General features: G+C 48.9%; 23 protein-coding genes and 1 long non-coding RNA gene across 68 annotated transcripts; 13 read left to right on the top strand and 11 right to left on the bottom strand.

The window, feature by feature from the left end:
• Positions 1-18,906: 18,906 nt before the first annotated feature.
• On the bottom strand, positions 18,907-20,551 carry CIMIP2C (ciliary microtubule inner protein 2C; the record flags this gene model as incomplete). The annotated part of the gene is made up of 3 exons (XM_082756216.1): positions 18,907-19,051; positions 19,994-20,106; positions 20,429-20,551. The coding sequence occupies 3 exons, from the start codon at positions 20,549-20,551 to the stop codon at positions 18,907-18,909; spliced, it is 381 nt and encodes a 126-aa protein (XP_082612342.1).
• A 35,571-nt stretch (positions 20,552-56,122) lies between these two features.
• On the top strand, positions 56,123-88,931 carry OTOF (otoferlin). 3 transcript variants are annotated; one of them, XM_082756517.1, is made up of 42 exons: positions 56,123-56,297; positions 58,853-58,926; positions 59,792-59,918; positions 60,158-60,212; positions 61,387-61,518; positions 61,878-61,940; positions 62,558-62,642; positions 63,700-63,859; positions 64,808-64,994; positions 65,563-65,749; positions 65,987-66,210; positions 67,258-67,366; positions 67,726-67,909; positions 69,605-69,725; positions 70,061-70,161; positions 70,604-70,694; positions 71,175-71,291; positions 72,732-72,884; positions 73,351-73,540; positions 73,914-74,038; positions 74,345-74,479; positions 74,975-75,136; positions 75,981-76,100; positions 76,439-76,600; positions 76,850-77,012; positions 77,876-77,946; positions 78,891-78,920; positions 79,452-79,607; positions 79,981-80,047; positions 81,367-81,521; positions 81,625-81,759; positions 82,357-82,494; positions 82,663-82,790; positions 83,229-83,399; positions 83,904-84,064; positions 84,891-85,033; positions 85,229-85,317; positions 85,542-85,640; positions 86,229-86,470; positions 87,350-87,528; positions 87,696-87,796; positions 88,051-88,931. In XM_082756517.1, exons 2-42 carry the CDS (start codon positions 58,878-58,880, stop codon positions 88,229-88,231), a joined length of 5,448 nt encoding a protein of 1,815 aa, XP_082612643.1. In that variant the 5' UTR covers positions 56,123-56,297; positions 58,853-58,877; the 3' UTR covers positions 88,232-88,931. The 3 variants fall into 3 exon arrangements, with proteins under 3 accessions (XP_082612643.1, XP_082612642.1, XP_082612641.1); XM_082756516.1 differs by having other exon boundaries at positions 77,816-77,946; positions 81,397-81,521; XM_082756515.1 differs by having other exon boundaries at positions 77,816-77,946.
• Positions 88,932-93,807: 4,876 nt separating this feature from the next.
• On the top strand, positions 93,808-105,648 carry DRC1 (dynein regulatory complex subunit 1; the record flags this gene model as incomplete). Its single annotated transcript, XM_082756215.1, has 17 exons — positions 93,808-93,983; positions 94,642-94,735; positions 94,966-95,078; positions 95,770-95,953; positions 96,149-96,286; positions 96,981-97,067; positions 97,308-97,430; positions 100,712-100,851; positions 101,826-101,960; positions 102,067-102,296; positions 102,720-102,892; positions 103,009-103,098; positions 103,918-104,004; positions 104,542-104,726; positions 104,958-105,101; positions 105,306-105,408; positions 105,574-105,648. The coding sequence occupies 17 exons, from the start codon at positions 93,808-93,810 to the stop codon at positions 105,646-105,648; spliced, it is 2,277 nt and encodes a 758-aa protein (XP_082612341.1).
• Positions 105,649-106,557: 909 nt separating this feature from the next.
• On the top strand, positions 106,558-111,145 carry TRIM35 (tripartite motif containing 35). Of its 2 annotated transcripts, none has more exons than XM_082755502.1 (7): positions 106,558-106,681; positions 107,340-107,787; positions 108,679-108,774; positions 109,066-109,296; positions 109,448-109,470; positions 109,977-110,098; positions 110,427-111,145. In XM_082755502.1, the coding sequence occupies exons 1-7, from the start codon at positions 106,599-106,601 to the stop codon at positions 110,987-110,989; spliced, it is 1,566 nt and encodes a 521-aa protein (XP_082611628.1). In that variant the 5' UTR covers positions 106,558-106,598; the 3' UTR covers positions 110,990-111,145. The 2 variants fall into 2 exon arrangements, with proteins under 2 accessions (XP_082611628.1, XP_082611627.1); XM_082755501.1 differs by having other exon boundaries at positions 108,643-108,774.
• A 7,164-nt stretch (positions 111,146-118,309) lies between these two features.
• Positions 118,310-120,148, top strand: STMN4 (stathmin 4; the record flags this gene model as incomplete). 5 transcript variants are annotated; one of them, XM_082758104.1, is made up of 4 exons in its annotated part: positions 118,310-118,400; positions 118,752-118,957; positions 119,193-119,384; positions 120,089-120,148. In XM_082758104.1, the coding sequence occupies exons 1-4, from the start codon at positions 118,319-118,321 to the stop codon at positions 120,146-120,148; spliced, it is 540 nt and encodes a 179-aa protein (XP_082614230.1). In that variant the 5' UTR covers positions 118,310-118,318. The 5 variants fall into 5 exon arrangements, with proteins under 5 accessions (XP_082614230.1, XP_082614231.1, XP_082614227.1 ...); XM_082758105.1 differs by having other exon boundaries at positions 118,749-118,957; XM_082758101.1 differs by lacking the exon at positions 120,089-120,148 and adding an exon at positions 119,610-119,756.
• Positions 120,149-123,760: 3,612 nt separating this feature from the next.
• Positions 123,761-134,307, bottom strand: LOC309876210 (techylectin-5B-like; the record flags this gene model as incomplete). Its single annotated transcript, XM_082756214.1, has 7 exons — positions 123,761-123,907; positions 124,270-124,465; positions 125,234-125,450; positions 126,765-126,902; positions 130,719-130,941; positions 133,567-134,061; positions 134,302-134,307. The coding sequence occupies 7 exons, from the start codon at positions 134,305-134,307 to the stop codon at positions 123,761-123,763; spliced, it is 1,422 nt and encodes a 473-aa protein (XP_082612340.1).
• Positions 134,308-144,876: 10,569 nt separating this feature from the next.
• On the top strand, positions 144,877-146,487 carry POMC (proopiomelanocortin; the record flags this gene model as incomplete). Its single annotated transcript, XM_082755825.1, has 2 exons — positions 144,877-145,005; positions 145,828-146,487. 2 exons carry the CDS (start codon positions 144,877-144,879, stop codon positions 146,485-146,487), a joined length of 789 nt encoding a protein of 262 aa, XP_082611951.1.
• Positions 146,488-147,624: 1,137 nt separating this feature from the next.
• EFR3B (EFR3 homolog B) lies at positions 147,625-181,470 on the bottom strand. 5 transcript variants are annotated; one of them, XM_082757018.1, is made up of 24 exons: positions 181,444-181,470; positions 180,894-180,938; positions 170,003-170,079; positions 169,302-169,429; positions 167,325-167,475; positions 163,780-163,901; positions 161,718-161,867; positions 160,417-160,551; positions 160,040-160,118; positions 158,840-158,975; positions 158,174-158,335; positions 157,488-157,599; positions 155,580-155,631; positions 155,177-155,349; positions 154,421-154,496; positions 153,562-153,723; positions 153,031-153,162; positions 152,878-152,945; positions 152,559-152,686; positions 152,111-152,202; positions 151,090-151,138; positions 150,723-150,829; positions 150,492-150,541; positions 147,625-150,221 (listed from the first exon to the last, which is right to left on the bottom strand). In XM_082757018.1, the coding sequence occupies exons 2-24, from the start codon at positions 180,907-180,909 to the stop codon at positions 150,116-150,118; spliced, it is 2,463 nt and encodes an 820-aa protein (XP_082613144.1). In that variant the 5' UTR covers positions 180,910-180,938; positions 181,444-181,470; the 3' UTR covers positions 147,625-150,115. The 5 variants fall into 5 exon arrangements, with proteins under 5 accessions (XP_082613144.1, XP_082613145.1, XP_082613147.1 ...); XM_082757019.1 differs by lacking the exon at positions 181,444-181,470 and having other exon boundaries at positions 150,723-150,826; positions 180,894-181,348; XM_082757021.1 differs by lacking the exons at positions 180,894-180,938; positions 181,444-181,470 and adding an exon at positions 178,955-179,069.
• A 58-nt stretch (positions 181,471-181,528) lies between these two features.
• On the top strand, positions 181,529-187,825 carry DNAJC27 (DnaJ heat shock protein family (Hsp40) member C27). Its single transcript, XM_082757025.1, has 7 exons — positions 181,529-181,862; positions 183,130-183,212; positions 183,684-183,753; positions 184,451-184,615; positions 185,044-185,166; positions 185,379-185,539; positions 186,740-187,825. The coding sequence occupies exons 1-7, from the start codon at positions 181,776-181,778 to the stop codon at positions 186,870-186,872; spliced, it is 822 nt and encodes a 273-aa protein (XP_082613151.1). The 5' UTR covers positions 181,529-181,775; the 3' UTR covers positions 186,873-187,825.
• Positions 187,826-188,150: 325 nt separating this feature from the next.
• ADCY3 (adenylate cyclase 3) lies at positions 188,151-202,768 on the top strand. Of its 5 annotated transcripts, none has more exons than XM_082757017.1 (20): positions 188,151-188,478; positions 193,613-193,762; positions 195,537-195,667; positions 196,008-196,119; positions 196,379-196,506; positions 196,788-196,946; positions 197,038-197,200; positions 197,275-197,433; positions 197,580-197,722; positions 197,798-197,959; positions 198,059-198,146; positions 198,355-198,471; positions 198,742-199,007; positions 199,099-199,183; positions 199,539-199,697; positions 200,019-200,165; positions 200,254-200,367; positions 200,453-200,579; positions 200,697-200,821; positions 201,033-202,761. In XM_082757017.1, the coding sequence occupies exons 2-20, from the start codon at positions 193,661-193,663 to the stop codon at positions 201,213-201,215; spliced, it is 2,670 nt and encodes an 889-aa protein (XP_082613143.1). In that variant the 5' UTR covers positions 188,151-188,478; positions 193,613-193,660; the 3' UTR covers positions 201,216-202,761. The 5 variants fall into 5 exon arrangements, with proteins under 5 accessions (XP_082613143.1, XP_082613141.1, XP_082613142.1 ...); XM_082757015.1 differs by lacking the exon at positions 188,151-188,478 and adding an exon at positions 189,753-190,724 and having other exon boundaries at positions 197,278-197,433; positions 201,033-202,768; XM_082757016.1 differs by lacking the exon at positions 188,151-188,478 and adding an exon at positions 189,756-190,724 and having other exon boundaries at positions 200,697-200,826; positions 201,033-201,184.
• Positions 202,769-202,834: 66 nt separating this feature from the next.
• Positions 202,835-207,821, bottom strand: CENPO (centromere protein O). The gene is made up of 7 exons (XM_082757024.1): positions 207,807-207,821; positions 206,539-206,724; positions 205,867-206,036; positions 205,385-205,496; positions 204,504-204,763; positions 203,810-203,981; positions 202,835-202,986 (listed from the first exon to the last, which is right to left on the bottom strand). Exons 2-7 carry the CDS (start codon positions 206,609-206,611, stop codon positions 202,838-202,840), a joined length of 936 nt encoding a protein of 311 aa, XP_082613150.1. The 5' UTR covers positions 206,612-206,724; positions 207,807-207,821; the 3' UTR covers positions 202,835-202,837.
• A 144-nt stretch (positions 207,822-207,965) lies between these two features.
• On the top strand, positions 207,966-209,423 carry PTRHD1 (peptidyl-tRNA hydrolase domain containing 1). Its single transcript, XM_082756853.1, has 2 exons — positions 207,966-208,176; positions 209,058-209,423. The coding sequence occupies exons 1-2, from the start codon at positions 207,973-207,975 to the stop codon at positions 209,226-209,228; spliced, it is 375 nt and encodes a 124-aa protein (XP_082612979.1). The 5' UTR covers positions 207,966-207,972; the 3' UTR covers positions 209,229-209,423.
• A 2,309-nt stretch (positions 209,424-211,732) lies between these two features.
• Positions 211,733-362,135, bottom strand: NCOA1 (nuclear receptor coactivator 1). Of its 5 annotated transcripts, none has more exons than XM_082756851.1 (23): positions 361,824-362,135; positions 317,413-317,581; positions 267,566-267,668; positions 263,041-263,207; positions 244,771-244,865; positions 240,747-240,924; positions 237,960-238,139; positions 236,804-236,899; positions 235,591-235,731; positions 234,596-234,743; positions 232,635-233,994; positions 228,153-228,327; positions 227,107-227,292; positions 224,627-224,753; positions 220,596-220,764; positions 217,926-218,243; positions 217,691-217,792; positions 216,382-216,781; positions 215,233-215,407; positions 214,143-214,326; positions 213,358-213,447; positions 212,238-212,294; positions 212,003-212,144 (listed from the first exon to the last, which is right to left on the bottom strand). In XM_082756851.1, exons 3-22 carry the CDS (start codon positions 267,649-267,651, stop codon positions 212,250-212,252), a joined length of 4,422 nt encoding a protein of 1,473 aa, XP_082612977.1. In that variant the 5' UTR covers positions 267,652-267,668; positions 317,413-317,581; positions 361,824-362,135; the 3' UTR covers positions 212,003-212,144; positions 212,238-212,249. The 5 variants fall into 5 exon arrangements, with proteins under 5 accessions (XP_082612974.1, XP_082612976.1, XP_082612975.1 ...); XM_082756852.1 differs by having other exon boundaries at positions 212,006-212,141; XM_082756848.1 differs by lacking the exon at positions 212,238-212,294 and having other exon boundaries at positions 211,733-212,144.
• A 33,475-nt stretch (positions 362,136-395,610) lies between these two features.
• Positions 395,611-409,710, top strand: ZNF395 (zinc finger protein 395). Of its 3 annotated transcripts, XR_014317249.1 has the most exons (11): positions 396,525-396,920; positions 400,722-400,968; positions 402,715-402,902; positions 403,198-403,310; positions 403,876-404,111; positions 404,203-404,303; positions 405,009-405,279; positions 405,959-406,051; positions 406,143-406,246; positions 406,476-406,695; positions 406,812-409,710. XR_014317249.1 is itself a non-coding variant. In XM_082757432.1 (10 exons), exons 2-10 carry the CDS (start codon positions 400,732-400,734, stop codon positions 406,585-406,587), a joined length of 1,455 nt encoding a protein of 484 aa, XP_082613558.1. In that variant the 5' UTR covers positions 395,611-395,676; positions 400,722-400,731; the 3' UTR covers positions 406,588-409,710. The 3 variants fall into 3 exon arrangements, 2 of the variants coding, with proteins under 2 accessions (XP_082613558.1, XP_082613557.1); XM_082757432.1 differs by lacking the exon at positions 396,525-396,920 and adding an exon at positions 395,611-395,676 and having other exon boundaries at positions 406,476-409,710; XM_082757431.1 differs by having other exon boundaries at positions 406,476-409,710.
• A 1,525-nt stretch (positions 409,711-411,235) lies between these two features.
• PNOC (prepronociceptin) lies at positions 411,236-416,865 on the bottom strand (the record flags this gene model as incomplete). Its single annotated transcript, XM_082755500.1, has 3 exons — positions 411,236-412,299; positions 413,412-413,826; positions 416,746-416,865. The coding sequence occupies 3 exons, from the start codon at positions 416,863-416,865 to the stop codon at positions 412,247-412,249; spliced, it is 588 nt and encodes a 195-aa protein (XP_082611626.1). The 3' UTR covers positions 411,236-412,246.
• A 9,562-nt stretch (positions 416,866-426,427) lies between these two features.
• LOC309876970 (serine/threonine-protein kinase PDIK1L-like) lies at positions 426,428-433,687 on the top strand. Of its 2 annotated transcripts, XM_082757895.1 has the most exons (5): positions 426,428-426,458; positions 427,808-428,418; positions 429,344-429,560; positions 431,172-431,422; positions 433,117-433,687. In XM_082757895.1, exons 2-4 carry the CDS (start codon positions 427,873-427,875, stop codon positions 431,405-431,407), a joined length of 999 nt encoding a protein of 332 aa, XP_082614021.1. In that variant the 5' UTR covers positions 426,428-426,458; positions 427,808-427,872; the 3' UTR covers positions 431,408-431,422; positions 433,117-433,687. The 2 variants fall into 2 exon arrangements, with proteins under 2 accessions (XP_082614021.1, XP_082614022.1); XM_082757896.1 differs by lacking the exon at positions 426,428-426,458 and having other exon boundaries at positions 427,741-428,418.
• Positions 433,688-441,398: 7,711 nt separating this feature from the next.
• On the bottom strand, positions 441,399-523,368 carry ELP3 (elongator acetyltransferase complex subunit 3). Its single transcript, XM_082756712.1, has 15 exons — positions 523,335-523,368; positions 522,433-522,532; positions 521,214-521,352; positions 519,894-519,964; positions 517,649-517,712; positions 515,957-516,025; positions 514,746-514,900; positions 496,012-496,173; positions 492,562-492,688; positions 476,027-476,220; positions 470,817-470,907; positions 467,194-467,259; positions 461,742-461,969; positions 459,431-459,512; positions 441,399-441,945 (listed from the first exon to the last, which is right to left on the bottom strand). The coding sequence occupies exons 1-15, from the start codon at positions 523,351-523,353 to the stop codon at positions 441,869-441,871; spliced, it is 1,644 nt and encodes a 547-aa protein (XP_082612838.1). The 5' UTR covers positions 523,354-523,368; the 3' UTR covers positions 441,399-441,868.
• A 5,695-nt stretch (positions 523,369-529,063) lies between these two features.
• Positions 529,064-557,105, bottom strand: FBXO16 (F-box protein 16; the record flags this gene model as incomplete). The annotated part of the gene is made up of 8 exons (XM_082758379.1): positions 529,064-529,190; positions 531,267-531,486; positions 535,604-535,709; positions 541,952-542,157; positions 542,994-543,158; positions 544,314-544,520; positions 551,954-551,989; positions 557,010-557,105. 8 exons carry the CDS (start codon positions 557,103-557,105, stop codon positions 529,123-529,125), a joined length of 1,104 nt encoding a protein of 367 aa, XP_082614505.1. The 3' UTR covers positions 529,064-529,122.
• A 6,467-nt stretch (positions 557,106-563,572) lies between these two features.
• FZD3 (frizzled class receptor 3) lies at positions 563,573-614,904 on the top strand. 2 transcript variants are annotated; one of them, XM_082757784.1, is made up of 7 exons: positions 563,573-563,589; positions 567,894-568,405; positions 589,913-590,109; positions 591,783-592,800; positions 610,678-610,826; positions 613,255-613,488; positions 614,114-614,904. In XM_082757784.1, exons 2-7 carry the CDS (start codon positions 568,217-568,219, stop codon positions 614,325-614,327), a joined length of 2,001 nt encoding a protein of 666 aa, XP_082613910.1. In that variant the 5' UTR covers positions 563,573-563,589; positions 567,894-568,216; the 3' UTR covers positions 614,328-614,904. The 2 variants fall into 2 exon arrangements, with proteins under 2 accessions (XP_082613910.1, XP_082613911.1); XM_082757785.1 differs by lacking the exons at positions 563,573-563,589; positions 567,894-568,405 and adding an exon at positions 580,811-580,922.
• A 6,805-nt stretch (positions 614,905-621,709) lies between these two features.
• Positions 621,710-731,580, top strand: EXTL3 (exostosin like glycosyltransferase 3). 4 transcript variants are annotated; one of them, XM_082757715.1, is made up of 9 exons: positions 621,710-621,929; positions 654,217-654,283; positions 688,056-688,156; positions 704,161-704,285; positions 707,878-710,482; positions 725,380-725,507; positions 727,589-727,733; positions 728,131-728,259; positions 728,750-731,580. In XM_082757715.1, exons 5-9 carry the CDS (start codon positions 708,335-708,337, stop codon positions 728,957-728,959), a joined length of 2,760 nt encoding a protein of 919 aa, XP_082613841.1. In that variant the 5' UTR covers positions 621,710-621,929; positions 654,217-654,283; positions 688,056-688,156; positions 704,161-704,285; positions 707,878-708,334; the 3' UTR covers positions 728,960-731,580. The 4 variants fall into 4 exon arrangements, with proteins under 4 accessions (XP_082613841.1, XP_082613840.1, XP_082613839.1 ...); XM_082757714.1 differs by lacking the exon at positions 621,710-621,929 and adding an exon at positions 640,117-640,232; XM_082757713.1 differs by lacking the exon at positions 621,710-621,929 and adding an exon at positions 640,288-640,595.
• A 4,506-nt stretch (positions 731,581-736,086) lies between these two features.
• INTS9 (integrator complex subunit 9) lies at positions 736,087-809,755 on the bottom strand. Its single transcript, XM_082755735.1, has 17 exons — positions 809,710-809,755; positions 805,777-805,904; positions 801,130-801,190; positions 798,604-798,666; positions 787,996-788,135; positions 786,184-786,270; positions 781,846-781,966; positions 779,936-780,070; positions 774,888-774,999; positions 769,075-769,255; positions 766,618-766,678; positions 758,464-758,635; positions 753,201-753,325; positions 751,254-751,421; positions 740,194-740,292; positions 738,112-738,249; positions 736,087-737,501 (listed from the first exon to the last, which is right to left on the bottom strand). The coding sequence occupies exons 1-17, from the start codon at positions 809,716-809,718 to the stop codon at positions 737,325-737,327; spliced, it is 1,977 nt and encodes a 658-aa protein (XP_082611861.1). The 5' UTR covers positions 809,719-809,755; the 3' UTR covers positions 736,087-737,324.
• A 270-nt stretch (positions 809,756-810,025) lies between these two features.
• Positions 810,026-927,493, top strand: HMBOX1 (homeobox containing 1). 15 transcript variants are annotated; one of them, XR_014317329.1, is made up of 12 exons: positions 810,170-810,402; positions 851,701-851,784; positions 864,137-864,616; positions 866,624-866,709; positions 876,140-876,250; positions 882,944-883,097; positions 902,992-903,074; positions 905,210-905,305; positions 906,999-907,093; positions 907,305-907,436; positions 910,738-921,480; positions 925,983-927,493. XR_014317329.1 is itself a non-coding variant. In XM_082758416.1 (12 exons), the coding sequence occupies exons 2-11, from the start codon at positions 851,762-851,764 to the stop codon at positions 908,139-908,141; spliced, it is 1,275 nt and encodes a 424-aa protein (XP_082614542.1). In that variant the 5' UTR covers positions 810,170-810,402; positions 851,701-851,761; the 3' UTR covers positions 908,142-908,177; positions 910,738-910,869. The 15 variants fall into 15 exon arrangements, 13 of the variants coding, with proteins under 13 accessions (XP_082614552.1, XP_082614549.1, XP_082614551.1 ...); XR_014317330.1 differs by lacking the exon at positions 925,983-927,493 and having other exon boundaries at positions 910,738-912,428; positions 921,321-921,334; XM_082758416.1 differs by lacking the exon at positions 925,983-927,493 and adding an exon at positions 908,097-908,177 and having other exon boundaries at positions 907,305-907,406; positions 910,738-910,869.
• Positions 927,494-930,287: 2,794 nt separating this feature from the next.
• On the bottom strand, positions 930,288-1,050,583 carry KIF13B (kinesin family member 13B). Of its 5 annotated transcripts, none has more exons than XM_082756469.1 (41): positions 1,050,492-1,050,583; positions 1,041,424-1,041,517; positions 1,006,253-1,006,268; positions 1,004,174-1,004,234; positions 1,002,568-1,002,660; positions 1,001,666-1,001,846; positions 1,001,169-1,001,256; positions 999,623-999,757; positions 997,494-997,606; positions 996,955-997,066; positions 992,741-992,953; positions 989,732-989,842; positions 986,903-987,037; positions 984,821-984,951; positions 983,661-983,747; positions 982,247-982,437; positions 981,195-981,405; positions 979,936-980,098; positions 978,759-978,905; positions 978,130-978,279; positions 977,349-977,477; positions 975,606-975,776; positions 974,521-974,678; positions 973,027-973,159; positions 971,916-972,062; positions 969,343-969,372; positions 967,363-967,462; positions 966,914-967,040; positions 965,328-965,383; positions 963,901-964,025; positions 962,957-963,133; positions 961,228-961,320; positions 960,130-960,282; positions 959,101-959,178; positions 958,380-958,433; positions 957,395-957,415; positions 950,581-950,698; positions 949,520-949,653; positions 939,882-939,944; positions 937,315-938,335; positions 930,288-934,910 (listed from the first exon to the last, which is right to left on the bottom strand). In XM_082756469.1, the coding sequence occupies exons 1-41, from the start codon at positions 1,050,544-1,050,546 to the stop codon at positions 934,618-934,620; spliced, it is 5,868 nt and encodes a 1,955-aa protein (XP_082612595.1). In that variant the 5' UTR covers positions 1,050,547-1,050,583; the 3' UTR covers positions 930,288-934,617. The 5 variants fall into 5 exon arrangements, with proteins under 5 accessions (XP_082612595.1, XP_082612596.1, XP_082612599.1 ...); XM_082756470.1 differs by having other exon boundaries at positions 1,006,253-1,006,265; XM_082756473.1 differs by lacking the exon at positions 1,050,492-1,050,583 and adding an exon at positions 1,049,861-1,050,014.
• LOC309876047 lies at positions 1,018,265-1,018,904 on the bottom strand. Its single transcript, XR_014317112.1, has 3 exons — positions 1,018,874-1,018,904; positions 1,018,642-1,018,745; positions 1,018,265-1,018,279 (listed from the first exon to the last, which is right to left on the bottom strand). It is a non-coding gene; the product is annotated as an uncharacterized lncRNA (long non-coding RNA).
• Positions 1,050,584-1,136,539: the final 85,956 nt, after the last annotated feature.

Genomic DNA, 1,136,539 nt, shown 5'->3' with positions numbered 1-1,136,539 from the left:
CTCTCCTTGCCCGTTTCTGGCTGCATCACGCTCAGGAAATTGGCTGCGGGCGCGGTGCAGAGGCACAGCTGCTTTTCGGGGGCCTGGGCGAGGCTGATTGCATTACACCGCGGCCAGCCTGTGCCCGGAGGAGCAGGGGGAGCAGGGGGAGCAGGAGGGGAGCGGGCAGCAGGGATCTACAGCCCCACGGACCCACAAATCCAGGTCCCAGCCTGGGAACAGCAGGGGCAGAGCACCGGGAGCAGTGCGCATCTCGGCCAGGCAGGGGGAACGAGGGGGAGCTGCTCCTGGTGCCTTCCCCGAGCGTTTCATCATCTCCTCCTTTAATTTGTGTCTTCTCAGCGTGCCCACAACGCCCGGGCTGCAGTTTGGTGTTTTCCCACCTAATGACAGGCAGAAATGAACCAAAAAGCAGCCCCCAGCAGGTAGCGGGCGCCGTGCCGGCGAGGGAGCCGCCGGGAGCGCAGCCTCTGCTCCTGCCCCCGCTTCCCCAGGAGCCTTTTTGCAATTTGGGGACCAGGAAATCCGAATTGTTAAGCACGAGGCGCTGAGGTGCTCCTCCTCGGGGCCAGCAGCTTTCGCCTCCCAGCTGAGGTTTTTGCAGGTAAAGCCCCCGCTCCTGCAGGCGGTGCGTCCCACGGACCCAACCTCAGCTGCTCTGAGTCCTGGGGGGGGCTCCACCCCAAAACAGACCTGCCTCCAGCCCCACACGGGCGTCCTATATGGCCAGAAGACCCCCATACAATTCGGATGCCTCACCCCTCCCCCAAAACGGCTCCATGGCACCAGCAGGCTGCGTGGCGCAGCCCCAGGACGCTCTGACAGAGGCTGCCCATGCACGGGGGGGGGCCCCCACCCCAATAGGATTGCCCTGGGGAGGGGCAGGGACCCCCCCTCTGCCCTGATTAGGGTTTTTTTGGAGTGTAATAGGGTTTTTTTTTCCGCACAAAAGGGCCGGCACCAGGAGAGGAAAAGGGAACCCCGCAGGGCGAGCGCCCACCCGAGCGCACCCACGCTGGGCACCCTCCCGTCCCCGTCCCCATTGTCCCCCCCCAAAAAAAAACCCTCTTTGTCTTGACGGGAAGGGATCGGAAGAAGCCGGCGCAAAGTGCTATTTTAAGGGGCACAACCTAATGCGCAAAAAAGCCCGCTTTTCTGCCAAAATGGCCCCGCAGCCCTCGGCCTCCCCGCCGCGGGGCCCCATGCCCAAGTTAGGCGAAAGTATTCGGCGCCGCCGGCCGCCGCGGGGCTTTTCGCCACCCCAAAAAGCCTGTCACCCTGTGGCAGCGGTGGTGGCCCCGCGGGGACGTGGTGGTGGCCCCCCTTCCCGTGCCACCCCCAAGGGTCCCGCGGGGGATGGATGGTGGCGGCGCGGGGAGTGAGGCTGGGGCTGGCCCCGTGGCCTTGGCCCCGTGGCCTTGTCACCGTCCCCGTGCCCTTGTTCCCATCCCTGTATCCTTGTCCTTGTCCCCAAACCCTTGTCCCTGTCCCTGTGCCCTTGTGCCCGTCCCCATAACCTTGTCCCCATGACCTTGTCCCTATCCCTGTGCCCTTGTCCCCATCTCCAAGCCCATGTCCCCGTCCCCATGCCCTTGTCCCTGTCCCTGTGCCATTGTTCCCATCCCCATGACCTTGTCCTCATCCCCATGACCTTGTCCTCATCCCTGTGACCTTGTCCCTGTCCCCTTGTCCCCATCCCCGTGCCCTTGTCCCCATCTCCAAGCCCTTGTCCCCGTGCCCATGCCCTTGTCCCTGTCCCCTTGTCCCTGTGCCCTTGTCCCTGTTTTTGTCTCCATCCCTGTGCCATTGTCCCCATCCCCATGTCCTTGTCCCCATTCCCGTGTCCTTGTCCCTGTCCTCTTGTCCCTATCCCTGTGCCCTTGTCCTCATGCCCTTGTCCCCTTGTCCCTGTCCCCTTGTCCCCATCCCCTTTTCTCCATCCCCCTGTCCTTGTCCCCATCTCCATGCCCATGTCCCCATCCCCGTATCCTTGTCCCCATCCCCAAGCCCTTGTCCCTGTCCCTGTGCCCTTGTGCCCGTCCCCATAACCTTGTCCCTGTGTCCTTGTTCCCATCCACATGCCCTTGTCCCCATCCCTGTGTCCCCATCCCTGTCTCCTTGTCCCCATCCCCATGCCCTTGTCCTCATCCCTGTGACCATGTCCCTGTCCCCTTGTCCCCTTCCCCTTGTCCCCATCCTCTTGTCCCCATCCCAATCCCCTTGTCCCCGTCCCTGTGTCCTTGTCTCCGTCTCCGTGCCCTTGTCCCCGTGCCCATGCCCTTGTTCCTGTGCCCTTGTCCCCATCCCCTTGTCCCCATTCCCATGCCTTTGTCCCCATCCCTGTGCCATTCTCCCCATCCCCATGTCCTTGTCCCTGTCCTCTTGTCCCCATCTCTGTGCCCTTGTCCCCATCCCCGTGCCCTTGTCCCCATCCCAATGCCCTTGTCCCTGTCCCCTTGTCCCCATCCCCATCCCCTTGTCCCCATCCCAACCACCTTGTCCCCATGCCCTTGACCCCAACCCCATGACCTTGTCTCTGTGCCCTTGTCTCCATCCCTGTGACCTTGTCCCGGCGTCCATCCCCTTGTCCCCATCCCCGTGTCCTTGTCCCCATCCCTGTGCCCTTGTCCCCATGCCCTTGTCTCCATCCCTGTGCCCTTGTCCCCATCCCCTTGTCCCTGTCCCCTTGTCCCCATCCCCGTGTCCTTGTCCCCATCCCTCTACCCTTGTCCCCATGCCCTTGTCCCCATCCCCGTGCCCTTGTCCCCATCCCCTTGTCCCCATCCCCGTGCCCTTGTCCCCATCCCCTTGTCCCCATCCCCGTGCCCTTGTCCCCATCCCTCTACCCTTGTCCCCATCCCCTTGTCCCCATCCCCTTGTCCCTGTCCCCTTGTCCCCATGCCCTTGTCCCCATCCTACCACCAGAAGCACACCTCCCCCACACTTCACCATCACCCCGGTGCCGGGGTGGTCTCGTGGCTTTAGGCTCAGCTCCCAGCCCCATGGGGCTCCGGGGACCCCACACCAACCTCCCCATGCCCAGCCCCATCTGGGGCTCTCCATATAGGACGGGGAGCAGAAACCCTTCAGGATCCTGCCTCCTTCCCCAAATTTACCGCGTCTCGCTGCGCCCCAGGGCACTGGCGCTGAGCCCTGAGATCACCCAGTCCTTAATGACCCAAATGAGGTTAATTAGCGCCCGCAGGATCCCCGGGGAGCACAGGCAGCGGGTCGTGGGGCAGCATCACCCCAACTTTACGAGAAATTTGGGTTTTTCCTCCGTTTTTCAGCACGGTGAGGGGGTCACCGGCGCGCTCTGCTTGCGACTTTCCTTGAAAAAAATCCCATCGTGTTTCTTCCTGGGGTGTTTTTTTTTTTTTTTTAATTTATTTTAATTAATTTATTTTTTTAAGCTTGCCATCTGCCAGCGTCTGCTCTCCCCAGCTCCTGCTGCCGAGCGTTTGGACGGGGAAAATAAAAACGCCAAAAACACGGGGCAGGGGGATAAATAATTCATGGGGCGGGGACTGAACCAAAATAACACTTTTTTTGGCCAAATCGTGCCACCTCCTCCTCCTCTTTTGGGTGGCCCCAAAGGTGTCCGAGCCCCCCAGCTCCCACCCCGGAGAGCAAGCAGCTCGTTAGTGCTCCCTAATTGCCTTTCAGCCAATTTTTGGTTTTTTTATCCCTTAATCCAGGGGTGGATTTTTTTACCAAGCCTGACCCTGGGGGCTTCAGCTGGGGGTTTCCCTTCATCGTTTTGGTTTTATTTTCGGCGTTTTTTGGGGTAATGTGAACGGAGAGAGGAACAGGTCCCCGTAGGCACCCAGGGGGTGAACCCCCTGCTTCCAGCCTTCCTCCTGGGCCCTCACCATCCTCCTCCTCCTCCCCCAGGACCCGGTTTTTTATTTCGGTGGGGGCTGGAGGAGGGAAATGGAGCGGGACACGTGCTGGCCGTGCCTGCTGACCGCAGTCACAGGCTCGTTTTAGCTCGGACGAGGTGCCAGGGCATTGTCAGCAAGGAGAAAGGGACAGCGAGGGGACAACGGGCTGGCTGCTGAGGGGTGGCCGAGAGATTTTGGGGCCCCCAGACGGGGGCTGTCCCCTCCGTGCCCCCTCCGTCCCTGCTGCCTGGAGCAGGGCAGGGATGGATGGATGGATGGAGGGATGGATGGATGGATGGATGGGTGGATGGATGGATGGATGGATGGATGGATGGATGGATGGATGGATGGATGGATGGATGGATGGATGGACGGACGGACGGATGGATGGATGGATGGATGGATAGATGGATGCAGGAGCATGGGTGGGATGCTCAGCATCCCGGTACCCAGCACAAATCCTGTCCTGATCTCCTAAGACCTTGCCCCAAAACGACGCTGCAGCCCTCGGGCATCCACACACCGAAAAAGAGCCTTTTTTTTTTGCTGCATCCTTGGGAAATCTGCCCCAAAATTACGTCTGGAGTGCTGAAGGCTTCTATTTATTTATCTTTTTTTTTTTTTTTTTATCCTAAGCAACACAATCCGCCAGGTCCTGCACGCGGGGGCTTACCCAGCTGCTGCTGCCCGTCTCGCTGGCACCAAGGGACAAGGAAAGGGTCACGGCCGTGAAACAGGACACCGGCAGGACACCCGGTGTCTGGAGGGGAAATAAACCCTCTGGAGGGGAGAATAAACCCCCTGGAAAGAGAATAAATCCCCTGGAGTGGGAATAAATCCCCTAGAGGGGGAATAAACCCCCCTGGGTCATGGCACGCCGCCCGCTGCTCCCAGTGTCCTGGCCCTTCCTTGGGCTTGGCACCTCCGAGGCAAGGAGCGATGTTTTAGGAAGGGAAATGAAAAATCTGGCTTTTCCCAGCAAGGCACTGGGTTTTTTTTCCTTGTCAGGTGTCGGGCTGGGTCTGTCACTGGGCTCGGGATCCTTCTACCTGGGGGAAAAGAGAGAGGAGAGTTTGTCGGGTGGCGGAGCTCGGGCGCACGGGGCTGTGGTTTGGCCCCTTGGATAACAAATTTCCATCTTTATTCATGAAGGGAAGAGTCGTAAGCAGCAATTTGCACTTGACCCACGTCCAGACAGCTCCTTGCAGGGCTCCCTGGGTGTCGATGAGCCCCAGGGCCACCAGCACCCCACACCATGCCTCCCAGCCCTGCTGCTCCGCTCAGCCTGGTGCAGGGAGCCACCAGCGCTGCCAACAGAGGATTGCCCAGCCACGGCACCCCAGCTCCTTCCAAATTAATTCCTCCAGCCCCCAGGAGGTGCAGGCAGAGGCAGGGAGAGCACGCCCCGCTGTCAGCCCTGCCAGGTGGCTGATGGAAAGCTGCGATTGCCACAGCAGGTCCCCAAAATGCAATTAGTGCCCTTAAAACAGCAGCTCCACGAGGCCCCAGCTTCCAGGGGGCAGCGTTGGAGGGCAAGGCTTGGCTGGGTGGATGGGGGGGAGCCTGCAGATAACGCCCCGGCGGTGACTTTGGAGAGGTTTGCAGGGGGGAGGAAGATTTTGGGGAGCTCAGAGCAGGGATGTCACAGCCCACGTCTGCTTTGGAGCTGCTGGAGAGTGGCAGGAGAGGGGCTGAGGCCACCCAGCCACGCAGAGAGCACCTCGGTGCGCCCCCATCCTGCCCCCTCTGCGCCCCTTTCCCCCCACGGACGGGCACAGAGCTCGGATGTGGGGCACGCAGGAGAGCTTGGGGCCCACATCTCCCTTTGGATCGAACAAAATCAGGGCACAAATTGCTCATCACCTGCTTTTCCCTTCCCCATTCTGTATTAAAACCCCTCCATCCTTTCCCCTTCCCACGGCAGAGCGCACCGGGCCAGCTCCGCGTGGCTCTAATTGCAGCTCTGCTCCCTGTCAGCCTCTTGGCTGCTCTCAAAGATCACGAGGAATTGATTTTTATTATTTTTTTTTTATTTTATTTTTTGCCCGCGAAGCACTCAAAAGGGCTTATTTTTAAATTCCGCTTTCCTCTAAAGCATCCCATTTTTCTTCCTGCCCAATTTAGATCCTCGGATAAACAGGATTACCCTGCGCGGGTAATAAATATCCCTGACCCCATCCGAGCCCTTCGAGGTGGGTTCGTGGTGCTCTGGCTCCTGTCTGGCTGCGCGGGGAGAATAATTAACACCACGGCCAGCAGTGCAGGAAGGTAAAAGGAACTGTGAGATCCAGGCATTAAAAAGGAGGTTTAAATACCCAAAGTCTGGCTGCGGGACCTGGTGCCATTTGGGCACGTCTGGGTCCCGAAGGTCCCAGGACCAGGCTGGCAGCGGGCAGGAGATTTTTTTTCCACCAGCTGCAGCTACACCTCATCGTGGATTGGTTTTAGGGTCTCCTTCTCTTTCTCTGTCCCTTTTTGGAGCAAAGACACACAAAGGAGGCATCATGTGGGCTGGTTTCATGCCAGCCCTATCTCCTCTCCGGGGCCAGGGGAAGAGCATCCTATAAAAAGGCTGTGGCGTTGGGTTTGTGCCCAGGGCTGGGACACTTCTCTTGATCCCACACTCCTTGGGATCCCTGTCCCCTCCACGGGACCTCTTGGAGCCTGGTTTGCTCCTTCCACCCACCTCGTTTTGGGTTTTTTGGGTGTCGGTGGTGGGCAGCAGCGCTGTTGGCACCGCGAGGGGCTCTGCTCCCTTCCCACGTTTCCAACCCCATGCATCTGGAGAGGGTTTTGGGGAAGCTCCAGGACTTGTGGTATGGATGCAGGACTCTTGGTGTCACGTTGGAGCCACATCCAGCCCCTGCCTGCCCGAAAACCTCGAGTGGAGACAGGATGCAGAGCCTGGACCCCATCCAACCCTAACATGGACTTTTCGTGGAGAGCAGAAGGTGCTGGCCTGGAGAAGACACCCCACACTGTGTCCTACAAGCTCTGGCCGTGTCCCAGCCCCTTTAACCTTGAGGTTTCACCTCTGTGCATGCTTGCACACCGGGGCAGCGCTGCCCACCCCCTTTTGATCCGCTCTCCCAAGCGCCACGGCGAAGTTTTCCTCGCAAAGCGATCGATAAGGAGCTGCCTGAGCCGTGCTGTGTTGGGGTAATAGCATTAGGGAGTCCGGGGGGAATGAAGGAAATAACAACTGGCTTTATTAAAGGGCTTAATTACATTACAGGGGCAGGATGGTTTTAAGCTCCAGTCCCGAGCTCTCGGGGAGGGATGCGCAGCGGCAGCAGCGAGCGCACAGCCCAAAACCTCGCAGGGCTCCTTGGAAAACCTCAGCACGGGGTGCTGACTTGGATCGAGGCTCCCATGACCAAGTGAACCTTCAAAATGTGTGCCCCCACCTGGGTGAAAAAGTGCAGAATCGGGGCATTTCAGGGATGAAGAAAGAGCTGCGCCCGGTGCAGCTCTGGGCACGCAGCGGCCACGAGGATATTGCTGGCAAAACAAGGGGAAACGTCTGGCAGGTCCCAGCACCCACGCAAAGCCCTGGGATTGCTCTCCCTCGGAGGCCAAACAGCAACGGGGAGGCTGCTTCGTCTCCAGGACACCACGGGGGGAGAGCTGGGATGCTGGCCCCGAACGGCGGCGGTGCCATAAACGCGCTGGCAGGAGCGGCGAGGGACATCTGCCGAAGACACGTAATTGAATTTTATGGCAGCGAGTGGATTAAGGGATCTGCAACGGGGCTGGGGGGGTGGAAATCACAACAGAGCAAGGCTGTGGAGATGGAGAGATGAATCCCGGGAGGGCAGGAGCTGAAAGGAACTGAAATATCTGGGAGGCAGCAAGTTGGGGACCCTGCGTGCGCAGCTTGGACGGCGCTGCCTGCCTTCCTGCCTCTGTAGGGGTTGTGGAAAAAAATATGGGGCCATCCGAGCCTTTTTCGGCCTCTTTTGGTGAGGTTTGCCAGCACCTTTTGAGAGCCAGAGGCTTGAGACTTCAGACGTTTCAGGGATGGAGACGCTTCATGTCTCATCACAATTACAAGATCAGTTTTAGGGGCTCACACCAAAGGTCGCCCCTGCCCTGGATGCTGCCCCGGGGCGCACGGGGCTGATATTTCTGGCTTCCAGACACTCCTGGCAGCCAGAGGAAGGTCTCAGATGTTGCATAAAGGACCCGGGGGCTCTTGCAGACCACCGTGCTGAGCAGAAATCGGGGACCCACGGAACAGCCCGGCTCTGTCCTGACCCCACGTACGGGTCTCACATCTCGCAGCGCCATCCCTGGCGCCACGCGGTGACGGGCACCACGTGTGGCATTTCCCTGTTTGCTTTCCAAGCCTCTTATCTTCCCCCCCGGGTTGAAAGTCCAGCCTCTTCGGATGGCACCGGGGCGTGCATCTGCCAGGTAATTCACCTGGCTGCAGGACGGGGGAAGGCAACCAGGAGAGATAAGGGGGCTGAGAGAGGAGCCCGCCCCATCAATGAGCAGAAATGAGCACCACGGGGGGGCCAGGGGGCCAGGTTGTCTTGTTATCAGCTTAAGAGTGAGCGGAGATAAGCTGCAATCAATTAAATGAGGGCTGTGAGTTGCATGGTGCTCATAATGTGAGCCTGGATATGCTCAGCTCGGGCTCCTCTCCCCCAGATTTGCCCCCGCTGATGCCAGCAGGGGTGGCTCAGGGCAAGCCCCTAGGAGCAGGGGGGTCGCCACGTGGTCTCCTCCACTTCTCCCTCCCTGAAACACAGTAAAAACACCAAAAAAACATCGCCGTGCCCCCGCTCCCAGACATCTGTTGCTGGGGGCAAAGAGCATCCTACGTGCACCTTCCTCCAACCCCATCCATACTTGTCTTCCTCGGTACAAAAGGGGCTTTCTGAGGTGGTCTTGGATCTTCCCGCATCACAAAAAAAGGAAATCACGCTGATTTCCTTTATTAAGGGTCTCTGAAAGGGGTTCCTCATGCTTTAAATGTATTTATTTTGGGGAAAGGAGGGCTTGCATCGATCTGCGGTGCCTCTGGGCTCACAGCTCCCCGGTGGTCATGGCACAGGGGGGCTGCCTTCCTCTTCTGGCAGGCTGGATCTGGAAAAAGGGCCTCAGAAATAGGGGCCGAATTCGTTCTGGTTCTGGAGACGGGGTGGGGTGAGATGAAATGGGGTGAGACAAGACGGGGAGAGGTGGGGTGGCGAGGTGAGAGGGTGAGAGGAGACGGTGCTGGGGATCACAGGGACCTTGAGCAGAGGACCCCATGGGCCCATGCCATCCTATAACACACACTCAAACCCCAAAAAGACAGAATCTGCAGCAGCTGTAAAGCAAAACCCCAAAACTGGCTGGGCGCTGGAGCAGGAGGAGGACCCCTTGTCCTGAGGGATATCGCAGCTCCCCCAGGCACCTGCAGGACACCCGACCAAACACCCCAAACCAGGAATCCCTTCCCAGCAGGACCAAGCAGTGAGAGAAATGAATTCTGGAGGAAAATTTTGTCCTGGTCCCATTTTCCCCTGGTTTCCCCTCGGTGAGCAGCGGCTCCTGCGCTCAGCGCCCAGCAGGCAGGAGCGCCGTGTGGGAGCAGGCTGGAGCCTTGCTCCGATAAAGAGGGGAATTTAATTGCTTCGTTACCAAATACTGGATGACAAAATAATAGCCCTGCACAGTTTCATTCCCCTGAATGAAAACATCTCAGGGAAGCTGTGATCTATTTCATTTTTATTTTTATTTTTTTTTGCCTTCTCTCTCGCGCTCCTCGGCGGCTCATGCGTCTGCCCAACAACAATTTAATTAGGAGAGACCTCGCTCCCTTCCACACACGGAGGAGCAGCAAAACAGAAGGAGAACAGCAGTTGCATGAAATTATCTCAGCCCAGCCTCTTCGGAGAGGGAGAGGACCAAGGGGGTGCTCTCCTCCCTGCGCTTTGTGCTGGGTTTGGGGACGCAAAGGGGCTCTGGTTGTGCGCGGGGTGCGCATGGGGTGCAAGCTGCCTGATGCTCCCTTGTTCTCCTTGCCCCCAAATATTCTTTTTCCATTATTAAATGTAAATAATGGCCTGGGTTGCGTGGTTGAAAGGACCTTGCTCACCTTTTTGAGCCTTGAAGGATAATTTGGCTTTAAGCTTGCTGCCACCCCTACATCTGTGCTTGGAGAGCATCGCCCAGGTCCCCTCTGCTGCCTCCCCGGAGCACACACAGCAGCAGGTCGTTCTGCACTGCTTGGATGGACACATCAGGACCCCAAAATCTCATGGGGTCCCCCAAAAATCCTTTCCCACCTCCAAGCCCTGCCTGGTGCCATCCCCAAGCGAGGAGAGCCCTGAGTCACGGTCTGGGCACAGGCAGTGCGTGCAAGCGCCCCGGTTCCTTGTGTGGCCCAGCTCCTCCCAGCTTTCATCTCCAGCACAGTGTGGGAAGGAGCCCCCGAGGACCTTTTTATTGCATTTCCTTGGAAATTTCACTGCCCAAATGTGGTCGATGACTGAGCGAATGCAGGCAGGCTACGCCGGGGCCAGAGAGGCCAAGGAGCGCCGGCGAGTCCAAGCGACACACTAAAAGGGCAGCGCTTACCCATCCGCTTCCCCGCAGGGATTAATTCCTCCACGTCCAACTTTCAGAGCATTACTCAGCCCGCCGGTGCTTGCCACACGCAGACGTTCAGGATTAATCCCGGGACAGAGCTGGGAGAGTTTTTTTTTTGGCACCGTTTCGGAGCTGTTTCCCCACGCTCCATCGCTGGGGTGCTGCTGGGACTGGGGAGCGGGGTGGGAGCGGGCACTGGGGTGAATCCTCCAATCCCAGCTGGGAATGGAGATTTTTTTGGGCAGGTGGTGCTAGCATTCCTCCTCCGTTTCCAAGCACTTTCTGGGAATGACTCAACGCCCACGAGCCCATCCATCAGCCTGTCCTCCAGCCGCCCCGGGGAGGAAATGGATGCAGCGGGTGAGGGCTGCTCGGCTTTGCTAAAAGCACATCCATCTTCCAGCCTCGCTCGGTGCCTGGGGGACGGGGACGGGGCAGAGAAAGGCTGGAACAGGAGCCGGAGGCACCGAGGAGAGGATCCAGACCAGGATTTCTCTCAGGGGAAGGAGTGCTTTCCGTGCGCAGGAGCCCAGGGCGAGCCGAGGTCTGCATTTTGCGCCATCCTCAGCCCCTTGTGTCGTGGGGCTCCAGCTCTCTAAGCCAGTAAATGCTTTGTTTTCTCCATCTCCCACGAGAAAAGCTTCTCACCTCAAGGCAAAGCCACCTGCCTGCCCCTTCATCTCCCCCAAACCCAGCAGGACCCCAGCGGTCGGTGTAAACGAGGTGGGTTTATCCGCACTGCTGGCCCATTTGGGATGGATCTTCCCATTTATCGCTGCTGGGAGCAAGTTTGCACCCTGATTTGTGTTTGGGATAAGTGTGATCCATGCCCCTTGCTCATCAGTTCATCACGGGGGAAACAAATGTTTTATTTTACTCCCACCCAACCCATTGCCCCTGGCAGCTGAGCTCGGAGGATGCCGTAATGGAGAGGAGGATGCTAACAGGAGCGATGCTGAGCAGAGCAGGGTGAGTGGGGGATAATTGGGTTTAGTAACCAAACTGACGAGTCAAAAATTAAAGTTATTCCCTGAATAAGGAAATTCATTAAGCCCCAGCACCGCCACCACCCGCAGCCCCCGGGGCACCGCAGCGGGCGAGCTCAGCTTGGCCACGACACCTCCAGAGGGGCACGCAGGAGCCTTGTATCTCAGCACAAAACTCATTTTACGCTTCCCATCATGAGTCTGGGCTTTAACAAGTCCCCCACAGCCCACACAGAGCAGCAGCAGCCATGCAGGCAGCCCAACGAGTGCAACAGAGCCGGGGCCGGACGCTGACCCATCCCCTGTGTTACCTCGGAGGGATTACATATGCAGAACATGCAGCCATGTCTCCTATTTTTTATTTATTATTATTATTATTTTTTTAAATTTCCCTTTGTCATTTCCCTTTTCAATCATTCTGCATGCTTTAGGGATTAAGCGCCCGGTTAGCAAAACCCCACATTACACACATCTCACGTCCCCGGGAGAGAGGACGCGCCGCCGCCTGGACGTCCCCGAGAATAATGCGCCTGTTTTGTTTTATTTATTATATTTTATTTTATTTTATTATCGGGGAAAACTACACATGTAGAGATTACGGAAACGCTGCTGCCTGGTGTGCCCGGCGGGGAGGGAAGCGCTGGCTCCTGCTCCTGCAGCAGGGCTGATGGATGGATTGCTCCCCGCCCGGCGCCTCTCGGTACTGTCAGCGCTCGGAGAAAGCCCTAAATCCTCCCGTGGGGGCATGATGGGGGTCCCAGCTGGCTTATTATGGGCTGGCGGGGACATTGAGCCACCCAGGGTTTGAGGTGGCTGCATACGAGGTGGCATTTTTGGGGGGGACACCACCAGTGCCACCACCCCTAAGGGAAGGGGACGCAGCTCCGGAGGGCTCCGGCTCTTGTGGGGGTCTCCAAACCTGCAGAGGGGGCTCCGGATGGAGCTGGGGGGGGTTGCTGGAGGAGAGGAAGCTCTACAGATTTATTTTATTTTTTTTTCTAGCTGGGATCTTCTGATCCTGTTGGCATTCCCGGCCTGTCCCTGCTGCAGTGGCTCAGCTGAGCCGGCCGCCTGCTGCTGGCTGCCGATCGCCCTGCTGATAATTTCATTCCGTCCCCTTCACGCTGGTGATCTGAGAAAGCAAAATGTTTTTTCCTGCTGCAAACCCTTCGCCGTGCTCCTGGTTCCTTGTTCCTGGCTCCCAGTTTCCAGCTCCCAGCTCCCAGTTCCCAGCTCCCAGCTCCCAGTTCCCAGTTCCCAGTCCCCAGTTCCCAGCTCCCCGTCCCCAGCCCCGGCTCTGCTGCTCGCCCTGCCTTTCTGCAGGCCCCCTAAATATTTTGGGAGCTTTTGCCCCAAAGCTAAAAGATTCCAGACAGGAAGGGAAGGAACCAGGGACGTACCCTGATCCCATGCCAGGGGTTATCCTCTGCCACAGCAGCCCCACGGGGGACTTGGCCACCAGCTCACGTCACCCCCAAACCCCTGAACATCTGCTTAAACCAGGAAGGATTTACCAGGATTTCCTCTCCCCTCTGGGCTTGAAATACAAATGAATCGTGCTGAGGATTCAGGCCTTTTCACATCTTTCCTCTTGCTTTTTTTTTTTCCCCCTTTTTTCCCCTCCTCCTTTGTAGTTTCTCCAGCTGCGGAAAAGCCGCAGAGGGGCTGTGAGAGCTGCTGGGAGGAGAGCAGAGAAGCCCTGCTGCTTGTTTGGGGACTATTCCTGGGTTTTGCTGCTTTCCCCTGCCAGCTCTGGATAAATCTGGCCCTTGTGTTTGGCTGCTTTTCACGCTCCCCATCCCAGGGCGGATCTACAATCCTGGGGTTCGGGTCCCCAAACCGCTCCCCGCTGCGCATCCTCGTGCACCTTGTGCCCCCTGCCAGCCTGGCAAAGCGTGGGGCCGTGCAAACAGCCACCCACACGAGCAGCCCCAAATGGCACGGGGCAGAGGAAGGGAAAAAATGGGGCAAAGGATGGTGAGGGGAGAGACGAGGGCTCCGGAATTTCCTTGGGGTGCCTGTGCCCCCCGTGCCAGCCGTGCACCCCGGGCCGTGCCACGCTCCGTGCCCCTGCTGGGAGAGAGGCTGCTCCTTTCCCCTGGATGCTGCAGCAGAAGCCAAGGACACTTTAATGATCGGTCTCGTGTAATTACTTCCCCTCGGCGGCGCAGATGGCAGGGGGTGGGGGACAGATGCTCGCCACGAGCCACGGCCCCCGGCCCCAGCTGCGTCACCGCGGGATTATGCTGCCGAGGGAAAAGCGGGGCACGTGCAAGGGGAAGGAGACGCGTGTCACTTAACGCTGCTGTTTCCCAAAACGCCATGAATTTGCCTTCAAGGGGGAGAGGAGAACCCTCGGGGATGGATCTCTTTGGGGTTTTCCCTCCTGCAGCCCCGCACCAAAGCAAACGGCACCGAGACGCTCCCCCCCCCCGCCTTGGGGTGCTCAGTGCTGGTGCCACGCTGCTGGGGTCTTTCTGATCCATAAAAAAAAAATAAAAAAGGTTTCTCAGAAGATGAAAAAATGAGCAACTTGACCATTTCTATCATCAGGGAGATTTACTCGTGGCAACCTGTCCAGGTTTCCTGATGCCAGCAGCATCCATCACCTGTCCGGAGCTTAAAATTTGGGAAACCAGGAGCGAAAACAGCAAATTCCTGTGCAGGAACCGCTCCTCTGTCCCAAGGAAGAGCAAAAGAGTGACGAGGGAGAAGACTGAGCTGTGCTTAAGGAATCAAACTATGGCTCTGGAGGGCTTAATTAAAACCCAAGAGCTGAGAGTATTTAGATAAGCTGTCAGCCCGCATTACGCCGGGCGCATTTGACTTTCCTGCGTTTAATTAAAGCTATCTGCGTGAAGGGCTGCACAAATCTCACAGCTCAACTTTACCAGCTCCTGGAAAACACGCCGTAAGAGCTGCCAGGGGCGTTGAAAGGTAAAGACAAAACAAAACTGAAAGAGGAGGAGCGCCACGTCCCCACATGTGGCGGAGAGGCAGGTGATAGGGCGCATTTTGGGGGGCTTTGTGCTCGGTGGGTGTCGATGGAACTCCCCCCAGGAGGCTCTGGAAGGTCCCAAGGGTGTGGAGACCACCAAGGAGGCAGCAGAAAGGCCCCCGAACCTCTCCAATTTCTCCTCATTTTGGAAATTGCACACCAACCATGTGCAGAAAGTCTGGCTCTCCAACCCAACCCAACCCAACCCAAATCAACCCAACCCAACCCAACCCAACCCAACCCAACCCAACCCAAACCAACCCAAACCAACCCAACCCAACCCAACCCAAACCAACCCAACCCAACCCAACCCAGACCAACCCAAACCAGCCCAAACCAACCCAAACCAACCCAAACCAACCCAAACCAGCCCAAACCAACCCAAACCAACCCAAACCAGCAGAAGATACATTAAAATCATGCTCAAATTGCTCAAACTTGTTCTCCTTTACCTGATCTTTGAGCAAAGCCCAAACCATGAAGTTTTTTGTATAAAAAACGGACCAAGTGAGGCTGAAAATGCCCGAGCTCGCCGGGACCCTTCCCAAAGTTAGGGGTTAAGTCCCACAGCCCCAGCTCAGGAGCTCAGGGATGTTTGTCCCCCAGGCAAAGCAGCCAGGACATTTCCCTGGGACTCTGCCTGCAAGGTCTCAGAGCCCGGGGATGACGCAGGAGCTCCCAGGCACGCGCCTCCAGCAGCGTCAGATTTACCCTGCCAGAGAAAAAGCAACTCCCAGGACAACAGGGAACGCTGCCTGGACCGCAGAGGCTTTTTTTTTGTTTTGTTTTGTTTTGTCTTCCCCAAAAAATGAGGTTTCAAAGGAAAGGGTTTTAAGGCCAGGCTCCAAGCTGGGGTGGTCCACGGGGGTGGCAGCAGCACCTCCACGGCCCCTGCTGGAAACCTTCAGCCCCCTGCCCTGCTGCCTGCTTACCAGCAACCCTCCTGCTTCCTCCTGCATTAATCTTTGCACTCAGGGTTGTGCCAGAAGCTTAAAAAATGAGGGAAATAGGGCTGGAAGGGTGCTTGGGGGGGTGGCAGGATTTCTCCTGCTGGCACCCGCCTGCCCCGTGCCCAGGCTGCGCCTTCCCTGCCTCTCATCCCCATGAAAAAAAAAAAAAAACAAAAACAAAAAACACAAAAACCAAAAAAACAAAAACACATTTTTTTTCATGTTGAAAGTGGGAAAACAAGCATTTTTATTTTTTTTTTTTAATTCTGGATCGCCTGCTTTCCACCCAACGCCAGGTTTGGTGCTGCTGGCGGGGCGGCCGCCCGATAACACGCATCCCCAGGCCAAAGGAGCTCGCAGACTAAACAGGGAGAGGTGGGAGGGAGCCAACAGCGCCGGCAAACGGGGTGATTCACCAAGCTGTCCTGGCAGGGACGAGGGCTGGACCGGTCCCAGAAACTGGGCTGCTCCAGCTGCAGGCTGCTGGGACGAGGGGTGCCCACCTTGGAGGGGTTAGGGGGAAGCAGCCAGCTCGGTGGGAAGGGGGAGAGTGGCTGGAGTTTTTCCAAATTCCTTTGGATAACACCAATACCTGGATCACAGCATGGTTTTTTTTTTCATCTTTTTTGCTCTCTCGGGTTCAGCAGACCCCGGGGGCTCTGCGTGGTCCTTGCTGAGCATCCAGAGTTTGGGGACACCTTCCCAGCACCTCTCCTTCCAAGCTGCCCAGCTCAATTTCCCCATCAGGGCACCCCAACCCAGCAGCTCCTCCTCACCCCACAGCCCCCAGCAGGCTCCTCGTGGCTCCTGAAGGGCTCCTAAAGATCTGAACACATTTTCACCCAAGAGCCCCAAACTTCTCAGGGTGTTTCAGTGCCATCTTCATCCCCTGCCCTCGTCTTTTGCTCTAGAGGGATGCACCAGCCCTTTATTCCTTTATTTCTGTATATTGCCCTTCCCTTCAGGGCAAAATCCCTTCGCCCCGTGCCAGGAGATGTGCAGCAGCCTTGCTCTGATGGGTTTTAATCCCGGACAGATAAACCATCTCCGTCCCCAGATGGTGCAAGGACCCCGTTCCTCCCAGCCCCATGCAGGTCCCATACAAAGTGCAGTTCCCATACAAAGTGCAATTCCCATACAAAATGCAGTTCCCATACAATTACAGGACCCCCAGCACCGAAACCTGGCACCAGCGAGCCCAGGACCCCCGGGGTCCCGCAGGATCCGGATCCGACCCCGGTCCCGGTGCGCGCATCCTGCGGGGCTGCGCTGCCCTCTAACGGGGGAAGGGTTTGAAAACCTGGGGAGCTGCAGAGCCAAGGGACCTGAGCATTTTTTTTTCTTGGCACAAACCCTTTTCTACCCTTTTTTTTGGGGGGAAGAAACCTGAGGTTTCTTGAATTTGCGCCTTGTTTTAGGGGGAGTTGCGAGCGCTGCGCCCTTGGCAAGCAGCGCGTTTTCTGTGCCAGGATGGGCCACGGACCCGGAGAACGCCCTCAAAATAAGGCTGTGAGGGCTGTGAGCATCCTTGGAGGGGTTTGGGTGCTCGTGTGCTGCAAACACCCCAATTTCTCTTGGTTTTTAGGGGCTCACCAGGACCGGCTACACCTCTCTGGGGAGGAAGAGGTGATCCCGGCGCTGCACGGAGCCCTGGGGAGCAGAGGGTAAAGGGCTCAAAATCTTCAGAAGCAGCTCCATCAGCTGCACCCAACAGTTTAAAGGGTGAGGTTTAAGGCTCATAAGCCCACCCTGATGCTTCCAGGAGCATCCCATGACCCTATTTCCTACACCAGAGAGGAGAGGGTGAGATATCCCTCGTGGAAGCCCCTGGCAGGGCACCGAGCTCCATGGGGTCCCCATGTGCCAGGAGGATGCTCGTGGGGCTGAACCTGCCTTGGAAATGCTGGCCAGGGCAAAAAATGGTAAGATTTCCTTCCTCAGAGGCATGGGGAGCTGCAAAATCCCCATGGGTGATGCTGGGGGGCTCAGGCTGGGGCGAGGAACTGCAGAGGGGCCTCGCAGGGCCAATAAATTTTGGTGAAAACGATGCCACGAACGATTTTTCTCTTATAGTTCAAAGAAATAGATGTCCCTCGGTGTCTGGTCTTTGTACCACCTCATCGTGTCTGCTGGCAGGTGCTAAAATCATGCACCATGCGAAGAGGAGTTTAAGGTGATTTTGGAAATGCGCTAAAATGCACAAGAACTTCCCTCGGTGTGTTAAAATCAGCTTTTGAAGTGCTGGAGCAGCCGGTCCCCATCAGCCCTTCTAATGGGGTGACACGAGCTCACAGAGGGAGTGCTGAGCTTTAAAAGGGTTATTTCGCTTCGGATGTCAGCGAGTGGGGAAAAAAATCAATAAAAAACTGCTAAAAAAAAACCACATTTCTGGGCTTTCAAATGAGCACGCACCCAGGGGGGTGCAGGTCCTCTCCAAGCTGGCTCTGCAGTGGGCAGTGGGAACGGTGCTCGGCCTGGGATATCGGGGTGGATGTGCTGAGCATCGTCCTGAGCCCGTGCCAAATTCGACCCCAGGAGGATGTGGGAGCAGAGCAGGGCTCGTGGGAGCTCAGGGGACACCCTTGGGACACGAACACAGCTTGCAGGGCTGCTCCCTGGGGACAGCTGGGTGGCACTGCTCTGAAATGTGGCACCCGCGTCCAAGTCAGCAGAAAATGTGTCTTTTTTGGCAGAAATGGAGCAGGGATAAGGCTGTGCCCAGCCCCACGCAGCACCACGCACCATCCAGCAGCAGCAGGAGCCTCCCAGCTGCCTCCCCCCGCAGAGCACCCCCGGGCTCTCTGGCCCTAAATTCTGCAGTTCTGAGCATGAAGATTTAAGGAAATGGCCTCAAATTGCCCCAAAGGAGGCTCACGTTGGATATTGGGCAGAGCTTCTTCGTGGAGAGGGTGGCGAGGGACTGGCACGGGCTGCCCAGGGCACTGGTGGCGTCCCCATCCCTGGAGGATGTTTAGGAGACGTGTGGCCACGGGGACATGGTTTAATGATGGGAATGAGAAGATTTTTAAGGTCCCTTCCAACCCACCCCACCCTATGGGTCTCGGAGGGTCAGGCTGATGGCTGGACAGGATGACCTTGAAGGTCTTCTCCACCCTACATGATTCCATGGGTCCATGTTTCCATTATTTTGTGATTTCTGCTTCCCAAACCCGCTTGTTTTCCCCCATCCACTCCAGCTGGGTGCCCCCCACCTCCACCAGCAGATCCCCGGGCAGCAGGGCAGCACAGGGGCTCCTTCCCTGCCAGACGGTGACCCCATCCCACCGACCTAATCCCCTGCCCGTCCCCAATCCCAGCCAGCCTCTGACACCCTGGAGCAGCAGGAGGAGCCCCCCGATGGGTGGCTGCCCCCTCTCCTTGGGGTCCCGCTCGGTCCCCGTGCGCACAGACCCCATCCAGCACCACCTCCCTCTGCTTTACTTTTATTTTAGGGCTCTGCCTCCCCCATCCAGGGGACCAGCTCACCACCTGGGTGCTGTCCCTCACGCTCGGTACTCGAAGAAGCTGTCCCGGACCTCCCTCTCCTCGGAGGTGACCCTTTTGCCCGAGGGGAAGGTCTGGTAGGTCCGCAGGTTCTCCGGGGACACGCGCTGCAAGTGCCACCGGGTCTTCCCGCTGAGAGGGGGGCTGCGGGGGGGGGGCAAGGCAGCAGGTTACCAGCTGGGCACCGAATTTCTGGGCTCTTGGGGGCTGGTGGTAAGGCTGGCAGCAGGTCCTGAAGGCAGGGAGGCAGCGGGCGTTGCGCCCAGCTTTGATCTCCAGCACCCTTAGCAGCGCAGGAGCTGGCCGTGCGCTCTGCTCCGGGAGGAAAATGAGTGCCTGGCCCTTGTAGGAGCTGCTCCCCTCTTTATCCTCCTTTTCCCACTCTTTTCTCCTCAAAAGGGGACCGGGGAGGTGAAGGAAACCCTCCCCACTGCCGTGCACCGTCCTCATTTCAGGTGGCACAGGGCACAGCCAGCGGTGGCCAGCCCAAAGGGGCACCGTGGGGGCAAAGTTCTCCATGCCCACCCATTAACCGCAGGGTTAAGCAGCTTTTTGGAGCTCCACACCCAAAATTTAAGGGATTTGTGGGTTTCCAGGCTTGGTCAATCCATGCCAATGCTCCCAGGGGCTCTAGGGACCAGGAGGGTGCTGTGCCTTCGGGTTGTCCGAAATCTTTTTATCTTTACGCACCAACAGGGGCGAGCTTCACCCCGAGGGGCTCAACGAGGGCCCCCCAAGGAGAGGCAGTGAGCGGGGTGGGTTTGTCTGCAAGGGATAAAGGGGATGCCACGATCATCCTCCCAGCAAAGAGGGGCGAGGAGAGGTGGGATGGGATGGGCAGAGGGGCTGGGGGACCCGTGGTGCCCAGGAGCCCCCCTGACTGGTGCCAGTGGCACAAATTGCTGCTTGAGTAACACAGGGCGAGTTTTGCCTTTCAGCTTTTCTGCCCTCCTCTCATCTCCAGGACCTATTTTTTGGAGGTAGCTGCTTGGCAAGGGGCTGGAGCAGCTGAGGAGAGGACCCCCAGCTCTCCCCGCACCCCTCAGGCTGGGTCCCAGTGCCCTGGGGCGTCCCCTGGGTACTCACAGGTCCAGTGGGTGCGGGTATCTCTCCATCTCCTTCACGGGCAGCACAAAGTAGGGGACGGGGTAAAGCGTCCCGGTCTTGTCCTGGTAAAACTCACGGTGCTGCTGGGCCAGCTGGGGGCAAAACCAAAATTGTGCAGGGCTCCGGGCAAGCAGTGCAGCCCCCCAACAACCCTTATTTGCAGCAGGATTTCAAGGTGTCAATAAGCAAGCCCACCACTGTCACCTCCACCCCCTAACAGCACAGGAGGAGCTCCTGCTGCCTCTTGGGCACCGATTTATCCCTGGTGCTGCGCACACAGGTCCCTGCCTGCGGGATGATGCACCTCAAACAGTCCCTGCTGCGTTCAAAACCCCCCCAAAAAAACAAAAAAAAACAAAAATGGGAGCAGTGCAAGCTCCAGCTGCACGCTTGCAGTAGCCACGCAGTCCCCACCTGGTAAAATTTGCCCAGCTCCAGGGCCCGGCCCCCATCCAGGTCGAAGCGGGTGCGCAGCGGGGTGCGGGGCACCTCCTCCTGGGAGGGCGCAGGGGGCTGGGGGCTCCGCGGCTGTGCCATGGTGGTGGTTCCTGGGCTGTGCAGGGTGATGGGTTTTCCACGCCTGCGTGGGAAATGCCTGCTTGGATTTCCCCTGCTGAGCTTCCTTCCTCGCCCCCCGGGTCACCAGGACACGGTGAGGGGGTGTGGAGGCGGGGAAGGGCTGCACGCACCCATCTCTACCACTTTTTTCCGCCCACAAAGCCATTTTTGGGAAGGTCCCCGAGCCCTTTGCGTGCTCACAATCCAGTTATCATTGATAATTAATGTTCCAAAAGTGTGTTTTATCCAAAGGGCCCATAGGATTCCCCGTGTATTCACCCAGAAGATGGAAATGCACCCTCTACATCCTCGCCCCCCCCTGCAGCTCGCTGCTACATCCGTGTGCCACCAGCGCTCCCAAAAACCCCATTTGGCAGGGCCAGGAGAAGCCACTTCTTTCCCCAGGCTCTGCACAGGACCTGAAATCAGGCTTTCAGGTGGCGCACAGCACCTCTTGCTGCACACAGAGCAGCTTTTCCAGGAAAACCCTTCCTGACCTGCACACCAAAACCAATTCCTTTGCTTTTTGAGCAAAACACAGCACCACAAATCTGCTCATTAAGGACCCAGCTGAGTTTTCACACTGTTTTTTCTCCCTGTTGCGTGGATGCTGCTTGCCCCGGAGGGGGCTTTTCCTCGTGTTTTTTCTTTTTTCTTTTTTTTTTTTTTTTTGCCAGAGCAGCCAGGAGAAAAGGACCGGGAGAGATGCGGCAGCAAATCTGCTCCAGGATTAAAGCGCCGAGAGTCCTTCAGCCACAAGGGGCTGCCCACAGGGTGCTGGGGCACAGAATGATGCTCTCAAACGAGCAGGGGAAGATTATTTATATATATTTGTACGTATCCTACAGCCACAGCTGTGTCTAGAAGGGAGACGTGCTCGGGGAGCAGCAGCACGTCGATGCCAGCCGGGCACGGAGCCCTGCTAGCCAGAGATTTTGGGCAGGGGGCACATAGGGGAGGATATCAGGGGGTTTTGGGGCATCCTGCAGTGATTTGGACAAGCCCTGGCTGCAGCTGCAGGATTTACTCCTAAAAAACAAAGGGAGAGGTGGAAGAGAGCAAGAGAAGACGGGGAGAAGCTACCTGGGGATGGGAAGGGGACAGGGGGCAGGGGGAGGACAAGCAGGAGCTCGGTGCTGCTGGCAGGGGTGAGGGATGTTTAGGATCTGTTAGGAAAAGCCCCCAGTCTCCCCCCAGGACCCGGCAGTGTTTCAGCAGGGAGCACAGCCCCTGCCAAAGGATCCACGCGGGGTGCAGGATCCACGCGGGGTGCAGTCCTTACCCACCGCAGGTGCCCCCAGCCCGGCCTGGATCCCTCCTGTTCTGCCCTGAAAGGTCACAAACACCATCACCAGGCAACGGGGGGAGCCCAGCACCGTCCCCCAAACCTTCCTGCACCCCCCTGGCACCACTGCCTGCACCCCCCCACCAACCCCTGCACCCCCTCAACCCACCCTCTGCAGGAAAAGCCCCCATATTTCCATTTTTTATGTTTTTGTTTTATTTTATTTTATTTTATTTTATTTTATTTTATTTTATTTTATTTTATTTTATTTTATTTTATTTTATTTTATTTTATTTTATTTATTTTGCAGGGGGGGGTTGTTTTGCTTTAGGCAGCTCCTTTGTGAAAGGGGGAACCGTGGGCTCTTTTCCTGCCCCAGGAGAATAACTGGGGACCTGTCCCCAAAAACTTTGGGAAAGGTGAATCGCCTACATGGAATCAGTGCAGACAATGATTACACGCACAGACAGAGGCAGATTTGGTTAAAATAATTTAAAAATCCCATTAGGCTTGCAAGGATGAGTGCTCGAGCTCGGGGACATGCGGGAATTGGAGGGGCCGGTCTTTATTTGCATCTTGATCGGATAGGTCTGAGATATTGCAAATAAAAAATAAATAAATTTAACTTAATTTATTAAAAAATAGGAGAGAAAGAAAAGGAAAAGAAAAGGAAAGAAAACAGAAATCCAGAGGCCTTCCAGCACCTGCATTGTGCTAGGATTTGCAGCTCTGGCTCCGGAGATGTCCTGGCCACCTCTCCTGGCCAGAGCACGACCCAAATGCTTGAGGTCTTGTGGCCATCTTCTCTGGTTCCCAGTGAACTGTGGATTCATCCAGCATGGGACTGGTGGGAAGAGGGGACGGCTCGATCCATCCCATAGGAGTTTTCTACAGAAAACCTCGTGGAAAAGCACCGCGCGTCCCCACGGCCGGCCGCTCTGCAGGGCGCACGGGTTAGGAAAGCTGGGGTTGTTAGTTGTGCTGAATCTCAGAAAATGGGAAAACCTCCATATCCGAATCTGTAAAAAAATAAAAGACAAAAGGAAAAAATAAAAGACAAAGGGAAAATCTCCCCACGGAGGGAGCTGCTGCAGTGCTGCCAAGTACCAGAACAGGGGCGAGCAGCCGCGGGTGCAGCCAGCGGTGCCGGAGAGGACACCAGAGCTGTGACACGGCTGAAGAAGTGGCTGACGTTAACCACGAGCAGGCTGAGGCTACAAAGGGGCTGACACCACGAGCGCTGCGCTCACCAGCAGCTTTCCAGCAGCAGTCACCAGGGCAGAAACCTCACGGCATGGAGATGGAGCTGGGCTTTGGGAGGAGCGCTGCTGCGCCGGGGAGCTGCGGTCCCGGGGCTGCCAAACCCCGGCTGAGGGCACGAGGACTGAAGCCCCAGTGGGACAAACGGGGGCTGGGGGTCCCTGCGCGCACCCAGGGCAGCTCAGATCTGCAAGGAGAAGCCAGGCAGAAGCTCCAGCTCCTCTGGAGACCAGCAGGATCTTGTCATCACCACACTGGATGGGGAGGTGCAGGGCTCCTCTCCAGGCAGGATGCTCAGTCTGGAGGATCTGACTTACACAGGGAAGTTTCCTCCTTCCTTAGCAAGCCCTTGCGTTTGCTCACGCTCCTGATTTATGTACAGAAACTGCCTCCACAGCATTTTTTCCCTTTTCTTTTGAGCCCAGCACGCACATGCAGAGCCGCCCACCGCAGCACTCCGAGCTGCAGATGATGCCGCGGGGCGGCGTTACCCCACAAAGCCTCGCTGCATCCCAAAAAAACCCCGCAAAATGAAAGAGACTCGGTACAGGGGGGGGGCGACAGCTGGTGCAGAGAGACCTGAAGCAAACGAGTCGGGTTTGGGAAGAGCTGGAATAGGGAAAAACAGAGTCTGTGAGCATTGTGGAGATGGCCCGAGGGAGGTCTGGGCTCCACAAGGGTCGCTGCTGCTCCTTGGTGGCCTGTCCCCAGCAGCAGCAGGTGATGGAGAAGTGGTTGGGGTTGCTGCTCCCATTCTTTGGGGTTTGGGATGTCGGGCTGTGGCTGGTGGAGACGAGCAGGGTGCCCCAGGTTTTGAAGCTGAGGATGCTGCTGAGTTCTGCAGACGGGGGAACCTGCAGCGCGAATAAAGAGCCCCCTGGAATAAAATCACCCCCTGGAAAATGAAATCCTCACCATCCTCGCACACAGCTGCTGCTTGACCCCCCTGATAAGGATCCTGGGTGTGTTAAATGCCGAATTCCTGCTCCCAGAGGTTCAGGGAGCAGCTCTCCCAAGCTGCTCGCAGGGCAGAGGCAACAAAAAGGATTCGCTCAGGCATCCTTCAGGGCTTTCTAGCAATCAGAAGGAGATTTGGAGGGGATTATTTGGCAGAGATTGCTCCTGCCTGTCCCAGAGGTTCCTGGTTCCCAGCTCAGCCCCCAGCCCCTCTCCGGCTCTCCGAGGAGCTGGCGCTGCCCACAAAAAGCAGGGGAAAGAAAAAGATGGAAACTTTCTGCAATTAATATAAAGGATCTCGGCGGTTTGACAAATGGGGAGGCTGATGTGATTGCTCCAAGCGTAGGAGGAGAAGAGCTGGGAAAAAAAAATAATAATAGAGAAAAAGAGTTAAGAAGAGAAAATTTCATTAATTTTGGACGCGAAGTCCTGTAGCATCATCATAAGGCCATTGTTTTTGGGGATGGATGATTGGATTGGGCTAATTTTGATGGGATGCTGGTGCTGTGGGGGGGTGCAGGCAGAGGGTCCAGCTAAGGCCGGATCCTTTCCATGGCAAGCCGTGCTTTCCCCCTTGCCTTTGGTGCAAACCCCTAGTAAATAGGAACAACCAGCAGTGATTCAGAGGTGGGTGTGGGGTTTTGTTCACATGCAGCGATGTGAAAATTGCAGAGAAAACCGAGGTTTGTGTTTATGAAGGGCATTTTCTCACCTCGCTCTGCTGATGGCAGCCAGCTGGGGGAACGCTTCGGGCGCGCCGTGCGTCGTCGGGGACCCGTGTGCTGGCTCGGCTTGAAATTGGGATCCTGTGTTGTTCCTGCTCACCTTCATTACCCCGTTTAATTGTGTAATGGGTAGGTAAATCACCAGCGGGGCAGGGGGAGACCTTCTCCATCTAAAAAGAAAAGCACCGAGCTTCTTTAGCTACAAGCAAACACCAGCAGAGTTTGTGCAGGGATGTGAGCAGGGGCGCAGCTTCATCCAGAAACCCCATGCGGGGTATTTGCACACCCTTGGGGATCCTACAGACCCCAATCCCTGGGATGGCTGGGGCTGGGGGCACCCCTGGGTGCCCCTGTCCCCCCCCTGCCCCGGCAGGGTGCCCAACCCCACGGCCCTGGGCTTGGGGAGCTCTCCAAGGAGCAGCCCCCGGCCCCTCTCCACGGAGAGCAGCAGGGGAGAGCCAAGCACCTGTGGGGTAAACTCGTGCCAAAACCCACGAGAGCTCCTCTGGACGATCAGGATAAACCTCAGCAAAACCCTCGCTGCCCACAGCCTACAGCATTTTAGCAGGAGCGAAGGCAGAGGGGGGGGAAAGGGGCTGCAAAAGCAGCAGCTCTGCCCAGAAGGACCAAAAAGGATCCAAAAAAATGCTGTTGGATGGAACCAGGCGCCCTATTTCCAGGGCTTTATTACCCATTTATGAAGGCTGCACCCTCGCTTGCCTCTTTTTGATGCCACCAAAGCCCTCCTGGGCTCGCTCTCCACCCCAGGAGTGTTTTTCTGGGAAGTGTCCAAGCAGGAAAGCAAAACCCATGAGGCTCGCAGCTCCAAAGGGCACATTTCAGGCTCCGAGCAGAGCGTTTGTGAGCAACCCTGCAAGACGTGACCCTCCCCAGGCCGAGCCCACATTTTTAAAGCTGTCGTTTTTATCCTGACCCCCCCACTTGGAGGCTGCGGAGCGCTGCAGGACCTCGCAGCATCTCCAACTGTTGACCCCAACCCGGAGCAGCTGAAGGGTTGAGGTCCAGCACCCCTGCTGCTGCCCCTGGGGGGGGGCTCTGAGCCTGGCCCCCCACCCAAATAAGGGGCTGGCACAGGCTGGGGATGGATCTGAGCCCCCCCATCGCTTGCTCCCCACCCCAGGAGATGCGGAGAGCAGCGGGGTCCCCACGCACCCCATGTCCCCGTGGTGCTCCTGGGTGGTGGGACATGAGCTCAGGTCCCCCCAGGCACCAAGTCCCCCCCCATGACATGCCTGGGGGGGGGGGACACACACCTTTATCCCCCCCCCCAGCCAGCAGCACACCCGGGGAGGCGCCTCGCAGCGGGGGGAGCCCTGCCTCAGTTTCCCCACTGATATGGGGAGGGTCTGGGGGGTGGTTCCTTCATCCCCCCCCCCATCTTTTTTTTAACCACCTCCAGCCCCGGGGAGGGGCGGGCGGGCAGGCGGGGCCGCTGCCGAAGAAGGGATTAATTCGGCGCTGGGGAGGGAGAGGGGGACACCGCGCACCGGGCACCGCGCACAGCCCCGGGCGCATCTTTTAGGGGCGCATCTCCGCGCACAGCCCCGCGCATCTCGGGGCGCATCTCCCGGTGGAGAGCCCCGGGCGCATCTCGGGGCGTATTTCCTGGTGGAGAGCCCCGGGCGCATCTCGGGGCGCATCTCCCCGCAAATCCTCGCGCATCTCCGGGCGCATCTCCCCGCGCAGAGCCTTGCGCCCCGCTCCGCACCCCGCGCATCTCCGGGCGCATCTCCCGCTGGAGAGCCCCGCGCATCTCATCTCCGGGCGCATCTCCCCGCGCATCTCCCCGCATCTCTCCGGGCGCATCCCCCCTGCTCCTCACCCCATGGCTCTGCAGCTCCAGCTCCGCACCGTCTCCGGCCTCCGCGGCAGAGCCGACCGCATCGCCAAGGCGGCTTTCCGAGGTAATGGGGAGGGGGCTGCGGGAGGCGGAGTTGGAGAATTTGGGGAGGGGAAGGGTGGGGTGGGGGTGTCCCCGCGGTGGGCTGTGCCCGGCTGCCCCCTCCCTGCCTCAGTTTCCCCGTCGTGGGTGCATCAAGGGGGTCGCCCAGCCCTCCCCGAGTTGCCCCCTCGCCATCCCTGCTGCTTTGGGGAGGGGGATTTGTGCAGGGGGGAAGTCCTAGGGAGGTGAACCCCACTTCCCAGGGGATGGCTGGGGGGGAATTGGGCCCCTTTTAGGGTCAGGGCTGCACTTTGGGTGGCAAAACGGTGCCACCAGGGCAGTGTCACCAGAAGGGCTGGGAGAGGAACTCGCCTGGCTCCAGGACCCGCTGTGAGCTGGGATTTTTTTTGAGGCTGCAGTTTTGGTTCTGCTCCGGTCCCTTCCAGCCCCAAAACCTTCCCGGGGGGGGGCTGCAAAAGGATCCAAACCTCCCCAGGGCTCCGTGCCCTCAGCACAGCCTCTCCTGCCCCCTCAGGGGTAACCCTTGGGAACAGGTTGCACCCAGCCCCAAATCCTACCCCAAAATACTCGTGGTCCCCAAAGGGGGGACAAGAGGAGACCGCTCGGTGCCTGCCCTGCACCCAGGGGTGCCCAGGGGGAGATGCTAGGGGTGTTTGAGCTCCCCTCGTGGTCATTTCTCGGTGGGCTTTGTGGATGCTCGCCCCCTGAGAATTTGGGATCGATGTGGAGCTGGGTGGTGACATGGGGATGGTGATTGGTGTCCTGCGCTGGGATGGGGCCAGCAATGTTGGTGCTGCCCCAAAAGAGGGGCCGGGGGCTGCTCCTTGGAGAGCTCCCCAAGCCCAGGGACATGGGGTGGGCACCCTGCTGGGGAAGGGGGGGGACGGGAGCACCCAAGGGTGCCCCCAGCCTCAACCATTCTGCGGTTCTGTGCCCCTAAAGTCAGCCCTGGGGTGGGCAGCAGGGTTTGGTGCCCAAGACTTGAGGGAAGAGTCTCGTGCCACTCTCCGTTGACTCGACGGGCAGCGTTAGACCCCAATTTTTGTAGGGAAGGAGTTAAGGAAGGAGCTGGACCCGGTTTGAGAGCTCTGAAATGCTGCTCGGCTCCAGCTCGAGGGGGAGATTAATGAGATTAATAAATCACTGCTCTGATAAACGGGCTCCGATCAGGGTCCTGGGGGACCGGGGTGTGTGAGCCCCTTTTGGGGTCCAGCTCCTGGTGGCCCCATCCCTGGTCCTGCGGGTGGAGCTGGCTGGTGTGAGCTCCCCGAGAAAATCCCACATTTGTGGGTGGAAAAGTTCGTGGCAGGGGACTTTGGAGGGTGGTTTGGGATGTGCGCTGCACCTTCTGGCTCTGCTTCCAGCACCCGCCAAAGGGATTTTCTGCCTCTCCTTGGGGAATGATTAAATCCAAAAGGACTCAGCTATGGGATGGGGCATTCCCTGCAAAGAGCCGTGCCCCCAGGATGTCTTAATTTTGGTAAAATGAAGTTGGAGACGCGGTGGGAGGGGGTGTCCTGGCCTCCAGGGGCTGTCTGCGCCCAAAGCGCCCGCCCTGAGCCGGTTTTAATTACCTGGGAAGTTAAAAAAAAAAATCAATTTGATTCAGTGAGATACTCCTAGCATTTTCCTAACACCACAGGAGGCAACGTTATGAAGAAGATATTAATTAGAAATATTGCTGTGGGGGTGAGGTTATCCCACGAGGGCAGCCAAAAGCTCCAGGCTGGGGCTCCTGGGATGTGGTTTCGTGGGTGAGGGGCAGGACCTGGTGGTCTCAGAGGGCTTTTGAACCTAAAATATCTACGATCTACGAGGCGATCTACGTCGCCCTGCTCACAACCGACCCGTGTCTCCTCTGCAGGGCTCTCCTTCTACACCCGAGTGCTGGAAAGCTGCGAGGACGAGGCCAGGTTTGAGGAGGTAAGAGGAGACGTGCCTGCCTCCTGCTCTGTCTCCCCTGCCTGCTTTGCCTCGCCGTGACTGATTTTCCACAAAAATACCCCTTCTCCTAGGGGATCACAGGGATTCCCACGGCACCAATACCTCGTTGCAAGGAAAAAGGGGGAAAAAAAGCAATTATGGGTGAAAAACTCAAATTTAAGTGTCTTGGCACCATCTTTACGAGCTCCAGCATTTCTCTGGTGGGTGCTGAAGGATCTCACGGACCTCAGGACCCCGTTTTTCTAGGGCTGGGGGTGTCGGGGGTGTGGGACCTGAAACTCTTCCCATGGCGTGGATGCTCCTGGGAGCATGGCACGAAACAACCCCTGTTGTTGGCACTGAGATTTCGGGAAAAATACTGCAGCAAAATATGCTATAGGTGCAGTTTTATTTCCTCCCACCCCATTAAATCCTTAATTACTCGTGCTGATGAAGCAATGGCCAGGGCAGGAATGTGGATATTGAAGCCAGCGAGGGGGTCCTGGGCTGTCCCCAGCAATTAGCTGATGGGATAGTCCAGGAGAGGAATATTTCCATACACAAATGACAAGTAATTAACAAGCCCAGGTGATATATATATATATTTTTAATTTAATTTTTATTATTGCCTCACTGCAGCACCCCAAATTCCCCCACCAGGAGCCTTCGTGGGGAAACAAATCTCACAGCAGCTTCCCTGCCCCTGCTCGGCATTCGCGAGATCCCACCACCAGGCTGGGTTTGGGCTGCCCCAGTGGTTTCCATTTGTTTGTTTTCCTCCAGTTTCCTTTTTTTTTCAATTATTTTTATTCACGGCTTAATGAATTATGCAGAACCTGTGCCTTCCCAGAGCCTGGGGAAGCAAAGCTGCTGACTATTGCAGGGGGTGGCCGCGGCGCCGTGGCTGTTGCACATAACCAGGAACAGCAGCATCAAATCCCATGTGCACCCGGAGTGGTTTCTCCTCCAAAGGGAGAAGAAAAAAACACCTTTTTATTTATTTTTTATTATTTCCTTTTATTTTTTCCCCTTTTGTTAATAAAACAGATTAAACTGACCCATCACTCGCTCAGCTTTGCGCAGGGCTTTTAATAAGACTTTTAATAAGACTTTTTTTTTTTTTTTTAATAAGACTTTTTTTTTAATAAAACCCGCAAGATTGACAACCTGCCAGCCAAAAGGGGAAGGAAGGGGTGCAAGGAAAGCAGGGGGGGCTCGGGGGGCAGCCCCAGCTCTGGGAGGTGCCACGGTGATGGATGGTGGGGATGGTGTGCTCTGGGTCCGTGTTAATGGGGTCTGCTCATGGGGCTGGGAGCAGGGGGCAGCCCGTCCCCATATCCCACCTGCAGGTTCAAGACAGAAATAAATTATTTACTACTGAAGGTAACCAGCTGCAGAAGCCACTTATCTGGAAGGGTAATTAATTGCTGATTGAATTCTGGTGCGCCTCTTTTTTTTTCCCCATTAGGAATTTATTATGACCGAGGCACAGGGCGTCTCCAATTTAGGAGCCTCTGAGTAAAATCCACGAAAATCCACGGCCTGGGTTGTATTAGAGGTCAGTGAGTGACCCTAATAATCCTTTCCAGGCTTAAAAAATAATAATAAAAAGATTTTCCTTAGGTTTAGAGCGCAGCATCCTCGGGGGAGTGATGGCCATGATTTGCTGCGGGATGCCCCAGGGCATGGGATGGTGCATCTGTAGGACAGGAGGGAGCAGGGCTGGGTACCCCAAATCAGTTGTATGGGTTTTCCATGCTCTGGGGTAGAACCAGGAAGAGAAGGAGTGCGGATGGGCAGGGTTTGGGATGTCCACGTGCTTGAAAACACGGCACAGCTATTTGCAGCCTGGGATCTGGTGATGTTCCTTGTCCTGCTGGTGTTTTTTTTGGGGGGTTGTGGGCAACATCCAGAGCAAGGTGCTTGCCTTTACTGAATTGCATTCCCCAGGGTTTCAGGCAGTGGATGGGGGTCCCTGTGGGAACAGCCTGCAGAGCTGGACACACGTCTGCTTCTCCTCCCGGGGCTGGAGACCTCTTCCAGCACACAGCACAGCACCGTGGTGTGCACCAGGGCACGAATAATGCTGGGAAGAGGAGTGGAGCCACGGAGAGCAGCGGATTGGGGCTGTTCCCTGTGTTTTGCTGCTCTCCCAGGTGCAGGGCTTTGGGTTTTGCTCGCTGGCTGTGGTGTTAACGGCCCCAAACAGGCTTTGAGGCACGGAGAGCTCTCAGTGGGGATACTCGGAGGGGTCACCCGTGCTGGGGGGCTGCACAAACCCAGAGGGCAAGGGACAGCCAGGTCCCCAACCCCATAGCAGGGAGTCACCCACGTGCAATCAGGACAGAGGGATGCTTGTTCCAATTCCTCCCCAAAAATTGATCAGTGACATTCCCAAGGAAGACTTTCTGGGGCACTTTATCCAAAATCCTGACTGCCCCACTCCAGTGGGTGCCAGAGCCCTGGCACAGGTCCTGGGCACGGGGCCTTGCTCCCCATCCCTGTGGGAAGCAAAGCGATGTCGTGAGGCCATTTCTATTTATTTTTTTTTCCCCTATTTCCAGATGTTTTTATATTCGCTTCCTTGACTCACTGCAGGAAGCGTAAAAGGGAAGAAATTAGCTTCAGAAATAAGCGTTGGAGTATTTCTGAAGAGTCACAAACGCCTTCCTGTGAAGCTGCTTGGCCAGCACTTTCCCTCCCGGGCTCTGAATGCAGCCCTGCAGCGGTGCAGGGCTCGGTCCCACTGCTACGTCCCCGTGTCCCCAAGAGCATCTCGGTTGGGGCTTTGCTCAGACACGGGAGGCTGGAAGGGATCTGAGATGTGGAAAATGAGGGAAGCTCGGGTGGTTTGGCTTGGCAGGGTGATTCCTTGGCTTGGGGAGGAAAAGAAGGAAAAAAAAAAAAAAAAAAACAAACCCAAATTTATCTTTATCTTTATCTTTATCTTTATCTTTATCTATCTTTATCTTTATCTTTATCTTTATCTTTATCTTTATCTTTATCTTTATCTTTATCTTTATCTTTATCTATCTTTATTTTTATCATCTTATCTTACCTTTACCTTTAACTTTACCTTTACCTTTATCTATCTTATCTTTATAGATATAAATACAGATATCTATATATCTATATATTTATATACCTCTATCTAATCTATATAGATAGATATAGATATATAGATATCTGTATATCTGTTTATCTATATCTATCTATCTATATCACATAGATATATAGATATCTATGATATCTATGATATCTATATATCTGTGATATCTATATATCACATAGATATATAGATATTATTTATATAGATATTATTTATACATCTGTATATCTCTATATCTATCTTTGTATAGATAGATAGATATAGATAGATATTTATAGATACCTATACCTATAGATAGATATCTATAGATACCTATATCTATATCTGTATGGATAGGGATAGGGATAGGGATAGGGATAGGGATAGGGATATAGATATAGATATAGATATAGATATAGATATAGATATAGATATAGATATAGATATAGATATAGATATAGATATAGATATAGATATAAATTTGGCACCAGGACACATGGTTGGCAAGACTCTGGTGAGACAGCCCTGCCTTTTTCTGGGCAGAAGGGGTGCTCAGCACCCCCCCGTGGCCCTCCCAGCCCCATCCTCATCACCCCTGCCACCTCTCCCCGTCCCCAGCCTGACGTCTCCCCGTCCTTCCTCCCCAGACCTTCCGCTGGCCGGTTGCGAGCAACATCGATGGGAACGAGATCCTGGAGGTCCAGGTCTTCAACTACAGCAAGGTGTTCACCAACAGGTGAGAGCGGGGCTGCCCTTCCCTCCCTCCATCCTGCTCGAGCTTCCCTCTTGGGTTTGGGGACCGGAGGGTGAGGTTGGTGATGCCTCCTGGGTTGGGCAAGGAAGCCCAGACCCAACGTTTTGTGAAATAACACAGTTTGTGAGTGCACCCAACAGTTTATTTGTGGTCACTGCCACGTCTACAGCATGGTTTTGTGAAGGTGCTGACACCTATTTCAATGCCCTTTGCATGTGTTTAAGAGAAAATTAAATCTTTTATTAAATTAACAAGGTGGATGTCGATATCTCAAAGCAGTTCTCCAGCTCTGCAAGTTCTGCAATTGTTTGTTTATCTTATTCTTTCATTTTTTCTTACTATTTATTGCAATTTGTTCTCACCTGGGTATGGTTGTTGCCAGGACTTATGCATTATGTGCAATGTTATGACAGTTTTTTGAAGGTTTATTCCAGCTAAAATTTTGCCCACACGTTGATAATGAACGCAAGAGAGGAGAAGTTTGTCCCTTCTGTCAAATTAGTGTTTTTCATACCATTTTCCATGCTGTCACTGCAAAAATATGGGAGCATTTCACAAAAGCGTGAATGATGGGAATTGTCCTGCAGAACATTTACACTGACATTATAGGGGGGAAGAAAACAACAAAAAAAGATGATTTTTTTTTCAAGGTTTGCAGACTGCATTAACAGGCAGCCAAGGAGAGGTTCTGCAGGGTTTGTCCTGCTGCTGTGCCCATCCCATAGCCAGGCCCTTTCTTCTCCCACGAGCTTTGGCTTTGGAAACAGGAGCCAGGACTTCACAGGGAGCCTGGGAATGGGATGAAGAAGAAGGTTTGAGAACTGGAGGGTGGAAGAAAGGGAGCTGGTTGACGTGCAGGTGCTGTGCCGGTGCCCACGGGCAGGGCAGTCACCGTGAATCCATTGGGGTGCATTGGGGCAGTGGGGCCAGGCGCTGAGCCCCCCTTTACTGGGAGGTGTCACCCAGCCATGGTGTGTCCTGGGGTTTGCTGTCGCTCCTAAAACTTTCTCCCTGGTTCCTTGTCTTTAAAAACCCTTCTGCAGCCAAGGAAGGGCTTGGGCTCATGGCTGGATGTTGGATGTTGCGGTTGGTTTGCCTGTGGTTGGATGTTGGTTGGGTCTGGCTCTCCGGAGGAACACACGCTGCTGTAGGGATTTGTTGCAGCAAAAAAACTGTGGCAAACATTTCTGCTCTGAAAACAAAGTGTTTTTCCCCAGCTGGGGCTCAGTGGGGTCGCCAGAACGTCTCCCAGATGCACACAAATGTTCACGCAAAAGCTTGTTTCACAGCCCAAAAACGAGGGGACAGATGGTGTGCAGGGCAGGCGTGTTAAATAGGCACAATTAAAAAAAAAGAAAAGAGAAAAAAAAAAAATAGCTACTTTCATCTTGCTTTTAAGTCGGAGCTTGAGCAGCAGGAGAGTTGAAAAACTTGTGTCATTCAAGGAGCCCCCAGGGGGTGGTGGCTGGGCTTTGGGGGGGAAGCTTGGCTGATGGAGGGGGACAGGGCTTGTGGGGAGATCCCAGCTCAGCGTGGTGTGAGCCACTTTGAGCCACGTTCAGACCACTTACTGAAGGCACCTAGGCTGAGATGGTGGAGCTGGAGAGGTCTCCGAGCTCCTGAGAGATGCTCACAGGACATGTGTGAACGCTTTGTCCCCTGGGTACTGCCACTGCCAGCTTGCTCCAGCCTGGAGACAGAGGATGGGAAGGGACAGGGTATCCCTCCAGCCTGAAAAAAATCCCAGTTGAAAGATGCACTAAGGAGTAAAAAGTGCAATATATGTGTCTGCAAATGAAGGACTGTTGCTGTTCCTCTGTGGGTCCTGGGCAGTGGAAAAGCCAGGGCATGGCAGTGGGCTGCACTGATTAAAGGCAGAGCCAGCAATCACTTGGGTAATTCCTTCCTCTCCCTAGGTGACCAAATTCTCTTGGAAATCTCCAAATACCCAACACAAAATAAATATACCCCAGCAGTGCAGCCAAATTACTTGAAATTACTTTTTTTTCCCTTTGCCACACTGCTTATACAGGAGGTTGGCTGCCTCAGCCAGCCAAGAGCCACTTCCACTGCTAGGATGACATTCAATTTTATCATTCCCATCACTTTGGTTATTTTCCTCGGTTTGCCTTTGGTTTCTGCACACACCTATCAGCCTTACTTTCAGCACCACCTTCACCTTCACCCCTTGCTGCTCTGCAGTGAGCAGGGATCTGACCCCAGTTTCCACCAGCTCAGCCCCCTTGGCACAGAGAAAGCCCCACGCTGTGCTCCATGCCCCAGGGACTCAGGAATCGGGACTCAGGAGTTCCCATCGTGGTGCTACAGCCCACAAAACCAGGAGCATCTCTGCCTGCTTCTTGGCAGGCATTTTCATCCCTTGAAAGCTCTCGTGCCTTTGTAGTCAGAGCATCCCTCCGCCTTGCTTTTGAGAAGGCTGCTCCTGTTTTTTTTTGCTTTTTTACCATCCCCAATCGTCTTTGCAGCTCATTATCCCACCAGTGTTCAGTTTTCCTCCTCCGAAGCACAGGCTGGGCACACCTTACCCACCTCCCTCCTCCCTTCGTGCAGCCAGGCAGTAATTGCTTCGTTATGCTCCACAGTGCAAATTCCTGCAGGGCTGTGGATGCACCAGCTTTTTGGAGCTGTTCCCAGGAGTGCAGACCAGCCTGAGGTGTGGGTACTGCTTCTTGAAGGTGTTTTTGGCCCGTGAGTGCCCGTTTGGGCTGGTTTGGGCACGTTGTGAGGTCCTTACCACCCTGCAGGGCTGCCTCTGCTCCCCGGTGATTGAATGCTCGTTATCTGGAAATTGTTTTCTAAGTTATTTTTACATGCCAGTCACTGATGTAGTAGTCATCGGGGTTTAATAGCAAAATTGCACTATATTGCTGCCATTCAGCGATGACTATCAACTGATACCCTATTTTTAGAGTTTCTCCATTAATCTGCTCTTGTTAGTGTGTAGCATCGATAGCAGGCACAGTAAAACCAAACATTTTGTTGGAACCTATTCCTTTCACGCAGTTACCAAAAAAAAATGACTCTGAAGAAGCACACCGAGCTTGTTTTGACACGCTCCATCTCCTCATAAACCTGCCTCGAATGTCACTGATTACACTCCAGTTTTTAATTGCGTTTTTGTTGAACCCTATACAGGATTTTCTACGATTTTCCTAGGATGGCTGCCAGGTGAGCCAGGCTTTCTCCATTCACCCCGAGCAAACACTTTGCTGTGCCGGGCTTTCTCTGTTATTCCAAGTTCATTACAAATGCTATCAGCAGATCAGGGGCTTGTGTGTGATGATTACCCGCAAACTACCCCTGGAACAATGCACAGAAATATTTATCCAGCATCTTTGCCTGCTTTATATCACAATGGGCTGGAACAGCAGCTACTGCCCCTGTTTTTGGGCTGCATTTGCCTTCAAAAGTGGAGCTTATTGTCCCCAGTACTGCTGGGGCCAGAGGCCAGGTGGAGGATGCTTTTGTCCTGCTGTGGTCCTGGGGTGGGTGCTGGGAGCATCCTGACACCGTCAGGGGCAGGTAATTGGGAAGATGCTCTGTGGTGGAGCATCCCCAGCTCCCTGCAGCAGCTTTCCAGACTTTAATTACCTGCTCCCTGCTAAATTAAAAAGCACTTCAGGTTGGAAACAGTTTCCTCGTGCTGGCATTTACAGGCAGTGGTAAAATGATCCCCAAAGCATCCCTGTAGCAGTGTGTGACCCCAAGGCAGAAGGTCACCAGGAGCCCAAGGGGGCAATGACAGCAGAGCCTCGGTCCAACCCTATGGGCTGCCTAATGGGGGAGGAAGGGACTGGCTTCAGATCTCAGCATCAGTGGCAGGAATCAACCAGCAGAAGACGGCTCCAAGTCCGAAATATAAAGGGATTAGCCACGGGTTTAAGTCCTGCCTGCTGAGAAATGCCCACACCAGCACACCCAGGCCGTGTCCTGAGGCAGGGCCACAACCACAGCCCGGCCTTCTGTCCCGGGAGGAGGACAGACAGACAGACACAAATCTTGGCCAGGAGGGAGAGGGGAAGGGAGAAGCAGAGCCCTGGCACAGGCTTTGGAAAGGCGAGCCGTGGTGAATAATTCACGTGCAGCTGATTAGGACGACTTATCAAAGCCCCAGATAAAGGCGCGACACCCGATGCAGGCCCGCTGTGAATAATGGAGGGGCCCGGTGCCAAGCCACAGCTGCGTGGCTATTGCCTTGCCTTTGTCTGCTGCCCCGTGGCCAGCACCATGCAGCTAATTAGCTGGTAAAATAATCCTTCCCTGGCCCTGGTCCCCTGGTCCCAGCTGATTGCTGCTGGCTCCACCGAGGGGCTGTTGGTTTGGGCCTGGTGGCTGTCCTCGGGAGCTGTTCCCCATGGATTTGGGTGCCCAAAAAAGGGGGCAGTGCATTGAGAGAGTTCATGAGGACACCTTAAATGAGGAAAACCTTCCTCTGGTGGCAGTTCCTTCAGTAAAAATGTGTAAAGAACCTCCTGATTCCCATGTTGGCCCAAGGACATTTCCCCCGTGATGCTTATTCTCCGTCTCCAAACCACTCTCCTTGGTCAACATCACCCAATGTCACCTTCTTGGGGACCAAGAAGGTTGAGTGGAAGCAGGATACCCCATACCAAGGCACAAAGAGGTATCAGCACCTCCAAAGCCAGCAGGGCAGTGCAGACGCCCCTGCCCCTGCCCCTTGTGGGGGTGCAGATTTAAAATCCTGCACCCGAGAGAAGGACAAATAGGCACAGTTTTATGCATCTATCTCAAAGACATGGGATGCTCCGTGTGATGCCACGCATCATGGAGGGCAGGTGTTGAAGCCAAGCAGCTGTTGCATTGTGAGAATATTTGTAGGAACTCGGTGAGGAACTCCTACAGGAATATGATTAATTTTTGCCCTTTCCCTTCTGGTCCACTGGGGAAACTTAAAAAATATCTGCAGGGTGAGTGAAAATTCATGGCATACGATGCCACAGTGCCCTGGGAGGGGGCATGTGCAGGAGGAAGGTGTGTGATGTGGGGTCCCAGATGTGGACTTGAGTGTGTCTGGGCAGGAGAAGACACCGTGAGCCATGTACCAGCAACCTGGGCTTGGGGACACGTGTGGGAGAGGCAGAGAGAAGCAAGGAGCAGGTGGAGGCATCAGCCAGGGCAGCACAACGTGATGGGGAGACACCAGAGGACACCAAGGACACCAACAGCCACAGAGCAGCATCCCCAAGACAGCAGCTCCTGCCCTGACCCACGGGGACCACCTGGACCAGCTCCTTCTGTGCCCCATGTTCCCCCCATGCCTAGAGCCAGGACATCCCGTAAGGATGGAGAAAGCTGCACAAAACCCCACACCTTTTCCTCCGAGGAGGTTTGTTTTCCTCCCTGCTGGCTGCATGTCACCATTTTCCTCTCCGGGGTGAGAAGAAGCAGTAACCAGATCTGTCTGAGGGCGATGCCGGGGTGGGCACGCTGATAACACCCCCAGCAGAAAGCTGATCCTCGGAGAGCAGGCAGCAGCTGGCTCCCCTTACCTGGCCAAGAAACAGAAGGACTAATACCGAGGGCTTTTGATACAGCTCGCCAGGATAAAACAGAGCTTCATTTCATCCTTTGTGCTCCAATTCGGATCTCTGCAGGGTTCGTGCCTTTAGTGAGCAGCTGCCCCCAGCAGGACTTGGGGACACCGAGGTGCTCATCGCTTCTGCTCGCCTGCAGACGATGATGTGCTGCAGGATTCGCTGCAGGAGCCTGCAGTGCTGGGACCTTTCTGCTGCCAGAAATGCTGAAATATCACAGCCAGAACCTGCAGCAGCATCGGCGTGGCAGCAGGCTTCCCCCTTGGTGGGCCAGGTCCCAGGGACACCACGAGGTTGCACCCAGGGGGTCTGTGTCCGACCCAGCGGAGCCCCGAGTGCACCCATAAAAATGTGCAGAGAACTGCTCAAAGGCAAAAACAACCCTGCAAATGAAACCGTGTGCCTTTAACCCAGATAAAGTGTTTGCAAAACATTTCATCTGATAGATCAAGAAGGATCTGGTAGACCAGAAAAAGGGCCCAAAGCTCTGGAACTGCTTTATTTATTTTTATTTTTATTTTTATTTTTATTTTTATTTTTATTTTTATTTTTATTTTTATTTTTATTTTTATTTTTATTTTTATTTTTATTTTTATTTTTATCTTTATCTTTATCTTTATCTTTATCTTTATCTTTATCTTTATCTTTATCTTTTTATTTATTTTTATTTTTATTTTTATTTTTTTCATTTTCTTTTATTTTTACTTTTATTTTTATTTTTATTTTTCTTAACAGTAAACTAAGTTAGGCCTCTTCAGTTCAGAAGGGGAGATAACTTTCTGTATCTTTTGGTTAGCCCTGAAGTGGTCAGGGAGCTGGACCTGATCTTTGAACGTCCCTTCCAAGTGAACCATTTTATGTTATGCTATGCTATAACAGATATCCATCAGGCTAAACCAGGGAGTTATTCATCACCTGTTCCAGCAGAAAAAATGTGAAGGTTTAAAGGAAGAAATCAAGAAGCAGGCTCAGGATGAAGTGAGTCTTCAGACAAAGCCAGCTGGGCTGTGGAGGGCCCCACAAGGTCTTGCGGATAGCAAAAGTTTACAGGCTCAAAACTGAATTTGGCATCTTCGTGGAATAAAAAACTATGTGAGTTTACTGAACACAAGGATTTTTTCTCTGGGCCAGGAGCCTTAAGGTGGGCATTTTTCATGGGGCAGAAGATTGTGCACTGACCAGCAGGGTTTGATGAGCTTCCTGATGTGTCTGGGGTATCAGTATACACTGATTTTCCCTCCTGAGAGCCCAGACTCCCTACCCTTTCCAATCCATGGGCTGTAGTTTTTATTTTATTTTATTTTTTTCCTTAAATCAGCACTTCCTCTCCATTTTCCATTGCACTTCTTAGGCTGTGGGGTTATTCTCCTCCAAGGAAGCTCCTTACCCAACCTCTTCTCCAGGAGCTACCAAATGGGTTTGTTGGGATCAGTCCCATGAACAGCATCTCCTCGAACATTCCCCTGCACTTGGATGCTGCAGAGCTTGCAGTGACAGCCACTGCCATGCCTTTAGCTACAAAACAGTGCTCATGCCATGCTGAGAGATGCAAAACCTTCCCTCCTGTGGCTTACACGATGCGTGCCCGGAGCTTGAAGCATCCTGAAGAGCCTTTTTCACTGCACAGCCAAAATGCAGCTTCCTCTGTCATCACCCTGCTGCAGCCACGGCTTCCCAAATCGCTCACCTCCTCATCTCCCCTCCGCACCCTGCCTGCGTGGCTGGAAAATTAGCTTACCCCGGGGGTGTGTGCAATCATTCCTGTTTTGTTAATGGCTGGATAACCCAGAGAAATGTAGGACACCCCAGCTGCTCCACCTCAGCAGCCTCCAGACATGAAAAGTTGCTTCGGTGAATTAACTTTATTTTTTATTTTATTTTTTTTTCCCAAGCGAACTCTTGCAAAAATCCTCATTAAATATGAATGGCTTTTCATTCACCCTGGAAGACAAGTGAAATAGCATAACGAGTGCCAGCCCTGTCTCGTAGAAACAGATCCTGTCAGGAAAGTCACTGGGGATGCGCTTACAGACCTGGTTGCCAAAGGTGCTGACGCGGATGCGCTCAGACTTGGCACGGTGTCTGACTCGGCGGCACAAAATATTTTGATTAAGAAATGAAAACCCGGCAAATCTTGTCACGGCGGGTGCTGGGGGTGCCGTGCATGTGCTAAAATCCCAGAAGAGATTGGGGATGGGGACGTGTCCCCAGGGGGGATGGCAGCCTGCAGAGCTGGGCTCCTCGTGCGGCTGTGCGCAACTCCCTGTGGCAAACTGAGGAAGGAGAAGGATGGATGGATGGATGGATGGATGGATGGATGGATGGATGGATGGATGGATGGATGAATACAGAGAGGCTACCTGCATTCCCAAGGCTTTCCCGGGTTCAGAAGCAGAAGGTTCCCAGGATCCAGGAGCAGAATTTGCCCACGGAAGAAAAATGGTGTCCAAGGGCTGAGCCAGCAGGGAAGGAGGGACAAGCCTTCGTGGGCTGAAGGATGCTTTTGGCAGAACTAGACCAAGCTGCACAGTCTTCAAATTTGTGCCTAATAACATCTTGGGCTTCAGTGCTGGAGCCTTTGCTTTGAAGGAGCGAGGATTTCAGTGCTGGCAATGCCTGGCAGGGTTCTACCCAGTCACTGAAGTGCTCTGGGCACGTCTTGCAGAGGGATTCATGGAAAGCTGGCACGTGCCACGAGGGCAAAGAGCAAAGAGCAGCACGTGGTGGGATGTGCAGCACTCCCAGACCGCCCCGATCCAGGGCTCCAAGCCCAGAATTGGGCTGGGTTGGTAACAGAAGAGGCTCCAACAGTCTGATAAAATTACGAGTGACCCAGAAAAACTCCCTCTCTCTTTCCATCCGCAGAAATGCCAGGGGAGGGAGCAGGGCACCCGATGAATTATGAAAGGCTCGGAAGTGAAAGGCGGCGCAGATGGGTGCTGAATATTTCATCCCCTCTGGCCGGGCTCTTGCTGGAGACGTGGGCTGGGAGGGGGGTCAAGGAAGGGGACCACCACCCCAAGGCATCTTTCTGGCCCTTCCCAGACATGAGCTGGGCTGAGCTCTGCTACCAGAGCCGGGGGGTGCAGAGTCACAGCACACAAGGAGATGCAAAGACACGCAAAGAAAGTGGTGCAGGGACTCCTGTTTTTCTCCAGCCGCAATTAGGAGCACTCACGGGCAGCTTTCGTGTGCTTTTTGGCTGCAGCTCAGACTGAGGGAGCAGAAAAATGCAGGAGGTGGGTGTGATGCTCTCCTCCTCTGGGTTTTTCTTGGTCCCAGACAGGAGCAGCACAGCAGCAGGGCACAGAAGAGGGAGATGGCTGCTTCAGATGGGTCTGGGGGCTCAGGAGCCCCTCCGCTCTCTGCTGCAGCCAGGGCAGGAGCTCTCCGAATGGGTTCTGCTGCCCGGGATGTCCCCACTGCCTGCTTTGGGGCAGAGATGTCCCCACTGTCACTCTGGGGTCTCCCCATCCACCACCACGCTCCGGATGGCTTCTGGCTGCATATCACGAGTCCTTGTGATGCTGGGAGGGGGGCTGAGCCCACATCCTTACCCCCTGCTTGAGAAACCCAACACTCGGACGTGTCAGATGAGATCTGCGGGGCTGCTTCGCTCTTCTCAAGCTGTTCTCCCTGGGGAACGCAGGAGATCTGCGTGTGAAACGCCTCCTGGAGATGTTTGCTCCTTGTTGGCCTCCTGGGCTCTTTCCCCACTCGTCCTGCGATGTGATCTGACAGCGCCAGACCCAAACACGCTCGCAGGCAGAGCTGCAGCCCAAGCACGAGGTTGCTCCGTGCCCTAAAGCCTTGAGCCCTCCTGGGACGGCCACAGCAGCACCGGGGACACCCCCAGGCTGTGCCCGGACCCGAAATGCTGTCGGTTTTAAGACGTGAGACGGGCAGAGCTGGGGTCTCTCGTGGCTGCCCCACACAGCAGCAGGGAAGCACACGTGCTTTGCCACTGCTATTTAGCAGAACCAGGCTTTTTTTTTAGCAGAACCAGGAAATAGAAGCAGCATCCATGGAAGGATGGATCGGGGGAGCTGCATCCATGCAAGGTTTCGAGGCTTGGCTGGACAAAGCTCAAAGCCAGCCTCATCCAGAGCTGGTGGTGCTCAGGGAAGGGACCTTCTGCACAGACCCTTGAAGGAAAAGCTCCATCCTGGTGTGAGATTCCTTAAATTAAGGAAAAAAAAACACACCACAAGTGCTTTGTTGCCGGAGAAGCAGCAGCTGTGAGCCCCGGGCTGCAGGGGATCAGATGGGAAGCAGAGGTGCAGGTGGTGAGAGCTGGGCACGGGCACATTCCCCCCCCTTTTTGTAATTCACAACAAGCCAAGGCAGCTTGAAACCACTTCAGAGTGCTCTCCCCAGCTCCGTGGGAAGCAGAAATGCCCACGGCTGAGGAGCTGCAGTCACATTTTGTTTTTATTGCCTTCACCAAGCCGAGGATGCTGGAGGGGATGGTGGAGGCAGCCGGAGCCCAGGGCAGGCTCTCTGGCTGCCCCCAGCTCATTTTGCATTTCCAGCCCTGTTAGTAAGGACTTTTTGAGAGCTCCCCATCCCTCTGGGGGTGTTCCTGCTTACAGACACCTCTGCCACGTGCTCCAGCCCTGCACTTTAGGGCTGTGCAGCATCGCCAAGGGGCTGCATTTTGTGCCAGCGAGTTAAATACTGACAGCTACAAACACGTTCAGGAACATGAACAGCACAGTGAGCAGCCAGCCGAGCCTGGAAACCCTCACAAACAAACCTCCTTGGTAAGAAACCGTACCAAAATAACCTGATTTTAGAGCTCGGGCCACAAAAGGAGCCCTCCAAACTGACTTTGAGCTGACCTCCATCCAGCCAGGAGCAGGGGACAGCCCTCCAGCCCTCCAGCCCCCCAGTACAGCCTTGTTCAACTCTTGTTGAAACCTTTCCGAGGCAACAGAGAGCTGCTTCTCCTGCAAAGAGCGAATCTCACTAATTAGCAAACCCTGAAGCCCAGGCTGATACGGCGTTTTTCCCCTGATAAGCTCGTCCCTGGGAAGATGCGGCTCTCGGTGGGAAGCGGTGCTGCATTATTCATGCGTGCAACCACTGGAAACGCTCGGAGAAAAGGTTTTTGTGCTCAACCTGGTGTCTTGGGGGTGCACGGGGAGCTGGGCTGGGGAGGTGCAGGTCCTGCAGGGTGCTCACGGGTGGGTGGGAGCACGGCACACGGGATCCCACTCCTGGAGCATCACGGCACGCTGCAGCGGGGTCCCCTTGCTGCTGCCGCGAGCTGGGTAAGTGGTCGAGCCCCAGAAAGGTCATTTTTCTGTTTTTCTCGGGTAGTTTATTCACATCCCTCCCAGCAGGTCACTTGGTGAGTGGTGTGTAATGGGGTAACTACACGGCACAGCCCATTTTGTGGTCAGACACCCCTGGGGCAGCTCCATCCCAGTTCATCTTGAACACAGCATCAGTGCTTGGGCTGTACAGGGGCAGAAATGCCCTTTGAGGTCCACACACAGCACAGGCAGTTCCTCCCTGGTATCACATCTCGATAAATCAGCATCACAGGGATGCCTCAGGGTTCACAAGAAAGCATTTTTAGCAGCAGCTGCTTCCTTGCTGGAGCAGAGCACTGCAGGGACCTTCCTGGTGCACCTTCACTGTCACCCGGGATCGTGGCGCTGGAGGTGCCACACGAGGCCAGAGGTGCAAGGCAGCTCCACTTTCACCTTTTCAGGGCTTTTTCCATGTCGGGAGCCACGTGTTGATTCACAGCTGGCTCTTTCCTTGGGCTGACTCAACCCAGGCTGCGCAGGTCCCTCTGGTGCCGCACTGGCACGCGGAGAACATCAAGCCACAGCTCCTTGACAAGCCATGAGCCGGCGAATAAATAATGGCTTTTATTAGTGAGCGCCAGGCTCCTCTGCTCCCCGTGGCATCCTCTCGGGCTTTTAATTTAATGAGCAGGGCTGCTTTTGGTGCACGGTGCTGCGCTCCTGGCTGCGTGGTGCAAAGAGCTTGGGCAGGAGCCGCAAGGAGCGACGAGGTGCTGGTGTGGTGCTCGGGGAGAAGGATCCACGGTGGCCAGAAGGTGTTTTACGCCCTATATCAGCCTCGGTGTTTGTTGTATCCCTACATCAGCCTCGGTGATCGCAGCAGTATCATAGGATAAAGGATAATATCAAAGGGTCCCAGGGTGGTTCATGTTGGAGTATGACCTTTCCACGAGTTCTCCGTGCTCAAAGCAGGCTCAGCACCACCTCCAGCAATCAAAATCGTCCCGTTTTTCCCTTTCCCATTAAAAATGTTGTCCTGGCGGGTGCTCGCCTGACCTTTCTCTGCTCCGTAGGCTCATCGGCACGTTCCGCATGGTCCTGCAGAAGGTGGTGGAGGAAGGGCACGTGGAGGTGACCGATACGCTCATAGACGACAACAACTCAGCCATCCAGGTGGGTCGCAGCTCCCCTTCCCTTACCCGACCCTGATAGTGCACGGGAAACGTGAAATCCCACTCTTTGTGCCTCTCAGGGGAAATTTGGGATAAGAAATGCCCGGTCTGGGTCTGCGCCCTTCATCCAGAGCCCCCCAGGTCTGGCTGATGCAGCTCATGGGAGCTGTTTGCCATGGAGACTGAGTTTTATGACACACGTGGAAATCCAGCTACTTTTGATCTCCCTGTGTATCAAAATGCTGGTGTTTTGATTTAAAAGAATAAAAATTCAGCCTTTCTGCCTGCTAGACACAACATTTTCCTGCCTCTATAAGCAGGTTCCCAGGCTCAGCACAAGGGAGCTCCATCAGCAGCGACAGGAGGTGACTTCTGGGGGGCAGAGGGAATGAAACTGGTAAAATAAATGGGAAAAAGTCCTGAGGAGGGGCAGGGGAGCAGAGGCAGCACAGCCCCAGGATGCTTTCTGGGGCTTGCTTTGGGCAGAAATGCCACGTCCCTTTATTCCCCCTTTGTTTTGGGGATGGTTTAACCCCAGGTCTAAGCTGGAGCCGGGAGGTGAGGGTGCAAGCTCACTTTTGGGGCTTTCATCAGGATTTCGGTCCCTTCTCCCGTGCAGTCTCCATGGCAACTCCAGGAGAGTCAAAACTCACAAATTTGTCTCCAAACCGCTGCTGCCGGGCTCCGCTCCACCAGGAGGAGGAATTTGGGCTGCAGGAGCCCTGCAAAGAGAATCCAGAGGGCAACGCCCGGGGCATTTTGGTGACAAAACGCTGTTGGAAACCCAAATGTGGCACAGATCCCACTGAGCAGCAGAGTCGGTGGGGGCTGTAGTGTTGGCAGAAAACCCATTTGGTGCTCCCAGGGGTGGGCATCACCTTTGAGATGCAAAGAAAAATGGGTTTGTTGGAAATGATGCTCTCCTCTTTAGGTGTCTTCTCTCTCACAGGGACCCCCTGTGCTTTGGGACCCCCCTGTGCTGTGGGATCCTGAGTTTTGGGACCCCTGTGCTTTGGGACCCTGAGTTTTGGGACCCCTGTGTTGCAGGGCTCCAGGTGGGTCCGGTTCAAAAGACCCAAGAGCTGCAAAGCCAGGAGAGGTTTCGTGGTCGTGTAATTTGGCCATCAACAAGGGGCTCTGGGACAGCTCAAAAATTATTGGCAGCTGGCCAGGGAGCAAATAAAATAAAAGATAAAGATAAAAATTAAATTAAAATAAAATAAAAATAAAAAATAATAAAAAATAATAAAATAAAATAAAATAAAATAAAATAAAATAAAATAAAATAAAATAAAATAAAATAAAATAAAATAAAATAAAATAAAATAAAATAAAATAAAAATAAACCATACAAATAAAAGCCAATACAAATACAAATCTTTTTAAATGTCCAGTGACAGAGGAGCCAGCAGTCCTTCGATGAACTATTCCACGGGGTAATTTTCTTTGCCATTATAAGTCAGAGTTTCGTTTGCAGTGTGAATTTGGTTTCAGTTTATAGCTACTATTTTCCCTTCAAACAAGCGACAATTTTATTCGGCCCCAAACCAAAATTGTTCATTTTATTGCACCCATCATTTCTAGTTTCTTTTTAAGGATTTTTTTTAACTTTAAAAAATAGTTTTAAAATAAGTTTTCAAGAGCGAATGTCTCATAGCAGCACTGAAGTGGCTTGAAAATATGAAAAATTACTATTTCAGCATGGATCTCTCCCTCTCCTCTGTATTTGCTTTTTCAGTCCATTTGAAGCAGCTGGGTGGGGGCAGCACAGTGGGGCAAAACATTTTGATTGACTCAAATTTGCCTTTTTCCATGGAAAGAATAAAATCAGTCAAAACCGTCCTCAAAGCTGTGTCCAGCTGGGCTCACTGAATGCCCTGAACTCCCCCTGGCCACATCCTGCATTTTCTGGCCCTTCTCCCTCCCTTGGACACCAGCAGCGGGATATAAAATCCAGGTAGTTTTATATAAATATAAATGTAAATGTAAATGTAAATGTAAATGTAAATGTAAATGTAAATGTAAATGTAAATGTAAATATAAATATAAATATAAATATAAATATAAATATAAATATAGGTGTATGTATAGGTATAGGTATAGATAATACAAATACAAGTATAAATATAAATATAAGTATAAATATAAATATAAATATAAATATAAATATAAATATAAATATAAATATAAATATAAATATAAATATAAATATAAATATAAATATAAATATAGATACAGGTGGTTCTCCTAAAAATACAGGAAAAGGAAGGTTTTCCATCACATTTTTCCTGCACAGGGTTTGCCTCTCCAGCAGTCGCTGGCAGCTGACTCCTGATGGATACTAACTGTGGGAAATTGTGTATGCCCAAAAAACACCCAAACCATCCTAGAATCATAAAAATCAGAGAATATCCCCAGTTTTAAGGGACCCATAAGGATCGTACTGGGAGGCAGCAGCTCGGCCACCCGATGCGGGGCAGCGCCGATCCTTTTGGGGTCCCTCTGCTGGGGACGTGTCCTCCCTCTTCAGGGCTCCTGCCACCACCTCTCCCATCCCTGGGGTGACAAATTCTGGTGACATGGTGACAAATTCTCCTTTCTGCTAGAAAAAATCCCGTCCTCACGTCTAACACCAGTTGTCTTTGCATTGAATGCTACCCAGTAACTTCCTAGTGGAAGGTGAAGAAAGATTTGGGGTTCAGGTTTGGTTTAACCTCTGTGGCTGATGGTTCCATATTTGCCTTTCCCAAATTCTCTGTTTTTAGTGGAGACACTTTGCTGGCTGCTCCGACCAAAGCAGAGTTTTTGGGACTTTGGCCATCAAGACAAGGCGTTGGTGGCTCTTTGCAGCACCATGAGCTCTCACACCCTCATCCAGGCCTTAAAACCCTGCAGGCCCGCTCCCCAAAATGCCTCAAGCTCCGGACGAGAAGAGGTTTGGGGGACGTAAGGCAGCAGCTCCTCCTGCCTTTGGGATTTTGTGGGCTCCTTGGTGCTGAGCCCATCTCCTCGTGCGTTGCAGACCAGCATCTCCATAGAGATCCGCTACCAGGCCCAGGACGGGACGGTGGGCACGTGGAGCGACAAGGAGTTCCTGGAGACCCCTGGACCCCGCTCGGAGGGGGACAGCAGATCCCCTCTGGAGACCGACAGCCTCCTCCCCGGCCTTCGGCAGAGCTCGGACGTGTCCCCGGGGAAATCCAGCCAGCAGCCTGCCGACAGGAGCTTCAGGAGGTAACGGGGACAGTATGGTGGTGGTTGGGATGCCACCAAAGCACAGCAGCATCCCCAGCACCCATATGGGGGAATTCCCACCCCATAGCGCTCCTCTTCCTCCTCCCCAGCATCTGTGGGACCCACACCACAGCTGGAGGTGAGGATGGGTGATATGGGGCCTCGTGCTGGTGCCAAAAGGGCCTGGTGCTCCTACAGAGCCCTCCAGCACAGAGCCAAGGCCTCCCACGAGCATCGGGGTTCAGAGTATGTGGCAGATGTTTGGGTTATAAATGTGGTTAAATACAGATCTGAGGAGGGTGAGGGGTCTGGCTGCTGGCAAACCCCTCGTATCGGGTGGGATTGGGGCTGGTTGATGAAGTCTGGGGTCCTGCACCTCGACCCCAGGGCAGGAGGCAGGTCCTGACCCCATACTGGTGAGGATGCTTATGGGGTCTCGGTGCCTTTGACATTTGCCCATGTGCCGGGAGCATTAAGAGTGTGAACGTCCCATGGTGAGGCTGGAGGAGACACCAGGGATGCTGATAAGCCCTGTTTGCTGCTTTGTCTCTCTAAATGTCACCAAACTTAAATGAAATCTCCATCCCAAGCCAGGAAAGGCGAGCCCTCTTTGGGTTCACTGGGAACCCCTGGATGACAAGGGGACACCTCCAGTCCTCTAAGGGATGTTGTTACCACCTTTCTGTTAGCTTCCAGCTCTTTGGCATCACTTTTGGGCTGGGCTGGGTGCTCTGAACCCCCTCATCCAGCTTTTAGGCAACAGGAGGGCTTTGCAAGTGTCAAACCACTCGCGTATAACAGCACCGGGTTCTCGGGCTGCCAAGCAAATTTTTTCAGGCAAATTTATGTCATTTGTGTAGTTGTGCTGTCCGTGACGGTCACTCCGCCTGCCTGGTTCCCACTCCAGTAGCTCCTGAACCCTGCTGGAAAAGCAAAGCCCTCGAAGCCCTGAACTTGCTTAAAATCTCGTGGAAATTGGTAACCAGTAGAGGAGGGGGGAGCTGTGCATGGGGGACGCAGAGCTGGGTGCTCCGGTCGCTCTGTACCCCCCAGCACCACGCAGCCCCTGGCTGAGGGTCGCAGCCCAACCGCTTGCAAGGTGAATCTCGGAATAACCCTAGGAATTGGCCAATTAAAAAAAAATATATATATTTGCATCAAAAATACTTGCAGCTGTGCTGGTTCATGCACCCCCCACCCTGCATTTCCGCAGTCATGTGCGCTGGCAGTGTTTGCTTTCTGCCTGCATTTAGTGCTTTATTACGGCCATATAAGGGCAAAATTTCTTTTTCCCCACGGTGGGATTGAAGAAATATATTCCCAGTCGCCCGCATCGCTCCTAGGCACTTAATTAACTGTGTGAACCGGGCCAAAACCTGTGGATTTTCAGGCAAATGGGAAGCGCAGGGCTTTGGGGAGGGGTCTTGGGGCACAGCCCTGCTTGCAGAGCCCCCTCGCAGGGTCCCATCCTGCCCCTACAGCTGGAGGTGGCTGAGCTGCCCCCGTGCTGGTGCAGAAGGACTTTTTGAGGCTGGTTAGCACCCAGTGGGTGACCCATCCTTCCTACCAGGGAGCTGAAATGAACACAGAGGTTTAGGAACAAGCAGCAGGGACGTGTGCGGGTTGAACACGACCACGGCAAATCCTACTCAGCCCTGATCCTCTCGCTGCATTTCCCCCACAGCTCAGCAGGAGGGAGAGCAGCTCTCAGGGGTCACAGTCTGGCAAAATCCTCTGAAACTTGGCAGCATTTTTTCCTTGATATCCACAACGTTTTCCAAAAAAAAATCTCATCCACAGGGCTCACCCGGAGCCAGGCTGCTGCAGCTCCTTCCCTGGGCATCCCAGGAGCAGGCAGTCACCCCAAAATTGCAGGGCGTGCTCTAAGCACTGCCCCAAGCAAGATATCATGAGGATAAGTGCACGAGGGTGGCCCCGGGCTTCTCCTGCTGCCTTTGTCCCAAGGAGAAAAGGGGATGGAGAAGATTTGTCCCGCAGCAGGAGCACAGAGGGCTTCGGTCCCATCAATATCAGCCCCAATACGAACACCAGGGAGGAAAGGGCCTCATTTTTCCCATCTCACCACCCCCCGCAGGATGGAAGAGGACGAGATGTATTACCACAGCGAAGACGAGCTCCTGGGCGAGGGGGACACCCTTAGCCAGGGCTCCCTCAGCACGAGGTAGGGAGGCAGCCAGCACCCACCCGTGCTGGTGGCCGTGGGGTGTGCAAGTGCTGCGTTGCTCCTGCCGTGTCCCCGGGGATGTCCCACAAGCGTTGCTGCTGAATTCCCACTTCTCAGTTGCAGGAGAGCTGCAGCAGCATCTTTGGAAAGGATGCTCGGGGGCTGGGATGCAGGAGGAAAGGCTGTGGGGTGCTGCCTCGCCCGGGAAGCCTCTCCTCCTCCACAGACGTCCCCAAAACCTGAGACCAGCCCTGTCCAGAGCAGGGACAAGCTCCCTGTGATGTGTGTTTCTGTTTGCAGTGGTTTTTCTTGCCGTGCAGTGCTGTGGTTTGTCCCCCACCGTGCCCAGAAAGGGTTCGGGGAGGAGATGCAGCGAAGAGAAGCTCAGGTAAAACCCAGGCACCAAGCTGACACCAGGGCCCAGCCCCACAGGGCACATTTGGGATTATTTCCCATCCAAAACCTTTATTTGGATGGGGAAAATGAGGATGGGTGCGATGTGTGCCAGGCAGTTTGTCTTCAAAGGCAGGCAGCGTGCCCTTGCACCTTTAATCTGGCAGTGCAGGGGTACGTGGCTGTGGCTCTTTGGGGACATTATTTTGTTTTTCAGCCAATTCCCTTTCCTGGGAAGGTGCAGGAGGGGAGAACAAACGGGCCTGAAAGGGGAAGAGCAGCAGCAGCAACCAGGAGCACATAAATAGTGCCGTGCTTGCTAGGAATTTGCCAGCTGGGACCAAGGGAGCTGCCTGCAGCTCAGCCCCGCAGGCAAACTCCTCCATCAGGTGCTCCAGGTCCCTCTTCCATCACCAGAAAAACAACTGCAGTTCCCAAAAGATGCTCATGAAAGAGGAACGAGCTTATATTCTGGACAAAAACAGCTTTGTCCCCAAACCCACCGGCCCCTGAGGCTGAATTCCTGCAGCTGGGCACAGGAGCTCGGAGGTGGGTGCGGGTGGATGGGAAGGGGTGGCCAACATCGGGGTTGGCCCCAGGTGCAAAGGAACAACCATTTGCTCCCCAAAAAAGTCCCAGCAGGATTCCTGGCGAGAAAGTGCAGACGCAAAGCCATTTTGCTATTTTTTTATTATTATTATTTTTTTGTTATTTCAGAGGCAGGCTGAACAACAGCAGGAGGCTGCTCTTTGGGAAAAAAATCCTAAAATACAGCCCCCAGACGTGGCTTCCTTATGGCTTGGCCCCTGCCTGATGGATCCCCTGGGAGCCTGGGCTCATCCTCTGCTTGCACACACGGCTGGAGGCATGTTACCCCTGGAAATGGGGGTCCCAGCCCACTTATTGTTGTTTATTTTTATTATCCTGGAAAAAAAATAGGGAGATTGCAGTGATTTATCCCAAAGAGGCATTTTTTTTCAGGAATAACAGGGCTGGAAGCTTGCAATGGGAAGGGAAAGATGCAGAAAATGTCGGTGCAGCCTGTCCCACCTCTGGGACAAAGCCCTGGGACGGGGGGCTTCACCCCTGTCCCTGCAGTCCTGCCAACACCCGGCAGCTCCCCAGCTCTCTGAGCAAATTCACCCCAAGCAGAAGGGCAGAGGCGAGGAAGGAGGTCGGCACGGAGGGGACCAGTTCAGCTCCACCAGTTCGACCAGTCTCAGCCCCAGAAACCAGTCTGCGGGGGCACAGAGCGTGCCGAGGCTGCAGGGACCGGTGTGAGGCTCAGCTCAAACTGGTTGTGGGTCTCCAGGCATGCGTGGAGTGCTCTGCTGTGGTGCTGTGCTCTGAGGTTATCCTGTCCTGGAACAAATCATCCCTTTTTTAAAAACTCTGGCACAACGGAGGAGCCCTCTGACTTCTTATCACAATTTTTCCACCCTCTCTCTGTAAATGCCCCAGCCTTGGAGACGACGCAGAAGAAGATCAGCACTTTAGGTAAATACCCCCACGTTCAAAGTCTTGCTCTCCAGAGGCCAATTCCTTAAATCCAGGCCAAAATGTCAAAACCTGGGGGGCCCAGATCTGCCACATCCAGCTCTGTGCCTTTCACCAGGGCTCTCCAGTCGGAGCCTGCTCACCCATCAGTGCCCAACACGAGCTGCGTGGAGCCCTGATCCATCCATTTGCCATCTATTTGCCCCTGGGTTCCCTCTGATGGGCACTTCCAGAGCGCTGCTGCCCAAATTTCGGTGGGATGGGGCTGTGTGCGCATCGCCTCTGCCCACCGCCTTGAACCCGAGCCCCCGCCACACATCACCTGATAGCTGCTGGCCTTGAAATATTGATGGGCAGCACAGAGCCCTCAGCCGAAAGCAATCTGGGCACGGTGAATTATTGATCGTGCCTTTTTTTTTTTGTCCGTGCCCAGCAGACCCAAACCGTGCCCGACCGGGTTCAGCCCTCTGCCCTTCACTAATTACCCTCACAGCTCGTTTGATCCAAAGCTGGCGTCGCTGCCAAGCTCTGGCGTTGGATTTGGTGATGGAAACCATTTGGGCACACACGTCTGTGGTGTTGCACGTTGCCTCCACCAGCACAATTGGCCAACCTGGGTCCTTTTTGTCCTGAGAAAAGGCAATGAAACCATCTCCCAAAAACCATCCAGCAGCACATCCTGGGCACATCCAGCAGCAGCAACCAGCAGCTGGGCTGGAGAAGCCTGGAAGGCACTGACCAGGTTATCGTGTGCCCTGCTGCTGGTGGGATGCTTCAAGAAGCCTGATGGTTTGGTTGTTTTTCTCTCTTTTTGGTGCCTCGCCAAGGATTAAGTTCAACGACGGATACAAGTCAGTAGCAAGGTACCAAAACGTCGTGGCTGGTGGGGGGTCGCCCTCATCCTGGCCCATCCTGGTCATAAAATTAGGGAATCCTGTGATGGTTTGGGCTGGAAGGGAACTTAAAAAACCATTTAGTGCCAAGCCCTGTGCTGACGCAGGGTCGGTCACCGGAGGAGATGCAGGAGGAGGTCTGTGCTTTGCTGCTGGGGGAGGTGGAGAGGATGCAGAATTTGGGATAGGATCTCTGTCCTGCTGCCAGGACGGTGCCTCCTTGCTGCCTGGCCATGAAGTGCTGGTCAAGACCAGAGCAAGACCTTGCCCTTCGCTGTGCATTGCAGCGAATGAACCTCAGCATCATCTCCAGGAGATCCTCCAGGGGTGGGGATGGCACCTGGTGCTCCTTTCCCCTATTTTGGTGGGCTCCCGTGGGCCGTGGGAGGGTTCATCTGCTTGGGGGGTTGGTTCTTCCTCACGTTCATCCTCCTGGCTGTGTCTCTTCCAAACAGCGAAGACCCCGAAGACCTCAGGTACCGGGGATGGTTTCCCTTCTTGTCTCAGGCCCTTTGGGCATGCTGTGTGCATGCAGGTGGCGTGTGTTGGCATATCCCTGCACGGTGTTTGGCCCCAAAGAAGGATCCTAACTTCTTCCTGCCCTCTTCTTACTGGGGGCAGAGCTTTCTTGTGCTCACCCCGCTCCCTTCTCCCCAAAGGGCAGGGCTTTGGGTTTGGTCTGTTCTCCCCTATGACCAACAAGGACATCCTTTTACTTGGTAGCCTTCTGAAGGAGCTTGGAGGATTAGATTTATCTGTCTGCCTAGCTATCAGTCCATCCACCCACTCATCCATCCATCCATCCATCCATCCATCCATCCATCCATCCACCCACCCACCCACCCACCCCAATACAGTTCTTACTAGCCACCACCTCATCCTAATGTTATTTTCTCCATCTGCCCATTGATCCATCTCAATAAAACCCATCCATCTCATTGAATTCCTTTCCATTCATCTGTCAATGCAATTCTTTCCATTCATCCCTCCATCTGTCCACTTCCATATAGGTCTGTGTCTCTGTCCATCTATCGCAGTGCCATTCCATCCTTCCTCTTTTTTTTTCTTCTTTTCTTTTCTTTTCTTTTCTTTTCTTTTCTTTTCTTTTCTTTTCTTTTCTTTTCTTTTCTTTTCTTTTCTTTTCTTTTCTTTTCTTTTCTTTTCTTTTCTTTTCTTTTCTTTTCTTTTCTTTTCTCTTTTCTTTTCTTTTCTTTTTTCTTTTCTTTTCTTTTCTTTTCTTTTCTTTTCTTTTCTTTTCTTTTCTTTTCTTTTCTTTTCTTTTCTTTTCTTTTCTTTTTTCTCTTCTCTTCTCTTCTCTTCTCTTCTCTTCTCTTCTCTTCTCTTCTCTTCTCTTCTCTTCTCTTCTCTTCTCTTCTCTTCTCTTCTCTTCTCTTCTCTTCTCTTCTCTTCTCTTCTCTTCTCTTCTCTTCTCTTCTCTTCTCTTCTCTTCTCTTCTCTTCTCTTCCTTCATACACCCATCCATCCATCCACCCATCCATCATCCACCCATCCATCCATCCACCCACCCATCCATCCACCCATCCATCCACCCACCCATCCATCCATCCATCCATCCATCCATCCATCCATCCATCCATCCATCATCCATCCATCCATCATCCATCCATCCATCCATCATCCATCCATCCATCCATCCACCCATCCATCCATCCATCCATCCATCCATCCATCCATCCATCCATCCCTTCATCCACCCATCCATCCATCCATCCACCCATCCATCCATCCATCCCATTCCCACCTCCTCCTCTGGCACGCGTGTGAGCTGGGCTTTTTCGGTGCTTTCTGCATGCTGCTGAGCAAGACTTTGAGCGCAGAAGGCTGGTGCAAGTTTTGTCACCGCATCAGGACGAATCTCACCTGAACTTTGTGGTTGCAGAGCTAAGGCTAAGGGCAGAGAGAAGAGACACCTCGTGTTGCCATTCAGGTACCTGACTCGTGATTTAAATCCTCTCCACCCCGGGCAGATTTACAATGCAGATGGCCCAGCCGAGCTGTTGCCATCAGCGTTTGCTTTTCTGGGTGGATTTCCTCAGCTGTCCCCCAGCCCCAGGCTGATCCCTGCCCGTGCTGGGCTGAGCAGGAGAGCCCCGCTCCTCCTGCACCTAATTTTTGGGTGAGAAAAGATGTCCGTGGCCACAGCTGGGGATGGGGAGCACCCCTGAGGAGCAGGGGAGATGCAGGACGAAAAACTGCTTTATTGGGCTGGCTGGAGCTCCTGAAACACACTGAAATTCATTTGCTTTTTGTTCCCCTGATGCCCGGCCACCGGCTCCAGCAAAGGCAGAGAGAAGACGAAGGAGCACAAGTAGGTTTGCTTTCTCCACTCCTTCTCCTCCTCCTTGTTTCCAGCTGTTTTAGCTCACCTTGGGGCTGGCCTGGTACCTGCTGTGCTCTCCCCTTCCCTAAATCTTAAAATCTGAGCTTCTCGGGTCCGGAGGAGCTCGGGTCTCTTGGATATTTGGGGCAGGAAAGGGGTTTGGCACGGGTTATCAGCCAACAAGACCTGGCACCAGCTTTGCAGCTCCGTGCCCACGGCTCAGGCTGCCACATTATCCACGTGGACGCGTTTCTTCACCTCTTGCCTTGTTTTTATCCCAGTTGCTTGTGTCGGTCCCAGAGAGGTGGGGAGAAAAATCACTGCCCTGGATAGCCTGGTCCTTGCTGGTCGCCCTCACAGGCTGGGTGGAAGGGGGAGAAGAGGGCTGGGGATGGGGTTGGGGTTTGGGATGGGGTCTCCAGCACAGCCTGGGCTGGAGGGTGGTGTGGCTCTGGGGTCTGTCCTTGGCACACATTGGGGACAGAACCTACTTTATGGATAAAATTCCTGCAGAGAAATGAGCCGTGGCAGCCCCGCTCTCTTTCCCTGCTCTCAGCTCCCCAGTAGAAAGCAATGATTCGAGTGTCCTACCCCTGAATAATTAACCAGGAACCCACAACCAGATCGTTAACCAGGAGCTGCCCAGGAGAGGGGCTGCTCACAGCTCCCTGCACGTGCTGCAGGTCTGCTGCGAGCTGTGCTCTCCTTGGAGCTGCAAAATTGTGGACGTGCCTTCCTCCATCAGATCAAGACAATTTATCATCTCAAACCCTTGTTAGGCACCAGAAAATCCGCGGGAAGCACACCGTGGGAGGCTGCGTGGATGCTCTGGTGTCTAATACAGGGCAAAGCTCGCTTGGAGACACCAAACCAGGCTGCAGCGGGCCAGCAGCTGGCACGATTTTGGAGGGTGCTGCAGGAGGCTAAAGCCAGGCAGTGGCAGAGGGGGTTGTGGCACAGCCTGTGCTGGCATCTCAGGTTCACAGCTCATGTAATATTCATGTGGGGACAGTATCAGCTCTCCGCCGGCTCCTGCCGCCTCCCCTGCGTGTTTTAGCCCGGCAGGAGCAACAGAGGGGCTGGCACGGCCTTTCCTTAACGCTGCCAAAACCCCTGCTGTGCCCAAAAAGGTGGATTTTGGCCAGGGTTGCCCATCCCTGCTCATGGGGCACGAGGGGATGGCCGTCCTGCCGTAGATGTTGGTGGATCTCCCGTCTCGGCGGAGCTCTTCCCGTGTCTCCTGGTGGCCAGCGGGTGAAGGTAGTGCCCCCGCGGGATGGGGAGGGGATGGGGGCAGCGATTGGGAGCTGTCGGTGCTCATCTGGCTTGGAGAAGGTGACCGAGGGGGTTTGGGATGGGGTCGGAGCTGCTGGGGGGGTTACCTGGGTGCCTGCCCCCAAAGCACTTGGGATGGCTTCCTCCTGGTCCTTTGCTTCTTCCCTTCTCCTTGATATTTGCCATGTACGCTGCCAAAACCCACCCGAATCCACTCCTTTGTGTGTTTTTTGGTTTTCCTCGGTGGCTGTTTCCTAAATACTCATCCCCCTGGGGCTGCAGTGCCTGGGGGAACACCAGGAGGGGCAGGGCGAGGGAAGAAGGGGGGGCTGAGCCGAGCATGGGGACATGGCCGGGTGCCCTCTGAACCCTGCTCTGGGGCTGAGGCTCATCTCACGGGTGGGCTAGAGGCTCTCAGGATATCTATTTCCCATTTCTGGGGCCTTTTCATGGGATCCTGGAATGGTTTGGGTTGGAAGGAACCCTAAAGACCACCCAGTTCCACCCCCTTGCCATGGGTAGGGACACCTCCCACCACACCAGGCTGCCCAAAATCCCTTCCCACCTGGCCTTGAGCACCTCCAGGGCCACCAACCTGACCCAGTCCCATCCCTAAATCATGTCCCCTAGTGCCACAGCCACGTGTCTTGTCCCACATGGCCCCAAGCCAGCCCAGGACCTTTAAGCTCCCTGCCTGCCCAAACCATTCCACGATTCTGGAATTAAATTCCCCGGACAGATACAGCGATTTTATCACCAGCCATCCGCAAGCAAATTGCCTGCACGACAGCTCAGGGACTGGTGGGATTTTTTTTCCCCATTTTTTTAAGAAATTCCTGGAGAAGAAGGGAACAGAACCAGCACTGGAGGTGTGCAGCTTGCCGAGGGGCTGGAAGGAAACCTGGCAGGGGGGAGCAGCCTCAAAGCAGAGATTTACAGCCTGAGCTGCTGTTTTTTTCTCATAATAAGGGTGTTTTCAGAGGGTTTAACAGTGCTGCTGCCCCCAAAACAGCTCTGGGAACACAGATCCCACTCCTCACCCATCCTCCAGGCTGCCCCTGTCTGGGGGTCCTGCGGGCAAGTCACAGCCACCAGAGAGTGCCCGGAGACCTCGAGCACTGCTTCATCCCAGCTAAAGCCCAAGCACCCCTCCGGCAATTTGCTCTTTAATTTAGAAAGGAGTTATCGCGCCGTCTGATCCTGCTTCTGCTGGTTTCACTCCTGCAGCTGCTGTGGCTGCTTTTGGGGATTTTCAGCTGATTCTTGAGGCTAAAAATCCTCATTACCTCCAGCCGGGTGCAGCTCTGCAGCTCCCAACTCTTTGCAACCAGCAGCACGGACTTGCGCCCAAATAAGAGTGAAAAATCCTCATGGAAATGCCTGCAAATCCGTTGTTGCCTTCAGCAATCTCTGACCTTTGGTTCAATCTGTATTTCAGAGCAGTCCGGTGTTGTGATAATCCTGTCGTGTGCTGAGCGCTGCATTTTGAGGGCATTTTTGGTCACCCTGCAGTGCCGTGCTGTACGCAGCTCAGAGCATTTGCTGCTGTAGCAGAGCAAGCCAGGGACTAGAAATTAAATTCATTTAAATGGTCATTTAAATGGTTTAAATTCATTTAAATGGTGAATTTAATGAATTAAATTCATTAAAATGGGGTGAGCTGAGAAAACACCCTGGGATGCAACCATTTAAAAAAAAAAAAAACCACTTGAATTTTGTCTCGTTTCCTTCTGAACTGGATGAGGTGTAAATGGAGGCTAACAACAAGGTGAATTTTCAGCTCCAGCAGCCAAATATTTTCTCTCAGACTCCCGAGATGCCTCTGTTGAAATGGGGAAGTAAAACAGGGTCTGGGTGCCCGAAGCGCTTATGGTTGCATCCCACTGCAGCATTTGGAGCCAGGGGGAGTTTTCCTTCTGACACTTGGCTTAAAGGGATTAATATTTTTGGAAAGCAACCAGCAGGCAATTTGCAAACCTTTTCCCACCCAGCCCAAACCCTCCTGAGCGAATCTGACCCCAGCCCAGACGGCAATTGGGGTCCCCTACCCTGGTCCCCTGCAAGCGAGGGGCACCTGCACAGCTTTGCAGCACACCTAGCCAAAGACATTACTGATTTTTCACACCAAGGTGGCTAGAATTGGTAATTTTTAGTGAATTATTTATTTTTTTTTTAGGTAATTGCCCTAGGGAGCAATCGCACGGGGGTCAGGAGAGGAAGGGAGCAGCAGGGGCAAGCAGAGAGTGGGGCCATGGGGCAGGAGGAAGGGTTTGCTGGTGCTGCTGTTGTGCTCCAGCCTTGAGTTTTATCCCAACGTGGGGCATTCCTGAGAAAATATGAGGCCCAAAACTCGTATTTATGGGGACTTTGGTGTCCTGGCCCTTGTTTGCAGCTGTCCGTGTCTGCTCTTTCGGCTGACATTCCTCTCTTGCTTTGACCCGTGGAAAGCTCCTACATTTCTCACACCCAAATCCCAGACAACTGCACTGAAAACACAGGATTCAATTTTATTTTTTATTTTTTTATTTTTTCCCTTTCAGAGCTGGGAAAGGAGTTTTTTCAGCCATGAAGCTTGGCAAGGTGCGTCCCACAAAGGATGACCATCGGAAGCAAGGTAGGTGCCGGGAGGAGGAGTGTTCCCCGCTGCTGTGCTGCTTTTCCAGCATCTCCCACACCCCAGAAAAGCTCCTGAGAGACCCCACGAGGGGCTCACATTGGCCACAGCCCATCCATAACTCAGGGACAGGGAGTGCTTGGTGCAGAAAGAAGAGATCTCCATGGGGAATTGGATGGGCTCAGCCGCCGCGGGGCTGCCTGAAACCAGACGCCTTCCCGGAGACACACGGGGGGCAGCAGTCAGAAATTTGTTGCTGTTTCCATCCAGATCGAAGATTGGGTTTCAACGGCAAAGCATCAGGGCAGTGTGTTCTTGTGGGGAAGGAGGAAGGGACCCTAAAGCCCCCCACCCCACTGCCATCCCCTGCCATGGCCCTTGGGCACTGCCAGGGATGGAGCACCCACAGGGCAAGCCTCTAACTGATGAATTTCCTCCAAATACCTCATCTAATTCTCCCCTCCTTTATTTTAAAACCATTTTCCTTGCTCCTGCAGCAAGCTGGGGGCCTGCCTAGGCTGGTAAAGAGGCTGGAAACCTGCACCCTAGGAGCAGTGTTGCTCCAGTGTTGTTTTACCCCTTTCAGTCCAAGCCGTTTCTCATTTCTCATTTTTTCCAAAGCTTGCTGCCCTCACAAAGCCATACACAGCACGTTCCCCGGGTGGAATAAAATGCCACGTGAGGCAAACCTCCTTTTTTAATCCTTTTCGGACCGGGCTGCCTGTGAGCCGAGCCGGCGCCCGTTGTTCTCTGTGTTATCGGGGGGAGGTCGATAGGACGTATTGGTTACCTTTTTCTGCACCTTTAATTATTCATTGGGTGGAAACAACGAGAGGCATTCCTTTGTCTCCCTGTACCTATGCAGATGAACCCGCTGTTCTGGAGGCAGAAGACCTGGACCGAAAAGCCATGAGGCTCGGAGGGGGGCTGGACCCGGACACCATCTCCTTGGCCTCCGTCACAGCCGTAACCACCAATGTCTCGAATAAAAGGTGAGGGCCAACGTGAGCTTGTGCAAGCAGTGGGGGCACGCTGGCACAGGGGGGTAAAGGAAAAATCACGTCATCCCGTGCATTGTTGGAAATGTCCCACAAAATGTGCCGCGGTGGCTTGCAGTTTGTGTTCCTCACATTGAAGGGTTTTCCCTGAAGATTTTAGGGTTGCCCATGCTCTGTCCCATCCGGCAGCAAGTCCACTGACTGATGGTTCCCTCTGCTCCCCCCCCAAAAAGGTCCAAGCCCGACATCAAAATGGAGCCGAGTGCTGGGAGGCCGATGGATTACCAGGTAGGCGACAGCTCTCGGAGGGGAGGATGCTCAACAGGAGGCTTTTAGGAGAGGAAGAGGCAGACCGAGAGCTTTTATTTGAAACTCCTCAGACCACAAATGTCAGCAGAGTCACTGCCTGAGGAGCAGAACCTCCTCATCCCAGCAGGTCCCCCTCGGCTCGTGGGACAGCTCGGGGACCAGGAGGACGCGCTCTGCATTAAGCCACTTGCTGGTGTGGCTCCCCATCCTGAATCCAATCATCCTATCAGCCCAGAAAGCCCAGATTAACCCATAATAGCAGCAGCCCACCTCCAAGGCACTAGAAGAACCACACATTTGGCTTCCCAAGGCTCATATGAGCCATATTGCTCCCATTTTTTTCACCAGTTGGAGCCGGCGTGACTCATAAGTTGGTTTCTCTCCTCATTTTCACCGAGGCGTGCCGAGTCGGCAGCAATTTCGCTTTATGTCCTGGCCTCTTGGCACAGCAACACCTTCCTGGGGACACCTCGGAAGGATGCAAAGAACGATTTTTGTGAGAGATTTATTGCGGAGCATTGCCAGATCCGCTTGTGCATCCCAGATGAGACCAAACAGGAGCAGTATGTATGTGGAGGAGGTTTAATTAGACTCATAATGAACCTAGACCGAACAGTGAGGCTTTCGGGCAGTGAGTGTGCTTGGTTCAGGAGAGGTACAACCAGAACATAAAGAGGGGGAAGGAAATGCAGCCAACAGACAGAAGGGACACAAGTTCTGGTTATTTCAGCACTGCCAGGAGAGGATTTCAGAACGGTGCCATGCCCTCCTCCTCAGGGGTCTCTGTTACCCTTTCTCAGCTGCCTTGCAGGAGCACTGCACCCTCTGTATTTTCTAGGAGAAGCACCTTAGGCCAGCTGGGGTGTCACCAACCAAGCCTCTCCTCCCCAAATCCCCCGTAATTTATGTTTTGTGGGAAGCAAACCCATGCTCCATGCTCTGGGGTTGAAGGATCAGGGATGCCCTGGGTCTCCTGCTCTCACCGCCTCGCAGCTCTCGGGCTTGTTTGAGCAGCTTGGTGTCTTTGGTGTGAGAAGGAAACCCCAAAACTGCCAACACTGTGATGAAAACGCTTCAAAACCAAAATGGGAGTCCAGGAGCAGCATCTGATGCTGCCCTCGAGGGGGAAAAGCCCACGAATCCCTCTCCGCAGGTCAGCATCACCATCATCGAGGCCCGGCAGCTGGTGGGGCTCAACATGGACCCCGTGGTCTGCGTGGAGGTCGGAGAAGAAAAGAAATACACGTCCATGAAGGAATCGACCAACTGCCCTTACTACAACGAGGTGGGTCTGTCCCCCAGCGATGCTCACGGCCCCCCCTGTTTCTACACAGTCAATTAAATGGGATTTCTTGCCACCCGGGGTCTCTTTCTTCTGTCAGTTTTTGTCGTGATAAGACAAAATCTCAAACCACAGAGAAAAAGAAAGGGAGCCTTTGCCCTCTGGCATTTTACAAATGGTACAAAGTGATCTGTGCCGACCTCTTCTCGGTTTTTCCAAGCAGTCAGTGCTTCCTCCTGCTTGCTCGGACCGCAGATGCTGCCAGGAGCTGGGGTTTTCCTGGCAGACTGAGCGCCGTAATGCTGTCTTTCTTCCCGAAAAGATCTGCTCTCCTGCCCTCACGCTTGCCCCTTCCCTTTCAGTATTTCGTCTTCGATTTCCACGTGCCCCCAGACGTCATGTTCGACAAGATCATCAAGCTGTCCGTGAGTGAGACATTGCATTGTCCTTTTTACCAGGTTTTAAGGAAAACGACCCCATTTTTCTCATGCACTGGGAATGGATGTAAGGTCCCTGACAGGGGCCGAGGTGTTGGGTCCTATGAACCTCACCCTGGTCCCTCTCTGCCACTGGCATTCAATTGCTGGGGCCACACAGCTCCACTGCCGTGTCTGCTGTGCCCTCTGTGGCTGATTGTTGTTTTTTTAGCTCACTAATTAGGAGCCCCCACATCCATCCCATGCACAGACCGTCTGTACAATTTCTCCCACAACAGGAATTAATTAGGGCACCGATTTTGATCATCCTAAAGACCTTTCATGTAAATGCCCTGGTGTCCTGTTGCCATAGTGGCTGGAAAACTGCACCTTGGTGCAAAAAAAATTAATTTCTTTGCATTGTTTCTATTCAATCTAAATAACACAGGCTTGCAAGACTGCTAAGCAAGAGCTGCCAGCTCTGCCTCTTAGGGTCCTAGTACAGACTAAGGTCCTGCACCGAGCAAGGAAAATGCATCATCAGCTCCCTTCCTGCCTGACATTAAACATCTGGAAAAAGCCAGGGTATGGGCAAATCGCTGATTTCTTTTCCTCTTGATTTCCAGGTGATCCACTCAAAAAACCTCCTGCGCAGCGGGACTTTGGTAGGCTCCTTCAAGATGGATGTTGGAACCGTTTACACCCAGCCGGGTACGTGGCCACGTTGTGGGACCACCGTGCGTGCCTGCACCCCTGAATAAACGCCTTTGCAAGGCAGGCACTGCTCCCCTGGGTGATGCCAATCTCACTTATTTAGTGTCCCAGACATAAGCCAGTCACCTGTACTCCCTCTGTGGCCAAGAAAGAGCACTTGGCACCTTCAAAGGAGGTGGCATGTCCCACCTGGAGTAAGGTGGCACCTCTGCACGTGCCAGCTCTCCGCTGACCCTCTGCAGAAGCCCAGGGTTGCTTTGCAAGCAAGGCATTGACCATTCAAACAGCCCAAGGTCCTGGGATCCTAGGAGGATCTTAAAGGCTCGCATTTAAACCAAGAAAGGGAGAATGTGCAATGAAAAAGAGAAAGAGGTTGATGAGCGCTGCTGCCGTGTTGCTGGCTGCTGATGAAGCCCGCAGTGACTCAGTGCAGACGGGCCTAATGAGCACTCCTGAAATCTGCTGTGTGATTATGGGCCTCGTTTATAGCACATCTGCTTCAGGGAAACTTTTTTTATAGAACTGTAAACCAGAAGTGAACGCTTTTGGCATTCTGTCCTTAAGCACGGGCAATGAGAGCAGGCACGGATGGGATTAGGGAGTTGTGTAAAGGAGGTGCAGAGGGGTCCCTGGAAAGCTCATCCAGTCCACTTCTGCCTAAAAAGCCCAGTCCCTGAATCAGGGAATCGCGTTGAGCCCTGCCTGGGGGGCTGACAAAGCAAACACACACCCAGGGGACCTGTGAAATGCCTGCTCTGATCATTGCCCCTCTGAGGGCTCCACGCTTGCAGCATGCCAGAGCTGAACACATCAGCATCCCTTTGGAAAAGATAGCTCCAAAATCACTGCATGAGGATGAAATCTGTCTCACAGCAGCCAGAAGGCACGTTAGGCCTTAATGACTTCGAGGCTACATCCCTCTTCAGACAGTTTATCCCATCGTTTCTCTGTCTTTAACACGAGACAGATCTTTTAATGAATTTTTCGGGAGTTTCTGCCCAAAATCCTGCTGTGCTCCGTTCTGACAGTGACTGTCTTGTCCCCTGGCTTCCAGAGCACCAGTTCTACCACAAGTGGGCCATCCTGTCCGACCCCGAGGACCTCACGGCCGGGCTGAAGGGGTACCTGAAGTGCGACATCGCCGTCGTAGGGAAGGGTGACAACATCAAGACTCCTCACAAAGCCAACGAGACAGAGGAGGACGATATCGAAGGGTAAGGATTTGCAGAGCCAGCTTCACACAGCCTTTCTTGGGAAAAAGGCACTTTTCGTGCCTCTTTACCTTGGGTTGTATGAGGACAGAAGCATTTCCAGATCAAAAATCAAAACCCCAAAAAAACAAAAACCAAACCAAGCCAACCAACAACAAAAAAAGCAAACAAAAACCAGGAGTGTTTAAAACATAGTTCTAGCCCCAAATGTTTCAGGCTGATTAAATATCTCCATGTGCATCCACAGGCTTTAAAATCCACTTCCCAGCCTCTCACCACACGGTCAGAAACCCAGACTAGGAGCAAAATGCTGGAGGCACCACCTGAGCTGCTTCAGGTCATTGTTCTGTGCTATATTCATGTCACTTTGTCTTGGGCAGCTCCAGCAATTCCTCTAGAAATTATTTTGTCCACATCATCCCCCAAGGCTCTCATTTCTTCTCCCAGAAGAGGAAAAAAACCTGCCAATAAAAGGCATTTGGTGGAGTTCAGGTCTCACCCAAAAATGATCACCCCTTCTACTATGATAAAGGAAAGGCTCTTCTAACATCCCTTTAATATGATCTGCTTTAGATATCTAAATTACATGAGTTAATTAAATGAATTAACTTTAATGAATTAATGAATGAATTAAATGAATGAAAAAATGAATTAAATTAAAATTGTCCCCTAGACACCACTGACAATAATGCTTATACCCTTTGGTGGGATGCAGATGGTCCCAGTGGCACCTCAAGCAGCTCCTCTAAGATTTTGCTTACAAAACCATCCCTCCCCATCCCAAAACAGGAGGATGGGTGGAGGTAGGACAGCAATAAAATGCAGGGCTGCAGAAATGGTCCTCTTTCCACCTCCTGGGGCTGGTGCTCAGAAAGTGGGGCAGCTTCTCACCCCTATTAGCCTCTCCTGGCCACCCAAGGGCTCTGCCCAGCCCAATTTGTGCCGTTGCAGGAACCTCCTCCTCCCAGACGGGGTCCCGGCGGAGAGGCAGTGGGCTCGTTTCTACATCAAGATCTATCGGGCAGAGGGGCTGCCCCGTATGAACACCAGCATCATGGCCAACGTGAAGAAGGCTCTCATTGGGGAGAACAAGGACCTGGTGGACCCCTACGTGCAGGTGGTCTTCGCGGGGCAGAAGGTGAGGGAGCTGCGTGCGGTACCGGGGGGTGACGTGAGCAGGAGCAGTCCTGGCACAAAGAAAACCAGGGGAGGTTTAGGTTGGATGTTAGGAAGAACTTCTTTACCAAAAGGGTTGGTGAAGAAATTTTTTGGTAAAGAATTTCTTTACCAAAAGGCATTGGGATGGGCTGCCCAGGGAAGTGGTGGAGTCACCATCCCTGGAGGTCTTGAAAGGACGTTTAGATGTAGAGCTTGGCGATGTGGTTTAGGGGAGGACTTGTTGGTGTTAGGTCAGAGGTTGAACTGGGTGATCTTGGAGGGCTCTTCCAACCTAGAAATTCTGTGATTCTGTGACACAGAGGCATGACAAAACCACCGTGTTTGCTGCATGCCACGTTCCCCTCTCTTGTGCAGACTAGGATGGGGTGGCAGCAGCCCCAGGAGAGGAGAAGAGCCTGTTATGGGGGGAGCCTCATGGCAAAATGCAGGTTTTGGTGGTCACTAGCAAGGAGGAATTCGGGTCGTGATGGGTTTTGAGCTCAGGCCACCCAAGAGATGTCAAACACCCTTCTTGTCCCACTCGGCAGGGGAAGACATCAGTGCAAAAAAGCAGCTACGAGCCTCTCTGGAACGAGCAGATCATCTTCACAGAAATGTTCCCCCCCTTGTGCAAGCGAATAAAGGTCCAGATTCGAGACTCGGACAAAGTCAATGACGTGGCCATTGGTACCCATTTCATCGACTTGCGGAAGATCTCTAATGAAGGAGACAAAGGTAAAGCTAAAGCAGGGTGCAGATGGAGAAATATTGCTTTGGCAGAGGTGTAGCACGATAGCCCAAGCTCTCTCCCCACGCACATCACTAGACGATCTTGTAGGTCCTTTCCAACCTCATGTTTCTATGATCCTATGATTCTATGTGCATATTTAAGTCTGTATCACTGCACACACACCAGCAAAGTGCCCTCCTTGCACACCCCCCTTCCCTACGTGCACGTCTGGTCTGCTGCAGGCTACCTGCCCACCTTCGGCCCCGCGTGGGTGAACATGTACGGCTCCACTCGCAACTATACCCTGATGGACGAGCACCAGGAGCTGAACGAGGGCCTGGGCGAGGGCGTCTCCTTCCGAGCCAGGCTTCTGATGAGCCTTGCTGTGGAGATCTTGGACACCAGCAACCCGGAGATCAACAGCTCCACCGAGGTGCAGGTCGAGCAGGCCACATCAGTTGCTGATGTACGTAAGCCTCCCCTAACCCTACAGTCTCCAGTGGAAAGTTTTGAGTCTTGGTTATCTCATTTATTTATCTCTGGTGTCAAAATCGGAGGATTTCATTTACTGTTGCCCTAAATATTATGGATCCCCCAGCACAATGAAAGCACGTCCTGCAAGGGTTTCAGGTTTTGTGATCATTCAGATGCTGGGAGTTAGAGACAATGAGGGTCATCTCCAGTGTTCTCACTCCCATCCGTGAAGACGGGGTTAAAACAGAAGCCAAAACAACTTTTTACTTGGGCAGATAATGATAGGACAAGGGGGAATGGTTTTAAACTACAAGAGGGGAGATTTAGATGAGAGGTTAGGAGGAAATTCTTCACTCGGGGGTGGTGAGGCCCCATCCCTGGAGATGTTTAAGGCCAGGGTGGACAAGGCCCTGAGCAACTTGATCTGGTGGGAGGTGTCTCTGCCCATGGCAGGGGGTTGGAACTGGGTGGTCTTTAAGGTCCCTTCCAACCCAAACCATTCTGTGATATGATGCTATGGAGTCTATTTCCCAACCAATTCTGGAAGTAAAAACAGAGCAGTCGAATGGCAGTGCACATCTGGTGCATTTTGGAAATGAAGTGGTCTCAGCTCACCTCCAGGGGAAATGAAACCACCTGGAAATAAAGCTGTTCCAGTTCTGAGAGAGCATCCAGGTGAAGGGTTTGATAATTTCAATTGGAGAACAAACAGGTTCACATTCCTGAGTCTCCTTTAGACAGTCCCTCACAAACGAGGGATGGCTGGTCTGTTTTTCCACTACATTTATCTCAGTTTCTCCACCACATTTAAACGTTAGGCTCAAATCTTCAACTAAACTCTCTCTGCAGTGAGCCTGGAGACCCCTCGGGTGGGTCAGGCTGAGGGGGACACCCCAGGGTGTCCTTGAGAACCCATAGGTGGTGGCACCTCACCTCCAGAGAGTCCTTGGGGTGCTGAGAGGGGCCAGGCACCCCTCTGCCCAGCACTGGGCATCCCCCGGGCTGGTCTGAACCCCGATCCATGGGATTTTCCCTGCAGAACTGCACTGGGAAGATGGAGGAGTTCTTCCTCTTCGGAGCCTTCCTGGAAGCGACCATGATCGACAGGAAGATTGGTGACAAACCCATCAACTTCGAGGTCACGATAGGTTGGTTGGGTTTTGGTGAGGGTGGTTTTGGGGAGCATTCAGAGGGGGGAATGAAGGATCCAGAGCCAAGAGTCTGTCCCCTTTTCCATGTTACCACGTGCCAGAGCACACGGACCAGGGATGATTGAGGGCCCTGGTAAAGCAGCCAGGGGGCAGGGATGGAGAGCAGGGGATGGAGATCTGCCATCAATTTGTGCCTTCTGGGCAAGATTTCGGAGAGCTGGACTCTGCCGTCCCCCCCATGGTTCCTGCAGATAAAACCTAAAACCTCCCCAGCCTGAACGAGAGGCAGGTCACCAAGCCCATTTAACCCCAATAAATTACAGTCCTGTGACTTCGTTTCACGTTTTATTCTCGAGGTAATTACGGGAACCAAATCGATGGCACGGCCAAGCCTGTCCTGCGGAGGAAGAAGGAAGGAGGGGACGGGGATGAGGAGGAGTCTGAGCTGCTGCAGAACTCGAGCGAGGATGAAGGTGGCGAGGACGGGGAGATGGTCTCTGTCTCCTCATCCCAGCCCATGAAGCCGCTGGTCACAGACAGGTGACGTGCCCAACCAGCCACACAAAGGGACTGAGATGGGCTCTGTGTGTCCCCACATGTGCTGGGTGTCCATGGGGCCATCACGGGGCGTAGCAGGCCTAGGGGACATGGTTCCCTATGGAGAAAACCCCATTCCCTGCTCCAGCAGTTGGGGTGGCCTAGATGATCTTTCAAGGTCCCTTGAAATCCCTGATATTCTGTGATTCTGTGATTTTTTAATGTCTAACAAGGGTTGAATTCACCTCTCCCCCACCTGGCCAGCTGTACACCCAACGCTCATGGCTGTCCAGTGCTCTAAAACTGTGGTAAACTGGGATGAGGCTAGGCAGTGGATTCAAAAATCATTCAGAAAACAGGTCCATTCCTGTACACGTAAATTCCATGCGTTCAGGAAACTAATCTAAAGCCAGGTCATTCCTGAGGGGCACTGCCAGTACTGCACGTCAGGGAGGAGAGGTCTGGGCTTCACCTCTTTGCTCTATTTAGCTGCACGACAGAAAAATGTCACAGGCACCACGTGGAGGCAGGCAATATCCATCTAGAGATAAGGCATGGATTTCAGCAGGGAAGGTAATTTGTGCTGGGACAAGCTGTGTTTTTCTTGTCACTTGGGATCTTAAAAGCTAGACAAGGTCACGGCCACCCAGAGAGGGGAGGGTGCAAAAATAATAATAATAAAATAAAATACTGGAAAAAAAGTCTGTGGGTGCACATCTGGTTGTCAGCAGACAAAGTGCTTCTGCTCTACCTGCCTCAGTTTCCCCAGCTGTAAAATTAAAACATTTTGTGCCTCCTTTACAAATTGCCATGTAGTGTGCAGGTAGCAATGACCTTAACGTACAGACGAGATCCAGACAGCTGCAACCAAATTCTGGTTGGTGTTTTCTGCCCCAAGCAGTGGGATCAGCAAACCTCAAATTGAGTGGGATCAGCACATGTCTTAGTGTGTCTGGGCTGATCTTCAGCCCCAGCCCAGGGTTTGCAAGTAAAGGACTTGTACTCAGGAAAGTTAATTGGATGTAACCATGTGAGAAGTACTTACAGCGGATTATTTTAGCCGTGTTTTACCAGTAAATAGATGTTATTTATCAGAACTAGCTGGCTGGCTGAACTCAGTTGGGAAACAAAACAAGCCACGTTGAACTGGGGCTGCTTGCACTCCAGTTTAGGTGTCTGCCTGGGGGTCCCTTGCTCCAGCTCCTTGTGCAGGTGAACACCAAATGGTGAGGGGATGAGGGGACACCCTTGGAGAGCCTGGGCTCAGCTGCTCACGATCCCTTCCTCAGAGCCTCCAGCCTCTGGGTGCCAGAGCACGGGGCTCTGCTGACATCTTCTGGATGGAAATACCCTCGATGGCTTCACTGATGAGCAGAGGCTGGTTTGGGGCTAAGGGTGACCCCTGCAAGATCTGCAGCAGCTTTATGCAGTAGATTTATGTTTGGGTGGGCTCTGGCTGGGGACAGAGTGGGATTCCCTCCTGGTAATGGCCAACCTGGATGGGATTTGGGGCAGGGAAGGGTGCTGGGAGAGCTGGAGCCTCTCTCCTCGAGGGTGCAGCTCACGTCAGCCCCCTTTCTCCCAGCCTGACCTCCTGCAAGCCCCTTCCCCATCACAGATCTGCCTTCATAGGAGAGGCAAGAGACAGAATTTGGTGCTGGCTGGGGCACTGAGCGCTTCTTTTGCCTCCTCCTGCAGGAACTACTTCCACCTGCCCTACTTGGAGAAGAAGCCCTGCATCTACATCAAGAGCTGGTGGCAGGACCAGCGCCGCAGGCTGTATAACGCCAACATCATGGACAAGATTGCGGACAAGCTGGTCAGTGAGGACCGGGGAGGGAGGCAGCCAGGGCTTGAGTTGGCCATGAGGCACTTCCAGGCACCCTGAGCACCTCTGCAGCTTGCCACAGAGCTGGGTGCTAGGTCCCAGAGATGAATGCAGTGCAGGTGGAGGCTCACAAGAGCAGACAGTGGATTAGAGGGGTCCAAAAAGGACCCACAAAAATAAAACCTATCACATACAGCCAAGAAACCATGGCCCTAGCCCAGCTACTCTCACTGGGGGTGATGGAGCTAATCCCACCACCCAGATCCATCTCCCCCATACGAAATTGCCCCACTGCCTCCCTCATGGCTTCCCCCGTTGTGCTGCAGGAGGAAGGGCTCAACGACGTGCAGGAGATGATCAAGACGGAGAAGCCGCACCCGGAGCGTCGGCTGCGAGGGGTCCTGGAGGAGCTGAGCAGTGGGTGCCTGTGAGTAAAAGATGGGCAAAGGTGGTGTGCTGCACACCCCTGCTCTCTGCAGGGCTACGGGCAAGGCTGTGGCACTGGGAGGGGGCCTCACCTTGACTGGTCATCCTCTGGAGGATGGGAGAGCATTTGAGCCATAGGATTGTAGAATTCCATAAATCCAGAGGGATTATAATCCCCTAATTCCATCCAGCCTGGCCTTGGGCACTGCCAGGGATGGGGCACCCACAGCTCCTTGGGGCAGCCTGCTCAGTGCCTCACCGCCCTCACAATAAAGGATTTCTTCCTTTCCTTTTTCTTCCACTTCTTTGGCTGCCTTGTGGCTTGGGCAAAAAAATTGAGGGCATTTCTCCCCAGTGAGGTGACCTCCTGGTGGCAGAGAGGCAGCCCCGCTGCTTGAGCCATCAGGATCCCATAAAATTCATGCTGCTGACCCTTTTCATAGGCGTTTTGTGACGCTGGCTGACAAGGACCAGCACCACTCCTCCCGCACGAGGCTGGACCGGGAGAGGCTCAAGTCCTGCATGCGGGAGCTGGTGAGTGTGATGCAGCCAGGCAGGGAAATGAGGAATTTTTGGGAACGGGGCAGGAACTTGGCACTGCAATGGGGAGTTTGGGTCCTGGGTGTGCTGGTTTCTCTGTGCACGGAGGGCTGGGGGTTGTTTCTGAAAAGAGGAACCCAAGAGCACTTGGGTCTTGCAAAGGTCCCAGGTGTCCCGCAGGTTCACAAACAGCTGAGGACACTGGAAAGGAGGATTTTGGGGAACCCTGCAAAGTGCAGCTGCTCCAGCAGTAGAGAAATCCTAAATATTTGGGGCTGGTAGCCCAGCTCCTTGCAAGGGAGTTAAGCAAGCAAAAAGACATCCAAAAGAGAAAAAGAAAGAGCAGGGGCTTATCCAGCTGGCTCAGCACAGGCCACCAGCTTCTGTATCCAGCTGCATCCCACCAAGCCAGGAATTTACCCCATGAAAACCTACACGCCCCTTGTTCTGTCCTGGGCTTTCCTTTAACCGCAGGAGAACATGGGCCAGCAAGCCACGACCCTGCGGTCGCAGGTGAAGAAGAACACCATGAAGGACAAGCTGAAGCTGGTGCAGAACTTCCTGCAGAAACTTCGCTTCCTGGCAGACGAGGTGAGAGCCCTGCCACAGGGACAGGGACAGCACCATGGGGACAGGGATGGCACCATGGGGACAAGGACGGCACCACGAGGCAGCAGCCAGGCCTCATGGAGGCCTGAGGGGGGAGAGGGCCTCGGCGCACAGCCCAAGGAGCCTCGCCACGTCTCTACACTGCCCCAAGCCTCCCAGGCTTGTCTGGTTGGAGCTAGAAGGAATTTAAGAGCCCTTCTTAGCTGGCCACAGAGCTGGGCCCTCTTGTGGATGAGCTGAAGGTGATGCCCCCAGCCTCCAGCCGTAGCGAGGCCCCCATGCATCAGGAGGGGGCACGTGTCCACACAGCACCAAAATCATCACCAGGGGGACTTTTCTGGCTAGGAAGGGAACTGGTAAAGTACATGGCTCTTCAGAGAGCTGTGGGATACAGCCCTGTCCTCCTGCAGGACTCAAACCATCTCATTTTTATCACAGCAGCATGCTCTTGCCTCACTCCGGCTCATGGGTAAGAGGTAACACCACTATGTTACAGTTCCTCACAGTGCTTCCAAAGAGATGCTTCATCAGCAGGATCTTTTTATCCTTCCTTCAGAAAATTACCGTTCCTCTGATATTTTCAGGTTCAGATGGGATCCGTGGGGTGTAGCCAGTGGGGGTTCCTGGCCCTTGTGGAAGCTGTAGTCGTTGCACCTCCTTGTTCTCACTTCCCATGTCAAGCTCCCAGGCTCAACTACATATTCCTTGCTGCAGTAAGGGCTGCCTCTGCTCGGACTCTCCACTACAGAACATAAAACAGACTGTAGGGCATGGTGGGAAACATCCAGAGCAGGGAACGGAGGCATGGCCCCTGCCCTACAGCCCCCATAGCCACTGAGTGAAGAGGGAGGAAAAAACTTTAGTCTTCTATCCCAACATCATTCTTTCTTGTTCTTGTTCTTGTTCTTGTTCTTGTTCTTGTTCTTGTTCTTGTTCTTGTTCTTCTTCTTCTTCTTCTTCTTCTTCTTCTTCTCCTTCTTCTTCTCCTTCTTCTCCTCCTTCTCCTTCTTCTTCTTCTTCTTCTTCTTCTTCTTCTTCTTCTTCTTCTTCTTCTTCTTCTTCTTCTTCTCCTTCTTCTCCTCCTTCTCCTTCTTCTTCTCCTTCTTCTTCTTCTTTTTCTTCATATTAATATAAAATAATTTTAACTATAATAATAATAATTTCAATTAGAACAAATGTAAATCCCAGTTTCTTTCCTGCTAGGCTTCACCCTGCTGAGACTGGCTCTCAGCTGCTTTGCTTAAGTGGAAAAGATTCTGCAGTGGGAGGCTCAAAACCATTTCAATGACCCCAAAGTGGCACAAGGCACATCCATCTCCTGCAGGATCTGCCGAAGTTGCCCTCCAAAGGTCTACAGCCCTGCCAGTGCCTCAGTGGTCAAAGAGCTGAGACACCGACAGGGCTCTTTGCTGGTGTTCGCAGCCCCAGCACACCATTCCCGACATCTTCATCTGGATGATGAGCAACAACAAACGCATTGCCTACGCCCGCGTCCCTTCCAAGGACATCCTCTACTCCATCGTGGACGAGGAGATGGGCAAGGACTGCGCCAAAGTGAAGACCGTCTTCCTCAAGGTGCCTGCCCATCTTCCCTGGGGAACTGCAGCCAGGAGGAGGGAGATGGAGAAGGGGCAAACTGGGAGGATGGGAGATGGAGATGAGGGAGTTGGGTATCCAGTTTTGCTGGTGATTGAATACTAGGCACAACAGATCCGTTAATGATGGTGGAAATGTGCTGCTAAGAGGTGTAAAGCCCTGGTCTTAGCAGTCTGGTGGGTGAGAAATGTCTGTAAGGAGAGAGATGTTCGATCCGGCTGGCCAGGAAAGGGAAATTTGTCTTGGAAAGAGGAAGCCAACGTGGTAGGAAGAAGATAAAACATGAGACAGAGTAGTGGGCATGATCCAAATTGATGAGGGCTGCGTCCCTGGGTGTAAGTGGGGTACAAGCAATACACTAGAAGGGGAGTGCAGCAAGAGGTGGTCTGTCCAACTTTATGGCCTCCCTTATTTCCACCTAAACTCATCTGTCCTTTATGCCCAGCTACCTGGGAAGAGGGGTTTTGGACCTGCCGGTTGGACAGTTCAGGCCAAGATGGAGATTTACTTGTGGCTGGGCCTCAACAAGCAGCGCAAGGACTTCCTGAGCGGCCTGCCCTGTGGCTTCGAGGAGAAGAAGATCGCCAGAGGCCAAAACCTGCCGTCCTTCCCACCCATCAGCCTCCTTTACACCAGTAAGAGCTTGCTGCCCTTGGTGGCTCTGGGGACAGGACACGGAGGGCAGGGGGAGCCTGGTAGGACACCACTTGCCTTCCAGGAGCTAAGGGGAAATGCTTCCAGTTGTCCCACGGGGAATCCTAGAGGGAGGTGGGGTGTGGGATTTGTGCCTCCTCCTCCTGCCCCGTTCATAGCTGCCTTTATGTGCACTGAGAGCAGGATGCTGAGGAAGTCCTTACCCATTTGGGAACCGTGTTTTCAACCAATTTCCTTCATTAATGCCAGTCCTGAGCAATAGCATGCCTCAGAGACCTTGCTCTCTGGGCTGAGCACCACGGTTGGGCTCCAGACTTTCATACCAAGCTGTCCCACTGCCCCTCTCTGTTGCAGAGAAGCAGGTTTTCCAGCTGCGAGCCCACATGTACCAGGCCAGGAGTTTGTTTGCTGCCGACAGCAGCGGCCTTTCGGACCCCTTTGCCCGAGTCTTCTTCACCTCCCAGAGCCAATGCACTGAGGTGAGCACCGTCTCCTGACCTGGAGGGCTGGAAGTGGGAATAACTTGTGGCTGCTTTCCCGTTGTTGTGGCTTTTTGTTTCTGGGAAGAGTCCCTGGGAGATGTCCCATGGCTTGCTGACCCCAAAAAACATTCATGCAGCCAGGTGCTGGATCTGCAGCCTGAGATGTGGCTGAGACAAGCCGGGGCTGTGCTCATTCTCCTGAATCCATCCCCATGGCTTCCCCTGCTGCAGGAGAGCTGAGACCAACAGCCTGCGTGCTGCCCCTGCCCAGGGTCCCAGAAAGTCCCTCTCCCTTTCTTCCAGGTCCTCAATGAGACCCTCTGCCCAACCTGGGACCAGCTGCTGGTCTTCGACAATGTGGAGCTGTACGGAGAAGCCCACGAGATGCGGGACGACCCCCCGATAATTGTCATTGAGATCTATGACCAGGACACGGTGGTAAGATGAAACTCAGCAGAGGAAAATGTCTCTGATATAGATCCTGTAATCACTCCTGGCTCATGGGCAAGGTGAATAGGGCAGAGGGTGCAAGAAGCAGCCTTTCTCTGGACCCTTGGGAGAAAGTCTCCTCACATCTCCCAGGGCATGGACTAGGAGCCTCTGCTTCTCATTAAACCTCTTAGACTCAACCGAATGATAGCTTATTTTTGGAGAGTGAAGAGAGAGTTTTTGTGAGGTGGGGATCAAGGAGATATTAAATCAGCCTTTCCCTTCAGAGTAGCTGCTCAAGCCAGCCCTAGGCCAACTCCTTCACCTTACTTGAAGATGCTGATGCCTTAGGAAGCGCCTTTGGATGGGAAGCCAGCAGTGAAAGCTGGTGCTGAGCTTTGGTGTCCCAGCCCCAGGGGGCTGATCCTGATCTGACCACACTGGGGAGAGCTGGGAGGCTTCATACTGGGCCAGCAAACCCGAGTGCTCTCTTCCTCTCCCCAGGGCAAGGCTGACTTCATGGGCCGCACCTTTGCCAAGCCGGTGGTGAAGATGTCAGACGAGCAGTACTGCCCGCCACGGTTTCCCCCGCAGCTGGAGTACTACCAGATCTACAGGGGCAACTCCACCGCAGGTGACCTGCTGGCGGCCTTCGAGCTGCTCCAGGTACCAAAAATGCCCAGCCTGAGAGAAGGGAAGGACGGGCTGGAGGGTGGAAGGCAGCGGGGTCAGTCCGTTCTTACACAAACAGCAGGTAGTTTGTACATCTGAGAGGAGCTAGAAGGGTTTAACACAGCTACGGAGCCAGCAGCAGGGCAGCTCCTGCCCAGTTTTACTGGTCAAGGTGATGTGCAGAGAGTCCCAGTTTCCTTCTGGACAAGGCATCCCACTAAAATATTGCATTAGCCCAATCTCCCTACAGCATCACTGGGAGATGCCAACGGGAGTCTTGGTGCTCTCTGAGATGGCCAATTTGAAGGTCTAAGGAAAAAGGGATGAGAATTCACATCCGCATCCCAAGAATATGGCAAAATTTTACCCCCATAGTACACAGAGGTACCAGGGTTAAACCTTCCCTTTCCTGCCTTCTTCTCCATGCACTGGGACTGTCACGTTTGTAGGGCCGTGTCTCAGCAGCCTCCTGGTGTGCAGGGGGGATGAGAGCTTCAAGCCAAGAGGAGAGAGGCCCTAGGAAACTCATCACAGGGCTGGGTTTGGATGTGCTGAGTGGCTGCAGGCTCCTCTAACGCAGCTGGGGCAGCTCCTTTGTGCCCCAGGAGCTGGCAGTGCCTGCGAGGTGGCCCCTGGGGGTCCCTTTGCATGGGTTGAGCCATCCAAGGAGCCACCCCAGCAGCCACCCCATCCTCCCCAGAACCAGTGATGTGCTCCAAAGGCACCCCGGAGCTGGGGCTTTGGTCTCTGCCGTGCCACGAGGTGGGCTTTAAGGGTCCCCTCCCACCCAACCCATTCTGTGGTTCTGTGATCCTAATCCGAGCTGCATCTCTTCCAGATTGGTCCTGGGGGCAAGTCGGACCTGCCCCCAATCGACGGCCCCACAGACATGGACCGGGGCCCCATCCTGCCGGTGCCACTGGGGATTCGGCCGGTGCTGAGCAAATATAGAGTGGAGGTAATTGCATTGGAGCACCAGATTTTAATCTTCAGCAACTGGATCACCCCTGGCTTAAATATGGGCACCACAACGAGCCTAAAGAGCATTTCGGTTTGGCCATCAGCTTCCCTCTCCCTTGGCTGCCTGGGTAGAGAGTGGAGATGGAGGCAACACAGCCCGAGATGCTCTGTGCACAGTGCACCCATGGGTGCGGGTGTCCCTGCTGGCTGGAGATGCTGCAGGACTCGTTTCCCAGTCCCAGACACTCCCAAGGGATGCTGAGAACCAACTCCTGTGGCCTCCAAGCTGAGGGCAGCCCTCTCATGCCCCTGCTTTGCCTCCTCCTCCTCTCCTAGATTTTGTTCTGGGGGCTCAGGGACCTGAAGAGAGTGAACCTGGCGCAGGTGGACCGGCCCCGGGTGGACATCGAGTGCGCTGGGAAGGGGGTGCAGTCCGCCCTCATCCAAAACTACAAGAAAAACCCCAACTTCAGCACTTTGGTCAAGTGGTTCGAGGTGGTGAGTGTTCTCCCCTGGCTCCTCAGCCGAAACCCAACCTTTCTGAAACCCAAACCGGGGCTCCCAGCCCCTTTTTTTCAAGCAACAGGGGACTTGAGCTCCATCCCAGCTGGTGGGAGCCTTTCCCTGCCCTGCTGAGCTGCTCTAAACCACCCCTGCTTTAGTCCCTGCTGCTTTTTCCACCCACCAAAGTGAACATCCCACAGCCAACATCCATCCCTTGCTAACCAGCCCCTCTTTGCTCCCCAGGACCTCCCGGAGAACGAGCTGCTCCACCCGCCCCTGAACATCAGGGTGGTGGACTGCCGGGCCTTCGGGCGCTACACCCTGGTGGGCTCCCACGCCGTCAGCTCCCTCCGAAAATTCATCTACCGCCCCCCAGACAAGAAGGCCCAGCACTGGAACATGACAGGTAACCAGGAGCATGGCTGTGGGCAACAGCAGGGCACGGGCAAAGAAGGAGATTCGATGTTTCCTGCTCTCGGTGAAGGGGATGGGGACAACGGGGTGGGAAGCTGCTGGCCCCGAGTCCCCGTGGAGTTTTTCCTTTGTGCTCCCCCTGATGCCTGTGAGACAAGGAAAGTTTGTTCGTTTCTAACCTCTCTGCATCTTTGTGAGCCCACACGCTCCCCCAGGTGGATTTGCCATGCTCTGTGCCTGCTGCTGCTATTTGGGTAAAACTGGAAAGCTGCAGACTGGGGCTGGGGGTGGACACCTTCCAAATCCCAGCCTCCGTTCCCTATCAGCCCCAGGGAATTCCCCACAGCAAAACCCATCACGAGCCACTGTCCCTGCACCCAGCCCGGCTCCTCAGGGCTTGGAGAGGCACAGGAATCGCTCCCCTCCTCAAAAACTCTTGCTGGAGGTGGAGGCCCTCTTGGCTGGGCAGAGATGGGAGCTTGGGGAGTTTTCTAGGGTCCGTCCCTGGCTCCGGGCACAGATCTGGAGCTGTGGTTGCAAGTTGTGCTGCTACTCTCAGGGCAATCATCCTCCTTGTCCCTTCTCGCCTTTCTCACCACCTGCTTTCCTTTGCTATGGGAATGATGATTTTTTTTTTCAAGCTGTAAGGGTTTGTGCTCATTTTCCCTGCTCTTCTTCTCTCAGCAAGGTGGCCACACGTCACCCCAGCATGTCCCTTGCAGGATCTCACCCGAGCTCTCAGTTTCTTCTCTACACTGTCCTTCTTTTTTCTCCCTTTCTCTGTCCCCTGTCCAGCTAAACATCTCAAAGGCTACCTGGCCATGGCCAACGGGGCCCCTCGCTCTCGCCCCACAGGGGAGATCGTGGTCAACATGGAGCCTGAGGTTCCCATCAAGAAGATGGAGACCATGGTGAAGCTGGAAGCTGTGAGTATCGGCGTGTCAGCGCCACGCTGGCATCTCTCTCCAGATGCCAACCCTACCCAACAGAGAGCCACCTTGTCCTGCTGAACACGGGGCCGGGCTGAATCCTGGAAGGAAGGGTCTTGGTGTTATAAATCGCTCAGTCCCAAAATAGGATTATAATCAAAGTTTACAATTTATTAAGGGAATAGAGGTAAGCAAACAGCGCTGGGTGCGCCGGGAGTCTCTGCTCCACCAAGATGCACACCAGTTACATCAAGCAGCTGGTTTTTATGCCCCTAGGCTAATACATATTCATTACTACTTCTAAAAAAATCAGGGTTATTACAATTAGTTTCCAGAATCCAAACCCTCCTACTGGAGCATGCGTATCAGTCTCTGGTGGTCCCTCTGGGGTCTCTGGGGGTCTCTCATGCTGAAGGCTCATAGTCTTCCTCCCTCTTGTCCTTCTCCTTTGTCCAACTTGGCTGGATGTCAGAGACTTGTGCAGCGTCCCCTGCAAGCTTTGTCTTTTAGTCGTCCTTCAGCTCTCCCCTTCTCCTTAATCTCCTGGCCACATATCAGAGACTTGCATAGCATCCCATGCAATAGCCATAATAGTTAGCAGTTATTCTGAAACCCCCCAGATATCAGAGGCTTCAAGGAAAAGCCTAAAAACACATTTCCCTTCAAGCTCTCTATTGACACAAATTGCTGGACCATTCCTTTGCAAGATACAACAACTATACACATCAACCACTCTGTTTTTCTTAGACTTGTGGTTATACAAGGGTATGTAAGACAGAAGGTCACACCCATCACACCTAGCATTGTTCCCTACTGACACGAATCAGATAAAAAACATCTCACTCCAGCATTCACCTCCCCGTGTGCCCGTGTGTGCTTGCACTCGGCTGCGCTGCTAACCTGCTCTCCCTCTCCCTGTTCCCTTCCACGCCGGGCGGCAGAACTCCGAGGCGGTGGTGAAGGTGGACGTGGTAAGTGATGGAGCTGCTCCTCCTCCCTCCTCCCACCCCTCCGTGCCCCTTTTCTTGCCCTTCTGGGTCGCTGTCAGAGGGTGCCAAGGCAGGGACCTGCAGACTGGGAAGAATTTCTGGGCTTGTCTCAGCCCTGCTGTTCCCTGGGATTGGGATGCTGGTTATGGCCAGCACAGCCAGACACCAGCCCCTAAAGGATTTGTGGTACCTCTAGGTGGATGCAGGGCACTTTCCTGGGCTGAGAGAGGGTTGCTGCCATGTACAATGCGGGTGTTGTAGCCTAGAAAATGCATCGATGATAGGGATAGACAGGAGGGGATGTCTTGGGACTCGGACACTGTCTCCTGGAGCTCTGGGCACCTTGCTGCTCCATCCCTGTGGCTGTAAAAGGGGAAAAGAGCTAAGGAACCCACCCAGCCAGGAGGGCTCTGCTTTCTCAAGTGCTTTACCCACCTCCTCTGCACATCAGGAGATGTTTTCTTTTCACCTGATCCCTCTCCTTCTCTGTCTTTGCTTCCCTCGTCCCTGCAGTCCGAGGAAGAGAAGGAGAAAAAGAAAAAGAAGAAGAAAGGAGGAGGAGGAGGAGGAGGAGGAGGAGGAGGAGAGGAAGTAGAAGAGGAGGAGCCGGACGAGAGCATGCTGGACTGGTGGTCCAAGTATTTTGCTTCAATCGAGACTATGAAGGAGGTGGGTGCAGAGCAGGGGGGTGAGACACGTAAGGTAGAATAGGGGAACGTCGTTGTCTCCTGCAGGCAAGGTCTCAGCTCTCTCTCAGCAATTTCCAAAGGGAAATTCCAAAGGGGGCCGTGCTGCTTTCCTTGCTTGCCTGCTGGCAGAGCTGAGCAGGCTTCCCCTTCCGTGGGTGCACCGGGGGTGTGTGAAACAGAGCTTGTTTCACAGCTCCAGCCTGCACCCAGCAGCTTTCATCCCTCCAGCACTGCCAGACCCCAGCTCGCTGCTGGGACAGCCGGAGAGCTGCGACCCCCAGGCAGTCACTTCTAGCGAGCACAGGGAACTCGACGCGGTCACCCACCCCTTGCTCACTTCTTTTTCCCCCCAGCAACTCCGGCAGCAGGAAGCAGCCGCAGCAGAAGCAGAGGAAAAGGAAGAAATGGAGATTGCAGAAGGTGAGCAGAGGGCGAGCAGGGCCACCAGGGGAAGGACCGGGGTTCCTCTCGGTGCTCGGGCACCCCTTTTGGAGCACGCAGGTGTTCCTCTGCTGCATCAGACGCTCCCAGCACGTACAAACCAAGGCAGGATCGATTTTTGTGGAGCAATTCAGGGTGCTGGCGGGGAGCCGTGCTGCTGTCCCAGGGCATTTTTGTGCAATCACCAGTTCCTAGGTCACTGGAAGTGTTGCTTTGGCCATGCAGATGTGTTGAGCGTGCCAAGGAGTCGGTGCTTCTAGATCTCCTTCGTGGCGTTTTCCATCCTCCTTCTGCAGGAAGCTTTAAAGAAAGAAAACTTCTTGTTTTGTCCCAGCTTTTGAAGTGAAGTTTTACCTGTTTTTTTTTTTTTTTTTTAAAAAACATTTTTTTAAAAAAAACTTTTTTAAAAAAAGCATTTTACCTGCTTTTACCTGTGCGTAAAGGCGTCCTGCTCTGCTCTCCCTGCCTAGCACAGGCCGAAGAAAAACACGAGCTTCTAGTGCCAGATCTCTGACCCATTTTCAGTTCCATGTTGCAATAGGATAAATTGTGCCCTAAAAGCATCTGTCTCTGAAGGAAATCGGGGGGTTGAAGCTCCTACAGGGGCACTGCAGGTGTCTGAAGTTGACTGAAACAAAACTTGTAATATAAATGATAATGGGCCAGGAATTCCGATGAGTTGGGCCGTGCTGCCCAGGGGTGACCTTATCCATTTGCAGCCCCTTGCCAGGCCCTCCAGCAGGGCTGGGAAGGGTTTCCCTGAGGACTTTCTCTCATCCTCTCTATACATCCCACATCCACATGATGCAAGGTCGTTGTTTTGCCTGGGTAATGCAAAATTTCTTGGCTGAGATGACTCCGAGCAGCTTCTTCCTGGGCTTGCTGTCGTGGCAGGGCTGCCGGGGGTGTCTTGTATCCCGCACCACTCTTGTCCTGCCTTCTGAGCAGGATCCATCTCCCCTTGGCACTCCCATTCCTTCCTCCTTTCCTTTCCACACCACGTCCTCGTGGCCGTCCGTCTGTCCCCGTCTGAGCTGCCCAGCAGTCACAAAAGCTGGTGGATCGAGGCCATCGAGGCATTGCCTGGGCTCCTGGAGATGCTGTGCAGCGATGGCCAGGCTCAGGGAAAGACAGGAGAAGGCTCAAAAGGTTGCTCCAGGGCTGGGCTGGGAGCTGCAGGCTGTCAGCTTTCACGTTCCTCCTGTTTTAAGGACTTTGATCGAGTCCCCCCCTTTCCCTGTCTTCCCCCCATCCTCATTTCCATCTCCTCCATCCCCGCTGCTTCCCCTCGGCCTCAGAAATCAAACTTGATGACTCTCCCATGAAAGGCTTCAAGGGCCAGGCAAAGAGCAAGGAGAAGTCCAAGGCACCCAAAGACGACAAGAAGAAGAAGCAGCAGGCAGCCCCTGAGCTCCCCGAGAAGAAGAACAAGCAGAAGATCGACGAGCTGAAGGTGAGTGTGCCAGCAGGCCAGGAGCAGGAGCAGGATTGGAGGCAGTCCCAGCTACCTGCAGCCCTTTTTTTTTCACCCGATTCCCCTCTTTTCCGTCACCTAGGTCTTCAACAAAGAGCTGGAAGCAGAGTTTGATAACTTCGAGGACTGGCTGCACACCTTCAACCTGCTCCGTGGGAAGATTGGGGACAACGACGACAACGCAACCGAGGAGGAGAGGATAGTGGGGAGGTTCAAAGTGAGTCCGGGTGCTGGGCTGGACCAGGACCGGGGCAGCCCTTGCCTGCAGGCTTCTCTCCTGAAGGTTTTTAGCAGGAATAGAAATAGAAAACGATTTGCCTTGCCCCAGCCACAGCACCGTGCAGGGAGGGAGAGCCTCCAAGGGCAGCCCCGGGAATCAGATGGCTCCAGGTAGAGCATCCACAGGGATGATCTGCAGGCAAATGGATGTCTCACAGCCCTTGAAGAAATCCGAGGGAAAATCAGCTCCTCTTTGCCTGCTGGAGAAATAAGTCTTGCCCTGGGGTTTCTCTGAGGACCCTTTCTCACTGCCAGCCCCCAGGCGATGCAGGAGCACCTCTGCCAGCTGTAGGATTCTTGCATGAAAGGAGCTGCTCTTGGAGGTTGAGAGCTTGGCAGATTAAGCCAATTAATGCCAATTTAGCTCTTTGCTTGTGTTTAAGTGATGCTCTGGCCCAGGACCGCCCCTGCCCAGCACAGGATCCCAGCTCGTTGTCCCAATGTCACTTTTCCTCCTGGAAATCCCTGCCCGTGCACCCTCCTTCCCGGGGCAGCAGGGCTCTGCTCAGGCTGTGCACTCCTTCTCTTGCTCCAGGGCTCCCTGTGCGTCTACAAAGTGCCTCTCCCCGACGATATCACCAAGGAGGCAGGGTACGACCCCACCTTCGGCATGTTCCAGGGGATCCCCAGCAACGACCCCATCAACGTGCTGGTCCGGGTCTACATCGTGCGGGTGAGCACAAGAGCAGGGGCTGATCCCGAGCTCCCTCGGGTTTTAAGGACCAAGATCCTCCCTTGGAGGACCTCCCTTGGTTTTAAGGACCAAGATCGGGGCCGTCCCTGATTTGATCACCAGCACGGATGGAGCTGATGCCTCTCTTTTCTCTCTCCCCCTCCCCAGGCCACGGATCTGCATCCTGCTGACATCAACGGGAAAGCTGACCCCTACATCGCCATCAAGCTGGGGAAGACAGACATCAAGGACAAGGAGAACTACATCTCCAAGCAGCTGAACCCTGTCTTCGGAAAGTGAGTTGCCCAATTCCTTGTTCGCACCCAGAAGGGGTGAGCTAAGCCCGAGACAAGCTTGAAAACCCTTGGACCTGCACCCTGTTCATCCCACAGCTGTTTGGGGTTCAAAAGATGGGGCTCATCACACTGCAAGCAGTGTAGACATCCTCAATTAAGCCATTTATCCTTTAGTAGGAGCATAGTCAAAGAGTAAAGGATGTTTAGGTGTCCATATCTGATCACATTTAAGCATCTGCTGTAGGAAACGTGAGGCCTGAACTCCAGTGAGGGGATTGCCCAGCTCCACAGTGACACAAACTCAATTTTGGGGTTTTTGAGGCACCCAGGCCGAGCAATGACCTCGGGACAGAGCCACCTCGCCCACGGGTGGCTTTGAGCAGCAGCCCAGTACCTCAGCGTGTCCTCTTGCTCCCCATCCGCCTTCCCCTGCCCCAGATCCTTCGACATCGAGGCCACCTTCCCCATGGAGTCCATGCTGACGGTGGCAGTGTACGACTGGGACCTGGTGGGGACGGACGACCTGATCGGGGAGACCAAGATCGACCTGGAGAACCGCTACTACAGCAAGCACCGAGCCACCTGCGGGGTGTCACAGACCTACTCCATGTACGAACACAGCTTTCCCTGCCCGCTCTCCTGCCTGGACCCATCTCTGTCTCGTCTTCCACACCAAGCCTAGGTTTCCTGCAGGAATCTCCCTCTTCCGTGGGCTGCTGATGGGGAAGTCTGTGCTGTACCTTTCCTCTTCCTGGGGTTGAGGATGGAAAGAGAGGGGCGATGGCACCAGAAGGGGCTGAGGGGCACTGGTGGGGTGAGCAAAGTAGGTGGGTGAGCAAAGGAGCAAAGCGGAGCTTCAAAGTCAAGCAGGGTGCACGGAGGTCGGAGGTAGCGCAAAGGAAAGGGGTTGGGGTGGAAAGGTGCTAGCAAAGGGTAGAGATCGGGGTGCAGAGGGACCTCGTCCGCTCTCAGGCTTCAGATTTGGAGCCTCAGATGCTTCCCCCGTGAATGCTGGATGCTTCATGGCAGGAGTATTTACCTCGCTGGGGAGCGAAATGGCTTTTTCCTCCAGGTCTTGCCACTACCTCACTGCCCCTGCGCTCCTGTTTGCAGACACGGGTATAACGTCTGGCGTGACCCCATGAAGCCCTCGCAAATCCTCTCCAAGCTGTGCAAAGAGGGCAAGGTGGACGGGCCGCACTTCGGGCCAGGAGGAAGAGTGAAAGTGGCCAACAGGGTCTTCACCGGCCCCACGGAGATCGAGGATGAAAACGGTACCAGCCCCGGGGGGTGAGGGCTGGGGGGAGCTGGGCTTTGGGCATTTTTTCATCATCCAGGGCTGGAGACAGCTCTGGTGGCCCCATAAATGGCTCAGACTTCAGAATAGGACTAGAATCAAAGTTTACAATTTATTAAAGGAATAGAGGTAAGCAAACAGCGCTGGGTGCGCCGGGGGTCTCTGCTCCACCAAGACACACACCAGTTACATCAAGCAGCTGGTTTTTATGCTCCTAGGCTGATACATATTCATTAATACTTCTACAAAAAAACAGGGTTATTATAATTCATTTCCAGAATCCAAACCCAAAACTGGAGCACGCGTATCAGTCTCCAGTGGTCCCTCTGGGGGTCTCTGGGGGTCTCTCATGCTGAAGGCTCATAGTCTTCCTCCCTCGTCCTTCTCCTTTGTCCAGCTTGGCTGGATGTCAGAGACTTGTGCAGCATCCCCTGAAAGCTTTGTCTTTTAGTCATCCTTCAGCTCTCCCAGTCTCCTTAATCTCCTGGCCAGATATCAGAGACTTGCATAGTGTCCTGTGCAATAGCCATATTTCAGTTATTCTGAAACCCCCCAGATATCAGAGACTTCAAGAAAAAGCCTAAAAACACATTTCCCTTCAAGCTCTCTATTGACACAAATTGCTGGACCATTCCTTTGCAAGATACAAGAATTATACACATCAACCACTCTGTTTTTCTTAGATTTGTGGTTATACAAGGGTATGTAAGACAGAAGGTCACATCCATCACCCCATGCGGCCCTAGCATTGTTCCATACTGACAGGAATCAGATGAACACATCTCACACTCCTGCCCTCGCAGGCCAGAAGAAGCAGACGGACGAACACTTGGCCCTGACCGTGCTGCGCCACTGGGAGGACATCCCACGGGCAGGCTGCAAGCTGGTCCCCGAGCACGTGGAGACGCGCCCGCTGCTCAACCCCGACAAGCCGGGCATCGAGCAGGTCCTCAGAGCATAACCCCAAGCCTCTGGGTCCCCTGGGTGCCCCGTGTCCACCACAGCACGCCAGGAGGGTGGGCAAGGACTCCTGGCACGGGGGAGCCCCATCCTGCCCCACAGAGAAGCTGGTGGGGGATGTTATGGGGTCTGGGAGCAAGGAGGGATCCGGGGAGCTGATTGCACCTCTCCGACCCTGCAGGGTCGGCTGGAGATGTGGGTGGACATGTTCCCCATGGATATGCCAGCGCCTGGCCCCGCCACCGATATTTCCCCCAGGAAACCAAAGAAGTAAGGAAAATCTCCCAAATCTGTGGGGAAAACCCAAAGCTTGGGGGCAGCCCCACTTCTCCTTGCTCTGCTGCTGCTCCACAACCCAGCCCTCTGCCTGGGCACCCCGACCAGACATCCCAAAACTGGAGGCACCAGGCGGTGTCCTTCCCTTCCAGAGGGTTCCCATTTCTCCTGCCCCTTTCCCCACCGCTTCCCCTCCTCGTCTCCTTCCCTCCTGCCAGATACGAGCTCCGGGTGATAGTGTGGAACACAGACGAGGTCATCCTGGAGGACGACGACTACTTCACGGGCGAGAAATCCAGCGACATTTTTGTCCGGGGGTAGGTAGAGCGCGGCCAGCCCCTGCCACCCCCTTTACTTCAACCTGGGGGACCCCAGGGTGGGTTTTGGGGGAGCTGTGGGTGCGGGGTCAGCGAGCACCAACCCTGCTGATATCTTCTGTGCTGTCTCTGCCTCTCCACCTCCATCTCTGGCTGCTTGGAGCCGTGGGTTATTATCGGGCCAAACTGGGCTCCTCAGGTCCCTTTGCTGGAGGCTGGGTCAGCAGAGACAACCCCACCCCAAAGCTGACTGCAGCCGACCCTAAATCCTTCTGAGGGGCTCAGATAGATGTGAAATAGGGATTCTGTGGACACCTGCAGTCGGTGGGGGTCAGACTATAGGGTTTCTTGCCCTCATACCCCACTGGTCACTTTAGGGCCTTGTGCCCCATGCCCGTGCTGCCCCTTGGAGAGGTTGCTGCAGTCCTTCAAGCAACCCCACCCCAATGCTTATAGCTCCAGGTTTTTCCAGTTTATCCATGCCTTGCTGGCCTGGAGACATCCCAGCTGCACGTGCAGGATGTCCCCATGCCCTCTGCTCCCCGCCCTGAGGGCACGTCACCCCTGTCACCCCTCCGGGCCCTGCAGGTGGCTGAAGGGCCAGCAGGAGGACAAGCAGGACACGGACGTCCACTACCACTCGCTGACCGGCGAGGGCAACTTCAACTGGCGCTACATCTTCCCCTTCGACTACCTGACGGCGGAGGAGAAGATCGTCATCTCCAAGAAGGAGTCCATGTTCTCCTGGGACGAGACCGAGTACAAGATCCCGGCCCGGCTCACCCTACAGGTGTGGGATGCCGACCACTTCTCGGCCGATGATTTCCTTGGTAAGAAGGGATGATTTCCGATGATTTTTGCCGATGATTCCGCTGATTCTGATGATTCTGATGATTTCCTCGGTAAGCTGGGGCAATGGGGTGGTCGGCAGGGGTCCCTCAGCAGAGGGATGTGGGGTGAGATGACACCAAGATGGGAACAGAGCCTGGGAGGGCAGCCCTGCTCCTCAAGCCCCAAGATCCTGCAAACCCCTATATATAAAACAATCTGCAGCCAACAACGCCAGATCTCAGGGAAGGAGAATTTTTATTCACGATTGCCACGGCGGGCATCCTGCAAACAGGAGTACACAGCAAAAGTGTATCCTAACCTCATATTCCCTATCACCCCATGCTTGATTCCTCCCGTTTCCTTGTGGGCTGAGTACTACAGGTTCAGAACCTACTCAACACCTTCCCATACCACATATATACAATTTTGTTTGACCAACTTCTAATTTCTCCTTTTCCTCCTTTTTTTTCCCTTCTTCTCTCATGCCTATGATTTTTGTTTTTCCTGATTTCACGCTGCTCGTCTTGTTTTTCTTAGCTATCTCCCTTATTTTGGGGCGGCAGGACCTTCTGCTGTCCCCTTTTTTGCTTAACATACCCCCCACTGCTATGCCACTGCTATGCCTGCACGATCACGTTCAAATATGCAGCGTTTGTGGGATTTTACACTGCAAAAGCACAACTTGAATTCTCCCACCCCTTTAGGTATAAGAGCAGATAGAATGAGAGCCTTTATTTCCACTGCTGCTGTTCAAAGGCTGTCCCCATAGCAAAGATGTCAGCTTTTGAGTTCCCAGAAAAGTTTTCCAAGATCATCTCTAACCAAGGTCTCTCATTTCGGGGGTGCCAACATCTTTGCTTCCCGTCGTCTCCTGCCAGGGGCCATCGAGCTGGACCTGAACCGCTTCCCCCGGGGAGCCAAGACGTCAAAGCTGTGCAGCCTGGAGATGGTGACAAACGAGGCGGAGCTGCCCATGGTCTCGATCTTCAAGCAGAAGCGGGTGAAAGGCTGGTGGCCCTTTGTGGCCAGGGATGAGAACGATGAGCTGGAGGTCACCGTAAGGATGGGGAGGGAGAAGGGGGTGGTTTTCTGTCGTGGGGATGGTGCTTTTTGCAGAACACCCCCTAGAGATACTTCTGCTCCCTCAGGCCCCCTCTGTTCCTATGTCTCGAGGGGGCAGGTGGGGAGCATTGCCTCGAGCTCAGCAGATCTCTCTCCGTGCAGGGGAAAGTCGAGGCTGAACTACACCTCCTGACTGCAGAGGAGGCAGAGAAATCCCCTGCCGGGCTGGCTCGCAATGAGCCTGACCCCCTGGAAAAACCCAAGTAAGTAGGAAAGCCCTCTCCCTCCCAGCAGATACCTGGGCTTGTAGGGTATCTTTTTGTGGGGTGGTCCTCAGGGAGGGAGGCATAGTGGGGAGGTGAAGAAGGGTTACACCTCAGGGGATGTAGAAATGATGCAAAATAGCCCAGGGAAGGGGGTCCCAGGGCTTCCCTTTGCCCACCATATCCCTAGCCATGCTGCCTGCCCTCCCCATGGCCATGGCATCCATGAAAACACGCGTTTCCTTCCCCGGCAGCCGCCCCGACACGTCTTTCATCTGGTTCCTCAACCCGCTCAAGTCCATCAAATACCTCATCTGTACCCGCTACAAGTGGCTCATCATCAAAATCGTGCTGGCCCTCTTGCTCCTCATCATGGTGGCCCTCTTCCTCTACAGCATGCCAGGCTACATGGTCAAGAAGCTCCTGGGGGCATGAAGCACGGGGGCAGCCAGCCCCCAGCCCAGCGCCACCTCCTGCCCCAGCCCCGTGCCCTTCTCCTGCCCGTGGCCTCGGGGGACATCTCACTGCTGCTGGCCCTCCTCTGCTGCATTTCTCCACGGATCCCATTTCTGGCTTTATTACTAAAGAAATGGGTCCGGAGGAAGGCTCTGACCCTGAGGCTGGGCATCCTGGGCTAGTAGCAGTGACCAGCCGGCCACTGTGGGGCACTCAGGCTGGGGGTCCTGGACCCCTTTGCCCACTGCTCTGCTGCAGCAGGAAGCGATGCAAGAGCTGGGGCTGCATTGCGGGAGGCTCCCCAAATGCTCCTTGGAGGACATTCAGAAATGGAGCCCTGGGGCTGTGCAAGGGGCCAGCCCTGCCCTGCTCTGCCCTTTCTGGGGTGCTGACAGAGGCAGGGAAGCGTCCAGCAGCACAAGCCTCTTCCCAGGGCCACCAACCCAGCACGGGTGCTGGCTGGACACCCCTGGGGCTCACAGGGAGCCACAGCCTCTGTCACCGCGTGAGCTCCCCTTGGCCATCTTTTATGGCTTTGGTTTGTGCTCACCCAGATGCATCGGGGCTGGGGCATTTCTGGCTGTGTATATTGGGGACGAGGGAGGGAAGGGCTCTCTTCTCAGCTCTCTGCCATACTCAGCTGCTGCAGACCCACCATGCTCAGCTTCAAGTGTGCAAGACCCTCATCCACTACTGGAATGACTCTCGGGGGTGTTTTTAGGACGCTGCTCTTGTACTCTGTCAATAAAGTCTCGGTTTCACTGCTGAGCTCTCGGCTGAGCTCTCGTGTTGCTGGTGACGGGATATGGTTTAGTGGGGACTGTTAGTGTTAGGTCAGAGGTTGGACTCGATGATCTTGAGGTCTCTTCCAACCTAGAAATTCTGTGATTCTGTGATTCTGTGACTTTCAGTGCTGGTACTCCCTGAGGGCAGCAGGCCCAGTGTGGAAAACAAGGCGGCCATTTTGTGAGGTGCCATGGCCACCTCGGCGGACATCTTGTCCTGGCTGAGGGGAGGACAGGCAGCATGGCTGGGGCTGGAGGGGGCTCTGGTGCCTGTGGGTGCTGCTGGAGCTGCTCTTGTTCTGGGGCTGGCTCCTATCAGCCCTTCTCTGCTGCCTGACCAGCCAACGCCACTGTCTTCTGTGTTGTCTCTGCCTCTCCACCTCCATCTCTGGCTGCGTGACCTCCATGTGTGCCTAGCTCGGCCACCCAGTTTTGAGCTGTGCATTATTATCCAGCACACCGATGAGGTGGTTTTGGAATATAATGCTTTGATGGCAGGAGAGAAGATGTCTAACATATGCATCAGGGGGTAAAGGCTGAGACCTCATTGCTTGGTCCCGCCTGCCCCTGTCCCCTCTTGTCTTTGTGCCCCCACATGGCATTTTACCCCACAACCTGCAGTGCCAGCACCGGGAGCCGAGCTGTGGTTTATTCCCAGCACCACATCACTGACCCAGAAGGTGGGGAGAGCCCCATCCAAAACTCACCCGTACAGAGGCACAAGCATCTTCCCAGGGCACCAACCCAGCACGGGTGCTGGCTGGACACCCCTGGGGCTCACAGGGAGCCACTGCCTCTGTCCCTGCATGAGCTCCCCCTGCCCGTCTCACTCATGGCTTTGGTTTGTGCTCATCCAGATGCACTGGGGTTGGAATATTTCTGGCTGTGTTTACTGGGAAAGGAGGGAAGGAAGGGCTCTCTTCTAAGCTCTCTGCCATACTCAGCTGCTGCAGACCCACCATGCTCAGCTTCAAGTGTGCAAGACCCTCATCCACTACTGGAATGACTCTCGGGGGTGTTTTTAGGACGCTGCTCTTGTACTCTGTCAATAAAGTCTCGGTTTCACTGCTGAGCTCTCAGCCGAGCTCTCACATTGCTCCCACAGCAGCTGGATTTGGTGGTTTGTGTCCCCAGCAGTCCCTTGGGGGGCAATCTTCAGAGACCTGCTGTGGTTTGGGCAGCTGCTGGCAAAGTGGCACTGCAGGAGGGGTGTTCCCTCCTCAAGGCTATTGCAATTGCCAAGGGACATTTGTCAGGGCAGTGGGCACTTCCCAAGCCACTCCTTCCCTAAAATCTGGACATTCACACACAAAAGAGCACTGCAGAAGGCAGTGAAGCCCTTGAGGAAGCTGCCCCAACACCTCCCCATTGAGGGTTTGTGGGTGCAGCACACCCCAGGAGGCAGGAAGCCCCCCATGGCTGATGGCTTGTCACCACTCCAAGGCACCTCAGGGGTCCCTTGTCCTCTGCACTGTACCAGGGATCCCAGCCAGGCCCCTGCACACCCCACTGGGATGTTTGTGTGGCTATGGGGAGGAGAATGAGGGAGCATGAAACAGCAGGGAAAGGAGAGGGAGAGCAAGTCAGGACAACTCGCATCAAGGCTTTCGCAAATAAACCTCCCGGCCACGTTCCAGAACCACCCCTGTTTATTTGCATTCCTACGATTTACCGAAGCGGATTCGTTTCACCCTGTGAGGTGCGGGCGATGATGGAGGGGAGCTGATCAGCACCTCTCCCGGCATTCCTGCAGGCATGGAGACGGCCACCGTGGGCACCAAGGGGGAATGTCGCTGGTCGCAGAAGATGCAGCCCCTTCTCCTCGCCGACCGCAGCCAGTACCGCCGGGGCTGCCCAGCACGCAGCCACCTCTGTCTCAAGCTGGCAGGGAGAAAGGAGGTGGTTTTGAGGGGCTGCAGGGCTCCCCTTGGACCCCCTTGAGATGGAAACGCCATCAGGGAGGCCCTGAAGAGGTCCAGGGTGGGCACGGAGCGGGGACCTGGGTTTGGGGCATCCAAAAAAGAGGCTTGGAGCAAAGGGGTTGTGCTGTGTGTGAGCTTCAATCAACCCTGGCCCTCCGTCAGCCGTTCTGCTTTCCATGACACCCACCTCCCTCTGCATCTCCCGCTGCGTACGTGCCTCTTCACGAGCCTCCTCAGGGCTCTTCGCCGCACCCTCCTGCTCCTCCACGTGCTCCTCCTCTTAGCAGTCCCCTGCGAGTGCACAAAACTTATCCAGCAACATTTCCCTTCCACCATGATCCATCCCCTGGCCCTGGGGGCATGGCAGATGCCCTGAGGAGCCCAGGAGCAGCTCTTGGGCTTGGGCACCGGGTGCTTCGTTACCTCTGGCGATATCATCCTCACGGATTTGGCAACCACGATGGCTGCTGACACCGTTTGGCCCCAGAGCGAGTGGAAGCCAAGCACCTTCATCAGAGTCTGCAGCTGGACGATGAAGAACCACAAGGCCAGCTGTCCCAGCACCCACATCGGGCCACGGGGACTGCACCTCGTAGATAGTCAATGGCGTGTGCCCAGTCCCCGTCCTGTGTAACAGAGCCACCAAAACACAACCAGAGGTTAGCATCGGGCTCCTCATGCTCTCATCCCAACGCTCCCACAGCAGCATCAAGCAGGGCTGGAAGGAGCCCTGGGGAGGCTAAAAAACCCAGTGAGACTCCAAGGGAAGGGGAGGCTGGGGCCATAGCAATGCTGCCTGCTCCTACCCGCCTCCTTGCTCCTTCTCCCAGCTCCACACTCCTAAGCCACTAATTTAATTTCTCGCTCAGCCTCTGGCTCACCACCACGAAGGCAAAGTGACACTGAGCCCCCCGAAGCCCCCCGAAGCTGGCCGTGGTGTGATGCGATAGTTCCACCCCACTGCCACACAATGGGTGGAATGGCCCCAGGGCTGCACCCAGCGTCCCCACGCAGGGACAGCAGGGACAAACCCGAGCGTCCTGGCTTCGCGTGTCAAGGATCTGGTGGCCGAGGGTCGGCAGGAGAAAGCCCTTGTGAGAAGGGAAGGGAGCTGCCCCAGGGTGGGCACAGCCAAATCCAGGCAGATGAGAGTGGGGGAGCGTGAAACAGGAGGGGAAGGAGCAGCTCAGGAAAGCTCAAGTCACGGGATTCTCAAATAAAACTCCTGTCCACACTCGCTTGCTGTTGGGGGTGTGAGAAAAATCTCATGAATTTTCTTCAGACACATCTTCTGTGCAGCTATTTTATTTGAGATTAACGGCGGGCATCCTGCAAGCAGTAAAAGTTGATCCTAACCTTATATCCCCTATTACCCGACACCTGATGTCTCCCATTTCTCACTGCCTGAGTACTGCAGGTTTACAATCTACTCGATGCCCTTCTATACCATACATGTACAATTTTATTTGACCAATCACTAATTTCTCCTTTTCCTTCTTTTTTTCTTTCTTCTCTCATGACCAGAGGGCCTGTGATTTTTGTTTTTTCCTGATTTTGTACTGCTCATCCTGTTTTTATTAAGTTATCCCCCTTATTTTGGGACAGGGGGACCTTCCCCTCATCCGCTTCACACTTCAGTGCCACACAATCCCTTTTGAATATGCAAGGTTAGTGGAATTTCCCACTACAAAAACATCTTTTATTGCAAAAACACAACTTTGTTTCTCACAGGGTGATTTCTATTGTCAGTTCTCTCTCCACCTTGGTCAGGGACTGACGAGATTAAACCACGGACCTGCAGTGCTTTGAGCTCTCGTGGTGGACGTGGGATGGACGGACATCACCTGGGGGGCTTGGGGACGTGGTTTATTGGTGACATCGGTGGTAGGGGATGGTTGGAGCAGATTGATTCGTGGAAGAACTCTACAACCCAAAGCAAATGAGTTATAAAGTAGTTATGTGGCTTATTAGCCCCCAAAGGCACGCGTGCCCCAACGTGGCAACTTGCCGTGGTTATACGCAGTGTAGATTTAGAAATGCATGAAGTTTCCCAATATGCCAATAAATATTCATAACCTATCCCCTGCTTTGTATTAAAATTAGCTCCAAGGAGTCATTTCCATAAACTCCTCCCATCTGTGCAGTGCCTTTTGGTGGTGGTCACTGGGGGGCCGTGGGGATGAAGGTTGATGCCTCCTCTTCATCACCCCCTGCCTTTGTACAGACTCAGCTGCTCCTCGGCTCCTGCCCAACCCACAGAGTCGGTCTCGGCTGGTTTTTGAGGCAGATTCCTCATTTTTGTCAGGAAACGTCCTCTGTGAGTGACCCCGAGACCCCTCATTTCGGTTAATTTGCACAGCAGCAAGCCAAGACACCCAGCAACACCTAATGCCATTAAGCGACCCCCATTCTCCCATTCCTGTCTTTAATAACGACTGCTTTATTTAGACACCACTAATGAGTTTAAGCAATCCCCCATTCTTCTACCCCCGGCTTCAACTGGTGCTGGGGGTGGCTTACTGGGGACACTGGTGGCAGGGGGACATTGGACAAGACCTTGGAGGGCTCTTCCAGCTGTGGTGGCTCCGTGACCCCATGACAGAGCCCCCAGGACCCCACCAAGACCCCACAACCACCCCCTTACAGCCCCCCCACCCCTCCATCCCCAAGGCATGGAAGCTTCGAGAAAAAGCGCGCGCCCCGCCGCCCCGTTGCCTAGCAACGCGGAGCGGGGGGGTGCTGCCGTGCGCATGCGCCGTCTCCGCGTTGCTAGGCAACCGCGTCCGTGGATGCGCCGCCGCGCTTCTGCGCATGCGCGGCGGCGCCGTTGCCTAGCGACGGGAGCGGCATGAGGCGAGGGGCGGGCGCGGAGGAGGCTCCGCGGGGCCAGGCCCCGACCCCGATCCCGACCCCGATCTCGGCCCCTCAAGACCCCGACACCGACCCCGATCCCGGCCCCGGCCCCGAGGAGCGCATCGCCGCTCGCCGCCGCCGCATCGCCGCCCGCCTCGATGCCAAGCGCCGGTGAGGAACGGGGCGCCCCCCCCGGGGCCTTCTCGCGGAGGCCTGACAGGGCCAGGCCCCGCTCCCAACCAGTGCCCCAAAACAGCGCCGATTGCAGCGCCTGCGCCCCAAAATCTGGCGTCTGGTTGTGGGTGGCTTCCTTTTCCCTGAGGTGGCACCCCCGCAGCAGGACCAGCTCGCCCTGAGTTAATGGGCTGTCCTGAAGGGTTGTTAGGCACTGGAAGGGGTTGCCCAGTGGTGGAGTCGCCATCCCTGGAGGTCTTTAAAAGACGTTTAGATGTAGAGCTTGGTGATATGGTTTAGGGGAGGACTTGGTGTTAGGTCAGAGGTTGAACTGGGTGATCTTGGAGGTCTCTTCCCACCTAGATGATTCTGTGACCAGTGACTTTCTGGACCAGTGGCTTTCCAGCTGCGGGGGTCAGAGCCTGGATTTGGGGACCTCCCTGGGCTGGAACTGCACCAGGGCATTGTCCCTTCCTCCCTGCCAAGTGGTTTTGGACCGGGCTTCAGCAATGCCACCCCCCTGAGCCAGAGTTCTGGGCAGCATCCCAACATCTCCTCCCCAAACAGAGGGAACCACAAGGTGCTTGGGAACCCCATCGCCAAACCTTAACAGTAATGTCCGCTTCCACCCCAACTTTTCCTCTCCTCTGCCCAGGCAAGCCCTCGGAGAAGATGAGGAGCCAAAGGAAGAGGTTGAGGAGGAGGAAGAGGAGAGGAGGAGCCACAAGGAGGTGGAGGAGAGCCAGCAGGTGCGGCAGTGGGACAGGAAGGTCCTCTCGTGTCCCTGACCTGTAGGCATTTGCTTTTACCCTTCTAGTTTTGTGCAGTTCCCAGTGTCACAGCAATCTTGACGTGAAAAAATGCAGCGACAGAAACTCCTCGGGAGCGGGTGGGAGGTGATTCCTGGGGTGAATCCTGAGCGTCCCTCCTCCCAGAGCTCAGCTCTCAGGGCGTGATGCGTGCACCACCTCCTTCACAGAGGCTGGCCAAGCTGCTCTTCGAAGGCACGCAGATGGTGACCAACATCCAGGTGGCTGCGGACTCGAGGGAAACGCAGAGGAGGGCAGAAGAGGCAGAGCTGAAGCAGCAGAGGTAAGAAATTGTGCTCTGGGTCTGCACCGCTGGGAAGGACAGCCCCCCTGGGCTCTGGTGTGTGAGGGGTGGGAGAAACGTGAGGCTGTGCTAGTCTGAGGAATGGGATATTGATGTTTTCACAGCGAGAGTGGTCAGATATGGGGTCAGGAGCCCCTGGTGTTGTAGGGATCTTCCTCCTTGGAGATCCTCAGCCCTTGTCTGGACGAGGCCCTGCACAACCTGACATCCAAATTGATCCCATCGTGCCCAGGACCTGATGATTTCCTGAGGTTTTTCCAACCTCATTATTCTCTGATCCCCCTCTGTGCAGTCTCCGAGGCGCTGGCTCTTTCAGCCCTGCCTGCAGGACCCCGAGATCAGCGGGGAAACACCAAGTCCTTGCTCCTAGCTGCCTTTGGAGGGCACTGTAGGAACAGTTTGTGGCAAACTGGCTGTAGCAAGAGCTCTGACCCTTGCTCAGCTGGGGAAATCTTGAAGGAACCAGGAGCTGTGCCCATAGAGGAGGTTTGGGGGGGGAAAGCTGATGCTCTGCTGACATCTGGAGGACACTTTTCAGATTAAATCATGCAGGGGAGTGCTCCTGTGGCTTCGTACGTGGGGCAGGCCACTGAATCATGTCTGGAGCAGCTGAAGAACTTGCTGCCCTGCCCCAGCTCCCAATTTACCTTGTCCTCCCCACTGCCTGCAGGCTGAAAAAGCTGGAGAACGAAGCCAAGTCCAGCGCCTACGAGTTTGAGAAGATCGCCTCCAAGTGGGCCTTGGCTGAGGACGTGACAGTCCCGCAGGAGCTGTGGCAGCTGCTGAACCAGCAGCAGCAGCAGTGCGCACTGCTTCTGGAGGAGAAGAACAAACTCATCGGTGAACTGCAGCAGGTAGCACGGGGACTGTGTCAGTGGTGATCTTTCCTCCCACTTTTCCTCCTACCCATCCCTGGGCTCTCTATCCCTTCGCCCTCATCCCCTCTTCCTTTTTGGTAAAGGTAACATCTGGGTTTACACTTTGTTAGCCCCTGAGGCTTCCTAGAAAAATGAATCTCTCCGATTTCAGCATCTCCTCTCCTCCTCCAGGAGCTGAAAAACAAAGACGAGCAGTACGTGCAGGCCGTGAAGAAGCAGTCGGATGACATCCACCTGCTTTTGGAGAGGATGGAGGAACAGATCCGGATCATGCTGAAAACTTACCGCCACAAACTGCATCACATTGAGGTACAGGCCCCTTTGGTGGAGGGACAATCCAGTTAGAAGGCCTGCAGTCGTTCCTTTCTCCACATCTATGGCAAAAAAAGCCTTAGGCTGACTGCTGCCCAGAGCAGTAGAGCTGATATTTTGGGGAATGAGGCTGAAATATGGCTAAACAAGAGTGCTGGACGGTGCTGAGTGCTGAGGGGCTGGTTTATGCAATGCTGTGAGTGGCTGTGGTTCAGCACAGAGCAAGCAGGGAGCACGTAGAAGCTGCTGCTGCCTGCTGGCTGGTCATCCATCTCCCTAAAAGCCCAAAAGCTGCCTTGGGGTCATTTAGCCTTACGTTTCGCAGAGCACGGGAACTCCAACTTCACAGATCGGGTTTGTATTTGCTAATGAGTAAGGACATCTCCTCTCATTTAACGTCGTTAGGCGAAATCAAGTGGCTGCCAGGCCAAGCTCCACTCCTAAACTGCAGACAGCGATTTGGTACTGGGTCTGGCTGGGATGAAGTCAAATTTCCACAGATTTCCAGGGAATTCTCGGGGCTACCCAGCACCGGGGCACCTCTGGGCTCTGCATGGGACTGCAATGTCAGGTTTCTGCCTGTGAGAGGAGACATCAGGCCAGCGTGTGCAGCACCAGATCCTCTCCTGATGAGGACTAGCATGAAATTGTCACTGAGAGGTGCCAGTGCAGGGCTCTGTCTCTTTTACAGAAAGCTTTTGAGTTCGAGCGGCGAGAGCTGCTGGACAGCAACAGGAAGAAGTGGGAGGAGGCCATCCAGGCCCACAACACAAAAGAGGTAACGTCCCCACCAGGTACATAAAAGTTTCCAGGCCCAGAGCTGCTGTCTGGCAGTGAGCTGCCGTGAAAGACGAGTGTGTGTGGAGGCATCTGGCTCCCTCAGACAGAGGGGCAGTTTTCAGACTGCTCTGTTAGGGAATTATCTGTGCATGACCTTGCTTTGTGCTGGCTGAGGGAGCTGTGATCGTGAGAGGAAGCTGTCCCCATTAATGTTTGGTGTTCTCCCTTTTGCCCTCAGCTGGAATACCTGCACGCCCGCATGAGGAAGGTGGAAGAGTTTGAGAAACAGCTGAACCAGCTGCGGGTGCAGGATGAAGAGGAGTACAACAGCATGAAGATCCAGCTGGAGAATGACGTGCAGGTAGAGGAAGGGCAGACGTGTGCCATGGGGGCAGCTCCCCCTGGGTTTTTCGTTGTACTGCTGGCTCTGGGGGGCAGCTTAGACTCCTGTAGCACGTGAGCTAGGAGGTGTGAAGCAACTGGGAAGGCTGACAGCTTTGCTACGTCTGGGACAGTGATTACGAGGAGAATCAAATAGATTCAATAATCTAGGCAGTGCACCTCTGCCTTTCCACAATTTTTCCCTAGGCTGTGAGGTTTGGCACCCCACTGTTTGCCCCAGGCTGTGGGGTTTGGTTTTCCCCAGCATTTTTTCAGCCTGAAAGGGCAAGTGCAGGGGGACAGTCCTGACCCTGTGCCTTCTTCATCTGATAACCCAGAGGGTGTAAAGTCCCAAACCAGCCCTGAACCACTTAGGGAGGGAGGCAGCAGCACGCTGGAGATCAAGGTTCACAAATTATACTGCTGCTGGTGTAAAAATCGAGCTGCAGTTTCAAGAAGGTTTTATATTCGGCAGGGAAGTAACCGTTCCTCTCCACTTTGTACCTACAGGTCCTTGTCCAGGTTTGGCAACACACTAGGGAGTAGGGGGGGAGAGTCTTGAGCAAGCAAACAAATGGCCTGTAATAAAAGGATGAAGGACTGGCTCTGTTTAGACAAGGGGAGAGGTTTGTGTTGGGAGATTTGTCTATAAATACGCACGGTCTTGTGTGGTGGAGGAGGAGAATGACTTCCCCGTGCTAGATACAAGTAAAAGTTAGGGATTTGGGTTTGGTAGGGAAGATTTAAATTAACATTCAGATCACGGTTTGAGATTTCAAACCTAGAAATGACAAGGATTTGTTTGGTGGTTACCACCAGTGTCTGTGCCTGTTTGCTGTTCTTTGATGCAGGGTTTTAGGAGTAGCATGAATAAACTCCTGCTGGGCCTGGCTTGGTAAAGGTGCTTGCTCAGTGGGGCAGAGGGACGAGCAAGATTTCTGTGACAATTTGTTGTGGTTTAACCCTAGCCGGCAGCTAAACACCACACAGCCGTTCGCTCACCCTCCTCCCTCCCTCTCTGGGATGGGGGAGAGAAACAGGAAAGTGAAGCCCGGGAGTTGAGGTAAAGACAGTTTATTAAGGCAGGAAAATCATAATAACAATAATAATAAGAAGAAGAATGATAATAGCACTCCTGCTAATAATGTGTACAAACAAGTGATGCACAATGCAATTGCTCACCACCCACTGACGATGCCCAGCCTAACCCCGAGCAGTCCAGCCCTCCTCCCCCTGCCCATCCGCCCCTATATATTGTTTAACGTGACCCCATTTGGGATGGAATACCCCTTTTGGTCAGTTTGGGGTCGGCTGTCCTGGGTCTGTCCCCTCCCAGCTCCTGCTGCCAGGACAGAGAGAGAAGCTGAGACGTCCTTGGCTTGGTGTAAGCACTGCAACAATTAAAACATCAGGGTGTTATCAACATTCTTCTTATCCTAAGCCAAAACACAGCACCCTACCAGCTCCTGGAAAGAAAATTAACTCTGTCCTAACTCTTTATAGCCCAGACTTCACCTTTCCAGTTCAAGAATAAGACAAGAGACGTTGGAAGCACCGACTTCCCTCGTTAACAAGTGACATCATTGTCCCGAGGTGTCTCTGAAACAAGAGCTTAGTCAAGAGCTAAAGCTGAAGACCCATGTTTTTGAGGCTAATGAGTATTCCCCGGTTTTATTAGATGGTAATCAGCATTTTAATGATGGGGTTTGGGCTGTGGCTTTTCTCCACCTGCTGCAAGGGGAACATCCCTCGGCCCTGCAGGGATTTGCCTTCATCATCGCTTCAGTCAGGCTTTGATCCCAGGCAGGTGGGGCTGCTGCTGGGTGCCGTGCAGGTTGTTTGTACGCTCCCTGTTGCACACAGGGCTACTCAGGAGAGCCCTGAAGCAGGTAAAGCAGGTACCAACGTGCTCCTTGCCTCTCACCTGCAGCTTGGACCCCTTCTCCTGCCCTCACAGCCCCCCTGGGCAGAGAGCCAGGCTCTCTCTGAGCATCTGGTGCAGAGTTGGGTCTCTCTGCTCTGCAGTTTGCTGTGACCTTGAGGGAAATTCTTCCCTCAGAGGGCGGTGAGGCACTGGCACAGGCTGCCCCGAGAAGCTGTGGCTGCCCCATCCCCGGAATTGTTCAAGGCCAGGCTGGACGAGGCCCTGAGCAACCTGATCTGGGGGCTGGCATCCTGCCCATGGCAGGGGGTTGGAATTGGGGGGCTTTGAGGTCCCTTCCAACCCAAACCATTCCGTGGTTCTTTCTCGGCACAGCTGAGCCTGTAATTGATGCTTTAATACTGTAATTGATGCTTTAATACGGGGCTACGTAGCAGCTTAATTCACTTTTACTCAATTCAACTCGCTTTCTGTTGTGGAAGAAATCTTTCTGGGCCTCCCCAGTAAAAGCACTGTGCTATAAATTTTTTCAGGATCAGTTTTTTGCCTCCTCTTCCACATGGAACGTGCTCAAACAAACAAATAAATTAAGCAAGGCCCAAGCACTGCCTCTCATCCATCCACACAGCCACGCTGCCCACACCCCGCTAAGCCTGGGCTTCCCCTGATCGCATCCTCTCACGTCTCCTTGAGCTTATTTATGGCATTTAGGGCTGACAGTAGAGCAACAATCGTACATGGGGCACGATGCCTTCCTGCTGAAAGCAGCAGCCCCACGAGACAGCAGCAATCAGCCCCGGGAGCAGCTCTTCCTTTCCATCAGCTGTTGAGGTGCTGAGAAGCCAAGAAAGATGTCTCCATTTCGGCTGTGGGGGAAAAGGGGAGAGCTCGCTGTCTGCTTCACGTCCTCCAGGCTGCACAGCGAGACCCCGTGCTCACAAATGCATCAGTGCAGGAAGAGAAGTGTCGGTTGTTTTGTTCTGGAGCTCCTGCAGTCACTCCTCTGCGTCCCTTCCTCCAAGTTTTGAGCCTTTTGGTTAATTAAATGAAACTGGCAGGAGGGCAGAGGTCCCAAAGGCACTCAGTTCTGAAAACTGAGATGAAAATCATGAAAATCAGCAGCCAGGTTGAGGAGCGAGGCCCGTGTTAGTGCCTCAGTGAGCATAAGCTGGGTACAACTTCAATCCCTTCTCCTTTCCCCAAAAATGGTCCCGCAGCGTGGACAACCAACATCTCCATCGCTCACCATGCATGCCACGTGGCCGGCTGGGAGAAATTGTGGGAAGATGGGGCTTGGAGGTGCAGACTTAGTAAGACCTGGGCTTCGGTGTGACTTTTGCTCGTGGCCCAGCTCGTTTTTGTGTTTTCTGAAATGCCAGAACCTGGAGAGGCAGCTCCAGCAGACCAAAGCCGCCTATCTGCTGAACCAGGAGAAGCTGGAGTACAACCTGCTGGTGCTTAAGAAGCAGGATGAGGAGAACACCATCATCAGATCCCAGCAGAAGAGGAAGATCAACAGGTAACAAAAACATCCCTGGAAGATGGGCTCTGCCTTACGCACTGTCACCTCCCAGTATTTTTTTTCCTTTTTTCTCTTCTTTTTTCTCTTTTCTCTTTTCTCTTTTCTCTTTTCTCTTCTCTTCTCTTCTCTCCTCTCCTCTCCTCTCCTCTCCTCTCCTCTCCTCTCCTCTCCTCTCCTCTCCTCTCCTCTCCTCTCCTCTCCTCTCCTCTCCTCTCCTCTCCTCTCCTCTCCTCTCCTCTCCTCTCCTCTCCTCTCCTCTCCTCTCCTCTCCTCTCCTCTCCTCTCCTCTCCTCTCCTCTCCTCTCCTCTCCTCTCCTCTCCTCTCCTCTCCTCTCCTCTCCTCTCCTCTCCTCTCCTCTCCTCTCCTCTCCTCTCCTCTCCTCTCCTCTCCTCTCCTCTCCTCTCCTCTCCTCTCCTCTCCTCTCCTCTCCTCTCCTCTCCTCTCCTCTCCTCTCCTCTCCTCTCCTCTCCTCTCCTCTCCTCTCCTCTCCTCTCCTCTCCTCTCCTCTCCTCTCCTCTCCTCTCCTCTCCTCTCCTCTCCTCTCCTCTCCTCTCCTCTCCTCTCCTCTCCTCTCCTCTCCTCTCCTCTCCTCTCCTCTCCTCTCCTCTCCTCTCCTCTCCTCTCCTCTCCTCTCCTCTCCTCTCCTCTCCTCTCCTCTCCTCTCCTCTCCTCTCCTCTCCTCTCCTCTCCTCTCCTCTCCTCTCCTCTCCTCTCCTCTCCTCTCCTCTTCTCTTCTCTTTTCACAGGCCAGTGACCTCTGTCCCAGCCCATCCCAGGGCAGGGCCGTCCCCAAAGCACTTTTTAAAGCTACCAGAGGGGAAACTGTGCCAGCTGGGTCAGGCTCAGTCACACCTTGTCACTGAGTAGTCCCTAGCAGACAGACAGCCCCAAGTCCCAAAGCCTTCATCCACACTGGATTTACCCAAAGGCGCCTCTTTGGGAATCCCCAGCTTTGCTGTCCCCTCTTCAGGCTGCACAGCTCACTGAATAACCTGAGGACAAAACTGGACAAACAAGAGAAGCAGTTCAGAGAGGAGAACCAGAGCCTGGCAGCCGACTGCGAGCGCATCACCGGGCAGTGCAAGGAGGTGCAGAAGAGGATGAGGTGGGCTGCGTGCTGGCCACCCACCCCGATGAGGCCTCAGAGTGAGGTACGAAGGGAAGCTGACTCGTTTTGGGGCTGCCGTGGTTTTTTTCTCTCTTCTGCACAGGCATTTTGCTGCCAGCGACGCTGAGAAGTTCACGGAGCTCTGGCTGATGAACGAGGAGGAAGCCAAGAGGCTGATGCGGAAAGCCCTGGATGCGGATCGCATCATTCACACCCAGCAGCTGGGGCTGCCCTGGGAGCAGCCTCGCCACTGGTTCCTCAACAACATCGGCCCCCTCAGGCGTTGCAAGGCGAAGAGGATGGCCACCAAGCTGGCTGCTGAGGTCCTGGCAGGTGGGACAGAGCCCCTGGCACCCCTGTGGCACCTCACCTTCCTCCGTGAGAGCCTCTTCTGTCTCTCCCTTCTGTCTCTCCTGGCTCTGCCATCACAAGTTGGGATCTTCCTGACTCTGTGAGCCCAGGCAGGGTCTGGAATGTGCCCAGCTCTGAGTTGGCTCCTGCCGAGCCAGCCTGGGGAGCCAGCATCTCCCAGTTCCAAGTGAGCCAGCTCGCATCCTGGGCTCTTTGGGGTCCTTTCCAGGTCTCAGGGAGCAACTGGGATTTCTCTGGTGACTCCCACAGTGGCCAGTGCTGGTTTGGGGAGTGTAGTCAAAGCATCTAAAGACTTTTGCTCGCCTTTTTTCTGCGTTTCAGAGAGCAGCTGTGGAGGAGAGGAGGAGAAAGCGAAAGAGGAGGAGAAAGAGAAGAAGGAAAAAGTGGGCAGTGGAGAAGGAGGAAAAGAAAACATAGCAAAGGCTGAGAAGGAAGACGTGAGTGATAGAGAAGGAAGAAAAGAAAGCACAGCAAAGGCTGGGGACAGAGTCACACCTCTGCCAAACATCTCCAAGAAGACTGCCAAGAGGATCCTGGAGCTCCTGAGCGACGAGTCGGTGAGTGGCGATGCAGCACCTGCCCTGCTCAGGAAGGGCAGGCTGCAGGGGGCTGAGTTCTGGACATGAATGCAGACACTGCTGTTTCTATGCTTCCTCTGTGTGTGTCTCCCAAGGGTTTCCTCATTGAGAGAAAGCTGCTGAGGCCTCTGCGTGCGCTGGGAAAGCACGAACGCACCCTCCTGAGGCTCGACTCCATCTTTTCGGTGAGTTCTCAGTCCGCAGAATCATCCAGGTTGGGAGAGAGCTCCAAAATCACCCAGTCCAACCTCTGACCTAACGCTAACCTGAACCAGATCACCCCATCTAAACCCGTCAGGGGCTGCAGGGATGCGTTTCCTTAGGGAAGGCTGGCAGCCACGTGTGAAAGCTCTGTGTGGAAGACACAATGGCCCAAGAAATGGCTTTAAAAAAGCATCTGGGTGCATTTCAGGAGGGACAAATAGATACAGGCTGGAAAAATCATGTCCCAAAGGGTGGGAGGCAGCCAGGGAGGCAGCTCTTCTTCCAGGCTGCACATTAAGCACTGGGAGAAAGGAAGCCACGTGTCACACACAGAGCCATGAGGGTGTCATAGTGGTCATGGTGTTTTTCTCTGCACTGCTCAGGCCGCTTCAGAGAGGGGGTACAAAATCCCAGAGTGGCCTTCAGAGCCTTGTGGGGTTGTTGCACAGGGCAGGAATCGCTTCTGCCACGTGTGGAGTGGGACTGAGCTGCCCGAGGGGGGTCCAGCTGGGCTTGCTGGGGGCTCTTTGTGGCAAAGAAGGGAGAGAAGCACCCCGGGAGGGCATGAAGCACCGTGGCCAAGATTTCTTCTTGGCTCAAGGCCATCCTGCTGCTAGTGAACACCTCCAGGCTCCCTCTGTCTATTCTCAGACACTCCCAACCCCAGAAACCTCTGGCTGTCTCACACAAACCCCTTCTCACCTCTCAGCCCCTCTCAGATCCTGCACAAGACCCTAAAAAATGCAGTTCTTTTAGCTCCCCCTCCCGTGTTGTCTCAGAGATGTTCCTCTGCTCCCCAGGCCCTCGAGATCGACAGCGAGGACGAGCTGCAGCGGCTGGTGGATTTCTTCCTGAAGTGCAAAGCCCAGGAGGAGCCTCTCAGCCAGGTGGGACTGCAGAGGCAGCAGTGGGGAGAGCCCACGCTGAGAAAAGGGGAAGCAGAACATCACCTGAAACCCCAGCGCAGGCAGAAATGGGGCACGGGGCATCGTGGTGACCCCAAAACGTCTCCCCAGGCCTGGTGTGGGGAAACCAGGCCAGCAGCACAGCCCCAACCCATCCAGGAGCCTGTGACGGGGCAGCAGTGGAGGTGGAGCTGGGTTGATCCCAACAAGACGTTTAAACCATGTCCCTCATTTAGCAGTTGTGTCCCCAGGGATGTCACCACTCGACCTCCGAGCTGGAGAACACCCTTTCTGTGTGGAGAACACACCATTTTCCGTGGTGCGAGCAGAGCCTGCGGCAAAAAAATGAGGCTGAGGGGTTGTGAGGATCTTCTGCAAAGCTCCCCAGGGCCTCTCCCACACGAGTTGTTGCCCGAGCTCCCTAAATAATGCTAAAGCTGCGGGTGGTTGGAAGCCCAAGGTGGCTTTTTGGGGAGGAGGAGGTGGTGCCCAGCCCGCTGACCTTCCCTCCACCACCAGGGAAGCTCGGGTGGAGAAGATGTCACGGATTTGGGGGAGGACAGAGCGGGCAGCGAGGCCGGTGCCCGGAGTGCTGAGCTCAAACCTCCTCAGGGACCACTGGGCTCCCTTCCATCTGCCTGCATCCATGCTGACGATGTCCTCAGGATCCTGAAAGCATTTGTTCGGGGTTTTGACAAGCCGAGGTAGGACGAAGGGCACAGCAGAGCGGGGAGAGAGCCAAACAATCACTGGGACAAAGGGTTTTGGGGTTGTGCGGGCAGGGTTAGGGGATGCTGCATCGCCCTAGAGGCAGCTGCGGGGTCGTGCTCGTCGGTGTGATGATGATGAAGGTGCTCGGTGCAGCTGAAGGCTACGGGGCTGTTTGTCACCCCCGAAGGACAGCACCCCTGGGGGCTTTGTTCTGGGTCCCTCAGGGAGAAAACCAGGGCAGCAAAGGAGGCGCTGCAGGTTCGGGACAGCTCCGAGGATGGGGAGTACTGGGAAGCCCTGGCACACGTCATCCCAGAGACAACCCTGAAGCTGTGGGACGCGCTGCTGGTGGCTCTGGAGGAATATTAGTGAGTGGCCCCACCTGCGTGGGGGTGCTGGCTCTCCGTGGTGCTGGAAACCACCCGAAAACCCCCCAGCAGGGAGGTGGAGGTGGCTCAGCTCCCCGTATCCCTACAGATGGGGTTTGACGTGGATCTCTCAGCCCCCAGAGACCCCGCTGACACCTCCCCGCGTGTCTTTGGGGTCGCTTTAACTCTGCCTTCCCCTCACAGCAACGTCCTGACGCGGAGAGCCGGCCTGCTGGCCGAGCTGGCTGAGCTGCAGCAGCAGAATTTGGAGCTGTGCCTGATGCTGGAGCGCTGCAGCACCTCCGGGGTGAGCCTGGGGTCCCTACAAACAGGGGACACGGAGCTGTGATCCCACACGAGAGGGGTTTTCCAGCACGGGGACGTGTCCCCAAGCTGCTCCTCACCGTCCCCACGCACGGGACGTGGCGGCAGGGACCTGGGTGCCATCACCATCATCTTCCTCTCCCCGCAGGTGACCAGCAAGTTGCTGTCCCCTCCCGTGCAGCGCCTGGACCCGGAGCTGCTCTGCCCCTGGGGGGCACGGTGAGTGCTGGGGGCTCTTTTCTGCCCCAAAACTGATGCTGCAACGAGCCAAAGCTTCCCAACTGGGGCTAATAAACCTCTCCTACACCTGGGCCAGGCGTGTGCGTGTACTTTCCATGCGCTCCTCTCCCTCTGAAGGTGCTGGGGGGTAGGATTTCCTGCGATGGGAGCCAGAGCAGCACATTTGTAGGACCCCTCCAGTCTGCCTGAGCCAGGATCCCGCTCCCCAGCCCCTTCCAATCCTTCCCTCAGCGTTAGCCTTGGCCACAATCCCGCTGCCTGTCCCTGCAGCTCCCCGGGGAGCACTTTGTGCTGCTGGAAAATCCCTTCCAGCACTTCTGGGAAAGGCTGCGGGGTCTTTTTCCTCGCAGCCTCCTCCCAAACATCCCACCTTCGATGATTTTTCCCTCCTCGGTCCCCGCTCTGTACCCAAATTCCCCATTTCTGAGGCGATAGCAGCCCAAAGCAGTGCCATGGGTGGAATTATCTCAAAGAAGGCTGCGTCGCATCCCTCCCCCTCCATCCTTCACCCCAGCCACGTCTCACTCCCAGCTCAGGTCTCCCGACAGCTTTATCTTTTAACCTTGACTCCCCAGCACAGCACCAGCCCTTTCTCACCGCACGTGCGTTCCCGAGCAGCACAACACCCTTTTTTTTATTTTTTGCTTTTTCTTTTTACCATCTGCGCCCTTGAAAATAGTTCTCCCCCTCCTCCTGCTCCCCTACTGGGACACCTGATGCTCCTTATGGGGCTGTTACCCTATGGGGCTGGGAACACCAACCCCAAGACAATCCCCTCTCCCCATGAGGATGCTCCGAGGGCAGCAGCGAGCCCGGAGAGGGGGCCGGGCCGGCTGCCGTGAGCCCTCCCCGTAGCCCTGCCTCTTCCCACCCCGTTCCGCCTCCCGGGACACCCTCGCTGCCTTCAGCCCAGCTCCGAGCCCCGCTCTCGGGATGCTGCCGGCCCCCGCACGGCCCCCGCATCGCCCCCCACGCCGGAGGGGACGCTGCAAGCGCTGCCGCTCGCCCTTTATAAGGTACGGGGCAACCGGGGAGGGGACGGGAACCGGGGGGTCTGGGGACCGGGGTGAGGGTCTGGGGACCGGGGTGAGGGTCTGGGGACCGTGGTGGGGGTCCTGGCATCGTGGTGTGGGGGTCCTGGTACTGGGATGGGGGTCCTGGCACTGGGAAGAGGGGGTCCTGGTACCGGGGTGGGGGTCCTGGTGCTGGGATGGGGGTCCTGGTACTGGGATGGGGGTCCTGGCACCGTGGTGGGGGTCTGGGCACCGAGGGGGGGCACCTGGGGTAAGGGAACAGCCCCCGGGGTGGCACCGGGGGCGAGGAACCGAGCACCGGGGGCGAGCATCCGGACCAGGAGAAAAGCACCAGGATCCGAGCACATCACCACGGGACTTGGGGGGGCTCTCCAAGGGATAAAGGGGGGGCTTGGGGTGCTTTTACCGGGCTTGGGGTCGCGAGCCCCTACCCCATAGCATCCCGGAGCCCGCCCTGGCCAGCGGTGTCACTTAGGGCCGGTGCCCAGCTTGGGAGGGAGCCGGAGGGGGTGAGTCAGAGGCAGGAAGCCGATTGCATCAGGAACGGGGCTGGTTTTCCACTCGGGGTTCTGGGAAACCCGCTTTTGGCCTCCCTCCAAGCCTCCTTATCCCCCCCACCCTTCTTATTTCTTATCCCCAGCGCCATGGAGAAGGGAAGCAGCCCCCCGCCCGGCAGCTCGGTGACTTTATCTTCGTCCTCCACGTCCACCTTGAAGGAGGAGCTGCTGTGCCCCATCTGCTACGAGCCCTTCCGCGAAGCCGTGACGCTCTGCTGCGGCCACAACTTCTGCAAGGGCTGCGTGAGCCGCTCCTGGGAGCACCAGTACCACCTCTGCCCCGTCTGCAAGGAACCCGCCTCGCCCGACGACCTCCACGTCAACCACACGCTCAGCAACCTGGTGGAGATGATCCTGAAGGAGGAAGGGCAGCGGCGGGGCCGCCCGGCCGCCCTCTGCGCCGTGCACCACGAGGAAGCCAAGCTCTTCTGCCTGGACGACAAGGAGCTGGCGTGCTTCTCCTGCCAGAGCTCCAAGCAGCACGAGGGCCACAAGATGAGGCCGGTGCAGGAGACGGCTGCGGATTTCAGGGTGAGATGATCTGGGGAAAAATAAAAAATTTAAAAAAAAAGGGGATCGGTTGCATGGGGAGCGCCCCGAGAGCTGCACCCAAGTTGGGTGGGTCCCCAACGCCGCTCCTGCCCCCGCTGCCGACGCTCTGCCTGTCCCTGAGGGCTCAACGCTTCGCCCCAAAAAAGCCTGCGGGGAAGGGGAGCTGCTCCAAGGGCTTGGGAGGGGTTTGGAGAGCTGCCCGCTCCCCGCGTGTTTTGTTTTGTTGGTTTTTTTTGATTTTTTTGGTTTTTTTTTTGGCTGAGCTGGATCCGGCCGTGCCGGTTATTGCAGCAGCAGCGGCGCCTCGGGGCTGGGAGCGCTGATTTTTATTTTTTTTTTTTGGGGAGGGGTTCGCGCACAACCCAGCCCCAGAGCCAAGGGGGATGTGGGAGAGGCAGCCCCAGCCCCGTGGAGCCACACGGGGAGGAAGAGGAGGAGGAGGAGGAGACAGGGCTGGGGCCAGGGCCCCGTGCCAGGACCCGCGGCTGCCGTGACTCAGCCCCGCGGGGAGCACGCCAGATTTATTTCAAATGTCGCGGGGACGGAGCCGGCTTGGCGTGGCGCCCACGGTGCTACAGGCACGGGGGAAAACCAGGATTTGACAGCGTGTTGAATAAAAATAAAAAGGGTTTAATAAAAAAAAACAGGGTGGAGGACTTGCCGTGGAGCAAACGTCCTCCGGCGCACGGCCCCCAGGTGCGGGTGGGCAGCGCTGGGTGGCTTCGGCTGCAGGAGGGGAAGGAAGGGCTGGGCTGAGCGAGGATCCTGCTGCTTAACCGCGTCCTGCCGGGGTTGGGGCTCTTGTCTTTCCGCATCTGAAACCCGGGGGCGTAGGCTCGCGAGGGTCCTGAAGGCGTCTCCCCCCCGCAGGCCAAGCTGAAGAACATGGAGACCTCCCTGCGGGATAAAGTGAAGGATTTCGGGACCGTGCACCGCTGCTACGAGTCCATCTCCAAACACAACCAGGTGCGAGGCTGGAGCTGGGGTGGGGGCGGCCACACGGTGTCCCCTACCCCCCCCCGGGGCAGGGTGACAACGAGCCCAGCCCCCTCAGCGAGGAGGGTGATGCCGGGAGGAAGGCCTCAAATGTGGCTTGGGGTGGTGCCCGCCTTGGCAGCGGGGCCGTTTATTTGGGGAGGGCAGCTCCCAGCCGGAGGAGAGCTCTGGTTCCATTTTGGGGCGGATTTAGGGGATCTTAGGTGTGCCGAGCACACATGAGATCCCGAAGGGAAGCTGTGAAATCCCCACCCCGGGCAGGTGGAGGCCGTGCGGCTGGAGGAGCAGATCAAGAAGGAGTTTGAGAAGCTGCACGAGTTCCTGCAGGGCGAGCAGAAGGCGCTGCTGTCCCAGCTGCAGGAGGAGACGCGCCACAAGCGCGGCCTCGTCGAGGGCAAGATCAAGCAGCTGTCGGACGAGAGCCGGGCTCTGCTCAACGAGGCCTGCCAGCTCCAGGACGACCTCAAGGAGGACGATTACACCTTCCTCATGGTAAAACCCCACCCCGGGTGCTGCCCTGGGGTCCTCGTGGCTCCCCCAAGCGAGGCCACAGCGGCGCTGGGTGATCCTCAGGGTGTTTATAACCCCCCCGGGACCCCGTAGGAGCAGAGGTTTGATGGTTTGGTGTCTTCTTCTCTTTCAGACCCACAAGAACCGCAAGCGCAGGTGAGTCCTGGCCCCGGTTGTGTCCCCTGTACCCCTGCCCGAGGCACAAAACGAGGTCTCTGCCCTACACAACGTCCTGTACCCTCACGTCCCCTCCTGCTGTGGCCTCTCAGGGCAACGTGCTCCAGCAGGACAAGGTGCTGGGGGCCCCCACGGGTGCCTCAGGCAGGGTAAAAACGCCCAAAAATGAAGCAGCATCGCAGGTCTTGGGGTTGAAGCGTTAAAACCCCGATAGCTGCAGAGGGACACGGGTGGGATTTTTGGTGTGGGGACTTCCCTAGCGTGATTTGCAGCCCCATCCCTGGGATGAGAGCAAAGTGGGGACCCCGGAGCTGGGGCAGGACCTTCTCTTGCTCTGCTCATGCACCGAGCCCTGCTGGAGAAGCCAGCCCAGGAGGAGAAAATGCAGGGTGCTGGTAGGAAAACCCCCTGTAGAAACCCAGGGTGCCAAAAGGACCCCCCCCTGCCCCCTGCCTCCACCCCGACCCGGCTCCATCCTGCCCTAGGATCGCCTGCACGGTCGAGGAGCCCGAGGCCGTGGCCTCAGGGATGCTGATCGACACCGCCAAGTACCTGGGCTCGCTGCAGTACAACGTCTGGAAGAAGATGCTGGACAACATCACCGTGGGTGAGGCACCAGGGGACGCGGGGGGGGGGCCCCAAAAGGGCGAGAGCAGCCTTTGAACGGGGCTGTGGGTGCTGGGGCAGTTGTGCCTGCCTCTGATGGGGCTGGGGAGACGGGGATTGGGTGCAAAAAGGTGCTCGGGGGCACTTAAACCCCTAAAAAGAAGCCCCAAAAAGTGCATTTCTCCACGCGGGCGCGGGCTTGTGCCTTTGGTTGTCCCCAGAAAGGAAAGGATGGGTGGGTGGGTGCTTATAGGGCCACGCTCCCCCCGTAAAGCTCATCCCCGTGGCAATCCAGGCTCAGCCCTCCTAATACAGGTGTCCCACTGCAGTCCCTTTCAGCTTCGACCCCAACTCCGCCGCGGGCTGGCTCTCGGTGTCCGAGGACCTGACCAGCGTCACCAACGGGGGCTACAAGCTGCTGACGGAGAACCCCGAGCGTTTCACCTCTGCCCCTTGCATCCTGGGCTCCCGCGGCTTCTCCGCCGGCTTCCACAGCTGGGAGGTGGACCTGGGGGGCATCACAAACTGGCGGGTGGGGGTGGCTCGACCCCGGGGGCGAACCCCTTGGAATTTCCACCACGACGCCCGCTCTGGTTTCTGGTACCTCTACCGCCTGCCCACGGACGGCGAGACGTGCCGGGCTTCCAACGCGGCTCGCTCGGAGGCGACGCTGGGTGAGCTGGGGAGGCTGCGGGTGGAGCTGGACTGCGACGAAGGGGAGCTCTCCTTCTACGACGCCGAGCGCAGGACCCACATCTACACCTTCCACGAGAAATTCGGGGGCACCGTCTTCCCCTATTTCTACGTGGGGGCCACCCCGGTGGGCGCGCTGCCCAGGGCCCTGCGCATTTGCCCCCTCCGGGTGCGCGTCCAAGAGGACGCCCCCGTGTAGCTGCCACACCTCTGCCTGTGTCCCTGTGTCCCGTTTTAAGACAAGCTTTCCCTGGGAAAGAAAAAAAAAAAGAAAGGGGAAAAAAAAAAAAGAAGAATTTATGTATGTACCGCCTCTGTTTTTTTTTAAATCTTTAATAAACGTCGGGTTCTGGTATTGCTGTGTCAGCGTTTCTCAGCAGCTGTCCCCGGACCGCTCTGCCTCCTTTCCTGCTCTTCCAGCAAAAGTGAGCTCAGCCCTCGCAGCCTGGGGGTTGTAAATAGAAAATGAAAGCAGCCGGGGGGCTTTCCAAGCTCGGGGGCTCCACGTGTTCCAGTAAAACAACCCAACGGGGACGGCTGGGAGAGCAGAAAAATAAATAACCAGCAGCGGGGACATTGGTGACAGCAACGTCCCTTCTTTTCCTTTAAGGGACCTTTCCAGAAATCCCCCAGATGTGCACTTTGTGTTCGGAGGCTCAGGGGTTGGAAAAAAGGGGACAAAAAGCTCCTCCGGAGCCGGGCTGCCGACCTCGGGAAAGCCTGGAGGAGCGGCGGGGACTCGGCAGCGGCCACCCCGTGTCCCCAAATCCCCTCCGAGCACCCTGAACACCCGTGGGTGTGAGGGCGGTGATTGATCAATTTTTACTTTGCGTCGAAAAAACCTTTTCCCCTATAAACCCCAGCCTGGTGCCGAGGCCACCCGGGTGCCCCCAGCATCACCCAAATCCCCCAAAAAACGGGACAGCTTCCTCGGGCGGGTCCCTGTCCCCTGCAGGATGGCCTTGGTGCCCGTGCTGTCCGGGAGCTGCGGGCAGGATGATGATATTAACGCCGGTTTCCATGGTTTCTCCCCATTTGCATCGGATGCTCCTTAGGAACCGGAGCTGCTGGCAGGAAAACAAAAGGGAGACGTCGCTGCGGGGAGGGAAAAAGGGGGGGGGGCTGCGGCGTGGGGGGCAACCCGGGGGTCCTCCGCCTCGCTTACGTCAAGCTGACGTGATCCCATTCCCCAGGAAAATCGCTGTCAGCATCCCCTTTCCTTCCCATCCCCATAGGGACGCTGCCCATCGCCCCCCAGCACACCCCCGAGCTGGCGATGCTTGGAAATTCGGGCACCCCCCGTCCCGTTTGGGCACAAAAAGCAGGTTTTGGGGGAGCAAAGTCGCCTGGGCTCGAGCAGGAGGAGGCGTTTTGCTTTGTCAGGCCCGCGGGGAACGCTTCCCCGCAGCATCTGGGGTAAAAAAAAAGGCACCGAGGGGCGAAACGAGGCATCGCTGGGGATCACAAAAGCGAGACGCTTTGCCTTTTTCTGACCAATTTGGTGAAAAATAAAAAATTCTTTGGGGGAAACTATGAATTAACGAGCTACTTAGCTCCCTCAAACTGATTTTTAGTGGAATCAGGGTACCTGCTCCTTCCCCAGAACTTAATTTCCCTCCCGCAGAGGCAGCTGAAGGCTCCCAATTTATTTTCCGTCCCCGTTTCTGACTTATTTTTGGCTGCGGGAGCTCCAGGGGTTCCCCAGCCAAACGCACGCAGGACAGGATCGATGCCCCCCCCCCTCATCCTCCAGCTTGGGGGGCATCCCCGACCCTACAGACCCCATATGTTCCCCCATCCCCAACCCCACACCTCCCTGCATCCCCCCCAGCTGGGCACAGAGCTCCCCAATGCCATTTTGGGGGGGTTTCAGGGCTACAACCCCCCCGGGGGGGTCTGAACCAGCTGCCATTCGCCCCTCCCCTCCATTTAGCATCCAGAATTTATAGGGACAGCCGAGATTTCGGAGAAGCAGGCGGCTCCCCCATTGGCTCGCGGCCGGGCGATGATGTCATTTCTGCCCAATCTGGGGCAGGGCGGTGCTTTTTTATATATATATATATTTTTTTTTTCCTTTTTTTTTTTTTTTTTTTAATTTTTATTCTCCCTCCCTGCTTTTTGTCCCCTCCCCAAACCCCGGAGCCCTCAGCATCCTTTTTGGAGGCTCGGAGCCTCCGCTCCCAGGGGGCTCCCCCAAACCCCTCCGAGGGGGACCCCGGTTTGGGAGGAGCTGGGAAAGGGAAAGGGAAAAGGGAGGAGGGGGGGGGGGGGCTGGAAAAAGGGGCTGAACAGCCAAAATCAGGCAGTGGCCCAAATGCCACGCGTGGGGAGGACGAGGAGGGGTCCAGGGGTGTGGATCTGGAAGATTTGGGGCTGAGCTGGGGCCGCACCGAGGCTGCAGGATGTGCCCAGGGGGGGAAAACCTTTTTCTGTCCCCCCCCCCCTTTTGACCCCATAGCCGGGAAGGTTTGGGTATCAGCACCGGGGTGCTGCCACACCGTGGGGCTTCTCCCACGGCCTCGACTCCTTTCCAGGGTTTTTTCCTCCCCGCCACCAATTTCGTGGCCACCTTCTCCCCCAGCCCCATCCCACCTGGAGCTGGGGACAGCCCCGTGCCACGCTGACCCCCCCCTGTTCCCCTCATCCCCCTTGGGGACAGCCCCATGTGGATGGGAAAGGGTTGGCACGTGGCAGGTCCCCAGAGCCTTGGGCAGACCCCAATCTCCTTCCTTGGCCTCCTTTTATTTTTTTTTGGGCCTCGTTTAGCCAAAATTAGGATGGGGAGAGGCTGCTGCTGCTGCAGGGAGGCCGCCGAGGTGCTGTGGGGTCACCGAGCGTCACAACCCCACCTGGGGGCTCCAGCACCGAGCCCTGTCGCCCCCCAAAAAATTCTTTTCCTTTGGGATTGGGGTGTCAGGGATGTGTTTGGCACCTCAGGGATGGGTTTGTGCCCTGAGCCTGGAGCTCAAAGGAGGGATTGTGCAGGGTCCCCCCCCCCGTGGGGTGCCACGCGCCCCGGTGCCAGCCACGTCCAGGCCCGTCCCGCTCCCCGCGTGGTCCCCACAATGGTTGTTTGTCCCTCTGCCACATGCTGCAGCTCGATTTTTCCCCCCCCCTCGCCCCCTCTGCGTGTTTCTTTCCCTCCTCGGGTCCCCACAGGTCCCACGGGGGTCCCACAGCCCCCACACCCGCGTGGGTGCCAAGGTGTGCGCCCACTCGCCTCCCCCCAGTGCACGGGATCGCCCTGTCCGATTCCCCATCCAGCTTCGGGGGGGGGGGTCAGAAATGCCCCAAAATTAAACAAATCGGGCCCCAGGCCCCTTTTCCCAGCACTAACACAAGGGTGCTGTGCACCCATGGGTGCAGGTGCGTGCCAAAGCGCGTGCAAGCACACGAGGGGGTGCCGGGGGCACGTTCCCGTTTGTGCCGCCCCTTGGACCCCGTCACCATCTCCACCAGTGTCCCACAGAGCCACGGACTGGTTTGGGTTGGAAGGGACATTTAGGACCAGCTAATTCCAGCCCCAAACCTGCCAGCACCCCACATCTCCCCCCTCTGCCTGCTCTGCGCCCCGCTGCTCCCCCAGTTCGCTCCCTTTGCTCTCCCAGTTCGCTCCCTTTGCTCCCCCAGTTTGCTCCCTTTGCTCCCCCAGTTTGCTCCCTCTGCTCTCCCAGTTCGCTCCCCCTTCTCTCCCAGTTTGCTCCCAGCTTAACCAGCCCTACCCAGCTCAATTTTGGGGGGTCCGACCATCACACCAAACCCCACCTCCCCGCTACGGGGAAGGCAGCTCGTGCCAAATATTTGGTGTTTCACCAAGCTGTGGTCACCCACGCTGTCACACCACTTTCCATCCTGGGGTTGTAGGGTCTGCAAAGCCACCCGCCGGGCATTTTATTATGGGGGGGGGGGGAAAACACCTCCCCACAACCCGAAACCCGCGGTGTGGTGGAGGAGATGGTGCCTAAATATACCCGCACGGTCCCCCCTGGGTGCCGGGCTCGTGATTTTTTGCTTTCGACATAAATAGGCCAGGGTGAACCGAATTGGGGTTGGTGGGGAGGGCACGGAGCTGGCGGGTGTCCTCACCCCGCTCGCCCAGGGGGATGTCACGCACCGAAATAGGTTCGGGATGTGGGATTTGGCCTCGCCGAGCTCCCATCGCCTAATTTTGGGGGCAAGAATCGGGCCTCACGCGCTTTTGGAAAGGGGTCACACACACCCGGTGGCGTCCCAGCCCCGGGAGGATGGAGGGGACATCCTATAAAAGATGTCCCCAAAGGCTTTGTCGTGGTGGGGGGCGCTTTGTCCCCACCTGGGGACATCAGAGCTGCGGGGTGTCCCCGAGCCCCCCGCGCGGGGAGGTGCCCGCAGCCACCACCTCCCGACCATTGTCACTTTGTCACCTCCCAGCTCCGTCCTGCTGGGCCATGCACGACCCCCCCCATCCAAAGCTGGGACCCCGCTGGGTGCCGGCCCAATTCTGGGCTCAAACCCCGCAAAAATAAGAACTAAAACCATATTTAAAAAATAATAAAAAATCCCATTTCCAAGCGTTTTCCTGCCTTCCGCGCTCCCGTTAATTTCATTTTTTTTTTTAATATTTTTTCGCAATTAATTTTTTTAATTTTATTTTACAATTTTTTTTAATTTTTTTTTTAATTTTTTTTTTTTTTTTTTACCTTTTCACCCGAAAACAGCAGCCGGCCGTGACGTCACCGGGCTGCTCCCCGGTTCGCACGGCTCCGGGCCAATGAACGCGGCCGCGGGGCTGCTCCAATCGGCGGCCGGGGAGGTGATGTCATTAAGGGGGGGGGCACCCAAACCCCCCCCTTTTTTTATCTCCCACCCCCCCAAACCCCCCCCGGGGTGGGGGCAGCTCCTCCGAGCCCCCCGCGCCCGCGTTAAATGAGCCCGGAGAGCGCCGAGCGGCAGCGCTGGTGCCGGCGGTGGGGTGAGCGCAGAGGGCTGGGGGGGGGGGAAAAAACCCCAAAAAAAGGGGTACGGGGGGGTAAATAGGGGATGGAGGGATGTAAGGGGTGGGGGGGGAAAGGATTCATTGGGAAATTTGGGGAGGGAGGGCGTGGGAAGGGGGGGGTCGCCCTTTGGATGTGGCTTGGCTTTTGTCCCCCCTCCAGCATCCTCAGCGGTGGGGGGATTCCTGCACGCCCCCACCCCATTTCTTGATGGTTTTTTGGGGTAGAGACCCCCTCTCGGTCTGGCATCCCCCCCCCCATAACCTCCCCTCCAGCCCCCTTTGCAGCCCCCTCTCCCTTTTTTTATTTTCCCCTCCCCGCTCCCCCGAGCGCAGGGCTCGCAGGATGGGGTCCGCAGCCCCCACCCAGCCTTCTGGGGGGGGGGGGCATCCCCAAGCCCCCAGCACCCCAAATTATTGCAGGCTGCAGGAAGCCCCCCCAAAATATTTATTCCAAGCGGGGGGGGGACACCAGGAAAAACCACGGCGCTGAAAGCTTCGAGGAGGGGAGCGGGGAGCCCCCCCCCAGACCCCTCCATCCCCGTCCCCATCGCTCTGCGAGGGAAAGGGGCAGGAAAGGGGGGTGTCCCCGCTGTCCCCGTCCCCCCCCCAGCAGAGATTTGGGTGGGATGTGGGGTCACCCCGCTGGGTTTGTCTCGGGCTCCCTCCTGGCCACGTGCGCCTCGCCGGCATCGCCTCCGCGCCCTGGATTTGGGCAAGGTTTCATCCTTGTTGGGGGGGGGCACAGCGGTGATGGAGCCCCCCCACCACACCCAGCTCCACCATCGGGGCTCAGCGGGGTGGAAACCTCCAAACCCCAAAAAGGGAGCTTCGTCCTGCAAGGGGGGAGCAGGGCTGGTGGCCCCCCAACTCTTCCCGGTGGCCCCCGACCTCGATAGGGGGGGGAAAAATGTTGGGTTTTATCCTCCAGCCAGCACGGGAGGGGTGCCAGGAGGGCTTCTGGAGCCCCAAATTCCTCCGAGCTCCCCCACGCAAGCCCAGGGAAAAGGAGGATTTGGGGTGGGAACGCGAGGAGGGGGGAGAAAGCTTCCAGGCGCCGCCAGATCCCCGTGCACAGCCTCGTGCGGGCACACGAGCCACCAGAGAATCCCCACCCTGCCTCGCCTCCACGCCTCACAGGAGCCAAAAAAAAAAGGGTTTTAAAGGCAAAACCCTTTGGGAAAGCCCTCAGAGGGGTCTCACCCCCCCCGGGGGGGTCGCTAAAAAAGAAGGGGGTGTCTCCAGGGAGGTGTCCCTGCAGGCTGCCACCTCGTTTTGTCCCTTTTTTTCCTCCCCCACGCGGCGGCAGGTTGCTTGGAAAACGCAGAGGCGATGCAAGAAGGGGGGGGGGTGCCGGGATTTTGGGGGATCCCACAGGATGGATCGGGGCGTGCTGCGGCTGGGGGGGCCCCCATAGACCCCCCCAGAGCCTCTTTGCCCCGGGATGCCCGCGGGGAGGTTGCTGGAAGGCGCGGATTTGGGTCCCCGTTTTATGGGGTGGCGGCACGGGCGGTCTTGCAGCTCGCGCCCCAGCAGAGGCCGTGCAAAAGGGGGTGCACTTTTTTTTTTTTTTTTTTGTGGGGTGGGGTCTGCGGGGGTGGGTGTGCAAGTGCACGCTGCTCCCGGCACGGCCACGCACGTGCACGCGCGTGGGACGTGCGGGTGTGGGATGGGGAAGGGCTGCGTGTCCCCGAAGCACGGTGCCGGCTGCTGCCATCGCACCCCACCCGTGTGTCCCCATCACCTCGCACCAGTATGTGCCCATCGCACCAGTATGCGCCCATCACCTCGCACCAGTATGTCCCCATCACCTCACACCAGTATGCGCCCGTCGCACCAGTATGTCCCCATCACCTCCCACCAGTATGCGCCCATCGGTGTCCCCTCGCACCGCCCTGTCCCCGTGCCCCCTCCGCATCACACCCCCATCCTCCCACCCAAAATCCCTGCCCACGAGGCCGTGTGTGTGCACCTACCCCCCCCCTCAGTGGGATATTAGGGCCGGGTGAAGCCCCCAGCCCCCCCAGCACTCATCCTGCCTTTTTTTTTTGCCCCCCCCCAGCCCCCAGGATTGCTCTCTCTGCAGACGCCCGAGGATCGCCGCGCCATGACTCTGGCTGGTACGCAACCACTGTGGGGTCCCACGGGGACAGGGCTGCGTGCCCCCACCTCTGACACCCCCCCACACACACTGGGGCACCCCCCCAAACCCCTCACCCACCCAAAAAGCCCCGGGGATGGCTGACATCCCAAGCTGACCCCTGCTTTGGGGTGCACACAGCCCCCCGGGGGTGCCATCCAACGGGGTGTGCGTGTGGTTCGTGCACCAGGACAGGCGAAACCCCTCTTTTAAAGGCACCCCCATCATTGCGTGCCTCAGTTTCCCCACTGCACGGTGTCTTTGCTCACCTTGCATCACCCTGCTGTAACCTAGCAGACCTTGCCAGCCCTATCCCAGCCCGTCCCCAGCACACGGCAGCCCCTGCCCAACGCCGGGCAGGACCCCAACCCGCTGACCCCACTCCCACACTTCTCTCCCCAGCTTACAAAGAGAAGATGAAGGAGCTGCCTCTCGTCTCCTTGTTCTGCTCCTGCTTCCTCTCGGACCCCCTGAACAAACCGGCGTACACCTATGAAGGTAGGAGCCCCCGTGTCAGGGCACCCACAGCTTCTCTGGGATGCCCCCAGTGAATTTTCTTCCTTAAAGCCAATCCAAATCGACCCTATTTCAAGTTTCAACTATCGTGCCTCCTCCTGGCACTACAAGCTCAAAAATCTTTCCATATTTCTCGAAAGCCCCCTTGTCAGGGCGCTTGGGGGGGGTCTCCCCAAAACCTTCTCCTCTCCAGACCCCCTCAGCTTAAGGGCTGAGCTCCCTTCACCCCCCGGGACCCCCAGCTAGCTGCCCCCCATCCCTTCATCCCCCATGACGTGGGAGGATTTGGGAGGCACCCGTGCCAGCAGTCAGCCCTTGCCCCTCTCCCAGCAGACACCGTCGACCTCACCTGGTGCGTCATCTCCGACATGGAAGTCATCGAGCTCAACAAGCGCACCTCGGGGCAGTCCTTCGAGGTGATCCTGAAGCCCCCCTCCTTCGACGGCATCCCCGAATTCAACGCCTCCCTGCCCCGGCGGCGCGACCCCTCCTTGGAGGAGATCCAGAAGAAGCTGGAGGCGGCGGAGGAGAGGAGGAAGGTGGGTGCGGAGGTGGCGCCCGCGGGAGCGCACCCCGGGGGAGGTGACACGGGGACGCAGCCTCGTGCCCATGGCACGGCCACCGCGGGGGGACATCGCTGAGTTTGGAGGGGGTGGTGGCATCGGGGGGGGAAGGAACCCGTGGTCCCTGTGGTCCCTGTGGTCCTTGTGGTCCCTGTGGTGCTCGTGGTGGCCACGGTGCCCACGGCCACGGTGCCCCCTTTGCCCCCCGCAGTACCAGGAGGCCGAGCTGCTGAAGCACCTGGCGGAGAAGCGGGAGCACGAGCGGGAGGTCATCCAGAAGGCCATCGAGGAGAACAACAACTTCATCAAAATGGCCAAAGAGAAGCTGGCGCAGAAGATGGAGTCCAACAAGGAGAACCGCGAGGCGCACCTCGCGGCCATGCTGGAGCGCTTGCAGGAGAAGGTGAGACCCCGGCGGGGTTGGAAGGGGAAGGGGAAGCACTGGGACACCCATCCGGGCACCCCGCATGGCTTGTGGGGTGGCACGACCCCCTGGGGACACCGCCGAAGGGGGGTTGTTAGCCAAAATCCAGGTCCCACCGGGGCGGGGGTGACCCCAGCGGGCCTGGCGTGTCCGTGCTGCCGTGCCGCCGCTGTGTGCAGACCTCTTCTCTCTCCCCCGAAGCAGGTCTGCTCCCAGCCTCAGCACGGAAGGTCCCACCACCCTCACCACCTCCAGCTCCCTCCAAAACATCCCTTCTGCAAGGAGCTCGCCCAGTGCCCTTCTCCAAACGCCTCGGCCAGCCCTGGGGCAGAGGCAGAGAGCACGAGATAATGACGGACAATCCGAGCTCGCCCCATCTCCTTTTGGGGTTCCCGCTCCGCCTTGTCTGGCTGACGTCTACCTCCTAGATAGAGGGCGAGGACAATCTTTCAGCCTGTCCCCGAGTGCCTCCACGGTCCTTAAAACCCTCTTAAAACCCGGGGAGGAGAGGACGCAGTTGACCCACCGCTGTCCCTCCGGGGACGAACCTGGCCTCGCGAACGCCCTCGGTGCCTTCGAACCCCTCCGAAGCCGCTGGCCCGCCCGTGGGGCCCGAAGCCCGGCGAGCTAACGCGTCTCCCCCCTTCCCTCCCACCCCCCCCCCCCAAACCCTCCCCCCACAGGACAAACACGCAGAAGAAGTGAGGAAAAACAAGGAGCTCAAGGAAGAGGCCTCCAGGTAAAGAGGCGATGCTTGGACTGACAGCTCCGGGGAGGTGGCGGAGGCTGCCGCAGCGCGAGGCCGGCCGGTGGAAAGGGGACGTTCCTCTGCTTTCTTTGTTTGTGAATGTACAGAGTTGACCAGTGAAGCCATCCTAGTCGTTTCGGGGAGGGTGGGGAGGGAGGCGAGCGGATGGGTGGGCGGGCGGGCGCGCGCCTCCCCGGATTTGGGGTGCGCGCCCCGGATTTGGGGTCCAGCGTGCCGCCCACCACAGAGGTTGGAAGGAGCCAGCCTTGGAGCTGGCGAAGAGGAGGAGGTGGCCCCGGGGATGGAGAGGGTGGGGAGGGAATGGGGGAAATGTGCGTCGTGTGTGACTTTCGTTTGGTGCTGGGCAGGCGGGCGGGTGCGCGCCCCCCTCCAGCTGCGGTTCTCCGGCTCCGTCCTGCCCCGGCGGGCTCCTGGCCATCGATGGGCAGCGGCATCTCTTGGTGACCCCCCGCTCCTTTCATCCCATCTCGGCTCCGGGGTCTTAGCCAGGGTGGGTGTTACTGGACCCTAAACCTTACGGCACCGCTTTGGGGAAGGGGGAGAGGAGACCCCTCGCTGGAGGTGGTCAGAGCGAGACTCGCTTGCTCCAAAGGCTTCACCCGGCTGTAGGAGATGCTGAGGATCCTGTTCAGGGTGACACCGAAAGACCCCAAAGAGCTGCTTGGGGTTTTTTTTTGTAAGAAATCTCCCAATCTTCTCAGTAGCTCTTGGACAAAAATCCCTTTTTCTGCTCCAGAGTGACTCCAGGGCGAGAGGCAGCGTGGCACCCCGCTGCTGCCTTGTCCCAAGCCGTGCCCCCCAGGAGGTGTTTTGGGGAGGGAGATCTGTGCCTCCAGGGAGGGTGAGCAGGGCAGGGAGTCCTTCCTTCCCAGCAGGAGACATCGGAGACTCTGCTTTCTGCCCCGGGGGGTTCATCCCCTCCTCTCCCAGTTGCCAGCAGGCAATGGTCCCAGTACCACCAGGCCCTGGCATCTCTAACCCTGATGCAAACCAAGGTCTCGGTCTCCTCTACAGCCAGAGAAGGTTTTTACAAGCACTGATTCAGGTCCAGAGGGAGCCGTGTCTCTCATTGTGCCATGAGATGCTCGCCCCGACCCCGGGGGCTTGGAGGGGGGGACCAGCCCCTGGAGGGGCTGCCAAAATCTGGAGCGTGGGAGAAGGCGGCGGGTGAAGGAGATGGAGGGGGCTGTTCTAGCTGTGGCACGAGCTGTCCTTTTTTTTGTATACTATGGTTGTAAATAAACTGCCTTGGCATTTCTTTTGTTTTCTCATGGGCGGTGCAGTGTCTCCTGTGTGTGGTTTTTGGGCGGGGGGAGGATGGAAACGTGCTAAGGTCTATATTGAGGCCAGATCACCCCCTTTGGTCCATCCGTGGAGCAAAACTTCACATCTCCAGTGTCAGGAGAGCGGGGGGGAGTTCTGCTTCCCCAGCCCTACGGAGGAAGCAGCACCAATTCCTCCCCTGCCTCTGCTCACCCTGAAAGATGGTGGCACCAAAATTTAGGACCAGCTTCCCAAAGTATCCAAATTTCCACTCCTCCTGGGCCAAGCGAGTCCTTGGTGGGGTCCCTGGGGGGGTCCAGACCTTCATGGGAAAGCAGAGATTGTGCCCAGGGGGTCCCATCACACCCAAATGCGACAGCAACGTGGGGTGCCACGTAGAAAAGGAGATGGAGTCAGCGGTGTGGAGCTCACTGTGGCCACACAAAATGGTGGGCTGCGCGTTACCAAACCCCCAAACGCCACGTGGGAGAGGAGCTGGGGGCTGCAGAAGGTTTTGTTAAAACGCAAGAAGTGAGGAAAGGCCACAGGCTCGGAGAGTGGGCAGAAGGCATAAATCTTGAGCGGATGACACCAGCAGGAATCTCGAGGCCGACCATCGGCAGAGTTGGAGGAGCTGGGTAAACCCACAGGAAACAAAATGCTGCTCCTCTCAGTCCGTTTTATTTTAATAAACAAAGGGTAACGCAATATATTGTTCTCCCCCAGGGCCCTGGGCCGCAGCCTACAACAGCGTGTGCACCGTGGGGCCCGAAGGGCTGGAGGAACCATGGCACAATGGAAAGAGGCACCCATGCTGGGCTGGGGAGGAAGGAAACAGGGAGAAACCGAGGGAGCTTCCTCTGAGGAGTCTTGGAAAGCGCCCAAAAGCTTTGAGGAGGGTGGCAGAGAAACAGAGAGCAGAGCCAGGAGAGCAGAGCTCGCCCTGGGGAGAAGCCAGTGGGTGGCAAGGGAGGAGAAAAAAGGGGGCACCGAGGGGAAGAAGGTGGCAGCGAGGGCACAGCCAGGAGGAGGCTGCTTGGAGGAGCAGCCAAAAACCCCCAAACCACCCCAAAAACCTGACCGTGTCCAGGCTCCTGGTGCAGCATCCCAGGTTATCCCACCCGTAACCACCTGCAGCTTAGATCTTCACCAGGTCTCAGCTCCCGATGAGCATGGACAACGACCCAGTGAGGCTCGGGGAGCTCATTTTTCTCCCCTTGCTGTTAACCTGTAGCACAGCTGCCATTCCCCTTCCCTGAACCCTCTTTGAACTCTTCCGCCCAAATGAAGCAGGAAAAAAAAGGTAATCTGATTAAAAATTCATCACCAGCCGCAGCATGGCCGTGGGCTCCATCTCTTGATCCTGCAAGGAGGCGAGGTCGGGAGAAAAAAGAGGGGCTCTAGCTACAACTACAGATGGAAAAACCCTACAGAAATTAAAGGAAAGCAACAACAAGTCCTCTTTATCTAGAACAAGGCAGTAAAACAAGACTTAAAATCATGTCTAATCATTCCTGCAGACCACGCCTAAGGTGGATAGAAAATTCATCAGTTCTTTGCCAGAGAAAGGCCTGAGAGATGAAAACGCGATGGAAAAACGGAAAATCTTCAGCATTTTGATTTTTAAATCCTTTTATTTGGGGCATAATTATTGCAGCTACACAATCCCTGCCAGAGAAGCAAGGACCACTGCGGATCTTCCTCCTCTTTTGCCCACGATGAGGTTTGGGCAGCGACGTTGGCTCTCCCTGCTCTCCCCAGGGCCATCTCAGCACCTTGCAGCCACCCCAGGACATCCCTGGGTTGAAGCGCTGGACCTCCAGTGCTAAATACACACACAGTAATGTGAACACCAAGCCAAGAGCTGTAGAAAATACATGCAGGATTGCTGGTCTGAATTTACTCTTGGCTTCACATCCAGAGCGCTCGACATCTCCCCTCAACACAAGCTGCGGCCTCAGACCACCCCAAGCCAGCACCCGGGTTGGGGCTCAGGCCTTGGGGAAGCCCAATCCTGCCAAGAAGTGCTGCCAAAAAAAAATACTGCCAAGAACTGCTGTGAAAAACTGCCCCATGCTCGTCTTCGCAAGGCCATCCTCATGGCCCACCTCCATGGCGTGAGGAGAGCTTTCACCACCCCAGCACCGCTGAAGGCCTCCATGCTCCCGCGGGTGGTTCAGCTCTCTCCGAGGCCCACAGGCAGCAAGAAGGATGGTGGCTCAGTCCATCAGGGACCCCCAGGCTCAGTTTTTGCTCCCGAGGAGTTATTTCCACACACTTCTGTTCCCAGAAGTGGGCGAATGGAAGAAGGCCCGGGGCTGCTTCACGGGGAGAGGTGGGGACGGAAGGTGCGTGGCCGGATCATCATGACCACCTTCCTCAGGGAGTAGTAGTCCGTGTCCTTCCACGAGTACCACACGATGCCATCAGGGCCCAGGATCTTTCGGTTTTTAATGGAGTATCGGCCGCCCTGTGGTGCAGAAAGAAGGATGGGAAACGCACGGAGGTGTCAGAAAATTGATCACTCAAACACCGCAGCGACACAGTGGGAAGGGCACGTAAAGCTCAACATATTTCAGATGGTCCCAGTGGAGGTGGCATCTCAGGCTGCATGAGTCACCACCAAACGGCCCCAAAACACAGCGTGAAGAGGTGGCTTGATGCTTGTGTCTGATCCCCGGCACCGAAAGGGCTGGGCTGCCCTGGTGCCAGCACTCCCTTGAGCCCTGCTCCAAGAGCAGAGGTTGGCCAAGCCAGGAAGGATTGCAGGGATGTGAGGACACTGTCCCCAGTCCTTGAGTGCCACCCCTGTGTCCCTTTCCCCCCCTTTACCTTGTAGTACACCCCGTTGAGGTTGGAGAAGAAGCACTGGTGGTACCACCAGCCCCCGTGGGAGATCTCGGCACAGATGTTTCCCGAATCGGGCGTGCTGAAGCTCCTCTTGTTGTGGTACCAGGCGAAGGAGTCCTCCACCGTCCCGCTGAACCCGTCCACGTGCAGGCGGTAGTAGTTGGCCTCGTCCTCGATGCTGCCAGCAAAGGGGAAACTATTTAAAAGGGGAGCGTCCGAGCCTACTCTCCAGTTTGGGGACTGCATTCCTGGTGTGGGCACCTAGCAATCATCGGGCTGCTCTGCCCAGGCTCCCTGTTGTGATTCATCACCTCGAAGAGCCAAAGCCGATGGATTTCCCCCTTCTATGGGATGTTTTTGTCATGACTCAGGGCACTTGCTTTAGGTCTGAGCCAGGCAGACCGTGACTCTACAACCACAACAAAGAGCTGAGGCAGCTTTGGCAAGACAAACCCTCTGATTACACAGTTCTGCCTCTCCTCCAGAGAGCAAGCATCCTGCCCTTCACCTTGACCAAGCTAATTAGTAATTTGCCCCCTGGGCTAGCAAAGGTTGAAGGTGACTGCTGTTGCACATGGCATCTGATGAGAAAAAAAAAAAATCGGGGTGACCATTCAGAGCACGTTTGCTGGCAGAAGATGCTCCAAGGTACTTTCAAGCTACATATTTTTTTGTGTTTTTGTTTGTTTTGTTCTGTTTTAAGGTAGTTTCAGCAGTTTGGGGGTCTACCTTAAGCCCCAAAGCTTCAAACATGCAGTGCTACCCTGCACATCCTCCCAGGCAGGTTACTCCACGGTCACCCACAAACATTTCCAGCAGAGAAAAGGAAAGAGTTCATCTGGGACTGTCTAGACAGACCTGGCCATCCCTGCTTAATAAAGGACGTGGCTGATGTGTTATGGATAATAAAACGCCAAGAATCAGTGGAGACCACTCCAGCTCCTACCTGAAGACCTGGTAGAAGGCGTGCTTGTGCTTGTTGTTCCAGTCCTCCAGGTCGATACGCAGCGAGTAGTCCCCTTGGCTGGTTATCTTGTGGATGTTCTCATTGCCCAGCCAGAACTCGCCGCTGAGGTCCCCAAAGCCTTCCTTGTACTCGTTCCAGGTCCGATTGAAGTCAACCGAGCCGTCCTGACGCCTCTGGATGACCGTCCAGCCCCCACCTGCAGGACAGAATGGAAAAGGGGAGTCTGGAGGGAACGTCCGTGAGTCCCAACGCCTTCACACGGTGTGGTGTCACCTCTGAGGGTCCATCTCCAGCTCAGGAAGGTGTCTCCTTGTCCTGCCCCCTTCTGACCAAGTGGCAAAGCACAGCGTGAGCTGGTTTACAGGGATCAAACCTGGTGCCCAGCGCAGCTCAGGGAAAGGGGGTGCCACCTCTCCCATGTCTGCTGGTGATGATGTTCTCCTGCCGGCTGCCAGGGGTTCATTGCAGACCTTCAGGTGGCTTTAAATGAGTACGGTGGTGCTCCGGGGGAGGCAAACGTTTTGGGACTGGAACGAACTGGAGATCCTGGAGTTTGGAGATTGTTATGTACTGTTCCCGCAGCACCACAGAGGCACACGAGCTCTCTTCCAGCATTGTCTCACAGTCTCCATCTGCTCTCCCATCTGTCTGAATCCCTCTTTCTCATTTTATTCCGAAACTGTAAGACTGAGGAGGGGACTGGGGACATGTTTTTATTTGCTGTTTGTACAGGCTGTCACTCGGCAGTGTCCAAGACTGTGACAATGGTCATGCAAATAATAGTAATGCCATAACCACACTGCCTGAACAGCCCGTTTCTTAATGAGTGCTCGTGTCCACAAGCTGCCATCACCTGTAGATCTTTTGGGCCAACCTTCAATGTAGGGAAGAAGCCTGCCTGTGGGCAGCCAACCCCTTCCTCCATCTCAGGATGTGTTAATGTGACACGTCCATCCCGGCAGGAGCAGACCCATGGGGCAAGGAGCTGACAGCCCACCGCGGTTCCCTGACAATTGGCGTCGTTCTTCCCAAATCTGGGCCTCACAAACTGATTTTGTTAGTAAGTCTGTGCCTAGGGATGATGCGTTGTGTATGGATATTTAGACAGCAAAGGTCCGGGTGGTCATCTGCTCCCACTTTTACACCCCAAAATATCTCTGGGCAGGCTCTCCCCTCTCACTTCAGCACAGCTACTGTTAGGGATTGCTCTCTGCTGCCCAGAGATGCTCCAGGAACCCCCTCCTCCAGAAGGGCTTCTTTTTCCCAAAGCCCTGTGTGGTATCCACTAGATCTTTGCAAATACCTTGGGTATGTGAGGAGATCCCAAAGAGCCCTAAATGCCTGCATTTAGACAACTGAGTCCCAGCCATAATGCCTGGTTTGAACTCTTTATCCAAATTTCCCTTTCTTTAGCCAGCAGAGAGGCTGTAACCCTCAGCTAGGAGACAGCTCGCAGGGACACATCTCCCACCCAGAGCTCTCCTGGCAGATGGTGTAGGTCCCTCAGTACCTTCGGTGTCCATCTCGCACAGCACCTCGATAGGCATCCCTCCGATGGAGGGCATGATGCTGTAGACCCCCGACCGCCGGAGCCCGTTGTAGTAAACAGAAGCACAGTCGATGGGGCAGTTCCTGGCGTGCTTCATCTCTGCAAGAAAGCAGAGAAATGCGACATTTGGTACACAAAAAAAAGAAAAAAGTGTTAGGGTTACATCATTTTCATGCTATCGTAACACAGAGCCTGACAAAAATCCCAAATTCAGAGCGTCTACGTTGCATGACGCTGCCTTCCTGCCCGAGTGCAGTGCCTATTAGCGATCAGGTTCATTAGCACGGGTCCGTATTTTGGGTGCTGTGGCTGGGGAAGGTCAGTTGGGTTACACCTCACCCCAAAAAGCTGCGATGCACTGATAAAGGATCGATGGTGCAGATGGCAGAGGAAGGTTTTTCTTCTCCCACACGGCTGCTGCGGGCATTGTCGCACAAGGAAAGGGGATCAAAACCGTTCTGAAGACTCTAAAGATGCTTCTAACCGGGATGTGCCAGGCGGGATTTATTTTGTCTGGCACGAGCTATCTATACTTCAGAGGCGGTCTCGGCTGGTGTCCCTAGAGACAGGCTCATGCAGAGGGTAGCTCATCCTGGCTTTACGTGGGAGAGGAGAGAAATGCACTCTCCTCCCGTCACCTACCAAAGGAGCTGGGCTGAGTTCTCTGCACAGACGTGCCCGGAGACATCTGAGGTGCCCAGGAGCATCCTGGCTGGCTCTCAGGTGTCCCAGGTAGGTCTTGTCCCACATCTTCCAGGCTTAGGGGGATGCTTTGGATGTTCTCGAGGAGTGCCCAGTGGAAAGACCATGCTGACTTGGCTCAGTCCATGCACTGCTTGACTCGATATCCTAAAAATCCAGCTCATGTGCGCGTAGACACCCAAAATGAAGAATTTGTGAGAAGAGTCTCCCTGGAGATGGCTGCAGCCTGGTGTGATGATTGTCATCTTTAGGAAGAGAGGCACAAAGACAGCTCCCATGGGCAGCTCCCCTTCCTTCCACTCACCCCGCCAGGCCAGCCTGAAGCACATGTGGCCTGGACACCAAACTGGTGTCACTGGGAGATGCAGGGGCCCAGGAGGGGACGAGCAGAAAGCCCAGGAGTCTGCCTGTCCACGAGGCAAACCGAGGCTGCAGGACTGGCAGCTGATGAAAGCTTCTGGATGGGAAAATAAGGCTGGGGAGGGCAATGACAGCTGAATGGTGGCCGCATCCTGGCTCACCAACTGGGGCGTGTGGTGGCTGCAGGCTGGGGACAGGCTGGGGACACTGGGGACGTCCCCTGGGGCTGGCACCAAGCGGCTGCTGCAGAGCGTGCAGGGGGGGAAGCAGCTGGGTGCAGAGCAAATTATCAGCATCCAATTATAAAAAGGTGACATCAAATCATGGAGGGGCTGCCACGGGTGTAGAGGTGAGCTCCAGCACCCCTGAACATCCCAGCTCGTGCTCAGGGAGGAGCACACAAAGGCAGCAGGTGGGGTTGGAGCTCTTGGTGTTGCCTCCACCACGACACGGGCAGCCAAATGAGCTTTCTTTCTTTCTCTCTTTCTTTCTTTCTTTCTTTCTTTCTTTCTTTCTTTCTTTCTTTCTTTCTTTCTTTCTTTCTTTCTTTCTTTCTCTCTTTCTCTCTTTCTCTCTTTCTCTCTTTCTCTCTTTCTCTCTTTCTCTCTTTCTCTCTTTCTCTCTTTCTCTCTTTCTCTCTTTCTCTCTTTCTCTTTCTCTCTTTCTCTCTTTCTCTCTTTCTCTCTTTCTCTTTCTCTCTTTCTCTCTTTCTCTCTTTCTTTCTTTCTCTCTTTCTTTCTTTCTTTCTTTCTTTCTTTCTTTCTTTCTTTCTTTCTTTCTTTCTTTTTCTTTCTCTCTTTCTCTCTTTCTTTCTCTCCTTCTCTCTCTCTCTTTCTCTTTCTCTCTTTCTCTCTTTCTCTCTTTTTCTCTTTTTTCTCTTTCTTTCTCTCTTTCTCTCTTTCTCTCTTTCTCTCTTTCTCTCTTTCTTTCTCTCTTTCTCTCTTTCTTTCTCTCTTTCTTTCTTTCTTTCTTTCTTTCTTTCTTTCTTTCTTTCTTTCTCTCTTTCTTTCTTTCTTTCTTTCTTTCTCTCTTTCTTTCTCTCTTTCTTTCTCTCTTTCTTTCTCTCTTTCTTTCTTTCTCTCTTTCTTTCTCTCTTTCTTTCTTTCTTTCTTTCTCTCTCTCTCTCTTTCTCTCTCTCTTTCTCTCTCTCTTTCTCTCTCTCTTTCTCTCTTTCTCTTTCTCTCTCTCTCTCTCTCTCTCTCTCTCTCTTTCTTTCCCTCTTATGCAATTTTTGGGAAAATTCTTACATTAGTTGGCCTGAGGAGAAGTAACTGCCTTTCCCCCTGACATCACCAGCTCAAATCAGATCAAGGCTGGGAGGTGAAAGCCATCAGCAGCTCCTGTGCTTGATTGAACCTGCTCCTTTCTGGAGAAGGAAGACCCTGGCTTTGTAAGACCAGATGCACGGCAGGTTGGAGGAACATCTCTTCATCCTTTCCTAACATCCTCCTGCCCCTCTGCTCAGCACCGGAGTGCTGGGACCAGTCCTGGGATCCCCAGGGTGCTGCTGTGAGCTCCGGGGGTGCCCCCAGGGATCCCGGAGGCTTTGGGGTTTTGAAATAGGGCTGGGCACGGGGGTCAGCACCCCCTTACCAAGGCCCTGGAGACCCAACAGGTTGCAAAACCTTCCAGCAGCTCCAGGTGGAGCTTTGCAGATCCCAGCTATGACGAGCCCTGGTCCGAACGTTGTCATAAATGGGGATTCTTTGGCAGAAAATTGGGGCAGAACAGCAGGGGAAAAAAAAAATAAATGCGTTTTTTGATTGGAAGTTCCCATGTTTGCTAAAAAATAATAAAATGAATAAAACATTTCAGTGACTAACAAGGAAAACAAGCAAACAAAAACTGGCAAAAACTTCAATGCATTCATTAAATCTAGAGTATGAGAAATAATGGAAAATTGTTGGTTTGGGGGAGTTGAAGAGTATTACCAAAGCCCTGATTTCATATTATGAATTTTTGAGACAAAATGATTTCTTGCTCTTTTTCTTTTCTTTTTCTTTCTTTTTCTTTTTCTTTTTCTTTTTCTTTTTCTTTTTCTTTTTCTTTTTCTTTTTCTTTTTCTTTTTCTTTTTCTTTTTCTTTTTCTTTTTCTTCTCTTCTTTCTTTCTTTCTTTCTTTCTTTCTTTCTTTCTTTCTTTCTTTCTTTCTTTCTTTCTTTCTTTCTTTCTTTCTCTCTTTCTTTCTTTCTCTCTTTCCTTCTTTCTTTCTCTCTTTCCTTCTTTCTTTCTTTCTTTCTTTCTTTCTTTCTTTCTTTCTCTCTTCCTTTCTCTCTTTCTTTCTTTCTCTCTTTCCTTCTTTCTTTTTCTTTCTTTCTTTCTTTCTTTCTTTCTTTCTTTCTTTCTTTCTTTCTTTCTTTCTTTCTTTCTTTCTTTCTTTCTTTCTTTCTTTCTTTCTTCTTTCCTTTTCTTCTTTTTCTTTTTTCTTTTTTTTTCTTTTTTTCTTTCTTTTTCTTTTTTTTCTTTTTTCTTTTCTTTTTTCTTTTTTTTTCTTTTTTCTTTTTTATTTTTTTCCTTTTTCTTTTTTCTTTTTCTTTTTTTTCTTTATTTCTATTTTTTTTCTGATGAGGAAACAATCCCCGGAGCTAGACGGAAGGCACCTGCAGCTGACTGCAGGTGCAATAACAGTGGGAGCGATGCCAACGGGGCTGTCAGAGCCAAATCTGAGCCCTGCGAGCATCTCACCCCACCCAGGGAGAGAAAAAAAAACCACCAAGGTACCCGACCCTCCCCTAGGTTGCACAGAAAATATTCCACTTCTCCGAGGAGCCTCTGGAAGGCAGTCTGGCTGAAACCAGGCTGCAAGCAAAGAGGATCGAAACCCTTTTTTCCCACCCCAGCATCTCCCCATCACCTGGCCGGTGCGTCTCCTCCTGCAGCCTGATGTCGGCGGGGCCGAGGCAGGTGGGGTTGCGCCAGACCCAGTCGGTCAGCACCGAGACGTTGTTGATCTGCGCCTGCATGTCGTAGAGCAGCGTGGCCTGGATGTGCTGCAGGGTGCTGGCCTCGCTGTACCGCTGCTCCAGGTCCTGCACCCGCTGCTCCAGGCTGCGGTTGGGGCCGGCCGCCTCCTCGTGCTGCAAGCAGGGCAAAATTTGGGATAGAAGGGGGGATATGGGGAAACCCCGCAGCCCTCCCCAGCCCCTGGCAGGACCCACAACCTCTTTGGGGTTCCCCGGCACGGGTGGGACGTGCAGAGGTGAGCTGGGTGCTGCAGGAGCAGGGTGAGCAGATGGGATTTGTCCCCAAAACCCCTCCAGCTCGTTGCATCTCAGGGTGAATCCACCAACCCCACCACCACCCCCATGCCACCTCCAGCTCTTCAGGTACCAACCCTGGGGATGCAGGGCCCCAGCCCCTTTTACCACCTGTATTTAGGATGCACGGTCTGTGATCCCATGTAGGATACGTGCCCGGGCTGGGCAGGGGGCTCACACTGAGATGGGCACCCCCAGCCCCAACAGCACACACCAAACCTGCTCCAGGTGCCCAAATACCTGCAAAACCGCAGCGATTCTGCTTTCAGGTTGGGATTTCCTCCCGTGGGAAGGGATTTGTGCATCCAGAGGATGTTTTCTGCACCGATAACTACCGGCAGCCCTACAGCATCCTTCCCAAAGCCACTTCAGCATGGCCTGGCGCTGCCGACAAGCCCAGATCACCTCGGGACGAGCCTGCCCATATCCCCAAATCCCAAGCAGATAGACAAGCAGGGGGAACGAGGCTGGGAACTAGGGTGTGTGACGACGTGGTGCTCTCCTTATCAGCCCCGCAACGTCTCTGGCTCGCCCGTAAATCAGCTCTGCCCCGCAAGCCGTGACCGACACCAGCAGCCTGCACCCACACGCCAGCCCTGCGCGTAAACCCGTGATGCTCTCTCCCAGACAATCCCCTCCTCCTCCACAGCCGACACCTTTTTTTTTTTTTTTTTCCTTTTTTTTTTATCCCCTGCTGCTGATTAAAACCAGCATGGCCAGGCTGGTTTCAATCAGCAGACCCTGCTGCATCCCTTTGCTCCACTGGGGATGGTTTATCGGGGACTTCTCCATTGGGGCGCAGCGGGGTCCTGCCCACCCAAACCATGGTGGAATAAGGGAGGTGGGGAGGGAAACAAGGCAGAGAAGGGGTCACCTCGCCTGACCCCATTTTGGGGTCCCCGTTAGCCCAAAAGGAGCTGGGACCTGGCAGAACCTGCTCAGAAAGGCTCCTGGGGTGCTCGGAGAGATGTCCGTGCTGGGCGGAGGAGCTGACATCGAGCTGCAGGAGAAGCACTGGTGGCAAAGCAGCAGGAGGCTGATTTATGGGGACGGATTAAAGGAGCAACAGTGCCTCGGAGGGAGGAAGGGAGGTGGAGAGCCCTAGCCGGGCCGGATGGTGGGCACGGCGGGGAGGCAGCAAGGGGAGGTGGGGAAAAAGCAGCCTGCCAGGCTGGGCACGGGCATTGGGAAGGGGCCAGAGCAACAGAGTGGGAAAACTTCTGGTGGAATTGTCCCTGTGACTGTAGGGTCTGGAGGGGACCGGCTCAGCAGCCATTTCTGCTTCTGTTTTCCTTGGTTCAGCTGCAAGGCCTTGTTTCCCACCCTGCATCCAGCTGCGCTTCTTGCCATTCCCCCCTCCCGTGCTTGGACAGAGGGCTGCGCGCATTGCGGAGCTCTCCAGGCTTTGTTCTCTTTCCTTTTCTTCCACCCCTTTACATTCCAGCGTGTGTTTTTTCAACAACAACAAAAAAAAGGAATTGCTGTGGGTCTCTGCTGCAGCTTCCCGCTGAAAACAAGGCTGGGTTCAAAGCAATCGCTCAGGGCCCTTTCCGACAGAGGGCTGGAACCCCCTGCAAATGGCCCAAGGGGGTCCCAGATATCCCCAGGGACATCCCCTCTGCGAGTGCAGATGTAGCCTGGTGGCACGGGCACTGCTGGCCCTGTCCCCAAGGTGTGAACTGCTCGGGGTAGGGTTGGGGACCTGGATGTCCCCCCAGGACCCTTGGGTGCATCCTTGTAGGGTGCAGAGCCCAGCAGCAACCCCAGCTCCTTCCCCGCTGCTCACCTGGGATCCCCTAGAGGAGAAACGAGTTCTCCCAACTCCTATTAACAGAGAAAGGGATAAAAAACTGAGCACGAAGACACAGAAATTATCAAGAGGGTGAGAGGGGAGGCAAAAAGGGAGAGCAGAGAGGATGGGAAGGGACCTGTATAAGCAGGAGGAGGGTCAGTGCCATGGTCCAACCAAGCACCATTGCCTCCCAGGGACCCTACAGAAGAGGCAGGGTGTTACGTGGGTTGTTTCAGAGCTTGGAAAGGAAGACAGGATTAAGGGCATGAACACTGCATGGAAAATATCTAGTGCACTGCTGTCCCTCTGCCTCCTTGGCCCGGAGCTGCAGGGCTCTGGGAAGGAGTCAACCTGAGATGTGGTTCAGCTCTGGCTGCCTAAAACTTCATCTCTAACCCCAATATGGGTAAGGGGTGAGCGACCCCAACCCATCCCAGGCAGGCTCAGAGGTGTTGGGGATGGTCTTCCTCCTCCTACAGGGATAAAACCAGAGGGGTTTGCAGCTCACGCTAAGAAAGATCAGCCCTGGAAGGCTCCCGAGCCAGCAGAGTAAGAGGGGTTTAATGGATAAACCCCCGTGGTCTGAGCAATGCTGAGCATTTCACCATCACCCTCTGCATCATCCCTGCAGGCACCGAGAGCAGCCCCTTTACCTGCAGCTCCAGGACTTTGATGCGGTGCCGGTGGTTCCTCAGCTCCTCCTGCAGCTCCGAGATCAGCTCCCGCAGCTCCAGGATCTGCTGCTTGCGCTCCTCGTTCTCGTGGAGCCAGTAGGACACCTCGTCGGTGCAGCGGAACAGATCCGGGCACCGCTGCTCGTCCCCCTGCGGCAGGGTGGCCACGATCCGGCAGCGCCCGTTGGGCAGCACCTGGTTGCTGTACTCCCCGCACTGGATCAAGCCCGTGCCCTCCTGGGGCTCCTCGGTGTCCCCGTAGGACGCGGGAAGGGATTTCGGCAGCGAGGGGACGCTCAGCACCGCCAGCAAGAGGAGGGACAGCCAAGGTGCCCCGGTGGGGACGGTGCTGGAGCAGAGCTCCATGGGGCGCACGGGGACGGTCCCCAAGGGTGGCTCCGTCACCTCGGGCAGGGTGTTGAGCCCATGTGGGGCCACGCTGGTTTTGCCCACATCCCAACGCGCTGGAATTGCCTGGAACAGGAGCCGGAGCAGGGATGCAGGTGGTGGGGACAAAGGGGAGCAAGGAGCCCTCCCACCGCGCTGCCCACCGCCTCCCCAGCGGCTCATGGATTTGGGGCTCTCCCCATGCCCCTCTGTATGGGTTTGGGGCAGATGTAGCCATAAATAGGGTTATGGAGGGCATGGTGCCCACCTTATGAGGAGCCCAGACCACCGAGATGCCCCTGGCAGGGTCAGATCTCCATCCCACACCTCCATCCTGGCCCAATTTCCCCATGGCTGTGGGGTCGGTTGCCCCAGGTGGGCTCAGGTCCAAGCAGGATGGAGGGACGGTGACCTGGCTGATAGCAGGACAAGACAAATACATAAATTTGTCCCTTTTATCTAGAGAAATCAGCCCAACACTGGCGCTCCCCACCGTGCCAAAAGCCACCCCAATCCCACCCCGATGGGGATGGGGACGTGGGAGGGCACCGAGGCTCCCCAAGCACCCGTGGTGCCAGCACCTACCTTGGCAAGGACCAGCCGGGTGCTCCAGCAGCAGGCAGCGAGCAGGGACTGGCTGTGGGAAGCAGGGCAAGCATCGGGGTTTGCTGGGCACTGATTCCCCCTGATCCTCTCACCGCACTATAAATAGGGCCCCCAGAGCCGCCGGCCCCAGACGGCGCACGGCAGGCAGGAGCACAGGTCCCAGCATGACCTTATCAGCACAGCGGGGATTAAACCAGAGTCTTGGCTTGAGGGCACGGCTCCCTGCTCCCAGACACCCCCATCCCATCCCCATCCCCATCCCATCCCATCCCATCCCATTTTGTCCCATCCCATCCCATCCCATCCCATCCCATCCCATCCCATCCCATCCCATCCCATCCCCATCCCATCCCCATCCCATATCCCCATCCCACCCGATCCCATGAGCCTTCCTCCGGGCAGTTTTCATCCTTCTCCCCATCACGCTGGCTGCTCCTTGCAAGAAGGAAGAGTAATCATCCACCCAGCTAGAAATGTCAACAGGCTTGCTTAATTAAATATGCTAATCATTCTGACATAAGAATGCGAGCTGAAACCAGAGATTTCCAGGCTGGACAAAAGCATTGGCTTTGGGGTTTTCTTTACTCCATGAAGAGTTTCCAGATGATGTTCCCAGATTGATTCCCACAAAGGAGATGCTCGAACCGGCTCAGACGGCCCCCAAAAGCAGAGGAAAGCCTGAAAAGGGGGAAATTCGTTAGTGGGCATCTGCAAGGGGAGGGGTGTTAAGTGTAGGTGGATGTTAGGTGTAGGGTTTTCACTGGTCTCCTTTGTTTCTGTGGGGTTTGGGGGCAGAGCAGGGAGGTGTCCTGCTGGCTCAGGACACGGCGTTGCTCCACGGGGCTGATTTCCCCATCTCCGGCGCCTCTGGGTGTCCGTGTGTCTGTCCACATCCACCACCCAGGGCAGCTCAGAAAAGAAAACATCCCTGGGCAAGCAGAGCCCTCCCCCTCCGAGCCCTTTTTGCATTGTTAATGAACGGGGAGAAGGCGGGCAGAAAGCACCAGCCCACCCCCCCACCTCCCCTGCAGGGACAGGGACCCCCATGTGCTCCGAAAATCACTTTTTGTTCACACGCTGCCTCCCCGAGCTGCACTCTGCTGTTTTTCAACCCAGGTTTGTGTGTTTATCTCCTTGGTGTGGGGCCAAAATGGGTTTGCTCTGCCAATATTACCCCCATTATGGCTGTTATTGGGGCCCCAGCCCTTCCCAGGCAGGGGTGCAAACCTCCCTCCTCGGGGCAAGGAATGGTCCTGGCTTGGGGTAGGAGAAATGGGGCTATTTTGTCCCCCCTTAAAATTATAGATATCAGAGCTGAGAACCAGCTGTTCAGTGGGAAAATACAGGAAAAATTACCTCTTGGGCCACGAATACCCCCAGCCCCTGGCGAGTCCCACCTGGGAACGGGGTGCTCTGACCCCCACCGGCTCTTGGGGAGATGAAATATTGGAAGCTCAGCACCTGGAGCCTCAGTTTCCATCCCCATTTCTCCCTCCAGATTACCCTCACCACCTCTAACCCAGGCACCGAGCTCACCGCCACGCTCTAGGGGTTGCGCCAGGAGCACCCCTTGGTCCTGCGATGGCCTCGGAGAGCTTTGGGTGCTCCTTTTGGGCTCCTCCACATCACCAGCAAACCCCACTCCAGCACCACAGGAGCCTCTCCTCTGCCCAGACGTGGTCGTTCGCCCTCCAGGGTCACCCCAGGAGACACCCAAGCTGTGGGGACGGGCAGGACATCTCACCCCCATCGGGATGGGACAAATCGCACCCCACAGCCCCTTACGGGGCGGTCTCGGGGCCAGGACCAAGGAGAACATCTCGCTCTCGAGCCTCATCCAAGAGCTCCTCCAGGGCGATTAGCTAAAGACCAGCTTCCCTTTATTGCACACGAGTGGAGAGACATTTATCGTGCCTGCCTATAATGCAACCCATTATCCTCCTCTCCGACGGGGGCTGCTGGTCCTGCTGGGGGGCGGCGGGGGAGGCGAGCCGGAGGAGGGATGGAGCCGGGCACAGCAGGGCCTTTGTGCGGCCACTCAGGAGCCACTTTCCCGGTAAATGTTTGGGCTCCTAAATGGATGTGACCTCCCCTCCCCCAGCCCCCTTTTCCCTTTCATTTCTTCTCCCCATTATGCTCGGAAAAAAAAAAAAAAAAAAAAGAAAGAAAAAAAAAAAAAAAGAAAAAAAAAAGAGAAAGAAAGAAAGAAAAAAAATAAAACCACCATCCTCGTCCGGATCATTAGCGTCAGAGGCGGAGAGGGGCGCTGAGTGCCACGTGGAAGAGGCGACCGAACATTTCGTTCAATGCCCCTCGAGTGGCGTCTCGCTCAAGGCTGCTCCTTCAACAAAGGGAGATGTGAAAACGGGGCGGCCGGGCAGGAGCTGCCTCTCTCCAGGGAGACAAAGCTCAGCCATTTCGGCTCCCTTCCGCTGATGTCTGCCTCGTTCGGGGGAGATTTTAGGCAGGAGGGGGCGGCGGGGACTCAACGGGAGCCTGGGCGATGAGACAGCCACCGGAGAGACGTGAGCTCTGAGGTGCCCAAGGTTGAGCACTCGCCTGACCCATCCTTGGCATGCTTTGGGGGTACACCCACCCCACGGTGGCCCAGGATTGTCTAAAACCAGCACCTGGAACCCCTTGGGCAATTCCTTACGAAGCATTTCTGCTCAGAAAGAGCAGCCAGGCACCGGGACGGGTTGCCCAGGGAGGTGGTGGAGTCACCGTCCCTGGGGGTGGTCGAGCAGAGGTTGGACGTGGTGCTTGGGGACAGGGTTTGGTGGTGACATCAGTGGTAGGGTGGTTGGACCAGATTTTGAAGGGCTTTTCCAACCCTAAAGATTTTAGGGTTGTATGGTTCTATGCAGACCGAACCGCCCAGGCTCAGCCCTACCCGGTGCGTGCACCCTGCAGGTCCCAAATTCTGGTAACATCCGCACAGAGCACAGCTGATGGAGGTCCCCATCCTCTTTGGGAGGCACAGATGTGGAAGGAATCGCATCCAGATGAGCACCACTTCTGCCCCTTTCCCTCTCCCCACGCTCGTTTCTGCAGAGACGAGGTCCCCACCACCACCGCAGCCTCCATCAGCCCTTTCCTTGCATTTATTTGAAGGAGAAATATTAAAAAACTCAATACTTTCCCATTTCTTGTTCCTGCCCAGTGGTCACCCAAGTGTCCCCAATATTCAGCATCCCCTGACCGTGCCACGGCCTCCTGGAAAGGAAAAAACAGCACAGAACAAGGAAGGCAACACAGGTTTGGGACCACTTTGGTGCAAAGTGCCCCAGGGCTCTCCCGGCTCCCCAAAAACCCATCCCGGTGCAGCCCCAAACCCACTGCCAGGACCGAGGACGTGACTGAGCGTCACCGTCCCTGCAGATCTGCCACCAAGAAGCCTCGAGGTGCTGAAAAAGTGACCGGGATGTGCTGGGGTGGCTCAGCCCTGCTGATTTCAGCTGAGCCCTGCCTGCACCTCCTGCTGCGAAAAGCCCCGCCGTGGCCACTGGCTTTGTCACCAGCTTTGCCACCAGCTTTGTCACCAGATTTGTCACCAGCTTTGTCACCAGATTTGTCACCAGATTTGTCACCAGCTTTGTCACCAGTTTTGCCTTCTGCCCTCCAGCACAGAGCCACGCAGCTGGCACGTTTTTGGCAGCCTCCCTGTGCTCCATCCCTGCTGGGACCAGGCATGGGGATGGGGCTGGGTGTTATTCCACCCCCCTAGGACCCAGGAACACGGTGCGAGCACAGGGCTGCGGGAAGGAATCCCCTGCCTGCATCCAGCTGCCCCCTAAGAAGCCGTAATCCCTCTTAGGGGCATGGGCAGTAATCGGGGATTTGGCTCCGGGTGTGCAAATGCGCGTGCAGGGCAGCGTCTGCAGGCACGTGCGTGTGTCACAGCTCTTCCAGCCCGCTTGTGCCCTGTGAGTGTGTGTCCGTGGGGATGCCACTGGCTCAAAAAAATGGAAAAGAAAGGCAGAAGGAGTGAAGAATAAAGCATAGAACTGGACAATTTGGGGTTCCTGGCTCCATTTCGCCCAGTTTCCCCAGGATGGCCCTGCCTGGGCTAACCCAGCACTGCAAAGTGCAGGACAGTCCCAAACTCATTTCATTCTGAATGAATTCAGCCTAAAATCAAGGTGTGATGCTTAATTACCGCTTTCTGTCCTTACCAGCAGCTGGGCTGGAGTGAGAGGCACCCAGGGGAGGGCTTCCCATGCAAGGTGCTGCCTCGCTCCCCATCCTTTTCGTGCATGGACGCCCCTTTCCTGAGCTTCCCAGTGCTCTGAGCAGGTTCAAAACAGCCCCCAGCTGAAAGGGCTGAGCCTTCACAGAGAAAACAGCCTGATCCCTCTGCAAGAATAATTCCCTGCAGGAGGTTTCAGCCCCAGAGCCCTGTGGCCCCATCCCCTGCAGCGCACTGGTGCCAGGCCATCCATATCCATCCCGTACTGGAGATGCTCTGGGGTATTTTTCACCCCTTGCACTCCCAAGAAAATAAAACAGCTATCTTTGCCTCAAAAGCTCTTTCAGAGGGGGTATAAAGTGCAGTGGCTGGGGGACAGGACTGTGAGTTTCTCCTTTGCAGCTCTGTGCTCGCTGGGAGGGCAGGGGCCAGGAGGGGGTCGTGAGCCCTGGGGATGCGCTGGGGATGCCCCAATCCCTCGAGGGACTTCTGGGGAAAGAAGGCAGAATAAGACAGGAGGGATAAAACTTCAGCCCTTCAGACAGCTCGAGTTGGCTCAAGAAAGAGCAAACTCCTTGGCTCTAGGTGTGTATCTTGAACAACAAGCTGCTTTTTGAAGGAGACCTCGAGAGACAAAATGCGCTCGTGCCTTGCCTTGCTGCAGCATCCCGTGGGTCATGCGGTGCTGTCTGCAGTGTCAGCCTTCCTCCCGCCCTCTGCCTTTGGCCCTGCTCGCTGGCTGCTTCTGCAACAAGACCAGAAGCTGCTGGGGATTGCCACAAGGCCACCAAGGTCCCCAAGGCTCCGGGTCCCCATCGCGCCGTGCTTGGTGCACGTGCAGTGCCACGACCCCTGCCCCGGTGCGAGCTGTGAAGGTGGTACCCCAAAAACCATCCCTGCTAAGAGGCCAGGAGGTCCCCAAGGGCCACCAGGAGGTCCCCAAGGGCCACCAGGAGCTGCTCAGCATCCTCTCGAACACATCCAGTGCTGGAAATATCACCCCAAAAGCCAGAAGTGAGGCGCTGCCCTACAGAGCCCTGAGATGGGGAAGCACAAGGAGGGCTGTAGGGGATAAAAGTCAACGGGGATCCAGCCCCACGCGGCTCCTGCTGGTTCCTGACCCTCTGGTCGAGCACTGTCCAGTGGGCTTACATGACTCAAGCTCTTTGTAAAATCGGGAAGAAAAGAGAAAGCCAAAAAACACACAAAAAAAAATACCAGAAGCCGTCCCAGGGCTGACTTGCCGAAGGGCACGGTGGCTCAGAGCCTCAGACGCCTTCAGTCGCTTGTTCCCAGCACGGTGCCCAATTTCTGCTGAAACCAGAGGCGAAGAGGCAACTTTATAGATTTTGGCATGTAAACAGAGCTGAGGAAAAGGCACTGGCACCAGAAATCGCGAGCAGCAATGCGCTCCCCAGGTCGCCGTGCCACAGCCGCTTCTTTCAGCCGTGTGAGGTCTGATCCTGCTTTTGTTAAAGCCAGTGGGGGGAATTAATGGATTCGAGCAGAAAGCAAGCAGCCCATGGAAAAAGGAGACCCCTCACGTGTCCCGTGTCCCAGCCAAATAAATGATTTTTTTTTTTTTCTCCAGGAGGCTGGCCCGTGCTGATGATGATGAGGAGCTCGGGTGGCTTTGTGCCCACCTCGACCTGGTCCCCCCCTGGGTTAGGGGATGCCTGGTCCTTTTCAGAGCTGCCCTCCAACATTTTGCTCCAAAAGCAAGGTGCACGGCTTGCCTTTCACCAACCTGTGTGCCCAGAGCTGATCACCTCCACTTACACACCCAGAAATGTCCCTAACCCTACGGGTGGCCTGCCCACCGCTCAGATTTACCATCAGGAAGTCTCCCTTGGCTCTAAATTCTCCAAGAAATGCCACCACGGAGGCGGTTTCGTGGTGATGAACCCATTTGGGTGTCCCCTGGGTCCCTGCAAATAGAGGACGGGGCAGAGGAGCTGCTGTTGTTTCAGCATCCTTTTCCTGGCCACGACTGCACATGGGGTTGGTTGCTTTTAGCTCGACCAGAGGCAGGTTTTTGTATGTTTGGAAGGATTTGTTGACTCCTTTCCAGCACGAAATAGCCACCAGGTCAACTCTGAAAAGCAGGGCAGGAAATTTCCAGCCTGAGATAAGAGAGGTGGGGATGTCCCAGCCGCCAGCAGCACTTGGATGCGGGGCAGAACCACGGAGCCCAAGGGACGTGTGGCTGCCAGGAGGTCCTCAGAGCCCACGGGATTTGAGTGTGGCTGCGATATTCACACCACGGCCCAAGGCTCATTCACACCGAGGTGAGATTTGTTCTCCAAATTAAGACGGAAAGGCCAAAACTCACGTGGCAGATGGGGGTGTGCACCCCTTCACCTCCAGCTCTCAGCCCTGGGGATGAGGTCGGGATAAAGCCACCAGGGATCCCCAAAAGATTTGTGCCCCAAGCCCCAACCAGCCCAGGATTTGGGGTTGCTGGAGATGAAGTGGGACACAAGGAACCCCAATCCCAGCACGAAGGAGGGGATGATGCTGCACGAGGTGGGGAGCCGGGCGTCCCAGGGGGGTCTTCGAAGCTGGGGATCGCTCTCAAGAGCCCGGTGAGCACAAAACCATCCCTGGCAAAGGAATCCTTCATCCCAGTGCCTCTCCTCAACAAGGTTTGGGCGATTTCCTAAACAGATTTCTCCCTTATAAAAATGAAGGGCTCAGATCGGCCTAACGAAGACGAACGAGCGTTTAAAGCCGGAGCCGTGGTTCCATTTTGGCCATAAAGCATCTCAGAATAGCTCCCCGTCACGGAAAAAAAAAAAAATAATAATATTGCAGAGCAGGGGCTCGGCCCAGGGAGGACGGAGGCAGGTAATGCAGTTAGGGGCACGGCAGCGGGATACGGATTGCTTGTGCCGCGGAGGTCCCCTGGATTTTGGGGAGGTCTGGGGGGGCTGCAGAAGGCACAAACCCAACTGAAATGATGGAGGGAGACAAAAAAAAAGGGAGCAGGGGATGGCAGAGGAGCCTCCTGCCTGCTTCGTCCCTGCACCAAGCTCAAAGCCTGGGTATTCCTTGTACCTGGTGTGCTTTGCCCGTTTAGTGACCCATTTTTGGGGGATTTTTGTCTCAACCCGGGGAGCTCGGGTAAATCTGCTGCACCCCAGCATCCTTCGGCAAGGCGGTGCCGATGTCTGCAGCCCGCTGGAGGACACCCACCTGCTTTTACCCCCCCGAGAGACAACCCCAAACCCCAGCACCTTGCCGAGTGCCGACCGATGCTCCCGCCCGCCACCTGTAACAAACAGCCCCCATTTCCCCCCCCCCACCCCAAATTCAAGCCCCAAGGCTGCTAACGCAATTAGCAGCATCTCCCGGAAAAAACTTGACGAGCTTTTAGCTCTCAGGGAGATGCTAATCCCCCCACCACGGTCACCGTGGGGACCCAGCCCTCGCCGCCCTCGCTCCTCTTTTGTTCGCTACCTGGAAGGGTCCCTCTGTGCGCGCGTGTGCGTCCCCCCCCCCAAAAAAAAATAAAATACAAAAAGAAAACAAAAAAAAAACGCCTCCCCGGATCCAAAAGGGGCCATCAACCATCCAGAAGACGGCGGCGATGCGACGCCCCGTGGGGTATAAAAAGCGCCGGGGCTGCGGCCAAGTGGCAGACGCTCTCCGGGAGCGCGCGGGAGACGGGGACGGCGGCGGAGGCGGCCGTGCTCCCAGCCCACGCCGCAGGTAAGCAAGGCCCTGGGGGCTCCCTTGGGCTCCAAACCAGCCCTGAGGATGCACTGAGAGATCCTCCTGGGGTGCACGGAGGGGAAAAACTTTGCAAAACGCTGGGCGGGATGGAGTGGGGACGCGGGCGCCTCGCGTGGGTAGGTGGGTGCACCCCGGGTAGTAAAGGAGAGGGGATAAAACACCCCCCACGCACACCCCGAAAGGGTTAATTCAGCTCTGCCTCCTCTCTCCTCCTTTTATAGCCCTTTTTTTATTTTTTTTTAATGTGTTATTGTGTGCTAATCTGTTACAGCCCTGCTCCCCGTGGTCCTGGTGGTCGCAGCCTGAGCCCCCTGGTGCTGCCATGCCCGGGGAGCTTTTGGGTGGCCGCCGCCAGGCAGAAAATGGAAAATCCCCCCCCAAATACCTGGGGTCGGTCTGTCCCGCTCTCCTCTCCCCCCTGGGAGCTTCTGCTCGCTCTCAGAACTCCCAAACACTTTTTTTTTTTCCCTTCTCCTTTTTTTTTTCCCCCCTCTCCCTTCGCCCAGGCGCGACCCAGCAGCTCTTCCCACGCTCTTTGGGCCAGGAGGAGATTTTCTGGAGCTGGCTTTTTGGGGCTCGTGGGATGGGATTTGCCCCCCCCTGGAGCTCTCATGGCATGGGGAAAGGTGAAACACACGAGTCCCCAGAAAGTTCAAACAAAAAAAGACCTGGAAAGAGTTGGTTTTAGCAGAGAAATGCATGAAACTCACCCATTGCATCACTGATGGTACCAAAAATTCACATTTTCTTTTATTGGAGGGGGGGAGTCCAGGCTCACGGCTTTTCCTTTTTTTTTTTCCTAATTTCTCAAGCTGGGGGGGGGGAAGCACATTTTTTAGGCAATTCAGCAGCTCCTGAGACGAGGGAAGGGGAACATCCCAGGAGGGGACATCCCAGGAGGGGACATGCCAGGAGGGGACAGCGGGGCCCAGGTGCCCTCGGGGTGCCTTAAACGTGTCCCGTGGGCATCCCTGACCCCCCTAGACTGATCCCTGCTGGCAGCACAGCAACGATTCAGGTTTTGGCTGGACCCTGGGCTACTTCTCACAGCTGCCATCCTTCCGCAGGCAGTGGAGCCACTCCTGAGCACACCACTTCTCCAACCACCAGCAGCTTTTGCAACAGCCCTGCCCGAAATCCCGGCGATTCCCTTGCCTATTGTTCCACGCGAAACGCCCCCACCTCGCTTCCTCACCCCCCCCCTGCTCTTTCAACCCGAATTTTACCCCAACTTGCAGCCTCCCACCCCGCAGGAGTTTCGGGTCAGGAGGGAAGGAGGGAGGATGGGTTTGACACCCAAAAAGGCAGCGAGGGGTTCGCAGGGGATGGAGGCTGAAGGCAGCTCCATCTCGCCTTCCCCGTGCCCCATAACTCATGGTTATGTCCCTCTCCGGAGAGGGCAGCGAGCCCCGCTGACAGCAGCTGTCAGCAGCACGTCGGGTTTTCTAGCGGTGACAAAAACCTGGGATTTTGGAGGAGAAAGCAAAAAACAGAAGCAAGGGGGTGGTGATAGCCGGGCTGCGGCTCCGTGGGAAGGAGCAGGGATGCAGGGAGAGGTGGAGGTAGGTGAAAACTGAGTGTGCGCAGCCCCAGCGGGGGCAGCCACCCAAAATTTGGGTTTTTCTGAGCCAAAGGGACTCCTCTGGGGTTTGCGTCCACACCACCTTCGTGTATTTGTCCCAAAGAGCCCCAACTCCTGAAGGTAGGGGCAGCGGAGGGATCTCCTGAACCACCTGCAGGAAAAAAAAAAATAAAAAGAAAAAAAGGAAAAGGGAAAGGGAAAGGAAAAGGAAAAGGAAAAAAAGGAAAAGGAAAAGAGAAAAAGAAAAAGGAAAAGGAAAAGGAAAAGAGAAAAAGGAAAAAGGAAAAAGGAAAAGGAAAAGGAAAAGGAAAAGGAAAAGGAAAAGGAAAAGGAAAAAAAGGAAAAGGAAAAGAGAAAAAGGAAAAAGGAAAAGGAAAAGGAAAAGGAAAAGGAAAAAAAGGAAAAGGAAAAGAGAAAAGGAAAAGGGAAAAGGAAAAGGAAAAGGAAAAGGAAAAGGAAAAAAAGGAAAAGGAAAAGAGAAAAGGAAAAGGGAAAAGGAAAAGGAAAAGGAAAAGGAAAAGGAAAAGGAAAAGGAAAAGGAAAAGGAAAAAAGGAAAAGGAAAAGAGAAAAAGAAAAGGAAAAAGGAAAAGGAAAAGGGAAAAGGAAAAGGAAAAGGAAAAGGAAAAGGAAAAGGAAAAGGAAAAGGAAAAGGAAAAGGAAAAAAGAAAAAGAAAAAAAGAAAACGAGAAAGAAAAAGAGAAAAAGAAAAAAAAAGTTGTTTTTTTTTTTTTTTTTTTGTCTTTCTCCCGTTTTTCCTTAGTTTCGTGCCCGCATCCCCCACCGGCCAGGATGTGGGGCGCGCTCTGGAGCATCCTGCCCGTGGTGCTGGGGCTGCTGCTCGGCCACCCCGCTGCCGCCAGCGGCCCGTGCTGGGAGAGCAGCAAATGCCAGGACCTGGCCACCGAGAACGGAGTTTTGGTAAGGTTTTGGGGGGGGTCCCTGTGCTTGTTTGGGTTTTCTACCCCAAGAAATGGTGGTGAGGTGGGGAGGGGGAGGTGGGGATGCCGTCCTGTGGGGTCACCACCTCGAGGTGATGCTTTGCGCCCCGTGACCCAAGGGGGTTCCGTGCCCCAAGGGGGTTCCGTGCCCCAAAGGGGTTTTGGGGGGCTCCTGCCTCTTGGCTGCGCTGGGTACTGGAGTGATTTGGGTTGGAAGAGCCCTCAGAGCCCCCCCGGTGCCACCCCCTGCCATGGGCATGACCCCAGCCCCCAGCCCAGGGTGTCCCCAGCCCCATCCAGCCCGGCCTTGGGCACCCCAAGGGATCGGGGCCCCCAAAGCTCCTGGGGCAGCCTGATTTAGGACCTCACCACCCTCATCGGGACAAATTTCCCCGCGCTGGGTGACAACGGTAAAATAAATATTTGAGCTGGCGGCGCCCCTCCCGCACGGAAAAAGGGCAGAATTTGGGAACTGACCTTCCCCCCGTAAACCCCAGGGCGCTTGGCTCACCCCGGCTGGCAAAGGGCCTTGTCACAGCCCCGTCCCCATAAAGGAGGGGGGGCTCATTCCCTCCAGGGACCCCCGGCGCAGCCTCCTGGGGGGGTGGATTTGTGCCCCCCATCCCCACGGAGCGGGCTGGGTGCCTGGGTAGGGGCGCACGGGTGGCACGGGGCATGGGGAAATCTTGGAAACGAGCTCCAAAATCCACATCCCGGAGAGGACGGGGGGGGACCCAACGACGTCCCCGATGTCCCCAAACGTCCCGGCTCAGCTCTCCCACCCCCTTTTGGCACCCCGTAGGCGTGCGCCAAGGCGTGCCGAGCGGAGCTGTCGGCCGAGGCGCCCATGTACCCGGGCAACGGGCACCTGCAGCCCCTCTCCGAGAGCGTCCGCAAGTACGTGATGAGCCACTTTCGCTGGAACAAATTCGGCCGCCGCAACAGCAGCAGCGGCGGCGGCGGTGGCCACAAGCGGGACGAGGCGCCCGGCGTCCCCCCGCCGCCCCGGCGGGCGGCCGAGGAAGAGGAGGAGGAGGAAGGAGGCGAGGAGGAAGGAGCCGGGTTGGGGAGGGAGGAAGGCAAGCGCTCGTACTCCATGGAGCATTTTCGCTGGGGGAAGCCGGTGGGCCGCAAGAGGAGGCCCATCAAGGTGTACCCCAACGGGGTGGACGAGGAGTCGGCCGAGAGTTACCCGCTGGAGTTTCGCCGCCAGCTGGGGGGCGAGGGGCTCCCGGGCTCGCCCGGCTTCTCCGAGGAGGATGAGGATGAGGATGAGAAGGAGGAGGAAGGCGAGGAGGAGAAGAAGGACAGCGGCTCCTACCGCATGCGCCATTTCCGCTGGCACGCGCCGCTGAAGGACAAGCGCTACGGCGGCTTCATGACCTCGGAGCACGGCCAGACCCCGCTGGTGACTCTGTTCAAAAACGCCATCATCAAAAACGCCTACAAAAAGGGGCAGTGAGCGGGGCAGGGCCGCCCCCCACCCCACCCCACCCCACCCCACCCGGGGACCCCCTCCCCACCTCGCCGCGGCCCCCGCGTAGCTTTTTTAGTGCCGTCGCTCCTCGTCTCGCCGAGAACCTCGTCGATTTTTCGCCCCCGCACCCCGACACCGAGGGATTTGTCCTCGTCCTCCCACCCCAGGTGAAGGATTCGTCCTCGTCCTCGTCCTCCCACCCCAAAACCCAGCGGGGCCGGGGCGAAGGTGTCAACGCAGCCGCCAGGCGCCCCCGGGGAGCGGCAGTGCCGGCGCTGGGTCCTTTCCATCCCTTCACCGAGCTGTACAATACTGTAAATGATGGATTAAAAGGATTCTAAAATAAAGAATGATGATTATTTTTTTTTTTTTTGGCAAGCTAGCCAGGTGTCTGTGACGTCTCTGGGGCTGGTTGGTGTTTTGTTTATTTATTTTTTATTTTTTTGTTTAATGTTTTTTGTTTAACGACTGTCATAAAGTCATCAATTGCCCTCTAAATGACAAAAACGAAGACTCCGAGGTAGGAAGGAAAGCTGCACCGTTTATAAAGCCACGTCCAAAGCCTTTTCTGATGCGTGGAGGTGCAATGAAAGCAGAGGGGATGGGGATAAAGGGTTTTGTGTGGGGCACAGCCCGCTCTGTGCTGATCTTGGAGGTTTTTTTCCAACCTGAAGGATTTCCATCATCTTTGCAGCTCGCAAGGGAGTCAAACCAGGGGCAGAGCTGAGCCCAGGCCCCACATTTTGCTAAACCTTTTTCCCCCAGACTGAGTCAGGAGAAAACGGAGGAAATATTAAGTGAAGGGATGCTACAGGATGAGAGAGGCGATGTAGCAGGGCATTTAACTGCAGGGATGCGAGGCAGGAGCAAAATTTACCTGGAAGAGGAATAATAAATCCTCACCCTTTCCTCCAGCCCCTAAGGAGAGGGCACGCAGGTGCCGTGGACGTGCCGAGACAGCAGACCCCAAAACAGCAGACCCCAAAAACAGACCCCAAAAATAGCAGACCCCAAAAACAGAAGACCCCAAAAACCAGCAGACCCAAAACCAGGAGACCCCAAAAACCAGCAGACCCCCCAAAAAAGATGGCAACATCAACATTTATTCGAGGGCGCGTTTGGAAATCCCGACAGCCTCGTGGCCCTCTCGGCAGCCCGCTCCCCTCCTGCCCTCGGCTACACACACATATGATGGGGGGGGGAAAAAAAACCCCACAGTGCCCCCAAAATACAGAGATGGGAACGCAGACATGCAGCTAAGGGCCAGGTTGATAGAAATACACTTTTGTCATCTATCCACGCACCAGAATCTAAACTAAAGGTGACGTACAAACGGGTCACTGACACGGGGGGTGGGGGCATTTACAAGTGGAGCTGGGGGGCCCGAAAGGCGTCGATTTTGGGGAGGGAGGGAGGGAGGAGTGGGTGCAGCAAGGGAGCAGGGGGAGCTCGTGGAAATCCCCCCCCCCTCACCAGGGGTTTGTCCATGGGGTAACATGCAGGCTGGGAGCCCCAAATGGCACCGGGTCCCCCAGGATGTGCCCCGTAGCAGCCCCACGGCTCCTCTTTTATGGCCAGGTTGGCTCTAAAGAGCACGCCCTGGGCACTTTCCCCCCTTCTTTGTGTTTTTGGAGGGGTTTTCCCCCCCCAAGCACACAATCCGGGGGTTCCTTGCTTTTTTTTCCTACCGCATTTCCATCAGGACAGCAATGGGAACAACCCCTCCTCTGCCAAGCGGCTTCTTTGCGTTCCCCCTGACAGCCCCAAAACCTCACCCAGCCAAAATTCAGGCTCCAAGGGGGACCGGGCGTAATCCGGGGAGCAAAAAGGGACAGGAGCAGGGGACAGAAACATTAGGGGGGACCCTGAAGAGGGGCAGCAGCAAGGGACAGAGCTTCGGGTGCTGGGCAGGGCGGCAGAGCCAGCCCCGGGACCGAAATCCACCCTTGTTTTGTTTTTTGTTTTTTTTTTTTCCTGTCCTCTTAAGCTGGGTCATTTCCTAAACCCGGATTTACAGGACGACCACACAAACAAGCGCTGACCTCGGGGCAGTCACAAACCGTATCCGCCACCAAGAAAAGACAAAAAAAAAAAAAAAAAACACAAAAAAAAAAAATAGAAAGATGTCAATGTGTAATTACAGCTTAAAATAACCGCGGGGAGACGTGGCAGGGAAACGTGGCGTGGCCGGAACGAGGAGCAGGATGCAGGCAGAGGTGCTGAGGCCACCAGGCACCAAGGGGCTGAGCTTCCCCGCTGGCCCTGTGCCACGTGCAGCTCCCACGTCCCCAATTTCAGACCCTCCTGAAATTGGAAGGCGTTTGGGAGCCAGATTTACCCTGTAAATTACTGAATACCTCCCAGGCATCCTTTTCTTCCCCATCCCTACCATCTCCAGCTCGCAATTCCGGCTCAGTAGGAGCCAAAAGGATCCTAAATTCTCCCCCGAGGGTCTTTTCTCTCACGTGTCTACAGAAAAAAACTCAACAGCCACATTTCTGCCCGGTCCAAATCCAGATCCACAGCCTGCCAGGTGCAGGGTCTGAAGGTGGGACCCCATAAAACCCCTCTCGTTGCAGCCACCTTCCCGCAGCACTCGTGTTTTCTGAGTTAAGCCAGGATTTAACCGAAGGGATTCTGTTAAAAAAAAAAAATAAAATCTCTTTTTCAGGCCGTAACGCCAAAACTGTGAGATCCTGAACCAAAAATGTGAAAATAGCTGGTTTATGGTTGCTAAGTCCCAGCGTGGCTGCTCCTCACGCCTCGTGCCACGGCTCCAGGTGCCCCACCGCACGCGCGCTGCCTGCGGGCTGCCCGACTCAGCAACCTGCTGATGGCATGGACAAGAAGCACAGCTCCCCTCCTCGAAAAAAAAAAAGAAAAAAAGAAAAAAAGAGGAAAAAAAAAAGCGTTTTCCCAAGTAAAACATGTTTTCAGGTGACCTGGAACCAGCCAGGCTGCTGCGTGCAGCATCTACATCCGTGATGGGACAACTGCCACCCTCGTGTCGCACCAGGCACCCTCTTGTCCAGGACATCAAGGGCAGCTTCGAGGAAAATTCGGGGGAATTGCCCCCGCACCAGGGCAGCTGCCAGGAAGACGCAGGCCAGGAGCTGGCTGTGGGGACTGCACAACCCCAGAGACCTGCCTGGAGCACGGGGCACGCCGTGCCCTGCGTCCCCTCCTGCTTTTTCCACTCCCACACCCTGCAGCTTCCTCCTGCACCCTCTGGCTGTGGCTGATGGATGATTTGGGGAGGAATTCCCCAATGGACCAGGTTTTGCTTTGTGCTGGGAGGATTTAGGCACCCGATGCTGTCCGCCAGGAGCCAGACCCTCTCTCCTCTCTCCTCCCCAAAAACAGAACTGCAGAGGGAGGTCAGAACCACGACACCCTGCACCTCCTGCCAAAAAACGTGGCTGCAGAGGGTCACAAAAGAGAGTCCGGGAGTCAGGTCCGTGGTGCCAAGGAAGCTCGGGGTAGCCTCGGTGTCCGTGTCCCTTTCTGTCACATGCACGAGGACGCGGTCCCCGCGGGGCCGCCACTGTCTCCCCAAGAGGTCCTTCGGCACGAGCTGCGCGGGGGCAGCTCCGTCCTAGCAGCGCAGCCGCCCTCAGTACACGCACAGGTCCGGGAATTTCATCTCGTACACCGGGATGGAGTGGTTCTGGGGCTGGCCGTAGGCAGCTGTGATGGTCCCCGACGGGCTCGGCGGTGGCCTGAAAGAGGAGAGAGGGTGGGAGGCGTTTTACGGGGTTGTTTTATAAAGAAGCGAGGCCTGCTGCAAAAAAAAAAACATGAATTTTTACACCACTTCAAACCTCCCCCGTGTCCCAAATGTGGGGAATTGCAGTAAACAAACCAAAAGCTACTCCCAGCGACCCTGTGCCATCACGGACACCCCAACCCCGGGCCAGCACCCGTTCCCAGCACCCCAAAAGCACCACGAGGGGGATTCTCAGCCGTGCTCGGCCACCTCCCCAACTCACCGTATGGTGATCTCGAAGATCTGGTTGAGTTTGCTCTGCAGCAGCGTCGCCTGCAACACACGCGGCGGCTGCGTTAGTGCAGCTGCACCCCCGGCAGGACAAACACCCCGCCAGCCTTCCCCGGGGAAGGAGGAAGGTGGCTTGGCAAAATTCAGAGCCTCATCGCCACCTTCCACCTCTCCCAGGGCCGCAATCTCCCCAGATTGTGGGGATTTAGGTGTGGGGACTCACCCGGGCGCCGCAGTGAGCGGCGATCTCCTCGAAGGGGGCTTTCTGGAATTTCTCCACCACTTGGCGCCTCCGCTCCCGCTCCTGCTCCTCCACGGCGACGCTGTCTACTGAAGCAGAGGGGAGGAGATGGCTCTCAGGTGCTCCCCAAAACCTTTTTAGGGATCTGGGCATCCTTAAAAAGCTGAGGATGGGTCTTCAGGGACACCCCGGGGGCAGGGAGATGGAGCTGCCTGGCCACCCTACAACCTGGGGGCAACGCTGCTGTGACAAAACACTGTGGATCTGTGGTGCACGCACACAGAGGAGTGACTGTACCCACACCAACCCCAAAAACACTCCCAAAAGCCTCCTCCTCTTCCTCACTTACCTATGGCCTTCTTCAGCGTCTCATACGTGATCTCTTCTGCTGGTGCTCTCTAAAGGGAAGGGAAAAGCAGAGGGGGCTCAATACGCAGCACGGGACGCTTTTGGGATCAGAGCATCCCAAAAGCAGCGCCAGGGGCTGCATTCTTGCACCAAAACACAGCCCAGCCTTAAAGGACAGGGAGTTCCTGGCAACCTGTACTTTTCAAGTGCTTTTTCAGGCTGGACTACCCTGGCCTTACATCTCCCATGGCTAAGAAACACATATTCTAGGAAAATAAAGATTTGCCACCAAAAAAAGCAGCGTGAGACCCTTCCTGCTGTGCACGCTGGGATCCATCAGCACCCAGAGGGGAGCATCAGTGGGAAATGGGGATTTTCTGCCCCCCACTTGCTGCCAGACCAAAAAGGGCTGAGTTATACACCCCTGTGCTCACGGCCAGCCAAACATGCAGCCAAAATGAAGAATTTTAACTCAGCTGCACGCTGCCAGGCTGCTAAAACGGCACCGAAGGAACAATGCAGCCTCTGCAACCCTGGTTGTGAGAAACTAAGTTGTGTTTTTGCAGTAGAGAATTAATTTTCTGTATTCCAAGGTAGTTGTGTAGTCATAATAAGAAGAAATGCTGAGTAGATAAGCGGCCAGTAGAAGGCCTCGCTGTTCCAAAATAAGGTGGAAGCTTGAGACAAACAGGATGAGCAGTGGGAGAACAGTAAAACAAAGATCAGGGGTTCTCAAAACATAAGAAAGGAGAAATTAAAGGGTTAAAAAAAAAAGAAAAAATTGTACATATATGGTGTAGAGGAGCGTCGAGTAGCTTGTGAACCTGTAGTACTCAGCCAGTGAGGAAACAGGAGGTGATCAGGTGTTGAGGAATAAGGAATAAAAGGTTAGGATTTGTTTTCTAAAATGTGCTCCTGATTGACAGGATGCCCGCCCTTGTAATCGTGAATAAAACAGCTTCACAGAAGGTCCTGTCTGAGGGAAATTATTGAGATTTTTCTCACGTGGTGTCTCACGGTACCTGCTCTCGCTCAGGACTGTTCCTAGACTCCACCTCGACCTGCAGGGAAATGGTCTCACCGATGCTCTTCCTCTTGGACAGGCGATCTTCATCTGGGGAGGAAGAAAATGGGCAGAAGAGCTGATGGCAGCCACCCCGGCACCCCCAGATGTGCCTCGTGTCCCCTCCCCAGGGTAGCAGCCAGTCTGCTCAGGTTTTCATCCTAATTCAACCAAGCCCAGCAGGCTTTGTGGCTCCATCAGTCCCGCCAGCCATGCACGTGGCGACCCCAGAAAGCTCCCACCTGATAGTTTTGTGCCTCAATTTCCCCAAAATTGAGCCTCTAAGGGAAGGCAGACCAAACACCGGGCCCACGTGTGGCACAAGGACTTCACATCCCCGTGACTGTGCAGAATGAGGGGCTGGTTTCCTGCCCCATGGCCCTCCTGCACCCCAGGGCAGCACGTACCTGTCAGCTGGGGGACGTAGGGAGTGCTGAGGCGGTCCGAGTTGTAGCCGCTGCCCCCCAGCACCTCGCTGATCTTGCTCTGCCAAAAGAAGACCTCCGGGCCCAGGCGGTCGAGGCTCTTGCTCAACCTACAGGGATGGAAAAAAAGAAAAAAAAAGAAAAAAAAAGAAAAAAAAACAAAAATGAAGCCCAGGGGAAATGGCAGCACCTCTTGTGTGAAGAGGCACACAAAGAGCTGATCAACTCCACCACTCCTATAGGTGCTGAGTCCTCAGGATCCGCTGGCAGGGAAGAGGATTTTTCCAGCAGAGGCTCTCACCTGGGTCTCTCCACGAACACATCCTCAGGGAGCAGATAGGGAGCCTCCTTCTGCCGCATCTGGATGACCTGCGGAAGGCAAGGAACCAAGCTCAAACCTCGCAGGTGCCGGGGGGGCTGCAGCACTCGAGGATTCAGCCCGAGCCCCTCGCACCTCGTGGATGTGCTGGCAGAAGGTGGGCACGGTGATGAGCTGGCTGATGAGGTTCAGGTAAGCTGCTCCGAGGGCAAAGAGCGCGCAGCGGTTGTAGGCCGTCAGGTTGTCTTCGTTGATCTGGGCGATCTCCTGCAGCAGAGAGAGACAGAAAACCATGAGACGGGGACAGGCAAGGTCCCAGGGGGGTGCCCACCCACCTCCCAGCACCAGCACCCTGCAAACGTTTCAGCTTTTGGGGCACTGCAGGAGCTGGCACGCTGATTAGGATCAATCCCTGCAAGTGCAGAGCTGATCCCACTCATGCAGCAGAAGAAACGGGTGAGGAATTTGCATCCCCCTTGCTCGGAGACCCCAGCTCCAAAATAAATCCCCCTCCCAGAGGCTCCTTCCGTTCCTCCTGCCTCTTCCCAAGCGCAGCCACACCTGCAGAGATTACATCTGGAGGGGATGAAGCCAGGTAAGACGCTGGGGAAGGAGCATCCCGGCCCACCCAGCACCAGCAGCACGCCCAGCTTCCCATCTGCCCACCTGCACCGCCAGCACCAGGCGGATGAGGTCCACCACAACCTCCTCGTTAGCCAGCTCGATGCTGATGAGCATCAGCATGCTGTAGAGAGCCTCGTAGTGAGCCTGCACGTTGCTCTCCTCCTTGCAGATCAGGTAGATGTGCCGGTAGAGCTGCTGGCCGTGCTGTTGGGACACGGAGGGACACGGTCACCTACTGAGTATCCCCTGCAAGCAACGCTTCCATCGACACAAAAAAAGAAAAGCAGCAGGGCCCAGCAAAGGGGCCACCATTCATGATGATCCAGAGCTCCTCAGATCACTAAGCAAATGAAAAAAGCCCCGGGAGAGGCAGCTGTGACCACCAGGTGGTGGTTTCACCGCCTGCTGCTCGATCCTGACAAGGAGGAGGCAGCAGCAGGGCTGAGAGCAGAGGCTGGGGCAGGCAAACGGTGCTCGTAGCACCGAGCAGAAGGGAAACGCAGCTCTCCTGAGCCCAGGGGGCTGCACTGCTGCTCCCTGGCGTGCGAGCTAATAAACTGACCCTCTCTCGGCCTGCAGGTAGTTCCAGAGGGGTTTAAAACGGTTTCAGGCGTGGTGCAAAGCTGGGAGAAATAAAAATGATTTAAAAAGAACAATATGCAGCTTGGAAAAGCTGCATTTGGGACACCAGTACATCCTGGGATAGCCATTTCTCGGGGCAAATAGCAGATTTAGAGGTGTACAAAGGCCCACGGACAAATCCCACTGGCTTTTCCCGAGGATATACCCCGGGTTTCGTGGTCTCATGGGACCCCAGGTCCCTATTGTAGCTTGGTGAAACCAATAAACTGTTCCTACACAGGTCTGTGTAAGGACAGCTCGACCCAAACCCCAACTCTACCTTCTTCATGAAGACAGTATCCTGGCGGGAGCACTTCTCCACCTTCAGCTTCAGGACTGAGATGTCGCTGATGGTGCTGCAAGGAAGGGGAAAGGGAAAACTCAGAGAGGAGGAGGTTTGCACGATTCCCACACGCCTGCAGAGCTCTGGTCAGGAACAAACCCTCCGGGAGGAACCAAGGGTGGGGAAGCTGAAGGTTGGCTTCAAAACCCGTGTGAGCAATTCGGATATTCAAGAAGAGCCAAATCACTACAGGATTTCAAGGCAGTGGCACTCAGGAGCACAAAGGCAAGTTGACGAAGCAGCATGCACGCAGGCTACTTTAGCAGGAGCACCGCAAACCCCATGGAGGTTATTTCCATGTGAGATTAGTCACCTGCTTCTGATTTAGCTTCATTCCTCTCCAGAGTAAGGCTAGCTAACTGCAGCGCAGCGCCACCCAGCAGGGCTATCTGTGGGGATGCAATGCAGTCCATGAACCCCCTCGAGGATATCACTGCTCCTGCAAATCCTCCTGGGAGCAGTTCTGCCTGACCACGCTCGTGCCACATCCCCCTGGGCACGGAGAGGCCCCCACAACCCCTCTGGCTCCCGGCAGCATTAAACCACCCCAAAAACTGGCACGTGATTTAAGAAGAACTCTTCCAGCAGCTCCCAAGCCTGCCGGCACCCTTAAACCTGGCAGATCTCCCTCCCCAAATCCTGCTCTGTGGGGTCTGCGGGTCCCAGCCCCGCCGGGGAACCCCGGGCACGGACCTGATGGTGGCAAATTTCTGCCGGTTGCCGTGGCGATCGATGAAGCTGATGAGGATTTCGAGGACGAAGAGGCGGATCTCGGCATCCTCCATGAGGGCAGAGGAGAGCAGCCTGTCCAGGAAGGCACTGGGAAGCGCCGTCAGCATGTTGCTGCACTGGAAGCCCACCGAGACCTGCAGGAAAAAAAAAAAGGAAAAAAAAAGGCAGGGAACGGGAAAGTGCCACGCAGGGGGTTAAAATGCAGCAGTAAAAAGGGGATGCAGGCAGAAAAAAACTAAGTAGAGATGGAGCTCTTCCTGAACTACGTCAGGGGAGAGGTTCTGAGCTCAGGAACCCCGCAGCAGCATGGTCACAGGCCTTGAAGGGGCTGGGCACGCCTGCAGGGACAGGGACAGCTTCATACCTGCAGCAGGGACTTCAGGAGCATGATCTGCGTCAGCCGGTTTCGGTTCTCCCTGTCAGGGAGAGAAGAAAAATGGTAGAAGCCACGTGAAAAACAAAACAACCTTCCTCCCACACCCCCAAAGAACAGAGAAGCCTCAAAGGGCAGGAGCAGCGTCCTGGAAGTCACCACTGCACACAGCTGTGCTGTCAAAGTCCCCCAAAAATGAGGGTTTAACAGCCAGTAAAAAGGCTGGCAAAGAAGGATGAAGAAAAAAAGAATTCATCCCAGCTTCGGTACCAGGAACAAGCAGGCACAAAGTGAGCTCAGGAGGAGGAACCACTCCACACGTGCCCGTCCTACCAGCAGCTCCTGAGGGATCCAGGCACCAGATCCAAACAGGTCCCTCGTTTTTAAGCTGCTGAAGAGTGGCAAGATGAATTTGAGCCCTTCCTGTCCGTGGAAGCAGGTACCTTTGCTTCTTACTCTCCTCTCTCTTCTTGCAAAGCCACCGAGCACCACGTTTACACTTCAGGGATGTAAAACTTTCTTTTTAATGCAAAGAGAAGAAATCTTGAAGTCTTTACTGTCTGAACTCAATCTTTCCTAACCTTCTACTGGAAGAAAGGGACACAGGGAGCTCTGGAGGGATTTCCAGACTGTCCCATCACCAAAACCTGCTGCCTACCACCACCCGGGGACTAGGCTACACCCCAAGAGGCAGCACTCCCCGAGGTGGAACCGCAGGCTGCAGCTCGTCTGCAAGCTGCTGGTTGGGTTCACTCAGACATCCATAGCAAGCCCCATCCCTCACATCTCCTGGGATTTAAAAACTCTGCCTGGAGGAAGCTCAGGAGCTGGTAAAGGAGCGGTGACAAACAGCCCGGCACGGCCACAGAAACGCTGAGAAGCGGCTGGTGAATGGCATCAGGGGGCTACAGGCACGATCCTGCTGCTGAACAGCTCGGGGAGCCCAGCACGTCTCTCACGACAGGAATCAGGATCAAACCAGGAGCTACCCCCACGTGAGAGAGGAGCAGAGCACGTCTCCCATCAGCCCGAGCCTCTCTGCCACACAGAAACAAGTGGGAACAGCCTGACCACACTCTGGGGATAAATATAGCCAGGAAATCTGTTCGCTCTTTACCTCCACGTTTCAGCGCTGATACCCTCGCTCCAAATAGCTCTCAGATTCGGCTCCAGCACTCCTCAAGGGGTTGTGTTGTTTGGGTGTTTTCCTTCCCCTCTCTTCCCCCGCAGCCTGGTGTACCCGCTGCCTACCACGCCGCAGCAATAAAAGCCTGGAGGCAGCTCGGAGGGGCCAAAAACGGGGTGGGGAGGCAGCAGGGAGCAGCTGGCCCCACGAAGCCATAAGCTTCTCAAAAAAAATAAGCTCCTCAAAAGCCACGGCTGCCTCGCTGCTCTAAGCACCCCGTCTGAAGTCACTCCCCTGAGTTTTATTCTTTCTCCCCTGCTAATTTTGGACGGCACCCCAGGGCAAACAAAGCTCCTTACCCAAATCTTTCAGGTGCCCAAAGAAAAGCAGAATTTCACTTTCCCCCTTAATGTGTTTCTAAGGACCTCAAAACCTGGTAATCATGGCTGCAGCAGACAGCAAAGCGTTTTGAACAAGGATCTCGTGTTCCTCAACTCCCCTTGGTGGAAGATCTTGATGCCCAGGCTTTCCAATAACGGAAATAAAATGTTGAGATAAAATAAAATATCGATAAAATTGAGATCATATAAAATATTGAGATAAATGGAGATCAAATAACCCACCTCCCACCTCGTCCCCAAAAGTGGGAAGTTTCAGGAGCTCCCCAGCACTTCCAGCCCCACGTTCGAAGCCTTTTGCCTCCAGGCACGGGACAGAGGAAGGAGAGCAGGGCAGGGGGGAGGAAGAGGAGGGAGGAAGGCACCCGTTCTCACCCAGCTTTGCCAGCCTCGATGGACTGCTGCGAGGACGGCAGCGGCACCTTGTTCATGATGAAAACCATCACCTCGGACTGCTGGTACGTGGGCAGCGTGCTGGCAAAGGACCCTGAGGGGACAAGGACACGCTGAAAACTCGTGAGGCACAGCCCACCACCCACAGGACCCGCTGCCCTAAAAGTAAGAGGGCTGTGGGGTCGGGCAGCCCACCCTGCTCCGATCCAGCCCTCAGCCAGGCTGGGATAAGGAGAAAGCCTCCCCAGATCTGGTACCTGCAGGCAGATTTTCCTCCAGGTGATGCAAAACCCATCCAAGCAGGAGGAAAAGCCCCAAGCTCAGGTTGAGAGAAGCCAAGCCCTGCCTCCAACCCCTTTTTTTTTTTTTTTTGGGTACATCCCCACCTTCACCAGCTCCAGCAGGCTCCACCTGCCCTCTCCTCCTCCTTTCCTTCCTCCCTCAGGGTCTCCCACCCGGGGAGAAGCACGGGCTCTGCCCTCACACCGCAGCTCCTCCGGGGATTGCTGGGGCTGCGATGCCACCTGGCGATAACCCGCAGCCACGCAAGGGATAAATCCCACCTCCCGGGGCTGCTTTTAGGACGGGGGCGATCCCGTTTCGCCCTGAGATGCAGAGGCAGAAAGCTCCCACCCCAGCACAGCGCCAGGAGCTGCAGGAAGCCCCACCTATGGTTTTAATGACGGCCTCCTGGAACATCCTCTCCTCGTGCTCCTTGATGATCTTGGTGCTGACGCCCGCGGTGCAGTCGTAGCTCCCCGTCAGCGCGTAGTCGATGCTGAGCCGCAGCTGCCTCAGCAGGGTGTTAAACACCTCCAGCACCGTGGGACCTGCGAAGAAAAGATGGGTGAGCTGGGCCAGAAGAGAGCCGTGCTTCTTCCCAGGGAGCTGGAGCCTCTAATTTCCCTAAGGATGGTGTGGTTTACGTCTCCTATTACCCCATAAACAGATTGAAAACCCTTCTGGAAAAAGGCACGGTAAGTTTTAAACCAACTGGTCAAGATAGGAGAGAAACAGACTTCTAGGGGCAACAGCAGCTCGGTGTATTCAGGGCAAGCCCCAGAAAAAGAGCCCTGAAAATCCCTTTGCCCCCGTGCATGGAAGTGAGGGCTGGCATCACATCCAGCTGCCTAAAGCCAGCCCTATGTGGGTGTCGTGCTCCGGTACGCCGAAATAGCACCCAAAAAATCCCCAGCTCTCCTGGATGCTCCGGACCAGATCCCTCAACACCAGCTCACCCCAGAGCCCACCCCAAACCTCCAGCAGCTCTACAGATCTCCCACCGAAACACAGGGGCAGCAGAACGGGCGGAGAGGACGGATCCGTGCACCCACCTACAGATCCCGAGGCTGCAATCACGGCTGCCTCCGACAGGACCTCGACGATGCCCGCGCGCACGGTGGCCGCGCTCTTGCTGTTGGCATCCAGGTGCCCCAGCAGCTGCTGGATCACGAGGTGAGAGTGCTGGGGCTGGAAGGGAAACGTGAACATCAGCGCAGGGGCCACGTGCAGGAGGCAACGACCCGCTCCTGTAACCCCACGGAGCCACCGAGGACAAATCCCGCCCGTGTGCCCAGCTGTGCCGAGTCCCTCGCCCTTTCCAACGCAGCTCCGGATGCAAAACGAGAGGGCACCCCCAGAGGAAGTCGTTTTTACAAGAGCTCGGAGCAATTTGCACAGGAAAAATGATCTGAAGAGCGGTTGAGATCGAAGGAAATCGTGACGATTAATCCTGGGGATTTCAGGGAGAAGGGTCCCGCTGAGTTATTGTGACCCTACACCTCCAGCAGGCATTAATGGGATTTTATAAAATCTAGCAGGGCTGTAAAGGATTTTAGGCAATTTGCAGGATTAGAAACATGAAATGAAAGTGGGGGGATGGCGATGTGCTTGTCAGAGCACTGCTTCTCCAAGCAGGGCTGTGGTTTGGCCGAGTCCAACAGCAAAGCAAACTGCCAAGGGGGTGAAATGGGGCAGCCCCGGCACTGTGAGGAGTCAGCACTGTGCCCATCATCACACAGGGACCCGTGCATGGAAAAAAAAAAGGACATTTTCCTTCACTTTGGGGGTTACCTAAATGGAAATTCCACAGCCAGGGCTCCCAGTGAAAAGGGGAAGAGTCTGGCAGGCTCTGTCCCTGTCTAAGGGCTTTCCACCCTTCCTTTTATGCAGGGACAGGGAGCTGGGGTTCCTTTCCACGGCAGTGATCTGGGAAGAGGCAGCTCCCCCCCCAAAGCCCGCCTGCTTCCTTCGGAGCGTTTCACAGCCTGCTGCCAACCCGTCTGATTCAGCAGGGCTTTGCTTTCTGCCGAGAGGGAGGCAGGCAGCACCCTAAAACGCACCCGGGTGGCACCCAGCATTTATCTGGGGGGTCCCCAGCCCACCCTGCCAGTCTGCAGCCTGTTTCGGGGCACGTTTGGGGGCTGGATCCATCGCAAGAGCTCGGTGTCGGCGCCGTGGGGATGCAGCAATGCGGCAGCTGCTGCGACTCAGCCCAGCCCCAGCCTCTGGCTGGAATCCCCTCAGTTCCCCACCTGGATGGAGTACATGATGATCCTGAAGCAGCGGGTGGCAAAGATCTTCGGCTCCCAGAGCGAGTGGTTATCCAGGTGGCTGGGGAGAGATGGAAATGAAAGGGGACGGTAACTGCAGGCCCCCCAAGGCACGCAGCGTCCGGGGACAGCCAGGAGCAGCAGGGAGCAAGCGACGTGGGTGAGAGCAGGGACACCAACTGCTCTCTGAAGCCACTTTCCTCAGCAACAGGTTATCTATCCGGTGCCATTTTCCCTCAACGCATCCGAAAAGGAGAGCCTGAAGCCCGCTCACCACCTCCAGCACGCCTTCACCCCAGCTCCAGCCCTCGTCAGCTGCTTCTCCGTGCCCTCGTGGCGAAAAAGGAGGCCCAACTTACATGAGGACGGGTTTGATGGCGTTCTTGATGTTGCCGTACGCCGCCCGGCCCAGCAGCTCCCTCAGGCACCTCTCCGCCAGCTCCGTGGGGCTCTCCTTCTCCTTCTCCGTGGCTTGCAGCGGCGAGGGGGAGCGGCTGTGAAAGCAGAGGAGGGCGACGAGAGTGGAGCCGAGCGTGCAGAAGCAGCGGGGGGAGAAGAGGCAGGGAGCCCAGACGGGGAGGGGATGGAGCAGAACGCTCGTGGGATCCGCCCCGAGCCCCTGCTGCCACGGGGCTGCCCCTCGCGCGGCAGCAGCCACGCGTCACCCTGCCAGGAAGGCATCGGGGCACAGCCCAGGCATAAATTGGTGCTGGGTTTGAGCCAGATCGGAGGGCGCTGCAATTACAGGGATCCCAGGGCCCCCTGGATGTGTTGGGATGGCCCCGTTCCCAGCCCCACGCCGTGTCAGGCTGCAGGAACAGCCCCCACGTCCCCAGGACTGGAAGGAGACTCAGTTATCAGGATGTTATCAGTCTCCCAGGGAGGGACGCAGCCTCCCAGAGGAGGAAGAACAAAGCAGGCGGCGTGGCGCAGCACAAATCTCGCTGAACACGCACGCCCCAGAGGGGATCCCTCCCTTTTTCCACGCTGGGGCCGTGTGGCATGGCAGGAACACAGCAAACGCCTTTTTTCCACTCCAATGCTTCAGTTCACAAGAAAAAAGGGGATTGCATCCGGCCAAAAGCCGCCTTCCCAGGCCTGATCTCTCTCTCCTAAGCTTCAAAAGGAAAATCCCAGGAGAAATCCGTGCCTGCTTCCCCACTCTGTGCTTCTCAGCTGAGCGAGTCCCCTTCAGACACGCAGCTGGTGGCAAGCAGGGAGCCAGCAGGGGGTTATGCCACAAGAACGGAGGGGCAGAGCTCTATTTCAGCTCCTCACATTCCTCTTGCCTGGCCGTAACCTAATTGCTCAGGTAGCATTTCAGCACAAATCCTCGCAGGGGTCAGCCCACGGAGCAGGCAGCTCGGATCCTTCGCAAACAGAGCGTGTCCTCACTGCAGGGATGGTGCTGAGGGCTCTCCTCCACAAGAACCACGCTGCCCTGCAGTGGCTGAGCCAGCAATCACCTTCCCAGCGCCAGGTACCGGGCAAAGCTCCTGCCATCTGCATCATCCTCCAGCAAGGACACTCGCAGGGCTTCCCCTTTGACCACCCGCAGCTTTTTTTTACACCAGGTGCAGGCACAAAGCAGCCCACGGTGTCCCCCCAAAAAAAAAAACCTGGCTGAAAGCAGCCCCGAAGCTGCTGGCAGAGCCCTCACCTCTCAGCCTCCTCCACGTGCTGCAAGTTGAAGAGCAGCGAGGGCACGATTTTGTCCATGTGCTGCGGGTCCCAGATGTTGGCCTGGAGCTCGTCGTTCACCGTCTTCCTCACCACCCCTTGCAGGCCTTTGATGCCAGACATCCGGATCCTGGGGGACAAAGCGACCTCAAAAGGTTACCCGTCTATATCCGTAGATAAAACCTGACATTTATAGACACACACATACACACAGGGGTGAAATTGTACAAGAAGTTGGAGAAAAGGTGCTGATTTCTGCCCCGCAGGAGGGGTTTACACCGATAATGCCCCAATTCTCAGCTCTGGGCCCGGTACACCCCAGGGATGTCACTCTGCCCTGCATCCCACAGCTTCAGCTTCCTATAAACCAACAGATCCAGGCAGGAAAGGCTCTGAATCAACCCAAATTGTTGTGGCAGCAGCAGGCGGCTCCCATCCACAGCCTTTCCTTCTCCAGGCAAGCTGCAGCCACGCTCTAACCCAGATGGAGAGGTGGCACCGGCCTCTCCCAAGGGATGGATTTGGTTCTGTTTTTTACGAAGGGTTTTGGTGCTTTCTCTGGTCCCAGTAGCCACACCACACCCCCAGGGATGCTGGATAGCAGGAAACCAAGATGTGCTGTGACACCTGTGTCTTTTCTGGGTCCAGAGCTCTTGACCTAATCAACAAAGTCAGCAGGAAAAATCTCCCTGCGCAGCTAAGTCTGAAACCAGCCCCTCAAAACCTTTTGCTAGTGCCTAAGAAAGACAGAGAGCAGAAATAAATGCGTTGAGTAACCTGCTCTGAGGGTTCCCTAATACATCTGCAGACCCAATCGAGGCAACGATCTGCCCACGACACTGTTTTTGAAGGGCCACCGAGCAGCAGCAAGGTTGCGGGAACGCCGAGCCCTCCTTTTTAATTACAGGAGAGGCCGAATTTCCTCCTGCATCAGCAGGGCCCTAAAAGTCAATCGGAAATAATGAGCCTTCGCCATTGCTTCCTGATTAAAGAAGCGACCTGCAAGTCTGTGGTGGTGACAGGAGGCTGGAAGTCCCCAGAGAGGAGCTGAAAACCTCAAAGGTTCAGGGTTTCAAACCTCAGGGGCTCACCCCTCTGGAAAAGGGCCGGTCCCTGGTACTGCAGCTCCAGGAACAGCACCAGCACAGCACCAGGCCGTGCAGAAACGCTGCCTGTCACCCTGTTTTCACTTAAAAATCGCCCCTAGCAGCAGCCACGGGTGCCACAGTGCTGTGCCATCAGCGCCTCGCGGGGAGGCACGCAGCCATTTCAAGTGCTGGGCCTTTTTCAACACGCCAGCGCGAGCTCTGGCAGCAGTAAACAACATTAATCTGTCTGCTTTCGTCCTAATTAATCCCCTCAGGGTACGTTTCCCAGCGCAGCAGAGCCGGGCGGTGCTCAGCGCCGTCTAGAGACACGGCCACCTTTCAAGGTGGAAAATAACAGCCCGCAGCTGCAGGAGGCACTTTGTGGAAGTGCTTTCAATTCTGCTAAAACCGGGCTTCTTCCCGGCACCAGCACCTTTTGGAACTGGGAAACGGGGTCGTTTCCTTGCCTTCTTCTCTGAGCTGTGGCACAGTCCTAGAGCAGAGGTGAGAAATGCTTAGGGAGGCGCTGAGGCAGCTCAGGTGGGCAGCCTGCAGGTGCTGCCTGCCCACGTTTTGCCCCAAAATGAGAAGTTTTCAAGCGTGCTGTGCCCAAGGGCGCGTTTGTCCCTTGTCGTGTGCTCACAGCAAGGCAACGCCTGGGCGGAGCTGGCCCTGCTGCCAGGGCAGAAAATGCAAGCTGGCTTTTCTCACGTGTTGCACTGCATTTTCTACGCTTGTTTCATCCTCCCAGAGAGCCAGCAGGGCTTAATGTTGGGAAAATAAATGAGGGGAGAGAAGAGCGGCCGATTTTAAGCCTGAAAGCGCCCAGCTCTGGGGAATCGCAGCACCAAGCAATCGGTCCGTGCAGCCTGCTCCCAAAATGAGGTGTTTTTCCAGGAAAAAAGCAAAGGCTGAGGGCACAGGGAAGGCCCCCAGCACACTCGTGGCACTCACTTCGTCCGGATCTCCAGGTCGTCGTGGCTGGAGTGGCACATCTCGCTGAAACGGGAGACGAAGAAGTCGTAGCTGCGGTGGTAGGAGGGGGTGTCCTCCTCGATGTTGGCAAACTTCACGAACTGGGAGGGAAGAAACAGAGGGTCAGCAAGGAGAAGACGACAAAAAGAGTCTCCAAACGCCTCTCCAGACCAGCAAACAGCCCCCAGCTTCTTTCCAGCCTCCCAGCTGGCACAAAAACCTTCTGAGCTTTCCCAAATGGGTGAAAACAGCCTGGGGAATGACAAGGGAACAGCCCAGGTCTGCCCGCAGCACCCAGCAAACCAAAGTCCTGGCTGTGGTTTCTTTCTGTTTTTGGGTTTTTGTCTTTTGGTTTTTTGTTTTTGTTTTTTTTCCAGCCATCTGACCTCACAGATCTGGGGCTGCAGCTTTCAAGGAGAAAATTTAGGGGGGGGGAGAGAAGGGATAACCACGTTTTCGAGCTTTCTTCTGACTTCATGAAGTCATTCAAAGGGTCAGGCAGGAAGGGGAGAGCTCGGCTCCTGCACTCACGCCGACAGGAGTAAATAAAAAAGGGCAAAAACGGTAAAACGTTTGTAGCACGAGAGTGGCCACAAAATCCAAGGCTCAGGAGCCGGTCGGTAAAAGCGCTCTCTGCCAGGCGAGGAAAGCAGCCAAGAGACACAGAGAAACCCCTGGGCAAGATCCAAGCCCTCCGGAAGAGGTTTCAGGATGGCTGTGATCATCCTGGGAGGCTCCAACTTACCTCCGGGGGGTTATAGGTCCACCAAGCACCTCCCAGGTGCTGCGTGGTGCCTCCTTCCTCACCCTACGGGCAGGCTCTCCTCTCTCCTTGCTCCCTGCGTTTGCCAGCAGCCAGCCCTGCCACGAGAGCAGCAGGGAAACGGCCCCTGGGGTCCCTCTGTCCCTCTGCCCGTCCCAGCTCTTGTCACCCAGGGCCGGGCAGCGATCAGCACGCTGCACCAGGCTGTGAATAATGTCAGCAGCCAAGGCTGGCTCCGTACCACCGAAGGAGCTGGCTCAGCCCTGCCAGGAAGCGTTCCCAGAGCGCAGGGACCGGCTCCGGCTGATAAACTCCCTCTTACCAGCAAAATGCAGGGCTGTTACATAAGGAACCTCTGTACCAGGCAGAGAGCACAACGTGGTGGTTTTTTTTTGTTGGTTTTTGTTGTTTTTTTTTTTTTTTAAGCTCGTGGCAACTCCACGTGCAGCCGGAGGCGAGGGCAGGATGCGCAGCGAGGAGCAGGCACCGGGGGAGCCGTCCCGAGCACCCCACGGCCAGGAAAAGTTGTGAAAAAGGGAAAAAAAGGGCACGTCCTCAGCAAAAGTGGCTGAGGTTGGCAGTGAGCTGAGGACTGTGCGCCCCCCAGCTGCTGCTGAGCACCTCAGGGCACTCAGCTCACGCACAAGGTGCCCACCCCGGTCCCACTGCCAACCTGTGCCCCGGGGCAAAAAACAGCCCTGGGACAGGGATGGAAAAGTCCCAGCGAGAGTTGTGCTGGCAGGGAGGGCACCAAACCTTCAGGGAAAGAACTTGGTGTGAGATCTGTCGCTGAAAACGAAGCTGAAAAGCTGCTCTGGGGCTCCGTGAGCCATCTCCACCGCCAAAATTTAAGACCCTGCACCAAAACGCTGCTCCTGCTGTGGTTTGGAGGGCTGTGGGGCTGGGCAGGGGTAACGCTGCCACCCAGAAATGCAGCAAAGACATCAGAAGAGGCACATGAGGAAGGGGGAAGAGCTGTTTAAACGCCAGATCCAGCACGGTTCGAGGAAAAACAAAGCAGGGAGGAGGCCGAGCTGGAAATTAGACGGTTCCTACCCAAAGCAGGGACGCTGCCCGGCAGCCTCCTAACGAGGATGAGGAACCAAAGTGGATTTGAGCTGCCGCTCCATATGTTCACCCCGGGGATTATAGGAGGGGGTTGTGGGATCCCAGGCTGCTGGATTGCTGCTGCTGCTGCTGTGCCGGGTCCTGGCGGCCTCTCTGCGGCTCGTGGCGAGGAGGGAGATGTGTGGAAGGAGAGATTTCAGGGAGAATGACTCACCGGGAGCAGGTTTCTATAAACAACCTCCTCCCGCCTTCGCCATCAGCTCCCTTATTGTGAAGGGCTGCTTGAGACAGCAGCCACTAATTAAGCCCGAGCCCGAGGCACATTCCTTGTTAGCAGATCCAGGGAGAAGTGGCTCCTTATCCTTACTCACTTCTCCACCGGAGCCCGCGAGGTTTCTCTGCTGGTTGCCCTCCAAACGCCGCCACCCTCCAGAAAACCAAAAGGGAAAAGCCACTAAATGGTCCTTCCTCACCTGCGCCCCTCGTTACAGCATCCCCCACCGAGGGCTGCCCAGGGTTAAAGCACGGAAAAAACGCTGCCTCCTGCTCCGGGGTCGGGGCCAGGACCCCAAAATCTCTGCTGGGCATCGTGAGCCCTTGCAGTGAGCACTCAGGGGCTGGGCAAGGGGATGTTGCACGTGTTTGGAGGCAATGCTGCAGCACAGCACAGGGGGTTTTGTTAGCAAGAGAACAGCTGCTCGCCTCTGGGCTGGATCCAAGCGCCCCAGGCACATCTCGAGAGGTTTGGAGAGCTCAGAGGGATGAGGGTAGTGCCTGGAGATCCTGCTCCCATCCCCAGGAGCTTCCCCAGGCAGCTCCTGCAGCACACTTTGGGGCTTGTAGTGCCATTGTCACAATAAAACCACCAGGTTAAGGTGCTGTTGGCAGCAGGCAGCCCTGCCCTGCTGAGTTTTTGATGCTCCTGCTCCTCCCCGAGCTGAGGATGAAGAAATGGGTTTGCAGCTCCCATCTCAGCTGGGAGCAATCAGCAGCCAGGGAGAAGGGGGGGGGTGAGAGGTCTCTGCTCCCATCACACAGCAGAGAAAAATAAAAAAAAAGAGGGCTGAGCTGTCCCTGAATTGCTCAGGCACTAAAGAAAGCATCTGCCTAGCCCACCAAAGCAGGCTGGGCTTCACCTAACCCCTCTTTTTTTTTTAGCTACACCCAGTACTCCCAGTAAAACCAGCAAGGAGCAAGCTGTCTCCCAGCAGGGTGGCAGCTCACAAGCATCCCCACTGGCTGGGATCAGCAGTTTGGATGTTGTGAGGACATCACCTCGCTCATTTTATTTTAGGCTGTGACTGCTGCATCCCCGGCCTGGCCAAGCCATTTATTTGCTCTGATTAAGCCAGGCCTTTTTCCGAGCACAACGAGCTCCCCAAATCCTCCAGGGATCATCCTAAATCGGGCTATTGTCTGAAACTGCTGACAGCCCCCGTCGTGTCCTCAGGCTCCTCTTGGAAAAGAGGGATTTGAGAGCTGGGGGGCACAGCGGCAGAAATTGAGGGATGCGAGCACTGCTGGGGGCTCAGAAAGCTCACCCATCGCAGGACGCACGCGGGGGGACACCCCAAACCCTCACCCACATCCCCTCGCCCCCGTCCCAGGGCCGCAGGGACACCAGGCAGGGCTGAAAGCCGAGGAGAGGGGCAGCAAAGCGCCGCCGCCGCCTCCCCCCCGCGCTGCTACCCACCGAGTTGGTCCCCAGGATCTGCAGGTTGGGCTTCTCCGACTCCAGCAGCTTCGCCACCATCTTCAGGAAGCTCTCCACGAAGAGGTTGATGCTCTGGCAGTGACAGGCCATCAGGAGCTGGTCCAGGGCCTCCATGGCGATGCAGACATAGCTGGGAGAGGGCAGAGGGCAGGGTGAGCACGGGCGCAGCCCCACAGCCCTCCCTCTTCCTCCCTTCTCCCCAGTAAAGCCAACCCAACGCCAACCTTCTGCCCCAGACGACCCAACGGGGAAAAGTTTACATCCTAAATAGCTTCCAGAGGTTGTGAGGTGGCTCCCAGCATCCCTCCTCCTAAGGAAAATTTGGATGTTCCAGGATCAGGGCTGCCAGCAACACCGTGCACCCCTCCCTGGGTCCTCTCTGGGCTCCCTGTGCCTTCACCCGGTCTTTATATCCCGTGAGGAAGTGCTGGCATAAAAGCGAGTTCAGCATCGAGGGCAGCAGCCCTCGCAGATCCAGCCCTGGCCAGGGAGAAAGGAGAGGATGAGGCCGCAGTGCTGGAGGAATTACTGACGTGCTCCAAAAAATATTCATATTTCAGCACAGCAAAGTCTACTCGCAGGACCACCGAGGTTCCTGGGCTGAAAAACATTTCCTCCAGCAGGAGCTGGATCCGGGCTATTTCTTCATCCGTTCCTGCCACGCTCCTGCCTCCAGAGGAAGCTGGAAAGCCTCGTGCCCAGCGCTGAATCTCACTCAGGTGCCCATCAGGTGGCGAATGATGACGCAGAGGTTGCAGGATTTATTGGGTGTCGCTGCACATCTTCGAAAATTGCCCTCTCACGGGAAGGAATAAGTCCTAAATTTCCAGTTTTCGGCTGGTAAAACGCAGCAGGACTGATCTTTTCTCCCGAGGCCCCAGGAACTGGTGAAACCTGGCTGCGTGCTCGAGCGGAGCCTGTCCTTTGGACGCCTCGACGAGTTACAGCTTGTCCAGGTACTGTGAAAATCAGCAGCCGAGCGTTCCTCAGTCTGCCAGGCTCTGACCCATCTGTCAAACTGGGTTAAAAACAGCCCCGAGGGAAAAAAAAGGCATGGAGGGGTGACCAAGAAGCAGCAGGAAGCACCACGCTCCTTTCTGGTAGGAAAGGAGGCTGGAAACCATGCCACGGGGCCGATATTATCGCGACAGGGTGACTCCTCTCGTGGGGACGTTTCAAATTAGGCTTCAAAACTTAGCTTGTACACGTGCAGGACGGGGAGGGAACGCATCCCCCCTCCCGAGGCTTGTGATTTGATGTCAACCCCCTCCGACAGCCTTTTTTCTTCCCGACGTCAGGAGCAGAGCCCCGTCAGCAGCCGCCGAACACCAGGCAGGGTTTTGGACGTCCCGTCACTCCCGGGGACGAGGCTTTGAAGGTTTGCCAACCTCCACGCTTCTGAGGCAGGCCGCCGGCTCCTCTTCCCCCGGGGATGAAAGGCAAGCTGGGGCTCAGCACCACGCAGCCGAGCCGTGGCTTTGTTCAGCAGACAGCGAGGATCAAGCCGGGAGCTATTTCAAAGGGAAGGAGCCCTCCCCAGCTCCCCCCTCCTGCCCCGTGTGCTTCAAATCAGGGCACTCGCGCTGGTTCACAGCCAGACATCCACCCACGGGGGGGTTTTTAGAGGCCAGGAGGGTGCCGCAGGCTCCTCCTGATGTCCCAGAGGGGTGCTGGCAGGGACAAAGGCTGTGCACACACAAAACCCTCGAGGAGAGGCACCACAACCCCAGGGAAATGCTGCGTGGCCCCTCGCGACTTTGCCAAGAGTTTGCACATCCCTGCGGGCTGCCACCTCTCCCTTCGGGAGGCAGGAGTCCCTCTGCAGCGTCCTAAAAGCTTCGGGACACCCCGGAGCATGGACCAGACACGTTCCCCTAGCCCAAAACCCCGCTCTTATCTTCTGGCCTGACTTTATGCTGATAAGAGAGGGGGTAGAAACAGCCCTAAAGCCCTCACCCGTATCGGTGCCGGCTCACGTCGCGGATGAGGCGCTCGGAGAGGTAGGCACCGATGCGATCCAGCTTCTCCGGGGCCGACAGGGCGTAAAAAGTCAGCTTCTCCATGTTGGTCTTCACCAGCCCATCCTAAAAGAGAGCGAGGCAGGGCAGCCAGAGCCAGAAAGCATCAGGAGCATCCGCAGCAAACCTTGGTGGTGATGGAAGAGGCCCAGAGCACCCCGGTCACCTCCTGGTGCTTCCCCACACGTTGAAAACTGGGGAACACAAACGAGGGCTGCATTTCGTCCTAATTTAGCACCTTTTGACGTGCCACAGCTGAGGGTGACCCTGGTGGAAACCCCCACGCCGTGAGCGCAGCACGAACCGTTTCGGCAGCATCTCGGTTGTGAAATGGAGACAAAAAGCTGAAATTTGGGGTGCTTCAGGAGCAGCTGGAAGGCCCTGGGCATCCCCAGCTCCCATTTAGTGGGGAAGCAATCAGGGAACTGAACTTTCCTGCACCCAGGCAGCTTCTGAGCTGAAGCTTTAAGAGGATCCCACTCTTAGAAGCTGCTTTTCCTCTCCTGCAAGGAGGGACAAACGCCTCCCCACGCGGTTTTACGAAGCCAGAGCACCCCCCAGCCTCCCAGGAGCTGTTTTGGGCAGGTCCCGTCGCATCCCCGCAGCCCCACAGCTGCACAAAAGCAGCGCCTCGCTTACCTCTGGGTCCTCGGGGAAGATGTTGTCCACCAGCCTCTTGTAGCGGGGCCGCAGGGCGCCGCAGCAGCCGCACACACCTGGGAGAGAGGAGGCAGAGCCGGTGAGCAGGGATAAAAACCCTCAGCCCCTGCGTGGAGATGCCCTTGGTAGGAAAACGTCCCCGGATTCAGCGGCACCGGCTTGATGCCAACCCAGTGTTTAGCGGCCAAAAAAAAACACAAAACCAGGAAAAAAAAAAAAAAAATGCAGCTGAGAGGCAGGGATTTGGCTGTTGACCAGCACCGTTTGACGTCGGAGCGCAACCGATTTGCTCCTCTCGCCCAGGGAAGCAGCTCCCCGATGGGGACAGTCCCCTCGGATTTGGGTTTCTGGAACTCAGGAGATCTTCTGCGGGTCCTCAGACCAAGAGGGAGAAGGAAGAGAGAACATCTCGTTGCAAAATACGGAAGGAAAATGGAAATTATGGAAGGAAAATCCTCTTCGCAGCCCCCAAGCTGAGCACCACCAAGCCCCCCCGACTCTCCCCCTACCTCCGGGCTGTGGGACAGCAGCCCCTGTACCCCACAAGGACCCCAAGCATCCCGTGTGCCTCACGGTGCCACCCCACAACCCACGGCACCGTGCTCAGGGTAAAACCACCCAGAACTGGGGGCAGGAGCTGGGGGTTACCGCACGCAGCCCCTCTTTTTGGGGTGCCTCAGCCATCGCAGCAGCTCCTCTCCCCAGGCACGAGCCACGGCCTCTCCAAAGGCCAAAATGCATTTTGTGGGGCATTAATTAACCTCTCCTTGATTAGGAGCAAAGCCCCAGCCACCAAACATCCCGAATGTGGCTGCTCTGTTTTTGGGGAGCTGCTAAGGGGGAAGGGATTCACTGTAACCTGGGTGCTTCTCCCTCTGCCACATCACATTTCTGCAGAGCACCCCACCCCGCCGGGTCCCAGCGACCCCATAAACCCGGGACCACCAGCTCACCCTATAAAATACCCCGAGGGCTTCCCCGTAAGCGACCCCATTAAATCCCACAGCCCCGCCAGCAGTTATCCCACCCCCAGCAGCGAGATTTCGGAGCGTGGCTCAGGGTTAACCCTGGGAGAGCAGCCAAGCTGCCACCCTGGCCCTGGTGAGCGAAGCCAGGAGCAGACCCAGCGCGGATCCGTCGATAATAATTACTTAATTAAACCCCGGTGCCTTCCCTCTCACCCGACGTGACCCCTTCTTCTCCGAGCACAAGGATTTTGAGGCCTCACCTGCAGGCAGAGCAGCAGCAGGACGGAGATGAAGCCCCTTGGAGGGGGACCAGGCACTGAACCCCCCCCCAGGGGGCATTTTGAGCTCTTTTGGGATGGGAAAAGCCAGGACCCTGCTGCCCAAACCCTAAAACCATGCCAGGGCAGGATCCCTCACGGCCCAGCTCCAGCCAGAGGGAGGACAAAGCCTCGTTCAGGGCACGATTCTCTGATGCCTCGCACGAGGGCTGAGCTCACTGCAGCTGGGTGCTCATCCCCCTGCCTGTTTGCAGCAAACCAGGAGGAACTTTCCCGTCCCAAATCCCTGCCTTCCGTCTGCTTGAACCCAGACTGGGTGGAGAAACGCGTGCACAGACAGGGGGGGAGTGTAAAAAAAATCTGTAAGAAACCGGAATAAAAATAGCACGGAGCTTGAAGAAAACAGAAGGTTTTGCCTCGCTTTACTTCCCCTCCCCTAAGGGCTCTCCAGAAGAGGAAAAAAAAAAAACAAAAAACAAAAAAACAAAGAGTCTGGTCCCAATATCTGCAGAAAACGTCCCCAAACGCTCCAAATCTTCGCGCCAGGGCTGGCGACAACCCCCCGTGGCCAAGAAGAGCGGCTCCCCTCTCCCAACCCCAAGCCAGCACCCCAAAAAGAAGCGAAACGGGGCAAAGAGGGGAGGAGAAGAAGCGTACCTGCTCCGGCCACGTGCAGCATCTCCCAGGAGCAGGCAGGGCCGGCGGCGCAGAGCTGCAGCGCGGGGCTCAGCACCCAGCTGCTCAAAGCCATCGCGGCCGGGGCGAAGGCGAGGGGCTGGGGGGGTCGCTCTCGGCCCCGCAGCGCCGCGAGAGGAGGCAGAGAAGCGGCGGGGGCATCGCTGCGGGGCGATGCTCAGCCGGGGAGCGGGCGTTTCAATAAATAAGGGAGCTTTCAGCGCGGCTGCTGAGTCACCGAGGCGGCTCCGATGGCAGCTGGGAACACGGCGCTGGCTCGGCTCCGCCGGCGGGGGTGGGTGGGTGGGGAGCCGGGGGGTTTGGGGAGCAGCTTTCGGGGGTACGAGGTGCAGGGGGTGGGTTTGAAGAGGTCCCCAGGGCCTGAAGCTTGCCCCTCGTTAGCGCTGCTGGCTAACGAGCAGCACGGGCAGAGATAATGAGGGGGAGGCTCGGCGGGTCGCGGCTGAGCCCAAAAGATGAGCCCAAAAGATGACCCCAAAAGATGACGACCCCAAAAGATGATGGGATGGGGAAGGAGCAAGGATGGACCCGCGCGGTGCCGTGTGCTCTCCTCCTGCCGGCAGCCACAGACATCAATTTTCTTCAAAAACGGGCAAACTGACGCACAAAGAAACACAATTTGACCCCCTCCTTGTGGGGGAACCCACAAACTTGGGGCTCCTGCCGGCACCCCGAAAATGTGTGTGATGTCGCGGGTGTCACCTCTGCCTCGCTGCCCCCCCAGGGTCACTTTTTGGGCTCCTCCTCGCCGCTCTCAGGTCACGTCCGTGCTCTCACTGGGGGGTGAAGTGAGCCAAAAGGGCCTTTTGCTTTGATAGATCCGAGAAAATCGATCTAATTGGGGATAATTATAGGGTCCCAGCTGCACCGGGGGCTTTTGGGATGGCAGAGCAGCCAGAGGAGACCGGGACACAGCCACACACCCTCCCACCACGCGCTGACCTCGACCCTTTCCCCACAAACCCCCTCCCCTCTTCCTATTTCAGCGGCACGCCGGCGACAAACCCCAACAGAAAGCCTCCCAGACGCCTTACGCAGAATTTACTTAATAAGGGCACTCCGGCTGATTGCAAATAAATCTTAATTAAATCAAGCAAAATCCCTCGTTAAATCTAATACGCCGCGAAGGTCGCTCGCTCAGCTCCGGGTAGGAAAAGGGGCCCGGAGGCAGGGAGCACGGCGCTGTCCCCACACCCCGAACCAGCCACCTTCCCCTAATCCCCTTAGCCAAATCCCATTTACGTGCCTGACGTGAGAGCCTCCTCTGTGCCCGGCTTCCAGCTCCCTCTTTGCTTTGGGTAAACCTTCCTGGGGCACAGGATGAGATCTCCGAGGCATGGTGATGGGAGAAATGTCACCGAGTGATATTGGGGCTGGCCCGGAGACTTTTTGGTCCCGGTCCCTGTAGGGTTGGATGGAGCTGGGAGCCCCAGGTCACGTCAAGAGGGGAGAAATTATCGGGGAAGGTAAGAAATCAGCAATTTGCATCCCCATGCAAAGGAAGAGCAGCCATAAAAAGGTGAGCGACCCTCCCCGACACATCTAATGGGGCAGGCAGAGCTGGGGAAGGGGATAAATGCGGCTCAGCCCCCCAGTTCTGCTCGTTAGGGGATGCCCTGATGGTAATTAACAGCTCCCGAGCTCCCCAAAAGGCTCGGGCTGTGTGGCTGCAGCTTGCTCCCTGCTCCTCAGTCGCCGCTCATCCTTCAGAGGGCATCATCAAAGCGTCCTGTGAGGAGAGCCAGCCTCGGGCTCTGAAGGCTGGATGGAAAAGCCGTGAGCAAAAACACTTCGGGAGACAGCAAAAACGCTTTGGGGGACAGCAAAAACGCTTTGGGGGGCGTTGCAGAAGACCCAAAACCTCTGACCACAGCGAGAAGCAGCGCTGCCTGCAGGGAGCCACATCTCCAAGGGCCTGAGAAACATTTCCAGGCACTGGCAGCAAATAAGAAATGAGCCGAGGCACCAAATGCAGCTTTAAGGACCCCACAATATGCAGGGGGACACAAACCAGCCCCGCTGGCAGCCCGCACCCCTTTGGCCACCCATTTTTTACGCTTCACCAGCTCAGCCCGCCGGCCCGACACCCCAGCAGGCGTGCCAAGCTCCAGCAGCAGGCAGATTAATTAATATTTCCCTGCGGTGATTAAGGCCGGGCATTAAAACCACACTGCACGCGGGGGAAGCCGCGCGTTGAGGGCAGGGAGCTCGGTGCCACGGACCCGGCACGCGGGGAGGAGAGGAGAAGGGGAGTTAAGCGCCTTAAGGGGCGGCCGGTTTCATTACACAACGCAGGGCAGAGGGAGATTTGGGGGAGGAAAGAGCTTAAATAGCAGGAAATTTCACTCAAAACGCCGGCCCCGGCTAGCAGCAGGGCTCCTCGAAGCGAGACGCTCACTGGGCACGGCGTGGATGAGGTGGTTTTGGTCCAGGTCCTGCACGCAGAAGGCAGCCTCCAAAAATCTGCTTGGTTAAGAGCTGGGTTAAGGTCCACAGCCTCCAAAAATCTGCTTAATGAAGAGCTGGGTTTATTCTGCGAGCCCACACGGCACAGAGGACACGGGAAGGTTTGCAAGTTGGGAAGGGTTTTAAAAAAAAAAGAAAATAAGAATGATTTTTGAGTGTTTAACAGCAACGCAGCGAGGTTTGATGGGAGCTGCTGACCAGCCACGTTCCCGTGGTTCCCCATTTCCTCAGGATTTGCTAAATCAAAGCCCGCAGCTTGGGCAGAAATCGTAACCAAACAGCCTCACAGAGAGAGAAGTGAGATGAAAGCACCGCGGCCACGCTTTCCTCCACCCTTTTCCTGGGCTGGTGGCAGCCCCCGCGGAGGGGGAACAACTCCGGGCACCCCGAGAGCTCGGCGGCGTCTGCTCCTGCAATTAGCGCTTGTGCAACAGCACCAGAGCCCTGAAGCTGTCGGGCTTGATGAGCTTCGAGGCGAGCCATGCCAGCTACTGGCCTGGCACCGGCCCCGTCCCTCAGTGCAGATGTCAAACTCCGCCAGATGTCGTTTGGTTTGAGCCCAAAATAAAGCCCTGGCCACGACCGCAGCCCTCGAGGTTTTAGTACGAAGCAGCTCGGGAAAGCCTCCGGCACCACCAACAGCCCCTTCTCCTCCGCGGGCGCTGAATTAATTTGCGGATCGTTTAGTTAAAAAGCACAGAAGAAGGGGGAAAAAAAGAGAAAAGAGAGAGCTTAATTGCACTTCACGTTCCCCTGCTGAGCCATCCGGGTCCCACCGAGGGCGATTTATTCAGCGCAGAACCCATCGGCTGCTGGCTGGGGCTCAGTGGCACGCCGGCAGCCCCAGACGGCTCGCAGGGACCTCGCTGGCGCCCACCCGTCGGCGCCGCCTCCTCCCCGGGCAGCCAAAAAGCCTGGTTCCCCCTGCTGCCGAAAAAAAAAAAAAACAAAAAAAAATAAAAAAGGGAACCTCTATTTCCAGCTCCTCTGGGGTGGGAGGAGGCAGCTCGTGCCGGCACAAAGCGCAGGGAGGGAGCGTGGTGGAAACAAACCCGGTGGCTGCCCGGGTTGGGTAGGGCTCCCGAGGCCGGCCGCAGCTCCAACGGGGCTCCAGGGCTGCCAAAAAGGAGCAGGGGATGGTGAAATCCCGCTGGGAAGCCCCCACGGGACCATAAAATCCATCCCATGCCCGGCGTTCCCGGCTCTCAGCCTACTCTCTGCTTGTGAAGCCGTTCCCGGAGCCCCTCAGCGGCACGGATTGCAGATTGAAGCCTCGGCGCACAAAGCAGGGCGCAAAAGCGTGGGTTTTCCCCAAAATTGGGATCAGAGAGCCCCCCAAAAACAGGGCAACCCTGTTCGGCAGCACCCCAGCTCCTGTGGCATGAAATATCCCGAGGAGAAGCTAATCCCTGAGCTCGCATGGGAGGTGGAAGAGCAGCCTGAAGGCCGGGCTCACAAATCCACGCGACGCCGGCTGCCCAGGCTGGGCTCGGAGCTCTCAGTTCCCATATTTTCACCGAAGGCTGGGAAAGGAAACCAAAAGCGGGGAGAAATCAGGCAGAACTCCCCCAAAACCTCGCCTCGGCCACGCGAATGCCAGTGCTGTGGGATTAGAGGGATGGAGGCACGGGGCGGGAGGGCATCACGCCCCCCAAACACCTCCCCGGGAGGCAGGCAGATCCCAAAAATGCTCTGCGGGCAGGACGCCTGCCCCAAAATTCCCCCCCCAAACCCTAATCTAATCCCTCCCGCAAACCAAGAGCTGGTTAAAAGAGAGATTAAAGAGATACGGATAATCCCCTGCATCCCCACTGCACCTTGCAGCCCGAGCATCCCACGGAGCCCTCTGCCAGCTGCTGGAAGCTTTCCAAGCCCGCGAGCTGCAGCAGCGCCCGGCTCCGGGCGAAGGGACCGAGCGTTTGTCCTCAAATTCACATTCAGGTCCCCTGGGGACGCTCTGCCCTTCCTCACGCTACATCCCGGGAGGAAACCCGGCGGATTTCGGAGCAGGGACATCCCCTAAAGTGTGGGTTTTGGAGTGGAGGCACCCCCCGAGATGCTAGAGGAGGAGCTGGGGGTAGATTTGGCACGGGGGCACCTCCCTGCGGGCATCCGGGGGCCGAGCACGCCGCAACCCCAATACTTTGGGGGCTTTTGGGGTCTCGCCGCTCCCTTTTGGGGCGCTGCTGCCATCCGTGGCCGGGCTCTGCTACCGGGGGCAGCAGCCAGGGCTCGTGGCAACCTCACCACCAGCTGCCCCAGGGCGAGGAGGGGAAGGAAACGAACCCCCCCGGGGGTTCTGCGGGTGGAAAAATACCAGCTGGGAGACCTGAATGACTCAACGGAGGCAGCACCGTGACGAGGAGAAGGGAGGAAAGGAAACCGAGCGTCCCGCCTCGGCTTCCCTCCCCGCAGGGTTGGAAAATCCGCTCCCAAACCCGCAGGCTCCGCTCCTATTCCTGCTGTGCAGCAACCCCAAAACGTCCCAGCTCCGTGTGAGCCCTAAAATCGAGCACCCCATCACGCAGGAGGGGAGGGGAAGCCCCGTGCCCACGCCGCACTCACCCCCGGCACCGCAGCTCCTCGCTGAGAAGGGGCTCAGCCGGCAGCCACCCCACAAACGGGGGGCTCCGGGGTTGGGGTTCCCATCTCTGCAGCGCCGACGGCCCCGGGAAGGATGCTCGGGGAGCGGGGAGGGAGGATTTAAGAGCCCGCTGCCACCCCCCGAGCCCTTCCCAAAAATCTCCCGGCAGCTTAGCGCAGCCCCCGGCGGAGGGGGGGCGGCCAGCTGCTCGGCCAGCTGCTCCCCATTATGCCCAGCATCACCCCGCTGGCTTTGGGGTCATGGGGGTGTATATAGGGCCGAGCTCTGCGTCGGGATCAGCAAGTCCCCAGTATGGCAGCTGGGGGTGATTTATAGGGACAAATCTCTCCTGGTATGGGGTATGGGGTTGGGGGGTGTGGGACACCTCTCCCCAGGTAACCAGGTGGAGCTGGAGAGCCCCACACAAAGGACTGGGAGATTTCCCCTATAATCTGGGGTCAGCGGTCCCACAAAGGAGCTTTCCCTCTCTGTCCCAGGGAGGAGGCGACCCCAAGAACCTGGGCTGCTGATGTGGTTAATGGGGAGGGGGGAGGTTAAAAGATCCCCCCCTCAATGCCCCACTGATAAAGGGGGCGTACGGCCCTTTATGGGACCACCCTGTGTGTCCCAACCCCAAAGAGAGGTCACCCGCAGTAACCAAGGGGATGTGTGGCCCTATATGAGACCAAAGTCCCCCCCCAGGCCCTAAAAAGCGGTCACCCCCCAAAAACTGGGGGCGTGCCCAGGACGGAGGTGCCCCCATCCCAAACAGGAGGCACCCCCCAGCCACTCTGGGATCACAAAGCCCTATATAGGACCGAGGCTCCCCCAAACGCCCCCGAGGGGGGCACCCCGCAGAAAACAGCGTGGTGCACGGCCCTATACAAAACCAGGATCCCTCCACCCCAAAAAGGGGACACCCCCAGCAAGGGAGGGGTGGGGATCCAGGCCCGGTACAGGACGAGCCCCCCCCAAAAAAACACCGGAGCGGGAGCGCACGGGGTAGGGGGGCTCAGAGCCTGGCCGAGGTGCCCTAAACCCAAATCGGGGGTCTCGCACGACCCCCGCCCGGTTCCGCAGGCACTCACCGTACATCGCTGCTGCTGGCCCGGCTCGGCTCGGCTCGATTTGCCGGCCGGGGGCGGCACCAGGAGGGGAGTGGGGGGGGGCGGCACCGCAGCGGCTCCTCCCGCAGGCACGGCTGCAGCGCCCGCCCCTGGCACGGCTGGGCTCGGTTCAGCCCGGCCAAAACCCCACTAAAAGGCTGGTGCCCCCCGCGTTGGGGTTGGGAGGGACCCCCAGAGACCGTAGGGTCCGTCCCCTCTGCCTGCTCGCAGGGCAATTAGGTGTTAATTAAAATATTTTGGGGAGTTGAAGCCGCGCTGGGGGCTCCCCGGGTGGTGGAGACACGTTCCCTGGGGATTTGGGGGGGGGGACACGCGGTGGCTGGCACATCGAGGGGCTCCTGCTCAGCCCAGGGTAAGTCAAAAACCTAAAATGTGGGGTAAAATGTGGTGAGGAGGGCAGAGCAGGAGCCAGACATGGCAAATCCTCCTGCCCCACACACCCTCACCCCTTAGTTTGGAAGGATTTGGGACCAGCAGCTCGCTGCAAAGGGCCACGGGGGTCACTGGGACAGTGGCCCTTTGGGGACACGGTGGTAGCCACAGCCCCAACCCCAGTCGCCACCAGGAGCCCCGAGGTCCCCTCAGCTTTGCCCCAAAACACCCAGGGCAGCTGCGAACCCCTAAATCTGTCACCACTGGAGAAACCCCACAGAGCCTCAACGAGCCAAGCCGGACGCGAGCACCCTGCCCTGATTCAGGGTGCGGGTCCAGGCTGCCTCCGGGACCTTCCTCCTCCTGATTTATGGCACCAGACGAGGATGGAGAAGGCTCAAACCCTCCCCACCGCCAGCACCGCCCCCGTTGGGCCCTACCTGTCATCGCCACGCTGGGTCGTGCCACCACGGGGACCCCGACGCACTCCAGCCTCGCCCTGAAGGGTCCCTCACGGTCACCAGCTGGGATCCAGCCGACCTCCAGCCTCTCCCCCTGCCAGCAGGGGGGAAGAAACGCCAAATTATTCGGGGATAGGGTCAGGACGAGTGGCCCCGTCCCCACTTCGGGCTCAAAACCGTGGTGTTGAGCTCAGCACGGCACGTGGGGCACCGAGGGCTGCTCAGCTCCGGGCCCTTGGGGACTTGTGGTGACAACGGGGAGCCTCTCACCCCGGCCACCTCCTTTGTCAGGCACGTCCGTGTGTCCCCGGCCCCGTCTGCTCCCTCCTTCCTTCCTCCCGCAGCTGTTTCCATGGACACGGAGCTGCTGCAGCAGCAGCAGCCGCAGCGGGGTCGCCGGCACCGAGCCCTGCAGCCCTTCGCCAGCCACGTGCCAGGGGTAGAACCGAGCCCCAGACCCACAGGAGGACTCCCCGGAGCTGTTCCTGCAGCCCCCTCGGGGTGTTCGTGGTGGATCTCCCACACCCGGATCTGTTCTGGTGCCCACAGCGGCCCCGTCGGGCTGTTCTCGTGCCCTGATGCTCCTCGTGGTGCTTCTTGCACAAGGATCCCCCTCTCGGGCACGAGGATCCCCGAGGAAGTCGCTGCGTGCCCAGCTGCGAAGCCCAGCCCAGAATTAGTGAATTATTGCGTTTGTTGTCATTAAGACCCGGGTAATTGCACTACTGCTCTGTATTTATTACTGCTCCGTTATTGAGAGATAAATCATTTATCCCTAGAGCTGTTGGTATGGTGTCTGGTACCGTATCCCAGTCCCTTATGCTGCCTGGACTCACAGAAGACGTTGGTGTGGTGTTAAAACGACCTCCCTCCACCTCCTGCCCCTATACAGAGGGGCTCCAACTCTCCCAGCCCAAAGAAAACCCCACAGAGGATTTATATCTGGTCGTAAAACAAGGGAATAAAACAACCTTTCTTCGTCCTCTGTGCCAAACAAAGGACACGGTTGAGCCAGGCTGGAAGGAAATCCCAATTTCCCCCTTTCTCACACCACTCTGCTCCCAGAGAGGTTTCCAAGAACCATGAACATCCCTATGAGCAGAATTAACTCGACGTGGATGCGTAGGACCCACGGAGAAAGGGTTAAAGGGACGGGCTCGCAGCACCACAGAGCGTTGTGCCTGCTTCCATCCAGCGGCCGGACAGCAGGAAGATGAAGCACGAACGCAAGATAAAGAACAAACCTCAAGATAAGGTGACGTGAAGACGAAGAGCAGAGCCAGAGCCATAAAACACCCCGAGCCGTGTAACAGTGGGGCGCTTTCGGCAAAGATTTATGAGAACAGATAACGAGGCAGCAGGTTCCCAAACTGCCCATAACAGATCTGTCAGTGCAGCTCCTCGCTGCCACTCAGGAGGAAGCCAAAAGGGGCGGCGAGGACTCAACACCCAACGCCCCTCGTCCATGGCACGCACCAGGGATCCCCACCGCAGCCCCGGTGCCTGTGAGGAGGTGGTGGCAGTGCGTGCAGCCAGTGTGTTCCCTAATTTTGTACAATAAAATCCCTTTCCTCACCTTTCCAGGTGCCCTGACACCCCCTGTTCCAGACAGGAACTCTCAAAACCCGACACGTGCTCCCAGCAGGAGTTTGGGAGAGGAAAACCCTCTCAGGTCCATCTCTGCTGTGACAACAAAGTCCCAAAGAGCTGAGAGGTGTTCAAACCATGTGGACCCTGCCTTGGGATCTCCTGACCACGAGGTGGTTGTGGAAAGGGGGCTCAAAACCCCCAGCAGCTCCTTATGAGCCACCTCTAAGGGGGATGCAGCCCTGCTGGTGTCCATAAATCCCCATCTCACTGGTGCCACCCAGACTGGGGAAGGTGCAGTCGCAGAGCCGTCGTGTCCCCCTCCTGTTACCTTGTCTTCGAGGCATGATGCAGGGCTGCTCCTTCCCATCAGGCCCTAGAACGAGCAATTAAAGCTGTTAATTACAACACAGCGCCCTGGGGACGGCTGCCCAATGGCCCCTAACCAAGACCAAACCCTGCTAACAACATCACCACCAAACCCTGTCCCCAAGCACCACGTCCAACCTCTCCTTGAACACCCCCAGGGACGGGGACTCCACCACCTCCCTGGGCAACCCGTCCCAAGGCCTGACTGCTCTTGCTGAGCAGAAATGTCTCCTCATTTCCCACCTGAACCTCCCCTGGCACAACTTGAGGCCATTCCCTCTGCTCCTATCACTGGTTACCTGTGAGAAGAGGCCGACCCCAGCTCCCCACCACTTCCTTTTCAGATGAGGCTCAAGATTTCATCCAACCTGGCCTCAAAAACACCTCAGGGACGAGAAATCCCTGGGCAGCCCCTCAGCACCCCCTGAGGGAAGGATCCCTCACCCCCATAACCCAAACCACCCCCTCGGCTTTAAAACCATTCCCCCTCCTCCTACCAACACCCGACTGACCAAAAACCCTCCCCAATTCTTTTATAAGCCCCAAGGAGCACTAAAAAGCTCCAGAAACGGCTCCAGGCGAGCCCCAAAGCCCTGAGGGGGGCCCTGAGGGGGCTCTGAGGGGGCCCCTCCCCGTCAGAGAGGCGCGAACCGCAACTCCCGCCAAATCTCGCGAGATCTCCGCCTGCCGCCGTTGCTATGGAGACGCGGCGGGGGGAGAGGGGAAGAACCCGGAAGTGTCGCGCGAGCGGCGGCGCAGGGCGCTGAGGAGGCCCCGGCCCCGCTCCCCGCCGCGGCCTAAAGTCGCCGTTGTCGCCGCCGCCGCTGTCGCCGCCGCCGCCGCCATGGAGGCGAACGCGCCGAAGCGGAAGGAGCCGCGCAAACCGCTCCGGATTAAAGTCATCTCCATGGGCAACGCGGAGGTGGGCAAGGTGAGGCGGCGGGATTGGCTGGAGGGAGATGAAGGACGGGCGCGCTGGCCAATCGGGGAGCGGGCTGCCCCGCTATGGAGGTCGCGGATTGGCCGCCGCGCTGGCAAGGGGGGGAGCCAATCAGAGCGGCTCGCTGCGTACGGAAGGTTGGTGAGAGGCTTCGTGATTGACAGCGGAGGGGGCGGGGCCACGCGTGGATGCGCGGCTCTTATTGGCTGCGGTTTGGGGGAGGGCGGGTTTGTACGGCTGCGGGCGGGTGTCATGGCGGCGCCCAGCGGGTGTCATGGCGGCGCCCATGGCCAAGGCCCGATGGCCGTCACCCGGCCCCGTCTGAGGGAACCCCGCGGCCCTGAGGGTCCGGCCCTGGTGGGGGGCTCCCAGCCGGGTTTTTCTCTCAAGTGCTGCCCTCCCCCTGTGCTAAATAAATAAAATAAAAGTTCTTTAAACATCTAACACCTCAAAGTCCTCTCGGGGCAGGCGAGTGCCTGTCAGAGAGCGAAAAACCTCGAATGTTTCCCCAAAACAGCGTGAGCGCAAATCCCTGAGGCATTTCTCTCTCCGAGGCCCACAGCAGCGAAATTCCTCTCACAAACAGGGGCTCACCCCCCAGTCAGGGCAGAACCAGGGCTGGTGGGGATCCTTTGGGTCCCTAAATGTGTTTTTTTAGCAGCCTGAGCAGGCAGCCTGAGGTGTTCCCCGAAATTTTGGGGGCTTTGGCTTCCCCACGTCAACAAACGGGTTTTAAATAGGGGAATAAATCCCCTCAAGAGTTTTGTGGCACTCGTACCTGCAAATACAGGCTTCGCATTCTGCCTGCACAGCCATTAAAGCAGCAGATGTGGCCTTGCCTGGCTCTGCAGAACCTTTTGCCGGGTAAGAGGTGCCTGGACAGTGTGGTTTTCCCTTAAATCTCCTTAAATTTCCCTTAGATCTCCCCTTCTGACATGCCCACAGCTCCCTCAGTCTCGCTCAGCAGCCACCTCTTTACTGAGATGCGCCCTGAGGCTAAGCCCGGGGCTCTTTCTCTTCCAAATGCTTAAGGGATAACAAACACCCAGGGGTGGAATCCCAAATTTCCCTTCCTTTTGCAGAAAGAAAGCTGCTCCTCGTAATTACTGATACTTTGGTTGTGAGTTAAGTACTTGGTTTAGGGACTTAGGGCAGAGAACATCTCTGCAGCCACCCAGCAGGCTGAAGGCTGTCGGCTAATTCAGCATTAACGTGACCGTGTCCTCCTGGTGAGATTTTCCCTCTTCCTTCCTCCCAGAGCTGCATTATAAAGCGCTACTGTGAGAAAAGATTCGTTCCCAAATACCTGGCGACCATCGGTATCGACTACGGCGTCACCAAGTGAGTATCTTTGTGGTGAGGAGCTGGGGTGAGCCACGTCGTGTGGGAGTTTCTGGGGGGTCAGCGAGGTGTCTGCTGCAGGGGACAAAGGGAAAATGTGTGGTGGGTCCGTCCTGTGTCCTGCTGCTCCTGGATATCCTCGTGGCACTGAGCTGGGCATGCTGTGGAGTGCAGGGCAGCCAGGCTCTGCTGCGTTAGTTTCCCACATCAGATAATCTGCATTTCACCTTCCTCTGGTAGCACAGAGCCCCACTGCCATGTTACATCCAGAGCTGGGCCTGTCCTCCTTGTCCGAGCAGCTCTTGGGACAATTTTCTGCCCGTTAAACCATGCAGTCAGAATTTCTTATTGATTTCTCTGGCCCTGATCACCCAGCTCTTTCTCTGCAGAGGAAAAGCATTCATCTGGAGGCACAGCCTGTGCGAAGGTTGAGGCAGAGCATTCTCAAGCATTTCCTTCCTGTTCTTTCAGAGTGCAGATCAGAGACCGAGAGATCAAAGTGAACATCTTTGACATGGCGGGGCACCCGTTCTTCTATGAGGTAAGGCAGCCTCAGCCCTGAGCAGCACATCACAGAGCTGCCCTCAGCCTGCCCATCTCTGAGGTATTTGGCACCTGCCAGCTTTCCTCAGCATCCTCAGCATCTCCAAAGGGGCTTGGTCCAGTGTCTGGCACTGGATCCTCGCTCTGCCCTGCTGCCTTGTCCACAGGGACACACAAATACACACAAATGGGTCTCTCAGTCATTTCCCAGACCTTACAATCTCCCCATTTATCAGTCTGGTGCTTTGTCTGCCACTGTGCCTCACTCTTTTGTGCGTGCAGATTCATAGAATCACATCACAGAATGACTTAGGTTGGCAAGGACCTTAAAACTCATCGAGTTTCAACACCTCTGCCCTGGGCACAACCCCTTCCCCCAGCCCCATCCAGCCCGGCCTTGGGCACCCCCAGGGCTGGGGCACCCACAGCTCCTCGGGGCAGCTTGTTCCAGTGTTTCACCACCCTCATAGTAAAGAATTTCCTCCTAACATCCAATCTAAATCTCCTGCCTTTTAGTTTCAAACCATTCCCCATTGTCCTATCACTAGCTGCCCATATAAAAAGTAAAAGAAAATAAAAATAAGTGAAAAATCGGTCTTTTATGGGCTGTCTGCTCCCCTGTGAGTAGCCCAGCGAGGTATTACTCTCCTAGCTTTTGCTGGTACAAACAAAAAAAGCTGTTTTTGGCCCCGCAGGTGAGGAATGAGTTTTACAAGGACACGCAGGGAGTCATCCTGGTCTACGACGTCGGCCAGAAGGAGTCGTTCGACGCGCTGGACGCGTGGCTGGCCGAGATGAAGCAGGAGCTGGGCCCTCACGGCAACATGGACAACGTCGTCTTCGTTGTCTGTGCAAACAAGGTAGGGCCCGGCAGGGAGACAGGTCTGTGGTGCAAGGCTCCTCGTGTTCCTGGTGTGAGCCAAGCTGTTGAGGTCCCTCCAAAAGGGAAACGCTGTTAGGTTGTAGAGAAGACATTTGAAGAGCTGGATCTGTGTTTGAGGAGCACTAGAGACCTTCTATCATCAGGGCTTTGAGAATGTGGTGGCCACACATCAGTCAGAAAGGGATCAAGCAGCGGCTACGTTATCTCTGTGCTATGTGAACTCTCACAGGCCTTTTCGTTTTTACTTTCTCTGCTTTCTTTCTCTGCTGCCTCCATCTCCTCAGGATAAAAAATCAGCTTCTCCAACCAGAACATCATTAGGTGGTTGTCTTCAGAGCTGTGCTCCTCCAGCTGTCACTGCAGACCGTGCTCAGGTTCTGACCTTTGCCTTTTCTCTCCTTCCAGATCGACTGCACCAAGCACCGCAGCGTGGATGAAAGCGAGGGGCGGCTGTGGGCAGAGAGCCGGGGCTTCCTTTACTTCGAGACATCGGCACAAACAGGAGAGGGAATCAACGAGATGTTCCAGGTAACGTGGGATGAAGGCCGTGAGGGCACAGACCCTGTATGGACCCAGGGGGGTCTGAAATCCTCTGAAATTCCCGAATCCCACAACACCTATTAGCCCCCTGCCCTAGAGGTAACTTCGCAGTGAAGTGCCACCCGGAGAAAGCCGTGACTTTCCCCTTTTCCCCCCCAATTTTAGCGTTCCCTCCTGCTAACTCCTTCCTGTGCCTGCAGACTTTCTACTCTGCCATCATCGACCTGTGCGACAACGGCGGGAAGCGGCCCCCCTCCAGCGTGGGGGTCAGCTTCACCAAAGAGCAGGCGGATGCCATTCGTAGGATCCGCAACAGCAAGGACAGCTGGGACATGCTGGGAGTCAAGCCCGGAGCCACCAGGTGAGGAGATTTCGTGCCTAACAGCCTGTCATCTTCCAGTAATCTACCAGAAATCTTTCTGGTAGCTTCTGTGGTCTCTTGGTGAGCTGCCTGCGGCTCACCGTGGTTCGTACAGCAGGCAGGTACAAGTAGTGTGTGTTTAACCACAAAATTAGGGCACTGTAAAAGAAACCCTCTGTCCTGAGCATGAAATTTCCCCTTTTAACAGCCAAGCCAGGCTGGAGGTAAGTGGGGAGTGATGAACGTGAGAACTTGCAGCCCTTCCAGCTGCCCAGCCCCACGCCCTGCCTCCGGGTTGAGCTGTCTCAGCTTCACCTTCCTTGCTCTCTCCAGGTCTGGAGAAGCTTTTAGGCTGCCACGAGGCTGCTGCCCACGTTGTCAAAGAGAGATTGCAGCTTTTCCACTTAGTAACGGTTCTCTCACGAGATGAGCTTTCTTTTGTCTTCCTCAGAGAACTTTTAGTTAGGAATTGGTCACTGCTCGTGTAAGGGGTTGGATATTGAATCTGCCACTTCTGCTGTGTGGCTCGGGCAGCTAAAACAAGCCCCCAGGGCTGTGTCTCACTTGCTTTTCTTTGAAACACGAGAATTATGCTTGCGTACACTTTATAAAGGACCAGGCGAGCAGATTTTTGCCTAACATCACTCAGGACTCCCCCATCCTCCGAGCCTCACCTCTCTGAAAGGCAGGGGCTGAGCCAGAACCTTTTTCCAGCCCCCTCGCACCCACGGGGAGAGCTCAGCAGCCCGGATGGACTCCCCTCCCTCACGAGGTGCCCCCTTGTGCGCAGCCCTTGGCTTTTAGGGCTGCGGGGACGTGCAGTGCCTTCGCCCTACGTGTAGGTGGTTTGATGAGTCAGGGTTCCTTGTGCCCCCACGCTGCCTCCCAGCTTTCTGTTGCCTGTGCTGCCACCCAGGCACGTGGCACGCGGATTTTTCCACGGTGGAGAGGAAAAATACCTGCCCCAGGAGAGGGATTCTCCTCCTCTCCCTCTGCTTGCACCCCACTGAGAAGTGCCCTGTGAGCTTCCCTTCAGCTTCTCGTCCACACCATCACTTTCAAAGCCTGGAAAACCGTGGTGCCAGCGAGGGAAGGCTTCAGAAGTGTCTCCTACTGTGCTTTTCCAGCCAAAGCAAGGCTGCTCCGGGCTGTCTGTGGCTTTGTAGCCCTCACTGTTGTCGCTGTTTTGCTATCTCCTAGGGATGAGGTGAACAAAGCCTACAGGAAGCTGGCCGTGCTGCTCCACCCCGACAAGTGCGTGGCTCCCGGCAGCGAAGACGCCTTCAAAGCCGTGGTGAACGCCCGGACTGCCCTCCTCAAAAACATCAAGTAGGGATTGAAGCCCCTCAGAGCTGGAAATCTTCCCCTCCTCTTCCTCCCAGCTAGCTCCCGGTCAGCCCCACGGCTTGTGGGGCGCTCCCCTTCCTCCTCAGATTTACCCGCTGGCACGGACACCGAGCAGGGGAGCGAGAGCCCAGCGTGCTCAGGATGTGTTATAAAAGGAGCAGGTGGCAACGTGAGGAAGAGGAGGGGTTGCTCAAGGAAACCTCTGCTGCTGTGGGAAGGAACTGGCTCCGGGGAGCGTCCAGTTCCTCCCCAAATCGTTGTGGTGCCAAGGACGGTCCCGTTGGAAGGATGAAGGCTCTTCCCCCAAGCACCCGCCTCATCACAGCACCTCCCTGAGCTAAACCTGGCAGGGGGAGCCCCAAAACCTGCAGCCCCTCACGCCCCACGCTCCCTCTGGAGTTACACCCCCCGTGGCAACACATTAGGCATGGCCGGGTAAGACAGCACCCCAAAAAACGCAGCGCCCCTACCCCTTTTGGGCATTCATTGCTGGTCACCCCAAAAAGTGCCTGGAGGGGCTTTTTGGGATCCAGCTGTTGGGATTCCGAGGGAGGCGATGGCCACGAGGGCTGCCAGACTCCAACGGGAGATCCCTTGGGGCCCCGTGGTTGTGTCAGCACCCACTTTTATTTCCCTGCTGCTGCGTGAGGTTGGCAGGGAAGGAGAGAACATGAAGTTAGGGAAAAAAAAACACCACTGAGGGGCAGGGGTGGGGGGTTGTGTCCTTAAATTATCCTTTTCATTTTTTTTTTCTTCCTGTGGTCAGTGCAAATGTTATTTATTTATTTATTTCCTCACTCGAGGCAGCTTTTCTGTGTTCCCCCCCCTTTCAAAACGTGCCGTAGATCAGCAGCAGATCCCCCCCTCCTCGGCAGGAGGCTTTCAGGAACTTTAATTCCGGCAGCATTTCACATTGTTCGGGTTTCTGCTTCCTCCTGGGGAGACGGCTGTCCTGCTGGGGGGCCACTTTCTGCTCCCCTGGTGCAGCTGTAACAGAGGGGAGGTGTTGCCACGAAGGATTAATGCTTAAAACAGCTCCACGTCTCCCCACCAAACCTATTTCTCCGCGTTTTCTTTCCGCCGAGGAGCGCTGTTTGGCGACGCTTACCCACCTAGCCACGCCGCTGACCTTCCAGGTTGTGTTCTTTTTATAAATTAAACCCCTCCAACCACCCCCGTTTTGGAACAAAGGCAGCCTGAGCTGTGAGCTGTCCTCCCCGCCGTGGCTGCTGGCTGTTAATGTTTAATTGCCCTTTTGACTCATTTCTCTCCTCCCCAGCCTGCTCCGGCCCAGGCTGGTGGCGAAGAGCTGCCCTCCGGGGTGCTGGAGGTTGTGAATCAACCCTGCAGAGCTGCACCGAGGGAATGAGGCAGCTCTGCCAGCCCCACGGGGACGGGGTGGGGGCCTGCAGCCCTCCCTGGCTGTTTTTGGGGGACCTGGAGCACCCAGAGGTGAGGGGGGGGCTCCGTCCTCGCCCCCCGTGCACACATCTCCGTGCTGGCTGTGTCCTTCCTCACGCATTCCCAAATTTCCCTTTGGCATCCAGAAATCCAGCCGGGAGGACAGGAAACCTCCGTCGGGGTGCCTGCAGGTACTGCCCACCTTCTTCCCAGCGCTCGGTGGGGCCAAAATGAGGGGAAAACACGAGGATTTGGGGGCTGACCCCACACCCTGTCCCCCACAGCCGCTGCCAGGCCAGGTTTTTGCTGCTCAAACCTCGTTCCCTGCACACACCTGGGCCCAGGGGCTGAAATTTCCCCTGGGCTGAGCCCACAGCGCTAACCCCGAGCACTCCAGGAGCCTCCGGAGAGCTGCGGCTTCGCTGCCCTCGTTTGGGGTTTTAATTACAGCCCAGGAGCAATTACTTCTGGCAGAGCAGCCGGGACAGCCTCTCGTTAGAGGTCCGGAGCTGATGGAGGGCATCTCCATCAGCTTTAAATCACCTCCAGGAGTGCCCGAGGGGAGCAGGCAGCGGCTGAAAGAGGAGAGGGAACGTCCCCAAAAGGTTTTTTGTGGGGTCTCAGCCTCTTTGGGGTGATTCGGGCAGGATTTGGGCAGCCTGGGTGAAGGGGGACACGCAGGGGGGGAAGCCTTGCTTCTCTCTGCACCCCGTGGGGACGTTGTAGGGTGCCTTGGCTGCTCTGGGACGGGGAGGAGATTTTGGGAAGCTACACAGGGACCCCCCCCGGTGCAGGGAGGGGACATTTCCAGCTCCCCCACACCCCAAACCTGTCCCCGGGCTCTCCGAGCATCCCCAAAACCCCGCAACGCCCACGCCTGTGCCAACCCCACGGGATCCGCGTGCCTCCCGGGTTCTCCCCCCTCATTCCCAAAACCTTACCACCCCATTTCCACCCCCCCAACCCCCTTTCCTTAGGGCCTCCCCCGAAAACTTTGGCAGCGAGAGGGTTACGGAAGGCGGGGACGCACCGGGAACGGGGTAGGGGCGGGGGGGGCGAGCACCGGGACCGCCACAGCCGGCGGTGGGCTCCCTCCCCCGGCCGGGGGAAAGCCCCCCTGCCCCTCCCCATCCCTCCACCTAGCTCGGGGCCCGAACCTGGCCGGCCCCACGGGGATGCAGGAGGAGGAGGAGGAAGAGGAGGAGGAGGAGGAGGAGGGCACCGGAGGATGCTCCCGGTGGCGGCGGGGCCGCACCTGCGCTCCCCGCGCTGCCGCAGCCGGGAGGGAGGGAAAGAGAGGGGCGGAGGGGACCTTGGTGGGGGGGCTCCCAGGACCGGGAAGGGGCTGAAGGGGTCGCCCCCAAAACCCGGCTGCCCTGGAAGGAGGGGCAGGGGAGGCAGGCATCGCGACATTTTTCCGCTGGCAGTGCGCAGGGGCTGGGGAGGCCGGCTCGGCACCGCTCCCGGCAGCCGCTATTTATAAACCCCCCCCACCACCACCCCGATCCTCTCAGCACCACCACCAGCAGCTCCAGCACAACCTCTCGCCTTCCTCCGGCCCCTTTTTTTCCAGCCGGGGGAGAGAAAAAAAAAGAAGCGCCCCCACCACCACCACCACCACCACCGCCGAGAGGGGATGCTGCGGGCGATGCCCCGCTGAGCGCTCGCTCGGGGCCGGTGCGCGCAGGGAAAGGAGGCGAAAGGGGGGGGGGGAGAGGAAAAAAGAAACGGAGCCGGGCGATGCGCAGCGATGCTGATGATGCTGCCCCGGCACAGGGCTTTCTCCGAGCCCGAATGCTCGGCCGAATATTCGGCCGACTACTCGGTCAGCCTCCCCTCCGACCCCGAGCACGGCGTGGGGCGCACCCACGAAGTGACGGTGCGGAGCTCGGGGCCCTGCCTCTGCCTGCCCCGCTCGGCGCGCCTCACCTTCGCCCCCGAGTCCTTGGAGAACCTCTACCAGACCTATTTCCGAAGGCAGCGCCACGAGACCCTGCCGGTGCTGGTGGTCTTCGCCGCCCTCTTCGACGCCTACGTCCTGGCCACCTGCGCCCTGGTCTACGCCGATGACAAATTGGCCCCGCTTTTGGTGGCGGCGGCCGGTTTGCTCGCCCAAGCTCTGCTCTTCGCCCTCTGCAAGTACCGGCTGCTGCCCGAGCGGGCGGCTCGCCGTTTCCTCCCTTCCGTCCTCTGGGTGCTGGTTTTGGCCCAAATTTTCTGCTATTTGGGGCTCGGCTTCTCCCGCTCGCCCGAGGCCAGCGACACGGTGGGCTGGCAGGCGTTCTTCGTCTTCGCCTTCTTCCTCACGCTGCCGCTGCGCCTGGCGCCCATCGTGCTCATCGCCGCCGTCTCCTGCGGCGTCCACACGCTGGTGCTCGGCGTCACCGTGGCCCAGCAGCGCCAGGACGCCCTGGATGAGGGCGCCTTGCTCCGACAGGTACGGGGAGAGGGGACACACCCGGGGACATCGTTGGGGTGGCACGGGGAAGGCGGCCTCGCTGGGTGAATCGCCGCCGTTCGGTTTTTCCGTGCCCATCCTAAAGTTTGGGCTGGATGCCGAGAGCCGATCGGGGTGGTTGGTGGAAGCACGGTGTGCCCTCAGCACGGGGAGGGGATGTAGGCATGGACCCAGCCCCCAAAAACCACAGATTTGTCCCCAAAAGCCACTCCGGGGTGTGTGGATGCGTGGGCTAAAATTTGGCTGCTGGGGAAACTGAGGCACGGGGGGCTTGGGGTGGCCCTGTCCGCCCTTCCTGGCGGCCCCGCTTGTGCTGCTTTCCCCTCGGATTGCAAAACTGGCTAAAAATGGCTATTTTTTTTGGCCGAAACGTGGCACGAGGCCAGCGTGGGCCTTCCTCCAGGCTCCCAAACAGCCGCCGGGAGCGTTCCCAGGAGAGCTGGGCAGCCCCACGCGGGCACCAGCCCCAAAAACGCCCCCTCTGTGGGGCCAGGTCTCCATGTGGGGTCGCCCAGTGTGGGGCAGAGCCCGGGGACACTTGTGGATGATTCCCTGCAAAAACAAAGCTGGAAAAAGGGCATCCCCGATCCCAAAAGCAGCCCTAAGGATGGGCCACCATTTCAGGCAGGGCGGCGAAGGATGGGAACGCAGGGACAGAATGGGCCCTGGCTCCTTGGGCTCGATATTTCCTGGGAAAATTTGGAGCAGCCTCGGTATTTCCTGGGGAATTCCTGCCTGGAGCAGCTCGGGACTGTTCTCACCGCCCCAAATCAGTGGGGTTTGTAGCCAGAGGGGCGATGCCCCTTCCCCTGCTTCCCCAGCGCCGAGAACTCGTGCGCCGGTGGCTTTTTAGGGGGGAAAATCCTGCTGGAAACTCCCAGCTCTGCCCGTTCTCCACGAGCACGCCGTGGGAGGACCCTATGGAAAGCTGGGACGCTCTGGGGCAGGTCCTGGGAGACCTCCTGCTGACAGAGGAAGGAGGGGCATGGGTTTTTTTGCCTGCTTTTGGGGAGGTTTGGAGTCGGGTGCTGCGTCCCCGATCACCCCAGGAGCTTGGAAACGGAGCCTGCTCTCCAAAACCCCCCAGAAACGCTGACTTTCCCCTTCCCCTTGGGTGCTTGGTTTGGCACCAGAGCCCGCACCCCTTCCGTGGGACACCTCCTGGTGTCACACGGTGCAAGGAGAAGCGCTTTGGGGACAATTCCTGCAGCACACGGGACGGTGCAGTGACACCCAGCCGGGGGGACACCACTCCAGGAGCCGAAATCCTCGCGCAGCAGCGGCGTTCCCAGCTCCCTCTCCCAAACCACGCCGGGTCCAACCCGAAGCAAACCCTTTGCAGCCCCAAGGAGGCTTCCAGGAGCAGGCAGACGGATGCAACGGGGGCTCCAACTCCTTTTTTTTTCGCCCCCAACACCACGACAACCCCCGGTGCCAACGTGCCAGGAGCCGAGGGGGCTGCTCGGGCATCCCCCCCGGGCGGGCATGCGCCGCGGCCGCGTTAATCATTGCTGGGGCCAGCAAAACCTTGGCAACGCCGCATGCCTCAGCCTCTGCCTGCTGCAAAAAAAGAGGAACATTATGTCCAGAAATAAACATCATACGCTTGATTATTATAGACGTTCGTACGGCTCCCCGAGGGCAGCTGCTATTAATAGGGTGGACCGGCGGGTGCCGCTCGGACCAGAGCGGCTCAGGGGGGTTAAGGAGAGATGCTGGAGGCTTCTGCCCCCGTCCTGGCTGTCGAGGAGGAACCCCGAGGCTGAATGGCACCGTGGGGGTCCGGGTTTGGTGGTTTTTGATGCCAAATCAGCCCCACAAAGCAGCTGCAAAAAATTCCCCAGGTTTGGGCATGGAGCGGGGTGTCCATCTCCTGGTTTTGGCTTCATCGCCGCTCGCTGGGCTCAGCCGATGGCCTGTCCTCAATTCGGGTGGCCCCACACACCAGAAAGGGACCGCAGGACACCGGTGGGGATGGACGGAGATGGCCTTGGATGGGGTGGCATCGCTCCTCCTGCGGTGCACAGCCTCACCCAGCCGGGGGCCACGTCCTCCGCACGGGGACATTTGGGGTGCCGGGACGCGTTTGGCATCTCGCAGCACACCTCGATGGCTTTAGGGTGGTGCGTTTGGAGCACGTCTCGATGATTTTTAGGGTCGAGCAGCCTCGAGCAGGACGTGCTGGGCTCGGCGGGGCTGCTGTGTGGGGTCTTTAGGGGAGCGGGTCCCCGGCCAGGCGGGGTTCCCGGCGGCCCTACACGTGCCGAGCCCTGCAGAGCGGTGCATTGCCATGACAACCCTGCTTAAAAATAGCCACCGGCGGCTTGTTTGGGGGTTTCTTCTCCGTGCCCACCTCCAGACGCTTCTCCCTTGCCAGCTGCTGCTCTGGGGCTTCCCGGGAATCCCGAGCTGTGGCAATGGGGCCGGGCTGGGAACGGGGCAGAGTCCATCCCACTGAATGATCTGCGGGTCCCTGATGCTCCCCCCTGGCTCCTCGTGCTTATTTCTCCCCCCTGGAAAATATCTCCCTCATGCAAACCACCTCAGCATCCCCACATTTCCCACGTGAGCCTCCGCGCAGCCTTCCCTGGGGCTGCCCCCAGCCCCTGCGGACCCGCTGCTGCTTTCCAAAACACCTCTGCAAGCTTTAATGAGCCAGAACCATCCCGCAGGGGCTGCGAGCTCTCCCGTGGCCCCCACACGGACACCTCCAGCAAAGCAACCCCTTCGTGATGGTCCCCAGCGAGTCGCCCCAGCAGATAACCATGTCCTTGCTCCGCCACCTCACCCCCAGCTTTGAATTCGTGTCCTCCTCCAGAATATAAATGTTTTTTTTTTGGTGTTTTTTTTGTTTTTTTTTCCTGCAGCTCCTGTCCAACGTGGCCATCTACCTGTGCGCCATCACGGTGGGCACCATGTCCTACTACATGGCCGACCGCAAGCACCGCAAAGCCTTCCTCGAAGCGCGGCAATCCCTCGAGGTCAAGCTCAACCTGGAGGAGCAGAGCCAGCAGCAGGTTGGGGGCCACATCTGGGGGACAGCGGGGTGGGACGTGGGATGGTGGAAATGGGGAGAGGAGGACCCAGGTGGGAATTATATTTATGGTTTTGCACCCTGAACTCGTCTGGGGACTCGCCGTGTGGCTGCGATCCTGCAGGACCTTGTGGATTTTGGTATAGGGGTCCCCACGCTGTCCCCATCCTTGTGTTGGGGACGTGCAGCAGGTCCCCAAGCGCGGCCCCAGCCCCAGAGAGAGCCCCATGGCAGGTCCCCATCCTTGGGGACGGCCACAAGGCACGTCCCCATCCTCAGGCCCATCCCCGTGGCACCTCCCTGACCCCACACGTGGCCCTGCAGCATGTCCCCATCCCCATCAGGATCTCAGAAATTTCATTTCCCATGGGTCCGATCCCACCACGGGGCTGGGGTAGTGACACTGCCCCCGAGAGGCCCCATTGAGGGGAGCCGGGGCGCTGTTGGCACCTCAAATCCTCGTTTTCCCCAGCCACCATCCAGTTTCGAGCCCGGCTAATTTTAGAGCCTTATCTAGGGGCCTCTCTCCCCGTCTCCCATCTCTTATCAGCTTGAGCTGCTGCCAGCAATTTGCTCCCAATGGCAACAGAGACGCGTGGCGGGGCCGGCCCCGTGCTTTTCGCCCCCCATCCCAGGCTCTGAGCCCAGGGGGAGCGTTTTGTGGCCCCTTCCCCAGCAGGGACACCCCCTACGGCGAGGCCATCAGCAGCTTTGAAGCTCATTCAACAAAAATTTGGGGATATTCAGCATCAAACCCTCACGGGTAGCTCAGGAAATCCCCTGACCCCCAGCCCCTTTTTTTTTTTGTTTTTGGCAACCCCCGGCCCCTTTCCTGTCGCACGCCGGCTGCGTGGTTGCAGTGCTGAAAGGCTTGGGGTGGAGAAACGGAGCTGTTCCTCCAGCAACAGCCCTGCTGTGTGCCAAAACCCCAGGACCCCGGGGGAAAACCCTTTAATTAGCAGCATTACTTACACCAAGCGCACAGCCCCGTGCGCAGCCAGCTCTGGGTGTTTGTCCCTTCTCCAGCTCCGGGGGCTGTGGGGACGGCGAAGGGCACGAAATCCCCATGGGATTGCTCCTCCTGTGGGGACCCAGAGTGATTTTAAATCAAGAAATCCCCCCTGGTGTGGTTTGCCCACCCCCTGGGCAGCTTGCAGGGACTTTGTCTGGGACATCGCTGCAGGACCCCGGAGGCTGTCCCCATGTCGGGGCTCAGGGAGGGTTTTTGGGCTGCTAAAATCTTGGAAAACCCAGTGAATTTTAATTCTTGAGCTCCAAGTGTTGCAAGCGAGGTGTCAGGCTGCATATCCAGGTGCTGCAGAAGGGTTCCTGGTAAAAAAAAAGTGAATTTGCAGCACTTCTGCCTGTGCCAAAATAAAGCGTACGGCACCGAGCATGGAACCTGTCCCCTCCTGGTCACCCACACGGCCCCTTGCAAACCTCTCGGTGACAATTTGGGGAACGGGATGGCACGGGTGGCAGCAGCATTGCCTCTTCCCTTGGCTGCGGGGCTGCTCGTGCTGCCAGGATTTTGGGCACCAGGCTGGGAGCACCCAAATATCAGCCTGATTTGGAAACAAGCTCATTAATGGGAGCAAAATGTGGATCTGGAGGGCGAGAAGACGCTTTGCCCTGTGGATTTAGGCGGTGTGTTTGCACCTTGCATGCAAGCCGTGTATTTTCAGCCTGTATTTGCACCGTGCGTGGCACAGGCTTGGCTTAAACTCGATCTCTCTTTGCTGCCCTGTGCCCCCCAGGAGCGGCTGATGCTCTCCATCCTGCCCAAGCACGTGGCGGACGAGATGCTGAAGGACATGAAGAAGGACCCGAGCCAGAAGGAGATGCAGCAGTTCAACACCATGTACATGTACCGCCACGAGAACGTCAGGTAGCGCCGCCTCCCCGCCGCGCTATTTCTGCTGGGGAGGGGAAAAAAAATTAAAAAAAATTAAAAAAATCCCAATTTGTTGTATTTGGCGGTGACCAGCAGAGCCCTAGAAGGAGATCGGGGTGGTTTGCTGTGCCTAAAGCAAAAGGGTGATGGGGGCTGGCTGCCGGCCAGGCAGTGCCTCGGGGCCGCGTTTTGCTCCAGCCGTGATTTGCCGAGCATCGCTCTCAGCCGTGTCCCAAAAATAGCCTTTTTGGGACATAGCTGGAACGACCGGCTCCGCTAAAAACGAGGTTTTGCTGCGAATCACCCCCCTATTTGTCACCTCGCTCCCCCGCAGCATCCTCTTCGCGGACATCGTGGGCTTCACGCAGCTCTCCTCGTCCTGCAGCGCCCAGGAGCTGGTCAAGCTCCTCAACGAGCTCTTCGCCCGCTTCGACAAGCTGGCAGCTGTGAGTTCCCCCACCCGGCACCCAGGGGACAGGGGACACGCTGGACGGGCCCTGCCTGGTGTCACACGTGGCCAAAAATAGAGCTGGGAAGGGGTGGGGGCCCGCCAAGCCTCCGGGGAGGCGGGGAGGGAATGGAAAAATCGGATTTTTTGCGTCCCTCGTGGGCACGGGTCAAGGATGGAGCAAGCCCGGCCCAGGAGAGGGATGGGGGTGGTGAGGTGGGCTGAGGGGGCTCACTTTGTGTCCCCCCCCTCCCCAGAAATACCACCAGCTGCGCATCAAGATCCTGGGCGACTGCTACTACTGCATCTGCGGGCTGCCCGACTACCGGGAGGACCACGCCGTCTGCTCCATCATGATGGGGCTGGCCATGGTGGAGGCCATTTCGTAAGGGCTCCTCGTCGCTGCCGTCCCCAGGGTGTCCTCGTCGTCGTCCCTGGGGTGTCTGGTGGAAATTTGGGGGGTCCCTGTGGTGGGTGCTGGTGTGGGCAAGGGGCTCCTGGTGCTCCGCCAGGGGGTGACCCCGCTGGGTTTCTCCAAAAACCCTGGATCTTGGGGTCTGCCCTCCTGTGCCGAGCGCGTTAAATTAACGAAGGGCTAATCATTAATGAAGCGTGGGAGCAGGACGGGCTGTGGCTGACTCCTGTATCACCCCTCTGCCCCCCCAGCTACGTGCGGGAGAAGACCAAGACGGCGGTGGACATGCGCGTGGGGGTGCACAGCGGGACGGTGCTGGGCGGCGTGCTGGGCCAGAAGCGCTGGCAATACGACGTCTGGTCCACCGACGTCACCGTGGCCAACAAGATGGAAGCAGGAGGCATCCCGGGGTGAGCATCCCGTGCCGGGGCCGCGATTTGGTGGCCCCGTGGCCGCCGTGGGGGCAACCCCCCGCTTCACGGCACCCTGCGCGCCCCGCAGGCGCGTGCACATCTCGCAGAGCACCATGGACTGCTTGAAGGGCGAGTTCGAGGTGGAGCCGGGCGAGGGGGGCTCTCGCTGCGAGTACCTGAAGGAGAAGGGCATCGTCACCTACCTCATCGTGGTGCCCAAGCAGCCCCTGCGCAACGGCATCAACGGGGTGGTGAGTGGCGGCGCGGGCACCGGCGCCGCGGGTGAACCTCGGCGCGCCTCGAGCCACCGCCTTTCTCCCGGCAGAAGCTGTCCCTCACCTCGTCCCACGGCGGCTCCCCGCTGCTCGTCAACACCAAGGAGCGCAACGGCAGCCTCAGCGTGGCCTGCGCCAGCCCCGACGAGGCCGAAGAGCCCGACGCCAGGGCGAGGGGCGCCTTGGAGAGCGGGGAGGAGGATGGAGAGGTAGGGCGCAGGGGAAGCACCCCCTCCGGCGACTTATTTGTGTTTTTTTGGGGGGGCTGACGCCTTGACCACGGCGTCAACGGGGGGGCTGATGCCTTGACCTTGATGCTGGCACGTTTTTGTTGATGCTTGGCTTCGTGGTGCAGGCGGTGAACCCCTCCTTCCCCAACCCGCGGCGCCGGCTGCGGCTGCGGGACCTGGCCGAGCGGGTGATCGACGCCTCGCAGAACGAGCAGGAGCTCAACAAGCTGCTCAACGAGGCCCTGCTGGAGCGCGAATCTCTCCAGGCGTGAGTTACCCGGCTGGCAACACGTCCTGGCACGGTCCCGGTGCCGTGGGGTGCTGATGGCCGTGTCGCTGGCAGGTTGAAGGGGAAGAGCACCTTCCGGCTCTCCATGCGCTTCATCGACCCCGAGATGGAGACGCGCTACTCGGTGGAGAAGGAGAAGCAAAGCGGGGCCGCCTTCAGCTGCTCCTGCGTCGTCCTCTTCTTCACCGCCTTGGTGGAGGTCTTCATCGACCCCTGGTACGTCTGGGGGGACGCTGGGGGTGGGTGGTCCCAGCCCATCTTTGGCCCTACAAGGCTTCGAACCTGTCCCCTCTTGGGTCTTTTTTTTGGGGGCAGGTTGGTGGCCAACTACGTGACCTTCGTGGTGGGGGAGATCCTGCTGCTCATCCTCACCCTCTGCTCGCTGGCAGCCATCTTCCCCCGGGTGAGAAGGTTAAAGGGGGAGGGGGGGATGAACCGTAACCACCCCCATGACCCCAAAATAGCGGGGACGCACCAGGGATGGGGCTGGATGAGGTTTGGGGTTCTTCCCCAGCTGGGTTTTGTGCCAGCCCATCACCCAGTTAGGACACTGAGATGTCCCCCCTGCTGTGTCCCACCCGGGTGAAGCCCCCCCGTTCTTCTCCCTGCAGGTTTTCCCCAAAAAACTCGTCGCCTTCTCCACCTGGATTGACAGGACCCGCTGGGCGCGCAACACCTGGGCCATGGCTGCCATCATCATCGTCACCACGGCCGACATCGTGGACATGGTGAGCCACGAGGAGCAGCGCAGGACCCTGCTCTGCCCTCCCCCTATTTCCCCAGACCCCATAATTGTGCACGGCCCCGTTAAGCCGATCGTTAAACCGATTCAGGCCGCGCTGCAGCGGGGAGGTGGATTTTCGCAGCGGGGCTACCCGCTGGTTGGGACGTCCCCCTCCCTCCCCCAAAACCCCGCATCCCTTTGGTGGCTTCGCAGCCCTTTTGGGGACATCACCACCCCTCGTCCCCCATCCTCACCCTGTTCCTCGTGCCCCCAGCTCAGCTGCTGGCAGGACTACGGAGGGCTGGGCAACGGCACGGCCACGGTGCCGCCGCCGCGGCCGGGGGGCTGCGGGGAGCACCCCAAATACTACAGCTACATCGCCCTGCTGGCCCTGGTGGCCACCATCATGCTGGTGCAGGTCAGCCACATGGTCAAGCTGACCCTCATGGTGCTGATCACCGGGGCGGCCGGCACCGTCAACGTCTACGCCTGGGGGCACATCTTCGACCACTACGACCGCCGCCGGGGCCAGCAAAGCGCGTAAGGGGCAGCAGGAGGGGGGTGGGCACGGCGCGAGGGGCACGGCCGAGCCCCCCTCCCACCCTACTTCCACCCTTGGGGTGTCTCCCAGCAGGTCGTCGCTGGTGCCCTCCAAATACTCGATGACGGCCATGATCTTCATCGTGATGCTCAGCTTCTACTACTTCTCTCGCCACGTGAGTCGAAGCCACCCCCTTGCTTCGCTCCCCTCGGTGTTGTCCCCCCTCCCCAAAGCCCCTGCCCTGATTTTTGCACGCTTCAGGGAACCATCTCCAGCTCTTGCCCAAGGAAACCCACCAGGGCCGCATCAGCACCTCCCTCTTGCCCCTAGGATTTAGGGCAAGCAGCATTACGATGGCCCTAAAGCCAACATCTGCCCTGTGGGGGTCCCAGAGCAAATCCCACACCTCCCCTTAGGGCTTCACCTCGCCCCAAAGCCACCACCCGAGCCCGGACCGGCCCCAAAAGCAGCCAGGATGCTCCTGGGGCTGGAGGGATCCCACTGCACCCCTTTCCTCCCCATTCCTGCAGGTGGAGAAGCTGGCCAGGACCCTCTTCCTCTGGAAGATCGACGTCCACGACCAGAAGGAGCGGGTCTACGAGATGCGGCGCTGGAACGAGGCCCTGGTCACCAACATGCTGCCCGAGCACGTGGCCCGCCACTTCCTGGGCTCCAAAAAACGCGACGAGGTGAGGGGGCACCCAGGGTGGCACCACAGCCCCGCTGTCCCCTGAGCCCATCCTACAGAGCAGGACTCGTGTTTTGCCCCAAATTTTTGCGCGTGGCCCCCCCCCGGATCCAGAGAAATTTGCCAAAAAGGCTCCAGCTGAGCAACTTTGGCTGGATAAAGATCGTTTTTTTGGCCGACCGCAGAGCACCCTCTTTTTTTTTTTTCCACCCACACCCAAGGGAAACCGAGGCAGGCTGCGCTTTGGGGGAGGCTTTGGGGTTTGCTGGCGGTGCAGGCACGTCCCCAGCTCCCCCACACCATCCTTCCCCCTCACCCCCAGGAGCTGTACAGCCAGTCCTACGACGAGATCGGCGTCATGTTCGCCTCCCTGCCCAACTTCGCCGACTTCTACACCGAGGAGAGCATCAACAACGGGGGCATCGAGTGCCTGCGCTTCCTCAACGAGATCATCTCCGACTTCGACGCGGTGAGTCGGCCCCGGGGGCACCACGGGGGACTTTGGGGACATTTTTGTTTCCCCCCAGTGGTTCTGAAGCTCTTTTTCCACGGCTCAGCTCCTGGACGAGCCCCAGTTCCGCTGCATCACCAAAATCAAAACCATCGGCAGCACCTACATGGCCGCTTCTGGAGTGACCCCCGACGCCAACGCCAACGGCTACGGCGCCAAGGTGAGGGGTCCCTGCGCCTCAAGGGGGGGCGGTGGATGAGATTTTGGGGTGGGGGGGGACACCCCTAACCCTCCTCCCCTCGCAGAAGGAGACCCTGTCGGATAAGGAGCGCTGGCAGCACTTGGCCGATCTGGCCGACTTCGCCTTGGCCATGAAGGTGACGCTGATGAACATCAACTACCAGTCCTTCAACAACTTCATGCTCCGCATAGGCGAGTCCGGGAGCGTGGGGAATTAGGGTTGGGGGTGTGTGGGGTTCCCCAAAGCCCACCCTGATGTCCCCAGTGTGCCACGGGGTGGGTGACGGCCGCCCTGCTCTCCTCACACAGGCATGAACAAGGGCGCCGTGCTGGCGGGCGTCATCGGCGCCCGCAAGCCGCACTACGACATCTGGGGCAACACGGTGAACGTGGCCAGCAGGATGGAGTCCACCGGCGTGATGGGGAACATCCAGGTGAGGTGGTGAAGGGGAGAAATCGGGAAGCCGAGGGACGGGGACAGCTCTTGGAAGGCCCTGTGTGGAGCGTGGCAGGGCTGGGGGTGGTTGAGGGGCTCCTCCAGGCTGGGAATGGAGCGTGGGGGTGCTAAAATTGGGGCGCTGGGGTCCCTGCTCGCCACCTCGTCCCCCCTCCAGCCTCCTGCTGTGGTCCCTTTGTCCCCCGCAGGTGGTGGAGGAGACCCACCTCATCCTGAAGGAGTACGGCTTCCGCTTCGTGCGCCGCGGGGCCATCTACGTCAAGGGCAAAGGGGAGCTGCTCACCTTCTTCCTCAAGGGCCGGGAGAAGCAAGGCTCCTTCGTCAACGGCTCGTCCGTCACCCTGCCCCATCAGGTGGTGGACAGCTCCTGAGGGGCCTGGAGCCCGGCAGCCAGCACAGCCACCAAAAAAAAAAAAAAAGCCCCGCGCCAAACTGGGGAGCCTTGGGGATGCCCAGCACCCACCACCGAGGACACCGGGGGCGTCTCTCCCAAAAAAGTGCAGATCTGAAAGCAAATCCGAGCAAGCGACCCCTTCCAACCACCCTTCCTGAGCCTCTGCTGGAGGTTTCCAGCGGGGTTTTGCTCCCGTGGCCGAGCAGGAGGGAGGCAGGGGGCTGCTCTGGCCACGACTCCCAGCCCCCGGCGGGCACGGGGCTGGGGTCGCCTTTCCCCGGGGCGTCCCGAGGGATATTCGAGTAGCACTGCAGGCCCCGGGTGCCACCGGGCGCTGGGCATGAGGAGAATCACACTCAGGGCTGGAGGGGAAGGCACCACATCTCTCCTGCGTGCTGCAGCGCCTGGGGGTCGCCGTTAGCCCGCCCCACGTCCATCCTCGTCACAAACCAACCCTAATTAGGAGACGGGGGAGAGAGGGGGAGCTCAGTCCTGCCTTTGGCTCCGAGAAGGAAAAAAAACAAACAAACACAAACTGATATTGTGTATTTAAGATATATAAATATATTATATATATAATATATATATATATATATATATATAAAAAGAGTACAGATCAACATTTATATTTTTAACTGTGCCCATTCGCTCCCCGGGGCAGAGCTCGCTGGGCTCGGCTGCTGGTGGAAGAGGGGACCAGGGGGAGAGGAGGCACGCCCGGGGTGTAATTACGCCGCCAGTTTCTTGAATAGAAAGCAGATGAATTTCAAAGCCTGGTTTCAAAGTCTGCTGTGTTCTGGGGTCGGAGGTGCAGCGAGAAGGGCTCCACAGCCTCTCCAGGGGAATATTTGAAGGGGTCCCCAAAGGGAAGGACGATGCCTTTGGTGGGTTTTGCTCCTTTCCCTTGTTGGGGCTCAGTTGGCTCAGGATATAAGCCCTGAGGGGTGACAGGTCTTCTGCAGGCACCCTGACGACCCGTCAGCTCCTCTAAAGCAGCCTCAGCCTGGTGAGCCTTCCCCCGTGAGGAGCTCTGGCCATCGTGCACAGGAATTGCTACCTGGAACCACGACCCTCGTAAACTGGAGGTGACATTTGAACAGGTTCAGTTTGGGCAAAGAGCCCGAATAGCTACAGAAACGATTAAAAAAAACAAATTACAAAGTTATTTCTGCCTTATTGCGCGTGGGGCTGGCACAAAAATGGGGCAGAAGAAAATCCCATTGCTCAACCCACATGATATGAGGCTAAAAGAATCAAAAGGAGAGATTTTTTACATACCACAGAAGTTCTATGTCACTGAAATTATTAAGCCTTAAAAATACCCCTGTAAGAACACCAAGTTTTTAAGATCTGACCCAAACTTGGAAGCGCACAGACAGGACGCCACGAAAGCTGTCCCGTGCCCAAAGAGAAGGAACAAAGAATGTCCAAAGCCACTGCTGGCGTGAAATCTCCTACACCAGACCCCCAAAAAAGCCTCCAGGAAACGTTGCTCTCGATTCCAAGCGTGCCAAGTGCTCCTCAGGGGGATCCCAGCAACGGCGCCGTGCCCGTGGGAAGCGTTTTCTTGTTGAGAGCATGCCCGGCAGGGGAGGAGAGCTACTGGGGAGAACCTGGGGGACTTATCAGTGCTTGGTCCTGGGTTTCTTCAGCTTTGCTGAACGAGTCGAAGGCTTTGTGCAGGGCCAGGCGGCGAAACGTCTCCGAGTGAGCTGCTGCCATCTCTGCCAGCTCCGCGGGAGCGTTGGCTGGAGGGCAGAAGGAGGTGGGGAGAAGAGATTTACCAGCACGGAACTATTTGTTTCTCCTTCTCCCCCTGTCCCGAGGGAGTTTTTACTCTCCCGTGCCGGTTTTCCTTCTTGTAACCTTTCTCTCTCCTTCCTCACCCTTCGTGTCCTGCATTTCCAAGGGATTCGGGAGCACCACAACCACCCTGCGGCTTTCCCAGCTCAGAAAACACCAAAATTTGTGGGCAAGGGCAGAGCTTCACCTGTAAGGGGACGGCTTCTGTGGGCAAAGCAGAGGAGGAACTGCTGATATCCTCCTCCAGCCCAGCTGCAGCTGGGTTCAGCTCACACAGGGAGGCCTCAGACCACGGCTGGTGGCAGAAGGAGATTTTAAAATCGAGCTGCAACGCTTGGAGCTCCATCTAGCTGCACGCTGGTCCACGCATCTTGCAGCTGAGCCAGCCAGAAGGGGCAGATGAGTGGAAAACTGCAGGTCGGGGGCAGGACAAGCTGCATTTTGCAGCACTGCTGACACCTTAAAAGGGGTCATAAACCTCACTCCTGCCTCTCTCCGTGCCGAGGGTGCAATGGGGGCAGTTACAGCCCAGCTGAACAACTCGACAGCAGGCCTCAGCACCTACATAACCCCCATTAACCATTTCTCTAATTACACCGAGAGGAATTCCTGATGCTGAAGAGATCCCGTCCTATTCCCCCATCCCACAGCAAGCTCTTTCCTTGTGCAGAAAAATGAAAACTTGCTCCTTTTTGTCCCCCAGACTGAGCTAGGAGGAATCCCCAGCCATTTCAGAGCTGCCCCAGACCCCCTGCCCGGCCCACTTACGCGTGCACGAAACGATGGCTTCGGTGGGGAGGCTGCAGCAGGGATCTGAGTAAAGCAGCTTGGCGCTGAACAGAAAGCTCCCGCTGTGGCCTGAGACGTTGTAGTGGAAGACCAGCAAGTTACACAGGGAGTTCCTCTGCAAGGTCCCTTCCAGGCGGTCTGAAAAACGCTCCTGAAAGGACAAAGACAACTTCTGGACACGGAGCTAGGACAGGAGCCCGTCGGCGTAGGGCTGGGAGCTCCCCAGGCACAGATCCCCCACCCTCTGCGCCGTGCCCACCCGCCCCGGGGTGGCTGCAAAGGCAGCAAAACCCCACGAGGGCAAGATTTCAACAAACACTGCTCATCCACACCTCGCAGCCACGTTCCCCTGAGGCCTTTTCCAAGAGCTTAGGGACCTCGGAGGGGGGAGGCAGCTCGCCTTGCGCTCGGCAGCAAGTTTTAAATGAGCCACAAGACCCGAATATAAATAAAAATAAATATAAAGAGCAGCGAAAAATAAATAAGTATGAATACCAGCGAAGCAGGCAGCAGTTTGTAGCCACACGGCTGCTCGTTAAGCTCTGAAAACCCGAGCTGTGAGCGCTGTGTGTAAAAAAAACCTGCCTAGATCCCCCCCAGCACTTCAGAGGGGCACGGACTCGTAATATTTGGTACAAAAAAGGCAAAAGGACAAGTTACAGCCCCCTGGTACCTGCAACTGGTCCGCCTGGTACCTCCGGCCGGCGTAAGCATTGAGGTGGTCGGAGAGGACAGCCAGAAAGCGCCTGATGTCCGTCTGCAGGTGCTTCCTGGCAAGCTGCTCCAGGGGGATGAAGGTGGGCACGGAGTGGCGTTGGATCTGCACCTCGGGCTTGGTGAGGACGTCCAGGTAGTAGGAGTGCAGGTAGGTGCCCTCGTAAGCAGTGCTGATGCAGAAGCACACGCCCCGCTTGGTCAGCTTCCCGCTGATCCCTTTTGGGGGGTCCAGAGAGAGGGATTTGAACTCGGTGCTACCAAAACTCGGCACCAGGAGGAACTTTTGTGGGGGCAGCACAGAGTGCAGGAGGGGGCCGTACCCCCAGGGAGGTCCCTGGGATGACCGAGGGCTTGCAAGAGGTCAGGGATGTAAAAAACAGCAATTTTTTATAAAGGACCTTCAATAAATTCAAGCTCAAGGTAGTTTAAATTCCCAAAAACTGGGTTATGCTGCTACTTCCAAACAGTCTTGGCTTCCAGGGAGAAGAGGCTGCTCCCAGGGCAGGAAAGCAGCATCTCACTGCCCCAAAAAGAGTGGCAGGAGTGCTCAGGGGCTAAACCCACTTGTACAATGCAAGGAACCATCCCCACACCGTCCCTCTAAGGACCAGAACACAGAGCAAAGGTAAATTGCATTGGAAACAACAAGAAAATTAATCAAAAGTTCAGGAACTGATGAAAATAAGGTGCTGGGTTAGCACCACGCACCAACTGGCTGGGTAACTACCTCCTTCCCAAAGGTTTTGCTAGGACTCAGGCGGTCACACGTTTTCCAAAAGCTGAACTCACACCCCAAAAGCACAGCCAGCAGGACACACACAAACCTGGAGACCTTACCTGTGAGGTAGAAGAGCTGCAGCAGGTCCTTCATGCTTCGAATCTTCCACTCCAAGACAGCCCGAGCGCTGGGCTGCTCTTTATCCGTCTCGACACCTTCTTTCTCCAGAAGCTGCAAAAAAAAACAGAAAAAAAAACACAGAAGATGAGAGGGGGCAGAAGGCAGCGGCACCGAACTTGTCGCCTGCAGGGAATGCAGCCAGGCTGCGGAGAAATAACCCAGTTCTGGGAAAAGCGAGGCAGCCTTTCGAGGGGAAAAGGGGGAAAAAAGAGTTCAGAAATAGCCCCACAGCCTCCAAGCAAGTAGACCCAGCAGTCCTGGATGACACCGCGCTGAAAACAAGGGGCAGCAGGACTGAACGTGGCTTGAAAAGGGAAAATAAAAAGCAGCAGTTGACTCTAAATTAATAATTTTAGTAAATCCATGCTACAGGAGCAGGACGGAGCCCTCTGCCAGGTCTCTGCAGCAAGCCCTTTCTCACCCCCTTTTGCTGCAGCTCCAGTTTCGCCCGCAGCTCGTCCCTCTGGGCTCTCAGCTCCTGCACCCTGGCCTTCAGCCCAGCCAGCTTCTGCTCTTGCTGCTCCTTTTCTTCTTGCTTCAGGGCCGACTCGCGAGCCTGCGCCTCCAGCCTCTCCAGGTGAGCCAACACCCCTGCAAGAAGAGCACAACAGGCTCAAAAACCCAGCTATGGCTATCAACTGCCTGCAAACGTTACCCAAACCGAAGTGGTTCCAGTACAGATGCTCAAAAAAATCATTCACAGCAACTTTTCAAAGGGGAATGGGGCAGGCAAACATCTCCTGAAGGGGCTTTGGGGAATTTAAATAGAAAGACTGAATGCCAGCAGGCAACAAGCACCTGGGGGTCCCCAAACGAGTTAGCTGATGTCCTGAGAAGCAGAGTAAAATATCAAATGGATCAAACAAACAGCCCTGACCCTAAAAGATCTGCAACCTCCCGTTTTATTCCTAACCCAGAGCAGCAGAGGGGCTTTGTCTGATGTCCCCGTACCCTAAATTTGCCCTGAAACACAGCGTGGTGGGGCGAGGCAGGGCATAAAGTCCTCATCTCAAGCACTTTATGGCGTGCTCCTGGGCGAGGGCACACTTTGAGGGACAGCATACTCACTCCACCCCCCACAGCAGCAGCTCACCATCCTCTGAGTTTGATTTCCCTTTCTCCATCTCCATCCAAGACTTGGGTAAGAGTGGGAACGCAGACGTCATCCCTCCTTCTTCCCAGGAGGCGGCTTCCTCACGGGGCCTCTTCTTCCTCACGCTGCCGAGAAGTCCTGGGGCTGGTCGGGCTCCGAAACTGGGGCACGAGGATGTCCTGGGGGCTGAAAGGGCCCGTTAGAAGCCATCCTGCTTCCCAACCCCATAAGGAACCCTCCTGTGAGTGCAGGCAGGGACAAGATTCGACACCCCAAGCCCAGGGGGGTGACAGGGACCCCTCGGGTCGTCCCCAGATGGTGGGGACACTTGGGGACCCCATGAAGGGGGACCGAGGGAGAGCAGGGCACCACACGTGCCTGGGGAACCCTGTTAAGGGGTTAATGGGATGAGGGGGAGCTGGGCAGCTTGGGGCCACCAAATTTGGGGGGAGGGTACACATCCAAGGGTTGGGAGGGGAATGGGGGGGATGTGGGGGTCAGGGGGACGCAGGACAGCCTGGAGACCCCCAGTGATGGGGATGTGGGGGTCAAGGGCATATAGGGTATCCCAGGGACACCCCCCAAAAGGGGGCTAGGGGTGTCAGGGGGACACGAGGTGGCCCAGGGACCCCCATCAAGGGGTTTGGGAGTGTCAGGGGGACAAAGGGTGGCCTGGGGACCCCAACTGATGGGGATATGGGGGTCAGGGGGACATGGGGCAACCTGGGAACACCCCCAAGGGATTTGGGGGGTGGTCAGGAGGACACAGGGCAGCACAGGGACCCCCATTGAGGGGATTTGGGGGGGTCAGGGGGACACAGGGTGGCCAGGGGACACCCCCTGAAAGGTTTCTGGGGGGTCTGAGGGACATGGGACAATCCAGGGACACCCATTAAGGGGTTTGGGGGGGCTCAGGAGGACAAAGGGGAGCCCAAGGGGTTTGGGGGGCAGCTCAGGGACCCCCATTGAGGGGATTTGGGGGGGGGCAGGGGGTCACGGGGCAGCTCCCTGAGGGGATTTGGGGGGGGGCAGGGGGCGGCCTGGGGGTGCCCCCAAGACGTTTGGGGGGCTCAGGGGGACACGGGGCGGCCCGAGGACCCCCAGCGATGGGGAAATAGGGGTCAGGGGCAACCAAGTGACACCCCCTCGAGGCGTTTTGGGGGATTTTAGGGGGATTTTAGTGGGATTTTTGGGGGTTTTAGGAGGTTAAAGGGACCCCCCCGCGCCCCCTCCCCCCCGCGCCCCCTCCCCCCCCCTTTCCCTCTCACCCCGCTCAAACTCCGCGCTCCGACCCCACCGGAACTACGTCACCCCCCTTCCCCTTTTTGCCGTACAACAAAATGGCGGCGCCCTCTCCTCTCCACCCCCAGCACGCGCCGCCATGCTCCCCCCCCCCCCTTCCTTCTATGAGCCTGCGCGCTGCCGTACAACAACATGGCGGCGCCCGGAGCGGCGGGGGCGGCGGCGCTGGTGCAGTACGTGGTGCTGCGGGGCGACCTGGCCCGTTCGTGGCCGCTGGGCGCGGTGGTGGCCCAGGCCTGCCACGCCGTCCTGGCGGCCGCCCACGCTCACGGCGGCCACCCGGACACCGGCGCCTACCTGGAGCAGGGCGGCGCCATGAGGACGGTGGTGCTGGAGGTGCGCGGGGCATGCCGGGAAAGGGGCGCCCGCCGCGCTGAGGGGGAGCCGCGGCCGCCATTTTGAGGCGGTGCCTGGGGGACCCCCGCACCCCTCGGCACCGCTCCCTGGGGACCCCCCCCGACCCCAAAACTCGGTCCTCGGGGACCCTCAGGGACCCCCCAACCCCAGGCTCAATCCTGGGGGACCCCCAGGGACCCCCCGACCCCCAGGCTCGGTCCTCGTCCCCCCCCAGGCTCCCCTCAGCAGTGCTGGGTCGGTGGGCGTGGGGGGGGCAGAGGGGTTTGTGGTAGCCCGATGAGGAGTTTTGGGGAAAAAAAAGGGGTGTTTTGGGGGTTTAGTGGTTGTGTGGGTTCCAAACTTGCTGTTGGTGGTGGTCACTGTGGTAACATAAGGGAAAAAATGGGGGTGTGGGGCACAAATCCTGTGAGGAGAGGCTGAGGGGGGTGGGGGTGCTTGGTTTGGAGCAGAGGAGGCTGAGGGGAGGCCTCGTTGCTCCCTACAAACACCTGAAAGGAAGGGGCAGGGAGCTGGGGTCGGCCTCTGCTCCCAGGTAACCAGTGATAGGAGCAGAGGGAATGGCCTCAAGTTGTGCCAGGGGAGGTTCAGGTGGGAAATGAGGAGACATTTCTGCTCAGAAAGAGCAGTCAGGCGTTGGGACGGGTTGCCCAGGGAGGTGGGGGAGTCACCGTCCCTGGGGGCGCTCAAGGAGAGGTTGGACGTGGTGCTTGGGGACAGGGTTTGGTGGTGACAGTGGTGGTAGGGGGTGGTTGGACCAGGTGATTTGGATGATTTCCAACCTTAACGATTCAATATTTCTCTGTGGCTCTTACAGGCATCTTTCACCCCAAATTTCACTGCAATTTTTTTCTTTTCCCCAGGCTCCGGATGAGGCCGCCCTGACGGTGCTGGCAGAGACCCTGAAGCAGCACAGCATCGACCACGAAGTGTGGACTGAACAGCCCGAGAACGTTCCCACCTGCCTGGCGCTCAGGCCCTACCCAAAGGACCAAGTCCACCAGCACCTGAAGAAGTTCAAATTGCTGAAGTGATCCCTGCTCCAGCTCTGGATGGCTGTGGGCAGCTCTCCTCCTGAATCAGAGCTTAGTTTGCCCCCCGACAGGCTCCAGGAGGAAAGCTGCTGTCTCGGGAGCGCTGCAAACGCTCATCAGCCTTGTGGGATAACGGTTAAAAAGTGTAAAACTCATTAGTGGAGAGGATTAAATATTTGTTTGTGCAGAATGTGACTCTGTTACATGGGTCTGCTCTGTCTGTGTGCTTGTAGATCTTTACCATGCCAGAGCAGGCAGCATTTTAGTGTCTGCCACACCTGGAAATGTCTCTGGTGTGTGTTAGGAGTGACTATTTTCACGATTAGATCATGTTTTTTTCTGATTTTCAGCTTGAATTTTGCCTCATCCCTCCTGTTCTGCCCTTTATGCAGCAGGTACGGTGCTGCTGTCCCTGCTGTTCAGTTCTGTGGTTGTTTTAATTCTCCCTGTTCTCACTCAGGGGACCCAAACCTGCCTGAAAATCCACAAACTCCCGCTCCCAGCCACCCTTCAGGGTCAGATTAACCCGGGGCAGCGTTAGGTAGGGCTGTGATGGGTTCTCTGCCTTCCTCACAGTGCCCTAAGCTTTGTGCAGCCCCCCGAATTTATTTCTGTCTGGTTTTTCACAGCGCCTGAGCTCCTGAAGCCGTGACAAAACCCTGCTGGGAGCCGTGCGAACAGCAGACGGCAGCATCGGCCCGCGAGCCGGGATCTCTGCAGCTCTCAGCCCGCTGATTTCTGCCTCGTTTATGCCCGTTTTTGAAAGCAGCTCACCGTCCTGTGAGTTTGATTTCCCCCTCTTGTTAAAAAAATAATAAAAAAAAACAACAAATAAATAAAGCGCTGCCGGCTGGAAGTGCCCCTGACCCGCAGCTCCCTGGCTGGGTCACGCTGCTCGCACCGCATCAATTCCTGCCCGCGCAGCCCCCAAAATCTCCCCGCTGGCCCAGCGCTGAGGAACCAACCCCTGGTGGGTGTGAGGAGGGCGCCCCGAGCCGTTTCTTTTGGGGTTTTCAGAAAAAAATGAGCAGTTTTCGCCCGCCCCACCCAGCTTCAGTAGCACTAACCCATAAAAAGCACAGGACAAAGACCCCCAGCACCTTCCTCTTCCTCACCCACCGCCTCCAGCCCCCAGCAGGAGCACGGCAGCCACCCACCAGCCCCAGCTAAGCACCCCAAAACGCTCGGGCACCCCAAAACCCCAAAATTCCCCATCCCCCCCAAGCCACCGGGGCTGCGGCACCGCTCCGGGTCGCCCCTCCACACAGAAACAACGAAACGTTAAGCTGGCAACTCGGGTTCTTTTTCTTTTTTTTTTTTTTTTTTTTCATTATTTGTCATCTTTTAACTCTTGCAAATGTCAATCAACAAAGCTACACATTTTTTTGTTTGTTTGTTTTCCACACACCAGCGCGATTTTAGAGAGAGAGAGGGAAAAAACAAAACAAAACAAAACAAAAAAAAACCCACGGCCCCCCCCGCTCCCGTAAAAGTCAGCAGTGAATATTAAAAGCGACCCCCGGCTAAAAGAGAAGGAAACAAATTTATACAGAGCTCAGAGCTATTTACAGTGACAGGCTTGAGGGGGGAAAAAAAATAATAAAAATAAAAATAAGCTGTATCTCCCAACAGAGACTTCAATTATTATTATTATTTTATTATTATTATTTTAAATAGTTTAAGCTACCTCAGCTGTTAAACACAATCAAAGCAGAAAGAACCGACTGCTTAATTTTATTTAATATTTAATCAGAAAATTTTATCTACAATAATTGACAGACCCCTCCCCCCCCCCCAAGTCCTTCCCCCTAAAAATTATTGCAGTTTTTTCCCCAAACTGTTCTTTTTTTGTCTTTTTTTTTGTCTTTTTTTTTTTTTTTTACTTTTTCCTGTTGTAATATACACGTCCTGGCCTCTGTTCGCTAGGAGGCCTTTAAACCGGCATAAAACATGGAAAAAATGGTGGGTCAAAATACTCTGTTTTTTTTTTTTTTTTTTCTTTAAAACCGACAAACTCACGATTGCTAGAAAAAGCTGATTGTACGCACAAGCGGGCTGGGGCAGAGGGGAGAGGTTTTTTTTTTTTGTTTAAGCATGAATAAAAACGGCCTTTCTCGCAGAAGTCCAGCGTCGACCCCTTCCGTGCCCCACACTGAGACGTGATCAGTGACAGATCCAGCTGAAACTGAGCTTGCTCTTCCTCCTCCTCCTCCTCTTCCTCCTCCTTTTTTTTTTTTTTCTCCTTTTTCGCCTCCTCCTCCTCCTCCCGACGCAGTCCTCCAGCTGCCTTCTCCCTCTCCCCTCCCCGCCTCCCCGAGAAACCTTCGGCCAGATTAAGAAGCCAGCAACTGATTACAAAAATAAGAATCATCTGTAATTTTGGCTCAAGAAACCGACTGTCCCGCCTCGTCGCTTCGCCAACATCCAACGCTTTTTTTTTTTCTTTTTTTTTTAAAAAAAAAAAGGAAAGAAAAAAAAAAAAAAGGGAAAAAAAATACCCCCCCCTCCCCCCAAAAAAAAAAAAAACAAACCAAACCAAACCCCCTTTTGGCTCCAAACACTACGAGCTGCAGAATGGCTGCGGTTTGAGATATCAAAAATCTCAGAAAAATAGATAATATATATATATTTATATCTCTCTGTACGTCTCAATTATTATTTTTTTTTGTGTGTTTTTTTTGTGTTTTTTTTTTTTTTTTTTCGATTTCACATTCCTCGAAAAGCGGGTTATTCAGTCAGTAGCTGCTGAAGAAGGCTCTTCTGCTGGCCCTGCGGGGGCGGCGGCACCGCGGCGGCGGCGGCGGCGGCGGCAGCGGTTTTCGGGGCGCCCAGGGGAGCCGGCGGGTTGAGGTAGGGGTCTCCTACCAGATTCACTGTACACTGCACGTCGGCAAACACCTGAACCTGCTGTACCTGCTGGGACACAAAAGACAAGAGGGGGGGTTTTAGCGGGGACGGGGCAGGGGCCCGGAGGCGACGGACTGGGTACTACGTGAAGTGGAAACTCACTAGAGACTTCCTCTAGTCTGGAGCCACCACAGAGAAGAACTCTTCTGTCTTCTTGTCCTACAAAAAGAAAACCGCTGCACTCATTCGGCTCAAGGGCTCTGGCGAGGTTCACGGCGCTCGTTTATTTTTTTTAAAAAAAAAAAAAAGGGATAAAAATAACCAAAAAATGTTTTTTTTTAAAAAAATAATAATTAAAAAAAAAAAAAAAGCCAGGCTGGCATCCCCTGGGCACTGGGGAGCTGGCGGTGCGGGAAGGCAGCGGCGTGGTCCGGAGCGGCTGCTTGATGAAATTAAGAGAGGCGACGGCGGCGGCGGCGGCGGTGGCGTGGGTCCCTGGGGGCTCTGCAAACCAACGCCGCGCGGACGGGGAGGGGGGAGAGCGAGGAGGGGGGAAGTTTTGGGGAAGAAGGCGCTGAATCGGCTGGTCCCGGCGTGAAAGGCAAAAAGCCCGCGAGGCAACGGCGGCGGCGCTCGCTTTGGGCGCGCCTCGCGGCCTCCCCGCTGGACGGACGGACGGATGGATGGAGGGACGGACAGACACCGTCCCGCAGCCTCCCTCTCTCCCTCTGTCCCTTTTCCCCTTCCAAATCCCCTCGTTCTGCCCCAGATCAGCGCCGGCGGCACCGCGGCGACAGCTGAGAGCGGTGGGCACCTCCCCGGGCACCCTGCGGCGGCGCCGGGCAGCGGGGCCGGCTCCTTCCAACCCAAAATCGGCTCCTTCCAACCCAAAACTGGAGCTGAGGATTGAAATCCTCCCTCGCCCTGGGGCTGCTCTCGGAGCCGGGCTGAATTCCTGCTCCTCCTGCCCCCTGCAGTTGTTTTCCCAGCTCGGGTGCAGCGTTTCTGCTCCTCTGCACTAGCAGGAAAATTTTAAAAGCGCTCTGAGCGGCGCGGCGAGCTGGGGTTTGATGAGGCTGGCGAGCAGAGCAGGATTTCTGAGGTCCCCAAGCGCCAGCAGCGGCAGGGACGGAGCCAACCCCGTGAGCCAGAGCTGGCCACGGCCAAAATTTTGCCCGGTGCCGAGCGCGGCACCACGGCACGGCCGGGATGGTTGAGTTTTGGGGAGCACGGCCAACTCCTCTCTCTGTACCTGAGATGTGCTTAGCAGTTTCTTACTGACCTGCGCCCCGTCTGCTTCTGTTTTCAAAAGGTCAGTGGAGGAAAGCTGGTTGCAGTAAAGGCCCGCGGGTCTCAGCGCCGGGTCATTTACCTGCGGGAAGCAAAAAAAAAAAAAAAGGCTCAGCGAGGGCTCCTGGAGGTCCCCTGAGCCACTCGTCACCCTCTCGAGCCGAGCCTGGGTGGATTTGGGGAGGGGGAGCCCACGCGTGGGGTGGTGCCGGCGTCCTCCTGGCACCCGGAGCGGGTTTGGGAGCTTTTTGCCTCTCTCCCCACCTCCTGCACCTTTGCCTGGAGCTGCTGCCAGCTCTGGGAACGTCTCCAGGGAGCGTGAAATGTCACAAGAGGGGGAAAAGCCAGCGGCTCGGACCCCGGGGAGGCTGCAAGGCCTGGCAGCGGCGCTCCCACCCAAACCCAGAGCAGCAAAAAGGAGCTTCGGTGGCACCGAGACGAAGCCCAGCACCTAAAACACCCGGAGACATCTCAGGGTGGCTGGGAAGGGCACAGCCACGCTGCTGGTGGCAGCATCCTGGCCTTAAACAGCCAAGGAGCAGCAGGTTTTCCACGCCAGCCTCTCAAGTTTGGGTGCAGACACTGGGAAATTTGCTAAAAAGCACCCAAACACCTCCCCAAATTGCTCTAAACAGGCTGGGGGTGCTCTGCCCTGGCTTAGGGCACTTAAGCCAGGCTTTGGCACGGGGGCAGGAACCACGGGAACCTAACACGGCTTTGGGGGAAAAGAAATCACCCGGGGAAGGCGTTTGGGGGCAGGGGAGAGGCGGCACTGACCTGCTCCGAGCACATGGAGTTCATCCCGGGCATCTGCAGCGAGTTCATCTGCATCTGGCCCGCCATGGGGTTGATGTTCTGGACGTTGGTGTTCCCTCCCGCCATGGAGACGGTGATGCTCATGTTGTTGTACATCCCCTGCTGCGCCGGGGCCGGCTGCGTCTGCCCGGTTTGGCTGAAGACGCTGGGAGGGAGAGGAGGGAAAAGGGTTAGTAGGGTGGTGGTGGTGGCGGTGGGAGGATGTTCTCTGCCTGTTCGGGGTGGGATGAAGACCCCGGAGGCAGCACTGGGTGTGCGTGAAGCTGGGGGTGGTGTGGGATTTGGGGAGAGGGGGAAAACTTTGCTCCTGCAGCCTCCTCGCTTTCTTCCCTGCACAAAAAACCATCCTTTGGTCCATCCAGGTCCTTGGGATGGAGGGAGGGAGGGACACGGTGGCATTAGAGGGGCTGCAAACACCCAAGGGATGCCCTGGAAGGTTGGGGAGCACGGTGGAAACATCAGCCCCCTGCTCCTGCTGCAGCACGGGGCTGCTCAGCGTGACCTGGTGGGGCAGGAGAGACACCGGGGGATAGGGGGGACCACGAGGGGCAGCCTGGAGGAAATACAAAGCCCTACAAAGTCCTTCTGACCCCAAGCTCTCACTGCTGCCTGAGCAGGAGAGGTTAGCTGAGCTGTGCCCAGATCCAAAGCAACACCTTTTGGTTTGTTTCTTTTTCCCGTTTCTGGCGATTTGAAGCTCAAACCTGACTCGCACACAAAACCAGGCAGCAGATGTGATGATTTCACCCCCCCAAGTCAGAGCTGGATGCGTTGGTTTAAGAGGCACCAGCACGGGCCACAGTGGCACTGCCACACACGGCTCCTTTTATTGCCACATTTCCTAAATCCCCCTGCTTTCGTGGCACGTAATGAAGCCACAATTCAAAACCCCAAATTTGCTCCGTGCCTCGCCCGACGCCTGCTCGCTCCGCGGGCTTCTGGCCACCCCGAGCCTGGGCGCGCAGCCCCCGGCTCACGGGGGTAGGAACCCAAAAAAAAAAACAAAAAAACACCTTAAAAATCCCTCCCCACCCCATCCCCGCCACCTTACTTGCTGTTGCCCATGGCTCCTTGCTGCCAGCTCTTCATGTCGGGGGACTGATAGCCCGGGGTCGGCGGCGCCGGCTGCAGCATGGGGCTCTGCGACGGGGGGAGCTGCGGCGACATCAGGGGGCTGCTGGGGCTGAGCGAGGGGGCGAAGGCGGGCTCGTTTTGCTGCCCCATGCCTGGGGAAGGACAGAAGGCATCAGGCAGGGGGGTGGTGGGATGCTGGCGGTGCCCCCCTGCCCGCCCCCGTTTCCTCCTCCTCCTCCCCGTGCAGCTGCAGGAGGATCAGCTGCGAGTTTCGGGTCCGGGCTCTCTGGGTTTCGTTTCCAGCAGCTGCCACGTAAATATTTCAGGGCTGAGCGGGCGGGGAACCCCCTTCCCCAAGTGGTTTCCATCGGCTGCTGGCCCTATTTCGTACCACACCTGGATGGGAAACGGCCGGGGCAGCGATAAGGTCGTGGCTAAGGGGGTCCTGCACGGCTGCTGCGCCCTGGGGTGGCCGTTTCCTCCTCGCTGAGACCCCAAAAAGGACGTGGAGACCTTCAAGCACTCAACCTAGCGTGCCCTCCTACTCGATCTCAAGGATTTCATGAGAGCTCTGTGCCCACGAGAGATGCAGGAGCTGTTTGCAGCTCCTTTAGGGTGTCTTGGCAAGGATTTGGTCTGATCCCGAGCCTAAGTGTTTAGGGGAGTGCTTTTCAGGGGAGTGCTTTGTGGTTTGAGTTTGGTGGGAAGAGTAAAAACAACAAAAAAAAAAAAAAATTGATTTTTTTGGCCAAATGATGCGTTTTTTTTTGGAGATTCAACCAGAAAAGGTTTAGTAGAGGTGTGCAGAAAGGGCAGCGAGACGTGGCGTGAGATGGCAGCAGCGGAGCCCACGGTGCCGCAGCATCCCCCGAGGTCACCGCTGTGCCCTCCGCCTCTCTCCCCGCGCCACTTTCCGAGGAGAGCAGACAAAACCCAGGGCACAACCGCACGCAGAACCCAATCCTTGCGATATTTGGCTAAACCTGGCTTTTCTGGGAGCATTTCCGTGTTCCTCCTGCCCCTAGGGGCACACCTCCGGCGCGCCGCGCCTCCCCGCACCCTCGCCACCCCTTCCACCTACACCGAGAGGGGCTCGGGGCGGGGGGCCCCCTCCGGCCTCACCTACCTGAACCCGAATACTGAAAGATGTTCTGCTGCATCTGCGGGGTCATCCCGGCGCCGAACTGCCCGCCGACGCCGCCCATCATCCCCCTGTTGACCATGGCGCCGCGGTTCGCCAGCGCGGCCTCGGGGCTGGACGCCAGCTGCGAGAAGGGGCTGGTGGAGGTGGGGGGGTTCCCGGGGCTCGTACCGTAGTTGGGGGGATAAGGGAACTGCTGCGGGGGGGCTTGGGGAAGCCGGGCGGCCCCCATCTGCACCGGGAGGCCGGCCGAAGGGGGGAGGTTGTTGCCGAAGCTCTGCTGTCTCATCAGGAGGGCTCGCTGCTGCATCAGCTGCCGCTGCCGGTGCTGCTGGCTGTAGAGCTCGCGTTGGCGCTGGGCCAGCATCTGGGCGTTGAGGGGGGGCTGTAGGAGGGGAAGGAGATGCCCAAATTAGCCCCCAAATGGCTGGCAACAACCCCCCGGCCATCCCCTTCCCCCTTAGGTTTGGGGTGTCCGTCCTCATTTAGCGAGGGGAAGCTGGAGAAGAAGAGGGGAGCAGCCCCAGGGGGCTGTAAATCCGCTGGGTTGTGCGGATCAGAGGCAGGGCAGAGTCATCCCACTATCATTTAGTTCCTTTTATCCGAGGGATGCAGCAAAAAGCCCTTTTTGTGCCTAAAACCCTCTTCTCGGGCTCCCAGCGAGGGCAGCTTGCGTGCCCACGCTCGGGATCTCCGCCCTCCAGCTCTCGGCTGCGTGCTGCTCCCAAAATCCTCCCCCGAGACTTCCCTCCGTGCTGGGCTTTTTCCCCACAGGGCTGATCCAGATGTGCTCGCATCCCTCACCCTCAAAAACCTCAGCACAACCAGCGAGAGCTCGACAAAGCCATCGGCTGCGACGGAAACTGCCGGGTGCCCTCGTCTGATATTCCCCAGGGAAATCCAGAGGCTTCTCGGAGACGTGGAGTGAAGTTACCCGAACTCAGCCATGCTTCCCAACCCCTCCAGGCGTTTCACCCGCTTCATTCGGAGCGAAACAAGAACTTTAGGGCCTGGGGATTTGTAGGATCATTATGAAGATCCACCGGAGATGCTGGTATTTAAAGGACGCCGTCTATTTCCCGGAGACCCTTCTCAATTAACCGCGTTGGCACTAGGTGGTGACGAGGTATTTATACCTCACCCAGGTGGAGGGGATGGAATAAAGGGAAATAAACCACAGCAGCTCCTCGGCAGCCAGGTTTTGGCACGCTGGGTGGTTTTTCTGCCCGTAGCAGAGGGGATGGGGGCACCCTGAGCTCCCGGGGACCGTGTCCTTGTGCCGTGTCCCCCTTACCTGGGGTGTCATCTGCTGCTGCATGCCCGCCCGCATGTTGATGCCCACCGGCGAGCTGGCCGCAAACTGGTTGAGGATCGCCTGCCGGTTCTGGTGGATCAGCTGGAGGGGGAGAAACGGAATAAGAAAAGTCAGGAGAGCAGCCAAAAATACAGATGTCACACCAACGTCGGGAGCCGCCCACCCTCCGGGCTCCCTAAATCCCCTCGTGGCCACCGGGGGAGGTTTTTTTTACCTGCTGCTGGCCCTGCAGCCGCTGCTGCAGCTGAAGCCGCAGCTGGTTGGGGGCGGTGGGGGGCCGGCTGAGCGTCTGCCGGGGCTGCATGGCCCCCATGGTGGTGGGAAAAGCCCCGCGGGGCGGGGGCACCTGCACGGGCATGGGGCCGAAGGACGGTTTCTGGCGGACCATGGCGGGGAAGGCGGCGGGGAGGTTGGCGGTGGGCGAGGCGGAGGAGTAAGGCTGGGGGTAGAGGCCGGGTTTCTGCTCCATCAGGAGCTGCGGGGTGGCTTGCTGGGGTTGGAACCGCTCCGTCAGGGCTTCCAGCCCGCCGCCCTGGGGGAGGAAAAAGAGAGAGGAGAAAATGAAATAAAATAATGTCAAATAAAATAAAATAAAATAAAAGCCGTACGGTGGAGACCGGATGAGCTCGAGCCCGGCGCGCTGGAGGAGAGGGTGGAAAGGTGCTCGCCGTGCCACCCGACCCCTCACGCTGTCCAAATTGACCCTCAAAGCTCTGCACTCGTGGTTTTCTCTCTGTAAATTATTTAATTTGAAAGAAATTGCTGCGGTGCTGCGCGTTGCAGCCCCATCCCTCGGCTGGGTGTAGGGGATGGCCCCAGCCAAGCGCCCTAAAAGATGCTGCTCTGCCCGGGCAGGCTGCCGCAGGGCTAGTGCTACCCCAAGGGCTGCCCCAAATGCCCGCTCCCCAGGGCTCTGCAAACCTCAGAGGGATGGGAGGGATTTAATTCGTCTTGCTTTGGAGCAGAGACCCCATAAAAGGCTTTTCGGGTGGGCTCAGGGCCCAAACAGCATCGCACCCCGCTCGGAGATTGACCTGAGCACGGGAAATTTTTTGGTTTTCTCTCCCTCCCAGAAATTCAGATGGAATTTGCATGGTTCGAGGACGGGGTTTCAGGTCCTAAAACAGCAGCCCCAAAGCCAGGCTTGCCGAAACGAGCCTTTTTCACTCTTTCCTCCCCAAAATCCCCAGCTTGCGGCCGCCTCCTGATTAAATGGGGCGCAGACACCTCCGGCACCTCCTCTCACCACGTCTCCAATAACAAGGAGATGTTGGGGGGACCGGGCACAGGAGGGGGCTCAGGAAAGGTGAGAGAAGCCACCCGTGTCCCGGGACGTGGCAAATTGTCCCCGGGGCCACCGTGTGCCTGCCCGTGGGTGCCAGCACCGCTCTGCCGGAGCCCAGCCCGCGGCTCGAGGCAGCTGCGCTTGGCCCTCAGAGCCAGCCTGAAATATTTGGGCCTAAAAAACAAAAAAATTGAAGTCGGAGTAGATCCCCGAGCTGTCCCCGGGTGGATGTGAACTCCCACCTGCCACCAGCATCTCCTGGAGGGGAGCTATCAGCGCGTTTTCTTCCTGCACAATGATGCCACCGCTTCTCTGAACGGGTACCGAAAGGAAATATTGCATGCAGCTACTTCAAATATTTCTGAGGTTCACCCAAAGCCGTGGAAAAAGCCCAAGGTTCGCATTAATGAAATGATCCCTGGACGGGAGCAAAACCGGGGCCGGTTCCAAACATGAGACAATCCTCCCAGCCAGGTGCTCCTCGGCCGGGGGATGTTTGGGGACATCTCAAATCCAGCCCCGTGCAAACACCCAGCTTTGGCAAGAACATCTCTGGTAGGACCAGAGGGGCCGAACTCCCTACCCCTGAGTGCATTTGTAGGGAAAAAAAAAAGGCACTTGTTGATTTCGGATGCGTGGTGTGAGAAAAGAGACCTGGTTTTGGAAGGCAAATAAATGCTTGGCTCGGGAATCATTGGTGGGTCCCCCAGGTCCCTCAGGAAAAGGGGACGTGCCACCTCCTGGGATGTCCTTGAGCTTCAGCAGTGGAGGAGGAGGCCCAGAGCACCAGGAGGGATCTGCTCGCAGAGGGTTTCTTTTTTAGGGCACAGGTTGGGGCGGTTGTTTTGGAGAAAGCGCGCGTGCGAGCACGACGCGGCGTGGAAAAAGAGCCCGCTCTACGAAAAACCCCGAGCCATCCGTCCCATCTTCCACCTCCCTTGCTGTTCTTCCTACAGGCGGGCTTCCCCCTGCGCCGTGCCCTATTTTTGAGGAAAATCTTGCTCCTTCAGACGCCAACGCCTGCGACAGGGGCCACGGCACCGTCCCAAAACGCCGCCGGCGACAGCGCGGCAAAACCGGCGTCGGTTCCTGCGGTTAAATCCGAGGCAGAGGGGCAGCTGCAGTGTAAGCCAATCTCGGCCGCAGGGTTTCATACCAGCCAGGCCATTAGATATATTATTAGGCAGCGCAATTAAGGCCGAAGGAATCTCTTGCCTGTCGGGGGGGCGGACTCCAGCTGGAAGGCTCCTCCGAATCATCCCCCGAGCGCGGCGGGGAAGGGGGACGGCCCCGCCAGCTCTCCCCACACACCCCGACACATGAGCCGTGCGGGGATGGCAGCCTTCAGGCTGGCTTTTCTCACGGGGGGGGACTCTGTTTTTAAAAAAAATAAAGCCCAGAACAGGCTATTGGGTTTCACGGGGCTGCTTTCCAACGTTTCCAGCGGAATGGCAGCGGATCGGGTGTCCTCTCCCGATCTGATGTTCCCGCTCACATCTGGCCTCCCGTTGGCAGATGCTGGAAATCCTCCTTCGCCCTCATGTTGGCCCCTCTCCGCCCTGCCCCAGCGGCCCCAACCCCTTTTTCTCCCCCTTCTACCTGCACCAGTTTGTCGATGCCAAGGGCTCGGTCCAGCTCGGCCAGCTCCGTCTCGTCTTTGCCGCTCAGGAAGGAGACGAGCTGCTCGAGCAGGGCTTTCTCGTCGTTGCGGCCCTCCGGCGTGGTGGGAGGACACAGGAGCTCGTCCAGCTGCGAGGTGATGCAGGGGCTGCGGGGACAAGAAGCCAAAGGGGACACGTCAACGTTGGCCAAGAGGTGACGGGGCTGAGCCCTGCCAAACCCGAGCGGCGCTGAGCCCCCCCGGGGCACGGGGTTCGCTCCGCCGGGTGCTGCTGGCTTCCCACCCCGCACAGCACCAAATCCTCCGAGGAACGAAGCCAGGACGGGGTTTTTGGGGGGGTTCTGGAGTGCAACTTTGCGCTTTTTGCTCCGCGGGAGCTTTGGGCAGGGCAAAAAAAAACCTTGTGCAGGCACGAAAACGGGGAGGCTGGGGAGGCGCTGGGACAGCTGGGAGCGAAGCAGCTGAAGGCGAAGGGAACCTTTCAGCTGCAAAAAAAAATAATAATAAAATAAAAATAAAAATAAATAACATCTCTGACAGGCTCGCTGGATATTCTTTGGGAATAAGATTAATATGTAATGAGAGACATTCCAATGACGTGACTAATTGGAGCCGATCGGATTCGCCGGGGCTGACACAATGAAGGGAGCCGTGGCACATCACGCTCGCGGAGAGGCACAAAAGGAGAGGGCTCGAACATGCCAGCGGTTCCCAAGCAGCAGACATGTTGATCCTTTTAGCTCCAGATGAGGACCAGATGTACAGTAAGGAACTGGAGCCAACCTGACCGAGAGCGCTGCCGCCAACACACGCAGCTTAAGCCGGGGGGAAAGAAAATACTCGGAGCTGGGATTTCTGAAATCGCAGAGAGGGAGGCAGGGAGGTGAAAAGTGGGGCTCGTGCCCTGCAGCCGAGGTCCCTGCCGGGTGCTGCTCCGTGTCAAACCGAGCCCCGAAGCCCCAAGGCCCAAGAACGCAGCTCGGTGCCCGAACGCATCGCTCCTGCAGAGAAAAGGGGAGGACAAACTTGTTTTCTCCACGTTAACAGGCTAAATTCGGGTTGGCGACATCTCTTCGGCCCATGCTAGAGCTCTGCACAGATGGCAGATGGTTTGTAAAGAAATCACGGGATGCCACAACTTGTAGGGAGCAAATAAACCTCCGAGAGGTCCTGCTCTGCAGCCCAACCCCACGGCAGCGCCCTCTCCTCCAGCACCAGGCTCGGTGGGCTTCAGGTGCCCCCCAGGCAGGTGACCAAAGTCCTTTTTGTTTCGTGCTTCGAGGTTTTTTATCCACCTGGCTTCTTTTTTTCAGGGTGAAAATCTGATTCTGCACCCACCGTGGGGCGCCCGACTCGTCCGCGCAGCTCAGCCCCGTGCTGAGGAATTGGGCTGCTCGGCAAACGCTGCCTGAGGTCCCCGAAAACACCTCCCGTGGCACGAACGCTGCTCTAAAAGGTCTCCTGCCTCCTGCACGTGCCCTGGCCACCTCGGGAGGATGAGAGGAGTGCGTGAGAGCAGCCTGGAGAGACCTGGACGTGGTTCAAGGAGCCTTGGAGCCGCTCCACGGCGCAACTGCCCCGCTTCCACCGGCGACACGGGCGCAGCAGAGGGGATGTGGTTGTCCTGCCTGCTCGAGAAGCGAAGATCCGGAGGATTTGGGGAACGGGAGAGCTTGGAGAGGAGGCTCCCCGTGGCCAGGCAGGAGATTTGGGCACCAGCAGCTTGCTGAACAAGGCTCCAGCTGAGACGGAGCTCGCCGCTGGAAAAACTCCACACCCCAAGGCGAAATCTCTGCTGGTAGCACCATGAAGGGAGGCAATTTTCGCCCCTTGAGCCCTGACGGGGCCACTTGAAGAGAAAACGAGGAGGCCAGCAGAGAGCTGGCAGCCTGGGGGACACACACACACACATGTGGCAGCTTTGTCACAACTTAAATTCATTTCCCAACCCTGTAAAATCTGCTTGCTCTGGCTGGGGTCTCCTCCCGGGACCCAGCAGCTGCTTGGACCGTGGGCACCTCTCAGCTGGAGCCCAAGTGAAGTTCGTTAGCGAATATTTATTAGTGTAACACCTCTGGTGCATGTCGTTAGTGCAAAACTCAGCCAGGAGGCTTTTCCTTGGGGGCGCCTCTGCCCCCAGCTCGAGCCCAGGCTGGGTTTTTGCAGCTCACGCCGCGAGATGGGAGCGTGCAGATCGCAGCCAGGTCCCCCTGGAGACGTAATTCGGGGAGGGACGGGGGCTCAGCACCACAACCAGCCCTCTCCACCTCCCGTCCTGCTGTCAGATCGTGGTCCCAGTTTGTGTCCTGGCTTTACTGGTGGCTCCCACCACGCTGGGAGCTCGGTTTTGCTGCTGGGGGCTTTTCAGCACAGACCTGACGGAGCCATAAAAAGCCCCACCGGGCATCAACCAGCCCTACAAGCATCTCTTTGCTTGCTTTCTACCCTCTCAGGGTTGAGAAAAGCAAACAGGAACTTGCAAAACACCAGCAAAGCACCTTTTGGTGCCATCCAAACCACTCTGCACACCCAGGGACCGTGCAAGATCTGCTGCCCCTGCACCTTGCCAGAGGTGTGACCTTACCGTGCCCGTCCCGAGCCCTTGACAGCAGCCTGGGCCCTGCTCTTTGACTCAATTCGTAATCCTGCTGCTGCTGCTCGAGCCAGGAGAAAATCCAGCTCCCTTCCTCGCAGCTGTGCTGGCTTGGGGAGAAACAAATGACTCCAGCACGGCTGCCTGACTCAGTGCTTGGAGCGCGAGGCTGCTGAGTAAGGGAAGGTCATTTGTGCCCGATCGGGCAAGTAGAGCAGCGTTTTCGGGAGCTTTTAGGGAGCTTAAAACCAAGGTTGATCCTCGTAACCGCTCTGCCCTTCGTCAGATCTGCCCCGTGGATCTCGAGCTGGTGACGAAGTGATGGCAGCACCAGGGTTTAAAAGGGGAGCTGCTTCCTCGCAGCAAGGGCTGGGGCTGATGGAAACGCTGCTCCTCAATTAAACGGGGATTTATTTGCTCTCCCATCTCATTCCAGCAAGGAGAAGCCGAGCTGTTCGAGCAGAACTTCAGCAGAGCTCACTCAGGCGACCCTCTCCTTGGGCTGAATGATGAGGTTTTCGAAATTCATCCGGATTTAGCCCCTAGAAGAAGATTTTTGGCTCCTGCCTTGCTTAAAGGCAGCTCTGACACGCGTCCTCTTCGTGGCTGGAACTTCGTGGCTCATCTGCTTAATTAGCAGAGCAAGTTTTGCCTCTCCACAAACCACGGATGGGTTTGGGCAAGAGGATCCTCGCCTTCTAAAGTGCTGCTGCCAGTGCTGAGGGCTTGGAGAGCACCTCGAGGTGCCCCCTGAGAGGCAGGGCAGCAAGCACGGAGCTCCATCAGCAGGGCTCCCCACCCTACTGGCCTCTTGTCCCCAAAATAACCGACCTACAGCACCCTCCTGACCTCCTGGCCCCAAAATAACCGACCTACAGCACCCTCCTGGCCTCCCGTCCCCAAATAACTGACCTGCAGTGTCCTGCAACCATTCCTACCAAGGAGTGAGGCTGCACATTGGGCAGATGATGACCCCAAAAGGTGGTCAGAGGTCTGCAGGGGGTTGTTCGACCCCTGTAATTATTTCAGCTGAAGCCAAGCACGTGGGAACGCAAAGCCAGGTGAAACCACAAAACCATCCCGTGGCTCTCCAGGTGCCACCGCTGACCCCAGCAAGGAAGGATGCTGGAGAATGTTAACCCAGAGTGGCCGGTGGGGACTTGCAGCGTGGATATTTGGGATTATCTGGGTCCAGACAGCGTGGATGTCTCACCGTCTGTGCCTGCTGACACGGGTATCCCATGAGAAAAAAGAGATCCTGCACCTCCCCAGCCCCAGCACCTCCCAGCCTGTGCTTGCTGGGTTTCCAGACCCTCATCAAAGCCAGGGCACGTCCCAATTATTGATCCCAGCTATCCCCAGAGCATCCCAGTGTCCTGCCAGAGCTCAGGAAGCCCCCCGAGGCGCGGTACTTACTCATCGGGTTTACTCAGAGCGCCTCGATTCATGGGTGCCATGCTGCTCTCCGTCCACGGGAGCTGCTCCCCCATGCCCGGCTGTCCAAACTGGTGATCTGGCACCCCCATCTCCAGCTCAGACATTCCTGGGGGGAGAAGAAGGGGTTGGGGAGGGTTAGGGTTAGGGGTAGGGTGCCGGGGAGGGCTCGGGCACGGCTGGAGGGGGGCGCAGAGAGATGCTGTCCGTGCTCGGACCTGCTGGGGTGAAAATGCTGGCGAGGTGAGGTCCTGCAGGGACTGAGCACCACACTGCTGAGCACCCCGTCCCACCCCAGCACCCCAAACTCAGCTTTGGGACTACGAAAATTGATGCAGCTCACGTCTGCTGATTGCACTGTGACGGGTCAGGGACGACACGGGGGCTTTATCGTTTCGCCGGCACGGAAAAAATGATAAAAGAGGGGAAAAGAGGGCTTAGGGCTTTAAAAGGAGTGACAGGAGCTGTCAGGAAGCAGAGACACGAAGTCACACGGCTTGGGTAATGCATGACAAGACCCCAAAGCATCGTGCTTTGGGGCAGGAGTCCCCTGTCAGAGCTCCTACAGCTGCCAGCCGGGGATTTGTGATGGTCTCTGCTGAGAGGGTGAGCACCCACGCAGCTGCTGGGCACGCACCAGACCCCTAAGACCCTGCCCAGCTCTGGAAATGTTCACCCCATCCAAGTTTCTCTTTTCAGAACATTTCCAGCAAGGTTTTCATAATCTAGTCCAAGCCAGAGGGCTCATTCCTGAAGGCCGGTGGTTGCTATCGGGGATTTGGGGTGAAGCAGCCCACACCCACCGGCATCTTCTGACTCTATTTTGGAGAAAAGTGAATTTGTGCAGGGCAAGGAGCCAACGCAATTAGATTAAATTCAGCAGAACTTGGAGCCCGAGCCCGGGACAGGGAGATTTATGCAGCTGGAGACCTGACATCATCCCCTTCGAAATAGGAATTGGGACTGAGGATCAAACGGCGTCCTGGCTCAGCTGGCCACGGAGCTCCACGCAGATGGAAACGGGGGAAAAATCCAGTTCTGGAATATGCCACAGGTGGCCAAGCCTATGCCAAAAGCCCCGAATTTGGCAAGGTGGCACCGGCAGAGCTTCCCCAAAGGAATGGGAGAGAAACCCCGAGCCCAGCCTGGTCCGGGCAGGGGCCGAGCCTGGGCTGGGGGCTTTATTTCCAAAACCAAGAGCCCCGAGCCCGCTCTCTGGGCTGGAAACGTGGAGAGCTCCATCCGGCACGGCGGCGCTCCTTTACTTCTCCAAATGTCTTAAAAAAAAGCCTTAAGGTTGCTTGGCAACAGGCAGCTAAAAGCAGTGGCAGCAGCAGCTCCAGCGGGGCCGGCTCGGCGCAGCCGCGGTGCTGTTGCTCCAACCCTTCCCTGCTCGCCTGACAACAGTTCCCCGTTTGGGATTTTTTGCTGAAAACTGCAGTTTTTTCCCCAGCAGAACATCAGGCCCCGGCTGCTCGCACGCAGTCCCGAAATTTGGGTGTCATCCCGCAGCCGTGCGTTGGCCTCGAGCAGGGGGAAGGCAAAGCTGGGATGGGAGCCGTGCGGGGCTGGTGCTGGGCACCATGCTGAACGGGGAGGGAAATTGTAGGGCTGAGCAGCTCAGCGGGCTGGGAGCATCGAGGAAAGAAAGGGGCAGCATCAAAAAAATGGGAAGGAACACAGTTTGAGAGGAGGAAAAAGCTGCAGCCTCTGCAGACCCTGAGCGCAGCTCTGGCTGCTGCCTCTCCTGGAGGGGATTTGTTGGAGGAGGAAAACTTGGATGTAAAAAAAAAAGGGGGCATGGGAATAGAGTAAAACAAAGATTTGGGGCTGGTGTGCTCCTGCACACGCTGTGGCTTGCACAATTGTGGGAAAAGAAGAGCTGGGCCATCGGGTTTCTGCGAGGTCCCTCCTGCAGGTCCCATTTAGCACCGCTCGATGCAGCGAGGAGAGCAGGGAAGCAGCACCCAAAACCCCACAGGGCTGCAGGAAGGGGGCAGAGGGAGGTGGGTGGCATTTTGCCATTTCAGCTGCTCCTGCAGCCCTCCTACCTGCTCAGCTGGGCAGGAGCAGGACCCGCTCACCGCACCCTGTCACCTTCCTCCGTGTCCCCAAAAGCAGTTCAGGAGCTCCAGGGTTCGAGGAAATCAACCCCAACCCTGGCCAAGAGGCTCTGGCAAGAAAAGCCGTTCCCTCTGCCTGCCTCTGCGGGTCCGGTATGGGAAGAAAAATCATTCCTCTGTCTGAGATAACGATGGAAAAAGGGAGAAAAGAACAAGCAGCACCCACCCGCTGAGCAGCACCACTGCTCTGTGGCTTTCCTGTTTGTAATGGGGTGGCCTTGCCCCAAAAAGCTCCCCAATTTGAGTGCTTTAACGCATTTTGCCTTGCTTTTTCTGCCAGAAAGCCTCAGCACGACCTGAGGGTGGTAGAGACGAGTGGATATTTGTGGCAGCACGTACCTGTGTCGGGAGGGAAGGGGTTTGGTCCCGTCACTGTGCCCCTGCCCTGCTCGGCCGGCGCGCGGGGCCGCGGGCTGCTGCCGTTGGTGGCAGGGAAAGCCACGGGTCTGAGCTGAGCCGGCTCCAGAGGGTCGCAGAACTCGAAGGGAGCCCGGGCAGGCTGCACGCCCTGCCCGCTGCTCAGAGCTGGGGAAGCAGGAAAAATAAATAAACGAACAAAGGAAGAAATAAAGTCACGAGACGGCTCAGCCCGAGGGCTCGGCGCAGCATCGCGCGGCGCTCGAGGGATTCGGGATCCTATCGGGAAGGGGGAGCTGGGCTGGGACCTGAAAAACTGCTGAAAAAAAAAGCAGCTCCAGTGAGAAATAAGCAACTGGGTATAAAAAAAATAGCCATAATCAGCTGGGCATTAAAAAAAAATAATTATAAACCAGATGGGTGGAAGGTGGGGGGGACAGGGCTGGCATCTAAAATATATACAAAAAGAGGTTTGGGAATTTGGGAGCTCCAACCGACAGCACCGCGATGGCTGCGAGGCTGCTGGGTGCAGTTTTACAGGTCAATTTGTGCTCTTTTTGGTAAAATCTCGCTTTTCCCATTTGCTGGAGGTGGCTGTGCCTGTTACAGCCCCGGCATGGGCATGGGGACAGCAGGGAGCCACCGCCACAGGCCTCACGTGTGTTTCTCCTACAGGACACCCCCTTTTTCTGATTTGCTTGTGGGCCCCTTCAGGACACAAATCCTTATTTCTGGGGGTCAAACTGCTCACTTTGGGGAAAGATCAGGGATTTTTGTTTTCTTTTAACCCCTTTGTGCTGGTCCTGATGCTACACCTGGGTGTATTCAGCCCGTGCAACCAGGCACACCTCTGCTTTATCCCTACCCTCTTACATCTAATGCTTTTTTGGGGGAAAACCCAGATCCCTGAGCATCCCTGACACCAGGAATGGGATGCCAGCACCCCTGGGTGCCTGCAGCTCACGTCTGCTCCCACCCCAGGGACCTGGTTTGGGGACGAGCCGTGGATTTGCCCCGTGGACACCTACGGTTGAGTCCGGCGGGGGCTCTGGCGGCGGCGCTGGGCTGCAGGGGGGCCGTCAGCATTTCGGGTTTGACGGCCACGCCGCTCTCGCTCCTCTCCGGCCCGCACAAGCCCGGCAGCTGGGCTGCCTTCTCCAGCGACGGCAGGAGCTGGTCCAGCTGCTCCAGCTCGGCAGCAAACTGAGGAAAGAAGAGCACAGGTCGGTGAGCAAACCTGCCATCATCCGTTAGCAAGACCGAGCTCTGCTTCCGCACGCGCACAGCTCCAAAACGCTGCCCCCCAGCCCCAAGCAAAGCCCTTTATTTTCAAAAATGATGAGTATCGAGCTCCTCGGATGTCCCGATATTGCTTGGTGAGCAGGACACGGAGCCTGGGGACAAGGATTGTCCCCCTCGTGCCCCACCACCTACGGCTGCAGCTTCCCGAGGAGCGCACGCTGCAATTAGCACAATTATTAATTGCCCCAGCAGCGTGAGAGGGCCGTATATAACCAGCAGCAATTTAAACCAGGAGCTCACTTGCTTTGTTAATACCCGTATGCTTACGCTGAAATGATAATAATAAAAAAAATGGCCCAAAAAGCAGAAGTGGCTTTCCGGAACCGCTGCCCGAAGCTGCGCCCGCCTCGGGCAGGTAATTATCGTCAGTGGGCTGGTGAAATTGTGAAATATCGAAATATCACACGGCTTCTCCTGCCTCCTTCATCCCCGGGAGTGGCCGAGGGGATGTTTAGCCCAGGGACTTGAATAAATGGGGAAGGGGAAGGGATTTGCACCGCAGGATGCACTGGTGGTGCCGTGAAGAAGCAGGTTGGGATTACAGGGGCCGAGATGAATGAGCTAAAAGGAAAAAATGGCTCAAGGGGAGCCAGGTCTCTGAAAATCTAAGGGTATGGATCATTTCCTGAAGAGCCACCCTTCAGAAAGGCTGGCCATTAACATGTTGTAATGAAGAGACACCTCGAAAGCCCTGGAAAAACCTTTGCATTTGATACCAGACCTGAGGCTCCCCTGGGGAGAAGACGGAAAAATTTGTCCCCGTGTCCCCTGAGATGGGAGGCTGGGGCTGACAGCCCATGCCCAGGACAATTTCCTAAAGGCTGAGGGGTGCAAAACACCTGCGTGCTTCCCAGCACAGCCTGTGGTGAGGCCAGGATCTGGCCCTGGGATCCCTTCACCCTCCCCAAGCTCACGGAGCCGTTTTCCAAGGTCATCCTGCAAAACCTCACCGACGGGAGCTTCCTTCCCAAATCCTACTTGCTCGTGGTTTACAGCCCGGCCCTAAAACAGCCCGCGTGGGTTGCAACCACCATGGCAGCTGCAAAAAAAGGATGGAAAACAAAAGCCAGGAGGGTCCTCCACGGGCAGGGGCTGGTGGAGACGAAGCTCTGCCGCGGCTCCCCGGCGCGGGTTCAAGGTTATCGCTCTCCACGGGCCCAGCTCCGAAGGCTCCTCTCCAGATTTGTTCAAGTGCAGCGAGAAAAACTGCGGCCGACAGCTCTGTCTGCCTGCATTAGCTCCTGCTTCCCTTCCCCTTTCTGAGGAAGGGCACACAAAAAAAACTCAGTGGTTTCTCAAGCACCGAGCCAAGGGGTGACACCGAAGTGTTGTCGGGTAGAAACCTGCCAGAGAAAGGCATTGAGACACGCCTGCATGTTTCCCATGAAGGAAAATCCACTAAATTACCTTCTTTTGCCTCGTTTTGCCAAGAGCAAAGCTGCAGGTGATGCTGCGCCCCGTGGCACCCAGCTCCATCCCTCCCGAACCCAAGCAGAGCTGTGCTTGGGTTTGCAATGGGGTTTTCACGATAAACCCTATTTTATGGTGGAGTTCCTCAAGTTTGCAACACGGTGAGGCATCAGGCTGGGCATGAGGTTATTTGTGCAGCAAGGAGGGTGAGGAAAAGGCTGGGGAAAAAGGCACATGGAGGAGAAAAAGGCATAAAGCAGGGTGTTGGCTGGCTAGGAGACCTGGTATGGAGCGAGCTGCAAACAGAACGGAGCTTCCCTGAGCATCCCTGAGCATCCCTGAGCATCCCTGAGCATCCCTGAGCATCCTCATCCTCATCCCTATGAGCCCAGGAAGCGATCCTGGAGGTGCACAGGATGTCTCACAGCAAAAGGAGCGAGGTCTTCTTCCCAGAAATGATTACGAGGCAGGATCCGATCAGAAATCCGTCAAGGTCAGGATCCTCATTTCCAATCCCACGATTTTATCGCAAGCTTCAGCTAATTGGAATTTTCTGCAAAGCCCCCGTGCCAGGAGGCACCGATTTCCGTGAGGATCTCTGACTGTTATCGTGCCTCCTTTTTTTTTTTTTCCTTTTGGAGAAACGTAAAGATTCAGAAAGCAAAAAAAAACAAGTGAAAAAGATAAATCTTTTGGTTTGGTTTTTGGCTAAGGCCAGCCCCAGCTCGGTGCACGCCGGGTGGAGGAGCTGAGTGCTCCCAGGCACGGTGCAGAGGGCAGGTGGAAGGGGCAAGCTGACCTGCAGGAGAATTTCCTCTAAACCTACCTGGAGTTCAGCTCATGCCTTCGAGCAAAAGGACTGAGAGACTTTCTAATCCCTTGTCTTTTCTTCTGTATTTTTTTTTAACTCTTGAAATTCCTTCTAGCAACGAGCCCCGCTCAACCACTTCTCGCTCTCGCTCCCAGAACAGGTGGCTCCCAGCTAACTCGTGGCGTTTCCAGAGGATAAATCCAGAGAAGAAATAATTGCCAGGAGGCCGGCGGCAGGCTGCGGAGTGTGCCTCACCGTCATGTCGTTCCTAATTGCTATTTCAACGCAGACAGGAAAACAAAAATCCCAGGGAAGTGCTAGATTTTATCTGAAATGGCAGCTCCCCCTCCCCACGCCTCGCCCAGGCCATCTAACTAACAGAAACCATGTGGAGGCTGAACCCTGCGCTCAGATGCTGAGCAGTTTAAGGGTTGTTCACTCCTTCGAACACGCGCTTTAAGACTCCACAAACCCTCTCCAGCCTCGTTTATTAACTCTTTGGAAGCGCTCGTTACGGTCCGACGTACAAGCCCTGACATTTTCCAGCTGTCTGGGGAGAGATGCTTGGAAAGGAAAAGCCACGAATGAATCCAAAAACGCCAGCTCGCTTCCAAAAGCGGAGAAGAGGGGCTTATAAACACGGCCAGGCTCCAAGTCCTCCGAGCCCAAGCCCTTTTCTGCTTTCTGGAGCCCCGCAGCGGGCACGGTGCAGCCCTGTGCTGCTCCCAACCCTACAGCGGCGTCCCAAAAGTGGATGGCAGAGGCTGGATAACACATCTCGACTTGGGTCTTCAGAGGCAAACTGCACCCGTCTAGATGACAGCTCCCAAAGGGGAGACGATGAGGGAGGACGGGGCTGGGGTGTCCTGCGAGCGGATGCCACCAGGAGAGCAGGGTGAGGAAGAGATAACGGGGGAGATCCCCGTTTTCCTGCAGCATCGCTGACCGCAGCTCCCCGGCGAAGCAAATATAGGATAAAGGATATAGGATAAAGGATATAGGATAAAGGATATAGGATATAGGATATAGGATATGTGATATGTGATATAGGATATAGGATATGTGATATGTGATATAGGATATTGGATATAGGATATGTGATATGTGATATGTGATGTGTGATGTCTGATATGTGATATGTGATATATAATAATGATAAGTATGATATATAATATAATAATATAAATAATATAATATGAATAACATAATATCCATAATATGTATAATATAATAAGGCCCTTGACCTTATTAAGAGCCGTGTCGTGTGCTTGCCGTTCCAGGCTCTTCGTTCTGTACCTCGGCAGCCTTATTTGACACAGTCGGTGAGCAGGCTATCAGCCTGGCTCCGAATGTCAGCCTCTCTGTTCTCGTCGCTTAAAAAGGATTAAGCAGCCTTATCCATGTTACCATCTCCCCCGGCTTTCAAAAATAAGAAATCTCTCCCATTCAGAGCCGCATGTAATGAATATTTATACGCTCAAATCTCTATTGCAGAGATCTGTCGCTGGATTATTCAATTTAATAATACTTTTAGGATAACTAAAAGGCCCGTATAATTGCTAATCTCAGCCAACAAGAGGGCAACAGATTGAAAATTCCCAGGGACGCGAGCCCTGAATGTGCCCAGAGATGCAGAATTAAGAAGCCTTTCACTTGGCAAGGCGCACATGGCCTCCTCTCCATTCAGGCCCACCACCTGCAGCAAGGAGCACCGGTTCTTTCTCCTTTTTATACACCTCGCCGAAGCCTCTTCCCTCCTCCCTCGCCATTGCCTCGAAGGTCGGGGTTGCCAAAATGTGAAGCACCCAGACCACAGGGCACGGCACCGGCGCTGGAGGAGGTGGCACCGCTGGAGAGGGTGACACCTCACCCACGCCTTCTTGCTGGGTGTAAAACACCAAAAAAAAAAAAGACTTTTTGGCAGCGCCGACCCCAGAAGCTGTGAGGATGCTGACGGCGAGCATCTATCTCACCAGCACGGACTCACCTGGCCCTGGGACTCCAGCTTCACCTCCTCCGCGGCCGGAGGCTTGGCCAGCGGCACCGGGGCGGTGTTGCAGGGCTCCATCTGCTCCGTCTTCTCCACCTTCACCTTCACGTCGTCCAGGCTGAGGGCCGGGGCGGCGGCGAGCTCCTTCTCGTCCTTGTCGAGCAGGTAGCGCAGGAGCTGGTGATCCTTGACATCTTTTTTCTTCAGCGCCTCCGGCTCCAGCTTGATTTCTGGGTTGCCCGGGAGCTGGCTCTGAGCCGTGGGGGTGGTGGCGGGGTTGGGGACGCTGTCCTTTTTCTCGTGCTCCATGGCCAGGGTGGTAATGTCCGAAGGGCTGCCCTCCTGAAGGAGTCTATGCAAAATCTTGTGCCGCTCGGTCAGCGAGCTATGCGAGGAGGGGCAGGTGCTGCTCGGAGGGTTGCCGGCGGCCAAAGTGCCGGGGGCGCCGGCGCAGGCGAGCGAATCTTTGCAGCTCGTGTCCGCGTCGGCGTGCCGAAGCTGCTGCTCCGCCGTGGTGGCCAGCAGCTGGACCAGCTTGTGGCTGGTGGCTTGCGAGCACTTGCTCTCCCCCTCGGCGAGCCTCTCGCCGCCGTGCAGCATCCCCGAGGAATCCAGCGGCTTGCCGTCGCCCGCGCCGCCGTCGGACTGGATCATCTCGCTCAGGATGGAGGCGATCTCCTTGCTGTCCTTCGACTCCGTTTTCATGGGCTGCATGCCGAGCCGGCCGGGGGAGCTCTGCGAGCCGAGCTGTCGCAGCACGGGGGGCGGCGTGGAGTAGCCCACCGGCGTGCTGGCCCCCTCGTTAAGCCCCTGCATAGAGTTCATGGGGGCGTTGGGAAAGGACCTGGAGCCGCCGCTGCCGCCCCCGCCGCCAGCGCCGCCGCAGCCGCTGTTTGCCATGCCCACGGGGGAGTGCATGGTGGGCATGGGGGGGGAAAAAGGATTACTGGGCCCCCTGGGCCGGGGTACCAGTCCCGGGCTGACCCGGTGCCTAGGAGACATGAACTGCGGCGGGGTAATCCCTGGGCTGTTCATGGGGGAGCTATTGAGGTTTAAAGTGTGGTTACTGTTCTGGGGACCGGCTTGTCCCTGGCTTAAGGCAACGTTGGCACCGATCTGGTTCCCAGGCGAACACCCAAAGCTGGTTTGGCTGCTGCTGGAGTTGCTGCTGTGGAGGCCGGGGCCGGGCTGCTGCTGGTTGCCGGCGGTGGCCAGCATGCTGCCGTTGGAGGGAGGGATGGAGGGAGGCAGGGCCAGGCCTTGGCCCGGGGAGATGCTGGGGTTCAGCGAGGGGCTGACCCGGGGCAGAGCCATCGCCGAGTTAGTGTTCTCCTGGGGAGACAGCATGCCGTGATCCCTGGCGGAGAAAAAAGGGGAAAAGGGAAGGAAGAGTCAACAAGAGGCTTTGCTCAAACCTTCGCTAGCGCTCAGACAGTTCCTGCCACCCCTTCTTTTTTTTTTTTTTTTCTTTTTTTTTTTTTGTTCTGCAGAGATCTGAAGCCTGGAGAGCAGCAGCTTGCAAACCCTGGATCCACGTCAACAAGCGTGGGAGGAGGGCAGCAGCTTTACCACCTCCCAGAAAGGTGCCACAAGGCTGGAGCACGCCCGCTCCCGGCTCAGTCCTGCAGGCATCACCTCCTCCGGGTCCTATGCTCCGAGCTCCTCTACCCTTCCCTTCCACCCCGACCTCCTCCCGTCTCTCCTGCACAGCCCAGGTCCGCAGCCTCACCTCACCCTGCTCAGCCAGTTCTTCCGAGCCTCTCCCTCCCGAAATATTTTCTCGAAGTTCTCCAGGGCAAGGCAGAAATCTCAGGCGTGCCTGTAAAGCTCTACCTGAACGCCCGGCGCTGCCTCTTTGCAAAATGGCCCATCACCAACAAAACCCTGCTGTGGTGCTGCCGTTTGGGCTTGGATCCCCCTGCGGGGTTCGCAGCTCCAAACCAAGGCCATAAACCTACCTGTCGATGACGTGGATGCCCATGATGAAGGGCTGCATTTCGGGACTGGAGGGGTAGCAGAGCTTGCACTTGGTGTGGGCGCTGAGCACCGTGCCGTCGCTCAGGGTGAATCGGTACGAGGGGCTGAAGGCCGTGCCGCGGGTCATCACTGAGGGAGACAGCCCAAAAAGACACAAAAGGCCCTTAGGAACCCGAGCAGAACCACCGAAAACATCAGGAAGAGGACGGGGGAAGAAAAAAAAAAAAGCCTGGGGCAACGCGGGGACAAGAGCAGCTTCACAGCAGCCCAAAATCATACGCTGCGTTTTTGCTAACCCCTTAGACCCAGCTGCTTCCAAGTGAATAAAAGAGGCCAGAATAACCCCGTGGCCAGCCCACGGTGCTTCACTTATTCTCCCAGCTCTTTTTTCGCCCTTTCACACCATCCTAAACCCGCTGAGCACCATCCTCGAGCGTTCAGAGCTTAAGAGGGGCCATCACTGCATGTCCAGCGTGCAGTACGCAGCAGGATGCTTCCACTGCAGCCCTGCCTGAATGAAACCTCTCCAGAAGCTCAGGCAACCTGCCCGTGCTACCTCCCGCCGTCCTGACATCCTTTTTGCGAGCATCCTCGCCGACAGAGCGTGAAGAAGCATAAACTTCTTCCGCTGAGACACCGGGGATGGCATTTGCATATGGCAGAGGGAAAAAAAAAATCACATTTAGCTCAACTTAACGCCCAAATCTGGCCCTGGGAAATGTGCCTCCGTTCTGTAATTTCCTGAGGGGTGCGAGGGAACCTCCTGCTGGGCCAGCTCTGCTCCTCTGCGGCTGGAGGAGCAAATCCAGCGCTGCTCAGCCGTCTCCCCTCTCCCTCTGGCACCCGGCGCTTATCCTTGCGGTGTTTGTTTTTGCAGAAAGCCCTTCCCCAGCAGCGAGGGCCACGCATCAGCCTCGGGCTGCAGCTACCACCACTCAGCACGAGAGGGAGAGAGCCGGGGAGAGGAGCCCGTTACCTTCTTGAAATAGCTGCTTGGCGTAAGATGGCTCTCTGCCCTGGGGCTGGAAGAAAGCGTAGATGCATTTCCGCACTAAATCCTCCCAGCCCGTCCTGCCGGCGGCTCTCAGGGAGCTGGTGTCGATGGAGATGATTTTACCTGGGGGGGGGAGAGAGAAAAGGGACGTTACTCGAGCACAGCAGGGCTGCAGAACGCATCCCTCACGAGCTTGACCGTGAAAGAGGGTGGGAGCTGCTGTAGGAGCTGAGCTTGAGGCTGAGCCCCTGGTGCTGAGCACTGGAGCTGTGCTGGGGACCAGAGCCAGAAACGTGGCCCTGGGAAGGAGAATCCCAGTATGGACACCTCATCCTCATCCACAAGACCTCCAGGGGAAGTCACCCTCACCGCTGGGGTCCCCAAATCCCCCGGCACCCTGCCAGCCTCCCTCCCCAGCCGTGCCCGCTCTGTTTTCTCTCTTGTCGAGACCAAAATCAGGCAGCCTGGCAAAGCTGGCTGGTGTTCCAGCATGGGACAGGCAGCAGAGAGCTGGGAAGCAGTCTTTAAGGATTCACAGGCTGCAGGGAAGTCCACGGCGATGATTAAATATCAGAAAGAGTCACCAGAATGGCTACGGTAAAGCTGAAAGCAAAATTTGGCTGAGAGCAAACTGAAATCTGAAAGGTGATCACTGTTTTACCCCTATCAAACAGCAACCTCGATGCATCCCCGTATCAAAGAGCGGAGAGGGGCTGCGTGTACGACACATCCCAACAGCTGAGGTGCCAAAAAAAAAAAGCAGGAGGTGCCACAAAAACCCAGAAGGAGGGGAGGAGGACACCTCCAGGTCCCAGTGCCACCCACACCGCTCCCAGTAGCCTGCTGGTTGGAGCTGTACGGAGCTCGCTCTCACTCCGAGCCCTGCAGAAATGAGAGCTACAGCCCAGCACCACTTTGGGACTACATCCTGCACCCAGGGACACCCCTCCAAGGGACACAAGCCCAGGTTTCCTTGGGCAGGCTGAGGAAAGCACCAAATCCAGCACTTCCCAGCATCTCCCAGGCTTCAGCACCCTCCCCGAAGCCTCGGGAGAGCGCTGGGATGCATTGTGGTGAAGGAGGTGGGATGCAGCAGAGCATCCTTCGGGACACGACGTGGGGACAGCAGCAGGGACAGCTCGGGAAGGACGCTGCCAGGCAGGAGGAGCTCCAACAGCCCCAGCTCGGGCATTACCTGTGGTGTCTTGCTTGGTCACGAAGGATTCGGAAGGGGCGACGGCTGCCGGCCGGGGTAATCTCCTCGCGATGCAGATCAGGCATGACTGGAAATCTGCCAAAGCAGAAGAAGGAGAAGGGACGAGGAACGTGAAAGTCAGACCTCACAGCCACCGCCTGCAACTCCGAATTTTAATTAAAACAGCTCTGCGGTGCTCGACTGCCACGTCCTGCCCGGGAAGCGTTCACCCCGAGCAGTCCTCCAGCCCTTCAAAGCACGGAGGCTGTCTCGAAACTCTGTAAAGTTTGCTGGAGGAGAGAGGTTCCCAGTGTTCGGAGAAATTAATTGTAAAGGCTTTTTGGATCTGGCAGGATCGTACAATAAAAGGCAGCGCTAAAAGCCAGCAACTGTCGGCTTCAGGCAAAGTATTTGGTCATAAAATACCATAATTTATTCCTTCCAGTCATGATCTCCTGTGTAAACCGCAGTGGATTAATTCAGCTAATGTGCTGGAAAATAATAGCTGGTACACAGAAAGGAGAGTTATGGCATCTGCAGGGAAGCTCCTCTGCTCTCAAGCTCCGCGCCCCAGCAGTGGAAGGAAGGAAGGAAGCAGCCCTGCTGCTGCTGCTGCTGGGGTGACCCTGCCTGGCCCAAGTCCCTGCGGGGATCTGAAACCTGAAATTTGGCTGAAAGCAGGCCGGCAGCACGGTGCTCGGCAGCTCCCGGGGCTGGGAATGCTCTGGAGGGTGTTTTTGGGGCACCCACCCCGCTTGCTATGAGTTAGGGAGCGAGGACACCTCGGGCTCACCCCAAAACCTCCCCCTTTTCAGCCAGCTGAGAAAAAGCTCAGCAGGTGAGGGTTGTGCAGCCGGAGAGTTTTGTTTAGTAATGAAATGACATTTCTCCTTCCTTGAGCAAGACCAGAGGCTGCTTCTGGAGAGCCAGGGAAGCTTTGTTGGCTGGACAGCACCCGCTGAGACGGAAAGGGAGCTGGAAGCAGCCCCCAGAGCATCGCTGGCACCCGCAGTGTCCACACACACACCCTGCATCCCTCAGCAAAGCCCCTTCCAAAATCAGCCCACCCATTTTTTGGGGAGCGAGTAAATTTCTGAAGGGGCAGCTCGTCCCTGCCTCCTTCCCAGGGCTGGAAGTACAGGATGCTGTGCCCTACCTTCTCCTTCCTCCTTGAAGGACTTGGGCTGGGACACGGTGAAGCACTGCATCACCTCGTAGCGCTGGCGAGCCTCCTGGTTCTCCGCGCCCGGCTCGTCGGGCGGCCGGATCAGCATCCTGCAGCTGAAGGTGTGGCTGTTGCGCCGCGTCGCTTCTTGAGGCCAAGGAACTCCGTTTACTGGGGCAGAGAGGGAGAAAGGAGGAGAAGAAGGGGGGTTACACGTCACATCTCTGCACAAATATTGCAAGGACGAGGCGCCATGGATCAGAGCTCTGATCCTGACCGCGGAGAAGTGTTTGCACCAGCCCAGGCTGTGCCCACATTGCCCCAGATTCCTGGGGGATATGAAAGCATCACGATCCTGAGGCACAGCTGCACGTTGTCTCTCTTCCCAACAAACCTTGGCACGGCAGCCGTGGTCCCCATCCCCACCGGGAAGCAGAAGAAGCAGAGAGCAATGTCGGTGGGACCACGGCCGGATTTTCTGCCAGCTGCCGCTTTCTGCAGAGGAAATCTCCAGGTGAGAAGGGAAAAGCTCTGCTGAATTCAGCCTGGAGGGGAAGCAGCGCCACAGCCTGGGATACCCAGTTATGGGATGGCTGGTGAGCCTGCCAAAGACCCAAGGAACAAGTTTATGATCCTGGACAGGCAGTAAGAGCACCTAGAACCCAGACTGAGGTCACATCATCATCCTGAGAGCCATCACACTGATATGAATGAATTTCTCTGCACACAGCTGATAGACATTGTCATCTCCATCCCATACACAGGGAAACTGAGGCACCGGGTGGCTGAGACACTTCCAGAGCCTGGGAGGACTCCTGACTTCTGCCGTTGTGCTGGAAATCCTCCTGAAATGAAGCTCCTGGGACGTCTGCAGCAAGCCAGCTTCCAGCTGGGCATCCCCACAGAGATGGATTTCCTCCTCCTTCTCATTTCTGGGGCTGAAGGAAAGGCGAGTCACCCACTGCTCTCACCACAACGAGACCTTCTGGTGCTGGTCCAAGCGGCTGCTGCCGCCTCCAGCCCACGAGGAGCCTCACCGCGATTTCACGGCGGCGCAGCACGCAGCAATTAAAACTTCCCCTGGCTTTCCTCGGAAGTGCTTTAACCACCGTGGCACATCCCAGGTTTCCTGACCACGCAGTTACAGTCAGGTCAACGTTTCTGTCATCAAGCAGCGCGTTTGGAGGATAATTCGGCTGGAAAAAGTCACTTTTGGAGCTGAAATGGGCTCTTGCGCCCATTCTAACATCCTGCTAACTTTAGCTGGCTGTTTCAGAATGACAAAAACCTGGAATTTAAACCTCTGTTTTTTGGTAAAGCTGCTGAATTGGCTTTGATTTTTTCCCATAACCTGTTTTTTTCCCCATAAACTTGCAGACACCTGTTGGAAGGCTCGCCCTGCTAACCCCCCTCCAACATCTCCGCCAATATCCATATTCCATCGAAGCGATTCTGCCACCAGCAGATAATGAAGCTCTCGTCCAACCTGATCTGCCAGAAGAGCCAAGGGGCTTGTAACATCCGAGTGGAAGAAAACACGCAGCTGTTCCCAGCCTTCAGCTGGGTAACCGCAGGGAAGAGACAAAGCCTGAAGCTCCACGGGCTCAAACTGACGCGTGGCCGTAGGTACAGGTGGTTAAAACCATCACTGCATTTACCCCGAAGGAAGACAACTGTGGATTTCAAAAAAAAAAAAAAAAAAGCCCTATTTTTAAGTCGAGCTGTTTGGAAAAGGCTCGTCTTCATTTTGATCATCACGGTTATTTCCCCAGAGGTGTCGCTGGGTGAGGTATCACAGCTCAGCGTGCCTCCCCTGCGTTATCCTTCTCATGTTGGGTGCAGAGCTTTCGGCTGTGGGGAGGAGGATGGCAGAGAAAAGCCCCTCTCCGTGGGCAAAACATCTCCTGCATTTTGTTGGGCAGCTCCAGCCCTGAATCCCTGCTCGGACTGCTTTGAGCTCAGGCTGTTTCTTGAAGCTTTCAGCTCAGCACTGCTTGCAGAACTGCATTGCCACCCGTCTGAGCGCACGCAGCCTCTGCAGCTCCTTCTTCTGCACGAGAGCATCCTCTGAGAGCCCGAGGAAATGCCTGCATGAAGCCAAGGAGTAAAAGCTTCTCCTTCAATTGCCTCTAACGCCGTGCGTGTGCCTTCGTGGAGTGACACTTCCAGCTGTCGGTGTCCCGGTGTGAAAGACAGAAAGCAGTGAAACTGAGGCTTTTGCACCACGTAGATCCAGCAAAGCCTTCCCAAAGGGCAGCCACTTAGGGGCTCTGAAAGCAGCCAGGAACAAAGCCCCTCCATTTAGGAGAAAACCCTAAAGGAACTGGGAGAAGCGAGCCCCTCATTTTGGCTCTGTGGAGGCTCACCGCCGAGCTGCAGCACCAAACACACGGGTTTTGTTAGCAGAAAAAGTCCAAGAGAAGGTTACTTTCAGACTGCCATCCACCAGGACTGCTGTTTGTTCATAAATAGGATATTAGGGATGTATTTCGGCAGGTAAAGGTTTATGGTTCACGACCTGGGTAGGGCATATCTCAATTTCAGTGCCCAAAAAAACAATTTACCAGTGCTGGTCACCACCAGGCCAGCTCCACTGGAGGCACAGGAGCATTTTCAGCAGCATTCTCCGAGCACCAGCGATAATAATTTGAGAAACAGCCCGAGCTCAGCACCTCCCAGGTCAAACCATGACCTAACACTGCAGAACTGGAAGCCGAAAACGGAGCAAACCTCCTGTGGAAGAAGGGAGGAAAAACCCAGCTCAAAGGCTTTTCTTACCTAGGGACTTGGGCAACAGGTTCTTGACAAACTCGGCGTGATCCCCCACGTGCAGGATGCTGTAGACGCTGGTGTTCATGAGCTCCTCCTGGTTGTAGCCCAGGTAGCTGGTGACGTTCTCGGAGACGAAGACGATCCTCCCCTCGCGGTTCACGACGAAGAAGAAGCCGTCCAACGCCTGCAAGGGGAGAAAAGGTGGTCAGCGGGTGCCTGCAGTGAGACAGGGACTGGACAGCAAGGTCCTGTGCCGTGGAGGCACTCTGAGAACACTTTTGTTCACTGCTTTTTCCCTCTTTTCCCCAGTCAGCGATTGTTTTACACCAACTAACGCACTAACGGGAAGGAGCGAGTTCAGAACCACTGCGGGTCCTGCACCCGAGCTCAAATAACAGCACGTTTGCTTAAACATGAGGTCTGCAGGCTGCGCCGAGGACGTCTCCGCTTCCACGTCGTGTGCCAGCAGCCCATAAACAAACCTTTTCCGAGGGCCAGAGCTGTCCGGAAGACTCTGATTTGGCAAGACGTTGAAGTTAAGCATATGCCCGATGTATTTAATTGCAGCCCAAGAAGTGCAGAGCCCTCGCCTCTTGCAGAATAACTTCTTTTTTTAATATTTTTTTTTTCGTGCATTTAGGATGCAAGTGGCAAACTCCTGCCATCGAGCGGATGAGGACGAGCGTGAGCCAGCCCCAGCCACGCAGCACGGGAGCTCTTTTGCTGCCTGTAATGAGGACACGCTGAAGGTTTTTAGCTCCCTGCTTTCTGGTGCTCCGCAATGAGCTCGGAGCTGCAGAGCCCGGTGCTTCTGCGAGGAGCCCTCGAGAAGGCTGAGCGCTGATTTGCACTTTTTAAGGCACGTGAAATCGGCTGAAACGATGAATTCACATGGGCAGGATTTGATTTTCACCCTCCTGGAGTTTAATTTCTACCACCCCTACCGTCACCGGCGAGCTCTGATCCTGCAGCCGGACCTGGCCACATCCCAGGGCAGGAGGTGCCCGGGGACACGGGAAACTTGTCACATATGATGTCCCCAAATCCTCACCATCCCCAAAAAAAACCCTCCCAGCATCCTGCCTGCCCAGGAGGGAGCTGCTCTGCTGGAGAGCTGCTGGGCTGCACCCCGGGCACCTTCCGAAACGCAGGTTTTGCTGTGCAGAGACAGCAAGTGCAAGGAACTGGAAGTATTTCAGGGAAAGGAAAAAAAAAAAAAAAGACATAAAGAATAAAGAAATCTTTTGTCAAAATGGTTCTGGCAGATCGGCTGCAATTTTCCTTATTCCCAGCTGTTGCCTGTTGCCAAGACAACCAGCCTTTGCACTTCGGGTGCCCAAAAAAAGACCCAGGCTGGATGGCAAAGCCCCACGGACCCCTCTCCCCAGCAGCCACCGGTTTGGGGGGGTCACCCTGGTGGCAGGGGCTCCGAGGTGCCATCCCGTGGGGTCCCAGAGGGTTTGGAGGTGGCAGCGATGTCACCATTGTGCTCCACGTCCCCCAGGTCCAAGCGTGCTGCTGGATTTGTCCCCAGCATCACGCCCGGGGTGGCCACTTGGGCGTGCTGGCCCCATCCAGCAGCTCTGAGCCCCAGCCCCGAAGCTGGCAGCGCTTTCACCCCAAGGGATTTAAAACCCCGCCTCAGCCAAGGGCATCCCGAAGCTGGAAGTCATTTTGGGGGATTTTTTTTTTCAGCAGCAGAGGCTGAGTTGCTGCTCGGGGACTGGCGAAACCACAAATTGCTGCTTGTGGTCAGTCCGGACAGCAAGCAAATTCCTGGGGCGAGCAGGCTCCCGAAGCTGCAAAATCACCTGCGGGGCTGGCAGGCAGGGCCCCCATCGATAACACCCAGTCCTCTGACATGGGGCAAGAGCTTCCCGACTCGAAATGCTTCGTGGGCACGTGCTGCCCGCGTCCACGAGACCAGAAAACCGGCTGCTGCCACGTGCCTCCACCCCAGCACCCATCCCAGCCCCTCCTGAGCCAAGCTTGCAGCCAAATGCTGGCGACGCAGGCTCTGGAAAGGGAAAACCCCGGGGATTTGATGTGGGATAGCAGCACGTTTCCCCCAGGCTCGGAGGCAGAGGGTGGCTTTGCAGGGAAATGCAGCCTCCACCTCCAGCACCGCTTCTCCTGCTGCCACGGGAGGCCAAGAAGGAAATCACTCCTCGCCCCTGCGGGTAATAACTGCGGTCCCAGCGGGCGTTTACAACCAAACAATGCACGCCGGGTAATTCTTGGTGATGAACGAGGTGATTTAATTAATTTCCCCGGGTTTGCAGCACTTTTTATGACACTGAGGTGTTGCTTCGCTCCTGGGTGCTGCCACCTCCTCCAGGTCCCTGCACTCCTCAGTTAAAATCGTGGTAGGTAAAGGCAGATTCCCAAGGCTGCACTAGGAAATACGGGGATTTACTGCTTCTTTCTCCAGATTTTGTGTTTGCTCTGGCACTGCCCCGCTGGATGCAGTCTCAGGATACGACCTGTCCTGCTCTCCTGCCCATCCTGCATCCCAGCATCAGCAAATGAAGCTTGCCATCAACCACCACGAGCCACGAACCGTCCAGGCAATTGCACCAAGACCTGGAAAAGCGAAGCTTTCTCGCCTCCAGGGTGACACCAAGGTGATCCCTGCGATGGCTTGGGTGCTTTTGGTTTGCAGGAGTGCCGAAGCAGACACCTTACCCTTATCAGAACCCCAACAGGAATTTGGGGAGGCTGGAAAACATCGCAGGATTCAAGGGGTGGATGAAGGAGGAGAGGTGTGCCAGCCGAGCAGCAAGCTGCTAACTCCTCCACTGCACTGTCACCTCCTGCAGTTTTATTCATTTGGACAGCTCCACTCCGGGGTTCAGAGAAGAGCAGCGTGGCACAGGCAGAGATCAAGCAGGTCTGGGAAAGCTCTTCCAAATCTCCCCTTGCACTGCAGGCAAATCCCAACCTTCATCACCACTCAGCCAGCCAGAACAGCCCAAACGTGCCACTTTGGCTGCCACGCTGGTCCAGAGCATCCCTGGGGCAGGGATGCTACACACAGCTCCGATTTTCAGCTCCTGGAGGCCAAAAATGTGGGGGATGCCTCCCTCCTGGTGCCTCATTCGGGATCCAGATTGGTTTGATAACGTGCTCACCGCCAGTGGATGCAGGTATCCTGACTCCCAGCCTGGCTTGCTTTCTCCAAGCAGAACTTTCTTCCAGCAGAACTCACAGAAAACGGGCTGTGCCACGTCAGGAATTACACTCCTGGAGTCACTAAATGAATCAGATGGTGACGTTGTTTCCTTTTGGTCTGCGGATTTGCAATTTTAGAAGCCGTCTGCAGTGAAGCGAGGTGGCTGCAGGAAGCTCCTGCCACGCCTGGCCATTCCCAGCGAGTCCCACCCCAGGTACCCCCTGGGAAACGACCAGCTGAATGCTTTAGGACTCCAAATTTGTCTCTGGGATCGATGATTAACATCATATCCACGTCATACCCTCAGCTCGAGCATGCCCACCTGTCAGAGGAGTAATAAATCCTCCTTCTCTGCACGTCCACGTAACGCAGGTCCCACTGGGGGCTTCCTGCTGTGAGCAGGCTCTTCCCCATCTTCTAAAACCAACAGAATTGGAGCAAATTCTTCCTGCTTTTCAGACAACAGCAGGACGCAAACCTGGCAAAAGCCATCTATCCACATGACCCATATTCCTAATTTCTAAATGAGCTCAATTTCATCCACGCTTAAAGAAAACTCAGGGTTTTAACACTGATATTAAGAAGCTACCCAGAACAGCTCCAACTTTACCCCAAGAGACTCATACACACACTTCAACTCTTCGAATGTGCTCTGCCAAGCTTGGTTCCGACTCCCTTTCTGAACAATTTGCTGAAGCCGAGGGCTGAAATGAGATTTTCTGCAGTTCAGAAGAGGGACACGGCTGGGGCATCCCTGCTGCACCCACGCTGCCTTCCCCTTCTGAATTTTACCTCGTGGGTGCTCTGCTTTGCTCAGCAGCAGGCTGGCAGCGTGGGCAGCATGGTTTCAGCACCTACCTCCAGCAGAAGAGGTCCCAGCGACTCCTTCTCAATCACTCCCTGGCTGCTGGAGGAGATGTCGGACTTCTGGACTTCATCATCGGCTGCTTTCTCTGTAGCAAAGGGAAAAGGGACGTTTCAGCCAAAGGAATCATAATTTTACTAACTGCAATATTCCCGATAATAAACAGAATATTGACGGCTGGACTTCACATTTCCTGCCACCCAGACAATGCGTGATGTGCACCAAAAGACTTCAGCATTTCCATGTCATCGCTCGGCCCTGTGAAGGGGAAAAACTTGGAGGAAGATTTGTCATTTCTAACCCTAGTAAAATAAAGGCACTAATTAGATCACGATCCTCTACTGGCAGGAAGAAAAAAAAATTCATCTCAAGCACAAGACTGGAGAAAGAGAAATCCAACATCAACATTTTGAAAAGGAAACGGGATATCCAGTTTACCACAGGCTACGGTGTTTGAGCTGGAACTTTTTGGACAACGAGTTAATAAATCACTGGTCGGGGGGATTCCCAAGGGGCAGGATGTGCCAAAAAAAAAAAACCTGGCATGGACTGAGGGCTGCTGACCACACAGGTAAGAATCGATCTGAAATGCTGGGTAAGAACCCAAAAATTTGGGTAAGAACTGATCTGAAATGTTGGGTAAGAACCTGAAATGTTGGGTAAGAAGCAACTCAAAAAGGCTGGTAAGAACTGACCCGAAACATCGGGTAAGAACCTGAAAAGTCAGGTAAGAACTGACCTGAAACATTGGTAAGAACCCAAAATGTCAGGTAAGAACCAGCCCAAAAAGTTGGGTAAAAACTGACCCAAAACGTGGGGTAAGAACCCAAAATGTTGGGTAAGAACCGTCCTGAAACATGGGGTAAGAACCTGAAGAGTTGGGTAAGAACCGACCTGAAACATGAGGTGAGAACCCAAAAATTTGGGTAAGAACCGACCCAAAACGTTGGGTAAGAACATGAAACGTCGGATAAGAACCAACCTAAAAAATCAGGTAAGAACTCATCAGAAACATTGGGTAAGAACCTGAAAAGTCGGGTAAGAACCAACCTGAAACATCGGGTATGAACCCGAAAATTTGGGTAAGAACTGACCCACATCCAGCAGCGAGAGGCGGGTGCCAAGTGGGATGTGAAAACACCTGTGAGCACGACCCACGGCGCTGAAGAAGCTTTGGGGCTGCTTCGTTTGCTCTGCCACGAGCTCATGCCTCTGTCTCCAGCCTCAGCAAACCCATCCCTGGGGGTATCCATGGATGAAAACACAAGAAGTTTCCTCCAGGTGGAGGAAAAGCCTACCTCTGTCCGTTCCCATAGAGCAGGGAATGTTTTTTGGGGAATAAAACCCGGAGAGCAGCAGCGGGCACACCGAAGATGCAAACTGCGGGGTTTCTGTGGCTGGGGTAGGTGCTCCCCGTGCCTCTCGCTGCCCTCTGTGCTCACCGCTGTTCCCGAGTCCCTCGGTGAGAGCCAAATTGCACTGAGTGTTTTGCAGCACGTCGGAGTCACCAGCGAAGTGTCTAATTCGCCGTAATATTTACTGCAAGCAGCAGATTCGTGCTGTGATTCATTTGCGCCGAGATCTAATCCTATTAACGAGTGGCAAGTTTTATTACTCAGCATCAAATCACGTTCGCGAGCCTTCCAGATGTGTCACTTGACACACTTCATCCCCCGCATCCTCCCAGGACTTTTCCCCCTCTCCAGGCTCGCTCCGTGCGTGCTCCTCCCCGACTTTGCTCTGCACATAAAAGGGCTCTGAGGGGAGCAGGCTTCAAAAAGCGTTTGCTTTTCAGACCGAGCCATGCCACGAGCTTCCCCCGATGATTTATCGGGTGATCTCTGCCTCTGCTTTCGCTCTCCCCCGGAGGCTGCGAGCAAATAAATCAGCTGAGAAGCGCCGCGTCCTCCCTGCTTGCACGGTCCCGATGACAGCAGGCTCCAGGAGCGATGCGACGAGCACCTAGCGCCACCTGAAAGCAAAGAAATCCTAAAATAAACTGTTTAGGATGGCATGGGATCGCTGAGGAGGAGCCAGCCTGGTCTCTGTCCCGGCTGGGGGCTGCGATGCCACCGCATCCTGCTCCGTGTGGCACCGGGGCAGGATTTCACCCCCGGCATCGGGGAGGCAGCGCCCCGAGCAGAACCCGTGCCTTCACACCAAACGGCGTGAGAAAAGTGTTTTATTTTTGCCCTGCTCTTTTATAAATTCGTGTGCTTAGAGGCACCGTACTGCCTTGCAGACCTAATCCTTTAATTGGGCTGCGGGATCCTCCTCCTCCTTCAGCAACCCGGTTTCGGATGCCATCTCCGAGCCTATTACCGGGGAGGATTAGCAGGCAGAGCGCGGAGCCGTCGCCGTCCCTCGCGTGCGAGCCTTTTCCCTCGCCTGCAGCCCAACCACTGGCCGGGTTTTCGGAGCAGAAACCTCATCAGCAGCCCCCTCTCACCTCCACCGGGGCGACGCACAGCTCCTTCAGCCCAAGTGTCAGCGCGTCCTGGCGCAGCACTTCACTTTACGCTTAAACGCAGCTCTTCAGCATCGTCTGCAGCAGCCGTACCTCGGGAGAGCCGTGAGGAATGCATTACCACGAAGCGCCGTGCTGCTCCTTAACCCGTTGCTCTCGTTTTTCCTTTTTTTTCCCCTTTTTTAATACGTCTCGCTTGATGCTCCGGTCGATGGCTTGAGTTGGAGCAGCGCCGGGGAGCATCCGCTGCGGGGCCACGCGTCCCGGCGTGATGATAAGGCCAAAGTCACGGTCCCTGCGGCCCCCAGAGCTTGTAATTTAATTACAAAACTCGTGCTGGATGGACAGATCGACAGGAAAACAAACCAGCACGAGCAACAGAAGCACCCTTGGAGACAGTCGGGATTCAGCCCCGGGGGCTTTGGCATCCGCCGGCCTCGTAAATCCCCCGCACACAATAAAAGTCAGGCGCACCGACGGCCCTGATTCGAACGTAATTGCCTCCAACGTGATTAAAGCGGCTCCTTCTCTCAGCACAAAAGGGAGACGAGCCATTTGAAACGCACTCCTAAAACGATGCCCTGATTTCCTGACAGCCGCAGAGACTTACGGGTGCCTGCGAAGCCCGGAGGAGCTGCGGATCCCCTGCAAGCCAAAAAAATGAAGTTTTGGGGACTTTACCCATGCTCGGAGCAGGGCACCCTTCCTCCCAGCAGGGTCACCGCTATTTTCACCTTTCTCCACGAGGTTCTGCCTCTTTTCCCTCTCTGCTCTGTTGTTTACCCATCCTCCTTAGTTTTCTTTGCTGCTTCCGTCCCTTTGGCAGGTCTGATTCTTTCTCTGCCGTGATTTTGGGGACGCGGGATGCCCAGGATCCTACAACCCATCTCCTTCATGGTCCCCGTACCCACAGCCACGTGCCTGGCACAAGAAAGCATCCAAAAACAGGGAGAAGATGTGTTACATAGAAGCAGGGTAGGAGCCACTATGGCACTTGAGGGCACGATGGCAGTCTCCAAAAAGCATGAACCCACCCCATTTTACCCAAAACATGACAAAACCAGGTGGTGAGAAGAGCAATTGTGCTCCAAGGGGCTGGAGGAGCGGGGACACGCCACCAGAGTGACAGCAGGACCGCAGGTGGCTTTGGGGACACCTCCCAGAGCTGCCCTTTTAGAATAAAATACAGGAACCTGATTCTGCTCTTCCAATTTTTCAGCTGAAACTCTTTTCTTTTCCTTCTCTCCCCAGGACTATATGTAGTTTCAGGGAAAGGAATATGAAAAAAAAAAAAAAAAGAATATATTGAATGTGGCTCTTCTGATCCTCGTGGGTCCCTTCCGGCTCGGGATATTCTCTGATCCTACGAAGCAAGGGTTTTTGTTCAGCAGCGTCGCGCTCTGAAAAACCAAAAGGCACCCAGAAAATCAGAACAATAGCGTCCCCGTTCCCAGCACGGAGGCTTTTCACATGTGTCATCCCGCAGTGACGCGCGAGGAGCTCGCCCGCACTCCCGAGGGAGCCCCCGCGGAGCACCCAGCGCAGCCCAGTGCCGCCCTGCCCCGTCCACGGGCTCTTTTTTTTTTAACCCCAAATTTCCACGGGAACGTCCTCTTTCCGTTTCGTAGGGCGGACGACTGAAAATTCTTGGGGTTTTGGGGTTTGTTCCGGAAAAATGAATCGCTTGGAGAGCAAACATCCAAGGAGAGAGGACTTGGAGCCTGTCGGGGTGCTTGGGCACTGAGGAAAACGGGGCAGGGTCCCCGCAGCCGAGCCTGGGAGCTCGGGACAAGGATGGGAAGATGCAGGGGAGCTGATGTGATGCCTGGAAAAACCCCAAAGAGCCCTCCCCAGGCACGAGGACTTGCCTGACCCCTGGCAGCTCCCAGCCCTAGACCTGCTCCGGCTGCTGGGTGAAAAGAGGAGCGAGGCGAGCGAACCCGCATCTGCAATTTCCCCGACGAGGAGCTTTGATTTTTAGTTAATTAAAATCAGATGGAGCAGGCTCGGTGCACCCACGGATCGGGAGCGTGACGGAAAGCTGTGCCATTAATTAGTGCCTACTACGGGACTCATCAGGCCAGCAAACCCGGCAGGAAAAAAGGAAAAAAAAAAAAAAAAAAGCTGCCATAAAAATAAAGCACTTGGCAGGTTTTCTGAGCGCGCTGCGTGCACCTTCCAGAAAATACATGGTGTAAAAGAGCCACAAGAGGAGAAAAAGACAATGGAAAGCAGCATGTGAGGGGATCCAGACTGTAAAAAAAAGGGAGTTTTAGGTGGTTTTGAACAGTGCCCGGAGAAGAAAGCGTGTTTAGGGCTTTCTGTGGGGTTTGGGACGGATGCTGGGGAAAGCCTCTGAGCATCGCTGGCTGCTGGTGGCGGTGGTGGCCCGGCCACCCGAGGAGACCCGAGGTCAGGAGCTCGTGGTGTGGGCACACGGCCACACGGAGTCCAGGTTTGGGGACCAACGTGGTGGGGAACGATGTGGTAAAGGATTTGGGCCATGTGCAAGAGCTTCAGCGACCCTACTGACCCACCTGCTGGAAGGAGCTGCTGTTTCCACGCACAGACTCTTCAGTTTGGTGGTGGTTGGGATTTTTAGGGGATTGTTATCCCCTAGTTCTCCTCCACATCCAGGTTTTGCTCTCTCCCTTCTTCTTTTATTTACACCGAGAACTGAAATTCTGATTTTATCACCTAACCCCAATCCTGGCCCCAAAAAAACCAACCCGTGCACCTCCAGAGCTGGCCGCGCTGGACGGACACGCTCCAGAGCTGCTGTACTGGGAACAAGGAGGAATAAATGGTGTGGCACACGAAGCATCAGTCTTGTTTTAACCCATTTGGCTCTTGCTCCAGACCCCAAACAACACCTCTCGGTGCTGCAGGCATCCTACACGTCCTCAACTTCGTGGCAAGCTGGGAACATCCCCCCACGTGAGGACCTCAGCAAGGCCGGGCAACGTTCACGTTTGCTTTTAACGAGCCTACAGAGCTAATCCCCATTAACACTGCCTTGAGGAGCCCGACGCAGAGCCAGACACGCTTTTGCAGCTCCCGTTGGAGTGGATTAAAAAGCTCGTTGACATCCTCTGAGCTGAGATGCCCCAACACGCCCCACGAGCCTTTCCAGCACCTGGTTTAGGGTTTGGGGGTTCCCTCTTGTAGGATTCCGGACGGACCCACAAGACCCACCATTAATTCACCAGGAATTCAGCTTACAGACCACCACACTGGTTCCTGCTCCGACCTACAAGCGTCGCTTTTTTTGGCCAAGTTTACGTGGAAAAGTCAATTTTCCTGCTTTTGGTAAAATCCTGGATTAACGGCGAAAAGAGCAGAGCAAAGCGCGCCGCCACCGAAGCAGAAGGAGAAGGAGATTTCTTTCCGTCTTCACACCTTTTAGAGTTAAACATTAATGGTGTAGAGATGCCTTAAGTTAAAAAAAAAAAAAAAAAAAGGCTGGTTGTCTGAACAATGCCAGGAAAAATTATACGGTGCTGAGTGAATGCAAAATTAATGAGCGCTGAATGCTGACAGGAGCTAACAGGCACGAGGAGCTGAGACTTTTTACAGTCAGCTCCGAGATCAAGCAGGTAGAACATCTCCATCTTACCGGGGGGAGGAAGAAAAGGCCAAAAAAAAAATCCCTTCTATCTCAATCTGAAGAAGTTAATTCATTCCAAAACCGTGTCGACTCTGCACGGCCACATCTGCGAGGATGAGAGAGGAGCAGCTCCCTCCCCGGCTTTAACTCAGCCCTGGCGTAGCCTTTCTTCCCCTCCTGCAGGCATCAAATACATCGCGACGTGCTTTTAACGACCCGATTTAATTGATTCTGCAAAGAATCAGACCCACGCTATCGTCCCCGTGTGCAGTTATCTTGACGCCCCGGCACCGTGCGCGAGTCCAGGCGAAGTTAAGGGCAAAAAAATCCGCTCGTGTCAAGTGCTGAACCCTCTCGACGCTCCGAGTTGCACAGGCACGTCAAATATGTTAACTGCACAGGCGAGGAGACGGCTGCCAAAGCGTGCAGACGATGTCAGAGCCGAGCTGGGCGAGCTGACGCTTCCCATGCTGCTCACAACGCAGCGCTCCCCACCCCGGCTCCGCTCCTCCTCCGGCTCCGCTCTCGCGACTCCCATCTGTCTCTCCCGCGGCGCCGAGGGTGAGCTGTCAATCCGCAGCCATCCCGGGGATCCACTTGCTCTGCCAAGGGGATCTGGTGGTGGAGAAAAGGCTTGGTGGCACGGTGGAAGCACGCCCAGGGGCGGCTGTAGGGTGTGCGCGTTGTCAGGAGGTTCAAGAGTTGCTCCAGTTGTCGGGGAAGGGAGGACGCTGGTTTTAAGGACCCTGTGTCCGTCATCCCAAAGATTTGGGATGGCCCAAACCATTCCCTGCTCCTTCAGCCACCTCCAACGACGTTTTTAAGAACCCTGTGTCCATCATCCCAAAGATTTGGGATGACCCAAACCATTCCCTGCTCCTGCAGCCACCTCCAACCACGTTTTTAAGGACCCTGTGTCTGTCATCCCAAAGATTTGGGATGGCCAAACTATTCCCTGCTCCTTCAGCCACCTCCAACCAATGTTTTAAATACCTGTGTATATCATCCCAAAGATTTGGGATGGCCCAAACCATTCCCTGCTCCTTCAGTCACCTCCAACCACGTTTTTAAGGACCCTGTGTCTGCCATCCCAAAGATATGGGATGGCCCAAACTGTTCTCTACTCCTCCAGCCACCTCCAACCAATGTTTTAAGGACCTGTGTCTATCATCCCAAAGATTTGGGATGCCCAAACCATTCCCTGCTCCTGCAGCCACCTGCAACCACATTTTAAGGACCTGTGTATATCATCCCAAAGGTTTGGGATGGCCAAACCATTCTCTACTCCTCCAGCCACCTCTAACCAATGTTTTAAGAACCCTGTGTCCATCATTTCAAAGATTTGGGATGACCCAAACCATTCCCTGCTCCTTCAGCCACCTCCAACGACGTTTTTAAGAACCCTGTGTCTATCATCCCAAAGATTTGGGATGGCCCAAACCATTCCCTGCTCCTTCAGTCACCTCCAACAACGTTTTTAAGAACCCTGTGTCCATCATCCCAAAGATTTGGGATGGCCCAAACCGTTCCCTGCTCCTCCAGCCACCTCCAACCACATTTTAAGGACCTGTGTCCGTCATCCCAAAGATTTGGGATGGCCCAAACCGTTCCCTGCTCCCCTGTGGCACACTCTGTGCACAAACCCCAGGCTCGGTGCAGCAGCTGCCCCAAAGCTGGAGCAAATATCAGCCTGGGAACCCCATCTGCTGCTCCAGCCCTCATCAGCCCCATGATTCAAAGGTAGTTAGCTGAGACTGGCAGCTTAATTAATTAATGAAAAGACTTCTCAGAACGAGGGAGGGAAGCTGCCTTCCTAAATAGGCAGGGCAGAATGAAAGGTGTCCAATATTATTTAAAACCTTCCCAATGGCATCGTTCGCTTGGCAAGGCTCCGGACCACCAGCTCTTTCCTCCAAGTGCCCCAAAGACCCCAAAATGAAATTGTGGGGCTCAGAGGAAGTCTAAAATATGGACAAGGAGCTCGGCAGCTTCTCGATGAGCACTGGGGAATAATTTCTCCCCGTTTTGCTGAGATGTGAGACCTTTCTTACGCAGGGCTCTTACGTGAAGGCACCGTCATATCCCCACGAGATTGCTTGCTTTGCCCAAGCACCTTTCTTGGCCTAATAAAAGCTCTTACCTCCTGTTATCTCCTCTTTCTTTATTTCCTTTGTTCTCATTGAGAGCATTAAAGCCTACAAAAGGTTGTTCGGGGGAAGAAATTAAATTAAAGTGGACAGAATCCCATGGCCACCTCCCCACACTCAGCCCAGTGACTTTTTTTTCCCCGTGAGAAGGAGGCTGACAGTGCCAAGTCACCAATTTTGCTTCGGGACACCAATCTCAGAGGAAGCAAAATCCACACTGGGCACCGTGCCGTGGCCAGCACGGCATTGCTGTTGCCTTCGAGGGCAGAAGGATCTTCTGAGGGGTTTTGTCTGGCTCCAGGAAGGATGCTGTAGTCCAGGATAAAGGATTTCAATTGAAGGGATTTTTTTTTTCCCTCTTCATTTTCTGCCTCTCTGAAAAATGAGACAGAATTGAAGAGGAAAAAAAAAAAAAGGGAAAAAGAAAAAGCTAATCCAGCACAGCAGAAGGCAAGAGGAGGAGTGATTTCTACAGGTGGTTTATGACTCCCTGCATGATCCACACGCCTGTTACATCCTATCAGAGCCTCTTCTTGTGGCTAGGTGCTAAAGGATTTATTAGTTCTTGACAGTGTGAGATGTTTAAAAGCTTGAGGATGTAATAACCAAATGTTCACTTGTTAAAAAAAAAGGCAATGCTTGGAGAGGTCTGCGCAATTCTTAGCAGCCTCCCCTTCCCCTCGTTCTATATTTAAGCTGCCAGCTAGATTAAAACTGTCAGAAGAGGGATGAGAATTTTATTGACATGCTTTGTAGGTGGTAGGGCTCCATAAAATAAACATATACAGAGGATGCTCCCTGGCGTTACTGCACAGGCAGCGATTTTTTATAGCGCTGACCTGGGGGAGTTTGTATCTGAAATCAATTCCTGATATGAAACAGATTCCAGAGGATGTGGAGAGACAGACTTCACGAGCGTCTGCGGGGAGAGGAGGCAGAGATGCAACCCGTTTCACATTGCACATCGCAACAGAGCAGGGGAGGGCGAGAAATTCCCCGAACCGGCTCCGAGGAACCCCTCGTGTGTCATGCACGAGGTGCAGTTAGCTGCTCTCGTGAAAAATACCTTGTTTTAGTCGCCCCTGAGTCATTTTGCATTGAAAAGAGCAGGCCCGTCCCGTCCTGGCGAGGGGAGCAATGAAAAAACATCCATTTCCTTGGGAAAAAAGGAAAAAAAAGCACAGCGTGGAGAGCCGTGCAAGGATTTCTGCATTACATCACTTCTGCTTGTCACTTCTGCCTGTAAAAGCAAACTGGCGGCCCGAGCTGCGAATTCCACGCCGCGTGTTTACAGCTCAGAGGACACAGGAAACGAGACCTCAAAATGGGGAGATTTATGGGGTTTAAGGCCGGGAGAGATCGCTGCGTTGGCCAACCTGGCTTCCTGAACGCCGCGGAGCCATCGGAGTTCACCCACTTCTACCACAAGGAGCCCTCAACTCCTGTTTGGCTTAGCCCTGCCTCAGGAGCTGCCCAATCCACCGCTTCCCTTGGCAGCTCCTTCCCCAAGCAATCGCCCTCCGAGCTATAAATCTGGGCCCTCTTCCTAATTTGTTTTTTTTTTTTTTTTTTTTGTCTGGCTTGGGCTTTGAGTCATTCTTTGTTACGCTGGATTTAAAAACCTCGCGGGTAGCCAGGGTTTTCCGTTCCTGCCAGCGCTCACGCCGTGTCATCAGCCTGCCCCCGCTCCTCCGGATACTCTCGGCAGAGCTCTTCAGCTTTCCAAGCTGCAAGATGTTTTCTCCAGCCCCGACTCGTTCTCATGGCTCTCCTCTTTTCCTTCTCCAGACTTCGCAATCCCCTTTTTCCCAGCGTGGACACCGGGTCTGGGCTCCACTAGGGTCCCACCACCGTAATGTCACCCACGTCATGTCACCCCCGGGATGCTTACTTCACTTTTTGTCTCGTCAGAGGTTCACATCGACCATCCTTGCTCCCAGGTCTCCTCGAACAGCACCATTCCCCGGGCACCATCCACCCAGCGCTCCTGTTATCACGACGTTGTGCCTCCTTCCACGTCCACGAAGACATCGGGTGGCATCCAGGTGTGGCACAGGCTCCCCAGAAACTCCACCAACCTCGATTTTGGGAACAAAGAGGTTCCTCAGGACAAGGAGAGGTGGCCAGCAGCGTTCCTCTGGCACCCGAGGTTTTGTCGGCTCAGTGGAGGTGACAGGAGATGACAACGGTCGTGGGGTGGTACCAGCAGCAACCTCGTGCTATCGGTGAGGTCTGCTCATAGAAACGGTGACATCTGGTCTAATTAAATCAAGATAAATGAAGCTAAATTGGAAGAAGTGCAGAAAAGACTTCCCGGGCTGATTAAAGGCAAGGCACAACTCTGTGACACGAAGAGCCCAGGAGAGCTGGGTTTGTTTGGACTAGTCGAGCGAAGGTAGGGAACGAGCGCGACAACTTCTTGCCAATACATTAGGGAAGAGCAGTAATTACCAACCAGGAGGAAGAAGAAGCTAAATTAAAGGGCAACGCGGGCAGAGAAATGATCAGAAACTCATTTCCACCGAAAACGAGCAGGTGGTTTCTAATCAGGCACGGAGGGAAGCTCGGTGGCGATGCTCAAATTGGACGGAGAGCACCAGGAACACAACACCAACCCCCCCTACCACTCCCAGCAATTAGCAGTGGGCTCTTCATTAGCACAAAAGCATTCCCCCAAGGATGGAATTTAATGGTTAAAAGGCCTGGATGTGTCTGAGCTCTGTTTGCTTTGGATCAGCCTCCCCCGTTGGGCTTGCAGCGGGCACCTACCGAAGCCAAGGAGGAATTCCTCCTCCCCGCCAGGGTCTAATCTGGCCTCCGGGGTTTGCTTGGTTTTCCTTCTCTAATATATGGTGAAAACTTGGCCTCCGAGCTGGGATGGAAGCGGTGAGAGATGCTCCGAGCAGCACGAGGCTCCTGGAGTGCTTTGGGAAGAAGCAACTCCTGTAGGGCTAACGCAACCACCGCATTTGGGGAATAATAAAGGTTTTCTCCCCAGCACCTCCAAGAACCCAGCACCACCAGCCGAGGAGCTCCTCTCGGACCCTGGGGATGAAGCCAGGGTCTGCAAAACACCACTCGAAGATAAAGGCAAAGCTCCTGATTTCTGAGCTCCTTTAAAGCAAACAGAATCGGGGTAATGCTGAGAAAGTCGATGTGTTGAGAGCGGCGCCTCCGGAACCAGGCTGACAGCCGTAGCCCGAAGGGACTGCAACCTGATTCGAGCTTTGACACAAACCTTCATGTGGTTTTAATTAATTAATTAATGAAAACCCCTTTGAGCGGTTTTCATTTACCCCGTTTCCAGAAGACCTTCCCTCCTCAGATGCCAGCCTGGCTTTTGTTCTTCAGCAAAACCTCAAGGGTTAGGGCTAAACTTTTTGTGCACGACACATCGCCGGCCTTAGAGCTGCGATGCTTTCAGCTCGGGCTATTTCCCCAGCCTTCAGTTTCATGGTTTTCCACGTAAAATGGTTTAAATCCCCTATCTGACTACACAAATGCTGCTCTTCCACTGCATGCAAGACTTTTTTGGGTCTACTGAAAGACCTCGGTGTCAAGTCAGCACATAAAAACCTCCCATTTGGCTAACTCCTGTCCTCCTGCACTGGTTTCTGCCACACTGTGCCTCCTCCCAGCCTTACACCGTTGGTGTTTTCTGCAGACAGGACCACCTTGCCCTTGAACTTCACATTTTAACTTCTCCTCTTCACCTTTGGTACATCTTGAGTCCTTCCTGATGGCAACCTGCAGTCGGCAGAGCAGCTCCAGCTCCTGTCTTCACCCTGCTCCTTCCACGTGGCCACCCTGGGCACCACGACCAGCTTTAACATCACGTCTTCATCAGGTGGGTGGAGATGTGTGTCCTCCTGATGCAACTTTTTCTTAAAAGAAATGCTAATTTTGTGTTTGTTTTTTTTTTTTCCCAACCAAAAATCCGGTCTCCTTCCTTCCTGGCTAGCAGAGCAGCAGGGGAGAGGAGAAGCAATGGGTACGAGCGAAGCGTTCAGATGGAATAAGAGGAAAACTTTTCCAGCTGAGTGCTGGAGAAGCAATTGCACGCTCTCCATCCTTGGGGGCTTCCAGAACCCAACTCAGTAAAGCCCCGTGAGCAGCCTGTGCTGATCCCAGAGACCTCCCGGGGTCCCTTCCAGCCCAAATCCTGCTGCAGCTCTGCCCTCAGCGCCCAGAAACGCGCTCTGCCATCAACGGGCTGCCAGCTTTCAGCCCCAGCCACCGAGTTAATAACCCAGCAGGAATTCTTTAATCTTCCTAAACCAAATGGAAACCATGAAAAGCTCGAGTGAGAAGCCCCAGATCCTGCCCTCCCACGGGTTTTATCAGCGTTCTGCCCATTTGTCGAATAACAACATTATCGGGCCTTGTGATCTTACACGACACCAAATGAGATGGAAACAAGCTTTGTGGAGAAGGAGATGCTTCCAGGCTGACAGAGAGACTGCCAGAGCCCAGACAAAACGTTCGGCTTCTCCAAGAGGACGCTGGGTTACAGCACTGGGAAAGGGAAGGACCAAAATGAAAGAGAATTAAAAAATGTAAAACGCTAGAATACACATTTGGAGAGAAATAATAAAACTCTGCTGAAAACCGGGAACTCACCAGCAGGAATTAGCAAGAACAAAGACCAGGGAGCAAAACTGGAGGAAGTTAAGACACGTCCCTGCCCCAGGATGAATGTGTCCTACTCCTGGGTTAAAAGCACTAAAAAAAGGCACCGAGCACGTTCTGCACGAGGTTCTTTTTCTCGCTGGCTCCGAGGCAGCAGTGCCGGTGCTCCAAGGACCTGAGCAGCTCAATCAGACGCTGGAAGTGCTGCCTCCCATTCCAATCACGGGGAGAAAGATGAATTCAGATGGGAGTCGGTGAAAGAAGGGCACGCAGACAGTTTAGGAGGATCCTGAAGAGAATAAATGCATCACGATTTTTAATTCCTTGTCGTGGCAAAACAAAGCAGGGAACTGCCAGGGGGCAGGAGGGAGGGGGAAGATCCCCAAGGTACCTTCTGCGCCTGCACTGGGGACCTCCTGCCCCTCTTGCAGACTCAGTAACACGGACCTGGGTTAGATATTTCCTCATAGCTACCAAAATTGAGTCCAGGTAGAGCACAACCCCAGCACCACGGCCACAGAAGTTGGGGGGAGCCCGGACCTGGGCAGAAAACCCAGCGGGAAGCCTTGAAGTGCTCCACGCCGGGTTCCTCTGCTCTGGGGTAAAGCTCACCAAGGGCCCCGGCTCTGCGACTTGCTTGCACACACTGCAGAAAATGACTTGCTTTGTGGTTTGATGGGAGCAATTTTACGAGCTTTAATACCCTACCACATCACTCGGCTGCCAGCAGCGCCGCTGGGACAAGAAGGGGCTCTGGACTCAGCGCCCGAGGACGGGGTCTGCTCCTCTCCACCCCACAAATCGCCCCGCAGCCATCACGGGCTGGGAGAGAAGCCTCGTTGCAGGCCACCAGCCCGTCCTTTTCTGACCACTAAATACAAAAAACGAAGCTTTTTTTTGTTGTTGTTGTTTTCTTTTCGGAGCTCGCCATATGGTGGCATTTCCAAACGCCGAAAGAAACTCGGCATTCGTACCGCAGAGGCTTCTATATGTTGCCTGAGGACACAGGACCTCTCCGTGCCAGAAGCTGTACGTGGATATAATAAAATAAATCCAGGGCCAAAGACTCAGAATCTCAGCATATGACAAGACAGCAGGGAAACTTAATTAAAGGCAAGCCACTGACAGCCCAATGATCGTATGCAACGGAGCAGCCAAAGTCAATAATTATTCCATATACTTCGCTTAATTAACCCAGTGTATTTACCCAAAAGGAAAATGACTTCCCCGAGTCGGTTGCCTTACAAATAGGGGGTGTCCATAAATTAAGGATCGTCTTCTTTTGGGGTTTGGTGCTTCCCAGTGTCTTTGGGTATGGCCACGTTTTGGGGAAAAGCTACTCGGAAGTCGTCAGGAGGACGCGCCTCCACCATGGCCTGGAAGAGGACGCTTAAAAGAAATGGAAGAACAAATCCTGGTGGGGTTGAGCAGGCTGAGAAGAGAGAGAGAAACGCTGAACCCCCAAAAATCGTTAAACCAAAGGCTCCAGACACAGCCTTCCGCCCCTCCTTGCCCAAAGTAATTCGACTTACAAATTGAGGGTCATCTTCGCAGGCTAACGCAGCCAGGCGCGGAAAAGGAAGCTCGTTCTTAACCCTCCGCCCTTTCAAAACGTCCTGAAATCAGGTCAATATTCTCTAACGTTGTTAGGGAATGAAACTGCAGCAATTAGAGATGTGATTTTTTTCCCCCCCTTGTGCCCCGACAGACACAAATTTAGCATCTCGGCGGGTCAGGGGTCACTCCTGCGGCTCCCTCGCTGCCACGAGCAGCTCTGCGCCGCGCAGCAACGCCGGGTGCCTCCGTCAGACGGAGTTGTATGAATCCCAGGAACAAATCCATCCTTCTGGCAAGAGCAGAACAAACCTGCTGGGCTTTTTTTGGAGCTCGCAGGACCAGCGAGTCATACGCAGCCCCCCTCAGGTGTCCTGGCGGGGATGGGAGCTGCTCCTCGGCCAGGTCGCCGCTGGCTCGGCGCGGCGCGGCGCTTCGGGCAGCCAGCGAACATCCTGCAGCCCTGCGGGAGCTGCCGAGCGCAGGAAGGACGAGGGAAGGAGGCCCTGGGACGCCCGCGGGGGCCGAGCTGGGACCACGCCGAGGTGTTTCAAGGGCAGCCCTCGGCAGCTCGTCGGGTTGCGGAGGCGGCGTAATGCAAAGCTCGCTGCCAGGTTGATTTATCCTGTTGCGGCGCTGCACTTAACGCCGCCCGCTTTGGAAGGAAATTAAGGACCTTGGCGATGCGGAGGGCTTTGGGGGAAAAGACGTGGTGGCTTCGTGGTAAAAAGGACACTTCCAAGGGCGGTGGGGCTACGAGGGAGGAGACATCGCCCCTCTGATGGTGTGTGGGGCTCGCATCCCCCGTCTCCGTCACACCTCCGCACGCCAGACGCCCCGTCCGTAACCCAAAGGTTGGGTGCTGCCCAAACCGGGCATTTCAGCCAAAATTCTTCTGGGGAATAAGGAGAAACCTTCCCAGAGCTGCTGTGCTGCACAGCCTGCCATTGCAGAGGTGCTGGATGCCAAAGCTCTGCCTTTCCTTGGGGCAGGGGTGACCACTTTCTGTCCCCAGGGCTCAGGCTGGGGACCCCTGGCTGGTATGGGGCCAGCGGAGGAAATTTGGGAAGGAAAACCTTCAGGCATGGTGCCAGGCCAGGAACACGGCATCAGCTGCCTCTGCGTGCAGCACCAGGGTAAAGGGAGGACAGGAGGGCACTCAGCGAGTGCTTGAAGGTGGGAAACACCATGGAAATGGGGCTTGGAGAGAGGAAAAGAGCTCCGGGAAGCAGGGCAGCAGCCTCCTCGGGAGCACCACAGAGCCCTTTGCTCACCCATCTCCACCAGAGCCTCATTTCATGAGGCTGCTGACACCCAAACCTCTGCCTAGACCCCAAACTCTACAGTGCTTGTATGCAGACAACACAAATTTTGCCATTTTACAGGAAAGAAACAAAACAAGTGGCAGTCCGCGCACCGGAGCGGCATTTCCGTTATCCCTGCTCATTTCTGCAGCCACCAAGATGCCCTATTTGTGCCTGTAATTTTTAAAAGGGGTTTTCTTCGTTAAGAAAAGTGGCAACTGAGGGATTTGGTCTCTGCCCGGCAGGGTTTGAAGCAGCACCTTGCTCTGGAGGAAAATAACCTTGGCACCCACGTGCTCGGCACCCTGCAAATCTGGACGCGAAGCGGTGACCCGGTGCTGTGCCCCACCAAGGCTCTGCCACCCTTCAGGATCCCCCAAAAAAAAAACCTCAACCCCGAGAAACTTTTGCAGGACAGATGAACGCTGAAAAATTAACTGCCTGGCCCCTTCCTCCGCGGCGTTTATTGCCGTCTTGGCAGAAGGATTTCAGGTTGCTGCCACAGCCGCAAACTGCTTGTTCTGCCAACTGTACATTACTAACATTGGAAGGGGGCCAAACCTAGGAATCTTTTTTCTAAAAGCATTTGCTTCATACTTTAAATAGCAGCCCGGCAGGCAGGGGGATGGGAGCACGGGCTCGGCGCACGCGTGCGAGCTGCTGCTGGCCGGCCCCGGCCTCGTCCCCGCTCCCCCGGCGCTGCCACCTCCCTGCTCACACCCAGCCGGCTCCACGTCTCACAAATTTCTTTTCCAAATGAAATTAATAATAATTAATAATAATATTGCCTGTTTTTTTTTTCATTTAAAGCCCCTCTGCTGCTCTGCTACAAGGTTGGGTGCCATCCTCCCCGGTGCCGGTGGGTTTTTGCTGCCTTTTGGCTGCTTCTCATCGCGTGCTGGGATGGCTGCAGAGCTCCATGTCACATTATCGTGACCCCAAACCCTCTGACTCCTTTCCTGGGTGTGAAATAACGCCCACAGGTGGGTTTCCCAACACTGCACGGCAAGGAACAGCGCTGCAAGACACTTTTACAACGCTTTAGGAAGCAAAACTCAACCTGGATAGCTGGCAAATATTGATTAGTCGTGTGCTGGGAAACAGAGAGGGGGAAGAGGAAGGGCACGGGCAGAAAACACGACGTCCAACAGCCAGCACAGCTACGAGGACACAAAATTGCCTTTGAGCACGGGACAAATACCCTGACATTTAGCCAGATTTCTCCTACCTCCTGACGAAAAAAAACCACTCCTGCAATAAATGGCAAAGAACAAATCCGGGTGAAGTTTCTCTTCTTGGGTGATTTGGTGCAGCGCTAGATAAGGCCGCAATACGGAGCAAAGCTCAAGGAACGAGATTTTTAAGTCGTGCTTGCCCTGGTTAATGTTCAGCCCCGCTGCGCAACGTCAAGGAAAACTAATGAACGGTGAAGTGGCAGCGAGCAAGGAGCTCGGCGTGCTCGCCCACTACCAAATTCTTCTCGGAGCTCAGCCCCAACGTGAATGAAATCCACGTTTTTAGCAGGAATGTGAGCCCAACGCTTCACAAAGCGTCTCTTCCTCCTCGTAGGAGTGCAGCTCGGTGCCTGAATTAAGAGCGAAGCGGGAGGACCTTACACCACCGCGTAAATTGTTTGTGACGGCCTCGATGGGCACCCCCAGGTCCCGGCTGCAGGGTTTAGGAAAACTTTAGCATCTGGTATCACGCTCGGGGCGTGCAGCAGGAGCTTTGGCACAGGTCCTGGTTGACTGATGATGCTCTCTGAGCACTGAGACGAGCTGAGTGGTGTTCACCTTGTGCTAAAAGGACATCGGCTCCACACGCCCACCCCCGCAGGGCTGGGGATGGGCTCGGGGAGGGATGCTGAGGCTGCGGGGCTGAATCCTGCTCCCTGACACGCACACACCTTAACGCACCTCGCCTCTTTTCCTGGGCGTCGCTTGAGCCCTTTGGACCTGCGTATTTCAATCTGCAGGTTGACTCTCAGGGTGAATTTTAACCTTTTTACGGCCTCTCAAGCATCTCCTCTCTGTTTGCCGTTCGCGGTGCCCGCGTTCACCGGCGCTAGGTGGCTTCGTGCCCCTCGGATCTGTTTTGTTGGCAGGAAAACACATCTGACAAGGGGAAATGGTTCTCCACGAAATCTTACACAGTACGTGGCAGACCCAGCTGTCAAAAACCTTACCCCAGCTAGAAAACGGGTTTTCTGCCCACCCTAATGGCAGCATTGCTGGTAAGTACTGAATAGGACCAGTCCTGAAAGCTTAAGAAGTGCTTCTGTTCATTGATATCTACGGAATAAGCCCAGGACAAACCACAAACCATGAGCCAGGCACCACTTTGCAGTCAGTAGCACCTTCAGACACCAAGGTGGCTCCTCCAACGAGCTCAGCAGCGGCCCTAAAAAGCACTTTTCATCTTAACCCTTTAATAAAGCAGGAAAAGGAAAACTGAAAATGGAAGTCCTGATTATTTGCCCAATTTAGGGTCCACAACGCACCGGGTGAAGGCTCCCCAGCTTTCAGACAAGCCAGGGCAGGAGGCTGCTGCCTTACCTTGCTCCAACCTCTTCATCTGCTGGATCTGGTCAACCGTCTTCTTCAGGATCTTGCATTTGTCTGGCTTGACACTCAGGGTGTCGATGTCCCCGATGTTTGCAGACAGCAGCTCCGCCAGCTCCTCTAAATATTTGTTCTCCTGTTCCCGACGCCGCTTCTCATTGCTGTGACAGAAAATAAACAAATTAAACGCCATGGTAATGATTTCCCTCCGCTGCTCAGCCCAGCCACACCTATGCTAGGCAAGGACCTACAAATACAAGTGCTGGCCACGGTCACGGCCTTGCTATAATCCAAACAGCTCCAACACACTGGGGAGTTCATTCAGGCCTTTGTCTGGTTTCATATGTAGAAAAATATTCAAAATTAACGCCAAGGAAGACACGTGTGTCCCAGCCCAGCAGACCTGTAACATCCAGGCCTCTGCCTTTCTCTCCAAGTTAGTTTTAAGCCTACAATGCCTCTCGTTTTTCCTCCAGCTGTCACCAAGTTGAATCCTAAATTCACACCTAGAGGCGAACAACATCCACCGGAGATCACCAAAGTGAAAATCACAGCGACCGTGTCACAGGGACAAGGGCGAGATGAAAAATATTCATGAGATAACTTTTTTTGCCCACTGAAAACCGCTTTTTTTTTTTTTTTTTAGCCCAAAGCCAGTGCCCCAGCACTCTCCCATCACTATTTCTATATTCTGAGGACTGAAGACAAATTATTCACGTGCTAGAACGTGGCCGGCATTCAAGCCACCCCGGACACTCTAACATATTCCTTTGCCACGGGGTTTAAAAGCAGCATGGTCACCAAAACAAACTGTGCAGATTTGGAAGACAAACTGAGCTATTTCCCCTAGTGCACCTTCCTCCGTATCAACTGTGGGATGAAACGAGGACAGCTCCAAATGCCAACCCCAGCTCCATGCCACCTACCAATGCCTTTTATCTGATTTATTTATTTTTTTTTCCAATAAGCCACCTAATCTTTCTTGTAAGCTCCGCAGGACACGCTCTCTGGAAGATGCTATCTTAGAAATTACTGCCTGAAAGTTACGCCGACACGACGCACCATGTGGCACGATGGGATGGTTCTGGCCTCAAAGAGGCCGAGATTTTGCACGTAAGGCAGGGCAGAGTTTCCAGAAGACAAGGCAGGTCCTCCAAAGCCCCTCTGCCCCGCGAGGGGGACGTGGAGCATTGCCAGAAAACGCTACTTACCCCAGCCGAACCAAAAGCCCAGTTCCTGAGGGAATTTAGATCCCATCACGGATGGGCTCTGATGTGTGCTATGGGTTGAAACGAGCTCTGCTAGCAGCTGGAGGCTTTGCAAAGAGGTTTGCTTTGTTTTACCTGCCAACAGGGGTGCGTAGCGAGCGCAAGGCATCAGGAGCTTGAAAATCCCCTGATAACCCTGGGTAATCCCAGCTGTCCAAAATCGGAGAGAACAACACCAGCCCTCCCCTCCTTGCGTAGCCTACGTGGTAGTTTCCTTATTCTTCCTTAATTCCAGCCATTTAATTAGCTCAATATCCAGGCCTAACAGGCAGGCTCTGCCCCTCGGGTATTTTGCTGTTGCTTGAAGTTGTTCTCAGGTGAAAATGTCTGAAGACTGCAGGCCACGGTGAGCCTCCTATCGCCTCCTACATCACCTCAGCCTCTTCCTCCCCTTGGCACGACTGCCGAGGGGGGCAAGAGAAATGGTTTGCACTCAAGGCATTCAGCAGAGAAGCAGAACCACAAAAGAAAATAATTATTATCCACAAAGCAAAGCCAGCTGCAGGGTGAGGAGGACACGAGCTGCATTTCTGCTCGGGTCACCGGCCTTGTGGAGCCCACGGTGAAGACTTCCCATGGGGGGGACCACCTGGAAGCTCCCCTGCAGTGACCTCAGGAGCTTTTGCTTCTCAATTCTGTGCCTTTCAAGGGTTTTCAGGGAGCCTGGCCAGCTCCAGGGCCACGGGGCAGGCTGCATTCCCAAGCGGTGCACCAGCAGTGGGTCCCCACCACGACCTCAGCCTCTTGGACGTGGGCGCCAGCGCAGGCAGCACTGCAGAGCAAGGCGAGCTTTGCAAAGCGACCCATTTACAACGTGGGAAGCACCAAGCCCTACCCCGTCACACGTCCTCAAGGGACCTAACACGCTTGGCAGGGACTGGGATGGATGTGGAAGGGATGGGTCTACCCGAAAAGTGTCACCTTGCCCCCTCCTCGCTCCTACCGAACGCGCTGCTCCCGTTGCCACCACGAACGTGCTGTAAAGAGGCCAGCAGCGCTTTTGCTTTTTTTTTTTTTTTTTTTCTTGGATATTACCTAAAAGAGAAGCGAGGCAAGGTGCCAACAGGAGAAGAATCCCTAAGCAGAGAGGCAGAAGTGAAGGAGAAGTGAGCGAACCCACTGCAAAGCCCGAGCGAAGTGGCACACCGAGCCGGAGTCACACCACCGAGCACTCAGGATCTACCCAGCCACGGGCAGGCAAATGCTCCTCGCAGGAGCCGGATGAGTATTTAAGTTAAGGTCAAATTAATTCCTAGCTCGCCCCGCGAACCAAAAAGAAATAGCAGGGGGAAAAAAAAAATAATAATAAAAAAAAAAATCCCTCTGTTGTGGGTGAGCTCATTTCATGAAAACCCTTAATGTCGCTGTTGCTGTGGCAACTTTCGAATTGTAGGAGGGAGAATTGGCCAATTTTCCTTACATAAAGGCATCATGAGAATATTACAGCAGTGGGCTGTTCTTTATGACTCCGAATTATCATCAAAAGCAACAGTTAAACCTTCCTGGTTTTAACAAAGGAGGTTTGAAGTTCGCTTTGCTCCAGACCACGTTATGAAGGGACTGTGGGCAGTCTGCGGGACTTCGGGAGGACGAGGTCCCTGCCCTGTGCCACTGCGAGCTGGGAGATTTCCTTTCCTAAAGAAAGCAAAAGACAGCACAGGGGAGGACTTCTTGGTCTTGCTCACGTGCTTCAGCTCTATGGCTTGCTGCTTGGTGGCTTCGAGCTTCTATGAAGACTTTTGGGTGCTTCGTGCGTGTGAAGAATTGTGCTTGGATGAGGAAGGAGAATCCTTCACCCCAAAGTCTCTGCTTCTCTACGATCAGTTTGTTCCTCGCCCTGCACATCTGGAAAACTTTCTGATGTCTCTTCTCGGGGTGCTTAGTGATGTGAAAAGCAAACAGAAGAGCCTCGTTTCCCAAAGGCAAACCAGACAAAGCAAGGCCAGGTGTGTGTGCCCACATATTTAGAGCAGGTCCTCCAGGAGGGGGGTGCGAGCCCACCTGGCTCCCCATGGCAGAGCTGTGGGGGACTCGAGGCACGGGGGCTTCATCCTGGGGTGGGGACCAGCCCTGAGAGCAGCCTGGAGCCAGCAGCAAGGGCTGCAGAGCTCTGACTCAAACAGGCACCGACTCAAAGTGACTCAGCCAGAAATGGGAAATAGCTCACGTGATCGCTACAGCATTTGTCAGGAATAAGGCAGATACCTCAAGGGCTATCAAAATGTGTTCTGCAATTACTTCTTGTTTTAATGGCACAGCTAAGCCATGAGCTACAGAGGCTTTGTGAGGTGTGCAAACCCTACGGAGGAGAGATGTGACGATGAAAAACTGCAATAAACTGAAATCCTCAGACAAGCACTTAATATTTCTCTCCCTTATTCTACTGGAACCCTGTAGCCTTTGCACTTATTGCCTCCCATGCCATGTAGAGCTATAACTGACAGAAAACACGCCCAGAGTTTGCTCAGTACATCAATATTCTGTGACGATGAGCAAACAGGCTGTAGAGGCACAGTCAGCAGCAGCAGCGCTGTAAATTCATCCTCACTAATAGATGATATTGCAATGGAAAAAAAGATGCACAGGATTCACAGAGCCAGCAAAAGCCTGGCTCTCACTCGTGTGGATCTAGGACTTGTTAATGTTAACTCAGCTGGCAACGTAGCTGGGACGGGAAGGCTCAGTCATTAGCAAAGGGTGCGTTTCCACAGGGAGCTGAGTTTTGAAGCAGTCTGCATCAGCAGACAAATGAAAGTATTTCAGAAGGAAGCTGTTTCCTAATTGCACCACGGAGCACGAGGGTTGCCACCGAAGTTTCTGAATATTACACAATAGGTATTTCTTGGGAAGCTGGCATGAAGAGGCAGAAGGCTTGGGCTGATCCACAGCCCTCACTACTGCCCTTTACAGAAGTATCTGCCCGAAATTTACCCTGAGCAAGCTTTCTTGATGCTCCTCCACTCGATCGAGTGCTCTCGATTTATAAAATCAATACATTAACTTTGATAACAAGCCTCTAATCATCATTTGCCACCTAACAACAAGCGGAGCAGATGGGGAGCTGCATTTCCATCATGCTCCATCTTCCACCGCAGCCACTGATAAAAGCAAAGCGAAGTTCTGGTGGGAAGTGTGAACGTTTACGAGTGGCTGAAACCCGGCTCCATCTGCTCGAGCAGACGGGACCAAACGACGCCGTCAGAATGACAAAGTAGCCGGGGCAGGGGATGGATCCGGAGCAGCACACGTACCTCTGGGCCGTGTCGCAGGGCGAGCCTTTCCTCTTCCGCGAGTCAGGGTTGGCAGGGTCCGTTGAGCTGTCCCCAAGGCCGCTCATGTTGACCTAATTTGCACCTGGAAATGAAGAAAAGATGGGGTCAGGACGAGGGATCTGCAGTTTCAGGATTGGTCCCGATGTGGCAGCACCAGAAAACATCAAGCGAGCCACCTCTGAAGAAGTAATCAACCCAACGCAAGTTGTCCCGATTGAATTTATGCCTCGTTTCGTCAGTTTGTGAGGGAAAAGGTGTGAAGAGAAGACAACTGGTCACGTTACCCTCCTTTTGGTGTCCCACGGTCACCATTTGGCCAAGCCAGCCCTCACCACCAGGACCAGCACCGCCGCACCACAGCCTGAGCTCTTCCCTGCATCCCTGCAGATTTGGGCTTCCTGGCCCTTACAAGGGCTTTGTTTACACGCACACATTTCATCCCTTTTGGTTTTATTTCCTTTTCCTGCAAGCGTTGCCTTTTAGCTTTTATCACATCCCCAGCCCCGGCGCCATCTCCTCCTGGTCCCTCTGCCTCAGGGCTTCCCAAGGCCTCGCCACCCGCCTTGTATCCATATCCCGGCTCCCCCCACACCTCCTTTTCCCCCAGCACAGGGCCTGGGCTTTAATTAGAGCTGCCAAATGACCCATCTACAGCAGGACACGGCATCTTCCCACCCACTGGAGGGGCTGAGAGCCTCCCTTGGCCTCTCCCTCCATGAGGCACCTCCCGGCCTGCTCTCCTCAGTGCCTGGCCGGCCTACCGATATTTCCAGGGCACAGCTTCAAGAGATGTCGGATAAAGAACCTAAAAGGGGCCTGTAGGAAAGCTGGGCAAGGAATGAAGCACTGTGTAAGGCCAGAAAGGGCAAGGAGGCCAGTTTAGTCTTTTCTCAGGATCCTTCACCTCTGAGCTGCACTGAAGGGGTTTGGCCAAAGACCCAAGAACCCAACCCAGCCCAGTCACCCTGCTCGGGATGCCCAGATGGGACCAAACCTGTCTCCTACAGGTCTAAAAACCCTCCAAGACATCAAACCAAGGGACACTGCTGCTCCAAAAAGTAATCAGCCATGCACGGTGCCTCTCTTGCTTTCCCGAAGCTGTTCAGTGATTTTTTTTTCCAGTCACAGCAATAATTCAATGCTGGATATTGCCACCCTTCAAATACTTCATTTATTTTCTAATTTTTACAAGTGTTTAGCATTGTGAGAAGATACAATGCCTGAGGAATAAAGTAATGGGACCCCACACAAGAATTTCGTTGTGTGGGTAGGGAGCAAAGGGACCAAGTTATTAAACTTAGTTCCCCTCATTTCTTACATTGCTTTCCAAAAGCTGGAATTTTAACGAGCACTAAAGCGTTGACAAAGTGCTGTAAAACAAACCCTACAAGACTCTTTCACAGCCTCCCCAGCCCAGATTACCAAAGTATTTTATTCAGCAGGCCCAAAATGCACGGCTCGATGCCTCCTCTGACAGGGACGCTCTGGACCAACCCGATGACCCATCTCTGCACTCAGCTTTTAAACTATCTCCTCCGAAATAAAGGGAATATTTCTGCTTCCAGAGCAGCAATAAAGGAAAGCAAACCCTTTCTGCAGCACGCAACCATTTCTGCTAACGCCTGCGTCACCATTACCAAGGTGAGAGCAGCTCCTGGAGTTATTTCAGCGATACCAGCGCCGCTGCTCGACGCCGCCTCCTGTGCAGAGCAGGGTGAGCTCCACAGCTCGTCCACAGCCAGGAACCCTGAGGAGATGCCAGCAAGCCGGCCATGACCACGGGGACGAGTTCATTCCCCGCTATTCAGCGTGTTTGAAATGAGGAGCGATGCCAAAGCAAATAGACAGGAGGGGGGAAAGGTAAACTCTTTAAAATATTGGTGATCGGAAAACTAGAAGTGATGCATCACCTGCTCGGGGTGAGAAGGGGTTTCTGAGTTTTCAGACAAGTTTTCAGCGTTTTCAAACCCCTTCCTTCCACAGCAGACAGAGCAAATGGCACCCTGGTGGCTTCCTTGGCTTGCAGTCAACATCTGCCTCGTGCACAGGTCAAAAAACCCATCAATATTGACATTAAAAGTTTAACTTGCCCCCACCAACACACTGAATCCTGATAACTCGTGTTGCTCCTCCAAGCCCTGATCCCGCGTTATCAGCAGCCAAATCAAAACAAAAAAAAAAGTTCTTTAGGACCTGGGACGTGGCAGGTAGGGGCAACCGTCCCACTGGGATGCGTGACCTTGGCAAGAGCCGCCAGATGCCCCAGAGAGGTGAATTAAGGACAAAATTGCAGCCTTAGCTGAAATCCTTGGCTTGCGTTAAGCCCTTGATGTAATACATTCAGTGTTTCTTTTTATTGTAAAAGTAGTTTATTTTACAGCAAAACTTGCCAGGACGGACAGGCCAAAAATGTAATCTGGTCTAAAAATAGCCCGCTGAGCCCCACGAGCACTGGTGGACAAGGGCAAGGGTTGCGCTCCCAGTGAGACCACGCCGGGGCATTTTCGCAGGAAACCTGATTTCTAAACACCAACTTCTTGTAAAAATGTTAATATTCTGCTCGGATAGGAAAGCAAACAGAAACAGATGAAGTGCAGCATGACGGTAACGAAAACAAGCTAATTAGTTCGGCTGGGGGGGGAGCAGGGGCAGTGGTTTCCAGGCTTTGTACGAGTTGTCCCTGATGCAAACCTGGTAAAACAACTGCTCCTTTGCTGTCGCTAAGGTTTGCCACCAGAGCTGCAATGAGGGGCTGCACCAAACGCTGCTGTTTCACCCAGGGGATGCTCAGGGGTTATTCACAAACCCACGACCAGCGCCGCGTTGACGCACGGTTTTTGGCTTTCCAAAAAGGAGCCACAGCCCAGAGACATCGCAGCTGTCCCCAGCCCACCGCTCGGACACAAACCTGCTTCGTGTTGCAAACCCAAGACATTCAGTGTGTGCTTGCTGTAAGCATGGACATTCTCAAAAAGTCGCTGCAATTTGCAGCTTCACGCGTGGTCCTAGGATGTGCAAGTCAGTGATCTTGCAGCAGCAGTGTAAAGGAGCAATGCTGCAACTTACCCCGCATGTGAAAGCAAAGAAAGCTCCTCTGACACAAACCACAGCTCCCTGCTGCCAGCTAGACCAGGGCTAAACTCAAGCAGCAGGCAAGGTCTGCAGCAAGAACTTCTCAGAGATGGTTCTTACCCTGTGGAGACAGATACAGCACCAGGCACGGGTTTGTCTTGCCGTCAGCACCCCGCTGCACCACTGCATCTGCTCACAGGGGACAATTTGTCTCAAAGAGACTAATTGGAAGAAAAAAAAAAAGCTGAAGAGGGGAATGGATAAGAAGCACGAGAGCTGACGTCACCTCCCACAGCCATGCGGATGAATCCACCTCTGATTTCTAACCCTGCACTCTCCCCTCCTTCATCGATCCCAAACGTCCACCTGAAGGAGCTGCTGCTTTTTGGATGCTAATGAACATCCTCGCAGGGACAAGAGCCTTGCTCACCCGGGACACAGAGGCTCCAGCCCCAGCCCACATCAATATTTCAACACGACCTTAGGGATCTTTACAAGAACGCAATTTCCATATTAACAAAAAATAACAAAAAAAAGAAAAGAAGCGTGTGAATTGCTGAGGCTTAGTGCTTGTGCTGTCATACTAACACCAACTGTGATTTTGATTTGTCCATGACCACTGAAAGCAAAAAAAAGACAAGAGCTGACCACTGAATACTTAATTCTCACAGAACTTCATTTTCCTAAAATGTATTTTCCATATTTTGGATGAGTTTGACCCAAAAAACGGCTTAGAAAATACTGCTGACATCTACGGGAGAGAGGCACAATCAGTAGGGCTGCTCTACAGAGAACTCCAGCATTGGAAAAATCCCTCACATTACACCCATTTATCAGCAAAATACAACCCATCTGTGCGTACACAGCCTCAATTAGAGGTAATTAAGAGCATACTCGGAATGTCATAAGGATACATCTATATCGTTGCCCTCACAAGTTCATCGCCAGCTGCTAATCCGAGCACTGGGGTCAGAACAAGATTTAATTTAAAAGAAAAAAAAAATGCACCAAAAAAAAACTTCTGCAGATTAAGGGTGAAACAACGAAGCCGTAATGTGGCCAGCAGGGAAGCGAGGGGTGAGACCAAGTGAGTCACTCGCTAACCCGCTGCATGTGTTGTTACTTCGGGTTTTTTTTCTTTCAAACTTCTTTTCCTGACCTCATCCCCAACAACAACAACAACAAAAATAATAAAAAAAACAAAAAAGGAGAGACTTCCAGCCCCGCTCTTTCGGCTGCTGAAGTTGTCAAAAACAAATGTCACATCTGTTTTGTGCAACGCTCCTTGTGGGGGGGGGGGGGAAAATCCCTGGATCCATATGCCACCACGCCAGCACTGGCCAGCAGACACGTCTGCCTTCAATCGAAATCCTCTTTTCTTGGTACCTTACCCCAATTTCCCTGCCTGTCTCCTCCTGTCTCTCCCCCAGCCTCTGTCTCCTGCCCGAGCCCCACCGAGATGCCGACAGATGGACCCTTTGGCTCTGGGACATCAAACCCTACCTGGAAAGAACAGTTGGAATAAGAAAAACCCTGGGTTTCTGGCAGAAGATGAGCAAAGCAGTGCAGAAAAGAAAGGTGGAAATAAAACCCGTCAGCAAAAGATCTCCAAGTTGTTTTCTTCCTCTATGAACCCCGTCTGCTTCTGTTGGTGGTGAGTCCATCTTTATGGTGCTCTGCCACCCCAGAGCACATCACGCAGCCCAGGGAATGCAAATATCAGGATTTCTCTTCATTCCCATTACCCATCCTGGCCTGAACATCCCCTCTTGGCATCGAGTGATCGGCTTTGTATCATTACTGCAATAATTATTATTATTACAGCAATGATGTTGGTGCAGTGCTCAGAGCCTCCAGGGATGCCAGCTTGGCTCTCCTGTGTGGGACCACGGAGGGGACGCAGTGGCACCTGTTTCCATGAGGGGATCCAGGCAAGGAGAGATGAAAATCATCACCTGAGACTGAATTCAAGCAGAATTCAAAGTACCTCAAGATACAGCTAACCGAGAGGAGCTCAAGGTCACCAGGAGGGCTCGAGGAAAGCTGCGGTAGCCCCGTGTCCCTGTGATCATTAGGGCCACAAGAGGAAGGAGATGAAAGATGAAGATTTATTTTCACCGGCCTCCAAAGACAGAGTGCTGGGCACCTTTTGGTGTGGGGGCAGAGCAGCTTGCTCCGACGTCCCCACAAACAGACGCTGTGTCCCTGTTGCTGGCTGCACCCCGTGCCCCCGGTGCCTGCAGGGCTGGTGTTTGCTTCCCTTCCTACGAGCTAAGTGGGACATGCAGAAATCTTAATTATCGCCAGCTCTGCCGAGGCAGCGGGCTAATAAAAGCTGTCAGCTCGGGGATGCGCTGAAGCGAAAGCCCACGGTCTCAATTCCCCAGCAAGCGTGCGAGCGCATCCGCGCCCACCTGCTGCCTCGTCCCGTGGGCAGGGGGACACGGAGGACAGGCTCACGCTGCCAAAATCCTTCCAGAAAGGTTTTCCAGAGTTGTTTGCCTTAAGGAAAATGGATTCCAGCACCCCTGGGCCCAGCAGTGCTGCCTGAGGGGCAGGGGGAGCCTCTGGGCCTGGCCCTGAGCAGCGCTGAGGCGAGCCCGGCTCCGGCCTCTCCGCACCTCCCTGCGGGTACTGAGGGCCGTGGGGGAGCTTTGAACACCCAGGAGCCACACAGGCAGTGCTGAAGATGGTGGTTACGTTAACCACATTAGCTGTAAGAGGACTATGTGGAAAATTCCTGTCAGGGAACAAGATCGGAGCCCAGCGGCTGGAGCCTCGCTGAGGCAGCGAGAGAAGTCCTTCACCGACAGCGGGTAGACCCGTGTCCTCCACAGAGCAGGAGGGGGTGAAGGGCATACTAATGTGAGACCAACCCCACCTTCCCTTCGTGGTTCTTCCCCTAATTTTAATTCCGAGCACTAGAAACTCCCCCGTGACCACCCGACGGAGCAAACGAGCTTTGCTCTCCGAATTCAGGCTCCTCCATCGCTTAGTTCTTTTACCCACAAGAAACGTTTTGCTTTGGAAGCGTAGCGCGGGCCGTACAATCGATAACATCGAATGTATGTGGCGGAAGGTAATTCTGTCTACGGAAACAAACAGAAATATAAACATCAAAGTGGATTCCTCGAGGAGGAAGGCACAGGCCAGCCGAACCTCAGCTCCAACTCCAGTTCAACAAGTGCTCGCTCGCTACACATCTGACACCCAGAAAGCACAAAAAAAGGGAAAGATGTATATAAATCAAAGTCCTTGAGGACTAAGCATCGTCCTTACAGAGACAACGGTCCGCAGGGCTTAGAGAAATGGTGAATTTTAATACACCAATCATCTATATTGTATTTGCAACTCACAGACCCACAGCAGTCATTCCCCCTTAGCCTAGGGATAATTCCAGCAGCCAATTTGCTTTACAAATGAATGGGAAAATGTGGGAAAGGGCCCTGCCTCAGCACTACAAAAATGAATAATCCAGCTGTGGGAAATCAATATTTGATGCCTGAGGAGCCCTCTGGAAATCCACAATGCCACTCTGTTATTTTCCCAAGCTCTCTTTCAAAGCCGCCTCAGCTAAAACACAACAGACACAAGATAACTGATGTGCCGCTTATTACACTAATTGCAATCATCTCCTTGTTACCTGGTGCTCACCCACATCTGTTTGTCATAGCCATCTGTCGTCTGTCTTAATTAGATCACGCACTCGCGGGGCAGGGGCTGTCACAGCACGTGGGTTCCTAACACCGCCGCGTCCCACTTCTGCCCCAGCCTCTCCGCGCCGCCTCGAGTCCCCTGGCAGGGCAACACCACTGCAAATATAGGGCAGGCAGCTGGAGAAAAGCGATTCAGAAACAAGCAAGCACCCCAAAAGCTGAAAATGAGCTGGGTAAGAAGCCCACTGCCCTTTCAGGGCCAGGGAGCAGCGCTATGTCCTGTGGGACTTGCAGGTCTCAGAGACGAGGAAATTATGTCCTAGCAGCTTCTGCCACTCGCCCTGACTTTCTAGGATTTACCTTTCAAGCTGCTCTCGGATCACTCACCGCGATGACCAGGCACCAAAACGAAGCCAGTCACAGGGATAAGATGCAAAACTCCACTTTTCCTTCCTCTCCATTCCAAAACCAACAGGAAACCACAGAAGGATTCGCCACCCCACGCTGCTCTCCGCATCGCTGCTGCCCCCGGGCAGGAGCCCACCAGCTCCTGCAACACCTTCACGAGGTGCTGCCTTCCACCTCATCTCTCCATGTTAGTTTTTGGGGCAGCGAGATGCTCCTGGTTAATTATTAGCGACTCGATGTGTCGGCCCAAGTGCTTCCTGCTAAACCAGGGAAGGAGGGCACTATTTCAGAGAGATGCCCAGGTACCCTGAAACTATTTGCAATTGAGATCTTTATGGCTCATAATTTTGGCCCAGCTGAGTTATCCCCCCCTGCCACAAGACACTCAGGTAAAAAGCCCTTTTGGAAGGACGACGGCACGCTTCCCTTGCCAACTACTCAGAGCAGGTACGTTAAAAGAACACCTAAAGATCTCCAAGTCTTAAAGGCGCTTTGTTTTTCACCCTCATTAAAAACCCAATAGAAATTCAAATTTCTCCTTACACCAGCTGTTTTCCCACAACACACCAACTGGCTTATTAGAGGGCTGCTCACGAGCGGCAGCACGTCCTCCTCCAGCCTTTGCATCTCGGCATTTCTCCCTTTGCAAAACCCGGAGAAGAGGCCTCTGCACATTTGGTTGCTGTTAGCAGCTGTGCAGCAGCCCTGGGAGGGGAGAACCGTGCCAGCGGGGCTGCGGGGCTGCTTGTCCCCGACCCCAAAGCGTGTCCATGTGAGTGTGCCTGCCCTCTGCCTTCCAGTTGAAGCCCAGAAGTGGAAACTCCGCTTCAAATTTGCCTGAGTCACGGAAGAAAACCCACAAAACTTTGTTTATGCACGTTTTTGTTGGCATTCAAGCCTCCACACCACGCCACATCCACGGCCTCCACGCCACCCCAAAGCAAAATTGGGGCTTAACATCACACCAGAGACCCTCCTTTGCTGATTTAGAGCGAAAAGGAGAGGCAAAGGGGACAGTGGTCATGCTGTGAGGTTTACGCCTCTCCCTAAAATCTGGACTTCAGCGCCGTCCAACTCAGATGTAACTATTTTTTTCATCTTGGGACGAGCGCTGACAGCACCAGCAGATGCTTTTCGTGCAGCAGCCTCATTTTTTCCAGCAGTTTCTGCACCGTTTTGTATTTGGGAGCCTGGGGAAGATCCCCAGGCTCTCCTCTTCGTAACTGCGTGCTCTCCGAGCTGCCCCAAACACCGGAGGGGACAGGAGAGGGGGAACAGGGGGCAGCAGTCACATCTGCTCTACCCTTATGGTCCCCCCAAGGCTGTGTCATGCGTGGTGACAGGTTTCGGAAGCAGCGAGGCTGCTAGCAAGGTTAGGTAGGTGGATGAACAGTCAGAGAGCAACAATGGTGATGGGAGAAACCCTCTGAGGAGGTGAGTCAAGGTGAGGTGTGTATAAATTCATAATGCATCGCTCCACCAAGTTGTATTTTTTTGCCCCCTTCCTCCAAGCTCCCTTTTAGGGCCACGAAGTTCCCCGTGATCAGCCCGGGATGACAAAACCCCCCTGGATCCCAGGATAATAAAAACAAGCAGCTGCCCCCCAAAAAATATTCTAGGGATTCAGCGCTGAGCCAGAATGTAAGAACCAACAGCAAATCCAGGCAGGACTGAGTCCAGAGCCCGACGCTGCAAATCCTTCAGGGCTTTGACCCGAGAGGAGTTAGGGGGGAGCAGAGCATCGTCACCCTGCTGCCAGCACCACAGGGCTCGGGGCTCTGCTTCGGCCACCTCTCGCTAAAGGACGCTGAGCAAAACACGCAGCTCTGCCCCCATCACGATGGGAGAGGAACCCTGCTCCTCCAATACACAAAACTGAAGTTTTTTGAAACCACTTTGCCCTAATAATGGAAATCTGCCGCAAACACAAACTGATGAAAAGCCCCTGACTTGCCTGAATGGCGATGGAGACACAATTTGGTTGGCATCCTTCAGCAGCCTTCCTCGTGGAGCTGCTTGTGTCTGAGAGGCAGCGAGGATCACTTGGCAATGTTTACAGCAGAGATAAGATAGAAAACACAACTGCAAGAAGCGTAACCTTTTCTCCCAGTAACTGATAGGAAAAGTGGGTTAATTTATACAGCTTCTGAAAGGAAAAAATAACACTAATTCCCCTGCAGTCACAGAACATTACACACTTAGTTTCATATTACGTTTGTGAATTACACTTTGCAATTACACAATTTTCTCTATGGGGAGAATAAATTATTTGGCAGAACGTACAAATACATCAGGTTCTCATGTAACTCAAATTAAACTGCGGTGGAAGCACATGTGGCTTTGGAAGAAGCGCCGTGAGCCTGCCTGGGTTAGGGGATCGCTTGCAAGCAGCAGCGTGGGGACAAATCCTGAGCTGGGACACGTTACGGGAACCTCATCGAGCAGAGAAGGTGCTTGGCCAGCGGTGTGGCCGAGCTGCAAGTCCCCAGAGCTTGCCCTGGCCCCAGCACCTTTGACACCAGGAGCAGGATGGAGCTGGAAAAACTCTTTTTAAGGAGCAAATTGGGGATTCGGACTCCGTGTCATGTTGGTTGTGGTCCTGCTCTAGTGAGGATTTGGTCCCTTCTATCCAAAATATGCAGGATTTACTCACATATATATATCTACACACATCTACACACCTCTCATTTGATGTTTCTGTCCTTCCTTACCTCAGCTACCTCGGATGCATGGATTAAAGAATGATGGCCAAGGGCTCGGCAGCAAAACTGAGTGAATGCAATCAGCTCAGCTCCAGCTTCAATTCCCTGGTGCTACAGGAATGGCGATTACGTCCCACAATCACCAATTTTGAGACTTTCAGCAAAAATACACGGGAGGCAGTGCCTTGCTATACGCTTAAAGTTGGTAAAAGTGGAACTCTGGCCGGCAGCTGCCGGCAAACACCGCTGGTAAGAGCCAGGTAGTGCCAGTGCCAGTCGTCCAGCACCTCTGTGCATCAGAAGCACACATTTTGGGGAAGGAACGGTGCCAAACAGCAGCCCCGACAGCTGCCAAGCCGCTCAGCCCTCTGGAGCACAAAGCGTATTTAATTAGCATTCCCGCTGCAGCGATACAAACCCAAAATCCTCCTTGAAGCCCAGCAACTGATGCCTGCCTTCAGCAGGGCCAGCTTCAGCTGGAAGCCCAGCAAAATCCCCCGAGAGTTTCTGCTGTTTGGCACCGAGCGTGGAGCATCCCCGGTGGGAGAAGCTCCTGCAGGGCGTTAAGCTGTGCCTCCGTGTCTCAGAGAGGAGCTTTGGCCATCGCGAGGGGCCTGGTGGCTCAGACACCATCTGCTGAGTCAACAATACAGCCCCTAACAAGGCCAAAAATGCTAAGAAGTGGAGTTTGGGGGGGGCTGGACCTCAAATTTAAGGACTAACCTTGAAGCTGCCCCCCAAAGAAAGCCGAAAGGAGGCTGCCACACCTGCAGGAACGTCACCTTCTCCTCTTTTGCTTCTGCTCCATTTCGTTTGATCCCATCTGCCCTGCTTTCAAACACTTCACACTTCCCCTCTGTTCTCCTGCCATCCCCACCAGCAGCACGGGTGCCACCAGCACCAGGTGACAGAAATCCCTGCTGACAGCCTGCTGCCTCCAGCCACGACCTCTGCTTTCCACCTTCCTTCTCTGCCTGCTCCTCCTCAGCCCTCTGTGGGACTCCTCTTGGGTTTATTTTTTCCTCTAGGGCTCTCCAGCTTCAGTTCCTCTGGGAGAGGGAGGCCAAAATGCAGAGGATCACAAACCGGAGCTGTGAAAATGCGAGAGGACTTGGGGAAAAGGAGCAGGCAAGAGGAAAGCTTCGATGGGGAAGTCTTTTTGGGGAAGTCTTTTTGGGGAGAGAGCAGAGCGAGGCGTAACCCCGAGAGGAGCTGACACCCGTCTGTCTCAGTGGGGTGTGAATTATCCCACCAAAAACACATCCCCGGGGAGAATGATGGCATGGAGAAGCTCTCACCGCTGCCATCTCGGCATGGCATGGCCGAGCTCAGCGTCCAGGCTCCTGCTAGAGCCAGGAAAACCCAAACCGAGATGCCCAACACCAAGAGGATCATCAACGGATGCCCAACGCCAAGAGGATCATCAACGGATGCCCAACGCCAAGAGGATCATAAGGACTATCAACGATGATCCTTATGGGATCAGCGATGATCCTAATGGGTCCCTTCCACCTCAGGATATTCTAAGAGCCAGAGGGACGCCGAGAAGCAGCGGGGACATCCCGGGGGAGCAAACGCAACGCACTCCCCAACTGGACGGGCCTCAAGACGGTGCCACCGGCTGCCACCTCGCTCACGGAGGTGGCCGAGCCAACACACGTCCTCCAGAGGCTGAGGAGGACGAGGACAGCCTCCACGCCCCGAGCCTCAGGAGTCTGCGCGCTCGGGGAAAGCAGAATTTGGATGGAAACTCTTCCCGCGTCGCCTCCGAAACGATGACATTTCATCCGCCGGAGAGAATTTTGCGCTCACCAAAACAAAAGGCGCGCGTTACAGAGCTCGGTTTGAAAAGCCTGCTGCGGCTTCCCTGCGAATAAATTAATCAGTTTTATTAGATGCGATGCTAAATTCCTCAGCGACAGCTCCGCTCCTAAAGAGGCGAGCTGCAGGCTGCCTGCCACGGAAGAAGTCTGGAAGGCGCCAGCCCGAAGAGCTCGTGTAACACGAAGCTAACCGAGCCGCAGCGAGCACACCAAAAATAAAAATATAAAAGAATACGTTCTTAACCCATTGATCGCTAGCCTGCTGCAAAATCCGAGTTGGCATTACTAGTTAAATTCTGCCTGATCTCTCATTATCTCGGGATTAGCAGAGGAGGCGGGGAGATCATCCCGGTTTAGCCGCCCGCGATAAGAAGCCGAGTGTTGGTCAGCTCGCAGGTTTTGTTAAAAGATAAAAGAAGGCACAAATGCACATTTTTTAAAACCACAGAACTACGAAGAATAATAAAAAAAAAATCTGATTCCGATTGCTGAAGCCGAGCTTTAGAAAATCTTCAGGCCAAACGTCCCCCTGGGACGGCGCCTTGATTGCCTCTACCTGGAGCTGCGGTAACCACCTGCGCCCCGAAGTCCTTCCCCACACTTCTGGACCCACTTCTCCATCCCAAAGCCACCCGTTGATATCCTTTTGATACCACACCGACACCCAGCAGCCCGATGGAGGTGCGGAGAGGCACAGAGGCGCCAGCTGGAGGTCCCTGTGCCCCCCAACCCACGGGGTCCCTTTGGAGCACGGGGACACGACTCCCACGGGGACGCCGCGATGGGACCGGGTGAATTTGTGCGTGTCTCTTTGCCTCCCTCCTCCAGTTACAGGCTGGAAGCTGCGATGTGAGCCCCTGCCAACCTCCTCCTGCAGCAAACACCAGCTCCAACCACGAGACCGAGCCAGGACACGGCCACTGCCACCGATGGGCAGCGCCCAACCTGCCGCCGTTCACCCTCTGCATCGACACACTTTTGGAGCAAAGTGTTCGCCTCCCTGTACTTGGGTAGCCCTTGAGTAGCCCCTTGGGTTGTTGGTGAGTCCAGAACTTGGGATTTCAGCTCAGCTCCGCGACGTGAGCTACATCCTGCCTCAGCAGCGCATCCCAAGTATTGAAACAAACTCCTGTTGTCAAAGATATTTTTTCCCCCGTTGCATTTAGAAGACAAAAACCTCCATTTTGCTTTCTCCGCAGGTCCTGGCAATGCTCACGACGAGGAGCATCCCTCTCCACTGGTGCTCCAGCACAGGATTTCACTCACCAGTACCTCACGCCCGAACGTTAATTTGCCTGTGACCAAAGCAAACAATCCATCAAAGCAACCAAGTGCTTCGCCCTCGCTATTAACGGCCTACCCTCACGGAACCAACCCTATCAGCAAGACAAGCTAAGTGCTGCGCCGAAGCTTTTTAAATAGAGAGAAGCCATTAGTGAGGCAGAGCAATAACAATAAAAAAAAAAAAAATAAAGCATAAAATTTGGTTTCTTTTCTGCGCAAAGTCAATCTTCGCGAAGTCTGTAGAGGGAGATACTGAAAAAAAAAAAAAAACAAAAAAAAACACACAAGCGTGCACAAAGAGGAATGCAGCTTAAGAAATGAAGCATTAGCAGCCTCTTCAAAATAAAGCCGAGCCCTTGTGGAAGGCGCTGAAGATCCAGGCAGCTCCTGGCTAATTGGATTACTGCTGTTAGAGCGACGGCCCCGAGCCGCAGCGGCGCGGGCAGGCGATGCGCGGTGCGTCGTGCCACGTCTCCGCCTCGAGCAGAGCACAAGTCAGGTGTAGACAGCCTCCAAATCGCATCAGAGCTGCAATTTTTGGGGCAGGGATGAGCTGAGGCCTTCCCGCGGCTCGAGGTGGGAGCCATCCTCTCCCTTTGGCCAGCAAAGCTCCCGGAGGAGCTGGCGAATCACCCAGCAGCGTTAGCAGGATATCTGCTAAGCCTTCTTGTATTTAATAACTTAATTAGGGATCAGAGAGCTATCGAAATTTGCGTACAATACGAGATTCGGAAGAGCTGTATCCATCCCCGAGAACAAAAACCTGATTATGAAGCAAGCCGGGGACTTGAGGAATAGGGGCAGGAAACGCAACGAAAGCCAGCCACGCACAACCCCGATCGAGCCCAGCTGCTGCCCGAGGGATCGCTGGATTTGGGGGTGCTGCGGTTGGGTTTTTAACCACTTCACATTAATCAGAGGTGGTGATAATCCGGAGCGAGGTATCGCGTGTGAACTTACGCAGAACGCAGCGGCGGCAGAGGAGCGCTCGTGGATTATTTGGACACGGTCAGCGGAGCGTGGAGAATGAAGGGCTCAGGTTTGGAGGCAGCATCAGTAGCGATCTCTGCGTAATTAGCTAACCAAACAGAGCATTATGCACAGCTGAGATCACCTTCTCAGCAGAACGATATCAACAATTGGTCATAAAAGAGCACGGCGGATGACAGCGCGATTGAAGGGATTCAGAAGGAAAAGATTTCAAACAACAAAGTGCGCCCAGCCTGAGCGAACCCCGGGGAAAAAGGGGAAGCGGCTCGGTTTGAGCGGGTCTCAACCTCACATCGAATCCTCTGCGGGCCTGCAGAGGGGGAGATTTTCAAACCAAGAGCGGCCGGGTTGATGAATCTTGACCAGGGAAAGGCAAAATTGACCTGGAATTTCCCAGGTGGGTGGCGGAAGAGGCACAGGACCGGTTGAGGGACCGGAGAGGGATCCTGCTTTGGGGAGAAGACAACCAAAGGGTTATTTCTACGTCGGTGAAAGCAACCACGGAACAAAATCAACCACCCCAACCCCACCTCGTGCTGCAGCAGAAACTCCCCTGGCTGTAGGGCCGGCACCGAGAGGCCTCCACCTCCACGGGGAGCAGGATGAGGCCCCGGCCACCTCCACCTCCACCCCGCGAGCCGCACGAGGCTGAGCCCTGCTCGCAGAGCCAGGATCTCATTACCTTGAGCTCCTGCTCCCCGGGAGCTGCGGCGGAGCAGGAAAATTGCCCGAGCAAGTCTCGGGAGCGCAGCTGCTTGCTCTGGCTTCTTACAAATCTCCAGGCATCTCCAAGTAGGCGGAGTACAAAAAGAAAAGGGTTTCTAGAAACTGGCGGCAGGGCGAGCGACAAGAGTTGAGAAATTCGGAGGCGGCTCGGCTTCCCCAACATTTATTTGGTTTAGAGCAGTACCTAAAGGGCCCGGGCACGGCCGGGGATCCATCGCATGAGGTTCGGAGACGAGCAAGAGGAGGCTGCTGCCCGGAGGAGTCGGCGAAGAGCCCGGAGAATGCGGCGGGGGCCGCGCAGCGGTGTGTCGGAGGGCACGGGCAGGCCAGGACCTGCCTGGGGAGAAGGAGAAGGCTCGAGTCGGGCTCAGAGATTCAGCTCTGGGGGCTGAGCACGACTGCTGCCCGCCTGCCGCTGCCACAGGAACATCGACGGGGCTCTGGGTTTCTGCCCAGGTCACTCCTGCGTTTGCAGGCCGCGGGTAGGGCTCCACGGTGCCTCCGTTCAGCAGCCCCGGGTGATGTCCTCGGGCCAAGCAGGAGGCTGAGGTCTCCCCACTGCCCTGCAAGCCCCCCGAGCTGCTTCCTCCGCCTGTGAGCTTCACAGGTCAGCAGCTATCACGCCGCAGGGGAAGCCAAAGCAGGCTAAGGAGGGCCGAAACACAAGGCTGGGGAGAGAAGAAGTGGCCACGGCGGAGGGGATGCCGCTCCGAAAGCGCAGATTCATTTTTTTTTCCCCCATCCTCTGCCATCTCCCTTTGTGCAAGGCTCGGATCTCCGAACACCTCCCTCTCCTCTCAGCTGATATTTTCGACTAACCATATGGAGGAAAAGGGGAAAGAAAAGAGAAAAAAAAAAAAAAAACACACAAAAAAACCCACAGCAGCAGGGCTGCACGAGGGAGACAAAGCCGGAGCTTGTTACATCATTATTAATCCTCTATTCCTCGCGCTCCCAGCTGCAGCAGACACCTCCAAACCAGGAGGATCCCTGCCCTGAGGTCCTTACAAACCCAGCGAGCTGCGAGATAATGAAGAGGCAAACAAGGCAGCAGGGAACGTGGCGTGGGGAGGGACGGAGGGGGGGGAAGAAAGGCACCGTGAACTTCAGCAGCTCTGCAGAGGTTACCCCTGGTTTTACATTGAAGCGCCCCCGAACTGCTGGACTCGCTATTTTTGGAAGCCATCCAGCCAAAACCAGCTCATTTTTCACCCCTACTGACCAGCTAGACGGCAGCAGCAGATATTGAAGCCGCAAGGAGCTTCCCTGGGGGCTTGCTGGAGGTGGCCCCACTCGCCCAGGGCATCCTGTGGGCTCCGGGAGCGACCCCAGAGCTTCCCTCCAGCTTCCAGCCCTGCTCCCAGCTCCTTCCTTCCATCCACCCGCCTCGTGAACGATTTCCTAGGGCAGGGAGTAGGTGCAGAGTGACTCGGAGAGCATCAAAGCAGAGGTGCTGCACCCCACCCCTGCTCCATTTCCCTAAATCCTCCCCGGACACCTCGTGGCGCTCGGTGACTTTGGGCACAGCCCCGCAGCCCGTTTGCCTCCAGGACTTGCAGCTTCCACAAACGCTCCCTCTGCAGCTCCAGAGTGTTCTTCAAAGATGCTTTCCAGCCCTTAAAAAGCAGAGGGGAAGCCCCACCACAAGCCCTGTTGCCCTTCAATAAACGTCCCTCCAGGTGGGTAACAGCAGCCCCGAAAAAAACTCAGCCCGCACCCCCGCGGGGATCAGCTCCAGGAGCTGCCCGAGCAGACGGACGGGCGCTTATTTTGGTTCTGATGAAGGCACAAATCGATGAATTGAAGGATTACTGCCGTGGGGAGAGAGGCTAGTGGTGAAAAACGCTCCTGCAAATTCCCCAACCCGAAGCCAAAACTATCAGCTAGGTGCCAGCAGAGGCACGGCTACGGCCAGCGGGTGCCCCGGCACCGCTGCACGCAGCATCCCACAGCAGTTAATTCCCATTAAATTATAAAACACACGCACGCAACACCTTCCTCCCCCTTCCGTACGGCTCTGCTAATCCCAGCCAGGATCCAGGGAGCAGCGGAGATAAAATCAAGACAGGGATGGATCACAAAAGCAGCTGACAGCTACCTGGCTAGCTCAGGAGCAAGGCACCCAAAGGCTCTGTACCTCTCGTCTCGCTCAGCGTGTCCAAAAAGAGGAAATTCCCCACCGAGACTTGGTCTGGAGCTGGATCCTGCCCTGTTTGGGCAGCTGGGAGCTGAGAAGGAAGAAAAGCCCCCGCTGCACCCGCTGCTTTTACGGCGTTTTGCTGAAACCGTGCGAGCCGAGGACAAACTTTTCGAGCCTACCTTGCGCAGCCGAAACGCAGGGAGAAGGCCGGGCTGCTCCGTGCAGATCGGAGACGGGGCACAGCCCCCGACGGCGTGCTGAGCACCACGACGGAGCCCAGCAGCAGCTCATGCATCAGGGATCCATCCCGGCGCCGCGCTCACCGCCCCCAGCCACCCTCTCCGGGAGGCCCGCCGTCCGCAGCGCCTCGCATCCCGGCGATTTTTACTTTCACGGTCGAAGCTCCGCATTTAATTAAAAGCAGTCTGGCTAATTACGCTTTCCAGCCAATCCCCTCGTCTGCAGCCCTGCTGGCTGAGGAGAAATCTTCCTTTTCAGCAGGCGGAAAGAGGGAGAAAACGGCGCCTGGAGGGCTGGGGCTGCGCGGGGACCAGGAGGGACCCAGCGGCGCCGAGCACCGCTCGCTAACGAAGCCCCAGGGTGGCGAAGCAGCGCCCAGGGAAGGGAGAGAACCTCGTAGCCAGCCCCAATTTGCCACAAGAAGCGGCACCGCTGGAAATTTTATTCCTTTTCACCTCCGTGGCTGCTCCTCAGCACGCTCCAGGTGCGTGGCCGTGACAGTGACGGCGCTTGCACGGCCGCCGCGCTCGGCAGCGCAACGAACGCTCGGCCAGCAGCAGGACCACAACAACCATTAGCAAAAGGAAGGTGGCAGGGGACGTTTTAGCACCCCGTTTTCCCCCGGAGGACGATGTCAGAGAGCCCAGCCTGCGAGGAGAGGCAAAAAGGAGCAGGAGTAATTGCATCACCTCGTGCCCTTTGAACAACCTTTGGATCCTGACGCTTTTTTTTTTTTTTTTTTGCCAGGGAGAATAATGAAAGGCAGGCTAATTAAGCAACGAACATGCCCACGGTACGGGGTGTGAAAATTTTAAAAGTCTGACAAGTTGTTAGGAGGCGCGCAGCTCCCAGCTTCGCCTCCCTGCTGTCACTCCGGGAGCAGCCGCGATGGCGCAGAAAGCTCCTCGTGCTTTTTTCCTCTTCCTGACGTGGAGCAAAGGAGCCCGTTTTAAAAACATTTCTCACCCTGCACACCTGCTTTTCATGTAAGGAATTCAATGCTGCTTGTCGCAGCTATAGGATCACAGAATCCCGGAGAGGTTTGGGCTGGGAGGGAGCTCAGAGCCCCCCGGTGCCACCCCCCTGCCATGGGCACGGCCCCAAAAAGGTCTCTGAGGAGGCTGAGCTGGCACCGTGGGCACCCTCCGTGTGCCAGGAGCTACTGCTGCCTGATTACCGACCCTCCCCACATGAAAGCTGCCCTGTAATGTCCTGTCACCACTAGAAAACCCACAGCACGGGGAGCTGGCACGATTTAAAGCCCCATATTTGAGTCGGGGCCACTGGAGCAATCAGCATCAGTGCCGGCGTGGCTGGCAACGTGACTGCGAGCACGGGTCTGACCACGAGGAACGTGCCTGGCTCTTCCTGTAGGTACCCAGCCCGTGTCAATGTGAATCCCACATCCTCTCTAAGCCCACACAGAGCCTAAAACGATGCCACAGCCCCTGCCCTTTTCCCAGGCAGGATGATCCGAGGCCAGGGTGCCCTCCCCGAGCAGCAGAGCTGAAGGTCACACGCTCGGGGACACAAAGCTGTGTCTTCAGCTCCTTATCCAGGACCTGGGAACTCTCCGAATCATGGAAATCCACAAACCTTCAGCCTGGGGACGCTGGGTGTGGGAGTGCCAGGAGGAAGAGGCAGCAGAGGAAGGGCTGGAAATAGGGCAGAGGCTGATGGCACCCGGGTTAGCGGGGCACCGAGGCACCGGCACGGACCCACCTGCAGCGTGCCGGGGTGCCCAGGCTGGGGGGCACAAAGCAGAGGGTAAACCCTGGTGAGCCCCAGGGTGGGAATGGGTAAATCATACTTTTTTCATTACAAAAGAGGTCCTTTTAGTGCAAGGGTGCTCTATTTAAGACCTAGACGGGTAACAAGGGGAAGAAAAAGGGCAAAGAAAAGCGCTCTGAAAGCCCAGGGGTGCCGCGAGGCATCACGCTGCCAGCACCTGGACGTTATTCTCGTGCTGCTTAGCGGGGCACCGATGTCAACAGAGACAAAACAATTGGGGGAAAAAAAAGCCAGAGCCAGGTCTGGAAACATTAAATTTGCCACTGCCACGCAGGAGGGGTGCAGCAGTGCCTCCGGCGACGATTTAGCCTTCGGCACCGCCACAGCCGGTTGTTTCGGCAGGGGATGGGGACCCCAGGTTTGTCCCCTGCTCTTTTTAGGAGTCCCTGTGGCAGCAGCAGGGCTTGGAGCTGCAGCACGGCATCGATGCGAGGCAAAGAGCAGCGTGTGAGCTCCTGCCCCAGCCCCGAGTTCAGGCTGCCCAACCTTGCCGCGCACACGCGCCGTCAAAATCAGAGCGCTCCAGCAGAGCAGGTGCGCGCCTCTGCCATGAAATGCCTCCACGGGGCTGTTTGTTTAAAAAAAAAAAAAATACAATAAAATAAAATACAAATATTTCAAAGCCTTTAAGAACGGGAGGAACCGAAGAGCCAAACGGCGTTGCGAGCCCCCGCGCAGCCCCCGGGAACTTCCAGCAAAAGGGGGAGAGCTCCTGCAAATTGTGCAACGCCTCGCTAAGGAGCACCCAAACCTCCCCCCGCGTGCATGTGAAATCATTAACTTCATCTGCCGCTTTTACTTCTCCCATCAATGATTAACGAACGTGAAGCAATCAGCATTTTTCCTTTTAACGAGGAACGCTCTTTTTTTTTTTTTAAAAAAAAAAAAAAAGAAAAAAAAAAAAAAGAAACAAAACAAACAACAAGTAACGTCCTTACTTCTGCGAGTCGCTGCGAGGATTCCTGCCAGATCTCTCCAGCTCAACCATTTGCAGGCTGATTTTTTTTTTCAAGGTCACCGTGGAAGCAGGGAACTCTCCCCGCCGCGCATTATTCTCAAGGTGCACGGCTTTACGAAGGGGAGCCGCGGCACCCCAACCGCTCTCGGCCAAGTTGGATGGAGAAAAAAAAGCAAAAAAAAAAACCCCGAGGGAAAGAAAGGCAGCGTCGGAAAATGCAAATATCATCAGGCAGCAGCCGGACCCCGTCCCTTTTTCCCTTTTCTTCGTGCTGTTACATAAAAGCCTGGAAGAAGTGAGGTGGCGGGGAGCTGGCGCGGCGGGGAGAGCGCTGTGGCCGCCCCTACGCGGCCACCGCCCCGCTCACGGCCCCCCAAAAATTTCGGGGACACCGGGGGGACACCCGGCAGGGGGCTGCGATGGCAGGGATGGCTCCCGGGGGAATGAGGAGGAGGAGGGAGGGGAAGGAAGCAGCGCTGAGGCTCGTGGTTTGGATTAAAAGCGGCGCCGGTACGGTCCTACAGGCTCCGGTTTGAAAAAAAAAATGAAGCAAAACGCCTGATTGCTGTCTGATTTTCAAAAATAAAAAGCAAAAGTGAGTGATACACTCACTGCCTGCAATTCTGTTTTTTTTTTTCTTAATTTTTAATTTTTTAATTATTTTTAATTTTTAATTTTTAATGTGCATCCCTGTAACTCACGGCTGCGTGTGCCCCGCCGAGCCCAGCCTCCCGTGGCACACAGAATTACCGTTCCCTGTCAGGAAAAGCCACGACGTGACCAAAATGACCCCAAACCTTCAGCAGACCCACATTTTGCTCCTCTACACCACGGAGCATTTTGGCAGTGAGCGGGAGCAGCTTTTTTATTCCTCTGCAGGCTCTGGGCAGGCTGCTCCGGTGGGAGGCGTCCCCTGCCCAGGGCAGGGGCTTGGAACAAGATGATTTTTAAGGTCCCTGTCAACCCAAACCCTCCTATAATTCTGTGGTTCTGTGATTTTATGAAAGGGGCTCCCCAAATGTCACCTTGGGCTTGAAGGCAGGTGGCTGTGGGACAAGGCAAGGGTGACAAGTACCGGTTTGGGTAAAATTTGGGATGCGCACAGGCTGGCCCGCTAAGGAGCCGCACGCGCTCCGGGTGGCTGGACAGAAGCAGTCCTCACCCCATCCTCCTCGCGCTCGAGGCAGCACGAGGATGACAATCAAGCCCTTAATTTCCTAATTAACCACTCTGGGAAAATGCAAGCTCCTGTCACCCTGCTGCCTTCCCCCAAAGGGCCGTGTCCTGGTGGTCCGCAGCGCGGGGTCTCGCCGCGTCTGCGCGTCGCGATTCGTGTCGCCCACACAGTCTGGAAGTTATTTTACCGAACAGGAAACAAAAGCAAACAGAGGAACCTTAAGATGTTTGGGCTGTAAAATGGCTGTTTTGGTGTGGATCCAAAAAGCTGCAGTTTTGCCATCGCTGTGCCAGCTGAACCTCGTTTTTTTTTTTTCTGGGACCCCGAGCTGGGAGCTCCGCCGCTGCCCCTGCTCTGTGCTGCTCGAGGAGGAAGCCCGGATTTCAAATTCCCTTCCTCAAACCCAAAAATGAATCGTTGCCACGATGGGACTTCTTGCCCTGACCAGCGACAGATGATGAAGAACAGAGGGAGAAAGCCTCAGAGGAAGGAAACCTCAGGGAGAAACTCGAAAGATGTGTGATGGAGAGCTCCAGAAAACAGCAGCCAGGGAGAAAATACCTGAACCCACCACAGCTGTGTTCACCAGGGAGCTGAAAAGCCCAAATATTAAAAAAATATAGGAAAAAGGGTGGAAAATACGAGGTAGACATGGGAGGAAGCCCTGGAGGACTCAGAGCCTGTACAGCTACCGCTGCAGAATAACTTATTTAAGGCATCGCGTCCGGGGGCATCCTTTAAATTTAGGATGTTACGGACACGGCAGGACCCTGGGCTTGGGGTGGCCGAGGAGAAGAGATGACAAAATGCACGGAGGAATGGCAGAGGATGAGGAGGGAAAGCACTGAGGGGTATTAAAAATATTCGGTGGCACAGCCACGAAGACCGGTGCCAGAAATAAAGCCCCGAGCGCTGACTGCGGAGACCTTCTGGGCTCCAGCTGCACAAAGACAGCACGAGGGGAAAGGAGAAAAACGCGAGAAAGCCGAAATTCCCCCAAAAATCCAACGCCCAGGCGAAAACCCTGCCTCCTCCACGCCCTTGAGCAAACTATGCTGAGGACTGAACCTGGATCAGCTGCCCAAAAATCAAGTTTCTGATTGAATTATTTCAAAGCGAAGCTTTTTAATTAATTTATTTTTTTTTTTAGAGGGGATATTTCCAGTTTTTCTGCTCTTTGCAGTCTTGGAATCTCTTCTGCTGTTGCTTAACCCTTTGGCTGCCTTTGCTGGAAAACACCCATTTCCTTGGAGGAACGGGTAAGCATCTAATAGAAATCCAAAAAAAAAAAAAAAAAAAGGGAGAATATGGTTAAGTTTCGAGAGTTTACCAACAAATTCCACCCCTTCAGCTGTTCATTTTTTTTCTGACTTCAGCAGCAAAAATACCCTTTCTGGCATGGCCCGGCTCCAGCAATGAATTTGATTACAGCTGCTGTGTTAAATGAATGATTAATAGATGGCTTTGTCAGAGCTGCATCTGCCTCTCCGGCAGCGGAGCAGCGCCTGAGAACATTGCTGTTAACCTGGGCGGAACAACAAATTTTGTCTTCATTATGTTGCACGCTGGCTACCCCGCGTATTCCCCAGGCTGCAGGAAGGGAGGAGAATTTTCAGCCCCTCTCCTCGTAGGTAAAATAGAGAAGAGAGCAGCCTGAGCCTTGCCGGAGCAGTTGGATGCACCCCGATAAAACGTCTCCGTAAAAAAAGGGAGGTGAGCTCCGGCAAAGCGCTGCTCCCAGCACAGAGTTAAATAACACAAAAGCTCTGGAACACAAAGAAGAATCTGCAGAAGCTCTGGAGCAGTCGCAGGGAGCCCAAGTTTTCCTTTTCCTGAGCAGGGTGATTGCTCACGAGGACTGCAGGAAGCGAGGGAGCGGAGGAAGCGAATCCCCCGCCGCAGCTCCCGGCCCAGCTGGGACTCACCTGCAGCCACCAGGCTCCAAGTACAGGTGAACTGCTTAAACTTCTTTCTTTTTTTCCCCAAAATAGTCGCCGGTCAACACTGGACACTGAGAACCTTTATCAAATAATTTAGAAAAAGACAACCCCCCCGCGGCAATTCACCCATCACACCGTTGAGCTCTCAGGGCACGGCCGGGCTCGTTCTTTTTATGCTTTCTCCTGAATCAAGCACAGGTTTTGAGCGAAAAGGTTCCAAACCTTTCACCTAGGGCAAGTCCCACTCCAACTTCAGGGACATTTCCACGCCAGCCCTTCCACCCTCCAAACCCCCTGGCACCACCTGAATCCCAAGGCGCCGCTCCGTGACCACTTACCAAGCCCCCAGCTCAAGAAAATGAATTAAAAAAGAGGTGAAAGCTGTTCTTCTGTCAAATACCCCTCCACGGTGGTTCACCAGGGTACTCAGAGCCAGGATTTAGCTTTCTTCTATGCTACCTTTTATATAAAGGCAAATCTGAGGTGTTGTGACAGCCAGCAACACATCCTCGGGTCCCTTCTCAACGCCCCGAAACTGGCCTCATGTGGCTGAGAGCCTCCCCGAGCAACAGCAACCCTGAGCTTTCTGCCCCCAGAAATCATAAATCTGCTTTAAAAGGGTGCTAAAAGGAGGAAAAGCAGGGACCTGGAGCGTGCCGTGGCCAGGTTAGGAAGGGAAAACAACATCCCTCAACAGCCTCCTCCACGGAGGTTCCCTGCCCGCTCCAGGTAGCACCGAGGTAAGGGTCTGAATGGAAGGGCAGGGCCAAAATAGCTTTGTTTTGGTTAAAAAGCAACAGGAATAAGATGTGGGATTAATTCTGCGTCCGTGCTGCAGGCAGCGAATTGGGGATGTTGCAGCCCAGCATCCCTCCATCGCTCAAAAAAGCTGCAAGGAGCTGAGGAACTCACCGGGATCTTGGTTCTGTTTCTGCAGCTCGGAAATGAAGCTCATGGTGAACATCTGGTTTCAGCAACTGTCAGCACTTAATGTTTCTATTTACTCCAATCCAAAAGAGCAAACTCTAAATAAAAACTGAACTTAATTAAGCGTGTCGCATTCTTCCAGGCATGCCAGCTAGAGTCGTGCGCAAGATGCTTTTCCCAGCCCCTCTGCTACCAGCCCCGAGACACAAACGCACTGCCCGAAGCCCCCAAATCCATCCCAGCCCACAGGCTGGCTTTATTAAGGGAGAAATCGGTGGCAGAACAAAATTCAGCCCGAGGTTTCTCACCCTTTCTCATCAACTTTCGGCATCCTCTGCACCCGGCTGGGGTCCCTGCGGCACCACGAGGTGCTCGGGGTGGGCAGACACGAAGACACCAACACCCGGGTGCCAGGGGCTGTGGGGTTTGGGGAGATGTGCACAGCATGGAATAAGCAGCTCATGACAGGTTTGGGGTTCAAAGTCTCAGCCAAAAAACCCTGAGCCCTCTCCTAAAAGGGAAGGGACCTCTGCGTCCCCACGGGGTACCTGGGACCGGCGTTAAGGGCGCTGCGACAACTGAAGTGAAATCCAAGTCACTAGGGAACAGGCTGCCGCTTATTTTCAGCACCAGCTGGGCCAGCAAACAAATGGCTGGTTGCTGACTGTTCAAACATGCTTAGCAGGGCTAAAATTACCCTTTTCCTTCTACCCACCCAAAATCTGCAGCTGCGAATCCCTCTGCGCGCATCCACCTGGAGCCTTTGGGGTCCCGCTCTGGAAAGCTCCTTGGGGACAAACCCGAGGACGCACCGCGGGGACAGCCAGTGCCAACATCCCCCGAGGGATGCCACCTCCTCCAGATTTCAGCCAGGGTCTCCAAGAGCTTCCATTTCTCTCCAGGAGCTCCCCCCCGGGCCAGGTGTGGCTCACCTGGGCACCTTTTCATCCACACCCCAGGAGAGCCGAGCGCGCGCGCGCACGTTACGTACACGGACGCCTCTCGCGGCACCTTCTCGGCCAGGAAACGCGGCTGCTGCTGCAAAAGCTTCCCCGAGCTCCGGGTAAGGGAAGGGTGAATTTCGCTGCCGAAATGGAAGCTCAGCCTGGAATTGCTAAGCGACAAAAACAAAAGATGTTCTTCCGAACGGATGGCGTGTGTTATAAACTCCGCAGTGGTGCAATCTTGATATTCAGCAGCACGAAGAAAGAAGTGCAAACTTCGGGGGGGAAAAAAGAAATACCACAGCAGGCTGCTACCCCCTAAACCCCTAAAACACCCGGGCCAAATGTTTTCCACCCACAGCAGACCCCCATCAGCTCGGAGCAGCCACCGAGGGATCCAAAGGCAAAGCTGAAATTTTACAAATCGGGGCACGGCTGCAAAACCACGGGCAGCAGCAAACTTCCTCCTCTAACCGTGCCCAGCACAGGCTCGCCGTGCAGGAGGATGCAGGCAAAGCTCAGACCCAGACCGACAAAAAACCTTTGCTTAAATGAGTTCGGTTCCTGCGGGGACGAGCTCGATGGGTGGCACAGGGGGGTGGGCGCAAAGATTGGGGCTCAGTTTTGGTTCCTCTTTGTGCAAAGACATGGAGGCGTTCACTGAGTCGGTAGCAAGAGTTCCTGCACTACATACTGTGTGTACATCTTATTATTTACATGTGTTCATATTATATGGATTTATTGGATTTATTATTGGATTAGACTCATGGAATCATTTAATGGTTATAAAATAAAAGACAGCAGTTAGATGAGATGTTAGGAGGAAATTCTTCCCTCAGAGGGCGGTGAGGCACTGGCACAGGCTGCCCCGAGAAGCTGTGGCTGCCCCAGCCCTGGAATTGTTCAAGGCCAGGCTGGACGAGGCCCTGAGCAACCTGATCTGGTGGCTGGCATCCTGCCCATGGCAGGGGGCTGGAACTGGGGGGGCTTTGAGGTTCCTTCCAACCCAAACCATTCCAGGATTCTACCATTTCGGTTGGCAAAGACCTCCAGGATCATCAAGTCCAACAGTTAACCTGGCACTGCCACGTGTACCGCTATAGCATGGCCCTAAGCACCACATCTACACATCTCTAATACATCCAGGGATGGTGTATATATATATATTATATGGTGTGTATATTATATGAGATATATATTAGATGGTTTATATATTAGATGGTATATATATACCATATATTATATAAATATAAATATATACCATATTATATGGTATATATATTATATGGTATGGATATTATATGGTATATATATTATATGATATACATTATATATATACATTTATATGTATATATATGTTATAATATTGTGTGTGATTATATTACATTATATTATTATATTATTATATTGTCATATATTATTATATATTATTATATATTATTATATTATATCTTAATATGTAATAGGAAGGAAAAAGCTAATTTTAACACTGGTAAGCAGGTTTAACATTCAGAAATGAGTGATTTGTTTGCTGGCCCAGCTGGTACTGAAAATAATTATATAGTATATAGTATATATATATTATAAATATTATATATTATATGTTATGTGTTATATATTATGTATTATGTACTATGTACTATATATAATGTATTATATATAATGTATTATATATTATATATTGCATGTTATACCTTACCTATTATATACTACATGTTATATGTTATATATTATATTATATATCATATTATACATGTTATATATAATATATGCTGTATATTTAACAACATATATGCTATGAAGTATAACATCTAGCATCACATCACGTAACAGAAGTAGTACAGAACGTATACGTGTCTGTACACCCCGCAGACAGATGGTGCAGGGCCCCCCAGGTGAAGCAGGGCAGCCCCCCCAAGTGGGCTCCCCATGGGCTCCTCCAGCACCAGGCTCACGCCGTGACACACATTTTGGGGCATTTTCTGGCCCCAAAAGCAGTCGGAAGCAGCGTGCTACGAGCAGACCCTCCCTTCTCAGGGAAGGGATCGATGCCTCGCCGCTCGCTGGATTTTCGTTTTAATGCCTCGTAAGAGGCTCCACGACAGGAATAATTACAAACGAGTTATGAAAATAACTCCCCCCCCAACGGAGCAGCGAGGTCCTGAGGGTTCAATTACGTGACAAGAGAAAACAATCAGGAGACACCCTGGGTTCAGCCTCACTTCGGAAAAATGTTTTGCCTTTGTTATCCTTATCTAATTGCAGTGGCTTAGGTAACCAGGCTTAATTGGGAGCCAGCTGTGCCCGCGGGACGCGGCCCTCAGGACCCAACAGGATTTGTACCAGGAAAACGCCAAAAAATAATAATAATGATGCTAAAAAAGGCAGGTTCGGGATTAAGGCTCGGCACTAGGGCGAATTGTCGGAGCTGGAGCTGTGTGGTGACCTCCTTCCCCCTTCCCTCTCCAGGAAAAACGCTTCCCCAAGTAGGCACGGAGGGCAGGCGAGGAACTTGTTGATGCTGGTGCTGCTCTCGAGATCCCCAGCTGGAAGCTCAGAGCTTTTTTATCAAGCTTCCAAAACACCAGGGCCCCACGTGGGTCTGCACCGGGGAATATGAGTCCCCCAGTCCCCACAGCAATGGGTTGGGTGGGTTTTAAGTTCCCCGAAACCCCAAATTATTCCAGATTCTGTGATTTCATACCCATCTGTCATCCATCGCCCAGCCTGGCCTATTACGAATTATTTTAAAAAAGGGAAATATGTGCGGCAGCGCTCATCCCTGCGCTGCCATCAGCAGCAGTCAGAGCGAAATTACACGCTGCCGGCACAGCGATTCTGATGAAAGAGCTGAGCTGCTGAAGAAGGCAAGCAGGCACGTGCAAAAAAAGGGACAAAACTCGCAGGAAATCTTGAAAACCTTCACCCTTGGGGATCGCAACCTAATTACGTGCCGAAAGGTTCGAACACACGCCAGCTTCATCCCTTCCTCCGTGCACCGAAATATAAAAACCCTGCCCGTTTTCTGCATCCCCCCCGAGCAGCACGAAACCAGGGCACGCAGGAGCATGGGGCCAAGTGGTTGTGGCAGGTCGATGGCCACAGCAGGGGCTGGGAGGAACGGTGCTGCTCTGCAAAGCCCCAAACCAGGGGTGGCTGAAGGTTTTCCGAGCCCCCTGCAAGCAAAGGGCACGGAGCTGCTCGGGAGATGGGGTTAGGGAACCACCTCCAGCGCCCAGCCTGGGTCCAGCTTGCTTTGTAATGATTGTTCCGAAGAAAATGAGGAAAGAATTAGGTCTCAGCTTCAAAAAGCAGTGCGTTGAGTGCAGGAAGTCCTGGCAGTCTCCTGCAAGAAGATACGAGAAGCATTTTGCCCTACAAGCTGTGGTGTAGCAGCAAGCAATTGGTGCGAGGAGGAATCCAAAATCAGGCAGATCGTAAAGCTAATGAGAATATCGACGCTGCAGCTTTCATGCAAATGCTTCTGAGATGGAAGCTTTTTCTCCTTTCTCCCTGTCAGAGCACCAACACGACCACGTTTAGGTCCCAGGAGAACCTCGCCGGCCACCAAAGCCATCCCTGCCCCGAGAGGGGCCGGGGGCTGCTCCTTGGAGAGCTCCCCGAGCCCAGGGCCGTGGGGCTGGGCACCCTGCTGGGACAGGGGGGGAGGACAGGGGCACCCAGGGGTGCCCCCAGCCCCAGCCATCCCGGGATCTGGGATCTCCAGACTTCCATCAGGTGGCATTTCAGCAGCACCTGGGCGTCGTATTTATACAGCACGATTAAAAACCTGAAGCCTGATCCATGAAGCCGGCGATGATTTTACGACCCACGGCGCTGCTGCGAGCTTCTGCCTGTGCCGAAGAGCAGCACGGTGCAGGCCCTGCTCCCAGGAAGAAAACGGGCCAGATTTGGGGTTTTGGCTGTCCCCTGGGTCCGCCGTGCCACTGAAGGCGCGACAGGTCTCAGTCTGAGGAAACGAGGGGGTGTCAATGGTTCGCCGATCCCCAGACGGCACGGAACAGCGCTTTCAGCTGAGGGAACACAAAATAAAAGGCAGGTGACGTGACCGCACACGACTCCTGGGGAAACCACAGCTCGTTCCAGACAAGGGACTCACCAAAAAAGCATGTGAGAATGTGTGGGAAGGAGCGAGCACCTCTCGTGAACGAAACAAGGCGAGGGAGCAGCTCAGCACCCTCGGCTCACGGTGAGATGAGGGGTCCTGCACCTACAGGATTCGGTGCTCCCAGGGACACCTCCGTGCACGCAGCAAAGTCCTGAGGGATTTAGGGAGGGGAAGCATCTTTCAGCCACACCAGGCTGGTTTTGCTACAGATGGATTAAGCCCCAGGCGCAGAGGAGTTGATGAGCGGAGGCTGCGAAGGCGCAGGAAGGAAACCCCAGGCTGGGGAGCTCTGTCCCCGCTCTTGGCACACAGCAGCCTTGCACCACGGTGCCCGTGAGCACGAGGAATCACATCCAGGCTGCACGAGCTGAAAAATTGCAACCAGGGCAGCGTCAGGGAGAAAACTTTGGCTGAAATCTCCGGCAGCCTGCGACGTGCAGGGATCTCCATGGCTGCAAAAACCCCTGGGGAAGCTTCTCCTGGGGAGGTCAATGCGATGCTCCGGGCTCTTCCGTGCTCCCCCAGATTTATTATCTATATTTTTTGCCTGCAAGTTAAACTCCCCAGAACCCGATATTCCCCCTGCTCACCGCATGCACTCGCAGAGCAAGTCCTGCCACATTTTCCCCGGGCTGAGCAAGATCCCTCCGGGCCCGAGCGTGCCGAGAAGATGGGGCGTAGGCGAGGTGCCCCCGTGGCCATCCCCGGCTCCGGGGCTTCTCCAGAGCTCGGGACGAGAGGCTGGGGCCACGATTTCAGCCCTAAAAGGACGGGTCATTAGCAGGGATAATGGGGAGCAATTTTTACCACCGAAACCCAGCACGGGCACGAAGGCAGCAGGGCCAAAACCAACACAAAATCTCCCCCCGAACCCATCTGGGTAAAGCCCAGCGCTTCCAAGGCGAGAACAAATTCCCACTGCTCTTCTGCTTGAGGCTCCCCGAACACAAGTCCTCCCGGGCGCGCGGAGATTCTAGAATTTGCTTTCTGCTTTTTCACAAAAGATTTCCCCAAATAGCTTGATTTTGCAGGCTGCGAGTTAAAAGGCAGGCATTTCAAAGTCTGCAGAGAAATCGTTGCTTTTGGGAGCAACTGGAGCACGGCAAAGGCGAGAAACGCTCCTCTTGTTCGCCGGCTTCTGCGCAGACTGCCGGAATCGTTTTCCAGCTATTGCTTTCATGTTAAAGCCCAAAAATATCGTGGTTCTTGGGAGCCTCAGAAACTGAAAGCAAAAGCGAGCTGCTACGTAAAGCCAGACTCAAATCTAAGCACGTTTTTAAGGGCTTTTCGATTTCCAGGTGCTTAGCGTGCCGTTAACGAAAAATAAGTCTTTTCTCCCAAATTTGTTAATGGCTCCCGAGGAGCTGCTGTGCCGTGAAATCTTCACATCCTACCCGAATATTATGCGTGCGGATCGATTTCTGTGGCACTCCCAAACAGCACGTCTTTGGCTTCCGCCTCAACACGATTCCTCTCGTGCCCAAAACAGAGGGAGAAATTATACCGGAGAAATTAGAGTAAGCTCATAAATGCTTCAAATTAGCTCAGCCGGGGTTTGCTTCCAGCCACGTTACAGTACTTCCTTTTTTTTTTGACACGTTAGTAAGTTTGTTTTTTGTTTTTTTAGCCTCTAGGCTTGATCCTGCAGATAGGTCCGGGTCAGTGCTCCGAGCCGTGGGGCTGTCCCCAACACGAGCCAGCTTACAGGGATGTGCACAAAGACTCGGGGACTCGAGGATTCACAGGTGAGCTGGCACAAGATGCATTTCCATCAAACAGCCAGAAAAGCAAGTATTGTGTCTGAAAACCAAAGCAGGGCACCCTCCATCCCACTTCCCATCACTTCCAATCACCTTCATCCCCGATTCAAGCCCGTACCCACAAACATTAACACCCAAAGCTGCTCCTCACAGCTCGGCAGGGCCAGGAGAAGAAGAATTTCTCTGCAAACACCGCCGCTCGCTGAGCAGCACCTACAAACCCCGGTGACAATTGCCCCCTGCATCATTATTTCACCACCAGCATCCATGCTAACACGGGCACTGGTGAGGAATGTCACTGCTTTTCCCGTGTTTTGGGGAATATGGGGAATAGGGGGAAACCTTTGGGGTGATGAGGTGTCACGGAGCAGGCGCGGGATCACCCAGGCTCACCGCCCTGGATGGCATCGTGGTGGTCACTGAGCTGGCATCGCCCTCCTGCTGCTCCTCCCCACAGGCTTTAAAACTCTCCTGAAACAGGCTGAAACCAAAAGCAGGGCACGGCAACAAGAACAGCCCGGTCACTCAAAGAAAAAGGGAAAATAAGCAGTGTTACCATGTCTCCACACTGCACCCAGCGCCACGCAGCCAGCCTGCACGAGTCTGTGCATGGAAAACAGTCACAAGGCAAAAACCACTACTTCAAACCTTATTTTTCCCTAAACAGTGCCTCTTTTTGAAAAAATCTACATATCAGGGGCTGTAAAAGCCCGATAGGGAGCCTCTATTTTTGAGAATCCACAGGAAAAGCAGCGGTGCTGCCATGGGGTGCTGCACACCAGTGCTGAGCCTCTTTTGCTCCACGCTGGCACCAGCACCAGGATCAGGACCAGCACCAGGACCCGTGCCCGAGCCTGCCAGCCCCATGCCAGCCCCACGCTGTCCCCGCAGCGGGGTGGCTCGCTGGTTGTCACTTCGGCACCAGCAGGGCTCGGGGAGGGCTGGATCCAGGAGGGTAATTAGTTACAGGATGCTTTTCCGCAGCTGGAGGTGGAGACCTGAATAAGCAGCCAGGCTGGCTTCGAGCACGTAATTAGCAGGCTGTTAAATTTGTGTGTCGGGTGTCACCGTGCTGGGGAAGGTGAAACACCCCCGGACTGCGTCTGCAGAGGGCAAAGACTCAACTCTATCCCCCTGTGAAAGGAGGGAAGAATGAAAAGCTGATGAAGGATACCAAGAAACGGAGATTTTCTCCAAGAAATGGAGATTTCTTGATATTCTTGGTTTCTTGGGATGCCCCAGCAAAGCCCACGTAACTCCAGGGTGCGGAGATCCCTGGCAGTCAGACCTGAGCTCACAACTTAAGGCTTAATTAAACTTCACCTTACCTCCTGCAAAGCACTTCCAAATAAATATCTGAGTTTGCAAGCAAGGGAACTTCTTTCTCTGCCTCGAAGCGCCTTCCTTTCTAACTCGTAGCAGCCCAGCTACACATCAGATGCCTGGGACGGTTTCCATACTTGGGAATCAAGGCACAATTACACCAGTAGCAGAAATTTCCTATTTCTTCTTCCAAAAAAAAAGAGAAATCAGAGTCAATCACGTACTTCAAAACTCCACTGCAAAGTCTACCTGGTAGTTAGAGGTAGCTGTGATTAGCAGGTACTCTAATCACCGTTTCCCTGAGCACATCTCACTCTCCTGGCCCCAGAGGTTCAGAGGCACGGGGCTGCGGCGTGGTGGTGACCCCAAGGAGAAGCCAGTGATGCTCCCTGCAAGCTCCCCGTGGGCTCCCCGTGGGCGTCTCCACCACAGCTCCTCACCTGGGCTCTCTAAAGCATCCCTGGAGAGTCACGTCCCAAAAGGCAGAGCTACTCGGAGGGGCAGAGACTGATTTGGTGGGAAAAGGTGGGAGAAAGAGCAAGGGATGGTGAGAAGGGGCAGGCACAGAGCAGCCATTTGGCGATCAGTCTTAGAAATGCAAACCACGCGACAGTTGCATTTCCTTCGTTAATGCATTCGCTTTGATGGAAAGCCCCGAAAAGTGAGGACAGAGGGCGAGTATTCCGGCAAGGAGGAGGAACGGGGAAAAAAGAGATGAGCGTGGTGCAGGAAAAGAGGAGCAGAAGGAGCCTGCCGTGCCTGCACAACCCCCGTGGGTGCGGGAGGACAAGGAGAGGCTTCATCCCTCAGCACCAGCCTTCATCAGCGGGGAATTAAACACGCAGCGACGCTTCTTCTACGAAGGAAGGTGCAAGTTCAAGCAAACATACCTGTGCATACTTATTTCCTTCGCTTATGTAAGAGCCTGCCAGCCTGTATGCAAATTTTGTGGCATTTGGATCATTTCCGAGTTACCTCTGCAGCTCCGGAGCTGTTTCAAGCGAGCAGCCCCAGCCTCTGCTCACGAGCGCGCTGAAGCCGGGCTGGAGCTCACTTTGCTGGTGAATCCGTCCCAGCCGTGACCACAGCAGCGATGCTTTTCCTGTGCAGCACATCCTGCCGTGATTTTAAAACGATACTGCTCATTAATCATGCAACCGAGGGGTTTTTGCAGCTCCAGCTCAACAGCCAGGGGCCGTGCAGCCCCTCGCAGCACCGACCGTGCTCCCCGTGGGCAGCAGGACCCGGGTTCACAGTGCTGAACCCACACAGGACCCTTTAAACTCCAAAAACACAACCCAAAGGTAGCATCAGCTCCAGAAGACCCAAGGACTGGTGCTGGCCAACCTCTGCACCCCAGCCCAGGCTCCTGCCTCGCTGCTGTCGGAGGAGGACATCGCAGGGGGCATTTCTCTCCACCTAGGAATGGAGGGATTTTAACACAAAATGCCCTCCAGCTCATTTATTTCTGCAGCAATTAGTCCAGAGACAGCACAAACGAGCTTCAGCCAATTCGGAGCAGAGGTTTGGTTTTATCCCCTTCCACCTCCGAGGCGAGGAATTCCCTTTGGGGTCGCGGCACTCGGGTGGAAAGGGAGCAGGCGGCGTGTGCGTGACAGCCCCGGCTCTCCCAGCTGCAAGCCTGAATTTTCTCCAGCACGAGGAAGTTGTCAGAAAACGCACTGTGTAAGCAAAAAATAAAATAAAATAATCAAATCAGAAAAAATGTAAACTCAGCTTTCTGGGAACTCGAAGGCGTGGAAGAAGAGCGTGGTGGCTCCGTGCGAGCAGAGGACGGCTCGCTGAGCCCACAGGTTGGGCACTCCACCACTTTGTTACGCCACTAACGAACCTGTGTCTGCTTAGAGATCCTCACCCTTCCCCACCAGCATCCCAAACCAGATGGTGGTGACCCCAAAAATAGCCCGGAGAACTTGCAGGATCCAAACCCAGCACAGTAACTGCATCACCCCGAGGGCTGCGCTGCGTAAGCGAGCTTCTGCTGCCAAACAAAACTGATGCTGGCCACATGCTGCTAGGGCTGGTGGCAGAACCCACCCTAACGGGGGGAATATCGCTTTTGGGGCTGGGAAATGGTTGACGTGGTAGGGTTGTGCCAAACCTGGGACCTGGCTGCTGGACTGGGCGCAGTTTCGGGTCCTGTAATAGCTCAGCGCCGCCGCAGCGAGCGGCGAGCCTGCGAATCGATCACGTTCCTGTTCGGTACATCCTGAAATATCCGCAGCTCGTGTCCTAATGAAATAGATTTTTCAGGCAAAACCTAAAATTACAGCCGACGGTTATGTAACAAACTGCACGTTTTACGCCGTGATCGATCTCTCCAAGCGAGAGGTAACTTGCAGCAGCACAGCAGGGTCAACGCCGACCGCGTTATCGCCCCTCGGAGTCCAGGAGATAAATGGGAAACTGGGGGGGGGGAGCACCGAGGGCAAGGGGGAAGCATGGGGAAAAATGGGGGAAAACATGGGAAAAAAGGGCAAAAAACAGGGGAAAACATGGGGAAAAAAGGGGGGAAACAGGGGAGAGCCGGGGGAAATCCAGCCGACAAAACCCAGTGGCCGAGTGCTCGCAGCGAGTGGTTGCAGGTTTTTTTTCTTACCTGACCCATTTCCATGCTAAAGTTAGACTCTGCAAGCTCTGCTTGATTTCAGTGCATTTCCTTTATTTTACTTTCAATTTTACTTTGTTCTCCCCCCACTTTCTCATCTTTTTCACTAGGGTTTCCATCGCCTTTTTAAAGCCTTCTCAGGCCGAATTACTTTATTTTTGAGTGCAGAGAGGTCTCATGTGACTCAAATCACGTTCATCAAATAAATTCTGCAAAATTGTGTTTTGTTTTTTATTTCCCTTTTTTAATTCCTCTCAATTTCCAAATCTGGCTGATGGCTTCCCTGTCTCTGCTCTTACATTTCAACACTCCCCTCCCATCTAGGACCATTTCTGGACCTTCGGTCCAGAGGTCCTGACGTTAGCAAGAAATCCTTCCATCCTAATAGGTACTTCTGGGCTTAATTTATTTTTATTATCACCGGTATTGTTATAATTTAACAGTGTATCTGCCTCCACACCCTTCCAAGTGCATCAGGTGTTTGCTGCAGGGAGATGAGCCCAGAGGGGCTGATGCTGCGAAGTGTAAAGTCTTCTTATGAGCTGTGAAGCACAATTGCTGGTTTTATTTATTTACTTACTTATTTATTTAAAAGTTCATCAGCTCACCTGACACCAAGATGCAAGGCTTCCTTTTGGAGCACACCTAAACTCGGTGAGATTCAGAGTCTGCATGCAAGCCGATGGATGACAGCAATTCTTGCTGGCTAAAGGTTTAGGCTTGGGCCAGTGCCTTAACTGAGGCCGCATCCCTCCCTTTCTGAAAGTTTGACGTCTCACCAAAAATCCTACAGAAAGCAGATGCTAAATTCCAGTTTGCTCATGCACCTTTTGTGGGAAGAGCAATAAGTGGTAGAGATGACAGCTAATTTTAACTTCAACTGGCTCTCGGCCCAATTAGCAAATGCTATTTGCAAGCTTTAGGAAGCATCTGAGTACCCTGCAAGTGAGTTACAAGATCGTGTGGAGGCTTTCAGAGACAACAGAACAAGGGTTTCCATCCATTTGTACACAGTGGTTAAAAAACCCACAAAACTATAATTGTGTTTTACTGAGATTCAATTTAAGTCCAAGAGGAACAGAAAAGCTTCTTATCATGGAGCTACCAGGGGTCCTGCTACATAAAGAATTAAAAATTATAGACGTAAGATAATTATTAACTTTCACGCTGATTACCTTCGCATCTGTCAAAATACTTTAAAATACATTTTGAGCAGTTGTTCCTGCTTATAGGGAAATTCAGCACTTCACTGTATTAGTCCGTTCCTAGAGGTGCTCGGTGTTTCAAACACTACAAAGCCCTTTGCTAAAGTCCTGGTTTTGCTCCAAACGTGGCCTTTGCAAGATCCCCGTTCTTATCTGGGTATTTTTTTTTTTTTATTGCATAGCATACCTTGAAACCCCAACAATACAACTTGGGCTTTGTTTATTTTTCCAAAGCCAACTTCTCCGATTAACTATTAATTGAGATTGCCTGATAAAGCCTGCCCGATCGTATTCACGCAGCGATTTCTGCACTGCCCACCAACAGATCCACCAAATTAAGTCCTGGTAGCACAGCAAAAGCGAAACCCCTTGAGCAATGCTACGAGGGAGCACGCTGCACAAAACGAGCTCCGTGGAGCACAGCGTGCTCAGCTCCGTGCAAAGAGCAGGCGGGGAGGTGAACTTCCTTCTTCCATCGCTGCCGAGCAGAGCAGCTGCACAAAACACCTCATCCTCCCTCCTCCCCCTCTCCTTAATCTAAGCATGTTGTCAACACGGCTCAAGCAAGAGAAATCTGCGAGCATAATTACACCTTGGGACTGCTAACATGACATTCTCTAATAAGTACTCCCCCGAGCATCTGCTGATCTAATAATTGGCACTAGAAAATAATGCGGGCTTATCTGCGCGGCGATGAACTCATTGACTAAACGCGGTGGCAAGGCACTGAGCTGTGGCAGGTACAGGGGAAGGATGAGGAGCTGATCGAACTTCTCAGACATCCATCAGGGTGCAATGCTATCTCAGTGCCTCGGCGATTTCGAGGGTGGCAGAAGAGTGTTAAAGCACTGAAAACCGGGAGCGCGCCCGATCGGAGCGGCTGCCATCGTAATGCAGTCTGTAAAAAGAATTTAATATGTATATAAAAATCCCTACCTGTCAGGAGTTTCAGGAACACCCATTTTTCCATCACTCAGTCAAAATGGATTTCAATTTAATTTGACAGTGAGCACCATCCTCCCACACGATGGCCCAGGCAACGCCTGCAGCGAGCAGCCTGAGTTGGTCTTGCCTGCCTGCTTAAGGTTAAAGTCGTCGTCATTATTAATTGTCCAGAAATAATGGGAAACCATTAAAAATCATTATATCTGGAGCTCATTGTGGTGTTTCTTCATTAGCCACCTGGGCATGGTGCTGGGCGCCCTGCTCGGGGTGGCAACCTGAGGTGCCCCAACCATCCAGGGTTCAGGGCCTGGCACTACACCACTTAATTACCATTTTTCGAGCCCTCTCCTGTGTGATTCTGTCTTTAAGGACTCAGTTATAGCCTTTTTTGAGCACTCTCTGTCACAACTCCATCTTTAAGCACTCTTGGGCACAACCAGGCCGAGGTGATCGCGCTGCCAGGGCCGGATTTGGCCTTGTTGGAGCTCCGTGCCGTGAGGCCATGAGCTAAGCCACCACGACACCTTTAATGCCTCAGTAATTAGCTAGTGGGTGTTAAGAGGCTCCCTTCCTTCAGTTTGAGAGGGATGGGCTACAGGAAGAAATTTTTGGCAGGGACACGGCCTTGCGAAACGCCGGCAGTTCAGTTCCTCAAAGGACGGCACCGGCTTGCTGGTGGAGGGCCAGGTGCTGCAGGAACACATATGGGGCCGTCTTCCCAACACACATATGGGGCTGGCCATGCTACCTCGTGAAAAAAACACACCCAGTGAGGTGATCAAAAATAGTCGGCGTGCTCTGGTGTGATAAAAATATGCGAGCCCTCACCGCCTGCCCAGGCCGCACTTCCCCACAAGCCCACGTGCCGCACGCTGCGACAAGAGACGATGGCTGGGAGAGAGCTGCAAAACACCCTATTTCTGGTTAACGATGTAAAACAAACCGTGTTTTGCAAAAGCAGGCATTAAATAAATAAATAAATATCTGCTTCAGCTGAATGAATGCACGAAAACTTCCTCACGGTTGGCCTAAAGGTGGCCCCCGGAGGGGCACCGGCTGCCCCATTTGTGAACAGAAATTGCCAAAGATCTTTGGGTAGAAACACAGTCGGGTCCAAGTGACGTGGCAGGATTTGGGAACTTTCCCTTTAGGGCCATAAACCAAGCTCTTCAGGGCTATACAAGGATTCTCCTACGCTCCAAAAGAGCACATTTCTCCCCAGGAGATTGCCCCACCGTGGCAAAGTTTAGCAATTCTGCACCCAATTTCCGAGCCAACTGCTCACACTCGGCAATACAGTGAATTCGAGAAGTTCCTTCACAAGGTGACAAAAATCCCCTAGGATTCCTGTGGCCACAGGAAATATCCTGGACATGCTACAGGCAACGAGAAGGGCTCGGGGTGCAGGGGTGCCAGCCCTGCCTCTGGTGTTGCAGGGACAGAGCCCACCAGCAAGGCACAGGAGCCGCAGGAGGATTTCATGCCAGTGGAACAGCCTGGAAGGGACTTGGGGTTTGTCTGGCTTTTAGGGTTTTGTTATTAAAAAGGGAGCTTGGTAAGTGGTTTTGGGGCTGTGCATGGGGCCACATCTATCCAGTAGGTATTGCTTTCACAGAGTACCAAAAATAATTTCAAACAGAGCCTGGCTTGCTGGAAGCTGCCAAGAAGAACCTAAATGAGTCCTTCTTAATTACCAACTTTAAAAGCAGGATGTATTCTTCTGGTTAATGGCAGATTACCTTGGAGTGCTGGTGACACCCCTGAGCAGAAAAATCCTCATACCAGCCCAGCCTGGCCCTACAGCAGTTGTTCCTTGGAAGGGAACTGGGAAATAAACCCTTCTGTCACCTCCAGATCATTTTATTTTAGGAGCCATTTGCCCCAAAGCAGGAGCTGAGGAGGTTACGATGGTGCCACTTTGAGGGAGCTGAAGACAGAGGGGTTAAGGGAATGGTATGGAGACCATTAATTAAAAAAAGAGCTAAGTATTTAAGGTTCACGGGCAGCTTCTGACAGACGGATGCCACCTCTGCTCATCTCCTGCCCTTCAGCAATTGCCTGGTGACATCCCAGAAGGGTGCTGAGCCCGGCACAGAGGACTCAGCTTCCCCCAGCCTGCAACAGGTGATAAAAAAAAAGGTGATAAAAATATGCCCATTTCCTGAAATGAGTCAACAGGCTGTTCCAGAGCGATGCTGAGAAGCTCCAAGCCAGCTGCCACGCACCACGAAATGAGAGGCCAGCTTCAGATGCTCCCTGGGGTTGAAACCCCTGAGCAACTGGAGCAGGGGCATGGGAGAGGAAATGGAAATGAACACCGAGCACGGAGGAGAGCAGGGCATGTTGCAGACGAACACTTTGGCCTGGCAGAGTACAATACAACTGAAATCTCACACGGATTCCAATAAAGCTCTGCCATTCCAACACGGGAAATGAATACGGACTTTGAAAGAAAACCAGGAAGAGGATTTAGGCTCCGTGCCCGAGCTCAAGTACTATCTGTGGTAAAGCAAATTTCTGACCCTAAATTACTGCAATCTAATCTCTAGACAGCATCTGACCGCCCGTACGATAGCACACAGCAATATTCTGCTGTGAAACGCCAGCCTGTTAGGAACAGGAATAACCACCACGCTCTCGAGCATCACCTAAATACTCAGCAAACAAAACCGAATCGCAGCAGGAAGGGAAAACTTCTCGGTTCCACGTCGCATTAATTAGTGCTTCTCGTTACCAAGCAGTAAGCTCGGCGACAAGCGAAGTGCTGTGCTTGGAGCTGGAAGCTTCGTGGCCGAAGCGCGGCGGCGGCGGGGAGCAGCAGGCTGGTTCCGTGCCCCGCTGAGTCGCTGCCCGTGCAATTCCTGCACCTCGTGCCCGATGCTCAGCGATGCCAAGCAGGCTGCAGATGGCTGCAGGGGAAGCTGCTGGTGCTCCGAACCTTTGGAACAAATTCAGAGCCCCCCCCGAGAGCTCCAGGCTCAAGCCTACCCCGCGCACAAACGGCGTTTGCAACTATTCGCAGTCCTGTTTTGCAGTGCCCTGGTGCGAGCGCGAGGCACGCACAGCTCGGGTTATTTTGTTTATATTAAGGCCTGCCACCACTGACAGCATTTTACCACGCCACAGGAACGCTGAAGTGCGTGCACGCCGAGCAAATATTACATCAGCGAGCCCGGCACGTGAGCAGAAGCGGCTCCTCCTTTCGGCTGCCGTCCCTGCAGCAGCCCCAGCTGGAGGTTACTTGGGGCAAGCGCACGCTGCCCTCGCCCCTTTTCGCTCCAGTTTTGTGCCCCGTAGCCTCTGATGGTGCAGGGGATCCCAAAGGTGGGCGCTTCATGTGGATTCCCCAGATACGTGCTTTGCAAATGGAAAAAAAAAGAAAAAAAAAGGTGATTGCTCAATGCTACGATCGCTTTTAATTTTTCCAGGCATGTCCGAGCTTATTGAGCTGCACAACTTCCAAGTGCAGCTACAGGCAGCGTTTTACAAGGTTATAGGTGAACAGGCAGCACGGATCCGGGTGCTGCTGGGAGAACTGGACTGCTCCTCAGCCCTACAGGACACCCTTCGGCCCCACAGGACACCCCTCGGCCCTTGTGCAGTTTGGAAACACATCACTGCCTACTGCTATTCTAGCCATAACACGTAAAAAGCCACTTTTCCCTTTTTATTTCAAGCTCTATCTACATATGAGGTTTTTTTCCTGATGGTTTATCCCCTCCCCGATTCCCCCAGCACACCGTATCCCCACTCCGATTTGCCAAGCGATGCATTTGAGGAACAAAAGCGTTTTAAAGGTATTTGGGTTTTTGTTTGTTTTCCATCCAGAGCCAGCTCCAAGCCCCGAAACCACCTTCCATTTCCGAGAAGCTCCCTCCAGAAGCTCCCACAGCTCAGCACCAGCATCCTGCTCCCTGCGGAGGGCAAAGCAGCACCATGGGGGTGCTGGGGCAGCCCTTTGGCACTACTATTATCCAACACCCCATTTCCCTCTTTGTTTTTGTGCTTTACCGTAGCGAGACCGATCCGTTCCTTCGTTATATAATTCCTCCTCGCATTCTCCTTTAGGTTTTTCTCCTTGAAGCAGGCTGCAGAGAGCTCCTGTGGCGCGAGCTCTGCAACAAAGGCATCTGCAGTGGGAAGCCTGCAAGACTCAAAAAGTTCAGGAGGACCCACTGGGAGATGCTCCAAAAAAAATGGTAATTTGCTCGCCGAGAAAATACGACGGGGCTTCGTTTTGTCCCACCTTTCCTACGCGTCGCCTCCGAATTAAACAGAAGCACCACGAGCTGGTTTGTTTCGTGTGCACGCACGAGGAAAAAACGCCACGGGCTTCTCCGCACCGCGTCCTCGCCCCGTGGAGCTGCTCTGCCCCAAAAGGAACCAGGTGAGAGATGCAGCTGAGCTAAAATGACACCGTTTTGCACCCATTTCGCCCCTGCAGGCTCCTGCTGTGTGTGTGTGAGGAAGAACAGGGTAACGAGGAGGGGATCAGCTCCTGCGCTCCAGCATCCCCGCGAGCGCACGCTTCGCGGGCAGGCGCCCAGGCTTCCTGCTAAATCATAGGCTTGGCTAAAACAATAGGTACTCATGGAACAACCAGCAGAATGAGAAGCATTTAAACAAAAAAAAAAAAGGACAGAGAACTGTAATTAGGAGTCCTAAGAATGAAGAAAAGGGATGGGGCAGCACCACAAACCATAGCCCTGCTTCGAGGAAGCGCAGGAAAACGCAGCGCCAGGTACCTAAGGTCTCGTGCCCTAGATACAAAGGGGGGTGTTAAAAACCAGAGTGGTGATGGAGTGTATTTAAATGGGGGAAAAAGGGTAATTTCATACCGCAGAAATGGGTGTAAGCGTGCCTGGGTACAGGGAAAATGAACGTTTCTTGTATGGCACAGGAGAGCCAGGACGTCGCTGCACGGAGGAACGGGGGAAACCAGGAGGGGCTGGGGGAGTTTGGCTCCCCCATGGAGGGAACGTGAGGCCAAACTCATTAAAGCACACAGGCCACGGGGAGTTCCAGGAGGCAAGTGCTGCAGAAATAAGCCCAAACCGATGTTATGACACTGCAGATATTAATAGCAGAAGAGAGCCACGATTATCTGCTGTGTTAAAACAGAGAGCAGCTTCCAGCTGGTGGACGCGGCGTGTGAAGCCACGGCGTTTGCAATCTGCTCACATGTGAGGGCTGGAAAACACGACCCCAGCTCCTCGTGGTGAGCCAGGCACCCCAAAACCCAGCTCCATCTCGAAGAGCATCCCAAAACCCTGCTGTATCTGGAAGAGCTGCACCCTAAAACCCCTTCCCTTCGGTCACCTGGGGCGGCAGTGGTGGCCTTGCGGTGCGTGGTGGCCTTGAAGGGCCAATGCAAAGCAACAAACCCCGTTTTATACAGGAAAATTACACCAAATCCCTCCACTGACACTACTCAGCAGCCCTTAAAACCAAGCAGTTCCACGGCACAAAAATAGGCGAGTGCCGGGGAAAATGCAGCGGAAAGGCTGGGCTGCTCCACATAACGTTTCCGAAAAGTAGGACATCTTTTGAAAGGCACAGGATTGCACAAAGGTGACAAAGGGCTGCGAGCTACAAGTAACCCAGTGTCATTCCCGCTGAATTCTCCCCCAAAATTCGTCACTCGAACAGAGCTCCAGAGACGTGGCTTTGTCCAAGCAGTCAGGAATCATCACTAACGAATTAAACGGTTCCCCAAAGTGCAAAAACGCAAGCAGAAGACCTGATCTTTCAAAGAAAACTTCAACTGGGAAAAAAAAAAAGCTAGGGGGAAAAGCCTACCTGGCTGCAGATCCAGCTCAGCACCCCTGGAATTCTGTAGGAAAAGCATTTTCCAGTGCAAACTGGAAAAATTGAAGGCCAGCTTACGTAATGTTGCGCACGCAACGAACATATTCTTTGTGTAAGTGCACATTTCTGCTACAATGTCCTCAAGCTCCTGGCGCAATTTTTTGCAAAGAGAAAATGAAGCTCACTGTAAAAAAAAAAAAAAAAAAAAAGGAAACTACCCAGTATTTGGTAATTATTCAGAAAAAAATGCTTGGCTCACGAGGATGAGTGACCGTGCAGGGGGCTACGCTTCACCTCCACGAGCCACCCGGGCACGCGGTGCCTACAGCGGCACAACCAACACCAACAAATCCGATGGCTCCAGCACTTCTGTGTGAAGTTTGCCCTGGTGTAAGGGTGCAGCTTGCTTTCTCCTGATGCCATCACACTATTACAGGAGTAAGACTTTTATTTTCCCCCCGGTTAAAGCACCAAAGCACCGAGAAGCCTCAGCTGCAGCGCGGCGCTTGCTGAGGGCTGGGGATGGGTGCTCGCCCCAGGGAGGCTGCAGCGCTGGGTGCTCGCGGTGGAAATCACTCTCATTTTATTAATATTGACGTGTTTGCTTTGGGGGGCTCCCTTCAGAAGAAAGGCAACGAATTGCCACCCTATTTCATGACATCACACCTTCCCGAGGGAAATATCCAGCCTCATTTTGAGGACCGCTGCCCTGCGAACGAGGAGCAAAGCAAGAATTGATCCAGCCTCTCACTCCCCAGCCTTGCGCCATAGCAGTCATCTCCCTCACTGAATTACCCTTAAAAACAGCAAAAAATCAGGCCTGCATGCACATTTTTCATTTCCATTCTTCTCTTCAGAGCCCAGGAAAGAAAACTCGCTGCAAGCACCCGCGACGAAGGGCTTTCACCAAGCCTTCAGCCAAGGTGGGTGCTGCTCTCACGAGCTGCAGCCCTCAGCTAGCTGTCAGGAAATATGTATCAGCCTGCTGATGAGTTAATTAAAAATCTTAATACGATTCTCATACTTACTGAAATTCTTTACCCCGTGTGCAGCCACGGCGCTGACAATGGATGGTAAGTGGCGCGCGGAGCGATTTCTATTTTTTTCGTGACTTATCTACTTGTCTGCAAACGCTCCCGTCGCTGCTAACGGCTGTAAAATTGATCTGTCCTTCATCTTCAACATGCAGAAGAGTTGCTGGATTGCTCCTACCCTGTCGCTCATCCATTATTACTCCATCATTTGCACAAACCGCTGCAGCATCCAAAACCCAGCCCCGGCGCGCAGCAGCGCGAGAGGGCTGAGGGAACAGCTCTCCATCAACGCTCCCGTTAATAACAACAGGGTGGGAGAGGTCTGGAGTTTAACTGCTGGGGGAAGAACAAGCAACCAGCCTCTAATTGTAACGAAGTATTTCATCGGCTGGAGAAACAGGGAGACGAGGGGATGAGCATTGTGTTTTTGCATTGTGCCGCTCTTCGTGGCGCGTTCAGAAATAATACGCTGACAGCAACTGGAAAAGCTTCCTCCCCGTCTCCCCGTCGGTCAGGAGGCTGCTACGCAGCTGTATTTTCCGTCTAAAGATAGAGCCCGGAGAAATATCGAGCAAAGGGGGCTCGATCGTGACCTTACACCGTTATATTTGAGCAAAAATGCCGCAGCTGTATCTGTACATCATCGCCCCGACATGTGCTTGGGTCTCTGATTACTGGCTTTTGTGAACCAAAGACGCAGGAGAGAGGGATTAAAGAGGAGACAAATGCAAGAAGTTTGGAGGAGCCTCAGCTTCGGGCGAGACTGCAGCCGGAGACGCTCGGCGGCTTTGCTAAACTCCTCGCTGGGGTGATGGAAGCAGGGGGGTGCACCAGTGCCCTGCGGTTAAATAAAGGTGCACGGAAACCCCTGCTGGATTTGAAGGTTTTTTTCTATGCTGTGCCAATGCTAATGCATGGATCTGGACGGCATTTCCTATGAATTTTAGCAAATTCCTATTTTAATTGTGTATCAACAGCCACGAGCCTCGTGCAGGCTTTGCAAAAATCGTGCAAACCTCTGCCCGGCACAGCAGCTGCTCCGCAACCCCCCTACCAGAAATAACCCTCCCCACCAGCACCATTCTGCTTCGTTTTGGCAAATATTTTCCACTCCATCAAGAGCAGAAACCCCCACCAGGGGAGGTTTAGCTTGGATATTAGGAAGAATTTCTTTACCAAAAGGGTTGTGAGGCTTGGGGATGGGCTGCCCAGGGAAGTGGTGGAGTCACCGTCCCTGGAGGGCTTGAAAGGATGTTTAGATGTAGAGCTCGGTGATATGGTTTAGGGGAGGACTTGGTGTTAGGTCAGAGGTTGGACTGGGTGATCTTGGAGGCCTCTTCCAACCTGGATGATTCTGTGAGGATCTCGAGTGATCCATTCCCACACACCCATTTCTTGGCTGCTCTTTCGTTCGTGCGGTTACGGGTTCGGATTGCCCATTCAGATCTGTGCTCGTTGAAGGGTTTTTTTGTTAACCCCTCCACTTTTACTCATTTTCTGTCTCCGGACCGCTTCCTGCTACAGCTGCCATACGTTTCAGGCTGCCTTTCACACATCCCCTTCCCCTCCCAATTCCATTCCGGCGTCTCAATAGCAGATTTTCTCTCCATTTCTTCCACATTCAGAGGAACACGGGAACTGCTCAACCGTACAAATCGAACGCCGACAGACGTACAATCCATCCGATATGGCGTTACTTTGTTATTAAAATTCACTAATTAGTTTGCTTTTCCACTCTTCGCACTGGGGCTTTTCCCCGCAGATTCCTCCCTGCTCAGCAAACCCTTCACGCTCCTACCAGGGGCGCGCTCCCTCCCAGGTGACGTTTTGCTATCAACTGCAACAAGCAAGGGGGCAAATTTGCCTTTGATTTGGAATTTCATTTGAACTCCTCCAAATATATGTTCGTATACGTTCGTCTGCAGTGGGGATTTGTGGCGGCTCCCATTAAACAAACGTGTGGCTTTCACGGGATAAAGGAAGGCTGGGATGACACGGGGAAGGGAGCAGGGCTGGGGAGGGAAAACACGTTCAAGCCAGGGCTTTATTAACCTCACGAGGCTCCGGAAATCTGCAAGGAGAGGTCTTTATGGAAATAAAAGGGGAATGCATCATTGGATTGGGATTTGTTCCTGCCTCCTCGGCCTCTTCGCAGTCACCACCGCTCTCCTAGCCCCTAAATCAGCACCCCAAAAGGTTAAGTAAAGGTAAAGGAGTGAGAGGTAGAAAAACCTGGGGGGGACAAGGAGATTTTAGGAAGAACATCGCTCACCTTTCCACCTTCTAGAGCGAAGGGGGAGTTCCTGCACAGCAGCTAACCAGAGCCCCAGGTGAGAGCCATCCCAAGGGAGTGGGCATCGGGCTCTGCGGGTGCTGGATTTCTCTCAGTGCTCTCACTCTTGCCTGCAACGTCCTCAGAGGTGCTCAGCACCACCCGAGGTGCTCCGAGGCGTTGGCATGGCCGGCGGGGCAAGGACAACACGCCACAAAGGAATTCGTAGAGAGGAGGAGCAAAATTTGCATCCCTAATCCCCAGGATTTCGTGGGCGCTGCGCTCCCGAAGCTCGCTCGTAATGAAAATTATTCACCAGCATTTCTGGTTCTTGGAAAGTACAGCTGTAGACAACGCCGCTGTCTTCAGCTCAGGAGCTTGACTCACCCGTAAATAACAATCACAGAAACCAGTATTCAGGCAAAATGGCCAGGAAATGCTTCAAATTTTGGTCCAGGCGAGCAGAGCAGCTCCCTACGATCTTGGAAGACGGGCACGTGAGGGTTTTAAGGTGCAAACCTGCACGCAGCAGGATCAGCACGGCGAGAGCTCGCTCCGTGAGAGGCAAACAGAGCCCCACATCGAGCAAAACCTCGCTGGCGTGTGCGTGAGGCATCCAAAAACACCTCCTCGAGGAAGCAGAACCGGCACAGGAACTCTTCTCACTTTTTTTTTGCCAGCCAAGAGGTGGCTTTGGGGGGTTGGTGTTTGTTTTCTGAAAGTTTCCCAGAAAACAGATCTTCCCAGCCCTGCGTACTCGCATCAGCACGGCAAAATGATTTGGGTGATAAATGGGGAAAAAAAACCCTCCTGTAACTAAAGGCACAAGTACTCTCAACAAAGGGTTTAACTCTCTGCAAATCCTCTGCTCTCAGAGACAGATCAAAAGCGCCGAATTCTGGAAGTTGGAAAAAATAGGGCCAAAATGGACATAAGCAATGCCCCTGGGCAACCAACGCTTAATGGCAGATGAGCAAATCCTCGCCTGGGCATTTTAATGTTTTGAAGGTGCTAACACCACAAATTTCTCCCTAATGGAGGAGAGGCAGGTGGCCCAAATACTTCCTGCATGAGCCAGGCACCCAGGCTGACCGAACTCCAGGATCTCCACGTGAAAACAAGAGCATCCGATGGCATTTAGGGTTAAAAAAAAAAAAAAAGGAACAGAAAAAGATCTCAGATGCAAAACTACAAGCAGCTCCCCCATCAGCATCATCCTTCCTTCACTTAGCGAGGAGCCCAAGTCACCAGCAGACATCCCAAACCCCATCAGTTGTTTTCTTCCCCACGTAAGCCCAAAGCTTTTGTCCGTGGCGCTGTGCTGACACCTCCTCAGCACGTAACAAGCACCCAGCACAACAGCTGGCACCAGAGTCAAACGACCAAATAAAAACAAAGCTGGGGGGCTCAGCTCAGACCCGAACACCTTCAGCAGTGCGGATGCTTTTAATATAAACGAGAACTGCTTTGCTAGGGACAGCTGGCTGCAATGTCTGCCCTACGAGCACGAAAAGAAACGTGCCGGGAGACTGCACGCCCATGCGCCCGTGCTAATTTTTCAAAAAGGACAATAAAGAAGAGTCTTGAATATTTTTGTTTAGTGATCTAGACAGATTCTAGATCATCTATCTGCTGCTAGCGTGGCCACAGGTGGGCGTGCAGGGCCCACGAACCCCAGCTCTGAGAAGCAGCACTGCTGGCACGTGCCCGCTGCGAACTCACCGAGCTTCGGCCAACAACCGGGGGAGCCTTGGCTCCAGGGGGCTTGCCTCGTCTGTGCTCTTTGCTTAATAAAAGCAGGCTTCAGGAGAGCCAAACCTGGGGTATTTCCTCCCAAAAGGCTGTGAGGTTCTCTGGGTCAGTGGGGCAGAAACAACGCCCCCCTCCAAAAGCAACCGAAGGTGAAAGCGCCGCCGCTGCAGCGAGGGGCTGCGACTCCAGAGCTCACCTCCAGCAAATACCTCGCAGGAGATGGGCTTTAGAAAAGTGTTGCCACACTTGCAAACCTCATTAACAGCAGGAAATCTATTTAAAGTGGAAGGAATAGGATCATTAAGGAATAAAGAGGGAGTTTCAACACGGCGAAGACCTAGGGCTAGGGCGGGGAGGCGGCGGGGCGCAGGCGGCGTATTTGGGGCTTTTCATCTCCAAGCCCCAGCCCGGGATAAAGGGGAAGGGAGCTCCACCAGAGCAAAGCGATTCAGCACAATGCCAAAATGGCCATTTGCTAGGGGAAAGAATGAAATTTAATAAGCCGGGAGGGAAAGAAGAGCAAACAGATGGGAGGTGCCAGGTGGGATAAAGGCAGGGCCCCCTCCCGGCTTCTCCCCACACACACAACTGCAGGGGCTACTTTGCCAGCCCTGCTATCAGGGGAAATCCAGAGCACCTCACTTCAAACTCATCTAGAGCCCTTCCTGCCCGCAGCTATCCGATTTCGGGAGGAGGAATTTAACCCTTCCCCTGGCGGGGCTGCCTCTGCCAGCCCGGTGCTCCCGGAGCTGTCTCAACCCAAGCGAAGCCACGGCCGGGCACTTTCTTTGTGCTCAGCGCTTTGGGGGAGATTGCAAGGGGGAGAAGACGAAAAAAGCAGAGCCAAGCACGCTGCAAAGTCACCCTGCCAAAGGCTGGATCTGGTCGAGGCGCCGGAGAGAAAGCTGAAGAAATCTCAAGAGCAGCAGGAGCTCGGGGTTTTTGTTTGCTTGTGATATGCTTCCCCCGCCTCCAATCAAAAAGCGGCTGTTATGTACAGAGGGAAAGGTGATCTTTTTTTTTTTTTTTGCGGTGAAAAAGCCTGAATTCACCTGTTTGTTTATCGTAGGAGTCCGCCAGCACAGTTTAATCATTAACTGCACGCACCACGACCGGGGCTCTGCTGGTGCCTCATGGCTTGAGGGAGATGCCCAGCAAGAAATCCCCCCGGGGAATTGAGGCTGCAGAGTCGTGTGGATGACCCGTGGTGATGGCCAGCAGCAAAGGCACAGCGCCACCGAAGCACTAATGAGTTTTCCAGCCAAGCCATCACGCCCAGGAGGAGCTTACCCGAAGCGCAGGACCACGCCAGGGTTACAGCTCCTAACGCAGAGGGAGCAGCGCGACGGCTCGCAGCCATTTGGCCTTTTTTTTGCCTTATGGCACGCGATTCGAAGCCAATTTTCTCATGGAATTAGGGGTACAGGTCCTCCCTGCTCCCAGCCGTGCTGGAAACCCCACAGCCACGCAGCTGCTGCAGCCAACCCGTCTTCTTGCTACTTGTTTTCACCGTTCCGTTCATTTCTAAATATATTCTGCTGTCTCTCCAAGTTACCGCTCCATTACAACTATTTTCCTTGAAGATATTGCCGGCTGTGGGCAAACCACAGAAGTGTTCAAGTCGTTACATGCATCAGCTAGTAAGTGCTACGAGGATGCTGAGTACACGCTTCTTGCTCTCGACGTTGTATCAGCCCTCGCCATAAAACATTTTGACTTCCCAAGTTGGCGACTTTTAAAACTCTCCAGTTATGGACTCGATTCACCTGATCAGAAGCCTTGAACGCTGCGAGCCAGCCTAGAGTGCAACGACTTACCAAAACCACGCGTTTATTCTTTAGCACAAACCCTCTGCATACCATTCTGCCACCGCAGCAATTAGCTATTCAATTTTGCAAAACATATTGAGAAAGAAGGGTTGATTCAGGCAATAATTGCATCTTTACGAGCTTTGAAAGCAACTCGTGGAGCTCCGAAGGCGAGGCAGACCGACTGCACATCTCACGTACGGAAAATAACCCAAAGGAAGCCAAGGACGGAGCGCAACGGTGCCTTTTGCTTTCAGCCTCCTCAATAATTAATTCCACATGAAGAGGTGCTCCAGCGAAAAGCCACCTCCACCACAGGTTTGAACTTTTTTTCTTTTTTTGCCAGAGGAAAAGAAAAAAAAAACAGAGACCTGAAACCTTACCTCTACCTTCCCGAGGTGAAAGATGGTTCATGGGAAAATCAGGACTCTTCAGGTGATTCAACAGCAGCGGCGGCGAATCCTAGGGCTTCAGCAACCACGGGCATGGGCCGGCCATGGGCAGCCTTCACATCAATTCTTCAGCCAGGGGCCCAGCATCAATTAACAAATCCTGCAAAAGAAGAGACAATTTGTCTGTGTTATCATCCAAATAATTCACATGATGCAATTCTCAGCGCTTTGAGTGGGAAAACAGCAGTTAAGGTCAACTGCTAATTCGCAGCAGCATCATTAAGAGCTTGTTGACCTTTTCCATGCTATCAACTGTGAGGGGTTTTTTTTTTCATTATTTTTGGTAGAAGGACTCATCAAGGTTCCTCACGCTGCAAGTTTCTTGGGGGAATAAAGCAAACGAACGCTTTAGGAGTCCAAGCAATGTGGATTTTTAATTCTCCCCTCCCTCCTTTGCCAGCACCACCCCTAAGACGGAAAAATTGCCCTCCAGGAAAAGGCAGCACAGCCCTGGGAGCAAATCCGCCGGCGCGAGGCGGCATCCGTGCAAGCAAAAGGAGGTAAAAACCAGCCCCAGAAAATTGCAGCGGGTGTTTACAGGCCGCAGACCACCACCGAACTCGTAACACGCCGGGATAATTAGACGGCGCGGTGCCGCACAAAGGCGCTGCTGGTAAATTGCTGTTGTTACTAAGCGTGGAGCGAGATCTGGATCAAGGGGATTTCTCAAGTCCCTCCTCTTCCGCAGGCTCGCTGCATCGCCTTCAATAAGCCGGGGAGCCTCTGAACCCGAGAGGAGCATAAATAATGATTCCCCTCCCGAGGTACATCTGCTGTAAGGAGGCATCGAGCCCGCGATGCGTCCGTGCGCTCCAGCCGCCCGCTCTGCTCTAAGTCGCGGCACGGATCGAGAGGAACCTCGCTCCTCTCAACCCAAATGCCGGTATTTTATCAACCCCAGGGCTTGCAAAGTCCTTGCTGGGCTGAAAAATAAATTTTTTGCTCTTCGTATTACAAAGTATCACCAGAATTTGAACAAAAAAGTCATTTGAAACGGGAACTCCAGAGACGAGCTCCGGAAAATCTCCTCCAAGCCACTCCGCGCGCTGCAGGCTCCATCTGATCCACCCGGCCACCACCAAGACAAGTCACCCCACTGCTTTTAAGTTTTATTTCTAGCGGCCAGCAATTAATCTTCATCAGCCTGAGCCACCTAAGGGCTGATAGGAAACCCAGGCGTGTAGCTGCGGGGTCCCCTCTGCCATCACCCCACGGAGGTGCCCGTGGAGGTGCCCAGGCGTCACAGCTCAGCACGCGGGGCTGGCAGCAAACCCTTTTTCTTTTAATTGCCTTACTTTGTGGGTTTTTTTCCTTGCTGGTTCAGCCCAGGGTTGGACACACAGAGGGCCAGGCTGCGGGGCCAGGCATGGAATGGGAGGAGGCAGCAGCGGGATCAGGTTTGGTCCCCAAGGAACCGCCACGTCCAGAGCCCACATTAGGGCAAGGAATTACTTCCAGGATGTGCCTGATCCCTTTTTTTCCTCTCTCTCACATTGTTAGATCTTAATAACGCAGCCATCGTTAGCAGTACAACTGCTATAAGTCACTCGTTATGATTTATCCATGCAAAATCAGGGAAGGCAAAAGGAGGGAGGCCAAAACCAGCAGCATCTCCAAGGAACAGCTCGGGAAACGCAGGGATCTGCACCCTAAAAGGCACAGCCCAAGGATTAGGGATGCTCCTGATGCTCCCACTCCGTACCCACAGGCACAGGAATGGGCACGAAGGTCCAGAAGAGGAAGAAAAAGCATCTTAATGCCATCCATGACAGCTCCTGAGCCGACACAGGGATTGGGATGAAAGCTAGAAGTCGGGAGAGGCCGTGGTTGTCGTGCTCACTTCCACCAAATAAACCTAAAACAACATCCCCCATCCTCAACGTGCTGGGAGGGCTGCACTCACCTCCCTTCGGACAAAGAGATGGGATGATGCGAAGGAGAGAGGGTTAAAAACAGGAAAAATATAAATACTGACGGCAACGGTGGGTATGTGTTTGCAGAATCCCGGGGTGAGGTGTGTGGCAGGGGGGGGATTTGGCTCCTGGTGCTAAGAAGGGCAATTGGCTGTGTTTTAAAAAAATGAGCTACTCACCCCAAGCTGGCCCTGATGGAAAGGAAAGCAACTATCAGAATATATAAAAAATATATATTGGAATTATATATTATATATTATATATATTATTATATAATATGTTATATAATGCATTATTAGAATTATATTATATAGAATATTTATATATATATATATGAAATGGAAAGAAGAAACATGGAAAAATGGAAAGAAGAACAAATAAACCGTTGGCATATTAAAATACATCAGAAATGATGTGATACAAAAGAGCAAGAGAAGCCAAAAGGCACAAGAAGAACACGGAGCTCGTGGGTTTGAGCACACCGAGGTATCCCCATGACCTAGGAACAGGGAATTCAGGCAGGGGCTGAGCACAGTCACTGCACAGGACCAGAGCAGTATCACAGGAATGGCAGAAGAATGCCCCAAATATTCCTGTTTGTTAATTAAAAAAAGGTATAGGCGAGCTGCAGGATGACAGGGAAACGTTTCCTACTCCAAGCAGCATTTCAGGCAGCTGGGAAACGACAGCTATCGGCGCTGGGCATTTTAAAGCAAGAGATCTTCACCTGGATCCTAAAGAGATCTTCACCCCGAGCACCATTTATCTGACTTTTCAGCCAGTTTTAACTTGGAGAATGCTGAAGGAAACGCTGCTGGGCCAATATTTGAACCACCAGGAGGGTGAGCAAGTGACCAGCCCAGCTCACACCCCACGCAGACGAGGGACACGCTGCTGCTGCAACCCCCGAGCAGGAATCAGAGGAAGCAAATAGCTGATGGCTATCAGCACAGATCACTCGTGGGGGTGTTTTCGCCCGGATTACAAGGTCGGCTGCAAACCCTACCAGCTCTGATGCAACGTACTTGGAGTTCTGTAAATGATTGAACTTTGCAGGGTACGATTTCTCAAGTAACTGGAATCGCATTACATAACACGGGATATATTAAATAGATTAATAATTGGCCAGGCGACAAGTCATAAAATCTAACTAGATCATCATCAATCACGTGCTCGTGCTGAAATCCCAGCAGGATCGGTTCTCGTGCCCTACATTACTCATTTCCCTGCAGGTCACAAGCAAAACTCCAGCTCGCGCCGACTCCAGATCTGCATCTTTCACCGCGCCGACTCCAAGCAAAGACGTTGCACGCCCTGATCAACAACTGCAAACTTGCATCTAGGAAGAGAAAACCTTCCAAAAACCAGGGGAGGGACGCAGCAGCAGCAGATGAAGTTAGCAGCAAGCCTGCTTGGTGCAGCGAGGGAGTGACAAATGAAAGTAGCAGGTGGCGAGTCCCAAACCAAAGCAGAGACGGAGGTTTCTTCGCCCACGAGCCAGCGCGGTGCTCGAGCTCCTCGCCACAGGATGTTGTGCACGCCGAGAGGCTGTGCGAGCTCGAGGGGACACAGCACAGAGCAAAAATCCCCTGGCGGTGGCTAAATAAGAGAGAAATCATCTCTGGCTGAGAGTCCTGTTAAATGAGCAGAGGCTGGAGAGCTGGGCGAGTGTCCTGCAGCTCCTGGGTCCTCTTGGAGGCTGCACTCACAGAACCGGGCTCCCATCACTGCAGATCCCTTCATGCCACCCTTAGAAGAGCAACCAGCACTGTAAAGCAGGAATTTGGGAACAAAGACCGTGGGGGCTGCGTCGCCCTGCCCCTGGCACAGCAGCGAAACCAGGGAGGTTCCCAAATTACAACGCAGGCGGTTGCAAGGATGCTGAAAGCCCCAAAAGTGTTCGTGGTGAGAGGTCACAGCAGCACAGCCCAGTCGGTTTTTAGGGAGAAGATTGGAGGTGACTGCATTGCCACCTGTAAACACCCAGCTTAAGAGATAAATGTAGGGGCCAGGCACCTCAGACCACTAGGCAAAAGAAAGCAGGGAGCCAAAAGCCTCTTTGATGTGATTCTGCAAAGCTTGCTCAGGTCGGGGAGGCTGCAGGGCTGCTCTCCACAAGTCCACGGCAGCCCAGGAGCAGGAGAAGCGGCCGTCCCACTGCCAGCAGCCCGGGAAGGGTAGAAATGAGTGAAAAGAGCTGAATCTTGGCTCTCCTTCCCAGAGCACAACACCTCGAGGCAACAATAAAAGTCACTTACAAGTGGTATTAGGCACGAGCTTTCAGCTGAAGATATAAAGATACCTGGAGGACAGGTAAAGGAAGGAAGTATCCACAGGTTACGTACATCAACAGCACTGGGTATTTTCCCCCTCATCAGAAAGCCTTTGAATTAGTAGGAACATGCATTTAGAGATTTCCAACATTAAAAAAAAAGAAAAGTCCTTTCAATAAAGCTCGCACTGACTGGTGATCTTTGCTCTTCTGTTTTCTTCCAAAACCCTGCGCTCAGCGTTTCTTGCTCACGCTACTGACACCTTCCCCTGAAAGGCCCGAAGTGAGGTTTTAAAAGCGGCCACATTTTCACTTTTTCCCCCAATTCTGCAACCCAACAAAGCACAGGCATTGAAACACCCGATGTAAATCAACGGATTGCACCGTGCATTTGTAAATGTGGTTAAAAACAGACAGGAGTGCCTGGCACCTTTGCATTTAAATATTTCACTAATATTTCCTAGCTAATAAACGACACCCTGCCATAAAGAGCAAGCAGGGAGGAGCTGAGAAGGATTTACTGTTGGTGGCATGTTGGCAAAATCCCTCGTGTACTTCCTTGTTGCTCAGTGCCGTGCTACGCATAGTGAGGACGCCAGGAGAGCAGCCTGCCTGCAAGGAAGATGCTGCACCAAAGCTTTTTTGCAGCTCCTCCACACTCTGAAGCTGTTGGGCCAGTGCAAAAGCCTCCTTTTTAGCTGTTTTTAACCTCCCTGGAGTGAGGATGCTCAGACAACAGTTTGAAGGCAATGTTAATTCTCACTACCTTCCCCCCCCAAAAAAAACGTACTCACTTTCAGGTGCCCTCTAAATTCGATTTTGCTTAAAAACTTGCAAACGTGTCTGAGCATCTGGAAGGCCTCTTCCTCTCCTTATCTCCTTTTTCATGTGCTGCTGCCTGATTTATACCCAACACCAAGTGGAGACAAGGGAGGGCAGAGCCGTTTTGCAAGAGGGCTCAGTCGGCTTTGCCAGGCCGCTGTCGCAAATTAAAAGGTCAGAAAAACAATCGCTGCATTTGGAAAGAATAATTTTACACAACTGAGCAGGCAACAACAACAACAACAAAAATATTAACTTTGTTCCAGTAAAGTGAGCTGTCTTATCTGCTCATGAGGAAGTTTAATAAACAGCTCGCTGTGCTTCTTAGGTTTCTGAACGCCTGCCAGGTTTTGCAGGGATCTTGCTTGTCCTAGCAGCGACTGCAGGGCTTTAAATGAAAAGCAGAACGTGTAAAATGCATTTTAGAAGAAATCTGAAAAAGAAATTGATTGGTTTTGTTAGTTTAGCCAATCGATACCAACAGGCAATGCTGTAAGTCGAGTTACAGCTGCGGATTGCTCCTGCTGACAGCGATCAGGCCCTGCGAGCTATCTGCTGGCTCCTGCTCCTGGGGATGCTGGCGGGGCTGAAGGGGCTGCCACACCACGAAACGTGGGGCTCGACCTCCTGAGAGATGAGCAAGGAGCAAAAAAAAGAAGGAAAAACATCAGTGGAAAGGAAAAGCTGCATTCGTGCACTCGAGTCCAAGTATGAAACATCTTCCAGCGGGTCTCCGCGCCTCCTGCGCCCACGAATGCTCACCCCGCCGTAAATCTGAGTCTTCCACCTGCCTCATCGAAATGCAAACCTGAGAGTTGCCAATTTTGGTGTTTACACAAGCTGCTGCTGTTCCGAACCTGCTCAAAACTCCCCAAGTTGCTGCAAAGCCGCAGCGGCGCTCTGCTGGCCCCAGCCACCCGGCTGGGACGCTTCAGGAGCTCCCGTCCCAAAAGGGCAGGAGGCAAAAAGGGCAATCCAAACCTCGCCCTTGGCACAACTTGGCCATTATGTACCCCTCTGAGCTCTGGAGAGCACCAAAATTGCTGCAGGCCCCTGCAAAGAGAGAAAGCTAACGGAGGAACTTCATTAATTACCGAAGGAAGCTGAGACACGGAGGCAGACCGAAAGCAGAAGCGTGCCTTAAAGGGGCAGGAAAAACCCCAAACCAACCAAACCCAAAGCGTTTTCCTTTCCCCCTGCCACCCAGCACCCCGTCCGCTCCGTTTTGCTCGGTGACTGCCAACTTTGCCAACTTAATCCCCGGCTCGCTCCTCGCCCGAGGATCCCCAGCTTCGTGTCCCAACACCCTCAAGTCATTAACCGCCCTAACGGCACGCTGCCTATTAGTTCGTAATAACTTCCTGATGGAGATTAGATCAGCCTTTGCTCCTCCTTCACCGGCCGAGCCTGAGCTCTGTGGAGCTCAGATATCGCCCTCATTTTGGGGACGACATTCCCAGGATCGTCCTTTTCTCTCGTTAGGGCCCGTTTGGTTCGCAGCCAAACGACGCGCAAATAATCACTTACACGGCTTAGGGCTCCTGCGTTGCTCGGGTCCCTTTCCTCCCCGAGCCTAACCCTTATCTTACCAAGTGCCTGCTATCATCTGCAAACTGCTTTGTCAGAGCAATGCCAAGGGCTGATAACCGCTCGCTTTCCTGCTGTCAACCCGTTGGGAACGCTGCCGCTGCGTTTCGTTTCCACAGGGCTCTACTTGGAGCTATCTCTAAGTAATCCAGCAGAGATGACCTCGTACAGAAGAGAATATCTGCTCCGAGGAGCTGTGCAAATGCTAATGCCGTGTGCTGCAAGAACGGCGCATGTTTGGAAGTGGAATTTAAGCTGCCACGAGTTCCCTGTTCCAGCAAACCCAGCTGCTACCGTGCTTCAAAAAATGAGATAAAAATCAATAATCTTTGGGGGAGCACTCCAAATTTTTGAACCATCCTGCTCCGAGGAACGTGAGGCTGACTTTTCAATCTTTTCCACCAATCTTTTCTCTCTCTCAGCTCAAAGCCCATGACAAAGGCAAGCGAAGCCAACGCGATGCCCAAGCACGCGGATATACCACAGCAGATATACCACAGCGGATATAGCACGGAGGATATACCATGGTGCATATACCACAGCAGATATACCACGGCAGATATAGCACAGAGGATATACCACGGCAGATATACCATGGCAGATACACCACGGCGGATACACCACAGCAGATATACCACAGCAAATACACCACGGTGGATATAGCACAGAGGATATACCATGGCAGATATACCACAGCAGATATACCACAGCGGAAATACCATGGCCGATATACCACGGCTGATGTACCAGGGTGGATATACCATGATGGATATACCACAGCAGATATACCACGGCGGATATACCACGGCAGATATACCACAGCAGATATACCATGGCAGCTATAGCACGGCGGATATACCATGGTGCATATACCACAGCGGATGTACCACGGTGGATATACCACAGCCAATATACCACGGTGGATATACCACGGCGCTGGGCTCGGGCCCTCACCATCGCTCCAACAGCTGTGCGCTGGATTGCAAGGATGTGGTGCGGTACTTTAAACTGTTTACTTTCTTCCTATCCCTCATTAAAACGTGCTTAATAACAAACACCAGCAGCCCAGGACAGATGTTCTTGCCTCGTCGTCTTCCGCAGCAAAATGCAGTTTGAAAAAGCAAACGGAAAAGGGTACCGTGTCTTAAACAGACCGAGGATGTTGTACATAAAATTAGAGAGGTTTCAACAATTTCAGTCCATTTGTTAAGGCAGTGAGGGTGCTCTGGAGTCCAACAGCCACAACTTTGATATTAATTTACACACCTGGACTTCTAGTTCTTAATTATCATCATCTTACGCTTTTCAGCACTAAAGATGCTTTATTGTCCTGGTATCGAACCCAATCCTCCCTGGAAAAGGAGGGAGAGCTTTAGACATTGGGAAATCCCAATTCTCTTGATTTCAAGGACTTTGGAACTTCACCCACGTCAGACATCACACATCACTTCCTGAGGGCCTGGGCCATGCTGTTTGATGGGAAAAATGCCAGGGGAGTAGTTTCCAAATGGGTGTGCCATGGTAGATGTCTTCTCATACCCATCCCCAAGGGGAACAACCAAGGGGATGTATCTTCTCGGCCAGCACCGACAACATAAACGTGTAGTTCGCACCTTCAGGAGCTCTCCACGCATTTGCAGAGATGGAATTCAGCCGGAATAACAACTACATCCAGCGGGGGGGAATAAAAACCCGCAGGGAAGGAGGCTCAGGAGAGGAGCTGTGCCGGGAGCCACGGCCAGGCTCAGCAGCAGGGCAGTCACACGAGCCCTCAAGAGCTCTCGGCAAGACTAAGTGGAAGCTGGAAAGCTCTCTGCAGCACCAAGCAGACACGTTTCTAACACAAACAGCCCTGTCCTCGGCCCCACGATTTCAGAGCTGTATCTCATCTCCTTCATTGAAGCCAAACTGTGGCAGAGCTCCTTCTATCCAAAGCAGTTTGGAGGTTTCAGAGAAGCTGACTAATGGGTTTCTTTTAAAGAGCAAAGCTGGTGGAATCATTTTAGGATGTTCGACGCGTCTCAAGTGCCACGTCTTAATGACTGAATCTATTGGGATGATGAAGGGGAAAAAAGAAATGAAGGCAACTTTGAGCAACAACTGGCACTTGAAGATGTGGAAAGCTGTGCTGCTCCCTCTGCCCCCATTACTCACATCACTGCATCTGAGATTTTGGTACAATGCAGATAAATCCGAGAAACAGACTGGATATGAATCCAGGGGTACCACGTTTACCCTAATCCCTGGCTGCCCATTAAATAACCCAAAGCATATTAATGCTAAGAAGACAATTACACTGGAATTCCAACTCCATATCCTATGGAATACAATAATTCCATATCTGCATGATATAAGAATATGTAGCTATGGCTACGGTAAGAAAATTCAGTAGTAAAAAGGTAATTTGGGGGATCTCTGAGTGAAAAAAATGTCAAGCAAAACCTTCACCACCGCTACGTTACTGCATACTAAAATATAACGCTGTTTAAACAGCTGAAAATGCATGTTTATCCTTTTTGATTATTTCAGCATGATGCTTAGAGAAAAAGAAAAAAAAAGCAGACTTTATTAAAAACCAAACTATTTAAAGCAGTAAGAACACATGCAGAAGGTTTCCAAGTCAGGACCCTGCCTTCCTGCTGCTCTGGAAATAGAGGATCACCAGGAACGGGTGCCTGCCCTCATGGAGAGATGAAGTTAACCCGAAAGCTTTGCATCTTCATCTCCATGCTAATAAATAAATATAAAAAATAATGAAAAAAAAACCAGCAATTTCAAAATGTTTTAAGTTCACCTGCAGCCACCATTTCAGCTATTTGATTTGCCCGAATCGATCCAGAATAGAAGTTGGGAAGGTGGGGCAGTATTGCAGCCTTGCCATCCCTCCGACCGCGCTGCGTGCACCCTGCAAACCCTGCCCTGCTGGGGAAGGCATCGTGGTCCCTGCTGCTGACACCAGGAATCGCCCCATAACTTCCACACGTAATGCCTGAGCATCACCGGGGCTGAGGGGAAAAGCAGATCCGTGGCTGTGCCTGTGGAGCAGATTCTGATCCCAAAGGCAGACCGGAGAGCGCAGGTCCCCAGCCCTCTGCACCCCATCGCAGCGCAGCATTCCCATCACAGCTCAGCATCCTTTCATCAGCTCAGCATCCCGCTGCTTTTCCAGGCAGCCTGCGATCCCAGCCAGGCACAGGCAGGGCTGGAAAAGGCCTTTTCCAAGGCAGGTGCTTATAAAAAAAAACATTTCCTAAAGGAAGCCACGCAACGTGAATTGCAATGGTCCAAAAGAGAGGGAAAAGCCGCTTACGGACTGCTTTAAGGCAATGCGTTGAGAACTGTTTTCTGCAAAAAAAAACAGAAATCCAGACGCCCCGGGCACTCCAGCCCACTCTGCTCGAGTTTCTTCCACCCCTGACTCCGAGCCCAAGCTCCCTGCTGCTAGCAGCCCTTCAGCAAGCACGGCTCAAGCATCAGAGGACGTGGCCGAGGGTTTCCACCTGTGGCTCGCGGCACCCCGAGCAACCCCACTGCTGCGAAGTCCCTCGATCTAGCCCTGTAGCACTGCGACTCCTTTTCAGAATGAAAAGCAGATGGTAAAGGAATCAAAGCACGTGCAGCCAGAGCAGTTATCTAAGCAGTTATCGAGAGCCAACGTCCCTCGTCGCTCTCCAGCCGAAGCGCACGGCTTTCAGATTTACAGCCCCGACTCTGATCCGCTCCCTGCTTTGCAAGAGCAGGGAATTTCCTTCTCCTTTTCCAACAGCAGCTCCGCAACCGCATGCATTCGGCAGTTTTGGAGCCAATCCTGCTCCGAAGCCTTAGCAGGAAGGAAATACGGAGCGGCTACCCCGGAGGTGGCACCGAGATGCGCTCTGCTGAAGGAACTTGCACGTCTCCTGCATAAAAATACCGGCTGAAGGGCAGCACGCTTCTTGGTGAAACCACCTGCAAGAAGCCGAGGGTTTCGGACACTTCGGGTACTCCCAGCTGCAGGAGAGCAAAGCACGGGCAGGATGAGGCTGGGCACATTCAGGGGATGCCAAACCCCGCTTGCCAGGGCTGTCTTTAATTGCACACCCATCTCCTAAGAAGCGCAGAAAAAGCCTCGTGGTGAGAAGTGGGAATATTTGGGCAGAAGACAACGGGGTGGGGAAGAAGCTCCCTTAGGTCTCCATCAGCCCCAAACGTGGCCCGGTGATTCCTCCATCGAGCTCATGAATTCTGACTGTCTCTAATTCCACTTCATTCAGATACCTAGACAGGGAGCTTAGGAAAACGCATCTCAGCTGGAGCACCCGTTAGGATTAATCCGCATTTAATATGGATTAATCCTCCGGCCACGTTTAAACGAGAGCACCACGACTTAAATCCACTGCAAAGAAACATTATCGGGAGGGAGAGAAAATTGCAATTCCAGCAAAAAGTGTCCAGCCCTGCGTTTCAGGTGGTAGCCAAAGCGACCTCCCTGTGGCATCACCATCCTGCTTGCTCCGTGTACTGCATGGAAGGAAAGGCGCCCGAGCAAGGTGGCATTTATCGCTCCCCACGGCAGCAAAACGAACCAGGAGCAAGTGCATAAAAGAGAAGGGAGAAGGAGGAGCTGGGAAGCCGTGAGAGCTTCCTCCTGCTTCGGTTTCTGCAGGTGCAGAATGGGGATTACTGGCACTGGCACCTTCGTAAGCGCGACGCAATTTGCTCACTTCGCCTTGCAGAGCAGCGACGTCTCCGCCGCGAGTGACTCTGAAAAATTGTCACCGATCTGGGAAAGGAAACTGCACGAATCCAAGCAGATGGCTAATCAAAAGGTTAGCTGCTGGATCGCCAGCCAGAGGAAATAAGGTTTTTTCTTCGGCGAAAATAAATCACATGGATAACATAAACACCAGTGGCTTAAGTCAAAATAAAAGTTGAGTGCGATTTGGACTTAAAACCTTCATCTTCAACCCGTTATCAAGGCGCTCCTGACTTTTAGTAGCCTGGTGTTAAAATAACAGTGGTCTTGCCCCGGTCCTGGCAGGCAGCAGCTCGCAGCACGGACTGCTGGTCACGTTCCCAAAATGCAAATGGGTACAAAGAAAGGCATCTGCGGCTCATTTCGGGGGCAAGATTTTCATTTATCGGCAGCCAAAATCGTCGCACTGTCACATCACCCGGGCTGTGGCTTGGTCGGAGGAGCGCTTGGCGTTTGTTTCCTTTTTGTGTTAAACACATCAAAATACAAATGGACAACGCCAACGTCCCACCACACGCTGGTAAGAGCTGGTAAGCAAGCGCTGGTCTGCGGCAAGAGACATTTTTAAAATGGGCTGTTGGGAGCTGAGCTTTATATATAAAATTTCCATGGTTACCTCCATGCAAGTTACCATGGATTAGACGGGACTAAGCACTTATTTTTCCAAAGCCATTTATGAGCATTTAAGAGATTTTTCCGTTCCTGCCTCAAAGTATTTCATGCCATTAGCCACTGTTTTTCTGATCACATCCATTTCTGTATTAAGTCTTAACCAAAACTTAATTTTATACTTCTACAGTTTACACGAGCTGCATTAGGGATGCATGCGATCGGGAGATACGGCGTGCATTTGTATAAAACATCGAGCTCATTTTGACAGCTAGCAAATTCAGAGGGTGAATTCAAGGCTACCAGGAAAGATTTTATCCTTCTATCAGAGGAGACAGCGATTGGATCAAACAGATTTTTCCAGATGTTCAAAGAGAAGTCAGGGGCTGTACCCGCATCCATAACCGTGGCCAACAGCTATGCAGCAGCATTTAAACAATATTAATGACTCCTGCCAGCTCTGAAGGAAACCAAGGTAAAGCAGCGATCCTTTTAGTCCAAAGAATAAAACCCTGAAGAGGATGCAAATTAGAGTTGTTGGTGCTCAGCACCACTTAAGGAAAAAACTCTCACCTGGGAAGGATTTCTGTATTGGTAGTTCAAGGAATACCAACTTCTTTTTACCACCATCTCCAAGATTTATTCTAAGTGCTCTACCAAAAAGAATACTGTTTCACAAGGGATGCCAAGGCGTGATGAAGAGCCGAGCTTGAACATCAGGTGCTCCGTCAGGAGGACACCTTACGCTCAGAGAAATGGGTGCTCAGGTACGATGAACAACGGCCCCCCTTCTGTGCTGGAATTTATTTCTGCTCAGCAGCCACCCATGAGTTATTTCACACACCAAGAGCCACCAAACCCTACCAGCCTCGATCCTCCCGCCCCACAAATACCCACACCGTGCCCCTTCTTTCTCTCCCCTACACACTGAGTAAATAAAATCCCCCCAAAGGTAAGGCAGAGCAGGCAAACAGTTCATCTGGAAGGTCTCAGTCCCACCTGACTGGGACTATGGGTGTGCTAAAATGGAATTAAGACACAGAAAATGAGTTACACGCCCCTGTTATTTGCAGCCCTACTTATCTTCCTCAAACTGCCAGAGGCATCCTAATCCCCGCTTTCAAGAGAATCGGTTCTTAAAATGAAAGGCAAATCATTTTCAAAGACAGCCAGCCCAGAGGGGCACGGGCTTGCCCAGCTGCCACCCCCAAGGGGTCCCCAAGCCCCAGGAGAAGACATTTGGGAGATCCCCTAGCCCGGGATCCAGCGGGATCCTCCTCGGGATCCACTGCTGCAGCCCTGCCCTCGCTGGGCAGGGGGCCAAGATGTATTAAAGACGATTTCATCCCCCAAAAGGCAGTAGGGAAATCGTGAATTTATCCAGGCTGTCGCGATAAAGACATCACCTCGGTGCCACGCACCTCGGCGCCCGTGGGAGTCGCACGGAGCGGTTTCTCCTCGAGGCATTATCGCATACGCAGCGTGCACCAGATGGCTGGGACGTGGCTGAGCTGGAGGTTTCGACCACATCAATATTCCCCTTAAGTTGAAACAGCTTCCCATGGAGTTTTGGAAGCACAAGTTCGTTTGGATACCGTGCAAATTCGGTCTCCTTACTTCGGGACATTTTTTGAGGAGATGCAGATAAGCGCTGATTTTAAGAAAACACACTACAGAACAGCAATATATGCAGATGAAAGGGAACTATATTTTTTTAACGGAATAAAAGACATGGCAAAACACTAACGTATGCAAAATATGCTTCAAAAACGGTATTTTTTTTTCCAGATCAATCCTAAACAAGAACTCCTTGTGATCAAAACCACACAGAAATCTAAAAATAGCTGGCCAGGGAAAACACTCAGCAAACATTTTAAGGATGCTTCCCCTTTTGAAGGGATTTATTCACTATTTTTTGGTTTTCTTTCTTTCTTTTGGGGTTCCCAGAGCTGGTCGGGCGTGAGGGGGGTGGCAGCGCCACAGTACCGGGCTCCCTCATCCCGGCACTGCATGGGGACACCATGTCAGCACACCTGCACCTTTTTTAAGAAATTTCAAAGCATGGAGCAGATGCTGAAGCCATTCACGCCGGGAGCAGCCCTTCCACAACCGGTTTATGTTTCCAGCCCTGCCACAGCGAGTCGCCTCCCCGCCGTTTGAAGTCTGAGGCGAGCGAGCTTCATCGCAAGCCTCGCCTGCAAGTAGCTGCTTGTGGCAGCCAGCGGCGGGGCAAAGGCTCCTCTCCACTTGGGATAGCTCTCTCCAGAAGAACTTGTTTAGGAAAAAGACCGTGGAAGCTACTGAAAATTGGAGAAATGTGGGCAAACGGCATTAAAAAAGTCCTTCCTGGAGCAGGCCGCCTGAGAGGCTCTAGGCTGCGCGCCTCACGCTAGGCCACGCAGGCCAAAGCTGAAAGCTGCCTGTGGATTGAGCACATTGCTTTTGAGCGATGCTTTTCTTAGGTTAGGTCCTCTCTCCTCTCAAAAACACACCCTCATTTCCTCAGATTTTCATTAAATCTGTACAAAATTTGCACCGCCTTGGTCACAAAACACCCCCCGCCTCTCCACACAGAGGTTTCACTTCAGTCGTGCCACTCATTTCGTGCCACACTCACCAGCTGCTGGTTCTTCTCCCCTCTCCTTTCCCCAAAAGACCCCCAAGTGCTCAGAAATCAGCCCTAAAAACCTCCACAAAACGAGGCGAGGCTCTGGGCACCCAGAAGAGAGGCCCTAACCTCTCTGAGGTTTTATTTCACAGACCTTTAAGGACACACAACAGAAAGGTACAAATGTGGAGCACCAAACCAGAGACCAACACCTCCCTGGCAGACAGAAATTAAACTTTAACACGCCTCAAGAGTCCTCTTGTAGCAATATGTATTTGAAGCTGAGCAAGTGTAAGCCTTAACATGGTTTTAAATATCTGCTTGCAGGAAGAAACAAGATCAGCTAGGAGGATTTGGCTACATACAAAGTGTACTCATTTCCCAGAATGAGCAAATTAAAGAACAGTAATTTTTTTTTATTTATTTTCATGTAGAAATGTGATCATGCCACCTCTGGAAAGCTATCCACGAGGCTTGTGAAAACTAATGGAAGTACAGAAAAATCATCTCGGAGAAATTCTGGAGTAACAAGAGGGGCTGCAGGGAGATCGCCAGCAAGAATCCACATTGGAAAGCAACCGGAGGGGGATGGGAGGGCAGGCAAACTGCTACAAAATCCAGAAGCTAAGTTCAGCAAATACTATTTACTAAAATACTAAAAACAAGGACTGGGATCCAAACGCGAGCTGTGCAGACGTCCATCTGGCAAATGTCGGAGCCGTCCTCCCAAAGCTGCCTTGGCTGTGTGAGAGCAGGACTTCATCTGCTAAGGGGAAGAGATGGGAAACAGCTCACAAAACTCCTCCCTGCAGGCTCCAGGCCCTCTGGAAACTGTATTTCTTTCCTTTTTATTCCCACCATAGGAAATAACACACTAGGAGATACTGTTATCTTTTGCAGCTTGGTTAATAATGTGCCTAAAGCTCTTTTAACATCTACAAACGTAGCCTGGCTTCGCTTCCAAGTGCTCAGAATTTGGAAAGGGATACACACAAATTTGTCTCTCAAGAAAACATGAAACTACCCTGTCCAGGCTGGGATATAGGACATACAGGATATAGGACATACGGGATATGGGACACACAGCTTCATAGTTGTGCAAAAACTACAAATACTCCTTTGATACGAGTGCCTGCGTCTTGTTAACTCTCCTCGAAGATGTGCTTCCAGCCAACTACACTGCTTTAGCCAACTGATGAAACAAAGAACATTTGCCCCAGGCTCGAATGGATGTTTCATTAATTATGTGAGAATTAAGCGAAGATTAAGCGAAGATGGAGACCTCTCTTCCAAGAGCAGAGGTCAAGAGCTGAGAATTGGTTTGATTTCATGGACAACAAACTGACATCAGCAAGAGGCAACGTTTCACAAACGTGGTCTTAAACTCAGGCCTGAGATCTTTGTAACACTAATATTAGGGTAGAGACCGGGTTCACTGGAGCAACCCGATGAAGGGCACGTATGACCAGTGGCATTAGAGACCCTGCAAGGTGAGGTGGAGGGGTTTAATTTGGGGTAAAAGACCTGGCCTTTCTGTCAGTCCAGCAGAGCTGAAGCTGAGCCACCAGAGAAGATGCTGCAACACAGCTAAAGCACCTGTATGCATGGGGCATCTACCATCTGCCCAGGAATGGGCAGGAGCCATCACCTTAGAATCACAGATACAATCCCAGAGTGGTTTGGGCTGGCAGGGACCTTAAACCCCACATGGTTCCAGCCCCCTGCCATGGGCATGACCCCTGTCCCCAGCCCAGGCTGCCCCCAGCCCCATCCAGCCTGGCCTTGGGCACTGCCAGGGATGGGGAACCCACAGCTCCTGGGGCAGCCTGCACCAGGGCCTCGCCACCTTTATTAGGAAGGATTTCTTCCTAATTTCTAATCAGAACTACATACTCGAGACGAAACTTGTGTCTCACCTCGCTCTTCAGTTCCTCTTGGCGTACTGCTTTCTCCTTAGCTGCGGGGCGTTCAGGGGTCAGATGATTGCAGCAAATTAATTTTCCATTTAATACGCAATTTTCGACGACCATTCATTGAGCTTCTTGCCCTTAATCATTTTGCTTAATTCGTCTATCAAGGTTGGTTTTCCTCTGTGCTAAGTGCAAGGCCAGAGGGCTCTGAGCAAGCCTCGTGCCAAGAGCTCCACAGCCCCAGCTCGCTCCCTGCCCGGGCTGCAAGCCCCTAGAGCCCCCTGCCAGGCACAAAAAACGCTGCCAGAGCTGCTGCCGTGCCATAACTTTTCCCCAAAAAGGTCCTGTTCTGCAAAGCTGGTGGAGCAGGCACCTAAAAGATCACAGATACGTCATCTCGGCTCTGTGCAAGGCAAAACCCAGCAAAAACTTACAATTTGTTCCACATTCTAGGGCTTTTTATGTCATTTAGATATGAATCCCTGTCAGTTTAGGCTCTGAGCACAAGAGACACTTTACAAACCTGACCATAAAACAAGGGCTCTAGTGACCAAGCTCAGCCCTGACCCGAACCTCCCCTGCTTGGCCGGAGCTTTCACTTCAATAACCCTGAGCGATGGAGGCAAACCCCATCCAAGAGCTGGGGAAGGGGAGAAAGGAGAGATTGGATGCAAATGCCAAGATTACTGTATGGAAACGACATTTTTCAAAAATATTACACTTCCAAAAAGTCCTGGCACGAAGCGAGGAGTCACATCACTCATCAGCACCTGGGAATGCCTGAGACTTCCCATCCCGGCACCTCCTCTCCCCAAAATCCCACAGCAGACGCTGGACATTGCATCTCTCTTCCCAGTTTCTTACTGGGAGCTTCCCGAAGCGCCTTCTCGTGGGTGAGGAAATCCAACAAAGCTTGGGTGTTGCATTTTCTTGCGTGAACAGGGATGAAATCTATTCTGCCTTGCCATCGAGGATTCAAGTGGGTTTACCTGATGGCCAGTCACTCCACATCCTTGTTCCAGCCTGCTTCGCGTTTTCCAAGTCAATTCCTCTTTTTGTTCGCCGTTAAAATTACAGATTTTTTCCTATTTCTTTTCATAAAGCGGCATTAATATTTTATGATTGCATTCTCCTGCATCGCAAACGTATAAATAACTCCAGATTGCCGAGCGCTCCGGCCGCCAAGAATCTGTTCTCTGCACCCTCTTCTGACTTCTTGTGTTGCAGGGGGGGGGAAAAAAAAGTGCACGAGGTACAACGAAAACGCAGCCTGACATCATTCATAATTCTAGGCTTGTTCAAAGGCTTCCCATCTCCTTAAGAAGATGAAACCATCCCAGCAGGTCTGGTTAGCAGGGACGCGGAGTAATGCGGATCTAATGAAACTGCAGGAGCCAAAGAGGCAACGCAACAGGCTGGGCAGCAGGAACGCTGCTGCACTGAGATTATTCACTCATTTCTCCTTCGTTTTCCTAATTCTCTTCCGATGTGTTCTTTGGCCAGCTCCACGCAGCCGAAGCAGAGAAGCGTTTCGAGGCTGCTGTTGAGAATTGCAGCAAACGCTGCTGGCAGAAGCCCGTACGGCGAGACCTCGTGCTATCACACGCAGCGAGTGAGTTTGGGAATCGTATCCTTGCTGATTTTCCCCCAGCTATGAGAATACGCCCTGAGATTTTCCACGCACGTGCTACATTTTTGAGGTTATTCTTCCCTCAAGGCTTCCTCCAGTCATTCGGATCCACTAAACTCTCCCCATGATACGCTGAAATAATCGGGTTTTTTTTTGACAGGAGCCAGCAGCAATCCTGAAGTCTCATCTCAGCCCCGGCTCGGCATTTCCATCCTTCCTCCTTCGAGCACATAAATGCCTGCAAGAACTGCTGAAAAACACCACCACCAAGTGCTTTTCACTCAAAATTGGGTAAAGACACACCAAAAAGCCACACAACCCCACGGGCTGATGAGGGCGAGCCAGCTCTCCCAGCCAAATAATTTGCCACAAATTCAGACACGCGGAGGCCACCACAGCCTCGTGCCCCAAATTGCACATCAGGGATCTTCGCTGGACTCCCAGGGACGGTGCTGAGCTTCCAACCACTCGGTTTCTGCCTTCTGCTTGTGCCAGCCACGAGCATGAACGTGGCAGGATGGGACCACGGCATGCACCAGGCCTTCACAGCCGAGCTGGTGAGCAGAGAGAAGGAAAAAAGGGAAACTACAGGGACGTAATTTCACAAAATCAATGAACAAAACCACTCAGGCTCTCCGAGAACAAAAATGCTGTGCCCATCGACTTCTCACACACCATGTTTTTACAGCAAAAGCACGCAAGTGCAAATCGTGGTCCCGTGTAACTACAGCAGAAGTAACACTGCCACTTTATCAGCGGATGGAAGAGGAATGCCACCGAGGAGGAAAGAGCTTGTGCAGCGGCAGGCCGCTCCGACAGAGCAATACTGTGTGTTTTTCTAATACATAATAGATCAAACAGCTTAATAAGAAATAAGCTCGTTGCTGACGGAACAAATATTCAAGGGCATGAAATACTGTTTTAAATTATTTCACTTACAGACTCAAAGAAGGGAAAAAAAAGAAGCCTGGGCTGAGCAAGCTGCATGCAAAACCAAAGCGCCGTGCCGGAGGCTGGGGGCTTCGGCGTGCCCCCCTGGACCCTCTGCTCCTTTCGGATTTAATATGCAGTCATACACTCAAAATTACTTGCCTCTGCCTTACTTATGTCAAATCTGCTCAGCTTGCAAGTCATTTTTATTTTTTTTTCCTTAGCTGCCTGCCTGGTAAAGTCACCTGGGAGTTCAATGTCAATATACGCCGCGCTTTGGAGCAAAGGCTCTGCCATCAGAGCCCTTCATTACAGCAGCAGGCATATTAAACGCGTTTATACATTATTCTTTGTTGATGTTTTACTTGCTTTAGCCGGTAACTTTGCTTTTGGTTCTTCTTACGGATGGCCAGGATGGTTGGCGTTACCAGTTAATAAAATATTTCAAGTGGTGTTCTCCCACAAGGAGATCTCACGCCTTAACACAAACCAGGAGCCACTGACAACTTCTAAGCCCTTCAGAAGGAAAAAAATAATAATTTTTATAGGGAAAGACACCGAGCAAAACTGCAGTAGGCTCTGGAACACCACGATACGCATTTCTATCTCGAAAATCATTGAACAAATCCACTTAAAAAATACCAAGCACAGCCCCAAGGCCACAAGCAGAGGAAAGCGGTTTAGCAGGTCAAACGAGACAACGCGTGCTTCAGGAGCCCTGCTGAAGCCACGGCAGCGGGTCTCGCATGGAAACACCATGCAACGAGCCCCTGTGTCTGCCCAGGAAAGATTTCTCCGCTCACCATCACCCCACAGAACAACCCGGCTCTTCCTCAGCAATGCCAGGACCTCCACCAATTACCCCCGGATGTCCTAATTGAGTCAGCGACTGGAGATTTTCATTTCTGCAGCCTGCTCGCTGCAGTGAGCCCTGATTTAATTTCCCCTAAATCTCCCCCAATAAATTACTTTCGCCCAGCCTTTGCCTCTGCGAGACCGCTCGGGCGGAGGCCCGGCACCGGGAGCGGCCGAGAAATAGCTTTGGGGAAAGTCAGCAGCCATCTCTGAAAGGTTGTCCTTTACAATAAATTAGGCTGAAAAAAAAGGGAAAAGGGTCAGAAGATAAAGGTGAAAACCTACCAAGAGTTCTGGGGCAGTATTAACCACAGGAGAGGCTGCCACGAGGCCCCACCGGGCGTTATAGGGCCCTGTAAGGACACGCTATGAGGTCTGCAGCCTTTTTATCCTTTTGCTGGTTCTCACTCGGTGCTTCACAAATTAAATAAAGAGCATGGAGGGGAAAAAATGAGAAAGTAAAGTCTTAGAAATCAGCGTGCTGTGGCTCCCAAAGCCCCCAGACCCCATGGGCTCGCGAGACATTTGGCGTCGTGCCCGCCGAGCCGACCCCGGCGTACGGAGAGCTCTCCCGATGAATGCAGCTAAGGCCCTTTTCCCCAGATTTAGCAAGCCTAATAGGTTAAAGTACACGTCACACCCTTTCTCTACACCCACTCCATAACTCTCGTCTTTGTTATGCAGACAAGCAGGCGAGCAGCTTGCTAAGCATCTCCGCGTGTTTACAGAAGGCCGCGGCACGAGCGCGCCGATCTGCCCCGCGAGAGGCGGCTCCGCTGCAGCTCCCAAAAAAAAAAGCAGCTCCCAAAGGGAGCCCCGGGTTCAAACAATACCTGAAAGGCTCGGCTGCGTGCTGCAGGCCCACAGGGGTGACTGGAAACACAAGCTCCCCAAATAAATATTCCTCCATGGTGCTCAGAAAGCCTGGATAAATTCTGAAAGCTTCAGGGGGCGATGCAGAGGAAAGGGGTGTTTGCAGCTTGGGTGCCCCCAGTGCTATCTATTTGCGTGTGAGCTCGCAGAGGAACGAGGCTAGCAAGAGGAAAGCACGAGGAACAGAGCAAAATTCCCCGTGGTGCCACGATCTGAGCCTTCAGGAAGCCGTGGTCCCTCGCAGCATCTCCAAAATCCCCGCAGCCCCTGGTCTCCAGCGGGACGACACGAAGGGGCTGAGATGAGGCTGGGCAGGCAGCGAGCCCCAAAACCAACGTGCCTGTTCCTATTCTTACCTCATCCCTCACTTTTTCTTCATTGATGTGACGAGCCTGTGAGTTCTCAGAGCAGCAAGCACCGGTGCGGGGTTGTTACCCAGGATTTTGTGCTCCTCCTCGTGGGTCCTCAGCCCGGCCCCGAAGCCGGAGCAGAGCACGACGACGGCCCCGAGGAGCAGCGGCGAGGCCCCACGCTTCACAAACTAGGTCACCGGTTTGAAACGGAGGTGTGGACGGCAGCACCAGCCCCACAGCAGGCACTGCTGCGGCTCCACGTGCCTGCAGAAGCATTCCTGCCGCCGTGTAATTACGGGCTGGGACCACAAAACGCGTGCGCTGCCTCCCTCCTCGGCCGGCATCGCGCGGCTGGGCTCCAAAGCCATCTGAAAGGGCTGGCATCCCTCAAGACCCAGCTCCACAAGGCAGAGCCGCACGCGCTTTTAATTGATTCCTGCTTTCCAGCACGGCAGCCAGACCCCTATGAATAGAAGCAGCAAAAGCTCAGGAAATGGTCTTTTTTCCTCCCCCCCGCCCCGTTTTGAACACGGGGATTTTCTGGCTCCGTTATTGTCATCCTTCTGACTCAACGCACGCACTCGCGTGCGTGCACGCACATCAGAGGGAGACGGGGCTGCCGATCTCCTGGCAATGACAAAAGGTTCATTTCTACTCATTAAGGGGTCTTGTAAAACGGCAGGCAGCGCTCGCGTTCGTCCCTCCGGCACAGGAGCAGGTTTGCGGAGCGAAATTTTCCGGAGATCAGAAAACCGAGGGCTGTTCAAGCCCCACGCAAAATGCCAGCTTCCTAGCAACACGGGCTTCTTACGCTGGAACAAAAGGCTCTCCAGGAAAGGTTCCTTGTCCCTCTAGGTCAGAGGACGCCCAGCATCACCCAAGGGTGCTCCCAGCCCGGGTACAGGAGCGAGCCCGCGCAGCGTTCATGGCGATGCACCGAAACGAGGCGAGGTGCTGGGTGCAGCCGAGGGTTTCTGTGCATCCCAAGAAATCCTTGGTTTCTTTTTTTTTTCAAGAAAACTGATCTGAACGGAGGTCGGCACGCGGAGCTGTCGGTCACTGGTACCCGGAGCAGCCCCTGGTGCCACACTCAGGGTTGGAAACGCGAAGCGGAATCCATCCAAAGAGCCAGGCGAGACCTCAGAAGCCACAGATTGAAAAGTTCTCCAACCTTCTAGAGAGCAGGCAGAAAAAATACTGATACCAAACAGCCACAGATCACCAGAGACAGGCACTTACCCTTCTCCCCTTTTTTTTTATCCTCCCCCTTGTGCTGGAGCAGCAGATAGGAGCCCCCTGCTCACCGCTGGTGTTTCTGGACACCGATGTGCCCGGCCCCTGCTGCCGTGCTGGTTTGCCTCGGCTAAAGCCTTCTGTTGTCAAGGGAGGTTTTGTGGCCGCTCTCTTCTGGTTACAACCTCGCATTTCAGGCTCTTGAAACATCTCTCTTCTTAATTCCTCCTTTTGTAGTGAGAGTGCGGCGCTGGTCATGGTTTCCACACTCGCTGCTTATTCTCAGTCATCCAGATCCCTCCGAAAAGGGGTTTTTTTGAAGCAGTCGAGCAGAACGCACCAGTGTAAGAACGACTTAGGTTACAATCTAAGGCCTCCTGAAGATTAAAGCCAATTATTTCTAGGCTCTTACCCTGGTTTTCTTCTTTTCTCACCGAGGCTAAACAAGTTTGTTGAGGTTACGTGACCTTCTACAAACCGCTCCTGCCTCTTTTTAACTTCTTCCTTGTTCCGAGCGCTCATTTCTGTCCAAGAATGGTGTTAAGTATTTGCTTGACAAAATGATCTCGCCACTTATTTACGGGGCGCCCTTCCTTTTGAAATATTAATCCCCTTGACTAAGAATACCGCACACATCTTTATTCCAGCCTGTTTGGAAAGGGACTTGCCACAAGACAGCTTGGGATCTGAGCGGCGCGATACTAGAGCTCATTATTTTATTAGGAACCAGCACAACATTCAACCCCCTTCAGCACCTTCAGATTGCTGGGGGTATACCAACAATGTTGGTGATGAACTTTGAAGCATTAATTAAAAAAAAAAAGTCAAAGAAGCAACCCTGAACGTTGCAGCCCATGCACCGAAGGAAGGGGTTGGGATTTCTTCACTCTGAAGGTGGGGAGGCACTGGCACAGGCTGCCCAAAGATCTCATGGGTGCCCCATCCCTGGAGGTGTTGGATGGGTAGGTAGGAAGGCCAGGTTGGATGGAGCTTTGGGCAACCTGATTTAGCAAGAAGTGGCCCTGCCCATGGCAAGGGGTTGGAACCGGGTGACCTTGAAGGTCCCTTCCAACCCAAACGGTTCTGTGATTCTATGATCAGAGCAGGAAACCTTAGAGATACAAGTGCCTTCGTATAACCACTCAATAATGTTGATAGTGGGGTGTTTCTGCCACCAAAACCATGACAATTCCCAAGATCAGTGCCCAGCACCAAGCAGGACAACCCTGAGGATGAGCCGCGGGTCCCCACCGACCCAGCTCGCCCACCCAGAGCTGGCAGCATCCTCCGTACCTCGGGATGTGCTGGGCTTGGGGGAAGAGCCCCTGACTTTTTTGGGGGGGCTGAAGACCCCCTCGCTGCCGTTTGCTTCCCAGAGCTTGTGTCGAGGCCGAGCCACCCACCCCAAGGCACTCAGCACCCGTGGGGCTCACCTCCGAGGCAGCGCCGAACCAAACGAAACGTCGCGGGGAGATTTCAACGAGGGAACAACAAAAAACACCCGTGCCATCGGAATTCCTTCCCCTCGTTTCCTCCGATTCCTCGTTTCTCATGATCTTGGCCGGCTGCTGCTTTTTCCGTGCCTCTCATCTCTATTCCACGACCCAGCCGCCTTTTGTCCGCTCAGCACAACGGCGCTGAAAAGAACTGGGTTAGGGCAGCAGGCAGGAGCTGCACGGGTTTGGACGCGTCGCAGGAAGTTGACTGTGCAGAATTAAATCCCAGTTTCCTCTTCGGGCCGTATATATTGGCCGGCGAGAAGATTATTCTATTTTTCAGCAGCAAGGACGAGGGGGGCTCGCACGCCGCAAGCTGGAGGTGCCAAGACGGCTGAAGAAAACGATCAGCGGGGTTTTCAGCAGGATGGGCAATTTTGGGCAGAACAGAGGCATTCGGGAGCAGTTCATTTCATTTGGCATTTCCCCTTCCTTACAGCTTCTTTTTTTTTTTTCCTATATATATACACACACAAGCAGTTTGTACAGCAGAAAATGGAACTCGGAGGAAGCAGATGTGAGAGGGGAAATTTTGGTGAATTTATCTTGCAGAAGCAGGGCTGCTCCCGGAGCCCAGTCTCCAGCGCGTTGTTAAATGAGGCAGCGAAGCCTCTGCCACGATACCGATGAAATTGCCTATTAGGAAACCTTGACTTTACACCTTTTATGAATTTAGACATGAGGATTCGTGTGTTTAATGCTATTCTACGCAAGCTGGTTTGTTTCCTTCCAAATCCACGAAATCTTGCAGACAAATTGCCAGAATTGTCCAAAGTTCCTCTTCAATTCCTCGCTACTAAAAACCTGCTAATTGCTCTCAACCATCCGAGCTTTCCCTGTCTTATTTTCCCCTTGTATTAGTTTCTGTACTGTTCACACCTTCTGTGGCTTCACGTCAGATTTACCACCTTAAAAATTCCACTTGAAACAAGAGAATTTATTTAGCTTGAAAACGAACGTTTGGACAAATGCGTTTCGTGGTGCTTCCTATCAAAACAGCCAGATTTTGGCTAAGACCCGAAGAAACCTCCAGCCTCTCTGCCAACCTGATCTCACCCTGATGATGCAGGTCACCATCAGCCTCGTTTCCTTATGGACCCACTCTCCAAATACAAGGAAAATCATCCCTAGGAGCATTTCCCTGCACCTTTTGGTTATCGGCTCTGCCCTGCATCTTCCAGCTCCTCTCCAGGCACATCTCCACCCGGAGCAGCCCCTCGGGCACATCACCAGTCGGGATAAAGCATCCCAGTTCTGCAGATCCAGCAGGTATCTGAATTAAAAGATGCCCCACCAGCACGTTTCGGAGCCCGAGCTGTCCTCACACCCAACACAGCTCCCTGACACACACCCAAGTTGATTTAACATCATCTTTACACTTTTGTACACCGATTAAAAATGAAAGACGACAAATAAATCCTATCAACTGCCGGCACCGCACCTGCTTTTCCTTTTTGCAACCTCCCCTTTAGAGCTTTTCCTAAATAAATAATTTTACGGCCTTATTATGGTCCAGATCGTGTTATTATGCAACCTGTTGAGACAACATCTTGAAAGTGTGACAGCAAGACGCACTGATGATGCCCTAATTATTACAGCATGACTAAGTAGTTTCACCCTTCTGATGTCCAGGGACGGGACTTTTACATAACTTCCCAAGGCAACGGGAAGATTTCATCCTCGGATCGCTCTTCGAGAGGCTCCTCCTGAAGTTCTCCAGCTTTGGCTCCGGCTCTGCAGAATTCCACCACCGACTTACTCCGATCTCCCAGGCAATTTATGGTTCTGGCACGACTCAGCGCAATCCATCACTGGGGTGACAGACAGAACATAAACTGTATCCTGGCTGACATCACTGCTGGAGTCCCTGGTGAAGTCAGAAGAAACTATTACCAAATGAAAAACAATGCTGTCAGAGCTGCACGCGCTCTGCCATTCCTCTCCTGCCATATTCCTTCCTCCGCGGAGGTTATTCTGTTTAAAAGCTGCCTTGCTTTGTCCAAGAGGATTTTGCAACGCCGGTATTAAGCTGAAACACTCGAATAAAAGGCTAAATAGGACAGCAAAGAGCAAGGCTGCGACGGCGAGGCAAGGGAGGTTGGCAATGCTCAAAGCAGCGCCGCGCTGCAACTGCACAGAAATTGGGTTTAATAGCTAGTGAGGCCTTAAAAAAAAAAAAAAAGGAGTGTATGAATAGAGGTTGAAGCTTCTAGAAAATGAGCAAGTGATTGGAGGCTACCAAGGAAAAGACAAAGTGGAGAGGGACACAATTTGCTGAAGGCGGTGTAAAATAAACCCCGACCCTGCTATAATGGAGGAAAGCTTTTACTTAGGTCTGATTCACTAAAACCAATGAAATAATGTAGTCGTGTTGCACGGCCCTACCAAAACCTCACAGCAAGGTAATTAAAACAGGCCGACTCCTCTCTCCTCCCTTCCTCCTCTCTACCACCTTTACCCCGCTTCCTTCCTCCTCTCTTCCCTCTTCCTCCTCCCTCGTTTCCTCCCCACAACAGAGCAAGGTGTGAAGAGCGAAGGCAGCCTCCTGTCCTCCAGGGAAGCTGCTCCGTCTGCTCCTGTGGTGGCTTTTTCTGGGTTTTTTTCCTCCTCTCTCACGGGCTCTGCCACCAGGAGCACGAGGAGCAGTGAGATGCTTCGCTGAGAGTGCCGAAAGCAAACAGCCAGGATCACCGAATAAACGAGGACCAACATTAAAATAGTGGTGAGATTCTTTACTTCTCCTGTTAATGGTCTTAATAATTCACCTTGCAGGGTACATAAAATATTTTTCAAGGCAATTCCTGTGAAACTTTAGAGAATGAATAAATGCATCCACAAAGCAGAGCGCGGCAAGGCAGCGCAGGAGGCTGCCGGCACACGGTACCCGCACCTCTTCCATACTTTTGTGCACTCCAAATTGAGTTTAACTAAATATACTTCGACTTAAAGCAACATCCAACCTTTTAAAACGCTTCTCAACTTTGTAAAAGTTTCCTTAAGCAGTTTAGTTTTGCTTGCACAAGCTCCCGAGCGGGCTGGTGTCGGTACATCGTGCTCCCGTGCAGGAGATTACGGTCAAGACCAAACCGAGCTCTTGCTACACATCTAACTGGAACAGCGAGCCCGTAGACGTCCTGCTATGGGCTTTATTTTTATCTAAATCGGTTTAAATAAATAGAATTTGCATCTGGCTGGGGACGGCGTATAGATAACCAGCATTCCTGACACACCAGTTGCACAACCTGCAGGCTGATGAGACTTGCTGATGCCTGGTGGTCAAGCTGCCCCAACGCTGCTCCCCCCCTACGGCAGCACAACCACCCCACAGCTCTCCTTACCCTTTTTTTTTTTTAATTTATTTTATTCTTTTTTTTACAGCTAGACAGCCTGCGACAGGAGCAGCAGGCCCTGCTGGCACGGCTAGCTAATCTGTTCACGCTGGGCATCCTGGTTCCCAGCCAACGTTTTAACAAACTCCCGAAGTGGCTGAAGCCAAGAGAGGACCTCGCAGGTTGTGATGAAGATACCGAGGAGCAGCGGTGGCAGGGAAAGCCAAAACAATCTGCTCGGATGCTCCTCCAAGGCCACGTTTTATCCCGTTCCCATGCCGTAACCAGCAGCTCGTGCGAAAACACGGGGTGGGGAGCACCCTCAGCTCTTGCTGCGGACGGGAGACAAAAGCAGTGCCGATCCCGAGCCTGCTGCGGACACGAAAGCATGAATAATCCGAGGAGCAAAGAGTCAAAAAGGAAAATGAGCAGAAAGCAGAGAAGAAACAGAGTGAAGAAGCTGCCCAGAGGGGTGTAGGTGGCGAGCAGCACGCAACCCCTCACCTGGAAGAAGCGCAGCGAGCAGAAGCATCCTTCCTTTCTTCCATAAGCGCTCATGATGTGAGCTTCTCAAGATGCTGATTGTCTGATTTCGACCGATTTCTCGAAATAACGGGTCGAGCCACCCGGGTTCTGGCAGCTCCGGGCTCCTCACGCTACGCGCTGTGGTTTCCTGTTTGGTATTTTTCCAGCCTACTTCCGACAGCGACGCGAAAAAAGTTCCTCTGCACCTCCCCACCCCAGGCTGGGATTGAACCATGTAAACATCAGGCTGGGCTAACAGCTCGGTCCCGCTTTCAGAAAAGGAAAAATTGCCTAAATTCGGAGATTTTGTTGCATCCCTTTGTCAATATATGCCTACTTTTTTTTTCTTTTTTAAATAGATGTTCATCGAGGAGTGGTTTAAGTGCTCAAAAATAAGCCAGGAGAAAAACTTGAAACTGATTTCAATCACATTTTGATAAAAAAAAAAAAGTCAACCCCTTTCTTCATCCGCTGAAAAGCAGTCATTTAGGCTGTCATCTCAGCGAGTGAATTAATTTTCTTAAGAGCAAGCGAGAAAATTAGAACGATTTAAGGCAGCACGGAGCGCCCAGCAAGCGCCTGCAGTGTTTCCCCAGGTTGTGCGTTGCACCCACCGCCCTTCCTTTAGGGGAAAAAGCTTGATCTGGTGGTGGAAGCGTCGAGGCAGGACACCTGCACACCCCAGGGGATGCAGGCACCGTCGGCAGGGTTGGGGTGAGACGAGGAGAAGGGTGTTTGAGCATCGCAGGTAGAGAACCACCGGCTGTGTGCTGCCGAGCTCCGTTTAGATGTCATTTGGGACACCCCAAAGCCAGATTTCATGAGGTTTTATTCCCCTGGGACTGACCTTGTTGCTGGTAGGCTGAGAAACGCCATTTTCAGGTAAGGTTTCAATGCATTAGTCTGATTTTTAAACATCATTTTTAAATATCAGCTACCGGAGCCCTGCTTTGTGTCATTTTAGGAACACCTTACGAAGAAAAGGTGTGAAAACTACATTTGAGACAATCTTCAGGCTTTCCACCCTTTTCCTTTCCCAGCTAGTCACCCATTACCTTCTCAGTCCCTAACAAAGTCGGCAGGACGTAGACTTTGACCATCTGCAAACAAAACCCGTTCTGGGCGACGACGCACACGCTCTCACGCCTCCAGCACACGCTGGCAATTCATTCTCCCTCGAAAAGCCAGTGCAGAATTAACCCCCCCTGCCACCGGCATGCAGGGACACCCGAAATCTGCAGGCAATCCTGTAGGGAAGACGAGGTGAGGAGCACGGGGCTGCCCCTGAGCACATTTTGGGGTGTCGTGGCTCAGCACCACCAGCTGAGCGTCCAGATCCCAAGGTGCTCCGTAGCCCTAACCCTACCCCATACACCTTTTGGCTCTGGGGACTCTCACCAGTAAGGTTTTTCTGCCGTCGAGGCTATCACAGCCATCAGGTTTTGTCTTTCAAAAGTCCTTGAAATGCAAAGAGATGGATTTTTTTTTTCTTTACTGAAAAAAAAAAAAAATCAGTGAAAGAATATTCTGCTGGAAATGCGTGAACCGGATCATGGGAAAACGAACAGAAACTCAACGTCATTCACGCCATCTGAGAACACGATCTATGATCCCAAGTTACAAAAAAAAAAACTTCCTGAGAAGTACAGACCTGTTTGTTGTTTGATACGTGGCTATTTCGATTTTTTAACAGGTTTTTGGTCATCTCAAACAAGGCTGCGAGTGGTAGCGCTGCCGGCTCGTGCCAAATAAAGGGCTTCCAAGAGGCTTTCACCCAGAGATCAGGCTAAATGGGAAACAAGAAACCTCCACCGACATTAGACACAACAACAGCTGAAACTTTCACTGCACTAAGCCCTAAAAATTCCAGTTATGGCTTCAGCATTGCAATCGAAACAGGTAGGAACCGGCCCTGGCATCTTTGTGATTCCCCTGGGAGGGCTCTTCCAGCACCCATCGGCTCGGCCCCGTGCTGGGAGTTTAAAGATGCTTCCCACCCTCAAATCATCACGGTCAACTTCCCAGCACGGTATCAGACACACGAAATAAAATAAATTAAATAAATAAATGATTTAGATTATTCTCTTAGACGTCATTTGCAAAACAAAATTGTTGCTGCTTTTGCGTAACACGCACGCATCCATTACGTTGGGAGCAGAAATGTCATTTTAACTTCTTCAAGCAGGAATTAGTCGATTCCAGAGATCCTGATAGGGCATAATACCCTAAATGAATGTTGCCAAAACATTTCAAAAAAAAAAATGAAAAAAAAAAAGCACAGATGGACACCACGTGCATCTGTTGGAAGCAAATACAACCTTGCCCAGGATAAAATCTTCATAAACAAAAAAAAAATAAAATAAAGCCCTGCATATTTTTAGCTTGACTAAGAGGATTAGGCGAGGGCTTTATGAAGACATTTACACCAGCGCTGACAAACAACACGGGAGCAGCAGACCTGCCCACGGTAACTACAGCACGCAGCAGCCTTTCCTCCGGGACCTGCAGAAATTCAGGCTCCGTGGGTCGGACGATGCTCGTGTCCATCCCAAAACGAGGGTGCTGTCAAGCCCTAGTGCCACGACGAGCTGTCCTTGCTGAGGTTCCAGGTGGAAGCCCTCCTTCCCCAGCCCTCCTCTTCTTGATAAACCCATGCCCAAGCGCAAAACCCGATTTTCAAAGGATGCTAATTACTGGCAGCGTCTTAATAGCGTCATTAGAAACGAGAGCTCCCCGTCCATGCCAGGGATCGTGCCAGCATGCCAAGGGAAATTAACAGCGCCTTCCTCCATCAAAACAGGCATTTCTGCTTTAGGTAATGACAGCACCATTCAAGGGTTACAGCACTTCTTTTTGCAAAGGATCGCTGCTAAACATACAGACCTCAACGAGCAGCAGAGATTTTTCTGTCTACACATTCACGTATCCACTTTTGGGGGGAATCGTTACGAAAAAGGCAATTCTGCTCAGCCATGACCTGCTCCACGGGGCCAACTTTGGATTTGAAGCTCCAGGATCTGACCGGGAAGGTCCGTTTGTGGCTCAAGCACGCACCAGAAAACCTCGGATCTATTTTCAGCTCTGCCATAAACATCCTCTAAGATCTTGAGCAAGTCCGGCTCGACCAAATCAGGAAAAACTCTCTTCCTTTAGGATCTGAGAGTCCTTCTGCGATAAGAGTGAACCTCAGCACTCACAGCCTGGAAATAGATAACGACCCCCAAATAAACCGATGTACGACACGATTAGCTCAGTGTTCGCTTGGGTAGACAGCTTTATTTGCCTTAATTCTTGGGAAACAATCCCATTTAAGCGGATGAAGCCATTCCCAATCTAACGTCTTCTCATCACTCTTCAATAATTCAGCTTTTAAAGAAAAAAAAATATATTTTCAGATTTGATGGCTGAAACTTCTCGAGTTGGTTTGGACTTTTTTCTTTTTTGGTTGAAGGAGTGTTCTAGGGGGCAAAAAAATAAACGAAAACACAACAAATATCTCTTTAACAACCCTTGAACGTCTACCAAGCTAAAACCCAAAAGACGTCAACAGCTGAATTTCCAGAGCTGGCCTTGAACTCGTAGGGCCTTTATTCTACCGAACAGAAATTGTGGTGCTTTCGCATCTCACAAGAGATACTAAAGGTAAATTCAACTCAACTTAGTGACTGCCAAGCTCAAGATCCCCGAGCTGCAAGGACGACAGAAAAAACAATGGAGCAATTCAGAGAATTTCAGATTCAGAGCAACAGCTTGAGCGTGAGCCCGTGCAGCGAGCGAGGGCAGGAAACAAAAGCGAGCCATTGACCAAGGCTCGTGCCATCGAGCTTCCTTCTTCATCCTTCTTCATCCTTCCTTCTTCATCCTCCTACTTCTACGTACCTTCCTACTACTCCTAGTAGGATAAGTGTCCTTACCTTACAATAAAACCAATCCACATCGGTGTTTACAGCTACCCAAGAGTGGCTGCCCGCAGAGGCAACAGCTCGGGCATTTCGGCACTGGGAAGGCAGGAAGATTATTTAGGCAACGTTTTTTATGGACATCCTTAAATATTTAGAAGTCTCCGCCACGGCCGTAAATTACTCATCTGGGACAGGCTGTAAGCGCGCGGGTGTTTAATAGATAGCACCAGCTTCTGTAAATTAGGCTTGCATGAAAAATAGTTAATAATGCTCAAGTTGACTATTAAAATACTTCCCTGTACTTATGTAGCACATATTAAAGAAGTGGCTGGGTAGTAACTGAACGAACCTCCACGAAAACACAACGGTAACACCAGATTTTGTAATTATGTGGATACCGTGACGGCCGTATTTGCCCAGCTCTGCTGTAGAGCACAGCTCGCCCAAAGCCACTGTCACAACAAAGGTCTAAATATTGAAATATTTCCTCAAAACTTCTGCTAAACCGTTGTGGCTGCATAAGATCCATGGCCCAAAGACTTATCCATGCTAACATCAAAGTGTAACTAGGACTGAAAAAGGAGAAAAATTTGTTAGAGAAAAAAAAAAAGGAAGGTGTTCAACCATTTTTCCTCATTTTTTACTGCAAATATTCACTAGATTGTTACTCAAATATTTAGCTCAACACTTCATGCCTACGAAAACTGCTGATTTAATTGCAATCTGAAAGTCCTTAATGACAAGCTTGCTAGCAGCAAGCAAGGCTGCAGTCCCTAAGTCCTTACGTGACATCTCCCAAGCACACCACACCTCACAACGAGGAGCATTTGAACTTAAAGGCAGCTGAAGGCTGAAATTAAGCACAATTTGGGTATGCCAACCCAAGAGGGATCAAGGTAAGCAAAAAGCAGGCGGCGTATATTAATAAAGATTACGCTTACGTGACTAAAAAAAAAAAAGGTGTACCGAGCCTCACGTTACAATGTATTTTAGACTTATTACAAGAAATGACAAATACACTTGGATCACGGCAGTCCCTCCCTAAGTAGCTTATTTGTTTGTTTAGTTCCAGGCACAATGGGAGCTTGGGCTAATTCAGGTTGCCTGTTACTACCTCATTATAAATACTAATTACTGCTATTACTTACTAAACGTTTATTTGGGTTAACCTATAATGCAAGCCAAGATGCCTTTTCAAGTCTATCTCAGAAGCTCAGCAGGAGCAATTGTGATTCCAAAGCGAGCGCGAAGACAGTGCTTTATAGACTTTCTCCTCCTCTCTAACGAGGGCTTGATTTTTAGGGAGAATCCACTCCTTTGACAGAAGGAAATAAAGAAGAAATCCATTTGAGCCCTTGTCCAGAGCAGTACGAGGGTGGCCGATGGTGGTGCGAAGCCCAGCAGAGTGCTGGTGATGGGAGAAGGGGGAGGCGATTTCCACTCTTCCCCTTTTGAAAAGCAAAGATTTTGCTTTAAGTTCCACTTAGCCGTGTTTTGCAGCTATGCTCCAAGTGCTTTGCCATCAGCCTATTAATCCTCGATACAGGGAAGTGAGATACTTGTTAGTTTTTGTTGGAAGAAAAATCACAAAGGACGAGAAAATTACTTAATAAGCTGAAAAATCAGGTTTCGAGGCATCTCAGAGCCACGAAACATAAAATGTTCTTTATCAAATTGCAGCGCATCCTCCGTCTGAACACCAGCAGTCACCACAGCTGGTTCAAACCCTCCCGTATTGACTCTGCAGATAATGTTTTAATAATACTGTTATCATTTCACAGCATAAATGACAGAAATAGGTATTAAAATTAGGTCCAGCAGCTCTACCCGGCAGTGAGAAGGAGGAAAAAAGAAAAAAAAAATAGATAAATGGTTCTATAGACAGCAATATCTAGTGATTTCGATCCGGCTAGCTGTGTTTCTTTAGCAAATCTGTGCCCGTGCATTAGGCAGGCACATCTCCGAGTGACTCCGAGTCCACGCATACTAATTTTCTGCCACGGGAGAATTCTAATAGGTCACTTCAGAAAAGAAAGATAAGGGTTTTTCTTCTTTTTTTTAAAATGAGGATGAGGTTCAAACCGGCCAGGTACCCAGAACTTGTGATGCATTCAAGGAGCCTGCAGAGATAAGGCTATTCATAACATTTTCAGGGACCTTGAACTGAAGACGTGGTAGCCTTACACAGCAAAGTAGGAAATGAGCCGGGAATAAACAAAGCTGGGTTTCAATACTCAGGGAGGAAAAAAAAAAAGAGAGAAAAAAAGAAAAAAAAAGCCATTTCTGAAAACACAACGGGTTGCAGAAGAGGACAAAGACCACTGCCAGTTTTGACAATCTCTGTAAAACGGGAGGGACAGGAAGAGCTGAAGGCTCAGATGAGGAGCTTTTACAATACAAATTTGCCTGATGCTTTTTTACCTACGTGATCAAACCCTTGCAGAGCATCTCAGTGCCTTCCCCTGGCTGTTTTCTACTGTTTTATTCCACCTCTGCCACGTGGTGCTCTCCAGACCCCATTGCACAGAGTTCAAGAACCCAACTGCTGCGTCGGGAGAGCGCTCCGGCCACCCCAGGAACTGAGGAACCTCTGCTAAAACATGACAAAAAATTAAAATCCTTGACTTTGGATGTGTCTAAGAGGCAAAACAGCACACTTCCATTGCAGCCTGCCAGGGCACGAGCACCCTGCCACCGGTGCAGCAAAGCACAGGGCTCCTCTCAGCCCTGGCGTAAAGCCCATCCCATTTGCACAGCTCTTACTCTGCTCTTCATGCTTGTATTCTCCAGCATGCCCCTTCCTCGCTCGTCCTCTCTCATTATCTCCTCCTGATGGAGAAACAGAACAGCCTTTTAGAAATTTCCAGCACTTGGAAGACACGGCTCCCACTCGTCGCACCAGAGAACACTTAATCCTACAGCCTGTTCACGTGTCTGAACTTCCAGATAGCTCTTTTTTTCCCCCTGCTAGGAGCACCAGGGCTACTTCCCTTATGCAGAAATCTGCGTGGACGTTGAGAAATGCCTTCTGTCTCCTGAAGTCATCTTCCGAAGGTGGAACCACTTGCTGATGAAAGCCAGCTCGCAGCGTAGCACAATTCCCTAAATGATTTCAGCAGCAAAAGCTGCTGAGAACAATGGCTCCGTGATGAGCCGCATGCATCATTCTGTGGGTTAGCTGAGAACTCATTTAGTGCTCCAAATCTCATTAGAACTCGCTGATCAGGATGTAAAATACGAGCTTATCTCTGAACCGAAGGCTTTCAAACAGCTCGAACCCAACTCGGCTCCTCTGTCTTCGAGCAGTTCGTGCTCACTCCTCGCGCTCTGGGAGCCCTATCTGAAGAAATCTCGTAGCAAACCAATTAAGATTATATTGCCGTGGCAGATTAGGAGACTTAAACCGAAACCTACACGCAGGTACAAAGGTCAAACACCGCAGCTCCATACCTCCCCACGAGCCCGTGCCAACCTGGGAAACGGGAATATTTTCCTACCCCGTGGAGACGGCGCACTTTGCAAAAATCCCCAGCAGACTGGACAGCAAGAGGCTTGTTCTCCACCAGCAGGAGCTCTCAAAGCTCCTAAATTTGCAGCAAGACAAGCCCAGGTTGCAGCAATGCTCTCGTCCTGTCAGTGCTATGCCACCAAGCACCAGACTGCAGCAACCCCTGGCAGTTTCAGCATCGAGAATCCCCCGGGCAGCAGGCTAAGGGGCGGCACAGAGGGAGGGAAATATTTCCAGGCTGGTATTTTTGGGGTTTAGGCTGGGGTTTTTTGGATTCGTTTTATTTTTTAATGGCTGTTCTGTGCATTTTCCCCTCACACTTTAAGCCTACCCCAATGAAACTTCAACCTCGCTCAAGGAGATTCATTTAAACCGTTCTTACAAACCCCTGAAAGTTTATTTCCCCGCCAAACAGATGAATTACCAACCATAGGTATTTTCCAGCAACCCGAAGGAAACCCAAGAGGAAAAGCACGCTTCTTGCTTTTAACACACCTCCTCAAAAAGCTTTCAGGGTTACTTAAAACAGTTTTCAAGACGTCTGGGCTATCTCTGCGATCACATATTCTGGGGCAAGCGTTCAAGTGCGGGCACCTCCTCGCACGCACGGCGACGAGCGAGCGGGCCTGCCCCACGTCGGGGAACTAAAGCCGTGGGGATTTTTGGGGAGGCCGTATCAGCAGCGACGTGTTTCTGCTTTTTGCCTTCTCCCCGGGCAGATCTTCCCTGCTGCTGGATGACATTTCTCGGCGGCAGGATTTGGCTCGGTACCTTCCCACCCACTCCCCACCTGCAGCCCCAAGCTCAGCACCGGGAGGACGTGGAGCTGCTGGAGAGGGGCCCAGAGGAGGCCCCGAGGATGATGAAGAAGAAATTTGTCACTATGAGGGTGGTGAGGCCCTGTTGCAGGCTGCCCCCAGGAGCTGGGGGTGCCCCATCCCTGGCGGTGCCCAAGGCCAGGCTGGATGGGGTTGGGGGCAGGTGTCCCTATGGCAAGGGGATGCAATTTGATGATCTTTAAGGTCTCTCCCACCCCAAACCACTCCGGGATTCTGCGATTACACAGCCCAAAATGAGAACCCCGCTGTCATCCCCACCCCACCCAAGCAGCACACACCATCCTCCACCACCGAGGACACAAAACCTGGCTCTCACCACCTCTCCTCCAGCATCCCCCAGCCCCAAATCCCCACCACCCATCCTCATCCTCACTCCCCCCAGACACAGACACCAGAACAGGCTCCCCACAAGGGTCCCGCAAAACCAGGAGTTACCCCCTCCATATCCCAAAACCGCCCCAATTTTGAGGTGCTCCCTGTACCAGGGGCATCTGCACGCTGCATTTTGGGAACCTCTGCTCTCCAAAACGAAAGCCATGGGATGCCTGTCAGCAGGGCCACTTGTCAGCAACGCAGAGATTGCTGAAGCCAAGCCTCTTGAGGGCTGCTGGCAAACCCCAGGCAAGTTGCACCCAATTTAATAAATCCACGTACACAACTCGAGTGGTCGAGCATTCCGGGTGCTTGAGAGTAACCTGTCAAGTGCCTTTTACCTTTCAGGAACACCCTGCTACTTGGGTAAATTATTAAATTTCGATGATTCTGTTTTATTCGCCTGGAAAATGGGAGCAAAACCCAGGATTTATTCATTTTTTTTTTTGTCTTGCAGGGGCATTACAAAATGTAGCCAGCGCACGTGCGACGCTCAGTTCATATCAAAAATTAACAGCACGAAGCAGCTTATCATCTAAAAACATTAGAAGAAAATTAAGTAGGTTGCAAAAAAAAAACAAGCACTAAAAATTATAGAGTAACAGATTTATGATCATCTGTGCAACCTTAATCCGTTCCACTTTGCTGGTCCAACCCATACAGTGAATAAGTCAGAGAATCTATGGAAAAATATCATGTGGCTACAAAATTATAATTACAGTTGCATCTGTTTTTCCTAACTTTAGAAATGTTCAGCTTCACAAACTAGATCGCTTTTTTAGTTAAAACTTCCCAGGTTTTGGTTCTAGTCTGCAATAACAAATTGTTTTGTTTTGGTTTTTTATATGCCGTATTTAAACATACTTCATCCACAGAAGTACCAGGAAACTCTATTAAATTATCACATTGTCACATCGAAACAGACTTAATTAATACAATTTAGGTAGTTTATTTTTTTCATTTTCACTGAATCTGAAAAATAAACTAGATTAAGTTACACTTCCCATGGTTACACTACATTTTCCATACAGCAAGCTTTGTATATACTGTATGGTTTCCTTTTCCAACAACAATAAAAGTGCAAAATCGGGCCAAATGCTATTTTCAATGACATTTTTGAATTCATTAAAGCTTTTTCTTTTATTTACTTTGGGCCTTCAAAGGGATTATCGCCACTGCATCTTCAAAAAACAGAACTTCATGCCAACATCGTCGAGTCTGGGCAAACTGCTCGAAAGGTTAAGGACGTGACTATTAATCCAGCTGTCAGAGGTGCCGGGATAGCACGGCTTCCACTGCTTTTGGTGTGCAAAAAAAAGTTGATTACAACAAAATGTGAATCTATGAACGCAATTTCACGCACCCAGAGAAAATTCACATACAAGTATTTTTACTATGAAGTGTTAAGAGTAACCTCTATAGAAAAATAACTGTGTGGACACTAGAATAAAGACGGGAGAGCACCAAGAAAGCCTGCAGACAGTACAAACACAAGCCTTAATTTAAATTAAAGCCTTAATTTAAAAGAAAGCAAGAGTTGCATGCTGCTGAGGCAGAGCTAGCTCAAGTCCTTGTTCCTACCCCGGGAGTCTCAGAGGTGTACGTACCGCGGTGCTTCACCACCAGCTCTCCCTTTTTCCGTGAACCAGCACCCTTAAAATGACATTTGGAGACACAAACTGAGCTATTTTACACTTCGAATCCACTCCAGGAAATTCTACCTACCGACAATTAGGCTTCTGACTGATTACATCTCAATAAACACCGGGACTTTGCGCTCAGCTTCACCTAAGTTGAGATACAAGCACCTTGTAAACGCTCCAGTTTCACGCGTAACAGCATCGTGCACGCAGCACTTCACTGTTAAATCTGAACTTAGGAGTCGTACGAGAATGCAGCATGGCTCCTACTATAAACGTTTGTCCTGTAAATGTTTCCAGAGCGCCCAGTTATCACGCCTGAAATCCTAACGCGGCATCTCCCATCGTTAAAAACCACTCGCCTGCTCTCCGCCTCTCCGCTGAGCGCGTCGGGAGCAGGGAAGAAAAGCCTGGGGAACTCATCCTGCTTGGAAATCTCCGCTCATAAAAGAGAAAGAAGCAGCCAGCTGTTTACAGAAGGAGCCGCAAGACCCGGGACTCTCCTTGTCAGCAACCACGTCCGAGAAGCGCAAGAAAGACAAAAGGGGTGAAGCTCCCACGCCCAGCCTACAACAGGTTGAACTCCGGCGTGTTTATTTCCAGGCACAATTTTTCCAGTATGATTTAAAAGAACTGGTCACGAGCATGTGTCAAAATCCTTTGCAGGTTAGTCAGACTTTTTTTAAACAAGAACTTCAAAGACCGAGGCTTGAATAGCACTTCCAGTAAAAAGCTCATCTCTCAACTTCTTCAAGACCTTTGAAGTGTGTTGATAAAACTGGATGTAAAGTCTCAGATTAAGAGCAAAACACAGGCTCTGGGGGAGAGAAGAGAGGGCGGATCGGTTAGAAGTATGCTGTTTACAAGAAATAAGAAGAAAGAGAAGTTAAGGAGTCCAAGCTGTGAGATTTCTTGTGTGCTTTACACATGAATTTAATTGTTTTAATGGCCTGAAAACTTCAGGGCTTTCCTCTCCTATTTCTTTCAATCCAGGAGTTATACAACGCCAACAGAAAAGGGGAAAAACGAGAGAAAAATATTTTCAGCTTTCATTTTTAAACCCTCGGTGCACGGTTTCACTGGAAAATTATAATACCAACTTTATTTTTTTATTTATTATTGAAACAACGAGCACGACTCTGAGATCCCTGGACAGGGAATGGATCACTTTGCTGGGGGTTGGGAGCTCTCCCCGCTCCTGAGGCCCTTATTTCCCAAAGCCAGCACAGGAGAAAACCCTAATGTTAGGTGTGTAACGCTGTCAGCACCTACCCATTTGGAGGCCGTGCGATACCTTTCAAATTCAGAGCAGTGTTGTGATTCTAAACACATCCCTCTGTTCATAATCAAGGCCTGAGCTGCACGTCTGTAGGAAAGCTGCTGATTTTGTTTGGTTTTGAAACAGTTCCTCGTCCCTCTTTTCATCCTAGGAATACAAGAACCAAGCCTTCTTGCCTCGCCTGCCATGCTGCTTTATTTTTTGAGTCGTTGCGTGCTGCAAACCCAAAAGAAAGAGACCCTTGGAGTTTCAGATGTCGAATTAGAAAAGGAAAACAAAAACCGAATCCAAAGAAACCCGGTTCTCAGCTCATTTCATGGCATATTCCACGACATATCGTTCAAAATAAACACAGAATACACATAAATAGCTCAAAAATAGACATTTTAATGATTTTTTTTTTGTTTCAAAATAGCTAGCTGCAGGATCAGCCTCGACTGGGACATTTCTGACACTTGTTTAAAGCAGGACCTGGTGCTTACGGATCCCTTTTTCCTCTGCAGAAGGGTGCCAACGCATCCCACAACCACTCCACTCATCTGTGGAAGCTGTAAGCTGACAATTTATAGCTCTTTAGAGCAAAATATGGGTACCGGAGAGTTCACTAACCAAGGCAAGCCAGCAAATTGTTGACTTAGATGTTGCCTGCGCTGTTTTCATTTCCTAGATCACCTTCCTGCAGCTCCGACTCGCATCTAAGACAAGGCAAACCTCAGCGTGGACACGCTGGTTTAAAACTGACCACCAGGACAGCCTGCCTCAGCTCACAGAACAAACTAAACCAGGTTTGAAGAGGTTTAGGAGCATCCACACAAAGATTTACCCACGCTGCTTTACAGACCTACCTCGTTTGGGCACGGCGACCTCGTCGGGGCAGCACCTCCATTCCAAGCGCATCCAAGGTCCAGCCCCAAAACCACATCCTGACTTTTTCCAACTCCCCCGAGGGCACCCTAAGGGAAACGTCCCACTGCTCCTGGTGCCGAGATATGCTGGGCTTGCTTCCCGAGCAACTGGGTCAACCACACAAGAGCCTACCTGTCTTTCAAGGGAACAAGGAGGAAAAGCATCGCAGGATGATCAGCGCAGAAGCTATCGAGCCTGCATTCTCCCCGCAGAGCGCGTTGGCTCTAGCCCAAAGCCAAGCGAAGCCTAGTTTCTAACCTACATTCCCAGTCAGGTAAATTAGTTCAGGCTTACAGAACCTCCAAACCAGTTCAGCAGATCTGCCTCTTGTAAATGACAGGGGCGCAGGCAAACCGTGCGGCGCTGACACATCCTCGATGCTCGGGCCGGGGCTCGGAAGCCTCCGAGCGCTTTGGGTTGGAAGCTTTTGGTGTGGGACGGCATTTCGGGTGGTCATCATCCCACGGGGACGCTGCTGTGGTGCTACAAACCTGTTCTGAGCCAGCCCGACTCTCACGCGCCAGGCTCTGGGTGCAAAATGCGACGGTGCTCACGAGTGAGCCGGAATTTTTTAACATCACAGCTACAGACAAACGAACTATTTCGGGTCCTGCTGCATCAGGGGGAGAGGTTAAAGGCTCCCTGGCTGCTCTCAGACGCTCCCTGCTACACCTCTGCCCTGTCAGCAGAGCCACTCGTGCAAATCCTCCCCAGCCCAAGGAGCTGGATGAGCTCAAACAGCACCAGGGGCTCGCACATCACCGCCTCCTGCCCCTTTTCCTGCACCATCCCTTCCCAACGGGCCATAAAGCACTCTTCCGCTGCAATATTATCTAAAACGAAACCAAAACGCTCAAAATTTAGGCTGCTGTGACTCCCGTCCTGCTGCCCAGCACCATCCAGTTGCTTCCCCATCACAGCTCTGCTCCTCCACCTCTTGCCTTTGGCTCCGACTTCAAGTTTTTGGACGCGGCGTCCACTTTTCCTCTATTTTTCCACCAATCTTACCCCGCTGCAAACCCGGACCAGGATTCCCAGGTGCTGCAGCAATCCAAATAACATATAACCATATAACCACCAATAAAAATCACTTGTTTGCATCTGCCAACAATTAAAGCCTGTATATACAGGAGGGGTGGCCGCATGCTACTGGGTATTACACGCTGCCTCGGCCCTTCAGCAATACCTCGTTAAAATATTTGCCTGCAACTCCGGGACATTCCTGCCCCAAACCCTGTCTTTAAAGGAAGAATCTAACTTTAAAACCCCCCCCTTTTTTCTTTTTTCTTTTTTTTTTTTTTTTTTTTAATTCCTCCCCTTTGATCAAGGAGATAAGAACCACGCTTCAAAGAAACGCAGTCAACCGAGCAAAACAAGAAGAACTTGTAGCATAAATAGTTTCCTTCTACAAAATACACTCTTTTTTTTTTTTTTTTTTTTTTTTCAACCGGCAAACTATTTATGCAGGAGCCGGGATATTTTTAGCAGCGGCGCTCACACCTTCGTTTCTGACAACCCCTGCAAAGGCTCATGCAAATTACACCCCCCCCCCCCCAACTCAAGATTAGCGAGCGCCGAGGTGCTGATCTCCAGCAGATCTGTTTGCTGAAAATATTCTCCTGCAAGGCAGCCGAGCGGCGTTTGTCAGCAGCCCACCCGACAACCGTGGCGAGAGCCCACAGGAAAGTCAACAGAGGGCACATGCTCCCCGACGCGGACTTTTACAACGTGAGAATGACACTGACACTACTCCAATAAATCTAGAGTGGAAGTGTATGACTAATTACGGGAATTAGTCATGCAATTGTGAGCATGTGTCTCAGCATTATCGGAGGGCACGGCTCAGGGAAAACATGAGCACCGAAATCAAAGTCAACCACTAGCGAGGAAGAAGCCAAGGCCTCCTCGCCTCCCCCAACGCTCAGCTTCCCCCCCCCCCCTCCTGCTCCCTTCCCGGGGAGCCTATTTGTTTTGGAAGCGGGGATTTGCGCTGCCATATTGTTTGGCAACACGTTTCAAACGCCAGATACCCATCTTGAGCAAATAAGTTGAGATTTAACATTTCATCATGCCCATCGGCTGCGAGCCAGGTAGAGCGCTGCCAGAGCTACTACTGTTTATTATCTACCATCGAGAGCTGTTTGTCCCCTGAAGTGGCAACTTGAACTTTAATCATTTCCACCAAACAGCCCTCCGGAGTGGGAAGGCTTCGCCACTTCCCCAGAAAATCAGCAGCTTTGCACCCAGCTTTTCCTTCTTCACCACGTTTCTCACCCTGCTGCTGCGCCAGAGGCCTGGGTTCATCGCTGTACGTGCACCACGCGCCGCAGCCAGTCCCGCATCCAACATTTTCAAAACTTTATCTAAAAGCAAGCGATGTTTAGAGCACGGGGACACTTACTGAAGTTATACAGGCAGAGAAACACAGCTTCCAAACTGCAGTGGGACAGCACATCTCTAAAAGAGGCAACGAAGCACCTTTTTTCTAGGAGCACCTTGCACCTAGAACTCACCAGGTACACCCCTCTTCCATTCATCGATATAAATACAAACACACACACGCAAATATTGCACGCACAGGCGTATATATGGATATCCTGCCAGCCCACACAACCCAGGGCTTTTTTTTTTTTTTTTTTCCTTTTTTTTTTTTTTTTAAAAGGCTGAACCAGCAACACAAAGAATCCGAGCCCCGAGACGAGGCGAAGGAACGTGCAAGCACCACCCACCCCCGGGTCCGAATTTCCAGCTACAATATCCTTTGCTGTGTCACTCTTTTTTTTTTTTTTTTTTGGCTATGCCCTATTTGGGCAGCGAAAATTCGGCATCTACCGGCCACCCGGGGGGCCGAAAGAGCAGCCCGGAGGGAAGGAGCCCCCCCACACACACACCTTTTCGCCCACCCCAAAAAAAAGGGTGGTTTTGGGGGGCGGGGGGGGGTGTGAATCCGGGAGAGCATCGGCGAGGCATCGCGGCCGTGACCCACTTCTCGGCCGCCGAAAGGTCAAAGCGCACCTAGGAAACTGGAGGCTCTCGGCGCCTCCGCCAGCCTCCCTCGGAAGGAAACGGCTTTTCCGCCACCGATTTCCGACGGCCGAATGTCAGATATTCTCCCCCCCAACCCCAGCGAGACCCCAAACCCAGCGGAGATTTTGGGAACCTGCTGCGGGAGGCGATCGAGGGGGAGGTTTGAGGGACACGGCAGCGGGTGATGGGCACCCAAAGTCACTGCCTGCCTTTGGGGGGGTGCCGGCCATTCCCCCCAAAACCCAGCACGCCACAGCAGACCCGTTTCAGCCTGAAATCACCCCAAAACCCCCCCGATACCTCCGAACCACCTCCAGCCTACCCCCAATAAAAACCCCGGCGGCGCCCAACTCCCTCACCCCAAAAAACCCTCTGGGGGGGGGAGACCGGCCTCGGGGGGGGCACAGCCTCAACATGGGGGGGTAAAGGAGGAAATTTGGGGCTGGGGGGGGGGATTTGAGGAGGATGCAGCAGGCAAACAAAGAGCTGTCACCGCCAGCAGCGCCGCCGAGGCCTCCCCAAGAGATGGGGGGGATCGGAGGTTCACCCCCATCCCCTTTTCCACCCCCCCCCCCCCCAAAAAAAGAGGCCGGCGCCCTCCTTTTCCCTTCAGCCATCTTTCCCCGGGACGTGGAAATCAGGAGGGCTCGAAAACTGCTCCTCCACTTTATTTTCCTCAACTTTTATCATTAAATCTTCCAAAAAAAAAAAAAAAAAAAAGAAAGGAAAAGGGGGGGGGGGGTGGATGAAGGGGAAAGGGGGGGGGAGAGGCTCGCTGCCTCACAACCCCCCCCCCCCCCCCTTGTGGTATATCGGCCCCCACAGCCGCCATAGCAGCCCTGTAGGGGGGGGTGTGCAGGGGGAGGCCGTGCCTCCACCATCCTCCCCCTCTTCTTCTCCCCCCTCCCAGCCATGACAGCTGCCTGGGGGGAGGCTCCCGAAGGGGCAGTCCCAATGTGTGCAGTGTGTGCAGTGTGCGTGTGTAATTTGTGTGTCCCCCCCCCCCCCACCACCACCACCACCAACCCCAAATCCCGGCCTCCAGCCGGACACACCCCCGCCTGCGCGGCGGGGCAGCGGCGTGCCCCGGCCTCCGTCCCTCCCTCCCTTCTCCCTCCTTCTTCTTCTTCTTCTTCTTCTCCCTCCTTCTTCTTCTCCCTCCTCCTTCCCTCTTTCCGCCCCCACTCACCTGCCCGCCCGGCTGACAGCAGCCTCCGGCCTCTCTCTTCCCCACCACCACCGCCGCCACCGCCACCCCCGCCGGTCGCTCAAGGCGACAGCGACTCCCCCGGCCGAGACGGCGGGGGCGGCCCCGGGGAAAAGGGGAGGCTGCGGCTCTTCGGCTGAGAGGAGGACGAGGAGGAGGAATTATGGAGGGAAGGGAACGGAGGCTGGCTTGTTTCTGGGGGCCCCGCTTGCCCCCGCTTAGCGCGGGGCTCCCGGCCACCCGGGGCCCCTTGCCTCGGCGGCGCGGTGGAGGCTGCGGGGCTCCGCCGCTCGCTCAGCCCTCCCGGCGGGACGGGGCGGAGCTGGGCATGGAGGACGAGGGGGGTGGCGTCGCTGGAAGCCGCCTCCTTCTCCTCCTTTCTCCTCCTCCTCCTCCTCCTCCTCCTCCCTCAGCCGCCATCTTGCCGCCCCCCCCAGCCCCATGGCGCCGAGGCGCCCCTGGGCTGAGGGAAGGGGGTGAGGGGGGAGCCGGGCGCCATCTTAGCAGCGGTCATGGCGCTGAGGGGCTGAGCCCTGCTCTGTGTGTGCCTCAGGTGTTTCGCTACCTCCGTCTGCCCCGCCACCACAAACCATCTCTATGTCTTTAGTAGCACAAAGCTCAACCGCTTCATCCTCCACACGCCCACCCAGCCCAGCCTCGTCCTCCATTAGCTCCCCACGAAGCCCCATGGAGGCTCTCGCCTCCCTCCTGCTCGCCAGCATAGTGCCACGAGTCGCCCGCCAGCTTTGCTTTCCCAATCTTCATCCCCTGCTCCAAGGAAGAGCCGATGGCTGCCCTACGTCTTGAGTTAGCCTTGCTCTCCTCCGAGGCAGGCAGAGCACCAAAATACCTCTATTTTTGGTTGGCACCGAAATAAAAAGTTCAGTGAGGGGTCCGGGGTGACAGGCAGCCCCGTGCAGACCTCCCCGTGCTCGGTCTCATCTGAAGCATTTTTTTCTGCTGTTTCCACCTAAAAGTGCTGCAAGTGGAACAGCCGCAATTGCTCCATCAACTGTTCTCTCGCATCCTGGCTGCGCGGTGTTACATTATTCATCGTCTCTGTGGAGCTGTGAAATCCCCAAACACCTTACGTGTCACGAGGCAAAACAACTCAATGGGCTGAATGGTTAAAATAAACCAGAGCTTCAGGTGGCTCATTTTCCTCCGTGGGGGCTCTTTATTCCCTGGGGCCTTGAAGAGTGCGTTTGTTACAACCAAACAAATTGGCCTTGAAAGGCCCAGTCAAACGCACGAGATCGCAAATCCACCCGGCGTAGTCACCCCCATCAACGTCTGATCCGGATTTCGGCTTCTTTTCGGGGGGACCCACGCAGTTACCTCGGAGGTTTTCTGCTTCCCAAGGGGAAAACCCCCGTGCAGGCGTGCATTTCATAACTGCCTCATTATCTCCTGAACAGGATGGGCAGGCTGAGCCTGAATTAACTCTTTGGGAGGTAAAGGGCTAGGGGACATTGATTGTGTTTGTTGTTTTCCCTCATTTGGGCATCAAGAGGACTTTTTCTGGGCTAATTCATACCAGCGTGGTTATCCGGAGGTATATTTGTGTCAAAAATGCTATGTATTTTGTCCACCTTAAGCTAGGCAAGTGATTCATGATTTATTTTTTATTTTTTTAAAGGATTTCAGGCCTGTACGTGTCCACAGAAGCACTGGAACGAGGGGGAAAACGCTGAAGAAAAACGCAAAGCAACGTAGCGACCCGTGATCGTGCACCCAGGCCGAATTCCCTGCTGCAGAGCACACGCTGCCTGCGAGGTGACGAAGGAATACTCCTGGTTCCCCTTTAATTGCATACTTCACAGGGGCTGAGGCAACGCTAGCTGCCGCTGCATGCTGCTGCATGACCCCTTGTTGCAACACATCTCGGTGGAAGTGCTACCAGATTCCTCCTGCTCCTGCTCCCTCCGTGACAGCAGCAGGGGGAAGGAAGCTGGGTAAAAGTCCCTGGCTTTTTCCTCAATTGCCAGCTCGCCACTGCCTCTGCAGGCTGTGCCCACTTTGCTTTTACTCAGGCAGAAAACGCTCAGCCTTCAGGACTGAACACCAAGCCGTAGAGCTTGATGTTATATTCCCCTCCGTGAATTCCTCCGGAGGAAGGGATATATGAGCTAATCTCAGGCAGTCAGGGCGTTTTGAAAGTTTGCCGTGATATTAACGCTGAGGAGTATAAAGCCATTTTTATTACTTTAATCTGCAAGTTAATTTTTAAATGGAATGCGGGTATAAACAATGCCATTTTTAAGTACATTACAGCGCTGTCAGGCTGTGACAATTTAAATGAATGAGACTTCAAAACGTATTATGGAAAGGATTAAATGTCTCACTGAAATACACATGGCAAAAATGAAATCCATCAGTAGGATGAAATTATATTAAAACTTCCTAGAATTAAATCCGAAACAAAGGCCTCCCCTACCAGGTAAGTGAGACTGCCTTGGGTGAGGCTTTATCTGAGAGCAGTTTTAATTTCCAACTGACTGCAAATGACAAATAATTCGCTCTTGTTAGATCTTTCCAGCCCAAGCACTTTGTAAAACAAGATGATATGATTATCTTCGTGTTACATTTACACAGCAGCGTTTAAGAGGTTGAAGTGGAGGTCAAGCAACAAGTGAGCAGTGGAATCGCCAACCAAACCAGCGCCGAGGTTTTCTGCTTGTCGTGTCCCTCTGTGTTACGCTGTCACCAGCAGCCTCTTTTTCCATACATTTCGCTTGGACTAAAGTCCATTTTCGGGCTTTACTTCAGTTTACAAAGCAGGCTATTTTAAGAGTTTCTTGTAAGTCACAAGCAGCCACCATACAGTCGTTAACCCAAGAAGGTAACTTTAATTGTAGGGAGTTTAAAAGCTTCTTGGCCAAATTCAGCGCTATAATAAGTCATAAATATTTTCTTTGATGATGGTTTTGCAAGCATTTAGGGCAAGCATGGTTCTTTAGAGCTCTGCATATTCTCTAAATATGAGCTTGATTCTCTTTCATGCTGAGCCCCTGATGCGTGCAGAGCTCCCCCCTTACTACCAACTTGCTTATTCACTAAAATGCAGCAGAAATGGTAAAATTGGTCCAAGTGGGGGCTGAACAAGAACGCTGGGTGTGGCAGCAGCAGGAACAAATGGCAGAAGGCTACAAGAGTGCTATTTGGTGATGGCATGTGGGCCAGCAGGTCGCAGCGATTGCAGCGTGGGCGTACCTGCAGGGAGCCTGGCGACCTGGGGCAGGTGTCCCCATGGGGTAAAACATTGCTATCGGCTCCTAAAATATGGTAAAAGCTCACATGTGGAAGGAGAACCGAGACCTGAGGATGAAGATCCAGCTCGTTGCAAGATGAGGCAGAGCCCCAGGCACAAGCACTTTGGTGCCTAGGCACCACTTGGTGCCTCTGAGCACCTGGGTACAAAAATACGACCGAAACCAGCTTTGTTTCAAGTTCTCTCCCCCCTTCCAAGGTCTCAGGTGCAGCTGTGCTGTGTATTTACCGCAACGTTGGGCCACGGTTTCCTGTGTGGCAGCCTTTTTGCTGGCGTTCGAGACCTCCACGGGGCACGAAGGTTTGGCTTTCTACCCGGCGGCGCACGCGTTGCGCTGAGCACCGAGAGCAGGACGCTTTCAGCACCCTGCTGGAACACCATTTCCATACCTCTGAACTTAAACAACCTCAGTGCTGTGCCAAGACGAATGCCCAGTCTCGTGGAGGTGAATGAATGGGTTCACATCCAACCCGTGCCAGCCGATGCGAGCGCCGTGCCCTGGCTGCAGAGCTCCGGAGAGGAAATCCTTGCCGGGGATGGGATGGTTGGTGGAAGCAGCCCCGCTCGCTGGGGAAGCCTTAATGAAAAGCAGCTCATCAGCACTTACGTAACCTAATGATAATCCGGCTCAGGCCGGGCAATGCTTAAAGCCACAGCGTCTCTCTGCCGTGACCTATTTTACGCTCGATGCAAGGGCAGCAGCGTGAGGTTCGTAACTTTGCCGGGGTTTTTATTGCCTGCCGGGAGCGAAGCCCCACACACACACGTTTCCCCTGCCTTCCCGGCTGCTTAAGGACCCGTTTTGGGTTCCTTGGTGGCTTTTTATGGTATCGGCTCCGAGCGCAGGCACAGCAGAGAGCAAATTGTAAACAGTTCAGAGGAAAACACTTCGTGTCCTGCAGGAAGCTCGGCGTACTTCAAGCTCAGCTTCAGAAGCTGCCCGGGGTCTGGGGGTATGTTGCAAAGCACTTCTTCTGCCATGCCGAGCCACACAGAAAGCTTTTGTGTTTTTATTAGCCCTCACAGAACAAAAATGTATGCTTCCACATTCCAGGCTCATAATTACATTTGACTTAAGAAATTCATTAGGACTGCGCTGGCATAACTCGAACTCGTACAAGTGGCCGGCTCCCTGGGATCTTTTTTTTTTTTATTATTATTATTTTTTTACCTCTCCATCTACAGAAACATCAAGAGGAGATTAAATGCAGAGATGTTGATTCAGATCTCAGCGTTTAATCTGACCACAGATGGTGTCAAAGAGGGACAGCCGTGCAAAATAGCGACAGATTTTTTCCTAAACAATCGCTTTTTTTGTTTAATAAAGACAGAGAACGAGGCACCAAAATTAAAATATAGAGGAAATCTGTTGCCTACGGTTCCTCTCCCAGAGAGCTCTGAAGCGTTATGAATGGGCCGATTGCTGTTAATGATTAATAACGTGTTTATATTTATGTACTTAACTGAAGTTATTATTGTAACTATTATTAATTGCTATCTTTAACAGGGTAAATATGCCATTCTTCATGACACCGGACAACTTAATGACACAGCTGGTCACCAAAAGGAGGCCGTAACGTCGTGCTAAGCAGAAGAAATACTGCCTGTTACGTGGAGGTACACTCATTTTACAAGACACGCTTACACAGAACCTCGTTGGTTTGAAATCAGCGATGCCAAGACCGTATATTTGCTACCACAAGGAATACCAGGCTTTGCAAAAATTTACTACAGGGAGTAGCACTTAATGCTGACGGATTCCTGGAGCAGATTGTGTGGATCCCCCCTCTCTTACGGCTCGAAAGTTTGCTCGAGCTCGTTAGGAGTGGTTTGGAAAAGCCAAATTGTAATGCCTAAGATTAGGCAGCTGAAGGTCAGAAATGAAATTACTTTGAAAAAGGTTTACAAAACTTCGCGTCGCTGGACGTATTACATGACATTTAGAAAAAGAATGATAATGAAAAAAAAAAAATAATTGTGGTGATTGCGTTTGTTGACATTTGAAACATCTCCCCGTGGAGCTTGCAACCCAACCACGGCCGCGCTGTGCTAGCCTTTAAGAAACAGAAAGTGGAACTAAAGGAAATTTATTAAAATAGTGTGGCTGATTATAAACTCTAAAGGGAAATCAAGTAACCTCATTTCCTTATCTCATCTGAGCAAAAGGCTAAAAAAAAGGGGGTGGGGAAATGCACTTTTTTCGGTTTTAGTCATCTCAAGGATTACTAATCACAGAAGTACAGCGTAATTTGAGGTGCATTTCAATATGCTTCCGAGCCCTTTAAAGTGGACTTCTGAAATCAGAGGCTAAGGTGGTGTTGCTCATTGATTAAGGGGTAAGGGGCAAGGGCTAAAGAGCTCCTTTCAGCCCGGTGCAGGCACCAGGTCCCGCAGAGCTGTGCAGGATCAGGCCAGGTAGGTGTCAGCACCAACATTATGCAGTTCTCAGCAGGCAATCTTTGAGATTCGGCTCTGCTCGTAATGCACTTGGCTAATTGGATAATACCGCAAAGAGACGAGAGGATTTTCATGTGCCTTCCTGAAAGGATTTTTGATCGTTTCTGAGTTTTTTTTGTGTGTGTTAAAAAAATATATTGATTGTTGCAGCCTGTGAGTGGCATGATAGCTCCCATCAGAGTTGGTGGAACTTGTCCTTTTTTGGCCATCCCGCCGGCGAGACCAGGCACTGAAGAGGGAATAAACCAGAGCTATTCTGTAACCCTACCGAGCCGATCCCACTGAGAACTCCCTCTGTTTACTCATCTGCACTTAAAGACTTGTCAGTTTTATTCAGATGTCTACTCGGTCTGCGAAATACTTTCCTTAACCTACTTTTGATGCCTTTGAAGTATCATCTGCTTCACTAGTTTGAAGAGCACTAAAGCCCTCGTGCAGCCAATAGGCACTTAAGTGCTTACTTTTAAACCCATGAGCAGCTCCGTGAGGCACACGAGAATTGCTGCAGCTCGACAGATCTGTCAGTCCGTCTCCTTCACTCCTTTGTCTCTGACAGCGCTCCGACACCGGATTCCTGCTCCTACGCCTCCCTCTCCCTTCCCCCCCAGTGCGTTAGGGAAAGGAGAAGAGGGCTGATGCCACGACAGCAACTTCCCCACTCATCTGGGCTCCTACAACGCCGTGGGTGCCACCACGGGGCTGATACCACCATAACAAGCACCACTTTTCCCTTGTGTCCATCCCCATCCAGGGAGGCGCGACACCAAATCCATCGCATCGCCTAACCCCTAGAAGCAGTGCTGCACCTCAAAGCATGAGGTATAAGGAGAAAAAACGTTTTTTCCCCAAAAAAAAACATCATTGACCTCTGTTATGAATTATCCTGGGTGCTCTCGTTATCCCCCAAAGATGCCACGGCGAAATCCTGTGCGGTTAATTAGGTCCCTGCTTGTGCCGCAGCCTCCCGCAGAGGCAGATGCTTTAACCTGGATAACAGGCGCACCAGAAGTGATTAGAAATGCAAGAAAAAAACAGGGGGGAAGCAATCAAGGAGAGGAGAAAGAGGTAAAGGTGGTGCTTTAGGAGCACGATTTGCAGGGTACATGGGAAGCGGTCGTTAAATGGGATGACTTCTTTGTCATATCAAATCAGCCAAGTACAGAGGGGAAATGGGCGCCCTTGTCACAACCTGAAATTTACAGATCACGAAAAAAAAAACATTCTCCATTCTGTCCTCCACAGGTAGCACAGAGGGATGAGGAGCCGTAGCACATTCACGTCGTTTTCCTCTGCTTTGGTTGCTTTCCTTTCCCCATTCCTGCAAATTTAATAACTTTCCGTGTTGGTCAGCTGCTGTGGCTGAAGTCAGAAGCAAGAAAGGAACCGGAGCAGAGAAAAGAGACCCAATTTGGAGGCGATTCCAGCTTCAAACATGACAAATGTCCCTGCTGGTGTGTGCGCCTCGTGCTAGTGATCACCGTAACCCCTTCTGCTGTTGTGATGGATCCCTGACACTGTTATGGTTTTGGGGTGCTGGCACATGATTTTTGACTTCATGAGGGTCCTGTGTGAGGGTAATAAATGATAACAACCTGGCTTGGAGAGGTTGTCCATGTTCTGGCCGGTCAAACTCCTGTAAATGAGATGAATTTTAAGGGGGCTTGGGTTTCTGAGTGACCTGAGCAGGGAGAACACCACCCCCCGAGGTTAAACCAAACGTGAAATCCCAACGCGGAGTGGAAACAGAAAGCAGGAATGAGACGTGCTCGGATCACAGCCCTTTTCTTTTGGAACCTCCCTGAGACAGGAGAAACCTTTCAGCAATGCAAGGCTTCCCCTCAGTGGCAACAAGGCAGCAGGGTGTCCCGCTCTTCCACCCCACACACACAAAATAGTTTCCTTTTTCTCAGAGGCAAAGTCCAGTCAAAACGTGGCCCTGGAGTAAAGGAAATATTTACAGCATAGGCTACAGGCTGGGCTGGGTGTAACGGTGTACTCACTGCGAGAGGCCGAAGCAATCCTGCTGTAGGAGCCCCAAGTTTTTAACTCCTTCGACAGGGAAACTCCAAGCGACAGCTGCCGAAACTCGCAGGTGCCACACGGCAGTGCCAGGTGGGTTTAGGGATCAAAGGAGGCTTTAACAGCGTCGTGTTGGAGTCACAGAATAAGGAAAAAGCATGAGAAATGACTATTTTCTTTTACAAGAAACGGGATTTACTGGAGGATAATGTTAACATCACTGATCCTTGGACCCAACTGCAGCTGTTGAGGCTGCTGACAGCACGGGAGGCTCTCCCAGTAATGATCTCATAGCACAAAAATACCTCTCCCCATAAACATATATTATCTAAAAACCGGTGTCCAGGTTGATTTAAGAACCCGATCCTAGAAATGAAACGGGACCACGATATTCGGAGCCATGGGAGCTGAGATGATGCATACGGAAAGGGTGGCTGCCAAATCACGCCGGTACGGGGAAGCTGCGCTCGCGTTACCCCAAAAGATTTCCCAGTCGCTATGGTTACTCGATATTACAGCTCAATAGATTGGGAACGTGAACTGATAGCTCTAGAAATACACTGTGGGGGAAAAAAAAAAAGAAATGGGATTAAATGAAATGCAAGCCTGACAAATCTGGTGCTCCTAATGAGGCGGTAATAACGGGGCAGGTTGAGATTGTTGGTGTGGGACACCGGGATGGGAGCTCGGTGTGTGCTGGGGTCACCTCAAACAGCTGCCCCCACGCGTAATGCCCCTTGTGCACGTGTCGAAGGGGTGAAATACACACCAAGCTGCCTCGTGTGGGACCCCTGGAGTAAAACCGGGGCTGAGTCGCAGCAAGAAATCTTTAGATGAAGCTCGAAATTCAGCAGGCTTGGCAAAAGCTGGTCACCCCGAGCCACAGCGGTGCTGCAGGGGGCTCAGCACCCTGGCATTGCCCTCTGTGGACCTCAACATCAGCCTCTGCTCTAAAAAAATACCACGGGATTTGTTTTATCCAGTCCCCTCCTGGCTGTCTGCTCCCCAAAGTAGCTAACAGCACGTTCATCACCTGTGCATCTCCTGAGCATCCTATCCTTCCTGCTCCTTCCCCAATCAGGTTTTTAATCAGTGCGTTAAAAACTAGCCCCACGGCAGAGTTACACATTGCTATAACGTCAGATGAAAGGTGAAAACCCGAGGTTTATTTGCACTTTTTGCCTCCTAGCCACATTTTGGGGCAGGATTGCAGCTACTGCTCTGCTGCTGGCTCCAGCTGTGCCATGAGCCAAGTTCCTACAGCCCGGCTGCCGGTGGGACATCAAGGGGAAGGGGAAAACCACGACAGGACGATGGGGAAAGAGGGAAGGAGAGACCTCAGTGGTGCAGAAAGCAAGTGTGTGATGTCTCCAAAGTGGGAAAACAGAATTTCTCTCCCATTGGGGTGCTGCACGGGTGGATTTGGGAATGAGCATGAGGTGTTTGGGTGCTGTGCTGGTGGAGATGTGGTGGACACAGGGAGAAACACGAAGGCTTAAAGGTCAGGCAGAGAAGACGTGTCTCGCCAAGAGCACTTTAAAGAAGCAGAGGGAAGGAAACTGCTCCGAAGAAAACACATTAAATGCGAAAAATTGCAACAACAACAAAAGCGGAGAATAGGAAGAGAAAAAAAAGAAGGAAAGCCCAGAGGGGCCATAAAGCAATTCTTTGTTTTTATGGAGAGTTTCCACTTCTTCATTCAATTTGCTTGAATGCAAGCTTTATTAGTGGTTTTGGCCCTGCCCTTGCAAACAAATCGGGCGGCACTTACCACCACCAGCCCGGGAGGAGGTGAGATGCTTTGGGAAGTCACGCATCGTCCTCTTTCTCCTTGGGAAAAGCTGGATGGGGTAACCCCGCTGATGGGGAAATTGATTGGCTGTCAATTGGCTTCTTAGAAAGCGCACTCTTGTCCTGGATGGGCCTCGCTGGCAGGGCTGGCCCTGCTGAAAAGACAAAGAAACGCTGAAAAGTCAAAGAAATGCTGTAAAAAAAAAAGGCTGGTGTGCTCCCGCTACTGGCACAGCACCTCTGCACGTTGACGTCGCTTAAAAAATGAAAATCAAGTGGGCTACAACACAGCAGATAAAATTTGGGTTATAAACCCAACACCATACAGCTGGAAATGTCCCTACATTGTTAAATATTTGCCCCAAAGTCTTGTGCAACCATTAAAGCATCTATAGGAAGACACTTTGGGGTAATCCGGGACATTTTGGTGCTGGAGAATTACGCCAGAGGAAGTCACCAAAATTGCAATTGGAGGGCTTGGGTCATCAGGGCTTTGTCATGGCCAACCCTGTGCATGTCCATGTGCCCTCTGCAAGGGAAGAGGTTGTCCTCGTGGTGTTGGCTTGTTGTAAAGGGCTGGGGGATGCACTCACGGAATTAGGGCAGGTTTTGTGTTGGAAGGACTGCAAAGCGTGGTTTGTTTTTGCACGGCTTTAAGATCCTGGCTGAAAAGTGAAAGGCGATGAGAAAATGTGGCTTTGCAGTGCTGCTTTGTAGCTCTGGGAAGAAACTTTCCTGTGTGCCGGTGCTTCTCCCCGACATCTCTCTGGCACATTCTCACCTCTCACCTTCTTTCTTGTTGGTTTCCTTTTTTTTTAAACAAAACTCAACATCCCCGTTCCCGCAGAGGCTTCGTTTCTCATCCTCGGACTTGATCTTCCACATCAGAGAAGCGCTGCTGCTGCAGCCACGCAGCCCTTGCTCTGCCCATGCAGATGACAAATTAATCTAACATTTCACGTCCCAGAAATACTCCTTATTTCTCCCTTCCCTTTTGTTCTCTCCGTTGCTGTGCTTCTCCAGCGGTGAGGCTGGCCTCCCTGGGGAAGCCCCGCTTTCTTCCCGGGGAGACCGCGGCGAGTCCAAGGGCAGTGAAAAATGGGATCCGATTTTCTTGCTGGCTTCGTGATTTTCATTTAGGATTCAGCAAGCGCGAGAGCCATCTGCTCCGTATGAAATATCCAATAATAGTTCTCCAGTTGCTGAATTCGAAGTGGAGACAAGCCAGGGAGGGAGGCAGAGCGCCTGGCTTGCCTCAAAGCTCCTCTGTAAGCACACGCAGCCATGGCTTCGCCACCTGATTGCAGCGGCGGTGCCAAGAGGATGGGCAACTTGAAGACGGGACTGGGGGTCAGAGGAACAGGACTTTCAGTTTTCCCCCTCTTAGTACTGCTTTGTTTAGTGGGTGCGTGGTGGCATGGTGCCCTACAAGCCCTAAAATCGCAGTGTTTGCTCACAGAAGTGCTGCTTCTACGCCCCTGGAGCCAACCAGGTGATTTTTAAGGTCCCCTCCAACCCAAACTGTTCCAGGACTCCAGGATTACCTACGTTATCAAACCTTCTGGCACTGGGAACAGGTTCAGGTGCTAAAACCTCATCCCTAAGATCCAAGTCGATGCACGACGAGAGATACAGAAATCCCGGCAGCAGGAAGCTCCGTGTACAAAAGCCATTTTCAGCTTTTCCTGCCCAAATCCTCTTCGTTTCCCTGCAGCTAACAGCAGTGCAGCACACGCGGCGTTTCCAAGTCCAGCGCATGGATCTGCTCTTTGCCTTGTGCCATTTTCACCGAGTTTTGCTGCTTTTCTTCAAGTCCCTCGATTTCCATTCCTTCCTTTGAAGCGAACACTGCGTTACCTGCGGAATTACCTGGAGGTGCTGATATTTAAGGTCTTGATTTAGTGCTGCCAGGCTGCACAAATGGGAAAAAAATCAAAGCTTCACCCAAGCTGCTCTTTGGGACCATCTACATTTAACATCAAGAGTCTGGAACCCTCTCTGCTGCTCGGCAGACCTCACCCAGACAGGATTTTAGCATTTATTAATGCAAAACTCACGAGTAGAGGTACTGTGCTGATATAAAAGGCTCTGTACTGATGTGATTTCGGCTCATCAGCCAACCTATATTAGTAAGATCTCCAGGAGCTCGTAGTTCACAAGTCAGTGCTCTCAGCATCACACAGATCACATATCTTGACGTTTTTCTAAGACAAGGGGCTGAGTGTTTTGGGGTTTTACAGCCCAGGTATATTTGCAAAATGCTTTAAAAATGCCCAAATCCCTCAGGCCTTGGCTGCCTCCACAGGGTTGTCCTGGGGGGATGCTCTGCTGGCAAGCGGACAGCACGACCTCACAGCAACCCTAACGGGGGAATTTCCACTGGGTTTGGGGGGTTTGTTCCTCGAGGGGGTAAAAAACAGGCTGGGGGCTGCGTGTTAAGAGGTGGGAGACAAGGAGAATGGCAGCCCTTTCACATCACCTAACGAATATCATGGTTAAAGGAGGCTAGAGGGGTCAGCACAACTCCATCCTCTTTATCCTAGGCTTTTGGGATGCTTCTTGGGGCCCTAAGAAGAAAGACAGATGCGTAATGTCCTGATTTGCCCTCACAACCTGGTGGAGAAAGTGGGATCATTTTATTTACCTTGCCCAGAAGGATGTGGCGAGGGCGAGCGGTTTCAATCCAGTCGCAGAAAAAAAGTGTGAGGTGTCACTATCGATGAATCCCCCTCGAAACACGGCCGCCGCTAACAGCAAATTTTAAATGAGAATTAGATGTGAAAAGGCGCCACTCCCACTATTAATTTCTTCTCTGCGCTGTTCCCTTTCCTCTTTTATTCCGCCTCATTTTCAGTCCCTTGCCAACGGATCCTTGGCAGCTCTCATAAAGGCAATTATCATTTTTAGCGAGTTTTTTTGCAGGATTTTTTCTTGATTCTGGAGCTGCTTTCGCCCCGTGCTGCCCTCCAGCCTGCCCCAGCTCTGCCGGCCACATCGCGTGCCCCGTGGCGCTGCTGGGGCTCGGAAAAACCTGGAAACTTGGAAAATTTGGAAAGCCCGGGGGTGTTTGTGATTGTTGGGGGCTTGGAAGTGACCTGAGGCATCGCTTGTGGATGCTGCGTGCCCCGGCTGCACGCCATGTTCAAGGCTCCCACCGGGCACCTCTGTACCCAGCTGCTGAGCAAAAATCCCCTCCCCATTCCCATTTTTCTGTTGCAAAAAGGCCTGGAAATGGGGATGTAAGAGTGAAAAGTCAAGACCCTTTGGGATTCCCTTCTCCAGGAGGCTCCAGAGCCGGGTGGGATGCTGAGCTCCGGCGCCACCGACGGGGACGCGCTCGCTGTGTGCCTCGGCGACGCGGCAGCTGTTCCTAATTGGGCCACATGTGCCTCATCCCTCCCCAAAAACCAGCCTGCTGTGTGGCTCTGCCTCCCTTCTCCTCCTCTTCCTCCTCCTGCTGTGATCTCGGAGCAGACGGAGCGGAGCCGAGCTGGCGTGGGACATCGAGGAGCGGGCGCAGCCGCTGCGACCCCGCTGCCGGGCTCGCTGTTCCTTTGGTGAGGACGGGCTCCCTTCGTCCTGCCGGGCGCTGCTGGTGCTGTACAGCACTGCATTTTTTCCACTTGAGATCAATACCGCAGCCCCACGGTCCCTTTTAACGGCCCTGCCGCCGTGGGGGCTTCCCCAGGCGGCGTTTGGAGAATGACACGAAGCGGTTCGGTGGCCCCAGCGCCGTGGCCCCAGCCCTGGCACTTCTTTTCCCCTTTCCCCATGCCATCATCTCGTCCTCCGTGCCATCACCTCATCCCCTGTGCCATCATCTCATCCTCTGTACCATCATCTCATCCTCCTTGCCATCCTTTCGTCCTCCGTGCCATCCTCTTGGGGCAGGAGTCCTGCCAACAGTTTATTTTATTACATTCCGCCGCGTGAAAAAAAAATAAAATAAAAAGCTCTTGGCAAGAAATCTGACCACTCGGAACTTATTTGTTGCTCTTTTTTTTTTTCTGCTTTAACAATTCTGCATTGTTTGGGGCTGTTGCGCTCCCTCGGAGTCTCAGGTTTCGTGCATTCATTTGCTCTTGTCTTGTCAGAGCTGTCTGCCTGGCTCCTCGCACGCACGCTCTCCAGTCTCCAAGCCATTCTTTTTCACTTTACGCCCCTCTGCTGCCAGCTCCAGCTCGCTTTAAGCATGCTGTGGATTTGGTTTCTGCACTTTGGCTTCCCAAAAAAGGGAGGGAAATGCCTAAATATGCCATCTGGGGGGCAAAACTCCCGGCCAGTTTTGCGATGGCTTCTGAACACTGAACGAACCTGAAGGAGCCGGGGTTGTGGCTGGGCTCTGCTCTCAGTTACGCATGCGAAAATCCGGATCACATCCCCAGCAGCACGAAGAAGCACCGATTCCTGCTGATTCCTGCTGATTCTTGCTGATTCCTGATGATTTCTGATTATTTCTGCTGCTCAGAATGAGAGCAGAGCTCGGATTTTGCCCCTTGGTTTCACACAGCAGTGAATTAAACGCATGAACATCTTCCTGCCCGCAGGAACGCTCAGCATCCTCGTTCCCACGAGTGCAGGGGACGATGCCCCAAACCAGGGAAGCATTTCCCTTGCTGGTGGGGATGTGGCCATCAGGTTTTGCTCCATTTCCTCCAACGCAGTGAGACTGGACATAAAACACGGTGGGAATTTCTCTGTCGTGGTCCAATTGATGCTGCTACGAGGTGATGGGCAACCTCACTCTGCTCTTCTTGGCTAGAAAACACCTCACATAAAAGCATCAGGCTGTTGTACAGGATCTTTACTACTTGGTCTCGGTCTTTTTGGAATACTTTTTTTCATTTTTTCCTACCAAAAACCATCAGCATCCATCCATCTGTTATTGATCAGCATCCTTCTGAGCAGAGTGCTGCTGCACAAGGGGCTCAGCAGCTTGCTTCTCCTCCTGGTTCTGCCCTGAACAGCTCTGCCGTGGGCTTCCTGCAGACCATGGCTTAAAAATCCCAAAATTTTCAGCATTTTTGTGCCTCTTTGCATTTGGAGATGCAGTTAAGGACGTTATGGTGAAGCCCAGCAGCTGGTGGTGAAGCCAGGCTCTTCCCAGCCCTTCACCTGGGCACAAATACACCTCCTGTCCCTAACTGGGAGGATTCAGTGGCATTTATCCCCAAATTCTCTGATGCTTGGGACATTTGCGGAGGGAAAAGAAAGATCCTGTAGGAAAACATAAGATCTGATGGCCTGGCGTTCACTTGTCTGCCTTTTCTGCATGTCTGAAGATGTCTGAGAGCAGCCTCGTTTGAAATTCTCCTTAACTCAACCCTGTTCAATTCCAATCCATTTGCTGCGTTGTTCATTCAGCTTTCAATTATTCACACGTTTAATCACTGCGTTTTAGTGCCCAGCGTGGTGAGGACCTGAAAGTCGGAAAGTAAGGGGCTGTGTTAGAACTATTTAAATTTTGGCATTTAAAAGCAGAAGCAAACCCATGGGTTCCTTCTGAATTTGCAGCACCAAAAGGGAGGACTTGCACACGCCTCGTGTCGACCCAAAGCAAAGGAAGGAGCCTGAAAATCTCGTTCACAGTACCAGGAGCCATGTATGTGTGCGTGCATGTGGGCTTGTGTTTAAAGAAAAAAGGAAACATAGAAATATCTGTGTTGTATGTGCATATCGTCGGTCAGAAATGGCCAAAGAAAAGGTGCAAAAATCAAACCGTCCTCGCCATATATGGTGCCTCGTAAAATTCTGTTGAAATCTATGAAATAAATAAGGTTCTGTGAAATAAATGCAAGTTCTGTTAAATAAATGCTTCAGGAAGAAACCCCTGAAACCACAATCAAAAACTGGCCCGTGGTATTAACGAGGGAAGGACTGCGAGGATGCAGCGGGCTGTTGTTCCCGTGCTGCAGGGGCTGGGCTCCGGGTTGCTCGCAGCAAAACCTCCCTCGGAGGGGAAAAAAGAGAAAAAATGGAGCTTTTTGACAGTTTTAAATGCAGGTGAGCAGCTCTCGGGCACACTGCTTTTAAGGTAACCCCATAGAAAAGCCATAAGGGTGGAAACGGGGAGGAGGAGACCCGGCCTCGCGGCCCGGCAGCGCCGCGCAGAACGCCGCCTCCGTTTCTGGGCCTCGTGGAAAATTTTAAAAGCCATGAAATTTTTAAGTCAGGACGTCAGAATGGCACATCAGCTCCCGAGGGCTTAAAATAGGGCGACAAATGACTGCCGGAGACATGTGGCTTAATTACCAGAGGCAGCAGGCCGGGATCGTCAAGTGTCACCGCTTCTCCTGGGTCTGGAGGGTGCGGGACGGGGCTCGGCGTGCCGAAATCTTTGGGCTCCTTTTCCACCCCGAGGTGCTCGGGGTTGGAAGGAGCTGGTGAGGAGGCAGTGATGCCTGCAGGTGGGATGGCTCCGTGTCTTCTCCGGGTGCTCTTCTAGCACGGAGCACTTCGTTTTCCCCTCCTACCGCATCTTTCGCAGCCTGGTTTCTGTCAGAGCAATATTTGGGTGGGTTTTTAGCACCCCTGAGCTCCCTCAGCCCGTCGCTTGCCCAATTTCTAGAGAAATTCAAGTAGTTGAAGTCCTACCCATTTCCAGAACCAGGCGGAGAAGCTGCGGTTTCACAAAGAGCTTTTGTAAAGCAATTTGGCAGCGAGGAGCCTTCGCCCACATGGGAATCGCCCGTCAAGCGCTTGGCTGAAAATCGCGGATTTGCACCCAAAAATGGCCCCGGGAAGGAATCGGGGCTGAACTCCTGGGTCGTGCTGCCCTCTGCAGAACACGCGGGCGCCGTCCAGGCGGGCTCCCAAGGAGCAAAATGTCCCTGGTGCTGCTGGGGGCGATGTAAAAGGGTTTTGGGGGCTGCCCCAGCCCAACGGGGCTGGATGCGAGCCCGTGGCCAAAAAGTTTTTTGGTTTTTTTTTTTTTTTTGGAGCTGGGCTGCGTTGGCTTGTCCAGAGCTTTGGGTTGGGTTTTGGGGCTCTCCCGTGGGAGAATGGGGGTGAGGGAGAACCACAGAGGGTGAAAATACCCATCTTTTTCCCTAATTTGATGCCTTTACGTGGTATGGGGTTGAAGAGGAGGGAAGGGAAGGGATCCGGGATGGAGGAGGGTCCGCAGTGACCAAATCCAGGACGTTTTGGGATCCAGGAAGGACAGGACCCACAGCATTTGGGGTGGGGGGGCTCAGGACCCTTTTGGGGTGCCAGTTTAGGGTCTGGGGGCTCCCAGTGCACTCCCACAGCAGCCAACAGCGTGTAATGGGGCCGGGCGAGGCGCAGGAGGCCAACAGGGCGCGGCGGGTGCCACCCACAGCTCCCGGCCAAAGTTGAGCCGAGCGAGCAGCCGGCGACACCCGCGGCACCCCGGGGGTCCCACGGCACCCAGGTGAGCAGATTTGCACCCCCAGGGGGGGCACGGGGGGTGTGCAAAGCTTTGGGGTGCCCCAGGTTGGGTTATGGGGGGGCTGAAGGCATTTTAGGGTCGGGCACGGCACGCAGCTGGGGAAACTGAGGCAGGGTGGGAGGTGGCGGGCACCCCTGGGTGCCCAAGGGTGAGGCTGGAGGGATAATTTGGGGTGCCCCCCTCCCCGCTGCGGGCACGGGGGGGGCAGGACGGCGCTGCCAGCACCCAGGAAGGGCTGGGGCAGGGCTGGCAGAGCGGGCTCAGCCTGTTCGGCAGCTCCCGGCCCCATTTGTTGGGCTCCCATCCCAAAAACCTCCCTGCTGGGGGGGCCCCGAGTGAATGCTGGGCAAGGCTTCGGTGGGATGTGGGGCTGGGATTTGGGGGAGGGTGGAAATGGGGTCGATAGAGAGGGAGGGGAAGCCTTGTGGGGTCGGAGCAGCCCTGCAGGGGCGCAGTGGGGATGCAGCCCCTTCCCCAACCCATTTTTCCCCCCCATTTATCATTGTAAAGGGGAGAGCAGCCCCTAAATGCGGGATTTGGGGGCAAAACCGAAAGCTGTGGGGCGAGCCGGGGTGTGCCAGCAATCCGGGACAGGGCACGGCTTCCTGGAGCCCGAGGGCAGCCGGGTGGCAGCGCTGGGTGTCCCCAACCCACCCCAAATCCTCCGCGGGCCGAGCTGGGGAGGGACAAAACATCCCAACGAGGATAGGGGGATGGAAATCCTACAAAAAAAAAATACGGGAAATGCTTGGGGGGTGCTCCCCACCCCGTGAGCACCCCCAGACCCCAAAGCCAAGCCTGACCTGTGCTCCTCGTCCCCCTCAGCTCCTCCTCCATGGCCCCGCTGTCACTGTGGGGTTTGGCCATCGCCGTCCCCGGGGGGCTGCTGCTGCTGCTGCTCCTCTGCTCCTTTTTCCCCAGGTACGTGCTTTGGGGAAAGATTTTGGGAAGCCTGTTATAAACCCATCCGTTTAACGCCCCCACCCCATACCCAAATCCCTCCCGAAGCGGTGAGGAGTTGTTTGTCCCCCTTTTTTTTTTTTTTTTGGCCTGGGGTGGCCCCGACGGTGGCCACGGGGCCCTTGATGGTGGCCACGGGGCCCTTGATGGTGGCCACATCCTTCCGCAGGGCGAGCGGGCGCTGCTCCAGCCGGGCCACCGGGACAACGGAGCCGAACCCCGGGGTGCTGAGCGTGGTGAGGCCCTGGGGGGGCTTCGCCGTGACCCCCTTGTCCCCTCTGTGTCCCCTGTGTCCCCTCCGTGTCCCCTTTGTGTCCCCTGTGTCCCCTTGTCCCCATCCCCAAGCTCCGATGACAACCCATCCCCTCCATCCCTGGAGGAGAGAGCAGGCTGGCCAAAAGGACAGCGCCTCGTTCCCAGCCTCCTCGCGGCCCCAATGGACCAAATCTCCTCTTTTTTCCCCCAAAACGAAGGGTTGTTCGGTTGTTCGCAGGCGTCGCGACCCGCTGTCGCTGTCCCCGCCGCTGTCACACGGGCTTGGACAGCCCCCCAGCGACAGCTCGGGGAACGGCCCCCACATCCTCCCCCCCCTACACCCCCTTTCCCCCAAAAAAACACCAAAAACCCCAAAAAAGCAGCAGGGGGACCCGGGTGGGGACAGCGGCAGCCCCCGGGGGGGGTCCCGGCTTCATGGGGGGGTCAGGGAGGGACCCTGAGGGTTTGGGGTGCACCGAGCCCAGCGCACCCCAAAAATAAGGAGCAGGGGGGTGTGGGGATAGGGGGCTGTGGGGTGGGGGCACAAGGGGGGGGTGGATGGACCCCTCCACGGTCCCGAGACCTGCAGAGACCCCAAAAAGAGCGGGCACGAGTGGTGTGGGCATGAAACGGGGTTTTTTGGGGGGGATGCACAAATGTTGGGGGGGGTAAAAGCATCGGGGGGGTACACGAGGGTCTGGGGGGATGCAAAAGGGTCTGAGGGGGTGCACAAGCGTCTGAGGGGGGCACGAGGGTCCTGGGGGGAGCACGAGGGTCCTGGGGGGTGCACAAGTGCAAGGGTGGATGCACAAGTGTCTGGGGTGGGTGCACGATGGTCCAGGGGGGTTGCATGAGTGCAAGGTGGGGTGCACGAGTGTCCTGGGGGGATGCACAAGTATCTGGGGGGGGGCACGAGGGTCCTGGGGGGTTTCACAAGTGTCTGGTGGGATGCACAAGTGCAAGGGGGGGTTCACGAGTGTCCTGGGGGAATGCACGAGGGTCCTGGGGGGGTGCAAGAGTGTCTGGGGGGCTGCACAGTTGTCCTGGGGGGATGCACGAGGGTCTGGGGGGGTGCACGAGGGTCCTGGGGGGGTGTACAAGGGTCTGGGGGGGGGCACGAGGGTCCTGGGGGGTTGCATGAGTGCAAGGGAGAGTGCACGAGTGTCCTGGGGAGGTGCACGAGTGTCCTGGGGGGGTGTACGAGGGCCTGGGGGGCTGCACAATTGTCCTGGGGGGTGTATGAGGGTCTGGGGGGATGCACGAGGGTCTGGGGGGGTGCACCAGTGCCCGTTTATTTCTGCTGCAGGTGAAGGTGCCCGAGCCAGGCCCCAGCGAGGGGGGAGCAGCGGTGGCAGCAGGTAGGGCAGGGCGTGGGGACAAGGACAGGGCAGGGGACAGGCGGCCCTGGCTTTCTGCCACCCCCCTCCTGCTCCTTTAGGGTGTGGGGGGGGGATCCTGGGGGTGCAGCCCCTCACGTTTGGGGCAGGAGTTTGGGAGCGAGCTGAGCGTGCAGGCTGCGCCCCGGGGGTTGAAGGTGAGGCGGGCGCTGGGCCGTTAATGATTTTAATGATTTACTCACTTGATGAACTTGGAGGAGCCCCGGGGCTCCCGCGGGACTTTGAGCCGGCCGCCGGCCCCGCGCAGCTCCCAAAAATTTCACCCCGGTGGCAAAACCCTCCAGGAGGTGCCAGTTCTTACCCCGGGGGTTGTTTTTCAGCGTTGTTCTGCACGAGAAAAAAAAGGAGAAAATGTTAAAATAAAAATATGAAAAGCTCCAAGGGGAGAAATCAGATCCCCAGGGACTGGGCACCCCTCGCAGCGCCCCAGGCAGCTCCTGGGCCTCGTGGGGACAGGGTCATAGCAAACAGCACCCCAGGACCCCCTTCCCGCCCCTCCTGGCTGCGTTTCCCCTGCTTTGTTGGTGTAGGGTGGAGAAGGGAAACCCCAAATGCCATGCCTTGGCCCGTTGGGGTGTGCAGGATGGGTGCTCATATTGGGATGCTCATTTTGGGGTGCTCATATTGGGATGCTCACTTTGGGGCACGTATTTTGGGATTTCATTGGAGTGCTCACCTTGAGGGTACCCCATTGGGATGCCCAAACTGGGGGTGTCCCTATGGGGGCGGCCCCCTTGGGACGCTCCCATTGGGATTTCCCCCTTGGGATGCTCACGGGGCACCAGGACACCAAGGCACTGGCCTGGATCTGACCCTACAACAAAACCCAGCCCCAGATCCTGCCCTGCACCTCTCCACCCCCACCAGGGTCCCGCTCCCCAAACCCCACATCCCTACAGCTTGAAATCGGGAAGAGAAACACCAACTCACGTGCACCAAAACATCTCCCAGAGCCTCCTTCTCCTTCCGAGCAAACCACGGGGCTCGGCGCCGCGCTCTGCCAGCTCCAGCTGCTGCCAGCTCGGAGCCTCCGGCTAAAATAAATATTTGAGAGGCGCAGGAAGGCAGCTCCGGGCACCCCACGGCCCCCATCAGCAGTCCCGGGACGCTCCTCTGGGTTTGCCTTTGCTTTCTGTTTCAGCTCTTGCAAAAAGCAAAGAGCTGAGGGGGAAATACGGGTGCTGGCAGGTGGGGGAAACCGCTCCAGAGCTCTCATTTCGTCACGTTTAATCGTTAATATTTTATCCCCAAATTAGCGGGGTGCCCCCCTCGCTCAACCTCTCCCTCCCTACAGGCAGCAGGACAAATGGCACCGCTGGGGGGGACCCGGGTGGCCTCGGGGGGCCACCTCCCGGCTCCCCCACGAGGACCCCGGATTTTCTGCGGCACCGCCAGCTCCCGCTCGTGCCCGGGGAGCCCCAAACGCCCGCGGCGGAGCCGGCGGGGGAAGGCGAGGGGCCCATCTACGAAAGCATCCGCTACAAAGCCAGGAAGCTCAGCGGCGGGCTGAGGAAGCCTTGCGGTGCCACGGGGGATTTTGGGGACGTTGGGGACATTGGGGACAACCCCTGTGGGGATTCTAGGGACGTTTGGGACGACCCCGAGCAGGGTTTGCTCATCCAGGAGGAGCCATGCGGCGAGGGCAGCCCCTGCCCCGTGTACGCCCGCGTGCGCAAAGCGCCCCGCGCCCCGCAGCGCTCACAGCCCCACAACCCCGAGCCCGAGGAAGAGGCGCCTCCAGCGCTGCCCGAGAAACGTTTTGATGACTTGCAGGATGACACGGAGGTATTTCGGACCAAGTTTTGAGCCTGGGGGGCTCGGGAAAGGTTTGTGGTGGGGTTTTGAGCGCTCCAGGCAGGCCTGGAGCGTCTCCTGGGACTGGTGGGGCAGCGGGTGCCCCGTGGGATGGACCTGGTGGCCTCATTTTGGGTGAGGGGTGCCACGGGGAAGGGCATCACCCCAAAAAAAACAGTGGCATGAGCTCAGTGCTGCCTGCAACGCCACGGGATGCAGGAGGGAAAGGTGTGGCTGCTTTCTGGAGAAGCTGAGGACACGGCAATGCCATCCGGCAGGTGAAGGGGATGAATTAATTCACCTTCTGCTCTCCGTGCACCTTTTCCTCTCTATAAACATCGAGAAAAAAACACACTCTGGGTGTTTTCTTTCCCAGCATCGACAGGTTGTGGATGGGGAGATGTGTGAATTCACCCCCGTTGCTGTTTTAATCCCTCTGTCCCATGTGTGTCCTGCACCCTGCTCCCCCCAGGCCCTTCGGCAGGGCTCTGCAGGGGAAGCAGCGCCGGGTTTTGCTCGACCCCAAGCGTGAGCTGCCCCGATAGGGACAGGACCCGGCTTATCTCCCCCCTGAGGGCCTGGCAGCAGCCCTGGGAGGACGGGAGCAGCACACACAGCGAGCAGCAGTTACGTGGAGTGGCCAAGATAACTCCTGTGAGCACTGCTGAGACATCCCCGCACATCTGCAACCCCTGCTCAGGGTCCTCCAAAGCACAAGGTGTCCCCGTGCCTTGCTCCAGAGTTTTTTCCCCCCTAAAAAATGCCAAATTCCATCCCACGGGGACGCAGCACGGGTGATTTCGCATTTGCAAGCAGCTGTGGGCTTAACTTCCCCTTCCCAGAGGTGGCCAGCTTCTGCCCTGCATCCCAGATCTGAGCTTCCCAGCATCCAAGCATCCGAGATCTGAGCATCCGAGCTTCCAAGAATCTGAATATCCAAGATCTGAGCATCCAAAATCCAAGCATTTGAGCTTCCCAGCACCCAAGATTTGAGATCTGAGCATCCCAGCATCCTAGATCCAAGATCTGAGCTTCCCAGCACCCAAGATCTGAGATCTGAGCGTCCGAGGTCCAAACATTTGAGTATCTGAACACCCAAGCACCGAGGATCCACCCCGGGTGCTGACCCTTATCCCACATCTCCCCATCCCTGGCTCTGCCCCGTCCCCAGCAGCGCTGCTGCAGCCAAAGCCACGCTCCTGAGGCCACCAGAACCCAAAACGTGCAGCTGAGCATCCAATTTTGGGCTGTGCTGGCAAAAATCTCCAGCACCCGGCGCTGGCACCTTGCTTTCTGAGCACCGACGGCTCTGCTAAAGCAGAAGCTTTCCCTTCTCAGCCTGCGAGCCGAAATGGGAGTGGTAAAAATGGAGAAGAAAGGCAAAAATAGTGCCCTAATCCTCTTTTCTCGGGGTTGCTTTGGAAGCAGTGATGATGCCTGCAGTGTCCGAGTCCTGCTGCCCACCCAGCACGTGAAGGAGCCACTTAGAGCTGTGTGAAGAGCATGCGTGAGCCAAAATTGGGTGAAATCCCCTTAAAAGAGATGAGGAAAGAGGAAACACCACTCAAACAATCAGCTGGAGCACTGCGGGGTCAGCGCTGTGCAGAAAGGCGCCGAGAGGCCGGGACTGGGGCAGGCGGCGAGCGCCGAGGGATTGCTCAATTTTAGCAGAGTTTGGCAAAAAAAAATCCTCCCGAGGGCTCAGAGCGAGCTGCTGGGGCTGGCTCGGGTCTGTCCCAATTTGGGCCACGTCTCCCGTGGTCACTGGGTGATAACGGGAAGAAATGAGGGGGCAGAAGGATCTGTGGTGCCCCTGCAATTATTGGGGCCGCGTGTGTTGGGAACAGGAAGGGCAAACCTGCATGGAAGAGGGTTTTCTTCATCAGGGTCTGCTGGAACTGCTCGGTTTTGGCTTCTCCAGATCTGATTGGTGTTCTTAGAGCAGCAAAAATGGGGATTTTCCCGGTCTGTAGCTGAATTGGGATGGGAAAACACACAGGGTTCCCCTTCTCTGGCATCCCTCTGGGCAACCGAAGCATCTGTCATAAAAAGAGAAAAAAAGTTTCACAAAACTTCAGTTGTTTCTGTGAAAAATGAGCAGAAGGAGAAAAAAAAACAAACAAGTTGTACATCCTCTGCAGCATCTCACCCCAAATCCGTGGCACACGACCTGAGGAAGGCACAAGAGCCTCAGCAGCAGGCAGAGATGCTGCAGGGGGCTGGCAGCCTGCTGGGACACCCAGGAAGACCCCACTAAAGCTAAAAGACAGGCGGTTTGGGGAATATTCTCCCTATTTTGCTGCCCAAAAGATGCAAACCAGGCAGGGGGAGGGCGGCGTGAGCTTCTGAAGCTCCCCAGGGAAGGAGCGAAGCCATTTGGGGTGGAGGGAGGCGTGCAGAAGGGGGAAGGCCGGGCTGGGAGGACCTTACAAACACCGGTGCCAGCAAGGGGATGGGGGCAGAGGAAGAGATCCCACCCCAAAAACACCGTGGGTGGGAAAAGCAAACAGGCAGCAGGCTACGGCTGGGCTGGCATCACCAGCGGGCAGCAGGTGCTATGCCAAAGGACAAGGCTGTTAATTATTAATTTTCTCTGCTGAATGAAGCAGAGGGGAAGAGCCAGGGCTTGCTGGGGAACGAGCCCTGGGCTGCAGGGACAGGCAGGTCGGGGTTTACACGGACAGGCCTGAGAATAAATGCCTGAGATCCCAAAAAGCTGCACCCTGTGCCCCAGATCTTCATCATGCTCCCCAAAGATGACAATTTCCCCCAAAACGGCCCTGCTGGGCTGCCCACCCCGGCTATAGAGGAGTTCCAGCTCATTTCCATCAGCTGAATCAGCTGGATACAGCCCCCAGTGCCTCGTTTTTTTTCCCTAGGAGCGACACATTTCAGCAGCTTGGATCCGCTCAGCTTCCAAAATTGGCCAAGATTTTAGATGCAAGAGGAAAAAATAACAAGGTACGCTTGGCAGAGGACCCGCGTATGAAAGGGTACTCGAGAATTTGTTGAAGCTGGGTTGGTGCCACGAAGGGAAGAGCAGTGCTGGGAGTGAAAGCAAAGAGTTAAAGGGAAAGGAGAGGGAAAAAAAAAAAAAAAAAAAAAAAAAAAAGCATAAGGAGGCAAAGAGCAGAAAAGGAAACCTCGTGAGTGTCTCTTCCCCTCTTGGCTTCTCCCAGCCGCGGGGAGGGGAGGCAGTGCTGTGCCAGCGCACCCAAAACAGCCGGGAATTTCCAGCGGCACCACCGAGCAGAGGAGCCACGAGCTGGAAATCCGCGGTGCCAAAAATAAAAAAGGGGAGGTGAGGGAGCACCGAGGGGCAGCATGGGTCCAAAACGCAGCCAGGCTTTCATTTTAGGAGCGAGGATGGTGGAGGGATAACCGTCTGCTGCCGCGGCAGCCCCGAGTGTGCAACACCCCAGCGTCGGGCATGCCAGGACGGGGAGCTGTGCGAGCTCTGGGTGCGAGGCTGTTTGTGCAACCACAGACACGTTCGGTGGCTTTTGCTTGACCCCAGTGGGTTGGTTTGGTTTTTTTCAGGCTCTCAGGGAGCGCTCGCATCACGTTTCCAAACGTTTTCCTGCTTCCAGCAGGATAAGACACCGAGCTTTTTCGATTCGTGAGCTGCGTCCGCCTGGAGAGATGCGCCCGGCAGCGCTGTGTGGGATAAAACCTGGCCAAAAACTGTCCCTTTTGGTGAAAACCCAGCTCTAAAAATCCCTGGTGACACCCCCAGCAAGGGCAAGCAGCCGGGAAGCCCACTGCTGTGCTCTGTGTGGCCAACAAGCCGGGCTCCCTTCATTTTTAAACAACCCCCACATCCCAAAAAGAAAAAAAGGATTTGTTTTAAGTCGTGCTTGCAGCAGCAGTGGGTTCCTTTTGAGGTTTGTCTTCTCAGGCACCTCCAAACGTCCTGCGCAGCAGCCAGCCTGCTCCCACGTGGAGTTGTTGTCAAAAGTGCTTCAAACTGCAAGTGCTGGTGCTCCCAGCCTCGTGTGTCGGTATTGTAACGGGCACAGTGAAGTAACTGCCTTGCTCGAGCTGAAAAAGCATTAAAAAAAAATTAAAACTCCATAAGGGAGAGCAAGAAGAACAGCAGCCAAAAAAGAAACCCTCATCACAGCAGTGGCATGCAAGATCCTCATCATCTGATGGCCCAATTAAAGCTTTTCGGGAGAAATTAAATTTAATTTCAGGAGAAATGAAAGCATCAGGAGAAATTAAGACCCTGCAAAACCAAGACAAGAGAGGCAGGTGCCCCAAATCGGTGCACTTACAGGAGAGGGGGCTTGGGCACGGCTTCCCCTCACTGCTTTTGGCTCACAATAAGCTGCACCGAGGAGGGAAATCCCTCGGTGTGCTCGTGACAAAAGCCCTCCCAGCCTGCATGAAGTGGTTTGGGAAGCCTCGCTTCGAGGAGGCAATTAGCAGAAGGTCCCGTTGAGACATGATTGATTTAATCGTGGGATCGCTGGCGTTTTTCAAGGCAGGAACACACCCGGGTACCTCCTGAGCAGGAGGAGCACGTGGAAAATGTTCAGGATGGTCACAGCCATCAGCCCTTGCTCCTAGAAGGCTTTGGGGATTTTTAAGAGCTGGTTATGGGAATGTACGACCCTGTTCCAGAGCAAGAGAAGGGAGCAGGGGATAAAGGATTTCTTTTTTGGGGCTAAAAAAAAATCCACATTATCTGGAGGTGGCCAGACTGGGTCTGGTTCTCAAGACCTCAGTGCTGTTAAACTTACTCACATCGTTGCTGTAATTGAGGCCAAAAAATAAGAGAAACCCTCCCAAATCCTGATGGATTTCATAAGGCCAGGATTTTGCCTAAAATCTCTAAACGTGAGCCAAAACAGGAGGCATCTGGGTATCACAAGAGACCATTAGATCCAGGGTGATCCCTGGGCGGATCACCCCAGTGAGATGTGCCTTAGGGGAATGTCTGCAGACCCTTGAGTTGGGAACAAGGGTGAGAGCAAGGAGAGGCAGCAAACCTGCACGAGGCACCACAACATCCTTCAGAAAGACGAGTTTCTGTCCCAGGAAAAGCAGCTGAGAGCATCCAGAGCCGTGGAGGGTGCCTCTCAGGAAAACGTCGTGGTTTTCTCCAAGTGTGGCAGCTAGAAAGGCACTTCAGTTTTCTCCTCCTCACGTTTCTTCCCCAAATCACTTGATCCCACAAGCTGAGGAGGTTAAAAAAAAATAAATCACATTTCAATGGCTTGCAGCAAAACTTCAAGAATCATTTTAAGACTGAGACCTTGATATTTTTCACCCTGGACTTGCTCGGACCACAGCACACGTTGGTTCCTTTATAACATCAACGACGTAGCAGGATTTGGTTAAAAATAATAAAAATAAATAAATAAAAACAACTCCTGTTTGGTCGGTTAATTTGGTACGGGTGGCTTGGCCCCGCTTCATCTCGGACCAAAACACAACGACTGATATTAATAGACTCCAAATGTCAGTTAAGCAGTTTATCCTGAGCTTGTGTACTCAGAAATGAATAATCTCTTGAGGTTGAGGGCCAGAGGCCAAAGCGAAACGCCAGGCAGAGCAGCGGGTAGGTAAAACCCAGCCAAGCTCATTCAGCTGCCCGGCGCTGTTAGACTCAAGCTAAACATTTAATATTAACTGAAATTAAAGCTGTGACTAACGACTGTCCTGTGGACAGGGTTTTGTATACAGGATTTTTCTTTCCATTGTGTTTTTTTCCTCATTTTAAAGTTGTGCACGATAATTTTTAAAAATTGGGTAAGTTCACGCCGCGTACATAGTGACAGGGGAACTCTGTACAAAGACAATAAAAACAGAAATCAGCAGATTTTAGGTCTTCTTACATACAACAGGCTCAGCCATCACATAATACTTTCAGCTGGAACTTCTCATTTAGGTGTTTGTGGAGATTCACCACAATTCCCTGACCGATTCCAAGAGACCAGGATTTTGGGGACAGGAGAGGAAGCCTCTCTTGTAGGTAACTGGTTAATATTTTTATTTATTATTTTTTTTTTAGAAATCCTAGTGCAGGAATAAACAGTTTCACGTGCGCTCCCTAAGGAAAGAGGTTAACAGATGGGATCCCTCACACAGCTGGAGCAGGCTGTCTGTTGGGCAGCACGGTCACAAACGGAGGACGGGGAGAGCTGAGGTGACAACGTTCACGGGCAGGACAAAAACAGCCCAAATCCTCGTGCCCAGAACCAGGGAAAAGATCACGCAGCCGGCAGGATGAGGGGATACAACAGCAGGTGGGATTTAACGTCAATAAGTAACATCTTGGAAAAATTAATCATACACAGAGTTACGGGCCCTAACTCAGCTATTACCTCTCAGGGTTATTGTTAGCTTCAGCTGTTACCTCTCAGGAAAAAGAAATCTGGGGGTTGTCGTCGATAGCTCCAAGGAGAGCACTGGTTAAAACTCAGCAGCAGCCAAATCCAGCGTTGGCAGCACATCTGGAAGGAACAGAAACCAAAATAGCAAACATTATTACGTTGCTGCTTAAATCTGTGCCACGTTCTGATGACACAGGGAGGGGTTACCCAAGCACCAGAGGGAGAAGTCAGCTCCCGCACGAGGAGACCAAAAAGCCGAGGACGTTCGCGAACTACGTGACCGGTGGGGCAGGCAGGGAGAACCTGATAAAAAGCTCCTGAGTCATGGATACTGCGAGGAAGGCGAAGGAAGAGTTACGCAGCACACGGTTGAGACAAAAGCTGGGGACACCGAAGAAATCCCAAGGCAAACAAGAGGAAGCAAGTTTTTCACGTAGCACTTCGGCCACAGGTGAACCTGCTGGGGCAGGATGTCGTGGGGAAGCAAGCGAATTAAAAGAGTTCAAAAGGGACTAAACAAATGAATGGATTCGGGGTATATTAGTGCTATTAAACACCGTAGGCTGATGTTCTTCAGATTAAAAGCGGGCCATTAGCTGCAGGGAAGCTCCCTGCCCTGCACGAAATGATCTCAGTGCTCAGTTTCAAAGGCTGCTCTCGTGACACGCTCCCACCACCGGTGCTGCCACACTCGCTCACGGCCTCAGCTGCGGTCAGGCAGGAGCAGCAGCTCCAAAGGCAGAGGTGGATCTTGTCTGGGGGCCAGGCACATCAACACCATGATGAGATTTATGTGCCTGCACTGATCAGGTTTCATTTTATTGGTATGAAGAGGAATCAACTGCCCAGTACTACACATTTGGGCTGTTTAACTGCTAGATTATACACACACACTGCCTCTATCTTACTATTAAACAGTGTATAACACTACATCTATCCCAAAAGCTTAGATCAGTTTTAAACAAGTACTATTAATTCTCATTTTCTTCAGCCTGAGCTCTGGCTTAGCTTCTTCAGCTCAATTTCACCAAAGATTTAATCAGACCTCAGCCCCAAACCTTTTCAATAAAGGTGCAATTAGTAAAATGAGAATGACTAAACCCGGAGAGAACATTGTGTGCATTTTATATGAATGTATCTTGAAGGGTCAGAGTTTTCAAAGGCCTTTGAAGAACTGTGCTCAATTTAGGACAGGTATTTCACCAACTCAACCGATTATTCACTCAAATTTATGCATTTTTTGATGGGTTGCAAGCCGTCCTTTAGAAGGGCACTGCCTGACGCTGCCAGGACACAGCCACTGCCACAGCCACCATGCCTCCTGAAAAGAACCAAGTGGAGAAATTTAAAATAAATACATAAATAAGCAGATATCCTTCCCTCATCCTGGAGTTTTCCCTTTTTTTAATGAAATAACCCAAACGCCGCCCCCACGGGGCGCTGAGGGCGAGCCCCCGGCCCCCCTCAGCAGGGCCCTGACAGGGGCTCGCCTCAGTAGCCCCTTCCCCGTCTCGGGAGCCGCTGTCCCCGGCCCGTCCCCCACAGGCCACCGCCAAACCGGGCTGGGAGCCCGCAGGGGCCGCCCCGGGAGCCCTCAGCCCCACCGCTCCCCTCACAGGCGGGCACCGAGCCGAGGCCTACAAGCGGCTGAGGAGAACACGAGCCCTCCACCTCCTCCACCCGCCCACCCCACACTGGCGCCTCACTCCGCCGCAACCCCGCTTGAGGCGCCGGAAGGCGGGGCTTCCCCCGCGGGACGCGCTTCTATTGGCCGCCTCTCCGCGCCGTCCCCTCCCATTGGTCCCTCGCGGCTCGCAGCCCGCCCCGATTGGCTGAGCTCCCCACCCCCGCCTCCTGGCTGGCGGGGGCGCGAACGTGCGGCGCGGGCTGTTCCCTTGGCCGGGGGGCGCGCGCGGCCTCCACGTGGGGAACAGCACGTAGGCAGCGCGCGCGGGGGGGGGCGCGCGGCGTGCCCGCGGGGGCGGGGCGGGGCCGCGAGGGGCGGGGGGCACGCGCCAGGAGCAGCCAGTGGGGGGGGGGGGGGGCAGTTATGGGGTCTGGGGAGGGGTCATAGAGGATATGGGGTGGTTATGGGGTCTAGGGAGGGGCTATGGAGGATATGGGGCGGTTATGGGGTCTGGGGAGGGGTCATAGAGGATATGGGGCGGTTATGGGGTCTGGGGAGGGGTCTTGAAGGATATGGGATGGTTATGAGGTGTGAGGGGGATATGGGGTGGTTATGGGGTCTGAGGAGGGGCCATGGAGGATATGGGGCGGTTATGGGGTCTGAGGGTGGTTATAGGGTCTGAGGAGGGGTCGTGGAGGATATGGGGTGTGAGGGGGGTTATAGGGAGAGGGGGGCGGCTGTGGGGTCTGAGGAGGGGTCTTGAAGGATATGCAATGGTTATGGGGTGTGAGGGGGGTTATGGGGTCTGGGGAGGAGTCATGGAGGATATAGGGCAGTTATGGGGTCTGGGGACAGGTTATGTAGGATATGGGGTGGTTATGGGGTCTGGGGAGGGGTTATGGAGAATATGGGGCAGTTATGAGGTCTGAGGAGGGGTCGTGGAGGATATGGGGCGGTTATGGGGACTGGGGAGGGGTTATGGAGGTTATAGGGTATGAGGGTAGTTATGGGGTCTGGGGAGGGGTCATGGAGAATATGGGGCGGGTGTGGGGTGGGCGTGAGGTTTGAGGGGGATTATGGGGAGAGGGGGGGCGGCTGTGGGGTTTGAGGAGGGGTCTTGAAGGACATGGGATGGTTATGGGATGTGAGGGGGGTTATGGGGTCTGGGGAGGAGTCATGGAGGATATAGGGCGGTTATGGGGTCTGGGGAGGGGTTATGGAGGTTATAGGGTGTGAGGGTGGTTATGGGGTCTGGGGAGGGGTTGTGGAGAATATGGGGTGTGAGGGGGGTTATAGGGAGAGGGGGGTGGCTGTGGGGTCTGAGGAGGGGTCTTGAAGGATGGGGGGCAATTATGGGGTGTGAGGGGGGTTATTGGGTCTGAGGAGGGGTCATGGAGGATTTGGGGTGGTTGTGGGATGCGAGGGATGGGCATGAGGGGGATAATGGGGAGAGGGGGGTGGCTGTGGGGTCATAGGAGGGGTCTTGAAGGATATGGGGGCAGTTATGGGGTCTGAGGAGGAGTCATGGAGGATATGGGGCGGCCATGGGGTGTGAGGGATAGTCATGGGGAGAGGGGGGCAGCTGTGGGGTGGGAGGGGTGGCCATGAAGGATATAGGGCAGCCATGGGTTGTGAGGGGTGGTCATGAGGAAATAGGGGTGGTTGGGGGGGGGGGTCTGAGGGGCATCCATGAAGGATTTGGGATAGTCATGGGGTGAGAGGGGGACAGCTATGAGGTCTGAGGGGTGGCCATAAAGTATATGGGTTGGCAGTGGGGTGTGAGGGGCAGCTATGGAGGATTAGGGGTGGTTGTGGGGTCTGAGAGTTAGTCATGAGGAAATAAGGGTGGCTGGGGGCTATGAGGGGCATCCATGAAGGATTAGGGGTAGCCATGGGGTGTGAGGGGCAGCTGTGGGGTTGGAGGGGTGGCCATGAAGGATATGGGGCAGTCATGGGGTGTGAGGGGTGGTCGTGAGGTGATAAGGGTGGCTGTAGGGTCTGAGGGGTGGCTGCAGGTGTGAGGGGGCAGCTGTAGGGTGTGAGGGATGGCCATGAAGGATATGGGGTAGCCATGGAGTGTGAGGGATGGTCATGAGGATAAGAGGACAGCTGTGGGGTCTGAGGGGTGGCCATGAAGGATTTGGGACAGCCATGGAGTGTGAGGGGTGGTTGTGAGGAAATAAGGGTGGCTATAGGGTCTGAGGGGCAGCTATGAAGGATTTGGGGCAGCTATGGAGTATGAGGGGCAGCTGAGAGCAGAGAAGGGCAGACATGGGTGTGAGAGGTGGTCATGAGGAAATAAGGGCAGCTATGGGGTCTGAGGGGCAGCCATGAAGGATTAGGGGTGGCTGTGGGGTTTGAGGGGCAGCTGTGAGGAGAAAAGGGCAGCCATGGGGTGTGAGGGGTGATCCTGAGGAGATTTGGGGTGGCCATGGGGTGCGAGGGGTGATTATGAGGAGAAAAGGGTAGCCATGGGGTGTGCGGGGTGGTCCTGAGGAGATGAGGGGTGGCCATGACAGATATCCGTGAGGGGTGAAGGGCGACCATGGCAGCTTCTGAGGCAGACAGAAGGCTCCTGGGACCTCCTCCAAGCATGGCGCTGGGTTTGGCCCCGATACCACCTTCCCCCAGAGCAGGAGGCTCGTCCCCAGCCCCCTCGTGCCACCCAGGGGACATGGGCACACGTCCCCGCGGGCTGTCCCCTCCGTGCTGTGGCAGCACGTCCCCACACGTGCCTCCCGAGCACCTGTCCTCGTCCCCCCCCAGTGCGTTCAGGTCCGTGAGGACTTCCAGCGAGCGCCGACTCGGAAACCCAAACCCACAGAGCTGGGGGGTTAATTACGGGGTGTAATTGGCACTGCGAGCTCTCGGCTCGTAAACACATACACACGTCAAAAAGAGCTATTGGAGTCCTTAAGTGGGCGATTTTAGGGTTTTAGGCAACGAGTGGGCCATGACCCCTTCCTGCCCCAAAAGTTTTGGATTAAAATGCCATATTAAATCCTGCCTCGCTGGAAGATGGAACTTTCCAAAAATGATTTCTCCTTCGAATTAGGAATCAAACACCCAGCTCGGGGGGCACCCCAATGTCCAAAAGGGTTTTCCTGGTGTGCCTGGGATGCGTGCCTGAGATGAGCACCTTGCACCCACGGTTGCACGCTCGCTGCCAGCCCCTGCCCGAGCGGCAGCCGTCGCCGTGTGAGTTATTCTTTATTTTTAGCAAATAAAATATTCTTTATATTTAGCAAATAGCTTTATGTGGTGTTCATTTAATTCTCATGAATGCCAACCTGAAGTGGTGAAGGGAAGACAAAAAAAACTTTAATTTTTGAAAAAAAATGAAAAAAGGCATCCGAAAGCACACGGGAGAGCTGGAAAAGGGACTGGAAGCATCGAGTTTGGGTACGGAGGTGAAAGTGGGGATGTCACTGGGAGGGCAACGGTAACACCAGGGACCCTATGAGGGTATGTGTGGGTTGGGGGCTGGAGGATGAGGAGCTGTGGGACCCTACAAGGGTCTGTGTGGTCTGGGGGGTGATTTATGAGTTGCGGTGTCCTGGTGGGACCCTGCAAGGGTCTGCATGGGTTGGGGGCTAGGGGATGAGGAGCTGTGGTGTCCTGGTGGGATCCTACGAGGGTCTGTGTGGGTTAGGGGCTGGTGGAGGAGTTGTGGTGTCCTGCTGGGACCCTACGAGGGTCTTCATGGGTTGGGGGCTGGAGGATGAGGAACTGTGGGACCCTACAAGGGTCTGCGTGGGCTGGGGGCTGGAGGATGAGGAGCTGTGGGACCCTATAAGGGTCTGTATGGATTGGGGGCTGGAGGATGAGGAGTTGTGGGACCCTACAAGGGTCTGAGTGGGTTGGGGGCTAGGGGATGAGGAGTTGTGGCGTCCTGGTGGGACCCTACAGGGGTCTGCATGGGCTGGGGGCTGCCGGTGGGGAGCAGAGGCCGGAGCAGCCCCTTCCCCACAGCGGCAGCCCTCACCCCGCCCTCCCTGAAAACGAAAAAAAAAAATCTCCATTTCTTCCTCTCTTCCTCGATTTTTTTTTTTTTTTTTCTCTCAGAAAAGCGGCTCCGAAGGGGCCAACGCCGCTCGCGGCCACACAGAGCCAACCCCCGGCACGGCCCCGCCACGCCTCGCCGCTTCCCCCCTCCTCCCCCCAAAAAACCCAAAAAATCCTTTTCCACCTCAACAACTCGGCTTGGGGGGGGGAGATCTGAGGGAAAAAGGGATATGGGGAAGCTGTGGGGGCTGCCCCCATCCCTTTTCCAGCCCCTTTTTCCCTCCCAGCCGGGACTTGGGCGGCTCGGGGAGGGGGAGGATGATGAAGGGGAGGGGAGGATGATGAAGGAGGGGGCAGGATGATGAAGGGGGGGGCGCTTGGAGAAGGCGGCGGAGCCAATGCGCAGGAAGGGGCCGAGCATGTGGGGAGTTGTTTACACCAGCCCGGCCCCGGGAGCTTTAACCCGGCCGCCGGCGAGGAAGGAGGGAGCCACGGCCCCAGCACGCCGTGAGTAGCTCGGGGACAGCCGGGGAGGAGACCCCCGGGGTCCCCCCCACACACTTTATTCCCGGGGGTCCCCCCGTTGGAGACCCAGCTTTGCGCCTAGGGTCTTCCCCCCTTGCTCTTAGGGTCCCCCTCTTTGCTCCTAGGGGTCCCTCCCCTTGCTCTTAAGGTCCCCCTCTTTACTCTTAGGGTCCCCCCTTGCTCCTAGGGGCCCCCTCTTTGCTCCTAGGGGTCCCCCCCTTACTGCTAGGGTCCCCCCTTTGCTCTTGGGGGTCCCCCGCTTTGCTCCTAGGGTCCCCCCCTGGAGACCTCCCCTTGCTCCTAGGGGTCCCCCCCTCTTGCTCTAAGGTCCCCCCTTGCCCTTAGGGTCCCCCCCTTGCTCTTAGGGTCCCCCTTTGCTCTTGGGGGTCCTCCCCCCTTGCTTCTGGGCTCTCCCTTTGCTCTTGGGGTCCCCCCCTGGAGGCCCAGTTTTGCTCCTAGGGTCCTCCCCCCTTGCTCTAAGGTCCCCCCTTTGCTCCTGGGGGTCCTCCCCCCTTACTCTAAGGTCTCCCCTTGTTCTTAGGGTCCCCCCCTTTGCTCCTAGGGGTCCCCCCCTTGCTCTTAGGGTCCCCCCCTTTGCTCTTGGGGGCCCCCCCTTGCTCTTGGGGGTCCACCCCCCTTGCTCCTAGGGGTCTGCCCCTTGCTCTTAGGGTCCCCCCTTGCTCTTAGGGCCCCCCCTTGCTCCTGGGGTCCCCCCCTTACTCTTAGGATCCCCTTTACTCTTAGGGATCCCCCCCCTTTGCTCTTAGGGTCCCCATTTGCTCCTGGGGGACCCCCCCCAGCTGCCGGCGTCCCCCCTCTTTCCTCCTAGAGACCCCCCCTTGCTCCTGGGGCTCCCCTCCCTTTGCTTTTAGGATCCCCCCCTTGCTCCTAGGATCCCCCCCTTTTACTCTTGGGGGTCCCCCCCCCTTCCCTTTACTCTCGGGGTCCCCTTTTGGGGTCTCCCCTTTTTTCCTCCTGGGGGGGTCCCCGCTCCTTCGAGCGACCTCCTGGAGGGGAACCGGGGAAAGGCGGGAGGGGGATAACGAAAAAAAAAAAAAAAAAAAAATTTAGAAAATTAAATAAATAATTAAAAAAAAAAAAAGCAAAGAGGGGGCGGGAGCGGCGGTTCCCGCCCGGCCGGGCCGCGCCTCCCTCCAGGACCGGCGGCCGCGTACGTGCGGCGGCCTCCGCCGGGGACACCGGGGGTGGGGGGCGGCCCCGCCGAGGTAAAAAGGGGGCTTGGGGGGGTCCGGGGAAGGGGCTGGAGGGACATTGGGGACCTCGGGGGATCGTGGGGACCCTGGGGACCACCGGGAGGGGACCGGCAGCCGCCCGCCGCCCGCGCTGCGCCACGGGGAAACCCCCCCCGGCTTCCCTCCCCCCTGTGCCAAAGTCCTGCGGGGCTGTGCTGGGCCCTGTGCACGCCCCCCCCGGCATTGCAACCCCCCCCTTTTCACTTACAACCCCCCCCTTTTGCATTGCAACCCCCCCCCTTTCCCTTGCAACCCCCCTTTTTGCATTGCAACCCCCCCCCTTTTCCCTAACAACCCTCCCTTTCCCTTGCACACCCCCCCCTTTTGCATTACACCCCCCCCTTTTGCATTGCACACCCCCTTTTAGCCTTGCAACCCCCCCCTTTTCCCTTACAACCCCCCCTTTTGCATTGCACGCCCCCCCCTTTGCCTTGCAACCCCCCCTTTCCCTTGCACACCCCCCCATTTTCCCTAACAACCCCCCCTTTTGCATTGCAACCCCCCTCTTTTCCCTTACAACCCCCCCTTTGCATTGCACGGCCCCCCCTTTTGCACTGCACGCCCCCCCCTTTCCCTTGCAACCCCCCCTTTTTGCATTGCAACCCCCCACTTTCCCTTGCAACCCCCCCTTTTGCATTGCAACCCCCCCCTTTCCCTTGCACACCCCCCCTTTAGCATTGCACGCCCCCCCGCGTGCCCCGCCCCCCGGGAATGCCCGTTGCACGCCCCCCCTTCCTTGCACACCCCCCCGTTGCACGCCCCGCCCTCCCCGTGCTGCCCCGTGCGTGCCCCCCTTTTTTACCCCCCCTTTATTTTCCCCGTGCGTGTCCCCCCGCCCCACGCACACGTGTCCCGCGTGGGGCCGCCCTCCGGCCCTGCCATCTTCCCCACGTGCCCTTGCACACCCCTTGCACACCCCTTGCACGCCCCTTGCACGCCCCTTGCACACTCATTCGGCCGTCGGTGCACGCTTGCACGCGCAGCCACACGTGCGTGCGCTTGCACAACCCCGCGTGTGCCCACCCGCCGAGCCCTCCGGCCGTGCCATCTTCCCCACGTGCCTTGCACGGCCCTTGCACACTCACTCGGACGCCCGTGCACGCTTGCACGCGCGCGTGCACTCGCACAACCACACGCGGGCGTGCTCGCAGACCCATTTGCACGCTCGCACGGCCCTGCGCGCGCTCGCACAGCCCCGGGCGCGCTCGCACAGCCTTGCACGCGCTTCCCCGGCCTCGCACGCGCGCGTGCAGCCTCGTGCGCTTGCACACCCACGCGTGCACGCCCCACGCCGCCTCCCAGCCGCTCTCGGACCCGGCGAGCTGCCGCCCTTTCCTTCCTGGCCGCCTTCCCGCGGGGCCGGGCTCCCCCGCAGCGGGGGCCCCTTTCCCGGGGGGAAACCTCGCCGCCAGCGCCCGCGCCGGAAAGTGCAATTTTTTTTCTTATTTTTTTTTTTTAATTTTTTTGGGGGGACATTTTCGGCCTTCTTCCCAAAGCTTTTTCCACGGGAATCACCCGGCAGCGGCCCCCCGCCGCCGCTTTTCGGGTTGTCGAGCGCTTGGGTACGGTTATGGCTGCTCGGCTTGGAGAGGGAGGAGGAATTCGGACGGGGTTTGTGCTCCCTGCTCCGGATCCTGGCGCCGCACCAAGCTGTTGCGTTGCCGCTCCCGGCCGCTTGCCACCTCTCTTAGGAGCTCTTTTTTTTTTTTTCTTTCTTTCTTTTTTTTTTTTTTTTTCTCAATAAAAGCCCAAACTTTGCGATTCGCTCCCGATCTCTTTCCCGGCCGTCTGCGCGCGGCCGTGCCGTGGCTTGTCAGGAGCTCTGGGGGGAGTTTTGGGGCGAGAAGGGGTTTTTTGAACCGGGAAAGCTGAGGGTTTATTGTCAGTTATTGCAGCACTTAGAGGCTCTTAAAAGATGGATTTTATGGTCGGCTGTGCTCATCTGCGGTGCTTTGTGGCGCGAGTTCGGCTCCGTTTGAAGGAACCTGTACTTTTTTTTATTATTTATTTTTCAAGAAAAGGGGGGGGAAAACCGGGCTTTGCTGGCTTTGCCGCGCACGCACGCAGCAAAAAGCGCTTCCCGCTGCGGACCCGAAGCTCAGCACCCGGGTGCTGAGCTCCAGGCTTTGGCTTTGCCATCCCCTAACCTTCCCCGCGAGCCAAACGAAGTTCTCCTTGTTAACCGAGCGGCCTCTTCTTGCCCCCCGGGCTCCGCTCCGGTGCCGGCTGCTGACGTGCCGGAGCTGGAAACTCGCCGTCCCCAAAAAAAAAAACGCACGCCCGGGCATTGGAGCAAGAAAATAATTTGGGAGCGGTGCCGGCGCTGACCCCTGCGGCGCCTGATTGCAAACAGCTGGGAGGGCTCGAGGCGGCTCCGGCGGCGGCGGCGAGCCCAGCGCCCGCTCCTCGCCTCGCTTTTTGTGTTTTTGGGCTCCGGGCGGAGCGCCGAAACGGGATCCGGCCTTCAAAGGACGGGGTCTACTGGAAGCAGATGTGGCTCCAAGGCCCGAAAGGGATTTTGGAGGGAGGGTTTTGCGCCTCCGGGTCGCAACCGTGCCGCTCTCCTCCTTCCCTGTACATCAACGCGTGCCGCGGGCCGAAATTTGGGGCTCAAACCTCCAGGAGCAGCAGCAATCCTCCGAGGAGCGGTTAGCAAAACCGCCGCGTTTCTCCCCAAATCCTCGCCACACGGATGATGCTGGAAGGAAGCGTGGTCGGGGGCTTTTGGGGCTGGCATTTTGGGGCTGGCAGCGCCGTGGTGCTTGCGTCCCCTTCCATCGCGGGGAGCTCCCCGCCGCCTCCTCCTCGTCCTGCTGCCTGGCTCCGAAGGCGCTGTTAATTTTCTACCCGGGGACAGGCAGATTTCGGGGGAGGACGGAGCGAGCCGGGCGCGCGTGGTTGTTCATAAAGGACCTCGTAAATCCCGGGCGGCCTTTGAAGCGGGACGGGGTTTGGAGTAACCCTTCCCGGGACGGTGTGCCCAGCTCAGATGTATCAAAATCCTTGCGTTTTGCAGTAAAACACCGCTTCTCTGCGACCCCAAACTGAGCATTTCTTGCCTCAACCCTGGGCTGGGCAGCAGCAAACCCCCACAGCTGGGTCTGGCACCCTGAGGGATGTGAGGGGTTTTTTTTGGGGTGAATCCCAAGGCACGGGGGAGATGCTGGCTGAGGAGTTGTTGCAGTGGCCTTGGCTGCACCAGGATGCGTTGCCTGTCCCCGTACCTGGATTTCTTTTGGTTTTAAGAAACCCTAAACCCACTTTTTTTCTTCTAAAACAGCAGCAAAAACTCTAAACCCAAAGAAACAAGCCAGAGAAGGCAGCTGTCGGCACGTGCTTGCTAGAGTCACACCAACCCGAGCAAAAATAGGCTGGGAATAGTTACAAAAGGATTATTTAGACCAAAATGCCCCAAAGGCTACGTTTTTAAGCAAAATTGGACAGGAGGACGTGTCCGTTTCTTGACCCTGGGAGCTCAGGGCACGAGGTGCGAGCTTGCAGGAGGCTTCCCCCAAAACCCCGAGAAGGTGGCGTGGAGGAAAGGAGAGCGTCGTGGGGGGCCTTTTGGTGTGGAATCGGCAAAAACGGGGCTTTTATGGGCACCGTCCCCACGTGCCTGAGTCTCTGGATGTGTGCAGAGCTGTGGCTTTGGCTCCCAGGGTGACGCCAGCGAGGGGAAGCACCCCGTCGGGATTTTGGGGTGCTGCTGCTGGTTGCACATCGCGGTCCTGTGCTGGAGATAACCTCCCCGTGTCCTTTTTTCTCCTCCTGCAGCGTGGCCGAGATGGCGAGCGTGCTGTCCAGGCGCCTGGGGAAGCGCTCCCTGCTCGGCACCCGCGTCTCGGCGCCCGACGGGGTGCTGGTGGCCCCCCAAATCCACGCCTTGCCCGCCGACCTCAGCCGGCCCCTTGCCCCCCTGGCACCCCCGGAGGACGGATCCTGCCCGCAGGCGGTGGAGGAGAGCAGCCGGGCACCGAGATTCCCCAGCCCCGGGCACCATCAGCTCTGCGCCGGGCAGCAAGTACGTAAGGAAGCTTTTGGTTCGGGGCAGGGGGAGAAAAATCGTTTTTTTTTTCCCCTAATTAAAGGTCCCGGGGGGAGCTGTAATTGGGGAGATGTTAATGGGTGTTTGTGTGCTTAGCCTGGGCTGTGCCTGATGGATTTGGGCCACGTTGCTTTGCGCAGAGCCCCGTCTGCTGCCTCCAATCCTAAAAGTGGGTGTCCGGAGAGGACCGGACACTTTCCTCCAGTATTCTCCAAACATTTGAGGCTAAAGGAGATGGATTTCACACCTCATATCCTCCCCCAGTGGACTGCTCCTCCCTGAGCTTGTCCCATCTCCCCAGCATCCATCCTAACACCTGCAGGCACCCCTTTAGAGGAGGGGAATCCCCCCTAGCTCCTGCTTGGGCTTCGAGCTGCATCCCTGGCAGCTTTTTGCCCTGGGATTTAGGGTCTGCAGGTGAGGACCTACCCGGGAAAGCAGCCCCTGGGGAAGAAACGGGGGTGACAGCTCCTCTAAAACGTCACCCAGACGTGGTGACACCCCTGCCTCTTGTCCCTGAGGGCCGTGCTTTGACCTGCGGCAGGGAGCAACGCGTGTTCCTGGCTCCTACCCGCAGAGCTGTAAAAGTTTCTCTGGGCAGAGCTTGTGAAACGCTGTGTAAATAAGGCCCCTGGTGGGTTTTCTGGCTGCTCCTGCACCCAGCAGGTTCCTCCTGCCCCCTGTTTATGAGCTGCGGGACACTGGGAGCTGGTTTCTCTGATGTGCTCCAGCTTGGGGGGATTTTGCCCGCTTGCTTTGGCTGCTGGAAAGGACTTTAAAACAGCAACAAGGAGGGATTTCAGCAGCACAGCTGGGTTCTGCCTTGGTGGCTTCGCAAACCGAAGGAGCTGGGCACCCTGCGTGGTGCCCAGCTCAGGAGGATGGATGGTGGTGGTGGGGAAGCCTCGCTCCTTGTTTTTGGGGAGCATCAGGAAGGGGTACGGGCTGCAGAGGCTGCGAGGAAGGTCAGATGGGTCCTGGCACTCCTCCTTCACCCTTTTTCCTCCCCGTTGTTCCTGCTGGATGTCCCACTGAGATGCTCTCAGGCTCTTTCCCTGATCGGTGTCTGGGTGCGTGTGTCCGTCCCGTCGCAGTTCCTTGGTGTGACACCCTCGGCGTTCCTCTAAAGAGGGCTCCTGGGCCTGTAAATAGCTGCAGACACACGCAGTGCCTCCAGACAGCGACATTTCCACCAACAGAAACATGCTCGGGGCTGCTAGTGGCGCAGAACAGCCCGGGAGAAGCAAGTGAGCCTCGGGTGAAAGAGGAGGAGGCGAGCTCTGAGCATCTCCTCCTGCCCGAGAGCAGCGACGGGAGGAATCGAGGTGCAATTAGAAGGTCCCTGCGCCCAGGAGACCTCTGTTCCCTGGCTTTTCATCCCCTCACCTACGTGTTTTCCCAATTATTGTAATAATTGGGGGCGCCTGCCACAGGATGGCGTGCAAGGAAAGCCAAACCAGAGGAATTAAGTGGGGAAAAACCCGTCCAGAGTGGTGATGCTCTGTGAATGAGCTGAGGTTGAGATAACGTACCAGGGAGGGGCAGAGCTTTCAGCAGCAGGGTTGGGGTGAGCCCTGGCACCCCTTTACTTTGCAGGGCCAGCTCTGAGACAGCCTCAATCCCAAATCCCCCTGCTCTGGGGACATCACACGCAGGATTTCATCAGGTCAGGATTTCTGACGGCACCAACAAACCTCCCCGCGTCTCCTTTTCCTTTTCCAGGTTCTGGTCGCCTACAACGGGCAGGAATTCGCGGGGCTGGCGGAGCAGCACGACCCTCCCAGCGACAAGGTGAAGGTGCTGCAGCCCGAGCAGGGCTCACACACGTGCTGGAGGATGCAGGACACGCGGCCAGATGCCACCGAGGCGCTGCAGAGGTCGGTGTCCAGCAGCATCGACGTCCCCAAGAGGTACACGCCTCGGGCTGGCTCGGTTCTCTACCAGCAGAGAGAGGTGACGGGGGTATCTCTGCTTTATCAAAGAGTGGGTTATCCTCAGAACGGTGCAGTTTAGGATTAAAGTGGATTTATTTCCTGCTTTGGGGGAGAAAATGGCCTTCCTGGTGACTTAAAAACGACCCCAAGCCCGCAAGGCGCTGGTGGGAGCCGCGATGCCGCCGCAGGTCGCGGCTCCCCTGCTCGTGGTGGGTTTTTCCTTTGCTTTTTTCTGCCCTGAATTTTACATTTCTGTCCCCCCACGGTGCAGGAAAGACGATGCGGCCGTGGAGATGGACGAGATGGTGGCGGCCATGGTGCTGACGAGCCTCTCCTGCAGCCCCGTGGTGCAGAGCCCTCCTGCCAGCGACAGCGGCATCCCCCGTGAGTGTGCATTAAAAAAAAAAAAAAACAACACACAAAAAAACCACTTTTATTATAAGAATGACAACATCTACACTCAAAAATGGAGAAATACCCTGGTGCTTTCGCCAGCCTGGGCTGGGATGGATGCAGCCCAGAGGAGCCCGTGGTGCTGGTGCTGTTTGGGACGGCGCAGACAGGGTGACCCTGCCCTCCGTGACCGTCCTAGGGTGGCCGGGGAGCCCCGGGGTGGGGAGCACCGCCCGGCTGCTCCTTTTTTTAGCGGTGGTTTCATTCCCGAGGAGTCAAATGGAGCCCGGGGGATAAAAATAGCAGCTGGGAGCCGTGGGAAGTGTGCGTGCCCCAGCGCTGGCCGCCCGCTGGCTGTGGACGAGGAGGGGGAAGTGGGGTAAAAGTGGGAGCTGGCACCGAGCAAAAGCACAAAGGCTTCGTGTAAAAACGTGAAATAAATAGAAGGGAAACGTCCTCACGGTTATATCCAGCCTCGGGGCTGCTCTCAGCCCTCTGGGGGGGGGGGTTTGGTACGCCCTGGAGTGACGGTGGCTGCGTGTCCCCCTCCGTGCAGCCTCGCGGGCCGCGTGCGATCCCTGGAAGGAGAGCGGCGACGTGTCGGACAGCGGCAGCAGCACCACCAGCGGGCACTGGAGCGGGGGCAGCGACATCTCCACCCCCTCGCCCCCTCACCCCGAGGGCAGCCCCAAGCACTCCAGCGAGGCCCTGAGCTCCCCGCCGGCTGACGACGGCTTCGAGACCGACTCCGACCCCTTTCTCCTCGACGAGCCGGCTCCGCGGAAGAGAAAGGTAGCAAAAAAAACCAGAACCCCCAGGACAGCCCCCCCCAGGGGCTGTTGTCACCCAGCTGGGGGTGACACGAGGTCTGTTTGTCCCCCAGAACTCGGTGAAGGTGATGTACAAGTGCCTGTGGCCGAGCTGCGGCAAGGTCTTGCGCTCCATCGTCGGCATCAAGCGGCACGTCAGGACCCAGCACCTGGGGTAAGGCCCAAATTTCACCTCCTCAGCCCCTGCCCAGCCTCCAAACCTCCGTGCCCTGGTGCCGAGTGTGCCGGGAGCCACCAATTCCTGCACTAAATAACCCAAAAACCAGAGGTGCACCACATCTGTGCAGCAAGCTTGGCGCTGCTGCCACTTGTCCCCTCCGTGCAGCAGGAGCTGGGCTCCAGGACGGGAAATTTTCAAGGGCAAAAGTGCTCAGGGTTAGTTTGTGCAGCTCAGGTCTGCCTCAGGCACCGGATTAGGGTGTGGGGAGCAGCTTTGCTGTTGCAATTCTCACCACAGCCTCCGATTTTTTATCCTTTTACGCATTTTTCTCCTCTTTTGCATTTTGAGTGCTCCGGGAAAAGTGCTGGCAGTGGGTGCAGCGGTGGTGCAGGACTGCCATCCAGTGCCAAGAAATGCAGCGGGACAACAACCAAAAAAGCCCTGGGCTTATTTTTTTTTCCCTCTTGGGCAAACCTCAGGGCTTCACCTGCAGCCAGCAGTGCCTGGTCACCCCGCTGGTGTTCCTGGCGGCGCTGGAAGATGCGCTCACCTTCCTTCCACGTGCTGCTGCTGTCACAGAGGCAGAATCCAACAAAATGCTTTAGCACCTGCAGGCAGAGCCCTCTAATCTTGCAGCACCTCCCTCCCCCAGCCGCAGGAGCTGCCTTTTCACCCCTCTCCCCCTTTTCTCCCTGGCAGGGACAGCGCCGACTCGGAGCAGCGGAAGCGGGAGGAGGATTTCTACTACACCGAGGTGCAGGTGAAGGAAGAGCCTGCTCCGGAGACGGTGGCAGCCGCCAGCCCCACATCTGTATCCTCATCCTCTCCCATCATCATCCAGCAAGCCCTGGCCAAGCCCGAGGCTCTGCTGCTGGAACCGCCGGCGTTGGAGCCGGCTCTGGCCAGCAGCGCTCTCAGCCAGTCTGCACCCAGCTCCTTCTGGCACATCCAGGCCGATCACGCCTACCAGGTGAGCTCCAGCCACCCTCCTGCCCTCTTAGCAGGGCTCGGGGGCTTCAAGGGGGCTCAGGGGCTGCTGCTGAGGTTGTTCCAGAGCCAGGGGAGCTGTCGGCCTCCGCTGTTCCCCTGCAATTACCCGGCGGTGGTATGCAACACGCCCTGCTCCCGGCAGATAGAGCCCGGCAGGAATGCGGCCGTGCCGGATCCTGCACGTCCCTGCTGCTCGGGGAACCTGGAGATATGGGGTGGTGGCCTCGTGGCTGGTCCCTGTCCCATGTCCCCTGCCCCAGCGGCGCTCGGAGCTGCAGGGGCTGAGCATGGGGGGACGGATCTCGAAGCTGCGTGTGTTTCCGTGCCCACCCGGGCACTAAAGTAAAGGCAGAAAGCTCCTTGGAGCCTACGTAAATGGGTGAAAAAATAAATAAATCAGGCACGTGTAGGCTGCTGCCTGTGGTTTGGCGTGAGCCCTGCAAGCAAACGCAGGAGCAAAGAGGCTCTGCCCTAGCAAAGGGGGAACGCTGCCCGTGCCCTGCCCTGTGTCAGCAGGAGCCACAGGAGGGCTTGCACCAGGGATTTCCTTCCCACCCCCGGTGCTCCCAGTTTGGCGGTGCCCCATGCTGGTTTGCACGTGGGAACGGGACCCCCAGGGCTAACGCTGACCCCTTTTTTCCCCCCCTTTCTCCCCGCAGGCCTTGCCCTCCATCCAAATCCCAGTGTCCCCCCACATCTTCACCAGCATCAGCTGGGCCACCGCCACCTCGACTCTCCCGTCCCTGTCACCGGTGAGTCCTCGTCGTTTCCCCTTGGTCTTTGGGGAGCTCCTGGGCTCCCTCCTGGGTTTATAAATTCCCCTTTTCTGGCTGTCCCGTGCAGGTGAGGAGCCGGTCGCTCAGCTTCAGCGAACCCCAGCCGCCCACGCCGATGCTCAAATCCCACCTGATCGTCGCCTCGCCGCCCCGCGTGCCCCTCAGCACCAGGTGAGGGTCCCGTCAGAGCAGGAGGGACGTGTTCCCAGCTCACCATCCCTTGTGGATGTTCAAGGAGAGGCTGGACGTGGTGCTTGGGGACACGGTTTGGTGATTTATGATCCTGTGATTCCATGAAAACGATGCTCGGTGGCACTTACAGGGCTTGAACCTGGGTATAGCGGAGACGTTACCCGAAATTTCACAGTTTGGGGTAATTTTCGGCTTCTTCCCTTCGCAGGAAAGTCCGCGGTGAAGCCAAGAAGTGCCGTAAGGTGTACGGCATCGAGCACCGGGACCAGTGGTGCACGGCTTGCCGGTGGAAAAAAGCCTGCCAACGCTTCCTGGACTGAGTCTTCCCTCCCTGCTCCTCCCCGGGGAGCACCGGAGTCCCTCACTGCTGCAACCAGGGACCTTGGAGGCACCTCCTGGGACTCCAGAAGAGACCTCCAGAGCTGCGTGTAAATTCCTCCTTCTGTATATTGTACATCAGCTGGGTTTGCTCTTTTTTTTTTTTTTTTTTTAAAAAAAAGAAAACGTTTTCCAATTTTTTTTTTTTTTTTTTTTAAACGTGAAGAATTATCTCCCTCTTGTACAGTAAAAACTGGGGCTGGGAGGAAGAAGCTGGTGGCTCGGCGGTCAGGGGGAGCTCCTAAAGGTGATCTGGGGACCAAAGAGCTTCCTGCATTTCCCAGGTCAGCACTAAAACCTCCTGAACCGCCGCGCCGGGGCCGGGGTGAGGCGTTGAGGCAGCTTTCCCTGGCCCTTGGCTCCCTAAAAAGTGCAAATCCCTCGAGTCCTTTAAGGGACGGTGTCGATAACAATGAGAGCTTTAAAAAAATAATGCTGTTGGGCTGTTGCTAGCAGGGCAGGGATGATTTTTGGGGCAGGAGTCACGGGTTTCCCTCCCGGGTGCCCGTGTGGATGTGGGTTTTATTCGCGTTGTGTCGCACGGGAGCTGTGCCTGTCTGGTTCCAGTTGGTTTGGAGGGAAAGAAAACATTGTAATCAGGAAAATTATTGGGGTTTTTAAGGCAAAAGCAGCTGTTCCTTCTCATTTTAGGCTCTGTACCTCTGCTTTGCTCCGTGAAAATCTCCACCGTGGCCCTCAGCGTGTCTTTCGAAGCCAGGCTGAACAAACTCGGTCTTTTTTAAAGAAGTTCTGGCTTCGCCAGTAACAGGCAGCTGGGAGGACTGGGAAGGGCTTTCCCTCAGCATCACAGCACGGTCCCAGTTTTGGCAAACCAAAATTCGCTTCGCACCCCATCCGCAGCGGGGCAAGAATCTGGACTTTTTTTTTTCTTGCTGCATTTTTTGGATATAATTTGATATTTGCGGGTTACTCACAGCCCATAACCCTTATCCATCAAGCCGAGAGCGATCCCAGCACGAGGCTTGAGCCCGGGGTGATCTTAAGGGCCACACAGAACAACTAAAATCCCCTTTAAAACCAAATCGTGTGGCTCTGACAAATTATTTTGCTCCTGGATGGACGCGAGCCCTGTCGTTGAAGGGGACAGGGGAGGCGAAGCGGGTTTATCTATACACGTGTTACTGGTGCTTGTCATCCTTTTTTTTTTGTAATTTTATATATACAAACAGAATATCATTCCAGAACCTCTCTTCTCTCCTCCTGGAGCCTGTGTGAGGCTGGGGTGATGGAAAAGCCCTTTCCTCTCCTGCTGGCATCGTCCATCCGCGGAGCAGGGCCTAGCACTTTGCTACAACACCGGGTTTTCAGCCTCTTTTCCCTGCGTCCTGGTAGCAATGAGCTGCACGGCGGGCTTCTTGCACTACTCAAAAACTTGTTTTTAGCTTTGTTTTCTTTTCCAGAACGCCCCCAGGCCTTTGCTGCCAGCTGATCTTTGGGTCGCAGGGCCAGCAGGCCCCAAATTTGCCGCTTTTTGCCCCGCGTTGCCCAGCCTTGGGAAGGGCACGGATGGGTTTTTGGTGATGCTGAAGGTTCAGGTGGGCTCTCCGTGGGGTTTCCAGAAGTGAAAAGTGCTGCTTTGGGAAGTCCCCCGCCGCACCTCGCTGCGTTTTCTCTTCCCAAATTTTAAGAGGCTTGAAGCAGCACCCGGAGCACGGACATCAAACCCCAAAAAGGGGGAATTTGTGGCTCCCTCAGCCCCCGTGCCTTCGCTCCCACGACTCGGAGAGACCCAGAGGTTTTCCCTTCTTGCTTTCCGTGCCCTCCCTGCCCCGAAACGGAGGTGGGGGCCCTGTTTTGGGGCCCCACCACTCAGGAAACCCAAAGCAGGGTGCAGCGTCCGACAATCCGCACCAACCCCTCGCCCTTTTTCTGCTTCAGGCCGGGGTTTTTCTCGCTGCCGGGAGCCTGGGCTTGTGAAAAAAAAGGAAATTTTCTGCTAAAGGTGATTTTTCTAGGAAAAAACGTGTCAGTGACTCTGGAATAAGCAGGCGTGCGTGGCGTGCTGGGTCCCCGGGTGCGACGGGGGCATGCTGGAACCCCCAAAAATTTGGGGGATGCTGCCCCCGCCACCCCCCAGCCCGTGCAGTGCCTCCTCCCCCAGGGAATAGCACTTACTGCCAGGGTTTTCCTGCACAGGAATGTTTTCGTATCAGTGTTTTATCCAGGGGGTGGGAGGCGCCTACAGCTGATTTTCTGAAGGCTTTTGCGGTACAGACATAACTGGACAAAATCGTCCTTTTGCTCGTGGCTCTTTCCTTTTTATTCTCTTTTTTTTTTTTAATGGCAAAACTGGTGCAGGGTTGCTTTTTTTTTCTTTCAGTTTGGGACTATTTCATTGTTGTTTTTTTTTACACTTTAAACCAGAAAAACCTTCTCGTCTTTCTGCAGCTCCCACAACACCTGTCGGGTTGGCTGGCCTCTCATTTTTTTTCGCTTTTCCCTCCTTTCCCATCCCTTTTCTCATCATTTTTTTAACTCGCTTCCAACCAGCTCTTGACCATCTTTCTGCTCTCAACCACCTCCTCTTCAGCCCCAGCCTGGAAACTCAGCTTGGAGAGTTTTCCCTGGTCCGCCTGCCTCCCACGTGTATGTATGTATATAGGAACCTCTTAATTGGGCACTAATTGGAGGCTGCTCTCCCTCTCCAGCCCAGCCACGGTGACACCCCGCTGCTGCCGAGGGTGCTTGCACCCCGAGCGGAAAACCCCAGCACAGGGTGGCCCCGTGCTGGCACCCAGCGCCCCGTCACCATCACGAGGTGACATCGGGACGGGTGCCAGGCGGTGGTGGCACGGGGAAAAGGGGTTGGGGACGTTTGTCCCCGTGCTCCTGCGGGCCCCCGCTGCCCGGCCGGGCTGGGCTGATGCCGTATCGGTGAATTTTCTGTCTTCTTCGGAGCTTTTTTCTCGGCTGTCTTCCAAGTATTATTTTTATTGGGAAAAAAAAAAATAATTAAAAAAAAATAAATAAAAATGTGAAATGTAATTTTTACAGCAGCAATATGAAATATATTTTATAAGAAATAAAAAAGAAAAGTTGCCTGACGCCTCGCTGGCTCTGCCTCATCCTTGCGGCCCCGTGTCCTGGTGCTTTCTTGCCCTGCTCGTGCTCATCCCTTAATATTTCTTCCCCGTTGGCACAACCACTTCTGGCACCACTAGATAGCAGTGTCCGCCCGCCGATGGCACTGCCTCTCCTTCCTGCAGCACATGGCTCTGCTTCCTTTTTTCCTCGGGGGGTGATTTTCCTCCCCCAAAACCCCAAATCCATCGAATTTCAGCCTGAAAGCTCATGGAGAGGTCGGCGCATGCCAACCCCAGCAGGTTTTTGGGGGGCTCTGCAAGGTCTTGCAGCCCCTTGCAAGTCGCTCTGTTGACTTCAGAAGCTGCCTTGTGATGCAAAAAGCCTGGATAATTTTTTTTATTAATATTATTTTTATGCATGGAGGTGAGAGAGGATGTGGAGAAGGAGAAGAGGGTGGGAGGAGAGGTTGAAATTTGGAGAGGAGGGCTGAACGGGGGCACAACAGGTGGCGATGCCTGCCTTGCAGGGGAAAAGGAGAGGAGAAAAATAGATATAAACTGCACCTGGGAGCACCAAGGGGATGCAATTCCGAGCACTTCTGCAGGGTTTCGTGGCCCCATAGCAGAGGGATTTGGGGGACACCACCAGTCCCAACTGGACACGGGTGAAGTGATGGATGCCCACTGTCCAAAAACTCCACACGAGCCCCCTCTCTTCACCTCCTCCGTGGCTTTGCAAACTGGGACCGAACTGGGGGCACTGGGGGCACCCCATAGATTAACCCCGAGCCTCCTGGCGAGACCTGGCCATGGCATTTTGGGGACGACACTAAAAGCCACCCAGCACCACCCGCGATGCCACCACCTCCCCAAATCCGATGGGGACTGGCACCGTGACACCCACCAAGCGGTGCCCTGCGAGGCAGGGAGCCCAGACCCCAAATTTTCCCCTGGGGACACGGTGTGGCAGAAGCTGGAGCATCCCAATGTGGGATCCCTCATCGTCCCGACCTAAAGAGGATGGGACATGGCATTGGGGACAGGAGCTGTGTGGCACCCCGGGGACGAGGTCTGGCATCGAGCACTGGGGTCACTGCTGAGGGGGACGCTGCTGTGTCCCTCCTCCCACTTTTAAGCTAGAAAAAATCCCTTTTTCCCCCCAAATAACCCCCCGCTCCATCCCTTTTTGCCCCATAGGCCACGCGTGCAATGGCGTGACGCCCCCTGAAGCACCGTCACTGCCCATACCAGAGGGGATCTCTGCTGGGAATCACGCACATTTCCAAAAATCCCCTTTTTTTCCCTAAAACCACGCCATTTCCCAGCTGAGGGGGGCGAATTGAGCCCCCAGGGTGGGGGGCAGCAGGGACCTTGCGCTGCAAGCGTTGACCCAAGTGACGGTCGCCAGTCGCACTGAGATCGTAGAAACAGTAAACTAATTTATTAATCCTTTTGCTATGTACAAGTTTAATGGAGAAATCTTTGTATGAAACAATTAAAAAGAACAGGAAGGGGTGGAGGGGGCGAGATTTTTTTTTTTTTTTGCTCTTTTTTTTTTTTTTGTTGTTTCCAGGGGGTTGCGTCGGGTTCTTTTTTTTTTTATTATTTATCATTTTTTTGGTACAAACGGCGACGAAAGGGACGGCGCTGCGGGGGAGACCCGGGCGCGGGGCACGCGGGACATGCTTCGGGCAGCAAATTAGGCAGGAAGGTCGAAGGAAAAGGTGAGGGGGGACACCCACGGCTCCGGGGGGTCACGTTGGGAGCCCCCGGGAAGGCAGCTGGGACGCGATACATGCCGGGGGGACGCGACAAGAGACGCACGCGCGGCTGTGTTGCTGAGCAAAGAAGTCAACCCCGGAGTCCTTATCAAACCTCAAGGAAAGCGCAAAAAAAAGAAAAAAAAAGGAAATAATAAATTATATTGAAAATAATTAAAAAAAAAAAAAAAAAGACCACAATTTTATGTGTTTTCTACCCAGCCCTGCACCGTGCTCCGGTGCCCTCCTGTGGGCGCACGGGGACCGAGCCACGGTGGGATGCGACCTCTCGGTGTCTCAGCATCCCCCAGCCAAAAAGCTGGGGATAAATCCGGATGGGGTGTGGATAAATCCCCCGGCAGGGGGCTGGGGCTGGGAGGGGATGCCCAAAAGCGTGCAATAATAATTTTGGAGAGGGGAACAAAACCAAAAAAGAAAAAAAAAAAAATCTATTTTCCGCTATTTTCCACTGCGTCCAACTTGTGGGGTGTTTCCAATGGCCGAGCGAGGTGCGAATTTTGCAAAAAATCCCGGTTTTCTCTCTCTCTCTTTTTTTTTTTTTTTTTTTTTTTTTTTTGGTGGTCCCCCTCCCCGCCGTCCTCGCTCCCGTGTCCGGCGGTGGCCGAATCCTTCCCGTCCTGGCTTAAATTGCTACCGAGTGAAGAGCGGTCACGGGCGGGCACCCAGGTGGCTGCTCCCCAGAAGGGAGAAAAGTGATTTCTGAACGCGTGCGAGTCTGAAGCGCTTTGGGGTCCGTCAGAGAGAGGTGGAGGCTGCTTGGGTGGACAGGAGCAGGGCTAATTTTGCCTGTGCCTGGTGGTGGCGGGTGCCGGGAGGCGGTGCCGGAACGCTACAAAAAAAAAAACAGAAAGAAAAGAGAAAAAAAGAAGAAAAAAAAAAAAAAGAAAAAAAAAAAAAAAAGAAATGCAGCTGAGAGCGGAGCGGGAGAGGGGCCGGGATGCTCGGTCCCGGGGGCTGCGGGGCCGGGGAGAAATCCCCTAAGTTAGGGAGATGCCTCGCAGCATAAAAAGAAGAGAAAAGAAAAAAAAGATTAAAAAAAAAAGGGGAGGGGAATTAAAAATTCCCCCAAAACCTCAATTTTGGGTGTTTTGGGAGGTGGGTGGCCTCGCTGGGTGCAGGGCAGGCGCTGGGGGCTCTGAGCATCCCGACCATCCCGGCTTCTCCTCCCGCCGGCACCGCTTTTCGGGGGCTGCCCCCCCCTCGCTGCTAGATTTGGCCAACATAAAGCTTTTGGGAGGCTTCATCTCATTTCTAAAAGCAACAGGTTTGGCTTTTCTTTGATTTTTTTCCCACTTTTTGGGGGCTGAAATGTTCTGTGTACCTATTTGGTGATGGGGACAAAACCCTTTCGCCCGTCACCCCCGTGTGACCGATGGCAAAGGGACTTTCCTGGGGCTGTCACCGAGCCAGGGACATGCAGCCTCGCCTCGTGGCTTGGTCTTTTCAAGCCATTTTTAATTTTTTCCCCCTCTATTTTTAATTTTGCACCCGTGGGAATGGGGAACGCAGCGCTGGAGCATCCCCACCCTGATCCAGCGCCGCCATTCAGCGGGGCGAAAACAGCATTTATTGGGCAAAACCCGACTACTAGGAAAAAAAATAACAGAAAAAACACACAGCAAAAAAAAAATAACAAAGAAATAAAAGGGTCTGGGGATGGGTGGGGTCTTTTGGGGCAAAACTATGGCGTTTTGGGGGGAAGGGGGTGCAATGAAAAACGAAATTCAAAATAAAGCAGCCATCGCTTCCTGGAGAAGAGCGGGCGCGCGCGGGGCCGGCTCGCGATTCCTAACGGAGGTTTTGGGGCTGGGGCTCTGGGGGGGGCAATTTGGGGGGTTGGGTTGACTTTTTTGGCCATGGCAGATCCACCTCCAAATGGGTGCCGCGGGGCCGGCTAGATCTCGTTGTGCTCGCTGAGGTCGCCGGCCGTGTCGTACTCACTGGAGCGGGGCGACATGCCCAGGTACTGCTTCAGGAACTCGCTAAACCTCTTCTGGTTGTTCCACTTCCTCGCCGACTTGCGCACCCCGATGAAGCCCCCGTACCGCTTCTGCACCCCTCGGGCCGCCGGCCACGAGCCCCTCGTCCCCCTGGGGAAGCCACCGCCGAGCCGCCGGGAAATGTCCTCGTCCCGCGACGGGAAAGCGCCCGGCGCCGTCCCCGCGCCTCCGTCTTCGGCGTCCCGCCGCCTCAGCAGCTCGCTTACCTGCAGCGGGCTCGCCGCCTCCGCCGGCCCCACGGCCCCAAAAACGCCAGCCCCGGTGGCCCCCGGCCTCGGGGAGGCTCGGTTGGAGGCGGCGCACATCTCCCAGGTGGCCCGCGGCACGGCCTCGCCTTCGCACTCCAGGATGCAGACCTGCGCGGGGAGACACGGGGACGGGTTTCGGGTCAGAAAGCCCAAAAGGGTTTGGGTTGGAGGGGAGCTTAAGGGTCAACAAATTCCAGCAGCTATGGGGGCTGCCAGGGAGGGGGCACTCACGGATCCTTAAGGGATTTCCTAACATCTAACCCAAACCCACCCTCTTTCAGCCTAAAACCATCACCCCTGGGGTCCTTGGGCATCCCCCCACTTCTATCCCATCCATCCTACTGGAAGACACCCCAGAAAATCACCAGCAGCTCATCAACGCTTGCCATCCATCATTTGGTCCCAAATCCAGGGTTTTAGCCAACCCCAGGCATCCCAAACCCCTTTCCCCACTTCCCCACTGCACCCCAAGCTCCGGTCCCGTCCCGTCCCCATCTACACTACCCTTGCCCATGGCCATGTGAAGGGAGGCAGCCCCAAAAGCCTTATAAAAGCCAAGGGAAGCCAGACATCTCCCTGCAGACAGCTCTCGGGGTGGCTAAGCATGACTTCCCCTCCATAAATCCACGCTGGCTGCTCCCGATGACCTTCGTGTCCTTTGTGTAATGCTTTCCAGGATGATTTTTGGGACCGAGGTGAGGACAAACCAGCCTCAGCCCCAGATCCTCCTTCGTGCCTTCTTTCCCGAGTGCCTCCCCCGTGTCCCCAGGAGCCTGTCCTGCTCACCACATCCCTCCAAAGGCCATCAAGACGTGGCCTTCGGGCCATCAAGAGCGACCTCACCACGCCATCACGCTTCCTCAGCACCCAAGGGCGCGTCCCACCGTGGCCGGGTCTCATCCCCTTGCAAGGGTCCACCAAGACAGGGCGCAGGGCCAGCTGGGGAAAGCATCCGGGAGAAACCATCCAGGAGAAGACCCCAAATCAATCAATATCCAGAGAAATTGGGGCTGGAGGGCACGGAAGGAAGGGCTCGTCTTCCTTGGCCTCGTCTTTCCAGCCCAAGTTGGCTTCGTGGCGGGCTCTTCCAAATGTTAAACACCAACACGAGGGGACCTCTGGCTGAAACGTGGTCGTGTACGTCTCAAAGCTTTCAGAAATGGTCATCTGCAAGGCCAAAACCCTTGCAGAACTGCTCTTTGCCATGGGATTGTTGAGTTTGCTGGGTGGGAGGTGCGACAGGTCCCCAGGTGGTGTCCCACGTGGAGCTCAAGCACGTGGCTCTGCAGCAACTCGCAGTTTCCATGTCTGAGATCAACCAGGCTCTTCGGATAAAGAGAAAAAAAAAAGGAAAAATAATAAAAATAATTGTCCCAAAGTGCCTTTGGGTCTCGTTCACCCGCAGCAGTCCTTGTGTGGGTGTCCTGGGCCAACACGAGGTCCTGCCCCTGGCATCTCCAGACCTTTGTCACCGCCTCCTGCCGATGCTCGGCGTCCCGACCGTGCCCCAGATGGGGACGAAGGATGAAGGACATTGCATGCAGACAGCAGCTCCAGCTGATAGGCTTGGAGAGGAATCACCCAGGATGTCCAGCTGGAGGTCATCGGTGTCCCACCATCCATCCACAACACAGCCCCGTGGTCACCTCGGGGTCCTCAGCCCTCGTGCTGCTGCCTTAATTCACGTGGAAACGGCTTCTGCCACCTCGTGGTGTTTTGGAAGTCCTCCAAGCCAGCGCTGACCGATGCTCCTCCGTGTCCAGAGGCAAAAAAATAGCTGGGGAGGCTGCCTCCCACCTTGGGTTGGCATTTACGGTGTCACCGTGGGTTCGCACATCCCTAGGTGGCATCCTGAAGGCCAGTTCCACCAGCTGCCCTGCCCCAAAGTGGCCCCCATGTCCCCAAAGTGGCCCCAAGACATCTTCAAGGAGTCTCTGAGGTGGCCTTGAGGTGTATCCGAGGTGGCCGTGGTGGCCCTGAGATGGACCTCGTGTCCCCAAGGTGTCGCTAGGGTGGTTCTCAGGTGGCCCTGGTAGACCCCAAGTGGCTCTGGTGGCCCCAAAGTGGCCCTGGTGGCCCCAAGGTGGCCCCAAGACATCTTCAAGGAGTCCCTGGTGACCTCGAGATGTCTCCAAGGTGGCCTGAAGGTGTATCTGAGGTGACCCCAAAATAGCCCTCGTGTCTCCTTATTGTCCCCTATGTCCCCTCATTGTCCCCAAGATGTCCCAAACCACCCCATTTCCCCCCCATCCCACTGATCCCCAGCGCCAGGGAAGACAAAGCAGGAGGGGAGAGCCCCTTTCCAACCACAAAACAACAATCTGGACCCAAATCACCGCGATCACACCCCAAATCTTGCCTCTACCGGGGCCGAGCAATGGGGTGGCTGCGACATCTCCATCGAGCCTCAGGTCCCTGCTTTTTTGGGGTCCATTTCCCACCTTTGGGGGCTTCCCCCGTGGTTTATCGGTGCGGAGAGGAGAGCGGCAGCGAGGAGGCGGCCGATGCTTCCCCGTGGGCGGCGGGGGAACGGGGAGGGAAGCCAAAATCTCCCGGCCAGAGCCCGGCCACGGCTCAGCGGAGGGGAAAGGGAAGCATCACGGGCAGGGACAGGCTGATTCATCCCTTTGCAGCGTGATATTTTCGCCCTCACTGCGTCTCCCCCGGGCTCGACAGCCCCTGTGGATGGCTTTTGGGGGCTTTTTGGGTGCTGGTGGCTCTGGCGGGGTGCGTGGTGGCGATGCCGTGAGCCATAAGGGCAGGAAAGCTGGGGATGAGGGGGGTTTGGGACCCTCCCCAAACCTCCCCATGGCCATCAGAGCTTTGGGGCCAGCACTTTTCCAAGCCGCCCCTTCCCTTGGGACCATTTAATAAAAACCCTTAGGCATGGCCACAGCATTTTGGGGTGCCCACGGGGAAGGGCCAACACCACCACCCCCCTCATCGCTCGTCCTTCCCACCCACCCCACGAACCCGGCGCCTTTCCCAAGGACCCCAAACCCCCAACCCGGTACGGGGGGCACTTACGAGGACGTCGAAGCTGTCCCTGTAGAGGTGGCGGTCGCAGCGCAGGCAGTCCCCCCGGCAGTCCCCCCGTGCCCGGGCGAAGAGGCAGAGCAGCAGCAGGTCCCAGAGCACGGCCCTCATGGTGCCAAAAAGCAGCAGCGGCTGCGGCCGGAGGAGACAAAACCCCGTCAGCCCCGGCACCTCCTAAAGGGGTAAGGAACAACGCTCAGCCCTCCCCAAAATGATTTATTTTTTTATTTTTTTTTTTTTTAGGGGAAATGATCCTCTCCTTTCCCCCCCCGCCCAGCTTCGTTTTCCCCAGGCTATCCCATGTCAGGGCTTATTTTAGCGCCAGGACGTGGCGGGGAGGCACGTCGGGGCTGTCCCCGAGCAGGACACCGCTGGGGCTGGGTGAAGGGGAGCCCCCCGCCTGCCTTTCCCTATTCCATTTCCCCCTCCCCAACCATTTCCGAGGGGGCATTTTGGGTGCTGACCCCCCCGTCCCTATCCCGGGAGGTCCCGATGCGCACCGATGTGGGCATCGGTGGCACATGGTGGCGAAGTGACCTGGCCGTGGCCGAGCAGCAAACATTTTCCTCCCGGATCGGGATGATTTCACCCCATGTGTCCCCACAGCCTTCTGGTCCTCAAAAAAAAAAAATATTTCCCAGCTTTTCACAAATTTCTGACGGGGTCCAAAACCCACGTGCTCGGCGGCTTCGCCCCGGCGTGGGATGCTCGCAGGCGAGGAAAACCTCGGTGGCGGCAGCGGGGGCTTCACAGCCCATCCCCCTTTGTCATTTTGGGGCACTTTGTAGGGTTTTGAGGATGGGCTTGCTTTGCCTTTGCAGGCTGGGCAGGGCTCAGGGCTCGTTCCCATTTATTTCCCACCGAGCTGGGGACATCTTGCAACAGGAGCGGGGCGCGCGCCGCCCGGTGTCACGGTCACCTTCCAGCTGGGTGACACAGAGCCTCGCCGAGCCGCCGCTTGGCGTTTGCCGGAGGGAAAGCTGATAAGGAGCAGGAATTAAGGCTTAATCTTCGCCCAGGCTCATTAAAACTGGCTGCCGGCGTGAGTCAGAGGATTGGCAGGATGCTCCCGGGAGAGGGCGAGCCCTCCCTCATCCCCCAAAAAGCTCTCGGCCCCGTAGCGGGGCTGCAAACCCCATCCACGTCCCCAAAGGGGGTGTCCGGGTGACCCCAGGAGGGGACATCTGACCGGGGCACCACGGCCGGGGCAGGCTCAGGGATTACAGCCCAGCTGCTAAATGGAAAGATGCTACGGGGTGGGCACGCTGCGAGCCCCCAAAAATAAAGAAAAATAAGAAAATGAAGAAAATAAACGCTCTCTACCACGCACCGGTGCTCAGCCAAACCCCAAAAGGCATCCAGCCCACGGGAAGTGCTCCTGGGCGCACCCAAATTGTGCCTGGATGGTTTTTTGGGGGGCTGGAGGGACGCGGCATCCCCCGAAAAACGTCGCGGTGAGCCCCGCCGCTCCGGCAGCCCCGGGGGCTCCTCGCCCGTGGTTGACTTCTCCTCATTAATATTGGTTTAAAAAAAAAAAAAAAAGAAAGAAAAAAAGAAAAAGGGGAGATTTGCTGGAAAAGCAGCCTGCGGTCCTGATAACAGCAGGGTCTGGCTATCCATCAAGGCGGCCGGCTCTTATTTATGGCCCCGGGTGGGAGGGCGAGGGAGGCGCAGAGGTTTGGAGGGGTTAATTTCGGGGGGCAGCGGACGGGACGGAGCTGCTGGGACATCGATAACCCGCGAGGAGAGGAGGAAAATTGGGAAGCAGGTGCAAGACGGGCGGCGAGGAGCTTTTGGGCTGAAAAACAGCCGAAATGGGGCTGCTCGGGGGGATGCTGCGTCCCTCCATCCCCGGGGGAATCCTAACGCTGGTCCCGGCATCGCTGACGCACCCAGAGGTGTAAACGCGGGGATGCTTTGGGGTCAGGATCAGTCCTGCTGGATGGGGACAAGCTCCAAGCCTGGAGCCGACCCTAATCTTTATTTTTTTTGGTGTATTTTCTCCTAATCCCCACTCTTTCAGCCCAAAGCAAGGCCTGACCCGGCGGGCAGGGAGATGTGACCGGGCTGGAGCCGCATGGAAAGGGTCCGGCTGCCTCCAGCCGAGTCTTGTCCAACAGTGTCCCCCGCCGGCACCAGCTAAAACGCTTCCCCTCCATTAAAAAAAAATGCAAAGTTGCCATCAGGAAAAAAAAAATAATAAAGAAAATAAAATAAAAAGGAAGAAAAAGCCAAGGGGAGTGACCGAAACCTTTGTGCCGGCGGCCGGGCGAGCGGCGAAGGGGTTGGGGGGCTCGGGGAAGATGCTGGGGGGATTTGGGGAGGGGGGGGATTTGAGGCTGCAGCCCCCCTCCCCTGCTTCCTCGGAGCTCGGCGGAAAAAAACGGAGAGCTCTTCCTTTTGTTGAGCCCCTCCATCAGGTAATTGGCCATAATTGGCCCAAATTGCACAGACCGCGGCGAGGCGATGGGCGCAGATGGGGCAGCGGGAGCTCAGAGGGAGAGAATTTCTCCCCCCCTTGTCCAGCCCCTCAGCCGTTCGCCTGGGGGGGGGGGGGCTGAGAAAGAAAAATAGAGAAAAAAAAAAAGGGAAAAAAAATAGAGAAAAGGAACAAAAAAAAACCATAAATACACGTTTTTTTCCCTTTTGTGCTCTGTCGAGAAAGGGAAAGGTGCCCGCGGAGCCGGGCGTCCCCCTGCGCATCCCGCGGTGCCCAAGTTGCGAAGTTCCCTTCCCCTTTTTGTCCTGGATATTAAAAAAAATAATAATAATAATAAAAAAAAAGGGGGTGGGCAGGGGCACCAGGAGGGGAAATTTGCGGTGTGGAGGCTCCGCAGCTTCTCCCCGCAGGCCGTCGGGGACGGAGGCACCAAGACACGGGGGGGATTTGGGGTTCAATCCAGCCGGCCAGCCCCAAAAAGCCTTCGCCTCTCACCTGCCGCGCCCGCGGCTTCGCGCCGGGCTCCTGTTGCATCCCTCGGCGGTTTGGGTCCAAAAAGGGGCGATTTGGGGGCAGGTGAAACTTTATTTTATTTTATTTTATTTTTTTTTGGCACGTGCAAGCCGAGAGATTTCCCTGTTTCGGGGCAGATATCCCTCTTTAAGCCTCGGCGGGGAGAGAGAGGAAATTCGCCCGAACGCATCCCGAAAACCGAAAGGCGGACTGCAAAAAAAAATCCAAAAAACCCCAAAAACCAAGAAAACGAAGAAAAATTCCGACCCCACAAGAGGATGGGAAAGGAAGGAGATCTCCTACCTGCGGGTGTGCTGTCAGCCGCCGGCTCCTCTGCTCTGTGAGTCCTCCGGTGCTGGTGGCACCGTGGTATTTATAACGGTGTGTGCACACCCGGCCCTATAACCTCCCTCCCCGAACACGTGCGCTGCTGAGCCCACCCCCGGGGGCTGGGGAATAGGATTTGGGTTCCCCCCCCCCCACCCCCCCAACCCCCTTTTTGGGGACTTGGCTGTCCCCATCCGACAAAGCCCTCGTCGTCCCGGCGAGGTGTCGTGGGATTTTATTTTTTTTTTGGGGTTGTGCGTGGTAGAATCCCCTAAATCGCCACCCAGGAGGGGATTGGGGGGTAAAAAGGGGGCACCACCCTATAAAAAAACCCGCAGAGAGGGGCTGGATTTGGGGCCGGCAGCCCGAACCCCAGCGCGGTGTCCCCCAGCACCCCGTGGGCCAGGAGGATGGGGGGGTTATGGGGTTGGGGTTGGGGGTTGGATTTGGGATGCCCAAGGGGGTGTTATAGGGGCACCCAGCTCCCCAAATCCAGCACCCTGGGGACTGGGGGGCACCCACCTCCGTCCCCCCACCTCATTTGGGGCAGAATGGGTTAAAAATGCTTCGTTTCCACCAGGGACCCTATAAACTTTCACGGTGCAGCCCCATGCTGGGGAGGGGGCTCCCCCCGAACCCCAAAACAGAGGATCAGGATTTTGGGGGCAGGATTGGGATATGGGATCAGGACCGGGATTTGGGGGCAGGATCGGGGTTTCGAGGCAGGATTTAGGGGCAGGATTGGGATTTGGGGGCAGGATCAGGATTTGGGGGGCAGGATTGGGATATGGGATCAGGACCGGGATTTGGGGGCAGGATCCGGTCGTGGGGGGGGTGTCCCTGGCTCGGCGGGGGAAAATTAAAAAAAATCCTTTTAGTTGCGAGGCACTGGGAAGGAAGAGGACCCCCGGCCCTACCTGAAAATAGGGCTGAGAATAGGGCCGAGCCCCGGGGGCGCACGCAGGGCAGGGTCGGGATTTGGGGTCAGGATTGGGTTTCTGGGGTCAAGATCTGGGTTTCAGGGCAGGATCAGGATTTTAGAGCAGGTTTGGGATTTTGGGGCAGGACTGGGGTTTGGGGGCAGGACTGGGGTTTGAGGGCAGGATCAGGTTTTGGGGGCAGGATCAGGATTTTGGGGTATTTTCATGATTTTGGGGCAGGATTGGGAATTGTGGACAGGATTGTGGTTTCAGGGCAGGATCAGTATTTGGGGACAGGGTGGGATTTGGGGGCAGGATCAGGATTTGGGGACAGGATTAGGATTTGGGGTCAGGATCAGAATTTCAGGGCAGAGTCAGGATTTTGGGGCAGGATCAGGATTTGGGGGCACGATCGGGATTTTGGGGCAGGATCTGGATTTTGGGACAGGATTGGGATTTGTGGTCAGAATTCGGATTTCAGAGCAGGGTTAGGATTTTGGAGCAGGATCGGGATTTGGGGGCAGAATTGGGATTTGGGGGCAGGATTGGGTTTTGAGGTCAGGATCAGGGTTTCGGGGCAGGATCAGGTCCTTCCCAAATAATGTCAGTCCCCACGCTGCCAGCTCCGGACCTTTCCTACCCAAATCAGCAGCGCCCCAAATTGCCCAGCCGGGTGACATCCCAAAGGATCCTTCGTCACCCCAAATATCCTTCATCACCCCAAAAGTCCTTCATCACCCCAAAAATCCTCCTCCACCCCAAATATCCTTCACCACCCCAAAAATCCTTCATCCCCCCGAGCATCCTTCACCACCCCAAATATCCTTCTCCACCCCAAATATCCTTCACCACCCCAAATATCCTTCTCCACCCCAAAAATCCTTCTCCACCCCAAAAATCCTTCATCACCCCGAGCATCCCTCGCTGCCCCCATGTCCCAATCCCAAAATCTGCAGCACCGTGGCTCGGAAATCCCCCAAAACAACATCCTGGGAAGGGCTGGAGGTCAGACCCAGACGGCTCCAAAAGGGTGAGCACGTTGCGCGTCCTCGGCCCCATGGGCACCAAAACCCTAAAAAATCTATAAAAATCCCCCCAAACCTATAAAAATCCCCCCAAACCTATAAAAATCCCCCCAAACCTATAAAAATCCCCAAAAATCTATACAAATCCCCCCAAAAGTGGTGGCACTGCCCTGGGGTGAAGCAATTCCCAGGCTGGAGGTGGGGAAAAAAAGGACAAAAAAGGTGATTTTTGATTTTTTATTTTTTTGGGGTTTGCCATTAGGGGCACATCGGTTTTCCGCGGGTCGTGTGACGTTGTCTGAGGTCCCGGTAATTAACCGGGAGGGGATAATTGAGGTCCCGGTAATTAACCCGGGATGATTGGCAGCTGGGGGCAGCGCGCCAGGCAGGAGCGAAGTCCAGCACCTGAAACCCCATAAGAAAGGCTTGGGATTTGGGGAGGATTCGCCCCTTTTGCAGAATAAGGAGAGGATTTTTGCGGTTTCCATCTTTTGGGGTCGCCTGGGGCAAAGGGCGGACCGGGCAGGACCCCAAAAGGCAGCGATCCTTTTTGTAAGGGGGACACGAAGCTGGTGGGGTCCGGCACGAGGGGGACATGGGGAGGGGTTGAGAGATTGGGGTTTGAGATTGGGATTTGGGGTCAGGATTGGGATTTGGGGTCGGGATTGGGTTTTGGGGTCAGGATCGGGGTTTCAGGGCAGGATGAGGATTTGGGGGTAGGATGGGGAGTTGGGGGCAGGACCAGGGTTTTGGGGCAGGATTTAGGGGAAGGATCAGGATTTGGGGGCAGGATTGGGCTATGGGGGCAGGATTGGGATTTGGGGGCAGGATCAGGATTAGGGGCAGGATCAGGATTTTGGGGGCAGGATTGGGATATGGTTTCAGGACTGGGATTTGGGGTCAGGATCGGGGTTTCAGGGTCGGATGAGGGTTTGGGGGTAGGCTGGGGAGTTGGGGGCAGGATCAGGGTTTTGGGGAAGGATTTAGGGGCAGGATCAGGATTTCAAGGGGCAGGATTAGGGTTTGGGGTCAGGACTGGGATTTGGGGACTTCATTGCCCCCAAGCTGACCCCGCTCCCCTGCTGCAGATTTACCGCCGGCAGTGACATTTTGGGGTCAAGGGGGGCTCCAAAATACACCCAGTGGGGTGAGGATGAGCACGATGAAGGCTCACCAGACCCCATAGGGACCAGCACCGTTCCCCTTTCCACCCAACTGGGACTCAAACGGCCCCGAGGACCCGATCCTGACCCCATACATACCCCCCATAACCCCCTTGTTGTCAAAACCCCTTAACCACGGCGGGGGCCATGCACAGGAGCTCCAAAAATTGCTCCAAAATCCTAATCCTGCCCCCAAATCCTGATCATGCCCCCAAATTCTGATCCTGCCCCCAAATCCCAGTCCTGCCCCAAAATCCTAACCCTGCCCAGAAATCCTGATTCTGCCCGCAAATCCTAGTCCTGACCCCAAATCCCAATCCTTCCCCCAAATCCCAATCCTGACCCCAAATCCTATTCCTGCCCCAAAATCCTAATCCTGCCCCCAAATCCCGATCCTGACCCCAAATCCCAATCCTGCCCCCAAATCCCAATGCTACCCCCAAATCCCAATCCTGACCCCAAATCCTATTCCTGCCCCCAAATCCTAATCCTGTCCCCAAATCCTAGTCCTGCCCCCAAATCCTGATCCTGCCCCAAAATCCCGACCCTGCCCCAAAATCCTGCACCAAAATGGGGCTGTGATGGGGACGGGGGGACAGCTTCCTTCCAGGGGGATGCTTTGGGGTCGCCCCATGTCACCACCACAACCCTTCCCACTGCACCCACCCCAATCCCCCCGGGCTCTGCCCTAATCCCACATCTACCCATCCCCCAAACTACCCCACAGCGCTTTTTGGGGAAAAAGCTCCTAAATTTAGGCAAACCAGCGCTACAGGACAGGGAGAGAGATTTGTAGGGGAAATTTTGTGGAGGTGCTGTGGTGGGTGTAGGGGCCATGGCCCTAAATACACATGGAAATGCTTTTGGGGTCCAAAACCCACCCAAACAGCCCCAAATTATCGGGTTTCTGCTCCACCATTGGGGCGCTGTTGGGGTTTCAGGGCAGGGTCAGGATTTGGGGGCAGGATTGGGATTTGGGGTCAGGATCTGGGTTTCAGGGCAGGGGCAGGGTTTAGGAGCAGGATGGCTTTTTGGGGCAGGATCAGGATTTTAGAGCAGGATTGGGATTTTGGGGCAGGACTGGGTTTTGGGGGCAGGACTGGGGTTTGAGGGCAGGATCAGGATTTGGGGGCAGGATCAGGATTTTGGGGTATTTTCATGATTTTGGGGCAGGATCGGGATTTGGGGACAGGATCAGGATTTTGGGACAGGATTGGAATTTGTGGTCAGAATTAGGATTTCAGAGCAGGATTAGGATTTTGGAGCAGGATCAGGATTTTGGGGCAGAATTGGGATTTGGGGGCAGAATTGGGTTTTGAGGTCAAGACTGGGGTTTCAGGGCAGGATCAGGAGTTGAGGGCAGGATCAGGATTTGGGGACAGCCTTGGGATTTGGGGTCAGGACCGGGATTTTGGGGCTAGGATCGGGATTTTGGGGCTAGGATCGGGATTTTGAGGTGCAGACAACACCACGTGAGAGCAGAAGGCAGCTCCAGACAACTGCCACAACCCCAAATCCCTCCACCGGGGCTCAGTCTGGATAGGAAAACCCTAAACTTTAATGAAATGGGTTTTCCAGTCAAGAAAGAAAACCAGCCAAAAGGGATTTCTCCACTTGGGATCCACAAAACCTCTGGTCCCACCCCACACCCAGCGCTCCCCCTGGCACCTCCCAGCACCTTCCTGAGGGGCCTGGCCCTAAAATACCAAAAAAAAATCCCAAATCCTGTCACATCATTGTGCTTTCCAAGAGCAAAAACTGCCACATCACCGCCGCCTTCGCACGTCAAGGCTCTGAGTCACCGGGATGTGCAGCGCCTCTTAATAGGGTCCGAGCTGCCCTATTTAGGCCCGGCGCTCGGCGATCCCACTCCCGTTTTACTAAATTTTCATTTATTTACTTATTTTGAAGGAGGTTTTGTGGGATTTGCAGGGGGGAGGAGCTCGTTCCTGTGACCACACCGTGTTGTGGGGTTTGAGGCCAAACCCCACAGCCCCACGGCCCCCTCATGGGTTCGGGGGTTTCCCTCCGCTTGCTGTGACACCGGGGAGGGTGAGAAATGTGTAAAGGCACCCAAAAAGTGAGTTTTTTACCACAAAAAGGTGCTGTAGATGGGATAAGGGATGGGGTCAGCACAACCAACCCTCATCCTGAATGGCGGAGGGGAAGGTTGGCTGGTGGGGTGCTGGGGGGCCCCAAAAAGTGACTCCATGTGTGGGGTGCCCTAAATGTGGTGCCATCAGTGGGGTCCCCCCAAAAATGACTCCATCAGTGGGGTCCCCAGAAATTGGCTCTGATGGTGGGGTCCCCAAAATGTGGTGCCATCAGTGGGGTCCCCCCCAAAAATGACTCCATCAGTGGAGTCCCCCAAATGTGACTCCATCAGTGGGTTCCCCAAAAAGTGGCTCCATCAGTGGGGTTCCCAAAATGTGACTCCATCAGTGGGATCCCCCAAAAAGCAACTCCATCAGTGGGGTCCCCTAAATGTGACTCCATTAGGGGTCCCCCAAAATTGGCTCTGTTGGTGGGGTCCCCAAAATGTGACTCCATCAGTGGAGTTCCCAAAATATGGTGCCATCAGTGGGGTATCCCAAAAAGTGACTCCATGAGTGGGGTCCGCTAAATGTGACTCCATGAGTGGGGTCCCCTAAATGTGACTCCATCAGTGGGATCCCCAAAAATTGGCTTCAGCAGTGGGGTCCCCAAAATGTGACTCCATCAGGGGGTCCCCGAAATGTAACTCCATCAGTGGGATCCCCCAAAAAGCAACTCCATCAATGGGGTCCCCAAAATGTGACTCCACCACTGGGTTCCCCAAAATTAGCTCCATCAGGGGGTCCCCGAAAGCAGCGTCCCCCCCCAAAGGATGCTCAGCACTGGGCACGCTGCCCTTTTCCCCTCTTTTTGATGTTTTATTTTTCAACTTTCTGATTTTTGGGGTGCTGGGGGGCCGGGTCCCTTTGGGCACCCCCAAAACTCAACCCCATAGCCCCCTCCTCTCTCTCCCCACGCGTTTTGCAGAATTTTGTCCCTAGCAGGCACCCGTTCCTTACCGCAGAGCATGACGGGATTTGTAGTCCTTCCCCGCCTCCCTCTCCACCACGCATGCGCGCATCTCCCCGCCCGGCCTTTTTTGATCCGGGGAGAGCGAGCCGCTCACCGATTGGTCGCGGCGGGCGGCCGCGCCGGCTCCTGATTGGCGGGAGGGCGCCTTCTCCTTGCTGATTGGCCGGAGGGCGGCCGGGGGGCGGGGCTAAGGGACGGCGGCGGGAATTGCGACGGCGGCGGCGGGGCCGGGCGCGAGCGGAGCCGTGAGGTGAGGGGGGGGAGGGGCGGGGGGGGCCTGAGGGGATCTGAGGGGGGAGAAGGGCCCTGAGGGGACTTGAGGGGGAAAAAGGGGCTGAGGGGGACTGAGGGGGGTCTGAGGTGGGCAAAGAACTGAAGGGGGAAGGGTCTGGGGGAGCCCTGAGGTGGGGGAGGGCCCTGAGGGGAGAATTAGGGGCTGTGAGGGGGCCTGGGGGGAGAAGCAGGGGCTGGGCAGGGGAAAGGGGCTGGGGGGGGAGGGTTTGAGGGGCCCTGAGGGGAGAATTAGGGGCTGTGAAGGGCCTGGGGGGAGAATTAGGGGCTGGGGAGGGGAAGGGGGCTAATGGGGGAGTGCTTGAGGGGGTCTCAGGGGGGCAAAGGGCTGAAGGGGGAAGGGCCTGGGGGAGTCCTGAGGTGGGGGAGGGCATGAGGGGCGCTGAGGAGGGGAAGGGCCCTGAGGGGAGAATTAGGGGCTGTGAAGGGAGCCTCGGGGGAGAACTAGGGGCTGGGGAGGGGAAGGGGGCTGATGGGGGAGGGTTTGAGGGGCCCTGAGGAGGGAAAGGGCTGAAGGGGGAAGGGCCTGGGGGAGCCCTGAGGTGAGGGAGGGCCTGAGGGGAAGAATTAGGGGCTGTGAGGGGCCTGGGGTGGGGAAGGAGCGGGGCTGGTGCCCATGGAGTTGGGGCTGCTATTGGTCTGTGAGGGGGGTCTGGGGATAAGGTCAGGGTTTGGGCTGGGCGTTGGGCAGGGGCTGTGGGGAATTGGGTGAGAAAACAGAAGTTTTGGGGAAGGAGCGTGGGTACGGAGGGAGCTGGGGTGGGTTTGAGCTGTGCAGGTGCACGGGGAGGGAGCTGTGGGGCGCGAGGGGAGCTAAAAGGGTGGAAACAGGAAGGGTTTTGGGATCTGGGAGCAGAGCAGGGCCGGTAGGGAACCGGCTGGCAAAGCACAGGAGATGTTTCATCACATGGGGGGAAATCAGGCAGCGAGGACTCCTGCCAAAGCAGCCTTTCTGCCTCACTTCCCTCCTTTAAAAGTCAATTCTGCTCAAGCGAGCTCGCCTTGCTCCCCAGCAGGTCTCCTCCTCCCTTTCCTGCCCCGCTCTGCGAACGTGCCCTCCCGGCCCTGCTTCTTTTTCACAAACTGCTTTGGGAAATCGATGCCGGAGCTGCACCCCGCTGTGCGGGCAGGGCCGTACCCCACAACGCCTCCCAGTTACCATGGATATGGGCTGCCTCTCAGGGCCCTGCTCTAGCCCTCCTCGTGCAGCTGCATCCCATAATGATGTACCTGGAAGGATTTGCACTCTGCAGTTGGCGAGCCACAAGGTTTTGAGGTTTTTTAATCTTTTTTTTTTTTTTTTTTCAGGGTTTTGCTGCGGCTTGTCATGACTCCGCGTGTTTTCCCCTGATTTCCCAGGCCGAAGCGGGGGGATGGCGACGGAAGCCAAGTACAGCATCGTCCGAGAAGTGGGCCGGGGGAGCTACGGGGTGGTCTACGAGGCCGTCCTCAACAAGACCAGAAGCAAAGTGGCCGTGAAAAGGATGCACTGCAACGTGCCCGAGAACGTGGAGCTGGCTTTGCAGGAATTCTGGGCCTTGCAGAGCATCCAGAGGCAACACGAAAACGTCATCCAGCTGGAGGAGTGCGTCCTGCAGAACGGCCGGGCCTTCCAACCCCTCGGCCACCGCTTCAGGAAATCCGACAGCCACCTGCTGCTGATCGAGACCTGCCTGAAGGGCCGGAGGTGCATGGATCCCAAAGCTGCCTGCTTCCTCTGGTTCGTCATGGAGTTCTGCGACGGGGGCAACATGAACGAGTACCTCCTGTCGCGCGGCCCCGACGCCCAGCTCAACCACAGCTTCATGCGGCAGCTCAGCAGCGCCGTGGCCTTCCTCCACAGGAACCAGATCGTGCACAGGGACCTGAAGGCCGACAATATTTTGATCTCCCACAAGCGTGGCAGCCCCATAGTGAAGGTAAGGGGGTGAAAACTCTGCCCTGGCGAGCTTGGCGGCCACAAGTTCTCTTTGAGAGCGGTCTGCTGGTGAGTTTTGTGATAAGCTCTGCTTGTAGCTCGTGATAAGGGTGTCCGGAACATCTGATGTGGGCTGGGTTTTAAGAGCTTTGGAAGGAAGCGCTGGTCACGATGGTTTGTATCTCTCAAGTCCTTCATCCCCTCTTCATCCTGCAGAGAGCTGCAGCTCAGGGGCGTCGAGCTTCTGTGTGCTAGACAATCAGAGACATCAGCCACAGCCAAATCAATGCTTTTTCTTCCCTTAAACCTTAAGAACACACAGTCCTGTTACAACAGCTGACACTTCCACTATCACCGCCTCAAGCACACAATTCTCAGCTTAAGGGGAGCTGGGGAATGCTTGGGCTTCGTGCGAGGTGGTGCCCGATCGAGGTAAAGGTGAGCCAGCTGCGCTTCTGGGAGCACCAGAATGAAACTGCTACGTTGCCCTGAGAAGCAGCTGCAAAGCTGGGAGCCTCAACTTGCAGTCCCAAGAGTTTCCGTGGCTGGACGCAATTTTACAGCTCAGTGCCTCGCAGATAATTCATATCTTGGCCTCTTGGATCAATGATATTTGTACTTGGACCTGGAGAGCCACCGGGGGGGCATTTAAATCGATGCCCTCTTCATCACGGGGCAATAACAGCGAGGCCAGAGCTTCGGTGTGCTCCCCGCGGGGCAGTGAGAGCCTCTCCTAGCTCAGCTGTCCCTCCAGGTACCTTTGTGCCCCATCATTTTTGGGCAGAATGAACTGCATGCAACCAGCAGGCAGATACTGGGTTCCCTCTCCCTAGATTGGAATTTGTCAGGCTGCTGCTCGTAAATATCTTCGGGAATTTGGTGTCTGCCCAGAGCTGAATTTTTCCTTCTCATCTTCCTCTCCGCAGGTGGCAGATTTCGGCCTCAGCAAGGTGTGCCAGGGGAAGGGGAACGTCAACCAGCACCGCTTCTCCTCCGCCTGCGGGTCCAACTTCTACATGGCTCCAGAGGTTTGGGAAGGGCACTACACGGCCAAGGCTGACATCTTTGCCCTCGGGATCATCTTCTGGGCGATGGCCGAGAGGATCACCTTCCGGGACGGGGACACCGAGAAGGAGCTGCTCGGTGAGGATTGGGTGCTTTTTGCCCCAAAAGTGTGGTTCAAAATCCCTTCTCTCCAGCACAAATTTCTCCTAATTTGGCTGCTGTTCCCGTAGGGTTTCCAGGACCTGAAAACATAGCGCTAAGGCAGGAGGAGCACTTCTTACATCTACAAATTATTACGTTCAGAAGATGGTTCTTCTGCCAGTGAATGTGTGTGGCTTTTGGGTTTTTTATCCCCAAAATACTTTGTGGGGTTTAAAGGTCTTGAGAAAGATCGCTTTTGGCTTCTTTGCTGCCAGGCTTTCCTTCCCCCAAGGAACTCTGCTCAGACTGAGATTGGCCCTGGTGGCCACCGGGGAGTTTGAAGACAGAAAGCTCTTGGTGAGGCGTCTGTCTTGGTGGAGGATTCCTTTATCTGTAGATTTCCATGTGCTCTGGAGTGCTTTTAGTGCTCCCAAAACCCAAACCTGCCCTGCCTGGAACTGCTTTTAGGAATTTTGCTTCTATCCTTGACTTGGCACATCCAGGGGATGGGAGCACTGGAAGGATGCTCCAAGGAGCCAAGCTATAAATTTGGCAAGAATGTTTAGATCAGCTTTGCTGCTCCCTGGCCAAATTTCTTCGTGTAGAGATGCAAACTCAGAGGGCTGACTCTCCCGATGGCCTGCTCTGTCCTCTCCCTTCCTCCAAACCCCCCCCACACACACTTTAAATCGTGCTCAACGATTTCAGATCAGCATATTGCAGTGGGAAAATCCATCTCGAGAGCAGAGAATGCCGGTCATGCAGATTAGCAGAATAATTGCAGGCATCTACCCCGGCTCTGAGATCACAGAGCACCTGTCCGTCCCCTAAACGTTTAAACCTTTAACTTAAAAGGGATTTCTACACAGGGACTTTGATAAGCTTTTGCACTACCCCTTTAATTTTTTTTTTCTTTAAGGTAGGCTCGGTTCTAATTGTATTATTTATTTCTCTTCAAAATGCCAAACGCTGATAAATGTTTTAGTTCCTGCCTACAAAAGCAAGCAAACGGTTGCAGCTGAGAGCAAAGCACGACCAGATTCCATTAAAATAGCCGCCCGCCACCTCGAGATAAGGAGTTTGCGTGGCCAACCTTTTCCCCATGCAGACAGGTCACTGCCTTTGAAACATTTATTCTTCGCCGGGTGCAGGGGCAGAGCAGCTGAAGCTGTTTTCACTGTCTGTTTGGGAAGCCGGTTAATCATTTTTCAACAAGCGGTGAAATTATTTAGATGACCGGGAGTAAATTTACATTTCCCTGCCTTAATCTCGCCGAGGAGAAGTTGGCGAGCGGCGTGTGCTGTCATTTTAATTGGAAATTGTTTGACTTGCTGAGCAAACAGGGCTTGTGTTTAACTCTTTCAAGTCACCCGAGCCGAGCTCAGTCCCTTCCTTCCTCCCTCAAGAGCTTCCAGGCCTGCTGTTGAAGCAAACCATGATCAGATGGGGGAGGTTCCCTTCAGTATTTGACTTGGCCTCCTAAGCAGTGCTCCTCCTGGTGATCTTTCAGGTGTTTTGCCCTCCAGATCGCCTCTCCCTGCTGTGCGTGACGGCCTTTTGTGTCGATTTTCCCCTTGTTTAAGCTGACTCCTTCTACCCCGTGTGCAGGAACTTACATCTGCCAAGGCAAGGAGCTTATTCCTCTGGGCGAGGCGCTGCTGGAGAACCCCAACATGAAGCTGCAAATCCCCCTGAAGAACAAGAGGGCCATGCCGGCCGATCTCTGCGAGCTCCTGCGTGACATGCTGGCTTTTAACCCCAAGGAGAGGCTGGATGCCTTCCAGCTGGAAGCCCGCATCAGGCAAATCTCCTACGGCAAGAAGCGCCAGCGCTCGCTCTCCTAGGCCAAGGGCGCTCAGGTTGGTGTCTGTGCCAGGCTCCTCCTGGCCCCGTGTGGGTTCACGGGGCTTTTATTTGCTGACCTGCTGGCCAAAGCCCTCTAAATTGAGTGACCGGGGGCAGTTCTGAATATTTAGCGCCAGAACCCCCTTGTTAAATTAAATATTCGGGAAATCTGGTTGAATTACCTCTGACAAAGAAACCTCTGCGTCTTTAGCAGTGTGTGTTCAGGGAGTTGGCCGTGCTGCTCCTCGATCTGCCTGTCCTTTATCCGAAATCTCAACTGCTTCCGTAAATGAGGGCAGGCTTCTGCCATCCCTCCAGCACTTCCCTGTGCTGTGTTTGTCCCTTTCGTAATGTTTTTGCTAACGAAATAAAACCCAAGGTGGGCAAAATTGCTGTAGGCGTGCACCCTGGGTATGTTTAGGTGGTTTTTATGTTTTCCTGCCCCGGGCTTGTTAACACAAAGTCCTTGATCCAGCCTTGCAACAACACTGACTCACTTCCATGCCCATTTTTCTTAAAAACTAACAAAATTCCCAATCCTTGTGAGCTTCTCATGACCTCTCTAGTCTCTACGTGGATGGAGGTTTGAATGCCCAGTATGAAAACCAACAGAACATCTTGGATTTTATGTCTTTGAGCAGTTAAGAGCACAGACATGGACGTACAGAGGGGAGTATCCAGGATTTTCAGCTCCTATTTTCTGCTCTCAGGGGCATCCTGGGGTTGAGTTTGTTGCTAAAATGCATGCAACAAAGTCTCTTAGGTCCCTGTAAAGCACTGGTATTTATGACCTAGCCTGGAAGTCTTCCTCCTGATGTATCCCAGAATCACCTCTCCTCTTTCACACCTGTGTTGCTCATTCCTCTTCTAATTACTTTGTATCCTAAAGCCCTTCTTGACTGGAGTCTTTTAAAATAATAACACCCTGGGTTACAGTAAAAGCTTCTGTTTGCAGATCCCTGACCTTCTGTTTTCTGTTACCCGCTCTCTTCTCCTGTCAGTTCCAAGGTGAACGACCCTGACTGTCTTCATCCTTTCTTGTCATCACAACATTTCTTGCAATCATCACACCTCAGCTTTGGAGCGCTCCTAATTGCTCATCGGATGTTATTAGTGAAAACACTTAATTAACCAAGCCTGTTCCCAGTGCCCATCTTGATAAAGCTCTGCTCTGGTGTCTCCGTTTCCAAATTACCCACTTCAGTTTTCCCCTGGGCCAGGTTAGCTGCCGTACGTCTTCCTCTTTACTAATTGCAGTCTTCTCCTGTTTGTCTCATACTTTCTCGAGTGGTGCTACATCAAACGTTTGCTGAAATCTCCGTGGACAACCCAACTCTACTTAGCCAGGAACATCGGTTTTGTCCCCAAGCAGCAGTTCTGGGGACTCCGTCCTGGGTCTGGCCTGGCACGCTGTGATAGCAGCAGTGCCACTAGTTGGCAGGCCAGCCCTGAAGTGCTTTGTCCTACAGGAATTTGCAAGAACAAACTAAAAAGGCGGTAACAGCGCGGCGTCAGGTCTACTAATCTTCATTTTCCCCTGATTTTCCTTTTTTATTATGATCCCATAATGGGAAATGGGCTTGCAGACAAGGTGCAGAAAAAGAGTAGCACAGCCAGGGCGTCCAGACTGCCCTGAAAAGCTCCTGTGGGCTGCTCAGTGCTCTTGCCAAGTGTGTTATTTTGCAGCTTCAGCATTTTTCTTTCGTAGGTGCTGTGTCCCACCACGGTCTGGAGGCCTCGCAGACGGCGAACGACTGATTTCTTTCGCGAGGAGTGGCTGGATCAGGAAAGGAGGAGACACGAACCTTGCAGGCTGCCAGTTCTCCCAAACGGTTTTTATTTAAATGGACGATAACTTTATTTATTTGTACAGTAATTTTAAGAGAACTACAAATATTTTATTTTTGTGCAAACCTCCCTTGCTTTTTGTACTTGTGTTCTTTTATGCAGCCCGTAGGTAGGTCAAAGCTTGGCTGGAATGCCTTGAACTGTTTGGCGCGGCCGCGCAGGAGTTTCTAAACCTGTTTTCTGTTGCGTGTCCTTGGCGTGGAAGGCAGGAGTTGTCTTTCTGAGGTTTAATTGGAGCTTTTTGTGTTAATTCCTCGCTCCGTGTTGCTGGGCCACGCAACTCCGCGGTGGCTGCTGAGCGAGCTGGCAGAGCGTTGGGTGTCTGTTCTGCAAAGTTTTAACAGAAACAAAAAAAAAATGTATTTTCCTCCCAGTGGCTTTTGAATATTCTTGCTTAGATTAACTAAAACGCTTTCTTAAAATAAATACAAAGAACGTTAAAGATGCCAACTCTTGATTAGAACATATGCGTCACTAACACTTAAAGTAGCTTAAGGAATCGTGCTTCCTGCTGTGCTAGCTGCTTGTGCCAGCTGTTCGCACAAGGGAAACGAGAAGGCCTGAACTGGAATCTTGGCAGGTAAAGGGGGAGTCTCATTTGCACCCTGTTTGAGAAATATTTCTGTGGATCTGCAAACTGCTGCTGATCCCTGCTTTTCGGAAGAAGCTGGGAGCTCCTGAAAGCTTCCTCCGACGCTCTTCTGATGCGCCGGGGTGAAATAGTGCCCTTCAGGGAGATCTTCCTTCTGTAGGAGAGGAATAAACTGCCAAAAAAAAAATAAAAGATAACTTAGGGAGCTCCTTTGCCACACAGAAGTCCTTGGCTGGCTATATTTTTCCCACCCTGTCCTGCTCAAAGAAAGCTGGTTCTTAAGCAGCACAATATGAGCTAAATTCAGGGAAAGCACCTTTTTTCTTGTGCTCTCTTCATCCAGGGCTGTAAACTTCAGCCTTTGCTGCTCAAACAAGCAGCAATTGAGCTCTGCTTCTGTTCTGCCTCGCAGAGCTGCCCCTCTGAAGTATTTTCTTCGTCTTCCTAATCCCATACCAGCTCCAACTCCCCGGTCTGCCCAGAGCAGGCGAGTGCTGCCGGCCCTACAGGGCTGTTTTTACTCCAGACCAGCTCCATTTTTCTGGAATGCCAAGGGGTCTGTGCACCCTCAAAACACCTGGAAAAACGTGGGGCACACAAATGGGAATTCACTCCTCTTCTGATTTTGCTATCTAGAGGTGTATCCTCACAGCTGCTGCTGTTTTTAGCTCTCTGCACATCCCTCGAATCTCTGTGCTTTTTAAATTAATAAAATGTGGGTTTTTTCTTCTTACTAATGCATTAGAGCGCAGTAATACTTAGCATCTGCTTTTTTTTTTTTTAAGTGCCATATGTGATTCTAGGTACAATTCAGTAAGTCTTATTCTAATACTGCCTGAATTGGTAAATGAATTTCTGCGCTGACAACCCCTAATTTAACTGACTGCTTCGGGAAGGAGGGGGGAGAATCCCGGAGCTGCCGTCTGTAGCTCTCTGAAAACAAGCTCAGGATTCAGAAGCGATCTAAAGGGTGCACGGAATGTCTGCACCGGGGGGGAGCAGGATAAAAATGGAAGAGTGAAGGAATCCGCGGGATCCTCCGGGATCAAAAGCTGGGCAGAGCACTTGTTGTAGCAATATTTGGGGAGAGAAGAAGGGAAAGCTGCAGAACAGTTGCATGAGGATCCACAACTGGAACTGGGGGCTGGGGAGAAGAGGCTGGGAGCTTGTTTATTATGGAGATGATGAATTCCTCTTCGTTGGATTCCTGGTTCTCCTCCTTCATGCCACGGGAGCTGAGGTGAGTGCGGAGATGTGGCACGGTGCACAGCTGGGCTGCTTTCCTGAAGCACTGACCCCTAGGAGTCCCTGCGCCGGGGTAAAGCAGCTGCCTCTTGGTTCAAGCTGCTGCTCTGGTGGCAAGAAAGGGCCGTGATGGTGACAGTGATGGTGACAGTGATGGTGACAGTGACAGCGACAGCGAGTGCCTGTGGTGCATTCAGGCCGAGAGCAGCACTGTGGGGCACATCACTGGGCTGAAATCGGGTGCCTCAGCACCCTGCTCCCTGGGCTTTGGTGCTTCCTTGGGTCAGAGCACAGAACTCAGTGACTAAGGATGCTCCACATCGTTAATTACTTCTGCTCCCAATCTCTTGAAACGAGGGAAGAAGTGAGAGCCACGTGGCTCTGGGATTCAGCCTCGTATTTCACCAGCTAGCGAGCGTGGAGCTTCGCCCTTCTGCTGCGACGGGGGAAAAATGTGCGAGTTGCTCCTCATCGTTCTCTCCGCAGGCACTGAAATTGATTGTTTAGGATTAAGGCCGCTCCAGACTACTTAACTTTTCTTTTTGTTTCCATGGGACAGAAACAACATCGCTCACAGAGCTGCGAGATAGCCGGGGGCAGGATTTATCAAGGCCAGAATTAACTACTTGCTCCGGCCCCGGTCGGGATGAAGTCGGGTAACGCCGGTCTATCCGTCTCCAAAATTAAGCACCGCATCCAGCTCGTTGATCAGCAGAACCCTTCATTAATCACAGAGCCCAGCACGTCTCGCCACACAGCAGATCTTTTCCCCGTGCCAGCTCCTCTCACAGGCAACGTGTGAAGACTCCCGCGTGCCCCGGCCGGCTGCGTGCAGGAACGTCGTGAGGAGCTCGGCCCTGAGAAGGTAACGAGCTTGTACGGCTCGTTACAGTCCCTGCTGTTCTCTCCAGATTCTTCATTACGCCCTTAATTGATTTTTGCTGAGGCTTTTTGAAGTCAGAAGCAGAGGTTTGCTCCCGGTAAGGCTTGCTTGGCTCGCCTTTATTCTCCCGGAGCTGCAGGATCAGAGAATTTAGGTGAAATTGTTTCCACGTGCTCCACGGTGGCAGCAGGACGCGGGTGTAGACCCCAAAATCCGTGACTGTTGTCCCTCCTGTAACTTCTCTCAACATTTGGCTGTTAAGTTTTGGAGAAAGCCACTTCAGTCCTGGCTTTTTTCGTCTCTTCCAAGCTGTGTTGTGGGCCCCAGCCCCAGCCCCAAATAACAGAGATCCCCGCACTGCTGGGATCGAGCCCCTGCTTTCACAGCCTTGCCACCTCCTTTTTACGGGCTCCCCTAATCCTAGAGACCCAGGGAACTTGGCAAGGCAAACAGCAGCAGGCTTTGCTTAAAATATACTAACAAGAAACAAATTCCCAGTGCTACCACCTGCAATGGGGCAGGAGTTTGAAATCCCAGTGTTAGGAGAGGGGAGATTTGCTGGGGGTGAGACTTGATTTGCACAAATTCTGGGGGAAAGCACCGCGGATGGAGCCTTACCAAAGGCTGCAGACTGGTTTGGAGACGCTCCCTAAGGCAAATAGGCGCCCACGGAGGAATTTGTACGCACTGATTTTGGGTTAAAAAAGAAAAAAAAAAATCTTTTCCATTTACTTCTCCCCAATGTCTGCTGCAGACAAGCCCCAGATGAATTCAGCTGTCAGCCTGGCCCTGAGGAGCCTCAGCTTTTGGCCTTGGTCTTTCATGTAAGCAAAAAAATCACTGCATTTGACTTTTTCCCCACAATTTTGAATGGACTGAAATAGGGGAAAGAATTATAAAGGCAGCTGTGGTGCTGCAAGAGTTCAAACCCACTGAAGCAGCTCCTGGGGGGGGGTCAGTGCAGAGGCTGGTGGCCTTTGTAAAGGGGCTTGGGGAATGAAACCCCACAGAGCCTGAACAAACTCATGCCCCTGGCTCCTTTCTGGCTCCTGCTTCTCTTGATTTAATTTTTTCCTTTTTTTGCAGATTCCCCGAGCCCCCAGCGAGCCGAATTACTGCCCTGCAGGCAGGAGGCCACCCCTGCTGCTGCTGCACCATGGACAGGAGCGAAGAAGGCAAACAAAAATCCCAAACTGGCAGGAGGGGCTCGGTCCACCCAGCCCAGTTCTGGGGTGTGAGGCTTTGCAGGCCCCAGAGAGGCTGCCTGGTGTCTTCAGGTATTTCTGGTTAGTTAGCATGTTGTTTTTTCCCTTATTTCTCTCTTTTTTTTTTTTTTTTCAATTCCATTTTTGATAATGGCTGGAGGTGCTGGGGTTTCGGAAAGCTGAGCATGGCCTTGAGTTACCAGCTGGACGCAGGAGGTGCCAACCAGGGTCTGAAAATAGAGATTCTGGATTTCCCCCCCAGCTGAACAACATTTGTTCTGCTGAATTCATCCCTTCCAAACATTGCTGTACAGCTCCTGCGAGCGATGCTTCGTTGGGCTTGAACACCTCAATTTCGGGGTGGCATCCCCCAAATCCCCAGCTCCCTGCTCTGATTGCCTGGGCTTCAGCCAGATATCTTTCTCCTGGAGCTGACCCTTCACAGAGGAGTTCCCAAACACCTTTTTTGTACAAAAATGTTGAATTGTGGCCAGCTACTTCATTTTATTTGATGACTTCGTGGCTGGGAGCAGGACCTGCTTTGGCCAGCAGAGCAGGCAGACAGTGCAGGGACTGCACCAGGGCAGCCAACAAGAAAACCTGCTGCACGCAGCCACGCCTGGGTTTCTGTGGGCTGTGCAGGTGCTGGAACAGCTTTTATTTTGTAGCTGCAGAGCCGTGCAAGCACAGCCAGGCCCCGTCAGGTCCCCCAGGCTTGTGCTGAGCACCGGAGCAGCATCAGGCCAGATGGATGCAGGACCCCTCGGTGCGGCGGTGACGTGCCCGAGGAGCGCAGGCACTTCCCTGCCTGCCCCCACGATGCTCCCTCACAGCGGGGGCAGGTGCTGGATGCAGCGTTATGCTTCAGCAACGGGCTCAAGGCACGCTTTACCCGGGCACAGGACGTGGTTTCTTTTTGGGGTGAGCACCTGGGGCCACCTGGAGGACCCGGCCACCTGCAGGAGCTCTCCTGCAGCAGCCAAGCATCTCCGGGGTGCGTGGCAGCAGTGGCAAGGAGCAAGGACAAACCCCCTGTGGTCCCCTGGGGATGAAGGGAGCCTTGTAAGCAGCAGCCAGAGGCAGCCCCCAGCCCCACCAGGGTTCCCACCACCTTTGGCAGCAGAAATCCCAGGCAAAGAGCGGCTCCCTGCAGCCAGGGGGGAGCAGGAGCTGCTCTGCAGCCCCAAGCCCACTTAGCAGGCTGTTGCTAATTGCTCCAGCGCTACGGAGGCAGGGGCAGAAGAGGATTTGAAAGCAGCGAGGAAGAGGTGTGTATAAATAGAAGCAAGAGGAATATTGAAGCTGGCAGCGCTGCCTTTCACATCAGCAAGCGCAAAAGCACGGCAGTGGAAGCGGGGCGCGCGCCCTGCTGCTCCTGCCCCGAGCTGGTTATTGCTGCTCCTGCTGCACCTGAGCCTCTCCCCCTGCTGCTAACAGTGCTGGGGATCAGCAGCAGCCCAAAAAGATAGCCCAGGAAAAAAGCAACGTGCGAAAATGCCGTGCTGCCCGAGACAGGTGAGCGAAGCACGGAGCTGCTCCTGGCATTCAGAGCAGCGCTGCCTTTGGCAATTAATTGCTAAATGCAATTAGCTGACTTCCTGCAGCACAGCTCGGTAAGGAGGCGGTGCCTGCTCTGAGACGGGTGCTGTTTGAACCAAGGAAAACCAAACTCGTGTAATAACCCCGACTTAGAGTGTTGCAAATAATAAATGGGTGGATAACTTCAAAAAGCTGCCTCGTGGCTGAGCCCTGAGGACCAGCACCCATGGCTGGGAACAAGCCAGCCCAACTCACCCAGCCTCAGCCCCAGCTCCTGGAGCTCAGACATCCGCACGTCACCTGCCGGTGTGAAATCTGTTACAAGGCAGCACCGTGACTCGGTGACAGGGCAAGCAGCGACTGGCTGGGCAGTGAGCAAGACCACGGCTGTGCTGCACAAGCCCTGGTGCAAAGAGAAGCTCTGGGTAGAGCCGAGCTGCGCCTGCTGCATGCCCACAGCCCCCCCAGGAGCCTCTTTGACCCCCCCCAATTTGTTATTTGGGTACCAGGTCCCATGTGCTGCCCCTCTGCCCACCCAGCATTAATTAAGTGCAGCTCAAGGAGCAATCACAGCGCTTCAGGCAGCAGTACAAGCGGCTCCTTTCCTCCCCCAGGTTCTCACTTTGCCTCTGCTCCTTTCCTCGTGTGTGGCCATCGCGGCTTTATGACTGGATGTTCCTGGAGTGCTTCAGGCCCAGGAACGCCGTCAGCCCATCGCAGCGGCAGCAGGAGGTGAGGTTTTTGCTTCGCCCCCTGCCAGCCTGCGACGTGCAGGGCAGGCAGAGGCCGTGCCTGGGCTCGTGTCCAGGCACCGCAGAGCCCATGAGCAACGCTCAAACCTGCTGAGACCTCGCACATCCGAAGGCACCTGCTAACAGGGCTGGCTCCCTGCGGGCTGTGGACATGTCCCGATGTATTTTTGAGCCCCAGCAGATGCATGAAGCAGCAGCTCGGGGCATCAGCCTGCAAACCCTAAAGCCCAGGGTGGCTGCAGGCAGGGCACGCACCGGGAGCGGGATTTGGAGGAAGAAAAATTCATCACACTGCGAAACCAACCCCAGCCTCTGCAGCCCAGCCCGGCGCGAGCTGAGCCAGCGCAGCACGAAAAGAACAGGCAAATGGGGAGCTAAAAATAAGAGCAAGAAAAAGAAGGTTTTATTTCCTGATAAATCTGCTCCAAAGCTCAAAAAGCCTCGGTCTTAAATAAATGTAGCTGGTAGTTCCTGGCCTTACCAGAGGGCCAAAAGCTTTCAGACATGGCAGCGTGGAGTTTTGCTGGTGGGTGCCTGCGAGCAGGGCCGGCAGGGCTTGGAGCATCAGCACGAGTCAGAATTCGGCACCGGAGCACCTCAAGGATGCTGCACGGCGCTCGCGTCCGTTTTCATCTCAGCTTTTAGTGGCAGGAGCTTCGCACGCCCCATTTACCCGAGGCTCGGAGGAAGAAAAAGCAGCTCACCACATCCACAAGCCACAGCCGCCGCCTCCCCTCTCTAAACCAAACCATCCGTAGAGGGCGCGAGGCTCGGCCACGCGCAGGGTTTGGGTCCCACCAAGCTTTTTTTTCCACCCCCCCAAACCCTTCAAAGGCAAGGCACGGGAGCCTCCCCTCGCTAATTAAACCTTTATTGCCAGGTGTCTCAGCTCCCCCCCCGAAGGGCCGCGCCGCCCGTGCGTCAGCAGACGTCAGCGCCGTGCTCGCCGCTGACCCCGGCGTCCGCAGCAATAGATCACGGTGGCAGAAGCACATTTACTGCCCGGCGCCGAGCTTTCCTCGCCGAGCTGCTCCGAGTTAATCACGTGTGGCCGAAGGCTCGGCATTTGCGAAGTTTCCAGAAGGCTCCCGGCAGAGTCATTTGTTATATTTTACTCCCCCAAATGTCAGCTCCTCCACGAGCCGCTGCTCCGCGGCTCTACCCCCCGTTTTTTCGATTGAAGCGCTACGAGGACGCAGCGGAGGAGGTCAGAGCTCGGCTGCTGCTTTCTGAGCGTGCTGGCGCCTTTCTGCTTCGTGGCTCCTACAGATTTGGTAAAGCCGAGCAGGCAGCAGCACCGTGCTGCTTTCTGAAACCTGGACTTGCTCACGACACTGGGCACCCGCCCACCCTGTGCCTTCCTCACCCACCAAATGGCACAGCTCGCTCACACCTCGCTGCAAAAGGAAGCTTTAAAATAATTCCTATCCGAATGAATCCCACCCCCAGGGAAAGTTAGGGCCCAAAAGCTCCCCAAAGCCACTTCCAGAAAGGAGAGGAACAGCCGGGAGCAGCCCTTGGGCATTCCCCACGGGCAAATCGTGGGGGGATTTGTGCCCAAATCTGTGAGCTACGGGATGGGGAAACAGAAGATTGGGTGTGGGAAATGAAGTTTAAACTGGATTGAGCCTAGTGGAGGGCAGCGGGGTGCTTGGTATTAGGATAACGCTTTTTCATAATATGGGTGGCCGAATACTGAAACAGGGACCTGGATTTTGTGGCTTTCCCACGTGGAGACATCCAAGCGTTGGTCAGACAGGGCCCTGAGCAACCTTGGCTAATTGAGCCTGCACTGGGGGAGGTTGGCCTGGAGACCTCAGAGTCTCTGCGTTGTCTGTGTGTGGCTGTAGAGGTTTGGGTTAGATTTTAGTCCCAAATCCTACCACTAGCATGGAAGGAAGTGGCTTCCAATCCTCAGTCATACAAGGATCAAAGCGCACGTCTCAGGATGGACAGAAAGCAGCCAAGGCAGCAAAAATGATATGCAAAGAGAAGGAATTCATTCATTTTGAAGGCAATTTCAATGCATGTTAAAAGCCCAAAAGATAGCATCGGAGAAATAATGGACATTTTTCACACCAGGCTGCCTGATAGAGCCCCCAGATTCAGAGCTCTCAGTTCACCTGTGCTTCAGTCCTGTATTGCAGCGCCTCAGAGCCAGCCCCGGAGATCCAGCAGGCTGATGTGGGTGGGGAGATGTGTGGCGTGCCTGGCAGCTCTCAGGAGCACTGCGTGCCCCAGGGGAGATGCCCCGTTTGCTGCCGTGGGCTCTCTGCAGCTGGCAGGCTTTGGTTTTCAGCTTCAGCCCAGCACCTTCAGCTTTCCTCCCAGGATTTTCCTCCTCTGCTGTTGTCCTCTCTCCTCCTGGCAGCCGGAGGGCGAGCGCCTCCCGGGGCTCAGTCCAGCCTTTTCACCATGTAGGGCCCTTCCAGCTCGTAGCCAATCTTCCTGTAGTAGTTCCTCGTGCCAACACCTGCGAGAACGACAAAAAAGTTTGGATTCAGGGGGGCACCAAAGCAGGTTGAGAAGCCAGGGCCAGACGGGGAAGTCACTCCTGTGGAGGGACGGTGCCAAAAGGAGCTGCCTGCTTTGACCTCCCTGGCTGCTGTGCCAGGGTCGGGATATTTGCTCATTAGCACCTGGACTGAAAATGCTGTTTTTAAGGGAGAAAATGATGTAACGTGGCTGTTATTTCTACCCAGAATCACGCACCCTGTCCTGAGAAAGTCTGCGAGGGAAAGAGGAAGAAAACAACAGTGAGACGTGTTCGAGAGCCAGGAGTTCGGAGTAGCCCGGGTACAACAGCAACCAAAGCCGGGCTCTCGAGAGGAGGCAGCCCAGCTGCAGGCACCGTTACCAGGAACTGAAGGGCTCTAAAGCCCGGCCAGCTCCGTCCAACCGCTCTCAGAAATGAGCTCAGCTCCACTTCAGCGAGACGAGTGGGCCCCCGCCGCCACAATCCAATTTCCTCGTTGAAAAGGCAGCCTCCGAATGCCTCCCTTCTCAGACGGCCTCTTCCCTCGCCTTCCTCTCTTAATGAGGCCCTGCAGCGCGGGGCCAGCCCGGCCCCACAAACAGCTGCCTTCCCCGCAGAGCCCTGCAGCAGGACAGGTCCATTAGAGCAGCCTTCCCCCTCACCTTATCTAATTACTCACAGATGCAGCCGGTTAGTCATCGGGAGGAGGAGGAGGAGGAAGAAGGAGGAGGAAGGATTCAGCATCGCGGCACCGTCGTGAGCGCAGCTGGTGGGGCAGGGCCAGGAGGACAGCCAGGAGGCAGCTCTGTGAGACGAGCAGCCCCTCGTTCCTCTCATCTCCCCCCTCTGGATGGTTCCTGGAAGCTGGGGCACTTGGAGGTGCTTCTCCAGGTGCCCCCGGTGCAGCTGGTGACCCCCTCGGGCCCCGCGCTGCTCCTCTCCTGCACCTTCAGCCCCTGCCTTTTTGGCAGACTCGGGGAAAGGAGCCCCCAGGTGCCTGCTGAGCGCACGCTGCAGCAGCTACCGAGCTGCTGAAGCGCCCCAGCTCCAGGTAAATGCCCAGCCAACATCCTAAAGAAGCATTGTGTTAACCTCAGCATGGGAACATGCATAAAACATCCTCGCCTCCCCCCGTTCTGGCTGAAGCTGAAGGGATCCGAAGTCACTTGGCTTCAGCACGAGCCTGAAGGCAAGGAGAAATCCCAGCCCGCTGCAACCCTTCTGCTCCCTCCTCCTCATCCCTGCCCAGGGCTGTCGGGATCTCTGACCCGCAGCCAACCGTCCCCTTTATCAGGATCTTGCCTAAAAATCCTCCGGGTTAGCAGAGATGCTGGGAGATGACGCCAGATTTTGGCAGGGAAACAGCAGAGCCACCCCACCGGCGGCACGACTCGGATAAAAGGATGAGCGACATCTAAGCCGAAGAAGAGGAGTCCTCTTGAAGCTAAGGAACAACTGGAGTAATTCAGGTGATGCTCTTCAACCCGCCTCGATTAGCGGTATTTAAAATTCCTTTTTTTTACCCCAAAATGTTGGGAAAGGTGTGGATTTTAACAGAAGGCAGCCGAGGTGGCACCGGAGCGCTGTGTGCTGCCTCCATTAATCTGGCAGCGATTAGCAGGCGCTGGTTAAGTGCCAGCTCCTCAGCTGAGGGCGATGGGGTCAAGCCATTAACAAGACAGATACTGCAGTCACCCGGCCCCGTGCCCCCGCAGTCCCACATGGGGCTGCCCCGCAAGGCTCCTCCGAGGACATTTTGCCATCAGCGTGACACAACTGGAGGAGAAACAGGGTACCGACGTCAGACGAGTTAAGAAAACTGCAGGTATTAAAGCCACGTGCTGCTCTGGCTGCTCACAAGTCCCACTAGGGCTAAGGGCTGGGGAAGCAGCCCCAAAATGCCTAACCCACATGGTGCTTGTCCATAAAGCGAGCTGGAAAGGAAGGCACCTTTCTCTTCCCAAATCCTCGCTGCTCTGCCTTAGGGCTCACCTACCCAGGGCGGGGCAGGCAGATCCTCCAGGGCAGTGCTCGTCCCTCTCCAAGTTGCACCTGCACTCACGGGACAGAAGAGGCAGCACCCGAGATGTGCCACAAAAGAAACATCACACGAGAACGGAGGAGAAAGGCCAGAGGCTGTCCCAAGAAGCTGTCTGACCTTCTAAGCCAGAATCAGCCCCATCTCTCATTCTAAGGTTTTAAAACGGGTGTTTTAAATATCCCACAACAAAGTAGAGCCCGAAGGCAGCAGAGCTTTCAAACAACCCCTCCCAGGCACCGTCGGTGGCTGAGCAAGGGGCTGGGGCTCCCAGCACACCGACCTGGACAGAAACCCAGGGCTCGGGGCCAGCTGAGGCGTTTTGGAAGCATCCCTCGCTGCAATCTTCCAGTGACACATCCCCTGGCGAGGGCTGCCGCTTCGTTTCGCAGCCTTTTGTTCTCTTCCTTTGGTAGCGTCTGAACAACGGCGCAGCCTGCTGATAAAAACCCCCGAGCCTGGCTTGTTACCATAACATTTACACCGCAAAAATGACATAAATTAAAAAAAAAAAAAAAAAAAAGCTCGCCTGGGTTAGGGGACGGAGGAAGGTGAGCGCCGTGCCAGGGTTCAACGCTCCTTTGGGCCAGGAGGAGGGCGGTGGAAATCAGCTTTGGTGCAGCCCCCCTGCCCGTGCCCTTTTCTGTGCAGAGCCCATAAATACACTCTTCTGACTCAAGCCTGCCACACAGCAATGTTGCAGTGCAGCAGCCGAGGCCGAGCATCCTCAGAGCTCCCTTCCCCACGGCTCAGTGGTCGCAGAACTAAGTGCAAATGAGGCTGTTTTCAGGATCATTAAAGCGCTCCTAATAGTTCATAAAATTTCCATAGCAGAGGCTTACTGAGGCACACGAGAGGATTGTCTCCGCGCCGGCCTCCGCATCTTTTGGCAGCATCTCGCTGCTCCCTTCCCCTTAAAACATTTCTTAGAAGCAGTTTCTGGGCAGCACAAAGCGAACCTGAACTGGCCGAGCCTCCCAAACTGCCTCCAACCCTTAACGTGCCGACCGCAATTCTGCCGAGAGCGAAACCTCTTCCAAATTTTGTGAGATCTCCAAGGGTGCTGAGAGAGGGACCGATGCTTCCACGCACCCACAGGGACATCAGCGACGTTTTGGCATCAGCTTCGGCTGCACAGAGCTGGGCTGGGGGCTTGGAAAGCCACAGGGCAGCCCAGAAGGATCTGAAATTTCAACACAGAGAAAAGAGCAGAGGGAACTGAAGCGCTGGGAGGGTCTCCTCGGTGTCCAAGCACATCCCCCGTGATCGGGCTGCTGCTGCCAAAGCGCTAGGAGCACTCAAAGGCCATCATTGATGGCTCACAAAGCTCACATTTTGGAGCTCTCGAGACTTGGGGTCGGGTGACTCGGAGCGTGATGTCAGCGGCGAGCAGCAAACACAACCCTCTTTTTCCCCATGAGTGTTGGTGGAGACCCCGGGCTGCTAGCAAAAGAGAAGTTTTAGGTTTTTCTTTATCCTTCTCGCCTTGACCTCCACTCACGTCCAAGAAGAAACTTGGCTGGCCGAAAGAAAAACGCCTCGTTGTGAAATCCACTGAATCCACGCAGGACTTCAAGGCAAAGCTGACACTGAATGGCACCTGGCAGCCACCCAGAGCTCGGGCAGAGATGTCTTCAAGTTGGTAGGACCTGATGAAACAAGGAAGGGTCAAAACCACGGGCTGAAATCCGTAAGGGTGGCAGGGAAAGATGAGAGGAGAGAACTTGTTCTTGTCTATTGTGTACTGGATGCTAACTAAAAAAAACCCACATCGCCTTTCCAAAATGATCCATGAGTTAAGAATGCGCGGGATATCCATCCCCGACCTCTGATGAGTTTGCTTTGGCATTTGCAGTGTTCACAATGCTGGATTTTATCTGCAGGGAAAACACAAGGCGGCTTCACGCGAATGGCGAGCAACCGACCGCCCAGAACGGTAACAATGGGGAAAAGGCGAAGGATTTGAGATAACCAGAAGGATTTGAGATAACCAGAATGCCTTATCAGCACCCAGGAAATGAGAAAAAAGAAACAAAAAACAAAAAACACTATTATTAACATTGCTGAGGAAACCTGAGCGTTTCAGAGCCATCGGAAAGAACATTATTAATTTAAGAAACCAACGAACAACCCTTACACCAATCCCTGCAGCAAAGATTTCTTGGTTTAGATTGGGTAATTGTCACCTTATTTCCCCAAAATCTCACAAATGTGAGAGGAAGCACAGCCATGCTCACTTTGCTTTTAAAACGAGGGATTCTGTTGGGAATTATTGAGAGCTACGCGTACTCTGGCAGCCATCAGAAAACAGAATCCAGGAAATGCAAGTAGAAAACAGGAATATAATATTATTTTTTTAAAAGAAGATCATTGAAAGCATACACGAGCTTTAAAAATGGAGCACTTGAAACCATTTTTAGTATTTTAAAGCATCTCTAAGCATGGTGGAGCTCCACCAGAGCCACTCTTCCCATGTTTCAGCCCTCTCTGGAGGGACCGAAGGCAGGCATGGGAGAGTTCAGTGTTTCGTGACCTCCTCCTGCTGCAGCAACCACAAAGAGCTAATTAGCGTGGCACTTAGAGCTGTGATTTAGATGTATCTTCATGGACTCTTCGTATCACCGTGTGTTGAGGGCTTCACAAGCATGGGCTGGCTGATTTAACAGCACCAAAGGCGGCGGCAGCAACTGCGCCTCACCCGTGCTGAGTCTGTGCGGTGCCGTTTTCTGAACGTTTTCTGGAAGCAGGATCCCCACCTGAAAGCCTCGATTTTTCTTCTGTCAAATGAACGTCGTGCTCTCTTCCCGCACAGATTGCTTGCCAGCAATTTTAAATTACTATTTTCACAACACCTCTGTCTAGCGGGGAGGTACTGTCATCGCCACGTCCCAGAAGAAGAGCCAAGATCCCAGGCAGCTGGGTAATTTGTCTGAAATCACAAATCAAGGCTGTGATAAAAAGCGTTTGGAAGCCTGCATCTCTCTTCATCAGCTCACCAACTCACCTCTCTGCTACAAACACCGACAGCTTTCGTGTTGGGGACCGGATTATTGCTGAAGCTGTGGGCAGAAAGCCCCAAATATCCCCGAGCATCCCCGTAGCCAAATCCAGTCCCTGCTCTGAAAATCCTCGTTCAAACCTACACTGGGGGTTGATGTGCGTGCCAAGAGATGCTGTCCCTTTCTGATAACGTTGATCCTTCCTCCAACTTGGGCTCAGCTTCTGTTTGATGAATACAACTGACGGAAAACTCACCCCTAAGTAACACCAAGGGACACCCTTATTCCCTCCTCTGCAACCTGCTCTTTGCACACCTGTAATTTAATTTAATCCGATTTAAATCCATGATGGCTTGGCCTAGTCTACGACCTGGCTAATTTGAAAAATTCTTTTCTTCTTTTACATCTCCTGGCACGAAAGGCAGCAGCATCCCCTCTCCCAGCTCCTGCAGCGACAAGTGGGAGGCTGGAGGTGCCAGCAGGAGTTTCGTGAGCTCCAGCAGAGTCTGACCACAGCCTGAGTGCTTTGTGAGACACAGATGCACCTGGAAAGGTATCTCAGGACCCTGAGAGAATAATTTAGTGAGCTGCTTATGGAGTTTTACTAAAGCAAAGAGGATACACCGCACTGCTCTCATCCTGTCACACTGAGGAACGTGTCTGTGGGTGAAGGAAAACCACAGCAAAAGCCTTGGATTATTAATAAATTGATCATTTGGGCTGATTTGTTCTTAAAGCCAAGTCTCAAACCCAATAATAAAATATGGAATAAATCCAAAGGTAGCATTAAAGACCTGATTTGGCAGCGTTCAGCTTTCGGGGTGCCGTTCCTCACACAGGAGGTGCCCCGCTTCCACTTGCAGGCTTGCCGTTTGGAAATGAGTTCAGAAGCATCCCCGGGCTTCCAGATGGTGAGATTCCATCTCATTGATCTCCTTATTACAGGAGCAATATTTCATTAACGACTACACCGGCCTGCCCCAACCCAGCTGCACTGAAAGCAGCCCCGGTCGGCAGAGGGAAAGCCTTTAATGGGGACAGACGAAGCTGGAGCTCACAGATCTTCCCCCTCTACCCCAAACCAAATGAAGTATTTAAGACCTAATCCCAGAACTTTTTCACTTTCACAAAGTGCTGCCACTGGTGTGGCCACCGGGCATCGAGGGAGACGGGGAGAGCGAAACGTTTCTGCTGCTAACCCCCAAATTTGGCAAGTTTGTGAGGTTTTAGATGCACAGCCCATGTCATGTCTTCAGGCTTCTTCCAGAGATAGTTGCTGGAATATTCAACCCATCTGGTAAAGTATTACTGAGAGGCTGGGGATTTAGGATGACTCACCAGGCATCAGAGGAATTCATGATCAATTTTCTCTCCTCTGGCCTAGGAGATTTGAAGCGCCGAGGAAGAAACACTCGGCAATCTCCAGAGCTGGCCGACCCGTTATTAAACTGGCGTACCTGAGCACCCACCTCATCCCACAGCAGCTCTCCAAGGAAGCTCTCCCCACGCAGTGCACAGGTTCAGAAAGAGGTTTCAGCAGCTGCCCAGCACAGAAAGGTGGGATCTGAAATCAGCCTTTGCTTCTCGACCCCCCTCTCTTGCTCATCAGAGCCCGGGGAGACCATTAATGGCACAAACACGAGGTCTGGATCGAGGAGCAACTGGAAAGGTTTTCACAGATCTGGAGCTGAAGAGCTCAATCAGACGTTAATGACCTCTGGAGAGCAAAAGGAGGGAGAGAAAAGAGCAGGAAGAGGAGAGCAGGAAGGCTCCCCACACCTCTCAGGAATCCCTGCAATGTGTTCCCATAAGCCACAGGCACGCTCAGCAGTTGGGGTGGCTCTGCCCGAAGGTTTTTGCCTTGCACACCTTTAATAAATGCATCAGGACACTCCAAAAATCGACTGCTGCTGATTCACAAGGAGCAAGAACGAGCAGGCAGGGAAAAAAAATCCATCAGGATTTAGCCTCACTGCTGCCTGTGTTTGCTTCATTGCCCCTCTTGCAAATTCCTGAGACGATTCCTAAAAGTTTGTGCGTTGTGGAGCCCAGGAGCACCACGAGTGGATGGAGTCACTCCATTTTGCACCTCTGCAGCGCGAGGAGGTGCTTAGGAGGCAAGCTAATGAATGACCATAGTGTTCATTTAACCTGGTGCTTAAAACTGTGCGGGCATCACCCCTTACCTGCTCTGCAGAAATAATTTTGTTCGGCTTTGTTCTCCCCAAAGCACACGGGGATGGGCAGCTCGTGAGGGCGTTTTTCTCCAGCTCTCCCCCAAATCCTCTGCTGCTGCAGCTAAGGAAGGAGGCCGCCGAGGCTCGGCACCAGCTGATCCTCCATTCAGAAATCCAGCCTGCCTTCCCGTCGCCACCTTCAACCCCCGGCGCACTCAGGCGTGCAGCGCTCCTGGCCCGCGTCCACGTTAATTTTCTACTTGACAGAACACAAATAGAAACCTGGTCTGGGGGAAAAGTGATCATCTTGCCGCATAGTAATTAGCTTACGGTGGCGGTGGCGGTGGTGGGGGGGAGGACGGCCTCCACGCTGCCTCGATAAGGCTGCTACGTCACGGGGCTGGAGCGAGGCTCCAGCGAGATTTCGCTGCAGGGAGACATGAAAGCTCTGCTTCAGAAGATGAGGCGTGCTCGTGTGGGTCTGGCTGCTGCTCCAGCCACCGAGTAAATTATCAATGAGGTGCGTTTCGAGGCAACCGGAGCCGGCGCAGGGACAGGTGACAAAATGCCTGCACTTCAAAGGGAAAAAAAAAAAAAAAAAAAAAAAGAGGAAAGGGCGCTTATTAAAGGACCTCTGCGCGTCTGGTTTTAACAGGGCGAGCACCTGCGATAGGGGAATTCAATCTCATCCCCCACCCCTCCCCAACAAGCATCTTCTGCGCAGAGATAAGGAGACAATCCTGTTGGTACAAGCCAAGCCAGCCTGCTTTGCCGATGCCAGCACAAACAGATAACGCTGACAGACGTCACAGCAGATACTGCAGTTGAAAAAAAACAGCTCTTCCGTGGCCAGAGCACTGTATTTATAGAGCCGGCTTTTTGCTGCTCGAAAAGTAATTTACAACACGGAAATACTTTGTCTGCTCACTCCTGGCCCTTGCCCTTGGAGTCAGCAGCGGTCTCACCTCGGGCACCTCTGCTTTCAGGGAGCCAGCTCCTGGGCAAGGGCACTCAGTGACACACCAACCTGTTAAGGATGACATGGCAGCATGAAGTTGTCATCTATCCCCTTTTGGCAGCCGATTTAAGATGGGTAAATAGGGGTAGAGACAGCTCCTGGGCAGCTGGGCACCTTCAGCTCCTCTGCTGGGAGTAAAAGGAGTCCCCTCGGTCACGGCCCCACCTCGACTTGGCACGTGATGCTTGGATTACAGGGGTAAAACAAAAAGTGCTGTCGCTGTTAGGTGCCACTGGTACTAAACCTGCTGCTCTCTGCTGTCTCCACAATAACTACAGGTGGAGGGAGCTGCTTGTGCTGAAATACACCCGGTGCCGACAGGGCTCTCTCTGCACGTGCCAGTGCTGTAAAAGCTGAGAGGAAAGCGGCTGCCACGCAGAGAAGATGTGTGCGAATATGTGAAGGGCACAGAGAGGCAGTGCCGGGCAGTACAAGCAGTGTTTTGAGATGATACCACTGGAAACGCACGTGGAAATTCAGTGGCAGGAGGGGACACATCCTTTAAAACAAAACAACAACAAAAAAAAAACCCCACGCATCAATATCACGCCCAGAGTCAAAGCGAGGCGTTGCGGTGCCAGGGCAGGATGTGGGTTTGGCACAGCCCCAACCCTCCTGACAAAGAGGAGCGTGCGATTAAGGACTTGGCAAGGAGCTGGCAAAGCACGACAGCCCAGATCATGTGCTGGGAGCCAGGGGAGCGTAGCGTAAAGCCAGGCTGCCCGGGCACGGGCGAGCTGTGACGCAGGGATGTCTCGTGCTCATTTATTGCTAAGCTGCCTCTTGGCACCGGCTGGCCGGAGCTGCTCAGGTGTCTGCCAGGGCTCTGGGCCATTCCAGGGGCACCGAGTCCTTGGGAGGGAGCTTGAGTGAGTGTTTGTGTGCTGCTGCCATCGCTGCGCTGCCACGCTCACCCACGTGCAGCCTCCTGTCTCTGTAGACCCGCTGCTGATAGTCTCCATCCTGATTTCCTAGGTGGCTGAAGTGAACGACACGTGTTAAAAGAACAGGAACGTTTGGGATGGGAACTTTCTCAGAGCTGCTGCTGCATCCACATTATTTAAGTTCACAAACGTTATTTGCAAAGGAAGCAGGGAAACATTCCTGCAACATGTTCTTCAGTATCATCTGTAACTATCTCACATTGAAGAGGAAGGTCTCTGTCCTGAAATCTTATTTTTCAGATGCTTCAAGTCATTGGAAAGCACTGGCTTCAGTCTCTCTGGTCCTCGTTACTGCAAAAGCCAGCCACCAACATGAGGGGACAACAACAGAGCAATCAAGTTGATGCTTAGAAGAAAAACAAAGGCTCCATAATGGAGGAATTTGTGTAAGTGCATCAAGGCAGGAGCTTCATGCTTCTGTCATTTAGAGGGGGGAGGACTCTGGACTTCCAATGTTTTAAAATATATACTGCATTTCACATGCTCATCACATTTTAAAGAAAGTGTAATTCTTTACACACGTGATTTTCCTGAAACCAAAGCACTACAGCGAAAACCACAGCTACCCTACCTTGGGTCACTGGTGTGTGCATCCCCGTACGACTGCCTGAAGTACTTGCGAGGGGCAGATGGGGCTTTTTACGGGGTGCTGAGCAGCAAAGTCAAAATAATTGGTTATAGGGATGCTCCAGGAGACAACAGGAAAGGTTTTAAAGAGGGCTGCCCTTCAGCCAGCGTTACTTAGGCTGAAGGATGACTTCTCCCAAGCTCAAGGTAAGCCAGCGAGGCGTTACAACCACCACTAGAAAGCTCGGGGAAAGGGACGGGGAGAGGAGTTTATCAGTTGTTGCAGGCAGACAGACTGGCAAGGCAGCGAGTCCCTGGAGGCTATCGGATACAAAGGCACTCTCTCTGACTTTAGAAGTCCTTGAGCAACACGCGGCTGGAGGGCAAGACGACGTCTGGAAGCTCACCCGAGCCTTGCCTCCCCTCCCCAGACACCCGGCATCGGCGGTGTGAGGAATGACACATCGATCCGCCCCGCTGCAGCACGCTCCCGTCCCGACAGAGGCAGAGGCTGGAGCAAAGAGGCTGCAAGTTGGCTCAAAGAACAACAGGTACGAGGGCTGCGCTCACGCTGCAGGCTGGGAGGAACACGGGGAACGAGCACGGAGCTCGTTTGTTTGCTCTAAATCATCCTCTGAAGGCTGTGCAGCTTCTGACAAAAAAAAAACCAAAAAACCTTACTGGTTGAGTCACCGCATGCAACTGCTCCTCGCTGGCTCCCAAAAGGAAGCGCCAAGACCTACGGGCTGCAAAAAGGGAGCCACACATCGAGCTCTCCAAAATGCCACCCTAAATTAACAGATACCTGCCCGCTGCTGGAATGGTGAAAGAGGTCCCCAGAAGTCCCCAGAAGGGACCGGAGTAGCATCATCCTGCCAAAAGGAGAGAAAATGCTGAATGCAGAGCTTGAGCACCTGGTTATTGCCAAAAAGGAAGAAGAAATTACAAATTCAACAAGCTTACTGGCCCATCCGCTGGCCTCAAACACCAAGGTTGTCTGTTTTTTTTTTTTTCTTTCACATTTTCAGCGCCTAAGGACACGTGGATATCAGAGGGGGAACGTGTTTAAAATTGTTTTAGTGTAATTTAGGTTTTTTGGGGGGGCTTTATTCAAGGGGAAAACGATGCAAATCCCAAGCAGGTACAAGTAGAAGCAAACCAAAAACCAACCAAAAAATGCAAAAAGCAAAAAAACACACACAAAAAAAACCACAAACCACCACCACCAACAAAACAAAACAAAAAAACAACAAAAGGCAAAGAAAACACACATGCAATTACAAATGCTGGAAAATGGAAAAACAGACATTTCAGATCAGACCTCCCCAGAGCTCTGAATAATAGAGTGATGCCTCCAGGGTCTACCATTCAGCTACCCAAGCCTGCATACTAATATACTACTCACATCAGAGGAGTAGAAAGGCACCACTCATGCAGAAAATTACCTTAAATGAGCAACGACTTCATGATAAACAAGCCGCTTGCTTTTTTACTTTGCTCTTTGATTTAGGTGGTGGGGGGCACCTCCTCCCTGCCAGTGAGGAGCAGAGAGCACGCTGCTGGCTCTGCGCAGAAACCCCGCGAGCAAAAACCCCCAAACCTCCCCGTTGCTGCAAATGTTTAATTCTGGTTTGTTTGGTCGAACATCCAGGGCTGAGGCTGCATTCCCCAGCAGCCAGGAGGCAAGCTTTGGGAAGAGCATTTGGAGGACCTGCACGTTGGCAGTGCCAGAGGTGTGACCACAGCATCATGGAATGAGAATATCCAGGGCTTTGCTCGTTTCCCACGCCCTCAGCACCCGAATTTCCCCACGTGGTGCCAGAATCCAAGCTGCCCGTCCTGACGCCGCTCACAAATGCTCGTCTTGCCTTGCAAAATGCACTCCTAGCGCATTTGTCATTGATTCTATAGTCAATTAAATGCAGTTCTCCCACCGGCCCTCTTCAAATGAAGTGATATTTAACTAGATACTCCACGAGGCAGCTGCTGTACAGCCGAGCTTGCTTTGTGCATCATTCCCCGGTTCATTGCCTGCGATGACTCCTGGGTGCCTGATGCAGGGGACCTCAGATTTTCCTTTGAGCGTAACCTTGCGTGGTTTTACCTACTGCTGGAAGGGCGATCCTGGTAAATCCTGCCGCATCTTTCGCCTTGTCTGCTTGTCGGTTAAATATCTCTAAGAGCAAAGAGGCAAATTTTGAGAAGGCAGGCTCAGCTCATCGTGTTTACCCCAAGAGCAGCAAGAACAAAACACTGTGGAAAGAGTCTGCGGGGAAACACTTTTTTTTTTTTTTGCTAGGAGTACAAATTAATGTACTCTGAAGGAGCGCAGGAACTGATGGCGTTCATTTGCACAGTCCTGTATGGCCCTGAAAAGGAAAATTTGCTAACTTTTCAATGAGTACCTCAGCTCCTGGCCCTGGGAGAGGTCCTCGCCCTGCTCTGCTCAGGGTGAGAGCAGCTGATGAGGTGCAGGATGCTCCCCAGCCCACAGGGTGAGAGCAGCAAAGCAGGGAGGAGAGTTACAGCTTCTCCGCCAGCCTCCAGAAGTGAGCAAAGTGCCCTGGAGATAAGGCTGCCTTAAGCCAGAAGTAAATTCTTGGCTGAAGCAGCGCTTGAAAAGGTGGACCGCGAGCCTGCATCACAAATTTGGGTTGGAAACACGACAAAAGATGAAACCCGTGACTCGACAAACTCCAAACCCAAAGCTTTGACTGAAAACAAGCTTTAAGCCCTTAACCCCTGCGCAGGCTTGAAAGGGAGGATTACCACTTGTGGGCAGTGTGAGAACACTGGCGGTCAGAGAGGACGATTCCTAAGCAAGAAAACTACATTTATTTTTAAATCCCTAAAAACTGCTATTGCTCACAGTTCTGATTCAAGTCTATTTATACCGCTGCGTATTACAAGTCGCTTGCATGGAAGTCACCTCCATTTCCTCGTGGATCTGATCTCTTAAATACTTTCTGCCTAAGCCAGCCTCACGGTTTGCGGGTGTTTTTTTTTTCCCCCAAGTTGTTTGGGTTTTGTAAACTCGGGGATTGTTTGGGTTGAGGTTGGAGAAAGAGTTGCTGAGGATGAAGGGAGCACAAAAGATGCACAAAAGGCATCCCCACACATCCAACTCCTGTGTCAGGTTTGTCTCACTGGTTCTTCTTTTGCCCACTCTAAGGAAAGCTCCTACAGATGGAGGCAGGAAAAAACACAACGGAGCACACACCAGCAAGAAAAGCGTGCACGGAACGGTCAGATGGATGCAGACCTCTGAATTGACTGGATTTTCAAAACTTAAAACAGAAAAATATTGAGGTATCTCAGCGCAGTATTGCCTGGAGATTGTGCAATGTCCGTCTACACAAAGCCTTAAAGAATTAATATAGTTGAGCGTGGTTTAGAAAGTGAGAACCTGGGACAGACGCAAGCCAGACAAAAGTCTCTGGTGTGTATCATACAGAAGTGAGGCCACATGACAATATATTTTATGTAAATATATTTATATATATACATTTATAAAAATATTAAAGCCTCCTACCAAAACATGCTTGCAGAATGCTGTTTTTTTTGCAGCAGTGTCCTTGCTTAAGAACAGCAATATTCCTGTTCATGCCTTTTTTTCAACCTTTTTGTTCAACCCAAACCCCAGCTAAGACAGTATCAAGCCCATTTTCAAAGCTGTTACATTCTTAAACATATAAAAGTGAAGTTCTTTAAGAACTAGGGGATTGTACACAGTAGCTGTTCCATAGCACCAACCCACTAGCACGGGTTTATCCTTGGCTTCTCCCAAATCCACCTAATTAATTATTTTTTTTCAAAGGCCATCAATCTAAAGCAGACAAACATCTCAGAGGCACTTCATTAACATCCCCATATTTCCACTTATCTTGGGCCACTTCTTCTCTTATTAATAGCTAATGAGATTGGCGTTTCTAAAAATATCCAGCCAGCAGTGGAAGCAAAACTCCGGGGAGCCCTAGCGAACCCCATCAATCCTCGCAGCACTTCAGAGCCTCGTCCTGTGGTCTCCTGGGCACACCCTGCCAGTTGGCAATCTCATTCAACATCCAATATGAACTCTGAGGCACCGATTACTCGAGTAATTTATTACTTCGAAGGTGACCAAAAGGCTGTTTACACGAGCAAATCAAGGTACTTGAGAGCGTTATCGAACGTGCCCTGAAACTTTACCTCTGATTCCTACGCCAGCTCCGTTTCTCTCCCCTTACCGCTCTCCCTTGCAGGTGGATTTAACACCGGTGTGATGCATCAGATTTACTTTTAGAAAGTTCTGAACCTCCGTAGCTGCAAAAGGCAAAGGCACAGTTTCCTTAAACACATGAGACAGCGTGCTCGAGCAGCACCAACAGACTGGGGGATGAGTCACCGACTGTAATGAACGATTTTATCTCTCGCGGAGACTACAGAAAACAGGTGGTATTAGTTTAATTTCTATTCACAGCCCTGTGATTGTGGATTCCTGACTGCTGCAGCATGCATAGGAGAAAGATGTTGGGATCAGTCACCCCAAGCTGATTATTACGGTCCTAGCGATCTTAATCAGGAGGCAATCATGACTTACTCACTTGTCTCCCATTTACATGTTTGTATCGAGTGATTTTACAGTACTGCCTGATACAGAATATAAAAATGTGAACGCGGTGAAATACGCCACTGACTCACTGCTGAGGGGGAAGGAATTTGTGCCCTCCTGGAAGCAAGAAGTGGGAAAGTGCAAGACACAACGCCTGACCCAGCCAAGGGGACATGCGAGCTTGCAGGGAAGTGAAATAGTGTTTAATTAAGAGCATTGACGAGGTTACACGTGGGAAGGAAGCGGAGTCAGAGGGGAAAAGATTGTGACTGAAGTCCTCTGGGGTGCCTGGACGAAAGAAAATTGGCTCTGGCAGCTGACATGCTCCTGCAAGGAGAGAGGTTTTCTAGCAAGTGAGGCTCTAACAGCCACAGCCCGGGATGTCAGGAAATGTTGGCTACTGCCCTGAGCAGGAAGGGCAGCAAACCACCTGGACAGGAGAGATGTTGCTGCTGTAACCTTGCTAAAAACAGACTAGGATGACTTTTTTTTTTTCCTTCTTTCCTGTTTGTCGTAACAATTGTGACGGCACTGCTCGTTTTGGATGTTGTACATCAATGCTTTCATTTGAATTGACCTTAACCTGCCTTGAATTAAATGCATTTCCAAGGTAACCTCAAGCCACGCTTCAATCCAAGGCTGTGGCAACGAACCAGCCAGAGACTCCTGGAGCCCTCTGGACAAACCTGGCTCCCCAATTCCTTCTCCAAAGGGTGAGCAGACCCCGGAGCAGCCGCATGACCCCTGGTGTGGAGAGAGGGAAAGTGTCTTCAGTGATGGGCAGAGCAGAGCAAGGCTCCCTGGCAGCAGCAGGGCACCAGGGGACACCCTGCCCCTTGGGGACCCTAGGAGATGCGCTGCCCTGAATCAATCAGTAAGAGATGTCCCTACACAAAGCCAGGGTAGGGAACAGTCTCAGATGATGACTGCTGCTAATTTCTAACCAGAGCTGAACCTGAATCTTAGAGATGAGCCCTAATTAGCCAGTAATCACAATCTTTTGTAAAGCCTTACCTTAAAACCTCACGCATTTCTTTTTGAAGAAATGAAAGACTGAAGAGAAGTATTTCTAATTTGCAAAACAAGAACTGTCAGAGTACAGAAACTCAGCGATTCACTCGGTTACTTTACCAGCAGAGCCTCGGGAAGGTTTTGGTCCAGAAGGACTAGCACTGACCCACACAGTTCTCTGGCAGAGAGCATGCATCAGCATGCATCGGGGACCATTCCCTGAAGAGGCAGTTTGGATGTTCTGGCACTATTTAATTAACTAGTACTGATGTAGCCATTAAATGCCAGACTGGAAAATACTGCTGGAGAAAGGACGCTGTTAAAGAAAACACTGCAACAAAGCATTAATAAAAACATGTAGTACTAATGAGATAGGGAGCCCTGCGAGAGACATTTTGAAAGCAGATTTCCCTTACAGGCTTCTCTCGAGACAGTAGGGAAAATTTTGCAATATGTTGGAGCCCTAACCTCCCAATGGCTTCCCAGATTAAAAATCTATGCCGAAACCAAAAGCAGCAAAACCAAGTTCATCCTCTGATGCAGAAAGAACTTCTGCCTGCATTTGTTTTTCAGATAAAACTTACAGGAGGACTGAAATTCAAGTGAAATCATCTCCAAGGAAACAGCTGGAAAACTTCTGTTCACTGCAGATGCTGTAGTAGTCTGTTATAGAGACAAATTGTACCGTATCGTACTTTGCAGCCCAGGAAAAAAAAAAGTTAAAAATCACAGACAAGGTCTTGGTAAGATGACACAAACTGTGCACGCAGCAGGACAGGCTCCTCGCACTGCATTTCAATGCAAAGAATCCATTCTTCATATCAGACTGCTAAAATACAGCTACAATTAGTAACACAAATGCTTCAACAGACCATTTTTTAGCAATTGCTGTGTGTTTTCTGTTCTTGACGAACTAAATGTTCTTTAACACAGGGAGATTGTGGCTGCCTCTCTCCATGCATCCCAAACCAAGACGTTACTGGCACAAAAAAAAACACCCAAACCCCAACATTTCCACTTGAGGAGCTACCTGGTACGGCCATTTCTTAACCCAATGAAATTCCCAGTTCAAATTTTCAAATTGACTCCTGTGCAGCAGCCACAGGGAAGCACGACTGGGCTGTGTCTTAAGAAAAGAAGGAACGGGGCATCTAGAGGATACAGAATTATCTTGAAGCATCTGGCCGCTGCCTGCGCATTGTCCTCGCTCAGGCTCTCGTCACAAGTACTTGTTGAGACAGCTCACTTCAGCTCTCCTGCACCCCGTGACATGACACAGCTGGAAACACACACACAGGCTGTCCACTTCACTCAGCAGCTTGGAGCAGATCCGCGGTTTGCTGCTTTCCAGTGGTTTTTGGTGGGCAGGGAGAGGATTATTGTTTTTATAAAAGGCCTAACTTACAGCTCTTCTTGTCAAGTCCCAAAGCACGAATGAATCTCAGGCCAACAAGAGTTTCTCTCCCCATACAATTCACCACCTTCCTCTGTTACAGAACCTATATGCCTGTAAAAGCTTTCTCTAACTACCATAACTGCTAATATAAGAATAAATTAATGCACAAAGCTAGTTCTGACCTTGACTCCACACACACACACACACTGTGAGCTGCTGCCACTTTTTAGTCACAATGGCTGGAAAATGAAACAGGAGAAAGGGCTGCAGCTCTTTCTTACACAGCTCGCTTCTTCATGATAATGCTTAATGTATCCTAAAAGCACATTTGTCCACCCTAATGACGGTACTTGCAGAAAGGCTGGAAAATGGAGCCTGGCAATTTTCTATCCTCACAAACTCTGGAAAGCAGCCCTCAGCAATAACAACCTGTGACGGGGCCAAATCAGCGAGTTCAGAAATAGCAGCCTTCGGAGGAGGAAGCCACCCATGGTCACGCAGTCTGTCTCCTTCGGCACTAAGAGCAGGATGGATCCCTGCAGCGCGTCCTCTGGTATGCTGCTTGCGATAATAGTATTGTACTGGACAAAGCTATGATGGAATTTGACTCCATTACTAAGAAGCATCTGCTGATGCTCATTTTCAAGCTAATACGATGAATGTTCACAGCAGTGGTGCTGGCTGTAGTGGGTTTATTTTCAGATTAAGACAAAAAAAAAAAAAAGGATAAAGCAAAGGTACCTGAAATTACAGCAATTTTCCATGACCCATGCTCCTCCTTGGCTATTCTCTCTGCCTCCTCCATGAGCAACATACCAAATCCCTGCAACAGGAGAAATAACAGGAGGAAAATATAAATTCTGTAAAAATAGAAAGTATAAGCAAGGTCAGAATGTAAGCATTAGAACATTTCCAACAGAGGTATGTTCGGGCACAGGAATGATCAGAATCTTTTTGCAGGAGAGGGCAAAGCACAGCGGCTTGGGAGGAGCCCTGCACAGAGGTGTACTAACACTGAACTTCACTGCAGATTTCTCAGTTTTTGGTTCTTTCTTCTTCAGAACATGAAATTATCCATATGCAGCTGCCTGACAGCTTCTCAGTGGCTTCTCATCCATCTGGATGGCTGCCTGGCTGGACCTGGCTTAATGCTAGGGATTAAATAGGGAGCACAGGCACAGGATGAAGGTGTCTATGCTGTCAAATTTAAATTCTGGCCAGGTACATCAGTTGTAGTGGATGTGGCTAGAGCTGCTGTTGGCTTTTCTGATACAACTGTTGCCTTAGCGCCTCACAGTCTTTATTTCCACTACCCCTCTGGGAGCCAGGAGCTGTTCCCGTGCCCATTTCAGGCTGAAGAACTGAAGCATGCAGCGGCCACCAGGCTTGTCTGGGTGTCAAGTCCTGCATCAAGTCACCTGCGTGCCTCCTGCAGACCCGCCCCGCTCTCCAGAGCTCATGGGACACCTACGAGGCTCAGCTCACTAGATGGAAGATGCCAAAGCAAAAAGGATTGCAGAAGAACCCGTTAATATTCTGGACCAGATCCATGCCTCTATTTACGTTTGGAAATCTTGCACAGCAGGGGTGCCACTGGAATCAAAATTCAAACCAGGGAATAGCCTTTCCACTCTATTTAACAACTTAGTTGTCCTATATATCTGGCAATAATTGATTGGATTAATTCACTTCCAACATTAGGATGCAGGAACTATGCTTGGCTCTTTGTTCATCTCTTTTCCTGACAAGAGGCACAGACTCAGGCTGCGTTGAAACCAAAGTGGATGTGATTTAATTCTAAAACCACTTAACACTTACAGGCATTTTTAAATAACACACAGAAATCTTCATTCTAAATGTTCCTCTGATCAGAAATTGTCCCCGCAACAGCAAAAAACGTTTTCTGCTTAACCTCTTGAACACTGACACTTCTGAATGAACACCAGTGCGTCATATGCCATGAAATTTCAATTTCCAGCCTATTTTAAGGTTTGCAGTTGGCTACTTCCAATTGATTTTCTTTACTTTTTCTTTTTTAAACACTTTCGACGACCACTTTCCCCTTCCAAAATTTTGAAATGTTAGCTGTTTTGCAGCGGATAAATTCACTGTTCCTTTATTATTATTTTTAAAACAGCCACTGCGCTATGGCTATACGTCATCAGCATCCAACAAAACCGCATCTTAACACATATACTCAGGGAAAGATTAATAAATACAAGGAAGTTAATTTAAAACATCAGCCCTGAGCAGTTCTGGCACCGAGGACAAACTGATTGCTTTTTTAAAAGCTCAGTTGAAAGGTTCAAAATCTACCAGGGCAAAATTTAATTCACATTTTTGCTCACCGCAAGCCACAGCATGTTACATGCAGCAGAAGGATAATGTGCAATTTTCATACAACTCACTGCAAGGAATTAGAGACACAGCTTTCCACTCCATTCTTTGCATTTTAAGATAAATATTCTCTCGTTCTGTAAATGTTCCCTTGAAGGAAAACTGGGAAGGACCAAAAAAAATCTCGCCTTCCCATCTGTAATTACTTTAGATTTCAGAAGTGAAATTCATCTATTGAACAAGATCCATTTTAGCAGGAAATAAAAAGACACAATGGATGTTTCCCTTTGTTTTGCTGTTACTCAGTTTGCAGTGAAGTCTGATGTACATACAGTACAGGATATCACAGGAAAGATACCTCAGAACCAGAGCTGCTTAGCACTTGAAAGCCAAATTAGCAGCAGGTAATGAGCTCTTGTATTGTATGGGCATGAGTAACGCAGATAGCATTCAGCCATGCTTTTTTTTTTTTAATCTCAGAGCAGTAGCGACTGCCTAAACACTATCACACCAGCAAAAACTCAGAAACAGCAGGATTTCAGCACAAGAAATGCAAGACGGAGCTTAGATTCAATTCTGTTTTTTACTGCAGTTGACTGTATTCCAAACGAAGAACGAAGCTTGGAGATGAAATTAAATTCTTCTCTAATTATACTGGGAGGGGTGGGGGTGTAAAAAAGCAGCACAGATGGAAAATGAAGACGGCTTGAGGTACCTGGTGCTGAAATTTTGAAGGATCCCGGCTGCTCACTGGGACCACGCTCCCATACACGTGCAGCTCCCGGACGATGGAAACACCTCCTTTCAGCTCGGGTCTGAAGGACTCCTCTGAACACTTCCGCAGTCGTAGAAGGCCAACGAGAATGTCCTGTTCTGGGTCTTCATAGGACAGGAAGGTCTCCCAGCCACCATTAGCCACATAATCTCTCCTAACCAATTCAATCTGGTTGAAGAGAAGCAGCAGCGAAGAACACAAAGAGGAAAAGAAAAAAAAAAAAAAACAACTGTTAAAAATATTTAAGCAACATGTTGAACAGACCGAAACCAATTTCATGGATCCATAATCTATTATGATTCAGAGAAAACATGAAGTGCTTTCTTAAAGGCCAATTTAATTCTGGATGGATTTTAGCGGTCCTGGATAAGAACTGATACTCCTGCAATCATTACAGACAAAAACCCGGGCCACTTTAATAGAAGTGTCTTTGACAATGGGACAGAACTGTGCCTATTTTCTGTGCCTATTTGCATGCTTCCAGAAGGGCTGGTAACCCACGTGGCTGCCAGTTTGTAAGTCAGCCACCTAAAACTGTGATTCTTAAGTTACTTTTCATAATTACTGCAAGATCAACGGGGGCAGCAACTCTTTCGACGAAGCAAGGGACGTGGTGTCATTGAAATTCAGTTCCAATAACAACTCAGCTAATGTAGAATGGGTGGTTTTGCATCTGCCTTCACTAAAGCTGCATTTAGGGCCGTGCCTTTACTTATTTGCACAAGAAAAAGCTTGAGGTGTCTACAGGGCATGGGTTTTCCAAGCAGCAGCCAACTTTACTAATTATCATCTGTTTTTTTTCCAGTAAAAACACTGGATATAGCTACATGAGCGAACTGCAACAGGAGTTGATGTGAAGCAGTTGGTGCTGAGTGTCTGCTGAGTTCCAGAAGTCTTTGTAAGACATCATAAATTTCGTGTGCTTCACAGAATTAGGAGGATGTGCCTGTTTACTCATTTAGATTGTCCTGGAGACACCAAACGTATCCCAACAGGCGCCCTGAGAACTGACCAGTAACACCACACCATGTGCCTCAAATCCAGTTCTTGCTACCCATCTACATAAAGGCAGTTCTGAAGATCACAACAAGTGGAAGGGAAAAGCAAAGTGAGAGCTGACAATAAAGATTGTGCTTGGGCAAAAAAAAAATTGGTTCCGCAGAGCACCTAGCAGCTGTAAAGAGTAACTGATGGAGAAGAAAGCAGAAAGAAGGAAAAACGCCTATTTCATGTTACCATGACCTACCATCATCAAGGAGCTGCCTCAGGACCCAAAAAACTTCACAACATCAAGGTTCCTCAATGCAACAAGAGACCTGATCAAACCTCACACAACGGTAGCTGCGTTTCTTTGTAGCAGAGTTAGCACGGAGTTAATTTGACGTATCCTGTGGCTGATGATAAGAAAGTCACATCTCCGGCGACGTGAGTCACTCTGTTTGTGCCCTGAATTGATCTGGTGTGGCTGGAACAGCGACCCATCCTTGCTGCAGGGACTTCCTTGCCCACGTGCAACAACCAGCTGCTAAGCAGACCATAATTATTTCCCACCTTGCCTGGCTCAACAGATGAGTGGCAGCAGCTCTTGCTTAGCTTGTGGTATTGAGGACCTGATGCCCACACAGAACATGTTTGGGGGTTTTTAGTTCTAGGCTGACCCCAAGAACTAGGCTCCATTAATGTCTCAGGTACACTAGGTGTGCTCCTGGAAGGCACCTTCTAAATTCATCTGAAAGCAATCAGGTTTTGAAGTTAGGGAATGATCACAGCATTCGTTTCAAAAGCCTACCCCTGAGCTAAACTAAAACCATCGTGTGCAGACATACCTCCACACCTCTGAGAGACTCCTTTAATTTAGGAACTCAAACGTGAATGGCCAACAGCAGTGGCTGCCCTGTGCACAAACGTGGTGGTGGTGTATCCAACATTTCCTCCCTGATGGCACAGGACAGGATTGATCCCTGGGTATACCTTGCCATGCTCTTCCCACTACTACAGAGACTCAAGCAAAGGACATCTGTGGGTTTTTGTGTTTTGTTTTTGTTTTTTTTTTTTTTCTTTTTTATTTTTTTTCTACAAATCCTCTAATACCCAGAAATCCATGAATTAAAGATTTGTTTACAGAAAAGCCATAAGGGATTCTGTCGCCTGCCTGCTCTACTCCATGACGAAGCCTGGGTGAACACAGCTCACAATTAAATCCCTTACTGACTACAGAAGCAGGGCTCATTTCAGCACTGACGTACAGCTCACGGGGTGAGTGCCCGAACAGATGTCTGCCAATGTGCCAAATTCTCTGGGAGCACAGCTACAACTCCAGCTTGCTAAGGACGGCTGGCGCAGGCTGATCCAGATCTACTCCTGTGTACATAACACCACGAGTAAAATGGAAATGTACAGGCAAATACGAGGGCATGAGATACTCTGAAATACCCAGATTGGGCTGGTAGTGTCATATGGGGAACCCACAGCAGACAAGCAGTTGGGTTAAAGCTTAGTGCTAATTTAAAACAAAATGTTATTACACTCTGCTATACTGAGAGTTCAAAGCGGCAAGATTTGAGAACTTCTGAGTTCTCCTGAGGACAAAAACAAAGCAAAAACTAGTAAATGTGGCGCCATTGCTTGTTCTCCAGTAGGCCTAGAAGCTGTTATGCCAACGACCAGTCCAAAAGGCACTGGTAGGCAGATGAAGTAAGATTGCAGGAACCTCCACCAGGCAGCTTTATACTATCTGCATTTTAATAGCATCATAAGCACGTAGCAGACAACCTGATCTGCTCAGAAAAGTCTTGGATCGAGTCTTTCGTATTCCCCACCGTGCACAACAGAGGGGCCTAGGATAAAAAAATCCCTTCAAAGGGTTTGCAGCGACTCACGAGATGCACAAAGCCTTCTCCTTTATGGGATACTGGTGGAAACTTGGCAAAAGCCAGCCCGGCTCACCTCCTGGTCGGTCGGTGCCCAGCCACGCACTGCACGCTGCAGTTCCCTGTGTCAGACCCTCACCTGAACCACCCCGTGTGCTGGGGAAGAATAATTCTCGTTAGGGTGGACGACCATGTCAATATGCAGACCTATTAAACGGCTGGTACAGTCTGGCTTAAATTTGCTTTGACAAATAAAGGGAAAACCCAGGTGTAGATTGCGCTTGACCTAGAGCAGCTACTCCCTGCTTTGAAGCCAGCCTTCCTCTCACTAAGGCTCTCCACCGAGATCATTATCTTGATATAAAAAAAAAGAACTGTTTTGCAGAAACAGCAGCTTCTTACAGATATGAACCTGTATTAGTGTTAAAGCAGAAACTGTAACCGAGCTGTCATTGCCCTTTGCCTCTCCAAACCTGTCAGTCCAACCTCTCTTTACAGCAGCAATCCACCAGAGCATTTTTAAGGCTATTACGTAGCGCTATCCATCTTTAACCAGCCTGAGAGCAAGCGATCTTAACCATCTCCTTCCTCTGCGATGGAGAAATGCCACTAATTGAAAAGGGAGCTTAGAGACAGCTCTGTAAATAACCAGCTACGGGCAAGTAATCCACTTCAAATTGATTTCTTTTAAAGACTTTTAAAAGCAGACACACCATCACCATTGTAAAAATATATACAGCCTACTGATCCTGAACACAAAGAAGTTGCATCAAGTGTAATTAATTATAGGAAACGATTAATTTATTTTACGTCTGACATGATAGTCTCTCTTCTCAAGAGAATGTGTTGTTTATTTACGAAGCCGAGAAAAACATCATACCTTGTCATTAGTCTAAAGCTCATGAAAAATTATACCATTTTCCGAATTTTCCTCTTGGTTGCTGTCATGATAAATTTTGCTAAGACTACATAATGACATCCTCCTGCCACTCAGCTAGATGAGTTTAACAAAGGGAATATTCAACATAATGTTGCTTTGAAAACCCTGTGATAAGCTATTTGCTAACTACTCGGGAAATTTACAATTTAAATTAGATTAGCACTGCTGACAACAGACATCTTTGGAAGATATTTTGTGAAATGACCACGAATTAGGAAACGGGGAAAGAGCAGAAAGGCTGCATGGCCTATGTACAAATGAGTCTGTACAGCCTCAGCACAAATCTACCAAGAACAAGATAATTTATTTGGGATCATTACAGATTTCCATGCTGGATTTCTGTTATGCAGTCAGCGAGATGGGAAATATTCCACTCCAGCTGACTCTACATAATGGCAGGAGAAAAATAGAATATGGCTCCCAGTAATCTCTGATTTGCAAAGTGAGAACATCTTTCAGATGCTAAGCTCGGAGAATATTCATGCTACTTCTGGCGCCTCACTTGGAGCCTCTTTGATGCCTAAATTCTCAGCAGAGCTTCCAAAATGCAAGTGAGAGGACCTCTGCTAGGAATCTCTGTGTTGACACATAGATTAGTCCCGGTTTAGTCAGTCACATTTAGCAAGTGGGTACGTGCCCACTGCACAGTGTGTCATTCTGACAGCTTTCTACTTGAGAGAGGCAGCACTTGCTGTCTGGCACGAAGAATTCATGTTTGAAAGAAGAGACAATATGTGATGGACAAACTCTGTAATCATCGCAGTCTCTCCTTACTGTCAGCAAAGGAACAGGAAGAGAATGCTTCCAGGATGTCATTTATATGGCACGGCACCCATGCATACAAAGACAGATCCCACATGATGTGATGTTAGAAAGCTCATCTCCTTGGTCCCAAACATGGCCATGGACGTCCTGGCCACTCCCTGGAAGAATCGATCCCTTCTTGTAACTGGAGTGAGATGGAGGATTAGTTTCCTGAACTGAACGTCTGAAGTTCAGCCGTGTATCTTTTCCTTTCTACAAAATAAGCACGGCAATCTTTTTGTGAACTATTTCAGGAAGGAAAAATACACCCTGTGTTATGTGCCCAATGGACCTGCTGACATTAATATATACAGATAGATGTGCAGAAGTGGATTTATACATGCTCTGTTTGCCTACACAAACATACACGTTCACACAAAAAGCTGTAAATTCGCCTTGCTAAATATTCAATCCTGTTCAGCATGCACATACTGTGGGTTTGCTATTTTCCAAATCCTTTTTTTTTTTTTTTTAATGAGGGGGGAGAAAAGGGAAGGTTGAGAAGCGGTAAAAAGAATTGCTTATTTTTTAAAGCAGTGCAAATAGTCAAATAACTGGTGGCTGTAGTCAGTTCGTTGAATATGGTGGCCCATAAATTCCAACATGTGACTGCAGTCAAACAAAAAACGTCCAAAGCTGCTGTGAAAAAAAATGGAAAACTGGATCCAGCTTCAAAGGCAAACTGCAGGGCTGGATGTTCAACAAATGGATCCCAAAACCTCCATGCATGTAATAAATTGTGTCTGTAGTTAGCTTTTATAAAGCAGATAAATCCTACCTGATACGGTCTCACTTTATGGTGAATTTCTTGAATTCCAACCTCTCTTGTCCTCACGTCACGACACTTGGAAAAGAAAGGGAGAGAAAAATTACATGGGAGAAAAACATGAGGATCCGAAACACACGGATTTCCAGCCAACCACTGGGTTCAAAACTCAGCTGACATAGCATGAAGCTGCAAGGTTGAATTTCAAACGGGTAGGCTTCAAAATACAAATGCTCACCAGTCCATCCCTGATATATCTTGGAGAGAGGTCTTTGTGCTAAATGGGAAGACATGCTGGTAAAAATCAATTCACTAAGCAACCATTACGGTTCGTGAGGAAAAGTACCCTTGATTCACAAACAGCAGGGTCTGGAGGGAAAGTCAGCATCCATAGAAGAAAAACAGAGAAAGACTTTGGTATAATCCATTTTTTGCCTACACTGGAAAGATTTAACATTGGCAAAATCTCTGCTGGGGCACCAGAGTCCTTAAATAGTCATTTTTTTATGTTCAGCAACCCTTTTTTCCTTTTGAACTATCGCACAAGAACTGTTGCAGAAGTCCTACTCAAATATAAGAAAGTAAAGCTAACGCTGATCTGGCCTCCACAGAGGCTTGGGACCAGGAGAAAGTAGAAAACAGGCAGCCAGAAGAGATTTTCTCTCCTTTAGGAGTCAGAAAAGGGAAGGAGACAAAGCTCCACGCTCGGTGCTGAAGAGATGGGCTATAGCTCGCCTAACCTTTTGTGCTTCTCAGCAAAACCAATGAAAGTTGAGCAATTTGGCACTGATTTGTGTTAGGGAACAGTTGTGATACTCTCAGCACTCCTACTGCAGAGACTGTGTGAATTCACATCTTAGCAGGCTTTACTGTCAAGGCCGATGCAAAGGTTCATCCAACTTCTGTCAGCCAAGCACGGCCGCAATGCTTTTATCCAAAACAGCTGAGTTTAGTTGCTCACTGCTGTTCTCGGAGGGAAAGAAGACAGCTTTCACCAACGGGCTGTAATTGCTCCATCAGCAACAACACCTACCTGTCCGTATGTTTCCAAAAGCCCGACTTTCAGATAGGAAAAGGTGTCAAAATCTAATTCACACAGTAACTCGGAGCGTCTACAACAAGCACAGCTCTAGCTCATGCCCTGTGCTCTTCTCAATCCTTTTAAATACCATTATCAACATGGAACAACAATCTCCCAAACAGCAGGAAAAAGTGGGTTTTGTTTGTTTGTTGCTACAGTGGGCTATGCCAAAACTGGGATTCACTTTAGTGCCATGACTTTATAGCAAATTCTTCTTTGTTTTGCAATTGTTTGACTGCCCAAACAGTGCCGTAAAAAGCAGGGCACTTCCCTCTCTTCATTAAGAGCCTCAGACCTGAGAAAGGACGATGTATTCTTGGATGATGGTTTTAGATTCTGTGTCCCAATCTATCGTTTGCATGTCTCCAGTTGCAGCCAGTGGCTGGCAAGCTCAAAGGCCAGCATCCTGTGCCTCAAGGAATAATTTCAGGAAGAATTTCTTTCCAGCAATCGCAAACGCCAGTTGTGGTGCTGGCGTGCCTGATCCCCAGCCCTCAAAAACTCCTCACCGAGACGTTCTGCAAAGAGAGGATAAGCCCGAACTGCCACAGCTGGCTGATCTTTACTGAGCATACGTGTATGATTCCTGCAAGTCCCTTCCTCATCTCGGCCTTCTCTCCTTTTCCAAGCTAAGAGAAAAAAAGGACAAAGCACATTTCTGGCTCTCTTCTCTGACCCAAGGAAATCACACCAGTACCTTACATTTCAGGCTATATTGCAGCAGACTGCCTGGTTCCTCATTCCACCAGCTGCAGTGTTTCTGCCTCACTAAATTAAAATCTATAATCATCTGCACAGCAGCGATTTTTTACAGATTTGGGTCTTCTAACAGCGATGACTGCCTGCTTGACAAGCCCTTTAATGGTTCGGCTCAGTTACCGGGCTCAGCCCTGACCACCATGGATCAGATATCCCCGTTTCTCCAGCTGGTCTTGATCAGGTTCAGATCAAGAGAAGTGGTTTTAGCATCAAACCCAGGGAAGAGTTCACTATTAGCCCTAAAGAGCTCAATTGAAAAGGCTTAGCTGCAGCACGGAGGTTGTCCCCCCTGCCTGGTTTTGAAGTGAAAAGCCAGCAGGAGGGATGGAAGCTTTGGCGGCCAGAAAAGCTGTCTGCCAAATCCTGGCTTGCTACCGGAGAGAGTCTGGAAGGAATGATTTAAGGAGAAAGTGCAGGGCATCAGCTCAGGAGAGATTAAGTTGGTAGAGAAAACCCAGCTGGAAGGAAGGCAGGCTGGAGTTTATTTGCTGATCTTTTGCACCGCAACTGCCAGATCCAAGCGAGATGGCAAAGGCAGTAGGGAGCTACACGTAGCCTAGAGAACAATCCGTGTTAAACACCAACAACATAGTTCAGCACCGTGAGTTTATGTGGGGCTACAGGTACACAACACACAGCACAGCAGATGAAACCTTTATTATTGCTTCTTCAGTATCCTTGGTATTTAAACAAAGAGATGAAAGCTTAGCTTGTGTACATCTGTAAAAGCTGTAATTACTGTTCTGCCTCAAACCATTCTTTTACTTCTGGTTTCTTTTTTTTTTTTTTCCAAAGCTTTCCCCTCTTATCCCCTGCGCCCCAATTAGAATAAAACAAAATCTAACCCATCCAGAAGCACACGCAGCCACACATCTGGATTTGGCTTTTGCATCCCTCCTAGTACACCAAGGCTCTCACTACAGTCTAGGTTGCTTCATGCTGGCCTCTTTCCCGTCCTGTTGGGATGCCTTAAAACCTCTTTAAGGAGGTTTTAAGGAAAAAAAAAGGAAAGGTGAGCTAGAGGGAGGGAGCACCAAATCACAATAGACATGTATGGAACAGCTATGTGAGGATCTGCCTCTGCACCAGGACACCGAAGCAATTAAAACCCTAAAGGAACAGTGTGAAGGAGTGTGGGGTTCATGTGATGTTTTGTCTATGGAGTTGGGTGTCCCAGTCCCAAGAAAGGCAGAATTCAGGCATAACTTCACCAGAGGCTGCAGGAGCTTCAAACTGTGGCTGAGCAGAGTGTATGGGGCACAGCCAACGTTGACTGAGGAGCATCACGGCTGGGTACGCATACCTGCCTCTGACTTCAAGTATAATTGCACTTCTCCCTCCTCTCCACTCCTGCTCATATCTTTTATTTGACCTTAGAAACATCAAGGATATCAAGGCTCATTTGCCTGTGCTGAAATCTCTCTTTGAAGATTTGTCTGGACTCAGCCTAAGAGCTTTTCTTCCAATTGTTAGTCAAGTAAGTGCATGCGTGGGAAAGAGAAAGGAAGACGAATTTCTAATGGCATAAATTAAAAACAAACACTCCTGCCTTCTCTCTGCTTTAAAAGGTTTCATTCTGTTAAAAACCTGAATAAAAGAAAAGAGTTATCAAGTCCCTTCAGGAATGGGGGCAAATTCTAGACTAAAAACCAACAAAATGTGTCAAGCAAAAAGAGCTTTTCCAAGATATCATCACAGCATATTCTGGTCACTACTTTCTTCTCAAAAAGGATCTGCTATTTCATGTGAAATTACCAGACAGCTCTCCCTCAACACCAAGTGACAAATATTTTACCTGTGTCCCAAGATCTTTCATCCTGGCCAAGGCAAGCTCTCTCAGGTTCCCGTGCTCCACTCCGGAGCTCACTAGTGGCATCGGAATATCTCTGCGCATGAAAGGAAAAAGAAAAACCTCAAACAGCTGCATTAGCAGGCAATAAACCAGAAAGTACCATTATGGTCACCTAGGCCATGATCCCAAATAGCTGACCACAGAACTTACCTGAATTACCTTTGTTTCAAGTATTTGGTTGAAGAAGAAATAACACAGGCAAAAATCAACTAAAAGCAGGAGGAAAATGAAGGGAAAAAGCAATAGAGCTCATTTTAGTAAAAAAAAGTCCAAAGACAAAAGTAGGCTTTTACAACCCTGAGAAATAAGCTACAATTTTGCTCTCAGTTCTTCACTTGGAAAACTGAAAAAAGGATCACCCAGCCCAGGTTGTGTGTAGCCTAGGACTCCCAGAAAGATGTTCTTCATGGTCCCTGCTGCTGGAGACCAGGGGTTGGGAACCAGAGCTCGCCTTTCTGCTGGGTCTGAGCTGAATGCCCGTCAGGGAAAATTCATCAGAATGACAATGTTTTTTTGTGTTGGGAAGCTTGCTGTTTAAAGCTGAGGAAGTTTTGTTTAGCTGATGATTTGCAGCAAAGCCCAGGCAGAAAATCGAGGGGCTTCCTGTGGGAATATAAATCAGGGGGTCGGTGAACGGCAAGACGCCCTTGTTCAGCTCTCCAAGGGAGGTACGAAAATTGAATTTGAAAGAAAAGACCAAATTTGGCCTCTCCACTGCCTTCCAGAGTAGTTGGTCCCACTTGACATTAGGAAAGCAGGATAGCATCCCTAGGGAAGGAAGGATTTATGGACCCAGACCAAGCAGAAAAAGAAGCATGATGATGAGAAGGACACCCCAACCACACACACCTCTTTAATGCAGCGTTTCACGGCGGTTCCAAATGCTTCTCCTCCCTCCTCCTGCTCAAACTCCACCCTGGCCCTTCTGATAACACACCAACCTCAGTGCTCTACTGGAAAACTCAGAATCCCTCAGATCCTCTACAAAGAAACAAGGGCTATACAAGTGTGAAAGACACTCAGCATGTTGTAAAATAGCTTGGTCTTAATATGTAGATGTTCCTTGGTGAGCATTTCTCCTTTGTCTACATAAACATTCAAAAGAGTAAAGCACGGAGCATCACAAAAACATACAGAGAACGAGATGGTTCAGGGAATTGGTAATGTAATTAGCTTAATCCATCTTGGTTCAGTAGTGATTGAAAGTCATCACCATCTAGCAGCTGTCTGATGACCTCTTAAAATGTATTAATTGATCTAGTCGGTTCCTTGAGGACTTGCATTCGCATCACGGCCACCGTGAACAACTGCTGGGCTTGGCAGCAGCTGTATAAAAGAGGAAAGTCTTCAAGGGTCCTAAAGCCTTGATCCTTGTGCTGCTGTTGCCTTAGAGAAGTCTGGGATGCTGGCAAGGGGGCAAGAAAAGGAGTTTTCTTTAAAGAATGAAAACAAATGCTTCAGACTGCACCATTCTCTTCCCATTTCAGCATCCCACACCACTTCCAGTACAGCTTTCTCCAGCATAAAGCTCGTGTTTTACTTCCCCACCTTGTTTTCCTTGCTCTTCTTCCTCCAGAAGCCAAAAGATCCATGCAAAATTCATTGCCTCTTACCCTCGTGTGCCAAAATGTTGAGGCAAAATACAATTAGGCAACCAGTTCATTTATTCCGTGGATTTCTTTGAGTAAATACGACGCTGTAGCACCAACACAACATACTTCAAAGAGCTTCAATTAGAGGAAATGAGCACTTCACATTGTGACTAAAGGACACACTAGAGGAGAACAGCGTTTTCATCAGGGCATGTTAGATCTACAGTGATAATCTAACTAAAATGCCTTTTTTGCTAATTATGGAACAACTCCAAAAAGTCAGACTTTATGTATTTCTCCTATAGGGATGTAGATAAAACAGCCTAACATCTTCCAGCACCAAGTCTTTAGCTAAATCCAGAGTCAGCTACGAAAGAGCAGATAATCTACTGTAAATAAATGAAAGATTACAAGATACAGTAACCTGAGCCTCTCTCATCTCCCTGCTAGGCAACAAATTAAATTGAAATATAAACGTGAAAAATAAGCTTTTTAATAAAAAGCAAGCAAGAAATAGCTTCTCTAGCCGCACTTCAAATGAGGGCAGAGTATTTAAACAAATACCCTGTGTGCATCACTGGTGTACACATTAATGGCCTGTTTTGAACACCCACCAGACAGCAATGTACTGATTTCAGGAGCTGTTAAAACGCTAACTAAGTTGAGGGATATGGGGGATTAAATCCTGACCTTACTACAGTTCATGTGCAATTTGCCAGAAGCTTCAACGGGGCCGATTTCATCTTCTGTTTCTCGAATACTCGGGTTCACAAACACTCAGGACAAATACAGCAATAAGCATCTCCAGAGGTCCGAAGTAACCACAAAGAATTATTCCCCTCCAACCAGCCATTAACATCTCAATCTTTCCGCGGTGTTTTGCCAGGGATGCCTCTCCTGTGCTCCCCCAAGTTGTTAAATTGCATGTTTTGAACATGTGGCAGACTACACGAACATCAAGTCTCTTTTGTTTCCTGAAAACCTGCTTGTAGGGACCGGAGATCTCACACGGTGGTCCCAATAAGGGAGGGGATGGATGGCTCAGCCTTTTTCTGGTGGTGTTTGGTACAAAACCCGAACGCATGCACAGCCAGGCAGCGTGCAGGGAGCTCAGCACAAGCTGCCTTCCAGGGAGGCAAACTGAAACTGGAAAGATGGCAAAAATAGAGCCTGAAATGCAAGAGGTGAAGGAGGGAGGAGCTGGGGAAGCAGACAGGAGGGAGATGGAAAGGGAATGTTGCAGGGGGCTGCAAGGGGGAGCTGGAAACGGTCGCTATCCTCAGCGAAGCAGTGCTGGGAAGAGGCCACGAATCCTTCAGCAATCTGGCTTTGCTCATTATTCTGCCGCAGAGTCACACAATGACCCTGAAAGCAATTTAGATCAAAGTAATAGCTTTTGGACTTTGCACTGGAGGTGTAAAAATCTGTAATCACCAAGAACAAGTTTCAGATAACATTGAGGCAGTCAGCAAGAAAACAGCTATTCCACTGGAACATAATAACTGACAGCTGGATGACAGCTGGACGGGGGCTGCTGCCGCCAGAAGAAACCCATCATCAGGCTCTGGGAAACCAGCACACCAAGCAAACCCTCTGCCAGGCCCGTGTTCTTCAGGAGAAGACCTGCAGCCTTCTGCTTTCCTCTAAGAATAAAGCCACTGGTTTTAGATACAACCTGTGGTAAGAGAATCACCAACAACGGGGCCGCTACGTCTGCACTGGAATCCATCAGGAAGGGGGAGATGGGCGTGCAGAGGGGAGAGGCAGGAGGTTTGCTTTTAATGACGCTTCGACAAATGATGTGACAAGCCTGGGGGAATAGCAAGTAGATATTTCCTCTAAGACGTGTTTTGCCTTCTTAATCAGCATCACATCCTTCTTCTCAGAGCCACAGCCACGAGCCTCTCGCAGTAGTGGAGATCTGCAGGAAGGGTCTCCTGGTCACCGAATCCATGTCTCTGTTACCTTATACTGCTGGAACACGTCCACATTCATCAGCCTAACCAAGCTTTCCAATCTTCCTGCTTTCTTCTCCTCCTCTTTGGTAACTCTGCAAAGTTCCCGAATCTCATCCCTTTGGCTGACAGAAAATTTCCAGCTTCCCGTGTCGCTTTATTCAAGGCTATTTCCCATTTCGTTCTGTGCCCAAATCAATCTTCCCATTTCTTAAAGGGTTATTTTCCTTCCCTCATAAACTTGCAGAGATTTTCTGCCCACCTCTATCCTTCAAAAAGAAGACTGATGCTCCTGTGCACATACTTCCACAGTTCATTTTCTTGAAGATGGGGATTACTCCAGATAAGGGCTTACCAAAGTCTGCATTAATACCTCTGTCTCCAAAAAGTTATCGTGGGGGAAAAAAAATGCTTTTCACAGCTGCTTTCACCAGTAGCTTATTTATATTATGGACCAAGACAGTGGAAACATTTCCTCCTCTGCTATTTTCACATGGCAATCTCCCAGTTTGCAGCACAACCTCCTCAGAGCTTGACCTCAAACTTTCCTGAACTCCATCTCATCTTGTTATCACTCCAGCTTCAACACCACTAGATCCTGCTTGTGCATCCTCTCTTTCAGGGATGCTTTGCACCATCCATGAGGCTTCCTCAGTGCCCTACTACTTTTTGTATTAGTGTAAATAAGTACAATTTTGAGCAAGATGGTTTTTTAAATGGATGTTTGAGAAATTCCACTGACAAGGCTGCATCCATACTTTGTCAAGGCTACTCAGTGTTTCTTGCCTTCAGCAACTTTCTTCTCTGCCTCGTTTTCTCACTTATCCCTGCTCCATAATACACTTCCAAGAGGGCATAAAAAACAAATGCCTTACAGAAGTGCAGGCAGGTGAGGTGGAAAGCACAAGGCTCTCTTATTCTGCACTCTAGAGCTAGGCACTGGCACCATTTCTGGCTCGTGTAGCTGGAAGCCAACCGAGCAGTGTCTGCACATGCAAAAAGAGCTAAGTGTGCTGCAGCCTCCCTTCCTACGATCAGACACGTAGAAGATAACAGCAGAAAAAATAATCCAAGAAGGACCCCACACTGAAAACACAATGCTAGGGCAAGTATTACTTACCGCCCCAGGAAGGGAGGCTTCTGAATGGCAATAACAGCACTGTCATAATACAGTGATGAAAATCCTGCAATGCCCATGGGGAAAGACAGGAAGTCTTTAGAGCAACGGGGAAAAAAAAACAAGCCTCGTAGCTCCTGTAATAAATATAGGAAACTTCGCCCACAGCCAAGAGGCAATTATCCATCACTATCATCAGAGTACTGCGTGTGCCACATCCTATGCTCGTCTGACTGGCAGCGAAAACGGGGCCTCCAGAAATCCTGAAGTTTCTGGTTGTATTAGGGAGGCAGTTCAATGTAAATGGCTTCTCGTTCTACTTGGCCTTTCCCCTTCTGAACAGACGGGAGGCAGTTTAAAAATCTTTATAGTGCATTACTGATTACGACTGAAAAATAGCAGCAGGCCGAGTCACATCTTGCTGTAATTAAGGCAAGAATCCCTCCAAGTGCGATAAATCAATACCCAAAGCCCACCGCAGCAAATTACCTCTGAACACGGTACACACGTGTCCACGGAGGGACGAGAGCCAAGATTCTGGCCACCAGATCCACCAGAGTGCTAGGGGGGTAGCTCTTGTATCTCCCCGTCTTCCACAACTCGTACAGACCAGTGCCCCGGATCACTAGCGTTGGGTAGAGCTTCATGCCGTCCGGGCGAAAAGCAGGATTCTCAAAAAACTCCTGCAAAAGTGGAACAAAAATGTGAGTCAGAGAGAAACAAAGCAGATCTCCTGAGGTTTCAATGCCCTAACAAAACTGATTTCAAGACCGGTTCTGTAAAACACAATGCTAAGTGTGGCTTACGAACGACTGGCTTACGCTGAATCTTCAGTATTTATCAGTTTTCAGCGTTTTTAGAAATAAAAGTATATTATAGACTTAAAGAGAAAGCCGATAAAGAAAAAAAAAAACCCACATGACAATGCTACCAATCCAATCCCTGCGTTGCCGCTACCTTTCAGCACGAATTCAATAGATACTGCTCCATTTATTGTAACAGACTCTGCTCAGAATTAGAACAATAGAGATGAGCGCACTTATCTTCAATCTCAGCAGACCACATTTAGAGATTAATCAATGTGTCTGGGACACATCATTTGAATAGCAATGAAGAAAAACAGATTTATTCCACAATGAGGTTCGGAACAATCCTGGAGAACGGGAGGACACACTGGATCTCCTGCTAACTTCTGTGAATAAATCCCAGTGGAGAGCTGCAAACTGAGCTCGCACTACACATCAATCATGGTGGTTGTTTTTTTTTTTCCAGATTAAACTTCAGTAATGATAATTAAAATAATTTACTAATAACAACAATAATATATTAAAAAAAAAAACAACAGGTAAGGCACCCTGAACCAAAGAGCCATTAAATTAAGTGATGGTATAGTTCTCCTTCTAACTGCATCTCCAGGCTAAGTATAATATTGGATTAGACCACTGCACACTTGAAATCTCCAGCTTGATCCCTCTCCAGCTCAGTGTTCTTGTAATAAAAGAACCTCAAGTTTATTAAGCTGAGTTAATGGCTGGCTATCGCGGTCCCACCAGTTGCTGCGCCAGCTTTGGTGCTCCCCAGCACTTTTCTTTAGTGCTTCGATGCATTCACGTGGCCCGGCCCCACTCTGCGATTTTCCTGCTGCTGCTGTGTGTTAAACCAGCTCCTGGAGAGCTCCTGCAAGCCCTGACGCCGGAATAAAGTGCCATTAGCAGCCTGCTGGGAGCAGGATCTCCCTGTGCCGAGCGGCTTTGTTGCTGCACAAACCCAGCCTTTAACTGCTTAAAGAAATGGCAAATGGTTTGCTGCTGGCTTGAGCACACCAAAAAGGATCTGCACGGGCTCGAATGCGTGCGAGATCCAGCACAAGGATGGGAGGGAGGGAGAATGGTGAGAGGAACAGCAGGACCACATCAGCCTGGGCCATCTCAAGCAGGCGCCCTGCCGAAGCCTCGGCCAGCTCCAGCAGCCTCTGTCCTGCACGCCCACACTGCTGCTCCTGCTGGGCGGCTCCAGAGCAAAACACATCAGAGCGAATGCATCTGTAAAAAAGAAAGTGGTCAAAACCCTTTTCCAGCAGCCTCCTGAGCCATTGTGTACATCTGAACAGAGAGAGTGGAAAGGAATCATCCTGAGACACAAAACAAGATAAGGACTGTGAACTAAGTCCTTATTGCTGCTGTAAAACTAAAAATCTATCAAATCCTACATTTCTCCTCAAAGAGTGCCCAAGACATGAGGCCACAGAGCACCTCAGAGGGACAAGGTACCTTGTGTGTGTCCCCACTAAGCTGTGCTCCTTGCGAAGTGAGTGGTTTGTAGAGAAACAAGCCAAACGCAGACACAAACCAATGACTGGACCCCAGCACCACGGTGCTCACGCTGGAGTGCGTTTGGGTACAAAAAGGTTGGTCTTCTCCTTTTCCCAGCTGTTTACGCACTCTGTACAACCCCCCTGTTCATCACAAACCTCGTATCACCACCAGGAGACGAAAAACACTCATTTTGCCAGCTCCGTGAAATCATCACCATCACCATCATCTCCGAGGCGAGGACGTAAATGACTTCCTCGGAGGCACTCGGGGCTGGCTCGTGCTCCCTGCCCTGCCCACGCCTCCTGCCAGCTCCAGTTCCTGCAGACCCTCGGCCAGGATGACTCACCTCACTGATGCAGGAGAGGGAGAATTTTGGGGAGAATAGTTTTGTTTCAGTGTTGGACTGGGTTACGGAGAAGACTAACGAGCAGTAGAGGAGAAGTGGTGGAAGCAGGATCTGCCCCCATGTGCTGTGTCTGCTTAGAGCACCTCCCAGAAGGGTTCGTCCTCCCCTTTGCCCCAGGGGCTCAGTTTGACTTTGCAGGTAAATCATAAATACCATAAATCACAAATATCATAAATCACAAATATCATAAATCACAAATATCATAAATCATAAATATCATAAATAATAAATATAATAAATCATAAATAACATAAATCATAAAAAATTATAAATATCATCCTGGTGGCCGAGAGGGAAGGCAGATGTGGTGCCCTTGGCCAACCACCCTCCTCACTTCTTTTGTGCCAGCCCCAGTGTGCATCCGACCCTCAAGATGCAAAGAGGGGGAAAAAAAATAAGTCACCAGGCTCATGGTCAAAGCAGGCACGTGAAGCAGGTGTTACCCAAAGCCATAAGGCGTATTAGGGGTCAGGAAAATAATTTGGGATAGCGTTGGCCTGGACCAACCCTAAAGGACAGCCTTCCCCCTTCTGTGGGTGGTTAGAGGTGCTCTAATGGAAAAGAAAGCGACTGTGAAAAAAGGAATGAGCCAATCTTGTAAAAAGTGACTGCTTTAATGAGAGGAGTTATGGCCAAGTAGAGCTGAAGAAGAGAAAGACATTATGGTAAGAAAGCAATGACGCTTCCACAATGAGATACGGAAAGGTAAATAAGCCACTCCAGCAAGGGAAAAAGCTTCCCGATAGGCAATGTATTAATATTCGCAACAATGCTGAGCTGAATGCAGCAGCATCTATGATTCACCAGGCAGAATATTTAAAACATTCCCTGATTTACATTGCAGATTAAAGGCAAACGCATCAACACAGTGCTAAGGTTAAAAACATCCAGCAGTCAAAGGCAAGGTCAAAAGTTAAGGTTTCTAATCACATCATGAATTTTGCCACTTCCTCCATGCTGCGTATTTTCTGTCAATATATAAAGCTGGCTGATAATGTTACTTCATATTTCAGTAACACTGGCGTTAAAAAGGCAAAGTTTCAGCTTTATTTCTTAAATTATTTCTCAAAATATTCCTCAAGTTTAATTAATAATAAATATTTTGTGAAATAATTTCAAAAATACAACAAAGCAGTATCTCTTTTCTTCCAGAACCCCTTTTTTCAGTGGTAAACTTTAAAGAGTTTCCGTAAATCCCAATGTTTAAAGGCTTAACCTTTTCCCATTTGTAAACAGTTTTGATTGAGTCTCTCACGAAACAAAAGGAACTACAAAATGCCAACACATTCGAAGCTTTAGTAGTAACTGTAGCCTTTCCTTTTTTTAATTAGACACCTTAAAAGGTGTCTTCAACTGATAAAACCATTCAGAACAGCTTACTGCCAAAACAAATTTAATCCCTTGAGCAGCATCTGTTCAGAGACCACCATCCAAAGCACCTCTGGAGTCAACAGGAGGCTTTAGAGCAGGTCTAGGCAGGCACTCGATCAAGACTTAAATCCACTTCTGCTAATGCCCTGCGATGCAAGAGGCTACAGACGACCTGGAGAGAAAGGATCCCTACATATTTCCCGGCTTTTTGAATCACTTGAGGACGCGGCGTTGTACTCTCACACACATGAATATTCTAAATGGAAGCACATACAACTTCAAAGCTACTAAACCAATTTTCTTTGAACTTCCAGTTCTCTCCCCTCTAGCTAAAGACTGTAATCCAAGTAGCACTTAGCACTTCTTGTATAATAAAGATGGATGCTGGAGTAAAATTTTAAATTTGCGTACATAGATGATGGACAGGATGTAAAAGATCGTCGTGGTGGTTTAATAATAATAAATACATATATAGAGTTCAGATCAATCAAAGCTTTTAATGACCTGGAAGTTCATAAACATGACCATTTGTATAGCCTAAAATAACGTGTGTCATAACCTTGGCCAATTTATGTGGTAGGAGAGGAACATTGAGTATTCTTTCACAGCAAATAATATACTGAGTAACCAGAAAAACCTGGAATTCACTTTTTTTTTTTTTTGTTGCTTCACCTGAGCTCCATTAAACATACTTTACTTGTAGGAACAGCTGCTCTACGAATTGCAAACAATGAATCTTAATAAGATCCCATCAGCACACACTCAGGCTACAAGGTTATACAAGTTAGCTGCTAAAATGTTTTATGAGAATAGTAATTGATTTTACTAGCATATGCCTTTGTTGTAGAAGTTCCCTGTTATTAAAGCTAATGGCGTCTGCAAGATCCATTCATCCACCACCTCCCAAACTCACTGCCACTATGAATAATCAGGGTCCGACGGGTGTAAAGTTAGTCATTTAGATGCCAAGAAGCTGCTGATTTTTCCATCAAGGCAGACGTATCAAAGTGCATGATGGAATCCTTTTGTTCAACTCCCATCAATTGCTTTGAGTCTTATAAATTGCATGACACTGTAATTGTTGTCCAACAAAACAGACATTAAGTAAAAATCAAAAGTCAACATAACACTAATGTGAAGCAAAAAAAGCTCAGAACATGAGATGGAATCTGGAGATGAAGTCCTGAGCTCAAACATTTCACTTTCTTACGTGTTTGCAACAACCTTTTTGAATTATAAATCTGTCAGTCAACCATCTATCTGTTCACAGTTGCAACAGAAAGGTCACAATGGTTTGGAATCATAATGAGACTACACAGTGGTTTGGTTTGGTCCCATTTTCAAGTTTGGTCATACCACGTATCAGCCAGTATTAAAAGATTTCATCTTTTCATTTCCATCTAATTTTACTGATCACTCTAAGCACAAAAAAAAAAATAAAAATGAATGTTTTGAAGAGACCCAAAAGCCGTAGTTCTTCCCTTTGCTCCAAAAGGAGACTGTTTTTATTGGATTCCACTTCATCTTCTTACCAAACAGAGATTCAGTTGCCATCTTTAATCTTCCTGCTCTCAAGATGTTCAACTGTTGTAGGAGATACCAGTTATAGGATAAGCGAAGCAATTTATATTAAGCGTTTTACAAAAATGTCAGGTTTTGTTAAAAATAAAGGTCACCCAAACCTAGCTTTTAATGACTGTCCACTAGAAATGAGGTGCCTCTCAACCTGATTCCATGAACTTGAATTGGTTCCTTTACTGTAGTCCCTGCATTAGACAGATGATTAAATTCACGTCCGACTGCATTAAAATGAATGGTATCTTAACTCTCCATATCGCAGCATTCCTTATCTCCATCAGCTGTATTATTTATAACTATTAACAGTGGTAACACTTGAAAGCTACTGCGTTGAGTGACACTTCCAACTCTACAGGGAGTGAACAATCACTTAGTAGTTTAATTATATGCATTAATAGAAGCTTGTGGCTCAAAAAATGTGGCTCCATTTTAACTTGAAATTTGCATTTTCCCCCTCTTTCTTGTAAATGCTGCTCTAATTAAAATGTAATGATAGGATCTGCGTTCACTGATACTTACAATGGCCTACTGACCGGGAAGTAAGGACCATAATGCCTTTTTACTGCACTTTGCTACAGCCTGCGATTATGTACATTGTCAGCTACCAGATGTCACCTGGGAAGCAGGGAAAAGCAGTGCCAACAGCGAACCAAGACATAGTCATTTTAAAGTCATTTAACATCAATATCTGTCAATTGTCTGACCTTTGTCGCCCTGTTAAGAAGTTACCAGGAAATAATAAGATGCTACTTTATAGCTATTCTGGACACCACCTTTTTGTAGACAGAATTCTGATAAATTAGACATTTTTAGGTACAATTTACCACTCAGTGACAGAACGGTGAAAAAAATCATGATTACTGTAATGCATTTTACGAATGCATGCGTGTTATACACTGTGATCATAGGATCACAGAATATCCTGAGTTGGAAAGGACCCAAAAGGATCATATCATGGAATGGTTTGGGTTTCAAATGGCCTTAGAGATCATCTAGTTCCAACCTCCTGCCAAGGGCAGGGACACCCTCCACTAGAGGATCACCTGGCTCCACACAACACCCCCCAAAAAACAGACCCTATGTCTGAGAGCGTTGTCCCAATGCTCCTTGAACTCCAGCAGCTCAGTGCTGTGACCACTGCCCTGGGGATCCTGTCCAGGTGTCTGACAACCTCTGGGTGCAGAACCTTTCCCTCACCCCCAGCCTGACCCTGCCCTGTCCCAGCTCCATGCCGTCCCCTTGGGTCCTGTCGCTGTCCCCAGAGAGCAGAGCTCAGCGTCTGCCCCTCCGCTCCCCTCGTGAGGGAGCTGCAGGCCGCCATGAGGCCTCCCCTCGGCCTGCTCTGCTCTGGGCTGAACAAACCAAGGCACCTCAGCTGCTCCTCATACATCTTGCCCTCCAGACCCTTCACCACCTTTGTAGCCCTCCTTTGGGCACTTTTAAGTCCTTCTGATATTGTACTGCCCAAAACTGCATGCAGTGCTCGAGATGAGGCAGCAGCAGGCAGAGCAGAGCAGGACAATCTCTTCAGGGCCAGGTCTGATGCCCCCCAGGGTTCGTTTGGACACCAAGATGAACACAAGCCGGCCATGTGTCCTTGTGGCCAAGAAGGCCAACAGCATCGTGGGGTGCATTTGGAAGACGGTTGCCAGCAGGTCGAGGGAGGTGATCCTGCCCCACCTGAAGTATTGTGCCCAGTTCTGGGCTCCCCAGTACCAGAGGGACATGGAGCTACTGGAGCAAGTCCAAAAGAGGGCTATGAAGATGCTGAGGGGACTGCAGCAGCTGTAGCATGAGGACAGGCTGAGAGAACTGGGCCTGGTTAGCCTTGAGAAGAGAAGACTGAGGGGGTTTTATCAATGTGTACAAATATCTGAAAGGAAAGTGTCAAGACGACGGGGCCAGGCTCTTTTCAGGGGTGCCCAGTGACAGGACAAGAGGCAAGGGGCACAAACTGAAGCCCAGGAGGTTCCTGATGGATATGAGAAAACCCTTCTTTACTGTGAGGGTGACAGCACTGGCACAGGCTGCCCAGAGAGGCTGTGGAGTCTCCTTCTCTGGAGATATCCCAAAAGCCGCCTGGATGTGATCCTGTGCAACGAGCTCTGGGTGACCCTGCTGAGCAGAGGGGTTGGACCAGATGATCTCCAGAGCTTCCTTCCAACCTCGTCCATTCTGGGATTCTGTGATCTCCCAAAGCCACCTGGAGGTGGTGCTGGGCACCCTGCTCTGGGTGGCCCTGTTGGAGCAGGAGTGGGATGAGCGGACCCACACATGCCTCCAGCCTCAACCTTTCCCTAATTCTGTACGTGCCTTCCATGCAAAATGAGCACAAACACAATGCAAAACATTCAGCGGCAATAAGGCAGATGAGCCCGCTATGAAAGGGAAAAGCAAGCTCTAGTATTTCACCTTTGGCAGGCTGGAGCTTGTTCTGCTGACTGTGCACACCCACTCTTCAAGGTACCTCTAACTGGCATTTATTTTAAACACCTATAATTAAAATACAATTGAAATATTTCTGTAATAGACCCTTGGGAATTTCCAAAGGTGCCTTGCATTTATATGAAGATGGTATGCTGAAATCAGTCATGCCAAATATAACATTATTTCTGAGGCCTGTGAGGAACAGGAGCGTTATCTATCCCCAAAGAGCACAAAGAGTTTTTTTGGGAAGCGACTCTGTGCTGCAATTAGTAAATCTGGTTGTTGCATCAGTGATGTCTGATGCAAACGCACTACAAGGTGGCAACATTTTTAATTAGCCTCCTCTCAAATGTGTATGTTACAATATATCATGAATCTCTGTAAAATTGACTCAAAAGCAGGCTTAAAGCAAAGAGAGATCAACTCACTCCTGCTTTATGTCTACACTCATGACAAAATCAAGACAGATCTCCTGCAGATGTGACCATGGGACAAAAAGTTCCTAAAGCAGAGGATCCCAACCTCCAGCCCTCCAGAAGGTAGCTGTAAAGCACTCTGCAATCAAGGGAGCAAAGGCCATTTTCCAGGTGAACGTTATAATTTTCCCGGCTATTGGCAGCTATGTAATAAAAATCCTTTCAGTTCCTGACATATTGAAGCTGTCACATTTCACCGGAGCACATAAAATATGATTTTGGAAACTACTAAGCCAAGAAAACAGCGCCATAAAACCCAACATTTTGGCCACAGAAGCGTCAGTTCTGTGACTATTATTAACACCGTTTTTTAGCCCATCTGCCTGCAAATGTCTTCAACAATAGCATATATTAACATGAAGAAAAACAGCACATCAGGGCACGTTGTAGCACAGTAGCATACAGCAGGTGGACCAGAAAAGTTTGTTTCAGATCCATTTCTCTAGTCTTTAAATTCCTGAAGCTACAGGCTCACAATACTCAGGAAGTTTATCAGGAGGTTTATTGGTTGCATTTAACAGAATAATCTACGTGCTCACTTCACGTTGTTCCAGAAAGCCTCATGCATAGCCTTTGAATGCTAAATAAAAGTGCATTGACCTGTTAATGTCCAGAGAAAACACTGTAAAAGACCTTGTAATTCACCCTTCAAGGTGCAAAAGCTGTTATTCTTCCACCCATCCCCAAGAGCATCCAAACCATGAAGTCCATGTGCCAAAGGGAACTCTTCCAGAAGCTAACACAAGCTGATCCTCGCACTATTCAGCTTCAGAAAGAGCATGAAACATAACGAGACCACTCTTGGGGTGCAACACAACAACTGCAGCGTGGAGGTAAATTAAACCTAATTTACAGGAGCATTTAGTCCACAGATGAGATGTTGCCTGCAGTGAGTTATTTACCAACGCTATGCACTTCAGTTTCATAAATACCCTAATTCTAGGAAATTGTTGCTGCTGGCCAAAGAAGGAACATGCCAGCCTGCCATCCCGTACCTTCCACGGTCTCTTTGTATCCTTGGACTGTTCGGATCTACATGTTGCCTCCTGTCTAAGGCTGTTGGACAGTCACTTTCTGCAAGGAGATCCTAGCGTGTGACAGTCCCGGGCACCACTACAATACAACTCAATAAGGAAAGAGACATTTCACATTTGGGAGATGCCTTGGGCATCAGCAGCATGACCTTGGAGCGTGGTTTTGACTCCTGAACACAGTATCTACGCGAACACCAGACAAGTCTCTCCAGATTGTGCTCACTGCACCGAGCAGCCCCATCTGCTCCGTCTTGCAGGTGCTCCAAGTGACTCTCCATTTATTACGCAGTTCTGGAGGAACCCATGAGAATACCTCAATAAATTTGCTGTGAAGTTTCACCTTCACTTTTCCCGAGCGCAGGACTCTGGCCTTTACGTTGCTGGGAGGGTCAGCTTTCCCCTAGGGCTAAGTATGGGAAATGCAGCATTTTTCATTGTTTGAAGTTCATACACGAGTTTTGCAACGCAGAATGTCTTCTACCCTAAAAATCATCGAGACCAGCAACTCTACAATCTTTTTTGATAATCTAACCCTCTTTCATCAGACCTCTCCTCTCCGTAACAAGCATCAATACAACCACACGCTCCCTCCCAGCCGACAAAGCCCTGCAAAAGCTTCTCTCAGTTATTACGTTCACAGCAAAACCATTACGCTTTTCCATTATGCTTTAAAGAAAAGAAAAAATCAAGTCCTTGCAGATTTAATTTGGACATCACGGTTTACCACCCTCATAGTAAGCATACAGTTGCTGCTGCTGAGTTGTGCTAAAATACATATTTTACCAAATGATGCTTTGTTTGCCTAAATGCCTAGCAAATTTGCACTCCATCCAAGACGCATCCTTTTATTCCTGTGCTGCTTTTCCATTTGGCTTTATGTTCCCAGACATATGCTCATTATTGACTTCAGCAGCAAGGGGCCTTAGTGAAAGAAGCCCAGAAAACAACTTCAGAATGCTGGCTTGAAAACCACCACTTGAAGAGACAGAGCAACCGTATGAGCCTACGCAGCCCACAGTTGTCTGGGGATTGTTAAGTTCCAAAATGATCTTTTACTTTGGGTAGAAAAAGGGTCTCGACTCTACCTTTGCACTTCTCAGAAGCTTTTTCTGAATGGGAAGCTATTGTAAAGATAGCGATGGTTATTATCATAACTTTTATGGCTGCCATGCCTGAGGAAATTGTATGTGTGGACAAAATACTAATTCCCAAAGACAAAGGGAGCAATCCAAGCAATGCAAAACGCAGTTTTTCCACGCAGCCTTGCAATTCATCATGTTAATACTAAAAGGTACAGCAGCACGTACTGTGTCTGGGCAGCACGATGCAAGGTAGCTGCGATCACGTCGCCAGTGAAATCCTCAGCCTCTGCATTTTCTGGTTGAAGTTGTGACACCCTACCCACATGCATGGATCCCCAGTGATGCAGAAGAGAAGGGACCAGTTTTACCTGCACTATTCAACTGATTCAGCTCTTCTCTTCCCACACATCATCACACAAAGGGTTGCAGCACCAACTTTACTTTGTTCTCACGTTGCACAAAGAGAGAAATCTGCTGTGCTTTGTAGGAAACCTACCCGGAGCTGCTGCAAACACACCCAGTGAGCAAATAAAAGTTGGTTCCACACAGACACTGGAAAGGGAGAGAGGCTTTGTGCACGCAATTTGACCATCTGCAGCAGTGGGCACAAACCGGGCCTTTATCTAGACATTTTATCCCCAGAAATATGAGTGCAATTATCTGTGAAAATAGTTTCCAAAAATAGCACACTCCTTACTACCACGATTCCCATTAACATAAAAAATTACCATGGCGTTGGCCACAGTTCATGAAACTATAATTGTTTGCGAACTGAAGAGCTTTTTAGCTCGAACATTTAGGAAGTCTCCAAGAGAAGCTCTCCTAACTGTTTCAGAAGGACTGATCATTAAGCACTGCCTAATCTGTTTCTATAAATGTGCCCGTGGAAAAAAAAAAATAAAAAAATAAAAAAAATTCAGAGGTAATGCTGGCTACCTGCCAATAATAGTGTTTCAATGAGACCTTCAATGGGAACTGAAAGGAAAATCATTTACCCCACTAAACATTTCAGAGAGAGATTTAAAAACAGAGATAATTGTCTTCCCCAAAGAGTACAAAAATCAATGGAGATCAGCAGTTTAAGCATCTTTTATTACATTTATTAAAAGCTCCTGATAGCGCTGTAATAAATTACCTTCATTATGAATTTCAACTCCTTAATAAAAATGAGAGCCCTCCGGAAAACTATCTCCTTATTTACAGCTAAAGGTGATACAACAGTATTTAAAGTTTTACAACACCAAATACATCAGAGAAACAGTCATATTACCTGTTGCTTTACTTGACCACTGTATTTCTCTCTGCTGTTCACACGCCAAAATAAAGCTGTAGTCCTCTGCTTAACTTAAGCTTGGATGCATCAGGCATTTCACTAAAATTAGTCTATTTCTGAGAAATGCTTATTTAGCCATTCCTTCAGGAGAAAAAAAATACAGCCTGACACGTGACTGTAAGAAAAGGAATTTTCTACCAGACTAAAATAATTCAGCGGTGGCATTCTATTTAAAAATCGTGAGAATGGCTCTAATGAATTGAACCAAATCTCCTCAGTCTGATACTTGTCTCCAACACAGACTAGTAAATGGTCCTGCCTATGCTTTTCCCGTCAGCTTTTTATTTATATGAGACTTCAGATGGAAATGATGAGGCCAGAAAACCTCCCTACAGCTCTTCTCGAGGAAAAGGAAGTTTCTGCCAAAGACTTGCTATGACGCTTTCTCTGACCCTTCCCACACTTGACCCTTCCCAACTTGTAATTTTCTGGCCCATCTCCCTGTTCCTTTTCCTTTTCTCTGTTTCCCCAATTTATTTCATCTACACAGGGTCTTTAAGTCACTTGAGGCGGGCTTACAGACATCCCTTCTGAAGGACCAAAATGAACCACAAGGGTAAACCATGAACAGGAAAAGACCACTAAAAAAACAGAGCAAACAGCCATGCCTTCTCCATTAATAAATGTTACTAGCTTAGTATTGATACCAGAAGAGATCCAGCTTGTCGATGACACTATTACCACTCAGTGACTCTGCAGAAACAGAATGAGGAATTAGCAACAGCATCCTGGGAATTCTTTAGCCTCCTAAACTTTTTGCTTAAATCCAAAGTTCTGCTTGGTAGCCCCGTTGGCAAGTGTGATTCATGAATCCTCCCAACCATTTACCCCTAGAGTCACCTCATCCCTCTCGTGCTACAACAGCAAAGCTGAGTGTTTATCGCGTTCCACAGAATGAGGTGTCTGCTCTGGTAACAATTCCATTATTCCCGCTGAGCCCTTGATTTATTCTAGCTATTATTCTAATTATTTTCTCCGACCACCTGCTACGTGAGGCACTGCAAAGCGGGCTTATCGGCTCTGCTCGCGTTTGCTAGCTCGAAGCAGCAGAGTGCATGCGTGTGCATGTGTGCACGCCACCTGACACGAGGACGCGAGCCGAGGATGCTCCCTCCTGCAGCGTGTTGCCGTCTTTGGAATGGGGTGAAAAGACCTGAAGGAGAAAGGAAATCCTCCGAGGCCACAAAAAGCAGCTGGAGTAATGGGAAAATGGGGCATGCTGGGGGAAGAAGGGCAAAGAAGCAGAACATAACTGGTACACAGAAGCAGTACAACCCCTCTAGTTAAAAAAAGGAGCTGTAGTGATCTTTATACTGAAGGCAGACAGAAAGGCAGCCACCTCCACCTCACTGTAAAAGAGAGAATATCTACCTATAATAAAAGGTGTATCTAATACATTGACTCCTATCAATAAATTAACGCTTTTGAATAATTATTAAAACACTTTCCAGGAGTACAGTTGCTAAACACACGCAAAACTTTGAAAACACAAAGATGCCTGCACAAGAGGGACCGATGGGCATCGTAGCTGCTGGATGGAAGAAGCAGGTAACACTTCAAAATCAATAGGTCATGAGGGACAGAAGCAATGTTACTCTTGAAACCATAATTACCTGTTCAATTTGAAGAAGCACCCAGTATTTTTAGTACGCAGTCAGCACAATCAGCAAGTTATTATCTTCCCAGGAGAAAGCTCCACATTTAATCTATCAACTGGTAATGGAGGCAGTGTTTAGACCTCCTCCTAAAGTCATCTGGGTTCCTTTTTTGTCCTACCCTTCCCTGGTCTGAAAAGTGCACGGCTAGAAAGGAAGTTAGCATCGCAGCAATTTATTTTCTCTGAGCTTATTTAGAACTCAAGCAAAAAAAAAAAGGAGAAGCAAAAAATCTATAAGATCTATAAGGCTCCCTGATAAGGCGCAGGTGTCTGTCCCCAAAAAGTCAGAGGTAGCTCATAGCAAGATACACATTTGTGTGAATTAGGAGACTAAAGAGCCGCAAACTGTGTGAAAGAGCACTCCTCCTCCTCGTGAACAGCTTGGTACTGTTGCAAGAACACAACAGATGCTCTCCTCTTGGTTCCTCTCTTTGTTCTCACATTAGTTTTATGCAATAGAAGTGTCTAAATATTTACTAGCACGGACTAACATTGACACAGCACGCCATCTAAGTTGTTTCTAACAACTCAAAGCTAGGATAGAAAATTTTGGGTAGGAAACAGAGAGTGTGCTGTCTAGCTGAATCCCCAGAAAGGAGGAATTGCTGCCTGCTGTACGCTTCAATCATGTTTGCCAGTGCAGGGCTGTGGAAAAACAAAACAAAACGAACGGCTGTTTTCACCCTCTCCTCTCTCTTATTCAAGACAAAGCATCTTTTCAAAATAAATTATAAAGCGTTTCAGATGGGATGAGAAGGGCTGAGGAGGAAGGGAAATGGAAAGGATGCCTCTTGTTTACCACTCCATCTTGAAACGTGTCAGAGTGATCCACAACCTCTCCGCTCTCCTTCCCTGCAGCTCCGTCTCCTGAAAGGCACAGCGATCACTTAGCTGCCCATCAGCCTCGCAGCTGCCTCTTTCAGGCAGGTTTCTCCGTGCACTGGCTGGTCTCCGAGTGCAGACCCTGTGCACCTCTCTGACACGTGCATTTTGGTTCCTTCTCCTCTCCTTTCCCAGACTTTCCTCTCTTTAAACCAACACCGGTATAATTCCTCTCCACATTGCTGCACCCGATCACCTCTTCCCCAGCAGCTCACCTCTCCAAGTCCTATTTCTCCTCCTCACTCTGCAGCATTCACATTGCTTCTTGAGGGCTTCATCCTCCACGCTGATTACTCATCCTCCAGCTCCTCACCTCCACACTCGCTGCCATCCAATCTTAATTTGATCTGCAAGTCCCGCTTCAAATTTCTGAACTCATTAACGAGGTGTCACTTGAGCTGGCCACCCCATCGCCCTCTCCATATTCTTGAATCCCACTCCTAAGCTATCAACTGGTTTTCTTTTTCCATTGCGTTGCATTTCTCTTGCCCTTCAGCCACTCTTTTGGCTGATTCCAACCCCTCACACCAAAATTCTGATCTGGTCTTACCCCTTCCTTTTCTAAGATCAATGATTTCTTCATCAATAATGTGCAAATTCCTTCCTGCCATGTTCCAGAGCTGGCATACCACCAACTCTGATGCCCTCCCAGCTCCTAAAGCTGAGACTTCTCTTGTAAAGGTATTCTAGATAAGCTGACCTTCTCTACTCTGCTTTCTCCTCTTACTTTTCTAGGCTAACCTCTATTTTCCCAGCTTTCTTTTAACCTCCCCCTTGCAATTCCAGCCTTTTCACCATATTCTTCTCCCTTCTTCCCGAGGACTTCACCTTCTGCATCTTCTATTCCTGCAACAATTGTCAGTAATAAACAATTGTCGGTAATAAATGGAGAAAATCCAGCAGGGCACGGCCCTTCCCCTGACAAGCAGGGGAGCCCTGCAGCCTGCACACACCGCAGGCAGCTGAGCATCACTTGAAGTTGAGCAGTGCTGGAAAAGTACTTCCAGAGTGCTCGTGCACTGAAAGAGAAGCAACTCCAGATCCTACCGTGGGAAAGCCTTAGCCATTTGTCACGGATAAGCAGCACAGAATAAGAATCATTAAATAAAATAATCCTTTCTATAGAAGCTCGAAATTCTGCCTTAAATAATTCCTCCCTCTTCGGTTTTACATCTTGCAAATGCTCGAGCTTACTGTGTCCCCTCTGCTGGGTCTCATCCAAGGATAGCTCTTTAAATCTTTCAGTCGGTATTGCTGTTCTTCCACCATAAATCCTCCCCAGCCCGATACTACTCCAAGTAATGACAGGCCCATAAAGAACCCCGAACTACAGCTGCAACTTCACTAGGTATTGAGTCGGGTTTTGCCATACCCCGCAGCACAAGTAATTATAGGCAAACACAGCTAATTTGATGTCCACTCCTACCCTTTATCTCCTCTAGCACTATAAGAAAATAATCCAGGAGCAACAGAGACTGGGGGATGAATTTTGAGTTGAATTCACTTTCAGTTGTCACTGACTTCATCCTCACTTTTCTGTGCATGGTCTAATCACTTTGTCCCAGCTTTCTCACGTTGTCACATCAACATAATATTTACTAAGTGCCATCTATGCTTATGATGTGCTCGAGGAATCTGCACAAAACTGCTTCAGAACTTCCTCCGTGTACTGTACAGCCGCATTCTGGATTGCTTCTTTCTAAAAGTGTCTGTCTGCAGCACACCAGGAAAAAACATTGGTTCCTGCCTGAACTTCTGATCAATACTTTCTGTTGCATTGATAGTTTTTTAGTGCCAGAAAGCACCTAGTCTGACCTTGCAGAGAAATATACCTATGGTTCCTACATCGTGACTGCAAATTTCTGAACTATTTTAAAAAGAAAACCCACTTGGACTTTAAAATAATGAGATCATGAAAAAAAAATCTACTGCATTATCAGGTAAAGTGGTTAATTCCCTACGATGTTTACCATTTGCTCTTTATTTCTCATTTCAATTTCTCTAGAAATAATTTCATATTTTCTTCCACATCATTGATACAGCTATTGAGCAGCGCTGAGCCAAGAACAGAGATGCTATATAATACACCTATACACTCTACTTTGCAATTAATTACCTTCGAGATGGTATGCTTCAAACTTTGAAACATGCACTATTGTAAAGCCAAGGCAAGAAAACCATCTTGGAAAAAAGTAAGAGCCCTAGTTAGCATTGGAAGAGCTATATTCCACCGAGACCTGAGTGACTCAGTCTTTCATGAGGCAAGGATATAATTTTCTGGATGAAGTAGTTCAACAAATCTTTCTTACCCTCCACCTTCAAAAATGAATGTTAAATTGTTTGTCCTTAAGAAATAATTCCGGCCCAGATCCTAACTAATAGCTGAGCTAAGAAAGGGAGGCAGAACGAGATGGAAAAGCTGGAAGGAACCAGAAACTCCTGGTGAGCCTCAGCCATACTCACAACAAACTGGTCCGTGTCCCTTTCGAGCCCCATGTTTGGTAAGTCGGGCATCATGTGTGCCACCACTTTGAAGCCAGCATCCTTGGCTAGGTGAAACGACTCGCACACAGCCTTCACGGTGTGACCTCTGGGAAGAGAAAAGGAGAGATTTAGAGCCCCGGACACTCAGGATAGGCAACCCAGGTCACACAGAAAAAAAAAAAAAAAACACATTTAGGTATATTTAACTCATAATTTTCCAGGAAACGAGCAGGGTTGTGTTTTATTATCAGTTTATCACCATTCAAGACTTGAAATGTGGCTGCTAGTACGGTAAACTAAGCCAGTGTCTAACAGGAGTCAGGTTTGCTGCTTCTGCAGCAGGTGAACCACCCCAAGAGTACAGCTTTCCAAACCCCAGCCCGAGAAACTTCCAAAAGCTGCTGAAATACTGTTTGTAAAGGAGATGTCACAGCACAAGCTAGGAGACATGGCACTGAAGACTCTGTATAATCAAAATAAACTATGGCCAGAAACAAAAGCAACAGAAAAGGAGAAGGATGGGGGCTACGTAGAACCAGCTAGTTAGAAAATCATCCTTGCAAAAGGCTTGCTGAACTCTCAAGTGCTCCCTTTAGAGCAAAAGGAACAATTCTCAGGTTCTGAGGTGTCAAACCTCCAAGACACAGACCAAACTGGGACTCGGGAAGGATTTGATGTTCTTCCCAGCCATCAAACCACACCAACTCAGGCTCGCTCTGCGGGAGCTCGCAGAGAGTGGGAGCCTGCAGGGCTGCAGGGGCAAAGGCTGAATCACACCTCCCTCATCAGCCTCGAGCAAACCTCTCCATCCTCCACGCTTCGGGAGCCTTCCTCTGCCTCCGCAGCAGCCACCTCTCTGACTGTGAGCAGCTCCGGGGAGGTGCCCATCACATGGGATCAGTCTCCCCATGAAGTCCTCGTTGTTGCTGTCTCCCAGCTGTGAGGGTTTTCCTGGTGCTGGCTGACACTTGCAGCCGTTTCTGCCCCGTCAGCATCCGCCGTCGTCTTCCCAGTGCGCTCGCCTACCACTTCACCCTGCCTCTTGGAATTCCTTGCCAACAGATCCGCTCAGCAGGGCGGCTCTTCCTCTCCTCGAGAGGCTTCTGGATGAAAAATTGATGCCATCTGGGCATCTCCACAAACGCCTGCCTTCTGCCGAGACCCGATGTTAGCCAAACAAACAGCCACTTCCCTTTTCTTAAGGACCTTTCCCTCTCTCTCCACTGGTAGATTCTGCCTCTGTTAAACCCCCACCTGTATTTTTACAACTATAGTTTTATTAATGATTTTTTTTTTCCAGAAGTATTATGGTGTTTTTCTGAGACTGTTCAAGGACGGTATTACTCAAGACCTTGAGTAGCCGGAGGGGAGTAAATGGGAGACTTGCTTCATAAATAAAAATTATTTTCTTATTAGAAGTGGAATCTGAGCTGCATCAATAACTTGATTATTTGATGCCTAGATCTGTTCTTGAATATTTTTCTGCCTCACAGCCACCCAAAGCACTCAAAACCCTCACTAATGACTTATGGAACATAATAGAAAGTAATTTCCAAACAGTTAGCCTAATTGGTTGTAATCTGACATTTTGCTACAAGCAAAATATTAAAAGTTTAAAGCCAAACACATCCCCCACAAAGCAGGAGAACAGAAGCAAAATGAGGTCATTTCAGAAGAAAAAGAAAACTTGAATCACTCTTCTCGAAAACTATATTCCACTTCTTTGTTCGGAAATGTTGGAGTCAGGCACATGAACCAAGAGCCTGCACTGTCTCTGCTGTGAGAGCCCGCAGCAAAGCCTTTTAGGAATTCTGCAAGCAGCTTTGAGCATGTCAAAAACCTTCAAAAATACAATTCCACACAGGGCTAGTTCTGAGTGAAACAGTCAGTAATACACTACTTCATTCTTCTTCTGATTCATCAGCAGGAAATCAAGGGTTCATTAGCAAATTCACAAGCCAGAAGTGACACGTGGCTCTGAATGATTTATGGCACCAGCTCTGATCTCACACACAAACCGCAGGAAACCCGAAGACGACTGCGGCGAGAGCTAAGTGGAGCTTTACAGTTCCACTTCAGGGTAGGGCACCTTTGAAAAGGAACTTGTAAAAAAAAAAAAAAAAAAAAAAGGATTTTTAAAGCCGAAAAGAAATGATTTGTTAAATTCACAATGTGGGGCAGAAGTAACCGTTGGTGAATACAACTAGCCGAAAAGTAAGATCTAGCTCAGGATGGATCTTTTCCTTTGGAAAGCTCTGACATCTAGAGGAGGAAAAATATCACCTATCAATGTGATCTGTCTGCTTGTGGACTACTCAATAAATGGCTTTTCCAGTGCAGTAGCCTGCCTGTTTCATAGTAGTGACGTCCTGAGCTTCCACGCACAAGCAAAACTACAGCTCAACCCGCAGGAAGAAACTCATTTGGGATTCTTCCTTTAAGCCTCTAAAAGAAAATGTCCAACATTTTCAGTTTTGCACTACTGCCTTTAAGGTAGGTATTAACAAAAATGCGTTTTGCTTATTGAACCATACTGCTTCTGCCATTATCTATGATTATGGTTATTAAATGTCTGTGGTCGGTGACTGGAATATGCAATAAGAACGACGGCAAGTTGTACAAACGTCAGATGTGAACAAATGATCAGGAGAAGAATCACTTCTCTCAAAATATCATCAGAATTATCAGGGAAAAAAAAAAAAAAGCGAAATACAATGAAAGAAAAAGATTAGCTTTCCTGCCTGCAAGGGATGGGATGAACAATGTATTGCACACTCTCCTACGTAGGACAGCTGTGCTTTTGGCCACAGGTCCAAGATGACAAGGAATAAATCACAGGCTTCTTCTGAACCTATTTTGCCACCCGGAGACGTGTTGTAACCACAGAGTGACTGGGGTTAATCCATCAACAGGTGCCGTTTCTGTGCCTCACCCCCCGTACTTGCCATCGTCCTCTCTCCTCTCCCGTGCTCAGCAGAGTAAGGTGTGTGGTGCAGAGAGCAGGCTGTTTGCTGGCACAGAGCCTCCCATAGATTACGCTGCACTGTATCTGCTCCAGACTAAAGATTGTGAATTATGTAGGATGAGAATTACAAGTTCTCTCCGGGCACATTCTCCACTTCACAATAATGCATTTATTTATGAAGCAACAGCAACAACAAAAGGAGAGAAATGTACAATGCAGGAAAAGACCCCGAGTTTATAATATCACAAATAACTCCATTTTGTTGTAACACGGTCTACACAACCCCACAACGAATTCCATGAAGCCGCTGCAGTTTATTACTCTTTCTTAACAGACATATGGCCTCACGAGTGAGGCAACGAGCCAAATGCTTCAATATTTGATCTTAAATGGGTGTTCAAACAGAGCTGCTGTTCTGAAACATTTCAAAAACCATCCCATGTGCATCGAATGTCTCTCCTCACCTGTTGGTGTCCCTGGCCACGTCCTCGTAGACGCTCTGCACGCCGATCTCCAGCCTCGTGCAGCCGTAGGACAGCATGTCACTGAGATGCCGCTTCAGGCAGTAATCGGGCCGGGTCTCTATTGTTATCCCGATGCATTTTGTCAGGCTTCGTTCCGAGTACCTGCAACAAAAAGCATCCTCTATCAAAAGCGTGAAGCTGTCGCAGGTGACCTGAGAAGTTTCCGGCGTCTTCCTTCTTTGTGGTCTCCACCAGAATTAAAATTTGGGTTAAAAAAACAAAGATCCCAAGCAGCCAGGGGGATCTGGCTGCTGTGTTACTCCAACACGTGCCTGAAACACACAAATATACGTGGTAGGAAAGGGCTGGGGTTTGCTGTGCACAAGAGCTGACCATGGTACAGCCTTGCAGGGCAGTTTTAAACATCGTCAGCTCGGTAGATGCTCGCAGAAGAGAGTGAGCCTTCAATATACTCAGCATCACCCCAGCAAAAGGGGAAGTCTGAGTAGGAGATGAGAACTGGGTTTGCTTTTGGGGATGGAGCAAGGATAGTCTGAGCACTCGTTCCCACTTAGAACCACAGAGGATCTCACGTCAGGGGGATTTTGGTACAGTCGGGACATTTTTGTTCAATTCCTACGGCACACTGATAGACCTCAGGGATTAGGACGAGAGCCAGCCATGCTCTGAAAACATCCAAGCCATGAAAAACTACACAAATCATCGCCTTTCTGAGCCAGTCGCAGGCTCTCAGCTTCATTGAGTCTAACGCTGAAACAGAACTCACTGGTAGCCTTTTTCCCTCCTCACCCCCATTTATCACTGGACGTCTACCAGAGACTTAATTGTTCCAGCCAGCGTAAAAATCCTCTGCTGATGACAAATGGTAAGTTATTGACCTACGAGGGAGTAAAACAAAAGAAAAAGGAATCCAAAGCTGCCTTGAACCAAAGTTCACAACAGGAAACCATAAATCAAGACGAACTCCTACACCACCAGCAGAGACGATATTCATTTCCATTTAGGAACCATTTCACCTGCCTCCCCCCTCCAGTAGCCACCTCTCCTGCAGAATGTGGTGGTTGTGTAAGAGGACTGCAGCGCAGGGCAGGAGATTTACAGCAAGAAGAATGAAACTTCCTCTTCTGAAGCCATCTGAAACTGCGGAGGTAACCTGGAGAGTTCCCAAAGTGTGATGTGGGCAGGTTTAACGGCTACCCTCCGAGAAGAGCATCGCTCTCTTTAATGCTCCCCGACGATGGAGATCTCGGTATTCATATTAAATGTTGCTGAAAAGAGGACACCTTGAGTAAGAGAGAGACGTTACGCCGATACCTGCAAGAGCATTGCACACCAAAAGCCACCAGGATGACTAACTTCAGCTCTTTATTAGGTATTTTGTAAGGATTCGTCACCTGAGTTCTGGCACACTGGATGCTGGAGACTTCTGAGTCAAATGAAAGCTCCGGAGAGTCTAACTTTTAGCATGGCAGAGGTCCAATTTGACCAAAAAAGAATTAAAAGAAAGCAAAAAAGGCAGGTAGATTCAGACTCATGGGCAAAAATTCCATTCAAACCGATACAGCATGGGATATTGGGGGGGTAGACTATAATGGCTGTCAAAATAAGCATCTTTTTTAAAAAAAAAAACAAAAACAACAACATAAAACATTTCAGAGTTTGTGGCTCACTGATCTGACAGACTAACAGAACAATTGTTTATCGTGCCAAGCAAAAACACTGCCAATGTGCGATTCATTAACATCAGCCTAAAAATATGCTCACTTTTAAAAGACGCCGTGTTTTGCACGAATTAAAACGAGAAATTTCAGCTAAGGGGAAAAAAAAAAAAAATAAGTCACCGGATAACTCAACCATCGTGCCAGAGGGGACGTGCTTGTATTAAGCACCTGCAATCATGGCTGGAAATACAGAGGGGAGACAAAAGTAATTATATTTCCCCCCCTGGAGCAAATTGATAGCTGAGTTATAAAATGCTGAATCTAACGAACGCCGGCAGACCCCAAAACTGTAATACCTACTGAGGGCACCGACAGGGCTTCAGTATGGTGCCAGGGCTGGTAAAATTCTCTTGTCCAACTCAATCTGGAAGAGATGTGTGTCTTAACTATGTTTTATTATTGTGGTAAGACACAGCACAGCCTCACACTTGGCTTTATTTACATAAAAGCTAGAATTGAGTGGTCCACGTTTAATTAAGCCTACAAACTTCCTTCTACTAACTGGGAAAGAGAAAGAAGCATGTGATCGTCAGCCATCCACCAAAGGCACTTCTGGCAAGACGTTTTTATCATTTCCTGAGTAGAAGAGAAAAACTTTGACTTTTCTTCTCCCTTTTCGTGACTTTTGAACTTGAAACGCTCGTTTGGATATTCATCATTTTTTCCATTTGCAAAAAGAGCGGCTCTATTCCGCTTGAAATGCAATCCTAAAACTAAGGGAAGGCACAAATGGTAAGATCACAAATTAAGAAGGCAAACAGAGAGCACCAGGAGTGGACATCGATTAAAATCTTTACTAGATTTATGTAACCTGGCATTGTATGGAAGGAGCAATCAATCAGTACCCATAAAAACTACAGCTATTATTATTTTGCAGCATACAGCTACATTACACGACTAAGATTATTTTTTTTCATTTTTAGAAGATGAAATCTGCCAGTATTTAACTTTTAAGCTCACCGTTTCCCTATACATGGCCAGCACCTCCACTGCCGGCCAGGCTGTCACAGAAAGGATCAACGGTGAGCTACAAAAGAGAGCTCGAGGGCCTGAAAAAGGCAGAAAATACTATTTAGAAGGTTACCTACTACACGTTGGATTTACATTGAGACAGAGACTGATTTTTTTTTTAAATCAGAATGGCAGTATTTCTTATTTCAAAACACTGTCAGGATATGAGACAAATGTTTACCAGCCAACAGAGAAAAAGAAATGACAAACTGATACATACTTGACTAATACTTTATTTATTTTTTGAGTGGAGAAAGCTTTTTTTTTTTAAAGTATATCTTTGAAATCTAATCCTGATTTGTGGATCTCAAGTCGTATTTTTTTAGTTTTTATTATTAAGCAATGACTTCTGTAATAATTTGCAGTGGATTAGCTATTTCAAGACTGACTTTGCTTATTGCCTACCTCTTCCTGGGTCTTTCACCATGGAGCTGCCTGCCTCCACCAGCAGCAGACCCACACTGGTCCTTCATTGCTGCCAAGGTACCCATGGAAGTGAAGTCCTTCTTGTTGCTCTACAACCCCTTGGAGTTTCAGCTCCAGCTCAGCTTTACTCATGTCCCCCCTGCCTGCTTGTATCCCTCCTGGGTACCCCATAATGCCATACAGAAACCCCCCAAATTAATCGTGCTCCACCACACTGCAGGTATCAGGGTGTCAGACAACATTGAAGGAGTTTTGTACATCGTTCATTAGCTGCAAGGATTAAACCATACTTTTATTTTTTTGCCTTTTCTCAGGACTATCTCAGTTTTTTAAGCATTCTTCTTGTTGCCTTTGATATCAAAAACAGCCACAGAACTTTGCAGACACACCAGTACTAAATCCAGATGGAATATGATTTGCCTATTCCTATCCAATTTTCCACTATTTATACAGTCAAGGGTAATTTGGCTGCTGAATCATACCGAAAGCTCATGATAATGTGACTTAACTCCTTAATCTTTTCTAGAGATTTCGCTGCTTCTCGGAATAGAATCCTGCACCATTCCTAGAAAAACAGCTTTATTTTTCCCCATAACAAAGCCCCCAACTTGCTCATATACAATATACTATGGAACACAGATGAATCCCTTCTTTGCCCATCTCCGATACTGATAGCATCTGCCAACCCTCAGAAATTACTATTTTAACACAAATATTAACCACAAGGCCCAGAGGCAAAAACAACAGAATCCTATTAGAAACCATTCAGGTCAATGACAATAATTTTCTGCAATGTCTGTTTTGAAAATCAATGTAATGAGTGACATGTTGTTCTAGTCTCTATTTGAATGTCAAAATATCTCACTCAAGCCAAATCTCTTGGAGAAGTTTAAGCACGTTGCGCTCAACTTTTCCAAAACCCCGTAAGCTCGCTAACAGGATCCAGTAACTTATCGTGATAATGGAAATGATGGATTTGACTTTCCTTAATCTTTAAAAATAACAGACTTCTAGCCACATATCCTGCAGGAATGGCACGCTAGCCAAGGCACACATTAAGAGGGAACAGACGCTATCCAAGCAGGCAGACAGGCTGAAAGCAGATAGCTGTAGCTCTGAAAAGAGTGACTGCAGGATATTTGGTCACAAGAGGTTAAGATGACCTTGCTGATGACTAAGGAAACAAAACTATTATTAACCGAAGACCAAGAGTAAAACACAGAAAGTCCTGAAAAATGAGACGAGCCCAACAAGCTGAAAATTGCACCCAGGATGGTCTTGTATGTACACGTCGACCAGGTCTGCAGGTTCATTCTGGTGTTAATGTTTGTGATCTGGATTTCTTCCAGAATCTGAGGGTGGAAATGGATTTTATCTTCTCGAGCAACAACAGACACCTTACGGAATTTCACCTCTTTCCATGAAACAGTCTTGGTGCTCCACCTTCAAGCTTTTCTTTGGCTTTTGAAGTCACGTTGGAATGTCCTGGAGGCACCTTTTGGGGGGCTGTTGGGTTGGTGAGTGGGTCTGCATCCCTCCCTTCCTTCCCTACAGACAGGTACACCTGAAAACTTATTGGTTTTTATCTGCAGTACAGCAGAGCTGAGGAATCCCAAATAAGAATCCCAAATCTGTCACGCTCTAAGAACAATCAGAAATCAAGATAAGTACACAGCACAAGATGACAGTGGGGCAAATTTAATAACAGACTAACCACAGAGATGAATTACACAAATGAAAGAGATGCTAAGCCACACAAATGAAGCAAATGAGATCCAAACAAACCTTACGATTAGCACAGACATAGCTAGTATAAAGTCAGTTTTCTGCATGATTACAGAACAGTCTGAACCAAGATGGGGCACCAGAAAGACTATTAATTTTAATCATTGGAAATAATTGAGTGAATTTGCAGAGAAAGCCGGTACATAAAACAGACCTTCAAATCAGAATCTGCCTCTTAAATAAGAAGGGATTTTAGATCAAAAAAAAGCACCTCTCTCTCCAGCAGACACAGCAGTTTCACATAGGCTTGCAGGTCCTTTCTCATTTAGAGAAAAAACAGATGGCACATAAGAAAACCTCCTTTAACAAAGCCTCTGCTCTCTCTCATTTCAACTCTGGTCTAGAGACAAAAGCCTCATCAGCTCAGGGACTCGAAAATCAAAGAATCAATTACTTACAAGCCATCCTACAGCAGCACTCAAACTCCTTGGCTGGGATCGGCGGCAGGATGCCAGGCCATGCAAGAAGACTTGCCTTGTCCCAGGAAGCTCAGAAAAGAAAAGGTGTAAGAATCAAGCGAGTTAACACAGCGTGGTCACCGCATGCCTTCAAACCATTCATCTGCTTTACAGATTTTGAAGTAGACTACATAAAGAGGAGGTAAACAGAAGCGAAAGAGCAGAAAAAAGACACAAAGAGCAGCAGAAACTGTTCAAGGGCAGCAGCAAAGAGAAACAATCACCAAGAGCAAGACGTTTTTAGGTGTACCTGCCTATAGGGAAGGAAGGGAGGAATGCGGAGCAACTCATCCAGCCCAACAGTCCCCCAAAAAGGTGCTTCCAGGACATTTCAATGTCACTTCAAAAGCCAGATAAAACCTTAAGGTGGAGTAAATATTGATGTTGCTCATATTTCTTGATCAGCATTGTTGCTCATGCATTGCCCAGCAGCAGAGATTTCCACCCAATATGGTGCTCTGAACTCTTACACATCCCAACTGGCAGTCCCAGCTCGGCTGGAAGGGAAAAACGATGAGCACTGCTGCTCCTCTCCCCTCAGCCTGCTCCAAGCAAAATTAAATACAAAATCCTGCCCCAGGAGAGGTGCTCAGAGCCTGGCGGAAAGAGGAAAGCGTTGGAGGGCTGGGTGGGAAATGAAGAATTTGAATCAGGGACCAAAGGAGCCCTCAGCAGAAGGCTGCTGGCCTCCACGTTTAGCTTGGAGCAACAACGGCTGCGAATGTCCAGCATCTCAAGTAAGTCTGACGTCTTGCCCCCCAAAAAAAAACACTTCTCATGCCCTTGAATTTAAGGAGCATCGCCCAAAAGGAACCCTAAACCACAGGTGCAAGGCAGACGATGAAGTCTATGCATACAAAATCATGCCAGAAGTCACAGCCTGGCTTTCTGGAGAAGAACCTGCTGATAATAAAGCACACCAGCACCTTCTGCACCAAATCCTCACCTGTTTCATAAACGGCCTCCTTTGTCCTGATCCCTACGAGCTGTCCTTTATTACCACGCCGCTCTCTGAGACGCAGCTAGCACTAATTAATTCAACAGCTACAATTTCCTGCTAGTAAACAGAACAGGTGGCATCTTACTCACCAGACGGGGTTCAAAAGTTGCATTTTTGATGATTGCCCAGAGCAGATCTTTCTGAAAGCTCAAATGCCAGTTATTTGCCTTTCTGCAGCTCCCTTTTTATTACAACATTGCAGAGTTTTCTTTATCACCGCTACCGTGTGACAGACCGCTTTGGTTTCTTAACAGCATCGGGTCCCCAAGGCTCCGCTCTCAGGTACTGAAATCTTACATTTACCTAAAACACAGTAATTTCTGGGGTGAAATATAACTTCCCAATTTTGAGAAAGTAACAGTATTTATCCCTGCTAAAAGATAAGTGAGAACAAATCTTTCTTTTCCCCCCGAAATGCCACTAACAGTTCACTCATACGTAAACACGCTCCCTCCTGCTGGGCAACCCGTGCGAAATCCAGGATAGGGTCTGCGTTTAAAATAGCATCTGTTCCGAAGCAAAAAACCCTAGAACTTACTGGTTTGCTCTCTTTCTTAATTTGTTTACCAAGTTGCAACCACAATGAATGGATCTGACATCAGAAAACCCTCGGAAGAAAAAGCTCAGCACGAGCAGAGGCAGCGCAGCCACGTTAAGGCACTGCAGACCCACCCCGAGCAGGGCTGTTTGCACGGAGTAATTAACCGCCTGGCTCTAACGAAGGGGAGGGAACGGTATTGGCTCTGAGGGAAGGGCAGGGGGGTTGCGTGGTTTATTTTTGTACCATTCACAGCTTTCACGGAGCACCAGTGCGTGAAGGAGCTCCGGGCAGGGAGGCTGGAACAAAGGATCTCCGTCCGGGCAGGGAGGCTGGAGGGAAGGACCTCCATCCAGGCACGAAGGTTGGGGTGAAGGATGTCCATTTGGGCACGGAAACTGGAGAAAAGGAGCTCCATTTGGGCCTGGAGGCTGGAGAAAAGGACCTCCACTTGGGCAGGGAGGCTGGAGGGTGGCCAGAGGCTCCCTGCAGCTCGTGAGAGCTGCCCTCCTCTTGCAATGCTGGCTTCACGCACACACAATTCTTTCAAAAGCCACCCCGTGTCCTCAGAGGGCACACGAGCAAAGCCTGGAAGGTTTTTCTTACCTCAGGAGGTAAAAAAAAAAAAAAAGGACACAGAACAGGAACCCCAGTAGATCCTTCTAACATCGGTGGCTGATTTTGTAAGCAAGCTCCCATCCATCACGTTGGAGGCAACAGCAAGAGAGATAATGCTTGTTTGATTTTTTTTTTTTCCCTGCAACAAGTTATTAGCAAGCTGTAACTGAAAATACCAGGATGAATAAGCATATGCTAGAGTGAAATGTTTCAAACAAGAAAAATCGCAGATGCACGGCTCTACCCAGAGCCAAGCTGCAACCTCTGCTTTACCTCTCTCAAAGCTGAAGCTTTATGGGGAAAAAAAAACACTGAAATAAGCCTTAAATGGGAAGGAGAGTGCTCATCTCCTCCTCCCTTGTGCTAGCTCTTTGCCTTTCTTAAACCTGGCCATGGTCTTCTTGCTTCTCAGGATTTTATAGAGCCTCTATGATATCACTCTACGATGTTTTCCCCAGTTTTCAGTCTCATTTTCCTCCCTCCCTCCCTCATTTTTCAAACGAGCTGAACACAGCTCAAGCTGTGAAGACATTGCCAAACGATGCAGCAGCACAACAACATTTCCCATTCCGCTCCCTTCATTACGATCCCTCACACTGAGCTGCTCTTGTAACTAAAACCGAGCACCGAGGCTGGGTTTCTCCCCGTTACCTACTACAACTTCCAAATTCTGTCTCTGGGCGCCATCGGCCAACTCGGAGCTCACTGTCCTGTAGGGAAATAAGGAGAACTTTTTATTTTCACCCACCTTGCTCTTCCTCTGCACTGATTTTCCCCTGGCCCCTCGCCACCCACCCACTCAGCATGGTGAAGGACTTCTACAGATCTCTGCTGGCAGCTCATTGCTACTGCTCCACGTAAGCCAGCACCACAGCAAATGGTGTCAGCAACCCTCTTCAGATTATTTAAGCATCCCTCTACCAGATTCCAACACAGATTCCTCGGGGGCACTGCTAATGACTTCCCTCTGTTGTGAAAATTGATGAGCTGTTCCCTCTCCCAACTTCTTGCAGTCCTTAATGCATGCAAGACTTTTAATCTTATCCCATAATTTTTTAGGATGCTTTGGTGGAAGAGCTCGCTTTTGGATATCCAGGTAGTTCCACCCATTTGTCAGATGTTTCAAAGGTACCCATTACAGCCTAGAAGTTTTGCTGGGCCAGAGGAAAGGAGCCCATCTGCCCCAAGATGAAAATTTTCACCAGGAAAACAAGAACCTCTCTCTCATTCTGCGTAAGGAGGAGGTGGTTTGCTGTTTTAGCAAATGAAGACAACAAAAAATGTTACCCTAATAAAGACAGCGAGGTCCAACACATCAGGGTATTTACCGAGAGCTAACCACAACTTTTTCCAAGGTGCTGGAAAAAAGAAAAGATGTAATTTGCTTGTAAAATGTCCACTTCTTAAGCCCATACCCCATCTATCAGATGAGGAGTGTACGTAATTCCCTTCACTATGAGCCAGATAATTTAAATTTCAGACTAATATATGAATGCCAGTAAAAAAAAATCACATATATTGTATATATGGAAGATGTAACTAGTCCAACAAGCCATGCTGATCATTCCAGCTTGGATTTCAGCAGCCAAGACAGGGAGTTCAATGAGCCACAGGTGGATCAAACCACAGGTGGGCTACCTGTGCACTCAGCCAGCTATTCCCAAACTCCCCTCCTTGCTTCCAGGATGCTAGCACGGCCTTTACGCCTCCTTTGATTACCACTAACAGCACTTGAAAAAGAAAAGCAAAGAAAAGAAACCTTGAATCCTGAAGGACTTAAGACAGAACTGCAAAGAAGAGCTATGAATGACAAGATTCAGATAACCAGAAGCTTGAAGGCATTATGAAGATCTGGGCTCGCTACAGGGTAAGACTTCCTGTGCCAGCAGCTCCTGTTCTATTTGAAGAAAATAGTTTACAAGTAATAAGAAACCTTCCCATGCTACCCAAATCACGTGGTTATCTTCTGAAGTGAGAAAAATGCCCACACGTGAGGGTCACCAAGCCCCATGTTGGTCAATTTTACCTTTTTGGCATCCTTCCACCAAACAATATATAATCAAAAAAGTAGTGGATTTTAGTCCAATTTTAACTGTCCCTTACGTGGATTCCGGCACAATTTTATTTGACCGTTAGTTCAATTCCACCTCCGCCAGGCAATCGATCCCAGCTGTTCCCACAGGACAGGTTTTACTCCACGTCCCTTTCCCTTTCCACCCCAGTGTACTGAAGTCGACACAAGGAGCAAGAAACGACGTCGGAGCAGGGACACTGAAGAGCCAGCACCTCGTCTGCCCACCGCACGCAGCCCAAAGAGCAAAACCTGCATGAGGAGGTGCCCAAGATGTGCCCTTGGCTCCTCGCATCCTTGCGGTGCAATTTAGTTGAGGGAAACTTGCAAGAACAACAATTTCAATGCCTGTCACCCAATCGATCTGACCAACAATCAAGTCATAATTATACAGGCAGTTTACCATGGAATAGTCAATACACGGTTGCAGACACGGGCTAAAAAGGGACTGGGGAGAAAAATGCTTAGGTCTAAAATTAAGGAAGAAATGACGTGACAGCCTCTTTTATTAAATCTAAGCCGGAGCCGAAGCTTTTCTCGCTGCAGTTGATGAGAAAGGCTGCGCTAGGTGAGACTTAGATGTATTAAAAAAAAATCTAGTTCCAATTTCAGTTCTGATATTGACTCACTGTGGCCTAGGGAAAGTTGCATATTCTTAGTAACAACCACTTCCTCGCTGTTATTGAGGAAAATAACCACTTCTGGTGCTGCGCAGACGTCTGACAGCTAAATGCCCTAAAAGCTCTCGTTGCATAAAGACAGTGTCCAGCGAAGACCTTGCTTTGTAGTTCCTGCCTCTAGCCTATTAAAGGAAATTCATCTCGCCCCCACCTGATGCTCTTCTGAAAACATTTAGCTGGAGGACGGAAAACAGCTTGATTGCTACTTGGAGGAAGCAAAGAGATCATCCCAATAAAATGATAAGCAGAGCTAATAAAAAGCAGTCATCAGCCAAAACTGCCAGCGAAAAGCTCTGCTTTATCTTGCCAAACTAACTCCCTCGTATGTAAAGCACCAATATGATCTCTCAGAAGAGTGCTACACAACCCCTACATGCATTTGTTCTCTCTCAGCTTGTAAAAGGCCAGGTTTGGGAAGGCACTCGCTGCAACGGGCTACGAGACCTGTTGGTGACACTTCCCAGGCTCCATTTATCACCGTCGTGGCTCCGACGCAGCACAAGGTGCCAAGAGCTCCTGGTCTTCTAAGGAGCGATCGAGCTCCACGCTTTGGAGCAGTAATTCAGCTCTGAGCTGCTGGATTCCCTCCACGGCTCCTCCTCCCTGCAAAGGGCACTCCTGGCTTGCACTGAGAGGATAAAACAAGGGAAAGGAGTGTGCAAGAAAAGGTGAAGAAGGGTGACTGCTTGTCTTAGGTGGCTTGGGACAGGAGGAGGAAAAAAAGAGAAGACCTGGGGAGGAGAAGGGAGCAGGATCCACCACTGGAACAAGTAGGAAGGTCTTGCAAAAAGCTATTCTGCCTCAAAAACCGGCTCAAGTCAGTTGATATTGAAGCACCAGGGGTGCTTCCCACCAACTTTACAAACCCAACAACCCCGAGCAGCGCACAGCCTGGCCTGGAAGGCAAACCAGGCGAAAGTCTTGCAGGCGATCCCATAAATCCAGGCCAAATTCAGGCTGCCCAGACACCCCCAGCTGCCAGATCCTCGTTTTTGGGTACTCGCCTTTGCAAAGCGCTGGGCCACGAGGAGGCTCAGAGTCCCACAGCACATCAGCTGCAAACACATCCCAGGAAGGCATTATTTCAACAGCAACCAGCCCGTGCTCTGCTCAGCGCTGCGTTCACAAAACCGCCCCAGGAAAACCACTTCTTGACATCTTTCCGTAAGGGGATGAAAATGAAACCTGCCATTTTGCCTGCATGCATCCTGCACCGCCGTTTTACTAGCAAATGACTTTTCTTTTAAGGGAATTTAGTGCTGTCGAAAGGCAGCGGCTCTCAGCTTATAATATCAATGAGGCAAGCACAGCACAGCTGAGGGAACTATAAACTGCAGCTCGCTATTTTACCAGCACATTTTAATTCGGGCTGGAAAGCAATCTCTGCTGAAAAGAAGGAGAAAAGGTAGTGCAAGTTGCATGTTACCTCTCCAGGGCATGGGAGCATCAGTTTGGGATTAGTTTTGAGTTCGGCTCCAGGCAGCAGAAGCCCAAGCTAGACCCAAGAGATGCTCACCACCTCGCACCCTTACGGAGCTCCAAAGCAAGTCTGATCCCCGTCACACCTGGAAAACTGGAACGTGACAGCACCCGAGGCAACGCTTCTGTAACGCCCAGGAAGGTGTGATGCTGCCTGTGCTAGGGAGGCCCTAGGAAACGAAGCCAGAAAGCTTATTTAGCACACGATGCACCTTTGTGACATTACCTTCGGATCAGCAGCGTGACTTGAGCCAGAACTGTGTAATAGAGACCAAGTTCCTGCTCATGCAGGTGCCCAAGCTGTGAATCAAGCTTGGTTTCCAGCCCCCAGTCCCATCTGACCACTGGGATCCCATCCTAGCATTAACATTTTAGCGCAGGTCACCGGAGAACTTGTTATGCTTGCCAAATTACACCCGCGCAGCGGCGAAGCAGCAAAAATGAGAAAAGTATTCCCTTTGGCAGGTGTTCAGTGGTAATTTGCTGAAAACGTACAAAAAAAAAAAAAAAAAAAAAAAAGCACTGAAATTCATTATTTAGCTCTGACAATGTCATGACCGCTAGGGCCGTCGTCCTTTCCACCCAGGCAGGAGAAATGCAGATCAAAAGCATTCACAACCGGGTTTCCATTAGGTGTAGCTCGTACGCCTGCTATGAATGAACGCTGCCACCTCCCAAACCTGTGCCAAAAATATTTTTGGTACCGCCGTCTACCTTAGAAAACCCCAAGTCACCTAACGCCAGGTGTCCTGGTGCACGTGGGCAGAAACCTGTGGGCACGGATTCCTCAATCTTCCTTCCCCAGCCAGCGCTCGGTCACAAACCTGAATTATTTTACATCCAAATGAAAACGCTGCGGAAATACTGAACAGGACAGATAACAGGATAGGCAATCACTTTCCGTAGCTACGGGAGGAAAAAGATAAACAGCTACTCCTAACGAGATTAGAATACAATCTGATGGAACGACTTTCACTTTGGCATCTTCCACATAGCACACCTCAGCAGCTAGAAGTTGGGTCCTGCTGTAGAAAATCAGCAATGCAAAAGTAACAGGATACCGACAAAGGGCAGCTGACTTTGGGGTAATTTTCCTCAAATTCTGCCAGCAGGGAAGATGTTATCCATATTGAAGGCATTTAGGGGTAAACACTGAAAAAAAAAATAGGTTTTAATGGCAAATGCTGCTTCTGCACCATTGGAGAGCTGCGTGGAAAGCTGGGAACAAAGAAAATCTGCCCGCCCCTCCAGAACATTAGGAACCAGCCTCCAAATCTCCGGGAATAAAAGGAAATTTAGGCAGAATGTCTGTCGCAAACGATCTGGCACTAAAACAACAGCCAGTTATCTCCTGCCTGGCACAGAAAAATCACTGCCCAGTCAGATGCCCTGAGGGATTTGACAGACAAGCTCTGATGGATACAAGCCACAGTAATTTGCTGTGCTGCTGCCTCCTGCTATTCGCTTCCCTCTCCGCCAGAAGCTGCTGCCTGCTCGGGGGGAGGGCTGCGGATGGGGAAAAGTGCCCAAAACCCCCTTGGAAAAGGAGTTTAAGCTGGCAATTATGGTGTTTTGTGAGAGTTTACCTGTCACGGCACCTGCTCATTACGGCAAGGCGAGAGGTGAGGTGTGACTATCACATTTTTGGCAATTTGTTGCGGGGCAGCCAAAGTAGCAGCAGATCCTCTCGACTCCCTCCAGATGATGTTCATTCACCACGGGGTGAGCGCGGGCGGCTGAAGGGTGGCCAAGTGTGTTTAGCTGCCGGTTTTGGAAGCGCTAACCTCAAGCGGAGGGGTCAAGGTAGATGGAGGAGAGCTGTAACCTCCCCAAATCGCTCCTGCATGAATCACTGGAGCCAGTGAGTCAAAGCCCTCAGTCATCTTCTGCCGGAGTCACAACTCGTACTGGGAAAGCACAATTAAGATACATTAGTGTAACGAGCAGCATATATCAGCTGAGCCACCTGGACAGCAGGAGAGCATCTTCTTCACCTGCACTAACCCCGCGGGGAAGGACGTGTGCCGAAATCTCTCCTCTTACGATTCCTGGTAAAGCAGAATTTCCCCCAAAGTGCTGTTTGCATCTCGCTGGCCCGAGGTGAGCTGCAGCAGCACAGGAGCAACGCGCTCGGGTGTCACCCTGTGTCACTTCACCTCGTCTGCGTCCTGAGAGGGACCCAGAGGAGACAGGCTCAGCCTGGTAAAACTGCAGCAGTGAGACAAGAGAAACCTGCAGAAACCTGCACCTGACAAGGCTCCTCGAGTCCTGAGAACGAGAAATTCGAACAGACTTTGACAGAGTGGCCTTTTACAGACAGGTTTATTCTTCACTACTGAAAAGCAAAGCGAGGAGTTGCTCGGAGGCAGCCAGCCTGCACGATCGCTGTTTCTTGTAGAGAAATTGCAGCTCCTATTAGAAGAATTACCGAGACACCAGCCCTAATGTGGGGATTGGAGAAAAGACTATAGGGAGCTTTCCAGAAAACACATCATCTGATAACCAAACAAAACACATTCTTCATGGGCTGTCCCAGAGCTGGTGCATTCAAGTGACTTCCAGCTGGGTTTTAAAATGCATCAGGAGCTCCACACATCAAACCAAGTGCTGCTGAAACCACCACAGCTTGTTTTCTTTTATTTTTTTCCCCCTCAGATGGGCTAACGGGTCTTAAACTAGGCACACAATAACCCGGCCCCAAACAACAACTTTTTAAAACCTGTGCCCTCTCTTTCAGAGGAGGCTCTTCAAGTAGCTGGATCCATCTGCTCACAGCTCGCCAAAAGGTCAGTGTGGCTTTTGGGACACCTACAGGAAATTTCCTCGTTGGTAACAAAAACATTTGTGGCAGAGGGAAGCGCTGCTGCCTGCTCACCAGCCCAGCTGAGAGGGAAAACACAAAATGATGCTTGGCAAAAGCAGCCCACAACAAGGCTGGGCTGAAAGGCGCTCCCTCGGTGCTGGCCAATGCTAGGAGCTGAGAATCAGAGAATTTCTCTGCAAGGAATCCAGCCCAGCCAAAAGTTTTGCAAGTTCTGGATGCCAGTGGCTGATGCCCACGGAAAACGAGCTTTGGGTAATGGACCTAAAAGGGATGGTGTCTGCTGTAAACCCAAACTGCTACAGAAATACCAGGTAGACGAGGTGCTCAAATTGCAGACCATGAGGCTCCAGTGGTTTTATTCTCTTCTCCCCTTGTCGTTCAGAACGCGGTGACACGACCGACCATCGGAATAAACCCCATGTGATAAAATTTTACAAATATTCCCTGTGTTATTTTTAAATATTCTGAGAAAAGGCAAGCCTGAAGGTGCAGTCCAAGGAGCTCCCGGGTGCGTAGACTCAGGAGACCTCTCTGACACTTGCCTTTCTGAACACAGGCGAGTTCTCGTGGGGCCTCGATCACTAATTAAAAGTCAGCTCCTGGCTCGGAGAACGAGGTGCTCAGCCCTTGGGTTATGTGGTGAGTCACTGCTGCAGTTAAATATGCCCAGCACCTCCAATGACTCACGGGTCAGGTGAGAGGAGCAAAATGATGGGGAGAAGTCACTTTGATTTGCATGTGTATTTCACACCTTCTCGGTTCATGTTTGCCTTGTCCTCACTAAAGAGCAAAGGCAGCCGCAATTAGTGGTCAAGTCAACGCTTTGACTGGATGGGAACAACTCCCAGAGGAAGCTGCATTTCTGTAGCGACCAAAAAATATCTGGTTTACAGCATTTCTTTAGCAGGAACTACAACTCCCCTCGTAAAGAAGGCAAGCTTATCACCAAGTCCACAACCTCGTGCTGATAGACATCCAGAAACGCACTGAAATCTCCTAAGTGGTGTTCTTGGCACATAAAAATTAGAACTTCTTGGTCTTGTCACACATGCTCTGCAAAACAAAAATCCCCTCTGGCTCTGCTATTCTTTGCTCATTCGTCAGCCAACTTCTTTCTCAAGCATACCAAAGCGCCTCCAGCAAAGCCTTCTGTCTGAATAGTCTAAGAAGTGTTTATTACCTCAATAGGAAGGTGCTGCAGAAATATTAAGCAGCAGCAACACTTTCTGGGGGAAGTTGCGTCCTTCCTCCACTCGCAGCAGTTACCACGAAAGCCTAGGAGTTGCTCTGTTTATCTTTTCTAAATTGCATTTTTGGTTGACCGGTTCCTGTGCATAAATAGGGTCACTTCTGCACTCATGCTTTATTTAGGCATCATTAAAAAAAAAATCTGAACCCACTTCAGGTGAATTCATTCATAAATGATCTTCCTAGTGCTGTGTAAGTACAGATATGAAGGGAGATCTTCACACCTCCCAAGTTAGCTGCCCTGATTTACCTAGAAACAGTTTAAAGCAGCAGTCTAGCTTAGATGCTCTGAGCCATCCCGTGAAGATCCTGCTCTCTCCGCTGACCATAAAGACACGGTTTCAGGTTTATTTCTTCCACAGCAGCTGGCTGGAGCAGTGTCCCACCTCCCTGTGGCAAACTGCTCCAGTCCTATGTCACTTCTGCCATCCAGGCACTGCTGGCTGTGCAGCTGTGTGATCCACCACGTGGCCAGACTGACCGTAAGACCCTAAATCTCTAAACAAGCCAGGTGCCAACTCAGATCAGCAGCAGCAGTCCAAGGGCCAACAGAGTTTGAGGATGTTACTCCTTCGGTCAGACTTGCAGTGCTGGCTTTGTGAGGAACAGTAGAGACCTCTGAGGCAGGCCACAGTCGTAGGATGAACCTTCACAGGGTCACATCCCGCTTACCTGATGAACTGGGACCAGAAGCTACAGTGGTTGAGATGGTCAAGATGAAGAAAAAGTCCAGATTATGTCAAGAGGAGGAGCCCTCTGATGCTGCGTGATTTAGACAGTAAAGGTCAGCTTACCTCTGCCACTGGAAAGACAGCATCAGACATGGAACTGGAGCTCAAGTTTAGGATAAAGAAATGGCTGGACTAAGGGGGGAAATGCTGGGTTCACAGTTAGGTGGACTGAAGCCTTTACAGATAGATGCTGCACCGGTTTAATCAAAGGACTTGAACAGAAAGGCTTCAAAGAAAAGTATCCTGGCTGAAGGTCCTTTTCCTGAAGAAAGGGATCGCTGTACAAAATCTAAAGTTAACTAATCATTTTCATGAGAAAGAAAACTCTCAAAGCTGCCACGGTTCCATTAAAAACAAGGGGTGAGAGAGACCAGATCCCAGGTTACAGCCAAATGCAGTACAATATAAAACAAAATAAAACAGTACAACACAAAACAAAATACCGTCAATATTCCCCACGTAGCATGGCTTCTGTTAATGGAAGTAATGAGGGAGAAAAGCTGAGTCCTCAAGTACAAAGAGAAGTATGCAAAGTTGAATTTATTCCTTCCAAGTGTCATTGACCATCTCTAAACAGCACTGCAGTGACACAGTACAACAGCTCTATGCAAGCAGCATAAAAAGTAAAAAGGTCTGATTCATCTCGAACACAATTTTCTTGCCTCTGGAATATTTAGAAAATGCAACATGAATAACTCCCACATACTTCCATTTACCAAGCATTTAACATGAATTTTATGTTAAAAATACGTATCGCTTTATTTATCTGCTGGAAAAAAAAAACACATTATTTAAAAAAAAAAAAAAACACATGCGGGTTTTCTCACACTGCTCCATTTGTGTGCTTGCAAGGCAGCACACTGACTTCAGCCACTTCGTTTTCGCATGCTCTTAAAATTACTTGGTGACACAGTCTGTGTCGTAATTAGTTTCCTCGGTAATCTGCAGAGCCAAGGACAGACTACTCGAAAAGCAATTTTGTCTCCAGTAAAATTAGCAAGGCACCCGCAGCAGAAGACGCTGAACAGCCACGTCCTGAAGCACCTGACGCCCAAACGAGCGCGGCACCAAATTGAACAGAAACCTGCAAACTCCACCCTTCTTCCAGAACGAGCTGGGTGTCCTTACGTGCTCACAAGCGGCATGCTAGAGCAAAAGAAAAGCAATTTTTTTTCCTGCAACTTGTTAGCTGGTTTATTGCCTCGATTGTTGCTCGTGCAAAGAGCAGCACTGCACTTTTTGTCTGGTCTTCGAATGACAAGGGGAAAAAAAAAAAAAAGAAAAAAGAGAGTAGAAGCGTTTGCTGCCCTCCAGAGGAAAACCAAATGAAATTACAGCTTTAAAATATGATGGTGGACATGAAGCTAGACAAGGGCTGGTCCTAACCAGCTTTAAAACTGCTTTCTTTAATGGATGACAGTGGGATCAAGGAAAATCCACTGCACTGAGCTATGACAACAAGGTGACAAACTGTGAGAGGGACGGTTGCCTAGTTTTAACAGCTCTAAAATACCAAATCTTGCCAGGTTTTCTTCTCAGTTTCACCCTACAAAACGTACCTGGAAAGTTGTGGATTTAATGAACCAAAGCACATGTAATTACAAAATCACTGATTTTCAGCTCACCAATGGTACAAGGAGAAGAAGAATATCTCCCTGTCACTCCGAAATACTGCAAGGGTAACTGCGTTGGAGACCGCAAGGGGCTCAGAGCTCCTGAGCACTGACGCTGTCGGGGTGAGTCATCCCTTACGGGAGCTGACGTCTGGCTTTCCTCCAAACCAGGATCAGTTCCCCTTCCCAGCTAAAGGCAATAAATCCCACGGCAATGGGATTCGTCACAACTCCAAATCAAGGTGACGAAGCAGAAAAGGTAGAAGTCCAGACAGAACACCAAAAAAATTAGGGAAAGCTTAGCATTTCCTAAACCAGATAAACCACGGCGCTATGCAGCGTGCACCGTAATGCTGGAGGTTGAGCTAGAAATAATCTTTGCTTAAATATGTGTAACTGGATAAACGCTGCCTTTCAAGAAAATGAGACAGGAATATTCAGTGTTTGCTCTTCTTACAGCAGCTGGAGAATACTTTTAAGTGATTACATTAAAGAAAATCAAACACTTACCTGACAGCTTCTGCTACATTATTGGAAGTGTGACCCGACAAGGCGTCGTGAAGGTTTCGGATGAAGTAATCTCGGTAGTCTTCAGGCAGGGCCATGAAGGTTCCTCCCATCACGATGAACTCCACTTTATCCACGCTGTGGCCCAGTTGCTTCAGCTGTAAAAGCGCCGGGGAAAAGTTATCAGTGACTTAGCTGAAAGACCTTCCTGAAAACCCTGGCACTCCTACACCTAATAGTTCCTTCACCACTTGTCCTATCCTCTATAAATGACAAACTATTAATGCTTTTGTACAGATTTCTCATAATCCCCCTCCAAAACCCAGGGATTATTTCTCTACTGCAAGAACACAGTACAGACACCGTGCCCAGTGCAGATTTTTGTGACAAAGCAGAGTAATTTGAGCATAGCAGCTTGCCAACGTAGTTAGACAGGTTCCAATTTGAAGCTAACATAGATATGGCCAGTAAGAAAAGTTTCTTCACTTCTGCTTCAATCCATGCAGAACCATCCTTAAAAGCTTGTGGGAGAAAAGGACTACACCGAATCCACAGAGAATTTTCCACTGGGTTTGGAGATAAACAGGAAACCAGTAAAAGCAGAGTAGGACTAAGAATGAAATCACATCTTTCAATTTTCCAGTGAAGACCAAAAACATCATTTTGGTAGGAAAGACACTATTTCAGTAATAAATTCTAAATGTAAGCAATTATCAAGAACTGGCAGTTGCCAAAAATCTCTACAATTTTGTTGTAATAGGGCCTCCTATCAGTAATTAAGTACCCTTCAGAAAAGATAACATCTCAGAAGAGTTGCAAAACTTGTCATTTATTTAGTGGAAATGACAGTTAGAAAATTAAAAGGTTTAAAAATAATTCCTCCACAGGGATCGAGTCAGGCTAACTTAGAATTACAGAATCATGGAAAAACTGAGGGCAGAACGGACCTGCGGAAGTCACGTAGCCCAACCTCTCTGCTCAGAGCAGCGTCAACTACAGCAATTTGTTTGTCACTGTGTCCAGGCAGGCAGTGAGTATCTCCAAGGACAGAGACTCCACAACCTCTCTGGGCAACCTGTGTCAGTGCTCAGTCACCCTCACACGAAGAGCGTTTCACCACAACCCCTTCCACTCCCCAGTTTCACCAGTTGAGGCAATTTAAAGCATTATTGTTATTTGCATCACAAACACAACACGCTCCCCTTCCACTCTACCTGTTCCACTCTGTGTCTTGTCTGGAGATAGGGGTCATACCTAGCCCGAATGGCCCTCATGGATGTTGGCTAAAAAACACAAAGAGATTAAAAAAAAAAACAGTTAACACAATTAAAGACAGTGAAAAAGAACAAAAGACAACTTTTAGCATTGAAACGGGTGCTTTATTTTTATAAAAACTCAACCCTGAAGTCTTGAAACTCACAGCTAGAGAGCCCATCTACTTGTAAATTTAATTTGGTTCCTTAATTTTGTAAAAATAACAAAACAAAACAAAACAAAACAAAACATTTTTAGCCCACTGAGATGGCAATATGAGAAAAAGAACACGATTTTTCAAGTGCATTACAACAGGATGGAAAGAATCTCTGAAGATTCAGAATAAAAACACTGCAAAAAATCACTAAAGAGATGTTTTTCAAAATTCCACTTTTTTCTGCCCTCTTCATTTTAGTTTCTCTTGACTTGCACAAGTTACCCAACGAGTGTCCTGTAGAGCTCAGTTTAAACTTCAAATATTCTTTAAGTTAATGTAGTCTTTCATTTGACACCCCCAAATTACTTTTTATATTGCTATATAAATGTATTATTATATTTATTATATATATATTTTTATCCCCAGGAAAAGGATGTCACCTCACCATTTACCAAATTAATCTGGAATGTATATTACCTTGTTTTCCTACTTTACATCGGTGCAATGGCCATGAGTTTTTTGTGAAAAGTAGTGACAATAATTCAGTCACAGTGAGATCTGCTGCTGTTATGCTGTCAGCAGACACGAGGGAGCTATTTCTGTGACATGTATTTAGTGAGATATCACTGCAGATGCAGAGACATGCTCTGAGACCAGGATATTCTAAGGGCATGGCTGTAATATCAGAGGCACTAACAGGTAAATAAGGGGCTTATTTCCTGTAGGTTGGGCAGGACTGAAAGCAGATCCAGCTTGAGCACGATGCTCAGGTCACTGTCCAGTCAATATTTCAGTCTCTCTAAGGACTGAGAAGCCAAAACCTCTCTGGACCCCTACTGAAGTGTTTGATGGCCCTCACGTTCAACATTCTTTTCTTACAGTAAGTGACAATTTTCCATGTTCTGAGGCGTGCCTGTTGCCTCTCATCCTTCCAGTAGGCAGCTTGAGGAGGGGTACAGCTCTGTCTTCTTTGTACCCTTCCCTGAAACCCTTCCTGAGAACAAGCAGACATCTATGTTGCTCTGGACTGTTTAGTTAGGAAAATTTTGACACAGATTGATAACTCTTGCAGCCAGTATTCATTTAAACGAAGCGCATGCAGCAGCGTCCCCTGGGAATCAGCAATGTCACCTTCACCTGCTCTTACTCACTCATCACTTTCCACAGCTGGAAATTCAAATTAACAGCTGCTCCCACACCAGCAGGTCATGCAGCCCCAGCACAGAAGCTGCACTTGTCCTGCTCAGAATCACAGGGAATTACATGTGTACCACTATGAACAGCTGCAAGGTGAGGAAAAAGAAACAACTGCTACAAAAAAAAATCAGAAGAATTTCCAGTCTTCTAGTTGAGCTGCTTTGGATCTCAGAATTTGCTAAGTCTGCTTTTGTTTCTTATTCTTGCAGCATGGGTGAATTTGTAGAATTAAAGAGCAGCCGAATCCAATCTTACAGGGTGTAGGGAATGCTTGATGGCAGAGAGAAGTAATTAATACCTCATATCCAGTGTAAGACTGCGTTGAATACTCGAAGTCAGAATCAGGCCCACCTGGGCAGTACCTGCAAATATCAAAAGACGGAAAACAGGCATCAAACTCATGCAATTGCAACAATTAATCTGCTCAAGTTACAGACATAGAAGGGGGTGCAGGTTGAGCAGACACCGCTCTGACTCCCCCATCCCTCATCAGAGAGGCAGGGGAACACAAATTCCACCCAAGCTGACCACAGCAGCACATCAGCAGCTCTCCTGGCATTGGAGAGCTCTCGAATCCACAAATACAAATCCACAAAAAGAGAAATCCACAAGAGGAAGCCCTTACTGGCACAACCACAGTGGCACCTTAATGCTACCAGGACTAAAGCTGGCTCACAACTGGTCAGAGTTCTCTGATATCCGTTAACACCGAGAGGAACTGAGGCTATGCACGTACAAATGTTACGTATACAGAGAACTGCAAAACAGATCACTTGATTTTAATGAAAAAGAAGTCAAAAAACAGCTCAGATCTGTCAAATTACAACATTAAACAAATTGACAAGACTAAACAGAGGCAAAACAAACTGTGAACATAGTTCTGGAACATGGCATTATTGTAGGGAGCTGCCCTACAGTTCTGGACTGATTGTTACATGCTGATAATTAGACTGTAGAAAGAGGAATTTTACAGCCATAAACGGTTTCAACGCTTTTCAAAAAGTTCCATCCAAAAAATTGTCTCTGATGCAAAATATTTTTTGCTTGGCAAGGAAAGACAAAATATGGACATCGTCCAGTTACACAATCTGCATTTATTTTCCATGTGTTTATTGAATTTAACTGTCTTGATGGTGAGAAAGCTTACCTAGGTTTGTCTTCTGAACTTAGGAAAATGCTATTTAATAAATACTTGCATTTTAAGCAGCGTTCTAGGGCTACTTGAGAAGAACACAGTCCATCTATGTTGGTTAACTGTATGGCTGGTGTTAAATGACAATTCCTGCACGACTGCTAGCGAGGAGAGGACTGGTACATGGCAGACAGTGATTTAATGGAATACAAATTTATTCTGCAGTACCCTCTGCTTTCTTCTGAGGGTTAATGGCCAACCTACAGTCACTGTGTGTTCAAATATGACCTGACAGGGGAGGTTGGCAGCCCCGTCAGCTCGAGCTGCATGCACTGAACGTGGTAAAGGAGCAGTCAGCACACTGTTACGGTGCAGATCTTTGATGCACAGAGACTAAGATAATGCCATCTCTCTCAAATCAGAGGACACATTTTGTTCCCTGCATAACTGATTGGCTACCTCATCGCCTGCCCTGCAAGCTCAACCCAAATCAGCTGTCACCATTATAAAATTAATTACCAAATTACCATGGCCAAATTAACTGGCTGGCGAAAGTTGTGCAATCCAATTGAAGAGATTTCACGTACATAATTACCTGGAACATCTCAAACACAATAGCTGCTCCTCCAAAAACAAGCATGGAGCCAGCTCGCTCTGCGAGGCAGCTGGTAGAGAAACAGGCTGATGTGTCCGATGTGACAAGTTGGAGAAGAGGAGCCATGTTTTTAAACAGATGAGCTGATACGCTCAGGGAAAACGAAAAGCATGCGATTTCAGGAGCTCAGACTCTTAAGGCAAACAGAAGCAATATACTTCAAGGTAAACTGAGCTTGGCTTTCTCAATTAAAATAAAACTCAGAAGCTATTCCCTTAATACCGCAAGCTCTTGGCAGCTAGAGGCTTCCCATCTGTGCTCTCATTTCGTTCCAGAGCCAGGCAGAGCCAACACCAAGCAAGTTTTTCGCAGACAACACCTGCACCTCCTCAGGTGGGTTTCAGTTCAGCAGTTTTCAAACTTTTTAGATTGAGCCCTCCTTCTTTTCTGCAATTGTCTTCTGCTGTCTTGTTATGTACCCAGTCTACTCTCACATGCTCAACACGTGCATGCACCATGCCAGTAATACAACTTGTATCTGATCGTTAATACATTCTCCTAATTACTGTATTCACAAAAGTTTCTATTTACTGAGGTAAGTGGGGTTTAACCCATCAAAGAAGAAGGTTTTCTGCTTAAAGAAGAACTGCAAACAAGTAGAATTTGTAGTGTAATGTGTAGGTGTTGGCAATCTGCAACTCTGCACTTGTGCAGAAAAGTAGTCTGTCCCTAACATGGTGCTGCTGCAATTTATACAAAATTATACAAATAATATTAGAAAAGAGCCCTCTTTTAGGTCACCTGAGTCATACTTACACACATATGTTGCCCGTAAAGTTAATGTGTGGACACCTGTGTGGTTTACACATCACGGCCACGACAGCAATCTGTAAAAAGCAGAATTACAGCAGAGAGAAATTACAGTAATTGCTTCTGAAGTTACAAAAATAAAATGCATCTTGGATGGCTATGTAAAAATGTGCATCTGCAAGACACTATTTAAAGATGTTTTCTGCTTAGTCTGCCCCCTCAAATATCTGTGCGTTAACTCTTGAGAAAACGAAGATAACAAATGTATCAAGAAACAGGGATCCTATTATTATTTTTGCAATTCAGAACAAACTGGCAGTGAGCTATAAAGACCCAGGTGTCCTATCGAATCTGATTAACCACCCTGCCAAAAAGTCACGCTGACTGGCACACAGGTATTCACCAGGACCAGCTAGCACACATCTAAGACAGTGCAAGGGTGAGAATGTGCCAAAAAGCACCCTGAACACCATCTGGAAGATGAAAAGGGGGAGCCAAAGAGAAACAAAAAGACATAAAAGAAGGAAAATAAAAATAGCTTCCTCCCTCCACCTGAGCTGAGTCTTTTTTCCAGGCTGGTCTCACACAGCTCTTCACACATCAAATGTAGGCTCAACACAAGATGCCACCTTCCCCTTTCACGAGAGTAAGGGGAAGAAAAGAGATACACACTGAAGATTTTCTAATGTTTACTGCTTTGGGGCTCCCACCTGGGAAAGCACATTGCCAGTTTTCAGAAATTCTGGTTGCAGTAAGAGTTTAATGAAACATTCTACAGCCAGAAAATAAGAAAGTAATGAAATTAAGATTTTTTTTATATAGTTATGAAAATTGAACACTTCTGGGATCTTGGTTTCTGGTGGTTGGTTTGTTGGTGTGTGCTTTTTTTTTTTGGTTTAAGCATGCTATATATACAGTGGGGAAGCTTAAAAAAACACAGCTGAATGCCACCGATACCTTTATCATTATTTTCAGCTTGAAATACCTTTTCAAAAAACATGTTAAATCCTAACATTTCCCCTTTGTTCACCAAGAGGGCCTGCAGATTCAGCTGCAGTGTTTCTAACAGCAACTAAAAAGCTAGATATGCTACCCTGCAACAAAACCTCCACACCTCTTTCTCTTCCCCCAAATGCTCTGCAAATAACAGCCCTGCAGGCATGTCAGAGAAGACAACCTGGAACGTGGCAGTGCAGCCAGCACATCTTCATTGAAGTTTCTAGACACTGAATGTCCTCCTCTTTGAAAATAACTAAATCCATGATAAATTATCAGTGAGAGCAAGGGGAGGATGGTGGTGGATGGGGAGAACGACGACGTGCTTACCCCGCTCGCAGTCCTTATGGGCTTGGCCTTCAGCTTTGGCACCAGCACCTTGCGGTACTGCGGTGGAACGGCAGCGATGATGTCGACCAGACGTGGCTGCGCCGAGAGCCCATACTTGGCTGAAGTCTTGGTTTTCAGCCTGAAAGCAGAAATACCTCCAATTAATGACCCCATCCGGACTTTTGTACCCATTCCCACAAAAGCTCCATCACACTGCTTCGGTTCAGCTTGAGGGGATCCAGGTGGGTTCGCCCCATTTGCCTTTCCAGGTACCTTATTTAATACAGTAATTCCTTGCAACAGCTGCTCTGGGTATTTAAGATACAGAAAATAAACTCCAAATAAAGTCAACAAGCAACAACTGCCAGTGTTTTGAGTTTCTGTACGTTTTACTTCCAAATGTGGTTTTGCCAAAACATTGTCAGAGGTGCCCAGAGGCTGTCTCACCCATTTCCAGTGATTGAAGTCTTTTCCTAAGACTTCCATCCGATTAATCTATGTATGCAAGCTCTCAGTTCATTTCTAAAACATTTACATAAATTATTTCCAGCGTCAGCACAATGTTTACAATTACATATGTAACCGAAATACGCTGGGAGAAGTTCTGTTTTTATTATTCCACAAAGGTACAGAAGGAAGAAGTTTCTGTAAACAGCGACTTCATTCACAGCATGCTGTTAAAATGTCCGATGTAACCATAATCTATAAATTAATCTCTATTTTCCCTGACAGTACTTATAAAAAAGATGAAAAGGGACTCTTTTCTCCATCAGGTAACAACAGGACAAGGGAGAATGGTTTTAAATGAAAAGAGGGGAAATTTAGATTAGAGGTTAGGAGAAAATTCTTCACTCAGAGGGCAGTGAGGCACTGGCACGAGTTGCCCAGAGAGGTTAGGGATGCCCCATTGTGAGAACCAAAGATATTTCTAACAGGAGGTGTTCAAGGTCAGGTTGGATGTGGCTTTGAGCAACCTGATCTAGAGGGAGGTGTTCCTGCCCATGGCAGGGGGGCTGGAACTGGGTGGTCTTTGAGGTCCCTTCCAACCCGAGCCATTCTGTGATGATTCTATGATGGTTATTATCAGAAAATGGCGAGAGAAATGACAGTAGGCTGTGAAAATAAAACATTGTAAACTAAAAGCCAAACATAAACGACTGTACAGGACATGATCAACACTGGTGGACCAGCTCCTCAGTGTCACCTCACAGTGACTTACTTGTTCAGATTCACGTCTTTTCCCTGTTCGTGAGCTTCAATTAGTTGTTTTATGATGTCAGCTATCGTCATCATCATCAGTTCCGCATGGCTGAGATCTCCTGAAACAGGAACAAAACAAACCACGTGTATACCCACTGCTTTGTCACCTGTGACAATCCGGGTGCCTCATTTTTCATATTCCCCACAATTTCAGGGCACTGTTCCCTCCAAAGGACATTTTGTCACTGCGCATCACTCCTGACTGGCAACAAGTGACACTCATTGCCTCTTATCATCACTTTTTTTGGCTTTTAGGACAAACTCTGTGGTCTTCCATCAAAGTGATGTGCACAAGAGCCACGAACAAACAGTCAGTGGAAGCTCAACGCCATCAGCAGGTTAATCTGATGCTGCCAGCACACATGGCAAAGAACAAAACACATCCTCTGGGTAACAGCGGAGCAGCCAGGTATAATCCCAAACCTTTAATAAGATAATAACCTTTGATATAATAACCTTTTGAGGAGATAACCCCATAACCTCTGCTCCTCAGACACACGCAGGGGGTTCAGTGCAGCAGGCAGCTCCTTGGAGCTTCCCCCCTGAGGGCCACAGCGAAGTTTTGTGCTGTGCACCCTGGATATTTTGTTTATATTTATTCTGTACCAGCTTTGGGAGAAGAGAAACATTGCTATTAAGCGATCTGACCCCAAATTTCATCAAATCCCACCCCCTTTCCATGGGCACGACCCCAGCCCCCAGCCCAGGCTGCCCCCAGCCCCATCCAGCCCGGCCTTGGGCACTGCCAGGGGGGGACCCGCAGCTCCCCGGGCGGCCCGATCTGACCGATCCCGACCCTGATAACGATACCAAAACCGATAACGACACCGATAACGACACGGATAAGGACACCCCCGGTACCTGCCCGCCGCCGCCCCATGGCTCCCTCACGGCCCCAGCCGCTGCCACCAAGCGAGGCCGCCCGGTCGCGAAAGCGTCGCCCGGCCGGCAGCGCTGCCGTAAAGCGTTTTGCTTTTCGCTGGAAATTTTCCTCCCTTTTATTCACATTTCGTTTTGTTTTCGTCACATTTCCCTCAGTTTTGTTGATATTTTAGTGGTTTGGGTGAAATTTCAGGTGCCCGAATGTCCCCCCACCACAAGCCGCACCACAGCCGCTTGCCCCCAGAGCCGCCAGGCCCTGGCTCCCCCCCGGCCCCTTCTCCCCTCCGGCGCTAGGTGGTAGCAAAGCATTTAAACGCCAAATCCCGATAATAAAGAAAATGTTCAGATCTGACCAAAAGCCCCAATTCTCCTCAGAAAGAGCAGTCAGGGATTGCGACGGGTCGCCCAGGGAGGTGGTGGAGTCACCGTCCCTGGGGGTGTTCAAGGAGAGGTTGGACGTGGTGCTTGGGGACAGGGTTTGGTGGTGACATTGGTGGTAGGGGATGGTTGAACCAGATCTTGGAGGGCTTTTCCAACCGTAATGGGTCTGTGATTCTATGATTCAGCAGGGAATGTGGTGCCTTGTGGCCCCAAGGAGACCTCCCCAGCTGCTGGCACTGTTGGTTACCTTCAGAGCTGGTTTCAGTGAGAGCTCCAAACCTCTGGCAGCTCTCCCCCAAGCACCTCTGTCTTCAGGCAGGTGGCTAACGAGGTGGAGCAGCCCTGTGCCTCTTCCAGTCGGTACAGCCCTTGGATTTCTTACAAGATCCTTCCATGAACCTCCAGTCACTTCTGGAGCCCACGTGAGCTTCAACATCTGCCACTTCTTGACGCAAGGACTTCCACAGCTGAATTGTCTCACCTGAGGAGCTATCAGAGAATCCTAGAATGGTTTGGGTTGGCAGGAACCTTAAAAAACAAATAGTTCCAGCCCCCTGCCATGGGCAGGGACACCTCACAGCAGCCCAGGCTGCCCCCAGCCCCATCCAGCCTGGCCTGGGGCACTGTCAGGGATGGTGCGCCCACAGCTCCTGGGGGCAACCTGTTCAGTGCCTCAGCACCCTCACAATAAAGAATTTCTTCCTAATGTCTAATCTACGTCTCCCTTTTCTTAGTCTAAACCCCTGGTATCTTAATCTGTATCTATCAATCTGGTTTTTTTTTTTTTTTTTTTTTTTTTTGGTTGTTCTTGCAGTTAGCCAGAGCCTCGCCGGTGCCTGCCCAACTCCTGCATCTCCTTGCCCATGGCCTCCTGCTCCACCAGCAGGTTCTGGAGGATCCCTCTGAGAGTTAGGGGAACCCGCTGCTGAGCAGAGAAAAGAGTTTTGCAGAGAAGGAGGGAACAGGCAGCAAGAAACAGGCCACCTAAGGGAAAAAAAATGGAAAAAAAAAATGAGGAGAGAAAGACACTGGCAGTTGTGATTTATGGGTTGGTAAAAATCTTTATTTGAAAACCTCGTGATTCGGGGCTGACCTGAAGATTTTTGGCATCACAACTGGTGCACATCTGGGGACTGAACAGGCAACAAGAACTGCAGGAAGAAATGAGGGCACGTGGAAACTGCTGCAGGTCGGCTCTTAGCACTGCGTGGGTTGGTTTATGAAGCAAGCAGAGCCTGCCCTGGTGCCGGAGGTCAGCGTGCGCAGTCTTGCAGGCAGATTGTAGCAGAGTGTATGTGTGTGAGACCATCCTGCCCTCCCCGTGGTGGGTTTGGCAGCCTCCTGCCCGTTCAAAGCAAGATCCCAGGATGGAACAGGTTGAAAACGCAGCTCAGACCATCTGCTCCCATTGCTGTCTCTCTCTTGGTGCCTCCAGGCCTTTTTGGAGAGCCAAATTCAGTTTCCTTCCCCCAGTTGTGCTGGGAGTGCCCTGCGATGCCTGGACCTGTCTGTAGCAGTGGTTTTACCTCCCAGGGGGTCTCCCAGGCATCCTGTGCCAACCAGCAATTTATGAGTGGTTTGGAGAGTGGTTGTGCTCAGGATATGGGCTGCGCAAATGGTTAGAAAGCATCTATCCAGGCGTGCACCTCCTGCCATCACCTTTCTCAGACCTACTGCAGCAGCTGCTGCACACCAGGAGATATTTCAGATGTGATTGTACTGTCAGAGTTTGTCTGCTTGCCCAGTCCATGCTTTAGGCTGTTTGGGACATGAAAGCAGTTCGTTATCCTGAATTATTTGGGGTGCACCCATCTGGAGGAGGCCTGGGATGTGTCTGTTGTTTGAGTTCATCCCCTAAAAGAGGACACGAGCATGTGAGAGGTAGGATGTCTGTGCTAGACACACGGTAAGGCAGTGCAAACGTGCCAGCTGGGACAAGGCAATTGATTTCAAGCTGATTTTCATACCCCTCTCCCTTCTCTTAGCACATACGCCCACCAACACAGCCCCACACACTGACTGCTCACCTCCCCGTCCCTTTGTTACGTGAGCTGAGCTGTGCTCTCCACCTGTTATCAGCTTCATCCACCTATTACAGCAACTTTTTATCTTACACTTAGCTACTATCATCAGCTACTTTCCATTTGCCGCAAGGTCTCCGTGCTTTCTGTAGCTGTCTCTTAACCTGTTACAACCCTCGTGGTGCTGCTGGGACTCAGCTCTCTGCTCTCATTTCCCCGGCAGCGGTCACGTTTGCTCATCTTCCTTCTCAGGGGCTGCCACACGAGTTGGATGTCTCCAAAAATCCTCGGTTTTAGTCTAACTGTGCTCCCACCTGCAGCTCCTATCGTCTTCAGCTACGCGTAGTCCTTCTCCCAAACAAAGCTCTGTCTTTAGCTCAGAAGAACAATAATTAGGAAAGCTTCATTCGGGCTAAAAAGCCAAACTACAGTACCAAACTCTGCCATTGCTCCCAGCAAGGAACATGAGGTAAATTCAGGTGGAGATTTTGGCAGAAGTGGATGGTAAACCTTGGGTAAGAGGAGGCTGGCATGTTTGGGTTTGTTCACCACATCTGAGCAGGGCTGTAGCCTAGGGCTCACATTCTGATCTTGCTTGTACTGGTGGAATTCAGATGCAGCAGTGCTGATTCATTGGCCTGTGGGGTTTAAAAGGTACTTTCATTTCTTTAATCAAACGCTACGGCTAATCAGAGTTGTACAGGATCTGGAAATACCAAGCAGTGCAGGGAAATGAGCATCTACAAGGAACGGCGCAGGCATAACAACCTTCCTCTGTAGTTGTGTAGCAATTCCTTATCCACACATCTCGAGGCGTGTTATAAGGTGGGTAAATAACCATCTGCCCGTGCAGATCAGCAGCCCAGGGCACGGAAGGTGATACAGCTTGCCTGAGGCCAGCCAGCAGCGCAGAGGCAGAGGCAGATGGCTGGGAGTGTGTCTCTCCCTCTCTTTCTGTTTCAGATTCTGACCTATTCTGCAACCTCAGGAATGTTTATAAGGTGTGTTGCAAGTGCATGTATTTTATTCTAATACTATAATTGGTAGAAGTTACATCAAGGCGTTTTACAGGTCTGCTGTTACTTCACGGATTGACTGCTTGGCTCGGCAGTTTCCTTGACAATGTTGCTGTTCATTATTTCGTGGCATCATAAATACAAAAGCATTGTAAACTGGAGAAGCCTGAGCCTTAAGATGTACACTGAGCACTCAAGCTGCTTGATTTGCTGCAGCAAAGGCACAGCATCTGCAGTAATGCCTGAGCACCCAGCTCCAAGCCTAGGCAGACCCTGGGAACATTACCCTTCCAGTGAGTATGAGAAAAGAAAAGCCATTGATGCAGGGTTACATCATTTCCTTGCATAGCCACTTGCTGTTTGGTATAAAGACCTAGCACTGAACTGCTGCCTGGGAAACTACGCAGAGCCTGGGACAAAAAGGAAGCAGGAGCAAGAGTTTGGACTTCAGAAGCCATAAACATCCACGAAGCAATCCATTTAACTCGATTTTCTGTGGGAAGAGGTTTGTGAGGAGAGATTTGCCATACCAGGGAATGGATGTCGATGAACATTTTGGGTGGGATTTATCCTACCTGATTTCAGATGCCCAGAAGTTAGCTTTCTTAATTGAAATTAGTCTGTCTCTTGCGTAATTGATGATATAAGAGATAATTGCTATCTGCAAGTTCCCATTTCAGCTAATCGTTTCAGAGGTGACCTGCTTAGACTTACCAAGCTCTCAGGCCGTTATTTTGGTTGAGATGAGCTGCCTCTTCCAGGCATACAGAGCAAGTAGAAAAATGAAAGGACAAAAACAGGGAGAGGGAGATGCACTGAGTTACCTAAACACTGCTCAGGAGCTGGGATTTATGTAGTGTTTCAGCAAGTACCCAAGGGGCAGAATTTGCTGGCAGAGTCTGTCCCTTCAGTTCAGATCCGTGGTGTGTTGTGCCCAGTGCCTGATCTCGACAATGTCCAATGTCCGTGTCTCTTGTGCCAAAATTCTTGAAATCCTCAAGTGACACAGTACAGAGTAATCTGCTCACAGAGTGGAAGGCTTCTCCTAATCCTTGTCAATCAGAGAATTAATTCATGGGTGTACCATGGCTCATCCTAGTGTATGGGAAGTTCTAGCTTTATCCCAGTCTGGGATATGATAAGGCAATGAGTTGCAGTTGCTGTGCATTTGGTCCCCTTACCCTTAAAAAACTGCTATTCCTTATGTTTTACTGGATACTTCCTTAATTGTAGAAAAGACAAATAAAAGCTCATGATTTACATTCCCTTAAATAATTAAACTAGTGTCAGCTTCCCACAGGAGTCATGTGCAATGCTGTAATCCAGAGTGTGGGATTTGATTTCGTTCTCACTAACACGTTCTCACTAACATGATTGACAGGATGGACTTGCCTTGCTTAACAAGAGGAAGAAGTTCTGCCTTCAGTACAGCACTAGCAAGGCTTTTCTTCAAGCATTCTCCCTGAGCTTCCTTTTTTCCACTTGTTAAATGCTTTTCCCTCGAATGCTGTGGTGCTTCCTTCACAGTCCAGCTGATTTGGCAGGGGCTGTAGGTTAAAGCTGAAGGATCACAGTAACCTTGGTGGTAAACCACTCCCTGTGTAGGGGGATACAGTTTACATCACCCAGGTGTCTGGTAGTTTTACTTTGTTTTCCACAAGCCCCTCACTGCCCACGGGCAGGGCAACTTCCATCGTTCACTGGGAAAGCATCACAGAGCAGCTCAGGCCGTGGGATGTGCCCTGAGGTGTCTGAGCGACACACAAGCAAGCTCAGCACCCTTGAGGTCCAGCAACCACAGCAGGGATCTGCACAAAGGTTTTCTGTGCATGGTCAAAAGTCTAGGTGAACTCTGCAGAGATGACGTACCCAGAAGAAAAAGAGGATATAGCACCAGTTCAGGAGCAGCAGCAACAGGAAACCAGGCTGAGAAACACACCAGGAAAACATTCTGACTCCAGCTTGGAAACAGGAGATCCCACCTGGAGATCCAAAGGCAGGAAGGAGTCATTGCACCAGCTGCTGAACTTCCCCAAAAATACAAAGTCATTGCTCCAGCACCTCGCTATCTAAGCTGGCTGCAAGGCAGTTAAGTTTTCTTTTGGACAGCCTAAGTGAGAATGGATGCAGGACCTTCATGCTCATTTATTTACATGGTGAGGTCAATGAAGAAAGTCTTTTCTAGCAAAAGCTGAAAAAAAAAATAAAACTGGGTCCTTGCAAAGGACTCAAAAGCAGCTGTTCTTCACCAGGCACAGCCTGTGACTCAGGCAACATTGCTGTTGTTTCCCCAACGCCAGGCAGATAAGCTTCTGTTCTGCTAAGATGAAAGATACTCTGGATCCTCCCTTACTCTGTATCAGATCCTTGGGTTGACGGAGGAATACGCCAGGGCTGAGCCTCAAACAGAGGAGATGCTAGATGAAGGTGAAAAAAAACACATGAGAATCAGACATTAATTTAGCCAGAGATTTCACGTTCTGAATATATAGGTACATAGTACCTCAAATACTTTTACAAATCTGGATTGAACGGTTTGTTTCCTTTCATTAATTCATTAAAGAGAAAATAATCGTGTCAAAACATCTTTACTTCTCCTGCCCACCTTTCTGACAATCTGCAAACATGGCCCATGGAGCGCTAGCTAAAGCTGGTAAGTTTACCTTGGGAAAAGCCTGGCAGAGATCGCAAGGCCCTGGAGAGGTCACTGAAGGAATTAAGACCTGATTTGTCTCTCTCTCTGATACAAAAAATACGTAGCTTTGCCTAGCAAATTGCCCCTAATCCAAACGCAATCCATCAGGGGTAATTTACCTTGGTAGTTTCCATGCTACAGCAACAGCGGTGGTAGGTGGCTCACGTGTTTATCCAAGCACCTGTTCCCTGCTGTCTGAAGCATTTCCCTCCTGCACAGTTTTAAAATTTCTTATGGAGAAGGTGCTGAATGCAGCAGGTCAGGCAGGATGCTGCACATCCCTGCACGCTCCCTTCTCCACCCACCTGGACTCGCTCGTAGCCACTGGGTAGCCACTTCCCCGCAGGAGCTCCCCTCACTCCATCCCCCACATCCTCTCTGACAGCCCCAAACCACATCTTAGCAGTTGCAGATCGCTTCACAAGCATTAGAGGCTGCAGAAACACACTTCCCAGTGCCTCCCGGAGGGAGCCGAGCACCGCATTCCTGGGAGGCCACAGCAGCGCTGCCAGACCAGCAGAAATTCCCTGGACTGACTGGAACAACCAATAATGCAGCCAAGCCCAGAGCCTACGCATAACTCTTCATTACTTGGCCCCAGTCCCATGTGGAACCTTCCTCAGGCTCTGTCCATGCAGTGCTACGTCAGGATGAGGGCCCTAGATAACAGGAACTTTGTGGTGGAAACTTCTTAGGAGGGACTGAAACCTTCTACCCTCATCTTGATGCTTTCCTCTCTTGGCTTTTCTAGCCAGGATGCATTTTTGTGAAGCCTCCTACATGGATCAGTGCTTTCCTTGGGCCTCATCACAGTCATCCCAGTGCCCTTATCTGTGTTTAAATCCCTTCTTTCATCTGCCACAGAAGGAGTTCCCCCCTCATGGGGGCTATAGGCGATGCACCTGCTCCATCATCTTTCCCCTAGGTGGGGAAATAAGAGCTACCCTCTTATTCTACCCCTATGTTCTCTTTAAAAATCCTAAACAGTTTCACATCAGAGGTCTCTTTTCCTTTGTTCACTCCAAGTTCTTTATCCACTAGCCTTGTGCGATTAAAAATCACCAGGGTTCAGCCTGCAGTCCTTACGTGGACAAAGCCCTTGTGAACTAAGGGGACTTTTACCAAAATCTGCAAAAATCTGTCTGCTTCTGAAGGATACCAAATGCTTTCCCAGCAGGCTGCAGGCACTGAGGGCCTTAGAGACATGCTGGGTATATCAAGAGGTGAGGTCTGGATGAATAGCATCGAGAATCTACATCGAATCTAGGAAACCTTAGCCTGAAATGGCCAAAAAAACCCACAATTTTGATGGTGTCAGTCTGCCTCCTTATTTTTGGAAGGCACTCACAGATCAGCTGTTTTCTCAGCTGTTGTCTCCCTGCAGTTGATTTGCTTTACCCCCTAATTTTCTGAATGTTCGGTACCAGTTCCTCCTGGCATCTGTCCAGGGCCTGGCAGAGCTCGTGGAGTTTGGGCTGAGCCCTGCTGCCACTTACGCTCTGAGATCTCTTATTCCACCACTGAATATTAGTGAGTCAAACCCATGTGAAGCCCATGCCAGTGTTCAATATCATGACAGAAGGTGGGTCTAGCAAGTGCTAGGTATGAAGCGAGAAGATTTTAGCCATATGTTCTCTTCTGAGGCAGCAAATCACCATCAGCTGGATCCCACCACCCAGAATGACTGCCTCCTCCTTCACCTACAGCAATGTACTGCCAGCACCACCTCTGTGCACAAAATCTGGCTATCAGCGATCTCTGAAATCAGCTTCTGCCCAGGACAGGGCGGCATACTAACGTGTAGACCTGGCGTTCGTCCTTGTGAAGCCTTTCTTTCCTCTCTCACGTGGCTTTGGAGCTCGAACAGGCGCTGGCCGAATCCCGGCGTTCCACTGGGAGCTCTGGGCCAGGGTCTTTGCTGCTGCTTTAGGGGGCAGGTTCCCAGCTGACTGGTGAGTGGCCCAGCTGGGACGGACCGGTGGTTTGGGAACAGGCTCGAGATCTGCAGTAAGTGACAGCTAGGAAGAGAAGGCAATAAGTGTTGTATTATCCTAACAGTCTCAGAGGGACTGAAAACGTTGGAGACTTGAAAACTTGAATCTATAAATGCTACTCATAACGATGAGACAAGCATATCTTCCTGCAGTGACCTGTGTTCTGTTAAAAGCTTACCTTAAGGACAAAAAGATCCAATTAGAAATTGATGCTAGCAGAGCTAAAGCCACGTTAATTGGTTCTCAACATTAACTCGTATCTTAATGCATAAAATTTCCCCTGTGCATACGGCTGTGGCTGATCCCAGTCTTGCTTTGTCACAGTTTGAATTCTCGCCGTGTAAAGGATAAAGTTTATTTTAAAATACTGTTCAATAAGCATTTTAATATGCAGAAGTTCAGCAAAAATAAAACCTTAGTTACACAGTGACTGTTTTTTTCCTTGAAAAAGATCCCAAATATCCAAAAAAACACAGGCTGTGCATACCGACAGCTCTGGCTTTTTTTAACTGCAGCAAATTATTTGGTAATAATAGTGAACAAACACCACCAAAACCAGACATCGACATAGAAACTCATTAAAAAGCAATACGGGCAGATAGTCTGCTGTGAAACTAGAGTCCACAGTGAAATGGTTGGGCAGAAAAGTCGATGCTGTTCTGCAGTTCCTTCCTCGCCTCTTTCCCCTTTCCATTATTTGAACTGGCAGCAGGGGCAGATATATGGTGCTTCGTGTCTAATTGTCTAGTAATAAATAAGCAACCCAGCAACTTCTGAATATCAGCTTAAGGAAAGGCCAGGGATTATGCAACTGGCTAAAATATGCCAGGTTCTTAGCAGTAGTTGATGTGTAACAGAGAGGTGGTGTAATATAAGCAGCTGCAGCTTTTCTGTCCTGGTGAGGAAAGCACAACACCACAGAAGCAGTCCATATCTGACCGTACCTTGCTTTTCAGCTCCTGTGTCTTTGGTGGTTCAGTTTTGGAGTTTATAGGGACAGATGGGTAGAGTGTCAAAGCCAGGCTATGCCTTTAAAATTAGAGTGACATATACAAGCTGGGTTTGAATTCCAGACATTATACTGAGCTATTTTCACTCTCAGGGGTAGTCCCACGTAGTTCAACAGGATTTCTTGGATGAATCCGTAAATTTCAAAATCAGGTTTGCAGAATAAAGGTGGTATAAATGTACACTGGACCAGATCGTGTTGCATTGCCAAGAGCTCTGGATCTTCATGTGGGATATACCCACACAGAATATAGATGTGATCCATCCTCAAAACACCAACTCCCTCTCTATATGTCATAGGATAATTTATTCCTCACTTCAAATGCTGCAATCTTATTACCTTAGGCAGTGAGGCAAGAATGACTGATCCTGTCAAAAAAAAATGTTATTTAGTATGCACTAAAAATAAGTCAGTAATTCAAGAACAGCTGTGAGGGTGGAGCAGTGTCTCCAACAGAACCAAGCAGGCAGGCTGAAAGGCAAAACCAGCCCCTAATTGCTGACATTGCAGTCATTTGCAAAGCTGTCAAAAGCATCAACCTGCTGGATTTTTACCTTCCTCGTAAAGTGTCTGTGAATGTTGACATTTGAAGGGGATGTGCCATCAAGCTGCCTCTTTTGCTGAGAGCTGCAGAAAACTCTTTATCGGAAGTCCTTCAGGGAAGAGAGCCTGGGTAAAGAACACTGATGTGGCAGCAGTGACACCTGTGAAGGGACCTTTGGGGTCAGAACCAAGGAATCACAGCAGGGCAGCACAGCTCCGTGCCAGAAGGAACAGGAGGGATGAAACAGTGGCCCAAAACACAGCCATGTGCTTCATGCCTGGCCTGCTAAAAGCCCAAATGAGTCACTGAACCCACAGCATTCTTCACTTTTCTTTGTACAATACTGGGACAGCAGCTGCTGAAGGCAATGGGAGCATCAAGGTGGTACAGACGAGCCTCAAAGCCTCGATCCAAAAAAGTGCTTAAAGAGATAATTAACAATGAAACTGTACTTACCTGTAGTGTAAGGCATTTCCCTGCGTAAGGACAGAGCAGGCATTCCCACCCCACTGTGGAGATGGGGAGGTGCATGGACATTCGTATGAAAGTGGCCCTTCATTCAGACACCTAATTAACTCAATTTATTGTAATGCACCATTTAAGGTAATTTAGATAATTTACTTTAATTTATTGTAAATGAAGTGTGAGTCTGGTCACATTTTCTGCTACTGTTTCCATGATTACTAATAAACTCCAAAACCCCACAAGTTTACCAGGAGGAGACTTCATTCACCATATGCAAACCTGGAGCCAGTGGAGGTAATTCCAGGAGTCAGGTCATCACCTTAATTACACGTTTCTTCTATTTTGGTGCGTTGTTGTTTAGTCTCCTGAGCTTAGAGCTCCATATAATAGCCCTTTTACATCTTCATTGTCAGCTGTAATATACTTTATTCTCATCTACTTTCTACCCTTGAATCATTGATCTATTTAAGAGCTTCATTTTAATTTGACTTGATGTTTGCTTGCTTGGGGCGCTTATTCTTTCATCGTATTCTATTCTTCTTCCAAGGATTTACTAAAAGATTTGAGTATTAAGCTGCCTTACTTGGAATTGATTAAGTAAGAGACTTTTCACAGGTCTTCAATTCAACAAGATTCTCCAGTGCTACCCTAATAATGAATGGAAATTAATTTTGGATGATTCCCAGTGAGTTATACACATTCTTCTATGCATCAGCCTACTGTAACCTAACTTTGATTGTCCTGTAGTGTTGTAATCATTAATGGCCAGCGTAACAGCAGGATTATACTTTGTGATTACATGGAGGATAAGAAACACGGCCCTTGTGCTGAAATTTGAACAGCTCAAAGCAAATACAAGTGTATTTTCAATGTAAAGGTCTAGGAAGGAGTGATGCAGCACAGACTACGCCAGATTTTTAACACAAAAAGAAGCCAGTGCTTCCAAGGTTACACAAAATAAAGACATGGAGCTCGCTTAACCCTGGGTTAGGCTGTCCTAACTTGCCTAAAAAACTCCCACTGGCTTTATGCAGGAGGGTTTGGACCTGATATTGGGAATGAGACTAGGTGCTTGTGCCCTTCTGATTGTGGGCTGTGGGTTAAATAACTTACAAGTTCCTAAACTGTAGGGAAAGAAAATCAAACTCATCTCTTTCTACCCTGAACTAAGATTCTTTCACTTCTGTACTGACAATAAAACAGCTTTAAATTTGAAATGAGAAGCCATGGTGGAATGAAACTCTGTAAGGGCCCTCTGATCTAAGGGCTACAGAGGAAGCCATTGGAGAATGGAAGCTGTAAGACACAGGCTGAATAACTTTAATTATATTTTCTGTTCTTTAACACCAGCTGAATCCCTATCCTAAGCAGTATTTGGGTCAGGAGAATGCCTCTCAATCTCAGGAGACAATGCCTCTCTTTTATGTAAACCTTCTTTAGCTCAACTCACATGCGTTCCCTTGGCTTTCATCGCTTGGGAAACATGCTTCCAGGTCTGCAAAAACCCCCGATACGCTTGTGAGCACATCTTTCTTCTGGCAGCTATTTGCTGCCATATCTACAAAAGCTTAGGCCCATGACGCTTTCTGGAAGCCTGACTTCCCCAGACTCCTTTCATGTGAGGATGCCCTATTTTACCCGCAACGAGCACAATGAATCCTCAGTGCTAAGACCTTCGGGCTGCTTGCTCAGGCTCAGCCCAATGAACAAAGCGTAAACTAACTTCAGACTGCAGCAATCAAAAGTCGCGAGCACAGAAGAGCAGCTCTGGGGAAAGATGTGAGCGTCGTAACCGATCCAGGGCTTTGTAGGGCATGGAAACTGGTTGTCAGGATACTGGGCAGCAAGCAAAGCGAGGGAGGAGCAGATAACCAGATCACTGCCTGCACACAGACAGTTGCTGTCTCTTTTTTCCCACCGAAAGCAGATGGACTGTGTCTAGGCTGCAGCGAGGCATTGCCCCTGGAGCAGCCAGACGTGGTATGCTTTGTGTCCTCCTTATGCCTCTATCGGAGCAAAGTTTTGCAGTTAGCGAAGTTCAGTAAATGCCCTGGGCTAAAATATTCCTGGGTGTAACTGACACTGGACCCCAGCTGATATAATTACAAGCCGGTGATACTTACCAGTGATTTTGCCTTCCGGAGCTTATTAGATCCACGACCTGCTCGCTTTTTTTTCTCAGCTGCCTGCCGGCTGAGGTCTGGGGTCTCTCCTCCTCCCTTCTTTCTCCTGCAGAGCAAAACCGAATAGTATTAACAAGTGCTCTGGAGTTGGTTCCCTGGGGTTGAGAAGAAGAAAATCCCTTATGATATGCCACCCAAAAAGACATGGCTTAAGCTAATACATTTTATCTTGTACCTGGAGCAGACCAAGAGTGCACAATCAGTTGTGGCTCAGGGAAGAGTGGTAACTTGCTTTTTTTTTTTTAAAGTTATGATAACTTCACAGCACTCAAATGCATGTCCTTAGCTTGAGACTTATGGATTTAAGCTAAATCCACAGAAACTGTTACATCAGCTTAAGGGAATTCACAGAAAGGGAAGTTTCACTAAATCATTTTTAGAATTTTCAGCTAAGTCCATAAGGTTAGAGGACTGCCTCTCAAGTTATTCATCGTTTTTCAGCCAAATATTTTTTCTTGTATATGTATATAAATTTATTTGGAGCTATTATTAAACTTAATATAAATAACTGATAGAACAGGAATATTCCAGAGTGTGAAAATTAAGTGAAGTACACCAGATTAGGGCTAGTTGTCATGTTATTTCAATATCAGGAGTAAAATTAGTACTATGAGAAAATTTTTTCAGGAATTCAGGTTTGCTTGGACGGGGTTTGTTCCCCTTCCACATTCAAACTCTGCATATCACAGGTAACTTTACAGAAGTAGTAAATTTAAAGCAGTGACTCTGTGCTCTCTGGGTTCATCTCCCAGCTCCATCACCAGCATCTATGGGCTCCTGGAAAGCAAGCTAAAAGGCACATTGTGAAAAAAAAAATATATATATATATATAATTTTACAAGGTGGAAGCAGACTCCAAAAGCAACACATCCTAAAAAAAAAAACAGGGCCACACCACGTCACATGCACGTCCTCCCAAGCAGCCAACACCACTACATGTCTGCTGTTCACCAGTCCCAGACCAGCTGCAGATCAAGAACCACAAAGACGAACCAGCCAAATTATTTCAAATAGCAAATTGAGGAAAATTACCATCTCTTGATAAACACTTCACTAACAGCCAAGAGAGAAAATTCAACCCAAAATATTATTCTAGGGAATGATCTGCTCGACTTTAGATAGAAACAGTGCCTTGCCAGAAGGAGTTAGCACATGGAATGATCTCTCCCTGTTACAACTGGGAGCATTGGAAGAGGTAAAGGAGAGGCTCTGACTCCATTTTTAGAGTCCAGTGACAGCATTGCATGAGCCTGTTCACTCAGAAAACTGGAAAAATGACCTATTTATGCGGAGATAAAATACCAATAACCTGTCAAACCTGAGCTTCTGGTGGTAAATTAAGACATTAAGTTCTACTGCTGTATTCTAACGTCCATGCCCGTGGTGGCAGAGCATCCCTCTGCAGCAGGTCCTCACCACAATCTCACTCCCAGGTCAGGAAAATAAGGAAAATAAGCAGTGAGGATGAGTTTCTCAGCCCTGCAAAGGAAGACGGCGTCAGAGCTGAGCTGGGAACTTCAGGTCTCACTCCCAGTGCTGAACTCGGTGTTTCTCACCCCACTTTTCTCTCTCAAGGAATGTTTTAAATTCCCATGAGCCTAAGGTTTTACATTCCCACAAGAGAGTGGCGGGCTGGCTATTCAGAGCCATGAAAAGCGAGAGGCAGGCGTGAGGGTTCAGAAGAGCGGTGAGACAGCGTGCCCTTCGCACGCAAAGCAGCCCCTTTTTGTCAGCAACTGGGCCTAGGCTGCTGACGGAACAATTACTGAACGTAATTATTTTCTCGTTGGGTAAACACTCCAGTACAATATGCAACTGTTTTTAGAGCCGGCCTATGCCCATAAATTATCCGACTGAATTAACGCTGGCTCCTAGGAGCCAGGGCTGGTTGCAGGGTGGGGGGAAGGAGCTTTCCTTTTGGTCGAGCTGCTGTCACGAGGAGGAGCAGGGCTCTTTCTTGAGGCACAGGGACACAATCTTGGCGAGGGTCCAGCGCTGGGCTGGAAGCAGCATTCATTAGTCGTGATAAAGTGGGAGGCAGGGCTTTTTGATTTATCGGCACCGAGCGGCACACCACCAGATGCCTTCCAGCAGAACCGTACGTGCACGGCCGGAAAGAAACCCCCCTCCTGGTCCTTTTTAGGCAAGTCGGGGTCCCAGAGGGAGTTTTATAACTTGGTCCCACAGCGCAGATAAAAACGCTTCACTTCACCTTCACAATATTGCTCTGTGCTCCTGAAGAGACAAATCCATCCTTGCTGGTCTCGATTCTGTTTGCGTTGAACCTGGGCAGTTCAGGCTGAGAACAAAACAGACCTAAAAGAATTCACCTTCATGATAAATTGCTCGCATACGTGCAGCAACACTGAAAGCCGCTGCTATAATTCTGCCGAGTGATTTTGATAAACCCTTCCAGGCAATTTGTAATTCTACCCGTCTGTATCTCTCCTCTATCTCCTCGCCACTCCCTCGACTACGCATCTGCTCATCGCTGAGCTTAATTTCACTGCTCAGTGACTCTGAAGCTTTTCCCACACTTCCCCATCTAAAGCAAATAAACTTTCAGCGAACATCCTCCAAGATTGCTGTCCCAGCTCCTTCAACGTAGCTCCTGAGTGTCGTTTTGTTTTTATAGTGCGAGCTCAATGCCTTTCAGAGCAAGCAGCAAAAAAAAAATCCATCCGAACAAGATTCAATTATCATCCAGATTGCAAATTAAGCCCGTTCTGCTGTCCTTCCGGCACTACCCAGCAGTATTTCTTCTTCCCAGTGGTGTGAGGCACCAGCACTGGCCAGGCCAAGCCCTCACCCCAGTGCTCTACAGAAATCTATTTATTTGTTTTTCAAAGGTAAACGCCTGATTATGGTCTTAAAAGCCAAAGAACACATTTGAGGTCTTATGTGCCAAAGCACATATTTTGTGTCAGATCTTTTAGGACTTCCTTTGACTTCACTCTCTTGCAAAATTGAAAATTGAGCGTAGCTCGGTACGCCTCCCGTGTTTCACTTTGGCTAAGCAAGGCCAAGTTCTCTGCCACGGATTCACAGCAGAGTAGTTCTGATATTGCTGAGGAAGGGAGCTTGCAGCTAATGATTCCTCTGTAAAGATCAACAAAGAAACAGATGGCGACCCTACCCTTGAAATGACAGCATTTTGGCTGTCGGACACCCTGTTATGATGAACAGGAGAGCTCTCTCCTCTCTTTGGACCAGAAAGCAAGCATAGAGAGATGTCCGGCTCAGAGAAGATTTCAGGCAGTTTCAGAAGCCAGGAGAAAAAAAATATATATATATTTTTTGTTACCTCTTAAATTCTGCAAAATTTAACCTGACATTAGGCAGATTAACTTTGATCCAAAGAAGTGGCCAGTGACTAGTCTCACACACTGCTTTGATGATGGCGTCAGGTATGCCTTTGATGTAATCGTGTTTGTTCACAAGGACTTTTCGACAAGTCCCTTTTTCCTCCACACGGCAGAACTCAAATGGAAAGAAAGGTTTGTTTGCTCATCGCTCTCCTGCCAACCTGCAGGCCAACAGAAGCTCCCTCTTGTCCTCTCTTGGCTGTCACGTTGGCTTTCTGCTGCTTTTCTGCTGCTTCTGCTGTGTCTTTTTATGCATGCTTGTGACCTGCCTCAAGAAAATAATAGCTCCTGCCTGTGTGCATTCAAACTGCAGCAAAAGTCATTTCCTCTCCCAGACTACTACTACAAAACCCTATATTATGGGAAATCAACCCTATTGTTTTAGGAATCTCATTTTACATAGATTTCACTACTTCTGACATTCACTTTACATGAAGAGTGGATGTTATGCCCTTGAGCTCCAAGAATTCGTCTAATCTGAACAATAACTACACCTCACACAGCCTAGGGGGGCAGAGATTTTTATCTCGCCTCTCTGTTCTGCTTTACAACCCTGTACGCTGGTCAGGCAGGGTCTGCCTGAGCCTGCAGGCTGCAGTAAGGTGGCTCAGCTTGCGTTCTGCTCCCTTGTTCAGGTGACTAGATACTCACGGAGCATTGCCCTCAGCAATCCAGAACCAAGCCTGGCATCACGGAGGGGCACGCTGACCACGTTGCCACTGTCAGGCAGCCAAGAGGTGCCCAAGCTGCCCCTTAGTGGCCACTGTCACCTCCAGCAGATGCCCACGCTTGGGGACAGCACAAACCTGGCATTACGACACGCCATGGGGTCCCCAGGCTGCTGCCTGAAGGTAAAGGATGGAGGACACAGAGATTTAGTGGAAGGACGTCTGGGAAGGGGCTGCAGAGCACAGAAAAGAAGCACCAGAACATCTTCAGGTAGCTGGGTCAGCACCTGGAACGGCACACCCGTATTGCTGAATGAGAGTCATTACAGACAAGGCTACACACTAGCAATTACTTTCAGCTTAAGTGATATTAAAGGGAGATCCTCGATAAACAAGTAAATCTCGTAGAATTCATTTTTTTTTTTCTCCTTGCGATAATCCCCAGTAATTATGGATAAACGCCAGATTTGCTAGATCACCCGGCATTAAAATATTCTCCACTGTGTGCATGGATAGAAGCTCAAATCTCACTTAGGAGAAGAAAACAGTCGGCGTGCTTACTGTATCATTAGCAAATCAATCATTTGCATATGGTCGTCAGCTGCATCTGCAGCCCCGTGCTGGAAAAAGTGACTTTTAAACGCTTCGAACAGGGGCTGTCCCTTTTTTGATGCTCAGCCACGACCAGCGCCAGGGAGCCCCAAACCTCACATACGCCCTTGGAAAAAGCGACGTGGAAACACTTAGCACAGCTGAAAAATAACACCAGCACCATCATTTGCAACAAGAGGCATTTGGGCAAAAATATTTAGTTCAACGCCTCAAAGAACCCTACCTAAAATGGCACTAGAGTTTGGAAACATACCACAGAAAGAGGGTGAGGTGGAAACTGGAATGCTCTTTGAAGTGCTGCAGTATCCGAGGACCAGGGGACGCGGATTAAAAAATGATTCATAAAAGGCTTTAGCTCAGGCACTGGGAACTTTGTGGAACACCCCGGAGGAGCGGTGGGTCCGGCAAAGTTAATCGCATTGAGAAAGAACCCGTGCAAGTGCGCTGCTGCTGAGCCAAATACTCAGCAGGCTGGGGTAATTCAGGGCTCGATTGTTCCTGTGCACAGGGCTAATCTCAGCTCTATCGGTTATTTACTTACTGTACAGTCTGGATACTTTTGCTGGGGATTAATTCGTTCCCAAGGTTTTTGTTGGCACGGTGAAGAGGAATGTCCTCCTCGCTGCACTTTTGGTTGGGTGAGAATCTGGACAGACCTTCTCACGGGGACTCGCATGGGAAGGAGGCAATGGTCAAGCTAATCCATCACCTCTAAATCTGGCTCAGATTTATGATAACTTTACCACAATTTCATGAGTTACTACACGTCAGCTGAACTGAGGTAACTGCTGTGAGCATGGCCATGAAAAAATGAGAGGTGGCAGAGACTTAAATGAGAAATGGGCCAAATCCTGCACGCAGACAACTCCCACAGCCTCCTTGCTATTGCTGCTGCCAGTGCTTGTTAACACACAGAAATCCGACCACAAACCTGAGATTCTGAAAATATCCTCCACCAGATGTGTCAAAGGAAACCATGGGATGGCCTGAACACAAGTGAATGTGCAAAGTTATGCTTTGGGTCAGAAAAGCCTTTCTTTTGCCAGTTGCTGACCAGGTAATTCTGGAAGCCTAAGAACTGATGGATATGGGTAGTCTACCCCATGCAGTGTAGACACAAACACTGCTCATTACTTAAATATTATATAATATATATACACACATGGATACTCTTTTACCTGCACCCCTTTTAAACATCTAAATCTCTTTTCAGCCAGAAGATCCTTGAACTAACAGAATTATGTTTTACCACAATTAATTCATTCTTCCTCTTCTGTGCAGGAACTGCATATTCCTCCCATCCTTGCAGCTTTGTTTAAAAATTCTTGAACAAACTGTTGTCCTGATTCTTCCCATTAAGCTGTGTGATTTCCCCAGGGGTTACAGCCTGTTTTATAGGCAGACACTAACAAGCTCTGCAAATGCTCTGTGCCGAAAGGACACAAAACTAATGCAGCTGCGACTACAAGAGGACCAAGATCAATAAGAGAAAAGGGAAAAGGGCAGCACTGTGTGCTAGCTTGGGTTTGCAACCAGGCTGGTGAATTAAAACGCTTCCAGGCAGCTTGGAGCACAGGCAGAGGGAGCTTGCAAAGGACATGGACATACTCTGTTATCACAGACAAAAGGGAAGAGACTCTTACGCCTGCCTAGCCTGCTCGATGGGATCGTAGTTGTCGAGGTAGTTGAATCGGATGGTGTCTGTAGGATGTCTGTCTGAAGAACGCCATGGCGGGAGCTCTTTCTTCTCCTTGTTTGTCCTCCTTCCTAGCACAGGAGGTTTTGCCTCCGGGATGTTGCTTCTCACTGGTTGCACATCAATAACTACAAACTCATCCTTTGGAGGAGTCTAATAAAAGACATGAAAAGAAGAAAATACATTTTTATCCTACAATAAAAATCAGATTTATTTTGCCTAACTTTAGACTTGTGAGAATGAGGCATTAACTCAAAATTAGTCTCTCCAGGCTCCGTTTTGGTCACCGGGCAGAAATTGGGGCCCAGACAGTGCATGCGATTGTCCATGTCCTGAACACTGTATTTAGACGAGCTGAGCTGTATTTGAGGTGTGTTGGCTTGATCCACTGACTACAGAAACAGCCTGCGGGGGAATTTGGTTAGAATTAGAGATCTGAGTTTTGAATTCAGGGCAGAGACTCCTACCCTCACAGCTTCACAAGCCAGGCATCCAGATCAATGAATCTCAGCAGAAAGCAATGGCTATGGAGTGATGCTCCACCCTCCCAGAAGGGCCCTGCCACGTTTGAAAAAGGCAGAATGGGAACAACATCAAAGGCTGCAACAGGCAGATTGTGTGCTTTTGTTCCTTTTCACCAGCTAGACTGATTGTGAAACTTCACCAGGGGTCATGTTGGGCACCCCACTGCTGCTTATCAGATCGAGACAGGCTGTCATATGTTCTAAAACCTGGGGAAGAAGAGAAGGGAACACCCTGAAAGGATAGGAGGAGAGAGAGACCTTCATGATTGCTTCTCTCCTCACCAGTGAGATTTTCATTTCCCCCCGACCTGGGATGGATGAAGGGAAAACAGAGCACGTAGCAATACATGGGTTTAAAATCTAATTTAAAATTGTGTGTCTTCCTTTTTACAAATGGGAGACCAGAGAAAGGTAAAGAGTTAGGAACTCTGCCAGCCCCGAATTTCCCCCCTGGTAGGAATATACCTTTGGTCTTGTAACATGCAGCTCTTTCACCATCTCGATGTAATGTTTCTTCCAGATTCCTTGCTCAAAGGGGGTTGGAGAGAAGTTGATGTACCAGCCAAAGCGCAGGCACTTCAGCATCCAGAGCTGATCCAGTTCAGACAGGTACTTCCAGTGCCAGCTCACCTGTGGGTGCCCAGTAACCACGTGTAAGAGCAGACCAACACCTCGGGGTTTCAAGCATCCAAGTTTATATCTAGAGACTTATCTCCTGTGGATGCAGCTCCCCTGTGTCCTTAAACTAGTACAATTCTTCAGCACTGTTTATGCTCCATTTAAACCCAAATTCGAGGTCTTTCCTCATGATGTGCTCATGTATGTTGGCTGAAATCCAGTGTAGAGCAAAATACTCTAAAAATCACTGGCCAAGAGGAAAGACTTCAGCTTATCTGGAGCAACTTCCTGCATTTTTTTTTGCTCAATACACACACAGATGTTGGAATAAACCCTTTATTACTTTCTACTGACAAAACCAGAAAAATATCCTAACCTATCTGCTCCCTGCCTGGGAATGAATACTGAGAATTTTGTCTACATAAAATATGATCTGCTGGAGAAAGAAACTAAAGCAAGTTTTAAACAAGCTGAGATTTCGACATATTAGTATTATATTACAGAGTGCTATGGTAGTGCTTTAACCTTAAGCTTTAGTGCTTTTTTTTTTAGATATTGCTGTCACCAATATCTAAGCTTATTCATTCATAACTACCTTGGGTGTCACTTTAAGGCATGAAAGCCATTTCTGGAGTCTTAGCAGACTGAATCCCTAGACACTATGCTCAAAAGCACATTGATAACTTCTCTGCTTCTCCACAGCCAGCACTTCACCTTCAAGCATTTTAAAGGATCAGGTTTTCACTGTTTTTCTTAAAGCATCATATGCACTTCATGGGGCAATACTTTTAAAAGCAACTAATGGTTCTGTGCACAGTATGAAGTATTTTAAAAGAACATGGTTTTCAGAAAGTGCCAGGCCTCCTCCTTGGGAACAATCAGCCTTGTAAATTGACACACGTTAAATGCCTAAGAGCAGAACACCCCAAATTACTCTTCCCTTTCATAAGCCTCAGCCAATCTGGTTTAATTTAGGGTGTGGGGAAGTGTTGCCTCCAATCTCACACAAGTGCCACTAAGCATATGGCACCGGGTTGCAAGGTCAGAAAGCATTCTTGCATTATTCAGGACAGCACTGGCACATCTTTATAGTAGATTAGTGCTGTTTCTTTCTTTATTTTTTCAATCTACCTTGACCTTTCTGAACCTTAGTATGTGTTCTTTTACCTGTGCACATCGACAGAGGCTCCGTGGGTCCAGGAAGGAAAAGATGTATAAAGACAGCACCCTGGGGAGCCTAGTGGTGAAATCTAAAGCTTCGGTGGGAACTCGATCCTGTAGCTGCTTGGCACAGAATTTCTGCTGTGACAGGGAGCAGCGTTCCAACAGGTCCACCAGGATCTTCCGCCTCTGACCATCTGTCCACTTGTCAAACTGAAAAAGGAGTTTCAGGTTCTGAGAAACCGGAGATTCAGCTTGGTAAAATAAAGCACACATGTAAGGCAAGGGAAAAGTGCATAAGCAGCAGCTTCTGGTGACTCACTCAATAGCGAAGCACGTAGGAACTGGGAACAAATGGAAAAGCTACATTAAAAGAAACTCTGAAGCCACATAACGTATGATTTATAATCCTCAAAGGATCCCAGATGGCCTAGTCCAGGACACACTCATGCTCACAAGACTCCTGGGACCAGTTCTGAGACTTGGTTTCACTCATGAAAAGAAGGAGGCTCAGATGGGTGTTTACAGGATTGGGTCCTAAGCTGACTGCTGCTTCTTTGTCTATCCTGACACTTCTATGGCCCCCACTACTGCAGGGTTTGGGAGCCCAACAATTTGTAAAGCATTTATTCTCACACAGGAGAATAATGTGAGCCTTACAGAGAACTGGAGCAAAGAGAAACCAGATCAATTGCCAACGTAGCACAAGGAAAATCCACGGTGCAGATCCGGCAGCACAGCAAAAGAGATTTTTCCAGGCATTTCTGTGCCTAGGTCAGACATCTAAAGAGGAGGATTAAAATGGTTGGATTTTGCTGTGGGAAGGAGCGAGCACTTGGGTAACCAGGCGAACACGTCTCGTTGATGCAACGGCACCAGCGGGACACAGAGCGGGGCAGAGCTGTGTAAACAGGGTGGGAGCAACGGTGGCGGTCGCCGGTGTTTAGCTTGTGTTGATAGCAGGGGCTGGAAAGGGCCCCGTCAGCAGGAATCTGCTGGGAGGAGACTGACCTCATCGCCACAATCTGTGCAATCTGCCTCAAAACCTGCAGGAGCAGTCCTGGCTGCGAGGGTGCCAGCAGGGAGGGAGTCTCAGGGGACCATTTCGGCAGCATCCACGGGGCAGCAAATGGCATGGTAAAGGTCCTCTTCCAGAGGTGAAATGCAGATTTTAGGTGAAATCCCGCTTCATCCAGCTTCCTAGCAGCTTCTTGAATTAGGATCAGCAGCAAGACAAACTCACCTTCCTTACAAAGGGCAAGCTCCTGAAGTGCTGGGCCTGTCTGGGGAGCTTTCCCCTGCTGGTTCCTTCTCTTCTCGCCCATATCCATAACGCACACTCGTCTTTCTGTTTCCTGAAGCCAGCTTTCCACAACCAACTATTGGCTCTCCACGGGTCAAATCCCAGTAATTTCTGCATTTAACCTCAGGGGTATTTAAAGAACTTATTGAAATGTGACCTCCACAAATTAAAAATAATAATAATTTTTTTAAAAGTGCGTCTCTTCGTATATATATATAAGCATAATATGTATAATATATATAAAATATATAATAAATATAATATATAATATATATAATATTCAATTATACATATATAATTGAACAATTTATCCAGCTCCCTATATATAATCTTCTATATATGAAGATTCATATATATATATATGAGAAGAGCTGAGTAAATTGTTTAATGCCCAATGCCCTTCCCTTTCATCTCCTCTCCGAACATTTTTCCCTTTCACTTACATCCCTTTCTTTCCCTTTCAGAACAAACCAGACCCCAGACATTTCGATCTTTTTTCCTCTGCTCCCCCACCAAAAAACTATGGCCAACTGGTGAACTAGCAAAATTATGGTCTAAAATAGACTGTGCAGGTGAAAAGTAGCTGAGAAGTCATTTGTTTCCAGATCATTTTAGTGAACCCTTTGTTTCTTTATTTCTATTTTATTATTTATTTCTATTTTATTATTTAATTATATTCTATTATTTATTTATATTTGATGTATTTAATTCCAGTATTGGACAATAAACTATAAGAAGTAAAGAGCTCTTCTCCTTCTTGCAGGCACCTCTACAGGACCTTGAAGTAGGTCAGCAAGGACAAGATCTCAGCAATTCCTGGGATCCCGGAGACAAAAGCCAAGAAGAGAGCTCCCAAATGCCCGTGCCTTTTCCTACACAAACCGACAGGGAATTAAGGAATACACCCTTTCCCTCCCATCCCTATTTTGCATATAACTTTCACCTCTAATGAGGTTCAGCAGAGCAAAAACTGACGCAGGACTTTGGGATCCGGCACTGGGAGCCATGTCCCCTGAGACCACCCCACCAGACCAAGGTGCACCAGGGGGCACAGAGAGGGTCTGGACACGAAGGGTTTTTTTCTCTAGCATGGTGAACTCCTCGTTCCTGACCGCAGCTACATCCTCTTCTCATTAAAACAATCTGCAAACACCAGCTTGCAGATAAATTTCCCCCATATATGATCAAGAGGCGGGGGTAACTGGCTCATCACTCCCACACCGAGAGGTGAAGCGAACCGATCAAAGCAAACCAAATGTAGCTTCTCTTTCAAAGGGGCTCAATATTTGCTTCTGGTTAACTCTTCCCAGCCAGCCACGGCTTTGCAATGAAGCAATTCCTTCCAGCATCCTCCTCCCGAGCTCCCAGCACGATGCTGACCCCCTTCAGAGCAGCGTCACGCCACCGGCACGGGGCCGCGCGGCTTCTCCAGGCGCTGGGCAGCAGCCAGGTAGCTCAGCAGGCAGAATTTGTCTCTTTTCCAGCATTCACAAGCACGTCCCCATCCCACGTTTGGGCAATCCAACCTGTCAGACTGGATTCCCCTTCTCAAGGCTGCGCCTTCCCCAGCCACAGCAGTCGGGAGAGGTTTTCCCTCGCTGTGCCTTTCCCCCAGCCCCAGCAAACAATGGCTCTCCCCGGGGACAGAAGGCTCCGCTGGCCACCACACCGGTCCTGCGATCGGTTTACAATTAATCCCTGAGTGCACACACACAAATGATGAGGCCTGACACGAAGGGGGAGAGCCTGGGAGCTCGGTGTGAAGAACAGAAGCTCTGTTGCTTAACCTAAAGAGGCCCCTCTCCTCTAGAAGACCGGTTGTTGTACTGGAACGGGACATAATCCTGCCTCCCAGCCAGCATATCGGCATGAGTTCGCAGGGTTACAATCACCTGGCATCTCCTCCTGGTCCTGAACACACTGAGAAGAGAAGGGACAAAGCAGGCAGGCACCCAGGATCCACCCAGTACACAGGTCCAGCCAGCAAAACCCTAAACATCGCTGCTGCCGAGTGACTCCTTGTCAGAAATTCGGATCTGTTCCTTTTTTTGCTTTCACCACTGCACTTTGACACCCAGACCTGAAATTTTGGAGGAGGAGACTCCCAGGAAGGCTGCCTGGAGAACACCAGTTCAGCTGAGCAGCCACCACTGCTGCCTCTACCCCTGTTAATAAACGTGCCTGGGACCATTTTCTAGCGATGACACCAAGAGGCAGGCGATGCACATGTCCACACCGTCATGCTCTCACCCTTCCCAACAAGGTGGCTGAATCCACCCTGCTCTTTTGGCACGGTTCCTGGCTGAGGCTGATGTCCAAACCTTGTCTGAATGATGCCTGGAAGAGCACTACTGGCCCAGGCCAAAACCGTGCCAGCGAGCGTGCTAACAATTTCATGGTGTGGATGAGCGAGTTCCAGGACCTGGGAACATTCAGACGCGCTGTATATAAATTACTACGACAAGATGTAGCCCACAGGGTGAGTTGAATCATTGTCTGGGCTCCCTGACTTGTCGACATCTCATTTGGCTTTAGCGGAAGCTGCGATGCTCAGATCACCTGGAGACACTTCAGCTTTAGGTGTCTTAATCTACAAGTTCAACCCCAGCCTCGTTGTCAACATATTAACCCGGGTGTCAGCACGATAGCGTGAAGCATTAAGGTAGAGCAAAATGCTTTTATGTATTGTAAATTAATGGGAGGAATTTTTGGCTTGCGGTATTGAAAGAGAGCAGAAAGGGAGGCTGAGAGGGAGCACGTCAAGGCATCTGCCCCAGGTGCGATATAGAATAGCAGCTGGAATAAAACAGAAGAAACCAGCAGAGAAATGTTAACCCTTTCCCAGTGCAATCGTCAAAAGGGTTTCAGCTGAAAGACAGCTGCGTAATTTATCCTTACTATTTTTTCTGGAAAGTATAGGGGTTAAGGATTTAGTGCGACAGAAATTCAGCAGAAATGCCTCCCCTAAGATCAAAGCCTGAAAATACTTAAGGATGGGAAGAGCTACGTAGGACAGGCTGCCTGCTGCCACCACGCACTACCACTGCTTCCACGCTGTGCAGCAGCAATACCCTGATGAGTTGAGAGCAACCTGAGCCAGCCAAAAAATTGTACAGGGTCCCATCCTACGTCGTGAATGCTGCAGGTGACAGAACAGCCAGTCCCACACCCTCTGGGGCTGCCCAGCCAAGCAGAAGCAGAGAAAAGAAATCCCTTCAGGTCACGCAGTTCATTGTTCCTCAGACTGTGTTTTAGGGACCATAATAGGTTGGGAGACATCAAAGGCGTTTCTGTGAGGCAACTGCATAGAAATAACAAAAGGAAAACACACACACAGAGTCCCTGAATGCATGCAAATAAAATGAGGAGGAATAAAACAAACAATAAACTTAGAGCATTTAATCTAATCTCTTTTTTTGGCTGGCTGTAAAGGTTCACCACTCTGGCAATGCTGCACAAGGAAACTGTTCTGCTTTCCCAGAAGGTTCGATGGTCCTTCAATTTAAAAAGGTTCAGAAACACTGCATTAGTTCATCTCCTACTGCAAGGCACCCTACCTAGACCATTCCTGACAAGTGTTTGTCTAACCTTTTCTCAAAAGATTCCAGCACAGGAGATTTCCACCCAAAACCCCCAAGACAAGTTCTTCAGGCAGTAAATTACCTGCAGATTTTGCTGGTGTCTAAATCGTATCTCAATAATTGTGATTCCAGCCCATTTCTTGTCCTACCCAATGTGAACACGGAGATCAGATTATTCCCATCCTCTTTGTGGGGAGCTTTTATGTGTTATTGGCAAGATGTTATCACATCTTTTATCCGTCTTCCCTAGAGTGAACAGATCATTTTCAAATTTTCTGGACCTAAGAACATTCTCACCTATGACTCGTTTGCAGAAGCATCTCCAACTGGTCCTCAGCTTTCTTAAAATGCACTGAACAGCACTGGGCATAGCTCTGCCTTCCAGACAGCCCTTTGGGATATTTCGTTTTTTACAATTATAAGACAGTCATAAACTTGTCAACTCAAACTCGTATTCAGTTTGTGATGCATCATAATTCCCAACAATTTTTAGGCAGAATTGCTGCATAATCGAGTTTTCTCATATCTGCAGTTTTTGTAAATGTCATTCTTACGTGTAGCGTTTTTCACTTGTCCTCATCAAACTGCAAATCATTTCACTTTGAATTCTGATCTGCAAAGTTCATGAAATCTCTCCAAGCCTGATAGCACCTGCAAATCAGTGTGTCCTTTCCATTTCATCACCAAAAATACTGAACCGTTCTAGATTCAGAACAGATTTCAGCCTCCCAGTTTCCTAAGAAATCATTTGTAACAACACTGAATGTGGATTTCCAGCCATACAAACCCAGCCTTCAGCAGCTGCATCCAGTCCAAACTTCCTGAGAGCGCTACAAGAAGGCCATGTGTATCAGTGGAAAAAGTCCTGCCAAGAGCACTGTGATTTCTGGACAAAGTTTCTCCCAAACTCCGAGTGCCCTAGGCTTTGCATACCACATATCATAATGCCAGAGGCTTTGAAGGGAGTTAAGAAGAGCTTTTGTGCTTTCCACACCCTTTTCATTGGCATGATGGATGGCAGAAGCACAAGGAGAATTAACTCTGAAGGAACATGATGAGAAATACTGATCGAGTGACATGGAAGGGTCAGGTATTTAACCTTTCAGAAGATGTTTTCACACTCTTTGTTGCATTTGGGGGAAGGTTGTTTCCAGATTTGGGCTCTTTCAGAGGGGGTTCCAATAAAAACATTCTTGCATTTTTGCCAGCATACATCCCATGGGCATTTTAAAGCATCCACCAATTTTCAAGAAACAGGTTTTAGGTCTGTCAGTTACTCTCATGTTAAAAGGTGTTTTTTGCACAATAATCATTCAATTATTTTGTTTTCTTAGTTTCCATGAAATCCCGTATTATCAAAATGCATGCAAGTCAACAAATTATGGAAAGCACATTTCCTATAAAGATGAATAATTCTTATGAGGTTAAAATGTCTATAAAAGCCAGTTCATTTGCAAAATAAATTCCACATGAGTGACCTACTGGGCATAAAGAATAAACACCACAGTTCAAGTAAAGTAACTGTGCAAAAACTCTTTATCAAAGAGTGCTGATAAGGAACATCATTTCTATACTCCATAGAACCATAGAATCATACAACGGCTTGGGTTGGAAGAGACCTTAAAGATCATCTCGTTCCAACTAGATTTCCATTTAGCTTTTGTATGGTACGTGACTACACACCTGGTTCTTTGGTTTCTTTTATTAAGATGTGCATAGGGCTCAACCATACAGTTACTACTGAGCCACTTAAATATATTCACTGATTTACTGCAATGAACTCACTGAGTCTGTGTTCCACCCTTCATAGGAGACTAAGCAGATTACAGCTGCTTTCTCATAAAGGTCTTTATAGAGGTTTTGCATCATAAAAGAAAAGGCACAACGTGATATTTCAGGTGTGAGCTTAGGACTAAGGCAAATATTGTGCCACTGCGTGCTTTGCCATCAGGTTCCCAGGTGGATCTCTTAGAGCTGTTTTCCTTTAAAGCTGCCAGCTACAACTCCCTTCATGGGCTACAGAAAGAAACAGGCATCTCTAGAGGGCTGTTCTTTCATCCTACATTAAGTGAGATGAATTACCCTCTGGAAGCACTGCTTTCTTTCTCTCTGTTGACTGTACATGGAGCCTGCGATGACCAGACCAGCCAGGCTTAAATATCTATGTCTCAGACATGCACACTCGGCCAGAGAAAACCCATCCAAAATGCCAACCTCACAGGAATTTGTGGCTGGGGCAGACAAATCCGATCTCAAGTCTCTCTCTGCCCCATTTTTTCATCAAAAACAGGGTGACAGCACTTTCCTGTCTCACATAGGAGTTGTGAAGATAATGACAGTGAGAGATTGCGAGATGCTCAGCGATTACAGCATTAGGAGCCCTATGTGTGCACTTAGTAGATAACATGTCATTTATTACCAGCTTTAAAGACTTGCTAGCAGGCAATGGCAATATCTAAACATCCAGTATCCTCTCTGAAGACTTCACAGGCTTTTCCCAGGGCTTCTTATCCCATTTCAGATCATTTTGAAAATGAAATATGATTTCCCAAGTTCAGAACTTACAGAAATAAGGCACCGAGGAAATTTAGACCTTTACCTTCATCAAAAGTACAGCAGTCACAGCTCACTTGCACACCTACATGTGGAAAATGAACCCCTTTTTCTAAACAGGTTATGTTATACACTCTCATTATGGTAATCTCCTGATTAATTCAGAAACCCAACTGTATTTAAATATAAATTTAAAGGGAAAAGTTTACCCATTTTCCAAGCAGGGCTCTTCTTTCTTCAAATACCTATAAAACACAAAGACACAAACAAAAATGAATACTTTAAGAGGATTTAGCATTTCTGAAGAAAAAATACAGCTTGAAAAAACATTTGTGTGACCTACAAAATATAAACAGAATCACAGAGTGGGTGAGGTTGGAAGGAATTTGTGGAGATCAGTTAGTCCAAAGTCCCTGCTGGGTCAGCAGAAACAGACTGCTCAGGGCTCCATCCAGCTGGGTTTTGAACATCTTCTTAGATGAAAGCTCCACAGTCTCTCTGGGCAACTTGTTCCAGTGTGTGACCACCCTCATGGCAAAAAAAAAAATAAAAATTCTATGTTTAATGGAGTTTCCTGTATTTCAATTCAAAAAGTGGCCATTGGCCCTTGTCCTTTCCCTGGATGATACCAAGAAGAGCCTGGTCCACGTCATCCAAGTCATTAATGAAATGATCGTTTAAATGATCCTGACCCCAGTGTGTAAATCCCTGATGTACTCCAACAGGGACTGGCCTCCAGCTGGCTTTTGTGCTGCTGATCCAATCCCTCTGAGGACAGTAAATCATTTTTCAGTCCACCCCACTGTCTATTTTTCTAGTCCACACTTTGTCAGCTTGCCTGGGGAGATGTTATGGGAGACAGCATAGAAAATCTCATTAAAAGTCTGAAAATCAACCAGTCTTCCTGGACCTCTCTTCTCTCCAGGACCCTATCCCAAGCAATTCCTCCAAGCAGATCACTGAAGAGGCCAAGGTTTGCTCTCCTCATGTCCTGGGTTGTTCTCCTCCTATTTGCTTTGTTCTTTCCTCTTGGCATCCTGAACTCCATCATGTCTTTGTCACTGCAGCCACGGGTGTCCCTGACCTTCATATCCCCAACCAGTCCTTCCTTGATTATAAGAATGAGGTCCAGCAGAGCATCTTTCCTTGTTTCCTTGATGACCTGTGTGAGGCAGTTGCCATCAATGCACTCCTGAAACCTCCTGGGCTGCTTGTACTCTGCAGCATTGCCCTTCCAGCAGCTGTCAGGGTGGTTCAAGTTCCCCTGTAGACCAGGACCTGTGACCATGAATCTTCTTCCAGTTGTCTGAGGAAGGCTCCATCTGCTTCTTCTTGGTCTTTGTCACCTCTACAGCCTGGTTATTGTCAAAGGTTCTTTTCACTGTAGGATACTGCTGAAAATTCAAGGGCTATGTGAGTACACCTACGAAGGACTGCTCCAGCAGACTGGCTGCAGTGTGCTGCCTCACTTCTCCTCTCTTCTTTGCAGCTCACCCTAGCACTCTGCCCTCTTGAGCATACAGTGACTTGTGGTGTCTCTTGTGCTTTGGTGAGACCAGAAGCTGCGCTTCCTAGATTTTTATTTTAGAGATTTCAGTTCTCCTGAGTTGGAGACGTTGGGTGACTGAAAACTCCTAGAATGGACACAACGTGAGTAGCTATCACACAGCCCTGGCAATGGCTTCGATCTTCATGCAGTGAGTCTGGTAGGAGTAAGAGTAAGCCCAGTCTTTATGGCTCATGCTGTGCCTAGGCACTTTACAGCGACAACTAACAAGAAGGATGATCGGTATCAAAATACAGTGGAGGACTTGTGATGTTGACCTTTATCCATAGGGAGCTAGACCTGAAAGCACCAGCACGTGGCTTCCCACTACCACAAAACTGCCTTTACGCTCGGGATTGTGACCTGGCAAGTGAGGAAATGTTGTAGATGTGTTTTCTTTCCAGAAGACAGATCAAAGAGAAAAAAGCCCAGCTTATAACTGCACATAAAAACAGCTATTAACCACAACTAGAAAACACGCTTGATCATTATAAACTCCAAACATGTTATTGCTTTGACAGCCTGCAAAGAAGGTTCCTGCAGAGAAAGACATTATCAGTGCTGATGTCTGGTACAGCAGTTGTCAGCGTTAGCTCTGTCTCTCTCAGCAGGAGTGTCTCTCGTGAGGGGTGGAAAATGACATTTCTTTTATTTGCATGTTGACAGTTATTATTTGCTTCATTTGCGTGTGGGACACTTGGCAAAGTTGAAAAACAACAACAACAACAAAACACTCTAACAAGCTGAACTTGGAAAAGGATTTGCCACAAGCAAGTGATGAATAGTCAAAGATGTAAGTTTTGGGTTGGATAACTCCAGCGAAGCAGTGAGCTATTTATATAACTGAAAGCAATGTTAATGGCCTTTGATCAAAGAAAGACACATATTTGCTTTCAGCATTCTTGGAGATACATCTGAAGCCAACTTTGTCAGAAAGTTCTGCCTACTCCAGGCACTTGGAAGCACTAATTAGCAATAGAATGGCCCCAAATTGGTATAATCATCCACTGACTTAATCAAGACCATGTTTACTGGTCCTTTCCTCCAAAGCCTTCAAGTTATACCCATACTGTACCTAAGCTGGCTGGCCTTGGATGCAGCCTAAGGCCTAGATTGCTCCCACGACCTTCCATCTCACATCCGTGTCTTCAGGTAGTTTAAAATAAGCTCAAGTTCAAGGCTGCCTGGCAAATCCCTCCAGCCATTGCTGCAAATGCCACTGGGGACTCTTCTACCCCACTGCTAGCAGAAGGGAAATCATCTCTTGACTTCCAGTCCTTCCTTAAAGGCAGGTCTGACACTGAAGTCTGCCCGGTTTTGCTGAGGGCGAGCAGCTTGCCCTGTCTCCTATCTTTACCACATCCTTAGCTGTAGCACACCCTTGGCATATCTAAGACTCCATCTCTGGTTTTCTGACCATGAATGTTGCATAATTCATCATTTCCTAATTCTGGCTTCTTGACTTCGGTCTGTCCCTGATGGAGCTCCTGGCTTTAAAGCAATCGTGCCTGCCCACGGCCCAGTAGTAACACCCTGGACATGCTCTGATAACTGCTGTAAGGGCAGAAAAACATAGATGGAGGCTACAACATTCAGGATGTACAACTGGAAGGAAAGATCTTGGGTCCTGCCAACAATGCAGACAAGGACACTCTTGAGAATATTTAAAAATACAGGGAAACACGCAGGAACCACTGATAGAGAACCCCACAGATTAACCAAAATTAGTAAGGTAGCAAATTTATGCCACTATCTGTTATTGGGTCTTCTCCTAGCAACAATTTAGATGGAGCTTAAGTGCTACTGATTCAGATCAGCTCTAAATTCTCACCACTGCTGTCACTCATTTCCTATTCAACTAACAAGTACTTCTCTTAAGCATCTCTTCTGTCTATGCTTTTATCTTCTCATTGTTTTTCACATACCTTCTATCTATAAACTCTTTTCTCCCTTCACACTTTGCCTTCACTCGAGTGCAGAAATGAGCAGAGACATGTATGAAAATGGCACCTTCTCACTCCCTGGCTCCTTATATATACTGATTGGATTATCTCCCAATTTCAGCTGTCAGCAATATTTTTGTTTTCTGCTCAGTTGGTAGAGCCAGCACTGAGAGTAGTAGCACAGTGATAAATGAAGAAGAGTTTCAAGCAGGTCAGTGCTATAAAACTTGGATCAGAAACAAGTAAAGAAGTTTTATCACAACTTTCATCACTGACCACAGGTAGTAGGAGGTAGGTTCTTTCCTATCTGGAACACCATTAAGGGCTGGAGTACACAACACTCCAAGATGAGCTTCTAAAAGTTTGGCTGCAGCCAAATGCAACATCACACTGCCTAAGGAGCAGAGGAGGAAGAAGCTGGGAAAGGGCAGTTTTACCCACGCACTCACTGCTAGTCAAATCACACTTTATTGCACAGTGATGTGCGTCTGTAAAAATGTGTCTTAAAGAGTGTAGGAAACAGACATTAAAATGATTCAAAGGCGGGAGAATCTGCCAGATTGAGAAAACTTCAAAGAGCTCAATCTGTTTAGTTTATCAAAAAAAGATCAAGTGTTGGCTTGAAGCAGAGTAAAAGTACTTCCACAAGGAAAAAAATGCTGGTTACAAAAGAGTTTAATAAGCTAGCAGAGGAAGATTTAAATGATGGAAGCTAATGCTACAGGTATTCAGACAAGAGACAAGGTTTAATCTTTTAATGGTGTGGAGGATTAACAATGAGAAAAGAAACTGAGGGAAGTGATGAAATTTTCATTTTGTGATAATCCCAAAGGTACACTGGATACCCTCATGGAAGATATATTTTAGCCAAATTCAAGTTGGTGAGCTCCAGACAGGGAGAACTGTGTGAAACGAGGGACTGAGAAATCCAGGAAGTCATACCATGTGATGTAATGGCCCACTCGGGATTAAATTCGGTGAATCATCAACAGAAATTGAAACTGAATTCTGAGGGAGGAATATGCTCCTGCTGACACATGAGACGTTAGCAGATCCCAGATATAGTATGCCGAGTGGGAGACTAGGAAATGCATCTCGTTATTTCTAAATTGTGTGCATCATTTCAGCTAACAAAATATCAGTTTGGCCTCATCACTGCCAGGCAGAGCAGAGGAGACAGGGCGTGGGTACTAAGATCTCTCCTACAAACTGAGCTGGAGCATGTTGGCCACTCAGACACTTGCACTGACACTCAGTTTGCTCTGGGGTTAAACTGAAGTCTTCTGAGGCAGAAAAAGAATGATTTAGCAACTTTCACTAAGAAATGTATACACGTTTGTTTGTTTAAAAACAATTGTTGGGCAAAGTACTTCTGTGCTTTAAAAAATATGTTAGAGCTTTCAGTTTTTACATAACATAGGAGGTTATATATATATATATATACCATAAAGACTATGTATGCTATATATATATCTATATATGGACGTCTAATAGTAAAAATCTTTAAGTTCTTATTCCATTATTCGTGACCTACACAGCCAAAACCATAAGTTTTTTTTTTGTTTGTTTGTTTTTTTATGAGACTTGAGAATTTGTCAAGTGAAACAGAATTTGCTTTAGGATTTGCAAATATTCAAGACCCAACTGGAAAAGGTCCCAAGCAAATCCTCTAGCTCACTCTGCCTTGAGGGATTTGCCTAGGTCATCACCAGAAGCCCTTTGCAAACTCAACAGTTCTGTGATTCCATGAATCCAACCCATTGGCATGGAACTTGCCTTGTCATTCATGAGTTGATGGTTCAGTGGAGTCCACGTGCTCATCTTGGTTTGTAGCTTGGGGCCATCCATGTTTCTAGGAGGTGCAAACGCCATGGATGTGTGAAATGGGGAATCTCTGGTGTCTTGTCGGCACCAATGGCTACAACTGTTGAACAGAAAAAGACCAGCATCATCTCTGTGCTACTCCTTTACATTATGTTAGAGAAAAGCAAATCATTTCAAGATGTAATCTAATGACTCCATAGCATAGCTACAATACAAGCAGAGTTATTTGAAAATCATTTAGGAGTAACACCTGCATTTTATTTTATGCGCCCACAGTAACTGCGACCGTAAAGCCCAGATTTCCTGATGGAACCTCTGTGCATTAATATAATATAAATAGTTAATAATTAAGCAGGTCTTTCTCATCACAAACGTTATTGAATATGCCTTTGATTTTTGCTGCATAAATGATCACGACAGGGTATCTGCAGCAAGCTCGAAAGCACATTCAATTTCTCTTTCCAGTTGTTACTGAAAATTTGAGGTAGCCTGTGCATCTACTTCAGTGACACTAGATGGGTTTTTACTGATTTTGATGGGCATATAATGCCAGGTCTCCGAGGGCCAATTTGTTTCTATCACATTTAACTGAAAGAATGAAATCCAGAGTGGCTCAGAATTGACTGAAATCTCTCAGCGTCCTGTTGTCAGGCAGATTGGTTTTGACATCTGAACTGACTGTGCTGCTCTTTCAAACAAAAAAAGTCCTCAGTGAAGTAAATAAGGCATTTAAGAAAATTTCCCCTTGCCTTTTGTGAAACCAAATAATTGGACGTTGTTCAGTCTAAGCCATTTATTCATAATTGTTTGCCCAAAACAGGAAAAGCTTTTTTCCCCCCCTTCATCCTGTATCCTGCAGCTGGATTCAGCAGCATAACATCGTTGCTCACCTCAGGGAACCGATTTCCAGACTGGAGGTTTAAACTGCAGCAGCCTAAAAACCAGGTCATTTCTTTACAAGTAACATTAAAAAATATCTGTTTCTTTCGTACAGATATTAGGTAATTGTTCTGTTAACACTTCAGACTGTTTTAAAGCTTCATGGTGGCAAGGTGAACAATAGGACATTGGGAATGAAAGAAAAGGTAACTGCATTAAGTAACTCCAATATTGTGTTGCCAGCCTACCCTGAATCCAAGCACCTCAAAACCTACACAGCAAATAGACCTTTACAGCTAACACGGCTTTAAGGCTCACAAAATACACTTTCATGAAAGCCCAGTCCTTCCTTCCTTACCCAGGCAAAATTCCTGTCTATATCAGTGGGAGATTAATCTTCAAAAAAGCACTGCAGGATCTGTCTGGGCACATCACCTTTTTTGATTAGTTTTTCCTCCTCTTCCCTCCTAAGTTATTTTGGAATCAAAGAAGTCTAAAGAAAAAAAAAAAAAAATCAATCTGTTATATTTTTCCCTCTGCATCTGGTGATGTAATACAGACCATGGTTTGAAAATAAGTTCATTACAAGAGTCTCAGTTCTTTGTTTCTTTTTTTTTTTTTTTTCTATGCAGAAAGGAATTTTAACTTCCCACTAAAGCTAAAAAGAAGCCACTAAAAGCTAAAAAGCTTACCGAGGCTCCAAATCTTCACATTCTGTAGTTGGCAAATGTTAGAGGCTTCTTGTGCAATTTGGTATGTGCATTATGGGTATGCATTACAATGGGATCACTTACTGGGTTGTTCTTGTTGGATTTTTTTGTTTGTTTGTTTTTTGTTTTTCCTTCAAGGCCCCTGCCCTTTTCAATACACAGAAATCTGACATCACGAGCTAGAGAAACAGCTCCACTGCCAAAAAAACAGGTTCGGGCAACCATGTCCTGTTTTTCAGGGACAACCTTCTACATTAGTCACAAAAATATCAGTTGTCACTGCAGCACACTCCCAGCCCTGGATTCATGTTCCAGTTTGCCTCCCCTGTGCATGCAGGGCTTTCTTGGTGTGCTGGAACAGCTGCGCTCACAAAGCACCTCTCTGAGCTGGCGTGTGAAACAGCAGTGCCTCCAGACCCTCTTGTGCTCCTTACGTACCAAAATTGTGGCTCACAACACAGCTGGCAGAAGTCATATTCCTGCTGTAAAGCTGTTTGCTTGAATTGCAGTCAACATTCAAGCCTGATATGTAAACAGGGCGGCAAAGGCAGGTACCATCAGGCAAAAAGGTGAGCGTAGCCAAACTTTTTAGCTTTGCACACTAAGTGCCAGCCTGCTATCACTCACTCACTACCCCATTCCTAGCAGAAGCACCCAAAAACCACCCGCTTTGCTCCTCGTCTCTGCAGCTATGCTCGAAATTGTAGTGAGGGGGTGCAGGCAAGGAGCAATCTGGCAGCAACCCCATGTCCAGGCTCAGTGGCATGTGTCTGCAGAATGAATTCTTTGGTGAAGTCAGGACTGCACAGTGTCACTTCAGAGCAGATGTTTTCCTCGAGTTCCTCAAAGCCGTGCTGTATGTGCTAGGACTCGGTGCACTTACCAGGCTTTGAATTTCATGGGATGCATCAGAGTAGTCAGCAGAAAATCTAGAAGCATTAGAAAATCTAGAAGAATTTCACCTGTAACATGCAGCTAGCCTAAATATTGGACTGCAAGTTCTCTACAAGCCTTCTAAGAAGAGCTTTGGTTCACTGACTACAGTTTAGCTACCTGTTCTCCAAAGGAAAACCTTACACTTCTTGTCTTCCCCCCCAGCTCCTCCTCATCCCTGGCAGGATTAACAGCAAATCCTGCTCCTTCAAGACTCTAGAGTAACTCTGATCAGAGTTAATCTGTGACATGATACTGAGGTGGCTGCAGCAGCTTGTTCATTAAGCACTAAAAAGCAGCTGGTGTGGTGTGCAGACCTGCGATCGTCAGGCTGTTTAGCTAGGGCCCCATGTTTCTTCTGTAATAGTCGTTATCTTTGCACTGGTTGCCCAAAATAACATTCCAGAGATTGCTCCAGCTTGTTCTTCACGTATCCTGGGATGAAATTAATCAAGCTCAGCTGATTTGGAAACATTCAACCAGCAAGAGACATGAGATGATGTTAACAAGAAGTCGAGCTTTAAATATATATAAGGAAAATGTTCATTACCCACAGAGAGGAAGCTATCGACACATGTTGCTAAAAAATATCTAATATCCTTCTAACAGCAAAACCAGAAAGGCAAACTAGGAGTGGGTGACAGGCATAAAAAGTAGCAACACAAATGAGATTTGGGGGAAATCCTGGCGAAAGACCAAATTTTGTGAATATATGCAATGTTTTCAGGTTGGTTGCATTGGACTAACTTCATATCAGGATGCTCAGAGATCTCTTGCTGTCTCAAAGCCATTGTCTTACACGATTTACAGACAGCATCTGAGCCTGGCAGAGCACAAGTGTTAAAAAAGGGAAATACTACTAGCAGGAAATCTGTGCATCAGACAACTTATCCCCAGCTCCTAAGAGAACTCCCAAAGCAATAATTTAACTAGATGATAATAAGGAGAGGACTAAGAACCAACCTTTATTTGTCAAGAAGAAGTAGTGCAAATCAATCTGATTTCCTTCTACAACAGGATAACAGGCCCTGTGAACAGAGAAATTAATGATATATCTTAGTTTCAATCCTTTGACATAGATTAACTTGCTATTCTCACAAGCAGGCAGAGAAAACTGGGCTTTGGTGGTACTTCTGCATGGGTTAGTACAGCCAGAGAGCACCTAGGAATGGTTCAAATGAAAGTTAGAATGGAAGGACATGTTGAATGAGCATCCAAGAGGTTTGTGCTTTTTGTGACGTCTAAAGGCAGCAAACATTAATTTCACAGGACAGGGAACGTGAGTGGCATTGTCTAAAATAGCAAGACAATTTCAAGGCTGATGGAAAACCAGCTGAAGCCAATGGAAATACTTTCACTGATTTCAGTGCACATTGGGTCAAGCCCTTGGCTTGAAAAAATGTGATCACATTTCAGAAAGATTAGCAATACGTAATGATCATATCATATTAACTAAGGGCCCAGGAATCATTCCCTTTAGCTGGGTTAATCTCCGCTTAACCCTCTGGAATGGCATTCCAGAGGTTTGTACAAACCATACTCAAAACAAGCCCTTCAGAAGCAGACCCACTTTATTAATGTTTCTGACCACATCTCTGTAGGAATAAGCCTTTGTGGTTCAGTACAGCCTGGCGCACTCAGAGGTTTGAGAACGCATTTTGCAGGGAAAAAGTCTGCACTCGATGTGGCGATGATGGTGCAGTCAAATTCAGCGTTGAATAAACAGAATTTGACTGAACGAATCGAAAGCTCAGACAAGATGGTCGTTTTTATTATAAATTAGTTTATCGCCAATAAACAGCTCGCTGATTAATGCCATGGAAGAAATGCTTTAAAGAGTAGTAACAGAAAAGTGGGCTGGAATACAGGCCAAACTAAGGGGCACTCAGCACAGAAAAATCCAAGAGGATAGGTCTGGAGGGAAAAGATGATGTGAAACAGATACTCATATTAAGGGAACACGGAGAAAGATGGCAAGAGGAAAAAGGCAGCAGGCTAAGTGCACACAGGCAATGATACAAAATTGAGGCCAACACTGCGATCCTCCTTTCCCCTGGGCTAGCCCTTAGCCCACAGGCTGCAAAACCTTGATATTAACCTGACTTTCCATGTCTCTTACCTGCTCTTGGCATGGTGATGCCCTCAGTTACCATTTCTGCTCTGACTGCGTGATATTGCCAGCTCTCCCCACTGCAGCATCAGGCCTCTCTCGGTTATCCCCAGGGCCACAGAAAGCCCTGTGACACTGGCACAGATGCTTGTCCCGCTAGCTTCCACGCTCACTGTGGTGTCAGTGCTGCAGGATCAATAATTCTGTGATTCTGTGATTCTGTGAATAAATGGCATTGCCACAGCACTGATAACCCCCAAAACCTTGTGCCATTGATGTTTCTGGGTCTCCCCAACATCACCACCCCTGTGCAGCCTGTGTGGACTGAGACTAACACCCTTACCCCTGCCACAGCATGCTGGACATATCAAGAACCCAAGGCTCGAGTAACTCTACAATCCCCCTTACCACAGACACTGAGTAGCTAAATTTGCATTTCTCCATGGTCCTCGATGCCCACTGAGGTATCAGTACTCCACATCCCATCCTAGAAGCATCTCCACTGGCCGAACAACCCCAAATCCCTTGTGCTCCTCCATGCCACTGCCCCCTAACCCCTTGCTGTGGTGCTTCAATTTCCAAACCCCCTTCCTTTTCCCCACTCAGCTCCAAAAGGACCATCTCTGGTGTCCAGAGCACCAAGAAACCCAGCGATCTCCCCTCCGATACCTGCCTGCTCTCCTCTGTGTCCACGTTACGGATGTTCTCCAGGATCTGCTCCAGGCCCTGACGCACGCTCCGGTTCCACAGCAGCCTCCTCGTGTCCTGCAGGGCCGACGTCCTCCCCGGGGCTGTCACAGCACCGCACTGTCCCTAAGACATTACACCCAGGGAATTGATCAGTATTGATTCCCAATACCTTTTTGTTCCTAAATCACACAAGGGCAGGTCCCTTTCCACAGAATCAGCCCGATTGGAGTTGGCAGGGAGCTCTGGAGATCACCGGGGCACCCCCAGCACATCGCTCAGGATGGCATCCTGGCAAGTTTTGGGCATCTCCAGAGAAGGAAACTCAATAAAATGAAACGTTTCCCTTTCTACCCTCAATCTCAACCATTTTTTTATGGTTATTTTTGGACAACCCACAATGCTCTCACCTCGGAGCCCCTCAGAACCCCCCAATCCTGGGCCCTGACGGCTCCCCTCACCCTTTCACAGGCCAGCAGCGCACCCCAGCCGCCCACCAGTCCAAACCAGTGCTGCTGCCCCCCTTACTGGGCTCCTACAGCCCCTTAACGCCCCCTCCCTTGGGACACTGAGCACCCCCCAACCACCCTCACCCCCCCACCACCCCGGGGACCCCATCCCAAACCCCATACCCCCTCCCTGGCCCTGTCAGCCCCTCACAGCCCCTCACAGCCCCTCACCCCAAGGGGCCGCCATTTCCCCCCCCACACTCCTCGTAGGGCGCCCCCTCCCCTCAATTCTCCCCCCCCCCAGCTTCCCACAGCCCCAAAATGTCCCCTCGGTGTCCACCTGGTTCTGAGGTCCCCTCACTCGCCCCCTCAGCTCCCCGTTGTCCCCAGACCCCCCCCGTTTTCCTCATGGACCCCCCCCCCTCAGGGCCGGGCCGGGCCGGGCCGCGCCGCCCCTCACCTTCCCGCCCCCCCCCTCACGGCCGCATCCCGTCTCCACGGCAACCGCTCCCCTCCAATCAGGAGCGGCGGAGGGGAGGCAGAGCGCTCGGCGTTCTTCTACCTAGCAACCCGGCCCGGCGCGCTCTGATTGGCTCCCTCGCCCCGGCGGGGAGAAGGGAGGCGGGGCGGGGCGCGGGGAGGGGGCGGGGCCGGCGCTGCGGCGGGGGCGGGGGTGTGGGGGGGGGGAGGGGGCGCGGCCGCTGCCTCGCGCCGCCACCTGAGGGGGGAAGGAGCGGGGCGGCGGCGGCGGGAGCCGCGCTGAGGTAACGGCGGCACCGGGGGGGAAAAAACACGGGTCGGGGGCCCTCAGGGGTGTCCCTTCTGATCCTTTAGGGCTCAGACGGGGGCAGGGGCACCGGCTCGTGGTGACCGGGTTGGAGGGGGGGCGTTTTAGAAGGGGAGGGTCCCTCATGTCCCCTCAGATCCCTTCAGTCTCCCTTCAAATCCCCTCATGCTCCCACAAATCCCCTCATATTCCCTCAAATCTCCTCATATTCTCTCAGTGTCCCTTCATATTTCCTCCTATCCCCTCCTTTCCCCTCATAAATGTCCCCTCCCCGATGCCCCCTCCCCGTTTTCCCCCTGCTGAGGGGGGCTCGAGGGAGGGGGGGGGGGGGCGATGCCTGGCAGCGCCCTGAGGAGGAGGAGGATGAAGATGAAGATGAAGGAGGGGGGGTTGGGGATGCTGGTCGTGCCCCTTTCCTTGCCCATTTTCCCTTTTTCCCCCCCTTGGCTGGCTGCATCCCCCTGTGCCCGTCATTGGGGGGGTCCTGAGGGGCCTGAGGAGGGTCCTGAGGGGACTGGGGAGGGTCCTGAGGGGCCTGGGGGGGATTTGGGTTGATCTGAAGGGGTCCTGAGGGGTCTGGGGGGGATTTGGGGGGTTCTGAAGGGGACCTGGGGGGATTCTTGGGGGGTTTGGGGGATGCCAGCCCTGTCCCTTTGCTGTAGGATGAAGCTGGGAGGCCAGGAGCTGTGTGTGCCCTTCCCTTCCCTTCCCTTCCCTTCCCTTCCCTTCCCTTCCCTTCCCTTCCCTTCCCTTCCCTTCCCTTCCCTTCGAGGATGCTGAGCCCTGTGTGAGCACTGAGAGCACCCCCCTGCTCCCCACCCATGCCAAGGGGAGATCCCCTCCAGCTCCCCAAGCTCACCACGGGCTCGGACAGAGAGAGAGATGCTAGAGCTGTCCCTCCGGACACATGGACTCTCCAACAGGATCTCACAGAATGGCACCAGGCAGGTTTTGGGTATCTCTAAAGGAGATTCCCGAGCTTGAAGGAGGGCGAGCAGATGAGCTGCTGTCCATTTTTTTCCCCCCTTCTGCCTTGGAGCGGCGTGAGCATTGCGGGGCCGCTGCCGTGTGCCCTCCTTCCTCCCCGTGCAGAGGATTTAGGGGTTATGCTGGGGGTCTCCCTCACCACCAGGGGAGTCCAACGCTGGAGTTTCTTTCCCACCGACTCGTGAAAATGGAGCGAGGAGAAGAATGTAGCCTCCTTTTGTGCCTTGGTGTGGGTGGGAAGGGGTTGGGGAAGCACTGCTGGGGCTCGTGTGTGATGAGTTCCTTTTCTTTCTCCCCGCTCGGAGCTGGGTGGGGAACGACGAAGGTGACATTCTCCCCTTGTCCTCCTGCTCATGCAGGGGGAGTCTGGTTTGTCGTATCGCCTCCTGCCTCCAGGAGAGGTAACCCTGAATATATCCAGCCACAGCCTCTTGCTAACAAATGTGTTGTTTGTTTGTTTGTTTGTTTGTTTTTCCCTCATTGCTCCCTTCCTGCTGTAGTAGTAACTTAGAAATGTCTTCAAAAATTAAAAAAAATACTCGTAGGATTCAACCTTTTCCTTTCACGATTTGCTATCCTTTCTAATAATCTCTGCATGTCTTCATTTAGCCTTTGCAGTGGGCATCGGATGGGCCTGCCTGGTTATAAATAATGTATAAACGCGTAACCACACCAACAAACTGGCTGCTTCCTACCCCTTTTGCCCGCAGATTTTTTGGGGTGCCTTGGGGTAGACGGGGAGGCATCCCCTCCTCCTCCCTTATCCCCGGTGTCACCAGAAGCGGTGGGTTTTGTTTTGATGTGCATAGAAAAATAACCACAACATTGCATAGGCAGAGGCTTAACAAAGAGCACACCGAGCTGGATCTGTGGTAAGGAGCTATCTTGACACTGAAGGTTGCTTATTACAGCACTCGTCTGTCTGCACCAATTAATTGGTCATCTATATGCTGGTTTGCGAAACTCCCGTCTCCTTTCGCAATGATGCGGTCGTTTTTTTTCCTGAATTTCACCCAGATTTGTTTCTTTTTTCCCATGAAAGGGCGCTGGATGACTGGGTTACATAATTTGGTGTTCTTTGTAGCTCTGCTAAACTTTTTCTTCATTTTCTTTATGGTGCTGTATGGTAATGGGATCCCAGGCATGAAATGGAAAAGTCCTGAATGGACATGATGAATTTTTTTCATTTTTTCTGCAGTTAAGACTCTTCATGCCTTAGTAAGTCTGAACATATGCATGTTTTTTTTGTTGTTGTTGTTTTGTTTTTTCTTCAGTTTGAGGTTATGGGGATGGGAAAAGGATGGGTGGCTTTGTTTGGAGTTGGAATGTTGTTAAGATGATGATTTGTGTGAAGTGTTCATGGAGTTTTTCCCAAGACTCTAGATCCTAACTTGGATTTCCCAATGTCTGTGCTTCACACTTGGGCACGAGACCTGGTGGGAGTTCATTTTATGTTGCTTCTGGACCTCTCTTAGGAAGCGTAAGCTCCTTGTTGCTGCTGGAACAGCGTCTGAATTATAGGAACCATGCTAAAAAGGGGATTGCTAATCTGTGCTGCAAGCTCACTTCACTGAAGTAGTTTGATGGAGTCTTCCTGAGTTGGTGGCTGAAGTCTTTAAAAAATAATAAATAAATTAGAAGCAGGGATTTGGAGATGAGAACAAACCAAGAAGGTTTCTTTTCCTGACTCGGGGAACCGCTGTTAAAACCAAAGGGCTAGATTCACGGGGGTGAGGCAGCTTTTACAAAACTAAGCAGGATTTGGGGTTGTCTGACTGTAATTTATAATTTTCTCATCGGGTGAGAATATGCAGAAACCTTCAGGATTAGGTAATGCTGCCTGGGAGGTGGAGCATCTCATGTGGGTTTTGTTGGGTTTTCAGTTTTTTCTCTTTCGGAGGTACCAGGTTCTTGAAAAATAAGCCTGAGAAATTGCTAATTTCATGTGGTTGTGCTCAACGTTTTGCTCTTTTTTTCCTGCTTGCCTGTTTGTTTTTACCAGCCCGTCTTGGACAGCTACAGCCAAAACCATTGCTTCACGTGATCTTAAAGAGAAGCGCGGAGTTGTTTAGCTTGGAAGGAACCTCTCAGGATTATCTAGTCCAACCCGCAAGGTGTCTGAGGGTTTAGAGGTGTATGGCGTTTAATTTTTCTGGCCATAAGATGGGCTTGTGTACACAAAAATACGCCTATAAAACTCTTGTGGTCAGCTGATAACCAGCAGAAGACTGCCAGTTAGTTCAAACTTAGAGATGTGAAGTAGTTAAGGAGAAAGGGAAAAACTTCTTCCCTCTTTGACTCGTAGAATTCAGTTCCCTTCCTGAATGTTGAAGAAAACCCATTCATCTCTCCAGGTTAATGGAAGTCTGTTCAAATTTGTGATCACCTCCTCTGGGGAATGCTGCTGGAGTACTTGGTGTTGTCTGGTTCAAGCAGTATTTCTCATTTTCTGTTACCTTTAGCCTCCAAGTTGTAGAGTCTCTCTCCTGCAGCTGGGTGTGATGTGCTGAGGTCCTGTTCTTCTCCAGCCCCTTAACACCAAGAAAATACGGAGCCAGCCTGGGCAGTGGGCGCCGTTTAGATCCGCTCTGTAGGCAAAGTGGAGCCAGCAGGACAACGAGAGGCAGCACCCGCGTATTTTCCATCTTTCGGTGTTTGTAGAAAGCTCAGAGCAGGCTGTCTCTTGTCTTACCCGGAGCTGCTGGGATGGTTTCAGCACTGCAAGGTGTGAGACGCGTGTGCAAGTGAAATGGGTGAGGGACAACCCACAACGAGTTGCTTCCAGCTGGACTAAAACTCTGTTTGGCCACAGCTAGCCGAGCCACGAGCGCAGCTGCTCGGGCAGAGCAGCTCCCTGCAAGCCGGGACTTGCGGGTTGGTGGTGGCGACTGTTTTGTTTGTGTTTGGTAATTATTCAGCAGAAGTTCTGTGGCCCTGCACCCAAAGATGCTATCGCTGGGAATGCACCAGCGGAGGGGCTGAGTCAGAAGCAGCTCGGTTTCAGCGTGGCCGACGACTGCGCTGCTCACACGGCGCGATGCAAAGCGTGGGGTTTTCCTAAAAAAATATTTTCCTCTTTTTCCCTTTTTCCCCCCTTTTCAGGTTGAGTTTTACAGCATGCTGCTTTTTTTTCCCCACCAGAAAAAGTCAAAAACCAGGATTAAAAATTGCCAAGGGACCTTCTGAGTGAGAATTTGAAGCGATTTGCCCGACAGGCTGTTTACAACTGAAATATTTTAATCAATGACGGGACTTCTAACGTGTGCTGTTTGTTGCGTTTTCTTTTTGTCTTAGGGGACCTGACGAGAGAAGAATGTAACCTGGCTGCCGTTCTGTCAGGATGGGGTCAATCGTGTGGGAATGTGGTTAAACGTCTCAATTCCTTGACGTAACACGTGGTGTATGAGGCCGTGGAAAGGCAAGGCAAGATGCCTCACTCAACTGCATCGTCTTTGGGGCCGAGCTAACGATGTTGTGCACGAAGAGAGTCCCAGTTTTGAAGAGCCTTAAACAAGGACTGCAAATACTGCTGCTGGAGTGAAATCAGAAGGCACAAAAATTGTCAAAAAAGCTTTCTGCCTGGGCTCAGTAACTGGCCCCATTCACGGCCTGGAAGGATGGCTGGTAGCTGGATGCTCTGTTACCTTTGGCTTTTGGATGTTTTGGTGGGGCACTCGAGAGGGCACAGTTTATTTTCCTGCGAGCCCATCATCCTGCGGATGTGCCAGGACCTGCCTTACAACACCACCTTCATGCCTAATCTCCTGAATCATTACGACCAGCAAACAGCGGCGCTGGCGATGGAGGTAGGACTATGTTTTTTCATCGCTTTCTGTGGTTTGGGCCTTTAATCGATGAATAATTCTTAACAGAAGCCAAGAAGATGTTTATATTAGAAATAAAAATGAAAAAAATCAGTATATTTAAAAAAAACAATAAACACCACTTGGAAAAGATGTATTGTAATGCATACTAAAATATTCTATGACTACAAAATGAGCCTTTTTGGGTATAACTGAATGAAATACTCTAGATCTGTTTGTATTTAAGTCTGTTACTTGAAATATTTAGACAGATCAAGAATGTATATTTGGAATGGTCTGGCACCGAACTAAATGCCAGGAAAAGCATACTGAACAATGAAGAGAAGGCTTCCAGTTCTGAAGGCTGTGTTCTTTGGTGGTTTTGGAGCTCCTTGGTTTTTTGTTTTTGTTTTTTTGTACTCCTCTAAAATTTGGAGGACAATAGGAGGTACCACAAAAATAATAGGAATCGCTAATCTAAAAATCATTTCTGCTGGTGCTTGTCTAACCTTTCTTTGGAGAACTCTCCTGATGGGGTTTCAGATCCATACTTGGTCTTTTCCTCTACAGCCTGGTTTATTCAAGACCTCATCTCACTGCAGTCTGTTCTCCATCCTGTTGCCCACCCTGCCAAAGGGGTTTCCTTGTTGGGTGTTCCATGGCGTGCCTAAAATTGGGGGAGAAATACAGAATATTGGGCACGTCTCACTTCCAGCCTATTCCAGTATTTCCGTGAGAGATTTGTGCCAACACAAATTTGTTTGTATTTTTTTGAAGTGCTGAGGAACCCTTGCTGGTAGATACTCTGTGCTGAACAGAGAGAGAAGAAACAGTAGTCGTGTTTTCATCTTTGAATGCTTTTCTTGACAATACCAAAACTTAATTTAATTGCTGCTGTTATATAAAGCCAAGGCTTTGTGTTATTTAATCTTTCCACGGAAGGGCTGTGAACCAGGCTCGACAAGCTTTTTGCTGCAAGAAGAAAATAGAGATTCTTACCCTTCCATTTGCTTTGTTTGAAAGAACTATGGCCTGGTGTTTGTTGTTTTTCTTATCCACTCATCTGGCTGTGGCTAGGGATTCCAGTTGGGCCAGGTACGTGGCAACAGGAGCCAAGATGGTTTTAGAAATGATGCTGGGAAATTCTGAGCGAGGACCTTTTGAAAATCCTGCCTGTAAGGAGGAAAACGGAGCCAAAGCAAGTTTAATATGATAAAAGTGTGAACAACGGATTGTGTGAATAAGTATTTATTGCCTCCTTGAGAAGTGAAACTTAGGATATTGAAGGAATTGGTGAAACCCAGTGGATTGAAGAGATCTGGGATTTGCTCACAGAGGCATGGTGAAGGTGGGTTTCTGTTGGTGAGGAGCAGGTGGTTAGCAGTGTGATGAGAGCCTCTTGATACTGCTGTGAATAACTGAAAGCTAAAGCCAAACCAGAATGAAGTATTATAGAGATTTTGGTTATATTTGTGGGCTGCAGTAAGCCATAAAATTGTGGAGGACAGTCAAAATAATAAATATTTTATGTGTTAGGGGGAATAATGCTCATGACATCAGTGGTGGTCAGCTTATTTTCTTGGACTTGTGGTGGTTTGTTCTATCAAAAACTCATCTGGAAGCTTGACAAAGCAGTACGAAAGCAAGGAGGCAAATCAGATGCTAGGAATAATTAGGAAAAGAATCAAGGCCAGCTCTTGCTGTGGTGTTCTGCAGTCCTGAGGTTCCCAAATAGCTGGAGCACTGGGAAAAGTTCTGAGCTACCCCAATGACTGCATTTGGACTGAAAGAGGTCCAGAGAAGAGGAGAATGGTGGCTTAGGGAACGTGGCCCCTATGAGCAATGTTGGACTGCTGCTTTAGCCTGATTTTAAAGCAGCAAACAGCTGCCACCATCCTTAGGGGCACGCAGAGCTTTGGGGGGGTTGATGGAGCGCTGTCTCCTCCAGCACAGGGGCCAGGCTCCATCCGACGAAGCTGCTGAAAGCTAAGTCAAAGCAAAGAGCCTTCAGGTGGTTGCAGAAGAGCTGTGAAAGAATATTGTGGATGCAAAAGCTTGGGGAGGCTGCACCAGGATTTGGAAGGGAATGCCAAAGGCTGTGGCTAGGTAGAAAAACATGTGTAATGCTGACTTCCCCCTTCAGTGAAAACCAAGAAGTGCTTATTCTCTAACTGGTTGTAAACCAGTTTCCTGCTCGTTTCATTCGGTACCCTTTCGTTCCAGTATCCTGCAGTATTCTGCAGTTAACCCCCCCCCCCCCCCCCCCCCTCCGCTGCACGTGTGATTTTGGAAACCTCAGTTTTACCCCCAGGGCGCTTTTCCTCTCCAGCTTGAAGTCTTGCAGCTGTCGGGGCTTTCTTCTTGCAGCTCAGCTGCTTCGTTCCAGGCTCGTTTTGGTTGCCCTTTTCCAGCTCGGTCCTTGCCAAGGCACAGGGATGGGAATGACACATTGCTCCAGGTGTGGGCACACGAGGGATTTACCCAGGAATAATGGCATGCCCATTGCTGCAAATAACTTGCTAGTGATGGCCAACATTGTGTTGTGTTGTTTTTTTCTGGCTTTTGTTGTGTGTTAAACGACTGATTTCAGAGAACTGTCAAAATATCACGTTCACTTTCCCTAATAGCCTCTTTATGGCCCTCGTTGGAAGCGGAGCGGCAGGCTGTACAGACCCACAGGCCAGGCAGAAGAGATGCTGTAATTGTTCTTATCTTCATAAAAGAGCTTTCGCTAGGCAAAGGAATCAGTGGAGAAGGAAATGTTCCTGCTCTGCTCATCTGCACAGGGGGCATGAGCTGTGTGAAACGCCGTGGCTGCAGCTGGGGTATGAGCTCAGTGCCAAAACCACTCGTAAACTTACCGTGGGTGCGTTGGGGATGTGGGTAGCGCTCCCTTTGCCTGTGTAATTAGCATGTAGGTTGTTTTTTTGTGTCTGGGGTGGGCTAGGGCGATGTTTGAATGCCCCATGGGAAACAGGAGGGCTGGGTGAGGCAGCACGTTTGTCTCTGGGTGGCAAACACAGGTCCCCACACTACCACTTTGGAGTTTGCAGGGGTGCTCGGGAGGAAGAATGGAAATCTCTGGCTTTGTGTAAGTACGTTTTGACTTCTATTAGCCTAGGCTGCCCCTTAAGTCTGTGTTTAGCGAGAAGGAAGCCGATTTTTAGTTTTTCCTAGCCATTATTTAATGTTCCAGTCATACGGTTGGAGCGCTGGGAGCTGAATCGAGTCCATTCGAGCTGGCGTTGTGATGCTGGCTGGCAAGCAGCTCTCACTTCCGAGCCTCCTCTAACTGCTGGGAGCATAAAAGAACAAGGCAGCAGGACCCGCGTGATTCATCTGGTGTATTTATGAGGGGGGTTGTGCTTCTTGGTTTCTCAGTAGCACTTTTCCACAGCAATTTCCAATAAAAACCCTCAGAGGAGTTCAGCTCGTGCTCTGGATTTCTTTCCTCTGGCTGTGAGAGTACCCTGTGATGCCATTCTTGCTGCTTTGGTGGCTACCAGATCGGCAGATAAATTAGAAGAAAACACTCTTATTTTAGCTTTCAATGCTAATGGGTGCTTTAAAATAATTCTCTGAAATCTGGTTTTAGTATTCAGGGTGCTAGTTTGTAGTGTTCCATCAGTTGCTTTCTATAAGCAGAATTTGTAAGGGCTTCCACTACAAGAAAGAGTGAATATAAAGTAAAAATAGAGAATTCCTACAGCTGTTGTCTTGCCATTGGTACGTTTGTTGTACTTTTCTTCCCCTGCCATTGATTGCCTCATTGGAGGAACTGTTGAAACCTTACTTAGAATCATTGAATATAGAATCACAGAATTATTAGGGTTGGAAAAACCCTCCAAGAGCTGGTCCACCACCTCCCTGGGCAACCTGTCCCAACGCCTGACTGCTCTTCCTGAGCAGAAATACCTCCTCATTTCCAACCTGAACTTACTGATACTTCTCAAAACCCCCCAAATCAGCAAGTCACCTTTTTAAGTCTTTATACTAATCCAATTCCTCGATAATTATAAGTGAATGAGTCACGCCATCGCCGTTTTGTTGCGTTCCAGCAATACTGGCACAAGACATCCTGATTAATCCCAGGGAAACAGCACGTTACCTGTTAGGGTAGGATGGAGCCATAACATCCACAACATCTGCTTGCCTCCACTGCACCCCAGGAGCTGTTTCACACCCATTCCTTGTTTCTAAAGGGGCTGTAGGATGAGGCACACCAGCGCCCCGGTCGCTACAGGGCCCGAGGCTGTGAGGTGGTGCTCGCAGAGGCTGCACGGCGCTGGGAGCTGTCCTGCCCTGCAGTTCTGCACAGCACAGCCACCGCAGGGCTCCCCGTGCTTCGTGCTGCCTCAGGGTGTTCTCAGAATGATCCCTGATCTGTGAGCGGGTGGTTTTCTTACAGGAACTGTCTAATGGGGTCTGTCTGCTGCGCTGTGGGACTTCAGGTTCAGGGTGACAGGCTAACCAGGGTTCAGTACTAGTCAGTACTTTAAAACAAAATATTTGAGGATTATTTGAGTATTTAAGGTGCTGGTCTCTGCTGTGTTACTTCTGGTGCTCATTTTTGTTTGTTTTATCAGCTGCTTCCGTTGTGTTACGCAGATTGCGTGCTGGACAAGGCCATGGAAGTTAAATTAGCCCCATTCCCCTGAGGAATCCCATCTTGCTTACCCACCTCTTGGATTATTATTGCTGTAACGTGGAGAACTATCTTCCCTCCCTTTTCCACTTAATATTCCCTTGGCCTTGAAGGACTTATTTATCTAGCAAGCGGTGATTTTGGCTGCTGTCAGACAAGTTTTGTAATCAAATATCTTTTTTTATCAGCGAGCATGTAAGTGTTGGTAGCTCGGAGATTGAGAGCATGCTATCAAAGCATTTGTTCCTGATGAAGAAAAGTGGTTTATCGTGATGATTGCCAGCCTCTTTGTAGCCAAGTACACCACCAGCACTTCCTTCTCCGCACCGTGCCATTTGTGGGACCTCACAAATAAGACGAGGGATCAGAGGACAGGAAGCAGAGAGAAATGAGCCCTAAATGGGTCCCTCTGGGTGCGTATGGATTGATAACAGAACATAAACTTCAGAAGTGAAGATACCTGATTGTTCCTCCCCTTTTCCAGACGCAGTGGTTTCTTGCTGTATGAATTCTGGCAGGCGGTGTTACTGACCTGCTGCAGAACTGAGTACCTGCTGTGAGATTTGCGTGCCCTTGCTGGCTGCATTTCTGATTTATTTTTTATATGATGTGTGTGTATATATATCAAAAACATTTCTATATCATTTAAAAAGATATTTTTCTGATATATATATATTAAAAAAAAGGCATTTTGTGGCAGTATATTTTCTTCTCTCCATGCTGATCTTTGGAGTCTTAAAACTAGTTCCTTTTTTATCCCTTCTGAGCATACCCAGACGTGACACTGACAGAAGACGTGGCTGTCTTTGTTCTCACCCTGCTCTTAGCACCTGGGGTAGGTGCTTTTGCTTCTATGTCTAGTTTCAGTCTCCTGGCAGTGTTTCTCAAACAGCTTTTCCATCAGGCATATTACCACCAAATTTAGGTACCAGGGTTTGGATCAGAAGGGACTACTCTCTCTCAGTCCTTGGTTTTTTATAAGGACCAGGGAGAAGTGTGCCAAATTCACTGATGTTGGCTCACGTGGTGAGGTTCTTACCTGCCCTGGGGTCAGTGCTGCCCCACTTCTATTTCAGAGTGATTTCTCTTGAGACTTGGGGATTGACTTTATTTCCCATTGAGCAGTGATAGGGGCAGTGTAGGGTGGGAGATCCTTTAACTTCTTCCCCCCTAAATTCCATCTTTGCCCCTCATTTTCTTTTTGCCTTGCCCATGCACTCTCCCCTTCTAAATCTCGACCGTTTTCCTGGGCTCTTTGTAGCCCTCAGTTCTGTATCTAAAACCTGTAGAAGTGTAAGAACGTAATGCTAATGGAAAAGTAGGTTTTAATTAGTCAGTGTTGTGTAAGCACCCTAATCTTAGACTTTAATTTGCAGCGAGGATTAATCTTCTCTTCAGTGCGTAAGATTATGATGCCACAGAACAATGGAGCTGTACATGATCATAAGAAAGCAAGCTGTGCGCCAGCTGATTAAAGCCTGCTCCTTCATTTACTCCAGGCTTTCCTATCCCTCCTCCAGATTTTTATCTTCGAAATAGCCATGTAAGTGTTCTAAATTATTTTATTGTTAAACCCAAACGTTGGTCTCAAAGCTGGCACTGCACAGGTGACTGCAGAGCGCAGGCAGAGCTAACGTGTTGCTAATAAAGTACTGCTTAGAAGTTCTTGCTTTAGGAAATCTGAGGCTTTTTTGTTTGAAACCCATCCGTTTATGGCTTCGGTTTTGACCTGTAAAGGGCATGAGCGTTGTGTGAAGGTGGGAGAAATCCCAAATGGGTGAGACCACGTTGGGAAGAACTGGAGCTGTTACGTTCCCAAGATGATCCACACAAAAATTAGTATGGTCTGGTGGTTTGGCTCACAAAAGGAGGCTTCTGAGGAAGGGGGCTTTCACCTGAGGACTATCAGTCCTGTTCTTCTCATCCTAAGCTCTGATGAACTTCCAAATAATCTGAACAAAGTGTTCAGTGAAGACAGAAATGTCCAGCATCCTCAGACAGCAAGAGGAGCTGCATGCAGGAGAAGCATTCATGCTCAGCTAAAGCACAGGCCGTGCCTATTTACCGACCTGGAAAATAAGGAAAAAAAGGGTTAGAGGATTGTCTGGGGCTAGGAATCTTTAGAAGCCATAAACCCACGTCAAGGAACACCCAGGAGGAGATGTGTGCTTTGTTTTTTTTAGAGAGATGGAGTTTTAGGTGGCTGCTGCATGCCATGTGGTGTGTTTGGGAGCATGTTGCAGCTCTGACAGCTGTGAAATCCCGACTGAGGGAGGAAGGTGTTTGTGGCTGCAGGAGTACCCAGATCAGGAACAGCAAACCAAATGGATCACGGTGCTTTCAGGTCCCCCAGCAGACCTAGAGCTTACTCAAGCATGGGATTCATCCCAGAACAAACACCAAAGGGGCTAAAAACTACAGCTCGCATTCGAATGTGAGCAATCCCAGCGAGTAACACCTGATTTTTTTCCCTCCAGGGGCCGTATCCTTGCACCAGCTAAAGGAATTTTAGTGTGGAGCAGCAGGAAAGAATAGAGAACCTAAGAGCATTTCCTTTAACCTAAAACTCAAACAGCAGAGCTGGACTGCAGGTGTTAGCAACCTGTTTGTTCTTCCCTTCGCCTGGTGACGGGCTTTCTCCAGAGAATAACTTCAGCAATAGTGTTCCCAGCCTTTTATGTGCGTTAATGAGGACACAATGCCCCACAAATAGTCTAAAAACGCAGGCTAATAGCGAGAAAATGAAGAGTAAGGTGATTTATTAAACTGCTGAGCCACTGCTGGTGTGCTGAAGGTGAACTGTCACCACGTTCCTGTTTTCTTAAAGAGGAATTTGGAAGGGTGATTGAAGTAGAGGTAAGGAAGCGAAGTTGAGCCTTAATAGTTCAGTGCGAGGGTTTTGAGCTTAAAGTGAAGGATGTGCATCTTAATCAACATCATTCACAGCGGGCTTGTTTTCAGGGTCACGCAGGCAGATGGCTCTGCGGCGGGGCCAGTTCTCTGGCAGCTGGTGGAGGCTTAAAGAGGAGTTCTGAGGAAAGGTGGGCCACGTGAATTTATTTTGCATAGCTAGATGACAGGGTGCTTTGGCCAATTGTAGCTTTCCACGTGCACGTATGACCTCTAAGGCAAAAGAATGTCATGGCAGAGCATTAAGGGAATATTGGTCTTAATATTTATCTCCTCCCACAGGAGTGGTCACTCATTCCCATCTTTTTTTCTCTACCTTAAATAAAATCATCTGGTTCCATGGGGCAGCTGCAGCGGGACAAAAGCCACGTTTGTGCCCTGTGGGTAGGGTTTGGAGCATCCCTCAGCAGGGAATCACCTCTTCCTTGTAGCCCACCTCCCTACCAAGCCCTTTCTCTCCCCCCCTACATTCTCCTGAGGTTATTTAGGCATTTCAAGCCCAACTTGTTCGCTGACATACCAGCTTGAAAGCTCTTTAGTTCTGTCCTTTTGACTTAGCGCTCTTCCTGAGCGTGTTTCTCCCTGTGAGAAGCTGGCAGTGATGTAAACCACTCCGGACTTGTTTAAAGCTGTGAGGCTAGCGTGGACTTCTAATTTTGCACGCCGCTTGGAAGTGGTGTTTCTCTCCCTATTTTCTCTAGTGTGCAGTGATGATTCCAGTTACAGGATGGCTGGGTTCAAAAACAAAGCCACAGCAGGCCGACAGGATGAGACTAAGTATAAAATAACCTAAACACCAAAGAAGTTGTCATAAATTTTTTAGTTTGTCTTGCTGCTGTGGCTGCATCTTTCTCACTTGTTTTTGAGTGATTCGTGGTGATTTTTAGAGAAAGTTAGGAGGCCTTCCCAGGGTTTGAGTCATTTTTCCATCAGTGGGATGTTCCTGGGTGGCTGCAAAGCTGTTGAGTTCTGCAGCGTGAGAAGGGTTTATCAAAGCAGGTTTTTAAAATTCAAGGATAAATTTGCTTAAATTCACAAATGTGCCAACACCCGTGCTTCATCCCATCCTGCGGATTTGTTGCTTGTCTTCCTCAACCTGTATGGCCCTCAAATATCTTCAGCAGTCAGTGGCAAAGGGTGAGTTAAAGATGTTTCATCAGGAGCTGGCTGCTGCTGGCTTTCTCCTTTCAGACAGCCCACCCGCTGCTTTTGTGCCCTGCCTTTTTGTGCTGTGGACGCAGCGAACAGGACCACGCTGTTCCTTTCAGCCTCATTTGGGGTTTTATAAACCCTCCTCATCCTCCCGTTGTCTGTTTTAGGAGGCGAAGGAACAAAAGTGTGCCCACCCTGGGTTTTTATGTTGCTTGTGAGCATCATGCCAGTGGGTAACCCCATTCTTGCAGTATCCTCAAGGCCTGGACTCGCTCCTCCACATCTCTCAAGCCTTGCTGAAGACTGCTTACACGTGTGGGATTGAGATCCCTGAAGCCGTGCTGCTCCCAGGTGTCCGGGAAACCTCTGAGGGTGCCATCAGAGCCCGCTGACATCACGGGGAGGATTCAGCATCCTTCCAGAAGCATGAAACACTTCAGCTGCATTTGAGACTGCTGATTTGAAGCAATTACATCGGCTTAACATCCGAGCAGTGGTGGAATCATTTTCATCTGTGAGGTTTCATTTCCCTTGGCTCTGAAACAGCCTCGTCTCGCCCCGGGTGGCCATGGTCCCGTTGCCTCCGGTCCCCCCGGCCCCGCTCAGCAGCCAGGGGTTGCCCTGGTAACGGGGCAGGAAATTTGAAAAGAGAGGAGCAGCACAAAGGCCTGGCTGGATGGGATTTGAACAAGGAAGGAAGGCTCCTTGTAGCTCAGCCGCATGCTGTGGAAACCCAAAATGTAGCTTTTAGGAGGTGCTGTCAGCTGTGGGCTTGTTTGTGTTCCTCGATTTATGGAACAGAAGCTTCTCGCTGCCACAAACATGACATCTTTAACTCAATGAGCCCTGTGGGTCTCTCCTGACTCAGATCTCTGTGATTCTGTGATTAAACCCAGCGAGACGATTCTGACCAGCCGTGCACCCAGCTGTTTTCCCCTCTCCTGACCCTAATCCATCGTTCATATTTGAATGCGTTCCCTGAAAACATCTTTGAATATGCATTTCTTTGAATATGCAGTCAGTGGATCGTACTATCCTTTATCTGATGCATCTGAATCCTTTTATTTTCCCTGGGTAGCTCCTGGCACTGTTTTAGCACCAGTGTCTGACCCGGGCAGGTGCAGTGTGGAGATGTTACCTCAGTCTGCCCTGCAGGTACAGCTTGGCCTTCCATTTCAGGCTTGGTGCTTATTGTCAGTAACAAAAACGTGTCAAGAAAACAATGTCACACACTAATTAAGTGCCTTTCTGATGTTTTATCAGCGTATGAAATTTATTATTGAACAAATCCATTTATACCAAACTTTAATTAAAGAACAATGGCGTTCCTTTGGCTTCAGGTTTTCCACGCTGGCTTTTCAAATGACCAAGCCTGTGGTTCTTAGAGGAAAATAGCTTTTACCTCTTGTAGAAGAAATATCACTTAAATGGCCTGATTTGAAAACTTGTCCTCCAAGTGCACTTCTACAAAACCTGGCAGCTAAAGTGCTGAAAAATCTCCCTCTGAAAAATAACAAAATCACAGACATTTTCCTTATCCTTATTTGAAACCACAGGCAAATTGTTCTTGTTACTCGGAGTAACCTTAATTAAGCGGCATCACAAAAAGCCAACACAATGCTTCAGATCCATCAGTTACTTTTTTTTCCCCAACACCACAGGAGGCAGTTGCTTTTGTCTGCAAGGAATGGGCTTCCAGGCTGCTACAGCTCGGGCTTTGTTGCCCCTCCCTGCTCAGGACTAGTTGCTGTTAGGAGCCAGGGTCACGGAGGGGACTCGAAAGGGGCTCTGAATTGAAGGCAGGGCTGTAAAAGATCTGCAGCTCCTACAGGGATGGCGGATTCCTCTGGCATAACCTGTAGTGCCCACCAGAGAGGAGTCAGCGTGATGGATCTGAGGGCACAATTCGCATCTGCACCGTGTCCATCCCTCATCTGTGATGCTGGAGGCAGCAGGAGGTAAGCGTGAGTGAAAGCAGCGGAGGGCAGCTGAGCAGAGCTCACCCCAAAACGCTAATAAACACATCAGTATGCTCCTATCCCCTGTCCTGCTCCTTGTGAGGATGAAGAGACAAAGGGATCTGGGCTCCCAGCTGTGCTGGGCGACCTTCTCAGGGTCCTGCAGAGCAGCAGCACCCTCTGACACCCTCTGGCAGGTCTCAAGCCAGCAGCCAGGTGAGCAGCACTTACACCGTGGTCTGCCTGCTCAGAGCCCTGTGCCTTGGTGCCTCGTCTTCATGTGATGCAATTTTCCATCCCTTTAAATACAGAGGGTTATAAAAGGGATTTTGCAGCATCAGGCAATTATTCCAACAGGCAATCAGTGGGAAAACACGCTTACCCCCTCTTGTCTCTTGCATCAGCCTCGTTTGCTTGCATCTCCCAGCAATTGAGTGCAGCATTTCCCAGTTAGCTGACCTTCTCTTTTATAGTCTGATCCCACTTACTCTGTTCTGCACATATTCCCTAGCTACAAACATCCCTGCAAGTAAATTTTGTGCAGAACCTGACACGTGGAGTACATTTACAGTGCTTGTGAGCGTAGTTCTCTGTTTGAGGTGCTTTTTGAAGATGTGCTGCTGCACCAATAAATTCTTGCAGATATTTGCTCCTCTTTATTCTGTTTAACTGAGCAAGAATTTGGGTGCATCCCCAGTGTTGGGAGCTCACCAAGTAGCCAGGCAATCCTTTTTTCTTCTCATTCCCATCCAGCTGTGTCCCCTCTTTCCACCCACTGCCTCGTTAATCTTATTACTGTGTTATGTCTTGTCCTGCTTGGCCAAAGTGTTTCAAAGACGTGCGGTGTATGCTGTAGGAGCAGCCCTTCCCAAAGCTGATGGTGGTGCAGAGAACTAGGCACGAAGGTATGGAGAAACTCCTGGACCTTTGAGGGCAAAATATTGCTTAATCCGTTTTGAGAGAAGCAGGCGTGCTTTTAGGGTGCCGCAGAAACAAATAAGCAGAGGCACTGTGGGAATTCTCTCAAATATTTATCTTGTGAATTATTAACTGTGGGGAGGAAAAATCAACTTGGGGAGCCTGGTTTGAGGCTTAATGGGACAGTTTTGTCCGGGCTTTCCGAATTGGGCCAGCAAGCTGCTAAGTTTGTACAACTGCAGGTTTTTTCCAATTCCCTTTCCCTGTCCTCCCCTGTAGGGTTCATTTGTGACCTCATTAACTTAGCGCTGAGTAGGAGGGGTAGAGTCCCCCGGTGAATCTCAAATTTTAATTTGCAGCTGCTATGCTCCGACGTGTTTTTAAAAAGCAGTTAATTATTAAAATTAAAGTCACCAAGTAATTATCTTCAGGCTTCCATTTGGACCAGAAATCGATTTTCATTTCATACATTGGAGTAAATTGAGGGTTTCTCAGGCTGTTTCTCTTCTTTATTACTGTCTGCTGAGGCAACAGGCCCATTTGGAGCCCTCTTGCACCTCTGAAACCACGTAAGAGGTTGGGATGGACGATCTCTTTAAAAAGCTTAAAAAAAATTAATAGAAATATCCTAATAAATGGATTCAGTGCTTGATCAGAACAACCAGAGTCACAGTAGTGACCATAACACACAGACTCGCTGTAGACTCGCTCAGAACACACACGCTCTGTTTTCAGACACCAAAACCTTCCACAAATGCCACCTAATTTTCCCAGTGTTGGAGTCCAGTTGTCCAGGTAGCACACAGGACAAATTTTGTGCGGAATACTAACGTGTAGAAGCTGCTCCAGAAGTTCAGCTCGCTCGGTCACCTCCAGCTGTTGGCGTTGGACTCATGGCCATGCAGCGCAGGAGAGCTGCACGTGGAGCCCCTGGCAGGTTTGTTTCCTTTTTTTTTTTCCTAATCAATCATTCAGATTTCCTAAATAAAATCTAGATTTTATCTAGATCATCCAATATCTCTGCAATTAACGCACGTGAAGGCTACCACCAACTACAGCTTTCCTCCTCTCCGGTTAAGAAGCTGGCTGAAGTGATCACCACCACACTATCCCCGGAGAATCCTCCTGATCAAAGTACTGTCAGCACGTAGTTGGGGCACGAGACAGGGCTTGATGATCCTAAAATGAGGCAGAAGGAGCTGCTGAGCTGACGAGGAGGCAGCCCAGCCTGCTTTGGGCTGGATCCCGTTGTGATAAATGCAGGCAGGGCCGCAGAGCGTGACCCCGCCGCCGTGAGAACCGCCCCGCGCCGCTGGTGCGCACGAAGCAGCCTGCTGAGCTTTAGAGCAGCCCCTGCCCTACCCCGACAGCCTGGCCTTCCTGCAAATTCACTGAGAGGAGAAGAAAAGCATTGCTGAGCTAGCAGACAGCACGTTTTAAATGATACTCTCTGAAATAGCCTTAATTTTGAGGCCCAGAGATGTGAATCTCTGCTCCCCAACTGTTGATGTGTCTCCGTGTGCGTGTATTTTTGCTGGTATGTAGATGTAACAGATGGCTTGTAATGTTAGATTGAGACGCAGCTGTTAAAATATTAGCATGCATATAGATGGGTTTTGTTTGCTGTGCAGAACAGTTCTTAGGGTATTAATCCAGCAGATTACGTTCTTATTTCACTTTGCATCCTATTATTTATACATAGCTGGATCGGATCGGTGTCATGCTCTGTTTCTTTCTGAGTTATATTCCAAAAAACCCTCACGTTTCCATTTTTAAAGAGGCTTTATTGTATTACCTGAGTGCTTTTTGGTTTTCAATTTGGACAATAAATACTGGGCAGAGCCAAGGAGAGTTCTCACCATGGGCAGCCAAAAGGAAATCCCTTTGGCATGGCTACTTGTGACAAATGTGTTTTTTTTCCATAATAGTACATTGCAAATCAGTGAATAGTCTTAGTGGGTATTGCAAGGCATTGGAAGAAGTATTGGGGTTAGATTTATGGTGGACCTTTCTAGGAATAAAATGTCATTTAACCTATGGTGGGGTGCACATCCCATGTGGGCAGGCGAGGCGTGAGAGCTTTGGAATGGCAATTCCTGCTTTCGTGTGTGAAAGCTGCTGTTTGGGCCAGCAGGGGAGTTTTGTGGGAGGATGTTCACAGCAGCCTGGTGACCAGGGGAGTAGCAGATCGCTTCCTGAGTTCATCTGGTGTGTTTTTCCCTGCAGCCTCCTGCCTGCAGAAGGTTGTGCTGCTGGGTTTTAGCAGTGTCAGCACTCACTCTCAGCCACAGCGAGAAGTCTTTGTCTTCTGTCTCGTGGAGCAAATGATCTAAAACTCAGGGGTTTGCCTTAAACACATCCTTGTAACATCTTCTGTGTCCAGCTGGCTCCAGGGCACTTAAACTCTGTTATAGGTGGCTGTGAACATGTTGGATGTCTTCAGCACCAGAGCTCAGGGTGTGATGTTAACGAGCTATAAGGTCAGCTTAGCTGTGCCCTGCTCCTCCTCCAGTAACATCTCCATTTCACACCTCCTGTAAGGTTATTAAGGTGCTAAAGCAGCAAAAAACTACCCTTAGAAAGCATGAATTGATCAACCCGGAATATATTGTAAAGCATCCCGGGACTACAGGAAGAATATTTAGATGCCAACACTCACAGGTCTCCTCATTCAGGACCTTATCCCGACTTTTCACACTACTGCTGGTCCAAAGGCAGCACGCGGGGCTTTGAGGTGAGTTTCATGGCCAGTTCCTACCAATCTTAAACCCAGGGCAGGATATAGGAGGCAGGGGAAAGGGCAGGGGGTCAATTAACTTGGCCTTGCTGTGAAACTGCACCCTGAGGCGCCCGAGGTGACAACTCGAATTTGTCCTCGTTTCACAGCCGTGTAGGAGAGCGGCGATGACAGCCCCACAGCGCACGGTCCCTCCTAGGGCAGTCGGCACACCACGGATTCCCCTCATTAGTCTGTCAAGAAGCACTTTGGCCTGGGTGTCGGAATTAGGCAAACAGAAGTCTTCTCCCATTCTCATCCCAGCGGAAAACACGTTAATCCTCCTGTGCTTTGCGTTGGCCTTAATGTTGAGTTCTGAGATGTTCTGCTCTGTATGAAATCATGGCTAGCAGAATCACACATGAAGTAGTAAAAACCATCAAGCCTTTGAGAAAGGAAAGTAACTTGTCTTGAATTGAAGGAGAATTCAGCATTGGTTATGTTGTATTTTAAAAGTCCAGCTTGCCTAATTTTATTCTGCAGGGGCTGTGGTGGCTGTTAGGTGGCAGATGCTGTCATTCTGGCAGTAAAAACAAAAAGGTGAAGCTACTCCGACTGGGTTTTTGAAGCTTGGCTATGCCTTTATCTCTTCTCATGCCCCCTATTTTTAGAAATTCCCTTCTTATAAGCTCTCAAGGACTTGATCTTGCTACCGAATCCATTGTGCGCTCTCGAGTTAGCGTCGAGTCTTCTCACAGACCTCGATACCAAACCTTTTCCCTCCTTCACTCAGCAAGATAAATTTTGGAGTGTTTTTATCCTGCTGCTCTTCAAGGAGACAGACCTCCCTGCAGCTGGCAGAAGGAGTTGGTGAGTCCCTGACGTGCAGATCAGGCCGCAGTGGCAGAGATGAGAGAAGGAAAAAGTTGTTATCACTACTGCTCCACTTCTCATAATGGATCTCTTTCTCCTTCCCACAGTGACAACAGCACTGGGAGCATTTTTCGGCGGGCATCAAAGCATCAATCGCGCTCAGCTTGTACTTGGAAGGTTGTCTTTGCAACCACAGGATACAGAAATGTGTTATTTAAATTGGAGGGATGGTTCTGTCAGGGCTTACGGCTCCTGCCGAATAGTCTCTCGCTTGTCTAGGCAAAGTGTGCTTAACAGTGTCTTGTCTTAATGGTGCCTAAAACACTGGCCAAGGGGCTGCGGATTTATTTCTCTGTAATTTTTTGGAGTTCTCCCAAGCCCGTCACAGCAGGCATATGGAGAGGAAGGAGGAAGTCCGAGCCGTCTCAGCTGTCTTATAAAAACTAACACTTCTTGCAAATGGAAATCGGTTCCAGGACCACCCATCTGCATTCGTCAGCTCCTAAACAGAAAGATCACATTTAGGAGAAGTGCGGTTTGACAGATGGATGCCGTCTTCCCAGTGTCTTCCAAAGGAACTTCAGAATTTAAAATGAAGCAGGAGACCTCTTTAAAGAACAGGAACAGATGGCTTTGCCTTTTAGTCATATAGACAGAGATTGATGTCATTTTTTGTCCTTTAACTACTTTCATCTATATCTTTTTTTTCCTGTAGTTGAGAAACCGACCTCAGCTGTCTGTTCAAGCCCAGGAAGCTTAGGGTGCTCGGCATCGTTGCTGCCCTCTCACGAGTAAGCCAGGTGAAATAATTGGACTTAGGTTTTAAAGTGAATAACGGGGTGATTGGATCAGTCTATAACACGAGAAACATATAATCTCCAAGCACACTCATTTCTTGGCATTTTTAGCGTTAGAATGACTCGATACCTTATTTAGTAGGGACATCTATTTTTAGGAGTAAGTTAAAACAATCCTCATTGCAAACAGAGTTTTTGAGCTCACATCAAAGTAGGCGAGGTGGGATATCAGGGGCTGTGGGATAGGAGGTTTGTAACAGTTCACACAGAAAATGTGTGACTCTCCTTTATCCGTGCTGAGCAGTGGCCAGAATTGTGACCCCGTTCTGCTTTTCATGCCTGCATCACTCTGTAAAGATTAAAATAAAAAGTACACTGCATTTCTCCAGACAAGGAAGTTGATGGTGAGGTCAGCTTTGAGTGTACACGACGCTGTGTTCTACCCAAACTTTGTCTTGGCACTGTGCATTAAAAATAGGCTTTGGCACATAAATGAGCCTGCTGCCCTTTGAAAATATGATCTGTGGAGTAAAGCTGCCCTTCCATAATTCCTTCAAGGTGAGCAGGCACGGATTGTTTCTGAAAGAAATGAAGGGACTCTTACACACCTGGCTGCTCGTTTTCATGCTCTTTTCAGTCCCTCATTTTTTAGGAAGCACCACTTAGGTTAGGTCAGGACTCTGATATCCAGCTTTGGCTCTAGCAGCTGCTCAGCCCTGGGCACTGCCTTGGAACAAGGCCCTGCTGGCATCCCTTCGGCGTGGGGACCTGTGGGGTGCGGGCTCCAGGACATCTGGTGAGCTTCAGAGGAGCAAGCAGAGGTCGGAGCCATCAGAGAACAAATTGCCACTGCCTCAGGTAAAGCAATTCTGCCTGGAACAGTCTCTGGAGAGCACCCACACGAGCTGCTCTGCTCTCAGAGCTGTTTAGTTGGATGAGAAATGTGGATATCTGACGGGAGGCAGCACCACATTTGGGCAAGCTAGCAGTTGTCCGAAGAGTTAAATCCAGCTGGGGAGGCAGCCTGGGAAGCACTGTGCCCTTTGAGATGCAATTCCAAGTTTTTTTTTTTTTTTTTTTTCCTAATGAATAGCAAGCTAAATTCAAACACAGGGCAACACAGACAGAAGGAGCGGGGTGGATCAGGACAGAAGGAGCAGAGCAGATCCTATCCTGTGGCTGGCCTGAGACAGGATTCGCCCTGAGGCAGCTGCTGCCACCGGAGAATTGCAACAGGAATTGATAGTCAGAGCATCAGAGCATTGCTCTTTTCCCCTGAGCCCAAGGGAAGGAAGCTTCCCTCCTTCCTTCTGTGAGTTTGTGAGGATGCTTCCTGGCCAGCTTTGTGTGAAGAGAAAGGAATATGTAACCGGACAGAGAACAGAAGGATCACCAAAATCTTGCTGTTTAAATGTTGCAGTTATGTCACTTCCCAAATAACAAGCCAGCTCAGTGACTACTGCTGAGCAAAATAAAGAGAATGGTTTATTGTCTCAGTAATGCACGGTTCCACGCTGTCGTTACAGCTAGAGTTACTGTTCTTGCTTTGCAACTGAGAGAATTTGCTATGTATACAGGAGGAAGAACCTGCACAGATCTCTGTGGCTTTCCTTTCCCCTTCATCCCCTCCGGAAAACCAAAAGAACAAAGGCAAGCAGGCAACTTCAGCTCGCTGGCAGAAGACAGCCATGAAACCATTGCCCAGGCTTTGTCTTTTCAGCAGACAGGAGCTGTAGGGACAGAAGGACCCAGGGCCACGCTGCTGGGAGCAGGGAGATTTGTGAAAGGACCTGTGCTGATGAATAAGAAGATTCTGGGGAAAAGGGGAAGAGGAGACTGCGCTGCAAGGTGGAGAGCTCAGAGAAAAGCAGTGATGAGTTATCTGATACACACCTGCGTGGCAGAGCAGGGGAGGGATGCGAGGGGACTCAGCCTGAAAGAAATCAGGCTCATAATGCAGTTGCTGTCACTGGCCTTGAGGGAATTTACATGACCATAAAGATTTTTCTCAGAGGTGGAAGGACCAGGGGGTGCACAGCTTCACAGACATTACTCCGTTAGGTGATCTGGCTTATTTTAAGTGCTTAAGTACCTTCAGGAGCAACACAGGTATTTATCTCTTCTTAAACATTTATCTCTGCACTTTCCTGGATCTCCCAGGACTTGGCCTGAATCGTTGAAATTTGTTTGGCTGTTTTATCTCCTCTTGTCCTTTTTTTTTCCTCCCTTTTCCTCCACACGTTGAGTTGTTCAACAGGCAGCCTTCAAAAGCACAACCCACTCGAACAGAGAGCCTTTTGTTAGGAGCCGAAGTGGAGTGGGGCTGAATGGGCTAAATGTCATCATTTGCGCTGCTTCCCCGGGCAAGATCATAAAAAAAAACCCTCTCTTAATCTCCCTGCCTTCATTTTTAATAGTGAAAAACAATCTGTAGATGGAAGTGACTTTTCATTTTGGGAGCTGCAAAGAAGGAGTAAGATAATTTTAGAGTTAGGCTGCTTACGGGCACGGTGCTGGTTGAAAGAAGCTTCTCTTCCTCGGCCTTAACAAGGAGTGGTTGTCGAGTTTTCCCTTTTTCTGTTGTCCAGTGTAGCCTCTCCATGATTTTAAAATAAAGGGACTTGATATAATTCATAGGAGAGTTTTTGTCTGCCTGCAGTTCAAGAGACAGAACAGAGAGAGAGGCCTGGAGCTGCTGGGAAGCAGAACAGCCAGCACTTGTGGAGCAGTCCTATTAAATTATTCCTATTTAAGTAGATTTCTTCCGTGTTGTTTGGGGTGAGGATGTCTCTGCTGTCTTTTGAGGAGTGTGCCAAGACCATAGTCAAAACCAGACTTGCTCTTTGCAGGGATAAAGAACTTTAAGTGCAGCTAACGTGCCCTCTGGGGCACGAGGGACTTTGCCAGTGAAGATTCAATTACAGCAGCGTTACCTCAGATGTTCCAGCATCTTCATCCCAGCCCCAGCTTCCATGCCAGAAGGGAGTGAGTTTCTGCAGATCCTTTATCTGAGAGCGTTGGCCCAACATTTCTTGAACTCCACAGCTCGGTGCTGTGCCCGCTGCCCTGGGGAGCCTGTCCCAGTGCCCGACCACCTCTGGGTGCAGAACCTTTCCCTCACCCCCAGCCTGACCCTGCCCTGTCCCAGCTCCACGCCCAAGGATCTTCCTTGCCCTTCTTGAACATTGGGACCACATCTGCCAGCTTCCAGTCAACTGGGACCTCCCTGGATTCCCAAGACTGTTGAAAAATAATTGATAGAGGTGCTGCGATCACACCAGCCAGCTCTCTGGGATTAATCCCAGCAGGTCCCATGTGTGCATTCAGGTGGAGCAGCAAATCCTGCACAAATTTGGGGTTGATTGGCCCTTGCAGCAGCCACCAGCCCGGAGCAGGGTGCAAGGAAATGCCGGTGCCTTTGTGCTCCCTCAAGCCTGCCTCCTGCTTCGTCCTTGCCCTGCGGTGGCTTTCCCCCATGCACACCTTGAGGTGAGCTGGCACCTCCCTAAAGGAGGGAGCTTTGTGCAAACCAAACACATCCTTAGCAAGGGAGAGCAGGAAAAGAGAAATTTCGGAAACATCTTAATGGAAAATCGTTAAAAAGAAAAAAAAAAAAAAAAAAGAGTAAATATTTAGTCAAGGAGAAAGTTTTCTGTGGGTAACAATGAGCTTGTAAATGTAAATACTTTCCAACTGTTGGTTCCTTTTTCCTCGTCGATAGCTGCAGAGGTTTTTGCTGCCTCTCAGGTAAGCCATTGCCAAATAGTTACGGCTCCGTTGTTATGTGACGGCATTTCCAGAAACCTGCAGCACCGGAGAGAATTCAATCAGCTTGGTAAATACTAATTCTGTTTACAAACTTCAACCAAATCCCAACGTGGTTGTGTCTTGTATTCCCTCTTGCAAGGGCAGTCTTAAGGAGGAGATAAGAAAGAACTGAAATGTGAAGCTTTGCCTTACTATTTTTGGTAATTCTCACTCAAATAGTCACAGCAGATGCCCTCTTTCTTTGGTGGTGGTCTGCTCTGCCCTGTAGTTTGGGGAAAGAAAATGTTGAATTGGTTTAAAAGACTTTCCAGGAAACTGCTGCTAAAAATGTAATCTTCCTAGCTCTCAAAACAGCCTACTCTTCAGCGGCAGCAAGATTTAGGTTTTTCTATATATAGCAGGTTCAATTCTGCTACTGCAGCAGACTGAAGATTAGATTTCTTGCTAATCTTGCCAGGCTGTGGAGAGGGGACTGGTTTCAACATAATGGGCTTAGAAAAATGTATCTGGAAGAGGGTTCGTGTTAGCTTACCCTGCAGTATTGCCCTTGAGCAAGCAACTGTCACCTTTTCCCTTCAAGCTTTATTTGAAATACAAGCCAAGGAAAAGAAATGGCTTGCTGGACGGCCACTGCTGGTTCTGTGCTTTGGAGGTAGCAGAGTCATTGAACAACCCTACAGTGCTTCGTTTCATTCTGGTTTTTGTTTTATTCTTGTAAGTTCTGATGTATTTTGCTATTTTGTAGTAACCCTTAACAGAAAAAGTAATTGATCTTGGGTTAATATCTAAAGATATTAAGGCTTTGGGTGGTGGTCAGAGATGGGAATTAGGTATTGCCTCCTGAAGAGCTGTGAAGCCATAAGAACAAAATGAATCCATGCTGGATAACAAGAAGATAGCATGGATTATCAACATGCACTGCTTTTCATGAAGTCACAAGTCTCTGTTCTATTTCTTTCCTTATTTCTTACCTTCAGAAATGCTTAAGAGCAGCTACACGTTGGCTGTTTGTGATCGATTTTCTCTCAGTGCTCCCAAGTGCTTCTGTCGCCGCTACCACCGCGACTTAAACCTGCTACAAGGCAACGAGTAGCACAAGACACCACTTCTTTGCTCTCATTCATTTCCTTCCAGCTTTCATTTCAGAGATTTCTGTTGATTAGGTAGAAAGAGGCATAGCTGCTGTAAGTTCACTCTGCTGCCCTGATGAAAATATTGAAGGAATAGAGGTAGGATTTACAGTTACTGTGTAGGGACACGAAAATCGTATTTGAAAAAATCACAATGTGTTTTATTTCTGTACTGTGAAGGAGTGTTGCGTTGCCTGATATTCCTCAGATTGTGGTCTGGTCAATTGAATTTTTTTTTCTTCATATTATCCCTCTAAATAAGCACTTAGCCATTCATGCCGTCCGTCATTTAACCAAGCAGTGCAAAGAAGTGCATGCGACATTTATTGGAGGGTGTGAGTCTGAGCCTGAATCCTCAGAGGTGTTTAGCTGTCTAATTCCCATCGATTTTGATGCAAATTGAGTACGTAAATGTCCCTTGTGAGTCTTTGTCACTGTCCCCAGGCTTCTTACTTGCCTGCCTTCCTAAAAATGCGTAAGTGCTGTATTATGATGATCACTTCTTCCAGCAGGAAAAGTTCAGAAAAAGAAGGTTCTGGTTGTGAAAGCCCTAACACCTCATTAGTCAAATTACAGCTTCCTGCTGAAATGTTCTACAAAGCTGCCGTCTGAAGCTTTTGAATTCTGCCTTTTTCTTTTCCAGCCATTTCATCCGATGGTGAATTTGGAATGCTCCAGAGATTTTCGACCCTTCCTGTGCGCCCTCTACGCTCCCGTGTGCATGGAGTACGGCCGCGTCACCCTGCCGTGCCGCAGGCTCTGTCAAAGGGCATACAGCGAGTGCTCCAAACTCATGGAGATGTTTGGGGTCTCGTGGCCCGAGGATATGGAGTGTACCAGGTGAGCAAACCTGCCTTGTTTCTTTCAGGATCCCAGAGCAACATTTCAGATCATAAAACATCCCAGATCATACTAAAACGGACAGTTTTAACGTGTTCCATTACCAGTGCCCTTATTTTCCCTTCCGTTTGTGTCACAGCTCGTTTCCTGGGGAGGAAACTGAATTCATGTTTCTATCATCTGCCCAGGAGATGAATTGAAAATTTCTGTAGGCAATTGCTGTAAGATGTGCGTGTGTATTAAATGAATGAATTTACCAATCTAGTTTTCCTCTTCTTTGCCATATCTGCAGACCTGGCTTTCTTTGCTGTACCAAAGTAGAATGGATGGCACTGCTCAAAATTCCTCTGAGAGTTCTGCAAAGTTACACACGCTGGAGATTAATAGCCCCTTTCTCTGAAGGGGAAGCTGGCTGGTTTTGCAGAGCATATAAAACCTCTGTTTTCAGAGATTCTACCTCTTGTTGAGCACATATGGAGAGACGTTTTCGGCTTTAAGTTACACAAATCCAGGGAAGTGGTCACGGCACTGAGCCTGCCTCAGTTTAAGAAGCATTTGGACAACTCTCTGAGACGTGTGGTTTGATTTTTGGGTGGGCCTGTGTGGAGCCAGGACTCAGTGATCCTGTGGGTCCCTTCCAGCTCAGGATATTCTTTGATTCTGTGAGCAAAGGATTTGATGATGTTCTAATCTATTTGAAACAGAATATATGTGTAAATGAAAGCAATATCTTCCTGCTTTTTTTTCTAATAAGTGACTGTAACAGCTAATAAAGTACAGGAACACGGTCAGGAAGAAATAGTCTCTCTTACAGTTGATAGGAGAGGATGAAAAACTTCTTTTAGCAACAGAGTTAAGTCAGAGGATGCTTCTAGGTGCTGATAATCTGGATCAAAGATTGCTCTTAGCCTGTGCTCCAAATGGGTGCCTGGGTCCTTTAGGTACAGCCCACACCAGTAGTGAAATTTCAAAACCAGAGATAAAGCTACCAAAGCTTCTCTGTGTTACTGTTAGAGGGACAGAACATGAACTGTGGCAGAGGAACCTGCACGTTTAGCTTGTGCTGTGCTAGCTGAGGAGATAACATCTGGCAGAGGCAGCTATGCGTGGAATCCCTCCAGTCTCTCCTTTAAAACTTCGGACTGCTTCTCCAGCAAACCTTAGCCTGCCATCAGTTTTACCTAACTGCAGCAGAATCTTCATCATAATTCCAATTTGTTAATGATAGTAGCAGTGCTAGGTTGGCTTTTTGGTCTAGCTAGCTCACTATCCTGTCTGATAGCTAGTGCAGTAGCGTAGGGAAGGGGTTTAAAATGTTTTATAAAGTCGTTCTTCCTTAAGCATGTCATTTGAGTTTACAGTAAACCTAAATTTAGAGACTTGCTGAGATGGATTTTGTATCCTCACATTTATGCTTAAGGCCCCAATAAGCACCTTATCCATTTATTTCTGTTTTATTTTGTGTAGTTTCACCATCCACTGAAGTCTGGGAAAATAAGTTCTAGACTTTGTTTATACGTAATGTGGTATTTCACTCATTACCCATTCATTATTTGCATTAACTTTGTTTTCTCTCCAGTCCGTGTGTCTAAAGGCAGACACATAAATGATGTTGCTGGGCTTTGCAGAGTGTGTGTGTATTTCTTGTAAATAATTCTTGTCTTCCTTTCTAGATTCCCGGATTGCGATGAGCCGTATCCTCGCCTCGTTGACCTCAGTTTAGGTGGGGAGCCCACAGAAGAGGCCCCAATGGCAGTGCAGAGGGATTATGGCTTTTGGTGTCCTCGAGAGTTGAAAATTGACCCCGACCTGGGTTACTCTTTCCTGAGGGTACGGGACTGTTCCCCTCCTTGCCCAAATATGTACTTTCGTCGTGAGGAGCTCTCCTTTGCTCGCTACTTCATCGGAGTGATCTCCATCGTCTGCCTTTCTGCTACCTTGTTTACCTTTTTAACTTTTCTGATCGATGTCACAAGATTTCGCTATCCCGAAAGACCGATCATATTTTACGCTGTCTGTTACATGATGGTGTCGTTAATTTTCTTCATTGGCTTTCTGCTTGAAGACCGAGTAGCGTGTAACGCATCGAGCCCTGCCCAGTACAAGGCTTCCACGGTGACCCAGGGCTCTCACAACAAAGCTTGCACCATGCTTTTCATGGTGCTCTATTTCTTTACCATGGCTGGCAGTGTTTGGTGGGTCATTCTCACCATCACGTGGTTCTTGGCAGCCGTGCCAAAATGGGGCAGCGAAGCGATCGAGAAGAAAGCGTTGCTCTTCCACGCCAGTGCCTGGGGCATTCCGGGAACTCTCACCATCATCCTCTTAGCAATGAATAAAATTGAAGGTGACAATATTAGCGGCGTATGTTTTGTTGGCCTCTATGATGTGGATGCATTGAGATACTTTGTCCTTGCACCCCTCTGCCTCTATGTTGTTGTCGGAGTTTCCCTCCTGCTAGCTGGCATTATCTCTCTCAATCGGGTTCGCATTGAAATCCCGTTAGAAAAAGAGAACCAGGACAAGCTAGTGAAGTTCATGATCCGGATTGGCGTGTTCAGTGTTCTGTACCTCGTGCCACTGTTGGTTGTAATTGGCTGCTATTTCTATGAGCAGGCTTATCGAGGTGTGTGGGAGACGACGTGGATTCAAGAACGCTGCAGGGAGTATCACATCCCGTGCCCCTACCAGGTGAGAAAATCGATACGAGACATTTCAGGAGTGCAGAAACCGGATATTGAGGCTTTATGCTAAGCCTTAATTGTCATCCCTAACTCAAAAGTGCTGCTCTTCCTACAGGGGAAGTTTCTTTTCATTCTCAAGGTATTTGGATGATGTCTTGGGCCTTCTGGAAGACTCAATATTGCTGGGAAGTTGGAGGTTTGCATCAGCTGCGTGGTGCTTCTTTTTATAGCTAATAGCTTTGGAGTTTCTGGTCCATATGGTACCTACACAGGATATAAGATGCTATTTTAAACCGACTTCAGGAACACGTCTTAATGAGTTTATTTCTGGCCTTTAGATATGTGGTAGAAGTTCTGCTCGGAAGGAGTTTGGCATTTAAGCTCAGTTGTCATCAGCCTCCTTACTGCTTTTTTGAGTGCTCATGCTCCTGTAATGGTTTTGTTGCCTTGATCAGCCTGCGGGTTCTGTGCTCATTTTAAAGCAATTCTGTGCTCATTTTAAAGCAATCTATGCATGTGTCAGAAACATAAAATCTTACTTGAAATGTCTTCTGATGAAAACCAGAGGTTACAGCTCATCCGTGCTGGTTTTTAAAGAAAATTACGTGTACCTCCTCTGTGTTTAACTGAGTTGTCACAGGAACAGCATTAGATACCAGACTGTCCCCTGTTTATGTCACTTACGTTGGTGCTGTTGCAAAGGAAGTATTTGTGGAAGTATCAATTACTTGAATCCTGCTTTCCTTTTTGGAGCCAAAGTAGCCAGTTGGTTTTGGAATGGTATTTATTAAATGCTTTCAAATAAGATGCAGAAAATAACTTTATTTCAGGAAGATTGTACAGCAACCATCTAGTACATAGCTGCACAAGCTTTTTTTTTTTTTTTTTTTTTTAAAAAAAAAGTTATTATTTTGGCTCTAAAGCAGTTAAAACACCAGCTGGGTCATCAGAGCTCGCATTTTAATGCAATAAAATATCACTTAAAGGTTTGGCTTAGTTTATGTAGCTTGATAATAATCCTTTTATTACCTTTTAACCCTTTTTATTGTTTTCTCTGTTAAATTTTATTAGGGTGTGACTCTTCCATCCAATGTGGGAGCATTTTTATGGCAGGAAATATCTCTCAGTGGGTGTGTTCAGTTTCATTTGCTTGATTGACTCTTCATTGCTGCAGTTTTTAATATGTTAAATTGATTGCTGCCTAAAAAGAGGGAAAGAGGGGGACAGAGTTTTCTCAGCTAATTCCAACTCCCCACCCATACACCAATCTGAAATGCGTATTGCTTTCTCAGAAGGTAGAACAAAAAGTATTTTAAACGTTGAAACCTCTGCTGTGTAAGGACCCAAATCCTGGCTGGTGGAATAATGAACACATGTAGGAAAATGCTACCCAGGTCTCTGGAAAACCGTTAACATAATGGCTCAGCAGGAGTCAAAAGAACAATAATGGTTTCATTCACGTCAAATTGGGTTGAAGGACCCGTAGAGCCGAGGGAGTGTTAGGAGGATTTTTCTTCTAACCCATCCAATTTTTTTTGTGTGAGCTAAACATGCTTCCCCAATTACACTGCCCAGACTTGTAATTAAAACAAATTTCCAAAGCAGTGGGGAAAAATCATTTTATGCTTAGTTCGTGCAAGTAAAATAAATTACTAAATGAGGGGAAAATTTAAAGCTTTCTAGAGAGTATCACTCACTTGCAAAATAACTCCATGTTTTTTTTTAAGCCTTGATGATATTTAATTTTAAATATTTGAATTTTGGGTCCTGTAATTAGAATAGCAGCTGCTTCTGTATTAGTTTTTCCTAAATAGAGAGTAGCAGTTGATTTCTCAGTGGGAGTAAGTTTTACGTGCATGGCTTAGATGGAGTCGTGGTAGTTGGAATCTGCTCCTTGCATTGGCACACGTTTTCCAACACCTGGAGCTAAATAGCCCCCGAAATGGAGAAAACAAAAAGATACCTTTATGCTTTGACCTGGGTTTCTGGCTGCCTGGATGCTTCCTGGGTTGACCTGGCTGCGTATCACGGTGTTGGATCTGGGAGGCATCTGCTTTGTGAAATGTTTTGTTCTTCTGTCCAGCCTTACAGGATTAGATTCGTGCCATTCCTGCTGTTTCCATTAATCTGACCAGCGTAAAGCTCACCCATAGAAATAAATCTCTATTTTATTCCCCCACAAAGACAGGAAATCGATATTCCCTCTTGGAGGAGGAGGTGGAGGACAAACAGGAGCTGGTGTTACCCTGCTCTGCCCCTCCGAGGTGCTGGGGGAGGCAAAAGAAGGATGGGGAAGGATGGCTCCAGGATGACCCATCAAAAATCGAGGAGAGGAATTATTGTTTCCTCGAGTCTCCTTTAGCAAGGAAAAGCCAACCAGTACATTGAGGGGCTGGGTTTATTTACAGTATATTTGGTGTATCTAAGGATTAAGAAATTGAGGTGCACTTTGCCCACTGCAGGGATGTGCACTTTTTTATGTGTAACGATTTAAACACATTTGGGAGAGTGAAGAACTCAGGGAGCTGAGTTTTGTGTCAGCCTGGGCAAATTTAAACTCGTTTTTTAAGTCCTGTAAACCCAAATTTTAAACTCATTCTTCAATGAGTTTAAAATACCAAGGTTTCTGTGTTAGATCATCCATCTTTCAGTATGAATAACGGGAAATTGAGTAAGTAGTTAGCAGAAATATTCATTTGTGTGGCTCACAAATGAATTTTAGGCTGCTCACAGCAGCCTAAAAATGTTGTAGCCCATCCCCTTCCAATCTCACCAAGGTCAGTGCCTTCATTTTCTTGGTGGGGAAGCAGTGCCTTGTAATCTACTTTCCGCACAGTAATATTCAAATGAAAGCTGAATTTTTTGTTGATATCCCACTTTTCACTCGGTGCCTTAAAAAAGAAATTCACGCTTGGCCTCAAAAATGGATTTTTGTTTTAGAGGAAGAAGAGTTTGTACTGCAGAAAATGAAATTAATTTTCCCTAGCTATAGAGCCCAGTACCCCCATCATGAGCACGCAGCATTGTAGCTGGGCTGTGTGCCTTAAAATTCTGACCTGATCACTCAAATTTGATCTTTTTCATAAGTGCACGGTACAATTTGGTATTGAGATAAGGTGCAGAAGGAAGGGAGGAAAGCAAGGAAGCATGACGCAAGCCAAGCACAAAATAATCCCATCTAGTCATCTGTTTGGGTGTGATTATGTGTTTTTCTACTGCTCCTGCTGGTTCTTTTTGTGAGAGAGGTGGCCTGCTCCTAATGCAGAGTCAAGCTTTAAGCCTTTATCATTGAGAAAATGTCCAATGTGACTATCTGTCATCACAATTTCTTTGATAATTTTGGCCATTCGTAGCATGTTGTTGATACTGCCTTGGCTTTTCAGGCTGAATCCTAACCCGGTTAGCTGCTGGTTTTGCTTTCCTTTGTTCCTTTTCAATTTCTATCTTGTGTGTTGGTGGAGCGTGCTGTGCCTCGGTAGCGAATTCAGGTGCTGGGCTGGGATTTTGGCCAGTCCCTTTGCAGGATCCATCGGGTTGAGGAGGCTCTGGACATCACCTCCTCCAACCCCGCTGCTCAGGCAGGGGCAGCCCAGGACCGTGCCCAGTCTGAATTCCCGTTGCCATAAAAGCTGGAAGTTCACTTCTGCATCAGAAATCTCTTCTCAAACATATCTGAGATAAGGTAAAAAGTAGAGTAAAAGGGTTAAAGAAGCTTGAGGTGCATTTAGGTACCGTTACATGTGTCTGATCTCCAGGCACAGCGGCATTTTGTTCTGTACAAGGAGACCAGCAGAGGTTTGTTCCCCTGGGCGATAACAAAGCAAATCAAACTGGGACACGGCGACCTGCCCCAATTCATGGAAATACATCTTCAAGATAAATTTGGCTACAAAGTGGAATAGATAGCGACGTAAGGCTGTCTCCAAGGATGGTTGTAATGTGCATTCCTCTTAGGAAAAGTAGGAGTTCACGTGGTCGACACGGCCTGGCTCTCTTGGAATGGCAGTTAATGGATGTTAAAAGCTTTTACCTCTTTTATTACCCACGTAATTGAACTGTCTAAGGTAGTTTAGGCCTGAAAAGGTTAATTGGACTGATCCGCAAAATCAGGTTTCAAGCAAAATAATAAAGAAGGTCTTGAGTGAAGGTACGTTTCTGTGCAATCCGAGTGTAAACAGACTCTCCGGAGCTTTCGTAAATGCCTCAGGGCTGGGCTAGGCACTGCGCTGGTGGGAAAGACATCTCATTTAGATATTAAAGAGAAGAAAAAAGCTATTTCAAAGATATTCGCTACCCTACTGCGAGTCCTTGAGAAACGGAACGTGAATTATCTTTGCTCGTGATGCGATACGCGTAACTTGCCCACCCATGGGGGCAAAAAGTTTCGTTGGGTTGAAATGTTTCAGTGCTAAGAGGAAACGTGGTGCTGCCTGCTTATCTTGTCGATGGTGTTTAGAAGTTCAGAAGGTTGGAAGGAGATGTGGGTAGCACACAGGATTTGCTGTAGATGGGGAAGACTTGATAGCAGGATAAGTTCAGTTTTGTGTGTTGTAAACTCACTCTTTTTTTTTTATTTTCATTAGGAGCTCGGTTTTGTGCTGGGTGCTGACTGTCCAGTCATTGTTGCAGGACGTTCCAGGTAGATTCCTAAGCCCAGAACCAGAAAGAAAAGCAGTGACAAGACAGCATGTAGAGATGGAAGGCTCTGAAATGCAGAGATGCAGCTGTGGGGTCTGTTTTTGACAGACTTAAGCTGTGAACAGCACTGGGCACGTGCACACCGTCTGCCCCACTTTGTCATCTGCGTCTTCAGTTTTTGGGCTTGGTCTCATATAAAGCAGTGGAATTTCAGAAGTAGAATAACAGGGACCTGTCATTAATCCCCATTTATCTAATTTCAGATGGCTCCATCTGAGCCAGTCATGCTCGCTTCCTTTGCTCTGCCTCAGGTAGAAATGGGCACTTTTAGAGTCATTTGTTGGCTATTCAGATGAATTGTACCCTGCCTTAATATTTTGCGTGGTTGAAGAGGTCACATTTGCTCTTATTTAAATATATTGATGTTAGGAGTTTTGCTGGAGAATTTGAGGGGTATTTTTGGGGGCAGGGAGAAGAGAGATTGGGATTTGGCTTTTTTTTCTGTCCCTCCCTTTCCCTGGTTAACTATGCTTATCTCTATAAACCTTTTCTATTTTCCTTGCGATCTTACCTTTAAAAAATTAAAACCTCCTTGACTTTTTTTTAGGGAGTTAACCATTAAGAGCGATGCTTTCAGAAGATGTAGTGCTGAATGTCATTTCTATCAGCAACAGCAACAGACGGTCAGTCCGGGCTTTTTTTTTTCCTCCCTGCTTTATCTGTTGCACGCGGAGACGAGGCTCCAGTCTCGCCGTGCAGCGATGTCAAACGGGCTGCTCCCGACCATGGGAGTGCTCATCCACTCTCTTGTGTTCATTGCTGGTGTCAGATAGAAAAGAGAGGATTAATTGCGGTTACCTAAGATACCAGCAGCTTAAAAGGGAGGAATGTTTCCTTAATAGTGCCTCTTGTCTGTCGGTGGCAGTTATATGTATCTAGTGCAGGCACAAAGGAGAACAAAGCTTGCTAATATATTTCTGTTAATGTTTCAGCTGAGCCACGTTAGAGCTTATTTCAATGCCTTGACAATTAATAGCAGAGAAATTATTTTAATATTAGCATTAATCCCAGCTTCTGATACTTCTTTTGATACTTTTAGGTTCAAGGATTTGTTGACTCCGTTTCCCATTTTCAAAGATGTTTTGATCTGATCGATTTTGTTTCTTACTGTAAATTTTCAAGGTCAGTTTAGACGTGTGGAAATTAACACTTGAGATCAGCATCTCTTCATTTCAGCCTCTTGGATCGCTGGCAATTAGGAATGGCTTCATCTGCTTGCTTTGCATCCTTCTCTAAAGCTTGCCCACATAATGGGGGTGAGGGGAAACGCTTCCAAGTGAGCTTAATTCCCTCTTGGCGCGGGCTCGTCCTTTTTCCTTTCCTTTCCGCCTGCTGCCCTGAACAAACACCGCAGGAACGTTGCTGAAACCGGAGACTACGCCTAGCTTCGTGCACACCCCTTTCAACACGGGGGAGCTTTCTTATGAACGGCTGCCAACTGAGAAGCGACCCCGGTGGTAACGTGCTGGTAGGCTGCGAGCCAGGTGTATGGGAGCGCTCAGTCCTCTGCTTTTTGCAGTTCCTTCCCTCTGCTGATCCTCGCAGCTCGTGCTGCTGTCTTCGAAAGAAATTGCACAGGAGCAGAAGAGACCCAGGGACGGGCTGCTGAACTTTCAGCTCCGGTTTTGCAGCCTGGATTTGGTTCTAATACACACAGAATAATCTACTTTTCTTTTTTTTTTTTTTTCCCAAAAAAAATCTCGATAGAAATTTAAATTTACAGAAAGGATTTAAAATTTTGCAGTGGCAAAGTTGTCTCGCATGCACTTAAGGAATGCTCTTGCAGCAGGCTGTCTTTTCCCATGGCTGCCCTGCGAGTGAAGTGTAACCCCTGTTGACACAGGCTTTATTTTCATGCACAAATGCTTTAGAACAATCGCACACGCGGACCAAAGAGAAGAAAAGATGGGGCTTGCAAACATCTTGCCAAAAACACTGACAAGAAGTAATTGTTGAGACGCAGAGCCTGCTTTTTGGGGTACAAATTGCGTTGGGATGGAGTTTCCCCGTTTTTCTTTGCAGCCATACACTGCATTTTCAAATTTTTTTTTTCAATTTTCTGCCCTAATCAGGGGTTTTACCGTGATCTTTTTAAATACGAAATGTCTCAGCTGTTTTACCATCTGTGTTACAGTGGGGCTTCAGAAACATGCGGGGGAGTGCTCTGAGCTGGCTAAAGAAAAGAGGCTTTGTTGAGAAATGTCTTAGCACCATTTGTGTGTGGCACAGGCATAAAGGGAATATATTTAAAGATGTCTATAAACCTAGATTTCTCCTCCTCCCTCTTTTTCATTAGTTATTGTTTAGAATTCCTCTTAGAAGAGGTAATGGATTTGCTTAAATCTGCCCTCAGGAATTGCTTCTTGCTTGTTGAACGTAATTATTCTGTCCTCCAAAAAAAAAAGTGAGGTAAAAACATATTTTCCATATTGCTGTTTACTCAGAAGAGACTGAGCAAATCCGAATTATGAACTCGACTTCTTTCAAAAACAAAAGTAATGTCAGCTCAGCAAAAGAGTAGTAATCACCGGATTACGTCGTTTTCTAGGGGTGAGTCAGTGAATTTCGCCTGTTTTACAGACCGAGGAAGAAGAATATATCCCAGCCAATGTCTTAGATTTATTTTTAGCCTTAGTAAATCAGTGCTCGCTCCTTGCACATACAGGGCTGATAAATCCTGCAGAGGATGCAGTGTATTCTCATATGCATGCCAAGGTGAGATAAGATTTCCAGTCAATTAACATATTGAGTGAAAGCAATCATGTCATTCACGTGAGTCATTTCTTTTTCTTTTTTTTTTTTTTAAATTGGGTTGGCTGAACTAGAGACAAAGGGAAACGTTGACTTCTCAGCCATTATCCTCAGCCAAGCTGAGCTGGCCATGTACCTGCATGTGACTCCTCAAGGTCACCTTTTCATTTTTTTGGGGTAGATTTTATTCACTATTTTGCTGAAGGCCACTTGCCCAAGGAGGTCAGATCTCGCCTCTTTTGAGTTTTCAATTTCATTCAAATCTCTTTCTAATAAATGCTATATATCTACAGCAGCTTTTAATTCTGATTATTAGGGAGGTGATCTTTTTCCACTGATGGTTTTCACGGCTATTAACATGGCAGCAAAGCCATGAAGTCAGGAGCTCTGTTTTCTCTGTTTTTGAGGCACCAGTCAGTGGTAAAAGTCTCAGCAAAGATTTAGCTAATAAATTACAGGAAATCACATATAATTTGTGTTGAAAATTGTAAAGAATTATGCATTCATTGGTGATTATGACTCCTATCACTTGGTTTCAGAGTCGCGCTGAGATTTTGCACAGTCCTGTCAAAATAGCTGTAGACCAGCTTGCAGATAGATCTTTAATTTGGCGTTGACTGTACATTTTGCCAAAATCTCAGTGAATGCTAAATGAATTTCAGTCAGGTGGCTTTTGCTGGGCTCTCTGTAGCCTCCCTTGACTACTGCAGGGCTTGTCCTGCCAGCCCAGAGACATGAGATTGCGCACCTCTGTGTGCTTAGTCCTGTCCCCACGTGGATTTCCATCATCTCATTATTTGTTTGCAAGAAATTTCTAAAACTTCAGTCCTGCAAGGTGCTCGCATTGCAATATCATTGGGCTAGCAGCTCTGACAGTTACACCACTAACAGTTTTTCTTCTGAAAGCTTTTCAGGAAGCTGTAACTCCAGCCACCATCTCCATAGTGCCACAGGATTACGTGGGCAGCCAGCTCAGCTCCACCGTCAGGGTTGTGGGGTTGTGAGAGATGTTCAGTGGTTTGATGTAGTCCAGTTCAGAATACTACCTGTAAGTAGAAAGGCAGTTAATAGAAAGAAAATAGAAAAATATTTATTCTCTCCATTAAAGTATTTTTTCTAATCTTGTTAGAACTGTACTTAAAAATAGTAGCTCTGTTTTCATGGTGGAATGCAATTAGGTGTGTAAATTAAGTTCACCTATGAGACTTGTCCAGATTTCTTGCCATGCTCTCTCTCTGTGCCTTAATCTTGTGAAACACCCGCTTGGCTTAGCCGTGGCGGGGCTAAATAGCATGAAAATGCAGAGAAAAGAAAAAAGGCCCTCGCACGTTTCAAGTTTGAGTTTTAAATTATTCATGGGAACAAGCGGTGCTCCCCAGCATCATCCTCCCCCAATTACTGCTCTGAATTGCTCTGATTCCCAGAAAAGTAAATGCAGCCAGAGGGCACGGTACCCAGTATCTCTTCCCAACATCTCTCAAGGCTGGCTTTCCACACCAGCTGTGCCTGCTCAAAAATCAGCTGTAGCTTCAAAATCCAATTGAAGAACACAAGAATGCTTTATTGTATTCTTGTATAAATAAGACTATGTCTTCTTATATAAATAATAGTCTTCTTATATAAATAAGACTGTATTTGGGTTTCCTACAAAATGCTTTATTCACATTTGCCATTCATGTTTTATACTCTTAGTAGTAATAGGGATTTTTACTTGTTTATGTATTATTTCCTTATTAATATGAAATTTATGAATTTAGTATGTATGAAATTAATATATATGACCTTTAATGTTGAGTTGTGTTAAAACTACTGGTTTGCTCTAAAAATGCCAAGACCAGGGCCATTTCACAACAGTATCACCAGAAGAGAGTTGAGGTATGAACCCAAAGCTGGTAAGTGCCCAGACTGATAATCGATATCAAAACTCAGGACGTGTCATCTGCTAGGAGCAGAACGCTCCAGAACCAGTGCCGGGGCTCTGAGCAGACTGTGCTGCTGCTCCTGGTTGAAATTTGGGATTTGTCTGTCTGAAAATGCGTTATTGTGTGTGTTTAAGAGCTCAGCTTGGATATCTGAAAGGCTTCCATCTCTAATCCAGAAGCAGCTGTTTTAGGAGAGAATTAAGAGGGGGTTTGAGTAGAAGGAGAGGTTGGACGTGGTGCTTGGGGACATGGTTCAGTGGGTGACATTGGGGGTAGGGCGATGGTTGGACCAGATGATCTTAGAGGGCTTTTTCAGCCTTAATTTTTCTGTGATTGTATGAAATAGGGCATTAAGAGCTCTTCGTGTTGCACCTGAGAGTAGCTGAGGCTGCAAGGAGCTGTGGGGCTGTTGTGCCAAGCACCCTGCTCATGTAAATGATGGTTAATATTCTGTTCACACTATAATTTGGAAAAGATCTCCAGGTAACACACGCAGAGCTTCTGGCTGTGGAGAAAAAGGGAAATGTTTTATCCAACCACGTGTGCTAAAAAAAAAATAATATTTGTTTCTTCTCCCCTGAACTCCTCTGCTTGTGCTTGAAGCTGTGGTTTGGCTGATGTTTGTATCTTTGCAGAATTGCCCTAATCTGTTGCTCCTGGTTTCATCTGCAGCAATTTCCCAGCGAGGCAATTACTCACTCAGCACCAGCATTGGAACAAATCGCGCCTCGTGTGCAGCCAGTTTCTTCCGGCACGGCGTTACGGGGCTGACTGCATCGTGTTGGCTCCAAAAAGGCTGTAAAAAATAAATAAATAAATAAATAAATAAATGAGAAGTAATGAAAGGGTGCCAGAAAGACGGCTCTGTTAGAGCTTGTTTTGGAGGAGGAGGGTGTAGGAGCGTAGCCTTGCAAAAGAAGAGCGAGAAGGGATGCAGTTCGGGTTTTAGAAACCCAGCTGGACAAGGAAAAGAGCTGCTGAGGTCAAATGGCAGTGCTGATACCGTGACTGTGAATTCAACTTAATTGGAAAGGAGAAAATTAGGTGAGAAATTGGAGGCGGGGAGGAGCTCACGACTTCAGGATGGGTTGCAGAATGGCTGGCGTGCTGCTGCTGTGCTGCAGTTCGGGGCTTGGCCTGACCAAGGATCCTCCTTTCAGCCCGTCTTAATGCCAAGTGTCTGCACCTAGGCAGCAGCATTTGGGAGTGGGGACGTGTTCCAAGCTTGGCTCTAGTAAGCTTGCTGAATTTTGTCTTGCAAGAATTGAATAAATTTAAGAAAGAGTCAATAATGCCAAAGATCTGAATCCAAATATCCTGTCAGCAGCAGAGCTGACGGAAATCAGATTTTTCTGGTTCAGTAGATTTCTGGTTTGTTCTGTTTGCCTGACTCACTGTTTAATTCCAAATTAAGTGCTGATATCTGAAGTCAGAAGGCTGCTTGTGTTTCTGAATGGCAACAGGGAGCTCTGGCTATGGGACAAATCTGCCAAATGCAGACAAACCCCCTGCAGTGACCCCTTGGAATCCCCGATCTGAGAGATTTGCCAGTAATTCAGGTCAGCATCTCCTTCATCTTGGCTTAATCTTCAAGCAGAGTGTGGTGGGTGCCAGTAAACCAGCATTTGCTGATAAATTATTGTTTCAGCTCTCAATGCGTTGCCTCGTTTTAGCCCACAACCTCTGTTTTCGCATCTTTTTTTGGTGAACATTGAGATTTAAGAAAAAGATATTTGCTCCTGTGTTTTAGACACCTGTGGATGAGTCGTGCCTCGACTTGAAGTGATAGCCTGTCATTTTAATCCCTGCCTTCGCCACAGGTCTGCGAGGGAAGAAAAAAAGGGTTCCTTGGAGGTGTTACATCAGCTACAGCTCCCAGGGTGCTCAGGAGAGGGTCTGAAATGACCCAGCGTGAGGAACATGCCCAAGAACTGTGACGTGATTCTTCTATTCAATGGCAAGAGGAACAAAAGGAATAATAAATTGTGCTGGGGGGGGAATTGTTGGATTGTTTTCTCTCTGCAGAGCGTGCCCACGTTCAGCTGGTACAACCACAGGAGAAGGAGAGAAGGGACAATTCTCTCATGGTGGTACATTCAAGCCTTATTTCTGATGTTTAACGCCTGCCTTTGGTGCTGAGAAACTCCTGACACCAGTTCCAGGGTAAAAAAGCAGAAGGCGGGTGCTTGGGCAAGCTCTCTAATTACAAACCCTGGCTAGCACTTAACAAATTACTTGCTGTGATTGAATGCTGTCTTCCACTTCAAGATAAAGCCACAAAGGACGAGATGTCCTGATAGCTTCGCTGAGATAGATGCAGCTTTCCCTTGCTTTTCCTCTCCCAGAAGCTGTTTCCTGGAGCTGCAGAACCAGCGTGTCCCGAGGTTGTTGCAAGACAGCAGCAAGATCATCTTCCAGGTCGTAGCCTCCTGTCTTCAAGTGAAATCCTCCTAAAATTCATTGCATTTTAGCTGTCCTGTAGAGACAGCCTTCATAAGGATGCATTTTTGGGGCACTTAGATGGAATTCTTGGAAAAAAAATGTGTTTTAGACAAGTTCAGCACGCTGGCGTGGATCTGCAGTACCCGAGCTAACACTTCTGTGGCGAATAAATTCCCCCCAGAACAGCTGATAGCCCATTAAGATGGTAATTTTGCAGCTTTTATTACCGTGCCTTATTTATTTATTTACTTGTAGCTTGCGTGAGGTTTCTGAGCTGTTGCTGGCCCCAGTCCTGCACAGGCTGATGGCTTTGCTTTCGCTTCCACTCCGGTTATACAGCCGCTCGGTAGTTATTAAGCAATTCTGGAGAAGGGTTTGTAATGCTTTTCCGTAATTGTTCTAACCATTTAATTGTTTTACTGTGAGCCAGGGGGCAAAGCTGATGGATGGCACTTTCATGCCTCTGCAGCCGAGGAAAGAGCAAATGGGAGCAAGAAACAAGGGGCAGCAGTGTTCTCCTGGGACAGCAGCAACCTCGGAAATTGGGCGCTCCGGGCCCTGAATGTTCGTTTTTATCCTGCTCGGGACGGTCTAGATGCCATCTGAGCCATGTGGCTTTTGATATTTAGCGCCGGAAAAGTCTCCTTTTGTTCCTTTCAGATGCGGGGAAGTCTCCTGATCCTGGTGTGACTGCCTCACCCAGATTTGAACCATTCTGAAGCTGCTGAAGGATGTGCTGGCTTCCTCAGCAGCTCTTAAACGAGGGATAAATCAGCTTGGCCATCACTGTTTTATAGCTGCTTGTAGTTTCTCAATTCTCCTGCTTGTGTTGCCTGGCAGCCAGAGTGGTTGCGTGGATCCTTGTTTGCTTGTTGGGTAAAACAGGAGAGTTGCAAGATCGTAATAAACTGGGAAAACAATTTGAGTTTGCAGAGAAAAATGCTGCTGCATTGAACGAGCAGCGTCAGGGTAATATTCTGAATTTCAAAGCCATGACAGTGATGGAAATCGTTCTGAAAGTCAGGCTGCTGGATCACGTTCCCTTTGGTCTTTCCCCCCACTCCTCCTGTTCCCAACAAAAGGATGGGTTAATTTGAATTTCATTGCTTTGGATCCTTAGGGAAATATCGAATGATCGCTCTTATTGTGGAACTGTGCCCCAGAGGAGGGGGACAGGTGCTGGGTTTGTGCTTTCGCTTCCCATGTGCAGCAAGCTCATTAATTTGTGAGCTCATACACTGCAGCGGGAAGGGGCCGCTGCTCTCTGCCACGAAAAAGCGACCGTGATTGATCGTTCGGGGGCAGGAGGGGAAAATATTCAGAAATCAGTTATATAAGCATCCTAAACGAGCAGCACACGGACAAAGCGGCATTGTTTTTCCCCGGAGGAGTGCTGAAATTGATGTTTTTAACCTCCTTTCCCAACACCTGCTACCGGCAGCTTCGGCAGGGAAGCAAAGCGTTGACACCGGGAGACGCAGGGAGGCGATCAGGTACGGGGGAAGATGGAGCAGCACCACCAGTCTCCTGTCCTCTTGGAGAGGTTCTCATCTCGAAGGTCTTCAGCACAGCTCCGTAAGGTCCAGAGGAGAGCTGTGTCTCTAGCTTTGAGCCAGCTGAACCATTTCGAGGTGCTCTGAAAGCCTCCTGAACGTGACAAAGAGGAGAGCTCAGCTCAAGAGCGATCAACCACACCTACGATGCCAAGCGGGCAGCAACGGTGCCAAGTGGGAAACTGAAGAAAGGACTGAATTAGATCATTCTGTAGACCTTCACAGTTCTTTCAGCTGATAATACATTGTCGACCTACCCAGTGGTATCACTTTGAGGTTTTTTCCTCGTTGGCTGCATCTGCAGCGGAGCCTCATCTGTAAATATTGAAGGCTTCACTTTGCTGAAGTGATTCATGCTTCCCTGTGCCAAAAAAAGTAATGTCTGAGAGCTGCTACGCGGAGAAGTGTTTGTAGCTCAAACAGTCGCCCTCTATTTTTAGATGCACGGTGGAACCTTTTATTAGCTTTTCGCAACTTGGACTGCTCGCAGAGCAAGGCTGGGAGCTGAAGTCGATGCTCGTGCAGGTCTGATATGAGGGGAATTAGCGTCATGCGGAATCTGTGGTTGACACTGAGCTCCTGAAATTGGAGAGCTGAGCTGAGCTGGATGGTGCTGCAGGTGCCAAGGGTATTTTGTGAGCGAGTACACCTTTAGATATTTGCTTAGAGAGCTGAATAACTAAATCCTCTTCCACTGGGGAAGGGTGTGAGGATGTTCCCTGTCCCCGTATGAAGGGTGGAGGGAAGTAGCGTGTTGCCATACGGAAATGACTGCAGCACATCAGCGTCTTGTAACCCAAAAATGTAACTAAGGACACTCAACTCACCTTATAAAGCACTCTTACATCTCTTCTTGATGCTTCCAGCTGCAGTAAGTGCATACCAGGCATGTATCAAAGCAGAGCCAAACGGCGACAGGCTGCCTTTGCGGGGCTGCTCAGCGTAGCTCCTCCAGAGGATAACTCCAGGTCTTTATTTGGCAAATATTTCATGTACGAGTTCAGAATATGTGTTTGGTTACACATTCAGATACTGGTATCTCGGTGTTCGGGAGGGTAAAATCAAGTTTCACCAAGGAAGGTTTGAATAAGCTGTACGTTCACATTTTAATTCTCAACGTTGCATTTCAGCTTCTCTCTCTCTGTTTAATTGCATCAATAGTTTAGCTTTCAGGGATGTTTTTGGAACAAACTTTGATACTTGTACCAAACAATATCAGTGGTGTAGTTTTTGCCCATTTCTTTTTTGTTCTTATCAAAGGCCTCCCACATTTTCATTCGCAGCCTCTTCCTGGAGAGAGATTTTCTCGGAGAATACACTTTTAAAAGAAACACTTCTTATTCTTGCCACCTCTCAATTTCCAAACTGTATATTCCACTAGACTGCAGGGTTGGTACTTTGAAAATAGCAATCATTTTTCATTCCTGAGCTGAAATACTTCTAGAAGAAAGAACAACAAATGTATATACAGTTTCTTCAGATGTTTCCTCATATCTTCACTCCTAAGGAGGTAGGACCAAGTAGTGCTTAAAGAAGTGTGCGTGTATTTAAGCTCAAAAATGTTTGCTTATATCCTGATTTTTTTTAAAATGCAGCTTGAAAGTTCATTAAGTGCCATTAGCATATATGGCACCACAGACCTGAAGACCTGACTGTCTCACTTTTTCTTCATTTTGCCCCAGATTTGGGTGACTTCTCTCTAGCCTCAGGTTTTCCAGAGTCTTTCTGCAGAGAGCTGACGAAGGTGAAGTAACGGTGCTTGTCTGCAGCCCCTAGGAGTGCGTGATATATTATTATATATCCCCTGCATCAACTTTCTCCAAGAAGATAAGCAGAAACTGGGGATATTTCCCAATTTTCACTGTCGTCTTCGCACATAGAAGTTGTATGGCTTGTAAGGGAGGGCGAGATGTTTGGTGGGGCTGGAATTGCTGCCGCTGGTGCCTCGGCTCCGTGGTGCCAGGGACCTGCATGTGGTTGGGCCCTAAAGCAGAGCAAGTTCGCAGGTGCTTTTGGAGAACATTCTGCCTTTCACTAAAGGAGCAGGTGAAGTTTGGATACTCCAGGTCAAATTATAATTTCAATATCAGGATTATTGGTGTTTAATGAAAGAAAATAGCAGCGTTTGGGGCTTGGGATGACATCAGGACTGCTTGGAAAGGGGCTCGGAGGCTTTGGGTTTAAGCATCTGATATTTATGGTTTTATATTCCTGGAGTGGGACTCTCAGCTTGGGTTTTTCCTATGTTAATAACTGCAAATGCCTCATAATCCACAGATAGAGATTGTTTAAAGCAGGTGCAGTCACTTCAGTTTTGATGATTTCTGAATCTAATATGTGCTCCTCCTTGAATTGCTGGCTTGGTGCAAAGAAGCTTATGGTGGAGAAAAATGTTTAATGATGTTTATTAACTTGTTTTGCCAGAGAGCAGGATGTGCTTCGCTGCACCTGAAGGTATTTGCTCCATTTCTTTATTTCTATTTTTACCTGGAATTATTTGTAACACCCAGCACAAACATACCAGGCCAAAAAGTTTTGACATCAGTGATTTAATACAATATTTTCATGGAATTAAAACCTTTTATTCAGTGAAATAGGGGCTTATGCTGTATTGGTACGAGCAGTACCGCACATCACAGCGCCTGATGGCTCTGACGCAACGCAGTCAGACTCGATCAAGAACTACAAATGCCCTTTTGGAGCACCGAGGTTTAGTGCTAGAACTGTCATTTTATTCTTCATGCAAAAATTACAACCAAATGCACCTCAGGCAGGTGGTTATGCTGGGGATGGCTTGGCCCAGCAGACAAGCATTACATGTAAATAAAAAAATTTACCTGAGCATTGCCTACATTAAGAAGTGATGAATTGCACCATTTATTCCACTTCGTGCCACATCTGCACATTATGAAACGGGATAATAAGGTTAATTTTTGAGAGCTTAATTTTGAGAGCTTAATTTTGGTGGGTAGTTTTATATTGGGTAATTGTTAATATCTTTTCCTTGGGTGAAACCTCACAGAACGGCTACAAAACCACCTAGAAAACTTCACGCAACAATGAACCTGGTGAAATACTGTATAAATAATGCTCGTGATGCTTCTAAATTAAGTTTTTCATCCATTATGAAAGACTGGCAGCTAGTTTCTGAAGACCAGAACCGATGGTCCTGAATTCTGGTCGTGTTCTGGTCCGCCATGGTTGTGCCACGTGATTTTGGGTAAGGCGCTTAAATTCTGCTCTCCAATGGTGATGTTAGTCAAAAACATGCAGTAACACAACGTGTTAGAGCAAAAATTGCAGAATTTTTGCTGGCCCGTTTTGCTGGCTGAGCAGTGAGGGGCTCTTGTGGTCAGACACCCATCACGCTCCGGTCTGCTTCTGGCAAAGCATCCTGACACAGCGACTACCCAGCGAGTTCAGACTTTGTGTTTTCTGTTTCAAGCAGGCCAGAACCTACCCAAATCGCTCATTTTTCTCATCTGTGTCAGCATCAGTCTCAAAGCTGTTGCTTCAGGTACCTCTTGCTGCAAAGAAACCTGATTTTGTGAGCCTCTCCCCACGATTTAACAACCCCAGACCTTCCTGCCCTACTAACCCTTGAGCCATCTGGGGATCTCCATTATCCTCTTACGTGCCTTCTTCGTTTCTGTTGTGATCAGGGGAATTTAAGTGAAGAGCAGTCGAATTTCCACGTGTTAAACGTCTTTCCCAGCCCACGTTACGCATCGTAAAACCAAAATCAGCCATTAGTTCCTACTGCAACCTTCTTATAAGAAGCCCATGGTGTGTGTCTTCAGGCATGTGCTTTAGGTCTTCAGGATTTGTGTTTGAAGTTGTTTTGGGGTTGGGTTGTTGAAGAGTGCCTCAATTCCTGTTTGGTTTAAAACTACTTTACGGCCTTCCTGGAAGCAACGTATTTGTATTTTTTCTATGCCTTTTCCAAACAACTTATGTTTTGGATGACTCTTTGCAAAAATCTTCATCGTGAGCTTTTTCAGACCCAGCTGGTGCCGTCAAATAAAAGGGAAGAGGTCGGAGGTTTGTCCCACCTCGCCGACGCCTCAAGTTCCCAGGGGAGGGCAGGCGAGGGTGAAGCCCTCCCTTGAATGGGGAGGAATAAAGGGCCAGTGTTGAACATCCCACGAAGCCTTTCAGTGGGACTCTTTCCCAACAGCATACGCAGCACCTGGTTTTATATCGGTTAAATCTGTCAAAGAAACGAGTCTTCATATCTTGTAGACTAGAAAAGATTTCACAAGTTATTCAGGGCGCAGACAAAAGACCAGAAGTACAAATAAAGGCCAAGACCTCCCAGCAGCTGAGGCTTTTGTTTCACTCCACAGTGGGCTGCACATCACGCTCGGTCGTGCTCTCTAGAGCCAGGAAACAAAGGAACCCTGTTGATGTTTACTTTGGCTCAAGGCAGAGACAGTTATTTTAAATGAGTTAATAAACGCGGCAGCGAACTACGATGGTCTGTGTAATGTTCTTTTCTCTCCTTTTTCCCCTCTGTAGGTCACTCAGATGAGTCGTCCAGATCTGATTCTCTTTCTCATGAAATATCTCATGGCTTTGGTAGTTGGGATACCCTCCGTCTTCTGGGTTGGAAGCAAAAAGACCTGTTTCGAGTGGGCTAGCTTCTTCCATGGGCGCAGGAAAAAAGAGTGAGTATCTGCCAGGCAGAGAAGGACCTGGGAGTGATGGTGGATAGTCGGCTGAATATGAGCCAGCAGTGTGCTCAGGTGGCCAAGAAGGCCAACGGCATCCTGGCTTGTATCAGGAACAGCGTGACCAGCAGGGCTAGGGAGGTGATCGTCCCCCTGTACTCAGCTCTGGTGAGGCCGCACCTCGAGTACTGTGTTCAGTTTTGGGCCCCTCGCTACAAGAAGGACATCGAGGTGCTTGAGCGGGTGCAGAGAAGGGCGACGAAGCTGGTGAGGGGCCTGGAGAAGAAGTCCTACGAGGAGCGGCTGAGGGAGCTGGGCTTGTTCAGCCTGGAGAAGAGGAGGCTCAGGGGCGACCTTATCGCTCTTTTTAGGTACCTCAAGGGAGGCTGTAGCGAGGTGGGGGTTGGTCTGTTCTCCCACGTGCCTGGTGACAGGACGAGGGGGAATGGGCTTAAGTTGAGCCAGGGGAGTTTTAGGTTAGATGTTAGGAAGAACTTCTTCACTGAAAGGGTTGTGAGGCACTGGAACAGGCTGCCCAGGGAAGTGGTGGAGTCACCATCCCTGGAAGTCTTCAAAAGACGTTTAGATGTAGAGCTTAGGGATATGGTTTAGTGGAGGGCTGTTAGCATTAGGTTGGAGGTTGGACTCGATGACCTTGAGGTCTCTTCCAACCTAGAAAATTCTGTGTGATTCTGTGTGATATCTAAGAGATAAACTAGCTGAGAATGGGCAAATAAACTCCTCATTCCTCATTGTCCTGGTGTAGTACTTTGATTGATCTTTTATGGAGGCAAGGATGGGAGCAGAGAGGGTCAGCTTTTTTGGAAATCTGTCGTTATTTACAGTGGAGCAAGGAAGGACAGGACAAGAAACAGCTCAAAAAAAAAAAAAACTGAAGAACTGTGACACATTTTGCCATAATTATTTTCTAGTCCCAGAAACAAATTTACATTGTTCTCTTTGTTTCCAAAATATTTTTTTAATGAGAAATGTAATATTTGGTTAAATATTACAACTGCTCTGCCTTATGCTGAGGGGTGCAATTGAAGTTTTCATTTGTGAAGGTACCTACCTGCCCAGCTGAATCAGACCTTCAAATTGAAAGTAAACCTAAGCTGTTTTCACCATGGTTGCAGTTAAAAGCCATTGTCTCTGCTCCTAATATTCACGTGTGCATTAGACATCAGTGCCAAAGCAGTTTGATAAAATTACAGTGAGGGTGTGTTGCAGCTTCCTGAAGGCTGAAATTAATTTAGATTGACGTATGGCATAAATTTAGGGACAATCCATGTGATTATGTAATAGCTATGAGTAGCTATCCTCCTAGTGGTAAATATTGCCTTGTAAGCAGCTGTAAATGAGCTCTAGAAACACAGCAAGCCTTTAAGTAGTGCAGGATCTGCTCCATGACTTCGACTTGTCCCATCTGTAGCAGAACTGGCCTTGTGCTGGGGTTAAAGGAAAATTAAATCCTGTAGAGTTGGGGCAGAGTTGTATTTATTCAGAAGATAACCCAGTGAGATATGCAGGGGGTTAATTTAATAAGATTTTAAGACATGGACATACATTTAGGTGGGATTTACGTGGGGGTGACATACTCGTTTGGTGGGCAGAGGACAGGAATAGAGTCAGCAAAGGCAGAGGAGGCTGGTCTAGGCTGTTCTTGGACCTGCAAGAAAATGAGGAGGAGAAGCGGGAGCAGATGGAGGACACTGAACATGAACGAAAAATACAGAGAATGGGGGAGGAGAGGAAGAAACATCCCCACCAAAAAAAAGAGGAGTGCAGGTGTGGTAGCACCTCCTTTCACCACGCTGTGGTGGAGCAGCCAAGCACGTGTCCCTCTGCCACCCCTTGGCAGCAAGGGGATTTCACAACCAAGAGCTGTGGGACCGTAACCGCTGAGCCACGGGCTGCCAGCCAGCTGCTCCTGCATTATGAGATATATCTCGTGCTCTACAGCCTGTATTTCAGCTGGCGTTTTCTTCCCGCTGCTGGTTTCAGCCCAGGTGTCAAATGCTCACCTGAGGGAGGGAGCCGCTCCTCCCGGTCCTTGAGAGGTCCCCGGGGAATGGGAGGGTGCTGAGCGTCAGCGCTGTCCCGAGGAGCTTCTTGTGACACTATTTGCAGACTGAGGCCATAAGCAAACACTCTGCAATTAACTCTGCGTGTCTAGGCTGGAGGAGCAGATGCAGGGAGGATGGAGGAGACGAGAAATGAACCTCACTGAAACATCCAAATGTAGGGGCGCTTCGAAATTAGGTAAATGGAGCCATTATGATGTAAATAAGCGGCCTGACTTGCCAAGCTGTAAGATTTGACTTGTTCTGCTCGTAAAGTGCTTCCAGTGCTGTTGCTGCGATCGTTTTCCTGCCTCTTATTGCAGCAATTAGCATTAACTGTTCAAATTGCACCTCTCCTACAGAGTGGTAAACGAGAGTCGTCAAGTGCTGCAAGAGCCGGATTTTGCTCAGTCTCTTCTGCGAGACCCCAACACCCCCATCATCCGAAAATCCCGAGGCACTTCCACCCAGGGCACCTCCACCCACGCCTCCTCCACCCAGCTGGCGATGCTGGACGACCAGAGGAGCAAAGCGGGCAGCGTCCACAGCAAAGTGAGCAGCTACCACGGCAGCCTGCACCGCTCGCGTGATGGCCGGTGCGTGTCCTTCTCTTTTAAAGTCTTGTAGAAAGCTGGGGGAGCCTCTGCGAAGCCGGGAGGTTGGCCACCGGGTTGGTGAACTGGGAGTTCTGCTGGTGTTTGTGTTTTCTGATTACATCTCCTCTCATTTTTAGTGTCTAGGTTAGAAAGAGATACATCACCGTGAGGTTTTTGGAGGCTGGGTTAGCACCGGGTGTCCTGCAGGCAGCGATGGGTGCTGCACCAAGTGCGTGGGGAACCAGAGCTGTCCTAAAATCAGTTTGGCACTTCTGTGTGTGGCTGTGTGTAAAAGGATTTGGTTTCTGTGACTACTCATAGCCCTGCTGCAATAACCAGCACTGAGTTACCCTCTCTAACTCGAGTAGGGAAGCGTTATAACACCATTTATCATCAAGTATTGACCTCATTACCAATATTCTGCACAGCACTACGGCAAGAACCAGGCTGCACGAGGAGCTGGAACAACTTGCCTGAGGCTGTGTGAGCTCAACAACCGAGCAGGGAAACCTTTCTTCATAAAAGCCGAGGGTTTGAGGCTTCGTGTGCGCGTGTGCTCACACAAAGTGAGATTTCTTCCCATCCTCGGTGCTGCTCACAACCGTCCTGTGCTCTTCCCAACCAGGTACACCCCCTGCAGCTACAGAGGCGTGGAAGAACGACTACCTCACGGCAGCATGTCGCGACTGACCGATCACTCCAGGCACAGCAGCTCCCACCGGCTCAACGAGCAGTCGCGTCACAGCAGCGTCAGGGACCTCAGCAGCAACCCAATGACTCACATCACGCACGGCACCAGCATGAACCGCGTCATCGAAGAGGACGGGACCAGCGCTTGATCGCCTTGCCCCCGGGGAAGGAGAACTCGCCGGGGCTGGAGGGCTCGCGGGCCGTTCCTCGGCGGCTCCCTGCCCCTCGGCAGGTGCTGATCTTTGCATCAGGAAGCCGAAACGGGCTCCTCCGTTTCGGAAGCCAGAGTTGTTGGAGTTGCCTCAGAGCTCGAGCGTGCGGCGAGTCGCGAGCTGCCGAGTAAAAAGCCGGTTGCCTCGTTTGAGCCTACCCCTAGGGAATTATTTATTTTGATAACTCTTTACCCAGCGTACGCCGTGGCTGAATTCCTTACGCTTTGTTTAAAGAAAAAACCTTCCCCTCCCTCCCGTGCGGCTGCGTGTCAGCAGGTGTCACCCTTGACATCTCCCGGTGGGCGTAAGGAAGCTCTCGAATGCTGAAGGAATTCCTCCACGCGGCTCTCTGGCCAGATAACAAACTGATAACGTGTTCTCCTCGAGCACAGGGGGAGGGCCCCTCTTCAACACTGTATAAAGGACACGCGGCGGGCAGTTGGAAGTGGCAAACACTGGAAATGCGACAGAGGAATGAGCGCTTCGCAGAAGGAAACAGAACTGTGCCGAGGAGCTCCCGGAGCTGCCTGGGCTCAGTCGTTGGGATAGGGGTGGAGGGCGGGGGGGGAGGAAGGAGGCAGGGAAGAGTGATTTTTGTATAACTTGTATTGTCCTCGCTTTTTTTACGAAATACTATTTAAATTTTCTACTCGTTTACAGTTTATGTAGGCAAAAGATGGATTTTAAAAGCAGTTATCTAGATGCTATTCAGCCAGTTATTTTTCGATGGGTGTACAGAAGCTGAGGTTGCCTGTTCCTGTCTATTCAAAGAGAGACTAGAAAAGCTGGATTTGTCACCCAAACGGGGACGTGCAGCCCGTTCCTTAAAAACAGAACAAAACCCGTTTACAAATCCCGCAGTCCAGGTGAGGAGGGCTGGGACCAAAACGGCCTCGAGGAGCTTGGTCGGGGGTGGCCGCCCACCTTCCTTGTGCTACCACGGCTGTTTCCTGGGGGTTTTTCTCCACCAAGCAGGAGGTTGGACCTGGGGGACACAAATCAAGGCAGGAGCAGAGCCGGGGAGCCCTCTGAGCCTCGAGGTATCCACCACAACCCGCTGGCTCCTTCAAGCTCGCATTCCCAATCATCACAGCCTCTGCTCCAGGTTCTTTTCTCTTCATTCCCTCCTGTAGATTCACAGCAGAGAATTCAGTTTGGGCTTTCGTGGTGTGTAAATATCTCGTTGGGGTCCAGCAAAGCCTTCGCTGGCACCGCAGGCAGAGGTCAAGGCATGGGTCGGGGGGCGCAGCGATCTTCCGAAGCATCTGCTGTAAGATTCGTTAAACCTACCTCAGTAATTACTGCAGATCGTTGCTGGGAAGCGAATACCTGATTTTTTTTTTTTTGCATTGTCCTTACATAATTCCCTCTCTGACCTGCTTGAGGCGTGTCAAAAAGCCTTTGCACATGCCTGGATGGCACAACCTCGAGGGCAGGAGTAGGGCAACAACCACGACGCGCGCTTCAGAGGCTTTTTTTGAGCGGCAGAAACTGAGCTGTGCTCCAATTAGGCGTGTTAATTGTCGTGATGACACAACAGCGAGGCACGTTAACCGTGCAGCCTCCGAAATCAAAGGCTGCTTGGGGAGCCGTGGGGTCTTCTAGAGAGACACCTACTGTAAATCATCTTTCTTGCTCCCACCAGGCTTTTGTTCCAAAGGAGAAGCACAAACCAAAAGCACCACCAGAAAAACAAAGCTCAGCAAGGGCTCTGCACCCTCGGGGGCGCTGCGAGAAAGAAATCCGGCTTCTACTGAACTTCCTGCTTCAGAGGGATGATAGTTTTAGGAATCTGCATCTGCAAAAGAAGACAGATTACGGGAGTTCTTGTAAACGCGGAGGTCAAGTGGTTGTCTTGATCTTTTTGGCTAAATTTCCAGCGCTGTGTTTTGGTAATCGGAGCCCGGCTTTGAGTCAGGGAGGGGAATGATGGAGGCCTGAAGTGCGTCCTCCCAGAAATGTGCTCAGTTGTGAGGTTTAATCCCCGCGTTGTTCCAGGTGGGTGTGTTTAAGCATTTCCCCCAGAGCCCTCCCACCACCCAGGGAGGTGATGAAAATGGACAACTCACTTTTGGGTGCATTTTTTTTTTGCCCTTTGTCCCTCCCGAGCAGTTGCATGCTGTGGCCAGTGCACGAAAACACCGCTCTGCACCATCGTGCTGGCAAAGCTTCCAGCAAAACCCACGGCTTCTTATTCCCGGGGAATTGCATCTCCCTTTTTTCCCCATCCCTCTGCGCCCTTGCCACAGACGTGAGTCCTGGAGAGATGAGTGCCAAGAGCTCTCCGTGGGCTTTGCTTGGGGTCAGAAGTGCCCAGGGGCAAAAGAAAAGGCTCAGAAAATGCAGGCATTGCCCTGTCCTGTGCCAGCAGAGTCCCCGAGGCTGTGATATTTGTGATATTTGCTCTTTTTTCCTCCTTTTGTGGTTCTCACCTGTCACCAAACCCCGTGAAGCGACGCTGTGGCCGCTGCATGGAAAAAGCTGGCTCCGCAGCGCGGCATCCGCCTCCCTGCTGGCTCCTGCAAAGCCTAAAAGCCCAGCGGCACCAAAAAAAGCAACGTTTTTCTGTGAATGTGTCCCTCTGCTCGCCTGCCCTGCCTTTTCTTAGCGCCCGGAGCTCAGTTTAGCTGTGATGCTTTAGCTGCTGGCCGTACGAAGCGCCCTCAATGCCTGCCAGCTGTGGGCTGGGAGCTGGGCATCCAGCACCGCTGCCAAATCGTCCCGGCGAGGAGGTGAAGGCAGCTTCTGCCACCAAAACCCCTCGGGGGCCGCAGGAGGAGCCTGGCGAGGAGCTTGGAGCGGGTTTGGGGGCTGAAGACCCCATAAAAAGCGAGCAAACCGGGCTGTGGAGCTGCACATCCCTGCGCGGGGGGCACGGTGGGGCAGCCTGAATGTCGAGTTGAATGTGAAACGTCCCCGCTGCGCCGACGCACACCTTCTGTGAGAGATCAGGATTCATTTTCCTGAGCGGTGGGGATGTTGCACGCAGATTTTTTCCATGCCCTGAGCCGCCGGCGCTGCCGTCTCCGCGGGCGGCTGCTCGGACGCGTGGCCGGGCCGTGGCTTCGTTTTGGGGCGAGAAAAGGAAAGTTTGGTGCTCGTCAGAGCCGTGCGTAGGGGGCACGCGGGGCTGGTGCCCGCCGGGAGCTGGTTGGAGACGCGCTCGGCTCCCCGCTCGGCTTTGTTTACAGTAGTCCAGTGTCGGTTTCGTAACGTTTAATTTTTAGCACTTTACCTGTGAGTGTACGAACTGGTTCCGTTGTAGTGGGTGTACATTTTAATTTTAGACCTTTAAACGTTTTTAATAAAACCGTGTAAAAAACCCTCGTCTCTCTGATACCTTGGCCTGTATCCCCCTCAAAAGCCCTGTTTTTTACGTCTCACGCTTTTCTCCAGCAAGCAGCAGTCCTAATGAGGAGAAAAACTTTCTAACCCTCACGTGGCTGTAACATCTGTACTCACGGGTGCCCGGTGTCCTTCCAGCACGAAGCAGGATCCAGTTCTGGTTTGTTTTACCCTCGCTGAGCAGCCGAGAGCTCCAACACCAGCACTGTGCGGGCAGCGAGCTCAGGAACAGCTCCAAGGCGGGGAGAAAACGGGGCTGTTCTGGGCTTTGGGCTTTCTTTTTCTTTTTTGGGGGGTTTGGGTGCTGTTTTGTCTCAGTTTGTTCACAAGAAGGCGATGGTTTCCCTCCTGGCTCCTGGTCGTGGCCCCACAGCCAGGTCAGAAGGCGAGGAGCTGCTGGATGAGACCCAAACGCGTCCCTGGCACCCGCACAGGTCGCTGCTGCTTCCTCCCCGTAGGGACCAACCCAACCTTTCTGCTGCAGGTTGCTTCTGAAAAATAAAATCTTCCTTCTCAGAGAAAAAACAAAACCCAGGGAGGGTCTGGCTTCGCTTTTGGGTCTAGGGGAGGTGGGAAAATCAGCTCTGCTGCTTCTAGGAAGCATCTGAGGAAACGTTTTTAGCACTCAGCTTCAAACCCTGACTTTATTTCTTAGTGTTTTGCCTCAGAACACACAAAACATCCTTTGTTTTCATCCTGCGGGGCTGTTAAATCCTCCTTGTTGGGTGCAGGCACATCCCCTGCGCTGCTGCTCCCGTCTGCTGGCCCAGCGACGGAGCGGAGGGCTCCCGGGCGTTGCAAAACGCGCTGAAAAATCCCTTAAGGCCCCAAATTGCAACCTAATCCAGCTACAAATCCCACCTGGAACCCGTCAGCAGCGACGAGCCCCGACATACCTCCACCGCTCTCCTGCCGTGCCTTCAAAGCTCGCTGCTCTCCCCCGCTGCGATCAGATAAGGCTCTGCCTCTGCCAAAAGACGCAGACCAGCTGCTTGGCTGCAGAAAAATGGGATGAAATCAAAGTTAACTTTGCTCCTCATTTATTTTTTTAAGGGAGTTTGGGGAAAAGCAGCCGCTCCTGTGCTGGTTCTCCCCTGCACGGGGTTTTGGGGTTTTCCCTGCGCTCCCCGAGGGGAGCGGGATGTCGCCAGCCCCTCGGAGATGCCACAAAACCCGGCCGTGGCCAAATATTTGGGGCACATCCGAGCCTAAACACCCGCCAGCCCCCTGACCCTGCCCTGTTGACGTGCTGCAGGAATTTGGGGGGGCTGCAGCCCCATTAGGGTGTGGGGGCCCTGTCCTTGGGACACACAGCGGGGACAGGGGGAACACGGAGCAGGCTGGAGGGGGTAGGATGCAAATTTTCCTATTTTTCGCTGAAATCCCACAGAACGGTCTGGGTTGGAAGGGGCTCCCACCCTAAACAGAGCCCCTGTAAATCAAGGAGCGATTTTTTCCCTAAATGTGAACCCTCCTGAAGGGTTTTTCCTCCCTCCTGGGGCAGCACAGGGCTGGGGGGGGGCTTAAAAAGAGTTCTTAGGGCAAATGGGGTGCAGGCTCGTCCCAAAAGAGACTTAATTAGCTGCGGCTAATTACGAGGCCTCCTCCTGCTGGGGCTGAGGGTTTTGGGGTTTGGGGATCCCAAGGGAAGCCCAAACATCCCCCAAAAAGCGCCATCCCCCGAGGCCAAGGGAGATTTTCAATGCAATAGTGCCCCCCCGTGTGCCGGGCGGGCTGCAGCCACGAGCGGCAGCAAAATCGCCACCACTAAAACCATAAAACGCCCCGAAAATGCTGAAAATGCAGCAAACTCGGGGCTTTTTCGGGCAGGAGGGGGTTTGGGGTGGGGGTAATTCCCCGCTAAGGCAGCGCAGGGGAAGCTGATTCCTTTTCCCGTTCTCCCAGACTCTTTAAAATACATCAATCATCATATTTTTTAATTTTGGGGTGCGTTTTTAAAGCCCAGCAGCCAGGTGCTGACCGAGGCCACCAAACCGTGCAAATACGAGAAGGAACGGACAAGGAACATTCAACGAAACGTCCCCGTTGAATAAATTTAAGAAATTCCCAATAAATCGGCGCTATGAGAAGTATTTAACGTGTCAACAAAACCAAACTCCGTCCCCAAAACCCCAAAAAGCTCCCAAATAATGGGGTATAAATACCAGGCGCATCACCAGGCCGGGGCCGGGGTCCGAATTTCCTCCGCTTGGAGCAAAAAAGGCTGAGCCTGCGGGATCTGGCACTGGCAGCACTGACGAGCTGATTGGAATCGAAGGGAAAAGATTAAAATTAAATAGAAATGGTTAAAATTGAAGGGAAAAGGTTAAAATTAAAGGAAAAACATTAAAGTCCCCACTGGGTCCCCGGGAGCTGCCCAAGCAGCTCCTCATAGGCTCGGCTTCACCTCTTTCACCCCCTTTCTCCTTGATTATTTCTCCCCAGCTGCATTAATTGCCCCCAGCTGCACTAATTGCCCCCCCAGCTGCACTAATTACCCCCATCATGTTAATTACCCCCCCAGCTGTACTAATTGCCCTCAGCCGCACAAACTCACCCCGCTGCATTCATTGCCTCCCAGCTGCACCAATTCCCCTCCCCAGCTGCATTAATTACCCTCCAGCTGCATTAATTACCCTCCAGCTGCATTAATTGCCCCCAGTCTCATTAATCACCCCTCCAGCTGCATTATTTGCCCCACAGCCGCATTAATTACCCACCCCAGCGGCTCTAATTACCCCCACTTGCATTAATTGCCCACCCCAGCTGTATTTATTGCCCCCAGCTGCATTTTTACCTCTAGCTGCTCTAATTATCCCCCAGCTGCATTAATTACTTACCCCAGCTGCATTAATTACCCACCCCAGCTACATTAATTACCCCCAGCTACATTGATTCCCCAGATGTTTTAATTACCCACCCTGACTGCATTAATTGCCCCAGCTGCATTAATTACCCAGCTACGCTACTTACCCCAGTTGCATTAATTACCCCCAGCTGCACTAATTACCCCAGTTGTATTAATTGCCCCCAGCTGCAGTAATTAGAGTACCTAGAGCTGTATTAATTGCTCCAGCTGTATTAGGTACCCCAGCTGCATTGATTACCCCAGTTGCATTAATTAATTACCCCCAGGTGCCTTAGTTACCCCAGAGCCACACTAATTACCCTTTTGCTGCACTAGTTACCCCCACTAATTACCCTCAGCTTCGCTAATTAACCCTCCCAGATGCATAAATTGCATCCAGTTTCACTAATTACCCCTCTCAGCTGCACTAATTACCCCCCCGCTGCACTGATTACCCACTAACAGCTGCATTAATTACCCCCAGCTTCACTAATTACCCCCCCAGCTGCATTAATTGCCCCAAACTTCACTAAGTACCCCTCTCAGCTGCATTAATTGCCCCCGGGCTGCACTAATTACCCCCTAACAGCTGCATTAATTACCTCCAGCTTCACTAATTACCCCTCTCAGCTGCATCAGTTGCCCCCTGGCTGCACTAATTACCCCCTAGCTTCATTAATCACCCCTCTCAGCTACATTAATTACCCCCCCCGGTTGCACTAATTACCCCCCAGCTTCACCAATTACCCCCAACTTCACTAATTACCCCTCCCAGCTTCACCAATTACCCCCAACTTCACTAATTACCACTCCTAGCTGCACCAATTACCCCAAATTTCACTAATTACCCCTCCCAACTGCATTAATTACCCCCCAGCCTCATTAATTACCCCCCAGCTTCAATAATTCCCCCCCCATTTGCACTAAATACCCCCCCCAACTGCCCTAATTACCCCCCAGCTTTACTAATTACCCCTCCCAGCTACCCCAGTGCCCCCCAGCTTCACTAATTACCCCTCCCAGCCGCACTAATTACCCCCTTTAATCACTAATCCCCCCGGCCGCCATTTTGAGGCTCGGCCACCAGAGGGCGCTCGCGGCGCGGCCTGGCCGCCTCCTCCCACAATGCAGCGGGACGGCCGCGGTCTCCGCGCGCCTCCTGCCTTCGGGCTCCGTTCGGCTCCGCTCGGAACCGCTTCGGCTCCGCTCGGCCGGGCTCGGAACCGCTCGGCCGGGTTCGGAACCCTTCGGAACCGCTCGGAACCGCTCGGCTGGGTTCGGCTCCGCTCGGCGGGCCGCGGCCGCGGGGTGAGCGCGGAGCCCCGCGCAGCCCCCGCCCGCCCCAGGTAAGCGCGGCCCCGGCCCCGCTTTGATTTTTCCCTTTTTATTATTTTTTTTTTCCGACTCTCGTCGCGTCCGTTTGTTTATTTACCGGGTTAGGTTTTAATTTGACCTTTTACTTCAATTATTTTTTCCGCTTCTCGCGGGTTATTTATGCGTTTACGGTACTTTCCCCGCCTCACCTCATTTGCCCGATTTTATTTATTTCACCGCATTTTTGTCAGTTCGCCTTCCTTGGGGTGCTGCAGTTGTTTCACCCCGCTTCTCTTACCTTATTTCACCCGATTCCTCCTACTTTATCCATTTCACCCCCCTTTCTTTTACTTTATTTCACCCAATTTCTCTTTATTTCACCCCTTTTCTCTTATTTTACCTATTTCACCCTCTTTCTCTTATGTTTTCACCCGCTTTTTCTTACTTTATTTCACCCATTTTCTCCTACTTTATCTATTTCACCCCCTTTTCTTATTTATTTCACCCCCTTTCTCTTACTTCATCCATTTCACCTATTTTCTAGTACTTTTTTACCCCCTTTCTTTTCCTTTAATTATTTCACCCCATTTCTCTTACCTTATTTCACCCATTTTCCTTTTCTCTCATCTATTTCACCCCCTTTCCCTTACCTTATCTATTTATTTCACCCCATTTCTCTTACTTCATCTATTTCACCCCCTTTCTTTTACTTTACTTACTTATTTCACCCCATTTCTCATATTTCATCTATTTCACCCCCTTTCTCTTACCTTATTTCACCCCTTTTTCTTTCTTTCTGTATTTCACCCCTTTCTCTTGCTTTATTTCACCCCATTTTCTCCCTTTATCAGCCTCCCCCCACCCATCCCTTGGACATTTCCCCCCCATCCCCTCCCCATCGATTTGGGTGCTCGCAGCCCCCTGCGGGGCGAGGGCTGGGGGCTGCTGCTCCTTGGGGGGGGGGATTTTGGGTCAAAAACAAGCGAAGTTGGGGTTAACTCGTGGCTGGAGGTCCCGCTGCGTGAAGGCGGCTGTACACATTGGGGTGAATGTTGCTGTGAATTTGGTGATTTTGGGGAAAATTGGCTGCTTTCAAAGGGCTTACGAGCCCCCTGTGAGCATCCCCCGGCGCAGAGGCTCGGCCTCTGTGGGTTTCTCCCTTCCCCTGGGGAGATTTTGGGGATCCAGGGGGATTTGGGGAAGGGGGGGGAGGCTCTGACCTCCCCACTACAACCTCGCTCTGGTCTCTTTACCTGGTGCTGCTTCCTGGGGCTTCTCGGGACTCGCCGCCTCTCTCACGTTGAGTTTTGGGTTGGTTTCTGGTCTAAAAATCAGAGATTTGGCTAAACCCCCCTGCTAAGGAAACATTTCTGTGCCGGGGGCTGGAGGATGCTGTCCGTGGGGGGAGGCGGTGTAGGTTGTGCCCCTGGGAAGGGCGCCCATAAAAACCCCAAAACCCTGAGATATTTTTCTCCCTGTCCCCATCCCCAATTCTGTAGACCCGGGACCAGGATGTGTGCTTTGGGGAAGGGGGAAACATCATCACCCCTGCAGAAAAGTTTGACATTTAGCAGCAAATGAAGGAATTGCTCTGATTTAGCTCCTGTATTTGCTTTTTTTTTCCCACTTTCCTGCCCCAAAATCAGTCATACACAGCCAAACCACGAATGTGAGGGACCCTCTGCTCCTTTATCACCTCCATCTGTGCTCGTGGCAGCGGTGATTCGGTCCCTGGGACATCCCGAGAAGGGTTTTGTGGCCGTGGGGTGTGTTATGATTGAAGGCTGATGGTTATTTCTCTAATCTCTTCTATTTCCCTGCTCTCCCTTGGGATTTCCAGCCCTGTTTGCCTTTATTACCTCCTCTTGTCGCTCTTCGGTGGGTCCCTGGAGGTCATCAGCTTGGCGGGGGGAGGTTGATAATTCTCTAAAAATGAAGGGATGTTCCTGGAGCTGTTCTTTTCCTCCCAAAACAGCGCTGGGTTGTGTTCCTGCTGGTTATAGGGTGGCTCTCTTGTCAGTTGGTGGCATGTCTGCGGTAGGAAATTAAGAGGAAAAGGCTTAAATTGATCGAGGGAGTCGATAGGAGATGTTCTGTGTTTGTGTAAGCTCCTGGCAGGGATCGTGGCTTGCTGTGGTCCTGCAAAACCCTCCGATAAAAATGATAAAATATATTAAAAAATGCTTTTTTGGGGACGCCTTGGGCTTTTCTGTCCCGTCCCGGGCTCTCAGCACCTCGTGGCTCTGCCATCACTTCGAAATCCCGAGTGTGTGGCCTCGTGGCTCGTCACATCGTTCCCAGGGCCTGGGGATTTGGAAGAGGTTTGCCAACGTTGGTAGGAAAATCAGGAGATGTCAGAGGCTTTGTGATCTTAAAATCAACCCCACAGAGGAATCCCGTGGGGATACACGTGATATCTGGGCATGGGAGGGGTCCATGTGTGTAATCGGGGCCAATCTTTGCATTTCCATCACTCCCAGTGTATTTTCTCTTACTTGGCTGGCATTGGAGATGCTTCTTTTAGCTGAAAATGAGAAAACTCTGGGGGAAAAGAAAAAAAAAAAAAGCACCCCCACCCCTTGAGCAATTCATTCTCCCCCGGCTTTCGTTTCGCAGCTGATCTTTTTTTTCTGGCTGCAAGGTCTGCTGGGGCTTCTGGCTTCCTAAAGAAAAGGTTAAAAAAAAATAAAAAAAAAATAAAAAAGGAAAGAAGAAAGCAGGAGTTGAATAATAGATCAAAAATGAGATTAAGCAGCAAGTCAGCCCTGCCCTGCGCTCTCCCTTCCCAAAAAGCAACCGAAAGGAGCTGCAAATCGCCTGGAAAGAGGGGAGTGGAGACAGCGGAGACGAAACCCGGCGTGAAGGATGGATGAGGTGGTTATGTTTTATTTAAAAACATAAATCCCCTGGATTTCTGTTTGAGGTGAATAAAAGAGCAGGGCTGAACCGGGATGGGTGAATTCCTGGAGGTGGCCTCCGAAAAGCACGAGGTTTTACCAGGTGGTGTTGGCCTCCGATGGTGCTCGGCCCACGTTACCTCAGGGGTTATCCAGAGAGGGCCCAGCTGCAGGCTTTTTGGGGTTAAATAATCCACTTCTGGGTGCACACAGCCTTCTAGGCCCTGCTCCTGGAGAAGGGAGGAGGCTGGGGAGCTTTGTCCATCTCAGCTGCAGGAGGTGAAGGCAAGCAGCAAAACCACGTGTGGGGCTGGGGATGTGCACCGAGGGCTGCCAGAGCAGGAGAAGAGGCAAAAGCTGGTGGAAAGCACCGCTCCCACGTGTTATTTGCAGCCTCTCAGGTCTTCATTTGGCTTCTTTTGCACCTCCTTGGGCTCAGCTCGGTGCTCTAAGAGTTGGAAGAGGATCTGCTTCGTTGCCCGCTGGGCTGCTGCTCGTGTCTGTTCTCCAAAAGGAAGCAAAGCCGGTGTGCCAGAGCTTAAATTTAGGAGGAAGAAAATGCAGAGCTTGGAAACAGCCCCTTTTCTCAACAAGGAAACGCTTTCCTTCCACCTTTTCGTGAGTTGGATGGGTGTGAAGTGCAGGGAGAAGACGGGGCAGGGTCGCCTTTGCTTTAATTTCAATGGGGCTCTTGGGATTTCTTTATAAGTCGCTCCGCCAACTTTGGGTGGAGAAAAAGAGCTGAAAACCTCGCCTGGGTGGATGCGGGGTGGAGGCAGGGGGTATTTTATTTATCTGTTTATACCGGCGATGCCCCGAGGCGAAACAGCGAAGCTGGGACCTCGTTGCCCTCTGTGTAGGGTTTTGAAGAGTGCTCTGTCCCCAGATCCTTATTTTTCGGAGCACCGAAGCCTCGGGATTGAGTCAGCAATGCAGATGCCATCAAACGCCTGCTGGATTCCAGCTCGTGAATCAGAGCACAGCAGTGGCACAGCCTCATACCCTGCGTCTCCTGATAACAGAGGAAACAAAACAGAGATCCCATTGTCCTGCCTCGTTAGGGCACCTCTAACTCATTGCGTCCGTGGTCCTTATTTTATTGCGACTCCTGCAATAGCACGTGTGGGTTAATTTAATTTTTAGATCCTACCTCCTGGAGTTAAAATGTATTTTTTTAGGTATTTGTGGAAGTGATCCACACTCAGACGTATAGGAAGGGATAAATAGGATTGGTTGATGGAGCACAAGCAGCTGGTGTTAACCCCTGTCCGACCAGCGTGCCACCAGCATGGGTGCTGCCTGCTCACCCTACAGGCATTTTTAATGCTGTGTTCATGGGGAGGAAGGGGATTGCCTTCATTTGGCGTTACAATTATTCATCCGCCTCCAAACTCGTCTTTAATTTCCAGGCTTCTCCTTCACTTCACTTGGGAAGTTTTCATGCAGGAGCGAAGCCTTTCGTCCCCAGACGCTTTCTGCTTCTCCCTCGCAAGGCTTTTCCATCCCCAGACACCGGTTTGGACGGCACGGACCGCAGCCAGAGCAGCGCCAGCGTTTCCTTCCATTGTTCTGGTTCCCCCCGCGACGTCCACGCGCTGCCTTTTGCATCAGCTGCTCCCCGGGGTCCGTCTGTGTCCTGTTCCTCCTCTTGTCCCAATTCTGCTCCCGGCTGTAGGACGGGACGGCCAGGCATACAACGGGGTGGTTTATATCCCTCAAAGCAGACGAAATGGTGACATTTCGCAAAGAGCTGGCAGAGGGGAGTTGTTTAAAGGACAGTTGTGCTGCTCTGGTTGGGGTGGAGAAAGACAATTTCTCCCAAATCCCTCTTTCGGAACAGTTTGCTCGTTCCTTGGGGTTTTTTTTTTAACCGGAGCCTGCAGGATTTGGGGCGGTAAAAACCATTTTTGTGGTTCCCCGTCCGTAGATTTGAGGGAGAGCCAGTTCAAATGCTCCATCAGAAACGCAGAGGCCAGACACGAATAACGAGGAGATTGCACAATGAAGTGCTGGGAGGTTTCGCACATGACACAACCTCTTTGGATCCGGCTGGAGCTCTGTGTGCAAGATCTGTGCAGCCAGGCTGGGGGAGGCTTTGCTCCGTTCTGAGCCTTTTTAAGGAGCAGAAAATGGGAAGGAAAAATCATGTTGCGTCCCCAAAGGCTTTGTATTTCTCTAAAGCTCAAGCGTGGGAGCTCGGAGGTTCCTCCTCTTATCCAGTGTTTGTATGTGCTGGGAGAAAACGATCTAAATTAATTGTTATCTTTTCTCGGCTTCCCACATCTTCAAAGCGCTGCCATCCAGCCAAGCTGCCTCCTATCAAATAGGACACATGAAAAAAGAGAAAACCTTCCAGAACGTGGCCAAAAATGAGAAATGTTGGTCCTCGGGGGCCTGTGTCCCCAAGGGCTGCATGGCACGAGCTGGGGGCCAGCAATCGGAGGGCTGCTGGTGTTTTTGAACAACCTTGTGGGAAATTACGCCCTGGGATTTATTCGATCGAATATTCCAAAGATGAAGAGTGAAAAGAGCTGAGGCTGTCAGCCCCAAGGAATTGTGGTGCAGCCTGGGCTCAAATCCATCACCTGGGATCGGGAGGCTCTGGCAGGGCATTCTTCATCCCTCAGCAGAAGGCATCGCAGCGAGATCGTTGAGCTGTAATTCATCAATTTACCAAGCCTCTTGATTAAGTGGGGGTTGGAGAGAGGCTGGAGGGAGAGTGTCTGCCTCTTGTAAGGCAGCTCTGGCCACCTGAGGACTTTTTGGCTCATGTGTTTGTTGCCTCTGAAGTCCCCGGGAAAGCCCATCAGGAGGAGAGCCCAGCAAAACTTACTCACAGTGGTGGTGACATGAGAGGTACTGAAGAAATAAAGGAATTCATGCTTTTGAGCTTTTCCTTTACCTGTTACAACCTCAGACTGCCTTAGCCATAGTCTGAAAAGATCCTGGAGGTGTCCGAGTGGACATCTGGAAAAAAAAAAAAGTGGTTTAAGTAAATTAGGGGGCTCTTTATGAATGTGGCATTTTGGGAATTTCCTTATTCCTTAGTACATCCAAGTGCTGTTTTCTCTGGGTGGTTGTGCCAAAAAAGCCTGTAGGCTGTTTCTGTGGGTGAGCTCTGCTCGGAGGCACAGTGGCACTCCCTTGTTTTGCCCTTACACTCAGCATCCACGTTGTTTTCTTACCAGATAAGAGTCATCCTCATCCAGTCTTAGCAGGCGCGAGCTTTTGCGCCACTCCAGCAACTTCGGAGCCTGCCAGAGTATTTCAGTCAGCCCTGACGAAGAGACACAGGTCTGCAAGGCTAATTAAGGCTGCACAAGATGATGATAAAGAGGCAAGATGATGATAAACAGGCAGCCCAGGTACCTGCGAAGCCTCGGGGAGAGGAGCAGCTCCAACCTGCAAGAGGAGATGCCCGGCGGTGCCCACGAGGGAGAGATCCAGTTGGAAGACGTGGAGACATCAACTGGACCCCAATCCTGCAGGTGGTGGTCTGTATTGGCAGGAAAACTTGTTTTTTGTTTAAATGTGGTTGTGATTTGGGCAAAAGTGGCTCTGGAAGAAGCTGGACATGCTGGAGAGCAGTGTGGATCTGCAGGACGTGGGGCTGCTCACCTGCCTCCTGGGGAGTCGCAGCCAAGGACGCGAGATGGCGAGCGGGTCCTATATGGGCTTCTTGCAAGTCGTATTGTTTCAATAAAAGCCAGAGGAAAAATGAGAATTCATTTGATTTTAATAATAAAATACCTCCAAGGAGCTGAAGCAGAAGAAACAGTTAGCAAGAGGAATAGCTGGAGATTAAAAGCAAATCGTCTCTCGCACGCATCCAGGCGCCTTCTCGTCGCATAACACGGGAACACTAAATTGAAAATGAGCCTCTACAAGTTGTCAGGAAAAGGGGAAAAAAAAAAAAAAGAGGATGAGTCAGCTCTAATCCTGCCTGTCTGAAGCGAGGGGAAGCCTGCCTGGTGCTCGTGCCGGATTTTTGCCGAGAAGATAACGCAGCAGGCTGATGACAGCCCGTAAGAAACCCTGCGAGCGGCCCGAAAATTGCTGGTGGGTCCTTGAACGAGGGAATTGTAGGCTGAGTCGCAACAATTTCCCTAAAGCCGTGCGTATTAGCATACAAATACCGAGGAAGCCCGATCTCTGGATTTTTATCTGCCTTGGAGAGTCAAAGGGGCGCGTTAGCGAAGTGCCATCCATTCGAATCAATTGTCAGCGCTGTGTCTGTGGAGAGAATGCAGCGGGGTTTGTTGGTAATGTTATTAAGGTGCTTAAAAGCACGAGTGTGTCGGGTTTATTCTCCCTTCAGTTAACATATCGTTGTTTCTGGCACTTTTTAAAAACATTTGTTCCAGTTCTGGTCTCCTCCGGAGATCTGCGCTGAGCAGGGCGTTAGTAACAGAGATGCTCTGTACTTCCACGTTGCCTTTCCTCCAAGAGTTTGTTATAAGCCTGACCTTATTCTGTAGTTTTCTTCAAAAATTTTGAGGCAATTCCATTTGTTGGAGGAAAAACCGAGGTGTGGAGCGATTCTGGGAAGCTTCCAGAGGTGGAGATGAGCGCCTTGGGCCTGTGATTTACCGACGCTCTGATGAGTCGGTTCTGCTGTTCGTGCGTGTTGCTGTTGGGTTTCTTTTTCCCTGGGTAAACCACATCAGCTGAAATGCAAGGTAGTGGCCAAAGCTTCCTGTTGATCTCCGTTGTGCTATCACTGCATCCGCTCGGTTTCCTCTGCTGCTCTGCCCATCTCTGCCTGCACAGGGGAGACACGACAGCAGCCTCACGCCCACTTGAGGAGTAATTCTATAAATTAAGGGATTTGGCGTGTTGGGAGAAATATTTTAGGTAGCAGATGTCTCCTGAGCCCAGGAAATGCAAGGGAAAGTCTGCCGTGTGAGAGGGGGCAGTGACTGGGAGCCCAGCACTTCTGCCTCGTGCTCGGCTGGGTTTTAAAATTCCCTTTTAGGAGATTCTCTGTTAGGAGCCGTGACCGATGGCTTCGACATTTTGCCTCCGTTTCCATCTTTAAGCAGTTCCTGCACCTACGGAGGTGGTTGGGAGGCTCAGTGACTGGTTTCACAGCCCTCTGAAGAATATATAACAGCTCCGTGGCTATTAATGCTATGGCTTACTACGAGATTTTGTTTTTACAGCTGAGTTTAGATAACGCCAGGAGAGAGCCCCAGAAGGCTGAAACGGGCATCACTTTGCTGCTCTCACCCTGAATGCTCCATCCAGGTGATGGCAGGGGTTGTCTGCCCCCAAAACCTGGCTCCTGGGCTGCAGCAGGAGCCTCCCCTCTCTTTGCTCCTGGTACACGTCTTCCCCTGGCCCCCCTGCCACGGCGTCGGCCAAGTTGAAATCTGGCTCTGGGCTTTTGGCTCCCTTCCTTCTCCGTGTTTTCAATTTTGTTGGCTTTAACAGATCCCGGTGGCATCTTTTTATGATGCGCTGTATTCAGCTTCTTCTATTGCTTCCAGTACAGGAACGCTCCTGAAGTTCAACCTATTTTTTTAATTAAAAAAAAAAAAAAAGAGATAAAATGTAGTATTGTTCTGTTATGCTGGGAAAAAGGATTTTTCTTATTCTTGAGCTGGACTCAATGGTCCTTCTGGGTCCCTTCCAACCCGGAATATTCTGATTTTGTAGTCTTTAAATTGGAATGAATTTAAAACCCCACACAGGGGTTTTGGTGGAACATTGCTGTAGCTGGGAGAGCAAATTACTGTTTTTTCTTGCTCTCCTGGGAGCTGGAATTGGCATTGATTAAACACGCATTGCCACCTGTTGGACGATCTCAGAGTTTCTGATGAGCTCCTTGAGTGCCTTGGTCCACAGTCCTGAAAATTCAGCTGCCCAGTGCTCACCAGAGTGCATCAGGTATGGTCTGTGTCCTCTCTGATGCCATGAGCGTGCTTCCACAGGCATTTTCAGCAGGACTGACATCGGCAGAAGCAGTCGTGTGCTCCCCTTCTACCTCTGCTCGCTGCTGTTGCTCTTCTTTCCATCTGCTCAGGACACGGGCGGTTGGCAAATTGAGCTGTGGGAGCGATCTGGGTTAAAATAAGATGCTCAATGAAAGAGGTTTTGCCACATTCCTTTGACTTCAGGACCATCTCCTCCTTTGCATGAGAATAGAAATTAATTTCGTTTCAAGCTCTGAAAACCTGAAGACATGCTGAATAGATAAAATTAGTTCTATATATAGGCTGCAGCATTCCTTTGTACAACGGAACAGTTTGTTTTCATTTAAACCATGCATTCAGCACATTTAGCTTAATTTTATTTAACTACAAATTTTACATGCCATCTTCCTACACTCTAATTGTTGTTTTTTTTATTTGCGGCATAAATCCTAAGTGCAATTAAAAAGTCGGGCTAGTCATTAAGAAACTTCATTTACCATTTTTAAGAAACTTCATTTCCCATTTTTAACATAAAACGAGTGAACCTGCATAGTTTATTAATTTATACAAATGCCCAGCTGAGAAAGTAGGACAGCTCTCCAGTTAGCCAAAGGCCTGATTCACGGAGCAATAGCCCTTTGTTGTTCTTTTCCAGCAAAAGGCAGGAAAAAAAAGTAAAAATTCAAAGCAAGACAGTTTAAATCAATCATTTAGAAGCAACCTATTTTCTGTGTTTTGCATCAATAAATCCCACGGTCACAGGAGAAAAGGTAGGGTGGTTGAAAAAGGATTGTCGGGCAAGTTAGCGGCGGTGATCCTCAAGGTCTGGTCCTAAGACGGCTGTTAATTAATGTATTAATAAATGGAATAGGAGAATCTAATTGTATTTGGGGAGGTCATAAAATAGGAAAATTGGGATATAGCATGAAAGGAATTAATGAGTTCAGGGCTGTTTGTGTGAAGGGAACATAGTGCAAGCTCGGATGCAATGTAGGGTTTCCTGTATTGGAACTGGACCATATAGGACAGGATTTTTATAGGATAACTGATGTACTGATGCCATGGATACATACCAGGGTCATGTTTGTCATCAAAATTTCCACTAGGGACAATGAAATGTGAAGGCCACTGTAGAAGGTGTTAGTGAGGTATTGTTTAAAACGTATTCTGCACTCCTTGGTCATGCAGGGGAGTGCCTGGAGTTGTACGAGGTGCAGGGGCGGGTGTCTGCTGGAAATGATCCGGAGAACAGAGCAGCTGCTTCACAACCCCCTTAGAGGAGCCGGGATGGCAAGCCAGTGACAAAAAAAGGCAGAGAAAAATGATATTCCTTCTCTATAAATACACTGCTGTAAACGCCAGGGAGGGAGAAGAGTTCTTTAAGTTAAATGACAATGCGGGCACGAGAACAAACAGCTCTGAATGTGTTAAAGCTGGAAATGAGCAGAATGCCTCAACCCAAGTGAGGCTCTTGAATAGCCTCCTAATGGGAATTGTATAACGGGGCTAAAAACCTGATTGCTGTGAAGATGGAGCCTGATAAATGTATTAATGGCATTCTGCAATGACGATGACTTCAGCATTAAGGGACCAGGCTCGGGACTTCCGTCCCCTCTTCTGCAAATATATTTAAGGATCCTGCAGGTGAGAGAGAAAACAAAAACAAAAAACATGTAGAAAGTTTTTCTTTTAAGAAACACTTGCAAAATGATTCAGCTTTGAGTTGGTTTCTCCGTTTCTAATGCACTAAGAATAGCACGGAGTGAGCTGTGGAAAGAAGAAAGCATCCTTTCTGCCCTGCAAAATCGCACAGTTGGCAACCGTTTCCCTATTTTAGTGGTCGATTTTGGCAGCAGGCCTGTCGTGCTTAGATAGATATATATTTATATATATATTGTCCAATTTAAATCATTTTGGTACCTTATAGTAAGTGTAGGCCTTGAAATAGATTGTGCTTAAAAAGATGACATTTATTATTATTTACCTTTGTAATGATGCTTTCTAAAAAACCTGCAGCACTTAGTGCTCACTGGAGTTTCTTATTGATCTCGCCGTTCTCTTTATTGATCCCCATTTCCCCCCTTTACCAATAATTCCCCAGATTTCTCGCCGCTTTGCTAAAATCCCAATAAATAAGATCAAAACACCTTTCTGGCCAAAGAGCCCCGTTATTTTATCGAAGGCGAGGAGGTTCCCAGCCACTTCTAGGCTTACAAAGATTTCTAAATTGTAGCTGGGGTGTTGTGCAGACCTGGTTGAAATGTTGCTGTCCTGTGCTGCCGTGGTGCAGCTCATTTATTAAGTGTTGGGGCTTGAGCGTGGCTCTCCCTAATCTCCTGCATGTTCTCCTGGCATCCCCATGCGTGCTTTTTATTCGCCTTTTCCATTCAGGATGTAAATGGGAGATGGGTTTTGTTCTTTGGTTTCAAGGCCTGGTTGGAGCCTTTCAGCCATGCAGCTTGGTCAGCTTCATCAAACCAGTTAATTACCTCAGCTTCCCTTTGTGGAACCCAAAACCTCGCAGACCCGCTTTGATTTTGCTTAATCCGAACCAATTTGTGGGAAGGAGGCTTGAATTGAGTGATCACAAGCAGCTCTTATTATCACAGCCTCACTATTTGCCAGAAGGCCGCGGCAGCATCACCTCCTGTTTGTTCAGCGCCTATTTTGTGGGGAAATCTGGCAGCTCTTCCATCCAGGGCTCGCAGGGCCCCGCTGTTAGTATTTGTTCTTCCTTCTATATCTGGAATTTAAGGCTCTCTTATCAACCAGTTCCTAGGAGAATTTCTTTCTCATTGTTTTAAAAGGCTCTCTGCACACAGCCAAACCTGACGGTGGGGTCTCCAGCAGACCTCTAACCCAGCAGACAGCCTTTTCCAGCCTCTTCCCCCAGTGACTTTAATCCGGACTGATCGTGTCATGCGTGCTATCGCTTTGGATTTCCAGCAATCGCAGATGATTCACTCAGCTGCAGAGCATTGTCCCCAAAGATTATTGAAGCAGAGTTTTGGGATCGCACATTTCAGGGTGCACACTCGAGTCTGGCTTTGCTTCGGGGTCTTGAGGTGTTTTTCACCATGTGGATGCACTTAGCAGCCTTCTTTACCATGTTCTGACTATAATTTCTAACAGATCTTTTTCTCACGGTGATGTAGGAAGTATTATCTCCAGTTTCCACTGTGGCAGCTGAACCCGGGGACAAACGAAGCAGCTGGCTTAAGCGGAGTCTGGGCTCCCGGAGCTTTCTGCCTCTTGAAATCCTCTGGGCAATCTGGCAGCTTGTCAAAGCCCCTCAAATCGTGCGGGCTCGAGGGTGAGCTGAAGTGCTGGAAACTCGTGGCCTCGAGTCTGGTTGTCTGGTGGAACGGAGCACGCGCTCAAAATGATGCTTTTGTACTCCACCGAGGAGGGGCTGAGCGGCTTGTTGTGCAGTCGCTTTTAATTTGAGTTTAAATACTGCTGAATGCTTAATTAAAAAAGTGCTTTTGGTAGACAAGGGCGTAACGCACAAGCTCCGCTGCAGCTACAGCGTGTAGGTGGTTAGGGATTCTGCTAGATACAAATGAAACGATTGCTTCTTGTTAAGTCCCGTTTAAATATAGTTCAAATTACGGAATATTTAGTAGAACAGAATAAGCCGTGGCTCGCCAGCTTTTTCATACCAGTAGTTAACCAGATGCCTTCTGTATTTATAACCTCGCCATCTGTTCCAGGGTGGAGTTTGGGGGTAGTCTAGGTATTTGGATGTGTCTTCTTTCTTGGGTGTCTCGGGAAAACTTCAAAGCATCTGTTGTGAGATGAAGGGAAGCACGGTTAGCTGTGGTGGTTAAGGAATTCACGGGAATTCTGCAGAAATGAGGCAGAGTCCTTGGCACAGCAGGGCTCAGGCGGTGGAGGAGCCTTGACCAAGGAGGCAGCACTGGGATCGTGTCACAGTCGTAGCTGAGATCCAGCAAGGTGTTTGCTTGGCTGTCACCAGACCGGGTTGCTGCTTCCTGCTTCGAAGCCCATCTTTATTAATAATCACTGAAATCTCCAGGAGCATTGTGATATGAACATCTCTTAACGTGCTTTTTCAAAATTTCTGTAGATAAATTTTATTTAGATACATCTTAGATTATTTTTTTTTTTTTGATTCTGGGTGACTCATCTATTTCTTTTGGAGTGATAGAGCTAAGTCTAGATAAAAAGAGAAACAAGCGTAGCATATTCAGGCAAATTTTCTCTCCCTGCTGCACATCCCACAAGGGCCGAGGTGCAGATGGAAGAGGAACAACCCTTTGCAGGACAGGTAAAGGAGCTCAGCAGGTTATTTAGTCTTGGAGTTTAGTACAAATTTAGTCTAGGAGTTATTCAGTATAAAAAACTCCTGTGCCGTGAACCCACCTATGTATTGGCTTGCGTGGAGCAGCTCTCTGTTCTCTGGGTGCCACCATCAAACAACTGGCTGGTAATTCACCTGGCTGGGCTTGATTCACACTCTCTGACTCAGTCGTGACTCCGTATGACTCAAAGCATTTCATTTTTTCAGATAGCCGTAAAAAAAAAAAAAAAGGCAAGGGAAATCAGGTCCACAAAATTGCTGTGGAATTGCTGTGAGTGGTTATGGGCACGTGGGGCAGGAAGACAACACCCTCAGCCTTCACCCTCACACACCATCGAGCTCCACCACAGCCTGGAGGGACTCATCGTGTGGAATTTGGTTTGCCAGTAGGTTTGGGGATGGGCAAACCCACGTTTTGGTCAATAAACTACTTGTGAGAAATACTCACCCAGTGCTAGTAACAGCTTTCCGTCGCTAATGATCTGGGCCACGCTGGGGGAGGAGGGAAGGCTGCATGTCTCATTACCCATCCTCTGAGCCATCTGGGCTCTCACTGTTTGTTTGTAACCAGCGTCCTAATCTCTCCTAACTTCATTGTTGCTGAAATGTGAAAATTGCCCTTTTAGGCCTTGTGGTTCTCGTGAAGCTAAGAACACAGCGTGGTTATGTATGGATTTCCAAACAAAGCATAATGCAGTCATTTAGTGAATTTATCTAGTGTTTGCTCTTAATAAAATGTGTGGCAGTGCAACTTGACATACTGAGTGTGATATTACACCCTAAAACAAAACCTTCTACCCCATTTCTCGCCTCAATTTTTCTTTCCTTCAAATAGTTATGTAAAACGGGCCTTTATTAACAAGGTCACGGACATTTCTTTTCCTCACACCTTTTTACTACCCGGCAGTGTCCTCTAGCACCCCTGCATCTTGCTGAAAGCTTTCCCTGCTTTTATAGACTTAACTTTCCCCTTCCCTCATGATCTGCTTTCCCTGTGCAGGATGCTGAGGGTTTATTGTCCTTGCTCTTTGGTTTCCAGCTGGAGCTGTGCTGGGTCCAAGCCTGCATTAGTATTTGGGAGGAAAAAGTCTTTGCACTTCATGTCCATGTGTCCATTCTTATGCTAATTGTTCCTTTTCCACTATTATTGATTACTATTCCAGTGTTATTCCGGTTATTGCTGAGTTTCCATACATGCTCTAGCCCTTTGCTTTATGCCCAGCAGTAGGGTATGTTGTTGAAGTACTTCTTGTGCCCATGGGGTTTTCAATGTGCTTTATTTAAGCATTGCCTACCCCAAAATGCAGCTACTTAGGCTGCAAAGCCTGGCAGCTGCTCCAGCAGCATGAGCAGGACCAGGCCACTACTTTCAGGACATAAAGTAAGGGGGAAAAAAAATCTGTATCCACTAAAAAACTGCAGGGAGATTGTAAATCATCAGAATGGGACTACCTAATCTGGAGTTTGGCCAATATTCCAGATTAACATTTCCTCTCTTGTGAAGCGTGCCGTGGGTTATCTGATGGACAAAAGGGGACAGAAGCTCAGCAGGCTTGAAAATTTAGGTTTGGTGTGTAGGTGTAGCTGTTGCATAGGGGCTGAGAGATGTTTCTTATACCTCCAGCACCCTGGGGGCTAACAGGAGACTGAATCCTGTGAAATCTGATGGGAACGTCTGAGGTGAAGAGTGCAGCCTAAATCCACAAAACTCGCGAAATCCACAGATGGTCAGGCTTTGGTGCTGTCTCCTGTGGAAGGGAGGAGAAAGAAGTGTTAAAAAAAGGTTTACCAAAAGGCCCATAAGTAGGGAAAAGATGAAAGTTCAGGGTCCTCCCCTCCGACTGTTGTTCTCTTGAGGATCAACGGATGTTTTTCTGAGGTTTATTCCAGGCCATGGAAGCGTGCCACGGACCCGTGTGTTGGCTGGCTCTGAAACTCCTTAATACCTGCTTGAAACAACTTGATTGTAATTTATAGCACAGAGGGAACATTGGTGTGTTGGATGTGAGAACCACGAGTGGGATGAGAGGGAATTTGGTAAAGGGAAAGAGGTCAAGTGGGGACTATTCAGATAGAGAAAAGGAGGCCACAAAGGAGTGGTGGCATCCACTGCATTACATTGCAGCTGCCAGCTGTAGAGCTACTTAAAAGGTAACACAAGGGAGATTCCCAGCAATGAAATCATACACAGGTGTCTAAATAAGTTGTTCTGTGAGCAGAGGGACTAATGAAGCTGTTTTTCCTTAGATTTTGGCTTTTGTCTTCAGCCTCTGACGGCCAGCATTTCTTCCCTCTCCTGGGGTGTGTGCCAGCACAGACCCTCACCGCATTTCCTCTGCTAGGAAAGGAGTCAACTTATATTTGTTTAAATTTTTATTCATCGCAGCTTACAGACTGCCCATTCGGATCCATTTCCGAGGTAACACCTTATGTGTGCTCTTGGATACGGCGTATGAGCAGGCTGTAAGAAAACAAAAGCCCTGATAGCAGAAAGGGTGGGAAATGAGGATGTTTGAACACGATAATACTTCTGTTGGGATACGCGTAATGCAGCTGAGGAGTTTTGGCTCGATGGGAGGGAAACAGAAAACTCCTCTTTTATACTGAGCTCCTGTTGCCTTGGAATAAGAAGGGGTTAGTACATGGAGAAGGGGTTTAAATCTGAAGCTGCCTACATCAATGTAATGTGCAGCAGCCTTGAGGCTGCTTTGCAAGAAGGATTTGCCATGCTGGGTGCTGTTCCTGAGAGCTTGTTTCCTTTTGGGAGCTGGGATAAGAATTGGTCTCTCGCCTTGTGTCCTGACATGGCTGTGTCCAGCAATTCGGGTGATAACCTTGCCTTTATACTGGGCAATGCCTTAATCATCCATCTTCTTTTTCCTGGAATATATAAAATATTGCTTGTGAGATCCTTTGAACGTGCACTACCTATGCCCGCCCTTCTGTTTGTTGAGATTTCCTTTTGTATTCTTTAACAACAGGTAGACCTACTCTCCCCCTCACCCCCCACTGTTTTTTCATCTTGGTAGAAAAGTTAGTTTCTTTACACATGTGTTAAATGACTGTTAAAAAGTGCAGAGCAGTGGAAAAGTGGTTCCTTGCAGCTTTCAAGTGCTCATGTTTTATTAAAGCTGAGATTCCTGGAGACACACTACAGTTGCCACCCTACGTGCTCCTATGGAGATAAAAACCTTGTTTTTTCTGTCACGTTCTTTAGTGCCCCAAAAGTTGTCAGTTTGGGTGCTTTGGGGGGAGACATGATTCCAACAGATAGGGTTGCCTCTCAAGGGGCCCTAATATAAGTGCAGAATTAAAGTGCATAAAATAATAAAAAGTACTGAAGCTCAGTTTGGCTTGGTTTTCTTGTAAAATGATAACTGGCACCATCACTTGCCTTTTTTCTTCCCTTTATTTCCTCACTGTTTTTTTTATATATTTTTTTTTCTAATTCTTTTGCTTCAGTCACCATCTTTTGGTGTGTTTGGTACTTGTCAGCCTACATTTTACATAGCTGCTCTTACTTCACAGTGTTAATGCTGCTGTCAGCGTAAATGCTGTTTAGTCAGAAAAGAAAGGTTAAAACCACGAATGACGTTTTACACTACTACAGTCTTTAAACCTCTTTTGTCCAGATTGAGTCATAATCTGCGATATTAATACAAACTGTCCAGATTGGACCTTGATGTAATGAAGTAATGATGTAATGAAGTGAAATGGGTGGTGATGGTGTAGTACCAGTAAGCAGGGTCTGCAATTGCTTTCACACCTCTATCAGCATCCCAGCATATACTTATTTTCATGGTCCCTTTTACCAGAAACCACTTGAACATCTCTCCAGGGGGTTGATGGCAACATTTGCAGTCCCAGCAGAGGGTCTGACCATAGAGCCGAGGGGTGACTGAGCTCCATGGGTGCCTCATAGGGGTGCTGGGGCACAACTGGTGGCTACTGGGGCACAACTGGTGATTGCTGGGAAGCAGCTGGGGGCTAATGGAGCAAAACTGGAGGCTGCTGAGGCATGATTGGGGGCTGCTGGTGCACAACTGGTGGCTACTGGGGCACAACTGGTGACTACTGGGGTACAATATGTGGCTGCTGGAGCATGATGGTGGCTCCTGGTGCACAGCTGGTGGCTACTTGGGTAAAATGTGTGGCTACTGGGGCTCAACTGGGGGCTACTTGGGTACAATGGGGGGCTACTGGGACACAGGTGGTAGCTATACTGGGATACAATGGGTAGTTGCTGGGGCACTACTGGGGGCTGTTAGGGCATGATTGGAGGCTACTGGGGCACAACTGGAGGTTTTTGGGACACAACTGGTGCCTACTGGGGTACAATGGGTAGCTGCTGGGGCAAAGCTGGGGGCTGCTGAGGCATGATGGTGGCTACTTGGGTACAATGGGTGGCTACTGGGGCACAACTGGTGACTACTGGGGTACAATGGGTAGCTGCTGATGCAAAACTGAGGGCTGCTGGAGCATGACTGGGGGCTGCTGAGGCATGATTGGTGGCTACTGGGGCACAGTTGGGGGTTACCAGAGCAGAACTGGGAGCTGCTGGAGCACAACTGGTGGCTACTGGGGCACAGCTGGTGGCTACTTGGGTGCAATGGGTGGCTACTGGGGAAAATCTGGAGGCTGCTGAGGCATGATTGGGGGCTGCTGTGGCATTTTTGGGGACAGCTGGCACACAACTGGTGGCTACTGGAGTACAATGGGTAGCTGCTGGGGCACAACTGGTGGCTACTGGGGCACAGCTGGTGGCTACTTAGGTACGATGGGTGGCTACTGGGGCACAAATGTGGGATACCAGGGCACAACTGGGTGTTACTGGAGCACAACTTTGAACTACTGGGGCACAACTGGGATAACTGGGGCTTAACTGGGACCGAGCCAGTCGCTGACAGGACCCGGCTCGCTGACGGGACCCCGTCCCCTCACGGCGTCCCCTCGCGCCCACCTTTAGGCGGGAAAAGCGGGAGCGCGCAGCGCGCATGCGCAGCGGCCGGCGCCCACCTCGGGGCAGGAGGGGGAGGCGCCGCCCCGCCCCCCTCCACCATTTAAAGGGCCAGCGCTCCGCCTCGGCCGGCCGCCCCGCTCGGCGCCGGCAGCGGGCGGCTGTGGAGCAAGCGGGAGCCCTCCGGCCTCGGGCACTTCGCCTCGTGACGGAGCAGAGCTGGGACGCTTCGGCAATTCTCGGTAGTTTCCGTAGCGGCTCCCCTCCCCTCTTCCTTCGCGTTCCTCGCTCCCCTAAAGCCCTTCGGCAAGTTCCGTCAGCGCTTCGGCTCTTTCCGCCCGCCCTTCGGCTCCGCTCGTGAAGTTCCGCCGCCGCTTCGGCAACTTCCGCCGGTCCGGTCGGAAATGGCCGAAGACGTGAGGGAGCCGGCGGTCTAAAGGGGGAGAAGCCCGGCCGGCTGCTCGGAACGAACCAACTGCGCGCCGGCGGCGGGGGGGGCCGGGGGGGGAGCAGGGCAGGGCAAAGCGGGGGTAAAGCGAGGCAGGGGCCGCGGCTCCCCCCCCACCCCCGCCGGTCCCGAGGTTCCGCCGGGAGGGCGCCGAGAGGTAGGCTGGACCGTACCACGGACCGGGGGGCGGGGGGGTGCCGAGTCCCCCCTCCATGGCGGGGCAGGGGGTGTGAGGGGAGTGGTACAGTCCGGGGGCACGGTCCCTCAGGGCTTTATTTTTTTTTGGGGGGGTATCCTTGTGGTGTTTTTTTAATTATTTCTACATTTTATTTCTCCAGCTGTTCTCCCCTAAAACGTAGGGGTCTCTCCCTAATAAAATTTCCCCTTAAATAGTGGAATTAAACAAAATTAGTGGGATTAAACTGTGTTAACGCGTTATCGCTGCCTGCCACCCAGTTGTGCTGGTCCCTGAGGAAACAGTTTTGCCTGAAGGGGCCAGAAATGGTTAAATTTGTATTAAAGGTTCACTAAAACACCGTGTCCTTCAGAGGGGTGCTGCCCCGCTGCCACCCTGTCAAAATTCGGGCTCCTGTTGCTTCTGCCCTCTGGTAGCTCGTGTGGCCTCATCGCCTCGTTTGGCTTTAAAACCGCTGCTTTCTGTGCTGTGAGGCTTATTTAATCTGTAAAAACAGAGATTAAATAAGTCTGTTTCCCGAAGCGGGTGTCACATGCAGGCGGCTCTCTGTTTTCGGGGGGGAGAAATCTGCGTGTGCGGGGTGCCAGCGCCTATCACAGGCATCGCAGGCATGTTTTGATCGGCGTTTGTCATGTATCTGAGGTAAAGTGTCACATGGAACGTGTTTTGTGCCTTGTCACGCCTCATCAAGCGATGAATAATCCTAAATCCTCCTTCTATCAGTCACAAATGGACTGCAGGCTGGTTACGTGGTGGTGGGAAACGTGTTTTCCCCTCACAAATCCCCTACCCTCAGTGAAGGCTCCTGGTGTTACGTGTGGCGCTACCCACGTTCAGTTACGACTTTGTGATATCTTTTATTTTCAGCTTTTTATGTCCAGAAATCAGACTTTACATGTGTTCAGTGTTAAGAGATCCCGGAGCAGGGCTAATTGCCTTCATTTGAGCCCAGTACGGCCAAATTCCTCTGGCAGCTCAGCCGTGGCACGGACAGCCCCCGAACTCCTCGCAGCTTTTTTTCTTTTTTTTTTTTTTTTTGCAAAAGGGAAGGGCCAAAATAGTTTCCTGAAGTTCCCTGATTTTGCAAGCGGGGACTGTTAGTTAGCTCTCGTGTTTGTTTGCACGTGAGGACGGCTTTTGGCAGTTGTCAAATCGGAGCAAAAGCAGCAGAAAACAGAACAGAAGAAAAACATGCTTATTTAACCGCTGTCGTTTAGGCTGTTTCTCAAGGATAAACTGCAAAATTGGAAGGCTGTTTATGTGCTGCTGAGGTGGGATGGGAAGGATCGTCTTCCTCGTGGATCTCTGGGACTGTTCAGACAAGGATTTAAATGGTGCTGGTGCCTTCCCAGGGCTTGCTTGCGCACGGGGAGCCAGACACCATCTTGAGTCTGTTTTCCACGACTATTAAGTTTTGAAATCCCATGATAATGTTAAATTGGTTAGAGTTTGTCTCATCTGGCTGTGTATTTGTGCTTTTTTCCCCGCTCTCACACCCTGTGCTGCCTGATTTTCCTCCTTGCTGTTTGATTGCTGTCCCCCATCCCGGCTGCCTTGCCTGGTTTCCTTCTCCTTCCCACGATCGTTTCACTGGGCTTTAACCCAGGTTGTTTTTTTTTCCTCTTACTTCAACGAATTAATTCTAACCCAGATTGGGATCCTTATGTCCTAACCACCTAGCAAGCAAAATACGTGCGGTTTTTATGTTTCCTTGAGAAAAACACAAGTGATATTCACATGCATGCTTAAGGATATGACAATTTAGGATAGGTAGGCATCTCTCTGCTAGTATTCATGTGGGATTTGGGGGATGCAGCTGGGATATCCAGCTGGCTCCTACAACCCATGCTGATGCTGAGGCTGGCCTGAGTATGCCTGCAGAGCTGTGCTTGCAATTTAGATGTATCCTCAAAAGCAAAACCCACAGTTTTTTCTCCTTGGAGAAGACTTTAAAGCCCTGTTTACTGGTGATTGCTGTGCTTGGGTCGGCTCCTGCAGCCTAGACATCTGATCCTCGGATGCAAATCAAGTGGATGTTGCCTGAGAAGAGGTGCAAAGGCAGTTTGAGGTTTTGGGGCTTGGTAGGAAGGACGAGGACAGGAGAATACAAAGCTCCGTGGCTCACAGCTCATCAATCCCTGCGTTGCCCGGGTTGCTGGCCAACCAGGTAAATTGATGCCAATACACAGCAGCTGCAGGCCCGGTTTTGAAGAACAAATTGAACTCCCATTTTTTTTCTTAAATCATCACTATTAGTTAATTGCTGCCTGCTACCAGCAAGAGCAGTTTTAGAGGTCTGACTAATCTGTCACAAACGGTTTTTGAAAGGACATTTTGTAGCTTGACTTGCTGGACAATCCCTACAAGATCATTCTAATTATAAAATTCCGATATCTTTGTATTTATTTATTTACTTATTTATAGATAAAGTGCGTAGGTGTGCTGTGCTCCCTCTTCTGGCATTTGCCCCCCCGCCTCGTGGTGACTGGCTCTTGGTTTCTCAAGGCTATGTTGATCTCTGCAGTGAAACTGTGAAATGACCTTTCTCTTGTTGATGAAATCGATTGAAATACAGAGATTTGAGACTCGTAAATCAAGAAAATTAAAGGTTTTTTGCCCCTTTGGGGGAGGGAACCCTAAGACTCCCACTGGGGACTACAGATTATCTGTTGGTTTGGTGTAAAAGTTCCCTGGGAAACTTGTAAAGTGCTTTTATTTCATCTCAGGACTTCTGCCCAGCTTACCAGTTTCTTTAAAGGTTGCGTGGAGTCGGGTGTGGATGTTTTTTTTTCTGTATTCCCTGCTCTTCCTTCCTCTTCTGTGAGTTTTGACGCATTGGGAAGCTGGCTGTCATTCTTCTACAGATGCAAACGACAGCAGAACACGGGATTAACCCGTGAACGTGGGAAACCCTCTTAGGTTTCTTCTGCCAGAAAAAGCTAAATAACATTTCCTGCTGTATGGGTAACTCTTCCTTTTCCTTCTGCAGAGTTTCCAGCTGGTTAGCCTTGTTACGTGAAGTGATTCAAAACACTTCCAGGTATTTTCCTGGCAGCGCAGGTAGCCCGCGGATTGATCCCGCTCTTGGTAAGGGTGCTGCTGTGCTCACGAGCTCGTTGTGCCACCAGGCTCTGCAGGCTGAGCTTCGTGCCAGCCCCGTGGTGCTGCACGAAGGGATTGTGGAGCTACGTGTGTCATCTCTGAACTCCTTCGAAAGCGAATTCGATTTATTTGAACGCCGAAATGTCAGCGAGCAGGGAGTAAGTTGTTCCATGCATCCGTTGCCTTCCTTAAGGGATGTTTTATGACAGGTCGAGCACTTTCGAAGTCCAGGCAACTAGATAATGGGTTTGTCTGGCAACTTGGTGTGGAAATGGGGTCCTTTGCTTCTATTAAGGCAATTAAAACCATCAGCACTCTCCGCTACGTACGTGATCCTATCAGCACGTCTCGGTTCTCCGCTGTGAAGGTGTGCTTGGCTTTTCCCTGTCCTCGAGTGCCTCGGGATGAAATCTGCACGCGTCTTTTTGGCGTTTCTATTCCGGGCAGGAGGAAATCACATCCCAGCTCTGCTCCGTGGGCACGCGGTGGGATCGTGTTGGCGGCGAGCGGAGCCTGCGCGGCGCGGGGCTGCTGCCTGGGAAAGGTTGGCATGGGGAGGGCTGGAGCTTGTGACGAGAGGAGCTGCCAAGCGAGCGGGGGAGCCTCGGAGCCGAGAGCGGAGCCGAAATTCGCAGAGCAGTGGCGTGAGCTGCTCCCTGCATTTCTCTGAAGGGCTCGGGGAAGTCTAAGCAGAGCTGGCTCGCACTCAATAGGGAAACTTGCAAGGTTCTGCACGTCAAGAGGCCGAAATCCTGTGCTATCAGCCAAGTAATAACATCAAAGCCACGATGTGTAAGCAGCAGGTGGGCAGGAGACAGGGCAATGTAATCCTTTTCTTCCTCATTTAGAGGGAAGCTGCCGGCCGGAGATAACATGAAGGACAGGCGCCCACCGCCTCCCAGAAATGCGCCGAGCATCTAATAACGTAAGGCAGCCAACAGCGAACACCGTCCTCAGATTATTCATAAAGATAGCAGTCCCACAGCAGATGGTTTATAAAAAAAAACAGCACAAAGCTTTAAAAAAACAACCCCAAACCGACCATGCGTTGTTTTGGTAAGATATTCCTTTCCTTAGGCGTCTCCCCTGGGAAGAGCTCGGTAAATGAATCCGCCGCACCTTGATTTTCATCTGGGGCTTGAGGAGGAGCCAGCGATGGGCAAAGCAGCCCAGAGATGGCTCTGTTGGGAGGCTGCCACTAATTACCGTGGCGTCGGGCAATTAGCTGGTGTTCAGCGAGTTCTCCAACGAAAACAAGGACGCGGAGGAAGGGAGGAGCTGTCGCTGCAATGGTCTTGAGAGGAAGAATTGAAGCTCCACGTGGTGGATTTTTTGCTGCTCCTACACGGATTGGGACACGGCGCCGTGCTGGTGGAGCAGCTGGGATTTAAGGCACCCCAGGAGCTTGGCTATTTATTTTTTTTCCACCTCCTGCCCGTGCAACAGGTCCCTGCTTCGTGGGAAACCCCCGAATCGGTACCCTCAGCCACGTGGTGTTGCTGTGAATCTCCGAGCTGGTAACAAAACCCAAGATTTAATGCTAATAGGGATAAAAAGGTTGCAAACTCCTGCCTTTGCTTCCTCACACTTGCCCCCAGGGTCTGCCGGCTTTGTTTTTGCTCCGTGGCAGTGATGAATAAATAGCACCAGGGCTCCTGAAGGTGTCTCAGGGGTGCAGTTAGTTAGGAGCTGGAGCTGGCAGGTAGCTCAGGGCTTTGTACACAAGCTGATTTTTCTCCTTCAGGAGCCAGACTGCTCTCCCTCCCCAAATATCTTTAAAAAAATACGAGGGCGATCTTGATTAGAAAGGCTGAGCCACGCAATTAACTTCTTCCTTGACGAAGGAGCTGTCAGGGAAATGTTTTTACATCGTTTGTGTTCCTGAGCTCGCTTTCGGGGTGGAGTTACTCTTGCAGCAAGGCCCAGAGCATCTTTGGGAGCCGTTTCCTAATCCAAACTGCTCCTGTTCTTTCTCTGTTTGCTTTTTCTTTCCTCTTTTAGGCCCGGGGGGAGGTTGCTGGGCACCCTTCCCTGCCTTTTCTCCCCATCAGCTTGCTGTCTCCATTACCCTGCTGCAGGATATTCCTGTCTCCAGCCTAACCTGGCTCTCCGAAGACCTGAGATGCGAGCGCTGGCGGTTCCAGAGGAGGAGACCACTCGTTTGGGAGGATTTCTGTATTTTTGACGTCCGATGTGCTGAGTTTTGCTGCCCCGAGGCCGTGCGGGATGGCTGCCTGGTAGGAACCGGCCTGTTTCTGTTTCCCAAAAGCCCAAAGAAGAGGCAGAGCGGGGAGGAGCTGGGTCTGCTCCTCCTTTTTTCCCTGCTGAAGGGGATCACAGGGGCACCTTTTGGAGGGCAGCACCCAGGTCTGCTTGGCCCCTTTTTCCTAACAGGGAAAAGAAGAAAAGAAGAAAATGCCCCATTTTGAAGGCAAAGGGACGTGGTGGAAAGGTACTTCTTTTCATTGCCTGCCTTCTTATCCCGAGGCCTCCTTGCTCCAACTTCTGCTCTTCTGTGAGGAGAAGTGAAATGAATGAGCTGTTATTTCCCCTACATGGCAAGGAATGTCTTCGTTCTGGTTTCACAGCAGATGAGCTCTGCTTTGGGAGCTGCCTCCTGCAGAAGGAGAGGGAGAAGAAGAGGAAAGGAGCCGTGCCGCAGCCTCCCCGCTTCCAAACACGGCTTTGGTGGTTCCCTGCTGCCCGTGCACTTATTGAACCGCCTGCCTGATCCTTGATCTTGTTCCTTGATGCGCGGAATAACCAGAGCTCTGAAGATGCTCCAACAGATTGGAAAAAAAAAAAAAGGCACGTGTTGCTTCCAGGATTGCATTTCACTAATTGTTTGCAGTGACCTTTTGGAGTCTCAAAGTGGAAATTTGTTTGCTTCACTGAGTCCCAGAGCAGCTCCTGGCTCTCTGCGTATAGGACAGAATGGAGTTTTTTTGTTATTTTTGTTATTTATTTCTTTTTTAATCACGTTCTGACAGCAAAGTCCTTTCCTCCCTGTTCGTTGCAGCTCTGGCTATTTCAAAGAGCAAGCTGTCTTTAACAGCGCTTCCGCAGATGGCGTTTTCTGAAATGTTTTTTGTTCTCATGGGGATGTTTTTCTTGGAGCCCAAATTGCTTGTTCATTATTCTAAATATTGCTTTTTAACTTTTTTTTTTCAACCTACGGAGAAAATTCTCGCTTCGTTCTTGAACGTCTAAAGCCAGGACGATGAAAGGGCTCTGGGTCTTTGTCACCGTTTTTTGCACACTGCTGGCCTTAACTTTGGCAAAAGTGGGCTTTTCATCCTCAAATCTGCCTGGATAGACCTGGAAGTGCTCTGAATTTCCTGCTAAACTCCAGATAAAAGTCTGACACTGCTGGAACTCGCAGTTTAGGTGTGAGCTTCCTTGCTTGCAGGGCTCCTGAGAAGGGTTTGCTGCACCCCCTTCGTTTTGTTGAGCCTCTTAGGAATAAATGATGCTCCTCAAGCTGTGAACACGAGAACAGTTTAGCTTGGAAAAAAAAATAATCCCCTGCAAACAGACAATGCCTCAGCTCTGCGTTTAAACAGAAGCTAATTTGGCATGGGGTGAGCTGGGCTAAATCCATCAGGGGGTTAAATCTGTCGGGCTTTTAATTCCCAGATTAGAATCTGGGAATTTAGTGGTAGGTGTTTGTCCTCCCTGCTGCTTTTGGGTCTCCTTTCCCCGTTTTGTTCCCAGCCTGTTTGTTTTCCTCGTGTCTGGCCTCTCCTCTCCCACAATTAAGAACTAAACAAGGAACATCTCCTGTTCACACATAGTTCATATTTCATTTTATTCTTCATGTTCACCCTTCTCTGCTGGTGGCAGCCCTGACCCGAGCAGTTCTTCGGGTCCTCTCCATCAGGAGGAGACTTCTGTGGCTGCTTGTTGAAGAGGGAAGCTTCATCAACTCTTTTTTTTTCCTCCCATCTCCCTGTGATGCTCTGCTCGCTGGAACTTTTCAACGCCGACACAATCAGGGGTCGCCCTATTTCTTCGCTCTGTCATCAACCAACGTGACATTTTGGGTGGCTGCAGCAGTTTTTATTCCTCGTGCCTGTGCTGGCGCAGAACTCGGAGTCACGATGATGCTGAGCGTGGTCTGGGGATGTTTCTCTGGCAAGCAATCACTTGGGGAGAGAGATCACATCTGGGGAGAGATCACATCTGCGGAGAGCCCTTGCTGGCTCACAGCATCGATACCTGCTGGGCTGTGCTCGTTTTAAGCAACTGGAGTTTTGGAAGCTCATAAAAACTGCAGAAAGGGATGCGAAGCTGAGCCTGGCCTGCAGCTGATGGCTTCTTACTGATTTTTCCCCCGTGGTTTCTGTCAAAAACCAAGAGTAAGAGGAGCAGGAGAGTTCAGTTTGTGGTGAAACTGCCTGATGTGTTTTTAATTTTTATTTGTCATCCTCGCAGGCTCGGCTTCCTCCTGTTTCCATCACCTTCCCCCTCTTTGGCCTTATTGTCATAGATTTCCTCTTTCTCTGACTTTTTCCAGTTCTCTGCCAGCTGTGGAGCACCAGAGAAGGCAGCAGAAGGTCCTGCCCTTCCCTCACCCCTCTTTTGACAAGAGATACCCCATTAAAAGAGCCCTGTGGTTACCTGTGGGGCCAGCATTTATTCCCCAGACCCCAAGCAGCGTGTCCTGCTGCCTCACCCTTCGCTGCATCTCCTCGTGTGGGCGCGATGCGCTGAATTTAATAAAAACAAATAAATTGTGGTCCTTGCAAAGTCAAATATTGACTGATTTGGCTGAAATCCGTGGTGGAGGACCAGCTTGGCTTGCACGTGTGTGCAGGCAGCTTCGTTGTGGTTGGGTGGTAGGGAAATGGAGATGCTGCCTTGAACCCTTCTCAAGGGGAAGGAAGAGGAGCCCGAGGCTCCTGGTGGCAGTAAGGAAAGCGGGAGGTGGTTAGAAAACGTGTTATTTGAGGATCTGATTAAAAACTCTGACTAACGAATGAGGTCATGAGACAAAATCGGGGAGAAGCTGTTAATTGTGCATCATTAAGGATGTCTTGAAACGATCTCCCGTGCTCTGGTCCGCTGCCATGCCCCTGGGATGATCTCAATCTGTTGGAAGTGAGAGCCGAAAATAAAAAAAGAGGCTGGCTGGGGTTTCTGCAGAGATCAGCAGCACGGCGCAGGGATCTGCTGGCGTCGTTTCTTCCATGGCAGCTTCATTCTCCTGTCCTGCACGGGCAGCTCCAGGCGTTTTGGGATATCTCAGCCTCGTCCCTTGGCTTTTTTTTTTGTGTTTTTGGAGCCTCCGTGGGTCAGCACGTAATTGTCACGCTGAAATTGAATGCGATTAATTCTCTATTTAACTCAGGGAGGTCGTGGCATTAGGTTAGGAAATGTTTTGATAACCTTGAAGGTGTCATAAGCTGGAGGAGAGAGACTTTGTGGTCCCTCTCTCCTAGCTGTGGGGTGCATCATGTTGGGAAGTGATTGGATTGAGACCAACCAAATAAAAAATGTGAGCTGTAACCGTGGTTTGCTGTGTGCCACACCGTGTTTTTCACAGGGACAAGGGAGAGCAGAGATCACGGGAGAGTGAGGAAGTCCTGCAGGCACACCCTGACATCTTGGTTTGAAGAACTAAGAGCTAATGAACTCGTGGTATTAATCTTTCTGTATTTTTTTTAAGCAGTTAGGGTGAGGCCAGCATTGGAACAGGAGACAAAAGGAGCCTTCTTCCTCCTCAGAAGAAGGAAGGAGTGATGTGATCTCTGGATTCGATTCCCCCATTTGGCAGCAGGTCAGGGGTTGCAGCACATCTCTGGAGATTTAGGGGAGAGGCATGGTTTGGTGGTGCAAATATCCGTGAAGGAAACTGAAGGGCTTTTCCCCAACCCCCTGACCCTGGAGAAGCCAGCCAGTTGGTGCAGGTAGGATGGGGAGAAGTCTTGGTACCAAGGGGGATTTATCCCAAAACACCAACCACCAAAGCTTTTCCCAGTGATTTTTGTCTCCCTGGGCAGATTTTTTGTTTTCACTCTCTCACTTGAGCCTGGAGCACACAAAGCAAACCCTCCAAGCCCGTGAAGGGGGTTTTGTGGAGGAATAAAGCTTCTTGTCAGCCGCGGTGTTCAAACCCTTGGGAAACCGTGACCATTGTCTGGGCTATTATTGCTTCAGAAAAGCTTGGCGTTTCCTCATTCAGGGTCTTGCAAATCTGCTCCTGTGCTCTTAAAAATAACCCAGCGTGAGCCTGCGATCGGCAGCATTCAGAAGAAATTCTTCAGCCCTTTAAAAGTGAAGGGAGGGGAGCAAAGCCCTCCTCGAAATGCTTTTACTTGCTGGCAAAGAGGGACTGTGGCTACCCGGAGGAGGTGCGGTGGGGCTCAGCTCCCCTCCGATGAGGGTTTTTTAGCCCCCAGCAGGTTTGGGGTGCGGCCGTGGCCCTTTGGGGAGCACCCCCAGGCAGGTGGGTGCGTGGTTGCTTGCTGCTGGCGGCTGCATTTTGCTTTCTGGGGCTGTTTCGGGAAGGGTGACTTTTGCAGATCGAAATCCAGGCAGGGCAGTGCTCGGGGTGCTGCTCCTGCAGGCTCCCTGCTGGTTTTTTGGGGTGCTGCAGGATCTTTTGGGTGGCTGGCGGGGACAGAAACGGAGCCAGCAGACATCACACAGAGGGATTTTGGGAACCAGGAGGAGCAGGATGGGTGCTGCAGGCAGGGGCACGGTGAGCTGGGGGCTCTGCTCTTCATGCTGTGAGGTTATAACCCTGCACGGAAACCCTTGGACCGTTTTGCCAACCCATTTTTTTAGTCCCGTTTCATCAAGCGGTGCAGGCTGCGCTGCGGAAACATTCGGGACAGCAGCTGCTGCCCACGCAGGGCACCGAAATGTGTGTTTAGTGGTCGAGCAGCATGCTTGCTCGGGGCGTGCCGCCTCGTTTCGCTCCGCGCCAGTGTCCGCACGCAGCCTTAGCCGTGGTTTATCGGCGGGGAGGTATCGCTGAGGGTAGTAATTTGTGCTTCCTGCAAGCCAGAGGACGGGAATTACCGTTTGCAGGAGGTTTGGAAGGAAGCTGCCTTGTGGAGCTGCAGGTTGCTGGCGGGACGGAGGCCTCAGAGCTTGCTCCTCTCTTTAGTTTGTACCCGTGTGATTAACGAGGTCTGTATGGTAAGAATACAATCGCTTTTCTCCATTTTATTATTTATTTTTGCCACTAGTGTCTAAATATATCTAAGAAAAATGCAGACCGAGGCTCTTTAATGAGGCAATAAGTCGTTGCTGCTTCCCTTCTGAGGACAAAACCGCCTCACCCACTGGCTTGCTCTTTGTGCGGACTTCTTGCTTTGCATCCCCACGCATCCATCATAGCCTGAAGGCTGCCACAAAAGGCGGTGGGAAAAGCTCAAACGGGCTGTTTTGGTCTGCTTAAACCTGAACTCTTGTAAGGGAAACCCTCGGCTTTGGTGGGGCAGGCTGTGGGGTTGTGGTGATGGAAAGTGGGGAGAGAAAAGGAGTGCTGAGTAAGTTTAGATGTTACAGAACTTATACTGAAGAACAGGAGCTGCTGGGAAGCACTTCAGAAGTGGAAATAGTTCCAGATTTGTTCCTCCCCTTTGCCAGATTGAAGAATTAGGTGGTTTTGGGGGAGCTTCCACCACCTGCAGGACAATCCGTGTCGCCAGCATCTTGCCCCTCGTGCAGGGAGGATGTAGCGCGGCGGGAGGACAGGTATGTGGGGTCTGGTTTCGATCCTTTTGTCACGGGAGGAACCAGCTCTGCTGCAGGACCAGCTCTGGTTTTCAGGCACGTCGCTGCAGCAGCGTGCTGGGGTTGTGGTTTGACAGCCCGAGTCGGACTGCGAAATCAGATTAAATTTGCATGTGGTGGCTGCGTGTGAAACCCCGGGCGGCTGAGAGCTACGGTCACTGTGGGGCTGCACAGTGGGGGTTTTGGGGCTGCGAGGGCCTTTCCTTGAGATCTCGTGCCTCGATGTGGGTCTGTGTCCCACTGCTGAGAATCACAGAGCTTTAGGGGTTGGAAGGGACCTGCAGAGACCATCGGGTCCAACCCCCTGCCAAAGCAGTTCTCTAAAGCAGGCTGCCCAGGTAGGTGCCCAGATGGGCCTTAAATAGCTCCAGAGACCCCACAACCTCCCTGGGCAGCCTGTCCCAGTGCTCCAGCACCCTCACCATGAAGAAGTTCTTTCATGTGTTGGTGCGGAACTGCCTGGGCTCCATTTTGTGGCTGTTTCCCCTTGTCCTGTGTCCACAAACACTGAAAAGAGGTTGGCCAAATCCCTCTGCCTCCCACACTTCAGATATTTGTACACATTGCTGAGATCTCCTCTCAGTCTTCTCCAGGCTGAGCAGCCCCAGGTCTCTCTTCCTTTCCTCACAGGGAAGATGCTCCAGGCCCTTTGCGTGGCTGTGCTCAGACGCTCGCTGCACCAGGGCTTGGAGGAAGAGGAGGGAGCCTTAGCGAGTTGTGTTCAAGGCTTGAAAGCCAACATTTTATCTCAATCCATACAACAACAGCTCCGTGAGTAACTCTTTAACCCTGATGTCTAAACAGCTGTGGGAGGAGTCCACTGAGTCTCCAGAAATGAAAGAGTTTCTGGGGAAGGTAAGCAGGGTTGTGCTGTTGTAATGCCCTCTTCTGATGGGCAGTCAGACCCTCGTAATCAGATTTAGCCAGGCCACGCGTGACAAGTGGTGCTTTATTTAGCTCTTCACCTGTTTAATGAGTGTGTGTGCAGCCGTGTTAATGAGCTGCAGCCCTCTGAGGACGCCCCCCTCGGGGGTGGTGGTCCTGGTGCGGCTGGTGGCAGGCGGGGGCAGCCCCTCCGAGACCCACTCCTGCACGTTTCTGCGAGCTCGGCTCTCACATTTTTGGCCTCTGGTTTATTAATCCTCCGTGCATTCTGCTTAATTCGCAGCGCCGTTTCTAATAGGAGTTATTTTCAGGTCTGCCATTAATGCCCCCTTCTCGTCAGTGCCGACAAAGCGCCTTGCGTGCTGTGTTCTCCAGGTGGGTGTCGTGATTCAAGGGTTCTTCAGAAAGGCTTTTGTGCTGTGAGGATGGCTCTCCTTGTGCTGACAGCAGCTCTCTGCAGCTTGGTAAATAAATAAATAACAAATTCCCCTTGTATTAACACGGATGGGACAGAAGAGGAGAGCGCTCTTTGTTTTATTTGTTTTATATTATATTTACAGATATTACTGTGTAAATAATAGGGCTGCAAATGAGAACAGAGCTCTCCTTTGGTTTTTATCCACGTTCACCTTGAATTTTTATCCATGTTCAGGGTGAAAAAGCAGCGCGGGATCAGCAGGTCTCCTGCCCAAGAGGAGGGCCGTTCTCCCAAATGCGTGTGCTCCGTCTCAAGTTGTAAATTTTTGGTCTGTCCCAGAAAGCTCTGGGTTTTGCCATTTGATTGCAATTTGCATTTAGATTGGCTGCCCGAAGGGGAGTCGCCGGCGAGGCTGGCTCGAGCCTCGTGCAGATCCGCCTGCAAGTGGTGGCATTTACATAAAAACCATTAGCTCCGTTATTGATAAACATGAAAGGCATCCGTTTCGTTTAATTTCCTGATGAGGACTCTTTAATCTAAGCACGCAAGAAGGCTGCAGCAGTGCCGTTCCTGCCCCTCAGCCCCTCCTGCTCACCCCTTGTTGCTTCTCGGGATGGTTTCCTTGGGGTTTTTGGGGCTGGGAGAGGTGGAGTCCTCGCTTCCGATATCCTGAAGTAGCCAGTTGTCGTGCTGCACGGTAGGGAATTATTTAATGCCCCTCTTAAGAGGTGTCTCTTTAATTGAAGGGGGATTTAACGTGTCCCTGAAGCGCCATCGGTCTGCGTGCGGCGTGTGTTGACACATCTCGTGATGGGTTCTGCTTTCCTTTGCATCGTAACTCCATTCCGTAGGTAATTCCTTGCTTAATCAGAATGGGCTTCAGCACAAACCGAGTGGCTTCCCATGAAGGGGATAAGGTTAAAATTATAAACTTTAAGCCTATTAAAGGACCTCTCTTGGTGCGTGCAGGTTATGGCCATCTGAGCCGCCAGGACCATGCCTTAGGAAGGGAATTCCTGTCCTGGTGGCCACCAAGGAAGCCTTTGTAACATCCTGAGCCCGTGTAATGGTGACCAGTGTGCCTCAGGAGGAGGGATTCACCGTCCCTGTACTAACTGCTTTTGTGTAGCTGTTGGTGCTACTTTTATATCATTATCTTGCTTTACTCCTGGTTTGGATCAGGTCTGACCTTCTGAGAGCCTCTGGAGGCCACCAGTGCCACAGCTGAGTTCAGGCATTGCAGCGTCTCTTGGTTTAGGGCATTTCTGGTTTGGTTTAGGGTATTTCTTGTTTAGGACATGCTCCAACCTTTGCCAGCATTCTCATTTCTCAACCGTGGTGTTGGGGGTGTCTGTTCTGCTTCCTTCCCTTAGCAGGCTTCTTGAATTTGTCTCTTTGTCTCTACTTACAGCTTTTCTTCTTCCCTAATAGGATCCAGACAAATGAGCGGGGAGTCGGGCACGGAGGAGAGGCAGATTCTGCTTGATCACCCTTTGCAGTAAGTACCCTGACGTCTCGAGGATGAGATTTGCTGTGCTTAATATTGCCTTAAAACTGCCTTCACGGGGGAGCAGCACTAAATCTACATACTTTGACAACGCTTTCCTACAAATAGCAGCTCCCTTGGCTTTCCTCCTGTTTTGTTTCGAGGGAGGTGGAAGCTGACAGCTCCAGCTCCTTCCATCCGAAGGGGTAAATCTGCCCGCTTTAGTACGTGGTAAGGATGGCAGGCGTTTTCTGAAAGCGAGGGAGAAAATCCGTATTTCATGGGGAATTTTTACACATTAAAATATCTCGCACGCATGCTAATGGGCGGTAATAACGAGCCGGTGCTTTATGAGGTGTCTACAAACATTGTTCAACTTGCTACTGCGAGGGACTCGAGCTAATAAATCCCGGTTAATTGGAACACGTCGGCCCATCTGGTGTGGAGCCAGACTGAAACAGTTAACTGCAAGCCCCTGCAGGCTGAGGACACTCTGCTTTTGGGTACAAAATGCTGGCCCAGGCACAGCAGGTGAGTGTGGGAGCTGCTGTGATTGACCAAGAGGGCTGCACAATTAAATCCGCCGGAACAATCCTAGCAGGCGACTCCCCGAAGGATAACGTGGGATGATGAATTTTAAAAGCTGAAGGTGCTCGTTAACAAAAAGACAAGGAGGAAATCACACGCTTGGAAACCTGAGCGTGTCAGCAGGTTGGTTTCAATAAGTCCTGGGAGCGGGGCGGTCAATTCTGCTTCCTCCTGTGCAGGAAAGGGAAAAAAGAGGCTTTCTAATTTGTGGCTTCTTAACTTTTCCACCTCACATAGCATGGCATGCAAGATGTCCTTGGTTCAGGTGTTCTCTTCGTTGATTCAGCTCGTTTTACTTCTGGATCCAGGGCACTCTTTCTGCCCTGCTGCTGGGATGTGCCAAACACTGCGGTCGGGGCTGAATACTGAAACTGAAAGTAGCAGAGAGGTCGTGTGAAGAGCAGAGGCTGCTGCTATCGATCAGGGGTGCCATCGTGCCGTGGTCTGCATCGACAGATCTAATCCCAGTGTGTGTCTAGAGTCAGATCTGCTGACTGCAGGAGCTAAAATAAGTCAATACCATCGAACTCTCCTTCTCCTTGCATAGCTTAAGAAGAAACACGGAAAGTTGCAGCCTGACAGCTGTGCGATGTGCAGCGGGCCCCAGGGCTGCGTGGGCTTCCCTGAGGGCATCATTTGGCCTGCAGAGCATCTATTACGGCTGGTGTCTTGTGTGGCAGGCTCAGCATTGACCTTCAGAACCTGGTACACGTTTGTGGGCCTGATGGCTGGAAGAACAAACGTTGGAGACGAGGATTTGAGGTTTGGAGTTTGGGCTGAAGATTGTGATTAATGCAAAAGACTGTGCATGTGAATTTAGGTCAGTAGGAGACAGCTGAGCGAAGGGATCTTCTTGGCAGAGGGATGGAACAGAAAAGTGATAGAAACAAGGTCTGCCTGTGATTGCTGTAGAACAAAATGGAAAAATAACTGGTTTCAAGAGTCTTTAAGCCATTTTATACAAGACTGTAGCACTAAGCTGCTAAATGGGCTGGGGTTGGAATATAAAAATGCTTTCAACCCCAGCTAAGTACTGGGGGAGGCTGCGTTGCTGATCTTCCAGAAGAAGCCGTAGACTTCTGCTGGCTTTATTAGAAACTCAAACCCCAGCAAACAAACACCTGAGCCACGGGGAGGCCCGAGGTCTGTCCTGTCTCCAGCAGTGGCTGGTGGAAGTGGTCTTTATCTCGTTAATTTATTTAGCTGCAGTTTGAATTGTTTCTATGTTTGCCTCTTCCATGCTGTTCTGGGTTGTGTAGATCCCTGCTATGCCCCTTACCAGAGATCTCTTCCAGACAAAAGGACCCAAATCTAGTTGGACTGTCCTTGCAGGTGATGTTCCGTGTCTCTGACCATCCTCACTTCTCTTCTGCCCCCTCTCCTCGTGGCACTGACTTGTGGTCCTGGTGCACGTCTGGTTTTCCTCTCAAACCTTCTCCAAGTCCTACTCGTTAGTACCTTGAACGAGCCATTAGGTTTCTGAGGGCTCATCCTTTTGTTTCAGTTTGGTGTTTATCACCCTGGAAAAGAAGCCAGAAATCGTGTGTGTTCCACATAACGAGAAGCCATAGATTTTTTTTTTTTTTCTTCTTCTTCTAAAAAGCAGGAGTTTGTGTCTAATCTAAAGGCTTTATCAGAAAAGCTATGAATAAACCTGATGCATTCCAGCACACTGAGTCACTGGGACAATGTAGTATTTAACAAAGAGTCCTGACAGACATTGTGTGGCTTTGTGCTCGAGCTGTCAGCCAGGATATGAGCTGTATCTTTGTATCCTGCAGCAGTTTCGGGAAACTAAATGGCTGCTCGTGTGCGCTGCGTCTTCCAGATGGGGACAAGAAATGCTCTGGATGTTAAAGCTTCTCCTTCTGCTCCGTTGGTTGAGAGGTAAAACGATACCAGAAGAGTGAGTAGATACCAAAAGAGTGAGTAGTTTGTACTTAGATAAACATCAAATGGTGTCAACAAGCAGCTACTGATTTTGCAAGGGAGAGGCATGCCCCTCCGTCCCCTGTGCTTTGCACAAGTCTTCTTTATTTTGTCAGTCCTACACTCTAGTAGGACTAACAAGATAAACAGTAGGACTAACAAACTGCTAGATTCTACTTTTCCCTTCCAAAAAGTAGAACTGAAACACAGCAAAATTCAAACTAATGCCTGGGGTTTTAGTCGCAGGTCTGCAGATTGCCACGGCGCGCCTGGGGCCGAGCCAGCTCTGTGGTTTTGTCTCTCTCTGCCCTGACTCACGGCCCTGGCTTTTGTGCTGCCCGAAGGTGAATCACAGCTCCCACAAGCGTGGTTAAAGCCTTGCCCTGTGGTCGGCCTGAGAAACCTGCTCCTCAGTTCAGCCAGGGAAACATTTGGGTGGTTTTCTCCCTCAGCACGGAGCCAGAGCTCTGCGGACGATGGGAGTGGTGTTGCCCTGCCTTCTCCCAGCCCCACGGCTCTTCCTGCCATCGGGGATTTCTTCTTTCCCCTCTGCTGCCTCCCCCAACGCTCCTCTTCATGTCTACTTTTACAACCAAGGAGCCCAAGCAGTTGTTCAGGCTTGTCTGTGCTCTGCTGGTGGCTTTTTTAAGAGAAGCCCTAGGGATCGGCTTCCCTCACCAGCCCCTTGTTTCATAGGGTTTACACCCACGCCGATTACCATTCGTAACCCTATTCGGGATATCCCGGGGATGAACTGTTGCCCTGAGGTTTTTCCATTCTTTCCTTGCCCTCTTTCTATATACGGCTCTTTCTCGGCCTTCTTTTTACATGTGCTCACACGAAGCTGCACCCAGCCGGCCTGCCAGCCCGCAGGCAACCTACACTAACAATTTCAGCTATAGTTTATCAAGATAGGAAATCGAGAAGTAATTTTAATATGGTTGGGATCAGAACAGCCACGTTGGCTGCTTCTCCTGGTGGTTTTGATGCTCGTTTTGGCTAGGGCAGGGTATAAATGCTCCAGACATCGGTCCCTCTCTGAACGAGGGATCAGCTCCTCCTGGGCAGCACTGGAACAGTTTATTTTTTCTCTTCTGGTGCATGGACTGAATAATATCCTGCTCTGCCCAGGGAAATCCCTTGTTTTGGAGAACCTCCATGGAGGGGATGCTTCATCTGACTTGGAGCAAGGTTTGGGGACCTCGCTGGGATGCAGCGATGCTCGGAAGGCGCTGTGCTCTCCGTGGGGAGCTCCGAGAAGCCAACCAGCACCCAGGGGGCTTTTTCTTTTAATGCAGCCATTGAAATCTGGACTGGAGGCTGCGTGGGACAATGCTGTAATGGCAGAGCTGTAACAGGCAGCCTTTGTGACCCAGTACAAAGCCAGCAGTATTTGCTGAGTGCTCCCGCTTGCTGAGCCTGTGGTATCAGCCCGGGTTCTGTTCCCCTCCCTTCCCCTCCAAGAATTGGATCATACTTAGGTAGAACAAGTCACTGTTTGTGCGTTTGCTTCCTTTCTGCTCCCAGTTCTCGTTGAATCCCATGGTGTGGGTCAGAGGAAGAGAGCTCAAGCGAGGCTGAAATCAGCACGTTGCGTACGAGGTCCTCCATAACGCGGTGGTGCAGGTCTGCAGCCCTCCATCCGTCTTGTCCACGGGTTGGTAGCTTTTTTTCAGCATTGAATCTCAAGGTTCAACCCTCTTGGGCTGTGGCTCCACCGTTCCCCTGCTGCTTTCTCCAGGTTGTTTCCTGGGTTCATTCCTGAACCATCCCTGGGAAGATCGGCTTCATGTTATTTGCAGGATGAGTTAGAAGAGCTGGATTAAGTGAATCTGTGTGATGCCGTAGGACCTTCCCTGCAAACTAAAGGCTATCTTGGCTCTAGCCTGCACCCTGGCCAGGTAAATAATTCCAAATTACATCCAGATTTGCCAAAAGGATGTTGTGTATGGATAAGTTGAAGGATGGCATTGGAAGAATGAGCTTAGCAACGCGGGGATCAGCCAGCTTTCTGTTTAATACCCTCTGGCTTTTCCCGTTTTCTCCCGAGTGCAATTTCATTCATTTACCCAAACGGGGGTAGCGGGAGCTCGTTGTGGTGGAAGTCATTTCTCTGTATCGACCTTGGCACCTGGGACCAGAACAGTGGCGCAGGCTCTTAACGAGAAGACCCCAGGGGCCCGAGCCTGAGGACAGCTTATAACTTGCTGGTGATAGGAAAATGTTGCAGTGATTATTTACCATAATAAAGCTGTTTGAGAGCGGTTAAAAAAGTGTTAAAGGGACTCTCCGGGAGGTTTGCATTACTATAGTAACGATTAGGGAGCAGGGAACAAGTTAAGTAATGTTTGCCAGTCGCGCTAATTTGCTTCTGCGAGTAAAATCTGCAGACAGCTGGAGGTAAACACTCTCTAGATAGCCTCGGCCTCGCTAAAAGATTGAGCAGTGAAATTTCAGTTTGGAAATTTACCTCATCTCGTGTTGTCAGACGAAGCTTTTCCTCCACTGGAGGTTTAGAGAAATTTTTTGTCCCCCTGGGGAGAAAATCATGGGAAGCAGGAGTGAAATCCTCCTCGTTTTCGTGTGAGCCAGGAAGTTTCCGGTGCGACAGGGTCACGGAAGGCCCCGATATGAAAAGGATTTACTTTGTGGGGTTGTTCTGTCATCACTCAGCAGGGATTGGGAAGAAAATACAACCCAATGTTTGTGTTTGAGGTTGTGAAGTCCTCTCCAAGAGGCAGAGCTCTTACTTCAGCAGCAACTGCTCTGACAAGGAGAGGATGCTCGCGACTCCATCGTGCTGGTATTGATGGAGCAGCTGCTGCTTAAACAACTTGTTTCTCCCTCCTTCATTCCTTCCTCCTCCTGCTGCAAATCAAAGGAAGAAGAGTGGGAATCGATGTTATCTTCTGAAAATAATAGCGAGGTTTTTGCATTTTTCCCTTCTGAAAGCGTTCTTGACACGTGCCTCCTGTACTCGGTAAGGCTCAGACCCGCTGCTGGTGATGCTGATGACTGCAAAACACTCGTTTCTTGCAGCCCCTTCTGCTGACACCCCATGAGCTAAAATCCAAGGCCAGCCTTTTTGCGGGAAGTACAAGCCTGGAGGTCACGGGCATCTCGCTGCGGGGATGATGCTTGAAGTTTTAGAAGAGGAGATGTTGGTGCAGAGACACCTCGCTGTGGGAGGTACTGAGCAGAAGAGGTTTCCCTTCAGCTCCTACGAGCAGGCTTCAGCCTGGACCTGTTTTAGAGAGGGGAACCTACCTGGAAACTTGAATCTTTTAGGATAATCTCCGAAGAGCCAGGTTATTGTCGTGCCTGCTGGTATTTCCACTTCTAAAAGCAGGGGCAGGCTGTGGGAGGCTGGTGCGAAGTCAGCTGGATCTGGAACGAGCTCGGGGGTGTTGCACGGTGCCTCAACCCTCCCTACAAGCATCTGGGGTGGCTGCAGCTCGGGGTGGTTCGGGTCTTAGAGGTGTAGTTTGGGTCTTAGAAGTCACAGGAACTGCCAAAGATGAACTCACTGCTGCACTGAAGCTGCCCCGAAGGCAAGGAGGAGGCACTGCTCCCCTTCCCCTCCCGCCCTGTGTATGGAGCTGCCGGGATGCTCTCCCTCCTCCTGCCCATCCAGATGCCGTCTTCCCCCGTGGACAAGGTTCAGCGTCCTTTTAATTCTGCCTGCCTTTTAATTCTGCCTCGAGAGCTCACCGTGAGGCCTCGCGGAGCTGCCGCCTTTGAGGAGGAAAAGAAACCTCCGGTTCAGGTCCCCCGGGAGCTCATTTACGCTGATGCTCCAGGGTTTGCCAGTCAAGTGTGTCTTTGTTTCTCGACGCTTTTGCCTCGGCCATGTCAGGGTGTGATGGTTTGTCAGCTCTGCTGCTGGCTCTAAGCACAGCTCCGAGTCCTTTGCAGGATGGGAGCTGCCAAAATATTTGGCCTGAAAGCGAACATTTCAGCCTTTCCGGTCGGAGCTGGGGTTTGTTGATCTTTCTCAGCAGTTCTGGAATCTTTCAACCCTTAACCTTTAGGCTAAAAGCTTTTTATTCTTCTTATTAGTTTATTTTATCAGCGATGCTAGCAGGAGTTTATGAAGTGTGTGGGAACGGCGACCAACTTCACCCTTGCCATCCCTGATAGATGCCACTAGGGTATTGTTGTCTGATGTTGGACTTGATTTCAATACAGGAAGAAATTCCTGAATATTTAAAGAAGGGTGTTGTAACTACGTTATTTTTCAAGCCATAATTAGGCAGAAAATTAAAAAAAGGGGCAGAATTTGGCCACTATCTATTGAATTCTGAGTTTTGCATAATAGCCAGAATTGGAGGGTTTCTGTGTCTGCCTTCATGCGCTCCAGAAACTTCATAAAATGGAGCAAAACCCAAATGGGAAAAGCTTTGGAAAGGTGTGTTGGGAATCTCAGAACAGCAGGGGGTAGAGAGAAATACCAACAGCCACATCTTCTGCCCTCGCAGCCCAGGAGTTGTGTTCAGAGGGGTTTTCCCCCTTGCAGAAGAGGTGGAAACTCATGGAAGGAGGCAGGGAAGCTGCTGGCGTCGTGGCATCTCCTGCACGAAGGGAGAGCCGTGGTTTTTTTTTCCTCCTGGTCGTTTTATTCAGAGTGAGCATTCCCATTAGATCGTATGCATGTGAAAAGGACTTGGCTGCTGTCTGAGGTGGACAATAAGTGGATAAACCGAGAGCAGCAGCATTTATAGCCTGTGAAGTGACTCTTCAGAGCTTTAAGGAGCGGTGACCCAAGCGCGGGGAAGTCATGGGTAGGTTTTTCTTTCCCCTTTCCTCCCGGACCTGTGATCATTCCCTCCCTGGACAACCTGTCCCTCACCATCCTTAATTTTGTCTCAGCTTTTGTCTGCGCTCAAAAACGGAACTGCTGCAACAATAATTGGTGGCTGCTCCTCTAGGGGTGGTGATAGGAAAGCGGGTGTAAGAACCCGTTAGAAACGGGGTAAGTGGTGCGTGGGGCAAGCCCTAAAAAGCAGTGCTGCTGCACATCGTAAAGTCAAGCCACCTCTCCTGGAAATAGCTGCGTTTGCTTGCAGCCACCTTGCTTCATAAAAAAGAAAAAAAAGAAGTGCAGAGGGTTGTGGGCAGATCGCTTACGCAGCATATGCTCCGTGATGTTCTCTGTGCCAGGGCCAACTTGGAGAGGAAGAAAAAAAAAAGTTGTGCTGTTTTTTTTGCTGGATGTTGTTGGATCCTTCGCGGAGCTCACTGGCAGCAAAGCCTTCCCTCCCCAGGGATCTCTCCAGAGGCATTAGGCTCGGTGAAGGATGATCTGGAAGGATCTGCCTGTAAGAAGCTGCTGCTTCTCCTAAATGTGAAACGTTTCCTGGGCACAGGAGCTGTGAAAGGGGCCCCGGCAGCCACCCCTGAGCAGCTGCAGAGTGGTAACAGGAGTGCTTGGGATGCTGAAGGGCAGGCAGGAAGGTTAGGAAATATTACTGAAGCATTTACTGCCTGTGAACGTGTAATGCAGGCACCATAGAGGGGAAAAAATCCTTTAATTCAAAGGGCGGTGTCAATCCCCCAAAGGAAAACGGTGTTGTGAGGCCGTACAAAATAGCAGCTGGGAGTTAGGAGAAGGCTGCCAGCCTACTTCTGAAGTTTGGGTGGGAAAAGGGGGTGAGTTAAACAGCTGGTGGGCTCCTTCTGGAACAGTTTGATGCTTTTGACAGAGGGCTTTGAGCTGTTGTACCTGGTCCTGAGCTGTCCCGTGCTTTTTTAATGCTGTATTTCGAGGGAGAAACCTTTCCTGAGTGTAACCTTGGGCAAGGTTTTAAAAGAAAACAAACAAGTGAAATGGGAAGCGATAAAGAGCTGGCAGTCACGCAACTATGGATTTGTGTGGGAAGGCCAAAAATGTGCTCTGCCTCTTATCGGAAGGGGTGAAATAACGTGGCCTGGCCCCTGCCTGCAGCGGGGAACCCACCCCTTCAACCTTCATCCTCCTGCAGCCTGCGGTGCTGGGACTCAGCACAGGTAAGAAGAGTTCTCCTCGGTGCTGTGTCCTCCGAGGGCAGTGCAAGTCCAAAACCAGACCAAAAGCCACCAGAGTTTGTCAGGAGGAGCCCAGAACATCAGCCAGGTAGGGTCGGTGCGGTGCATTAAAACAGCACTTCTCATCTGGAACTGCCTGGATTCGGAGGTGTCATCGAGATGAAGTGTGCTGCAAATGCATTTGTTTCTGCAGGAAATGATCTGAGTGTAATGATCACACTTAAAAATGTTTCTGTATCTGCCTGGCCCTGTGCATCCTTAATTTAATTAGAAGCCAAGGGCAGAGGTGAAATTTCGAGCCAAAAAATGTGGACTTTATCGCTAAATGCAGTCGAGATGTGTTATTTTAACCCCTCTGTTGCCTCCATCGTGGTTGAGCAGGTTGGAGAAGCAGCTGTGAGCAGCAAAGGAAGCGACTGGCTGCGTGGGAAGAGCCTGGGCTGGAGCTGGCACACGAGGCAGGGTGAAGAGAGAGCTCCTGGGAGACCCCACAAGGGCAGGGGGTCAGCGAAGGGGTAACTAAATGCAGTGGCAAACATCTTGCTGCCTACACCCCAAAACTTTGCTGGTGTCTCCTGGCAGTGCCAGCTTACATCAGCACACAAACACGGGGATTGCACAACGAGGTAGCTGCTTCCTTGGCTGAGTTTCAGGTTTATTTAGGTCTTACTTGCCTCAGCCTTGGATCAGCAGAGAGAAATTCGCAGTGCCCCACACCGCTGGCCACTAAGGTGACTTCAGTGGTGGCCCCGGTGTGCTGCAGCCTGGTTTTGCAAACCATGCCCCGTGCAAGCTCCCAGGAAAGGCCACGGAGGCAGAAGATTAGTGTAGGGAAAGCTTTCCAGCTCCTGGTCTGTGTGCTGCTTGCAGCCCTGGCTGGCCCAGGTGGCTGGTGAAGGGGTTGGGGAGCAGCTGTAGTCGTGATGGGCAGCTTGAAAATGTCCTCACCTCTTATGCTGTAGGAAAAAATGGCTGCAATGATGTTGAATTTGGGGAAAATAGTCTGAGCTGTGAGACTAGATGGTTTGAATAGTAGTTTGTATCCCATAACCCCTATTTCTTGGCAAGTATTTTAGGCCAAAAAATGCTTTAGCTCTGTACTCAGGATATAGGAAACTGGTGGACCTCTGATTGCTCCTGAGTTGGCATGTCCAGGGGAGCTGAGACATTGGCTGCATGTGGTTTTGCTTGTTTTTTTTCCATTTGGTTTTGCTGTACCAAGTGCAGGAGCTGTGTTTGTCCAGCTTCAAGGTGGGGAAGGACAAACCTCCTTCTCTTCCAAGGTCCTCCTTCCACGTTCAGCAGTAGGGCAGAAGGGGATCTTCATCAAAATCCATGTTAGAGAAGAAATTAAAACGAGAACAAGGTTTTAAACTATCTATTTTACACCGTGTTCACATCCAAGCTTCTCCTGGGCTGTGCATCTGTCGGAATGACGTTTTTCAGAAGTTGTAGATTTTTCTGCCTTTTGCTGTCTTAAATCTTTGGCTGTGCTCCACTTACTCTTAGGTTCCCTTTCCAATTACACCATTAGATGTATTTCCATATGAAATCCATGCATAATCAGCTGCCTTAAGGGCATCTTTAAACGGGAGAAAACTCCAAATCTGCTTATTCTCATGGTAAGATCTCAGGCATTGTGGGTTTTGGCCTTTTTGGTCACACTTGTGTGTTTATACATATTCTTCCTGCCCTTCCAGATGTTCTCAGCTACCCTTTACAGATCCAACACGCTGACCCTACACAAAATTTTCCATGTAATTTTGGCAAATAATTGACTGCTTTTTTTTGGGGGGGATGAGATCTTTCCTGCAGTAGAAAGCAGCAGTAAATCTGCCCCACTGGTGCCTCATATTCCTCGTGCCTCTTCTGCTTTTTTGGTAAATATTTCACTGCCCCTTTTATTTCCACCGGTTCTCCCTGCTGTAAGGCAGCAGGTTGGAATACATTTACACTAATAGTATTTTATTTTATCACGTTGGAGAGTGCTGCACTTGTATCCGTATATAGAACAGGAAGCTTGTTGGGAACGGCAGCAGTAGTTGCTGATGGCTGGGCATAAAGCTATTCCGAAACACTTCTGTGTGCTGATATAATGTCTAATTAGAGGGAGGATGGATGAAACCTGGTTGTTACTGGATTCGCAGGCGCTTGCCTCGGGCTCGGTGAGGAGGAACTGAGCCAAAGCTGAGGACTCCAGTCCCTAATTGGAGCATCGCGTGGGGGAGATGCTGGAAATATTTCTCCTCTTACAGCAGAAGAGAGCTGGTGTTACAGCAGGCAGATCGCTGGGGGTAACGAGGATGGGTTTTTCCCTGCCTGCAGTGGAGCTCTTGAAGTGGCAGCTTGTTAGCTGAACGTGGGTGAGTGGCCCGGGAGCACGGGACATTGCGCAGGTTTGTGACATTACAGGGCAGGCATCTATAAAGTGGTTTTGAAAAGCAGCAGTCCCACAAGGAACAACTGAAATGGGGAAGATATTTCACAGCCTGAAGCTCAGTCAGTCTCAGAATGACCTGTGATGAAGAAGAAAACCAGAGGAAGAGCAGATGTTTTTTTTTAGTTCATTTTTTTGCTACTTATAAAGGGACGGCGGTGTTTTAAAGCGTTTTGCAGTGCTCGTATTCACTTCTGCTGTTGATTTTCATAGCCAGAGCTGGCTTGCTTTTCCTCTAAAGTCGAGATTTCTGTCGTGGCAGTAGGCAGAGGGAAAGAAAAGGTAGCTGCTCTGTCCTGGCCGTGCACTGGGGACAACTCCTGGGCTGGAAAGGTTAATTTGTGCTTTAATGCCGTGTGTATCTGTGGGGCACTTCATAAGTAGAAAGAGTAGATACCTTATGCTGAAAGTGCCAGAGACAGTCATTCCTCTGTGCAAAACAAGGATAAATACTTCTTGATCCGCCAAAGGGGGCTGTGTGGGTTTAATTAACGTTTGCAAAGTGCTTGCGGATAGCATCTTTCATCTGAGAATCTAAAGGCGAAATATATTCTAGGCATTCTCACTCAGCTTTGCAATTATTCCTCCAGCTGTCGTGAGCTGTGCCAACAAAAACTACTCTCCTGTCATCAAGGGATTGTTGATGCCCTGTGACTTGTTTTGATTTTGATATTCTCTTCCCCCTACTCCTTTTCCACACTTGCTATGCAAAATATAGCACGCTCTCCAAATCTGGAGGGGAGAATAAAACCTATTATTTTCCATCACGAACTATTTGTATCCCATGTTACATACCCTTGGTAGGGGATCATTTTTTTTTCTTTTATTATTATTTTTATATTGTCATAATTTATCAAATCGCAGCATGCCTCTGTGGATTGGCTGGGTGTTGCCTTTTGGCCTAGGTTGGGCAGCAAGCCGGTCACAAAACAGGGAAATGAGTGAAAACACGGCCTGACGTTTTTTATTTTGAGGTGGGTGTGAAATACTAGATGAATTCCTCCATTCCTTGGACTCGAGTTCCTGTGAGTTCATACTGGCAACATTTGGGTAGCTAAGACCTAAAGCTTTCTTCTTCCAAATGCTGATTTTATTGCTAGAAGTACTTTGAGAAGGTCTCTACAAATCCATACTACTCGAATTTAGTTTTAAAGGCAGGCTTGGGTATACATCTTGTTTCCAAGAGAACAATAATAAGAATTTTTAGATTCAAAAGTTACAGGTTCAGCCCAGGTTCTGCTACAGCCTTTCGACAAGATCCTAAGTACATGTGAGTAAAATGGGAAGAGTATTTCCATTTTGAAATAAGTTCACTGTTGTTGATACTTGCTGAGGGACTGGGTCCTTGCATGCTGCATCTGTTTGCCTTCATCCATCCTGATGTGCCCTTGTAGGTGGTGTTTGGCACCACACAATTTAGGTGAGTTTGCAGGCAGGCTGAGCACGGACTGCCTATGAGGGAAGTATAGATATAAGAAACTGGGTTTTAGGAAAACTAGGTGCTCCAGGACACCCCCCCCCAAGTCTACCACTTAAGAAAGTTTGACTATTGCTTCTACTCTTCTGAGGCTTCATTAATCTTGACCTTAAAAGCATGTGAGACTTTCTTGATTTATTTATTTAACTTGAAGAAAGTGGAAGGTATCATTTGAAGTCATTGAATGTTGAAGTTCCTAATTATGTGTGGGAATTAAGGCTACAAAAACACTTCAAGAGCAGCTATGTACGGCCACTTTCATCAGCCCCTGTGTTGAAGCTCAGTCTGTTTGTTTTAGCACTTAAACCCTTCCTCCTGTTTGCTCTTCAAAGTAATGCTGTGGGACAGCAGGCTGGAGCCTGTCCCACCGCGTACATCTCTGTTGGACAGTGAACTAGCTCTTAGTGACAAATTCTTGTCTTATTGGCAAGGGTTTAAGAGCCAGAGAAATGAAATGCAGTGTGATAACTTGCTTTTTCCCTCTTCAGATCCCAAACCAGAGTACATGGCAGGATGTGATGTGCTTATTCTCTGCTGCCTGATGCTTCTGGCTCGAGGGACGTGATGCTCCGAATTGAATCGAGCATCCCTGGCTCCCACAAAGGGGCGGGGGAGATGTGTGACTTCATGGAGATTCGTGTCCCTGTTTGCCTGTGTGAACTTCGTTATGGGAGCAGGCTTGTGTGACTCCCACATAACATGTAGAAAATTTTCTTCTCCCTAGAAGAGAGTTCTGAATTCTGCCAAGCGTGTAGTTGTTTTTTCAAGCAATAAATCCCAGCGTGTTGCCTGCACTTCACTCCTAACCAAAATCCGTGGTATTTGTCGGGTAGGGACAGCAACAGGCGCTGCCGGCCTGTGCGTGACGCCTTCAGGGGGAATGGAAGAGCTCTGAGTCAACAGTGACTTAACCAACAAGTCTGAGAACAAGAGATGAGCTCATCTGAGCATCCTAATAGTCATTTGTTCTTTATGCAACCGTGGAGGTTTGAGCTTAGGGCGCAGTGTTTCCAGCTGCCCTCAGGCTGCCTGTGATGTGCTGGGAGGGGTATTCCCAGAGCAGGCCTCAGCCGGAGGAGGCTTTCTCGTTATTTCTTGTGCTAAAGAGCTCGTGACGCTCGTTTGAGAAATGTCAGGCACGATGCTTATTTGAGAAATGTCAGGGAGAGTGTTGCCTGGTATTTGGAAACAAATTTTGCTTCAGTGTCCCTTTATATCTGGTGTTATTGCCTCCTGCCAACCCCCTTTCCCAACTGAGGAGGCTGTGCAGGGCACGCAGCTCTTGTGGCAATGGTCCTTCAGGACCTTGGGTGGGGGAATAAAGGGTGGGTGGCTTCCAGCAGGGCCTTAGAAGAGGAAATGAAGCAAAATAGAGAAATTTCACACACAAACTTTGTTTCGTGTTGAGATGAGTAATGAGGGAGGTCGTTGGCCCGATGCCTGCTCCCCTGTGCACCATCCTGGGCTTCTCTCACTGAAAAATGGGACTCCTGCTCCTGCTCTTCAGGGTCTTTTTGATCTTCCAGGAGAGCTTCATCCGAAGAGAGCTCAAAATTACACCTCTGAAATTGCAGTTCTGTCATTCCAAGCACAGCCTTGTGTACCATTGACAGATAATTCCTCTCTCTTGAAATACGGGGAGCCATCGTACGTGTTGCGCTCTCCCAGCTGCGTATTAGCTACTTTTAGCTCTGGGGCTCTTCTGTGTCTGGATCAGAAGAGATCAACAAGTTTGTCATGATTTGTTTCCTTCTGTACGTCATGAATACGGCACTTCAGAGGATTTTTTTTCCCCATCTCTATCTTGTTTACTTGAACTTCTTGTAGGCCTTTCCTTTGGGCCTGGATTTAGTTGTTGAATTGTGCCTCGGGAACTTGAGCTGGTATTCAGTCATCCCTTGCTTTAAAAGCTGGCTGGAAGTCCATTCCTCCTGCTTGACCTCTGCTGTCTGCCTGCCCCAGTGGCCTTTTTATTCTCCTAGCAGATCTGCTTTTCTGAAGCCAGTTGAGTTATTCCCCCTCACCGCCGTGTTGTGTTTTCCCTCAACTGGTGTGCTTAATTCAATTCATATCCTCCAAGCAGTCTTTTTTGCTTAACAGAGTTGATGCAGTGAAATGAACTTGGAAGATGAATTTGTTATTCCCTAATATTTTCCAATTCCCTAGCCTCCCATTTTTTTTGAGCAGAAACCTCCCGTTGAGCTCTTTTGTAAGTGCTTTGTGTCTCAACTTTTTCTCTTAACGGCTGGCTGCTGGGCTACGGCGCTCAACGCGCAAGTATAATAGCCCTGAGCATCGTGTAATGCTTTCCATTTGCAAGATCTCGAAGCCCCAGACAGCTATATGTTCACAGCTCTGCAGAAATACAGCCATCGGGGAGGCAGAGGGATGATTATCAACCGCAAGGAGGTCTTGAAGAAGCCCTTCCAGAGGAGGGCCTCAAAAAGGCTTAGCCTCAAAAAGGCTTAGAGGACTGCAGCACCTCTCCTAGGAAAATAAGGCTGAGGGCTGGGGTTGTTTAGGCTTACAGGGGGTAATGGCAAGCTAAAAGAGTAGATTTGGGTTAGATATTAGTAAGAAACTCTTCAAATATTAGGAAGAAACTCTTCACAATGAGGGCGGCAAGGCCTGAGGAGCTGTGGGTGCCCCAAATCCCAGCAGGGCCCAAGGCCAGGCTGGATGGGGCTGGGGGCAGCCTGGGCCCAAACAGGTCACCTACTGGGGGCTGTTTGGGACCACGTGGGCTTTAAGGTGTCATAGAATCATTAAGGTTGGAAAAGACCTTCAAGATCATCTGGTCCAACCATCCCCTACGACCAATGTCACCCACTAAACCATGTCCCCAAGCACCATGTCCAACCTTTCCTTGAACACCCCCAGGGATGGCGATGCTGAGCCTTTGGTTTGGGATCAGAAAGCAGGGCTGAGGGTGCCATAGGATGTTTGGAAGAATTGCCTTGAGGCTCACAGTCCATCTGCATATTCAAGCACACTAATTTGAATTCAACTTGGCTGGTTCAATTGCTTGAAGTTTATGAAGTTTGGTTGTTACTCACAATGAAATTTGCCTGGAGGATTGCCTTAATTTACTTCCAGAGTAAAATTAAGCCAATTTGAAAGAGGTCGCTTCTGTAAATAAAAGGGTAGTATGGTTGAGCTAATTGTTTTTCTTATGAATACCCCTTTTAGAATAGCTTTCCCCCAATGACCCCGTAGTGAGGTGAGCACTGGATTAGCACCCAGGGTTTCTTGCTCTTGTCACAAGGTGTTGGCTTGCTTTTATTCATGCCCCATTTATTTGCCTTTGATGTGGGCATACTGACTGGGTACTGGCTGTTCTGTCTCACCACGTTTGTGTGTATTTTTGGGGTGCACAGCAACCCTACCACATTATCAGGAGAAATCTGCCTTTCCTGTCCCTCTACACAGTAAGATAACTTCAATCTAGCAGAGCTGGATTAAATTTAAAATAACTTTAAACTAAGTAATATATATATATATTATTTTTTTCTCCAGAGCAGTAAAGCAATAAATTAGAAAAGCTGCTTTTATGCTTTTAGAAAATTGCCATTTTTGTTTATCCTTTTTCTGAATCTTTGATGAGGAAGTTAATGTTTCTGTGAAATGTAAAGGCTTTAAAGATGCTCCAAAAATGGTCAAAAACAAAGGAAAACTTGCGTAGCTCATGAATCTGTTTTCTCATGGATTTTTTTTTCTTAGTGGATGTACTAAAGGCTGAATAATCTTGCTAGAACTTGCTTCTCAGATTTCAGGGCAAGCCTGCTTTGAACCTCTCGAATCCATGCACATAATTCACCCTTCCTGGCAAAAGCTCTGATCCTGGTTTTCCTTGTAAAATCAATAAATGGAGATAAAGAAGAAAAGCGAGCGTTAAGATCTTTGAGCGGAGGGCAGAGATGCTCCTTTTGCAGGCACTTGGAAGCAACGAAATTTGAGTAATTTTCCTCCTCTCAAGCTGCTGCTCTTTTTGTGTGTATTCACGTTTAAAGTCGTGCTCATCCTCCCATTTCTGCTAGGAGGGGAACACTTGGGCTCCAGCTGCACTTCAGCAGATGGCTGTTAGGTAAGTGTGTGAGCAGGAGCGAGAGACCCATAGTTTCTCTCAGGCATCGCAGACTAAATACAATTTCTCTGTAAAAGCACCTGGATGTGCTCTCAAGGTTAGACCCTGTAATATTGCAACCTGAAGTCATCCTTTCTACTGAAACACGTTACAGAGCTTAAACAAATTATGTAGTTTCTTTCTGAAGGGCTGTTTGGTAAGCTGAGGTTTTATGTGCCTGTAATTCATTTGGGGAGCTTCAATTCTTGATGCAAATCAACGTCTCAGCATTGGTTTGAGCCCATGAGTAAATACACGAAGCCTGTGTGAGTTGCACAGCCCTTGTACGCGGTTATCAGCGGTCACAGGCATCGTGGTAATGCTCCTCTGTTGGGATACTGCTCCCCTCCCTAATGAATTCCTTATTTAATTATCAGGTAAAGGATAGATGGGCTCATTTGATGGGGTTTAATTAGCCTGGCAATTCAGTTTGTTAACCCGCTTTTTAAATTTTCAAGGTTTCTATTCTTTCAGTCCATTTTTTTTTCTTTAAGCCAGGAATTTTTTCTCCCCATAGGTCAAGTGTTTTCCCCAGGCAAGAGGACAGGGATTATCAGTCAGAAGCTGAAAGCCCTTGGGGCCAGGAGTGCTTGCTCCCCTCGAGCCGAGGTGTCCCAGTGGCCGTGCTGGAATACGCAGCGTAGAGAAGCCTTCAAATGTCTCCTGAACTGCTCAGAGAGCAGATTTTTCTCAAATCTTTCATTGCATAAAGTGAGTTTTAGTCACTGACGGTGGCCTGTTGGCAGGGACCTTGGCAGTGAATGCTTTCTTTTCTTCGTGATGGGATCAAACAGCGTGTGGGTCGCTGCATGGCTGGTGCTAAGTCCTAATCCCACAGAGAGCAGGTCCTGCCCAGCAGAGAGGATGTGAAGCAGCTCCGTGTGCTCTCTTACAGGGAGTTCATGCAGTTCTTTCCAGTATTAAGTGAGCAGACACTCAAAACGTTGATGTATTTGGAAGATTTACCCCCATGGAAGTAGGTCTCCTCCCCATCCAGCCCCAAACACTTCCCCTGGTCGGTGCAGTGCTGTTGAGGGCTGCCACCCTTCTCCTTGCTGGTCCCTTATCAGGGGACAGGAGGGAGCTCTGGTCCCTAGATCCTACTCCTCCATCAGTTTTGCAGTTTTAAGATGCTGTTGTTTAGTTTTGTTTTTTTTTTTAAAAAAAAAAAGCTTTAACGTGTTGTGTATCTCTTGGGGAGAATGGGGATGGGGAAAGCCTTTTCCCTTTGCCTTTTTAGTGCACTCAGATTTTCCTGGAACTTCCCCCATCATCATTTCTTACGGTGCTAAATCTGGACTCGTGGGGCATTCTGAAATGGGAGATTATCACAAACAGTGGTGCAACTTCAGCACGTTGAGACAGAGCCTTCTGGTGAGTGGGGCAAGGATTTTTGGCAACCTCAGCACCTCCAGCTCAACACTGGCTGGTGCCAGGACCCGTTCCCTGGCCTGATGAGCCCTCCTGGCACCATCTGCACACCATCACACTGTTCAACAGCCTTCACATGAGCACAGCCCTGTCCCAGTTGCTTTTGGGAGAGGTCCCCAGCATGTGCCATTTCCTGACCCTTACCTTGGGGCTGTCTGGATCGACTCAGGCATGATTTAACTTACTACTATAGGCCCAGGCACTGCATTTAGTCCTTGTTCCTATTATTTATCCACTTGTGCATCTTTATTCTTGTCATCTCTCTGTGTAGGGGCTGAACTCTTCCAGTTGAGGTGCTTTTCCAGGATGGGACTGTGTTCTTGGGGCCATCTCTGTTCATCCTGCAGTGCTGCCCAGCAGCATCGTCCTTCAGCTTGCTGGTAGTAGCTGGTCTTCCCATGGCAGGATTTGCCTCTGTTCTAGTTTTTTCAGTCCTTTCTGCCACCTTAAAACTCTGATTTTTGTGTTAGTGCCCGTCACAAGACAGGTTCTTTGTCTGCGTGTCTGCACCCTCAAATATTGATGTCAGTCTGCAAATATCGATGTCATCCTGGCAAATCCCCGTTCCCCGCTAATGTGTTCGGTGCTTAATGTGGAACAAAAACCTGGGGAATCCAAGCAAAGTGTGTCACCAGAAAGTGTTATCTACAAGTTCTGGACACGAGGCAGCCCTGGCATGGGTGTGCAGTGCCGATAGAAACCCGTGTCTGTGCACCACCAAAGGGACGGGGCTGCCCCAGCACGCTGCTGGGGTGCTGGGAGCACTGGAGCCAAAAGAAAAGAGGCAGATGGGGTGTGTAATTCTCAAATGTAATCCATTAAATTGCTTCAAAAATGAAATCCCTCCTGTTTTAAGATTTTGAAGGAGAGGGACCAAGGCTGCTTGCTTGTTGTGAACAAAGGAGAAGTTGAAAAGCACCAGGTTGCCTTAGATGATACTTCATTAACTGGGGGTCTTCATATGATGTCTAGGACTTAAATACTTGACAAAAAAATGTTGGTGGTGTGGGGGGCTTGTTTTTTTGTTGATTGTTTGTTTTGAGAAACACAAGCTGAGTAAAGAAACCTGTTTGAAGCACGTAAAACGTCTTGTGTCAGCAGAACCAGGTGCAGCTGAGGGTAATAGCCAAAACGTGCTGAAAGCAGATATCTTTATTCCCGTGTACTGTCAGCAGGGATTTCCCATTCACGTCTGATAATTCAGTTCCCAGTTGCAAACAAAATTTTACCTCCTTATTAATCCAGATCCCTAAGGTAACGCTGTTCTTCCAGCCTCCACGTGCACTTTCCTTGGATGGGGTTTCTTTCAGTGATCCAGGACCCTGCAGCCTGATGAAAGCAAGTCACCGTTTTTCTCCCCTGTAGTGCTTCTCCATCATTTTGGCAGGCCGGAGAGTTCGTCCTCCCAGAAGCTGGATAAAATCAAAAGGATATCTGAGGCTTGGGGCTCGTGGTTCTCCTTCGCAGCAGCTGGGCACTTATCAGAGATGCGCACGGCAGAAGGGTTGGCTCAGATAGCAAAGTGAAAAGCGAGCAGCTTTTATCTGCGTGCCCAGGGCGTGTTGATTGCTTGAGGTACTGCAAGCTCCGAAGTTGTTATGTGAAATTACCAGGAAATTACCATTATTTAGGTCAGCCAGATAGTTCTGAGTCGCCTTTCATGTAGGCACAGCGCTCGTTACACCCATACTTCAAAAAAAATAAAAAAAAAAAATCAGGGCTGAAGGAGCAAGCTGCTGGGTGTCGATACAGGCAGCACTTCTGGTACCCTCTGGAGTCAACATAAATGCGAGTGGGAATGAAGTACCCGGGTATAATATTAGGTGAGTTTTATGTACAGGTGGTCAGGCTGTTCTGTTTAGCAGACCCTGTTGCTCATCCGTGGAGATGCTGGAGAAGAACAACAACAAAAGGCAATGGTTTGCAAAGATGTCAAAGCACGAGGCTTAAGTCTGCTCACCAGGAATCCGTTTCTGCGTCTGGATGAAGCCTGGAGCCAGGTTTGTGCTCCCCAGGTGAAGACTTCGTTTGAGCCGACATTAATCTCGCCCTGCCATCCGTAACGTGATCACGTCTTCCAAAATTTCTGCATAATGTAAAACTTCCTAGCTTGGGTTTTTTCGATGGGAAGGCTTTGGACAAGCCCACGCTGTACAAAATGCGTGGCGCAAAATTAAAGGAGCCCCAGATCTGCCCCATGCAGTATGAAATGGAGGGGTTGTAGTTGAAGACAGCTCTGTTTGATGTTACTGGCATGCAGCTGCTTGTCGCCAGACGTCTTCGAGGAACATCGGAGCAGCTAAATGCCAACCAGAATGCAAGTCTGAGATCTTGGGACTGGGGGGAGCGGGGATCTTGTCAACTGGTGTGTGTTAATTCATACGTGTGCTCTCTCCAGCGCTCCTGTTCCCTAATTACAGCCCTGCTGCTGGTGCTGGGATGAATCAGAGCAGCTCACCGCGGGACAAGATGTAGAAGAATCCAGGATGGAGAGCCTGGATGAAGCTCTCAGGGCTCTGATCGTGCCTCTCCACCTTGCTGTGATCCCTGGGAGCTTCTGGTCTGGAAGCAGATCCACCGAGGGACGGGCTGCTGCGCGGGAAGCCTGAGCAAATGGCTCATTTGCATGGCTCCTTCGTGTGTTTTTTGCAGAGCCTGCTTCATGCTGCAGAGCGCCAGGCTTCGCTTCTGACGAGCAGGTGTTTGGCAAGCGGAGACATCGCACCACGGCCGGGCTACAGGAGGAGGAATCTGTTACCGGCGCCTCGATTCAGAGTCCTGGCTGCCGATCGGGAAACTTCGGCTTGAAAAGTTTTCTGAAGTTCTTTGCTTGGAAATAAAAAAAAAAAAAAAAAAAAAAAAAAAAGGTCGTTCTGCTGGGCTTCCAGCCCCGTGCTTAAAAACGGGGCTGTGCAGTAGGATCTGGTCCTAGGGAGAATTCGTTGATGTTCCCAACAAGGGAACCCCGAGTTCTTTCGCCTTTCTGTGCCGCTGCTGCCCTGCAAATATATCAGCCTCGTTGGCTCTCTGTTATTAGGGACAGAGCATTTAGCCCTTTGTCCTTTGCAAAATCTAATTCAGTAGACTTCAGAATTTGACTCGAAATAAAGCCACAAGTGAAAGTTTGACTCAAGTAGAGCCTTGGCTTCAACCACCCAGGTTGTTGTTTTGTGTTTTTTTTTTTTTTTGTAAGACTCTTGGGAAAGCTTTCTCCCTGAGAAGTGAAGTCTGCCCTTTCATCCTGTAAAGAGCACACAGGGGGTTTAACGTTTGGTGGACATCAGCCAAAAGATGCTGCATGAAAGGCAGAAGTTGCATAGTGGCTTTTCCAAAGCCTTGCTCCGATTTTTGCCCTCACCGAAAAGAAATAATTTATCTTTCAGAGAGATTTCAGAGCTGTAGGAGCTGTGTCCAGCGGGAGCCCAGGAGCAAAGTCGGTCAGTGTGGCCGACTTCACCGTGAGGCTTCACCCCGAAAGCAAATCCTCGCTGTTTGTCTGCTCCCTGGCTGCTTCAGCATCGTGTGCTCTGCCTTCCAGCTGGCTGAAACGGGCACGAAGCGTTGTTGCTGCCTTTCTTCCAAGGAGCTGGCAAAGCCCCGAGCTGCGAATCCTTCAGCACGGACACAGAAACTGCATCGCCGTGCTGCAGGTGGGGGTGGTACACGAGGAGAGGTGGTTGCACACCTGATAACAGGTCCTGCTGCGTCTTTTCCTGCCAGATTACCCCCAAATTCCTTTCCTGGTGCTGAAGCTACCCCGAGGAGCGAACGCGTTGTCCCAACAATTTGCCATCGGTGTGGTGCGAGAGCTTTGAACTGGAAGGTGCACACGTTAGGTGGCTTTTGGCCATCTGAGCGAGCATCTCCAAACATTTTACAAAGAAATACCCCCCTGCACTGCCCCCTGCAAAGAAAAACTGGGAGAAGACCCCAATATCGGGATATATTTGGTTCGAGCAATGTCAAATTTCAGGCTTAAACTAGTGAAGTTTAAGAAATGAGCACCCCTCTCCTCCTTGCTTTTATTCTTTTGTTGTATTTATCCTGTTCTCTCCTATGTCCCACCATCCCTCTCTTTTTATTTCTTCTTGGATCCTGCAGTTTGGGTCTGATTGAAGCAGAGGGGTCAGGAGGGTTCACTAAGAACCCTTGCTCCCACGCTCAGGTTTCATTTCAGAGTCAGATTTAGGAAACAACTTAAGCCAGACCAGCAAAAGATGCATTATTTATTTTATTTTACTTATTTATTTATTTATTTTTCCCCTTCATGTCTCCCAAGATGATTATTTGAGACCAGCTTGGGAGATAAATCCTGAAATAAGTTTCCTGGCGGCGTGGGGCTGTGGGCACGGCGTGGGTGTCCCTGTAAAAGTGGGATGCTCGGAGGAACCGGCTAGATAAATCCGGTGTAATGAAGTCCTTCGGTCTTGTTACAGGCGAATCTGTAAGACGCTTCGCATCCTGTCGAAGGGGAAGTTTCTCTCGATGATATTTCTACCCTCGGTTACTATTTGTGACCCGCGAGGTCCCTCGTGGCTCACCGAGGAATGCTGCGAGCGGGGGAAGTGGAGCAGATGAAGCCAATTCCCTGAGGTTGCTCAGGAGGTCTGAGCTGCAGCTGGGAATAAAACCCCAGTCATCCGCCACCCCTTGCTTTTAACTACCCTACGAGAATTTCCTCCTAGTGAGCTCCTGATGGAAACCGCGGGGCCAAATGAAGCGGGCAGATTGCAGTCGCTGCTGGAGGATGGCTGCAGCCTCGCTCTGCTCGCTGCTCATTTGGAAAGTTTCCTGCCTCCTCCCCTCCGGTGCTCCACCTTGCCACGTTGTGGGAGGGGGAAAAAAGAGTTTGAATGACCGTGAAGAGCCCAGATGTTGTGGCACGGGGGGCAAGGAAGCACGAGTGGGCTCCCCGTGATGCGCAGAGCTAAAAATAGTGAGCACGGAGCTGCCTCTCCGCAGCTCGGTGGGCACACGTGCCTCTCCAGATGCATCTTCCTCGGAGCGGGGTGCAGGCAGGCGGCTTCGTGGCTTCGTTTCTCGGCGTTTTGATTTCTTTTTTTCTTGTTCTCAGAGTGCCTGCGGGCCCGAGGGGAGCTCAGAGCCCTGTTAGGTCCTCGGCTGGGCGCGAAACGGATGCGTCGCGAGAGACTCTGTAGGTGAATTGAAGATTGACGGGGAGGAAGGCAGCAGCCGCGTGACATAAGGCAGCAATAACCAGCTTTAACGAGGCTCAGATTGTGCAAGGAGTTGCTTTATTAGCTGCTGCGAGCGCAGGCAGTGCCCTCAACTCATCCCCTGTCAAAGCAGCACCATCGTGCGCTCGCATGACGTGGTCCGGGGGGTACAGGTCCCTTGGGAGAGCCCGTCCTGGTGGCACAGGACCTGGACAACCTCCCGAAGAGCCCTTAGGACTTTTTGGTGACTTCAGGTCTGGGATGGCGATGGGGAGAGCACACCCAGGCGTTTGGGGGATGTTTTCTTAGCTCGTGGGGTGTGCAGGGAGTAGGGAACAAGCGGAGCGAAGCGACTGCTGCTCCCTGCAGCACGGATCGTAGTAACGTTGCTATGGCCACAAATCTCTCAAATTGCTGCAGCCAATTCACGAATTTCCTTCTTTTTTTTATTACCTCCTAATATCGAAAACGAGCTGTGCTGCCGGAAACCTCTCCCAAGGAAATCTCCTACTGCCAGAGACGGCGAGAGCCGCGCCGGGGGCTGGGTGCAGGTAACGAGCTGTTGTAGGGGCATGCTGCAAGGAGAAGCTCTCATTTTGGGATGCTTTTGAGGCAGAAGTAATTAATTTAAACACCCAACTGCTCGCTTACATCCCGTGGCTCCCTGTTAATTAGTTAGCCCATCGCCAGGGTGATTGGAGGTGGTCCTGTGGGGGTTGTGTTAGGGCTTTGGGCTTTTGGCTGCGAGCAGGAGGCTCCTAAACAGCCCTAATGCCTCTGTGACTGCCTTCGGTGGCTCTGGGCAAATGGTTTAGCTCTTCCTTGCCTTAATTCACTTAATTATTGCTTCCCAGCATCTGCAGGTTCTCATAATTGTGCTACTGGTTGTGCGTTGAGGCAGTAGCAAAGCAGATCTGTGGTCTTGCACAGGGGGAATCTCCAGCACGTTTCCCAGGCAATCTGCAGCCAAGCAAGCAGCAAAACTCCTCCTAAAACTGGATGCCAGCGGGTGGTGCCGGCGTGACCTCGTTGGCTTGAAATCAAACTTATTGTCATCAGTTTATCGATGTGACGCTCACTGAAAACACCTCCTCGGTCCTTGCTGTCTTCAGAATCACGGGTTAGGTTTCACCCTGGTTTGAAATGTTGGAGCAAAAGCTTTAGAGCATAAAAACCTTGGTATTTCATGATTTTTTTTTGCCTATTTGCAGCGCGTGTTGTTTGAGGATCTGTGAGATTTATGGCTGTCCGACGGGATGGAGCATTCCTGCCTGGGAGGGGAAAAGGCAGCGCCCCGCGAGCGTCTGGGTTAAGGGTTTTGAGCTTTTAATGACTGCTGGCTTGTTCTGCTCCGGCTGGTTTGGTTTTGAGGCTGTTGTGGGTCCCTGTGCAGCGCCTTGGGTTTGGGGCCAGCGTCGGGAACAAGAAGCTTTCAGCACAGGGGCTGGGTTCAGCTGCTGGGTGATGGGATGAGCCTCTGAGGCATCCCAATTTGGGGCTGGAGACAGGATCGGACCCAAGGCAGAAGCTGTGTGCCGTGCTCTCACCCCATTTTTTTCCTGTTTGGTTTGCACTTCCTTCTCCCGAGACTTGCGCTCACCATACCAGTGTTTTGAGTTAATTTCTAAGAAAAAAAACACCCCTGTTTCTGCAGCTTCAGAGGCAGGAAATCCTCGTTAACTGCAGCGTGGCTTTATCAGCCTGTTCTCACGCTGGCAGCCTGAGCTTTGCCATCCCCAGTTCCCCTTCCCGTGGCTCAGCAGGCTTGGTGGGGCTGCTTGTAGCTCCCTGAGTGGCTGGAAACATCAAGGCTGTGCTGAACAGGTTTGAACCGCAGAGAAATTTGACAGAAATTATGGCTGGGGAAGTCCTAAATTCCCCCTTTCCCCACAACTCGCTGTCCTAAATGACTTTTTCTTTTAACCTGTGACCTTTTCTCTTGCTGTTATGTTAGAAAATCAGTTTGAAGCGTCCCAAATGTGTGTGAGGATCCTTCCCAGCCTCTCTGGCTGCCTGTAGGAGAGGGCAGAGCACGGAGCCAACTGCGCGTGGCTGCAGGTATTTCCCACCAGAGGTGGATCCCTGCCTCGGGTACAGATAATTCCCTATCATATCACCTAATAATCATAACCACCTGATCTCTATCACCTGGGTAGAGGAGAACGTGCTCCTTTTCACCCAGGACTCCACTTATTCCTTTCCTCTTTTGCTGGTCACCACCTCAGCACCTCCACTAAACCATCTCCAGTGCCCAGGACTCGGTTCTGCTCTGTGCCCTTAATAAAAAGGCTCTGCTGCTCTCAAATACAGATAATAAATACCTCTGATCCTCCACGTGTGTGTTTGGAGGTGCAAAAATGGGGCAGATTTCTGGGGAAATCTTTCCCAGCTCCCTTCCTGGGATCAGCATTCAGTGACCTTATCGCGTGCTCCAGCCCCATCGCCTTTATCTCGATCGTTCTGAGATTACCTATCTGAAAGTGCCAGAGGGTTATTAATCAGCTCTGAAATCGCCACATTAAATATCTCTAATTATTCTGGGGGCTTTCCAGTGAGCGGAAATTGATGCTGAAACCTGCACTTTCTGGCCAAGCTGTGCCGGAGTGCCCAGATCTTGCTCCATGCCCCTCGGAGAATGAATTTTAGGAGGGACCAAGCGTGGAATAAGGTTTCTGCTCCTAACTCTTGCCTGAAGTTTTTAGGAAAGGGAGAACTTCTGCCAGCCAGGTGGGCCTTGCTCGTGTTGACAGCACAATTTCCCCCCCTGGTTTTGCATTCCTCGTACAACCAAACCTTTTCTCTTTCCCTCCTGCCTCTCTCTCCATCACAGCCAGGAGGGTTTTCTCCTCCAGCAGGCAGAGTGAGAGCTTTAGTGATGCTTTCTGACTCTGCTGGGGGCTTTGAGGGGCTGACCTTTCCATCCCTGGGGTCCTGCGGGTCAAACCATTTCCACCTTTATCCTTCCCACCTGCTGCATACATAAAACCCCTCCAACACCTGGAAGAAGCCAAAAAAAGCCAGGTGCTGACTGCACTCCTGCCCTTTCCAAAATAAGCAAAGATCCTGCTTTCGTCTCCCCTATCTCCTCCCATTCTCTACATTTCCATGTGAGTTTTCTTGGGAAAAATACTCATTTTTTGTTCCCTCTCCTGCAGCAGAACAAGCAGGAAGGGCTGAGCCGCGCCATCGTCTGCATTACGCAGCGCTGATGCAAATCTGAAGCTAAATTCAAGCTTTAGACGGTAAAAAGCTGTGACTTGGAAGAGCATTAAAGCCGTGTTACGTCTACACGGGGCTCTTTAAATCATAAATATCATATATTTTACTGATCTGCAGAGGAAAGCTGCTTACAGTCAGTGGATGGCGGGCAAGGGAATCCGCTCCCCACTCCGGATGCCTGGAGCTTTGTAAAAACATTTTCCACAGTCTGCTGCACGCATTGTAGCAAGAGGGCAAACTTCGCTGCCACTAACTTTGCCCTATTATTCCAATCTTTCACCCCAAAAACAAAATCCCGAGGCTCGTTACGCCGTGCCTCCGAGGACGCGAAGTGCCAGCCTTTCCGTGGGGCCAAATTTCCCGAAGCTTTGCATTTTAAATGTATTTTTTTTTAAAAAAAAGTGTTTTTAAGGTTGAGGTTGGAATGATACGGCTTCCATCTGGGAGCTATTTTAGTTTAAATTTGCAAAAACGTGCTCTCAAACACACGCGAAAACAGATTGTCCTTCCTCGTGTACAATCTCTCAAGGCGTAGGTATTTTTTTTATAGGTTTAGAGCAAGAGTTACTGGGGCTTTTAATAGAGCATCACCCATAAATTTCTTCTATGGATCATTTGGGGAAGATTAATAGGGGAAATGTGTTGATAGCAAAGAATATGAAGCTCTCCCTGTGCCCAGGTAGCTCAGTGGCCATAAAGTTGCTGGCTGGTTTTGCCTGAAAATGGGATGCACTCTGAGAAATCCCTTCTAAAAATCCCCTATAACGTTGGAAATCGAGCGTACCCGCACAGGAGCACACGTGCTCCACCCTAAATGCCTGAAGAATTTACCAGCTGGTCCCTGGTCAGGGTGCCACAGGGTTGTGCAGTGTGGGATTTTGTGCAATATGGGATTTTGTGCAGCTCGGATACGGGGAATAGATGAAGGTGGTGGGTGATGGGAGGCAGCAAGGTGTCTGGGATTTTTTCCAGGGGCTCCTGGAGACCTTCCAAAGAAAAAAAAAAAGAGCTCGTGGATGATGCAAAGCCCTGATTATGGAAACGCTGCGTGTCACAAGAAGCGTTTTATCTTCTTGCTCTGATGCCCTGCTGTGATGCAGGATGTTTGAAGAGAATTTGGCTTAAAATGTGCTTGTTAGGGTGCCTTGTGTAAAACTGGTACCTTCACAACGAAAATGGATGTTTTTGTTTGCAGAGAGGTGTTTGGGTGCTGCGGAACTCCTAGGGATGGGTAAAATGGTGAGGTTTTCTTCCAAAGGGCTACAGGGCCTAAATAGGATAACGAAACAAAACAAAAACTGCAGGTAAAGGTGGGTAAGGAGAGGAAAAGAGAGGAAAAAAAACTGTTTTCAGTTGCTTTTGTTTTGTCAGCCAGGAGTTGCGCTTTTGGGGAAGGCTCCAGTGAAAACGGCTCAGCTGCTTTGGAGAACGAGGCTGAGAACAGAGACAGCTCCAACGATTCAAAAGGAAAATAAAGAGGAAAAAAAAAAAAAAGAAAAATAAAAGCACAGTGACCGTTGGCCTTTAAAGCTGCCATGCCCCCACTCCTGGGAGCAGTGATTTGACGTCTGGCAGATGTCTCCTCTTGCAGTTCCCATGAAAATCCACCAAAGTGGAGCCAGCTTGGAAACGTGGAGGGGGAAGGAGCAAAGGAGGAGGAGGAGGGAGAAAAGCTGTGTTGCTTAAGCATCGCTGAACACCTCCCTCGAGCTTGTGCGTGTTAAAATTAAAGTTATCAGTGAGAGCAAGACCTGCAGGAGTCCTGGCTGGGAGGAGAAATGCGTGAGAGTCCTTGAAAGATGTGTTTTTCTTAAATTCGGAGGCTAATGCTTAAATTTGCCAGTTTTTCGAGTTATTTTCATCTGATGGTCAGTAGGGAAGCAGATGTGTTTTTAAGGATGGTTTTTCCCACTTAATTCATTTCCTTTTGTCCGTAGCAAAAGGAAATGGAGTGTAACACCCAGTGGTAGAGGTGTGGGGTGGGCAGAGGAGGAGGGCATGCCCAGCGAGCCCACCCCAGTTCCCAGAACAATTCCCAGTTCCCAGTAGTTCAGGGGCCAGCGGTGCCATCTGTGGGGACTGGGAAATACAAACAAAAAGGATGTTTTCACTTCCCAAAACTGCTTGCATGGAAATATTAGCAGGGCAGCTTATTTAGCTCCGACATCCGTGTGTTAAAGTAGACGTGGGAAAAGCTGGAAGAGCAGCGGGGCAGTGCCTGGAGGGGGGAGAAAATATATAGGCTTGAAATCCTTACATCTCCCACTGCCTTTGGTGGGTTGAGGGAGGAGAAAACACAAATCCCTTGCACGGAGAGAGGGTGCAGGATGCTGCCGAGGCTGGCGGAGGTGAAATTATGAAACAGGCACGTGCTGGGGTCCACCACTGGAGGAGATTCCCGGGAAGGACTGGCTTTTCTCTCTCTTTGGCCAAGCTTTGGCAGCTCTGGAAGCTGTCCTTTGGCTGAAAGCAGGTAACTGGGCTCACCGGGGGGCACGCAGCCAGGTATTTTCAGGTCAAAATGAGTTTTTCCTCGCCGTTGCCTTCCTCAGAGGTAAGAGTAAGAGGTCCTGACACTCCTTAGGCATCACCTTATCAGCTCAATGGGCAGGCTTGGGGACGTGGAAGGAATTTAGGGGGGTTTTAAAGGGGATCTTTGGTCAGTTTGGGATCTCAGTAGTTACTCGGTCGTGGAAAAGAGGACCTCCAAGGGATGCTGGAGCTCCTGAAGTGGGTGCTGGGGGCACCCGGAGCTTGCAGGTGGGCATCTCCAGCGTGTGAGCTGCACGGTGCGTGCAGGGCACGGTCCTGCTTGGCTGGAAGGGGATCGATTATCAGCTCGGATCCCTTTTCTTTCTGCTGACTCAGCAGCTTTTAGGGCATCTCGGAGCTGTTTCACCTCCTGTGGTGAGTCCCAGCCCAGACTGGAACAGCCTCTGGAGCTGAGCAGGCTGTAGGAGCTGATCTGCTGCTGGCAGGGTTGGGCTGGACTTTTGGGAACAAAAAAGTCATTTCCCAGCTTGTTGCTGGGAAATGAATTGTTTTTATTAGCTTCATAACAAGCTGAGTTTATCCCTGCTCTTCACAAACTTGTTTTAAGTGCACGGCACTAAATGGCACTGGAGGATACTTGACTATAACAATTTGCTCTCCTGACTCCCTCTCTTCCCTATTTTGCTAAATTTGCCCATTTTCTTTTACTATCCCTTTCAGCGTCCACTGAAATCATTTTAGGTTCACCCCTCGGTACCAAACCCATCACAACTTGCTTTCATCTCCCCCTCTCCATGCAATTACAGTTGCACAGACCTAAATTTCTGTCCTTGCATTGGGATCCTAAAATCTTTGCCTTGCCCAGCATGGTTTAAATTCACATTTTTTAGGATTTTCTCGCTAAATAGAAAGCGGATGGCGGATGGCTCCACGTCTTCATCACCTCACCCCTCTGCCCACATCAATTAGGGTGTTGCACCCTCGGATGATCTCCGCGGGTGTATTTTTGTGTTAGGTTGCTGCTGGAGGAGCCTCAGTGGATATATTCAGCTCCCTTAGTGCGGGGGATCGAGCTGAAATAAGGGTGCTGAGAGCAGGTTTCGGATGGCACAATAGAAGGCCGGACAATGCGGGAAATAATGACGGTACGGGCAGAGGAATGGAGGAAAAAAGGGACGTGGATGAGAGCCTCGGAAGAAAATAGGGAAGCGAGTGGATATAATTGGAGGGAAAAGGGGAGATGAAAGCAGGTTGTGATGGTTTTGGTACCAAGGGGCGAAGGTAAAAGTTTTTCAGTGGGCACCGAAAGGAACAGCAAAAGAAAATGGCCAAATTCAGCCAAAGAGGGAAGAGAGGAGGGCAGAAGAGCAAATTGTCCTTGGCCATGCCCTGCTGAGCCCTTTAATCCCCCTCTGCGTCCTCCTTCGGTCTCCACGCTGGAATTTCCCCCTTCTCCATCACTTTTTCCTCAGGGACGTAGCTTCGCCTTGCCCAGCCGTATTTATTTTCCTTTTCCAAGCGATCCTTGCTCATCCATCGCTGAGCACGGGCGTGCTGAGGCTCTCTGCAGCAGACATCTGCCGCTGGCTTCCCTGCCACCGCCAGCAGCGGTGAGGCTCTGGGTTCAAGGCTGGCAGTGCTCAGCAGAATAACCAAGGACGGAGCGACACGAAAAAAATGAAAATTATTTTTTTTTGTTTGTTTTCTTAAAAAAAAAGCAGCAGCAACTCGTGTATCAAAGATTAGAGGGGTCGTTTTCACACTAAATATTTCGATCCCCCCGGATGCCTCCTGGAAATCTGGAAAGACCTCAGCTCGCCGATGGGTAACGCATCAAAGCAGCACATGCAGATGGCACGGGGGGGTCGTGGGGCTCTGAGCCCGTGCCCAGGGAACGGCTACGGCCGTGCTGAGAGGCCGTCTGACCAGCTGCCTCCTTTTGGATGGCTCCTTGCATCAAAGGTGACCTGAAAGGCTTTTAATGCAGTAAAACAACAACAAAAAAACACCTCTAAAGCTTAAAAATCCCGAGCCTGGTTCTAAGGCTGCTGGTGCGGGGCTGAAAACTCCCTTCTAAGGCTTCCATCTCTGCAGGTCAAATAAATGACCTTCAGAGCATCGTTTCCTGCAGAAACCTTCCTAGCAGAGGTGCTTTTGAGGCACCAAATAAAGCTGCCTCAGCCTACGGAGCTTGGGCACCGAGATCCGCAGCCGGCAAGGCTGCCTCCGCCTGCGCCCCGAGCACCGAGCACCCCGGTTCAGCTGCCTCTTACCCAACTCAGGACCTGAATCGGGACGAGGGAGCAGCTCCTCGTGCATTTCCAGCTGAGGTTGGTCACAGGAACTCACTGCTTCGGCCAAAGCAAACTAAATTGCTTTTTAATCGTCGGTAGCGCCGAGTCCAGCAGGACCCCGAGGCGGTGCCTGGACGAAAAGCAGATGCCTGCTGGCTCGGGAATCTTCAGAACGCTCCTGCTTTTGCCAGCTCTGTTTGAGGCTTGCCTCTGCCAGCCAGGTCGCATTCCAGACCTACATCCATCTCCTCCGGGGACGGACCCAGCAGGAGAAAGGCGTTACCTCGGCGTGGCGAAACAAACCCCGCAGGGCTTCGGATGTTCGCGGCAGCTCCTGGGATCGGGGCTGGAGGAGCCGAGCTCCCCACCTCGTTCCTGATGTCCCTGTGATGCTGAGCAACACCTCTGGGAGCTGTGCCATGGAAATCTCAAGGTTTGAGGTGCTGTCCCGTGCCCCTCAAGAGGTTTTTTGGCCTCTGTCCCTCGCCTAGGAGCACGAGCAAAGTGGCGCGTGTCCATCCCGGGCATGGCACATCCCACCTGGGGGACGAAGGTAAAGGAGAGAAGCAAACTGGCACCGGGTCTCCTTCAATGCCAAATACCAGTTCTTTAAAGGCTGGGGCTTTTCTTTTTGTGCTTTTCCTTCTTTTTTATTTTTTTTAAACAGCAGCTTGCTCAGGGAGGGACCTTGTGACAGCACCTCTAAAATCCTTCAGCTGCTTGAATCGCTCCAAGGAGCCAGGCAATAAAAGAGCTGGAATAAAACGTATCCCACAATGTCCTTCACTTCTGCTGACAACTGCAGTTTAAATTACTGGTGCAACCTTTTAGCATAGCTAGCTTGTAAAAACTAATAAAAAATAAAATGAAGTCGTAACAGCTCCTTGCCACCGCTTCTCCGAGGGGGAGCAGAGAGCGAAGCTGCCTTTCTTTTCGGCCGAGCTGGAGGAATGTACCAGTACTGCTGCTGATGTTGTTTCCTGATCCCTGGCATTAATGCAGCTTGTAATTTTTACATTTTGTTACACGGTGGTTATGGGAGAAGGGGGCTTTGCTTTTATTGTCGGGTGTTGCTCATCCCATGAGCACCCTAATGTTGTTCAGAGCTTGCATGAGAATTGCGCTCCGGAGCTGGCAGTGGGAGAGGTTGGTTTGGGTGACGCCAATTTGGGCATCCTATTTCGTGGGGGGCTAAAGGTTTCTTTCTATTTCTTTGTGCTCTGAATTCTTAGGTCCCACATGTCTTGGGTTTCAGGGACCCAGAATAAGTGGGGTCACCGAAAACCTTGCCAGACCTCGGTCAGGGAGCCAGGCAGGGCTGCGGGTAGTGTCGTTCAGCCTCAAAGCGTGGATTTTGTGGGGCACAAGGAAGCGAAATCCTCAGCTGCGGCTGTTGGGTAACATCTTCCCTCGTCATTTCTGAAGAACTCTGGAAAGGGCTTTGCAATCCGGGGAGGAATCGGGGGCGGAGGGGTCACGGCTCTTGGTTCCCATTTCTGCAAACATCTCGGAGCCTCGCGCAGCTGGAAACGCGCCACGTCCCGCAGCTTGCCAAGCCCGAAGAGCTCTCTTCGGGGTATGTTTACTTCTTCAGAGCTCAGAGATGCAGGAATTGGGAAGCCTTTTGCCAGCAAACGATGGAGGCAGCTTTTAAAAGCAGCTGCCAGTCCCGTTGCCGGAGCCCAGCACCGAGCCAAGCTGCTCCTGCTCCGCTTTGCTCCCCGTGGGGAGCGCCGGCAGAGCTCGGGCTGCGAGGCTGGAAAGCATTAGTGAAAATAAGGGTGGGAAGAGGGAGATTTGGGAGCTCTGCTCGTGCTCCTCGCCAAAACTACGACCGGCCAGAGCTGTGGAGGAGCCCGGAGGCAGGATGTGGATGGCCCCGACGGGCAGCACCGAACCAAAAGGAGATGCTGCCCGCTGCAGGGGTATCCGCTGCTGAATGGCTGTCCTCAGTAGCTAAAGGTATTGTGTTTTGGGTCAGTTTGCTGTGTGTTTAGCTGCTGAGAGCTGACGTTTTCTTGCAGCAGAAGCATGGCTGAAGTGGGATTTGAGCTGGGGAAAAGCCTGGCTGAGGAAATGTTGGGAATTGCTGGGCTTGGGGCTGGAGCTGGAGGGAGAGCTCGTGGTGCATCGCGGAACAGCTCGGGCTGGGCGGCTCGCAGTGCTCCCCTTTGACCTTGGCACTTAAGGAATAAAATTGACTTCTTTTTTTTTGGTGGGAAACGGTCGAATGGATGTGACTGCAGAGCTTTTGGTTGCCAGGTGCTGTCGGGAAAATGTTTTCCGTTAGGGGAGCTGGGAACTGCGAGCCGCCTTGGAGCTGGCGACCCACATCTCGTCCTGTTTATCTACAAAGAATTGGAAGTATCCCTTCTCCTGGCTGTCTGGTGTAGGGAGAGCTATCAGTAGCTGTGCCTGTTTCCTCAGCTGGTGTCAGTCCTGTGGGAGCACTGGGGCTGCAGGAATCTCTTGTTTTGAAGTGGCCTGGAAGGAGAGTTTTCACCAATTTGCTATTAGGCGGCGTCTCTCGAGGCGATGGGTAATGAGTTTCTTAAATACACGTGGTCTTGTTTCTGTTCTTATATTAAACAGGAGAGGAACCCTCGAGATCAACACTTAGAGGAAGAGGAGAAGAAGAAGAGGAGGAGCTGATGTGATGCCGGACAGCTGCGAGCCAAGAAGCGGTGCAGAAGGTAAGGCGCAAAGGAGCCCTGCAGCACCAGGCTGCGCCGTGCCCGACTTTAAACTGCTTCTCCCCTTGCTGTATTCTAACACCAGAACATCACAGTGGTGTGGTTTTCCAGCACCGTTCTCCCTTCTCACCATACCCATTAAAGTAATGATGAGAGATGGGGAAAGCTTCGAAGAGTTGGGCAGCACCGGGGCAGTGTCACCGTGGAGTCTTGCTCGACCCCTTATATTTTTTGGCCATCCGCTTTCATTCAAGCATTTCTTATTTACTCCAAGTCCTCGCCAACTGCAGCTGGCAGAGCCGCAGGGGAAGAAGCAGTGTTTCACGAGGTTCTGATTCCAGCACTTTAAATTCTGGCTTTAAAAGCAGCACTGGATGCTGCTGATGCTCTGAGCTCGCTCGCTTGATGTCTCCGTGCCTCAGGACCCGAATCCTGGTGCTCAGCAGGGAGGTGAGGATCTGAAACCACGTGCGTGATCTGCAAATTTTTCTTCTGTAGTTTCATTCCTTGAGCAGATTTTTGTCCCAAAAAGCTTTGTAACCAAGGTAGGTTCGCCGTGTAAGGGTTGGTCCATGGGCTGCTGATGCTGGGGCGTGTGGTTGATGGGGGAGCACGGGCAATCACACCGCGGAGGCTGGAGGCTGCTGCCAGCAGCACATTTCTCCTCCACTTTTCCTGTCGCTCCTGTAGTGGAGCCAGAGGATGGGAATTTGGGTCCCTCACTGAGAGGCAGACCCTGGGGTATTGCCAAAACCACTGAAGAAGCTGGGCTTGGGTGAAGGGGAAGTGGCTGGAGCACGGCATCACTTCTGCCTTCAGGTTTGGCTCCTGATCCTGATCGTACTCCTGCTCCTAGGAAAACTTGGATGAAATGCCATGGCCCAGACCGCAAGCAGCAGACTGGGTGCTCGCGAGGTCCCGTTTGGCCTTGAACTCTGCAAATCTGTGAAAAAATCACAGCTGCAGCCCTGCTGACACAGTTCAAGCCCCTGCTTTGACTTGCTGTCAGAAGATTCCTCCAGGAGCTCCGTGTGTCCTTGTGTGTCGTGCTCGGAGCATCTGCTCCGGGTGTGCTTGGCTTGAGCTGCTTCCAGCAGAGATTTCGCTGCTGGTTTCCTCCAGGAAATGCAGCCCTGCAGGATGGTGCTTGGCTGTGGCAATCGAGCCATAATGGTGCTCGTTTCAGTTCCCTTTTTGTTGTTAAGTTCCCTTCTTGTTTCGTTCGCTGTGTTTTAGCTCTCTGCCTTCCCCCAGCTGCCCGTCTGCGTACATCTGGGGCGGGAGAGGAGGTTCTGCCTTGTTGGAGTGAAAGAGTAAATCCTTTTTGATTTATTCCAGAGCAGCCCTCGAGCTCAGCTCCCGTGAGAGCCTGCTGACTTGCAGTTCAAAAGCTCTCACTTCTTTGAGGCCAGGCTCTGGTCTCCCATCTTGCCTCAAAGTTAAGCTGAAAGAGAAAAATCTTTTCTTCTTTTTTAAAAAAAAAAGAGGGGAGAGCAAATAAGCGTGCTGCGTAAGGGAAGCAGCCCTACCTGCAGCAGGAGGGAAAGCCAACGTACAGAATTTCGGGTTAAAATCCGGTCGGTTCGTGTCGGCTTTATTTTCAAGGACCTAGCACATTGTTTAGGAAGTGTTTGGCCGGGATAAATACTTCCTTCCCAGGCAGTGCACTTGGCTGGCTGAGATCCAGCCCCTGAGCTGAGCCTACATTAAAGCAGCTTTGGTGTTTAAAGCCCTACACGGCAGTGGTACTTCTGATCCCGAATTTCCTGCAGATCTGCCGATAACGAGGTCTGAGAACTCAGCTCGGGCCGGGTTTTGCACGTGCTCGCTGCCAGCTTTGGTCCTTGCACTGAATTTCACTGCAGGCAGGAGCACAGCTCACCATCACCGACACGTTTTTTTTAGGAAGAAACACAAAAAGGACATCTCAGGTGAACGTTTAGACCTCACATCTGCATTTTTTGTTTCTTTCTGCCCGCTCTGAGCCTTTCGAGGTGGAAGCTAAGCTGCTCGGATGCAAGCTCTAGCACGTGTGGCATGCAGTGCAAGCTGAAGTGTGGCTTTCTAATGCTAACATCATCCCATGGAGCAGTATTAGCTCTGAGCAGCAGTTGTTGTTCATATCAAATAGCCATCTTGACATAGCAGAGGGATGGGTTTTCACCTTAAAATGCCTGATATACTGGGCATTAGCAGTGAATACGGACTGTGAAGCCCCATATTGATGACAGGCAGTGCACTCGGAGATGCAGACAGCTCTCTGTCATATATAGATGTAAGTACAGTGCAAAATGAGTGTGTTATTATAAAATAAGTGAGGTATTATATGCTAGTTGTCTCCCTTAGGACCCTTCTTAGGCTGTATTTATGCAGTCGTTGCTACAGCTGTGTTTGCAAGGGCAGAGGTAATAGCCAGAAGACCTTTAATATATGGGACCCTCCTTGGAAAACCTGCTTTTCCCTGAGCAAGGTGACCTTGGCTCTGCTTCTAACGGGGGAAAGCAGCACTGCGGTGGAAAGCAGCTGCTGGTCGGTGCCGTGAAGGCTTGGTCGGATGCCAGCAGAAGATAAAACACAGGTTGGGGCGGTCTGCAGCTCAAACTGCAAGTGGGGTTGTCAGCCTTGCCATACAAGATCTGCGTGCTCTTCCCAAGTTGTATATACCAAATACATCCCTGGGAGGTGTGTATTATTTTATTTTTTTTTAATTTTTATTTGAATAACCGGTGATGGTGTGGCACAGTGGGAAGAAAAACAGCTTTCCTGCCTGCCTCCAAGGATCGCAGTGAGCTGGGCAGTGGGTACCAGCTAAGCTAGCCCTTACGGGCATGGGAAAAACCCCGCATGATGTTTTGCAAGCCATTCTTATCAAGCTTACCATTTTCAGAAACTATTTCAAGGTTTTCTGGTCCGTGGAACGCAGGTTTGTGTGCCCTGGAGAACGCCCCGGTGTTTCTGCCCCCTTTCAGGAGAAATCCCTGCAGAAAGCCAGCTGCAATTGCAGTCATTTTCTGGCACGGCTGCATACAGAAAATCCAGTGGGCTCTGGTTACGACCCCAAGCCAGGTAATGTAGACTCTTTAGTCCTGTCACCACTTCTCCTGCTCTTACTTCAGCGGAGCAGAACCACACACCGACCTTCTCCCACAGCTCCTCATCCCGAGCCAGCGATGAAGTAGGAGAATGTTGTGTTTTTTTTTCCCCAAATCGAATTTGAAACGCGATGACTGCACCGTTCTTCAGCAGCCTCCAACTTAACAACAAAGAAACTTCGCAGAGCACTTGGCAGGAGCCTCTGTACATAATTTAGATCATAATCAGATGCATTAACACATTTCAGATGGATCTCATGGGGGCCGAGAAGACGAGGTGTGCTGGGTAATTTCTTCCCAGATTTCTTTACCTGATTGTTTATGGCGCTGGGGGACTTCATTTGTGGCCCAAATGTCACCAGCAGAATCCTGCTGCTTCGTGCGGCTGCATTTAGAGGAGCTCGGCGCCCGGCTTCAAATCACCTAATTGGCATTAGCGTCAGTCTTTTCGGCTGTGCCTGTGTCATAGGGGGGGAGGACGAGAGGAACAAAAGCGGGGACCCTGTTCTGCAAATTGTTGAATTTCTCCTGTGCCTGAGGCTCGGTGGGAGGAGCAGCGTGCTTCACGCTGAGCACAATCAGCTCCGCTTCCAGAGGGCTGATATCACGGGGGATGCTCTCCCTCCCCACCTTTTCATTTCGGCTGTTATACATAAAGCAGCTCTGATTTTATAAAGCACCCGAAAGCTTTTGGGCACTCCACGCGAGGAGATGATCAGAGATGGCTCACGTCGCTCCGTTGTTTTGTCAGGAATCCACCCATGCCGAGAGCGTCCTTGTTGTGAAATCTTCCCTTCGACAGAAAATCCTGCTGCTGCTGCTTTGATGAACGATGTTTTGCATTTCTTTCCGCTCTGCTGGGCTGTATTATCCCCTCTGAAGGTGGGAAGTGAAGTTCCCTGACGCTTCGCTGTCTCCTTTGTACGTGCTGCAGTAATAACCCATCCCACGTGTTTCGTGGGCATTTATTTATTATTAATGTTTATCAACTAGTGTAAAATCACAGTTCACATCCCTCCCCTGCCATGGGCTGTCAAGGCCAGGCACAGATGAAATGCCAGGGCTGACAGCCTGCTCCCTGGGGTGCAGGGGCACTGGGACCAGTTGGAAAGCCCCAGGGCTTTACTGGTACAGCACATTTGGTGACCTTACCAAAAATCATATGGCCAAAACAGTTTTGGGAGCAGAAGATCCTTTGAAGGCCAGAGGAGGAGGAACACAGATGTCTGTTTGGCTGTCTCCCTCCTTTTTATTCCTTTTTTTTTTCCTTTTTTTTTTTTTTCCTTAGCAGTTGTTTATCACCATTTCCCCAGGAAATGATGGCACTCGGCATCCCGGGTTAGCAGAGGTTTTAAAGGGAGTTTTCCAACAGAACATAATTAGGATGAAAAGATGGAGAGCCTTAAAAATCGGAGGTGATTGGGCTGTTGACTTTATTTATTTATTTTTGCTTTTTTTTTTTAACTTTTTTTTGTTGTTGTTGAAAATATCCCTCGTCCTTCACTATTTACACCCAGCTCACGTGCAGGCTCTTTGCTTCCAGTGCCCAAATTACCAGCTGTGACCGATGTCCTCTCCTGAGGTCTCCTGCAGGTACGGTGCCCAACTTATCTTGATAAGGACCAGGGGATGTTGCCTCAGCTGGCACAGCTCTGCTCCTGCTCTGCTTTGGCTGGGGCGCTGTGGAAGGGCCCTGAGCTTGCCAGGACAATGAAGGAAAAACAAGCATTTTGTTTCCCATTTGCTTAAGATCTACGTGGGTTGGACTGAGGAAATATTGATTTTCCACCTCCCTTCGTACCAGAACGCTGCGACTGTTGAAACAATTGCTCAGCCGAAACTATTGGATTACCTCTCGCTAAAGCGTTATTAGATTTGGGTTGCTGTGTTGTCAAAGCTCAGAAGATAACAGCTCGTTCTAGCTTTTTGTCTCCAGACAGCATAGCGTGAAGGAAGCTGCTGTCTCTGCCTTCTGAGAGCTGGAAGTGCCACCGCTTACCTGGAGTGGGTATTTTCCAGCTGCTATTTTCCATCGCATAGGTTGGGGAGCCCCGTACCACTCCTACCTGGAAAAGAAAAAATTGGTGAAACTTTTCCAGCAGTTTTGTTCACTTTCCTGCATTCTGAAATGCAGCATTTAAAGTTTTTCTTTTTTGCTGCATGGTTTGCTTTCTGAGGCATGGCTGGTCCTTCTCCTTTACGGTAACAACTCAATTTCAAGTGACTGTACTGTGCATATCCACGGGATGCTGCTCAGGTGTTGTGAGGGAAGGCACAGACTTCAATAAGGAGGAGGAAGAAGGATTGTCCAGGGTCAAGGCATGCACAGAAGCCAGCTCTTCGCTAAACGTGGCCAAGGTTTGCAGACGGGTGTGGGTGCTTGCAGTGGAGTAGCTGGGTCTTCCAGAGGCTGTAAAACACATTTTTTTTGGCTCTGAGCAATCTCTCAGCAAGGTCTGGTGACCTGTGGGGCACCTTACACCCCCAAATTAGCAGCCCAGCCCTTGCCTGAAGCCTACTCATTCAGCAGAGTAGGCTTGTGGTATGCATCAAGCTGCGAATTATGTGGCACTGTTAATTACAAAATCATTTGCTAACCTTCAGTTTCACAAAAATACAATGAAAAGTAAGTTTACCAGCACTTAAACGACTGCTCCCATCGAGCTGCAGAGGTTTAGAGAATTAAGGGAAGAGCAGCCAGCACCTGGGACTTCCAGCCTGGTGTGCTGTGCCCCTGGAGGCTGCTGATGTAAAACCAGCGACTGGCGTTGTTTTTCTGCTGGATCAAGACCTGTGAAATCAGGAAGCCAGCCTTTGACTTAATAGACCATAAAAGGATGAAAACTGTGCTTTGAAACCCCTTCAAAATGGGTGTGCTAGGAACTATAGATTTTTGTCTGCCGTGGATGTCGGTGAGACAGCTGTTAGAGCAAGCTGAAAGGGAAATGGAACGGAAGAAAGCTTTCAGCTGTGGAGAAACTCAATTGTTGTGCTTTCCAGTGAGAACCAGAGAGCTGAATTCCTTGATTTCCTTTCAAGAACCAGTATCGAGTTTTCAGAGGGATAAAGCTTTTTCTTTCCTTTTTTTTTTTTTGGTCACTTAGTGACACCTTGAATTCAAAGGAAGTGTCTGACCCGTTCTTTTTCTCCTCCTCCTGAAGTAACCAGAAGGAATCCAGTCCAGGCTGTGCACACCTTGTGTGCATCTCCATATGTCGAGTACATGAGAAGATTTGGGGAAATGGTTATGTAGTGGTTGAGCGGAGGGATGGGAAGAGAGGACTCCTGAAAGGAGTGTCTCTTAAAATGCCTCTTGACATTGACCCAACCCATCAAATCGCACGGTGTTGTTCTCATGGATGGTTATCACCTCCTGCAGGCATCAAGTCTTATGACAACTGAAGCACCTTGAATTTTAACGTGAAATTGGTGCCTGTGTGTAACTGACCAGGTACGTTCCTCTCTCAACCTCCAAACTGTGGAGGAGAGGAAAATGCTGAGATTTCCCCGTCTCCAGGTTGCCAGTTTAAATAAGAGCTTACGAAGAGGTGTTTTTTTTTTATTATACATGAGAGCTTTATCCATTTTGGCTAACTCCAGCAATGACCTGCGACTTCTCTTCGGCATTTCTTTAACAGATAGAACAAGCCTTGTTGGAAGGGACCTCTGGAGGTTGGCACAACGTGCCCATGGTAAGCCTGTGCTGTTCTTGATCATCTTCTCGCCCTTCATGCCCATGGGAAAGGCTCCCAGGAGGATTCTCTCCATCCATCCCTCCTCAAGCTGGTGCTGGCATCCGTCGCCGGCTGCCTTGCCCTCCTCTTCAGCCCTACAGATGCTCTCGAGCGAGCTTCTGCTGTCGAAGTTAATGCTTGGAAACTTACTGATAACCTTGGCTTCTTCTTGACTTGGCCGCTCGCAGGCTTTCATTGCCTTCGCTAATAAAGCCTTTACAATTGCTTAGAGACACTTGAGGTTGTTAGCGTTTAAATAAAGGGATTAATTTCGGGCATCCCGCCGCTAAACTCGTTCCTTCTAATTTTGAGAAAGTCTGTTTTCCTTCTGAGGTGCGAAGAGGCTCTGCAAAACCAGTTAACTGGTATCAGCTCAATGGACTGGAACTCCTCCTGAGGAGCTGCTGGGCTCCTCTGCATCGATTTACACTTGCTGGGTGATGGAAACAATTACCTTGGCTCCGTGAAGAATAAATAGAGAGGGGTCTTGGCCATGAATACAGGAAGGTGCACCAGGAGTGCCTGCCCCTTAAACCCGCTACTGCTGATGATTTTATCAATGATTCTGGGTATTTTAACCTTTCCATGCCTTGATTTCCCCGCCTGGAAATTGTTTGCGTCTTCCTTTTGGGGTTTTTGACGACTGCTTAGCTATAACGTACAAAATGCTGTCAAGGTAGGGTGCCAAGTGAATGCAAACCATTTTATTTTTAGCGCCTTTTGAAATCTTGGACTTTTTGTTCTCCCTTTTATCTGTCTCTCTCTTTAATCACGCAAAATGGAAATCAACCCAATCACAGCTGCTGCTGGAAAAGAATCATTAGGCCCATCCAGCTGGCTCTCTCGGGGCCAGCGTGGGATTGTTCCCTCCGCTGCCTTTCAGAAATACTTTATCTTACTTAGTCTAGTGTGTGTTTGTGGAGTGATGAGGGTCTTTTGCTCCTGACAGCCCTCTTCATTGATCCGAATGGGGAGGGCTTTTTTTACGTGCCTGTAAGCAAATGGACATCAGGCACCACCCAAAGGGACCTGGGTTGGTTTTGGAGTCCCCCAGCAGCCATTCCAGCAGGTCCTGCTGCAAGTTTTGTCTTCAGTTTGGCCATCTCCCTTGGTGGCATCACTTCCTGAGGATGTGAACGTAGAATCAGAATCATTAAGGTTGGAAAAGCCCTCCGAGATCATCTGGTCCAACCATCCCCCTACCACCAATGTCACCACCAAACCCTGTCCCCAAGCACCACGTCCAACCTCTCCTTGAACACCCCCAGGGACGGTGACTCCACCACCTCCCTGGGCAACCCATCCCAACACCTGACTGCTCTTTCTCAGCAGAAATGTCTCCTCATTTCCAACCTGAACCTCCCCTGGCACAACTTGAGGTCATTCCCTCTGGTCCTATCACTGGTTACCTGTGAGAAGAGGCCGACCCCCAGCTCCCCACCCCTTCCTTTCAGGCAGTTGCAGAGAGCCATAAGGTCTCCCCAAGCCTCCTCTTCTCCAGACCAAACACCCCCAGCTCCCTCAGCCGCTCCTGACAGGACTTGTGCTCCAGGCCCTTCACCAGCTCCATAGCCCTGCTCTGGGCACACTCCAGGGCCTTGATGTCCTTCTTCTTGTAGTGTCCTTCTTGTAGTCCTTGAGTACTGAACCCAGTACTTGAGGTGTGGCCTCACCAGAGCAGAGCACAGGGGGACGATCACCTCCCTGGCCCTGCTGGCCCCACTATTCCTGACACAAGCCAGGATGCCATTGGCCTTCTTGGCCAGCTGGGCACCTCATGTTCAGGAGAGTATCAACCAACACCCCCAGATCCTTTCCCTCTTCACAGCTTTCCAGCCACTCTCCCCAGATAAGACATGGAAGCTGCCTGAGGTGGAGACAAGCCCGTGGAAAAGGCCTCCTGCTTGAAGCCTGGACAGACGTCCTGTCAGTGGCCATGCCTTCTTCTTCGGTGCCTTCTGAGGCAATTCACTTGCTTCAGTGCCTTGCAGGAAGATGGCATTTCCTCAGCTTTATGTAGGCTTTTTCATAAACATTTTGGCTTCTGTCTCCAGATGAATTCATGCTTGTGGGTGCTGTGCAGAGCCATGAGGTGCTCCGGTTACTCAGCTATGAACGTTCAAAGGGGAAATGGGGGGCAGAGACAAAGCCTGTGCCACCGCTGGTCCTGGTCAGAGAGCTTGGAAAGCCCGAGCAGAAAACATTGTGGGTGTGATTCGGCAGCACGTTATCTTTTTCCTCTCAGCAAAGACCCGAGTGTAATTTCAGAGGTCAGAACATGCTCTCACCTGGGCTTTCCAGGGCTTTTATACGGCATTTGTAGAGGCCATTACATAAAATTAGCTTGCTGCTTGGGGAAAGCTGATATTAGCGCTGTATTAGGACTCCTTTCAGAGCTTTTGATGATCATTTACTTGATGGGCTCCTATTCAGGCTCATAGGGACAAGGCAGAAAATGGAAGACAAATAGCATCTGATGCCGCTTCCCGACTGAGATGAAAATTGGGTGGGCTTTTTGGCAAAATCCCAGGTCTCCCGGGGTATTTTTTTGGTGATTTGGGGTATTTTTATGTGTTGTTTTTTCATCGTTGTTTGTTTTTTAACATGGATTGCTAATGACACTGTCCTAGACAGGTCAGTGGACTGCCTGTAGAGCTGGACTTCATTTTCTTTGCCCGTCCTTTTGGATGGTCCAGACGTGCTGGGAGCATCGGGAAGCAGAGCATGTGATCCCGAAACAGGCTTAAACTGTAACATGCATCCAGATCTGCTAAGCAACAGCATTGACACGTTTAAATAAATCTGCTGTTGAGTAATATAGAGTGACATATTGAGAGCAATTAAAAAAAAAAAAAAAGAAACGGCCCAAATTTGGGAAATGACTGGAATGGAAACACAGCGGAGATGTTACAGAGGACTTCAGATAAAGGAGAGGGAGGGCCAGTCCACAAAAGCAGTGTGCTGGAGAAGCAGGATATCCATCACGAAGGACGAGACAATAGCGGAGGAGCAGATTTATGCTGGAATTGTCTCTTGGCAGTAGGAGCCTTGTCGTTGTACTTCTCTGCCAGCGCTGGTGGTCGCAGGGATTGAAGAGATTTTCCTGCCTGCTTCAGAGAGGAGCAAGCGGTGGGATGTTGCCCCTCTTAGAGCAGGTAAGGTGGCAGTTCCTCTTCCTTTTTTTTTTTGTTTTTAACAGCTCAGACTTCATACAGCTGAGAACGTACATGATGGATTGCTCCAAAAATGTATTATTGGTGAGAGGCTTTGTTCTTCAGGGGCTCACACAACTTCTGTTTTGCAGTGATTAGGGAAAAATTGTTGTGACTAGGCTGTTCTGTGGTTCAGATCTGGGTATTTTGCACCAAAGCAGCTGGAAATGGGCACTCAGGAGTAAGGGGATGAAGTGGGTAGATCAATTTGGTCTACTATAATTTGTCTGTAGTAGACCTATAGTAGTACTACAGTTTGGTCTATAGTTTGGTCTATAGTTTGACCTGTAGTAGTCCTATAGTTGGGTCTACTACAACCATCCTTGAGCTTTTTTGCTATTTTTATGGGATTTTCTACAGTGGTCATTGTGAGTTGTGAATTTTGTGGCTGTCTCAATGGCTTCGTTCCAAGCTGATGCCCTGTGTCTGTCTGCATGTCACGGCCACGGTGAAGTTGGGGGCTGTGTTGCTGAGCCCTTCAAAGTGTTTGCTCACAGGCAGCTTTCCCAGGCTCCGGGAACGTCTCCTTTTCTTGGCTGGTTATCAGGTATTTGCTGTGGACACGAGCAGCTTTTGGCCAGTGGATGACAATAGTTAACTTGCACGCTAGCCAACATATTAAGCTGTTAAGCATTAAAGGGAGGAAACCGTGCCGTCCTTTGCTATATTTTTGAGATCAATTGCCATTTGTGGCTCCCAGGGAGGGAATATTGAGGCTGCACAGCGTGAGAGATGCTGGCCTTGCTCTCCTATCCAGAATGACTGATGGAAATGGCCAGAAGAGACATTTATCCTTGTGTATTAGGACCTCTCAGCAGCTATTCTACAAGTGGTTCCTGAAGGTGGCGTGAGTTACAAGTGGCTTAATCTTTGGGATGATGGCTGGAAGGCAGCATCTCGTGTTGGAAGCAATTGCTTCCTCTATGAGAGCTTGGCTGGCAGCATCCCACTGTCCATTTTGGGGATGCTCTGAGGATGCTTGGCCCCACTTACCCAGCAAAAGCAGCTGCTGCGTGTTGCAGATCGCTGCCTGGAGTGTTTTTAAGCCTGGGGCATCCCAGCCAAAGCAAGTTCAGCCTTCCCAGATGTACCCTCGCTGGTAGCGTTTGGATTCGCTTCACCTTCTGCTGTGGCTGGGATTACTTGGGCAATCCCCAAAGTGCAGAGCTATCAGCCACGATGTCCGTGCCACATTTTTGAACACATAACTTGAACCCATCAGCTGTTTTCACTCAGAATGAGAGGGATACAGCTCACCAAGACATTAACTCCGTGCAAATGCCCTAGAAATGGAAGTGAGGCTCTTTACCGGGTTTTGGAGAACCCTGTGAAAGCCTGAAGACATCAGACAGTGAATATTGGGGCTTCATTTGTGCTGGTGTTCCCTGCAGTGCTTTTTGGGGGTACACTGAGAGAGCAGATCGTATTTTTTGCCTTTTATCAGGGTTTGATAAAAGTGCTAGACTAAATGAATCACCAGTCCAGCTGTTTCTCCAGCTAGCTAACAGGACACTGTTAGGTCTGGGAGAGCAGTTGGGAAGTGCCTTCGGACCAGGCTCTGTTCTTGATGGGTTTGGGGTTTCAAAGGGAGAGGATTTAAAAATATATATATAAAACAAAAAACTAAAACAGCTCACCCAAGGAGTTATGCTTTGATGCCTCGGCCTGCAAGGCAGCGTTGAAGCTGAAAGCTCTCTTAGTGGGTTTCAACTTACCCAGCCTAAATCCTTCCCTTAGGATTGCTCCTGTTGGAAGCACAGGATAAAGTTTTCCCCTTTATTTCTCCCTTTTGCATTTTTTTTTGGTGGTGCGAGCAGGCACGACAGCAGCAAAGCACCTCAGAGGCTGAAGCTTTTGCCACGGTGAGGAGGTGGAGGTGTGGGGAGGGGAAGGCAGGAGAGCCCCAAATGGGGAAGGTGGGGTGCAGACAGCGGAGGAAAGGTGGCAAAGAAAAGTGATCTCGGCAGCTGCATTTTGTGCGGCTACTCCTGCATCCTGCAGCTGTTCATTAGAAATTCTGTTTATGCCACAGGGAGTTTTGGAGGCTCTGAAGCTGACACAGTTTTAATAGACAAAGACATTTTGAGTGCAGCACATCTGCTCTGGGATGCTGAGGAGCAGCCTCCATGCTGCAGAGCCATTGGGGGAAGCGTTTCATTATGCCTCTTTTATTTTAAGCTCTCCTCTCTTTCATCCTAAAAAGTAATTTTTGAGGTCAGAAGAAGTGCTGCATCTGCTCACTAAGTTTGCAGCCGTTAACCAGCCCTGTCTTACTGCTCCTAATATCCCGAGTTCCTAATAACTGCTCCTAATAACCCGAGTTCCCAGCCCCGAGAGTTTGCAGCATCGCCTTTTATTTGAAGGATCCCAAAGCATCCACAGAGGTGGCCGACTGGAAGAGTCCAAATAACAAGGAACAATATGCAAGCTGCGTTGATGTTTTATAAAACCAGGGAGTTTTGCTATTAGGGGTTCTGTTTTTTGTCCCTAAACCCCAAAACCTGTAAGTTTCAGCTATTAAGAAATGCCCACAGGGAGATGGCCTTTCTGGAGGACGCTGCTCCAGATCTCAGCCTTCCTTTGGTCGCCTGATCCCTGCTACAGATCTGCAGTTATTAAAAACGTGGCGAGTTGGTTATATTTAATTTAACAATTTATTTCTAGGCAGCCTCCATCTCACCCTGAGCTTAACTTTCACGACCTGTGCCTTACCAAACCCCATCTAATCTTGTTCCGTGATTGAGTCTCGCTTGTGCAGGTGAAAAGTTAATTCCTTCCTTTGCCTCCAGCCACGGCCAAGCTCCTTCGATCCTCCTTCCACCGACATCCCTCTTAAGCCCTTATTAAGCAGAACAACGTGAGTTTGCCCTTCACAACCTGTTATTGCTGCCGACGTCCCCGGTGTTCTCCACGTGCCTTTTTGCCGACCCCATAGGACGGCAATCCCTGTGCTGAGCCCACAGCAGCGTTTGGGGGCTCCCATCCTGCCTCTTTCGGGAACGGGGCGCCCTCAGTCTTCTGGATTTTGGGGCTGCTTGGGTTTCTTTATGGTGCCTCACGAGCGAAGCTGGACACCTCCGACAACGCAGCACCCAGAGTGTGTGAAATCAGCCGGCATTTCAAATCCACGCCACAGCCTTGCTTTGTCAAAATTGAATAATCGTGCAGTCTGCTGGTGCTTATCTTCTATCAGACACCCTTCTGCTGGTTAATAACTTCATTACGCGTGCCCACAAGCTGCCGGCACCACGGTTTGTTCTCCCTGTTTGTTTTTAACTGCCGGGGTTAGCCACTTCCACATCCACACATCCCAACCTCTGCCATGCAAGCGTCTTGCCCAGATTTCCTTTGCTGGACTGCAAGGGTCTGTCTGCTGGGCTGGCCTCTTGAGGCTTCAGTCACCCAGCCAGGTTCTGGCAGTAATTTCCTTTCCTTTCCTTTCCTTTCCTTTCCTTTCCTTTCCTTTCCTTTCCTTTCCTTTCCTTTCCTTTCCTTTCCTTTCCTTTCCTTTCCTTTCCTTTCCTTTCCTTTCCTTTCCTTTCCTTTCCTTTCCTTTCCTTTCCTTTCCTTTCCTTTCCTTTCCTTTCCTTTCCTTTCCTTTCCTTCCTGACCTGAGTGTCTGGTCTCAAGAAAGGGGCTTTTCCCCTAGGGGACCCTCTCTGAACCCTCTCCAAGTGCTCGGAGTGCTGGCAGCGGTTGTGTTTGCACATCTGACTTTGGAGTTCACTTTGTGACGAACTGTGTTGGGCAGGAATCCGCCCTATCCATATAAATGTGGGTGATTAGGGTCTGGCAGGTAATTTAGTTATTTGGCGTGATCTTTTGGGCTGTCTGAAGCTGAGCAGCCTCCGCTTTACCCGCTGATGGTGCCCAAAAAGTGCAGGAGGCTGTCAGTGCTGATGAGCCCATCGCAGCCTTCCCAGAGGGGAGGAGAAAAGCTGCCGTGGGCTGCACCCAGCAGCACAGACAAAAACAGGGAGGTGAGGGGAGGTTCAAGGAGCTGCTACAAGGAGGGAAGGGCCTGCTGAAGTCCACAAGAGGCTGCCTGTCCATTTCTGTGCTCTTTAGAGACCCCTCGGCAGGGATGCTGTCTCCAGAACTGGCTTCTTCCCTGCGTCTGGGAACTGGGCAGCCTTTCCAGAAACCCCTTGGGGACAGGATGTTTCCCCTGCGTGAGATAATATTAAACGTTTTGTACGTTTCTATGCTGTTCAGGCAATGTTACCTTCTCCTTAGAAGTTCATCAGGACAAAGAAATTGTCCAATTGTGCTTAATTACGACCCGAAGATCAGAGATGAGGAGCCTGAATTGTGCTGCGTGGTTCTTTGCTGGCAAGGAGGCGGTGAGGGTGCTCTTTTAGGGAGCTGAGAGAGGTTTGTGTTTACACCCCGGGCAAAACAAGGTGCCCTAGCTATCTAGGCCTGGAAACCACAAGAAATACCAAGCACTTGAGCTGTCTCCCAGCAGCTCTTTGCTGCCTGGAGCTGACCTCTGCATGCTGCTCTCGGTGGAAAGCTCCTCTCCGTGCTTTTACCTCCAGACAGTTCCTGTTCATTAATTGCTTCAAGATACTCAAAAATAGTCCTCCCCGCCTCCCACACCTCATTTCTCCCTTTCAGTGGGGAGCAAGGGATTGACCACACACGATGGAGCAAGGCACCTGCTCCTCGTTTTGCTTCCCAAGGACCAAAAAATCTCCCAGTGCTTTATAAACGGAGACAGGGTGAGTGGTACAACATCAGTGGTTGTTTGTGCTTACCAATTCCTTGTAAAGCTCCACGATCCCTTGCTCGGAGATTTGGGGGGTGAGGAACTTCATGTCCAGGTTGTTTTTGTCCAGAATTCGGGATGTAAAAGGATTCGCTTGTAAGCTGTGCGTTTCTTCATGCTCATGGAAGAATAAATAAAACAATACCCGGCTTTATTGCCAGAAAACAGCGCTGAATAATAAATTGGGAAACTAAAAGGCCTGGATGTAAAGGAGATCTCACAATGCATTATGCAGAAAGCAGGAAGGTGCTGGAGAGGGAAACCACTGGCAGAAGGCAGGCTGGGGAGATGGAGAGGGCAAAGAGGCAGGTACCTGGAAACACTCAGGGAAAAGATTTCTTTCTTTATGGGGTTTTGCCTGCTGGGGTCCATCAGCTGCTGATGCTTCTTGGGGATTTTCTGGCACTATAACTTCGAAGAGGGGTCTCCTGTGCCGTCAGGGCAGGACGAAGCCTGCCCGGAGAGAAGGAAAAAGTACAGGAACGGTGTCAACATGCACGATACTTTCCCCTAATATCCGTCAGCCTCGGATTTTTTCAGTGCAGGTGATTTCCTAGCAGGAGGGAGGACACCAAGGGGCTGTCCCAGAGCGTGTTTGCCCAGGGCTGCTTCACCCAGTGGGCGGGAGGCGGGTTTGGCTCCACCTGCTAAATGTTTCTTGGCTGGGATAAAAGCTTTATAAAGCAGAGGATGCAGTTTATCCCCCGAATTTACAGCTTACAAGACCTTTTTCTGGTTGCGTGTGGAGCAGCGCTGATCTTCGCCTAGGAGAATTTCTCAGTACCTGCGAGCTCTCGGGGCGGTACAAATCCCCCGTGCTGCTTCCTGAGGCACGTGAAGCATTTCAGAGTGAGCTCTCCATCTGCTGCCTGGAAAGACCTCCTCTCAAACACACACCTAATAGATTTATTCTCCTTGTTCAATCGCAGGAAAATCCTCTAAAGGCTCCCGTTCCCAAAATGATTGGAGATTTGGGGGGTAATCCTGTTCTTTAAGGGAATTAGGAGGCAGAAAGTTACCATTTGAAGGTTTGTTTTGTGTGCTTTTCTTTTCCCTTTCACCAGAAACACTGTTCCTCGTCGTCAAAAAAAGAGAAGGGGGAGGAACATGTTGTTCTTCGTTTCGCAAAAAGATAAAGGGCTTACACTTCCTGCTTTAACAAAAATAAGTGATTTCTATTTGATTTCTTTTCTAGTGCTGGTGACAAAGAAACGTGGCAGTGGAAACCGTCTCTTCAAGGCTGGACAGAGAAAGCAAGGACGCCGCTAGCACGCGCTCCCTGACCTCGCAGATCACCAGGAAGGAGCCTGCATGGCAGAGGTGGGTACAGTGCCTCATCCTCTCAAACATTTTCCGGGCTCTATTCACAAATATGCTGAAAAGGGGACAATATTTCATTAATTTTAAAGGGAAATGGACAAAAGGAGGTGCAGGCAGGGAGAGGTAAGTGCGCTCAGGTGTTTGCAGAGGGACTTTGGTTACTGAATATTCTGGCAGCCCCACCTTAGACCAGCCTGGCTCTTTCCATTAGAAATTCAAAAAGTGTGAGAGCCCCAAATATTCCCATAACATCACTGGCACCCCCTGAGGAGGTGAGGAAAGCTGGGAAAACATCCCTGGGTTTGAAGCAGGATGTGACAGCGTGCACCAACAGCGATGCCATCCTGCAGCCCCGTGCCCAGGGAGAAGGAGCCGCGGCGTGCAAACGAGGCGTGCCAAAGAAGTCGGTCAGCTCGGCGTTTTGGGAAGAGGTTGGGGTAATTACCAACTTTCTGATTTCCCAGGAGCCCTCCTCGCCTCTTTTTTGTGTGCGTGTAATTAGGTCTGGCAGGCAGCGACGCTGCGTTGTGTCACCAGGAGTTTCTCGGCGAGGGGCTCAATCGTTTAAAGGACAAAACGGTGCTTGGGAGGGGGAGGAATGGGTCGGCTGCAGAGCCCAGAAACTAATACATTCCTCCTCCTCCTCCCGAACTTATTTTGGGGAAGTGTGGAAATCAGCAGCCTTTTTCACCGGGGCTGCTTAAATAAAATGCTGAAATCTCTCTTGGTAAGGCCACAGATTGGGTTTTCATTTTAAGTCCTAATAACAGTGTGTTACGACCTCCAGCTCTATCTACTTGATAGGAATAAAGTCCTAGACACTCTTTTCAGACTCTCCTTCGTTACTAAAGTGCTTTCTTTATCACCAGCACATATTTCATGCTGACAGTCAATACTTTTAACTGATCCCAAGCCACGCATGTTGCATTTCAAATCCCTCCCCAGCCTCCTCTAGTGTCTTCTGTGTGGTCTTCTCCCAGCCAGCAGCAGAGTTCATTTGTCAGCTTCAGGTTTCTGAGCATATGGATTATTTTTTTTTTAATTCACAGCCCACGTTTTTAGGTCAGGAGGATAAAGTTTGTTCTGTGTCAGCTGAAGTAGAGGGACCAGAGGAGCCACTGGAAGGATTAGATGGCAGAACAGCTGCAGAGGATCGTGTGTGGGGTGACGGCCTGGATTTAGCTTTCCAGGGATGCCATTTGCCATTTCAGGGAGTCCCCTTTGCCACTTCATCGCTGTTTGGGGCTCATAAATGGGCAGAGCTGCTAAAAAGGAGCAAGATTTAGATGCAGGCTAAACTGATAACCTTTGGGACTGTGTTTGCTTCCTGGGGGGCTGCAGCTTTCTCTGGCCAGTCGGAAAGCAGCACATGCACACCCCTCCTCTGTCTTTTTGCTCACATTTATGTTCCCTTATTTCCGTCGTGTCTCAGAGCCTTGCATGCAATCCACGGCACCCCCTAAGAAGAGAACAGCAGAGCTGCTTTTCCCGTGTGTGCCTTGAAGTCGAGCTGTTTTTCAGATTCGCTGCCGTTCCAGTGAGCATGTGCTTTGGCATTTCCCTCAGGAGAAGTGTGAACAGAGCGGCTCTCATCTCCTGGCCAGCTGTTTGCAGAAAACTGGTAGCACTTCCAGGATCTTCGCAGCCCCTTTGAGACAGCGCTGAAATTGCCAGGACCGACCGGTGCGCGCGGACGGTGACAGCGCGAGCTTCATTTCCTGGAGAGAGCTTAAAAAAAAATAAATAACACAGACCTTAAAAACTTCTTTTCGCCTTCAGTCAGCCGGCTGCTTTGTACACTGGTGCGTGCTAAAAATCCTGCTGTTGCAGAGCAGTGGTCCCAGCGGCGCGATGCGAGTGTGCTGTTCCTGCCAGGGCTCCCTGTGCCTGAGTGACAGCCCCGTGCAGCAGAGCTGGGGATTTACATTCATCACCAGCCTCTCGCAGCCCCAGCAAATGGAGGTTGGTGTACAGAGAGCAGCATTAAAATGTTCTGCCAGGAGAGCCGAAGCCTCCCCCATCTGCCTGCACCGACGACGCTGCCAAGATCGGAGAAAGCTGATTTCGTTTTGTGTTTTTTTTTCCTGACTTTTCAGCCCTTTTTATCCGCCCGGCTTTCTGAGATTTACACCAGTGGCGTTTGCCAGACAATGCTATGAATTTAAAAGCTGCTTTCGTTTTTAATTGCAGTGCAGCTCCCAACTGGGGGTCGTGTTGGGGGGCCGAAGCGGAAATTCTCCTTCAATCATGCGGCGTTACACTACCAACAGCAGAGAGCCCTGTAACAAAACGGGCCTAGAAATTGTGTGTTTTTAGTCCATTTCTTTCCCTTTGGTTACATTTTTTTTCCTGGTTGGAGTCAAATCTTCAGTTTATTCCCCTGACACACTCGTGTACTGAAGGGAAAACGATCCATGACTTACCTCTGCTCCTCTAAGGTGAACTCCTGGTTTGCTTTGGCTGGTTTTCAGAGCTCTGTTTTAGCTGCAGGTTGCCTCCTCACCTTCTTCCTGCTACTTCTCGGTGAGGAGATGAGGGGAGTACGAAATAGATGTAGTGCAAAGTGACTGTCACCATTGTAGGTGACTTTAATTAAAAATGGAAGCGGAAATGAATAAGCTTCTCGTGAGGCTGTGCAAGAACTGCCACTGTGCCCAACGCTGTACTCATCAGTCGGGATATGAAAAATATCCCAGAAACGTGGCTGGCTCGGATGCTACTGATAAAATGAGGGAAAGTTTCTAATGGCAACACAATCACCTGGCCAAGACTCTGCTGAATTGGCCACATCCTTGTGTTAGCCACTCTGCTAATTCAGTGCCACAGCAATTTTCCAAGCGAAAAGGGCATATTTAAGCATGCTGATGCCACTTGTGTGGCATGGTACCACGCAGATCCTAACTCCAGCATCTTTGCTTTGATGGACAGCATAGACAGGCTCCTTTTTTCCAGTTTTGACCCGAAGTTCTATCTCAGAAGCAGCGAGCCTGCAGAGGTGGTTGTAACCGCTGTGAGTACGTTCCCTTTAAACTTTCTGCGGCGATGAATCGAAAATTTCCAGCAGGAAATGAAAGCAAAACACTTCATCTAAAAATTCCTCATCAGCTCTAGTCACTCGAGCAGAACAATAGTGATTACGCTCAGTTATGCAGGACAAATTCCCAGTGCTGCCGTGTCCCCGGATCCCAACGTGCCATTAGGAGGCGGGCAGGCAGAGCAGGTGGATGTCAACATCCCCCTTTTGGACGTGAGGGGATGGGGACTTGCAGATGCCAAGCAGCTTCCCCAAAGTTTCACAGTAAGAAAGTGGCAGAAAAAGGAAACCAGGTCTAAGGGCTGGGATTTTCTGGGCTGGCCACCGAAACGTGCAGCCCTAATGAAAAGGAGGGTGCTCAGTGAGAGCCACGTGTCCACACCTCATGGATCCCATCACCTTCTCAGGTTTGCTGCTGTTAACCCTGGAGATGTTAAACACATACAAAGGTCGCTCTTTGGACAGAGGGGAGAGTTGCTTTTAAAAACGAGTGTGATCTTAGGTCACTACGGGGTCGTTTTGTTGGCACTGACTGAATTTCTGCCTGTTCTCTTGCAGGAATGGCCGAGCATCACCCGTGCAGCAGCGATGAGAGCGCCTGACATTCCTCCGAGTCCCTCCTGGCTCGGCCTCCGCGATGGCTGGTGCCTCTGCATATTCATCGGATGGTAATGCAGGATGTGGAGAGCAGCGGCGGAGTTTGGCTTGAGCCCCTTGTGTTCTTCCCCCGCTGGCTGAGACTTCCCAATCGCCATGACAACGCCGTGACACTTCCAGCAACTCGCCCGCAGACCGAGGGTGGGCCGGGGTGGGCGAGGAGGCCGGCGAGCAAGGCGACCGGGACCGAAACGACTGCGGGAGAGCCGTGGTGGCGACACGATGAAATTCCCATTCTATTGGCCCCTCGTTAAGCAGGCAGAGTAACCTTTTTTTTTTTGCAGAGACTTGCTGTAAAAGCCCTTTTGGTTATGGCTACTGATCCGACGTGACTGGGCAGGCGGTGACTTGGGAACTCATGACTGGATATACGATGTTGCGGAATGGGGGAGCGGGGAACGGAGGCCAGCCGTGGTTGTTGAGGTGGTCCAGTCGGATCCGGCTCACTTGGCTTAGCTTCACCCTTTTCATCATCCTCGTCTTCTTTCCCCTCATCGCCCACTACTACCTGACCACCATCGACGACGCGGACGATGCCGGCAAGCGCATCTTCGGCCCTCGGACCGGCAACGAGCTGTGCGAGGTGAAGCACGTGCAAGACCTGTGCCGCATCCGCGAGTCGGTCAGCGAGGAGCTGCTCCAGCTGGAGGCCAAGCGGCAGGAGCTCAACAGCGAGATCGCCAAGCTCAACTTGAAGATCGAGGCCTGCAAAAAGAGCATCGAGAACGCCAAGCAGGACCTGCTGCAGCTGAAGAATGTCATCAGCCAGACGGAGCATTCCTACAAAGAGCTGATGGCTCAGAACCAGCCGAAGCTCTCCTTGCCAATCCGGCTGCTGCCAGACAAAGACGACGTGACCTTCCCCCTGCCAAAATCCAACCGGAATTGCAGGCTGCACAATTGCTTTGACTACTCACGATGCCCGCTGACATCTGGCTTTCCAGTCTACGTCTACAACAGTGACGATTACCCTTTCGGTAGCTCCTTAGACCCTTTAATTAAGCAAGCCTTTGAGGCGACTGTCAGAACTAATGTTTATGTTACTGAAAATGCAAATATTGCTTGTGTGTATATAATTTTAGTGGGGGAAATGCAAGAGCCCGTGATGCCAAAACCTACTGAACTAGAGCAACAGTTGCACTCTTTGCCGTATTGGAGGACTGACGGACATAACCATCTCATCATCAATTTATCGAGGAAATCGGAAACTCAGAACTTTCTTTACAACATCAGCACGGGGCGTGCCATGATCGCCCAGTCCACCTTTTACGACGTGCAGTACCGACCAGGGTTTGACATCGTGGTATCACCCCTGGTCCACGCTATGTCTGAACCCAACTTCCTAGAAATCCCGCCCCAGGTGCCGGTCAAGCGTAAATACCTGTTTAGTTTCCAGGGGGAGAAGATTGAGTCTCTGCGATCCAGCTTGCAAGAGGTTCGCTCTTTCGAAGAGGAGATTGAAGGCAACGCCCCAGCTGACTACGACGATCGCATCATTACCACCCTGAAGGCCGTTCAGGACAGCAAGCTGGACTTTGTTTTGGTGGAGTTCACGTGCAAGAACCAGCCTAAGGCGAGTCTGCCCACTGAGTGGGCTCTGTGTGGAGAAAGGGACGACAGACTAGAGCTACTGAAGCTATCTACTTTTGCACTGATAATCACCCCGGGGGACACCCGCTTGGTGATCTCCGCTGGGTGTGCCATGAGACTGTTCGAGGCGCTGGAGGTCGGAGCCATCCCGGTGGTTCTCGGAGAGCAAGTTCAGCTCCCCTATAACGATGTGATCCGGTGGAACGAGGCAGCCTTAATCATACCAAAGCCACGTATCACAGAAGTGCACTTCCTTCTGAGAAGCATTTCTGACAACGATCTGCTCGCCATGAGGAGGCAGGGCCGCTTCTTGTGGGAGACCTACTTCTCCACCTCCGACAACGTTTTCAGCACAGTCTTAGCCATCATAAGGACTCGAATCCAAATCCCGGCTGCTCCTATCCGAGAAGAAACGGCGGTGGAGATCCCCCACCGCTCGGGCAAAGCTGCTGGCACAGACCCCAACATGGCAGACAACGGCGACCTGGACTTGGGGCCTGTGGAAACCGAACCACCCTATGCATCTCCCAAATATCTCCGCAATTTCACCCTCACCGCAATGGACATCTACAGGAATTGGAATTCTGCTCCAGGGCCTTTCCACCTCTTCCCCTATACCCCCTTCGACCCTGTTTTACCATCGGAAGCCAAGTTTTTAGGGTCCGGGACTGGATTTCGACCGATAGGTGGAGGAGCGGGTGGCTCTGGGAAGGAGTTCCAGGCTGCTTTGGGTGGCAACGTGCCCCGGGAGCAGTTCACGGTCGTGATGCTAACGTACGAGCGGGAGGAAGTGTTGATGAACTCCCTAGAAAGGCTCAATGGTCTCCCGTACTTAAATAAAGTGGTGGTAGTGTGGAACTCTCCCAAGCTTCCCTCCGAGGATCTCTTGTGGCCAGACATCGGCGTCCCGATCATGGTAAGAAAGATGTAGACCCCGTGGTCTCGTTTCACAGTGGGTTTTGTATATTAAAGTTGGCTGTAGCCGTTCTGAAGAGCGTCGGCTCGGCTTAGTCATCTGGGCCAGCATTCGTCTCGCATCCTTGCGGATGTCTGTACCTGATCTGGTTTCTTTATCGTGGAGAAAAACAGGGAGATGAAAGGTAATGACTCAGCTGACCCATTTTAGGTGCGCGCGTGAGGACTCCGTGGCTTGTCTTGTAGAAAGGCTCGTTTCTCTCCGTGACTTCAGAGGTGGGCGAGATGAATTGGGATCGTGAGAGCCAGCCTGCAGCCTTCAGCTCACGGGATACAGGAGCTGATAGACAGAATGGTCTGAATTGTACACGTGCAGGGTCTTCGCAGTGCCAGGTATTTGGCAGTCTTGAAGCAATAATTGTGTGCGTGGAGCCCGCTATGAGTCTCAGGGCTTAAGGGTAAGAGATTTTAGGCCTGTTTATTGAAAATCTTTGCTCGGGCACTTCAAGTATCACACTGTGAGGACAGGTGGCACCTTATAAATATCTAAATAGTGGCTGCTGCTGCACCTTACCTGATAAATCTTTTACAAAAACAAGAGAGGGACGCACTGCAGCTGTGCTGTGCGCTCGATAAGGGCCTCCAAAGGCATTTATCATGTTGTATTACAAGGGAGGAGAGGAGAGAAAATGGGGGAAAGCATAAGCCAAGACCTATGTAACCATGAGAGTTTCTGTCTTAGTGAGTTTGGGTCAGATTTGGGCTGATTTATTCCCAGCCAAACTGAAGAATTGACACCTTAAAAGACCAACGTGCCTTCTGGTGCCTGGCTACTCCCTTGCCTATTGGCAGCGTTGCTTTTAACGAGCTAATTCTCCCTTAATTAATATTTATTTCTTTGTTTTAGGACTTTCTCTGTAGTCTCCGCATGACTTTCTGCACCGGGCATTGTTAGTGATCAATATGAAATATAAATCTCCAGCTGCACTCGGAAAGAGAGCACAAGCAAAAAGGCAGCGCTGCGTTGTTTGAATCCGGTCATGTTTAGAGGACAAATGGAAGGATAATGCGTTACAAATTAGGGAAGGGAGAAATAAAAGAGGGAGATGGTATTTAAGTACGCAAACTGCATGTGCTTTATGTGACAGGACGCCGCCAAGCTTAATAGCAATGTGAGCTTTATGCTTCATGCAAGGAGATTCATTGATTTAATATTTCGTTTTATTATTATTGTGATGAATAAATCCTTCTGCTCACATTTAAAAACCCTTATGGTCCAGGGACAATGAGGAGAGAAAATTGCTTGGATAATTGCGAAATAATCTCTCACATTAGGCCCGTTGAATGCTTGAATTCTGTGAAAGTCTTCGCATTGTGTCTGCTTCAAAACCGTGCACTCCTCCGGAGCTGGAGAGTTGGGGATGCTTCTCTTTGGAGTCGCTAATGGGTGTTATTTGTGCAAGGAAAATATGTTGCTGTTGATGGATGCTAATGCCTTTTTTCCTCTGCTCTCTTTTGTACGTCTATTGTGTTGGGGTCCCACTTGTTTTTTGGGGACTTTGACATGCACAAACCTTACACACGCACAGTTTTTCTACGTGCCATGCTTCAGAAGAGCCTCAGGCTCTCAGGATCCCCTACATGAGCCCTAACCCTTTGCAGCCTGCAGGCATCCATCTCCCAACGTGCTCGTCCACCTCCAGACCTGCTGGTTAGATCATGCTGGGGTCTGTAAGTATTCCTCAATACTCTGCCCCCTGTTTTGGCACGACAATGGTACAAAAACTTCCCTGGGCTTCCTCAAACGGTGACACGTCCTAAAAGCCACCGCTGCAGGGACCTGGGGAGCAGAGCAGAGACGCAGGGTGCTGCAGGCAGTGGGGAGAAACACAGCCCCTTCAGCTGCTGCTGGAAGCAACTCCAAAGCTGTGGGATTCATCTCCTTGCAGGGAAAAAGTGTCTTTTGATGGGGAATATCCAATTCTCTCAGATCTTCAAGCGATGCTGTATCCTTGTGTAGCAAATGAGCTCTGTAACGTCCCCGCAGCTGGCCGGCGTGCAGGCTGCTCGATGTGGCCCAAAGTCCCACCGAGGCGCTGCTGGAGCTGGTAAAAAAACTTATTTTGTGCTTTTGGTGGGCAGCTTTCTGCTGGCAGGGTGCAAGGAGGAGAGTTGTGCTTCCTTCTTCAGCCTGGGCTGACCTTAGGTTGCTGACCAGGAGTTGGACAGGGCTACAGAATATATTGGATTTTTATTTTTTTTTTAATTTCGGTAGATTTCTTGCGATGGCAGCGTTTAGTAGATAAACCAGCCAGGTTCCTGAGCTGCACAGGAGTCTGTGATAATATATTCTGGTCCTGTGCTGAGCTAGGTGCAGATACAATGCGCTGTAAAGCTGTGTGTAGTCACTCAAGGTTTCCCTCAGAACAGATGTAGATGGATTGCCCTCGAGTTTGAAGTGCCTTTGTGCCGTGCAGACTGTTCCCATCTCGTATTCAGGAGATAAAAAACAAGGATCCAAACAAGTATTCTTGTTTGTGCAAGCCTGAAAGCTTCCTTCCCCCGAGTGTTTGCATCTGTAGCACTTCACCAGGTGAACCTGGCACGCAGAAGAGCCCGGAGAGCATCACCACGGCCGTGCCATCAGTGACATCTCGGCCGTCCCTTACCTCCTGAGCTCGCTTTTGAACCTTGAAATCGGGTGTCCCTCGAGGTGGCTGTGACATCTGCCAAAGCTGAAATATCCTCAAGGAGTTAAAGCCTGCCCGGGCCACCCAGTGCCTGCTTTTGGTGCCAGCAGGTGGGCTCCGTGCGGGCAGGGTGGCAGCTCTCCTGCATGCTCCTGCCGTTTCTGTGCTTCTGGGGGGTAAAAGGAGAAGGATTTGGGGTTAAATCTCTGCTCTGAGCAGGCAGAAAGACTGCACCAGGGTTTGAGTGATAAGAGGTAACTGGCTGTGGCTCCTGCATCAACCGTGGAAGGATTTCCAGCAGCGGAATGAAGACTGAGTCAGTAAGGAGAAGACCTGGCTTGGTCCTGGGACAGAGACTTCCAGCTTCCCCACTCAGCCTCTCCACGCTCAGGATTTCTAAATAACATCCAGGTGACGACAGGAGAACCTCGCTCTTCGCTTTGCAGTTCCCTGGCAGCTTTTTCACCCGCGCGAATGAAAGCAAAGGGAAACAAACGAGGCAAAACACCGAGGAAACCACGCGGGCAGCCCACGCGAATGGTAATGAGATGCACCCAAGAACGATTCAGATCCCGCTGCGCTTTTCCCAGCGCTCGGGAGCCGGTGTGCTGCTGGTTTCTGGTGGCTTCAGGGCACTTCCCTATGCTCCTCATCCCAATTTTGGCATAGCAGTGTGCCCAGCCCGATGCTGAATGACCGAGGTGCGTGGTTTCAGCAGCTCTGAAGCTGGCTGAATGCCTTCATGTGGCTCAGAGCAGGGCACAGATTGGAGAAAGGGGACCAGGAATCATTTCTCTTCTTTCTACTCTGGTTTTAATCCTGAAAACAAAGTGTTTGGACAGCCAGACCCACTTAAGATGTATTTCAGAAGGCTGCCGGCGCTGCGTAGAGAAAGCACAAAGCCCCAACCTGCGAGCTGATTAAACTCTGGAGCAGCTTGCACTCAAAACAGCCGCAGATCCTCTAATGCAGCAATTAAATTATCCATTTCCCTTGCAGAAACTTACTTAAAGCCCCCCAGGACTGCAGCCTGAGCCAGGAAAGCCTACATGTATGTGCTTCCCAAAGGCCATGGGTCCAAGCAACCCCTGAAAAGGGTTCATGGAAGACAGAAAGCTCCGTGGGGACAAACACTTGTTGGTAGGAGGGTTTTTTGGATCAGGATCATCCGGTTGTGTTGTTTTGAGCCCGTGTGGCAGCTCTCCCCCTGCCCCAGGAATGCCTGCCTGGTTTTTGGTTCAGTTTGGGGACCCCCAGGGTTTTTCAGAGGGTGCTGGCATCATGCCTGGAGCACAGCCTCCAATATTATAGGATGGACAGACCCGTGGGTACACTGGCTACATCATACTCCTCCCAAAATGGTATTTCCATAACCTGTGCTCATGTCCTCAGAATTAATAACCCAAACTTCTGACTTTTCTTTCTTCTCCGTGGTGCACGGCTCCTTCGGCGACGAGCCATGGCTGGAAAAGCCCTGCAGGGCTTTGCTTTCTCCTCTTCCTCCAGGGTTGTGTGTGCTTGGAGGCATTTACGAGCAATTTGCCTGGGTTCACTGCCAACGCCAGCTCCCGTGGCTTTCGGCAGTGACTAATCCTTTCCCTCAGCTTTGTTACGGGGTAAGTAGCTAGCTTTGATCTCCGCAGCCGGTTCCAGTGGCGTCGTGTCCTTTTCTGCTGGCTTGGTGGCCGGCTGAGGAAGCTTGTTCACTTGAGCTGCTTGCCTGAAAAGGAAGCATCGTTGGAAAATTTCAAATCCAGCAGCACCGCCGCTGAAATCTGCAGACCTGCCCCCTGAAAGGGCACTGGGTAAGCGGGAGAAGCCTTGGGGGAGATGCTGTCAGGACTTTCCCTTCTGTTTGAGCAGCGTCTGTACAGCTGTCCTGTGCCGAGCCCGCTGCTGAAAGACTTGATGCCTTCGATTTGCTGCCAGAAATCCTCAAATTTGCCCTGGGATGTCCACGGCAGGAACATGGGGAGCTCCCAGGTGCTGTTTTTAGCTCGGAGGATGAGGAGCAGAGCCCTGGACGGGGTGGCTGTGGAGTGCCACGTCTGCGGCATCGGCGTCTGCGCTTGTCCTGCGACTTCGTGCTTGCTTTTTTGGGAAGAGCGGAGCCAACTTTGCAAACTCAGCTGGGGCACCAGCAGCTCGTGGACACCGGTAACTCGATTATACTGGGGTGGTGTGCGTGGTCCTGCGCCAGGACCAGGGGGAGCTTGCATCAGAGGGGAATAAAACCCCGTGGGTTTGACAGGACCCAACCAGCACAGCACCTTCAGCAGCAGCACAGCAAAGGTACATGAATTACAAAATCTCTCCATGAGAGCAGTTTTCAGAGGCAGGACAACACCGCCAAATATTCCTGTGCTGCTGCCGGGTTCGTAGCACCACCTGCTGCCTGCGGAGCCCCGCGAGCTGCCTTGCTTCTCCCACCCCTCGGAGCTTGCTGCCTCTCTGCGTAGTTTTTGCAGCAGACTTGCTGCTCGGTTTACCTGTGCTGCTAAAACCCAGATGCTTGTCCCTGCGGGACAATATTAACTCCCACCCCCTTGCAGTCTGCTGCTGCTGTTTAAGCAGCAAATTAATCCATGCTGGGGAAGAAGTTGGGGGCAGAACTGAGTGTGTAGGTATTTTCTCTCCTTTTATTTGCTTTCCATTTTCACCTTCTCTGCCTTTTCTGGGGCTGTAACGTGTGGATACAAGGGCAGAGAAAGAGATGAGGGGCAAGAGAGAGGTTTTCATCACTCCGCTTGTTCCCTCGTGTCCGATGAAGCTCAGAGATGCCTCCCCAAACTCATTGGGATCGATCGGCAGCGACCTTGCAGCTCGCAGGTAGATGATAACTTACTCCCAAGCTGGTGGTGGCACAGCAGCCACAAAATTGTTCATCTCCTGGACGCTTTTACCCCTTTTCCCACAAGGAATCTCTCCCTTCTGTCTGATGGATGATGCTTCCTCACTTCTCTAGAAATCAAATCCTGGATTCCCCTCCTCCAGAGCTGATAAATATGGGACAAAGACCATAAACAGCACACGGGGGCATGCTGGAAATGAACTGGAGAGAAACTGAGGCACAGAGAGGAGAAAATGACGCCTGCCCACTAAAGCATGAAGTTGTACGTCTCCCTGTAAGCTCACAGAAAAGCTGTTTTTGCCTATTCCCAGATTTTATTAGCAGTAGAAAGATGGGAAATTTGGTGAAGCTGTTCTCGGGCCTCCCAGATAACATTTTTCAGATCAAAATTGTTCAGCAAACGTCTTCGGGTGTCTGGACGCTTATCTGAATTGCAGTCTGATTTTTTTTTTTTGAGGTCCATGCAGGAAAAGTAAATGGATTTTTGTGCTCGGCGCTGAATTTTTAAAGCATCCTGGACAGGGCTGGTGGAAACAGGTGGAAAGATTTTATTAAAAGGAATTGGTTTTAATTATGCCTAATCAGTGTGAACTTTGTAATTGCTAGCACATGGCCATCCTTAATTCCCAGCCCATGCTGCAGGAGGTGCTCTTAGTTGTCCCTGCTCATCCCAGCCATTTATTTCGGAGCCTCTCACTGAAAGCATTTGTTCCCCCTTGATTTTATTTAATGTTTTAATTGAATAAGAGGAGAAGCTTAAACAGATCACCCCGAATTAAGAGTCTGAGAGCGAGTGGAGCTCTGAAGAACAGGACATTGCCCTGGCTCTGCCTGGAAGCCCTGGGACGTGCAGCAGGTGAACCTGCGAGCAAAGGGAAGATCTTCCCAACCTGCCTTTCCCCTTTATTTTACCACATTCAGGGCAATATCCTGCCTGTTCTCTGATACCCGAGCTGATGGAAATTGCTTTTCTGCATAAGCTGTGCTCATCCTGGAGAAAAATGAGAGATAAGACGCTGATTGCAGAACTGTGGCATGGATTTGCTGGGTCTTTTCTTCTAACCTTACAGAAAAGAGCTCTCATCGCTAGGTAATGGGGTTGAGGACAGGCTTGCTGGCACAAAGCTGTCACCGTTTCAGCCAGCCCAGACCCATCAGAACATTCCCAGTGAGATCTCAACTCTCTAAATCTCTGATGTCCTTGGAAAACTTTTAGTCTGGCGTGAACCTGGCAGCTGAAAGTGGGTGTGCAGGTCTGAGTGCTCTTCATGCTCGCTGCTCCTGGCACCACAACCATTTCCTCTCTGCCCCCTTCTCCTCAAAAAATAACCTGCCCACGGAGTTGATGCCATTGTGGTTTTGCTTCCACACTGAATTTCCTTCCAGCTTTTTCACTAAGTGCTCTGCGAGTTGTGAATTGTCTTTCCCCACCTCCTCCCTCCACGAACAGAGAAATAATGTTCGTTTTGATGCCTCCTGCCCCCAAATGTGAACATCTGCACCAGAGCATCTAGGATGGGCCACAGCAGCTGAACATCCTCGAGCATCATTAGACGTAACGTGCTCAAGCTGCTGAGCCACGCTGAATTTAACCAGTTTTAAAATAATTACACCTGCTTTGCCGGGCGTTTCGTTTCGCTTTCGTCATGGAAATCCTGCTTGACAGATGCCTCGTAGACAGCGAGGGAACCTGCAGAAGAAGTAAATGTGCAGCACCGCACTGACGGAAGGCTCTGTTAATTAAAGCAGCCAGGCTATCAGCCGGAGAGCAGCGTGTGGAAAGATGAGCTCTGCCCCAGTGAATGGGAAAAAAAGTATTTCCAGTAATCCCCTGGGACGGCATCCCTTGGGTTGCCGGCACTTTCCTCTTCCCCTTGAGATGTTCTCACTCTCCAATGTGTGTTTCTCTGTTTTTCAAGTGGACGTTTGTGTGTTTTCTTCCCTTTATTGCTGGCGACCTGCTATGGCACAGCAGCTGATGGCTTGGCAAGGAGAGGCTACCTCAAGGGTGCTCCTAAACTGCCGGGCTAATTTGTTACACGCTCTCCGTCTTGCAGATGAGATGTGACAGCCTCTCTCAGATCCCTCCCCCAGCTCTCAGTCCATTTGCTGCCAGACTTCTCGGCGCAGTCCCAGGGACCAGCAATTCTTTTCCAATGAATTTAGAAGCACGTGAGTTTGCCAGAAGGGTTTTCTCCGGAGAGAAGGGCTGAGAGAGATCTGGACTTTGGTACTTTAGAAGGTTGGGGCTTTTGCTTGCTTGCTTTAGTAAGGACAAGACTTTATAGTGTGTGCATCTTTCTTTAGCTCCAGTATGGCTCCTCCAAGACTGAGGTTGGTACTGAGGTTGTACCTGGCCCTGAACATCTCCCAACACATCTGTGCTGAGTGCTCCATCCACGTAGTGCAGCTGGGAAGGCGAGGCAGGAACACTGAATATTTTTCCCCAGATCAGGTCAGGCTTTCCCAGGGAGCTGGCAGATCCAAACTGCTAACTCCTAGGGGTCAAAATGGGCTTAAAACTGGCACAGAGGGATGGTTCAGCTCCCAGGCTCGCTGGCAGCGTGCACATCATCTCCTAAGCTGCTATTATCTAACCAGCCTGGGTCTCCCTGCAGAAAGCTGGATACAGGGTGCAAGTGGCCTCCTTCAAGGGGTTCCTGCAGGAGCTGCGGGCAGCAGGAGAGGCACAAACCCTCACAGCAGCTGTCAGCACCTGGTAAGATGCTAATTTTGCAATCCAGTTAAACACCACCACTTTCAAATTGCAGCAGACACCTGGCAGAGAGCTGGTACAGCAGATAGATATTTATTTGTTTGCCTTGCTGTCTTACCAAAGACAACTGGTTGCGTTTCTGTGCCCCTAATTTGCTAAATCAGGGTGCAGATGCTGCTGCTGCCGTCCCCGGTCTCCCCAGCATGTTCTGTGATCTCCTAAGCAGAATAAATTCACCTGAATTTCCTGCCTTGAATACCAAGAGGGGATTTGCCAGGTGGAAGCAGGTTTGTGACTTCTGCCTGGCTCAGAAGAGCACTGATAAAGAAACACTTCACTTCCATGCCTTTGGATATTCCCCTTTTAATTGCAAAAAAATAATAGCCAGGGGAGAATACCTATGAGGTATGACAGCATGTTGTCCCAAGGATGTTCTTCAAAGCCAAATAATTGCAAATAATTATAAATAAATCTAGGTGGACAACCAATGCGCGTCTTTAATTGCGCAGCCACTAACAGGGACATGCAGGGAAAATAAAAATAAGTGAAGATCTGGATCTCTTTAATGTTAAAATAAGTACGCCTCTCCCTTAGCTTCCTCCAAACCGAGTGACAGCTGCACCCCTATGAAAATGAATAAATAATGGGTTTTATTTGTATCGCAAGCTGTTTTCTCAGCTCGGAGATGAGCAGCCCACGGACACCACTCGCGTGGTTTAAAGAGAGCCCAAGCGTTGGCACAGATGATGTCCATGGACACCATATCGGTGTTAAAAAGGGATTTCTACTAGTACCTTCCTGTGTGGTTTTGTTCTCACGGGGGGATAATTTACGTCTGGTTTTATGTTGCATTATTTAATTATGCCTATTTTAAAAATGCATCTGTTTTGCCAATTTACGTGCACTGCACGCGGCCTTTGGGTAGCTTTGCAGCTAAATTCCCCTCCAGTGAAACTCACTCATTCCTCTGGAGATGATTTTTAAAATAGTCCCTGAGATCTTTTCATCCAAAGCTTGAAAACACCTCCGAATTGGAGGCAGCAAAGCCTGGAGCCTGGGAGTTGGGCTTGGCAGGAGGAGATGGTTCTGTGTGGGCAGCACAGAGCCCAGGGGCTCGTGGTGTTGTGCTTTCAGGAGGCTTTCAATGCTGCAGGAGATGTGTGGTGGTGGCTGTGGAGATGCTGGTGGCTGTGGAGATGCTGGTGGCTTCATCGGCTTCTTCACGGAAGGCTTGGCAGCTCGTCCAGCAGACAGGACTCATCTGTGAGGTCTTGGGACTGGCCTCTGCCCTTTGACATGTTACATGGGGGAAGATGACTGGGAGCTCGAGAGAAATTGGGATCAAAGTCATCATTATGAGGGTGAACTTCAGGTGTGTGGCTTCCACACGGAGTCTCTCCTGATCCCAAATTCCAAAATTCCTGCAATAGCCAGGGATATTTGTGGTGCTGCATCCCTCTTCGTTTCTGGCTGGTCAGTGCAAACCTGTCCTGACATCTGCGCTCCTGAAAAAGCTGTGAAGATGGTGCTGCTCCTAGGACAGGCTGGCTGCCTTCCTCCTCTGCATCCCTGGGCACAGCAGTGGAGAAGCAAGAGCCTGATCCAACACCTCCACTGCAGTGGGAGCAGGGGATGGAGCCAGACCAGGTAAAAAATTAAGATTTATCCTGCCCACGTGTATGTGAATCCACACAGGCACACGACCCGCTTGGAGAAAAAAGCCCTTCCTGCCATGTAAATAACCTGCCAGCTCAGCATTGGTGTGCTGTTGTGTCTGGCAGTCTGCAGGTCTTAAGGGCTGAGCTGGGCGTGTTGCTTCGTCAGGGGATTATCCGGATTTTGTCCGACCTCTGAGCTGAAAATGAGTGGCCTGATTACAGAACAGTTTCAGGTAAGGGCAAAGGGATTCCCGGTGCCACTTACTGTTCCTCCTCTGCTGCAATTCTGAGGTTCTGACCTTGCAAATCCCTCTGGCTCAGCCATACGAAGCGGAACGGTGTGTCCTCGGTTGGGATCTTTGCCCCTAGATGCTACCATCGGGATAAAGTACATTTTTTAGAAGGGTTTGTCCATGGGTTCAGTCCCTGGGATGGCAGCAAGGCTGAGGCACAGCCCTTGAGCATCCTCCCTGCGCAGCCGGTGCCTTCCTTCTCTGGATCTTACTGCAAACTTCAAGAGCCAGTGCCAAGAAGAGGATTGACAGGGCTGTAAATCTGTGTCGGCCCTAGAGGACTGTGCTGCCAGGACCACTCTGCTTCTCCCTTTCTCCCCGTGTCTTTGGGAACAGTGGAAGTGGATCCTTTTCCCGAGAACTTGTTCTTTGGCTCCCCAAATTACTTGGCTCTCCTAAGGGTGCCCTTCTGTTTTTTTCCTGATGAAGACCTGACATGAGCAATGAGCTTCCCGCTTGCTTGCAGAGCTTGCTCTTTGCCCACAAATCAATCTGCTTCTCTAAGCGGAGCTGTCAGGATTTCTCCAAGGGCACAGACATTCTTCATGTTTTCGCCATCAAATTAGATGTGACGCTTAATTTAAGGCTTAGGCATAAAGCCTCACTAGACATTGCTGGAAGACACCGATTTTACTAAATTTTTGTATTTATGTATAAATATTCTGCATAAATAGAAAATACTGGTGTTGGTTGGGGCATTCTTGCTGGGCAGAGGACAGATTTAAGCTTTCTTTTAGCTCTGTCTAACACTTTTAAGATCTTTTTTGGCCAGCATGGCCATGAACAACGCCAGGAGCAAATGGATGTATTAAACAGGTTTGGGTTGAGTTTCGGGGTTTCGTGCTCCTTCAGTCAAAAGAAACTGGTGGAATGAAATCACCTCGCTTTGCTGAGAGGAGCAGAAGTCTCTAATATGGTGTGTGTTGTGCTGAGAAGCATTTTATGTCTTGTAGTTTTAAGACAAACTTCCTAAGTGTGTAAACTGCTTAGGTGATTTGGAGCTGGGAGCCACGGCAGCGACTTTGTACAGCACCACGCTTCGTAATACCACTGGTGGCAAAGGTTTTCAAACAAAATTGCCAAGAAAAGGCCAAAAACAACCAAGGTAAAGACAGCCAGAAGTACAAAATGTGAGGCAGGAGGGGCTGGGGTTTGTGTGAAGGTCCTAACAGTGCTGCTGTGCTCTGTGGTTGGAGCCTCCCTGTTCCCTGCAGGGGAGGGTGGCTTTTTGGTGAATTTGTGTGCCTTTCTTTTAGCTGATGGGATTTTTTGAGCTCCCCAGTGCTAGAATCTCGCTGGGTGAAGGTTACTGGTGAGTAACTGGTGAGCCGGAGCTCAGCATTTCAGCACGCGCCTCACGCTTGCTGAGGCAACTTTGGTGGGTGCTCACCCAGCTCTTGGCTCACAACGCCTGAAAAATATGATCAAAAGCCATCATTAACGTGAGGGAAGGGCAGGAGAAATGGCCCTGGGTGAGAGATGGCGAGCTTGATCTGGTTGAATAAGAACTGAAAGAGGGTTTGGTTATGGCGCTGCCCGGTCCCGTGTGGAAGAGGCCTGCTGAGGGAGCTGATGGCGGATCCCTCAGAGGAGCGAGTGGTTGGCCTTAGGTTGGACGTCCTGAGGGACATTCAGAGGAAGGATGGATTCCCCCATTTCTTGATGTCTTCAAAAGGGATTCCTTTCTGTCAGAGACACCTGAGGTGGCCACAGGTTGGGTCTGAGAAGGGGCTCCCGTGAGCAGGGGCTCACATCGGCAACATGGCTGAACTCACAGCTCCCAACCCCACCAGCCATTTGCTGCTGGTTCTTCAGAAAGCATTTGGAGATCAACCAGTGCCAAGAAGTTTGATCTCCCAGTAATGTTGTCGAGATGTTTCTCAGCAGCTTTATGGCACCTAAGGCTGAGAATCTTCCAGAGAAGAGAAGCAATTCGAGGCCCTGCTGTACTGCCTGAGGAGGTCCCACAGGGTGACCAGGCCACCTCCTCTCGTCCATAAATCCCTGATTTTGGCAACATACCATGCCTTGTGTACGTATAGAGGTGTGTATGGACACCACAGTGGCTGCCTGCTTTCTCCACATGCATGGCACGGGGAGGCTGAGCTGCTATTTCTGAAGGAGTGCATGGAGATACCCGTGGCCAAGGACGCGGCCCGATAAGGTGCCGCTCAGCTGTATTTTAGGTTTGTGATGAAGTCAGGAAAAATTGCTAAATCTCACTTAATGCCACAGGAGGGAGAGGATTGGACTTCTTTATACTTGGCTGGTGTAATAACCCTTCCTTTTTCACCTAGCCTAGTAAGTTCCTGAGCGCATTTGTGCCCGTAATGGCCATTTCACGCCTGACAAATCTGGCGTTTTCCGAGGCCCATTGAAATGGAAAAACCTTCGAAGAGATAGGAATGTTTCAAGTCCCCGATTCGAATACTCCTCCCCTTCCCCCTTGTAACCTGTTTTTACAAGATTAGCCACTTGTATTAAAGAAGAAAACCTTCCCAAAGGTTCACTTGTCTCTTTCTCAAGAGCTCTATTTCCCATCTAATAACGCGATGCCCTTGTTTCCCCAGCTCGGGGTGTTGTGTGTGTGTGTTCGAGACCAAAACCTGGTCCTGCCTGAGGAAAAAGCACTGTGCTGAGCCGTCCCAGGAGGGCAGAGACAGGAGGAAGGTTTGGTCCCTTCTCGAATCGCTGCCTGCACGTCCCCATTTGCTTTCCTGGTGCAGTCACCCAGGGGCAAGCGCAGGGATTTCCAGAAGCCACTGACTAGATGGCTGATGCCAATTAGCCGCATCCTAAAAGCGCTGTAAATTGGGACAGTTCCTTTGAAAACAAGGCATCAAAGGCAGGAGCTTTAAGTTGCTTCTAACTTTCGCTTGTGCTCACGTGGTGGATGTGCTTATTGAGTCTCGGAGGCATCTTGCTCCTCCGTAGCATCCTTCTCTTTAGGGAAGAGTTTTGTGCCAATGCACCAATCTCTCCACCCCCTGTGCTGCCCTCTTGCAGCTCCAGGGAGTGGAAATAATTTGACATTTCGCAAATGTACAAGCTGAGTCTTTCCCGAGAAGCTGAATTGAGGACCCACAGCAAGTAGGAGGCTGCTCAATGCAAAGCCGTGGACATTTCTCAGCGTGCTGATGGGGCAGAAAAGGTTTTCTGCTGCTCGGCCCCAATTCTTTCTCTTTTGTCCTCTATCCATGTGTCTTCAGCTGGTCCAGCGGGAGCGGTAGGCAGGACCTTGCCTGGAAAGCATTAAATGCATTTCCGATGGCCTGGCTCCAACTTCTGCTAATCCTCACGAGTCAGACACCCCCGGACTTCAATGAGATCAGCCTCGGGGAGGAAATGCCACCGTACCAGCAGAGGCACGGCATGCTCTGTGCTCTTAAGCAGGAGGATAAATTATGGATCGGCGCTGCTTTTAATAACTCTGCAGCCTTACCGGAGGGCAAGCCCAGCAACAGGAGGCGAAGCAGGCAGTCAGAAACTGGTCGTGGCCACAAGATTTCAGAAATGGAGCCTCTTTCAGAAGCACCTTGTTACACCCACGAGGGCCTGACATCCGTTTTATGGTGTCACCGAGCTGGAAGGAGCACTGAACAGGTCTGAATAGGGGCTGCTGTTTCTGGAGGGGCCCTGTACGTGTTCTGTCCCTCTGGAAGTGCTCGTTGTCCCCTCCAAGGTCTGGCTGGCTGCCCTGTAGATGAGCACCCACAGGGGTTTATTTGTATGTAAGGCCGTCCAGTCCTTTCCTCTGCTTCAGCCCTGTCCCCTCGGAGCAAGGATCCCAATGCTCCTGGTGGCCCATCAAGCAGCAGGGACCCCAGGGGAGGTTCAGGTTGGAAACGAGGAAACATTTCTGATCAGAAGGAGCAGTCAGGCATTGGGACGGGTTGCCCAGGGAGGTGGTGGAGTCCCTGTCCCTGGGGGTGTTCAAGGAGAGGTTGGACGTGGTGCTTGGGGGCATGGGTTTGATGGTGACATTGGTGGTAGGGGGTGGTTGGACCAGGTGATCTTGGAGGGCTTGTCCAGCACTAATGATTCTGTGATTTTATGAAGGCTCAGCAGCAGCTTCATCCCAAAACGTGGCTCCTGGCACCACATCGGTTTGCCAAAGAGCCCTTCCAGTCCGGCAAGCGACTGAGAGGGAGAGGGGGGAGAAATTCCTGCTCTGGCGTTGTCTCCACTTCACCTTCCCATGCGGGCACTGCTCACACCACATCCCTCCTGGGCTGGGAGCGCTGCCGGCACGGCTCTACCCTGATCCACCACCTCCTAGAGCTGCGCCATTCATTCCCCTTCCTGCAATAAATCGTACTTTTGATGGCTCTCCAGCGAAACATTTTAATGCCTTCTCATTGAACGCTCCATTTTTTGCCCCCAGTTGTTCCTGCTGACAGCTGAAGGCGCCAACACGGGCTTTACACAGGAGTTTAATCGCTCCAGCTGTCACGCGGGTCCCCGCCACAAATATTTTCCCCGTGTTAATGGCTTTTTTATGTGACCAAACGTAATCTCATTTAATGGCGTTTCACGCCCGTGACGCCGCCTTCTTTTCACCAGGCTGGATTTTATTTTAAGAGGAGGCTGGCGGGATGGAGCAGCCCAGGGATCGGCGTGCCCGTAGGTGTGCCGGGGCAGGTGAGACCTTTTCCGTCTGCACACCGTGACGCTCGTGTTTGTCCCGTAGGTCGTACGCACGGAGAAGAACAGCCTGAACAACCGCTTCCTGCCGTGGGATGAGATCGAGACGGAGGCCATCCTGTCCATCGATGACGACGCTCACCTTCGCCACGACGAGATCATGTTTGGGTTCCGGTGAGTGGCCTCCAAGGGTGTAGCTTTCAACCCCACCTGGATGTTTTCTGCATCCCGGTGCTGCTCGTGGCCCCGTGGTTAAAACGAGAGCCTGGCAGGGGGCTAGCACAGCCTTTCCTGGGGCTTTCCAGCTCGAGTTGTTGGAGGAGAAATGTGTGCTAATGAAGTGTTTAATGACTGCAGGTGGGCTGATTCCAGGTTGTCCAGGCAACCCTCCTGATTCTCGCACTGCCTAACCTTTACTCTCAGGCTTTTGCAGTTCTGATAACCCTCCCGTAATGTTCTTGAGGGTATGTTAAGAAGAAAACTGGAAAACAGATCCAAGAGGCTTCTGCGCTCCATCCTTCACGTTGCCAAGGCCAGGACGGTCACAGCCCTTGCAGGACTTGATTGCTTGGGCAAAGCATCCCGTTTGCTCCGTGTGATGCTGGGATGTGGCAGCTATTGCAGCATTTTTCTCTCCAGAAGATGAAAAAGAGAAACACTGCACAGAAGAGGTTGCTCCCGTTCCCACCTCCTTCTGCTCCAGCACCTACATCTTCCCTTAACTTTCCCCTGGCTTTTTGTCCCGAAAACATCAGGTTTTTGTGAAAGCAGGAGGTGGGAGAAGCGAGGAGGGGCGAGCAGTTCCTGCTCCAGCTTTTCAAAACATTTGAGAGAGAGCTCAGCCAGCGAGCGAGGGCTGGGAGGATGGTGCCAGGGCCGCTGCTGGCAGCGTTAATTACTCCCTTTTCATTACCAGCTTATATTGGAGCTTCATTAATTTGACTCGAGGCCGTAACAACAACCCCATCCTTGCTCCTTGCTGTGTTAGGAAGCGTAATGAGCGCCCTTGGAAAGTTGGTGTCTGCAGCAGCCCTGCAGCCATCGCTTCTGAAGCTCTCAGCAGGCAAAGGAGCCGTGGCAGCTCTCCTCCACCTCAGGAAAACAGAAAAAAACCACTCGCTGCCTCGTTCTGTGCCTGTGGCGAAGGGAAAACCCTCCCGAGTCCACCAGGCTCCCGCCTGGGACTTGTTTTTTGCAGTCCGGGCTCTCTGAGCTTGGGCACCGACACGTGAGGTCGGCTCAGATGCTCGCAGGGAAGCTGGCGGCCCCGCACGTGGAGGCTGGGTTGGTTTGCCAGGTTAGACACCGGGCTCTGACGTTTGTCTTAATGATTCCTGACAGCCTCACGGCTCTCCTGGGGGATCTCACTTGAGGAGAGCGAGCTGCAGCTGGGAGCAGAATATTAACCGAGCCCGTGCTCTCTCACGCGAGCCTCACGGTTTAATTCCCTGGGGACCAGCATCATTTTAGGGTGAAGGACAAAGATTTAGCAGAGTTTGGCATCCTGCCTCTGAACACACCGGGCTCTTTAGCATCTCTGCAGCCTTCCTGAAGAGAGCTCCGTGTCACCTCTGCCTTAAGGAGGAGGAAACGGAGCTGTGGGGGAAGGCCCAGGGGGTTTAGGGGCAGGGGGTGGGTTACTCCCAGCCCAGAGCCGTGGCTGCTCTGGACTTTTTATAAGAGGAAGCCGATGCAGAGCCGGTGGTTTCGCATCTTGGTGGCTTTCCCCACCTCTTTCCCTGCCCTTTTTCACCTGAGCTCACCGTTTTCCGTGCTCTCTGTACCTCAGAATCTAATTTGGGGACATCAGGCTTTTTTCCTTAGCTTTCCTTTAAACGTACAGAGCAACCTTTAGGAGTTAGAAGATCCCGTATGCGTGAGCCAGGAGCACTTCCCTCCCCTGCAAATCATAAACTGGAACAGCCCTCTAGAAGAGGCCCAACACGAGAAACCCAATTTGGTGGCACCCAGCATTGCTCTGCGCTCACAGCCTGTGGCTTTAAACCACATTTGCACATTTTAACGATGTTTAATCTTTTTTTTGTCCAAACTACGATGTATCTTGGCCATTCTTTGGACCAGCAAACCCCAATTATTTATTTTTTATATGCAATTTTCCCCTAACTTGCAGCACCTCCGTGGGAGCAGATCCCTTGGCGTCGAGGGCACGGTCTCGCCCGGCTGCCCCTGGAGGTTTTCAGGCAGAGCTGTGCTGATCTCCAAGCTCCTCATCCGAGCTCTTGGTGTGTTTGCAGGGTGTGGAGAGAGGCGAGGGACCGCATCGTCGGTTTTCCGGGGCGCTACCACGCGTGGGACATCCCCCACCAGTCCTGGCTCTACAACTCCAACTACTCGTGTGAGCTCTCCATGGTGCTCACTGGTGCTGCCTTCTTCCATAAGGTGAGACGTCACGGCCGCTCCTCCGTGGCCAGCCTGGAGCTCTCCTCTCCTTCCTAGAGGAACCAGAGCTTGGGTGTTTGTGATTTATTTGTTAAGGATTAGCTCTGATTTGATTGTTGGAAGGGAGCAGGGCGGAAAATGCCTCTGGGACACGCTCTTCTCTCGAGGAGAAGGGATCTTCTCTCTGTGAGAAGGAAGACAGAGGGCAAACAGATCTTGGGAAGGCAACGGGCCCTTTCCCTACAGTTTCCTGAGCTGTCCTGTGGAAAGGGGATCCGCCAGCTGCTGGCGACGTGCTGACTGTGCAGCAGCAAAGAGAGCGAGGTCTGAGGGGGCCGAGGCAGCGCGTGCTGCCCGGGATCCCCTCGAGCAACGCGTCCCCTTGTTCCTCTTGCAGTACTACGCCTACCTGTACTCCTACGTGATGCCGCAGGCCATCCGCGACATGGTGGACGAGTACATCAACTGCGAGGACATCGCCATGAACTTCCTCGTCTCCCACCTCACGAGAAAGCCTCCCATAAAGGTAGGGACTTTGTACTGTTATTTTTTTTACCCCTCCATCCCCGAGGAGCTGCAGGGCTTCGTTCAAAAGCTCAGCGCAGCCTCCAGAAGCAGTCAAGTCCTCGCCATGGCACGCGGGATGAATTTGGGGTTGGCTCACGGTGCCGCTCAGAGCAGGGGGTTTGCTGGGTCAGCAAAGGCCCCGCGGAGCAGCTGGAAGACAGATTTCCTTCCTCCCTTAGCGTACAGCATGATTAGAAAAGATTTCCTGGCTGATCTTGTGTGGCTTTGCCGAGACATTTACGCTCGTGTGTGTGTGGAAGACCCTTGGTACGAAACCCCAACAGCCCGGCTGGGATCCCCCTGCCCCGTGCTAACAAACCAACGCCAGAATTTGGGGCAGGAATTTCAGCTGTGAATCATTCCTCTCTTTATCTCTGCTGGCAAACTGTGCCCCAAATGAATCATTTTAAACACAGCTGCAGTGACCGGCCCCCGGCCCTCTCTTGCAGGTGACCTCCCGCTGGACTTTCCGCTGCCCCGGCTGCCCCCAGGCGCTGTCCCACGACGATTCCCACTTCCACGAGCGGCACAAGTGCATCAACTTCTTCGTGAAGGTGTACGGCTACATGCCGCTGCTCTACACCCAGTTCCGCGTCGACTCGGTCCTCTTCAAGACCCGCCTGCCCCACGACAAGACGAAATGCTTCAAATTCATCTAAAAGCAGCAGGCAGCGGGTGGCCGGATTCCCCTCGGCTCGCCGAACTTCATCCCGAGGCGGGCGAGGGCGGAGGGGTGGCTTCTCAGCGAGGCTCCGAGGGCCAAAAGCCTTCTGCTGTTGACTCTGGCCTCCCTCCCGCGGAGGAAAAGGGACGGCCTGGGGTTGGGACAGGCACATTTTGCCCCCGTCCTGCTCTCCCCCACGGCGACACGACCAGGCGGCGGGGTGCAGGATCTCCCGGCCCCCGCCAGGACGCTCCCTAGGATCGTACACTGAGGAATGGCGCCTTGGCTAGCGGACCCGCCCCCGGGCTAGCCAAGGGCAACCATTCTTTTTAATTATAATTATTGTTATTTAAAATGAAAGTGTTTTAGATTTGCCGCGTGAGGCTTTTTTTTTTTTTTTTTTTCCCCTTTTCCCACCCCTCTCTGGACCTGGCTGCACTCTCGGGGGGCGCCGTGGCAAGGCCAGGTCGGCGGCGTTTGACTGCAGAGGTTTCTCCCCACCTCGAGGCAGCTCCGGTGATGCTGTCCCCGTCCTTCCTCCCTCTCTCCTCCTCCCCTCCTGCACACCACGGCCCGGCTCCCATCGCCCTGTGGCCACTACTGAGGACTTCCAGGTGTCACCCCGCTGGTGAGCGCCCTGCTCGCCCTGCCGAGCCTCCCGCAGCTCCACGAGGGCTGAGCAAGGACGAGGTTGGTCCTGGAGGGTCCTGAGCCGGCTCCCAACTCCACGCCGGGTCCCACACCGCAGCCACGGGGGCGTTCGGCTGCTGTGCTCTCATTCCTGGTGTCCCTTTTCCACCGCAGGTACCGCCAGGCCTCAAAAACAGGGTTTGAGGTTGGGAACGCTCCTCCTGCAGCGCGGCAGGGCTGCGGTGACCCAGCGTCGTGTGTTGGAGCAGGTTGTGGAGAGGCTTCGAGCCTGCTCTGGCCTTTTGGGGGTAGCAGTGGGGTATCGGGGCCCTTTTGGGGCCATCTCTTGGGATCGGCCACCCTCATGGGCAGCACTGAAGCTGGCCCAGCCTGGGTTTGCTGGAGCTCGGGGCGGGCTGGCGTCCCCTCTCTGCCTCAATCCCTGGGGGTCTCAGTGTAACTGCCTTAAAACCTTGTCCTCTTTGGGCTGTGTTCGAAGGGTGACCCCACAAAGGCTTCGTTAACCCCACAAAGGCTCTGGGTGCATGGGGAGATGAAACCTCGTTGTCCCCAGCTCTCCTGGCCCCGTGTGCGGGCAGCAGGGGGATGTTGTCACCCACCCGTGTCCCAAAGCAGGAGCAGGGCCGCTCCGTTGGCAGCTCCTGCACTCATTCCTCGGGTCTGCACCCTCCTCGTGTAGCCTGCACCACTTTTTGGGGCTCTGTGACCTGCCCAGCCCCGTTTTCAGCCAGCTTGTTGTGCCCTCCCTGCCACAGGGGTACGGCTCTGCCCTTTGGGAAGGACGGAGGGGCTCCTGCCTTCACCAGCAGAGCGCGGTGACAAGGACGGAGATGTCTCCTCTCAGTCTCAGTGGTGTTTTCCTTCCCACTCCCTTCTTGTTTCAACGTCAGGCCCTTCAAGCAGACCACGTGAAGGTTCCCAGTGTCTGTAAGGACACAACGGGGGGCTCAGCGAGGCCCCAAAACACCTCGGGGAGGGGCTCATCTTCTGCTCCTGCTCGGAGGGCAGAGCTGCACCAGCCTCAGCAGCCCTCGCCGTGGTCCCTGAGGAGCACAAAGCTCCTCTGCTGCCGGCGCTCGCTCCCCCCTCGTTGCAGCTGTGGATTGCACTTTATAGAAATAATGAGAGACGCCTCTTGCCCATCTCACCCAGCTCTTGGGTGGTGTTTATTTTGTTTTTTTTTTTTGTTGTTTTTTTTTTTGGAAGATCCCTGGTCATTGTGGAGCATCGCGGTTGTGCGGCGTGTGCTGGGTCCTGAGAGGGGTTCCTCCTGGCTGAACCCCCCCAAAAAAAAGGGACGGGTTTGGGGCCGAGGGTTAAATGGTTGCTGCATAGGGACGGGCGGGTTGGGAGGGATGATGATAAGGAAAATAATGCCCCGTCCCCTTCCCCACCCCCAGGGCTGGGGCTGCGGCTTTGGAGCTTTCCCAAATCTGCCTAAAGAGACACAGGAACCCTTCTGGAGTACAGCCCCGTGATTCACACCACGACTTTCTGCCCCTGAGCCATCCCACGGGGTTCCCTCCACCAGCAGGGAGCACAGCGGCATTTCGGGATCCCAGCCCTGCCACCATCCCCATCGCCCTTCGCTCCCCTGGTTTTTGGGGACCCCGAGTAACTCCAAAGCTCAGGGTGGGGCGTGTGGTTTGTCACCTGCTCGGTGGCAGGAAGGTCCCTCGGTGGCGGCACCTTTCCTGAGGCCTTTCCCCTTTTTCAACATTTTTGCTGCTTCATCCGGGCCCGGGGGCGTTCGCTGTAAATAAAATAACATCGCCCGCGGTGCCGCTCCTGTCTCGCCGCCCAGCCCTGCCCTCCCCTGCGCCCTGCTCCGTGAGCACCAGGTTTAAAGACAAAAAAAAAAAAAAAAAAAAAAAAACAGACCAGAAACACTCCTTCAACACGAGCACAATATTCATATGTTGAGGTTTTTGTAAAAGGATCCAATAAATGGAGAGTTTAACTTGACGGAGCGCGTCCCCGTGCCTGCTTTGCTGGGGGCTGGGAGCGGGATGGGGCACACCACCGCGAGCTGAGACCCCAGGGCAGGAGCCTCGGCCACGGCCAGCCCAACGGAACGGAGCCGGAGGATTTCCCACACGATGCTGGATTTCCTTGGTCTCGCTTTCTTTTTCTTTTTTCCCCTTTCCTCCCCAGCAGCTGCCTTCCTCTGCAGTTGCCCATTCACTTCTGTGCTGCCTGCCCCATAGGACTTGTGCTCTTTATGGCCCTCACTGCCTTGGGGTAAAGGCTCATCTCCATTAGGAGCATTGTGCTGGGTTTTATTTCCAGGAGAGGTTTCAGGGAACCACAAATTTCATGTCCCAGAAGGGAGGAGGTGAACGCTCTGCCCCAGGAGCCCAAATTCCTGGGATTCCTCCCCAAAACACTGCTGGCTGCAGGGACGGTGCTAACAGCAGGGGGCATGGGAACTTGAGAGGCACCGACCTGGCTTTTGTAATTGGGGTGTGTGTGAGGTGGGTGCCGCTGCTGTGGCGATGCCATAAATAAATCCCTACAGCCCCGTCGCGTTTCGGAGAGCATCGCTGGGCCTGCGCTAAGTGACGTGCAGGATTTATACCCCCAGCTCGCTCCCAGCGACACACTGTGGAAGGCTTTGGGAAGAAAAATGGGGTTTTAGAGGCAGTATTTTCTTGGTGGTGTTAGTGGGCTGACAGGCAAAGGTCCACCACGCAAGGCAGAGGGGGCCCAGCACCTCGGGGCCCAGCACCTTGTGCCCTGGTTCTTGCTTTAAACCCCATCACAATGGGACTCAAGCAGTGGAATTACGGTGCCATACAGCACCTGGGGGCCCTGGGCTTGCCCTAAACCCCTGGGCAGAGCAGGGTTTTACCCCACAAAGCAGCCAAATGGCTTCAGAGCGATAAAGAGGGGACTGGGGAAGGGGACCAGGCCGTCACTGCTGCAGCACAGCACCCGCAGCTGCCAGTGGCTGCATGTGCGGGGTCGCTGGACGGGCTCTGTAATTTGTAGGCTCGGGCTGGTGAATATTGAGAGCAGTCAGAGGGAAACGAGCAGTTATTAGGCAGGCAATTAATGAAAGCCCTGCGCAGCGCCCTGTGTTGTGCCTGCAAGGGAAGGATAATTGTCACCGAGCGTTTTAAGCCACGAAGTAATTTAATCTAGAAGGGAAAAAACACACACACACGCAAAAATAATCAAACCCAAACCCACCCCAGAGCAAGTGCCATCCATTTTGTGAGCGCCTTCCTGGAGGCCGGCCCTGCCCCCTGAGGGACACGTCCTAGAGCAGCGCTGTGGCAGAAACCGAATGTTTTGGCTTTGCTTTTTCCCTTTAAGAACTAAAAAAAAGGACACAAATGTGGTGTAAACCCAGTTCCTACTGCCTCTGGGACGCTCTTCTTGCAGGCACCTCTCAGCAGGGGCCTGGCCCTCTCACCTTGCTGGGTTTAAGCTCTGCCCCCCCACCCGCTTGGCTGCCAATGTGAGGATGGCAACAAAAATCAGACAAATTGAGGTGATTTTCACCGTGGTTGGGCTGGGAGCAGGGACCTGGGGCTGCCCACACAGCCCCCGTGACTGGGGGCAGCCTTGTTCAGCCCCGCTTTGTTACTGGGAACCCAGTGACAGCAGTGCCAGGGAGGACCAAGATGGATGCCGGGGCCTACACTTGCGTTACTGCTGCAATGGAGCCAGTGGTTGCTCAAGGTTTTATCACCTGAGCTTAGGCTGACCCTAAGGATAGGCTGAGTTATGCCTACTGAGTTTGGCTTACCAAGTTATGCCTACCTCAACCCTTTCACTCTCCCAGCTTCTATGGCCCGCAGCAGCCTGGCCTCACCTGGCTCGAGATGCAGACATCAGCCCCACGAGCTCAGGGCGAGGACAGGGCCAAGGGGGAGAAAAGATGGGGAATCATTTAATTTTTCATGCTAAGCAAGGCAAAGAGGCTTGAAATACGGCCCTTAGGCAGGATGTGGCACTGGTCAGAGCCATGGTTTAGTTCCCCTGGGCCACGAGACTTGGTGGTGGGTCCCCAAAGTGGCATGGCCCATGTAGCAGGTCCTGTGGTGGTAATGGGATGGGTAAACGGGGACCTAATGACGGCCCCAGGGGCATTGACTGCACCTGGGCACGGTGTGGGAGAGCACAAACCTGGGCTGTAATGACTTGGTACAGCTGCTTTGATTCAGGCTGTAATTAATGGAACAAAATCAGAGCATCCTTCTTTCCTCCAGGAATACCCGGGCCGTAAAACCCAGCAGTGCGGAAGGTTGATTTTAACCTTTTCTCCCCGTTATTCCCCAGCCCGCTGACAGAGCCCTGGCTGGCAGGAGGGGAAGTACACTGAGAATTAATCCCTTGCCAGGGGCTGAGGTGCAGCCCTGCAGCAGACACCACTGCTTGGGCTTAATTAGTGAGAGCGGCTGGTGAAGCGCAGCGGGGACGTGGGACCCCATCACCCATGTTCACAGGGACTGGGGATGGCCACGGCACAGCGAACGTCGCACGGTGGTGGCCAGGAGGCTTCTTTCTTTCTGGCAGAGGCACCAAAACCCCCGCTGGTGCCTGCCCACCAAAACGTGTGTCTCTGGTTCAAATGTGTCTGGCTTCCATTTTATTCCTCCCCCTCCATTTGTATCTCTCCTGGGCTGCCATGGTTACCTCTGCAGGACTGACCCAGCCAGAAGAAATGCTATTTATTTTCCTTCTTTCTGTGCAGAATGAACAAACACTTATTTTGCCAGTTTAATTAAGACTTTTCACTAAAAAAAATCCCCCCTTCCCCCTCGGTGTGTTTATTTTTCCAGCAGGCACAAGCTGTGTATAAGAAAGACGTGAATCAGTTTTCAGTTGCTGGACTGGAGCTGTGAAAAGTTTTCCTCCCCAAAATGACAAGAGGAAAAAGGTGAAAACTTGTATTTTTTATTTTATTAATTTGTTGATTTTATTTCCAGGAGGGGTGACAAGGCCTTTGGAAATCCACTGGCTGCCCGATGATGTGCTAGAAGTATCAGCATGGCTGGTACAGGTAGGGGCCATGGCTTTTCACCCCAACGGAGAGGTTTTTGTGTGACAGCCCAATTGCATCAGTAGTGAACTGAGCTAAAAACTGTTTGTTTTTTTTTTTTGCATTCCTAATTCTGCCAATAAGCACAGCAGCCCCCTCCCAGGTCCTGAATCACCCTCACACTGCTGTGCTTTTCATACGGCTTCTGCTGCAGCAGCTTTCGGCTCCGTCTCGAGGCAGCCTGCAGAGGAGGATGGCACGATTTCTGCTTTGCGTAAGGGGAAAGCGAGGCACCAAGCCAGGAACAAGTCAGAACCATCCGTCAGAGGCAGGACCAGCCAGGAGCCCTCCACTTCTGTCAATTTAGGCAGAACGGAGAGGCTTCCATGAGGGGCTCTGAGCATTAGGGTTTGTTTGGCCCAATTAAGGCAGCTACTGTGGCTGACACAGGCTGCCTCACACTTCGTATTTAAATATTTCCTGAAGACCTTGAGAAGTAAAAAACCTCTCTGCTGAATCTGACTGTGTGTATAGTGAGGGGTGAGGCCACGGGGAAGCTTTTCTCCCCTCAAATCCTGTCAGTGAGCGCACGGCCCCGGTGCTGCAGGGCCTTGCTCTTTGCACTGTGGCAGGCCCCGAAGCAACCTCCTCGTGATAAAATGATTGTGACACTGACTGTGACTTCCACAGCAGCTCCTTCACATTGATTTTCAAACCCTCAACCACTTCAGCAAGCAGAAATCATCAGCTTCATGTCTGCCCACTGGCACACCACCGGGCTGCCCATGCTCCACAAAGGTGGATGCAACGAGCTTAATGCACAGGCTCGGGCCTGAGGCTCTGGGTGCTTAGGGTGACAACTTAAATCCCCTATAAATTTGAGCTGGTCTGGTTAATGAGGAGAAAGACTCCCAAGGACTCTCATACTACAAGGCCCATGCTTCCTCCTCCTTCTCCCTGGCCTACTCAGCTCAGCTGAGTTTCTCGCACGGCCTTTTTGTGTGTGGAGAAAAATCTTCCTTGAGATTTAATTACAAGGTGAAATATGCCCGATTCTTTTATTTCATTTTCGAGTGATGATAAAGAAGCTGAAGCACCGCAAACGTTGTAAACTCTTATTAGGATTAATGCTACTGCAACTGAGGTTTTTATCACCTTAATGACGCTATTTCTCTCACACACGACACACACACAAAGCAGAGGTATGGATGCTGGAGTCTCTACACCCAACCACCCAGGAATCCCTAATGTGTAGGAAATATGGTGTGGAGACGGCAACAGCAAACAGTTTTTATTACAGACCTCTTCTTCCACTGCCTTAATCTCCCCAAAGCTATAAACTGAAGTTGTTATATCTTACAAATGTGTAGATGCACACACAGGCAGATGTGGAAGAGGCATGCGGATGCTTTTATAAACCACAGAATGTGCTTTCTCCTTGGCATTACTATGCTTTTTATTTTTAACACCAAATAAATACAAAGCAATTCCATAAAAAAAAAAAAAAAAAACACAGAACAGCAGTAAATCCGAGAAATCAGCTGCTTTTAAAAGCAATACTATTAACTACGTTTACGCCCCAAACACATGATTCTGAGAGTGAAAAACGTCCCTAGGTCTGCGGTACAGATGGCTTTGTCTAAGCGACTATCAGAATTTCAGCCAAAATTTTGGAATGTGGGGGCTGACAGGACAGGTTTTTGGAAGGTAGAAACAAGAGGCACTTAAATCTCAAAGGTTTTGCATGAGCACTGGGAATTTAACTACTTCTGTACTTTTGAAAGCCTCCCTAGCTACCTTTGGGCCTCAAATTTGTGCTGCTTACCCTTATGTACCTAACAGAAGCATCTGAGACAGGAATGAAGTTGCCTCAGCTCCCCCAACAGCCAAGAGAGAAACAGGGCACAGAGGGAAAGCCAGGCATTTCCCTCGGATCGCAATCCCCTTGGAGGTACTTCTTCCACCAGCGATGGAGGCACCCAGGAGAAGCCAGTCTTTTTTGCGCCTTAGCAAAGAGCCTGAGCTCGGTGGACAAATCTGGTCCTAACAGAGGAGGCGAGCATCAGCGAACACCTGCTAAAGCACAGAGCTTTCCCCAAATCCCTCTGCTTTTGCGGGGAATGGCTCAGCTCTTGCCAGTTGGGAGCTATTGTACATGTCCAGCGTAGTCCCCCTTTTTTATTTATTTTATTATTATTATTTTTAATCTCTGCTTTCCCAACTTCCCCAGTCCTCTTTGTGCCACGTCCACTGAAAGACACAAGCAGAAAGAGTGTAAATGGCGGACAAACACGAAAGTGGATCTGGTGGTTGGGAAGAAACAGGGGGGAGAAAACTAACTCTCTCAATATCTGAAGTCATTTTTTCCATATTCTTGCAGAGTTTTCTCAGATAAAGGACTGGGGCACGCATTGCTGACTGATGGCGTCACACAGAAATGTCTGTGCCTGCACACAACTTCACCCTGACCTTGTAAACAAACACTATTTATTTCCTCTGCAATCCACATCTCCTTTAAAATTCCAACAAAAAATTTTACAGCACAGGAATCCCCCCCCAAAGTATTCCAAAACCGGTTAAAAATTAAATTAAAAAAATATATAGATATTAAAAAATACTCCCTTGCTTTTCCATGAAGGGAAAGGTGGTTTCTGGTCTCTCCGAATTAGGAAATTCTCTCTTTTTGGAGACACCCTCTGAAAAGCTCTATGTCCTTGGGCTAAAATTTCTGCAGAAATTTGAGAACCAGGTCACGCAGCTTCACCCTCAAAGGTTCATCGTTGTCGCAGATGATGTGTGTGGAGTCCTCCTCGATCTGAATGAGGGTTTCTGCCTCCTGGAGGAGGACGATGTGGCCCTTGGCTGTGTCTTCCACCTTCACGTCACTGAAACCATGCTAGGCACAGCATTGGGGAGTAAAAAAGAGATGTTACAACAACTCAGGCAAACAGAGATGAAAGCTCGGAGCACAGGGAGGAGGAAAGGGGAAGAATATCTGCAAAATGCAGTGTGGCACTGCAGATATCCTACATCTCTGGGATCTGCAGAGGAAACGCTCACAGGATAAGCTCACTACAACCCTCATTATACAGAAGGATTAACTACAGCACGGGGAGGCTAAAGTCAATATTTTCCACTACGCCGGTTCATGGGCAGTCACATCACCTTCAAAATACTTTCAATACTTTTGAGATCTCCTCCCCACTGTTCAAATGTATTGGAAATCAGCTGACACACGTCACTCGGAGTGACCCTAAAAGCTCTGCCTCCGTGAAAAGCCAGCAGGAAATGAGTGAATGAAGCATCAGGACATGCCTCCACGGGGAAATATTCCCTCTGTGTTCAGTGCAGGGATCCACATTCCAGCATTTCTTCGACAGCCCACTAGCCTCTCTCCATTTTGAGCCACCCTAAAATGATTTCCCTTCTCTCTGCTAGAAAAGCAGCCAATTTCTGAGACCTGCAGGAACCCACTTGAACCGAGCTTGCCACCGGAGACTTTTTACCTTCTCGAGGGTCTGCACAAACTGGTCCACGGGAATGGAGCCACTCAGCAGCGGCTTCAAAGGCTTACAGTCCGGGACGTCCTCGCTCACACGCTTTCTCTTCTTGCTGGCAGGGGGTTGTGGAGGCTTTGGAGGGAGCTGGTGGATGAGAAGATGTATGGTAATGAGGTGAATCACACTAGATTATCATCACTTATTGTATTTTCTAGGAATTGTGGCTTAAAGGATTCAATGCCTTGAAAATCACAGTCTAGAAGATGCAACAGGTTGGGAAACGCAAATTCAGAGCAAGCAGCGACTTGGAGAAGGAGGAAAATGGGTAATTTCTCACTGGCCTTGGAAAAAAAAATTAGCCTTTAGAACAAACTTGAATACAGACAGGCAGGACAGATGCTGCAGTGCCTGAAAAATCAATGGAGTGTGATGTGGGTATAATTTTGAGCTGCCTCAGAAAGCTCTCTGCCTTAACTCATGCCTGAGAATCTCCTCTGTTAGCAGGGAGAGGTGGGGTGAGCATGGCCAGCGGTAGCTAACCCAGCACCGCGTGGGGTTAACTGCCCCCCTTCTGAAAGATCATTTCATGGAGCTGAAAAGCTGATTGCTTTACAAAGCACAGTGAGGAAATCACTGTGTCAAATAGGTTCCCGTGTCCTGTGCCAAGTTAATTACGCTGGGGAAGTATCAGCACTGGGTTTTCCCAGTGAACGAGCAACCCAGTTCTTGGGAAAAAGGCGCTGGAGAAAACTTCCCCCCAAATTTTGGCAAGGCCATCTGCCAGGGATGTGCCTGCACAACACACGCAGGGAATCCGCCCGAAGCAGCTTTGTGCAGTGCTCTGTGAGCTCCAGGTGACAGCCTGGGCTCCTCGCAGCTCCGTGCCTCTCCCACCGCTCAGCATCGTGTCTGAACCTGCTGCTGTGCTGTCCCTGGGTTTCCTTTGGCAGAAAAAGAAGGCTGTTTTTCATCGTGGGAGAGAAATGCTACCTGCTCGGGCTCCGGTTCCACCAACAGGCTCGCACTGAGTCACCTTACAAAAACAACCATTCTCCCTGAAGATGATGAGTCTAGGTGCACGTAGGATGCTGCTTGGGCATGAATCACTCACGTGGCTCTGTGCTCATAGATTGGGTTTTCTAGAGCTTGCCTGCACGTTTTCTGTACCTTTGAGAGTTTCCAGGCTCAGCCCATGCTGACAGATACCCTGCTGGTTCACCTGAATCAGTATGAAGCAGACTGTGCCTAGATCTAGGTTTAATTGGCATCAGGAATCAGAGCAGAGAAAGGAGCAAACAAGCAACACAGGAAGGAGAAAGCAGACTCAGCCCACTCACATTTTAATAGTTCGGTTTGTTTAGCATTGCCTAGTGTGCACCTAGGGAACTGACCTGGAAAAAGCAAGGCAGCTTGGCTGCTGTGCGCTGATATAAACCTTTAACCAACCTTTATGTCCTTCACTAATGACACTTTCCAAGTGTCACGGGCCCGGCCCAGCCCTACTGAGCTCCTGCACTTCCACGCATCGAAGGAGAAAGGTGCTGGGGCACCAGACATCACCTCCCTCCGCAGAGCGTTAATGCCAGGAACTGCAGTGCCAGCCTAAAGCAGGTAGTAGGAAGAGAGGGATTTTCTCATCTAACATCATCTAGGATGCACAATCTGCTTCCTGGGGAACAGGGCAACTTCAGGAAGGCAGTCCCTTCACGGGTCTAATCTTTTGGGTCATCCTTCCCCTCTGACCCTCCACTCCAAGTCCCTGAGAGGCCGGCTGATGCTGATCCTGACGTACAGGTTGTGGAAGACGGCAGCCTGATTTGTGGCCTCTCTTTGCGCATAATCTCGCTTCCCCTTTTATTTTAGCCAGGCACACGGCCAACGATAAAGAGTGGGGAGATTTATATGCATCCCACTCTCACTCCAAGTGCAATTCCTGCCTTGCACGTGCCAGGACCAGGCAGCCGATAAGGACTCTGCTCTGGTGGGGAAGGAGTTGTCAGAGGGGTTGCCTCGTGAGAACAGCTGGGGTCCCAGATGGCAGGAAAGCCTGTGTAAGGATATTCTTCTCCCTTCCCCATTATACCGTACCTGCAGCACATGCTTGTTGTCTTTAGTATGCAGCACGGCAGAAACTGTTGCCAAGGAAATACCAGGCTTAATCTCCGAGGGCACGAGCGAATCTGCAAGCTGAAGCAAAAGAAGGATTGTGTTCAGCAAGCGATAATCTCAGAATTTGTATGAAGCCAGCTGGGATTTAAATTGGCAGCGTGGTATTTTTAAACATGGACTAATGAGCTGTAAACACAAGGCCGCTGGTACGATGACAGAGTGCTCCTCTTACCTGCTCAGCCCTCCTGGCTCTCACGGCTCCTGACTTTTCTGGGATCAGAGCACAGAGAGGTTGCAAGTCACCCAAAACAAGACAATTAAAGAGAAATCTCATCTAAAAAGACATTATCTACTTTATTAATAACTCTGATTAGTAAAATTCGATCTAACTGAGCATGATTTACTGTTTGCTACCTCCATGTACAATGAAAATCAAAGCCAGTTTCCTTTCAGTTCCTTAGAGCATTCAGACTGCAGAACAGTTGGGGGAAGAGCTTGTCCTCAAAAACCCACTGGCTCCCTTGACTGGTGTGACATTTTTTCTGACAACACTGCACAGAAACCCTGCCACTTCTACACAATTCTCCTCTGAAATGAAATTTAGGCTTGGCTCCAGCTTTGAATTTCGGTGGCAGCCTCCCAAGATCTTCAGCACTGGCAGTCCACGTGGAGCGGGCAGCTGGGCAGCACCTCTCCCAGCCATGCTTCCAAGGGAATTCTGCAGAGAAGGGTGCTCGAGAACACAAAAATTGTTCCTTTTTTCCCTCGGAGGGGGTTCTTCATGACAATACACTGGACACCAGGTGCGCTGGAGTCCTGCCCAGGACCCCAGCCAGGATCTAGCCCTAACCCATTGGAAGGATGGGTCTGGAAGGGACCTTAAAAGATCATCCAAGATCTAAAGATCATCTTCCACTGTAAGGGCCAGCAGCCCAAGCAGCCTCCCAGGATCACTCCCAGCCAAGCAAGCTCCTATTACCTGCTGCAGACCCAAAGTGTGCTCTGTCTGGGAGGAAACCTTGCAAGCATCTCATGAAATAAATACGGCGAAGATGGGTCATGTTTTACACCAGCAGATAGGAGAGCTTTTCACTTGCAAAGAGGTAGCACCTAAAGGGACAGACCCTGCTGGTCTGTTCTTCCCTACAGTCATCCCACCAGCTCCCCAACGTCCATCATCTCATGTAGGAAGAGCCTCTTGAGTAAGAGTACTCTTGCCTGCTATAAATTACAATTATGTAGGTGATTACCATGTTATTACAAAGCTCTAATGCTAGTGAACAGGGAAACAAGCCAACTTGACTTCAAAAAGCACTGACTGCTGGCCTGATCCTTTTGCCATCAAAGCATGGAGAAGGTTTTTCTGTTGGCTTCAGTGGCAGCAATTCTGATTGCTTTCTCTCTGGGACTCTGCTCGAGATCTTTAACGCAGGTATTACAGCCTTTACAGCTTGGTTTTGAAGGCAAGGAGAATAAAAATACAATGATAATCATTGCTTCGGATTTCTCCCGGGAGCTAAAAATACTTGCAGCAGGGTGATATGCTGCATTTGGCAGTGGTCAAAGGCACTTTCCACTCCCACAGCCTTCCAGAGGAGGATTGATAGGAAATGGGCTGAAGAATACGTGGCAAAATGACAAACACTGCGAGGAGAAAAACCCTTAAAAACCAGAGAGATGCTCAGGATCAAAGTCCTCTTTCGTCCCTGAAGTACTTTGCTATTAACATTTATGCACATTTTAACCACGCCGCTGGTAAATAGCAATACTTTAATTATTAACAGTCAAAAAGGCAGTGAGATGGACATTTAATTTCATGTTCTCTAAGCTATTGCCTCATCTCACAGCCCTCTCCGTGCCGCAGCCGATCCTTTTATTACAGAAGTTCACTGACCCGAACCAAAAAGGTCATTTAATCACATCCAGTAATTCACCCACCAACACCGGGCAGCGCTGCCATCCTCCTTTCGACTGACCTCCTGCACACACAAATCACAGAGCTCTCCCAAAACGCTGGATTAAAGCAACCTTTTTCGGAGAGATAGCAAATCTTCTCTCTCTGCTCCAAGCGGTGCCAACTCCGCCGTTTCCTCTCGCCGAGCTGTTCCAAACTTTAATTCTCCTTGCAGCTAGGAAACCACGTCTTATTTCAAGGTTGAATTTGTCCAGCTTTCCGTTTACTGGATCTCGGGATGCCTTTGCGAGATTGAAAAGCCCCCCACCATGCAGGAATAAGTGCTTCTTCCTTCCAGTCATCATCACGAGTCTCACGCTGGCATCAGGAAAGTCACGAAAGCAGAGGCGCCTGGTGCTGAGCACTAACAGCACATTAATCAGTCCCCTGCATATGGATGAGTGCTTGGGCTGCCTTGAGACAAACCTCTGTGGCTGTGTACGTACGTTGTGTGCTTCAGTGCTTAAATTCTCTCCCGTTAAGCAACGATTAAAAGAGGGGCCAAGCAAAAAGCAAAAATCATTAACTCTCAGTCCTCTGAAACTGCAGGTGTTGGTCTCAGCTGCAACCGAGGGAAAGAGGAGTCAGCTGGGGAAGTTTTGTTCCATGATCAGAGCTGCCCACCTCCCTTCTTACAGGGTAAATACATTCCTACCGTACGCTGCAGCCGAAAACTTTCCTGTAGGATCGCGTTTTCCCCAACAAAATGAGATCTGACACATATTACGTGAGCCCAAAGACTGTTGCTAGCCTACCTACAGTTGTTTAAGCAGAAAAACAATGCACACAGGTCAGGCCACAAACTGAAGTCCCTACCAAGTCCTTCACTGTGGATAACTCTCCCCATACTTCAGGTCCTGTGCTGTATTCAGTCACCAGCCAAAAAAATCTCCTCTTGGCTACGAAGAGCTAACTGATGAGTGGCGATGGGATCTGAAACTCCTCCTGTCAAAAACAAATTAAGGCTGAACGGTTGGGTGAGATGAGCTGCATCTTCACCCTCCATGACTGCAGTGAGCGTAAAGGAGCAGGAACACACCAAAGGTTACCAGTAATTAAAATCCCTCCAAGACCTGAAATGCAATTACTTGTAGGATAAATTACAGCACGTGTATTTAGAAAGGGACAGAGCGGATTTTTTTACATCAGCATTTCAGCTCTGTTTTCCAGATTTGCAAATTGTCCATAAATCATTAGAAATAGGACCCAGAGTCACAACTTTGGATCAAACCAGAGAAATGAAGGACATGAAACGGAGCTGTGGCACCGCTGGGCAGGACAGACAGATTGTGAACTCACCACCTTGCAAATCTTTCAAAAAATAAAAGGAATAATGAAGTTGTAATACATTCTTTGGGGCTGGGATCAGTTTTGTTCAGTGCTTGTGCACTACCTAGTGCTCAGAAATACTACAAAGGGCCCATTAGACAAGCTACTATGTAGTAGTAATATAGCAAATGGAAGGAAAATTAAAAGAAATCTTCAAAAATGATCGCATTCAACCAACATAACATCCTTCTCTGGTAAGACAACTGTCGAGGGAAGCACAGCAGCCACAGTTTGTGCTTCACTGGCAAAGCATCACATGGGAAATTACAAGCTGTGGATTTCTACAGCAGTCCTGAGGTAGGGAAAGTGCTGCTGAAAGGAAAGACGTCCCCAGACAACTACGGGGCTGTTGCTGCAATTCCTCAAGGGTCAGTCTTGAGCCTGTTCCCATCCAATTTTTATTATTGACCTTGGTACAGAAGAGAGAGTGTTCAGAAGGCCCCAGTGAAGTTTGTAGAAGCACCCTTAATGGAAAGAGAAGTCATGCCATCATAGAGGAAGAACCAGATGACCTCAGGAACTGGAGTCAGGAAAACAAGATGAAATTCAGCAGCATGAAATGCAAGGCCAGGGACTGGGCTAATATTGAGAATTTCTGCTGTGAGCTGCAGCTGCTGGAAATGATAGAGGTGAAGGGTCCACGTTTATTAGTCCATCCTGTGAGAAATGAGAGTCACAGATGTGACACAGCCATGAAAAAGCCAAATGCAACTCCGGAAAGTATCAGGTAGTTGTACCAGGAATGAACTACTGCTATTACATCGGGCCCAGCAAGATCTCATCTGAACTACTTGTAAATTGTAGGTAATTTAAGTTCAAGTAAGGTATGCTGAAGGGTAAATTAGGGTAGGAGAAGCTGTTTTGTAAGAGGAAACTGAATTATCTTGGCTTCTTTAGCCTGGCGAAAAGAAAGCCAGAAGGGGAATTTGATTATTGCACATAAATACCACAGGGAAAACACCAAGAAAAGAGAAAATGTATTTATGCTAAAACATGATGTTAAGAGTAAGTACGTGCAGACCAGCCACGAATACACGTGGGCTGGAAATTAGGATGTTTCTGGCCATCAGAGACTGTGGGGTTTTGAACAGCATTCTAGTAGGAACAGCAGGGGCAAAAGTCTTCACGATTTGTGCCTTCCATTTTACAAGGAATGTTTTAAACACTAACTATGGCTGGGTTCTGGCCATATAACCCATGAGGGCTCTTCCACTTCTAGGTGCAAATGATTGCTTACAGTCTTGGAGCTTGCCAGGTGTTAGGAGATTCCCACCTACATCGTAGCTCCTATAAAGGATCCAATTCTCATGTGACAGGAAAAGACCCTCTCTGAATTATCAGAGAAACACAAAGATTTCAAGACCTTCCTCTCTTCACAGGGAGTCACCGGTTCCTACAGATTCTAGAAGTTTCAGTGAAGCTGTGATATTTTGTCTTCAGCAATGTATGAACAGAGAACAACCTGCCTCATCCTCCATCCTCCACTCACCTTGCCTCTCACACACATCGAACCCCGTTTGATACCCATTACACACAAGGCAGCACTCTCACAGTTTATCTTTAATAGGAACACTGTGCCCAAATACCCCACGTGCTTAAAATCTGTACAATATCCTTGCATTTACAAGCACTGAAGTCCTGTATAGTCAGTTTTCTAAACAGAATTAAAAAAACATTGTCTTTATCTTGTCATTTATTTTTATTCGGGTGACAATGTTATAGGAAAGGAAGACAATTTACCTCACCTCCTACCTCCCTGCCTCTTCTTATCCCTTCGCTACTGAAATGCCAGCAGCTCTGCTGTCGAGTCACTGGAAACCAGACAGAGAAATGCACAAGAGATTATACTGTGGGCCAACGTATCACACAGCCTCAGCTTTGGCTTTACACCATCTGCTAAATCAGGCAGAGTCTGAGTGCAGCAAGTCTGCAAGGATCGGATCCTGCAGAGGAAACAAAAAGATATGTGGTTGTATATATCTGCACTGAAGGGAAAGGGTCTAGAGATTTAAATACGGACCAGGAAGCATATTAAACAAGAATGGAAGAGCTGTAGGATGGAAATTACTTGGGGGATCTTTCTAACAAGACTTAAAGGAACAAGGGCATTTCCAACAGAGAGTAACAAATATCGTAGAACTAAGGGCATCTACATAATCATTAGTGGGTTATCTGAATGATGCCTTGTTGGGATTTCAGCCTCAGATTTTACCGAAACCAAGTGTTTTGAATGAGATGACAGGGCTGCTGAACAAACCCGAACTTCTCAGCCCTCTCAGTCCCTGTGGGTCTGCTACAATTCTCTCTGCAGCACATTTTAAAGTCTCATTAACTTCAGCAGCTGGCAGGTCATGCCATAAATATCTAAAGGTTTTGGTGTCATTGCTTGCTGTACATCAGCTTTACTCTTCCATTGAGCCAACATCTACTGGAGAAATAAAGCGGAGGCTGACGGGGTGTTCCTGGGTGTTTGGACAATGAAATAAATCCCTCCTTGGCTATGCACGTGGTCCAGGCAGCTGTTGTCCCTACCACTGCTTCTTGCATTTCTGCTCTATTATTTGAAAGTCCAGCTAATGGAGCAGAGATTCAGAGCAACGTGATGATTATTGCCCCAAAAGCGTGGAGATGAAACTGAAGGATGTGTCCTGAGCAACCAACGGGAAATAATTCTGGGTGGGATTATAAGAAGCAGTCACTAACCCTTGGCTTCTAGCCTCCAGCATGCCAAGGGACAGCCCTAAGGAGGTATTTAAGGAGTATAATGAAATAGATTTATGGCTGTTTAATGAAGCTCTTCCCCAGTATGCTGAGAGCAGGCAGGAAACAATTTTTTGAGGAACTTACAAGAGGACAGCGGAAGCCGGAACCATCAGGAGCAGAAATTAGCCTCAAACCTGAATGAAAAATGACAGGTAGGGCAAGCGAAGTTGCAAAATAGCTTCCAAGTAAAGGCAGGCAGCTTACGGATGTAAAAGATGAGTCATTTGAAAGACATAAAAAAGGCATCAATCAAAATATTCAAAATATAGTAACCAGGTCAGAATGCAACGTTGTTGAAGCATATTGGGGAAAAAAGAGGCAAGAGCCTGACTAGAAAAGAGTTACCTTACAGCCAGCCATCAAAAATGAGGAAGAAACAAACCCAGATATTTACGTGGGCTTGCAAAGCCAAGGTGGGAGTAGAAAAGCAAATCTGAGTTTCACTGATCTAAATAGAGCAATCTGTGGATGGGACTAAACAGAGAAAAGGTGCAGCTAAAAAAAAAAAGTGAAGGAAATGTGGGATAACATATTCAAAGCCCACAAAAGATGAGAAGAGGAGGAGAGGGAGGAGAATTCTCTGCAGAAGCAATGGGAGGCTGAAGGGCCAGGAGAGAAGAGGCATGGGAGTGAGGTGGGAGATGTTTTTTATGGAGAAAAGAAGAGCTGATTGCACTGAGCAGTGATGATGTAAATCAGGGAGACTGCAGGCTATGGTACTTCTGGTTTTGTCTAAGGAAAGGTTGGTAAAAAGAGGGACAAGAGCAGTCTCAGTGCGATGTCAAGGGGTGAAGGCCAAATTCAGAGAGGGCCTTTGCTGGAATGAGGCAGGGCCAGGCAATTTTACATACAGCGGATTCAGTGAGCTTGGAGCTGAAGGGAGGAATGAAAGCAGCACTAGCAAGCAGGATGGTTATCTTAATTTTATGTTATGTGAGACTGTGGCATCTTTATACAAGCAGGAATAGTCAGGGGAAAAGGAAAAGAAGTTTAGAAGACTGGATAACGTGAAGTCACCAAAGTAAGTTTGAGGGTTCAAAGAAACTTTTTAGAAATCAAACTTTTTAGTCCCTGAAACGTGGAATAAAGTTGGAGAGGTAAGATGGAAGCCATGTATTGCCTCTTTTTCTCTCAAAAAGGAATTGGCAAGATTCTGCGTGGAAAGAGAAGTCAAGACATGAAAAGGGAAGGCTGGAATGAAAGCTACATACTTATAATGGGCTGCCAAGTGGCTGGCTTCCTAATTCTTCTCTGCAATAGTTCCTCGTAATTTCACTTCATGTTGGGCTGTGCATTGCACAGTCATGCTCTCCTGTACTGGCCCATGTCCTGAAGAACTTGCAAATTGGGTATTTTAAAAACACAGCCCTCGGTGAAGTCGGTCTGCTGCTGAAGTCAAGTGATCCGCACCATTGTTCCGCTGTAATTAAACTGGAGGCACATTATTTGCTCAAACACCACTGTTTAATTTATCTGTTTGCTCCAGAAGGTGTTCTCCATTTTCCCATCGCTCTCCCGTGAATAGACAATGCCTAACCAATTTCCAGGAAGCAGCCTTTTTTTTTTTTTAGTATTATTTTTTAAAGCAAAAGTCAAATGCTGAGAAGAACAAATTAGTTAAAGCGTAAAGGCTTTTGCAATACCTCCGAGAGCCATCTCAGCCTGGTGCCTTGGGACTGTTCAAACCTTTCTCCAAACAAAGGTTGCTCCGAGTGTAAATCTCATTAAGATACAACTGCCCTGCTTGATCTGACTTTGCTTTTCCGGGATTGAAATGTAGACAAGCTCCAGCAGTATCAGTGAATTTGCATTAGTCTGACACGCCAGAACCTGAACCACTGATAGGGTTTTGGAAAGGGAATTTCACGCCACCGCACTGATGCTCTGTAGTGACTAAAGCCACGCTGAGCCAACCGTTTGGGTTTTAAAAGCTCTAAGAACTGAGCCATGGGCTTGAACACGTAGCAAGGAGTGGATACTAGGAGATCAGAACTTCACTGGTTGGTAATATGGTTTGGTTAATGCATTTTTGACAAACAACAAATCTTCACAAGATATGCCAGGAGCTGTAAAATAACATTTCCAGTTGCCACTTGAGTTGTCACAACCCCAGAGCCGATGGCAGCTGATTTGAAACAAATGCCCAGAAATACCAAATACACAGAAAATCTGTATATTCAGGCACCACTAAAAAGACTTCCCGGATGAAACTACTGAAAAGAGGACATAAAGCAGCAAATACTCTCCTTCAGGGAACCTCATCTATCATATTTGCAAACCTGTCTTGCACAACTCACCCAGCAGATAGGGAAATTACAGCCATCTTTTTGGTACCACTGGCATCAGCCTCTCAAAACCAACATCCTAATGACCCTCTGCACAAAGAGACAGACAGACAGGGCTCTTCTGCTGGGAGAGAGAATGAGAGAAGCCTGGCACATCACATAAAATTTGTTTGGGAGGTGAGAATGTATCATTGTGCTTATTTAGGGGTCAGCATCAAAGACAATACAGGCCCTGGAAATACAGTCCTCCCTCGTCCTTCCCCAATTTATTTGAAAAATCAAACAGCGATCCTTTAGGATTGTGGCTGGTTGCACTGAACAGGAGAAATTATGTGTTAATAATTCTCAGCAGTTATCAGCTATGCTGCTGAAACTGAGACCAAAGCCTGAAAGGGCAGGAGATGATGTACCATCCCTCCCATGCCTTATCACCACTCTGCAGGTCAAGCTGGAAGCAAAAACCAGCCTCAAACGGTGATGCGGTGAACACCTGCTGAAAAAAGAGATTGTTCTGGGGAAACAGTCTGTGATCACTACAAATTTGGCATGACTATTCCTCTAACAAGTTCCCTTGGAAAGAATGATCAAGATCTCTTTTTCTGAGGGTGATTTGCATATCTCTGGGGAATGGCATCTTGTTAACAGCTCTGAACCACAGCCTTGCATACCACCACTAATGGTCTGACTTTCAATGAACCCCCTGAGGCAAGCAAACACTACCCCCAGGGCACCAAAGGGGAAGGACAACAGCTTTCCTGAGTCTCAGAGAGGATCTGAGATATGTTTTTTAACCATTTTAATATGTTTTTTTTAACCATTTTAACCTTTTTAGGAGAGGTTACATGCCATGAAGCTTGTTGCATCAAGTTGATAGGTGCAGCTTTGGAAACCAGGGAGAGCATCTGGGCATGGGAAATAACAAGAGATGTTTCCACTCCCTGAGCAGACAGATAGCTTTGAAACTGGGACTCCTGCAGGAATATAATTTGATGTATTTGATGGAGGAGAAAAAGGGTCGTTTCTGTCAATATTTCTCTATGTCTGTCTTTCTGCTCAAACACTGAGTTAAAGTGAACGCAGTAGACACCTGCTCTCCTTTTCTGCACACTTCTTTGAGACCTATTCCCACCTCAGTGAATAACCCATTGTTTACCATCCACCCTCCTCCAACATCCCAGCAGTTTTGGGAAGTGCTGTTATTTCCATGCACAGTTTTACCAACACGTATAGAAAGAATCTGTTCACTTCAGTGAGAGATGGCATCCAGAAGCCACTGGACATGTGGGGTTGAGAAATGAAGAGCATTTTCATACTGCTGGCTGCCAGTGAGGCTGAATCCACATGGCCTGTTGAGCCTCAAGTGTAGAGGATCTTGCTGCAAGCAGCCAAGCCAGCAAGTGAAGCACTGACTTGTTTCCTGATGCACTCCAGCCCCATGAGCATAGCGCTGCCTTCAGACTAACAAACTCTGCCAGGGAACTCTGCAGTCCTCACTTGTGTTTGTGCTCCCCCTTTCCAGCATCAGCTGCATTTTGTGTTTTAGACTTCTGCTAATCATACAAGAAGATGCTGACAGAGCAAGAAAGTGAATCTGCGACTCCCATGGACCCACCTAGCTATCTTTTAGACAACTCTCCCCCTGACAGGAACTTCAAAACGTATGAGGGTTGGTGAATGCTCATTTGTAGCATCTGTGTTAATCTGCATTCTGTTTGCAGGAAAAGCTGGTACCCACCCTCTTCACAGGGCTGACACGGGACAGGCTCACATACCAAGGCTCAATTACACCTTCACAGTTCAGGGAAAATCCCATAACTTCAGCAGAATCAAAATAGCAGCTACGCAGAAATAAAATCTGTTTTGGTCATGCCGGTGAAGGTAAGCCATGTTTTACTAGTCTTAGGTTTAATAGGATCCAATAAATATGCAAATTTCCAAAGCAATTAAATATACATGCCATGATGGAGTTGCATCCAAGTATATTTTCTAATTAAAAAGACCCTCCTTGTCTCTGGCAGTCCTCTAACCAGTGGGCTGGACAGGCTCCTAATAGAGCTGATGTGCAAAATAGGCACATGTGAAACGGTACAAATGGGTTTTAGGGACTGGCTGAGGGATTTTGTTACACGGGTACCGGTTCTGTACCTCACATTTGGCTTAACTAAGGGTACTTCCTCCCTCTACTCTCTGTTGAAAAGTGGATTCTCATATTCAGTGGTTTGCAAAGGGCAGTGACACCTGCTTGTAAAATGCCACTGGACACATTCGTGCTGATTGGATTGCCAAAAAATATTTTAAGATCATATCTGTTAGCAAATGGGTCACCCTTTGCATTGTGAGCACACTTATATATGATTTAAGGGGTTGATAAATTATTAATAGATGTTACAGGCAGAAGTAGTCCACATTATAGATGGCTACAAGCAACCCATTAACCTGTTGGACATCAGGAGTCTGGAGGAATTAACCATTCACTGAAACTGCTGTAACACAAATGAGACATTTTACTACAATGTCTTTAACATCCAGCTGAATCCTGCTCCTCAAAGGAAAGGGCATTTCTCACAGCAGGTAAAGCTGGGGAAGCAGAAAGCCAGCTTCTGGCTACTAACTCCCAATTTCTGACTCCTCTTCATGGCCTTGTACCACCAACTCAAACTGCTGTTTGAGCAGAAGCCACCATCTTTCTCTCCCCTTTTGCTACTTACGTCTGGCATGATTTCAATCTTCTCGTAGCGTCGCTTGTAGGGCAGAGTCAGCACCTCTGCTCTGCGGTAGGACATGGGTGGGGGCTGGCAGTCTATCATCAGATCTGTGCGATGAGACTGGGTGGGCGGTGGCTGCGTGTACTGCTCCGGGCAGACCACGTGGAGAGGCTGGAAAAGAAAACTGTGGTGACTTACAGAAACGTCTGCTCGGATCTCTGCTCTGCCCTACAACAGCAATCGTTGCCACAAAGAGGTTTGCAGATTGACCTTAGCAAGATAACTCATTTGTATGAAAACAACATCCTGAAGATGCAGTACGGAAGGTCCAGGCAGGACTGGAATCAACTGCCCAAGGAGCAGGTGGTCTTTGCTTTGTATACACAGTGCCCTGAGTACCAAGACCCAAATTTCTATCTTTAATCACCACTTCAGTATCAGCAGGCATGTCAGCTGCCATACTGAGAGAAAAATCAACTTGTTCAATAGTTTTTTCTTCCAAAGGCTTGTCATTTAAATTGGAAGCAAGCGACAGTAGTGGTGGGGACCATCACAAAATGGCACGGAGTGAGATAGACATATCAAAATAAATAAGATCTATTCATTCTATCAAATTCTATGATTCTAGATGTATCAAAACACAAGGCTGCAAATACATTAGCAAAACAACCAACTCTGAGTTTTCATAACCTGTCAGCAGTGTATTAACAAAGCATGAGCAGGCTGATTACGAGGATCACCCCAGGACTTAAGGAAGACGAAGGACAAAGCAGTGTTTCTGCAAACTGCAGAAGTTTCAGCATTGGAAACAGCATTATGCTTCAGCTGTAACATGAAAGAAGACACCTGTCAGAAAATAAGGCAACATCAACTTCCATCAGTTGTGCAGTGACAAGCCAGGTCACAGAACAATGAGATAAGATGATGCAGGCATTGTTAGGAAGTTTGGAGGAACACGCATTTTTCTGTTTGACAAGCTGAAGATGGATCCAAGGGAAAAGCTCAGCTGGAAAAAATACTGGGTATTATTTTAATTATGTCATGAGTCTGAAAGCAAATTTCAGTAGGAACAAACTGGATGGATAAGGAGGGACCACTAAAGCCAAAAAGAGCCAAGGGGGGAAGCAGAGATGATATGGCAATTCTGCCCTTCTGCCTACACAGAAGAAGCCCAGATCTTGCAAGAGGAAAGCAGTGGATTTGGAAGAAACCTGAGAGAGGAACTCCAAAGCAGTGGTCCCAAAACCAAGGAAAGGATCAACTGCAGGATTACATTACAGCCATGGAGGAGATGGTTAAAGCTGATGGTGCTGAGGATAATCAGCACCTGGAACCCTTACATTAAGACTGTATTAAGACACAGACAGGTTAAATTTTAAAGAAACAGGAGAAAGAATAAGGCAAAAAATAAGGGAAAAGGTGATTATTACTAAATATACCTAAAAAGGAAGAAAGGAATGTACACATCTCTTGCTCTGCAGCTTTTAGAGATCCTCCAGCCACTCTGTGCAGACACTGGCAGTCACTTCATACTTATTTTGGAGCAGGATGATAAAAGAGAGCTCAATCACGGGGACACGGTGGGATGAATCACCCAGCTGCAGCATCGCAATCAAGGGCTAGAAGCTTTTCAGAAGAGTTAGGGCAAGGAGGGAGGGGTGCGGGTATTGCCCTCTATGTTAAGAAATGGATAGATGGTGAAGAGCTGCCTCTGAAAAACAGCCACAAACAGGTTGAGAGCTTGTGGGTAAAAATAAAGGACTGGATTAATTAAAGGCTACCTGGTGGCTGGGGTCTCGTATAGGACACCTGATCAAGGGGAGCCTGGTGACGAAGCCTTCTTGCTTCAGATACAAGAAGTATCGTGCTCACAGGCTCTCATCCTGATCAGGGACTTATTTTACAAGAGTGTGTGAAGAAACATAAGAAAAGGCAACAAAAATTCATTACCTGGACTTCTTTGAGTAATTTAGACACCTGAATAAAATTCAGTCTTGTGTCAATGGGGCAGTAAACACATTTCATGGCCAAAGGTTGATAAGGAGCCAGGGCATCCAGATAAGAGAAATCCGGTTCTGAAAAGAGAAATGTTGAAAATACTGAATGCCTACTGAGAAAAAAATGGCCCGGTTCCTGTCTGATCCCACGTTCCAGTCTAGACAAGCTGTTGTTGAGCAATGTTAATTCTGTTATAGATTTCTTTTCCCTTCTTCCTTCCCCCATCTGATATTTTCAGTTAATTTGATGAAAATTATGCCCACAATTAGTCTTACCTTAATCAAGCAACAGAGCAATACTATTTCATTTAAACACATTATTGCATGATTTTTATAACAAATTTAATCAGGACAAAAACATCATCTCTTATTTTCAATCAGATCCTGTAAAAGAAGGCAAGATGTATAAATGTTTGGTATTGCAAGGTAACCCAAATGTCAGCTTGTTTTTCACTACGACACAAATGCAGCACAAAGATTGTATCTTGATAAACCCGTACAAATGTCCCTTGCTGCAGACACATCACCTCCCAACTTCCCTTTTTCCTTATGGTACTTTTTTTTTATTTTAATCTAATTCTCAGGTTTAGGCTGGTGGAAAACACGGGGTCTACGTTTTAAGATAACCAAAGAGGATCTGTAGGGTGCTGCTCTCCCACTGAAGCAAGAGGTAATTGGGATGCTTATAGTTATGCCAGCAGAGCCAGGCCAGTATGAACTGAAGGCTGCTCCTTTTAGGGGCTACCCTGAAGCTGAGATGGGCTGTGATAACGTTATTGGAACCCTTATTAGACCCAGTAAGTCTCTTTCCCTTTGTATTTTAGAATTGAAAATGAGATTAGTGGTTTGCCTAGGAAAAGTCGTGCACCAAATATACTTTTACTCACACAAAGTAATAAAATAGCTAGAATATTGTTTTTACCATTTATCTGTGAATGAAAAATGCAAGGTCTGATACATGACACAGTGTAGGACACATCTACTTGACTCTGGTGACGACTGACTGAATGATGTGGAAAAGTTTATGCCATTGAATTGTAGAATCCTAGAATGACTTGGGTTAGAAGGGACCTTAAAGGTTATCCAGCTCCAACCCCCAGCCATGGGCAAGGGACACTGTCCACTAGATCATTAGCTACTTGACATAATTGTTGGATAAATTGCATAATGGGAATGCTAAAAAAAAAAGTCGGTATGAGTTTGTTAAGTACAGAATGGGAAAAAGAGAAGGGGGTACAAGAAAGACTTATCTGCTAGGCTATTCTGAACTATTATATTTATATTCTGAACTATTATATTTACCCTGTGAGACCAGGATATAGCATCAACCAATAATACAAATGTTTGGAACTGTCAAAGGGGAAATTTAGCTGGGTTTGAAGCAATTGTTAGTGTAACTGCCTGGGAACATTGAAGAGAAATATTAGCAAAAAATTATAGTTGTATAGAACATCTTACTGGATGACCCAAAAGCCATGAATTGGCAACAATAAAAATATACTGGGCAAAAAGCCTGCTAGGTAAAAGCAGGTGTGTGAGTCCAAAAATATCAATATAAAAACAGTCACTTAGTGCCAGTAAGTTTAACAGCAATGAATAGAAATTTAGAAATAAGAATCCTTGGACAGTAGCTAGTTGAATGATGATCAGTAGTCAATTAGGATTGAATCAGAGGACATTTTAAAATACACTGGGGAAAGAAAGAAAACAAATCAGGCACAGGTTCTCTACTAGAGCTATACAACAAAATTGCACGTAGTAAATTAAAAAGTTATCAGATGAGAATTTTTCCATCCCATCTGGTGTTGTAGGTGACACAAGGATTTGACTGCTCGTTTTGGAGGATGAGGCAGCACCTACTCAAACTGAGTATTTTGCATCAATAAACTCAGATAAGCTACACACGTGGACTTTTTATCTAAGTGTCCAAAATGGCATCAAATCTATGGTCCCTCTGAACGACTAATAAGAACAGAAGTAGCCATGGAAAAGTGAGAAATTGCAATGCACAAATTCTAATGCAGAAATTTTAACTCTAACACGGGACTCCCAAAATTTGAACACATACAAAACACAACTTGAGCTTCTTACAGTGAACTTGTGACATGAAGCAACTGCTGTTTTGAAGATACCAAAAAAAAAAAAGGAATTCAACTGTGTGATGGAAGACAGCACTTGTCAAGGTTTCGTATTGACTTTTTTTCCTGAGAGAATTACAGACCTTTAGCTTTTTCCCCAAGACATCAGATTTACCACTGTGTGACACCGAGCAACAAAATCTTCCTCTGTACAGCACTAATGTGGCACGCACGAGCCATTTTAAGATCTCCTAGGGAGTTAGTTTTTAAAGCATTGCTGTTATCAGAGAGAGAGCGAGCAGCAGACTTCCTTCTACCATGTTTTCTTCCAGAATTTCTTTGTGGCTTACCGGTATTCGATATTTTTAATCGATAATCTATTCAATACCGCTTGAGCTGTAACATTTGCAGATGACACAAGCAAGCAGAGCAGCACCACGGCTCCCTCACAGCTGGTGTCCTGGCTGTTGGCTGCAGCTGCTGGTTCAGTCTGCTTTCTCTTCTAGTTGTTTTTCACATTACAAATCAGAAAGGTGGAGACCACCTAGCTCCTGTGGACTGAACGAGCACTGTCATCATTACTGACTGCCTTGTAGTTTCAAGGTCCTAATCACTAGAAACTTGTAGCCTTCGACAGGAAAAGCTAGAATATGACCTGCTACCACCTGCTTCAACAGACCAAACTTCTTTCATAACTACAGGGGACTTTATCTCAAAACAGGAGAAGCTAGATAATAATATAAATCCTGCAATGCGATGGAGGTGCTTCAGCTTTCCACTGGAGTTATTAAGAACAGAAGAATTTAATCTGCTAGGAACTTCTGTAGCCACAGAAGTCTTTGTTCCAGCTAAGATGGCCACAAGGAAGCAGGAACATCCTGCTGAGTGTAGATGCCTGCAGACAGAGATAGACACTGCAGACAAAAAGCCACAGACGGGCAAATTTAGGTAACAAACCTGAATTCTTAGTGCCGGCAGTCACTGAGCACTCCAAGGTCACTGCAGCCAAAGCAGATCTCAACTGAAGTTTTGCAGGAAGTATAAACTGGGAATGAACCTCAAAGACCATGACCTTATGTATCCACAGGTTGGTACGACCTCCGTTCAGAAACCTTAACAGCTTGCCAGTTCTAACAGCAGTCTGCTCTATTTCCTCATTTCACGGAAAAATTACTTTTAAATATGGAAAGATCAATTACCTGTCCTTACAAGAAGGCACAGAAAAAGACTTTTTGCCATTAAAGACCAGTTTCCAGCACCCTGGCTGATGGTGGGGAGCACCTTCACAGCATGATTAACACCAGCAATTTCCTGAAAATTCATGAAATGCACAACCCAGCAGAGGGTGTACATGCTGTGGTTTTAATTGAAGTCCCAACTGAAGTAAGGTTCACTATTTCCAAAATAACGCTTGTCTACACAGCAATTTAACCAATTACTGTAATTAGGGCATGTTTCCTGCAACTACCCCAAAGGGCAGGAGTGATGGGTACTGGAACAGCTACGTTAGTGCTGTGGTATCATGCACCATTCTCCAGCATAAACACAGTCTTTATATTTAAGTGTCTTACCTGCTCATCTGGGACTCCCTTGTATCTTCCCTCTCCTTGCAATGGTACTAATTACACACTGCTTTATGTCTACCAATATTCTTTCCAAACTGTTTTAACAATATTATGATCCTGTGACATGATTTCGTACCAATATTGTGAAAGAGTCAAAAGGACTTGCCCATCACTATCCTGAAGTCTACAGCTAAAAAAAAAAAAAAAAAGGAAAGAAATACCTCTACCAGCCCTGTCTGCTTTAGGACGTTGTGTGCTTTCCAGCAGTCCTATTCACTTAAAAGAGGAGAAAAATAAGCTTAACAGTGGGACCACCCCATCGTGCCCTTGCTGTGCGAGTAGGTTTGATCAATTACTCAGAGTTCTCCTTCCCATTTCTCATTACTCTGTCCTCGTCCAAAATCCACGTCTTTTTTTTTTTTTTTTTAATCTGGCTGAGAATTGTGTATAACACTTCTCCCTTCTCCCAATTACAATAGAGCTCTTTCCGCATAAAATCAGTAGCACTGGCTCGAAAGATGATTTCCCTTCTCGTGTCTGAACAGTGCCCACTGCAGGCTCTGTTCGGATGACACATTGGGTATAAAGAGCCTCGAGGCACTTGGACAGAACATCAGTTTGAGGGAAGGCATTGAAGTATTTCTAAAGAAGATCAGACTCTAGAAGATACTCCCTTTGCTGGGTCTCTCAGAAGCTTTATGTTCTCTCTTAAACACTTCGTCTTGCTGTTAATGACTGCCACGGTCCCAGGATGCGGCTGCCCTGTGGATCAGTGACCACAGTTCAGTCTGAGATGGATAAGGGTTGATCCATTAAATCCATTAAAATTAGGAACATACCGGGAGAAGTGAAGGAACTTAAAGGATGGTCCTGTTGTTCCCCTGGCAGCCTGAGTTACTGAGAAAGGAAACAGCTCCCCAGGTTCTTAGCTGGAGCCGTACCTTCAGCTTCAGATACGAATGTGGCTGTCAGCTAAAAGGTGTCTGGAAAAAAAAAAGCTCAACCACAAGGCAGCGATGGCATAGATCACAGCTGCCAGACCTGCACGGGGTGCTCTCTTCCGAACCAGCAGACGTGTCAGAAGTATCTTTAGGAACAGACAGGTTGTACAAGCTTACCGAAGAGCCAAGCCTGAGTCTGAGGTTTTGCAGAAAGGGAAGGAGAAGATATGAGGAAAGGTTTGTCATTCCAATGGGATACGGGGAAGTGTTTCTCCCTTCTGACCAGCATCAGTTAGGTCTTGCCTGGGTTTAACTTGCAGCCAGCTGCTTTTAATCCAAAAATTAATTTCCTGTAGGCATTTTACCGCTGTGCACAACAAAGACTTTTCTTAGAAATGGCAAGGATTGACTCTGCACGGCAAAGGTTGGCTCTGCAAGGCTAAAATGAATTAAATGGCACAATAATTACATTCGTCACTGCACTCAATCCTGGGGTCTTAATTTAAACGAGTTCCTACCAAAGTCAGAAACTTCTGCCCCAGAACAAATGAGCAAAGCCCCTAGGATTTGGCTAGTTCACCAAAGTGTGCAGCCTATTGCTAATTTAATAATGATAACTGCATTTCACTTACCTGTGAATATAACAGTGTTCAAGCTGGATTTACCCCATAACTCCATGAAATGAACCACATCCCCAAATCTCAGGGAGGGATGTCCAGTAAACACCACACACGGCTGCTTGAAGTCATTACTGAAGTCTCCGTGGATGCTGGGATAATGTTTTAATTTGTTTGTCTGAATGAGCTGAAAGAAAAAAAAAAAAAAACAGAAATTCAGACATTACACACATTTCATGCCTCTGTGCGTGTATTGACGTGCAATTAGGAATATTCCACAGGTTGTTTATAAGTCATCACAGAGTCCCTTCCTGCATAGTCCTGAGATTTTCCAGCAAATTTAGTCGTTACTGTCCTAAATGTTATGAAAAGGAAGTTAGAGCATGGAGCCAGGTGCCTCCAAATCTTTCCTCTCCTTTCTGTGGTACCAGCAGTATGGTAACGGAGAAGAAACTCTGCAAACATTCCCTGCTTGCAGTTTCCTGGAGTGAACAGAGTGCTCAGCTGCCAAATTCAAAATAAGCTACTTTTTCCCCCTCTGCCATGTCTACAAAGAGCTCTGGGCACTGATGTTTAACCTCGTTTTCTTACATCACCCTCGTACCAGGCAATTTTGCCCTCGGTGGTATGTTGTTGTGAGTTTCGCTGCTGTAATGGGTTCAAACAAAGCCAAATCCCCTGGAAAAGCAGAAGGAAAAATAGACTCTGACTTTTCCTCCCTTAACTATCATTGAAATTAGTAATAACAAATGAACAAAAAGAAGTACTTGTTGCTAGAGGTGGAAACCAGAGTGTGCTGTGCATGCAGAGCAGATTTCTTTACTAAGGTGGGGAAGTTTAGTTCTCAAGGCACTCTTTGAAGAAAAATTTTGCTTTATTTCTCCTGCCTCTGGTCTCTAATCTGTAAAACAAGGTTCAACGCAGACAGCAATTTAATAGACTAGCGTGTTGTGCACTTCCATGCAATATTTTCCCAGTCTTTTCTTAGCAGGTATATGCTCCCAGCCCTGGCTTGAAAATAATTTTAAGCATGGTTTAAATTTCAAACATGGCTTTAAACATGGTTTCCTTGAAAGTATGTGGTTTAAGGCAATGAAATCACATGCTGAAAACTGGAAAAAAAAAAACACACAAGGAGCAATGCTCCCTCTGCCAGCCAGTTTTAAAGGAGGCAGGACCCTTCATCAAAGATCCCTCCATACGTTACTGCCTCCTGCCATGCGTTATGACGTTGCCCAAGCTACAGAATTCACATATGTGGGGTTCAGCAACACATTTCTGCAGCTGTTGCATGGTGAAACCCCGGACAGTGCCACTAATTAGCAAGCAGCATGCTCTTCACTACAAGTCGTAACACGATGCCCACATCACACTTTTCTAGCAGAAATCCCTGCCACTCATAACATTTCTCTTTGTTTTAACATACTTGATTTTCAAAAAAGGAGCTAAAAATGAACTTTATAACAAGCAACTTTTCTGGTCTCTCAAACCTGTAACTCATCTTTCCAGATCCTCTTCTACTTGCTTCTTTTTACCATGTTAGTTCTAACTCAAATTGTGTCCCCACATGGAAATGAAGGAAAGCTGATAAATCTGGGATGTCTTCAAGCCTCTTTGCAACAAATGCACAGCCCAGAACTTCACAACTTAAGGTTATCATCCAGTTAGGTACTTAATTGAATTCAGCCTCACTGAACAGAATATCAACCCCATTATACTCCCATTCTGGCTGTCACTACCCAAAGGTATGTTGTGCTGCTAGAACAGGTAGTGTACAAAGTTAACCTCAATACCTTTATCTATAATATAAAGTTGGTTGCACATAGCTGCAAATATTCTTTCTCCTTTGCATCCTGTGATCCCCTTCAAGTTCCTAACAGCAAATATTTTGCTGTGATTTTGCATGTGACTTCCCACACATCCCATTTAAAACTGCTACCCGGTACCCAGATGACTGGAATCGAAGGGGATGGGTAGCATTCCTTCTGGGGGTTGGCACAAGTTGGAAACTGTAGGTTTCCACAGTAATACAGCCCGTTATTTCCATGTGGATCCTTGGATCATGAAGGAAGAAGCTGGGGCACTACGCTGTCTGCAACTTACTAGCAACGTCAAATTTCTATTTAGTCTTCCAAAGGGGAAATTGAAAATATATCCAATAATGCTCTGGCAGTCAACATGCACTCCGTCTTATGAACGTTCCTGCAATTAAGACTAATAAAGATTTCTGATTAACACATCTGGAATGCAATAACTAGAATCTGAAGTTAGCTCCGGTAATAAAAACTGTGCTCCTTTTATGTTTATAAACATAAAAGCTGTATTCTCCTCAAAGCACTATGGCAGCTTCAAGTCCCTTCCTATTACTTTGAATAGAGACACAGGACCTCTAATCTATTTTAGGACCTCAGCTTCTCTGTGTGTGCTCATTTATTTATTTATTGCTTTATTTTGAGCGCCAAAACATTGAGCACAATGTTGGGGTGCATTGCTCCTAGCTGGCGTGCTAACTCAGGATGGAAAAGGGAGATGCTGAATCCTCAGCACCATCTCCTCAGGCGTGCTGATTTCTTCTTTTTATCTTTTTTATTATCTTAGAAGATTTTTTATGGTAAGTCCACAGAAGCTCTGTACCGTACCTCGTAATCTCCAATTCGCACAGCTGGATGTGGCAGGGGTGAAAGGCTACCTAAACAAGTTTAGAGACACTCTACTCACTCCAGCGATAAAGCAGCTGGTGGATTTTAGTATCTGGAGCAATATCTTTTCTAATTACCCTCTCAAAAATATATGGAGCCGAACCTGCGAAACAGGTCCAACAAAATTTCACAAATCATTAAAGGGACTAAATCTGTAATGATCTGTGCAGGTTTTTCACACAACCCCTCTCATCTGTAGTCACTGCTGTGCCACGTTCACAACTCCAACCTGCACCAAGACGGGGCCGGGACCAGTACCTGGCATTTAGCCAAGCCCTATTTTCCAAATAAAACTGATTTCTGGAAACAAGAAACAACATTCAGAGCGTGTTCCTACATAAAGCACGGTTATTGACTGAAAGCTTAAGAGACAGAGGATGGCAAAGCACTGAACTGAGACTAAGCATTGCTGTGTTTTTTTTTTTTTTTTTTTTTTTTTTTTAAATCCCAAATGGTTACGATTCCCTTTAAAGCAGTAGATTTGATATACAGGGTCAGCAACAAGATTTATTCTGTTTATCCTATAAACAGGATAAATCTCCAGAGCCTTTGTGTATCCTTTGCTGAAGTGAGCCAACATACGCTGCTATTTACTGTGTGTGTTTGTGTGCATGTGTTCTGGACCCAGAATTGGGAACAGATCTGGTTCTTCTCAATGAATGAGTGATGCACGGCTTACTTCGCCTCCCTCACTCCTTTCGTCAGACCAGTGCTAACAGGGGCCTAATTCTGTGTAAAACAAGACAAAATGTAACACTAAACAACCACTTTGCTCCAGGTATTTATTGCTTTGAATGTGATATGCAGGGACTGGTGTCTGGAGGAGGGAAGTAAAGATGAAGAAGACAAATGCTAGTATTTAAGATCACAGAATCAATATTACTCCCACCCTGGCTATTTTCAGTCAAAAAATAGGCTTTTCCTAGCCATTTCTCCTTGATGTTGCTAAAAGACTCTTATGAAGAGGAGAGTAAATTCAAACTCTTCCTCCACCAGCAAATACTGATCCATATAAATTACATCTTAAATATTTCTGGTGCAGCCATTTAGAGAAATGTTGTGAAGTCTGGATTCACTTACTTATCTTACAGCCTGGAATTAGCAATGTAAACATTAAACAGAGAGGAAAAGGAGTGAAAGCTTCTCATTTTGCTTTGTGAGAACAATTCAGCTCTTCTTTTATAAAGCCTCTGCCTCCACAAAAGGGGCAGTGCAGAGTGTACAATCCCTGGTTCCTGATAAAATGGTCAGAGAGATGGCTAATTCCCTAGCTGTGGCTGTGTTGGGATGGATGTACCCATACCCTCAGGAAACTTGGTGAAACACTCTCAGCTTTGTTCTGGGATACCAGATTAACATTTCTAACCCAAACAAATTACTAATTTATGTTCCACAGCACTTCAGCTGGCCATTGTGGAACCTTAAGGTTATTTAAACGCTTGGCTTATAACTGATGCTCTGCCCTGGATGTGAAAGTTACCTTGTGAAATGTATTTGTGTATAACTTATAACATGAAATGTCTTCCTTGGCCAGCCTGCTGGATTGCCAAGCATTTGGGAAATTTAGCTTTCAACTTTGCAGAAGCTTCCACTATCACTTCAATTTGAGCTCCTTCTCCTCTCTTCCCCATCACAACACCTGCTGGTGAAAAACTGAATTTCGACTGTTGTCTAAGCACAGGGGAGAGCAATCCATGGAGTGATCCATCCCTTCCCTAACTTCCTCCACTCCATTTCCCCAGTTTTCCTTCTGAGAAATCGCTGGCTGGAATTCAGTTTGACTCTGGATCCTAACTTCCCTCCAACAGTGTCACAGCAACTCCAACCCCAGTGATCAACGGGAAATTTCTTTAAAACCAGCCCCTTTAGCTAGCACACCAGTTAAAAGTCTGCAGTTGAGAATTCAAAAGCTTGTTTGAGAATCTGGACACCCCATTCATTTGAACTTTAATAAGAATTGATGCTCAAATTCCACCTAAAACAGGGAATTTTGAATGAACTGCCTCCCCAAACCAATAAATTCTACAGAGTGATTGCATGGGAGGAGATACGATGAACACCTACTACTACACTAAAGCAGAAGCAACACGGAAGGAGTAGAATTGTTTTGGGTTCTCTGCAGAGCTGAACAGTGTGGCTGGCGTTATTCACCACAGCAGAACAAGGAATGAGTTCAGAGCAGGTAACATAAATCCCAACCTGGAAAACTTCCATGCGAGGAGAAGGAAAAGCTTCAAACAACTTAGTAGGGAGTGAAGAGTAAGATGAAATTGTTATAGAGAAGACAACGATATTTATCCTCTTGTAACAATAGCTACAATACAATAACAACCGATTAAAGGAAGTAAATGCTCTTTTATGCTACGGGTGAGGCACCACTGGAACTCATTGCTGCAAGAGACTCTACCAACAAGCCGGGGGACTTCTTCCTTGTTTGTTTCTAAATCTTGTTTATACAGCTAGCATCAAATATCAGGGCCAGAGAGCGTGCTGGGCTGGACATGTTCCTTGGATAATTAGCAGCTTACATCCTGGCCTGTCCCTCTTTGATGTATCACATTATTAACGCTCGATAATAACTAAGAGGCAGGTTTGAGTAATTCCCTGTTTTCTTCCAACAAGTGAGCACGAAGCACGTCTTTTCACAATGGGCAATTTCCACACAGTACATAGCACAAGCCTACCATTAATTTGAAAAAAGTAAGGCAATTCTCCACTAACAACCCATCCAATAGACACGATCGCTCCATGTCTGCTTCTGAGTCTCATTAAAAATTTCCTTGAGTGTCAGTGAGCAAAGCTGCTGATTGAGAGGCTGTGGAGGCACAGATTTCAAACGAGAGGGTTTACCGCTGACAAAAAGGCCGATTGCTGGCTGTGGCTCTAGCCTAATAACAAGAAGCCATGAGCTCAAGTCCATGCTCCCTCCTAGACTGATGGTATGGCCGTGGCCACATTATTCAGGCCAGGTCTATATTAAGACCATTCTGCTTGGCAAAATTACCCCTGTGCTGTGTGTCAGTCATTTCTATAAATCTCAACATGTTTTGAGTGTTTAAAACCAAACCGTGCATCTCACAGAACAGAGAGGAGCAATACGATCTGGTGTTCTCAAGCGTGTCTAAACTTCTCTGAGTTATTACCTTAGGAAAAGCACTAAATGGAATAAATAGCAGGCTCGGTCCTCCTTTGCCTAGGCATTACTTGGCTTGGGGTTTGCTATTAGCCAAGCTTTTGAAAGAGCGTTGCTATGTGCCTAGGGCCACTGCCTGCCATCATACAAATTGTTTTTGCAAAGCACCGGTATATATCAGGAATTAAAAATGAAAGGAACTAGCACGTCATTTAGTCCAACACAAGGCAGGGGGGCAGTGTAGGTTTCTCCACTTGCCAGTGTTTAGAAAGCAGCTGGAAGCGAGCCCCCAAACAGATCCTCTCTGTGGTGTTCGATGACGTGCTGTGAAACGTGCAGTACTTACTTCAGACAGCAATTCAGCACTGGAATGCCTAAGGGTATTTAATAGTTTAATAATTTAACAGCATTTAATAGTCACTTAATAGTTTGGGAGCCACAAGGATGTGGATGCACACCGCCTGGTGTCATTTAGCACATTTAAGGGAACCCTTAGGCAAAAATGTAGGAAGCTTAGGGATGGCTCCCTAGAAATGATATTCATGGGTCTAGAGAAAGCTGTTTGTGCATCTCAGGATAAATCGTCCCTAGCTTTGTGGGTTATAACATGTATGATTTGGCCTTGTCAAGCAAAGCCTGTACCTGTAACAGTCACGTTATTCCCTCTGTGCTCTTCATTTTGTCATGAGGAAGCCAATCTGTTATCCACAGCTCGGAGTCTTTTCCTAGATAATTACCTTGATCTACACATGGAGCACTGAGCAATGCCTCAACAGATAAACAATAATTTGGCAAAATCTCATTATCAACAGGCCTCTGGAGAACATAAAATGTCCTAAAAATTAGAGGACACAGTTATCACTCTACAAACATAAAGACCCGTCATGTACAATGGCTTAATTAATCCACCCTTTGACAGCGCATGTTTGGCTTCTCATTTTTGGAAGGGTTTTCACTTAAACCTGCCAGTTCCAGTGCATATTGTGAAGTACAATTTTGAAGCAACGCTTTTGGTAAAACATAGGAGTCGGTGAAACCAAAGATACTGTGGATCAACAAGAACAGCGTGGAAAGCAGAAATGCAGGGGAAATTAGAAAGCATAGACAACATGGCTACAGAGACTTCTATGCAGAGATCAGGATTTGGGGCTGATTTATTGGTGTGAACGAGATTTTTGGTTACAAGAAAGGTGTGCCCTCCAGCCTGCATTATTCTTGGAAACAGATTATTCATAATTCATTGCATATCCTCCTTGAAATGCATTCAAGCATGTGGAAAGAGCGAGGGCTTCTGGTCAGATCCTACTTCTAACGACGCCCTTGAATCACCTACAGATGATATCTATGATGGGCAATGGCAACTACCAGAACAAATCCCTGGACAAGTTGCCCCAGAGGAAAACAAAACAACGCCTGAAAGAGCATTTCATCTCTTAAACCTGCAATGGCTACTCCACATCCTATCTAACAGTTTTGATCTGAGGAACTAAGACAGCCAGTTTTCTGAGACTGCATGCCCCAAGTGGTTGACTGTCTCACAGGAGCAGGATTTAGCCAAAATTATTTCTCAGTCCCATCTCTTCCTTTCCCAGCCTGCTTCCCACTTACTTCAGTCAGAAATCTACCTGTTCCCAGTAGAGGAAATACCAGATTTCCTTTCTTGATAAGAGAGATAACTCTGAAGGCATAAATGTTTATTTATTGTCCGGATGGCAGGAACTTCCCCTCAAACTATGTGTTTTGATGCAGGGTACATCCCCCCACCTTACTCCTCTTTGCTTCACAAAAATGCTAGCTCAAGTCATTTCATGTAAAATTGCCACTGACACCACTGAGTACCACAAGCTTTAACTTTCTTATATCACCTCCCTAATTCAAGATACCAGCAGACAACATGGTGCCTGCTTCAGCTGAGGAGGCAGGAGCTGGGATGACTAAGCTGACTCTGATAACCAGCTCTTAGTTTTACAGACTTTGAAATAAACTGCTTGGACAAAGGGAGTATTTGTGGTTGCAGTCTGATAAGAGCAAACATTCGTCCATGTGTACGCCAGATAGCCTTCTGCGGGGGAGGTAGTAAAACAGGCAAGCGTATGTAAGTTATACGCTGAAATAAACACGGTGATTATTTTTGTGTTGAGGGAACACCATCATTCATTCCTCCCCCATGTTCCTAAATTAATCAATGGAAAGAAGAGAAAAAAAATCTTGCATGAATAATGCCACAAAGCTATGGAATAGGCATATCACCAGAAAAACAACAGCCACACAGGACTGTGTTCCAGAAACCCACTCGCTCTGAGATCTCAGCAAACAGCAAGACCATGGTTTACTTACCTCAGCATGGGGAAAAGGAGGTTCTGGAAGATATACCTTTGTTTGTTTGTTATGACACAACCTTTACAAGAAAAGGAAAATAAGCCGGGTTAGAGAGCTGCAGAACATCCTGCAGTATCTGCTGCCATCTACTGTTAAAACTTTTCCTGGAGAAAGCCATTTCACGTCTGTGGTATCAGGTGCAAAGTCACTAATTTGTGTTTTTTTTTTTTTTGCTTCCAGTCTTTCTATTTAGAAGACCAACACCTACTGGACATGATGACTTGGTCATAACAAGATCACTTAGAGAAGGTGCAAGGCAGCTGCATGTAATTTTGTACACAGCACGTAACAGAGCCCATTGCTGTGGTAAACAGATTTGTAACTCAGCATCCATGTAATTTCACAGGCAAGACTTTAGCAATTTCTCCAAAGCCAAATCACCCTTGAACAGAAAAATTCCACTTGCCTCATCCCGGTTCTCAGCAATGACTCAGTCCTTTAGTTCATTATAATCTAATTTTCCTATGCATTTCATTATTGCAGCTATAATATTGGCAAACTGCCTCTGACCACGGCATAATGCTTACCGTTCCCTGCTATTTTGTATCAATCACTTATTTTTAAAACCGAAATATTGGAAGTTGTTGATTAGCTCTAGCCAGAGTCCTGATTCATCCTATTACAGAAGACAAAAGAAGATTTTTGTCAGAGGTCTGTGTGATGTTACAATTATCTGTAGTGACATTGTCCTGGTGGCTTTTTCTGGGAAACATTGCCCTTCTCATATATTCTTCACTTTATTATAAAACAACGAGCCTCGGTCAAACTAAATTTGATAAAGTCTAAGAGATACTAAGAACAGAAATTTCTTTTAGATGACTAAATGCTGGAATTGGAAGGCTGGAATCCCTTAATTTCAGCACCAGTTCTGATCCCAAATGTCTATGTTACACGTGTTACAATCTCTGCCTCCACTTCTAGCTAAGTAAAACGTTTACCCTATATACAATTATTTGGAGATTAGCTAATGTTGGTACTGGCTTTTGAAAACAAACCTCTAGAGCCAAGCAGAAAATGGTGTCTGAACACTTGGGTGGCTGAATTGTGCCAATTAGACACAGCAGACAAAACAGAAGCTTCACCTGCACACTGCACTCAGAGCTGCCTTACAACCCAACCAGCACACATAACTTTCCTGCTACCCTGACCAGCAATATCGAGCTGAAAAGAATTATTATAGCAAGAACTATGCAGCTACCACTTCAGCCACTACTGAAATGAAATCGCCATGTACGTACAAAAAACCCTAACAGCTTAAATATAAACTTTATGAGTCAACACACACCAGTGAGTACACTGGAATTTGGCCAGAACACCAACGCTTGATTTTCCTGCTTTTGCTAAAAGTAATGTGTTAAAATTCACCATATTTCAAGCTTCTTTATGATTCTCCTGAGGGATGAATTCACCTCAGATTTCCAGGACCTCTCTTTTCGTTCCTGAACTCCAGACTAAAAAGTCTTCCTCTGGTGAAGAAGAAAGGAAAAGCTAACTTATTCCACTTAATAATACAGAGCATCTCTTGTTTGTAAGAATTTAGGAACAATCACAAGTGGTTGGGTTCTCTTTTCCATGGCTCAGAACCACAGACTAATTTAGGTTGGAAAGGACCTGTTGAGATCACGTACTCCAACCCTCTGTTCAAGAATGTTCCACTAGAGCAGGTTGTCCAGGTCTGCATACAGTCAGATTTTGGTATTTCCATAAATAGAGATTCTACAACCTCTCAGGGCAATCTGTCCCAGTGTTTGCCCACCTACCTTATGGTAAAATGTGTGTTGCTTTTGCTCCAGACTAAAGAGTCCCAGCTCTCTCAGCCTCTACTTATACGAAAGGTCATCTTTTTGATCCCGTGCTGGTCTCATTCCAGTACACCCCTATCTTTTTTTGCACTGGGGAACTAAGAACTAGACACAGTGCACCAGATGTATCCTCGCTGGTGCTGAGCAGAGAAGGATGACCTCTCCTGACTTGTTGGAAATGCTCTGCCTAATGCAGCCCAGGATAGTGCTGGCCTTTTTTGCATTGTGAATGCATTGCTGACTAAGGAAAATTAAGTCTGAAAAATATGTTTTGCCTATATAGGCAGAACATGGGTATCATTTTGGGGGCATTAAATGAGATTTGCAAAAAGGAATATTTAAAAGTCACTCAGGTCAGGTCCATCATTTAATCACCAATGCAAGTACCAAAAAGCATAGACCATTTGAATTTGCATGTTCTACAGGAAACGATGCTCCCCTAATTACAGAACATCTACTTACACACGCACGCACACCCTTGTGACACAGGAAACGTGCACAACTCTAATGGAGTATAAATCAGAATATGTCAAGTAGACATAACCTGCATATATTTATTTACCATAGTTGAGTGTGTGAATCAAGCCTGATAAAGCAGCTCTTTAACACCTACCATTCAGCAAAGATCTGGGAGAACTCGAGGGAGCTGTTGGCAACGGGAGAGATGAAATAAAAAGGGACATTGGAGAGTCCAGCAGAGTCAATATACTGATACAGGCACTCCAGCAGATCATATATTACTCCAGAGGGGTAACAGGGAACCAGCACATTTCCTCCATTCCGGACAGTCATAGCTAAGAGAGAGAGAGAAAAATCAATTAACGGGGTTCATATTTAAACTTTTTAATTGAGTTCCTTTAATCCAAACATAAGGGATAGAAAGAAGCTGCTGGACGAGTTGGCAGACCATGTTATGCATATGAATTGGGGGGATCACTTCTGATCATTAAATACATTTATTTACTGCCTTCTCCTGGCTTAGCAGAGTTATTTTACTCCGTAAGCTGAGGGGCACACAACGGACTGAGCACACGCAAAATTCCTGACACGAGAGGGCGATCTTGCACTGGCACACGAAGATAAATGTCCACAGGGACACAAAACACCCAACCCTCAAAATAAAAGCCTCTTCCATCTATCAGCTGTCCACGAGAGGTGAAGGACGACAGTTCACAGGTCTCAGCTGAAAGCCCTGTACATGGTAAGCTGTTCCGTACACGATGTTTTCAGGATGCTGGATGAATGGCTGAAGATACAGTTATTTCAAACAGCTCTCAAAGGTAGAGGTCGGGGGGGGGGAATGTTTCTCCTTTTTAAAAGCTCTACATATTTCTATGCCCTTTCAACATAACAAGAACAACTTAAAACCTCAACGAGCTGTAGACAGCATGGGACCCAAGGAAAAAAAAAAAAAGAGGAAAAGAAAAAAGAAAAATAGGTTTACTCTGAAATCAAGACAGATCCGAGTGCAACAGCAAAAGCAAGCACAACAGCAAGCATTTTGTTCTTTTTGGCAGGATGAATTACAAAAATGCTGTACCTTATGGGAAAGAGGAAATACTTTGTCCAGCTCACTAAGCAGTGGCTGCCTCACTAAGATTTCATCTGTGGTCGTGGGGTAAAACCATCTACTGCTGTTAATTGCAGTGCAGCAGCAGTAACATTACGCATCAAGGCATTACACAAAAAGCTGTGAAAGAGCCTGAAAATGCATATATCAAATCCTGCCATAATCACTTCCTTGACTGCAGTTTATTGATAAGCTTTGATAGGGTACAGATCTAGAACATTACAGGGTCTTTCTGCACCACCTAAATGTTCAAAGAAGATTTTTATGGCTGAATGTTTCAAAGCTTTATGGAGTCTAGGGAAATGCACTGACTCCATGGTGGGATTTCTCACATGCATTTAGGTGCTTAACTCCTTTTAGGAGTCAGTACCTATTAGATGCAGCTCTCAACAACAAACAGTGGTGAAAAACACCTTCTGTGTCAGAGCTGTGTTATACAACACTAACAGCAGCGTAGTGGGTTTATTGCTTAGGTTTTCTCCAGGTCACATACAAACTCTACCATCAAAATATCTGTGAATAAGGATAGCAATACTTGATGTTTTTTTAGAACTTGAGATGTTACAAGAAATCCCAGCAATGTGTTATATTATCCCTCTTACATGTGCAAGCCTAACCTATCCCATCTGTAAACAGGATGTGAAGACAGGAATGAGGAGATTAAGGACGATATTTTCAAAAACCATCTGGGGGCTGGAAGTTAAGCCTCTGGCTCCAGGAGCAGAATTTATGTTGCTTTGTTGTACACCCAAAAATTCCACAAAGTGGAAAGATAAGTACCTACATCCACAGCAGCATGAATGCTGCATGGACAGATGCAGAGGATGCAGAGTACATTAGTAAGCAGTGGAAAATCCTAAGGAAAGGCACATCTGCACCTCTGCCTATGTCCTGAATGAGGATACTGGCTCAAATAGCGAGATGTGTGTCTCCTGGGAAAATTGGGGTTTCATTCTTAAGCCTTAGAGTTTGAATTTGTAGCTCTCCCTTCCCTGCAGCCATTGGTTTGCTATGGGCGCCTCAAGAATTTTTGATTGAAAACCAGACGTTCAAGATGGTGGGCGAGGCCTTCATACAGACACCAACTTGGATTTCAGTTCCCAGGAAAACTAGAGAGCTGGTTAGCAATAATTAATATAAAATTACTGTCCAGTGAGAGGAATACTCTTCCATCTGCACACCAGGCCACAGACCCAGGCTTGCTGGCACCTTAAATTTCATGTTCCTGGCTGCACAGTGATGCACCTTTCAGCCTGGCCTAGGCCTCGGGACAGGAAAAGTTAGCAACACAGCTATCGCAACCCTGCCAAGACTGTGTGTGTCGACTTTTGGGCTTAGAACACACTATTCAGTTCTTTGGTGCAAGTTTGTCTTTGCTGACCACAGAGTGATCTAAACAGTCAGGCACTAATTCCTGGTGGTGCTCTGAGGTGGTTTCATAAAGGGATGAGGATTGCCTCCCAGCCTCTCCAAACCATGGATGAAAACCTGTACAAGCATATTGCTTTCCATGCAAGTGGCAGGTTCAATCTGGCTCTCTTGTACAACTTTCTACAGTTGTCATTAAGAAGACCCATACATTTGAAAGCTGTTCAAAGCCCAATTTATCTCTGTGACCGATGGCTGCACTCACTTGAAAAAAGTTGCATAATAATCTTGGCATTTCAAATTTAGTCTCCTTCAGTAGCTCCATAACAAGTTGTTCAATTTACAACTCACAACGAGATTCTTGCCTTCCCAACAGCTGCCACCACAAGGTCAAGTTGGCACCTAAAAAGCAAACTGTGCTCTTTTCTGCTTTATATAAACATGTGCACGCGCACAGAGAGGCACGACCGCACGCAAAATATCACAAAACTGTCCCTACAGATAGTCTGGCAATTTTGCTGATGATGCCCAAAGCAATGTAAAAATACAACTGCTTTCCTCAAGCTGCAGAGTGCTGGCGCTGCAGTGCTGTACCAAAAAAAAAAAAAAAGGGGGTTTGGGCTAAATGGAGATGAATTTGGAGACACAACAAAGTATGGTTTCAGTGGAGCACACACGATGTGGAGAGCAAATCACACATGTGACTTGGTAATAATGGGAATCAGCGTCCACAACTATACATGCTGGGATGAAAACAGAGATCAAGGTGAAATTTTCACACTTTGAATTCTGTGCTTAACAACACTTACTCACAAACATGCCGTTACCCTATGATACACATTTTTGGTAAATTTGCAGTGTCTGCCTCTACCAAGTGTAGTTTGAGCTTCTTGCGAAGTCCCCTGACCGTTTTGGAAATAGGGAAATATATGAAAGCTATTGTGCTCAGCTTGCCTCCAATATTGCTTTTCACAGTAACCGAGTGGTTTTTGGACTTTACACATTTGCAAGAAAACGGATTCACTATTTTCTTCTCCTGATGTTGGGGTAGATGTGTAAATACTACTGATAAGAGACAGTCCTACCACTGCATTGTTGATAAAATGATTTGCTTTTTCCAAGTCAATGCATTTTTTTGGCAAATACCACTCAAATTCCAGCTTCTTACAGTGGTATCATTTTATGCAGGTATCTTCCTTCCCTGTTTCATAGTTTTCTTAATTTCTCTGAGTTTCTCTTTTTCAAGATAGAAGCTGGCTTGAAGACCTGCAAAACCCTCAAAATAGTTCAGAATGTTTCTGTAAACCAGGACGACTCGTGCAGATAAACACCCACCTGTATCTACATATGTAACGCATTTATTTATACACATTCATCTTTTGGATTTTGCTTTGGCCCAAGCTACAGCCTTAAGACATTGTTTAATATTTTAAAAGCATTTTAATTAACAACAGCCTCACTACTGTTTACTTAGCAAACAGCTGTTGCAGTTTAAGACAACAGTGACCACCAAACTGCTTGCAATTTGGTGGATAACTTGCAGCAGAGTTGGCAGCAGGGCAACATGCACCACTCCTCAGCCTCTCCAGAAAAAAGGCTGACACCACAGCTCAGACCTGCTTCCTTGGTGGTTTAAGTAAGATAAGATGATAGAAATGATCATGTTACCATCAGCCAGGGGACAGTAAGCCCCATAAGGGTCCAGAAAGGGACAGAGAAGGGCAGTAGATTTGGATCTAGCATAACAAGGTCACCAAAGCTCGTCTGCCAGCTTGTAATAAAAATAGCAATGCATGAAAACAATGAAAACACAGCCTGTAACACACACACACACAAACACAGGCATCACTTAGGGAAGGAAGTCACAGGTGTTAAGAATTTACAGTTTCAAGGAGAGGTTGAACAAGTTCCTGGAAGAGAAATCCACTGAGCATTATTAACTATGCAAAAACCACGTCTGATTCAGGAAATTCCTGAAATAAAAATAGTTGAAGGCTATGAGATTACGAGGGGAAAGTATCATATCATCTCACCCTATTCTTCTGTTCTTCTCTAGACATCTGCTTGTGGTCTCTGCTGGAGCCAGGATGTTGGCAAACAGAATCTTTGGTATATCCCAAGATCATTATTTTCATAAAATGCCAAAACACACCCTATTAATAAGTATTTATATCACAAGGAATCACCCTGACCCTGTAATTCACCTCTTCAGATAAACAAACCCCATGTAATATCACCTTGTACTTAGGACCTATGACCTGTATTTGAACTGACACATGTCCAAAAGAGAGATATCTGATTTTGATTTAGAGATGGTGGGTGACAGAGCAATCTACCACATCCCTTGCATTATTTCCCTTCCACTACTGTGGCAGCTCCATACTGGGATTGTGAGTTAGTACACAGATAGTCAGCACCTGTGAATATGCAGAAAAGGATTTAAAAATTGAAGAAGGAAAGTATTGTGTTTATTTTTTTTCTTCTCCAAGAGTAGATTCATAGGTAAGAAGTAAGACTAAGAATTATTTGCACTTGAGTCTGTTCTCATCTTTATTTTGCAACCTTGGGTAAGACACCTAAATACTGTACCTCCAATTCCTCCCAGGTGAGCAATGGGGTCCAGAGCACTTGCTTATAGTGAAGATTCCCAATTTAGACTTCTAATGTCTTTTAATAACCTTTGTAACAATCCTCCTATCCTGAGGTTTTCAGTCTTCTTTGTAAAAGAATAGTTAAAAATAAACAGGAGATGTCTGACAAAAAGAACAGGCAATATACCAAGACAGACCTGAGAAAGTGGTTTGATGATAGAAAGCTGAGAGTACAGAAGAACTGAGGTGGAGGAAGGGGAGAAAAGGAGAGAACAGTACTGGATGTGACATTCCAAACAGGCTGGAAAATGCTGCCATTCACACTGCTATCACAGCTTTGCAATTATCAGCTTTTCCAGCTGTGAAAGTGTCTGATTAGGTTTTATATTTCTGGGGACTATAAATATATCTCAATATATTTTTTTTTTAAACAGAGATTGTGCTGTTTGCTTTTGGTATATTTAAAAATCAGGTGTAAGAAGGGAAGCAGATGTGCTTGTTTTCAAAACTGAAAATCACAAAAAAGCATAAAAGATTTTACACTGGCTTATATACAGGAAGGAAATAGTAATATTTCAGATGGGAACAATCTCCAAAACCCAGGCAACACATAGCCTGTTGGCAGCTAAGTGACATACTTAGCAAACCAAGAGCAGCAGATGATTAAATCTTGTAATACCTGTTCCATTCCAAAACATTTTAGGTACAACTTGTGGCTTTCTAAGCACTTACTGTATTAATGACATCAGGAGCACATCGTAAAATCTAAACAGCTAGTTTTATGCCAGGAGCTATAGCTGGACAACTTATTCAGTTCCAGGAATCTCAGAATTATTTCCCACCCAAAGCAATGAATAAGATGATAAAATACGCAGAAGATTTCTTACACCGACCTACCCAGGTTGCTGCAGAACTCTCCTACCATGCCATCTGGGTTAGCAGTGGGGATTTGTGTAAGACCCGTCAGGATGAGCACATCACTATTTTTAAGAGAAGCCTGGTCCATGGGCTGAAACAGAGTACAGTGAGATAAAATGAGTAACATGGGAGTCATAACACAGGTTTCTCTGCTCTGCACCAAGAGATGCAGTGATCAAGGAGAACGAATGGAACACAAATGGAACACGTTAAACCAAACGTCCCTCTATCTGTGGAAATGCAACTGGAGTTAATAAAAACAACCATTTCCTTGCATATTTACAGCATAAAGCAAGCAATGGAACTGTAATTGGATGTAACAAAGTGGTATTCTCCATAGACTAATCATTTCATGGCCTTAGGAGCTGAACAATTGAAAAGACAACCATTTCTTGCAGTCAGGAAGGGTTTAATGCTTGTGTTCCTATCTTGGCTGCACTAGTTTCCAACCAGCCTTCACAAATCCTGGTGTCAGCGTTGATTTTCAGCTCTCATTGTCTTGTCGGGGGCAGCACCATTTCCCCCTGTTTTACCATTTAGTGGATTCTCTTTGAAAGAGGTGAGATCAGCAAAAGACTTTGGGCTTGAAGCTCTCAATTTTGTGTTTGACACTCAATTTTGCACATGGCTCTCCCTTGATGGTGAAGGCTGCTTTTCTGCCTGCAGTATTACAACCACAACTTTCAAGTTCTCATTTAAAACTGTTTGGTGCAGGCTTTTTCAGAAGTCATCTCTGGTGAAGTGGGAAATGGCTACTGCTGGTAGAAATAAGGAATTGTTTTAGATTCCTTAATTTGATATATTTTGTTTACGTATCTAAGAAATAGTTACTTATCTAATATAGCTGTAATATCATGCCAAACATACAAGTATCATCTTAAAAGACAGCAGCTGAAAACAGGTTAAAAATCAAATGCAACTACACACAAAAAAACAACAACACAGTGTTCCCAATGCAACACCAGAGCTAAACTGATAGAGAAAACATGTCTTGCCTTACCAATCTCCCCTTGTGAACCTGACTAGCGCTACCCCTTTATCCTGTATCTTTCTTTGAAGGCTGTGCTAGAGGCTAAGCTGTAGCAGAGTGAAGTAGATGTCTTCAGAGGGTTATGACCTCTGATCCACTAGGTCTGCAGTGCATGTAGTACTGAGAGCCTCCAGTCGTAGGTACAACCCTAGGTTGTGTGGTTAGTGCTGAGGGCAGTTATCACAAGGATCATCTTCACAAGGTCTGCTTCCTGGGGGACAGAGGAGGTGACACCTGCACAGTCCATCCTGTGGCTCGCAGGTGGAGCAGAGGGACTGATGACTTCATGGTCCAAGGAAATAGCGTGGCATCTTGGCCGCTGGCAGGCTGCATAATGTTGAAGCAAACATCACTTCTGCTTTGATTGTGCATAACAGCTCACATATTTTTTACTGAGGTTGATCATTCAACTTACTTTATACTGGCACCTTATTAAAGCAGGACGGAAAATGCACATTCATGTCTTTCCCGTAGCAAACATACAGTAGAATCCAGAAATTATACTTAAGTGTGACCTGATATTAAATACATACATTTTTGATACTCAAAATCCAGCATAATTCAATCTTGAAGAGACAAAATCTACTTCTCCCTCTGCAGACATAAAACAGCTATGGTAAAAAGTTAACTTTAAGCCTTGCTCTGGGCTGGACTGCGCTTCCCACAGCTACTGTTCAAGCAAACAGAGGGAAACTGCAGCCAATTGCACAGTATTTTATGGTAATTTTACTCTCAATAGACTCTCTTTGGTCTCACCAACTGGGAAAGGTTTCTACCTTTCTACCAGAGGAGAACCGATGAACAGATTTTCTCTGTTGAACTCAGAAGATCAGCACACGGTTAGTTCCCTTGCTCACAGTCCCTCAGTGCCATTCTTGATTAGCTGAGAAAGACCTTGCACTCTCAAGACTTGCAGGGGAATTTCATACCAATTCCAACAGAAGTTTACACGGTGTATCACCTTGTAGGACCAGACTTGCTACATGAGATTTATCGCAATCTTTGACTCTCCATAGCGTGTCCATGAAAATGAAATGCCAATAATGCAATAAAAAATAATATCGAATCTGTCTGTGATAATGTACATAACGATTATGCCATATTAGATACACATAATTTCAGCTGCTATTGCACTGAGAGGGCTCGCATCGATTTTTGTGGGTTAATGTAAAGAATACGTCTTAAAAGGCTTTTAGTGACATGCCTGAACCTGTGCTGTCAACTGCTGTTCTCCACTTTGGTGCCAACAGGCAATGGTGTCAATTCTAGCCTCATCAGAGGATGAGGCAAAACTTTCAATAGAGACCATCTGCCAGAACACAGAAGTAGAGAACAATTAAAAGTAGAGAACAGTTAACGGTGCCAGACCTAACTCTCAAACAAATCTTTTTCAAAGCTCTTCAGTTACTTTCAGCCTTGCTGAATCCTTCTCTTGCGCTTCCTACCAAGACCAATTGAGGATTTCACAAGATACTCATGGTGCCGTGTCGAAGATTGACCGAAAAGCCAGCGTTCACTGCATCTACTTTCAGCTGTCTGTAGGATGTCCCACATCCTGGGAGGTGTCTAAGCTGCCCAAACCAACTGCTTCACTTTATCTGTTCTTAATACCCAGGGACTGACTACAGATGTAACACAACTCTGCTGATGATAAACGTAACCTCTATGTAACTTGAAAATTCAAGAAAACTTTAAGTCACAGTTTACACCAAAGAAACAATCCTGCTGTCTTCCCATGGCTGCTAATTCCCTCCTGTGCTGCCACCACCAACACGCCAGCACTTAAATCCCAGTGCTGGCAGAAGGGAGGACGTGGAGGAAGGATAGTGGGATCAGGGGAAGTTTGAGTTGGGTGAGAAGAACCTCATCTTGCTTCCACACTGAGAAAAGGAAATGCTCTCCAAGCTGTTATTGTGTATATTAGACAAGATGCAAGAAGCAGCAGCATTCTTCCAGTAGTAAGTCCAAATAATCCGTGTCTTCTCATCCTAAGCAAACTGCTGATGAGAGCCTAGTCACCTGACATTCATTTTTAATAATGGAGGAAGTTCCAGAAGGCTGGAAAAGTGCTAAGATTACACTGTTATTCAAAAAACTCAGGATATGTTTTTACATATTTTAAAACTATCTTAAAATAACACCACCAACAAGAAAATGCAATGTCTGACACTGGAGTTTCATTATGACTGCTCACTCACCACAATGGTATGGAGAAACAGGTCAGACAAACAACTCTTCACTCCCCCCCCAAAAAAAAAATGCTTGTTTGTTGAAGACAATTTAGGCTTTGTACCAATCAAGATACTGTTATCACTATATACTATCTGTCCAACACATTAAATAGATGAAGAGCTCGTTGGTAGATCTCAAAACCCACTAGTTACTACAGAATCACCATGTAGTGCTTGTAGTGGTGTTCACAGGGATTAGCAGTAGGTCAAAATCTATCCTTTGTCTTCAACAGCCATCTGGAAGCAAATATAAGACAAAGATGGTATCTGATAGGCAAATGATACCTGATACCATTTGTGATGTGAATAACAAGAAAAGGGCAACCTGAATGCATTCTTAACTACCTGCTATTGCTATTCCTCCAAATTATGCCTTAGTATAACATAATGCAGAGTGCAATGGACTGTATGATAAAAATGAAGACTTCGGTGACCATCTGGGACAAGAAACAACAACAGCAGCATGAATTGTCCAGCCTTCATCTCCTGTTAGCAGAGTAGGTTCTTAGGGATTCTGGTAGGCTTGTAGTACCATTTCCTGCACACATTAAAGCTGAAACTGCCCTGCCTAACTGCTACCATTTCTCCTGCAGGTTGCAGTGAGTGGAATCTGCTGCCCACGGGCTGTGCTCTTACCAGGCAGATCATTCACACCCATTCCCTGCCACAGCAGGGTCATTTCCTTAAACCAGGGATTTTTACCAGCAGTGCAGATGAATGTTCACTTTTGGAAAATAATGACACATGGTCAGACTAATTTGATAAAACTGAATCACCATTTCATGTCAAGGAACAGAAAACACTGTTACCAAACCACTTCCTATAGTACAAAGTTTCTCCTCCCTGAAACATTATATTCATGTCTTGTCAAATACTGTTGCTGCTTCTTCACTAGGTCTCGAAACAGTATAGCCCAGGCCAGTCTGAGGCAGATGAGAAAACAGGATCTGGAGACTCTGATACAGTGCGTGCAGCTAAGTACAGCCATACTATTAAGGATATTAAGGATGGTTTATCTACTGCAGTTTTTCAGCTCCTGAGATCAAGCTTTTAAATGAAGGATGCTCAGAAGCAATACTCTTTAGCAGATATTCACCTTGGGGGAAATTACTTACTGATCATGAACCTGACACATTTTCTAAATTATTTTTAAATACCTCCTGCTAATATTGCTTTCAACTATTTTGACAACTTCTGAAGCACAGAGTACTGCAAACTTCAAGACATTCTTTGCACTAAGAATTTATGGATCTAGAGAGAATTAATTTACTGGAAATTACATCTACAGCACTATAAAGACTTTGCCCTTAGCAGAGCAGGGTGGAAATGTTGGCAGCCAGTTAGCTATCATTTCTCCCAAGGAAGGATGTTTCAGAAGTGATATAGAAGCAGTCTGCGAACTGTCTGTAAAGACTCTTTAGTGAAATATGGATTTTTTAAAAAGTCACTAATGGTCTATTGTTTAACTCTGTTGAAATTTTCCTATTTAATGCGAGAGAGAATTTCACAGGTGGTGAGTAGGTTAACACCGAGTCATCAATAACAAAGAATTTTGATTGTCCTTCCTTAGCAACTATTGATACCTGTCCACTTACCAGGGTGTTACGTCTTCTCAACGCCTATTCAGAGTCTAGCCAGCTGCTAACAGAAATATGTTTGACAGTTTCTACCTGATCCCACCTGGGTGAGCCTCTATTTTCATTTATTTATTTATTTTTTGAGCAAAGACGATTCTCCCTATAGAAGACTAACAAAAATGGCTGTACCTGAGGGTGTGTTGTAAGCAGAGAAGATCCTGAAACGTAGGAAACCTTTTCGTAGTGTGACTGGATAATCCAATTGGAACTTCCAAGAGCGTAGCCTGAGCTGAGAGGGGTGACCTGTACAGCACCAAACAACTCCTGAAACACACAGCAAGAGATGTTAATTTGAGAGAGCCCCTGAGGAAAGTCAGAACCGGTCATTTTATCATCAGTAATATTTAAAAATTTGTTCTGCATTTCAAGGCCTGTATGAAGATGGAGTTTGCCTTATGTCTGCTGTTTGTATTTCCTCAGGTCTAACAGGACACATGCTCTGAGAAAAAATTCCTGAGGTTTGGCCTTCATCAAGACTCTCTTCAGTGTTAATCCTCTGATGTCTAACTGACTTCACACAGCATCATAATTCTCGCTGGACAAGTGAACTGTGGTCTAACTGGGGAAGCTTGTAGGAGCTTTACATCCTTGAGGATTATACCCCTTTAGGCAACATTTATTGTTACTGGCCAGCAGGAAAGAAGGAAGGGCAAGTAATTCTGTACTAATAAAAAACTCATTTTGGGTCACACATTTTGCTGTAGAAAATGTAAAATTAAAGACAAACATGATCACTTTCTGATTGTACTTACCACTTACCAACTTTATTTCTTTAAAAATGCTATCTACAGGTGATTTAGAAACAACTCCCTGCAAACTCCATTCAAATTTCAGTTTCAGCTCTGAGCATAAACAACCTGCCAGTTTTCTCCTTTTCAGATGTCACTGGAGAGTGTATTGCTTTATCTGTACACAGCAATGGGTTATTCTTGTTTTGAGAAAGGAAAATAAGCATCCGTGTACACTTCACTAATGTGCTCTACTTTCTGGTTACTGAATAATAGAACAAGTATCGGATTCATGCAATACTAATGATTTTTCTACTATCCCAATATATATATTTGGATGCCTCTCAAAACAAAACAGGGTCACTATTCTTCTATTCCTCAGAGTTTGTAAACCAAAGCTCTATATTCTGCCGACACGCAGACTTGTAAAATGGATACCAAACCATTCTTGATGTTGCCATGCTTTGGGTTAGCTGACTAATTAGGCTCTGATTATTTTATAAGTTTGCTTTGGGAAGAGATAAAGTATGCTCTAAAAACGTCTCCTTTATTCCAGTAACTGTGAAAGAATGATTGGTTCAAAGGTCCAGATCTGAAATGAAGTGAGATGCATCCACACCATGAGGGCAGTCAAAAAGGAGCAGTAACTATCCACCAACACTGAGGAAGTCTAAATACCCTCAACCTGCCTGGTTGTTAGACCAAGCTGCAGCTGTTCCTTAGATATGATACTTAGGTATCTCAGATTACTGAATTGTTGGTTCCCTTCATTCTAGAAACTACACCAGTTTATAGTTAATGGCATTTGAGACAACAAACCTTAGCTGGGAACCTTCGGAAAGGAGCGTCTGAAGTTCAGGTTGAACCATTAGGTTTTGTTTACAACCCCTAATTTGCTACATAAAAGAAAGTGGAGGAGGCTGAAGCACTCAAAAGATTCCCAGAAGTGAGATACAGCAACTCAGGAGGGGATGTGGGTTACAGACAGAGAGGATACATTCATTTGGTACATCCTCCCAGCTCTCAGTGGGCCAGCCGGCAATTCTAAATTCACAGGTACGCCTTAAAATTGGCCTCCCCTGAGGATGAGGAGAAACAAATGGATACTCCCTGATTTTCAACAAACAACCACCCTTCCTGGGAGGCAGACTGAGGTACATGCAATACAATCTCGCTTTGCTTTCCCAGGTTAGGGTAGCTAGATCTTACTTAGGATCTAGAAGGAAAATAGAAAAGGAAGGGAATTTCTCAGTCAATTCCAGGGGAAGTAGTTGTTGCTATTGACCTGAGGAAAGCTTTGCAGATACTCACAATTTTCTGGGAATACCCCACCAGCTGGATCTTGCTGAGCGCAGCGTTCACCTCTGGCATGGTGTAGCACTTCCTCCACATAGACACCTCCACTGCATCCTTCAGGGGGGCTGGCAGCAACCTGCAAAGATTGACAGGATCTGGGTGTTTTCAGAACATCCTGATGGACTGCCAGCTTTTATTCCCATTTCTATTCTCCCTATATTAGGTTTTCTCTTTTTTTTTTTTATTTTCTTTTAAATATGCCTGGTGCTTCAAAGCAAGGAGCAAGGCTTTTTGCCTGTTCAGAAGCAGAATCAGATTTTGCCTCACCCCGAAGTCTGCTCTCCTTCTGCTTTTTGTTGTTGTTCCTACCCAGCCTTTCCTTCAAAGTAGCTCTGATGAAGGTGCTATAGCAACTCCTGGGGTATTTTTGCCACCGATGAAAGATGCTGGCTGATCTGACACGTCAACACGAAATGCATTGCTCAAATTGGTAGACACGGCTGGGACCTTGGTTCAGTTTCTATTTTGCACATCCCAGCTCTAAAACTAAGAATTTGACAACAAACGCAAGCTGCAAGCTTGTGATTCAAATACTGGTACCAGATCGTGAGCAAATGTGCCCTCTGCTCTCAGTTTTGTAACTGCTGTCTTACAAGATCCTGGGACTTCCACTTCTTCGCCTTCAGCTCCGATACCCTGCCTGCCCTCGGAGTGCACTGCCAAGGAGACATTCGCTGACACTGCAGAGCACTCTGCGATCCCCTACACGGAAGTATTTAAGATGTTTTACACCAAAGAAAAAAGAAAAATCCATCCATTCTGCTCTCCACAAACGCTGCAAGTTAGCTGGGCAGTGCTGTCAGGGGAAGAAGTGAACCGTAATGTCACAGGCTGCAAGAGAGATGGCTAACTTCTGGGAAATAAATCTGCCTGAGCAACATGAACTGAGGCAGGAAGCAGCACAGCTGCCAAATGCATAAGAAGAATAGGATTTTTTTTTTTTGTATATTAAACCAACGCTAAATCAAAGGCTAATTCAAACCAATTTCAAAAGATTTATGGAAATTGGTCAAGTTTCTTTGATCAATTTGTTTAAAGGAATTTAATTTATTGTTATATCTACTAGGTCAGTGAACTCCTCCATAATTTAAGATACTGAAGAAAGGATTAAGACCAGCTCTTGCCAAGAGTGCTGTACAGGTCTAGCGTGATAACTGTAATTCCAACACACGCTGGCTGAAAGCATACTGTGCTTAAGGAAACAAACAAAGCCTTCAAGGTCTTTTTTGGGAAGTCATAAGCAACAAAAGGCCAAACAATGTGGATAGTTGTCCACCACTGCACTGAAGCAAATTGCCTGTAAAAGCCTTTAACCTACCATAAGAAGCATTTACTGTTGGATGCTTTTGGGAGCTCCTCTTCTGGGAAGGAGAGAATGTATCTCCAGGTAATGGAGGAAAGTGGGGAATTGTCCTTGGTGACAGGAGTAAGTTCCTATTAGCCCAGACTCTGTGGCTATGTTGTAAATATACTTGGATTCTTAGCGGAGACCAGTGGGTTTCATTCTTTGCTGGCTCCTCAGATGTGCCCCAGCTGGCATTCAACCTCTCACCTGAACTTTTAAAATCTATACAGGTAATCATTGGAGGATATTTTAAAGTCTGGAATGAATCTACTAACACTGTGGCAACATCTACCTGTGGATCACCTCATAACAACCAGATGTATGTGGGCAGAGGCAGGGACAGCCATAAGCAGGAAGGTATCACGAAGACACATGCAATCCAGTGGTTAGTATAAAAAAATTCACAATTGAGAAACTCAAGGGCTTGTATTCTTAACTGGGCACCTGCAGAGACAGTTGCTTCTGTTCAATGCAAAGGTTAATGTTTAGTATATTATAGTGTAATACGTTCTTGTCTGAAGGGAAGGGAGGGTGTTGGCACTGAAATAGATTAGAAGACCGGCCCCTCTTGTCCCCTACCTTGTCTCAGGAAACACTCTGTTTCAGCCACTCGATAGGAAGATATAAGAAACAATCAAACAGGTAGTCACCGAAGTGTCTTTCATTAGGCAAACTTCCTCTTTAGCCCCCTTGAATCCTAATCAGCCTGAAAAATATCCTGTCTGAGCATCTACAGAGCTTCCACGAAACTGCACATTTAAAATAAAAACCAATGGCAATAAAACTTGCTAAGCAATTAGTTCAGACTGGATCTGATAATGGAAAAACATAAGCCAATATAATGAACTTATTACGTTTTATACAGTATTTGCATTTAAAATGCTTCAATGCTTTATCTAATGAGATGATGATACTTTTGTGTTTTATACCAACTATTCAGAGTAAAACTAGCTGAACTGTAAAGCAGAAATGGTGATTGATCAGCCTGAAAAATTAAAGTTAGACTCAGAATTAATAAGTATTCTGTTCTAGTAACAGCCAAGTATTTAAAAAAATTACACCAAGGATTGCATTTTCTTAAATAATGGATGTCAGTCTAACCCTGCGTGTGCTATTAGCCAGGTGTTAATTTGTGGATGTTTGCTCACATGCCGTAATAATCAGTTCCATTCACGCTTGCATGACACTTGTCACCAGGAATCTCAAAATACTTTGCAAACATTAATTAAGTCCTTGTATAGCCTGCATGGAGGATAGGAGCTCCATTTTACAGAGGTGTAGGGAAGTGAAGGGGGAAACTCAGAGCATAGGTGGGGCACAATTGTGAATGGAATTTGGATTTGTCCTTTTTCCAGCTCACAGACAACACTGGTTCATTCCAGCCTCAAGACTGAGTTTAGTATAGGTAGTGTTGGACTTGATGATCCTTGTGGTCCCTTAAAACTTAGGATAATCAATGATTCTATAACTTATGTTACCAAACAGCTGCATATAAGACAGAAAAATATATTTTAAATAGAGCTCCAACAAGAAGACTCCAGCCTTCGGTATCAATTGAATCAGAACAAAGATCACCTGTCTGAGTTCACCTCTGGAATAGTCAACGGCATGCAAAGTGCTCGACAGCACTTTTTCTAAAATACGACCACCAAGAAAGTGACATTAAATGAGCTCTAAGATATATGATCCTCCTTTATACCATGCATACAAAACACAGGCACTCGTGTGACAAGAATAATGGCTCCAGTCCTCCCTCGTCACATCACTGTGAGCTTCAGGAGTGGTTTCAGTCAGGCCCGCAGACTCCAAAATTAAAAAAAACTATTCTGATGAGAGTATATATCAGCCAGCACAAAATCATGAACAAATTTATTATCTTTGGTTTTGCTTTACATCTACGTGTCAGTTGTCTTCTTCAGAAAAGACAGTTCCTGTGCTGAGAGAAGACTGTTCCTATGCTCAGCAGGGGAGTATAATATATAGCTAAACATATTTGGATTTTTGATTTCTTTGCTTTGCAATACTGAAAAATGGCAACACGATATTTATAACTTATTAAATAATTCATTTTTAACATTTAACTTTTAAGTCAAGCCACATTAAGAAGTAGGAATAGCAAATGGGAGATCAATTAAAATGCACAAAACAGTTGTTAAAAATAACTTTCTTTAACCAGTCCTATCTTTAAAATGTGCTACCAATGGAACTGTCTCTTCTGTAGAACATGATGTGCCCCTAAAGTTGTCTGTACTTCCAAGGAGAGCATTATCTGCAATTAGTAAACCATAAGGAAAATTTTTGTATTACACAAGGTTCAGAAGTTTTAGAGGTAGAAGATCTCACTTCTGAGCACCTTGTTTTTATGTATAGATGGAATAACAGAGAGGGAGTTTCCAACTAAGCTTTTTTTTCTTCAGCCTTCAATTTGCTTCTAAGCTTTAAACCAAAGTGGAAAAAAAATCCACCAAACTCTCTGTTGCTCAAGCATAAAAGAGGCTGCACCCCTGGGAAGAAGGGTAGCACCACACTGTGGTTGGCTCCCAGTGGCTTCCAACAGCTTGGTGTCTAGAGTTTCTTAGCTTTTCAGTAAACACAAATGTAAATATAATTTTAATATAAAAGTATTTGAATACAATATAATTAAGTTTAAATAGCTCGCTAATTTCATCAACTTTTTAGGATGCTAAGACAAAAATCTCTAATAGATTCTGCTAATCACAAAAATAGGAGCTATCCAATGTGAGGGGAGAACAGGACAGGTACAGAAGTGTCTTTTTGATTCTTCTAAGAATCAAGCTTGTGTGGATTCTGTACATCACATAGGTATTTTTTTCTGCTTAGTGGTATCAGCAAATCAAATCTCAAATGGCGGCAGGTCCATCTGAATTCTAAACTTTGGTTTTTAGCATTTTGGGACAGTCAGCCAATCCAGGTGGCCTGTTCCTTACCTCTGTACCTCCTTGTTCTTCCACATGGAGGCAGACTGAGCCTTTGGCACACGTTCAATGGAATTCACCAGTTCTTCCATGAGAAGTCTGAAAAGACATAACTAAATTAGTACTGCAGCCTCTAAGGCAAGACATAACTTTGTCCCAAATGCTTTCAGAGTATCACACAAATTGTAATGCCATCAGGCTGTTTTAAAGAGGGTGTCTTCCTGCAGAGGCATCACAGCAATTACCAGTGCCACCACTATCTCCCTGCTGAGTGTGTTGAGCTTTAGCTAGTCCAATTCTGTCTGCCTGGTTGTGATAGCAAGGGATCCAGCCTACTGAGCTAGGGATTATTTGGAAAGTGGAAGGACAAGAGAAAATCCCACCTCCTGCACAAGGTGATTTCTATGTTACTGACTGCTTGCCATATGGGATGGGACAAAATACATGAAGAAAACTTGTTAGCTGATGCCTGTTTATCACTTAGAGAAGCACATCACAATCTCAGAGGGAACCCTCCTCATCTACAAATGCACAACACAGTACTTAACATAGAAATATACGTCAGGCATTAAAAACTGGTGCTAGAGATTTCACTGCCAAAAACTAAACTGCATTCCCCTTGAAGGTAGGAAGTGACAGATTTAACTGCAAATAGTATCTAGGATTACCTGGGGTGGGGAGAACCATACCAGAGTCCACCCTCCAACAATACTGTGCTTGTTATCTTCAACTATCGACCAGCAATAGTCCAAACGTCTACTACTAGTTCATATTTATATAATTCCTTTCTCCTTGACGTGCCTTCAGTTTTGGTTTGTTTTTACACAAAGGGGGTATTACTTCAGCATAGAAAGTTTGTATAAGACCTTTAACAGACAAAAGTTCCTGCCCTGAAGTGCTTACAGCAGAAGTTCAGATTCCAAGGCCTAATCTGTTTTCTAATGGCAACTGTTCTGCATGAGAAATGCTCAAGTCCAGTTAGACAAGATTAAGGACCAAACCTGCAACCCTTACTTACTGCAATTGATCTATCGAATCAAGAAACAACTCTCAAATTTTCTACTTGTTTAGACATTGGGAAAAAATTCTTCCCTGTAAGGATGGTGAGGCACTGGAACAGGTTGCCCACAGAAGTTGTAGATGTCCCATCCCTGGAGGTGTTCAAGGCCTTGGCCAGCCTGATCTAGTGGGTGGCATCCCAGCCCGTGGCAGAGGGTTAGAACTGGATGATCTTTAAGGTTCCTTCCAACCTGAACCATTCTGTGATTCTATGATTCATATTTCTGCTGGTTTAATTTAGCACTTCTCTTTACAGTTAAGAGCTTATGAGAGAATCTCAGCTGTCATTTATAATGAAATCAGCTTGAATTCCCCTCCATGGTATAGAGGCTGGTACAAATCTCAAAACACTGAAAAACTACAAGGCAATAATCTTAAAAGTATTTGCTGTTTAAAAGATTGGTGATTCCTTTTCTGTTTGAGGGGAGAAGAGAAGAGCACAAGAGATTGTTGATCCATGGTTTTTGAAGGTTTGAAGCTGGCTTTATGATACTTGCTGCTCAAGGTGTCTTAGCCCACTCATGATCTACTACCCCACATCTGCCTGGGCTCAACACAAAGCACCTGCTGTAAATGACAGACGGTTCCAGAGTCTGGGAAACATTGAGTTAACACATTTTCAGCACTAAGGACTTGGCTGCCATTCAGCTACTGCCTAAGAGCCTCTTCGGAACATTAGACACCACTCCTCTACCCATATTGTCCTTTACACCTTTTCCTTAGCGGTGATGAAAGAGGAGTAGAGAATATTAAGGGGCTTTTTACCTGCCAATTTGAACAGTGGGCTCAGTGGCGTACACTGTTCCAGTGAATCCCGTGTACTCCGTGATATAGGGCAATGCCATCATGCAGTGATAGTTGGAGATCAAGATTACATCTACCGTGGAGAGGTCAAGCAGCTCAGTCTGAAAAGAGAGGAAAGAGATAAGCAACGTGTAACCCTTTCACACAGCTTAAACAATGACAGAAAAAATTCTCGTTCTTTATTTCTTAAACTTTATATTGCAGTAAAGTAACTGGTTTATAAAAAATAACGGGGGGCACGTGTCAGTTGTTGCAAAGGCTAGTGCTTCCTTTAAATTGACAGGAGTTATTAAAAAAAAAAAAAAAGCCCTCTAAATTTATTCTCTTCTCAAATCTGAAGAGGAAACCATGTCCTGGGTTTGTCTGCTTCATGTAATGAAATGGCTGCCGCTAAGAGAAGCGCAATGATTACCCTTCTATCAAAGAACTGATGCGTTTGCTTCCTCAGTGAGGAACACTGCCAGGCACCAAAACTTCTGCAGGAACAAGCTAGCAGAGGGTCTCGTACTTTTTTATGCTGCACATGATACAGTACCCCAGGAGAAAGAGATGAATGCAGATTGTATTTATTCATATGCTTAAAATAATTCATGTATTTTCCCCAATCGAAACGCTTGGCATCTTTATCATTCACATTTTCTACAGCTAGAGATTAAGCTCATTCATATGATACAACAAAACAGATGGGTGGGTCCAATTTGTTTTGATGTGACAGCTAAGGCAGCAGTTCAGAGAGTGAAAGGAGAAGATTTCACACTGTCGTGGTTTAACCCGGCTGGCAGCTAAACACCACGCAGCCGTTCGCTCACCCTCCCCCCTCCCTCTCTGGGACGGGGGAGAGAAATGGAAAGTGAAGCCCGTGAGTTGAGATAAAGACAGTTTAATAAGACAGGAAAATAATAATAATAATAATAATAATGATGATACAATGGTGATAATACGAAAGTAATAATAGTATGTACAAACAAGTGATGCACAATGCAATTGCTCACCACCCGCTGACCGATGCCCAGCCTAACCCCGAGCAGTCCGGCCCCCTCCCCCCGGCTAGCCACCCCTATATATTGTTTAGCATGACGTCAGATGGTATGGAATACCCCTTTGGCTAGTTTGGGTCACCTGTCCTGGGTCTGTCCCCTCCCAGCTCTTACTGCACCCCCAGCCTGCCTGTTGGCAGGACAGAGCAAAGGCTGAGATGTCCTTGGCTTAGTATAAGCACTGCTCTGCAACAATTAAAGCATCGGGGTGTTATCAGCACTCTTCTCATTCTAAGCCAAAACACAGCATTCCACCAGCTACTAGGAAGAAAATTAATTCTGTGCTAACTGAAACCAGGACATCTATCCACCCCTTATTCCATACCATTTATGTCATGCTCAGGTTACACTCTTTTCCATACATTCTAATTAGTCACCTATAGTAATCATGGTAGTGATAATATACAGTATAATATACTATTTAACATGGTGCAATTCAGTTCATGGGCTATTCTCACCCAGTATTAAATCTCCTTGAGGTACACACCGGACCTCTCCGTTCTTTTGCATTACCCACCAAGTATATCCAGGTCCCTGAGCGAAAACAATTCCACGAATAGGTTTGCCTTTTCCTGAGGCAGGAGTAGCCCAGACTGTTTTACCCAGCATATTTTTTACATGCACTACAGGAACTTTATCCCCATCTACAGTACGTAACAGGTTTGATTGGGCAGGTCCAGCTCGGTTGGTAGATCCCCTAGTATTGACTAACCAGGTGGCCTTTGCCAAATGCGTATCCCAGTTTTTTAACGTCCCAGCGCCCATTGCTTTCAAGGTAGTCTTTAACAGGCCATTGTATCGTTCAACTTTCCCGGAGGCTGGTGCATGATAGGGGATGTGATACACCCATTCAATACCATGTTCTTTGGCCCAAGTGTCTATAAGGTTGTTTCGGAAGTGAGTCCCATTGTCTGATTCTATTCTTTCTGGGGTGCCATGTCGCCATAGGACTTGCTTTTCAAGGCCCAGGATGGTGTTCCGGGCGGTAGCATGAGGCACAGGATATGTTTCCAGCCATCCAGTGGTTGCTTCCACCATTGTAAGTACGTGGCGCTTGCCATTGCGAGTTTGAGGGAGTGTGATGTAATCAATCTGCCAGGCCTCTCCATATTTATATTTCAGCCATCGTCCTCCATACCAAAGAGGCTTTGACCGTTTGGCTTGCTTGATTGCAGCACATGTTTCACAGTCATGAATAACCTGTGCTATAGCGTCCATGGTCAAGTCCACCCCTCGATCACGAGCCCATCTGTATGTTGCATCTCTACCTTGATGGCCTGAGGTGTCATGGGCCCATCGGGCTATAAATAATTCACCTTTATGCTGCCAATCCAGGTCCACCTGAGCTACTTCAATCTTAGCAGCCTGATCCACCTGCTGGTTGTTTTGATGTTCTTCAGTAGCCCGATTCTTGGGCACATGAGCATCTACGTGGCGTACTTTCACAGCCAGGTTCTCTACCCGAGCAGCAATATCTTGCCACAATGCAGCAGCCCAGATAGGTTTGCCCCTACGCTGCCAGTTGTTTTGCTTCCATTGCTGTAACCATCCCCACAGGGCATTTGCTACCATCCATGAATCGGTGTAGAGATAGAGAACTGGCCATTTTTCTCGTTCAGCAATGTCTAAAGCCAGCTGAATAGCTTTCACTTCTGCAAACTGACTCGATTCACCTTCTCCCTCAGCAGCTTCTGCAACTCGTCGCGTAGGACTCCATACAGCAGCCTTCCATCTCCGATGCTTCCCCACAATACGACAGGACCCATCAGTGAACAGGGCATATTTCTTTTCATTCTCTGGCAACTGGTTGTACAGTGGGGCTTCTTCAGCACGACCCACCTCCTCCTCTGATGATATCCCAAAGTATTTGCCTTCTGGCCAGTCCATGATCACTTCCAATATTCCTGGGCGACTGGGGTTTCCTATTCGAGCCCGCTGAGTAATCAGTGCAACCCACTTACTCCATGTAGCATCAGTTGCATGATGCGTAGAGGGGACCCTTCCCTTGAACATCCAGCCTAGTACCGGTAATCGGGGTGCTAGGAGGAGCTGCGCTTCAGTACCGACCACCTCCGAAGCAGATCGAACTCCTTCATATGCTGCCAATATCTCCTTTTCAGTTGGAGTATAGCGGGCCTCAGATCCTCTGTATCCCCGACTCCAAAACCCCAGAGGCCGACCTCGAGTTTCCCCAGGTTCTTTCTGCCAGAGGCTCCAGGTGGGGCCGTTCTCCCCGGCTGCAGTGTAGAGCACATTCTTTACATCTGGTCCTGTTCGAACTGGCCCAAGGGCTACTGCATGGACTATTTCCTGCTTGATTTGTTCAAAGGCTTGTCGTTGTTCAGGGCCCCATTCAAACTCATTCTTCTTACGAGTTACTTGGTAGAGTGGGTTTACAATCAGACTGTAATTTGGGATGTGCATTCTCCAAAACCCCACAACACCTAGGAAAGTCTGTGTTTCTTTTTTGTTAGTTGGTGGAGACATAGCTGTTATTTTATTGATCACATCCATTGGGATTTGACGACGTCCATCTTGCCATTTTATTCCTAAAAACTGGATCTCCCGTGCAGGTCCTTTGACTTTATTTTGTTTTATGGCAAAACCGGCTTTCAGAAGGATTTGGACTATTTTCTTCCCTTTCTCGAAAACTTCCTCTGCTGTGTCACCCCACACAATAATGTCATCGATGTACTGCAGGTGTTCAGGAGCTTCCCCCTGCTCTAGTGCAGACTGGATCAGCCCATGGCAAATGGTAGGGCTGTGTTTCCACCCCTGGGGCAGCCTATTCCAAGTATATTGGACTCCCCTCCAAGTGAAGGCAAATTGTGGCCTGCACTCTGCTGCTAGAGGGATGGAGAAAAATGCATTAGCGATATCAATTGTGGCGTACCACTTGGCTGCCTTCGATTCAAGTTCATACTGAAGTTCCAGCATGTCCGGCACTGCAGCACTCAGTGGTGGCGTGACTTCGTTCAGGCCGCGATAGTCCACTGTTAGTCTCCACTCGCCATTAGACTTTCGCACTGGCCATATGGGACTATTGAAAGGTGAATGAGTCTTGCTGATCACTCCTTGGCTCTCCAATTGACGAATTAGCTTATGGATGGGAATCAGGGAGTCTCGGTTGGTGCGATATTGCCGCCGGTGCACAGTTGTGGTAGCAATTGGCACTTGCTGTTCTTCGACCCTCAGCAACCCCACAACAGAGGGGTCCTCTGAGAGACCAGGCAAGGTAGATAATTGTTTAATGCCCTCTGTCTCTAAGGCAGCAATACCAAAAGCCCACCGGAACCCTTTTGGGTCCTTGCAGTATCCTCTTCTAAGATAGTCTATGCCAAGGATACATGGAGCATCCGGACCAGTCACAATGCGGTGCTTTTCCCACTCATTCCCAGTCAGACTCACTTCAGCCTCCAATACAGTCAACTGCTGAGATCCCCCTGTCACTCCACAAATATAGATGGGCTCTGGTCCTTTATAGCTCGATGGCATTATAGTACATTGTGCACCGGTGTCTACTAAAGCCTTATACTTCTGTGCGCGTGATGTGCCAGGCCATCGAATCCACACAGTCCAATAAACTCGATTGTCCCTTTCCTCCCCCTGGCTGGAGGCAGGGCCCCCCTAATCCTGGTCAGAATCTTCCTCGTTTCTGTGTTTGAAGGACTGTCTGCTGGAAGTTGGAGCAGCAAACTTTTCGGAGAATCCCTTTTTCCTGATTGTTTTCTTTTGCAACTCACGTACCCGTGCCTCCAGGGTCGCGGTAGATTTTCCATCCCACTTTCTCATGTCCTCTCCATGGTCTCGTAAGTAAAACCACAGGGTGGCACGGGGTGAGTACCCACCATATCGTCTTCCTTGTGTGGGTGAACGCCTACCCCTGACAGCTGAGACACTGCTTTGTACAGGTGCGAAGGAGAATAATCTCTCTTCAAGTTGGTGAACCTTTTCAGAAAGTTTCTCCCAAGTGTTCTCCTTTGGTCGGTGGGCACTGGTTGGTTCAGGTGGGGAGGACAATAGATTCTCTTCAAGTTGGTGAACCTTTTCAGAAAGTTTCTCCACAGCTGAGACGCAGGCCTGTAAGGAAGAGGAGAGACTTTCTTCGTACTGCCGGAGTTGTTTAGCCGCTTCACCCACTGTGGGTTCCTCATCCTCTTTCCAGGCCATTATTGCCAATGAGCTGGCATATGATGATGGTGCACTCCGTACAAACTTCCGCCACATGGGTCGTGTACACTTGACTTCATCTGGATCTGTGGATGTTTGTTTGAGGTCTGGATCCTCATAAATCACTTCCCGTACGGCTAATTCCCTCAGGTACTGGATTCCCTTCTCCATAGTGGTCCACTTGCCTGGTAGACATAAAATATCTTCCTTGAAGGGATACCTTTCCCTCACAGCTGAGAGGAGACGCCTCCAGAGGCTGGTGGGTCGTGCTCCATCTGCAATTGCTTTGTCAATGCCGGCGTCTCGAGCAAGGGATCCCAGCCGCTTGGCTTCCCTGCCGTCTAATTCCACACAATTGGCTCCAGAGTCCCAGCACCGGAGCAGCCAGGTGACAAGCTGCTCACCTATACAGCGACCAAAATCTTTTCGCACATCTCGTAGCTCGCGCTCGTTTAGGCTTCGGGTAGTTACTGTTGCTCTTTCGGCATCCTCATCTTCCTCCTCCTGAATCCTTGACGGCCCAGCGTCATCATCATCTTCGTCATCTCTATACTTAGTTTTGGCAGAAGCCTTACCTGGATTGGCAGAAGACTCTCTGCGTTCTAAACGACTTGAATTTCTATACCATATTTTCACCTTCTCTACAGGGGCAGCTTGCACTGCTACTGCTCGTTTCTCTGACTTTGTTACAGGGTCTGCCACAGGGGTTGGAATGCCCTCTGCAGGGTCAACTTGCACTGCTACAGCTCGTTTCTCTGACACGGCCACAGGAGCTGGAGCGGCTACAGGAGCTGGAGCAGTTGCAGGAACCAGAGCTGTAGCGGCTACAGGAGCTGGAGTTGGAGCTGGAGCAGTTGCAGGAGCTGGGACTGGAGCAGCAGTAGGAGCTGGAGCTGGAGCGGCTTCAGGAGCTGGAGCTGGAGCGACTTCAGGAGCTGGGACTGGAGCAGTTGCAGGAACTGGGACTGGAGTAGCGGCCGGAGCTGGAACTGGAGCGACTGCAGGAACTGGGACTGGAGCAGCTGCAGGAGCTGGAGCTGGAGCGGCTTCAGGAGCTGGAGCTGGAGCAGCTTCAGGAGCTGGGACTGGAGCAGTTGCAGGAACTGGGACTGGAGTAGCGGCCGGAGCTGGAACTGGAGCGACTGCAGGAACTGGGACTGGGGCGGCTTCAGGAGCTGGGACTGGGGCGGCTTCAGGAACTGGGACTGGAGCGGCTGCAGGAGCTGGGACTGGAGCGGCTGCAGGAGCTGGGACTGGAGTGGCTGCAGGAGCTGGGACTGGAGCATCTGCAGAAGCTGGGACTGGAGCATCTGCAGAAGCTGGGACTGGAGCGGCTGCAGAGTCCACCGTAGGGGTCACAGTGGCCGTTGGATCTGTCACGGGACTTGGAGTGGCCGCAGGGTCTGTCACTAAGTTGATAGCAGTATCCATGGCAGCTCGATAGGCGTAAGCCAGGCCCCAGCATGTTACAATGATTTGTGTTACTTTGGAACTTCCCGAATCGCGACACCTTTTATTCAAGCATTCTGCCAGTTTTTGAGGATTTTGCACTTGTTCAGGGGTGAATTTCCAAAACACTGGGGGTGCCAACTGGTCTAGATGCCTGCCCATATCCTCCCATACTCCCTGCCACCCACAACTATACTGCCTCCGGGCAGATCTCCGGATGAGCTTCCTAAGTAGTTGTTTAACTTTAAGCAGAACCTGAAGTGCATTCAGGAGGCAGAACAACAGGACTATGCTGGTCTGAGTATCCCAAGGATATTCAATATCTTGGAGAGCTATTGTAATAAACTCGGAGGATAAGAGGGTGGTGAAGGAGGAAGGGAGAGTGATCAAGGAGGGTACAGGGGTGGTGAAGGAGAAAGGGAGAGTGATCAAGTAAGAAAAATTATCTTCCCCTTTCCCCTCCACAGATTGACTCCCTAATGAAAAAAGGCAACAGATACAATTGCTAATAGTTTCCAAAATACAGTTTCCAAAGTATAGAATCGAAGATGTTACTGAGTACAAATACCAGGTTAGAGTCATGGCCAGATATTTCATCATCTCATAAGCCACTGATACAACACACAGTACCATAATGGTCTGAAACCAGGGCCCGGAGAGGATAAACAACATGACAGAGAGCACATACGGAAAATAACGTGCTATAATACTCAATTTGGAAAACAGGCGCAGCACAGTTGAGATTAAAGCAATCAGCATTATGACAAGTGACTATTAAGCAGGTCTAATACTTATACCAATTTTAGTTTAACACACTCTGGTCAGATCTGCCGTTATCTCAACCTTTCGGGCCCCACGTTGGGCGCCAAAAAAGACTGTCGTGGTTTAACCCGGCTGGCAGCTAAACACCACGCAGCCGTTCGCTCACCCTCCCCCCTCCCTCTCTGGGACGGGGGAGAGAAATGGAAAGTGAAGCCCGTGAGTTGAGATAAAGACAGTTTAATAAGACAGGAAAATAATAATAATAATAATAATAATGATGATACAATGGTGATAATACGAAAGTAATAATAGTATGTACAAACAAGTGATGCACAATGCAATTGCTCACCACCCGCTGACCGATGCCCAGCCTAACCCCGAGCAGTCCGGCCCCCTCCCCCCGGCTAGCCACCCCTATATATTGTTTAGCATGACGTCAGATGGTATGGAATACCCCTTTGGCTAGTTTGGGTCACCTGTCCTGGGTCTGTCCCCTCCCAGCTCTTACTGCACCCCCAGCCTGCCTGTTGGCAGGACAGAGCAAAGGCTGAGATGTCCTTGGCTTAGTATAAGCACTGCTCTGCAACAATTAAAGCATCGGGGTGTTATCAGCACTCTTCTCATTCTAAGCCAAAACACAGCATTCCACCAGCTACTAGGAAGAAAATTAATTCTGTGCTAACTGAAACCAGGACACACACATTGTTAAAGGAATTTTAATTAGAAATATTTACTGGTAATGCTATAACACAAATGGTGTCAAGCCAGAAATTTACAAGATATATGACCTCTAACTCAGTTATTATAGAGCAGCTAATGGAATTCAACACTCATCAAGCACATATTATCTGATTACAAGGCTTGGTCCAGCAATTTGAATAAAAATGGCAAGAAAGTAGGTCACTCGTCTTTTCAGAGGGCTGACACAGTGTTCTGGTGACAAGCTGCTTAACTCAAAACTAAGCATTCATGGTCTCAATCCATGATCACAGCTGATTTCAGAGGCATGATCTCCAGTCTGAGTACAGCAGGTGAAACACTATCCTCCAGTTCATGGCAGGACACTTTCTACCTTACAAAGCTTACCAGCCAAAAGTACGCTCACTACGTGGTATCAAAGAGCCTGCTGATGACTGCTCCTACCAAGCTGGTCCTTCATGGTTTGATTTTCAGCTGTGTCCAGGTGATACAGAACCAAAAAGGGAGTCACTCCAGCCCAGCAAGCCATCGGGAGGTAGAAGAGGATAAAGATCATCACTTTCCAAGCTTAAATGTCCCACGTCTCAGCATTCTGGAAGCATTTGCTAATAGGATGAAAGGGTGTCGAAACCAAAACAAAGTAAAATCTTCCCTGGGATTCACAGCAATCTCACTAAAAGTGCCCACGGAGTGAAGAGGTTTAAAAATGTTTCCTGAATGTGAAGTGAGAGAGACCAAAAGGTTGCCAAGCAAAGAAAGGGCCGCACTCTGCACTCTGACATGTGGAAGTGTACTCTGCTGCTGAGACAGCCTCTTATCACCTTGTGGCTTCTGGATTACATTCAAAACTTGGCTTTCTTTGGCAGTGGTGTTCCTGGAAATGATACCGTGATTCTCTAACCGCTTTTGCAGACAAGTTTCTTCAAAAGAAGTGGCATGGAAAAAGACAAAACTATTTTCACACAAGCTCCTTCTTATACTGTGCTGTTGAACACCAGCAACATTTCTAAACCCTCCTCCAGACACGGAAGCCTGTAAAGCTAGAGCTGTGAGCTGTGTGTCACTAGCAGATCTGATCCTAGTGCTTCTGGAGAAGGCTTTGCATCTGTTGGGAAGCTGGGGAATGAAAGCATTTACGAGGCTATTTGTCTAGTCCTTACAATGGTGACTTGTGCAGCATTCCTTCACATTGTCTCAATCCCAAATGGAATCCAGAAACTACACTCTCTTTCCAAGATCTGGGACGCAAAGGCACCTCCTGGGCATAGAGATGCTTCCTATACCCCTACCATTCCACAGGACAGTAACCAGAAAGCACACAAGAATACAGGACTACCAGTGTTTTTATTTTGTGATCAGATTATATCCTTTCCTGCTGGGGAAAACTAACAATCAAACACAGATCTGTTGATATAAATTTCCCAAAATCAGTGCCAGAGCTGCCGACTGGCTTTGAAGAATCAAGATGACAAGAGTCAGAACCTGTGAGAGGTGAGTTTCATGGAATCAACAGGCATAAATACCGCTAGCTAGAACCCCAGCAAGCTGACAGCAATCTTCCAAGACAGATTCGCAGTTCCTGTCAACAAGCTCAGGCAGAAAGAAAAAAAAAAATCCCTGCCCAAAAGCAATCCCAACGTGAAATGAAAGAACTGATGTTATCACAGCCTGAACACAGCTGAGGAAAGAGGATACTATTCCCAGACTATTCGCCATCATTCATCCTCACTGCTCGCTGCTCAGCTTTTCACTCTTTCAGCTCTCCTGCAGACAGGTAAGCCCAGTTAATTCAAACACTTGCACAATAGTCTTGTTTTCCTTTTTTTCTTTTCATTTAAACCCAGGTATTCTTGGCAAAACCAGCCTGAGCAGCAGCTACTTGCACAGCTATGACTGTGGATAGGAGGGTACAGCTTTTTACTTGAAGACCCAATGAGTAGTACAGAAGACAGTAAAACATTTTTCCTCAAATTTGCTGCCTGCAGAACAGCAAGTCTGACAGCAACCCAGCAGCAAACAGTGCCTTAACCACAGCCCCCAGGGGAGCTCCAAAAGGCATGCCACGGGTCCGTGGTTAGAGACAAGCAGCTCTCCTTGTCTTCACGAGCTGCCCTTATCTAGATCAGCACATGCATCCTGTCATAATCAAGTCCAGCTCAGTGATATTGTCTTTGGAGGGCCCATAAAAAGGACAGTCAGGTCTTTCTTATTCTTTTGTGAGATACTGATCTGCTCAAGGAGACCTTCCAGACCTCCCAAAATCATTGCTGAAAAGGGATGTTTCCATTCTTTTTTCACAGATACTAGAGGTACCTTAACACTATGAAGTTTCAGTATTATTTACTGAGTAGTAATAAATTAGCACGAATCTGCTAATAATAATAATAATTTAGCAAATTCCTCCCATACAATAGTAATCAGATGTTTGAGCAATGTTTTGGAATAAACTCACCTCTGGCAAACAGAACTCAGGCACAGAGTCTACAAACACATGGCCAGAGCACTCCTTTAGTTCCTGCAAGAGAAACAAATCAGAAGACTCAAAAATACAATACGTTACTCCAGTACAGTGAGTTTTGCTCTTTCAAGCCTTTTCTTTATCATTGGAAATTTCCAATCCTCTACTACACTATGTTTATTCCCCTTCTAGACATCATTTGGTGTAAGCAAACCTGCTGAAATTGCTTTCATGAGAAGTGAAGCTGCTTGGTACTTCAAGGGATCAGATCCTCACTTGGAGGAATGAAGGCAGCACACTCTGTTAAGTACAGAAAAAAACTGTGGTAACCACTGACCGGTGTTTCTGGGGCTACAAAGGGAGCAGTTAAAGAGGTGCTGTGCTATGAAGCTGAGTTTTAACAATTGAAGGTGTCTTTGTCTACCAGAATCAGAAGGAAAATGATCTGAATTGTAGGTCATGAAGACCTCCCTTCTTGGAACTGGAGCTTTCCCAACCAGGGAGATCTCTACAGCACATTTACTGTGTCCCAGCTATCTTACAAATTTGGAATTTAGAAAGTTTGATGTCTTTGAGAAGCAAAACTGTCTTACTAGTAGCAGAACACAATTTTTAGCTCATCTCAGAGCACTTGATAAATTCCCCAAAGATGTTTTAAGTTCCTTGTAGCACTTTTAATTATATTTACCCCTATTTGATCTCTAGTCTTGTTTTCTTTCCCTTTATCAAGGGCTGACATCAGAAATTTTTGTCAATGGAGAAGTGACATTTTTGAGTATGGAAAACAGCAAACAAAAATATTCTCAACTCTAATCCTAATATATGTCACAGGCTAGCTATCACCCACACTTTCCCTCACAGATTCTTCTGTTGCTTTTCCTGAATTGAGTGGTCTCAGCCAGCTTCAGACTGATAGAATTAAAGATTGAATCCAATTCTTAATAATTACAGTGCACCTGCCAACTAATAACGAATGAGCAATTACATCTAGTGGCAGAAGTCTCCTAACCTCATCTCAAGGGAGTTCAAAATGATTAAAACTAGATCGCAGGAAATTTCAGTGCCTCTCCAGGACGTAAGTTTTATAACTGTCATCCAGAGAGTGCTATAACAGGAATGTCCACCCAACATGATAAAACATCCTCCTTTGACTCTTTCCTTTGCCTTTTTCCAGCATGGGTCAAAGTATTTACCATTCCAAGCAGTTACAACGGTCAAGGTGAAGGTAGGAGATGCTGCCTTTGAATTTTTAACACATGATTTCCATTGACACTGTGCAAGTTTGAAGATTCTCCTGTGCACACACTGCAGCAGCACCACACAAATGTAAATACATCGCTTAGAAATATACTGACAGCCTATCTGTTTGTCAGAATAAAACAGAATCCAAAGGCTCTCAGACCAAGAATGGGGTTCAGGAGAAACAAATTCCAGGGAATTCAAACTGGGTAACTCAATTCCTGCCACTGAGGCTCTGTAGCTCTGTGCTTCCCTGTTAGCATGTGCTCTGAATAGAGCTGTTACTATTTTACTAACAGAAGTGCTGCCTATACAGTTTCTTTTGTCTCCAGTGAGAAGAAAACTCAGGTCTTTCATCTACAATCTTCAGCTCTCTTGCCTGGAAAAATCAGATCAGCCCAAAAGTCCTCTACAAAAGCAACTATTATTACTGTTATCCTTTAATGTTCACCTAGTTGGAGAACAGTCTATTAAAACAGTATTTTCTCTACCGATATCTACTGTTGCAGACATCAGAAAAGTATGCCTATTTTACTAGCATCTGACATATTTTTGTGTTCATTGTTCCCCTATGGCAGATCAAGCTGAATGCTGCAGTGCCTAGTTTCGGTTGAAGCCCCAGATAAATTCTCATTACAAAACTAATGTAATGAAAAGATGGGGGAAAAAAAAGAGAAAAAGCATCTCTCATGTAGCTGAGTCAGTCCTGTGTCTTAGAATTCAGAGGCTGGAGATAAAATCCTCCCTGCTATGACCAGTGGCAGAACACATGTTGATTTCAACAGAGGCCAAAGTCATGCTTTTCCTCTGTAAGAGACCTCCCATGGGCAAACTATTCACTTACAGTTTTCCTGTCTAAAAGAGGGAACGATACCAACCTCATTTACAAGCAAGTTATGAAACTTTAGTGTCAGAAAAGTGAGACTGTTGAATAAAAAAAAAAAAAAAAAAAAAAAAGGCACTCTACAAAGGTAAAGTACTATTATTTATGGAGCTTCGCGGAATAAGAAAATACTCAAACAAATGATTTCTGCATTTTAAAAGGCTTTTTTTTTTTTTTTTTTTTAAAGCCAGGCTACCTCTGAAGACTGAAAGCCTCAGAGTTGCTATTAGCATTTTGTTTCAAAATGTTCTGCTCTACAAGGACACCACGGCCAGTAACGGTACACATAGAAACCTTTGCGATGAGTCAGCATGGAAGTATTGTTCCTGTAGTGAGAGCTCCTCGCCTGTCTGTTGGCTTTTCACATGGCAAGAAAATTCTAACCATCGGTACAGTACCTTGTCCAGAAACGTGCTTCCATCTTTCAAAACCCAACCAGGAAGTTTGGACAGCCTGGGGCTGCAGAAAGAGAGGAAAAAAAAAATACATTGAAAAATGAATTCTACCATTATCACTCATTAGGCACAGGCCTTCTATTTGGTGTCATGCAGGAAGAGAAAACCATCTCTGTCTCAGGGAGCTAACAGTCTCCATAAAACAGACAGACAGTTTCATGGTGTTTAAGTGTTCACCGAAATGACTTTTACAAATCATGATTATGACACTTATATGCTTAAAAAAAAAGGAGGGTGACACATGCAGGGAGTTTGATTTTAGTCATTTACGGTGAGAATTTCAAAAGGGCTCAGTGCTGTTTAAGTTGCCTTAGGTGAAACTGGCTGTATAAAACGGAAGAAGGATTAGGGCAGCAGAAAACTTTATGTCTGAAACAATACAAAAGCACTGTAAAACTGAATCTGCCTTGGGACAGAAGATGACAGAAAAACAGTCACATTAGCAATGGCAGGGAAAGACCAAAAACTGTGGCTTAAGTCATAGACACACAGAGTTTGGTTTTGTATCCAGATAAACCCTGGTTTTATGCTCAGCTCTCACCCTGAAGACCCACACCAACAGGGCATCTACCAGTGATGGAAAAAGAAAGGAGCAAGCAGGGGGTTGCTGTGACCTGCAGGTTTTATGCTGGCAGGTCTGGTACCAGTCAGCAACAGCAATCACCCCTCCCACCCTCTTTATTTTATTTATTTATTTTTTATTTTTTAAAGAAAAAAAAAGTTTAAATGCTAATAAAGAAACTTCAAGGTAATCCTGAGTTTACAGTAGGAACTGCCACGGCATTTCATGTCACCTTACTTCAGTGACATGTGACTTTTATAAGAGCCTATAACCTAGCTCTGAAACCAGTGTCAACCCAGATCCAAGCATACCTGCAGAAATCCAGACAAGTCAAAGAAAGGAGAATGAAACCTACCTGGAACCAAGCCCTGCAACAACTTAAGATATGGAGACCGAACTTGAGAATCTGGTTGCAATGAAATCTGCAAGTGGTTTGCACTGAACTCTGAAGAGAGGAATATGCTGTAAGGGCTTTTGAATTAAAGATCTTGAAAATAGGAAGTAATTCAATGGCTCAGAGGAATCTTGTGTTTAGATTAACATCAGTATAAGAGAACAAATCCTAACTGGCATTCCAGCAAGTCGTGAAAAAGGGGAAAACAAAGACTTGAGGAGTGAAGATAGAAGTTAAGAGGTGAGAGCAGAAGGAAGTGTCATAAAGCAGCAGCAGGAGAAGCTACACCAGAGAAGTGTAACTCTTTTGTGGATAAAGAGCAATTCTGAAGAAGTCTGATGATATCAAAGATGAGGTGGCTAAATGTACTCGTAGCTGACACTAAGAAGCACAGCTTCGGTATTTTGGAGACTGAGGAGGGTAGGCAAAGTTATTGCAGAGCAAGTGAAAGTGCTAAAAGGAAAAGCTGGGAGAATTCAAGAAGAAATCACCCCGATATGCAACAAATGTGACAGATAAGGGACAACAACGTAGGGTGGAAGGGCCATCAGCAGCCCAACATCTTGGAGCCAACACTAGACCAGGTCAGTCACAGTTCTGTTTTGCCTGCAACCCCCTGGAGGATGATTCTAGAGCCTCTCTGGGGATGGGTGAAAGTGCTAGACTAAGAAAAACTTCACCAATGAGATGTTCATGAACCCACCTGACGTTCTCAAGATGCAATTTGTGGCCACTAGCCCCTTATACTGTCTGTCACTTGAGAAGAGTTTGGCTTTGTTGTCTTTGTAACTTCCTTTCAGGTAGCTGCAGACTGCTATTAGCTCCTCTTTTAGCCTCCTTTCTGCCAGATCAAACAAACCTGGCTCCTCAGCCTCTCTGTGCAGTCACGGGCTCTGAACCCCGTCTCAGAGCCCCCCGAACACCCTCTCCAGTTTCTCAGCATCCCTCCTTCAGCTGGGAATCCAAACCTGGATCAATCTGTGTTTTCACCAGCATGAGGCCAAGAAGAATGAAATTTCCTTGATCTGCTGGCCATACTCCTCCTAATTTAGCCTGCTGCGTGGTTTTGCCTTATTCATGATGAGAGAGCTCTATTGACTTGTGCTAAAGCTGGCATCCACTGAAGAGCACAGTCTTGTCGAGAGGCAAAATTAGCAGATGGCTCCTGTACGGGGGTGAGAGTGGAATAAGCAACATAGGACAGAAAGGACTCTACCTTGAAGCCAAGAAGTAACACGGTGCCTGCCGACATAGTTTTGACATTGTAATAGAGTGATTGATTAATCCAAAATAGCTAGAACTGTCACATAAATAACGTGAGCAAGTGTGTCATGGCTAGACAGGAAAGGTTAAGAGCTTCCCACATGTTCATTTTACCGTTTTGCATTTGACTTTGGTTCAGAGGAGAAAATTCCAGTTGACAAACTTCCTTTCAAGTACACGAACTGGCCTGGCGTGGAGAGCTTGGCAACTGCGGTACTTCACACATGCTCCATGGGCTGGTGAGAACAAGGACTGCCATTTCCCAGACAAGGTGGAATCCTGAATACCTTTTGATGGGCTTTTTTTTAAGAGGAAAGAACTCTAAAAAACGTCTAGTCCTTTTAATGAATCAACCACTACGGCACATTCTACTCTTAGAGATCAAAGCATAGGCTCTCAAAATGTTTGCTTAAGGAGGTCCCATGTCAGGTAGGACATAGGTTCCAGTTGCATAACAAAAAAATCTTCTAATATCATACCTTTATGTTCCATTTGTAACAACTGGGGCAACAATTTTTGCAGACCACATATAAAGACTTGCAGAGCCCAAGTGGTTCATGGATCCTACTTTGGGGATCTCCGGTTTAAAGACGGTAGAGAGAAGCATAGCTCCTCTCTGATCAGGGTTTCACACTGGTCCAGCTCAGCCTAGCTGCAAGAAGAAGCACTCCTGAGAGGAAATACAGCAATAATAACCTGAGATCTGACAGATCTATCTTCAAATTCTTGCTCTGCTACAAGCTTCATGCAAGACCTCAGGCAATCGGTCCATTTTTAGTCTCTCCTCTAGAAGATAATGTCAGCTCTCTATCACCCATCCACATTAATAATACACATTTGAGTTTCAGAGGTATTTAGACATCCTGGTAACGGAGACCAGATATGGAATGGTACTACAATAAGCACTATAGAGAGAGAAGGACTTTTTATAGTGGCAGTCACTTTCCTCCTCAAGTTTCTAACTCACTTCCCCAACTCCCTGCAGGACATCTGCTTTGTAGAACACCAAAGAGATCAATTACTTGCTCAAGTCCATGTGCTTAGGACAATCCTTGCTGCAAGGGGTGTTCAATCACCTTACCGACAAGATTGATTGGATTTAAATCCAACTGTTTGCTCCGATTCCACTGGGCCATCAGGGGTCAAATCTGACATCCTTTCTTATTGAGTTTGAGTCATTTTAGCGCAGACATTCTGGAGGTACTTGGGGAATTCCAGGTTGTGACCTGCAATTTGGCTGTGCATTCCCAGGGCCTGCTATCAGTAGACAAAGCTGGCATATCCCCCGGGAGCGCTGATGCCTGCAGTTCTAAAGAACCTCTTAAGCCTTTGTTCAACCACCCAGTTTTGCTATTTGTTCCTCTCTCTATTTCCTTTTTCTCTTTGGGGGTGGGGAAAAGCTAAGGCAAGGCCATTTTGTCTCTACCTGGATTTCCATTGTCCCAGCTTTTCCTCTCCAAGAAATAACAAATCATAGGAAGTGCTGGTCAGCTGCTATAAGCTCATTAGGTCACTTATGAAACTCTTCCTGGTCATACTCTGCTCCTTTCAACCAAGCCTCCCCTAAAACCAGAACGTGCCTCACTTGTTTCTTTTTGCATCAGTTATTAAATGGCTTTTTGTGAAAATTCCTGCTAGCTTCACATCACCAGGAGTTACTCATTCCCACCTTCCCAAGCCACCCCTTTCGTAATTTGTTCCATTTAAGGGTGACTTATGTCTTGCATAACTGAATATGCAAGTCCATTTACAAGCCTGGAAGAAGACTGCTTTGTAGTTAGGGCACAGGACAGGAAGTCTTGATCTTGGGATTGTCTTCTACACTACTTCCATTTCACTGCTGCTCCATTCCTGTGCCCAGCTGCAGTGCGCTTTTATTTATTTAAATTTTAAAATGGAACAATTATGCTATCAAGTCAACTAACAAGGACGGTTAAGTGCTATTTTTCTTTGCATTAGTCTGTGCTCTGACAAAAAGCCTGAGAAGACGATGGTTAAACAGTACTTGCTGGGCTGTGCGCACTCCATCTCAGTTACCCATTTATCTCATCTTGCATGAAGAAGCCAGAAAGATGACAGATATGTGACCTCACTTGTGCTGAGCAGTTGCAGCAATACTTCACTGAAGCTTAGAATAAATTATCTAGAAAAACCAATCAATAAATCCATAAAATGTCTTCCGTCTACTGAGCCAAAGGACGTTATTTTGATAAAGAGAATTTTTAAGTGAACAAAGTCTATTTATGATATCAGATGATGCAGTTCATTTGTACTCATCCCCTCTCTCCTTCCAATATACCGTTTCATGCGGAGCACTCCAGCTGCAACCCAAGAAGGCGCAGCCTAAGTGCTCACAGCCCACAGAACATACCTCTGAACCAGCGGCAACGGGAGGAAATTGAGGGTGGACGTCATATCCAGCCCGCAATCCAACATGATGGTGGTGGATTTGAACTTGAGCACGTTGCATGGTAAGGTTGGATGTCCTGACAGGCAGTACTGAAAGGAGAACATGAGGATGAGTCACTCATCACCTTTACCAACACAGCCACCTCCCCAAAACTGGACTTTTTTCCTCATCTTTAAACACAATTTCACGCATGCTAGAATGAAACCTGATTTCCTGTAAATTTCTGTCTCAAAACAGTGTGTGATTGTTGAAATTCCCCCACATCAGGATATTAAAAGGCAGATTTTCTTCAGGCAAGGCTTTCTCATCACATGAGAGGATGACATAGCTCTTCTCAACAATTTAGGACACATATAATATCTCTTTCCTCTAACAACCACCTATTTTCACACACAAAAAAAAAATAATAGAAAATTAGTATCTTCAGAATTCAGCCCTACTGGCAAAACTTGGCTGAAATTGGCTAGCAAATTTGAAAACTACTCAGGGGTGGAAACAGAGGGAGGGAATTCCTGCAGAAGCACAGGTTTTATTTCTTAAGAAACCAGCCTAAACAACTAACCAAGGTGCAGCCCACACCTCCTGTGGCTGCTTGGCACAGCTCAGCAGAGGAAGCTGTCAGTGTGTGCACTGCAGCAGCTCTGGGGCATGCTCTCACCTGCTTTTTGTCTTGCAAAATGCAAACAGGAAACACTAGGGAATGGACCACCGGTACCTGAATGGCACAGTTTGTGTACTGAGAAATCCCAAATGCTTTGCAAGCTTAATGAGCCAGTGAGCAGGTTATGTACAGGGGCACTTCGGCATCATTGAGATGCAGTCGCCTCTTGTATGGAAAGTGGCAAACATTTAACGAGGCACAGAAGCAGCTGAAGCTCTGAATAAGAAGGGAGGTGAATAAAAATGCTACCTTTAAAAGGTGAGATTAGAAACAAGTGTCTGACTAGAGCGGCCAGCTCAGCATCAGGGTTTCTCTTCCTCGAGGAGGGATTCGATGGTTCTTTGGGGACTGGAGATTTTGCATCTCGAATGTGAGTTTTTGCAACTCCAAGTCTGGGCATCTGGTATCACGCTAACTCTCAGGTGGTCAAACTTCACTTTTATGTTCAAATTTTTGTCAATTAAAATGAAAAATATCAACCGGCTGTCCATGCACTGCGCTGAAAACTCACTCATTTTCTCAGTCGTTTATACCTCGTGTTTGCTTTCTGCACTTCATGAAGGGGAAAGAAGGTAGATTAATTATTTCATTTTCTGCCTCTGCTCACAATATGTTAACAGGGGACTGCAACTGCTTGAATTAACAACTCCCAAGGAGAATATTCACGTACATTCATCAAAAAGATGTTTTAAAATTATATTTAAATATTAAAACACTACTAGCCCCCAAATATTAAATTAAGACTATCACAGGCTTTTGTTTTAAATTCATAAAGCCTTAATTATTAAGGAGCAACATTACATTTTTGCCTGCTATTACCAAAGTTTAAGAAAGCCTTAAAATAGGAAGCTGGAAAAGAAGTGTGTACACCTGCTCAGGTGTCTCATTTGTGAATGTAAACCACGCGTGTGAAATTGGGTTCTCACCAGACCAGGACTTTGGCAACTGAAGCTATACATCCAAGTAAAAAGAAGGAAAAAATAAGATCTAAACTATTTTTGTAGCTTTTCAACTACCAGTAATTTAAAAAGGCGATGAAATATCACTGCTTTTATCAGCAAAACACTTTCTTCCCTTTTTTTAAAGAATCACGAGTAAGATCGTGACCCTGACATCTACAAGCTAACTGGAAAATCTTCCTTTTTTCGTCTCTAAAAGCATCTAAAATAATCTATATCTGGGGCTGTCACACCATGGCAAATGGATTCCTGGGAGTCAATGGACTCTTTCTATCAGATTCACATAAAGCAACTGAAGAAAAAAAAAAAAGCAACTCATATATGCTATACAGCTATTTGCACATGTGACACTTCCAGGGCTGTGCCTCTTAGAATTATAGCTCAGGAACCCAAGGCATAGTGAATGCCTGCACTGTTACATCTCGATATGCACTATAAGTGTGATGTTAGATTACTTCTACCCAGTTCATAGCTGATACTATTTAAAACAGATCCAGAGACCCCAGTAAATAATACTCCTGACCAGGCTAAATTGCAAGCCCTTTCTGCTCTTGGATTTATTCGCTTCCATTTTTTTTTCCCCTGATGACTAAAGGTCAACACAGCTAACATACTAGGTGCCTTATCTCCTAATTAAAAATAACGATGAAAAAAGTCACAAAGCACATATAAAAGAGCACCAAAATGCCCATCTCGGCTCACAACTTCCTTGGCAGGCCTTGTAAATGGGATGAAAGTTTGGCAAAGGGCTGGAGATGAGGGGCTGAAGCCCTCGCAGCGATAGCTTCTCAGCAGACATCTGGTTCACGTTGAGCGCTCGCCAGCCCAGAGCACTGCTGGTGATCTCATGGATGGCAAGGGGACAGAGAAAAGAGATGACGTCTCATGCTAGCAGCTCCAAAACATTCCACGTTTTGCAAGTTAAAGCCAGCGCTCTGAGTTGCAACTGCAGCCAACAAATACTGCAGCGCGTCGCTCCAGTACTAATATCCCATGCTAGCAACTGGAGTCTGGATTTCCCTAGACCCCAGCACATTGGCAGTAGGAGGAGTCCAGCATTTTCACTGGACGTGGAATCAGGTCTGCAGGCTGCGACCTCTGCCTTGTTCGGAATTCAAACCAAACATATGAGAAAAGAGGATGACATAGCACCCAACTCCTCCCTCCTGCAGCCCTGAGACTCAGTCATAACTACAGACAAAAGGCAGAATGAAGAATCCAGTCTTATAATCCTCAATCCCCAAATGCGTATGCAGGTCTAAAAAGTGTTGTAATAGAGCTGGCAGACTGCTCACATGTCCACCCCACGCCCTTTCCATCTCTCTATCCCTACACAAGGCTCTAGACACATCAAAGTTCACATTTCCACTGCAAACTTCATTTAAAAATGTCTGATTTAAAGTTTGCAATTTTCCCCTGAATTATGTCAGCCTCTGCGATCACATCCAGCAGCGCTTTGTCCCACTGCTAGGGTTCATCCAGGCCAAGCCTAATGATGTATGTATGATTATGGGGGATCAACCCTTCAGCCACCTGCCTGAGGAACTAATTTCACAGTTACACCACAGACAGGGAGTCACTGGAAGCCTCGAAACAAGCCCAAAATTCTAGTTTAGTTCTACGAAGCTTCCTTGTGACAAACCTCTTCGTCTCACACCCAAGAGATGAGTTTGTGTTTAAAAATGGGTGAAATGCATCAGTGTTATGCTCGGGTGTCCTGAGAGCTGCTTGGGCTTTCACCTCCTAAGAACTGCACCGCATTAATTTGCGACGAGGAAATCCTTCCTGGAAAACAAATTAGCGGCTGAATCCACATCTCTAGGAAAATTAAAGAGCTGAAAAGGGAGAGAAACAACACAGGCTGGGTACTTTTGGAAAAAAAACTTCCCCTTAAAGCACCAGGGGGAAAACATTTAGGGGCACCCCCTTCGGAAGGGGTTCCTCGGGCAGGGGCCAGCTCTGGGATTTAGGAGGAGCAGGGTTAGTGGCACGGTGCTAGGGGCGAGCTGGTGCTTTGGGAGCAAGCCTGAGGCGACCACACGCGTGAGGGGCTGGGGGCCAGCACCTCCTCACCTTCATCACTCTCACCTTCATCACCCTCACCTTCATCACCCTCACCTTCCTCCCTCACCCCCATGCAGGGAGCCAACGCTTGAGACCCCCTCCCCAACCCCTTAACGCCCCCCCATGGTGTATAAAAGCCATATAACACACCCAAAACCCCCAAAATCCAACCCAAAATCCCAGTGGTGACCCCAACCCCCCCCCGCTCACCAGCTTCATGCTTCGCCCGGCTCTATTTACGGGGACAATCCTGCCCCCACCTTCCTGCCCCCCCGCCTCGCCCGCAGAGCATCATGGGATTTGTAGTCCCACCGCCCACAATGAGGTCATGGCCGAGCCCGCCCCAACCCTGTTACCCACCTCCCCCCCGAGGCATGCCGGGAGTTGTAGTCCACCCCGCGCTTCGCCCCCCGCGCTCCATTGGCGTGCCGAGCCGGCGGGGCACGCCGGGAGTTGTAGTCCTCGCGGCGTGGTTCCCCCCCGTCACCCTAGGGAGGGGGGAACTACAAGTCCCAGGGTCTCCCGGCGGCAGCAGGTGGGAGCCTGGATGTTGATATCAACATGGCGCTTGTCAGACAGACAAAGGCAGTCAGTCTGGTGTGATTGAGCCAAAAAAAAAAAAAAAAAAGAGAAAAAAAAAAAAAAAAAAGAGAGAGAAAAACCGAGAGGAGGAGGAGGAGGGGAGCGAGACGGGGGAGGAGGGGGCTTCTCGTCCCGGGGGGGGGGGCTGGGGAGAAGGGGGCGTCGGCAGCTGAGGGACCCCCCCCCCCCTCGCTATTGTTCTCCTCCCCCCCCGGTCGTCTCTCCCCTCACGCCGGGGCGGGGGCGGGGGGCGGGGGGGGGCAGCCCCCCGGCGGCTGCCGTTAAATGGTGAGGTGGTGGAGGAGCCGCCGGCACCCGGAGGTGAGTGAGCGGGGAGGGGAGGGGGGCGGGCTGTGAGGGGAGGGGGAGTGTGGGGAGGGTGGTTTGGGGGGGGGGGGGGGGGGAGGGGGGGGTCTCTCTCCTCCCCCCCCCCTTTTTGCTGGTACTGCTCTGCCTGAGGGGGAGCTGCGCTGTGGGGAGAGCGCCTGGCAGCCAGGGGTATGTAGGGGGGGGGCTTGGGGTTTTGGGGAGGGGGTCTAAGGGTCTCGGGGGGGGGTCCTGAGGAGGTGGGAGGGGGGGGTTGTGGGGTTTTTGGGGGGTTTTGGGGACTTGGGGGGGGTCTTGAGGTGTTTAGGGGCGTCCTGAGGGAGTCTGAAGGGGGGTTCTGAGGACTTGGGGAGGGGGGGGGACGTGAGGAGCTGAAGGGGGGGTCTGGGGGCTTGAGGGGGGGGTCCTGAGGACCTGAGGGGGTCCTAAAGGGGTAGGGGGTGAGTAGGGGTAGCCCCCTTTAGCCCCTTCAGCCCCTTCTCAGAGTTGCACCCCGGTTTGGGGGGTGCTGCTTCGTTTTCCCGAAGCCCCCCAAGCAGCAGGAAGGTGCCCCCGGCTGGGTAGGCCCCCCCCGGGAAGGGAGGGGAGCTCCTCATTTTATTTTTATTAGTATTTTACCCCCCCTCTCCCCACCACCACCACCTTCCCCTCCTTCCCTTCCCTTCCCTCCCCCGGGCGTGAGGGAGGACGAACTCGCGGCGGCGGAGTCCCCTCAGACTGGGTGGGTGCTGGCTGCCGCTCGCTTTATTATTATTATTATTAATTATTTTTGGGGTTGTTTTGGTGCTGTTGGCTGCTGAGTTTGGGGCTGGGCTGCTGCTGCCTCCCAGGCTGCGGTGGGGGCCCTCCTGTCCCCTTCCTTTCCTCTTGTCCCCCCCCCTTTTTCCTTCTGTCCCCCCTTTCTCCCCCTTGGGGTGCCTGAAGGGGCTCCCGGGGGCTCCTTCCTGGGGCTTTTCCAGGGCTTTTGGGGTGGGAAAGGGGCTTCTGGAAGGCCCCCGATTGGGATTTCGATGTCACCCCCCTGGGGGGGGGGGGGCTCCAGGGGGTTTTGAGGGGGGGAAGCTGGGCTGGGTCCGAAGGGCTTTGGCTGCTGGGGAGTTGAATGCCTGGGGAAGGAGGAGGGGGGACCCCGAGGGAAATCGTTCCCCAAATGTGTGCGGAGAGCTTGGGTGGGGTGTCACGGCTTGTTTGTTCGCTACTTCTCGGGAGGAGATGGGGGAGAGGAGCTTTGGTGCTTCTCTGCCTCTGCCCGGGGTCTTTTTTTTTCTCCGAAGAGCTGCGGCTTCGCCCCCAGGACCGGTCAGAGGAAGGGGTAGGGAACGCCGCTGACCCCTTCCCCTCGGTTTTTGGGGTTAAAACAACCTGAGACTTCTGTGTTTTGGGGCGCAGAATACCTCTGCGAGACAGGCTGAGCTGAGTTCTTCAACCCCAGTTTTGTCTGATGGCTTTTTTTTGAGTTGTTCCAAGAGTGTCTCCTGGTATGTTTGCAGAGCACTTCTTTGCGAGCATTTTTTTTTTTTCCCCCCTTTGCAATAGGTCTGAGAAAAGCCTCGATCATGTGCGCCGTTTTTTTTTTTTTCCCCGGTCCCTTCTTGTTGGGGACAAAAACTGTTTTTTTCTGGGGGTGGGGAGGGAAGAAGGAAGAGGAAATGAAGACTGTGAGCGTGTTTGCCGCTCGTCCGTGGCGTCGGGTTTATCTGAATTTGTTCTCGTGCTCGGGTAACGTTGGGGGGAACAGATGAGTGGCTTTAAGGACGGAATGCCCGTGAACTGAAGCTGGAAGGATTTAAACTTTGTAAGGGAGGCAAGCGTGAAGCTGCTGGCAGGAGCAGATCTGACAGACGCTAGCGAAGTGCCCCTGCTCCAAAACCAAACGGGGACGGAGGGAAAGGAAACCGGTGGAAAAAAAAAAACCACAAACAAAAACAACCTGCAATTTGCATGGAGGATAGCGTGTAAAATACGTAGTGCTGGAGAAAGGAACGGTGCTGTGCGGACGCTTGGTGGGCTTGCAAAAACCCTGAAGTGCCTGCTCGTGTCCCGTGATGTGACTAGCTCATTTCTGCAGGGCTCATCAGGTACAGGCTCTGCTTCCTTCCTGGGATGGTGCAGCTGGCATTTGATTTCCTCCATGGATGGGAGAGGAGGAGTCCTGTGCAGTTTTTTTCCCCGAGATGATTGCATTTTCTTTGGCCTTGCTGTACCCTGCCTCATTAGTAGGAACTGCATCTATATTTATTTACCATTATACCGTGTCCCTCGGGACGTCGGGTGTAGTTTGGAGTAGGTATATATGGATTTATCACTCTGAAGGTTTTTTTTTTTTTTTTTTCCTCCAATCATGCTAGGGCCAAATCCTTCAACAGCGGAGATCAAACTTAATTTATTCCTGTGTTTCGCGTCTCCCTTTTTTGCCATTTCTCTTCCAAATTGCCAAGAAAACATTTCTGACGTGCAGACAGGGGGAGGGAAGCAGGAGAGAAGTGGGAAACGGGTAGGATATTATAGGGCAGGGATGTGTTTATCTGCATGCTCTAGGAGCGCCGAGCTCAGTGAAAGAGCAGGGTTTGATATCTGGAAACTGGGCTTTGGGAACGCTCTTGTCCCTTACGTGATTATCCTGTAGCCCCGTGACAGCCACAACTTTTTCTGTAGGGTTGACAGAATTGCTCTGGCGAGCCTGGGCATGAGGCTGGGAACAAGGAACTTGTGTTTCCCTCTCTTCCTCCTATCGTTCCTTTAGCACCAGTGCAAGCACCCGAACAGGCATCAGCATTTTTACTCCTGTGTCATCCAACTCGGCTCCGAGCAGGTCTAGACGACATCGTGGTATGCAGCCGGCCAGCTGTGGTGCAGGAATGCTCCCATAGGTGAACCTGCAGGCTTTTTCAAAGAGGGGTAAGGAAATCTGCAAGCAGATCCCGGGTGGATGAGGCCTGCTTATCTCTGCACCTACTTTATTGAGCAGTCAGGAGCAATTCCTTTCGATTTTGTTGACCTTTCTAGAAAACGTGCGTCTCTCTAGTAGTGCGAGCGGGTAATTCCGAGGAGTTAGGAACCAGAGTTTGCTGCAGAAAGCTTATTTCGGAGGCCGCTGTTTCTGCGTGGGTCTTCGTGGTCTCTTTCAAAGGGATATTAAAAGTTTATGGGTGTGCAATGTTTGGAAAGTTAAATTATTAGGAAGCAGTTGCTTTATAGTGAAAATCTGTAAGTTTATGCGAGTGTCTGACGTGTTTTTTCTTGGTATCCAGAGCTGGGAAGATGATGGGGTTGTGGCATTTGCTTTTTGGTTTTGAATTTTATTTATAATAAGCCTGAATTTCCAGAATTGTTCTGTCATTAAGGTTTGGGGCTGCGCTTTGTTGAATGTCAGCGAGGCAGCAATGCAGTTTGGGTCTTTAGGAAATGGTGTTTGGGAGGGGAATGGCAAGAACTGATGGAACTAAAACTTGAGTGAAAAATCCTGTACTGTCTCTTTCATAAAAGGCATCTCTGAGGATGTTTGGTTGCGTGTGTTAGAGGATAAACAGATCTGCATGAGATGACAGCATGTTTGACTCTGAAGAAAGCAACTTGTGCTTCACAGCAATTTCTGTGCTGAGCTTTCAGGAGCAGGACGGAATTTCACATGGCAGCTTTGGGATCCGTGGCAAATATTTCTCATCTTCTGTGAGGTTTAGGTTCAGAAATCAAGCGCTTGAAGGGATGCTGTCAACTTCAGGTTCCTACCGCAAAAGAGCATGCCTTTGTTTCTCCTCCTGATGACTTTATGCAGCTCTGACACTTCTAAAGTCACTGAAGTCGATTTCCCTTCACACTGATTTTAATGGAGCAGGCATTGGATCTGCGTGCAGGTCCTCGTGGGATTGCCCCTTTAATTATACCTATGCTGATAATATTATCTTGTGGATTATCAACGAAGCGAGACCAATGTCATGATTATAGTGAGATTTTTAGGAGATAATGAGGAGAAATAGATTTGATTTTTGGTTAACTCATATCCCTAAAGCTGTTCTTTATATATTAGATCACTACCAAACTGTAGGTTAGCGTTCAGATATTCCTGTATTGCATAAAGCTCCCTTCTAAAATGCACCAAGATGAGGGCAGCTGGCTGGCCAAGTATACTGAGAGTTTGTGTTTGAACACTCAGCCACGCAAACTGATTGAATGTTAGCTATGAATGCAATTTCCAGCACGAATGCAAAAGGTAAGTGTTTGGACAAGTGCTTTTAATTTGGGAAACAAAGCGAGCAGGAATAACAGGATATGAAAAGAAAGTGTTATTTTTCATTTCGCAGGTGGCAAACTAAGGTGCAGAGGGATTAACTTTCTCAGGTTCCTCCACGGAGTCGGCGGCAGAGCTGGTAATCGCTCTGTGATCGGCAGAGTTTGTCAGGGCTCTAATCGGAGTTTTTCTTCCTCCCCCCATTAATTGGCTCGCTTCCACTTTTTAAAAATAACATCTAGAGATTATTTTTCTTTCTTCCAGTTTCCAACTTTATAGCCCAAAGTGTTTTTTTTTCTTTTTCAGTCGAGCCTTGAAAGTGCAGGGTTGGAAAGCTTCCTCTGAGCAGCACCTCCCTGACATATGATACTATCTCGAAGCAGCCTCTGACAAGTGAACCCTCTCATTGAAATCATGTGAGGAATTTTCTTACTCAACACTGAAGATCTTCTGGGGGAAAGGAGGTTGCAAACTATTAGCTATGTGGTCTTCATTGCGAGCTGGCACAAAAAATGCTCTTATGTATTGAGGCAGTCATGTGGCCCACCGAAAGGAGCTGAGAGTTGTTGGCCAACTGAAAATTTCATCTTGCAACTCTGAAAAACAGCTATTTTTTTTTGCGTTGTCCCTGCTGAAAAGAGAGAGAGGAGCTTGAGATCTGGTCTTCCTGAAAAATGGCATTGTTTGGTTTCCTTCCCGCTCACCTGTGACCATAAAGGCAGGTAGAGAAGCTTCTCTGATAGATGACCTTAAAAAAAAAAAAAAAAAGTGGCCATCGTGTTTGGGATGCCTCTGTTCGGTGCCGTTTCGGGTTGACCAAAAAGGTCGTTGTTCATGCAGGCTTCCTGCATAATGTGCTGCTGAGCAAAGTGCTCGTTTCACAGTTATGAAACTGCTGCTATCACAATTACTGCATCGTAAAGCCTAACCTAATCAGAAGTGATCGATTTATGGCCGCAACTTGTGTGGTGCGCTGGTGGAGTCGGGCTCTGATGTTTCAGATTGATTCATTACGGCTGAGCCACTGTCCTTCTCCTTTACTACTCGGCGATAAAATAATACTTTGTACCTTCATTTGTAAATCTTTTAGTGCTTTACAGGGCTATCAGGGTTTTAAAAATAGAGAAACTGAGGCACGAGGGCCAAGTGACTCACTCAAGGTCAGATAGTGAGCAAGTGCCAGTTGTACACAGCTCCCTCTGTTCCCCACCTATTGCACGCTTCCACCTGGGCTATATTAACGCGTTAACCATACACAGAATTTATGGCCTGGTCTTCTAATGTGCTCAGTAAGAACACCTGAGTCAATGGGATGGTTTGAACGCTGATGGGAGGATTTCCCATGCGCCGTTGACTTCTGTGGTTTGACACTCGTCATCCTCGCTTATTCTCTTAAGTTTATTGCTTTAAGAAGGGGGAAGATATCAGACCAGAACCACCGCTGGGATACATTTTCTCGGAAAGCTCCTTTTTCTTGCATTGCTTTTCTTCTGTTTTAATAGGAGTTTTTCAGTGTTGGACTTCAGATCTGTCTCAGGGATGCCCACGCACCCTTGTTCCAGTTGTGATTCAGCACCGTGCTAACCGAGACACCAAAAGGTTGAACAGTGACTGTTTTGATGTGTTTTTTTTTTTTTTGTTTTTTTTTTTAATTTCACAAATTAAACCAAGTACTCTAGGGCTGGTTACTCTTGGCTGTGTGCAGATTTCCCTTTCCCAGTTCTTAATCAAAGCTGCATGCCGAGTCTGAAGTTGGGCTGCTCTTCAAACTGGGAACTGCTGGAGGGGAGCGCTTCTGACCGAGCGTATTCTGCTTTATCTTTCCGGCGCAGGCACCCAGAATGGAGGGAAGGGCAGTTAACTCTTTCTCCTACAGAGTTCCTGCATGAATGTTTGCTTCAGCATTTCACGGTGGTTTTAGTGCCTGAAACATGCCAGCAAGCATAGCCCTTCGTCAGGTTTTACCTACGTACCTACACCAAAAGTCTTTTGCGTGTGACTTGACAGAGACCTAGCCTCGTGTGTGTGTCTGCAGCAAGCTGGCAAGCTCCTGCTTACCTGATGGGATGAGTGGTGTTTTCAGATCTACCCAAGAACCTTGTGCAGCTGGAGGAAAACAGATTTTATTACCTGCTTCATATGTGGAGGGGGCGTTCTTTTGTTCTCTGTAAGTGCAAGGGGTCTATGTAGGCTAGATCAAATTTATAGGAATCCTCTTCACTGCTGTGGTGGTAGATGAGGCATTAATATTGGGCTAAGGAAGTAATTTGCAAGCCAGGCATGCAGAATATATTAATTAATGTTTGGTTCTGAACACCCCCAGCTGAATCCTGCTTGTGTTGGTTTCCTCCCCACTTCTTAACTTTGTATTTAAGAAGCCCTGTTTTCTTTTCACTTTCTTAAAACACGCCACTGACTCCTGAGTTGGTCAATAAAACAGCTCCTGCTGCTGAAACAATACTGTGGGCTGTTTTTCAGCGAGCATTGTGAACGGCCAGTTTTATTCTTCTGATAAGCCTATGTCCTATCAATTAGGAAGTGTAGCTTATAGTCATTTCCTGCATTTTGAACTGCCCATTTCTTACGAGCTCTGAAGCAAGCCCTGAATCTGCTTTTTGTTCTTCAGTGGTACTGTAGTACTAATGGAAGCAGAAAGCATTTAGTTAGTTCATAAAATACAAGCGCTGTTTCTCCTTGGATATTTATTCTGACCTTTATTTTGGACACTTTTCTCTGCCATGATCAGATTCTCTGATTACAATGTCAGCTTTCACTAGCAATCTCTTTGTGATTTAACTGGCAGGGCTCTGGAGTTTGAGCAACTGGGATGCAGTAGCTCTGACGTGTAAGTAGCACGCCAGTGTTGAAAAGGAAAGTTCTTCCTGGCAGGGAGCTCTCACTGGGCTCTCATTCCTAGGCTCTGCTATAAGTCTTATTTTATGACCCAGGGCAAACTTCTTGACTTGCCTACGTACCAGCATGCAATATGAATATAATCCTTTCAGGGCTGTTGAGATGTTTTCATGTTTGTAAAGTATTTGAGGATTCTTGGCCGGGTGTTAGTGCGTGCTGCTCTCGATAGCATAAACACGAATACCATAAGTGTATTTACACAGAGAAAGAACGTGTTATTTAAGCTAATGCTAACTTTTTTTCGTGCCACAGATGGGAGAGGTAAGTAGTTCATCACCAGTTTTCTCAGCTAAGTTGTATTATGCATTGTTTCCAGACGCCATGCTCATTTTTTCTCCGGCTGTTTGCATTTCATGGGGGCTCCGTCTGCTCAGTGGAGCAGTGCTGTGTAGCGATAAGAACAGCAATCTGAGAAAGAGGGAACTTGCTGAACTTGAAACTTATTCCTCCCTCTTTAATTTCCTCACCCATAGAAGTAGAATGATGTTAACATATTGGAGGTTCATAAAATTTAAGGCGAGAACAGGCAATTAAATCGTCTTGTCTGATATGTTTTATATGCTTTATATCACGAGTCTTTAAATTTTAATCATTTACTCTGAAACTGAGACCAGTAACTGATGTTTGGCTAAAAACAATTTGAAAGCTTTCCAGCCTCGAGTGTCCGTGATTGGTAATTTCAGCCTCATCACTTCTGGTAGTTTGTGCCATCTCACTGTTAAAAGTAAGTGGCTGATTTCTAATTTGAATTCGTCTAACTTCTGCCGCTGGTTCTTGTTACGACTTTCCTGACAAGATTAGAGCCCTTTAGTATCCCCTACTTTCTTGCCATGGAGGTACTTACACTCTGTAATCGAGTTACTCGATTGATAAGGAAGCAGAGTTGAGCTTTTAAGTCTCACTCTGAGGCATTTTCTCCAGCACTCAGATCATCCGGTGATTCTTCATGGTCTCCATTTATTTTTAACATCATGGAAACCAAAAATGGTAAATGTTCCAGCCTGCATCTTATCCGTGCTGACTACCGAGGTGCGATGACCTCTTTTGCTATGCAGCTCTTTAAGAGGTCCGTGGTACCCCTTTTGCATAGGGAAATCCTCTTCGTGAGCCTGCTCTCACATTGAGGCTCTTCCTAGTGAAGCCTGCCCCTTGGTAGCTGTGGTTTGCATTTCTTAGATTATAAATTTGTTTTCAGCTGTGTTTAGCTTTCCTGAGCTCAGTGAAGTCAGATTTTCAGACTCCTTTTGCTGCCCTCTCTGTACAATAATGTGCTGTTCCAATAGTTGTGGTGTCAGTCACAGACTTTTATCTGCAGCGATAAAAATGTTGAACTGCATCAAACCTTAAATTTAGTGACAAAAAAAAAAAAAATTAGCATGATGCAATACCAGGAAGTAGATTAAGAACTGGCTAACTGACAGCTCTCAGAAAGCACCAGTCGATACGGAGCAGCCGAGGTGGATTTCCACTCCAACCAAGGTACGCCCTGTCCCTGTACTGTCTTCTGCTAGCCTACATTTGTAATCTCAGAGAAAGAAGGTAGCCCTTCATCAAGACCTCTTCCCATTAAAACATGTTGACTGGCATTACTGGTGCCCTGTTCTCTAATTCTTTGCTGGGATAATCTTGTTTTCTGTTGGTTTGCCTGGACTGATGCTCAGCTGACTGCCATAGGGCTCCAGATTTGCTCCATCCCCTTTTTGAGCACTAACATGATGCAAACATCTACCCAGTATGGATCCAGAGTCCCTCGGTTAATAAAGGAGAAAAGCCCTACAGGACTGCAAAAAGCCCTCTTCAGTGCTTGTTTTCTAGCTGATTTACAATAGTTCCCTCTTAAAGGGTTTGCTGGAAATCATCTCCCGTTACTGATAATTCAGAGGTAGTTCGTGTGACGAAAATCTGTTGCCCCAATCTAGTGGAGAACTGCTCCCAGTTCTTCCATTAGGAAGTTTCTGGTTTTTAAGGTATTTATATAAATACCTAGTCTTGCGCTTTGGTTTGGAAGATCTTAAGGTGGTTTATTGCTGAATGTCTGCAAGCACAATGCTTTTGGGGAGGCTGTGGTGTATCTGCTGGCAGGTTGCACAGCACTGTGGAAGTGAGGACCTTCCTAACCTCTACAAGTGGCTACTTAGGGCGACACTTGTGAATTATCCTTTGGTTCGTTCCACGGGCATAATCCTGATAAATATTGCTGTCAGTCCTCTGGCACACGCAGGTAAATGCTTTTATTCATAGCAATTCACCTTCTCACTTGCTGGCTGTTCCCTTGAATTTCCCTTTTCCTTTCCCAAACTAATTATTTACTCCCTCCATGTAGCAGCAGGAATCAGCAGCGTACGTGGGTATCTTTCTCTTAGGCAGTATTTATTGTGTTGCTTTTTAGGGTCCTGAAACCAAACCTGCTTTAAATGCATTTGTCTATAAGAAATGATGTAGTGTAGTGTTTTGTTTTTTGTTTAAGGTAGGTGTTTGAAAGGATTTGCTCCATGAGAAAGTGCCTGTTTTGAAACCTGCAAATTCCAGTCAGATAAAATGCAGAGAGGTCAGGCCGTGTATCTGAGGTTTGGGACGTCTGCTTCCTTTCTGGCTATCGAGTGGGAAACCTGCCAGAGAGATAGGCTTAGAAAAAAAGATTTGGAAGGGGGAAGAAAGGGAACAGAACCAAGGCAGAGGATTTGGGAGGCTGGAAAAGGTACTGTGGAAAAGGGAAAAAAATGCTGTTTCTGCGCCCGAAATCTGAGGTGTGGCACTGTGGATGTCGAAGACAAATAACACAGGCTCCGAAATGTATGCTGTTTAGTTGGACATAAATATTTCTTACAGTGCGAGCCTCTGAGCTCAGCCAATGGCTTTCCTGCCTCCTAGCTAAATCGGTATCTGATTTTTCTGTTCCTCTGCTGTCTTCTTGCAGGAGTTGTTTATTGACTGAAATTGTTTCCATATGGCTGCAATGTAGAGCTTGATTACATTAAACGTGGCGCTTTCCTGTGGCATTGCAGTGCTATGGGAAGCTCATCTCTTTCCTCTCCTTCCAACCTCCCTTCCTCCGTAAAAAATTTGGCTTTGGCACGTGTAATTTGTTTAGGTATTACCCCCCCCTGCCCCGAGGCTCCTATAACTGGAAAACTGGGATCCAGTTTTTTAGGCCTTCATATTTGATTGCTTACGTGGGTTAAGCCTGCTCATAAATCGCTGATAAAATACTTGAGATGAAGATTAGAGTGACGTGATTGCAGTTGGAGAGCGTTGCTGGAGCTGGGGCCCCAAGGTGCTAAGCACGGTACAAGCACACAGGCAGGAGATAGCTCTTCACCTCCGCAGAGCTTGCTGCCCATCAAGACATCCATTTAGATTGTGGCTGTTTACCCTGATCGTCAGCTTAAATACAGCCCCAAGGTGTTAAAATTCCTCTGCTTGGACACTCCGGGACCCTGAAGGGCCAAATTCACCGCTTATCTGGAGCCTGGAAGCTATGCCTAGTTTGCGGAGAACAGATCCAGATCCGTTTAATAGCAAGCGGATGCATCTAGCTTTGATAAGCGTAAAAGTAGATTGTTGGTTAAGTTAGCTCATAAAACGGCAGCGAAGCATCTCCACCCTCTCTTTGCAATTGCATCTGCTCTCTTTTAAACTTGTGTTTGTAACTTGGATTCAAGAATTGTCTTTTTAATACAATTTTTTTTAATTTAAAATAGGTTAGTTTATATATGTTTAAGGTATTTATATAACTGACATCTAATGCGGTGCCTGCGCTTCTTGCGGAATCTAGGCAGCGTATTTGTACCTCCAGGATCTCAAATGACACCAAACCAGCAGAGTGATGGTGTGGTCACTGCTGGCTGAGCTCATAGAACCAGACAGAAGAAATAGTAAGGCACCTTCTGACAGTGCAGAGCAAATGTTTTCCTCATTTCAGTATATCCAGATAAGTGGTCTGTGAACTGAACTAATTCAGATCCCAAATGGTTTTGTAGATGCAGAAATGCTTGTTTCCCTAGCCTAACATAAGGGACAGTGCGGAATGGATTCACTAATACAAAAATCTTTCAGTGGAGGACACAGCAAGGTTCAATGCACTTAATAAAGATAATTCATTTGTTTTCGCTAAATCATTTTTTAAATGCAGACCATGTTTCCATACCCTCTTTATGCGTCCAGCACGTAAGATGTACCATTCAAGATGATTAAAGCTGTAATATATAAAAGCTAGCATTTTTCAAATAGTTTTATAAACAACCTGGCTAGTGACCAGCAGTCCCAACTGAGATGCAGGTACGCTGTTCTCAGGCGTTTGCCGTGCTGGAGTGTGAAGTTATTTCCAGTCTTCTCAACTCAATTCAGTGTAAAAATGCAGGTTTCAGGGGGAGAAACTCCTCTTTCTCTAAAAATAGAGGATCTGGTTGCTTCTTGGGTGGGATAGGGCATGCAGTGTCAGATGTCTGGGGCAGATTGAAGCCACAAGTGATTTCGATGGGCCTCATAATTTGCAAGTGTTTGACTAGCGAGCTGACAGGAGGGCAGTGACCAGGAAGCAGTGGTGGCCATCTCCTCTGCCTCTCCTCTTCCTTGAAGGACTCAGCACCTCACTGCAGCTGGGATATTACAAGTCTTAGAGCTGTGATGAGATGGAGCTTCCTGCCTTCTGCCCACACTGAGGACCCTCGCTTCAGAAAGGTGGATTTAAAGCCTTTGATTCTCCTTTATGTTGTCTGTTTTCTACTTCAGATGGCTCCCTGTCCATCATGCTGGTTTTTGTGGATCCCTTTATCGATGGCTTGTGCACATTGTGAGATTGTGAGGAAAGAACTTTTTCTGCCAGGCTGGGGATCCTCCAGCCATGGCAGGATGCCTACAAATCCTGATTTTTCCTGAAGATCTTTTTTACTCCGTATTTTGCAAAACAGTGTGGGAAAAGCAGTTTTTTTTTTTTTTTTTTTAAATCCTTCATGAAATGCACAGGTTACATGGCAGCAGAAATGAGGTTTAAGGAGTGTTTAGTTTCCAATGTTGCAGTCTTCATGCAAAGGGAGAAGCAAAAGCTGAAGTGTGACTGTCCCTGACCTTGCCTGTCTTACTTGCACATCAGAGCTGTGTTCTGCCTTTTAGCTTGTGGACAACCAGCTAACAGCAACATAAAGCTTTACCTCTTTAAGCCCTCCAAAGCTGCCATCATGGAGCTCTCCTTTACACTATCAAAATTTTTATTAGTTTACTACTTACTTTTCCTGTCATTTTTCAAACCTATTAAAACAGTGAATTGATGAAGGCTCTTGTGTGTTTTATGTGAGCTCACAGGTCTGAGTGTGGAATAAAACTAGTGCTGAATATCTGTAACTTCCATTGTATTTCAGTGTTTTTTTTAGGGGTGAGTCCTTAAAACAAGATATAATGAGTGTTAGAGGCAGGGGGAATGCTCTCTGGTTTTCACGAGGACTGAACTGGAATTATGTTGAGGAAATTTCCTTTTTTAATTAACAGGCAAGCAGAGTTCTAGGTCCTTTCATACTTAATTCTCCACTATTTGCTTTTTGACAGCCTTTTGCTGTCTCCTTTCCAGAAGAGCCACTGAGACTTCCTCCAGTTATTTGATGAGACAATTTCCTATGTGCAGCCTTCCTCCTGCCCTTCGTGGTAGTGGTGGCTTGGACCACCAGCACTTCTGGTCTCCTTGCCTACCCTCAAAGTCCCTAACGCCGGCCTTCTCATTAACAGCATGTGTTAAATGTCCTCCATTTACTGACTGAGCAGAACAATCCTTCAGTTTTCTGATGGAAATTATTTCTGAGAAGAGACTGCAGGCTCAGGGCCACACTCTCTTTGCAGTACTATCAGCACATTTTGGCTGCAAATGCAATTTTTCTTCATAAATATTAAAGGAAGGGGTTACAGGTGGTGACTTCTGAGGTGTGGTTGTGTGACAGTGCTTTGTCCCAAACCCTCCTGTGTTGTTTCGGGTGAGCTGGGGCTTAGTTGTATGTGCTTACAGCCCCTGAGGAGGGCCTTGGTCCGTGATGGCGATACCCAGAAAACAGGGGCACCACGATGTTTTCTGCTGCATCTGGATTCTTTCTGTTGGTCTTTTTCCTTACCAGTTCTTAAACTTTTTACAGTCACAGTTTCCAACTGAAAGCTTAGATTTTAACTAACTATTTAGCTCACGCCTTAGTCAACCACAGAACAAACTCAATTTAGGTTCCTGAAGCCACCAGGCCAAAAAGTGTGTGTCTCTACCTCACGGCCCTGAGAAAGGTTGTCTTCAAAGGTGGTTTTGCAGTCCATTTGTTGTACCAGAACCAAACAAAATCCGTGTGGATCATTGTGTGTCTGTACGTTTATTTTTAGAGCCAGTTGCACTGCATGTGCAGGGGACCAGGCCTGAGAGGGGCCTTCCCGTCTCAGCACTTCAGTGACGTGTTCAAGTGGGGAAATGAATAGTTTTGGATTGATCAAATCCTTACGCTTCTCATCCTGTCCCCCTTTCTCTCCCCCTCCTTGTTTTTGAAAGGTGGACCTTTTGAAGTCTTTTATAGCTCTTACAGACGTGTACCCTGCTGGATTTAACACCATGACTGGCACAAGGGAGGCTTAGAAGCCCAGTTAAACAGGGTTTAACTGGTGTTTTACACAGCAGACTTCTAAATTGTGAGTTCAGTGAGGTTTCTGGTTTGCTGCAGTGCTGTATGGATGTGGTACTTCAAAAAATAACGGTGTGTGTGTGTGTGTCTCTGAGGCATCGCTTTAAGCTAGGCCCCGATCTGAGTGCTGGCAGGACTATGCTAACTTCTGCCCCTGAATAAAGGCAGCTGTGTGGTAGGATTTACGTAAGAGTTGTGAAACACAGCAACATGGGGGGTAAGTTCAATTAAAATCAGGTTGATAAATGAAAGACTGTGCTGGTCACATCAGGAGTTTGCTTCTCTCTCACACCTGTGGATGCTGAGGACAGACTTCCAGAACAGGGCCAGTAACCTGCAGCCTGTGTACTTGCAAATATCCCCACAGCAGGTTCAAGCTTTCCATATAGCTTTTGCATCACCTCTTTTCCAGCCAAGAGGGGTCTGTGCAAGTTAAATCCTTAATAGCCCATTTGCCTGCCCCAAGCTGTGCCCCTGCAGTCCTTGCCACCTATTTAATGTCCCATACCTGGAGGCTGGGCAGCCTTCGTGAATCGAGGTGCTCTGAGTTCAGATCCTGTTGATCATTATAAATAAACAACAAATTAAATGCCTTTATTTATAAGCTGTCACTTCTTGTCGGTACCTTTTTGATGGGGTGTGGTTGCTGTTTGTCATTTCCATACCTTGCAAGCTGTTTACAGTGTATGGCACTTCTAGATGCCATAAAGTTTTTCTTCTTAATGCTCATCATGCTGCGCCACAGCTGTCTGTCTTCTTGTCTGCCCCCAGTGCTGTTGGATCACACTCTTGCTGTCTCTCCATACTGTGTTTTCTAAAAACTTTTTCTTAAATTCCTATGTGATACTGTTTTCTTGGCTACAGTCATCTTTGTAGGAGAGGTTCAAGTCTTGAACAAGGATATTCATCTTTTCTTTTTTCTCCTAGACATTTGTTTAATAGTCTCAGTGTTTTGGAGCCCGACAGCCTCACAATTTACCTAAAACATTAGTTTTGTATCAGGTGTGTGTGAACATACAGCTCAAACACCATACAGCAGTGCTAGTTCTTTAACTGCAGATGAAATTTCCCAGTTTCATCGCTGAAAGCACAAGGGTTAATATCTTTCTGCAGATGTTAATCTTTCCTGCTTTTATCTTAATGTATGCATATAAAAACATTTTGGTATCTTTGTCCCTTTGCACTTGAACTAGAAACTGTAGTCTATTTGTGGTGTGTAGTAGGAAAGTGTTTTCTTTTGTACTTTTGATTTAGCAGTTTCTCTGTAGGGGAAGGAAAATAAAAGATTGAGACATTTTTCCAGTGAAATATGAAATGAGAGGACAGCGATATCTGAACTTTGCATCATTTCCACTAATAGCAGCAAAGATGACAAAACAGATTGAGTGGTTCCTTCCTCCCTCCGTTTTGGAGAGGGCAAGGGAAAGCCGTAGGCTGAAGGGAATAATCTGCAAATACAACGCTGAGTGAAATTTGCATTTCTCCTTGCATGGAGTTGGGAGCAGTTCTGATACAAACGTATTGGAAATGGATTTTCCTAACCTGCAATGAGCAGCGTGCTTGAATTCCGCTGCTGATTTCTGTCCAAAGATTGCTGCTTTACAGCTGTCATTAAAAATTCATGGTGCAACTTGAGATCAAAGCAAATAGACATTCTCCTTACTGTATAAACCTGTTTTTTTTGTGGAACGTATGCATTGCATCTGTGTATTTTATTAGGTATTCTTGTCCTAGGAAAGGCAGGCAGCCTTTAGATAGTGCAGCTGGACTCAAGGGATGGGAAAGCAGGCTCGGACCCCCTGATAAATGCTGGTCTCATTCTCTGCTGTCTTTCCTCACCTCCCAGGTAAGTGTAGGCACTTGAGGCTGTTCCAGGAAGGGGATGGTTTGTCTTCAGTTTGTTTGCTCCTTGCTGAGAACAAAACTGCCCTCACTCCAGGTATTTCAGAAGTGATCTCCTGACAAGTGCCTTCTCTTCGTTCATATTTCTTCTCCAAATAACTTCCTCTTCTCTTCCTTTCGCACCTTACCACACACTTCAGAGCAACGTGAAAGAAAGCAAGCTGTCAATATTGGAATCTTTTATCAGATTTTTAGTTTTTATTTTTTCTCTTCTAAATGTGTCAGCTTTGAGACCCAACATTATCCAACAATCTCATGTTTTGCCAGGACCTGTGATCTGAGTTTTTCAGTGAAAAGCTTGTAGGTGTGAACGCTGATGGCTCCAGTTCAAGAAGGCAGGTACCAAACTTTGCAGTTGTGTGATTTCTGAAGGGCCGGGGTTGCTTGTAAGGAGGCACCTCTTTGAGATTTGTACGTGCCAGATCTTCCTTGCCTTGTGTTCCACTTCTGACCCATCCTAGCTGTCTGTTTTTTTATGTGGTCTGTTGTTTTTGTGCTTGATGGGGTTGGTGTTTGCAAATCCTGGATAGTTTAGCCCTGTATGCTGTTACTATAAAGCACCCCTAAAAAGAAGGGGAAAGGAGGGAAGGAAAAATCTGAAAAGCTGCTAGATCTTGAAGATTAATCAGCCTGGTTTAAATAGCAAGCAAAGCTACGAGGGTGTTTTTCTCCACGTTATGTTTCCTTCGTTCTGCTCTCGCAAAGTTGTTTCTCTGGAGGAAGATTTCAAGCTCCATACGGCTGTGTTCTTGTATTAGTGTCAGAGCACGGGCAGAGATTATTTGTGGGAATATGTACAGTCACATTTCCTGGGGTTACTCCTGTGCTTTTGTGCTCGGTGGAATTAAGGCCTCATTTTGCACCGTTGCTTATCGAGTACTTCATTAATACATACATCTGTATTTACAGACTCATACCTGGGACCTCTTGTGTATGAGCTTACACCTGGAGTGGAGAAGTCAGCATAAATGTTGGGGGGTCCTAGGCTCTGTGGGTGATGAGAAGAGTCCCCTTTATAAATACTCGGAAGAATCTGCGGTAGGGTTCCTACAGAAAGGACACGAAAAAGGGGCTGGCAGAAGGGTGCCTATGATGGCCTGGGGGAGCTGGTGGCCTGCAGGGGAGTAGGAGGTGCCCCAGGAAACTGCAGCAAACCCAAATGTTTGGGGCTCTGCCTGTGGGCTGGATCCTGACTGTAGATGATGCCTCCCAGCATCGTCTGAGGAGCATAAATTGAAGGGAAACAGTTCTTTTTAATCGATATTTTTAGCTAAGAAGTTTTACTGAAAGAGTTAATGGCTTTAAGACTGCCACTTGCACACATCTGTGTTAGAGGGATACAGGGTGGCCCAGGGAATTGTTTTGAGAAAGCTGGACTGTTTTTTTCCTCCTGAGAGGAAGAAACGTGATCTTCCCTTTGCCTAAGGCTAAAAGCTGGTGTGAATAGCATGCAGGCTGGGCAGCACTTCATCCATCCTCTTCGGGTTTACCCGACTGTGCTCAACTCACCATCTATGAAGGGTTTTGTGGTGCCACCACCTAGGGCTGCAACGAGAACCGAGAGCTTTTCGTGTGCTCTGATGGCTGAAATATAAAACTGAGGGTGTGTAGTCATTTACCAAATAGCATCTGATGTCAGATGGGAGTTTTCATTGAGGAATGAGGAGCATCTTTTGTCTGACCCCAGTCAAAAGCAAAGAGAGGTGTGGAACAAGAAGAAATCCTGGTTTTGAGTATCCGCTGTCGCGTCGCTTAGTCATGATTTGGGGGAGAACGGACTTTTTATTTAAATTTTTTCTTCTTTTTTCCTCTCCGAATAGTGGACTCGGATCCAGGCAGCGGAGGGAAAAATTAGTTTTGCTGTTTTTGAAACGTCTGAAAGGAAACTGTCTTAAAGGCAACAATAAATGCTCTGGTAATAACACAGACTAAACTGTACTTAAAACAAGTCTGTATCCATCACTCCGATATACTGAAATAGCAATCTGGTGATTTGATGTCAGGATGATGAATTATAACCTTTTTTATTATTTATTTTAAGGTTTAGTTGCAGACTTTATGGAAAACAAAGTGTGTCTGGCTTGGGTTGTAAGTTTTATTGAACGGCTGGGAGAAACTTTCAGCTTTGGAGCACGAGTGGTGGATTGTGCATATAAATACACAATCACACCAGCACATTTGCATGTACATGCAATTTATGCTCGTCTCCGCAGGTAATTTACAATGTGCAAAATTGCAGCCGTGTATAAATCACGTTTATTTATACGCGTGGTGGTGGCTGGAGGTCGAGCGAGGGGTGGCACCTTGCTGTGCCTAGCGGAGCTCCTGCACGGGGAGGGACAACTTTACATCGATGGGGAGCCAATTCAAGGCCGGGTGACAATATGGTTGAGCAGATTTATTGGAGTGGCTTTGAGGTCTGGTATAATCAAATTCGTGCAGGCAACGCCGATGGAGAACATCCCTGAGACCATCGTGGCTCTGCACTGTTGGGCACTGGTGCTACTGGGACGGCCGCATTCGAACCTTGGGGTGTGAGAAGGTTGCAAGTTATTTTTCCTTTGGTTTAAAACAAACTTTGCTGTGAAATGGCTCTTGGGTTGGCCAAAGTTCGAGCCGTTCATCCTCTTTGTTGGCCGGAGCAGTTGCTGGATAGCGTTGGTGCTTAGTGTTGGCTTGTGGTAGGGTTGACCGCTGATCTTGGTGCCCCGAATCGGCCCGGTACGAAATGGGTACGATAGGAAATCCCATCAGTTGTCTTCTCCTATTCCTCATCCAGGCAAAAAATTCTTGTCAGAGGGGTAAATCTGCCCTGAAGCTGTTGATGCTGCTTTTGCTGCTCCCTAGATGGGAGTGACCAACTTCGCTTAAAGCTTGGTTTAATCCTTCGTAAACAACTTACTAAACCTGGAGGAGCCTTTCCTCTATGTCCAGTGTGATCCAAGGCTGATAGCTCCAGCCCCTTCAAATTTATATTTTTAGGAGGTGCTCTGGTTTCTTTTATTTGTGTATTTCTTCCTAAAGGGGATGGATTGCTCTTGTTTGCTTGAATTTCATCTATTTAATGGCTTTTTACCCAGTTTGTATCATAGAAATAGTTGTAAATCCAACGCTTCTATTAGTTTTATCTCCATCGAGCATAGAAAGCTGACCAAAAGAAAAGCTTGGGCTCCCAAAGTGCTGCAGGACGGTGTCACTGGAGGCAGGCAATGCCTTCACCTCTGGCTTCTCTCTGTGAAGTTGATGGTGGTTGTATCCCTGTGTCTGGGCACAAATATTCGTAAGCTGCTCATCCGAACAGCAAAATGCTGCCTCCCAGGTAGGTGAAGGATCCAGGAGGTACCTCCCGGCCGCTCTCCTGCCCCGATAGACCCGTGTGTGGATTCAGAGGACGTGTGTTTGTCCCGGCACGTCGATTGTCGGAGCTGGCACTGCGGCGTGGGGATCGATTTAAATCAAAGCGGCTTCAATAGCAGGCAGGAAGCCGTGGGCTGAATAATTGAACTTAGTTTTGTTTTGCACATGTAGTCCTTTGTTACTGTGAAAGAAAAGTTGAGTTGTGCTGGCAACTTTTCCCCTTCCTAACAGGTGTCACGAAAACCTAAGCGATCACCTTGCTTCCTAGGCATTTATTAGGGGTGGGATTAGAAAATAGCTGATTCTCTGCCTGTTTCCCAGCTGGCTCTTGTTTAGAAATCACGTCAAGCACCGTTTGGATGGCAACTGGGATTCAACTGAAAGCGCAGTTTTACTTGGCATTATGGCTGTTGCAGTCAGGTCAAAATGCAGTTTTTCTTCTAAAGTAAACTGATTAAACACAGCGAGGCTTGTCTGTGAAAAGGAAATTTCACTTAATTTCTGGTTACCGTGCCCTTCAGAAACAGAGAGCTGGCAGAGCTCATCAGCTTACTTCGGTTTTATTCCTCATTTAAAAGCAAGAAACTGTTTTTCCTGCTGTCTCAATTCCCAACTGGTTCCTCAACTTTGAAAGCGCTGGGCATTGAACTGAGCTAAATAAGCAGAGTTAAAAAGAAAATGTTTGTGCTTTTGTGCTTGCAGGCAAGGAGACGGCTTGAAAGATGGGCTGCCGTTTAATCGGGCACTAGTTCCCCGTGCCCACCAAGTGACTTCCACTAGTTCACTGCCTTGATCTCCCTTTTCCAGTGTAAAACGTTTGCTGTGTACGAATCTTACTCTCTCTGTCGATTTATTTCCTGCTGGGAAGTGATGCTAAAGCTTTGATTTCCTATCCTCCCAAGTGGAATCTTCTTGAGGACATCGATGCGAAGTCCTTCGGCTGTTTCATGGTGGGATTTGGTTTGGTTTTCCTCTTGTGCCATCCCCGTCAGTGTTTAGGATGAGTCTCTCTGAATGTTGTCCGAGAGGAACTGCCAAATTTGCTTCTCTTGAAGGATATACATTCACGGCAGGATGCTCGCTCCCTGCCTGCTATTTTAAGCTTGTGTATCTTTTCAGATAATGCTTGCCCTGGCATCATTCATAGTACTCTTAACTTTTAAAGGCTTTAAATGCAAGGTAAACAGACCATCTACGCCTACCAGATCCTTCTTCCAAGCTCACGTGAGCCCTAAAAGATGGTAAAAGTACATCCTGGTACTGAAAGCAGTGGGTCTTGAGAGGATGGCCGAGCTGCAGCACGGAAATGCTAAAGTTGGAATCAGTGCAGAGAATAAGAGAAGAATAAGTTTGAGCTCTGCTGAAGGCAAGGCAGGGAAGGTGCCCTGCAATCGCTCGAGCACGAGCTTGGTCTGCAAAGTGAGCGTTCACAACAGATGCAGCTTCTGTGCAGGAGTTAAAAATAAATTGTGAGGAATGGAGGAAAAAAAAAAAAAAAAAAGCTGGGAAACAAATCTAGGTATCAGTTTATGGCCACACTGGATTTCTGGGTGTGTTGAGGAGTGAAATTGTCAAATCTTGAGGCAGGAAATGCCTGTACACAGCCATCACGGCTTCCTTTTCTCTCCTTTCAGAACACAAACTTTTCCTACACCTCTGTCTGGCCTGTTTTCCTTCCTAAAATGAGCCAAGCTTTGTCTACTTCTCACAATACCTGGGGAGAAAAATGGTGTTTTGCTCTGTGTGGGGATTTGGAATAGGGTTTTTTCTTTGTTCAGGTAGGGTATTTTAGGACTCAGCCCAGCAATTTAATATTTATAAAGTTTGTCCTCTCCCTTTTTTTTTTTTTTTTTTAAGTGCCTGGGAAAGCAAGAGCAGAATGGAAGACAGCTAGCGGGCTTTCAGTATGATCCGGGTTGTATCGTCTAAAAATGGTCATTTTCATAGCACAGTTTGCTTTTTTTTATTATTATTATTTATAAATACATAAATTACAAATGCATAGATTCAGGTAAAACTCTGTTTAGTAAAGCGTAGAGCATTTGGTTTTCATTCCTTCCCTCGTAGTTTGAAGTCAAAAGCACAAAGCAGCCAAGGATCAATAGCTTCATGGGTTTATTGGCAACAGCTTCCTTTTTCCTTCATTTTTTTTGGGGAGGTGCGTGGGTCAGAAATGCCATTTAAGCTCTGCCCCCCAAAATGCTGAAGGAGGATAGTGTAATCCTGCTAAATCCACTTTGACTCCAGCATGGAAAAGCACAAACAGGGTGTGCGTTCTCTAACCAAGACAAGTTGCAGCACTGTTTCATCTTCATAGTCCTGTGGTGTTTTAAACTAAAACATCTAAAACATATTGTAATTGGATCAAAATGACCACGGCAGTTATTAGCTTTGTGCTATTGCCTTAAAATGTTTGCAAATTAAAAACAAAACAACACCAAAACACAAAGAAACTCTTCTACCTTGTACTCAAGAGATAATCTTGCTTTTTTTTTTTTTTAATATACCAATAAAAAGGTAGAAGCCCCCAGTGTTTACTCTTCATTTTTGAGAGCTGGGACTTGTGTAAAATGTCACACATTCAAAGCATCCTCTGAATTCGTGGTAGCAGATCTTTTGCTGTCCCTGCTCCACTTGCTAAATGGATTTGTGTGATCCTAAGATCCAGGGTGGTCCTGTGTGCAGCCAGGAGCTGGACTCAGGGGTCCTTGTGGGTCCCTTCCAACTGGGGATGCTTCACGTAGGCAACCCTGAAGCAAGCCAGGTTGAACTGGAAGGAGAATCCAGCTTTCGTGAGCCCAAAGATTGGTAGGTGATAGCAAACGCTTTTGCTGCCCTTCGAAACGGCAGCTTTTCTGTAACGAAGCAGAGCCTACACTATGTTAATCCACGCTTTGGTCCGATGATCAATGCAGGAAAACAGCCTGCTGTGAAAATTTACCACTGTAGATCGATAGCCCCCGGCTACCCAACTGTATTAACGATAATTGATGGGCTGAGGGGATCTTGTAAACACTTGTTTGTCCCATCAGCATGTTTGCTTATTTGTTGACAGTAAGGATATCTACAGAGCCGCTGGCAGCTCTAAATACATTTCTAGTTTTACTTGGGATTACTGCAGGGTGTGCGTTGATTTGTCTTCTAAACCACTCCAGCATCCCAAATATGATCAGGCATCAGGTATGGAAATGAATTAGTTGATGGTTAATTTTATAAGCTTTTGAATAAAACCAAAAAAAAGCCTTATTTACGGTAGGTGAATTGAGATCTCACGAAGCATCCGACTAACTTTGGCCCCAAGATGACATTTTTAAGGGATAAACGATCAAGGTTATGCAAATGAGTGAATTGATCAAAAGTGGTGATTTAAATCGCCCTGATTTACATCAGCAAGAGGGAAGCTTTGATTTAGATCATTGATTTTAATCTCGTTTTGGGATTGTACTTTCATTATTTTCCTCAAAGGTTGATTTTCATTGGCTGGTAACTACTTGGAGCATGTTTATTTGCAAACAATTATAGCCCTTAAGTTAATTTCTTAATTTCTTTGGGCAGGAGAGGTAGCGCTGAACTAGCAGGGTAAGTGGGGCAGGAACGTGTCCTTAGGCAGGTACGTAATTGAACAAATCCTTATTTAAGGTCTTAATATTTACATTCTCTAGAAATAGCAAATGAGCTCTATGTAGATGAGGCCTGGAACTGAAAGTGTAAGGAAAAAAAAAAACCTCTCTGTTCTGAAATTTGTTTTTAAACGTTGCTATCTTAAAATGCCAGTTAAAAAAAAAAAGACGAAAACATCTCAGAAATGTTTTACATTTGGAAACTGATTCGTTAAACAAAGCAAGCATTATCTGCAGTTAATGAACTGAGCTGTGCCTGGATACCATGTCCTTCAAGGTTTGAAAGCTGACAGATCTTATTCTCTCACCTTGTTTTTATTCACAGATTAGAAGAGGGAAAACAAGCCTTCTGCCTTCCTGCTTCTCGGGTTTTTTTTTTTTTTAAACTCCCAGTTGGTTGTTCAGCTTTTGCATGAGCAAGGCACTGAAAAGAATGAGGTGAATAAACCGAAATGAACAAAATGCTCCTTATATGTGCAAAAAAAAAAAAGGCAGAAAGTGGTTTAGCAGTTGAGACTCCACTTCCTCCAGGTGTTCGTGCCGTACCTTTCACCCCTTCAGAGCTGATGTTCCCCTTCCTCCCTGACCTCCCCACGAGTCAGCAATATCTGTCTGCTGCTGAACTATTGACGTGCCATTTCTAATCACGTTGTAGTGAGCTTATGCTTTGGAGTAGTTTGTCAAAATGTTTGACAGACATTTGGGGAAAAAAAAAAAGTCAATTAAAAATGCAATTCAAAAGCTTTCCTTTTGTCTTCCCTTGTGAAATCTAAGATGAATATAGATATTTTCTGAGCATTTTTTAATGGTGAGTGCAATCCAGTTTTAGGAACCAAGCTGCAAGACACATTAAGGTGGCTTTCAGCATGGAATACACGCTGAATGGCTTTTTTTTTTTTTCTTTCTCTGAAGGACTTAACAGCAGATTTATATTTTTATGGGGTTTGTTTGTTTGTTTTTTCAATGCAGAGGGTGCCCAGTAGAGAAATTCAGATGGTTTGGTCACTGTAATTTCCCAAGGCAAGGCAAACACAGTTCTGTCTTTGAGAGACTTATTTGCTATCAGAGCAAACTTTTCTTTTCTGTCCCTAAGCCGCAACACTTGCAGAAGCCCTAGAGCAGTTATAATGAAGATTGAGTACGAGTGGATGAGAGATCGTGGTCTGTTCAGCTTTTTCTATTTTACTTCATTCAAATTGATGGGATGATGTGGTGATGAGTCTCGTTGCAAAGAGCTCCTTAATTCCTTTGATAATTAAGTGTTTGCTTATTGCTCTGCGTTCTCAGGCGCTGCGTAAATGGTCTCGGTTCGGGAAAAAGGCAGCAGTTTGGGGTGAAGCTCCCGATGTCTCCCTGTCCTCCTCAACAGCACCAGCCCTGTGCTGAAGGACCACGTCAGGGTTTGGCTGGCAGCTGCTCCAGGGCTTCCCTTTTTCCTGGAGAAAATACAATAAAGGAGAAAAACACATTCTGAAGAATTAGCCCCAGCTTAAAACAAACACCTCACCACGATGATTTACCAGCACCCTGTTGTTGAATGTGCCGTGCTGTAAATCAAGGAGAGAAGTGAGGCCCCAACGTTTTGTCACTGTTTTCGCTTGAATTCTGTATTGCCAGGTCGTTTGTTCGCTGCCGTGTGCATTGGTGATGCTGTGATAAATAGCTTTACCTTCCGTCATTTGAGTGACTGCTGCTGGAAATGGAAAAATGAAACCCTCACCAGCTTTTTTGGAGATGTTCAGCTTTGTTTAGCAAGTTAGAAAAAGTTGATGTGAACGCAAAGTGCTGTTGCTGTTCAGTTCTGTAAAATGGAAGGAGGCAGCAGAACGATGTGTGTGATTTTATGATAAACTAGAAACATCTGTCGTTACATCCATGGGTACTTATGTCCCACGTCCTGGATTAGATTTTAATTTGCTTATCTCTCAAAAAAAAAAGAAAAGTAATTTAAAATTGCACAGATCTGAAGACAAAGCGTAAGCTGGGGTCTGGTGGTACATCCTCAATCAGTTCATATGCAGTGGGGCATCCGTTTAGAAAAAAGACAAAGGGAGGCAGAATGGAAATACAAAATGGGAAAGAGGAGTTGAGTGATCAGTGCTGTTCACCCTTCTGTGCAACACAGAGGCTGCTGGATGTAAAACAAAGTGGAAAAGGAGCCCCTTCAGGCCATGTGCCAGCCTTGATAAAATAGGAGCGTTTCTTGCCTGTTTGTGTGCACAGCCTGATTCGTGATGCTGTCACAGGTCTGGTCCCCCAAAAAGTGGGCCTGGGAGCGACAGATGAGCAATCTTTGCCTGCTGTTAATCAGGCAGCACGGGCTTTCTCTCGCTCAGTGGGACAGGGATGGGAAGGTGGAGCAGGACTGGAAACGAGAAGCTGGGAGGATAACGCAGAAGCTGAAAACAGTGCAGCAAAGGATGAGGAGGTAACGAGAGTTGTGGGAGGATTTCTGCCCTGGAAGGAAAGGGTGAAGGGATTTCAAGCGAAACCTTTAGAAACCCACTTGCCACTTGTTCAGACCTGAGAGGGAATTTCTTGTAGGGAAACGAGGAAATACTTCGTTTTCTGTGTCTCCTGTAGGGACTACAAGAAACAGGCAACGTAATTTTCTGCAAAAAAGTTGATATTAAGCGAGTCATTTCTAGCTGTGCTGGAATGCTGGAATAGCTCATTTGCTCAGCTTTAATATTCTGGTTGCTCATCCTGGAGTTGCTGTAGGCTTTTCCTGCCAGTAGCTTCATCTCAATGCAGCAACAGTTATCTGTAAAGTCTAAGTGATCCTGCAATAAAAGGGCCTTCTTAATCAAAGATGGTAAAGTCGGAGACAGTCAGTGCTTTCAGCGTTGGCATCCTGTTCTGCTAAGGCAATCCCACGTAGGAGGAAGACAGACACAAAAAGTGATTTGGCTGTAATGCAGCAAAACAAATTCTGGCCAAATTGTGGACTTGGAGCTAATGGGTACACAGTGTTACTCTGCGAGCCTCTCTAACGCTGCCTGGAAATCGCGGTGAGTTTTGTAGCCTGTTAACTACTCAGACTGCTTTGTGATTCCGAGTTTGGCTTCGGCTGGTGAAAAATGGGGGCGCTTTCACGCCTTGTATTTCCAAAGCAGAAGCGTTTTAAGAATATTAGAAGTAAATCTTAATAGATTACTTCAGAGCAGCCGTAAGGCTGTGATCTAATCCATTTATATGTATGCATGTGTCATCCCTCCCTCTTCCCCAGCCAACTGGATGGTGACTTACGGTGTCAGTTTTCTCCTTGTGGATGGGGAGCGAGGCTTTTCTGATGTAACATGTTTTACAATACATTCACGCGCTCTGGCTCGCCGAACGGCTGTACATAAATTGTGCCCAGGCCATTTAAGAACATAATATCCCTACTGGGTCAGCCTGACGGTCAGACTAGCCCCGTACCCGATCTCTGATTACGGTAAAAATCCTGCTTGCAGCCACTCAGCCTTTTCCCTGCAGTTGAAGAAGGGTTGATAAAGGAGGCAGAAACCTGCTCGGGGTTCCGGCTTCACGTCGTATGACTGACAGAGTTCCTGCCATCCGACCTCCCTTCGCTGCCCTGCCCAAATTTTCTGTCTCTGTTTTAAGTTTTCGCTCTCTGCTTTTCCTGACCTGCCTCCTGCAGCTCTTCTCAACCAGACCGCTTGCTGGTTCTTGGCTGATCAGTCACAGGTAAGGGTAGATCCGAACTGCTTTGTACAGGTTAGAAGCTGTAAAGATGTTAGGCTGTAAAAATGTTGGACTCCTTTAAACCAGCCCAATTTTTTTGTGTTTGTGTGCCAAGGAAGTCTAAGACAGTTCGATAAAGACATGCCTGAGTCCCAGTTTACCAGGTATAAGCAGTCATTTGAAATTAACTGATGGTTGATATTTACAGCCTCAAACATAGGGAAAAATATTAGTAAATCAGAGTTTGGTGAAGTGAAGGGGTTGATTCTTAAGGTTATGGGATGTATTTATTGACTTCGCGTTTCTCAGCGTTTCTTTTTGCGCTTTCTATCATCTGCTGTAGGAGCTAGAGCTTAAAGAAGAGCAAATGCTGTGACTGAGGGCAGTGGGAGAGTTTGCTAGGATGTTTTACTTTCTGGTTTGTTTTTTTAAAGAAGGACTCGAGTCTGTCAGGTATCCCACTTTGAGTTTTCTCCTTCAAATCCTAAAAGGGTTCAGTTAGTGCAAGTCCTGGGTGAGAACTGCAGGGGATCAACGAGCAATCTCTGGTCTAAAACCCTTTCCAATGACCCAGGTATCGACCCCAAAGGGTAAAAGCACAGCCTCTTAAACTTCAGGAGCTAGCTTGCTCTATCCAGCACATTTCTTTCCTAGAGCCCATTACACAAAGTCCAGGATTCCCAGCCCCAGCAAGTGGGGACAAGGTAAAAGCATCGTCCTCAAATTCTGGAGCTGATGGCCTGGGTTTGACAGGTTTAGCTGGGAAGCTGTGCTGATGGAGGGGAAGGATGATTTCTGCTGAAATAGTAATATTGCATGGAAGGCAGTGTTGACACAGTGAGGGATTACTTACTTCACCGTGCTTGTTCCCCTGTTTCTGTAGGAGTAGCAGTAAAAGCACCTTTACGTTACCATAAAGTGACGGGGAAGGAGGTTATCCTAATAAAATATAACGTAATCTGCTCGAGTGGAGAGGCCTGGGTTGGAGGCTTAGGGAATATTGGGCTGTAACTTCCCCAACTCCATTTGCTTGCTCGGATCTTGAAAGGGTTTTGTGAGCTGTCCAAATGAGGGACATCTTAGCCCCACTGCTGTCATGACATTCACCAAGCTCACTGTTGTCTATTTTTTTTCCCCAAAGATTCTGCTTTTAAAATAACTATTTTAAGATACTTTTTCCATTTGATGCCTAGCATCAAATTTTCTTCATTCATCATCTTTTCTTCAAGGTAATTGTCATCCCTTCCATTGTCTCTAGCTAAGGAAGATCAGATTTTGAAATACAAAGTAAGAAGATCCGTCCAGTTTTGGATGGAGAGGGAAGAGGACTCATAACTGATGGATCCAGTGAACTTCCATTCACTTCCAACCTGAAAATGGTTTAGAAAGGTTGAAATTGAGGGAAAGGTGGAGTCCATGGTCTCTAAACAGCTCCAGAGACTGCTGCTCTGCTTTCTTCTCTAGAGGATCTTGCAGCAGCCTTACTGCTGCAACTTTGGAAAGTGTTCCAGGACTGCTTTAAGTTACTCCTAACCTCAATTACGGGAATTTAGCTCTGTTTTCACTGGTAAGCCGTGTTTAAGCGTGGCATTAAACTGGCTTAACAAACAGTATTCGTGTGGATGGGGGCAGAGATTTATGTAACTGGTAAGTCTGCCAGCACGTTACCAACTGGATGTAAAGAATTATAAAGATTTAAGCAATAAATGAAGTTGAAAGTGCCCCTTTTATGTAAGTCAGTATTTTGGATAATATTCCTAGAACTAACTGTAAAAAGAAAAAAAAACCTCTCATCCCACTGTCTCCTGTGCTTGGCAGCAGAATTGTTAGTCAGCAAGAATGTGCAGAACTTTGTGAAAAATTGTTTTGTTGCAGACTGTCTAGAGGAACTCGCATTTTATTTTTGGCATGTTGCATTAAACAGTAGCTTTTATATTTTAGGACTGATGCGTTGATTTATGTATCCTCCGGTCCTCTGGTGGAGGTCCAATTTCCAAACTTGGATGCTTCTCTTGAATAACTTCAAAACTTTCAGTTCTCAGATGGGGAGAGAAACGTTGCAAGACATTACCCGACCAGCTCAGAGCAGAAGGGTAAGGTGAGGAGCGTGATAGGCCTAGAAGGAAATTTATTTCCTATTTATAGGAAATACTTTGCATTAATTCACCTCTGCATCTTGGTATGTATACCTTTGAGTGGGCTGAATTTCCCCAAGCAACATATGTGTGCTTTTGGAAGGCCAGGAATCTTACCTACAAGTTCACAATCACAATCCAACGAATGAATGAATTAAAAAGCCTTTCTTCTGTCTTTATTCTTAAAGTTGTAGGCTTGTAGCATGTATAATAGGGCTAAATTAAAACAGCAGCTTACCGCTGGCATTGCCAGGTGCTGGTGTCACCAGTACACAGCAGAAATCTCAGACCTTTTTCAGTTATTGCTGCTAGAAACTCGTTAGTGATGTGTGGCAGCAGCCCTTCGTTAAGGGCAGCAGGATGTATGGGGAAAGCCGTGCCTCTCGAGGGGTGCTGTGGGAGGACTCTGCCACATCTTCACCTGTACAGCAGCTGCAACAGAGAGGACAGAAGCATGCATCCACCCCACAGAAAGTCTTAGGACTTTTTTTTTTAATTGGCAACCATCTTAACTTTAATTCACACCTGAATTATGCGTGCGTGTGAAACTGTAAAGCTCCTCTTTTTGATTTTTTTTCCCAACAGCTCTTTTTTGAGTGGTCAGGTATAAGGTGAATGGACTTTATTTTAAACCCAAACAAACTCTGTCAGGCGTTTGGATAAAAATATTTCAAAAATAAAGAGAGAAAACCTCTGGGAGCCTGAATGGTGAATTACAGAGCATCTTCCCCAATCTTTGAATGTACTTTGTGTAGCGTGGAGCTGGAGTAGCAGGAAGGCACCTCTAGAAATTATTAAAGCCAGGGCTGGAATAATTCTTCAGATGGTTTTTGTTCATCGTGTTATCAGTGTGCAACAGAGTGGTCTGCAGCTTTGAAGGCAAGTCAGCCTTGCCCCGAGACGATCTCCTTTGAACTGCTGTTTGAGCTGGTAGGTGCCTGACCCCTTTGGAAAGGAGCAAGTGGCTACCTTAGGGCCACTTGCCTGCGTGAAAGGGTAGGGAGCTCAGCTCAGGAAAACAGCTCCAAGAAAAGGCTCGTGCAAAGGGGTTTTAGAAAACAAGCTGTGTTTGGCTAGGGGGGTGGCTGTGGGTTTTATCGGTGCAACAGGTGGAGAAAAAAGGGCTCATGCAAACCCTGGACGAAGTGTTGGTTTGTCTGGGGAGCAAGGAGAAGCGGGTTAACGCTTTGGAGAAGGTGAAGTGTCTGAATGTGAGGATAAGTGAAAGTTTTGCTATCGTTTTGGGCACTTCCTTGCCGCTTCCCCAAGTGTAAGGCTGGACTCTGCGTGAAGACCAAGCACCGATGTTTGGTTCAAAACCATCTCCAGCAGATAAAGCATTTTCTGCTTATTTCTGCAAAAGGAAAAGCTCCGTGATCAATCAACTACGAGAATGAATTGATGGCAACTCAACCTGTCTTCAGTATGGACAATCTTTCCTTCTAATTCTTCCCATCCCCTTGCCTTCTGCGTCTGTTAGTAAGGTTCTGCAAGAAGCAGCATTAGATTTGAAGAAAGAAAGTTTTCAGAGAAGTTAACAAGTGAAAATGGAGTATGTAATGGTAGCCATAACCATGGTCCTCGCTGCCAGCGACAGCTATAATTTTATGTGGGGCACATACATCCTAGCAGACGCTTCCCATTTAAACCACACTGGTTTCAGCGCAGACCAAATTTAGGATCTAAGCATGGTGACCACAGCACTCTCACCATCTCTAATTCCTCCTTCTGCCATTTGCTGTCTCTTCTCAAATGCTCAGCGAGACTTTTTTTTCCTCTAGTTGTTCTATGGAACAGCTTTGATTTTTCTCACTTTGTGGTTATTTTAAGCTTCAGAAAACAATACGAATGTACTCTTCCTTTTTTTTTTTTCCTCCCCTCTTTCCTCTGTGCTTTTATGAAAGCGGAATCTGTGTAGATAAAGCACAGTTGATCTGTTAGGGATTACTGGTTTCTCAGTTATTCTTTTGCTCTTGCATATCATGCCTTTATGTGGAAGAATATTTAAAGGTGCCGTGTAGAACAGGGAGATGAAAGATGCTTTGTGCATTGAAGAGCTCTGGTGTCACAGGAGTCCACCTGTTCTCCCGTAACTTTATTTTTTTTTTTAAGCTGAAGTTTATTTAAAGTGAATTTCGCTGCTTAGAAAAGCCGCTGGGTTTTGACAGCCTTAAAGGCTGAAAGACCGTCCCCACAGGTGGCGGCAGCAGCACGATGCCCTGGTATTGAGGGCACAAGAGGAGGAAGCAGGAGATGTGCCTCCTCTTCTCAGCTCCAGCACGGGTCACCTTGAGCCGAGGAGTGCGTTGCCGTGGCTTGGTTAGCTTGGGATGATGTTACCCCAGCTCACGAGGGCACTGGGAAGAGTCGCTGCTCTCTTAGGAAAGATAAAGCAAGGATAAAAACTTCTTGCATCGTCATCGAGGCCCAGAGCTCGTCTCGAGTCTACCAGAGATGGGAATAAATGGCAGTTTTTGGGCGATGATAATCCCAACACCCAAAATCTAAGAGTAATTGGAAGGGATTTTGTCTGAAACGAGCAACACAGGAACCAAACCGGACAGGTTTCATGAAGGCTCATGGTCTCTTGGTGTATCCTGCGTGAAATCTTAGTAATATTTCTGGAGAGTCAAGCTGGGTCTGTATGGATATCCATTTAATGTAGCATTGGGTGTCAAGCCCTGGTCAGTACGGGACCATTACTGTGCCTCTCCAGCTTGCAGAGCTATCCCTCTGATTAAGTACAAGAGGGAGTTTTCTTTTTGACCCTTTCAGGCTATCAGCTTAATTCCCAGAAGCTTCGGATTTAATTACCCATATCATTACCACAACACGCATAGCTGCAGATTTTATTAATGGCCATAAAATTGTGGCATCCCCTCGGAAGGGAAGGCAGACTCGCAGCTAGCAGGTCCTTTCCCACGTCGCCTCTGGTACCAGCGAATCCCACAGGTCGCTGCAGCACCCCTCGTGCCCTTTTGCCGAGCAGCAGACCCTGCTCATCCATCTTACCCCCATTTTCCTGCCCATTTCCCAACCTGTAGTAACCCTCTTCCCTAGATCCGTCACCAGACTTGAGTGTTTTTGCCTCTAAAACAGAGGTTTTACCCTTCTCGGAGCCCATTTCAATGTGTTTAGCAACTGTCTGACCTTTACACCTCTCTGTTTCAGGCTCCTCCCGCTCGCTGGGTTGCTTTTGTTCCTGTCCCTAAAACGTGCTCTAATCCATTTCAGTTCCTTTTCCCCGGATGATGTTTTATGACTTTGTAAATCAGCCTGAGTGGTACAAAATCAAATGCTTTCCTGAGCTACTGATAACTTATGTCCACTGTTTCACTCTTGTCTAACCTAACGATTTGGTCGTATAATAAAAAGGATTTCAGCAGATTTGTCAGGCATGACCTTCCTTTTATGAATCTGTACGGAATGTCCTCTACTAAATTATGCATTTCTAAATGTTCTGCAATTTTGGCTTTTATCAACACTCCCAATACATTCCCACAGCTGAAGCTCGAGGAGAGCTCCTGCTCTGAGAGAATTCAGCAGAACTCCCTCGCAGCCCAGCAAGATTCATCAGTTTTTCAGGATTCTCTGTAATAAAACTTTTCCACTCCTTGTCCTCGTGGTATTAGATTTTTGACTTTGGGATTAGCATTATACAGCCTTAGAGCTCTAGGTTTTGGTTCCAGGCTTGCTAAATCATTTCTTTTGAGACCGTGGATGTCAGTTCACGTCTGCAGGTTTGGTTTTCTGGCCTCTTTCCTAAGGGCTATTTCGCATTTCAGCCTTGCTTTGTGCTTTTGCCTGAATATATATGAGGGAGGGGGAGGAGGAGGGACACTCCAAATCCTTCAAGTGCTCTTGCTTCGAGCCCTTCTGCTCGTGTTTCTGCCTCCTTTCAACGTATAGCTTGCCACTTGGGCTGCGCTTCCAAATACGGATTTCTCTTGGAGGTATGTTCTGACCCACCTACTTTGTGCTGCGGATATATTTAGCCAACTTTTGCTGTAACAGTTGTGTGCTGCTGTCCCAAAGCTTCCCCTGTCATCTGCTCTCCTGCCTACCTCCTTCCCCGTTACCTTGCGTGCGTCACGAGCCACCTGCCGGAGTTGGGCATCTGCAGGCAAAGCTTTCGGCTGCTTGTATTGGGTTAGTTTTGGCAGGAGGAAGAGGATGGAGGCTGAGCAGCCCCATTTTCCCCCCGTGCTACTCGCTGACCAGTGCAGCCTGCCCACATCTGCCTTAATTCCTCCATCTGCAGCGAAAATCGCGAGTTCCTGAAGTCCCCAAAGTTAGGGATGAGACAAAAAATGGAGACTTAAAAATTCACCAATGCTCTGATTATGAGTTTTTAAGCAAAATGCACAAATAGGTCCATACTCCCTGCCCCCAAAGCCTGGCTACTACAAGGCAAAGGTGCTGCTCAGCTGGGCTACGTGGATTGTGATGCCAGAGCAGTCTTGGGATGGGATGCCTTCAGACCACAGGGCATGGATCTTTTTTTAACCTTAGCCCAACCTAGAGTGAAAGAAGCTCTAGAATACCCACTGGGTAAGTGTCCACCCCGTTATCTACCGGTTTTCATAGGAGGAAGTTGCCAAGTTGAGGAGATAATAATAAAGTTATGATAAGATTAGGGCAGGCGCTGCATTTAATGGGCTGACTTTTCTTCTTTTCCTGTTCCATGTCATCTAAGATGGATCCCAAGTGCGAAAAATAAATAAATAAACCACGTAAACCTGCGCCGAGTGAATCACTCGTACTAAATTTAAACCACTTATTATGGGGAGGGAAAAAAAAAAAAGAGAACTTGGATTACAGGTTTAGCGAGCAGGAGCACATATTTCAGCCTGTATTGCCGTATTTATAATTGCCAAACTACCGATTTCTTGGAACTCTGCTATTAGCATTGTTAAGCAGGGTTCCAGACAGTCGCTCGTATAAATCCCCGTGAATGTGTTAAGCAGGAGAAGGACCTTGCAGAAATATTGAGCCGAGAAACGAGCCCGATTTGGGGGATGCTGCCTGGGCAGGAGAAGGAGAGGTGCTTGCTGTTAGGGTGTCCTGCTGGAGCATCGACTTGAGGTTTGCTTGAGTGTTTTGTTAGGTGTGTAGGAATTTATTTCTTTTCTGGACAGAAGCATCGGAGTGTGGGAGGTTTCTGTACAGAACAAACTTGTAGCAGTGAATCCCCGTACTTTGCTGATCACTTGCTCTCCTTCACTCAGGCAGTAAGTAACCACGTGGAAAAACACCTAAAAAGCCTCCTTTTCATGGTCAGGTATCATTCCTTTTCCAGCACGCTTTTCCAAACAACAGAGCCTCCCAAGCTCTGAAATGATGACAGCACATTGCTAAACGCCCCATTTTTTTGTAGTTTTCGTGACACCGATGTAACCAGAGCACCATTCTCGCTGCCAGTCTGCTGACTCAAACCATCTCTGTATCTTCTCAACTACTCAGTGGGTCGAAATGAGATGGAGCCTCTAGAGAATAAATCTACCAGCGTGCACGCTTTGCCTTGGACAGAAAAATATTGCACTTGCATCTGCTGGACCATGTACTTCTGCAGGGGTGAGAGGGCCCCACGGGCTTTCTGGCACAGCATGCGAACAAGGAAAAGCAAGTGGATCCGACTGCTCCACGTGGATAAAGCCTTTAGAGGTGGACCTGATGAAAATCTGGAGCATTTTAAAGAGTTAATGCTTCTTAATTTTACGTAGGAACTCGTTATGGCTAAGTGATGCCACATTCCCCTCGATACTTTTCTGTGCCATGCAGCAATGCAAAAATGAGGGATTTTCTCTTCCATGCCTCTTGCTGGTACTAGTGATCAAATGAAATATTTGATCAGCAGATAAACTCCTGGTTTCTTTTATTAGGTCAGCAGCTGGGCATAGGTTCCCAGCTCACTTCAGCTGAATATCCAGGCATCTTGCGCTGGGCATTTTGGTATTCACGTAGGCTCTTGGCAGTTTTCTGCGCCTGCCAAGGGTTTGCTGTGCCCCTATCCTGCAATTAATCTCCCTCTGTCAAGTGACCTGGTGCCAAGCGCAATTTCTGGAATTCTGCTAAAAAGGAAGATCTGGAGGCCATAATAACAACGGTTTCTTTTTTGTTCCTAGCATGAAGTGTTGGGCACAGCGTGCTTGCTCTGCCTCGTGCTGCCCGCGAGTTGCAGTGTCGGGCTGCGGTGTTCCCCTGTGCCCAAACCCTGCACCTAGGGCACCTCGGGAGGTGGAAGGGAAAGTCAAATTCTGCCCCAACACACTGTGTAGTAATTCCTTTGAGCAGATCCAGCTGGTGAGAAGCTGAACCGAGGCATTATTAAGGCCACAACCCCAGGTAGGGGCTGCACGTGGGCATGCCTGGAGATGCTTTGCTCGGTGTGAGCACTTCTGCTGCTTGTGTCCTGCACTGGAGGTCTGCTTGCTTTGTGCAGACATATTTCACTTGGCAGTGTCGGATCTCATGTCAGTTGGCATATCCGTTGCTACTTCAGAAATCGGTTAAGGTAATTAGCGTTAATTGAGATCTCTTTTCAATGAGTCCCTCGTTTATTGTATGGCTGGCCCAGGCTTGGACTCGAGAGTTTGGCAATCCCCCATCCCCAGTCTTCCCCAGATTAAGGTGCGTAACTGTACATAGCCAAAGAGTTCAAGGTATAGTCTGGACTTTTTGGCGTGCAAACGTGTTGAATGTTGATTCTCCATCAGGGTTTGTCTTTCTCATTAGAGGTTTGCAAGAATTAGCTGTGAATTGGGCTGCTCCTGCAGCTCCCTGCTGTTCCTTGCTGCCTCGTGCCGTGCAGTTCGTGGCTTTGTGACAGCTTCTGCTCGGCTGCAGGGTCAGACTTTGGACTGAACCACCCAGCTGAGAGCCACCTTCTCTTTAAATTCTCTCCCGTGATTGACCATCTCTTCCTCGTCCATCTCAGTGCTCAGTCAGACTGATCTAAGTGGATCAGGGATCTCTTTGATCACTGAGGCTTTGCAGCAGCTGCCAGCTATCGCTGTTAGCCAGGAGGTGGGTGCCTTGCTGTCATCCTTCCTCTATAGGGATCGACTTGTAATTGGAGGCACCAAGACTAATTCAATTCTGGCTTCTGGTTCCAGGCAGGTTTTTGACAACGTACTGAAATTCAGGATATATAACAGCGTAGGTGCTTGGTACATTAAATCCTAAAACTTACTTGTAAGCAGTAATGGAAACAGAACCTGGGGTCTGCTGGAACGTGTCTGGAGATGGGTCTTGAGGGCAGCATTTCATGTTACAACTGCTGTTGAGGAAAAAAACATACTAAATGGTGTCTTTCTGCTTGGGCTGCATTGCCTTTTATGCATCTCTGGGCCTTCTGGAGTAGCTTGGGGTCCTCTCCAGTGAAATACAGCTCAACTTGCCTGCCTTTCTGGAAGCTGATTTTTTGGGAAACTGATTTTGTGACTTCAGTCTTTTTGAAGAGAGGAGCAGCTTCTGATCTGCTTCAAGATGGAGCCTGGCCTCCAGCTTGCCCGCTGGGCAAAGCCCATACATTGGGTTCAGGGTGCTGCTTTTGTGTGGGATAGGGAAGGGAAAAGGGAAGAGAAATAATAGCCAATTGTTTCTGTGGAGCTTTGCTGCAGGGCATGTTGTGGGAGCAATGATTTACTCACATTCTTTTTTTTAAGTGCACCAACTGTTGCTTTCTTTATCATAAGATCAAGGCATGTGTTTTCTAAAGGGGAAAAGGCTTGTTTTGGTGGTTTCCCGTCAGTTAAAGAGTTCTGAGGAAGAAGAGGATCCTGTCAAAAAAATAAATTACTGTAAACTTGGCAGGATGCTCCTCCATTCCCTAACCACAATCCCCAAATAATGCTTTCTCCTGCATCATAGAGCAAAGGGCTTAGAAAACCCAACACAGTCTCAATAAGAAAGCAGAGGTGATTGGAGATAACTTCTGAGCACTTTCTTTAGTAGTTTTTGTTTGTGGAAAATACGCTCTCTTGCTCCCTTTGATCTCTTTCTGATTTACTGAAACAGGTTGCCCAGAGAGGTGAAGTCTCTGCCTGGAGATACTAAAAAACCGTCTTGATGTGGTGTTGGGCACCAGTTTTAGGTAGAACTTCTTGAGCACGGCGGGGCTGTGGATGACCTCGGGAGGTCCCTTCCAATCTCTTCTGTGATTAGAAGGTCACATCCTTAAGATAAGGTCTCTGCCCTGGCAGCTCGTGCCTTGTTACCCCGTGACTGAGCCAACATCTTCTGTGCAAACTGCTCGTTGAGGTAACCCAAAGCTGCAGCATTGCTTAGTGGTGCTTGGCCAGAGCTGCTCGTGCACCTTCCTTAGGGTCTGCACAACACCTTGCTTAGGATACAGATGAATGCACTAACTTAGAGCAATAATATTCAAATAACTTCGACCCTAGAGACCTAAAAGGCAACGCCGACCGCGTAGAAGTGGATGCTGCATGCTGCCGAGCCGCAGCTCATGCTCAGGGAGGTGACAGGTCTTAGAGAAGGTTCTTAACCTTGCTTTCCAGGGCACAAATGTAACACATCCTCGAGTCATATGGCAGAGCATTTTTTTTTTTTTCTAATAGGCCTATTTTGGGAAAATGGGCTAGAGAGTCCTAGATTAGCTTTAGTATTTTGGACGTTAGTCCTACTTTTGTACACGCACCCAGATGAATTTTAAGTTTTGATACAAACGCAGTACCTGGAGTTTTAAAAGCCTGGATAAACAATAGCCTGTCTGAACGTATCCCAAGAATAAACGACTCTAAGCTAGCAAAGAAAGGCTTAACAGGGGCTATTGTCTGGCATCTGAAGCCAGACAGGTTCAAAGTAGAAATCAAGCCCCAATTTTCAATGGGGAGGGTGATTAACCATTAGAATGAACTGTAAAGGGTGTGATGGTTCCTTGGTCTCTTGCTGCCTTTGAGGCAAGATGTCTTTTGGACAGGAATTAAGCCAGTAACAGGTTTGTGTTGCTTACATTGACATCAGCAAAGAGAGGGAGAATTGGCTGAAATGAAGTGGCCCACATCTGTAGAAACGCACACAGCCACTCATCATTTCTCCTTTCCTTCACCATTCAACAATCAGGTTTATGAGCAAGATGAAACTTGGTTCTTCAGCAGGTCAGTAGCTGGTAGCATAACAGTCCTGGGGCCTCTGTCCTCACCACTGATGCTCTCCTGGGTGGCTGGAAGCCCGGGATTTAGCCCCTCTGTCCATATTTTACTTTGACAAAATGGTGATGTTTCTCTTTCCCAAGGACAGAAGGCTCTTAATTTATTTGTAAAGCCTTTTTTAAGAACTTACTGAGGGAGGTATTAGTGAAATACAAAGCGGTGCCGTTATTTTTTACTATGTGACTCACTCAGAAATTAAAAAGGAAAATCAATTTCTTTTCCAAATAAGTGATATGAGCCTCATCTTTACCAAGTGACTTCCTTGCCTCTGCAGAGTGTGGTGGATCAGGGTGAACTGTTCTTCAAAACATCTAATTGCATACAGTGAGAAATGAAGAAAACTGAAGTGGATCCCAAGAATGTATTAAAAATCTAAACTAAAATGAGAATGATTTCATGTCAAGTGAGACAAATGCAGAGTTGATACTCCACTGCTTCACACATCCACTTGTCCTTGGCACCGAGAAAATGAGATTTTTAATATCTGAAAAACAGATTGCCACGAAGACTCATCCATTGTAAATTTAAGCTGCCTTTATAGCAACTTAAGCCGGGGACAGGATTGTTCATTACAACCGATTCTACAACTGTGGCCATGATTTCCATATTAATATTGAATTTTTTTTATTGTCTGCCCCAGGAAGGAAGGGGAACAGGTAGTGTGTTATCCCTGGGTTAGCAGATAATGTATTTAATGAATAATGCGAGAAGGGCAAAGGTTTGTGTGTTCGTGCTTGCATATCAGCCATGGATTGCGGTGACACCTGTGCTGGGATTAAGCCTGGTTTGGTGCTTTGCTTGATGCTAAATTAGACCGAGCAGAAGAGTATTGATGATCTTACAATCATCATTTGGTGGTGGAGGTGGAAGTTACGCTGTTTTGGGCTGAATTTTTTCCCTAAAATTCGAGGTGAGGGATTGTTCCTTGTCTGAAATCACAAAGCCATTTTATTTAACCCTTAATAGGGGTGCAGGGAGAGCAGGGTATTTCTGTACCACCAAACTTCAGATCACCGTTGAGCCTAAGACCCTTTGTAACCCTTTTCAAAAGCTGCCCTTCTGTTCTGGCAGCAGATGTCGGAAACGCTGGTTTCTTCTCCTTTTTGTTTAATTTCATTTGCTTTTGCAATTCCAGCTGCCGAGGCAGACCTGAGGATTCCCTGACCTGCCTTGCAGTGTGGCTTTGTCTGTGAGAATTTACGATTGCATCCAGACTGCAACAGTGCCACCTCAACCTCTACAGGAGCAAAAATTGTGACTGCCTCATATTTTCTTGTGAGCTCTCTCTTGGTTATTTCTGCTGAAATTCGAGCATCCTTTTTATCTGCCCTCACAGATCTGGAGTAGCTTGGAAAAGCTCCTTCTCCCTGCTCTGTTCACACCCCAGATCTGGGCTGGATCCTAATAGCTCTTCATTTATAACATCTGAAGCCTGTACCTTCCTTTTTTTTTTTGTTCCTTCCATTAGCATCACTAAAATCATTGTCCTACCTTTGTCATCTCACACCTGAGTTACTGCAGCCTTTTCTTTGGCTCTCTGTATCTCATCCCCTCGTGTTCCAGTTTAATGCCGTGTTTCATGATGATGGAAGGTGATCTTTTCTTTCCTTTGTGGGTTTTGTTCTCTGCTCCTTCCACACTCCTCGCCCTCAAAGCCCGTCTTTCTCTGCGGAATCCAGTTCTCTATCACTAGCCTCTCTGACCTTCAGAAAGTTTGTATATATTTAAATCTAATTTGTTCCTCTTTGGAAAACAAAACAGTTCTCTGTATTAAACTCAAAAATTGGCAATAAGTCAACTGCATGATCTCATTATTATTTTTTTTTGTGACTGCTTCAGGGAAAATGTTTTAAATACTGCTAACAGATTTAACCGAGAAGTGTTTTGGTGTAGAGCTATCTTTAAAAGGGTTCGAGTGGCTGAGACTGCAAGGGACCTGCATGTTTGTCTTTTCCATCCATCAGTTTTCCCGTGTCAAGGTTCCTCTCCCAGACCACGGTACGTGACCTGTGGTCCACTGGGACCACGCATCTTGTCTGCGACCTTGCTCTTGGCAGCCTCCTTTCCTGGAGAGCGAGAAGGCAGCTCGAGACCTAGATGTGGGCCAAATGAATTGGTTTGGAAGTGGTAGCAGCCAGCTCCCCTCCCTGAAAACACCCAGCTCGTGCCTTTGCCAACCTGGGTGTGAGCAACTGTGGGGAAAGCTTTAAAGCCCTGCTGGAAGGTGGTGGCCAGAAGCTGCCTGCTGCTCCTTCTGGAAAAGCTTATTGTCCTGAGTTTTTCACCAGAAAATCAAAACCTCTCATAAATAATGCAGCGTGTACCTCGTGAGCCTGGCGTAGGCTGCGTACGCCCAGTGGGCTCCATCTAGAAGAGGTGCAGTTCTTCCCCACAGCCTTCAGCAGGTCCTCGGGTGAGATAAAGGAAGATCCTTGCTGTAGCAGTTGGACCACATTTAACATCGAGAAGAGCCAAGGAGTGTCCAGCCACGAGGCTTGGGTGCTAATATTGCAGACAAACCCTTGTTGGAGCAGAGTGAACTATTCCATGTAAATCCCCTTGCTTCCCTACCCAATTGCTTTTTATTCCAGCTCACGTAAACCCAGAGCCTGCAGTGTAAATAATCTCTCTAGATCTTTCCACATCTGCCTGGATCTCATATCCAGCCTTTCTCTTCCCCGTCGGTTAATAGTTTGACTTTCGAAGCACTTTCAGTCTGTGTTAGTTTGTGGAGAAAGACATCAGCAGTGATAGCTGAAGAAATTTCTATTAGGTCATTCCTTTTCGGAACATAGTACCTGTCTTCTGAGCTCTTTGCGGATGTTAGCCAAATAATCCTTTTAATAGCTTTTGTGAGTTAAAAGGGTAGGTAACTGTCATAAGGCTAAATGATTGCACAGATTAATTTACTTGTGGCCAAAAGAAATCAATTGTAATTTAAATTTTTGTCTGTGGACTGATTACGCTACCAGACATCAACTTTCTCCTTAGGAATCTTCCAAGTGCATTGAAGCATATGTCTGTGATTATATAGATGATATAGATTATATGGATCTGGATTATTTACAGATTATCAAGAGTAATGTGAGTCATCATTTCCAGGTTTTAATCTGTTTGGTGTACACAAGCTCAGAATCCTCATCTGGTTGGCCTTGTTTAGATCTGTAAAGCGTTCATGTGTAACATGAGTCACTGCAGTCCATAGGGTGGTTGGGTACAAAGGATTATTTACCAGGCTTTAAGACCGTGGGTCTGCTGCAAACCGGGGCTAAAACTTCTACTGAAGACAAAGGGAAGAAAGCAGACGAGGCTTTAACGGTTCACAGAGTAAAACATAGAAATTGAAAGAAGAAAATTCAATGGTTCCAGGGAGCGTTTTCCTTAACCGTGTTTTTATTTAGTGGTTGATATACATCACTTTCAACAGAAGGTGGATTTGGGTGATGGAGAAGAATCCTTCAGAGCCTATCTTTGTTGTTCCTACTGGCAGGTGAAGTGATTTGGGGCTACTGCGTGGTGAAACTGCCAGAAGGTTGCCCTCTGTAAGCTGGTTGTATAATTGTAAACCAGATCACAAGAAGTCAATCTGTCTTTCACAGAAATATCTAACGTTTTTATATCTCTTGTGTCTTACAGAATGGTGAATAACACTGAAGACCCCCAAGAGGCTTTATAACGTCCCATCCCCATGTAAAGTATGCTCAGAACTTTTCCAGTAGTGTAAGTACAAGCTAAAAACAAAACAGAAAGATGGTATCTTGAGAGATATTTTTCTATTAGTTTGTCTGGAAAGAGCAGATAAATGGTTGCAGTGATAATCAGCAGTTTGCTAAGCTGGATAGTTCTACTGGTTTGGTATTTGCTTGATGTTTAGACCAGCGAACAGTAGCATTAAGTTCTTTGCTTGGTCTGGTTGATGCTTTATTTCTACTTCTACTTTTGTGTAACTGAAAGAGAAGGAAAATCATGCAGTGCTTGATCGGAGAATGGGTACCATTAAAAGCTGGAGTTCTCCATACATCTCCTGAACAAAGTAGAGGGATGTTTAAGAGCTGTTTAAGAGATTTGAGCACCACCACAGACTTGGTGAAAGGAGATGAGTAAGCTCTGTAAGTTGTATAGCAAAGGCAAAAAAACAACCAACCAAACAAAAAAAATAGCATTAAATGTGTTGGTTGAAGCCACAATTGCTGAATTGTGCCTCCTAGTGAAGTTGTCTAAATCTCATGCTCGAATTTGAGCCCATTAGTTCGTTCTTTTAAGTGTCTTATTGAATCTGGAATGTAATTGGTATCCTTCCTGTTCTCTTCAATAAATAAGCAAATGAATTCAAAGTTTGAAGCTTGTCAGGCTGAAAGGAGCGGCTTGTCCTGTACTGTGCTGTCATCCATCTCTCTCACTGAAAAGTCCTATATCACTGTTCCCCATACCTCTTGTAGGCATGACTAAATGCTTGTCCAGTGGCAATCAGATTCTTGAGGTGCTTTGACCTCTTGCCTGCTGATTGTACCTTCTGTCAGACTGAGTTAGGAAGAGAAATCCTGTCTTGAAGAACAGGATCAAGAAAGTGGGCTGCTGTGAATGCAGTCAGAGTTGTCCCAGATGGGTTATTTCAAGGGTGAAGATAATTCAGCTAGCACATGGACATTCATAGTGCAAGTGCCAGTGCAACCATAGACTTCTCTATAGTCACAGCAAAGAGTAGCAGCTGACAAAAGGATGGTTTGTATTGGAAATTGAACTACCAATGTACTTCAAGCAGGCTTCTTGACACAACCATTAATTAGTTATTTTCTGTTGCTGGTGACTTAGTCTTCCACTCGAAACTAGTGGTTTCTTACCCTGTTGACAGTGCCCTGAGTCTCCTTCTCTTCTTTGTTTTAGCTGGAAATATGTTGGATTTCAGTATTAAATAGCCAGCACTTGAGATTTTAAAGATCTAGTTCACAGCAGGAGAGAAATCTGGAGGTAAGGCCGCACTGCCCCGTGCATCTTTATTATGCTGGTAATTTAGTCTGCAGAGTGATCTTAGAGCTCCTCTGTGCTTTGTATGAACACGAGGACACTCTGGCAGCCTTAACTTTGAATCAGACTTCTAACAGACTTCCAAGCAATGAATTATATAGTCTAAATTTCCCGTGCTTTAGCCAGATATTAGGTGTGTTCTGCCCCTGTGCAGTTTTAGTAGGATGTCACATTATTCTGCTGCTTTCTGGAATCACTGTGGCACATTGACGTGTGGTGTTAATCAGCTGCCACCCCCATCAGAAAGGGAGCTGCTTTTTTGATTGATTCCAGTGTATGTGCAGTTAATACAGTCATCAAGAATGCAATATAAGTATAGGTGAATGATTTCTGACTGGGTGAAAGCTGGGGTGAAGCTATTTGGAGGGGGTTGGAAAGTATTAAATTAGAGGAAGTGGCCCAAGATGACCCAATTCAGTTTAAAGTTTCCAGATTGAACCATAGATATCTTTTTAAAAAGAAAAGTCATTAGAAAAACAGAGTAGTAGCACATCCCCCAGCCTATAGTCCATTGTGAAACGATGACCCATTTTGTGTATCTGCTTGTAGTGACTATTCAAAAAAAAATACATGCATGGGCCATGTAGAGCAGGAATACAACTACCAAATCTATGGTGAAGATCAGAGCTAGGATGCAGTCTGCAATTTGTTTTGATGAGCCCTCTAAGCAGGAAAGAGTTTCTTCAAAGTAATAAGCAATAGTGTAAGAGTTTAACTCAGATACTGAATAAGATAAAAATGAAACAGCTGATATAGCAACTGCCCCCAGTTGTGTGCTCACCTCTCCAACAGAGGTGAAGTAGGTTATAAAGCACTATCTGAGGCATTCAATTTTCAGGCCAGGGTTTTAAAACAAGCTGAAATTAAAGTTGGTTTACATTAATAAATCAGGCTTAGAACTGCCATGGTTAGAGGGTAGTTTGGTTATCCATACCCTGGGGCAGCATTCTCTGTCAGAAGAGCAAAGTAGGCAGCTGGCTGCAATTACCATTTCACCTACCTAATTTTTATCTCCAGTTGGATGAGAGTGAGTACTTGAGAGGAATTTGAGGCATGATGTGAACACAAGAATCTTGATTTTGGTCTCAAAATAATTATTTATTTATCTGAAACTAAGTCCTGCTGTCACTAATGCAAGTACATCTGTATTGGTTTCTTCATAAATATATGAAGAAGTTGTACCTCAGCACTTGTACCTCACAGGATCACAATGATATAGATTAATTAATGTGTGTTAATGGTAAGATCTGGCCATCAGCATTTATGTTGCATGTTTCAAGATCTCTCTCAAAATATGATTTCGGATGGAACTGGGCAGTTTTAGCATTGCCACTTAAAGTTTACCTGAATTGTCAGGCTGGTGCTTATGGATCTAACTGCCAGCAATGACAGAGCTGTTTTGGGAGTGAGTAAAAGCCTGCTGAGTGGAAAGAAAATCAGGGTGAGTAATGCAGATGAAAAAAAGGACTGGGCTGAAGTCTTGTCATCAGTTAGGAAAAACAGCACAAAGAAAAAGAACAAGTATGTGAATGATCTCAAAATTGGCACGCCCTGAAGAACAGCCATTGGATTATGGTGGCGTGGAAAGTCACCGTACGGCTGAGCTGTGGTGACTGTCTAGCTTCCCTGAAATGTGACACAAAGCACATTAATTAAACCTTGGTGAAAGGCTTCAGCTAACTTGCTGTCTTCATCTCTCGTCACAACAAGGTGTGGTGTAAATAGCTGGTGGCTGTAGAAATGTTCAGTTGACATTTTAAGCTTCCGTAACTGAAAGAATGTCTTGTCTGAGCCTTTAGTTTTACTTTTAAGATGAACCAGATGACTTAATCCACAGTTTCACAGGCAGCTAACCCAAGCTAACAGGGACTAAAAGAAATCTTGTTCCTTGTGTGCCTTCCTCTGCTTTTGGCCAAATTGACCCATCCCCATTTGTTGGGTTGGTGATAGCAAACATCAGAGCCTTCTCTAGGCTAAATCAGCTCACTTACCCATACAAGAAAAGTAGCTATGGGTCGGTTGGTTAGTTTATTTTCTTGCTGGGTTAGTGAACTGAACAGGTTTGTGGAGATTTCCCCCAAGCTATGCAGGAGGGGAGAAGAGCAGGACCAGCCCATGCTGCAGGGATCTAAAATCATAAAATATCCCATGCTGGAAGGGACCCATTTTTCTTGTTGTGTGCTGGGAAGTCAGTTCACTCTCCCTCAGGCATCTGCACCCTCAGGACTTGTGTCTTGAGGTGTTCTCCTCCTGCTCTGACTAGGGTGTAAAGATTTGGATTTATTATGAGAATGCAAACTATGTCTTCTCAATGTCATATGAGAAAAAATCTCCCTAGCTTGGATCTGGACTACATGAGAGATGTCTGTTGCTTTAAGAGCATTAATAGGATGTGTGTTTCTTTTTAAAATGCTTTTAAGTAAAACTCTAATATGGAAGCAAATGTAGCCAAAAGCCCATGTTTTTGCCATTAGGATTTATATTCTTCAAGGAGCTGCTGGTAAGCTATGTCTGAGTTGTTCTCCAAGTATAATGTCTGTCTTCACTAAGGCTGAATCCCAGTAAAACTATGATTGCAGGCTGTTTTCTAGTGGGGGGAAAAAATTGCTTTGTAGTTGAACACAAAATTAGGGGTAGGTAAATTTTAGGTATTTGCTGGTTTTTTACTTTAGTTTTCTGAACTAACAGTGTTTTTCTTTTAAGGAAGTTGTTAATTGTTACTGCTAGTGATGAATCCTGAGGGAGAACGCAGGTGCCTGTGATAATACTTCAGAGCATCTCTTTCTCTTAAGATGTGGAAGAGCACATCTGGTGATGGTATCTTTTAAAGCATGTCCTACACCTTGTCATATCTAATGCTACAGATGGACCATGTAGGATGACCATGGGGTGAGAAATGCTCATATTTTGGCCAGTCGCTTGGTCTGCCTTCCTGCAGAATGCCTTTGGGCCTTGGAACACGTCATTTCATCTTGTCCAAAGGCCAGTCCCTTTCTGTGAGCTCTCAGTCTCAAAAATTAGGACAATATTGATTTCTTGTCCCTTGGTCTCTGGAAAGGTGTTTCCAGTATTCAGACAGTCCAACTACCAAACCTGATACAGAAAGTTTCCGAGATTTTCATGTTTTTAATACAGGAGTGGCCAAAATAGACAGGAAATAGAAGAAGACATTGTATCTACCCCTGTAAATCTGATAGCAAAAAAAAAAAAAGGGGGATTTGCCAGTTTAGACCCATGTCTAGATTAGCCTCATGTTGGTTAGGCCCATGTCCAGGTTAGGCCCATGTCCAGGTTAGGCCCATGTTAGGTAGGCCCATGTCTAGGTTAGACCCATGTCTCAGTTGGTAGTGGTGTTTTATTCTATTTTTTTTTAATTTTTTTACCACAATAATTCTGTTTCTTCCTGTGAGTTACAGAAAAATATTCACTGTGTTGAGAGATTTGTTTAACTGTGTAACTCAACCACACGCATCCTGCCCTGATTCTGTTACGGAGTTTATGTTTGGTCTTTGGCTCCCAAATTTAGGGACTCCTCCTTTGCTCTTGGCACAGTTTTGGGCTTTGGGCCCTGGTTCGGTGCTCAGCTGCCACTTGGGCTTTTCTCTGTGTGTGTCAGTCCTGCCCATCCCTCCTTGTGCCCTTGAATCCAGCCTCAGAGTTTGAATTCCTGCCTCGTTGCTGGAGAATTGCAACAATAGCAGGAAGCCCTCATTGTGGAAGTAGGGAACGTTAGGGTTAGACAGATAAGGTGTCAGTGTGAATCAGTCTGGGCCTGGAGCAGAATTCAGAAGTACCTGGCTGCCAGCCCTGTGCTTAGTCAGAGGTCAGTGCCTTTTGTAAGACTTGGATTATGACAATAATTGGCATTTATATTCCATCTTTCCCTTGTAAGATTGATCTCGAGTTCTCTCTCCCTTTTCCAAAGATGTAAAGTGGATACTATAAAGGACAGCAAGTTACTCACCCAAGTGGAATCAGTGGCAAAACTGCTAGGGTTTGCTTGCTGCCAGTGTGCCAGCATCCAGTAAAAAATATTTTATCAGCAGCAAAGAACATCAAAGGCTGAGTGGAAGAACAGCTTATATAGAAAAAGTGTGTCTGGGTTTGGGGCTCTTTAACTAGCTAGGAAACTTGAAGCTTCCTGAAGAAATGATATGTTGATATTCTGCTCTCAGCTTGCCTTCTGTAATTTGTGTAGCGGTGAGTATTTGATTACGTTGGATTTATTTTCAGAAGTTTCAGGCTGCTCTTATTAACTGTCACCATTTTGATCGAAAGCGTATGGCAGTGTTCTGCATTCATAAGACGGTGTTTTGCATTCATAAACAGAGCCGGTGACGTTTAACCTCGATAGATCAGCTTGTAGTCTGATTTCACTCCTTGCTGCAAAGTGAGGTTTTCGTTTGCCTGGGATGAGAGCAGTCATTACAAGCATTACATTTTGTTTGTGAATCAGGATGAATGGGAGTAGAGTCCTCTTTGAAAATCAGAACTAAGAGTGCAGGAGATAATTATGCTAACGTATGGGTAAGGATGGCTCTGTGTTCGTTGACATGATGAGCACTTGAGGCCTGATTTTTTTTTCCCCCCTCTTGAAAACTGGTACAACTCCACTGAAGATACTGGAGTTGCAACTGATAAGCATAAATGTTGGCTCAGATGAGTCAGATCCTTAATCCTCTTCTGGGACCCAAAATTCATAGCATCAACTACTGTTTTGAAGGCGGCTTTGCTTAATGTGGTGCAAGGCTTTGGGCATTTCTGAAGCGCTTAAATTGGCTGTGAATAAAAGGAGATGCACTTCTTAAGTAAGAACAGAAAAGGCCAAAGCTTGAATTTCCGTAGATGAGAGAGTGCTCTGCCCTAAATGTTCCAACTGAGTTCCTTCAGTGTCTTAAAGCTGCGCTTGATGGGACTTGGAGTCTTAGCCTCTGAACTTGTGTGTGTGGTGCTCACTTTGTGATGCACATCAACCATTGTGGCTGTGGAACAGCTTTAGCTCAGAAAGAAACTCCCTCTGAGCATCTTGTAAGGACCAGGTGCATCCCGGATGGGTAACAGTGGGATGAAATGTGGAAGGGGAATATAATGTGAAAGGGGAATATAAAAAATACTTCTGATGGGAAGTATCTGGAGTGTTGGTTCATGTGACTCAGGGTGCTGAATATCAGGCTGCTTCGTAAGGAAGTCCTATCACCTCTGGAAAAAGCAGTGCTGTGCTGAATATCCATTTTTGTTTGCTGTCTAGATCAGAGACCTCACGTAGCAGGGAAATGTAGCAGCCCACTCATACTGAACAAGGATCCTTGCTGTATGTTTGTGACAGCGAGAGGACATACGTCTCCACGGTGGTCCGATAGCACCTCTCACCAGTACTATATGCACATTCACGAAGGGAAAAACTCACAGGCTAAGGAGTTCACACTATGGAAACACTGTGATAATGAAAATGTGCTTGGTTAACTAGTTGTAGAAAGGCAATTTTTTGCTATATACTTATACTTTGGCTGGAAAGCTGAACTTGCACAACTTTACCTTGTGATTTTGCACCTTTATTTGAAGTGCAAGATCGCATTCAGTGACAGCAAGGTGCGTTTTATGTGACCAAAAGTTTTGGTGTTATAAAAGATAAGCTTACAAGTGCCCTGCCAGCCCTGCACCAGCAGGACATGCCATATGTCGGAGAAGGGGGAAGTTGGCATCTCTCCCCATCCTGTTTGCCACAGTTGATGTGACTTTATCAGAATGGTTCCTAAACCAATTACCAGACCTGGGATCCTGTTCTGAACACTTTGGCAGTAGCCCACATCCATATTATGCGGAATGATATCAAATATAGGTCTCATATCTGGAAGTACAACTGGTTTTGTAAGTATCTTGAGCTTTGCAGAGCTTATTAGATAAAGCAGTGAATTTTAATGGAGATGTGGAGAGGGATCTCTGCAGCAAAGGATCTCTTCACTGATGCTGGAGTACTTCCTACTCATGTACAGTAAGTAGCAGAGAGGAAGAAATGATTTCTTCTGATCATTGAAGAGTCCAGAGCCATTTTCTCAAGTGCTCGAGGTGTTAAGGCCAGTGTTCTGGCCTTATTCCCAAATGGGTAATTGAATTGCTTTGAACTTCTGCAAGTTCAATTGGACATGGAGTTCTCCACTTCCTGCTCTTGGCCTTTTAATGGGATTATTCTGCTGTGTTCACCACCTAGAAAGTTAGCGTTGGGTAAATGATACCTGAATTTGCATGGTTTTCAGCCATGGTAGTAGGTGAGAAAATCCTCCTGTGTTTTCCTTTATTTTCCTCTATGAGAGAGAACACCTCTATGTCTGGCCACGTGTCCCTGGCTCAGGATCAGGACTTCCAAAGAGGGGGAGATCCCCATATCTACAGGGAGAACTTCATACAAAAAAATAAGAGGCTAAAAACCTCTTGGTGGTATGACGGGGATGTTGAGAGCAATGTCACTAAACAGCTTTTACGTCCCCAAACAGCCTTCATTTCACAAAGTGGTGTTAGAAGTAGAAATGGTTGATGCTGCCTCTTACTGGTTGGGACCAGCTGGATATTTTATTTCTGTGGATTTGGGGGTGAAAAAAGGTGGATTTTTTTTTTAAATTTATCTTCTTTAGGTCTCCCTTCACTGTGGTGTTTAGGCACCTCAGGTTCCTCTGGGATGAGCCACAAAAGATAAGCATGAAGTTTTAATGCTATATAGAGACCAAGTGGAATTGGGCCATCTTACATGGGGCATGACTGCTAACTTAATGTAAGAAATATAAATAAGTTTGATATTTTAAACTACTTTTTTTTTCCTATTGGGGTCTAAGTGAGCTTGATCCATTTTAAGACCCAAATTCAGTTGTTGCAAAATTGGTCAAATTTAGTTTTGAGTTTAATTAGTGCTTTACAAAAGTCTCACTTTCCAAATTTCAGGGAGAAAAAATGCATGGCGATTCTCCCCTGGTAGGCACTTTTTTCATTTATTTCCCCATCAAGACTGGTGAGAGGTTTGGTAAACGGAGATCTGCTAGTTTTAAGGATATTTTGCTACATCGGCTGCAAAGTTTGCTGAAGTTTAATCACAGCAGAGCAGCCTGTTCCAATCTTGTTCCCAGGAACAATTTTTGTTGCCTTGATTTTTCTCTTGCACACCCCCAATCGTTCTACTTGTCTCTATCTTATTTTGCTTCTTGTTACTTTTGCATTTGAAGGTTTTTTTCGCAAGGAAAAAGAGGGGGGGAAACAAATTGGATTAAAGCTAGCCAGAGGAGTTCAGGAGGATAAGAGGCTCTTATAGCAATAAGGGTGGGGAGAGAGGAAGTAGTAGAGAATATCCATTAATTAATGAGATGAATGAAATTAAGATGGTTCTAAAATGGTTGATTTACTTAACTGCTTTGTAAATTGATCTTTAAACAGGATAAGTTTATTAAAATATTTTGAAAATGGAAAATAACTGAAGCCTTGTTAGAATAACCGTTCTAAACAATGTTAGTGGGGTTATTCATTAAAAAAATGGTAGGTAGTTGGCAGTGTTGGAACGTGTTCAATAATACCAAGTTTTGCAATATTTGCTTTAGGTTTTTAATGGAAAATTCCCAATTCCTGCAGTTATTTTCAACACACAAAATTGTCTCAGAAGCATTGTTTCTAGATCTTATGGTTGTGTAGAGAGGAACATGAAAATGTGAATGACACAAGACCAGTAAGAAGTATGTCAATAAATTTGTCAGATGCAATATGTGCTGTGCACGTAACTATAAGCAAGGGAGTTTTTACCTCTGTACATGACATTGGTGAGAGCAGCAGGGAGATCCTGTATATGATTTTGGTGTTCATATCTTCTTTTGAATTGTTGAAAAGTTATATGGGGTAGAAGTCCTCTTGAATGGTTAGAGGCTAGAAGAATAACTTCCACAGGCAGACTGACTGGTGGACTCATTGACTTTGGTTTTATTTTTTTCCAAATTGCCCATGTTTTTTCGAGTAGTTGTGTTGATCCCAAGTATTTAATCTAACAGTAGGGTTACCCTTCTTCATGCCTTTTCAAAGCAGTCCACAGATTAACAGGACTCTGTGGGCCACGAGTTGGAGGTCACTGAATATCTTGTTCTCATGGCCTTGTCCAGCAGCCCTTGCATCCTTGTGCATTTGAAATCAGTGTACATGCACAGCAGATCCCTGCTGCATCAATGTGGGACAAAGGGGAGGCCAGATCACTTTCCTACATAATTCCATGTATCACAGAAAGTCAACCATTTATTTCTCTTGCATATGAGAACACTGGAGTTGATTAGGTTTAATTCAGTAGTACTAAAGGATACTTCAATTTGGCTCAAGAACACAAATCTAGAAGCTGAGCCCTGACGTTTTAGACAAATTAAGCATGGGATCACACCCTGATCCTAAAGGGAAGATCTACCCCATGTCAACAGACCATTGCAGGAAACGTTAGGTTCTTGACGTTGTGTGGCATTTTTGAAGCCATCTGGAAAGTCACCCTTTTGTCAGATGCAAGTTTTTCAGTTCACGGGACTAGAAGGACACAAGTTTGGGGTTGCTAGGTCTGTGACAAACTGGAGATTAAACTAGGTAAAGTATATTTTGGTATTAAAACTTGAAGAGTCAGTAAAGTAAGAATTTTTGTTAGAGGTAATTCTGCATGAATGTACTGGTTCATTAAATCCTTCAGTTCAACAAAGTACTTGAGGACATGAAAGTCTTGAGGACATGAAACTTGGTGTTGACAGATAAATAATTCAGGAAACGGTAAGATTAGAAAGACAGGTAAAAAAAGATGGCAAAAATGGGTTCATCTCAAAGGAATTCCAGGCTGTGTAAGGGGTTGGTGATGTGAGTCAGTAAGTCAGTGTGGCACTTCTTGCAGAGCTGGATAAAAGGGCTGAGCCTCCCCAAACCCAGAGGCCAAACCCAGCACACGGTGTGTGTTTACAGATGCTCCTGGTCAAGCTCTCAGTGTCTCAGCCTGAGGTTCAGCTTCCAAATTTCAGTTGTTAACGATTCCAGTCAGTTGCTCGAACACTGCTGCATTGGCTGCCGTGCCCTTGTGTGAGCGGAATAACCCGGGTGCTTGTCTTTTAAGATTGAAAATGGCTTGTACGTTTTCGGTAATTGATTGTCCCGAAGGACAGCACATTCCTACTGGAACGAAGCACTCAAATGGCTGTGGTCCGTCTGTCTTCACAGATGGTCATTTTCTTGGATGGGAGTCATCCCCTTGTATTGTCCTCCTGCTTCCTTTTCCTTACGTACCCATTTCTAATGCTAAAACAATCAAAGGGACTCAATGCTAGCTGTAAGTGGCCGAAGATAAGAGCTTCTTATCGGTTTTGGATTTTCCAGGCTGCAAATGCTATTTTCCTGGATGCGTGCATCCTGGTTTTGTAGCACCACATCCCCACATAGCTATCCTCTAGCTACAGCTCTCCTAAGCAAACCACTTCTCAGGTCTGCTCTTCAGCCCTGAGGCCACCCAGGCACATCCATGTTAGAGGATTACCCTTAAAAACTGGGTGGCTGCATCCAAACACCATGCTTGTGGCTTCTGGTGTTGTGAGATGTTGCTACCTTGAATAGATCCCGTTGCTACGCCCCCAACATTTGGTTCTGTGCGATGTGCTTGTCTGAAAGAAGAGTAAAAGCAGTGATGGAAAAAGGCTTCTCGCTCCGTGGTGGCCATTGGGGACCATGTGCTAGTCCCGTGTGTGAGTGCAGAACTAGGAAAGAGGAGAGATCTCTGAAATCTGTGGAGGTTTATGGGCAGTCCTGTTCCTGGAAGGCCTAGGAAGGCCTGGAGGCCTGGAAGGCCTCATGAGAGCCATTATCCTTCTTGTGGTTTTCCACGGTCCCTGGATTTCTTGCTTGACTTCCCTGAGGCTGCTCTTTGGCTGCTCTTGCTCGTAAGGATTCTGTGTTAGCTTTGTCGTGTCTCCTGGAGTCTGAGTGATTTCTTCACCCTGCTCTCCTGCAGGAACCTTAATAAACCCTTGGCTCTTAAGGAGATGCACAAAAAGGCTAGAGAGTGCCCTGATCTCTTTGCCAAAGTCCATCTGCCCTCCGTCTGCTGTCCCTTCTTCTCTAGATCCTGGGGTCTGAAGGAGGTGATCTCGTCATTTGTATGCCATTTGGCTCTGTTGTGAGGAGATTTAGGAAGGAAAAGAGATTAAAGGAGCACATTGTGCTTTTTTCAGGTCCATTTGTGGGCTCTGCAGCAAAGTCATAGGATGCTCGTTGTTCGGATACCTTGGGAAGTTTAGGAGTTAAAAAAAAATCTTTTGATGAGCCACCATGTTGATGGAGTTACACAAAAAGCCTGCCTTCGGAGGGAAAAAAGCAGCAGACTTTATTTCTTTAAATGAAAGCTCAGTAATAATTGGATGTGCTGCACTTTCCTTCTTAGGGCAGGCGATCTGTGACAACATCCCAGGTTCAAAAGTTTCTAACTTCAGAAATCGGACTTCAGTCAAATCAACTTTGGTCCTACAGGCCACGAGAATTTCCGCTAGGGATGTTTTTATCTTCTTTTTTCAAGGTAGCAACAAAAAGTTAGGGCAACTGGAACTCTTTGTACTTCACATTCAAAAGAGTTGTGATTTATAAATCTCATGTTATAACCAGTTAAAATTTCTCCACAAAAACTTCACCTCTGGCCTTGGACCTAGCTGGTCAGTTTGGGAACGTGAGATTTCTGTTTGGATAGTCGGCAACAAGCACAATTTGGTGTGAAAACTGGTTGCAGCCTTAATTACTGACCAGCCACCGCCTCTCCGTAACAGGTTTATCGAAAGCAGATGAGTAGTAACTGGTGGTTTAGTGGAGAAGGTGGAAGGAAAACTAGTAGGAAAGAGGAATGTTGTTTGAAAACTTTGAAGAAATAAGTCTTGCTGCCATGTGCTGAGCCTGATTGGAGATGCGTGGCTTAGTGTCGGACCAGAATTGGGCTTTCCTGTAAGTAAGGTGCTTAACCATGTGCCACAGAGAACTGTTGAACTGAAATATTTGCTTTTGCGTTTCACCTTGTTTTCAGTCTGCTGGAAACCATGTCTCACTACACAGACGAACCAAGATTTACCATAGAGCAGATAGACCTGCTTCAGCGCCTGAGACGTACGGGAATGACCAGACATGAAATCCTTCACGCGCTGGAAACCTTGGATCGTCTTGATCAAGAGCATAGCGACAAATTTGGAAGAAGGTCTAGCTACGGAGGCGGTTCCTACAGCAACAGCACCAACAATGTCCCAGCATCTTCCTCTACAGCCACAGCTTCAACACAGACCCAGCATTCGGGGATGTCCCCGTCACCGAGCAACAGTTACGACACCTCCCCACAGCCTTGCACTACTAATCAGAACGGGAGGGAGAGTAACGAGAGGTTGTCTGCGTTCAACGGGAAGATGTCACCTACCCGCTACCCGCTCGCAAACAGCCTGGCTCAAAGGTCGTACAGTTTTGAAGCTTCGGAAGAGGACTTGGACATTGATGACAAAGTGGAAGAGCTGATGAGGTTAGTAGAAGTCTTTGTAAAGAGTTTGGAAAGGCAGAGTAAGAAGTCCCTCAGAAGAAATCAGCATGTTGGAGGACTGCTCTAGTATCGATAGGTATTATCAGGAGAGTTTTAGTTATTCTGTGATTCTGTATTACCAGGAGAGTTTTAGTTATTCCCCTGCTAGTTCCCTTATGGTCACTATCTCAGTACCTCTCTTCTGCCTCTTAGACAATCCCTGGTCGCACACAGACGTACCAGAGGCTGTTCTCCTGTTGCAGTGCTTTTTCCCATGCAGTACCAAAGATTAAAATTCATGCTAGCTCACTACATTTCCACCTTACTCTTATTCAGAAGATTTCTGAGTCTCAGTTCACAGGAGTCTTCCTCCCATAATTGGTACCAGTTGAGTTTCCTTCCATATGTAGTAGGGAAGCTGCTTGGTTAATGATTTCTGCTGTGATCTGCAGTGCATGTATGTTATCTGTTTAGAGTTTGTGTCAGGGGCTGACTCCCTCTTGGATTTGCACAGTCTGCAGATTAGTGCAGGAAAGTAAAAATAATTAAAAAAAAAAAAAAAAAGAAGAAGCAGAAGTCTTTAGTGAGAGCTAGTTTTATTTTTTGTCCAGACTGACCTTCCTTTACTTTTAGCCACTTCCTTTGCGTTACAGCAAAGGTTAAAGGAGGGACTGTTCCACCACGGTGAAAGATGGAGTTGGTGGGCTCAATAGCAAAAGGAAATATAGGAAAAGGCCAAATGTCGCAAAACTATTTGGATTATAATGTTGGAATGTTGTTGTTTTTTGGGGATTTTTTTTTTCTTTTCTTTTCTTTTCCCCTGAAACCGCAACATTTATGAAATACTTATGGGGTAACTAGGGTCTATAATCTCCCAGATGAAAATATATTTGGAGATTCAGGATACAGGTGTGGCTTTGGGGGAGAGGATTAGAGATGAGCAGCAAGAAAAACCCATCAACCTTGTTCCCTGTCAACTTCAGGATAATGGAATAATACAGGAAGATGAAGAGGATAGCAGTGTGCAGGAGTTCCCATTGCTGAAGTTTTAATCATTCCTTTGAGTTTTGGGTTCCTATGAAATAAGTCCCAAGTAATGCTTTTAGTGCTTATTTAAACTGAAACCTCTTTTATTTTCAGACATGTGGAGGATGAGTGTTGGGTTCAGAAATAAAAATGAACCCCCCAACACTGTACAACACAGCATTTATTTTGCTTTTTGCAAGCTTAAATCTGCCTTGGAAGCTGCTGGGGCAGGAAGGGAGGAGGAGAAGGAAGATCACCAAATAATAAAGCCCAATAAAGTTACTTTAATTGTCTGCACCTTTCAGGGAAGAAGGGAGGAAGCAGGAGGGAAAAGTATGTGCCTTCCACAATTGAAATTTGCCGTATATCACAGTCCCTATGCAATTGCCAAATTATTTCCCTTTTAGCACAGTCCCTTCTGAACTATCTTTGTGCTCCTTTTAAAAATCTTACAAAGGCTTTAATAACTGGTGCTTGTTCATTCAGTGCAAGCCGTGGACTAGGGAGGTAGGGATGGAGGATAGAGGTTGCAATATCTTTCTCCTCTGGGTCTTTTCCTTGAAAGGCTGGAGAAGGTTTGTGTACGTGTATTCATTTGTGTAGCTAACCATGCAGACCCTGCTATCCTTTATTTTTTATTTTTGTGCCTCATTTTTATGACTGAGGTTTTTTTTTTATGCTGGTATGAGAGATTTATTCATCCCTGTGTAATGAAACTTTGTACATTCCATATGGCAGCCCTGCACCTAATATGAATTATACAGGACATGAGTCATCTATTCTCCTGCTAGGGTACTTTGCTCAAACGTGACACTTGTTAAAAGAAGTGTCCACTGGTGAGGCACTTTGACTATTTTAATGCCTGCCTTCCCCACTCCTCGTCCCCTAAATAAAGGAAATAAAGCCATTTTGCTTCTTCAAAGTGCACTTTGGTCTGTCTGTCTTTTGTGTGCTCTTTTGTTTGTTTTTTTTTTGTTTTGGTAGGAGGGACAGCAGTGTGATAAAGGAGGAAATCAAAGCCTTCCTAGCCAATCGGAGAATTTCCCAAGCAGTTGTTGCACAGGTAACAGGTAAGAGCTCAGGAGTCCTTTCTTCATTTTGGGAAACTGTGTCTAACTGCCTGTGTGTGCATAGTGCAGATGCTGGAATATTGCTTGGCTTTCTGCATTGCAGTGCAGATCTGTCAGCTTAGTCATGATAATGTATGCCTTTGATTTAAGACCCATTGTCCCGCACATCATGGAACTTCCCCAGTGAATCACTTGTTCTTTTTTCTTTTTTTTTTTTCTCATGGCTTATGCTAGCAGATTTTATTTTACAGCATTATAATAAGCCCAAAGTTTTTATCTTAGAATGAAACCTTTTTCCTTAATTAGTAAGTTGTTTGTTGCAAATAGATACATATCTACATCTCTGTGGATGGAGGTATATATAATACATATTCATATTGTAAAATGCCTATGAAAAATCTGGAGACACAGCTAAAGCTGGTGTCGCTGCATCCAGCACTCTATGATAGTTGTAAAGTTTTTTCAGTTGCTCGTCTTTGAGTCACAGTTAGTGAAAATCGGATGTGAGGCTGACGGGGATGTCCATTCTGGCTCAGATTTTACCTAGAAGGAGAAGCAGTTTTTTTTCAACCTCTACCTTGTACCTTTTCTCTTTCACATTCAGGACAAATGAGCAAACTGCAGTGATACCATTTACTCCTTTGGTGTATTTCAGAGCTCTTTACAAACACTAATCCTGCTGCTGCTCCATGGGGCACTATTAGTTCTCCTTTACAGGTCCATTCTGTTTGTCCAGACCAGCATAGCTAGCAGCATACTTAGATGAAGACTTGATGATAAAATAAATACTCAACCCCATATTATAGTTATAACATCTATTCATTTTTAAAACCAAGCTTGAATAAAGATCTTGGAATAGATCCTTTTCAAGGATCCTCAATGACTAGGAATGCCAAACCAACAGGAGGGAAGTTGTTCTTTTTTGCTATTTCCAGTGTTTGAAATGTCATGAGAACCCATCTGCCTGGGAGATCTGGGTTTGCAGACGCTGTGTGTGCTAGCAGTTGAGGTAGGCAGGCAAAAACGGGTGCTTGAGCCGTGGAGCCAGGAATTTCTTCCACATCTGTGGTCTTGGGCAAATTACTTGTCCTTTCCTGGTTTCAGTTTCATCTGTAAAATCATGAGATTAACATTTTCTGTTACCCCAAGGAATGTTATTAGCCTTATCAGATGTTAGCACTAGTACTTCAAAAATTTAATGCTAAGTCTACTTGCTTGAATCGGACCTGAACTGTGACATTTTGGCAGTCTGCAGGTCAATCCCTTACTTATGTGCAGTTCTTGCTTGAATATGGTCCCGAAATGTCTCACATCTAAATTAACCACTGCATAGCTTTTTATGAGGGCAGACAACAGAAAAACTTCTGACTCAAAGATTGATCCCCAAAATTCTGGCACCCTTCGTATCTACAGTAAGTCAAAGTAGCCCTCTCCCTTCAAAAGTAGTGCAAAGAGAAAAAATGGCAGAAAATTTTTGTCTGTTTGTTGTTTTTTTCCCCCTCAGTCAGTTGGACTACTGCATGCAGGGCCATTAAATCAGAATTATTGTGCTAAATCTAAGATGATCTGTATCAGTAAAAGGAGCTGATCTAACTGACCACGTCTCAGTCCATGTCTTGATGCCTCTGTCTTGCAGGTTGACCGTAGCAAAGTCAAGATCAGTCTCTTCACACCTGTCATGTTGCTCCTTCCATCCTCAACCTGTTGTCTTGGGTTTCAGTTGTTAATCATTTACAGACTCATAGAATCATCTCGGCAGGAAAAGACCTTCAAGATTACCAAGTCCAACCGTTAACCTAACCTACCACTAAACCATGTCCACATACACACATCTCCAGCAATCTGTGGTTCCTCCAGGGGCAAGGACTCCACCACTCCCCTGGGCAGCCCCTTCCAACGCTTGACCAGCCTCTCCATTAAGAAATTCTTCCTAATGTCCAATCTAAACCTCCCCTGCTGCCACTTGAGAGTATTTTCTTGTGTCCTATCACTTGTCATCTGAGAAAAGAGATGGACACCCTCCTCATTGCTACCTCCTTTTGGTTAGTTGTAGGGAGCGATGAGGCCTCCCCTCAGGGGAGTCAGTGTTTAGCCTCTGGGAGCTTGTCTTGTCTTTGCCAGGCTGTTCCTCCTGTAAGTGAAGCATAGAGTCAGAGAATCATGAGGGTTGGAAAAGTCCTCCAAGATCACCTGGTCCATCCATCCCCTACCACCAATGTCACCGCTAACCCATGTCCCCAGGCACCACGTCCAACCTCTCCTTGAAGACCCCCAGGGACGGTGACTCCACCACCTCCCTGGGCAACCCGTCCCAACACCTGACTGCTCTTTCTGAGCAGAAATGTCTCCTCATTTCCAACCTGAACCTCCCCTGGCACAACTTGAGGCCATTCCCTCTGGTCCTATCACTGGTGACCTGTGAGAAGAGGCTGACCCCCAGCTCCCCACCCCTTCCTTTCAGGCAGTTGCAGAGAGCAATAAAGTCTGCCCTGAGCCTCCTCTTCCCCAGACCAAACACCCCCAGTTCCCTCAGCAGCTCCTCACAGGACTTGTGAGGAGCTTTGTAGCTCCTCACCAGCTTCATAGCCCTGCTCTGGACACGCTCCAGGGCCTCAATGTCCTTCTTGTAGTAGACCTTTCAGATACGAAAACGAAGTGAATATTTTGCACCTGATGCACTTGCATAAACAAAGGTAGCTGCAAGGCCTGTGCTGTAAGGTGATGCGTGAGTCTTCCCCCTGCTACCCTTTGCAGTTGAACAGTTATCCTCCGTGTATTTGCTGGGGGAAGGTCTGTGGGAGCTGCTTCATTTGAAATGTAACCCTTAGCCTTGTGTATGCAGATGGGTAGCACTTAAGCGACACTATTAAATACATAATTATGGCTGTAGTGAATCTCAAGGAGATTGAAGGGACCGGGTTAAAGAGCATGCTTTACCGGGGGAAGCATCAGCTTCTTTTCAAAGGCACAGTACAGTGAAGAGTGGCTGAAAATATTTCAGGATGGAGACCCAGAGCAGAAGGCATGTGGCCCAGGGCTCTCACTTCCAGACTTGTCTTAGACCTGATGAATGCTGATTTGTGTGTTCTTCAGGTGTGTCCATCACCCCTTCTTGTTCAGAATATATGATCCCAGATGTTATCATCTCCCTATTTAGAGGCTTTCAGGTAAAGATGTTCTGTAAAACATTCATTAAATGAGAGAAAAATAGATAAAATTCAGAGTGGTCACTAGGAGATGGCATAGGAAAGGACTATAGGTGTGAAGTGATATCTCTCCAGATTACTGCTCAGCTTCCAGTGATCTGTGTCTCAGGGTCGTCTTCACTGCATTTTACACATCAAGGTGATTTTCTGGCCAGTGAAGGGGCTGTGAAAGCGTGTGAAAGGAGGCGATTCTTCAGGAACTGGTCAGCAACCCAGAGAGGCTGCAGTGCTTACAGCCTGGTGGCAGCATGGTGGTATGTAGGTCGTGATGCCCTCACTCCTCTCCAGCTCCAGGCATCCTTCACCACCAGTTTAAATCCAAACAGCAAGCTGTTTCTGGAGGCTGGATGTCAGATGTTGGGTGTATTGGACTTGCCCAATTGCTGGTTGCCACCCTGCATCAGCTGGAAATCATTTGTTCAGCACTTGAAATAAAATGCAGAATATTATGAGCTCAGCTTTTACCATTCATCTCTTCTGCCCTGGGAAGAGAAGCAAGAAACAAATGAAATGAAAAATGTATGGCTGGCTCTGCCCAGGAGGAGAGTTGTTTGACTTGACCACCCATGCTATGAACGTTTTCCTTTCAGTCTCTACCTGTTTCTGTGCTACTTTAAAAATTCTGCTTGAGTATGTAAATGGGAGAATGGCATGGAGAGAGGAAAGGAGCAAAATTATATCTGACCCAAAATGATCTTAGACCTTTAGCTAGGAACCTAAAACTTCCTCTTCTTTATTATTGCTGGGTTTGCAGTTGGCTGAATCAGACATAAAAGTGATGAATATTAGTTAAAAAATGTATTTGCATGTCTTCAAACTGCAGGTCTTGGATTAGCTCATCAGAGAGTACTGCATCCTTTGTGCTTACAGTCATATTTGTCCCCATTCTATATCTTGTCATCTCTGTCCTTGGTGCAGGAACTTCCACTGCAACTTCTGCAACTCAAAACTTCCATTTTACCTAATTTCGTTAATTCTTCAAGGCACTTCAGATTTCATTCAAAAATATCTTTCTTCTTTTTCTTAATTCTAATATTGCAGTGTACTCACAGAATATCAACCCCATACCTACAAAATACACCGAACAGGCTTGCATTTACAGCCTCTGCAACTGTAAACTGCTCTTCCTTTTGTTTTTCCTGTGCTGCAGTGAAAGTGGGTGGGAAGTGATGGAGGTCAAGGATACGCAAGAAGGGGACACGGAGCTGGAGGTTAAAGTCAGCTGTTGCAGTAGAACAATTTTTTAGGCTCTCTTAGTCTTGATAAAATTACCAGAAACTTTTAAAGTCATTTAGATAATGAATCTGACATGGAAAATTAAACCTGGAAGACATTCTACAGAGCTGCCTTGTGTACTGAGAGAAGAGAGCAGACTGGAAAATAGTAACAGAATATTAAATGGTGACTTGGAAATAAAGAAATGATTGATAAGAAGCAAAAACCTAGCATAACACTTCTTAGTGCTGGTCCTAAATACGGGAGCTGCTTTTTATAGAAACTTTTTTAATGGTGTCTGTAATAAGATAAACAAGAAGCACTTGGGTTGGGCTCTGTATAAATAATCTCCTACTGATAAGAAAAATGACAGTATAAACAGGAGCTAATAATAGTTCCTGCTGAATTTCCTATCTTGTTGTTTGAAGCTCCTTTTCACATAGCTGCAGCTTTCTCAGGGGGTAGCTATTTAGCCCTACGTGGGGCAGGTGAGATGCCAAATTTTTGCAAACGATAATTTGAAGTCGTGCAGTGTGATTTGCTTGAGTTGTCACCAGAATTGTTTCTGGGCGCCAAGTAAGCTATGGTCAGAAGTCGAAGGTTAAAGAGATAAATGTATCCTTGTTAGGCGACGCTGGCTCTTGATTTAGGCTCCAGGTGTAGAAGGAGGGTGGGGGAAATGTTTTCAGAAACTAACATCTTTCTTCTATGTACTACAGTAAAGGAGAGAGGGAGGAGTATTCAGAGATGAGCCCTTTGCAGCCAAGCTAAATGCTTTGATGGATGATGCCTCTGCAAGGTTTGGAAGTGTTGCCTTTTCCATTTTTTACACATAGGGAGAAAAGGAACAAAAAAATAAGTGTTTTCCTGAGGTCACAAGGAAAGCGATTTGTGGTAGAGCAGGAATTTTTATTCAGATTTCTCAATTCTCAGCTTAGTTTTTATGGCACTAACCTATTGTGTGTAAAGAAAATAATAATAATAACAGTAAAAGCATAAGAATAATAAAATGCAGAGGTCATTTTTCAGAAAAAATACATAATGGAACTCTTCAGTGTGCAGTTCTGCTAACCTTCACTGTTAGTCTGCTTGTACAATTCAGTCTTGTCCTTCTGTCTCTGTCTTAATTGATACGAGATCTTCAGGACTTAGCTTTGTATTATGCTAAACACACAAAGCATCTTGTGCAGTGGAGGGCAGCCTCAAAGCAGTGCTGTAACATAAATAAAACCCCCGAAGGTTTGGAACCTACACACAGGGGTGCTCAGCAAGCACAAAGATAGACCAAGTGAAATTTAAATAGTTGAATTGTGAAAAGAAAATTACCGAATTAGCGATGATCAGAAATGGTGAGAAATTAGATGTAAAAAAAAAACAAACACAACACAAAACAAAACACAGAACAACTAACATTTCCTTTTTTTAATATTCATGAAAACAGAGGGAAAGATTTGTTTCTGTATGATTTTGATCTTTGCAGGTTTTCTGTAAACAAGCATTTGCTAATCTCCTAAATTGATAGATGTCCTCTGCAAGCACGTATTACGTGATTCTAGGACTTTGCTTACAAACTGAAGAATTAAGACACTGTCAGTTATTTCTTCTCCAAATCTGATGCGTTCCAGGTGCTTCTGAAAATCTCTCCTGGAAGAAACATTAAAGAAATGCAAAACAGTCACTGAACAAATCTATATGGGAAGGTGAAAGCCAGTTACCAGAGACTTGATGAATGGCAGGTTTGAGGTGTCTGAGCAGATTTGTATTGTAGATACCGGTTGCCTTCCCTTGATGATGCATTTTGCCATTTCTTTTATGTATATGGGAGGGAAAATTCTTCCCCATATAATTTATTTAGGAGAGAGTCTACTTGTCCTGTCATCTCCGTTCCATTTATAATTGCGAACAGTGATCGTACAATGGCAAATTGTAACCTGCTATGGGAAGGAGTGACGTGTGACAGAAGTCAGCATTTTGATTTAATACAATCCTTTGTGATTACCACTTCTTTCTTGGGTATTTTTGGTGAGCGAGCTAGTGGTGCTCATTGCAACGTGTTCCTGCTGATCCCAAGCCCTGAGGACGTCAGACTTCCTTGAGGTCCGTAGTTCAGTTGGAGGGTGAATTTCCTCCAGGCAGCTGGATTTTCAGTACTCCAGAGATCTTCTTTCATTAATCTGCTTCTGGCAGCAGGATGATTTCTTTTTTCCTGCCAGTGCAATTTTCTAAAGTAGCATGATTACAGCCTGTGTGACAGGATGGCACGGGTGGTAGGACTAGTCATTGTCCCCGTGAGTCAACTCTATAAAATCCACGTGAGATGCAAGAAACTCTAACGTGATGATCTGGGGGTTTTTAACTGAAAGGGGTGAAGGGTGGGTTTGTGATCTCTGTGCTGGGATCTAGGAGATTCTGGATCCGTCCTTCTGCTGCTGACTTTGCACATGACCTTGAATCATCACCCTTGGATTGTACAGATCCTCTAAACTGAGGCTTCAGATGAGCAAATGATAAATATTTTGTCTTAAAAAGAGGAGTGACATAGGTAGAGGACATGCTCAAGAAGCTCGGCTCTCACTCTGCCTATGAAAGAGGGGAAGAGACTAATAAAATCCAGGAAGGAGTGATAGAAAATGTGATGTCAAGGGACTTCTAGAGGTCTGCATCCTTATGAACAAGAGTAAGATCAGCTGGCCAAGCCATCACCTCACGTGGTGCTGTCTGGGTTTGTGGCATTGCTATAGAAGTTGCTAGCTGACTTTGTGAACCGAGAGGGCTCTCGAGGAGTCCAGCGTGGACGTGGCAGTGCTCAGGGCACTTCTCAGCGTAAATATTTGGGCTCCTGCTCCTTTGCTTTGTCTCCAGCACATTGCCTGACGTGGCTAACATCTGTACCACTTCGTGACAGTATCAAGCAGCTTCCTGGGCAGAATTTGAGTTTTCCACTCTTGTTGAAGATACTTAATCTCTATTTATAATTTTTATCTAATTATGCTTTGCATTTGTATCTTCTGTTGTTATCCAAACACTCGACGAACACTACTCAACTGCAAGAAGTGTAAGTGGACTGCAGCAAACAAGTAAATTAGTGGTGCTGGAACCCATTGATTAATAGGAACCCATCATCCAAAAGCAGTGAGACACAACTCTTTGTGCCCCATAGCCCTGTAGTAAAGAAATGGCTTTTATAAATCATAACAGTAGGTGGGAAGCTGCAAATTTACAAAACTTGGACCTTTCACTGACAATCAGGTATCTGGATTGCATGATTTCAACCAGGCTGGCACCTCACTTTGGGCCAGAGAGTTTTGTCAATTGAGATTGATTTATGTTTGGTGTTAGTGTATATATAGTTGGTATATACTGATATATATTTGGTATATATTTGGAATATATTTTGTGTATATATATTTGGTATTACGTGATTTAAATTGGCAGAATCTCAAGTTTGTATTTGGCTGGTGAGTTCCACTTCCCTAGTAGTACAAACCCAATTATCTATCCTGGAATGGGCCCAGGGGAGATGCAGCCCCTGTTGTTTCTGAACTCTTTCATACATCAGGCAAAAGCCATCTCTGAGAACGGACACTGAGACCATCACTACACGTACAGGAAACCAAACCAAGCCACGGTATGTTCGTGGGCAGAGTTCTGCTGATTAGCAATCAGTTTCTGTGCTCAGAAAATGCCTATACCTTTTCCACGGGACAATTAAAACTTCAGAGGCTCTGGGATTCGCTGTAACAAGGAGCAGTTAAGAGCATAAAGCCCCGTGATTGTGGAAATCTGGTTGGAGTAAACCCACGTGAATACGGCACCTGAGGTTTGAGTTAAATCATTCTCCCGTTAACTAAATTCTACGTTCGGTGCAAAGAAAGCGTAGTAAAACCCCTTTATTAGAAGCGGTAAAGCTACAGGGGGTTGTTTTTCATGAGTTAAATATGATTATGAGAAAGATCTCATAATCATATTATGATTAATAAAACCTTGGCGCATCTCAGGAGGGGAGAGGCGGATTGATTTCTGCCTGAAAAGCAGCCTTCTACCTGCCTCAGCGCTGGCACCAAGCAGGTGTCGGCACAGGTGGTGCTCAGCAATATATTGTTACTGGGAGCACCTCCTAAAAGTTGAATTCTCGGGAGAGTTTAGATGTTGTTAACCCTTCCTGAGAGCTGAGGAACCTGGTGGAAGCATGGGGAGCCTCACTGCCAGGGAAATCGCTGCAGTTATTCAGCAAATAATTTTCAAGTGAACACACGGTTCCCCTCCTAGCGCACCTTTAAACCTCTTGCTTTATTTGGTTCCTCTTCTTCTCATCATGAAATGTCCCTTTCTGCATTGATCTTTCATTTGGCGGCATGCTTTGGAAACAATGGCACTAACTTCTAGGTTTCTTCCCCTTTTAACTATTTTCTTAGAAGTCTTATTTTAAAGATTCTGGAACTTTTTGTCCCTAATCCTGCCTGGATATGTAGGGTTTGAATCCTTTTTGTTTTGTTTCCTGGCTGTTGCAGCAGCTGCTAGCTGTCTTGCTGCATTTCTGGGGTGATTTGATCCATATCACATAAACCCTTTGTGCATTTATCTCCCTTCTTATTCTAGCACAGAATGATAAAAGTCTCCCCGGGATCATTCCCTGTGTGTAACAGTGGGTGAGGGACTTGTTCCCGGTTCACAGATGAAGAACTTTTTGAACCAGGGAAGCTGTGGTTGAGAATTGGCCAATTCAGTGTCAGCAGATTCGGCTTCCCAGTTTGTGCCCTACTTGCCTGGAGGCTGATTGTGCTGAGCCCGGGGTGAATCTCGAGTGGGGCTGAAAATAGCAAAAAGGGAGAAGTTGAAGCAGTGAGGGATGGGGGAAGAAGCTTGAACTCTACTTTTTCTGTGATCGAGCCATTAACATTGAATTTCTAGGCTTTGTAAGACAACACCTTTTGTCAATACATAAACCACTTTAAATATTTTTCAAAGACCAAGTTTTCTCTTCCTCCTTGTGTTTTTGTTTCCTCCAGGTATCAGTCAGAGCCGGATCTCCCATTGGCTGTTGCAGCAGGGGTCGGACCTGAGTGAACAAAAGAAAAGGGCATTTTACAGATGGTACCAGCTTGAGAAGACAAATCCTGGTAAACAAATTCACCCTAAACAGCTCCTGCTGTTCTGTTTATGGAGAAAAAAAAAAAAAAAAAAGTGCCTTTTGTCACTGGTTTAGATTATTACTGATCATTTACTTGGTGGTGTACTGACGAGGTCTTCCCTCTGACCAGTTTGCTTCTTAGGAATAAATCTGAGCTTTGCTTGCAGCAGTTGACCTAAAACCAAGCCATGGATAGCTCTCTGGGGTTGTAGGTCAAGCTCGTGGATGGGATGCGTTGATAGCTGGAGATGTCTCTCTCAAATCCCACCTGCTTCTCTGAATCTCAACATACATCTTAAATCTATAACGAGAAATAAAGCTCTGCATTGTCTGTGGCACACCAACAATCTTCAAAATCAGTTGAATTAATTTCCTTGCATTGTTTTTCTCCATAGATTTTGTTTGACCACGATTCTTATTATTCCCTTTAATGGTTTTATTGTGAAGATCAAAATATTTACATTTAATTTTCCTTAAACAATGGCATGATTAAATTAACTGTAATTGTTTTAAGGAATTTAAGACTTAGCCTCTCTAATGTGAATTTGGCTTCAATATCCAGAGCTCTGTTAAGAAGAATTCCAGTGAAAACAGATCCTCAAGACTTCTGCTTTGTGTGTGAGCTGTAAATCAAGAGGCTCCAGCTGTCAATTGGCCTGAGAATACTCTAGCTTAAAGTTGGGTGGGTTCAAAGCCAGAGCCAAGCCTGTCCTTTCTGTTAAGCATCTAGAAAATGCTGTAAGGGATGAATGTGCCAAGGGTTGTGAAGTGCTGACAAGCTGCAGGGATGGCTAAGGAGCCTTGATTTTCACAGTGCTCGAAACTTTGATACCAAGGAGCAGCAAAAGTCCTGGAAACCTTTCACTACCAGCATCTTTGTAAGCCTCATGTCGTACCCCATGAAGTAACTCTCAGCCATTTCCCTCTGATGGAAGATAACACCTCCAAAGTAGTGGATAACACTGGAGGTTTCTTCAGATGGTCTATTTTAGGGGAAAAAAATATTAAATTTCCTCTCCCAGCAATGAAAACTGCTGCATGGGTTTTTCATTCATTCATTCATGGATTTTTCATGAATTTTTCATTCGAGTATTGTTTGGAGCTGTTTAAGGAGTAGCGTTCTGGTATTCTGTGTTGGGAAAAGAGAATCCTTAGCACAAAATTAGCACTAAAGTCTTTACTTCTCCCTCCTAGCCTTCTTTCTCTCCCTTTATCCACAAGCTCACGTCTTGTTTGTCCTTTCAATCTTGAGAAGCGTCTGAGGAAGGAAAACTAGCGACGCTGAGGTTTGCAGCTTCAATTGAGACAAATCGACACGAACCTCTACTTGTCTCATCCACTGTGTCGCTGAGGTCTTGGTTCACTTTTCTTCGTGCACACATGGGAAAATTTCTTGAAGAGTGGTTATTTGAGTTTAACCTTTTTTTTCAAGGCAGAGGTACCAGACAGCATTTTCAAGAAGTGTAAAAGGCAGAATGGCTCCTCTGCCTATGCCAAGGGATTATTTGGATGCATTTAAATTCCCTTCAGAACCAAACAGCGTTTGGTTTATTTTTAGAGGCTGAGGTAAGGGTGGGGAGGCTTGGTTTTCCTGTAGCTGTTGGCGAAATCTAGTTGAGGGAAATGTGATTGTATTTATTTATTTATTTTGGGTTAATCCACTTCCTTAAATTATCGCCATCTACTGTATTGCAGGTCAGGCTGGCCAGCCAAGAGCGTGCAATTAGCATGCAGATGTGCAAGTGTATGCAGTGTGCTGTGGAAGAGACCAACCTTGTCCAAAGAGTCCTGGACTTAAATTACTGCTGTAGAACCAATTTTGAGCCTAAATTTTGGGTGATAGTTGCAGTATCCTGTAATTCCTAGCCTAGACTGGCTGTTCTTTCTTCTGGTTGCCTTCTTTAGAACCAGAAAATGAGAAAATCGTTGGAGTCACAAAGAAGGGAAATGGTTGTTGCAGGGCTCGTCACTCTCAGCAAAAGACTGCCCTCCTCTGATAAAAACTTCAGTCATTAAGTGAGCCGCATGACTTTTTTCTAGTTGCTGACTTACTCAGCAGTAAGTACCAAGACATTCGGTTTTCTGGTCTCATATCCCATCTTTTCTGATTCCTGCTGGTGGGAGTAAAACCTCAGTCCTTCTCCTTTGTGCTGGAGAATTGGAATCACTCAGGAGCACGTTGTGTCTGAGTTACCCAAGGGCAAAGGGAGGTTTTTGGGAACTTCTAGTTCCCTCATTTGTTTAATCCTTGTTTTGGACACTGGGGGCCTTCAGACCAAGTCCATTTTCTGACAATTCATTTCTGTAGCAAATGAAAGAAAACTTACAACTGAAACAAGTTTGCAGGACCAGGACACCAGATACAACCAATTCGTGAACTGCGAAGGAAGAATTGTCTTATGAGGAAAGGACTGGAGATCCCTTGGCAGACCTGTGGTCTTTCCTGGGCTCTGCTAGCTTTCTGTACAACTTTTAGCAAACGATTTCCCATTTGCACCTCGCTCTCCCCTCTGCTAGGTAAAGATGAGGCTGCTTCTTGTGCGTGACTTGCCTGTAAGGTCCTCACAGCAGGGGCTGTCTTCTACTGCACCGAGCCAGGAATATCTAATAATACACGGGACAAAAAATAACTTCTAAATGCATCAAAAGAGATTTTCATTTTCTCTTTTCAAATACGTGACGGTGGCGCATAACGCTTTTAAATCATCCACTGAAGGACTTCATGTTGCCAAGCTTTGGGGTGATTTTGAGGTCTGCTGTTCAGACGTTGCTAGATGCTGCTCCTGTGCAGAAAGGACTCAGCAATTCCACCAATTCCATTATTTGCCAGCTTGCTTTGGCCTCTTGAATATGCTCTTTGTTGTTTTCTTGCTTTTGGTTGCTTGTTTGAGCAGATAGTTCCTGTATTTCTCGTATCTTTGGTGACAACAGCAGGTCAGAACAGTGCAAAAGGGACCGAGTCTCATGGATCAGGAAAGAAAAAACCTTTCTGCAGTAGGCAGAACTCAAAAATGTCTCAATCAGTGTTTTCCTGGTAGGAGTAATGTCAAAGTTAACAGCAGTGCTGCAAATTCCCATGTACCAGTGACCGTACTTTTTTTCTGGAAAGAGCTGCCAGTTAGGGTGAAAGGCGTTTTTGTCTCGAGGGGAAGAAGTCAACGCTAAATGCTAGTGCTTGAAAGATCTTAAATCCAATTAACGGGGATACTTTTCATTTAGATCGGGCATTTTTTGGACGGGCACCGCATCTCTCGTGTTTCATAGAGGACCGGGAGCATTTTGGCAGTGGATAAATAGGATTTATTTCAGAAGCCAGCGTATGACTGCATGGAGTCCTGTAGTGTTCTGATGATTTTTTCCGAGCTCCCGTCTTTTAAGTAAATAAATATTTCTTTTCATGCTGGTAGTTAGCCCGATCGGTTTGGCTGGAGCTGGGTCTAGGGCAACGTGGAAAGTTTGCTGTGGAGTAACTGCAGCGTTTCTCCTGCCTCCGTGCACTGCAAACTGGAGCTGGCACCTAGAAGTGAGGGGTTGGAGTTGCAGATGGATGTGGCCTGCTTCTAGTTAGGCTGGATGTTAGATTTCTGCCAGTCCTCCCTAACAGGGAGGCAGCTGTGGTCACCTTGGAGGAAACCCCTGTGCTTCTTCTCCTTGAGCAAAAGGGGAAAAAAAAGAAAGGTAGCGCTTATCAAGATGTAGCATCTCTTCTGCTATTCCCACAGCAGCTCTTGTTTAGCTATAAAAGAAAAGCATAAAAAAAAAAAACACCACAGGGCTGGATATCCCACGAGGTTTGTGCTGGCAAGGTATTGTTTAGTGATTTACTATTTTACAGAGCTTCAGAGAAAATCGTCCCTGCTGTGATCCTTTCCGTCCAGGCAGTGAGCTGGGTAGGGAGCGTTTCGCCGTGCGGGCTGCTGATCCCAACCCAGCCTGGCTCAGTAGTGACTGAAAGGTGTTTAGCACACGGTCACAGGTCAGTCTGGCTAAAAATAACGTGTGACATCTCTTCTTAGCGGGGTAATACACGGTAGGTGCTTGCTGCAAAGGCTCGCTGCCGAATGGCTTCGTGGAGAAGGCTCGAGGCTGGCTCCAGCCTTTCTGTGCATCACCCCTGAATTGTGGGGCCTCCGTGGGACGCGGATCAGCAACTGGACGGGATGCTTTGAGAGCAGCACTCTCTCCAGGATGGTGTCTGGGGTGTGCTGAGAAAAGGAAGGCCTTTGCCACGAGGATTTTCATTATAGAGCTAGCGCTGTGCTGTTACAAAAAGTACTCAGCGATGGCAGGCAGTAAGAGAGGGCACTTTGCCTTTTTCTCTACAAAACGTGTTCTTCCCAGCCGGTTCACCTCTATACCCCGTACAGATTCTTGCTTTTTGATGCGTACACCGAGACAGATTTCATACCGCATTTGCTCTGCTTGCTCTGCGGAAAAGTTGCACTTCTTAAAAGCTCTTTGAGGGGATTGTGTAAAAAATAATCAAAATAATCTGCACTGGCAGCTAGGATGCAACTTATTAAGTTGGAAAGAAGCTGGGCGGAGCGAGGGTTGCCATGAAGCTTTGGAAGAGCAGAGTAAATGGGAGCCCAGAGTGGTCCCTGGGTTGAAGGAAACCAAGAAAAACTCTGGAGTTGACTTAGAAAATGTGGCAGCAGTGCACGTGTCTACCACTTCCACCGCTCCCAGATAGATCCAAGCACATCTCGTGCCTCTATGTGCATTCAGATGCTTCTGTCTTGTGTGTGTAAAGCCAGTGGTGTGTACTTGGCATTCGCAGCATACTCTTCTCTTAGCTGCTGCTGCTGTTGATGGTACCCCTTGGAAAAGAGAAATAGGGAAATGGATCTGGGAAGGCTACTAAATAAAAATAAAAAATCTTCGGTAAGTGAACCATAGCCGCAGGAGTAAACCGGTGCTTTAAATGCAGGTGTTTTTACAGCCTTTGTCTGCAAAATCTCAGACGTTTAATATAATTACCCTTATCTTTATGTTAAGCATCCCTGATATTTCCATATTCTTCCTTTTTCTTTAGAGCATAAAAATAAAATTTGTAGGTGGGGACAGTCCTTTGCTAAGACAGTGCAGGGAAAGCTAATTCCTTTTCCTGTTCTCCTAGACTCTTAAAGAAATAAATAATAACATATTTTAAATTTTGGATGTGTATTTAAAGCTTAGCAGCCAGATGCTGACCCAAACTGTGCAAATACTAGAAAGAATAGATAAGGAACTTTCCTTGAAATGGCCCCGTTTAATAAATTTAATAAATTCCCAATAAATTGACAGTATGGGAAGTATTTAATGTGTCAGTAAAACCAAGTGATACTGTGCGGGCTGTGTAGCTGGGAATTCAGAGTCACTGTCCCTCGTGAAGGTAAGGCAGGGGTTGTGGGATTCACTTCCTACAGCCTGCTCCAGGGGAAAGTTTTGAAATGTTTCTGGACTCCGCTGCCTAAAACAGATGCGAGCCCCTGGCAGAAGGGAAAACGTTCACCGTGCATGTCTGGAAAGGAACGCAGCCAAATGCAGAAATTGCTAATTTCTTGCTTTTTAACCGTAGGAATTCGTTTATTGGATAAGCTCTAAATTCCCTTAACCCCTTTTACCCTGCTAGAAATGAAACGAGCTGCGGTGTTTCCCTGACACGGGATGGTTTTATGGTTAAATCCTATCCATCCTGAGGCTGTGGGCCCAGGGGTCTGTCTCAGCCCTGCCAGGCTGCTTCAGCACCTGAATTCCAGTTGTGCTTATTGGGTATAAGCGATGATTTAGCTGTTTAGATGACTTTTTAATAGTGATTTTTGCTTAGAGGAGCAGCTGTTTCTTCCCCCCAGGGGTAGTCAGTGAGTGCAAGTCGTGCAGGACATACCCTGGTTCACGTCCCGTACCAGCTTCCCATCCTCACCACGGGATATATGACAGTTTGTTCCCCCAGAGTGTCTTGGTTTGTCTTGATTTATTATCAGAGAGCCTGTTGTGGAAGGAATCAGGGGTGAGTTTCAGAGGGCCTTTCCTGAAGGCACTGTCGAGTCCTGTCTCCCACTCGATGCTTTCCAGCTCAGGCTTTTGGAAAGGAGAAATACATCCATAGAAAGGGGACAGAAGAGGAGAGGTGTGATGTTAATCTGCTTTCAGTGACTTTTCCAGGCAGGCTGGCACTCAGGAGCCCTTATTTGCACAGGTCACAGAGCATGCTTCTATCGGCGGAGCTATTTTAAGTATTTACTCAGCTCTTTGGATACATCGAAATACCTTTGCTATAAATTTACCCTTTGCTTCCTGAGATGTCTGGACAGTTAAACAGAAACCTGCTATTTCCCATTTTGGGGCCAAAAAAAGCACAGCCTGAATAAAGCCCAGCTGAGGCATGGCTCACCCCTTCTTTACGACACTTTCCCTCTTGATGAAGACAGAAGAGCATTTCCAGAGTGGCTGTCAGCAAAGAGGACGAGCTGTTACGTCTCCCTTAGATATCCATGGTCACCTTATTGCTCTCTGGCTTGGAGGTTGGGGACGGGAACTTTAGCTTTGTGTGTCTTTAAGGTGTCTTTGTTTGATGATGCTTTACATTTGTAGTTTGAATGGTTTCATCGTCTGTCTTGTCTTTTTTTTTCGTGAGCAGGAGTGAGAAAACGGGCCTGATCTTTAGAGCACTGGGAAACGCAGTGTTTATTATTCGTAGGGGCTACGTTAAGCATGAGACCCGCTCCTATCCCAATAGAAGAGCCAGAATGGAGACAGACGCCTCCCCCAGTCACAGCTACCTCGGGGACCTTCAGACTACGGCGAGGCAGTCGGTTCACGTGGAGAAAGGAGTGCCTGGCTGTTATGGAAAGGTAGGTCGCTGTGGGGTTCTGCACACGGGCATTTGAAATCCTTTTTCCTGCTAGCTTTGTTTTCATGGATGTGATCACATTTGTCAATGACAATGTTAATCACGGTATTCTGTATGGCAGAGTAGGAGGAGCTATTTCAGACTTTTTGTTGCTTAAAAAAAAGTGATGTACCCCTCTGGACACTATCTCATATTCTGTAGCTGCTAAGCTGCTCTGCCTTTCCGTCCAGTCTACTCCAGGCTCTGTCTTGGTGGGGTTCTGCACACTCTTTACATTTCTCCTTCCCAATCTCTGCTTTATCCTGCTAACATATCGAGTGATCTTATATTTGAGAATGGTGTTTCAGCAGCACTGTAATTGTTCAGGATGCAGAACTTTGCTTAAGAAGCAATAGATTCCCTCTCCAAAAAGGCTCTTACAACCCTTTTACGTGAGCTGGGAACAGTACAGAGCAAAGTGGATCTTTCAAACACATATGCAGAGTGGCAGGTGATCATTAGAGCTCCCAGCTCTTCAGTCCTGCAGAGACGAAGCACTCTGAGCCCGGACTCCTGGCTGCCAACGTGCTTTTCCTTTCCCTCTGCTTACAGTAATCTCTCTTTTGTGGATAATATCACATAATAAGAAAGGGCTAGTGAACTCAAACGTAGTTTAGGGATGAATGCTTATTCCTGTTAAAGGCTAAGTGGCTGGGAGGAGTTTTCTCCCCTCCAGAAGCGTGAGGAACCTCCTTTCCCTGACAGCACCAGATGATGCTTCGTGTGCGCTGTACTCCCTAGTTTGCAGCTCCAGAGTCCTTGGCCATCAGATTTTAAGAGTGTGCTTCTGCCATTTCTGTACTACTGCTCCTTCTTGCTTGCACGAGGATCTTTTGAGCTGTTGAGGAGCAGGGGGGTGTCTCTTTTTGACATACTAAAATACAGAGCTCCCTCAGGGACCCAAGCCTGACACACAACATGAGCATACTTCTGGGATGCCACAGGCCATCACAGGGACTTTGCAGGGCTGAGGCCAGTAACTAAAAGTGTTTGTTCCATATTCTATCCCGGCACTGCAACGTTTTCAGCTTTGGCTGAACATTTCTATAAGGAAATAATGTAAATGGTTAAAATTTGTTGTGCTTTATTAGACCCAGCTAATGCAATGCCCTGGTAGAAGAGGGGTCTGCATTTGTCTGGTGTTCCCCTCTGCGTGGGCAGGATGATGTGCAGTGTAGCCCGATGGCTAGGACTTCGAACTGTTTGTATGACTGCAGGAGGTAGGATGACAGAGATGTGTACCTTTTGGACAGTGCCATCTTCTTGTTAACCCCTTGTGTGTGAAATATTTGGTTGCTCTGAAGTAGAATTAAAGCTCTCTTGGGCACGGGTGCTTTTCTTCTTGGTTTCTGCCTGCCCTAAGCTGCAATTACTACTCCTGTTTGGTGTTTGCATCATGATATTGCCCTAGACTCTTTGTGCTAGGTGCTGTGGAAACACAGAGCAGAAAGAGAAAGCTAAGCAAGCAAGCAAGCAGTGCTCTTTCCTCCTCCAGATCTCTCCCAAAGCCCGTCTCTGCTGTGCCACTCCAACTCAGACAACCTGTACTGGTTTGGTACGTGTCTGTCAGAAAGGTTTGGGTTTGGGTATTAAAAGAAGCAAGTCGGTGTTGACATCAGAAATCAAGTACTGTATGCAGATACATAATCACCTGATGTAATTTTTCGTCGCCCTCTTTCTTCTTTTAGCCACTCTTGGTTTTGTTCCCTGCATCTTGTCTCGTGCTCTGTCAGGTATTTACTGCCGGAGGTCTCTTATTCTGTGGTTATGTGGAGACTTCTGCCACGTTGCCTTAATCCTGGCTTTAATCATCATTTGCCAAGCCCTTGAGAGGTCACCGCAGGCAGAGCGTTTCACAACCTCCTGGGTAGGTTCTGGAAAGCATGGCCGAGAGTTTTACTGGAGGCAAGAATACAGTAAACTCGGGCCGTGGTAAAAGCTTTGTATGGCAATAAAACTACACCATAAAGCAAGTGGGGGAATATGGTTGCTTAACTGTGCGACTTTAATAGGCCTGGCGGAGCCGTAAGGATGAGCTCTTTTATGTGACAAGTTTTGAAACACTGGGAGGAAAACGCTCTCGTGGGAGCCCTGGGGAGAAGCTAATTTCACTTACAAGTCACCAGAGTCCTCCAGTAACACGCCTCGGAGCCCCGGCCAGGCTGGAGGTAACCAGACCCGTGGATGTCTCGAGCGGATCAGGTTTGCTTGGTACCATAGGGTCAGGAAGCAACACCTGGCCCCTAAAAACAGTTTTTGGCATTGCGTGTGATCTGGTGCCAGCTGGTAATTTGTGTTTTCCTCTACAGGATTAGGTTTTGACTGGGAGTGGAGGCATTGTACTCGGTTTGATGGACTACAGTCCTTAATTAAATGTGTTTCGTGTTGTGTTTGAATGTCCTGCAGCATCTCAACGTGCTTTTGGTGTGTGCAGGGATTTAGGCACCTCATTCTCAGCTTCTTTTGGGGATATCTCAGCAAAGTGCTTGTTCATCCGGGCTCTCCTGCTATTCAGCAGGGATCTAGAAGTTAATTCCAACACGCTGCTGCAACTCGGGAGTGGTATGTGAGCCCTTCTACCTACGAGAAAGGAGCCTTCTGCAATGACACCTAATTTTGGTGATTTAGCTAGGTGCCTAAAGGAAGGAGGGCTGAGTCTGGACATCAATGGAAACTCCTGTGTAGGTGATGCAGAACTCCTTTTTCCCGTAAACTTGTAAAACGTGGCTGTGAAGCTGTATAAGCAGTTTTTGGATGAGGATCAAAGTCTCGGGCTGCTCTGTGAGTTAATTGTGGGATGCGCTTTTGACTTGGAATCAGTTGGTATGAAATGCAGTTGGTAGAAGTCAGTGTGTCATAGCAGCTGAGAGCACTTCAAGGGAAGAATCTGAATGTGATTGCAAAAATGAGAGAGATTCACTTCCAGCAGGCTCTCCAACTGAAAATGCACAGCACTGCTCAGGATTTGGTCCATGAACTTCATGAGAAAGGTGAGGGTTGAAGGTTGAGGGCTCCTCTGTTTGTAAAGATGCCAATCAACACTAATTCCAGCGCAATTAATTACTACGTCGGTGCCAACCTGATGTAATTAAGATTATAGTGAGGGCCACCACATGTATTTAAATGTCTGCTGTGCATAAGTGTCCGTGTGTAGGGTATGTGTATTAAAGAAACTAATTGGTTTATACTAGATTTCCAGAACGCTGCTTGTGGTTTCTGTAATTCAATTCTGCAATCTTTACTGCTTTTTTGGAAATTCTCCCAGGATGGTTTATTAGTCGCTAGGCTTAGATTTCGGACAATAGATTCAGAAAGTCTCTTTCTCCCTTTCCTTTCTATTTTTTTTTTTTAATACCGCTCCGAATATTTATGCTCTGAAGGTTAAGAGGAGCAATAGTTCCAGAAAGTAAAGTTCTATATTTAACTGCAGACTAGGTGTGGTTCAGACAACTGCAGTGCAAGCTCCCTCTTGCTGCTGTGCTAGTGATATCAACCTTGACCTGTTCTCTTCTTGAGCCTCCTCCTCATGAAATATGCTGAGTTTTGTGAGCGCTGATGTTGTTGTGTGGCTTACCCTCCTTGGGGAATAGAGCTACGACGACGACAGTCCTTTCCATTGAAACCGGAGGTTAAACTTGAAAGTCTGGTGCTGGTTCAATTTCGTGTTCTCCTTTGTTACATCTTGTCCCAAAGATTTTTTTTTCCCTCTGCTTTACCTCTTTTCAACCCTTCTCATTAGAACTATGAAATTGAAAATCCCCTTAGGGTTTTTTTTTTTCTTTTTTTTTTTAATGAAGCTGTGTTGTCTATCTTTTTTTTTTTTTCCTCCTTCTTTAAGTTATTTGTGCTTCTCCTGTAATTGTATGTTGCAGTTGAGGTTTATCTTCTTTTTCAGGCAAATTGTTGCTAAAAAAACGTCTAAGATTGGCAGCAGAATCAATGGCTACACCCGTTTTGAGGCACTCTTGCTGAGTACCAGTGAAGACTGATGGGGGGAGGGCTTGAATGTTGTTTAAGTATATGCTTCATCCAAATACTGCATTAAAATAACTATAAATTCTGCTCTAAACAAAATGAGTAATTCATTAGTTGAAAATATTTCAATTTGTCTAGAGAGGAGGGACTTTTCTAGTGAGGGTCGTTTTGGTTTGTGTGTCTGTATTTTTATTGTAACACTTTCCATTCCTCTCAAAGCAAAGATGTAAAGAAATATTTAGGTTAAATAGGACTAAACGATACCGATCCCTATTATCCCCATTTCACAGGTGGCAAAATGGAGTCGGGTGCTCCACTTGGCTTTGTGAGCCACGGCAACTTTATTCATAAGAGAAATGGGTTTAGATTTCCCAAGATACGGAGGGTATCGTTTCGTGGTAGAGCTGAGCTGAATTAACAGTTTGTCACCATCTCATCCTTTAGGTGTTATCCTGTCTCATCACCCTTCTCGATTCCTCCTCCTCAGTTTCCCTACTGCTGCCACCCTGCATTGTGCCAGATACGCTTCTTGCCTGATGGAAATACCAGCCAATTCAGCTCAGTTTGGAAAAAAAAAATATATATTTTTTCCCCTCATTTCAGTGAATTGATTCAGCTTGCCATGCAATGGGGGCACACCAGAACTGGCTCAGGGCAAATGACAGGAATGTACGACGGAGAGAGCAGGAAAGGGAAAGCTTGACAGGGAGATGTACACATTTTGTGTGATTATTGGTGGTGGTGGTTTGCTTGCCTGTATTTTGTTCTGGTTTTGTCTGGTTGGACTTGGATGTGTGGTCATCCCAGCAGTTGTGCTGGCATCGTTGAAGATGTGTCCTAAGGTTTAGATCTCCTGGAAGGAGTCCTGTGGAAGGCCACAAAGATGATACGGGGCCTGGAGCATCTTCCCTGTGAGGAAAGGCTGAGAGACCTGGGGCTGGTCAGCCCGGAGAAGAGAAGACTGAGAGGGGATCTTAGCAATACTTACAAATAACTGAAGTGTGGGAGGCAGAGGGATTTGGCCAACCTCTTTTCAGTGTTTGTGGGGACAGGACAAGGGGCCATGGCCACAAAATGGAGCCCAGGCAGTTCCGCACCAACACGCGAAAGAACTTCAAGGTGAGGGTGCCAGAGCACTGGGACAGGCTGCCCAGGGAGGTTTTGGGGTCTCTGGGGATATTCAAGGCCCATCTGGACGCCTCCCTGGGCAGCAGGCTCTAGGAAACTGCTTTGGCAGGGGGTTGGACCCGATGGTCTCTGGAGGTCCCTTCCAACCCCAACAATTCCATGATTACCCTGGTGTCACTGCCAAACTTCTTGTCTGATTCAACCAGGCTGGAGTCTTGTTCCCTCTTCACAGTGGGCCCAAGCTGGCTATGAAAGTCATCTTTGTGCCCAAACCAGTCACTGCTGTGTTTCCATCAGCTGCATGGTCACTTGCAGGACATTTAGCCTCGCCTGTCCTCCTGAAGGAGCAACTTCTGCTGTGGTCCCAGCCCGGCGGCGCTGGGCTGGGCCAGCGGAGCCCTGTGCATGGTTCTGGTGCTGAGCTCTATCAGGGCTGACATGCCTTATTAGAAATTCTTCCGATTGTGAAAGCGCTATTACTGCTGCTCTCCCCAGCGCTGGGGCTTCCACAGCTTCCCCGGGGAAAATGAGAGCTCTATTAGCTCCTGAAATTCAGTTAGGAAATTTTCTTAGTTAATTTCATCCCATTACTCTTAGTTATGTCTTCTAGCAGAACCTTAATACCGGCCCCATAGGGGATCTAAGTTTCCTGTGCAAGGCTTTGGAGGAGATTTAAGTTTGGGATTCATTGTGTTTCTCCCTCTTCAGGCTGACAACAGAGCAGGAAGTAATGTCTTTCGGTCTCTTCCATTAGGCTCGTATATTGTTAAAACCAGACCATCAGTTTCTCATCAGTGTAACGACGTCCACCAGTTGGCTCGGAAATTCTGCTCCTTTTCCTCGGGTTTGTTGGAGCGAGCGAGGTGCCCCTCGGATGTCATTGAACCTTTCTCTGACTCCGTTCTCGACTGTAAAATACCTGGTGCCTGTTTGGGAGGCTGCACCAGAGCAAACAAAGGTACGAGCAAGAAGCTAAAAGCCTGTAACCTTCAGGCTACCAAGGAAGATTTGTGTTCGGCATTAAGAAAAACTTTCTGTCTTTAAGGATGATTGAGCACTAAGGTTATCCGCAGAAATTATGGAGTCTTTCTGAGGAGCATATTAGCTAAAAACCTGTCAGGATTGTTCTGATATACTTGATCTCAGCGGAGAGGGAAACGTCGAGTGACTTCTTTGCATTACTTTCCAGCTCCTTCTATTCTATTATAAGGTGTTTGTTAGTCAGCAAGTCGCAGTGGGAGGTTTAACTTCATTAAGTCCTTTGAGACCTAGGAAGGGAATTTTTTTTCGGATCTTTATTTTCTGTTCAAGCTCGTGAAGGGCTGTGAGATCTGTGAGCACAGGCACTTCTGCAAAGGCATTCAGCAAAGTTCGCTTTACAACTTAGGCACAAGCAAGATCGTTTTATTATCTGAAAGTTCAAGTGGTTCGACTCGGGGTCATCGCTGTATGTCTTCAGGAAATGCAAGAGCAGCCATTTTATGCTTACTACACAGCATTGTTCTTATTTTGCATTAGATGAAGCCACATTCCCTCTTAGACATGCATAATATGCAAGCTTCCTATTCTAATCAGCTGTAAGCAAATCCCAGTTGTTTGGCAGAGAGCACGCAGTAAAATGCAATAGTAGGATGTCTGCCCAAAGTGCTCACCAGCCGCTGGTCTCTTGAAGGATACAGCACCTAATGAGTTATTTTTCTTCTTCAGGGAGCTCAGGTGCTTTTTGTATCTTTGTTCTCTCTCTCCTTTTTTTTTTTAATAATAAAAAAGAGATCTGTGGGAGGGGCAACTCCTTGCAGCAGACTCCAGATATTTTTTTTTTTTTGCCAAGGTCAAAATAACTGAAAGCAACATTTGCAAAGCAAGCCTTGTCAGTCTGACCTGTAACTGCACTGTCTGATGCAATAAGCCCATATTTCAAGAATGGGAGCTCTTCTCTAGCCCAGATACTCTGCATTTCTGCAGGGCCAGTTGAGATATTCAGAGTTCTGTCTCCTGCTAATGAAGGTCAGGAGCAGGACCTCACCCTAAGCTATGTCATTGTCTTCTCATAGTATCACAGCAATTCACAAACAGCCGGGATCAGAAATCTCTATTAGTGCCCAGATGCTTTCAGTGAAGATGCAGAAAGGCATGGCCAGTGCTTACTACGCAGGCTGATGTCCTTTTTGCTGGCTCCAGTACCTCAGTTGTATCGGAGGATCTCTAAGAGCCCTTAACCAATTCTTGAATTCTTGTTTTTAAGAGCATCTACTGGAGCAACGCAGCTCATGGACCCCATACTTCACAGCGTACCCCTTGATGCTTACAGGTGCAACGTCCAGCTGCCTTTTTTGCCCTTGCATTGATTTCATGTGAGCATCCCAGCTTGTAGAGCTGTGTTCTGGCACCTGACTGCCACTTGGAGGCTTGGCAGTAACGCAGGTGATGATGATGATGGTGTTTGTCATCTTTTCTACCTATCCTCCATGGTCAGGAGCTAGCTCACACATGGCTTGCACGCATACAGCTGTGGACAAAACCTCTTATCTCTTACTCTAATTTTCTTAAAACCCTGCTGTGGGTATTTTTATTATTCACATAAATATGTAATTCCTTCTAAATGCTGTGAAGGTCTTCAGGGTACTTCATGAGAACTAATTAGTACCTGGTTCCATTTCGTATGCTAAAATATGTTTAAAAACTTGGAGGTCCCTTTTGCCTGAGCAGAAGAAGGAATCTGAACATTGCATTACATGGCATTTGTCTTCCCATGATCATTCATTTTGTATACTGCTATTAATGTAGTGATTATCTTTCTGAATTAACCAGTTCTTCTCTTACCTCTTCTTATACTGAAAGTTTTTCCTTGCCCCTAATAGCATGCATTATCATTATTACTCTTCTCTGGACCTTTTCTGTTTCTTCTGAGCAACCTGCTCCAGGCAGCCCTGCCTGAGCAGCAGGGTTGGACCAGGCAACCTCCAGAGGCCCCTTCTACCCTCAACCATTATGGGGTTCTGTGGTTCTGCATTTTTAATTTTTAGTGATGCAGGGCAGGAGAGAAGGGACTGGAGCAGTACTGATTACCATATTTCCAGAGGGAATATTCCAGCTTATACAGACAGCAGAATCTGATTCCTGTTGTTCTCCGACCTTCAGCCTACCAGCTGATTTTTGCTGATCAGTTTTGTATATTGATTGTAAGTATGTTTTCTTCGAGTAGTCCGCAATGATTTGTGTGTATTTTCCTTAATGGTTATAACTAATTTAGAACCAGTTGGTGTACATGAGTAGTTTGTTCTGTACTGTGTGCATTACTCTGCTTTTTGCAAAGACAGCTAATGAAGTTCAATTGTGGGTGTGTTTAGATATTTCTGAAATTTATGGCAACGATCTGCTTTATTTGTATCTAAAATAAATCTTTTACTTTCCAGAACATTAAATAATGCCACTTTTAATTACAATCTTTTTAGGTCATAACTTCTTTGAGCCAAGGACTGTATTTTGTTCGTATACAGAACGTACTAAAGTGGGCTGTCTACAGTCATGCTGAGACCTCTAGATGCTGCTTGCTCTATGTGCAGTGTAAAAGTACAAGTCCTGTGCTGTGGATCTCTCTCTGTGAGCTTTCTTCTATTGCAGCAATAGACTTCTTGGAGTTCTTCTTCCTGCGATTATCCTGTTTAAAGTACACAGGATCAAATAGTAACAAAAAGCTTGCTTTAATTACCTACACCGTTATTTTCTTACCTGTATCTTTGAATGTGCTCTGGTACGAGGATGTAACAGTTTTACTCTACTATTTCTGTGTCTGTACTGAAGGAGCTTGAGACAATGCTGGGGAGCGTACTCAGTTTTTGACAGCAAACTTCTGGGAAGTTTAGCAGATAGTGCAACAGCAAATGGCTCCCTTTGCAGTAACGAGCACAAGTGATCATAAAGCTGTGATCATTCCTTCTGGCTCTTTTTCAGCTTACCTAACCTCCTGAGAATGGACTAGACAAAACCTGGCAAGGAGGGTCATTGCAGGTCCAAGTTCAACTAAGACGAACAGTCATGGCTCACAGGGAGATTTACCTGACCCGTATGTAATATTATCCACAGAGTAAACCCACTTAAGTGAATCACAAAATTAAAATCTTGAGCATTCGGATGGAATTAGTGATCAGGTTGGCACCTTGTCACTTCGTGTTTTGATGCAGCCAGCTGTCAGCAAGGAGTGCCCATGAGCACTGTCCAACTCAGCTCGCTGCTGGATGTGCCCATTTCTGGTTTCCAAAAGGATGCAAACTCCTCGTGCTGACTCTCACTGCAGCTAGTCTCTGAACAGAGTCCAAACCTACCTCAGTGAAAGGAAATTCAGTGCCATCTAGTAACAGATGTGAGGTCTTTATACAAGTAATAAACAGAGTAATTACATGGAGAAGTGAGGGAGCAAAATTCCTAAGTAAAACTCTTTAAGTATGTTGCATCATGTATTTATGGGCTCTTGGTCAGACTGTGGAGCACTTTAAACAGACTAAAAAGAATGTGTTATCAGGGAACCATATGGGCTTTAACCACAAAAGTCACTACCACATCCTAGATTCTTTTTTATCCTTTTCTTTTTCTAGTCCAGGATTGCACAATTGACCTTTTTTTCTTTTTTGCTTGAGTTTCCTTCACAGCATGCATAAGTTTTAATCTGTTTTGAATACTGCACTGTTTGTGAGGAACTTTGTCAACAAAATAGAAAACGTGGAGCTGTTCCAAAAAGCTTTTTTAATACGATTTTCTTATAAACAAAGAAAAAAAAAAAGAAGAAGATAGGGTACATAAGAACAAAACATATAGAAAAGGTCATCTGATTTGTTAGTGATTATGTTCATGGGCTGGCGCTCTTTCAGTTTCTAAATACTCCTTGATATTCTCCTAATCACAGGAACATTGGACTGGGACTTCCTGTTTCATGTCCAGCTTCTCGTTTCACTCAACCTTTATTATATCCCTTTCAGAAACTGATTAAATTCTCTATCTTACAAGCAGATATTGCCAAGGGTACAAAAGCCTACTGGGAGACTGCTACCCAGCAGGCTTTTATTGTTTCAGCAGTTAAAAATCTACGTTTCTGAGATTGTCTGTGACCAGTATGTACCCATCCTTGTTGGATCAATATTATCATTTAACTAGAATAGATCCTGACCTCCAGCTCTTGTCTCCAGTGTTGACCCTCTTCATCCTTCATGTATTTATGGTAAACCATAACCTCATCTCAGCCTTGAGGTTTGCTCAGGTAAAACAAGCTGTATCTCTTGCAAGATAGAGATTCCATTCCTCTGCTATCCTGATTGCTCTGTGGTCTGATGAGTTTTAAATTCAGCTTCCTTGACTATGTGGCCAGGACTGTACATTTTCTCTTGTGCAACTATTTGGATGGATTTCTTTCTGTACTGGAAATAGCCAGCATGCTGATAGAAATATCCAGGTTTTGCTGTTTTGGTGGTTTTGTTGCACTGTCTTTCAGTCATCCTACAGTCACTTAAGAGGCAATGATCTTTCTATTCCAGCTGGTGATACTTTTGTGTACATCAGTAGCTGCTGTTGTTCCCAAACATGTACCTTATATAGTGGACTCTTAAATTTCTCTCTAGTTCTTGCCCTCAGGTTTGCATGTTTCTTTTTATGATACTCCAATTCTCTGCATTGACATGAGTTCTGACTTTGTCATCAGCAGAGTGCGTTACCTTGTTCAGACTTTGTGTCAAGATCTTTAAGTGTTTTAATTCTTAAGATACTCCTACGATGCTGCTTGAGAAATACCACTGATAACCTCCTTCCAAGCCATTATTTTCAATTTTCAGTCCACTTCTTAAGGCAACTAACTCATAATTATACCAATCTTTATTATTAATAATTTTCCATTCGTCCCTGTATCAAATGCTTTGCTGAAGTCCCCAAATGACAAAGAATAATTGATTTTTCTAGATATAGAGATGTCGTCAAGAACTCCTCGGTTGCTTTTAGAGTATTACTACCAGTGCTGTTTTAGTCATACCTCCTAAAGAGCAGATGAGGCTGTCCCCAGGGAGCTTGGCTTTTCTGAGCTGCAGTGGCAATGACATTTAGGAGGAAGTACATGGCAGAAATCACAGCTCATGATATAGAGTACAGATCCAGGAGTCAGGAGCTGTGGATTTATTTCATGGCTCTGCAGCTGCTTTCTTGTGTGTGTATCTCTTACCTTTGCTGTTCTCCCACTCTTAAATTCTTCTATTAATATCTGAAAATTAAATTAATTTCTCTGCTTTGTGTCTGTGCAACACTTAATGCAATAATAGTTCTGGTCCAGGTCTCGAAGGTACCAGCCATTAGGAAAAATACATGTGATGAGCCCAAAATCAGAAGCTTTGATCCTCAGCCTCTTGACTTTATGCCCTGGATATCCTGCAAGAATTGGCCTTACCTAAGGCTTTGGATTCTGTAGGGTCCTTTCATTAGTTTAATCAATTTTTATTTCCTGAAAATGCAGCAACAGTGATGGCTGGCTCGGCCCTCCAGAGCTAAGCTAAGCTGAGTCAGGTCAAGTACTGGAAATTGTAAAGAAAAACTTGTGGACCTTTGAGGGGAAAAGGCTAGTGATTTAGCAGCACACAGGAAGCTGTCAGCTCATCCTAAGCTTTATCACAAATGTCATGGGTGGTGTTTTTCCTCTCCTGGAGGCTTGGGACAAAGTGTGACTTAAAAGCTCTACAGCTAGGAGGAGTAGAAAATGCTGAAAAATGTGACCACACCGAGACTTAACTGGTAACAACCTGGGGGACCTTGCTGCTCACACTTGGCGTTCTGTATATGTTTTTTTGTGTGATCCAGTGCTGAACTTAACATTAGAGCACAATTTTGAGGCAAGTATAGACTATACTTTTAGAAATACCTTACTTCAGATGAGCAGAAAACTCAGATTCTGACTCCTAAGTATTTCCTGAAAGAGAACAGAATGAAATTTTGGGTTGAACAGTGTAAAATTCAATTAATACGTTTTGTATTTATTTATATTGCCAGATAAACCCCTGGAATCCTCTGTTGTCCTGCAAACCTTATTTCTAATAACCACAGTTTTGATTATGGTATATCCCCCTGGAAAGCTGGGCTTACCAAGCAGCAAACACATGCCCTACGAGTGGGTAGGCTCTTGCTGTAGTGCCAGGGATGATTTCTGTAGGGTCTCATCACTTCTTAGAGATGTTTCATCCATGGACTGACCCTGCTTTGTGAGCACTGGCTAATCCAGAGGATGTCACTTCAATAACTCTTCCCCTGTACAAAGTTCAAAATTGTAGATGAGATATTTGTTCCTCAGATGTCTTCACAAAGGTCCGGTTTATCATGGGGTTAAGCCCAAAGGATTTAATGCACATAAATAGCCTTGTAGTGTGTAGGTCTCAATTTAAAAAATATAAGTAAATAAAGCAGAACAAGACTCACACATTATTCATGCTTAGATGCCTTGCTAGAAGAGCTTTGAAGGTGCCGTGTGCTCACACCAACTGGTTGTGGAAATATTACAGAATAATTCTCACTTGATCATGTCTTGATGTGATAGTTGTTGGCTTTTAAAAAAAAATCTGTCATTTTTTCCCTCTTATTTTGTGAATAATTCAGCCAGCTGTGTTAGTTTTAGGAGTCTGGGACACCATTAAGTTTAAGGATAGTTGTACAAATTTAGCCATTGCGTGTCGGTGCCTTCAAGGTGCCTTCAGCAGAACGTACCTACGTGTTTGTTTCAAATTGCTGAAAAGTCCAAATCTCTTCTGCTCGGAAGACAGCTGTTGTGTAATTTCAAAAAATATTCTTATCACCAAATCCAATTACAAGGAAGAGTAAATCGCCACCTCTGATGTCTTAACTATTCTTATTTTAATTGTTAATTATCTCGACGGTAGGGTGCTATAGATTAGGAGGCATAGATTATCTCTTGAAAGTATGAGGCTTTCAGAGCTATTATCAATTAATTCTGGTTTTCAACAATTTGGGGGATAATTTTAATAGCTTGATAGGATTGTGTTGGTGCTTGAGAGTGCTGTCAAAATATCAAGAAAATGACGTTTAAAAAATTAGAAACTTGTTGATATTGGAGTAGCTTTGAAGGTCAGAGTTTTACACACTCCAGTGCAAGGTGTATTGCCGATGTTTTAATTTATGTTGTAGAGATTGCTCCTGCTCAGAAGAATCAGTAAAGTGACTTTCTGAGTTTAGCCACGGATTTGTACAACCAGGCTAAAGAATCGACCCTTGTGTGTGAGTTTTTTAAATGTGCACTGACATGATTATGCAATCTCTGTACAGAGACAGACGTGCAAAACAACAATTACAATTTACGTATGTCTGGTGCTGTAAGTAATCAAGTCCTGTTGAGATCTCTCCTCCTGATTTGCACTTTTCATGAAAAGAAGGATGAGAATGAAACTTCTGTTATAAGGAGAGAGTTCAGGACTGTTCTCATGAAGAGTTCAGCAGTCCACTGGGGTTGAAAGCTGAAGCTAGGAATGAGATGCAGATTTTTGAAGAGTGAGTATTCCTAGAATTTGGTTCCAAAGCATTTTTTTAAGTTATGGTAGTTCTCCATTGGACAAAATGCAAGATTTTTACACTGGGGCCGAATATCTCTGAAGGTCAAACAGAAGAGCTGGGTTTACGTGTCAGATTAGTGATTAGTGTCAGAATCGCTGAGGAGCCTTGGGTCAGTGCTGTAGAAGAGGTCAGGCTGGAGTCCCACAGTGGTTTCTTGTCCTTAAAATTCAAGGACAAGCTCCTAGCTAAATGATAGTCATATATGGAAAACAGTAAGGAGCTGCAACAGTTGTGTTTGTCAGTATTTTGGGGGATTTTGGGATATATATATTTTTTAACTTCTCTTTTGCCTGGTTGGAAGATCCAGTTGAGCCGAAGGATTGCGTAGACTCAAGTTCATCTGCTCACATCCCCAAAGCAGTTCTCATCCTTGGCTGATCTCAAGTGCAAAAGTGGCTCACCAGATGTTCCCCATAGCAACTCCACTGCTGCTCACATTTTGTGGTTCTGGAGGAAGGAGAAGGTAGTAACTTTGGAGTAATTCTCCGTTCTGCCAGAGTTTATCAGTGACGATAATATCTTTGAGCTTTCATTTTGCTGTCTGTGTTGTGGGGTGCACTGGTTGGTTGACACACATCCCGTTATTGTAGGATCTGCAGAAATAGCAGTAGATAAAACGGATAGTGTCATCTGTTGACCCCAATGAAAATAGCATTGGTGATATTCTTGGCCAGTATTTACCGAGAAATAAACTAGTAATTACAATTTCCAATGAGATTATGCTTTGAATGTCACTTCCCTGACAGTCTGCTTCATGCCATGTGGAGATAAGATCTCGGGCACAGTTGACAGACCAACTTCAGGAATATTTCCAGTGATTTGACAGCCTGAATGATAGTTCTGTTAAAAGCCACGAAGACTGAAGCGGTGACCTCTTGCTCCTGCGTGATACCAGGTTGATAAATATCCTAATGAGAGATAAAATAGGTAACTATATTCGAGTGTTTTGTGTAACTTGTCAGTGGAAAGCAGAGGGGTGGTTTGAAGGGAAACTAGATAGGGAGCTGAAATTACAGGCAGTCTTATCGAAGACAAAAGAGCAGCTTGCACTCTCGTGTATTTTGAGACTCTGGAGGGTTTGGCAATGAGCTCTGTCCCTGGTGGCAGGAAGATCTTCTTCTCATCAGCAGGGGTCAGATGGGACCTGGGGAATATGGGCATTTATTTATTTATATTTTTTCCCCTATAAATCTCTGGGCCAGTCCACAAGCTCATCGCTCAGGCTTTGCTTTTAGCATCAGTTTAAGAGGATATATGTGAAGTGTCACTGAAGGAGCCGGCTCCAGCTGTGTGTTTCTGCCATCTCCTGCCTACATCCCTCGGCTGTGCAAATTCTGCTCTTGGCATGGGTGGAAAGCTGGACCGGAGGAGCAGTTGGGCAGAAAACCTTTTTGCAAAAAGGGAGCGTAGGAGTAGATAGGACCTTCCCTTTCAGCCTCCACTTAAATCACTGTGCTGTGCCTTAAACTAAGCCTTTCCTCAGCCCCGGGGTCTGCTGAGCTGGGTTTTTATCTGCTGATATCCAACATGCAGCCCCACGAAAACACCCTGAATCCGGCCATCCCTCGGCTGCTCTGCAGCTTGGCTTGTTTCAGACACGTCCCTGGCAGCTGCAAAGCTGATAGGGAACAGCAAAACTTCCACCGTGGATTATCAGGAACACTACTGAAGCATTGCTTAATGCATCTGATATCTCAGCCTGGATAACAGAAGCCGTAGAGCCCAGCAAAGAAGATTGGCAACTGTTGCAGGAATTCAGATAGGGGCACCTTGGTAAAGAGGGGAGGAATTGCGTTAACTTCCATTACAGAGCCCGGGGCTGAGATGGATTCTCTCTCTGTCATTGTCCTAAGCACATTATCCCTGAAAGAAAGAGGGTTTCTCTGAATCTGCAATTTTTCTAGGCTTCAGTGTTATTGAAATGAAACTGCTTCAAGGATATCTACATTCTTTACCATCATATGGATTCTCATCTCATGTAAATTATTTGGCCACTTTTCATTTTAATCCTCCACTGTCATTTTCTACAAAAGAGATCATTTGGTTTCTTCATTGAAGGCATTCAGTTGACAGCTGCCCTTTGTCTAGAAAGCAGGATGCCTTTGTAGGATTTACTTGTGCCTGCTATTTTTCTTTTTTTTTTCCCCTTTGAAGTTCATACGGCTTCATATTTTTCATCTGTAGTTTTCAGGAACTTTCAGGTTTGTGAACAGGCTGTGGTTTGTAGCTGTGCAGAGAAATTCAGACGTCCTGAGTTCTTTCCCTGTCTCCTGCAGGAGTGCATCTGACGATTAGAAAAAGAACTGGAGGCAGATTAATTCACTTGCTGTTTGCAAGAGGAACTGGAGTAAAAAAAAAATCACAACGTGTTCACGACTTCTACATGAGCAAACCAAAATAGTGAATGATAAAGTCTTTTTTTTTTGTTGTTGTATTGGTTTCTGTCTTGAAAACCCAGCTATTCTTAGCTACTTCCCAGAAACATTGGGAAGACTTTAAATGTTGTGGTTTGTGTCATGGCATGTCACCTACAGATCCTATTAAGATCTCAAAATAAATGAAGGGAGAGAAACGTGATGTGGTAGTAGACTGTGTAAATGGAGGCCAAGGATGAAAATCAGCTCTTAGAGTTGCAGTCGTGTAATGTTTTCAGGTACTTGTAGCTATGAGACCTTTTCCTTCAAGATTCCTGAGTGCAAACTCTTCTCTGATAAAAACAGCTGAGAATCAACGTCAAAGGTTAAAAGCAAAATATGGTGATAGGGAAGATGTTTTTCAGGAGAAATCCAGGGGCAGGTACTTTTTGTACCTTTTGTGACCTTTTTCTTTGTACTTGTGACCTTTTTCTTTGTACTTGTCCAACCCTCAACCTAAGTTGAGGGCTGGACAAGATCATAGGCAGCTTCAGTGCATGGGGACAGGAGGAGACGTCATGAGCATGGACGAGGAATAAGCTAGTTGGTGGAAGGAGAGGAAGGTACTAAGATTACTGTGCCAGCTACAGAAACCGAATTTACCTATTCAGGTCCTTTCCAGACCCCCTCTGATACCTCCTTAGCTTTCTGGTCTTTGTGAAAGAGTCTCGTTTACCTAGGGGAGCTGCCTGGAAACTTGTCAAATTTTGAGTATTATTTCATAAAGCATGGTATGAGGAGGAAAACGATTCCAGATTTTCAAGCAGGGATCAACTTCCTTGTAGAAGCCATCAGATATTTACATTAAAAGACGTTTAAAGAAAATGCTTAAGAAGACTGGATCGAAATATATTTTTCCAACAAAATGAAAACACTTTTAGTTTATTTTGTCTTCGTGTGTGTATATACGAATTACTGTTTCAATGGAGAGTTTTTCTTAATCGTAAAAATGGTCAGAATACACAAGGAAAACTGCCTCATTTCCCTTAAGAGATGTCTCATTCATTGTCCAGTTCTGAAAGTTAAGAAGAGATTTCATGTTATCTCAGAGAATTGCAATCCTGCCCTAAGCTTTGTTATTAATAATAAATGTGACCTTTTTCTTGTTTGTGCCAGCCAAAGTGTATGGCACTCAGTGGCTTGCTAAAAGCCTAGTGTTTAACTACACGCCAAGAGAAAGGTCACCCGTGGCTCTTGTATTGTCTTGTCTTGATTAATTGGTGCCTGTTTCTTGCATCAACATAAGGATAGGCAGCTCAGATGTACACCGTTTCTTGGATTTTGCATCTTCTGTCATTTCTTAGTGAAGTTGGGCGTTGTCTAACATCTCTGTGACCACAGGCCATCTAAATCCATAACGGCACGTGATACCAGAGTTTCACCCTTTAGTTTTAGTAATTCATCGTATAGATCCATCAGTTTGTCTAACTTTATGGCGTTTTGTTGCATGGTGTTTGTTCTCAACTTCTCACAAGTATCCATAAACAAAGGATATTCCCATAAAATACCTAAATTTGCTGAGTTAATTTTTGTACGCATAGTGATGACTTGTAGTCCTGACCACAACTCCAGTGCACATGATACAGTCATATAAATAATAGTCCTGACTTTCCTTTATTTCATGGCACTCAGAAGAGGAAATGGTTCTTGGCTGTGGGCAGAGGAGGGAGTTCTCTGTTTTGTAGGTGGGATGCTGAGACACAGTCATGAGACAATTGCACTAACGACAAGAAAAAGCATTTTCTAGGCTGTTTTCCAACTTTCCCTTCTCCAAAAATGCTTTCTGCAGAGCATCACACCTTTCAGCAGGAATTTGCAAGTTTATGTGGGCACATATATCACTATAAAGGATATAATAATAGAAAGGATAATACCTGAAAGAAGAAAGAATATACTTTTAAAAATGCCATGCCCAGGGACTTGGGGGTATTGCTGGGTGAGAAGAAAGTCTCTGGTTCAGGGAATGTTCCTGCTGGTGGCAGTGCCAGAGATAAAAGTGCTCTGTACTCAAAGCTTCCAGTTACCTAAGTGTAACCAGGTGTTTTCTTCACATCTAATGGCAAAATCTCAGCTCTTTTTCCAAGGAGGTTCAAGCCTAGTGGGAATTACAGTTCTGGGCAGTCTCTCAGGATCTGCTTCATAAAAGCAACTCTGTGAGGTCCGGGGAAGACGTAGATGTTTATGTGTAAATATGTTTGCCTCCAATGCCCAAATTGGTAGTATAGATGTCGCCTGCCCTTCATTTGGTGAAAATGGAGCTGTTTCTGTGGTTTTATTTGCTCTCCAAGCTGCCAAATCAACTGAATCAAGTACATTAACAGTGCAACTAGCTGGGCTAACGTGTGATTTCTCTTAGTCAATGAAGAGCAACTTGCAAATAGCACGGCATCTGTGGGCATAGCTGTAGCCGAAAATAATGCCGGGAACAAGAGGATGAAGTAGCAGTACATAGATTTCAAACCTAATGTCCGAAATTTGTATTTCCAGTGGATTGTTCTAAGCTGGAAGTGAAAGAGTGGGATCTGCTTTAGCACCACTTGTTCAAAAGAAGGTTGGAAAGAGCCAATTGCTCCACAGAGAGCAGCTGTACTGGGGCAGATCCACCAGAGGAGAAATATGACCATGGGAAATAATAAATGCCTTATAATGCCTAACTCTCCTACTATAGCAAATGGTCTAAAATTAAAAGAAAACCATAGAATCATTTAGGTTGGGAAAGACCTTCAAGATCATAAATTCCAACCATCCAGCTAATATTACAAGAGCAGCTGTCCAACATCTGCACCTGCTGCTGATCAAAGTCGATCAAAGAATTATCAGGATTATGTATTATGGACAATCTACAGAAAAATGGAGTAGTTCCTGCCTGTGGCTTGCTTATCAGAGTCTATTGAAGTAAACAGGACTCTGTTTGGTGTTTTTAATGCGGATCTGATAAGATCTGTAGAATGTAAATCAGTTCATTAAAATTTTTAAAGCACTTACCCTGGTTTTTCTTTTACTTCATTTAACTTTTATAGGATGTTTACTGCATATAAAGTACAATGAAATTACAATTATTCAGAAAATTACTGTTACAATATGCTATACTCAGAATATGTTGTTTTTGGGGCAGATCTAATTTTTTTTCATTGTGATTTAAAAAAAAATCTGACTAGAAATCTTACCGTATTACTGTGTAGTTTTGTCCATACAGTATTAATAACATCTGTCTAAATCCACAATATTTCTGAGTGTTTGTGTATAATATATATTGGTATATATGTATATGTGTGCGTATATTAACCCAGTGATCAAAGTAAACATTGAACGGCTGTCATTTGTAGGACACTGCCTGAGCTTGGGGTGAGAAATTAAAAAAAAAAAAAGTAAATGGTAATTAAAAAGGCAGAGGCATGGCCTATGAAGTCTTGTAACACGTTGCTTTGCTTGACAGTCATAACTCCGATGTTCGTAGCGTTGCCTCCTTTGTTGTATCTCCTGCTACGATATTCCGAATGCTGAGGTGATGCTGCAAATGCTGAGATAACATTCAATTATCTGAGGCGTTTGGGAAGTTTCCAAAGAGTGGGTACGAGTGCATGCTGATACTACCATATGCATATAAAGGTTGACATAAAATTTACCACGTCTGTATTATCTCGGTAAGAGTGATGCATAAACTAGCGGTTGACACCTTCTAGCGAAGCTGCTTGGAGCATTCGTGCTCTGATTTCTGAAAAAAAACTTTTTTCTTCCCCCTCCTTGCAGTTACTTCAATGAGAATCAATATCCTGACGAGGCAAAGAGAGAAGAAATTGCAAACGCCTGTAATGCAGTTATACAAAAGCCAGGTGAGGAGCTGATCATGATGTCTTTTCCAAAGGCAACTGCAATTAGATTTCACCATCTCCTGCTAAATTCAGCAAATCTCATTTTATGGCTATTACTAACAATTTAGGGTTCTCAACTAGTTGTAGGTTTCTTCTCGAGCATTCTGTGGCTTGCGTAGCTGCCACACTTGGATGAACATGAAAGTCAATGCAATTTTCAGCCCTAAATGCCTGTGTCTGCAACTTAAATTCCCACCAGTTGAGATATGAAATACAAGTTGTGCCTCTGAACATTTCATTTATACAGCATTGCTACGAAAATAAACATGTTCTGAAAGGCTTTCATCCTTTAAGGTCAGTTATTTCTAAGTACTTCTACAAGCACTTAGCAGTGATCTGAGAATTTCATTGCACTTCACAAAAGTGGGTTTTACTGGCTCTGTTTTACAGATGGGAAATCTTAGGTTCACAGACTGAGGCTTGGTGGAGATCATGCAGCAGGTCCTCGGAGGGCTAAAGAACACAGCTTTCCTATCTTTCGGTGTTCTTCATAATTTCTAGACAGGGCTCTCATGTTAGAATCGGTGTGTTAATGGAGGACCCTGTATTTGGGTCAATAAGTTGCATTTTCCCCATTCCTTGAGAAGTCATACTTGGGAGAGGAGCAGCAATGTTCAGTGAGCCCACGCTCAGGACACACCTGCCCTTGCTTAGTTTTACCAAAGATTTGCATAGTTTTCAGAACAGCTTTGGATGTATTTAGATTTTATACAACCAGAATCAAAATTAATGCAAAACAAAGCTAGGTATGACTCCTGAACACCGAGGCAGCCACAGAATAGCACAGAATTGTAGAGCAATTTAGGCTGAAAGTGATCATCTGGTCATTCAGGAGCATCTTAGAACAGGTTGCTCAGCGGGTCTGCCTAGTTCAGTTTTGAATAGCTCCAAAACCAGAGTTTTTCCCACCTCTCTGGAACCCTGCTCCAACGCTGAGAGCTCTCATGGCAAAGCGCATTGTCCTAATAGCTAGCCAGAATTTCCCTTGTTGCAACTTTTGTGTTTCTTCTCTTTTCATGGTGGAAGCAGAAGGATCTAGTGGTTAGAGGACCAAAGAGTTCAGGTTTTTAGTGCTGGCCGTGCCACTGGTGGGTTTAACAACTTTAAAGCTGCTTAAAAGGTGTGTCTCAGGATGGGTAAAATACTGAGTGGTATCGATTTCCAGAATTTTTTCTTTCACTCGTTTCATCTCTCCTTATTGAAGTTTGCAGATGCCGATTGCTGCAATTAGATGGCTTTCATAGACTGAATAAATAAACTTTGAGAAAGTCTGAAGCATGTGGTGGGGGCCTCATCCCTGTGCAGGCTGAAGGGGACTGAAGATCTTATCCTGAACACCTTAAATAGGGTTAGGGCCAGTTTCCATCATGTCCCTGCAATGCTGGATCCCTCCTGTCTTCCATTTTGATGCTGATGATCGAGAAAAGGGAGTGTTTGCTGGGCAGCGGTGCTGGGTGGGATTGCTGCTGGTTTAACACTCGAGTGATCTGGTTTCCAGCATCCCCCAGCCTCTTCTCCCAAAAGATAGAAGGCGTCCTGGCAGAATCGAGAGGCTGCGATTAGCGCTGTGGGAGCACGACAGCAGCGGCTGGTGGAGAAGAAGGAAAGCAGATCAAGGGAGGGGGACAAAACTCCTTCCCTCGGTTTGCTGCTGCCGAGGAAAACACGTCATCGAACTGTACCCTCGCGGCGCATAGCAAGAAAACTAGCCCAAGGGTATGCGATTTGTGGCAGGGCTGTGAATTGAACTGGAGTTTTTTGAATCTCAGTTTTGTGCTCGAACTAGAAAAGCAGCCCTCTATTCTCCCACGGCGCTGGATCTGGGTGATTGAAGCTGCAAAGAAATTCCCCTATTTCAGATTTTAAGAACAGAAGAAAGGCTACTTTGTTTTTTAGAGAGATATTTGGCATTTATTACCATGGCATCTGGGCACGGTACTCTGGTTTGCATAAAATTCTCTTCACTCCCAGTTATAATAACTTGTCAGTGCTGTCTGTATCTCAGGAGTTTTATCAGATGTATAAGGGTTGTTTGCCTATCTCTGCAACCCGGTGAGCACAATCTTTTATTATTTTTTCCCCTGTTACTTCCATAGGAAAAAAGTTATCGGATTTGGAGCGAGTTACCTCCCTTAAAGTGTACAATTGGTTTGCCAACAGAAGAAAGGAAATCAAGAGACGAGCCAATATCGGTAATGTATTAGAGAGCCTCCTTTCAAGGTTCAGTACATAGACTTGTTCAGGAGAGATGGAAATTATGTCAGGTTGTATTAATGACGACACTAGAGGGTCCAACGGTCTTAATAGAAATATGGAATCATTTTTTTAAAAAGAAGTCTCGCTGTTCCAGATTTTTTCTCTTTTAATTTATGAAATTCCACCATCAATGCAGGAAAAACGAGGCAGTTAAGAAGTTTTACTGTAAGATCGGTTTTTAAAACCAAAATAAGCATTTTGCTAGCGGAGGGAGAATCGTATTTCCCCACGCTCAGGCTCCTTGGGGTATCCCCAAATAAAATCTGAAATAAAACCTGAAAATATCTGCATGGGAAATCAGGCAAATGGAGAGCATTGCAAGTTCAGAACCTTAGCGTGCTGTTGAAATGAGAAGTGGTTGTTGTGAGGAGCTTTTATGGGGTTGTAAGTTTCCTTGTGTCTGCGTCCCCCTGAAATGCACTTGTTTTTTCAGCCAAAACGTGGGGTTGTCTTTCTTACTGCCATCCCTGAGACCCCACAGGGATCTAAGAGTCCAGATGAGTTGTTTTACGTCTCAGATACAGCCACTAGGACCACAGGTTCTGCCGCAAGCCAGCTTTTTATTCTGGTTACACCTGTGCTCCTTAGTGCTTTCCGTGGGGTTGCACAGCGACAAGTGGCTGGAACAAAGTCGTAATTTTTGCTTGATGATCAAGATAAAACACAAGTCACTTCACAGAGCTAGCCCTGTGGGTTCTTTGCTGGAATACCTCAACGTAAGGAAATTAGAAGCAGCTCTGAACTTCTAAGTAGACCTTCTAATGTGGATAAGAACAAGGCATTCTAATGAGAACAAGCTCCCATTAGCAGCCAGGACTCAACAAACTTTTGCAGTGTGTGCAGAATTTCATGCACGCACAGAGGTGCTGTGCAGAACAGAGTTTGCAAGGTGTAGATGAGCGCAGATCCGTATCTGCCTGTTGTTAATTAGTGTTTTTGCAAATGTCAAGTGTGTTATGCCGTCTTGCTGGCTGCGGCTTTTTGCTGTAGTTGTTCTTTCTGCAGCATTTGGTGCAGTACTGAAACTTGATCTAAATTTATTTATTTTTTTGAAATGAAACCTGTCTGTCCAACTCGGGGGGAACACAGCAAAGGTAGTCAAAGATGGGTGGAACTGGAGCTTTATGTGTACTGTGTGTTATCTGTGCTGTATGGGGAGGAGGGTTGGAAAGAGACTGGAAAGAACTAAAGGGAGCTTTAGATGCATGGATCCTGCTGGAAGATGAAGATGTATTGTTTTTAAATCCCTTAAGTGCTTTTAAAAATTTCTCCATCTATTTTCAGACACTCCCCGCCCCCCTCAAGTCCTGCCAGTCCAAACTATGTGGGAAGATCTACAGGGAATGCCTTTGCCACTCCAGTGCATTAGAAATTAAGCTAATTTCTAATAGGACTGGCTGGAAAACAAGGATTCTTACTCGCAAACAAGTCTGTTAGTTGGCAGGGAAGGATTTCAGGCAAACCAGTATCTGTACATGTGCTACCTTCCCAAATACTGGAGAGTGAAGAGGAAGAGGCTAAGAACTAACTCTGTTCTTCCAGTTATTCTAACTTCTTGAAAAAAAAATAGTTACTTTTAATTACTCTAATGCATCAGATAAATTAGGGATCCATTTGCTTTTTTCGAAGAAGCAGCAATCCTGGAGAGCCATGGAATAGATGTACAGAGTCCGGGAGGTCATTCCAACAGTGACGACGTTGATGGCAATGACTACTCAGAGCAGGTAAGCCTCGTGCCTCAACCGCGCGTCCCCAAACGTGGGAGAGTTCTTGTGACACATGAAAGAGGCTGTCTGCCTCGTGCAAATCAGACGTCTCGTGTTCTTGTTTTGCTTTGCTGTAATTGTAATGGGGAAAGTGGAAGAGCACAGCTCCCCTGTTTGAATGTGTTGAGCAACCAGTATTCACCCACACGGATTTGTTGTCATACAACAGGACACTTGGCAAGTACGCAATGGGGAGGAGGAGGGAAGATGTTCAGAGGGAGGCAGAGAAGCAGAGAAGGTAGAAGAAGACAGGAGGATCTGCTCCAAACAAGCAAGTTACACCATTCACGCCACACGCAATGTATGAAAAATGTTAGGAGAGTGTTAACTCACCCAGTGCACCATGCATAACTTGAGCTCTCCTTCCCCTTGGCACCGTGCTAGTTATCCACCCTCCAGAAAGGATGTGCAGGTCTTTAACAATTGCTCCAATATACCAGGCACCAACATGCTTCCCTGCAAAACTAGGCATGTGTGTTCCTCTCTCACCTTTTCTTTCTTTCTGCGAGAAATGTCTTCGTTCTAGCCTGTGTTACAGCTGGTGTGAGTTGTTTATCTGGCACCCAGACACGTGCACCAGTAAGCCCCTGCCCGGTACGCTTTCTAAACCCTTTTGTCAACCTTGCCACAGGGTACTGAGTGCCCTCTGTGAGGTGCTGAGCTCCCCGTGCTTGTCTGTGGGAGCACCCTTCAGGAGTGGCCCAGGATCAGTCCCTAAGATGCTGACAGACAAAGGGGAAAGGGTGGGAGGGAAGGGATGTGATGAGCTAAATCTTTATTTGGCCCCATACCTGCTTCCTATTATTCTGTGACAATGTGCCACTATTTGGATTGTTTACATATTATCTGTCTTTATTTTATTTTTTCTTTTTTTTTTTTTTGCACTTTAACTCTTGCCTATTCTCTATTTTTCTTGGTTATTTTTAACCCTTGACAGCAACTTCTTTTTTAAATTCTCTAGCAAAAGAATACCCCTTCCCGCACTCTGAGCCCTCACCTACCCTAAAGTTGGTGACCCTTCCTTCACACACCTTCCTGACAGGTATTGCATCCCCTTCCCAATTTTCCCTCAGGTGTCAGTGTTAGCCCAAACCCACCAGGGATGTGTGCGCTTGACGCCACTGGACTTGTTGAACAGTTCATTTACTTGGTTCTGGCTTTGATATTAGCTCCGTTCTGTGCTACGCCCAACACCTGGGGTGGGCAGATTGTGTTTTAATTGACTCATTTGGGAGAAATAGATACATCTCCCTCTCCAAGGGCTACTGGTGGAGTGTTGTAGCAACTGAATGTCCTGGAACGAGTCCCCAGCAGCCTTGGCTGTGGCCCAGTACGACAAATATCTGGCAGAGGTGTTCCCAGCTACTCGGCTTTGATGGGTATTAAGAGGACCTTAATAGGTCATCGCCAGTAGATTTGGTGGAACCAGCCTTGCTAGCTCCAGATGATGAGAGTCAGCTCTGTGACTGGTAGCAAATATTTTGAAACTGCTGTCGAGTGCAGTTAGTTCCTTATCGGTCAGATCCAGGAATGATACTGAGATGAAGGGTTATCTAGACGCCTAAACTATATTTTTATTTGTGTGTTACCCAAAATGCTTTGAAAACAGAAATAAATTGGATATTAAAATTTAAACATCTTAGTTTAGAGTCCTTAAAACGTACATTTCTCCCTAACCTAGCTGGGTTCCTCTACGAAGTATCATTAGGCATTAGCAGATTAAATGGCAAACTCTCCTGATGACCATTTAACATCCCTTAGCTGTTAAAACCATAAAATCTGTTTTCCACAGTAGCACTTAAACTCTAGTAAAACTCAAAATACAAAGTTCATCCAAATATTAATGAAATGACTAGAACTCTGAAACTTTGTGTTTCTTGCCATGGTAAAGATTACTGAGATGACATCCCGATATTTGCCCTATATTTGCTGGAAATGAATGCATTCCTTTAAATAACTTTGGATTTTACCAAATCCCGTCTTTTCCGTCTCCCTCAGCATTTGCCACCTGTCATCTTAATTTAAAAACATACAATGCACATTTTAAAATTAAAATTTTCCATGTTCATCGCTTAACGGCTGTTGGAAGACTGATAAATGTTTATCATTTGCTTTCTGTAAAAATTATAATGCCCAAATCACTGTGTGTTCACTATTAGCTCCTCGTTTTAAAGAGAGGAAAACACCAGGATTTTGCCCAACGTCCCAGATGAAGTTATTTGGCAGCTGAAATTAGTTTTGAATATTGCTCGTTCTCATTCCTATTTTTTTAAACCAAGCTCTATTTCTGATCTAGACTCAGAAACATGCCCACTTCACATAAAAATTATGCTTGAACAGTCAGAATTTTGGCTTGATAATCTATGGCCAAAGTTAACCCTTCTTTCTCCTTTATTTTAAAGGTTTCATTGCAGTCCTGTAGCATCTGTTTCCCCTGTATTAGTTTTGCTTACAGAAATACATGGCACTCAGTTCGGTGGACTGGTGAATTTGGCAGGCTGTTCACCCAGATGTTTGAATTATGGTAGTTCCAGTCCCCTAAAATCCTTGCACTGTTTTCCTTACCTGTCTAGAAGGTTTTCGGCATCTTTTTCCCAGTTCCCATGTGAATTCAATTTCTTCATAGGTTACTGACTCAGACCAAAGTCTAGGATTGCTTCCTATCTCTGAATGAGGTCAGTAACAATATTTCAGGAAAAAATATTTTTAAAGAACAGGGCAATTATAGACTGATTTTATTATAGTAGCTTCCAGATTCTGGAAGGCAGTAGTTTGGAGGAACTTCCTGAGCCAGGCAGTGTATCCACTTCCTTTTTTGATAGTTACCAGTAGACAAATTTTCCATGAACTTGTCTAACCCCACTTTTTAAAGCCGTTTTTACTTTGGGCTAATCTAAAAATCAGTGAATCCTACAACCAATCTGCGATAAGTGAAGAGCTGCTTCCTGTTGTTGCTCCAGAATATATTATCTCATCATTTCAGTGAGCATCCTTGCATATTAGATCGTCAGAAGTAGTGAACAATTGGTCCCTGTTTACTGATTATTTGGAATAAGCATTTACCATATCAACCATCAGCCATTTCTCTTCCAAACTGAGGAGTCTAGGTCTGTTTATTCCCTCCTTGTAAGGGAGCCACCCAATGTCTCTGTTCCTCTTGGTTGCCACTCTCGCTGCCTTTTCTAGTTCTACCATCTCCTCTTTAAATGGGATGACCAGAACTGTATGCAGTAGTCAAAATGTAAGCGTAGCGTGAACTTGTGCAGTGGGTTTCTGCCTTAGTTTGGTTTCCTGACATACGTTGTGTATCACTTTTATCTTTATAATTTAGTATTTTTCTACAAATTTTCTCCCCTCCCACCCCCGCCTTAAATTTATTTCTCGAAAATTGGGTACACCACTCCATGCCCTGCTTACCTTTGTCTGCACAGTGAGGGAGATCAGTCCTAAATCAGTTGTGTGTACTCCTTTCACGTTGTACCCCTGCAACAAACATGCAGTTTGCTGCCCCTAGCCCATTATTTCTACCCTAGCTTTTTTTCCTGCTGGTTTTCTGCTTGTGGAGTAACCACGCTTCTCTTTTCTCGTTTCCGCCCGCGCAGGATGACAGCACTAGCCATAGTGACCACCAAGACCCCATCTCGTTAGCCGTGGAAATGGCAGCGGTAAACCACACCATCTTGGCATTGGCCCGGCAAGGAGCCAACGAGATCAAGACAGAGGCTCTAGACGACGACTGATACGAAGAAGGGGGAGGGTCAGAGCGAGAAGTAACTTAGTTTTAGACGTAGCACCTTAGCAGACTTTCCTCGGTCCTTAATATGTGTTCTTACAGTATAACTTTGCAGTTTCTTGTACGTCAGTTAGCTGTTAGGGTCTTGTTCTGTGAAGATGGCATGGTGCCCTCAGCCTTTGCATATACTCTCTCAGTATTAATTCCCAATAAATAATCAATCAACCAACCAACCTCCCTCTCCCAGCCCCAGTGGCTAGAAAAATCTTGCTGCTCTGTCTTAGCATTCAAAGTGCTTCCAGGTATTTTAGACAGTCCTCAATTACAAGTCTTAGGCTACACTTAAAATCTTGGATACCCTTAGAGATTGTGTAAAAATAGTCTGTATGCTTTTCCTTCTCTGAGACTGAAAGGATGCAAGCTGAGGTAGTGGCACAGGGTCGATGGACACCAGATTGGGATTATCAACAGAGAGTAAAAAGAACACTAGAAACCCCACTTTCAGCATGGGAATAAATGATTTCCAGCTGCAATAAGCTGTGCCTCACTGGTCATACAGTGACTGGATATACTTTTGGGTGCTGTGCTGAGAATGTCCATTGGAAACACATTCACATATTTTGGTTGATGTTCACATATTCAACACAGACATCCTCTGCTCTCACAAGCTGCGTGGCTTAGTGGATAAGTACTGCCTTCTGCCTCTGGGACCATGATTGAAGCCCAGCCTGGGATCATATGAAAAATGAGCTGAATGTCTAATGGACAACAGTCCACTTCTCAAAACCACTATTCATTATTTGGCATGGCTAGCAGTGCCTGCTCAGAAGAGGTCTAGACTCTATTGATCTGTCACTAACAAGTTCACTTTTTATTCTTCCTCTCACCTTTTCTGTCCCCACCCTACTCCCTTCTCCACTTTGCCACTTTCAAAAGCAATGTTTTCCAGGAAGGTATTATGGTCATGAAATGGGTGAGTGAATTTTTACACGTCTGTGTAACTAATGCCTACACCCCAACTAGCCTGAAGGGTTATTGGAGAACTTTTGCATCTGACCTTTGCTAGTTAACCATCATAGCATAAATATTCTCCTAAATACGAACTTTTGTATTTGCTTAAAGGCAGGAGGATCTCTTACCTGAGAAATGGGGTGTGAATGTTTTGTGTTCTCTTTACTCTGTCCTTGTTAAGATGTGAGAAAGCTATACTGCTACGAGCAATTTAATTAATAATTGGAAGCCATACTGATAATGGATGTGGTAATATTTGTAAAGCAAACCTACTTTAAGTAGCAGAAACTAATGGAATTGTTTTCCTTGACCATATGTAGCACTTTTGTTACTTTTTTCTTAAAGATATTTATATTTGATAAGTCTTTTTTTTATCATTTGAGAATTCAAAATGCCAAACAGCAAACTTGCATTACAGAGTCACCCTGCGATCACCTTGTCATCTAGTATCTAAATGATGAACTGTGTGTGCATCTAAGAAAATTACATCTGCTGGCATTGTGTGGAAATGATCTCCTGGCATCCTGATAAAATGATATGTTGCTGCCGGTAAGAGGAAACATTTCAATGGAAACAGCACGGGAAGTGTTAGAGACGGGCAGGACTGTGTTACGTTTAAAAAAGAGAAAAAAAAAAAAACTATGTAAATTTTTCTATATAGATATATAAAAATTTGCATAGTGTTTCCACAACATTCCATTTTTTACGTTTACGTGGGAATAGCTTAAGAGGGGAAAATAGCTTAATTTTGAAGGATGGTCTTCCTTCTTCTCTCGTCCACTTCTGAAGGTGGAGGAGATGAAGGGAAGTTGCAATTACTTCGTTTGTTCTCCTCCTCCCTCCCTTCCTCATGCATAATGCTCCAATAGCATTGTGAATTCCTAAAATGTGTTTCCTCAGCAGGTTTTTAGGCAGCCTAAACCCCTTCAAGGTGTAGGCTAACTAGATCATCTTTACATCTGTTAATCTCGCAAAAATTGCTTAGGTAAGTGTGGAGGAGATTTTGTGCTTTCAGAGGGCACAGAGTTGGCACCTCTTTGTCTCTGTAACTTCGAAGATAAATAGGTAGAGCTTGGCCTCGTCTTTCATTTATGGATTTCATTGGAAAATTTATGTGCTTTCCTTAGGTATAGATCACTGAAGCAGAATGAAGCCGTCTTTCTCTGTTTTATTGCAGTTCTTGAGTAGGCAAATTCGTAAGTAGCATCAGGGCAGACTCAGGAAAAAAAAAAAAAGGAATTGGATCAGCTGCCATTGCACCATTGCAGTTTTTTACTTAACGCGTGTATGAATGTTTTGGTACGAAGGGGTGAAAGGACGGGAGGAGAGCTTTTCTTTCTATTTTTGCACAGCAGAATGATCAAGCAAACTATAGCCTTAGTGGAATTTTACCTTCTTATTCATACTACAGTCACACACCAAGCTGACAAGCAACATCCACGATTTATAGTAAGGAGATTTTAATAATCGATGGCCTCTTTATGTTGGGATTGCCACCACCATTTGTTCTGGCTGTTTCATTTTAAAAAGAACAGACTCAAACTGTTGGACAGCTGCAATTTTAAAAGAAATATTGCTTACTATAGCATCTTAAAAAAAAAAAAAAGTCATTGTTTCAAGCACTGCCTTTTTAAAGCAATAGGAAAGAATAAAAATAGTACTAAAACATCCCTTGGTCCGTGTGATGCAGGATCAAAGTAACACCGCTAAAATTGTATGTCTGTACCATCTGATGTAGAATAATCTGGCCTTAATTCTGTCTGTCAGTGTCAGGTAGCTGCTGGTCTCATCGTGCATCAATATCCAGTATGAAGGTTAAACAGATAAACCACTTGTGAGCAACTGGAGATTGCCAGGTTCTCCTTGTCTGTAGCTTCCAGGTATATATCAGTTTGCTGCTCTCCCCCAGCATCTTCTCACCAGAGGAAATAACAAATGACTTAACTAGGCAATCAGTTGTCCTAAAAAAATGTATTTTAAAATAATTCCATGGCATGTTTCATTTTTTTCACCTTGGTTTGCACCTGCCTACAAAAGGTACGAGGAAAGAGTAAGACATCAGGATGCTCACGGCAGCCTGTTTCCTTTATTCCGAAATCTCAAAATGGACGATTTGCAGTTCATTAAATATTTTTTGGTTTGATGTGAATTACCTTAAATGAAACAGATGTTGGTGTGATGATTTCAGGAGAACTGCACCTAGATTAGATCTAGAGTAATCGGGAGAACTGGTGGAGAAAGCATCCCGGGATTTAGACTTCGTTCTAGGTTTTCTGCTGTAGTATGGGAAGTTGTCTTTGTCTTTCTGGATCTGGATTTTCTTGATAACTGAGCCTGTTTAGTTTTTTGGTCTGTTTTGTAGCATTGCAATTCACTGGCAATTTGTTGTAGCCAACCAGGAATGACTGCAGTTCGTTCTCACGTGGATTCCCGTGTAGTGGATCTGGTGGCAGGCTAGATCTACCTTTTTGTTCTGTGAATAGAGAAGACACTTTTCAAGATGCTTCTTTTCTGTGATGGGCACAGATTACTTTTAACTTTGTAGGGTAAACTTTGGCTGTTATTTTGTGGCCGATAAAGTCCTTATACTTGAGTTGTTGTCTCTAACAGTCTTCTTAAAACAACAATTTCTACCTCTACTTCTTTTTTTGGTTTTGTTTTGAATTCTCCATGTCTTTTTCCTGAAGTGTGAGATCCCAGATACTTACAAAAGCAGTATGAGTTGGAAAAAATAACAAAACAAAAAAAATAGGAGCAAGCAGACATATTATCCATTGATGCCCTAGAGTTGTAGAGCCATCTAATACACTTTAAGCATAGATGTTGGTACAGCATGATCCCATTACTCATACGTTGGACATGAACAAGTTGGTCATGAGTCAGCAGCGTGCCCTTGCAGCAATTAAGGAATCTCATTAGGAAGAGCTGTCAGCAGGTCAAGGAAAATGATTAGGCCCCTCTCTTCATCACTTGGGAGAGCACATCTGGAGTATTGTGTCCAGTTTTGGACAGGAGTGAGTCCATTGTAGGGCTGCTGAGATGCGAGGGCTGGAGCACATGTCAAGTAACGAGAGAGCTGGTTTTTTTCAGGCTGGCCTAGGGAGATCTTATTTTGCTCTTCAGCTGTCTTAATGGGTAGTTTTAGAGATGACAGAGGCGTGTAGCAAAAATATTAGGTGCAGTGGGCTCAAGTTGCAATCAGGAGAATCCCAGATGAGCAGAAAGAGAAATATTTTCACACTGAAAGTGCTAGAACAGTGGCCCAGAAAGGCAGTGGAAACCACATCCTTGGGGATATTCAAAACTCAACTGGACAAGATTGGGGATTGGATTAGAGACCTCCAGAGGTTTCTTCTGCTCGAACTTATTCTGTGACTCTGTGCTCAGGTCAAGGAGTTTGATCCATATGTGTTCACTTCTTTAATGAATTTCTTTTAGCTTGTTTTTTTATTCTTATTTTTATTTTGCCTATTCATAAAAAGTTATCTCATGTATTCTCCTAGTAGAGATGAGCTTTATTTGCAGGGTCTGGCTACAGGTTCTAATCAAGCCATAAATCAAGTAATAAATGTCATTAATTATTTGCTCTGTTTACACAGTTCTTCAGGGATATTTTAATGATTTTGTTTGTTTCATTGGCTTACATCAAACTGGTAAGTTCTCCATGTTTTTGTAACGCTTGCGCTGCAGATTCCTTTTTGCCTTTGAAAGGATTTGTCATTGTCTTGCTGCTGTGAGTGTAGACTTGAAAATTTTCACATAGCTGAACATATTAGAGGAAAAAAAAATACTTAACTTAAGCCCACTGGTGACTACTGTGATAAGCTAGAAATTTTTGGTTCAGTAGATCTTTAAATGGTGATTTTCAGCAGATCTGGTCTTGTAGGTTAGATCTATGCTTAGAGCTTCATGTTATTTCCTTAAGTGTTTGCTGTTGGCCACTGCTAGGAAAAAAAAGAAAAGAGAAAAGAACAACAAAAAATATACTCTGATATAAAAATATACATCTGATTTAGATGTTATTTTGAAAACAACTCATGATGGTGTTTGCCAGTACAGAACAGCATGGAATCATTATCCCAAGCATGACTCCTGCCTTTAAGGTGCAGATGAGTTCAAGATTTTCAGTTCCCCTACGTGGTGTAATGGTTTTCCTTCACAATGAGTTGCTGCTTGCAAAGAAGTAAAATGAAAGCATCGTGCTGGACTTTCACCTGGGTCACTGAGTCAGGCAGAGACGCATGGTGGTTGTAACAGGATTTCATAAGGAGAAGGTTCTTTATTTTCCACATAGGTAAAACCAGCAAAATTGGTACAAGAGTTTTCAAAACTCAAAAATGCTGCCCCAAAAGCATTTAATGCAGGATTTTGTTTTGCTGTGTGTAATTTCAATGCTGTTGCAAAGCTGGATTCACATGTTTCTCTGTAAATTACTAAGACTCGGTGATAGATTTTGCCCAAAGTACTGTGAGCAAACTGTGGATTTTTTTTCTTTTCTCTTTTTTTTTTTTTTTTTTTTTTTTCAATATGTATTTTTTTCCCATTTATCCCTGGAATTCTCCTCATTTCAGATAATTTTCTTACTGTAAAGTTTCTGTTCTTCCTCCTACCCCAGCTACATCACTGTGTAGCCCTCATTCCCCAGGGTTCATCAGCTTTTTTCAAGTTTGTTGGATAATTACCAGCAAATTCTACTTTTTTTATGTCAAAATAAACTTTGTTTCTATTTTAGACAGGGCTTCCCACCCAAGTAGCTCTTGCACTCTTTGAAGTTACTTGACTTGGTAATATTCTTTTGAGCAAAATCTCAAGCTTGTAGGCAATAATCTTGAGTTTAGTGTAGCATTTGGCAGGAATTTTTGTTGGCAAGATTGGTCTTGAAAAAATGTGCTCTGTGTCAGTGACCTAACATATGCCTCTCTTCTTAGACAGATGTAGATTGTGCTTGTGTGTATTAATGCCTCTTAGTAGGAGTATTCAGGTTTGTATCACGATACTGGCTAATGGAATGGAAGTTCGTGGAGTCAGAAATTTTCACTGTGACTTCTTGGAAGGGAAGGTTGATGGCCTGGCCAAAAGTACCTTGCAGTTTCTAAGGCGAAGAGTTGAGATATTTCAAAATTTCCCCCTTGGGCCTTTTTGCAGCTGGGATTTTTACTCAGGACCTTGAGTTGGTCACTGGCCAGTGGGCATTTGGCAAGCTGAACAGCATAGCCCCAAACCCTTCATTTTAGTTTCTGTGAGTGTTTTTTAATTTATAGGCTTTGAGCTGTCCAATTAAAGATACTGCACATGAATGAAACGAGGCATTCTGGAGATGGCAGCTATAAATTCAAATTTAAAATACACAAACATTATTTATCTCCTTTGTGAGAAATATGTAATAACTGCAAAAGTGGACGTGGTCATTCTGAGGGCTGTTGGTAAGCCGACAGCGTTTTGGTGTTGGTTTTTGTCCAGCAAATGCAAAGAAAATGAAATAAATGCAAGTATCCTCGGTGGCACCAGTGAAACAAATGTAGGGAGGAAAATTCAAACCTCTGAAGAGTTGTTCGTGGCTAACCTTGGCCTTAGGTTTTGCCACGTAAAAATAGCTTGGGATTGTTTGTGCCTGTTTTTGTGCAGGTGATGCGGTAGCTACGATGGCATTGGCACCGTTACAGCAATCAGGACAAACTGCTCTGCTTTGGGTAAGGTCACCCACCCTGTGAAAATCCAGGTCGTACTTTAGCTCATACTGACTGGGAAAAGTGAAGAAATACATTTTGCTCTTTCAAGATACCATCTGTGATGTCTGCGAGGTGCTTATCGGCGTAGTAGTCGGGCGATACGCCAAGGATTTGCCATTTTAGGTCTGGTTGGTGAAAACTCCCCCAAACTCACTTTAAATGCCCGTTTTAATCAGGATGGAGAAGAAATCCGACTAATTGGGTTGGCTGCTGCCATGCTGGGCTCTTCCCAGTCCTTCCCAGTAAGCTTTGGAGTGCTCTGGCCAGCAGCTTCAGCACAAATGAACCCAACCCTTGGCAATAGGGTGAGGTACGCTATGGCCCTGCCGTGCCTCTCTCAGATGGCTTGGCAGGCTCTGCACCATTCATTCCCTCTCTTCCCTCTCCTGTTAAATGGAAGCGGGTGTGTTCTGCTGATCAAAACATCCAGCACGCTTCTGCTAAATCCTTTCAAATTGCAGGCAGGGTAATTGGGATGGGTAGATAAATGCCTAAGTGTGTGGCAGGGAAAGTAATGGCAGGTCTTTTGAATGACTGGGTGTCCTCCTGACATGTAATTAGCTGCTTTAGAAAGATGTGGATTGGCATGGTCATAATTAAAAGGATTTCTGTCTTTCTGTGATTGAAAACAGAAGATCTTCTTCCCCCTAATTCTCTTTAATACCAGCGTTATTAGTGACACTTGGAACAGCTACTTCGTAAACTTAAATAATGACCTGCTCCCAATGGTACCTTATAGCAGCAGGGACTGAAACTGAGTTTAGTTTTCTATGCAAAGCTGATTCTCCTATTTTTTATTGTTTTTGATGTGTTTTTTTTTTTCTTTTCCTTTTTTTTTCCCCCTCTTGTTTTTATACTTGTTTTTTAGAAACAAAACTACCATTTGGTTGCGTGACGGTGTGATTGCAAGTTACCCAGGGTTTTGATCAGCTCCTCTTGCTTTGCCACTTGGTTGTCGAGTCGTTTTAAGGAAGATTAGCCATGGTCCAGGCCTCCACTGAATTACTGGTGCTGTGTTTTCACCCTGCCTGCAGGTGGAGAGTACCGATTGCACTGTTAGCATCCCGTTCCCAAAGCGGAGAATGTAGCTGGCTCTTCTGTGCCACCCGAGGTCATCTTTTGTAGTGTCTCAGTTCGGAAGCCTTACCAGCAGTCGTTGCCAAGTATGTAGCTGTGCTGTCCTGAAGCCCTCTGCTGTCTCCTGTTGTGCTTAGCATGGGGTGCTCTTAGGGGCTAACTCACCTTTTTCTTAAGAAATCTCAATGATCCTGCAGCTGGATAATGGCCTCAAAGGTATTCTGCCATACAACAGGAGAGGAGCTGTGATGATGTCCTGTAATTAATTACACCATCATCTCTCTGCGATACATTGCCAGATTCTGAAAAGGCATCTCTTGTAGGGTGTTAGGTGCCTTTCTAGTCTGTTTTTCTGAAAAACGGTATCTGCTGATCAGTCTTGAGCACTGCAGAGCCTGCCTGTGAACTTTTTGACCATATTTTTCTGTAGTGCTCCTGCTGTAGCTCCTTTCTGTCATGCTCCTGCTGTAGCTACTTATCTCAGACAAGTTTCTGAAGCTTTTTGGTATGTAAAGGTGCATTTATAGACTCCTAGTCGCATTTAGAAAAGTCAGCATGTTCCTAGCTTCAACAGATTTGCAAAGGAGTTAGGAACTTAACTTATTCAGGCTCTTATTTAAAGCTTTCAGTTACTTTTCAGCTTCTTTGTACTGAAACACTTCTGCAAATCTCATCCCTTGTCACTGTGGTTCAGAACAGATCTATGGGTCTTGGGTACGTGGTTCTTCCAGCACCGTTAGCACTGGTGGTGCTAACTCACAGGAGCAATGGTAGGAAATTCTTTCCTAGGACAGAAATTTTGGGGTGTTAACGTGCTGCTGTCGCTAGCCTTGATACAGCTTCCTATCCTTCTTCCCACCTCTTTTCCTGAACTAATTAAAGTCTTCCATTCTATGGCAAGATGGCATATGTAGCTTAAATAACCCACCTCTGTAATTAAGAGCTTGACTTCAGCCTTCTGAGATGTATTTTACATCATTGGAGATTTAAAAACACATTTTACTTACAAAGTTTATCTGTCAAATGGCTCAAGGAGGACAAAGACTTAATGAAAGCAAATGATTAATTAATATTTCTTGATACATTACAGTAAGAATATTGAGCATGTATTCCATTCCTCAAAGCACATTTGACGTTGGATTTTTTTGCCTGTCAGCTGGTAATATTGCTGCTATCTCTCTTTGACAGGACTGTAGTGACAGAGCTGAAAACATCATGCAGGAGTTCACCAGAGCCAGGGACTCACAATATCAACTCACCAACCAGTTTTTCCTAAACCAGAGTGCAAACCTTTTCATTTATACTTCATGGCAAGTAGGCAGACCGAATGGCATAGACACTCCCCAGGCACATTCAAGCTGCCTTCTGCTCAAAAGGTTTGATGAAATTTTGGAGTGGAAGGCAGCAGTGAGAACATTTCACCTGTCTGCCTTGAGTAGGCTGCTCTGAGTTGAGATGGAGCTACGCTGGGTTCAGCATGGCAAAGGGGAAGTGTGATGCTGAGAAAGACCAGGTGCACTGTGCAAAGGGTGTGATTACTGGTTGCAAACGGTAAACATCTCGGGGGCTTTATTGATGAGATCTTGGAGGTCTCTTCCAACTTAGATGATTCTGTGATTCTGTGAGATAGCTGAAGCAGCTCATTAAATGCTCTGAGATATCAATGTATGTTTCTTTGGGCCAGGCACACCTTATAGCATGATGAGGAGCTGCTGTTGGAATTTGAGACGTGCTTTTCGTCGTAGGGGTAGCTGCCTGTCACTTTAGCTAAGCACACAGCTGCTCACTGGGCAGGAGCAGTTTAATTCTGCCTCTTTTCCTTTCCTTTAGAGCTCTTTCAAGTCACAGCCCTGTTTCTCTAGGTGTTTGGAGACAATAAATACTACCTGAGATTAGGGAATAGATCCTCCCATTCGCAGAGCTACTAGAGTTAACTCCAGTTGAGAATTGCCCCTAGATTTCAACAACACTCAGTTAATGCCTGCTAGGATTTACAGCAGAGCAGGAACAAAACTGTCCTGCGGTTGCATTGTCAGTAATTCAATTCAGTGAAACAACCTTGAAAATCAGGCTTCTGATTAGGAGTAAAGAAGTCAATGAAGTATCCATGGACATGAAGAAGGCATTTGTAAATGTGTTGGGGTGGGAAGTCTGTTTATGTTTATAAACCCTTAGGGGATTTATTTTATTTATTTTTTTTGCATTTGGAAGGGCAGGATGGTTCATTCATCCCACTGGATGAAGACAGAGTAGGAAGTTTGCATCAGATACTTGAGAACCCACGTGATATGCAGGGTCTCCTTGTAGACTGGTCCCTTCTGGCCTTAATCGTAAAACTCTGATTCCAAAGAGGTAGGCTTGTCTTCTACTCTTACAGTTATAACCTGTTCTTAGTATTTAATCGTTTGTAGAGATTTCAGTCCTAGAGGGGTTCTCTGCAGTACGAACTTCATTTAAAAAGTGTGACTTGCCATCAGAGAACATGTTGTGCCTTAAACCATGGGAAGTTCCAGTTATATATATATGATAAATACCTTTTTACACTTTGTACTTCTGCCATAATGGGAATCAAACAAATGTAGATGTGATAAAAGGTGGTTTATGTATGCTGCTGTGTTACTTAGATTTGCTTCAGTATCTTACAGATTCAGTGTGTCTGTTCTACTGAGACAGCGATACATCCTCCCAGCCTTGTTGAGCAGCTCTGGTAGCTCTGGAACAGCGTTATTCTGTCCAACCTTTGTTTTTGCTTCTCGTGTAAAAGCAAAAATGAACCCAACCAAAAGCCAGACCAGGTCAGTCTGAATTTCTAATCTTAACTTCTTTGTTGCTGTTCTCTATATTAGACATCTGGGTACATGAATTCCAGTTGTTAAGGGTACCTCACGATGTTTTCTATTGTTACGTGGGCAGATTGAACATAAAATTATTTAACATGAAAAAACGTTGATCAATCGTGACCATTTCCTGTAGCTGCATTGCCTCGAGCAGCTGTTTTTACAAATGCTTTTATCAATTGCCAGAGCGCTTCAAAAATATCACAGCCAGCAGAAGTCGTCTTGCTGAACTGATGTCTCCTCCTGAAATTATTTCTTACACTGAGCCTTTACTTCCCTGAAGGAATTCCAGATGAGTGTTTCGAGTTGCACCTCCTTCCATTGCTCTAAGCCATTCGCTTTCTTCTGCAGCCGATTCTTGTTGGTACCGAATTTCACACGATTCTTTCCCAAACTTTACTTGTGTTGCTTCATAGAGATTATTTCTTCTGTCTTTCAGCCAAGCTCCTTCTCGCCTCGGTAATCCATTTTACCTGGTTTACCAATGGTTTTCTTACACTGTGCTCTAACCTGAACCCAGTGGTCATACGGCCTCAAACTAAGTGATATTTGTGATTTCCATGCTAATAACAGAGCCATCCAGTACTGAATTTTAGGTTTGGTTCCAAATCTTTTGAAAACTTTTGAGCTTTTTGCTCTCCAAAAGACCTCGGGGGTTTTTTAGCATGGTAAGCTGGCAGCACTCCTCCCTTCCCTCCTTCTAGTTTTGATGCTTAGGTCAACAAATCAGGGACACAGGAACTTCTAAGTATAATCTTTGTGTATTAATGTTGGGACTGTCTTTTTTTACTGGGAAGACTGGCACTGCGCCTTGCACTTCAGTAGATGTTCAATGATAACTCTAGCGAGTTAACTTGGAAAAATACAGGTATTTCACAGATGTGGCTGTTCTTAACAGAGTAATTTGACATTTCTTGCACACAGTTAGAGTGCTCAGGTTTATCTGTTTGGTTTTGTTCCCTATGCCAGTTGTAGGTTGGTGCCTCTCCCACTCCCGTTGGGACTGACTGGTTGCTTTCTGTGCCCTTTCTCCCCTTTCTGTGCCCTTTCTCCCCTTTCTTTGGTGACTTCTGCCATTTGAATTTCATTCCTCTCGTTTCTCATTCTTCTCTTTTCCTCTACAGGCACTTTATTACCTTCTCAACATCAGGCGGTGTATTTATAGTTAGGTGTTTTCTAAATTCTTTTAATACTTCAGTCCAAGTCATCGCAGCTTCACCTTTCCTTCTGCCTATGAGATGGTGCTGTATCAACTGCCTACTTGAAGTCCAGATATCTATTGTCTGCGGTGAAGTCTAAACATGAAACATTTTCCAGAGTCCACTCAGACCATTTAAAAAGAAAAGAGTTCATACATTCAGTCCTTTTACAGCAGGCTTTACTTGAGGCCTCCTACGTGAAAAAATGCAGTTCCAAGTGTCGGACCATGGTTAACAGAGGTAGTAGCATTTTTTCCTTTAATTTTATTGCGTCTTGCTTGCACTTACTGTTGGAAGCTGTGTTGGAAGTTGGATTAATTGGTGCAGTTAGTGTGTTGTCGCCTGCTTTTTACTGCGAGGGTTTGGGACAGGATGCACAGATTTGCTTGGCCTCGCCGAAGTGGCTGTGTACTGGGCCACATTTAGCCAGGGCTGGGGATCACTTTTGGCAGCCCCAGTTCCTTTTTAATTTTTTTTTCTAAGTTGTTTTAGATTTGAAGATGATTAGAGAGACTTGAAATGAAATGGCTTTTCCAAATAGATACCGTCATGAAAATAGATTGGATTTTGATCTGCCCGTCTTTCAGCATTACCCACTGAATTTTCTCTTTCTCTTTGCCTTTCGCATCCATTCAGATGGCATGTGGAGACTTGTGCTGACCTGAAACTTTTTTGACTCGTTTCTAGGTTCTCTGGGGTCACAGCCCCGTTGTTCTTTGGCGGGGGGGGGCAGATTTTCCGTGTCATCACCTGTTGCAGTACAAGACTTTTGGATCTAGCCATGGTGTAAGCAGCGTAGTTCCATATCTCAGCAGCAGCCGGCCCTCCTCGCTTTGCCATCAGGATTGTTCTTGGAGGTGAAGGGCAGCACTGGCTCAAACCAGTACAGGTGCCCAGCACCACTGGGTTGGACTGGGAGAGCCCCGTGCCTCTCTGGAAGTCAGGTGTCAGCTCCTACACCATAACATGCTAGCACAGTGCCGCAGGACCACCGCAGGACAGGCTTTTTACCTTAAAGATAATACAGGAGTAACAAATCTAGCCTAGATTTAGTTCAACAGCAGTTCTATCAGAGGGTGACAAGTACAAGTCACTTGTGTCCGTGGGGAGCACTATTTTCTTGACAGATCGCCTTGGCTGTCTCCCTCTTGGTCTCTATGATCTTCCCAAGGCCCGTGAAAGCCCAGGAAGTGTGAAATATGTGCAGTACTTTTTTAATTATTATTTTTTTTTTTCTTAGTGTCAATTTAAAAAGTGCCTAAGTGAGTAACAGGACTCCAGAGTGAGCTGGAGGAATAGGATTAGACCTCATTTCCCTCTTAAGAAACGAGCCCTCCCTGCAGTCCCTCCGCACGTGAGGCTCCCGAGGAGCAGCAGGGATCCGGAGCCCGGCTGGAAAGTAATCTCCACTCCTTCCCCGTGCTGCCCCCCCCTCGGTTTTCAGCCTAAAACTTGTTGGCGGGGAACTCCTTAACAAATCTTGCTCCTCAGCCAAACCTTAGCAATCTCCAGTTTGGGGTGGACGGGGAAGAGGGGGAAGCTTGGAGAGAATTTGGTAGGAAGCTGCCTCTTGGATTACAGATGCAAATAGCTTCGTGCATTAATCATGCATCTCTGGGTGCCCATACGTCTGAGATTCTGGGTAGAAGTGGCTAATAAGCATATTTAATCACCCCGTTTTGGAATCACAGAGGCAGTTTCTTCCTATATTCTTAATTATTTCTAGGCTTATAATAGTAGCACCTGCTACGCGTTTTTGTCAAAGTAATTTAACTATTGGCAGGTGGTTATAATTTTGTAAACAGACAGGAGAATTTTATGTGGGTAAAATTAAAGATAGATATCGATGCTAGTTTAAAAAAAAAATTGCATTAAAGAATTTCTTCTGACCATAGTAAAAGGAAATAAAAATAACAGAACACTATTAAGATGTATTAGCACCACTTAAGGATTCCGAAAATGAAAGCAATCCATATGTAGATGTTTTATTTTTCATTAGTAACAAAATGTTGTTTTCACTCTGACAACTTAATAACACATGAGTTGGGAAAGCCTAGGAAATTACTATTGGCAAGAAAAGCTATAAGGACATCTCTTTCGCAGAGAACAGAAAATTAGCTTGTAGGATGTTGATGGGTGTTGATACAAGCAATGATCAAATGGGAATCTATTGCTGGGGTACTAATGAAAATAAAGCATTTGTGGAGCCTATAACACATGCCGACCGTTTGACATTGTACTGCTGCCCTGCTCTAGAGATGCCTTTTTTTAAACTGTGATTGTTTTATTTTTTTTTTTCCTAAACAAAGCGATTGTCAATAACCGCGGTTGTAATTGAAAAAAGATTAATGTAGGAGTGAGCGCTGCAAACCTAGAAGGGAAAAGCCAACGGAACAGCGTCAGAGGCACAAAAAGAGACAAAGAAAAGCAAAGGCCCCGACCAAAAGCCCGCCCTAGCCGAGCGCTAGGGGCTTGGTTTGCCATTTCAGGTTCTGTCTTCGTTTCGCTCCGCGGCCGCGGTGGGCGCAGGGTGGGAGCCAGGCGCTCTCGTGCGTGCCGGGTGGCTGGCAGCCGCCTTGGCGTGTCTGCCAAACGCAGAAATACCACGAGGGGTGAGCCGTGTCCAGCCTCTGCTGGCCGCCACAACTCGCCAGCAGGTTCTTAGGTCTCCGTGCGTCCCTCTGTCGGCATCTTCCACCCGCGTGTCCGTTCCTCGCGCCGCGTGCCCCGATGAAAACCGCACCCGTGTCTCATCTGCTGTAGGTGTTCTGCCTACCTCAAGAGGTAAACATGGTATCCTGGAGTCATACGGTCACAGTCCGTTCTTCTTTTTTCTCCATTAGCACTAGCGCGCACACACACTGGAATGTATATTCCCCCCTCGCCCCCGAGTAACCTCGTGACCTGATCCTTGCTGTAGCCACCACCAACTCCTCTTGCAAATTGGATGCTGCTTTAAATGTGAAAACAAATGTTCAAGAAGCTATAAAACCTGAATGAAAGCTAAAGCTGAATTTATAAAGCCTTGTTGCATATGAGCCAAAAGTGCAAAAAGCTCTATATAATGAACTAACCTGCCACTCATATAAATATAAATATATATAAATATATTAAAATCAGACTGTTCTACAAAATTGTGTATTTGTATTTTTGTGTACGTACAATTTTCTGCTAAGCAGAAGGAGGATGTAGTATAGGATGATGTGAGAAGAGATTTTGTTTAATCATATTTCTTTGTTACTTATTTTTGTTAACATCCAGATGCCTGTCTTTGTCTTATGTGTATGACACTGTTCGAAAGGTGCAGTATCCCTCTCCCGCCTGCGTGTTAAACCTCGTCTGCCTCGAAAGCGTTGGGCAATGCTCCTCCTCGTCACCACGACCCTGCAGACGTGCCGAGGCCTTTCTCTTAACCAGGGCTGCTCGTTCAGCTGAGAGCGTGGTATTTATTCGTGATCTTCGGTGCTGGCTGCTTGCTTTGCACACGCGTGTTCTCCGAGCACACCCTCCACGGTCTGTAGTGTCTTTGCTACTGCTCCTCAGCCTGACGTTTCAGGGGGAAAGCAAAGAAAGCAGTAGTGCAGACTGGGAGGGAGGACGAGCAGATCCTTGTAGTGGGCAAGAAAAGGCCAGGAAGCAGCAGTGACCATCACAGGGGAGCGCATCTCAGGTAACACCACCACGGAGGAAGATGGAGCGAGGAGCTCTGGGGACCTCGTGTTCCCTACCACTGTCTGCGCTCTGCCAAAGCGTAGTTTTGCTTTCAGGAGGGCAAGTTGGCAAGCCAGTGCTGTCACTTCCCCTGTGCCACTTCCAACGCACCCTTCCATCCCCAGCAGGAGCTGCACGCGAGCCACGTGTCTCTGGTGGCTTTGCAGCAGCTGGGTGTGTTGCTGGAAGAGCACTTGCAGCAAACAAGGTCTGTCTGCTCATGGCTCGATCCCCTTGCAGTAAAGGTACTGATTTTTAAGAAGAATTTGCTAAAATCTTCTCTGAATCACTGCCTTTGTCTGCAAGGTGCCGAGTGGGTCTGCTCCGCGTTTTGCTGCAAGGAGAAAAACCCTCGTTTTTCTCCCTCTTGCACTTGGGGATTGTTCCTTATGCATTATTTAGAGACCTGGCCAGGGGAAGAGAGGGTCTTAGGAGGCCTGGATAAAACAGGTTGTAGCGGGGAAAAAAAATGCAAAGCCTTGGGAATCGGGTGCTGTGAGCTCACCTTTCAGTTCTGCCACAGACTTGCTGCAAACCCTGGAGGCAAAAACCGGTCCTTTCTGTGTGCTTCAGTTCCCAGCTACAAAACGAAGGTGAGGTTAATACTCGTCACATCTTCCGCAGGGAGCAGGTACTGCGAACGTATGAAGTATCAACTACTTCCCTTGTGTCCTTTGCTCTCTCCCCCCCCTTTTTTTTTTTAATTATTTTTTAATTTCTAGCTTTGTTTGAGCTGAATTCTGGCCCAGGGAGAGCGATACTGCATCTTTACATGTAGGGCTCATATTTATAACAGTGTGTAATGACTGTAGCAAAAGTCCTTGTTTCTATATGTGAATGGACAGAGAAACAAGTGCTCTATTGTATTGATTAAAATAGTTAAAATGAGTCCTGTATCATTGTATCTCCTATTCTGGATTAGTGCCTTTTGGACAGTAGACTGTTCTGTAATTAAAATGTAGTATAACTGCTTTTTTGTACAGTTTTGTTTTAATAAAACTTTTTTTTAATTTGTGTTTATTTTAGTATTGTACCTATTAGAAAATAAAAATGTATAACTCAACAAAGATGGATTTCTCCTATAGTCCTTTGTGTACGACGCTGTCTGGTGTGAAAGCCCCGGAGAGGCCTTGGGACGCGAGCGAGACAAAACCAGTGTCTTTTACCTTTCAAAATATGGAAAAATGAGCTCATTTGAGAAAGCTGTGTCTTCGTAAGGATGTCTCTGAGGTGGGAATGCAGGGGATGGATGCTATGGTGCTGCTTTGGTGTTCTGCGGTGCTGGGTGGCTGTACCCCTGTCCTTATCCCCGTGAGGCTTCTGCCAAGCCTTGGGCAAGGCTGGGACAGGGCAGGTGGCCACGGGGCCACCATGTGCTGCAGGAACCAGCCATTTGTCTCCACAGCACTGCCCGAGGGGCTGTTTTAATCCTATCCCTACCCCAAAGGGCTCTTAGAGTCATGACTTGGGTTGGAAGGGACCTTGAAGCCCATCCAGTTCCCACCCCCTGCCATGGGCAGGGACACCTCCAGGGACACCAAACCAGGTTACCCCAAGCCCCATCCAGCCTGGCCTTAGCCAGGAGGTGCCCAAGGAGTTGCTGGAGGTCAGCAGTCCTGGGTAATTAAACCAAAACGATGAGATAACGAGCACAGGTCCCATTTAGAAAAGCCACAAAGGCAAGAGGACGCTTTGGCCGCCCTTCCCTCCTGGCCTGGTTGTACTTGGTGTCATTGATTTATTCACTGAAAGGCTTTCTGGGGTCTGTAACTGGTTAAAATCGGTGTGGGCAGCCAGGGCTAGAGGGCGATTTTGGTGCTTTGCTTAGGGTAGAGGCTCCCAAACCAAGCAGCAGGGCTCTGGGTTGGAGCCCCTTGGGCACGTAGATCAGCCGGCAGCTGGGCCACGTTGGATGAGACAAACGAGGACAGTGAAAGCAGTATTAATTTGAAGGAAGGAAGGGGAAAGAAGCGTGGATGCGTGTGTGTGTTTTTTTCCTTCTTCTTCCTTGCTTGTTTTGATCGGTGCCTTTTAAAAGCAGCTTTGGCTGGAGAACACAAAGCAGCGCGAGGCTGTGGTGCGGGAAGGTGCTGCACCCCCCTTCCGGGAAGAGCGAGCCTCCAACAAAGTGACGGCACTTCAAAAGGCTCCTGGGTTTCAGCAAAAGGGTTTTTTATTTTTTATTTTTTTTTCAGAAGGTAAAACATTAAAGGAGATAGGCTTAAAGGAAAAAAAAAAAAAAAAAAAAAAAAAAAGCCATATATCTGCACTGATTGCAAGACGCTGATAAAAATATCCTTTGCTAAATGACTTTCAGCATGGATTTGTGGAATCAACACGATGTTTGTTGCTTTAAAAAAACACACACACACAATGAAAACAAAAGCAAAAACAACGCTGCTAGTTGTTTTCAACATGAAGCTCGATTTGGGAGGAAAAAAAAAAAAGTTGATAAAGTTATTTAAAAAAAACAAAAAAAAAGTGACCTAGGAAGTGAGTTTCAAGGATTTCTTGGTGCTCTAAAATTCGGGTTGGGTGCATTGGGGTTCTCACAGCCCTGAGGCTTTTTGGGAGGCAGGTTTGGTAAGAGCAGGGTTTCCCCAAAGCCCACGTACCAACTGCTCTGCCTCTGAGTGTGCCCTGCCTCTCTGCGCAGAACTGGGGCCCAGTTCTGGTCACCCAGTAGAAGAAGGATATGGACATACTGGAGAGAGTCCGGTGGAGGGTCCCCAGGGTGCTGCCAGTCCCAGAGCCCCCGTGCTATGAGGAGAGGCTGCGAGAGCTGGGGCTGCTGGGCCTGGAGCAGAGGAGGCTCCGGGGGAGCTCCCCCATGGCCGTCAGTACCCGCAGGGAGGTGCAGAGAGGCTGGAGCTGGGCTCTGCTCGGCGCTGCCCAGGGCCAGGCCCAGAGGCTCCCCCTGCCCCTCAGGCAGCACTGCTGGGCCCAGGGGTGCCGGAGCCCTGGCACAGGCTGCCCTGAGAGGGGCCAGGGGCTGCTCCTGGGAGAGCTCCCTGAGCCTAAGGCCGTGGAGCATCCCCTAGGGGGGCTGTGAGTAATCCCCTGACCCCACAGCAAAGCCCCCGGTTCCCCCCACCCCAGAGCACCACGAGGTGGGCCCTGGATCTGTTCTGGGACACAAGATCTGGAGTAGGCCACAGCAGTGGAGGTTCTTTTCACTGTGCTGATTCACTGGCATTATCTTAATTAGTGACAATGAGCACCTGGAGGGAACACCTGCCTAAAGCCCCAAAACTTGCCCCAGCCTGAAGGCAGAAGCCTCCAGCAGCATCAGCACTCGAAGGGATGATGCGAGGAGGAGAGCCCTGAGGAGCAATGGGAAGAGTTTTTTGTTGTTGTGTTGGTGTTTTTTTTTTTGCCCAATTTTGGAGCAGTGGACTTTTACAACCTATTGAACAGAAGGCGCAGAGGGAAGAGAGATCCCTGCTGTGACCAAGGAAAGGCAGGAGCAGCATCAACAGCCCCTTGAATGGGCTGCAGCGCCCTGGGGAGGGAGCACAGCACCTGCTTCTAGTCAGTGTGAGGGCAGGGAAGTCTTACAGCTTTCCTCCTTGGCCACAGGGCTGTGATGAGAGCGCCCACACCCAATAGTTGTAGGCAAGGGGGTATTTCTTCAGGCCCCAAAGAGGAGGTCAGCAATGCCGTGGCTTTGTGCTTGTCTAGGGGAAGATCCCTAAAATGCAAGAAACACTACAGGCAACAGGGGGAAACAGCCTCATTTGACTTGGTGACAACCCACAGCACCCTCAAGGAATGCTGCTCCCGTCGTAGTGCTGGGAAATGCATCTGAAAGTTTTGGTGCTGCGAGCTGGATCAATAAAACAGAGACATCCAGGCTCTAAAGAAGGAGTTTATTTAGGTACTGCAGGCTGCATCGCATGTATAATACAATATTACAGTAATTTAGTATTGTACAGAAATAATTAAAAACTTTACAGCTCATTACAAAGTCTCTTTGGATTTTAGCTCATTTAAAGTACACCAATCAACACGGGATACCACAGTGTAAATATCCACTCCTTATATACAGACCCACTACATTTACAAAAAAAAATCAACAGAAAGAAAGAGCTGGAAGAGGCTCCCGAGACACGGTGGGTGTGTGTGGGGGGGTGAAAAAGCAAAACGTGCAGGGGCTGCAAGAGGCACCTATGGGGCACTTTTGGGGTGCCCTGGGGTGAGGCAGGGAGCGCGGCTCCTGCGTCAGGGAAAGCAGGGATGATATAAGGGAAATAGAGGAACAAGACACTTATTTGTCACCCCAGCTCCAGAGGGTTTTGTAGTGTGACCAGCCTGCACATTGACCTGCCATGATCACGATTTCCTAGAAGCTACAGAGACTCGAGGTCAGCGCAAAGCCCCCTCCTCGCTGCACTCGTTGCTGACCCGGGGATAAGGCACTGCGAGAATTGAACTTCTTGTGCAAAGAGCTGGCAGTGCCAGCACGAGGATGACAAGCATTGATAGAGAAGAGAGACTCTTGGGCAGCTCCGGTACAGTGTGAACAGGCCCCTGCGTCGCCCCAGCTCACTTTGGATCAGTTTTTGGGACCGCCAGGCACAACGAGCTGGGGGCTCTTGGTTCGTAGCAGAGCAAGGAGGTGCTGAGCCCCCAGCCTGCGTCCAGGCAGCAGGGGAGGTCTGAGCTCAGCCACCCTCTTTTTTTTTTTTAAGGACATGGGCAATACTCCCAGGTGGGACTCGTTTCTCTTAGTTTTCCTCAGCTAAACTACATCGTTAAAAAGCAAAGAGGCCCCTGAGCCAAAGAGATATTATTTTGGCCAAAAAGGTCAAAACACCACAAGAGCATTGAGCATAGCACAGTGAGAAGTCTTGGCTTAGAAAACCCACGAAAACGCCCCCCCAAAAAAGCATCCTCTTGGCTGTCTTGCAGCAAAGGATCCTGCACAGCCAAATCCTGCTCCACGTGCAGGGGTTGGGGGTACCGAGCTGCTGACACGGGCAGGCTGCCACATTTTCACCCCCCCCCCAACCCAATTTTCTACCCCCCCAGAAACCGAGCCCCGACCCCAGTTCACAGATACAGAAAGCAACTTACACAACCGAGCAGACACAGGAGATGAGACACTCGCTACAAATTACACTTCCTGCATTAAATATTATTCTTCCCTGTATAAAGTGCATGAAAAAAATCTTGGAAAAAAATATGCATAGCTATTAGTGCGCCAGCCTCCAGGCTGGGCTGTTCCAGTTAAGAGCACCTCCTCCTTTATGCTGAGGGTAGAAGTGTTTCTATTGCTAGTTATCAATTAAAAAAAATAAAATAATAAATTTACCTTCATCGTGGTTTAAACTGATGTTTTCTGGTTAGCTGGTGCAGAGTAAGAGATGGCTTTGAGCAGAGGGATGGGCACTGTGCCCCAACAGAGGGAAGCATCTTGAGAAGAAACCTCGGGTGGCTGGGGAAGTTGGAGGGGGCAGGAGGGAGCCAGAGAAGTCCTCCAAGAGCATCCTCGTGGCCAAACCGGGTTTGCTGGGCTTTGGGGAGCTTGTGCCATGATTTGGTTGGGCTGGCTGCATTTTGGGGCAGGTGGGATTTGAGGGGAGGTTTAGTTTCAGAAGTCAAACAAGATGGTAAAAGCCAAAAGCCTAAAAAGTATTTAGGATATTTGCTTCCAGGACCATTTCCCCTAGAGGAGGCAGCAAGTGCTGTTCAGACCAGGCTCCGTGCCCCTCTACAAACACACAGCAGGGTTTTGTAACGCGACTGAGGGTGGGTGGGAGAAGAAATCCACCCTGTATCAGTTGGCTGCAGCCTCCAAGCACATGCCCCAGACATGCAAACACTTAGATAAGTCCTTATAGAGTCAAAAGTGTAGTTAAATATGGCCAGAGGAATTTATAGCGGGTAGAACCCATAGCGAACTGTTAGCCCAGCTGCTGCTGCTTCACCCTTTCACTGCTGCACCTTTGATAAATCAGTCCTGAAGAGGGTTCAGGAGGACTTTTGGACAGGTTCTTCCCTCCTGTCCCCCCCAAAGAGGCCACCTGGCAGACACCGAGTTTCAAAGAGATCCCTAAATCCGGTAAATGAAATGCTGAGACTGTCAGAAAAACCCATCGGTTAGGGGGCTGCTTCACATTAGCTAACATTTGGTAGCACATCGGAACAAAGTGCAAGTAGAAAAACCTTAAAGATGGGGTTTTAGAAAACATACCAGGCAGTATAAGAGGCATTGTGTTAATTAACGGGTGCTCTTCCATCAGCAAGACTCATCACACCCCAAAATGTCATCTCCTTGCATGGATCATGTCTATAAAAACAGTAATAATCTTAAAAAAACCATGAGGTTTTAGCATCTGAATTCCTTACTACTACATTTCTCCCATCGTCTGGGCTTGAAAGGACAGGAGCTTCGTGCAAAGGGAAAGGAGAACACAACTGTACACTAAAAACATCTTTAGAAGCCGGTCTGTACATTATATATTACGATTTCTCGATGCAAATTTCGGAGGCGCTGAAGCTCGTTCCAGAAAGCCGCAAGGATACACAAGTCCCTGGCAGCGCGACGCCTGCCGCATTGTAACCCGTCCCGCTTATTTCAGCTACAGATTAGTTTCTATTTTAATTTTATTCCTTCTGCATAAATGATATTAATTACAGTAAATCAGCATAATTATCTCCTCCACTGAGCAGCCCGAGCTCCTCTGATGACAATGTATCTCTCCCTTGGACCTCTGAACCAGATGGCTAAGGCACTTAGACACCCGCGTGCAACACGGACAGAGACTAGATACGTATTAAAGTTTAATTCAGCAGCCTAAATATTCCCCACGTAGCTAAAACGCCTCTTGCTCAAGCTGCCCAATCCCCCCGTGATTATTTAAACGAGATATAAACAGCTCAGGACATAAAAGCCTGTGGTCTTCCTTGGTTTGTTGGAGAAATGAGTGCGTGTACGCCGAGGTGTGCGCACGTTTACGCGCACGCGTACGGCCACATGGAATTTGTGGATGTTAAAAACTAGCAAGGGGGGTACCAAAACTAAAATCAAGCGTTAAGAAAGCCAGGCCAAAGCTCCCAAAGAGACTGGTTTGGGGGAGGACTCTGCAGTTCTTCCCCCGGGTTGGTTTTTGTGTGTGCTGCCTCGTGGGAGCGATGCTGGCGGAGCTGCTCGTGCAATGTCAGGTGGCGGGCGATTGTAAAGCGCAAACGTTTCTCATTTTAAAACAATAAATACAAATAAATAGGCTGGATTCATCCCCTTACCAGAATCCTGTTTTGCAAAATTGGGTTAAAAAAAAGGCTGGGCAGGGTGCTCCCACCTCCAGCAGCGGGCAGGAGGCGCAGCCCCGGCAGCAGCACGGGGTCGGGTTGGGAACGGGGCAGCGCTGCGGTGCTGGTCCTGCAAAAACCCTCCTAGCCCAAAGGACAGGGGGAGAGAGGATCCCCTGGCCTGGTGAGCACATTAAGTAGCTCACAGACAGCAAATTCACCCAAATCCCCTCTTCTGTAAAAAGAAGGGATCAGGAATGTTGCGGAGTGGGGCCACGGGACTCGTCTCGTTCCCAACACAGCAGCAATAAATCAGGTCGTGCTGCCCGCCCCAGCAGGAGGGAAGGGCAGCAGGACAGTAATCAGAGCAGGTCCTGGTCCTGGCTCACCTAACTTCTTAACAAAGGGGTTTTGGGGATTCTTCATAACCAAATAAAATTTTATGTTCCCTTCTCTGCCTGTCCAGAATCGTTACCTTGCCCTTTCGTTATGTATTACGCAAGACGGACACAGCTCTTATAAAATTATTTTTAAAAAAAGAGTTATTTTGGGGACTTTAGAATTGCCAGTCGCACTTCGAGAAGCACTAGCACGTGGGTAGTATTTTGTAGCTACTGGAAAGTCAAGCTGTAATTTGAACAATTCTCATCTCCTCCCTCCCTGAAAGGCAGAGGAGAGCCGAGCTTCCAGCCACCCACCGCCGCCAGCTTTCGCTGCCTGCCATCAGGCGTACACCCAAGCATCACGAAACTCTGGGTGTAGATCCAGCACCGTGACAAGGCGAAGAATTAACATGTCAATCACCCCAAGCAGAAGAAAAAAAAAGACCCTTCATTAGTGTTTGCCACAAACCAGGAGTTCGCAGGGATGCTTCAGCTTCCCGAAGCCGTGAGATCTGCTCCCCAGGCTGCGGTGCGGGGGGGGCTCTGTCTCAGTTTGCCCAGGATTTCCTGTTCTCGGCGTTTTTCTGGCTCTTCTCCAGGCGCAGCGGGGCTCCTCCTTCCGATTTAGCCAGGGCTGTGAGCGACGCCAGGTTGGAAGCCGAGCCGGAGAAGTTGCCGCTCCTCCTGTTCTCGGCGGCCGCTCCTCCCTGCACCCTCAGCCCCGTGCTCCTTCTCCTGGCCGGTCCCGTGGCCTTCTTCACTCTGCCTGGTTTCACGAGCAATCCGTAGCCTGGGTTGCACCTGAAGTACTGCTTTCCACCGATGGAGCCGTCGTTCTTACCTGGGGCAAGAAGAGGAAGGAAGGTGACACAAAGCGGGCGCGCTCAGGGAGCTGGGCTGCGATCCAACCGCGCTGCCATGGAGCCACGATCACAAAACACCTGAACTTCGAATGGATAAATAAAGATGACAGAAAAAAGTGTAACGCCACAAGGTTAGAGTAAATAGAGATTGTGTCAGGTTTTTGTTTCAGGGCTAAGGGCGGTGTGGATATCTGGTGGCACGCCGGGTGTCACGAAGGCAGGGATGTGGCTGGAAAACTGAACCAAGGAGCCAGCATGGCAGCTTGTGCTGAAAGATGTGCTGCCATGCTGCAGGGAAGAAGGGTTTGGTTGAAAGTAAAAGCTACTGTGATGATGGGAGGCTCAAAAGTGTTACAGAGAGGGCTGGGTGGTTTCGGGCAGCCCCTGGCACTGCCTGGAGACAGGGCACCCAGATGAGATGCTCCTGATGCTTCCTCCCTGATTGCTGCTCTGGGGAATCCTTTATTTCAGGAAAAGTGTTGAAATACAGAAAGAAAAGGAAAAAAAGGAATATATGCAGTAGTTTGTCACTAGCAAAGTATCTGGAAGAAAGGAAAAAGCCAATTAAGAGCTCTGGAAGTTGAGAAGAGTTGTTTTCGTGCCATAAAACCTCCACAAAACAGAGAAGCGCAATCACTTTATGCTGACGCCGTTACCTTTTTATCTCTCCCTGCAAAGCATTTAAAAGCCTCACAAACACCGTCCTGGGACCACTCCTGTCTGCACAGGCAACACCACGAGGTACAATAGCTCTTCATCACCAAAAGGTCACCCGCTTTGTTTTACTTTTCCTCTCTGCCACCACTGCAGCTCCGGGTGCGATCCATCCTCATGAGGACAGAGCTGGACTTCTGCCTCCCCTCAATAAGCCTCGTGGGCCCCTTCCAGCTTGGGATATTCTATATTTCTAAGCCAGGGACCCAATTCTTGGGAAAAATATCCAGTAACACCAGCGGTTGAGTCCTGGGCCAACCCCAAATCTTGTAGCCATCAGACATCTGCCATGGAGGCTTACCGGGGGTGTGCAACCAGCCCAACAGCCCTGGCAGTGCGAGCCAGAGGAGCCAGGCAGGGAGAGAAGGTGACTTTTGAAGATGGGAATCCATAAATACATCTATTTTTAAGATGATGCAGGACTGGGAATCGGGACTGCAACTTTCAGAGGGCTGAGAGCTACAGTTTGCTGTCTAGGGTGGCAAACCACAGGTGGTTTTCAGTAACTGGCTGCAAACACATCATCTAGTTTAGGTTTTATGAGCACACCATGCGTAGGAAAGGTAACTGCTCACTTAAACGGGACTTCTGGGTCCTGACACATGATTTGTCTTGGCGAACAGCTCCGATCCCAGGGAAATGCACAGCAGAGATGAGCGTGGGCAACTCCCAGAGCCGTGCTGATTCACCAAAGAGAGCCTGGAGTTTTACAGCTTGGTTAAAAGAATTGAAATCAGGAGCTTTAAGTGCCCTTGGGAAACCAAACCCTCTTGCTATCAGAGGCAGTGGCATCTCCTGCTCGCCTCCTGAGTTTGCCACCAGCCCGTCCTGGCTTCCCCCATGCTGCCTGCTCTCAGTAAAGGAGAAAATGAGCGCCACGAAACCTGGCGTGAACCTGCAGAGGAAAGGAGTTGGGAAGCCCGGGGCTCCAGCAGAGAACAAATGCCAGCCGTCACCGCCTGCTCTCTCATCTACTTCACTTTAAAGTGCTTGTGCTGAAACCACAGCTTTTCTGCACCACGCTACGATGGCACATCTGAGCAAACCTCTCCAGGGACGGCACCTAGCTCCTAAAAATGAAGGATCACATCAATCCTGGGAAGCCTACAGCTGCACAGGTACGAGTTAGACAAGAAAATGGCAAATTAGAAGCTGAACGAAACCTTAAATCACCTGGTGGTCACCATACGATATTTTCCTACTCGTTTTTATATACATATCTGGTAATTTCACTGCTTATTTTAAAAGAGCTTGTGGGAGACTAAGTGTGAGGAGACTCAACATCTTGTTTAACCTAAATTTCTCATCTGAGTCCCAGAGCTCCTGCTGTGCCTTGGACGCCCTTATCCTCGGAGCAGAAGCCCAGAAGAAGACCCTTTGGACACAAATACTGCAAAATGCAGATTAACAGGCCAATAAAAGCAGCTGAGCTTTCCAGCTCTGTTGCAAGAAGCCAGTGAAATAACTGGGAAGGGACACAACCCGGAGGGCAAGGAGACTAGGATTACAAGGGCAGATTGTTAAAAGATTACAGCAGAGAGGGACCTGTTTTATTTCCCTTCTCGGACTACCCAATAATGGCCAGTAAAACCCTTTTAGAAAAAAAAAAAAAAAAAAAACAGCATTAAAATGAGCACTACTTGGCACCCAACCTAGAGGGTATTTTACCTGAGGGTAAATCCAGTTCCACACCAACCCACGTTCCCTCCTGAAAGTCCGTGGGCCCGACGTATCTAACGATGCCTGTCTTGTTTGCACCGACTGTGACATATTCTCCCTCCTTCAGCCACTCGGGAACTTCATTGGCGTCCTCGGAGTCGGAAATCACTTCCAGCTTTTCTTCCGCCGTCTCCGATCCGTTCTGGTTCAGCCCGCGGGCGGTGGACGCGCTCTTTTCTCCTTGCTGCTCTTCTGGGTTTGGAGCACACGGGGGATCCGTCCCCAGCATGCTCGTGAAGGACTTGAGCTCTGACGTCTTGACTTTCTGGATTTTGAAGGGGGAGGCCGCAACAGTGGACTGGGATGGTTGGTCAGGATGGATGTGGGATTTGGGAAAGCCCAGGTCGGAAGCCCCAGAAGCGGTTTCCTTTTTCCTCGGAGCTTGTCCTGCTGACTCCACTGATTGTTTAGATAGCTCCTTCTTTGGAGAGGAGGTAGGAAAGGTATTTTTTGCATCGGTGCCTCCAGAGGTATCACTTGCCTGCTCACTCGGACTCACAGGAGATGCACACGATTTGGGTTTCAAAGCCCCATTGCCATTCACTTCAGGGCTGTCTTTCGGTCTCGTGTGAGCGCTTTGAAGGCCGGAGGTGGGCTGAATTTCTCTCTTATTGCTGAGGCGGCTTTCTGTGGAGCTGTCAGAGTGCCCTGGCCCGTCAGAAGATGAGGCCTGAGCTGCAGCAGGAGCTGGGAAGTCGCTCGAGGTAGGAATTTGACCCCCTGGCTGAACCACGGCATCGCTTCCAGCGGCGAGGGCTTCCGAGAGGGTGGCTGTCGAAACGCTGTGAGAGAAATACCCGCTGGAGGCTTCACTCAGAGGGCTTGGAGGCCCTTCCTGGGAGTCCTGGGCCTGGGCATCTCCCGAGGGCTGCTGCAAAGGCACTTTGGGCATCTTTTCGGGACTCTTTCCTGCCTCCGACGTCTGTGCTGCAGCTTCGAGGGGCCATTTCCCTACCTCCTCTTGGCTGATCTGCAACAGAAGAGGACAGTGACTGTGGAGCTCTGATATCCGAAATATCAGGGCTAAAAGGACAGCTATAAGGCCTCTGGGAGGTACGAAGGCCTCCAGCAAATCTAAATCCCTCCGTAGCTGCAATCTCCAGAAGATGCAAGTTGATCTCAAGTCAGCTTTACAAACCTGGGAGGATTGTCAGCTCATTTCTTCCATTAATAAGAGAAGTGTCAACCGAAAGAAATACGCTCCCCAATATTTACTGAAAAATTATTTATATTACAGGAATGGTCATTTGCTGTTTGAATAGCAGGATTTATATGGAATGTGAAAACGGCCACGATCCATAAGTCTCTCTCCGTTATTTGGCTTAACTTTCAGGGCTGATAAATCATCCCCTTTCCAACTAAACTGTCACTTACGTCCCCGTTCCCAAATGCCATTCCCACCTCAGGGCTGCCAGCACCGCACACTCTCCGAGTATGAAATTAACTGCACCTCGTGAGATTAACAGCCCATTTTAGTGATGTATTTCTTGGCTGTAAAGTTTACTAAATCTGATAGATCAATATCTTTTGCCAGCACATGTACTCTAAAAGATTAGGATGTCTCTAAATCTCTTTGGGGGGGAGGGAGGAGGCTGCTAATACGGAGAAAAAAAAAAAAAAAGTGGTTGGAGGAAGGCAGAGGGGTGCATGTCCTCCCTGTTAACTCTCAAGTGTACATTTCTATTGACTGTTCAAAATGTTGCGTTTTTCCCATCTAGTGGTAAAGTGTCCCAAACAACGGGGTTTTCACCTCGTTCTGAATGCCTTCCACTGGGAGGTTAAGTGGCGTTTGAAAAAAGAGGGATTTGATTGAATTACAAGTTTCAGAACCAAAGGCTAGCCTGCAATTGCTGAGTGAAATATAACACAGAGAAGTTGTTTGAAATGATGCAGGGGATTAAAAACATTTTTAGCTTTTCTATGGGGTGAGTTGCTGCACATGTGGGCTCTGGAGCTCTGGACTTGCTTCGGGCTTTCCCTTGTAAGCATTCAGATAACACACATTTTGCTAAGACAATAAAAGCAGTGGGAAAAAGCTGATTTGCTATTCATAAGACTGAAGTTCTGCCGAACTGTGGGAGATCATAAGGTCTATTTTCCATCCAGCTTAGCAAGAGCCTTTTTTTTTCACGCCGATATCATGAATTGGCTTGAAATGTAAAATCACGAATAAAGCTCAGCACTCGGAATAACAGACTCGTTCTGTTTATAGAAAGCAGCAGAGCCTAGCAATTTGTCTTTTAAAGCACCACAACAGCTAAATTTCAGCTAGCTAACTGCAAATGCAATCATGTGATTAGCCAGGCTTTCAGATATAGAAATGCAACCAGCAACGTATGGGAGGACTTTAGCAGGACTTAAGAAAACACAACATACACTGCATTTAATCGTCTTACAGTGAAGCAGCACTAAAAGTGCAACAGGTTTTAAGTAACTATCCCAGCATTTACTGCCTCTGGTTTGCAGTGATGCAAATATGAAAGCTGTTTCTTAATACCTTAACAGGGCGTGCTTACCTGTTTTATCTTTGCAGCACTGGCATCAATGCTGGCAGACTGGACCATAATTCGTGGGACAGACTGCAGGAATGAAAAAACAGAGCATTGTTCACTTGAAGGGTTAAATATTGTCAAGCTGGGGTTAAATATTGTCAAACATTAAGACTGACACTTTATTTGGAATTGGCAAAAAGGATGGAGCATCGCTATCCTAATGCATCCTGCTGAGATCCTCTGAAGGGGCAAGTAAAAACATCAACCAAGGCAACAGAGACATCCCTGAATTTTGACAGAAAAGCAACTACAAGTATAAATTCATGGCATACGAAGTTTTCTTTTGTGAGGTGGCAGAAGACACAGCCCTGAGCAGCCAGATGACAGGTCTGAGGTCACCTTGTCTGGCTAGTGAAATCCTCACCTCCACCCCCTCTCCAAAACTCTTTCTCCATCTCCTATATCTTAATTCAGTTAAGATTTTAGCATTGTTTAACCCAAAAAAGCAGCAAGAAGGAAGATCTGGGCATCCTGCTTTCAAACAGAAGTGACATCTATACGTGCCCTTCACTAATGACCTGCGCTAATTGGTCCTGTGCCAGGACCAATTCTTCTCTTTGAGAACTCTTCTGCAGGCCGTGCTGATCTCCTGGCTGCTATTTCCAGAACTCAACAACCTGGTTAAAGAACCAAAATTTACCAACTGAAGAGAAACGTACGCTTCTCTAGCATCCTTTCTAAGTAAAGCAGGAATACGACCAGTCCTCTCCCAAAAAGAGAGAAACACGGGGGAAAAGAACAGCTATTATTTATGCAGAGATCTCCAGGCATTAAATAAAAACACAGTCGTTCAAAGTAAAACTAAAGACAAAAGGCAGACAAAAACCCAACAGCTTCGCAGCGGATCAAAATCTTTTTTTTTTTTCTTGTAGAGACATTAAAGCTTCAGCTCACTGAAAGAAAGCAGGAGGGGGGTTGCTCGTCTTTACACCTGCTAATTGCAAGCAGACTGCTGAAGTGGGGGGCAGAGCAAGCCATCTCTCTTTGGGGTGCTCGAGGTATCAGCATTTTGACATCTTCACTGTGATCTTCACATTTTCAGATCTTCACTGTGACATGGGCTGGGAGCAGGGAGTGTCCAGAACTAGGCCAAACCAACAAAGCCTGAAAGAAGCACAGCTTTACAACTCCTCGTCCAGTGGTTTTTGAGCCACACACACTTCGTGTTGCAGAATTTCAGCTTCCTTTGGAATCAACTGGTGATCTAAGACAACGGTATTAACCTGAAAATGACTGATGTTGACTTGTGGCTGAGTTCGGAGATATCTTCAAGCAAGGAGGTTCAATGAGTGCTGTGACCTGCCCCAGGTATTAACTTGGACGTGCAAGGAGAACCTCATTGTCCCAAGAGTCAAATGTTTTGCTTTAATGTAGACTAGAGAGGAGAGGGATTAACTTTCTTCTAAGTAAACACAGCACATTTTAGGTGTAACAGAGGCTTATCAGTGTCAAAGTGCCCGAAACACTTGGCAGCACACTTATTTTCTTCTCTTCAGCTGTCTTTGAACCATGGGTTGGCCCATCTTGGAAGGGAGTGCGAAGCCAAGCCATTAAACGTCCCTTTTTAATGACAAAAAAATCAGCAGGCACAAGGCATTAGGGCTAATCCCTAGGCAGGCACTTACACAGCACTTCAAACCCTTTGCCGAGGTGGATCTGAACCTCAGTGAGTAGCCAAGGCCCTCGAATCCAGATAATCCCAGTTCAGCATCTCCGTGGTCCACCACAAAACTCCGCGTTTGGGCATCTCAGAAAGGTTGCGTGAAGAAAAACCACCGTCCTTGTTGCTTCCACACTGTGTGTGAGCTGGTACAGGAGGGGCAACAGCTTCTTCCACAGCAAATCTTGTACCAGGAATAAAAACTCTTACAGTGCACCATAAATAAAGTCGATCTTTTTGCCCCATTTTCTCCCCATATACACATCACCTCCAGGAAGTGCTTCAAGGTAAAGCTTTATTATGAGAGACAAGCGCTCAGAATTGGAATATGAAAAAGTATTTAAGATTTCTCAGTTCCTTTGGTATCCTTTCCTCCTTTCTAAACAAATAAATAGCAGAAAGTGTTTTTGTGTGCATTTTTTTTTTCTCTCTCAAAACCCTTTGGTCTTGCAGCACGTAAATCCATGAAATCTAAAATCTAAATAAAGCCGTTACACTTTAATCATTCCTCATCAATTGCGAAGACGATGCTCTCCTCGTGAAAGGATGACAAATCTCCAAACCCCTACACTAACTTTGCCAAGCAATGTTTAGAAAAACACGGAGAAGAAAAGCAATTATGAGAAGTGGCACTTGCCCAACTTTGGTGTTGACAAGAAACAGATGGGCAGAAACACCCCCATTGGAGTAGCAAAGGTACTAAAACAAATCCTGGTCGTAAAACGTAGGGAAGTTACTTGAGGGGGGACATTTAAAACAATGTGTTTGACTCTCTGTGAAGACATTTACTGGATGAAAAATATTTCTGAATCGAGAGCCAAGTTTTGTCATTAAACGTGTGCAGATATCGACTGCTAAAGTAGACATATATTTACCCAATGGCAACACATGACCCTTTTACACTGATAATTTTTGGCACCGTTTCTTCAACCAAGCTGACAAAATACGGAGTAAGAAAGAACATGAAAGCAATCCACTTTAAAGCGTCTCTGAGCCCTTGTAGAACAAAACTTGTCTTTTTTCCTAAGAGCTGCTGCTTTGCGTGGTGGGTTCATAAGGATTTCTAAGGGTGTGTTTGCACAGCATTTGCTGGTCAGATTTGAGGTCAGTCTGAACACGTTTTGAGTGCCCAAAAGCCACGTTATTAGGAGTGATTAGAGAAATCTGAAGACTGATCCAGTGTGTTGGTGGGCTTGAATGTGAAAAGTAAATGTGTATCTCACCCCATTTAACAGAGGCAGCAAAATTAACCCCAATTTAAGTTTTTTTCCATACCACATAGTACATGTATATAACAGCAACCTCTTCAACGGACTCAGAAAAATACATTTGGTGTTTCACTGCCATTAAATATTTTTCAATTGATTCTGATGATAGTGACTGATGAATTCAGTACAAAGCCTTTTGCCTTGATGTCACCGGATGAAAATCCTTCAGCGTTCCTACACAACATGCAGAAAGCTCAGTGGCAGTTACACAGAGTGGGTCTGTGGGTCCAAGAATTATCCTCCAAGCTCCAGAAATGGTCCAGCCAAGGTTACAGCAGTCCTGTAAGGACATCAGCAGCAAACTTCCACCGCCGTCATCTGTGCTTTGCCATCGGCAGACAGGAATGACTGAGCTCAAGGACTGTCAGCCTGACAGCGTTATGTTCACATCACCATTTAAAAGCAGCTATTGGAAACTTCTCCAGCAGGGCATAGCAGTTGCTTCATTAAATGTGGATTTAATTCAGTTTTGAGCGCTTGGGTTAAAACGCTTTCACGAGGCACACAGCAATGCAGGAAGAATTCTGAATCCCTTAGCACAAAGCCAAACAGTCCATTTTAAAAAGAACCCCTTTAAACAGAAATATTCCTCCCTGCCCTTCATTTTAAAATAATTTAAAGTCACCAGTCATTCAAACATAAACCTAGAAACCACAAGGAGAGATGAAACCCAGAACAAGTTGTTTTTAGGCACGTTGTTTTTTTTGTTCTTTTAGTTTGTTTGTTTGCTCCCTAAAGACACTGTATATTTAAATATTAACCCCAAACCTTCTTACTTCACTTTCTAAACATGGAAAATTGCAGCTGGTAATAATGTTTTCGAATTCTGTTTTTCCAATATATTTTGTGGGAAATGTACACATACATCTCAGTTATCTCACTGTAGGTCCAGGCAGAAAGATAAAAAGGGCAATTCAGAACCATTTTCAAGTTAGTTCATACTGAAGTTTCAGAAGTTTTCACTAAGAAGTTGAAAAGGCCAGCTTCCCGTACTCATCAAAATTATTTGTAAGAGCATGATAGAGAAAACTGAACTTAGAAAGAAATCAAACCACTACTGACTCAGCCACAAGATCCAGCCATACATGAGCCCAGACGGCCACCAAGGATCTGTTGAGCTATGCTGATTATAGCATCCAAGTGATCCTTTATTTGAAACAGTGAAAAAAAAAGCCTTCTAGATTTTAAAAAGGGTTCTCTGAGGCCACATTATTTACATTTGATTAAGGAATGTAAATTCAAGCAATTATACTAACTATGCACTACACACAGCCATGAAACTGCCGCTATTTTTTAACACACTTCCAGAAAAGGCTTTTGTCTATTCAGATACTTTTTCATTAACTGCCCTTATTTTATTATTATTTTTTAATTTTAATTTTAATTTATACATATATAGATAGATTAATTACTATAACTGCACTGGAAGGTGAAAGAGAACAAATAGAGGGCTGCCTTCTTGTGTCACGTCTGCATTTCTATACCATAAAACAAACATGAATTACATTAGCACATGGAAATTCAAAGAGGAGTGTGCATTTTAAGACAGCTGTGAGTCAAGATCTCTCATTTAAGCCATGTGCTAATGAAGACATTTGACCATCCAACAAGGTTCTTGACTATGAAGGTGACCAAAATGCACTTCTCAAATGCACGGTGGTCAGAGGTATGAGCCACAGCAATGTCAAAAGCCAGAAACTGAAATACAAATATGTACATTTTTAATGCCAGCACCCGATGATGCCCTAAAATGAAATTATACGGGCAGTTCCTGGAGATCAACAGGGTCATAAGGTAAAGAGCAGTAATTCTGCTTGGTGCACACTATGAAAGCCTCAGCATGTTAATAAAAAAGACAGGCTTCAAGAGCGCGCACATAATATAATTAAGCAAAGATAGATGAAACTCTGATTCCCATCCACCTGCATATTTTAAGCAAGTGTTTTAAACTTTTCCTGATCAGCACTCTGGGTTGGTAAGGCTTTAAATCTTGTACACTATGGTACCAAGCCTTTCAAAGAATAAACTAGGAAAATAAAAAGCAATTGCAGTAATCCAAAAGGTTTATTTATTTTTTTTATTTACAGAGTACTGGCAATTAACTGAAAGGCAGCAGATAACTGATAAAATAGGCATTTTCTAACTTAAAAGTATATAAACAGCTTCATCAGAAACCCATCTTTTAGGTACATAAACAGCTTCATCGGAAGCCGTTCTGCTAGTTACATAAAGAATCCTATTATGCCAAATTAATTCAATCTAACTAATTAGAGAGCAGGAAGTTCTTTCAATTATTTTATGTGCTGTCTGAGAAACACACTTGAATACGAGAGCAGATTTCATTAATTGCGGTTCATTATTCTCCAGATTAGTTACTAAACTTGCATCAGAAGGTCAAAGACAGCAATTTCGTTAGCTGCCACCACCTTGACTGGAATCGCTCTGCGCTTCTGAAACTCGGGCAACAACGGGCTACAAACAAAAACAGCACTGGGAAAGACCAGCTCGTTAGGATAGTGCTTACTTTAAGATTGGTGACAGCCTCAGCGACGGCGTGTGACTGAAATAAATTGCAAAAAAAGGGTGTTTTCGGAATGGGTGATGAGAAATCTTGTCTCCTATTTACTTGCAGGGGATCTGAGATTTGATAACGTATCCACTCGGGGAGCTGTTCGGTCACGATGAACTCAACTTCACTTATTGTTGTGGTTTAACCCGACCGGCAGCTAAACACCACGCAGCCGTTCGCTCACCCTCCCCCCTCCCTCTCTGGGACGGGGGAGAGAAATGGAAAGTGAAGCCCGTGAGTTGAGATAAAGACAGTTTAATAAGACAGGAAAAAAAATAACAAAAATAATAATAACAATAATAATGATGATGATACAATGGTGATAATACGAAAGTAATAATAGTATGTACAAACAAGTGATGCACAATGCAATTGCTCACCACCCGCTGACCGATGCCCAGCCTAACCCCGAGCAGTCCCGCCCCCTCCCCCCGGCTAGCCACCCCTATATATTGTTTAGCATGACGTCAGATGGTATGGAATACCCCTTTGGCTAGTTTGGGTCACCTGTCCTGGGTCTGTCCCCTCCCAGCTCTTACTGCACCCCCCAGCCTGCCCGTTGGCAGGACAGAGCAAAGGCTGAGATGTCCTTGGCTTAGTATAAGCACTGCTCTGCAACAATTAAAGCATCGGGGTGTTATCAGCACTCTTCTCATTCTAAGCCAAAACACAGCATTCCACCAGCTACTAGGAAGAAAATTAATTCTGTGTTAACTGAAACCAGGACACTTATAAACTTGCAGAAAAAGGTTAAGTACTGCTCCCTTGGAAATAATGCTCCAAAGCACTAAAACCAGCCCAGCCGCAAGACCCTGCTTACAAGATGCAGCACAACAAAGCCACTGCTTTCTGCATATGTGTGCCCTGATAATTGACCTGTAATGAATCGGAGGTTCAATACAGCAGCAGCCATCTAGCTCAAGATGGTTCACCAGCATATTGTTAATGACGTTAGATAACTCAGTACCCTCAAGTACTGGAACAGATAGGCACTGAAAAGTGAGCTGGACAAGAACTTTGGAAATTCTGTTTCGTTTAAATGGATTTGCTTAGCTTTTTGGTATTTTTGCTATTAAGCATTTGGTATTTTTGTTCAAAAACCTGCTGTTTACTTGCATTTAGCCAGGTACGGGTGATTTAGATCTTTCCGTGTTCTTTGTGAGGCATTCCTTTGGTCATTTCTGTTCTTGAAACTACTTCTCTAAATTTGCTGTTTACTGTAATAGAAATCCAGCAATTCCCTGTTAAGTGGCCAGGCTCTTTTGCAATTGCAGTTGAAATATCTTTTCGGCTTCATCTCCCCCTTATGCTTTTTGTAGTTTATTGCCTACCCTCACCCTGCACACTCAATTCCATCCCCTGACACTCTGCATCAAAGCCTTATCCTTCCACAGAACTAAGGTGTACTCATTTGTGTTTTCCTGAGATGCAAAAATCCCATTTTTGTGTTCTCTCCGCCGTGCAGTTTCATACAATTATGCAAGAACTACGAGCTCGCTGCCTTACTCCGACAGGTTAACGATAAGGTGTGGGAGCTGATTGCCAAACACTGACCCCATAGCAGCCCCATCATCCACCCAGCACGCAGCCATTCATCACTGCCACCACCGAAATTCTGGCCAGTTTTTAACGCCTATGAGCACATTAGCATCCTCAGGCCATTATAAGGGAACAGCAAGAAAGATTATGAGACATGATATTTATGATGTTGAAGCCAGTCCCACTATAACAGCACTTACTTATTTTTTGTGCTGCACAGAGGAAGCGAATCCTGTAGCAGTTCCTTCAATTTCTGCTCTCTTTTGTGCAGTGTGATTGCTAACAGGAGTGAAGAAGCCCAGTTTGCTAACTGATAGAACTGGGAAGAATAACTATAAATCTCTCAAACCACTGAGAACCACTGTATTTGTTACGAATCTGACTCGTTCTATTAAAAACCTAAAAGCACCAAGTAATGTCAAGATTTCATCTCATTACACTGATCCAGTGGTCATGGAAAACTTTAGGTTGCTCTCTAATGCAAACATGCATTATCAATGTGTATAAATATCTGAAGGGAGGGTGTCAAGAGGATGAGGCCAGGCTCTTTTCGGTGGTACCCAGTGACAGGACAAGAGGCAAGGGGCACAAACTGAAGCCCAGGAGGTTCCTGATAGATATGAGAAAATCCTTCTTTACTGTGAGGGTGACAGCACTGGCACAGGCTGCCCTGAGAGGTTGCTGAGAGGCTGTGGAGTCTCCTTCTCTGAAGATATCCCCAAACCTGCCTGGATGTGATCCTGTGCAACAAGCTCTGGGTGACCCTTTTTGGCATGGGGTTGGAACAGATGATTTCCAGTGTTCCCTTCCAGCCTCAGCCATTCTTGGTGCGATTCTGTGTGTGATTAAAACATCCCACAGTTCTGTTTATACATTAACTTTTCTTAAAAACAAATCAGAAACAGCATTCCTGCCTATTAAAAAACTGTTGTGATCATGACCTGATTATTTGAGTTTCCATAGTAATCCATAATATACTTAAAAATTCTCTAAAGTACATGTGTTGGTAGTCTAAAAGCAGACTTCAAGGCAAATAATGCAAGGCTGATCTTGAACAGTAGGAAGGAGTGGGAACAGGTGGTTAGACTAGAGGCAGGAAATTGGACCTCATTTCTAATCTCAGCTCTCCTTGATTCAGTAAGAATTCAAGAAGTGGTGAAAGGCTCTCAGTGCAATTGTAAAGAGCACCTATTTGCATCTTTCAATACCCAAATACCTTTAAGAAAGTCACTGTCTTAATTTTAATAATCTAAATCTCATTGATGAGGAAGGTTACACGACTCCAGACTCCACACTAAACCTCTTGTAAGCAAAAGGCAACATGAAAAATGTAAAGCATAAAGTTGGGTAAGATTTGGGAGTAAAACTTGCTCGTTTTATTACTTTGTAAAGAATAAAACACAAAGTAAAAATATTTAAAATTTGCTTTATTTCTTATTTGTACTAGGTCTGCCGTAAATTACACCAAAACTTAAATACTTTTACAAGTATTTGGTTTTGGTTTGTTTATTTATTTAACTGTTTATTTATTTCACTGTATTTCTACTGTGACAAAATTCCTTGTAATCCTGAGATGTTCTTATAATGGCAGACCTAGCTGTAGCAAACAGTGGAATAGAATCTCTGGATCCAACCATAATATTTTTGTTGTTTTGCTTTAGAAACACACCCTCTAAAACATCTGCCTGCATGTGAAGAGGTGAGAAAGGTCTAAGTTTACAGACAGTGTGCTTCCAAAACTCCAGACTAATGAAGGAGCTTCCATCTACCAAGAGATAGCTGCGTGCTTAACAAAGCACAGACCAAATGGCCTTCCACAAACTTTAACAAGTGGGATCTGGCTCCAGATTTATCTTCATAATCATTTTTAAATATTCCAGACTCACACAGTAGAGGGCTTTTCCTTTATAAACTACGGTTTCTCAAAGAGAATATTATTTATAATGTGAGTCTGTATTTCATCTGTTTTCTTTAAAAGACAGTAGTGTTTTGTACTCTGCTTGATCATGCATTAACTGCCCCTCACAGCACAGAAGCCCCATTTGGAGCCCGGCATTCAAAAAACCACCACTGCCACCACTAACAGCAAAAACAAAACAAAACAAAATACTTCTCTGGCATGTGTAATAAATAAGAAAATGAACAAAAGCAACTGTCCTAAGTACATAGCAGAGGATGGAAAAATGCGACGTGAGATGGGGCAGGGGAGGAGGAAGATGGTAAATAAAATAAAAAATTAAAAATAGAATTACATTTGCCACTTGGCAATACACAAACAACCCTAAGTGCACTTCATAAATTTTACTATTGTTGCTGCAAGTGGTATTACCATAAATCATGTTGGTAGTGTACTTGGCACTTGGAAAAAGCCAAGCAGGCGGAGTGTATCAATAAGTTTAAACAGCTCCACTATCTCTGGGCAGAATGGAGGGGAAATGCATCACAGGGCTTTACTATGACTAAGAGCTCGGTTTGCACTGCAACAACATATAAAATAGCACTCTGCCAGCAAGTCTAACAGCACTCACCAGTATTACTGCATAGGCAATTCGATTTAATATTTTACCTGCTGTGCAAGAGGAGAGGTCTGCCTGCCCTTTTTCTCATCTCTAACAGGAAAGAGAGACTTCAGCAGCTTTGGCATCTGAGGCACGAAGGACTTGACAGGATTCAGGTAGGAAGCAGCGAGGCTACCAAGGCCTGTTGGAAAAATTGAAAAATGTGATCAGTTATGCTTTTGGAGGAAAAAAAAAGTAATCGTTTTAGTTCTAAAATGACTTCTTCCAGTGGTCAGTCTGAGAAAAAGCACTGAGTGCTTGCTCCTCCCTTGAAAGGGATATAAAAATCTGGATAAGTTTTAATCTGTGGCCCCATTATACAGAAAGTTTTTCTCATCGCATGGTGTGAAAAAGTTTGCTCTTTCCCACTGGAAACATAAAGTGCTATATAACTTGCAGAAGTAGGAAAAAATCGAGAAGCAAAAGTGAAGAAAAGATGTTGATACAACACACAATTCTGATGACAATAACAGAGCCTGCCAAAAGTAAAAGACGAAAAGATCCAAGTTAAGAAAAAGAAAAAAGTTTGGGACATCCAACTCTTCTTGCTAATACTGCAGTTTTTTTCTATTCTGCTCTCCCTTGAGTAAAAGTAGTTAGACATTAAAAACCTCACTATGTATCACTGCACTCTCAGCTGTACGTTAGGCGCACGTACTGCAAAATAACCATCCAATTCCAGCACTGGTTATTTTCTAAAGCATTAGCAGCCTTGTTGTCTTTGCTGTTTTACTCATGTAACACATAGCATGCCCTGAGCCCAGCTAACTACTGGCTTTAGAAATTGAGCTCTTGAGATAAAGACTGCATTTTCCGAAATCAAAGACAACTTAAACACATGGCATTTGTCACTTAGCAAAACTCTGTCAGACAAAGGCGAGGCTAGCTAGAGTAGGCAGCTTAGTCACAACTGCGAAATGCTCACGGAGAGGGAACTGCACAGACATTGCTTTGGAGGAGACGTTTCTCTGCATCTCTGAAAGCAGCTCAGCTCCGTTTGGCACTCAGAAGCTGGGGTGATTTCACTCCATTTTTGTGAGAGCTGTCTTAGGTTTAGGAAAGCTCGTACCTGCATCAGGAGAGTGGTTTTGCTGCCCAGAGCCTGGCAGGGAGGTACGAGATGGACTGATGCCTCTGCTGGTGTTTGCAGCACCTTGGGATACATCTTGCTGACTTTCCCATCGGCCCTAGGGAAAAAAAAAGTTGCATTTTTCCAAGTTAGCACAGCCCCAAGAGTACAGCAATTCTTACACACCATGCCAGCTTGCACAGCACCTTTGCAAAATTCAGAATTGGCCGAGCTTAGCAAAGACAATTCCCCGAAGCACCGTTAGTTGAAACACCCAGTCCTGGAAAGACAAGCTCCCATCAGCATCAAGGCACAAAAAGAGCCTGCTCAGAGACATTAAAGCTACAATATTTCACTCAATTTGGGAGTTGAGCGCATTATGACCAGGTGAAAATAAAATAGTACTGCCCCAAATTCCTAACTATTTGGTGTATCTGCTCAGGAAGTGGATGAAGTGTCAGAAAGGAGGGGTGAGGACAGACAGAGCCCTGAGCAAGAAAAGAAATAGGATCTTAGACCCAAAGGCTGGCACATTAGTGCCTAGGGTCAGATATGGCTGCGTTGATCAGATCAAGAGGAAATAATCGTGGAAGTTGCATTTCTGTTTAACAGCCTGGCAAAGAGAGAGATGGAACACACGACAACAAATTGTAGATACCAGGAGCCGGGAAAAAGATTAAGTAAAGACAGGTTGGAGTTTTGATGTGGTTATGAAGATGAAAGATGATGATTTGCAGACCTGCCTGAGTGCAGACGAGGGGTAAGAAACAGCAGCAGAGCACGGCAGGCCCCCTGCCTCCAAGGGTGCCCAGGAGCTCCTGGGTGGGTTTTGACCACACGGATCCCAAGGGAAGGAGCCACATTTCATGGGGTGGGAGTTCTCTATATCACGGGGTCACTGGGGTTTTGCATCTTCCACCCCAACCTTACAGGTCAGAGGCTGGCCTGGTGACAGCTTCTTGGTGAATACAGAGAATTACCAAGCTCTCATTTCATAAATTTTGAGAATTTAAGTGGCAAAATCCTGTTTTCCTAGCCCTATCGTGTCATAAGGTAACATCTTTTAGAGAGCATTGCAGTGTCATCGCAGACAAATCTAGTGACTGCCAAAGGGAATCTGAGGAAGCTGCTGCTAAAAGTTTTATGTAGAGATCTTAATGCAATCCAATATATGTTGAGAGGACCTATGGGTGAAAACAGCCTGGCCTTGAATGCTGCAAAGTCTCAATATCTCGTGGAAAATTGTTGTATTTTGTTGTATTATGTTGTGTAACTCTGGAAAAAAGTTGTATTTTTCCAGAAATACAAGTTGTGAAGGCCGGGTGGTGGTAAGGCAACCAACCTGACATACATCAAACTCCAATCACACTTCTGGAAAGAAGTTGGGCTATGGTCTGCACAATATCTGCCCTTGTCTTCATTACAGTATATCTATATCATGCTGGTTCTTTTAAAAGACTTAGTAGAAACACTTGCAGAATGAGGTGGCACAGTGAACAAACTAGAAAGGAGGCAGTAGAGACCTGCTACATCCCAGACCACAAGTTTTACATAGTTTTCCAGGGGAAGAGAAGGGAAACGCTTTTTTTTCAAGAAGCTTCACACTGTGGGATGCAAGGAAATAATCTGACCTTGAACAGAAAAATGACAGGCAGCGAAACCAATCTCAACTGTAACTTCAAGTCGTGAATGTTTCACAAAGAATAAATAAGCCAGGGTATGAGGAATAGATTTCTCCAATGGGTTGAAGGTCACAGCGAGCAGCCCAGAGCAAAAATCGTTTCCATTTGGATCTATAAGTTAGTCCCACAGAAGCTGTCCTGCTTTGAATAGCAAGTAACATGCACTTCTGCAGAGTCTTCAGACTTTTAGCAGCTACGTTATTAGATGTAGAGACAACGGGCTTGGTTTCTGTGAAGTAACATTTGGGATACCTAAAGAGTAGCGGGTGTCTGAGTTGACTGGAGGCAGCCATCCCGAATGTCAAAACTGATGTAACCCAGGCTGGGAGCAGCAATAACTCCAGGGGTTTGTTTAGTCTTGTGTTTTTGAGGACTTTGGAGTTTAAAGCCCTTCTTGAAAGCTTCCTATCAGCGAGGATGACAGCGCTATTCCACCTTTACCGTAAGCCTCGAACTGAAGTGTTATCTTTGACCTGCAACTCTCACGTCTTGCACGCATCAAAAAGTCCTGCCCGTGTCTGGAAAATTCTTTCCACAAAATGCTTCTGTGAAACAGCCTTTCCTATCCCACTCCACAGAAACTCTTACCCACGTTTTGCTGTCTCGCATTTCAACTAGTGCTGATTTCTTTTAGCTGGCCTGGCTGCCTGCGGTCATGCCCAAATTACATCCATTCAGAAGTCTGCTTTCTTATCCTGATGTTGTGACCATTTCACACTCCGCAGTAGATTTTTAAAGCCAGCATGGAAACGTCCAGCGACTTAATGCAACGCACTCAGGGACGTGGAATTTTTTTCTGAAGTCTCCCCTGTCTCCCATTGATTGATTAGTTTGCAAGAGGAAAGCCAAAATGGAAGAAGAGTTCAGATTATATCCAGATCAGAAGAACATCTCGGTGTAATTCAGTCTTCTTTGCATGCACCAGCTCAGCGGTGTTGAAGGAGTTTAAAGAAAGCAGAATATTTGGTGGATATGGTCACAAGACTCAAAGAGTCTTGAAAAACTATTTGGTTTTGTAACCTTCGGGTCTGGTACTGCCATCAGCCTGGTAAATTAGCCTGGTGCTGACATTAGCCTGGCATCAGATTAAGAAAAAAAACAACTATGGAAGAGTGGAAAACATCTGAAAGTTTCTTTTTGGAGGATGTAAAGCTTAATTAGAGTTACTTTCTGATCTTACGATGATCATCAACTTACTAAAGACAAATGGACAAAGGTGGCAGGTCCTAATCATTTTCTACTCACAGGCCAAGCCTACAAGGCTCCTGGAGACCACAGAGAGATAAGAAATAGACTACGGGGAGAAAGTTTTCTAACTTACTACAACACTGGCTCAATGCAGGTAAGGAGCAACTGAATCGTTCTCTGAATCACGATTTATTGAGTCAGAAGTGCCCTTCATTGACTGTTCCAACAAAAATCATTTCAGGCAAGCATGTTGGCTTTCTAGACCTGTTTGAAGAGTGGTTCAAAAAAATCAGAGTAGATAAGGAACAGAGCAAAACACTTCCAAGAAATTCATCCTGCACAGAAAAAAATGGCAGGATTTAGTGATTTTCTCTTTAAGAAAAAACCTTTTTTCTAAGTATCTTCAGTAAATTTAGTTTCAGCCTTAATATTATGGATGACTACATGTCCTACATAATGTTAAGTATTTTGCCAGACTAAATAAAATACAGATCCTAAGGACAGGAATGTGCACTTGTGAATAGGATTTATCTGGCCATATATTCAAAGCATTTAGGTTTTTCAAATAACAAATACTTTGTTTTGGGAGGAAAGATAATCATTTTAGACTGTAGCTCCCACACGTAATGTGACCCTCAATTCTGAGGTGACAGCAAACTGTTAAGAAGTGGGTAAATCGGGGCAGCATGTGGAGAAACTTATTTGCAAAAGAAAATGCTGGGGACAACTGAAAGGGTCAACTGTCGTGCTAAGAATCTGCAGAGGCAAAAGGTAGTTGATGAATGACTGCTTTTACTAAACTGGATTGAAAGATAACCCATCTCAATCTCTCAAAAGAAAAAAAAATATTAACTTTATTAACTTGATAGAGTTCCCAAGTTTCACATATGCACGTTACACAGCACTCTCAGATGATTGCTTTGTGCATTCACTAACTGAAACACTTAGACTTTAAGTCCAAGCAATTGGTATTATTTAAGTGCTGTGAATCTTTCCTCTATCAAGAAGGGTGGTCAGAAGAAGGAAGGAAGCTTGTAAATCATTCGCCCTGAGGAGCCATCATTTCATGAATATATTTGGTCTGTGCCAAGTGACCAAACAGAGGTCAAGTGACTTAATTTAACAAATCAAAAATAGCCACCGGAAGAACACTTGTCATTTGATGCATTTTGATACGAAGTTGTTCAGAAAGTGTGGTATTTCTATAATACCTTCTCCTTCTTGTCCACTGCATTCCCTTCTTTCACTCATCCCCCGTGAAAAACACCAGGGTTCGGGTTATAAAATCTTTACAGCAAATATGGGTGATCACTACCAAAGTCATCTACAGGCTTTACCCGACAATGATCTTTTTCTTGAAGTTGATAGACCATTAAAATTCTGCCACTGGGTAAGAGAAATGAACAGTTCTTGTGTTTTATTATTTTAGCAGTTCAGAAAAGACTTATGGAAGAAGTGACAAGGTAGCACGTATTTAAGCATACAGCTTGGGTGAAAGGCACTTGTGAGAGTATTCAAATTTATTTACATCGTACCAATTTGATGAAAAGAACCTCTGGTTCCCTGTAAAACCTGAAGGTTAAGCGGCACAATCTTGTCGTATTCGGCTTTTGGATACAAGGCTTTTGAGCTACAAACTACTGGGCCTTTTGGAAAGGAGAGACAGCAGTCGGAGAACGGTTATTGTGCAAAGGTATTTTAAGCACAGCTCATGAAATTTTTCATCAGCATATGATTATAGCCTTAACATCTGCTGTAAAACAGGTCAGAGGTGTCTTCCATTCTTTATGCAACTGATTCATCAGTTTAAGTCAACGGAATTTATAAGTCAACAGAATTTTTAAGCTTCCACTGCAAGTATTTCACAATGCAAAAATCCAGCTCTGTATCTTATATCAGCACTAAGGGACTCTATACTTCCACCTGATATGATGTGCAGGATGAAACAAAATTAATCTTACTCTCTAATAACCATACCTGTAGTGATAATAGGAGTAAAAGCTGGCTTTTGCTCATTTAAGGAAGAAGTTGTAACTTAGAGGGGATATCAAATGCTATCCCGTTAACCTAACATTTGTGAGACTGTTTTCTGAAGTTAATTTAGAAGACTTCCCTCTGTCTTCTCATCAAATTAGTTAAGCTCATAAATTATTATTTTAATCACCATTGGGGTTTTTTATTTCATATAAACATGTATCTCACTGTCAGGTTTGGCCTGCTCTTTGGAAGTTCTCTGTGCTATTAATACACCAAGATATTCTTTAGAGGGTTTTTTTCAAAATACACCAAACTCACATGTCTTCTCCAGTCCTGGAGATGGGCTTTTCTAGCTCTTCATGGGAGCGTGACCACTCATCCACGTGTAGGAACAAAGATTCAACTACAGCTGCAAGATGAGTCCAGGCCCTAATTCTGGAATCTTTTTTCGGCCTGCCTGGTTTAGTCGGACCTATACCACAGTTACTTCTTTTTCTAACTTTTTAGAGGAGAATGAGTTCTGGCTATTCATTATGCTGAAAACTGAAGTAGAATCCACATTCACAACCTTACCAGGACGAATGGTGCTTTACATAGAGGAATGAAGCTCAGGAGCCTTCCTACAGAGCTTAAGATCCATGATGAAGGCAGCAGCAATGCCACGAATAACAACATTAAAATTAGAGAGGAAAATGAAGTAATGGAATAAAAGCTAAGGAGAGGAAGACTCTGATATAAGTAAAGGCTTCCACTAATATTAACGTACACAGGCTTGGCAGATAAGTCCTGCACCCAATTCAGGATGCAATTACTATATTGTGACTGACATTTCTGATGATACAATACACCACTTGTTTGAGATTAGCTTATTATAGTCACTTGAAAACAAAAACAAATTCCCAGAAGAATAATGATTCATCACTGCTGGAGAAGACTTCTTTTTCCACTTGAACTGCCCTCCAAGTGACAAAAGACATCTAACTTAGCTAAAAATCAGCATATGAAACCATCCGTGGATCTTTTATGCTGAAATACAGAGGGATGCTGTTACCAGTGTGCTTTGTGTGCACTACAGGAGCGTTTAAGAATTTGATTAATGTTTCATTGTGATTACAGAAGCTTCCATTCATCTCCCTATAGAAACTGAACCAGAGGCCCATTTGAAGTCAGAAATCTCTAGGAGGGGAGTTTGTAATCCCCCAATAAGCCACTATTACTGTCCTGAGCAACAAGCAGCTTTAAAGTAAGCATGCTACAAGCAAGGAGGTAAGCTACACAGCCTCAGCCCCAAGTCAGAGTGGTAAAACATTTGTCAGTGGCTACACCAAAGGAGGCAGAGCTGCAAAAGCCCATGCAAACCACTACCAATGAACTCGGTTAACCAAAGCTTGGCACGACTAAGGGGACACGCAGTCGTTCCTCTGAGAGTGTTAACATGATAAGAAGGATAAACGTGGTTTTCCATTGGCCCACTGTTAATTTAAATTCACTCTTTGAAAGAAATCAAGAGTTGTTACCACTGAACTGTCTGAAGCCAGAAAGCCTGAGAAAGATTTGAAAGAAATTCTCAACGTTTATCTCATTTCCAGGCTGCACATGGTTGGCACACATTTGTTTGCTTTTATGTCTGTTTTATTTTTATTTTTTTTTAAGCAAAAAGGGGGTCATTTCTGAAATAACTTCACCCTGCCCAAGGAACTCGGAAAAATGCCATCTAAACAGCTATAGCTTTGTAGCAAACCACAAGATGCCCCCAAGAAGAAGAATCTTCTCTCCTTTGTACCAATTTCACACTGTGTTAATGACAGGCTTTTCAATGGAAAAAAATCATTTGCTGCCTACTATGCAAATGAGACACCAACAGCAGCATCTTCAAAGCAGGAAGGAAAAGCGTTTAAGTGAGCAAAATAAACTTTATAGTGAGATAAAATTATTATCCCACTCATTAGGTGGACCTAATGCATTACCTCTGCTGGGACCTTTGGACTCTGAAACATGCAATGAGGGAAATCATTGAGAGGAGGGGAAGAGAAAAACAAAAATCATTAAGGACTCTGGACTTTAATTTTCACTTAAAAAAAATAAGATATTGACACTTCCCACAGTTCTCTCCAAACAGAAGTTGCTGTAAGCACTTTATCACCTGCACAAATTTTAGCATTCTCTACATGGATCAGATGTAGCAGATTTAGCAACCAATGCTAGAGCACTACATCAAAATTCTATTATTCCGTGCAACTGCATTATGCATTAAAATGCCTTGTCACCACTAGATGCTCCCTTTTAAAATGACTACATGCTCACTGGGCAGAATATCTATCAGGAGAAGACCCTTTAGTTTATCTAGGCTTTGGAAAATAAGCTTAAATTTAATCTTTCAGTTTTTAAAGAAATGCTTTTGATCTATGCTGTTATTTTTAAGGAGTGTAATGGACTGAATTATCAAATCACCCACTGCAAGCCTAAAACTGCTCGTTTCCCTCTGAAGGGCAGAGGCTCACAGCATATTATTCTATCTCAAGGGTGGACCTGAACTTCCATGTGAACCCACATTTGTCCCATACCCAGAAGGTTTGCACCTACTCAGGTGAAAGCTTTGGAAGAGCTATGAAACTTAACAATAAGAAAACTTCCCCTGAAAATGCAACCCCATGTGAAGGATGGCTCCATTTAACCTGGTCTGCTGGACTCAGGTCTGCCATAATACAGGCCACAGCCACTGACAGTGGTGATATGTGACTGGTGAAGGCCTGGGAGCCTTCCCAAGGATGTCCAGCATTGCACAAACAAGGCTAGTATGCCCAATGGACAGTCCCAAGCACACAAGAAGCACACAGATATGCCTCATTTTTAAGGGTATTTCCCCCCTATGCCCTTGTAACTGGTATAAAGCAGTCATGGTAGCAACATTTCTTCTATAAAATAGTTCCGAGGAGAACTTCAGATACTTACCCGGTTACTGCTCAGGTTATAAGGAGGAGCTAGATCTTGACGGCTTCCAGAAAGCTGAAACGGTCAAGGCAGGCAGAATTATTTCTTAACAAAAACTTGAAAACTGATAAATATGTGCCCTTACAGACATAAGGAAGGGTGAAAGGAAACCATCTTGCAGTTAAAGCAGAACTAGAAGCCAAGAGATGAAAGGTAAAACCCCAATTAGTGACCTAAAAGGGGGAAAAATCTAACAACTTTTCATTACTAGTTCTACCAAAGCATTTCATTAAAAATGTTAGAAAGCAGAAGTGTCTTTTCTTTCTTATGCACTAATCAAGAAAAAGATAATATATAAGATAATGTAACAACGCTGCTACAAAATTAAAATCAGCAAATACTTGTAGCTTGCTTTCATATCTTCTAAAGAGAAAAAAAAATCTCCAAGATGATAGCTAGGTGAAAAGCCTTCAGAGTTCTGCAGTTCTTTTTATATCGCTTTTTCAGATGATCTGGATTTACGTGGGTACTCTAAAGCACGCTAATCTGTATGATGAAAGTATGAATATATGCAGATTTTGTCTCTACTTAGCGATTTACACAAATAGCACAGATGAACAGAAGGGTCAAACAAAAGAAAATTTGTTGCTGTGCTCGATGACTCCGGCATTATAGGGATCTGTAATTGAAAGATGCACTTGCTGCCCTCAATACACTGCAGATGTTGGGGTGGAATACTCACCCGATTCACATTGGGAGAGCTCAGGCTCCTCCGGTAGAGTTTTCCTTTCCCCATTAGCTGCTCTTTTACAGCAACTTCCTGCCAACCATACAGAAGCAAAGAACAGAAAATACTGTGCCTGTTTTGCAAGAATCCAAGCTCCAATCATCCCATCTTTGTCTACATAAGAAAAATGTTTCTAAACAGCCTTATTGCACAGGCTCCCATCTGGGGAGTGTACCGTAATCTAAAAATTGTACAGCACATAGCTAGAAGTGCACGAGTGGAGAAACATTAACATCCAGTATTTTGCTGATTGACACACGTAGGATCTTAGAGCTTGTACTGATTCTAGGAGGTGACTTACAGATGTGAAGATGGACTCCTTTTCCTAGCTGAGCTCCTATTTTAATCCTTTAAACTAATTAGATATGACACAGAACTTGCTCTCAATACTTCCGAGTATATTGCACTTTCACCATTAATTTATAGTGGGCAGGCACATACCCTGGCTTGCTTTGCATAGCTTTCTTTTGTGCCTGCATAATTTATAAATAAATGTTTTTCTCTCACATAGTTTTCTTGGTAAACAGATCAAGCTAGATTGCTTAAGATTAACCCAATCAATGTCTTACTTATCAACACAACAGGCTTGGTTACTTCAAGGCTGAACAGAAGCAAAATGACAAGAACTCTACTAGCAACTCCAGAAACATGGATTAAAGCCTAAGCTTCGGAAAGCAAAAGCTAACACCACCCATAACTGCTTTCTGAAACATAATTAGCAACGCATGATCTCAAACTAAGGATCCCATAAGAGACAGTGCATTTAATATAAAGCTTCCAGCCCGATCCATCCATTTTGCAGGTAGAGTGAGAACATCTCTGCAAAGCGAGCTGCATTTGCTTCTTTGGCCTTTTGCCACAGGCACACTTTGCAAAGCTGAGGTATGCACTGAGGTGGTGGTCTTGGTTTGCCAGCCTTATGAAACACTTATGAAAACATTTGCATTGCCATACAGTGCTTTGAGTGCTAGAGTCAAAACAGACCTGGCGCAGACGATCCAAGGTGAGAATGTTCTCTACGGACAGCACACTCCGCAAGTATTTCTCAATATAGGCTTCAGAGTCAGCTGAAGCTGCATCTTCAACGTTTGCTGCCATTCTGGCCAGTGCTTCTCGCTCTTCAGCTCCTTGAGCATCCTGGGAAGAAGAAAAGACAAGACAACCTTTTAAAATAAAAACATGAACAAAGAAAACAAGAAAATGCATTTTTTAAAACATGCAGGACAGATTCAGTATTGTTTTCCCTTAAACTCAGGGGTAGATTCAAATGTCTTGTTAAATATGATAAGGCATATTTAGAAATCATCAGCATCATCTCATACGTGTGTTTTTTCATTTATTATTTTTTCTTGAGAGAGAGAGTCTCACAGTAAGACATTGCCATTGATTAGCTAAAGGGTTGCATTCAGATATTTTGTAATTAAAAAGTACTCAAACACATTTGGGGTATTATCCACCCTGCGAGGAAAACAAAATTTCAAGTGACTTGCAAAAAAAAAGCCCCACAAAACAAAACAAACAAAAAACCCCACCACATCACTTGAGAAACATTTCAACAGAGAGCGTTAAACACAGCAGAACATAAAAGAGTCAGGCAGCAATCAGCCTTTTGGCTCTTCACGTGTTAATGTTTTTTTTACAAGTGATTTTATAAAGCATCTGTTTGGAAGGAAGGGATTAGCATCCAACTACAAACATCCTCAGGAATCAAGGGTTACATTAAGACATTACTTATAAGAAGCCAAGAGGCTGTGTGCATTTTGTTTTTGTTTTTCTATAATATATTTGCATGTCCCTCACATCAGGCACTTCACCTAGCCATCTTTATTCCCCTTTTTCTCTTTCTTTAAAACATTTCTTCAAGGACTTAAGCAAATGGATGCTCACTCAACAAAATACGTAGTGACACTGATAAGACACATGCTGTTGCTAAGTCAAAATATGTAAAGAAATTTGCTTAATCTTTTATAAGAACTACAGTTTATGCTTTCAGCAGCAAGAACGAGCATGCTCAACCATAAGAAAAAAATCAGGAAGTTAGAGACTCTCAGCCAATTTCAGATAGTTTGAATTCTTATTTACCTCTGGAATATTTGACACTATCTCAAAAGTGACACCACAGCCAGGAATGGAGCTTCGGTGAGACATTCTTCGGAGGAAACTCTGTGCAAAACCCTGTGGGGAGGGAAAAGAAAATATTTCTTGCTTTAAGGAAAAAATGTTTTAACGTATTCAACTGAACTAAATATAGTTTACAAAGAAAGAAGCCCAAACCCAAGAGACTAGCCAACAAATACTTAAGATTCAAAGATCTTATCTCGGAGACAAAATGCTTGCTTGTCTGTATTTCAAATAAAGAAAAAGAATTTACTTCCTTTATTGCAAGGTGACTGCTTAACCAGCACACAATACTTTTGCTGGTTCTAGTTTTTTTTTTTTTTTCTTTGCAGGGCCGTAGGTGACTTGTCTTGAATATTGACAAGTGCAGGCATTAAATTCTTGACCAAAGAGATCGTTATGAAGAATGATTTAAGGGGGCATGGTCATTGTTTATGCTGACTTGGCGCCTTGCAGGGTTAAGAACTGGACTGTTGAATTAATGCAGAGATGAGTCATTCAAAGATGCTGCTGAGACAAACACCCGGAAAAGGTTATCGACGAGGATTTTTAGAAACCTAGCAAGAAAGCTAGCCAGAAAGCTAGCAAGAAAGATTCCGTGTTGGATAACAGTAAAAAAAAATCATTGACTAAGCCTGTATAAAACAGAATTAATGAAGACTTAACACAATTATAATTACTGGCAGGCTCAATCTATTGAATAAACTCCTCCCATTGTGTATTATTAAAAAAAAAAATCACTGTTCCCTTTCTGAGAAATAGCTGTTACCTAACCAAAGCATCGAGAGCTGCAGTTCTATTTCTAACCTAAAAGCAGGTTAGAGTTGCCTACACAGTTTCTGGGTGTGACCACACCTCTTCTGCTCTTGCTTTTAACTTGATTGTAACTACAGATGTGCAAATAGAATTCTGCTCTTGATTTTAACTACAGATGTGCAAACAGAATAACAATTCAGGCTTCCTGCTTTGTCATCATCCCTGCTGAGGGAAGCTGGGTTCTGAGACAATGCTGAACAAACTCTCTTCTTCCTCATCATCCTCCCTAAGAATGAAATATATTTCAGGACATGTTGGCATAAATGGAATAATATCTTCTGCTTTCCATTTATCAAGCATCTTGCTGTCACCTACACAGTATCGAGAGCACAAAGCAACTGGAAAACGTAGAAGATCAAGAGTGACTGACTTTGAGAAATTACACAAAGGGACCTCTGCTCTGCTCCAGCTGTTGCTTGCTTAACTCTAAATATCTGGATATATAAATAGAAATAGTTAGCAGTAATGTGTGAAGGTACTATAAAAGCAAGGAAACATGTTTATTTTGATACACAGTTTATGCAAAACATTAACCACAAGTTCGTAAAAAGTTAACTCTTTCTACTTTTTCCAGTGATTGGAGATAAAGCAATTACTCAATAGTCAATACAAATAATACCGAATCTCATACTAAATTGCCACTGAACCTTTTAAATAAACTGTTTTATCAGTCACAATAAAAAAGACACTATGAGATCTGCTTGGCAGCCTAAAGCCTCTATGCAAACCATTAGTATGTTGCTTCCATTCAGGTAGAAAGGAAAGCAGCTACAAGCAAACACAGCAGCAGCATACTGCACAAACCACAGCCTTCCCCTCTTGGAGCAACGATAAACACAGGGTAGAGTGAAAGTAGGAAGGATTGCAGAAGCTATACCTGTCTGCCATAAACATTGACACAGATGCGTTTGCGTAACACCAACTGCATCTCTGCAGGGTGGCTGAGCTGGACGGTGGCTCTCACAATAAGGTAAACTCTTTCATCTGCTGCTGTTCCTTTGCTGAGCTGGATACAGTCGTGGACTGTGGAATCCCACGAGGCTTCTACTTTCACCTGCGAAGGAAAAAAATGTATCCTCTAATAAGCATAATTAGGTGTATAATTAACTGTAATTAATTAAGCATAATTAACAAAAATACATAATACATAAATTTTGAGAGTCAGCTTCTCCATTTCACTCCCTACGAAGAAAAATCCATGCACTCTAGAAGAGGCCATTTAAAAATCAAGATTAGTTTGCCAAATGAAGACGTTGGGATTAAAAATGCCAACTTGCTCAAACTGAAACATTTCCTCTTGAAGAAAACATATCTTTGAATACCCAAGATCATTGCAAATAAATTTTAAAATATGCAGAACTACAGGACCATTTGGCCTTTAGTGAGATAAACCAGAGAGCAACTGAGATTGCAGTGAAAACCTTCCATCACACTACACAACACACAGCTAAATATGTTAACCATAACCATAGTTAAGATTGCTTGTTTTTTTTTTTTTTCAGCTGAAGGCTGAATATTCTCTAATTTACTGAGGTGTTTTGGTTTTTGTTTGTTTGTTTTTGCTTTGTTTTTTTTCTTTCCCAAACACACATTCAGAATTTCAACCTTCTGTAATGCTTGGCTTCAGATGAAGCAAGACTCCATTGAGTTACGGTTCAACTCCAAGCAAATATACCTTAGAAACAAAAGTCAATTGTACAAGAAACAAGTGTTATCTACTTTGTATGCTATCTTTGATGCGTTATTTTCACATCTTAATATATACAGAGAACGATTAAAAGACTCCTGAGCTGAAATATACTGGTCTGTATCTCTGCTTACCTCACTATCGTGATGTTTTACAATCTGCAGTTCAAAAAATTCCTCCTCTTCTTCTGCTACAAGGGTAGCATCCCACCCACCTGCTTCTGGGTCATCCAGGTTATCTTGGGAGCTGAAGTCATCAGCTGGAAACAAAAGGGAAGGCAGAAGGTGAGGAGAAATGGCACAATTATCCCATTTAAAAACATCCATCCAACAATTCATGAATTCACATTTCCATCTCTGCAGCTTGGCTCCTTATACTCTACCTGCCCAAGACAAGCTCACCCCATTTCAAACAGAGCTGTTTCTATACAGAACTGTGCACAAATATTTGGGAGTGCAGACTCAGGTGTGCCTTATGAAGTTCCCTGTTGGACAGGAAAATCCCCCAGCTGTAAATACCCCTTCCTTGCCCACAGGCATATTTTGAGCACTATTGCTCAATTAAACCAAGTAGATTGCTTGGTATAATTACTTTGGTGATTTTTTCTTCTTTTTTTTTTTTTTTTTTTGAAATAAAGGAAAGCTGCTGGTTGGACAAGTAAAAATATGGTACATTTAGATCATGATTAAATCTTTAGCGTCGTTTTCAAGAACAAGCTCAACCTGCTCTGGCTCGAGTCCCTCACCGTTAATGAATTATTAACTAGCTCCTCTCTGAAGCCCTTTGATATATCAATACACTTTTTGAGGTAAATAAGCCATAAATGTAAAGAGCATTTCAGCAAAAACCTCATCACCACAGGCAGAATGCCACCTCTCCTCTCTCACCTGATGCTCCTAATCCAAGCGTTAACCCTCTTCTAAACATCACAGCAAGGATTTGTTCAACCAATTAAGCACTGCTGGCTCCAGGGTTGCTGATTTACCAAAGATGGGGAAATTATAGTCAAGATAAGTATCTACTGAGTACACTGTTCAAACTGGGGCTTGTATTTAGATGCATTAAAACATACATACGTTAAGGAAACAAAGAAGACTGCACCATGTAAGATAAGCTTGAGTTTATCATGGCACTTATATTTGATATGCAGACATTACTACCAGTGACTTCACATTTTCTGCTAATGGACTGAGAAAGACATTACATAGCACCAGGGTAATATCCTTGCAAGACCTCAGAAGGAGAATTCCCAATGATTAAGTTTTCATTGCACTGCCTACTGATGTTCACCTTCTCAGGTAGACTCATTTTACTATTTCTCTTTTACCTATTAAATATCTGCAAAATAGCAGGAATACCAAAATGTCCAGTTCCTTCCATAAATAATGCTGTATGTTTTGAAACATTAAGTGATATGATTCAGTGAAAAATGTGCTGTTTCAAATCAATCTACCTGCCGTTCCAGGCATTTCTTCACTTTATTAGCTTGCTTAAATTCTATAACATCTTGGGTTGTACAAAGTTTGATTCAAAGTACTCTGTCCTTTTAAGAACCACTTACCATTCAAGTCGAGGAAAATAACAGGAATGTGTGTTTCCATACCAGGCACGGGAGTCCTAAAATGCAAGACAGTGACAATGGCGGCATTTAAATTAAAGCAGATTTACCCAGCACACGTACTTTTTGATACAAGCTCACAGTATATTACATTCAGTACAACTACAATTCCAAGTCAGACCAATGATAACCTTGGCAAACAGCTTTATTTTAATTTACTGTTGCAGATTCAGAGAGACTCAACTAAATTGATACTTCTTTTATATCAGCTCTCTTACAATTATTATATTCTTTGACCTCTGCTTTCAGAAATGTTTTCTCCCTCTAAAACACTAATAGCAAAATTAAGTTTATTTACTCTGACATACACATTTATTAAATGCAAACCCCCCTGCATTATTGATATCAGTGAAGACAGCAGAGTTGGTCAGAATATCCAGCAGCAAAGCAGCAAAGATTTTAAGCTACTATTGATGCTGCACAGTTGCTGTTCTGTCTTGCTAAACATATCAAAGAGTCCAAGAGGATGCATAAGCCATGACTTTCACAGGGTGGATGAAGGGATAACATAGGTGGTGCTTTGTTTGTTTATAAAATTAAATATTCTGTAGCCTTATGCTTTAAAGCTACAACATTAATGATGGACTAAGAGGTAATATGAAGCATTGAAGATGTTTTAAAAGATGCTTTGTTGCAATCTTAGCTGTAGAAAGGCTGTAGCCATCTCATGACAAACTTGGACTTAATGAATTTTATAGTGAACAAGAGGAGGCTGGAATCTTATTTAATGTGTACTTTGGTGCTGGAGTCACACCAAACACTTCCTTTGGTGCAAATGCATTCATAATAGATTCTTCCTCAAGTATGTTTCCTGCAGCTCTACTGTTTCCAAACCCAGTCAAATACTTTAATGTCTCCAGTAAAGCTTTTGCCATTTTTATATTTCAAAAGTACTAATTTTAACAAACCTCAGCTTAAAACGCTCAATTCCAGCTATAAATACCATTAGAGTTTTGCTCAGAAAAACATTGCAGAACATTGAAAGCAACTGAAAACGAGGTTTGAAACTAAACAGCCTTACTTCCTTATCTGCAGTTGTTACTCACAGCTGCTACAGTATGGCAAGCTCAGTCTAGCGTAATTTACTATTTTTAATGTTTAGAAAATTACATGGAACACTTGCTGACTAAACAGACTTTGCGCTTAAACCAGGAATGCAACAAAATGCTCCTGTAGATGCATTTTTATTATGACAGAGCAGCCTTTTAAGTGAATGAACTAGGTAATTAACATATTAGCTAATTTTTTTAAATGGTAAGTGCAGTGGTAATAAATATTGATTCCGTTTCCTCAGAAGGTCATAATTACACTCTGATCAATAATAGTATCGTTTACTAAATAGCATTTCTGGATTTCAGATACACAGCCTAATAAAATAATTTAAGCAATCGCCCTAATTTTAACAACTTTGCTCATGCAGTGTACAGAATCCAGATTAAGGAAAGGAAAAAACGGCAACAATCCAAGCCAGGAACAAGCCGTGCATCATTTTTATATTCATTCTTGCATATGGCGATGCATGTTCATACCACTCTGCTGGAGCTCCAGGGATCCCACTGCCTGCAGAAGGCACCATCACCGCGTTCCTTTCTTCAGTGAGCGTTAGCCTCATCTCTAAAAGCTGTGCCTCCCGATCTGCATCGTCCTCTGTTTTATCTGGAGAAGCAGGATGTCAGTGAGGACAATAGAGAACATTTCTTACACAGTGCCTTTATCATGTGTCGATGATCTTATACCATCATAATAGAATAAAACCCACTCTGTTCCGAAATTTGGCACACAAAGAAGCACACAGCGTAAATAAAACAATACAATCTTACATAGGCTTCTCTAATTTGGTTACACTGAAAGCCAAGTAGCGGTGGGTTCAGAGATTCAACTCTCCATTGCCTTCTTTTCTATCTTACAATATATTAAAAGTGTCTGTGCATGTCTCTCAACCTATCACTGTTTTTACCTGTAATAGCATTTTGCTTACCAGGCTTCCCAACGAGTTTTTGCAACTGCTGATCGAGGTATTCCTGACGCTTTGTTAAGGCACACAGCCACTTCCGACGGAGCCTCTCCAAATCCCTATCCTGCACAGAGGAAAGAAGTCATATTAAATATTGACCCTGGAAAGCCAGCGTTTCCTATTTGTGGCTTACATGTTTCCTCAACCCTATTGCTCATCTTGTACCCGAAGAAGCAGATGAGACAGAGCAGACCTCCGATGAATCACTTTGCTCTTCTCTATGATTTCTCTTTATAAGGGACAACCCTAAGAGAAATGCAGAATAGCCGAGGTTGCAAGGGACCTCTGGAGGTTGTCTAATCCTGCTCTGTGCCCAAAGCAGGCTCGCTTACAGCAGCTTGCTTGGGCACGTGCCCAGCTGGGATTTGAGCATCTCTGCAAATGGAAGCTGCAAAAACTCTCTGGGCAACCTGGTCCAGTGTCTGACCACCATTATGGTAAAAAAAAAAAAAGTTTCTTATGTTGAAGTAGAGGCTCACTGCCTTTTGTACCTGCACTGGATACCACTGCGAGGAGGCTGGCTGTGTCTTCTTACACCCTCTCATTACATGGTGGAGTAAGGGAGGGCTGACACAATCCCCCTGAGCCAAATCTTCTCCTCAAGGCTAAACGGCCTCAGTTCTCTCAGCATTTCCTCATAGGTTCAGTCCCTTAACTTTCCATATCTTATTTGAAGTGCTGTTAGCTTGCCAGCTTAAGGTGTTTCTTTTTCTCTAACTGTTATTTTGTGCTAGCCAGTACTCAGCTGAGCATGCTTCACTTTACCCATCTTCTTTGCCCTAAACCTAATCTAAAACTGACTAACCATTAACTTGTGCAAAGCTGGAACCCCCTGTCCACATTCACAGCTCACCATTCATGCTCAGTGTTTAGCAGCCTTACATTAGGAATCTGCTCCTAACCCCATATCATGCCATTATCCCCAGTTAGGGCATTTGTGCCTGAGCCTTTTCACGTATTTTTAAGTGCCCATGTCCTTCAAAAAACACCTCTGCATCCGCAAGAACACTGAGTTCATTTGTCTGTGGTGCAGAAATGCTCTGAAATGATGCATGATACTCTGCACGCTGTATGTTGAGTGCCACAACGATGAGCTACCCGCTCTGGGATGCCTTCAGGGAAGCGTCTTTCATGGCACTAGCAGTTCAGTTTCATTCCACGTCAAACTACAACAAACACTTTGTCAAGGAAAACGGGTGGCTGCAAGACTATAAACTACGTTTGCATTGCTCACCTGCAGACCCCTACAATTATGCTGGAACCTGTCAGGAAGCATTAAACCTAAATCTCTTGTCGCTCACATTATACGAAGTTGAGATTTACAATGATGATGATGTGCTTTTGTTAAAGTTATTCACAAGAAGATGAAAAATATATCGCAGATACTGTACCTCATCAGTTCTCCCGTAAGGCTCACGTTACAGTGGCTTTACGTACATTAAACAAAAATCACTGGGCTGATTTCAGGTAGTTTTTTCCCTGCCATCTTAGGGCCTTAGGAACAGAATCCCCCTTGCTGGCCCAAGGGTTGATTACACTATATTCCAGGTCTCATAAATAGCACATTCGTAATATGAAACAGCATGGAGTATTTTGACTGCATCTTCAACACCACTGTGCCTAATCTTGTTCTTAATTCAGACAATCTCAGTCTAACCACAGCTTGTCAAAAAAGAAGACTGCTTCTCTCGAAACTGAAAAGGAAACACAATTGGATCTTGTTTTGGAAATGTGGTTAAAGGTGTCTTGTTCTTTACCTTCTACCTTTCTAATCCACCATACGGCTTCATAGCATAACGATCTATGCAATTCTCAAGTTTTTAGTCTCTTCAGAGGAAAGGCTCTTTACATGCAGCAAAGACACAGAGAAGATAAAATCCTGTTCCTCTTCTAACATGTCTTATACTGAGAATATCTGAATTTATAATAAGAAATTATTTTTACCTGGTAACTGTCCATTTCATCCTCTTCTTCCTAGGCCAAAAGATGCAAAATCATGCTATTAATTTTTTTTGACAGCAGAAAATGTTTAATGCAAAATGTGCTACTAATTTAAGTAATATTAACAGTCTCCTGTGAAAGTCTGAGCTTAGCAATGGTGAGGCCACAGAATTAAAACAGAACGACATCCCAAAGATTTGCTGCTATCTGCTGGTCTAAACACAAACTAAAACAATCCAACTGAAAAAGAATTACAGAATTTCACTGAAATAAAGTTATTCGTATTTATCATAATTGGAAGAAAGTGAAATATTGAAATCGCCCTTAGAAACAGACAGGTGCTAAAGTGAAACAACTTGAAACCTGGACAGAAAAGTAAAAATCTGCTGGTTTACCTGCAGAAGTTAAATATTTATGTTGGAAATCACTGGAAATCAAAGTCTAACACAAAGGATTCAAGGCAAGCTTGCTGTAGCATTTAGAGGAGAAAATGTAAACATTTAAGCCAATTGTTTGGGAGGTTGAATAACTGTCTGCCACACCAGCAGCCACAATGTGAGACCTTAGATGTTTTGATTTACATTATCCTCTGATGGGAGACACCACCTTTCGTTCTCGACATGCATCAGAACCATTCGCACTGAGAGTAAGCACAAGTGCAACTCCTGCACAGAGAATGGGAAAGCAGCAAGGACTCCAATCCTGAGCGATTACTCATCTATTTAAGTAATACCAAGCCACTGGAGCCTACTTTTGTATCTTCGTAATGAAAGCAAAAACTTAGCTAAGCTGAAATTAAAAAGCCATATAGAAAGAAGCATTTTCTTAGTTCAAGTCCTTTAGAAAATCTTTCACATTCCACAGATAGTGATTGACTGGAGATAAAGAAATGCTAATAAGGGGACTAAAAATCCAGATGTTCGAGTCAGAGGGCTATTGTAAGCAGCAGAACTAATAAAACATGTTTTTCAATAGCTCTTTCCCATGTGGGTTATCAGTATCAGAGAGAGCTCAGTAGTCTCTCCCTCAAGGGGAGCTTAAGTCTTTCTTCTTGAAAGAATTGATTATTATGTGCACTGCCAGCTCTGCCTGATACGGCTGAAACTGGCCAGCAGCTCAGAAGTCCGATGGGGAAGAAACAGGGTGAGACAGACAGGATGCTCACCTGGGACTTGTTCCCTTATAAAACTGGGTAAATGGCATGTGTATGTGTTGGGTGCATAACAGTCACAGCTTTCAAGTCAAATTTGCCAGAAATAATCGTTCTGACTCAGGAGAGAAGAATCTTAAAAGACTTGCTCAGCTCAGAAGTAGGAAAGAAAAAAAAATTCCTTCCTGTATAGGATATGGGTATCAGGAACTGCTGTGATGGGAGAACAGCTAGGAAACTTGCAGGCAGAGTCACAATCATAGGCATAATGGCGAAATAAAAGCAATAATCTGCCTAGGATATTCTAAAAAGCGAGATTTCTGCAAAAGTGGAAAAAATTCCCTTTAATGGCACGCAAGAGGCAAAGGATTGCTGAGGTTAGGAGACAACAAAAAAGCCAACTACTTCAGACCTCACAAAGGGAAAAACAATTCTGGTTAAGCAAAAAGGAGGAGCTGACACACACTGAATCATACTCTGTCAACAGGGTAAACATTATGGAAAGCTGGGAGATGTCCCAATCTACTTGGCTTTTAGCTGGCCTTACCTCAAGCAGGGCAGCTAATCAAGCAAATCCACAGCCTTGATTGTTCTGTTGCACTAGATTTTGGCTTGCTAGCTCTGAGTGACTGAATTTTATTTAATTTAGCTGCTAGGGAAGAAGCAGCACTGCACTAGAAACAGGTAGGAGCACCACAAGAAGACAAGTTTCTAAAACAGGGCAAGTGAGCCAGTGTGCCATCATCATAAGCCATCAGATAAGCACTAGGTCAAGCATGCTCCCTACAACCAGATCAGTATATTTGCACTTCACAATGAGATGCAGTGCTTCTGAGGTCATCAGAAAATGGCCAACTTCTAATATGGGCCCACACAACTCTGATGTTTGTAACACACACTATTTGAATATACGTTCCATTGATTCGCTGTAACTTGAATACTTACTTAAAATCACTGCTCTATGTAATATTTGAAGCAAAATCTACTGGACAAACTCCAAAAGAATTTTAGGAATTCGGACTTTTTTCTTTCCTTCTTTGAATAGTGTGTGAAAGCTGTGCTGCTTTTAAGGATAGGAAACTCTCCAGAAGAGTAGCATTACAAATATTACTTTTGTCATGGAAAATGATTTTTGATTAAGAGGAAGATCTTCCACAACACTTGTTGAAATATTTGGATTTAGAATATCCTGCATAATCCATAATACCACCATCAAAGTGATTTTGACAATTTTTCTTGTTGCTTTACATGCTTATGTAGTAGGTTCAGTAATGCCCTCCCCTCATCATCCCCCTACTTGACACAAAAAAAAACAAAAACTTGAAACCAGTGAAGTTGCTTCCAATTGCAGTGAACTTGGGACATCATTTAATGGATTCATGTGACTTGGAAATGTGGGTTGCTGCTAAGAAATATTCAGACTCACCTGATAATTTTCAGGCACTTTTTGTGACTTGGCATGTTTTATTTGAACACAACCAATTCCAACAGATAGAATCGATTCCTCCATCAGTGGTAAGGTCCCGGATTCCTGTACAGATCTCACTTCAACCTGAATTCTTCGAGATTGTCCCTGCCCAAAAGAACAATTTGAAATACTTGAGGGGAAAAAAAAGAAAAGGTATGAAATGCTGAAAACTTAATGACAGAGAGACCTCTACTGGCAGTCATTTGCAAGCAACATTTTATTATCATATGAAGAACAAAGTGGTGAGTACTGCAATCTCAATGACCCTTCTATTGCAAGGATTTATGTTTACAGGATTTAGGTATTCACGGGGGGAAAAAAATCATCATTCAGCCACTCAGTTTACTTTTTCTAGAGGATTTTCAAAACATACAATTAGAGGATCATATTTTTAGTACTTCTGAAGGCAGAAAGTAGGATCTCTTCCCCACCTATAGAAGAGGAAAGAAAAATCTAATTTGGTGAGCTACTGGAGTTGTTTAAGAGAATTTTTCCTCACTCTGGTTTCCTTGACTGAAAATTCTTACCCAGCTGCTGATGCTATCAATGCAGCAAAGGAACTGTTCCTTAGGAAAATACATAGGAACAAAACCAAAGGAGTTGAGGAGTTCAGAGGTGCAGCCTGTATCTAACCTTTACTAATTCCGAGTGTTATCTTGGCAATAACTTGTCACTGAAAATGTTAAGTGCTCAGTTAAGCATTAACAATTTAATGCCTGTAGAATTCAAAGGAAAAGGAGTAGTTGGCTGCAAAGATCAAAGAAGGGGGATTTCTGGACCTCTTAAAAAAAAAAAAAAAAGTTCAGTTTCTACCAGACACCACCACAGAACAGGTAACAGAACATAGTAAAAAGATTACAGGTAGCCCTTTGATCATCTTTACTTGAGAATTTGTGCAGACTGGGAGTTTCACTAAACACAGAAAGACTCCACTCACACGAGACCATATTTTGTGTCTAAGCTTGACAGTTCCTTGGACACCATCCCTCTGCCATAAAAAAGACCCAGAGGCTTCTTAAGCTTCCTGCAGACTCTTCCTACAGCTGAAATCCTGCACATGCCACTGTACCTGTCTGAGCTGAAAGATGCCTCCTGTGCATACATCCTTGGCAGGCGTCACCTCAACCGGGCAGTACTCCCCATTCTCATTCAGCTCTAGAATTTGAACCCAGAGTTCGACTTTTCGGGTTACTTCACTCCACCTGCAAAACACATCAAATGCTGTTTCTTTTGTCTTTTCCTTTTTGAAACCAAAAGAAAAGGAGAGAAGGAAAGAAAAGGAGAGAAGGAAAAAAAAGGAGAGAAGGAAATCCCTGGCCCAGACTGCAGATTGAAGAAGTGAAAGAACACTTCTGTAGATGCCATTTGTGACCACCCAGGGTTATTAGTTGTGCAGTGCTTATAAATTTTACTGACAACCCTTGTAGTCAAACATCAGAAATAAGCCTTTTCTTAGTTGTAATACAAAAACCAATTCCCCTAGATTCTAATATTTAAGCTCTCGTCTCAACTACTGCAACAGAAGGCTGGTGTTTTCAGTAAAATCAAATCCATACAGAAGACAGTGGAATGAAAAAATGACATCGTTTCACAAGCTTTTGAGATTGAAAGCACTTTCCTGAATGTCATCATACTACTGGCTTCCCTCAAGTTTTTCCAAGAGCTTAAATTCTTACGGGCACTTCTTAGTAGCTCAAAATTAAGAAGGAAAGAGTTACTACTCAGCTACCAAACGTAACTCACTATTTTATAACACCCCTTTTACAGCTTCTGTTTGCCATACCTTCCTGATTTTTCATTTAAATTTCTCCATATATGGCTTAATACTCAATATGTTCAACATAATCTCAGGCTGGAAATAAAAAGAGAAATAACTGCCAATAAATTAAGGGGCAGAGCTGTCTTCTGAAATAGGAGAGGCAAAACGACTTACATTTAGGAAAATGCTACTAAGCTTACTTTGGGCATAACAAATGGATGCCAGCAAAAAAAAACCAAACAACCTCCTTCAGCCTGAATTAGTCTACTGTTGTATATTTACTCCAGTTGAAATAATTAGTACTACAGCTCTTCCAATGGAAGCATTACAGTGATAATGCTTCATGGCCAAGAATGAACAGGAGTCTGACCTTGAATACATCATCGTACAGTCAGAATAATCATCTTGATGGTTTAGACTTGATACCTCTATCTGGCTCAGGCCAGCATAGCAATATGACATAAAATATTCAGCTTGCTATTTTCTGATCCTTTATAAAACCACTACTAACGTGCATGGGTTTGCCTAAAAAAAAAGGGACTTTCAAGTGTTTGGAGTTTTACCACTTATAATTTGAAACACGGATGAGCATTTTCATCTTTCACTTTTTTAAAAACCTGTTGACACATCTGATGGTATTTTCCCCGTAGTCTATTTATAATAGTCTAACAGACATAGTCTCACACACCTGCTCAGTTTTCTTCAGTTCAAAATTTGACTACTTATCACAAACTGCTTCAAAATTAGGCCCTTCAGACAGCGATCTTCAGAATTTTAAACCAATGACCTACTTTCTGTATTTACCTGTCACGAAGGCTTCGTGTTTTGGCTTGAATTATTCCCAGATCCCACAGGGTTGGATTTTTGCGGTCACCACTCTGCTTGTGCCCATATACTTCAATTGCCAAAGCACCATCATAGAGATGTTCCATGAAGTCTTCAGAAATATTTACAGAAAACTCCTGCAAGTGACAAGTTGGTTAATGACTGTGACCACATAACACTGACTTAGGCTTAGAGACTTACTGCCTTGACTTTAATATAAGGATGTAGTGCCCCAGACACAAGATAGAAGAAGGGAAGAACTGTCATCTCCATTTGCAAAATCAGGATGCAAGGCAAAAAAAAACAGGCTGAAAATCAAAGTCTGTAACAAGCTGAAAAATGACCACATGCTGTTCCAAGTCCTAATCAAATCTTAAAAATAAAAAAATAAAATATAATCAAATATTTTAATATTTAGGACCAAATTCAAAACTCTTCAGAAGGCATTATATTTACTTTACAAATAAGTGGAATAAACTGCTCAGTGTAATAACAGATGAGAGAAAGAACAAGATGAGAACTCAGACGATTGTCTGGGATTCATCTAACCTGACTTTAGACATCTCTACTGAAGATGTCTCCACTTATTTAGTTGTTCTAAAGTCAAAAGAAAGAAATAACCAGTCCTAAGATACCTGACCTAACTTCAACATCTACATCATAATGTAGATGTTGAAGTTAGGTCAGGGATTTCTCTTTGCTGGTGTCAGTGTAGAGTAAGTAATCAGCTCAGATACAGACATCAAATATACCCAGATGGGTATCCCACTTCCAATCACTCTCAGCTGTATTTGTACTCTGAGTAAACTAACATAAGTCTCTTTGCCAAACAGATTGCTTTCCTTCATTAATCCCCTTCATCATCTTCAGTGATTTTTGTACAAGTGAACTGTAGAGCACAAGGTCTCTAAAGAGGTTTCAAGTTCTTACTAAAATGGCATAATGGTATCAGCCCCACGAAGTATAATAAGGAGAGCAAATAAGCAACTTAGAGTGTTATGCAAGCATGAATCTGCTTTGCCTGCTACAGTTTCATTAATAAAACAGAAAAAAAAAATACTTACGTTGCAGTGATCGAAGACAACCATGCACCGCGGCTCCTTGCTGATGGGAGATAAGGAAGGATCCACCTCGGGTGCAACGTTAACTGGCTCCAGCTGATCCCAGAACGTGTATTTGCAGAACACAAAGTTGGAGAGGTGCTGGGGCAAGCCTGTTGCCTGAAGTATTTTGATCTAGAGGAGATAAGAAGCAAAGGAAACTAACTTATTAATCAGTATTAAATAGTATTCATAGATTTAAAAAGCTCCTTTATTATAAAAACGTTTTTCTGTTTTCCTGCAAAGGATAACTAAGAAAAAACTGGGGGGAGGGAAAAGTTTTACAAGTGGTGCATTTCTGCATTGATATACACTGGAGAAAATATTTTGAGTGCATCAGTTGAACATCACCACTAGATGTCACCAAGCACAAATTTCAAGGGAATAAAAACTACCAAAATGAATTTTACAAACACACTAAACCATTTTGTTTACTTTTAATGGAGAGATGCACTGAATATTATAATTTAATAATACGAGAAAAACCACATTCTTCTACCAAGTGGACTCATTTATTCTGCAAATTCCTTGTTTGAAGATACTACTTGTCCTTATGTGATGATAAAAATAACAGAAAAATAGCTCCAACAACACAAAAGTCACCCCTGTCCCCCACCTTCTTCTTGTTCTTTTTTTGTTTGTTTTGTTTAATATGTAGGCCAAATAGAAAAAGAATGTTTTGAATACACTTTCTGTTCTAAACACAACTATCGTATTAACAACATTTAATGTAATACATTTCTATTCTCCATTTGTCATCCTAAGACCAGCTGAGTTAGGCTCCTCTGGTAAGGCACCACTCATGACCTCAGGAGAATGTTTCACCTTGTGTAGCTTGTAAGCACGTGGGGCTCTACTGGACAGGATAACAAGTGGAAAAAAAAAAGCACTGTTGCCCTCAAATTGTTTGTACTGTCCAGAAGCCAGCAAAGTTTATGTTTGACTCCCTCTAGTGCTTTTTGCCTCCCTTTTTTATTTTTGTTTGGAGCTTGGCCTATTTACATTTTACTACCACTCAGAATTTGTAGTAGATCCTTCTTGCTAACTTACTGTTTATTATTAATAAACACATCTGTATATATTTCACAAAATATAAGAGAGAGAGACATTCACAGAACAAAGGGAGTTTATCAGATTCCATGACTGCTTTTGATTTAGATATTGCAGCTTCAGTCCTGGTACAGAAGTCTTCCAGGTTTTCTAAGAATACACAAAAACTGTCTGGGGTAAGATTGCATGCATATAAATATAGTTTAATGAATACTTTGCAGATTTAAAAATAAATCATGGAGACTGAAGAGAACAAAGACCATCTAGTTCTCTTGCATAATTTCAGCCACTTAAGAAGCAAAATATTATGAGAAAAGACCACACAGAAGTGCTTCAGGACAAATGCTGGACCCCAAGACATAACAGAAAGCCATGAAAACAAATACAGCCAAAGTACTAAGCTCTGTACATACCACTAAGGCACAGCTTTTTATTATTATTGTTATTTAATTTTAAAATCATGAAATACCAGTACAGTTTTATGTAGTCTACCAACAACTCTGCCTGTGTAGCTGAATACTAGAAATGAACACTGCACACCAGGTTACAAAGAGGTATCTGATGTCCAGAAGCCAATACACCAGGGACTTCTTTATTTTAAGATGGGATGAAAAGGGAGAAGGTTACTCACGAGGCTGGGATATATCTGGAACTTACCCTGCAGACAAGTTTTCTCTCCTGAGTGTCATTCTCATTGGAATTCTCTGGACTATCCTCACCTCCAACCAACCTGTCATCTATCTCTCCACTCACCCGAACAACTTCAACATGGAGACGTCCGGATACCTGATGAAAAAGGAGTACAGATTATTTGTTTGCCAGAGAACAGCGACATATTCAACCCCTTTCAGTTAACTACAACTACTGCTGTCTGTCAGCAGACATTTTCTTCCTTTCTATTGTCTTGTGCTATGCCTTTGTTGCACTAAGAAATGCAACCAGACTAAGAATGATTGGAGCAAAGACTGAAGCGTCTTTGTTGTAAAAGCATTTAAAAAAAAAAATAATTAAAAAAAATCAGCCACTGCTCCCAAGAGTGACTTTGGGAACAGCATGCTGCAATCCCTCTCACCGTCCCATCAGTCTCTAGAGAGTCTGCAAAGTGCATGGGAGGCAGAGAGTGCACAGAGTATGTATGTTCTAGCTACCTTTGAAGTTTTTCGTATGGTATTTAAGAGTCTATAAGATGACAATCAGTGAAAGACAGTAGAGCTGTATCTCATGCTGGTTCTACCAAGTATTTTGGGTTGCTTTCTCCTTTCACAGGCACTACACTGTGATTTGGAGCCTAAACAACTCTAATAAGGTATTGTGGGTTTTGCATAATCCCAAATTGTGAGCACACGAAACTGGAAAGTATCTATAATTTACTGGTATTAAGATCCACAGGCTGTAATTAAACAGTTGAGTAAGGATAGATTATAGAAGAATAACAAACCTCTCCCTTCTGATTGATGATTGGAACAGCGTATTGTAGCTTCACATCGTAGAACAGGCACTCAAGAAAAACGTTGGCTACTCCGATAAGGCTGTGGTTCTCCTGCTCATCATAGAATGGATCAGCTCGTCTGAAGTAAGCTCTCATCACCTTCAACCAAAATCAGAATAATGTAAGAAAAACAAAGTTTTCACAACTGTTTTAAAAGTTTCACAAAATTAGCCCAACAAAAGAAAAAGGGGCAGAAGCAAGAGGCCAGATTAGGTCACAAGAAGAATGGAAACTTGATTTTTACTTTGCATGGAGCAAAAGGCCTGTCCTCAGCAAGTTCTCTTTAACAGCGTCAGATCCAGAGAAGTCAGCCTGAACCCCAACTCCTTTGTGTTTACTTACTGCATTGAGCTCTGTGTGCAAACAAGCATCAAAGTGATGAGATAAGGGTTGATGGAATACTGAATATTGCTTCAGGAAAAACAAAGGCTCAGGAAAACTGTTACCTCTTTGTCTTTTCCCTCCCTCTCTCCACCACCACTCCTCCTGAACCAGAATACTTTCTCGCATCGACTTAAACAAAAAAATTAATAGGAATGTATTTCCATTGGCATGGAACTGGAGTAATTTTTACTTACTGGGTTGTCTTCCTCACAGTCTTTCCACTCCTGGTAAAGATCCCTCATATCTACTAGGCGATTCTCCAGCTTCTCCAGTGACCAAATCTGTTTGCCTTTCCCTTTCCTCCTCACCTGAATGGCAGGCTCACTGAGAATTGCACCTCTCTGAGAAACAATTAAAGAGACATTAATGCAGAACCAGTGTCACAACAATGTAAAATAGTTTTAAAGCAACCGAAAACTGGGAGCATCTCTGCAAATAGTTGGGATTTCTTATTTTTTCTTTATTCCAGCTTAATCAACAAAGCAAGCGTGACAGATTGTTTGGCTGTCACAGTACATTCACGTTCAGTTTAACTGCAGCATCTCATCCCACGGGCAGTAGTTTCCGTGGATCCTCACCTCACATAGACATTATAAATAGGAACATTTAAGCATTTCACCAATATTCTCAATTTACAGCAGCTTAGAGTTCTAGCTAAGGTTACTACTTTCTGCAACTTTTCAACTTCTGCAAATATTTAATACTCTTTACCACCTTGTTTCTAGATATGCCAGATGACTGCAAGAAAAACAAGTAAACGAGAGACATTTCTAAAGCAACTGATAAGAATTCTAGTCCTGGGATAAAATACATCTACTGAACTAATGACAGCTTTACTAGCACTAAGATTTTGAGCTGACCTCCAGAACAGAAAGGATAAGACAACTTAGGTAGCCCGCTTGCAACAAGGAAGTCTGGGTTCAGTTCCCTCCTTTCAAAATTTCTAAGATGTCTGGAAGAAATCATCCAAATCCTCTCTGCTCCAGCTTCTCCCTGTACAATGGGGACGACAGCATTTTCTCACCTCACTAGCATGATGGAAAGGCAAATGCCTATAAAGCGATGGCAAACAGGTGAGGTAGGTGTTACCTAATCTACATGGATTTTATCACTCTGCAGCAGAAGCAAATGAGAACTTCAACATCAGTGGAATGGATTTTCACTGTAACATTTATCAGTAAATTAGCATATTATAACACTTTCACAGTAACTAAATAAGATAAAAACTTAGCTAGCTCTAACTCAGCCATGTTTAATGCTCATGAATACAATGGCAAACTGTCTGAACCATCACAGTCAGAACAAGACAAGTATGAACCCTGAGGGGCAAACGCAGTGAGCAAAGATTTAGTTCCATTACAGCTACATTACCTTACTGTTAGCATTAAGGCTGGAAGCTGGGATCTGGAGGGTGACTTTATACTCTGTTCTCTTGTCCAATTCCTCTCCAATAAAATTGGCTTCTCTCACATACAAATTGGCTTTAACAATCTGCTCTCGCAGCTTTCTCAGGCTGTGGGTCAACATTTCTTCTCTAAAAGAAGGCGATTTGTTGGGGGGAGGAGGGGAGACAGGAAAAATCATGGCATTTAGATAGTGAAATTGAATGCGAAGCACAAGATCACTTGACAGCGAAGGAGTCGACATTCAGCTATTTAACACACAAATCCAACAAATTAAATTGCATTTCCTCTGGGGAAAAAAAGATTATCTGCATGAATTTAGCAGTATGAACATTAGCATATTGCCAGCTTTAGAGACTTCTCCATGCCTCTGCTGAACAGTCAGCACTTGTGTGGCTAATTCCAGAGTTTTCCCACCACAGATGTGGATGTTCTGTCTTACAGAGAAAGACTTATTTAAAGACCATGACCCACTTGCTCACTGGCCTCCCAGGCAAGTGTATCAGAGAGACAACTGTGCAGTGCAGGAATCTCCAACCACAAAGTGTTCCAAACAGACAGCTAACACCTTGTTAGACTGCCTCAAGTATTTTCTATTTCAGAAGATGCTTCTTAAGCTATTTAAACTGGCTTTCTGTTTTCTCATTACAACATCTTTGCCATGCTTCTTGTTTTTGGGAGAGTTTAATCTTCCTCCTGCAGCTGCTCTTTTTAACAGTAATACTGACAAGAACCATTTAGAGGCAGAAGAAATTACCCTCAGTGCAATTGTCTAGGAAGAGGGAGAGGAGTGTGGCCCCTCTGTGGTTGTTACACAGTTCTTGCAGTGTTTTGGATCAAATTCCTTTACCATTCTTTTACTCCCTTTTCTTTCTGCACTCTTCTGGCTGCCAGAACCTGCCCAGGTCAGACATATGGATACAAGTCAGAAGGAAAAACAACCTTCCAGCAGCTGTCATGAATCCACAGAAGAGACTCATATTTAATGCTGGTGAGGACAGAGTTTCTCCTTAACAACAAAACAGACACTCCTCCTTTCTCATCTTCCCAAGAATTAATGGTTTTATTGTGTTTAGATTAATATTTTCACTCGGTCCTCCCCAGCATCCTGCAGGAGTCTTCTCGGAAAGCTGGAAGAGGTTTGCAATGTGATTTAAGTCTTGCAAAATTGACTGGCACCAAAGAACTTTAAATGAACACTCCTGATAGCCAGATTTGATTACCCACCTCTCTTCTGCCCATTGTCTTAGACGCTGCTGAGCGCTGGGAGAATGAAAGGAGAACCTGTCCATGCTGCGGAAATGCTGCTTCTCCGGTGACAACCGCCTTCGTAATTGCTCCAGCTCATGCTCATACATCAGCCTCTGTCGTTCAAGCGCAGATCTCTTCTCCTCCTCGTGTTGCTGCTCCAGACTTTGCAAGATTGACTGCATTGGATCTAGGCAGATATTGAAAAATGAAGAAGCGAGTACTTCTGGGGGGCAAACACTCAGTAAGCATAAAATTAAATGGAAAAAGTCATGTCATGAATATGTGGCAGAGAGTGGGGACTTAGAAATATGAGCTCTTTCACAGGTTCTGCTGCAAATATTCCGTATGACCTTGGACAAGGTACAAATTACTCTATTTTGGTACTTTGCTTCCCCAGTCTAGATCTACAGTGGTCCATTTTAGAGGCTGCAACGGCCCACTGAGATGCATGGGGAAGAACGTCCTAGACAGTAAACATAGCACTACATCACATAAAAGGAAGAAGAGAGTATATTTTTGTTGTAAGGCATATTTAAAAAATGTTGTTGAACATGAAGCAAAATAAACATTGCCAGAAAACATTGGATGAATGATTTAAGAGAATTTTGAAAAGGGAAAGTCCAGACCGAAAAAAACTTCCTCCTGCGTCCCAAAATAAAGCCATTCTGGAGCAGCTGTGTAAGACCACAAAAAATAAAGAATGTGGTTTCAGAGACAGAAATCACAACATTTAATGCCTGAGTGAGACATAACACAAGAAAAACAAACAGTGAAGTGAAAACACCCTGATTTGAGGCTGCAGTTTCACCAGCATTCCAGTTTTGGCTTTTTCCTCAACAAGAACTGCCAAACAAAACATTCTGCAGTGGTGTTTTTCCCCTCCAGTGCAAAAATGGCTACGATGAGTCATTCACAAGAAGAATTCTTGTAGGAAGAAGGTACAAGGGGAAGAGTGTGTGGTAAAGAGTCCCTGAAGATGTGACCTCATATTCTGTACATACTTCCAATAATTTCTTGTTGCTTCTTACCATTACTACCAAGTGCTTTCATAGTGACTTCCATCTGGGCATACTCATAGCTGAAGTTAATCTCGCTAGACACTTCACTGGAATTGTCTCCATCCACATCCAGCTGCTCAGCACTGTTACTGTACTTCATAGAGTTGTCTCGTTCCTCATCCTCGTGATCCGGCTTCTTTTTCTTCTTTGGCAAATTCAGCCTTCAGAAGTAGGGGAAAATGTTTAGATTATTAACTGATCAACTCTGAAACAACCGGTTGCTTAAATCATAATTTTAATTAAGTAGGTTACCCAAATAAGTACATCTTTCCCTTTTGAAATCTGTTTATCCTGTAAGTGAAATTTTCCTCAGAGTAAAAATAGGACTTCAAGGCAAACTAATTTATACTACAGTCTAATAATGCAGAGCACCTGAAAATACTAATCATATAGCTTATACAACCATGATTTTTTCAGTCTTCCCATAGCTAAAGAATTTAGAGGCAATGAAATATAAAAATAAATGTTTTTAAATATATATTTATGTTATATATTTTATATAGATAACTTATATACCAAATATACTATACTTATATACTATATATATACTTAAACTTATCTACTATGTATACTTCTGTAAACTGTATTTTATGTTTTCTGTATTTTGTATATAAACAAAACCCCAAATTATAAATAAGATAGAGGCAATAATGAAATCATATCTCAATTTTTATGAGGAGGGTTTTTTTTGAGCATAAAAGAAAACAATTATGTTTTAAATGATCATTTAAAGCCACTGATCTTTAATGTTATTTCAGATCAGGCTCTCACACATGCAGTCCTTCACAGAAAACATCTGCCAGTGATCCTGTCTGACACAGGAAGGTCTCATCTGGAGACTGGAACTCCAAGGAAGGGAGAATGTGGTGACCTTGAAAGACTGAGATCACTGTACAACATCGGTCAGATATCTAACACCTTAGCTGCTAAATCTGAAAGGCAACCTATCCAAGTTAAAGCCTGGGTGTGATATTTTCGTCATGCAAAAGAGGGTACTTAGTATTAGCGTGATGCCAAATTGCACAACACTCTTAGTTACTGAACAAAATTAAAGTTACCACCTCAAGAATTAAACCTCCGTGAGATAACAGCCCTGATAACCAATAGCAAGGTCCCCATCAGCAAGATTACTTTCCCTTGAAAACATAACAAGTTACGTCAACCTATTGCTCTGAAATTAAAATTATGCACAGTTGCTATGACATCCAGCATTCGAGAACATCAGTCATCAGCACTGCCTTTATAATCCCAAAGAAAAAAGAAATCACCTCCTCCTGCAGCTTGCATGCTCCATTGTTACTTTTCCTTATACCTTAATGTTCATAATAGTAATTATAATAAAAAAGCTGGTTCAGACTTGCAATTTATTTAACATCTTTTGTACCTGAAAAAGTGGTTGTTTCCCCACAGTATTCTGTCTCCATGATGTAGCTGGATAGGACCCATAACAGCAGAACCATTTACAAATGTCCTGTGAAAAGATGACAAGCTAAAGCAAAGCCAGCAATAGAAAGCTTTTTAAATTATTATTTATTTTATTTCAGTACTGTTTGCTTTATTGTAGCTTGTTAAGGTAGGAAAATGGGGTTACGGATTACAAACAGGCAAAATATCCCCAGAAAATTCACTCAGCTACTCTGTGCTGTTTCATAAACTCCTTAAACTCAGCTTCTTTTGATTGCTTAAGCTCTATGGGATTCACTACTTTTGGATGGATATTATGACAGCTACATCTGGGGAGTACAATTAGGGCTTAAAAATGAGGGGCCTGAAAGAGATGTCACTGGAAATACGTAGTTTTCACTCGACTTTGAAATACAGACACACAAAAAAAATATTTGAATAAGGCATTGGAGAACTTTTGGTATATATAAAGCTTAAAGACAATAAACTAATTTGAGGAATAAAGAAACTACTTTATTTCAGAGTTAGATTAAGCCTGAAAATGGGATCACTCAAAATAGGATAACACATTTGAAGGGAATCTCAGGATGTCATCTAGTCCATGCTCCTGCTCGCAGCAGGACCAACTCTGAACCAAGATGAAAGTGAAATTCTTGAATTCTGTGAACCTAACAATAAATTACTGGAGATGCTGACGATGCATGTCATTTTGTGATCAGTTTGAACATACCATCTGCTTTTCAAGTACTGCTACTTAATCAAATAAAGCAACAAATGCTTCAGCTGCTTTTTGCATATCAACAGATTTCCTAGAAAATGAATTCAGATTTTGATAAGAGTTAAATCTACACAGCTGCAAATCAGTGCACATCGACTTGCTGAAAGCATATGCAATTTACTCATCCTCTCTTTGAAAACAGACTATAAATGCCATTACTGAAAGAAATCTCTTTAGAATGAAATATGTGAGTTAACAGAAAGGTAGATAACTCAAACAAAGCCTAGAAGGAATATACAAGAGATAGAATTTTCTTACTTTTACTATCTGATAAAACATCCCTTTTTAGTTGTCCACTACTCATAAAATACCAGATAAAACTACAGCTATTACACAGCTAGAACTGTATTTTGTTTTTTTACCTAGTATTTTTTTGAGGTGTTAACATAACCTGTCCTTCTGGGGTGATGTCTATAATGCAGTGTTCAGGAAGAATTCCCATTCCACAGAGCTGGATATCTTGAGAGTTGTCTGATCCTATTAGTGTGTGCTCCTGTGAAAATTAATTCAGGTGTTAGCAATGGGTTGAAAAGGTTCACTAGTTCGAACTAATCCATTCTCCTTCTGGATAGATCTTCTCATCTAATTCCAAAATTTGAAAGCTGTTCAATACTTTCTGCAAAGGGAAAAAAAGAGAATGAAATATTGCAAACAAATCCCCGCTATTTCTTACAGCAATAAGTAAGGAGCACACAGGAAATTTTACAGGCAACAGTTAGATCCAAAAATGAAGAAGTTCCTAGCATTAAATTGCAGAATTCAGTGCCTCAGGATGCTGCAGAAGCCAACAGAATAAAGGCGTTTAAAGAGGAATTAAGACAGGTTCGTGGTGGTTAGATCCACAGTTACTGCACAGGTTCCATCTAGATTATCCTCTGTAAATCCCTGAAGTACTCAAGGCACAAGAAGTTTGGCAGAGGAAGAATCACTCTATTTGTTCATCTATTTGTTTTTGAGGCCCCTCTAAGCATTTGTTGAGGAACAGATACAACAGTTTAGATAAGTGGGATGAAGTTCCTATTCAGTGCTTTTATAAGAATGAGTACATTTGGAGTACAGTATTAATGAGAATGCAGGCAAGATATTTACTCTAAGGTGTGAAAGCTTAATTTCAGGATTTTAGGCAAAACAGGTGCAAGTCATTTTATCTAAAGAATTTCAAAACTCAGGGGGTTTCTATGCCATAATTCCCAACAAAATGAACTCACGTTATCCAAAACAAAAGAAACAATAAAGAAAAAATAAAAATAAACTGAAACACACAAGCCCCATCCCATACAAAGGGTTATTTTTTCTAAAAAGGGAAAGTATCACAGCAACACCTGAGACTTTTCTGTTGGTACTGATGGACACTAAGGCCTCTTCTGAACAGGCTTTGACTTCACTGTGTTCTTGTCATTTCATCATAAAATCACAACAGACACCACAAAAAGTCGGTTCTGCTTCAATAATTGTCAGTGTTGAAGCTGGTTTAGCAGCTTGAGTGACACTCTGGACACCTACGAGCAAAGCGCCTTCAGTTCTCCCAAAACCTCAGCTCTTTTGTCTTTTTTTAAGCAGAGAAAACAATGAAAGCTTCTCTCGTGCTTTTATTGAGATATCACGGAGCAATGATAAGCTGACTGATATAAAAGAAGATCACATATCTCCTTTTATAGGAAGACAGATTGAAACAAACCCATCTTGCGGCCCCATTGCTAATTCTGTGGCTGCTTTGAGAGTTCCTACGCACCACTTCAAAGAGAATGATTTAACGCGGAGCTCAGACTGCCAAAGTTTTTGTGCTGCTACATTTTTAGAGCTTGTATTTTAAAGTGTGACTTAAAAAGATCTGCATCTCATTCTTCCCCTGACTCCAGATCACATCTGCAGAGTCTGAACAAGAACAAGCTGCCTGGTTGTTTCGGTGCAAAGTCCAACAGCCGTGTTACACAGTTTATGTTTAACATCAGTAATGGGGACCGCACGTCAGCAGAAGTGCTAAGGCAGAACAGAACTTGATTTTCACTCCTGGTGAGCTGCATAAAAAAGAATAGAAATGTATTTTATAAACTGAAGTCTGTACTCTGATTACACATGTGGAAGCAAGCTGATTACTGATATGTACTGATACTACCCATTTTTATATAAATCACTTTTGTGGGTAAAACCTTGTGAAATCTGGAAAACAGAAGACAATTTATGACAGAAAACACCTCTAAATTTCTTTATATACATAAATATATATATAAAAAAATAAAAAACACAGACCTTCCTCTGCAACAATTAAATTTGACATAAAAACTTTGTATTCATATTACTTTTGATCAAGCAGTGAATAGGAGAGAATGATTCAGATATGCATTTTTTATAACATTCCCGAAGTACACCTATGCCAATGGCAGTAGAGTTCCACTTCTATTAAATAAATAAATAAATATATACATATCAATATTTATTTTTACCTTTAAATAGTACACCAGAAGTTCATTGAGAGCTGGATCTGCGTTCAAATTGACCAGGAAGCACTTGTTATCCCCAACTTTTATTCCAGAAGACTGCAGCGATATGCCAAGGCTTTCCAACTGTTTCTGACGCTCCTGCAAGAGAGTGGCCATCAAAAAATTAGGCTGACTGATGACTGAGGTAGGAAATGCACTCCTACCTGCCCAAAAGCACAAGACAAAATGAGGGGCAGCTATTCCTGAAAAAGGTAGCTCTTTCAGATGCAATGATTAGATACAAAAGCCTTAATTTTATCAAGGTTTACATTAGGGTATCTGTAATTTCTCTGGTCCTTCCACCTCTGGACTCAGAGTGCTACGTGCCATGGGCTCACACAGTTGCATCTTTTTAGTGAAAAATGACCACAGCTGAGCACAGCACACTGCACTACTGTGGGAGCTTCTCCGTGACCTCACTGGAACAGCAAGTGCTTCCAGTGACATCTCTACAGCCCTTTATCTTCTCTTTTGAGCTACAAAGCAACAAGTCAACTCCCCGTCAAGCCAAATTCCACATCTATCTTTTACTCCCTAAAAATCAAAATGACAAAAAACTGACAACCTGCTGTTTAAGCAACGCAAGTAAGACTTCCTGCTAAACAAGAGCAGTGGCGTTTGGGATGGTGTTTTGTTCTTTTCAATGGACTGCACAGAAGTCAACAACAAAGCATTACTGTGCAAAAATGTCCATCTTTCACAGGGAAGTGGTAGGCTGATGACTAGTGCAGTGAAAGAGGAACATTAGACATTACTGTCTTGAAAAAAAAAAAAAAACAAAAGGATTCTTCTATAAAAAAATGTTTGAGAAACTGAAAGTGAAATTAGATTCCCTATCCACAACAAAATCAAAAAGATATTAACACAGGAGGCCTCTCAGTTAATTAGTAAGGGGAAGCAGAAGCAGGGGAGAGTAAAATAAGTAAAAAAATGAAAGCTGCAACAGCTTCACCTGTGGCACTGAGACTTTACAAAAATATTTAAAAGAGATTATATAAGGATAATGCAGGGAAGTTTATGAAAGCTCTGATTTTTACCTTCAAGTGTCCTCTGTATTTAAAACTTATTATGTCATAGTATCAAGTACAATTCATTTAGCATCAGTTTTATCACATCTAACCAAGATTAAAATTGCAAATAGCGAGCAGAACTGCCTCTTGATTTTCTCTTTTCTGTCTCCCCACACCCTACGAAACCGACATAATGTCCTGTAAGGAAAATTCATGTGTGTCTGCGAGAGAGGGCAAAACAAAGAACAGAGGGAAACGGCAGGGTGATGTCAAAGATTTCTCTTCTAATCATCAGTGCCAGGCTCTGATGTTCACATCACTCCTTGTTATCTGCACTCAGAGATAAAGAAGTTGTTGCCCAAAGGAGGACTTGGCCCATGATCTAAAACTCACAGGAGTCGCTTAAAGAAAATGAGCCAGTTCGATAACTTTTGATCAAGACCTAGTGTTAATTAACTTAAGAATTCAAAATACATTAGAAGTATGTCAAATATTCACTGCAAATGTGAAAAAGTGCCTGTTTACAGAGTTTGTCTGCAGGACTTTGAGCCCTTATTGACTCTCCATCTCTACAAAGTGCCTCTTCTGTGGTGCTTATTCTTTACGAGGAATCATCCTTTTCTCAAAGATTTTCTCCATCCTACCCACCTGCCCTGCTAAAATTTGACAGACAGACGTTGGTGGAGGCTGGCCAGGGACAAAATCACTTGACAGGCCACAATGTACACTAGTCCTCATCCTTCCTCTGAAAAAAATCACTTTTCTACAGCTGCAAGGCTCATGAAACTGCCACCTTCATATGAGGTTAAGAATTTAGAGGCAAAGACGAGAGCAAAACCAAGTAGCTGTATGCAAGCATCAAGGCAAATTTATTCTGTAGCGTTGATCCCGTTACTCTGCTTCATCAATCTCCTTGCAGACTCGGGGTTTCTATGCCTAGACGCTACTGTGTAAGGTGGGAGCAGAATTTATTATCATTATTATTCTTAAATTTCACCCTTATACACAAGCACGAAAATCCATGGTACATCTCTGCACTGAAAGCCAGGAAACCCTCTTATTTGAAGGAGCATTTCTTACAATGGATATATAAAACTGAAGTCAACAGCTTATTCTGATCAAGTCATCTACAAAAGGGCTTTGTATCAGAGGTTTCATTTTCTTACAAGCTATTCATCACCTTTCAATAGTTCTCCCCCTCCAAAGCTCCCTGCTGCAAATATATACATCAGCATTTGTGTGGTAAGAATTGGAAGTGTCATGCAATAATCATGGTGACCTGCACGATTTTTCAGTGTAGCCATCATTTCAATTATGTTCTGAGGTCCTAAATAGCGGTGTAAGAGGTATTAAAAACACACAGGAGATCTGAACAGTTCTGTTTTTTAATATTCTGAATGCTCTTTGCCTTCAGTATTAAGGCACTCCATACATAAACTTGCATTTAACACTCTCAACGCTCCATCTTTCATCACAAACAGCAATTTTACTGTCCAAAGAATATTAAATCCCTATAATCCTCTCATCCATGGATTTTTTTTAAACAATCTCTCAACTGGCACAGAATGACAATTTATTGTTGTCACTGGAATAGTAATCTGAGAGGCATCCAGCTATCACAGGAATTAAGTGAAGCTTTTCTAAATGGCAGTAAGCTTGACCTACTTACCCATAAATGTGGGGAGAGATTCAGACAATCGCTATGAACTGACAAACAAAGGAAACAAACCCATTGTTTATAAACATCAAAAGGAAAAAAAAAAAAAAAAAAAAAGCAGCCAACCTGTGCTATTTCCTCAGTTTTTCTTAATTTTTCTTCCCAGGTCACCGTCATTTCCTGAATCAACTTTTCTGATTCCTCCAACCGTTCTTTTAATTCTGGTGATTTCATAGCCTGCAGAAAGTAAAGCAAAGGAAACAAGAAAGCTTATTGTGCTTTGTTCTTTCACATCACTCTCACACAGATGGGGAAAAAGGAAACATATCATTACTCATTTTACAAGGCAGACTTGATCAGTAAGTAAAGGGTTGTTTTAAATACATATTGCACATAAATGCAGAATCCATCAAAAACTTAGTTTAATTAGTTTCGAGTACAGATGCTAAAGTGAAGTTTATATACTTTAATGCAAACCAATTACACGATACTGGCAGATTTGCAAAAAGATATTCAAACACAAGCTAATCTCATTTCTATACCAGTGTGAGTTTCCAAAAAGACTCATATCTGAAACAATCTGTATTTTGCATACTGCTGATCTGGATAACCACCATTGTCTCAGTTTTCTTTTCCTCTAAATAATAGCTAACATCTCTGTCATTTGCCCAGCCCTGCCAACAAAATGTTTTGAATACTGGTTTTGATATGTCCTGATTTGGAAATTTCTACTGGAAAAAAAAAGAAAAATCAAGACCTCTATATATATATTTCACAAAACTGGTATCAAAAAAAGTCTTATGATGTACTTCCAGACACAGGAATTCAATTTTCTTGCTAATCCATCACAATTCTAATTTTCTTTTCTGAAATAGCAAGAGGCCCAAGGACTAGCTTGAGAATAAGGAAATACCCCACCCTACATCGGGCAATCCAAAAACTGTAAAGCCATAAAAGTGTTTATACTACACATGTTCACTTCCTCCAGTCTCAGTAGTGGCATATTCCTTCTGTACTACCTTGAACAGAACGTCGTTATTTGATTATGGCTAACAATACGGAAGTGTTTTTGGCTAGCAGGTATTTATGCAATCCCAACCAACCTGTGCGAGTATCGTTCTCAATCAGAGAGCTCCCTTACCACAAAAATCAAAACTCTTCCCAGGAATCCACATCAAACAGAGTGGCCTCACTGCAGGGCAATATCTTCAAAAGGAGCAGCTGTCAGGAGTGGCAAATCCTGTTTTAAGACAGGAGTTTCCTCTGCCTCAAGACATAGCAATCTAGGAACTGCCAGCTGATGTGTCCTGTGTCGTTCTTTTTCTGGTTGAATACCTCAAATACCTAAATACAGGGTAAAAGGGGACCCAGGAAGGAAAGCGAGGGAAACACAGTCTCCAAAAACAAATTATGCTCAATGAAATATCATCAGTGCAAGGTCACTGGACACGACGGAGCAGGACAGGAAGATGAAGACCAGTTATTCTCAAGTTCTAAGTCTTATGTATATATTTATATGGACCTGGGGCAAAATAACTCAACATTTTCACATGCTTCAACTGTAAAATGAGGTAGGTAATTCCCCTCGTTCCCTCCATTGCTTATCTGTAAGGAAACCATAAAAAAAGACAAATCTGCAAGACCTGATTCCAACCAGACCAGCAGGTGTACTGCTCTGCTGGAGTCAGGTTAAATTCCCAGCTAAGGAAGGACGTGCTGGTGGTCTTGGCACAGACAAATTAAAACATGTGATATTAATTCCGACAAGAAAAGATCAAAATACATGGATTAAAAAAGAAAAGGGGAAAAGAGGATAAGCCTTATTCTTCTGGAAAAAAAAAAAAAGTCAAGTGTCAAGTTCGGTTTTGCCACGGCGATTTAGGAGAAAAAGAGGATACTGACACCAAAAGGAAAAAAAAACTCAACTTGGTAATCTCTATATTTAGAAATAAGCATTGAAAATGTAACTTGACTATCATAATGGGTCAGTGCTTTTGTTTATTTAAAAAATAAACCATTATGTTTCTGTATGAACAATTAGATGGGCTACAAATGTAGTAAACCCAAAGGAGACCAAGACAATGAATGTGTTTTTTGACCTTTCCTGTAGAGCCTCTTAACAGCAAACTAAACCTTTTTTTTTTTTTTTGGTTTAGCTTAATAGCAAGCTAAAAGCATTTTTCCATGCTCTTTGTCAATGCCATTCAGATGACAACTGGGGTGGGATTTCAATACTTAGGAAAGGAAATATTTATTACCTCATATTTAGGAAACACCACTTCATTGCTTTGGACAGCTGCCATTATTTTGGCATTAATGCTCGCAAATGAAACGAACAGGGAGTACTTGAATCTCTCAGAGAACTGAGAAGTCCACAGTTTGTATTTTAGAGGAAATGCTAGGTATTAGGTAACTTGAGATACCTTAAAGAAACTTTCACTTACTGGATACTTAGCATATTAGGTAGCTCAAATGAGAACAGTCCAAAATTCATTAGTCATTTGTACTGTCACAGCCAGCACTCCCTGCAACCCTCAAGAGGCAAATACTGTGCAATTCAGAAAAAAAATGTGATTACAACATCCAGATTATATCACCATTGCTCTGCCACATTTGAGAACAGAACTCAGAATTACTCTAATTCTTGGCCTTCATCTAATGTTTAGTCCATGCTGCCTTCACAATTTTATTGAAGTTTATTGTTTAACACCTGTAGGAGTTTCAATGTAGAACTGTTAAAGCTTGTAAACAAGTAAGCATTATTTAACCAAACTCACATTTGCAGGATGTAGCCACATCAAATTCTTAAAATCCATGGTCAAAGCTCTACCTATAAACCACACAATCTGAAAACTCCATCCCTATTCCTCCCTTCATGGCCTCTTTCTTCCGATCTGTAGCCCACAAGAAAAACATAATCGCTTAATGGTGTGTTCAAAGGGAACCTCATATCTCAAGTTATTACCCATGTTTCAACACGGACCTAAAGAAAACTGGAATGCAGTGATATAAAGGGATTTCTTGTAGATATCACGCAGTAGCTTCCTGCGGCACTTGTTTTCAAGAGCCAAGTAAGAGATTTCTGCCAGTGGGGTCTACATGACTTGCTAGCTAGCCCAAGGCTAAAATTCATACCTCTGCTTTTGTGAGCTGCTCTCGCAGCTTCTCCACTTCCTCCCGGAGCTCCCGTATGATGCGGGCGTTGGGATCTTCGTTCACCACAGCGTGGTTCACGATGTTCTTGGCCCGGTCCGCGTACCGAAGCGTTGAGAGGGTCTCATCGTAGTTGTCTGCTGCTGGGCTTACCGTTGCGACCATGGCAGTCTTGCTGTTGCCACCAAGGCTATCCTGGAAAGTGGTAGAGGTAACGAAGTTAAAACAAAAGGTTTCTTTGGTTTTATCCTGTCAATGAACTTACACAACAAATGATAATTAAGGGTTGGAAATAGATGGGGGGAAAAAAGTAACAGCAATGTCTTTGTCAGAGCTCCTCAGTTCAAAACTAATATTTTAAGCCCTATAAATCAAGCAAAGTTGTTATTTTCAGTTGTCCTTTTTTCTCCATTTTTCCTTTTTTTTTTTTTTTTGTTAGCACATTTAGGAAAAGTCATTCTTGGCTTCAGAATCACAGGAATGAACACAGTCCCTGCTTTGTGCTTTATGGTGCTTAGTAAGGGTTTGAAAGGCTTACTTCCACGTTTCTGCTGAGGTTTTTAAACTAGAAACACAGGCACATCAGCACTGGACTTCTCAGATACCAAAAAATAATGTAGTTGATTTAATTTTTAGAAACGTTTCAGAATGGGGTGCTTCCCTGCCCCCCCACTTACCCAGCTCACAAATCTACGCTGAGTTATGTAAGAAATTGCCCTTTTGGAATCTGTTTGACAGAAGAAGGGCGTGAAACCACATTCCTGCAAAGCAATGTGTTGGGGGGTGGGGGAAAAGAAGGAAGAATTCCATCTTTGTATTGATCGCAAAATTATGTTTTACAATTTTAGCCAGCCCAAAAAATAAAATATTTTGTTTTAAGTTTGCAGCAGAACTGTTCTTCCCTCTCCCCCCTCCTTTTTGTACCCAATATCCCTTTCGGAGAAGAACCACACTATTAACTTTCATCTTCAATAACCCATGAAATCTGGGTCACGCATTGCCATTAGAGCAATCTGACTACATTAGCGTAACCATTTCAATCACAAAGCAAACACACAGCTTTTCCTAGCAATCATTAAAACGCCCCTTTAAGTATTTCATTAAGACTCTCTCTCTCTTTTTTCTTCTTTTTTTTTTACTGCATGATGCCTAAAACTAATTTGACAGCGGTTGGCCACACCGACTGCTGCTGCTTCGCTGCTGTCCTGGCAGCACTCTGCTCTCTCTGCTCATGCAAGGGGCTGTCAGCTTTTTGGGTAGGGAATATAAATCCATTTGCCTAGTGTGCTATGCTAGCATGGCCAGGACTCACAGGTAACAGTATTTATAGAGGTCATGCAGAAAGAGCTGCCTTCTGGCTGCTCCCTGCATTTTTTGCATGAGGATCAGATGTTATTTACTTCAATAAATGCATGGCTTGGGAGGATCCGCTCTGTAACACAAATGTTTTTTTTTCTAAAGCATCTACTGAAAACTTTTAAAAAGCCTAACAAGAGCCCGTGACTCAGTCTGTGAGGATTCTGTCTCTACAGAAGCCAGGACTTTTCTTCAATCCATCAACAGCTCCTAAAAATTAGAGGTGGCATCCTGCAACTGCAATCCCTGCTCTGCGTCAAAAGATGAAGTTATCGCTGAGCTGGCCAGGTACTCTGCCTCCAGATAACAGCCTGCACTTTGGGAACCTCCATCCACTGCACTAATTAGCTCCAAACCAGGATTAATTCACCATCTGAATCGCAGCTCCACTATGCAGGCAGCTGAGAGTGCTGTTACAGTGATACACCGCAATTCACAATGCACCCATTATAACTTGGGGAAAGTTCCTCTTGTATCGTGGCTTTTCAAGCCCAGTGCCAGGCTGGCTGATAAAGTTCTGCATAAAACCTTTGTGCTGCTTTCACTGGTTTCTTTAACGTTAAGCAAGAAGGCAGACAAACAGCAAACCAGTTTCTCGTTAGTGAAGACAGCATCTGCAAATTACCCTGGAAAGGCTGACCTTGCATGCCTTAAAAACAGAGACAGAATGGAAATAAATAAATTTAGTTCTTTCTAAAGGTAAGCTATCCCCCTCTTCAGCATCAAGATCACCGTGACAACAATGTAAAATGCAAAGTTTAGAAATTATATTTTTAAGAGCAGCCATCAGTAAAATATGCAGGGCTTCTGAGCAAAATGGGAAAACAAGAGGCTCACGCCAATTCAATTCCATAAAGCTAAGAGCTTACAGAGCTGATAAGCTATTTTGCTTCCCACACCTAACATGATGCCACTCTTCAAGCCTCTTCTTGCAATAATACTTTTTGACCTGGTACTTCTGTCTAGAGATCCTCAACAAAACTGAACATGAAGTGTTAGCTCTTGAGGTCTCCCGAACTCCACTCGTTTTTCAGATTTGGGGAGAGACTCTGTATGTGTTAGAACACAGTTACTCCACTTTGGCAACATAATTAAAAGTTGAATGCTATTAAAAAGAAAGAAAAAAAAAAAGATAGCCCACCATCTCATAGCTTCTACTAAATAAAGTCACTTTAAACTAATAAATCCCTCCTTTGATCTTTAATTAAGAATTGTTAAAATTTCGCCTTTCAAAATAAGGAGTCTCTTCAACGAGCTTGTTTGTTAAAAATAAAAAAAATAAATCCAAAAGCCCCAAATCTTTTGTTTGTCCTTAATATAGCTGGGTGTTAAAAACACAAAGAAGCTTTGCCTGAAAAGCGGTGGGACAAAAGTGCGCCTCTGTTTGTGAGCTACAGCCTGTGCTGTGCACGGCCATCGTGCCTACAATGCCCCAGACAGGTGCTAAACAGCAATCTGGGTCTGCTCGCTGGATTTGTTTAGAAATGGAACAGCATAACTAATTTCAACAATAACGCTAGGGACGCGTTAGAAAAGTTTCCACTTCTGCTCGCCCAGATTATTACAGCGTTGGGCTCCTGGAGTGCACTGAAGAAAGCTGGACGATGATGTTCACATCTTTGCAGAGAGCCAAAAGCACGTGTTTAATTAGATATTTCTTTAAAAAAAAACGTAAAACATGTACACACACAAATGTATAAAGTCAAAATATTCATAGGCAAAATTATATTTAAGCACTAATAAAGTCTTAGGGCAAGAAACTCCATGAAATGAGATTTATTTTACTGTAGAAGAGAATACACACTATTTCTGTTAAAACACCTGATTTTTGGACAGCCCTTGGCTGTACTGTTTGATGTCTTGTATGTGATGATTACACTGGGGAGAACACATAAATCATTTCATAGTAGTAACGCTAAAAGGTTCATGAAGTTGGGAAGCACAGCAAAGTATTCAAGAAGAAAAAATTCTGGCCAGATCACCTACGTAGTCAGAAAACAGAACAAGGCAACTGGTACCAAAAATCAATTTCTTGTCAGATTATATCTTTCTACTAACAAATATCTTAATTGTTCCTTCGTAACAATAAATCAGTACACAAGGAGCAGAAGGAAACTTGCTAAGAATGTAGGAAGTGGGAAGAGCAATAACAATATGAGTTTGCCTTTTAATTTGACACATATAAGACTCATATTGAACAAGTCTGTTTTTCATTTAGACCTTACAGATCTTAGTTCAAGGGTCATCACCATAAAGGCTCTTTTTTTTCTTACTGAGAATATCAGTCCTACACAGAACAGAAATTGATTTAACTGTACATGTCAGATGAATATGATGCACAAACTCTTCTGACCTGTTCCTTAGACTGTAGCTGGGATAATGTTCTGCCATTACACTCTGCTGACAAAAGCAGAGTATATTAGCAAATATATTAGACAATTAGGAAAAAGCTAATAGTCTTAATCAAAATCTTCAAAGCCAACCATGCCAGTATGTAAAATTCAGTTACATGTGGTAATAACAAAATTAAATCAGCCCCAAGGTTCTGTGTGAAGCTGTATCTAAACTGACCCAGAAAAGATAATGTTTTGTGTTTTTTCTTTTTTTTAAAAAAAGTCCTTATTCTTTATGCCATTGCAGGTCAGCAGAAGACAAAGAACATATTTAGTCTGTGGAGATACTACTGGCTTCCTGCCAGCTAATTTTCCAAAGACAAGTATGGTTAACATAAAAAACAGAAAATGAGGCAAAAGACTCAGTTTATTTCACTGAATGGGACTCTTCTCTCCTTTTCCTCCCTTTTATTTCTCTTTTAAAAACCAAAAGATCAGACTACTTACTTTAAGTAACCAAGTAAGCACAGAGTCACGATAAGGAACAAATTTGTTCTTGTTCTTGCCAGCAGCCTGATCTGCCAGGGCAGAAATAACCAAACCGAGAGTTGTGAGGGATCTGCACCAAGAACACAAGCAGCCATTAACAAATGTAAATAGTCATAGGTCACATGCATATTTAGACAACCACTTTCTCTCCAGAAATGAGCTCTGATGAAAAAGCTCCTAGTACAGTTTCAATCATTCTGTCATCACAGAATCTCTACTGCTCATTTCCAACCCATGTTTTCAGCCTTAATAATCACATCACCCCAATGCAATTATGTGTTAGTTGCAGGAGCACAAGTACAGAAATGCCAACCACGTTAAACAGGCAGGGATCTCATTCAAATGGCTGAGTTCTGAATGTCAGAAGGAACAGCAGAGAGAGGGGAAGAAGAAAACTGGCTATAAAAGCTTAGATTGTTTTTATCCTATTTTAGTAGTATTTATCAGTTGTGATTGCACTGATGAAGAAAGGGAAAGAAACAATCACTCAGTCTTACTTGTTAATGTTGCTTCCTTCTTTCAGCCTGTCTCCTGCAGCACCAGTCTTGGTTGCTCTTTCACTACCTGCTAAGTCGACCAGGCTCAGCTTGCCCACCTTCTCACCTGACGTCTGCAGAAGGAACCAGAGAAGAGCTATTGTTAGTTCATCACTTAAACTGAGTTACATAGCTTCACATATTTTCAAAAAAAATAATCAAGCTGCTTTTCTTGGTGTAGACTTGAACAGTATTCTGCATTAACTCATGAGCTGCTGCTCCAGAAACAACAGGAGGATTTCAATTGAAATCAGACACGCTATCTTCAAGACATTCTAGAAATCTCCAGAGGAGCAGAACATGGGGCACATTACTCAAATGTTCAAGCAGTAACAAATGCAGAGGGAATACAAGCTAAAGAGTCACATAAAAAGACACGGGGCCTACAGTCTCTGCCTTTATAATCTTGAAAACAGCTTAAAAATCTCAAATTCTATACCATGTTTCATCTCTTTTTTTTTTTCTTTTTTTTTTTCCAGCAAGTAGGATTGAACATGACAAGAAGCATGCTGTAATTTATGAAAATGACTGCAATCACAGAAGCCTCCTAGATCCTTAACAGCTTCTGAGAAAGAAATCCAAGCTATGTGGGTATTTCAATCCCGTAACACAGATTTTGTAATAAATCCCCATTATTCCTCGTAAATCTTGCTAATTATCTCACTTGACCCAAAATGACATTCTGAAACACTCCATAAATTTCCTATGTCAATATGCAGTTGAAGAGCTAGCACTGCCTTTGAGGACAGCTTGGTTACATCATGCTTTTCTGCAGCATCGACGACTGAAGTGCCTCTGTATCACCGTTGCAAAGTGCTACACTCCCCTAAACGAACAGGATGATTTTAGAATCAATATGCTTTCAAAAACATTAAGCCTCTCAAAATACTGTGTGATCATCAGGCCATTCCGAAATGGTCATTTCCAGGACTGAAAGGACCAAGGAGACAGGAAACCAGAGGAATCTATTCCAGAAACTCAGACAGCGGTCACTGCCCGATTACAGAAAAGACAAACAATCAGAATTACCACCCTGCATCCAGGCTGACCACAAAAAGTTAAGTATGCAGTACAGCCACAGGAAAAACAGAACGACAAATTCTGGCAAGCCAAGGAATTCAGCATAGTTTGACTGTTGATTTGAAGTGCAAATGGGAAGAAAATTCCAAATAGGAAACCAAGAAAATCATCTGGGTAAGAAGATTCGTGGAGACTGAAACATGAGAAGAGGAAAAAATACTAATGCTAATTATGCTTTACAATTAATTCAATAATTAGACACATGCAAGCCTTATATTTGCTCCAGGAACACCGAAAATTTCTTCAAGGCTTTGGAGACTTTAATTGTCTGAGCATAAGCTTAGAACTTTTGGTATCAGAGATCTATTTCAATTTTGGTTTATCACCATTTTCTGCGAGGGATTAAATAATATTAACATAGAAAATCACACCCCCTCCAAGGAAAATTTATATATAAGAAAATGTAGAGAAAAATACTTCCACAGTTAAATATCTTCTTAACATTTAGTGTACATAAAAATATTAAATGAATGTGGCACAATGCAAAAAATGATCAAAAGTTTTGGTTTGTGAAGTTGATTGTTTACATGCATTTACATGAAATACACCTCTGAAGGAGATTACCAGATGTACATTCAGATGTTCTTCATGTAATTCAATCTTCCTTCTAAATATTATGTCTCTACTTTCTCCTCCAAGTCTGTACTACAAATTGTTGCTTAAAAATAAGTTTCTTTAGTTCAGATTCTAGGATTAGGAGATGCTTCCTCCGCCCTCCAGCAGGTCTGCTGCAAGTCTGGACCTGCATTTTTGCTTTCCATTTCAAAAAACACATTTCACTTACCTACTAAAATTTATTTCCCCACTTTTGTGCATATGAGCATTATGACAAGGACTCTGCTAGACAAGGTCACAGCCAACCTGGTCCAGTGCTAGCAGTGCGCACAGCAGGGCACTGTAGCAAAAGACCTCTTGAGGCCCCCAGCATTTCTTGGAGTCTATGAAATAAATTAAAGCAAGAAGCACACATGCAAGCTTAACATTTGGACTGTGTAACTTGTTTTACTTACCCCTGATTGCACATCATAGAGCGTGTGGGTGAGGATGATCTTGAAGACTGCATGGGACCGACTGCTCTCCTCATTCATGTTGGTTGCAGCCACTGTGCGAGATTTGTTGCCCTCAGACATCAAAGACTCGATGTCCTAGATACAATTTTCACAGCCATAAGCATATCTGCACTATCATTTTCAATTATCTACCAAAACAATCTCATTTTGTTAAAATACAGCAATGTTTCCCACCAAGTTTCACTGCTCATTCACAGAGTGTGAGAACGAAATATTGTGATATTCCCTTCATAGCCTAGAAATTAAATAATATTGTTATGTGCCCATTCATCCATGACCTATGACTGGCTATTAAATTATCAACAAAACTAACGCACCTGGCTGCACATAAAAAATACCTGAAAGCAAAGAAAAACCTGAGGAAACAGCAGTTTATGTTTGAGCACTGCAACGTTTTAGTCTCAGGTGTCAAACATAATTCTCGAAAAGTGTAATACTGACACCAGGCTTGTTTTATATCACAGAAACGTCGTGGAACAGGTTGTTACGTTCCTCTTACACACAAAAAAAAAAGCTGTAAAAGCTTATAAAACCTTCTGGTATGTTGTGGTACTTGAGAGACAGGCAGCTCCCCTGCTTCAGTGTTTTACAGCAATCCTGTAAAACAGTTAAAACTTCAGAGCCCTGGGCTCGGATTTTATTTACTCATCGAGCTGGATCGTGCTAAAGAAAACCAAAACCAATTAAACAGAAGCACACCACAGACCGCTCTGACTCTGCACGCTGAATTATGCAAAGCTGCTGGGCAACGTACAACAGAAATGCATGCAACGTGTCTTTTATTAACAGAAACCACCAGAGATGGAGAGATAAATACATGGAGAGACTAGGAAAGGAAGGACTCCACTGTTAATGTTCTGCTAAAGATGACAGCATCCTTGCCCATATTTACTAATTTTTCTCACAGTACATCAATACTGCTTAAAAATTAGAGCATTCTGCAAGTAAATATATATAAATATCCATATATATATATATGCATGCTATCTAGTTGACTGTAGTACTCCCCAATAAGCAAGTTTCAGGCAATGTTGTCAAGTATTTGTCTTGTAGACAAGCATTTGTTTATATTTCCAGAGTGCCTGTGTGCTACTTGTAGGTGAAATTACCAGGCAATAGCAAGACAGCCAAAAAGTGACAAGGCGAGGTACTGAAAGCCTGTCTCTGCTAAGTGCTAGTTCTGTAATTAATTGCTGAATGCTGCTTCTCGTGGATGCAGGGTAGACTCAGCTATGTTTGGGAGGAAAGCTGCTTCATTAAATAGTTGAATGACTGTCAGAGTTAGTAAATAGCAAAGGATGAAGATGAGTTTCTGCTGTTAACTCTGTTTTCCCCAGTGATCACAATACAACACTCATACAGCTCTCTTGCTCGAAAATCCAAGTTACTGCCACAGCAATTAGGAGTAGGTTAATAACGCTGTCCTGCTTTCAGGATCCTACTGTATAGGGTGTCAACACAAGCCCTTCATAAAACTGATCCTTACCTTGTAGCTAGCAACAGCTAGTTTGGATAGCCCATCTACGTAAGGCCCATAAACACTGTGTTCTCTAACTTTTAATGACTGACGGCTTCTGGTTGGGGGAAAAAAAAAGTTATTTATAAGCACGTGACTGATGTAAGACAATATTTACAGAAAATCAATTTCTCACTGACATATCTCAGACATGATGGTTTTACAGCTACCATAATAAAGCACAGAGCAAAGACCACAACGCAAACTGAAAAGCTGTATGTCCACATGTGCCATGCTGACAGACGTTTTTGTCACTTCATAAAAGCTGGCATTAGGGTGAATTTACTCCAAGCTTTCAGTCTTATCAATTTACTTTGATTTAAAATAAAAGGACACTGAAAAATCAGATGGAAAAAAAATCCTAAGCATCCCAAATGTCTTAGAAGGGATCCACTATGGCAAATTGGTATGTGGAAAGAGAGGATACAGCAACATATTATGGTGCTGTTCACAGGCACATTACTTACCCTTTGGGGTCAAGAAGATCCCTGACTTTTTCATTGTATATCTCCATGTAGGATACTTCTACTTTGAAACTCTGCTCTTCATTTTCCTCTTTCTGCGCTCTTTCAAAGAGTCCACTGCAAAGTCTGGGGATTAATCCAGGCTGGTCAGCAGTACCCATCATTGTATATGATTTTCCTGATCCTGTGTGATTGAACTGATAATTAGTGGACATGCAACAATTTTATTTTATTTTATTTTATTTTATTTTATTTTATTTTATTTTATTTTATTTTATTTTATTGTGAGGAACATGGAAAAGAAATGGAGAAGCAAAGAAAAAAAATGACATTTCAGAGAAAGATATTTGTACAGTTTTGTATTTTAATGCAACCATTAAAATACAATTAAAATTAATTAAATTACCATTTAGCTAAAAACTATTCAATTAAAAGGAAAAGGAAAACAAGAAATCTAGTTAAACTGAAAGAGAAGACTATCAGACAGATACTCCTACTGTAGTAAACAACCCACTAACACCCAAATACCTGCCAGAACAAGAAAAATCTGTTGCACAACCATACTCATTTTTGCATATTAAATTTAAAATGATGATTAAAGATTATTCTAACTGCAGGGGCAGAAAATACAAGTGGTGCTCTGAACTCAAGGACATTCCAAAGATGACAATCAGAAGCGTGAGAAATAAGGGTAGCCAGCAACAGACAAAATCTCATTTCTTACCCTGTTCACCTCGTATCTAATGTTACAAAACATCATTTCTTTTGTTTGCACAACCTGAAAATGCTGGTTGCAAGGCATTTGCCCTGAAACAATGTCACAACAGCGAGGGAAGGAGTCTCTGGTCAGGACATCAACGCCTTTTGTGTCAGTGCTGGTTTTGCTTACATTCTGGAGGACTTACCAGTTTGCCCATAGGCAAAGATGCAAGCATTATAGCCTTCAAAGGCATTCTGAAGAATATTCTCTCCAAGGCACTTGAAAACAACATCTTGACCTAAGAAATAAAACATGCAAGCTAATTTAACAAAGGAGAGAGTGGGTTTTTTCATGATCTGGATTCTTCAATAATTACGTAAAAGCAAACACTTAGGATTTTCTGGCTGTTCTTGCTTAACTAAATCACCCAGCATCCAGTACCCACTCCCTTTACAGGAGCATGGACATCGATTAATAGTTGTGCTCCAAATTTCTACCAGCATAAAAATCAGAGTCTGTGATTATCATGCATCCACACACATGCACTTACAGCAACGTGCTACCACCGGTGCTCGTACTCAAGTTTTAGCAGCACAAAATCTACCACCAGCTGCAGAATTTCACCCGCTGGTGAATGACAGCACTTCAAAATATACTCAACCCATACATTTTAACAACTGTCATTTAGTTTTAATTGAGGGCTGTTGGTCGAGCACTAAATAATTTCACTGTATATGCACAAGATATTTAGTAATTCCATGAAATTTGTGCAGAGAAGGAACCACATCTATATGGAAGACGTACATATTAGCAAAATATAGAGTATATCACTTCTTTTTGCAATTGAACTAAATCTATATGCACATTTTTTGGCTCATTTTCCAAGTGGAGGAAGAGATGCTAACTATATTTCAGTGTTATTTATTTAAATCAATCCTGTATTTTCAGAATTTATGAGCAATTAAAATCTGAACAAGACCTGATGGAATTACATGGACTGACAAATCCCTTCTCCAATACATTAACATTCCTGAAAGATTTTCTTTTCTCTCATTAAGTCCATAACTTTACTTTCAGGTTGACTCAAGACTTTCTCAAGTCCTCACTAGATTTCTATTCATTAGTTATCTGTTACGGAATTTAAAAGATTCATATGCTTGTAGATTTTATTGATTTTTCTTTTAAATGCATGGAAACAAGCTTAAATGAATCCAATTTTTAAAAGTATGAAAAAAACAAAAAGATAACAAAATGGTAAGTTAATAAATTTCAGATTTTACCACATTTGCCAAAATATGTCCAGAACACACAAAAATATATATTATATATAAGATGTATATAATATGTATAATAAATATAATATATATAAAATAATATATTCACCTTTTTTAATACTCCATTTACTAAGTTCTAATATTATGTCAACCCCCCCATCCGCACTGGCAAACAGGAAGGTATATTTTAGCAATATTCCTCTACTCCTGGAAAGGAACGGATTTGATGTTTTCCAAGTGATGTCCTTGGATCAGTATTTTAACTATAGATGTAAATATGAGTAACCCATTATTGTGATGGATTTCTCAATTTCCTGCACTGCAGATGGGCAGCATTGCCTACTGCTACCCTAACCCTCGTCTTTAGAAAAGAAAAACAGGAATGATTTAAGGTTTTCCTTTTTCTTTTGACAATGAGCAGCCGTACAGGGGAAAGATCCTCCATGCCATATGGTGTGTGCCCTTTAGCAAATACTGCGTTATAATTAGATCGTTTGTTCTTGGAGACAACACGCACAAAGCTCCAGTAAATATTACCTGCATATTTTTCCTTGACGGATTCATCCATGGACCAAAAGCAGTGATCGTAAGCAAACACCTGCAGAAAAATAAGCAGGAGGGCATCTTGTAAAAACCACTGCCACGTCAAACACGTTATCCCAATTGCGACAGCGCTGCGTTATGTTGGCTAACAGCATGCTTTTTGGGGCCATTCTGATATACAATACACATTCCTGCAGAATTATTTATTTCTTATGGGTTCAATACCTAAACCCAAACACCTTATCTTCCTATACGCAACCCTGTTCCTTGGTTTTATTCAATTTTTGCTTTTATTTCTTCATTCCTATTGTGTGAATCCTGTTCAACGCTCTCCAACAGCTGCCCATGCGATGAGCCTGTGGATGTCAAGGAGCTCTCCTCATCGTCCTTTAAAAACCCATCCCCGCGATTCATTTTTCACAAGACTTTCTATTTTGCAAACTGACAGATGTCCCCTGGCTGTTTCTGCCTACCACCCCCACGCTTCTTGTCTGCATAAATTAAAACCATGCTGTAGGGCAGGAACCTCTCTCCATACAAGCCAAGCAGAAGCAGCCATCACCAGTCTTGTAAAGAACAATATGGAGCAAATGAGGTTTATCACTAGGAGAGCGATGCTGTAGCCTTTTTAAACAGAAAAGTGTTGGTTTTGTGGCGAATCCCTTTAAAGGCTGGCAGGCACCTTCCATCATCTCAGCTGACCTCCAGTAGGGCAGTGCCTGCTCCGGCCCCTCAGGCTGCAAAAGGAGATGTTTGCAAAGCATCTCCCCTGGCTATGTATTTGCAAGGAAACAAACAAACAAATAAATAAAGATCTGGGTAACAGCTGATCTATATTCCCACGGGCAAAACTGACTCTGTAGGATATAGGAAAAGGGAAGTGCCATGGGCTGCTCCTTCACTGCTTATTTCTCATCGAAGTTTAATTAAGGTTGCTCCTTCCCCTTTAGACGTTCCAGTGTCTCATATCCACCTTGTGACCCTTATCCCATTATTTCTGAAGATTTCATTTTTATCCATTAGCCCATTTCCACATTTACTTTTGGCGAAGGCTGTGATTAGTATGCTAAAGGCATTAACTGTGAACAAACATCTGCATAGGTAAATCACACCTAACACTTTTTATTTAGTACAGCTTGTAGGAACAAAATACGTTGTATCACATCCACATTAATAATAGGAGGAAAACCCTACAGAGAAATACTGAGCCTGTAGCAAATGAACTCAGTTATGCCGTTCCCTAATGGATTGTGTCATGGAATATGAAAAATCATTTAAGGACTCACAGAGCAATAAAGAAAATCTTCCTCAAGTATTTATACCAACTAAAATAGTTGGAAAAATTATACGAGAGTTGAAAATGTGTACTAGCAGCGCAGCCAAACTTACTGCTTACATTTATGGAAATGTTTAATATAGCAAAACCCTTTGAATTTAAACAACTTATCTTCAGAAATACATTGCCTTTTTTTTTTTTTAAAAAAAACGTACAATAATATCTCATCATCAAGAGATGAAAGGGTTTACTTTACAGCCTCTAGTTGTGGAAATAGCAGCTGGTGTATTTAAAGTTAAGGGTTTTTTTTTGTACTTTGAATTTATTAGACAATTAGCCATATTGTTACAACGTCCCAAGACTTCAGAGCGTTTAACCAAACATCATTGGATCTACGACCACATCAATAAAGCTGGCTCCTGATACGCCAGGCTAAAGATTGGTATCTGCACACCAAATACAAAGTCATGGGATCGTAAGCTGCAACAACAAACTGAGTTTGCTCTAACGCAAATACCAGAAAAGGCTTTAAAAAACCCACAGACAACAAGCAGTCTCCCATTCCCGGCCTGTAATGCCGAGCATGTATGTTCTCATTTGTTCCTGTGACTCATTTTTTTTGGCAGAGGCTTTACAGGGCTCTTCTGCAGCAAGGAAATGCTTCGAGTTTCTTACTCAACAGCTGATCAACTGCAGAGCTGTGTTTTGAAATGCTTTTAATATCTGGCTAACCCACGGCCAGCTGAAGGAAAGGACAATTTTCAGTCACCGAGGGACGGTGCAGGAACGGCCCTTACCTTTGGCTGGGTCCTGCTGCTCCCAGAAGCATCGCCAGCACGAAGGATGTGGTACAGCACGGGGCAAGAAAGAGAAAAGAAAACCAAAGATAGTTAGCTACAATCATTTCAGCTTAATTACTCTACCATTAATACCTCGTCTTTGGAACATCATTTAAAAAGTTCAATCCAACAGTAGGACTGGAGATGCTGCTCTGAGCAAGCTGATTTTAACCTCAGAACCTCTCTCCCCCTCATGCTGCTGCCATCTCTTCCTCATTCTCTCATAATTTAATTTCTTGTGACACCTCTCTCTATAGTTTTGTTTTAAAAACTCTTTTAAAAGTACCCAAGCAATACAAAAAACCTCCAAAAACACCTGCACAGGAGGTATTCAAGAGACAATTTCAGAGTCCAGCTGTTGAACGTGCCCACCTTGGCTTCTCACAGCTGCTGGGACAGCCCAGCAAAGAGGTGTCTTCTTAAAAGAACGAGCGGAAAATAGCAATCCCTTTACCCTGTTATGGGCATAATTTAAAACTTCCCAGCACAGCTCAGTAAGTACTGGAGTTAAAACAAGAAAAACCTTTAAAACAAGAGCCCAGCACCAGCCCATGCACCTTGGACATGGAAAGCGGCAGCAGGTCATGCAGCATCCTCCCATACAGAAGGCTGGAGAAATCCAGCATTCAAGTGAGCAGCTGCAACAGGACGGCTTTTCCTCTCACCACCTGGCTGTGTTTGACCAAAACCTCTCCCTTGGTCCCTGCAATGTGTTCAGCACAGGGTCTTGATAGTCTCTGATGCTCCTAGCAAGGTCATGGACAGGGAGCGACCGAGGGGCTGCCTTCACCAGGGCTTCGGTTCAGGTACAGGAGGCACCAACAAGCCAGGAGATTTGCTCCCTTAATGGCTTGGAGTACTTTAAGAGATGCAAGAGCGCTATTTTGGCTCTCCAGCCTCTGAAATGCCAGCGGAGTGCTTTCCTGAGAACGGCTAAGAGGCTTGTAGGGGTGCTCTGGTTTATGAGGAAGGTTTGCTCCTATTCCTACAGGAAGACCACTCACCTTAAAAAGCAAAGCAAGCCAGGATTTGGAGCGTGAGTTTTGGACACAGAGACATTACCCTGCCCGTAATTCAGCAAGCAATCCTGATCATTTCCCCAGCCCCGTTCCAAGGCAGGATTACACGACGCACTTGACCTTTCCAGCCCTCGATCCAGCACGTACTATTGAGCATTTGGATTAAAGCGGCAATAGGGATATCATCTCCAAAGTCCTATCCCATCTGCAGCTTTAAGAGGATGGATTATACTAGGCTATGTAAATCATCAAGCTTAGTTTAGACTAAAAGTCTTAATGTGTCTCATTTTCTAAAGAACGGCACATACACACAGAACCGTGTCTCGCAGCCCCACTTACCCAAACAGACACGAAAGGGAGCCCTACATCAAAGGAATACAGCGTATGGCATGTAGGATTCAGCACGCTACCTAGAGCTGTACCAGGCTCTGTGCACTTTGGGCTGAAAAGAAAATAAATCTGACAAACGCCTCCCTAAGGAGAGCAGTGAGTGCCCACGATGTGCCGCAGCATCGCGCCGTGCACAGCCCCATCACCCCGCAGCTGTGGCAGCCAGGCTCGGGAACCCAGGAAAAAATTTTAAGCCTAAATGGAAATCCTACAGAAAAGAAATGGACAGGAGGAAGCAGCCCCTGAGCAGCCAGCAAGCCACGAACACCCCCTGCAAGCACTGGGTGTTCAGAGGATGCTCCTTGCCCTCTATGCAGTTGATGTTAGCCAAAAAAAAATCACACACACACAAAAAAATCATCCCATTGGATTCCAATAACGACAGCCTGTAACGAATCGTGAACTGAATCGTGAATTATCTTGGTGATCTTCAGGCAGTTTGCTGATCATGGGGCATTTCCACCACCGCTGCCCCCAGCTCAGAGGTGGGGGACAAAATTGCTGCTGCTCCCTGGCTGAGCACCAAAACTGCCATCAACAGCATCCAAAAGCTCCCGGAGAGGAGGGGAAAGCTCCTCTTCTGGCCACTGAAGGCTGTCACTAAGATGTTTTCAGCATCACATTTACACTTGAATCCAGAGTGACGGATTTGCCTTAGCCAGCCAACGCATCTTGGGTTCCTGCAATACCAGACTATTGCATATTAAACAGGAGAAAGCACAGAATCTCCAATAATTAAAATCATACATTCAGGAAGAATAAAACACTCTGTTCAGCCCTCGTTATTAGTGCTATTCCAATAGTCTCTTAAATCACTTTTTTGCTCTTGCTTTCCATGTTCAAGAGAAGGAAGGTGGAGTGACGTTAACTACATCTGAGTTTTTGCAAATCTAGCAGGGAAAACAGCACAGCAAACGAGGTGAAACATTCCTGGGGAGAGGCAAGGACAGCTCAGACCTCATCTTTCTCTTCAGCTTGGAAATAGCAGCCAGCTGGCACATCAGCACATGCCCTACATCAGTCACAGTACATTTCTGCCTAAATCAGGACTGGGCGGATGGGGTAAATGGGAGGAGAAATGTGGGGGATGATGGCAAGTCAGAAAGGTGGGTGAAGGAGTACAGGGGCTGTAGGACATTATCTGACCAGGAAATAATTAATTTTTATTTTTTCCCCCTGAAAAAAAAGATATTTCCTATGCCAGTAGCAACTGTGGCATCCGAACTATACACTGATGATATCGCTCACTGGCACGAGGCTAAGCTGGATTTATGGAGCTGCCACAACATTTGAACATTTTCATAAGCTTCTGGAAAAAATAAAGAAATTTCAGGTTAAAAGAAAAAGGGAGAGGGAACAATTTCACCAATAACCATGAATTAGGGAAGTCCCCAAAAAGACACAGAAATTTTTATTGCTTTCCACTTGCAATCTTCCATAACCATGGCAAAAATAAGCAGATCAGCTTCCAACATAACTGGGGTTGTTTTAGGCCTTTCAGCAAAAACTGCTCAGCACAGGCTCCAGAAAGTAGCTGAAGACACAACTAGAAAAACATACTGATGGGGAAAAAACCACTTGGAGCTTAACAGCAGAAAGGTTTTGGCATCTCCCAACAGCCACGATGCACGACTGCATCCCTAGCTGTGCTCCTGAGGAGCTGCCAAGCCTGGTTTGCCTTAAATCAATCTGTATTCACAGCTTATTTCAAGTAAATCTGGCACTGTGTGTCACAGTGACTTATCCTCTCCACAATTTGACTCCACTTTATAGCAAGCTTATTGTTTTTAAGATTTGTATGGATCCCAATAGCTCCAGTTTTGAGACTTCTTAAGCCTAGCACCAGGCGATTTGTCTGTACCACGTTTAGGGCCTCCATCATGGCACAGCGATGGGGACTCCCCACACAAACCTGGAGGAGAAATTCTCTGTTTTAACTTAATTTCTGTGTTTCCCTCTTGGTTGGTGGGAGCAGCAGCACAGCAGGACCCAGAGGTGGTCTCAGCATCGAGTCCCACTTGTCCTGTGGCTATAGGATGAGTGCCAGATGAGCTCCAGAGGTCCCCTGAGGTGCCTCCCAACATCCGCCATTTTGTGATTCGGGGATATTTTATTAACAATTTGCACATGTCACAGCTAAAAGTAGTGCAGTAACTCACTCATTCACCTGCCATGAGCTTTCTCACTGAGACTCATATCCTCACCTCTGGAAATTAAAAAAAACAGCAGGGGAAAGATGCTTGGGAAACACAAATATCCATATTATTTACTAATCCAACATAGGCCTTGTTTGAAGAGCAAAGGGTTAAAAGTTAATGGTTTTCATGGACCAAAGGGTTTTTCAAGAAGCCTCATCCTCCAAACAAGACTTCTGAATCTTGATTGAGTCTTTTTGAGTCTTTTTTACAGCTCTCCCCTGAGCTGTATCTCTGAGGGTAAATACCGGGCGTGGATGGAGCTGAATCCCACAAGGAGCTGTGCGTTGCTCACACTGTCCCAGCATCAGATCTGTCTGTAAAGGGAGGCAGGATTTAACAAATGTTTTTGCAGTTTTATATTTTGGAATAGCCAGGCTGATGATTTTCAAGTTTACCATCTCCACAAGGCAGCAAATACATCCTCCATTGTCCTACAGGAGCTTCCTAGCGTGCGGAGGCTGATAAGGTGCAGGAATTATCGAGGAGCTCTAGCAGAGTCCCGAGGCAGACAACTTCAGGCACACCAGATAAGGAGGCAGGCACAAAAAGATATCAGGAAGATCTTGCATTTGTTTGAAGCTTGGGAGCCTGGCTATCTTTCAGTTGCAGATCCTCGAAATGTGGCATTTCTTTTCTATCTGATCCACAACGAGTTGGTTTTGAAGAGCCAGCAGTTGGTTAGGAAAGACACTGCAGCGTTAAGGGGTCTGCTGCTTAAACCTGAGCTGCAGAATTTCTTTCCTGACTTAAAAGCAAAATAAAATTGAGTAGCATAATTAAATTTATTGTCTAGCGGCGAGGTAGCTGAAAGGCAGCGGTAATGACAACTGATAAGAAAAAGTAGAATTAATTGAGAAGTTTTCTTCTCTTTCCACACATCTCACAAATACAACTTGCAACACTTTTTGCTGCTACACAGAGTGAGGAAATGCCTCCTAAATCAAGTCCTGATCACTTCAGGCTTCTTCGCATTGCAGTACTTCGCAATCCATTTTCCCAGAGTGTCTCAGAAGATGAAGTGCTTCAGGTCTTTGGCTTTAACAGCCTATAAATATTCTTCCCCCCTTTCTACACATAGACCAAGGGGGATTAAAACGCTGTGTCCCACTAGACTGCTCCAATTTCTAGATGATACCCTCCAATTAATCCTATTGTACGGAGTTTCAATTGGATGTCCATACCGATACTGACCTCTTTGGCTGAAAACCATGCTTTTTTTTTTTTTTTTTTTAGAGAGAGCAGAAATAGTCCCTTCAAAGCAAAATCCCCAAACACGTCAAAAGAAAATGTGAAAGAGCACGCACAGTTCAGAGCTTAAACTCTTGTGGCTGAAAGGAACAAAAGGAATCAGTGTTACTTCCAAAATTCCTCCGGTGCCGCACGGCATTCCAGGCATAGCTGGCAGTTTCTACCGACAAACCTCATTTTTGCCAGCTCACCCAAAAAAAAAAAAAAGGCCTGAAAGACAAGAACTAGGGCAGAACGGCAGCTCTGTGGGTTTGGGGTATTTTCCAGTCGGAGCGAAGTTTCCTGCATTGTCCCGGCCACGTTCCAGCGGTGCGCGCATCCCATAAAGCCGTGTTATGACAAGGGGATTACAACTCGGTCCTCCTGTTTGTAAACACTTGGATGTCAGGATGCTATTGTGCTCTGGAGAATGTTTGGTGCACATCCAGTACCCAGACTTTCAATTACCATTGTGCATTGGACTATTTTTTAATGAAGCCTGCTGCAGCTAGAGTTTTATAACTGCTGGAGGGGGGGAGGGTGGGAAGAAACCTCTCGTGGTTTGGCAGCATTTTATCTCCCCCGATGGATTTCCAGATGGGAACACCAAGCTCCCAGGTCTAGGATGTGGTGAAAAACCCTTCCTGCCTCTAGGCCGGCTGCACAAATTGCTTAAATCCCAGGGAAGCAGCCCAGGAGCTGTGCGATGAGCTCCCAAAGAGGCAGACAGCTCGGGGGGGGGGGCGTACTTACATGTGTCCAGCATTGCATGCATGAAAATCTTCTGGATTTCATCAGAGCTGCCCCAAACACTGCAGCACCCAGCAGCTGGCTCTGTGCTTTCTTCCTCCCTCGAAAACCAGAAATCCCTTTTGGCTGGGACATTAGAACCTAACAGCTAATTATTTCTTTTTTTTTTTTCCTCTCCTTACTCGATTATTGCCTAAAAGCATCCATGTGCAGAGCTTCTCATTCGACTGTGAAGGTGTTTTTTTGTTTCTAAATGCATTTTACTTCCCAAACGGATGATTCTCAGCCTGTCCCTTTCACTTTCCCTGCACCACAAGCTCTCATTTCTAAGCAGATCCAAGCCTTCCAGCTCAAAGCTTTGCTCACACTGCTAGCCCTAATTCCTGTCAATGTCCAGAATTAACCTGAAATGAATGCAGAAACAGGGTCATGAAGTCCTGATGTCAGAACAGCACCATTCTGGGGTATTTTTTTTTTATTTTTTATTTTTTTTTGTGAGCGAGTTGACAATTCACCATGCAGGAAATGCTGCAAAAACTGTCAGATTTTAAGGTATCCACCTCTAAATTGTAGGTTTTTCCTTGAAGAAGTACAAGGAACACATTTCGCTTGGGTGGTGGGTGGGATTTGCAAGAGCTCATGGAGACAACCAGGAATGTTTGAATTCGTATCAACAATTTATTCAACTCTGAAGTCAAATACACCAAGAATACTCAAAAAGGAGAAAAAGACTTTAAACACAAAGAGCATTTTCACCATAAATTTAACACAGAGCATCTTGAGGCCTTCCCAGCATCACACAGCCATGCCATATGTCTCCACCTCGTATTTCTGACCTCACTGTGGGTGTTCACTACAGCCCACCAGGGCAGAGTACCCAGCATTGGTTTTCCTGGGAAAAACCTTTCAAAGCAACTTTTTCTGCATCCGTTTTCAGTCACCTGGAGCATTTTGGAAAGTTTTGCCTCTCTTCTCACTGGAAAATTACCTCAAGGCCTACCACAGCTCCTTGATGCAAGACGGTTTTTCTTACTGACTCAGCAAAAGGGTGAAAGTTGGGAGCAAACCACTGTGATGCCTGTACCACCGAGAGACAAAAACTGCATGGGACAGCCCTCCCAGGGCCCTCCCTGCCCTTGTGCACTGCTGGAGAAGCGTCAATGCCTTTTCCTTTGGAAAGAAAAACTTGATGACATCCACAGACGTTTCTATGGAGAGTCTATGGGTAGCTGGGAGAAGAAAAAGGTGGGAAAGAGGGACAGAGACAGGACCACAAACATGCACTTCCCTTATCATTTGCCAAAAATAATAAAAAATAATAATAATCTACATGTATACCTCTCAAACCAGAAAGAGCAAAAAAAGAACAGCCCATAATAAAGAGCATGAGCCACGCAGGCACCAAGCCTCCAGAGCAGCCGAGCAGCTCTCCCCCCTCACCATCGCTGCAAGTTGCAGAAATTACTACAAGGACTCTTCAACTCAGAGGAACAGATGCAGATCCAGAGCATCCCTAACATTTTGGTCATGTTTGCTGTTTCTTTTAAATGTTCACCAAATCCCTCTAAACACAGTGCACAGAAGAGGTGTCTACTCTATGGTTAAGTGCAGCTGAGTGCTTGCTAATTCTGTATCTCCTCTTTCCACTGAATTACCTCGGACACGAATAAATTCCATGTTCTAATACCTCTGATTACACATTTTCTGCTGTGAAGTCTACATCCCAAAATAACGTAGTCAGCTATCTCATGATTGCCCATGTAGTTCATATTAGATAGCCACAAAGACTGCAGCTGAGGAGACACCTTCCAGCTTGGTGGGCTAAGCAGCAAGTCAAACTGCCTCTGTCAACTTGTCTTCCGCTTCCAAAAATTTACCTTCTCGTCTTCAAATAACATCTTCCTGAAGGGGATGCCTATCTGAGGAGGCAAGCAGACAACATCTGGAAGAGCTGCAGCTCAACAGAGAAAATTGTTGTGGCTGTGTTTTGCGAAGAACTCAACGTCAACGGTGTGCTGGCTGAACACCCAAGGTGTTTACATGTATGAGGTTGGGAATTTCATTGGATATACTATCCAGTTTCTGAACCTCCGTGCAGTTTCAACATCACCGGGTGTTTGGGTGTTCAAGAGCACGTGCTCTGGACCATGCACAGTGCCCAAGTTTATACCTCGGAGCCCTTTTCGGTGCCTCCAGAACTAGGCAGCTGCTCTGCAAAGAGTTATTGTCAGCTGGCAAGTCTATGCACGGCGTATTTTGGATCCAGCTCCACGTTCGGGGAGTCAAGCAATATTTAAAACTACACGCACACTGGAAATCACAAATGATGTTGATCTATTTGCATAGGGGAGGAAGGTAAGGGCTGCAGGCAGAAAGGTTTGGTTATTAGCGTAAGAGATATTTGTCTTGCTTCCACGGTTCAGTAACTGCCTGAATTTCCTTATTTCAGCACGTACACATTTCACGATGGTAGCGATAGGGAAGAGGTTGTTGCACAACCTCTACGTGCTATCGGCCCACTGATGCCCAAGGAGCCTGGGAGGTAAGAGAACAGCACGGGGTGTCTGAACCACTCTATAAAACGCAGCCTGAGCACAGCAGCTTGTCAACACACTGTCATCTCAACAACAGCACTTCAAGAAAGTCTTTGTGTATTAGGAGCTTCAAACATTTCTTATAGTAAAATTAGCATTCGTATCTTTCAAAAAAAAAAAAAAAAAAGTTAGACTATATTCCGCTCTCCCCAAGAGCACAGACTACACACCTCCCCTCTGACCACCACCCTTACAGCAGTGTCTATATTCCTCTGACCCGTTTTGGCCAACTCTATTCACTGATAACAGAATGATAATAGAGCAGGCAGCCATCAATGCCCACTCTGACAATTGCCAGATGCCGAACATCAACAGAAACATGAAATATTTGGCATACACTGATACACTATTTCTCGTTCATGAGGATTTTGAACCTTTTTACCCAGTACTTTTTCTATACAAATTCACTCAAACAGCTCAGCAGCAGCAAATACAGTGTTAACAAAAGATGTTGAGAAAGGCTTGCTTTCCTCATCTATCCATAAAGATGGATAAAAGGAGGAATAATTTTCCGTTGACGTTATTCCAAACTATAACATGCTTTCAGGACTGCAACCCGACTACTAGAATACCTGGCATGAGTAAATAAATTTATCTGTTTTTTTTTTGGTAAAATTTTTGCATCGAGATGCTTTTCTGCCTGCCATGGAAAAGAAATCCTCATCCTCAGCGCAGCATTCAAACCCAGTGGGTGGCATCCCTGCCCATGGCAGGGGGCAGAATGGGATGAGCTTTAAGGTAGGTCCCTTCCAACCCGAGCTGCTCCAGGGCTTGGAAATCAGCTGCTCTTTTCCCAGCACGTGGGTGGGAGGTCTTTGGGGAGAATAAGCTGTAATTGACCTGCTTGCTGAAAATCAAAGGGAAAATCCGGCTGATTATGAAAATTAGAGGCAAGCCTTCCCCATGACAGCTCAGCTCCCATGTCCCATATATGCCTTGCTAATGGCTCCGGACTGCTGGAAGAAAATGTCATAGTGCTCCAGGCAAACACTTAATTCTCTTAAACCCAGAGCTGCACAAAAGCTTATAGCATAAAGAACTTGTTTTGAAAACAGCAAAAAAAAGAGTCTTTGGAGTGAAAAGGGGAGACGGAGCCCCGGAGGTTACAGGGTGAAGCCTTGCGGGCTCGCGATGTGTATGGTGCGGACAAGGGGCAGATGAATGCACAGCCCCAAGGTGCTGCAGCCCTTAGCAGGGCTAAAACTCTGCCCGTGTACTTAGCATTTCCATTTCCTTCCCTTTGCAGAATTTCTTCAGCATTTGGGGGGAGAAGCCCAAACTATTTCTGTCTGAGTGCTACCAGTTCGCCGTAGCATCTCCCCGTGCCCTTAAATTTCCTAAATTCAGCTTTTGTCCGATCGAGGAAATGACTTATCTGCTTTGTCTATTCTTCTCCCTCCCACCCCAGCAAATCTGTGGCCATTTTTAAGGGTAGGAAATATTTGGTGAACTCTTCTTGACTCATCACACCGCGTAACTATTCCAAAGCACTGCAGTTCTCTCATGCCCACTGCATGCCAGCTGAAAGCTCTCCTTTGGGGAGCCAGATAATCCTGGAGTGTTTAATGGGGAAGGTTGTTTTAAATAATCTTTTATTCTGTACTTCTTCTTCCAACCATCTTTATTTATATTATTAAAAAAAAAAATCTTTCACTAAACACTTGCACCAGCACCCATCACCTTCAAAACCACATACGGCAGTTGCTTGAGGGCTTGAATGCTATTTTTGGTAATTTATTGGTGCTGAAAAGATAAAGAAATCAGTAACACGGATTAGCAAAGATGCACGACTAGTGGTACCGACTGCAGAAGCCACAACGTAGATAAGGTAAAAGCATCTGGCCACAAATTAATTCAGAAATTACCTAGCTGGAAGAGGCATTGTAGCTGAGGTTGGTAAGGCTACATAGACACGTTTTGGCTGACAAAATATCCTTCCAGAGAGCATCGCCTGCAGCGCTGTAGGGAGCAATCATGGATTAAGTTATCACTTCGCAGATTTGGCAAGGGTTCAGGTACTCAGCAAGGTGAAACACGCACCGTGAGCCACCAGTTATCCCTTTTACCCAAATAAATGGTGTCAGACTGAATCCCCGCCGGGTGTTTTCCTACCAGCCGGCCTCCTGGGCGCTGGACTCCGGCCAACAGCCTGTGGGCTCTCAGCTTTGGGGCTGTCCCGCTGCAAGGGGAGGAAAAAGCTCCCCTGGGGTGGGGACACCACTCCCAGTGCCCTGAGCAGGCACTGAGATGGTGCCAACATCAGCCCTGTGATCTGGCATCAGCTTGCAATACGTGAAATAATGCCTGAATATGGGACACACGATGAGAAGTGACCCAGAGGCACTGCCCGCGGATTTTCAGCAAAGCTCTCATCTCTTAGGGCCACAAAGATGATACGGGGCCTGGGGCATCTCCCCTGTGAGGAAAGGCTGAGAGACCTGGGGCTGGTCAGCCTGGAGAAGAGAAGACTGAGAGGGGATCTCATCAGTATTTATAAGTAACTGAAGTGTGGGAGACAGAGGGATTTGGCCATCCTCTTTTCAGTGTTTGTGGGGACAGGACAAGGGGCTACGGCCACTAAATGGAGCCCAGGCAGTTCCGCACCAACATGTGAAAGAACTTCTTCACGGTGAGGGTGCCGGAGCACTGGGACAGGCTGCCCAGGGAGGTTGTGGGGTCTCTTCTGGAGATATTCAAGGCCCGTCTGGACGCCTCCCCAGGCAGCCTGCTCTAGGGAACTGCTTTGGCAGGGGGGTTGGACCTGATGGTCTCTGGAGGTCCCTTCCAACCCCTACAGCTCTGTGATCTCCCTCCAGAAAACCTCTCATCCCCTGGCAGCTTCAAGGCACCTCTAGGCCAAGGTCAGAGGCGCTGCTGAAGGCGCAGCAGCTGCCAACCAGATTTCCTCCTTCCTCGCTCTTATTGCTAATTACTTCTAAGAGCTTCTCGCAGGCAACACCATCTCTTTGCTTCCTGCACTCCTCTTACCACGGAGCTGTTTATCTCCCCAGCAGGCCTTTTCCTTTGAAACCCCTTTCAACACCTCTCCCTCCAAAAAGCCGTCAGCCTAAAAAGGAGCCTTCGACCTTTTCACGACGCTGTTTCAGAAGCAAAAAGCATTCGTGACTGTAGATACTTTAAAAAGAAGTCCTTCTCATGACAACCTTGCATGTGTGCAACGACACGGGCTAATTAAAATTTCATTGTGTGTTCAAATGTCCTGGATGCCCAAGGATGGAGTTAAGAGGCTATTGGGTACCGATGCCTCCACTTACCATAGAAAGAACCTCAAAAGGGATTTGGTAAAATGTCCTGAAAACCAGGGAGCCCAGGAGCTGGCTGACACAAAACATTGCATGAGTGAGCCTTAATTTGGCCACGGCAAACAAACACGCAGCACCTCCAGGACAGATGCTGCACCAGTCATGAATTCAAAGCTCAGAAGATTTTTCTGGGCTAAAGCATCCACAACGTCCAGTCCTGGCTAATAACAATTGTTTGGCTTTTCTGGGAACACTGCCATGATAAAATAGCTTTACACGAAGTCCTAGTGAACTGAGTGATCAATCACCTAGGAACTGAGACCTGTGTGCTGGTTCCCACTGTCAGGGATGATGAACTCCAAACATGTGCACAGGCGCTGCAGAAAACGTAGGAATAGCTCATGTCTCACCACTGCCAGCATGCTGCAGCCCTGGAAGATGTTCATTTTTAAAACTGCCACTGCTCTAGAAGAAGAGGGAATCTGCTCTCAAAATAGCTTCTGTCCTGGTGGTACAGAGGTGGTTTTCACCTTCTTCGTAAGAGCTACAGAAAAAAAGGTTTTGTCAAGTGTCACCAGTCAATTCTGCCATAAGGCATTGCAATTAAAGGGGGGAAATAAGCCAACAGCCCAGAGAATCAACCACATTGTCTTATTGTACCCTTATAAAATTCATTGCTCGTACTTCTTAATTCTTCTTCTAAATGTGCAACTCTTAAAAATAATTCTATTGTTACTGAAAGCCTGGAGTCCCAAGCAAATGCTGTGTAATTCCTTTATGAAATGAATGCAGACGCAGCATATGTTCGAGGTGGGCACTATCTGCAAAACGCTGAAATTCTAGAAGTCCAAAACCCTAAAAGAAGCAAAATGTCAGCTCTAACCTCACATGTGAACTAGTGTTTACCTCCACGCACTGCTCTTTCCTCTCACCGTAGCCTCTAACAGCAGATACTTGCTAGCAGCGATCAGCTGGTTTCGTTTCAGTTCCTCTTTTCCTTTCCCAGCTTTCTGTTTGGGATACAACGTGTGGGATGCACCACGTGGAAAAGTGTTTAATATTTTGTGGTTATTTCCATAACAGTATGCTAATTCATTAGCCTCATGTATGCAGTTAAGCCTTGTCTTTTCAAACACACCTGGAGGTGATACCACACTCGTCGGCTCCTGATGCCAGCTCTGTGTTGGGAAGGAGCTATTTTAAGGCTGCTGCTGTAGGATTCACAGCCAGTTGCTGGTATTTATAAACAATAACGAGCTGTAAGGCTTTCACATGTCCCGAGGTGCCAAGTGAGGGTTTCTGCTGATTTCTACCTTTGAATTTCTAGATTCCCTGCTGGTTGTCTCCCAGAAACTTCTTGCTTTTCGATGCAACTTGTTGCCTGTGATTCATATGGGACAGCACATGCAGAAGCACTTGATAGCACCCAATCGTGATTTAGCACTTTGCACAGCAGCATCCCTCCAAGAAATAATAAAAACAGATGTTCCTACACATATCTCGAGAACTGCTTTTAATTAAATGGACACATCATTGACAAAAGCGTTATTCTGGTAATGATTAACCAAATTTAGAGATTCCATGTATGCTCAATGATACCTGTGGTTAATCTGAATTACAAAAAGCAGGGCTTACAAAAAGCAGTTAGGAGCATCTACGTTGAGGAATAGGCAGGCACTGGCATCCCAATGGATGAACAGGACCTACCTCTGCTCCAACAACTTGAAGCAACAAACACACATTTTGTTTCTCCAAATCTAAAAGACATCAGACACGTTTGAGAAGCCAATAGCCAAAACCCAAGTTTTCTGCTAGTGTGAAACTACACAATCCAGCCAATGCTTAATACACGATACTTTCTATGGCGTGACAAAACAGAAACCATAAATCAAATACACACTTCTAGCAATGTCACGGCTGGATTCCGTGGTTACTGGATCATCCACGCGAATTCACAAGGCAGTTTCCCAATCAGACTGAAAAAAAAAAAAAAAAACAGCAAACTGCTTGGGAACATCACTCAATGTGGAATTTAAAAGTCAGCTGTCCTCCTTGCAATTTGTAGCATTACCAGTTAAATTATTTGGCAATAAGGAACAAGCAGGTTGTAACCAAAAAGATTATATCCCTTCCCATTCAAGTTTAAATTCTACATAGGGCAGGCAGAGAAACTCAGATGGGGAGCAGCTGCAGCTCCTTGCTGTTAGACCATGTACATCAGCTAAATCCAAGTCTTCATTTCCACCTGGATGTTTTCCCAACTCCAACTCCCCCAAACTGTGCAGATGTATCAAGCCAGTCGCATGCGACTTCCTTACAAAATTAATAAAAAGCCACACACGACTTGCTTAAAAGGAAATCATTATCCTCAAGGTCTACCTGTGTTTTAGTGGGGGCTAGGAAAAGGAAAGAAGGCTCTCCAAGAGGAAGTTATCACATGAAAGTGGACTGGTGGCCCTGCCAAAAATAAACCAGAGTGTGTTTGCAGATCAGCTGTTCCACAGAGCTCACACTGCCTACCACTACAGAACACCAGAAGTTCAAAATAGCAATTAATGTGGTAAAAAAAATAACCACAAAACAGTACTTGTGATTATCACACAAATAAGTTTGTTGTGCCCCACCAACTCCGCCAGCTAGCAGGTAATTTAAGACAGAAACTGAAAATCTGCAGCGTGAAGGAGAAGACAACACTTAATTATTTCCTAACGGGACGTAGAAGGGGAGGAAAGGAAAAAAAAACAAAAAAAAAAAAACAAAAAACCAACACAACAAATGAAACCCGACAGCCAGAAGGTCTGCCAAAATTATCTTGGAGAGTTACTGCATTGTTTATTTCATCTGGAGCCCAGGGCTGAGATTCGGGAGACACACAGATCCCATGGTTAAATCACTTTAAGCAGCTCCGTCTGTACTTTCCTTTTCCAGATTCCCCACTCTTGCTGGCAAGAGCACGATACAAACCTCAGTGCCAATGTCTGGAGCTACAGCGAGAAAGAAGTCAAGTTACGTAGCTACTATAGCACCTACAAATGGTTTCCAGTAGGTTTTCTTTCTTCTGCAGACCCTTTAGTAGCCTTGCATGATACTCATGCCCACCTCTTACCATCAGTCCTAAAAACCAAAGCTGAAAACAACTCAGTTGGATGTGCTTCTTCATCCCTCCTCCTCCTCCTGCCAGCAGGAAACATGAATGAAGGATCTGTTACCTTGCAGGCAGGTGGGGGGATTACCCAAGGTCAGCTGCTCTGGGATGAAGCCTGTATTGCTAAAGAAATGATTTGTTAGCAGTTGTTTTCCCCAAAACACAGCCCTGAAATTAAAAAAGTCTTTCCCTGTGGCATTTTTTTGCAGAAGGACAAAACCTAGTAGCTTGCTTTGATAAAAAAAACACCAAACACATGTGAAATTAATATCAGACATTCAGATAAAAGCCTGTGGACATCACAGGAACTGAACATAACAGATGACAAAGGATATAAGAGGAAAGAGGAGCAAAGGGAAATTCATATAAAGATCACATGCTCCAGCTGAGTTAAGTTCCTCAAAAATCAGACTTCAGCATATTGCCTTGCCATCCCCAGCTACTGCTTGATTTTATTGGATGAGCTATTTTAACTGGTTTTGGGGTTATTTCGTGTCTTAAGTGACACGAAACCAATCATATGCAGAAAGGATATACTAAAATCTAAGTATTTAGACATATACAGGAGAATGACGACAGCTTTTAGGTAAGTCTATTCTGTGCCTTAATCAACCTGACAGTGCTCCCTTCCCCTCATTACTGTTCTGCAGCCAGCATAACAAAGCAGACAAGATGTCTAATTAGCATAATTTGGCCACTCTGGCTTAGAAAATCCTTAAGTGTTTGCTCATGCAGCTGATTGAATGAGGCTGTCCAAGCACAACCACAAACAGAGAAGATGCTGGATATCCAGTTTTGTCATCTGATGCCACAAAAGCCAGGACACCGTGATAAAGTTTCCCTCTGCAGTGAGAGTTATCACTGTGCTGGCGTTGTCCACACTCTCAGGATAGGTAAAGCTTGATTTCATAACCAGCTCCCAAAAGAACCGAGTCACGCAGACGTTCACGGTGCTATTTTAAACACAGGATGGAAAAGGGCTGTGTGAAGTTGGGGCATCTCACCCAAGTGCTTTGTGTAAGTAACAATCGATAGCAGCTTCTTACCATGCCTCACTTCAAGGTGGAGTTTGCTGTCCTAACTCCTTGCTCGCAGGGCTGCAACGGGAGCTGGCACTGCCAGGACAAGCACAGGAGAAGCAGAGGCATCGGTCCTCGCCAGCAACCTGCTCTCACTCCAGTTCCTGCAGTGCTGGAGTGAACGGGACAATGCAATGCACTGCTGCTATTGTGCTGGTTAACACAAGCGACCAGGAATTCAGTCCCCGGTGAATAATGACCCTTAGAGAAATGCTACGCTTATAAATCAGAAGCCCTACCTACAAAATGCAATCCATAAATTAATGTTTTTGCAGAACTGGAGCAACACGAAGGAATGCAGCTTCACCTTCCCAGCTGATCGCGCTGTCCGGCACCACGTAGAGTCAGATGTGAGCCCAAAACTAAAACCAGGAGGCTTTTAGGCTTTCCAAAGTCTGTGCAGGAAAAAACTCAAACACATTTGGCCCACGCAGAAGAGCTTCAAGCCACACTGTTTGTGTGTGTTACCTGTATATTAAAAGCCAGCACCTGAAAAGACCTTCCCTTGCTTCCACCTCCCTGCTTACCCCTCTGTTTTTTTCCTTGAACTTTGATTTTCCCATTAGCAATTTCATGACTGAACACTCCCAGAGGAAGAGTTGGGCCGTGCAGTGCCAAACATGCAAGTTTCCATTTATTGTTCCCCAGAATGAGAGGAAAATGTAGCCTCTCCAAGTACAACACGCTGCTTCAAACAGTACATTTGCCTTCCAGAGTTGAAAGGGAAAGAAATCTGGTTAAAACATGACTTGCAAAAAGAAAGGAAGCGAAAATATGTTAGAAGGCATAAAGCCGTATTGTCAGAGATTGCTTGAAAGGCTGCCAACGCTGCAACTCCCCACAGCTTTTTGGAAATAAATACGCACTAGGAACTTGAAGAATACCTGATATGATTTGTAGCTGCAATACAGTTTCAAGCAGGACTCTGATACCCAAGGGTTTCAAAACTCTCAAGCCCTTCTGTAAGATTTTCAAAGCTTGTGCCAAGCCCAGGGTTTCCTTCAGACATCAGGCAATGGCCTTTGCCCAAAATCACTGAGCAAACCCACCAGAAATTAGCAGCAGAAAATCACATCTCTTAATATCCTCACCAAGTTATCTATTTTTTTTTTCCAATGGGAATGGTCTTTAAGTTCAACTGCTAAATGGATTTTCTCCGATGACTTGTGAGCACTTCAGAGAGCGCCTCAAATACCACACAACCCCTCGTAGCACGTGTTCATTGGAGTGAAAACCACACAGCGCACCTCTAAACATGATTGTACTTCGTGCAAAGAAAGCCTTAACTCAGAATAAGCCTGCTTAGTTTAATTAATGAGCCTGGAGATTGTATTTATCAGTTAGCAGCACACGTTGAAGCAAGCTGTCTTTCAAGCCCAGTAAACTGGCTTGCTGTGCAATGCTTTAGGTTGTTAAGCGTGCCTATCAAACCATCACAGCATATAAATATGAGTCAAAAAAAAATAAATCTACATCCAGGTTTTACAAACCTTCCATTACACAGTGCTTGTGAGTGCGTTTGTCACCTGCTTCAACGGCGTTAATCCAGCTACCTGCTTTATCACAAACCACACAAAACCTATTTGATTTACATGTGAAGCTTTTCTTTTTCCTTTCTCAGTAACAGAAAAGCACGGAGAGTCTCTTGAAGCTTCTTGCATTGTTCCTGCTGGATGGCTTTGATAAAGGGGAATGGTGACTTACCCAAGGCTGCGTTTGTTGGCAGCAGGGCCGGAGCTCGGAGGCTTCCTTTATCCTCCCTCCCCGCTACATGTTTTATGGCCTGTCATGCCAATCTAAGGAAGAGGGTTTCACAACACAAGTCATTTTGTCTAGCCTCTAAAAGCTTTAGAAAGAAGGCAGGAGGAGGGAGGCTGTATTTCTTGGACCTCGTAGCACTGCTTGCCCTGCTTTCTCCCAAACCAAGCCTTCCTTTCATCTGCCCAGTTAACCAAGGTTCGTTCGCTCACGCCAACACACCCAGCTTGTTGAACAGGGATGAACAAAGGCTTTGAGGAGGATGCTAGACATGGTCACACAGCCTGTGTAAAAGCTGATTTCAGTGCAGTCACAACTCAGTGTACAATAAAAGCAAATCTGTAAATATGCCACTTACCTTTCAGATCTGCTCTATAGCCATGCACAGCATTGTGAAATTACTACCCATCACGTCCTCGACATACTCAGAGGAATTAAAGCTGGACAGATGTTAAAGCAAGACAGGTAAGCTGACCTCATAACACCAGCTGTACAGTAATACCCCTCACCTTGTGCTTGGCCATCCCAGCTCCTTCTGGCCAAGGCTCTGCTGCTTGCAAACCAGAGCCCCCCGCTCCCTGCGGCACTTTGCTCCAACAGCCCGAAGCCTCTGCTGTTACAAAACAGATGTGTAATTCCTCATTTGTGTTTCTCTAGTCTCTGGCTTCTGAGCACTCAGTTCTTAGGGCATGTTTCCCTTTTCACAACACAACTTCCCAAGACGATGACCAGAATTGCATGAAAGCCACGTGGTAGCTGCAGCACGTGAAGTACTTCGCCATTTATCTTATGGTCATATAAGAGACCCTTCAGTCTCTAAAGCCTGTGACATGAAGGTATATTTGGGCAAAAAGAAGGAATTTAAGCAGTGATTTTAATGAATTTAAGCACAAATACATGCAGTCAGCAGGTATAATACACAAAATATCACATTTGATACTCAAACTTACGGTAAGGGGTCTTCCACTTCCAAACCTTTACAACAATAAGCAAATCCAAAAAAGCAGCCCAAAAAGCTAAGGGATAAGCAGCTAAAGCCATTTCATATTACTGACCTAAAACTATGTGACAAAGACTTTTGTATCGGGTTTATATCAGGGGACTAAATGTTTTACTGAAGGATTCTCATAAAATCCCAGTGAAACACAGCAAGGAGCAGCTACGCAAGGCTGCAGCTCAGAAAAGTTTTGCTTTCACAGAATGACTGGTGCCAAGCAAACAACTCCCCTCACTTTCAAATAGCAAAGGCTAGAAATTAAAATTCTTTCTAGTTTTTGGTTGTTGGCTAAATATAAGGTTTGCCAACCTGCACTTCACCTTTCTGCCAAGGACACGGTAACAGTGATACCCCACTGGAGCAGGGAACCCCAAATGAGAGCAGCAATCATCCTCTATGGTATCAAACCAGTCTGGAGTGCCAGCAGATCAGCACACATCATCAGGAAACAAGCAGGATAAGGTAGAAGAGGGAAAATAATGAAATAATATTGCTTAAGCTGCTAGAAAATATCCCTGTGGTTTCAAACAGCTCCCTATTTCTCACGTGAGGCTCACAGCTGAAGTGCGCGATGTCAAACCAGCATCGCCCTGGGCTGGCACCAGTTACCAGTGGTCTGTCTCCCACTGCAATAAGCAGTCTGCAATGATCAAAATTAAGATCCTCAACCGCTTCTAATTAAGTTCCTGATAAAACAAAGCACGCTATCTTGAAGCAGAGATTCATGAGATAAGCACGGTATTTTTGCATTGCTGCTTCTGCGTGCAAGGCCTCCCTTAATCACTGGAAATAAGTTATAAAACGTGGCGACATTAAAAGAAAAAATTAATGTAAAAACAATTCAATCTAGCCTATCACACTGAGCACGTGGGGAGCTGAATTTGGCTTCCCCACAAGTGAAGAAAAGCACAGGCCAGGAGGATCACGCACACCGCCAAGCTCCCGGGCAGAGAATATGAGGTGGGTAATAATAAAATGCTTTTAAAAACAAGGGATCTGAGCCACAAAAAGTGAGTGTTTACAGGAAGGAACCTGGATCCCACTGCTGTCAAAGCAAAGTCACTTTGAAGTTCTCCATGGCTGCATTGTTCCGGCTGGTAAACGGCAAGACAAACTTTCCGGGGGGGTCAAATAATCCTCCAAGACTTAAAGCTATTTTAGAGCTTCAGGGAGAGGTGTCAGCCAGCAGGGAAAACTGTCACGTACTCGCTTCCCTCTGCTGATTCCATGAAAGATTTCAAATTATTGGTTAAGTAACTCCAAATTACTAAAACAATATTACTAAATATCGTTATTACTAAAACAAATTACTAAAACATTAACAGTCACACAAGGCAGGCACACTGGGGCAAAGGAATCACATCCTCCAAAAAGGGAGATCCACCCAGGATGACAGAAGATGCTGTTTTCTCCTAGGCAATGCTGAAGGGTGGGGTTGGCCTTCTATATCTTAAATAAATGCCCCATACATGGAAATTCAAGGATGGAAAGATGATATTCAGACTCAAAAATTGCCAAAAAGGGGATGATTTGGCTCAGAAGAGCAGAGAAATGTACGCTCAGAGGTGTGAGCATGGGCAGCAGAAGCCTATACCCATCATGTTTGCAGGACGTGCGGTGAAACAGTGGCTGCAGACCACAGGTGACACCAGGGATTTGGAGGGGTATAGGATGTGTACATATACATACACATCCCCTACAGCAATGGTTCTCATCAGCGTGGGGTGTGCAACACGCCTCAGGAACCACAGGAGCAGCCCAAACCTGGATATCAGAAAATTGCCAAGATGTTGGGTGAGACGAAGCCCAACACAGGCATTCTTCCTAATCCATGTTCCTTCGATGGGCATCCTTCCCAAAGCCATTCTGAAAAGCTTAAGAGATTTACTTCCTTTAAAATTTGGACAACGTACAAACTTCCTAGCCAGCCTCACGCATTGGCTTGGCGTTACAACTACAGCAAAGCATTCAACCACTGCCTGCAACCCCTCAAATCAGAAACTGATCTAACTTTGCTTATTAGAAAGTTAGAAACTGATCTAACATATTCCAGTTACAGCTTCTCCTTTCTAACATGTTGCTTCACAGCCTCTTTATCCTACAAGCTGTTGGAGGCACAGACTTCACCTTTGCAGGTATCAGTCCAATGCTCTGCATTAAGATCTAAGCATCTCTGCCTGGGTGCCGTGAGCAGCAGCTGCTGTGGGCAGGCTGCTTTCTTAGCCTGAGGGTGCACAGTGCTGCAAATACTGCTAATATATCATCAGGGAGCATAAAATCCCATGCAAATCTCAGGAACAGGGAGATGTCTGGCACAGAAAATTCTGTGATTCTGTGAAATTCTGTGATATTGGCAAGGTTCAAGGATGCAAGCAGCAGTTAATGTTCAAAATGCGAAGTGTTTTCAGTATCCATGATTAAATTGGGCTCTTACATGTTGTTATTAATATCTATTACAGAATCACAGAATCACAGAATTTCTAGGTTGGAAGAGACCTCAAGATCATCGAGTCCAACCTCTGACCTAACACTAACAGTCCTCCACTAAACCATATCCCTAAGCTCTACATCTAAACATCTTTTAAAGACCTCCAGGGATGGTGACTCCACCACTTCCCTGGGCAGCCTGTTCCAGTGTCTAACAACCCTTTCAGTAAAGAAGTCCTTCCTAACATCCAGCCTAAACCTCCCCTGGCGCAACTTAAGCCCATTCCCCCTCGTCCTGTCACCAGGCACGTGGGAGAATAGACCAACCCCCACCTCGCTACAGCCTCCTTTAAGGTATCTGTAAGGTATCTCCCCCCTTCTATCACAAGGTTTGGGGACACACTCATTCTGGACTAAGATATCTGACTACCTATAACACAAATATTCCTATTATAAGAAAAAACAACTCCATTATAACATGGAGAGCATGGCAAATTTTGCTAAAAGGTTGAAATCCTAGAATTACCCTGGAAGACAGGCATACTGTCTCCTCCTCAGTGACAACTAATGGAAGGAAAAAAATAATCTGTGATCATTTAGGACAAGAGGATCGCAGGAATTACCCCAGAGATGCACTGGGGAGGGCAAACCCACCTGTGCGAGCCCAGCAGGGCAGCATGGCTTTGCTGTGAGCTGCCTGCGTGAAAGCAAACCTTGGCTGCTTGTCGCCCACGTCCAACCCTGACAGCACCACCTGCAATAACGTCGTTACAAAGGTAAGCATGGCAAGGAAGTTCATGAGCTTAATTTAAGGTATTTGTAGGAATTATTTCCCAGCTAGTGACTTTTAGAATAATCTACGTGCTATTTCCACTGGGTGCTACTGAAGATGATTTTGGTGCAGGAAGGGGGCAGAATTTAGGAACTGATACAGGGAAGAAACAGGAAATTTGGTTTTCCCCTCTGGTTATTAAAGCTACTTCCACATTTACTGTGGAAGCAAAAAAAAACCAACACATTTCTATGTAGTCCCTGTATGAGATCTCAGCCTCTGAACATCAGGACTATCTCACATGATATCCGGAACACGAAGGCTTGCCCGGCCTCTGTTCAAAACCCAGCAGGTCTCACGATGCTTCCTCGGCCAAATCTGCAGACCACTGAGATGCTGGATCTCTGCCACCGAAGGAACTGCTCATATGACACATGATTAAAAACACCGAAGGATCAACAAATGTCCCATCTCCATTGCTTCGTGAGGCTGAAACCTTTCCCTTCCTTCAAAGCTTTTTTTTTTTTTTCTTGTCCAGGAGCCAAGGCAGCCACAGCTCAGAGACAAGAAGCAAACATCACTGAGGCACAAGCATTCAGCTCGAGCTGGAATTTCTTTGGGCCCCATTCCAGACTGAGGTATCAACTCCTTTTTTATTAAAAAGAGGAATTCAATGTCTACATTTCATGATTATGACTCACTTTTTAGTTTCTGGATGGATGCAATTAATTATAACTTACCGAGAGGTTCAGACTTCCATCTTTATAATGACCTCGTACAAATTAACTTCCAATTAAATGCATCGCTACAGCCTTGAGAATGAACCTCTGGCTTTCCCCGTAATTACAGGTACGATTAGACAGGGACAGCTGGTATTTACAGAGTACTGTCAGCTCGGTCACCACATCTCTGCAAGGTAGGTGTTTCCTGATGTCTACTGAATAAGCTCGCTCCTCAACAGTCCACAAACAACTTCTGGTTTTATTCATGGGCAGAGCTCCACGAACCGCCCTTGGAGGTGTTCACGAACCACCTGGACGTGCTCCAGGTCAGGGAGAGCTTGCGTGAGCAGGGTGCTTGGACCAGCTGACCTCCAGAGGTGCCTGCCAACCACAACCAGCTGGGACCAGTAACCCCTGTCCTTTGGGACAGAATCAGTGCCAGGACCTTACCTGGGAGAGAACGACCCCAGAAAACTCAACGGGGACCGAGTACAGAGAAGGAAAACACGGGTGAGAAAATGTTTGATTACAAACCACGCAACATCCTTAGCTCGAGGACCACCTTTTCAGGAGAAGCTGTTCCAGGATATAAATCCCGTGTTACTGAGCTGTTTCCCCTTGTGTTGCCTTCAGAGGCGTGCATCCTACGTAGGCACGAGGCTCCTCATCACCAGCAGAGCCCGGGGCAGGGAGGAGGCTGCTCTGCCAGCTCCCAGAGCCGTGGCGAAGCGCTGAGGCAGTGATTCAGCAGGCAGAAACGTGCTCACCCCGTGCTGCTCGTAGCCCTGCATTACAACATGAACCCGTCACGGCTCTGCCACCCCGGTGTAACTCTTGTAACATCTTGCCGTTGCTGCAATTGGATTAAATTCTTAGAAGCAGCAAAAAAAAAAAAAAAAAAAAAAGGTATTTTAGCGGTGGCAGGAAGAGATAACAACTCTGTGCAAACTCTGTAGGCAGCAGTTGCACGCTGGAGGAAAGCAAGGATGTAAGGTTTTAGCACAAAGTTACTGCATGACTTACTTGTGGGCAGTGCAGGTACTAAGTTAGCCAGCTCGCAGGTTGCAGAGACACTTGTAAGTCTCATCTAAGTGGTTTCAGTGGATTAGCAAAGCAACCAGCTAATTGCTTCCTCCCAGAACCATCCCTATTTCTTTCTTCTGCCATGAAGTTTGCATACTCTTTTTTTATCCTCCACACCTCTCAAGTGCTTTATTTTTCTGCTCAGCACACTGTAAATCTTCCTTCCTGTGGTACCGCGGCTGCAAGCTCTGCGAAGTCATCACCTCCAGCTGCATTTTCACAAAGAAACCAGAGCTTTATGGGCTACGAGACGAAGCCTTGCTGGAGACGTGCCAGTCAACGAGCTCAGAAGAGCAGAGCGCCTTCACGCCAGGAAGAGACAGGGCAGCAGAATAAAACCATCCATATTTCCCTTTTTAATCAGTGTTATTCACATTATTATTTTTTTTTTTAACAAGTACCTTTGTTTCCAAGTATAAATGAAATTCAGTTCATAAACATGTATAAATAACACTTAAAAATGCCGAGCTGAAAGGGCTCATCACTGAAGGGCTATTGAGCTAAAAGCCGGGTGGGTATCCTATTTCTCCATTTCGTTAATCTGATCAGTGCTGCAGAGCTACTTCTGCTGAAGAACAGAACAAAATGCTGGCAAAAGTCTGTGAACCCAGAGGAGAAAGAAAGAAAACTGGATTGTGCTTTGCAAAAGGCTGGACGTAAGTGGCCCAGCCTAAGAACCTCAGACAATACACATTGACTTGTAGGGTTTCTTTTCAGCACTACCACAATACAGAGACCCCAAGTTCTGGTCCAGCTGAGCTATGTGACCTAATTAGTTCCATACCAGCACAAGAAGCTTCCTCCATTTAAACAAAAAAAAAAGGCAACCCACACCACAAAAATACCCAAGCAAGACAAAAAATGAAAACCCCAAACCAAAAACCACCCTCCTGAAGCAATAAAAAGCCACCTTCCCCAAACAGTAAAACCTTTCTCACATTAGAAAGAACCCAGAAAACGGAAAAAATGCTAGATTTTAGGGGCTGCAAATGGAAAAAGAAGGAATCTGTGGCGACTATCCTACAGTCAGATAAGTGCAGAGCAGAGCTGAGACCAAACCCAAATCCCCAATGCAGCCCCTGCCCTTACGAGAAGCCCATCCTTCCTCTCCCCAGGCACATTAAAAGCTCAGCCCTCTTCCTCTACGTTCATTTAGCTAAAAACCATCACTACTTAACCTGATTGCTTCTGTCCCAAAGGAAAGGTCACCGGGCATTTGTGCTTTGCTTTTTTTTTGTAGGATGGTATGTGCTTATCCGAGCTGTCTTAAAGTTAAATGCACTATTTGAAACGAGGTTATTTTATGTCACATATTCCCACAGCACTGAATGCTGAGCCGTAACAGTCCTTGGGAAGCCAAACTTGACATTATCCAACTTTATTCTACCCTAGACCAAAAGAACAGATAAAAACTTCAAAAATTAAATAAGAAAAGACAACATATACTTAAGAGTGGCCACGAGCTGCCCTACCTCTGCTGCTCCCTTCCAGGGCAGACATTCCACCCCACAGGGATGGGTGCTGCCCGTGCATGAGCAGCAGATGCTGCATTCCTGCAGCCCTAGCTCATGGAAAACAAAAACAAAAATACCGACAAGATGTTGATTCACAGAACCACAGACAGAGGCTGCTTTCTCACCTCCTCCCATCTCTTTGCCGTCTGAAATGAAAATTGGTAAATATCAAGTAGAAAAGCAAATCTTGAGGTGCTGCAGCAACTGCAGGTTTCCCTTCTCTTACTGGAAAAGCTTGAAAATGAAGAAATGATTTCCTCTGAATTCAGCAGCGTTATTTCCAACCGTACACAGCCATAAGATGGTGACAGAACCAGGCTAATGTCTTTAAATGTAATTCAGCATCAGCTGCATGCATCATCTTTTTAACTTCCACCTCTAAAATTACCACCACCACCACAAAATAATAATAATTTATAGTACTATATAATAATAGCATATTATTATAATAATACAGTTACCTCAAATTGATACACACCACTCCAAATACTTGTTCAAAGTTCCTCAGGACAATGATGATAAGAGACTAAAAGGTACAAGGTTTCTCATTTTCTTTGCTTCCCATATCAAGACCATGAATAGTTTAGAAAGCAAACCCTGACAGTTTTTGTATTCCATTTTCCAAAACCTAAGGAGTTGAGAGGAGTCAGTGTGGTACTGTCTGCCTACGTATCCTAGTTGACCATAAAAGTCAACACCACTAATACTGTGACATTTATTATTTATTATATTCATGATGTATTATTTAACCAGCTTCTCAGAAGAGCACCAAAGCTCAGGTTAGCATGGGATGCCACATTCTCAACATCAACCATACTAGCTTATCCCAAATTAACACAGTCTAAACTGACTGCAGCAAACAGTTATGAATTGTTCAGCATGAACAAAGTTATTCTGGCTACCGCTAATCAATCACACTGGATGCGAAAAGTGTCCAAAAAAAAAAGATGCAAGGAAAAATATCTCATGATCTTATTAATCTGACAAAGATGTTTTGGAGGTTAGTCTCTAAAATCCTCAGAAAGAAAACTGGTATGCAAAAAAAAATAGTTGAAGTGGTTTAATACACTTTTAAATATGCGTATTTAGGTTCTGCTCTTAAAACTGGTAACTTGACCAGCATGAAACCATGCAGAACCCATTTTATAGTCTAACCTCACGGGCATTATTATTTAAGAGTTGAGAATTAAGAAGGAATAATTCCACAGAAGTGCTCATAGCTGCAGCATCTATTCACAGCACTGCGGGCACACCTGGGGCTTGCTCCCCTACCTGTTCCTTTTTCCTGCCCCATCGTTCTTGATGTGATTTGTTAACAGCAAACATGCTTTAAAGACTTTAAGTCTTCTGTTAACCTATTAGATCAACACACACACACAAAAAGTTTTGAACTCAAAGCTCAGTTTTCATCACCAACCCAGCATTTTGTTCTGTTCACGCTGTCAGAAAAGCTCAGGACATTCTGTTGGCATCGCTTCTTTATTTTCATACATTCAGTTTTCACTCTATTTCTACTATTTTGAAGAACTACTACAGTCAAATCAAATGTTATGCCCTGTCAAATCATTTTCGTAAGAGAGAAACTTGCAGCAAAGTCAAAAAAAACCTATTGGGCTAAACTGGAAAACACTGGGGCAGATCCTAATTCCATCAAAACTGAAGTTTGGGCCAAATTGCAACCAACTCTTCCCAAAGCCAACGGATTTGTCAGTTCTAACCTGGGCGTTTAGCAAGTCAAAAAGACAATTCACTCATCATAGCCTCCTTGAAGCTTCGGTGGCCTGGTATTTAAAGCTTCAGATACAGCCTAGCTTTAAAAACAAAACCACAGACAAGGTCTCTCAAAATTATTATGAATATTGAAGTAAAAACTCCATTCCACTGAAATATTTAACACGTTCATTCTGGTAGGTTTGATATGCCACACAAGGGGCTCTCCTCTTTTTTCTTCACTCTGGGAACTGCCCCTGACTGCTGGTTTGCTACGGGAAGGGACTGCAAAGTGCTTTCTATTTGCAGCAGAAGTCCACTCCTTAGATAACTCACAATCAGAAGCCTTTGCCAAGTCCAGCGAAGTCTGGTGAAGGACAGGCTGCTTAGCAACTATCAGCATCCACCTCTAAACACTGTCTGCAGGCAGCTCAGCCCTGTTACGGGCGCTCTGCAGCTTGCTGCTATAAAATCCATCAGTTTAGTGAAGAACCGAGGGTGCAGGCACTTCCCAGCTGTATTAGGTTTTAAGAAAAAGGACCAGAAGTTAGGAATCTGACAGAAGTAGGTGGTTGTACTTCATGTCACGTGGCATGTGAGCCAAATTAATTCTTCATCTGTTATGAAAAGCCTTTCCCTTAAGTGCAGGAGGTTGGGACCAATTCTGCCAGACCAGCAGCGACTGAAAAAAGCTCTCACATTCAGCTAAGAAATAAAAGGCAGCCAAGGATGATTGCCATCAGTGGTGTGGTTGCCTTTCATGAGGATACAGCTCGTGTTAAAAGTAGCTTTCACTTACAATATGGGCACAGAGCTCATAAACAACAGATAATCCCAATTTACTATGGCCATAAAAAAGACAGAAATAAATAGGTGTGACCCGACTGGAGGGCGGGGGACTGTCTTTAAAAATCTGTCAGGCTCGCTGTTTTATTTCCTTCAGGAATATAAAATGGGATAAAGTTCTTTTCTAAGCGCACAGACACACGCGAGCTGGAGGTACGGTTAAAAGTTTTGTTAACATTTTAGTTCACACCAAAGATCTGTGTGGATGGTTTCTGCTTCCCGTTCTCACTTTTACTCGAGTCAAAGCGTGTGCGTTGTGCCAAGAACACTTCCTTGCATGGCCTGAAGTGCAGCAACCTCCTCCTCTCCTGGCAGAGCTCTTTACCTCTCAATTTTGCCCAAGATAAGTATTTCAGATGGCAAGCACTCACCTTGTGCAGTTTAATACCACCTCACTTGAACAACCGAGAGCTCTAGAGGAGCACAGTGACAGCACCTTCCATGCTGGCTGCTTAACCCTGCTCTCCTCCAGGCGTCATCCCAATCCTCCGTCCGTCCCAGATCCTCTCTGATTTAAGATCCTTCCAGGACAAGATGCCCTTCAGACTTCCAAGAAAGATGATGATTTCTAGGTACTGCAGCAACTCATCATCAGACATTTTTATCCAGATAATTTATTTTACATCAGAAGGCATTTTGCAGGGAAATGTAGCTGGCTGGCAGCTGAATGTAGTCCAGCTTTAATTTGCATATAAAGGAATGTGCTCTGTAATCTACTTTTATATGACTTCCTACACAATAAATTCTGTTAAAAGACTGAAGAAGTAACGGTTTTACCAGGAATCTATTCAACCATTTAAATAACTTTATCCATTTTTGAAGGTAAGACTTCAGCGTACTTTTCTGTCCTGTTCTAACTTATTCAGGCTGTTCAGTAAACCGATCAATAAATCAGATAATCAATTTAAAACATCAATAAATAAGTGTAGCAATATTAACGTCAGGGGGCTCATTGTAAATAACGATTTTACAGACCAGTGTCATGCTTGAAGTGAAAGTTGCAGGCACGGATGCAAGCGAGCAGCACAAGCAGACTCAGCAGTACGGGAAAACCTCCCAGCGCTGTTTTTGCAAACTTGAATTTCCTCCAAGCTGCTCTGCGCCCACAAAGCACCAGTCTGGATGCAGACAGAGGCAGGCTTCCCTTTCTTCTGCATGTCAGCTGGCAGCCTTGGGAATATGCACACACTGTCTCCCTCCCCCACAACTTCCTGGAACGTTTCTGCATTACGAAACCTCGCATGGATCTGCTCTCTGCAAGACAAAGCTGAGTTAACATCCAACCCCAAAATTGCATTCTCAGTTTGAGCTTTAGATAGCAGTAGGAACCCTTAATAGGAACAGGGCGAGCGAGTCCCCCTTAGCACCAGGAGGTAACGGGGCCAATTCTGAGCCTAATGCTGCCTCTGCACACTCCCATCCTAATCTGATTTGTCCCCATCCCGAGCAGTTTAGCACAGCAGGCATTAATTCGATGCCAGGAGCGATGCAGAGAGGCAGAGCAGCATGCGGCGCAGGCAGCCTTCCCCCATCTTCAAACAGAGTAATATTTCTTCATTTGAATTGCTCTGCAGTCGAACAGCAGCCACAGCACATCACACGAATGCTCAATATTCAATTTCTGGTTGTGTCCAACAGCTGATACTTCTAAGCAGCGTGTGCCAACAGCTGGGGACACACACACAAAGCACTGCCTAGGACGAGGCAGCTCTTCAAGAGGGTCTTACCTAACAGCAGGCAGGGTTATGGAGTGCTTTCAAGAAAATGTGTGTATTCTTCCTTAAATATTTACCAGTAATTGCCTCTTTTATGAGGGGGGCAAGGAGTTCTGCAGATTGACTCCGTATATAGCACTGCATTCAGACGTTTACTCCGTTTACTGATTATTCACATTCTTTCCTAAGGCAGAGCAACTGAAGCGTGCATCCCCGTGCACTCCCACTAACATATATTATTTTTAAAAGTCGGAATTTCCATTACCCCTGTGGTCAGCTTTTCCAGTCCATATTTATACACACGTACAAAAGAAGGCAGATATAATCACAGCAGCCTTTCCTCCCTGGGCACCTTGAATGTCTGCATGCTGTTCCAGAAGATATAGGGGAAATCATTATAATTGCACAAAAGCAGCAAAATAACTACAACCTAGAGAAAAACGATCACAAAACTTTTTGCTAACCCCTCTTTTAATTGAAGCTTTTGATTATTTTTGACTACTGTTGATTTTTTTTTGACTACTATGCCACATATGGGAGGTTGTGGGGTCTCCTCCAGAGATATTCAAGACCTGTCTGGACGTCTACCTGCTCTACGGAACCTGCTTTGGCAGAGGGGTTGGATCCGATGGACTCTTGAGGTCCCTTCCAACCCCTACAGTTCTGTGATACATCAAATATTTTAGTGAATTGTACGACTGATGATACGCTTCTTCACCAAATTTTGTTATAATTGGTTAATTCAACTTTTTCCACTGGTTAACGTACAGTCTTCCAAACCAGCACCCTACCCGTTTCTAGATTTTTGGAAATGCAATCTATTTACGTGCAAGTTTTGCCAGTTCACTGTTCAGGCACTTCCCATGTGATCAGCTACTCTAAGATTAGTATTTTCCACAGTCATCAAGCGAGCACAAGACCTGCAATACTCTGCACAGCGAGAGCTGAGAAGTCCTAACTTATTTTCAGCTTTCAGCAAGCTTTAAAGAAACTTTGAGCCACGCAAGGCAATGCAGGAAGCTGAAAGATGGCTTCACCTGTGCTCTGTGTGGACCAAAAGCTGTGTACCTGCTCAGGCAGAGCCACGCAGGAGCTTATCCTGCCTCTCAGCACGCACGCCCTGGCAAGGTGATCCCGAGGCTCCAGGCTGACGGCGAGCAGGGGCAGCTTGCGTGGGCTTGCACAGACGCCGTCTTCTGCCTCTTAGTAGCTGAGCAAAGAATAGGTGAGAGCAGAACCTGATAAGATCCTATTCAGCTCCAAATAGACTTTCTGAGCTTGGCAAAAGCTCTGCGTGCTGTACTCATTATTTAGCAGAGCATCTAGGCTGTTTTATGAACTTTCCGGTCAGATTAGAATACAAAGGTTGGCTCACCATACATATTTCAACTCCCAGGACCACAGCAGTAGTCTTTGCTAACTAGTAAGCCCTCACACACCTATTTTTATTTGATTTTTTTTAAATGTAGGGGTTCCACATGGTTATAAGCATTCATCCCTTCACCCTTAACCCTTCAAAATGAGCAAACTTATTGCACCAGGTCTTTGAGACACCCCAAATACTGTTCTCCAGTACCATTTTTCCCAACATCAAGATCATTGTCTTGGTCCTAATTTTCACTTCTTCAGAAGTCTTAAGAGCTTCCTCAGCTTTGTAAAAGGAAAAAAAAACAAAACCTTTCATCCAAAGATGACCTATGGAAAGATTTAACACACTGGACTATCTCATCCTAAACGATGCCAGAACTCCATCATTCATCTGATATCTGTAATTCATTACTTATTTGCTGCATAAGTAGGATTTTTTTTTTACTTGTTATTCTTCCTAAGTTCTGTGGACATTGGTTTTATTCTCTTAACAATCTTTTACCTCATAGAAGAACTTCAGGACTTTCCCTTTGCTGAATTATTACTGAATTATAAATGAAGTATTGTTGAATATTAGTAGCCACAACAAGGTAAGCATGAAAGGTGATCTTGTTTTAATTGCAAGGAAGTAGTCCAAAATCATTTTCCCCCACGAGTCTTCTTCAGGACTGTCATTTATCTCAAAAAAAAAAAAGGTGGGGGTAGAATTGGAACGGTAAAGAATCTTCTAAACATATAAAAGTATTCATCTGTAGGTAAAACATACCTGGGTTTTATCCAGTTCCTCAAAGCAGAAATCATCAAGCTCAGATTCTGAAAGGCTACAAAGATCCTCAAGTCTGACTAAGACACCAGCACGCACCTTCTCAGTTCTCTGGACTCCTTAGAAAACAATCGCATTGATTTTCTGTAGCTCAACTTCACAAGCAAACAGGTTTAAATCCTGAAACACATACCTTGCAAGTAAAAACACATCTGTTTGTGTTTAGATTGATAAAGATATTCCTTTATTTAAATATCTATTACAATGTGCTAATTGAAGATATTATTATAGTTGAAAAAGGGAAACCCAGCCTGCTTTACCATACTTGTCCACTTCAATTAGCTGCACTTGTTCCCTTGGAAAGTTTTTTTCCCATGTGCCAGCCTTTGGAATTGCTCTGTTCTGTAGAAGTAAAGCAGCTACAGTAAGAAGCAAAGCATCTATAAACCAGAAATAAAGACTAAAGTGCACAGAAGCTCCATTTCCTTTCATTTTTAAGTATATTCTCTTAATAAAAAGGCTCAACATTGGTTTGTTGGGCAGATTTATTAAAGCTTTGTTGTACAAATATCCCAGCTCCTTCACAAGCCTGCTCCGGACCGATACACAGCTGATTTGGAAGCATTCATCAACTACACACCAGCTACAGTTTTGCTTTCAGTATATGATAAAACTCCTTCTTCTGACCCATCAAAACAGGTCTTTTTAATAGGTTTGTTTTGGGAAAGGTAAAATCACAACACGAGCAAATTTATAGTAAAAAATAAATAAATAAATTGAAGAACCTAAAGTAATTAGAGTCTATTTAGTTGTTTTTCAAAAATAATTCTTACAAATATTCCAGTTGTTGCTGTCGGACTGATCTCCTTGTTTCAATCAGGATGAGTTCAGAGCCTCTTTCAACCCCTAGCCACCACGTAACCATGTTCAGAGCAACCTTTGCAGCCACAGTAAATCCAGTGCTGATAACTTTAGCCCTGACATTTGCAGCAGAGAACAACATAAAGCACACAGGTCACGCTGAGGGTGCTGCTCGTTTATACCCAACCCTTGGAGGTTCATACATCCTCAAAAGGGGAGATTTTGATTGAAAAAAAAGGTCATTATCTGGGGAAACTTGCAACAAAACTCCAGGAACTGTGGCAGATCATTTTAGAAAAGCAACTGAAGGAAAGGTTTTCCATTTCCATGCAGCACAATTTTCATTTTAATATGAGAAACCACAACTCAGCCAACCCAAGCCCAATATCCCAAGGTTGGTAACAAAGCCTACCCAGCCCAGAGGTCATCCAATTTTAAGACTGATCTTCTGCACAAGATCACTGAAACCAGTGGAGCACTCTTTCGGAAGACCTGAAAATGTTTCAACAGCAACTACATCAACGCAGTTTGCTGCCTCCACAAGTCAGGTCTCACACACCTCAGGCTGGGTATCCATCAAAACATGAAATGCATAGAGAGAGGATTTTCTGACTTCTTTTTCCTACAGGAAAGCAGACGGAGGTGGGTGTATCACTCAGGATCTCCGAAACCTACCTCTTGTCTTTAACCAAGAGATGATGGAGAACATTGGGTCAGGTATTTGCTGTTTTAACAACTCTGCCAGCAATATACCTATATAACAAATACACCTACCTGTGACCCGGGCTAATTCACTTATTAAAATGGTTATTTACACCTACCCATCTCCCAGGCTTGGTTTCTACCAGAGAATGGAAGTGGGAAAACGTACACATTTCCCAAAGTCACAGGTCGTTTTTCCAAATGTTGGCTGAGTCACACACAAGCAGGGATGGGACAGCAGATTTCTGCTCCTCAAAAATTCTTTTCCTGGTTCCTCAATTGACCTTACCATCTTAATGAGAAATGTAGATGTGGTTTTCAAACGTACTCTGCTTTGCAAGCATCTAAATAGTTTCTTTACAGTATTATTTTTCTTTTCTATACGGAAGTAAAAGAATATGAGGTTTGTCAGAATTCCCTGAGCTCACTTTGAGTGCTAGACAAGCCTAAAATCAAACTGATTGCATAGCACAACGCAAAGCTGTTGAGTGTGGATCTGGAAACAGACTCAGAATTTGAAAACAAACGAACCCCAAACTTAGAAAACCATAAATAAAACTAACTTCTTCTTTGAGCTGATACGGAATTCCTCTGATGGAGCTCAAGAAGCCAAGGCAATTTAGTGGCAGCCCCTCTCGAGGGGATTACGTTCTGGAGAGGATCCTGTTCCAAATCCTCACTGCTCCAACTGTGCTTCTGCGGATACGCTGTCTCCCTGTTTGCAGGCAAATCTTTGGGGCAGCTAATGGGCCTCCGCTTCTCTCCCTCGTATTAATCAGCCCGTCTAAATTCACTCTGCTTGCTGCTTAGATTAGCAATGGGCATTTGTGAAGATGCAAATGAGCCATTCTTCAGTCCAGGGCGCTGGGTTCTCACACAAGCCTCACCACCTTGCCTGGGAAGTCAAGGCGATTGCCAAACCATCCCTCCCTTGCTGGGGGGCACGATTTGCATTACGTTACTCTCACGACTGCAGCATGAAGGTTTTCAAACACACATTAGTGAGGATAAACCGCGCAGCATTCGCTTGGTTGCTGCATTTCAGAGACACTGGGAATAACGTCCTTAATACCGCTGACTAACCTGGCTTTTGAGAGTCTCCTTTTCCTGCCATTTTGAGTGGTTTGAGAGGCTCAAGTCAGCACAGGTATTTGGCAGCCGAACAATACACTTGTTTCTGGAGGAGGCAGATATGAATACAAACAAAACCACCCCGCCCCACACAGCCGTTTTTAAGGACCTCCTTAAAGCTCCAACCCCATTGTCTGCAGTAAGTCTTTTAGCTGGTGTCAACAGAAAATGCACACTGCAATTGACTCAGTTGATTATGGTGGCTCTTTGGCATGTTACTACTTGGGGTTGGTGAAGTCCAACAGCGTCCTTTACCCCATTTGAGATCTACAGCACAGCTTTACACGACAAAACTACAACACATTGCATTCAAACAACACTCTTCTGTGTGTTTAGCTGAGTTTCTCTCAGTTCTGTCACCCCCCCCTCTTTTTTTTTTTTTTTTCCTCCAAGAATACAGATTCGGATCGATTGTACATAGCCAGGAACAGCTTTTGCCTTTTCCTGGACCAGTTATTTTGTTTCACGCACACAAGCTTTTCATTTCCTTCCCTTGCAAACAAGCAATAAATTAACTGCTCCCAACCTTCGCCCTACCAACAATGACACGACTTTTCAGTTTCACAATAATGGAACAAATTGATGCCCGTCACTCCACTAGTCCCTGCCTTAGCCACTGCTCCAAGTATTTCTGATGCATTTTTGATGCCCCACCACCGTTAAGACCCTCGAGAGCTACACCTCTCGAGCATGTTCCTGTGTCCCTTCATACAGACATATGAAGTTCAAGCCCATGATGACAAAATAACTGTGAAGATAAATTTCATTCCAAAACGACCAACTGTGCCCTGCTCAAACGATTTTGCAGATTTAAATATCTTCAGTCCCATAACAGCACACGAGAAGGAATGAAAGAGTTCAGACCCATTAATTGCTAACACATTGTTTAGTGCAGGAAGCAAACGCGCATTTTAAAAGGCAGTGCTTGCTTTTCAAAGCATCTTCCCAGCATGGCACCGTCAGGTTTACTTTCTAGATGCTGGTAACTACATCACAGAAGGAATATGAAAGCCCTCTATGAAGGCCTACATTTCCCGGTTGTCAGCCTCATATTTAATTTATGAAACCTGACCTTCCTCATTCAAAATATCTTACCTGGCATCTCCTTTCGAAAGGTTGGTGTTTACGGGGTGAAGAATAACCTTGTTTGCATCCACATCCACCACGCATTTTGTATGCAGATCAAGCTCTAGAAAGAAATGAGAAAGTGTCAAGTGCTGCTCTTAAAGCTCCCGGATTATATCCACCATTACTTCCTCCAGACACCAAATTTATTCATGCAGCCTGACAGCCACCCATCAGCTAGAGAATAGCAACAGGACTACTGCCAAATTCCTCTCATGGAGATATTCTGCTGGGATGGATTCTGTCCAGCTTTAAAGCACGTGCTCTTTTCACGCCAAGGAGGAGCACTTTAGGGTTTGCTGACGGTGGATCAGCAGATACCAGGCGGTATGAAATGTCTGCAGGGGAGAGAAACGTTAGGCATGGGACCACTTGGACAGATCTCCTGATTTCCCTCCGAGCTGTCTCAATGCTTGGAGGAAAAGCTGCCCCAACAATCTGCAGCACATTTTCCCAGCCACTCATGTGATACCGCAGCACCCCGTGTCAGCTGTCCGTCCTGGGCACCTGCTTGGGGAAATTCAAGTCCCATCAAAATTAATTTAGGTCTGAGTGTGTAAAAAGGGGCTTAGCCCACCCCACAGGCTCCAAGGCAGCTGGAAAGGCCAACCCTTCCAAATGATGCTGAGCAATGGGATATGACCTATGAGTAATAGGAATATTTGGAGTAAATCCCCATTCTTAGCGGAAGAGGTGGAGGAAATAAAATAAAAGCTTCAGATAACGCCGACAACCATGCAGGGTATCCACCCAACAACAAATGAATTAGATATAAAAAAGCAAACTGCTACTTGCAGCCCAAATCCCTGCCTACAGACTACGGGCTCTGGACATGAGCGGTGCAGTCCTGTCTTCTTACACCGATGCTGAGCCTGGAAAGTGAACCCAAATGTTGGTGCCTACAAAAGGGAGACACAAATGGGACACCCCGAATGCTCTCGTGTGCTGTGATGGCAAGAGGCTACGCACAACCGCCTCCATAAAGGATTCAGCACCTCACCTGAATCACCGAAATATGCTCGCGTCTAATCACGTTAATTATAATCCTCATCTTCCTTCATCTCTGCTCCTTCCTTCTTCGTCACCTCTGCCTGCTCTTTTACCTCGCAGCACCTTATAAACTCACACTGCAGATCTCTCAGGCAAAGAGAGGTTTCATTTATTGCAGGGCACCTCACAGATGTCTTTCTACTGTTAAATAATGTAAGAGGAAGTTTCTTTCCTTTACTTTTTGTAAGAGATGTGATACATCTTTCACTATTTGAAAGACAGCAAAGAAAGCCAAAGCACGAGATTACCAGTCAGAGCAGGCAGCCACATGAAAATGAATCTGGAATTCTTTCTGAACAAAACTTCTCCTCTGTTATTAAACTCCGCTTTTGTGGAAGGAAGAGACAGACAAGTTTCAGAAGCTGCTGTTTATTTTAATTTCTCTCCACACCCTGAAAGCCAATTTACCTAACATGAATACGCAACGCATGCTTGCTTAGCTCCAATTATACTCTTCGTACGTCCCAGATCTGACATGCCACTTTATCTTGGTCTGGCTGGTTAGTGATTAACGTTCTGCGTTGCAGTGACCTGCTTTTCCTCAACCACGGACCAAGGTTTTTATATGCTACTTCCCTTATGCAAAGCAGAAGGCTCGCTCTGGGTGCAAGCGCTGTGGCCGCTGTTTTTTTAATCTACCTCCTGAGAGAGAATGCTGATGGCAGGTCTCACATCCACAACTGCCCACAAAACTCGAGGTCTTGTAGATCTCTGTGTGAAATACCTCTAGGAGAGCACACAAACGGGATACAGGAGGTACTCAGAGTGACACCCTCGCAGGAAAAGAGAGACAATTCAAATCCAACACATCATATAAAGCACACCTTGCCTGCTGCCATCTGAATGTTAAAATCCCTTATCTGGGGATCGTACACGCAGGGCACAGATGTGGTGAGTCAAGCTAACAGCCAGGCAGGGAACAGTCCTCCTGGCTACGTGTGCCTCTGGCTTATCTGCCACCACTGCCATGCTTGCCGGACTCCTCTGCAAGTCATTAAGTTGCTTCCTTGGCAGAAAACCACCCAACGGTAGAAAAGGGATGTGTTCGGGCACTACAGGAGGTTACATCAGCCCAGTGAGAGGTCTGAAGAGCGCCAAAGGCAGTGCAAACAGGAGTGTACAGGGGGACTCAGGAGGCAGAAGTGCAAGCCCTTCTCCTGGCTGAGCCTGAACTGCCACCCCAGCTCGTGGTGTCCCAGGGAACAAACCCTAAGAAAAGGTTTTATTCAGCCTCCAAGCTGGGTTACCTATCAGATCTCCTTAAGGACATGTATTCCAGTTACCTAGGCAAAAATTTCACAGGGCAGCTCTTCTTTTTGCTGAAAAAGTAGTTTAAAACTCGTTTCCACAGCGCATCGTATACTTCCTACAAATTCTGTCTCCATTGCCACACGTATTCTTTGGTTTCTTATATCTTTAACGATCCCGGTAGGCTCAGAGATGAATCTTCCAGTAGCCACCACTGCAAATCCTATCATCATTTCCACCTCATTAAGTCTTCAATGTCATTAAAGCAGGTTATTCTGATAGACAAATTATCTTCCCCCTCTTTTTCATACGATCCCACGTGCTCCGCCCTTACTTTTACCAGTTTCAGCATCTCCCCAGCCAGCAGTGCTCTCGCTGCCCCTGCACAACAAGCACCATCAGGTTGCCTCAAAGCAAGAGGATAAGCAAAACCCCTGATTAGTTCATCTCCCAGCGAGGAGTCGTTTGTCAGGGATGGGGATTATTGTTTCTTTCCATGTAGATGTAGATAAGTTTTTGGTGTTTTCCTCTTCCAGGCAGCATGACATCGAGAAGTGAAACGATGACAGAAGTGGCTCGTTCAGTCAAGCTCTGGAGGTTTATGCCAAATATTGTGGCTCTGTGTTTTCATCATTAAACCACCAAGACTTCAAAATCTCACCTATTATTATTCCCAACCTGCTTCTACCTTCACTCATTAATCACCGAGCAAACACAATCAACTGCTCATTTGCTTCATCAAATCAAGAAACTCATCAGCTAATTGCCTTTCAGAAAATCAGAACTCAAACTCTCGGCATCTCAAGAAACGTGCATTGAGGGGAACGAAAGCTTCCTCCATCGCTTCAGTGTAAGGGAATTGTGATGTTCATAATAAACAGGTAACATCTTGGTCATTTTTCCACGTTTAGAGCTGTAGAAGTTGCTCAGAGAAGCTGGGCTGAGCATAAAACTCGTTGCCAAGCCATGTGCATCCCAGCTCCTCACAGAGTTGCCTTTTTATTTTACTTACTACCCTAAAAAAGTCATCCCCTTAAAGGCTACCAGGCAAAACGATCCCCAGCGACAGCCTTCACAGGGAGGTTTGAGATGATTTTAAAAGGAAAGATGATACAGTAAGGAAATTTGTCTGCAATTTGTTAAATTAGTGGTTGGGAACACAGCATAACGGCTTTCAGTCCAACAACTGGAGTAGCCAAAATGTCTGTTGTGACAGCCTCCCATATCTTCCTCCATTTGATCCTAAATCCTACTGAAACAAAGATGTGAACCTGGTGCTATAAGCCAGGTTGAATAAAACCTGCACCAGATTCTTCCTGGTCCTACTACTGAGTGCAGGGCAGCTGCAGAAAGGTCTCCTCAGAGACAGGACATTGGGCTCGGCAGTGTCACTGGGAACCAGCACGGGCTTCAGAGAAATTAACTGGGGTGAAAAAAAATACAATATGAAAGGCTTGAAGTGCACGTACCAAGCTCGTAAGTCAAAACTGGCCCCAAATACAAAAGCTCAGAATAATCTCCTGTAAAGACTGAGACGACAGAAATTGTGTTTTGTAAATTGCCAGCAGATTTGCACAAGCTTAACATTCCCTTGAAGGTTAGAACCGGAATGTCGTGCCTTCGAGTGGCACTGAATAAGGAATTAGTCAGTTTCCTCTGCCTTCCTCAGTCCCAAAAAGCAAACAGCAAACTGAAAAATGTTTAAATACTCATTTAAAAATATTTTCAAGTTTATTTATCGCACGCTAAGTGAAAGTCAACTAAAAAAAAAAAAAGCCCACGAGGCTGTTGTTTGCTTTTGTTGCTGCTTTTTCAGAAAGCTGGAAGCTAGTTCAAACACAACAGGTCCCCACGTCTCCCCGCCAGTGTTTGTTGCCTTAAGAGTGATTTTTATCTTTGCCCTTCGCTATGCAGAAGCCAACACAAATAAAGGGGAAACCAACTGGCTATACAACAGAGAACGAAAATAACTTATAGCTAAATGACAGTGCTAGGAGCTTAAATGAAAAAAAAAATAGTTAGCCTAATAGCACTCTTAGGACATTAATTATAGACCACACTAATTTCCACATTCAGGACAAAAATGCTACACTGATTTTCCTTGTCTCTTAAGCAAGTCTAAGGAGGCATCTTTCAAGCTCCTCTGCTATACATTCACTGCACAAATATCGTTCATGAAATTTTCAGTCTGCAGCAATTAGAGGGCATCAAATATGCATGAGTGCATCTGGCGGGGCACACGATAGCATCTCCACGATGAGGTGTACGTCAGCTCACGCAGGAGCACGGCCGCAAGCAAGCCCTTCGCTTGCTAACACTACTTCATCCAAAGGGTAAAAATTGTTTGGTTGTTCATTTGGCCTTCTGCTGTTTCATCTTCTGCAAGAGAGCTTGCCAAACAGCTTCAGGGACGGCACTCCGTGTACCTGAACATTAACCTGGCTCGTGGTCAGTGCTGCGTGCGCTGCTCAGCTCCCAGGACCAAGTGACTTCATCGGGCTGGTGGCTTTCTGATGCCTTCTTGGTGGCTTTCTTGTTTCAGCTTCAAAGTTCCTGGCTGAGGAATGCAAGGTGAAACACCGACTCTGCGTGCTTTGCCCATTTGTCACCCTTCCTCCAGGTTAACCCGGCTCACACCACAAACACTGTTTCAGAGGTTACCAACAACCAACAGGAAGCACTACGAAGCCTGGCTGCTCGTTTATCACAAGGTTTATGGGGAAGGGCAGCCTGGTGCTTTGTACACCGCCATCAGAACACTACAGGTGCCGTTTCGTTTACCCTAACACCATAATTAACCTTATAAGACTGCTTGCACAAACCCCGATTTACAGATAAAACGTTTCTGTTGCAATCTTTGCTGGAAAAAAAAAAAAACAAACAAATACAAAAGAACCGCCCCTGTCTCCTCCTCCCCGCAAGACATTTCAATGGACTGAGAATGCAACCTCCTCCAGAGAGTAGGAGGACAGCAAAGCAGCACCTAACACCCCACTCAGCTTGTAGACAGGGCAGCAAATTCCTTCCTTGCAAGCACTGCTGGTAGCAGCTTTATCATCAATGAACAACAGCTGAACCCAGAAACTAGTCCAGATGAACATATTTTAACATGATAGACACCAATGACTATTTAAAAGCAACCCAGAGATGTCCACTGGAAGCCATCGACCCCGTGCCACAGTGCCACAAACCTGCAGGAAGAGAGGATGCCCACGCTACGCTCGGTTGATTCACAGACACAGAAACACAAGGATTTGAACCTACTTATGGGATGCTTCTATAACAACATCACCTGAAAACAAAATATTCAGTAAGACAGATCTTAAATAAAAAGCCTCACGCTGTCTTTTGCTTTGCTTCATGGTATGGCTTGAGCTCTACGCAGCAGTTACCTGAAACGTAATGAATATCTAAGTGAAGTGAAGCACTGACAATGTTCATAAAGGGAAACCCACTGCTACTCTAAAATACGACACCAGAAGTTACTGAGTGTTAGGAAAAGCCCATCTGAACAAGTGGTGCAGTAGGAAATATTTTAGCGAACGACATACTGCAATAAAACCAAGGAAAAAAAGACTTTAAGAGTCTTATTAATTAAAACAAGCTGAACTATTTCCTTTATAACTGCATGTTAATTGAGATCTCTGCTTGCAAAGTACAAAAAAAGATGTCATGATTGCTACCTACAAGAGCTTACAACTTCAGAAATGTGATGCTGCAGGTGAAAAGACCCAGAACTTGTTTTATAAATCGTGGCTTCCATGCACAGCCTGTAGGACTGGGGTCTAACCTGAAGCAAGATGCAAAAAAAATAATAGTCTAAATAAAAAAAATAATTCAAGTGCAATTATGAATGCTTCCCCTCACTGCTAAAAATTCGTACTGTAAGCTTACTTAAGGGATTGCCACTTCACATGGGACTGGAGCAGGACCCTCAATAGGATCGCCTTGAAATGCAAGTCCTTTCACCAGCTATTTGATGGAGAAATCCCTCTAACGTGCACGCAGAACCTGTTACACTTTTATGAGCTGTATAAATTAGGAACGTTAAACATACCGCTTTTATTAACCCAATAAACCCTCGCCTTAAGAAATTCATAATTCAAGCACTACAGACAACCACCACCACCACAAGTAAACACTGAGAATATATTCCAGAGCTTCAACTCCTACGGTTGGAGCCATCTGACAGGTTTGCAGTTTTAAGCCCTTCGGTTCAGAGGGAAGGGAAAGAACATTACTCGTGACCCTGAAGAAAACAAATACTTGCTTCAGGTCCAAAGCCCCAGAACTTCATCCAAACGTTATTAAGAACAAAGTGCAGATTAAAGAGTTTCCAAGAAAGCCGCCACTTGCCTCACGGCTTATTAAAAGAGCAAAGCCACAGAAGTCTCACAGCTAGCTGACTCGTAAGAAAATCAGTTACACAAATTCTTAAATTTAACATCGTGGTGGTGAGAAAATAGTAAGTTTCTTATCGCTGCCTGTTTCTACAACTTCTAAAAACATCAGAAATACTGTACAGAAGTTATCAGTTGTTTAAAACTGCCTCTAACATCTGGATCACAGCAAATAACCTGATTAAAAAAATAAATAAATTATGTCAGGACAGTTTGTTTGGGGGAGGAAAAAGAAGTTGATTTTTCTTAGTCTAGGCTTGCATGGCTTTAGCTATCACCCACAAAATAACAGGATGCTTCACAGGTGCAGAGCTGTTCTTATAGAGGAGAGGGAATGCCCCGAGTGCCGAGCTACGTGAGGGATGTGGCATCTGAATCCCCTTTCTCTCTTGTGAACAGCAAGGGTGATACCTGAATATCCATCGCTCCTGGATGAGCCACCTCATAACAAGGCTCCAGCAAGTCTCTCCAGTCCATTACTTTTTAAATTTATAGAGAATAAGGTGGTTCTGATAACAATATATCCCTCATTCTCCCAAATACGTACACCTCCAACTCTATAACCATCCAGCCCTTTCTTCCCCTTTATTCTCACCACTTGGTCCTCCACCTCCTCCACGTATGCTCTCTGCAGATCTCAGTCTCTAGCTGGAAATAGCCTGAAGACCACTACACGTGCACAAAGTCAGGGCTGAACATATGCAAAACACATGCCGGGAGGGAAAGGTGCGTTAGTCACCCTTGGAGATTCACAACTTGACAGAAGCTGTGCGGCCTCATCAAGCTCGATCTGCTCTGAGCAGGGCATGGGACTAGAGACCTCCAGAGGTCCCTTCCACCCTGAATCAATTTATAATCCCCTAATCCAGGGAGTGAAGAGTACAACACAGAAGATGTCTGGGGCATAGCCAAGGAAATGACCCATGACAGGAAAGGGACATGAGCAAGAGGAAAGACCGTGACTATCCCCAAAACGGGGCACCACCTTCCAGGTCATACAATCACAGAATTATTAAGGGTAGAAAAGCCCTCCAAGATCATCTGGTCCAACCATCCCCCTACCACCAATGTCACCACCAAACCATGTCCCCAAGCACCACGTCCAACCTCTCCTCGAACACCCCCAGGGACGGGGACTCCACCACCACCCTAACCTGTCCCATGCCAGCTCCCAACATCTCACCCTCACCGTCCCTCTCCCTTCACCCACCGATTCCCCACAAGGAGGACGTGTTCTCCCTCCATTTTGAGCACTGTTGCTTTAAAAAAATATTAAAAAAACACAGATTGTGGTCAAACTACCCTTAGCTGACCTAATCCACCAGACCACAGGGATATCAACACCATCTCCTTTACTTTGCATGAGGTTCTCAACAGCTCTTGCAAACTTAGTTTGACAAAAGCTTTTATTTTAAAAGGTAGGGAAATATTTTATTCAGCAACTTTTTTATTATTATTATTATTGCTCACTGGAAGGAGTTAAAGAATTATTCTGTTCCCGATCAGATAGGAGATAAAGGGCTTTATATTTCCTTCCCCTTTTCGCTCCAGCTATTAACCTGCCTTCCCTCGATCCCCTTTCCCCAGAAGGAGAGGCCTTGGCACACTTCTGTGAGAATGTGGGAAAACAAAACCTTACACGTTCCTTGGACTGCTGCCTCCTTCCTCACCTCCCCGCTCCCCGGCTGCGGTTCCCTTTTCGTACTTACTTCCTCGTAATCTCGAGCAAGTTTTTCTAATTAGGACGAGTCATAAACATTTAAGCAGATGCCCGGACGGCGGCGTGATTAACGAAACCCTCAGGCGAGTTTCGTTGAGAGGGGAAAAAGAAAATAAGTCATAATAATAAAAGGAAAACAAAGCAGCAAAAGCTTTTCTCCTCAATTCACACTTCCTCTTCCACGTTTGTTTTTCCCTTGGGGTGCCTCTGTCAGGCGCTCAACTCCGTCCCGGCGAGGGGAAGAAGTAAAAAAAAAGCACAGGGAAAATATAGAAATGAAGGAATTTTGCCCCAAAACCTCAGAGAGGAGGGTTTGGAGGAAGGCTGTGAAACAGGTGCGGGAGGCGTGCCCCACAAAAAGCCCTCAAAAGGGGCGGAATGAGGGAAAAATAAGTTGGGTTTTGAGGAGAAGGGGTGGCAGAGATGTGTGTGTGGGGGGGGAAGGTTCCCTCAGCCGCACGGCCCTACTGAGGTGACAGCCGCAGCTGGACCCCACAGAGGGCCACCACACGGGACAGACGGACATGAGGACACACGGACACCACACGGGACACACGGACACCCCCCCCGCCCCCCTGCCCGGCGCTGAGGGGAGGGGGGGAGGAAGGAAGGGCTCTCACCTCGTCGGTTCATGGGGCGGACTCGCACCGCCACCTTCACTTTGGAGTCCCCCATCGCGCCCCCCCCCCGCCCCCTCGGTCCCCCTTTCGGCCCCTCCTCGGTTTTCGTCTGCGGAGGGACGAGAAGCGGCGGCGGCAGCGGCGGCGGAGCGGGGAGGAGCGCGGAGCCGGGCGAGCCCGGCAGGCGGTGGGAGGGAGGCACCGCGCCTGACCAACGTCCGGCCGGACTACAACCCCCAGAGTGCAACGCGGCGGGCCGGCCGGGAGAACGGGGGGTGGAGTGGCGCGGTGCGCGATGGGAGTTGTAGTCCGGCCGTGCTGTTGTGGAATGGGGGCGGGGTTGTATTCTGGGAGATGTAGTCCTCGGGGAAAGAGGTGTGGGGTGGAGGCCGAATTGTGGTTTTGGGTGCTGGTAGGGTGCCTCCAGGTGATGCCACTCGTTTACCACTGACCTGTGTCACACCTCAGTCCCCAGAAGCACCCTGAGACCTTTTGAGGGGAACACAATCATTTTTCATGATGCACACAAGCAGCTTTCCACACCGCTTTTGGGGTTAAACTTGTCTGTTTTGGTCATCTCCCTCTCATGTTCACCTGCTGGGTGAACATGACGTCCCCTGCTGCACCCTCATGGGTAGCAAAACTGCAGCTTTGGTCACTGAACCAAGACATTTCTATAGAAATAAATAAATAAATGGAAGTTTTGTACCTTTTTGAGTGCTGGGATGAGCGTGTGTGAAGATGGTATAGGTATAGTATAGGTGTATAGGTGACAATGTTTGACGTGATAGCTTATATTGAGTGTCTGATAACTTGGTGTTCATTACAAGAATTCACAGTAATAAGGGTGCAACAACCAAGCCTGAAAATCCTAAGTTATCTACTATTTCGGAGCGTACCCACTGTGAGGAGACGGGATTGAGACAAAAACCTCAGCTCACCGCAATATTTACTGAAGCAACACGGCCTTGCTTTGCTGCTCCGGGGGATTTCTGGCTATTAGAAATCATGTTAAAGATCCCATCACATTAAAGATCATTAATGACAACCCAGTCATTAATCAAACCCGTGGATTTAACGATGATCAGGTCTGGCTTCTCAGAGCAACACACTGTGGCCACGTCATTAACTGGCTCGCTTAGCGAAGGCAGCTCACTAAAATAATAAATAAATAACCAGAGGTAGTTCGAACACTATTAGAATTTCTTCCCATCAGATAGCCCAACTGCTCGACTGCAGCCACTGCTCACAAAGAGCAAGAAAGAGACTAATGCAGAGATGCAAAATCTCATTTAAATGGTCACGGTTGGAAAACCTTGTCACTGCTATTTTAGTTCAAAACAAGGGCTCTCTCTGTGGTATTTTGAAAGGCCAGATTTCAGCGAGGACAGAAAGAAATATTCAGAATTGTACTCCCATCAACATCAAGGACAGGGACAAGGCTTCGTGACAGTGACAGAATAAATAACACAGTTCTGAGAGGTTTTGATATAAGACTTCAGAAGGGCACTTTTTTGCCCAGAAGAATTGCACTCAATGTATATCATCTCATGCCTGACTGACCAGAAGAATATCTTGTCAAGGTAGAGAGAATACCAATATTAACTTGGCATTTAACTGACACGGGGATTAATGCCCACATTTTTAACAGGAGTGCCAGAGCATCCTGAGTGTATGCAAGGGTTAGCAAGTTGTCTTGCGGGTAGATGATAATAATAATAATAACAACAACAACAGGGGGAGCAGGTCAAACCAAGCAGGGTGGCCAAAGCTTTGAAATGCAAACAGATTTTGCAGGTGGTAGCAGAATGAAGCTCATCGGTGTGCTGCGTTCAGCCGTGCTGTGTGTGATGTCTTGTCGGGAGCTGGGGCGTCCCGCTTGCAGCCTGCACAGTTGGTTCTTGCACTTGTGAACTTGAGGCTCCAATTACAGGATGAAACTGGGCTTTGAACTTCTTGTGGTATTTTCCAGCTGGGGCCTCAGCAAACCGCACCAACGTCTTCTGAAACCGAGTGCTTTGTGATGGAGATAAATATAATCTCGTCTTTGCAGCAAGTGGAGGGTTTTTTTCTTGCATAAGGTTGAGTCACCTGGATTCTGATCTAAACAAATGGGATGAAACTGGCCAGATGTACATACTGCTATGGATAGCAGGTGTGACCCAAATCCAGTCTCTGCTTTCGTCCTGCATCTTCTCCTCTGGTGTTAGCTGCCACTGGTCTCTCTGCTGTACGTAAAATGAAACTAAGTCATTTGGGGAGAGGATTATATCCATCTTTCCATTTGTTAGAGAAAGGTGACAGCACGTTTTGAGTGTGCATGGGCAATAAGAAAAGCAAGCATGCCACTTTTGCAAGCTTCCCTCCCATTTTTGTTTTAAAATCTGAAAAAAAAATATCTCCCTTTCAGCCTTACTTCAGTTCAGACTGCCACAGAGAAATCTCGCATGCACACATCCTTTCTGCAAACACTGCTGCTTTCTGTAAACTCGTTCAAACTCTGGGAGACATCCTCAGAGCCCGAAGACCTGTCCTCAGCTTGGGTGTCCTTTCTCATCAAGTCTTCCTGGGGCTCTGGAGCAGTAACTTCTCATGGCTCTCTGCGGTTTGTGCCCGTGGACATTTTCGTTACGCTGCCACTGTCTCCTGCGATGAATTACAGCAACGCAACTCACACTGGCACAAGCTACCTCGGCGTAATTACCCCACTGTGAATTCCTCGACAAGCCCTTTCCCTGGCTCGGGGTTTCACAGTCTGTGGGAAGCATCTCCCTGGAGGGGCACAGCTTGGAGGGAGGATATTGTTTCCATTCACAGCACTGGAACATGCTAATTATGCTGGGAGGAAGAAGGGGGGGGGGATGGCAGCATTCACTTGGGAGGGACAGGCTGGGCAAATAGTTTGTGAAACGCCAACTTAACCCCGTCTTGTAGGGAATTGTCTGGAGCTCTTTTCCCCCTTCCTAGTTACTGTAATGAGGGGCTGACTTCCCAGATTTGCTCTGGCTATTTAAATGCTAATTTAATTAACAAAACATCCTTGGGGGGGAGGCAATGCTTGTCCCTCCCATTCATTTATCGAGTTTTCTGAATGCAACACTATTTTCATCAGGTCGAGGAGCCACCGTTGTTGCTATACCTACCTGGTCACAGCAGGGATTAAAGCAGCAGTGTGGAGAGGAGAAGATCAGGGCCCTTCGCCTCCTTTCTTTATAAGCAACTAAGAAGGTTTAGAAGCAGCCAAGTCATAAGGATTTCACGTGTCCCACATAACTGCGATGCCTGGGGTGTGCGTATCACCAGGAAGAGATTGGCTTTCATTTTGATCTAGTTGAAGGTATGAAGACATCTCAGATAATCTAGATATGATGGTATCTTAGGGCAAGCCAGAAAACATGGCAGGCTTTTGTCTGGCTTTTCTTCCAAACCGTTACAAGCAACGGATCAGGTGTATTTTAAATCCATTTTTTTCATCTGCTAGACTGTGTATCAAAAGAGACGCATCAATTATGAATTTGCTGGAGACCTAGTTTCTGCCCATAAATCATTCAGGCTTCGGAAAACTCAAAGAGAGGATCTTGTCATCTTAGTTCTATGTCAGCTCTGAAGCATCACTGGCGTCCACTTTTACAAGAAGCTGAGCACCACTGGGACAGTCCCTGATGGGACTGGGAGGCACTGGGAGCACCCAGCAGCCCTGCAGCTCTTCAGCACCTTCCGTCAACTGGTCCTCAGCACAGAAGTGTGTGGTGAAATGTTCCGAAAATAAGACTTCTTGATGATGTATATGTTTCACAGTTTGTTGTTTCCTTGTTTTTAGTGCAATCCCTGGGATAACACTGGTAATTATGTCAATGCTGAGTATTTTGGGGGATATGCTAATCTAGTCTTCAGGTTTATTTTGCTTTTCCATCTGGAAACATATACAAATAAATAAATGTCATAGAAATTTGTAGGAACTGGAAGGCAAAAAGCTAAGACAAGTCTGTTATAAACTGGGAAACCACTATTAAGAACAGGTCAAGAAATCTGTATACAACAGAAAATGAGCTTCTCCAAATCAGCTGTATCAAAATTCTGCTTGTCATCATCATTTTTTTTTCCATTAAAGGAATTGCTGAAATTTCTTCTACAACACAGTTTGTACAATTATCTAGGTACAGGGGACATTAGCTTCAACAAATTACTTTCTGTGCTTGATTATTTTAATAGCAACTTTGTAAAATCAAGGGATTTGTTGCTACCAGGCAGGGTCATGGATAACTGCCATTTTTTACTGATCCTGGGATGGATTTTCAAAGGTATTTGAGCACGGCCCCCTGCCCTCGCTGTGAACAGTATCCACAGGCAAATAAATGAACTCTTGAAGTCTTCTCGCTGTACTAGGTTATAACACAGGGCTGCAAAGCCTGAAACAAAGTTTTTGTAGATCACCTCCCTCCCTTTTTAAAAAAGTTATTCCAAAGTTCAAAGTCCTGGTCATAAATTCTATGGTGTTACAGGACATAACACTCCTTCCCGTATTACCAGAAGGAATCCTGAGTCAACAGCCAGGCCCTGATCTCTCCCTAAACCCTGGCAGGGAGATTTCCTATAGCTATGGGGTGCTGCTCTCATTAGGTGGGATCTCAGCACATATTCACACCACGAGGGCAAAGCAGGGCCGTGCAACATTAGCAGTTCCCCTGCTTGTTGGGTGAGGGCCCGATGAGAGATTTCTCTATCCTGTTGACTAAAAATCTTTATTGTTCTTATCAGCTGCTCCGTTTGTTGATACAGAGTCATTCAAAGCAACTGGTTTTACCAGCTGCGTCGCATTTTATTTGAGCTCTCCTCAGATAGAGATTTGACTGGATTTCATTTGTTTGGAAGCAAAATGGAGTTCTGTCTTTAGAGAAAGAAGAGAATCTCCAGAGGACTTGGAAAACGCAAAATTAGCAGACGGGGTTAGCGATTGCAAGACAAGCTTGTAATCCTAGAAAAATAGAAATAAACAGCTCAATGACAATTGCTGTTGTGCTGCACCATGCATACCTGCGGAGTTGTGCAATGTTTGCAGCATTTATCTCCTAGAACCCCCCACACGAGATGTGATAGCCAAGCTGCCTCGACTTCAAGGACTGGGGTATGTGACAGCTTCATCTGCTGAATCATGTCCGTCTTGCCCCAATTCTGCAGAGGAGAGGCCTGCAAATCCACATATATATATTTTTTTCTGCCCATCTACACTTTCTTCAACTTCTCTCCAGAAGCTGTGTAGCCGTTGGGGTAGGTCCTTGGGAGCCAGACACCCCCAGACACCCTCAGAGCTCCTAATCCAAACCCAGATCTAAATTTTCCAGCCGCACTTACGCTACTACTACTAATAAGTAAAAACCATTTTAATGTGTTTTGCCTGTGTTTGGCAAACAGCACCGCAGGCTAAAATGACATCTCCAGATAGCCCCAGATTTAATAAGCTTGCGATTTGATGTTGAAACCTGGGAAAGTGTGATAAATGGGGACGCTGCTGTCACCACTGGCAGCGGCAGAATGTGTTGATGTATAAGATTTTAACAGTGACCAAAAAATCCCTTCTGACTCTATAGACAAGAGTGACACCCGGTGGCTAAGGAGCAACATAAAATCGGGTCTAATTCTCTTTTTTTTTTGTCCGTATTAACCATTTTGCTCTTGCATGCTTTAGAAGGGTGCTTGCGCCAACCTCGTAGCATCAGCATCCATTGCCTGGTGGCACCGATTCCCCTGCACCAGCTCTTCTGGGGAGAAGTAGGGAGCATAAAGGGATGTTGGCAACCCCCCCATGCCTCCTAAAACACTTGGCCAAGCACGGAGGTACAGATGTGGTCCTGGCACCCTGAATTTGGGCAGATTTCCACCGATCCTCACTGCAGCTCTTAGGCGTCCTTTCCCAGGGCCTGTCTAGACTCAGGGCTTGTGCTCATGAGGTCACAAAATGGGATTTATTTTACTCACATATCAGCTAATATAATAAAAAACGTGTTAATGCACGTTATCAGTAAGGTAAATACTCAGGGGCTCCTTTTTGCTTTGTGCCTGCTAGGTATTGCTTATACTACGTTAAAGAATACATGCCAAAAAAAAGAAAAAAAAAGAAAAAAGAAACACAATTTTTGACTATTAATATGAATATAAACCTAATAATACCTTCAGCTAAATGAGACCTGATAGTTACTATCCATGGTAACTACCTCAAGGAAAGTATTAAGAAAATAAGGCAACAATCATTGGTTAAAGATTAAATGTACTTTATTTCAACTTTATTTTGGACTTGCTAAAAATGAAAATGGAAATGCCCAGGTAATTATGTTAGTCACTGAGCTGTGGCTTTAATAAAAAGTCAAGTGTTGGCCGTGTACTGCTAAAAGCTGGTGGCACGGGGCTCTGCTGGGAAGTGCCCATGGAACAAACAACCCAGCTTGGCTCCTAAATCAAAACTCCCCGTGGTATTTCCGTGTGGGTAAGCCCTGATATTTCATGTTGCCTGATGTACTGATGGATATCTCAGTGTGTTATGCAGAGGGAACCCAGCCTGGGGTTTGGGACTAAGCATTTTGGTTCAGCTTACTGGGAAAATGAAACCCAGCTCTGATACTCGGACCTTGCTGCTGCCTCTGCCTCTAGACCTCTGCTTCATCTGGTGATGTCTCGATTTAGGGCTCACTGGTGCTGTATCTGACTGAAAACATGGAGCAGGGGAGGCTTGTTGGAGGTCGCGGTACTCTGATCCTTCAGTCATGGGTGGCTGCAAAGCTAAAAAAAAATAATAATAAATATATTTTCTCTAGAGCTAAGCTCTCAAAAATGATGATATCTAGGAAGGAGCACTGTTTTTGTGCCAGTAACTTTTCAGAGTTTTCAAAAAAGCAAGGAACCGTGATATTATGAGCTGAGAGCTTGCTGAGCATAGCACAAGGCTGTTGGACCAGAGAAACGAGGAGCAGCACGTAGCTGCCAGAAGGACCAGGCCACCCTTTCCACCATCCCTCAGCTCCCAGACTTGGCTCTCTGCAGATGCATCCCTCTCATTCAGAGTTTAATTGTAAAGTGTATATCCTGCTGCTTGTCTGGAGGGGATATTGTCTCTTAAAAAGCTCTTCCACAGCTTAATGGCTATGATATCATGCGTAATATTCAGAAACTATTGGATCAAAAACTGCAGCAGGAGAAGGTGGCTCTGGAATTAAAATATCCCCTGGGTTTTCCAGGGTGACAGGTGGCTTTTTCTTCTTAATCATTCACTTTTCTCTTTTTTTTTTTTTTTTTTTTTCCCCTTCATGAAGTGTTATTGGTGGAACTTAAGCAAAATATGAATTTTATGAATCTTTGTCTCATAGACCTGAGGCCATGCAGAAATCCTGCTCAGGCTCAATACAGGACCTCGGTTCTTTGACTTTTCAGTTTGTCTCCCTTGAGAAATTAGAATGGTAAAAAGCCAAATAAAGGCATCAAAATGTAAGGGATCAGGCAGAATCAGCTGGCTAACAAGTCCTAGGACTGATGCAAATGTTTCATGATGAGTTGTGTTTGGGAATTCCCATGGAAATGATGTGCATGGGGCTTTGCTGGCTGCAGCCAGCCCTAACTGCCCCAAATGTTTGTGAGATGTCTCCTGTGGTGTTAAGAGTTTCCCTTTCAAATCACTGCTAAGCCTTTGTAAATAATAAACTGTCCGCATTTAAAAAAATAAATAAATAAAATAAAAAAGAAGGGAAAGCCCTCTTGCTAACCAAGAGTTCAATGGGGGCTTTTGCTTTTTCATGCCATGGGGTCTCTTTTATTTTAAGCCTTGCGCATCCCTTTCTTGACCATCTTTTGGCTGTTGCTCTCCCCTGTACAAGCAGTCAGTGTTCACGGGCGATGCTGCACACACACCTGAGGCAGGACTTGGGTTGTAAGAGACATCTGCAAAGTCAATATTCACACGAATTAGCTTAACAAATCACCCTGCAGAGGAAGCGTGCTTTTATGAATTCAGAGCAGAACCAGAAATGCTGGAAATGCTCCTAGGCTTGCCAAGGCACACCTAGGTTTGTCCCATATCAGAATTTGCCTTAATTGATATATCCTGAAGCCAGGACAGAGCACTGAGCTCTCTCACCCCTCTGTAGTACATAGACCAGGGCATTGCACGTTGATCCCAAATGGTATAACCCCATTTTCTGTACCCTTAGAGCCCCACCTGCCAATTGTTCACCCATCACGTTACCTACTTGTCTAGCCATATGCAGGACAGTTTGTCCAGAAAGATATTGGGAACTCTTTGCTGCAATCCCAAAAATACACATCAGGTACACAACCAGGTGGGTGACTCGCCATAAAAGCAGCTGAGCTGCCCACGAGACCTAACTTTTAGTGTTTTAGAGTAAAGGGAAACTCCTCACACCCTTAATACCTTGTGGTCCTTTCTCCTTTCAGGTGGCAGCTCTGCCAAGAGCCCTGTGTCCGTCTGTCCTAGCACTGCAGATGTCGGTGGCGCTGCCTTTCCCTACCCCTTCAGCACCAAAATAATAAAACCAGCACGTGTGTGGCTCCGGGAACAGGTTGTGCCTGCTTTAGTGGTGCTCAGCACTCTTCCCTTTGTATTTTACAGGAACTGCCAGTGCTTGGCATGTGTGAAAATCATCCCGGCCCTGCTTTTTCATGCACTGATGTTCTCAGGCAGAAGGGGGAGCCCATACATTATTTTTTGTGTGTCATCCTATCAAAATAGTGATGCAAAGCCATCAAAGCAGGAGGGTTTTTTTTCAACACAAGAGCTTCTGCTTCGCTGATGTTACAGACACACACAACTAGGGGAAAGCAGGCTTGCAGAGCCCAGATTGCTGTTATCTCTTCCTTTGCAACAATGAGAAATCAAGGAAGGTTTGAATTCTAAACAACTTTATCGTGTGTCATCACGTTAGTTCAAATGCTCAAAAAAACACAGAATTTAATTAAGAACTCGCTCAACAAACAAAAATACAGAGTGAAAACAGGCCCTTTAGCAGTGGAACAAGTCATAGCCACATGACATTTGTTTTTGCTGATTTGCTTACATACCCACTGGGACAGCAAATAAGTCACCTATAAGATACTGCTGGGGTTATTTGTATAGGAGCGGGATGTCAAATGCTTCCCAAGGATGCACGTGAATGTTGAACTGCTAAACATGCTTTGAGCTTTGTGAGATTTTTCCTCCAAGAAAATTCCTGTTATTTTTCCTCCAAGGAAGGGCTTGATCACTCTTTCTGAGTTTGAAGGCAAGTAGGTACTTCTGATTCCTGGCTTCAGCATCATTTATGATACCCTTTAGCTGCATTACCCACCTGCCGGCTGCCATTAATACTTCTGAGAATGACACAAGCAAAGATTTTTGGCTCCAAAACTTGTGAACGCATGAAGTTACACCAGTGTAAGTCGAGGTTAGACTTAACCCGCACCATATGGACGAGTGTTTTATTTTCCCACCTGGTTAATTGGTGCTGGGTTGGATTTGGCATGCACTGTGTGGTTTCACTAGCTCAGAGTTATTTGAACTGTGGCTTTATCCCAATCTCCTGGCTCGTGCTTCTGTGGAGCTGCAGTTACACCAATAAAGCATTTTTTTTTTTTTTTTTTTTTTTTTTTGCTCATGTAGCTCAAGCTCAAAGAACCATCTAATGAACAGCTAATATGTGTTAAGCTAACTTGGCCTGGAAGTGCTCATGTGATGTGTACAAGATATTTCTGGATTTCCGTGAGTTCTGAAGAAGGTGGACTTCATTAGCAGTTTCATTGCGTGCAAGCTTTCAATCTTGGACTGCACCCAGCTCTCTTCTGTCCTTGCCAAAGATGACACTGGGGACCTTTTAAGAGGAATTATGGGGTCCCTGTAAGGAAGGATCCCAGGTTATCCTTCCTGCCTAATGTCCTTAATAGAAGGACAAAATGATGGAGCCAATGGACACCAACCAGGACCATCTCCATGGGCTGATCTGATCATGGTGTGCATCTCAGAGTGCTCCAAGTGATTGCTCTGCCCCTCAATTGAAAAGGAAAGCAGGAGTTCACAGCAGCATGGATGAAGCCACAAAAAAAAAAAAAAAAAAAAAAGTTAGGAGGATGCTGAGAGATGACCAAGCAAAAATCTTGTCTTTTCCAGAGGGAATATGGAATTAGATTTGTTTAATAGCTTCCATTTAAATGAAAAAGAGCAAGCTAGTCATCAGACTATGCTGCACAAATGCAATAAGAAGGTACCTCCAGCAGGTGTGAAGCTCCTAAGAGATATCAGCCCTGAGTGTAAACTCTGGCTCGTAAAAAGGGATTTGAGAGTGCAGGATTAATACGTAGGGTTGGAGCATTAAAGGAATTGGAGGTTGCAGTGGGAGCTGGAGCTGGAAATCTGAGCTAAAGGCTGCCAGGAGGTCATTTAAAACCTGAATTAAGAATTTGGAGAATTCAGAATGAAATCAGCCCAAGGTGCCAGGTCTAGAGAAGGGAACCACAGGTTGGTGGACAGACAGAAGTTGTGCAGGGGTAAGCAAAAGGAGAAATATGAAGATGAAAACTGCAACATGCAAAGGGAATTCAATTGCAGAAGGACCTGGAAAGATGACACAGACTTAAGTGGTATCCTTCAGACTGCTTAGTGTGTAGACAATATACAAAATCACTTAGCAAAAACTGTCTTGCTGAAAAAAAAACAAACACCCAAGAAACATAGCATGGCACGGGAAGAGAGTTTTTTGCAGGCACTGATGGAGAGAGCAATGCCTGCTGGCTGCAGTACCACTGTGAATACAAACGGAGTTTTTATTCCGTGCAAGTTGGATGCAAGGTATAAATTAACTTTTATTTGAAACTGCAATGAAAGCTTTGCCAAGAAAAAAACTCATCCTTTTAAGCAGGGATGGGTTTTAGACTACACAGTGCAGAAATCCTTCCTGCAGTTGGTGTTTCTGCCCCTGAAGTGGAGATAAACTCCAAAAGATAAACTGTAATTATTTCAAGAAATGGTGTGTCTGTTCAAAGGCTGAGAATCTGTCCGACTGTCGCATCGATAGGGATTATATGCAGGCAAACAGGAATTCAAGGCAATCGAAAGCAAACAAATATAAATAAAAGGCAGGACTACTTGGAAGTATAGAAATAGCAACAGAGAAGCAAAATCTCCAATAGGCAAGCGACACAAATAAAAATTTAGGATAGAAAACTACCCCAGGGGTGCTCTACCAAACATTGGGAATGTTGTCCAGAAAAAGATGCCAGTCAGTGGTTTGATGGGAAGAAAAACAGATTTTCCCATAAGAATTAATGTAATAGAGCAATATAAATGCACGGGGATGTGATACCATGGCTCAAAATCGTTCCTATCCAAAGCCCATCCCTTAAGAAACGTACGTGATGATAGAGTTGGTGTGATAATTGAATAATATGCTATTGAATTCCTTAAAAAGTACTGCAGGCAATCAGGCAACGGTATCTCTGTAGTTATTTTAATGCAAACAAATATGCTACTGCCAAAGAAAATGGTATTCACTGAAGTAAGTTGCCCAAAAGACAGGTGGCAGAAGGGTGAAGGACAGAAAAATAGGTTAATGAGAGCAGTTAGAAGAGCAGGGTATAAATGATTGAAGGTGAATCTCCAAAACAGGGGGTAGGTAAGTGATCGAGAACAAGGTATTGCTGTGCTGTTAAAAAGCTCTTCTTTCTTCCAGGAAAACAACTGAAGTAGTGTACCAAACTAAAAATGGGCTAGCGGGTAATGTTGTAAAGATAAATATATTTAAGAAACCTGTAGGCTTTTCATCTGAAGTGGCATAAATTTATTTGCCTGTGCTGTAACAAAATACTTGTCAGTTCTGGAATATCATTCCAAGAAATAACATTTCTATCACTGTTTATCTAACATACAAACCAATATTTGCTGCACGTGATAAGCCTGCTGCAGAAGTGGCAGGTAAGAGCCCAAAGTCTGATTTCTATGAGTTCAAATGGTTTGCAAATGACTTTGACTGTAAGCACGTAGCTTTAGGACTCGAGTACCCATACTGTAATGATCTGATGGGAAATTGCGTTAACACTTCTAAAAAAGTGCCTAAAACCCATCTGAGTCCAGTACCAAGCCCAGCTGGACATTGTTAAACTTTATAAGAGCTAACCTGGATTTGGGGTCACCATATGCTTGGTTGGAGACTGTCTGCTTGTGCAGCCAATGCTTTTAGAAACACAAACACAGGATTCACACAAACATCATGAAAACAGTTAAAGATCATAGTGTGAGAGGACTGCGTGGTTTAAAGCCTTTACAACCTGAAGATAATGTATATAAGATGCTAAAATGTAGGCAAAAAGCAGTAGTCCTGGAGGACTGGAGGAGGTCCATCAAGCCCAGGATCCTCCACATGTGTTGAGAAGTGGTGTCTAGGGGAACACAAAAGAAGAGGTTGTGTAGAAATGATCCTTCATTCCCAGTCTCGAAATCTATGGATAACCTTCAGTGGGTAGGGAAGGTAAGAGTGGCTTTGCGGAGATGTTGGGAATGCCCATCTGAGCTTTCCAGCTTTAGCATCCTAAACATCCGTTGCTGAGACTGTTTTTCATAGAGACTAAAAAGCTTGCCTACAGGGATGAAGTAGTGGTCAATTCTGGCAGCTTTGTTTTGAAAAGTAGCAAATTGTTGTTTCTCTGCTTTGAAAAAAAAATTGCTCTTTTAATTTATTTTTTTTTTCTTTCCACTGACTCCTTCCAGCAGTGCAGCTTTTTGGTGTTAGAGAGGTATCTCTTTATGCAAAGCTATGCAGGAATATTTAACAAGTAGAAGGATTGCTTGGAGACAGCAGGCAGTGAACCGTATGGGCAGTTTGCTTTTCCCTGCCCGTGATTTCCTACGTGCATGTCTTGCACCAGTCCTTCCTCGTTAGCCTCCTTCCCGCAGAGTTTCATGTGGCTCCTTCTTCCCAAAAGCTGCAGGGATTTTCTGAGTCCCAGTCTCGGACTGGATTTGTGAGACACAAATCACAGCGCTCAGCCCTCCCTCTAGTGGCTGCCGCACCGAGATGCCGAGAGTCGAGCCGCAAATTTCGGCTGATCTCTGCTCGGGAATGGGCAGCGGTGCCAAAATCGGACCGTGCGCCCGTGGGATGGGAAGCCGGACCCACGGCACGTGCTCCATGTGCACCGTGCCGTGGCTATGTTGCACGGCGTTTGGCCACATGGATGTGATTCCTGCTGTTCTTTGATTTAGACGGGATATTTGCAGGGCAGGATTTGTCATCCTGGGCGGGCAGATTAGGGTGTGAATGTGAAGAGCTGCATCAAGCTCCCCGTCTGCGACTCGCCACGCGTCTGGCCAAAGGCGCTTCTCCCTTGGGTTTTGTACTGCTAACATTTTGGTTCATGCAGGCCAGACATGCCAGGGTGAAAGCTGGCTTTATGTTAAATCTCATTACAGTTCCTCTGCGTTTCATCAGCCTGCAGACAACGCTCCTCGCTGCAGCATCACTCCTTGCAGCCGGAGGAATTGCAGCGAAAGCCTCTGCAGCTGCTGGGAAGGGCGAGGGGCTGCTGGGACCCCACCAACACCTCCACCTCCTCTCCTCCATCCCCACGGAGCTCCCAACCCAATGTGTGCGTTCTGTCTACATCCACGCAGAACATGTGGCCGTGCTGATAAATGCCAGGAATGATTTCCGACTGCTGAAAAACTTTCGTTGCGGCTGCCTTTTGTGATCGCGGATCTCCCTCGGATGAGGTCTGTTTTAATTTCGGTCCGAGAGCCGCTCACCTGGCTCGTTACAGGACAACTGTTTGTAGCTCCTGACCAAATTTCTTCAGCGGTAATTGAGTTATTTTGCAACTCGCTCAGCTTGACTATTAAAATCAACTGGAGGGTTTCCCAGTTACGGCTGATTCTCAGGCAGCGGCACAAAGCTGCGCTTGAGCGTCTGTTGCTGCAGGGAACACATACATTTAAAAAAAAAAAATCGCCTCCCTGCGGTTTCTTATGAGAGATTTCTCTATTTAGCATCGAGAAAACAATTCTGCTCAAAATGAGCCAAAGTTATGCACGCCGGGTACCTCTGCCGTGCACAGAGCAGGAAGGGGAAGCCCATGAGCTGGGCACGCCTGCAGCTCCATCCACACCAGTTAGGGATGAGGCAATAAACCAACCACTGCCAGGATAAATACTGTCCCCTCCTAAAAGGATGCCTTGGGAGCTGTCCTATGCCCGTGCTGTCCCTGTCCCTGCATGGGGACCACTTTTGACCATCCCTATGAGGAGATCCCTTTGACTTCCCTTCTGCTGCCGGCTCGCAGATCCTCTGTTGCATCTCCCAGCCTTTCCCTGCTGTGATGGTGGCTGGAAACTTAAAAAAAAAGAAAACAGAGGAGCAGGGATTATCCCTCAGATCTGGGAGCTGTGGCTTTGAGGTTATGCTTATGGCATGACCCTGTCCTTGCAGAGCCTTGTGAGACATCTCCAGGACTGCAGGACAGCACCTTGGCCACAGCACGCTGAAGAAGGTAACGGAGGGACAGGAGCCACAACCGCTCTCTGGCTGTCCTAATGTCTCCTTACGTGCCTATGCATTCATTATACTGCTATATTAAATTGTGGCAGGTCTTAAAATATCTGCTGCAGGCTGGGGTGAGCCCAGGCTCACGGTATTTTGGGTGTGATACAGATCGTGAATCTAAAAAAATTCAAATTAAATCTAAAAAACTCTATCTTAACCCTTAGATAAGTTAACAACAGCGCATTTTTGACCTTCTCAGGCTCACAGGGGAACCCTGCTGCTTTCCTTTGTGGCCCCCCATCACCCAGGACGCCGGTGCTACCCAAAGTTGACCATGTTGAAAGTTGGGTTATTCCCTTATACTGTGACCAGGTATTAATAAGCAGCAACTCTGGGCAGTGATGAGACCACAGGAGAATTTCTGCTTGCACCAGAACTGCCAGGCACTGCTGGAGGGGAGCAGGAGATGCTCACCCCAAGGGAACCAAGGCCCCTTCCAGAGCAGAAGACACCATTTTGGGGGCATCTGGTGGAAATCCCTGCCTGCTCACCCCTCTTGAAGGTCATCAGGGGCATTTAACGGGCAAAGAATAGCTGCTTTTATGCCGTGTGAGATATTTATATAGATAAGGGCTGCCGGTCACTGGGAGGCTGCCCAGGGCTTTAATGGTTTAATTGCTGTTTCCTGGATATTCCTCTCTCTGGCGTTCATCACAGATGACAACGGTGGTTTCGTGTCCGCTGTGCTGGGCTGGGTGTCCCCGGGAATCTCGGCTCCTGGAGCTGCTGCTGCTCCTGGATGTCTCTGCAGGTCTGGGGGCATCCTTGCAGTCTCCCCCCCAGCTAAAATCACCCCAAGAACGTGGGCTTATTTCCTAGCAAGACGATGCTGGTCCCTGTTGTAATCCCAAGGCATGAATGATGGAGCACAGCTTGGGGCATCCTTGCAGTAACCCCTATAAATACCATGCACGGGGGGCTGAGACCGGGGTGGAGACGGTGCAGGACAAAACCAAGGGGAGGGCTGGAAGCCAAGCACATTTTGGGTACCTTGGCATGCACCGGCGGTGCCACGGAGCTGCATTAGTGCAAAGCGAGGGACAATTAGACCTTTTAAGACTTGCGTGTGCTAGCAGATAAATACGCCATTTGCTCCACCCTGGTATTGATCCTGAAATGAAAACATGCTGCCCTCTGCTCCCGGCTCCATTATCTCCAACCCCAAACACCCAGAAATCACAGCCAGAAGCCCCCATATCACAAAATTGGCTTTGAAGTCCTCAATCATATTTTTAGTGCTCTTTCTAATGTGCTTTGAATTGGCCTTCTGCTTTTCTAGGGGCTGGAGTAAGCCCAGCTCATCCCTCAAACCTTCTGAAAATGCGGGTTTTTAGAAAACCAGTTGCCTCCAAGGCCTGGGGCTTTAAGAAAAACAACATATATGTATGAATATGCATTCCTACATATATTTATCAATGAATTGTGTAATAGAACAACACAAGTGTGCAACACAGCCTCTCTTTGAGAGGGTGACAAGCCACCTGTGCCCAACGTGCTGTGCGTTGTCTTCCTGGGACCTAAAGGAGAGGGCAAATGTTGGCTGGGCTGCATCACCCTTGGTGTCACCAGCTGGGGGTTTTTACCTGTGCACCCCTTTCCCTTACCCGGAGGCATTCAGACACCTCCTCACGTTCAGCCTGGGTTAGGGCCAAGGGCTTTAAATCACAGAGGTCTTCTCTGCCGAGCCTTAAAAGCCGATCTGGGGCTGGAGCTGTGCCCGGATGAGTTTTATCAGTGAAAGGAGTGAGGACCTGACAAAAACACTATAAAACTTTCAGAGCTTAAAGGAAAAGAAGCACCTTCTCCCATGGGCACTTTAACAAAGTGGGATGTGCTGGGTTTGAGTCCATGCCCACAGCACACTCATGTGCACCTCTGCTTAATTCATCTCTTGGCGCTTCATCCTTTAAAGCTGCCAGCAGCACCTTAGCTTCATAAATCTGCTGGAGAAAGCTGCTGGGAAAGTGTCTGGGTGTGTTTTTGTGCAGGGATGGTGCCACCTTTCCGTGGGCATTGCGAGTCCTTGGGGAGCTGCTCGGCAGCAGGAGCCCTGGGGAAAGGCTGCAGCATCGGGAGCGCTGCCGGGTAATCTCCTGCCCGCCGTGGCATCACAGGAAGGCTCTGAGCCATCATATTTAATGCATGAGGAGCCCCAGGATGATCTTTTTATAGGTGGTGCTCTCAGGCTTCACATTTTGTTTTAGCTGCTGGGCTCTAAGTGCTCTGAGATCAGGGTCTGGTCCCTGGGTTGGTGGAGGAGCTCGGTGGGACCAGCCTTTGGGTCTGGGACATCGCTGGAGACCTGCTCCTCATATCAGGGGCATGTCTGCTCAGCCAGGCAGACAGGGTTGGATTCGAGGTCCATTTTGGCAGCTTCCCTTCCCTTGAAACTAAAGAAAATCTACCTCTGGGTGAAAAAATTACTCCGCTGGGTTTTGTTCTAGATGAATGGGATTCTGGAGACCTGGACATGCTGATGTGCTGGGTGAGGAGATTTTGGCTGTGATGAACACATCAGTGAGCCTCCCTGCACCTTGCAGGATTTGGCCACTGGTTCGGACGTCTATGTGCACCAACTGACTTGGCATTAAAAACCCAAAGGCTCTTTTTGCACAACTGCCAAACAAAAAGCACACTACATCTGAAATGCCCATAAAAAAACCTCTCAGTTCCCCTCTCTTGCCTCCTGGCCTTTTTTTTTTTTTTTTTTTTTTGCATGGTGTAGAGGACACCTGCATGTTGGGAGCTGGCTTCCACCATGGTCCAGAACAGGAGCCATCCTTGGGCCAGAGACCAAAAGCCATGGAAAAAGATGGAAATTGTCAGAGAAGGATGGGCAAAGCAGCAGAAGATGGGCTGATCCTGTTTTTAATCCACTGAATTTCCAGGTTAGACAGACTTGTGAAGTGGGATATAGGTGGGATTGCCACCTGGTCTAGCCCTAGAAACCTTGATGGTCCTTAGCCATGTAGTGTTTTTTTTTTTTTTTTTTTTTTTTTTTTCTCCCCAAGAATGATGGAAAATACTGGATGTAGGCTTTGTTCCAAGGCAGAGTGATGAAGCATGTCCTTCTGTCTTCCTGACACACATTTTCTAACCTGGTGTCAAAATCCTCCACAAGCAGTTCCCAACCCAGCTGCACACAATCCATCCCCATGCTCTACCAACCTTGGGAGAGCAAACTTTCCGGAAAGCAGGATAAGAAAAACACAATACCAGCTGAATCAAACATTTTTTATTTTATTGACCGTATGAGTAACTGGATCCTGGCTCTGCTGGGATCCTTAACCTGCTGTTAATGAGTGCTGCATTTTGAGGGTGCTGTGCCGGATGGAGAGGTAAATCCAGGTCCCTTGGAGGCAGAGGGATAACCACTGCTCTACGGCCCCTTCCTGATGCATCTCACATCACCACATGTTAAAAAACGCAGGGCATTTGCCTTCTCCCCAGCAAAATCTGACCAGCCAAATCCCTTGCTGTGTAGCACAACTCCAAGTAGAAGGGAAAAGGAGAAGAAAACGCAATATAATAGGCCATGATATAGTGCTATCTATAAATATTTTACCAGGAAAGGTATGCGACTGGTATTTTGAACAAATCCCCAGCCACGTTTTTAATAAAGTGCCTTTAGCATGCCACTCTGCCGTGTTTAAATCTAATTCCAGTTGTCAGTCAAATCGCTGTATGTTATTAACCTATGGGCATAATTGCCTATTCCAAGTCTGCAGCTCTAAGAGGCTTTATGTATGATTGTAATAAATGAAATAACTTTTATGATTCCAACTCACAGTTGAACACATTGACATTGAAAATTACACACGCATACGCATTCCTTTTGTCTTCCCATATAAGATATCATCAGTGCGACAGCGACTGCGGAGGAAAACCCGTGTTCGCAGGGAAATTGCTGAGCTTTGTATTAGCTCATCTCTACAGCTGTTGCCACATGGAAACACTTCAGCACATCTTGGCTTAAAATAAAAAAAAAAGTCTCCATACAAAGAAGAAAACGTTCATAGAATCGCCGCTGCGGGTATCAGCAATGGAGAAATCCTCCTACGCCACTGCGGCCAAAGCACTTTATATCAGATTTGGGCACTGATGGCTGCTGTCTCTCCATCCCCAGCCTCCTCCCTCTCGCAGGCTTTTCCCTGTCCCTGGCTGGGCACACTCCCTGTTGTGCTTTCTGCCTGGAGGAGGAAGTGATGCAGAAGGGGAGATCATTCGTGGGTTATTTTTGATTTGTCATCACGGGGGCAAAGTGAGCACGAAACGCTGCCAGGGCAAAAGCAGCGTTTTCCAGCCTTTTTGTGCTGCTGCAAACCACAGCACAATGGGGAAGGCAGGAGTAGGTCACCAAAGGACATAGGTGCAGGCAGGAGGTCCCAAAAAGCATAATCTGAGCCACTCATGGATGTGACCAGAGTCTAGAAGGGGTTACAGCCCTGATGGTAATCAGTGCTGGGAGCATCTCCCCTGGCAGTACCAGGCACCTTGGCTTCTGTTTGCTTGCCCCAAGCATTCAGAGACTGGGGCTGGGGAACATCTGGAAGGTGTGTGGGCAGCCCCTACTTGCCTGCCAGGCTGTACCTGGGTGGTTCACAGGCATGAGGGAACTTTGGGGTGGCTGAGATCTGGGAGGGTGAACCCCACCTCTGCAACTCCTCTGCCTCCCTGTCCTAATGGCTGCTGACAGTAGGCTGGGATGCTTGGAAAGCTCTTGCAGAGGACTGGACCCAGCCTAAAATACCGTGAAGGACAGGAGGAGCAACCCCCACTGCAGGCCAGCCTCTAGCCTGTCCCTAAATACTCCCAGGAGGGAGACAGAAGAGGTGGGGGAAGCCTTTAGTGGGGCTGCTCAGAGCTTGCCTTGAGTATGAGGAGAGGCCTCACCACTGGCCACTTCCAGCGACCTATGCCTGGGGCACTTCATCCTCTGTTATCAAAGAACCACAGAGCAATTTGGGTTAGCAGGGACCTTAAAATCCATCTAATTCCATGGGCACAACCCCTGCCCCCAGCCCAGGCTGCCCCCAGCCCCATCCAGCCTGGCTTTGGGCCCTGCCAGGGATGGGGCACCCACAGCTCCTCGGGGCAGCCTGCGCCAGGGCCTCACCGCCCTTATTTTGACAAATTTTTCCCTTATGTTTGATCTAAACCCTGTGTTTTGGATGAAATGGTCCCAAAAGCCTGTAAGAAGGATATGGCTGAAGCCTCCTGAGGTGAAAGCGCTGCTTCCTGGCTGTGGGGCAGGAAGGCCTCAGGATCTTCCTCATGGGACCTGAGGGCTGGGACAGGCTGGAGGACTAAAATCAGGAGGTTTACACTGAAGGATACGAGGGACACTCCAGGAATCAGAGTTTCTGGGTCAAATATAGGTGTGTTTATGTGCCACAACGTATAGGTTCACACGAGAAGGGGTGCAACTATTCATATATTTCCAGGCACTGGCAGCAACTGAGGTGCTGTGTTTTCAACAGGCCTCATGGCACCGCTAAACCTTTGGATGAGGGTCATGCCTCTTCACCTCTGGCCCTCTGATCTTGTTGGGGAGGTCGGGATCTACCCCTCTAACCACAATGCCCCAAGGAGCTACGGGAATCCCTCTTCCTCCCTCATCCCCCAACAGCCAGGACCTCTCACCCCAGTGCAGCCCCATTCCCAACTCGGGACCAGGTCCACACTGCCCCCCGGCTCCCTTTCATTATTTGCACATTATTTTCTGGCTCTGCCCCTTGGCTGCAGGGTAAAGCATGCGGAAAACCCTATAGGCACTGGGATGCCATAGCAGCATCGCTGCCCCGTCATCGTGGCAGGGCTCGGGACCGCACGCATGCACGCACAACTGTGCAAGTGCCATGGTAACGCTGCATCCTCCGGCCTCGGCAGCCCAGCAGCAAAGCCTGCGTCTGCCTTCCAGCTCCAGGGCACCAGAAGACCTCGGCCCCTCTCCTCCGAGCTGGTTTTCTCATGTGGTCAGAGCGAATATGGTCTGTTGGGTCCCCAGTGACACAATTGGGATTATTCTGCTTACCGCTCCGATTCTTTCGGGGCGATGGGACAAATGTATTTCTAGGGGACACTTCCTTTAAAGATGCCTTAATAATAAAAATGGGGTGGCCTCAGGAAAAATAAATTTCTAGGGTTGATTCCTTTTAAGATGCCTTAATAACAAGAATGGTGTGGCCCCGGTGTGTGGGAGCATCACCGAAGCACCGTGCTCTCGGCCGTCCCCAGCCTCGAGGCACTGCTGGCGGCTTCCCTGTCTGACCCCATAATGATGTCACCGAGATCGCTGTTTACGGCCTCGCCGGCGGTCTAAATTTAGAGTGATTGAGGAGATTTGTGACCCCGTCACCGGGAGGTGTGGGGGGGCCGGGAATGATGCGCGGGTCCCGGGTCGCCGAGGCTCGCTTGGTGGCAGCTGGCGGAGCGGTGTGCGGCAGCGGTGCTGTCCAGGAAGGGCAGAGAAAGGAAAAATATGGGGCTCTCGGTCCTTTTTATAGCCCAGGCAATTTAATCGAGCTCGTTGCTTAGCCGAGACGTTAAGAAAGGATTTTCCCCTCGAATCCTGATTAGATTTCCCAATAAGACGCCCACTTTGAGTGCTGCTGCTAGGAGATGTGTTGGGTCGCTGTTCGAGGAGGCACCCGGTGTAAAAATAAACCCAGAAAAGGAGCTGAATGCCGCAGGGATGTGGAGGAAAAGACCTTGCTGCGGGGAGCCCACCATCCTGCATGGGGCTGGGTGGATGGCCGCACTGGGCTCGATGGAGACTGGGGAAATGAGGGAAATGAAAGAATTTTCCCCATCTTCCCTTCTGTGCCTCCCTGCTGGAGCCAAAGCATCCTGAGCCAAGCCAGCGCGAGCAGATTGGGATGGAAAATGGCACAAAACTGCAGGCAGATGAATCTGCATGTCCCAGCTCCCCGCTGCACCATCCGCCCCTGTCCTCTTGGTGCAGGCACCAGAGGGTCCCTTGTCCCTGTCCCTGTCCCCAGCCCTTACCTCCCTCGGGGCCAGGTTATCCAGGGGCATCGCTATGGCATTTGTGCTGCTTAATTCCCCCCCCCCTAACCCAGGAGAGTTTGGGGTGGGCAGGTTTCGAGCTGCTGTGTTTACATCGGACTGCGGAAGGAGGGGACAGGGGGGAGCTGACGTGCTCGGAATAAAACCGGGCCACCTCCTCCTCTACCCCGCAGCAAAAAAAAAAAAAAAAAAAAAAAACACAGCCCAAATGCATCTGTCACCCCGGCCCCGCGCCATTCCCGTACCCAAAGCGTCCACCCCGAAGAGGAGGGGCCGCCTTGCTGCGCATCTCAAGGGGCAAAGGTCCTGGAGAAACCCCGGCCTGATGTATTCTGGGCACTGCAAAAATTCTGGGGATTAATATTAACAGGAACCCCTCTTCCCCTCCTCTGCAGACCCCGGAACCCCAGCACAATCCCAGGCCTTTGGGTGCAAGCCGCTTGCATCTATCCATCCCAGCCGTTCCGCAAGCCACAAACGGGTTATTTATTTGTTTGGGGTTATTTCGATATTGTTTCCCTCTCCCGTGCTGCAGATCAGTAATTGAAAAGCCATTTGGCTGGCTCGCCGGCAGGAGAGCGGAGGGGTGAGGCCGTGCGCTGTCAGCTCCAGCGGCGCGGCGGTGATGCTCAGCACACAGCGCAGCGACCTGCCCGCGGGGATGGAGGCGATCCCAAATAGATCCCAAATAGAAGGGACCCCAAATCTCCTTTATTTTCCCTTTTATTCCTTTAGCAGGAGCCCTCTGCCAGCTCAGACTCTCCTGGAGGTCCAGGGTGAGGATGCGCCCGCCCAGGCTTGAGCAGGCGACCGCAGGCTGCTGAATTTAGGAGCTGTTTGTATTATTTTTTAAAAAATTTTGGGGTGGCTTTTAATATTTATCCCCCACCTGGTGCTGAGCGCGGGTGCTTGGCGGGGGACCTGCCTCCGCCGGCAGAAAGAGAAGGGCGAGAAACCTCCACAAACAAAGGAGAGGATGCGGGAACCCGCAGCGAAAGAGCTTTATTGGCACGGCACAACCCGACGGGCTCCTTGCGGCGTCCGCAGCCGCCGGGACGGACGCACAACCGGGCAGGGCTGCCCCCAAATACCTGCAGCACCCCTGGGGGGGTGCAAAAAGGCGTCCCCGGGACCCCGAGCTGCTCTCTCCGCTCCTGCGGGCACCTTCCCGGAGGCGAGGGTCTGGGCGCAGGGCTGCAAAAAGAGATGGAGCCCCCCAGGATGTCAGCCAAGGGCCCCCCCTCGGTCCCTGGGGTGGGCAGCGGTGCCTCCAGTAAGGCCTGGCCTCCACCAGTGAGAGGCACCTGCTGGGAGCACTGGGCCGGCGCCCGGGATGGAGGGGTGCGGGCAGTGGTTGGCCTCCGGCTGCAAAGAGAAGGGATGGGGAAAGAGATGGGGGAAAAGGAATGGGGGAAAAGGGATGGGAAAAGGGATGAGGAAAGGGATGGGAAAAAAGGGATGGGGAAAAGGATGGGGTAAAAGGGATGATGGAAAAGAAATGGGAAAAGGGACAGGAAAAGGGATGAGGAATGGGATGAGGAAAAGGGATACAGGGCTGGGTGAAAAGGGATGATGGAAAAGGGATGGGAAAAGGGACAGGAAAAGGGATGAGGAATTGGATGAGGAATGGGATGGGGTTGGATAAAAAGGTATGGGGAATAGAATGAGGGAAAGGATGGGGAAAAAGGGATGGAAGAAAGAGATGGGAAAAGGGCCCCAGCGGGACGCGGGGGTGGCGATGGGCTCCCAGGCACCTCTCTGGCTAAAAGAGGAGAAAAAAGGTGGAGGGGAAAAAAAAAAAGAAAAAAGAAAAATAATGAAAAAAAAAAAAAGAGGAAGAACATAAAAAAGGGGGTGGTGGTGGCAGAGCAGCCCCGGGGCTGCGGGCGGCTCTGCAGGGGCACCCGCTCGGCGTTAGGCCGCGGGGTCGCGGCTCCCCCCGGCCGCCCTCGGCTTCCAGTTTGCGGGATTTTTATTTTATTTTCTGCATAATTCAGGTGCTGCCTCCCCCCCCCCCCCCTCCTTTCCTCCCCCCCCCACCCCCCTTCCACCCCCTCCCCTCGGCTGCTCGCACACGCCTCTCGCCGGGTCTGTGTTAGGGGTATAATGAGGCAGCCGATGGGTAATTGGGATCTTTTGTAGGGAGGATGTATGGCCGGGGCAGCTGCTGGGGGGGTGGGTGGGGGGCAGCTGCGGGGGGGGTTTGGGGGGGGCAGCATTACCATACAAAGGGAACAAATGACATGTTTATCCCTCCAAGAGATTTACGCCCGGCCTCGCCCTGCAGACACAGCACTCCCCCCCCCCCCCCCCCTCCCCAAACCTCCCCGACACTTTTGATCTAAATTATAAGGATTAAAGGAGAGGGGGTGGAGGGCACAGACACACAAACAGCCACCGGAAAAATAACAGTAATAAGGAGAAAGCTTGAAAAAGAAAAGGAAAAAAAATAAAAAATAAAATGAAAGAGGCTTTGCCCCATCCTCCCCCCCCCCAACCCCACACACACACAGCGTGAGCCCCGGTGACCCCAAGCCCTGCCCTTGCTTTTAGCAGGGAGAGAAAAAAAAAAAACAAAAAAAAACCAAAACACCACCAAACCATCGCTCTGCGGAGATTAAAAAGAAAGGAAAAAATAGGGAAAAAAATAAAAATAGGGGAAAAAAAAAAAAAAAAAAAAGAGAGAAATAAAAGCAAAAGCACAAAGCGGCGGCTCCAGCCCAGCCCCGGGGGCAGCAGCCGCGGCCCCCCCCGGGGTCACCCCCGAGTGACAGCTCCGTGCTCCCCCCCCCTCGGGAGCTCGCAGGGACCCCCCCGGGGACCCCGTGCCACCCCCCAAAAGCCGAGGCACCCCCTCTCGGCCCCCCCAGCCCCCCCTTTTTTCCCTTTATCCGCGCTGCGGGTGCTGCCACCTGCGCCGGTGCGCAGAGCGCGGCGCATCCTGCGCGCCCCGCGGCCGGGCTGGGGGGGCTCTGGCTCCGCTTTTTGGGGAAAAGGGGGGGGACGACGACGGGGACGGGGATGGGGAGCGCGGGTGCGGAGCAGCCTCCGGCCTCGCCTCGATGCTGGTCAGCCTCGTTCTTGGCATTCACCGCGTGCCTTAATTGTATGGACATTTAAATCAAGGTCCGCTGTGAACACGGAGAGAGGGGCCTTTCCTCGGGACGGAAGAAGGGGGGGGGGGGGTGCGCGTGTGAGGGGGGGGGGCAAATAACGGTGATGGAGGGGTGAGGGGGGGGTATTCAAAATAAAATAAATGGAAAAAAAATAATAATAAAAAAAATAATAAAATTAAGGGAGGGAAGGAGGGGAGAGAGGGGCCGCGCTGCCCGCCGCCCCCGCGGAGCCCAGCCTTTGTTCTGCCCATGGGCAGGGAAAGGATGGAGAGGAGGAGGAGGAGGAGGAAGGAGGAGGGGGGGGGAATAAAAATAACCCCCCTCCCCACTCGCCCCCATCCCCTGTGAAATGATGAAGGAGGCAGAAGGGGATGGGGGGGTGGGGGGGAGGCTGCCCGGAGGCCGGGGCCGGGCCGCGGGTGCCCGTTACCTGCCGCCGGCTCTGCCCCGAGCCCCGCCGCGCTGCTCGGAAAAGGGCTCCGGAGGAGGAGGAGGAGGAGGAGAAGGAGGAGGAAGAGGACGGGAGGAGGAGGGGGTGTGGGGGGGGTGTGGGGTGTGGGGGGGGAGTAAAAACCTTCCCCCGGCCGCCTGCTGCAGTGAAGCCTTTCGCTCAGCTCCCGAGTGGTGCAAAAAAAAAAAAAAAAAAAAAAAAAAAAAAGGGGAAAAAAAAAAAAAAAAGAGAGGAGAGAGAGAGGAGAGGGAGAGAGGAGAGAGAGAGAGAGAGAGAGGGGCCCATCTGGCTTCTCATCAGCTTTGTCAAGTCTTGCATACGCTAAAATGCTAATGACCTAGATAGCTCATGCAAAATGCAGCAGAGAGAGAGGGAGGGAGCAGCGAGGGAGGAGGGAGGGAGGGAGGGGGAAAGGCAGAGGGAGGGGGGAGCCCGGGTGCATCGCCCCCTCCCCTCCGCACCCCCCTTCTCCAACAACCCCCCCCCCCCCCCAGCCCCAAAGCCCCCGCTGCACCTTGCTAGGTACGAGCCGGGCTTTGATTGCAAAGGTCACCCGGGTGCCATTGGAGGGGGGGGGGGAGAGGGACAAACCGCCCTGTCCCCCCCTTTCCATCTCCCCAAAAAAACCCTCCGAGGATGGGGGGAGAAAGGCTCCGGGGACGTTGCCCCCATCGCGCCCCCCTCCCGCAGCCCGCGGGATGCTGCGGGGTGTCCCCGTCTCCCCCCCATCAAGGATCCCGACCCCAAAACCAAGCCTTCCCCCCCCCAAAAAAAAAAAAACACACCAAAAAACCGTAAGAGGAGCGAAGCAAATACCCCCTGCGGTGGTCCCTCGATGCGGTGCAGCAGCGCGTAAATCCCGCGGATGGAGCCAGGAAAGGGAAAGGGGGGGGGGGGGGAGGCGAAGGGGCGTAAAAATCGCCCCCCTCCCTCCCCGCGCTATGCGGAGGAGAGGTGAAAAATTAAAAAAAAATAAAAATAAAAATAAAAGGATTAAAAGATTCAAATTCGGGGTGGCGGAGCCGCTTTGGGGGGGAGAGGAGCGGGGGGCCGGGGGGGCGCGCAAGGAGCGCGCAGCGCGGAGCAGCCGGGCGGGAGCCGCGCACGGCGCTGCGCGGAGCGAGGAGCTGTCAGCGGCGCCTTCTCATTTATCATTAGCCAGCCCTAATCTTGCTCGCTGTCCTCCTTCGGTGATGTTGATCCACTTTCCCTCCCTCCTCCCCCAGCCTCTCCCCCCCCCCACCTCCCACCCCACTCCCCTTTACCACCCCCCCCCCCCTCTCCTTCTTCCCGCACACCCCCTCCCCGAAAGGATTATTCAGCCAAAAAAAAAAAAAAAAAAAAGAAAAAAAAGAGAAAAAAAAAAAATCACAGCTGCTGACTCCGGGCGCCGAAAACAAGGCGGCTGCAGCCCTCGTCCCCCCCCCACCTCCTCAACCCCAAATCTCCCCCCCCCCCCAGCCCCTCTCCCGCAGAGATGCTCCGGGTGTTGTCCGCAGAAATGCTGCCTTTTAAAACAAGGAGCGACCCGCCGGGAGCGAGCCCGCAGCCCTGCCCAGCTCCCCCCCTGCCGCCCCCCGCACCCTGTGCCCGGGGAAAGGAGGAGGGATGGGGATGAGGATGGGGATGGGAATGAAGAAAGGGGGGTGGTGGGGGGGGAAAAACCCCTGCCCCGGCCTCCCCTAGCCCCGCTGCTGCTGCTGCTGCTGCTGCGGAGAAAGGATGCTGCAGAGCTGGGTGCAGCCTTGCAAAAAAAAAAAAAAAAAAAAAAGATGAAGGAAAAAAAAATCAAAAAAAAAAAAAAAAGCCCAGTTTTGGATGAGGCTTTGCTTCTCCCCCCCCCCCCTACACACCGATGGTTTCATGGCTACGCTACTGTAATTATGAATTCTTCTTCTTGCGACTCTCGTGCGTGTGTGTGTGTGTGTGTGTGCGTGTGCGAGGGGCTGGGGGTGGCCGTGGCTGTGTTTTGCGGCTGACATCACTGCAGTGGCGTGGAGCTGACAGCTCCCAGGGCTGCATTCAGGCTGCAGTGGCTCCCGAGCCTTTTTTTTTTCCTTTTTTTTTTTTTTTTTGCAGCCTCTCTCTGCTGACAATCGCCAGGGAAGCTGGTGGGGGGGGGGGGGGGGGGATAATAATAATAATAATAATAAAAAAACCACCACGCCAATGGAACAACAAACCCACCCCATCTCAAGGTGAATTTCAAGGAGAGGAGCGTGGGTTTTGTTTATGGTGAGGTCCTGATGTATGGCTGTGGTGAGCAGTGCGCAGTATGGGTATCTATACATCTATACAGGGGGATATCTACATGTTCCCAGCATCACCGCTCCTCGCTGAGCACCCCGTGAGACCCCATAACCCTGTCAGGGCGCTGCGCAGCCTAACCCGGGCTAAACCCTTGGGCAAAGCAGGCTGCGAAGGCAGGAAATCCTTTATTACTCGCCAGGTGATTTCGCATCAAGGGCATGTGCTGGGATATCTGCACAAGCCGCAGCTCCTGCGCTGCTGAGATCATTTCGGCTACGTATGGCGCTGCGCCGCGCGTATATTCCTTCCGACTGCATGAGGAGAGATGCTCGCTGCCTTGCTTTTTTTTTTTTTCCCCAGCCGAGGCCTAGAAGTCGCTGAGAAAAAGCCGCATGGAGGCACGAGTACACGGCTCGTGCCCGAGCATGTGTGCACGCCGAGCTCTGACCAAGCACAAGGGCCCCGAGGAGCTGGGAGCCCCCCCCGATGCGCTCGAAATCTTCGTGCTGAGCGGGCTGAGAGCTGCGGCCCTTTCTTCTCGGTGCTGTTTAACAGCAGCAGTACCATTTTGTTTCCATTACGTTAATGACATTTCAGCTAATGCACCAAATCAGAGGAGTTTTCAAGGAAATACTCGAAATTAGATGGCGAAAATTGTTCCAGAGAGTTACCAGCCCGGGCGCAAAAATCCACCAGCCTGCCCTTTACGACGCCACCCCCCCCGAAAAAGACGACACAATATTATTTGATTAAAAAAAAAACCACCACAACACCACAACCCCTATTTACCCTGAATGAACAACTTCCCATATACCTGCTCGAAACCGTTTGCAATTCAAATAAGCGATCGTATAGCAGGGATTTTAAAGGTCTTGCTGACAGGAGCCAGCAGCGGGAGCATCCCTCTGAGACCGCCGCGCCGCAGAGCGCAGCTGGAGCCGCGGGAGCGAGCGGGCAAAGCGCTAACGGGACCTGCCCGGCAGGCAGCAGCCCTGGTGGGATCACACCAGGGCCAGGGCCTCAGCATCCTGTTATTTATCTCCTTGTTTTTTATTTTTTTTTCCCAATTTTTAATCTTTTAGATTGACAGAGAGCTGAGCTGTTTTCTCCCTCAATAGATACGTGCTGCACAGGAGGTAACTTGGGGGTGAAAAGCAGTGATTTTAGCACCTTCCAAAATTATTCCTGCTTTTCTTTTTGCATAGGTAGCGGTGCTTTATCTCTCTGTAACACCTTCCTCTGGAGGATCCCAAAGTGCTATGGGATTCTGCACAGATCCAAAGCAGCAGTCTGGAGGAGGAGGTAAATGCCATCCCTCCCTTCTCAGAAATGGGGAAACTGAGGATCAGGACTCGGGAACATTTTGGGGCTTTGTGTTAAAGCGAGATGCCTGCAGAGACAAGGCATGGAGATGGAGACACTTCTGAAAGCCCTGGCGATGGAAACATCCTGGCGGGGACATCTCACCCCGGATGTCTTTGGCCAAGGGGATTTTCAGCTGGAATTTCAGCCTTCTCCCTTTAGGCTGGGTTAATGCTCCAGGGGCTCTTTCTGGGTCTTTTCTAGTTCACGCTCTTGCCTGCTCCCCATCAGGCTTGCGGAGGTCCTTTAAAACCCACCTCCACGTGCTTGAAAATACATCATGCCCACTTAAAACCACAAACCCTTGGGCTTACCCGGTGATCCGTTCCCTCCCTCTGCACTATTAGCACATTAAGAAATTAAATGGTAAAACTCCCAAAGATCCGATTGACCAGGAGCGCGGCGCTCCATATGGCACAGCATATGTGTGCGGCCCTCCTGCGCGCCCCGCGCGGCAGCCTGGGACGGGAAAGGGTTGCGAGGCAAATTCGGCTGGGTTCAGAAATGATTTTTCTTTTTTTTTTTTCCATGTTTCAACCCTCCTCTGCTCCACCTCCATCTGTAGAGGGAAGGCCAGGGAGGTGCTGAACGCCCCTAAACACGGATCCAGAGCTTCGCCTTGCGGGGAGGTCAGGTGAGGCTATTTAACACTTCGCAGCGTGGCTCCTAAAAGGTGAAGAGCTTTGGAAAACAACCCCTAAACCCCAAGCTCCATCCCTACAATCAGCTCACAGAGATGCCACTGGGGGCACAGGTACCCACAGGGGCAAACATCCCTTTCCTGCCCGTGTTAAATCACCTCACAGCAAATGACAGCTGGGCCCCGTGCCCAGCTTTCCCTGCGACGACCGCATGGTTTCTGAAAGCTTTGGGGAAAGCAAATCCTCCTTTTTGGGGTGGCTGGGTGCTGGGGTGGCAGTGCCAGGGCTGCAGCACCTTGCTGTGTCTGTCCCCGTGCTCCGCACTGCGGGACAAATGCACAGAGCCCACACTGAAAACTTTACCTCTAAGCACGACCTAAACCCGATTAGCTGGGATGTACCATGAAGGAAGGGATTAACCCCCCCCTCCCTCCCATCCAGAAGCACCAAATCCCATTAACTCCCCATCCCGGGGAAGGGAAACCGGCCCCCGAAATAAGGACGGGGTGCATTTAGTGACTTATTTCAAAGGAAACCCCCCCCAGCCTGCAGCCATGCCTCCCTGCGGGGGAACCGTCCTGAGAATTTGTGATGGATTCTGCGGGAAGCGTCGGCAGCGCAGCGAGCCGCTGCTGTCGGCTGCTCGCCTCCTAAACGGTTAATTCCTGGAGACTGCAGAAGGTTAAATACGGATCGCCGGGCCGCCTGCCTCCAGCCGCAGTCACCTATCGCTCCCCTTCCTGCAGGATTTCTGGTGGAGAAGCGAAATGCAGCAGGAGGGGGACGAAGCAGCTCCCTCATCCTGCCAAGCCGGCTCTCGCTCCCCCGTTGCAATTTGCTCTAAAGCCGGCGAAATCGCTCCCAGGGGCGATGGGTAGGCACCGCGCAAAATAGTGGGGGGAAAAAGAAGCTGTTGGAGACAACAGCAGAGGAACAACTCTGTTATCTATGGTAACAGTCTGGAAGCTGATTTATATGGCATATAAATAGAGCGGCAGGAGCTCGCTGGGTAGACACCCTGCGCGGAAGCGAGAGTTGAGATTTATTCCCCCTTCCACGTTCAGCTTAATACAGAAATTCCCCCTCCGTGGGGCATCTTGGGCAGCGTTCATGGAGGCTGCTGTCGGAAATGGGCCCAAACTTTGTCCCTTCGAAGCTGTGGGATGAAAACACGGCCCTTCGTCTTAATTAACCCCCCTCCTCCCCTGAGCATCCCTCTCCAAGCCCCTGGCCATCACTGCTTTGTTTGGTTGTGGATGGAAGCTGACGGACCATAGCCCCCTTCCACACTTTGAATAATATTTCATCTGCTGGAGAGAAGCTGAAAAGAGGAAAAAAAAAAAAAAAACAAACACTAACAAAAAAAACCCTCCCACCCCCCATCTCGCCGTGATTTATTTCTGAATTTTCCTCAAGGGGGAAAAAAATCATCTGAAGGTCTCCAAGCTGAGGGTTTAAAATAAGGCATCGTATTTAAGCAAATTATATCGGAGTAAACAGAGGAAAAAAGGGCCAGACGTCCTTTGGAGTGATGTTAAGCATCTTGAGCATAACACATATTTTAGAGAATAAAATGTGGGGGGTGGTAGAGGGGTTTCAGGACTCTCCTCCTAAATATACCTGGGCTGCTCAAATTTGGGAGCCGCAAAGCCCACCGCACGGTTTGTCCTGTCTGCATTCGGTGCCTCCGTTGTTTTATGACTATTTGCAAAGCAGATTACATGTGAAACTCGCCTCGCCTTGCTGGAATTTGCTATCTATTTTCCAAGCTGCTCTGGTACAGCAGCGCCGGCCTTGAAACCCCGCAGCTTCAGCTTCCCGGTGACATCTCCGGGTGTATACATTATCTCGGCTCCTATTGTTCTATAGGTCAGGGAGGGAGCCCTGAAGCAGGTAAAAGCACTTTTCCTATTCCCTTTTGTGCCGGGTGCCGGAGTCTGAACGCCTATTTGGTGCGTGCTTCCCACCCGCAGATTTGGTGGGCATCGAGCAGCAGATGGCCCAGGTAGCGGGTGGAGAAGCGCTCGCAGCCCTGCCCCGCACCACGGGACGCATGCCAAGCATACCTTTGCTTTTCCCTACCTATATCTGCACAGTTTTTTTTTTCCCCCTTCAGCTGAAAAAAAAAAAAAAGACCTGCGATACCTTCCTAGCTGGTATTTACACAAGTAAATATTTTTTATGTGTATACAGTCAGGATGAAATGATTTTTAATGAATTATCCGTGAGTGAAAACAGTTCTGTAAATCAGCAGGGCTGCAGGCAATTTTTACCATATGTCGGCTTGCATTTGTATCGCAGAATTTGTTTTTGTGAGGACCAAAGATCTGCTTTTCTCTCCTCACTTATGTGCTAGAATTAGGAGCTACATAACTCAGCGCATGTAAGCAAGAATACTGTCTGCCTTTATTGGGCTGTTATTAATGCAAGGGAGAACGCATCCTGCACCGCACTGCACGCCGGCGAGCAGGCAGGCAGCAGGAGCTGCATGTTAGCAGGGAGAAGCTGAACAATTTTTTAAATCCTTTTTTTTTTTTTTTTTTTTTCTCCCCATAAAGCTGTCTTCCGACCTTTCTCCAGTAGGTTTCCGCGAGGAAACCGGCAACGGCACAGCAAAAAATCTGCGAAATATCAGCTGCGCCACACGCATCCCCTTCCTTCCCCCGCCATAAAATAGCATCTGAATTTGTAATGGCAATAAGGATGAATTGCTTAACGTATGGAGGGGGTGCTCAGGCTAAAAACATGCTCCGTAATAACCCTGAGCTTTATTATCACTGTATTTACCAACAGAAGTGCAAACCTCGCTATGAGGGTTATTCTACACAACAGAAGCCGCAGCCCGAAATGAGAAATTGCCACCGTAATGCCCTGCAAAATGAAGGCTCAAACTTCTGCATGACACAGGTTAGGAACAAATCACTGTCCTAAATTTGGTTATGAAACCAAAATGAAAAGTAACCAGAGGGGAAAACACAACAACAAAAAAAAACCCCACACAACAGAATTGCTGTGGAGATCTCTTACTCGGGCTTTATCCCTGAACTCTGGGGATTTTATTCCTGAGCTGGTAATGCTGAGGAAACGTTTCAATTATCTTTAAAAAATATTGCTGCAGTAAAAAAAAAAAAAAAAAAAAGTAAAGCCAGCTCCTCCTGTCATTGACGGGGGGACCTCGCGCAGGTTGCGCTGATGCTGGTGGGAGGAGAAGGCCTTCGGCAGCAGCAGTCCCTGAACAAAGAGAGGTCACCCTGCTTGTGCCCACTGGAGCACGGGATGCTTCCCGCTTGCCCATGGGAATATTTCTGGTGATGCTGTCCTGAGCAGGGGGAGGCAGGTGGGAAATATTTTGGTAAGAGGGAAGGGGGGGGTGAAAATAAAAGGAAAAAATCCCAATCCTTTCTCCTCTGCCCTCGTCTCCATCCCCTCCCCTTCCTCTCGCTGCGTGCAGAGGGTGCAGCCGGGAGGCAGGGGACGGCGATCGTGGAATAACGTAATGCTGACAGGAAAAATGTCAGCACCGTTTGTCACCAAATGCCCCACGTACCGAGATGAAGCAAACAGTGTGAGACTGACAGGGCTGATGAAAAACAGCACTTAAGATAATTTTTTCTGCTAAACTCTGTTGTGCACTATGCAAATATGATTGCAAAAGTGGGACATTATCAACACTTTAACGCTAGTTAACTTTCCGAGATGATGCTCGGAGCAATCAACATAAACTTAGCATACAGTAACTTAAATAACAAAAATGTTTCGCCGCTCGGCGCTGGTGTTTGGCTGGAGCCGGTGCGAGGCGGTGTGATGGATTGCACCGTGCCTGCGAACCAAATTAAAAATACATTGCTTCAGATCACTTGTGGCAGCATCGAAGAGGAACTGGTTTTAAACCGGAATAACAATAATAGCAATTATAGAACAATCTGGCCTGAATCATCTCACCCTGCTAGCAGTTATTGATTATTAATAGGATAATATTTGCTCGAGCCCGCCTTAGACCCTATCCCTCATCCTGCTGGCTTCTGTGCCCACATGCAGCAAGAAGCAGCGTGCTCCTGGCGGGTTCACTATTAACTTATCAAGCTCCCCACCAGCCTGCTTTTTTCCCTAAAGCTCTGGTTCCTAACACCATGTGACCATGCTAGAATCATGGTTTTCCTTGTACCTTTTCCCTCTCCTGAAAAATAAATTTATCTCTTTTTCCAGAAGAGCTCTTGCATTGTGAACCCTAAAGGTCAGCCTCGGAGAGAAAGGAAGAATAAGGCGCAATTTGTTATTTTAAAAAGCTCCTGACAGTGGGAGAAGTGGTGTATGAAAAGCTGAATGGATTTGCCATGTGAGAGAGGATGGGGTGCCGAGCATCTTCGTTAGCATTCACCCCCTTCCCTGCGGCAGTGGCTTAATACCTCCTGGCAGTGCTGGAAAAATAGGATTTGGGGTGCTAGCTTGGGAAAAATGTGCTGCAGCTGAATGTGGGGAAAAAAAAAAAAAAAGCTGGATTTGATGTCGTGGGGTTACTCATGGGGATATTAATACGGCTGGGGAGTGCAGGGTGGCCCAGGCCTAGAAGAAAGCCTGCTCAGAGGGGGCCAGAATGCTCCCTGGCCTAGATCTTCCCAGGGCTTCTTCAAAAATGTTAATTAAGAGTAGCACACTGAGTAAAGTACAGAGAATTAGCCTTATTTTGCATATGCAAAATAGGTGTGGGAAGGAGAAGCACCTTAATGAGGGTGGCCCAGGGAGTCTACCCAGAACTGAGCCACGTCTCCATGGTCTGAGCCCTCCTCTTTGATCATCCTTGTCTGTTCTTAATCAAAATGCTGGTGATAATATCTAGTGCGTTAACAAAACACAACAGGTCATAGAAAATATTAAAGATGGGAGGAACAAATGATACCTTTTCCAAAATTCAGGACATGTGCTAACATGTATGGTTGATGTAGGACTGGAGAGATCACCAGTCTGCCATGGGAGGTCTGGTAGAGGGAATAATTGTATCCAAGAGGCTTCTTTCTTGTCTCAAGGACAGTCTGTTTTGTCCCTTTCAAGACCAGAACAGCCATTTTATGTGTGAGGAAACCAAGAAAGACTTTACTGATTGTGGTAGATCAGCTCTGAATTTACACCAGCCCCATGGAGCACAGGCCCAGCCTGCTGCTCACAGCATCACTCCAGAGAGCAGAGAAACCCCTAGCTAGGCCATCCAGCACGACTTTATTCATTAAAAATAATAAAATGTGCTTCACAACTTTGATAGCACTTCTCCAATGAAGAAAGACTGAGGTTATTTAGTCTGGAGAGGAGAAGGCTCCAGGAAGACCTCCCAGAGACCTTCCTGGGCCAGAGGGGCTGCAGGAGAGCTGGGGAGGGACTCTGTGTCATGGATTAGGGACAGGACAAAGGGGGATGACTTTAAACTTAAAGAGGGGAGGTTTAGATCAGACATTAGGAAGAAATCCTTCCCTCACAGGGCAACGAGGCCCTGGCGCAGGGGCATATATGATTTATCCCAGAGGGCCTTCACATCTGCTCTGGTCCCAGCCAGGGTGAAAGAGAGATGGGAAATGGAGTGGTCCGACATTTTGGGTCTGGGATGGGGCATTTTGGGTTCATTAGCTTGTGCTGCCTCAGCAGCTCAGCTTGATGCTTTACTCTGTGCCATCTCCCTGAGCTCTGCTGGAAGGACATCATCAAGGCATTGACCACAGCAAGGGTCTTGCGGCCCCCAAGGTATCACTAAGGGGGGTGAGCAGCTCCTCCTGCCTTTCCCCATACCCCAGATCTCCCTGGATTTAACCCACTCACAGCTCCACACCTCCAAAGGGATGGTTGACCCTGGAAAGTAACCGGAGACAACCTCATTGTGGCAGAAAGCCTTCTTCTACAGCTGCAGCTGCTCTGGAGGGGAGCTGAGGTCAGCCAGCATGCTGCTGTTTGATGGGAGAGCTCTCCTCGTTCTCACCCAATGCAAAGGCACTTCACTGCTGAATTTCTGAAGCTGTAACAAGCCCAGTCCTAGTCCCCGGCTGCCTCTCAGGGCCATCAGCAAGTCCTGGAGTGAGAGCATAAATGCACTTGTTCTGCTGCCTGAGTGCAAGGAAACTGTCTCAACAAAGAGGATGAAATATTTCTGGTGGCTTTCTGTAAATGAAGGGAGAGAAAGCAGGGCAGACGGCAACTACTCGAACCTCTCCACCTGGCAATTCGTAGCCTACAAGAGCTTTGCAGGACCACTGGGACAAGACTTTTCTGCCGCGGATGAACCCACTCCTTTATCATCTCTGCCCAGATTCCCCCTTTTTGTTCTTCCAGCTCCTGGTTCTGTAATAAATAGCAGCCAGGTCTGTGCAGGGTGAGCAAGAACAGCACCAATATCCCAAAATCCTCAACCCTCTCTACAAGGGGTTTTTCTTTTGCCAGAAGAATTGGGATGCTGCTAATCTCAAATATTGGGAATTATGTTATTGGGGTTTCACCTGGTCCTGCTTTCTATAAGGCAGAGATTTGGACACAACAAACTGACATCCACCCCAAAGAATCTCTTTCAGAGTCCCTTCCTGTACCTGTAATACAGGACAAGGAAATGTCCAAATCACCCCCACACTGTCTCAAATTGCTGATTTTATTTATTTATTTATTTTTTTTTCACTTTGAACAAACGGCATCCACTCTCGTCTTGTGCTTTATACATGGTCAGCAAGAGACAAGTCAATGCCTTTGATAACAGGGCAGCTGCACATCCAATTATGCTGGCAAAACGGTATTACATTTTCCTATTACTTCATGGAGAACATCCTTTCTGGTAACCCAGAGGTTATAGAAATTTTAAGGATTTCTTTTTCAAACCCTTACATGGCTAAACCTGTGATCTCAAACTGACCTAGGCAGTCCCTGCTGTTTGGGTTGTTTGTTGTTAGGTGTCACCAGCGATGGTGCTACCAGAAAGGTTTGGACACAATAGACTCAAAGGGATCTGAGGTCAAGGGCAATAAAGTTTAAAATGCAACCTCTTCTTGTTTGGAGATATTTATATACATATGTATCCTGAAAAGAAAACTCAGAAGAATAATGCTTTCAAATGTGATCTGAAGAAAGTTGCAGGGGAAAAGGCAATATATTTTGTAATGAATTCGTTTAAGCAACTCAGGTGATATCGTTGATTTGCTGCTCCCTGGATTGTAATTTATTAGAAATTGCTTCTGATGTTTACAGGATGCATAAAGAGTAGTTCAATGTAAATAAGGGGCTGCTGTATGTTTAAGTGTCCCTTCTGGTGAATTAAATAACTTTGTGAGAAGACTTCTTGCATATATTTATTCCACTTGCCACTTCAATGTCATCTTGGCTCAGCTAACTGGAGGAGAAAAACCAGGCTGCACGTGAATATTTTACCATTCCTGACGGTCCTGCACTTCAGTACAGCTTGGAAGACCCCAAATCAGGGGGCTGCATGCCCTGGGTTTCCCCCTAACCCTCTTGCCCTGGGGACTGGGTGCTGCATTTTGATGGGGTGGGATCCAGAGTGTGCAGCAGGAATAAATGTGCTGTCTGCTTCTCCCCTTGCTCTGGTTGCTGTGCCTGTGCTGAAATGCTGAGCCCAGTGGAGGAAAAGCTTCTGCTGCCAGCCAGGGGGACTGTGGCATGCGGACGCTGCTGCCAGAGCACACAGTGCTGTTCAAGAGTCACCTTTTTGGCACGGTGATTTGCTTCATGTGAGGGTTGCTTTCAAAGTAGAAATAAATCTGAAAACCTATATATGACCACCTCCAATTGATCAGACAGATCTTGCATAGCTGGGGCTAATTAGAAGGAGTTGTAATGCATGGATTCCTTAAAGCATCTTACAATTAATGGTAGGATCTATCCCTGGGCTATATATATATATATATATATTTTTTTTTTTCCTTGAGCGCTTAAAGGAGGTTATGCAGATATAACTCAGCTGGATCAAACAGTCTGATCTGAGATTTACATGATTGGAAATGTTTACTTCTCTGGTAATCGATTCTTGCAGCACAAGACAGAGCTCTGAAACACGCAGCCTTGGTGTGAGGGAGATTCATTCTTTCTGACGGCTTTATTCCTCCACCATTTGTTTGTGGAGCAGGATGTCGTGTTCTACCCCTGCAGACAAACCCAGCAATGCAGGCCTGCTTATTTCACTGATTTACAGCCAAACTTTAAAACAGGCATTTTAGCCTGAAGAAGGGGATGCTCTGCGGACACCCGGAGCCTTAAGGGGTTCTGCAGGAGAGCTGGGGAGGGACTCTTTGTCAGGGGGTGCAGTGATAGGAGGAGGGGTGATGGATTTAAACTAAAAGAGGGCAGATTTAGATTAGATATTAGGAGGAAACTCTTTACCATGAGGGCAGCAAAGCCCTGGCGCAGGCTGCCCCGAGGAGCTGTGGGTGCCTCATCCCTGGCAGTGCCCTAGGCCAGGCTGGATGGGGCTGGAGGCAGCCCAAACCATCCTGCAATTCTGTGATTCTGTGTTTTGCTTCTCCTATTAACCATGGCCTTAATATGAAAGCACCTTGCAAGCTCTGAGATAGTTTTATAGGACAACGTCCCATGTTTTCTCTTAGCAATGGTGCCAGTTCCCTTGACCAAGCCCTTGGCTGGTCTGCCATATGTGGTTGTCCCCCCTGTCACCCTCTTCTTGGACCAAAGCTCAGCCCCCTCCTATCCAGTGTGGTCTTCAGCACCTAGATTCTGTGTAGGTGACACGTTTTGTGCTTTTCTATGCGACTAGATTTTGGTGGTCACCCATAAAAAACAAGGGAATTTTTAAGGACCTGGTGGTGGTGAGTCTCCCAGCACATCTGGAACATTTGGGTTTTGAAAATAAATACTTGTACTAGCTGTGCTGTTTTCACACAAGGTCATTTATAAGCCTTCTTCCTGATGCCTCTGTGGAGGTTTTACTCCACACTGGCAATGTGAAAGAGACTCAAAGCAGGAATAAGCCAGGGCTGAATCCAGCTGTGACTGCAGTGTTGCTGCTCCATCTTCTTCCCACTATCACATGTATCATGACATGGCTGCAGGTTCTGCGAGTTTTCATGCAAGACTTGCATTTTCTTTTGAAATCACGGCTTCTCGTGCTCCCTTCCCAACAGCTTTCCCTCTGAGGGTGGCGATTGCGCATGAGCAGCTGGTCGAAGAGGAGCATCATGTGCAGAGCACTCTGCGGCAACGCAAATGCTCCTTCGCTCCAGGCTTTTGTGCATGATGAGAGAGAGAGAAAAAAATCATTTCCTCCCACTTAGCAGATGCATCCAAAGCTGATTTTGTCCTGATTTGTCCCCGTGCAGGTATTACAGAGAAGCTGCTGCATGGATGAGAAGAGCATTGTCACCAGGCTCCTGCAAGTTCAGGCTTGAGTGTCAGAATGCAAAGCAGCCTCCCCGGTCAGTGCTCAGGACAATTCTTCACTTTAAAGAATGATATAAAATGGTTTAATGCAGATAACAAGCTCCAAAGCATCCCCTATTTATGCAGTTAAAACCTTCTTTGGTATTGCAGCTTCCTGGCTGAGATTTCCATCCCCAGGGGGTGTTTCAGCAGTTGGCCCCCAGCATGGTTTACAAGCTAGCCTAGGAGTGCACATGTCCCCCAGGAGAAATGTTTAGCTGGAGGCTGTTTAAAAAAATGAGAACCTGCAAGGTGGCAATGTGGGAAACATTGAAAATGTGTTCTTAAACCAGAAGAAAATGTGGAGTTGTACAGTTATGGTCTGCAATCTCTTCTTCTCTTGGTCCAGTGGCAATGACAACACGGCTGTGTGTGCCCTGCCAAGGGGTGGGCATGTCTGTGGGTGATGTGCTCTGGGTTTGCTTTGGGTTCACAACGGGTTAAGAGCACTAGCGTGGGGGAATTCATTGTGCCGGGGAAGCTTGCTCATGTCGGAGTTCAAAATGATGCTAAAAAGAGATCCTGGGGTTTCCCGGTGATTGTTCTGTGTAGTTCCAGATGAGCTGAATTCAAATAAGCCCCCTTATGGATACAAATCTTTAAACTCTGCTTCAGGTCATCTGGAAATCAAAATCTCTTCTCTTTTTGCCTCTTCTATCCTCTGTGGTCACACGCTGGGTTTGAATTCAATCCCCAGTGCTGACACCTGAAGCAGGAGAGACTCCAACTTCCTTCCCCCTCGGTACCTACACAAAGGGATGTTTGTGCCACAAGCTGAGTTAGAATTACTTATTCGTATTTCCATTTTTTCTGAGCAGAAGTATAGAGTCGCTTAGGTTTGATCTCGTGAAATGCTCGTTGGTTTGGCCCAGATCCATGAAGCCATGCATGGTAACTTGTGGCATGGCTGGGGGATGTTCACAACATGCATATACAGCCTGGAAAACACAGGAGGTATTGCTAACACAAAGCCACTTTTTATAGTGCTTGTGCTGGCTCAAAACCTGAGCAGGAGCTGTCTCCAACCAAGGAAGGACCATGCCCAAGAACAACGTCATGCTTGTGGAAGAGGGAATGCCAAAGTCAATCATGTGTGCTGTGAAGAAAGAGGAAGGATGGCATTTGCCACTGGTGATGCTAATGAGCTTACACAACCTCATTCATCTGAAATTAGTGCTCTTTTGTGACTTTGTAAATGATCTGTAGTGGCACAGAAAGGAAAAGCAGTGCTGTCCCAGCAGGATGGGGAGAAGCATTTGGACCTTATTGTCTCTCCAGACCCTCATCCACTCCAGATCCTCATCCTCCGTGTGCAGCACTTCTGCTGATGAAGCCACGTTTAATGGTAAAAGGCATCTTTTTTTTTTTTTTTTTTTTTTTTGAAGCTCACATGCTCTTAGGAGCTCTTAGATTTGGCTTTTCTGGATTCTCTGGTGGGACAAGAGAGAAGAAAGCAGAGAGAAATTAGAGAGGGAAGGAGCTCATTAGCAGACAGAGTGATCTTTCTCCCTCCTTTCTTCTAACTCCTGATGAATGCCACACACAGGAGAAAAAAAAATCCAGAATCAGCTCCAGGAGAGCTGTTAATACCTTGGTGTTGTGCTGGGATCCTGCCATCCCACAGCTGAATGGTGGCACCATGGTGTAAGGACTAGCAAATGAAGACTCCCCTCTACCATCCCCTGGTTCAGCTGAATTGAGCCAGTCAGCAGGCAAAATGAAGAGTTTAATATTTACAGCATGTTTTGGCCAGTAATATATTTAACCCATTTTTAGGCTTTCGTCATCCAGCAGCTGGGAGGAGAACCAGGGTCAGCGGTGGGATATTGCGTGGTTCATGGGGTGGTAGAGGACAATTGCAGGTCCAAATAATCATCAAATCAAGGTTTTAATGCCAGAAATTATCTTGCAGCAGCAACAAACTAGTTAAAATTCTCGTTCCAATGAGAGGCCAGAAGGAAAATCTATAGCAAGAGATGAAACCTGTCTTGTTTGGATTATGTGATTAGAAGTTTTACTATTTTCAGTATCACTAATCTGAAAACGTAAGCAATGTCAGCAGAAAATTAGTCAACGTGGGAGGGAAATTTGGTGGATATTCTGGGTTTTATTTCTGCATTGGAAATCAGTTGTTAGCTGAAAAACACACAGGGAAATTCAAGCAGTTTATGTTTCACTTCTTCTGTTGTATGCAGAGCCAGGAGGAATCAGTGACTTTTTGGATGTGAATCTGCGTGGGACATGACAGCAGTCCCTTTCACACAAATTGTGATGCCTGTAAATACAGTTTTTCTTTATTTTTTTTTATTTTTTTAACTTAAATTTTGAGAGCCCGAGAGTTGTTCATAATTAAGTATGTGAAAGACAAGTGAATGGTGATGAGGAGGTTTTACTTCATGTCTCCAAACAAGCCCTCACTGAAATGGGAGTTGTGTCTACATGGCTCTTCACAAATACCCATGCATTATTTGAAATATAAATTCTCAGATGATTAAAAGGAGGGTGAGAGCAGTCAGTGAGATGCCCAAATTCACGGCTACACCAGAAGATGTGAGTGAAGGTCTCCTGGCTTTCTGTCCCATGTCTCATACAGCATGCAGGAAACAGCAAGAGACTGGGGAACTGCTTTCAAAATAAAGTCACGAAAGCTTTGAGATCAGAGCTCTCGATTTGTGTTTATACTGAATTATTTCCCATCCTGGTAACAACATAAAACCAACATAAAATGACTGTGCAGTATTAAATTCTCCCCCTTTTTTTTCCCCAGCAGTGTGAGGTCTCCAGGGACGGGCCACCAAGTGACCGTGTTGAGCAAGGATGAAAGCAAAGCCTGGGGATTTAGGTTTTATCTCAGAAATAGCATTTGAGTGCATCACCCCGAGTGAACTGGTGCTGGAGCTGCTGGCAGGTCACCGAACCTCAGAAACAGGTGAAGCAGCAGGCAGGGCTGGGAGCATCGTTCAGCCCAACATTGAAAATAGCAGTACCCGTAACGGGATTAAACGGCACCCACCAATACGGGGGAAGGCTTGAAAAGATTACGCCAGGCATGTGAGAGGAAGGATTAGCAGGAGATACAATGAAAATGGAAGCCAGGAGAGAGCACTTAGGGCCAAGGGTGAGCAGAGCCACGTGCCGTGCATGCCTGGGGTTAACCTCTCCACCTCTCCACACCCATGAGGACGGTGTCTGTGCCATGCCTTGGGGTGCTCCATCATCACTTGGAAACCAGCTCGTGCCCTGCACTGGTACCAGCAAGGTCCAGGTCTCCTGGGTCCCCCTGGCACTGGGAGCACAGACAGCTGCTTTCACCAAAAATACGATGTTTAAGGCCACTTCCCTGTGTTGTTTCAACCATGCTTAGCCTTCTCACCCCAAAATGCCCTAGCAGTTGTGACATCAATTTTAGGCAATAAGAACACTCATCTGATTGTGGCACCAGAGCCATCCTTTAGCTTCCCCGTTACCTTCTGAAAAACGAGTCTGTTAATGCATCTGTTCTCCACGTGATACTCTTAATGGACCGCATGGAAAACATCCTTTCCCTGGGCATCCTCATGAGATGGAGATATCCCCAGTGCAATAATCTCAGACATGTAAATTTGCATTTTCTAGAGGTAAGGTTTTAGCTGCAGCCACTGAACTTGAGCAATAAATACACGTTTTCTGCTGTATGGGGTGTGCTTGAATATCATGGTGACTTTAGTGACTCAAGGTGGGAGAAGTCTTTATCCCTCATCAGTCCTTTTGCCACACAAACATGAGGCTTTGCTATGTAGCTTCAGGCATTATCATGTATTGTTTCTGCAGAAGATGGGGTTTTGTGCTCTTGGAAACCACATGGCAATGCCTCTTTCAAATTCAAGGACTTCTGGGGGCTTTTTGGCTCTCTATCTTGAAATATAGTTGCCAATAAGCAGAACTTCCGCTATCTTAAGAGTACAGGTTGCCGTCTGTCCTTCCTGCCAGGCTGGGGCCAGGATGCTCCTCTCCATACCTCTGAAGATGCCTTTCCAGCTTCCCCAGGGCTGTCAGGGCAGCCTGACTGCAGCCTCCTTCAATCTCTGTGCACCTGATCCTCTCACATATTATTTCCCTTTTCTGATCTAAAGCATGCTCTGTACACTTGTCCACCAGCCTGGGACCTTCCTGGTGACATGACTGTCACGGTGACAGCTAACTCTTGACATGCAAAGCAGTGAGCAGATACTTTGAAATATCTTTCTTTGTTAATAGCATCGACAGCAGTATTGGTATGCATCAAAGTGCTTTACATGAGTGAATTTTAATGACTGATGGATGAATGCTCTGCAGCACTGGGTCTTGGTACTGATCTGTATTCACTGAAGAGACATGCATTCGTATGTGCTAATGTTTTTATTTATCTGCTGCATCTCTGGGCCTCTGCTATGCCTGCCCTTAGATGTTTTCCCAGTGCAGACATTTCCAATGGAAAATGAAATGATTACATTTGCAAGGAACCTTGGTGTGGAAGCAGATATAATGGCAATTTGTATGGAATAGTTTCTCCTTTTTTTTTGGTGTGCTCTGTGCCCTTACAGTTCACTCTGAAGCCTGCTTATATGACACAAGTGCACCTGTTACAGAAAGCTGCAATTTTCTGTGTATAGCATGCAGTAAACACTACACTGTGTTCAGAGATTGCAAGGTTATGTGTTTATTATAAACATGTACAAGGCTTTGTACACTCTCGGGCCACTTAGAATTTGGGCTTCTGTTGTGAACTAGGAGGGCAGGTCTCTCATGGAAAGAAAAACACATTTCCAGAGGGCATTTTTCTGCCTCCCAAGGGATGGGATGCGTTGACAGGCAGTGCCTATCTCCTGCACATGAATCACAGAATCACAGGATGGTTTGGGCTGGCAGGGACCTCAAAGCCCATCTGGATCCAACCCCCTGCCATGAGCACGACCCCTACCCCCAGCCCAGGCTGCCCCCAGCCCCTTCCAGCCTGGCCTTGGGCACTGCCAGGGATAGGGCACCCACAGCTCCTCGGGGCAGCCTGCGCCAGGGCATCCTGCACCCCATTAGCTGGCCGTGCTCTCCTTGAGCTGATGAGCTGCAAACGTGAAGGGAGCCGCATCTTTATCTCCTTTTACTAAATCCATGATCTCCTGTGCACTGAGCTATCCCTGTGTCATCCTCCCAGGCAGCCTGCCTGCAGCATCAAAGACAGCTTTACGGGTCTGCTGAGGTCACATCCGAGCATCCCGAGTAATCTTCATCCAGGCACTGAGTGATGGAGAGATGCTCGCCTCTCTTGGAAAATCGCTGCAAGGGCCAGATACCGTAGGGGAAGAAGTAGATCTGATTTCACCTCCATGCAAACCGTAAGCAAGACTGAGTCAGCCAAGGTGCCGTCACCAAGACTGTATTTTTTTACATAAGAATATATATATATATATTAGATTAATGACCTAAGGTGAATTTCCATGGAAAATATTTATATTGGTAAAAACAACAACCCTTTTCTTCAATGAAGACACTGTGGAGAAAGAGAAAGGCAAACTGCATATGAAAAAGGGAAAAAAATCCCTCATTTTTTAATGTAAAGAAAGCCTTGAATACCCATTGTAGCAAATGGTATAATTTACATTTTTGTTTGTTTGTTTCCTTTTGAAATGGCTTTGGAAATATGTCTTGGAGCATTTCTGACAAGCTCAGAAAATTAACGTAACCAACCAAAGCTTAAGTCGGTCGTCTATAGAGATAGGAAATAAGGCGGGATTCCTCAGTCTAGACCCAAATTTTTAATATTTTTCAGTGAATTGCATGAGATTTCTCTGGTGACCCATTATTATAATTTGTGAGCTTCTGCTTGGTTCTGACTAGAAGCTGAGCATCACTGCAAGGAGCAGAGACTGTCCTTCTGTAGCAGTTAAACAACTCACATTCCTCCTAACACTTCTTTAACATCTCATGGAAAGTCACTTATTCAAACTGTTTTCTGCCTGCCCACGTCTCTCTCTGAAGCCAGTCAGGAGTCACAAGACGAGGTTTCCAAACGTCAGGTGAACATGCAATGCTGACGACTTGTGGGAGGTGAAGATGAAGCGCGGTGGGACCCACACGAGGTGCTCTGCAGAGAGGGGTGCTGGGTCTGGCTGGCTGCTCCTCCAGGCTTCTGCTGCTCCATCACTTTGGGGGATAAAAAGCCCTTAAGAAGGAAAAGAGCTCTATGGGTGAGCACTGATTTCCTTCCTAAGGATGTGTTCAAAAATATAAGTTGGAGGGATGGGAAGAGGAAGACGTCCCAAGAGAACAGCATTGGCTTTGGGAAGCTCCTGATTTGCTGAGTCCCATCCCTGGATGTCCCAAACCCACCCAACACGGGGAGCAGGAGATTTCTTCCTGACCTTGAGGATAGCACAATCATGTAACCCCCCTTGGCCCTGCTTATGGCAAGGAAAATAAAAAGGGTTTCTGCACCATGTGAGTCTCCAGGTTCTGGGTTGGGTAGGGGACCAGTGACGACCTCCAGAGCTCTCACTTCATGTGGCTGTGATGAATTTCAGAGGTTGATGTCTCCAAGTGCTTCTTGTCCATGGCTTAATTCTCCTTGCAGATTATTAGATACGGAGGGACTCTAGCACATAATAAGAGCTTGATACAGTCTGGAAGGCAGTCACGTTTTTCCTGATGCTTATTTAAATTGAATTTACGCATTACTGCATGTCCCATAAGCGAACAGCTTATTTTTACCCAAATCTGACTTTTAGCCAGAGAGGTGGCAAGTGGCCCTGGATGGCTGATGGGGCTGCAGGCTCTGATGAAGCCCTGCCATCCTGAGAGCCTCCCGTTGCTGCCGATGTGTGGGCATTGCATGTGTGAGATACTTATCTTCCCTGCTAAACCAGCTCGAACATAATCTTCTTGGCAACTTGGGGCTAGGGGCAGGAGCTGTCACGCAACTCTTCGCTGCTCAAGGAGCCTCGTCTACAAATTGGCTGAACGTGGATGCAGCTGGCGAGCCCTTGTGGTATGCTCTGGGTTATTTCTGGAAGCTGAGCCATGGAAAAATGCTGAGGACTTGTTCTGATCACTGCTGCTCTACCTCATTGGCCTCACCAAGTTCAGTTTTGCATCTGCAAAAGCTGTCCAAAATGCCCCCATTGCACAACGATGTTTTCCACGGTGTCTGCCTTGCTTAGAGCCTCACAGAGCTCGTCCTGCCCCATGCTAGGTTCAGGCACCTCTTCCACATCTTAGCATCCTGCTAACCCCTAATTATCCAACAGATTTATCCATGTGGCCACCCAGCACAAGACCCCTTCCACTCCTATGGAAGATGTGCAATGTGGCAGACTTGGCCGTGAACCTCCCCTTAAATCGAAGTTTTGGGCACTGATCCTTTATCCCCGCTCCTCAAAAAACCCCAAAGCACCCCCGACCCCTACAACTGTGCAATCTGAGTGGGGCACGGAGTGGTGGGCAGGTAGACCCGAATAAGAGGGTGCAGCTGCTCCATGATGGAGATGAGCCGCAATCCTGGCTTTTTGGCTCCCTTTTTGCTGGGAACTTCATGCCCAGGTCTGGGAGCCAGCTGGCACAGCCGGGCCACGTCCGTGTTATCAGCCTCTCCAAAACCAGGTGGGCACATCCAAACTGCCTTTTGGGACTGGCACTGGTCCTGCTGTACTGAGCAAGTCCCTGTTCTGCCACTGTATAATTTACCGTACAGAGATGGGCTTTGAGATTTTCATCTTCATCCTGCATGCACCGCTCCTGAATTCCTGCACTGTCTCCTACAACTGGGATTTCTCCTTGTCTTTCCAGCTCAGTTTTCTTCAATGCACTTTGCATTTCACTTCAGCCTCTATATACAGTGATGCATCTCCAAAAAAATGCCAGTATAGCAAAAGGGAAGAAAAACAAAGAGCTGTGAAGGTGCACATCTCTTAATGACTTAAAAAAACCTTTTTAAAAGACTGTAGTTGATTTTTATTTATTTATTTATTTATTTTTAGTTTAGTATAGAGGCATTCCTTTGGACCTACACATGGTATAAACTTGTGCTGATACAATCTGTCATCTGAAATAAATCTAAAGTTGAGGTAATCCTTTCGAGCTCAGTCTTATAAAACACAGAATCCCATCTCCACCTGGAAGGATTGTTTCTTTATTCCAATTCTGGGTGCAACAGAGGATCTTCCTGACCTTTTATATATGGCAGAACACCACGTTCCCATCTTCATTTTGCTCCTGTTGTGAACCTTGAAGGTGGCTCTGACACTTGTTCATAACCTCTCATGAGAAACAGAGGCTACAAGCTCTCTCTGAGCAGCCTCTTCTTATAAATAAATACTTTATTATTTTTTTTAAAACAAAATTCCCTTGAAATGTGGCAAGTAGAGTACTTTCACCTGTTTACTGAAGTGCATATCATATTATCTGTATCAACATTAAGGTATAACTTACATATAGTAAAAACCTCTCAACGCGTATCAAGGGTTTACTCTTGCCTTCTGTAACACTAAAAGAGCCTTAGCACATTTTCAAGTGGGAAGGCCTTATCAGCCTAAATGTTAATGCTGATAATTTCCCCACCAAGCAGCCCGGTTGAGTTCAGTGCTGCTTGACTCTGCTCTCCCAAAGCCCACAGGCTCACGGGGATATGGGGTTTCCATCTCCACTGCCTTCTGCCTGGGGAATTTACTCACAAATTGGGTGTGAGACCCAACTCTCACATCCCTGATGTCCGTTTTGCTTAAGGGTCTGTCCAAACGAGTGAATTTAATGGGTGTCAGAGCCCAATGGTCACTGGTAGCACATGCCTGGCATGGTTTTGATCTGGGACAAGTAGCGTTGACCTAAATAATCCCCAAACCCAGATTATCAGGGGTTAGAGATGATTCTTAATAGCTTCTCTTGGAGCAATATTCCCACTTGCTGGAACAAGGGGTGGCTACACCACCCCAGCTGGGCTGGGGCCAGAGGACAGACCCCTCTATTTTACCAGGATAAATGCAGTCTTAGCGTTACCCTTCCATGTGCTGGCATCCCAGCCTGTTATTAGAGTAGCCATCTTCCAGTGCTATTGTGCATTTATTCCATGATGGGCTTTGGCTGTGCTTTCTAAAGCTGTGCTGTGAGAAAGTTGTAATTGGACTCCTGAAATTTAATTTAATGGTTGCCTGGTTGTCGGGCAGTTTTTCTGCCCGTTGTACGCCAGACGTAATCATATTCCATCAGAGGCAGAATAAGCTAGTACGTCCTGTATTACCAAGTGTAGCATGAGTTTATTGCCTGATGGGTTTCCTTGTCCTTTTTAAAATATATATTATTATTTTATTATTATTATTTTCCAAGGTAGATGTACACATTTTTTTTTTTGTAATTCCTGTATGTGGATTTCAGTGTGTTGAGTTATGATGGGTTACTTGTTACGGGGGGATATGTTGAGAAAGGACTGTGAAAATACTGTCAGAAAGGCCAAGGAATGGTTTAGATAAGATAAAAGAATGGAGAACCCCAACCCTGGGGTTGTCATATTGCTAATAATTCTGCCTAGACCAGGAAAGAGAAGGAGGAGAGTGCTTGATAGGTAGGAGCTGACTATAGAAATGAGTCTGAAGCAGAAACAAAGTGATTTAGTGTCTGTCTACATGGACGATCTTCACTTTGCCTGTACTCTTGGAGGTAAGATCACCTTCAGGGGACGTGGCCACACAAGGTCATCCATGGCTGAGCTCCCTGCCTGGATCACATCAGCTTGGAGCAGCACTGGGTATATCTGTTTGCACCTGTCTGCCCAAATACCCATACAAACCCCACACAACCACACTGTGAAACTGGGCTAAAGCATGTTTTCCAAACCTGTAGAAGAGGGAAAACCACCATGCTTATGCTGTTCCTCTTTTTGCTATGCATTCTTTGGCTTTGAGTAAAAATTGATAAAACAGAAGGTTTAAAAAGAACCAGAAAAGCTCAATGCAAATGACTTTTTTTTTTTTTTTTTTTTTTTTTAAAGTGATCTTAAATTTAAATTGAATTCATGGTTTTCCCTGCCCAACTTAAACTTATTATTGACTCCTGAAATTACGAAGCCAAAACAAACAGCATCGTTGAAGCAGTGATTACTCACTGAGATGCTACCAGGGAGCCTGACCTAGGCTTGGGGGAAATGTGGATTCAGGTTTTGACAAATAAACCCACCAACACTCTCTTCTGTGGGTGCAAAGAGCATACTTTCTGCGCTCATTGAGGTCAGCACATGGGGTGATGCTCCTGGCAAAATCAGTGGAAGGCATCTGGATCCCTTGGAGAAACTCAGCTGCGGTCCCCCAGGAGCTGCCTGCTCCTGCCAGCGGTTCTTGGGCAACGCTGTCTGCTGGGCTTTGCTTCTGGATGCATCCCTGCCCTCTTTGTGCTGCCTGTTGGAAGCCCTCTCCCTCTGGCAGACCGATGACATTAGCAGGGTTGTCCCCAGTGGCTGAGCTGCCATCTGTCCCCACACCACTGGCACAATTGGGACACTTTAAGATGGGTTCCCCAAGTGCTCCCTGGGGCCAGTTTTCCCTGTAATGATTGCCGAGCAGAGAAAATGTCTCTCTTGGTGGCACGAAAGGACCTGAAAACCATGCCCAACCATGGGAGTCCTGCCCATTTAATCCCCAGTGGATATAGTGGGGCTTCCCCTTAGCCAGAGGGTTCGCTCCAATCTGTTACAAAAAATAATTTATCCCAGAGCGATCCGCTCCCTGGAGAAGACCAAATCTCCTGGTTCCTCTTCTGGCTTCATCTTTACCCTTCCCCATGGCTTTTACATCCCCTGCCTGCTGCTAATCAGCATTCCTGGTGAAGCAGCTGCTGATCTGAGCACATAGGGTGGTGGGCATCTCCTGGCATCTCCTGCACGGGCTCCTGCAGCGCCCAACCACCCCCTCGCCAAGCTCAAAGCCTCCGTGGCAAAAACACATCAACCTGGTTCACCCAGCCCCGCACCTCAAAGAAAAGCTGTTTCTCAGCACTTGCATTTTAGGTAGGAAAAAAAAAAAAAAAAAAAGTATTTGTATATGTGTACGTGTGTTTGTGTGTGTGTGCGCCTCTGTGTATATAAATACATATATATATATTTTCCCCTCTGAAACGACTCGCTTCCCTTTGGGAATAAAGGGGATCTTTAAAAATGCAAAAAAAATAAAAAAAAAATCCTTCCAGACAGTTTGTCATGTCTTACTAGAAACAGCCGACCCTATTAGCAATTTAAATGATGCCTCCTATTAGCATAATTTTTAATGAAGCAGAGCACGTGTCTCCCATTTGTGTTTCCGATGAGGTGGGGAGGAGGCGCTCGGACACTCGGCGAACGTAGGAGAAACCGGCTTAGGGAAAATAAGGAGTGATGCCGTGGCCTCGAGAGGATTTTGGCAGTGACCCAAGCTGGTGCCATGAAATTCAGTGTTGAGACGGGGTGCACAGACCCCTGCTAAGGGCACTGATCATGCCCACGGGGCTGTTTTAATAGAGCTGCCTAGAGACAGCGCATCCCAATTCAGCGTGGCACCACGTAGGTGCATGTGGAAGGTTCCTACTGCATCCTCTTGACCTTGTCTCATGGCTTCCACATCCTGCCATGACTTTATTTTAGATAGTTCTCTATACGTGGGTTTACGCTTTGTGTATTTTCTCCCTTATAAATATGAATTTGGTGAAAAACCTGCACTGACAAAAATGGCCATGGGAATAAACCGTGATGGCTGTGCCTGCCAGGATTTTAGGTACAGGTGGGGAGGATGAAGTAGAGAAATGAATGTGCTTGGGGTGTGTGGCTGTGCTCCTCCAGCAGCAGCTGGGAGTTATAGGATGCATGCCCTGAAGGTCTGGGTGTTATTTCTGCAGGGGCTATGGCAGGTGAAGAGATGGGCAAAGTCATCGATGTGGTGTGGCTGGCCACACTGGTGAAAATACAAAAAAGGTCGGCTGGAATATTTTTAGCATTCAGAAAAGTTTGAAAATCACATACTGTACTGAGGACAGAGTTACTGTGGTTTTCTTTTATGTATTTTTTTTCTTGTTGTTTTGATCCCAGACTCTTGGGACTAGTAGGATTTTTTTCCCTGCTGTCATCAATAAAGTCTTTGGTAGCTTTTAATTCTGATCCTGAAGCTTCCTCAGGACTTTGCCCTAGAAATCAGACCGTGGTAGCGAACCAAGTCCTCCCTACCCACTCGGCAGCAAGGGTAACAAGCGCGGAAAGACTGACGGCAATAAATGCTAAATAAAATTGCTTGCCACCCCGGATCTGTTAGCATCATTTCAAATTCTTATTTGCTTTGCAGTACCCTCGTGGCAGCGCGCAGGAAAGGAATGCCAACGGGTTTTCAACTCGATCAAACATCAGATAAAGCAGGGCTTTTTGGGGGGAGCTAAAAACCTCCGTGATTTCTCAAAGATGAGATGGGAACTGAGATTTGCCCGCATTTTCCTCTCCGTGGTTTCGCCCTGTTTTTCCCACCTCTCCCTGCTTGCAGCGCTGATCCCTTGCACTACGCCAGGTCCCCGCGCACGAGCCATTTGCGACGATCGAAGGGAAATTGTGCGTGGGTGTGAAATCTTGTGTGCACACATGTTCCACATTTTGTTTGCTTAAAAGCCCATGCAGAGCTTTTTTTTTTTTCTTTTCTTTTTTCTTTCTTTTTTTTCTTTTTCATTTTTTCTTAATGGGAAAATCCTCTTGGGAACCAAAGTTGCATAGACAATAACACCCCATACAAACCTGTAGCTGACCCCTTATGGGAAGGACAGGAGTGCCCTCGTGCAGGGCACCCTTTGAGAAAGCAGGAGGTCACTTGGAGCATCCATTCCCTGCGCCAGCTTCCCCGGCTCATGCGCGAGTGGTCTGCCACGATACGGAAACATCCTCATTAGGATAATAGGCAGATTTCCAGGATCCACTTCTGATTCCCTCGTCCTGGAACGGTCCCAAATATCACAGATGTTTTGACGGCTCTCCCAGAGGGCGGCAGCAGCTCGCTCTCCACTTTCGGCATGCTGCGCCCTGGCACGCCGCGAGCTGCTGCCTTGCTCTGTGTTGGGGACAGCAGCCACCGCGGTGCTCCCAGTCACCCCAACACCTTCAACTGGGCAGACCAAGGTCCCAGCATGGGGTAGTGCCCAGCTGGGTTCTTCAGAGCCCTGTGTAGAGGTAGAATCCAGCCTGCACATGCTACAGTAACTTTTTGGGAAAAGTATGGTGTTTTTTTTAGGATATTCTGCACTTGAGTGCTATTTCTTCAGAGGGACCTTGATGATAAAAAATTGCAGAGGGGAAGGGAGGTGAGAAGGATGGAGGTAGGGTGATGATTCCTTTCCAAAGCAAAGAACTGAGGTGCATTAAGGACAGGTTGAGCATTAGGAGAAAAAAATTAAAAAAAAAACCCTTCAGCATCAAGGTGACCTTCAGCAAGAGGATGACCTTCCTCAGTCCACCCTAGTGCTGAGCACACACAAGCCTTATCTCTGTGCTGGGCCCCATCCTGGCGGCTACAGGGTGGGATGGTGAGGCAGGAGATGTGAAACCACATCTCAATTTGTGGGTAACCTCAGGAAATTATTTCCCTTCCACCTTCTGTCCTATCCTCCCCACCTGCCTCAGAAGAGGCTGTGAAGCTTATTTCACTCTGGATTGCAAAGTGCTCGGGAAAGTTCAAGTGAAAGACAGCATGGAGCTATTATTGTTGCTGATCTTTTATTTCTCTCTGCCAGTCAATTAAGGGGGAAAACTTGACAATCAGAAGTTATTCACTGTGCTATATAACAGCCTCTTGTAGGGTATATCTTCCCCGGGAAGGAAACAAGAGCTGCCTGTTTATGAGAAGACTGGAAATATCAGACAATAAAAGAGAAGCATCTCTGCGCATTGCTGACCTGGCCTGTCTCCCACCTGGTGCCCTCATGCATATTTGCTCGAAGCGATCGCAAAGTGGGTGCAAAGTGCTGTTCTGGCAGGGTCTCCGCGCTGGCTGGCGCGGCACTGACGTCAAGGCGGCGGTGAGTCAGACCCCCAGCCAGAAAATGTGGGGCTCTTCTGCATCTGCAGGCAAGCCCAGGTGGGACAAGGTGGCATCTGAAGGGCTTTATGGCTCCCAGCCTGAAAACTTGGTGCTGGGGAATGGGGGGAATGCAGCTTGTGCTGCTGCGGTGATATGGGACTTGCCACGGGGTTTGGTTGGAATGGCAGGGCTGGAGATGTTGTTCAGCTTTTTGTCACCATTCATTGCAAAGAAGTTGGAAAGGAAAGGAAAGGAAAGGAAAGGAAAGGAAAGGAAAGGAAAGGAAAGGAAAGGAAAGGAAAGGAAAGGAAAGGAAAGGAAAGGAAAGGAAAGGAAAGGAAAGGAAAAGAGACAAATACAAAGAAGTTCAAAAAACAAAACAAAAACAACAAAAAATAAAAAAAATAAAAATAAAAATAAAATAAAATAAAATAAAGTAAAATAAAATAAAATAAAATAAAATAAAATAAAATAAAATAAAATAAAATAAAATAAAATAAAATAAAATAAAATAAAATAAAAAACAACACCCAAAACTGTGTGCTGCTCATTGTTGCTGCACTCGGTTGATGTGTCCTGATCAATGAGATGCCTGCAGATTTTGTGGCATGTTCAAAGCTCTAGATACAAATAAAAGCTAACTGGGAGAATAACCATCCTTAGTGCTGCATGCCTCATACCCTTGCTGCGCCTTTATTCATAGCCCTTCACAAATATTAATCAAATAAAGTGCACTGAAGTGCCCTGTGAATTAGGTCAGGGAGATGAGGGCTGCATCTCTAACGCTGTGCAGAGCACTCACCGCTCCCTGCTCCTAAAGGGCAACCCATCCCTGGGGCAGTCCCAGTGTTCCTGAGGAGAGGTCTCGCTTGGTCCCCAGGTTGTCCTCTCACCTCTGCTCTCATTGCTCCTGGACTTCAAGCGAGTCCTCAGAGAGCTGCTGTTGCATTTATTGACTTGGAAAGTGCTGTGTCATACGGCATGGGCTCAGATATAAAGACTCCTAGCTGCCTTAGTGCTAGACTATAGCCCTTTGCCTTACTTTTCCACACTGCTTTTTGCTTTGAAATAGGTTTTTCTGTAAGAAATCCTATTGTCATTCATGGCGGGGAGGTAGCCATAAACCCCATGAGGTGGGATCCCCAATGCTCAGGAAGAAGGAGAGCCCCTTAGAGGTCTGGACTGAATTTAAGTGCCATAGAGAAATTCCAGGACAGACCACAATAATTCAAGTCAGAGCTTGGCCAGAGCACTGGAGTTAAATCTGTTAATCAGAACATGTGTGCTGGCACCACAAGGGAGAAGCCAAGCTTGGTATCAGCTCTAGATGATGCTGCCATCAGCAGCACAGACCTTCCCAGGACTGCTCAAAATATGGTGTCAGCCAGAGGCTGCAGATCACAAAAGGAGGTTTGTCCACCCAGCACAGCCCAGTGAAATGTCTGAACTCTCTCTTCCTTCTCAGGAGGCCAGTTGTCCTGCAGGGATGTGGTTCTGGCCAGCATCTCCATGGGCACTCTCAGAAGCTAACAAATTTAGGCAGCACACTCTGGCCCAAAAGGCTGCTTAAACAGGAAAACATCTTTGATATTGATGGCACAGCCTTGGTAATGACTATGTGGGTGAAAATAAATAATAAGGATTAGCTAACAACTGAAAATAGGGAGAGTCCTTTCTTCATCGTAGCTTGAAACAGTTCCCGTTGAAACCACTGTGAAGAGTTTGCCTTCTTCCCACAGAGACCAAAACAAGCCTTTCATGAAGATTTCATTTATATATCCCATTCCTATGGGGAAAAAGAATATGGGTTTAGCCTTCATTAACAAACAGGTCTGTTGCAAAGATGCATCTGCTTTGTGTCATCAGTCTCTCTGCCCTGCGAACACCATGCTACCAGCTTGCTGCTTATGCCAGGCAGGACAGCGCAGTCCCACAGCTCCCAGTAAGCCACTGGGAATGGCACAACAAGACCAGTGTCCTGCTCAGCCACAAACACCGCAGAGGGCCATGGTGATGTGCTTGGAACTGGTGGAGAAGTGGCTGTGGTCTTCTCCAGAAGACCTCAGCAGTGGACGAGGACACATCACGCTGCCTGTGCCTCCCGGTCCTTACATTTCCAGGCTTCTCTTTGCTCTCTTGCAAGGTCTGGCACAGAGAAAAGCCTTTGCTTTCCTCCCACAGAAGCTGGGCTGGTTTATTATCCCTGTTAGACTGGCTGTCTCCCCCATCACCTGCACAGAGCTTTGGGGAGATAAGTGTTTTGAGAGCAGGAGTGAATTTCATTAATTTCATTGTCCTCATTTTATCTGCCGGGTGGAGGTCAAGAAGAAATATTCTACTTTATTTTGGATTTTAATTTAGGAATATCTGAGTTATCTTATCTGATTGAAGCTGACCCCAGCAAAATGCTGCCTGCTAAATATTTCAGATAAAAGGTGCAAGGAGTCAATCAGCAGGTGAAGATGAAATTCCTTGGCTGTCAGTAAAGTTTTTTGCAAACCGCTTGATCAGAGCTTATCTTACAGCTGGATGATTACTTAGGTGGGGGCTGTAACTAGTGCTAGTGGTGCTAGAATATATTTGTCCTGCTGCTACCTTCCCCCAGTTGCTCTCCACTTTCTCCCATTGTTTGTTTGCTCTTTCTGTGCTATGCTTTCATCTGGAAAGCAAAATTATGACAATTGTCCTTTTAATAACATCAGTTCATTGTCCAGCATGACCAAGAGCCAGGTCTGATTTGGGCCCCTAACAATTTATTATCACGCAATCCTCCTGAAAATGAATAGCTGTCTCTGTGAGTGGTAACCCGGACTCTTGAAGATGAGTATCTCTTCCCGATTTAGATAGCAAACTTACTGGAAGAAGGGTTGCCTTTTGCTTTATGATGGCATGTTGAGAGATTCTGAGTCCAGCAGCTAAGTGGTAGCGCAGTTTAAAAAGTCATGTTTCAAGAAACAAGATTTAACTCATGCTAAGGAAGATCAGTGTAAATGAGAGCTGAACTTCAGAGGATGAAAACAGGGGTTTTGATGTGACTTTTCCTTCCTTCCTTCCTTCCTTCCTTCCTTCCTTCCTTCCTTCCTTCCTTCCTTCCTTCCTTCCTTCCTTCCTTCCTTCCTTCCTTCCTTCCTTCTTTCCATCCATCCATCCATCCATCCATCCATCCATCCATCCATCCATCCATCCATCCATCCATCCATCCCCTTATCCTTCTGCCCATCCACAAAAGACAAGTTTCACACTAAAGAGAAGGCTCCAGGGACCAAGTTGGAGCCTTGACCCCAACCTCTACCACATTTTGGCTGACGATCCCCCACAGCTTCAGAGGAGATCCCACGCACCGTGTAGCTCCTACACGCAGGTTCTGCACTGGGCACTTTGTTAAATGCATGGGGAATGCCTTTTCAAATGTGCTACAGAGTAAATGTTTTTTCTTACTCATTTGTTGCTAGGCTAATGTTGTGAAACACTAGAACAGGCCATTTGCAATTGTAATGCTGAGCAGTCAAGCACAAGCATGTTAGCATCTAATGCTGGCTGCTGTGCCTGCAGATTGGCAACCAGCACTTTAGGTACAGCCCTTAAAGCTTATTAAACTGAACGGTCTCTGGAGGTTTTAAATCTTTCCTGCAGTGTTGTATTTATGGGAACTCATGCCTACCAGTAGCTGGGCTGAGAGTAATTGATGTATCTTCACGGAAACTTAGACTTTGGTCCAAGCCATACGCAATGTTGCCATCTCCACCAAGTTTTCTGAAGGGACCTTGTAATTAATAAACTAATTATGTTAGAAATTCCTATTTTTGACCTCTTTTGTACAGCCAGCAAAAGAGAGAGGGATTGGCTTAGGACATTTCCACAGACGGTGTATCCAGAGCTTTAAACCCCCATGCCACAGCTTCAAATTCAGAGTCAAGTTGGTAGGAATCAAAATTTTCACAGAAAAAAATCACAATGGAACAAAATATGAGGAAAGAGCTGGTGAAGAAGTCTTCACAGATAGGTGCCCACGGCAGCAGACTGCCAGAGGAAAAGTACTATGCTGATGACCCATTCTTGGCAAGGCAGATAAAACTGTTAATTTAATGTTAAATGAGTCCAGGTTGGAGATCCATCCAAACCCAACAGCATCATGGGATGTGGCATGCTGACGTCTCCCCTTGGATGAAGCAGTCATGCAGTGACTTACAGCCAACAGTGAGCCTCCACAATGGTGGTCCTCCAGAACACATATTGTCCTACTTGATGCCATGAGAGGGCCTCATCAAAAAAATCAAAATTTGACCTACATTTATTTTTCTTGCAGATGTAATACAACAATGTCCTTAAAAAGCCCTTTATGCATTCTCTGGACTTCCACTCTGTATGTTTTGACAGCTTCTTAAGCTTTTTGAGAACCACAGTTAGATGTTGTCTCCTTCCCCAGCAGAGGGAGATTATTTCTCATTCTTTTTCTTGTTCCACATTACTGTGGCCCAGGAAGAGGAGAGTCACCGGGCTCTTACAAGGTTTACAGGGGATTGCCCTGTACAGTGATTTTGGAGAAGCAATGGGAAGATTTAGGGGCCTCATCTGATTTATGGGGGACACAGTACTTGCCCTGTGAAAGCTGCTTGGCAGGAGTGCTTCTCCTCCACAAGGAAGGTGGGAGGCACATCATCTTCCTCTCCGCGTAGTTGCTGGTGATGCCAGTGAAATTAATTTGACCATATGGAAGTAGGCTGCTGATCTTGACTGTCTATCACACTCCAGTTTCCAAAATCATGCTCCTGACACAGCACAACCATAGGCTGCTCCAAACCTAAGGCTTGTAGCGAAATAACATTTTTGTTCCTCTATCTCCGCCAAGGTACTCTAAGGTGTGAAAGATAAAGGTCTCTAGCAATTTATAACTGCTAATGTTCTGGCCCTGAAATGATCGTGGAAGACATTTTATTTTCTGTTTATTCATCCTGACTTGAAGTGAATCAACTTCTGAGCTCACATCATGTGATGGTGGCACTAGAGCATGTGTTTTCTGTGCCAGGAGAGAGTATCCAGGCAACTAGACCAGATATCAAAATCTTGTCAGATTTTTCCCACCCTGTATTTAGTCTGTCTTGCAGCCCTTATTACCACTGAATTTAGGACCTTGTGATCTCAAATGAATTTAATCTTGCAGCCACCTTTTGCAGACAGAGCAATGCCTCCATCCTGCAGACAGAGCGGGGTAGGAAAGCCTGCTGAAGTAGGGCATGAAATGGGGATGTCCAAGGTCATCAAAGTCAACAGAGATCTTTGTTTAAAGATGAGAACAGTTCTCAGTGTGAGGGATTCAAATCCAGAAAAGGAAAATTAACGACAAGATGGTGTTCTCTTGCTGGACCATAGGAGTAGTTTGGCTGGAAGGGGCCTCAGGAGGTCTCTGGTCCAACCTCCTGCTTGGAGGTTCAGACCTGGTGGTTCAGACAGGGTTGCCCAGGGCTTGATCTGGTTGGGTCTTGAAAATGTCCGAAGACAGAGACTGCATAACTGCAACTCACTGTTTGTACCTTTTGTGCTCATCCAGAAGCCTTCCTGCCTCCTTCTGCTGTGCATCAACCCAGTCAGTCCCACAACTAGAACCTGGGAGTGGGACCAAACTCACTGGAGAAAGGCTTCTGCTTTTTCTGCTGGAACCAGTGAGTTCTAGTCTTGGTAACAAAATATGGATCCGTGTGGATGAGTTAACAAAATATGGATCCCTGTGGATGAGTTAAAAGATTGAATCTAGCTAATAAAGGCACCCAATCTACACCTATTTTTTATTCATGCCCCGAAAGAGATGTGTACTTGCTACCTGCTCAGGCCAGAGGGGCAGGTACTCTGAAGGCCTTCACAAGAAGATCCTTAGACTATACATAGCTTCGCTATATCTGTCGCCTATTCCTTGGCAGGAAAACCAGATCTGTTCACCTGTCATTGTAGTTCCTCCCCAGTGAGTGCGAAGCAAAAGCCGAATCCTACAGTGTTAACTCTTAATTCTTACCTTTTTTATTCCTGCTTTTTTGTTTCACACTTTATTGTCAAGAGCAGAAATTGAGGAAGATGGGCATCGTTTCTTGTATGATCAAGTGGCCAATGGAATATCTAACTTTATTCCCTAGTCATTAGGAATATGGAAGTCAGTCATGGCACAATGGTGGCTGGATACAGAGCTAAACTATAATTTACATAACTGGAATTTTGAGACCTGGGAATTTTTTATTAAGTTGCAATGATTCATCTCCGTCTCCTGCCTAAACAGGAAAAGAATAAAGTTTCTTGTATTTTAAGTTAAAAAGTATTGTTGATGACCCAACAGTCTCAAAATGTTTCCTGGGGGGTAAAATCAGGAAAATCATGCATTTTTAATTCCTTGTCATTTTAGGTTAATGTCCTAAGGTTTTATTTCTTTAGCAATTCTTCTTAAATGTGCTTATTCCAAAGCCTATGTCCTAATTAAAAAGCACAGTGCCCTGAAATAAGAGATGGCATGCGTGAATGTCCTAAATAAAGAAAAATAAATAAATAAAGGGCTCGTTAAATTTTCTACATAATGTCCATGAATGAGGAAGCATCCCCCTCTTGCTTTTTTACCTATGGATATCATTAATACAGACTGTTCCAGCACAATGAACTGGAAAGAATGGTAATATTTTTAATTTCCTCTCTTTGGCAGAAATTGTTGCTTTAACATATTAATGTCCGCGTGGGTAATACGCTGACTTCTGGCTGACGTGAAACGGCACTTTATCTTGGATTTTGTGGGTAAGTCAGAATAGAGTCTGATTACTTTGGGAAACAATTTTCATGCTGCAAATACTGATGGGGCTTCCAGGGACAACAACTCACAGAGGCTCTTCTCAAGCGACCCGGAGTGAAAAACAGCTCAAAATTCCTACAGGCAGCGTGGCCACCCTCTTTGTAGAAGGTGGCCAAGTATTTCAGGACTGAGAAGTCCACAGTTGTCTCAATTTGGTAGCAAGAATATGATTTTACAGCAAGCTATAGGTGTAGTTCAGCACCCATGAGCTGGACCACAAACTCAACCTTCCCCAGTGCAGCTGTTTTTTCCCCAATAATAGCTTAGAGAGAACTGCAAGTGATGCCAATGAGCTAGAAATCAGCTATTCAACTGCCTTTCATTGACTAGAAACACTGCAACGAGGCACAGAGAAAGGTGTGAATCAAAGTGGGTTCAGGAGTTTGCAAAGGAGCTTAACTGTTCTCTTAGTGCAGCTCTCAGCCTTTCATTTTTCTCCTTAAAATTATTTTGCTAATAATCTTACTGAAGAAACACAAGAATAACAACAAAATCAATAATCCTCTTCCCTTTTAGTTATAGGATTAAAAGGAGCTGGTCTGTTATCTCGTCACTTCGTCTTTTCAAAACAGAGGAGAAAAACAGTTGTGCCTGGAGTTTAGTTTATATGCAGAAAGACATGGTGTAAGTAACTCAGTGCAATCTTCAAGGCCCCAGTGGACACATTATGTTTGATCTTTCTTTGTTATATTTAAAAAAAAAAAAAAAAAAAAAAAAAAAAAAAAAAAAGGAAGATTTATACAAGAAATTATTTGGGCTGAAAAAAAAGCCTTTTGCTGCCCTGCAAGGCTTTGGTGGAAGAGAAAAAAATGGAAGAACAAGAGCACTGCTTCCATGTAAGCCAAGATGGGAGATTTGTGGCAGGGTCCCCAAGGAAGATTTGTCCAGCCCCATGCCTGAGCTCAGCACTGAGCTCAGCTCCTGCGAAGCCTCTTTGCAAAGGCATGGCTGTGACAAGAACAGCAGCGTGTGGGGTGAAACCCAAACCCTCAAATAAGGGTACCCCAAATGGCAGGAAAATTGCAGACGTGACCCAGGGCAGGAGCTTGGGCTGAGGATTGTTTTTCCATGGAAGCGAAAATATGATGGTGGGACATTAAAAGAGCATGCATTTGGTGAAAAATTGTTCTGGAGCAAATGTAGGTATTTCTCCAGGAAGAGGACTGAAAGAAAGAGGCTTTATTTGGGGGAAGGAAGATTTATATTAGAGATAGCAAAGCTTTTCCACTGTAAGGGTAGAGGGAGACCTTTTCCAAGAAGGTCTTGAAAAGAAATGCGTTAGTACGACCTCCTTTTCAACGAGAGCCTTTATAGCTTGAAGGGGGAACTTCACAAGCCTAACAGGGCTCGTGTCACATTTCCAACAGGCCCTGGCCACTTGTGATCGCCTGGGACCGTGCTTCAGCTCTGGTGTGTGGCCTGAAGAAGGCCTCAAGAGCCCCATGTGGGCTGAAGGCCTGAACCAGACACACATTAGGCGTGGGTTGAGCTAGCTTTGGTGCACGGGGAGGCTGAACACCGGCCAGGAGAGCCTCTGGAGGAACATCCCTCAGGCTCCCAGCCCTCAGAGCAGCACCGAGAGCTTTCCCTGGCTGCCCAGCCAAGGCACAAAGCCGGGGAGATCTAACACCAGCGCACAGAAGGGGGCACGGCTGCGAGCATAAATGATCAAAGGGCAGAGCAAGCTGATGTGCGTAAAGAGGCCCTGCTACAGCTGAAGAGATCCCCTCTAGCCCTTGCCGATGCTAATGCATATATTTACCTCCTGATTGACTTCATAATTAATTGGCTACATGGGGGTAGATCCTGCTCTCTCCTCCTTTGCTCTAAGCGAGGCTGCAGAAGCCCACAGACGGACCCGGGAATAAAACCGAGCCACACAAGGCCTTTGTTCTTTATTTGCTCTGAAAGTATAAAAGAGCCTGTGTAGATATAAATGAGGGCAAAATATATATATTTAAATCCCTGAAGTGCAGCAGGCAAAAGGCAGCATACAGCAGGGCTTAGGCAGTTGTTAAAAAGAAGAGGGATTGTATTTTTGACTCTAAGGTGGATATATTTAAAAAAAATGCAGTAGAAAGGTAGGGGAAATTAATACTTCTATCCCAAACAGAACAAGGAGAAGAAGCATTTGTTATGCAAATCTTTTCATTATTGCAAATCCCGAGTGCTGATAAGAGATAAGCGTTGTTCTAGCTTTATTTCAAGTAGCTCCTGCACAGACGTGGGTACGTGATTATATTGCGGCGAAAGAAAGAAACAAACACACACATTTTCCCTGTACATTTATTTCTGTTACTGGAACATGAATTCTGGAGTCTGCCTGAAAAGGCATTTGGTCCATTGAGGCTTGTTCATTTTACTGCTTTGTTTTCCGCTAAGGTGACATCTGCTCCTGAATGACCTTAGCATCCTTTCTCTCCGCAGCCTGGCCCGGGTGGCCGCTCCTTTTATGCGCATACATTAATGTTCGGGTGAATCGCAGCTTCATGAGGTCTGTTCTTTATTCTTTTCATTGCCACTAATCCTGGAGTCTGCGGGGAACAAAGGGCTGGATCCTCGCGGTGTAAGCGGCCAGACCCCACCATAGGGATTTACACCTGCCACGGCATGACACCAGTTATCTCCGAACCCCATTCCCCACTTTGCCATCTCCGCCATCGAATTCCTCGTGTGGCTGCTGATAATAAAGCAGCACGGGATGCTGCTTTTTGCAGCAGAAGGAGCCCCAGTGCAGGATCTGCCCCCAACTGCTGCTGCCTCTGCAGAGGAGCTCCCGTGGAAATCAATGAGGTTTTCTCAGACCTGCGTTTTGCTGAGACACAGCTATCTGTCTGTCGGACTATTAAATTATTTCCCCACGTGACAATGAAGCTTCCAAAGTTTGCAATATGATTTTCAGTCTCTTATGCAGCTCTTTGAGCCTCTTCCCCCTCCCTCTCCCATTGTTTTACTGCTCTCTCCCCATTCAGAGGCTCAGTATTGCCACAGGAATATTGCATTTGCCCTGTCTCCTTTGTCTGGCACCTTTGTTTTTGCATCACCATCAAATGAAATCAATTCTATAACTGATTTCTCCAAGCTGGCACCAGAATGACATGCCTACAGTTTCTGCTACCAATTCTTCTTGCTGCCTGTAATAAGTTACTTAACCATTCCATTATTTCATGCTGGCTCCCGATGGGTTTTAGCTGCACAAGACATCTTTCTGATGAAATTGGCAACGGCTTTGAAAAAATCCAAATCAATTATATCTCCTGGGCCCTGCTCAAGACTTTAAAAGAGGTTAGTTAGGCAGGATCTTCATTTTACACATCTGGGTGGAAAATGCACAGGCATTTTTTTTCCCTGCCTGCATGTACGGACGGCTGGCATCGTCTCTTTGATAAAATTGTTTGCTGTTTGGAGAGTCAGGGGCTCGTTCAAGGAGGAAATTTGGCTGGTATATATGGCATGGCTCCAATGGCTTTAATGAATGCAATGTTGATCACTTGAACAACAGGATCAGCAATATGGCATGGACGTGATAGCCCTTTTTTCCAGTCCTGGTTATAAAGTACCAGATAACACTGTTGTGTCAGAGGGCAACTCCCATTAGCAGGGAAGAATTACGACCCGCTGGCTAAAACACCAACCTGAGTGTTAGATCTGGTTTCTTCTCCCATCTCCTTCCCAGCAAAGCTTGGTCCCTGGGGCTGGTCCAATTCTATTTCCATTCAAAATGGTATCAAAATCCAGCATTACCTCTTCTGGCGAGCTTTCTGGCAAGGAAACAATTAATGCCAATGAACTTTTTAAACAACAGTTTAAACAGATTTCTCAATTTCCTCAACCAAGTCTTACTTCAACAGTTTTCTAAATGAATACTGAAACATTCATTTATGGAAAGGAAAAAATCGACTCTCACTCCTTTGAGGTCAAATCGTTATGCAAAAAAACACATGTGCACAACTTCCCACCTTTTTAAAAAATCAAACCTAAATTTGACTTGTTCTAAGTACCTAATGGGAGCTGCAATTTCTTGCTAATTATATAATTACTCCAGATTGTTATGTAGCACTGGCAATTAAACACTCGAAATACTTTTAGCTTGAAGAAAGTAATTGCGTAATTCCAGCGGATCCATGCAGACGAAGCTGCATTGGGTGCTGCTCCCTTTCCCCTGTGACTTCATGGCCATGGCCGCTCACACAGATGCGATGGTGAATTCCTCTGCAAAGCAGCAGGGTTCGGCCAGCCTCAGCCTGACACTTTATATATACCACCTGAAGGCCAAGTTGGGTGTCATGTAATGGTTTAACCTGAACAGAAATCTTATTTATATACATGGACAGAGTGATATGGATGTGTGTGTGTATCTCTATGCATTACATCTTGGTTTTAGATACCTTTTCCTTTTTATGTCCTGGCAAGGCTTTGCTTGGGAGAGCAACCCATTATTACAGCCCCCCAGCAGACCTCCCTGTCACACTACCCAATGTGGTCCCACTCCCGGGATACCCCAGTAGGTATTTTCATGGGAAATACTTGCCCAGACCCAAGTACATTTCATGTTGCAGCATCTCCCCTACAGCTGCAGATACAGCTCAGAGTAGCCGGATTGCCATTCACCACCTTCTGTGTGCCTAGACCAAGGCCCCACAGTGCTACTTGTCTGGCCAACATGGGAAGAAAAATGTCCTTGTCCCCAGTATCTCAGTGTACTGTCCTTTGACTCCTAATGCTTTCATTTCAGGTGACAGTCTTTTTGTCTTTATATTCTCCTCAGCCCCTGCTCTCTGTGCCAAGGCACTCAGAAGACCCATCAGTCTTTAATCCTACACTTTAATTTCTTCCTTCATCACAGCAATGATAATAATAATAATAATAATAAAGTCTGTAGTGTCTTTTATGTCTGGTCCTAGAGGTTATATGTTACAAAAGCCAACCAAAAGTGGCAATGCTACTTGCCAAATATTACTTTTCACTGCACCCTTCACAGAGAATGAAGCTGTATTTGTGTGCAAGGAGAGCTGCATGAGATCCCCACATTGCATTAACTTGTTGGTTCAGACTTTAGGTAGGTTTTGAGGACAATTGCAAGGCTTCTTATAGGGAGAAGGGGAAAGGAAACAGGTTAAAAATGAGTAATAAGAACAAAAATAGTTAAACAGGAGGCTGAATTTTCCACAACCCTCCAGAAAGTAAAAATGCTGGTACTTGGCACCATTCAGCTGTGAAGAATTTTTTGGTGTCCATGGATTTTCAACAAGAACCTCCCTGCTTCATGGCTTATATGGAAGCCGTCATGGTTCAAAGACAGGATTTTTCATGGATTTTGGTTCTGTCTTTCTGTCCTAAGGTTCAGGTCACTTTTCCCTTCTTGCTTAGTACGTATGTCTTTCATGAGAATGAGGGATGAGAACAGAACCTCTAAAATATCTAATCCTTGGCCTTTTTTAGAAGAGGACAGCATGGACTTTGTCCAAATCCCAGCCTCCCCATGCCACCTTCACATGAATTTACCACCCCTCCCCTTTGGGAAGCCCAAACTCAGCCAACCTCTTTCTGGACCTGGAGAGTAGAGCAGCGGCCCCATCTTTGGAGAGAAAAATCTAATCTAAACCTTGAAGCCTTCATGTGACATTTTCCTGTATGCCACATACGGACTGCAAGGAGGTTACAAGCAGGTAACAGGAAATCCTCATCCCAAGTTCTTTGTGTTGAGGGAATTACATGGCTTAGCTTGGCTCCAGCACGCTTTGGTTAGTCCTTGGATTATACACACATACATACATACATACATATATCTATATATATATATATATTCACACACCAGTATTTGTTGGGTATATATATTTATGTATATATATGTATACTACTGGATATTTCAGGGCCATGTCTTGCTGCTTTGATGCAAATAATAATACCCTCACTGAAGTAGTAGGCACAGCTTTTACTTGCACGAAAACCAAAAAGTTGAACCCTGACTTTGCTAGAAAGCATTTCCAACTGACCCAGCTAGTGCAATTTGACCTGGAAAAAATACCCATGTCACTGAGATGGTCTGTTTTGACTTGAAAGACAAAAAAAAAAAAAAAGGCAAACCCAAAACCCACAACCTCTTTCATTTTCCTTGCCTCTCCTAAGCTAGGGGCAGTCCTCTGTTTAGTCATTCCTAGAGCTGAAACCAGCATGGAATGCTAAATGGATTAATTAGTACTACATCACTCTAAATTTAGACAGCTTCCTTTCAGAATTAGATTTCTTCAGGTTTATGCCATTACATTTCTTAAATGTACATTCTCAATCACATTAGCAATTATGAATACATTACATTTATTTTCTTTTTGAAATATTTTACTGTTGTACCTTAGGATATAAAATATACACACTGTCCTGCCCAGGCAGAAATGTGAGGTCAATATAGTTCATGATTTTATCGCAAATCTCAGTATTTTAAAGATAATCCTGAGACCTGTCAGTATCCTCTTGCCTGAAAATACCAACTTTCATCTTTCATGCAAGTTTTTATCTCCTGGAGTTGCAGAGCATCTGTACTGTGGCAGCTCAAAAGGTGAGAGGTGAACAAAAATGTGTTTGCTATTCAAACTAAAACTCTCTTTATTTAAGGTGATAATTCTGGGCACTAATCTTATGACTTCTCAAGGCTGGAAGTTAACATTGCTGAAAAGGATATAAATTATTATAGCTTTCACATTAAATATTTCACTTGCACTCAAAGTCAGTATTGTAGAATCATGGAATCCTACAACCACTAAAGTTGGAAAAGCCCTCCAAGATCATCTGGTCCAACCATCCCCCTACCACCAATGTCACCCAATAAACCATGTCCCCAAGCACCACGTCCAACCTTTCCTTGAACACGCCCCAGGGACAGTGACTCCACCACCTCCCTGGGAAACCTGTTCCAATACCTAAATATAAGTTCTGGCTTTCAGGGTAGAACACAAGCTTTGTTTGCCTGGTATTCTGCTCTCATGGGTAGAACAGAAAAAAATTAGTAATGACCGTTTTTATCAACAAAGAGGCAACTTCCTTGTTAGCCTGGACTTTTTTAGGCACTATGCAAAAATAGACCTTGATGATATCTTTTGTCCCAACACCACCATGGCCTAATGGTGCGTAGTTGAGCACAGATCATGGATATCTGCCCTCTTCAAAGAAGCTACCTTTGGGGGGGAAAGCAATATACATGCTGGGCAACCATTCAAACCTGTTCAATACTTTCAGGTTAAAAAAATGCAAAACCAACAACAACAGGTCTTTAGACTGAACATTATGTAAAACATGGAGCCAGGGCACAGCAAATGAATTTGGGATGATCTTGTGAGGCACTTCAGTGATCAGCTGGTGCCAGCTGGGACAATCTCTAATTCCAAACTTTGATTAGGCACACAGGGTGGACCATCAAGGCCTGGCTATCAGGGTTGATGCAGGAGCACTTGTGCAGCTTTATCACACCTAATGGAAGGCTTGATATGGGTGGGATTATCTCCTCCTACAAGACACCGTGGAGGTAAATCATACCAAGCAGACAACAATGTTGTAAGGTTTGTCAGCAGGCAGTCAATGCCAAAAATGAACATTGCTTTTTGAGTAAGTACATTGTCCTTGGACTTCTGTAAAGCGCTGTGTAACACTACAAAGTCAGTGAAATCTGTTTTTAATGGATTCAGTACAGGAAGATCTCACAAAGCGCTCTGCAGAGGAGAATTGCTGTCAAAAGGAGGGATGTTTATGGAAGATTCACGCAGATCAAAACAAGGTCCGACACCATCCCACATTTTTATAAGTCACTGAGAAACAAATATAGAAGCACAGCTGATGAATGGGGCAGGCATCCCTTAGATTTACGGCAGAATGGTAAATCACAATGACGAGAGGACAGCCATTTTTAGTGCACCCTAGTCCAAACTTGAATATATTATGAACAAGAAACAGAAGACGATCCCACAAAAAGGTGAATTGCTCTTGGAGAGCACAGGCTTCGGTGAGATGTTAGAGGTTTAACAGTTGGTGAATGAACAGCGGCTGTCATGGGACGTATTGTTGTGGTAAATCAGTGAATGGGACCCTTGGAGGCACACACGAGGGAGGTGTGAAGGGATCAGCTTCTCCCTGCTCACCTGCATGCAGGAAGCCTGGACATTTGGGATAACCAGAGATTTTCCTTTCCATGGTCGTGTGCCTGCTACATTGCAATGCTCTGGTCTGAGTGAGGGTGGCAGTCATAAGGTGGACAAATTGTCAACTTGGGGTGAAGTGAAATTTCAACAAAATGGATGTTTTTACTTTTTTAAACAAGAAACAGCATGTGAGTGATCTCTGGGAGTATTTTCAGTGCAAAGGTGTTTCTGCACGGTACATCCCGATTTTCCTGGTGCAATGTCCCTCTGCCACAATCTGTCCCCTCAGAGTTTCTTTGGCTATCCCCCAGTATTAGGATGCAGAAACTGTCCCAGCTGAGCAGGGTGGCAAAAGTCCCTCCCTTGCAGCACCTTGAAGAAGGAGGCACCTGGCTGGATGTAGGGGAAAATGTAAATCTGCTTCTGTAAGCAGGAAAATGAGGCAGAGAAACATTAAAAGCAAGAGTGACATATGTATTTGGGTAGATCTTCTGGGTCTAATGGTGATGTTAGATGTTAGATGTTCCTTAACCTACCTCATCAGAGTCCCAGCCAGGTTGCTGTATAACCCAGGAGGTAGATAATGTTTGGAGATGCTCAAGTTGGTGATATTTACATTCCCAAGCACCTAAGAGTCCTCTGCACCAGTACAGTAAACAGTGGGATGCCAGGGGATGCTATTAGGCACTGAACTTGTCATGATCCATACTTTAGGTTTTCTCCATCAATCCTGCTTCAAAGGTTCAGTCTGGTAGGAAGATTTTATTAAGTCAGGACAGCACAAAACAGACCCATGGAGGACTGGTCTTCCTTCATTGATTCTGGGCTTAGGGCTCTGTGGCAGTGTGCCTGGTACCATGTTTTTATGCCTTTCTTTGAAGTTTTTTGAGCCCCCATCTCCCAGCAATGCTCTCAGGCCGCAACCCTGGGGTGGCGTGTTATAGAAGAAACTTTCCAGCTTTACTTGCCACTTAAACACTAATTGCACCAGTGAGAGGAAGAGAAAACATAATCCTTTAGCCTGACCCTGAAAGGAGGAGGGTCAGGTCGTGCCTGTAGCAGTGGGCTACCAGGGCGCAAGGGCAGCACTGAACTGTCAGCATGCCTACTGGCATAGCTTTGGTCTGTGCCAAAAAGCATCAACCTGAACAATCCCCAGGCATGGCAGAGGGCATGGCAAGAACCCAGTGAGTGGTGTGGACATGGCCACCCTGTTCTGGGACTGAGAGCTTCGCTGTACTGCCTGGCCTCAGGGCAAAGAGACATTCCCTCACCTTTGCTATGCCTCATTTAGTTTGTTAGGGTGGAGGAAAGTCAGGGATTAATTTATGGAGCAAGGTCTGGGTCACAGGTCTCTTCCAGCAGCTCAGTGAACATATGGTCCATTAGAGACCCATCTCAGCAGCTTCAGCAGAAGGAGGCAGAAGCATCCCCTTCCCAATAAGAGTCTGGAGTGGGGTCAAAGAGGAAGGATGGGGGACAAGCCTGCTCCCTGTGATAGAGGTCTTGCTTGTCCACCCCAAGTGCTATGAATGCTCTTGAGGTGTATGCCACTTGCTGTGTTTGGAAAGAAGGACCCTTCTTTCCTCAAAACAAAGTCTTAAGCACCTGGAGTAGGTGCAGAACAGTGAAACCTATAGTGGGGAAGGCCCCTATAAATTATATGTTGTAAAGTGGTTTTATGATGCCATGGACATGGTGGCAGAGGCTGATGTTGCCCGACCCAGCTTTACCTCACTGGTGGGGTACAAGTCATTGCTGCCATCAGAAGGGGATGAGACAACCCTTGCTGGTGGTTCTTGGTATCAACACATGCCAGGCCTCCTTTGAAAGTTTAGTTGTCTTCCTAAAAAATCTAGTTACAGGTCTGTGGTCAAAGAAAGTGGTGGTCCAGCAAGGAAATGAGTTGAGTGCATATGTCCCATCCATATGTTTCAGGTTGCTTTTGTGATAAGACTGTATATGGAAGTACATATGCATGTGAGTACATGAATATATTTATACATTTTTCTACATGACTGTATGTAAATAGATCTACACAAACTCATTTTCACACACACACAAAAAAAAATATATCGAAGCTTTAAAGCTGTTTCATAAAAAAAAAAAAAAAAAAAAAAAAAAAAAAGGAGCAAACAGGGACTTCTGTTTTATTCAAACCATCTAATATAGCCCAGAACTTCAGGATGCAGCAACTTTGCCATGGCTTCACAGGGCTTACATCCAGCTTGCAACTAAGGCAAAGAAACAGAACCCAACACCTTGCCAGACACATGCAAGTCCCATGTCAAATACACCTACAAAGCCCTATTTTTTCCAGCCTTGGACCTGCTGTTTTCTATATCATATTTAGGGCTTGTATCTCTGGTCGGCTTTAGCAAGGGTCAAAACCTTGTTTCCCACTTGAGATTTAATTTTCTATCTCTTTCTTACATCAGTAAGTGAATCTTTGACGTTCTCTCTGCCAGCCATTGTGCCTTCCTGCAGCTTTATATTTGGCTTGATTGTACTATCTTGCGAACACGACTGTCTTGAAACAGAATAGCACTGATGCACAGACTGTCAGTCAGAGAGAAGTCAATCTTGTTCAGCTTTTAATCATGTGGGCTTTCCTCTTTCCAATTCTTGGTGACTTTCCTCCTACAGGAAATGAGTAGGATCTTTTGGCTCTGACTATTGTAACATTTTACTGCATGTGTTCTCTTTTGTTCCTAATTTTTCCCCGAAGTGACTGCCTGCATTGCTTTTCCCATGTTAATGCCAACAAAAAAAAAATTAAAAAAAAAAATAGACTTTTATTTCTCCCTCGGCAGCTTGTAACAGATCTTGAAACCTGTGCTCACTGTGCAGTTAACCACTGTACTACGTATTGTTACTCATATTATTGTTGTATCTCCAGCACTGATGAATGTTATGTATTTTATTGATTGCCTTTGCATGAGAAAGAATAATTAGTGCTTGTCCACAGTTCATTGATGCGGTGTTAGGCACAGAGAGTTGGGTCTCACCCAAAGAGCATGGGAGAGGCATCGCAAAGCCAAGGAGCACGGCTCCAGTGCTCTTCTTGGGGGCATTACCCCAAGACCCTCTCCCATCACCAGTGGCTCCATGGAGCTACCTAGTGAGGCACCCAAAAAAATGTGGGCACGCCGCATTACCCGTAATACTTGTCACGGTTGTACGGTTTTAGCAGCTCATCATCTTGCGGCTGCTGGTAAGTGCATGTATCAGAGCGATAATCAAGGTAGGATTCTGCTTTTAATTATACCCTTTGCGACACATTGAAATCAGCAGCATCGCGCAGCCACGTCTGAATGCTCAAATGAGAGAACGAGAAAAGTGTAAGTGAAAGGAATTTGGTAAAACTTTCCTTTTCTGATGGAGTAATCAGGAATTGAGTTTGGTTTTATGGAACGCTCATGGAAAGCAAAATTTGGTCTTCTTGCTCTCTTTCTGCTTTTTCTAATTAAGTTTTTTATCATTTTGGACATGCAGGTTTAAAAAAAGACTGAATGTCAAAATTGCTAAGAGATAACTTTGAAAACCAAGTAATAATTCATTTAAAATCAGCATCAAACCAATGCCTCTCCCTAGTGTTCTCTATAAACTCCTCAAAAAAGTAGGTGTTTCAACAAGAACAGTTAATTATACAGACATAATGTGGAGAAAGACATCTATAAGACCTTCTAAAGGCTGATAGGAAGATCAGAGAATCACACAGCATTTGCAATTAAACACAGAAATAATCTGGATTTCTGGTTGTGAGTTGCACCACTGGTGGTAATCCTATAGTGGCATATAATAAATCAGTTGTAAAAGCAAACAAAGCCCCCCTGGAATATCAGGTGATGAAAAAACACATTGCGATTCTGGGATAATAGAAATCTGCATTGATTCATCAGCAGCATTCGATGAATTAATCATTTCCTTCCTTCTGCACTTTCCTGACTTTCTCATTGAGACAACTTCATATTGTCAGGCAACATTGCAACTTAATAGAAGATAAAAAGACAAACAAACAAAAAACCACTAAGTATTTTTACCTAAAAGAAACTTGCCACAGAGTAAAAGAGATGTGCCACTTGAAAAAAATAATATATTTATTTTTTTCTTCCCTCAGGTAGAAATGGCTCTTTTCCTCTGGAAACGTGGTCTAGGTAGTAAGAAATACTCACACCCCTCCACTTTTTTTTTTTTTTTTTTTGGATAGGGATCCCACATGTTCTCCATGCTTAGTTTATATATCCCAGATTAACATCAACACGGATAGAAAGTGACTATGAATCTGGGGGAAAGCTTCCTTCTGTGTGAGCTCTGGGAGCTAACAACCATCCTTGTTTCTACAGGACTGTGAGGAAGCTGAAAAGCTTTCACAATATCCCATGGAGACACACAATTTATATTCTGAACAGGCTCCAGAAGTGACAGCAAGATTTTCCATCGGAGATTTCCTCAATTAACCCCAAGACATGCAAATTGGCATTTTCACTAATATTCTCCCAGGTCTCAGGCTGGTGATGAGCAGAGCGCTGCCTCTCATTAGCACACCTGTAAGAGCATGCACAGCTCCCAGCATCCCAATGTTTTCCCACTCTATTTCCAAATCAGCAGCTCCGCTCTCATGGGAGGGAGAAAATGATGCTCAGGCCCCACCAGAGCCTTACGCTGGTCAAGAACATCCAGATTGACAAGGCTACCGGGTTTTGGTGGCAATCATCTCCAATGTCTGTTAGGAGAGGGACTGAGGGAAGATTTTACCCTCTGAAACATGAGCAAGGTGCCTGTTAGGAAATTATGGCCCTCGAGAAGTCCTGCTCATCCGACCAAGGGGCTGTCTAATCTTCAAGGAACCTCAGCTGGCAGTTTGAGTAGTGCAGCCATCTGTACATCAGCTTTTAGAAGAAGCAGAGGGATGACAGGCAATAGTTTCTGTTTAATGAAGAACTGCTGAAAAAATAGCTCTCTGCTAGCTCTTTCCCAGACACCATATTTTTACCTTCTAGCTGCTGCTTCTCTGTGGTCAGCAGCTGCTTTATGTGGCCATGTGGTGAGCCAGGATGGGGCCCCGATCTGTGTTAAAACTAACAATCACGTATATATTTTTGCTGGGTTTATTTTATTCTGGATCAGCTTTGTGGTCTGGCTCAAACTGTGGCCACGCAAATTTTTGGGGTGATAGAAAGAGAGAAATGATGCTTGTGTGGAAAAGAACAGCCAGGGAAGGAGGGCCAACAATTGTAAACAATTAAATTTGTGATTAAATGTGTGTTTCACAGGGCTGATCTGCTCAACACCTTCCTTGAACCTCAAAAGGAATGGGATAAAGAAAGGTACTCTGAGTTCTCCTGGTGGCTCTGTTTGGGAGCAGGTTTCATGGCACAGCTGAAAACTCAAGTCCTCAGAAAATGTGGCCTACCCTAAGTTGGTTGACCTCTTTATCCCTCCAAGTATTAAAGAAAGGCAGCAATCCTTCCTTTTCTCCTTGTGCTTTCAGGGGGTGCCTTTCCTTAGTGGTTAAATGAAACAACATCACATCTACGTGTGAGGAAGCTTCCAGATCACGAGAGGATGGGAAAGGCCTGCAGTGTTGTATGAGACCTCACTGATCTGGAAGAGAGAGACATGGCTTAAAGCCCCTTTTCCACAGGAAAAGTCTGGATGACGGGCAGACTAGGCCTATGGGGCATGACAGAGAAATATGTGCAGGTGTAGCTATCAGGGTATCACTGGAGAAGGCAGGCTGCAAAAAGATGGGTGCTGTCTGATGGGAGGGGAGACCTGTGCCTATTAATTTTAGGTGTCCTTAAATGAATTTCATAAAAAAGCATCAGAAGCAGGAACTCCCACCCTCAAGGCTGTGTCTTTTTCTTGCCATGAGACTATATGAAGCTGCCAGCCGTGAAGTTGCTCCCTTGAACTTCAGCTTGTCCTTTTTGGCTGTACAGTGGCCCGGTATGAATGTAAAGGGTGCTTTTAGTCTGGAAATTGGAGAATTGTGTAATCTGGTCAAGAACTGTGTATTCTGGAGAGATGGATAAGACTGAAGGTGAGAAAGAGGAAGCAGCGAAGGTCTCCTTGGGTAATTCAGATCCAGTGGGTACACAAACCAGGCATTCGGGGCATATGTGCTTCTCATATCAATACAGCCAGTATAAAAGATAAGAAAGCTGAACTGGGAAATCTGCTGTTGAGTGCAGATATGAATGTAACAGGCATCATAGCAAATTACTGGGGGGAAGATAATCAGGACACTATCAGAGCAAACTATAAATTGCGCAGGAGTAATTTGCATTCCTGGAGGAGTCGTGCCACAGTAAAGAAAACTTAAGTCACATCAGATAAGTAAGTTAGCTGTATCAACCAGTAACAGTGGTGCCAAAAGACTGAAATTCCACCCCAAGAGACTGTACTAGAGTTGTTCTTCAGTTGCTTGGCCAAGGTAGGGACACTGTCCAAGATGTCCTAAAGGAGAACAGAGACATTGTGGGAGTACAAGATGCGATATGAAGAGGAGACATCACATACACTAGGTAAATATAACAGCAAAACATGATGCCTGAGGCTAAATTTTTAGTCATCTGTGAACAACTACTTCTTGGAGACATGTAATCAGGGGAAAAAGAACTTCTTGTGCAGCCTGGGTTTGCTATAGTGCTATCAAAGAGCTGCTTTTTATAAGAAGGTGTAATACACTGATATTCAGTATTGTTGTAGGAACAAGAAAGCCAAAAATATCCCAAGCACAGTGTTGGATTTAACAAGTGGCCCTACAAAAAATGAAGCAACTTGTTGAAAGGAAATTAGTAGGAGCCACGAATGGGTGAAATGTTTGCAAGCAGCACAGATATTGTTTAAAGACACCATATTGAAGGCTCAGAGAAAATACATGGTGTGTATAAAAAAAGACTTTAAAAAGACCAGAAGAAAGCTACTGTAATTAAGGATCAGAGCGAAGGAGGCTATTACAAGTAAGAAGACTTCATGTTCAAACAAGGCGAAAATAGAGAACACACATTCTATTAAAAAGGTAGACTAAAAAGATTTGAAGAACAAATTTCTAAGAGCATGAACAAATTATCAATCCTTTTCCAGACATGACCAGATTAGGAAGCCTGCCAGGCAGTATGAAGGGCCAGCAGAGGACCAGGGTGTAAGATGAATAACTTCAGAACTGCAGGCTGCAGCACACGCGTGGAAGAACACTGAATGAACTTGAATATGAAACTACCAGGCTGGCAAGTAAGGTGCTGGACTTCTGCTTACCATGACATTTCACAGAACCACAGAATGGAAGGGATTTCTTGGTACACCTGGTCCAACCCCTGCACAAGCAGGGCCACCCAAAAAGGGGTAGCCAGGACCTTGGGCACTCCATTTGACAGGAAATGTGACACCAGACTTTTTTTTTTAAGTATTTGATGAAAAAAACATATTTTTAATCCCTTCATAAAGAAAATTGCTAATAAATAGAAACAGTGAGTGCATGAACATGGGGAAGAGTCTACACGACTTTTGCAGGTTGCAATCTTGCTTAACCACTAGCACTTGTTGCTAGCACCGATCATGTCAATCTGGTTGGTGTTGTCTATGTGGCCTTCAGAGGTCCAAAGACTGCTGAGAAAAGCAAGGAGCCATGGGCTTGAGAGGCTATAGGAGCTATCTTTTCACTGATGAAAGAATGAGCAGCAAAGAGCAAGACAGGAACTGTTAACAGTATCCTAGCACTGAGACGTGGACTACAGAGCACATCTGATGATGCCAGGTTATTTGCTGGTGATATGGGATTATTTGAGGATGTGCAAATGAAAACCAGTTGCAGAAGCCTCAAAACACTGAGAGGCCAGGTGATAAAATGGCAGCTGGAATTCAGCGCCTGTCATGGCAAATTAAAGTGCATGTGGAAAAGCAGCTCTGAATCTCTGACAAGTGCTGGTGCTGAGTGAGGCGTTGTCAGCAGAGATGTGATCTTAGAGCTAGGGCAGACAGGGCCATGAAAATGCCAGAAAACCACTGCCTAGTTGGAAATAAAAAGATGAAAGATTATTTTCCCCTGCAAATGATGAATTGAATATTAGGAACTGTTAGGAACTGTGAAAAGAACAAAAGCAAACCCAACTTTTCACATGTGTAAGATCACATCTGGGGAACTGTGTCCAGCTTTTGGTCTCCCCAGTACAAGAAATATGCCAGCAAACTGGAACGAATCCATTGGTGTCATCAGTATATCTAGAAAAGTGAAGCAGGTGAAATATTTGGAAAAGCTGAAGGAATTGGGTTTGTTCAGCATTAAGAAGAAAAGACCAAGTGAAGATTTTATTGTCACTTTCAACTATCTTAATGGAAGAAGTTCAGAAGATGGAGCCCAGCCGTTCTTGGAGGTGCACAGAGAAAGGATGAGCTTGAAGTGCACACCAGCTGCAGCGAAGGAGGTTCTGGTTAGATACATGGAAAAATATCTTTACTATGGGGTGGTCAAATATCAGGACACTGAACCAGAGAGGCAGAGGAATTGCCATCCTTGAAAATATCAAAAACCCAGGTGAACAAAGGCTACAAGCAAGCTGGATAAAACTGGTCCTACTTTGAGCATGCGATTTGAGCAGAGACCTTCAAAGGTCCTTTTGTTCCAAACCCACTCATAATTCCAGGATTGCTTTGCACCTATGGTGACCCCACACCTCGAAAAATCTGTCAATACATTGTCAAAAAGTAAAAAGTGTCAATAAAAGCAGTAAGGATGCTGGAGGCTACGGGACCACACTGACACGAGAAGAGATGAATTTGACTGAAATGGATGGTGGAGCCTGGAGAAGGAGGGAGGGATGTCTGCAGACTGACAAGTGCTGTAAGGAGATGAGAAAAATTATCATTTCATAGTTCAGGAATGATCTGAGGAAATGCCTGAGCTGAGTTCACCACAAGCCAGGAGGATCTGGAGAAGTGGCCAGGCACATTCCCCTGTTCTCATTTTTTTCCTACAAGTATTTGCTAGTGGGATCATCAAGAAGAGTGGAGTCTGGGCTCTCCTGCCTCTCCAAGGCTGGAGCAGTGTGAGGCTTGGCCTGGCCTAGCATTTTCTTTAGGTTGTTACTTAGGGGAAACAATAAGCTCAATCCTTTCTCTGTCCTCAAACGCCACTTGCATGTGTTGGCACATCTCTTGTGTTTCTATAGGTGAAGTCAAGATTAATAAAAGTGTTCAAGGTGAAAGCTCATGGAGGGTAAAAGGAAAAGCTGCTGCCAGGGCCTCTGGGCCTTGTGGCCCCGAAATCTCCTCCCTTCCCCATCTGCCCTGTTAACTAACAGAGCACTCTTCAACGTCTGTGGTCTTGTCTGGCAGATTGTAAAGGGCAGAGGGAGGAGAAGTGGTGGGTTTTGCACCGGTTATCTTTCTATCCAGTGGCGAGCTGTAATTTTCTTTGGGGAAAGATGACTATTGCATGCTTTTGTGACATCAAGTTAGAGCTCGGAATGTTTAAAATAATAGGGAAAATGCATTTCCCGTTGACTTCTCTGGGAGCAGCTTGCACATTTCTGAAAGCAGATGGCGTGATGTATATTAAATTATCACTTATGTCGGGGGGCTTATTTTAAGGATGGAAGTGTCGTCTCTTGGTATTTGTGCCAGAACTGCTCATCCCCAAAGAAGGATTTTTGTATTCCTCCAGCTATCCTGGAAAATACTTGAAGGAACATGTCCTTCCCAAATACAGGTTAAAAATGTATCATTTTGTACTTGTTTTCCATCTTTTAAGGAAAAGGGAAAGCAATTTTTAAATTTCACTTTTTTTTTTTTAAAAAATGGTCCAGACTGGCATTAACTGAACCAAAGGCAAAAGTCCCCCAGACTTCATTGTAAATCTCCTTCACTTAGGGTGAAGGTTCATGCTGACAGCGACAACATGAATAAGCGGCGCAAAATGCCTCGTAAAGACCCAGAAGTCTAAAGCAACTGCTGAGTCATCAACAATATTTATAACCTCCCACACTCAGAATAGAAGATACCAAGGGACTGCAATTACTGAGATATGACAAATGTTGAATTTTTAATGTCTCCAGCTGTAGGACCCTTCATCGTCCGAGAGCGTTGCTGCTGAAAGGCATAACCTTAGTTTAATCCATGAGTGTTTGCTGTAAATTGTACAGTTATACAGTCTATATACAGTTTCTCCATAAAAAAATATTGCTGTTGACTACCTAAGGAGTTATTCTCTGTTTTGCAGATATCTGTATTCATTTTTTTTTTCTTTTTTCTTTTTCTTTTTTTCTTTTTTTTTTTTTTTTTCACTTTATTCTACTTGTCTCCATAATCTGGGCTCATAATAGACTGCTCTTCTGTTCACTTGCAAGGCTGTTACACTCCTTTTGATGCCTTATACCATATGATTGTCGAAACACTCTTTTGTGAATGAACTGTACTTTAATCCTCTTCATGACACTGTGTCTAAACTAGTCTAGCAATTCTACCCCATCTACATCCGAAAAACAGCTCCTGCATGGGGCTCATTACGGCTGTGAGATATTCACTTGCATTTGGAATATGAGTTGCTGGGGGCAAAAGAAGTGACTAAGTCCCACTGATTACCCTAGGACTTAAATATCTTGAGAGCCAACAGAATTCCAATGCCTAAGTGGCTTTGGAGATGTGAACCTGTGCTTTCATGCAGGCACTGCATAGCAATCTACTGCACGGCAATCCCAATAAAGAATGGGATTAAATAAAGCATGAGAAGGATGTATGATAAGGATGATAGATAATTTATAGGTGGCCATATATTTTTTACGTATGCTGTTAATTTATTTACTTCCAAATGGAGTATTACCTGGCATTTAGTTTATTTCAAGGATGCAGATGCTGGCAGAAAAAAAAAATGCTATTTTTGTTTAAAACCGATCGTTTCAGGGGTGTCTCAGTCCATTTTATGACGATTTCTCCAACAAAATGATCTCGGATATGCAACCTTTCCATTTACATCAGCACCTGGGTGCTTTTGCCAGCCTGCAGCTCCCTCCCCACGAGCGCTCTCTGCAATGCAATTCAACACCCACTGCTCTCGATGGGCAAAATAAGACATATTCGGGCAGAGCCCCGACAATTTCTCATCGCCTTTAATGAAACCCCGGCTTGGTTTTACTTCCACGCACCGGGATGAGGATGCTGCTCGCCTGTCGCTGCGGCCACCCGGCGGCTTGCAGTGGGGGCAGGAGCCCACCAGGGGGCTCCGGGGGGCAGCAGCAGCCCTGGGCCAGCATCCCTGCACGGCTGGGCAGCCAAAAAGGGTCCCCAGGGGATGCTCATCTCTTCTCTCATCTTCACCGCACTCCTTCAAACAGCTCACACAGGGTAAGCAAATAAACAGGCAGCCCCGACGACATCGGCTTTTAGCACGGCGGATAGCACCATCCATGTATTTTTAATCTTTGCCCGGGTGTTTTCTTACAAACTTCATTAATAACGGGGAGCGCTGCTGTATGGTAATATACGACAGCACTTAGAGCTTATGAAGCTCCCTTTCAGTTTTATAGCATCAGCACAGCAGGCTGTGCTGAGCACCACATGAGCACATTTATAAAAAGCTTATTACAGCGTATAGCAGGAGAGCCCTTTTTTAAAGCCCTGTATGGGGAACCAGCGCTATTAAACGTGATTATTTCCTTTAGTAAAGGCAGCGTAAACAACTCTGTCATTTGTTTTTATAAAGTCATCAGTGCCACTGCATACAAACCAGCGCCGGCTGACAAAGCCAAGGAATCTACTAGACACTGTGCAATGCATTTAGAAAACATCATCAGCCTGTGTTGACGTTGCAGAGGCCTCTGAGCACTTCCAAGGAACCACATCTCGTGAACATGATCAATGCAGCAGCTTTAACCTTCCACTGGCAGAATTTTCCACGAAAAAAAGCTGTAATCAATTCCACAAGCTTTTGCTTATTTGCTTGTTTTGTTTTGTTTTGTTGTATTTTATTTTATTTTATTTTATTTTATTTTATTTTATTTTATTTTATTTTATTTTATTTTATTTTATTATTTTATTTTATTTTATTTTATTTTATTTTATTTTATTTTATTTTATTTTATTTTATTTTATTTTATTTTATTTTATTTTTTATCGTGGAGCTTTAACTTCAGGTGAAAACAGAACCACAAAGAAAGCCCCAATATTTAGACCAAGTGCATATCTACGCATATAAGCAACACAGGCTGCCAAAAACGCACGTCAGTTGACATGCAATACTTTTTACACTATCTAATCTATTACAAGCCAGCCTGATAGGAAAAAAATATCCTTGCTTTATTGGTTAGAGAAGTGATGTTTTTACAGATTTTGATGATATTCTATGTTATCTGCAGAATTTAAGTGAGCCCTCCTTGTTACGGAAGATTATAACGGAAATCTAGTTATACACCATTTGTCTGCATTTGCAAGACAGATCCTATCAGTAGCTCTAGCAGAGCAGCTGCCTTAGCACAATGTTACCCTAAAGCATAAGGACAGCTTCCATGTTAGCATTGCTTATTTTTTTCCGCTATCGACAATTTAAATAAGTAAAAGTCCTTAATATACTTTAGCCACTTGTATGGATTTATGTGAATGGACTTAAGACTTTCAATGATTTGGAAGAACAGAAAAAAAGGCAAGGACTTTAATAAATACTTATTTGGGTTTCAGGAATTAAAAAGGCCTTAGGAGGGAGGGAATAGAAAGACCTGGAGGACTGAGATCAACAAGGAAAATTTGGAGTGGGGAATGCAAGATACTAGTCGTGATGGGGGATATGAAGGATAGTGTGCTAAATGAGTCAATGTATTTTGGAATGGCTAATCAGTGTCTAAAACAAGTAAAGTTTTTATGGGGTTGAAATTTGCTGTAAAATCCTGCAGTTTTCCTAGATAAATAAAGGAGAATAAACTTCCCTAATTCCAGTTATCAAAAAATCAAGCTTTCTATTCTAAGCTACTCACGAGGGCACCTTCTGCTGTGAGCTGAATGAAGCAAACCTCTCTGCAGAACAGGCCAGCCTATCTGCTCTGTTTTAAGATGACGTGAATCTAATGAGTCTAATACCTAGATGCCCAGCTTGGATGGGATGCCACAGCTAAAGTTGGGTGATATCAGTCCCACCCAAACTTTTTGTTTCCGCCCCACCTGCAGCAGCAATTTATTTCTATCTGTAAAGCCCATCCTGCAAAAATGAGCATTCAAAGAGATAAAAACACAAAAATCCCAAAGTGAACTGTACTGAGGGTATTTATTGAGAAATCCTTTCCCAAAGTTTTACCAAGGGAAGGGCTGCATCATGATGGTTTCTAGTGAAATCTGCGTTGAATTTTCAGATTTTAAGTAGGGAAAGATGCTAACAACAATCTAAACCGATTTGTGCAGCACAGGCTACCAAATGTACCCAGTAATTTGTCCTCTCAGACCAGAAATTGGAATTGACCCACAGAGTATTTTGTACCACAGCTGGAAATCGTGATTTAAAAACCCCAGGGCTGAGCCTCAGCTGCTGGTAACTTCATTTAAGCCCAGTACATTTATGGAGCTGAGAGAAGCCACACCACTGAAGGAGGTATCTGCAAACTGGCCAGCTGCTAACTCTTTGGCCACAGGCTACCTGACTGCAAAGTGTTAATTCGGTGCTGGCAGGTGGTTGCTTCACCACAGGACATAAGCTCGGTGGTGAGAGCCAACCCTGAGCAAAGCTGTGTGGCAGCTAAAGCCTTTGACTCTTAGTGTCTGGGTAGGATTTGGGTCAGGATCCAGAGATGTTTTAGGTGTCTGCACATGCACAGAGGACCTGAACTCCAAAGACGAGCAAGAGTTTTCTGTTTGATGGTCGCTGGAGTGAAAGAGTGAATAAACTGGTGATAATTTCTCAACAGAACTGCTCTGCGCACGCTGTCATTGGTAAGACTTAATCCAGCTGCTCCCACATGGGTGCCGAGAGCCCTTTGAAATGCTCTGCAGTACCTGAGACATATTCATGGAGCTTAGAGATAGGACATTGGATGTTGATGAGACCAGTGCCAGGCTGGAGAAGCACGTGAAGTGCAGGTGATGCAACCCAGGGCACTGCACACCCGTGTGCGGGCAGCCGCACCAAGCCCTGCACTGACCAGCTCTCCAGTGGGTATTTTGAGAGCTCAAAACCCGTTTCATGCAGAAACACTGATGGACAGACCCCTAAATGCATGTGTATGCATCACCTTGGCTTGTGTCACCATGTGGGTACCGCCTGTAGATGCCTCCTGAAGCTCCAGTGGAAGAAAGAGAACCAAGGCTTACGCGTGCTGGTAAGACTTGCAGATAGCTGGCTTGTTGCATTAGCTCTTCTTTCTGTATTTGGAAAACATACAGAACAACCTGTGTAAAGAGGCTGCTTGTGTCTTGCATTTTCACCTTCTCCCTGGCATGTGTGGTACTCTGCTCTATTAAATTGCCCATTGTTTTTGACATTCCTCTGTAAATCCCAAATCACCGCATTATTCTGAGGTACAGTGCTGATGGCTCTTCTACGTCAGTTCCATTTTTAGTGTAATTTATGTAGCTTAATCTGTATCTAAATGCTCATCTAGATCCCAAATGGAAGGCGGATGAATGACTGATTAATCTTCTCCCCTCTCTCTAGAAACCGTCTCATGTAGATTGCTTTACTGTATTATCGTCTTGGCTGTCCTTCTGGGGTAACAGATACAGCTGTTGATACAGGAATTCAGGTCTGTTGTTTCCAGAAAGAACTGGGGCACTTAAAGTCTCCATTTCCCTTGATTACACAACCTCCTGAGAAGCAGTTCACGTCTTTTTTTGCTAAAATTGGGGGAGCAGCAGGTTTGTTCTGATGAAAATACGTGCTGTTTGCAGAGATTCAGTTACCTGACCAGCCACAAAATGTGATTGCAAAGAAGCAATCATGGTAGGGTTGGCGTGTTTACAGCACTGTCATGTAGGCATCAGTTCTGAGCTCCGTGATTTGACATTTGTATCAGTTACGGTGAAGAACGTGGACAGCAATTTCCAGCTGCTAGCAGCTGGCCCCAAAACTGCAGAAGTGGTAGTGACAATGATGGGGGATTGGTGCAGGTCTACACCAATAGTTTAAATGGTGCTAATGAGGCACTGAATCCAATTTTCTATATATTTGCCATAATCTATGTATTTCTATACATTGGTAATAAATTCCTGAGAAGCCCTTGGGAATCACAGCAGGGCTCCTCGGAGGCTGAAAGGTCTAACACTGCCCTGGGATATATGAATGCAAAATCAAGCAGGAATCAGGAAAGCCTATTACAACTGTACTTGCTTTGCTGTGACCCATACCAAAATTCTGTACTAATTACTCATATCTTCACCAGACTGGGCAGATAAAAATAAAAAAAATATAAATCAGAAAACATGTCAGCTGAAAACCCGGAGAGGATTCAGAGAAGAGCAGTGACAATACTTACAGAATTAGAAAATGTACTTCACTGAGATGAACTCCAACAGTCCCGTTTATCTGTCTTGAGGGATGACCAGTCTGTAGCACCACGTGTGAAGAGGAAAAGCAAGAAAAGCTGGCTAGAAGAACATCTCTACGTTCTAGGAAAGATATGCTGGGATTTAATGGGAGCTGAAGCTAAGCTAAAAATAAGGTGCATATTTTTAACAGTAATTAAGCACTGAACAATCCACCAAAGTCTGCGGAGAATCTTCTATTGCTGTGTGTTTTAAATTAAAAGGAGGAAAATAAAGGTTGCTTTCCAGGAGATGCAGGTTGCAACACAAACCTGACTTTGTATTGGTTTCAAGACACGGCAAATCTTGTTACGTTGGACAAACAAATCAATGCAAAACCACAAGGGCTAGCAAATCCAACCCCAAAGGAAAGGTCTATGTATTGCATTAAAGGGCATTTATCAGAGTCCAGCATTTGCCTGTTTCAGAGCAACAACCTCTCACGCCAAGCTTGCGGGCCTCCACCCCCAGTTTGTACAGGAGGGAAACAAGAACAAGCTGCTCAAATCCCCTCTGCCCAAGGCTGGTGATTATCAAAGCAAGTCTGACTGTTCTCCACACTATGTACTGTAAATGTCAAGTTCTGGAAAAAAAATGTATTTCGCTTAAGATCCTAAAACTGGATGACTAGGAATCTGTGTAGAGCCCTGCCTGAAAGGACACAGGTAAGCCCACATCCCTTTTCTTGCTGTTCTCTCCCTCAAATCTATCTTTTTTTCCTTTTTCACGCTGGTTTCCTGAAGGTTATCCACAGATGTTGTGAAATTGCTGTGCTGGGGATACTGTGATTATTAGATGGGGATCCAAGCACCACGTAGATACCTTAACCTAGGCTTTTTTTTTTCTGATTTTCAACACTTCTTGATTCAATCTCTGTGTTGGCATAAAGTCTATGTTTAAATGCGAAGCACACGAAATCACAAATACAAATACATCAGTTTCTGTTGCGTGTTTGGATAGGCAAATGCTTATCCAGAAAACTTTAAAAAGTTAGGGTGTGATTTTTACTCTCCCACACAGATCTTAACCTCTGGAACAAGAAAAGGGAATAGTCCACGTTTTCCTGAAATGTAAGGAAATGTAATTTTTATTGAATTAAAAAAGTATTCTGTTTCCACCGAGCGAAGAAGCACAAAGCACTTCTGTAAACCAGCAGTTTTTGTTAAGTGGCATCATGGCTTATTACTATTTAATACTTGGGATCCAGTTACGAAGCAGGAACACAGTGTGTGAAGTGCCATACAAACACGGAATGAAAGGCTGCTTCCTGCCTGTAATAGCTGTAATTGAAATGCATCAACAGCCCTGCTATCTGTCACTGCTCTAACCACTGTTTTGGAGTCCCACCGCCAATCTCTTAGTGCCCTGCTCTGCTGTTGTCAGCCTCACAAATGAGGCAGCTGAATGCAATGGGTGACAAAGCAATTTTTTCCTGTAAGAATTAATGTAACCGAAAGAACACCTATGATTTAAGACACAATTTAAATCACGGGGACAGCATACACGGTGTGGAAGATCACTGGGAAGTGAGTGGAGGAGATGCTGGCTTTTCAGCTGCTGGCCTTTCAGAGCGCATCAGGGCTCTGAAACGTTTTTAACCACTTCATTTGCAAGACCGAATCGCCCAAACATTAGTCTGTTTTTCTGTCCTTCACCTCTGGTTGACCTTGGTACATGCAAGGAAGATGGCAATGAAAATGGAACCATTCACAGAGGCAGCAGGAATGCTCTCAGTAAACGATTCGGGTTGAACATTCAGCCTCACCGGTACAAACATTAACTCTTAGGGGAAAAACTGCATTGCTGTCCATCATAACATTATCTGCTGAATTTTTTAGAAACATGCTCTTGGCAGACAGTGGAGTGAGTGTAAATATATGTGGTGAACCGAAGAAATGGAGATAAAAGTGGAAGAAGAGTTTTTCACTACCAGTCTGTATAAAAAGTGGATGTCATCATTGCTAGAGGCTTCTTATGAAGGAAGCAAGAGTTGGAAATCGTCAACATAGATATTATAAATGAGAAAAAAGTCATTAGGTGAATGTTTCAAATTAAATCCACACTTTATTATTGAGCATTTCCACTTAGTAACTTGTATTATTCAAAGTATCAGTTATGTACTGTATGCATCTCTATATTCACTCCTTTATTTAACAGATTTTTTTTCTGGTTATTGCATATTTTTTAGAAGTCACTTGAGGGCCTCTCTGGCCTTTTCTCATTGATCTAACTGTATCTATCCCTCCTTACATATATACAGAAAAAATGGACTGCAGTCGTGGGACTACTTGTGCTCAGAGGATGTTGTTTGCCTTTCATGTAGACGAACAATGGTGAACCTGAAGACAGAGGACAGCTCGTCTCTCAGGTTCCCATGTGAGCTTTTCATTTTACGGGAAGCCTGGCTCCTACAACATGGATTTCCTGCTTCTCCAGATTCTTTTGTGAGCATCTGGGAATTCTTAGAATTGCTGTAAATACACAATTCCTTTATAAATCTGAACAAATTGTCTCTCAAGAGTATATCCTCGTGAATTCCAGTTTGATTAGGAGCTGAATAGAACTGCATTCCTTTGTCATAGAGTATTTTTGAGAAAATTATCTGGCCTCCCTCTCATAGACTAGGCATCGGTCTGTCATTTCATCACATTTTCTCCTATTCAGCCAACAATCCAACTTCTTCAGGCCACTCCAGATGAATTTTGTACTGAATTACTCATTTCCTTTCTATAACCTTTGCGTCCTATCCATGCATT

The sequence above is a fragment of the Aythya marila genome (genome assembly GCF_965140915.1).
Source record: "Aythya marila genome assembly, chromosome: 3".
NCBI classification, from domain to species: Eukaryota; Metazoa; Chordata; class Aves; order Anseriformes; family Anatidae; genus Aythya; species Aythya marila.
The sequence above is the reverse complement of the archived record's forward strand: the minus strand, read 5'-3'. Positions and strand labels throughout refer to the sequence as shown.

Coding starts and splice junctions, on each gene's coding strand:
- OTOF (XM_082756515.1), top strand. CDS start 58,878: ATGAAGCTTGGCAAGGTGCGTCCCACAAAGGATGACCATCGGAAGCAA. Junction 65,750..65,986: donor CTCTAATGAAGGAGACAAAG/GTAAAGCTAAAG, acceptor GGTCTGCTGCAG/GCTACCTGCCCACCTTCGGC. Junction 75,137..75,980: donor CGGCCTTCGAGCTGCTCCAG/GTACCAAAAATG, acceptor CATCTCTTCCAG/ATTGGTCCTGGGGGCAAGTC.
- TRIM35 (XM_082755501.1), top strand. CDS start 106,599: ATGCTGCCGGCCCCCGCACGGCCCCCGCATCGCCCCCCACGCCGGAGG. Junction 108,775..109,065: donor CCATCTCCAAACACAACCAG/GTGCGAGGCTGG, acceptor CACCCCGGGCAG/GTGGAGGCCGTGCGGCTGGA. Junction 109,297..109,447: donor ACGATTACACCTTCCTCATG/GTAAAACCCCAC, acceptor CTTCTCTTTCAG/ACCCACAAGAACCGCAAGCG.
- EFR3B (XM_082757018.1), bottom strand. Junction 152,687..152,877: donor GTGTTCGTGGAGAGACCCAG/GTGAGAGCCTCT, acceptor CCATCCCTGTAG/GTTGAGCAAGAGCCTCGACC. Junction 152,203..152,558: donor CTACGTCCCCCAGCTGACAG/GTACGTGCTGCC, acceptor CTTCCTCCCCAG/ATGAAGATCGCCTGTCCAAG.
- DNAJC27 (XM_082757025.1), top strand. CDS start 181,776: ATGGAGGCGAACGCGCCGAAGCGGAAGGAGCCGCGCAAACCGCTCCGG. Junction 183,754..184,450: donor GGCACCCGTTCTTCTATGAG/GTAAGGCAGCCT, acceptor TTGGCCCCGCAG/GTGAGGAATGAGTTTTACAA. Junction 184,616..185,043: donor TCGTTGTCTGTGCAAACAAG/GTAGGGCCCGGC, acceptor CTCTCCTTCCAG/ATCGACTGCACCAAGCACCG.
- ADCY3 (XM_082757013.1), top strand. CDS start 190,038: ATGCTGATGATGCTGCCCCGGCACAGGGCTTTCTCCGAGCCCGAATGC. Junction 193,763..195,536: donor AGGAGCAGAGCCAGCAGCAG/GTTGGGGGCCAC, acceptor TGTGCCCCCCAG/GAGCGGCTGATGCTCTCCAT. Junction 198,472..198,741: donor CGGCCGACATCGTGGACATG/GTGAGCCACGAG, acceptor TCGTGCCCCCAG/CTCAGCTGCTGGCAGGACTA.
- CENPO (XM_082757024.1), bottom strand. CDS start 206,611: ATGACGTCTGCGTTCCCACTCTTACCCAAGTCTTGGATGGAGATGGAG. Junction 205,497..205,866: donor TGGAGCTGCAGCAAAAGGGG/GTGAGAAAGGGC, acceptor TTTTTTTTGCAG/CTTCTGGAGAAAGAAGGTGT. Junction 202,987..203,809: donor AGCCATCGTTTCGTGCACGC/GTAAGTGGGCCG, acceptor TCTGCCCTCCAG/CCAACGCTCCCGCGGAGCTG.
- PTRHD1 (XM_082756853.1), top strand. CDS start 207,973: ATGGCGGCGCCCGGAGCGGCGGGGGCGGCGGCGCTGGTGCAGTACGTG. Junction 208,177..209,057: donor TGAGGACGGTGGTGCTGGAG/GTGCGCGGGGCA, acceptor TCTTTTCCCCAG/GCTCCGGATGAGGCCGCCCT.
- NCOA1 (XM_082756848.1), bottom strand. CDS start 267,651: ATGAGCGGCCTTGGGGACAGCTCAACGGACCCTGCCAACCCTGACTCG. Junction 233,995..234,595: donor GGCATCCACGTCATCGACAG/GTAGGTTTATGG, acceptor TTTCTCCGCCAG/GGATCACGGCATGCTGTCTC. Junction 220,765..224,626: donor GCTCTGAGTAAACCCGATGA/GTAAGTACCGCG, acceptor TTGTCCCCGCAG/CCCCTGCATCACCTCGCAGC.
- ZNF395 (XM_082757432.1), top strand. CDS start 400,732: ATGGCGAGCGTGCTGTCCAGGCGCCTGGGGAAGCGCTCCCTGCTCGGC. Junction 403,311..403,875: donor CAGCGACAGCGGCATCCCCC/GTGAGTGTGCAT, acceptor CCCTCCGTGCAG/CCTCGCGGGCCGCGTGCGAT. Junction 406,052..406,142: donor CTCTCCCGTCCCTGTCACCG/GTGAGTCCTCGT, acceptor TGTCCCGTGCAG/GTGAGGAGCCGGTCGCTCAG.
- LOC309876970 (XM_082757895.1), top strand. CDS start 427,873: ATGGCGACGGAAGCCAAGTACAGCATCGTCCGAGAAGTGGGCCGGGGG. Junction 428,419..429,343: donor GTGGCAGCCCCATAGTGAAG/GTAAGGGGGTGA, acceptor TCCTCTCCGCAG/GTGGCAGATTTCGGCCTCAG. Junction 429,561..431,171: donor CACCGAGAAGGAGCTGCTCG/GTGAGGATTGGG, acceptor CCCCGTGTGCAG/GAACTTACATCTGCCAAGGC.
- ELP3 (XM_082756712.1), bottom strand. Junction 476,221..492,561: donor GGGACACGGACCAGTTTGTT/GTGAGTATGGCT, acceptor CCACTTTTGCAG/GAGTTTTTTGAGAATCCTGC. Junction 467,260..470,816: donor TGAAAGATCTTGGGACACAG/GTAAAATATTTG, acceptor TTCTTTTCCAAG/TGTCGTGACGTGAGGACAAG.
- FZD3 (XM_082757784.1), top strand. CDS start 568,217: ATGGCTGGTAGCTGGATGCTCTGTTACCTTTGGCTTTTGGATGTTTTG. Junction 590,110..591,782: donor GAGGATATGGAGTGTACCAG/GTGAGCAAACCT, acceptor CTTCCTTTCTAG/ATTCCCGGATTGCGATGAGC. Junction 592,801..610,677: donor ACATCCCGTGCCCCTACCAG/GTGAGAAAATCG, acceptor TCCCCTCTGTAG/GTCACTCAGATGAGTCGTCC.
- EXTL3 (XM_082757715.1), top strand. CDS start 708,335: ATGACTGGATATACGATGTTGCGGAATGGGGGAGCGGGGAACGGAGGC. Junction 710,483..725,379: donor ACATCGGCGTCCCGATCATG/GTAAGAAAGATG, acceptor TTTGTCCCGTAG/GTCGTACGCACGGAGAAGAA. Junction 725,508..727,588: donor GAGATCATGTTTGGGTTCCG/GTGAGTGGCCTC, acceptor GTGTGTTTGCAG/GGTGTGGAGAGAGGCGAGGG.
- INTS9 (XM_082755735.1), bottom strand. Junction 753,326..758,463: donor GAACACTGTTATATTCACAG/GTAAGTGAAATG, acceptor TTCTCTTTTCAG/AACCGGATTTCTCTTATCTG. Junction 751,422..753,200: donor AATTACTCAAAGAAGTCCAG/GTAATGAATTTT, acceptor TTTCTTTTCCAG/CCTCTCCACGTGGTCTGCCC.
- HMBOX1 (XM_082758414.1), top strand. CDS start 851,762: ATGCTCAGAACTTTTCCAGTAGT. Junction 851,785..864,136: donor CTCAGAACTTTTCCAGTAGT/GTAAGTACAAGC, acceptor CCTTGTTTTCAG/TCTGCTGGAAACCATGTCTC. Junction 903,075..905,209: donor TGCAGTTATACAAAAGCCAG/GTGAGGAGCTGA, acceptor TTACTTCCATAG/GAAAAAAGTTATCGGATTTG.
- KIF13B (XM_082756469.1), bottom strand. CDS start 1,050,546: ATGGGGGACTCCAAAGTGAAGGTGGCGGTGCGAGTCCGCCCCATGAAC. Junction 977,478..978,129: donor TCATCAATCAGAAGGGAGAG/GTTTGTTATTCT, acceptor CTTTTTCATCAG/GTATCCGGACGTCTCCATGT. Junction 973,160..974,520: donor ACACGAAGCCTTCGTGACAG/GTAAATACAGAA, acceptor TGTGTTTTGCAG/GTGGAGTGAAGTAACCCGAA.